The 1,153,433-nt window shown below is 47.4% G+C and overlaps 3 protein-coding genes and 1 long non-coding RNA gene across 7 annotated transcripts; 2 read left to right on the top strand and 2 right to left on the bottom strand.

The window, feature by feature from the left end:
* Window positions 1–47,666: 47,666 nt before the first annotated feature.
* On the bottom strand, window positions 47,667–948,572 carry ASIC2 (acid sensing ion channel subunit 2). Of its 4 annotated transcripts, none has more exons than XM_067540972.1 (10): window positions 948,009–948,572; window positions 193,510–193,660; window positions 128,785–128,912; window positions 87,503–87,653; window positions 83,488–83,544; window positions 76,927–77,080; window positions 75,360–75,451; window positions 57,674–57,753; window positions 52,063–52,131; window positions 47,667–48,607 (listed from the first exon to the last, which is right to left on the bottom strand). In XM_067540972.1, exons 1-10 carry the CDS (start codon window positions 948,570–948,572, stop codon window positions 48,506–48,508), a joined length of 1,548 nt encoding a protein of 515 aa, XP_067397073.1. In that variant the 3' UTR covers window positions 47,667–48,505. The 4 variants fall into 4 exon arrangements, with proteins under 4 accessions (XP_067397073.1, XP_067397072.1, XP_067397070.1 ...); XM_067540971.1 differs by lacking the exon at window positions 948,009–948,572 and adding an exon at window positions 324,851–325,989; XM_067540969.1 differs by lacking the exons at window positions 47,667–48,607; window positions 948,009–948,572 and adding exons at window positions 48,622–48,955; window positions 324,851–325,989.
* LOC137148231 (uncharacterized) lies at window positions 269,964–274,380 on the top strand. Its single transcript, XM_067540873.1, has 3 exons — window positions 269,964–270,118; window positions 271,161–271,215; window positions 272,460–274,380. The coding sequence occupies exons 2-3, from the start codon at window positions 271,176–271,178 to the stop codon at window positions 273,803–273,805; spliced, it is 1,386 nt and encodes a 461-aa protein (XP_067396974.1). The 5' UTR covers window positions 269,964–270,118; window positions 271,161–271,175; the 3' UTR covers window positions 273,806–274,380.
* Window positions 830,670–834,682, top strand: LOC137148324 (uncharacterized). The gene is made up of 3 exons (XR_010918502.1): window positions 830,670–830,807; window positions 832,213–832,295; window positions 834,148–834,682. It is a non-coding gene; the product is annotated as an uncharacterized lncRNA (long non-coding RNA).
* A 9,483-nt stretch (window positions 948,573–958,055) lies between the features above and the next one.
* Window positions 958,056–964,667, bottom strand: LOC137148232 (aquaporin FA-CHIP-like). The gene is made up of 4 exons (XM_067540874.1): window positions 964,155–964,667; window positions 961,158–961,319; window positions 958,884–958,964; window positions 958,056–958,244 (listed from the first exon to the last, which is right to left on the bottom strand). Exons 1-4 carry the CDS (start codon window positions 964,665–964,667, stop codon window positions 958,056–958,058), a joined length of 945 nt encoding a protein of 314 aa, XP_067396975.1.
* Between the last annotated feature and the right edge of the window lie 188,766 nt (window positions 964,668–1,153,433).

Below are 1,153,433 nucleotides of genomic sequence, written 5' to 3' on the forward strand. Positions count from 1 at the left end.
CTGCCAAATCTGCTTCTAAAAGACCAAGTTTTATTTGGATTTATAAGAGCTCAGAATATACATACACACACACGCACACACTCCCCCTCCGGGAAATAGTTGTATGGTTTTGTAAATCAAACTCTCTTCAAAACTCCAACTGAAAATGGGATTGTGCAAATTGTGGATCTGTCGCTACCATGTTTCCGTGTTCTGGGAGGATTCTGTCCCCTCTTCCTGCTGCATATAGGGGACCTGATACACTGCAACTAGCCAGGGAAGGATTCACTCAGCAAAGGCCCAGCATAAGGCCAGGCAGCCCTGTGCCATGATCCCCCGGCAGGCCCTGGGGTCAGGAATGGTGCTGAGAGCAGATTGAGGGCACATGGGGGCAGGCCCATAGTGCGTGGTGTTGGAGGGATACTGCGCTGCGTGGAAGCCTGGCCACGGGCTGCTGTCAGTTACAGCTGCTAGGGACTGCTCTAACTTGCGTTTCTGTCTCCCAAACCAGCCAGTCTCTGGAGGCTGGAAAGGTGACGTGACTGCCCCTGGACTGTGCGTTCCCTGCTATGCCTCCCGGGCAGCCAACACACAGCGGATCCCACGGAGCCAAATTCAGTCCGCAGTGACGTCACTTTACGTCGAAGAAAGAACCAACGTCAAGTCTCTGTGGGAGCACACAGGCGGGGTGCATCCATCTCCTGTGTCACTCACTACGGCGACTCTGACAGCAAAACGGCAGCCGCCCCCTGGACGCCTTGTCTGGCCACACTGCAGTGGAGAGGTGTGACTGGCGCACGTGGACAGCCCTGAGCTAGCTTTGATGGAGCCAGAAGCTGCAGCAGCCACCCCAGTGTGTACCCAGGCTCCCAGGCGGGCAGGGCGAGTCGGGGAGCTGCCCATGCAGCCCCAGCTTCACTGCTCTCCTTCCCTGAGCTCGCTGGAGAGCACATGCTGTGATCACCCCGCTGACTGCAGTGCAGACTGACCCTTGGAAATCAAAAGGGGCAGGGCCCAGCAACATACGGAATCGCCGTTTCAGAACCGCACGCCCCACGGCCTTCTCCCCATTCCAGTTCTAGAGAGCTGTCCGCCGCCTGGCGAAAGCACTGCGGAAGTGCCATGAACACAGGCCGGCTCGGAGGTCCGGCGCTGACCTTTTCCAGGATTCGATTCGTTGGCCTCACCGGAGTCTTGCGATTCCCATGCTGCAACCCGATCGGTCTGGAACCGCCGCATTGAGGGGCCCAGGAAACTGAACTGCAAACGCCCAGGGAGTTCATCTGACTCCTCAGCGCTCCACGACTGACAGCTCCGCTCTGGAAAGTGCCTAGTCTTTATCTCATGCACGGTTGTTAAGAGGAACACGCTCGATTTTTTTTTCAGCCCCACGCACGAATTAGTCACAAAGGGTCTCACGCACAAAGCGATCCTTGTCAAGTGTAATAAAAGCCAGCTGCCAATTTCCCTGTCAAATGACAAGATGACATTGCACCCGGGCAGAGCAATTTGCCGCTAATTCTACCACTTCTCTCCCCCGGGGGATTTCCGTGTAGCCAGCAGCAATCCCATATCTCAGTCCAGGCTGAAGTCTAGTGGAACGACCCAGTTGCTGTATTCTTATGCCTTCTTCACCTCTTCTCTTCTCCTCCTGCATGCCCTCCCCATCGGTTTAGCATGTCTGGTCGCTTTAACTCTAATTTGTGTGCAAGATGCCAAGCCGCTTCAGTGTTAAGGACCCTTTAAAAGATAGCAAATGTGGCCACCTTTCTCTGATTCCCACTGCAGGGGGGCCTGCCGTGACCCTGTGAACCCTCTGCTGAGCCTGCCCTAGTCTCAGCTGTTAGCAGGGGATGGGTGGCCTGGGGGCAAAGGCTAGAACTCTGGGGATGCAGGTTCAATTCCCTGACCGGCTGCAAAGGTCCCATTTTTCCCTTTGGTAAGTCACTTTGTGCCTCAGTTCCCCACCTGTGAATTGGAGGGAATAGCACTTGCCCTGCCTCACAGGGGTGTTGTGAGATTAAATTCGTCAGAGCGTGAGCTGCTGAGGGTCTGCAGCGATGGGGCCCAGAGAAGAACCAGTCGAGGGCGTGTGGGTGGCTGAGGTGAGCTGCGTTCAAATCCGGCTCCTGGTGCCAGGTGTTCCAATGGAGACACGTCACCTGCGCCTGCCTTGCCAGGAGCCACTGAGCTCCTCTCCAGCACAGGGAGAAATACCCGGCAGGCTCATCATCAACCTTAAACCCCACCGACATGGCAGGAGCGAGAGGATTCCCAGCGGATGGACTTTCCCCTTCCTGACCCCCAGAAAAGCTGGCAGGGGGTTTTCTACAGAATGGCTCCCCCCCTTCTCAATGGGGCAATCTGTACCTGTTGTGGGGGGGTGAAACGAGGCTAGACAGATGCAGTCCAAGTGACTGGATGCTCGGAGGCCCAGGCTTATCCGGCTCCCGCCCAGCCTCAATGGGTCCCCCTTGTATGTATGCAGCAAGCTACGGCCGCTTTTATGCCCCGGTGATGGGTGCTTTACAAATGCCAGGAGTAAATAGAGTGACCATGACAGCCACAGGTCAACGGGACCCAGACAAGTTGTCTAGGCCCCAAATCGACACTCAGGGAAGGGAGCGTGCTGGGGGAGAGGACGGGAGGGACAGGTCTAGTGGTTAGAGCAGAGGACTGGGCGTTAGGACTCCTGGATTCTATTCATGGCTCTGCCACTAACTCATGGTGTGACTTGCTGGGAAGTCACATAATCTCACTTTGCTCCATTGATAAAGGGTGTAACGAGCCCATTGGCTCGTTAGGCCCGCCCCCTACTCCCCAGTGCAACATCCAGCCAGCAGACGGCTCCACATCCCAGATACCCCAAGGAGGGAAGAGGCATCTGAGCTCCCGGGGGCCCAGAGGATGCAGGGAGCAGGAGCTGCAGGCTGGAGGCAGCAGCCTGGGAGCTGAGAGCCGGGTGAGAGCTCTGTGGCCAGCAGCAGGTTGCACTAGCTGAATAAGGAGCCGGCTGTGTGTGGAGGGGTCTCCACAGGGCAGGGCTACCCATAAAACCTTGTCCTGGGCTGGGTTAGGAACTGCCGGGCTGAGCTTTGCTGTAACGGTGCCGGTCCCCGTGCCGGGGGTGTTTGCGCCACTTATTCCTCTAAGCCTCCTTCGTGCACCGTAACTCGCCCCACTGCAGGACGCCACCCAGGCTGCGGCAGCTCGGCTGAATTTCTGGAGCCAGCACAGCATCGGGCTTGTTCGAGCTGCGCCGTTTTCCGTGGGGATGCTCTGCTTCCAAAGTCCACCCGACATTTCAGGAGAGGGGGCAGCCCTCCATGGTCCACATCAGACTGGCGGGAGCCCTGCGTTCTCGTCAGAAGCTGGCGGAGACGTTGCAAACCCACATGCTGGGGGTGGATGTGGCAGGGCGCAGGCTGTTCCTGCCACTGCTTTGCTCTCCCCAGGGTGCCTGCCGCCGGCGCATGAAACGGAGCCCTGCAAATTGGAAAAAAATGAATTTGCAAATGCGAGCTTAACACTGCGGTTCTGAGCAAAGCGTGGATAAGCCCAACACCCTCTGAAATAGCTTTCATTTAAATTGGATTTGTGCAAGCAGCTCTCTGTTTAAAGAGCAAGGGGTAGAATTGACAACTGGCATAATTTAACAAGCAACGATATCAGATCTGAAATAGTTCTGGAGCAAAGGTCCAGCGGCTGATTTCTCCAAAACCCCACAAAGTTTGCAGGGGGAAGGGCCTGCTGCTGAATTGCACCATCTATTTCAGAAGGAATTCATGTGCAGGCGGCAGCCTCTTAATTCTGCAGCCCCAAGCCAGTGACATTTTCAGAGCTTTAGGGAGAGGACGCTGCCCAGCGGTGTGTTTCTGGTGGCGCTGATCCCATGTCATTCACTTTGACAGCGGGATTGGGTCATTTTGGAGGGAGCCGTTGGATGCTGCTTGACTGAGAGTATGTCTATGCTGCAATTAAAACCCTGCGTGGTGGGAGGATCCCGGAGCTGGAGCCTGAACATAGACACTGCAATTAAACACCCCCTTAGCGCAAGCCCCGGGAGCCAGAGTCAGCTGGCCCGGGCCAGCCGTGGGTGTCTAATTGCAGCGTAGGGAGACCATGAGTGTGTAATCTTTATTGCTCAATTCGTGCCCTCATCAGCTGGGTCAAAGCATCGAGTGTTTCCTCTTAGCGGCAATGAGACGAGCGTCCCAGACCTTCCCTGGAAGTGAGATGCTGTATCGGCAATGGACTGATGCCACACGCCGAAGAACAAGAAGTAGGGCCAGATCCCCAGTGGGTGGGAATTGGCACAGCCCCATTCAAGGACCCTGAGTGGATCAAGCTGCCTAAATCTTTAAATGTCTGTCCTGAAAGGCAGGTGGAAACGAGAGCTTTGCTATGCTGCGGAAACCCTTTGGTGATGGGGAAAGAGGCAGATTTCCTGTGAGCGCCAGGTTTCTGGACCGCAGCACACAGTATTACCCAGCACTCCAGCTTCGGAGGCCCGTGTGATGCCTCGGGGGAATCTGTCGGTGCAACTTACGAATTGTGGTTGCTGTTCTGAAGTGATGAGGGAGTTGTCGTTATTGGGAGATTGCTGCATCATGGAACACCTCTAGGTGTGGGTCCCCACCCTGGCTTCCAAGCCTGAAAGCCCGTCTCTGCCAGACCTGGGCCCACAGCTGATCGCTAAGGATATCAGCACCTAGCAGGTCGTGCTTGGAGAGAACAAACGAGTAACCGCAGCTCAGGGGAAAATGAGTTCTCCCCACCTTCTCTCTGCAGGGGGCTGGAGTTGGAAGAATGGAAAATTCCCAGGCAAGAGCATGGCCTACACTCCGGGCTGGGCTACAGGGAAAACTAACGTCAGCATGGCTACGTCGCGGAGAGGTGTGGATGATCCATTGTCTGAATGCTGCAGCTAGTAAAATGACATTCTCTGCAGAACTACGCAAGATCCAGGCGCCTCTGTGGTCCGGCTGCCTTCTGACTGCTAAGACCCGATCTTACCTTCTGTCCTCAGGCCTTCCAGGGCCTGTCGACACGGCAATCAAACACGTGCAACTGGCCCCCGGCGGCTGACTTCGGCTTGGTCTGCAGGGTTATAAAATTGCAGTGCAGACCTTCTGAGCACCCAGGTTCTGGGACCCTTCCTATCCCCGAACGTCAACAATTTGATAGCCCCACAACTCAAGTCAGCTGCCCCGGCCAGCCACAGGTGTTTGATTGCGGTGTAAACAGACCCCACCCCCTGCTGAAACATCCACCTTGGCTCTGTGTCTGATAAGTAGATCGCTATGAGTGGCTCTGCTGGGGTGGGGCTCAGAGGCCTCATTGAACAGACTCAGGATTCGGTGCCATTTGAACAGAAGCCTGCGACTCCGCTGTCCTGGCAGCTTGGCTGGCACTGCCGTTGTCTAAGCTCTGCCGGAGAGCCACGTGCGCAGGAACTTGCTGGACCTCTGCCTTGCCATAAGCTGGGAGCAGGGCGGATCACCCTCGAGGTTTCTGCAAGGGCGGGTATAATAGGTTTGATAGTTTGCGTGCTTTGGCAGACAGCTTCCAAAGGAACCCACGCATCAGCCACAGCTGGGCCCTGCATGGACCAATCCCAGGCTGCATGCCATGTACCAAGTTCTGTGTAGTTATGTTACGCTCCACCAGCCAGGCTCACCCTGCTGTGTTTAGTGCACCAGCGGGATCAAGGCTCGTGTAGGTTTATCTATGTGAGCTGGAAATTCACTCCTGGGTAGTGAGCCTGCAAAAGTCTTTGTCCCCGTGTCTGCTCCGTGCTCTATCTCTGCACGTGTCTGTTTCATCCACGGCGCACAGAGCTTGCCAACAGCCAGACTGTCAAAAGGGGCCAGGGATTGTGTGTGCTTCAATTTCAGGGCGCTCAGGGGGAGGCGCCTGGTGCCCCAAAATTGAGAAACCAAAACTAAGTGAAACAGCGAGAGTCCCCTGGCACCGTAAAGACTAACAAATGTATTTGGGCGTCAGCTTTCGTGGGCAGAAACCCACTTCGTTAGACGCATGATAAGAAGTGGCTGTTTTCCAAAACGTTGGCCCATGGACGGCGGGTGTGGGAACATGCTTCCCGTGAGGCCCCGCCCATGTCCCGCCTCTCCTCCTGAGCCCCTGCCCTCGCTCCGCCTCTTCTCGCCCACGCTCCACCTCTTCCCCTGAGGCCCCACCCACCACTTGCTCCTCTCCTCCCCCTCCCCCCCCCCCGTCGCTTGCCCTTAAGGCAGGAAAAAAGTGGGAGGGGCAAATAGGAATGAGAAACGGGGGGGGGGAAGGGTGGAGACAAATGAGTGATGGGGGCCTCGGGGCAGAGCGGGGGCAGGGCCTCCGGAGCGGGACAGAGCAGGGGGTGGGGCCACAGTCTGGGCACAGGTGGGCTCCCCACTTTTTGGTGCTTCTGGGCGTAGCCCCCCCACAAAAGACTCACGCACCACCCATGTGTTGGCTTTACTATTTTTCTCTTATTCAGGCAAAAGTCGCCCTGTCCACACTCACGTAAGCTACTCTCATGATCTATGGAGGTCTCCCTCATGATTTTTCAGTGCCTAGGGCGGGTGATACTTTTCCTGCAGGGTAGGCCCCCAAATCCTCCTCGGGCACCTGCATGGCACAAGAGCTGAGTCCAGGTTTCAGAGCAGCTGTTACTTTCAGTCTCCTGACCTGGGTGTGAATGCAACCACAGCCCTAGTGTTATTCAGACAGCAATGACCAGGGACATGCGATTGCTCGTAGCCCATCAGGCAGGCAGTGTGCTCTAGTGGATGCAGGACTGGAACTCTGGGGAGATAGTCCCAGCTCCGCTACTAATCTACTGGATGACCTTGGGCATGTCATTTCATCTCCCTGTGCCTCAGTTTCCCCATCTGCCAAATGGGGATAGTGCGCCTTTGTAAAGCACGTTGCGCTCTACAGATGAAAAGCGCTACCTAAGAGCGAGGGATTATTATTTGTCCAATGCTCAGAACGGTAAGCAGCCTAGGTAACGTTAAACTGTCTATGCTCGGACTACGATCCCAGGAGGCACAAGTGCGAGTTAAAATAATCTGAGCAAACACACGCATGCACTTTTACACTGCCGTAATTAATGCCAGCAAAGTCCTCGGGGGTGCAGCTGTCAAGGGAAGAACATTGAGATCATTCAGGAAGCAATTAGATGCTGTCCTGAGGGAAGCAGTGTATGAAAACAGATAAGCTTTGATGGGACAAATGGCCTTTTTTAATCCCCGATATCCATCTATTTCTTTAATGTGTGAGTAAACCCCATGGTTATGGGGCATAGCATGTGTCTGCGCCGCTCTCTGGAACATTAACATGCAATAAATGCTGTTTGTGGGAAGACGGTCATGCAGATCATTAGCAAATTGAGCCTGGAGGGCGCCGTGTTGGAGGAAACCGCTCCTGCATGGCACTGACAAATGGGCAACGTGCTGAGACCCGGGGGGGGGGTGGACACGGGTGATTGAGTCTGAGCTCCGATCTGCAGGTGTCTGCAGCCCTGCTCCCTGGCAGTGCCTTCAGTGTAACGTTGCACATGCCCCACTCAGGCGTGCACACGCACATCCCTTGCCGATGCACACTGACTGTGTCACACTCACATGCCGCCACGCCACACTCACATCCTGGCTCACACCCCTTTCCTGTCCCGCCTCCCCCCATGCATACGTATGTGCAGCAGGTGGTTCCGCAAGAGAGTCTGGAGAACCACCTGCCTGTCTGAGATGGCGGTTTTGTCTTTGGGGGGCTGGAGATTGATTCAAGAGCACACCCCATAAGTAGATCCTGGCACTGCGGCATGTTTGCAAACACCTGTGGAGGGGGAGAATGGCTGAGCTCACATGACCAGTCATCAAAACAGCAAAAGATCCCCTTCAGTGCAGAGGTGGTCCAGTGGTTAGGATGCCTGCTACTTCCGTAGGGCACCTGGACTCAATTCCCTGCTTGGCACCAGGCTTCCTGTGTGACCACTGGCAAGTCACTTAGCCACTCTGTGCCTCACTTTGCCTCTGTAAAATGGGGCTAATGGCGCTTCTCATGATAGCCCTGCGAGGCCGTGGAGAGATTCCTGAAGAATTGTGACATGCTCCGATAGCATGGTACTGGGGGTTAGGGAAGTACCATGGAGTCTAGGCCTTTGCTTTACTGGGAAGTGTGCTTCCAAACCTCTTCGGTGGCTTTGATAATTGCAGCCTGACGTTTAAACTGACAAAAGTTCAGATGACAAATGGTCTGTAGGAGATAAAGAGTCTACAGGGTCTGTAGGCTGCAATAGCATCTTCGTATATAGAACTGGTCAGAGTGTAGAGTCAGCGGAAGCTCAGATCCAGGGGCAGTTAATGTCCTTTAGGTGCTAGTCAGTGAGAATGTCTTTGTTAAGTGTGTTTGTGTGTGTGTGTGTGTGTGCAAGCGTGTGTGTGTCAGAACTGGGTGTGTAACTTTAGCTTCTGATTTCCCTGTTGTTTATAGCCCGAGATGTTTAAGGAACAGTGTGTTTTTCCTTGAAGTGCACTTAGCAACCTAGACTGTACGTTAATGAGGTTTTCCCCCTTAGACAAGAAAAAACAAAGGGCAGAGGGTGTCTCTGTCTCTCTGACAAGAGGCAGCAACTCAGAGGGAAATGGTGGCTGTTTCGGCGCGTGGGAAGAATTCGTAGCTTTTTAAAGGTATGGTAGAGAGAAAGCTTTCGAGTTGTCTTCTCGTTCTGCTCTGTTAAAGGCGTTCAGTTTGGGTCTGTCAGTTGGTAAGTGAATAAGTTTGGGAAGGTCATCTGGCAGCCCAGCCGAACAATGAGCTATGTGCCGCCGCACGACCAGAACACTCGGTGATCTCTAGATGATCACAATGGACCCTTCTGGCCCTAGACGCTCTGAAAACGAAAGGAATAATATCTTCATAGCTACGCACACCGCAGGAGGCTTTTGCCTCACGTTCGTTGGAGAGCTCGTTAATAGTTCATTTAACATGCACGCGTCTAGCAGTGCGTATCCGTTTTCAAGCCATGAAGATTTGAGCCACATAGATGAGGGCTGAGGTTAATACGTCCAGACACGTGAATGAGAAGTTCTGTGAAAACCCAACTTAATAAAAGTGACGTTAAAAACTGTCAAGAGGAAGCAGTTTGACGGTCATGAGGAAGAAATCCTTTGATGATACCACAGCCACAGCGATGATGGCAATAGAGAAGGATATTAAAAAGACGAGACCAGCTGAATTTAAGTTGATGAGATCTGATGTAACTCAACCGAGACTAGAAAAAGTCTTATCAAGGAAAAGTGTTTCAATAGATAAAACTGACATGGGGAGAATTCAGAAGCTGTTATGGGCAGGTCATGTTTTGTAAAGCACCGGGTATATCTGTATGTTCTATAAAATCATTATGAATCATTTTTACTATTAAGAAATAGCCGCTGGTTCAGGGAAGTTTAAAGAAAATGAAATAATAAGTACAGCTGATGAAAACTTTTCCCCATGGAATGTTTTGTGGTCGGGAAATGCCACTTATTGGAATGGAAACGTCTCCATCTCCCTGCAACCCCAGCTCTACCAGCTGCTGGCCAACAAAACCCTAACAGTAGGCCCTAACGTGGGTCAGCCTGCATCCAGACTTGCCCTGGGCAGTGTTTCCAGGCCGGGCTCTTAAGGACACACCCCAAAGCTGCCCTCCCCTGACAGAAACGTGGGAAAAGTCAGCCTCAGTCCAGCACTGCAATCTGCCCTTCTCCAGAGTGAATCCCCTTCTGATCGAGCAGGCAAATGAGAAAGTTGCATTTTCTTGCACCCGCGTGGGTGTATCTGGCCTCCAAATTTGCCCCATCCGGTAAGTGAAGTGTGGCGCTAACCCCACACTGTTGTGTTACACAGTCTAGAATATAATGATCCCCTTCACTTCTCTAGGAGTATCTCCAAACAAACACATTTTGGTGCTTCCCTGGAGGCCTATAACCTCAATGTCAGGCGCTCCAAGGAGCAGAACCGGGAGACAAGGCTGTTTCTGGGACATTCCCAGCCTGGTTTGGCAGAACAAAGAGATCTGGATAAGCCCCTGATAAGCATCTGAACTTCTGGGAGCTCATCCAGACTGAACTGTCAAACCTTTTCAGTTGCCCCTGACAAATTCTACTCTTCGCCAAGAGCGGGCGAGAACTCGGCATGAATCTCACATACTGGTACCAGGTTAGAACCGCCGGCGGAGTTGCCCAGGGAGGCATTTTGCAGCCGTCTTCTTTACTGTGTATTGGATCCTGCTGTTCTAACACAGAGAGGAGGGGACCGCATGTGAACTAAGTGCGTCCTGTGCCTACCGGAGATTGGAGCTGGAGGGAGTTTGGACACAGGGAGTTGGCTGTCTGACAACGCACTCTGGCTTTTGGCACAAGAGCGTGTGGCTGCCAGCGCCACAGGTAAAAAGGAGCAGGAGCTACTGACAGCTGTATTTTTAATTGTAAGAACAAACGCATCCTGGGGATTTGTGGCAGGGGCTGGTGCCAGGAGCCTGAGTGTCCCCCTGTCGCTGCTTTGGCCCAGGTCTTCTGCGTGCGTCGAGATTCGGTGGAGGGATTTGAAAGACAGGAAATGTGGGGAATTCGGTCCACCTTGGAGAGGAAGAGCGGGGGAGATGCACAGCTATTGAACCTAAAGGGCTGTTTTTGCACCAGGGAAATCAAAGTTCAGGCTAAGGCTTCAGGCAGAGTATTGCAGGGGACGATTCATAGCAGTGGTAGCCCCAGAGTGCTCTGTGCAAATCCAGGGTCCCTGTGCTGAATCTGAACCCTTCCCACACCGTCAGACATCGCTTAGGGCACAGACAAGGCTCCGCCAGCCCTGTCACGCTGTGTGCTGGAATGGCAGTGTTTCTAGAACTCCCCCCTTTTTTTTTGGCGGGGCGAGGTTGTTGGCCTATTGCACAAATTCCAACCCGGAGGACCAATTGCAACTTCTTATCATATGATCCCTACCCTTCGACCTGTCCGACTTGGGTGGCCCGATCTGGAGTGACAAACTCCCCTTAGCACAGCTCTGAGGATCTCTGGAACACACAACCTTTCCCACTGCATCAAGCTGCAGTCCCCAGGGAAGGCAGGGCGCCTCTTGCACGTTCCCTATTATATACACATGCTTGCGCTTCCATGGGTTTATAACTCAGCTGTCCTAGCAGCCAAAGTTCCTGGATCTTCTCTCATCTGCGTTGTAAATTGGTGTAGCTCCACAGACGTCAGTGGAGGATTCCCCACTGGCTTTGGGGTGGGAGGAAAATCTCTCTCATTTGGCTGTGTACATTGAGACTAGACTTCAGGAGTCAGGATGCTTAGCCCTTTGCCTCAATGAACACGGAGCTCCTGGCCAGTAATCATGTGGCAGCCCTGGAGACAGAGGGCTGGATTCTCTCTTGCCCTGGAGTCACTTTCCCTAGTGCAAAACGAGAGCGAAACGCTCCCTGCTGGGAATGGAAGTGTTTCACACCCACCTCGTACTAGTGTAAATGACGGCATAAGGCACGTGGCCTTCTGTGCCTTGTTTTCCCCTGTGTTGCACCGAAACGAATGTATGACCCCAGGCGTGAGTGGGTGGAGAATTCTGAGTTCGTGTTTCACAGCCACTTTGCATGGATGTGAACGACCATCCAAGGTGCAGGGCAGGAGAGAGCCAGGCCCCAAATCCTCAAGGTATCCACTCACTGGGGACAGTCCAGGCCCCCACAGGGCAAGCTTCCAGCCAACAGCTCCGCCAAGACGATACATCTAGGAGAGCTAATTCATGCCAGCTGTTGTGGTGGGTTCTGTGACGTAGTCACGTGTCTGCAGGCGCTAGACTGAAGCCCACCAACTCATTCAGTCCTGGGCATTGCAGAGCCGTCCGATGTACTTTCCTGTCTCCAGTGCCCCAGGTGTGATCAGTGCCCCGCGGCCCACGTGTGAGCTGAAGCTCTGGCTTAGACCCCAAAGCCCCATAATTCAGTTCCAAGCCCATGTGTCAGCCCGCCACTCCCCACTTCTCTTTTAATGATAAATGAGACCAGAGCGATGCCCAGACATTCACTTTTGGAGCGTGTTGACTTTGGGGCACATGCACAGATCTACCTATCCACAATGAGCCATCGCGTCTTCTCAGGACTGTACTCCAAACGAAGCTGCTTCCTGGAACTAGGGTGACCAGATGTCCCGATTTTATAGGGACAGTCCTGATATTCGGGGCTTTGTCTTACATAGGCACCTATTACCCCCAGTCCCCACCCCTTGTCCTGATTTTTCACACTTGCCATCTGGTCACCCTACCTGCAACAAAACCACTCCTGCGAAATGTCCAGAACCTGCACCTCCCAGACTTCTCAGCAAGCCAACCCCTCTACCGCAGGGAAGTCATAGCCTGTTGACTGACACCCACGGTCACCTTTGTATGCCACTGGCAGCCTATGGGGGTGCTCTTCTCTTAGGCGCTGCTATGCACCTTTTCATGACACTTGTTGGCCTGAAAGGAAGAAAGCAGCCGGGAGGAGTCAGCTGGAGTCTTTATTCAGGTTACCTTGCAAAATAAGGTGTGGCATGGAGGCACTATGCAGGCCCTATGGCTCTCCCTGGAATGCCCTTTATGCAGAGGAAATCCCCAGGTAGCTGGCTTTCCAGTTGCTTTGCAGCTGAAGTTTAGGGACCAGACTCTAGCTCAGTATATCTCCTCTCTTTAAAAAAAGAACGAGTGGCAAAAAACTCCTCCAAGAGCTGATTATCTCTACTGGCATGAACTGCAAGGAAATTGGCAGCGCTCAGCCATTTAACGACCCGACTTGTGAGCTCTTTGAATGGCCCAGTTTTCTTGGCTTCTCGGTATTTCTTTTCCTTCTTTTATGTTTCCGGCAGCTGCAAGGAGCTGAGGCAGCTTCTTTGGTAATCAGCTTGAACCCGGTGAATGTGGGAGCTGATCAGAATCCAGGGAGAATCTGAAGGCAGAGAATTGCATAACTGGGACAAAACTGCATGGTTAAGCATCAGTTACTACCCAGCGTCCCTGTGCTCTGATTCGCTGACTCTAGGCCTGCCCCTACACTGTCTTTGTCTTTGCATTGAATGGATTCGTCCTAAACAAAATGAGACTCTCACGCATGCATATAAATTGAAGAACTTGTTGTAACCCGCTGGTGAGTGTGTTGCAGGTAGAGGCGGGTGAATAATGGATTTTTTTTTCCCCATTCTCTGGTGATTCCAAAAATTTGAAGAAGGAAAAAAAAGTTTGGGATTGACCCTAAAACAGTTTTTTTTCAGACGTTTTAGCAAATTGAAAAGTCAAAAGTAAGGTTTTTTTTTTTCAACCTGAAACAAAACATTTTGTTTAAAAGTTGAGCTTAAATAAGGTTATTTCAAAACGAAAAGTCATTTTCACTCAAGAAAGTCATTGGATTTTCTTAAAAGGTTATTTTGACCAAAACAATGTCTCCAAATCAGCGCAAATAGGTGAAATGTTTTGGTTCTCCCGATGTTTCATGCTGGAAAAAATGTTTCAGTCAAAAACTTGTGTTCGGGTCTAGCTCCAAGTTGCACTCTGTGCCCAATCCACAGAGGATACGGCTCCGTTACAGCAGCTCCCTGGTGAGCGCTGACTATTTAGCTCCAGCTAGAGCAGCTCAGATATTTAGCTCTGGAGGTCCTTGGTTCCCTCCTGGTGTGTCAGGCAAAATGGTGGCCATCCCGTGCAACTTGTCACACTGAACCTAATCTGCTGCCTGGCAACCCCATGTTCCTCAGTAGTGATTGTGGCAGTTTTCCACAAGAGTGGGGCATGGTTTCTGTGACTGACAAGGACCTGTGGTGTGTGGATGCTTCACGGGTTGGCGACAAGGAGTCCAACACCATGTCCTTGCACAGACCATAGCTTCTCCTGAGCACTGTGCAGGCCAGAGAGCAATACCCAGACGGTAAAGATGGCCTAGTGGTTAGGGCACTCGCCGGAGACCAGGCTTCAAGTCCCTCCTCCACCACAGTCTCCCTCGGAGTGCTGGTTAACTACTCCAAAGACCGTGAGGCGCTCAGATATTACAGTCACAGGGACCGGATTAGAGACAGAGATAATGGTGAACGGGCTTTTAGCTGAAACCTACATGGCTCTGGCAGGAAGTGGCAGCATTGTCAGATTTAGTCTGGGAAACTGGGTTTTCAACTAACCCATTTTTTGTGTGTGTGGCAAGTGTCTGTGCTCTTCAGAGATTTTCTATTTTTCAGCCAAAACTCTTCCCTTTTGGGCTTTCCAGTTTTGCCATGAAAAGTCAAATTCTTCCATTGAATTATTAGATGAAAGAGAAATATTTTTCCTCTCCCCCCATTTTCCATCTGGCTTTAAACAAAAGGCTGTGACAGCTGCGAATGGTTGTCCTCTCACTGATTTCATGAGGTTTCTTTCCCGGCCTGCAGTCTAGCCAGCACTGCTATGCCCTTAATCTTCCTGATACCATGGAACTCCACATGGAATCTGTGGTGTATGGAAAACTGTGTTAAAATTACCAGCTCTCCCTTCAACTCCTAAGTGACTTCCTGGTCCTGCCTGCAGGCTAGGGGGCTTTGAGGCAAGCATGCAATCCGTCCTCAGCAGCCGGATTTTAAGAAATAACGTCGTGTTCCACTGCAACATTCCTGCAAGAGTATTTTGTGGTTTTATCTAACATCTCTTTGTGTGTGCTGTGAAACGTAACAGAATCAGAGTAAGTTCCATCCATTGTTACCTTGGAAATAGAGAAGCCTCTGACTTTAGAAACCATTTAGTGGAATGATTTATTATTCTAATGACACTATCCATTTGTCATGTTCTCTCTGTTTTCCGTGCTTGGGTGCAGATACTAGATTTGCGGGTTTTTTAATGCTTTTCTTGGCACGGGGGGATTTCACTTTGCAGCTTCATCCTCTAGACCCTCTGAATGTATCTTTTTGTTCCACCCACATGTCTTATGCCTGCAGCTAATTCACGTCGTCTATTTTTAGCAGCTCCCTCATATTCATTTCCTCTGGTTTCTGGGAACATTTTGTCCTTTGCACATTTTACCCCATGGATGTTTCAGCCTATACGTGGCAATATTTCATCACACCAGCCTTAGAAGAGTGTTATTTTTTATTATGAGATGTTTTCATTTTTGAATGAAAACCCTCCTCTTCACGATTTGTCGGTGTGGAACTTGTTCATCTGACCGTGCGTGATACATGTTGGAGATTTTCTAGCCCATGGTTCTCGCCTTTGTGGTACAGGAGAAAAGTTGGAAAGCAAAGGATCCAACACCAGAAGGCAAACTAAAAGAACCCCCCTTTTATTATTTTTTAAAATCTCATGATATTTAAGCTGATCTCATGATTTTTGATTGCTGGGAGTTGGCCACACTGGATGTAGATAGATGGTGGCGATGCCACTTTGCACTTAAACCACCTCTCTTAATATTCCAAACGGCTGCTGTTTCTACGCAGCGGATCCCAGCTCTGCACGTCGGGCGTGGAAAGGGCAGGCAAGTGTTGCACTAGAGATGTCCCGACCCTGTGCAATAAGGGTGGGCACGAAGGACAGGACTGAGGATCCACAGCTGCCTGTTGAGCTGCAATAGTCTGCAGGGGGGAGAGAGGACAGCTACAAAGCCTGAGTGGCAAATTTCCCCCCCCCACACACATCTTCCCAGCACCTACCTAGGCTTCTAGGCCATAGACACGGGACTGGAGTGGGGTTTTTTTTTGCTGTGTAGATATGCCCCTAAATGCCTTTGAGGATATTGGCTCTGCAATTGGGTTCCTAAGAAACCCTCACTGCTACTAGTTCTAGATCTCGGCTAAAACCTCAGCCTCTTGCAAATTATACATATCTCTGCTCTTCTGTTAAATTGCAAATGGGCGAGATAATGGAATCAAAAGTTTTCTTAGAGTAATCAGCTCTGGAAGAAACTGGGCAGGAAAAGTGAAAAACCCATCATGGAGTTAAGGCCAAAAGCTTACCCAGCAAAAACATTATATGGCCTGGACGCGGCTGGAACAGAGAAAGTCGACATGACTGAAAGTGAGAGATGCTGCAATGAAAACAGAGTCTGGAAACACGTGCCATGGAGTTGGCCTCTCGTGAACTCTCCTCTGAAGTGATAATAAGGCAGCTCTAAAATGCTGACCTCCATGGTGATCTGCAGATATTTATTGTAGGGGATTTCTGTGCCATAGCAAATATTAATACATGATAAGAAAAGCTTTTTTGCTGGAGAGGGAGTGTGATTGCCAAAAAATATTAATCCTCCTGAAATAAAAATGTGCAAAAAGATCTTTCCGCAGCAGAGCAGGGAATGCGCTCAGGTCTCACTGACCTTTCCCTTCCAGAAACAAAAGGCTGCAGCGTTGCCATCAAATCTCGCTCTGTTTTCTCGAGGTGGAAGGAGACTGCAGATAGCCAACGCTGTATCATATGGCTCCGTCGTAGCAATAATGTGACGGTAATGGGGCATCGTGGAGGTGGGATGCTTTTGTCTTTTATATTCTTTTCTCCTTAGTTTTTCCTTTCCTCACACGCTACTCTTGATGTGTGTAAGTGGCACGGAAGAGCTGTTTGCTGCGTCCTGCGTGAAGATCAGGAAAACACCACCCAGGTTTAAGCCACCTTTACCCTCCTGATATTCGGGAGCCTGCCTAAACCCCAAGTAAATTAATGCAACCACAGGGCTGCTCTACTTTATCCCTTGCTTCTTATGAGCCTCAGGAAGCAGAGAATAGCAATTGCACGGTACAGTCTGGGCACACCACACAGGCGCCCTTATCCATTCCTCCTACAGGGGCAGATCAAATGCAGGGGTCTTCACCCAGCTCTAAATTGGCTAGGAAGGCACCTGAGGAGACGCTATGCTTGCGGGGAACCTCCCCCCACTTTAAGACCCCTTGGCCCTGCCAGAGTGGTGCAAAAGGGACGGTGTGTAACTGGGGATCGGTGTGGATTCGTTACCATAACACCTGTTTCCATGACGCTGAGCATCAGCAATGAGCTTTCATCACAGCTACTTTAGAAACCGATGTACTTTTGACAGAGGTAGGATATCCAGCGCTGCGTCCACACCCCGATCGCTGCCTCCGATTCTCAGGTGGCCCCTTGTGCGGTTAACAAACCGCGCCAGCTCTTCACAGCCCCAGGGGTCGAAGCACTCCCTTCAGGGGGCCAGTGTCATTCTCTTGCTCGGGACCCCGCTTTCACTTGCACTCGCGGCTTGCAGTCCCCCAGGGACGCAGCATCCTGCACTTCTCTCCTGCGCCGGCCGGCTTGTCCCGCTGCTGACGATGCACGCGCTGCCTTTCTGTGTCGATCAGTGCGACAAACACCTGGAGGCAAAAGACGCCAGTGGGTTCAGCTCTGTGCCTCTGCCGAGGGAGCTGTGCACAGACACCGAGCTCTCACATGGACAGGGATTTGTGCACCATTACTTCCCTGGAAGAGCCGGCATTGGACAAAGACCTTCCCGGGCTTGTTTCCCTTCCAAACCGGAGAAATCGTCGTGAGGATCAGCAAAGAGAACCTGGTGTCCCTTTGCCAAGCAGTCGCCGAAATCAGGGCCTGGGATTTCTCAGCTGACGTGGAAATGAGTGACACCGAGTAGGGGTATTTTCTCCAGGGCGGTTTGTCTATTCACAGAACGTGCGTGCATCCCAGACCCTGAAACAGAGGTGGTCACAAATGGCATGTGGGCAATTCCCTTGCAGACATCTCAGGTCAGGCCCCTCTGCCCTGTCTCCTGATGCAGCTTTCTTCCCTCTCCCGCAAAATCCCATGCAGCTTTCCCTTTCTGTCCCAACCCCAGAGACCCTCGTCCAAAGCTGCTCCCCTGGCCTTCCCAGCAACACAAAGGGACCTCCGGGCTTTTGTGGCCAGACAGGAGAGAAGGAGCTAATTCAATCAGTCCCCGTCGTGAGGGTCCAGGTGCAGCTACTGCCTTACAGCTGGAGCTCTTTCTACAGGGAGCTGCACTCTGAGTGCTCATCCGTCGGGGTGTCAGACTTTCCGGGCAGCGTGGGCCGAATTCCCCTTCCAGCGAGAGCACAAGTGGCTGTCAAGAGGCAGATGTGGAAGTATTTTAGTTCAGCCTCCCTTTCTCTGTCTATTCCCCCCCCTCTCTCCTGCTCTGCCCAGCCCTTTCCCTGCACACCACCTTTGATGAGTTTTCCGTTTCTCGGCGCTCCCACCCCCATGTGGGCAACAGGGCCCTGATCCTCAAAGCTAGTTTGAAGAGCTGGGCCGTGGCTCCTTCCTCTGCCGACCCCATCACTCCCCTCCTTGGGTGCTGGGGCCGCCAGGGCTGGGGGTGGAAAAGCAGACCCTGGAGGCTGAACTGCAAGGGTGGGGAGAAGCAGCCGCTCTGGAACTTGTTGCGTTGCGGCTTGGTGGCTGGAAGGCAGAGAAAGAGCCTGGGAAGGGGCCTCCTGGCAAAATCCCATCTGTAGGTTCCCCAGCAGCAGTGGAAGAGGCTTAAGAAGGGCGAGGGCAGAGGGAGGAGAAGGGCCAGGTGCCTGTCACCATCAGGTGTGAGTTCTAACTTCAGCCCCTCCCACTCATGTCTTTGTCACATGGCAGGGCAGCCGGATCCCGGTGGGGCACTATGGGCCGGATCCCGGTGGGGCGGGAGGGAAGGAAAGGTGTTTAGCCCACACAGGCTGCCCCTGTTACACATCGGCAGGACCCTACCAAATTCTGGTCAGTTGCACAGCGAGAGCCCTTTAAAAATCATCCGCTTCACGGTTTCAGCTATTTCCATCTGACGTTTCACCGTGTTGTCCCCATGGGGGTCCCAACCCAAAAGAGGACTGTGGGGTGGGGGGGGGTCACAAGGCTATTGTGGGCGGGTCACAGCATTGCCACCCTTACTTCTGCACTGCTGCTGACGGAGGCACTGTCATCAGAGCTGGGGAGCCAGAGAGCTATGGGGCAGGAGTCATCACTTTGTGGTGGGGGGGGGGGAAGGGCCAGCCTTACGGGTGGGCGACCACCCAGGGCAGGGCAGGGGCAAGGGCTCCAGAACCTTTGTAGAAATGGGGGGCCACCAGCACCAGAACCGGGCAGTGGGGTGGGGGCATGCCCTCCACTTTTTAACACGGAAGTAGTTTGGGGGGCAGGGGTGGCACTGCCCTCCCAAACCCCCCCCCCCCAAAAAAAACCTGCAAGCCTCGGGCAGGCACGAATGGCACCAGTGACCCCGTCCCCTCGAACTACACCATGTTAAAAAGTGGGGGGCATGGCCCTGGCCCCCTGGATCCAGCGCTGTTGGCTGAGGGTGTACCAGCCGGGAGCTCCCACTGTGCACCAGGCTTCAGCTGCCAATCCCGCCTGGGCCTGGGCTGGGGAGTGATGGCACTGCCTCTTCTCCTGCAGGGGCTGCTCCTGAGACCGGGTCAGACCCGCCTCCGGCTGCAAGAAGCTCCATGGCTGCTCCCTGTACAGTGACTGCTCCCCCCGTGGCTGGGGAGCGATGAGGGCAGGAAGCGAGATGGGGGAGAGGAGCTTCCTGCAGCCGGGGGAGATTCCCAGAGGTGGGTCTGACCCAGCCCCAGGAGGGGTCCCTGCAGGAGAAGTCCAGTCCCGACCCAGGTCCACCAGGGCAGCAGCTGGAGCCCGGCATATGGTAGGAGCCCGGGCTGGGGCGCCCTAGCCTGCCTGTCCCTGGCAGATTTCACAGTCCGTGGAGCGTTTTGCGTGGCCGTCGATTTGGTAGGGCCCTAGACATCAGTGACCTAGTGGCAGGTTGTTAGCGCCGTTTGGCACAGCGATAAATGCATCCCTTCTAGCCAGGCTCAGGCCAGCTGCAGCCTGGGAGCGAGGGAGTCCCAGGGAAGATTGCAGCTGGCCTGTGGCAGTTGACTCCAAGGTGCAGTTTGCCGAGGGCCTGTAAAACGTAACTGATTCCCTGCACTTCGATAGCCGCTTTCAGCACCAGCATCTCAAACCCCTTCACAGACGTGGATGGAAAAAATTCTAGAGACAAGGTGGGAGAGGGAATATCTTTTATGGGACCAGCTTTCCCAGAGCTCTTCTTCAGGTCTGGGAAATGTCACGGCTAAATACAAGTGAACAGCTTGCTTAGCACAAGTAATTAACACATATTTCAAGGGACCATTCAAAGTGAAGTAGCTGATTAACACCCCTCCAATCAAAGGGAGGGGAGAACAGCCAGGGAGGCAGTTAGTGGGTTCCAGATTGCTGAACTAAGCCATAAATCCAGCGTCTCTGTTCAGACCCGGGTTTTTAGTGTCTAGCGAAATTAGCTTTTGGGGTCAGACGGAATCTTTTTAGAATTTAAATAACTGGTCTCTTTACTGGACTTAGTGGCTGACTGGAGCCAGAGACTGGAATGCAATAAAGGGGACTGTGTGTATTTGTGTACTGGCTTCTTGATAACCAATATGGGGATTCAGAAGTGCAGTTTATGGCTGGTTGGGAAGTCTGACTTCAGTGTCACCCACCAGCGCTGGGAGAATCTGCTCTCCTTTTGCAGCCTGCCCTGACCTTGGCATTTTCCGGTGGCTGCCCCAGGTATGGGGAGGGTCACACCATGGACCATGAAAGGTGTGTTGTGGAGGGGTAGCTGTGGAGATAGGGCTACAGGCTTTGCATCTGTTGTTCTGGCAGGATCTGGTGCTGCTTTGAGCTGGTCTGTCCTGGTCTGTGGGGAGCTTGCTTCTGATGAGCTCGGAGAATCTGGGGGGCTGTTGAAGGCGGGGGGAGGGAGGGGTGTCAGGAAAGATTTCATTCAAGATGGGGCCCCATTGAGTATGGGTTGTAATTGTTTGATGGTACCCTGGAGGGGTTCCAGTGTGGGGTGCTAGGTGACAGCTAGGGGTGTGCAGTTGGAGGGGGTTTTATTTCTGTCCTGAAGCAGGTTCTCTCAGGGTATTTGCATGACCCGTTCCATGATGTGATCTACTTCTCTGGTGGAGTGTCCTTGTCTGGTGAAGGTGGTTTTGAGCGTGTTCAGCTGTATATCCCGGACTCTCTCCTCAGAGCATATTCTGTGGTGTCTGAGTGCCTGGCTGTAGATAACAGATTTCTTGGTGTGTTGGGGGTGGTTACTGGATCTATGAAGGTTGGTGTGGTGATCCATGGGTTTCTTGTCTACATCGATTGGGATTCTGGGGCCCTCCCCTCAGCCTAAGGGGGGAGCTACCGGACCCAGGTCTGAAGTAATTCTGGGGGGCAGTGGATGATAAAACAGAGACAGGAATGAGGGTCACAGGATCAAAAGCAGGGAGCCAGAGGAGGACACCGAGCAGGGAGTCCCAGACAGCGTCCACTGCTCCTCGAAGGTGTCCAGGGAGCCAGCGGACATGGCCCAGAGGAACTCTGCCCAGATGCGTGACCTGAGAGAGGAACGTAAGTAGGCCCCGCAGTTGCAGAGCATCTCCCCATCCAGCATCCTCCTGGTATGAGGGATGGCCACCTGGGACGGTGCCAGGAGGAGGTTGACGAGGAGGTCTCACGACTTCATGGGGCGACGACGGATGGGGTGAGTGTAGATCAGGAGGTGTGGGGAAAAGTGCAGCCAGAACCGAAGAAGGTTCTGGAGGGAGTCGGAAAAGGGGCCGCAACCTGGTGCACTCAAGATAAATGTGCACCAGATTCTCTCTCACGCCACAGAAAGGGGAGGTCAGGAATGGGGAGTGAACCCGGCCAGGAACATGCCTGTGCTCATGGCCCCATGGAGGAGCTGTCAACAAACATCCCTGGCTGGCGGCAGGACCGGGGTGGACGACAGACTGGCTCACTGGGGCTCCTCACCCTCCACAGGTGGTAGGCGGTCCGGCCACGTGGGTGTTGGGGTGGGACATGAGGGTGAGGACATGAAAGGGGTTTCTCGTGTACGGTTGTCTGTAGGGTTCCATTGTTGAAGGTACAATGATCACCCCTTCCCCCCTTCAAGATCAATGATCCATGGGTTCCTGCACATGCCTATCAGAACAAGCGCCTCATCCAGTGCATTCAATCCCCCTCCCTGCTCACAGGGTCCCAGAACCTGGCTCCAGCCTGAACCTGACCATCCACACTGCAGTTTTATATCCCCGGCCAGCCTGAGCCCCGTGCACCTGAATCAGCGGACACGGGCCAGCCGTGGTGTTTTATCACCGTCTAGATGGACCTTTGGGGACTGCATTAATCCTCTGCTTCTGTCTCTGCAGTGATGAATCCAGAAGTGCAGTATTGCTGACTCTCTCGATTTTCTCTCCAGTCTTGTGAAATTCGGTATTTTCTTTAAAGCTCCAGCTGCTGAAATTGGTGTGTACTTATTTCTCATTGAGGGAATGTGGCATTTACCACTGCTTGGCCTGGAACACCAACGAGGTTAGCGTCTTTTTGTTTTTTTTTACCCCCTATGCCGCTGCAACAAGGGATTGCGGGAGAATCTCAGCTTGCGTTTAATTTCTAGCCTTCCTGGCTAAACACGACAGCTTGACAATGTGAAGCGACAGCAAGCGACAGCCTCAAAAATCGAAAGGCAAATAAAGATCCGGCACGATTTTTCAGCCAATCTCATGATTTCTGAACGCGTGCGGTTGGTGGAGCACTCTCGGAGGAACAGAAACAATTGATATTGTTACATGCCAGAGAAAAATCCTGGCTCAGAACTGACTATAAACAACCATGTGATCAGTCAAGACATTTCCACTGCCAGCTCCCCTGAGCAAGCGATGAGGAGCCGGGGGCGACAGGGGCCAGCCAGGCAGAACATCATTTCAGCACCTTCCTCGCTGATTTGGAGCTGAGACCAGTACAAGCCCCATGTGGTACACGCGCAGGCAGCATGTTGGTGGCGGTTCCCAGCCTCTGGAGCTGCCTGCTGCTTACACGCAGCTCAGATCATTGCTGTGCAGGTGGCAGCTAGCTCCGTGTCTGGTGCTGAAGGGGCCGAGCGTGATGGCTGTGGCGTTTGGGCATGTTTACGCCATCACGGTACGTTAGCTACTCTTCACCTCTAATAAGCCAATCAGGGCGCTTGTGCAACGCCTCGCTTCCTGATTGGCTCAGAAGAGAGACGTGAACAGTTCATTTTCCTGGACCGCTGACTCTGCCACCTCTTTATGCCGATGGAAGCCCGCAGAGGTGAGGTGGTTTAGGTGGGAGCAGCGGGGACTGCTTTACCCCTGCACCCCAACAGGAAGGGGTGGATGGGAGTCATTGCTTTGCTCCTTCAGCACTGGCCCATGTAGCCGTTTGAGTGCACAGGAGGCAGCTCTGTCCAAAGAGATGGTGCAGTATCAGCATCCCACCAGGCCCCAGGATGCCCTGGGAGGAATCACACCTCAGCCGGGGTGAGGAAAGGATGATCCTCAGGAACGCTGGCAAGAGGCAACTGTACTTCAATCCCTAGCCCCCATCACCTGGCCTGGGTCAGGGTTACAAAAACTAAAAGCCCTAGCACGTGAGAAAGGCTCATCTGACTCCGGTGGTCACCATTACATCCTCAAAGTACACGGTCTGGCCCAGCTGGGCTTCATCCGAGTCAGTGACGATCCAGCAGCCTCTGTTGCTGCCATTAGCCCTTCAGCGCCAGATTTTCAGAAGGCTCAGTGCCAGACTCGAGAAGGAGGTGGAGAAATTGCGGAAGGTGCAGAGAGGAGCCATGAGAACGATTAAAGAATTGGAAAACCTGCCTTACAGCCATAGACTGAAGGAGCTCGATCTATTTCGCGTAACGAAGAGAAGGTTAAGGGGTGACTTGATCCCAGTCTGGAAGTATCTACATGGGAACAAATATTTAATAATGGGTTCTGCAGTGTAGTTGAGAAAGGTCTGACACCACCCAATGGCTGGAACCTGGAAGTTAACCAGACAAATGCAGATTGCAAAGAAGGCATATCGTTTTAGCAAGGAGGGTAATTAACCAGTGGAACACCTCATTGTGGATCCTTCATCATGGCCAGTTTTCAAAGCCAGCCTGGATGTTTTTCTAGCAGTTCTGCTCTGGGAATTATTGTGGGGAAGTTCTCTGGCCTGGATTATACAGGCGGTCCGGCGACATGATTGCCTGCTCCTTTCTGGCCTCGGTGTCAGTGAATTCACGCATGCCTTTGTGCCTCGAGACGGCGTCTGCCGTCACAGTGATGGTGCATGCATTTGGCCAGTTGGATGCCCGTGGTACACACCGTGCGCGTGACTCTGCGTACAGCCAGGCCCACTGACAGGAATTTCCGAGCCTCAGGGCGGAGCAGTCCCGCCCCGTCCCTGGAACCCGTGGCCCTGCCCCAGGCCCTCCCCTGCTCGGACTGCTCGCCGCTGCGTCCCTTCCTCCCCCCCTCGCTCGGTCCCCTTCCTCTCTTCCACACCCCTCCTTCTGAGCGACAGCGAGCTGGGGTTGAGTGGGGAGGAGGGATGCGGCAAGGAAAGGGGTGTGTGGAAGAGAGCAGGGGGCCAAGCAGGGAGGCGGACTGGTGGGGAGAGGCGGAGGTAGGGCCTGGGGGGTGGACTGTGGGCGGGGGGGACGAGGAGCTAGCCTCCCCAAGAGGAAGCTTTCACCCCGCCGCCCATGGCCTGGGGCCCCTTTTAAAATCACCAAGGCCCCGGGCAGTTGCCCCCTTTCTCCCTCCCACCCCACAGCTATAGGAATGTAGGCCTATGAGAACACGCACGCCTTTGTCTTTTGCCCCGCCCTGCACACCTGACCTCCCGTTGAATTTTAACCTCTGCAGCTCGGCCTCCGTAAGCGTCGAACGCAACGGAGACGCTAGAGAAGCGAAACTGTTCCTGGCACAGCAGGACGAGGCAACTGACCCCGCGGTACCAGGCAATGACAATTCTCAGGCTCGTAAGCACAGCAGGGGCCTGTAATTCACCTGCCTTTTCCCCACCTCCATTTGATTGGGAAGTAGCAGGGGCCGGAGCTGCTGGGCCGCAGCGTCGCTGGTGACGTTCGGCTTGGACTGGCCTCCGCGGGGAGTAGTGACTGTAATGGGATGCAATTGCCAACGCAGTCAAGTCCTGATTTGATCAAGCAGCGCAATGTGAGCATTGACTCAGCGGCAATTTGCTGGAGCTCGGTGACCCTTTCTGCACAGGGCTGTGGATCTGTCTCCTCCTTTTAAACTAAGTGAATTTCCAAATCGGAGCTGCGGGGGAGCCTTGGCTTTCAAGCCTGGTTTGCTGAGAAATAGGGTGATTTTTCTGTATCCCTGCACCCCCCCACACCCCCCGCCGCTGTTTCAGCAAATGCGCATGGTCGTACCTTAGCCAATGGTTTCGCTTGTTTCCCAAGCTAAGCAGGGTTGGATGAGGTCAGCCTTCAGACAGGAGACCTTTAACAAAGCGATCTCTTTCCTGAGTCAGAACTGAGACAAGCCATGGGCATGGCGGGGGGGGAGGGTTGTTCTGATAGAGGAACTGCCCTTTGGATGAGATGTAAAGCCAGGGACCACTGGTTCCTTGCAGTCTCACCGTGTCTAGTAACTGCAGCTTGTGGTATTTGCTGGAGAATGGTGTTTGGCCCGGCACCCTTGGTCGCTGATTCTTTTAATCTGAGCATCCTCTTTGGGAGGGGTCCCGCGTTCCAGCCATTATTGCTGGGTATAGAAGCATTCACAGTGAAGCACAGCTGTCACTTTTGCTGCAGCAGAATATTTGCTATTGTGTCATACTTCATTTGCAATGCTTTGAGTTCGAAAGCGTTCCCATTTGAACAGCCTGTTTTTCCTCCGTGGGGGCAAAAAAACCTAGCTGGCTTCAAGACTGAGCTTGAGAAGTTTATGGAGGGGATGGTATGATGGGACAGCCTAATTTGGCAATTAACTGACCTTTGATTACTAGCAATATATATGCCCAATGGCCTGTGAAGGGATGTTAGATGGGGTGGATTCTGAGTTACTACAGAGAATTCTTTCTGGGTGTCTGGCTGGTGAGTCTTGCCCACATGCTCAGGGTTTAGCTGATCACCATATTTGGGGTCTCGAAGAAATTTTCCCCCAGGGCAGATTGGCAAAGGCCCAGGGGGGTTTTCACCTTCCTCTGTAGCATGGGGCATGGGTCACTTGCTGGTGGATTCTCTGTACCTTGAAGTCTTTAAACCACGATTTAAGGACTTCAATAATTCAGTCAGAGATTGGGGTCTATTATGAGAGTGGGTGGGTGAGGTTCTGTGGCCTGCGTTGTGCAGGAGGTCTGAATAGATGATCATATTGGTCCCTTCTGATCTTAAAGTCTATGAGTCTATGAGCTTTCAAATGCTCCTAAGACCTGCTCTACTCACCGTTTTTTAATCAGTTTAACTACGTCCATTAAGGATGTGATTTTTTTCCCCAAAATATTTATACCAGTACAACCCTCAGCATGGACCCAGTTGTATTAGCATAAAGAACATAAAAACAGCCATAATGGGTCATACTAATGGTCCACATAGCACAGTATCCTGTCTGCCGACAGTAGCTAATGCCAGGTGCTTTAAGGGAATGAATAGAACAGGTAATCATCAAGTGATCCATCCTGTCACACATTCCCAGCTTCTGGCAAATAGCAATCCCTGCCTATCCTGGCTAATAGCCATTGATGGACCTATCCTCCATGAACTTATCTAGTTCTTTTTTGAACCTTGTTATAATCTTGGCCTTCACAACATCCTCTGGCAGGGAGTTCCACAGGTTGACTGTGCGTTGTGTGAAGATATACTTCCTTAAGTTTGTTTTAAACCTGCTTCCTAATAATTTCATTTGGTGACCCCTAGTTCTTGTGTTATGAGAAGGAGTAAATAACACTTCCTTATTTACTTTCTCCATGCCAGTCATGATTTTATAGACCTCTATCATATCCTGGCTTAGTCATCTTTTTTCCAAGCTGAAAAGTCCCAGTGTTATTAATCTCTTCTCATATGGAAGCTTTTCCATATCCCTAATCACTTTTGTTGCCCTTTTCTATATCTTTTCCAATTCCAATATAACTTTTTTGACATGGGGTGACCAGATCTGCACGCAGTATTCATGATGTGGACATACCATGGATTTATAAAGAGGCAATATGATATTTTCTGTCTTATTATCTATCCCTTTCCTAATGATTCCTAACATTCTGTTAGCTTTTTTGACTGCCGCTGCACATTGAGTGGCTGTTTTTAGCGAACGATCCACAAGGACTCCAAGATCTCTTTCTTGAGTGGAAACAGCTAATTTAGACCCCATCATTTTATATGTATAGTTGGGATTATGTTTACCGATCTGCATTATTTTGCACTTATCAACAATTGAATTTCATCTGCCCTTTTGTTTCCCAGTCACCCACTTTTGTGAGATCCCTTCGTGACTCTTCGCCGTCTGTTTGGGACTTAACTACCTTGAGTTCTAGTTAGTCCTCCCAGAAAGAGAGAGAAAGGCCTGAGAAAGGCTGAGCCTTGGCACAGAAGGGAATGGGTGAAAGACAGGGAATGGATTAGGGATACAACCAGTGGAATGACACCTGCTTACAGCACAGGTCAGCGTGTCAATAAACTCCAAGGGCAAACGAGGATGCTTCTGACTGTCAGGCGCTGTTCCTCCCAGTGCGGCTGTGTTCGGAGTTCACTGAATGGCTGAGCCCAGCCCTGAAGGAAGCCCGCAATCTCGTGTGAACGTCACCTGCTTCTGCTCGTTGGGGGTCCCAGAGCCAACAAGAAAACTTTGCCAAACGTGCCTGTTTACCAACACCTGGGCAGTTCCTAGGAAAGGCAGCGGAGCGTCAACACAATGTACGTTGCTCCTAATCCATTGACACGCTAGCTCCCGGACAGGAAAACAACGTGTACCCCGTGGTAATTATTTGTTCTTTGCCAGTCTCAGAATCATGCTGCGTTCGGAGTGAGAAGCAATTGAAACATAGTGGGGATCTCCAACTATCCCTTGGAGCCTGAAAGTCAAAGCCATCAAACACAGAAACAGCTGAGAATGGATGAGTGACTCCATTACACAGACCTGCCCGGCATTTTGTCATGAATGACAATTACCCCCAAGTAGATATAAAACATGGATTTTTAAAAGTGTGGATAAATCAACCATTGGCATGACTCCCTAGGGATGTGGTGGACTCTGTCCCTGGGAGTCTTTAAATCAAGACTGGATGTGTCGCTGTAAAGCTACGCTCTGCCTGAAGCAGGAGTTATGGGTGTGATACAAGGCGAGGTTCTCTAGAGGTCCAATTAAATATGGCAATGGGCCTTTCTGGCCTGGCTTTAACGTCTCTGCCTCTATAACAGTGAAGGGGGATTTGATTTGCCTCTTACTATGAAGACTGGCAACTGCCTAGGGTTGGCTTGAAAAGCATCGGGCCAACCCGCCGTGATTAGAGCTGGGTGAATAACTGATTTTTCAGTCTGCCGGCAGCGCCAGAAAAAACAAAAAATGGACCTGGGGCGAACTCCATAAAAAAAATGTGAAATATTTTGGCAAACTGAAAACGATCTATTTTGGGTCAAACGAAACGTGGCATTTGACCCAAAATATTTTGTTTGAAGCATTTCCAAAGGGCTAAAAACAGCCAAAGAGGGTGATTGTATCATGTGTAGCCTAGTGGTTAGGGGCTTACCCAGAATGTAACAGACCAAAGTTCAATTTCCACCCCTGCACCTGAAATGTACTTTTTCAACAGAGAGCGCAATTAACCAGTGGAACAATTTACCCCCAGTCGTGGAGGGCTCCCCATCACTGACCATTTTTAAATTGAGGTTGAGTGTTTTCCTAGAAGGAAATTGCTCTAGGAATTATTCTGGGGAAGTTCTCTGGCCCGTATTACAGGAGAGGTCAGGTTACATGGTCACAATCATGGAATCATAGGGCTTGGCGGGATCTTGAGACGTCATCTAGTCCAGTCCCCTGCACCCATGGCAGGACTAAGTCATATCTAGACCATCCCTGACAGGACTGTGTCTAACCTGCTCTTCAAAATCTCCAATGATGGAGATTCCACAACCTCCCTAGGCAATTTATTCCAGTGATGAACCACCCTGACAGTTAGGAAGGTTTTCCTAACGTCCAACCTAAACCTCCCTGGCTGCAGTTCAAGCCCGTTGCTTTTTGTCCTGTCCTCAGAGGTTAAGAAGAACAATTTTTCTCCTTCTTCCTTGTACCAACCTTTTATGTACTTGAAAGCTGTTACCATGTCCCCTCTCAGTCTTCTCTTCTCCAGACTACACAAACCCAGTTCTTTCAGTCTTGCCTCATAGGTCATGTTTTCTAGACCTTTAATCATGTTTGTTGCTCTTCTCTGGACTTTCTCCAATTTGTCCACATCTTTCCTGAAATGTGGAGCCCAGAACTGGACACAACACTCCAGTTGAGGCCTAATCAGCGTGGAGGAGAGTGGAAGGATCACTTCTTGTGTCTTAGCTTACAACACCCCTGCTAATACATCCCAGAATCATATTTGCTTGTTTTGCAACAGCATTACAGTGTTGACTCATATTTAGCGTGTGATCCCCTATGACCCCCAGATCCCTTTCCACGGTACTCCTTCCTCGGCAGTCATTTCTGATTTTGTACGTGTGCAACTGATTTTTCCTTCCTAAGTGGTGTACTTTGCTTTTGTCTGTATTGAATTTCTTCCAGTTTACCTCAGACCAATTCTCCAGTTTGTGCAGATCATTCTGAATTATAATCCTGTCCTCCAAAGCACTTGCAACCCCTCTCAGCTCGGTATCGTCCACAAACTTAGAAAGGGCACTCTCTCTGCGATTATCTAAATATTGAACAGAACCGGACCCAGAACTAATCGCTGCCGGACCCCACTTGAGATGCCCTTCCAGCATGACTGTGAACCACTGATAACTACTCTCTGGGAAGGCTTTTCCAACCAGTTTTGCACCCACCTTACAGTAGCTCCATGTAGGTTGGTATTTCCCTAGTTTGTTTAAGAGAAGGTCATGTGGGACAGTATCAAAAGCCTTACTAAAGTCAAGATATACCACATCTACCGCCTCCCCCCAGACACCAGGCTTGCTACCCTGTCAAAGAAAGCTATCAGGTTGGCTTGACTCGATTTGTTCTTGACACATCCATGCTGTTACTTCTTCCGGCCTTGGCCTCTATGGAGCGGAGAAGGGATTTGAACTTGGGCTATTCGGAAGCACGTCTCTCAAGCGGCTCTATTTTTTAGAAAACAAACTAGCCATGGGAAGGCCCCGAACTTGGATCTGCCACAGCCTAGAGGTGCACCCAAACCCCTAGACTGTAGAATCACTCTTGCTGTTGCTGTCCAGCTAAACGACTATTCACTCGTGATGGCACTGGCTAGCGATTGGCCCGGACAGCGAGAGCGGCAACCTTTCTCTGTGGAAAACAACCCCCCATTTGCTGACCACGTCCACTCTTTATATTGCTCCTCCAAACCTGTGGGTTCTTCTGGGGCTGGCTGTGGGGAGGGAAAGTGCGTTTCTGAAAGGAGGAGAAAGTGCAGAAGAGAAGAGCTGGCTGGCCACAGAGAGAAAGCCACTCACGCTGAGCCAGGAGGATTTCCCTAGCATGAGTATCACCCAGGCCCAGCATCTAGGAAGGGTGAGGAGGGCTGAAAGACGCCTAGCTCTCTGATTCATTCTCCTGGTCCCGAAAAACCTGGGCGATTTGCCTGCCCCTGAAAGCGGGAGGTTGGGACTCCACCAGCTCCCACTCTGTAACAGCTGCAGCAGCTCACGCCCTCCTGAATGGAGCATCACAGTCGCTACTGTGCCTATAGCCACCCGCCTGGGACTCGGAGGGAGATGCCAGGTTGCAGGAGGGAAGCGTTTGGCGGTGGCACCCAGAAGTCAGTCTGTGTGCACGTGGCTGGAACGCCAGCCGCCGTTACGGCATCTCTGTAATTAGTTCACTTAATAAGCATCCAATTTAGTTTTACAAGCATGGCGTCCCCACCTGTTATTGAGCAGCTGGTGGTATGTGAAACTGTACCCTGTCCACGTGGACATTTGGCTAGGGGACCTTCTCCTCTCCTGGATGTTGGGCTTTGCTCACTGGCCGGTGTTAGGCTCCTGCAGGTTTCTGGTACCAGAGGCCAAACTAACAATCCCCTGACCCCAAATACGCTGTGGACTCAGTAGTCTACGCTCGCTCCCTCCCTGCCCCAACCCGCCCTGCTGGCTGGGAACAACCCTGCCATGAGCAGAGCTTAGTTTGCACAATAGCTGGCGATCTCAATTAGAAATCTCACTGGCTAACCAGCCTTTCCCCGGCATCAGGCGGCCGCGTTTTGTGGCTGCCCAAGCTGCCGGAGCCTTGCTGAAGTCTCACTCAGCTGTGGTTACGGCAGGGCAAGCAGCCAGCAGAGGAGATGAGTGTCTGCTCCTTGCACGTAGCATATATTAACAGGAGAAGGTTGCAGCCCTTTCCTCCGTGCCTGCCCTAGGCACACACCGGAATCTTGTTCTCGGCTCTCAGGAAACCTGAGCCAATTGGCACAGCTGGGACCCGCGCCTGCATGGCTGCTGTCGAGCTGACTTCTCAGAGGAGCCTGTTGCCAAAGTTGTTAGCAAGCGACAGTGCTATACGAGTCCTTGCATCCTTCCAACCACTGCCTCCCCTGCTGCCAACGGCGGGCAGCCTTCCCCACCCTGACCTCACTCGCTGAGCCCGGAGAGTGCAGGCAATTAACAGCCAGAGTGCCGTTGGCTCAGATCCTGCGCTGAGGACTTGTCCGAGAGGTTAACACAGCGCTCCAACCTGCCGGCATTACCCTCCCCAGCCCCAGCGGCGGAGGAGGATCCCGCCAATCTAGGCCTTGTAGCCAAAGTATTGCTCAAAGAGGAGTCAGCGTAAGCAGCTAAGCACCGAGAAAGAAGCAGGCGGCCAAAGGCAACAGCTTCTGAGACAAGTTGCCGAGCCCAGCGTGGTGGTTTTGAAAGCACCAAGCCGTGGCTGAGACCACCAGGAAGGAGGCGCTGATGCTGTTGCTTTAAAAGTCCCAGTTGGACACTTAGCGCTTGTCTTCATTCCAGGTTAGATCGGTTTCGCTTATGTCGCTCTGGGGTGTGACTAAGTCACTCCCCCTGAGCAATGTAAGTTACACCATCCTAAGTGCTGGTGCGGACAGCGCTGTATCAGCAGGAGAGCGTCTCCCACCAACAGAGCTGCCGCCTCTTGGGGAGATGGTTTCATGATGCCAGCAGGAGAGCTCTCTCCCATCGGCAGAGCAGCTTCGTCAGATGTGCTACAGCGGCTGTAGCGATTCTAGCGTAGACTAGTTACGGTGTCTCAAGAGCGGCAGCTTATCCCAGTCACTGGAGCAGAACATTCGCTGGGGATGGAGCAGGGGCAATGGGTGAGATTTGAGTCACATATCAATACTTGGAAAGCTGGGGTGTTAAGTATATTAAAAAACAACCGCTACATCAGTGACAGGGAAGGCTGCAGCAGGACACGCCCCCTCCACCCCAAACCTGAAAACAGGGGAATAGAAAGTTCAGGGGAAATACTTGCACATTCTTTTCCACCTTCCTACTGCCCACAGTCCTGCTCGCGAACTCACTCCAGAGTCCCAGAGCCCTCTCCGCCTCCCACTGCTGCCCCCAAAGCAAAACGCATTCTCCCGCTGCGTCAACCTTGCCCTCGAACGCAAAACCCTCTCAGTGAATCGCAGCAGAACGAAGGCAGAGCAATGTCCCGAATGTGGGGCAGGCAGCTGCACTGAGCCCTACCGATGTAACAGAGCTCAAACCAGAAGAAATGACAGGTGCTTTTGTACCCCTTCGTGTCACTTTCCCGGGGCGGGGGCCGTGCTTGCTAACCAGAGAATCATAGGGCTGGAAGGGACTGCAAGAGTCATCTGGTCCAACACCCTGCACTGAAGTGAGACCAAGTAAACCTAGACCATTCCTAACAGATGTTTGTCTAACCTGCTCTTAGCCTCCCATGATGGGTTACCTAGGGAGGTGGTGGAATCTCCAGCCTTAGAGGTTTCTAAGGCTGGCTTGACAAAGCCCTGGCTGGGGTGGTTCAGTTGGGGTTGCTCTTGCTTTGAGCAGGGGTTTGGACTAGATACTTCCTGAGGTCCCTTCCAACCCTCATCGCCTATGATGCTATGATGCGGATTGTTCACTCAAACCCCTGCTTTGAGCACTGAACTCAGATGCAGCTGAAAAAAATAACAACTCCTGACACCCGGTGCTGTCCACACGTGTTACAAGCACATTGCCGGGTCTCCAGCCGCTGGGCAGAATTAGTCGCTTTGAGCCATCTAGTGAGTCTCCTGCCCTCTGGTAGTTCAGAACCTATGTTAATAGCTCCAGGAGCTCCATGGATGGAACAGGTACAGAGTACGTGAGGGACGACCATGCTAAAGGATGGGGATGTGCCATCTGCCCTCTGTCCTTGGAGCATGATGCTATGTGCTGCAGCAAGTTTTGTGGGCCTCTCACCTGGATGTGCTGCCTCGACGGAGCATCTCTCTGAAACACAGCTGCGTTGCAGCTCCCCGGGGTGATCTGCGCTTGCTTCCAAACCCAGAAGATGTTCCCAGAGAGAGCTCCTGCAGGACAAGAGGCAGCCGGCATGAAGAACTCTTTCAGGAGTCATTACCTCTCCAATAGAGGAAGGACATTGTTAATCCCCAGCCTACAGTAAAACTGCTGCTGTTCAGACCTCAGAGCACATCAGATGCATGAGGGTTGCTGGTTTCTAGCTGGTTTGCTGTGAGATAAAACACAGCGGTAATAGCCGTTCCTAGCCCTGTGACAGCAGAGTCTGCAGCTGTTGCTAAGCCCATTCATTGAAGGATTTACAGCGAATGAGCAGTTTGCACAGAACCATTCAGGGATCAGGTGAACCCTCTCAAGCTGGACTCACCGTGACAGTTCGCATTTGCACGAGGTTTGTGAATAGAGCCGGACTAAATTTTTCATCTGAAACCTTTTTTTCAGGAAAAAACACATGCAGGTTTGGTGACACTGAAACACGTTATGAATTTCACTCACTTGATCAGTCAAACAAACAAGAAAACAAGCAAACATTCTGAAAAATAAATCAGAATAATCATTTTTATTGGTGGACAATTTCAGCTTTTTGAAAACAAAAATCCAATTTTTCCTCCCCGTATTTCAGCAATCAAGCCCCACAAAATATTGGCTGAAAATTGAAAAATGTTGTCTGAAAATATCTGCCTTCAGGCTTTCGGTTTTCTAGTGAAAAGAAGACAATTTTTGAGAAAAGCAGACGCTTCCTGTGAGTGCTTTCCTTTACCCATAATTCTGCCAAAACAAATCTTGATGTAAAATTTGCAACCAGTCCTAGTTCCATGGATTTCAGTGGAATTATCCCAAGGACACCCGTGGTCATTGTGAGCCCAACACGGCATATTTAAACAGTGGTGAAAAGCGAAACAAAGAAATTGCAATTCACAGGGAGCATGAAGTCCAGTTTTGCTTTCCGTTCTACTGGTTTTAGAGCGTTTCCCAATTCCCTCAGTGAAAAGAAGGCAGCCAAAGTACATGACTAATGGACTGGATCCACTGGCAATTTCATGTGAGTAAGGAACACGGGGTTCGGGACACCAAGAGAGGCCTCATGAGAAGTAATGATTCCTGAAGTGTCGTACTTGCTCTGTTTCTTCCCCAAAACACATGGCCTTTATTGCGATTTCTACACACTGTGGCAATGAACAGTGTGACGGTACAAACAGTTTGACTGCGAGAGGCAATTACCCTGTCGGATGTTCACTTGCATCCTTTACGACTTCGGCACTCAGCGCAGAGCGAGGCGTTTCATGGAGAGACGCGTCGAGGCAGAAAGAACAGGAACGGCAGCGGACGAACGTGCCAAGGAAGGCAGAACCAGGTCAATGCCTCGGAACATTTGGAACACTGGAAAAAATCTATTTCAGACGGAGACCGCACCAATAAGCAGCAGCAGGCTGGGAACTCCTGCCCTTTGAAATGTCAACTGGAAATCAGATCGGAGATGTGTTCGGAGAGAAATATCCTTCGAGCCAGACACCTGCGCACATACAACTGATGGCTCCTGTTTGTCCTCAGTTTCCTGCATGTTCTTGTGGCTGCGTTTTGTAAAATGCTAATGGCCTCCTTTGCCTTGGTGGCTCTCCATATGTCGTACAACAGCGCAAAGAAATCAGACAAGTGTCCTGCCAAATGGTGACCGTTTATTTAGTGCTGAGGGAGTCCCTCTGGCACCAGCGTCTCCTGCTGATTTTCGAGGCTGGGCGTGCCCCTGTGGAGAAGCTCACGCCTGGAATGGTGGGTGCCGGAAGTAAGTTCACATCAAACACTGCAAGGCTTCAGATTTCCAAAGTGGCGACCAATCAGGGGGGTGGTTGACTCCTCTGAATCCACCGTGACACACCCTGGGTGTGATCTTTCAGAAATGACGAGCACCCACTGACGTCCAGTGGAGTGATGGGCGCCTAACAGCTGTGACAATCAGGCTCAGGTGTGAACACCCAGAAGCCAAGGCCTCCAAAATCAGCAGCCAGTTCAACCCCAAGTCACTTAGGAAGCACTGGATTTGACACCAAAAACTCTTCTGTCGAGGTAGAAGGGCAGCTTATCTGATGAGTCCCGCCCACACTGGGCTCTGACGGCTGCTTGGCTCCACCTGGGGGACCATCAAAAAGAGTCAGAGAGAGATTTCAGCAGGTAACCTGGCGCCGGGTGTGGACAAACTCTCTTCCCTTGCTCCAGGGTTAGACTAGCCAGAGGTGGGGGCTGGGGAACAAGCTGGCTCGGACGGTTGGCAGTGGAAGATGCTCATTGGTTCCATATCCAGGCCAGGCTGATGATGAACAAACATTAACAGCTGATGGCTCTTTGGAACTCCATGGGATGTGAATTGGTGGCTTTGGCCCATGTCCTAGCAGATAATGAAAATTCAAGGTCATCAAAAGTCCCTGGTTGTCTTTGCACTTCAGTAGCAATGAATGGTCTTGGGGAAGGAGCGAGTCTCCCGCTACTCTGTCCTGGGGCAGGGCAGAAAAGTTTGTCCCCTTGCAGGATCCATCCTGTGGCCAGGTGGTCCCACAGTTGTGAATTTCACGCCCAGTGGTTTCCCTGGGTGCTTTGCAGAGGGCAACATTTCCATTGCCTGCTGAGCTGCAGCACCATTGAGTGGAGAGCCCCAGAATCCATCTCACCCTGATCAGTGTGAAACTGCTGCCGTGCCCAGAATGCACATTTCTACTTGACTCACGAGCGTGTGTTTGCAGCATCAGAGGGGACTGCAGACCCAGAAGGATTAAGGGACAGTGACTTTGCATTGTCAGACAACTCCAATCCAAAGCCCAGATATGGATTTTGGAGCATGTTAGATCTTAAACCAGCGGCTCAGCTTGAGAGGTGAACGTCAGGTGCGATCATGTGTAACTGCCCTTTCCCCTTAGCTTGCAAGTTGCACCAGCTCAGACGTCTTGAGAATCCCAGACTCCCACTGACGTCAGCGAGATTTGGACTGGGCCCCGTGCAGCCCAATTTTCCAAGAGCTCAGCATCCAGCGGCCCCAGCTGTGACACAACGGATCAGGATGGGCAGCAGGGTTCACTTCCCCAATGGGCTGGGCTTGCCTGGAAATCTGCTCCGGACTGTGGATGTTGAGCCCCTCTGGAAATGGAAGTTTTACCCTAAGCCCAGAAAAGCAGCCATGGGACTTGACAGCCAATGTCCCATTTTCAAAAGGGACTTAGGAGCTCAGGGGCACCTTCTCAGAGGTATGTAGGTGCCTAACTCCCATGGGTGCGAGGGGCCTAAATACCTTTGAAAATCTTGGCCTTAGTGGCCTGTGGTTCATTGAAAGTCGACGTTACGTAGACTTTACATTACTTAGGCACTTTTGGAAATGTTCCCATTAAACTCATGTCGACTCCTTTAGAGGCATCGCCACACTTTGAGGTGGAACGTGCAGCACCTCTGACATCTCCCTGCTGAATTTGCCCCACATTTGCTTACATTTTCCAGAGTGATTTCACTCCTAATGAGGTATTAGCAATGTTGACCTATGAATTGTACAGTCACCTGGGGATTTTCAGCCGGTATAATTAAGGCTTTGGCACAGGCTTCTAAGGAGCTCTTTAGCTTCAGAACTCCTTACAGAGATTTGATGAACTGGGGGCCGTGATTTGTTCACATGAAACATACAAATCCCACAGAGATTGCGGGAGTTTTCTTCTCTTTTAACCCTTCCTGGAAACTGCAAACGTACTTGCATGTCTTCCTAAGTAGTTACTTGCCTGACAGCCTGAAAAGTGTCAGGTTTCTCCGATTTAAAGCCTTCTTCATGGTCATAGGGTGGCTTAGCCCTTCGCCTTTGGCCCTTCCACATGTCTAAGGGTTTGATGTGTTCTGTGTAGATCTTTTGTTGGGATTTATTGATGTCCACGGAGAAAAAGATTTAGGAGAGAGCAAGCCCAGAGCATGGACTGTCTGCCCAGGAAGGGCTTATTTGCAATCGCCTTTAAATGTTCCTGTTCTTGCACGCTTGCATTTTTTTGCATTTCTACAGTGCTTTTAACCCCAGATCTCTGAGCCAAGAACCTTTGACTCATCTTCCAAAGATCTCAAAGGGCCTGATAAAGGACGGTCAGTGTCATTGTCCTCATTTCCCAGGTGGGGAAGCTGAGACATGGAGCCCAGAAGAGATGTTCAAGGTCACACAGCTAGTGGGTAGCCGCGCTAACAGTCTTATGACCCAGCCACCAGACACCCTCCCTAGCCAGAAGCACACAAGTTTGCTGAGCAGCGTGGTGCAGTTTCCCTATTTTCATTGCCCACAGGCTCGCTTGAAGGCAATTCTGCAGCATAACACATTGTATCCAGCAGCTCAAACCAGAGGGGAATTCTTGGAGGCGCGGGCTATGTAGCAGCAGGCAAAGGACACAACACAGTAAACATGCTGGTGGAAAAGACTACAGTGGAAATTTCCCACTTAGCTAGCAATCGAGGTGAGCATCAGTCAGACAGGCTGGGCTTGTGAAGGGTCCACTCAGCCTTTGTCCATCATTCAGCTCTGGGGCTGCCTCTTCATCAGCAGTGAAATTTTTACAGCAGAGCTCTCCACCTGCTCCTATGGCTTGGTGCAGCTTGGATCCAGCACACCTGGAGATGCCAGGAGGGCTGCATGTGGAAGAAAATGCGTCTCCGCTTTGTGGGCTACTGAAATTAGTCAACTTGGGAACCCCGGAATGTGAAGGTAACGAGGGAGCTCCCAGCTGCCAAGGGCCCGCAAAGCTGGCGGGGGGAAGTTTCCAAACCACCAATTAACCACATGGCTTCTGGTATGACACAGATCTCTGCAAGGGCAGTGGCTTGAACTGGAAGTGATGACGGGAGAGCTCCAGCCTGCAGTGAAGAATCATAAGGAAGGAGACCTGGCTCACGGCACCAGGCTGAATTGTGTGTTGCCTTTGATAGCCAGAGGACGGGTGCTGGCGTGCGGGTTTGCTGAGCCACTGCAAATCTTTGCTTTGCTGCAGAGTGCTGGAGCACGCAGCCCTTTTGTCTCCTGGTTCAGAGTGGATTCTGAGGACCAGAACTGGGCTATGGTTTGATGTGCTGCCCACTTGTGCTGGTAGCACGAAATGCTGGAGCGACAGAAGTCTGTCTATGCAGGACAGGAGCACTGGTCAAGCAAACCATGACTTCAACTACAAGCAAAAACAGATCGAGGCTATGTCTCTGCTCGGAAGGTAGCAAAGGCAAGCGAGTGCGGCTTGGGGGGGGAATCTCACATCTCATGAGGCTGCTCTGAGTCAGAACATGGGTGAGCTTATTTACTACCAAGTAAGCTCCCTTCCTGGACCGTAGCGTGACGGAGCATGGTGCTGGTGCACTCCAACGATGTTCCTTCTCCTCTGCCAGCAGTGCGGGCAGGCAGCAGAAAGCTGGTTTGGTTCCAAGTTCCCACCGAACCGATCCCGTCCCAGGTAACATGGTGGGAGGCAGAGCAGAGCTTCCAGTAAGGAACAACTGGAAAGGCTTGTTCAGGCACAGCATGGACCCTGGGGAAGTGGGGGCACAAGCTGCAGGGCGGGAGGCTGCTCCTGACTTTGCAGAGAATGTGTCTGATTTTAATTTTCCAACTGAGGCGCGGGGCAACCCATTGTCTCTGGTGCCTGGGGATAGGGGGAGTTTGGGTGTCCTAGCACCCCGCACCTCACAGGGTGAGCTCTTCCGGTGGAGACGGGGAGCCCCCAGCACACCCACTTGGTCATATGTTGTGACGGGGGTCAGGGATTTTTGGGGCGCAGCCGTGAGGCCCAGACTCCTGCCCAGCTTCCCCCCTAGTCCTGGGCCGGCTGGACAGCTTGGGGGATGCGGCTCTGCTCCCAGCTGACAGTAGCATGCGCAGATGCCCCCAGCTGGTTGGCTCAGCCTCTATAAGGAAATATATGTCCCCTTCCTAAGTGGGCATGGAAGGGCATCAGGAACTGAACCAGGAATGGAAATTCCATCCAGGATGACCTGCTCCTCTGGGCCGCAGGACTGGACACATAGAGCCTGGCTACCTGGCGAGTTACCGCACGCAGTCACGCCCTGTGTAGGCATTGCTATAGGGCAGGGAACGGCCTGGGGTGCAGCGTGGGGCTTTGACGCAAGAGCCTGTCAGGGCTTTCCCTGTGCTGCAGGAACATCTACTACAGGGCAAGCTGTGGAGCTGTAGATTCACACCCTGGCTTGCTGTGCAGTCACGTCCGGTGTAGACAGGCCTTTCCACTGCTTGAGGCCACACGAAGCTCGTCCGCTCGGCAGGGAGCACCATGGACAGCGCACACGCCAGAGGATAGCCAAGACACCCTTAGCTAGTGGCAGCCTTGCTCTGAATGCAGGGGCCAGTGATGATCCTCTGACCTGGGATGGGTTTGATTCGTTGCATGGCGATTGAGTGCGTCGACTGGCCGGGATTTCCAGTGAGTCATGGACAAAACCTGGGAGGGTTGAAAGGTTCTAGACCCAGACCTGGGCCCGGCAGGATTCCTTCCGGCGCTTGGTCCGGAGCCCTGCTGCGCGCACCGACGGCACTCATGCAGAGAAACGCTTGTCTGAGCATAATTAGTGAAAACACAAATGTTCCAAACCAAGTGGGACCGGAGCTGGCATCTGAAATGAAGGTGGCCTCCCCCACCCTCTCTTCTCTCCATGCACACCTTCCCCCGGAGACCAGGGGGTCACAACGGGGTGAGCCACAGGGTCCTACCGTGCCCCTAGCATGCCGAGCAGGTCTGATGGTTAAGACCTCGAGGCTTCCATGGTGCTGGGTCGATCATAGGTCTGGTGGTTGCTCTGAATATCCATATAAATGCCCCACCTTCCTTGTCCATAACTAATAATATCGGAGTGTGTCATAGGTTACTATATGAGCGATCTCAACTTAGAATCATAGAATCATAGAAGTTGAAGGTTGGCAGGGACCTCGGGAGGTATCTAGTCCCAACCCCTCCTCAAAGCAGGACCAACCCCAGCTAAATCATCCCAGCCAGGCTTTGTCAAGCCTCAGCTTAAAAACCTCTAAGGATGGAGGTTCCACCACCTCCCTAGATAACCCATCCCAGTGCTTCACCACCCTCCAGCAAACTTAGCCGCATGTACGTCAATTCATTGCCAAAGCGAGTTTGTGGCTGTACTTTGGCAGATGTTCCTATCCTAAAATAGCCAAAGCTGATATCAGTTCACATTCCCGCGGTTACCCGGTAGCATTTTTTACAAAATCCCTGAAACCCCATATTCCCAGTTCCCCAATAACTCAAGGTCACTCACTTCTGCCACGGCGCGTCGCCTTATGCTAACTACTTAAGCTAAGGGCAGCGGCTTGAACGAGGTGGGCGGGTCCCGGAGCGTGAGTCGGAACGGTTACGCTGCAGCCTGTTAGCCCGAGTCAGCTGGCCCGGGCCAGCCGCAGGGGCCTAACTGCAGTGTGGACGGGCTCTCGGTGGGTAGAGGGAGGCGCAGCGTCTGGTGGGCGCCAGCGTCCCCTGAGTGGTCAGTTCAATGGATTCAGGGCCCAACGCCAGCGAGGCACCGGGGCCAGTCGTACATGACCCATTTTGGGGCCCATGAGACCCTCCCCCACCCTGAAAACTGGGCCCAGCCCCCTCCCCCTGCACAGACCAGGGGCTGGAGACCCGGCTGGAGAATATCCTCCTGTGCCCCCCGCCCCCTCCCATGGCTGGGAGCAGCATCGCCCACTCTTGGGGTGCGTGACTGGGAAGCCTAGCCGTGTTCCAGGTGCACAGCACAGGCGGATGGGTGGGGGGAACACAGCAAAAACCGGGGGGGGGGGGGCTCTACCCTTCCCCTCCCAGGAGGGCAGTGTGCCCCCAGGCCAATCAGCTTTAACCGCCCTGCTGGCTCGGTTCTGAATTGCCTGGGGGAGTGGGGCTCCCCCATGGTAGGATCCCAGGGGTCCAGCTGGAGGGGTGGCAGAGCTGACTTGCAGACACCACCAGAGTGCTGTGGATAGAGGGGCAGCGCCACAAGCCAGCAGCTCCCTCCCCGCCCCAGCCCCTCAGCTTGCCAGCGCACAGGGAGTAGCCACAGACCCGCACACCAGGCCTGGTGGGCTCACCCTGCATGGCCCTGCGGAGCTGCCTCCCCCAGTTAAGGCTGGACCGTGCCCATCCTGTGCCCAGGCTGGGGTTGCTCTTTCAGCCCCGTCTCGCCCTGTAGGCCGCAGAGTGCTGCACTCTGCAGAAATTTCACCTTTGTTTTAAGCCCCAACCCAGGGGAGGGCTGGCCTCTTTTCTGAGGAGAGACGGCTCCATCACCCTGCCCCAGGACTGGAGAGGGAGGGGACAGCTGTTGCACCGACTGCTCCTCTCTCCGGATGGGGCAGGAGGGAAACCTGGCAGGGGGCCAAGGCCCGGAAAGGAGCAGCATCAGTGGGGATTTCTCGGAGGCGTTCAAGGTAAGGAAGGGGGGGGTCACAGTAAACGCAATCAGTTCCCGCCCAGTGTCTGGTAATGGGAAAGCAACGAGTCAGCCCCCCCTTTGCGCCAGAGGTGCATTTAAACTGCTGTGGGCATGTTGGTATAACAGCCTCTGCAGACACATGTTCTGGGGTAAGAGTGGCTCTTTTTGGTATAGCGTTAAACTAAACAGAACGATCCCCACCCCCCACCAACCAGTCTTGTTCCAGAGTAAGTTATATGCGTATACCGGTACTGGTGTAATTATAATTCTATATACTGGGGCCAGTATAATTAAGTGAGGAAGCACTCGGGAAAGCATGTGAACAGCTGTGGAACTCACTGCTGCCAGGGGACTGGACTCAGATCCTTGCATCTGAAAGGGTGTGACCTAGTTCAATACCCAGTAACAGCTGGTACGGCGGACAGTGGTGCCCGTTGGCACCTGTGCTTCAGCGTATCACTGCACGGGTCAGGCAGGAATTTCTGTTCCTGCCACGGCCTTATTGCACACAGGGCCACGTTCACCTAGACTCAGCAATGGCCACTGTCAGAGGCAAAGCATCTAGCTTGCTAGGCCCATGGCTTGATCTGCTGGGGCAGCTCCGACGATGCGCATGCAGACAGAGTGGGGTTTATTTGTTATGTTAAATAGGCCGTAAAATTACCTATAAATTAGGTGCATCTGTCGAGGGCCAAATATGAGATTGTAATGACATGAGAATACCTTGCTCTTTTCATCAGGAGACCTCTAAGGATGCCAGCATCATTAGCACCATTTTACAGACAGGGAAACTGAGGCACAGGGTGATGAAATAATTTTCCTTATGCCAGAGCTGGGAATAGAACCCAGGAGCCCTGCAGTCTAGTGAAGTGCTCCGACTACTAGGCGGCACTGCCTTCTATAAAGCAAGAGCCCGTCTGCTTTAGCTCTTAGAGAGCCATAGATTCTAAGACCACAAGAGACCACTGTGCTTATCTGATCTGATCGCCTGCACAGCACAACCCACAAGACTTCTCGAAATTAATTCCTGTTTGAACCACAGCAGATCTTTTAGAAAAACAGCCAATCTTGATTTTTAGAATTGCCAGCAATGGAGAATCCACCAGGACCTTAGGTAAGTTGTTCCACTGGCTCATGACCCTCACTTAAAAATGTACGCCTTAGTTCCAATCTGAATTTGTCTAGCTTCAACTTCCAGCCATTAGATCACGCAACGGCTTTCTCTGCTAGCTTAAAGAGCCCAATATCAGATAGTTGTTCTTTGATATCTGTAATCATTCTCAGGGCTTCTCTGAACTCTCGCCAAGTTATTAACCTCTTTCTTGACATTTGGACACTAGAATGGCCACAGTATTCCAGCAGCGGTCTCGCCAGTGCCAAGTGAAGAGGTAAAATAACCTTGCTTACGCATCTCAGGATTGTATTGGCCGCCTTTGACCATAGTGTCACAGTGAGAGCTCCTGCTAATTTTAAAATGTCTTAACTTTTGTAACTGCTGTTTAACATTCTCCGCAGCTACTAGTGGAATGGAAGAGTGTCAACTCCCTAGGATATAACTACATCGTTTGTTTTTTCCCTAAATACAGAACAGAAATATTCATTGGACACGTCTGCCTTTACCGCGTTACTGTTGACAATTATACCATTTCCATTTAGAAATGCACTGTAGCCGGGAGGGGTGGTCCCCCTCTGAGAAGGACCCAGACCCACCCTAGCTGGTACAGCCCCAAAGGAAAACCCCTGACTGGAAGCAGGTGGGCGGGTCCAGGCCTTTAAAAGCCCCAGGGACAACCACCTGACCGGAAGCAGGGGGGTGGAGCCAGGCCTTTAAAACCCAGGTCTGCGAGCCCACTCAAAAGAGGACAGCTGAGGGAGAAGGATGCTTCTCCTGGCTAAGGTCAGGCCAGAGAGCTATGCTGCCCGGGAGCAGCTGATCTTAGCCCCAGTCTAGGAGATGGCGGAGGGCTCACCTGAGTCACACACGGCCTGGGAGCTGGAGGAGGGCCCGCTGGGGTTCCCCACAGCCTGGGAGCCGGAGGAGGGCCCACCTGAGACACCCATGGCCTGGGAGCTGGAGAAGGGCCGGCCTGAGCAGTACAGAGCCTGGGACCCGGAGAACTTACCGGCCCTGCCTGTGGCCTGCGGGCCGGAGGACCTGGAAGAGCTGCCCTCCGTGGAGGAACCCATGGAGCTGCCCGAGCTGCCACCCGTGGATGAGGAGGGTCTCGTAGGACTACCACGCCCCAGCGACCTGAAGGAGGCAGGTACTGGGGGTTTCGGGGAGGAAGAAGCCCAGGGGCAGCCACAAGTTCGTGGCTGAGTCTGGGGCAACCCGGGCGGTGTATTGCAGCAGGAGCCCCGCCGACCCCGTGGCAAACACCTTTTGCCACTGCGAGGGCCCTGGGCTGGGACGCAGTGGAGACGGGTGGGCCTGCGTACCCCTTCCTCCTTCCCTAACAGCCTGAGAGAGCCTCACCCTCCATACCGCTCCAGAGAGCGGCCCGCTTACCTGGCCGGCCCCGCCCGAGGGCCCAGCGAAAGATTGCTTGCCCGGAAAAGGGGCTCAAGACTGCTCCCGGCGGGAGGTAGCCGGGAGGGGTGGTCCCCCTCTGAGACGGACCCAGAGGGAGAAGCCCGGACGCTGCCCCCTGCTTCCAGGGGCTCGGCCACATGCACCAATACTTTAAAAAAACTCCTTCTTACTGTCCTGAACTCTGCTGGCCAGAGCTTTGTCCTTGTGTCCTTTTGCTCCCCATATCAATTTTCTACATTGCCCAGCTTCTGGTTTATATTCCTTACTAGCAACGTCCCCTTTCCTCCATTTATTATATATTAGGGTTATTTTGGGTTTTGTTTTAAAATTTGTATAGCTGCCTGCACTTCTCCTATAAACCTGTCAGTGTTTTTAACCAGTGTGGACGTCTTTCTCAGGTGTGGCTTTTTGGACAGCTAGTAAACTGTCCTTAAACAAATTGTCATTCATATTTTGCTGTTTAAATGTTTCTCCTTGCTAATTTGGCATATCTCTCTCTCTATATTAGTGGTTTGGACTTTATTCTGTTTGCACATCACAAATGCTATCAAGTTATGATGACCTGCATCTCAGCACCATTAATGGTTCATTTGGGGCTAAATTCCTCTTTATCTCGCAAGGCTAGGTCTGCTGTAGAATTCCTTGGTGCTGGACGTAGCACTCTTTGAGTGAGGAAATTGTCATCTGTCATATTAAGAACTTCCAATGGGCCGACAGCAAGAGACCTCCAGCATGTGTCACTCAGACTGAAGTCTCCTATGATCACACAGCCTTTTTTCTTACATTATAGATAGGTGCTTATGGAGCCGGCCAAACTATTCCTTAGTGTGATTTGGCCGTCTGTAGCACACACCAAGTTGTACTCCCTCTTGTGCATTACCTGTTAGGACATTGATCGGTTAGCATTCAAGATCATTTTCTTCTGATTCGAAAGCAGGGAGTGTCATAGTTTATATACTGCCACGGCCCCTCCCCTTTAGCCCACTCCATCCTTCCCCAAACACTCTCCCTATATTGCTAATTATCTTTGGTGCTTATCTGTCCCCCATCACTGTAGAATCTGAGCATCGCACAATCTTTAATGTATTGATCCTTACAGCACTGCTCTGTGGTCGGGCAGGGCTGTTGGCCCCATTTTACAGCAGGGGAACTGAGGCACAGAGAGGCCAAGGTCACCCTGAGTGTCTGTAGTAGAGCTGGGATATGAATCCTTGTCTCTTGCATCCTAGTTAGTACCCTAATCCGTGTACGATCCTTCCGCTGCTTTGTGATCCCGTATATTAAGGATCGCACACAAGTCATTGAAATAACGGTGCTCTGGAGGGGCTGGGAAGCATAGTTTGATGATCCAGTTGTTAGAGCATTCACTTGGCATTTGGAAGATTTGGGTGCAACGCCCTTCTCTGCCACAGACAGCCTAGATGACCTGGGGCAAGTCACTTGACTCTAGCCTCTCTGAGGTGCTCAGCTGCAATGGCCAGGGGCCCTGGAAGTACCTAAAATAGCTAGGTAACATCCCTGCTCCGTGCGGGAGTGTTTTGAAAAGTGTTTGTAAAAGGCCACTGTTCCTGAACTCGGTCAATACGTGTCCCAGCCCTGCCCGTGTTCCTCTGGCCGCTGCTAACAAATAGACAGATCCCTCCCTCACTCACGCTCTGTCCCCACGCCCGCTTAGCCGGGCTAATAAAAACAGCCGAACGCAGATCTCTGAAACGCACTATTTTTTTGTTTCTCTTTATTGGTGTCAAGCTGTAGCACACGGTATCATTTCGACAAGGTACATGGTTCCCTTCGAACACATGGTCACTAACAAACAAGCCTGCCGGGCGGCTGCGTCACTGACGAACAAAACAAGAGACGGCCGAACAGAGGTGGGCGTATGGATCACAGAGACAGGGGCTGTGACACAGAAGACACAGGCCTTTCCAGAGAGAACAGTGTTGGGTGCTGGGCTTTCCAGAAATCACCTTTTCATCTGGTGGGGGGGAGTTAGCAAAATCTTCAACTGCATCCCTACGATCCACACTCTGTGGAAATGCAGCGAGGTGGGAATTTACGGAGCTCCCGGATCTAAGTGCAACGGGGGGGGGGAGGTTTGTAATTTTGCGCCTTGTAGGAAATGGTCAAACTCTTTGGAGTCAATTCGAAAGTCTTAAATGCCCACTGCCCCCAATACCACTGTCTGAGGGGGCGGTCCTGACTGAGAACCAGGGTACCCTGTAGTGCTAGATCCCCAACTGGTGTAAACGGGCAGAATCCCGCAGAAGCCAACTGGGCTGTCCTGGGCCACATTAGCTGAGGAACTGGCCCATCCTACTGATGCTTGCTTCCGTCTGTATCGTGCGCCCTGCTCACAACATCTGGCTGCAAAGATGGGACCCTTCTGGGGCTTTGAGGGGGAGCCGGAGGGCCAGTCAACCAGGGACCGGTGTGCTACGTGCTGCCAGCGTATCAAACCCATTGCACAGCGAGGAGCTACCGTGGCTGTCTGGAGGCTTGAGCCATGTTCGGGGAAGCTACAAACGAGGGGGACACAGGAGGGTCGGCCCACACGGGCCACACTAGGAGTCAGCTTCCGGCTCCTCTGCAACCAGAATCATAGCCAGGGAAAGGCTTCCTGGAGGCGGCCCCCAGGAGACTCCTCAGAGCAGCTGACTAGCCGGGGGCGGGCGGGAGGATTGACATCGACGTGGCATTGACAGATTCTCTGCTAGGGCAGGGCTGGAGACGGGGCTTGTTGGAAGGGAAGCCACAGGGTTTGTGTGTGAACGTGTGCGTGGCTTTCGGGGTCAGGTGCGGGAAGGGAATAAAACCAGCGCCCCCAGGAGAGCTCTGGTGCCAATCTGCTGGCTGGGGCTGATGTTGCTACTGAGGGGGCGCAGGTCGGCGGCTGTCTATTGTGATGGGCACCCCCGCTCCCCGGGGTAGGGGAGCCGCTGCTGCATCAGAACGAAGGAGGCACTCTGCCCCCAGCTGTGCAGCAGAACGGGCCACCCTGGAGATGACCCAGGAAGGGGACGGTGGGGGTTGCTGGCTAATCCCCAAAGTCTCCACGAGCTGAAGCAGCCGCAGCCTCTGTCCCACTGTCTGATGGAGCAGGAAGAGGCTGGATTGGCAGCTGTTCACAGCCGAGGGATGGGCAGTGGGTGACGCGGGGCGGGATAACCCTAGCTGTGCCCTTTCTCTACCCAAATGCTGGGGTTGGATGCCTGAGACCCAGTCCCCAAAACAGACAATTGAGTGGGGCTCCCCGTTGCTCTGCCCGCCCTGAGGCCGGGGCAGTGGTGAAAGGGTCAGGAGGCAAGGCAGAAATGACACAGCCTGGCCATTTCCACAAGACCAGTTTTAATATCCGTCCTGAGGACGAGGAAAAAAAACACAGAATAAATTAATGAAAAAGGAGCCCAACACCCCCCCCTCCTGCCCGCATCCCCCAACCCAGACTTGACAAGCTGCGTTACAGACCGAGTAGCACGACACAGTAGCCGGGGACACATTCATCTGAGAGTCATCCGGGTCAGGGAGTCCCTGGGCCGCTCCCCGTCAGGTGACGGGAGCTCCCGCCAGGGCCGGCTGCAGGACGGCTTAGGCTTTGGGCGCCCTGGCCTGGTGAGCGGACACGAAGGACAAGGAGGTAAAGAGAGCCCAGGTGTGGCATGTTTGTTTGTTTCTTTATTCTAATGCAGCCTACGATGTTCGATAACGGTGATTTCAGGGACAGACGGGCCCGCAAATTCCTTCTTGGTAGTGAAAATCAGAGCCTGTACAGAGGCGCAGAGCTTAGAAAGACAGCTAGGAATATATTGCCATAAAAAGTATCGGCATGCAAGTGCTTTGTACAGTCGGCAGTCTATGAAATGGTGGTGTGTGTTGGTTTCTTTGTTGGTTTGTACAGTTCAAAAACAAGTGTGTCTTCAGAGCCTGAAGACGACCCACCCCCCCCCGACAGGAAAGGACGACGCAAGTCAAGTCCAAAGGCGCCTCTCGCTGGGTTTTGGCAGAGATGCATAATATATATACAGTTCTATATATATATATTATTTTTTTAATGCATAGCGATTTTCTTCCTTTTTTCCCCCGTTGCAAACCTGAGCTTGATCCCTGCTTTCCTGTGCAGTCTCCTTTCGCTAGCTCTTGGCCCCCGCGGAGCGTTCGGAGAGGTGTCAGCATGCTATTTCCTCCAGCGTTCCCAGGGTCGTCTGCAGGGGCACGTTCACAGTGTGGCTGATGGTTTCAGAATGATTTGGCATGGGGTCGCAAGAGCTCTGCGGGAGGAGAGCAACAGGGTTACTGCACCGGGCGCAGGCCTTCAGCCCTCACGCTGCCAGGCGTTGCTATCGAAGTCGGGGGGTGGGAGAGGAAGAAGGGGAGCTCAGTGGGAGCTCAGCACCTCACAGGATGAGACCCTCAGAGCCTTAAGTGTGCTGTAACTATACCCGTCTCTCCCCTCCCACGGTCATCTCGGTGCTTGGCTCCACCACGTCCGCACGGCAGCTCGACAAAGTCTCTTGCTGTTGGTCACCCCTGTGCTCCCCACTCAGCAGCACGGCAGCTGCATTTTGCCGGGGCGTACCTGGCACGTTCCCCTGCGGGGGAACACAGGCACCCCCGCCCTGTTGGGCAGTAGCGTCATGTTAGCGTGGCAGAGTAACGACACGCTGCTACCGTTTGACAACTCCCTGCTTGACATCCCAGCTACCAGGGTGCAGCAAGGAGCTGTGCTTATCCTGAAAGCACTTGCGTGAGGAGTGGCTGGGGGGCCGCCATCTACGCTGCTGATGGCCAATTCGGCACAGCCAAGCCGCCAGCTCTCCGAAACAGCTCACGCCCCCCAACGGATTCAGGTCAGCCTGGATAAAGCCTGCGGGCCAGCCTGCAACAGAGTGGGGCTTTCCAAACCTGCACGAGAGTGTCAGATCATCCAGGCTGGAATGACGCGGCACTGTAAACCCGGGCTTGGGGGCTCGGCGTTTCCAGACCCAGCCATGAGCGTCCACACTGCATTGTAAACCTGGGGTTATGGAGGGGATGGTCTGATGGGACAGCCTAGTTTGGCAATTATCTGATCTCTGACTACGAGCTGTGAATATGCCCAATGGTCTGTGAAGGGATGTTAGATGGGTGGGTTCTGAGTTACCACAGAGAATTTTTTCTCGGTGTCTGGCTGGTGAGTCTAGCCCACATACTCAGGGTTTAACTGATCGCCATATTTGGGGTCGGTAAGGCATTTTCCCCCAGGCCAGGTTAGCAGAGACCACGGGGGCTTTTTCGCCTTCCTCTGGACCGTGGGGCATGGGTCACTTGCTGGTGGATTCTCTGTATTTTAAAGTCTTTAAACCATGATTTGAGGAGTTCAATAACTCAGTCATAAGTTAGGGGCCCATCACAGGAGTGGATGGGTGAGGTTCTGTGGCCTGCGTTGTGCAGGAGGTCAGAGTAGATGATCATATTGTTTCCTTCTGATCTTAAAGTATAGGAGTCCTATAAGTTAGACAAAAATATAGAATACTTTTGTTTGGACATCTCTCCATCAGACCCATCCCTTCTCCTCACTCAGCATCAGAGACACTGGCGCATCCCTGCACACGCGTAGCTTCTGCTCAGGGCTACAGGGAACTGGCGTTTGGGGTTTTCCCTTCACAGCAGAGCTGGTGGAAATTTTAGGGCCAAAATATTTTCCCACTGAAAAACATAGGGTTTCATCCAAACCAAAACGTTTCATGGCAGACTGTCATTTGGGACAAAACGCTGTCAGCTTTGCTGATGGGAAGCTTCAAGACAAGGAGAAGATCTTCAGTCCATTTCCTTTCCAACTGAAATTTTTTGTTTTGTGAACAACTGAAATGTTTTCCAAACATCCAATTTGGAGTTATTCTCCCGCCTGCCATTTTGCCACTAAACGTGAGTGAATGAATGAGGGCCAGGATGGGTGATTTTTATTTATTTATATTTTTAATGATTTATTTAATTTTATTATTATCATTTTGGCAAAACTGGAAACTTTTTGGGTGGAAAGTTTCAATTTCGCAGAAACTGCATTTTCCCTTAAAGAAAAAAATTAGGTGGAAAATTCCAGACCAGCTCCAATTATTTGACTGTAGAGTGGCGGAGCGGGACCCAAATTGTGCGGAGAAGATTAGCCCATGAATTTCCCTCGGCTCTTCCTTTGGTTCTGCTGCTGGGAAGGACGGGGCTGGCAATTAGTTTGAACATCTCCCTGGTACTAGAGAGAGAGCAAGGAAGTGAGTTCTTGAGCTTGCATGTGCCTGTGTGGGCCATGTTCACAGCTACCCTGGATTCTCCACTGATTGGAATTAGTTCCAGCCTGGGGAGGGGCTGAGAAACAGAGAACCCTAGGGAGAAATCTGAAAGGGTCAGAGTCCAACTGGGCCTGTGTGGTCCTACTCCTCCTCCACTTCCCCATCCAGGCCCTGCCCTGAGACTCCCCAGAAGCAGAAGACCACATAGCAAACTCATAACAACAAGAGGGCTGGAAAGCACTTTGTTGTTCTAACCCTCCATAGGGACACTCACACTCTGGATTGGAGGCTTGGCAGAGCTGTTAATTCAGACATGAACCTCTATTTAATCAGGGACTTATGCCCACATATTTAAATACCTAACTCCCCTTGAAATCAATGGGCGTTAAGAGCCGAAATATTTTTGAGGATCTGGGTCATAGCCATCTAAAAGGCTTACACAGCAGGCAAAGACAGGGAGGCGCTGCTAGGAGTGGGCTGGAAATCTGTCTCCGAAATAGAACTCCAATTTTGTTTTGCACAAGATGCCTTTTTTCTGTCATTATTGCAAAATGGCATTTCTCTCTCCCCTCCTCCCCCCAAAATTGAAACTTTTTTGCACACAATTGTCGACAGGATTGAAAGTCTCTGTTTTGGGCAATATTTCCCGTGATCATTTTTATTGATATTTGTCTTGACAATTTATCACCATGTTTATAGAAATCATTTACAAAATCCTCATAGAAAAATAATGGACTGAGAACTCCGCTTTCAGCCAGACGACGCGTTTTTGGGAAAACGCAAACATTTCAGTGACGTTTTTGCTACAACATGCCAATAACGTTTTGAGACAAAAGGGCAGTCAAGTGTACCATGGAACATTTCATGGAAAAAAAAATAAATAGAAAATTGGGTCAATTTCAAACCTGTGACACAGAAACAAGTTCGAAATGTTGTACAAAATTGCGTTCTAGTGTTCTGAAGAGTTCCGCTTGTAAAGCTCTGTCTAGTCTCCCCTTGGACTAAGTGAATGTTTTATAAAGGATTGTGCAGTTTTTCTTTACTCTCATCTACATTATCCAGACACGATCTGCCTACCTTATCTGCAATTTCTACACAGCCACGCTTGACGATTCTTGAGATTTTATCGTGCATCTTGCAGTATTTGGTGTTTTGCATAAAGCCCCTGGGAATCTCAGCTTTCATCTTTTCTTTTTTTAAATGAAGTTCTAGTCCTCAGGGTTTCAGAGGGAAGCTGGAAAATGGGACCCCCCCCCAGCTCAGAAAGCAAATAAAAAGACCCCCCTTCCCAATTAAAAAATAACCTCATGATTGTTAAAGCCGTCTCCTGATTTGTGGGGCCTGATCCTTGGTGCAATGCTCCCTATCTATGGGATTTTCCCTAGTAGCAAGGTCCATTAAGGGGCTGGCAGCTGGGCTGTGTGGAGACCCCGGGTGATGGGACTGACGGAGATCCTTACCATGTTTTCATCATGGCTCCCCTCCTCCTCCTCTTTGCCAAGCAGGTCTAACAATCTTTCCTTGATCAGCTGAAAGAGAGGGAGACTTGGTTACCTTAGGCAGGGAAAGCCACTCGCAGGCTCCCCTCCCCGAGCAGTAGCAGCACCCCATCAGCCAGGACTGGGTGACTGTCCAGATGAATCTTCACCCCAGCGTCTCTCCTGGCCCCCTTCTTCTGGGATGCGGGACTCACTCCGCAAGGCTGGCCTGTGCAATCAACACAAACATTTCCCAGGCTCCTTTGGGATCTTCCCCCACTCCCTGGTGGCATCTTGCCATCTCCAGATCTAGCTCCATTACACTGCAGCAACTGGGACCACGGGCTGGTGTCAGACCCTCCCGGGAGGACTGGCCCCAGGTGTCGCCACAAGCCCTGTTTCTATGTATGGGAGCCGCAATGGGACGTCCCTCCCCCCGATGCTCTGCCCCAACCCATCTGCTGGAACAGGCTTGTGGCCCATTGCGTGCCCCGTACTGCACTGCTGGTCGTGCAGAGGCCGATGTGACACATGGGCCCTGCCTCTAGCGCTCTGATGAGTCGGGTGGCTCCCAGGGGAAGGGGTGCCAGGTGCTGGCTGCACATCTGGCTCCCGCAGCTTTTGCATGATTCTAAGAGGCTGCAGATGTTGCGCTGAGTAGCAGGATTTCATCCAGAGATGCCTAATGGCTGGAGCTGTTCCCTCCCATGGCGCTCACATGGAAGGGCATTCAGCATCATTTCCAAAAGGCCCAGATCCTATAGCAGCGTTGTGAATCCATGGCTGGGGAGGGGACAGGCTAAAGGGAAGGGCCCCAGGGGAGTCACATTTTCCTTCCTCAGGCCCCCCAGTGATGCCAGCAGAGAATGAATGCAGCCCCCTTTGGGCTCAGGACACCTTCTTTACCAGAGGCTGGGGAAAGCTCTGCGTGATGGCCTGCAATTTAGCTGGGGCATCAGGGAACTGGGAAGATCCAGAAGAAGGCCAGGAGGCAATGCAGAGAAAAAGGTTCACCCAGGAGATCTGCAGTATTTGGGGGGAGCAGGGGAAAATGTCTCTTCCCTTGACAGTACAATTTGGGGAAAAGGAGAAAGTTTTCTGATGGGAAGTAGCTATTTTGTCGGAACGGCCATTTCAGTGAAAAATGTTGGTTGCTTGTGGAATTTTTCACTTTTCTGAAAAAATCTCAGGTGGTCGGGTGAAAATTTTTCAGTAACACCCCCCATTTTTGCCCATCGCTCTGAAATGTTTCAGCTACTGACAACCACAAAAGGTTGGGCTTTTGAGGCAAACCTGAAACATGTTGTAGAAACATTCTGACACTATGTTATCATCAACACTTTTCCCTGAAAAAACACCCCCAAACATTTCCCAAGCAGCTGTAGCAATAAGAGCTATTTCTAGGGACGCCATGAAAGCCTCGAGGGTGCCGGTAGATGGGCAAAGATACTTTGGCAGGAACATGGGAACTACCACACTGGATCAGACCAGCGGTCTGTCTAATGCTGTCGCTGACTGCCAATACCAGGTGCTTCAAAGGAAGGTGCAAGAACCTCCTTCAGTGGATTATTATGGAATAACCTATCTGGATAAGACTGGCCATTTTGGGCCAGACCAATGGTCCATCTAGCCCAGCATCCTGCCATCCGACAGTGGCTGGTGCAAGAAGCTGTACAGGGAATGAACAGAACAAGGCAATTTATCGCGAGATCCATCCTGTCATCCACTCCAGCTTCCATCAGTCAGAGGTTTAGGGATACCCAGAGCATGGGGTTGCATCCCTGCCCCTCCTGGCTAATAACCACTGATGGACCTAGCCTCCATGAATTATCTAGTTCTTTTTTGAACCCAATTATACTTTTGGTCTACCCTGGCAACAGGTTGACTGCTTTGTGTGAAGAAGTAGGTCCTTTTGTTTGTTTTAAACCTGTTGCCTATTAATTTAATTGGTAATCCCTGGTTCTTGTGTTATGTGAAGGTTCCTAACCCCAGAATATAGGGACTTGTCTACAAGGGAAAATTGACCAGTAATAGCTAGTCCAGAACTGCTACTTGGACACGCTCACTTTTATTTTGGAATAGAGTGTTCATACAGGGGAGGTATTCCAGAGTAGCTAAATTATATCAGAATAGTTATTCCCGAATGGTTATTCTGGAAGAGCTCTGCAGGTCAATTTCCCCTGTGTAAACAAGGCCCTGTGTCAGTGAAGGTTTCTCATCTCCAGCAGGTGTTCTTCCATGTGCCACTCTTGGGATGTGCCGTGTGAATGTGCAGAGGCCTTGCAGAAGAAAATGAAGCTGAAGCAGTGTCATTTCCCTTCCTAACGCCAAGAAATCAATGTTTGCCAAAGGAAAAAAGTCATCAAGAGAAAAATATTCTCCAGCTTCTCAGAGCACATTTCAAACAAGGGAGAGAAACATAAAATGGCCAAAAAAAAAACCCACCCTAGAATTTGATTGGAGAGAATTCTTACTATCTTCCTATTAAAGAATCCAAAGGAGAGGCTGAGTTGTTGGATTTTAATCAAATTCTGTGTGCACACAGATTGAGATATAAACTAGGAAGCAGAGTGGGTTTGAACTCCAAAGCCCAGGTTAGTTTTATGCTTGTATTTTTCATTATATTTTATTGCAGAATAATACCACTGAATATTAATGGCTGCTCAGAAGGAAGTATATACGTGGGACTGCCTGCCTTACATTGGAAATGCCTCACTATATCTTTAACACTTCACGCTTGTCTACACTTGAAATGCTACCGCGGCACAGCACTGCAGCGTTTCCGTGTGGACACCACATATGCTGATGGGCGGGGTTCTCCCATTGATGTACAGAAGCCACTTCCTTGAGTGCTGGTAGCTAGGTCAACAGAAGAATTCTTCCATCAAGGTAGCGCTGGCTACACCGGGGGCTTACGTCAGCTTAACTACATTCCTCAGAAGTGTGGATTTTCCATACCCCTCAGCAACGTAGCTGGGTCAACCTAATTTTTTAGAGTAGACCGGCCCTTAAAGTGGGATTGTTTAAAAGTACCTAAGCAAGTCAGGGGCCAAAGGCTCAATGAAAATCAATAAGCCTGATGTGCAAAACCCAAGGAAGGTAGTCTGACCTAATGGATACAGCACTGAACTAGCATTCAGGAGACCTTGGTTCTATTCCTAACTCATCCCCTGGGTGACCTTGTGCACTTCCCTTTGTGCCTCAGTTTCCCCACCTATAAAAAAAGTACAAAAGATCCACTGCTCAAAAGCACTAGTTCTAAGTGCTGGGTCTTATTATTTAGATACTTTTGAAAATGCCAGTTGACTGTCTCAAATGGCATGTGCCTAAAATACCCAGGATGTTTTAAAAACGCATGGTCCAAAGACACTGTCTAACTAAAATATCTGCATATGCTCAAAACTATTTGACTAAAATGGTCAAAACAATTTTACTCAAGTAGTCTCTGCAGTTAATTCAAATATCGAAACAGCTTTTTGTTTAATAAATAACACAACACGTGTCCTGGTGTTTAACTGGCATAACGTGGCGTGCACACACGGAAGAGCGGCATTGCTTGCGATCGCAAACCGGAATTTCCCTTTTTTACACCTCTCTTACGTATACATCTCAGCGGATCATAGTGCTGCGTTCAGCAACAAAGAGGGCAGCCCTCTTGGAGCTAAGTTAACACCCTTAAATTATTATCGAGGGCAAAACACAGCTTTAGAGCCTCAGGGATAAATTATTATTTGTGGTTTCCCCAGTTAGGATCATGGCTCCTTTATGCTCAGCACTGTACATATACAGAGTAAAGACAGTTCCTGGCTTGAACTGCTTACAGGCCAAAAGTCCAACTCTGCCACCCTTACTCCTGCAGAACAGGACCACTAATGCGGCTTAAATTGGCCTCATCACGATACCACAGCAAACGCCAGAGACTGCAATCCCTGGTGCCACCGCTGTGTGACTTTTCAGTAGCCTTATCTACGCTGGGAACACCCCTGCTGAAATCAACGGCCATTTTAGCTGCAGCTGCCACTGCAAATTGATTCAGCCTAGCGATGAGTGGTGCGATACAGCCCGGCGGGTTGTTTCAGGGTGAGGCGTGACTCAGTCTGAGGACCCAGCTGATGTGACAAGCGAGCTGAGTAGAGAAAGATGGGTGGCTACATGGCCAAACGGGGAGATGGCTAAATGGTCCAGGGACAGAGGGGAAGAGTTGCTTTATGGTTAAGGCTGTGGGGTAGGATTCCAGGCACCTGGGACTAATTCCCTTCTCTGCCACAGATCTCTTGTGTGACCTTGGGCACGTCACTTAGCCTCTCTGTGTCTCAGTTCCCAGCATCCAATATAGGGTAGGGCACAACTCAGAAAGTGACACCAAATGCCTTTAAAACTCACACCGCTTCCCAACGCTGGGGGACAGACTGAGACTTATTGTGTGCAGGCTCAAGGGGCCTTCCAAGGCAAGGGCTAGGCTCAGGTCCATGCATTTCGACAACCTCCTGACATCCTGCACCCCACTGCTCGCTGAGGCTGTGCCCGGTCTCCTGGCATGTCAGCCTGGCTCTGAATCTGCAATGCAAGCACTTGGACCCTGAGTCTGACACTGAGACCTGAGAGCAGCATCTGATGTCTTGATGTTGCACCTCCCTTGGAAGCAGCTGGTACCAACCGCTGCTGAAGACAGAAAACTGGTTCTGATCTGCTCTATCAATTCCTAGGTTCCTAGCTTGCTTCAGCGCTGATCTTTCCACGGCAGGACCAAGGACACGTCCTCTCCGGTGGAGGCATAGAGAGGGCTGTCCTGGATAAACCTAGTATGAATCTATGCTGGCTCTGCCCAGCCCAACCAGGCTATAGACTTTAAGGTCAGAAGGGACCAATATGATCATCTCGTCTGACCTCCTGCACAACACAGAACCTCACCCACCCACTCCTGTAACAGACCCCTAATCAATGACTGAGTTATTAGTCCTCAAATCATGGTTTAAAGACTTCAAGGTACAGAGAATCCACCAGCAAGTGACCCATGCCGCAGAGGAAGGCGAAAAACCCGCAGGGTCTCTGCCAATCTGCCCTGGGGGAAAATTCCTTCCTGACCCCAAATATGGCGATCAGTTAAACCCTGAGCATGTGGGCAAGACTCACCAGCCGGACACCTGGAAAGAATTCTCTGAACCCACCCCATCAAACATCCCATCACAGGCCACTGGGCATATGCTGGGTTCAGAGCAGCGTAATGACCTAATGTCCTGCCTCTCAGCAAGATGGCAGCCCTGGATTACTTCAAGGCGCTTTCAGAAATTGTGACGATTTGATGCAGATGACTGTGAGAAAAGCACAGAGGCAAGCAATGAAGGGAGGGGGTTGGCAGGGCTGCTTGGGGAGTGTCACCCCCCGAGACAAAGCATCTTAACAGGAGCAAATCTCACGCAAGCTACACACACCTGGGCAGCAACACAGCAGGGGCTCTTGCTAGGGTCCCCTACACACAAGCCTGGCAGGGTGTCCATCTGCAGGGTAAAGTTCCCAGCCCGGGACGCACGCACTCACCCAGCACTCGCACTCCTTAGTGGCGGAATGAGGACCGCAGAAGGGGAGATCTTACCTCGTAAATATAATCAAAGAGCTCTAGTATTGTGAGGATACTAGCACCAATAAACAATCCCATCTGACCGCCAATGTCACCTAGGGGAGAAAAACAGCTCGTTTTATTCACATGCTGGCAAAGAAACGTGCTCGGGGAATGCAGGTTGGGAAACGTCAGTGATGTCTTTCTCTGGGATTTTTCTGAGCACCTAACGGAGCCTTTCTCCCATGGCTAAGCAGGAAATCACAGGAGACACGCAGCCAGAATTTCCACCTCACCGTCCGTCAAGGTTTCCCCTTGGGCTGACGCGACGGTGACATGATAATGCAGGCGCCGTGCTCAGTGTGTGTGTGACTTCTTGCCCCAGCAGGTGCTGTCACACGAGAACGTTACATTTACTAGAAAACCTCCAGCTCACACCAGGGATCCAGTCTGACGCATGATCAGGTTCCGTGTGTCCTGCAGGAGAGCCCGACCGTTTCAAACACCCGCTTGCTCACTGCCGGGGATGAGGGAAGGGAAGAAAAGAGGGAACAAAGCCTCCGTGAGGAAGTGTTTTCCGGTGACTTGTCAGCTGGGCTGCAGTGTTCGTTTCACAGTGCAGGCGGGGATCACTGTGCCAGCCCTTGCCCTCTGGAACTGCTGGGGCAGAACATGGGGAAACATGACAACACTCGCTCTTGACCGGAGGGGAAGGCTAAAGGCAAAATGCACCTAAATGAAGGAGACCCGGGTCTTAGCAGCGGAACTTATCCTTCCAAACGCTAACGGGGGCGTGGTGCAGGCTGACAGGCCTGCAGGGGGAAGTTATATCCTTACAGAACGCGAGCAAGCGACATTCACGCTGCCCCCTACCCCTGCCCTGGGAACCACCTTCTAGGGGTGGAGTGCAATCTTCGTGGCTCACTTTCTTTCTAAACCTGTTACAGGAGTGTTCTATGCCAGGATACAGGTAAAGAAAGATGGTGCCGGTCTGGGGGGCTGGAACAATTTTTATAGTGGGGGTGCTGAGACCCATTGAACCAAACTGAAAACCCTGTGTAGGATGGAAACCAATTCAAGCCAGGGGCTGCAGCAGCGCCCCCGCACCTCTGTTCCTGCATCTATGGTGCCAGTAGATGGCGCTCAAGAAGCTGTAACACAGGGCCTGGGTTTTGTAGACCCCTATGTGCATCGTAAATCATTTTCTCTAGCCGCGCTTCACCACCTCCTTCTTTCCAGGTTTTTTGCACAATGGCCAACAAAGGGAACAATTGCACTGGGGGTACCTAAACCCTGAGACCTCACCCGACAACACTCACTCATGTAATATAAACCACTGCAACAGGCTGACTTTGCCCCTAGAGAAAAAGGCCTTTGTAACCGATCACCTCCCCCGGCCTCACCCGTGTAACAGTTCAGAAGCCGTGGCTGAAGCCCTGAAGCTGCGTGAATCCTGTCAAGAATAAAGCCCGGCTGCTCCAGAAATCCCCAGCGCATGCCTCTCTGTCCTCATGCCCATCTCAGCTGCCTGGCCTGACGTGGACCCAGGAGCACAGCTCAGCGATGATGGTCCGCATGAATATCTCATCAACGAACGCATCAGTCTGTTAATAGCCCGTGTTAGCATCCAGCCTGATTCACTTTCACGGCTGCTGGGTCAGTAGGTTCTAGTCATTTACTTTAAAACCGTGGAGAGAGAGAGAATAATGGCAGAGGCAAAGGCTTAAGGATCTGCAACCCTCCCAAAGACCATGAAGCCTAGGAGCTGAGTCTGGTGCAAGCATTGCCATAGAGGGACAGATTTGTGTCTGGGGAGTTTATGGGAGGGCCACGTTCTGGGTTTGTCCAGTCACCTAAGGGTGAGTTGCGGGAAAAGAGCAGAACAGTCACGTGGTGCTTTTACTAAAGCAAAGAATCCAGCTCACCTCTGCCCTTGCCGTATCATTTTTGTTTGAGTTCTTTTTCCTTTGCAAATGTAGGAGGTTTCCCTACTGGGCTCCGACTGCTTCCCCCCAGACCATCAGCAAATGTTCCTTTGCCATGTACGTGAACCAGGCTGGGCATTTATGACAATGCATTGTACAGTCTGATCAGAACCAGCCCAGAATAACTGCATGGGACTGACTATTGCATTCGCTATTGTCTGGATGCTACAACGGGCAGAGATGCAAAAGAGACGGGTTTTAAATATGGCCAAAGACTTGCAAGGACAACTCAGGCAAGACTCCGAGTTCAGTTTCCAGGTCTCTAAAACCAGGGGAGTGAGATTTCTATTACTCACATCCTAGAGAGTTGAGAGGGCTAACCACATGATGTTACACGTCTGCTGCGTGCGCTCTGAGCTCTCACCATCAGGCCAGGAGGCCTCTAGGGAGGAGGCAGCCTTTCCTTATGTGGCAATGTGCCAAAAATTCGCAAGGGCACCTTCTCATGCAAAAGAACTTTGATCAGGTTCAGTCCTCCGGAATTTGGGAAAAATTGAAAGTATGGTTGGGTGCAAAGTCACTTGAACCAAATCGTCAGAAATTTTCACACTAATTTCCGTGAAAAAGATTGTCACCAATTTCATCCAACCCTGTCTTCCAACTGAGGAGAGTTGGTCTAGTGGTTAGGGCAGTAGCCTGGGACATGGGAAACTTCTATTCATTTCCCTACTCTGCTACAGGTTACCTGTGTAACTAGGGCAAGTCACTTAGCCTCTCTGTGCCTCAATTCCCCACCTGTGTAATGGGGGTAACAGCACTGCCCAGCCTCACAGGGGTGTTGGGAGGTAAATAGAGTAAAGATTGTGTGGTGCTCAGATTCCACAGTGAAGGGGTAGAGAAGTGCGATAGACCAGTGTTACTCAACAACTGGTCCCTGAGATCTCCCTGACACAGTTTAGGAAGGCAGCAAGCCAGTCCGTGATAGAAAAAAGGTTGGAAAACTGCCTTAGACAATCAAATCAATGCCTGTGTCTGTATAGTGCCAAAAATAATAACAACCATATTCACTGCAAAAGTTTGGTAAGCAAAATTGAGGGCCCGCGAGCCATCAGCACCTGGAACTGCAACTAGCTAAAGCATGGAAGCAGCCAACAAAAGCAGATGTGATCAGCCCATGCAATTCTGTCCCCATATGAAATCTCCCTTGCTTTGTTTTCTATTCCAGCAGCCGGGAAGGGAAGGAGAGGGGTGCAGATCTAGCATTTTGCAGTTGGAACCGGGGTGGGTGAGAATAGTATCCACTTATTAACATTATGCAGATGAGCCTCATGCAGATTTATCTTCATCTTTACAGTGAATTGCTTGGGAGCTACTGCTATTGTCTGCCTGGCTTTCAAAGCAGCATTTTCTGGCACAGGGATGTCTTGGCTTTTTCTGCATGAACATCAAAGCCAGCCCAAACAGAACCTAGTCGAAGCAGTGAACTGAGTCATTTTCCATGTAAATAACACCGGGAAAACAATGTTCCTCTGCAACTGTAGTCACAGGCAGAGAGACCAATATGCTTAGCAACATGCAGCTCTTGTGAAAGAACACTGGGTCAGAGTGAGCCACTCTGTCCGTGCCAGGCTTTTTTCCCTTGCCCGTAGCTCCTCCACCGCAGGTACTCAGGAGAGACTCATCTGCTAAGTATGAGGCGACGTGGTTAGCTGATTGTTCAAGTTCCCCGTTATTGTATTTGCTGGAATACACAGGAAGCAAAGTGATACAGCGGGAGGCAATTTTACTGCATGTTCCCAATCTGTCATTCAGCTGCAGGATAAAGCATTCATGAATAGAAAACATCGTATTAGGATATAATAGAAGCAGCATCTATAATATTGCATTGCAGAGCCTAATGGCACGCTCCGACAGCATTGCTGCTGCATGACAATACAGGGCACTGAAAATGCTACCTCCCTGCCCCCACTGGTTCCTCCAGTCCTCTTGCCCCACGGCCTTCTCCACCGCCCCCTCTGGAGCGTGGTTCACCCGTCCTGGAGTCCTAGGGTATGTCTTGACTGACAGCGGCAAATTCGCCGCCCTCAGATCGATCTATCCGGATTGATTGAGTGGCCGTGAAGACCTGTTCAATCGATCCGGAAGTCAATTCAGTTAAATCACCTCCTCAAAAGGGATAGCGCTGAAGCTGACTCCCAGACTGTCCTTTATTGCCCATGCGCTCCTGACTTCGGTTTGCATTGTCACCGTCCTACTTCTGCTCCACTTCATGAGGCCTGGAGATGTTGTGGGAAAGACCCCAGTCCTGACCTTGTCTAGTACCTGGAGTTCGTCCAGATGCACGGTTCCGATGTGTATTTCACTTGAGGTGCGCCATACATCTGAGACCGTAAGATTTTCACTAGCAGTGTCTGTTAGTCCTCACTTGTGCCTTCTCCTCCTCGCACTCTGATGCAACGGCATAAGGGGCAGTGCGGAGCGACTGCCTCTCCAGTTCCTTCTCTACTGCGAACAGATAAGGCTCTGCAGCAGAAGGGAAGGAGGGTGCAAAGTGGAGCATCTATGGAGACCACACATCGCAAAGAACTCCAGCTACTGTAAAAGGTAAGTAACCTTGCTTTCTTCTTCAAGTGAAATCCCTGGCTGGGATGATTTAGTCGGGGTCGATCCTGCTTTGAGCAGGAGATGGGACTAGGTGACCTCCTGAGGTCCCTTCCAACTCTCATCTTCTATGATTCTATGATGGCCCCTACGTGTATTTGATTTGAGGTGGCTCGCAAGCAGTATTCATTGAGGAGGAGGGTGCAAGGACTTTGGCTGCCTCACAAAGTGAAGGACGGCTCTGCTGAAGAATGCGTCTGCTTTAGAAGCTCGTACCAGGGCATAATGTCTTGCAAAGGTGTGAACGGAGCCCCACATTGCTGCTCTGCAAATCAGAAGAGGGACATCCTGAAGAGAGACTACTGGTGTAGTTCTGGCTGAGTGGGCCTCCCATTTTGCGGAGGGGGAGGGGTCGCCGTTAACGCGCAGCCATGGAGGATGCAGCCCGAAATCCATGTGGAAAGTCTATACGCAGAGCTAGCTTCCCCACCCATGTGTTTGGCAAAGGAGACAAACTGTTTAGGATGTCCTGAAGGATTTTGTCCTCTGTAAGTAGAAGGCAGCTAGATGGACCTCCAGAGGGCGAAGCTTCCTGTCCTCTCTGGTGGCCCATGGCTTTGGACAGAAGACAGGTGAGTGGATGACCTGAGATAAACTTAGGTTGTAACCTCACGGAAACTTTATTCTTCTGGATAGGGAGGGCCAGTCATATGGGCACCAAGTTTGCCTACTCTTCTAGCGGAGGTGATTGCAACCAGAAAGGCAACCTTCACCAATGGGTGCGTGAATGAATCTGAGATTAAAGGTCTGAATGAGGCATTCATCAAAGCTGATAGAAAAATACTGAGATCCCATATCGGGGTAGGTTTCAGAACCAGAGGAAAAGTTCCGACCAGTCTCTTCAGAAGCCTTGCTGTAGAAGGACGAGCGAAGATTGAATGGCTGTTCATTGGAGGATGAAACATGCTAATAGCTGCCAAGTGCAATTTCAAGGAGCTGATAAATAGTCCTGGTGTAGTCCATAATAGTAGGGATCTCGGAGGCTAGCCGAAGATGCTGGCACCAAGTAAAAAATCTTTCCATTTTGCTGGGTAGCATTTTCTCTTGGAGTCTTTTCTGCTGCTGCTAAGGGTGGATTTGTACCGCCTCCGAGCGTTCGTCATCCATCTGAAGACCAAATTGTGAGATTGAAGGATGCTGGGTTGGGGTGCTGGATCTTGCCTTTGTCGCAAGGCAGTGAGCTTGGGAACAGCGGAACGTGCGAGAACAGCTGGAGAACGCTTGGGAACCAGAAACTGCCTTGGCCACCGAGGAGCAACTAGGATCACCAATGCTCTATCTCGTCTGATCTTCCTCAGGAAACAAGGAAAGAGAGTGATGGGCAGAAACGTGTCCATCGGTGATTCCGAGCACTGTGCTAGAAATGCAGCTCTGCAATTGTGCCCTTGAGCCTCTCTGGAGCCGCACGTTGGGCTTTTCTCGTTCTCTTGAGATGCAAAGGGATCCTGCCAAGGGAAGCCATACGGCTGAAAGAGGCTCTGTATCACCGAGTCATGTAGTTACCACTTGTGCTCCTTGGAAGAATGCCTGCTGAGGCTGTCTGCCAGAATAGTCCGCGCCCCTGGAAGAGATGCCATGGCGAGGGTGATCTGGTGGTGTGTTCCGGACATTGACCGGCTCTGTGCAGAAATGGGTGCACCTCGCCCCTCCGTGTGTGTTGATGTAATACACTGTTCTCAGACTGCCCTGCATGGCCTGAACATGCAAGGATCGAGTGAATGGTAGCAATCATTCGCCAGCTTCACGTACTGCAAGCAGCTCCAGAAAGTTTATGTGCAACTGGGATTCTTATTGGGTCCAGCTACCCTCTGCTATGTGTTCATCCACAGGGGGTCCCTCCCTCTCCTCCCCGTAGGAAGGTGTCTGTCCTCAATCTTCCTGTGGGTGATGGAGGGATGAAGGGATGCCCCACGCTCCCCGCCTTCCTGTTTTCCTGCCAAGGGAGTGAAGTCAGAGCTCTGTAGGCACGTCTACACAGCCAGCAGCAGTGAGCCTCTGAACCTGGGGAGACAGACTCAGGCTCATGCAATAGCTGTGCAGACAGTGCTTTCCAGTTGCGGCCTGGGCTGCGAAGTCCATCCCGCACCTTCGGCTCCAGAGCCTGAGCTCCGGCCTGAGCCATAGACTCTACGCAGCTACATTTAGTGCTGCGGTGTGAGCGCCGCGAGCCTGGATCTGTGGGGCCTGTGGGGGAGTCAGACTGATTTGTCCAGACTGTGCTTGTAGCTTGTCCATAGCCACACCTGGAGACGTCACAGCTGGAGTTTCGCAAAGAGACGGACACGAGCCCAGGTGGCTTAGGAGGATGAGACAGCTTCATACTGTCGTCTGAGGTCCTTCCTAGTCTGGGATCTGCCCTTAGACAGAGCCTCTGCCCTTTGGCTCTGATTGACTCTAGGGTTGCTCTAACAAAGCCCATAATCTGCGCCGGAGCCAAGCACACAGCTACCATCTGAGCAGGCACAGGGCTGCTCGCTGTACTTCTCGGTGTAACCTCCCTGCGAGGAGCCAGGTGTCACAGGAAGGGAGTGCGGACATCTCTGATGACACAGGGGAGCTGCCACTACCGACCACACCTGCGTGAATGCCCTCAGAGCCATCGAGAGACTGAAGAGGGCCCTCTGCATTGGTAAGGTCTAGGCCCACGGTAAACTCCTGGGGATTTCCTGCGTGCAGGGTGAATGTCTACGTGGACATAAGCGTCCGTTACATCAAGAGCTGTGAACCAGTTGTCTTTGTTTAACAAGGGGATTACGGAGGCCAGCGTGATTATTCCGAACGTCAGGTGGCGGATGAAGACATTCTGCTGTCTGAGATCCCGTACGGGCTGCCCACCTCCTTCCTTCTAGGGGGTGAGGAAATATCTTGAGTAACATCCTTCTCCCCCGTGGCTCCAGATGGCACAGGGAGCCTACTTCCTGTCTGAGCAGCCTCTCATGGGAACACAAGTGGCTGGAGTCCCCTAGCTCCAATTGCAAGAATAACGATCCACTCAGCTGATAGCACTTCCCAGAATCTCTCGGTGATGAGCCTGCGTTGTCGGAATCTGTTGTCTCCTGATGGCCCATGGTGAACTTCTCTGTGCACTGTAAGACCTAGCACTTTGGCCAAGCTTTGGTTGGCCTCTTGGTTAATGTCCGAGAAGGAATAAATGCTTGTTGTTTTTCTATTCCCGTACGGCCATACTGTTGCTTGTTTATAACAGCATTGGAAACCTTATTGAGGGCGCAGAAGAGAAGAATGAGGGGGGATTTGATAGCAGCCTCTAACTACCTGAAGGGGGTTCCAGGGAGGATGGAGCTAGGCTGTTCTCAGTGGTGGCAGATGACAGAACAAGGAGCAATGGTCTCAAGTTGCAGTGCAGAAGGTCTAGATTGGATATTAGGAAAAAGTTTTTCCCTAGGAGTGTGGTGAAGCACTGGAATGGGTTACCTAGGGAGGTAGTGGAATCTCCATCTATAGAGGTTTTTAAGCTGCGGCTTGACAAAGCCCTGGCTGGGATGATTTAGCTGAGGTTAGTCCTGCTTTGAGCAGGGGGTGGGACTAGATGACCTCCTGAGGTCCCTTCCAACTCTAATATTCTATGATTCTATGATCATGTGTGGTGGCAACAGGGAGCGGGATATGGGACCAGGTCCATAGGGAGCTCACACGCAATGGGTGTTCGATGACCCATATGAGCCAAGGGAGTGATTTCAATTCAGTGCTTTATGAGCAAGTATTATCATCACCAAGCATCCTACTGCGACCGGCCTCTGGTGACACTGAGCAGGGACGGCAAGAGCTGAAGGGCCAACAGAAGCTGAACTGGAGGCACAAATACACTTGGCATTTAGGAACCTTGCCCCATCTTGTACATTAAACCCCTCACGCAGAGCCAGTGATGCTGAGGAAGCCAAAGAGAAGCCACCTCCTGACATTCATCACATGGAGACCAGAAAGGAGACCAGCACTCTGATGGGAGAAGAAGGTCCCAGGCTGGATGCTTCCTCCCCAGGAAAAAGCTCCTGGTTGTGAGGTCAGGAGGAAATGCCATCTGCAGTGCCCTCCGCTGACCTGACTGACTCATGCAGCCGGCACAGCCCAGATCAGTAGCCATTTCTCCTATTAATGAGGCCTGTGTATGGAATTCACAACGCAATACATAATAGTACAACACACGGGCCACCAACAGAGGCAGCCATCGGTCACATGGAGACAGCGGCTTTCCTCCCAGGGATCCCAAACCGAGAGGAGGAGAGTGCGAGCGTGCTGAGATTCCTTACGAAAAGTCGCTCGCACACGCTCAGGGCTGGCATGCCTGCATTCCTGCCGTGGGGAAATGTGGAGAGGAGGAAGCCGGCCCAACCTCAGCGTCACACTGGGGGCCCTTCCCTCCCCCAAATCTCTTGCCAGACCATTGGATGGTATTTAGCAGCCATGAGCTGATAGAACCACTCTCCACATTTGTGCTCTTGCTCCCACATTCTGGCCAGGCCAGGACTGAAGCTCTGCTGGCATCAGAGCAATGCCAGGCCGGACTTCTGGCCCTGAGAACCCCCTTTGCTCTCCTGTGACTGGTGAACACTTCCTTCTGCTTCCTCTGGGGCGGGTTGAGTTCCTTCTTCCAAGTTTTTCTCTGGCCATCTGCTAGGCCCTGCAGTGCAGTAACTGCCCTTCTGGCTGAGCAGAGATTGACCTGAGGTCTAGCCAGAGGTCATGACAGAGTGACAGGAGACATCCTGCCTGGACGAAGGTCCCTCGTGGCAGAGTCTCCACGCAGTGCCTTCCCTTCCCAGCGTGCCAGACGCTAGCAGACGGTTAGCAGATGAGCTCTCGCATAGCGCCGGCGGCATTTACTCCATCACACTCACATTCATAATTTATATTTGTCCAGAAGCTTTCAGTCCAAGAGGATCCCAATGCAAGCTGCCTCAGCCAGATGTGTTCTGCTTCACGGGAACAGAGCCACCTCTCGGGTGGAGCGCGTCAAACAACTACGGCACGGCACCAGGCCGAAGCTCCAGTCTTGTGAAAAATGCCTTGAGAGCTTTAGCAACCACACTCAGAAGACAGGACCGAGGGGTTTGAAATTCACAAGCTTCTCCCCCTTCCCCCCCGACACATAACATATGAAGGAACTGGGTCAACAAGCATTTGAACCGCTAGCTCCACGACGCTTACGTGCTACATCCGAACCGTACAACACTATGCTGATCATCTAGCATGGCTCCAGTCCTGCTCCGCTGCGAGCGCAGGATTTCTGGGCCCTCCTCCATCCCAGCATGTTTCTCTTGGAATCGTCTACGGGCCCCGGTGTTCTTTCATTTGCAGAATTATCGTGGGAGGGAACCATCTGCCGGGAACGGAGCTTTCCATGGCTTGGATGCAAAGGTAATTCATTAGGCGAGACATTGGATGTGTGACAAATTGTGCATTCTGTTCAGGAAATTGAGGTCAAATCTGCCAGCTTAGCTTCAGCATTTGTTCCTGGCAAAGAACTTTAACTGGGGCGATGGAGACCATCCCGGGCACAGCTGCCTGCCTTTGGTTGCCACCTTTTCCAGCTCGCTTTTTAATCTGTGACACGCTGACCTTTCAGATCCTCCCGAAGCTGCACCTGAGATACACGCTAGTCATCTGCCTCTCCAGAAGCATGGGCGCTGGATTCATAAATACACACTGCAGTTGATGGGATGAGAATCGTTGTACGGAGGGCAATCTACATGTGCTTAGAGAGGAGGACTTTTCAAACAGAGGAGACATAAGGAGAACCACTCATCTCTGGCTGGGCGTGCATCATTTGACTTCGCCACAGTTGCTAATTACCAGAGCATTTTGTATCGAAGCAGATTCTGCCCCCAGCCCAGCCTCTCTCTGCTTCGGCCCTGATCTGGGGACGCACAATACTAAGAGTGTGCAGCAAACAGGCAGCATGCGCTGGGTGCTGGCTTCGTTGCAACATCAGCAAAGAGAAACACGGGAGTAGGAGAGAGAACTGGGTTGGAAGGGAACAGTGAGACTCCGTGGCCTGAGGCGATGGCAGCTGGGACACGGGGGGGATTGCAATCCCCTAGAAAAAGCGTGAAAATGCAGAAGAGAGATTCCAGTTTATAAAAGGAGCCTTGGAGGAGTTTGAGGCCAATGAGCAAATCCACAAAATTCACCAACTGTGCAACCAATTCCAGCCTCTCCTAACAGCCATGTCACCACACCCCCTGCGCTGTGATCCTGCCAGCTTTTGCCATACAAGCAGCAGGGAGCTTGTTCAGTGCATCCCGGGCTTTGGGGGCCGCAGTCATTGGAGCCGTGAGCTCCGGTGTGGTCTGCTGGTGGCGACGTGAAACTGAGCTCTGCAGAATCGGTGCTCATTAAAGATCCCATTGTGTGCTTCGTAAGAGAGGATCTGGCTGTGAGTTGGGCACTCGCCTTTTGTGCTAAATGGCTTTGCATGGCTGCTGTGTGCTGCTGAAAACAGCTGCTGCCCACTCCAGAAATAGGTGGAAATGAGTGGTAAATACAGTAATCCCTCTGTGTCTCCAGGCCCAGCTCACAGGTGCATTAGTCAATGTCTGTGAAGCGTTTCCTCTGGGTTGCTGCTACAGAAGGATGGATTGCATGGGGGCAACGGCTTCAGATCTAGAAGAGACCCCCGATGTCAATGGAGTTAGGGCCAGACATTGGCTACCACAGCATAAATCCAGAGTAACTCCCCTGACTTCAGCAGCGTGGGGGGCAAATTGAGCTCAGTGGTGCTGGTGTCAATCTGGAGTAGCCCCACTTCCGACAATGGAGTCACGCTATTTTTTTCCTGGGTGCGACGGAGAAACACCTCTGGCCCTCTCTCTTCCTCTCTGATCAATGACCTCGACCCACCAGTTCCAGGGAAGTTTTATGCCCTGTTTGGGATTTCTGACTGAACTCAAGCACATGCAATGACATGATCCGGATCTTTGTAGCTCAGTGAGCAGCAAACACCATTAGAAGCACACCTCGGCTCTTCGCAGTGGCTCAACCATTGCAAGGCGGTGACACAATCGATCAGGGTTTCACCTAATTCTGCCAGGGGCGGACTCCCTCAGCAAGGTGCGAGGCGGCCTGAGAGCTCCGAAGAAAGGACAGATCTAATGGCGTGGGCTCCAGGAAAACCTTTGCAAGTGATTAAGGTGGGCACAGCAATGTCTCTACAAGAGGCAGGGTGTTCCAATTGTTAGCGCAGCAGCCTTGGATGTGGATGACTAACGGTCAGTTTCCAGATCTACTACAGACATCCTGGGTGACTTCAGGCCGAAATCCTCAATAATTTAACAGTAATACCTAGCTCTTACCTTCGTTAGATCTCCAAGCACTTTGATGAGCCAGTCGGGATCACCCTCCCCGTTTTTACCAATGGGGAAACTGAGGCACAACATGACTTGCCTGAGGTCACCCAGCAGGCTAGCGGCAGAGTTGGAATTTGATGCTAGGTCTACTGAGTCCCCGTCCCCTGCTTTAGCCACTAGCCCACATTGCCCCCAGGTGCTCCCTGATGGAGGTCACAGAACTAGAGATCCATAGGCGGGGAGAATGCGGCCGTTGTGTTAGTGAGGCCATTCGGTGAGGAATTGAAGGACGAGCACGATCTGCCGCGTGCAGGGTGAGATCACGCAGGGTGAGATCACGACCTCCACGGTGACTGCAAAAGAAGAATGGGCTGGGAAGGACGGGTGTGTGGGACGTGTTTCCCTGGGTCTGATTCGGACTCAGACAGAAGGGCAGGGAGCCGACCCCGGGTAGCCCTGAAGCTTTGTCGTTGATCTGTGTGTGTGTGTCATTTTTGTGACTTCGGGGTGGGAAGGTGCCAAGTCCCCAGCGACCGCGTGGCAGCTGAAACCTGCCTGTCCAGTGGGATGTAGCCTGGGGCTGGGGGGCTTGAAATGGCGAGCGAGAGAGAGAGATTTGACGAACGCCAACAAGGCCGTGCTTTCATCGGAGCATGAGGAGAGCAGCCCAGCTGCAGGGAGCCCCACGGCGGAGAGGCACAAAGGCCGGCGGCTCGGGGCTCGGGCTGGCAAGGGGGTGGCTTGGATTGACGGCAAAAATGTTGGGGCAGCCTGTGGGAGCACAGGGGGTCAACTCCGTGCCCGGCCAGTCCAAGCGGGGCCCAGGCACTGCGGCTAAGACTGTACCTTCCCCACGGTGCGCGGGAGGAGAAGAGGGGGGCAACATCCCTGTGACTCAGCCCCCCCCATCCCCATTTGTAAATGAGCGGGCAATGCCCAACGAGACGCGGGGCCCTGGTCTGGGCCGGCCGCCACCATCACATTGCCACAGCGGGTTGGCTGGCTGAAAGGTCTGGTGACCCTAGGAGGGGATGGGGGGGGTGGGTTGCATGTGACCCCACAAGTGGGGCGGGGGCAAGAGCTATGGCTGACCCCTGGGTGGGGTGGGGGCTGTGCATGACCCTCAGTGGGGCAGGGGCATGAGTTCTGAGTGACCCTTGAGTGGGGTGGGGGGGGCTGTGAGTGACCCTTGGGTGGAGGGGGTGGGGGGGGCTGTGAGTGTCCCTCTGTGGGGAGGAGGCACAGCCAGGAGACAGCCTCTCAGTCAGGTTGTGATCTGCCGGGTGCCGACATCTGAGACTCCCTGGCCAGGCGCCTCAGTGGCCGTCACACAGGCCTGACTGGCTCCGGGGGTCGGAGGGGGCCAGCTCTCTGTCCCTGCTACCTTGTCACCGGCCGCCTCATGCCCGCCCAGCCCCTAATGGACCCCGCCTGGGGCACCACGACCACCTGCGTGTCGGGCGAGCGGCCAGCTGGGCTTCCCAGCCCGCGAGCTCCGTGACTGTGGCCCGTCTCTGCAGCCTGCCTCGGCCCCGTCCCATCCCGTCCGCCCCCTGCTGCCAGAGCCGCTCTGCGGGAGACGGAGCTGTCACTGCACAACCTAACGCCGATGACTTCAATTAGGGTTGATGGCGCTCATTAACCGCAAGCCTTCAAAAGCCTGTCGCTGGGCTCGAGACATGACAGACCTCTTGCTTTCATTTTCCAGGCTCCCCCCCACCTCTCCTGGCTTGCAATAAACATAATAAAATGCTTTGCTGTCGGCGCTGCCTGCCGTTCGTAGGGAGACACCCCCACGAGGGGCTGCTGCAGACGGGGCCTTTCGCAGGGTTTAGGGAGCCCTTCCCGGCACCCCAGCAACATCAAGCTTTCTCTGTTTCAGGCTTCCTGCATGTCTGGGGCGCTGGGGTGGGTTCCTGCAGCTGGCAGGGCCCGGGGACTTCCCTTTCCAGCCTTATGAATCCAGGCTGGTTTAGTTGACAGGTGCCAGCCAGGACCATGGGTCGTTTCCCCCACTTTGAGCCTCCAGACCCAGACTGATCCCGTACAGGTCTGTTTCAGCAACTCAGCTCCTGGGCCGGGGAGAGGACCTGCTGTCCTGCGGTGGAGACGCGTTCTAGATGACCCCACCCCTCGCCCAGGCCAGGAGCCGGACCAGTGACCTGCGTTCAAGGCACCATTATCACTGCAGTGAAACGGGCCCTTATTCCCGACGGCTTCGCAAGCCAGGTCTCGGGGATGGGGTGAGACGCACCCGCCTCCCCTTTGCACCTGGTGGGAAGGCCAGGAGAGTCTGGGGGCTTCTGTGCAAGTGACCCGCCGATCACTGGTCATACGCTGCCCTATCTCCCACCCTGGTGACCCAGACTGCTCCGGTGACTGACAGCCAGCTCCCAGAGTCACAGTGCCCCACACATACAGGACACGAGCTCCCTTGGAGGGGGCGATGTAATGAAACCGCCAACGGATGAGGGAATGGGAGGGACTGCCAGGCAAGGCGTCGATGAGCAGTGGCCTAGGGCAGCAGGGTCTCGCTCTTGGGAGAGGAGGCGGCAGGGTGAAGCTGGTGACATGTGATCTTAGAGCATCTCTGGGGGGAGGATTAAGAGAGGCGGGATTCTGGCCGGATGTGATGTCGTGTTTGACAAGGCGTGCGATGTTCTGGGGTTGGCGGGGGAAAGATTTCCTCACCCACCTTGTCTCTCTGACATCCTGGGACCAACACGGCTACAACAACTCTGCATTTCTTAAGCCTGGCAGACATGTTGAATGCCCGGGACAGAGGAAGGGCAGATCCCTGCTCTCTGGGGCGGGAGGAGGTCCCAGCAGACCCTGCCTGAAGCTCTATGAGGAGTTACAGCCGGAGCTCGCACTCCGTTACTGCAGCTGGGCTGTTTTGGGCGGGGCTGGTTCCTCCTAGTTAATACACGAGCATCTGGGCTGCAAAGACTAGCAGGACATACGGCGATGGCAAATATCTGGCAGGAGCCTGCTCCTCTCGCCTGTCTGGCTGGAACGACGCAAAGAGCAGACCTCCGGCGGCGCCACTTGTTTTGGTCTTTGCAGAGAACCCTGCCCCACCTGCCGCCCTCGCTCTCAAAGACACGGGATTAAACTAGAAGGGCAGGTCAATTCAAAGCGCATTAAAGCAAAGGACTCAGAGCTCCAGCACAATGTAGACAGATATTCTGCTGGCTTCCCACACCCAGCTCTGCCATTGCAACTCGGACCTGACCTGTAGCAACCCTGCATCCCGCTCCAAATCCTCCCCCAGCTCTGCTACTGCACCGGGATGCTGACTCACTGTCCACCCCACTTGGGGACCCCACATTCTCCGCAGCGCACCCCAGTCCTGTCTCCTAGCAGTCCTGTTATTCCAGTCCTGGGCCTCTCTTGAACAGAGATGCCAATAGCCCCAACGTGTGCGGCACAGAATCTCGGCTCGGAGCAGCGATCCTCCGGGTGGTACCCAGCTGACCTGTCCTATACAGCATGCTTAGAAATCTCCTGCTGGATGGATTCCTTTCTTTCAGACATGGATCCCCATGCCAGAGGCTTCAGAGAAGCCAGAGAGGGGCTAACAGGTTAAAAGAACCATAGCTCCTGATTCTGTCCTGGGATCTTATCTGTCATTTAAGGAGCTGGGAGCTTTAATAACCAGAATTAAAAGGATTCATCTAGGGATGGGGATTAAATCAGTTCCCAACAGCCCAGTTTCAAAGGTGAATTCAAGTGTGTAAGCTCCCCTGTCTCTCCGGCGGCCCAGTCTCCGGTTTCGATTTGTTTCCTTCCTCTGGGAGATTTAACCTCCGAATGTCTCCCTTCATTGAAAGAGACAAATGTAGCTGCCCAGCAGTGTTGGTGCCATGTCAGGCCTGGGGAACCTAATGCTACGTGCAGTTCTGCCCAGGGCACCGGGAGAGGCAGGAAGTGGCGAGCTGGACGCCAGCTATCTGGTGAATCAGTGCCACGACACTTGGGAAAACAGAGACAACAATGCGGCACGCGCCCCTCCTATCTATGAGCCTGTTACTGCAATAGCTGAGCACGTCGCACTCCTAACCCCTCTGTGCGGCAGGGCATGGCTGCAGTTCTCACTGTACAGATGGGAACTGCAGCACCGCAAGACTAAGGGACTTGCCCAAGGTCATGCAGGATGTCAGTAGGAGAGCAAAGAGTGGAATCCAGTCTCCCAAGTCCCAGGCCAGTGCTCTGTCCACTACCCATATATGCACAGTACCAGAGGGCGAAGGAGGCCAGGGCCACGGCTTTGGTGGCTGAAAAGGTATAATGAATTCAGCCCAGGTGACGGAAGCCCAGTATTTCCGGACAGAACGGGCACCACATGGGAAGGAGCAGGACAAGCTGCCCCCAACACCGTACTTCCCCCGACCCAGATGAAGGGAATCAATGTCCATGGCCAATTCAGTCCTGGCCTCTCTGGCCGAGCGGACAATTAATGCAGATTGGGACGAGGGTGTCGCTAAGAACTGCACTGGGACCCGCCCAGTCACGCACAGGCCACCCAACCGTAGCAACCTCCAGTCCCGCGTGAGCAGGGCCACGGGGCAGGCAGCATGCTGGAAGCAAACAGCGCTACCTCGCCTTGCTAACGCCCTGTGCCACCCTACACGCCGGCCCTGGATAAGGCAGCAAAGCTGGGGTCAGTGCCCCACTCCTCAGGGGCTGGGCTCATACTGACCTCTGCTGGCCAAGGCATGAACTAGCTTTGGTTCCACTCTCCCGTGGGCTTTGCTCCCAGAGCCAGACATTCACCCACTGGGTGTTGGCAGAAAAGCAAGAAACGGGTTTCAGGCAATGAGATGGCGCGTCCACCCCACACGAGCCCTGACCAGGTTAACGTGGGCCAGGAGGGACCGACTAACCTTAGCTGCTCCACCGGAAGGGGAGCCAGGGCTCAACAGAGGCGAATGGCAGAGGAAGCGCAGCTGGGGGAGAAGCTGGGCTGGGATGACAAAGCCAGGAAGTGAGAGCAGAAAGGGGCTGCAGGGAAGGGGCTGCAGTCACTCCCTAGAGGGACAGTGAGCTGTTCAGGGACAAGGAGGAGATCCAGGGGGAGAGTAAGCCCTGGGGTCCTGCCCTGGTTTGGAGAGTCTGTCAGGAGGCCAAGTAGCTAAGGGGAGCAGAGGAAGCTCAGCTGGCAAGCCCACAGGTAGGCAAGGAGACAGAGATGAGGGTAGGAAGGAGCCCAGGAAAACAGCAACTGGTCTGAGGCTAGGCAGAGCTGGGTTGCTAGTCACAGACTTCCTGGGCTGGAACCCGGAGTAACAGGCGGGCCTGGGTTCCCCTCCCAGCCGTGGGGAAAGTGGCACAGGGCCAGAAGCTCAACAGGAGACTGCCCAAGACGGCATCCGGACAGCTTGTCTGGTGGGACTTTGTTAGCCCAGAAGGGCGGGTGGAGGGGATACAAATTGACCTGGTCGGGGGGCTGAGTCCCAGAGAGGAAAGGCCCCGAGTCACAGAGAGACAGAAGGACCGCAGTGCGAGCAACTGACGGACAGGGGCGCCCCAGAGGGCAAGAGTTAATTCCCAGCCCCAGCCCCAGCCGGGTGCACTTGCAGTGAATGGACCCCCTCACAGACCACGATGGACGAGCAGGTGCAGTTACCTTGAAAGGACTCCCAGGCCACTGATTTAAACAATCAAATTGGATGCCCTCAACGCACACACACCTCCATCTGCCCTGCACACACACACACACACTTCCATCTGCCCTGCACGCACACACACACACACACACACACACACACACACCTCCACCCACCTTTCCCCATACACTAAATCAGAAATCCGCACGATAAGATCTTCGCTTACCAAGTAAGGCTGCCACTTCATATGCTTTCTTCTGCTCAATTGTCTCGTAGTTGAGTGCTTCAAAAAATATATCCAGGACGAGAATATTCTCTCTGCAGGAACAGGACAGAGCCATCAGAACACCAGCCCCTCCGGCTGCATTTGCTTTGTAACAGGAAATGACGTGGGACAAGTTTGCCTTCCCCGTGGTCCCTGCTGCTCTCTCTGTGGAGGCCTCAGCATCTCCACCTAACACAAGCCGAGAGTCAGAGATTTTAAAGGTGGAAAGGACTTATTGTGATCCTCCCGGCGGATGTTCCGCTTAACGCAGAGCAGAGACCCTCACCCAGAGATTCCTGCATCAAGCCCAGATCTTGTGGTTGGCCAAGTGCGTATTTTTAAGGAGGAGACACCTGGTCTTGATTCCATCTTTGCCCTGCGAGGAGGGCCAGGTTAGAACGGCAGGTGACACAAGGACGTTTAACACGTGAAATCACTACCGATGCCGCCATACTAATCACTGGCACAGCATGAGAAAGGGGGAGTCCAATTCCTTCTTCGATTCATAAAACTGCTAATTCCACCCATCCACCCGCTAGATCTCACATGGGCTGCGCCCACGCCACAGAAACGACGTCTTTGCTGCAGTAACAGGTGTGTTTTCGCACTGGGATAGCAACCTTGATTTAAAAGCTAATGGGGCCAAGGCAGTACTGCTCAGCACTGTCAAACCCCAGGTGTGGGGCGGAGGGTTGCCCTTGAGTGGCCACATCGAGCTAACGGTGATCTGTGCCATGTCTCCACTAGGAATTTACACCGTCGCTCCCTGTAAAACACATTTACTTTTGCAGTGAAGACACAGGCAAAATGTGGCACTAGCAGAGGAGGGCTGAGGTCTTGAAACCATCTAGCCAATGTAACCCCGTTTTCCAGCTGCAATTCACTCAGTTAAATAAATGAGGCAGGGGAGACCTAGCTATCTATGGTGTTTATCTGGTCCCCACTACCACTGTATCTGAGCACCTCACAATCTTTACTGTATTTATCCTCATGACCGCCCTGTGAGGGAGGGCAGGGCTGTTAACCCCATTGTACAGATAGGGAACTGAGGCACAGAGAGGCTAAATGATCTGGCCAAGGTCACGGATGAAGCCCCTGGCAGAGCAGGGATTTGAACCCGGAACCTAGGCAAGTGTCTAACCATTGGGTAAAGAAACTTTTCTGAGGCTGAGAAAACGAGGTTCCTCAGATCTTCCTTCAGCAGCAACTCTGCATGTTCCAGGGCTCTCTCCAAAGATTATGGACCTTCAGCTGCCGGGTAATGACGTCTGCAGGAATGTGAACAGCATCCTGGGGGCATGACAATCCCAGCAGAGCGCAGGGACAGCCCTGGCTCTGAAGAGTTTACAAACTACGTCGACGAGGCTAAAGCCGGGAGGCGACTTGCCCAATGACGGCACAGCTGGGAATAGGACTGAGATCTCCTAGCCCCTGGTGACTGCCATCCCGGCCGCTTGGGCCACCCACTCGTGCCACGGTGACAAACGCGGGAAGCGGCAGCACCGACCGGGCCAGGCCCCTCACTTACGAGATGTATTTTTCAGACTTGTTAAACTTCTTCTCCAGGTACTTGGCCGAAGTCTTGCTGGGGATTTTCACCATGGAGAGCTCTTTGTTGTACCTGGTCAGGTTACATGGCATCCTGCAGAAGCAGTAATTGCTGTCCTTTTCAGCAAGCAAATCTGCAAACAGGAGAGGGAACCGGGTCTCAGGGAGCGTCCCAGGCAGGTGCTTACAGGGGGAAGTGGGCAGCGCGGTTCAAACAAGCCCTTTCTTCTTGATGATTCGAAGCAAACGGGAGATGGAAGGGGCAGGCAGCTCTGTCTGGCAAAGGGCAGAACAGTCCAGCCCTTTGGTAAGAAGAGGCAGAGTTTCCAGCCACCCAATCCATCCCTCCTCTGCTGCGGCCATTCCTATCAGCCTGGGAGATTGAGACAGCCCTGCCCATGGACCGGTCCAGAGTCCAGGTATGCTGGAGAGGGCCACAGAGGAAGGCGGTGCACAGTAATGACTGCATATGCAATGTTATCCAGCCACTAGCACGGCTCTTTCATCTCCAGCCACCTTTGGTCGCCACTGCCGGGAAGTCCTGGAGGCTGCGCTGGGATAAAGTCCTACTGAAGGGATTGAAGATGGTGGATAAAATTTTCGAAAGCATCTAAGTGGCTTAGGAGCCTAAGCCCCATTTTCAAAAGGGACCTAGGTCTGGTCTGCACTTAAAATGTAGGTTGACGCAGCAACATCGCTCAGGAGATGTGAGCAATCCACACCCGAGCGCCAAAGCTGCCAGTGTAGCCACAGCTAGGTCCAGGGAAGAATGTTCTGTCACCCTGGCTACCATCGCCTGGGGAGACGGTGTTCCTACAGCGACGGAGAAACCCCTTCCATTGCTGCAGGCCGCGTCTACGCTACCAGCTAGGGCACCATGGCTGTGCTGTTATGGTCCCCGTAGTGTAGACCCAGCTGTGGGGCAGATTGTTAGAGGTAGTTAGGTGCCTAAGGATGCAGGTAGGTGCCTAGTGGGATTTGCGAAAGCGCCTAGGTGCCTAACTCTCTTAGGCTCCTAAGTCACTTAAATGCTTTAGAAAATTTTACTCTTTATTTCTATCCTTTGCTTTTAGCTATGGTTGCCTCAGAGGTATGTTGTGTGACAATGAAAAGAGATGAAACAGTATGGAAATGAGCAGCTACGGGGATTTCTAGCAGTATGCCTTCCATGAGCCTTAAAGGTTGGACACACAGTTAAAGACAATAGTGACACGCCAATATAAGACATTTCACAAACAACCTTCACTCTAACCCAGCCCACGTCCCTATGGGCTGCCCCAACATACACCTCACTAACATGTGGGTATCTTCATCTGCAGAATATCCAATCAGCGAGGCATCTGCGGGAATGCTTTACAGGCCCCGGTGCCGTGCGGCGGTTACGGTTCTTTGTGAACACATCCGCTGGCCTCTTACATGTTGTGTCTGAGGACCTGCCGTTTCAAAACCGTTTATCCAAAACTTCTGAAACGCTACAAGAAAATTCTCCTCTGAGCCTAACTTGATCGCAAAAGATTATTATTATTTTTTTTAGGGGTGTATGGGGTGAGCTCTGTGTTTGCTTGCCGTTGGTCCTAGCGATTCACTCAACTCTCACTAGTGGCTCTAAGTAGCTGTGAGTGCTCTGCAATAGCCCCTAGCGAAATGCAACATAGGGTGGCCAAGTGCACCAGGACTCCTATGGTGAATTTGGCAAAACAACTTTCAAAGTATAACACTGGTGGAAGCCGTGATGGAGCAAGCGAGTGGATGGCTTAGAGTTTTGTTGCGGATGGATTATGATACACTGGTCAACCACAACGCCAAGGAGTCATGGTCAAACACGTGGAGACTATTGGACCACAGAAACTGAATGAAGAATGGAAAGAGAAAGAAAAGTATGCCAGCTCGGTTGTAACCCGGACAAACAAGGGCTGCGTTCACTGATCAGACACTGAGGAAGGGGCAAAAAGTATGAGATCAGAACAGACACAAACATAACAGCATGCAGAACAGGGAATTACGTGATGAACTCAAAGGACAAGACATGTATTGGAACGTTACATGAGGCTGGAGGACTTATGGTAATGATGCATGAGTTGAAAAGATATGAGTGGGAAATCATTGGTCTATGTGAACCAAGATGGGGATGCAAAGAAGGATTCTTCTGTGATGAACATAGGATATTGACACTGGGAAGAGAAAATGGTAGCCACCAGGATGGAGCTGCATCAGTGCTAAAGCCTAACCTGCATCAGGCTCCTATGGCATCTAACGCACTATCTGCTCCTATGTTGAAGGTGAGATTCAGAATCAGATCTCATGCTATCACAATAGTACAAATACATGTGCCAACCTCAGCAGCACCCAGGGAAGAAATTGACAAATTTTATAATGATCTACAGAAAACACTGCAAGACGTTTCAAGAAAAGACATGTTCTGGTGATGGGCGATTTTAATGTGAAAGTACGCTCGGACTGGAATTCCCGCGCTTTAGCAGCAGACAGATTTGGCCTAGGTGAAGAAAATGGAAGAGGAGAAGGGCTACTAAATTCCTGTCTAAGCAACAATTTGCCAATAATGAACATGCTGTTTCCACAAAGAAAGCCGCAGAGGAAGTGGACATGGCTATCACCTGCTGGGCAAAAGGAAAACGATAGACTTTGTGCTTGTGAATCGCAGATGGAAATCAAGTGTGTTGTTGTGCAGATCATTTGTGGCTGTTACCAGATCAGATCATAAGTTAGTGCTGGCCTCAATGGAGTTTTGGCTGAGAACCACCTGAAAAGTGCCAAGAGCTAAGATTTCTGATACGGGAAAATTGAAAGAGCCAGATATCAGGAAAGAATATGCAGGAAAAAAAAATCACATCTCTGGTGAATGAAGAAATGAACATTGAAGAGACATGGAACAGTGTAAAATATGGGATTATGAGACTGGCTGAAGAAGTTACAAGGCCAAAGAGGATAACGGATGAAGTGCTGCAGTTGAGTGACAAGCACAGGAAGCTGAAGGAGAATAAAGAGGATGTAAGTCGAAGAGCTGAGCACAACAGACTCACCATAAAGATAAAAGAGAAGGTGAAGACAGACAGAAACAACCAGCTAACCAAGCAATGTAAAGAAGGTGAGGAATAGGCAAAGAGAACCGCGACACAGAGCTTGGATCACAAGATAAGAGAACTGAGTGGAACATATGAATTGAAGATGATGGTGGTGAAAGACACGTGTGGACAAATAATTGAGGCTGAACAAGCAAAGAATAAATGACGGAAATAATACTTTGAAGAGCTGTACAATGTGCAGATCATAGTAGATGAAACAGCCCTGAAGAAGTTTCCCAGCACAAATGAGGGAGAGCAGATGCCGTGATTCTTAGAAGAAGAAGTTAAGATCTTGATAGAAAGCTTGAAAAAGCAAAAGGCGCCGAGAAGTGACAACGACAAGAGACATAACTGCAGAGCTGCTGCAAGCAGGCGGGGAACATATGGCGAAGACAGTGCACAAGCTATTCAGCCAGGTTTACAAACAAGAGTAAGTACCAAGCGAACAGGGGAAAGTAATGATAATATTGATCTATAAAAAGGAGATAAAAGTGAGTGCAAGAACTGCAGAGGAATCGACTTATTGAGTGTGCCGGGGACAGCGCTCATCGCTACATTGCAAAAGAGGAATGTGGAAGTGGTGTTTTCAGAGGAACTAGCTGAGAAATACAGTAGAGCAGTTATCTGGGATAAGACAGATATCAGAGAATTACACAGAACACAACCAAACCTGTCCCAACAACTTTATAGACTTCAAATAGGGTTTTGATTGCATTTGACAGAAAGGCTTGTGGCAAGTTATAAGACAGTATGGAACCCCTGAAAAATTGGGGAGGCTAATGGAAAATGTCTACAGCAAGTCAATGAGAGTGGAGAGAGCAGACAAAAAGCAGATGGAAAGGTTGGTTCAGGACAACCACAGAAGTGAGACAAGGCTGCACGCTATCGCCAGGTTTGTTCAACCTGGCACTGGAAGCAGTAATGGCTGAGGCACTGAGACATGAAATGGGAGGAGTCATGTGATGTGGGAGGACAATGCATGACCTTGGATTTGCAGATGATGCTGACCACACAGCATTGACCAAGGAGGATTTACAGACAAAGCAGGCCAGGAAAGCAGAAAATCGCAATTGAAGATCAGCTTGGAGAAGGCCAAAATGATGACAACTGGAGGACAAGAGAAAAAGGTAAAGATCAAACTCGAAGACAAAGAATCAGTGGGAAAAGGTGTGCGCCTTGGAGGACTCGTATTGAAGAATGGGTATTGTGAAGATGAGGTAAAAAGAAGAACTGGACGGCCATTTTTGCACTTGGAAAATTTTGCAAGATCTGGAAGGCTGAAGACATTTCAATAAAACAAAAATCAGCATATATGAGAACACTGTCACGCTGACAGAGCTAGACGGGTCAGAACGCTGTAGTATGAGGAAAGCAATGAATGAAAAATTTTGACTGCAGAAATGAAGTGGCTGAGGGGAATACTGATAATTTCAGGACTCTAGAAAATAAAAAATGAAGAGAAAAGAAAACAGCGAGGGCAAGAAATAACGCTGTTACAGAAGATTCAAGAAAGACAACTGCAGTGGTTTGAACACATGTCAGGAATGGACCTGGAAAGGATACCATATATGGTGATACAACCAGAGTGCAAAGAAACAGAGAAACACTGAGGATGCACTGGACTGACATGGTGAAGGATGACATAAAACAAAAAACGGTTTAAAGATGAATGAAGCCGTGAAGCTGGTACGAGACAGACACTTCATTTGGCCCCGTTGTCACTGCTGAGCTGACCGACAGGAATAAAAAAAAAAAAGATGATTGTTTATTATTTGATCTGTGGTAGCACCCAGGAGCCTCAGTCATGGACCATTGTGCTAGGCACTGTACAAACACAGAACAAAAATGTGGTCTCTATCTCAGACGCTGTAGGAATAGCTCATGCTTATTAAATGTTACAGGAGAATGTGAGTGTGTCTCAATGAGGCTTATCCACTGAACACTGGTTATAACCTGAGCTATGGAGTCACAAAAAGCTTCTCTAAACTACCAACTACCTGAATCCCTCAGGGTCAGGCTGTATCTGAGGCCCAGGGTTCAAATGTCCTAGTTCCCATGGTGGGATTTCTGCTCCCTCTGGGTTGGGACTGATCAAAAATATCCTGCTTGGTTTTTGGTTTAATTTATGCCTACACCTGTTAATAAATCAGATAAAGTCTGTACGGAACACATTAGAGTCTATGTATAAAATTATGTAAATTATAAAAGCTACGTATCAAATTAATAATACCCCCTCCTCTAAAAGAACACATCTCACCAGAGATCAGTAAACTTTCCAGTCCTTCCACGGCATTAAATTTTTACCCAACTATTTCCATCAGGAGACATGTGTCAGAGCTTGGGGAAGACATGGCAGCTACCGCTGGGTGAAGATGCTGTGAAATCCCCTGCAGCCCTGTACTCCATGGCCCTTTTAATAAGTCCTGGCATAATATTTACACAATGCTGAACGTCATGGAGGAGCTGGGCGGAAATTCTCGTTTAGTAACATGTTGAGAAAAAAAGCAGCCACTTCAATTACTGTCTGCATTAGAGTGGGAAGTGGCTGCACGCTGGGATCTGGGCTGACACAGTATTTATTAATAATTATTATTTATTATTTGTAGCGGAGTGGTGTCAAGGATTTCCAGTCATGGATCAGGACTCCACTGTGCTAGGTTCTGTACATTTTTATTGCTATTAGCTGTATTACGGTAGTGCCAGGACTCCACTGTGCTCGGTGCTGTACAAACACAGAACAAAAAGATGGTCCTGGCCCCAAAGAGATTTGAGGTGCCTGTCCTTTTTCTGTCAGAAGGGAGCCCCTAATGTGGCTGAGAGCTCCCACATGCACGTGAAAACGACAGCGGGAACGCAGCCCTTTGCAGCACATCCAGGAACACTACGCTGTATCTTTAAACCCTCTATCCCCTCAAACGAAGGCAGAGGGTCCAGCTCCAGGAGGAGGATGTGTGTGTGGGGGGGGATGCGGGTGACACAGGGGTAAGTCAGGGTCAGTGGGTAAAAGCTGAGAGGGGCAGGATGGTGTCAGGCACTGAGAAGGGAAAACCCTGGACCTTTGTACACCTTCCCGTGGGGTGTTTTCTCTAGTCAGCCTGCCTGCCCCTCAGCCCAACTCCCCATCATGTCCCAGATGACACCTCCGAACTGTGCCCGAGACACAGGAATAGGCATAAGAAGGCGCGTGTGGGCCTTTATTCAGGTGTCTTCAGCTCTAAGTGTGCAGCTCAGGGTTCAGCGTGAAGCTAAACACGATCCTCTGGGACCAGAGGAGCCTGCAGACGCCGACACGTCAGCTACTGTCAGAAACCGGCCCTGTGCTGCCTTCGCCGGATTAACCCTGGCCCAATGGGAACAGGCAGCTTGGGGAGTCTGGCACGGCCACTGCCCTGCACGAGAGCCAGGCCCGCCATCACAAATGGCCCTAATGAGCCGGAGAACCCCAGCCGTGTACTAACCGAGCGCAGGCTCCGCACATTCCTTGTACTGCTCCGGAGTACAGAAAGGGGCGTCCCCTGCACAGAAAAGAAACACAAGACAAGAAGGAAACACGTGGAGTCAGAAATCAGAGCACGGTGGCAGGCCAGCATCTACAGCAAGAAAACAGCTGAATCCATGCATCGGGCAGCCTCTTGTCTGTACACACAGTGCCAATAACCCAGGAACAGGGGTGCGGGGGGAGGGTAAAGAGTTGCACAGCCGCTGTGCAGCGTAGGGTAAGAGGCAGGGTGTAAGCATCACCTGGGATTGGCTGGAGCTGGCTGGTTCACATGTAACATGGGATAGGGATTTCCAAAGCTAGCCCAGATTGTCGGCTCCCACAGGTGAGGCATGGCTAGCCCAGGTCAGTATTTGGATGGGAGATCTCTAAGTACCAGCCAGGTGCTGCAAAATTGATGATTAAATCGGTGGCACCTTTACAGAATTGAAATAAGGCTGTGGTGTGGTGCTAGGGCTCTGTAAGTAGGTGACATTCCCTAAACTGCTTCTAACACAGTACACACACACACCGGGAACTTATTGTCAACTTAAAAATCAACAAAACAAACCATAAACCTCAGCCTAAGCTTCCCTCTGGACTTGGCTGTTCTCCTGAAGAGGGCTTTTTCCCTAATGGACCTCTCTGTCTCTGTCCGTCGTTACTTCTTCCTCTGAGAGACACTCAACTTCTCTATACTTCTGGATTGGATTTAATAGGGCCCATCTGGTCTGGCTGCCACGGTGAATCAGCAGAAATAGCTCTGCTTCTCTGTGCAGGGGTCCTAGGACGTGACACCCTGTTAGAGATGCACTGTGCAGCACTGATTTAAGCAATAGATTATATACCACAGTTAGTAGTTCTGCAATTTCATATTAGAGTTCATTCAGAACTCTTGGGTGAATGCCATCTGGTCCTGGTGACTTATTACTGTTTAATTTATCAGTTTGTTCCAAAACCACCTCCACTGACACCTCAATCTGGGACAGTTCCTCAGATCTGTCATCTGAAAAGAATGGCTGAGGTGTGGGAATCTCCTTCACACCTTCTGCAGTGATGACAGATGCAAAGAATTCATTTGGCTTCCCCTCAATAGCCTTGTCTTCCTTGAGTGCTCCTTTAGCACCTCGATTGTCCAGTGGCCCTCCTGATTTTTTGGCAGGCTTTATGTTTCTGAGATACTCACTTTTTTGTGTGTGTGTCTTTTGCTAGTTGCTCTGCAAATTCTTTTTTGGCCTGCATAATTATACATTTACACTTGCCGCGCCAGAGTTTATGCTCCTTTCTATTGTCCTTAGTAGGGTTTGACTTTCAATTTTTAAAAGATTGATTTTGGTCTCTAACTACTTCTTTCACTCCGTTGTTTAGCCATGGTGGCATTTATTTAATTTTTTTTTTTTGGTCCTCTTACTGTTTTATTTATTTAAGCGATACATATAGTCTGAGCCTCTATTATGGTGTTTTCAAAAAGTTTCCATGCAGCTCGCAGGCATTCACTCCTATGACTGTCTCTTTTAATTCCCATGTAACTAGCCTCATCATTTCCGTGTGGTTCCCCTTTTTGAAGTTAAATGCTACTGTGGTGGGTTTCTTTGGTGTTTTCCCCTCTTACAAGGATGTTAAACTGAATTACATTATGGAAACTATTACCAAGCCATTCAGTTGTATTCAGCTCCTGGGCCAGATCCTATGTGCCACTTAGAACTAAATGAAACAAATTGCCTCTTCCCTTGTGGGTTCCAAGACTAGCTACTCCAAGAAGCAGTCATTAATGGGACCTGGAAATGTTATCTCTGCTCCCCATCCCGAGGTGACATGTGCCCAGTCAATGTGGGGATAGTTGAGATCCCCCATTACTATTGGGTTTTCTCTTTTGTAGCCTCTCTAATCTCCCTGAGCATTTCACAATCACCATTCTGGCCAGGTGCTCAGTAGCATATTCATACTGCTGTACTCTTATTCTTCAAGCATGGAATTTCTATCCATCGAGATTCCATGCCACAGTTTGATTCATTTAAGGTTTTTACTGTACATCACTCAATGCTTTCTTTCACATATAGGGTCACTCCCCCACCAGCATGACCTGCGCTGTCATCCCTCTATATTTGGTACCCTGCTATTACCGTGTCCCATTGATTATCATTGTTCCACCAAGTTTCTGTGATGCCTGTTATATCAATATTCTCATTCGATTCAAGTTCACCCACCTTAGCATTTACTTCTTGCATTTGTATACAAGCCCATATAAAATGTGTCAATATTTAGTTGACCGCCTTCATGTGACGTAACTGACTGGGACTCTTTCATCTGACTATTTCTCTTCAGTTCCTATGTGTACTTTATCAACTTCTATCCTCTCCTCTTTACTAGGATACAGAGCATCCCCCTTCATAAATCCTCCTCTAAGGAACGTCTCTCTCCGAACCGTGCGCTCCTCTGCACCCAGTGGCTTTCCCCCAGCCCTTAGTTTAAAACAATGTGGTGACGACCTTTCTAATTTTCATGCCAACAATGTGGTTCTGTTTTGGTTCGGATGGATCCTGTCCTGCCTGTAGAGGCTCCTCCTTTCCCAAAAGATTCCCCAGTACCTAATAAACCAACTCTCTATTTCTAATAATCAGACAACCCCAGTCACTATTAGCTCGTGACGGCAGTGTTTCCAGCTAATATTTCCGGCTAGTGTTTCCCTCGTGTGTACTGCTGAATGTTTACTGCAAAAACGCTCCAGGCTTCGGGGATCCGGGGTTCAGAGAGACAGTAACAGCCTACATCATGCACATGAACGGAGCGTATGCCCTCTAGCGGCTTCCAGCTGAGGCACCTGCTTCAGACACTTAAGGTGAAATCTTGGCCCCACTGAAATCCATGGGAGTTTGGCTGTGGCTTCAATGGGTCAGGATTCCACTGTAGTGACAGGTGGGAAGCTATGGTTCCCGGGGCAGGAATCTACGAGTTTTCCTTGCTAATCAGAGCCAGTCCGCACCTCGGGGTGATGTCCTACGGGCCAGATTTTGAGCTCAGTGCAGAACTGTAGAGGGGGTGGGGGGTGGGGTAACGCAGCTTTTGTGTTCCCCTGACCCTGAGGCTGGGCCAGGAGACACTCCTGCTCCAAGGGGACATTCTGCCAGTTTGGGATCATGGGAGCACTCTGCCCATGCCCTCTTTTCCCCGGCCGCATGCTCCGAGCTGGGAAAAATGCCACCACTGCAGCCTCTGTATCACACCCAGGAACTGCCCCTATGCAGGGTAAACCTAGGGGCTCAGAAGTGCTGTGTCTCTGGCTGCTCTGTGCCACTTTGAGCAATGCACATGAGCTGAGCAGAGCAGGTGTCAGGGGCTAAGAGGCTAGGGATATAGATCGTGTCTCTCTGTCGCAGAGAGTGGCCGGAAGCAATATAAGAATAATGCCTAGCTCTCAAAGCACTTTACACACGAGGTCAGTATTATTATTTATCCCCTTCTACACCTGGGGAAACTGAGGCACAGGGAGGGGCAATGACTTGCCCAGGATCACCCAGGAAGTCAGCAGCAGCGCTAGGGGGAGAACTGAACTCTCCGGAGTACCAGGCCAGCGCACAAGCCACTAGGCCAGGCTGGTTCCCTTCAGAAAGCAGAGAGCAAGTGCTTTTAAAGATGAACCTTTGACATATACGCAGTCCCTTCCATCCTGCAACACTCCACAGGCTAAGAGCTGGATCCTGCAGCCCTTGGCTCACCAGGGTACTAACGAGGCTGCAGACATCACCACTGAAACGCTGACACCACCCAGCGCCCTGCGGGGTGGGCGGGGGGAGTAGGGGTGTGTGTGTGCCAGAGCAAACCCTTCTGCTTTCCAAAAGTACTATGGGATCTCTCAAGCCCACCCGCAGCACCAGGGCTTCCAGGTCACACCTGAGATGATGTGACTGCTGTTCTTCTGCCAGAACAAAAGCCTACGGCCTCATCCCAAAGACATGTGGGCAGGTATGTTCCACGCACCCCCAATGCAGACTGACCTGGCATGTGAACCATTTTGCAGTTGCAGTTTTCCACAATGTACCGGGTCTCACAGTCAATCCTGCAAGCTGTGATACTGTAAACGGGGAAAAAGTCCAACCCCATATCCGACGAGCGACATTCACCCCACGGGGGGGGCAGGTAGGTAAGCTGCAAGAGACAGAGCTATCTGTTAGCAGGTCACAGGAAGCAGCCACAGTGTAGAAGGAGGTTAGGGGAAGATGAGTGAAGGGGGAGCTCTGCTCTTTAACAAATCCTGGCTACTAACGAGGCTCTGTGTGTGCGTGTCTCTCTCTCATTGTGTCGGTCCCTTAGAGATGGAAGTGCCCCGCTGAGTGAAGGATGAGAGCAGAATTGTAATAGCACAATGGCTGTGTTACGTGGGGACAGAACAGGAGGCGTACGCAGCAGCTAAACAGCGTTAGGAGCATGAACGGTCACTGATGGAGTTTTCTAACTGCTTAAGGGTTGTGGGACTCTCTGGCTACTGATTCCTGGGACTCGACTCTGCTCTGCCAGGGAAGCCTTCTAAGGATAGCGATGTGTCACAAGACAGATCTCCCTTGCCTTGATGGGGGAAGAAAACTCCACGAGAAAGAAACTGTCAGGTTCCCAGGAAGGCCACCCAACCAGCCTGGGAACGATTGCCCCACACAGAGTTTGCTTTGGCTACGTCCTGTAGCAGCAGGCGATCGGAGCTGCATGGGGCTCAGTGGCCCAGGTGCAGGTAAAAGACAGTGGCCCTGCGTTTTCCAAAGGGGACCAGAGATTTGTAGTGCCTCGCATTTAGGGTGCCCAATTTGAGACACTTTAGGACAGCCGGGTGTTCAGAAATGGCGAGGACCCCCGGCACTCCCTGGGACACCCACAGTCACTAGTCCTCTTTGGCAGTGCAGTGGTGGGATGAGCTAGGTAAATTCAAACAGCTCCAGACAGGGGGTCCTGAACCCCATGTGCGAAGCACTGGGTGCTTTGCTTTTGGGAGGCAGTGTGGCCTAGTGGATAGCGTGTTGGCATAGGACTCAATAGGCCTGGATTCTTTCCCTGACCTTGCCACTGGCTGGTTGGGTGACCTTAGACAAGTCACTCTTCCCCATCCCCCCTCCTTGTACTTCAGTTTTTCCATCTGTAACATGGGAATAATAACACTCAGCTCCTCTGAGATCAACGAATGAACCATAAAATCATAGAAGATTTGAGTTGGAAGGGACCTCAGGAGGTATCTAGTCCCACCCCCTGCTCAAAGCAGGACCAACCTCAACTAAATCATCCCAGCCAGGGCTTTATCAGGCCGGGCCTTGAAAACCTCTAAAGATGGAGATTCCACCTCCTCCCTAGGTAACCCATTCCAGTGCTTCACCACCCGCCTAGGGAAAAAGCTTTCCCTAATATTCAACCTAGACCTCCCTCACTGCAACTTGAGACCATTGCTCCGAGTTCTGCCATCACTGAGAACAGCCTAGCTCCATCCTCCCTGGAACCCCCCTTCAGGTAGTTAAAGGCTGCTATCAAATCCCCCCTCACTCTTCTCTTCTTCAGACTAAACAAGCCTAGTTCCTCAGCCTCTCCTCATCAGTCAGCTCCCTAATCATTGTCACTGCCCTCCGCTGGACTTTGTCCAATTTGTCCACATCCTTCCTGTAGTGGGGGGTCCAAAACTGGCCATTCTCCCTGAGCAGGGTATGGTTATTATTACTGCCAAAGAGCACACGTCTGCATTTCCGAAAGTGTCCTTTGATTCTCAGTGTCTCTGCTTTTGGGTAAGAGGCGTTGGGCCCGATTCACAGAGGCACTGAGCTCCCACAGGCATCACTGATGCTACATGGCGCCGTGGGCGCTCAGTTGTCTTCTGAGAACCCACGCGGCATGCCAAATCAGGTGACCAAGAATTCAGGTTCATTGGACGCTTTTGAAAATCCGGGCCAATCTATTTGGGAACCCCAGAGTGGATTTGCAGCTCGGACCTGCCTACACAACACAGCCTCCTTCTGAGACGCGCACCCTTCCCCTGGGCGTGAAAGCAAGGGGTTTGTCTGTGTCTTCAGGAGAATCCTTTTTTGGGGTGACTGTCTCTCTGCCGCTAAAGGGCCAGGCCTCTAACTGGGGCTGTAACAGACTCACGTACTCGGTGGATCAGGCACAGAGAGAGGCCCTGTGGGGCACACTCGCCAGTGGGCTACAGCTCGTTTATCCTGCTGAATTTAATGGAGTGACACCTTCCAGCCAGGCCTTCCCATCTAGCATGACCACCATTTTCAAAGTGAAAAACGGACAGCTGTCCCGGGGGCGTGTGGGGGTGGGGAATAGGTTAGCAGCAGGGGATAGTTTAGATGGACAGTCCAGCAACACCCTTTTCCTTCTTCTGTGGATCTGATTGAAAGGCCTAGTGCCGGGTGTCTCCATCCTGGTCTCCCCAAGTGCACTCCCTGTCGGGTCTCAGACTTGGTGCCTCCGCCTGTCTCGGGGTGGAACCCCACATTTCTCCCACTCTCAGACTGGGCCCTGGCTGTATCTACTGTGATCATCCAGCGGGTCCAACTTATGTCCTGACCCTGCAATTCTGTCCCCTCTGGGACAATTAAAGTGGTACCCAGTGTCTAGACAGCCAGCTTAAAGCAAGGTATCACTTCCCAGAACAAAAGCATTTCAGAGAAAACCAGATTGTAAAACAATAAAGCAGACTACAGGCAATTCTAGCAAACCAGCTGTCCAACCATCTTCCACATGGGGGTCCTGGTAGGTCTAAACTTCCTATAAATCCCCCAGACTTCTAGGGTCTGGCTGGCAGAGTCCATTCCCAAATCACAAACCATTTCTCTCTCAGCCCCAGAGAGAGAATCCTTTAACAGCTCTTCTTTGGGTCACTCCCTTCAGAGGAATCAGGTCAGTTTTTGAATGTTTTGGGCCCTTTGACCCATTAGTTCCCAGCACTGGCAGATCAAGGCTTGTAACTTGATGGAGACATGAAATAGGATCTTGGAAGCTAATAGTTTCTCATAATTGGCCCCTCACGAGTTTGTTCAGAGGCTGCTTATCTGGATCCATTGTACTGCTTCCCTGCTTTGAAGGGAAACATGAGGTGATCAGAGTCAGTTCACAGACAGCCAGCCTAGACTAAGGTGAGTTGTGCCTCTCTTTTTGTGTGTTAGCCTGATTCGTCTCGCTCGGTTTTGGGTTCTTTTGTCTGAGTCTGATTTCTGAGAAATAAAGTCATGTTGCGTTGCGACCTTCCAGCAAGAGTATGCTATATTTTTGTCTAACTTATAGACTTAAAGAGGTCTCTATCCATGTCCAGATCAGATCCCAGTGGTGTGTAGCACACCCAAGCACTATCCCAGGGGAAACTCTAGTAGTTTTTTTCCCCAGTGTGATTTTTACCCAGACAGACTCTGTCTTACCAATTCCATCACTTCTAATTTCTTTACAGTCCACCTCATCATTGATATACAATGCTACTCCACCACCTTTGCCTTTATATCTTTCGTTCCTAAACAGCACATACCTTCAACACCTGTACTCCAGGCATGACTACTATTCCACCAGGTTTCTGTTATCCCTGTACTATCTGGTTTCACTTCCTGCACCTGTCGCTCTAGTTCGTCCATTTTGTTACCCAGGCTCCTCGCATTGATATGCAAACACCTTAATTTTTGCTGTTTGGCTTCGCTCACGTTCCTTACCCGATTTGGCCCAGTCATTCTACTGTCAATATCGCCTCTTAGCCTGGTATCTACATCACCCTTCCTCTTAATGTCCATTCTGCTCCCCACTACTGTGTCCTTCCTTACTTCATTTTCCTTCCCCTCAATGCCAAAATCAGGCATGGAGATTACCTGGACATCTCCTAACCATCTCCCCCAACTCCCTGGTTTAAAGCTCTCTTAATCAGTTGTGCCAGCCTCCATCCTAGAAGTGAATTTCCCTCCCTGCTCAGGTGAAGTCCATCCCAAGAGAACACTCCTCTGTCCACGAATGCCTCCCAATGTCCATACATCCCAAAGCCCTCCTTATGGCACCACTGCCTGAGCCATCTGTTGGTCATCAGAATCTTGTTACACCTCTGTTGTCTTCCTCGAGGGACAGGCAGAATCCCACTGAAGATCACCTGAGCCTCGATTTCCTAAAGAATCTTCCCCAGCTTGGCATAGTCTCCTTTGATAAGTTCCAGTGAGAATCTAGCTATATCATTTGGACCCATATGAAGGACAATCAGTGGATTCTTTCCCGCTTCTGTTAGGATCCTCTTCAGCCTTAGGTCCACATCCCGTATCTTAGCACCCAGCAGACAGCACACCCTTCTCTTCTCTGGATCAGCTCTGGGTACAGGCCTGTCTGTTCTTCTCAGCAGGGAGTCCCCAGTCATGGAGAACTGCTTTTCCTGATAACAGAGTGATTCTCCGGCCAATCCCTTGTTCTTTCTAGCTGCAAGTCATCTCGTCTACTATTCTCCATTGCAATCCTCTGCAACCATTCCTTCTCTGATGGTGTGTTGTGAAACATAGCAGGTCTCCTGTGCATGAGATTAGAGTTGTGAGTAACCACAGAGCCACTAATCTTGCGGAATCACCTGGCTTTGTTAACTCACTAAACTTATTGCCTCTTGGGAGAGTGGTCTGTAACATTTAGACGCAATTCCTAGATGCGATAAATTCCTGTCTCACAAAATCCATCCCGTAGTCATAAAGAGTCAAGTAAGTTTTAACATGAATCTTTACTCCTTGTCATTATGACACCATCTCCGGACAATAGTTGATTTTCCTTGTACAGTATATGTGAGATGGAAGGCAGCATCCTGATGAATCTCATGTTTTCGGGGTTTTGTGTCGTGGGAAATTACAGTGAGTACGTCAACGGAAAAATAATGTACTACAGTAAGCTGACAGAGTCTCTCAGGTGGTTATAAATTCTATGGTTCTGTGTAGATCGGAAAACACAGAGGCAGGGCCCTGCTTGGGATAGGATAGTGCCCATGGTATAGAATATGCCCAGAGGTCAGGACTTTGCATACCTTGAAAGAAGGAGCATATTTTGGAGTGCTTGAACCCCATCAAACTCATTTCCCAAGCACTTTCTGAAATGCAGCTGCTTTAGATTTTGATGAAAGCGTTCCCATTTCTGCCCCTTTGGCTGATATCTGTGCTAGGGTTCAGAGGGTGATTAAAATGGGACTGTGTCGCCTAGTCAGCTTTGGTGGGGTGGAGTTGACCTACGTCTTGCACTGGTTTTTCCTCTAGCTGTTTGTAGCCGCAGAAGTGGGTTTTCACAGCGGCCACAGCTTTGAGGTTTCATATGTCTTTTTAGGGGCCTGCACTCTTTCCCACTCACCTCCGACCCAAGGTTTCCCTGACACGGGTTAAGCAATACTGTTTAATGCCCTAAGCCAGCCCAGCACTGAACATCCTCAATTCCAGTGAGATCTGAGGCCGCTCCGGACTTTGAAGGAGGCCCTCAACATGTCCCAGGAGAAGGTCCTGAATACTGTATAGGCAACCCCAGGGGTTTGGCTCATTCCCCAGATCCATTAGGAACCTCACATTTGATTCAAGACTAGATTATTTGCCCCAGATCTGCATGATGTTAATTTCATGGCACAGTTGGAGCGTCCAAAGCCTGGGGAATTTCAGGGGCTACTAGGACAGTGTTGACTGTTATTCTTTACTTTGGTATCATGGGCAAGTATCCCGAATGAGACACTTGCTCCAGACGTCCTGGCCCAATTCTGATCTCAGTTCCAGGGGTTCATCTATTTGTTATTTATTTATAGGCCCATCATTGTAACAACGGAGCACCTGTGAGCTCAGCAGTATTACCCCCATCTTGTAGGTGGGGAAACTGAGGCCCAGAGAGGCAGAATAACTTGTCCAAGATCATGCTGCAAGTCAGTGGCAGGCCCGCAAAGAACACTCAGCTCTCCTGACTCCCAGACCATCTTTTATTGGGTTATTTCTCCCTGGCCCTGAGATAGTCTTTGCTCTGTGCAGAGAGAACAGCGCACAAGGGGAATGCCAGAGGCTGTGAGAGGGAGGAGCAATGTTCAGCGGGATGCTTGGATGTTTTACTCAGTTGCACTTAGTAGCATGAGGCCAGTCTGGCAATGAAACGCCCACAGGCTGCAATCCCTGGGACTTTGTCCAGGACCCTGAGCAACTGGAATAGATGTGCAAAATTTAGCAGCTGTGTGGGTAATTCTGGCCACAGCTTGTAGGAAATGGAGCCACGACATGATGAGCAAAGAGGGGGTGACGTGTAAAGGACTCACAGCAGAGAATAGCAGGAATGAAACTGTCTTCATGAAAAGCCCTGTGGGCCCAGGAAACAAGCATCTAATGCCAGAGGAATGGAGCTGCCGGAATGAGTTTGACCAACTGCAAAGGGAGACAGCACATTTTTTTCCACAGCAGCTGGGAAAGTGACGGACACAGGCCATCCAGGCCTTAGCCAGCTCTGCAATGCACCCCTCCCGTGGACTGCCATTTGCAAGCCTGCACAAACATGGCTTTTCCTCTGCACCTCACTTGGGACTGGCAGACCCCCCCTGCTGCTCCAGGCCTGGGGATCCCTAGGGAACTGGCCAATCACATCCCTAACTAGGTGAGGTGATTCTGGGATAGGAGGAGGTGGCAGCACCCACCCCTGGGACAGGAGGTGATTCTGGGATAGACACCAGCAAACCTGTTTTAGTAAGGTAGGATTTGAACCCATGACTCTGGTAATGAAGGCACAACAGACTAAGCCTACATGCTCCTGAGGCTCCTCCTTAAACAGCCTCTCAATTCACAGGTAGATAACAAAGCATTCCACCAAAAAAAGGACATCCCTCTCTTGTAGGTCAGGTGGAATTTTAGGCTAAAGGCATGTGCTTTCCGCTGTCTGCTAACCCATCTCCTCTGCCAGAGCCTCTCTGGAGAAAGCCCAGCACACTTCTGAAAGCTCGAACAACAGAAATAATTAATAGCAAGGCCTCCACTTGCACGGAAGTGAAGCTAACCATATATTCCCTTTGCAGAGTGTAGCTCTTTTTTTGCACTTGCAACCTATAGATATGGAAGAAAACATAAAGCCATTGCACATAAAGTCTGCGGATGACATAGAAATTGGTGGAGTGGTAAACAATGATAATTTCACAGAGTGATCTCCATGGTTTGGTATGGTGGGCTCACATGAAAACCTGTTTTAATGCAAGCAATGCAAGGACAAACACCTAGGAACAAAGAATGTAGATTACACTTACAGGATGGGCGGTGGGGGTAGCTGTATTTTGAAAAGCCAGGAGACCTGGTCTACACTTAATACCTATACTGGCATAACTATGTCAGCCAGAGGTGTGAAAATAACTCTCCACCTGTGCCGACAAGACCTCCAGTGTAGATGCGGCTATGCTGAAAGAAGATGGCAAAGCTAATGTCATTCAGGAAGGTGGCATTCCTACCAGCACAAGGGGGCTGTGCCGGCATAAGCTCTGTTGTCTGGTGCTGAAAGGGATTAAGATTCCTGATGGAAACCAATTGAAAGTGAGCTGGTGCAATGCTGTGGCTTAGAAGGCTGACTTGATCTTTGCGTGTATAAACAAAGTAATGTAGATGAGGAGCAGGGAGCTGGTATTACCTCTGCGTAGGGCTTTAGTGAGGCCATTACTGGATCCTGCACCCTGTCCTGGTGTCTACATTTTAAAAGGGATGTTAACAAACTTGAAAAGGTTGCGAGAAGAGCTACAAGAATGATCTGAGGTCTGGAAAACCTGCCTTCCAGTGAGAGATTAACGAAGCTTGATCTATTTCGTTTATCTCAGAGAAGGTTGAGAGGTGATTTGGTCACGGTATATAAGTACCTCCATGGGGAAAAGATCTCTAATGGCAGATGGCTCTTTAATTTAGCAAACAAAGGCAGAAGAAGAGACAATGGCTGGAATCAGAAGCTAGACAAATTCAGGAAATAAGTGGGGCTAATCAACGACTGGAACAACTTATCAAGTTAAAATCTTGTCTCTTAATTCCACCTTTCTGACGTCTCTCCCCAGGTTCCCGACTGGGACTCCGCAGCATTGAAAAGAAAGCCCAGCCCCAGGTAATCTATCCTGGGTTTTATGCGGAGCTCAGGGCATGCTGGGATAGCGCTTTGGTAGTTTAACTCATACTGTGTGGCCAGGACAGCTATTCAGTGCAGCTGTGATAATAAAGTTCTGAATTATGGGTCTCATTGGGAGGCTCGGTGACTTGATTTAAGGAGCCCCGAACGCAGAGCCGCAAGGCTTAGCGCTCACGGGTTCCTTGACAGCCGCAAAGTGAATTTCAACCATCTTCATTACTACCTTTCATTAGGGATATTAAATGGATTCAGCGAAAGTCTCTCTCAATCTCCAGGGCAAGTTTGAGCAAAGCCAAAGGACTGCAGTTCCCAAGCCCGGCTCGTCAGATCAACGCCTTCTTGGTGCTATGTGACAGCTGAATAGGAGCCCTGGGATTTGGCCCATTAAGAAGCCGGCTCAGGCTTTGCCCAGTCCTGATGTTCTTGCTCAGTTCCTATAAAACTCTCAATATAGTCGCTGAAAATCATGCAAGAACTGAGCGTAAGCCAAGGATCACAGCCCAGGCTGTATCAGAGGACTTCTATTGCAATGATCTAACACCATCTCGTAGCAGAGAGAGCAAACGGAGAATTGTTGGTACCGCTATGTTGACAATTCCCATCTAATTGCTTATTTTAATTTCCAGACTGCTCAGTCTCATGCCGTTCACAGCAAGAATTAACAAGGGAACTGCACAGCTCTGAACGGTGGTGAAACTGAAAACACGGCAATGTCATGTCATGTTCTCATGTTCTCATGTTCCTGTCATGTTCTCACCCGTTCCTGACTCCCCTTCTCCATCCATCTCTGCAGCAGATACAGCCCTCGCCCCTGTTCGAGCAGATACAACATCCTCACCTGTTCGAGCCCATTGTTAGACCTGCACCAATAACACCTTCCGGTGCAAGAACACCAGAAGTCTGCTGTAATCCACCTAGAGAGAGAAGGCCTCCTCGACGGCTGGATCTTTAACTACGCCAAACCCAAGTTACAGGGCAGAATAATCTCCGGGGTTTAGCTGCGAAATGAGGCAGTCTGCCCTCATTCCCTCGTTTAGTGATTGCTCTGTTAAATGGGCGTTGCCTAGGTTGCCGTAGCCACAGAGCTTATCTTGTTGCCATAGCAATAGAGTTAGACTATTAGGGGATAGCTCAGCCAGTCTTGGCTGGTTTTAGTGTTAGTTCAATAAAGACTTTCATGGGTTTGCATCTCTCTGTGTTTCGTGCTGATTTCTCTCTGAATACAAGTACTTTCCAAGGATTTAACATAACAAGGGGTTGTCAGGGTAAACCCACTGGTGAGGTGCTCAGATACTATGGGAATGAGCTTCACAGAAAAGTCCATAAATAAATACATTTACCTGTGATTTAACTATGGGGCATTCTTTGCACAGAAACCCACAGGAAACAGGCTTATTACTGCAGATTGCTTGCCTCATTTATGGGTAATGGATTGTTTCCCAGGCATCTGTTTCTTTAACAGGTTGATGGAGGTTTTACAGGGTTAGCCAGCATGGCTTGTTGGCTGCGGGAGATGTGTTAGGGATTGCAAACTAGCTTAATGCCATCATCTACGGTCAAGACATCTTCATCCCTTTCAAAGCACGTCAGCACCTCTCTGGGCCCCGACTATATTCTAAGGAGACTGTGATGGCTGTCTCTCACCACCACGATAAACAAGATTGTCCCCCAGCCCTGACGCAAAGACAGAAAATGAGCCGGAGTTCTGTAGCTCCTGTGTGCAATTGACAAGCATCTCTTGCATTAAGAATAATAAAAACGATCCCCAACATCTACAGGCGAGTAACAGTGCTGGGTCTAAAGAAGAAGTTTTTGACAGTTACCAATGGGCCATCTTTAAACGCAAGTATCAATAATTTCTTTGTGAGGATGATAAAGTGGTGTTCCATGAACATCTTTTCTCATTTGCTTTCCACTTGCAATATAATAAGAGTACCAGATGCCAGCATTTAGTCATCTGTGATGGAGAAAGGGACCCATATGTTGCACATTGCATGAAAAAGAAGAATAAATAATCATAGTCTCAGATGGAATCAGCTGTTTCCCAAGCACATTACACACAAATCTTTTAAACCCTTTAAATTGTATTCCAAATGTAGGTGATGGGATCATTATCAGACAGTTAGTTTAAATACCTCTCTCTCTTTCAGCCAACTTTGGATTCGAGCCATGTTGCTTGTGCATTGGCACCGTGTCTGTGGAAAAGGCACGTGCTGAATGCTCAGTGAAGCCCTCTCAAAGATGATGTGACCGACAGAGACACAGCTTGTTTCATGGTGAGGCACGAGGCCTGCTCCGGCCTCACCGAATTCATTCAGACACACCAGACCGTTTTACTCTGCGCAGCCGGGGCTGCCTCCTACCTTCAGGCAGGCTCCTTGAAAGGATCCAGCCAGTGACAGGAGGAGGGGGGAGAGGAGCAAGCCGTGGGGGTGGAGCCTTGGGGGAAGAGGCAGAGCAGGGGCGGGGCCTTGGGGGTAGGAGGCAGAGAAGGGGTGGAGCTTCAAGGGAAGCAGTGGAGCAGGGACAGGGTCTGGGGGAAGAGGCAGAACAGGGGTGGGGCTTTGGGGGAAGAATGGATCAGGGGCGGGGCTTGGGGGAGACGTGGAGGAGGGGCGGGGCTTGGGGGAAGAGGTGGAGCAGGGGCGGGGTTTGGGGGAAGAGGTGAGGCAGGGGGTGGGGCTTTGGGGTCCGGTTACCAGCCATTAGAAAGGTGGCAACCCTAAGTGGCATCAAGGGCTCTTCAGGGCCCCGGAACCAGGCCAGGAAGCAGAGAACTTCAGAGTAGCCCAAGAGGGACTGGAGAACTGTTATTTAGACCAGTGGTTTGCATCCTATTTACCATTGTGGGCCGCAGATGCCGCTGTGTGTGTGTCATGTCAGTTGCATCCACACGATATATATACTACCCGTATGGCCTGAGGATGTCACAGGGGCCTCAGCCGTGTGCTGATTGGGCCGCAGGTTGAGAACCATTAAGATATTTACGGGGATCGAATTTTTAAGTGACCTAGCCAGAGGGCCAGGCCACAGAGATGGGCCATCACAGGGCCAAGGAAGTGGTCACTAGTAGGCATCAGAGGTGCAGGACGCACCACAGCAGTAAGCGTGATGGCATGGAGGAGGAGACAAAAGGGTCTGATGAGGGAGAAAGTGACACGGACCAAGTCCTCTCTTAATTCAAGAGGCAGTGGAGTTATCCCGCTGTTTGGGAGAAGGACCATTGGGATGGAAAAGAAACAGCAATACGAGACAGGGGTTCTGGAGAGATGGAGCATTAGCACTCTGCCCCTCACAGCAGGGGGACTCTGGGCCCCTGACCAGGCGTAGGTCCTGTGGCATGTTTCTGGGACGCGACTGTTACTATTTATTAGTTGCTTGTTACACGCAGGGCTTAGTACAAGACCCAAGAATGGAGACCGCCCCCGCCCTGGAGAATGTATAGTCCCCAATCCTGCCGTTGGATCAGCTCTCGCAGGGACGAGATTGCACAGCCTCCTAGGGACCAGATTGCAGAACAGGAGATGAAGTTTAGTTCGTACTGTATACAGAAAACACGGATAACATTTGCTCTGCTTTCTGTTCTTGAATCTACTGCACTCACTGTCCTGCCAAGACACTGATCTAGCCTGGAGGAGAGGAAGAGAGAGGTCATGATTTCATCTTAACAGCCTTCCTGGATTCTTCCAGCGCACCCTAAACCTGACCGCTTTCTACCCTCCACAGCGCAATGGCCGATGGACGTTCACCATCTTCACACTGTGACGCTCCTTAACTTTCCACCGGTTCCCTGGCACAGCGCATTTTGTAACTTGTGTCGCAAACGTGGATCAGTTGCGTGGGAAGGTGCGGGCCTGAGCTCTGGAGCGGTTCCATGACGGGGTGAAGTGGAAGCAGCTGGCTGTTTGAAAAGGCGGGGCAGCGCTGGTGCGAATCAGCCTGATCTTGCCTGATAAACAGAGCCAGGCCTTTTCAGTCGCTGAATTGGCACCTCCAAGGCACTGTGGGGAAAATGTATCTTCTGTGTCCCAGACTGATTGCTCTCTTGCCCCATACAGGATTAGATTCTGCAGGATCATGGGCATCTTCGACTCCTGTTGTCTTCAGCCCCGAGCTGACTATGGGCAGATAAAACAGATTTGCTATAACTGAGGCTGGGTCTACACTTAAACCTTCCACTAACATAACTACGTCAGTCAGAAGTGTGGAAAAACCACCCCTCCAGTGACGCAGCCCCGCTGAAAACCTCCCAGTGTAGACGCAGCTATGCCCACAGCTGAGTACTCCTGTCGACTCAGCTAACCTTGTTTGCAGAGGTGGTGTTCCTACACCAGCAGAAAATCTCCTTCTGTTAGCATATTCTGGATCTAAGCTAGGGGCTATGCCGGCACAGGCTCTGTAGTGTAGACACATCCGTTGTAGGTTGCTTTGCTGCTTTTGCATGCAACCTCCCCAGTTCTGTTCCTTACCGGAGCTCCCATATGCAGCATCTTAGTGCTGAGAGAGTCCAGACACTAGGTATTTTATTTACTGTCGTTCTCGGGGGGAAAGAGATGATGACCGGTAGGCAGTTCAGTACCTGTCCAATTACACGTTGATGTTCCAGGTGATAGAATCAGGGTGAAGGTGCCTCGTGGATGGCTGATGTTCCTGCTATTTACAGTGAGAACAATAGCAGCCTTTGCTGCGTTGCCAGTGGCCACAGCTGTCTTCCATCCCAGGCAAATTAACACAGCTCAATACAGAAACAAGGATGGAGCTCTCCGTGGCTCGGAGCATCATGGCAGGCGGCAAGATTTTAATTTCACATGCCGGCAGCTGGGCATTCACACAGGAATGTTTCTATTTCAAAGCGGTTTCCTAATGACAACTTTCACTGCTTGGCGATCGTGTACCAATCAATACACAGAGCTGCTTGCATGGTCCATCTCTGCACCATCGCTTTCTCACGAGTGTGTCTCCCCTAGCAGAGTGTTAGATAGAGGGATCAGAGGATGTAAGAGCCCAGATTACATGGCATGTGAACTGCTCTGGGGCTCAGGGGGAGAGAGGCATCCAGACAGTCACAGGGGGGCAGCAGCGCACGTGGCCAGGGGCACCGACAGGTGGCGAGGGAAATTTTACTGCAAAAACTTAGGTGCTGAGCGAATGTAGGTGCCTAAATGGTTGTGTGTATGTGGGGACAGAGGGAGGGTTGTGCGTCGCAGTGGTGTCACACCACTCCTGGCACTACCTTACCTCCCAGAGGGTTGCACGGATACTGGGGGGGCTCTGACACTATGGTCATGGAGGCAGAGGAAGGGAAAGGAACTGCGAGGTACTGAGCAATCTTACACACTCGCAGACAAACAGAGCCACAGTGAAGGCTGCTGACGTTCCCATCCCCCGCTGGCCTGGACCAGGGGAGAGCTGTTGATGGTGTCATTTGTCAAACGAACAAAACTTCATTACTGACCACCTGTCACCCTGCCGGCACACTGCAGCTGCCTCCCTCACTGACCCAGAGATGCTCTGGATGTGATCAATGACGCCCTCCAGCAGTGTACGGTGTCTGAGGTGTGAAGTGCAACGGGCTGGCTCGCGGGTCTGTTTTGGCACATGAGATCTGACACTTGGGGGAAAAATAAGTTTTCTTGCGGAAGCCAGGGGCGCGGGAGATCAGTGAGGAGGCAGCCTCCTCACAGAACTCCTTCCGTCCGGCTGCAGGGGGGGGCGAAGAGGTGGGGCTGCTGGTGGAGCAGCCAGGACCCACCATGCTCGAGGAGGAGCAGGACTCTAAAAATCAATGCCTTCCAGCCTGTTAAGTGCAGGCCGCCCACCGTGACTTAGCTGCCAGGCCATGCGTTTCAGTGTGCAGCGACAGTCACTCATCCACACGAGTGCTTTGTCTGCGAGTGTGTGACACACCGTGAGTCATTTGTAGACGTAAAATAGTGAATGTAAAAATAAGCACAGCAGCATCAAAATGTTTACTTTAAATAGGGATTGATTTGCAGTCCTTAATGGTGTGTACGTCGACACACTTGTGTATGAGTTGATAGACGGGTGGCCCTTCAGGGTTGTAAAAATGATAATTGTGGCCCTCGAGCCAAAAAGGTTGGGAACCCCTGGTCTAGCTCGTTCCTAGAATGGCCAGTGTGTGCCATCAGACAGAGAAGGGGTGAAGGATCTGGATCCTGGGGTGGTATTCCTGGCTTTGCTATTGATGGGTGATGATGGAGTAGGAACAAGTTTTTTTACCTCCCTAAGCAGCTGGCTGTCTGTCTGCTTATCTGTCAGCAGTTTCCCTAGCTACCCAGAGTCTGATACCCCATCATCACGATAACTGAATGCCCAGTGATACTTAATCACCTTTGTAAAGTGACCTAATTGTAGGTATAAAAACATTACAGAAGTTCGAAGCGAGACAAGGTGGGCGAGGGAATATCACCAACTTCTGTTGGTGAACGAGACAAGATTCTGAGCTACACAGAGCAATTCTTAAGTCACCCACCTTGTCTCTCTCATAGCCTGAGACCAACACAGCTGCAACAACACTGCAAACAGAAGTTCCAAGTCCTTTTAAAAATTATTTTGCTCATCTTCTAAACACAAAGACAGCAAAGGGTCATTATTCACTGTCTTGCATTCGGCACCACAGGTGATGTCAGCAAATGCTCTAGGATCTCACCTGAAACTCCAGTAAATTCAAGGTTATTTACATTTGCCCACTCTCCCCAAGTGCATTTGGAAAGTGCCTTTCCCAGGCCCTGTTAACCTTTTCCTGGCCAGAAGGGTTGCAGGCTGCAATTTTTGAGGTTACAAAAGGAAAGACTGGCCTGATGTGAGGCCCCTCTAGCCATATTTTAGCATCTACATACCCATTGTAGGCAAGTATTGCTTTGTATGTCTAAACCAGGAATTTTGATACCCAATTTTGAAAATGCAGCCCATTAAAACTAACAATTCGTATATGCTGAATCGAACAAGCCATGATGGAAACAATTCTGTCTTGTTAACTTGTAAACACAAACTAGTGTAACAGACCAATCCTGCAGATTCAAGCCATGTAAACAAAGTAAGCAAGAGGGAAACTAATTGGATTTGATTCCCCCCCAAAGCCTTTTTAGCACTGAATGGAACGGTGCAGCTGCCTCATCCTCTAGAGTAAATTATTTTTAAACTCCTGGCTGATGCTAATTTGAGCAGAGCATGACAAACAAGTGGGTTGAGGGTTGGACTGATCACAGCTGCCATTTCCATCCTCAGTGACTAACAACAGAGGAGCTGGTGGGATGGACACACAGCCCTTCCCTGGGACTGCTTGGAGAATTTTGAAATTCAGGAGGATTTTGAAACTTGGAATTAGCAGGGGTGGGAGTTGGAAAAATGCGGAGGGCTAGTCCAAAAAAATCTGGAAATAGGCAGAAGACAAAACAAACAACACAACCTCACAGCTTTGCCACTGTGCTCTGCACTAGCTGACTCTGTAACTATAATCAGATCAATCTCTCTGTACCAGAGCTCGGTGGCTGTTTTAAAAGCAGGTGTCACTAGCCCAGGGGCTGGGAAAGTCAGGTAAGAACATCTGTACTGCCATACTGGGTCAGACCAATGGTCCCTCTAGCCCAGTCCCTGTCTCCTAGGTTGTATTCCCTCTGAAGCATCACAGAGCCAGCTGCCTCAGAGAAAAGGAACAGAACAAGGCAATTAGTGACTGATCGTCCAGTCCCAGCTTCTGGCAGTCAGAGGTTTAGAGACACTCAGAGCATCGGGTTGCCTCCCTGACCATCCTGGCTAATATCCATTGATGGACCCATGCTCGCTCTATGAACGTATCTAATTCTGTTTTGAAACTGTTATACTTTTGACCTCCACAACATCCCCTGGCAATGAGTTCCACAGGTTGACAGTGTGTTGTGTAAAGAAAAACTTCCTTAAGTTTGTTTTAAATCTGCTGCCTATTAATTTCATTGGGTGACCTTTGGTTCTTGTGTTACGTGAAGGGACAAATAACACTTCCTTATTCACTTTCTCCGCACTACCCATGATTTTATAGACCTCCCCCTGTAGTCGTTTCTTTTCCAAGATAAACAGTCCCAGTCTTTTAAATTTCTCCTTATATGGAAGCTATTCCACACCCTTAAAAATGTTTGTTGCCCTTTTCGGTACCTTTTCCAATTGTAATATATCCCTTTTGAGATGGGCTGACCAGAATTCAAGCAGTATTCAAGGTGTGGGTGTACCATGGATTTATATAGTGGCATTATGAAATGTTCTGTCTTGTTACCACTCCCTTTCCTAATGAAAACTGGAGGGGAACTGGAGGCTTCCTCCCTTGCAGAGGTGGGGTCTCTGCCCACCAGGAGACACTGGTAGGACTAGAGGAAAGTTAATAATAATAGGTGATGCTGAGTTCTTTATATTCAAACCATTTAGTGCTCACTGACTGAAGAATCCCTGCAGCACCCCTGGGAGGGAGAAAGACCCTCAATTTATCCAGGTGAGGGGGAAGTAAAGCAGGGAGGCAAAGCTCCTTGCCCAAAGCTTCAGAAGTAGTTGGTCTCTGCAGACAGCTCCGTACTCTGGTTCTCCTGGCTCCCAGCCCTGTGCTCGGACCTCTAGACTTTACCCCTGCCCTTCCACGGGTCCAGAATGCAAATGCCAATCCAAGGGGGCAGAGCCAGGGCGCACAAGGTACCAGGCCAAGGAAGTGAGTGCGAGGGGTGGCATCTGAATCCATCAGTCAGCCCCCTCGCAGTACGTTCCACAGGCGGAACAGCAAGGTCTCGTTGTTTGCTTCGTTGCAGTGGCAGCTTTCCAAAGACAGAACGTTCCCTGGCACACAGACATTGCGGGGCTCATAGAAACAAGACTTTAATATCTAATTGAGGGTGACAAACTCGCTTCCTTGCACATTCACAACCATTAATATTTAATTAATTAATGAAATGCTTCTTAAAACCCCTGGATCTCCGCTATTAAGGATTAAGGACAATCTGTTTTGAACTAGCAGGCTCAGAGAGAAAAGGGAGCCAATTGAAACGTCTCTTTAAATGCATGATGGATTTGCCTCCTTGAAATACAGTTAAACACAGAAGAAATGCTTAAATAAAGGCAGAGCTGAGAGCCGACCCAGCCCCAGCATGGAAATCCAGGGTGGTGGGACAGAAGTCACAGGCGCAGGAATTCAAAATGCGATAGCAGACTGGGCTCATGCCACATCTGTTCTTTTACTTTCTTAGAACCTAACCCCCATGGTGGGTTTTTTAAAAAGTTTTTGTTTCTTGGTTAAGTGCTTGCCTTCCCACTCCACTTGTGGCTCAAGGAGTCCAGGTCTCTGCTGCAATGCACACATCTGTCTCTGCCCACACAGATTTGTTTAGGAGTTTATTTTTAAAAGGTGCTTTTCACTGATGCTGAGCAAAGGGGAAGACACAGAGAGCTCAGGAAAACCAGAGCCGGGAAAATGTGGGGCATGTATAGCCTGCACTTCTCAACCCTGACCCGCAGCAGCTCCAGCTCTGGGGACTTATGCAGCCCCGCCAACACCGCTGTTTTAGCTCTGTGGTCATGCAAAGCTGTGTCCTGCACCACCCCTTCCATCCCCCAGGTTTGCACTTTAATTCCAACCTCCAGTGCTGACTGCTAGCCTGTCCCTTCTCCCCACCATCCAAGCCCCTCACTTCTGACCTGCAGCACACCCTGCTTTCCCTGTCTCGGGCAGGATAATAGGAAACTGTCGGCAGCCCTCTTCTTGGCTTCATTCTGGTGTTACATGGCCCCTTCCTTGCTTCATATTGTCACCTAACAGTCCTTAGCAAACCTGATCTGTGAAACAGCCAGAGATTTTTGGTTGTATGCCCGTTGCAAGGATGTGTCTCCTCTGCATGGCAGGCTGGGTCTGGCAAGGGTGTTAGACCCTGATGTGTCCTTGGAGGCCGTGCAACCCTCGTTTTGTGATTTGCTGACCTGACGCTGATGCTGCCCACACACACGGTGGACTAGAGCTGGGCCAAACTTTCAACTGAATTATTTTTTGATGAAACCCCCTCCCCAGATTTGATGGCACCAAAACCTTTTGAAAATGTGGGTTGATTTGGGCTAATTATTATGGCTGGAAAAAAACCCTAACAAAAATTAAAACCAAATCTAAACGTTTTGTTTCCACCCTTTTTGAAATAAAACCTTTCCCACTTTTTGATCTAAAATGACTTCGTTTTAAAAGTTCCTGGGGTCTGATTTTAAAAATGAAAATCAAAATGCGCAAAACTGAAACAATTTCTTTTCGATTTGCCAAAAATGTCCAAAACTATCAGTTTTGGGTTGACCGGAATCAATTGGTGATTCTGTAGATGTTTCACAACTGCTGGCGAACCAAAAAAAATCTATTATTTGCTCCGCTGCGTTCATGCCCTACGTGGCAGGGCTCTAAGGCGGCTGCTTCTCTGAGTGGGTCGCGTCACGTGGAGGCCGCAGATAGGGCCTGTGTATCGCAGTGTATTGAGCCGACATCACTCATGGGTTGTTTCATTTTACACCCTATGCTGCTTTCACGATCTTCATGGGGGAGCACGCCTAGATTTAGGGGAGGAATTAAAACCTGCAATCAGAAGATAATGGGGGGGGGGGGGGAGGTAGCTGGAAAGCACATCTTCTTAGGGCTTCTCCACTTGTTTCCAGGGTTTTTTGCTGGGCATGGAGGAGTTCTTGAACATCCACTCTTCTGAATCACCCACAGGACCCTCAACGTGGGGGCACAAGCACCTGACTCGTGCGGATTCGAGGCAGCATCTTTACTCGAAGAGATTTTGCTATTTGTAGCCTTTGTTCACCATAATGACAGTTTACCCTGGGTGAACTCGTCTTCTTCAGAGACAGTAGGGAGCGCCTGTGGTGCTCACTGCACTCCGGCAGCATGGTCAAGTGGGTTCAGCAGGGCACCAGGAGTCAGGACGGTCCTGCTCCCAGACGCAGGGTCTTGGGCAAGTCACTTCTCCGCTCTGTGCCTCAGTTTACACACCTGTAAAATGGGGCTAATATTCCTTTACCTCACAGGGGTTGTGAGGCTTAAAGAACATCTGTGAGGTGCAGGGGTTGGTAAGCAAAGGGAGGGGTGTGTGTGTGTGTCTGTGAGAGAGAGAGAGAGAAATCCTACTGAACAGAAATGATGTGACCAACCTTCTGATTGTGATCATCTGAGGGGAATCTAAATGCCTCTTGGCTTAAACAGCTGTCTGTGCACTGCAAACTCTAAGCTGGATGTATTTGCATTTGCTGCAAATGAAGTAATAGCCAGGAATCGATGTTCTTTAATGAGACATCAAAGAGCTCCATCGCCACAGAACTTCAATTCCAGACAGCTTTAGCACTTGTAAAATACTTAAAAGCTCCGCGCCCGCACAGCTTGCCTGCCTTGTCACCATCTCCTAGTTAATGATGCTGGAATTTCTCTATTTACTGTCTCTCTTCGCAGGCAGTGCTGTGTTCAGTGCAATACATCTGTTCCTCCCCATTTGCTCCCTTCCTGGAAACACCAAAAGTGTCTTCTTTGCTAAAGAGAATTAACCCCGTCCCTCCCGTCGCTTCCAGTGGGATCCGGGTGACACGCAAAGGCCGGGTGGTGCAGGAGGTCAGGCTAGATGATCTAATGGCCCTGTCTGCCCTTAGACTCTCTGAGATGAGAACAACAGTTCGCATAACGCGTGACTGACAAGCCTCCGGCAGAACGATGTGTTTGTTTTGTACCTTGACGAACCAGCTGATTGTCTCGATGAACGCGAGAGAGGCAGCGGCTGCAGGGCAGGGCCATTGCGCTGCCGTGCGTCCGACCCCTTTATTACTGAGCCATGAAACCAGGTGGAGACTCGGCCTCGCTGGAGACCGCAGGCCGAGAGGCAGGGAGAGTGAATCAGGCAATAATCCCAAACTGAAGAGAATGTGAACTCACCGCACAGCCAGCTGCTAGCCCAGGGTGAAACCTGCGTTACGGGAGCAGAGCGCGTAGCGGGGAGAAGAGAGAAATCCCCACCTTCACCAAACACGAGAGCATCACTTGGCCACTCTCCCTTGCCTTTGACGTGCTCAGAAGAGGTCACTGAGATACAAACAGGAGCGCCGATGATTCCTTGACAATCGGCAGCACATGGAGGGAACAGGCTTGGAAGTACTGAAGGGAGAAACAGCGGGGCAGCGGGCTGAGAGGAGTTTCTTTTAGCCGGCAGGGCCATGTATTTCCCAGCCCGTTCCTTCTGCAACCTAAGCCTTTATTTGCTTTTTCAGATTGCTGCTGCACCCTGAGCAGAGGTCTTCACTGAGCTGGCCATGACCACATGCTTGGCTGTTTCTTGAGTGGTTACAGTTAATTCAGAACCTAGCAACACATATGAAGAGTTCAAGGGATGTGCAAGATTTGTGTTACTGACGGAAGCAGAGGGAAAAAAAAAAAATCAAAGCGCCAGTAACTTTCTGGGGTGAGACAGAATATTGCAGCAGAGCGGGAGGTGTCCTCTTTCCTAACAGGACTGAAGAGTCGCTGTTTGACAAATGCTTGGGAAGATATGAAGAGCTATTTCATCGCCATTTTCAAATGGGGCAGCCCACATCTAGCCAGCCATGTTTACAGGTTAAGCACTGTTGGCATCAGACCAGGAGTGCTATTTTCCTGGTTGTCTCCAAGTATTTAGAATTCTTGTTACAGCCGTTCTTGGTATCTGATGTTCTCTGTCCCATGCAAACATTACAAGGGGATGAGTCTCTGAGGCACACTAGAGCCTTATTAAGCAGTATTGCTCTATCTTCCAACCTGTTGCTTAATTGAAACCTCTTAAATTTTTATTGCCGACTTGGCAGAAATTGCCAGTTTAGTGTGCTTTTCATCTTCTCTAACGTGCTGCGTTTGTGGCATAACAAGGAGCAATCGAGTTGAGTAAGTAACATTATCTGATCCCATCAATTCACGTGGAGTGGCTGAAGTAATGCCAGAGGCGTTTCCGCGCTTGGGGATGATGGCGGCTATAAAATTCAGACCAAAAATCTCTCTCTATATATCTATACACACACACCAAGTAGATGATTCCAAGAGCACGCTAAGTGTAGCCTTTGCCTCCGTGTTTCTAGAGGGCGAGACAATGGAGAAAAAAGGCTTTTTATTGTGATTAATGGAACCCTTTACAGTGGGGGACGGTATCATTTGAAATCCTCAATGCCTGGCTTCTGCCGGAGAGCCAGCTAACGACGCAGGATTCAGGGAGGTGCGTGCTCCCGTCCCGCGGAGCCTCAGCTCGCCTGATGCCCGTTAAAACGTGGGCACATGTGCCTGCACCTGGCCCTGGCGCCGTTACTGCCCGTGGCTGGGGACACATGCCCCCTAACTCAGAGCTCCCATCAGAGGGGGGAAGGAAGTGCATTGTCACCACCAGGGCAGGACGTGTCCCCAGCGCAGGGTTGCATGTCCCAGCCTCAGAGAGCCCAGGCAGATCACTGGAGGGGCGGGGGTGGGAAAGTGCCTTTCCCAGCAGGCACTGGACGTGCGTAAGAGGTGTTGTCCACTAATGTGTGTGAGTGGGGGGGGGGAACCCCTCGTGGCCAGAGCTGCAGAGCCCAGCCCCTGCGGTTACCTGACAGCAGGGTGCTCGGAATTGGGGGGGAGTCCCCCAGTCTTAGCGCACCCGATACACAGTAAGGACTACATGCCCTTCTTGTCAGTTGTTGGCTGCGTGTGTGTTCTCCCAGTGCGTACGCTGTCCCAGCGCTGCGCAGATAACCAGGACACCAAACCACAACTGGCTTATCCAGTCAGCCCAGGGATCTGTTTCAGTACCGTAGGCACCAGGCCAGGTTTATTGCCAATGATGCACGGTAAAAAGCGTGCTACAAGTACGCGTAATACACGACGAGGGACCAGCTCAGTAAACGGCAGGACTTTCCATTCCTCACTCGGCCAGACAAAGACACTCCCTTTGAGACCCTCTTCTACACACTGGTACCAACGAGCTGTGTATTGCCTTTCTGACGTGTGTAGTTGTCACCCTCTGATGTGGTAAGATTCCACCCTTTACCCTGTACCGGACGGTTCGGTCAAAGCATCTCTAACCCTCGGATTGTTATTTTGGGGGGCCAATGAGCCCTCGCTATTTTGGGGGTATTGGGATGTGCTGGTACCTTCCTGGAATGGGCTTGCGTGAGTGTCTTTGAAACACCAGATCTGTTCTTGCCAGTGACTGTGAGCCTGCCGGCATCCACAGCCTGACTTCTGCTAACTTTGCTCTACGACAGCAGGGTTTGACCATTACTTTAGCTCAGGCCTCAGATCTGGCCTGTTATCTTAGGCCTCATGCCCTCACTTTCTACTCCAACCCTCAGACCCACCGCCGCCCCGGGCCCATCACTGGAGGAAGCCAGGGGACGGTGTATCCACAGCCTCAGAGCTGCCGCCTGTCGTGGGGTTCCTAAGCCCCCACAAGTGGGAAGCAATCCCTACTGTAAAGGGGGCGGTGTGTATTGGCAGTCCCAGTTGCCCCAGTGCCCACCACTGATCTCTAGTCTGATAAAGATCAGGGATGGTCCCTGGGCCTCTGACCCATGGCAATTCCCGGCCAGCCCCTGTATAGCCCCCCAGAAGAAAAAAAAAACATCCCTGCGACAGGCATGATACAGGGGAGTGCTTCATTCCCCAGCCGGGCTCGGAGCAAATGCAGCTGCGTAATGCAATGTAGTGTGCTGGAGAAGTCAACCCAAGGCAAAGGTCGGGCAGCTGTCCCCACAGCAGCCTGCCCTCCAGCCCCCCACCCCCACCCCAACGGCTGCTTCTGCAAATAGCTTCTCTGGAGCACCAAAGGCTCATCGGGAAAGGAACAGACACTCTGCATTAGACTCAGTAATTGCCATAGCAACCTCTCTTTTCCGCGACACAGAGCCCCCTCTGCCTGCAGCATTGTGTCCGAGCGAAGCCCGGCTCAGCGCTGCTGTCGGGAAGGGTGCAATAAACACGGACGCTCCCCCGCTTTTCATGAGGCACCATTAGCTTGCACCCGTCCCGCTCAACGCCCACCCTGCGCTGCCTCGCCTGGCTCAGTCTGCAACGGGCCTCGCGTGGCTGAGCCTGCATTCGGTGGCCACACGGGAAGCGTTTGACGGAGCGGCTGAGGGCTTCGCAAAACGTCGCCCTGTTGTTTCTGCCCCAAAGCCATATTTGCAGATAGAGACTGGGATAGAGTCGAGCTGTAGAGAAGGCAGCTGGGAACAGCCCCCAGATCTCTGCAGAGAGCCATCCTGTGCTGGGATACCCCAGGCATTGCTTGGATTCCGGCACATGCCATCTCAACACTTGGAGAGCTCCTACCCAAAGGGCGCAGGCACTGGGGCAGCTATTCCTTTCTAGTAGGACGTGGCGGAGAGGGCCAGGAAATTGGCAGTCTTCAACTCTAATGCTGTAGCCCAGGTCCATCCACCTAACGGGGCTCTGGAGACAGCAGGTGTGTGACAACAACTTGGGAAGCGGTCCGCCTCTTCGGCTGCCCCGGTCAACGTCCATTCTGCACGTTCACCTCAGTGCCTCATTGCTGTGGGGTCGGGGCCCTGGCCACCGGTTGGTACACAGTGGGCGGGATACAGACATCCGTTAGGCATGGAGGTGTGTGTGTTGGGGAAAAGGGGTGCAACCATAGGGAGAGGTACCAAGGAGGTTCCAGGCTGTATGGGCGGGTGGGGAAGAAATGGATTTGGTTCCCTGGCTCTCAGTGGAGTGGTAGCTGGGCAGAGGGTATATTTCTCTGGTGATAAGAGGCACCATGAATGGTGGGGTGAACAGCCTGTGGCTAATGTGGGTTTTCGAGCTGTGTGCAGAGTGTAGGGTGTGAGATCGCTACTGGAAATACAGAGGAGGCCCCGTGTTTGTAGCAGGCAGGGATGGGCAGTTACACACCATCCCTCAGAATTTTGTCCTTGCAAACTTTTTTTTTTTTAACTAACTATGACCATTTAATAAAGGTTTTTAATGAGTGGGTCTGTTTGTCCCATCTGCATTCTCTCCCCCGGGCTCTCCCTGTGGTTTTAGCTTATTCTACCAGTGTCAATCTCCTTAGTGTTGGATTTTGCAGGCCCATGATCACTGCTGTCAGCGCTCTCTGAATCCCCTCTAGTTCTGCAATATCCTTTTTGAGATGGGGTTTGAGATAGGGTTTTCTAGCACATCCCAGACGCCTTTGCAGAAACACCTCCCCATTCTTTCAGCTCAGCTCTCCAGGATGCCTCGTCCATTTAAAGGTCAGGTGAAAGGGAGGGAATCTCTTCAGACTAGAGATTTCAGGCAGAAAGACGCTCACTTAGGCCAGTTCTATACTACAAACGGTTTGCCGGTATAGTTATACTAAACCCAACTGAAATGAGACCAAATATCACAGCTCACAGGAGACTAGACTATTCCGTGCCACAGGCAGAGAATAGCAGGGACCAAGGTGCACCAGAGAATTGATTAATGAGATCTACCCAGATAATCCTGGCGAGTGACCCTCACCCACATGCTGCAGAGGAAGATGAAACCCCCCTCTAAAGTCCTGCCAATCTGCCCTGGGGGAAAATTCCTTCCCGACCCACAGTTAGACCCTGATCACATGAACAAGAACCAGCCGGCCTGCCTGAGTACAGCTTATACTGGTTCAGTGAGTGAAATTTGCAACATCAGCAAAAGCACTTGCATGCTGGTGCCTACACTAGGGCTTTTAGCGGCATAGAAATAGTGCAAAGAAATCACACCCCTAATGGACATTACTAAACTGGGAAACTTTTCTAAAGCACGTCCGGCCTTAGGCCAGATCTACACCACAGAATTACTTTGGCATAACTATGTCACTGAGGGGTGTGACTAAACCACGCTCCTGAGTGAGGTAGTGATACCAACCTAAGCACCGCCGTAGACAGCGCTATGTCGGCGGGAGAGCGTCTCCCACCCATATAGCCACCCCCTCTCACGCAGGTGGATTAACTGCGCTGATGGGAGAAGCTCTCCCGCTGGGATAGGAGCATCTTCCCTTAAGCACCACAGCTGCGCCGATGCAGCGTTTTTAGTGTCGACCCGGGAAAGCTTTCCGTGCAACACTGGCGAGAGCCTTGACAGTGGCGTTGCTCCCACAGCTCCACCGTCCCTGTTTAAATCCCCTGCTAATGAGCCGCGGCATCCCTTAATGTGTGAGGAAAGCGGAGAAGCAAAGGCAATCCGAGAAGCAGCCAGACAATAAAACTGCTCGTGATGAAGGCTCCTGGCTGCGCGTTTAAACAATTCCAGGAGCGCCTCGTTCTAAAAAGGGTAGCAATAAACTAGAGACGGCAAAGGAGAATGGCAGCGTCAGAGGACTCACAGATGAAAGAATCAGTGGCTTAGTTTTCAGCGGTACCTGCAGCTCCTATTGATTTAAAACGGGCGCTGCAGGGGCTCAGCACATCTGGAAGTCAGGCGGTGGCTAATTTTGATCACTTACAGGAATGGAAGCAGGGAGAATGGCTTTGAACAAGACGACAGGGGCAGCAGGAGAAAGAAAGGGATGCCTTATTTCAGGCTAATCAAAGACGTTTCAGGAGAAGCACTAGCCTCACGCTGAAGAATGGCAAGATTGGAGGAGATGTAAGAGGAAAACATCTGAAGGGTCGGAGCACGTCGCTAATGGAGCCATCAGCAAGAGAGGGGGCTGAGTCACGTTCTGTGGGCACTCCAAGAGGAACTGAACCTGTTCCCAGAAGGGGGGGAGGGTGCTGCACGCTAACACCCAGGCTCCTTAACGAGCACTGCGGCTATTTTTAAAGTGGCGTTTAACAAGCTCGTTTGCCACCCTGCCCATCTAGAGTTTATTAAAGGGGACGTCTACACTGCAAAAAAACAAACAAACCAAAAACCCTATAGCAGTGAGTCTCAGGGCTGGGGCAGCAAGTCACAGGGCTAAAACCAGCAGTGCAGACATTTGGGTTTAGGCTCAGGCTGGAGCCCGGGCTCTGGGACCCTCCCCCAGCCAGCGTGCGAACCTTGACGCTGCTATTTTTAACCCCATAGAGCGAGCGTGGGTCAGTTGAGCCAGCTCTGAGACTCGCTGCCACGGAGTGGTTTTTTTTCTCAGCCTAGACCTATCATCAGATGTGGTGCATTTGGAGAGCTAGAAGCAAGACGGCCCAGTTCTCCCTCCACCCTGCCCGGAAAAGCTGAACCAGAAAGCAACAGGCACCACTGGAACCTCTCATTTGCCGTTTTACAGTCATCATCCAACCATCGCCATGCGGAGTGTATGCTGTATGAAACCTCAGGAGAACAGAGATGCTTCCAGCACAGGCCTGGGAGCCAGAGGACTTATTCCAGTCTCAACAGTGTGCGTCAAGCATTGAGACGCCAGCTCTTTACCTGGCATCCGTAATGGGACAGACACCGGGTGTGTGTGTGTGAGGAGGTCTGAATAACCATGCTGGCTAAATGCAGAACATGGTGTGCACCACTGGAGGGCTCACACACAACTTAAAGGGATACCGCCCAATTCCCATGTGTCACGCTCAGTTCTCACCCTGTGTGAAATAGGAGCAATAGCACATGCTCCCCAAGCCCCCCAGAGGGTCAGTTGCAAGGATCCGTTAATAACTATTCAGTGCTTTGCAGACATGAGAGCTGAGCATCAGTATTAAAAGAGAGTCACCACACAGTACTGCTGCTTATTGGTAAAAGAAAGGACTTATTCAGGGGGCATGTCCTTGTCTGATCAGGCTTTTAGGATTTGCTTTTAACTGAGACAAGGGAGAAGGGCTGCTGGGAGGCAGCGGGAATCTGCTACTGGGCCTGCAAAATGAAAAGACGTTTATCTTGCTCTTCTGATTGATTGATTGATTGATTGATATAAGGATTGATTGGGGATAAGTGCAGATTTCCATTTCCTTATAAGGATAAATACAAAAACGACTGATATTCTACATATATCAAAGAAATTTAGGAAACAATCACTCCATCCTGTATTCTCTCAGTTACAATCGTGCTCAGAGGTGCTAACAGAGATCAAAGCCCCCTGCTACTAACTACATACAAAGACAGCCGCTGCCCCGAAGAACTTGCTGTCTGAATCGATAAGCCAGAGCAAAAAATATCGTGAGCCCATTTTACAGGTTCAGAGAGAAGTGACTTATGCCAGGTCACACAGGGAGACAGTAGCAGAGTGCTGTATTGAACCCAGATCCTCGGCCTACAGCTCAGTCATAAGCCCAAGCCTTCCTCTCCACCTAAAGCACTGTTTTTAAAGATACACAAACACTCACTATAATGACTGTGCGGGGTAACTCCAGGCAGCAGCTACTCCGATCCATGATATTACCTCTAATTTTTGGTGCTAAGTGTGCAAAAGAGCTTGGAATGCATCCTACACGTCCTTCCCGCGCTGAGGGAAGCTAGATGACCTTCCCTTTGTCTGCCAACTTCGATTCCTCTTCAGATGGACGATCATTTCATTTATTCTGAATAGTGGCATAAAACTCACATTTTACACTGGATCCTTGCAGGGATTGGGCCCTCCGGGACATTTGCATGGGGCTTTTAGGAGTATTCCTCTGGTTCCCCAGAAGAGAAGCCTGTCTCAGCTGCCCCACTTCCCTCATTCCAGGGGAATTTACAGAGCTTTTAAGAGGAGGTATGGTCTGGCTGACTCCGCGATGAGCAGAGGGGTGGGTTGTAAATTGGAACGGCAGGTATGCTAAAACCTGACTTTCTCCTGCCAGCAGGGGACTGAGGTATCATTCCAAGATGGACAGTCTTTCCAGAGTCCCTCTCTATATACCGTTGCTCCCAGGAGTCATATAATGGCTCCAGTCTGCCTGTGCCTTTTGCACAGCTGCTGAGCTAGGAGGGCCTCTGGTCTCTGTAGCTGGCCAGCTTTAAATTCTGTAGCCTTCATAGAAACACTCACTGCGGGGGAAAGGACTTCTGCCTCCTGGCGAAGTATCATCAGCTCAGATCCCAGAGAGGGGCTTCGCCAGCAGCCCAGGTGGAAGCCCCACTCCGCACAGCCCATCCTCTCCACACGGAGCGTCCACATGGAGCGTCCAATGTCTCATCTCCAGCTGTAGCCATCTCTGATGCTTCAGAGGAAGGAGATTAAAACAAAAAACAAAAAACAACCCTCCCACAATACACTGGGTAAGGGGAGAAATATCCCTTCCTGACCCCTGCAGACTGGCCAAGACCCTGAAGCATGAGCTTTCAGGAACATAAGACAGAGACTGGAAGTGAGCCTCAGGACTCGTAGCAGAAGGATAAAATGAAGATACCATCCTGTTTAATTCCAGTAGTGGTTATGAACGGATCAGCAGAACCATTGTCTGCATTGAGCAGATGAGGAAGGCAGGGCCCTGTGCCGCCAGTCAGAAAGTCCATGTATCTGAGGGAGAAGGGAAGGAGTGCAAGCAGCCAAAGCATTCATTCTGTGGTTTAACTCGGCTGTAGACACAATGGGTCTGGCAAGATGCCATCCTAGAGAGCTGGGGACCTTCCTCTACGACATGCTGATTTGCTTGAGATATTGCAGGCTGTTCTCCAGCTTCTAGTGAGAAGCAGAAGCTACTTGCCTGGGGGCACCCAGGCAAAAACACTGGCCACAAGATGATCATTCTCATGATTTGCTGCTGAGTTACTCGCTTCAAGTCAGTAAAACGCAGCCCGACGACTGTGAGGATGTGTTACAGTCATCTGCGTCCAGCCCACAGGGGCCTACCGCTGTGTCTTGTCCAGTGTGAAATATGCCAAGTCCCTAGGCAGAGGATGCTGCAACCCAAGACATCTCACCATCTAGACATTTTCTCTGTTATTCAGCCTTATTTTTGTCTGAGTTATAAGCAGCACTGGCCATTTATCAGCTCATCATTGGGTAAGCTTTCAGCCAAACACGCTAAGATTGAATCAGATTCCTTTAAATAAAGCCTGTGGACAGCTCAAGCGACTAATCCTCTGAATTACAGCTGCCAGGAAATGCTAGCTGTACACACAACAGTGCCCCCTTCTCGCTCCTTAGACAGAAACACAGCTTCTCTTCAGCTCCATGCTGCACGTAGCAATCAGTTCCCCTGCGCTGGGTGCAGCTTCCTGCAGTTGCTGTGTGTGGTACAGGATAAAGACTCTCTGATGGATGCAAAAGAAGAGATGACCCCCACTAGCTATGGGGAATCTCCTAGGGTTGGTCTCTGGTTCCACTTCTTATCATTTCCTTGATAACACAGCGGAAAAACATCTCCTCGGCTCAGCAGATGTGGTTAATCTACGATCTGGGGTTTGTTTTCTTAAGTACGACTGGAGGGATGCTCATTTTCTCTGCAAGGCACAATAATCTTTCGTGGGGAGCAGCTGCCACTTTCCACAACGCTCTAGATTTGACCATCCTTCCTAAACATTTTGGTGCATTTTCTCGATCATCGTGGGATTCTTCCGGCTACAGAACTACGTTATTGCCAAGCACAACATCAGCATTCAGGCTGTAACTAGTCAGGAGAACAGAACACAGAGGAATAGCACTGAACGGGAGAGTATGAAAGGCCAGTTTCCTGATGATTTGAAATGCCATCCAGGCTCAAAACAAGGGTCCATCTAGTACCTTCAGCACCGGTCCATACTTGATGATTCAAAAGACAGCCACGCCCCTCCCAGCACATGCATGCACCACAATGCACTTGACTGGCTGTGCCGTGCTGCGCACGGAATGGACGAAACATCCAAAGGACGGCAGCTCGAAATACATATGCTTCTCATTGTCCACTCCCAGGGGCAAGTGGATTTCCTGCCAACTCTCCCTCTGTGCGCCAGTTCTCTTTCTAACTGGGTGCCACCCCTCTGACTTTAAGATGCCCACCTGGTTGTCCTATGATAAGCTGCCCTCCCATGGTCCCAACCAGAGAGACAATGATCTAGCAATCCCTTCTGCCATGGGGTCAAGTAATTACAGGTGACTGCTGGCCAAACCTTCAAGGGAAAGCTCTGGGGAGGGGTAGTGTGACCATCTGCAATGAGGAGTCAAACAAACTCTTCCCAGCACTGTATCTGGGTCCACTGAACTCTGCTTAAATGTAACAAATCAATGGACACCGAGACATGTCATGGCTATTTCTGCATTGCACACCATGCCATTCAGAAACCCCAGCAAAAGCACAGGCCCTCTGAGCTAAAGGGAAATCGTCATCCATTGTTAGCAGTACAGGGCCCATGACACACAATTCTAAATCAGTCACATTAGGCAATTCAGTCCAGGCTCAACTTCCTTCTTTCATTCTCTATGGGGATCATTTCCTCAAGGGTTTTGTGTAGTCCTGTTTTTTCGTGTTGTTTTGTTTTTTAAATGTAACAGCACACTCTGGAAGTGGGAACTGAAGCAAAGAAGAAAGGTTTGCAGCCGTGGTCTATAGGGCCCAGCCCTTTGTGTAAGCATGAATGAGAACGTTATTTGTTTTTCTTGCAGGCATTAGGACACAGACACGTTTCCAAACATCGCTGAAGCAGCCAAGTTAAAGGGAGACAAATATTTCCAATTTCCACTTGCTACTGTAACATGGGTTTAATTTGAGAAGGAGGTGTTGCCAAAGTGCTTCAGCGTCAGGTGGCTGCATTGTATAATACAACACTCAACTCTGTGTTTCATTTCCTGTTTGAGAACTAAAAAATGAGCGTGCTGTAAAGTGCCATGTGTAAGGTTGCGAAGGTATTTATTAATCACCATTCTCGCGATCCATTTCTCGCACTTAATCTATTAGTGGATTTTATGGCGCTAATGTGATCTCACTAAGGGGACCGGTGGCTTTGTTGGAGTCGTTTTTCACAGCTGGCAATGGCTCTCTAAACATAAAATCCTCCTTTCGGCTGCTGACAAAACAGCAAAAGGCTTTCTTTACAAGCAAGCAAACAAGCAATCGTAGAGGAGTGAATTTTCAGGGCGGCACCAGATCAATGGTGTGCTTGATAGCAAATAAAGGAGATGTAGTGGCTGGAACAGTCAACTGGGAATCAGGAGAGCCTGGCTCTGGCACTGGCTTATTTTGTTACTTGGGGTAAGTCACTTTCCCCTCTCTGTGCCTCAGTTTTCTCATTCTATAAAATGGACATAATGATGCTACACCTCACCACCAGGCAATGCTGAGAGCTGTAATGGAAGCCTCCAAAACAGGTGCAGTCTGTCCCCTAATGCTGATTTTTGGGCGTCACATGTTAAGAAAGATTCAGACAAATCACAGCGAGTCCAGAGGAGAGCAACAAAAAGGATCAGAGGTTTAGAAAAGGAGAGGTTGAAATAATTGGGCCTGTTTCATCTAGAGAAGAGACAACTGAGGGAGGACCTGACAGCAGTCCTCAAATATGTTAAGAGCTGTTAGAAACAGGCTGGTGATCAACTGTCCTTCATGTCCACCGAGGGTAGAACAAAAAGGGCTTAATCTGCAGCAAGGGAGATTTAGGGTTAGCTATTAGGAAAAGCTTCTGAACTAAAGGATAGATACGCGCCGGCACAGGTTAGCGAGGGAGCTTGTGGAATCCCGTCACTGGAGGTTTTTTAGGGACAGGTTGGACAAACACCTGTCAGGGATGGTCTATATTTACTAGGTCCTGCTTCAGCGTAGGGGGCTGGACTTGCGGACTTCTCGAGGTCCCTTCCAGCCCAACATTTCTATGCTGCTTACCAGCATCTCAGGAGTGCGTGCGGGGCTCAGACGCCTTCCCGTTTTGTAAGTGATTTGTGATACGCAGCTCATTCGAGATAAACGACTGCAGGGCCATCTCGAAGAGCAGAGTGCTGCAACTTTTAACAACGAGAGGTCTGTGCCTTGCTATGACCCCGCTGCCCCTGACTCCGAGCAGGCCTTTCAGAGACTCTGCGAAAGTTGACTGAAACATTAGTTAATCTGCTTTTCGGCTTAATGAGTCAGATGCACAAATAGAAACCCCGGGTTGGAGAGACCATTGATCCACGGCACAATAATCACTGCCAAAGATTCTGCAGCTCATCAGCGAGGCTGCCATTCCTCCAGCCAGTTCTTTATCACGCACACTTTGCTAGAGAACGTACACATTAGCTGCCACCGCTGCCATGGGGGAAGGGAGAGGCAGTGGGAAGAGGCGTGGGGGCAGGAGGGGAGTATTCATTTACTGGCGTGTGCAGAGGCTTGTGTTAAAGTGACGCTGTCGGGAATTGAAAACCGCCCTCATCTGTATTAACACCAGCTCTTTGGATTAGGTAAACTGGAATAATTTTTTTTTTTTTTAAATCTCATTTACCCGATTTCGCTATTTAGGCCAGGCTATCGTAGCTCTAAACCCCATTACCATAGTATCTGAGCACCGCACAGTCTTGAACAAGTCTGCCCTCCCAACACCCCTGTGAGGTAGAGCAGGGCTGTTACCAGGCTATCACCCTAACCACTGGACCATCCTTCCTCTCTCGTTCTGCTGGGTTGCTCTGTGCACTGCAAGGGCCTCAATGAAAACATCTGGTCAGTTTCCCAGTTGTGCGGTGGGTCTCTATCGGGGATGCACCAGCAGAGTGTTGCAGGGTACAGGTCATAGTGAGCACCTGGTCATTGTGATTTGGAAAGCCCTTTTGGAAAACGTCGCTGAGATGAGTCGATTTCTGGATTTGGAAATGGACAGGGATGCTGTAGTATCTGATGTGTAAAGTCTGCAGCAAAAAGTGAGTGACAAAGAAATTGCTGGAGCAATAAAACCCTATGGCCTGGTTTGCACTAGGAAATTAGGTTGGTGTAACTACCTCGTTCAGGGGTGTGAAAAACCCTCGTCCCTGAGTGATGCAGTTAATTAACCTAACCCCTCAGTGTAGACAGTGACACCCCCTCCCGTTGGCGTAGGCAGCGCCGTCACTGAAGCGCGACTGGTGCGCCGCTACAGCATTTTAAGTGTAGACGAGACCTAATTAATTAGAAGCAGACTGTTTCGTAGTGACTTTTGCACCTTGAATCAACTGTCTCTCATATCCACTGTTCCCACTGTACAGACTTGCTGTGGCGATCTAACTCCCAGTGTGAACGGCCACTCTATTCCCAGGCATGGAGAAGTAGGTTCGCTCCGTGCTGTATGCAAGGGGAACATCCTCCCTCCCACCAAGCTCCAGGCTCAGGGTTTATTTTAAGCTATATGTATCATGGAGAGATGAAAGGAGGTGGATGTCACAGGGGGGGAGGAAAGCAAGTTTGTCCCACTCCTGCTGTCAGTGCACAGCAGGGAAAAGCACTGAGGATCCCCCTAACACAGCGCAATCCCAGGAGCACTGGGCATTCGGGTGTGTGGACAATATATGCCCTGGCAGCATTGCCGGCTTGCAACAGCTTCTCCCTATAGGGCTGGATGGGTCTAAGGAGTCTGAGCCATAGACATGCTGCCCGCCACAACAGGGACTGGAGAAAGTTTGGCAGGCAAAGCGCGTGTTGACTGGAGAGCAGCTGTTCGATATCTGAACAGCTGCTGCCTAGGCCCCCAAAGAGTGTTTTACCTACCCATTACTAAGGTGTTAAACTAAAAATGAGTGCTCAGTATCCTAAGAATGAAAGCAGCTCATTTTCTGTAGCCTGCTGGACAAGATACAGATACACAAGATCCAGACTGGCAGAAACCTGTTACTTCATAAGTCAGAAGAATCCACTGCCAATCCTTGGAACTCGTCTCCCTGAAAACTGGAACTAAAATAACTAAACAGGTTGCAGCTCACACCTCTAATTACTTCACTGCCAGTCTGTGTGCTGGCTTAAGTTAGCTCCTTATATTTCAGAGTAAGAATGTCCACGCAGACTTCTACTGAAATAATTACCGGTGTGTATCACAACTGCTGAGCAGTGCCCACGTCATCCTTGGCTTACAGAGAAGTTTGATGGTAAGTTTCCACTAGTAAGTGGTACATCTGCTGATGAGTTTCCTTGAGTTAATCTGAGCTGAAGTGGAACTGCTGTGGCTCTAATGCCACTGATGACCAAAGAAACCCAACCTCTGCTGGAACTCACTCTGTGTTTTTGAGTCTCATTTCATGCGAGGGAGAATTCAGGGGCAGAAAGAACCTGAGAAGGGCAATGAGGAAGCAGGGCAGAGAACAGAAGCGCCAGGAAAGAGCTTTATGCCACTGGCTGACTTTCAAATGTCTAACAAGTATTCAGATCTAACAGCACTGTCACATCCCATTCGTCAGGGCAGTGATAACGTTTCACTGCCGGGATGCTAGAGAAGTAATGTGTTATGAGCTGCAGGCCTCCCGCCATTGGTGATAACAAATAATCAGAATGTTCTTGTGCTGCCTGCAAGGAGACAAGCTGCTTTCCTCTAATCTCCCTTTGTCACCCTGAGCCCCCATGGGCAGGGTCCATCCCTTCTTGAAGGGCTGGAGAGTGACCAGCAGATGTTAGGATGATCATAAGTGAGCAATTGTGATAGCTGCCTTCTTGGCCAGCGCACCGGGGACCTGCAGAGCTAGCTAGCTTGAAAGCCAGGCTGCCCTAGCTGCTGGTTGTGGAGCAGCTATGGGGGGGAAGCTGTAACACAGCCCCACCAGTCAGTTACACAATAACACCAAACAACAATACTCTGCAGGGACTGCCACAGGGTCACCTGCCTTTTTGAGGGCTGGGGGCTGGCCAGCCCCCATTTATTTATCAGGCCCAGCTGGGAACACCCATCAGGTGTTTCTTATAAAGGGCTAAGAGAGCACAGCCCCTGCAGGGGGCCCTGGAGCAGAGGGGACTGAAGGAAAGGGTGTGTGTCTTCCTAGCAGTTTGGCGTCAGAAGCCAGGGAACTGTAGTCCAGGGTGGGTGGAGCAACTATTTTGGGTTTCATGTTTTGACTAAGTTTTTTGTTTGAAGGCTAAAGCTGTGCCCAGAAAGAGACTTGGGGCATGGTGGTAAGTTCTTCCTAGGCAGGTCAAGAAAGCCAACCTGCATGAGGGGAAACTGAGGCAGGAGCTGGCTTTGAGCTAGATGGGGTAAGGAAGACATGAAATCCTCTCCGTGGGCTGTGGCTAATATGATAGAAACAATACAGTAAATGACCCACTCTTGTGAAATTCAAACAGACAAAACAATTGAGGCGAGGGGGCACTATGAGATAATCCATATAGACAACAGTGGTAGTAACAAAATGCCCTTGGAATGCAACATCTTTCAGGTGATTCTGACACCTGGGGAGATCTGGTCTGACACCGGGGAGGCAGTGAGCTGAGAGGATTTACGGCCAGGCCAGCGTGTTCAATCACCTGGTCTGACCTGCTGCCTAGCACAGGCCAGGGAATCTTAATCCTGCATCTTGTCCAATAACCCGTGGTGAGCTAGAGCATCCATCTGAGACCGAGACATCCAGCTGTGATTTACAGAATTCATGTGGAGACTCTGTCACACCCGGAGGTATGCTGGGATGCAAAAATTGTACCTTGTTCCCATTTTGAAGTTGTTTAGCTTCGGCTTCCAGAGACTGGCTCTTTTGTTTGGTCTTTATCTGCTGGACTGGAGAGCTGTCTACCATCAGCAATCATCTCCCCAGGTAGGGACTTACGGACTGCGACCAGCTCCCCTGGTACTCTCAACAAGTTAGAAAGGTCTAGTTCCTTGGGCACGTCTACACCACCCTGCGAACCCAGTCTGTGGGGGTTGTGGACTTGGCTGTTTCCATCCAAGTGAGCGTCCACAGTGCCTTGTAAGCGTGGTTAGCAGTTGCCAGACCCGGGTTTCAGAACCATGCTAACGTGTCCATACTGCGCTATGCAGACCTTCTGACTCCGGTCCGCGGCTGGACTTGGTGCGCACTGCGAAGTGACAGGATGTGGACCCAAGTCACAGCGGGGCTCAGGCTCTGGCCCACTCCCTACCAGCATCCTGGGAGCTGGGTCCTAGTGCTGCTGACCCGAGTAAGACTGATTTGTGTGTGGATGGAAGCGGGGGCCTGGGCTGAAACCTAAGTCTGCTCTGGGCTTAACCTGCAGTGTAGACATACCTTAAGTCTCTCACTCTGAGGCAGGTTTTCCAGACCTTGAATCACATTCACAGCCATTCTCTAAACCAGGGGTTCCCCATCTTTTTGGCTTGAGGGCCACAAATATGTTTACAACCCTGAAGGGCCACCAGTCTATCAACCCATGAAAAACGTACTGACGTACACACCAGTAAGGACTACAAACCACGCTCTATTTAAGTAAACATTTTGATGCTGCTGTGCTCATTTTTACGTTCACTCTTTTATGCCTACAAATGACTCGCCGTGTGTCACACACTCGCAGACCAAGCACTCGTGACTGTCGCTACACACTGAAAGACACGGCCTGGCAGCTAAGTCACGGTGGGCGGCCTGCTAAGTGCGGGCCAAACCATAAGGCACTACAGCCAGACGGAAGGAGTTCAGCGAGGAGGCTGCCTTCCTGCTGATCTCCCGTCCCCCTGGCTGCAGCAGGCAAATTGCATGCGTCCTGTAGCCCTGCGCGCTCCACCTGGGTCTCTAGACAGCAGCTCCCTTCTGCAGCCAGGGAGACGGGAGATCAGTGCTTCCCATCCTGTGGCTCCAGCAGGGACCCCAGCACCTACGGACCCAGGCGGAGCACTTTGCTGTGCTCCCTGCAACAGCCAGGGGAGGGCAGCGCTGATCTCCCATCCCCTTGGCTGTAGCACGGAGCCTGCACCGGCCTTGTAGCCCCGTGGCAATGTGCACCGCCTGGGTCCTTAGGCAGCGGCTCTCTTCTGCAGCCAGCGGGAGGGAAGTGGCAGGCCACTTTGAAAGCCCCCGTGGGCCACAGGTTGGGTACCACTGCTCTAAACCCTCTCCAGCTTCTCTACCTCCTTTTGAAGTATGGACTCCGGAACTGGGCACAGTGTAACAGTCACACCGATCCCATATACAGAGGTAATATCTCCCTATTCCTACTCAATAGTCTCCTGCTTTATATACCCAAGGATCACCTGTTCTAGCCACAGCAATCACCTGATTGCCAGGCAACCCAGACCCCGGTTGGTGGATGACAGATACCAGAACCAGGCTGACAAGGATTTAAAAGGGTTTTTTTAAAAAAAGGCAGGTCTAGTCTCAAGAAAGGAAGACGGGGGAGGACCTGATAGAGTGTTAAGGACTGTTATGAAGAGGACAGTGATCAATTGTTCTCCATGTCCACCAAGGATAGGACAAGAAGTAATGGGTTTAATCTGCATCAGGGGAGATTTAGGTCAGAAATTTTTGTCCTAAACTCTGACTCTAAGGGCAGTGGATCTGTGGAACAGGCTTCCAAGGGAGGTGGTGGAATCACTGTCACGGGGGTGTTTAAGAACAGGCTGGACAAACCCCTGTCAAGGACGGTCTAGGTTTACTTGGTCCTGCCTCAGCACAGAGGGGCTGGACTTGATGACCTCTTGAGGTCCCTTGCAGCCTGGCATTTCTCTGACTCTGTGTGTGACCTGTCTGTGCCTAGGGTAGGCAGCTGAAAATGCCAAGTTCAGGGCAGGCTGGAAAAGGGGAGCAGATTCTCCCAGCTCTGGTGGGTGACACTGAAGTCAGACTTCCCAACCAGCCACAAACAGTGCTTCTCATTCCCTACACTGGTTATCAGGAAGCTAAAACAAAATACACACAGCCCCCTTTACTGCATTTTGCTCTCAGGCTCCCAATCAGCCACTAGCTCCAGTAAAGAGATCAGTTATTTAAAACTCTATGCTCTTTACTAAAAAAGTTCTCCTGACCCCAAAGGGTCAGCCACAGCACCAGATCAATATAAGTTTGGATCTTACCCAAAATACTACATTGCCTGCCAATCCTTTAGTAACTAAAAGGAAAGGTTTATTGTAAAAGGAAAGAAACAAAGTATGAGAGAAATGTTAAATGATTAAAGCAATTAGATACATACAAGTGATTTGAAAGTCCATAATAACAGGTTTCCAGTAAAACTGTGGAGTTTGCAGGCTTGTATAATCCCTCTGGTGTACATCCAGCACCTGGATGGATCTCAGTCCTTTGATTCACAGCTTCAGTTGAAGATGAGTTGATTCAGAGGTAGGTGAAGGCTGAAGATTAAAGACTGACTACAGAGAAAACAATATGGATGTGGTGCAGCTGCCTTTTATGTCCGTTGGCCTTTGCCATGCTGCTTGTGGAAATGTACAGGAATAAGATGGAGTCCAGGGTCCCATGAGTAAGTCCTGGTGACTCATCAGGTGTAGCCCCTGGGTTCTTTCCCTGGGCTTACTGTATCTTTGAGTTCCCTTAATGGGCCATCAAACAGCTTATTGCTGCAGCCATCCTGTCTGGGGAGTCGACCAGACACATCAAACATGTCCATAACTTCCAGTACAAATATGAGACATGCACAGAAACAATATCCAGAGGGGTAGCTGTGTTAGTCTGTTTTCAGCAGAACAGCGAGAGTTCTGCGGCACCTTAAAGACTAACAAATGTAGGTGGGCAGAAACCCACTTCGTCAGATGCAATAATAAACAACATCATCCTCCTTAGCAAATGATAACCTTTCTAACGGTGCCTGCATGGCCTAGCTCAGGTGAATTATTGATGTTAAACAACATCATGAATGGGTCCCCTGACTCAGCCAATGTCACACTATGCAATAAGACAAAGGCCTGAGCTATTCCAGGCACTCACAGCCCAGAATCCTCCGTTCAAACCCTTCCTTCAGCACCGCAGCGCCACACACTGAGGTGCCCAAGAACGGGAGTGTCAGAAGGCAGCAAGCTGAGCGGGGAGCTGCCTACGCTAGCCAACAGGAAGCATCGAGAAGCGGGGTGCGGCCTAAGCCCCGCCCCTCAAAAGGGTGTAGGCCCCTAACTGTGGGCCGGAAGGAGGCCTCTCCCTCTGCTTGGGCTTCACAGCCGTGAATCCTGTCCTGGAGTTGGGTGCCCATGCCAGGTTTCTCATGCCAAACCGAGGAGGGGCCCATTTACAACGTTTATCCTAGTAGTTACAGCGTCCCCCAGGGTGTGGGAGACCCAGGCTCCCCTGGTGCAGCCCCCTCAGCTTGATGTGAAGAAGGGAGGTGAACTTGCCCCACTACCCCCTGGGCTAGAGGGAGCCTGGGGCAGGCTGTCTCAACCTCTCCCGTCAAAGCCGTTCTGCAGAAATAACGAAAGAATTACTGGAGCGGTGGGACGGGACCCTGCATCTCCCACCTCCTGGCAGGTTACAGAGTTGTTCTCCCTCTCTCTTCCCTCCATTTTTCTATCTGAAATGACGTCTTTCATATTTTAGATCAACTTTAATTTAAAAACAAACAAACAAAAAACACCCTTGAAAACAAAATGTTTCCTTCCGAGTGGAACTAAATGCTCCTGTTCTGATGGTTTGGGTTTTGCACAGCCCTCCCTGGGAGTAATGAGCTCCCAGCAGCCTCCGGTTCATCGACTCCAGAAATAATCTCAGTGCTAGCAACTCTCCCCCCGCCCCCAATCCTGCCAGATTAGAATTTCACAAACCCTTGTTTCAAATGACAGGGAATGAACAATAGTCTCTTCGACTGTCACACATCCAGACCTGAAGGCGGGGGTACTGCCAGGGATTCGTTATGCCAGTGAGTCACATGGAGGATCACAGACCGACTTAACGGCAGCAAAACAACTTGTCTAGCACAGTCCTGCTTCTGGCCTAGGCTGCACAAATCAGCTGTTAGCCTGATTCACCCACATTGCCAGCACCGTGTACAGACAGCTGGCAGGGGATGTGTACAAAGACCATGGATGCACCCAGGGAACTTCCTCTGGGCAATTACTTCCCACTTGTCTCCCCTTCTGCTCTGGAACGCAACAGGATTTTAGACAGTTTAATTTCACCCTCTGGGCTGGGCTGGCCACTCTGAATGGGAGCAGAACTCTCCAGCCGGCTGTCACGTTCTCATCCTAAATCCCAAAGGTATGCTTGCCATGTGCAGATCCCACGCCCTGTCTTCAGTCTTGCATTATCCACTCAGACAGCACAAAACACCAGCTACTTAGGGCAGACAACGTTACAGGACAAATGAGAATTTCTGTGCACAGATTTTTTAGCCATTGGTTGTTACCGTAAGTACTAGTAATGAGCTCCAGTGGGTCTGGGTCTTATCTATACTAAGGCCTCGTTGCACTACAGGCTTTAAAGTGAGTATACAGTACATTTATATTCACTTTAACGCCCCTTTACACTGCTAGGTCTGTGTACAACAGCCTTCCTGTAAATAACAACCAGGCCCTATGTCTCTTATGGACTTCATTAATAAGATCAATCCAGGGACAGTCACAGATGGACAAAGCAGTTTGGATAAAATAAGTTCGTTATCTCTTGGGATTGGGAAAAGCTTTGGCTAATACTATTCTTCATTTTCAAACATGTCCTGGTTCTGATCCGGATGGGGGGCAGAAATACCAAAATTCTGAAAGGAAGTCTGTTTATATGCCATTTTCAGCCCCTACATCCCATTGAAATTTTATGTTTTACAGTGAACATCCAAATCAACAAAGCAGCCAAAATGTATGCACATGGCTCCCCGTGTAATTCTGCAACCAACTCTTTCGGTGCTGAGATTTCCTATTTGTAGCCTGCGATACCATAGCGTTTGTACGTGACAGATACGGTTTAAACATCTGACTCAACGGTTCTCAAGCTATGGGCTGTGAGCAAGCACTCTGTCCACAAGGCTGGTTTTGTCACAAAAATAAAGCAGCAGCCTTCATCAGCGATGGCAGCAGCTACTCAGAGCCAAGACTTGATGCTTTCAGGATTTGCAGAGATTTTTCTGATCAGCAAGTTTCTTTCTTCTCCCTGCCCCCAAATAAAAACAACCCGCCCCCCCCCCCCCCCCACCAAATCCCTCCCCACCTGTGCTTGCTCTGTGTATTTCTTGGTTGTCAGGTGTGTCTTAGGTGAAAATTCAACAGTAATCAGATTTGCTGCTGAAATGAAAAACTGGAGCAAACCCACAGGGAGAATTGAAATTTCCCTGGAGAGTTTGAAGCAAGGGGGGGGGGGGGGGGGCAGTACCAGGAAGAGAGAATGAGGGGCTCAGAAATAAGAGCGGGAGAAGTATGGGAGTAGCATAACAAAGAGTAGCATAGCAGCCTCATTAGGGTAGGTTCGACAACTCCAAGAAGTACAGGGAGGCTGTGAAAACAGGACTGTGGGGTTGCTACAGGAAAGGGTCTCTCCAGCTCTCTCCTTAGCAGTGACCCAACACAGGAAAACAGTTGCCAATGCCCACTCCACAAGTCAAACTACAGACTCACCCTTTGCTCTTGTGTGGCGACAAAGGTCTGAAATCCAGGGGCCACTCCGAACCCAAGCTCTTGGACGAAGGGTGGCTCAGACTGGCTGTGGATCTGAACTTTGACTCCAGCTTCAAATGTAGTTTCCTCTAAAAAGAGAAGCAGGAATGCTAAGTAACCAGAAGAATAACAGGTTAGCGAACTGGCAGCCCTGGCTGAGGGTCGCGTGCAGAGTTAAAAGCGTGCTCGTGCGTCGGACCGTGTTTGGAATCATTACTGCAATTATTCCTTCTCTCCCCAAAGGGATGGAGAATTCATCATGCTGGCAAATGCGCTGCTCGGAGAGGAGGGGGGAAATCGCCATGTGCTACTTGTCAGCTCAGTAGCTTTTCATTGCTGGGATCTTTGGTGGACCCCATGGGAGAGAATCAGGACCAGCCTTTGGGGTGAGCTGAGCAGATTTTGGATTTGTCATTTGGGGGGTGGATCCCAGCTCACATCTGCAGATGCTGTGGATGGCCACTGCAACATCAATAGCCTCTCCAGACTCTCTGAGTGCAGAGCTGCCTGTTCTACGGGCTTCTTCCCCCTTGGGTAGCAGCCTCTAAAACTCCAAGGTGTGCAAGAAGGTTTCTATGGATGAGGAGAGGCCCTGTGCAAATAAGCTGGCCTGTCTCCTGGAAAGGCCCGGCCGCTGTCCAGACAATCTCTGTCTCTTTCTGAGGTTTGAGGTACCCAAGAGGCCACAGCTATTTCCTACCAGGCAGAAATCTGGTTTGAAATATATTTCCCTCATTACATAAGGTTACTCCCCCAGCCCATGCCATAAGGTATGTCTACACTAATGGTGGCGTGTAGAGCCCAGCCCAGCTATCACAGGTATAAGTAGTATAAATAGCCATGTAGACGGCAAGGCACTGCTTTGAAGGGTAGTGTAGAATAAAGACACACCTGAACCCTAGGGTATGTACCCTACGTGGCTCTCTACATGCCCAAACAATGCCTCACATGTCTACACTGCTATTTTTAGCAGCGTAGTGTCCCACAACCTCCCACTGCTGAATGGCTCTGGTGGTGGGGAAAGACTTTGGCAGCACCACACTGCCAGAGCTTTTCCCCACTGCCTCCCTCCTGCCAGAGCTTTTCACCTGCCATGTGTAGCTACATGTATCCTGGGTGTCCCCACAAGCGTAGACAAGGCCTTAGGTTGCAAAGTCAAGCACTTAAAATTTAGGAAATGCTAGGTTTGTGGCTGCCTGTATAGCTTTGATTCTTCCATCCTGTGTGTCCGTCATGTGAACTGAAGAAGGCGGGGGGGCTGTGGAAAATATACTGTGTGATCATGTCATTAAAGACCAGGGGTAAGATTTTCAAAGGTCTCAGTGATGTAAGAGTGAAAGTTCCATTTTTAAAGATTAGGGACTGTTTACACATGAAAATTAATCCAGAATAAAGTAGGGTGTGAATTTAAAGCAGATTAACTATTCCTGACTAATTCAATGTGTGGAGGCTCTTATTCCAGAATTACAGTGCCTTATTCTGAATTAGCTTAATCCATTTCCAAACTGGATTAAACTAACTTGGATTAACACTTATATTCTAGAATAACTCCCTGTGTAGACAGACCGTAAGGCACTTAGGAGTTAAATTCCATTGATTTACACTAACTGGGCATTGGGGAAACGGGGGGCAACTAGTCCAGCATGCTCGGAAACCTGCGTACGCAATTTCCCTACAATGAACATAAATGTTTAAGAATACTGGCTGGCTCTCCTGATTATACAGATTGTTGGGCTTCCCCAAGGCACAATCAGCTCAGCGGAGCTGCAGGCAAGCAACGAACAGAGCTCAGGTGCGCTGCAGAATTACAGCTGACCATCAAGCTAAGCAAGAATTTCAGCTTGCAGGGGTTCAGAAAACCAAGGTTTCAGGATTTTGCACGTCCAGCGTTGGACTTCAACATCTAATGGTCATGGGCGATTTCAAGCTTGGGACGTCAGCATGGTACTTTCCACTAGATTCACAATAAACCCATGTACTTGGCTGATAGTTTCAACGTCATGGCGATGTGAGCGTTCTGAACAGAGCCATCCAGGGATTGGTGCCACCCCCAGGACTACCATGAGATGTTCAGAAGCTCCCCCATCCCTGCCTTCACAGCTCACTCTGGAAAGATGTGTTAAGTGGAACATTAACGTTGATATGTAAACCCACATGAGGCAGGAATTCACAAATTATCACCTTACTCCCCTTCTCCCTCCCTTTAGACTTTCTCCTCTTTTGCACTCTACTTTAGTCAGTTCGGTGGATAGTGACGTGACGTGATAGGACGTGAGAAGGTGCAATTTGTAAAGTAGTAATGGCTGAGAGCGACGTTGAGGGGTAGGGGCAGAATTAGGGGACGGTTCTTTAGATACGAGTGCCATGTGGCATGGAGATGCAATTGTGGGCACATCATGTTATGCAAGAGGGACTCAGGGGTCCTCTATTCACCACTGGTGGTACTGCATCCAGAGCACCACTTTCAGTTCTAGGCACGGACAAACTGGTGGCAGCTCAGTAAAGAGCAACCGATGTAATGAGGAGCTAGAGAAATTGATTTGGAAGGAAAGGCTAAAATTGCCAACAAGATGCACCCGCATAAGAACAGTCGGTGCATAAGGCACCAAACGTAAGAGTCTCAGAGTCATCTACACATCTGAAAGAAGGTTGGAGCAAGCCCCACCTTTCATGCTCTGGGTGGTAGATCCAAGGACAATGAAGGCATAGCCCAACGAATACTGCTGACCAAAAATCTCTCTCTTGAGTGCACTGAGCATGCACTTACCAACAATGGATATATATATATATATATATATATATATATATATATATATATATATTCAAAACTAAGGAACACAAAGCAATTGTCCATGTAGGATGTTGCTTTCTCCCTCACTCCACCTACTTTGGCTACCATCCCTTAGAGTTTTTCCTTCATTTTATTAATAGCTATTATTTTTTAATTATACTTTGTTTAAACCGAAGTATCTTTACTGGTGCAAATCTGGAATAGCTCCATGTAAACGTAACACCAATGTAAATGAGAGCAGAAGCTTGACCCTCTCTCTTCCCAATCACCTTCCCTCCTCTCCTGGGGACATTTTTGTCTCTCGTCTCTGTTGGAAGGACATTGCAAAGAAGCTTGTTTCACATTTGGGTCCTGCACGCCATGAAGCGAGGCTCTTGATTTCTCATACTGGAGGTCCTCCATAAGTTCTGACTCCCTGGCAATTACAATGACTAGGGTAGTATTACATCATGGCTTTGTTTTTTTTAAATAGGCTTCACAGCATGCAAGACCTTTAAGTATCAAAAGGGGAAAGCTACTGTCTAAAATTTATCCCTGTGGGTCACCAATAAATCCTGATCATGAACTGACTCTGTAGGTTTGGGAAGTCAGGAGTTTTGTTAAACCGCCTACAGAATTCCCGCCTTTTCAGTGCTCAAATGCACTCATTCTCCTTTGACTTTCCTTACAATTCTTGCAGTGCCTAAAAGCACTGTCCGCTGGAGGTCCTGGGTCATGGTGTTGCTAAACTGCTTATTCATGCCCCGTGGGATCTCACAAGGTGCTTCAGTCATCACTGGGATTTTCTTTGTTCTAGTTTTCCAGAATCATTTCACTTCCTGGCAGAATTCTTCAGACATCACCACCTTCTTGTTTCTCTTTCTGTCTGTTGGAATGGCAATATCAGTTAAAATGATCTTGTTTGCCTTTTTTTCTACTGCAACTATGTCCGGCCTGTTTGCCTGAACTACTGGGTCTATGACAATTGCCAGATCTTATAAAATCTTAGCGTCTTCATTCTCTAGAGCGCTCATCATTCGGTGGGTGTGATACCGCCTGGCTTGTTTAAATCCGTACTTGCCACAGAGGCTCCAATTCAGACACTAGCCAACCTCATTGTGTCGGTTCATATATTCTCTCCCAGTCAGGCTCCTGCAGGTACTCAACACATGCTCCACTCCTTCATCCTTTTTGGCACACGTTCTGCAGTCCGGGGAGCAGTTCCGTTGGTCAGTTATGTTTCAAATATAATTAAGCCTTGAGGACTGACTGCTCTTTTGCACTCACAGTGAGGCATCCTTCTACACGACACAAGTTTGTTAAACTTGGATCACTAATAGGTTCAGTCGCTCTCCACCACTGCCTGTGCTCTGATTTCTATGTAAATCTTTTGAGTCTTTCTTTGGTTTCTCCTTTCTTTTATGCTTTGTTGGCCTGAGATGCACATTCAGCCATCACTTGTTACTGCGACCAGACGATCTTTTACTCTGGCTGACTCCTCATCTATTTCAATGTTATATTCTTCATTCTCAATTGCTTCTTCCACCAATAGCAGACCTTTTCCTCCATCACCTCATCAGATGTACGTCCTGTCCATGACTTGATGGATATCAAGTGGGGAATATCAAGTGAGGTACCACAGGAACCAGTTCTGTGTCTGGTTATGTTCAATATCTTCATCAATAATTTAGACAATTGCATACAGAGTACACTTATAAAATTTGTGGACGATACCAAGTTGTGAGGAATTGCTAGCACTTTGCAAGATAGGATTAAAATTCAAAATGATCTGGACAAACTTTAGAAATGGACTGAAGTAAATAGGATGACATACACTAAGGACAAATGCAAAGTACTCCACTTAAGAAGGAACAATCAGTTGCACACATACAAAATCGGAAATGACTACCTAGAAAGGTATACGGTAGAAAGGGATCTGTGAGGGTCATGGTGGATCACAAGCTAAATATGAGTCAACAGTGTAACGCTGTTGCAAAAAAACAAACATCATTCTGGGATGTATTAGCAGGAGTGTTGTGAGCAAGACACGAGAAGTAATTCTTCTGCTTTACTCCATGCTGATTAGGCCTCAACTGGAGTATTATGTCCAGTTCTGGGTGCCACATTTCAAGAAATATGGGGCCAAATTGGAGAAAGTCCAGAGAAGCGCAACAAAAATGATTAAAGGTCTAGAAAACATGACCTATGAGGAAAGAGTGAAAAAATTGGGTTTGTTTAGTCTGCAGAAGAGAAGACTGAGTGGGGACCTGATAACAGTTTTCAAGTACATAAAAGATTGTTACAAAGAAGAGGGAGAAAAAATGTTTTTTAACCTCTGAGTATAAGACAAGAAGCAATGGGCTTAAATTGCAACAAGGGTGGTTCAGGTTGGACGTTAGGAAAAGACTTGCTAACTGGCAGGGTGGTTAGGCACTAGAATAAATTGCCTAGAGAGATTGTGGAACTCCATCACTGGAGATTTTTAAGATCAGGTTAGACAAACATGTCAAGGAATGGTTTAGATAATACTTAGTCCTGCCATGAATGCAGGGGACTGGACTAGATGACCTCTCGAGGTCCCTTCCAGCCCCATGATTCTGATATTCATCACTCTGTGACTCACTAGGAGTCCTTGTTCGGATATCAGTTTTTTTCTTCTCCTCTTGATGCCACTTGATCACGCCAGCAATGTATGCTATTGCAAGCTTTGCCCACATATTAAAGGCTTGGATCAAATTCTTCGAGTCGAGTTTTGTCCTTAGAGTAGTTCTTATTCATCTGTGATGTTCTTTCCTCACTTCTATGATTTCCTTCTGCTCTAACTCTGACCGTTCCCTGATTCCAAGGTATTTGTAGAAGTCATGCTAAGAGATATCTTGGATAGTACCTTCATCAACTTGTATACCCTCGGATTGTAGCCGTTTGCCCCGCTTTACAAACTCTGCCGCACATTTAGCCAACCCAATCTGCAGCTTTATATCTCCACCAAACTTTCTACACGTCATCAGTCTCTGCCTCTCCTTCTGTGACCATCCACACAGTTTCAGATCATCCATGTATTACAAATGGTTAACTGGTTGTTGCTCTTTGCTGATAATGATAACAACAATTTATCCCATAGCAACAATTTATCCATGTTGGCGGTGGCATCACTGCCACAAACAGCTTTGGTGATAAGAAATCCCCTGAAAAGATTCCTCTTTTAATCTGGACCACATCAATGATGGTTTCTTCAAGGTAGTCGAGTGTTCTAGTTAATCACAGACTGCTGCAGAAAGGAAATGATCTTTGGAGAATCTTGCCCATTTTCAATGTCTTGATGATCGATGAATGTGAGATGCTGTCATATGCCTTTTGGTGGTCTACATACAACAGCTCTAATTTTTTATTTGCTATTATTGTTTATTATTTATTGCAGTAGCATCTAGGATCCCCATTCATGGACCAGCACTCCATTGCGCTAGGCGCAGTACAAACACAGAACAAAAAGACCGTCTCTGCACCAAAGAGCTTGCAATCTTATCTAAGTATAACACAGGAGACCGTGATAGGCAAGGAACTCAATCTATTTAGCTTAACATAGAGAACGTCAAGGGGTGATGATCACAGTCCCTAAAGTACCTTTATATTTGACAATGGGCTCTTCAATCTATCAGAGAAAGGGCTAACAGGATCCAAGGGCTGGAAGTTGAAGTTAGACAAATTCAGACTGGAAATATAAACTTACCTAGGGTTGGGTTGGATTCTCCATTACTGGAAATTTTTAAATCAAGATGGGACATTTTTCTAAAAGATCTGTGTAGTTCAAACAGGAATTAATTCAGGGAAACTCTCTGGCCTGTGGTATATGCATAATCACAGTGAACCCTTCTGCCTTAAAAATCTATGATAGCAGGTGAATACAGACAGATAGATGGAGGGTGGAACACAAGGAAACAGTGAGATGATGCTCATCTGCATGATGGGCAGCGGTCCCCGTGCACCAGTTGCCTATAATCTAGTTTTATCACAAAGGATTTTCAGCCTCCAGTTCCCGAGAGCTTAATTCTGAGCATTGTAAACCTGAGTGTCTCCCATAGGCTCAATTCTCTCTGCCGGTGGCAATGGCAAATTTTCCTTCCCATTCTGGAAACAAAGCCACAAACAAACACACTTCATGAGACTCTGGGGAACAGTCAATGTTAGTTTAAAAACCCTTTGAGCATGTGGCTGCTTGTCATTTTGGCAGCTTGAAACTTTATGCTTGATGGAGGGATGCACCTAGGGAGACCAGATGGCAAGTATGAAAAATCGGGACAGGGGGTGGAGGGTAATAGGAGCCTATATAAGACAAAGCCCTGAATATCCAGGCTTTCCCTATAAAATGAAGACATCTGGTCACCCTAGATGTATGTAGGGCTACATCTGGAGTTCCGGCATTGGGGGCATGTCTATACTGATTCCGCTGCGTCGGGCTCCACGGATCGACACAGCGGGATCGACTGAGTGTCCAGGGGAGACCTGCTCAGTCAATCCTGGAATTACTCTCCTTTCAACGCAGTAACTCCACCCCCAGAAAAGAGTAACGCTGTGTCGACCGGACGGCATTTCCCGTCGGCCCAGCGCAGTGAAGACGCTGCAGTAAGGGAGTGTAAGTAAGTCGACGGGAGATACGCATTCTACAGTATGTAGCTTGCGGATCTCCAGTTGACCCAGCACAGCAGTGTAGACCAGGCCTGTATCTCAGCAACCTTTATAGGAACAGCAGCCGGAGTGGCCTACTAATATTTAACCTTTTAAAACTCAGCCTTTTCTATGTCAACGTACAAAAACAATTCAAAGACAAACAAGAGTTATTAAAACCACTACCTTGCTGGGCCCTATATAATTCTGAGCAATCCTTGGGGTGGATGGTTATTTCTGAGGGTACTCAGCGGTGCTGGGTTCTGACTGGGGTAGAAGGACTTGCAACTAGTCCGAAGGAGACACGTTGCTTTATGAAGCATGGGTATGGAATACTCGTTGTACTGACTGATGCCTTTGGGGTTAGGATTATCTGTCCACCCTCAGAGTCTCATTTTGTACGCATTTTGTAAGGCAATTATACACTTTTGCTCAGGTTAACAAAAGTACATCCAGCTACATGATATAATTATTGCATGTAGTTATTATGTGCCACCAGTGCGCAAGTATATATATATATATAAAGCAGATCAGCCAACCAGAGCATGAAAGCAGCAGCAGAAAAAAAACCAAAAACATTTAAAAGCAATCAGATCTTGCTCAGAATTGGTCTCGTCTGAGTGGCTAGATGGGCACAATGGCAGAAACAGAGGAGGGAATTGCTGGTTACGTTTCCTTTCCCTCCCAACGTTCTGGGGCTGCCTGTGAGATAGAGAAACACTCTTTAGAGCTGACAATAGCAAGCAGAGGGCTGGGGGGGTTGGACTCCACCACTCTTAATGATTCCTCTGGAGCTGGTGTGAGGCTGACCATGATGAAAGCAGCTGTGTTTAAACTCTTTCTCAAAAAGATCTGATTAAAGGGCCCCTCTAATCACATCCTTCCTGTTCTAGGGACAGTTATTGAACAGGTAGTTATGGGGTATCTCGATTGCTACACCAAAAGCCTTTCAGATCACCGACTCCGACCTGCCGTACAGTGGTTTCATTCCTCTTTCTCAGGGTGTATCTACACTGCAACCAGGAGATGTGAGTGCAGAACATGTAGACATGCCTGAGCCAACTTTAATCTAGTTAAATCAAAACTAGCTTGAGTACCCACAGTGGGGAAGCGACGGCAGCATGGGCAGCAGCTGCTTGATATGTACCCAGGACAGGGTTAGCCTGGCTGCCATCTGATCTAGCTAGGTCAAAGCTAGCTTGGATAAATCTACAGGTGCTCTAATCAAAGCTCAGACTGCAGCATCACGGCACCCGCAGAGAGCCCCAAGGGTGGCAGTTAAGCCAGAGCTCTCCTGCCATCAATGGGGATTCTCCAGCTGAAGGACTTCACCCCTGGGTTTTCTCCCTCAAACAGTTCTCTAGAGCCTGCACCGAAAACATTTTAACACCACCTCCCTCCTGCAACTTCACAGTGACCAGGGAGCCGCCACCAATTCAGTGCCACACGCAGCCTCATGTGGGCTGAAACCAGACCACAAACCAGCGCTCAGCCACCCATTGGTCAACTCGAGATCTGCGGTCAGGAAGCCCTGCGCCACTCACCATCTTATTTCTGAATGGCCTACCCTGGTGGGCATCTCCAAGACCTGGCTAGCTGCCGCTGGAGACCAATCCACATTGAAAGAGATGGGTTCAAAAACCAGGCCTTGTCGTCAACAATCCTTATCAAAGTAGAGCCGAGTTCAAAAAAGAATCAGATACATTCACGGAGGATGGGTCCATCTATAGCTATTAGCCAAAATGCTCAGGGATGCAACCCCGTGCTTGGGGCAACCCTAAACCTCTGACTTCCAGAATCCGGGAGTGGAAGATCAGGGTGGATCACTCCAGAATTGCTCTGTTCTGTACTTTCTTCCTGAAGCTCTGGGACTGGCCACAGTTAGAGACAGGATCCTGGGTAGATTGACCATTGGTCTGACTCAGTATAGTAGCTCTTATATTCTTAACCTACATTTTCTCTGGTTTAATGCCATCCCATTATTTCTAATTACAGTCCCTTACACTCCCCTAAACACTACTTATCCCGGCCTGATTATCCTCCCCTTCCAACATTTGTAAGTAGCTACCATGCATGTCCCTTGGTAATTACCTTGCAAGCATCAGAAGATGGCATTTATTTAGTACACTTTATTGGAAAATGGGAACTGTTTTCTTGAAATTTTTTTGGTCCAAAATCATTCTATTTCTAAACCTTCCTCATACATCAACACCTCAAGCTTCTTAATCAGTTTGGTTCTTCTTCTTTGAGTTATCCACGATTATTTTTGACATGCACATATGATATATTGTGTTATGCATCTAGAAACAAACTATATCAAGCAAGCAGTAGACAGATAATTTACAAGTAACTATAATAGGCTTGTCAATTGTAGGACTTGTAACTTTAAATAGAAAGTCCTCACCTCTAATATGTATTAATTCTAGAGCTGCCTGTGAAATGTATTTTCCACACTGTGAAAAGTTTTTTGTCAAAAGAACAAACATTTTTTTTATGTTTTGGTTTTCAATTACCCAAAACAGGGAAATATTTATTGCTTGTCTTTAACTATAAAATGAAAAATGTAATTAAAAAATGAACATTTCCCCTGGCATTTCAGTTCCTACAAATTAGCCATTTTCCATCGAAAACTTTTGATGGGACATTCTTGGACCAGTCTTAAATATTTATGATACCTGTGAAATGTTTACTAGTACCAGTTTGGAGATCAGTATGTGTGAGAACAGCTAAACTACATGCTGCATATGAAAGAGAAAAAAGAAAGGTACCTAGAATTCAGCGTACTAAGAATCTGACGATTCATACTAAAACACCATGGACCCAGGGGAAACTCTGTGAGGAAACCTCTTGTAACTACACAAGATGTTTTTTCTGGAGGTCACACTCAGAACCTGAGTGTAGTTTGGTTTCTTAAATGCCATTGCTTTCCTATTTTGGTTCTCTGGAGATTTCAACAAACAAGAACAAGATCTTGGAGCAAAACTTCTGAAGAGAAGGAGAGAAAGAAACATAAGAACAGGATCAAGAAAAAAAATGAAGGGGTACTGAAGAAAAAGTGAAATGCCATGCAAATAAACGAGACACCATGGACACAGAAGAAAACCAGACTTCAGTATCCTGCAACCAAGTATTTCTGTCAGCCATTTGTCTGAAAGGATCGATACCCAGAGATAGTTCAGGGATAACCAGGAGTGTCGGTTGTCTTGATACATATTCACATGAGAGGTGCAATTCTCAAGAGTGAAATGACCCACGGGTTCAATGGGGGGAGTTGTCCATCTGAATTCAGTTTAAGGGATTGTCTGCACAGGGAGTTATTCTGAATAGCTATTTCTGATTAATTCCATATGTGGACGCTCTTATTCCGGAATAGAATGCCTTGTTCTGAATCAGTTTATTCCAGTGGATTCAGCAAATTCAGAATAAGGCACTCTCATTCCAGAATAAAAGTGCCCACACATGGAGATAATCAGGGCCAGCTATTCTCCTTTAAATTCACAATTTACCTTAATCTGAATTAATTTCTCAGTGTAGATAAATCCTAAATCAAACACATACTCCTTCTCAGTAGCTGAAACTTTGGAAGGAAAGATGACAGGAGAACAGAGCTTCTCCAACAGACAACGCCGCAAGCTCTCATGGTTTTATTGTCATATTTGGTAGGTTTCTTAAAGGCTCAGATCCTGGGGATATGTGATTAGGTGAGACTCTCAACCTTCATTTTTTTTCAAAAGTAAGTTTCTAGCTATCCTGGTTGTGAAGGAAATCTCAAAAATGTGACCTGAGGCCCAGGCACCAGAAAACAAAACAAACAAATGTAGATGTTTTTTAATCTCATGATTTTTAAGATAATTTCATGATTTTTAGGACCCGACTCATGATTTAAGTGCTAATCCCATTCTTCACAGTGTAGCATTTAAAAAAAAAAAATCATTTGCACCAGAATGTCATTTTGGGATGGAGAGAAGAACCTTTGGTATTTGTTTTTTGAAATGCATTACTGGGCAATATTGTGGACCGCAGTGTCCCCAAAGAAATCGTGACCTGCTCTTCTAGCTAAAGGATTAGAGTAGTGTTCATGAAATTGCTGGATTAATTTGATGTGTGCTTCTTGCTGGTTTCAGAATATTAAAAATCATCAGGCATTTCTGGTGCTTCTATTTCTGATGACAAGCAATGCTTTCTGCTTGATATTGTCACTAGAAAATCTTGACAAAGTTCCAGCTGATCATATATTTAGGTACAGTTTACAAAGTCCATCCCCATGTATACATGGGGAGCTGCATTTAGAGTGAAAAGCAGCATCATTTGTACTTGGGTACTCCTCTTCCCCCTCTTGATTACAATATAATCTACCCACAGACTTTCCCTTGGAAATTAACGTCTGACCTTCATTTCGCATTAATTTAAAGCTAGAGAGGTGTGGGGGGACAGAAGTGGGTCATGGGCCATTTGTAGCTAGAACAGTCGGAGAGCAGCTCTGCCATCTCCATCTTATGGGGCAGAAAAGGACATTCATGTTCCCACATGGAGAAAAAAAAAAAAGCAAACCCACCTTCCCAATCTGGGCAAAAGCATCCAATGCTACCATCCTTGGTTCGTTATCATAGGGGTCAGAGATCAGGAACACAAAACCTGTGTTAAAGGAATTGTAGGAGGCATTGCGCTCACGAGGAAAAAAGCAAAGAACTGTGTTCCAAATGTAGCTCTTCGGCAAATCTTTTCCCCACTCCGTGCCTCCGTTTCCCCACCTGCAAAGTGGGGGTAACACTAGTGACCTAACTCACAATCTCCAAACAACTGTCAAGGATGGTCTAGATAACACTTAGTCCTGCCATGAGTGCAGGGGACCGGACTAGACGATCTCTTGATGTCCTTTCCAGTCCTACGATTTAAATGTTTGTAAAAATCAAATAATCCCCTTACACATCTTTGCAAAAGCCCCTCTTCGGCAGTGCTTTCTTGCTCTGGTCCCCTGTGGCACCACAGCTGTGTCCTCCTGACCTCCCAGCAGAGTTCCAGAGTTCCAATGGCTAAACATCAGCTTCTAGGTATGATTCCCAGCTTGGGTGGACAGACACACGTTAGCTCTGCATCGGCTAATGTGCTAAATGTAGCAGCATGGCCAAGGCAGCCTGGGCAGCGGCATGAGCTAGCTGGTCAAGTAAAATGCTGCCCGATCCCCTGAATGCATGCCGCTGTTTTTAGGCCCCAACTCGGGAAGAGCTGGTGTGTGTGCTGTTACCGGAGCTGGGACTCACAGAGGCGTACCGGAAGAGATGCCCTGGCATCGCATCCTCTTCTGTGTCAGACAGACACTTTGGACCCAACGTAAAAAAACAAAACAAACTGAACTGCATTCACGTCAATACATATCTCATGGTTTTAAAGTGGAAATTCCCAGAACGAACGGCATGCAACTGTCTGCAATCCCTGCATCCACGCCCAAAGTCCACCTCCGAGGAACACGAGAGAATTATACATTCCAGATGTTTGCAATCGGCACCAGCAAAGTAAGACTTTGTCTACACAGGAAAGTTACACTGGTACAGCCAAAGGGGTCAACCTAACTGGACGGTGCAGACCCTTCTTACTGTAGGATGAAAGTGGCTTGTTGCATTTTAAGTTGATCGGGAATGGGTTTAAGTGAAACGGACGCAAGTTAAACAGAAATAAGAGCATTGTTGTTTTTAAAAACAATTTAAGGTCTGGTCTACACTTAAAACTTGTACCAGTACTTAGATGTTCAGCTCTTTGGGGCAGAGACTGTCGGTATGTTCTGTGTCTGTACAGTGCCTGGCGCAATGGGGTCTACTGACTCAGGCTTTCCCGAGGGTTACTGCAATACACACAAAAAACAATAATAAAGATGAGATAGGCATTAGTTAGATACAGATACATTAGATACAGACCACACCGAAAATGCAAGCACTGCCCTCCCAGAGGCTAGGGAAACAGCAGGCTCACAAGGTTCGACCTACAAATAATTCCCCTTAGCTGGGCCTAGAAACTGTCCCGTTCAACACCTGCTTGGTGACATGCAACTCACCAGCTCCCTCTAGTGAGGGGTGACAGTAGGGCCACCTCTGCACCTTGCTATCTCTCCCATGAACATCGCTGCCGCCTGTGGGATGTGCCAGAGTGTTGCATTCTGGGATATTTTCACCCCAACAGCAAGGGTTGGGAGAGAGGGGAAATAACTTTTCAATGGAAGGTCTTGTTTGTATCAGTGCTCGTTGCCTCCTGCAGGTGGGCTAGAGTGCAGTCAGGGCACGAACACACACACACACACACACACACATACACACGTCTGCTGAACTCTGTTTTGCATTTTAATTAGCCATTCACCTTCCACGATGGTAAAACAGATTCTCCTTGGTTCTCCCTAGGGCAGCCGAAGTTTCTTTACGTTCTGACTATGCACCCAGGGTACATTCCCCAAACGCTGACCAGTAAAGAGCAGAAAGCGCAGCAAAATGAATAGTGGGTCCATGGAATCCTTGCTTCAGCTGGTACATCTATACCAGGCACTGGACTATTGGCAGACTTTGTTTAGAAGGTAAGGGAGACTTTTTAAGTACAGAGCACGAGCATCACGCAGCAAAGGAAACTTCAGCACTGCAGCACGTCCTTTGTGTGCAAGTGTGACAGAGTGCTGGGAACCAACCACCGAGCCAGCGCTCTGGTCCCTTCAATACCAATTAATTCCCCCCAGGGTGGACTTGACGGGGCCTAATTACTGGATTAGTACAGCCTGAGGGACGACTAATGAGCAAATTGGCCCACTAAGACAGGAGATAGAAGAAGGCACAGGAATGAAGTGCAGGGGAGAGAAAGGCAGGCTAGCAGAGCCAGAGCCAGGAAAGATCTTTGGATAGAGAGCTTTGCTCGGCAGAGAACTGAGCAGAAAGGGAAACAGCAAATAATGATGGTGTACGGATCAGTAAGGTGGTGTGAAGAGCAAGTGGAAATATCTGCACTGGGGTCTTTAACAACTGAAGGTCTCCGAGTCCGTGTAGACAGAGCAGAAGACAGGAGAGGGACGTTGCCCTCTTACAAGACGGTTAAAGATCTCGAGCTGGAAAATGAAACACACAGACGGGAAAGCAAGTCCACCAGCAGTACTGGTATAAAAAGCGAGAAAAATATCAATATTAGTCACAGAGGTAAATCAATCCGTTCTCTTTATCTGCTGGAATATAGCCTGAAACAGTATTTATTTATTTATTGGGGAGTGGGGAGCGGGTAGAGGGTGGTGAAGAGAACTTTTTGAAAAGCTCATCTTGTGCTATTTGAAGTGAACAAGGAATCTTGTATACCAAGCCTGACGGAAGCTTTTGAGGACTGGATTCAAGTGTTAAGAAAGAAGCAAGAGGTTTTGTTTCCTAGAGAATTGTCACCCGAAAATGGCATTTCTTGTTTGATATTTCTCCGCGTTCTGGCAGAAAAGAGAGAATGGATTTCTACTTAGCGCTTGTGTGATGCAAAAAACACAAACAAACAAACAAAAACCCACAAAGGGAAAAAAAGATTCTGTCTGCCCGGGGACAAAAACACAGAGAGAAATTGAGAGACCACGTGAGTCTGTGTATTTCAGTGATGAGCATGGGATCAAAAATATACTCTATCCCCAAAGCACAACGACTGGAGTCTACATTTCCCTAAAACTATGTCCTAGCGCGCTGTGTGGTGGCAATGCCCTGATCGCACCGGGTGCTGGCTGTGGAAGCAGAGGTCTCTCCTGAGACAGAAATGTAACAGGCTTTGCCTGCTTTTAGACCCCGTCTGGCATGGGTAGGTTGTACCGTACGCCCAACCTCACTTTCATCATGGCGATGGCTGGCCATGCTCTGCTAACGAGATCAAAGAGTGGGGGTAACACAACTTTAGCTGCTGTAAACTCAGCCGCCTCGGGAAAGCTTCTCCGCCTCACGCCGTGAGTGTCTGCGGGTGTAGACGCTGGACCGGGCAGTAGTTACAAATGATCGGTTTTCGCTGTTTGTAACAGAGAATGAGCGGAAGCCGGGCCCGGGTGGAAGAGCAGAGACTAGGATGATGCAGTGTAGGTGAGTAAGAGGGGGATCGATAGAGGTACACAAAATAATGAATGGCATACAGAGGATGAGTCAGATCTACCTCCTCTCACGGTGTACAATGGGGCACACCCAACAGAATGAAAGACACCAAGGGCTACAGCCAAAGGGATTTAGATACCTAACTGCCACTTTAGGTGCCTATGTCCAAAATTTAGATCCTCAGAACCCTGTGGGCACCTGAACTCCCTAGGTACCTAAGGCTATGTCTACACTATGGGGGCTATAGCTGCACAACTGCAGCGCCATCGTGTAGATGCTTCCTACAGCAACCGAAGGGGTTTTTCCATCGATGTCGGTAATCCTCCTCCCCAGTGGCGATAGCAAGGCTGATGGATGAATCCCTCCACTGATCCAGTTGTGTCTACCCCAGGGCTTGCTGTATGTAACTGCAGCTCTTCCGGCTGTGAATTTTTCACAGCCCCGAGCGGCGTAGCTATGTCAACCTCACTTTGAAGTGTGGTCCTCTGGCACTTTGGGGGCTCACCCCGCTCAGCGAGCATTGTGTGACTGCCCGTCCGGTAACCCTGGGGGCTTGGGTGCTGCGCAGCTGTGGTTCACAGCCCTGACACCCATGGCCTGCACGCAGCACAGGGGCCGTACCCTGGTTTGCACCAGCCTGGTTCCTCTTTGCAGGGTGACCCCCAACAGCCCTTCCAGGCCCGATTCTCCCCCAAAACGTTTCCCCTGCAGTGTCCAGTCCCTCTCACTGGTGCCCCACAGACATTACCAAGTTCACTGACTCCAAAGAGACAGCGCACATGCCAGCATGCGTGGCTGCAGACTTTACCCTGCGGGGTGAAGCACGGCGCTGAGGTGGGCGTGGACGAAACCCAGAGCAAGTTTATTAACAGCCACCAGAGATTTAAGCGACGATAAGTGAGACTAGCGGAGACAGAGCTGGTTACAACGCACACCAAACCAGACCAGGCACGCTTCCTAGTGATTAAAACGTAACTTCAGCAAGTTACAAACTTCATCTAAGCAGCTTTCACCTATAATCAATTCCAGCTACTCTTGACTCCCAGGTAAAGAGGATCCACTTTTCATGAACTCGACAGGGGTCACTTCCCCTTTTGCCCCCTAACAGAATGGCATTTGCCTCTGCTTATATCTCCCCAAAATTCACTCACCCTTTTTCAAGAGGCAGGAAGGCTTCCTGGGCGGGGGGGAAGAGGGGACAGTTTCCATCCTCCTTGCTCACCTGATGGCTTTTTTTATCTTAAATGTAAATGTGCTTGTCGTGATCTTTTATATGACTCTCCTTATGTTACACTGGAGGCACAGTCAAGCCAGTGAAATGACATCCCTTTGTCTAGTACCAGCTGGGTGTAGGCACTGCCTTCACAGCATATTGGAGGAATGTATTTCCAGCGCACAACTATAACTCTTCATACACCACCAGCACAGACATCATACAATAACATGGATGACCAGCATGTTATCTGTTTGCATATGACGCCTCCCACGACACCTTTTAGATACAGATGGTGACAGCTGTGAGCTGGGGCAATGGGTGTGTCAGGCCTGATGGGAATTGTGGTATGGTGTCACCTCTGCCAGCGGACACCGAAGGGCTCCCTGGGTCACAAGATCAGGCCCTAAGTTTCTGCCATTAAAATCCCCTAAAAATCTGTCCAAGTTGTTCTGCTTTGCATGAAACTTAAACAGTCGCTGGCTCTTTAGCCGGGTGCTTGAGGCACCGGGGAGAGTCTGGCTCCAGTCCCTGCTGCATGTCAAGCGGAGTGGGGATTTGAACATGGATCGCCTGCATGAGTGGACTGTAAGCACAAGGGCTTTTTTTGACTAGAAAGGGCTGACTAACTCCAGGACAGCATTCATGGCTGTGACCCCCAGCAGATAGGCTCCTTAACTCAGGGCTGGAGGGAGGTGCCTAAGTCCCTGAGAGTGGGGTGGCCGAGACGATTCCAGAGCAAGCCCCGCACTGTGGTTTCCTCTGCTTCCATCCATTACAAGCTCTCTGTGAAGTGCAGCTGTGATCCATTACTCACCAAGTAAAAGAGGGTGTTATAAAAAAAAACCCTGCATTGAGCGTGTCAGCTATTTTTAGTTTAACATCTTGTGCTTGCCTACTAAATCGGAGGGGCCATATGTCTCGAGATATATTATTCAAAAGTATGTTATGTAACACACAGGACATGGCAATGCCCCAGGTCTTGGCCTGACTGAGACCAGCCCCGTTCCACTGGGAAGTCCATTGTGGTGGCTGCCAAAAGGACAGCAATGGATGCTGTGATTTTTCACTATCTGACACCTACCAAGCCAACACTTTGATCCTTGGCAGGTGAAACTGTGGCAACATCATTCTTCTTACTGGAGATTTTGGGTTGGTGCAGGGGAGGATCTCAGGTCCTTTTATAACACCCTGCTTATGAACAATCACTAACTATTGGGGTTTGGCAGAAGCTTTCCCAGTGGCCCAGGATAGGATTCCTTGTGCCTTCCTTGGAAATGGCTGGGAGACAGAAGAGCAGAGTAGGTGGCCCCAGATCTGATCAGGCATGGTGATTCCTCCACCCTTCTGAACAGCCCTCAGCAGCCAGGCAGCGACCTGGGGTGAGACCAGAATGATGCTGCCGGAAATACAGGCACGGAGGGATCAATATTCCTCTCCATCGCCTACACCACCCTCCATTTCCAGAGCCCTGGGTGCTGGCGCCTGAACTTCCCATCTGCCGGCTCTCAGTTCAGCAAGCTGCTTTCCTCATAAAAAGAGCCTTTTAAAAACACAGCAGCGGTTTCTCTGAAGTCAGCCGCCTCCCCTCTCCCATCCCGGAGCCTTGCCACTTCTCACTGAATATCCTGAAATATTAAACAGTAAAAATATTGGTTGCTAATTTCAGTTCGTGCTGGAGCCAGATGGAAGCAGATTTACGAGTTCTGATGCCATGTTCTCATTCTGCCCCTGTCACTTGCCAGCAGATGGATGGGCTGCCAGCCCGTGGGAACCTCACAAAGACCAATTTCCATTAAAAAATGATCTTTGCCTTTAGCCGTCGGTTTGTCCATGGCAGGAAGTGATGGGATCCCTCAGGCAAGTGTTCAGAGCCCATGGGGGGAGCTCTCCAGGAGCCTGACTAATTTTATTAGGGTTTATAAAGCACCCTAGAGCCCTCCAGTGGGAGACCCTATCTCAGTGCAATTTATTGCCACAGAGAAACCTCATTAATGCACAGCTATGCCACGGATTCTAAACCAGAAACCCAAACAGGTGCCCCAGAGTTTCTCTATCGATGGTACTTATCTAGGTCCCATTATCAGAGCCTCTGAGTGCCGCACGGTCTTGGATCTGCTTAGCCCCACACCTGCAAGGTCGGGCAATGCTGCAGTGATCATTTTAGGGCTCAAAGAGGCTAAGTGACTTGCCCAAGGACACGTGGAGGTAGAGCAGGACTTAAACCCGGATCTCCTGAGTTTTAGGTTAGCGCCCTAACCGGAGGCCCATCTTTGCTCTCTAGTGCTGTTAAAATCATGAGCTGTTATATGCTACTTGGCTGTCACTATGAGTGAGCCAGTCCTTTACAGAGCTACCAAACAAGTCCATTTCCCCCAGATAGTGGACGTTTTTAACCCCTTTCCATCTCCAAATGAGCGGATCACTCACAGTCCCAGGGTCACAACTGCCCTTCCTTTCCCATATTGCTACAAGCGGGTACTGGCTAGACAAGAGGGAGAACCCTGTATGGGAATGGTGGGAGTCTGCTGGATTATACAATCTAATGGCACAAGGTGCATCAGTGTGCTGTTCAAAACTATCTTTTTGCATCCCAAACTGGGAGGACTGACCTCTCTCGAGGTGGCAAAACCTTGCTCTCAGGCGTATCAACCAAGTGCCCTTCTCATCCCGATGTTACTGGAGGAGAGGGCGAGAGAAAGAAGGGGCAAGGAAAAACAGAAGAGTGAGAGAGTTTCAAAGGGGTATAATTGCCGAGGAGGCCAAGGGGCCATGCAGACATTCAAGGAGAGGGAAACAGTGGAACGCGGGATCCCTGGTGGGTGGAGAAAGGAAGGCTGGTCCAATGGTTAGAGCATCCATTTAGGAATTAAGAGACCTGGACTTAAGTCCCTACTTCACCAATGACTACTGGTGTGACCCTGGGCAAGTTATGTAGGGTATTCACAAAGGTATTTTGGTGCCTACCCCCCATTGAAATCATTGTATCTAAGTCCCTTTGTGACTTGCACCCTGGGTCTCTCTGCGCCTCATTGGTGAAATGGGGGTGATAGCACTGTCTGACCTCAGAGATGTGTTGTTATCATAAGCATGTTAAAGGCTGTGCAGCGCTCAGATACTATGGTAATGGGGGCCGTAGAAGTCCCATAGCTAGATCCTGTCAGAGCACAATTTTGCCAGATATTCCTAGATATAATGGTGCAATGATAATTAGCACCTAGAGGCCCCAGACAGGATCAGAACCTCAGTATGCTAGACCTTTCACATGCACACAATAAAAGACCTGTCACAGTCACACAGATCTAGAGCCATGGGAAGCATCCCAGGCAGCAGCCAATCCACGAGGGCTGGGAGAATGACCTCCGGGCTGGAAAGGCAAGATTTCCCTTCTGCAGACAGAGCTCTCCCTCCTGCCAAACGCCAAGTCAGGTTTGCAGGCACTGGGATGATTCCTAGACTCTTAAAACAACATATTCCACTTTGGCCCCAGATACAGCAAATGTTACTGTAACCTCCCACAGAAAGCCCGAGGAGTCCACTGCAGCTTCCTGGCTCGGTGACCAATTGCATTTGCGTCTTCTTTCTCTTCCCCGCCCCCCCCCAAGGGGGAAGGGAATTTCCCTTCAATTCCAAACCTGCCCTAATTCTCCAACTGAAAGCAATGCAATCCCACTAAATACCACACCAGGTGCAGCAACTCTTCAAGACAGGTGCCAATCCAGGAGAAAAATATTCACAAAAGTTCCACGCCCCTCCTTGGAGTCCATACGGCCTCTGAATCCATTGACATCTATGTTTAGGTTTATTTAATTTGTGCTGACTATAAACGTGTCTCTCTGAGCAGGGTTATTTTCAAGCGCTCCGGTGAACCCAGCACCGAAGGAAGCATTTATTTTGACGGCAAGGGTTGTACATTCCAGACGTATTTTATTATTTCATCACACACTCGTCCATCGCCCAGAGTGAATCCCCGCTCTCCCTTCACATTTTAACTGCAGAGCCAAATGTGTCCCAGCTCTTTAAGGGTCGCAAGTTTAAAAGTGGATGGTGGGAAGGGGAAAGGGAAAGGAAGGGGGGGAAGGGGAAGGTCTGATTTTGTTCACTTCTCGCCTTCATCTTCTTCCTTTAGGGAGCCTTTTAGATGTTAACATTCTAGTGAATTCGCAGAGTGCTGTTGGTGATGTGTGGCAGATTGTTATCTTTCTCTGGGAGTTGGAAGCATGTCACCTCATCCTCCGTTCTCTTTTCCATCCCTCTCACCACCTCCAAATCTATCTCACAATGGTCCTCCTGGGTATTCTCAGCTTCTTAACACGCGTTTGCCACTTCACTCACTCTGACGTGAAAGCCATTTACTATCCTACTCTGTCACCCTGCCATTCTGATCCCCGCTGATGAATCTGAGCTCCTGCCCATCTCCTTCCACCATGCTGCTTCCTTCCAGTGTGTGCTTCTCCTTTACGTATTGTATGTAGGGGCCGACCTTTTTTTGACTCCAGCTCGTCCATGTTCCTTGAACTCTCCTGCATGCAGCCGCTCCTCTGTACACAGTCTTGTTTTAAGGCTTTTCTTTCTCTCTGCCATGGCAGGCATTCTAAGCCATTCTGGAGCACCGATATGGAGGACACGATCTATAAAAATATTTGCATTGTGTTGTAGCGTACTGCCCCCGGTAAGGTCAACATGACGCAGACTGATTTTATATGGCAGCAGGCAGCCTGACAGTCTACTCTGATAAAAATAACTTGTGAAAATCACATCTAGCAGGCCAGATCTGCTGGGGGAGGCTGGCAGCTTACAATGCTGCAATGAGCTGCACTGGGGGAAAAAACAAATCAACAACGTCCTTCCAATTTTAACGGGCCAATAATGCACTGAGATCAGAGTCAGTTTTACAAACGTACCTGTAAAAATCCTTACCACGGAGAGGGTTCAAGAGGGTGACACTTAGGGACGAGCCAGCACACAGCCTGGCCCAGGGCTTACAACTGCCACCAGGATTTGCAGGACTAGAAGAATTTCTACAACGACAGAACCCAGCAAGTGTCAGAGACCGACCATCTGATCCGCCATCTGAACGCCCATTCTGTTGTGTGAACAAACGTGAAGCTGAGAATCAAAATACTGCCAGCCGCAAGGACATTTCGTTCCATCTTAGCGAGGCGCAAAAGCCGGACTCTCTATTCTTAGCCTTATTCCCCCTGCAAGATGGGCTTGCCTTTCAGGTAACTCACACTACACTGGCTCTGAGATTTAATAAAACCACCTTGTCAGACTGTGATCGTTTCTGACCAGCTCTGTAAAGCCCAGAGGAGAGCATCGCTAGCAAACAGTGCGTATGGTACACGATGTTCCCTGAGCACAAACGGAATGCGATCCAGCTCGCCAAGCAGAGTGGCAATACTCTACGTGCCACTGACTGGAATCACGTTGTTTCTATCCCAGCTGTTTGCCTATCTAGGAGCATCCAGAGATTAAATGCCATGTATGAAAGGTCTGGGATAAATTGCTGAATGCAATGCCCACTGTGTGATCCGAATCTGTGGCAGTAGAGAGTCATGTGTCACTTACTTTTGTTTATTGAATGAATGCAATTGAATGGCAGATTTCAGGAATGGATCCAAGGTTGTTATAAATGGGCAGCGTTGCATCTGATTGCATAGAAGAGGCTTGGATAATTGACCCTCTGTGGTTAACGCAGACATGAGTTGTTAATTGTTCTGGGTTTTACATTCCTTTCCACATCACTGGTAACCTAACATGCCAAACAGAAAAAGCATCAGGGGGGCAGTAAGAAGGCAAGCCTGCGGCGAGGGTCAGCAGGGTATAATTAACTTCATCAAGTGAGTCTGACCGATCAAAAGATGAATCTTGTCAGCCTGGAAATGGGCAGAGTCATGACGTAAATTTGGAATTCTCTGCAGAGCCAAATTCAAGCCAGGTTTTTTTAACCATTTGGATTAATAGATCGAGTCAGCGCCAGCGGATATCAATCCGCTCCAGTAATAGTGTTAGCCCATGCCGTGGGTATTAAGAATATTTGCAACTCCTTTCACCACCCCAGTGATCTTGCCGTTATGCTCCAAGCATTTCCATAGCAGGGAAAGCGTGGTCTATGTAGAGTCATGCAGACGCTCTAGGAAACAGGAATTCCCTTTGGACTTTGCACTCTAACCATAGCAGCCCACGCCTTAGGGACCTGGGCTCTTAGACCCATGGAAAAGGGGTTGCGAGCTCTCTGTAGCTGTCAGTGAACAGATGTCCATGTGGCCCAGGAGACAGCATGGTCTAACGGACGGAGCTCAAGAGATCTGCGTTCTAGTCCAGGCTCTGCGGCTGGATGACCTTGTGCCCGTCTGTGTGCATCAGTTTTGCCATCTGTAAAATAGGGATAATGATTCTGGCCTCCTCTGTGAAGCATTTTGAGGATTAGGTGGTCATCATCATCATCATGAAATCCAGCCTCTTAATGTGGCCTACCTGGCCCCCTTCCAGCACGATCCCATTTCCCTTGACACACACTCACATTTGTGTCCTCTTTCCATTTTCACAGTTCTCCGCTGGTAGCGTCAACTGGGTGAGCAACTTGAAGACTCTTCATCCTTTTAATCGTTTTAGCCTGGTTTCTGCCTCCCTGTTGGGAACTTTACCATCTCCAGCCTCTGACTAATCATAGTGACCCAAGTGGCTGGTCAAAGTTCAAGGCCCCGCGGGTTGTCCCATTGGCAGTAAAAATTGGCAATGGAAACTGGTATTTTCCTTGATGTGATCTTGTTTATTTACAAGGAAGGTACAAAGTCCTGCTTCTCCAAACATAGGAGGAACCAAAACCAAAAGGCGGTCGTTACTTAGCTTACAGCCGGAAGGCAGCAGCCAGACCTAAGATCCAGAACACGGCTGATCTCAACCCACAACTACAACTTCCTGGATCATGTGGAACACACAGAAAAGCATTCATCTTGTAGCTCCCTTTGGCAGCAAACTTCTCCGCGTGCGGGGACGAAACAGGAGAGACACCCAATTGTCTTTAAACCACAGATCCCCAGCCTTCCCTAATGGAGCCCTGCAGCAGTTTGCACCTCCATGTTAGAGATGTTTCAGTATGAGCCAGGCAGTTACTTTCCAGGCTCTGTTAAAGCCTCCCCGCTCCCTAACTCTCCCTCTTCCTCTAAGGGCTTGAGGATCAGCATGATGTGGTTTGCGTGTGCCATGTGTGCTCTTTCCAGAAGGAAGGGAGGCCTGTTCCTGCTCGCATGAAGTCAGTATGGATTTAGCTATTGAGGCCAGCAGGAGCAGGACTGGGCCTGGATAAAATAGCGTCCCTTGAAAGATAATGATACAATGGATTGATTTCAATTTGCTGGAAACGGCTCTGAACTTTTAGTCTGCATGCCATAAGCAGGCCCCCATCGGGCTATTTTGACGGCACCAAGCATGGAAATCATTCTCGATTAAAGCTCTGCACGCTAAGGAAAGAATTAGTGTCAAGCAGAAGAGTTATTTCTTGCCCAGGGCTCCTTACCTTGAAGCCTCCCTCCTTTACCCTGAACATGCACAACATGGACTAGCTGTGATCATCTACACTACTAGCTGCGAAGAGCATCACATCTTCAAAGTCCAAAGGGACCATGTTTACACAGTATTATGAGTTAGGCAATTAGTGTCTCAGGTAATGTTACCCAAACAGTCTCCTGCAATACAGTCGAAGGAGAGGCAGCATGGTCTAGTGGTTAGGGCCAGGGGTTCCATTACTGGCTCTGTACATGATGGGTGTGATGGAGTCGCACAGGCACCGGGCTCTGGAACCATTCGGGGCGAAGCCAGTCAGGACTCTAGTGCTAGGGGTCTGCCCTCCGGGTCTCCGCACACCACCACCTGAATCTGGCCTCTGAGGGTTCAGCCCCCCCGATCTCCTGAGCTCCCGCATCAGTCCCCCTGGATGGGACCCTGGCAAGCTCCTACACGCTCCCAAAGGGCCATGCCCCCCGCCTAGCAGTCAGAAGCGATCCACAGCCAGCGTGGAAGTCAGAAGGCTTTATTAGTTCTCAGGATCACACAGTAGCCCACGTTCTCAGGCCCAGCTCCCCCGAGCCCCTTTATGGGGGACTGCTCTTCTAGGCAGCCACCTCCAGAACCATTCCCTTGCCCCTCCTCAGTCCTTTGGCTCCTTCCCGGGCAAGGTGTCTACTCCCTTCTTGTCTCTGCCTGCTGCAACCTGTTACAGCTGGTTGACCCAGGAGGGCAAAGTGGTCTGGCTATTCTCTGCATACCTGTGGCTGGGGAAAGTCTATCTGCCCGCTAGTGGCCTCTGCGATTAGCACAGACTCGGGTCCCCTCACCGAAATACATGAGTAACATATGGGGGAAACTGAGGCGCGCACGCAGCTTTCAGAGAAAACCCCAAGAATATCTCCACTTCGTCACATTGGGTAAGCCCCTTCGCCTATCTGTGCCTCAGTTTCTCTGCGGGACAGCAATATATACTTCCCAGGAGGGGGTGAAGTGAAACTGACAATCAAGTGAAAGACTCTTGGACGAGAGGTGCTATGAAATGCAGAATTTATTTGTTTATTTATTTACTTGGGGGGGGTCCGTTTTTCTCCCCTTTTCCATCCCGCCCCAAAAGACCCTCCCTCAACACAACACAGCCTATGGCCGAGGAGGGGGATTGGAAGGGAAGGATCCTATTTCTGGAGTCCATCAATACTAGGCAAAGTATCGAACAGAGTGTAGACTGAGGGGCAGATACGGTTTGCTACAGTGGAACATTACATGTCCCTGTCCCCTTTTTTCCAGGGCAAAATGTGCTCTCCCACCAGGGCTCCGAGCACCTGCCAGGGCCAAAGACCGGGCTCAGACCTGGAGTCCCACGCCTCAAATGACAATCAACCTACTCCATAGTGCAGCCACTATGCCCATAGCAGCCCTTTATTCTGGGAGCCCCAGGCCCAGGGCTTATCTCAGAGGGAATCAGACACACAAGACGGTAGCTTAAGCAAATAAATACAATAATAATAATAAATTGAAGACCGGTGGCTGTGTTTACATCAGAGAAGAAAATAGCATCTTTGGGTCTTGGCTATAAATAGGTTCCCTCCACAGCTTGGCCAAAAAAAAAAAAAAGCAACCACCAAAAAAAAAGAAATCCCCAAAACACATGACTTTTTATGAAGAAAAAAATAAAATGAAATAGAAACATGCAGTGGTTATTAATTCTACAACAGGACGCCCTCCTTTGGCCAAGAGTTTGCAATAAAAACGAGCCTTCTGCATGAGCAGTCAGTGGGAAGGTGCAACCTCTACATTTCACAGCTTTTGCTTTTCAGGTTCATTGCACTGGGGCCCAGACCCTCCAAAAGGCAGCAGTAGAGAACAAACCACTAGGGTCAGGCCGGCACTGGTCCCCTTAGGAAGGAAGGAAGGAAGGCATAGTCTCTACCCAACTATTGTCCAGGATTGCGCATTATACAAGATGCAAAACTGGGCAAATCAGAGTTTCTGCTGCTATGGTAACGTTGATACAGCCTTCGTGTCTCACAGCTACAACAATTGTCTCTTTTATCAGATGATCTCAGTAGGAAACATTTATTTCCCTGGACATGTACTGCTGTCCTCCAGTGCTTAGGGTAGCATTTAGGGTACCAGCTGCTGGCATCCTGGCCTCTACTGCATGGGTTTCCATGTTGCCTCCCTCCTTGTGCTAGGCAAAGGATGTGGGAGGAGAACTGAGCTCAGAGCCATGAACAGGTGATCTACAGTAAAATACTCTTCTCCCTGAGGCCACAGAGGTCTCCACCTCTACAGGACCTCACGTGGAGGGAGACGAGCTGGGACCACATGCAATGGACATGTACAAAGACACATGACAGCAGCAGGGAGCGATGCGCTCAGAGATCTACCAGGTATTTAGACTAACATTTTCATAAGCACCTAAATGACTAAGTCCGACTGACTTCCAAAAAGGCTCCTAAGTGCTTAATGCCCAGCTTCTCTAAGGTATTTAGGCTCCTAACCCACTGATTTCAGTGGGAGTTAGGTGCCTAAATCCCTTTGGAGAGTCTGTGCCCCTCTTTCAGTGAACTTGTGAAGGAAAGGCCATGAAATGATTTCAACGGGAGTTAGGCACCTTTGAGGATCCGGGCCAAAGACTCTTTTGAAAATGGGACTTGAGGACTATTTTTTGGTTTGCTTGAAAATGTCACCCTTTGTTTCTTTTAGCATGAATCCTGAATCTGCACCAGGGCCAAGTGATCTAACTTGGGCACCAAAAATGAGACACCTACATAAAAGTGGGCTGATTTTCAGAAGTGCTGAACCTTCAACTTACGTTGAAATCACTGGGAAACTGTAGGTTCTCGGCACTTCTTATCCAACAACCCACTTTTATTTAGGTGTTAAATCTGGGAATTTAGGCACCCAAGCTCGCACATTTGGGGAAATGATATTTGGGCCTTCTCTAGCACCTTCCCTTTCGGGACCTCAACCTGCTTCACAAACGTAAATGAATTAAGCTGCACAGCTACCTAGGAAACAAGAGAGTATTATTAACCCACTTACACACAAGGGGGATATAGGAGTACACAGAGGAGTTGATTTGCCCAAGGTCCCATGGGAAATCTGTGGCAAAGCCAGGAAAAGAATTCAGATCCGATTGCCAGTCCTTTGATTAAACTGCTAGACTGGGTTCCCCCGCTGGGTCTCTGGTCCTATGCTGTACTGTACTGGTAACACAGCAGCACTGTCTGCTTTACCCATTTGTACCATGAAGTCATTCCCACCTATTCCTGGGCAAATCTAAATGCAAGCATATGACTTAACATTGCCCTTCCTCTGACAACCGCTGTCCTACCACTGCATCCCAATGGACATGGAAATGGAACTGACAGTGAGTCAGCTGATAGGAAAGCAACGGTTGGGCAATTCCACAGCACGGGTATTGCAAAGGAGAGGAAGGAATTTCTTGAGCACCTGCCCCAGTTCCCATTTAACTCGTGGCTAAACTCTCACTGATTTCACAGGTGGAGGATGGAGCCCTGAGCTGAGCAAACTGCAATTCCGAGCAGCCTTGCTTTTATGAGTTTGCATTTTCTATTATTTTAATAGTCATTTATGTTTCAACATAATGCTCAATTATTGTTTCCACTAATGGAATATTTATGGAAGCCCATGTAACCTCCGTATAAATAACCAAACAAGGCCATTAGTGTTGTTACGAATATAAATATCTGTATCGAACGGCTTGGTGATGAGACAGCAAAGATAAATTGTTGCTGGCTTCTGGGAGAAAGTACAGCAATTTGTTGTGTAACATGAAACTGTGTCAATTTCTCCCTCAGGAATTTGATCAGGGGACGGCTCTGATGAGCAATCCTTATGGAATGGTCTGGTCTTGATCTCATTGAAATGAATGGGATTTTTCCCATTGTCTTTGCTGGCAAAGGGATTGACCCATGACCAGACGACTCCTGGGCTCACAGGAACCCACTGCTCCCTCCCCGCGTGGCTGCAAAAGACCTAAGATGTTTGGCTGATGTCCACCTTCAAGCGGGACATCACCTGCAGCTGCCTTATTCAGCAAAAAAAAGGCAAGTCATCAGGAGCAAATCAAACCAACAGTCCCACATGAGCCTGGAGGCACTGACTGGCAGTGCTAGTCAGTTCCTGGCACCAGACAGGTCTCTCTCACTTCCTGAGTGAGAGCTGAAGGTCTGCTGTGAAAATTGGAGAACCGCTGTCTCAGCCAACTCCCAACTCAGCTGGCCTTTCCCCGTTTTTGCCGCTCCTTCCAAGCATGACACCTACTGCAGGTGTAGGCGGATGGGGCTGACTGATTTTGCAGCAGTTTGTTAATCCTTTCCTGGCCTGTATGGGGTTTGTACATCACCTCACAGCTCCTAATAGTCTGTAAAGTGTGGTTCTGCCCTAAATGGGACAGGAATCAGAATCAAGGGAAAATTGGAATTTCCATCTCACAGCAAATTCCAATATTTCGATAATTGTTTTCCATCCGATCAGGACAAAAAACATTGAAATATAATTTTTTTTTTCTCCTGGAATGAAAATTTCTGAAAAATTCCAGTTCAGAAATGGTGAAAACCCTCCATGGATTTGCTCCTGTTGAACACAAACCCTGCCTCTTTACTCCTCACCTCAATCCCACTACCTACATAGCACCAACCACTTTTCTGTCCCTCCCTGTGGTCCAGCATCTGTGCACAAAAGCCTTCTCCACTGCAGCTCCTGACACCTGGAACAGTCTCCCTGCAGCTTGGCATGTGCTTACTATTCTTGGCTGTTCTTGTTAGGAGGGATCAGACATCCTCTGGAACCAACATACCTTCTGTGTGCCCTGAAACTGTGTCCGTGGTAAGCTGTTAGATATCCTGAGCCAGCCAGTCTTGGCTGGAGAGCCGCGCTAGTAGAGGCAGAGCTGTGGAAAAGCAGAATCCAGCTCTTCTTTAGCCCGATGACCCAGATAATTGCAAACAAATCTTCCTGTGCACTTGCCTGCACTCCGACATTTCTCCTCCTCTTAAGTCAGTCAAATGTGCTTCACTCGGCACAAAAGTTTGCGACACGGTCTGTCTGGGAGAGGCTACAGACATACAGCAGGGCTGGCTCAGCAGGGGAATGGATTCGCAAATTAGACATGTATTAAAATCTTCAGAGATTTGGGCTCCCTCTGCCCCCAACAATTGATTTCAATCTTGGCTAATTTCTCAGGGATTGCTCAGGACGCAGGGAGTATTGTGCTGCTGTCTCTGAGGGACCTCACAGCGCCAGATGTGATGCACAGCTGTTCCTAAAAGGACCACCTTCCCAAAGCCTGCATCCAGGGAAACACACCATTCAGATGGCTAGCTGTTACATTCATGCTCTACGGTAGCCCCATTGTTACAGAGCTGGTCCGGGGCCAAATACGGCTCATAAAAATAGAGCCAGAGCCTTCACTTGACCAAATGATGAGAAATTAAATGCACTGTCTTCATTTCTGGAAGAACTCAGTCTGGCTTGCAGCCTCACCAATAGATGCCCTGCCATTTGTTTGTTCTCGGATGAACTGCCAACTCTCACACTGGCCTTTCACTAGCATTGGGGGAGATACAGACCTTCCCTTTCCAGCAGGTGTATTTTGAGTCAGACAAGCGTTCAGGATGGTGAAAAAAACCAACCTGCTCAGCTCGTTACAAAACATCCTTCTATCTGCCTGGGAGAATCAGAGAAATGAAAGATAGAAAAGATCTATCAGGCTGCCTAGCCCATCTCCCTGCCAATGCAGAACTGGTCACCACAGGACATTTCCCAGTGCTTTATCTAGCCTAGATTTCAGTGTACCTGGTGACGGGGTCTAGCCGTTTTCAGTAAGTAGCTAATCCAGAGCCTAAACTTCCCCATGCTTAATTTCATCCCCTTCTACCTAATTACATCACCTAGCGCTTTCCTTAATAATTCCTCTCCATCTCCGCCATTCACACCTTTCAAGATATTTGTGTACTGTTATCATGTTCCTATAATCTGTCACTTACCCAAGCTATGCAGATGGTATTTAGCTCTTTTAATCCTTCCGCATAAGCCTCCCTTAAAACAAACAAACAAAAAACCCTACATCCTCTTCTCTAAATGCTGTCCAGTTTGTCAGTGCATTTCTGGGAATGAAGTGTTCAGAATAGGAAGACACTATTTCAAGGACACCAGTGATTTAGATCCATTACCAACCCCATTCCAGGCCCTGATGTCTTTGCATACCACAATGCAGCCCCAAACGGAACTGGCTATTTTTACTGCTATACTGCATACTCATGTCTAATTTATTGTCCACTCACACCCCTAAGCTCCTTTCAGCATTGCAGCTGCCCAGCTCTCTGCCCCCCTGGAATACATAGGAGTGGTTTGGATTATTTCCTCATCTCCCCAAATTTACTAGGTTGCATTTTCAAAGATGAATCCTCATCTTTCTAATCTCTCTAGGTTCCCATTTGTATGCATCTCCCATGTTCTCTGGCGCCCGCACCTCCCTCCAGTTTAGCTATGGCAGCAAATTTCTCTGTTGTGCCTCTCACCTCATCTCTCCTCCCCACCAGCCATCAGATCATTGATATAGAAGCTAAATGAAATGGTTCTAACTGCAATCCCTGCGCTGTTCTTCCTCCTCACAACCCCTAGTTTGAGACAGCGTCATTAATCATCAGTGGTTGTTTACTGTCCTTAAACTGGTTTTCATTCTGTCTGACAGAATTATATCCAAGACAGTGGGAGTTAATTTTAGGAGTCAGATTTGTGACACACCGTCTAAAGCTCTTTCCTGGCTCACTTCCAAATAATGACTTCCACTGTGGTGCCTTCATCCACTGATTTTGAAGAAATCCACATTTTGCGGGAAAGCAATCACGTTTCTCTTGGGAGATTTATGATGCCCCTCCCCAGTGCTGTTTGCTGCCCAAGGTTGAGGATTGAGCAAGAGGCGGTAACTCATGCCCATCAAATGCCACACTCCTAAATTAACTTGTCTAAGCGTCAGCGCCACCAACTCCAAAGCATTCAAAAACTGTCTTCGAGTCAGGCTGCCTAAAGTCATGGGATTGGCTTAAAAATCATGATTTTTTTTAAAAGAGGAAACATTGGGTTCTTTTTGTTTGCCTTCCAGTATCAAAGCTTTGGGTCATGTCTTGACATTTTTCTCTACAGCCACCAGGGCAAGTAATTTACTTCAGTTGTTTTGTTTTTTTTAAATGAAATCTAAAATTCTCACAAAATCACATGGCTTCCCCAGCTAGGACCTGACAATAAATACTAAATATCATTAGAGTCGGCAATACTGAAGCTTCCTCTCCTATGCTTTCATAATAAACCCTGCTCTTATCTAGCATGTTTCATTGGTATATCTCAAATTGCTTTACAAAGAAGGTCAATATCATTATAGCTATTTTACAGTTGGGGAAACTGAGTCATACTAGGAAAATGACTTGCTTTAGGTCACCCAGTAGTGTAATGGCAGAGATGGGACTAGAGCACTGATTCCTGAGTCCCAGACCAATGTTTTAATAAGGGAGGCTGCGCTAGAGATCCCAAGGGTCCACTTCCACATGCCTTTCCCTCCTCCTTTGACACGTGCTGTGTTAAAGCTGATTCTAATCCAGAACACACATCCCATGGCACAAAGCCCAGGGAGCACATGGGAGGGTGTGGAGAGTATCCTCTTTCCTTCTGAGCAGAAGAGCAATGGGAGTCATGGAAGGGAGGGGAGAAGAATTCTTCCCTTCCCAAAACTCCCTCGCAGAGCCCAGGGGAAGTTGGGAAGCTTTATCTCAGGGCTACCGAAGAGGCCAGCGGAGAAATGCATGGGGGACAATTGAAAATGACTATGCCTGGGCGTGTTAAACCCACTTGGTGAAAAGGCCAATAATAAAGAGACGCTGCAGAACGTGAAACTGTAAAGGTTGGTCCCTCTCGGGTCCAGCTGGGCTTGAGAGTCCATGCTGCTTTTTTTAAACAGGCTAGCCTGAGCCTGGCTCCCTTGGCTGGAATGTTTACTGCCAGCTGCAATGCAGACATGCCCTTAGACTCAGATTCTCAGAGGAATTACCTAAATCCCACTGAGGATCTACACCTCTGTGTCTCACTGGCTCAGCTGGAACACAGGAATAAAAGCACCCTTCTGAGGGGTGCTGTGATGATAAATACAAGATTGCAAGGCTATTGGGCTTCAGTATAGAAGTAAATCCACTTTCCTGAGAGGTGGTAGCCAGGGTGATGGAAGAATTAATGAGGACTCAGCTCAGCTTGACTACGTTGCTCAGGGGTGTGGATTTTTCATGTCCCTGAACAACATAGCTGGGTCAACCTAATTTTCTAGTGTAGACCAGCCCTTTGACAAGGCATCACCAAAGTTCGACCCTCTAAGACTGTTAAATATGGAAACGCCTTTTCTCTCCACCAGCCAGACTGAGCATTCCTGCAGCACGGGAGCCTTTATTTGACATACTGCATCCCATGTACACCTTTATGGTGTGACTGTGTATCATTCATGTTCACCCTTATAGTGTAATTGTGCATTGTTTAATGCAAAGCATGTCATGGAAGGAGTTTGTGTAATGCTCATGACATACGGAACATTATGGTTATAGTGATATATTCATTGCAACGTTATATGTATGGTTACGATGATCTGCTATGTAATATTCCCAAATATATGCCAAATGGCTTGAGGCAGATCTAGGCAAACACTAAAGGCAGAGAGGTAGTTCATGGCTCACTAGGGTGTGCAGAAAACAGCCCAGCTCTTCCAGGAGCAATGGATTAGCCCAAGCATCGATGAGCGAATAGTCACTGATTCAAATGGAGGGGGCCATACAGGACATTATTAGTCACCAGACCTTGAAGAGGGGAGTGAAGGGACATGTTGAAAAGTGGAGACACTTTGCTCTCTCTCTTTCTCTCTGTCTTCCACTTCCATCTACAAAACAACATCAAGCAACTGAAGGACTGTCCACAAGGGGAGGGCCTGCCTGAAAGAAGTCAGTCAGCCTGTGCTGAGCATTATCTGACTTTGTAAGGTTGCGTAAAGTGTTAAGATTAGTTTAGAATGCAATTTGCTTTTATTTCATCCTGATCAAATCTGATTTATATTCCTCTGATTTATAATCACTTAAAATCTTTCTGTACTTAAATGTATTTGTTTGCTTTATCTAAAGCAGTGCATGTGGTTTAAGGTGTGTCAGAGACTCCATTCGAGTGACAAAGCTGGTGCATATCAATTTCTTTGACAAATTGATGAACCAATGAGCTTGCTTTGCTCAGTGGGCAGCATTGAACATTGCAAGAAGGAAGTTTCTAGGGTTGCATCTGGGACTGGGGGTGTTTGCTGAGGTCATTCTATTGCATAATCCCATGAGTGGCTGGCCAGAAGCATTCACTCACTGAGTTGAGAGTTTCTTGCTTGCAGGAGGCTGTGCGTGAGCTGACCCAGGAGTGGGGGTTCACAAAGCAGAGCAAGTGCAAGACAGGCTCCGGGAGTGAGGGATTGGGGTGACACACTGATATGCCAGCCCAGATTGCAGAGGGGAATGTCACACCTTATAGGAGCAGCTTGTTTCTGACACGTGTGTTATTGTGCTCTTACCCCAGCAAGGGGAGCTCTGGGTCCTGCTGGAATTCAGGGGCTCTGCTAAATATTTATAAAGGAAAGCATCTCTAACAGCATGTGCGGTGCGATGCACTTGTCTGTGCCCTTTGGGAATGCAGTGGTGACTTGCTGCACCCTGGCAGATAAACCGCGACACTCTTTCTTGATTAGTCATACTTTAGAACTTGAGCAGAAGTGAAATCTGATGTGTGCGAACACAATTAGCAGGCAGGAGTTCAAATTTGGAAAATGATATGACCTGCGGGCCTTTTAAATGTGCCTCTTTTCTGTGCGGTTTGTTTGACTCTGGTACGCTGCCAGAGTTTCAAGGAGTTAATTTAAATGATAATCACATTACACAAGGGGAAAAAAAAGAAGCATAATCACTGCAAGCTCTGCTTGCCAACCGCCAAGCAAAGTCTCCCCACAAAGAGACGAAGACAGTTAGAAAGGATTACGGTCCACTGAAACTCAGCTTACTGGCGAGTTACTGATCCTGCAAGGATCTCTCTGTTCTATCTCCCAGGAAAGGCTGAACCCTTTGTTATTTTCCAAGCAACGGGACAACATTCAAACAGTCCCACACGCATTCCCCTGGACAGAAGTACAGCATTTCCAAGTCTCCTCAACTAAAGCTGGCTTGCAGAAGAGGAAAGCAAACTAAATTTTCTTCCTTTTTTTGCTCTGTTAGATGCATAATAATGTTTTTCCATTTGGCTGTTGCTTTGGGAATTCAGGCCTAGGTTACTTTTCCTGGACGACGCTGTGGATGACTGGAGAACTGGCAGGATTGTGACATCACAGATACTCTGCAAGTGACACCCGATGAATTGGGAGGAGAAGGGATTTTTATTTGGATTTTATTACAACTCTTTGTCTTTCAGTTTGGTTTTGAGGTGTGTAACTCAAATGCCTGACATACAGTTGGGAAAGAATAGGGTCTTAAAGATTCAACATGTCCCCACACTCACTCCTCCAGCTAGACTGAAACAGTTCAAAATCCAAAATGGCGGCCTTCCCAGGACTCCTGCTCAACCAGGTGCAACTTCCTGACATTTCTCAGCTCAAGAAAACAAAAACAAAACACTGGTGGGGCTGGGAGACATTCAGATTTTTAAAAATACACCATAAAGAAAGTTACAAAAAGAGACCAACAAGTCCATTCGTTCTGAATTGCAGCTCACTGTTCACAATACCCAGCACGCCTCACGTGCATCAGAGGAAATGACCCAGAACTTGGGAGTTAGGACATATACTTTCTGTTAATCTGTCATAGAACCGTAGCACAGCGGGAGCTCGTGGAGACATCATTGCATCCTTACAGAGTCGCATTCTGGGGAGCTGGGGTAAGGCATGGAGCTCCCACACCAAGGTCCTGCCCTCTGAGGAAGCTACCCCAATGCGGGGGGCAGGACAGATTTGGCAGTGGTCTCTGGGGGTTGAAGAAGGGAGGGCAAATCCCACCCTTCCCACGGAGACAGTGTACAGGGGTGAGGTCTGCACGAGGAGGTCCTTCTGGAGATTTCATCTCTCAATGGTTTTTCTGCAGGCAGCTGGCCTGGGTGGTGATGAAGAGTATTTGCTATGGACCAGCCTCCTGGTTAAACCGTTTCAGTCACTCAAGCAGGAAGCAGAAACAGTTTAGCTGTTCAGGTTTGGTGAGTGAAATGTTATGCAAATAACTTAATGAGCTCACTTGCTTGCATATTGGAAAACAATTTAGAATCATAGACTTGGAAGGGACCTCAGGAGGTATCTAGTCCAACCCCCTGCTCAAAGCAGGACTAACCTCAGCTATATCATCCCAGCCAGGGCTTTGTCAAGACGCAGCTTAAAAACCTCTAAAGATGGAGATTCCACCACCTCTCTCTATTTGCATATAGGGTGACCAGACAGCAAGTGTCAAAAATCAGGACACTTTTTTTTTCAGGGGTGGAGGGTAATTGTTACCTATATACGACAAAGCCCCTAATATCGGGACGTCTGGTCACCCTATTTGCATACAATCTTGGATGTCTGCTTATGGTCAACACAGCCTGCCCTAAGCAGGGGCAGGGTTTGGGCACACAGCTGCACAAAACAGCTATCGATGGGTGCTGGGGTAGGTAGGTGGGGCTGAAGAGTGTTTGAGGGGTGGTGGAGGGAGGGATGGGGAAAACTGGGTGGGAGGGTGCTGGGATGCCTTGGATATCCGGGTAGCTGCAGTGCTGGGTGTCTGTTGGTTGCCTAGGGTGGCTGGCATGCATAGGGGTGTTTTCTGGGTCATCTGGGGTGCACAGGAGCGTTTGTTGTCCTGTGACAGAGGAAACCAGGTGCAGCCAGCTGGGGCTGAGGGAGCTTCTCACTTTGTGCTGCAACAGCTGCCACTTCCTGGGGGACTCCTGCCTGGCTGTGATCCAGAGGGAACAGCAAAAAGAAAGGCCGAAAGGCTGCCTGCTTAGCAGGTGCCAACATCCTCCCGTGGTCAGAAAGGACAGCAGCTGGAGCCTGTGCTGAAGGAACGCGGGGCATGGATGCCACGTGCATGAGCATTGTGCATATTGCATGACACCTGAGAAACTTGAGAGAATATTTTGGAGACTAACCCCACCCCCCTCCATTAACACGTGCCAACAGCTACTGTCAAAAGTGCTCAGGACGAGCAGTAGTGAGGATCTCTCCTGAGACAAGCAGCACAGTCAGTCCTGAAGATGTAAACTCCCCAGAAAATCAGACCCCAGAAAATCATGAAATCAGCTGAATATCATGACATTTTTTCCGAAAAAAACAGTGTCTTTTTATTTGCTTTCTGGTTCTGAGGCTTTGGATCATATTTGGGTCATGTTTTCAAGCTTTTCTACACAAATGTGAGGGCTAGATACTTATCTTTTTTTTAAATGAAAGCTGAGAGTCTCATTTAATCACATGACTCCAGGAGCTGGGGCTTAAAAAAAACCCACCAAATATCACAAGACTTGCAATAGAATCACTGGGCAACTGGCTGCACTGGGGCGAGTTACATGCCTGGCTGAATCCCGCTGCATTGGGTTTATATAAGCACAGCAGCTGCAACTCGACAGCACAGAGTTTAATGTTTCAGCAGACGCCAGAGTCGAGATACGCACATACAACTGCAATGGATACAGTGCAGACGGCAAAGGGCATTGGAGGCACAATGGATGCAGACTTTGTGGCGGCTGAAGGTGTGGAGGGAATACAAACTCGGGGAGGGGGGGGAATTCCATATTTCATTGTAAGAAGCTCTTGTTGCTTTCTGTCACTGATCTAATGGAAAGCACACAAGTGTCACAAGGTGCGGTCTGTACAGCGGACATACAGACTGGAGTAATGGCTATCCTGTGAAGGACAGACAGTTCTGACTCCTCCATGCCCTCCTTTTTACCTCCACAAAGGCTGAATAATTAACTGGATTTTTCTCCAGTCTCCTGTTCTGCTGAGCTGTGACTGCTCTTCAGTTATCCAAGGAGTGCACTTTAGACGAACTTTGCCATCTGTGATTCCTGAGGGCATTTTGGTTTATGAGAATGAAATATAAAGAAACAAAACTCTAAAACTGGATGGACGGTTACTTTGTCTGGGAAACCAGCAAGGACAGGTCTAGGATTGATCTAGATTTATCTCAGCACACCGTGACAGCTGACTCCTCCAGTCCATGTAACTCTGTCCTGAGGAAAATGACTTACATTGAAAGGTGGTGGCATGAAACCTTCTGCTAGCAGGGGTTCGCAAACTACGGGTCGTGACCCCTTAGGGGGTTACGAGGTTATGGGGGGGTCGCAAGCTGTCAGCCCCCACACATGCCGGTAAGGTTGGCATGGCCTGGGGAGGTCATCACAGGGTGAAATATTTTCAAAGGGGGTCCCAGCAAAAACCGTTTGAGAACCCTGCACTAGAGGTCTCACGGCAGGGCATGTGTAAGGGGTCTATTAGCCTCTCACTGAAATGGAGCGGGTCTTTTTGGTTGGTGGCATCTCTTGAGGAAGCAGCACCCTGAAACAGACACAGCCCCCAGGGCCAGAGAGAGAGGCCAACTCAGGTCAGCCTGATTGACAGGGCGGGCAGGCCAATGAGGGAGCCAGGAGGCCAGAGTTTGGGGGGTCCTGTCCTCCCTGTGAGCTGCAGCTGCCTGCCTGTGCCTGCCTGGGCAGAGCGGGACCGAGCTACGGACAAAGCAGCCGGCAGCTGGGAGATGAGAGAAGGCCAGGCCAGGAGGTGAGCTGAGCACGGCCACAGCAGCAGAACCAGAGGAGCAGCCAGAGAGCCGAGCGGAGCAGAGCCGAGCAGAGCCGGGGCTAGGACTGGGGCGGGAGCCATCTGGAGCTGGGTGCGGAGGCCAGAGAAGAAGCTCAGGGATCCGAGCTGAGCTGACCCACAGCAGCAGAACCAGAGGGGCCCGAGCAGCATCCCAGAGAGCAGAGCCGAGCAGAGCCGAGCGGCACTTATGCAGAGTGGGGCTGGAGTCTGGGACAAGTCTACCTAGTGGTTTCCGGCCAGCCAATGTGCCGACTAATGCCGTCAAAGGAAGAGTACCAGCGAGTCTTCTAAACTCAAGCGCAAAGGCTGTGGAGCTGCACCCTCTGACCAGAACCGCAGAGGTACACCGGCCTGGAGAACTGGTTCCTCAAGTGGAGGTAACTTTTGAAGAAGATGGAAATGAGCTGCCGGTGACAAGGAGGGAGAAGGAAGAACAAGTTACCTTTCCTCAAGAAAGGTGTGGTGGGAGACAGCCAGTCCCAGCCCATGCGGAGCCCCAGGGGCTGATTCCTGCACAGGTCGCTAACTGGAGGTCATTGCCAGAGAAGCATCCAGGAGTCTTCTCTTCTGAAGATGAGGTGACCAATTTCGATGACTGGGTCAAAGGCGTCCATGGCAGGCTAAAGACAACCTGTGAAGTTGCTCTCAGTACAACTAAAGACACAACCCAAAGTAAGAAAAGGACAAGTGGGAGTCAAATCCCCAGATTATGGTCGCTAGCAACAACCCTGAACTGCCAGTTTACACTATCCAGACTAATCGAGGGGTCCTGAGAGAGTAGCACATAGGAAACAGCTGAAACGTTGGACTTTTAGTCTGATCAGGGCCCATAGGAGGCATAGAGCAGCATGCCCCAAGGAGACTGAAACTAATGGGGCAAGCCCAAACCCCAACAAAAATGGCCAGATCCCCCAAACTGACCCGGTGTTACCTGGGAATAGAGGAATAGGAAATATGGGTCAGGAAGGGCAGGGGGGCGAAAGCTAAGCCCAGCTTCCCAGCACTGGAGTTGTAAAGCTGTACCAGGACAAATCGTGGAAAGTGGCTGGCGTGAAGCAAAGCAGAAAGGTCTGGCTCTGCCAAAGCTCACGTAGGGATAATGGGTGCTGCACTGTCCAAAAACAGGACCAGACTTAATCCTGCCTCTGTGCAGGGGGATGGACTAGACAACCTCTTGAGGTCCCCTCCAGCCCTATATCTCTCTGAGTCTAAGACTTTCATAAGAGCCGTGCTTGTCAGATGCTGAGCTCTTCTGAAAACCGAGCCCCTTTTGTGAGTGCCAGGAAGCTGAAAATCGTGGTCTGAGAGCTTCTGAATATGTGGCCCCTTACAAAAAAAAAAAAAAAATCACCCAGTGCCTCAGTTTCCCCACTGTTGTACAGGAATGTCACTTAGCTGGGCTTTGAAGTCAGTGAATGAAACATGCTATAAAAACGTCAACTGCTGTCGTCAGGGTGCACTAACCACTCCTCTCAGGACTTGTCTGGAGACTGGTATGAAAGTAGGGATGACAGACATACAGACTGAGTACCTGTTACACAGATTATTCGTCCCCCCACGCCCCGCAACAACTCACAATACAGCAGTAAGAACATAAGAACGGCCATACTGGGACAGGCCAACGATTCATCTAGTGCAGTAGCCTGTCTTCCGAAAGTTCCAGATGCTTCAGAGGGAATGAACAGGGCCATTTATCAAGTGATCCATCCTGTCATCCAGTCCCAGCTTCCGGCAGTCAGAGGTTTAGGGACACCCAGTGCATGGGGTTGACCTCAAGCCGGGTAATTGGTAAGTAATTGGTATTCGTATGGCAATAGCACCTGGGAGCCTCAGGCGTGGACCAGGGTCCCACTGTGCCAGGCACTGTACATTTTTATTGCTGTTAGGTGTGTTATAGTGGCGCCTAGGATCCCCGGTCATGGACCAGGACCCCATGGCCGGAGGTGCTGTAGAAACACAGAACAAAAAGAGAGCCCCTGCCCCAAAGAGCGTAATACAACGAAATCGTAATAATTAGTGCTTGCATCTCACTTTTCATCTTCAACACGCTTTGCTATCACAAACACTTCCACACCCCTGTGAGACAATTTCGTATATCTTGATATGTGTCTTTTACAGAGGGGAAACTGAGACCCAGAGGTCATGTGAACAGCTCAAGACTACAGAGAGGAACAGGAAGGTCTATGCTCCCATCCCAGCCTGGGATTTCCTTTATAAAACAGTACTACCAAAATGGTCCAAAAGAAAGGATCCTAGGATTTCCCCAGCTCTGATAGCAGTGTCGGACAGCTAGCATAGACCTGGGGAGTGAATTCAGCCAAGATCGTTTCCTCTGGGCATGGAACTCAGCACAACCTGTTAGACTTGGGGGGAGGAAGGTTAAATAGCTTTTTCAACCGCTGTCCTTGTCAATTCCAACAAAAGGGCAAAGCCTAGAGCCCCATGGGAGCTGTTCACCTCAAGCCGGAATACGTCAGTTTCATGCCAACCTTAATGACAGAGTCCAGACACGAAAACCAGCCTAACCTTTGAGCTGTCTCTCTTCACCAAGGCACTATTGACGAGTCTGCTCAGTCACAGGTAATTATTTTTGACTAGGTGGTCTCATTTTCCTGATGCCGGGCTTCAGGCTGCTCACGGAAGAGGGAAATAATGCTGACCTTTTCTCCCTGGGAAACGTGGCTAATTGAATGAATTCTTGCACTCATTAGGAAAAGGTCCAACACGCAATGAAACAGAGAACATTTCTACACTTCCCTTTGGGTGACGCCTTCCAAGCCTCCTAAAGGTCAAGGAGAATCCTGAGGAGTTTAGCTCAGGCCTTGTCTGGATGAGGCAGTCTTCCAGCACAAAAATTCTGTGCTTCTCCCTCCAGCACGTACCACTCGCTGGGGTTATTTATTCTCAAATTCGCCGGCGCTTTAAAAATGTTAGTTATCTAGTAGGACTTTTATGCTCCAAGCATTATGAATCAAATCTTTTTCATTTTTTTAATTGCTTTGACTAAATGTTACGACCTGGTAATTCAACCCCTTTAATATTCTTTTTAAAAAAATAGAGTGTACTCCCTTTGTAAGCCTGATTGTGGCTCTTCAGAAATTGTTTTATGGTAGAATTTAATACCATAACCAGGAAGGACTTATATTTAGTCAGGAGAGTGCTATGTCAGAGATTTATGCACAAACGGCCCTGTTAAGTTTAGCGAAGAAAAATGGGAAATAGCGAGTGAGTTTTGACTTTCAGAGGAAGGTTCTGTGTCACACAAATTACTGGCTACACTAAGATACTGGAAACGTTTTATATCAATACTTCCCTGTCTCTGGGCTGGCAGCTCTCCACAGATATTGTGTCAAATGTTTACGATGTGATGGTGCAACATGCGTATTATAGCCAGTCAATCTCCCAGCGTCGTAAGCAACTGATGGATGATGGCTCTCACTTAGTGGCTGAAGAATGCAAGGTTTATGACTTGAGAGTCCATTCACAGAAGTCTTTTATTATTTCAGTTTCGATTTTGTGCCTATTCTGAGCTCCGGGCATTTACAGAACTTAAAATCCATACGATCCATAAAACATGGTAACAAATAGGAGAGGAAACAATAAGCCCCAGAGACTGTGATCATATTCATCTGTGGATAAACCCAAAAGAACCCCCTCCCCTAAAGCTCAAAGAGAAAGACAAGATGCGCAGCAGACAATCAAGGTGAAAACACCTCTGGTCTGTTTCAGGGGGCAGCCCAGTTCCAAAGTCAAGGGGCCATTCATAGAGAATACCTTACTAGCAGCTGCCTTATTTCTAAGTTCTACCTCAGGTACCTTGAGCTTACCGTAACTATGGGCCTGTCTACACTGTAATAAAAAACCCACAGCACCGAGGCTCAGAGCTGAGGTCAGCTGACCCAGGCTCGGGCTGTGGGGCTAATAATTGCAGTGGAAACATTTGGGCTCAGGCTACTACAGCCTGGGCTCTGAAACCCTCTCCCCTTGCGGGGTCTCAGTGCCCAGCCCAAGCCTGAACATCTGCACTGCACCTCTCTAACCCCGCAGCCCGAGCCCTGTGACCTGTGACCTGCAGGTCTTTTGCCACAGCATGGATACACCCTATAGGCCACTGAGAACGCAGCCCCTGTGCTGAGCGCGTTAGGTATGCCCCTTTTTTTTTTATGCTCCGATACCATCAGGGAGCCCCCATCATGGACCAGGACTCCATTGTGCTAGGTGCTGTACAAATACAGAACAAAATGATGGTCCCTGCCTCAAAGAACACTACCACGCTAGTGGTATTTTCATCACACTGTCTATTAAGAGTACATTTATCAACACATTTAAAAGGGCTAATAAGTGATTCCTAGTTTTACAACTAGGGAGTATATGGTATAGATGGCACTCAACCATGGTTTAAGCCACTTTTTGGACAATTGATTTAACCCTTTATTCAGGCACTGGTTGATCTATAAGCTCCTTATAAACTATTTCTAAGGCCTGATCTACACTGGCAATGGAGGTTGAAGTAACACCACTTACGTCGACCCCCCTAAAGTATGCGTCTCCACAGGCATGTAAGTTCTGTTGATTTAAAGTGCGGTAAAAGCTGACCTAATAAAAGCACCTCTGCAAGTGGCGTAGCACTGAATTCGAATTCCATGGGTAAAATGTGCGTCAGTGTATGCAGAGCGCAACGTAAATTGATGCCGTTGGCCTCCAGGAGGTATCTCATAATGCCCCGTTGTCACCACTCTGGACAGTCACGCTCTGCTGTAACGTGGCCACGTAAACAGGAAATAGCTCCTCCCTCAAGCCCAGGAAATTTTGAATGTCCATTTCCAGTTAGACAGTGTAGAGAGAGCTTTGTAGTTGAACTGCTCATGGTGACTGCAGAGCCCAAACGCGCGCCAGCTTGAAGTTGACCAGAGGTCTTGGATCTCATCAGTCTATGGGGTGAAGAGTCTGTTCTGGTTCAGCTCCGAGCCAGCAAAAGAAATTTTGATATATACGAGAAGATATCTCACGGCATGTTGGAGAACAGGCAAAACAGGGACACGCAGCAGTGCCGCATTAAGATCAAAGAGCTGAGGCAGGCTATCAGAAAATTAGGGAAGCTAACAGCCGTTCTGGCTCCTCGCCCAAAACATGCTGCTTTTACGAGGAGCTGCATGCACTTCTCGGTGGTGACCCCACCACTGTGCCACCGCGCAGCATTGATACCGCCGAAGAATCCCAATCCAGGACGAATGAGGAGGACTCTGTGGATGAGGGGGATGGGGATGAGGAGAGCAAGGTGCAGGAGAGCGGGGCATCCATTCTCCCTGAAAGGCAAGACCTGTTCTTTACCCCAGAGCAGTCCAGCCACACACAAGACAGCGGGACTGATCGACATGCAGGGGAAGGTACATCTGGTGAGTGTGTGTGGCAAATTTTTTTTTATTGACGTTATGTCCCCAATCCAGCTTCTTAAAATGAGTTTGTGTTTTTGAGGGGAGGGTCTTACTGGGCGATGGCAAACTTCAGTGGAGGGTTAACTCCCGGAACAGACTATTTATGTGCAGAGGTATGCTCTGAGAATCCTCTGTGGATATCTCCAGGAAACTCCCATGTAGGTAACGTGGGGTCAGCTCCACGCAAAGTTCAAAGGAAGTGGCCTTTCGCATACGAAAGTTCTCAGACACTGCTCATCATCTCACACCTTCATAACGGTGCGACCCCACCAATCTGTGCTTGTTTACTGGGACCAGAACCGGCGCTCCACAGACTGAAGATGATGCATGACAGCCTGCAGCAAACGTGAATTGTTCCGCTATATGGCTTGTAGCAGGGCGGCCTCAGTAACATCACTTTTTTTCTGTGCTGCAGTCCCTCTCTCGCCTTTGAAAATACTGCAGGATAAGCCGTGAGGTATTTGTGATGGTCACAATGATAGTGCAGAGCTGAGCGGGCTCCATGTCACTCTGGCAACTTTAAAACTAATTAAGTTGTTGGCCCCACAACTCCTACTGGGAGGCTGTTCCAGAACTTCACCCCTCTGATGGTTAGAAACTTTTTAATTTGCAACCTCCATTTGTTGCTGGCCAGTTTATATACATTTGCTCTTGTGCCACCATTGTCATTTAGCTAGCTCTTCACCCTCCCTGGTATCTATCCCCCTAATGTATTGATAGAGAGCAATCAGATTCTTTCTCAGCCTTCTCTTTGTGAGACTAAACGAGCCAAGGGCTTTCAGTCTCTTCTGATAAGACAGGCCCTCTATTCCTCTAATTATCCCAGTAGCTCTTCTCCACACCTGTTTGAGTTTAAATTAATCTTTCTTGAATGGGGGTGACCATAATTGTGCACAAATGTCTTGTACAATGGCATGAATTCTTCTCTGACTCTACAGGAAATGCCTCGTTTAATACATCTTAGGACTGCAATGGCCACAGCCGCATCGCATTGATGGCTCATAGTCATCTGTGAGTGACACACACCTAGGTTTCTCTTCCTTGTATGTTGCATCCAACCGATGAGCCGCCTGCTTGTAGCAAAAATTTTTGTCATTAGACCTTAAGTGCACAACCTTGTAGTTATACTATTGAATTTCACCCCATTTCTGTCACTCCAGTCTTCAAGGTCATCCAGATTGTCCAGTATAATATTCTGATCCTCTGTACTGACGATGCCTCCTAATTTTATATCATTGGCACATTTCATTAGCACAATCCTACTTTTTGTACCAAGGTCATCGATAAAAATATTGAATAGGAGTGGTCCCAAGACTGATCCTTGAGGAACTTCACTAGTAACGTCTCTCCAGTCCAATAATTCACCTTTCAGAACAATCCTTTGCCATCTCCCCTTTAACCAACTCCTTATCTACCTTATAATGCTTCCACTGATCCCCATCTTCTCAAATTTAACAAATAATTTCCCAGGTGCTACCATGTCAAATGCTTCACTGAAGTTCAAGTATATTAGATCTACCGCACTTCCCTTACCTAAGATTTAGTTATTTTCTTAAAGAAGGAAATCAGGTTATTCTGGCATGATCTACCTGTGGTAAATCCATGTTGCATTACATCACCTTTATCATTTACCACTATGCATTTAATTATTTTTTCCCCTCACAATTAGCTCTAAAACCTTGCCTACTATTGAGGTCAGTCTAACAGGTCTCTAATTGCTCAGTTTACCTTTTTACCATTTCATAAATTTAGGTTTAGGATTAGCTATTCTCCAGTCATATGGTACTACCCCCAAATAGATAGATTTGTTAAAAATCTTTGCTAGTGGACTAGCAATCTCATATGCCAGTTCTTTCAGTATTCTGCTATGGAAATTATCTGGTCCCCCTGATTTGAGTGCATTAAGCTCTTTAAGTTTTTCTTCCACCTCAGATGTGGTAATTTCCATTTCCAGACATTCATTCCATCAACTGTACTGCCTTTCATGCATATGTTCCATATTATCATCCTTATTGAAAACTGAGTCAAAGTATTCATTTAATTTTTGGGCCATATTTAGATTATCATTAATCTCCCACCCATCCACACTACACAGCAGCCCAGCATCATCTCTTTTGATGTATATAGCTAAAAAACTTCTGATTTATTTTAATTTCCTTGACAAGAGCTAATACTGCTTGACGTCTGGCAATTCTCACTTTATTCCTACACTTTCTAACCTGTGTGATGTAGCTTTATTTGCTGATCAACCACTTTTTCCCTGCTCACTCCTAATAACCTTTTTGAGGTGGTTATTCATCCAGCTGAGACAGGAGCTTTTCCCTAGAAGTTTTTCTCCTTTCATGGGATGCAAAATTTTTATACTCTCTGTATAATTGATTTGAAGAAATTCCAAGCCTCTTTCACAATTAAATCCTTGAGCTCTTCAGTCCAGCTGACTTTTTAAACTAATTCCCTTAATTGCCCCAAATTTGCCCTTTTGATACCAAAAACCATAGTTGACAACATGGTTTTGATTATGCTTCCATTTAATTTAAACCAAAGCTATTCACGATCACTTAACCCAAGGCTATTTCCCATGACAAGATCTTTTATGATGCTCTCACTACTTATTAAAATCAAGTCTACAATTGCATCTGTCACATCAAAGAACTGGGCCCTACTAGTATTAATAGCATTTATTCTTCAATCTATATCCAAGAAGTTAAGTCTCCTATTATGACACAATTCCCAAAAGGAATTATCTCTCTAATAATATGAAATAGATCACCATCCCATATCTGAGTTTTACCTTGGAGATCTATATCTGACCCTAACGTTACCCCAACATAGCCTCTTTTACTTTCCTTCCCCAAAGCAATTTTGGCCCAAACAGATTCTGTGAAAAATCTACACCCCTGAGCAGCATAGTTAAGCTGACCTAAATCACTAAGTAGACAGCGCTAAGTCAACAGAAGAATTCTTCCATCAACCTAGCTTCCACCTCTTGGGGAAATGGATCTTCTACAGTAACAGAACAATCACTCCTTTCACTGCTGTTAGTGTCTCACTGAAGTGCTACAGCGGCACTGATGCAGCGTTTTAAGCGCAGACACAGCCTGAGAATAAGTTTATTAAAAAAGACCATGCAGTTACGTGACACTAAGCAGGCAGAAAAGAGACAGGACCAGTTACAAACAATACAAAAATAACCTGCTTTCTAATGACTAAGATTTAACTTTAGCAAGATACCTAAACAGCTTTCTCACTTACATCAACATATCAGCGTCTCCAGCCCCTTCGGCAGGATGATCCACCATTCAGTAAATCAGAGGGAGTTGACCCCTTTGTCCTCAAAGCGATGGATAATTAAGATTCTCTCCCAGTAAACCTTTGAAATGTATTCCTTTGAAGTGTGTATCCCAAACAGAGTTCTTCTCCCCTGTTGGTGTGCAGACACCATGCTATCTTCCTCATCCTCCCGTCAATTTGCTTTCTTGATTGCCTTAATCATTTTGTTTACTTTAGATACAAATGTACTGTCATCATCCTTTTGTGTCTTTATTCAAGCTGTCCTTTGTCTAGGGCAAGATTGTTTACATCCTTCCTCCAAAATGTATTTTAAGAACATATTCCCAGCACACATAGGGTGTGTCTTCACTGCTGGCATTGTGGCGATCGATTCAGTGGGTAGTGGAGACCCACTCAGTTGATCCCAGATGGGCTCTCCAGCCGACACTGGTAATCCACTTCCCTGAAAGGAGTAAGCCTGTGTTGACGGGAGGGCGTCTCCCATCAGTGCAGTGCCATGGTACAGCAACATAAGTACTTTGACGGGAGATACGCAAGCTACTCCAAACATCCACCTGTTGACAGTCAGCGGCAGCATAAATCAGGCCTCTTCCTACACAATCTATTTGTACATCACACAATAATATTCATGACCAGCGTGTCACCAGTTTTTACACGACACATGACAAGACACTGGCTAAATATTCTGACAACGGTGTGTTGGATGGCCTTCTTGCCACTTGGCAAAAAGGAGCTCTTTGGAACACAACAATCACTTGGTATTTCTTTAGCATTTACTGCTTCTTTGACGTACAACACTATCCCACCACCTTTACATTTATTCCTTCTCTCCTAAACAGCACATGCCCTTCAATATCTCCCTTCCCCTCAAGAGCGTTATTCCATCATGATTCCATAATCCCTATGGTATCTGGTGTGATCTCCTGCACCTCCAACTCCTCCATTTTATTGCCCAGACCCCTTGCAGATATGTACAAGCATTTCAGTTTTTTACTCAGACCTCCCCCAGTTTTCCAGCTTGTGCTGTTCCATTATCCCTGACTTTACCTCCACTTTGCTGATTTTCCTGCCCCGTGTGTACTGAAGCCAGTCATGGAAATTTCATGAGTCTCTCCCAAACTTCCCCCCTCATTGGTTAGTTTAAAGCCCTTCCCATCAATCACGCCAGCCTTGATCCCAGAAGATTAATGCCTCAAGTACTCAGTCGAGAAGAGTCTTCTTTTGGAAATGGCAAATCTCACAACGGTAGATCGTCCCAAAACCTTCCTCATAACACCAACCCTTGAGCCGCCTGTTAATCTTCATTATCTTGTCATTTCTTCAACCTCCTTCTCCAGGGACTGGAAGTATTCCACTGAAAATCAACTGAGCTTTCATTTCTTTAAGCATCTTATCCAGCTGAGTGTGGTCATCCTTGATCCATTCCAGTGGGAATCTAACAGTGTCATTCATCCCGACATGTAGAACAATCAGTGGATGTTTCCCAGACCTCTTCAGCCTCAGGTCCACATCTTGTATCCTTGTTCCCGGCAGACAGCACACACTTCTGTTCTCCAGACCTGATAACAGGCCTGTTGATTCTTCTGAGTATGGAGTCCCTGATAACATAGATCTGTCTCTTCCTGGTCTCGGTATGAATCTGTTTTATGTTCTGTCTTGCAGCCCCAGGTACATCATCCTCAGTTTTTCTTAGGCTCCAATCCCTGGCTATCTCCATCATCTCTGCCTTTCATCTACAGGGACTGAATCATAGACTCATAGAAATGTAGGACTGGAAGGAACTTGGAGAGATCACCAAATCCAGTCCCCTGTGCTGAGGCAGGACCATGTAAACCTAGACTATCCAGGACAGATTTTTGTCCAAACGATTCTTAAAAATCTCTAATGATTGCAATTTCACAACCCCCTTTGTTAGCCTATTCCAGAACTTAATTACCCTTATCGTATCAATAAAGACCATTACTCACATTCAATTTGTGATCTACTGTAACCCCAGATCCTTTTTAGCAATACCACTACCTAGGCAGTTATTTCTTATTTTCTAGTTGTATATTTGATTTTTCCTTCCTAAAGTGGAGTACTTTGCACTTGTTTCATTGAATTTCATCTTGTTTATTTCGGACCAATTCTCTAATTTGTCTGGGTTGTTTTGAATTCTAATCCTGTTCTACCAAGTGCCTACAACCCCTTCCAGCTTGGTGTCACCTATACATCTTACAAGCATACTCTCCATTCCTCCTCCTGGGGGAATTCTGTGCCATTTCGCAAGCGCAGAAATAACAGACCATATTTGAGCCAGGGGCTGAAATAATTGAGCCAGGGGCTGAATGACTGTGGGAGTGCAGGAAGACAGGGGGAAAAAGAATACTGGGACACATGGGGACAGGGGCAGCTATGCCTGGCTGAATGGGAAGAGGGGGTGGAGGAACACACGGGGACAGGGATAGATATGCCTGACTGAATGGGAGAGGCTATGGGTCACCTAGGGGAAGGCTCCCCAGTTCCCCAACAATCCCAAACCCACCCTATTCCATATTTCTCCCACCCACACCCAACCACCCCCAGGTTCACTCTCAGACTCCTTCCCAGCAATTACTTCCCTCTCCCTCAGCTCCTGCATTACCCCTGACACCCCCAAGCCTTTGCACTGCTTCTGAGGGGTGCAGGAAATATGTTTCTGTATGTAGTTTAAATGAAATATTACTCAGAATTCTGTATTAATACGCCTAGTAAGGAATCTATTTGCCAAAAAACAAAGAAGCCCTGAATCTTTTTTTGTTGTCTGTATTTTTACAAACATACTTGCTGATGGGTATTCTGAAATAAATTACCAAAATTATTGAAACTGGTGTGATTATATTGTGTTATTTTGACAAATAAAATATGCAGGATTTTAAAATGTGCACAGAATTTTTAATGTTTTGGTGCAGAATTCCCCCAGGAGTACATTCTGTTTCAAAGTCATTAATGAAACTATTGAACGGTATCAGCATCAGGACTGACCCCTGGGTCTCCAGTAGATCCACTCTGCCAGTTTGACAACAAACCAGTGATAACTGCTCTTTGAGTACGGTCTGTCAAGCAGTTGTGCACCCGTCTAGATCACATTTCTCTAATTTCCTTATGAGAATGTCATGTGGGACTCTGTGAAAAGCTTTACTAAAATCAAGATATATCATGCCTACTTATTCTATCTATCCACTAGACAAATAATGCTGTCTAAGAAGGAAATGATGTTGATTTGGCACGATTTGTTCTTGACAAATCCATGCTTGTTATTTCTTATATCTCCACTATCCTCTAGGTACTTACAAACTGACTGTTTAGTCATTTATTCCAGTGTCTTTCCAGATATCAAAGTTAGGCTGACTGGTCTATAACTCCCTGGGTCCTTTGTTCCCCGTTTTAAAAATAGGTACTATCTTTGCCCTTCTCCAGTCCTCTCGGACCTCACCCATCTTCCATCAGGTCTTGAAGATAACTGCTAATGGTTCTGAGATAACTTCAGCTCGGTCCTTAACCTTCCTTAGTATTCTAGGATGAATTTCATCAGGCCCTGCCAACTTGAATCTATCTAATTTATCTAAATAATCTTTAATCTGTTCTTTCCTATTTTGGCTTATGTTCCTTCCCCCTTGTTGTTAATATTACTGGTATTGAGTATCTGGTCACCATTAACGTTTTCAGTGAAGACTGAAGCAAAAGAGGCATTAAACAGCTTAGCCTTTTTAATGTCATCCGTTATTAGCTCTCATCCCTCACTAATTAGTGAACCTACACTTTTCTTTGTCTTTCTCTTTCCTAATGTATCTAAAGAATCTCTTCTTATTGCCTTTTATGGCGTTTGCTAAGTGTAATTCATTTTGTACCTTAGCTTTTCCGATTTTGTCCCTACACACTTGTGCTACTCTTTCGTACTGCTCCTTAGAAATCCTTCAAAAAGTGAAACATGGACAAATTGCTTTTAGATTTTCAGGTCATTAAAGAGCTTCTCATGGAGCCATATGGGCCTCTTACTGTTTTTCCTATCTTTCCTTCCCCTCAGAACAGTTTGCAGTTGTGTGTTTTATATTGTCTCCTGGAGAAACTGCCAACTCTCCTGAATTACTTTCTTTCTTAGATTTTGTTCAGGTGACATCAATCCCCACCAATTTTCCTTCTTCAACACCAGTTCTGCCTCCTTGACTCTTTCTGTGATTTCTCAGCTCTGTCATCTGCCCTCTCATGTCTGCCCTCGAGCATCCCAGCTTGTACATGGAAAATGTTTTATAGCAACTGGAAAATGAATTTGTTGGGGCCCCTGCAATTGGAAGATAAATGAAACCAAAAAGAAATGCAATTGTTGCTTTGCAGGTATTACCAAAATCCCTTGGGATTCCTGCCCCAAGTATATAACAGTCCCCAGTGCTTTTGCTAGTGTGATTATTTATTCTCTCTCATTGGAGCTGTCTGAGTTAGCAGTGAAAGAAAAAATAACTTATTGATGCGGAGAGCAATTACATGAATTTGGAGAAATTTAGACCAGTTTCTTGATACATTTGGATAAAAATGCCATTCCACCTGATCTCACCACCTTTTTTGGCCTATTTGTGTATGTCTTTTTTATGACTAGCATTGGTACCCCCACAACATGTTATGTCTGTGTAATATTGTCTGATTTTGTATTGCCTGGTCTTGCATCTTTGACAAGTTGCAATGGTGCTTAACTACATAATTGTACTGGCAATCCTGTGACATGTGTGGTATTTAGTAACATATGCAAGCTGTATGTCATTTGCATTTTTGTATTTTTTTTTCTTATGCAAATTAATAAATTAATGACAAAACATATTCTTTCTCTGTGAAAAAATAATGTGAAAGACTGACAAACAATGGGAAGAAATAACACCTCCTGAAGTTGAGGAGTGTTTCTTGCTTGGTCTACACTGAAAGGTGAGGTACAGCGCTCAGGAGGGTAGCTCCTGTAATGCAGACATGGCCTTAATCTACCCATGCTAAAGCATGACAGCCAACAGAGAATGGATTAAAAAAACCCAGCCTATTTTGCTTTTTAGATTTCAGTCCATTGTCCAAATTCCCCCTAAAGTCCAGGTCAGCTCTAACCCCCATGCCCTGGGAAAATTCTGCCATTTGCTGCTAGCCGTTCACTCCCACAAGCAAAACGTTGATGTGGAACTCTGCCCCATGTGCTCAGTTCTGAGATGTGGGATGGACTTGGGGAGATCAAAACTAGTGGACCTCCTTCATTGTCACTGGCCATATTGATCACTAATTTTGTGATGCTGTAATGTGGGTAGGGAGGAGAAGGTCTCTCTCTCTTTCTCTGTCTATCCCCATACACATTCATCCATCCATCTATTCCCCGTACCCATCTATCTCAGGAGTTATACTGCTGCACATCACTGTATTATCTGAGCTGTTGCATGTGTAATCAATAGCAATAACTAAATCCCTAGTGTACTTCACAGAGTTTCTGGCTTTATTAATTCTCTCTTTCTGGCAAACAGGGCACAGTCATGACAGTCTGAAGTTCTGAACCACAATAGGACTCCTATTGCTGATCCCTTTTTTAGACATGCTGCTACAGATCACTGGTTCTTCGCCTAATTCAGCTCCCCCGGCAGTTCATATTTACAAATGCAGACGGTCACTGCATCGCTTGTAAGTTTTCCATTCATAGTGGAACTCTGCTGTGTATGAATCACACAGGAGCACAAGCCAGAGATGTTCTCTTGCCCCCCCCCCCCAAACTCCACAGTGAACAGAATAACTCCAGGGAAGCCATTCAGATGAACGCAGGTGTAAATGGACAGCCATGCTTTCATGACGGCCCAGTGAAACTATGCCTTCTACATGCTGCCCTGAATTCAGTAATCAAAGATGCCTGCAATTATTAAGAGCACCCACTAATTACATTAACATGCCACAGTAAATTCCAAGTGACTATTTTGTGCATCAGCACAGGCTGTGGGCGGTAAGGAGCTTACGGTCCCACAGCAAGTATGTGTTGAGCACAGAGACTGCATGAATAGAAAAGCCAAGACCCCATATCTTAGGCTACTTAGGAACAAGAAGGCAAGTCAGCCTTAACTCTGCGCTAAATCCTAAATGTTTGCATTATTGCGATGGAATATTTAGCTACAGTATGTTCCACTACAGCACTGCCAGCATCTCATACACCTCTCTGCAGCATGCTGTTTTAATTCTACCTTACCTTGGGCAAAATCCTTGGGGCAGGAAAATAAAAGGGATCATGGAAATTATCTGATTTTAGACCAGCATCAGTAAACTTTGCAAAAGGAATTTCAAGGCCGGCAGCAGCCCCCAGACGCACATGCTGCTCCAGAATTATCCTCGTTATCACCTCCAACTAGTCATGGCACTCAGAGTAAAACCTTTGGCCCTTCAGGTGCTGCGGATATCATGGAAGCAACGGCAAGGTGACGGATTGCTGCTAGCTCCAACAGGTTGCCCGACACACGCTGGTTGCATGTAATGTAGATGAATTCCTCATCTGCAGCAAGCATCTGACAGGCAGAATAGCGCCACTACGCCAATTACCTGGTGCTGGAGATGAGCAAGGGAGCGGATATTCCCTCTATGCACTCTTAGGTGGGTAAATGACCCATAAACTACAGAGACAAGGTGAGGTAATATCTTTTACTGGATCAACTTCTGTTGGCAAGAGAGACAAGTTTTCAAGCTACACAGAGGTCTTCTTCAGGTCTGGGAAAGGTAGTCAGAGTGTCACAGCTAAATAAAAGGTGGAGCAGATTGTATTAGTAGTTAACACATATTTCAAGGGACCATTCATACTGAAGTGATCCGTTAATAGCTCTCCAGTCACAGTGAGGAAGCAGGGAGCACCTGGGAGAATGGGGTTGTTAGTGGGTTACAGATTGTTGTAATGAGTCATAAAATCAGTGTCTGTTCAGTGCATGGTTTTTAGTGTCTAGCAAAACTGGGAATTTAAGCTCCCTGGATTGTCTTTTGCAAGCATTATGCAGGTTTCCTTTGAGGCTGAGGACTAATGGGTCAGATACAGAGTGCCCACGTTGGGAAAAGTGTTCACCCACAGGCGATATGGTGTTTGTGTCTCTTATGGTCCCTTGAAATTTGTGTTGACTATGCTAAACAAATCTGTTCAAACCTTGTTTTGGCTGTGACACTGGGTTAGTCTCCCACACCTGAAGAAGAGCTCTGTGTAACCTCAAAAGCTTGTCTCTCTCACCAACAGAAGATAAAAGATATTACCTCACCCACCTTTTCTCTCTCATATCCTGGGACTAACACGGCTACAACAACACACCGTAAACCACACAGCAGGCAACAGATCACTAAACAGCTCTCCATTATTTACAGGAGAGAGGGAGGAGTGGAAAGGGAAGAAAAGGAGGTTGAGTCTAAGATTGATCCTCAACATGATTTAGGCACCTAACTCCCATGGGCTGGGGCCTCGGCTCTGAAACCCGGTGAGGTGGGTGGGTCTCAGATCCCAGGCTCCCGCCAAGTGAGAAAGTCTATGGTGCTATTTGTAGTGCAAGCCCTTCAAGCCCAAGTCAGGTGACCCCGGCTCTGACACTTGCTGCTGTGTTTTTTTTAAAGAAATGTTTGCAGTGTAGCAAAGTAACTTGCCAAAGGACACACAGGAAATCTGTGGCAGAGCCAGGGAGTCTGCCAACTCCCAGGCCAGCTCCCAAAGCACTGGAGCATCCTTCTCCTCTGCTCAGCTGCCAGCTGTGAAAGCCTCTCCACCCGTGGCCTGAGTCAAGCTTCTGACGTTCCATTTCACCACATCAGCCACATGCTGCTCACGTAGAGGCTGGGTCCTGGGGGGGACAGTATCGTACAGGAATCCAGGTTCTTGGTGGGGGGAGGGGGCTGTCTAAGTTCAATTCTGACATTTGGTTTCAAGGAGCGGAATCAGGGTCTAATTAGGTCCATCTCTACAAATGCAGACCTGAACTGCAAGAGATCCAAGTGTAAACCAAACCATTTTAGAGGAGTTTGTTCCCCCCCCCCCCCCACTTTGGCCAGGTCTACACTATAACCTTACATCGGTATAACTCCTCGAAAAATCCACATCCCCTGAGCCACGCAGTTATCCCGATCTAACTCCTAGCGTACACAGCGCTAGGTCCTCCCGTCGACACCTCTTACGGAGGTGGATTAATGATGCCAACAGAAGCAGCGCAGCTGCACCACTGCAGTGTAGACCTGCCCTTAGTGATGACACACAGACGGAGGCAGCCCTGCCTGGAGAGCCACTGAATTGCAATGCGTATTTCAGACCCCCTCTGTCACAGCTGTCAGGTTATATACATTACCAGCTGCATTTCCACACTAATCTCAGTAGGAGTTGCAGACAGAGGCCATAATTATTGGCCTGGCTCCTCGTCCCACACTAACCCCTTAGAGGAGGCCTGCTAAGGATAAAGGGCTCTCTTCAGTCATGTCATCGTAAGGAGCCTTTATGTAAAATCAATGTAATATTGCACAAACATGTGTTAACCAATTTTTGATTGTGTTGCTCCACAATTACATGGGCTTTTGATCTTATTTGTGTGTGACCTAAATCAGACGGTTTGCTTGCAGCGTGCATTTTCTATTGTGTTAAATAACAGCCGTCTGTAATGCGCCTTGATATTTTCCTAAGTGGATTGTAGCCTCGTCTTTTATGGATTTCATGCTGCTTTTAGTCTTTAAATGGAATTCTTCAGTGTATGTCTCATCTTTTTGTGAAACGTGTTACATAATTAATTGCTTTGCAATGGTTCGCTTTATCAGACATTTCCAGAAAACAAACAGGCGCGTGTCTTTGACTGCATTTCCTATTTACAACACTGTGGTTGAAATGATTTCCTATTTGCATTGCTGGTGTAGGTCAATAACCAACAGCTATAGGCCAGTGCAGTAAAATTAACCAGGAATTGATTCCTTTTCAAATCAAATTCTCACTGCCATCATTTAGAGTATCTTTTCATATATTTGATCGGATTTCTGTCAGGTCCACTACAAAGCAACATAAAATGATCACGCACAGATTTTTTTTGCAATCATTTGTTTGGGGGGACTCGTTCATGTATGTGCAATCAGTTGTGGCGTCCTGCTAGATTACTCAGTTTTCCCTTATGTTCTTGGGAAGCAATTCCCCCCAAGCTTTAGTTCCTTAATCTCATATTTTAACTTCAAGCAGTGGTGCCAATGCTCATGATTTTCTCAGAATATTTAGAGCTTTTTCTTAAAGCCCCAGCTCTTGGAGTCATATGAATACTTCAGAATTACAGCTTTCATTTTTTAAAAAAAAGTGTCTAGCCCTCCTGATTATACATAAATGCTGGAAAACCCCTAAAGGTTCAAACTGCAAGAGCCAAATAAAAAGAATTTCAGGGGTATTGCTGCATGGCCTTTTGGTCTCCTTCTTGGCGGGTTAGCACCAGCAGGCAGATGTCCTTGGAATGATGAAACAGGCACAAGCTCAGTAACTGCAGAACTTGTAATTAATACGCTAAGAATGTTCACTCCAAGAAGCCCTTTCACTCCCTCTGATCTCCCTGTCAGGGTTAATTCCTGAGTCCGAGTCATCTTCACCGGCACCAGCCATGCCCTTTTGGTGCTGTGTGTGGATGTGCCACACCCAGAGATCCAGCCAGTATTGTGACCTGGTGACACTGCTCCCCCTTTTGAAACGGACGCATCCTTGCTTCTAATCAACAGGACAACCTATGTAAACACAATCTTCATGCCAAACTCGGCTCCCAATACCAATCTTTGGAAGAAAAGGCTATTGTATAGGCAGGCATGCTCTGCGGTGGAACCTAGCAACTTCCTGGCAGCCCAATCAGTGCAGATTGGGCATCCATTACCAGCCAGTAGAGCTTGGGTCATCCCTGACTGTGAACTTCTCTATTCCAAAATGTCTTCAGCCTGGTCATATGTTAGTACTTGCAACATCTGCAGCACAAACACAAGGCAATGATGGGCTTCCCTGGTCTACTGTTGGAACCCTGCGTATTTGGCCAGATACCAAACAGGCCCACTTTATTTTGCTGTAACAGGATTTCTGTCTTGCTCAGATTTCATCATCACAGAATCATAGAAGATGAGGATTGGAAGGGACCCTTGGAGGTCGTCTAATCCAACCCCCATGCACAAAGCAGGACCAGCCCCAACTAAATCATCCCAGCCAGGGCTTTGTCAAGCCTCAACTTAAAAACCTCTAAAGATGGAGATTCCACCACCTCCCTAGGTAACCCATTCCAATGCTTCACCACCCTCCTAGGGAAAAGGTTTGTTCTAATATCCAACCACCTGACACACTACATCATCCCTCTCAGGAATCACGGAGGCGAGTGGCAGCACGAAGGAGCATCCATCTTGAGTCTCACTGGAATGAGAGATATGGCACCTGTGTGTCCATAAACCTTTTTGTCAAAGTCTGCCTGGGAGTGTCTGGGCCCATTTTGATATGTGAGCAGAGCTTAGCTTCTCAGTGTTCTTGTTTATTATCTCCTCCTCTCCAGAACAATGATAAAACCCCTCTAATTCGGTGCACTGCTTTAGATTCGGAGGTTGTGTTGCTAAATTAGCTACCCAGGCCAGTCTAGCCACCTCTTTTGTAGCTCATCATGCTTTCCCAGTGATCCACCAGATGGCTCCATTTCACTATCTGGTCTGTCATTACTGCCTCTACCTATGACCCGGCCTGGAATTACCCCTCCCGTCTTTGAGCGGATAATAGCATCCTCTAGCACAGTTACCTTATTTGCCCCAGTGGCATCATTCCCACAAATTATAGCAAGGCCTTTTCCACTCCTAATGCACGTTTTATCTCTCACTCCAGATCTCATCAGAAAATCAGTCCCAACCAAAGCCCCTTGATGAGAGTCCTATGCCACGATAAAATCCCATACCAATTTAAGATTGTTCGTTTCTATAGCGGTTTGCCAATTACACATGATATTCAGTCTTTGGCCATGTGCCACCCTGGCCCAGCCAGAGTAGGGAGTTAATTTCTGTGCCCTCTCCCTGGAAGCTTCTTTTCATCACCTTTCAGTTAACGTCGAAACTCATGCCCCAGAATCAGTTAGGATCTCACATGAAACCTCTGCAACTTTCCCGGGCAGATAGAGGCTTTGGTGGCCTAGAATTTGCCGATAGATAGCTTGTGGCTCTGTTCCCTGCACCAGTCTGTCCATTGTCAGGCGTAGTCAGAGCACAATCCTGTTGAACATGACCAGACTTGCCCGATTTCCAGCAGGCCTGGTCTTCTATGCCAGGGGTCTCCAAACTACAGCCCGTGGGCTGCATCCAGCCTGCCAACACATTTTGACCGGCCTGCTCCCTCCTCCCGGCCCCTACCCCCGGCCCCTCTCTCACATGGGCCAAGCAGCGCTGCGTGGTGGCTGCTGCCCCCTTCCAACCCTGCCCCTTCCCTTTACCCCCTCCAACGTGACGTGGGCCCAGCCGCTCCAGCGCACCATAAAAGGAAGACAGAAGGATGTGGCTCTCGCAGCTGAAAGTTTGGAGACCCCTGCTCTATGGCTTTCAGTAATTCGCTCCAGTGCCCCTTCGAACACTGATCGGGGTGTTGCCTTGTTTCTGTTGACTGGAAAACTGCCTGCCTCCACCTCAGTTTCTTTTGTTGCTGTGGAATTCAGATATGAAGGCGTCTGCCATTCCAGCTAATGCTATCTGACTTCCTTGGTCAGTAACTGCACTGCTTCCTGCAGACTTCTAATAGTATTATTGAGCCCTTTCCTCTCTCGGCTGTGTCCCTGAGCACCATGGCCCTGGATCCAGAGGTGTCGCTCCCTCATGTCTCCACAGCTCCTGGATCCGCTCCAGTTCGCTCGCTAACGTGATGGCTTCATCGAGGATCTGCAGTGCTGCGCACCGCAGCTGTATGCAGACATCCCCCTGGCCTGCATTAGCAAGGAAGTGGTCTCACCCTAGGCCGCCCTGTCCTGCTGTCTCATCCTGGGGAGGCTAGTGTTGCTAGCCACCAGGGCTGATTTCCTGAATCTCTGAGTATTTCTCTGGTCTGCGAGTGCTGGCTGTGAGCCCAGGCTTCATGGGAGAGAGGTTCAAGCCGCAGCTCCAATGCCTCTTTCAGGGCTCTGCAATCCTTCTGTTCCTAGCCTCTCAACAGCAGCACCAAAAAATCCACCTTCTCTTCCTCAGGCCACTGATTCACCCTTGCAGCCCATTCGAAGGGTCTTATCCAGGAGCTCCAATCAACGGGTCAGACATAAACCCCGGGCATTTTGCTCTGCATCTTCTCATTCTAGAGGCTCTGGGCAGCACGTCACCCTCTTCGTTGCTGTCATCAGCCATGTTCCTTCCTTCCCCTGTTACTTGCTGATCTCACCTGCTGCCGCCAGCGTGTGGTGTGACCTTACGCTCGCCTTCCTGGTGGGTTAGCACAATCAGGCTGAGTCCTGGAATGGTAACAGCCGAACCTGTATTTCGTACTGTATGAGGGTGCAGAGGCAGCTCCCCTCCTGCTCCAAGCTCTTTCATTTGCCCTTTGCAAGATAGAAGCAGCCCTGTCTCCTCTGACCTTCCTGAGTCTGGGTCCTTCTCGTCTGGGAGCAGCCCGTCAGCGGATGTGCCACAGAGACCCAGCCAGCAAAGTCATTTGGTGACAGTATTCTTTTTAAAAAAGTTCCCAATTTTTAAGCCAATCTGTGATCTCTGGGGGAGCCTGACTCGTGATTTCTGAATGGGAGGGACTGTCAATACTGCTTCATTTCATGGCAATTTTGGCATGTTCCATATACCTGTTCCTGTCATTGAAAAATCCAGACTGAAGCAAAACTGTGTACGCTTTCTATTACAGAATCAGAAGTTCACTGTGCATGAATTTAGCCGCGTGACCACATAATGATCTTACATTTACAGACAAGGCTGAAACCAAAGGTATGTTTTTCTGACAAAGGTGACTCATTAGCCGAGATATTTCAGCTTCCCAAGATATTAATGGATGTTCAGCAAACGTCTTTTGAGACTATCAATATACTACATTCTGTTTGCCAGGTCAATAACAATTAAATCCTCTTTTGTTTTAAAAAGCACGGGAAGCTGTGACATGGCGGTTGGAGCCCTCAGAGCAGCGCTATCTCGGAGCAGGGACCAATGTTTTCCTTCTGAGCCTTGACTGCTGGGTTTGCAAAGAGCAGCTTTAAAATGCAGAAATGCAGAGGCACTGAGCCAGCAGCAGGTTCCATCTTTCAAGCGCCAGCTCTTTTCATGAGGCAAGAGGAGCGGAACATGCAACTACAGGTTTGCTAATTCCTGGCTGAGAGCAAAACACACCTGAGGCTAAACCGACGGGTAAAACAGCGCTTGAGCTTTAGGGTGGTAAAAAACACAGGGCCAAATTCTGTCCCCTAATTCTGAGCTCCAGAGCCAGACTTTTTGTGGACCAAGGAAGCGCATCACAGGTATCTCTGGCCCACAGACGTCCTAACCGCAGACAAGTCCTTTTTTATTGGACAACCATCATCAGTCAATACCTGGGGCTGAACGAGGGATCTTGAGAGCTAAGAGCATGTTGCACCACGTGAGCGAAAGAGTCAGCCTATGTAGAGAAGGGTGTAACAGACTGCCACGGTAGAGGGGGGGGAGGGGGCTGTAACACACTGCTAGGTAAGTTACACACACACACACACAGAGCCTCATAGAGCCAGGAGGAGTCACGTGTGTGCATCTGAGGGTTGTAAACGGCATTCACTTGAGGAATTACTTTGGCTGAGTCGTTTGCGGCGGATTGTCTGAAGAGCACAGATGGGCCCATCTGTCCCAGCCTCTGGAACGAGATGGAGAAAACACCAGAATGTGCTGTGGAGGGAAAGCCATGCGTGTCATGTCCTGGAAAGCAGGCACGGCTCGGTCATGCCGCCTCCTGAAATTTGCTCTCTGGGTTTGGAGAGCGTGTGGCTGTTTCTGTTGGAAAGGGGCTGGATGTTTTATGGAATGAGACCGAACCTTCCCACTGCATCTCACTGGAGTGGAGGACCAGAAAAAACAGCCAAGCCTTTCTCTGTAGGATTAGCAAGAGGCTGATTAAAGCACCTCCCTGCTTAGCTGCGGGTTCGTCTATACCTACAGCACCGGTGCAGCTGTGCTGCTGTGACGCTCAGTGAAGATGTGACCTATGCTGACAGGAGAGCTTCTCCCCTCGGGGTAGGTACTCTGCCTCTCTGAGAGGTGGTAGCTAAGTCGGCGGGAGAAGCCTTCCCATTGACACGGCGCTGTTTACCCAGGGGTTATGTCAGCATAACTACGTCACGCAGGGGTGTGGAAAATCCACACCCTGAGCAACATAGGTAAGTTTGTAGTGCAGACCAGGGCTAAGGCTCCGGCATCCCCTGTCTAACAGAATGTGCCAGAAGCCGGGGCAGAGAGAAAGACACCCAATGGTTCTGCGTGTACTGAAGGTCAGTGGCAAAGCTTCTCTTAAGAAAAGGAAGGTCTTTGCTTGGTCCCAATACGCAGAAGTGGAGCAGATTTAATTCCAAATACATTTTAATGCAAATATCTGAAAATCATCAACTTCTTCAATTACCTGCCAAGACCTAAGTTCAGTGTTTCCATAGTAACAGCAACTGTTAATCATCGTGATTCGTATTTATATCTTGGTAGTGTCCAGAGGGCCCAATTAGGCCTGATTGTATCAGGTGCTGAAAGTGTGATCCCTAGCTGATGATCAGACATCTGTATTTTAAGTGGTTCAAAAAGGGGAAAAAGTAATGAAGTTAATTTCAACTTCTAAACACATGCTCGTACTTTTATTTGCACTGACTGCAGTATCCTACGTTCCACTGAATTCTGTGGGGCTATTGGAGAACGGTGCCTTATCTCCAGTCGGAATTTACATCGAGATAGCTTTCTTGACATAAACACACACTTTTTGTGCACTGAACGCATATCCCAAAACGCTACTCAATCAGTGGTACGGATCAGAATCCAGAGCAATGTACAAACTGTTAGAAAGTCAGGGAAAGCTAGGAGCAAAAAGGCTAGTGCAAACGCAACGTGTTTAAGTCACAAGCAGCTCTTGGTGAAGTCACAGGGGATACATCGACACTATGGTAAAAAACCCACAGCGCTGAATTTCAGAGCCCAGGTCAGCAGGCTCGGGCTGTAGGGTTACAAAAGTGCTGAATGTCAACACTGCAATTTTATAGCCCCACAGCCCACGCCTGTGTCTGCTGAACCAGGTCAGCTGTGGCCATGTGGTGTAGACATATCCAAGTTCGCTTAGCAACTAGCTGAGGGATTCTAGAAACTGAAAGAAGCGTGTTGCCAACTATGAGAGCTCAAACGTCATGAGTCAGGCCTCAAAAATCATGACTTTTCAAAAACTAATACATTTGGGGTTCATTGTATTTACTTTCTGGTTTCTGAGCCTTTAGCTCACACTTGGGTCATGTCTTCAAGGTTTTCTCTGCAAAAGGCTAGAAGCGTACCTTTTGTAAAATGAAATTTGGGATTCTCATCTAATCCCAGGACTCCAGGAGCTGGGGTTTAAGAAATACACCAAACACTGCAAGACTCGTAATAAAATCCCAAGAACTGGCAGCACTGGCAAGTATTTGTATACGGAATCACCCGACTTGTGTTTTCGTTGGGTAATGTTAATGGGATCAGGCTGCTGACCCTTTCTGGACATTGCATGTATGTGTGTGTTGGGGGGGCACTTGGCAACTTGTTCCAACTCAGCTTCTGGACTGAACAGCTGGCAGGAAGGAAAGAGAATAAGCATCACCTTTTGGCTACCACCTCCACCCCTGCTGGGACCCTGGGCTCTACCATCACGTCATTGGGCTCCATTGTCCCCACCCCAAATCAAGTCTGGGGCAGAGAGAGGGCATCAGCTGACGTCGCAACCTCCACTAGGGTTAGCTGCATCTTGAACACCACCTGAGATGGAAACATGACATTCCTTCTATCAATCCTTGTCTCTCATCTTTCCTGTCCTTTTTTCTGCTTTCTGTCTAATAAGAGCCCGGCTCAGCCAGCCAAGGAAAATCCACCTTTTCTAACACCACTGTAATGACAAAAAGGAAAGCGCTAAAGAATGCTTTTAGCTCAAAGGGCCAAGGCCTCAGAGTGGCTAATAAAGCTGTGTGCTGTGCCCATATTTCCCAGCAGACAGATTGTGACAAAGCGTTAGAGACAGAAGTTGCACTTTTCCTTTGCATTCTCCTTTGTGTGGAAAATTGTGTGCATCTGTTTTGCATTGTCTTTAAAAGAAATAGGGTGGAACTTTAATGCCAACAACCCAAAGTGATCATCTAAAATGATTCTGTCTTGTTCTCCCACCAACAGTTCACACTGTCTTTTAATACCATGTAAAGTCTCAGAAGCACGTCTTGTCTCTTAAAAGATTCTATAGAACTAAAGTGAACAAGTGAAACTCTTCACATCAAAAGCTTCCCTAACTTAAGTTTCAAATGCTGTAACCGATTCTCTTTGTTCTGTGTGTTTAACGAAAAGCTAGCAGGTGGTTCTTACAACGGGAACTGCTGGTGCTACCTTGATGCAAAACCTTGAATCACATTCAGCACCCTACTAATTAATACAAAACTGCTCTGCCATCTGAGAAGCACAGGCAAATGCTCTGCTTTCGGTCTAACAAACAACTGCTGGGGAAAGAGAACCATGATGTTATAACCTTGGAAGGAGTTGGAAAAGAAACCAGTTTTTCAAATGTTTTGGTTTAAAACTCAACGGTAGATTCATTCCAAACTCTGCACCAACTGTAGACTAAGACTCTAATTATTGAGGCCCTACCTCTTTATAATATACAGAGTAACACATGCTGAACTATATCCATTGCACCCGTGAAGGGAGAAGCATCCAGGAAGAAGAGAAGCTCGAGTCAGAAGGTTTACTATTCAGAACGGGCTTTTAAATCGGCTGGGGACTGGATTCTGCCAAAATTCTGTTCTGTTCTATATAGGTATTTACACCACACTCATCATCTTAATATCCAAGTACCTTGCAGGAGTGGATTAAGCCACGTGACTACACATCTGTCACCTGTTGTGTTCTCTCATCCTCTCCCGTTTTATGTGTGTGAGTGTATGTGTTTAATTTACATGTTGCTATGGGTTTCTGTTAGAGACAGCATGTCAAACAAATATGCCTTGCACTTCTAGTGGGGGAATGTGATAAGGTTTAGGATGGTCCTTAGTTTTTGAAGGAGTTCATTCCAGAGTCCCAGACCACCAAACTAAGGCTGGAGAGAGTGCAGCCCTGGATTTGTGTAGTACACCCACTGAAAAGCACCGTGAGGCTTAGCCCAAGTCAATCAAGGTGGTAAATGTGTCAGTGAAATGATAGCCAGAATTTTGAAAAGAATGTGAGTATGGGAATCACTGGAGGATTCTGGGTGTCCATCATGAAGGTGACAGGACTTCACAGGGGTCTCTTCCCTTTGTTGGGATGTTTAATTTAGAACCTGAAATTCCACTGTAACACCCCCGAACCCAAGGCAAGGTCAAACACGTGGGCAGGCTTTGAAAGATAGCGGTGGCTACCGGGTGATGGAGCAGCTTGGAGACAACTAAGCACTTGGGGAATGCTTCCAGGCTAGCAACCTGGTCTGCATCAAGAACCACTTCATTCGCTGGTGTCCCTGAGTTTGAGGGGGTCGAGCTAACATTGGAGCTTGACCTGCTTTTGCAAAAGAGTGAAGCTCCTTGCAGAGCTCAAGAAGTTTTACATTTAAGCCCAGCTTGGGAGAAGAGGATTCCAGTGATGGAGGGGATCCCACAGAACAAAACTACTACAGCGTGTTTGCAACCAAGGCACGTCCTTGGAGAGAGAGAAAAGGAGTTAACACTGGGTCTTACCTGTTTCTCCCCATATTGGTAAATATTCATCTTGCTGTATGTCCAACATGATCTCCAATCCATTGCCCGTCCCACCTTTGACTGTGGTAAGCAGGGGCCGCCCTTCTTCTCCTGAGTTAAACATGTAACATTTCCCATGTTTTGTAAACACCTTCAAGAGAGAGAGAAAAGAGAGTTCCATGTAACACACTTCTTTCCAATCTGACCGCGACTGCAGAGTCATGAAAAATGTAATTGCAGCGAAGCTCCAGAGGAAACGTCTGAAGCCAGATCTAATCTGGTTTAATAATTTAGTATATTAAGTATGTTCCTCTTTAGAGGGGGAAAAAAAGAGCGTTTTAAAGGAGTTACGTTTTTTGGAAATAGTTCCTTTGACTCACACCTTGCTAGACCTCTAAGAAATAGATATACTTGCAGTGTTTGAGTTCATATTGAACTGTAACACAAGTCCCCTGTTCCATCCAAGATGTCACAGGAGCACAGCCAGACGCTGCTGTGTTTTCACTCCCGCACAGTTAGAGGTGGGATTCTCTTCTTCCTAATCTCAAAAGAATACAAATGTCTGTGTTTGAACCCAGTTTACTCCAAGAGGATTTGTGTGACTCTAGCTGCTAGACTCCCCCTTATTCTGCTGCCTGTGAAATATGTGCTTTCATTTAACATACTCCTTGTTGTTTCTTTCCATCTCCTCTCATGACTCAGAAATAAAAGACCTTTAAAGGCAGAGAAGCTACTGCTGGAGAGTGGAGAATTTGGCAGGCTAAAAAAGCAAAGGGAAGAGCTCTTCATACAACAGTCAGAGATCTACGCAGGACAGTCAGTTCTTGACCGAGGCACCTTTCTACTGAGCTCTTACTCAACAAGGATTCATTCAAGCTGTGTAAAACATCACAAAGCTGGGAATTGTTCATACACAGTGCTCCTTTTCCAACACAATCCGAATTGCAGCTCTGCTGTCTCAACTCACTCTATATCGACACAAAGATGCAATACGCTTTTTAATCCTATTATCCTAGCATTTAAGGCCATATCAATAGCACAGGGCACCTTCCTCCATTAAAAGGAAGTTTTCAAGATTTCCCCAATCACTTCTGCTCTTTGTTTAATCAGTGCTTTAGTCTATGCCAGACCTCTCACCCCTACCCCATTTAGATCTTGGAATGAAGGCAAGCTTGAACACAATTATTCGCAAGCCATTGCTTGTAATGTCAACAGTGAAATAACACAAAGACCGTCTCAAATATTTTCACTAGTAAACGTGGTAAGTACACTCCACTGGGAATCATCTTATTTGATGTCTGCAACATTCAAAAATCATGAGTCAAAACCCCCAAAACCATGAGATTGGCTTAAAAATCACAAGATTTAAAAAGAAATACATGCTGGGTTCTGTTTATTTGCCTTCTGGAGCTAAAACATTGAGAGGTCACATCTTCAAGCTCTTTTTTGCAGCCATTAGGGCTAAAAACTTACTTTTAAATAAAAGATTCTTACACAATCACAGGATTCCAGCAGCTGGGGCTCGAAAAAACCCCACCAAATATCACAAGACTCACAATAAAATCATGAGACTTGGCAACACTGTGTTTGTGAGTACTCGTATTCACTAAAACATTTGTAAACCCCCAAAGTGTCATATATTCTTAGCATCAATGAGTATTCATCTGAATATCTGTACTAGAAAATGCAACATTTGCTATTCACTATTCAAAACTTTCCAATTTCAAAAGCTCCAGTCCTCCAATCAGAGAGCAGTTTACTTTGACTATTTGTTATTAATGAAGAGTAAACAGATCACATGGACAAACGATAAGCTCTGATTCCATTCAATGATCCACAAACACTCACAGAGAATATTAGCTGAGATCAAATTATTGCACAAATGATTCACAAACCTAAACAACAGGCAGATTCATCTACTAATTTATGTACAGCAAATAATGCAGTTATGATACATCATTGCAGAAGTAAGTGAAATGAGAAAGTTGGGAAGGGACAAAAGAGCATGTTCAAAGAGAACGATCCAATCTGAGCAAAGAGAGCACAGAGCAAATAAAGCATGTCCTTTTAAAAAGTTATTTTCCCCAAAGTGAAAATCCCTCTTTAATATGTAACCAGTCTATTAAACCATTCAGACCTAGAAGGTTAATCTGAGCCAGTTAGTGACTCAGTTTAGGTTTATCCAGAGATGCTCCACATACAGAGGTGGAATTTTCTGATTAGCATGGCTTAAGATATAGCAAGAAAAAAACTTATGTTAGTGCAAATCACAGGAAAGGAGGCAAGTTTATATCAGAAGTGACGGCATATTCTATTCACTGAACAAGGACTGAGACCCTGTCTACATTACAGACACTGTAGTGACTCTTCTTTCTTCTTGCCACTTCCCAATTCAGGGTCAGCAACTTTTATAGCTTTCTTCCAAAACTGTTGTGCAAATTGGTCTCTATAAGGCAGAGGTCCCCAAAGTATGGAGCGCCACCAAGCCCCACTCTATCCCTCAGCACTTGGCTTCCGGCCTGGCCATGGGTCCACTCCTGGCTGCAGCCCCAGCCCCACCCCAGCTGCCGTTCTGCTTCCAACCCCAGACCTGCCCCCAGCAGAGGCCCCTGGCTCCTGGCCTGACTGTGGCCCAGCTGCAGTTCCATTTCTGCCCTGTTCCTGGCCCCAGACCTGCCCCTGGCCACAGCTCCAGCCCCAGACTCACCATGACCGTAGACCCAATCCCAGCCACAGCTCCAGCCCAGACTGTGGCCCTGCTCCCGCGGCCCCAGCTCCCGGGTGGGGGGTGCAGATAGGGGTAAGGGGAGGGGCATGAGGTAAAAAGTTTCAGGGCCACTGCTTTAAGGGCTTCTGATATCCAGTCCATGTACTGAGTCTTTGGCCTCCCCCTTGGTCATCTTCCATCCATCTTCATTGCAAGGGTGATCCTACCAATATAACTCTCAGGGCAACCCGCACTGGGCCCCTCACAATTTAATTGTGTTTGCTACCACTGGGCGTCCAACCCTTTGACCATCTCAACATCTTCATTTCCGTGGTGGAGAGCATACTGATTTCTTCTCGGAGGCTGGCCTACTTTTTGTTCCATACATTAAAATGGGTCAAATTACAGTTTTATACACGACTTTTTAACTTTATTGGCAATTTTTTATCACAGAGAACCAGGGTCAGCTCCCACCATTTGCACCAACAGCTTTGGTACAATGCTGGGCATCACTCAGAAGTGCATTACTCTCAGCAACCACGGAGCCTAGATATTTAAATTCTTTCACTCCTCTAAGCCCTCTGACTGTGATATCCTTTATGGTGGCTTCTCTTCTCTCAGTTATCATAGCCTCAGTCTTACCAGCATTCTCGCTGGGTCCCACCTCCTCAAAGCTGTGTTGCCACTGTTCAAAGTTGGTTTTCCGGGTCTTACAATCTTCTAAGTCATCAGCAAACATGATATTTCAATGCAGGTCCCTTCATATATTCTCTTTTATCACATTCAAGACAACCGCAAACAAAAAAGGGCTCCATTTTGACCCTTGGGGCAGGCCAATGTTTACTGGCTTCTCTGCTGTAGCCCCATTTGGTTTTGACTATGGCAGTGACTCCATCCCATGTATCCTGGATAAGACAAACACAGCCTCCTGTCGCAAACTCCACCAAATTAATTCTCTTGGTACATGATCGTACACCTTCTCCAAGTCCACAAAGACCTTCTCCAGTTGCCAGTTCTTTTCTCTGAACTTCTGCACGAGGATTTGTAGAGGCCGTCAAGGCATAAATCCATATAAACCCTTCCAAATTTCAACGGTTCCATGCAGACACTTTTCACTAATCTTCTCCCATACTTTCATAGCATGGAAAATCGGCTTAACTGGGTGATAATCAGAGCACAGTGCTAAAAATGGATACCACAAAGCTTTTACACCATTCCTCCAGCATTTTTTTTCTTTCTTAAGAATATCATTGAACAGACTTGTAAATACTTGATGATGCCCAAGCTATACCATAGGATATAGACTACAGTGAAAGGAGGCGTTTTTCTGTCATTGTAGGAACTCCACCCTCCCCTGCGCCAAATGTCAGTAGCTAGGCTCATAGAGGCATTCTGTCTACACTGGGGGTTAGGGCAGCATAGTTATGGTGCTCAAGGGTGTGGATTTTTCAGAGCCTATGTTGACCTATGTTTTAAGTGTAGACCTGGCATTTGCTGCTGATGCAGGCAGTGCAACCTTGAACCAAAATGACCACCAAAATGAGGCTAGGCAATTTTCTAGGGCTTTTTATATGGGATGGAGGTTCTCATAGCTCCTTGTGGCTTTAAAAATTTGAGGGTAAAACTTCCAGCTAGCACATGTGTTTACCACAACTGGATCTACACACTCGGCTGAAGAGCAGCACCAGCTCTTCCGAGCTGCATTGCTGGGAATCCTCATCCCAAGAGAATTAACTGCACCGTGAAAAGGAAGAATTCAACCCCCCTTTCTCCATCCCCTGCAATAAAGGGGTTTGGGCACAGAAGTGACGGTCCATAAATGGCTATCAGCAATGGTGAACGGTTCTTTGTGTGGGACGTGGGCAGCTGTCCCTGAAAGATGATCCCCACCCAGCGTTCCAGGGGATGGTAAAATAACCCTCACCGCTACCCACAATCCAGGCCCTGCCAATACGTCTTTGGAAGGAGGATGGAATTGCTTCTCAACTGCAAATTCAGTCAATGGTTCAACCCTAATCATATGCACAAGAATAAACATAGTTCATCGGGTAGCCAGATGCAGGCCTTGTCCCTGTTCTTGTGGTAGCCTAGCAGTGTGTCTCCTGGGGTAGAGAAGTCCACGTCGGTAACACTCTGCAGAGGACACCCCTCCCATCCCTGCCACCATAGATTTAACCTAAGCATCTCTATTTGAATCTCGAACCGCATCCATGTGTTTCCTGCTGATCTCTAGCTGAACTAGATCCATAAGCAAGTCACTGATCCCTGTTAAAAGTCCTTAGTGCACTGCAAGCAGAACCCCACACACCCTTCTCTTCTCCAACCTGCGCTGAGTTGACTTCAGCAGCTTCAGACAGCCGAATGCAGCGCAGACGCAGAAATCCTGGCCTGATAGGACCTGGAGTCTCTTGCCCTCATAGAGAATGGAATGTTAATGCTTCTGGCTGGAGTAGCAAAAGCTGGCAGAAAACTTAAATCTTGAGGCAGGGAAACCAGCTAGTTCCAAACGTGGAAGATCAGGTCGCCTCGCAAAGCACCAGGTTTCAAAAGAAACAGGGAGCAAGATTCTTTCCACCTCAAAGGAGCAAGGACGGGTGTGCTCCACGCTTTGTATTTACTTACCATAGCCCATCCTGTGCAAAGCGAGAGCACCAGCAGGGAAAGTCTCCAGAACCTGGGGCGAGTTTAAAATCAAAGTGAATAGAGGAAAGACAGCTCCACAGCCCACCTCCTGCTTCAGGAGAGTTTTGCTACTAGAAGTCATTAGGGCTATGCAGGGTGAGAAAAAGACAACAGAGGTTGTAACGCCTCCACCTGAAAGGCCTCCAGCCATCTTCCCCCAGATTTAGCTCTGTTCCAAGGAAACAAGGAATAACAAAAATCAGACTGAAAATAGAAACTTGAGCAACAGCCACTCTGGTAGTGAAATAAATCCAGCCAGACAGTACAAGTCCACTCCTCCGCTATTCCAACCACAGAATTCAACCCCACCCCATATCTCCCTATGCACCAACCCGATAATACAACCCCACCCCTATCTCTCTATGCACCAACCCGATAATACAACCCCACCCCTATCTCCCTACACACCAGAGAATTCAACTCCACCCCTTATCGACCTATGCACCAACCAGAGGATATGACCCCGCCGCATCTCCTTATGCACCAGCAAGAGAAGATGGCCCCATCCCTACCTCCTTATGCACCAACCAGAGAATTCAACCCTGCCCCTTATTGACCTATGCACCAACCAGAGGATATGACCCTGCCCCATCTCCTAATGCACCCACCAGAGAATACAACCTCACCTCCCTCACTCCCCACCAACCTACCTTCCCAGTCAGCTAATATATCCTTAGCCCAGTGGTTCCTAACCCGTGGCCCGTGGCCCAAAAGTGGCCAGCGGGGTCTTTCAAAGTGGCCCATTGCTCCCCTCCCACTGGCTGCAGAAGGGAGCAGCCATCTAAGGACCCAGGCGGAGCGCGTTGCCGCGGGGCTACAAGACCGGTGCAGGCTCCTTGCTGTAGCCAGGATGGGAGATCAGCGCTGCCCTGCCCCTGGCCGTAGCAGGGGAATGGTAAAGTGCTCCGCCTGAGTCCCTAGGCGCTGGGGTCCCTGCTGGAGCCCGAGGGAGGGGAGCACTGATCTCCTTGCTGAACTCTTTCTGTCTGTCTGGGAGGGGGGCGGGGGGGGGGGGGGGCTAGCGGAGACTGGTGGCCCTTCAGGGTTGCAAAAAATGGTATCTGTGGCCCTCGAGCCAAAAAGGTTGGGAACCACTGCCTCAGCCCCCCCACCTCCCCCTCTGAGCATACGTCCCAGCTCCCTCCGCCCTCGACAAGCCCTACAGAGAACACAACCCCCCTGCCCACAAAAACACACACGTCTAAACCAAGTTCAACTCTAATGTGCCCACAGCAGTGACCACGGAGGCCGGCTGTGCCGCGTGTGTGAGCTCTGTCAGCCAGCCCCTCCGTTAACGCACCAGCTAGATCCCAGCCACGGATGGTCTTTGTGACGGGCCGGACCAGCTCTTCGGGGTTGCCCGGAGGAGCGGTCTATGCTGACGGCGCCATGTCCTACCCCGAGGAAGAAATTCCAGTATCCTCCTTCCACTACAATGCTTCGCGCAGGCCTGGAGAAGGGAGGGGAGGTCTGTTTAGCCCCTGGGCTGGACAGCCGGCGGCCCATGCCTGAGTACGGCGTGGGGTGGGAAGAGGCAGGCCAGCCGACAGCAATTCAGGGCCCCGGGGCAGGACAGTCAATGGGACCCCTGGAAAGGGAGGGCTGAGGTTTACGACCACGGCCGGCTGGTGAAGCTTCCCTTCGGGGAGGCTGGCTCCCCGTCCCACCTCTGCCACCCGTAGCCCTGCCCACATGCCATCCCCACTCTGCCCCAGGCCCCGCCCCCACCCCCACTTTGGCCCAGGCCTCGCCCCCACCTCCACTCTGCCCCAGGGAGAGCGACGACCAGCTCTAGTGGGGGAGTGGGGGAGGGGGCGGGGCCTGGGGCAGAGAAGGGGTGGAGTGTGGAAAAGGGGGCGTGGGGAGCTAGCATCCCCAAGGGGAAGCTTTACCCACCACCCATGGATCTATCCCATCCTCCCGGGTCCTATTAAATCACTGGGTCCTGGGCAATTGACCCCTTCCCCCCTCCCACTCCTGTTGGCAGGCCTGCAGCCAGGTAGGTGTAAAATAAAGACTCGGGCCAGTCTGAGACTGTGGAGAAACTCCCACGGGAGCTAAGGACCATTCCAAACTTCCCCACCCTTCTCTCTGAGCACACAGGGTGCTTCTTCCAACTGCTTTCACCAAAAGAAACACAGAGCAGCATAGGCACAGAGTAAAACTACCAAAACAAACAGAGGATGGGGGAGAAATTGGACCACACGTGTAAGAAATTGTCTTCTTCTATGCTTTCTATGTTAAGTCAGTCATGTCGCTTACTGGAGGACTGGAAGGCATTCAGATAGTACAGGGGTGAGGACAGCATAGGAAACTGAACAGAACAGACCAGAACATGGGGCCTGAGTTTGTATCCACAGCCTTACCCAAAGGGTCATCCTTTCCCTACAAACTGCCCAACAAGCTAATTTATAATAGCAGTTAAAGAATCATTGCCCAATCCAGGCACACTAAAATCTATATATTCTGGCATAAATCCACATGGAACAGAGCTACACGCTTCCTGCATTTTCTGTTGTTGTTATGAATGATGATTTGGAGGATATTTTTCAGCGGAACCTCTCCTTCTCATACTGGTTCCTCACACTGTGACGTTGTGCTGAGCAACTGTGAGAAGAAATGATACCCAAAAAGGAGATAATTTAATCTGGGTTTGTTTGGAGGTTTTTTTGTTTTATTTTGGGTGGGTTGTTTGTTTTTTAGCAGAAAAGGGGGTATGTTTTCACTAACATCTTCCTAAGTGTGGAAGTGGTACTTTTAACTCTAAACAAACATCAACAATCACAAAGAGACTTAAGCACAGACCAGGAAAACTACAAATACCTATCTTGAAAGTCATCTGTAACCCACATTTTTCAGTGATGGATCACTAGTTACTTCTTACTGCCCACCTGAAAGTCCATGTTTAAGTTCAAAGAAAAACATGCTCTAAATTTGTGAAATGGTATTTAAGTGACACAGTGACCTTTCCTACTTAGTGCAGAGGAGAAGAAAATGTGTGTGTTCGGTGAAATTAAAATGCAGGTTATCCATGTCTCAAAGATGCTGCATTTATAACTCAAAACACAATTCTTTCTAGTGCCTAGAGAGAGACAGGTATAGATCCTGCTGAATGTCAAACCAAACCAATATTCCAAACCAGACTCATATTTAAGAGGTGATTAAATCTGATCAAAATAAGAGAATAAAAAGCACTTTACTGTTTATAACCAAAGTCTACATGGCACACACAGAGAGGCTGGCAGCTGACAATCAATTATGTTTTTAGTAGAGAACAAAATTATAGTAAAAGCTAAAGGCTGTAAATTACTTTTTAAAACCCAGACAAAAAATGTGGAATGGAGCCTACCTAGACGACAAAACATTATCTGCTGGGTTAAAATAACAACCATTTAAAAGGGGACCATCTTCCCCAGGAGGGAGGAATGCAAAGGTCTGCAGACACCTATTATATGTAGCTGCTTTCTAAAGGATATTTTGGGGACACTGGAGACAGAAAAGTGTGGGAACCTTCCAGAGCTATAGAGGCGGGGATGCTAGCAGAATGATGTATGGGGAACTGAGATTAGTTAGTTTCCTCCAGATTGCACACCTGATTAGACCTTCATATGATAATGGACTCTAGCACTGTGGAGATGAGCTAGATGAAAGGCCTGAAAGACCTGCTGGGTGGATGATGAAAAGAAGAAAGATCTCTGCCAGGCAGGGGCGATGCTATCTTGGGCAGGCATGACGAAGGAAGTCAGGCAATAGATTGATTTCATGAGATGTAAGGTTTTCTTTCCTCTCTAGCTAAGCTAAAGATGCCTGCCTTACTGACCGGTACAAGATGTTCTGATGAGGTATCTTGTGCAAAGCTGTTTGTTTTTGTTTTAATCTGATTTTTTTTTTCTCACTTTCTTTAATAAATCTTCTTTTTTTAACTCTATTATTTGATTCATGGATTGTTGGTTGGGTGATTTCACGCAGACAGCTCCAAAACTGTCGGCCTCTAATGAAAGGTAGTGAAGGGTAAGGAGTCGGACTGGTCAAAAATTTCCTGTCAACACTGTTTTTTGAAGGAAAACTGGTTTTCAGCAAAACTTTTTTTTGTTGTTGTTGCTAAAAATGTCCGCTTCCACAGATTATTATTGTATATAAAAACCAAGCATCCCAAAACGGAAACATTTCCATTTGGATATCTCACCATGGTGTCCCATGGGAGCTGTAGTTCAGTTCCTCATGTCTGTATTCTCCTCTATGGGCTAGGCTCCCCAGATGGACTATACATCCCATGATGCACAATTGCCAGGAACTCCCATGATGCAGCTACCTCCTCCCACCATGAGTGGAGACCATGATGTATCATGGGAGATGTAATCTGGCGAGGGAGTCTGGCCTATGAAGGAGATTGGAACATGAGGCACTGGAACTATAAGTCCTATGAGGCACCTTGGCAAAATTTCCAAATCAAAATATTTTGGCTTTCAATTTTTTGCCAAAAAGTTAATCTTTTTAGGGGCAAATTTTGATGAAAATCATTGTTTTTGTTCGTTTTTGTGGTAATTTTCCATGACAAAAGAAATCTCAGCTCTCAGTTCTAAGAAGGAATTCCTGGATCCTCAACCCCCATTCGATGTCTTGGTCAAAGGAGCACGGACAGAGGCATGTCTGCCATTAAGGCATGTTCTCTGCCATTAACAGTGACAGACGCAATGGAAGAAGCTGAAGGAGGCAAAGGAGGAGAGCAGAACTGATGGAGGTGTGAGTGACGATCCGGATGACATCACAGATAAGGAAGAAGAGAACTTCAGCAAGAAACAGGGCTGTGTTTCCGCACTGTTGGTAACTGCAGAAATCACAGGTCAGCATGTTCTCATGGCTCTGAGACCTCTCCATAGGTATTCCCAAAGCAAATCGTAGCTTAGAGCCCTTTTGTTATTTCAGTCAAAGTGCTAGGAATGCCACAGTCCACTTAGCACGATACAAACACATCACGAGACTATGGATCCATTTGTTCACACAGTCTAGCTGGTGATGACGGTGCATTAGTTAAAACAAAACAGCAGCTATGAACAGTAAATCCCAGTTGATACCTACAATAAACAGGCTTAAATGGCAGAGACAGGTCTATTTCCTAAGAGATGAGCATTTCTTGTGACAGGTTGGTGTGCAATCTCCCTAGTTGAATAGAGAATGATTAGGGTGACAAAATAGCAAGTGTGAAAAATCGGGATGGGGAGGAGGGTAATAGGCGCTTATATGAGAAAAAGTCCTGAATATCAGGACCGTCTCTATAAAATTGGGACATCTGGTCACCCTGATCATGATACAGTCATCAAGCTGGCATATAGGACCACAGCATCCCTGATTTTAGATGCACAAGGGAGAAACTAAACAAAAACCTTAGCCTCACTTAAGTGGAGTTCTGACCCTGGAAAGGAAGAAAGGTCAGAGACTCAGTAAAATCCACTAAGGACTTTACTGTTGATTTTACATGGAAGGGGCTCAGATGCTATAGCATCATAAAACCCTAAGTGACATTGTGATAAAACATTGTGATAAAAGACCTGCAGCATGGCCACAGCTGGCTTGGGTCAGCCGGCTCGGGCTGTGGGGCTGAAAAATGGCAGTGTAGACATGCAGCCTGGGCTTGGAGCCCAGGCTTTCAGACCACGTAAGAGGGGAGGGTCTCAGAGCCCAGGTTCCAGCCCAAGTCCAGACATCGCTGCTGCTATTTTTAGCCCCCCCAACCCGAGCCCTGCGAGCTCGAGTCAGCTGATCTAGGCGCTGAGACTTGGTGCCACAGGTTTTGTAGACAGACCCCAAGACAGATCGCCTGATGTAGGAGACTGGCGCAGATTTGGCCCACACGCATGGAAAGGGAGCAGCAGAGCCAAACAAACATCTTCCTCTCCCTTCCCCCATGCTTGTGGGTGCCTCTGTAGGCGCACAGTGTATGTTTTGGGGGGGTCACACTTCTAGAAGAGGCGGGATGGTTCCAAGGACCAGCTGCGTTTGTGAGCCATTAACCTATGAGAAACTACAAGTGACTCCAACTCATTCAGCAACACCTCCCGCCTTGCACGGCAGCGTAGGGGGTGCATGTGATGGGGACAGGACCCAGATAGGAGAGATCAGCGAACAGCAGCAACACGGCTTCTTAGCAAGCCAGGCTACAAAGCAGGATCTCAGAGCAGCACAGAGGGCCTGGAAGGCAAATCCTGCAGATCTCAGATCTGTGCCACTCACCCTTCCTCCTCTGTGGCCGCTTTCGCAGAGAGGTGGTAGGATTCACCTGGATTTTTCCCTTCCACACAATTATTCATGGGAAGCGATGACAGCACGTTCTGGGTCACTTACTGTAAAAGGCCACAGACATGCCAGTTAAACACTGGTCTAAATATTCAAAAGTGACTAGTGATTTGGGGAGTCCAACTTGAGAGACAGTAACGCAACATTACATACCCAGCCTTGTTCAGGACAAAAAGAACTACATGAGTGCCAGGCATTGCAGTTGGTAAATCTTAATATAAACTGGCTAGGAAGAATGCCTATAATTGAAATACCTTGAAATCTTTTTTTCCAACAAATGTGGCTATATATTTCCCTTTGATCTTTGTTAGCTTTGTATTATCTTAAACCTGGAACCCAGGAATCTCTGCCAAGCAAATTATTACCCATCTTTCGGAATGTCAGGTTTAATCTGGAGATGGCAGAAGCGATGAGTTTTGGAACCGTAAAGTTGTCAGAGATGCATTTACAGGCTAGGGTTTTACTTTTGGTCTTCACAGCTGAGCTATCCCATTGGGGCATGTCAAGCATCTCTGGATGGCAAGACTGAGAGATGTTTCCTCATAATCTATTAAATGCTTGCACACACTCCTTTTCGCACAGTTGCCATATGACTATTTGGGAAGCGTAGAGGTGTCATTGCAGGTTTTATACGAGTATGCTGCGCTTAAATAAGAACTCATCGAGGTCTCAGATAATGCCTGAGGGTAAGGCAGAATTACGTTGCCATTAATATTGTTCTTCCCTTGTGCATGGTCCCAACTGCACATTAATCAAACACTCCAGACAAGCAGCTACATAATTTAAAGTGCTGCTAATATGACCCTTTCACTTCATTCTGGTTTCCTTGTAGCTGGTTAAGACTGGATATTATGGTGTGTTGAAAAATGTGTTAAAATTATATGCTATTACTTAAAATTCTCAGAGGGTTTCTGGTCCTACTTGCAGGATAGGAGGATCTGAAGGGAAGCATGTGATTTGGATCTAACAGCACTCAGTCTACAAAAAGCCGGGCTAGAAGAAGATGGCGTTGAGTTGTGCCTTCTGCCTAAGACAGCAGTCTGCTTTGTCTCTCTCTGTTTTTGGTTCTTGTGTGTTAAGGTTCTTGATTTTAAGTAGTGTTACGTTACAACCTCCCACAGGGTATTTCATGTTTGTATTTAACTTTTGTGTTTTTATGGTCATGAACATAACAGATACGGTCTTTTAAAATTACAATAAACATGGAGTTACAGGTTCCTCTGTATGTGAGAATTCAGACCTACATGTTCTCTCCTTCAAGACCATTACAGCTTTAGCAGCACAAGCAGAGACATTTTCAAAGCTAATACATTTAATTGAATAAGCGGTATTACCATTTCCTTCATATTCGGGCAATCAGCCACTCACTGTAATAGCATATTGGTGCAAGCATTTATTTGACTGGTGACTACTTATGGAGGGTCCTTATAGCTGACATAAATCACCTATACAGCTATCACTGCAATTTAGCATTAGTTGAGTGGGTATTTAAAAAGAAATACAGAGTTAATATTCTGGTAGCAATTGGATAAACTATACTGATGAGGCTCAAAATATTTGAGATGTGTGCTAGCACATAAATTGAGCAAACTCTATACGATTCCCCTCCAGCACTAATTACCTAGAAGGCGTAACAAAAAGATAGCAGTACAACATGGCTATAGAAGCTGATAGGAGTACTGCTTTGTTGCATTAGACGCTTAGAGTCATGGCTAACTCTGTGCTTTGTTTCTCCAAGTGCAGATATAACTAATGACCCAAGTGGACACTAGCGGTAAGTCTGGATGATTTTTAAGATGGTCTGGGGAGCTGAGTTATTTTAACCTGCAAAAGAAAATGCGAGCGAGAGCAGAAAGGTATCGCTCACCCAGCTCTCTCATTTCATTGGGGGTGGTGGGGTTTTTTAAATGATTATTCTTAATGTATTTGTGACAGGGTTCAGGGGGCAACCCAGATCCATGAGGGACTGTGAGACTGTCTGCCTTGTAACCTTACAATGCCTTGCTGTCCTGGAATGCTCACAACCAGCCTCCCCACGTGCAGAACCATGTGCTCTGTAATGTCCAGCCCTCTCCTGGACAGTTCATAGGAATAAGGGTGTTTGGTCCTTGAAGGACACAAAAGTACATCAGAGCTTATTAACTTCCCTAGAGTAAAAAGGCACCTTCTATTTAAACACAGCACTGAGCTGGTTTATAGTAAAAATAAAACACATTTATTAATAATAGGGCATAGGTGAGGGGAGCTAAGTAAAAAGAATGACGTTAGAAAGGGCTGGAAGCAAAACAAAAGTGCATCTAAAAGTCTAAAGCTTAATCTAACAAGGTACGGTCTTTGCCTAAGTAGGTTTCTCACCTATATTCAGTTCAATGCCCCCCTTGGTTGAAGGACCTATCTTTCCCAACTTGCAAGAGCTCTGGCCTCATGTGTCTGTCTAGGGATGGATGCCAAACAAGGCTTCTCTTCTCACTTGTATTTTCCAAAGTTCAATGACCTTGTTTCAAGAGGTGGGATGAGCTCATGCTGTCTTCCCCTTCCTGTGGGCTTCTGATCCCCCTGTATGATTTTTATGTAAACGGGGCTTCAATCATTTCTGATTCCACCAGGCTAAATTTACATAAGGGACAGGTAGATAGCTGTGACATTCCCTCCTGTCTGGGCAGACTGTACAGCCTAATATCAATGAGTATCCGTAATTCCTTATATACTGTTAATACATACACTTCACAGTGATACTGATCAAATTTTGGATTCTCAGAATGTTGCTCATTGATTTGATGGTAAGACGTGTGGATGTGTCTGTCAGTGAGTTTTCTGATACTCTGCTACAAGTGTGTGTGTGGGGGGGGTCTTTCTTTACACAATTACTTCAACTTGTAGAAATTAAAGCCTCAGCACAATCCAAGTAAACCGTGCAAAATTCGGCAGCTGTACACCATCCTGGTGTTTCTTCACATTCTGTAACCAGATGGTTAATGTTTGAAGTGGGACTGAAGTCATGGCATGCTGGAGAAAGGTCTTGTCAGACTGCAGACTAAGCAGGGTCAGATCTGATCAAATGCTTGGAGAAAAGACTCCTTCAAAGAAAGTGCAGACGGAGCAGGAAGTGTAGTAGCAATGCTGACTCAGTGGGTAGCACTTTCTCCTTTTAAGCTCGGACTCTATGGCCTGGTCTACTCTACAGTTAGGCCAATGTAAGGTAGCTTATGTTGACCTAACTCTGTAAGTGTCTACACTAAAATGTAGCTCCTAACGATGTAACTCACCCAATACAATCGGCTTACTAATTCCATCTCCGTGAGAGGCACAGCACTTAAGCTGATGTAGTGAGGTAGACACTGCATTGCTTACACTGACTGTTGCTGCATTTCAGAAAGCATCCCACAATGCCCCACACTGGCAGTTAAATCGGTGCAGTCGCTCCTGATGAGGACGCACAGCGCCGACACAAGGTGCATAATGTGGATGTGCAAAAGCAACTTAATTACCGCAGTGGCTGCACGTCGACGTAACTTAGGTCAACTTAATTTTGTAGTGTAGACTTGCCCAAAATCCAAACTTGGGCTTAGCAGGCACTGTTGATGCAAGCAGTACCAGCTTTCAGATGAGATACAAAACCAAGTTCCTGAGACTCTGTGGTTATGCAAGATCCAAAAACCCTTTGAAAATGTGTTAGAATATAGCCAGCAGGCTGATATTAGCTCAGGTAATAATTACCATCTGTCTTCCTAAATTCTTCTTGTGATTTCATTCAATACATTATTCTTTCAAGTACTGATCTGGCCCCCAGCACTGCGTATCTGGACAGCCCACGACACTTTAGGTATTTATCCTCACATCACTCTTGCAAGGCAAGACTTGTGCCTCAGTTCCCCATCGGTGCAATGGGGATGGTAGCACAAACGGCCAAGTGATTTGTCCAAGGTCACTCGGAAGTACTGTGGTAGAGCAGGGAACTGAGCCCAGGTCTTCCAAATCATAGGTTAGTGCCCAGGCCACTAAATTTCCTGTTAAGTAGCGCTATTGCTATGTTTCCTGCCCAGAAGTGGCTGCATGTCTAGGAATGAGGAGACCTCTGTTAGACACAGACTGTAGAGCAGTTTACAATCTGTTGGGATGGAAGCTGATATTACAATGTCTCTGGTGAGAGCTGGAGGGCGCATGCATTGAAAATCTGTGGATCAATAACTGCGTATTTAGGTTCCCTGTACTGCCGGATACTGAAATGCTCATTCACACTACAGCAGGACATTTTGATCCTGCCACGTGCAAGAATGGGCATGGCGTTCTTACTGCCTCGGGGATCTTTAGATACTAAAATATCTACAGATGTGGCAACAGCAGCTCTCGGGATCCTTCAACACTAAAAAAAACCTAGCCCAGAATAGGAGTGTAATGAGATCAGACACCAGTGAAAAGGGAGGACAAAACTTACCGACTTAAAATGTCAACACTCACAACGAGCCCTTCGTAATCAAACAGGATCTCACTGGCTTTTCAACTGCATGGCCCTGTAATCTTTTTCCATGGGACACTGACCACTCCTATCCATAGTTTAGCAACAATGCAGCTGCACCCATGCTCCGATCAGGGTCTCAGGGGTTTTGCCACTGAGCTGACAATGACACGCATCCCTGAGCCTGGACGGCATCAGCGTTGACACCACTGATAGTGCAGCCGCACCGTGCCTGGGGTATGGGCACTCCTTATATTGGTGCAGTGTCGTGTGACCTTGTGGCTCCCTTCTTGGTGGATTAGCACAAGCAGGCATTGTCCCCGAAGTGATGACACAGGCATGAGCTCAGTAACTGCGGAGCGTGTAGTTATTACTGTAAGAGGGGACAGAGGCAGCTTCTCTTTTGCTGCTTTTGCTTTCCTGCAGCAAGAAGGGTTTCTCTTAGGGTTTCTCCCTGAGTGAGGGGTCCTTTCCCTCTGGGAGCAGCCACTCCCTTAAGGGACTGGCAGGGGATATCTGAAATTATAATTAACAATAAACATTTTTTAAGGATATCACACAGCATATTTTGAGGCTTAAGCCGATCTCTGACTATTAGAGATCAGGAGAAGACCTAATGGGCTGAGACAAGGGGGTGAGGTAATCTCTTTTATTGGACCAACTTCTGTTGGTGAAAGAGACATACTTTCAAGCTACACAGAGCACTTCCTCGGGTCTGCGAACTCTGTAAGCTCAAAAACTTGTATCTTTCACCAAAAGAAGTTGGTCCAATAAAAGAGATCACACCTCACCCACCTTGTCTCTGTAATATCCTGGGACCAACATGGCTCAAACAAGCCTCATGTGGGAGACAGATTATTTTACATCTGCTACTATGGGATTATACACCTTCCTCTGAAGCACCTGGCACTGGCCACTGTCAGATACTGGATGGACCTTGGGTTGGAGTCTGTCTGACATCTGAATCAGAGTTCCTCTGAGAGATAGGAACAAAGCAATTGCCATTTAGAAAGATGCAGGGAGTACATTAATGAGGAGATTGATAAAGGTGGACAACAAATGGCCTTTTTCCAGGCATCTGACCACTTCTGGAAGTACTAAGCTTTAAAGAGATCCAAAGGGCAACCAGAACTCTCAGGAATAACAAAGCCCCAGGTCTTGATACTGTTCCTGATTATTCTTTTTTAAAGGAGGGGCTAAGTTAAGTTATAAACTTTACAAACTAATTTTGTTTGTTTGGAGGTATGACAAAAATGCCAAAGGACTGGAAAGAGGCAGCCATATGACCAGTTTTTAGAAAAAGCATGTCAAAATGGAATGTAAGTACTACCATGATGTCTTTCACCTCATTATGGCAGATAAAATCCTATCTTTGATAGTCTTAAGATTCGTTCCTTACACAGAAGAGATAGCAGGAGTTTATCAGTGCGGATTGTTTAGTTTGGAGAAGACTGAAGGGGAACATGATAACAGTCTTCAGTATGGAAGTATGGAGCTAGGCTGTTCTCAGTGGTGGTAGATGACAGAACAAGAAGCAATGGTCTCACATTGCAGTGGGGAAGGTCTAGGTTGGATATTAGGAAAAACTTTTTCCCTAGGCAGGTGGTGAAGCACTGGAATGGGTTACCTAGGGAGGTGGTGGAATCTCCATCCTTAGAGGTTTTTAAGCTGCGGCATGACAAAGCCCTGGCTGGGATGATTTAGCTGAGGTTGGTCCTGCTTTGAGTAGGGGGTGGGACTAGATACCTCCTGAGGTCCCTTCCAACTCTAATCTTCTATGATTCTATGTAAAAGATTGTTACAAAGAAGAAGGTGATGCATTGCTCTTCCTCTCCACTGTGGACTGCACGAGAAGCAATGGGCTTAAATTGCTTCAAGGGAGATTTAGCTTAGACATTAGGAAAAACCTTCTAACTACAAGGGTAGTTAAGCACTGAACAAATTACCTAGGAAGGTTGTAGAAACTCTATCATTAGAGGTTTCTAAGAAGAGGTTAGACAAACACCTGTCAGGGATGGTCTAAATAATACTTACTCCTGCCTAAATGCAGGGGACTGGGCTAGATGACCTGTTGAGGTCTATTTCAGTCCTACATTTCTATGATTCTGGAAAAATAGGTCCACCTGAGGCCAAGAGGCCTGCAATTGTCCATGGTCTCCCTGAGCCAGGAGGCCAGGTGAGAGATTGCTTATGGTTCTACCCTGTCTGAGGGCTAGAGCTCCCTAGACTGCCCATCGCTCTGCCTTGCCTAAAGGACCTGGCCCCATTAAGCCTTCCTTTACAGATATGTAGTAGTGAGAGGCTGTGGCCTCCCTTGGAGGCAGATGCGGAGGGACAGCCACAGCCCCTACAGACGATGACCTACTTATCATAGGAATGATAGGAGAAGATATGGCACAAAGGATGACTGGAGACTTGAAGAAGTGGGAAGAAAAATGGGACTTAAGATCAATGAAGATAAAACCAAATATATGGCTGTGAGCTGATGAGATATCTTAGACAAAGTCACCTAGCCATCAGTAACCATATACATCAACCAGCCAGCCAGTTTAAATACCAAGGAGCATTTAATTATCAACAACAATTCGGTGAGAGAGGAAATTAATGACTGGTTATAGACCAGGAATGTTTCTTTTCACTGCAGAGAATGTATGGCTCCAAAGACCAAACTTCAGATATATGGGACCATTTTTAGATCTACTGTTTTATACGGATCTGAGACTTGGCACTTACTAAGGAGGAAGAAAAGGCAGCTACATACCTTCAAAAAGAAAGTGCTGAGACAAGTTTTTGGGCCGGTAAGGGAGAGCAATGTGTGGAGAAGATCTAATAGTGAACTGCAGGAGCCTACAGAGAACCAAATAGAGTCAGTAGAGTGAAAACCCAGTGTCTCTGGAGGACAGCACGGGTGGTTAGGATGACAGAATATAGACCAGCTAAGTGTCTCTTGGAAGGACGTCCTAATGGTGTCCGAATTCGTGTCTGACCAAGACGACGACGGAGGGCAATGTTGAGAAAGGCTAATGAGCTCTTCACATGAATTACCATCAATGGGAAAAATATGCCCTTAACAGAAAGAGGTGGGAGCAAATTACAGGAGCAGTCAAGGACTCCCATGTCTCACAGAGCCAGGAAGGAATAGATATAGTATTTCTACTGACCAGAAATGAAGCAAGCGGTAAAACAATTTGGGCTCCTCATTGTTCAGACAAGCTCTGCTGCACGAAGGAACCACTGCAGAATTTTTTCACTCTCAGATTGGTCTTTCATTCGCACAGATTTTGCACCTGGGGGTAATGTATGTTTCTCAGCAGCCATTCATTACCCTGTCCATGGGTTTCCCAACATATGATTACTGCACAAACACATTCTGTAGTTCGTAATCACCTGGATTTCATCAACAGCTGCAATTCCTTTCACAGATATTAGGGTCTGGAAGGAATTTAGCACCAATGCCATGTCTTCACCAACAGTGCTATGGTATCTGTAATAATGACCTATTTCTTTGGTCCATTTCACCTAATTGCTGGTCAATTTTTACACCTGTGCTTCAGTTTCAGGTTGGACAGTTTAAGAATCAAGTATTGATGTGGTACTTTGTCAAAGCCTTTCCCATACTCTGAATAGAAAACCTGGTGTGTATTATCCTGGCCAGCAGGCTCCCTGATATCCTCTCAGAAAAAAGAAATTAGGCTAGCCAGGCACGATGTGATTGGCCATTTACGATTCTAGTTTAACATATGCTTTTCAGAATTTCAGACCCAATTAAAATTACGCCGTCTAACCAGATCACCCATTTACCCTTTGTAACAATCGAGAAACACCAGCCTCCCTTAAAGCCTTTGTTATTACCCTCCAACCAGCAAAACTGAATGTATACAGGACATCGGCAGTCTCATCAAACAGGCTTTCAGATACTAACGAACAGAACAGATCAGATCCCAAGACCTTCTTTGTAAACATTCCAGGGTATACATTCATACCTTCCAACGTCCCCTAATAAAAAATGCAAAATTTCGTGAATTTACATAAATCTGCATACGTTTGAACAAATCCAGGCATAAGATATTATAACCACCTGCCTTAGAATTGTGTCTTTTGAGCACGACTGTGGATAATCTCCATTGTGGGGCACAGAAGATGACTTTAAAACATTTTAGAGCCAAGGTCATTTCTTCAAACCCACAAATAACTCCTAATTTTATATAAAATCCCCTGTAAAATCCCCAGTACCATCTTCACAGTGGCACTGAGCTCAGCACCTGAGAAATCAACAGACTGGGTGTCCTTTCCATGGAAAGAGCCTCAAGCCAGCAGTCTGCTAGGAAAAGAAGTTGACTTGGCAGCTCTGCAGACCATCCTGGGTTGATAGTTTTCAATAGTAGAGAAGGGAGGGTGTTGTCTGAAGTTTTGCAAGTCCGATGCCAAGGATTAGTCACCGTCAAAAATCATTAATGCAGAGCAGATTGCCCAGTAGTTATCTTGTGCCCTTCCAAGCTCTCAAGTGTAGCAACACTCATACCTCTGAAAACCAGACTTTCCTCAGAGCGGCGGATCTGGGCTCACACCTCAGATCCTGGCTGACACAGGGGAAGCAAAGAAAAGGGAATAAGACTGCTTCCTCCCTCCCCTGAGGGACAGGGCCCTGAAGATGCTGGCATATATAGGGTTCAGTGAGAGGGGTTCAGACCCCCAGAAGGGCAGGCCCCCTCCAGATCCCAGCACACAAAGCGGGAATAGAGAGAGGAACTCAGACTTCCCCATGAGGGGGCAGGGCACCCCAGATCCCAGCTCAAATGTGGGGTGAGTAGGGAGAGGAGCTCAGACCCCTTCTGAGAGGCAGGGATTCCTTAGATGCTGATTCACTCAGGAAGTCAGGGCGAGCGGTTCAGACCTGCTCAGAAGCACGTGGTCCCCCAAGATCCTGGCAGACATAGAGGGGGTACGCAGAGACAGTGGCTTAGACCCCCCAGAGGGGCCTGGTCCCCTTGATACTGGGTGTTGAGAATGATAGAGTTATTTGTATTATTTTTAATGAACATCATGTGCACCTTACTTTAACTGCTTGACATCATCCTGCCTGACTGCAAGAAGTTAAATCCAAGGGCACTGTGGTGGAGGAAACAAACAGAATCAAATCAATGAGAAAAATAAGGTACCACCAGAGAGAATACTAAAGGTCCTTGAGGAAACAATGGGGAATCTATTACTGGGGAATTCCCTAGCAAAGTTTATTCTTTCCAGGCCCGAACCTATGATCAAAGGGGATATTTAATCCTTCAAGATCCTGGCCTAGGTAGGAAGTGGGAGGGGTTGAGTGGGCAGCAGCAGCTGAAAAGGAGCCTCTGACAGAGACACACAGAGGATGTTGCAGGAGCTGTCTGTCAATCCCAGTCCAGGAGTAGGAAGGTCTAGGTTGGAATTTATCCAGCACTGGCAAGGAAACAATCAAGCACAGTAAGAACCAGGCATCTAGGCCGTCTGTTGTTTTGTCCCTTTTCTCTGCTTGTTACGTACCTGTGATGAATGAATAATGCGCTCCACTAGAACGTCAAGATCTTGCACCTCTGCCCTTGCGGACTTGATTTGAACGTGCTCATTGCACCCAGACAACTTTAATCTCTTCCTCAAGGCTTTAAAGGATCTTAAGTTATTAAAACAAAAGTAATTAAAAAAAAATCTCATTTGCTTTTCACTATCGATGGGTCCAAAAGACATGTCCAGGTTTGAACTCTGCAGTCTGATCAGACTTTGCCACTCGAAACTCTGACCTTTCTGAATGCAAGAATTGAAGTCATGGACAAAAATCCCAGATGCATGGGTTATATACAATAGAAAAACTCCATTCACTACAGCTGCACAATGGAACTGTAGTTCTTATTAGTTGCCAGTTATCTATTAAGTGCTTATAGATAACATTACAATGAGTGACCGGCATTTTGCATCAGCATGATCTATGCATTATACCACAGCAATATACAGTATTAAAAACATTATAGACATTAGAGATGGAAAAGTGTGTCCTAAAATAACTGGTCAGCTAGCTGATCCCACAGCCACTACAGAATTGCTCCTCATAAGAACTCTAGAACTAGTCCATCTATCTATTACAGTGTACAATATCACCAGGTAAAACAAACACGATACACAGCTGAACTGATTACTTAGATAGTGTATGATGAGGACAGCTAATGTCCATTCCCTGGAAATAGATTCATCTTGATTAAAGAAATAACAGGGTCTGTGGCAGACCGTCATAGTACTCTGGGGCTAGATTTCCCCAGATGCAGACAGCGAGGAAAACAACTGTCCGTGAAACTTAAAGTTACTGAAAAGTTACTATTAAAAATGTCCCTTTCTTACTCAGTCAGCTGTGGAAGTAGAGTCAGATCTTTTGGCTACCTTATTTTCCTCCTTTTTGCTTTGCAGAGCCAGCACAGCTGTGGGATAGTGAATAGGACCCTTTTCCAGACTATGCATTAGCAATAGAGGGGTTAACCATGTTCCAGCTGCAATATTTTTATCGCTGGTGATGTGAGAAACTTAACTTTCAAATTCCAGGATGAATTTGTAGTGCCGGCAGACAAAAACTCCATCTCTATGCTTGTAAACCACACAGATTTGATTTAGAAATCATTGAGTGGCAATAAACACGGAACACGATGGTGCCATTTTTACAGCTACTTTTCAGAGCAGATCTGCATGTTAAGAGAATGTGGGATTTTTAATAGTCTGGCCCCCAAAATGTCTTAGCTTTCCTGTTTTATATTTCCACTGTAAGTAGCGGCCATCTGTCACTTCACCATGTCCATGTGGGGTGGACAAATTCCTGTCTCGTAGTGGGTTAATACAAATTGCTCTTTTTTACTTTCTACTTGAGGGCAGAATCAGAGTTGGACTGTGGAAAATGTAGAGTAATGCAGTCAAGCACATAACAATAAATGGGCATCACTAGTCACTGCAATTCTGAATCAACATATATAAGCTTTAGATGCAGGGCAGCGTTTCAAAGACAGCCTTGGAGAAATTGTATTAATAAGACAGAAATGTTTTAAAGGGGCAATCTGAAAAATGTAGCTGAGAACAGATATTGCTCAACATTCCCACAAACAAACATTACACAAGAACTAGAAACATAGCATAAGAACCCATGGATGTTATATACCAAAAAGAAACCATGCCCCTATAAGCATTCTGTATGTATCATTAGATGAAGGGATTAACCCCATTTAGTCCTTTCATTTAAATTACTGCTTAAACCCCCAATTCAGCAAGGCACTTTTATTATCACTATTTATTGTTGTAGCTTCTAGGAATCTCCATCATGGATCAAGGCCCTATTGTGCTAGGGGCTGTACAAACACAGAATTAAAAAAGGTGCTTGAAGTAACATGCGTTTAAGTTCCTTGCTAAATTGAACTCAAAATGGCGTGATCAGACCTACAGCAAATTAGAGCGCACAGCCAAAACCTGAGCCCTTACCACAAGCCAGTGTGGGCATCTGATGGAAGAAGAAACCCAGAAAGGGGAACTATAGTAAAATAAATCCTCTACGAACCTGGAGATGCAAACAGCAGGAAATCAAACTGCAAAAAAACTCATCTAGCATTTCGGCTTTAATTAGGAACATCCAGACGTCAGGTTGGCTGCATCCCATTCTTAACATAACAAAGATGGGGACAGGAAAGGGGGATTTATTTATAAGAAGACAAGACACACTGCAACTGTCAGCACTGACTAGAGTATTTGTATATTTCAGAGTGAATTCTTCACTTGCCTGCTAATCAGTTTCAGTTCAATAATTATTCATAAACACCACGCAGGAATTAATAAATGCACTACCTGTCACCCGGGTTAGAATTCAGCTGCCAGAACTACTGCAGCTTTTCCATTTAGCTTGACCTGCCACCGAGAGATAAACAGCATCCTTGAACTAACCAGGGTCAGCCGTGACATAATTCAGACGCCACCTATCACCTGCACACACACAGCATTGTAAAGTGGCCTCTGACTAGAATTAAAAGGGATCAATACGATGAGAGTGAATGGAAAAGAGAGATAGAAAGCAGGCGCAGATAAATTAATGAGTTCAGAAGCAGACACACTTCCTAACAGTTTATAATCTGCATACTTGGCTGCACTGCCTGTCTGTGTCTCTAGAATACTAAGGGGAGAGAAAAATGTGATGGTACTGTTGGAGATGCATGTACTATGATGTACCTCTACCATCAACAAATGCTTCTCAGCTCTTTATTATCACCATTGCAGGCTGTGACTCAGCCATGATTCATACTATTTGATAATGACCTAGCACTGGAAAACACACACGTGCAGTGCACACTCAGGATGTGAGACTCACAAAAGGGTTAACCAGCTCTCATTAGTGGCTGTGTAGCAAGGGCCCTTGCCCTCAAGAGATGTTCAAGCAATGAGAGTTTATTCTGGTCATGCTGCGCTTCTGTCTTGTGCTTGGTGGAGTGAGCTGTGTAGCGAACAAGCCAAAACATTCCTTCCTCTTCAGCTTCTTTATGTAGCTGTTTTTCATCTTCTTAATAAAGTAATTTGTTATATAGAAGCCTGGCAGAATTCAATTTTTATTTTTTTTCATAATTCCAAACGATAACACTGATGTTTATTTTAAGTATTTATTTTTATTTATTTAAATGTTCACAGTTGCTCAAAATGATGGGTTTGAAACATTTTTAAAATTCTTTTTATCGATTTCAATTTTCACTGTTGCAGGAAATTATGGCGGGGAGTCAGATAAAAGGGGAGGGGGCATAATTATTTAATGACAATAGACATTGAGATTTAAAAAGTTAAAACTTTGTACCCATTAAAACGCACATTTCAACATCACACGTCAAAATATACAAAGTAAATATCCATAAATCAAACTCTGCTAAGTTCTCAAACAGCATTTTCCTTACTGTGCCTGTCTGTAAATTTCATTGATTATCAACGGAAATATTTTGCTGTTGGTGTAAAACACGAAGGATTCTTTCTCCAAGAATCAGGCAGCACAGACAATACTGAAGAGGTTTATTCACGATACCAGGAAGTCTGATAAATCAGCTTCAAATTCATATTGTTACAGGAGACGTTTATATACAGTTTTTATCACTTAATCTATTTACATTTCTTCTGTCTATTCACTTATGAATACAGACATTGTTCCACCCAAAAAGAACAGGAGTAATAATGACAGATACAGAACATACGTGCAGAGACACTCTAATTACATCAAAGGATCTCTGACTACACTTGGGGGGGGGAATGGGTGGAGATCCTTACAGACAGGAGGGTACATGACAGGGGGTGTAAGGAATGTGCTGTTCTCATTGTGAGGCTCAATCACTGAGTGGACATCTGGCCTTCCGAGTTATCAGGTATTTACTCTAGCCATGATCCTGGAGGATCAGGTACTCTCGTTAGCCATTTACATGAGTTTCAACTTACAACTTGTTAGCTGAAAACAAGTTCAAGCCTTACATTGGTTCGTGCGTGTACAGTGAAATTGCTGTTCATTGGCATTTACTGATAAAAATCGAATCCTTTCAAGCTTCGTTATATTTCTAATTCCTTTCGAGATTCTTAGGGGGAGATTTCCAGAGGCTCATGGGTCGTTAGACACTGAATGGCCTTTGTGCCTCGGAAATCTCTCTCTTAAATACGATTACTCCAAACACAAAGATACGAGTGCAGATTACACAGATCATAACATTTGCAGTAAAATCTATCAGCATAATACATAAGAAGACCAAGAAATTGACCAGCACCTGAAGGCCATTATACAAATAAAGAAGAGAAGTTGGAAGCACAGGCTTTATCATACTACAATGGACTACTGATCCATTAAATTCTGCCGTATCCTGTCAGCCGATATTTGATGTTTCATTCAACAAAACCACAAAGAACCTAGCCAACTGTGGAGAGAATCCCTCTTCCTGACTTCAGCAGTCATCAGTTCATGTTTTAAGCACAAGCTCTTATGCGAGTACCACAGCCAGACTGGAATTGGTTCAGAAGTGATATTTTTATCTCTTGTGGTGTTTATCCCTTACGAAACCTTTACAAGAGAATCTTGTCTAACCTAATACTTAAAGATTAAATGTAATAATACTTCTAAACCTGGAGGAACGGCGTTCCTTGAGGGTCCTGGGTACATTTAGGACAGAGAGAAAGAGAACAGAGTGTCTGAAATTGAGAAATGTGAGCTTCAAATTAATAGCTGGCTGTAAGCGTGTTATTTGTCCAAACAACTTCAATTTACAATCATCTCACCAACACAAGCTTGAAATGCAACCAGTCTCTCTGGTAGCAGAGCAAGATAGAGGAGAGATTTCCATTCAGGCTAGGATGCTATGCAATAGGACCCAAGGGTGTCCTCCCTTAGAATCAAATTTGGGCATTTATGGCCCAGTCTCCTGAAGTGTCCATTTAAGATCACTCGCTACTAAAAAGGTTATCAGCTTCTTTACATTTGTACAGCACGTTTCACACTCAGGGCTGATTCAGAGCCCTTTATAGGAAGCACGTTTCTCCAAACGAAGGTCTGGTCTGCACTACAGACCTATATCAATAGAACTACGTCACTCAAGGGTGTGAAAAATCCACACCTCTGAGTTATACCGACTTAACCCACCCCACCCCCGGGGTAGACAGCGCTAGTCGGTGGGAGATGGATTAACTGTGCTGACCGGAGCTTTCTCTCCCGGCGGCGTACAGCGTCTTCAACAAAGCGCTACCGTGGTGCAGCTGAGCCGATACAGCGTTTTAAGCATAGACATGCCCTACGAAAAGTAGCTTGAATGGCTTAACTAAAATGAGTGTGAGACTGTGGAACTGGGCTGTTCTGAGGGGCAGCCGGCAGTTAAGTGCAAGCGCGCAGAGCTGCAGCTTTAGGAGGTAGACACACAAAGAACCGCAGGTGTGATCACCCCGCGTCCCATGAGATGGCCTCTTCCCCCAGGGCCTGGCTGAGCGAGGCGTGTTCCAGTGCAGCTGTGTCCATCTGCCAGGAGCCTAAGAACATCTCAGTGAGGGAGTAGCTAAGGTTCCTGAGTTGAATGTAAAGGGCCAGAGGCCTGAGGGTGGAGTGTTTGAACGTGGGCAACTGACAGGTGAATCCCAGAATAAATGAATGTTGGGACCCACCCCAATGTTTCCCAGAATCCTGATGGACCTGGCCTCAGGGCCTGTCCCTGGAGGTGCTTGACGTTCTGGTCGCACCAGCTGCTGGGACTCCAGGCACTCGCCTCTCTTGGTTTCAAGTCAGCCTCATTCACACAAGGCAATGAGAGAGCAGCTGAGCACTCCCAAAATAGCACCTGCACGCTCCAAACCAAGACAGCGATGAGGATTCACCATGTACAAGGAGCCATCCTTCTCCCCAGGACCACTGAGATTCCCTCCTGCCACTCACACCCCACTCGCCGATCCGCCTAGCTGTTTATTCACCCTGAAACTTTATGCTCGTCTCCCATCTCTCCTGCAGCCCTGAACGCTGCTCCTGTATTTGACTGTACAGCCCTGAAGAGCTGTGCCTTTTGCTAGCGCAGCATCCCCATATCTGCTCCCCAGTGGACGTACAGCATCCCCCTAGCAATGTGTCACATTAGGTATTTGGGACATCTCCTGTTGCGGTATCTCCCACTCCGGTTTCTCTATAACGCTCTGTTAGGGAGAATGTTTATAAATGTTTTAAGGTACCTTCCTTTGTATGTATGTAAACAGTTGGTAACCAGGCCAGAAACTCCATTTTGGGTTCTAGGATCCATAGTGGTGAAAACAGGATGCGGATGCTGGCAAGGTGCCAAGAGCTGAAATCTGCCTAGTGACAGCAGGAAAAAAGGCGGGAAAACCTGATGGATTAGTGCTGAGTGCACCAATTGGTGCTGTGTGCACAGGCCGGAGTGCCGTGTGAACAACCTAGCTGAGCGGGAGAAATCCTGGCTGTGGATTGGCTAGGGGCGGAGCTGACAAGGTTATATTAGGCAGAGAGTGCCAACGCACGCTGCAGTCCATCGGAGAGGCAGCGTGGAGGGTGTGAGGGTGTCAGCGTATCTGAGCGAGCGTCAGGACCAGGAAGAGAAGCGGATGGCTCAACCAACCCTTTGGAATCGTGACCAACACTCCCTAGGGAAGGAGCGAAGAACGACTTGTAAATATTATTGCGGACTGTGGGAAACCAAGGGTTGTGTTCGTGGTAGGGGACCTGGGGTTCGTCCCCATTGTTTATTCTCAATACCAGTGTTTTGTGGCTATATGTGATTGTTCCCCCTTAATAAACCATAGTTGGGTTTCACTATTTATCAGTGCTCTGTTTCCAATCAATCCCCCGGTGATAGATCTGGCAATCAGGGTCCATAAATCTTTTTCCCCCTTAACAGGCCGGTGCTGCAGCAACCAAGCGAAATCACATCCTGCCTTTGGTGAAGGTTGCTCTGCTCCCTTCCCAGGGATTTCTAAGTCCTCTCTGAGGTTGTAGGAAGACATCTGAGTCAGCTAGTGTTGTTTGTTAAGTTCTTTGGGTGGGGACTTATCACAGAGGAGGCTCTAAAAAAGTTCGACTTGGATGCACTCTAATCTCACCCAGAAGCTCGTTTCATAAACTAATGTTTGCAGCCGCGAGCGCTTTAACTCCAGCTCTCCCAGGTTTCAGTCTGGGGTTTGAATCCCTCTGGGACAGCAGCTAGTAGGTCCTGGGGACAAGGTCCCGGGAGGATCTCTACCAGAGCTGGGTCCTGATCCGTTGATGGATTTGAAGTTCAGCACCTATCCCTTGAACTAGCACTGGAGGAGAGTGCTAGCGTTTCCCAGCAGTGGCGCAAGGGATGAAAAATGCCAACACCTCCTCTCCTGAGCCCTGGCGCGGACATGAGAGTGTGCTGGCTTTTTAACGCCTCGTGTTTTGATAGGTTGTCTGTGCCGCTCCCAAATCCAAGTTATGGCGACTTGAGGTAAGAGCAGCGGTGTGGTTATCCATGGCAGCAGCATGATGTTGAAGAGAGCCACACGAGGTTTCATCAACAGCAAAATTCAGGCACCTCCTCACAGACAGGGCAGGCAGGAGCTTTGAGCAGTAGCTGCCTCATGATGGGTCAGAGCTGGGATGAGAATCTCCAGGCCAGCCAGGGCTGGGAGCATGGCTGCTGAATTCCCCCTTCCAGTGGTGTTGTGGGACTCCATCCAGCCTTACCCAGCCAAAGCGCCATAGCATTTCACAATCGCTAAAGTATCCACCCACGGCAGAGCAATCATCCCCCTTTTACAGAGGAGGAAGTGAAGCACCGGGCCATCCACACGGGCCCTGGGGGTGGGATTTCCAGTTTGGGTAGATGTACACGCACTAGCTTGGATTGAACTAGCATGCTAAAAATAGCAGGGTAGCTGCCGGATACGCTAGTCATCCAACTACCATCCCACCAGGGCCCAAGCATAATTTTTTCGGGTCCAGTACAAACTTGTAACACAGGCCCCCTCCCACACACATACCCATGGGGGTTTGCATCCGGGGCCAGCCCTCCAGGGCTTCCAGGCCCCTGTAAAGTGCACCCTTCCCCCTCTCCCCCATGTGGAAGCCCTGCATCCCGCCGGAGACCTTTGGTACTTATTCTGGTGGCTAGCCCATCCATTGCTCCTATGTATCAGTGCCCTAGATCCCTCTGAGCTGGCGTGCATACTCCTACTCAAGGGGGAAACTATACACCCCTCTGCAGTGCAGACATACCTACAGTGACTTGCCCAAGAACTTACAGAAGGTCTGTGGCAGGCCAGGGAATTGGACCCAATCAGGCCCAGCCATGGGGGGGAGAAAGGGGCAATTTCCCAGGGGCCTGGAAATTTAAAAAGGCCCGGGGCCTCTTCGGCCCGCAGCCCCGCCCACACTCCACCCCAGGCTCCGTCCAGCCCCACTGCTCACCAAGTCACTCCTCCCCCCCCCCACTTGGCCTCCCCACCGTTGCTCACGTCCCTCTACTCCATCCCCCGCTCGACCTCCGCTCCTGCCCCCTGCGGTTGCTCACCGCCTGGGGGAAGAGGAAGTGTGGAAGAGAGAAGGGAGACTGAGCGCAGGGGGGAGGGACATGGTGGCGAGCGGGCCAAGTGGGGCACGGGGGCCTAGAGTGGAGCTGGGGTGGAGTGGGAGTGGATTGTGGGCGAGGCCACGGGCAGAAGAGGCAGGATGAGAAGGTTCTTCCCTGGGGCCCAGAATTGCTGTCAGTGGGCCTGGACCCCGTTTGCTCAGTCCCAGGCTCACCCCTTAGCCTCTGCCACCCTCCTGCCTCTCTAGCCCTTGCAGCAGGTTTTGGAAGCAGCAGGGTTGGGCTGGGCTCTGTACAGCTGCCCCAACGTCTCTTTCTAGCATGGCAATTTTACAGATTCTCCCTTACTCTGCTGCAGGAGTGAGGAGCACGCAGCATCCTCTTTATGAGCACATTGCAGCTGCTAGCTCCCATGATCCCGTCATCAGTGGCCAAACGGCCTCTTCCCCTCGCTCCCCAATGCAGGGTGATAAATTCAGAACCGTGGCTGTTTCTTTTTCTAACTGGTTCTTGCTCCGCCTGCATCACCTGATGGGGCATCCCGCTGGGAAAGGCCATCACCAGCGCCTCATCCCCTTCGCTGAAACATGGAGTTCCTCCCTGGGTGTTCATTTTCTCCAGCTAGTACGTGCACTTGCTTCAGTGAATGCCATGAGTCGCATGAAGGCTTTCATTACAGCTAGATTAACATATATATTGCGCTTTGTTACCTCTGCTTACGGAGCCCATCCATCCTCACCACTTAAAGAGACACTGCAAGAGGATAACAATCATATTAAAAAAAAACAACAGCTCCTTTAGAGGTAGTATAACCGTCACCAGGGATTATTCCTGGGCTACTGCACTGGAAAGCCAACAGATACTGTTAGAGAGAAATACAGACCAGTCAAAGAGAATCAACGGGAAATTCCACGAGGGAAATTATTTTTTTTTTTTAAACAAATGCCTCTTTAAATGGGCATTGAAAAGGTTAATCTGTAAAGAGGCCGGGTGTAACTCCATTGGCTGTAAATTCTTTGGGGCAGGGACTGTGTGTTCTGAGTTTGTACAGCACCTAACACAACAGGGTCCTGGTCCATGACGGCAGCTCCAACGTGCTACCGCTACACAAAAAATAATACTTACAGCACGCCATTAGCAATCAGATACTCACAGAGGAGAGCTCTAAAGACCCCAAGCTATGCCCAAACACAGCATCCTACATGCCCTTCTGCAGGCAAACACAGCATCCCTTAGCTACAGCACTGGTGTTTTCACAGTGATTTGCACCCTTTGCTAAAGGTGAACCAAACTGGAATTAAAACACTACCCGCTGTGAAAGGGGAATCCAAACTCTATGAGTCTGATCTGAAAGAGAAGGTGCATCTTGTCACCTACGAAACAAATCAGGGTCCTTTGACAAGACGCTGCTTGAATCCATCCAGCTTCACAGAAGCTGTCATAACCTAACAAGCTGGAGCCAGCTTCCGAGCAGAGCTGAGGAGGCTTCCAGTTATCCGCTGAATAAAATGTCAAAGGCCAGAATTACAAACATTTGCTTAAGGATTTTTTTTCCCCAGTGTACTTTGCTTCTGCCTCATCTTCAGACTCACTGTCAATGATGATTAATAGCAAGGACCTTCTCGCGAAAGATGTTTAACATTTAAGAGTGTGAGATTTTTGTGTGTTTTGTTTTAAAGCATTTCATTTATAAGACAGGCCAGTGAACTCACACCTGAACTCAGACCTGAACTCAGGCAAAGATTTCAGAGAAAACTAAAGCAATGTGAAAAAGTTACATGTTTGTTTATAAGAACGTTGCTTCTGTCAAAAGCCTTTGACGCAAAGGTCGCAAAGCACGTTGCAAGCAGCAGACAACTTCACTTAAAAATGCTCCAGGATCAGAAAGCCCAGGATGAAGCATTCTCGTTTGGAACAAACTTCCAATGGTGATCAGGAGAATCCAGAGTCTCAGCATCTTCAGAAAATGCTGCAAAATCTTCCTCTTTGTAAAAGCCTTTTCCCCATAAGAATGACTTTCACCCCCTGCTATCAAGACCCTGCCCGCACCAAACCCCCAAATCTGTAACAACTCTGTCCTCTCCCCCGAAAAACATCAAGCAGAGATTTACCCCGAAATGGCAGAGTGCCAGAGACAGCACGAAATCCAGCAGCAGTTTTCCTCCTGCTATCAATTTTACACGAAAGGTGCTCAGATATTACTTGGCTAGCAGTACAGAAATCCTCACATAGACAGACAGAAAGGTAGCTATGGGGATAGACAGATAGATAATTACTTAAAATTTCAGTGAAATCTTGATTTTAAGCAAATACACATTCCCCTGCAATAGCTGGAATCCAACTATTGCAGTATGGAGAACCTGAAACTGACTATAAACAGAAGTGAAATTGGCTTATTTGACTTTAATGGTTTCAGCTGAAGGGCATACAGAAAATAAACAACATGATCCCTAGGAAGTACATTGATTTTTAATATTCTTTGGGTTGTTATGATCTTAAGGAGTTATGGGTGACAGAGGCAAGGAAATGTGTTTGTTTAATAAAGGCAGTGTGCTTTTAAAATGGAAAATAGCCTTTTAATCAACCTGCCAAGTTTCTGTAACCACCAGGACAACTGAAGTGCCCAGCCTATTCCAGGATCAACACTAAACTGGGGGTTTATTCAAGTGGTACCACTGGAATCACACCAGCCAACGGAAAGGATGATCTGCACCAGAAAGCCTCGTTGCTGCAGATGCTTTAAGCATCACAAATACCAAACCAGAAAAAAAGTTGCACAGAGAGAAAGGAATGGAGCTGTGGGGGCAGGAGTGTATGAAATGATCCAGAATGCAATTCCCAGAAATGATTGACACTGGGTTTTGGGCCCCCTCTATGGCCCAGCTCACACTACACACTACTCCAAAGCCAAGTGAGGGGTAAAATTCAATCTTAGGAACAAGCAGAGCTTCTTGCCCCAATTCCTCTAAGACATCATCAGACACTTTTGTGGAGAATGGTCCATTCTGGAGGTTTGTCTTCATCCGTGAAGAGGCTTCCCAGGGAATGAATTTGCAGAGCTTTCTATTTCCCTTTTTTGCCAATGCTCTAATGCTCTGTTTCTCTGCACACATCGTCTGCTGTCTCTGTGTGCAGTCCTGTATCTAATTCCTGTTCGCCACTGCACAATTCAGTGCCATCCATGGGATATCTAAGATCAGACCACAGCCATACAGCTGTGTTTCAGGATCAAAACATCCTCAGGTTTTATTGTTGAGAGACTTCAGCATCTACCACTAAGAAGCAAACACACCCACACCTGGTGCGCTGCCTTTAACAGAAAATACGGCATGAGAGTTTAATATCTGCTATAACCGATATTGATTTATGAAACAATGAATGGCATTGATCATAAAACTATCCAGCCCTTTTTCAAATATAAATAAACCTCTTGTGGCAATAAATTCTAAAGGCTGACCTCGAACTGTGTGAAATGTTATTTTTACTTGTTCAAAATTTACAAGACATTAATTTATCAAGTGACTCCCTGTCCCTGAATTAGGGAACACGGAATGCCGCTGGAATGGACCACTTTTCACTACAGCCTCCATGTAACTGAAATACCGTCTTCACATCCTCAGCCCCTAGTGCCTTTTCCAGGCCAAATAATCCTAGTTTTTGTGATCACCCATCAGCTGGAAACTTCATCACACTGAAAGTGGGCAAAACATCTGGCACAGAATATAGAGATCATGCACAATTTAAGATTCTTTTTCCATCTTATGTTGCAAGCTTTATGTCACATGCTATGAGACGTGACGACAGCGCTTCGATCCATTCAAGTAGAAAAGGGATCACGTTTGAGCAATGGTGGTTTTTGCATCAAACATAAGCAACAGTGGGCACAATTACCCACGTTTTCAATATGAAAACAGCTGAAAGGATAAAGTGAATGAACTTTAGGGGAAGGGGTGCAGGAGTGGTGCAAAACATTGAAACACCGCGCTGGAAATAAAGTGTGATTTTTTTTTTTTGCACCACTACACGTGACACAATGAGCCATGGTCATTACCTGGCTTTGGCCACACGGTTCCTGTTATAGAATAACTTTAAGGTGAAGCAACCAAAGCTGATCACAACGCCAGCCCATACAGCAGGCTCCAGCGGAGACATGAGCATCTCGTGTTAAAACTGCCAGGTATCCTAGAAGTCTGGGGTTTGTGTTGCAAAGATATCTGAACACAATAAGACAACGTGAGAAGCGTATGAGCACTTTTTAATTTTTGGAATGTCGTAGCCTAACTCCAGTAAAAGTGCTCACGGTATTGGATGGTGCCTTTCTATAGATACAGTTATATGAGCGTTTTATTGCTCCTTTCTGGATCCATGCAAGCGTACTTATACATGCCAGCAGATGGCTGAGTTGACTTCGTATTTTCTCCCAGCTGGGAAGCTGGGCTAACAAGGGAGCAGGCCCCCAGCACACACTGTGGACAAAAGCTTCACAAGGAGAAAACACATACGATTTCATTTCAAAACCTGAATGCTCAGATTGTGCAGGAAATTATAGCAAGACCCTGATATTGCAGAAGCCATGACTCTTTGATAACTTGCCCCTGGTCCCATTTTATGGTTCGCGCCACAGATTTTGGCCTGGATCCCCAAAGGGACCGAGGCATTGCAACGCTGAGTTGCAACATCTAGTTTGAAGGCACCAAGAAAAATCACAGGAACAACGGTGGGATCCACAAAGTCTGAGTTAGACATCCAGGCTCCTTGTACAACACAGGGGGAGAAATTGGATCCACAAAAGCCAGCCCATTAGGCATGGAGGAACATAAGCTGGCCAAAGAGAGATGCTGATGAGACAGGTGTGTCCTAAGCCACAGCTGGTTCACAGATTTCTCCACCCAAGTCCAGGCAGCAGGGAGGCACCTATCTCTGCTTGTGACCTATGAACTGGGAACTCCTCTCCCAGAATCAGACAGCTTCGACACCCACGTCATTGCTGGCAAGGATGAGTTTGGCTCCTGCCTAACTCCACATGCTGCCTCCACCCCTTATAACCTTTAGCCCCGGGGTTAGGGCACTTCCTAGGATGCAGGAAGCCCCCCCAGTTCAGTCCTGCCCCTCCCTGAGTAGGTGAAGGGATCTGAAGAGGGGACTCCAATCTCTAAGGTGAGTGCTCTAATCACTGGACCGTGGGATGCCCCAGTGGGAGCCTGTCTCCATCTCTCTTGCTGAAGCCGTTCTGTTTTAATTAAAGATTAATTAGGCCTGAGAAAAGCTGAGACTCACTCTATAGACCAGTGGTTAAGACACTAGAGAGGCAGGGAACCAGGAGCACCGGCACCTCAGTAGAAGTGTGTGTGTGGGGGGGGGGGAGGGGGAAACGTGGCACAAGGTCCCGCCTCTCTCTGTGGTTCCGCCCCCTGCTCCTCCTCTTATCCCCAAGGCCCCGCCCCCTGGCCAGGCTGGAAGCCGGAGCCGGGCCATGGTAAGAAGCGCCCAGGGAGCCTGGGCAGCTGTGGAGAGCCCCAGACCCTCCACCTTATCAGCTCCCCTGCCACGAAGCACAGCCCCCTGCAGATGCTGCTTTGCGCCTGCCTGAGGTTTGGGGTGGCAACGCTGTCCCCCTGCCCCCCAAACTATGCCCATGTTAAAAAGTGGATGGGCATGGCTCCCTGGACTCCCCCAGTTCTGGCATCCCTGCAGGAAACCCTTCTCCTCATCAGGCAGAGGAGGAGAATTGAACCTGGTTCTCCCACATCCCAGGGGAGTCCCCGAAGTGCTGGGCTAAAGGCAGGACACCAGCGCCCTTAGAACACTTCTCTTTCCTCGCTTGAGGATCACACAGGGGCTGAGCTGTGAGCGAGATGTCTGGACACCTAGAGGGAGGGAGCAGCACATATGCCCAGAGGCAGAAATTTAGGTGCCCAGGGAACCTGATAGCAAAAACTCAGATGCCATCTAACCTTGCAGGTGCCTAAACTCACTTGGCAGCTGAGTGGGGGATTCGTGGGTCAGAAGGGTGCCTAAAACTGGGCCTTAGGCATGTAAATCTGGGATTTAGGCATCTAAATCGCTTTGTGGATCTGGGTCCTTGAGAATTTCTGGACGTGTGGGACAGTAGAGCCGACGGCTTTGCGACAGGGGCTGCTGCTCTTCAGGGTAATCACACCCTGCTCCCACCTCACATCGTTACAGGCTGATGAGGGAGGTGGAACCTTAGATCCCTGCCCTTGAGTTCTCTCCAGTAATTAGAAATGTAAATGAAGCATCAGTTAATCATGAACCAAATTCAGCTCTGACTCAAAAATCTGAAAACCACCTGTTCTGAAATCTAAAGACTTTATTTTTTCAATTAATTTGACACTAATTACAGCCGAGCTTAGATCCTTAGAACTTCGTTTGCATGGAGAGTGGCTCATTGAATAAAGATTTTATTTGATCTCCATTTTAAACCATTAACTCCAATGTGTTTGATATTCAGGAGAGTGCATTCAGCTTGCAAAACTTAATTGCATGCAGGTCTGTTTGCACAGAAGAACAAAACAAGTAAAGGAGTCTCACAAACGCCTTTGCCAGGCTACTGAGCCATCGTGCCTGAGATTACCTGAGTCCGGATCCCACACTGTGCTGTATATCAAGGGTAACTGCACTAGCCAGTTTTATTTTGGTAACAGGGATTAAGACAATGGCTTCATAAACAATACACTCTTACCTTCCTCTGCTTGTTGCTTTTTTTTTTTAGCCTTGCTGCCATCCCCCAACATTAACCCTGATATTTACCCAGAAAACCAATTTTTTGCCCTGATTTTCACCTTCTTTTTTAAAATTTTGAAACAAACACTGATAAATTCCCGGGAAGTAAAATAAAAACCAGAAACAAAGGGGCTTTTCACACAATGCAACTGACAGTGATCTGCAGACACACAGGGCAATATTCTGCAGATCTGTCGGACAGGTACCGCTGGGCAGCTGACAGTGATTTGCACAGGAAGACTTGCCTACTGCACATTGAGCAGCAGGTAATGTCAAATCACCGCCAGAAAGGGCGGCGGGCAGGAGGTTGGAGAGGCAGATGATATTCACCTGCAGCAGGAATACTTCTTTGCAGCAAACAGACTGGAGGCTCATGCTGTGAATTAAAGTCCCCAAGGACATTTCGTAACCCTGGGTCAACAGTGCAGTTGACTAAACTCAGTTTAACAACAAACCATTTATTAAGATCCAATAATTCTCAGACTAAACCCAAGTTAACGGGGAAAACACGGATTTTGTCTTTTACACACCACAATCAGAGAACACCTGGGCTAGGCTGGAAGGCTGGCATAATTCCAGATCTTTGCACTCTTCATCTTAGAATCCTGCTTTGTTCCTTTTCTTTGTCTGGGCTTACAACCAGCAATGTGATCTTAGACCTCTCCTGCTTCTGTGGCTTGTTCTTCGCTTACAGCTGTAACCCACACTGACCTTGCAACTGGGCAATGGCTGATATCACACACAAAGTAACCTAGGGATTGCCAGAGTGGATCAGAGCCAAGGTCCATCTGCCCATCCTCTCTCCAACAATGACCAGAGCCAGATGCTTCAGAGGAAGCTATAAGGACCCTGCAGTGGGAAGATGTGGGATAATCAGCAGCTCCCACATTAAGTCTCATCCTGATCCCTAATAATTAGAGATCCACGTAAGCCTTAGAATCATAGAATCATAGAATATTAGAGTTGGAAGGGACCTCAGGAGGTCATCTAGTCCAACCCCCTGCTCAAAGCAGGACTAACCTCAGCTATATCATCCCAACCAGGGCTTTGTCAAGCCTCAGCTTAAAAACCTGTAAGGATGGAGATTCCACCACCTCCCTAGGTAACCCATTCCAATGCTTCACCACCCTCCTAGTAAAAAACTTTTTCCTAATGTCCAACCTAGACCTCCCCCTGCAACTTGAGACCGTTGCTCCTTGTTCTGTCATCTGCCACCACCGAGAACAGCCTAGCCCCATCCTCCCTAGAACCCCCTTTCAGGTAGTTAAAAGCCGCTATCAAATCCCCCTCACTCTTCTCTTTTGCAGACTAAACAAGCCCAGTTCCCTCAGCCTCGCCTCATAAGTCCTGTGCTCCAGCCCCCTAATCATTTTGGTTGCCCTCCGCTGCACTCTCTCCAAATTGTCCACATCTTTTTTGTAGTGGGGGGCCCAAAACTGGACACAGTATTCTAAATGCGGCCTCACCAATGCCGAATAGAGGGGAATAATCACTTCCCGTGACCTGCTGGCAATGCCCCTCCTAATGCAGCCCAATATTCCATTAGCCTTCTTGACAACCAGGGCACACTGCTGACTCATATCCAGCTTTTTATCCACCGTTACCCCCAGGTCCTTTTCTGCAGAGCTGCTGCCCAGCTCGTCGGTCCCCAGTCTATAGCTGTGCATGGGATTCTTCCTTCCTAAGTGGAGGACTCTGCACTTGTCCTTGTTGAACCTCATTAGATTTCTTTTGGCCCAATCCTCCAGTTTGTTTAGGTCACTCTGTATCCTATCCCTACCTTGCAGGGTATTTACCACTCCCCCCAGCTTAGTGTCGTCCGCAAACTTGCTGAGGGTGCAATCTACCCCATCCTCCAGATCATTAATAAAGATGTTGAACAAAACCGGCCCCAGGACCGACCCCTGGGGAACTCCGCTTGTGACCGGTTGCCAGCTAGACATGGAGCCATTGATCACTACTCGTTGAGCCCTATGCTCTAGCCAGTTCACTATCCATTTTATAGTCCATTCATCCAACCCATACTTCTTTAACTTGCTGATAAGAATACTGTGAGAAACCGTATCAAAAGCTTTGCTAAAGTCAAGGTATATCACATCCACCGCCTTCCCCACATCCACAGAGCCAGTCACCTCATCATAGAAAGCAATCAGGTTGGTCAGGCATGACTTTCCCTTGGTGAATCCGTGTTGACTGTTCCTGATCACCTACCTTGAAGCACAAGGTTTTATATCCCGTCCAAAACTCTTCTGTTTGCATTAATTATGACAATTCCAGATAGTCCTCTTATCCATAGACATGCCCAATCCTTCTCTGAATCTTGCTAAATACTTGGCCTCACGGACACCCTGTGGCAATCAGTTTCACAGTCTAATTACAGGCTGAGTGTAATTTTTTTTCCAGTTTTCAATTTTTAAAAACATTTGATCAGGTTTTAATTTTGCTACCTTTCATTTTCATTGACTCTCCCCTCGTACTTGAGTTCTGGAACAGAGATTCCACGCTGTGCATCCCTAACACTAAAAGGGGGAAGAAACACAGGAAAAAAATGGAGCACTGCAGAGCTGGGATTTCTCTACATTTTCATGTTTCCCTTGTGGGTCCTTAAAAACATTGCCCAGATTCTGGGAAACTATATCTTCTCTGTCTAGGGTTTTAAATGTAAATGTTACCCAGTCAAGTCAGCCATTCAGAGCTACTCTTGTATATCCTATTAGCCTGAACTAATCTACCCTGAGATTACACATTTCTGATCACAGCAGAGTCCACAGCTGACCAACACAGAGGTGAAAACTAAAAGAAGGGTGCTTTGATGCAAGAAGTTGTGGGTAACTTATGGGGACATTAAGAGGCAAGAAGTGTTTCCCTCCTGGGAGACAGTGGGATATTTAAGAACACGCAGCTGTTTTTAATTTCTCTCTCTCTCCACTGTTTGGCCACATTCTCTTGGATGTGGCTTTTCTCCATTTTCTGAGAGCTTGAAGTATTAGAGGTGCGGCTCCCTTTGGGGATGCAGGGAGAGTTGTTAGGATACATTGGCCCATCTTGCCCTGCCCCTGCTTCCTCTACCAGGATTCCCTTCCCCTATTTCTAAACTAATATGCAAAAGAAGGGGGCTCAAAACATTTGTGACTCTGCCAGAGGGTAGGCTCTCTTGTAAGAGCTGAGATTGTCAGCTCTTTGGGGCAGGGACTGTCTTTTGGTTCTGTGTTTGTACGGCCTTTAGCGCAGCGGGGTCCTCTGCATAGCATGGAAGGTCGTGCCTCTTGGGTGAATGGACATTAGGGGTTGTTAAGATCTGGAATAAATTGCCTAGGGAGGTTGTGGAATCTCCATTTTTGGAGATTTTTCAGAGCAGGTTAGACAAACACCCGTCAGGGATGGTCTAGATAATGCTTAAGTCCTGCTTGGAGTGCAGCAGATTGGACTAGATGTTATCTCGAGGTCCCTTCCAATCCTACACTTCTAATTGTAAGCCCAAATTTACAGTGCATGCTCAAACCTGGGCTTGGAAACACTGAGTTCACAAGCTCAGATCTCACAGACCGGGACTTAGCATGCAGGGTAGCCCCAAGTGTCTTAGGAGCCCAAGTCTTCACCTGAGAGGTGGGAAACCATCGTGCAAAACACTTCTCTTCATCAGGCAGAGGGGGAATTGAACAAGGATCTCCCACAGGCCAGCTCATTACCCTAACCACGAGCTTTCGCCGTCCCCTAGGCATTTTGTGGGGAGCGAGGCAGCTGCCTAACTCACTCTTGCAAGAAACGGCTGAGGTGGCTGCCTCCAGGAGACGGGTTCCCGGCTGCGGGTTACAAGAACAAAAAGGCACCTCCCAGCAGTCCCAGTTTAGGCTCCCGACCCATGAGGGGCTGAGGCTTTGACCACTCCTCTCTTGTCGGTGTCTCCTTTGGCTGGCGGAGGCCAATGGGAGACATCGACAATGGGAGACATTGGCCCGCCTTGGGTGCTGGCTTTTGTTGACCCTATTCTTAAGCAGCTAACCGTCCCCATGCCTTGTACAGGGAGCCTGGGCACGTCACCCAGGCTTTGTTGTTTCAGTGATTTCCTAGATGCCTAAAAGATAGGATCTGCAAGTCCCTTTGTAGATCCAGGCCTAACTGACTTCCCAAGGTCATGCGAGAAGCCTGTGGTGGAACAGGCAATCAAACACAGGGTCTCCCAAGCCCTAACTGCTATTATGGGGATCATGCTTCCCTACTGCACAAAGGAGCTGTGAGTTGAAGCCTACTGAGCCGGATTCTCAGCTGGCATAAATCAGCAGAGATACACACGGGTCAATGAAGCTCCATTAGTTAACACCATCTGAGGATCTGGCCCATTAATATTGATGAGGTGCTCGTGTACTAGGGTGATGATTGCCATAGAAAAGAAAATGATCGCCATAAATAAACGGATTGCTGCATTTGCAGTGGGATTTCATGCTAGGGGGGGTTTTCACCACCCCGCCTTTCCCAATGGCTAACTCAGTATTTTGGCCTTCTCCCAAGGAATGTCTCTATTCGCGCCGAAGAATTATTGATTCCACAGCTCTGCAGCCCCGGCACCCAACAGAGTTTTTACAAGCTGCCATTCTCAGAGGCCAGTAATTATTAGTCAGTGAAGAGCAAAGCAGAGGTAGGTTAATACACTAATAGCTATTTGGAGTAATGGAAGCTTCTAGTAAAGGAATGCAATAACCTGAACTATGCTCTATCATTTTGTTAGACACTGGCATTTGTATTTCCCTATGCTCTCTGACTACTTGCTTGCCCCACAGGGCTGTGTTATTCCTAACATATTTTATTATCAGCAAATCAGCAGCTGGTCGCCTGAAAGCTTATTGTTCTTAGCACAATAACAGACCTGAAATGGAAGCAAATTACATGTTTTGGAGGCAAAAAGCTGACTGCCGACAATGAAACCTGAATTGGAAAATGAGCGGAACTAAACAAATGCCTCTGATCCTTTCAGCCCTACGCAAGCCTAGACCAGCCAAGGCCAAAACCACAAAAGGCTAAAATTGGAAGTAAAGCGGAAAATTGAAATGTAGTTTTCTCTCCTGAAGTCTAAACTACATCGTTCTACATTAGCATCATATCCAGCAGAGGCACGTCCCTCTCACAGGCTTTACCAGCATAGGGGACGAGATCTCTTGTGCCTTCTAGGCTAGAGTCTGTGCTAGAAAGTGGTAGGGCCAAGAGGCATTCTGGCCGCCGAGTGCAAGGAGAGAATCAGCCAGAGTGGGAGCTGTTGTGCCTCCTCCCAGGAAGGCCCCGCTCCAGAGATCAGCGTTGGACATGGCTTATGGATACGCACATCCTGAATGAGGCCCAGAATCAAAGCAATGTAGAACTGGAAGGGGCTTTCAGTCCATCCCTTTGTGCTGGGGCAGGATTAAATACACCTAGACCTGACAGGTGTTTGTCTAACCTGCTCTTAACAACCTCCAGTGACGGGGATTCCACACTCTCCCGAGGGGAAGCCTTCTTTAAGGATGCTCAGATTCCAGAGATCTCATCTTTTGCTTGGCTTTTGAAATCTCCTTAAGACTTCAAGCACGCCAGTTGGGTGTAAAGTACTCTACCCTGCTTCCTGCAAAGTGGGATAATAAATTCCAGTCTGGATTATATCATACATGACAAATACCATCCTGCTCTAAAGAAGGGAGATATATTTAAGGAACAACACAGGAACAGTGCGAAGACTGAGCTTTTTTTGCTTCCTCTCACTTGAGTGCCCAGCATCCAAAACTCAGTGCTACAAGGCAGCCATTTTGTTTTTGGGTGGTCAGGTTTACGTCACTCCTAAAACAAACAATGTTACAGGTCTGGATACTCCCTCTGAACAGTTCACAGTCCTGCTGACCAGCCTGGCCCCAGAGAAAGCCAGCCTAGGAGAGGCTTTGCTGGTTCAGCTTCACACCTTAAAGCAGGTTTTCGCTCGTGATAAATGCTGTTTCCCCTGAAGAGCTGAGCCATGACCTTGGGTAAGAAGCTGGCTGTCAAAATGCCAAGTCGTGGCTGAAGCTGCTAACTCTTTCAGTGTGGAGTAGTTCACAACAGCACTTCTGGAAACTGAACATAAACACTTGAATTCACTCTTTACGGTGGAGAACACAAGGTCCTACCCAGTTCCTTTTGTGTTCTGTTGCATAAAACACGATCGTTCCTCGTCACAATCTGTATTAGATAACCAAGTCATAGATTAGATAACCAGCCACAATTCTGCTCTGGGTTACATGTGTCTCAATTCAGAGCAACACCACTGCCTCCAATGGAACGTCCTGCCTTTAACCTAGCTGCAGGAGAACTATAAACTGAGGTGGTCATTTGCAAAAGCAGATAATAATAATCATTCTTATACTGTAAGCTCTCTGGGGCAGGAGACATCTTTTTGTCCTATGTTTGTACAGTGCCTTTCACCATGGGATCCTGGTCTATGGCTGGGGCTCCTATGTGCTATGATAGTATTGATAATAAATAATAATTCTGCTCTCTGAAATGCACATTGCCCCAGCACATGTGAGATCCTATTGGAATGCTATTCTTCCATGGAGCTGGGATTAGAGAAAAGCCCTTAATGTTTAAATATTAGCATGGCCATAACTTTTTAAAAGCTATTTTTTCCCTTTTATAGTTGAAATAATCTTTTACAACTTGGTGCCTCGGCTATTTGAGAAACTGGTCAGAATTTATTAAAGTTGTATTTTAAATACTGGTGCGACTCTGCTATCTGGGAAACTCACTGAGAGTGGTGATAAAGCAAATTGTTTCCAGTGTCAATGTTGCCTATAATTTCATAGCATCATAGATGATTAGGGTTGGAAGGGACCTCAGGAGGTCATCTAGTCCAACCCCCTGCTCAAAGCAGGACCAACCCCACCTAAATCATCCCAGCCAGGGCTTTGTCAAGCCACAGCTTAAAAACCTCTAAAGATGGAGATTCCACCACCTCCCTAGGGAACCCATTCCAGTGCTTCACCACCCTCCTAGGGAAAAACTTTTTCCTAATATCTAACCTAGACTTCCCCCACTGAAACTTGAGACCATTGCTCCTTGTTCTGTCATCTACCACCACTGAGAACAGCCTAGCTCCATCCTCCCTGGAACCCCCCTTCAGGTAATTAAAGGCTGCTATCAAATCCCCCCTCATTCTTCTCTTCTGCAGAGTAAACAAGCCTAGTTCGCTAATTTTTAATGTGCTGTAGAAAAGTGTCCACTCACATTTGACCACATATACAAAAAAAAATTTTAAAAAATCACATTTTCTTAATACATTTCTATCGGGGCTTCACTCAAATTATTCTGTAATTACCACCTCATTGAGAAAAGTGGGATTGAGTGTGGAATGGAGCCCAGCAACTTAACCAGTGTAATATTCTTTGACTTCTCCAAGGCATTAGATACCATGGATCACAGATTATGAATGACTAACATGGGCATTCAGGGACTGAACAAAACGTACTTGATTACATACTTGTCAAGGAGATGAGAATTTGTAATGCTCCGAGGGCCTCAATCTCAAAAATTGCCTATCATGTTCTGTACGCATCCCATGGCCGTGTTCTGAGATCACTTCCTGCGTCTTTGCAAACTGTCTGTGAGCTATGCGAAGATGAAACAGGCTGGGACAGATATTCAAAAGCACTCTGAACTCAGCAGCTCCCACAGAGGACAACACAGAATCCCTCTGCATGCCTCATTAAGAACAATAGATGCTGGGTGCTGAACACTTTGGAATATCTGTTCTTCTCTGTGCAGGCCCACATCTTAACACACTGGGAACACCCCTGCAATTTGGTGTTTATAAGCTCCAGACTATGAGCCATTATTTTGTTGCTAAACACAGGGGAAATTATGTATATGCTCATCGGGCCAGAATAGCAGCTACTGAGGAAGGCTTTAAAAACACCCATATAGCAAACGACCCTTTGTTACCAATGAGTAGCTTTAACAATTAGGTGCTGTGGCCCAACTTTGTGTTGATTATTGATTTTCTTCTCAGTAAGACGGTATAGAAAATTGATACTGAACTAGGACGCTTTTTGAACTGAAGTTTTTGCTTTAGATTTTTACACCTTGAATGCCTACTGCCAAACAGCTGTTACTGCTAATTATTTACGGCACTAATATTCATGCTGTACTTTCAGACACATCTCCCCGGCCTAGATGTTTTCACTGTGTCACTGTTTTATGTAGCCATTACAGGACCCATCATTTCAACACATTTATAGAGCTCAGATGAATTCCATTAGCTGATCAGTCTAACACCCACCTGGTCTATTTAATCTTCAGGTCAACAGTTTCAGGAAGCAGGATTTATGTTTATGGACCTCTATGTCTAACAAGTCCTTTATCATAAAGGGAGAAATTCATCAGAGAGCAGAATCTTGGAGAAAGCCTACAAACCATTTAAACCTTTATTATGAAGAGTGTAAGCAGTGCTTGGTGATTGAAATTCACCCAGGGCAGAGGGCTCATATAAAACAGTATGTGCATACTGTATTAGGTATTTATTTTAATAAGAGACAGTATTTTTCAGAAGGAGGGAAGAGGTCATTGTTTTTATCTTCAGAAACAAAGACTAAGTGCAAAGAAATGCAATAGCAGATTGGGATGAACACATCTGTGGGGGCTCTTCAAAGAGGCATTCAGGTGTCCTAACTCCCATTGAAAGCTGATGGAAGTTAGGCACTTCAGTGCCACTAATACCTTTGAAAATCTTATCTTCGTTCTTTGAACTAAGATTTCCAGGCTTTATGTAAAAATAGAAAACTTTGTTGAGAAGAATGGCTCGAAACTGAAACAGGTTTGTAACTTGGCTGAATTGCAGCACCTCCAGTTGTCTCTTTGATGCATGTTCCATCATACGGCTTTGCTCAAGGACTTATGCAAATATTTAAACAACAATATTTATCTACACCATGGGGACAGGGGGCAGGAGGGAGAGATGGTTCCAAGGAGGCTTCTCACTAGCAGGGGCAACATGCCGATCTTTTGTTGTAATGATGGTCCCAGTCGGTGCCCAAGACCTTTCATTTGCAAGCTTGTTTTCAGCCAGCCCTAGAAATTTGAGCCACCTGCCTTCTGATTTCTTGACTCCACTTCTGACTAATGCAGAAACCCTAGACACCAGCTCTCTAGACATAAATACAATCAAGTTAATTCAAAAAACAAAAACCTACTTTAGCTTCCTACCACCAGCCCCATCCCATGGGTTTTTTTTTTTTCCGTTTTACAATGAGAAGTTACCAATAGTCCAGCAGCTACTATTAGAGGAGAACTGCATCACATAACTGGGCACATAAAACGGAGTCAGTGGATGAGGAGGTGTCTAGCCAGTAAGATGAGTCCCCTTTTCTCTTCAAAACATACCCACCTCCATCAACATAAGAATGGCCACGCTGGGTCAGACCAATGGTCCATCTAGTCCAGTATCCTGTCTTCCGACAGTGGCCAGCACTGGATGCATCAGAGGGAATGAACAGAACAGGGCAATTATCTAGTGATCCTTTCCCTGTTATCCAGTCCTAGTTTCTGGCAGCCAGAGACTTAGGGACACCCAGAGCATGGGGTTGTGTCCCTGACCATCTTGGCTAATAGCCACTGATGGACCTTTCCTCTATGAACTTACCTAATTCTTATTTGAACCCAGTTTTATTTTTGGCCTTCACAACTTCCTCTAGCAACGGGTTCCACAGGCTGACAGTAGATATACCCCTCATTTATAGCTGCCCCATTCCCTCCCATATGCCCCCAGACTTTGTCCCATCTCCCTAACACGATGCACCCTCTGCCTCTCAGCTTTTCACACTCCCCTATATAACTTCCTCCCGGCTACTACGTCCCACCCCTAATTCTGACTGTTTGCATCAGGGTCACAAAGACTTCATAAACTCTGCCCTTGGGGCCACGTTATTCACAGAAACCACGTTTAATAGTAAACAAGACTGACAAGCAAAATCCGCTAAAGATAATCATTGACGACCAGCTAGTTAAAGACCATGGAGAGCTTCTAGGCCAAGCTGTTTGCCATGACAGGGAGCCAAAGCAATTTGGAAAATGTTCAGGAACTGAGAGCCTCTTGTTCGACCTGAAGCAGTTTTCAGCCCAACCGAAACCCACAATAATTAACAGGCATGCATAACAAAACCTCAAGGACAATGGCTAGTGTAAATGCCTGATAACTCGAAGACCAGATGCCCACTTAGTAATTCTGCCTTTCCATGAAAACAGCACATTCCTTACACCCCCACTCCCCTTGTGGTGTACCCTCTTATCTGTAAAGATTCCACCCAATTCTCCCCCCACAAAGGATAGTCAGAAATTCTGTTCTGTCTCTGTCTTTATCACCCCTGTTCTTACTGAGAAGAACAAGGTCTGTATTTGTAAGTAAATAGATTTTAAAAAATGTAAATGAATTGTTTAAGTGAGAAAAAAACCGTATATAAGTGATCTTTGTAAGACCATGAAGTTGAAGCTAATTTATCAGACTTCCCGGTATCGTGAATAAACTTCTTGAGTCCCATCTGTGATGCTTGATTCTTGGAAAAAAAATCCTTCATGCTTTACAGTGCTCCTTTTCTGCGATGCCTATGGAAAACTTGACAACAGTCAGGCAGCAGGCGTGCTCAGACCACCGCCTGTCAAGCTGACCAGTATTTTCTCATCGTTTCCCTGTGCTCCCATGTTTGTCCATCTGTATACACCGGATGGCTCTTGTATTATGCTCAGATTGTAATATTTTGGGCATCTGTTCTGTGTTTGTACAGCTCCTAGCACAATGAGGTCCTGACCATGACAAGGGCTCCTACGTGCTACTGTGATGTGAATGATAACTTACTTGAGCCCTTTGTGTCTTCCAGATGCCTCCCCTGAGCTGTCTCAGTCATTCCCAATAAAATATAGCCAGGCATAAGGACAAGCCTCTGAAATTGCAGGTGGATTGTTTTTGTCTGTGAGGAATTTGGGAGGGTTGGGAGCGTAGATTTATAATAGGAGATGAACTTCAAATGTGCAAGGCTTCTGGCAGATTTCTAAAGGCCTGAATCATCATAAATAACAATCACATTAACTAGGGAGACAGCGGAGGTCTCTGCAGCATGCTGACTAGAAAGCACATTTATTGCTTGCCTCAGAGACTTCTGTTTATCTGTGTAGGCATGGTAGGTGGGGAATGCTGTTGGCAGAGGTACCGGCAGAGCTGTCTGCGTGTTACAAACCAGTAACCCCCTTTCCGAGTGGATACAGTCGGATGCTTCAGGACAGGCTTCCTGCCAGTTCAGCCAATGGATTGCAGCTCAGGGCGATGCAGCTTGCCACATCTGCCTATTCCATTCCCAGGGTGCCTTTTCAAATGCTTTTTCTGTACAGCCACAGCAAGAATCTCCCCATCACCCCGGCCTGGCTTGGTGCAACGATTCCTAAGACTCCCCTCTCTCCACCCTCTTCCTGGAGCCTCGTGGCCCAAAAGCCTCCTCTCTTAGAACACCGGGGATTTCCTGCCCCAGCTCTCGGGCTGAACGCCTTGTCTTGGGCCTGGTCTCCACTGATAAGGTAGGTCAATGGAATGTGGCTTCCATCGACCACATAATGTATGGGTCTCCCCTGGCAGGTCAGTTCCGCCAACCTAAGTTGTGGGCAAATTTGACTTAATAAAGCCACCTCCGCAAGAGGCGTAGTGCTGAAGTCGAATTGTATGGGTCCAACGAACGGCAGTGTAGGCAGAGCGCAACATAAATCAGTGTCATTGGCCTCCAAGGAGGTATCCCATAATGCTCTGCTATGACTGCTCTGGGCATTCGCACTCTACTGCACCATGGCCATGTGAACAGGAAACAGCCCCTCCCCTCAAGCCCCAGGAAATTTTGAATTCCCATTTTGTGTTTGCTCAGCATGGAGAGAGCTTGCCAGCAGAACTGATCATGGCGACTGCATGCCCCAAATGCGTTCCAGCCTGAGGTCTTGGAGCTCATCAGTCTGTGGGGTGAAGAGTCTGTTCTGGCTCAGCTCCAAGCCTCCAAAAGAAATTTGGATATCTACGAGAAGTTATCATGCAGCATATGCTCCTTTGATTTGGATATCTACGAGAAGATATCACGCGGCATATGCCCCTTTGATCTAGCTCACTTGAACAACAGTCATGAAACTGCAGCTCCACAGGCTAGCTGCTGGAGCACGCACCCAAGATCCCACCTACGCTACTGTGGCTACTCCGCTGGATCAAAACTCGCTCGCCTATGCCAACACACGCGGCAATCATGCCTCTGACGGCGGTGCAGGCATAGACAGAGCCACTCTGTGCTTCAGGTCCCCTTCTGTACAACGGGAATAACAGCTCTGTCCTGCCTCACAGGGGAGCTGGGAGGATAAACAAGTCAGATACTGAGCAAATGGGGGACGGAAGTACCTATGTTAGATAAAAGGGACCTTGAAATGCCATAGCAGCGTAATGGCACCTTGATGTAAGCCGAGACTCAGGCTGGAGCAGTTATAATGGAAACCACTATACAGCTTCAGCACAGAGATAAGGGGGAGATCACAAGAAGAGAGAATTATTCCATATAAGTGAGGCGTGCATCCAGCTCTTTTTTCCCCTTTCTGTAATGCAAACTAACCAATTCCTGCCTGCTAGGGTTTAAATATGTTTACTGCCAGGTTCCTAATCCCAACTCTCCACTCAATTTATGCCAAAAATAAATCAGCTGTAAGTATGGACCAAATGAGTCACCACAAGTCAATCACGTTTCCGCTGATGAGAGACTGATTCGCCCCCTGCCACAGCTACCAGTACGATCTTTATTTAGCTCTCTTCATTTTACCATACAGGAAGCAAGGTGCATGAATGAGGCCTTCTTAACTACATTCTCCAACAGCAGCCACTCAAAGACACAATAGTCAGAGAAGGGGGAAAAAGTTAGTTAACAATAACAGCTCCTTCTCTCTTCCCCTAGGATAGGGATACTAAAAGCCAGGATTGGTTTCATGGGGCACAGGGGGTTTTGAGGGGCGCACGGGGAGGAATCACAGAATCATAGACTCATAGGACTTGAAGGACCTCAAGAGGTCATCTAGTCCAGTCCCCTGCACTCATGGCAGAACTAAGCATTATCTATACGATCCCTGATATATGTTTGTCTAACCTGCTCTTAAAAATCTCCAGTGATGGAGATTCCACAACTTCCCAAGGCAATTTCTCTGGACTTTCTCCAATTGGTCCACATCTTTCCTGAAACGTGGCACCCAGAACTGGACACAACACTCCAGTTGAGGCCTACTCAGCATAGAGTAGAACAGAAGAATTACTTCTCACGTCTTCCTTGTAACACCCCTGCTAATACATCTTAGAATGATTTTGCTTTTTTGCAACAGTGTGACACTGTTGACTCATATTGAGCTTGAGATCCACTATGACTCCCAGATCCCTTTCTGCAGTACACCTTCCTCGGCAGCCATTTCACATTTTGTATGTGTGCAACGGATTGTTCCTTCCTGAGTAGAGTGCTTTGCATTTGTCCTTATTCAATTTCATCCTATTGACTTCAGACCATTTCCCCAGTTTGTCCAGATCATTTTGAATTTTAATCCTATCCATAGAATCATAGAAGATTGGGGTTGGAAGGGACCTCAGGAGCTCAAATCAGGACTAAATGACCCCAGCCAGGGCTTTGTCAAGCTGGTCATTAAAAACCCTTAAGGATGGAGATTCCACCACCTCCCTAGGTGACCCATTCCAGTGCTTCACCACCCTCCGAGTGAAAAACTTCTTCCTAATGTCCAATCTAGACCTTCCCTACAACTTGAGACCATTGCTCCTTTTCTGTCATCTGCCACCACTGAGAACAGCCTAGCTCCATCTTCTTTGGAATCCCCTCTTCAGGTAGTTAAAGGCTACTATTAAATCCCCCCTCACTCCTCTCTTCTGCAGACTAAATAAGCCCATTTCCCTCAGCCTCTCTTCGTAAGTCATGTCCCTAGCCCCCTAATCATTTTCACGCTGGACTCTCTCCAAGTTGTCCACATCCTTTCTGTAGAGTGGGACCCAAAACTGGACACAATTCTCCAGATGTGGCCTCACCAATGCCGAATAGAAGGGAATAATCACTTCCCTCCATCTGCTGTCAATGCTCCTACCCATGCAGCCCAATATGCCATTAGCCTTCTTGGCAGTCAGGGCACACTGCTGACTCATATCCAGCTTCTTGTCCACTGTAACCCACAGGTCCAAAGTGCTTCAAAGCACTGGCAACTCCTCGCAGCTTGGTATTGTCCACAAACTTTATATGTGTACTCTATATGCCTTTATCTAAACCACTGATGAAGATATTGAACCAAACCAGACCCAGCACTAATCCCTACAGGACCCCACTTGATATGTCCTTCCAGTTTGACTGTGAATCACTGATAATTAGTCTCTGGGAATGGTTTTCCAACCACTTTATAGTAGCTCCATCGAGGTTATATTTCCCTAGTTTGTTTATGAGAAGGTCATGTGAGACAGTATCAAAAGTCTTACTAAAGTCAAGATATACCACAGCTACTGCTTCCCCCCATATCCACAAGGCCTGCTACCCTGTCAAAGAAAGCTATCAGGTTGGTTTGACATGATTTGTTCTTGACAAATCCATGCTGACCGTTACTTATTACTTATCATCTTCTAGGTGTTTGCAAATTGATTGCTTCATTATTTTCTCCATTATCTTTCCGGGTACTGAAGTTAAATTGACTGGCCTATAATTGCCCAGGTTCTCCGTAATCCCCTTTTTATAGATTGGACCTGTATTTGCCCTTTTCCTGTCCTCTGGAATCTCTCCCATCTTCCATGAGTTTTTTTAAGATAATCCTTAACGGCTCAGATATCTCCTCAATCAGCTCCTTGAGTATTCTGGGATGTAAATTACATGAAAGGTGGGGTGGGGGCAAGTTTGAAGAGGAGCAGTGATAATCTCTGTTGTTTGTAAATTCTCGGGAACTCCCGTCTCTTTGCAATTCTTTAAAAGGAAATAATAATTAGATTGGAAGCTCTTTGGGGTAGGGGCCATCTCTTCCTTCTGTGTTTGTACAGCACCTGGCACAATGCAGTCTTGGGTCCATGACTGGGGTGCCTATGTACTGCTGTAATAAACCTAATAAATAACTTCATGAAGCTTGTAAATTCAAATTTAGACTTGTAAAAGAGTAATTAGAGAGAGTCAGGTGATGCCCAACTAAATTCATACAAACTGCTTTAATCTTGCCTTTATATTAATGCTTCCAGACCCTATCCCCAGCAGCACCCCTGCTTCATTGCTTCATTCTGAATTCTGAGCAACGGTCTAAGAAGATGAGCTGACATTTGTGAATAGGCTGGTTGTACGCAATGGCAGCATTTAAGATCAAGAACATCACTCTTGACATGACTAGAGCAAATTGTCTGGTCTTAAAGAGGACAGGAGAAAAGTGGCTGGAAAAAGTCGGATTTTTATGTCTCCACCAAAACTTACCAACGTTTGGAACAACTCCCCGAGAGCGTGCAGGAGTTCAGGTTGACTAGTGTTTGCTTTACCGTGAAGCTAGGCACAGACACTATGTGCTTGTCTAGATGGGGGCTCTCAGGAAACAATGTGAATTAACGAGAGATGTGATTTTAAACCCCTGTGTGGACACCCTTATTCAGAATTAAAGCGGCCCGAATTTGGTTTAGTTTAGCTAACTTCCAAAACAAAACCCATATCCCGGGGGTTTTATCCCATCAACGACGCGCAGATATTCACAGCCATAACTACACCATTAATAATCTCTTTGCCTGGGAATTCCTTTATGTCCCAGCACAGAACACTCAGTGAATTAGATCCCAGCCTGGATTTCCAGTTGGTTAAAAGAGAATGGAGCATTAATTAATAATAAAGCACGAGTTTGGGCCATGATGGAAAAGGGTACAACATAAAAAATAAACAATGTTTTTTTATCCTGAGGTTACAAAAAAAGAAAAAAATCTGATACAAAAAGTGTGTGCACACACAAACACACATTGCTTTCTACAGCCTCCTCCCCACAGCACATCAGATATGTCGACTCTGCAACATTTTTACATTTAATTAGGGATTGAAAAATATACCTGAGCAAAATGGCAGGGTGGTGAGTAAAATACATTTTCTCTGCATGAGACGTGAAGCCAGAAAGCCAGTGCACATAAAAATCACGGCAGCGAGATATGCAAACGTGGGGGCAGCAAGCAGACAGTCACCTATGCTGAATGTGGATGGGGGCTGCTCTGCTTTCAACATCTCAGAACATTTATGGGAAAATTATACGCTTGATTAGTTTTTAAAAGCAAACAAAGTGCTGAAAGAACAAACCAGATATCAAACCTATGGAACAAAACCCCTGACTTTGCCACAGAATACACATAGCTGCAGCAGTCTGAGCTTCTACACACTCCTGTCCCAGTCCCCCACTAGGGACTCCCTTCCCTGAGTGGAGACAGCAACTCGAGGAAACTCAGTCTTTGCCACGTTTGGCAGAAAAACCTGCTCTTGGTTCAAGCGTGGGGGAATTTGGTTTCCTTGTACGTGGGGAAAAACAGCTTGGGGATTTGAGGATAAAAGCATATTGTTACTATTTATTTGTATTAGCATCTAGAAGACCTAGCCATGGACCAGGACCCCATTGTGTCAGGGGCTATACAAATACAGAATGAAAAATGGTAAACCTCGGTCACCACTTCTCCAGTGCTGCTTCCTCTAGGGCCCTTTGAAAGGACAGCTCCAGGAGGAGGAGTGTGGGAGCCGCCCATTCCTCTCGCCAACAACTCTTGGCTCTAATTTTAATCCCTCTCAAGTCCTACCTAGGAACGTACCTGGCCCCCATTACTGTAATACCTGAAAGCCTCACAATCTGTAACGTATTTATCCTCAGACACCCCTGTGGGGCAGAGCAGAGCTATTAGCCCAGATTTTTAAAGCTATTTAGTGGTGCCAGATTTTGTTTCCTAAGTGCCTAAATTCCTTTTGAAAATGAGACTTCGGCTGCAACGGCTATAGACATAGACAATTTGCAAATAGAGTTCTCCGGGACCCCAAACCTGGGACACAGGAGTCAAAATTGGGCAGCGAGTTGGCTAAACAGCTAGAGGCAAGAAGTCATCTCAAACAGTCATGAGTCATGGCCGCAGGCGTCAGAAATGAAGCGGTTAGCTTTTCACTTTGCTTATTAATGACTAAGAGCGCCACTGCAGCTATAAATCTGTTGAGTGGAAATATTATTAAATACCTCCATACAGACCATCTTCAGGATGATGGAAAGCCGCAAGATGAGCATGCTGGTGGACGTTAAAAAGACTAAGTGTAAAACGATGCATCGGGGATTTTAAAATGCTCCCGCAAGCCAACATGTAAGTAAAGAACTGGATAAAGAATGAGAAGGTAATTAAATAAAAGGCACCTTACGGTTCAGATTAGCAACAAGTTGATACTGCGAATGCTCTGTCACTTTGACCCAGATCGACAAAGGTGTTTAGGTTCCTAACTTCCAGAATTTGGGAGCCTAAATACCTTTGTTGATCTAGGCCATTGCCAACAGCCTCCAAAGAAACCAGAAAATGCATAAATGAACTGAAGAAAGAGGTGGAAGGTGATGTTTTGTAACAAACTCACAGCAGATAATGTTCTAGGATGCAGTAAAGGGATTCTTGCTTCTACTGCACTGGTCTCCTACCCTTTGGCCATGGAATTTTCAGCACTGAGACCCAGCCCCGTTTTCTTTTTTGCACTGTTTTGTCCTGTTTTGTTCTTTCCGTTAAAGCCACAAATTCTTTCAGGTAGTGATTTTCCAGCTCCTTCATTCTCTGGCCGGTCCTGGGGGAGGGTTGGGCTCATGAAACACTTCCCCATCTCCCGAGCCCAACCCCAGTGCTTGGGGCACCAGAAGATTCACCAAGAGGGGCTGTGTGAACCACAGCTTCAGAACCACCACTCTCAATACGACCCAGAGGTAGCAGTGAATTTCCAGTGAATTCCCTTGAAGGTATTTATAGACTCTGATCACGACCAATGAGGTCTCTCCTTTCCAGACTCTAAATTTAGCTCTCTGAAGTCTTTTCTCAAAATTGTATTTTTTACCCACGGTCCTTCTTTGCATTTTCTCTAGCTTCCCCCTCCTAAATTGGGGCAAGGGAGAGCAGAAGTGCAGTCTGCCCGGGTTCAGGGGCACTTTGATCCCCCTTTAATCCCTCACATATTTCCCCCCTCTACACATCTGTGACAAAGTGGAGCTATTCTTGGGTTTTCTCTAAGCGCTGGGTGCGTGCCTCAGTTTCCCCTATGTGTTACTCGTGTATTTCGGTGATGGGACCAGGGTGTGTGATCACTGAGGAGACCACTAGAGGGCGGATGCGCCTTCCCCAGCCACACGCACACAGACAATAGCTAGGGCTCCTCTGCCTTGGGTCAACCAGCTGCGGCAGGTTGTAACAGGAGAAGTGGCCACGCTGCCTGGGAAAAGGACAAAGGACTGGGGAGGGGTCAGGGAGCGTGTCTGGATGCAGCTGGCTAGAAGGATCAGTCCCCTGGGGAGGGGGGGAGAGGATCGGACGGGGCAGAGCACAAAAATGGGGGCTCTGGAGCTCCCCAGCTGGTCGCTGCTGTAACTTTTGATTCATCTGCTAACAAAGTCTTTCCACGCTGTCATCCTGAGAACTAATCGACCCTTCTGGCTGCCACGCTGGCTGTGAATCGCTCCTGAGTGAAAGGCGGGGGGCATGGCCCCTTTGGGGGCGTGTAAGAGCTCCCCAGGCATCCCATCCAGGGGGACTCATTGAGGAGAGCTCACTGTGGAGCAGGGGTGCTGAATGCTCCGAGGTCAGATTCAGGAGACCCGGGGGCTTTTGGCTTGGACACTCTTACACACGCACAGTAAAACCCTGCTGGAAGATCACAAGGCTGTGTTACATTAATTTAATATGGAACTTAAACTACAGACTTTGCAGGAGGCAATAGAATAACTTCTATTGGTTGACTTCTCCTTTAGGGTCCATGGGAGCAACAGTTACTTCAGCCAAGTATTCATTTTAAACCTGGCTGGTCCCGCATGCAAGATTGGTTTTGCAAGACTGCTGTTCTCCCGTTCCTACCTTTGCTATTGCCCTGGGGAGCAGTGGAAAAAGTAGAAAGACATATAGCAGTGATCTTTCCCATCTTTGTTAGAGGTCATTCACCACCTCACATCCCAGGTCCTGACGCAGTGAGGTTGCAAGGTATTTGGTTTACTGTTTCCAGATGCAGGAAGGTTGAACTGACTTCCAATGACTGAGCTATTTCTGGGTAGAAAAGCCACTCAGACTTCTGCTGCATAAGTCTCAGTGTTCCCCTCTTCCTTAGTGGGCAGTGTATATACAGATAGGAAAGTTTGTTCAGCTCAAGACAGAAGAATTTCTCTCTGGAGTAGTGCTGATCACATTCTTCCTAATTATGATGAAAACCCTATCAGGCACATCAATTGTCACAACCAAAACAGGTATGTTATCCATGGGAAGAACAGTGCTCCAAGACCGCAATGAATCACTGTGTTTCTATTAGTGGATGCTATGATCAGACCCTAGTATCCATTCCCAGAACAATATCAGGAAGATCCCTTTAAAAAACAAATCACTCTACATTCACCAGTTGTGGGAGAAGGGAATACACAACTGGAGCGAGATCTCTGGCAACTGATAAGATCGGGTGAGATGTGTAGGGGATACCAAGAATGAATGGATAGATATCAGAAGAACTCTGCAGGATTGAACAATGTCTATGTTTGAGATAAGAATTCCCAACAGGCTCCAATAAGAGTTGGGTTTTTGTTTCCGTGACACCACTTGTTATCCATTATGGCCAACTCCATCTTCTCTTAACATTCTTCTGAGGTGAGACCTTATAGACTTTAAGGTCAGAAGGGACCAATATGGTCATCTAGTCTGACCTCCTGCATAACGCAGCACACAGAACCTCACCCACCCACTCCTGTGATAGACCCCTGACCTATAACTGAGTTATTAAAATCTTCAAATCATGGTTTAAAGACTTTAAGGTACAGAGAATCCACCAACCAATGAGCCGTGCCCCATGCTACAGAGGAAGGTGAAAAATCCCCAGAGCCTTTGCCAATTTGCCCTGGTAGAAAATTCCCTCCCGACCCCAAATATGGTACCCTTTGTATCTGATAGTATTCATCTTCAGCCCAGGCCTATGCTGGCCTTCCCTGGCACCTTGTGTCTGTCCTGAATCCAACATGCTCTAGGGTATGGCAGTATGGCAGCATCCATCCGTGTGTTTGCTTCAGCTTTCTCTCTGCACAGAACCCTAATGAGAGAAATTGTCCATGAAGAGATAAGTGAATTTCCTTCATTCCTAAAGCCAATATTATTGTAATCATGATCCTAGACAGCAGCCCTGTAAGCATGTGAGATCAAATGGTCACAGCTACAGTTGGGAAAAGAAAAAGGCTGCTGTCCCTCTGCAAAACATGGGAATTGTCTGAACATGGCAAAAACGGGAATGGTTTGCAGACAAGCCTACTTTAGGAATTCATTCAGCTGTTTCACACAGGGTCTGGCTCTGCTTGTCTCGGATCCTCTGAGGCTAGAAATACAACAGGAAGTGGATTGCAACGCTAAGATTTGAAGCAGAGGGTGGATACATTATTTCATGTCATGACCTTGGGTTGCTAAGACTGGGAATGGAACAAAGGTGCTCCTGAACTTCTCCCAGAGCGCCATAATGCGCCTTTTCCGAGCAGTGTCCAGTGACCTCCCTTGATCAAAACTGGAGGTAGCCCCTTTTGCTCCCAAAATGAAAAAACCTGGCACAAATCAGGGGTCTAATGCTAGATAAGGCTGGTAGGGAGATCTGCACATGATGCTGGCGCAATGCATGGCTACCGGGCCTGTACGTGTTCTAGCTACCACTTGAAAAGCAGTCTTCTCTCTGTTGTCGTGTGTTGGGCTTCATGTCCTGCTTCAACTTGCCAAAGGCCTTACTCTAGGGCCTGGCAGGAGCCAGGATTGTACGTGGACTTTTCTGATGACTCCAAATAGCCTCCGTTTCTATAACGTTTCCCACCGTGGCACTAAGTTAGCTGAGGTGTCTGAGCATGTGATCCCCCCAGCCCCAAGCCCCATATACCTGTAAGAAATAAATTTGAATCCCACTTCCCCCTTTGCTGGGAAAAAGCCCTTTGCCCATGTGATTTTTTTGGGGGAGTGGGGAGGAAGCAGGGGAAGTTGAGAGAGCCCAAACCTGCAATACTAACCCCCCATGTAGGCACTGCTGGCGAAAGCCAGCAGGACATTGAGGGTGCCAGACGCCTGTTCAGATTTGTTTTGCTTGTTGGTTTACTTATTTCGTTGGCCTGACACTTCCTGACAGTTTCCATGCCAGTTAGGAGGGGGCTGAGGTGATGCTTGTCTGGACATGGCTGCCGATGAAGGGCCGATATCGCGGGGAGCCCGTTCTTTCAGGGAAAAATGGCAGTTGGAAACTCGTGGCCTCTGATCACTGGGGAAAATAGCCACATTGATCTACAGTAGCGATACCGGGTCAAATCTGACTGCTGAGGAACCAGAAGCCACGGTAAAAAGAACTAAGAGTTTGACAACATGGCGATAAAAGACCTGGGACATGTGTTGACGTTTGGGCCTAGGCTGTAGGCCGGGCCCTGAGGCTCTGCGAGTGGGGAGGATCCCAGAGCCCAGGTGCCAGCTCAAGACCACATGTCTGCCCTGCAATTTTTAGCCCCCGTCTGAGCCCGCAAACCTGCATCAGCTGACCCCGGACCCTGGGATTCGACACTGAGGGTTTTATTAATGGCATGTGGTTGCAGCCTTTAGGGAAGGCCAAGAGGCCTCCAGTGCTACCTGCTGGTTCTTCTGCATCTGGGCTGCATCACTCCATTGCCGCCGGCCAGTGCTCAAGGAGGAGGCAGAGGTGAGGCACGGCAACCTGCAGCCAAAGCTGGGAGCAACACGTGGACATGAGGGCCTGGTGTCCCGCCCCAGCAGCTGCGAATGACAGTCCATGGCAACCCGCAGCAGCAGCTGAGGATACCAACCCGAAACTTGCCCAGTCTTTTAGTGGTCACGGGAAAACCAGAATAAACTCCAGTTTCTGCTCCCGGAGCAATACAAGCTAAAGAAGAGGAGGATGGAACCTGTTCTTTCTTGTGCATTATCAACAGTTTTCTTTAGTAGGATGAAGGCAGAGGGGTGGCACAGGCCTAATTTGGCCTGCATGCTTTTTATTCCTGGTGATTATAGAATCATAGTGCTGGAAGGGACCTCGAGGGGTCATCTAGTCCAGTCCCCTGCACTCATGGCAGGACTAAGTCATATCTAGACCATCCCTTACAGGGGTTTGTCTAACCTGCTCTTAAAAATCCCCAATGCTGGAGATGCCACAACCTCCCTAGGCAATTTATTCCAGTGATTAACCACCCTAAAACAGTTAGGAAGTTTTTCCTACTGTCCCACCCAAACCTCTCTTGCTGCAATTTAAGCCCATTGTTTCTTGTCCTGTCCTCAGAGGTTAAGAACAACATTTTTTCTCCCTCCTCCTTGTAATTATGCATAAGATGGAAAAAGCCCAGCTGGACTCTCAGAGCTCAGGCTGAGTTTGCAGGACTGGCAGGTAGAAAACATCTTTTTATTCATAACCAGATCACTTTCGACTCCAAAATGATCGACAACACAAACACAAAGCCTTAATGCACTCATTTTTCACATTCACTTTTAAGAGCTGTTGAAACACAGAAAGTAACTGCAGTAATCTTACTGCATGCTAACTGCTGGCAAACCTTAGACTTTTTAAATGATGACCCCTACACGGCTCCTATCTTAAAATTTGGATTTAGTTTCCTGAATATTTGAATAGATGCGTGACCATCATTAGCTTTTTATGATCGAAGGAGCCAGGCAGCGCAACCATGACTGTATTACTGGAAAGAATACATTTAAAACAGGAGATGTTTAACATCTAACATTCCAGCAAGAGCTACGTGTGTTGGTAACCGCACACTTTAAAATGCAGTGAGCTACTAATAAAATGGATGCTGCGATTTAAATGACAAGATCCCTATTCTGTCTAGACAACAATACTGAGCACAAGTTAATGCTCTTGTTTAATCATCGGAAGCCTTACAATTGGTCTGATGTTTGCCATTGTAAGAACTCCTGCTAATAAATGCTCAGTGTTGGTGCTCGAGTTGAAATTCAAGCCACACAGAGTGCTCTGTCTGTCCAAACAAGTCTATAAACCTAAGCAATTCAAATGTTTTGTCGTAGCCATGTCATGCCTCTGCTCTGACTGAGTAGTCTGACTGGGGAGGTTAGTTATTTACTGAATGCAGAAGTCGCCGCGTATATGGGTTTTCCCTGTAGACAAGGTACAATGTGACGGTTCAGCTGAGTAATGAGCTCAATCAAACTAACTGAGCCTATCTCAATAATAATCTCGAAGAGCTGATCAGTTACACACCGCATTGCTGACACCTGCTCCAGAGCTCTGAGGACCATCTTCCTACACCGTGCCTGCCTCGAATCAGTGCTTAACTGTCCAGGGCATTAAAATTCACACACCTCCAAAAACCAACACGTCTTGCCTCTCAGTGCAAAACACCTCGTTACTAATGGAAGAGCTCAATCTGAAAGTCAAAGCACAAGAACAACATGAACTCTCCTAATGCACGATGGTATGTTATTTTAATGCTCATTAAGGAGTCCCAGCCTCTGTCTGCAGCGCAAGGCCACTGAACAGATTCAATTGCACATTGTGAGTTTCAGTTTGTTAAAGCACTTTCCTTCATGAGAAACTCTCGCCACCCCACAATACAGTGGCAAGAAGATATCATTTCCCCCTGATCCAAACGGTTAACTCTAATCTAGTCAAGGTGCCACAACTGAATCATTTAGTCTGGTTGATTTAAAGTGCATTTCTACTCTACTGAAAATGACATCTTGGGACTCCGGCTTTATTGCCTCTCAAGGAGACCAGATCAAATGTGATCATTTAGAAGTCAAAAAGATGTTTCCAACATCGCTGCCGATGCTGTAAACTCTCTGGGCTCTGAGAGTCAAGCTGGCCACTTTCCTTTTTCCACATCACCAGTGATAAAAGTTTTGTGGGGCAAAATCAGGCCTTTTGTGACCTCTGGATAGCCACGCAGCATGCAATGAATTTGCACAGGTATGAGTTGGCAAACAATTCTGTTGATGCTCCTCAAGAAAGAACAACCCCACTACCCACAGTTTCAGCTTTGTTTTCTTTGCAGGACTAACGGGAATAAAAAGCAGTGAAAAAATGGTTTGTGCAACGAGAATCAGCTACTGGGGAAGCAAGTACAATCACTTTTCAAAGCAGACCAAACTTTAAAAACTGGTACTGAACAGACGGGTTAGGCTACCTGGGCAGCTGGCAGCCCTAAGTTCCAAAAACATGAACACAGAGAACACATTAACATTTAATGGTGCAGACTCTGAAGCGCCGAGCAGTGGAAACGTCACACTGGGATGAAAACGGACAGGAGGCAGCATTGATGAGACTATCAACCCAAGTTCTTTCTGGAGACAAAGCTGCCTCTGTCACCGAAAGATGTTAAGTTGAGAGCATCAGCAGGAATCTGCTGCTACTGCAACAGAAAGCAAGTTCCAGTTGCCACTTCCTTTCCTTCCCAGCCCTCCGAGAAGCAAAGCGCTTAGCCTCATTGTCAGTCATAGCAGGGCTTTCGAAAGGAAGGGAAGAAATTGCTCTGGCAGTGAATGAAGTTTATGTGGAATCTGTGCTCTGGAAGACGTAAGAGGAGGCCAAGAAAGCCAGGTCACTGCAAATGCTGGCAATGGGGCTTTGCGTTGGTTGCCAAGGCAAACAGGGATAATTGACTTTTCGTTACAGTCATGCAAAAGACTAGCAAAGGCCGCCTGTAACAGACCATACTGGCCAGCGAAACGAGTCACTCGTTGCTTGCACTCAGACTGCAAATTTCTGGGGTCAACTCCTTAAAGCAAGGGTTACCTATTGTACCCGCTATCAGGAGTCCTAACGACTCCCCTTTGTCTGCACAGAGGACGACAACTCAAAAGAAGCACCAGTGGAAGCCATACCGCATGTTTCATGGCTGTGAGGCACTGTCAGTCGGCCATAGCTAGCAACTCATTTACATTTGCAGCCGGCTCGCCTGCCAGGATTAAGATGATTCCAATCCAATGGGCACTGAAGACATTTACAATGAAATTATTCATGGCTACAGGGAACCGATACATGCCAGGCCTTGCCATTTGGATGTGGAAGGAATTATTACAGATGCTCTAATAACAGTGCCCGCAATTCCTCAAATGCCAGTGGGATACAACTAAAAACAGTACAGAGCGACAAGGTACCTTGGCAAGTTACACAGCAGCACAGCGGATCCAGCTAGGTGAAAACTCTAAAGCCATAAATAAAGACTTGATGAGGAGTCTATTAAGAAACAGATGTTACTGGAAACATACTATCAAGTTGTTGGCTGGCCAACAACTGCTAACTGTGCCTTATATGTTGCTATAGCTGCTGAATCTAACGATGGCGAAGATACACAAAATAAAACCACACAGACTCTTCTAATTACGATACGAGAGTGTAACTTGCAAACAAGGCATCTCGGTTTTATATTCTAGATACACTGGATTGTGTGCTGGAGCAGCAAAACAAGCCACAATATTCATAGATACTGCTTCTTCTTTCAGAGAAGCGGTGTTGGGAAGATTGCAACATCACTACAGCCTGCAAGAAACAGCCATTAGCTAACTTTCTAGACAGTAGTCACTGGCACGTAGGTGCATTTGCTCTACAGATCTTGGACTATCTCACCTCACTAGTTCTCTTGCAATATAGTTTACTTGCTGCAAAAAAGCTGCTACAGAGAGTTGTGGCGAGGAGCTCTGCAGACATTAATTTAAAGAGAGAATGTTTCAGTTGCTATGAGAGAAAGGACTGAAGTGAGCAGAAGTCAAGAAATAAACCACTCAGTCGCAGCTGGAACCTGGGGTGCACAATACGTGTGCTTACAGAGTTCTCAGGGATTTGGAATAAGGAAAAAGGAAGAGGGTTGAGGCTTGATTTTGCTGTTTGGCCCTGATAATTACATAGCAGCACAGTACCCGGCCACCGAAATAAAGTTTTAAACCAAGGTGACGATATTTCAAATAGAAGCGAGTGCCACTCTCAGACTCCCATGCTTCCACTTACTGGATTTAAGCTTCTCCTCAAATCTTCTTCAAGCCTGCAGAGGACTTTCTCTTTAAGTGATCAGGTTGAATAATAAAATGGACCAGGCACATATAAAATTAAAGGTACGACAGTGTGACCTTTGCATCAAAACTCCTCCCTGGGGATAGCTCAGGCTTAACTTTCAGAATGAAATCTCTAGGTACGAAGGAAGGACAGAAAAGTCCCTGCAAATAAGGGATGGATTCCTCATCCTGACCCCCTTCCATTTTTCCCAGAGGAACCCAAGGTACAGACACTTCTCCAAGGGTTAGAATCATGATGTTTCTGTACAAAAATCCTAAACAAGAAAATGCTGAATTCTCATTGGACTTAAGAATTCGTTCCTCCGGTGTGTCTCCTAATGAACCTATCCATTCTCTGCACCATCGTCTCATTCATGCCACTCTGCAAGTACTTCTCCTGTTTCAATATACTTAGCTGCCTTGTAAATTTTGCATATCACTTAAAATATATATATATATCCTGCTTGTGACATTTATAAGCTACAACTTCCGTAATGTGAGGCTGCACTAAAAATAACTCCAGACCTATACTCTTCTTTTTCTCTGGCGTTAAACTAGAAATCCCTGAACAGCAAAAAGATAAATAACACATTTCTGACAGTTTTGTGGGCAAACACAAATCATTCAATGAAACATCATTGCTATTTCTATTCTCCCATTCTGGGTAGCTGTTTTACTTCCTGCAGATTTTGAGAGCAATTGCAAAACTTACTAGGGTTCCCCCCACTGATCAGACTTTTATTGAAATCAACTGAAAATCCATACTTAATGAAGAGGACAGGGAACTTACCAGAGAAATACATTAGCAATCAGGCTAGTGAAACAAAAACTTCATGTTGTTTATGCTGTATGTCATTTTGTTAATTAACCAAAATGCTCTATCTTATCAGTACTTTCTGCTTCTTCTGTTACCATGGAATCAGACTGCAGCTTCCCTAATGGCTTAGATTACAAGGAAATTGCCTTAAAACAGGCATTTGTAATATCAGAAGGACTTTGCCTTCCAGCCACACGTGCACACAGAAATCTCATCATAGACCAGCATATACAGAGTGACTGCGCTTGGCCAGCCAGACTCTTTCATATTGAATTGGGCCCTCCAGACCCAGACATCTTGAATTGGGCCATTAATGAATGTTATGACGAATCTCAAAACAGAAACATTGCTGGTGACACCCTTCAAAGCCACAAATATCTCCAACGGCTGGTCTCTGCAAACACACTCAGAATTATCTGATTAGTCTGAGCCTCTTGAGTCTGCAGAGGAAGGAGGAGTAACCCCGTGAAACAAAAACTTTCCAGCAACTCCTCGTCTACATAGACCTGCGCCTCCCTACTCCACTAGGTTTGAATCCAGCCCACATACAATGATGACATATCTACCTCCCCCCCACCATTAATTTGCTCTCTTTCTTATCACCTGTGTGAACTATCAGCCCATTAACCTGATTGGAAGGGATGGCCAGGAGAGCCAGTATGGACAGCATTAGAGCCCTGCAAATCCACGGATATCCACGGACCATTTCTTGCGGATTGCAGTCAAATGGTCACAGCTGTTAGGCTGCTGGCATGGCTCAGCAGATGATCAGCAGTTAGGCGGGAGGGCGGGGCTGATAAAACTTTAGAGAGGGGCAGCTGGGACAGCGCATCAGCTGTTAGGTGGACGGGCGGGACTGATCATCTGTTAGGCGGCCCAGCAAGGTTTAACAGCTGATCAGCTCTTTGGGGTGGGGGGGGGTGTTCATCAGCTGTTTGGGTAACAGGGACTCAACAGCTCATGAAAGGGTGCTGGCTCCAAAGCAGCTGATGTGCAGATGAGGGTAAATCTAGGAGAGAGAGGGCGGATCACAGGTTTGGGTGAAAGTTTATTCCTGCAGATGTGGATCCACAGATTTGTATCTGCGCAGGGCTCTAGACAGCACATGCCCTAGCTGCGTGCATTTCACTTGCATGGTGCATACTTGGCATAGTGCAGTCAGCTCGCGTAGATCAACTGGAGACAGCCCAGGCTAACCAGAGAAATGCACTGAATTTAATTTGAACTTGTGGATACTTTCTGAGCACGGCCAGTTTGTTTTTTGTTTTTTTTAAACACTGAGGGAGGCAGGAAGCGTGCTGCTAGTGGGAGGAAAATTGCCAAGTGCAGGAAGAAGATAAAGAAGGATCATTAGATTTCTTCCTGTTGCTTTTCTCTACCCCCTAGAATGTCCATGACATTAATACCCCTGTCCTTCTCTACCTCAATTCTCTACCAGGCAGCAATTAAATAAAAACAGTTTCCACGGCACTGAACAACTATGTTGGGTGCTCCCAATGTGCAGAAATCTGATGCGACTAGCAGTTGATTTGAATTCAAGGAGGAAAGAACCAGCTGATGATCTTCAGGCATCCCTTAGCTGACAAGTCTCCTGCACCCTGGTTGCAAAGACCGAGACATTTTCAGAAATTCCCTGCTTCCAAGGCTGCTGTTTTGCAATGAAGTTCAGTCATTTCCAGTCTAATCTAGGACATAGTTCAAGGCCCATGTGCACTGTGATGTTGACCCTCACGCCTCTTGCAATATGCAATGATCTTTTGGAATAAAAATCTCTAATTTGGAGATGTATGCTTGGAAAAGCTCTGTGTTTAGTGTTCAGATAATTCCTCCCTTCCTCCTCAAGAGATAATAACGGGGCATCCCGCCATGCGGGGTCTCACCAAGACCCTCCAGAAGGTGGGTAAAGCAGTGCTTTGGGAGTGGACTGGCTCAGTAACACACGAGTGCTGAGAAGAAGCTGAACTTTTATCGGCGCTGGCTGAAAATTTTCCGACAGGATCCGTTGATTTCAACAAAACTTCATTAGGAAGGAGGGGGAGGGGGGAATCGAAACGCAGCATTTTGATAAACATCGAAAGGTTCAGCGTTGACGTTTTCAGAACAGAGTGTTTTAGTCTTTCCTTTAGAAATGTATTTTAATTCCTAGTATTTAAACAAAAATGCAAAAGCCAACATCAAAATGCATGAATTGACCCCACACCGACATTGCTCTACAATTCTGTTTTGCAGGAAGTTCATGAATTCAACATTTTGTTCCATGAAATGGAAATTCCGTCTCCTGCTCAGCTCTAAGTTTAATTCCCTGCCCCGGTCACATGACTTGGGCCAGGGATCCCAAAGGTTAATACCCCCTGATGTGCCAAGGGTCAGTATCCACCGACTCAATTGGCCACATGCCTGCGCATACAGGTAGTGACCCGGCATGGTGGGAAGGAGAGGGGGACTCCCCTGTGAGCACAGCTTGCAGAGAGAGGGTGGAACTGCAGGTTTGGCTCCTCACCCCATCACCCACACCTCCAATCATTTCTATTGGGCCCATCGCTGTGGTTTCTGGTCGCCAAAAGGGCAGGATTATTTATTAGGCTCAGTCTGCCGGCTCCTGTTCCCACCAGAGTCTCCAGCCTTCAACAAGGGTTAGCCAGGCAGCAGTTTCTCACCTAGGGAGTGGTCCTGCCATTTTGGAACCAGCCCTGACATGAATTAACTCAACTTGTCAATGGAGCTCGAGAAGATCAGACACCAAGGTGATGGGTGGCAGTATCAAACCCTAAAATGAAAGCTGGAGGATGCTGCTATAAATAAGCAAATCAGACATGACTGATTTGGAGGTGAACACGAGACGAAGCCCGGTCTGCTCTTTGAGCTGCAAACATCTCAGCTCTCTGCTTTCCTAACAAAATCTGTGTTCACTTGCGGGACACAAAGGTCAGGTTGGAGAAGCCGGGGGGGTCAGGAAGAAAAGTGAGTTCCTGCCTTTGTCCCGCAGGTGGTGCTGAACTTCTCAGTGCCACGATCTTTGGGCCAAAAACAAGGGAGCAAGTGGGAACAATCAATTCAGTATTGCGGGCACCAAACAACTACTTCCCGGTTGACTTGTTTTACGGACTCCCTCTGCACTTGAGAAATCCATATGGCTGGAATAGTCATTTAAAGAGTCATTGCCTTTCAGTTGCACGCTGTTATTAAAGGAGAACGGTGTGAACCCATGAACTGAACTAGCACTTCCCTTCTTACTTGTTCTGGAACATGGCCATTTCTGCAGCACCTCTACCCTTTTCAGCAACAGACCCTCTGGCTGGTAACACAAACAAAAGCCACTGGCTTGAAGGGGGTTCATGGAACACGATAGCACCTTCATCACCGCCCAAGCCTGCAGCGTGCACATTTTTAAAAGGAGCACATGCACACTCTTTTACATGCTTCTGGTGCGTTAATTGATTGCCGGGCTTCCGCTCGCTATTGATTTTATACTTTGAGATGCATAGCTACACCTAGCGCTTCCCCTCCCTCCCGCATCGGTCTTGTAAACAAGACCATAAAACATTGTGTCCAACTCATGGGTTTTAACAGCAGAATTCTTTAGCCCCCAAGGGTTGCTAGCTACTTAGTCTGGTTTAGCTCAAAGCTTCAGTAACCTCAGGTGGTTGCTGTGCATTCTAGATCTTTATACTGGATTTCCAAACAATTCCCCCCCCCCCCCCCCAAAAAAAAAAATTGCTGAGAATTTAATGAAATAAAATAGAAAGACACCATTTTAGTGTGGCACACCAAAACTCAATGGGACAGCCTCTCAGCTGCTCCTCGCCAGCATGCGGTTGAACAGTCTCCTGCTCTTAGGTTGCATTAACACACGGTCACATGTAGAGCCACATCCCCCGCTGGTGTGCGCACTGTGGACTTCACTGGAGCGTTGGAACATTTACATCAGACAAGGATCTGGCCTGACAGCCGCTGACAAGTGAACAAGTTGAAACAGTGGGGAAAAGAATGGTGCTGTACCACCAACCACAAACATCTTTAAAAAAAAAAGCATAAGTTAGGCCCCAAAAACTTACAAAATTGGCTTAAAAATCGTGGGATTTAAAAATCCCGATAACATTTCAGAGGGGCAGCCATGTGAGTCTGTTTTTAGCAAAACAGCGAGAGTTCTGTGGCACCTTAAAAACTAACAAATTTATTTGGGCATAAGCTTTCGTGGGCAGAAACCCATTTCCTTGGATGCAACATTTCAGGTTCTCGCTCTTTACTTTCTGAGCCCTCAGGGTGAATTCAGGTGAACGTTCCAAGCATTTTCCTTCAGCTGAGTGGGCCCAGAAGCTTTTTTCAAAATGAAAGGTGAGATTTTCATATGGTCACTTGTCTACAGGTGCTGGGCTCAAAGTAAAAGACCACCTGTCGTGAAAGCTGGCAACAAAGATTATTTCTCCAGGTTCTAAACGACAGAAGAGGATCAGCCCTGCTAAACTGAGGGTTTTCAGCAAGACGTTTGATGCCTTCATCACTCCTCAATGTCAAGAGGAATCCAAAGCCCTCTGTGTTCTGCAGGTGGGTGCAGAACATCTTGCAGGGTCAGGATCAGTGGCAAGTAATAAAATGTCACCAGTAATAATAATCCTTAGCTTTTATCTAGTGTTTTTCATCAGTAGATCTCAAAGCACTTCAAAAAGGTGTAAGTATTGTTAGTAAAGCAAATATAGGTGTCAACCTTGAAGAAGACAAAAGCAAAATGCTTCCGTGCAATGTGGCTTGCTTGCAAATAACCACTCTATTGAATGCAAATGATCAGTCTTGTTTAAGATAATTGTCCTGTTCAGATGCCACAACTTCATCCCACCTTCCGCCTAGATGCAAAGTACTGACACAAAATAGTAAGAAAAGTTACACGAGTCTGAGCAATGGGATTTGACACATCTCACTCCAAGGTCAATGCTAAAAAAGCATGGCTAGATGAGTATTTTAATGTCTAAAGCCTGACTTAAGCATGTGCTTAACGCTTTCCTGAATCAGGACCAGACTTCCAAGAAATCAGCCCATATTCCTCTTCCCTGAAATGAGAAATCATGTCCAATTTAATTCCAAGTCATCTCCCAGCCCGGAAATGTAACACTTCCATGAAATTTTCATGAAATGAGCCTATCACACTGAAACATGTCAAATTTTCCATTTCGATGCAAAAAAATGGATGTTAATCAAATCAAAATTTGAAATGGGAAGTTTCAAAAATGGAGCCCCTCCAAAAATGGTCCCATTTTCCATTAAAAAACAAAACAAAACTCGTCTTCGTCAGTACACACATGCATTCTGGGAAACAAATTACTTTTTTCCATATTGGAAAGGAAATACAAAACCCTTCAATTTCGTGGGTTTTGAATCTCTATTGTGTTTCACACTCCCCTGGTTGGGAACACTGTAGCAGGAGGCTAGTTTATTTGAGAGCTGTTTCCAGTCGAATTTAAACGCTGACAGGCTTATGTTTTGAATTTAATCGCCTAAAATTTCGGCCCAGATTTGACCTGACACAGGAAGAGAAAACACATTGCTTCTGACTGCCATGCAGAGAGACTGTTGCAGTTCAGGACCTTGACCCACTCACCATCTGCATCTAGTATTGTGCGAACAGAAGGCTTCCCCAGCACATCGCCCTTGGCAGTAACATTGTCTGGTTTGGAGAAGCAGCCAGGAGCTGAACTCCAGAGAGGTGAATACACAGCAAACTACAGAGCCTTGTGTTGGCAGGCAACCACCCTGGGAATGGGAGTTTCATCATTTTACTCCCGCCTATGTAGAAGTGAATGATGGCAGCTCTCCTGCCGTGCTCAAAGCAGCTGAGACTAGGTTTAAGCCATCAGTTCTCAGCCCGAGCCAACAGTCCGTAAATAACACTTGCCAGTTATGATCAAGGGCAGGCGACAGAGAGGGAGGGCTAAGCTATCTGGGATATTGCACATCTTTCTTCTCAATGCTCTTCTTCAAAGCAACAGAAGGAAGTATTTTAATCACATGAATCATGACTCCCATTTACCAGGCCCACGGAAACATGTTACTCTATTGCAATACTCTCATAAAAATATAAGCATGACCATAACAGGTCAGACCAATGGGCCATCTAGTCCAGTACTCTGTCTTCTGACGGTGGTCAGGGCCAGGTGCTTCCGAGGGAATGAAAAGAACAGGGCAATTTCCAAGAGATTCATCCCGTCATCCAGTTGCAACTTCTAGCAGTCGGAGGTTATGGGACACCCATAGCATGGGGTTCGGTCTTTGACCATCTAGGCTAATAGCTACTGATGGACCTATCCTCCATGAATGTATCTCATTCTTTTTTGAGCCCAATTACACTTTTGGCCTTTGCAATGTCCCCCACAACAAGTTCCACAGATTGACTAGGCATTGTGTGAAGAACTTCCTTACGTTTCTTTTAGACCTCCTGCCTATTAATTTCATCTGGTGACCCTGGTTCTTGTGTTATGTTAAGAGGTAAATAACACTTCCCTATGCACTTTCTCCACACCAGTCATGATTTTATAGAGCTCCATCATATCCCCCCTTAGTGGTCTCTTTTCTAAACTGAACAGTCTTAGTCTTTTTAATCCCTCCTCATGTGAAAGCTGTTCCAGCCCCATAACTATTTTTGTTGCCCTTCTCTGTACTTTTTCCAGTTCTAATATATCTTTGTTTGAGACGGGGCAACCAGAACTGCATGTGGTGAACAAGGTCTGGGTGCACCATGGATTTTCTGTCTTATTATCTCATAGAATCACAGAATCATAGAGTTGGAAGGGACCTCAGGAGGTATCTAGTCCAAGCCCCTGCTCAAAGCAGGACTAACCTCAGCTAAATCATCCAATCCAATCCAATCATCTGTCCCTTTCCTAATGATTCCTACCATTCTGTTAGCTTTTTTGACAGCTCCTACACATCGACCTGCACATTCAGCTCCTTTAAGAAAAGCAGTTGGGAGTTTTCAGACCTGTCTATGCCTCCTGTTCACACAAGAATGCAGGTGTGAGGCAAGGCTCCCTCTACGGCCTGTAGCAAACTTGTCTCCCAGTTCAGAGCCAGGATTGCCCTGAGGATGCATGTAATGCCCAAGGAAACATATGCTATGTAAATCCATCAGGGGCCCGCAGCCACAACCAGGTGCTATTTCTTTCCCCTGATAAAGTAGGTGGAGTTTTACTGGACAACTAGCATTGTGCAGCTACTCTGGAGATAGTGCCAGGGCCCATCCGTCTCTGAGTATCAGTTCATAGGTTCACTGCTTCCTTTTTCAGGTCACTGTAGAAACTTCATAGGCTCAGGCCCCTTCTGCTGCATGCTCTCCGACCAGCCGCAGAGCTTGGCCTCCTCCAAACCTGCCAGAGTGCCGCATGGAGAGGAACGAAAGCTCTTCCGCCAATGGTACAAGAGAATGGGAGGCAGCCGCACACAGGGCCCCAGCACAGAGGCTCTCTGGGAAGGCAGGGAAGAGAAGGCAGGACTATCAGTCCCAAAGGCCTGACTTATCAACGCTGGAGCGTCTGCCAGCGAGGGGAGTGGCTGCCATGGATTAGCTGCTGGACTGTGCTTTATCTACCCCATCGTCTGGCTGCGGCTGGGTACAGCTGCACTGTTCCAGCAGGGGCTGGGGGAGCTACTGTGAACTCCCTGTCACAGTGCAGAGCAACTGCACCTGTGATCCGATCCCCCTGCAGCCTCCAGCAGAGACGCCCCGTACCTGCCAACAGTTCGGGGGGGGGGGGGGGGGGAGGAGCAGGTGTTACTGAGCATGCAGGGATGGGGGAAAGTAATCCCCCCTGCCCATGCGTCCCCTCTGCAGCAAGGGTACCCACTCTAGGCTCCCGGCTCCTTTTGGGTGGAGACGTGTGTCTCTCTCCCTCCTGACCAGGGTATTTCCAGGCTGACCAGTTCCTTCCCAGGATATTCCCAGCAAAAGACCGGCTGCCTAAGCAGTCTTCTCTTGCCTTCAGAGACAGTTAGCAGAGTTGTGGCCATAGTTAAGCTACCATACCACCCTTTCTAAGCAAGCACATTTTGTTCTTAAGGTAAAACCAATCCAGAGAAAACATACTGAAAGCAATAAAAGAATTTACATGTGTTTTAATAAGCTTACCAGAGATCACCCCCAACTCCACCATGGGCTCCTTCAAACCGCATCCAGGGAGTTTCCCTTGGTTTCGAGTTAATCACCCCCTTTGCTCAGAACAAGAATCCCCCATGAATCTGTGAATGAGTCCTTCATCCAGTTTCTAGAGGCCATGAGCAGGTAATCAGCCAGACAAAGGGCCCCCTTCCCAGAGCAAAGCTTCAAGCGGTTGAGTCCTTGCCTACTCAGATGGGTTACATTGGTACACCCCATCCTCCTACAGATTTCTAGTGAAACCCACATCCTTTGAAAAGTGTGTTTCGTTTCAAAAAGTCCTTTGAAGTTCCTGACGTTAGTTTGCATTAGTCATGTCTCCTAGCTAAGTTTTGCGTTATTGTGCAACTGTACGTAAACAATTGCATTTTTAACACAATGGACCGCAAAGGTATTAAACTTAATTCCACAAGGCTCCTCCGGGAGATTGCCCTACACTTCCCACTCTACAGCCGTACAGCTCTGTTTGCTGTGCGTTCCTTGTGCTCAGCTGAGAGCAAGAATTTAACCTGTGTTTATCGCTGCATAAGTGTGTGAGTGGGAGAGGCTCCTGTTGTCTTGAGGTTTGTGCACCAGCACCAGAGTCTAGCCCTCTGGATTTAAGCACGCTTTCCTCAGCATGTGCTTAAAAATATGAAATGCCTCAACTGACCGTACTGCAGCTGTTTGAATTTCTCACTCCTGAAGGGAGCAAACCTATTCTTCCCTGAAGCCAAAGATGGGTGAAGCTACCACTGAAACAGCCAGGAATTCTTATTTGACATGACCACGGAAAGCTCCGTTACAGGGAAGAGGTAGCTGCGTGATAGGTGGTTTATACTTTGGCCTTTAGGGTTTTTACCCTTCTGTCTTCAGAGAAAGCGGCTGGCTCCTCAGAAGCAGATTTTGGCATTGTACACCACATGCAAATCACTTGAGAAAATCCCCACCAAACCAATTCCACCCATCGTAGTTATGGCTGTGATGAGCAACTCAAAGCAAGACAAGTGGTTGCGCTTATTACTATGAAGAGTGAAATGTTCAACTGTAAGGAAGTCACATGCAGAAACTACAGAAACAATTCTGACATCAACCCAATTTCTGTACACACGCCATTAAAAAGAAATAGTCTCACTGATTATCTCCCAAAATAGCCTTAACTCTGCCCCAGTAGCAAATCACAACTATAATAGTAATAAAAGGGGCCTACCATCAAACATCAACCCCGCACACCTGTTACCGGAAGTTCTGCCCCATCCACCCATCACAGGAAGTCCCGCCCAGCCGGTCACCTGACATCTGGTCCTGCCTTGGGTTATGACTTCCTGGTCAAGATGGGCACCTGACCGAAGCGGGTGGTGCGACCCTTCTGAGAAGGCCTCCTGCCTGCTCCCCACCAATGGGAGAGGGTTTCGCCCCGAAAGTGGGATTGGACCCCAGATGGCCACCTGACCGGAAGGGATGGTGCAATCCCTCCACCAATCGGCATGTGTTTCACGCCGAGAGCAGGATTGGCCCAGATACAACACAGGAGGAGCAGGGCGCACCCTCCACCAATCGGAGTGGGCTTAGGCTGTCCCAGAAAGGAAAGGTGCACCAGTTGGGGATGGGATGGAATCTCTGGGGCTCGACAGTTGGTTATGTGGTGGCACCGCCCCTGGAAGTCTTGGGGCCTTTAAAGCATCTCGTTTTCAAGACCACGTGGTTCACAGCTCGTGGAAAAACGCTGAGAGGAGAACATGGATGCCTTCACCACTTCTGTGAGGCCTTTGGAATTTGTTTTGGCTCCTAAGGTCTTGGCCCCCAGGCATAGAAAGCACTACATCAGCGACAGTTCTGAGGACAGCCCTTTGGCTCAGCCTTTGTTCGACACGCCGGAACCCGGAACCCGAGCGCCTGATGAGCCTGACGACCTTACGTTGTCCGTCCCCATGGAGTCGCCAGCGGGACAGGCCGAAGGAAGAAGCGAGTCACAGGCAAAGGAACGAGCATGGTTGGGGTGTGTGATGGGGTTAGTAACCAATCCGGGTCGTGTAGATCTAAAAACAAATCAAAAGCCAAAGCCGTAGAAACTTACAGCTATTTCTTTTCTGAAAATCTCTCGGCAGGTGACCCCAAACAACGTTGCATCAGACAGCGTAGATGAATCAGGCCCGTCTTCTTTCTGCTCAAGGCCGATACAAATCGATGAAGAAGATGACCCCGAGGATGACGCTTATATAGATTTTAAGAGGAGTCTTGGCATGGAACGAACTGAGCTGGTGCCTCATCGTGAGCGTAAAAAAGTCATGCGGGCTATTGTACGTGTTGCTGTTTATGCTACCCTTAATCATGGTCTTAGGGAAAAGCTTTTTGAAGATTGTGAGGGTTCTGTCATAGACGCTCCAGGCCAACAGGACCATGACTGCGTGACTTGCACTTCAGAGGATATAAACTGCGAGCTTCAGGACCTGTGTGCTGAACTATGTTTTGAAAGCTTGTTGAACTCTGTTATTGCCATAAGTTATGTTCTGCAGTGTCTCTGCTTAACTCAGAACATTTAGCACGAGGGGTGACTCTGGTAAAGGCTGTGCAATTTGGTCAAGACCCAGGCGGTGTTTTAAAGAAAATGACCAACCCGGAGGATGCCTGTTTAGAGTGTTATGTGGACCGTCTGGTCCGCACAAAATGTTACAGAGCCTTACTTAGGAAGCAGACTATTTGTAAGAATTCCAAAAGGATTAAGTTAGAGAATGGCAAGGGGCCCCTACACGCGGTATCAGGCTTGTTAGCTGTAAATAAAAGTATTGAAAAGGGGCTTTGTGACTATCTGTGTTTCTGTAAGATGGCCTGTAAGATGGCTGCATGTCTTTTAAATTTAAAAAAAAAAATGTTTTTGTGAGAACCTAGCTATTGTGTATGTGTGTTTTTACAGCAAAAAAGCTGAAATGTGTGTAGTAGAAACCTGTGGGAAAAACCAAACCAAAAAAAAAACCAACCCCTGTAAAAACCAGGAATGTTTGAGACATGGGTCTGACTCACCAAACCCCCCACCCACTGAATTTCAACCTTTGTTTTCACCACGGACCAGAGTTATCAGGTTGCGGGGCCTCACTTACAGTAAGGGAGGTGACTGAATGCTACTGGATAGTTTAAATATTACCTTGGGAGTTTGTAGAACGCGATTGGACAGTTTAAAATAAAACCTCAGGAACTGGTGGGTCATTTTTCTCCTAGCAACGCAAAGTCGTGACAGGTTTAAAACAGTATATTAACAACAACCGAAATAAAAATCACACATCTTTCATATTTTTAAGAAGCATTTCTTGTAATAACAACCCATGTTATTTGTAGCGGGTGTGCGCTCTGGTTGTGGCCCAACCGTTTTATTTTAAGAATGTTTTAAGGTTTCAGCATATTTGTATTGAAAAAACTGTTGTAAGAACAATTAAACGTTTAAAAGCTCCGGGTGTTTACTATGATTGTGCTACACCTGTTTTTTTATTTTAAAACTGTTAAGCATTAAAAAAAAAAAAGCCCCCCCCCCCCCCCCCAAGCCGTTGATTGATATCTGCAAGTTCTGCAGTCAGAGAGGGGGTTAAGAAGTAACATTAAGGACTGTTATGTATGGCCATTGTTGTTTGATACTGTAAGAAGACCCTACAGTTTCATTTAAACAGGAAAAGGTTTTTTTAATTTAAAAATTAAAACGTACTCCCCGTTGTACAGATCTTAAAAAGAAAACCAGTTGTGCATGTTACAAAAGGGAACATTTGGGGATGGGGGATAGTGATCAAATCACCTCGCTAAGTGGGCTTTGAAAGACTCAGAAGGGTATAAAAAAAACCAAACCCTCTGCATTTTTTTTTTTTGGAGACTGTCCTTTCTCCCCACAGACACGATTTGCTGCCTCAGGGCTAGGTCTGTTGCTTATTCTGAACTGTATCTATTGTAGGAGAGTGAAGAGTTAAAAGCTGGACAAGTAGCCAGGCCTGAATTACAGGAAACAGACTTAAAGGAAGGGCCAACTTTGTTTTTGTGAATCTTAGTCAGAGTTTGTTAATGCCTTCCTTCCTGCTGTAAGGGTCTATGGGTCCCTCACGGAAACTGAGCGGGTCTGTTTGGTTGGCAGCATCTCTGGAGGAAGCAGGACCCTGGAACCGACACAGCCCCCAGGGCCAGTGGGGAGAGGCCAACCCAAGTCAGCCTGATTGACAGGATGGGCAGGCTAATGAGGGAGCCAGGAGGGTGGGGGGAGCCCAGCCCTCCCTGTGAGCTGGAGTTGCCTGCTGGGGCGTGCAGGGGCAGAGCTGACCAGAGCTAAGGACAAAGGAGCCAGCAGCTGGAAGGCTGGAATAGGAGCACAGAAAGCTGAGATGAGCTGACCCGATCCGACCCACAGCAGCAGAGCCAGGGGGGCATCCCAGAGAGCCAAGCACAGCTGTACGGAGCCGAGCCGAGCGAGCTGGGGCAGGAGCCGTCTGGAGCTGGGTGCGGTGAGCGGCTGGGGAGAGCGAAGGGGACTCTGGGAGTGTGTGGCTACTGGCAGAGCAGGGGTCTGACTCTGCATCCCTGCAGCATAGCCAGGGCCTGGGCAATGGACCTGCAACGTGTGACACAGACTGTGAACCCCAGAGATGCTGTTTGTGGTACCCCGGGACAGGGGGCAGTGTTAGGTTAAAGGAAAACACCCTTCTCCTCTTTTCTTATTTGATTTGATTGCGGTTTGTGTAATAAATTGTATTGTTTGCACTGTGTGCAGAGATCGGTGGGGCAGGGAAGCGCCCAGTGCAGAGTCAGTGCCCCGGAGTGGGGACACCCTAGCCCCTGCCCTAAGGGACCATGGCAAGATTGGGGGTTGAGTCCCAGGAATCCTGGTCCCAGCCTTGTCGGGGTTACAGGCACCCCACCACACAGGAGAGTGGGAGGGGAGCCCTCGAGGTCAGGTGGGCCTCTGGGAGCAGGGACTCACATCCTTTCGCTAGCCAACTCCACCGGGGTAGTGTACAAGCAAGGAAAGTTCCCCACAATAGCGGGCCCATTCCCCCGCTTACACTGGCAACCTGTGACGGGGATACGTTTATTGGCATCCCCTGTGCGAGGTCATTGGGTGGGAAGGAAGCATTATCTATCTTCTTTATTTTACAGAACGTTAGTGGAAAATTTATAGGTTTTAGGGTGAAGTGCCTGACCTTTGTATGGTAATCCTGTAAACCACAAACAGGGGCGGGGATAATTGTATGCATCGTGTAGTTGTTAATATTCATTGTATAGGTGCCCATGTAACCAAATAAGGGTCTATGGGGAGCTGCTGGAAATGTATACATTTACATACTGTTATGGATAGAAGAATTGTAAAGTAACCCCACCCTCCTTGCTCACTTCCAGCGAGGAGGTGGAAAGAGCAGGCAATAAAGGGTGCCTTTTTCCCAGTCCGCCACAGGGACAAACTGTTTGATTATTTCTAACATATATAATGTTACTTTTTTGTTCACGCTATCCTTACTAAGGATGATAGGTGTCTTTATTGCAGTGTGATCTATTGATTATGGAAACCACCCGTTCAAGGAGCCTGTCACCAGAGCAAGGTAAAACCCCTATTTTTAACTATATAGTTGGGGTTTCATTTTTAAAACCTGGGTATTAAAGAGGTTGCAGGGTAAAGGGTTTGATGCATTGGTGGTATTATACTAACTCAAATTATGCTTGTTCTTTTATTTAAAAGGTGCAGATAACACAAGTGCCACCTTGTTTCTATCCTGTGGTGGAAGTTCCATATTTGCAATTGGGTTTTGAATTTGTGTTTTATATTAAAAGTTTGAGTTCCTGTTGGGGCTAGAGATAAGGATGTATTTAAATTTGTGCAAAAGGAGGTGTTAAACAGTGGGAGGAGTTTTTTTAAAAAGTATTTTGGGGGTGTTTAAAACTGCCTGGAAGATTTTACTCTGAGCACATGGAAATATGTTTTAAAAAGTTGGTGAGGCCAGGGTTTATTTTATGTGTTTAAATTGACTGTGGAGATTTTTTTTTTTTTTCATTTTATGCAAAAGGTGGTGGGTTTTTAATGCTTGAATTGTATGTGAGACAGGCTTTGAGCTAAGTTGAACAGTGTGTTTCTTGAAAAGTATTTTGATGGCTTGTTTTTTTTAAAGTTTCAGTTGCTGTTGGGGGTAGAGATAAGGATATATTTAAATTTTGTGCAAAAGGACATGTTAAATAGTGGGCTTTTTAAAAAAAAAAAAAAAAAAAGTATTTTGGGGTGTTTAAAACTGCCTGGAAGATTTGAGTCTGAGCACAGGGTGGTGCTAGAGATAAGTGTGGAGGTTTTTTTAAAAGTATTTTTTTTTAAAGTTTGAACACCTGGTGATATGTTTTAAAAGTTGGTGGGTCTAGGGGTAGAGATAGTTATGGTTGGGGGGATTTTATTGCACATTTTGGTTTTGAGGCCTAGTGGCAAACTAGGATACACTAGGGGTAAAATCCATGTTTGCTTGACAGACTGAAATAGATATTTTTAAATAGTATGGAAAGATTAAGCCCAATGAGTATTTTATTTTAAAAGCTGATAAAACCATATTATAATAATGTTGTGTTTGCTTTACAGTACAGTCAAAACATGAAAGAACTTTAAACCTGGGGGTAAACAAGCTCAAAAGAAAAAGGAAAGAGGAAAATTTACCACTGTCAGCAACTGACAGAGAAATGAAGTCCAATAAATATATTTGTTTATGTGCTTTTTATTTTAAACAAATATGTAGCCGGTGTGGTAAAGTTACATTTTCTAAAAATGTTATATTTGATGCTAAATTGGAACATTTGTTTTCCTAATCAGGCCCAGCCTGCTTTCCTGATGCTGTTGTAGATGGAGTTCCAAGGACCCCTCCAAAGAGCCAGAAATCTTCTCCAAGGCCGTTAACGACGACGCCAGCTCAAAACAGCAGAGGAGCCCTGAAGAAGCAACAGGAAAGTCCCAAGCTCAGATATGTCAAGCCCAAGGACTCTGGTAAAAAGCACCATCACATCTCCAGTTTCTCAGTGGTTGACACCACACTAAGCCCTGAGATAGCTGTGAGTGAAAACACACGCATTCACAAACCCGGAGCATTTGCTCTAGAGGTTGTGAATCAAAAACCAGGGACTAAAAGCTCCTATGATGCTGGGGTATTTGAGAATTATTACAAACCAGGTCCCCACCTCAATATGTCTGATGCAGTTCTTCGTTATTCTAAAGAGATGTGGGAAAAATATGACGCTACGTTCAGAGCGCAAATGAGTGAATATCACGCTTTCTTCAGAGAACAAATGGGTGAATATCACACTTCGTTCAGACAGCTGATAGGCACTGTATTCTCCAGAAACCATGTAGAAAATGCAAAAACGCTTAATAAATACGCTGAAAACTATTTCAGTTTTCCAGAGGGTGGCTCTGAAGCCGCACAGCTAGTCATGAAAAGGGGCACCCGACCGTTAAAGTGTAATAAAAAACGGGGACGCCATTTGAGGGATAGACGCACGGCTGCCAAAAAGTTATGGGCCAGGGTCATTGTAAAAATTTTAAAAAAGGCTAAAAAGGTGACGAGGAGAAAAAAACAAAAAGAGATGCCCCCTAGTGGAGATTCTCAAGCTGGCGTGTTTGAGAATGAGGAGGTGGAAACCGACTTGCGGGGTGGTGGTGACTCTGATTCAGAAAGCTCTTTAGGCGAGTCCCCGTCTGCTCCCTGTGACCCCTTGGAGTCTGACATAGAAGACGGTCCCATAGAGGAACCCCCAAATGACCCCAGCCTCGATGTATATGTGGCGCAGGTGAGAAGATGGCAAAGTGCGTTACCTAGCTTTAGGATTTCGCTGTATTATGAGGAATTTCGTTTTGTCAATCTTGAGCGAATCAGTTCAGCTGAGCAGGTCATTGAAGCCGTGCACAGGGGGATACAGACGGCTCTCGATGATGCTAACGTCAGGCTAGACCCGTACGATTACGTTCAGTTACGTTTAGAGGGTCGTAATTTAAATAATCCTTTGTTTTCGGTCAGAAGAAATAAGGACGACCTGTCTGCTGAGGATTTCTTAAATCAGGCCTCTAAACTGTTCAAGAGTAACAGAGAAGTGCACGTCGATGGGACGTTACGCTTTGTTGTGAAGGCTGTAAAAACATTGGTGGGGGAGTCTGTAGGGTTTTAAATTCTATCCTCAACAGTCAAATCGTCCATAAAAAGAGTAGGGTATAAAAAGAGGTGACTTGTCGGGTGGCCCTTTTTAACAGTCGGGCCGGTCGGCCAAAAACAAGTCTAGATGCGTCAAAAGAACCCTGGTACTTTTAAAATGACTTAGCAAATCATCCCCACAGCAAAGGAAGGCTGTACTGTGTTTGGCTTCTGACGATTTAGTGGCAGCCGTCTCAGAAATAGCATTGAATATGTTAAAAAAAAAAAAAAATACTTTTGACACAGAATGAAGTGTGCATGTTGAAAAAGGGACGCGCGTTTATAAAAACTCTCTGTAATAAGAGGGTGTCGTTAAAAAGAAAAAAAACATCTGGTGAAGTAGTCTGGAAGGTTTATCGGACCTCAGTTACATTTTGCTATTCCTCTGCTAACTGGACTTTTGACTAATCAATAACAGAGCACACAGGGGTCTTTTGGAACACCTGAAGACTGTGGCCGGGGTTAATCATAAACCTTTTTTGCCTCCTAAAAAATGGAAACTGGCTAAAAGATCTGAATGGCTCAGTGTGTAATGTTTTTTCATGCTCTTAAATGGTAATGTTTTGCTTTAAATAAAAATGTATGTACTTTTTTTTTTTTTTTTTAAACACAATTTAATATCTACGTGTGCTTTTTAAAAAAAAAAAAAAAAAAAAAAAACAGGCATCAATTGCTTTTTTTTAAAAAAAACCCTTGCCAGGAGCACTTTATTGAGAAACATAGCTATAAAAGTCATTACAAGATACACACGTCTGGGCATGTTGAACCATGTTTTGAGCGAGTCTGGGCATGCCCAAGAATTTACCTTTTATATTTCTTATAAAATTCACCACCATCCGGTCGTTTTGCATTAAGTCCTTAGAATACAATTTTAAAATCTGGTCAAAAGGTAAACCCTTATTACGGTGGTGTAAAAAAAGCATGCAGTGATAGCCACAGGCGACGGAACGGGGGTCTTGTAATTGTCTAGTGTGAAACGTGATGTCAGTGGCATTTGTGTTTAAAAATTTCATAATGCTTCTAGGAAACAACACGCTGTTCAAGGGGTGTCCGTATGAGTCAAAAAACTCTCCACGATCCTGCTCCGCCAAGTACAAGGCGAGCCAGCATTCACCTGTTTGGCTGTGCAGATGCGTGTTGACCACCAAACCCAGGGGTCTCTGAGACAGCCTGCCGCCGGGGAGCCAATCGCTAGGGAACACATCTAAGAAACCCTCTTTCGTGTCAGGGTCCGCCGATAAGAGCTGCAAGAGCTGCACGGTGTCCATGTTCACATGTAGTCAAACAGAACGTTTCTCCTCTGATTTATCTCTATGACGTTGTCAAAAACCCCATACACAATCATATTGACCGTGACCGTCAAAGCCTTCGCAAAACATATTTCCGCTCTCAGGTTCCCGATTTTAATCAGGGAATAGTAGTCGGGAGACAGGTCAAAGGCAAACAATGTGTAACCCTGTGCAAATTCCACACGGTCGATAAGCAACGCGTGGTCTTTCATGTGTTTAGCGGTCGTCTGTACCAGATTCATGTACTCCCTCACGGTATAGCTACTGCCATAGGGCAGGGAATAATCTATACAGTAGAAAGTACCTTTATACAGATATAATTGAATCCACACTAGATTTTATACTGCTCTAACTATTTCAGCAGAAAAATCACATCCCTAACTGATGTAGTTAAACTGGTATGAAAAGTGTGTGTAGACAAAGTCTTAGCCAGTCCTTTACCTACTCATCACATCACTTTCTCTCACACAAAAGCACCAACATTTATTCATGCAAAGATGGGGCAAACCAGGCAAAAATCTATGAAAACACAATATATATATATATATTTTACAATTCACGTGACTATCATACAACTAGCTGTTTCTCCAGTGCAAAACAACTCCATGCATTCATAACTAGACAAATATCATGAGATACTAAGCCAACGTATGAACATATCCTAATTCTAACTCTTATGACAGAGCATAAAGCTGTCCTTTACAATCCAACAACTGTCTAATTTTTCTGGTGGGGGTGCGTTTAATGGCCTGTATGCATGAATTGGGTATTATGGCTGGTGACAGAACCGTTTACCAAATCCTTAGCTTTTGATTTCCATCTGTTGAATGTTTGGGAGTTTTATTTTTGTTTAGGGATGTGTTTAATGGTACCTCCTCTGCTGAATTGCATTTAGAAGCCTTAATTCCAACTTAAATATTATGAATGCTAACAAAGTATATTAGCATAGTTATTGTGTGACATGCATTACTCAGCCCAGCCCTCTTACCTTATTTATATACGGTAATTGTTTCTAAATACTATATTAAAAATATTAGGTTTCTAAGTTAAACAAACCCTGGCTGATATGGTACAGGGCAAGTGGACAGAGGAACACAGATTAAGTGACTCACTGAACTAAGGCCATTCACAACCTACTCATTTCTGTTCTGCGCTCCACCACTCAAGATTAGGTGATGCACTAATAAATGGAAATTAGTAAGTTATAGAACGCGTCGCCCACATACGCTTTGAAGAAAGATGTAGTACAAAATGAATGGAGTTTTTATACTTCCTATGAGTCTTCCAAAGTTCCTTACAGAAAAAAGGAACTGTTTTTCTTAATATTGTTCAGTGTGATTAAGTAGAAAATGACAATTCTTAATAAAGCCCTACACAGCTCAAAGCAGCACTGTAATTTTCTCTCTCTTTCTGCATTTAAACCCCCTCCTCCTCCCCTCCAAAAAACCCCCCACCAAATGAGTATTTGAAGAACTAGAAAGGCAGGACTCTGCCTTATCATAAGTCACTAACACCACCTCGGGCAGAACGCTTTCCCAGAATATTAAGCAATTACTGACATTTTTTAAAGAATATGATTAACATGCAAATGAATGAAATCAAATCAGCATATCAGTTGCTAACCTGCTTTCCCCGGAATAGGAAATTAAACTATAAACCTGAGTGTACCACAACACACCAGTGGGTAATAACATACAGTACCGTTACTCACCAGGGGAATATTTGCAGAGTCATGTACTACTCAGCATGAGTATTAGAATCTAGCCCAGAAAAGGAGACTGCTTTTATTGGTTTGAGATTGGGCTAAGTCTCACATGGCAAAAACCGAAATAAGCCAATGGCAATCGTCCTAAAAGGAGTGCCCATATAATCTCTGGACCATACCAACTCATTATGAGAGGCAGCAGCAGTGCCCAGGGGGAATCAGCAGACCTCGGTTCTCGGGTGAGTCACTTTGTCTAGGCCTCTCATGGTCCTGTCATTTTTTGTCTGCTTTATCCATTTGGACTGTGAGCTGTTTGAGATAGAGGCTGTTTATTACTTTGTACAGCACCTAGCACAGTGAGATCCTGATCTCAGCTGAGGTCTCCATATGCTACTGTAGCAGAAATAAATTAATAATGGACACACTATAAGCCAGATGTTTATCCAGATGCCAGATACATTACAGAAAACCATGGTTCAGAGTAGGAGATTGTTGTTGGTGGTGTATTTTGATTTTGTGCTAACCCCTCTGCCTGTAAAGCCAGTTTACCAGGAATCCTTCTGTACAGGACTCAGAGGGAACTGAAGAACCATCTGTCAATCACTAAGAGAACTTTTAGACATTTACAAAGTCATGGGAGGTTTCAGAGCCAGAAACATTGCTAGAATCTGCCTTTACCCTACCTCTGCTGAAATCTTTTTCTGTGTCTTAAATCACTTTGCATCTCAGTTATTTTTTCAGAGATGTACACACACTACTCCAGTCAGGAAATGGTGCATTTATATGGATTGGTACGTAATTATGGATGTGGCCATGTTTAAGCACAATTAATTATGTCCAGGGGCTCTGTAAGGGCACGATTCTAGGCAATCGCAGGGCAAGATTCTCATCTGGATTATTCCTAAAGCACGTGGACCTGGTCGTGCTGTAGGACCCAATCGTGATTCCAATTAAATTGGACTTCAGTGAGAGTCAGATCAGGCCTTTAAAAAACCATTGGGAATGATGATCTCTTTTATTCTGTTTTATTCTGATACCAGCCTCATCACTGTAGTATCTGAGCATCTTTCAGTTGTGCATTAAGCAACATGACTAACATCTGGTGTCATCTGTCGTTTGTCCTCGCTCTCATCCTCTCCCAGGGCAGAACTGGGCATGCAGCATAGTGGTTTGTTCTGGTAGGGTCTTGTTGCTGGGGATTTTGTTTTGTTCACATTGCTCTGTGTTTGCATGAGCAAAGAGAGGTGGAAGAAGGTGGTGAGGTTTGTGATGGTGCTTAGTTCTTTGCAGCGTTTCAGACCAGCCCCTGAAAGCGCTTTGCCCCTATATTATTGACCACAATCCTCATCCTGAAGCTATAGGCAACCTTTTAGACACCCTGGGCCCAGGCCACTGCGTACCTTGAAGATAAGGACTGAGACCTTGAACTTGACTCACCAGCTTATGGAAAGTGCCAAGTATTGTCTCTTCAGCATCCAGTCTGTTTGCCCATGTCAAGGGCTGTGGACTGTGTATAGCCATTAAGGACAGTAGAGTTTGTTCATCAAAGAAGAGCTCAGCGTAGCTCGAAAGCCTGTCCCCAGAAGTTGGTCCAATAAAATCTGTGACCTCACCTTCTTGTCTCTCTAACGTCCTGGGACCGACACACCTCCAACGATACTGCAAATAACGTTTAACAGTAAGGCAGTCGAGTTGTTGCAAACTGCCTGTAATGAATGGATGGGTAGGGCTGTCTTAGAGTTTTCTTTTTCCTCAGGGCATCAATACAGAGGCAGAGTTAAGATTATTTGGGTACCTTAGCTGGGCCTTTCCAAACTTGCCTATGAAAACCAAACCTGAACTCCGAGTTTCCTGCGTCTCTACTAGAGCAGGGTGAAAAAGTTTGGCCATTCGGGTTCTTCACGGGAAAATGCCGTTTTGGTTGCCCTGAAACTATTCCCAGCTCTGAGTTGATCGTTTCTGCTGGGGAAGAGTTTTTCGGGGTCAGCAAACAGTCTGTCTGTTCTAATCTTTGCCCAGGGGAGGAGGGTGACCCAGGTCTGAATCACTATTCTGGAGCACAGATTTGAATTCAGCTCTCCCCACACCCAGCTTGACCCTCCCTACCAAGATATACAGTTATTCTGTCTCTGGGCCAATGATTCTGTAAGTATCATCCCAAGTGAAACCGCTCCAGCAGGAGAGCTGAGAGCGACCTGCCCCAGAACAGCCTCTAACTTGGTGGTGTGAGTATTCCCTTGGGAGGGGTAGAGCTGGGCTGAAGTCTCTGCTCCACAGTGGGAATTCAAACCCGGGTCTCTCACATCCCAAGCCAGTGCCCTAACCACAGGACTAAAGGGAACAGGCTGCTGTACTGACTTTCTTAGCCTAAATGGACTTTTCCACTTTGCTGCTAAAACCCAAACATTTCCAGAACTGAACACAATATTTTCCCCGATGTTTCAGTTTGCTGGCCAAACAGCGTGAGATCATGCGTAATAATCTACATGCTACAGATTGAAGTATGACCTTGCAAATCTTGCTCCTTCTTTGCCTTAGTTTCCCATCGGTTTCCTCAAGACCTACTCTCTACACTTCAGGATGCCTAAAATACTATGGCCAGACCACCCCCTCTTTTCAGGATGAAGGACCCTATCGATCCATCCTCCGTCACCTTCACTGTCTTCCTCGCCATTTCTGAATTTAGTTCAAAACTGCTCTTCCAGCTCTCCGGGATTTGTTCTGTACCTACGTCTCTGACCATGGGCCCACTGACAGCTTTGCAGCCATTAGCTTCTTGTCCATCTCTTTGCCTTGTCTCCGAGTTTGAGGCAAAAAAGTGATAGTTGCGGGGAGGCTGTTCTGTTCCGAGATAAGCCCTTCCCCCTGGAATACTCTCTCCTTTCCATCTGAGCCAGACTTACTGCTTCTCTTCAAATCTTGCCTTATGGCTGCTTTCCCCTGTTTACCTTGCAAAGGGCTTTCGCTAGGGAACATGATGCGATTCTCTGTGCAAAAATTAATTGTGCTGTGTTGTGAAACGACGAAGTCTGCCAAGAATGTGACAGCAGGAAGTGGGGGATTGTTTGGGGTTTTGGTTTAAAAAACAAAAAAAACTTTCTACACATTGCGCTGAGTTATTGGGAGCGTTCGATGTGGCGCACATGTCAGCCGCCAGCAGACAGGTCATTTTCCCGCGGAAGAGACAGATCTGGAAGAACAACATCTGAAGAACAAAAACAAATGAAGAAATAAAAAAGGTACACGTTCTCCTGGATGATGCGACACCCACCTGGGTTCTCTCTAGTGAGTCCGCTGCTGCCTGGGGTCTCCAGGAAGGATAAAATCTAGGCCCGTGGATTTCATTTCTGGCTGAGCAGGCCGTCTGATGAGGTTCTTTAGCTGGCATTTCTCGGTGCTGCTGGGAGCACAGCTTTACAGTTGTGCCCGTATAATTAACGCGCTGCAGGATCCGTGCTGCTCTGTCACTTTACTGTACTTATTGGCACCTGCATGTTGGCTGAGCTGTAACCCACTGGATCATCGGTGCGGCTCAGAAGCAGAGCCCTTTGTCTGAGCCAGTAGCTGTACTGCTAGGACCTGCAGCAGTGGGTCTGTGCTGTGTTTTGACACGCCAGCAGAATTGGGCTTTTAATTGCCTTGCCACACAGCATTAACAACTTGGCTGCATCGCAGAAGAGTCCTGGGTATTCCCCTCTAGTCCGTAACCTTGCAACGGGCAGCACTGCTCCCAGTTGCATATGCCCCACAGTGCTTTGCCTAGACCCATTTTAAGTGATCCAAGCATCCAGCCTTCCATCATTTCATTAACTTCCCAAGGGACTAATCCATATGTTAAAGAATTTATGGTTAGAACCACCTTCTCCATACTTCACCTGCATTTTCCTTTGCTTAATTTCTTCCCCATTTCCCCCTAGTGGTCGCTTTGCAACAATTTCTCTCCCCCCAGATCACGCCACATGGATTTTGTCCTCTTTTTCTTCTCATTGCCTTAATGGAAAGCTGCAATCTCACAGCTCACAAAACTGCATGATTGTTCCATGCTCCAATATCATCTTTGCATTCCTATAGCAATAGGAAAAGATGGAAATGATATTCTACAGGAGCAGGAAATTACAGGAATTAATTTACCTCTCATGTTTTAACATCGTGCACATTTTGTTCAGCATTGCAGGTTCACAATCTCCTAGGGCATCCACTCATCAGATTTAATTTAAACTTGCTAAACTGTTTACCCTTCCCCCCAATAAATTCTTATAAATTCGGTTCTGACCTTCCGAACCAAGACATAGCAGCAGTCACATGAGATGAATCAATCAGACTCATTCAGAAGAACAAATCATTGGAGAAACTGTGCTCTTTATTGCTTGGATTCTTGTTATTATAACGACCATCTCTAAAAAAAATCAGCAGTTACCTAACAGTAGAATTTACAACACAACAGTCACTTCTTATCCTAAGTAATATCCTCTCAGGTAACACTGCCAGTAAATATTGGCTTCTTAATAATATCCACAATAAATCAAGAAAGAAGCAGCATTCAGCACAAGTTGGAGATACTAATTATACTCAGCATTTTCCATCCTCAAAGCACATTCCCGAAGTACGACACATCCATGCAGTGGTGATGTATGACTGATAGCTACAAGCTTGTTGGAAAGTGGGGTTTTTCTCATGGAAAATGTAGGGGGGGAAATAATTTTTGTCAACATTTTCTTAGAAAAATGTAAACTTTTTCCAGAAAAAAGCCAATGTTTTTTCCCCCCTTGGAAATTTCAGTTTTCCACAAAAAAAATTGAACTTAGCGGAACCCCCAATTTTCTATTAAAAATAAAAGTTTCAACCAGACCTACTCACCCCATTTTATAGGAGGGGAAACCAAGAGAGAAAGGGGAACAAAACTTGCAAAGTCACAGCAAGCTACTACCGGAGCTAGCGTTAGCAGTTGGGAGCTCCTGGATCCCAGCCCTGTGCTAAGCCACACCCTTCCCAGTGCTTTGTCTACACGGAGACTTAGCATGCAGTAAACCAGGGCATGAACCTACCATCAGCTGGCCACGTGGATGCAGTCATCATGCACCTAAATGTCTGTAGCGCACTTTGAGGTACAGAAGGGCTGCAGAACGTTTAGTGAGTGGTAACCACATGGGCCCCGCGACCCTGCAGCTAGCACGCTGTAGATTCACACTCCGGTTTGCCGCACACTACGTCTCCATGTAGACAAGCCTTGACATATGCTACCGTAGCAAGGCTTACTCCTCCATCTCTGCTACTGGCTCATGTCCTCATTTCTTGGAGTCCCTAAGAACTGCACATACTGTCGAGTCATTCAAGGGGGATTCTGGCTTAGTGAGAAGTCAGCACAGATCAAACTCATCTTCCCCATACTTCAGCCCTCACTGTGATCAACAGCTCCTTCCCAAACCCGGGCATCTCCGAGAGACTCCACCTCCTCACACCAGATAGCGCCGATATTTATCACCACAGTGCCGCGGAGCGCCAGTCATGAACCAACACCCCATTCGCAAGGCACTGTGCAGACACTGAACAAATGGACAGTCCCTGCCCCGCGGAGCTGAGCATCTAAGACCTTCCCATCCGGCCACTGGGGTGACTCCCTTGCCTGGTCCTCTCTGAAGGTAGAAGCACCAACGGTCCCTCCTGCTGCTGCTTTGAGTCTCTCTGCTGCGTGAAATCAGGCTGCCCCTATATCCTCCATAGGCCTGATTCCTAGGATTCCCTGCACTGAAAGGTAAACTAGCCGCAGCTGAGGCTGATCCTAGGACCCTCCTAAAGGGCTTGGCACCATTGCATTTTAGTATTTAAAAAGCACAAATCGCTGCTGAAATCACAGTGTCTTTTAACAACCTGCCATGAATCATAGGATCTGGCCCTCACCCCAGTTCACGTCCCATTAACAGGGGTTAAACTCAGGCCTCCCGAGAGAAAAGGCCTCATATGGGTTTTATGTTGCAGCCAGCCTCTTATTGATTCGTTTGTCACGTTGATGGAAACGACTGACTTTCCCCTACACAGCGAAGTTATTCATTGCAGCCCTGTGAGCGCTCGAGGGCCCTTGAGTAGAACCTGGGCTGTAACACCTCCCCGGGCGCGTAGACTGCATTAAACTCAGCGCCAGCCGCACCCCTCACAAAGCAACAGTCGCCGCCATCACAGCAGCTGGCTGTTGGAGAGAGCTTTTTATCCATGCGTCCCACGGGCGTCCCAGAGGTCGATATTACGACCACACCACCAGCGTGGACTTTTGATGAGATTCATGCACTTACCAACCCCCCCTTATCTCCCACTTCCCTGACACACACACAGGCAAGATCCTGAGTTCCCTCAGCCTCTCCTCATAAGTCTTGTGCTCCAGCCCCCTAATCATTATTGTTACCCTCCGCTGGACTCTCTCCAATTTGTCCACATCCTTCCTGTAGTGGGGGGCCCAAAACTGGACACAATACTCTAAATGTGGCCTCACCAGTGCTGAATAGAGGGGAATAATCACTGCCCTCCATCTGCTGGCAATGCTCCTACTAATGCAGCCCAATATGCTATTAGCCTTCTTGGCAACCAGGGCACACTGCTGGCTCATATCCAGCTTCTTGTCCACTGTAACCCCCAGGTCTTTTTCTGCAGAACTGCTGCCTCGCCCGTCGGTCCCCAGTCTGTAGCTGTGTATGGGATTCTTCCGTCCGAAGTGCAGGACTCTGCACTTGTCCTTGTTAAACCTCATCAGGTTTCTTTTGGCCCAATCCTCCAATTTATCTAGGTCACTCTGTATCCTAGCCCTATCTACCACTCCCCCTAGCTTAGTGTCATCTGCAAACTTGCTGAGGGTGCTATCTACCCCATCCTCCAGATCATTAATGAAGATGTTGAACAAAACCAACCCCACTGCTCCCCCCAACGCTCACTGCCTCCCTACACACGCACAAGGGGCCCACACACAGGTAGCCCCTCCCCCCCACCTCCACGTGTTCCCCTCCCCACAATGAAGAATGGGAGCGGGCAGCTCTCCTCCTCCCACAGCAAGCTGCCTGCACGGCCCCCGTGTTGGGAAGGGAGAAAAAAGTTTTTCAATAGGTGGAACACACCTTAGGGAGCAGGCTGGGGTTGGAGAGGGGGTTTGTAACTGCCTCTCTACGGCAGCAGAAGAGGTAGGAAAGGGACAACCGCAGGAGGAAGGAGAAACCCACCCTCAATCATCCCCTTTCCCACAGGGGCAAGTCATAATTAGACTGTGGAACTCATTGCCACAGGAAGGAGTTGATATCAAGAACTCAAAAAGGGACTGAGCATTCATGTGCACAACAAGAATATCCAGAGTTATTGTAATTAATGATAAAAACCTTGGAAGGGCCATTAAACCTCATGCTTCAGGGCTTATGCCAGTCTCCAATTATTAGAGATGAGACCTTCCAGAGAGGCAGATTATCCCACATCTGCTACGGCTGGCTTCTTCCACCTTCGTCTGAAGCAGCTGGTGCTGGCCACTGGACACTTGGGGCTGGCTGGACCTTGGAAATGATCCAGCCTGGCAGTTCCCATGTTCCCTGCTGCGGCTACAGCTCCACAACAAAAATTAACCATGCGTCAGGGCCGTGCAATATTCTAAAGCATCCACAGTGGGTCTTAATTTGTTGGATTCTCCCCATTTAAGCCATCACCAGGCCTGCAGTAAGGGGGAGGGAGGGGCAGGAATCAAGAGGCCACAGGGCACAGACTTGCATGCGAAAGGCTGAGGGGAAGTTGACTTTTGCACCCAGCAACTAGACCTCTAACCCTCTTGAAAATAAGAGTGCATTGGGAACTCTGACAGGTCTCTAGCACTGTAGCAGCAATCATAGAGTGAGATCAGAAGAGGCTGTCCCAGCATTCGTCCAGACCTACTGTATATCACAGGACATTAACCACCATCCAGCCATCCCCACCCCACGCCCAAAGGGGAAGCAGGAATGCAGAGGGAAAACCCTTTCCATGAGGAAATGGCGCTCTTCTCTTCCCTTGCATCAAACACAGCCTCGCACCACCCCCTCCCTGATGATTTTATTTTCTGTTAAATTTCCCTGTTGAATAAAGGGAGCAGGAGCTGGCAGCACAAACGGCCGCCCATGCAGGCCTGGCACTCCATTTAATATAAAGCAGAGGGTCAGAGCTGTATTCCTATGTTTCTGTATTGCACCCGCTGCCATGCTTTGTAAGGAGCAAATAAATTACAGAGGGCCAAAAAATATGTGGGAAAAGATTATGCACCAGCCCTTGTTAACCTGAGTAGAGATTCCCCAAACACTTCAACCAAAAACCATGGGTTTAGATAAAACAAGAAAACAAGTTTATTAACTAGAGAAAGATAGATTTTTAGTAATTATAAGTAAGGATAATATGTCATGGAGATCGCAGACATCATGGATTGAGTGACTTCTAGAGACCTCCATGACATTTTCCGCCTCACCTCCAGGTGGTGAGCCGGATCGGTCGGCCAGTTGGGAGGCCTCTATGCTCTCAGCAGTCATGGATGCCCCCCCACGCAGCTCCCAGCTGCAGGCGTTGTGGGGGATCCTGGAGCCCCCAGCCACCATGGGCAGGGAGGATGTCCTGGAGCCCCAAGTTGCCATGGGCAACAGGCTCCCACAGATTCCAGATGCCGTGGGGAGACCCCAGAGCCGGCACAGGCAGAGGGGGAACTGCAGAGCTCCAGTTTTCCCTGTGGCGGCTCTGAGCTCCGTGGTCCTCCTACTGCCCATGGAGACTGCTGATGGGGGCCCTGGACCTCTCAGCCACAGTGGGGGAACCCTGCAGCTATCAGCAGTGGGCACCACTACCCTGCTATGGTGGGCATATATCTAAGCTGCCATAGGGTGGACGCGCAGTCACCATGAGCAGTGGGGAAACTCCAGAGCCCCGAGCTGCCACACATGACAACTGTCTCCCCCGCTCGCAGCCAGGATAGAGCTCTCATTCCCCCACCCCCTCTTTGGGCTTCAGTATTGTCCAGTCAGCCCCTCTCCTATTATGTTTAGTAAAAGACACAGATCGGTCACGGGCTTCCTTGAACTTTTGTGTATTGCCTGTGACCAGTCTGTGACTTTTACTAAAAATAAACAGGACAAAATCTTAACCTTAATTAGAAGTGATAAGGCATAAAGGTCAGAATAACTTACAAAAGAAATAAAAGATAAACACGCAACGTAATTCCTAAACTTTACCAAACTGAGTAAGATGTGAAACAAACAGCTTTCTTGCCCCCAACAGATGGTCCAGGCAGTTCACAGTTCTTCGTTCACAGGCTGGATTTCCTTTCGGCTTGGGACAACTCCCTTTAATTCAGTGTCCTTCAGATATTCATTAATGTTATGAGCAGAGAGATGTAAGGTGAAGAGGAGAGATAGCGTGTGTGTTGTGGGTTCTCTTTTCTACCTTTTCCCCTTCTTTGAGGATCACCTCCAGCTGGGATTCAGGCAACAGAGAACCTGTTTTCCCCAGACCTTCACTTGTTTTTCACTGAGAATATGTAAAGTTCTTGCTCACACCTTTCTTCCTGCCAGAACATGGCTGCTTAGCTAGGTGATTGGCCCTGATCTTCATTTGATTATGCTGACACCTCTGTGTGCCTTTGTCTCTGAAAAACTAGTTTGAACCTGATTTTCTAACTTTGTAACATATTACAGTAACATCACTGTTATACGGTAGAATCTCAAAACTTTACATACAAAGTTGCCACGTTTTACCAAGACAATAATGTTCAATAGATTATGAGTTTTCTAATGATACCTCATAAGGCATACTGTGTACAAAATATATCATAACCACATAAAAGTGGGGAATATGGGGTACAGAGTGTCACACTCAAGCCCAGCCAAAGCTTCAGTGAAAAAAGCAAAGGCACGGAGAAAGCAGATCCTATGTTGCCATCAGCAAGGACAGAGCAAGGTTTTAGCTAAGAAACTTAAACCAGCATTTCAGTTCAGAGTATCATATAACATACCTCCCCTCTCTTTCTTAGCACAGTCTGTGAGTGCCAGAACTCATGGAGTCATAAATAACTGCACAGGTTAGCTATTAGCAAATGCATCAAAGTCTGTCTTCCAATTCTATTACCACAGTAACTTTTACTAGCTGCAGCACATCTGGAGTATCTCACAAATACATAGAAAAGTAGGTCATGTCTGAGTAGCATAAACTGAGTTCTAAACCAAGAGCGCATTTTCAGACAAACCTCAGACCATTATAGTACCTACCTCGCACCTGAATTTTGCAGAAGACGGAGCTACCTCCAGTATTAATAAAAAGTTGCTTTAAAAGTAGCAATTCCTCTTTTCCTCCTATAAAGTTATCCAATTTTTAAAGCAAAAGGTAAAAGGAAAAAAAAGCTGTATGTATTATGCATGGAGACCATACATTTTTTATGAGACTTCTTGTAGCTACAATGTCTCCAGACCATTTTAAGGTAATGAGGTACTATGGAGCATGTCATCTGTCGATTCTCTATTGCTCACTCACAGTCTACTCTAAGGCTTGGCAGAGTTAACACCTTTCTGCCAGTTGCACATCATTTGGGATTCCTAATCACAACAATGATTTTTATTCAGTCACATGCCACTTGCTTGCAAAAACAACAGGCCAGAGCCTTAGCTGGTGAAAACCGGGTAAGTGGTACTGATTTTAATGGCACAACAGTGATTTACTCCACCGAAGGATCTGGCCCAATAAGTTGAATTTCACAAACCTGGGGCAGACACATTCTGCGGAGTGTCTGTAGTTAAAGGGGTGCTGACCAAGGTTCTGGGTGCTCAGGGCGAGCAACTTTAGCACCTGCTGCTTCTGTATTTCAAACAAACAACTCCAAAGTTACCATCATTACCAGCTGCCCACGGTTCATTTGAGCAATCTTGCAACAGCAACAACGCAGTGCCCATAACCCCACAGCACCCCTGGACAACCTGACAAGACCACAACACATGCAATCCTGCCATGTTCCTCGACAACCTGCCAGCAACACAGGGTGCACAGCCCCACAGTGCTTTTGTGCAATCCTCCTCTACAACCCTACAACAACGACACAGAGCACAACCCTGCTGTGCTTCTTGTCAACTTTTCAAACAAACAACAAATCAACAGGACCCTCAACACCCCGACAACAAAGAATGCCAGGGGCAGACTGTGGACTAAAGCAGATGTTAGCCAGAAAGCAAATTTTAGTTTCATGCTTTTAAAGAGTGAATCTATATTGTATTTTATTGAAGAAGCACCACCAGAAGCAGCAGCAGCAATTCCTATTCACATGAACATTTTGTTGCTGATACAGTCCTTCAGCTAGTTTTAATGTTTAATCCATAATTTACTGGTTCTGAGAGTCACACAGAAGAAAGGAAGGAAACAACAAGCATTCAAAATCTCTACTGTCTTTGTAAGCAAAGATAAGATGGAAGCATGGCATATATATATATATTATATATATATATGTGGGCATCTGCAAAACTTTAATGGAAACCTCGGCTCTCTCTGAACTCTGCCACTCCGCAGGATGATTGAAGTTCTCTGCCGGGATTCCTCCAACACATGTGGGAGAAAAACAGGAAATGTACTGCCAAGTCCACTGTGCAGGAGTTCCTACTAGTAGATCAGAAGGCGAGCTGCTTAGTAAAAATGATCAGCCTTGTTACTCTGTGCTTGTGAAATGCAGGCTGCTGCAGACTGCACAACATGAAGGCAGGGAGTGGAGCACTGGGTTGTGGTGGATGGGCAGTCTGCTGCCACATGAAAGATTTGGAGTTTGGACTCTTCCATCCTTAGCAGGAAAAGGGTTCACATGTAGTAGGCAGGATAGGAGAGAGAATGATGCTATGATGAGAACCACTTACTTGTGGAAAATGCTGCGGGGCTAGCAAATTTCAAACCTGCCTGGCACTAATAGAAGAATAAAATGTACCAAGACCCGATGCACCACTGGCCACATAAAAATGGAGCAGATATTTCCCCACTTACCATTAGAGCTGCTTCCTTTGTTATTTTATACTATCCTGAGCAGCCAGAGGGGTCTAGTGGATTAGGCATCGGATGGTGTCTGGACTCAGAGGTTCCAGGCCTGGCTCCACTTTTTGGCCAACAAACTTTTTGAGAGGGCTTGAGAAAAATCACTTAACCCAATCCATACCTCCCTCATTTGCATAATGGCGTTGATAAATTCTCATGTGATTCATGGACATGCCTGGATATTGCAGTGTGAGTGACACTGTAGGGTTACAAAACAGTTCCCATTGTAAAGAAAGAAAAATCCAACCCTATTTTTCAGATGTTTTTACCTTGGCAAGACATTCAGGGAGGCTGAAATTTTTCCCAAAGGTGAATATGTTTGGCATGTTTGAGTAAAAATGGTTTAGGAAGTTTTTCCTAATGTCCAACCTAAACTGCCCTTGTAGTAATTTAAGCCCATTGCTTCTTGTCTTATCCTCAGAAGTTAAAGAGAACAATTTTTCTCTCTCCTCCTTATAACACCATTTTATATACTTGAAAACTGTTCTCATGTTCCCCCTCAGTCTTTTCTTCTCCAGACTAAACAAACCCAATTTTTTCAATCTTCCCTCCTAGGTCATGTTTTCTAGACTTTTAATCATATTGGTTGCTTTTCTCTGGACTTTCTTCAATTTGTTCACATCTTCCCTGAAATGCGGCATCCAGAACTGGACACAGTGCTCCAGCTGAGACCTAATCAGGGCAGAGTAGAGCAGAAGAATTACTTCTCATATCTTGCTTACAACACTCCTGCTAATACATCCCAGAATGAGGTTTGCTTTTTTGCAACAATGTTACACTGTTAACTCATATTTAGCTTGTGATCCATTATGGCACCCAGATCCCTTTCCACAGCACTCCTTCCTAGGCAGTCCTTTCCCATTTTGTATGTGTGCAACTGATTGTTCCTTCCTAAGCAGAGTACCTTGCATTTGTCCTTGTTGAATTTCATCCTGTTTATTTCAGACCATTTCTCCAGTTTGTCCAGATCACACTGAATTTTAATCCTATCTTACAAAGCATTCGCAACCCCTCCCAGCTTGGCATTATCCGCAAACTTTATAAGTGTGCTCTCTATGCCATTATCTAAATCAAAGATAAAGATATTGAACAGAACCTGACTCAGAACTGATCCCTGAGGGACTCCACTCGATATGCCCTTCCAGCTTGACTGTAAACCACTGATAACTACACTCTGTGAACAGTTTTCCAACCAGTTATGCACCCATCTTATAGTAGCTCCATCTAGGTTGTATTTCCCTAGTTTGTTTATGAGAAGGTCATGTGAGAAAGTATCAAAAGCCTTACTAAAGTCAAGATATACCACATCTACTGCTTCCCCCCATCCACCAGGCTTTTTACCCTGTCAAAGAAGGCGATCAGATTGGTCTGAAATGATTTGTTCTTGACAAATCCATGCTGACTTTTACTTATCACCTTATTATCTTCTAAGTGTTTGCAAACTGATTGCTTCATTATTTGTTCCATTATCTGGTTGGGTACTGACATTAAGGACAGGTTTGTAATTCCCCTTATTTCACTTTTTATAGATTGACACTATATATTTGTCCTTTTCCAGTCCTCTGGAATCTCTCCCGTCTTCCATGAGTTTTTGAAGATAATAATGAATGGCTCAGGTAACTTCTCCATCACCTCCTTGAGTATTCTAGGATGTATTTCATCAGGGCCTGGTGACCTGAAGACATCTAACTTGTCTAGGTAATTTTAACTTGTTCTCTCCTTATTTTCTCTGATCCTACCCCACTTTCACTGGCATTTACTATATTAGATGCCCAGTCACTACTAAGGTTTTTGGAGAAAACTGAAACCAAAGTCATTTAACGCTTCTGCCATTTCCCCTTTTCTGTTGTTATTCACACCCCTCCCCCCTTTTACAATAGATCTTTCTCCTGCTCTCATTAAGGGTGAATCAGCTGATCCCCAGAATGGCATCAAATCAGCCCAGCCAACCTTCCAAATATTTTTGGAACCCCCAGTCTTATTACTGGGTTTTTCCACTTGTTGCCTTGCCCTAACACCAAAATGCCCCATTAGCCTGGAGGAACACGGCCAAGATTAGGAGCTAGGAAGGTCCCAGGTCTCTTCCCACTTCTTCTACTGACTGGAATGCTCTGCAACTGAAAACCCTGATATAGGAGAAAATTATTCTTTCTAGGCACACTGCACCAGCAGGAGCCTGTGTGCGCAACAGAGAGGTGTCTGTTTTGGGACCTTGATGATCAAGATTCATATTACCAGGTCATCAGGATACACATAGCATCCTCCAGCCATCAGAGGCCTACTGAGCCCCATTACTGGCTTTTTTCCCCTGGGGTGGGGGTGGGGGGAAGATAGTTGTTAACGAGTCTGCAATACACTTCATTGTTGGAACCTGTTCCACGAAAGAGCACAGCACACAGTTCTCGTTGTCCTGCATGTTACCCTTTTAACATCCGTGCTTGCAAAGAAAACAATGCCCATAAAATCCTCCCTCGGTGAGGCAATAAACTCTATAGACCATGTTCAGCACATTCAGTCTCTCTGCAGTCAATGGGTCGCACCAGGATTAATCTATGCCCATGACTCAGAACAGGAGTCTGCAGACTTATACTGGGTGAGTTAGAACAATATTGCGCTGGCAGAAAGCCAAGCCCTGAATCAACGGCATTGAGGTAGCAGGAGAGGAGCACTGCTTGCAAAAATAAGCCCCGTCATGGCCCTAGAAAACATTCGTGTCTTTGGGTGTCGGTGCTGCCCTGATATCCCAGCACATCCTGCTCTCCAGACAGGCTAGTGCTGTGCTATCCATGCGTTCCCCTGGCCAGAGAGAACACAGCCAGGTAACAGAGAGAAATGGGATATTTTTATTGGGGTATTGTGTTTTCTGGGGGTGTGCAGATTCCCAGTAGACACAGTTTTAAGCGCGAATGTCAGTTCCTCAGTCCACCCATTGTGAAAATCATGGGACTAAGAGAGCCTTTAAAAAGTGGCCTAAAAATCCACACGGACACACTGAAAATGGCACAACTAGAAACACACGCTGAGTCAGAGGTTTTCAAACTGTGAGGCATGCCACCTGGTAAGGGTGCAATGAGGCCGGCGGGGGGGGGGGGGGGGGGAGGAGAGGAGTTGCTGGGACCTGACAGTGCCACGCTGAAGGGCCAGGGTCAGGAGGGGGCTCTGTCCAGCAAGAGAAGCAGACTGGCTCTGCAGGCCATCTTGGCTGCCGTGACCAGGCTCCTTGCCCGTCTCGCTCCCCCACGGAAGCAGCCACCAGCCAGCAGTTACCCTCCTCTGCTGGGGAGGCTGGCGGGAACTCCGTGAGCAGGGAGCTGCATGCCATGAGTCCTGGTCCCCCTGCCGGACACAGCCCGCTGCTGACCCTGGCCCTTCCACGGAGCCCCCCCTGCTTTTCTGCAAGTGGATGGAGCCGTACTGAAGGGCCGGTGGTCAGGAGGATGCTGCGTTCGGCAGAGGGTAAGTACTCATGGAGTGCAGCTCCCCTCCTGACCCCGGTCCTGCAGCGCCACCCCATCACTTCTTCTGGGCAAGCGGGGAGCGAGACAGGCCAGGAGCTGGGTCCTGGCAGCCGTGACTGGCCGAGAGCTGCCTCAACTGCCACATGGTGAGGAGCCCTCCTCAACCCCCATGGGTACCGGCCACCCCCCATCCCTGTCCCCCATGAGTACCGAGCACCTCCTCCCTGCAATAATCTATTTCCTAGAAAGAGGGGGAGTACATGGGACATGAATCGCCAGGAAGGGCTCAGCACAAAACATTTGGGAACCCCCTGCACTACGTCAAGTCCACGTTTAAGAGAGCTGATACTGACTGCATTACCCTTCCACACCAGGGACGCGTGCTCCCGGTTTGACCAATTGCTAACAAGCTCATTTCCAGAAGGCGGCAGCTGGGGTATGGTGCTGGAATCCATCACCTGTCTTCAAAGGGAACCACTAAACTGACTGAACAGGGATACAAGACACCTCCATCGAGGGCAAAGGGCTTTTCATTAGGGTATGAATGTTCCCTCTCCAAAGTTCATCAGAACTTTGTCATATTTTGAAAGCATTTCCGACAGCCGTACTGCGGCGAAGGGGTAAGATGTCGAGTGTATGCCCAGCTATGTGCAATAAACACACAGTCTCATAGACTTGAAAGCCAGAAGGGACCGTCATGATCATCAGTCTGATCTCTTGCGCATGGTAGGCCACCCACGCCTGTAATAGACCCCTAACCTCTGGCTCAGTTATGGAAATCTTGATTTAAAGACTTCATATTACAAAGAAGCCATCATTTACTCAAACTCAAGCCAACCAGTGACCCATACCACACACAACAGAGGGAGACAAAAAAAAACCCAGGGTCTCTGCCAGTCTGACCAGTCCTTTGGCTGAGGAGAGAAGGGGATGAAAACAAAAAAAAGGGAGAAAGAGCAGTGTGTGTTGACAAGATGATCCCACTGCGAAACCAAGGGATTGTTTTAGAAACCTAGGAGCACATGGTTCAGTGTGCATTTTGCCTGAAGACTAGGGTCCAGATCCTCAAAAAGTACTTAGGAATCCAACTCCCATTAATGTCAATGGGAGTTAGGCACCTCCATATCTCAGGGGCTCTGGGCCTAGATCCAGTTCCACATTGAGGGGTAGGGCTTTCCCGGAAGCTGGACAAAATTAAATGCAGTGAATGAGATATTTGAGAAATTTGGCCCTGTTTGTTTTTGAAAATGATCCCCAATCACACTCGGATATTTACAGGTATGTTCATTATTCTAAGCAACTTGACCAAGAGTTTACAGGAGCATATTTCTGCCCAGGAAGTGACCCCAAGTGAAATTCAGCTCTCTGACTGTCTGATTATCAAGCCCCCACAAGAGCTTCTAAGCTGGCTGTATGAACGCTTCTGGAGGGGACAGTTGTATCTTTTGTCCTTTATGCAACAATAGCACAGCGAAACCAGAAGGACACAGTGGGGGTCCAGGTAACCATGTTTATTAACTATCCACAACCTGCGACGCTTTAGTCTCTCTCTGTCTCTCTCTCTCTCAACACACACACACACACACACACACACACACACACACACACACAGCTGCTCTGGCTGGTTTTCTAAAATACAGACCCAGTGGGCACCACCGGAAGCCTCATTAACTATTTAAAGGGATATTACCCTATTCCTAGACACTATAATACTCTTGCTAGCATATATTCACACAAGCCTTCATAGCACTTTTTTCCCCCCTCCCACAAATAAAAAGGATCCTTCCCCTCCCCACGCAGCAGGAGACCTCAGAGCGCAGAGGACTTTGTTGGACGTTGTGTTCAGGGGCTAGTGGAAAGATGCCTTATGCTCCCCTCGCTCTGGAAATACCCACTACTGAGGCTGGTGACAAACTCCCTGGATTTGGTCCAGAGAGCTACTCAGTCGGGTGATGGTAGTGGTCGGCCGGAGAGGCGAGGGGTCTCTCTGGTGCAGTCCTGGTGTTTGCTGCAAGGGATACTCCTGATTCGGCCATAAAATGGGGGGAAATCCAATCGGCCAGTCAGCATCTCATGCTGTTCCAGCCGAAGTTGATGGCAATAGTCCCAATGGTTTCTCTGGCAGACGGAGCAGGCCCGATGCTGGGATGTACTGAGCACCAACACACTCCCTCCCCCACGCGAGTCTACAGGAGCAGAGGACTCTCAGGGTTTCTTAGAGCTGGTCTACATTGGGAATCTACCTCGGCATACCTACGTCTCTCAGGGGTGTGAAAGATCCCCGCCCCTGAGAGACGTAGCTATGCCGACCTCGCCCCCTGGCGTACATGGTGCTAGGTCGACAGAAGAATTCTTCCCTCCACCTAGCTTCTGCCTCTAGGGGATGGTTTAGTCCCCTGACGAGAGAATCCCTCCAGTCGCTGCAGTGAGGGAGTGTCTACACAGAAAAGCTAAAGAGTTTGTCTACACTTAAAATGCTGTAGGATCAGGCCCTTGCCGCTCTGAACACTGACATTCTGTGACAAAGGGCAGATTCCCGTGATGCAGGTTTTGTGGGGGTTTTGCTAATGCAGGAAAACAGCGAATGTGAAAAGAAAAAAAAAAAAAAAAAAAAAAAAAGGTGAAATATCTGGCCAGGATCACCTCCAAAGAAATTGATTCATTTCCCAGACTACAAAAACCTCACCCAAAAGCAATCAAGGCCTTTCCCCTGAAGCACTCCAAAATTTACTTGGAGAAAGCGAATGCTGCAGAACAGGACAGAAGCTGACTCAGATCACAGCCTCTCTTCAGTACAAAGCTCAAGATTAAGCCAGCAAATAACAAATCACTTTTTAGCTTTAGAGATGTTAATTGCTCCAGGTCAGGATTAAAGTTCTTGACAGAACAGGCAGAGTTCACGGGCAGCTGCCTATGCACCACAGCTGCCTAATCTGCTCCGTAATATAAATGTGATCTGAAGTCAGAGCTGCTACATCATTAAAATTCATGAGCAACTAAATATTCACGCTCTTTATCATGAGCATTTTGCTCTCTAGAGTTCTCTATTCACAGAGTCATAGATTCCAAGGCCAGAAGGGACCATTGTAATCATCTAGTCCAGTGGTTCTCAACCTTTCCAAACTGTTGTATCCATTTCAGGCGTCTGATTTGCCTTGTGTACCCCAAGTTTCACCTCAATTAAAAACGACTCGCTCACAAAAATCAGACATAAAAATACAGAAGTGTCACAGCACCCTGTTCCTGAAAAATGGCTGACTTTCTCATTTTTACCATATAATTATAAAAGAAATCAATTGGAATATAAATATTGTCCTTACATTTCAGTGTGTAGTATCTAGAGCAGTATAAACAAGTCGTCGTCTGTATGAAATTTTAGTTTGTATTGACTTTGCTAGTGCTTTTTATGTAGCTTGTTGTAAAAGTAGGCAAATAACTAGATGAGGTGAAGTACCCATTGGAAGACCTCTGTGTACCCCAGGGGTACATGTACCCCTGGCTGAGAACCACTAATCTAGTCTGACCTCCTGTACAACCCAGGTCATAGGACTTCCCCAACATAGTTCCTTGAGCAGATCTTTTAGAAAAACATCCAATCCTGATTTTAAAATGGCCAGTGATGGAGAATCCCACGACCCTTGGTAAATTGTCCCAAGGGTCAGTTATCCTCACTGTCAAAAATGGATGCCTTATTTCCAGTCTGAATTTGTCTCGCTTCAGCTTCCATCCATTGGATCATCTTAGACCTTCCTCTGCTGGACTGAAGAGGCCATTATCAAATCCTTTTCTCCCCATATAGGTACTTACAGACTGCAATCAAGTCACCCCATAACTTTCTCTTTGTTTGAGCCCCATGAATCTATCACTAGAAGGTAGGTTTTCTAATACTTTAATCATTCTCATGGCTCTTCGCTGAACCTTCTCCAATTTATCACATCCTTCTTAACTGTGGATACCAGAACAGGACACAATATTCCAGCAGCCGTCACCCCAGTGCCAAGCAGAAGTAAAATAACCTCTCTAGTCCTGCTCAGGCGTTCCCTGTTAATGCATCCAAGAATCACATTACTGCCTTTTTGCCACAGTATTGCACAGGGAGCTCATGTTCAGTTGATTATCCACCCCACCTCCAAATCTTCTGTCAGAGCCATCGCTTCCTAGGATAGAGACCCCCATCCTGTAAGCATGGCCTATGTTCTTTGTTTCTAGATAGATATAGATAGAGATATTTAGCCATATTAAAATGCATATTGTTTGTTTGCACCCAGTTTAACAAGTGAGCCAGATTGTTCTGTATCAGTGTCCTATCATCTTCATTTTATCACTCCTCCAATGTGTGCATCATCTGCAAACTTTATCAGTGATGATTTTATGTTTTCTTCCAAGTCATAGATAAAGAAGTTAAATAGCCTAGGGCCAAGAACTGATCCCTGTGGACCGCCACTAGAAACACATCCATTCAACTATAATTCCATGTTTACAATTACATGTTAAGACCTGTCATTTAGCCAATTTTTAATCCATTTAATGTGTGCTATGTTAATTTGATATCGCTCTAGTTTTTTAATCAAAATGTTGTGTGTCTTCCAGAAGTCTAATTATATTACATCAACATTATCATCTTTATCAACCAAACTTGTAATCGCATAAAGAAAGATATCAAGTTAGTTCGACAGGATATGTTTTTCCATAAACCCATGCTGACTGTCATGTTCCTTTAATTCTTTATTAATCGAGTCCTGAATCAGCCACTCCATTTTCTTGCCCGGGATTGATGTCAGATTGACAGGTCTGTAATTACCTGGCTCATCCAGTTTACCTTTTTTAAATATTGGCACAACATTAACTTTCTTCCAGTCTTCTGCAACTTCCCCAATGTTACAAAAGTTATTGAAAAGCATCATTAAGGTTCCAGTGATCAACTCAGCCAGCTCTTTTAAAACTCTTGGACTCAAGTTATCTGGACTTGCCAATTTAAAATTAGTATTATTTAAAATTATTTCCTTAAGTCCCCTATTTTTTGTAGAATTAATTTAACTAGGATTTTCCAGCTCAGAACTGATACCAATTTGGCATGTGGCTTGAATAGGACTCCTGGATTTTATTCCCAACTCAGTTACTAATACACTGTGACACATAAGACAAGTCACTTATGGTATGTCTACACTGCAAAGAAAAACCTGCAGCGCCAAGTCTCAGAGCCCAGGTCAACGGACTCAAGGTCAGGGGGCTCACGCTACGGGGCTAAAAATGGCAGTGCTGATGTTCTGGATCAGGCTAGAGCCCACGCTCTGAAACTCAGGATCTCAGAGCCTGGGTTCCAGACCGAGCCAGAACGTCTACACTGCTATTTTTAGTCCCACAGCTTGAGCTCTGAAACTTGGCACCAGGGGTCTTTTATTGCAGTGTAGAAATACCTTTAGGCTTGGTGTGACTCAGTGCCTTACTAGACTTCAAAATGAGGATAATGACATATCCCTACTTATACAGGGCGGCGTTTAGTCACTACTTCGTGTCCATAAATCACTATGAAACAAAGAAATCCTAATATTAAAAAATCCCAACCCCTTCAAAAGTAGCTCTTCCAAACTTCACAAAATCAACAAATTTAAACAAAGTTGAGGAGATAGATACAAATTATTAAATGAGTTCTGTGCATAAGATAATCAACTTACTACAGGCTGTCTTCACTCCACTCCGATATGGCAGGGATTCCTCTTGCCAGATGGAGGGTGTCTGTTCTCTCAGTTTACACACATTAGCATCAAATGGACAGACCTGGCATTTATATACCATCAGGAGAACAGACCAAAACACAGTAGGTGTTGGACTAATTCAAACAGCCGCTGACACCTCATGGACAACTTTTGAAAACAACGGGCTGTCTGATATGAAATATTTTCTCTGTACTTTCCCTTCTCTTGTTTATTTGCCAGAGGCATGTACTGGAAAACTGGCTCTCTGTGGCTTCTTAGACTCGTCTACACCTGTTGCTTATTTCCCACAGGCAGTCATAGAATCCTAGAAGATGAGGGTTGGAAGAGACCTCAGGAAGTCATCTAGTCCAACCCCCTGCTCAAAGCAGGACCAACTCCAACTAAATCATCCCAGCCAGGCCTTTGTCAAGCTGGGCCTTAAAAACCTCTAAGGATGGAGATTCCATCACCTCCCTAGGTAAACCATTCCAGTGCTTCACCACCCGCCTAGTGACAAATCAGAATCCTCTGCTTGTGGCAATACCAATTACCCCACCCCAGCCAACTGGGAGGTCAAAAGGAGACCATTAGGCCTTCAGATGGGAAAGTTAAGCAGCTGGAACAGTTAACAGCCAATCTCTCAAGGCATTTACACCACCCTCATCACTGTGATATCTGAGGCTCAAAGTTCTAGGTTAAGACGGTGTCCTAAATAATTGTAATCTATTCTAGCACAATGTAGAAGCTCATGTTTTAGCACTAAAGGTCCTGGGTTGAAACTCTGCTTTCATTCACACCTGGGTTTCAGTATATAATAAAGCAATGGACAGGAAATTTAGGACAGAGTAGCAGAACGGAACAGGCTCCAAAAAGAATATCTGAACATAAGATCTGAAGTACACTAGCTTTTCCTTCACAATATCTGTGATTGGCTTCTTCAGAGGCTCTCTTACCCACGATTACTGATTTTTTTTTAAAGCAGTTCTTGTAATGAGAAGATGCTGCAGCACACTTCCCAAGGTCATTTTTCTAAAAGATCTGCTCTAGGAATTATTGTGGGGAAGTTTTATGGCCTGGGTCAAACTAGATGGCCACAGTGATCCCTTCCAGCCTTGGAAGCTTAGTATCTAGGAATCAATGCTCTGGGAACACTCTTGGCTTGGCAAAGTCTGCCTGCTCACGACTGGCAGGTGGGCCAGGCATGCTGTCACTAACAGTGTGTTTAAATGAGTGTGTAGCAATTCCAGTGTCTTTTGTTTCACCTTCTCAACATTTTCTCCTTTTCTTTTTAAAGACAAGACATTTGTGCTTTGGATTGGTAGGCCACAAAAGCTTCTGAGCACTGATAACATACACAGACAGAACAACTCTCTTTACCGTTGTTTCCTCTTACAAGTCATACAGGGCTGGTCTACACATGTAGCATTGCAGCTGTAGCGCTTCATGAGCTTCTCCTGCTGGTGCATAATCCACCTCCCCGAGAGATGGTAGCTATGTTAATGGGAGAAGCCCATCCATTGATGTAGCGCTGTCTACACCCAGATTTCGGTCGGTATAGTTGCGTCACTCAGGGGTGTGGACTTTCCCCTTAGCAACGTAGTTCTACTGACTTAAGTCTGTCATGCAGACCATGCTACAGTCTTGCCGGGTGCTCACATCAAGCAAAGTTGCTTCCATGCTTTGTTTTTTAAAACCGTTCCCCTTTTATGTTACTCTGGGAGATTCTCAGCCAAGGACTGAGACTTAGATCAGCTCTGGGGGCAAGCATTTTCTCTCCCACCTGCACTGAGGATCTCTCATACATAGCAGCTGCAGCTAAGAGATCTGCAATGCAGTTCAGAGAGGAGAATTTTGCCCTTAATTTTGCCCTTCTTCCTACCAAGTTGAAGCATTAATGAATCAATCATTTCCATTAAACCTACATAACTGTCTGTCCCTACACCTGATCTGAGAGGATTTCTAGATATAAATATTCATCTCATAATAATGACACTTTCAGAAACACTTATTCCAGACGATGGACACTTCTATTAAAGAGCTGTATAGATACCAAACCTCAATTTAATCAAATGTTCCTTGCAAACCGCCTGTTACCTAAGCAGCAGCTATGCCATAAGAGGATCTTATACTTTATAAAGCAGAGCTGATGAGAGCTGGAGTGGGAAGGGCAAGAAAAAGAGAGAGAGCTATTTTACATGTACCAGAAACCACATTCTGGAAAAAACCACCACCTAGATCATATTATTTGCAGACCTCAAAGCATCATCCTCTTACAAATGGGGAAACTGAGGCATAGCACAAAGAAGGGACTTGCCCAGGGTCACCCAGGAGGCCCCAGTGGCAGGGTCAAGAACAGAACTTAGGTCTCCCGAGTCTCAATCCAGCACTTTAGCCACTAAACCACACTGCCTCCTGTGTCTTTGACAGAGAGAGAGAGAACACAAAAATGTGGGTGTGAATATCTATTATGCAACCAGTAAGATGATGATTTATTTAAAAAGTTATTCCCTGCTCAGAGTATCCTCTTTCCAGGGAGGAGAAAAGAGCAGAAGAGACGTGAATTCCACTGGGGACCTTTCTCTGGACATTTAATTTACCTGCAAAGCTCTTGGGACCTGATTCAACAAGGTGTTTAAAGCAGATGCTTCCCTTAAAGCGTGTGCTCTAGTCCCAATGGTTTCAATGAGTCTCATCATTGCTGTGAAGACTTAAGAATTAGGCTTTGCAAGCGCACAGTGGAGGTGAAACAGCCGCACTGCATACCAATGGGAAGCAGGCAGCTTTGGGCTGAAGACTCTGGAACAAACCCTTTCTCTGAGGCCGGGTCCACACTACAGACTTCTATCGACCAAAGTCAGCTTTTTGCGCCAAAACAGCGGTGGTGCACACACTGCAGTCACACACGCACACCCCCAGATGACCCAACTCCCCTGATTTTGCGACAAAATAAAACCACCTCGACGAGAGGCGTAGAGTTGTTTGCGCCAAACTTTTAGCGACAAAGCGTCAGTGTAGACACCGCACTTGGTTCTATCGTGGTAAATGGCCAGAGTGGTCAGGATGGGCATTGTGGGACACTTCCTGGAGGCTATCAGTTTGAACTCCGCAGCCCTCTGCTCCTCGCCCTTTAAAGTCCCAGGAATTTTTGAAATTCCACTTCCTGCTTGGTCAGCCTGGAGAACTCACATCGCATCTTCCCAGCTGGCCATGGCGGCTCCTTGCACCGAATGCTCTCCCAGTTGGAGCACACCAGAGCTGCTGGACCTGATCAGCATTTGGGGAGAGTTGGCTGGGCAGTCCCAGCTCCACTCCAGCTGAAGGAACTTCCGATATGTTCGGTCAAATTTCTCACCTGATGGTGGAGAAAGGCTATGAGAGGGACATGGGGCAGTGCCGTGCAAAAATCAAGGAGCCGCGGCAGGGGTACCAAAAGGCTAAGAAGTCAAACGGTCACTCTGGTGCAGAGCCAAAGAGCTGCCGCTTCTATAAGGAGCTGGAAGCCATCCTCAGCAGCAACCCCAGCTCCACCGCCAAGAGACCCGTGGATACCTCCGCCGGCCCGGAGGCAGCAGACGCTGGACTCTACCCCAACGAAGAAGTCGTGGATGAGGAGGTTGAGTGTGAGGACCATGCGGAGCAGGGGACTGGGTCATTAGGTGACATGGGGTGCCAGGATCTCTTCTGCCAGAGGGTTTGAGCCAGTCCTAGCCCTCCAGCTCTGACGTGTAGGATGCAGAAGAGAGGAACTCAGGTAAGCGATTTTTTGGAGCTGCTGCTGCTGCTGGGTTACAGGAGATACAGCTGTCCTTTGCTATCCTTTGCTTTGTGGCATTATACAGCCGGCTGAAGGGATAGAAATACACAAGAGCAGCTGTGTGTGCAGCTTCCTATTCCCCTGTGCAGCTAGGCAGTGCGGCAGAAAAGCGTGTTGATGCACACTGAGATTTCACAGGAATTCTCCAGAGAGATCTCTAGGAAACTTTCCTGGAGGTACTCGCCAATCCTGGGCCGGAGATTCCTCGGCAGAGCTGCTCTGTTTCTTTCCCTGCTGTAGGAAACCTTCCCGCACCAATCGGCGATCGCTTGTGCAGGGACCAAAGCGGCACCCGGGCGAGCAGCATAGGGACCCGGTGAGAAGCTGCTCGCATGGAGGAGATGCACCCTAGCATCTCTGCTTTCTCTCAGGAGTGAGGTATCGGCTTCAATGGCCCCTGCCTGGGGATAATGGTGGCACACATTGAAATTTTGGACTGTGTAAGGGGAGGGCGGAGAGCAGCAGCTCCTGACACTCGCCTCACAGCACTGCCCAGGTGGGGGAAGTGACCTGGCGTTGCTTCTCGCTCCCCCTTCAGCCCCCTGGTGGGGCACGGAGGAACATGGGGCAGGGGGGTTGAGCAGTATCTCGTCCCCTCACCTCATGTTCCTCCACCAGGAGGAAGCAGGGAGGCTCACAGCCCTGTGCCTGGCGGGGGCTCGCAGCTCACGGCCCCCACATAACCACATCTCATAAACCCATAACCTCAGGGGGTCGCGACCGCCAGTTTGACGCTCAACGTGTTCGGTGATAATAATGGCCAACCGGTATATCATTCCAGAGGGCCTGAGTGACGGAGAAGCCCAAGTCTCATTTTTAAAAGTGACTTTGGTGCTTCAGTCTCATCGAAAGCCCTGGGAATTCTCCAAGGGGGTGTCTACCTTGCAGCCGGAGGGGTAATTTCCATCAGGGGTAGACATACATGTACTAGCTTTGATCAAACTAGTGCACTAAACATAGATGCGTAGCTATGGCGGAACAGGAAGCAGAACGGGTAGCCACCATGAGGACAATCCCATCCAAGACCTTTGGTACATACTCGGGTGGCTAATCCGCACCACCCCCCGGACCCCCGCGGCTATTTTTAGTGCGCTTGCTCAATCATAGCTAGCGCATGTATGTCCACCCACTCTCTGCCACAGAGTAGACATACCCTGAGTGAGTTTGCAACCTAAGTCCCACTGATTTTCAATGAGCCTTAGGCGGTTCCATCTGAAAACTTTACCCAATATCCTATAAGTGCTTCACAGGGAGAAATAATTCATTCAGACTTTTAAGGAATGCAAGAATTGCTGGACTGAATCAGATCCGAGATCCATCGAGCCCAGGATCCTGTCTGACAGGCCAGCACCCGTTGCTTCAGAAGAAGGTATAAGAACCCCTGCTGTGAGTAGCCATGGGAAAAGCTATCCCCAGGGAAAGTTTCTTCTTAAACCAACTGTTGGAGTTTCGGCCTCGACGCAGGAAGGTTTATCTTTTTTAATATTGGCTGTTATTACTCTGGATTCTTCCAGTGTTCACATACACATCCAATCCTTATTCTTGTTTCTGAATTATTTATTTTGAGGCTTGACGGGTGAAAGAAATAGGGTAATTGCCACCTAGAAGCCGGTAGCTTATGTAGTTGGTGTAGCAGCCATGGCTGATACAGTATCAGGAGCGTTCTGGTCACCTGCAGCAGGTGATGTCATTGCGCAGCAAGCATGAACACATGAAAATAAGCAAACAAGGGAGACACAGAAGATGGAGGTTCCCACAGAAAGGAACTGCAATCAGACAGATGACTCAACTAGGCTAAGAAGTACACAGAGAACAGCATCACATGCTATTTTTAAACACTTGGTTACCAACAAAAAACCTACAGGCACCAACCATAAGCTTCAAAAAATGTTCTCTCACATTTTGCATATTTCTGCCCTTCTTCTTGCTTATTTTTATTTGTTTGACCTTCTCCAAATGTCTCCATATGTTAGTAGCAACGTAGGCTTTGCCACAACAGATCAGAATATTGGTTCATCAAACGTGGTATCCCACCTCCAGCAGTGGCCCACACCAGATGCTTCAGAGCACAACAAAAATCAACAGAACACATCTAAGCAAATCATGCTAGAATTTACAAAGAATAAAATGTTTCTTCCTGACCCCTGAGTGGATCAGCTCAGACCCTGAAGCATGTAATTTGATTTCCCTTATCATCTCACCACATACAGCTACAAGTGTTATTAGTGATTATAAAACTACCCAGAGCCCTTGTGAATCCAGCTATTGTATTTGACTAGGACATCCTGTTACCGTGAGTTCCACAGTTTAACAATGCATTGCATAAAGCTGTGCTTCTTTTTAATTGTCCTTAATCTTCCTGCCATTAAATATGAAGTGTCCCCTCATTGCTGCACTGTATAAAAACAATGCGCTGATCAGTGCCCGCTACACCCTTCATAATGTTTGCACACCTCAGATCAACCTCCCCTGACATTTTCCCTTTCCAGGCTGAGTAGCCTTGATTTTGCCATCTCTTCCGGTAACTCTGACAATGCTTTGCCTGAATGTTGTGCTTTCCTCTTCTAGATCTCGATGTGTTTTACAGAGGTGGTGCTGGTTTCCCCATTTTTACAGATGAAGAAACTCACACCAAAAAAAAATAAAGTGGCTTAACCTATGTCAGGAAGTGAGTGAATGAAAAAGCCAGGAATAGAAGCTATGATTCTTGACCACCGAGACCTGCAAATCATCCCCATAGGGAGAGACAATAGGCGTGGGCCACTGATAGATGAATACCATTCTAGAATTACCCACCAAAAACTACATTAAAGGAACATTAAGGTTCACAAAGTTGAGCCCTCAAAAGTGTTAGGAAATGCTGGAACTGAGGTTACCTGTGCAATCTCAGTTTGGCTCCTTCTGTGTATGCACGACAATGATGTCTTTAGTGACAGGCTCTTTTAAAATGCACCCAAGCAGAGCATTTTCTCCTCTAATGCCTGGTTGCAAAGCCTGCTGACATCAATGGGCCTTTCCAACTACATCGATTAAGCTTTGGATCAGATCCTAACTGCTGTTGTGAAGTGGACAGTCTTCTTCCTTGGACTCCATCCCAAGCTTTTACATCTTCTGGAGGCCCTTAGGGAGAGGACACTGGTGCAGTGCAATAGCTGAATGAATGGGCAGATGCCACGAGACAAAACCCACCATCCTTTAAAATGGACTGTCACCCTCTAACCTTGAAAGAGCAGCAAGGACCAAAACGAGCAGGGAGACAAACTCACCTATTATCCCTACATGGGATAGCCAGGCACTATGCACAACAGGTCTGTGGGAGGGGATGGGGCAGGACGAGCACACACTGCTCATTGTCCACGCTTCATGTGCTCTGTGGACGTCAGTCCAGCACCTTTCAGCGTATCGCCGACTCTCATGATTTTAGTGCGAGTCATACGGTACTTAGTGTTTTTATTTAAACTCCAGCCTCGTGTGAATACAGGAGAATCTCAGCCTTTATTTATTCTTGAAAGTAAGTTTCTAGCCCTTATGGTTTCAAAGAAAAGCTTACAGATGTGAGCCCTACAAAGTTTTAAAAAAATATCTATCCCCAAACAGCTGAAGTGTATTATTTTTAAATTGCATTCTTTTTTTTTTTTTTTTTTTGCCAAATCTCATGATTTTTTAAAGCTTGGGGTTGGCAATCCTGCTAAAGTCACTTTCTAAAAACATTAAGTCACATTGTTATGCAGGACACCCTCCGTTTCTGTGATGACATATGGTATTGCAACAGCTGTGGTACCTGGCATTTGCTTCTGTAGCTATGCAGTACATTGTATTGTTACAATTCATGCCAGCAGCCTGCACAATATAAAGCTATAAAAACCTATAATTTATAATGCTGTATCGAGTTCCCCTGTGTGTATTATCATCATCTTTCCCATAAGGTGGCAGGTCTCAAATCCAGGAGTCCCTCTCTCTATTACTTCCTAATCTACTGGGGGATTGGTGGGGGGAAAGTAGTGCAGGAAGACCTGTAATTTCATAGATGTCACTGTGCTGCTAGTGTTAATACTTATTATCAAATTAGGATGGTTTAATTTAGTGGGAGGGGCAGAACGCATCGGATCAAATTCTACTGCAAGGCGGCTAATTTAGAACTGGAGAAAGGGAATACTTACAGAAAGATGAACAATGGAACTCACGTCCGCAAGGTATTATTGAGCTCTAGGGCTTAGCAGCTTTTGAAAAATGGCAGACATTTATTTGAATAAAAATATCCAGTTCCACAAGTTGGGGATAAAAAAGTAACAGCTATGAACCCATATAAGCCAGAGAATGCCTGGCGTTAGGAAGAAACTTGTCCTATGGGCATGGTTACTCTCCATCGTGGGGAAAAAAAGTGACTTTTTTGCACCTCCCTATTCAGCGAGGTACTTCTATCCCACCCCTCCCCACTCAGCTTCACTATAGTGGTTGGGTGCCTTGGAAAAAGTAATTAATTTGTGGGCATTGTGAGGCAGGAAATCATAGCATCGTAGGACTGGAAGGGACCTTGTGAGGTCATCTGGTCCAGTCCCCTGCACTTATGGAAGGACCAAGCATTATCCAGACCATCCCTGGCAGGGGTTTGTCTAACCTGCTCTTAAAAATTTCCAATGATGGAGATGCCACAACCTTCCTAGGCAATTTATTCCAGTGATTAACCACCCTGACAGTTCGGAAGTTTTTCCTAATGTCCAAACTAAACCACCCTTGCTGCAATTTAAGCCCATTGCTTCTTCTCCTGTCCTCAGAGGTTAAGGAGAACAAATACTTAGTCCTGCCATGAGTGCAGAAGAATGGACTACAAAGTGTTTCTCAAACTTTTTGATCATAGGGACCAGCTTCCTATACTAGGTCAGGGGGATCTCAGGCTTCCTATACTGTGTCAGGGAGATCTCAGGGACCGGTGACGGTCCATGGACTGGTGTTGAGAAACACAGGACTAGATGACCTCGAGAGCTCCCTTCCGGTTCTATGATTCCATGACTCAACCAGACACTAAGAGCTTGATGCCAGAATCATTGGTTGACATTCTGTGGTCAGATTAGCTGATGTCTCCTCTGGCCTTAAAAGTGTGAATCCAGGGTACCAGGCTCCAGTTCAAATCCAAAGGTCCAGTGGGGATTGGCAGGGGAGCAGTCACTCAACTGGGGCATGGGAGTGCCAACTGGATGCCAATGGGGGTGGGGCGTAGAGGTAGGCATGGGTCTGAAGGAAACATAACAACTCTGGAGAGGAGAAGCAGGAACAGGCATGGAGGGAAAGCTGAGAGGAAGCTGGGTCCTGTATGTGAGAAGAGGCATGGAGCATGAGGTGAAGGGAGGGAGCAAACGAGAACAGCCAAATCAGAGAGAAAGAGAGGGAGGAACAAACCCAGAAAGCGGCCTGAGTTGTGGATTGTTGTCCCGCTGCCCTGCGGTGAAGGCGGTATGAGGGGGGTCTTTGATTTAATTATGAGACATCCAATTTCCCACCTCCTGAGTTAACCAGTCCTGGGGAGGAGAAAACAGGTTCAGGGGGCAGCCAGAGGCTTATGTAACATGGCACAGGGTTCAGCGGGGCAAAGCCACAGCCTGGCAGATCTCCTACCGCCAAGCCAACACCACTGCAAAGGGAGACACCATTAGCTCGTCAGACAGCTCGATGCCAGCAACGACCCCTAGGGTTTCAAACACTCTGGGGGGTGGATTAGAGGATGGGGGGGACGGACGCAGAAGCAGGACGGTCACTCAATGCGACAGCCCTGCAGGAAGATGCAAAACAACGTGGAGGGACGAGGACAGCAAGTGGGGGTGGGAGGGGTAGCTTTAGGGAGGGAGAGCGTGAATGAGCAGGGATCTTTGGGGCAGGAGAACGGGGCACGCAGAGGGGTGGATACGGGAAGCCAGGCCTATGGAGGGTGTGGGGAGCAAGGCAGGCAGGCCGTCTGCACGAGCCATCGGCACAGGAAGGGTTCCCCCCAGCATGGGTGATGCTGGCCCCATCACTGAAGCAACAATAGCCCTTTGGGGAGTGTTTGAACCAAGGGGACTGGAACAAGTTTTATAGCGCGGGTGCGGAGAGCCCTTGACCCAAACTGTAAACCCAGGATAAAATGGAAACCACTGCAAGACGGGGGATGCAGCACCACCCCTAGTTCCAGCACCTATGCCCTGAACCCTGCCCAATTAAAAGATATCCAGGTAAATTCCCTAGTCCCACCAACTCAATGCTCACTCCCTATCGCCCTAAACAACTTACACCGAGAGATGCTCCAAAAGGGTACATATTTCCAGCAAAAATATTCCCCAAAATGTCTTTTAAAAAAAAAAGAATTCCAGAGACATTTTCCAGGTTTTTTTAACGGGGGCCGGGAGGGAGTGGATGGCCTTTTTTCACCAAAATCTTTCAACCAACTACTTACTCGGCTGCACAGAAATGAATGTCTATGCTGCTAATAAATCACACAATGCCAATTCCAGGAGCAGCAGCGTCCCAAGGTGCAGTAAGTTATGCAAGCGTCGTAGGAGGTTCAGATGGGAGAAGCACATTCATGGAGGCAGATATTATTAGACACAGAATGACTGATGGGTTTGATGTCACCGAATATGTCGATTTGGGGGCAGTACTGGAGTTTGAGACTGTACGCGTGTGCAAAGTTTGAGTTTGTCATCTCGTTTAGTAAATGTGATAAGTATTATTTCAGAGGGAAATAATTCTGGTCATGGTGACATGTTATATTGAAAATGTATTCGCTTGTGAGAAAGTGTTTCTGTAGTTTAACATGAGGTTCTTATACTGCTTAGTGGGTATATTGCTGCATACATAGAACAGCCCTTGTAAATTGATGGGAGTGGGAGGGGGGGCAGGAGAACAGAAATGCTCAGTCATTATCTGAAACTGGAGTACTTGCAGGTTACCTTAACTTTTACACATCCAGCTTATAATTTTTTAAGTTTTTGTGGGTATAGAATTGTTGTTAAAAAAAACCCCAAACTTGTGTATTTTAGCAGGACACCAATGAAATGTGCTTTTCAACTTCCACTTAAAAACAAAAAATACATTGAGCGTCTTTCTTTGGCATTTCCAGCGTTTTTTAAATGGTTTGCTGCTAGCATAGAAAGAGACACCTGGTTTAAAGAGGTCCACCTGTTTGGGCACTAGCATGGGATTCTGGAGAAACAGTTCATCACTGGCTGACACTGGGCAGGTCATTTACCAGCTCTGTGCCTCAGTTTCCCATCTGTATAATGGAGATAACAGCACGGGACTACCTCACAGAGGGGTTGTGGGGATAAATGTATTAAAGATTGCGCTCAGATAATACGGTGATGGGGGCCAGATAAGTACCTAAGATAGACAGAAAATATTGTATTTTTAAAGATTTTAAACCCAGATATGACCATTAGATCATCTAGTCTGACCTCCTATATAACACAGGCCAAAGAATTTCATCCAGTTACCCCCGTATTGAGCCCAGTAACTTGTGCTGAGCTAAAGTATAGATTTCAGGAAGGCATCTGGTCTCGATTTGAAGATATCAGGAGCTGAGGGCCTTTCTGGAAGAGATGCTTTAGCTATAGTGATAGAGATTGGCTAATTCAAATACAATGGTTAGTGCTACAGAACCTCCAGGTTAATCAACATACCTTTTGAAGCAAGCACCAGGCCCAGTTACAGTTAAGACTAAGTGGAGATTTGCATAAATTAATTATTTCAGGCTTGATCATTATTGTTGCTCCTCTGAACCTTGATCGAATAGCTCTCTCACTTCCTGCTAATGAAATGAGTGAAGCACTGATGGTACAGTTACACCCTGAGATACAGAGAAAGCGAATTTTACCTCCCTTCTCTGGTGCTGGCATGCACCACGGGCTTTTTAGCTGCCCAAGTGTATTGCACACTTACGCCTAATTTGCTTTCTGCTAATTCTAGATACCATCTCTAGTAGTATTACACCTGGTTGGATTCCACCTTCCACTGTGTATCTGCATAGCCAATTATTTTGCTCTATTAGAAAAAGCTGGTCAAAATAATAATAATAAAACAATTAAAGCTTCTCCTTTCCCTTGGGAGTTTGTGAATTGCTTCATTTTTTTTCCCCAAAAAATATTATGAAAAGTGTTGTTCATTGAACAAATTATCTAGCGGTGATGGTGGGGAAAAATACTCACTTAATTCTTCCTCCCCCTGGAGAAAGGGTGCTGGTGGAAGAAGCGAGAGAAAGTGGGCTTACACACACATGGCAACAGGATGAAATTGTTGAGTGAAAAGTCACCCAAAGCGAATTTCATGGAAGTTTTTGGTTGGGTGGAAAAGGGTGGTTTTGGATGGAAGATTTATGAGCAGAAGCAATATTGAAGCAAAACCACGAGGCTTTAGGCCCATTGGATTTGATTCCCACTGGGTTTGGATCAGGCCTCAAGTTTCCTCTACAGTCTTGAGGAAATATTGACTAACGAGTGCTTAGTGCCTGCCCCACTGAAATCAATGGGACTTTTGACATTAACAGCCAGGGTAAAGGAGCAATTCTTTAGCTGTGGTCCTTTTCCAGGGCGATGCTGCTGCCGTGGCATAGCTCTGTTCTACAGCCCCAGCGGGGAATACAAAACCTGCCTTCAGCCTCGCTTGACAAGGGTAGGGAACGTCTCGTGTCCCTTGCAGGCAACATGAGGTGGGTCCTGCTGGGCTCTGGTGGGTGGAAGGGAACTTGTGAGCAGTGCAGTGACAGTAATGGATGTAGCAGGGGAGGAGAGAGAACAGGATGTCCTGGAAAACTCCATTTCCACAGTTGCAATGCCATATTCCGTCCCCTTCCCCAGACATCTCACTGCCCAAAGCTCCAGTGCGTCAGATGCCGTCCCACTAGGAGGTGTCCCTGCCGGTTTGACTGGCTGAACTCTGCACTGCCCGTTGCCCTGTTTCCAGTTTGCCCTGAAGACAGAGGGAGATACTAACCAAACTTTAGCCTTTTTCCCCCCTTGTAAAAACCATGCACATGTTCTATTTAAAAATGGTTCATAGCCAGAGAAATGTCATGCGGGGAGCAGCTCACCGTGGCTTGCCCTCCTGCCCACTGCTCAGAGACAGATTGGGGTCCTTCCATGAGAGCGAATTGGGAACTGCTGATGCCTTAAGTCTAATAACGCTACAGGATGAGCTGACTTATTTTTGTCAGTAACATATGTTGGGAGCGCATGAAGCTTTGCACATTCACAATGAGAGACTTTTAATCATTATATTAATTTATTACAAAACCAGCTAATTAATTCCCTCTTGCTTTTTTCCTTTCCAGCTGTTGAAATGCGTCTTAAAAGACAAAAAAATCTGCTCTCCTCATAATTATGCAAACCCTCCCCCCCCCCACTGGAAACAGTTAATCCTGCTTATTATTCACGGCTAATTATAAAATGATTTAATACACACTATAAAAACCAGTATGTGAGAGCGTTTGTGTGGTTGTGAGATTAGCAGTTGCTTTAGTTTTTAATTTGTGCTCGCACTTCATTATTATTGGAAATTTTCAAAACCCGAGTGCGTTGAGGGATTTTTTGTTTATTTGCGTTTGTTTTATTCAAGAAGCAAATTACAAAACTGCAACTGGAGAAAAAAAACAAATTACAAATACCTGCTCCCTCTGCATGGAATTAGAACTCCTGGAGTGGCATATTTAAAAAAACCCAAAGTTTTTCCCTTTGAACTGAGACTGATAAACAAATGAACTGACTACATTATTACTGAATTTTACAGCAGTCGGGCTCTCGCTGTCTTCCGAAAGCAAAGAGAAGCCAAAGGTGAAAACTGTGCAGCAAAGTATTAATAAATATCTTCGAGACATGTTTATTCATTCTGAGTTAAGAATCAAAAATAGGAAAGAGCTGGGAACAGGAAGATTGATGAGCTGAGAGCTAAACATAGAGACAAAAGCGGACAACAAGGGGACACAAAGCAAATTGGCTGGACCTTAAATAATGCAGCCCCAAATAAAAGGGCATGGAAGCATATTGCATTGCTTTGCCCCCTCCTGTCTGTGTCTTATAAGCAATTCAGGCTCCTAAAAGGTCTGTAAAGCTCCATGCAGGCTTTTGAGCATTATATTTTTTTCTCCAGACTGTCTCAGGGCACATGTCCTTACACACAAGGCAATCTAACCCCCTCCACCTTTTTTATAAACCAAAAATGTACACTCACCACCATCCAGCCTGGAGCAGGAGCCCGAGTAAAGACGCGGGCCACCAGGGCACTCAGTGCCTCATCTTTGTGTTTGACTTTCGGAGGGCAAGTCGCACCGCTGGAACTTTGCAGGTGCTTAGTTACCTTTGCTCAAGCAGGGCCAGCGCCCTGGAGGTGGAGCAGAAAGCGCTTCCAGGGTTGAGGTCCATTCATGAGAACAGCGCATCTCCTGCGCCGGCACGAGTGCACGTACAGAGGACGTGTCGTCTACACAGGCAGGCACTGGGCGGCAAGCCGGCGTGTGAGCCTACTAAGTCGCTGCAGGACCTTGCCTTCCTGCCCTAAAAGTGCTGTAGCGCATTTTGCTAGTTTAGGTCAAATTGCGCTAGGAAACTTTTAGTGTGAGACAGCAGGGTCCATGCGGTGAGTCAGTGCACGGCCCACAAGCACACTGTGGATTTACACCCCAACTTTTAGTGTGAGACAGCAGGGTCCGTGCGGTGAGTCAGTGCATGGCCCGTTAGCACGCTGTAGATTTACACCCCAACTTTTAGTGTGAGACAGCAGGGTCCGTGCGGTGAGTCAGTGCATGGCCCACGAGCACGCTGTGGATTTACACCCCAACTTGCTAGGAAGTAACTCTCCCCACAGACAAGCCCTGAGACGCTCAGTGTGATGCTGGCAGCTTTGATTTCAGTGGCTATCGTGGAAAAGCAACAGTTTCTCAAGTAGATGGGAGCCAACCCACAGGCCCAGATTTTGCTATCGTTCGCCAGCTGACGTCGCGCCATCGCCGGCAACATGCCTACAGAGGAAAATTACTGCTGAACTTCAAAAGATGTGTTAAGCATGTGGGGGTGGAGGGTGGGAAATCCAGTCACTTGGTTTATCCCAATCCAGTGGAAGGCCCGGATTTACCATTGTGCTGGTGGTTCGCTCATATACAAACAATCCTATAATTATAATGATTATTCTTTGCACTTTATATATATATTGTTGTTATTTGGAGGATTGCGCAGCAATTTACAAATATTAATTAAGCCTCCGCACATGCCTGGGTGGTAGGTAAGTGTTGTTATGTCCCTAATTATACCCATTATGCTGCAGGCCTGCAAATAATTATTTGGAAGCTATTATATGACTGAAAACAAACCTGTGTTGATTACACATTTTGCAAGTGACTAGGAATTATTAATTTGTCCTGACTGATGGCTCCAGTGAGAATATAAAAAGTTAGTTCTGCCTGGAATAATTACCAACACAGGCAGCCCTGTCAGAGCATGAATCCGATTTCCCTTGAGCCCGCAAACTTTTAACATAGTCATTTCACACACTAGAGGGTCGCTTTTCAAAGCCGTCTTTTGACCTCATACCACTGATGCCCTCTGCATTTCTGCTCCTGCTGGGATTCTTCAAACCCAAACTAGCCACCCCAACCATTTCTCTGTAACCAGAGTTGTGACCTCAAACTAAAGTCAGCAGGTTCAAGACAAAGCTATGCTCTGCCCGGAGACCAGGTGCTGCAAGAAATGACGTTTGCTTCAGGTGGTGGTGCTCACCCCTCTGGTCTGGTATTCAACAAACGCTTCAACACTTACACTCTGCTTCAGGAGGCGACAACCTTGGGACAGGACACCAGAGATCCTGGCCATTTCTTCTTTCTGTGGAACCTCTGGCACTTTTTGTAGGACCTGTGGCGTTAACCCCAGTGCCTTGGCCAAATTAGTTCAGGGGATTTTATTCTCCCTCTTTAGGTTTCAACCGCATACAGGATTCTTTTTCACTTCCTCTCCTAAATTGCTACACGTGCCGCTGTGTGCTGTTAACCTTTGAACTCGTGTCTATGACCCTGTGCAAAGGGCCAGAAACTGAACTCAGCTCCAGTCTCAATCCTCTACTGCCACAGCCTCACCTCCCTTCCCGTTCAGTTCCAGGAGCTCTCCTCCACATCCCCCAAGCAGGCAATGAGCCTCACGTTTCCCCATTCCCCTCCCCTCTCCCAGCTCGTTCCATTTTCCACCACCCCACGGAAGGATGCACAGAATGGGACCAGATGCTGGGAGAAGCTCATGGAAAGCCTAGGGAAAATGGGGATCCCAGTCCGAGAGAGACAGGGCAGAAATGGTTCCCTTCCAGGAACAGATTTTCCCTTCTTCCTGGCATGATGTTCCCTGCAGGTCTTTCCAAGGATACTGGCCAGGCCAGATGGAATTGGGAACTTCCCAGTGTCCAAGGATTAAACCACTCCTGCATTTCTGCCGGGCAGCAGCTGCATTCAGTGTCGGGTAAAGTGGTTCCCAGGTATAGTTTTCAAAGTGCCCCGGGGCAAACAGAATAATTTTCATGCAACCTGAACCAGCGCTGGCTCTCTTTAGTAACCCTGAACAGCGCGATATGCCAAAGAAGCAACGTGCAGCTGAATTCAAGGGTCACAGAGCTCATCCAGAGCAGATTACGCCGCGTACCCACGGCACTACTCAGAGCTAAAGGGAACGTCCTTTAAATAAGGTCTTGGTCACACCAGACTGGCCCTGACTGCTCCATGGCACGGAGTGCTTTACAATACGCTCCTACACCCGAAAGCCTCAGCCAAGCATTCAGGGCCTCACTGGAAGCTGCTAGCCATGGGCGGTGCTCAGGGAATGGTGCTGCGCCTCACCTTCCCCTCCCCTGCTCACCCCACTAGCTTTTCTCTTTGCTCAAGATCCCTCTTTTCTCCCCATCCCTTTCCAGTTGGCGGCACTGAAGTGGGGTTCTCTTTCCCAGCCCCCAAACCCACCCCTCTCCACGAGGCATTTGGTGCAGGTCAATCCGTCTCATGGTAATTCGCACTTGGGTGTTTTCCTCTAAAGAGGATTCATTTTGGTGACTATAGGCAGATGCTTTATAACCCTCATGACTGTCTAGAGCCAAGATACACCATGGGCGAATTCAGCCAGTGCATGCCCTGCATTGGGCCACAAGAGGCCTACGCTCCCCAAGGAGCTGTGCCGGGGATTTGGGTTGCCTCCGACTGGAGTAGCCCACAAACAGCTCTTGGGAAATTCCCCAGTGCCGTACCAGGCCCCAGCGCACACTAGACAGCCGAAGGCTCCGAGACCCGCAGCCCAGAATTTCAGCCAGCCTTTTACTAAGAATTCTGGGTCCTGAATTCACTCTCCAATCCCCTCACTTTCTGTTCAAAGTCTGAAGGAAAGGCAGCCACGCTGTTCAGTGTGCTGGCTGACAGAAAGACAGTCAGTCTTCATAAACCATCTCTACAATGTGTTCCTGCAATGTTAAACAAGCTGGAGGCTAAGGGTGAGAGATTGTATCTTTCAGAGATGAAAGATATAATTAATCTTATAATTACCGGGGCAGAGAAATCCACTTGGAAGTTCTTAAGTTTCAGTCTTTCAGTTAGTTTGACAAATTTAGCTGCGGCTCCGGCAAACTCAGTTTATTGCTACATCAGCATTAACTTCTGTGAATGTCCTCAACGAGACGCAGTCGGGGAGGAGGGACAATTTCACAGCAGATTCTTAAAAGATGGTGTAATTCGTAAAAAAGAAAAAAAAAACCACCACAAGCTTCGCCATCTCTAATTTCTGTTAGGTCACCCTGCTTCTTCCCCTGGGCAGGACAGGATTGTTCCCTACACTGTATTCTGGAGTGCTGTCTCCCAGCTGTTAGGAAAAATTCTATTAGACCTCGTTGGGAATTTTCCCTCAACATTTAGCTTATTTGTTCATCTTCATCCAGTTCTATCACCCTACACTTTTACAGCCAGTTATCACATCCACTTTTGGTGCAGGCAAGTTATGCAGATGTAATTCTTTTAATCTTTCTCCATAAATAAAACCTTACAGCCAACTAAGTCTGTTTGTTGTTGTTGTTCTCCGAATTCCCCTCAATTTGACAAAACCTTTCTACCACTGAGGTACGCAGAATTAAATATAGTATTGCAGGTGCAGTTTCATCAGGGGCATGTATCACTGCCCTAGACCAGGGCAGGATCTCTCTTTATATTGCATGAAAAGTAATGTAAGTATCCAAAACAGATCCAAATGAATGCTGATCAAAAAAATGGACAGAACAGTTTTCCATCAGAAAATGGTGATTCAATTAAACTGAAAGGCTTTGACATTTATAGTATAATTTATATATAACAGAAAAGTCAAACAAAGTCAAAACAAAATATTTTCAGAATATTTCATTTCATGAAAAAGTCTGAGATTGAATTTTCATCCTGATTTAGGACAAAAATCAAATTTCAAAACCAACCAAGTCCTGCTCATTTTACTCAACCTCTGGACTTTTGTCTCCTGCACCTCTACAACTCCCAATCACTGCAGCCTTACTCCCATCACCCACTGCCCTCTCCCTTTAGTATCCCATTTCCCTCGTTTTGTGCCCCTGTTCAATCCCCTCCCAACAAACCCCATGCAAAAATTAAACAGACCAAACCCAACAATAAACATGGCTCTGAGATGGATGCTTTGGAAGTGTGGAATATTCAGAGACTATTGTATCAGTGTTATATATTTCTTCAAGGGCTTGCTAGTGATTGCACTCAATGGGTGAATTACAAAATGTTTCCTGCAAGAACAAAAGTCAAGGGAGTGGGTGGAGTACTTAAGACAAATCCCCATCACTGAGAGCAAAGCAGGTAACAAGTCCTTTTGAAGTTTCACCCCCTGGGGAAATAGTATAGGCTGGTTTGACCTGGTTCAAGACATCAAGGACTTGAGACTGGATAAAGTAACTGCCCTGACATTAGATGGTGTTCAGAGACAAGCCCCATGTGAGGGCCCTGAAGTACTTTAATGCTATCAGGGATGTGGAAGACAGGTGACATAGGGAACACCAGAACTGCATCGAAGCTGTTTATTGTTTTTTCAGATCGGTTTTCTCTGTGATGCTTTTGTTCTGAACAAACAGGACTTTGCTTTGTGAAGACTGGCTGGTCACTGGTTCACTCTGTCATCGCCCCCAAGAAAACAGGACTAACATCAGACCTGCTGAGATAATCACAGTGAGCTGCAGGAGTCTGCAGCTTAAGGGCCAGGTTCCGGTCTGGAGGGAGAGAATCTTAGGTTCCCGCACAGAGAAAGAGGATGGCTAGAGGTCTGAGACCTGAGTAGGGTGTCCTCAAGGAGATGAGCGAGGGGTAAAAGGTACAGTTAACTCTTGAACTGTGACAGCACTAACTTGTTGACCATAGCTCTGCTTATATGTTCTATCCCTTTCCCCTTAGTCCTTTATTTGTCTTGTCTAATTAGATTTTTAGTCCTTTAAGGCATGAACTCTTTCATGCCTTATTTGTACAGCACCAAGCACCGGGACACACCGATTTCTAGTGCAATCCCTAGGTACTACTGTTATAAAAAAAAATCATAATCATAATCAATACCGTTGCAGCCAGGTAAGTAGAACGTAGCCTTGGCAGTGTTGTTCTAACAACAGGTTAGAGCCTAAATCCAACTGGCTCCATTTTGTAGTTTTTAAATGGCGGCTGTACAAAATAGTAACATATTTAAAGCTACCGCCCCACTCCACAGTAATTAAATTGCAATGCACTTCTCTTCCAAAGCTAACGGTGAAAGCCAGCCAAATTCTGAGTTATGTTTAAAACCCAAGTGCTAAAAAAAAAAAAAAAAAAAAAAAAAAAAAAATTGAAGAAAAAAATTGGAATCCGGTTATAAAAAAACGGAGGGATGTTGATTAGCAATTGGATAAAATAGTATGTTTGTAGTGTAGCAAGTAAGAAAAAAAACACTATCAAAACACTATGCAGTTTGCTATGGCAGTGCTAAATATTCCCAGTTACAAACAAGGTTCTTACAGATACTTTAATTCTACGCCAATCCAGGCTGCAAGCATACTGTATAGGTCTGCAGTCAGAACTTAACAGGATATGAATCCAATGTTGGTGTCTCTGCCATTTAGTTTGATGCATGCCAGCCAGATACCTGGCAAAGGTAGCTTATTCAGAAAAAAAACAAACCAACTTTATAGGCATACAGGAACAAGGAGGGTTTTCACAGCACATCGAGCAAATGAACCATGTGTACATCATGCATTATCTTGCAGCAAATTAGCACAGAAGTCTCTATCCCGTTATTATTCCATTATGTCCCTATTCAGGGAGTAGATGAAGATGGTTCTAAAATAAATAGTGAACACGGAGATCTATTGACTCTAGAGCGATTGAAGCAGCCCTATAAATCACAGTTCTCGACATGGTTCGTTTCACAAAAGTGTAATAAGGAAACAGAATGAAACCGCCCATCTCTCAATGCAATTTGTATACCTCTTCCCTATAATGTGCATCTTGCTAGTTATGATTTTCTAGTCAAGTGTCAGAAGTAAGATGATTACCTTTATTTGGGGGCGAGGGGAATCTTAAATCAGGATGATGTAATTAGCTCTCCTAGGTTTCAACACCTGGGATATATTAATAACTTCCTCATAAAAATCAATATAGACGGGAGAGGACAATGACGATAAATATTCTTCAAACAAAGAGGGAGCTTTATGGAAGAAATCAAGCACAGTTTCCAAGTGATACAGAACATGGAATTGACAGAACATAGACAATGGTCCATATAGTCCAGTATCTAGGTATAGATAAATCCATTTGCTTCACAGTAAGGTGAATACCACCTACAATTAAGATTTGCAGAATTCGATTTTTATATTATATACTTTTGACAGAGAACATCAATGCTCATTTTTGACATTTTTTAAAATTTATTTTGATCTATTTCAATTTTCACAGTTGCATGACATTCATAGAACAGAAATGTCAAGCTGGACAGAACCTCAAGAGGTCTTCAAGTCCAGCACTGAGGCAGGATCAAGTAAACCTAGACCATCGCTAGAAGGGGTTTGCCCAACCTTTTCTTAAAACCCTCCAATAATGGGGATTTCACATCCTCCCTGGGAAGCCTATTCTAGAGCTTAATCACCCTTAGAGTTAGAAGATTCTTCCTAATGTCTAACCTAAACTTCCTGTTAATTCACTCCAAAATGATAAAGTCTTTTGCCCACTGCATCACATTGCTGACCCATTCAGTTTGTGATCCACTATAAACCCAGATCCTTTTCAGCAGTACTCACCCAGCCAATTATTCCCCATTTTGTCGCAGACCATTTGATTTTAGATTCCTAAGCATAGTTCTTTGCACTTGTCTTTAATTAATTTCATTTTGTTGATCTCAGACCAATTCTCCAATTTGTTGAGGTCGCTCTGAATTCTAATCCTGTCCTCCAGCAGTGCTTGCAACCCCACCCATCTTGGTGTCATCTGCAATTTTTATAAGCATACTCTCCACTCCAGGTCATTAATAAGACTATTTAATAGCACTAGACCCAGAATTGACCCCTGCGGGATCCCACTATATCCACACTCCCAGTCTGACAGCAAACCAGAGGTAACTACTCTTTGAGTATAGTCTTTCCACCAGTTATGCACCCACCTTCTAGTAATTTCATCTGCATCACATATCCCTACTTTACTTACAAGAACGTCATTTGGGACTGTGCCCAAAGCCTTAAAAAAAAAAAAAAAATCAAGATTTATCACTTCTACTTCTCCCCCCCATCCACTAAGCCAGGAACCCTGTCAAAGAAGGAAATTAAGTGGGTTTGGCATGATTTGTCCTTGACAAAGCCGTGCTGGCTATTCCTTATAACCCTATTATCCCATAGGTGCTTACAGATTGATCGTTTAATCATTTATTCCAGTACAGAGTCATAGGCGTAGAATTTAGGGCCAGAAGGGACAACCAGATCATCTAGTCTCACCGCCTGTATATCACAGGCCACCAGCACCACCCAGCAACCGCACACTAAACACAACAAGAGAAATTAGAACAAAGTATTACAGCCCACAGGAGACTGGACATTTACATGCCACAGGCAGAGACAGGAGGGACTGAGGTGTACCAGTACCTGAGCTGTATCAGTGCATTGGCAGGGAAATGATTATGTAAGATATACCCAGATAATCCTGGCAAGTGACCTGCACCCACATGCTGCAGAGGAAGGTAAAAAAAAGATCCAAAGTCTGCCAGTCTGACCTTGGTGGAAATTCCTTCCTGCCCCCTTTCCAGGTATCAAAGTTAGGCTGACTTGTCTATAATTCCCCTGTTACAGGTTTACTCTCTTACAGATTTTATGCTTTTTTTTAAACCCCTCCCTCTATATTTATCAATTTAAATATTCATAGGTGCAGGCAATTATGGAGGGGTCAGATTTATTTAACGACGGTGGATGTGGAGACTCCAAAAGTTAAAGCTTTATAACTGTTAAACACAAACTGTCAACATCACGTCAAAATAAACATCCTGAATTCAAACATCAAGCTCTCACGCAATAATTTTGCTTGCTTTGCCTATCTGCAAATTTCTATCATTGATAGAAATATTTTTTCAGGGGTTTGCATGTGTGCCATGAAATTGACATTCACCAAAAAAAAAATCTAACCCTTTCAAGCTTATCTATAATGCCCCAGTCCAGCTTTGCCATAGTGTTATATGGGAAAAACTTCCTGCATGACTCCAGCTGGTGATCAATTTACGTCCTGAAGGTCCCCAACTCAGGACACCATTTAAGTGTGTGCTTAAGTGCCATCCTGAATAACCACCTAAAAGCATGAGACTGAACAGCTTCTAGGACCAGATACTGACAATGAATATACTCCATGGAAGTCAGCTCCTTATAGCCTCGAGCAGAACCCACGTGTAGAATTTATTATTTTTTATTCTTGATAGCATAACTGGGGATGCCAAGGCAGATTTTGCCTTTTATTAATACCCATTCAAACACATTGATAGCAACTATATGCAAGGGTACAAAAGAGGAGAAAAAAATTGTTATTCACATAAATATGCAATCCTGTTTTAACGAACCACACTATTTCCCTGTGCATCCTGCAGCAGTGAGTTCCACAAATTAGCTGTGCAATGCAGAAAAATAATCCTTTCAAAATAGATGTTTTTTAATTTGTTGCACTTAATTTCAAATGACTCCTCACTCTTCTATTTTGGGACATAGTAAACAGGACCAGTCACATTTTTTCTTTAGGTATCCAAGTAGATATTTGACTGCAAAATACCGTGCTTACTGGTATGCATCCAATATCAACTACTTTACCTATTTTATTTTACATATCTGTGCATAGCTCAAGAAGCAACCCTCTTGTTTCCTTATTGGTGCCATTGCTTTCTCTTACTGCAGAAAAAGCAGCAGCTTCGCACCATGCACAGACTCAGCCAAAAGTACTTTAATTCTGAACACAGGGACAAGTTCTACCTGGCCCCCATCAGCTCTCACTGGAGCCAATGAAAGCTGCTTGTGTGGTGTCTGAGGATAGAATCTGGAGCGCACAAAACTTCCCAAACCATAAAGTTGTGAATTCTCTCCCTGTATGTTAGTGATCACTCACATTCAAACATCAACAGGTCAGCTCAGTGCTCCTGCCTGATAGACCTGCCTAGCAGCAAGGTTGCGTACATCACAGCACCGATGCACAACTCATTCCTCAGCTCCTGCTCTCAAGAGGTGGATTTTGAATTCTCTGTCTTGCCAACAGAAGCAGGAAGGACTGGAGAAAGCCATGTTCATTAGTCTTCTTCAGCTGTAAGAAACAGCTGGTGCAGTCTTTATTAGCCGGGTGGTTGGTACAGCATCAAAGAGAAGTCTACATTTGATTCCTACACTGCTCTCCCTGGAATCCTTCCACGAAGTCAAGCAGAAATAGCGCTTGAGGGAAACCTACAAATCACCTCTTCCTTACTCTCTAAAACTTTAATAAGAGTTCATTAAGACCTACAATCAGGTCTACTGCACCACTAAATCGAGAAAAATATGTAGGCTATAAAAGGGAGGGTGGCTCTTTTCAAAATGCAGGCTGAATTCCCATTTGCTTCCTGCTCTCTGCTCCTTGCTTATTATTATTAATGAGTTTCCCTCTGCTGCCCTATAGGTTTTTGAGTATCGATGTCTTGAATGACGCTCTACAAAGACCAGACGTCTCCCCTTGTTAGCAAAGCACCTTCAGTAATAAAACAAAACTCTGCCACCCCATAGATACAGTAGCACATGCTAGCTCAACCTTACTGGGCAGAGTAAAATATCCCACAGGGATCTCTATTCTCTCTCGCATCTTTACAATTTAGCAGCCAGTCAGCCTCACGTGACAAGTTTGAGAACATGGTTTCTTTTGATTTTAGGTGTGCATCTCAGACTAGACTCACAGACCAGGGAATTGAGTTAATCTCCTGTGTGCAGCAGCAGCTAGAAGTAACAACTAGATCTCCCTTCAGACTCTCAGCACTCACAACAAACTGCACCCTTCCCTCCTGGACATCCCTATAGAGACTGGAAAAGCAGCATATTCCAGCACAAATATTAACCTGTTGTCAATAGAGTATGAAAGAGGCATTAAAAAAAAAGCCAAATGATAACTGAATAAGCCCTCCTAAATGGCAGCTATCTTTCTCCCAAAGAGTAGAATCTAATTCTACAAAAAATCCTTGAGAAATCAAAGGGATTACTTGCAGGGTAATGTTCTGCTCACTGTGAACAAGAAAGGCAGAATCAGACTCTAGCTTATAAGGCTCGTCTTCACTGCTGGGTTCACTTGAGTGTTGCCCCTAACTTGACTCCTGTCCACACACAAAACCCCTGAACTCACCTGCTGTGGTGCTTTTAACTGGAGTTGCCTGGCCCATAAAAGGGATAAGCTACAGCTGGAGTTAACACAACTTGTCAGCTGCTCACCCAATCTCTCTGTGCACCAGGAGTGCTATTTGCTAGCCTGACCCAACAGGAGTTAGCCATGCAGTGAAGACATAGCCATAGAAGAAGTGCAGAACAGCAGAAATCTAGATTCCTGACCCCTCTACACAGGAACTAAGTTCAGCCACCTCCCCACCCAAGGGAGTTATTGTCTCACAACCATGTATCAGCTACCTGGATATCACCGATCAGGAGAATACAATGCAATGGAGCTCTCAATGTGCAAGAAGGATGGGTGGAGACAGAGCTTACCTGGGGAGATGTTACTTCCATGCTGGGGTTGGAGAACTATGGAGACTCAGGATGTGCTGGAAGTCCTGGTCTCTGGGAGGAGTAAAGTCACAGGGGGGTTACCAGCCCAGGAAGACTGGGGAGGCAGATTTTAAAGCAGAAGCCATCAAGAGAGGCAGACTGCTCTGTTGTGAGGCACTGCTCTTTTATTTGCTACCCGCTGGGGCTATCCTCCATGATACTCCATAGCCAAGTCCTGGAAGGCAGGGGAAATAAGAACGGAGGAGACAGGCGTGCTTTGCTGGAAGTGCCCACAGCACATCTGATAGGCAGCCCTGCGGGAATAGAGCATTGGGGATTCCCTATAGCCAGGATGGTTACAGAAACTATTGCGGAAGGGTCCCAGGTGAGGGACTATAAACCTGATTTCCTCAAAATTGTTAACAGGATAATTAAGGATTGTGGTGATTGTTGCCAGGTTTAGAAAAATGATTAGGAAGGACAGGCCTGGGGCAGAATGAACTGCAGCCTAAAAGAGGGAGCCAGGAACCACTTCATTCTATGACCTTGTGTGTGCGTTTTTACTTGTCCAACATGCTATCTTCAAACAGCTTGTTCACATTTCCCTTTTACCTGCACTTACAAGTACCGGGCTCTCTCCTCTGACCCATCCAGGGCTGGATTGGGAACCGAGCCAGATGCCTGGGACTGCATGCCAGCCGCACCTGTGTGTGCGCATTTCAAACTACCACACAACCCTTCTCACAGTATCATTCTGCTCTGAGCTTTCTAACCCAGCATTGTCATTTCACTGTGCTGCTGCCTCTTTGTCAAAATAAACACACACACTTATCTATTCCCCCTCCCCCACTATCCAGAGCTTGTTCATTTTCTATTCCAGGCCTAGATCACTTGCCAAACTCAAAGCAAAAACCCAGAGAGAGCTGAATATTGATGTTCTTCAGTTCAGATCACCAATACAGGACGGCTTTATAAAACAAACTGGTGGCAGCCAGCATGTCCCCATTTAACAGCTGCAAAACTTCTTTGGGAGATGGCCACCTCCCAGTTGGAACTGGGGGATTCTGGCCCCAACCTCCCTCCCCCCCCAAAAAAAAAGTAAAACCACCATCTCAAATACTTGAACTTTCAAAGTAATCTATCAGGGTCTGGATGTTTTACTGGCATGTCCCAGGTCATGCAAGCCAGCACTCTGAATTTTCCCCAGAAAAGAGGGTGGAGGTGGGACCAATTGTATGTATCTCTCTGCTGGGAGCAGGGGAGGGAGAAGTGAAATCCTGGTCCTACTGAAGTCCAGGAGAGTTTGTGGCCAGGATTTCACCCAAGGATTTTCCCTTTGCTTGAGGCTGGGGGGGGAGGAACAAGCTCACAGCCCTGGTGCTCGGGAACTTGGGGAAAGGGGAAGTCAAATGCTAACTTGTGCTGGCAATGGGGAATAACGTGGGAACGTGAAGCCATATCGTGCCATCAGCTACTCTGCAGAACCCGCCACTTGGAGTTCGGCTGGCGGGAAGCTGGTGGCACATGGAGCCGTGGGGGGGTAATATTTAGGAGAAGCAGAGGGGAAGAAAATGACTCGATCCTCACCGCCCCTGGGCACCTGCGGGTGCTCGGGGGCTGGTCCCACAGGTGACAACAGCTCTGGAGGCGAGGGGAGTTCACTCGGAGAGGGGGCGTGTGTGCTGGAGGAAGTCAGCAAGGTCCTAATTTTGTGGGGGGGGCAGAGATCAAACCCTGGGGGGGAAGGAAAGGAGAGAGGAGAGAAAGCGCAAGCTCCGGCGGGGCCCCCCGGGGGGGTGCGCACTCACCGCCGAGAAGTTCTGGGGCCCGCACAGCTCGCCGCGGTACTTGCAGGAGAGCAGCATGTCCTCCAGCTGGTGGCCCAGGCGGTCCACGAAGTCGGCGCTGATGCCTTCGAAGTGGCGGGGCGGCAGGAAGAGGCGGAAGTCGGCCAGCTTGGCGAACCACCGCAGGCGGGCCGGGTCGCCGCCGAGCAGCTCGGCGAGCAGCGGGCGGGCGGTGCGGTTGGGCAGCAGCAAGCCCAGCCAGTGGCCGGCGTAGTAGAGGTCGGCCTTGGAGAGGCGGGGGAAGCGCAGAGGGTTGTTGTTGCAGAGGGTGACGGCCGGGAAGGGCAGCTGGCGGCTCCACTCCGTGCGCACCTGGGTGTGCGAGGGGAAGGCCAGCCAGTGCAGCAGGCGGCTGGAGGACCAGGAGAGCAGCAAGCCCAGCGAGGTGCAGAAGGCCAGCACCCAGAGCGCCCGCCGCTGCAGCGCCGCCCGCCGGGAGCACATCTGCCGCAGCCCGTGCAGCCGGGGCCGGGGCGGCGGCGGCGGCGCCCGGCGGCCCCGCGCCATGGGCGCAGCCCTCCGCCGGCGGGCGGCCACCCCGCAGCATTCAGTCAGGCCGCGGCCAGCAGCGGCCCCGTGCGGCTGGGGCAGCAGCCGCCGCCGCCATGGGCAGCCGCCGGCAGGCGGGAGCTCTCAGCCGGGCAGGCGCTCCGGCAGCGCGACATGCCCGGCGCCGCCTCCCTCCTCCCCACCCCCGGGCGCCCTCCCGCCCCGCGGCGCCCGCTGCCGCCTCCTCCTCCTCCTCCTCCCGGCGCTCGCCCGGGCGTCTCCTGGCCCCGCGTCTCCGTGCGGGCCGGCCGGGGGCAGGCGCTCTGCGCCGGGCGCCGTCTGTCTTCCCCGGGTTCCCACCCCGCTCACCCCGGGGCGGATCCGCGCCCTGCAGCCGGGGAGGCTCCGGCTCTCGAAGGGGCGCGGGCCGGCTGCCCTCGCCTGTCCCGGGCTCTCCGGGCTGGGGCTGGCTCCCCGGGGCGGGCGGGCAGGCGGTGCTCGCTGCCGGGGCTGAGCCGGGCTCTGCCCGTCTCCAGGCGCAGCCGCCGGGAGGAAAAAACAAAACCGCGCCGAGAGGCTCCGGGATCGCCGCCGCCTCCCGCCCGGCTCCGGCTCCGCTTCCTTCTCCCAGCAACGCCGCTCCGAGGAGGAGGAGGCGACGCCGCAGCTACGGTGGCAGGCGGGGGGCGAGCCCGTCAGCGGTTCCAATCCTCGGCCCCGGGGCCGGGCGGCCGGGCTCCCTCCTCCTCCGGGCGACGGCAGGTGGAAGCGGCAAGTTCCCCCTCGCCTGGCCCGCGCCGGAGCGCAGCAGATCCAGGTGGCCCCGGAACTTCTGCCGCTCCCCGCGAGGTGGGGAGAGGAGCGAGCCTGGGACCCGCCCTGGAAAGGCTGCGGGGGCTCCTGGTCCTGGAGCGCGCAGCCCGCCGCTGAGCAGCAGGGGCGCGACGCGCCCGGCTCCGGCGAGGGGGTGATGCTGGCGGGGTGGGGGCTGCGCGCCGCCCGGATGCGTATGGACCCTCCCCACCCTCTAGTCCTCAGAGACCGTGAAACCGCCTGGCGCCGCAGCCCGGGGACCAGCAGCCTGGAGTGATGGGGAGGTTGAGGGGGGCTTCCAGGGGGCAGGGATGTGTTTGGGGTTTTTTTTTTTTTACCTTCCGGATTCCTGGGTTGCTGTGGGGGGAAGAGGAGAGCGGCGCAGCGATCGCACACAGGGGTTCGTTTGGGAGGGGTGGATGGGAGGGGTGCAGGGGGCACAAGGGTTAGTTTGCAAGGGGCTCTTCACGAGCACCCTAAGGAGGGAGGGGGTCGCTGACCTCAATCATCCTCAACCCCCAGCCCCAAATATCATCTCCATTTCCCGGCCTGATTCCTGGAAAGCAGAAGGCAGCGACGGATAACGCAGCCCTCCTCAGTTAGCTCAGGCCCCTGCCCAGTGTCATTTAGGATGACAACCCCTCCCAAGCCTGAATTTTCTTTCTGGTTTGGAAGTTTCCTTTGCACCCCAGAACGAAACGGGCCACCCCCACCCTCCATCTGCACTTGGCTGCTTTGTTGATCACATGAGTGACAGAACTGTCTACTTTAAGTCAGACATTTCTCTTCTCCAACAGCCAAGGGGGAAAGTATCATGATATTCACAGGGGAAAACATCTCCTCCTGAAATAAAGGCAGGGCTTTCGAGTGTGAAATACATTTTGGGGGTTTTAAAAAAGTCTTTTGTATATTTCTCAGTTTAAAGTGTGAAATTAAAGGCTGACATCTATCACAAACAATCCCAGCACTGCAAAGTTTAAAAATGGAGTGACACCAACTTACTTTGTATTAATTTATATCATGAGAGCACCTAAATGCCCCACTCTTAACTCACACACAGAAGGAAGAGCTCCTTCCCTAAAGCTCTTGAGGATGCCCCACATTAATAGCGATTAGGTGCGTGGTGTATGTATAAAATATAAGTGTTGGGAAGTTATGTTAACTGAAAGTATTATGCTCGTCCCAGAATTCTGTTCACCCATGTCAAGTATCCCACAACAGTTAGAATCAGAGAAGATGAGGGTTGAAAGGGACCTCAGGAGGTCATCTAGTCCAACCCCCTGTTCAAAACAGGACCAACCCCAACTAAATCATCCCAGCCAGGCTTTGTCAAGCTGGGTCTTGAAAACCTCTAAGGATGGAGATTCCATCACGTCCATAGGTGACCCATTCCAGCGCTTCACCACCCTCCTCGTGACAAAATTTGTCCTAATATCCAACCAGTTTGCAAAGCTGAAGTCAGCGTTGGCATTACAAAATAGGAAGCCTGTCAAAGCCAAGATACACAAATGGCGCGTCCTAGCACAGGTTGGGATGTGCCTCTCCACACAACTCGTTTCGAATGTGGGATCCCAAACAGAGATAAAGAAAGGCACAAAACAGCAAGTTAAGAAACCGGCGGGTCGGACCGTAGGTGATGTATAAAGTGCTTTTTAATGTGTAAACAGCCATAACATAAATAGAGGTAGTTTTAGGGTCTTGTCTTCAAAGCAAACCTTTGTGAAAGAGACACGTTGTTAGATAATTGCTTCCTGGAAGGAAGACATGTATGTCTCCATTCTGTATTGTGCTGTTTTGTCTTTAGACAAGACATTTGACTGAGTTTGGTTATTCGGTTTCTTGAATATTCTTAATAGCGACCCACAAGTGTAGGCAGTCAGTTGGCTATACATATTATAAAACTACACGCTGTTGATTAATAATATTTCTAGAATACCTATGATGGGTACATGGGGAGGGTTTCATCTGCTCCTCTGAAATGCAGCCACCATTGGCACGTGAATTTGTCTGGACTCCCTTCAATTTTATTTATGATATAATTATGATGACCGACGGGGTGGATCTCTTGATGTTCACCTGTTCTATTCATTCCCTCTGAAGCACCCGGTATTGGCCACTGTAAGAAGACAGGATGCTGGGCTAGATGGACCATTGGTCTGACCCAGTATGGCCGTTCTTATGTAATTAGGAACAAATAATAGAAATGCAGAATATCAAACTATTGATTGCACTGTCTGCCTTGGATTCCTTGTGATATTTTTGGTCTAAATGCATTGTTCTTATGAGTTTTATTTTATTCTGCATATTTTTACCCAATAGATGGAGCCATTACAACCTTGTATCTAGATAACTTTTGAAAGAGTGTCTTTTAGATGCAACAGACCATCTATCGTGTGCAGTCTCTGGAGGTATTCGCACCACCGATGACTCCCTGTTAGGGACGATGAAAGCTGTGGCTTGGTTCCGGCAAACGTTTACACACATATTCCACTTTACTCCCATGAGCAGCCTCCACTGACTTCAATGTGATCATCCACGTAAGTACACCTAAGCATGTGCATTTGTGTTTGCAGGACTGGATTTGGAAGGGGCACACACCATATACCCTTTCACTGGCCAACAAACAGGTACCATAATGACATCAAACCAGTTGTCACCCATGGACATAGAGAGCTTGAGCCACAGCCCACTGAAGTGATCGGGATGCCTTTGCAGATTTTTCTAGTCAATGGGGAACACTTCCATTCACTTCAGGAGGCTTTGGAAGAGGTTCTAACTTTCAATGGACTTTAAGAGCCTCAATACCTCTGAGGATCTGAGCCAAAAGGTCTGCTTTTGGCAATGAAGGGTGGATCACCAATATTCTGTACTCCCTAATAACATGATACCTCACGAAGGGCCTGATCTGCTTATTTACCACATTACCAGCACCCCCATTTATGTAGGCCCATTTCTTTGGGTACCCTTTGAAATGAATGAGATGCTGCCCCAAAACATCCCATTTTTCAGCGTGCTGCACCTTGCAGCTCCAGTTGTGACCCTTACGGCCAGATGTTTAGAACACCTCTGCAACGCCGTCTGCTGAGCTCTTTTCAAAATCAGGCCACAAGGGGTCTATGTCAGTAGCTTACATTTTTAACGACAGCATCTCAGTCACCTTAATACATTTTTTCAGCTAGAAAAGTCAATTATCATATTTTAGCAGTGCATCTGTTAAGTTTTGACCCAATTGTAACTGTTAGCTGGACCCTGCTCTCAGTGAGAGTTTTACCAGTGGCTTGATCGGTACATAACTAATACACAGACAGCTTTGTCCTGAGCAGTTAGGGTTGAAACACCCGGCAAACCTGACACAAATCCAGGAAAGCAAAGACATGAAAAGTTATCTTACTGTCCTCTTCCACCTCTAAGGACACCTTACCGATATCACACCTATTATACTCCCCAGGCCCTGCCGCATTATTGTTATTTATTTCTATGGTGTTAGTGTCAAGAAGTCCCACTCATGGACCAGGACCCCACTGTGCTAGGTGCTGTACAAACACAATAAAAAGATGTCCATCCCCCCTCTGACCCTTCTCCATATACCCCTTTACCAGGTTATTCCCCCACAACACCAGTAGTTGTGGATGTTTGGTGTAGTGGTTAGTTGTTTGGGGAGGAAGTAGCTTGGTAAAGGTTTGTGTTATAGAAGGTTGTCATGTAGTGCTAAAAATCTTTTTAAAACACCATCCCAGATCTGGTTTCCAGGCTCAGATTCTGGATTCTAATAGACACTGAGGACCCTTTAAACTGCTCAGGCCATGTAAATGAGAACCAAGCTCATTCTTTAGAGGGCCCTTATTAAATGACACCACACCAGATCTATTCAAGATCCAGCTGTCTGCCAGGTTTAGTGTACTGTAGACAGATAACCGAGGGTTTTTTTAAAGAGATATCAGTCACCAGCGAAAAGTAGAATGGCCCAGGGAAAATTTCAACCAGAGCCCAAATTCAAAGATTTCCTATTAAAACCTTCTGATGAGAAACCAAACAAAAACTACATAGAACATGCAAAAGGTATCAAAACTAAACCAGTGTGAAATTTCCACCGATTAATCACCTACTTTTAGAGAAAAACAAGGACCTATGTCTACTTTCAAGCCTGTCTTAGAATGCAGCCCTAACTACAGAGTTACTTAACAAGGGCCCTATAAAGAATGGACCTGGTTCTCAGTTACATGGCCTGAGCAGTTTAAAGTGGCCTCAGTGTCAATTAGAATCCAGAGCCTGGTCCTGAAAACATTAGTCCTTCAGCCACCATTAGGATAGAGGGCACTGTTGTGCTAGGACCTGTATAAACACAGACTCCGTGGCCAGAGGAGTTCATAGTCTAAGGCCCCAATCTTGCAAACCTGAATGTGACTAGAGTGTGTCATTGATTGCAAGACTGGGGCCTCAGTGGAGTCATGGTCAACAGGTCCATCCTTTGTACTTTTCCTTTGCTTCTCAGAAATGCAGTGCAGCTCCAGTGAGTGAGGTGGCCGGGCTGGCCCCGGTTCTGTAGAAGGAGAGAGGTGCTGCTAATATTGTAATTGTACCCACAACGTGGGTTGGCTTTGCAAAAGCTGTTATTGCTGCAGTTCTGTAGCAGTCAAGAGGGGATAGTCGCTGCAAGAGGCATACTGAGAGTGGGGGGGTCGGAGGGGGCTATGCACCCCTTGGGGGGTGGCAGCTGGGACCTCGGAGGAGGAGCCGCCCCCCGCTGACATCCCTGGCAGCTGCATGACCCCAGTTCAGGCCTGCTGGTGGCTGAGAGCTCCTGCTGAGGGGGGAGCAAGCATCTCCCCAGCCCCTCCGCCCCTATACTGGGCATAATGAGGGAGCCGTGGGGACCCCGGCCTTGCAGGGTCCAGGCAGCCCCCCCTCCACCTCCAGGCAGCCTGGGGGCATCTGCCCCTGTCACTCCCACTCCTCACCGCACCCACATTTGGGGGGGGGGGAGGACTGAAGGAGAGCAGGAAACGGGCCCACAGATCCCCCTCCCCCACGGGGCGCTGCCGCCGATGGCTAGATGGACCATCGGTCTGGTCCAGTACAGCCATTCTTATGTTCCTTGAAAGGCATAATGTCTTGAAAAGGGAGTGCAGGAAGAGGCACGCTTTGTTTTGTTTGCTCAACAAGTATAATGGTGCTTCTTCCAGCAGAGCCAAATGGGAGGGGAGTGGTGGCAGGTCCTGTCCCTTCCCAGAAATATTCCCCTACCCGGCTGGAAATCTTGGAATGCAAAGCAAGGACTTCACCTCTCTGGTAGAGCACAGCGCTCTGCAGTTGGTGGGGGCGCATCAGATATTGGACGCTGGAAGAAGTAGGAATTGCAGGGTTAGTGGACGGATAAGCTGAGGCAGTGTAGCGCCTCTTAGCTTCCATCAAAACAAATCAAGCCCTTCGGTAGATCTTGGGAATGTGCGCTTGCTTTGTGTTTTTTAAAGACGAACATTTCCCAAATAATTCCTGTCTTGGCTGGGAACAGCCATGAGAAATTAAAGCTCAAACCACTGTGTTCTGAGAAAGCTGTAAAGCATCTGAAAATAGGGTTTTCGACTGAAGTTGCCACTTCAGAGTTAATTCTGGTGTTGCAGCCTCGAGTCCTATAATATATAGCAAAATTGTTTTTTCCTGGAAGGCAGTTTGACACGTGTAGATCTGAGAGGTCTGCAGAGGGCTAGCTCCCTTTGAACATTGACTTTATTGTCAAATATTTTTGTTGTCTTTGGATTTTGTTTTCTTGAAGGCAAACTATTGAACTGCCAGCTGTGATATTCTCCTAGTTTATTTGGCATTCTTAAAGTAAGATCCTCCCAGCTATAATAACTATGCATTATCTGTGCTATAGAGATTTAGGTGATGGTTTTTGCTATGTGTGTTTTGAATACTTGATGCAACATAAAATACAGAAAGCAGAAATAATGTACATAACTAATCTGCAGTTGCCAATGCATTAATCCACCTGTGTGGCGTCAGCAACCCCTATGTAATTAAAGTAGTAAACCAGTTTTCATTTTATAGGACATTTCAGACATCACAAATTTATGGAAGCTTTTGGTCTGAAATTTTCCATAGCCAGTGTCTGCCCACATGTGATTTTTTTTTTAATTGAGTAAAAATGTTACAGCTGTTTTTGAAATATACGGGACCTCAATGGGACTACCCAGAGGATCGAAAGCTAAGCACATGAGCATGTCTTTGCAGGACTGGGGCCATAAGGTATGATCATGTAATTACACATTGTATCTAATGCATATATATACACACACACTAATGAAACCTACATCTTATCTAACACTTTTCATCCATGGATCTCAAGCACTTAACGAAGAAGGTCAGTGGCATTATCCTCATTTTACAGATGGGGAAACTGAGGCATAGAGGTGACATGACTTGCCCAATGTCTTGCAGCAAACTAGTGGCAGAGTCAGGGACTGAACCCAGATTTGCCTGCGGTCAAATGCAGATCCTGATCCAATAGACTACACTGTCTCCCACAGTTAATATGATACATTCAACCTAAAATTGGCATTTTCTGATGAACGATGCAGCTTTTATGTTACATGAACAAGTTATTTTCAAGGAAACATGAAAAAACTAAAATAATTGTTTAAAAGGAAAGGCTTTTCATTTCTTTTAAAATTGTCATGACACATTGTCAGTTTTGACTCCCTCCCCCTCCCCACATTTCTCCCATTGTTTCCAGGGAAAATGAAATTATTTTTTGTGTTTCACAGAAATATTTTTGAATGTTTTTTGTGGGATTTTCTTTTTTAAAAAAAAATCATTTTTCAACAAAATAATACTTCTGTTGACCTAGCTGTGTCTACCGTGGGGGTCAGGTCAACCTAATTACATTGCTCAGAGTGCGAAAGGCGTAGCTACCTCAATCTGATTTTTAAGTGTAGACCTGGCCTTTGTTCCTCTGTGCCTCAGGTCCCCTTCTGTACAATGGTGGTCATAGCACTGCCCTACCTCAGAGGGTGGTTGTGGGGCTAATCATAGACACACAGAAGATTCGCGATAGACGGGAGCTCAGGAGGTCTCTAGTCCAACCCCCTGCTCAAAGCAGGACCAACCCCAGCTAAATGCATTAAAGATTATGAGGTGCTCAGATATGACAATAACAATGGCCATAACGGTAGCTAAGAGAGCGATGTTACGGCTGGAGGATACTGCATGGGTCATCTAGTCAAACCCCTCATTTTCAAGACATGCCCTCCGTCAGCCATATGTTCACCCATTGCCCAGCTGTATAGCTACATCCTTCGCATCACCGCTATGGCAAAGTCTTAAAGAGATGCCAAGGTGAACAGCACAGCTTCAAATCCTTGGGAAAAAAAAAAAAAAGAAAAGAAAACGACGCAGCTTCTTTTTCCTTTGAGATTATCATTTTTCTTAATTCTTTTTTAGGTTTAAGTGTGCAGCAAGAAAAAGCAAATGGATATAATTGAAAAGGGGAAAAAGGATGATCTTCCCAGTCTACGGTGTCTAACCCTGTCTACATTTTCTAGCGTGGGCGTGAGTGACAGATTGCACAGAATAATCTTTTACAGAGAGAACAAACTCCATGGCCCAAAGATCTAAGCGCCGGTTGAAGTCAAGGGGAGTATGGCTATCCTGCGATTGGGAGTCTGCCTTCCAGTGTGGGCAGAGAGACGTGCACTAACTCCACTCAAGACAGCATGCTAAGAACGGCTGTGTGGATGTTGCACCATGGGCAGAAGCTCGGGCTGGTTGCCCGAGAGCAAGTCCGCCCAGCCCTCTAGTGCTGAGCTCAGATGAGTAGCCCAAGTCACCGCCGTCCATGCCACAGCAACCACTCTTTCTGGTGTGCTGACTGGAGCGGAGCTAGCGTGAGTCTGTCTAGTCGTGCTGAGAGGCACGTTCCCCATTGCAATGTAGACATTCCTTGGAAGTCTATGCAGCCTAAAGCTGCCAACGGGTCCAGTGCAGTGGACACGCTGAAGTGGCAATTGGTCCGTACGTCTGGAAGGGCTCACAGAGTTCACCAAACTGTTTCTAAGGAGCTGGTTAAGAGGTTGCTTCAAAGGCAAGGAATGGCATGATGTGCAACAGAGTTGGATAAGGATAGAGGAGACAACGGGCATTTGGGAGGTGCCTAAGGAGGGGGATGGGGTGCAGCGGGAATTGAAAGCTCAGATGTAGCTGGGAGCAGAGTTATAGGCCGTGCTTCTCTTATTTACATTGCCCTTAATGGAGTTACGCTTGATTTGTACCAGTGCCAGAAGAGATCCATTGAGAGCATGCTAGGAGGAGCAGAAGAAGCTTGGCCTTTAAGAAGAAGACAGGTGGAAGCCAGTGCAGAGATTCAGGAAGTGAGGCAGCATTGGAGATAGCCAGGGGAGGCAGGAGAATTGATCGTAGAACGTCTGAAGGGGGAAGACAAAAAGGTTTAGTATTGTTTCCTTTTCAGAGAGAGCTCCTGCGGTTGCGGAGCTTCAGAGTAGCCTTTCCTCAGAGTCTTTTCTTTGCATTGTCAAATTAAAAAACCCCAAGTATTGACATTCATTTACTGCCTGAAATTTTCCTGGGTAAGATCTTGCCATTTCAGTTCAGTTCACATCTTTATTTCAGATAGGCTGCATTGCGTGAATTCATTCTCCTTTTCAAATAACAGCAGCAATGCCTCTACTTCACATCAGCTTTTAATCAAGCGCCAAAGTTTTTTCCTGCTTTGTGTACACTGCTATAGGAGACCTTCTGGCTTAATTAAAAAGTGTCTCTGAAAAAAACACAAGGTTCTCTTTACTGTTAAAATCTGCACAATCCAGCAGCTCTCTTCAGCACCATGCAGCAGTCAGAACTACACTCCAGGAGCCCAGTTCTCCACTACATTACTCAACAGACCTTCCCCAATGGGAAACTGGTGTAACTGTGATGGTAAACAAGGCCCAGAAAGGCCAGCCTCAAAAAAGACAAAAGACCCAGTTTTGATCCTACCCTAGTGAGAATCAAAAGTAACTCAGGGAATTGCATGGGTGCAAACCTGCAATAAGAATCAGGTCCAAAATTAAGACAAGAATTTAGGCCAAATCCTGCCAGCCCCCTTTGCCCAAACCGTCCCACCTTAATAGCAAATTCCACTGCTGGGCTCTGCAGAACATCCCTGGGCAAATCCCTTTCCACCTGGGTATGGTTCACTGTATGTGATGGGGTATCCACCCCACATTCGCCTGACGGGGTTGATGGAGGCCAGATGGACCAGTTAACCTATTAAACTGCAGGCTGAGAGGAAAGCCCTAATTAGGGGAAGCTCACCTGTGTAGGAACGGGTGCAGCTTCTCTAAATCCAGGGAGCAGTCTGCAGTCACTTCATGGGTGAAGGGAGGTGTATTGGGATCTATAGAGGGTAGTCTACAGTTCCGCCCTGGGAGGCGGGAGTTTGGGTTGGCAAACCCAGAGCACGGCAGGGGAGCCAGAAAGGTGGGAAAAGCAGCAAGGACTAGGATAGTGCAGAATTTGGCTTCTGATTACAGGGCCCCTGAGCTGGAACATGGAATAGAGGGTGGGCCCGGGTTCCCTTACCAGATGCTGAGGAAGTGGCACTGCCTGAGCCCATTTGTCAGGAGAGACTTCAGTACCCCGGCAGGGGGAAACACAGATAGTGATCTGGCTGGAGGGCCAAGTCATGAAGAGGAGACTGCACGGCCCAGAGCAAGAGAGGGGCTGCAGAGTAAGAAAGAGGACAGCGGGAGGGATAGGTGTCAGATCTGGCAGAGAGCTATTCCCCAGAGTGGTCAGGTGGAGGCGCCACCTGTGGTGAGTGGACCCCCATGACGGGGTGAAATAGAGCGAGTACAGAAAATAGCTGCTTGGTGTTTAGATCCAGGAGGGGACTTAGGGTGCCCAGATAGCAAGTGTGAAAAATCAGGACAAGGGGTGAGGAGTAATAGGCGCCTATATAAGACAAAGTTCCAAATATTGGGGCTGTCCCTGTAAAATCGGGGCATCTGGTCAGCCTAAGGGGACTGTACATTACAACTCTCCCAGCGAACGCATCCTCAGAATCAAGTTAAGGGAGCAATTTATCCAATTGATATGTGTGCTGGCTTTGTTAGACTTTCTAAAGCTCTGATGGAAGCGGGTAGGAAAACAGCCCTTTCCCCTTTAATCTGTTGATGTTGCTCAGATGCAGTGAGGTCAAACTAGGATATTACAACCCTTTCCTTACAGCATCTAAAAGCAGAGGAAATAATTAGTATCTGAGACCTGATCCTTTAAATGCATAAATAAGTGGGTGATTTTATGGACATGTGAATAGTTGCACAGAACTCAGTTGGGTACCATGCTCACGTACGAAATAACTCATGTGCTTAAGTCCTATTGGCTCTAAATGACTGTCCACAGCTGCTGACTCCAGCTGGACTACTCAGATACATTGCAACGTACCAGAACAATGTGGAGTTTTCATTCTGCTTCACCATAAACAGACTTTCACTAGATCTGAATTCATGGAAGGCAGAGAGACATCTTGTTGCCCTCTAGTGGTTGATATATAAGGAGGATAAAGGGCCTACTACTACTGACAGGTAAGAGGGCGCTCCTTTCCTTCATGTGATAGAGGGCTGTGTTTCAGTAGCAAAAAGACTAGAAAAATGGGTTTTTGACTAAATGATTTTTTTTTTTTTTTTTTTTTTTTTGCAAAGAGTGTCTGCTTTCTGCGGGGAACAAAGTTTTTAATGAAAAAACAAATGTCCAAAAGCTGCAATATCTTGATTTGGATATCCTGCCACAATGCCTCACGGGAGTTGTCTGGTTTCCTCAGGTCCCCGTTCTTCTCTATGGGCCTGGCTCCCCAGCTGGACTTTGATACACCTCATGATGATCTCTCATGATGCACCATAGCCAGAGATTCCCATCATGCAATCACCTCCCTTCTCCATGAGAGGAGACCCTGGTGCATCATGGGAGAGGCAGTCAGACCAAGAAGCCAGGTCTATAGAATAGAACTGAGGCAAGAAGATCCTGAACCGAAGCTCCCATGGTGCACAATGGCATTTCCTAACTGAAGTATTATGGGTTTGGGCTGAGATATTTCAGGAGTTTTTTTGTTTTCTTTCTGAAAAGTCAAAATTTTCCATGGTGGGAAAAAAGCCTATTTTCTGACCAGTTGTAATCACATCATCAATTCTCTCACCGCACAACTTCACCGGGGCCTTGACTTACCCAAGCACTCTTACTTAACCAAAAACCCAATTTTCCATTGAAAAACAGCTTCAAGGGAAATTGTTTGACCAGCCCTATTCATTATTGAGCTGAACCAACTCCCCTTATGCTCAGTGGAAAGATTCCCATCGATATCACTGAGAGTTGGTTTGGGATGCTCCAGGCTTTGTCTACACTAGCATTTTTCTTAACGGTTCCCATTGTTGCCGCTGCATCCGCTGTAGATCCTAGAGTAGACTGGGCATTGGATCATGTCAGCATTTTTACCACCATGTTGTCCAAACCTCTTTTGAGCAGGGCCAGAAGTTACAGTGGTGAAGGGCTGGTGGCCAGTCTACACTAGCATTCCCATCACTGCAAGTACTGGTGACGCTGCACTACTAGTAGCAACAGTAGGAAATTAAAAAAAAACTCATGCAAGCCCAGCCTATTTTCCATCATGTACAGTAACCACCTGAACACGCCAGGTACCTCCAGCTAGGACACACCTCCTGGGCCAGCTGGTGTGCCAGATTGTGACATGGGGGGAGAAAGGAGGAAAAAGAAACAAAAAACACCATGCGGCTGACTCTAATGAACCTGTCCTCCAAGAGGCTGCTGGGATCAGGAGTGGTCTGGGGCTTATATAAGCCAGACTCCTCTCATCCCGGAGAGAGAGAATAGGCAACACATAAGAAGACCAGGACGTGGAACGAATGCCAAGGTGAAAATACAGATCCGGAAAGGAGTAGGAGGAAAGTCAAACGCTTTAGGGATAAAAGGCAGTGAGTCTCGGGAGAGCAGGACACTGGCTGGGCCCTGCCTGCCCTGGACATTTTGGACTTGCCTGAGAGGTAAGAGAACTTACAGGGAAATGAGACTAAAGATGCAGATGATGATAAAGATGCAGATGATGATAAAGGGAATTCCGACACACCCCTTTTGTGGTACTCCTACATTCTCTCTGGTGGCCTTTCTTCCCCGCATCCTTGCTGTGGAGGTCAGGACAGCCTTACCCACCTGGCAATGGCTTAGTGATATTTTGGAGGATGGCATTTGGGAATTAGCTAGAAGACCAAGGCACCTTCGCAGCCGCCTGCTGAACTCCTCAAGGCTGGTGACGACCCACTGGCTCCCATAGGTACCTCCTGGTGGGAGACAGTTGTTGATGTGGTCAGTGTGTCAGGCACTCCTGGTCAGCTGCTGATCATAGAGGATTCAGGCTCATTTTCCCTTGGCACGCTAACGGGTGACAGCAGGTGCGGGGGAGGACTGACAGCGAGAAGGTTGGCTACAACAGAAGTGCCGTACACAAGTTTTGGATGCTTTTTTGCAGTTATATAATTTTAAAATGACATTGATTTGGAAAACTCGCGAACGCGCAGGGCCAGATGCTGATCTTGCCTGCAGTGATGCGGCTTCCCGGCTGACTTCCGTGGTGCTGCTGCAGATTTACAGAGGGGTAACAGACGTGGATTTGGCCCTCAGTCTTTAAGATGATCTCATCGCTTTGGGGATTTGAGAAGGAAAAGAAAACATTGAAAACGAGCTGAGCTTTCTCCTGCCGCATGGTTGCATTGTTACTATGCCTTCCGCCGTACAGCAGCCAGCCGGTCAGCCCTTCGTGCGCTGAGAGGCAAATATCTCCTCTGGCCATGCGATGGCACCTGGATTGGTAACGCCATCCACTGATCATCTGAACCTTGCTGGTCCCCACAAAGACCAGCGCTCAGCTTATCTGCCCAGTAATACTGATTAGCTTCTGATTACCCCCTGTGCAAACAAATAGCCCCTGTGGACTGCCCTGGTTGGACAGGCAGCGACAAGCGGGGGCTGTGGACAGAGAGGAGAGGAAAGAGGAAGATGATGATGATAAGGACACATGATGGGACAGTCTGGTCTAGGAGCTAGAGTGCTGGACGCAGCGGAGGCTGGGTTCTATTCCCAGGGAAGTGGCAAGTCAACAGCCCCCTCAACCCCCAAGCCAGGGTCTGCCAGGGTCTGGAGCATGGCGCGGCTGAGCTGTGACTCTGTGCTTCTCAGCCTGGGAGGAGGTTTACTCAAGCTTCAGCATTTGGCTTATTCGTAGGCGAAGGGCAGGTCAGTGGTTCTGCAGGTTGAGTTCATTGCCTGCGTCTGGGGCTCTTTGCATCCCTCCATGCCCCCCACATAAGGTGCCTGTGTGCCGCCCCTCATCCCCCACCCCATTTCTCTCCCTAACAGGTGGCCTGTGAACCTCCCCATGCTCCCTTCCCCTCATGTCCCCATCCCCCTCTTTCTCACCATGCTAGGGCTCCAAGAGCCCCCAGTGCCCCCCTCTGCCACATGCCAGTGTCTCTTCGTATCGCCCATGTCCACTCACGTCGTATCGTTGTCCTCTCTTCTCCCCCCTGCCAGGGGCTTTATGTGCCTCCTTTCCTCTCTCCCTCCCATTTTTATTTCCTTTCACTCTGTCTAGGAGATGAGTCATTCAGGTTGGTGACATTTTAAACTCTGTTGGGAAGATGGTCAGAGCTGAGATGGGGCTTGTTATGCTGGGAGGCTGCGATCTGCGAAGGATTACGGAAATGATTGAAGCTGCTGTCTCTGCTAAGCAGATGCCAGCAGCTCCGTGTGTCCTTCGTTTCCCGGTTTTCTGATTCCCTCCGTCCCCCAGTCAATAGGGTCCTGTCCACTGATTCCTGAAACTTCGGACTGGGATCGCAGCTGGCGTTCGAATGTTATCTCATGACAGACAGAGAAATGTCAGCAAACTCAGTGTAAGGCCTTGAAAACTGGGCCAGTGATTTCCCAGGGCTGTCTTTCTGGGGTAAAGGTACCTGGAAGAGACAAAGTAGGAATGGAAAACTTCCATCATCCTAGAATGATTGTTTGTAAGAATGAGCCTCCTGCGTACTCTGTGGGACTGTGAAATTGTGTGCTTTAAGGTTACCCTCTCTTGCCACCCCTTCTCTGTCTTACTGCCGCTCGTGTTCTCTGATTTGTAAAGCTTCTCTGTCTTACTGCCGCTCGTGTTCTCTGATTTGTAAAACTGGTAAAAAAATATATATTTTTTTTTTTTTCAAGGGACATTTTAAATATTTGTTGTTTTGTTTTATCAACATTTCTCACAGAAATTGTTGAAAATCCAAAAGTTAAAAACAATTTTTTAAATGGTTGTCAGTACAAATTTTATGTTTGCAGTAATTATTTTTAGGTTTCGAAAGCTATTTTGGGTTTAAAAAAATAAAAAATCGTTTTGGATAAAAATGCTTGGAAGACTTTTGCCAAAGATTTTTACTGAAAAAGAATGGGATTCCATTTTTCATTGGTAAAAAACCAGAAGGATTTGTTTTTAAAATGTCCACTCAGATTGTCACTTTCAGAGGTTTTTTTAGGTCAAAATTACTTTTCCACAAAAAACAAAAACAAAAAAATCCGCTCTAGATTCCTGGGTTGTGAAGAGATTCTCTCAATTTAGGGGGTTAAATCATCAACTGGTATAAATCAGTGCAGTTCACTGATTTGTTTGCTGTCTATGCTTAATGGATAGGATGCTTCTCCTAGAGGGTATGTCAGCATTTCTCTTTGGTGATTATTTTTATGTCTCCATTGATTTTTAAAACAAAACAAAACAAAAACTGCATATAAAAGCTGTGCACAGAATAAAAAAAAAGAGATAATGAACACGTAACTAACAAACACTTTTAAAAACAAAATTCTTCACTCATCCAGCCAGTTGTTTTCTCCTTTATGTCAGAAAAATTCCTCCCACATTGTATGAAATGTTTTAATGTTGTCATTATTTTAGTAAAGCACATGCTCCTGGGAAGCAATCTCTGTCATGCCAATATACCCCACTTTTGAATCTGGGACACAAGAACTTTCCTATCCTTTCTCAGGATCAGTCTTGCTGCGCAGTGAAGAACAATGCAATCCGCTTGATCCAAAGACATAATTCTCTTACGTCCTGACCAAAAAACGACAAAGCAGATCTGAATGACTCCACTGGTAATGTAAGACTCCATGCTATTTCTATGAGAAGAGTCAGGCATTTCAGACACAGGTAAACTTGATTTTTTATGAACATCTCAGTGATCCACAACTTTTGTAGAATTGCGGTGGGGGTGTTGAATAAAATTACTTGCCTTTAGGTTGGAGAAAGAAAAGGCCTTTTGGATCAGGGGCAGGTTAGTAACACTGGTGTTTGCCTAGATGGGCAGGTCTTTAGTGTAGTACCCATCTTTTTGTTCTGTGTTTGTACAGCACCCAGCACAGTGGGGGCCTGGTCCATGACTAATCCACTCCACTACAAAATAATTAACAACAACAAAGACATAACCAAAAAATAGGCCTAATTTTCTGGGTGCTCTCACAGGCTTCAACAGAGATTCTGTGTACACTATAGCAATAGAATGTGGCTCAATATGGGTCTGCTTCCCACAATGCAACACATCATTGCCTTGTAGATCATCGTTGAACCAGCATGCCGGGGGTCAGTAAGATCTTTGCACTAAACAACCCGCAACATAAGTCATTGGTGGAGATCGAACCTAGGCACTTAGCAGCAAGAGCACAGGTCTCTATTACAGCAAAGAAAGCAGGTAGTTCCAGGGCATCAAGGGGTCTGGGCCATAAACTCGATATGGACCAGCCAATAGAGGGGGACATGACACACATAGACATAATTTTACATACTCTCAATGTCATTTTTGGATTCTCTAACGTACCTAGTATAGACCGATATGTATGGAGCCTGATTTTTTTCAGGGATGCTCAACACCTGTGGCTTCTATGGTCTTGAAGTAGCATCATGAGTGCTCAGCACTGTTGAAAATTAAGGCCCATGATTGTCGTCTCTTGTCCGAGCCTGCACTGAACTTGCTGCCCTCCCTGGTTGCTGGAGGAAGCCAGCAGCTCTGAGCACCAGGCCACGTGTTCCGGGCTCTGCAGGAGGCTGAGATGCCTCGTGAGGAATGCAGAGCCCAAGGTGTGCTGACGATTTTGCTGTGAAAATTCCCGTGATGCAATCTGAGAAGAGATCACGATTATTATTCCTTCTATGTACCTGGTGTAGCTGCACGGAGGCCCTGTGATTCCCAAGGTTCCCCCAAGATCCAGAGGGTAAGGGGTAGGGAATTGGCAAATCACAGCCCTCCATGGTGGACTTTAAGGCCTCTCTTCTTGGTGGGTTAATCTGGTTTAAGGGAGAAAGGGGCCAAGAAGGAGACGCAGGCTCCTCTCTTCCCATTTGTCTTCTTGAAAAGACCTTTGCCAAAACTCATAGCTTTGAACTAAAGGGTGCAGCATTGGTCCAACCTGTAAAGGGGCCACCAGGCGCTCGTTAGCCCCTATGCTGTGTATCCCCCCCACTTCACAGAAGAGTATTGGGAGTATACAACAAATGGAACATGAACTAAGTTAATGAAACTCCATAAATTAGCACTGCTTTCCCCCACGGCGGCTCCACTCCCACACGGTGGGAAAGGTCTCCTGCGTGCTAGTAGCTTCAGCAGAGCATGGCGTGGCGCGTGCAGCTCCGTTCCGATTTCGGGTGAGTGATGCCAATGATGACTGAGCCTCTGCGCTACCGAGAAGGAGGTACACACACGTGCATGCATGCATATGGGCATGGGCATGTGTGTGAGGGCGTACACAGGTGTGCGTGTGCATATTTGTTTGTGTCCCACATGCATGTCCATGCAGTTTAAAGTTATTTTGCTGTCTCTTTCCACTACGCAGTGCTGAAAATATGACTTGACACTGTTGGCAATATCACAAGTATAACCCTTCCTTACAAGTGCTGCACTGATTAGTCTAGTCAATAGACCTGCAGCTGGTGGGGGAGGTAAGTGGCTACAGCCTGCCATTGGAGCCATCCTGCCAGGATGCTGGAGGCAGAGGGACTCCAGAGCCAGCATCAAGGTATAAAGCATCCATGTGGATGGCCCTTTGCTTCTTCAGGGTTCCCCCAAAGATCTAGCAGATCTGAAAGTTTGGGCCCCCTACTTCTTCCCATTCTTATAAAGCCACACGTCTGACAGCCAGGTCCCAGCTTTATCTGTGCCAGTGCTGTAGCTGTTACTGAGAAGAACACAGTGAAATCTCTAATGCACGGCCAGCTCACTTCCTTAGAAGTGGATCACGCTGGGCTTCTCTGGTAACACTCAGGGGTGGAAGGGAGGGCAAAGAAATTGAACGTTAGGACCCCTCGCCTCTCTCCTGGGAGGTACCATTCTTATCCCACGCCCAGATGAAGGAAAGTTCTCGGGATTGTACAGGGCTATAAATGCGATGCAATGTTCATAGTGTTTGCAGGAGAAGGTTTGGGCTTCACCCCAGGAGCACACACTGGCACTGAATTGGATCTTAACCAAAGATTTCCATTGCTTTTGGAATCTTTGTAACGTTCTTGTTTGCACAAAGGCTTTCTGTGTATTTGGTTAGAGCCCCTTGGTGTTTGTGGAGGGCGCCGCATACGTTCATAAATAGTAATTACCTCCCTGGGAATTTCCTACTTTAAACATTTTTATATAAATAGATGTAAATCTCCTCAAATGTGAGCGTTTATGTAACTGCATTATACTGGCGAGCGTACTGAATCCACTGATGAAAGCACAGCTGAGATGCACGCATGACCTTGGCTGGATTTGTGCTTCCTAATCCAGAATAGGAAATAGAAAGAGGTACATTCCTGGAAAGTAAAACAGGGAAATCACCCAGGACTGGATTTTTTTTTTCTTGATCTACATTGGATAACTTCTCACACTGCTTTGACTTTTCAACCTACAAAACCCTTCATAAATCTGGCTCCAGGGTCAGCCAATCTTGTAATTTAGGAAGGCATTACAGGCAATAGAATTTCTCGTGGTATTTGCCTTGCTCACCGCCTTAGATCCAAAGCTGGGGAATCGGGCCCTCCTGGTCAAGCTGCCACTGCAGGTTGAGAGATGCCCTAACGTGGCAGCTGCTGGGCTAGATTGTCCCTGTGAGCAAATCACAGCACACTACTGCACCATCCGCAGGGGAGGAAGAGGGAACGGACTGGAACAGAGAGAGGCCCAGTTCCTTCCCTGCTTCTACAGCAGCTATCGGATACTGGCTGTGACCAAGACAGGTTGGTGCCCCTGGGCAGTGCTTAGGGAGTCAGGGAGCGAAGGCAGCATCCTGCCCATGGGGGGAGGGAAGAACCTGGCATGCAGCCTTGCTTTTCCCTCTATGCCTGCTGTGGAGGGTGCAGGGTGGCTGCACACCTCTGTGCCCTCCTGTGGTTGCATAGACCATGCCCCAACGGGACCTACAATGTTGCATTCATGTTTTTTGGCATTTAATTTCCTGGGTAGTATGAAGCAGGTCAGGGGCTTGCCTGGTTCGGGAGCTCCTTTCACCCAATGCGTTCCTTCCTCTGAACCCAGTTCCTAAGACCAGCTGGCTACCTCAGCAGAGCTCATGAGATCCTTCCTGCAGTGTTGACCAGATTGAGGAGCTGCCAAGCTGCTACAGTCTGCGGTGACCCCTGTGCTAGACCGTACTGTGTGTGCATAGGTTCACCACCTCTTCAAGGGCTTTTCAGTGTTCTTTGCTCCAACAGCCGAGCTTGTAAATCCCTGTAGCAGTGAACTTAATGATCCCAGTTTCACCCCCCTTCCCCTTCTGCTGTGGCCGAGAGCAAAATTTGACCCCAGAACCCACAGAGCAAGAAGCGTGGGCCATTGCTTCTTGAGCTGTAGGCTCGACTCTTAGCTTGGCCAACTGTAGATTCAGAGCCTCAGAAGTGGGCCAGCCAAAGAGAGGGGTATATAGCCACGCCTCCTCGCGTGAGTCACACGGGTGCACTGAATCCATCACTACAGCCAGCCAGCATCCATGGGGATTCTTTTCATCCATTTCACTGATCTGAGGGCTCCCTGCCAAAGGTGTTGAACGTTTCCTAAGACACCGAGTGTCACCAGGGTGCCCCACAGGACTAGGCCTCGAATTGGGGATTTGCAACTTCAGCGCATTTTAGCTATAATAATAATCATCATTCCGCTGTTTATAGAACATGATCTCTGCCTTCTGAATCCCCAATCCCATTTAGTTCCACATTCCTGTCCCACCTAGCGTCACTCCCCTGATCCTTCCTGGAGCCATCTCTCTGCTTCTGCCCCTACCCCCGCCTCCCTGTTCTCCAGCTAGGTGCTGCATCCCTGCTCCCAACTATGGCTCCCTCTCTTGCTCTCCCCCCAGCACCACTTCCCTGAGCCATTTCCCAGCTCCTTCTTGGCCTTTACTTCAAGGCGAGTCCCAGCAGCCTGCCACAGCTCTGTCCAGGGTGCCGACAGTCCTTCCTCTTCAAGCTTCTGATAGTGACTCCTTGCTCTGCTCTGCAGCTTCCTTTTATACCGGCCTGCTGGGCCCTGACTGGCTGCCACACAGCCCCTTCCCATTGGCTACCTTTCACACAGCCTCGCCAAGGGCTCTCTTAACCCTTTCCAGGCCAGCATGGGGCCGGCATCCCACCACAGGAGGAGCTCAGAGTGTGAGCTGGATGGAGGAGATAGCTGCGGGGAAGACTGTAGAAAAGTGCTGTGTCCTGCCATGTTTGGAAACTGAGGATTAAAGGTTCGTGTGGTGCAAAAGAAATGGACAGAGTGTGCTTGTGAGGCGGAAAGCATGAAAATAGACTTGCCAAGGCTGCTCACACGGTAGGTGAAGAAGCGCCCTGTGACACTTGGCTTGCCAGAACGGCATGTTCACAGCATACACACAGGGAAATTAGATTAAAAACATAAATACTCTTGCTGGCAGGATGCAGCACGATACTACGTTGTATCTTGGAATTCAGAACTATCACGCACAAGAAGCTAAGAAGAGAGCAAAACCAGGTTTCTCCGCCTGGCAGTGAGTTGCAACTCACCCCCACCTTGCCTTAGGATGGTTCTTTTCATACTGGCTGGTTGCATGGCTTTCCTACAGAACCACAGGTGGATCTCTGAGTGCAAAAGGTATATGCTCGGATAGAATGGAAAGAGGTTCTTTCAAAAATGGGATGCAGCCCAGGAACAGAAATGTGCCATGGGGAATATGGGAAGGACAGGCCTGTATGCAGGTGCTCCCATGAGAGACTTGGGTTGTGTAGACACCCATTAAGTTTATGGTTGCACAAATGAGAAGCCCCTAATCCCAGCCTCTGCCAAGCCATTATCTGGAGCGCACGTCAAGTCTTGCAGGCCAAGTATGCATCGTGCTTGTCACCATTAAAATGTGCACGATGACAATGACAAAAGGAGCTCAGTGGGAGATGGAATCTAGGGTCTTGAAGGCAGAGTGGTAAAGACTTGTTTAATTTAGTGCACTGTGCTTGAATGAACTCTTTTCTTGACTTTTATTAAAATGAGGATTTATTCTCCGGTTGGTTCTCCATGAGCCGTATAATAAATACCAGCCAGTGGGAGTGTAATTAGCAAGAAATTATTTACAGAGATGAGAAACTGATTCCAAAAACAAGCAAAGAGTGTGTCTCTTCTCCTCTTAAAGTGGACTGGCAGCTGGTCTGCTGCACACAACTGTTCAGCAGGGTGGCATCTTGGCAGGCCAACACAAGAATAATGATGCTTTCAAAGGAAGACATTGGAATAACTCATGGAAGCAGCAAACATGCAAACTGTCAGCATGATTCACTGAGTAATTATAGAATAATACAGTGTAAACTATTAGGAGATAATAACAATAAGTCAAGATTGACTCATCTCCCCTAAAACTCAGGGCTGACATACTCACCAGTTATTTATCTTTCAAAACCTGGTGCACTAATGTCAGAGCAGCCAAGGAACTTTGCTCTGGCAGATCCCTCATGCGTTCACAGCAGACTAAGTTGCTGATGTGTTTCCGTTTCTTACAGCAACAAAGCTGCAAAGGTAGAAACCCATAAATATTGTTGGGCTCACGTCCTTGCCAGAGCTAGGTAATCTGCTGGAAGTTTGCCTAACATGATTCAGAAAAGGAGTAGACATTTATATGAATGAGAATGGCCTATACAGTAACATTAGCTGGGATAAAAGATAACTAAAGCTATTAATCTGCATGCTTCTGGGCACAGCGAGATCACCAGTCAGGGCTCAGGAAGGAATTTCTCCCATTTTGTAGAATTGTGTAGATACCTGTGCTTTTTCCTGCCTTCTTTAGAAACATCCTTTCTAGGCTACTGGGACTCATGGTTAGGGCTGGGCAGGAAACGCTTCCTTTGTGTCATGAGAAATTTCAATATTGCAAAAAGTTTTCCGGTCCCAAATCAAGACAAAAAGTGAATCTTGTCACAAACTGACAAACAAACAAAAAAGTTTGTGTCCATCAAAACATTTTGTTCTGATATTTTTGAAACTTTTGTTTTCAATTTTGACTGTTTTTCTTTAACGTTTTTAGTCTAAATTACATTTTGAAACAAAAAAAACAAAAAAAAATCATCTGAAATCAAAATCTCCCAGAGTTTCCTTTGGAGAATGTCAAATTGGGATGGTTCAATCATTTCTCAGCTTTCAACATTTTTTTCTTCAGTTGGGCAATCAGTCAAAACCAACCTTTCCCTATGAATAGGTTTGGTTTCAATAAACTGGCAACTTTCAGCAGGGGGAAAAAATTTTCTGAAAAATTCCTGGTGAGCTCTACTCTGGATTACTTGAGCCATTGGTCTGGCCTACTGGAACAAATTCCATGTTCCTATGGTTCTCATAGCTCCATAAATGCTTTCGCAATGGCCAGTTGCTATTTTTCTGCCTTTAAAATGTTGCTGCCATGTTAAGTGTCTGTGGAGCAACCACCTCTTTCTTCAGGAGTCGTACAGGATTAAACTCTGCTCTGGTGCCTCTGCACGTGACTTGCACGGAGGGGCTCCAATCCGAGGAGAGAAGGTCCAGTTTACCATTGCCCAGCACATTCAGAGTTTCCATAGCCAGAAAGGACAACTGTGATCATCTAGTCTGACCTCCTGCCTAACATGGACCATAAAATCTCCCTGAAACAATTCCTGTTTGAACTAGAGCAGATCTTTTTAAAAAAAATCCCATCTTGGTTTAAACATTGCCAGTGGTGGAAAATACATCACAATCTTTGGTTAATTATCCTCTCCATTAAATTACCATTAATTCCATTAATTCCCCTCTCCATTAAAAATGTACGCCTTAGTTCTAATCTGAATTTGTCTAGTTCAACTTCCAGCCTCTGGATCTTGTTATGCCTTTGTCTGCTAGACAAAAGAACTTATTAGCAGATCTTTACTCCCCATATAGATACTTAGACAGTGATCAAGGTACTGCTTAGCCATGTCTAAGGTAAATTAAAGAGATTGAGCTCCTTGAGTCTATCACTATAAGAAATGTTATCCACTTCTTGACTCATTCTCGTGGCTCTTCTCTGAACCCTCCCCAACCTATCAACATTCTTCTTGAATTGTGGACACCAGAACTGGACACATGATTTCAGCAGTGGTTTGCACCAGTGCTAAATACAGAGGTAAAATAACCTCGACTCCAACTCAGGATTCCCGTTTATGCATCTAAGGATCGCATTGGCCCTTTTGGCCACAGCATCGCATTGGGAGCTCGTATTCAGATGATTATCACCACCTCGCCCAAATCTTTTTCAAAGTCCCTGCTTCCCAGGATAGAGTCCCCCAGCCTGTAAGTCTGGCCTCCATTCTTTGTTCCTAGATGTATACATTTTCATTTTGCCTGTTGTTTGAATCATAGAATCATAGAGTTGGAAGGGACCTCAGGAGGTATCTAGTCCAACCCCCTGCTCAAAGCAGGACTAACCTCAGCTAAATAATCCCAGTGAGGGTTTTGTCAAGCCACAGCTTAAAAACCTCTAAAGATGGAGATTCCACCACCTCCCTAGGTCTGCTTGTGCTCAGCCTACCGACTGATCCAGATTGCTCTGTATCAGTGACCTGTGCTCTTCATTTTTGCACACTGTATCAGTGATGACTTTGTTTTCTCCCACGTAATTGATAAAAAAGTTAAATAGCGTAGGGCCAAGAACCGATCCCTGCAGGACCCCACTAAAACCACACCAGTTCAATGGCAATTCCCTGTTTACAGTTACATAGTGAGACTTATCAGTTTGCCAGGTTTGGATCCATTTAATGTGTGCCATGTTCATTTTATATTGTTCTAGTTTTTTAATTTAATTAGTGTTGTTTAACCCAGTGCAGAGCTGGCGTAAATTACTACTGCATCAGAAGGCAAATTACTCATTCAGACTGCCCACTTCTTTGCACTGTTTTAAATGACAACACAAGGTGTAGGGTGAATCTGTTTCGGAATCTGCCCCAGAGCGCTTAATTATATTAGCAAGGAACGTATATAATTTACTGTTTGGGATATCCAGGTTAATGCTGACTTCATCAGCTCACAGTGAGATGCTCATCTGAGTCTGATTCAGAAGCAATTGTAGGCACTCAAAAGGAGACATAGAGAGAGCTCCCTTTAAGTATGTGTCTCAAAAATGATGAGTTTTTGACCGAGTTTTGCTTCATTCTTACTCGCTCTTTGGGAAAGTCTCCTCTGCAACGGGGAGGTGTGATTACAGCATATATAGGCAAACCTGATCTAGCCAGATCAAAGCTAGCTTGAGTAACAATAGGAGTGAAACATGGGTAGTGGCCTGGGCAAGCCCCAGCCAGACGGGAGTCCGGAACCCTGGGTATATACTCAAGTGGATGCAGTGTAGACATATCCTTTGACTTCAGTGTGAGCTTTGCCTGAGTCAGAAGCGAGTAAAACTCAGCAAGAACTTCAGCGGTTGTCTCATCATTTGTCCAGGTTTGAATTACTTTGCTGGGATAAGGGGTTATGCCTCTGTGAGCAATTGCACCAGCTCAACCTGAAGCAGACCTCAGTCCAACCCTGCCACCTCCCGGTTAGCTGTGCACATTCTTCACCTTTGATGGAACCTGTGAGGCGCTCAACTTCACTTTCATGGTCACATAACCAACCCAAGTTCCACTGCAGCGCACAGCTGAATAGAAAGCAGGCAGCAACCATAGCATACAAGGCAGTTTACTGTCAGGGTGGAGGTGAAGGTTGGAACACCAGCTGCAAAAGCCTGCGACTGAGAACCATGGGCTGTGTTCTACATTTAATGTCTGCAATAGACTATCTTAGAATGGGAAAATCTACCCGTCTGTCCCATTCATTGTTCACGTCTGCAATCCATGTTTCTAGCAATATTCCCCCATGTGAGTTTGCAGCCTGCATTCACTTTCGTGGCATGAGCAATGATTTTTCTCCTCTGGATTTCAATACTCATAACATTTCCATTTTCAGGGCATTTGATTATGTATTAGACATTTCAGATGCATTCATAATATTAACCTTTCCAGGGAAGCTACTCCTAAAACAGCTCCTGTCGGCCTGTTTAATATGCAACGCTTGCTGTTGTCTGTACTTCAGGTGGGCTGAGTTAATGAAGCAGAGATCCAAAATGCAAGGAAAAACCCACCTTTCTTAACAAATGACCTGCCATGTAACATCAGACGCTGCCTCATTTGTCAAAGCCGCCAAGTCCTGCTCAGCTGCTCATAAAGTTGTAATTTGCACATTTGAATCCAATTTGATGCTTTGTCATCCTTTGACATCCCCAGGGGGGAGATGACAGGTGACTCACTGCCACATGCCAAGAACAGCCACTCTGTCTCATGCCCTGTGTGATCTGCTGTGTCCTTCAGTCATTTGTTGTTTGGTTAGGACCAGGTTCCTTTAAAGGAAAAGGGGCAGACGGGAATGTTTTAGCTTCACTTACGGCTGTAGAACCTTGAATCATGATTGGTTTTGGTCAGATTTTGCAAGCTGAAGAAAAAAAAAGCCCAGATTTAGTCTTCAGAGTATTACAGTGAAGGGGGGTTGGTAATTCAATAAGATCTAGCTTTTATTTGGGACTTTGCATCAGTAGATCTCAAAGTGCTTTGCAAAGGAGACAAGTGCTATGATCCTACTTTTCCAGACCAGGAGACTGAGGCAGAAAGCACGTCACTCAGCAGCAGAGCTGGTCCTACAGCCTAGGTCCCCTGAAACCCACACCAGTCCAGTAAACCACACTCTCTCTTCCTGCTGCAGTCTGATCTGCTACTGACCCTAATTCTCCAGCATGTGTACTGTGATTATTATTGTTATTTATATTGCAGTAGCATCTGGACGCCCTAATCAGGGATCGCGGCTCTCACTGAGCTAGCCAGTGTACACACAGCTGACAAAACGACCGTCTCTGCTCCAAAGAGGTAACGACCTACGTATAAGAGAAGAGATGTTGAAAATTGGAGAGGATGCAGAAAAGAGCCGCGCAAATGACTGGAGATCAGGAGAATATGTCTTAACAGGGAGACTTAAAGAGCTCAATCTGTTTAGCTTATCAAAAAGAAGATTGAGAAGTGACTTGGTGACAGCGTCTGAGTACCTTCCTGGGGAGATAAAAACTGGGTACTTAAAGGCACTTGAATCTAGAGGGAAATAGCATAACAAGAGCCAATTTTTGGAAGCTGAAGCCTGACAAATTCCAACTGGAAATAAAGCACACATTTTTAACAGTGAGAGGGCGATCAACCGTAGGCACAGACTGCCAACGGAAGTGGTGGTTTCCCCATCTCTCGATGTCATCAGAGCTCGACTGGATACCTTTCTGGATGATAAACTTTAGCCACGGCACAAGTTGTGTTTTAGTCAAACACAAGTTACTGGGCTCAATACAGGGGTAAACGGGTGAAATTCTCTGGCCTGGGATATACACGAGGACAGACCAGCTGATCGGATGGTCCCTTCTTTCCTTCAACTCTGTGACTTTATGACATGTGGACACAGACAGACCAATGGGGGTGGCAGGGCACGAAGTAGCCACGAGACAATAGTGGTCCACAGCTGGAACCAAAGTCAATGGGAGCTGGGCTTTCGGCATATAAAATGCTTTCTAATTCTACCTACTCTGAAAAGTCAGGTCCTACGTGTCTCAAATTGGGCACCCAAAACTGGTGGACACTTTTGACCTTACTCTCTGTGTCCCAATTCCTTTTTAAAAAGGGGATAATACCAGCACCTTATCTCACAGGAGTGATGTGAAATAAATTCATTAATATTTGTGAAGCACTTTGATACTATAGTGTTGCGAACCATAGAAAAACCCATGAGGAAACTAATCATTCAGTATTCAGAGCAGGGTTTGGATAATGAGCAGTAAATAAGGCCTGCGGCTGCATGCTGAACAACAAGGAGAAAACAAAATAGTGAATAGCTGCTCATTAAGTGAGTACCATCCATTCCTTGCACTGAATTAGACAAGGGTCTGGTGGAAAAAAATATGTGATCATGCAATTGAAGACTGTGTCATACTGCATGTGCATAAGGGGGCCAAATTAAGGGTGCACAGGCAACCTTAATTCTGGTATTTCTTAATTTTTGAGTGCTTGAGTTTGCAACCTTAATAGCGTTCTTTTAATATAGTTTTAAGTATAGTGTTTTCATGTTTACATTTAACAGTGTAAATAGACATCAAAATCTGACACATGGGCCATGAAACTGAGCTAATGTTACTATGAAAACCTTTAGGATGCTAACATCCTGCTGTTGTAGATGGATGTAGCGTATGGAAATGTGGATCTATAAATACACAGGTTTTAGTTTGCCAAGTTTTCTGGGTTTGGATCACAATGCATGCATGCTATCGTTATTCTTAGTTGTTCCTTTCCTTTTTATATAATTGCTAGCTAATTATCTTTAAAGAGTCTTAACTCAGTTGTTCCCATTAATCTTAAATTAATTATAAGATCCGTCCATATTAATTTAACACTGGGGATTTTGTTTTTAATCACATGTTCTTAAGCCTGATTGCTAATGCATTGGAAACAGTCACGTTTAAAGAATAGGTCTGCTCTGAAAAGTGACTTGGTTTAAAAAAAAAAAAAAGAGGCTGTGTGGGGGCTCCCTGTTCATTTGTGTTTCATTGAGTCCAGATTAGACGGGTTCAATTTACTAGTGAAAAGATACTTTTTCTATCTGCTCCCTCAGTCAGTCTGAAAACCAAGCTAGTTTCTTTCCTTTTCACCTTTCGTTCTTGGTGGTAAAGATTCTGCAAAATGTGTGTTTCAGCAGGAGTCTGCAAAGGACTCGAAGGAATTAGGTGGCCAAATTTGAAGGGGGTTGGGCCCCAGCCTCCCCATAAATTTCTTTGAAAAGCTGACATAGACTCTGACCCTCTCCCCCATAGCTGGGCTGATGCTGGCACTGCAGGACTAACAGGAGGAAAGAGCAGTTGTACAGGGAAGATGATGTGGACAAGTGGAGAGAGCACTGAATTGGGACCAAGGATTGATTCCATTCCAGGCACTGCCGCTGGGGTAGACCTTGGGCAACAGGAGTGTCGTTGCTGTGAGGCAAGGGGCGCACTTGTCCCCCTGCTGACGCTTCATAGGTCTGTGCTCCACTATGTCTTCCGCTGACACCCCCCTCACCTTGCAGGATATAATATAATCCCATATAATTTTCTATATACTGACACAATTTTGTCCCCTCTCAATGTTTTCTGCAATGATGCCCCTGTTGGGCAAGTCCCTGCCACTGCAGAGACCTCCGGCACTGGTGCATCTTGATCCCTCCTAATCTCTGCCGTTGGCAAATAATAGTCTAGTCTCCCGAGGGCTGTGATACTTTGGTCTAATTTCGGTGGTTGGGTTTTGGTGGCCTGTGACATACGGAAGGTCAGATTAGATGATCTGGCAGTCCCTTCTGGCTTTACGATGGTGCACACAAAGGTCACTCTTACGCAGTCATTTTCTGGAGTAAGACTGCGCTCCGAGAGCCATGTGGTCTGATTCACGGGCCAAAAAAAATAAGGGAAAATTCCCATTGACTTCAATGGGCTTTCGGTCAAGCCCTTACTCCATAAAAGCTGTGGAAACTGGGATTGGGAGACTGGTTTTGGGAGGTCAAGTGTGGCTGCACCGGAACTTGGGGTTACTCCATTTGGCCTCAGGAAAGGCAGTTTCTAAAACATGGAATAACTTTCTGCAGATGGAGCTGGAAATTGGTGAAGAGCCACGGGGTTGACAATGGCAGATCAAAGGGACTTTCTGTTGATCTTCTTTTGCTGCTTGTTAAGATGATTTTTGTTTCTTTCCTTATTGCATAGCACATAGAAGGCCCACCCACTGTGTTGGGAGCTGTATGCATGCACAGTAAGGGACAGTCCCGGCCCTGAAGAGTTTACAAGATAGACGCCTGTGGTTCTTGTAATTATCATTATTAACTCATAGACGTTAAGGTCAGAAGGGACCAATATGATCATCTAGTCTGGCCTCCTGCATAACGCAGGACACAGAACCTCACTCACCTACTCCTGTAATAGACCCCTAACCTCTGACTGAGTTATTGACGTCCTCAGATCATGGTTTAAATACTTCCAAGGAATGGCAAAGCTGCCTTATGAGAGGAGACTCAAAGAGCTTGGCTTGTTTAGGCTAACTAAAAGAAGGCTGAGGGGAGATATGATTGCTCTCCATAAATACATCAGAGGGATAAATACCAGGGAGAGAGAGGAATTATTTAAATTCAGCGCCAATGTGGACACAAGAACAAATGGATATAAACTGGCCATCAGGAAGTTTAGACTTGAAATTAGACCAAGGTTTCTAGCCATCAGAGGAATGAAGTTCTGGAACAGCCTTCCAAGAGGAGCAGTGGGGGCAAAATACCTAGCTGGCTTCAAAATTGAGCTTGAGAAGTTTATGGAAGGGATGGTATGAGGGGACAGCCTAATTTTGGCAATTAACTGATCTTTGACTACTAGTGGTAAATATGCCCAATGGCCTGTGAAGGGATGTTAGATGGGGAGGGTTCTGAATTACTAGAGAATTCTTTCTGCGTGTCTGGCTGGTGAGTCTTGCCCACATGCTCAGGGTTTAGCTGATCGCCATATTTGGGGTCGGGAAGGAATTTTCCCCCAGTGCCAATTAGCAGAGGTCTTGAGGGTTTTCGCCTTCCTCTGTAGCATGAGGCACGGGTCACTTGGCGGTGGATTCTCTGTACCTTGAAGTCTTTAGGCCACTCTGGACCCCACTATTGGAGGTGCTGTACCACCACCAAACAAAGACAGTCCCTGCCCCTAGCAGCTTCCAATCTACATATAAAATCAGAGACAACAGGCGGAAAAAGACGCACAGAGAGGGAGGAGCAACAGGAACCGGGCAGACATTGTTGATCAGAATGATAAACAACAGCCTCAGCACTTCACTGCGTAAGCATGATCGAGTGACTTGTAGGCAAGGTGGTGATGAGACATAACATGGAAAGACACGGGTAGAGCGCTCGTAGGAGTCATTTGCCAGTCCCAGGGGAGTGCCACCTAGGATTGTTTGTTTTTTTTAACTAACTCATCTCTGGGTGTGTTATTGTTGGTTCTACTCTTGCTCCTGTTCAATGGACCATACGGCAGGGCCAGGGGAGAAGAGAAGAGGATGGGGAAAGAGAGGAGCCTGGGGAGTAGATGGAGCAAAATGGAAGTGTGGAGAAGGGGTGGGACGGAGCTGGTTCCAGCCTTGCTGTGTGTTTTAAAGTATACACTTTTCCTTCTTTCAATCTCTTCCAGCTCCAGCATGATGTTTTATGATGAAATGCCCAGGGTCTAGCTGATCACCTATTTGGGGTCAGGAGGGAATTTCCCCCAGGATAGATTGGCAGAGACCCTGGGGGGTTTTGCCTTCCTTTGCAGAACAGGGGACGGTCACTTGTTGGTTTGAACTAGAGTAAATGCTGGATGCCGTGTGACTTGAAGTCTTTAAATCATGAGCTGAGGACGTCAGTAACTCAGCCTAAGGTAAGGGGCTTATCAAAGGAGTGTTGGGGGGAAGGGGGCTGAGGATGTGTGGCCCGTGAGGCGCAGGAGGTCAGACTACATGATCATGATGGTCCCTTCTGGCTGTAAAGTCTGAGTCTATGAAAACTCCTGAGTAACATATTCAGAGAGTAATTGTATTTCTTCTTGAGTTTTTGTGATGGATATACAAGTCCCCGGGACAGCAAAATGTGTCGTGTCTGTTACATTTGCTGCTGTTCGTTGAAGTGCCCTTCATGTCCGTATTACTACAGGCACCTTAGGGGTCTGGCTGCTGCTGATAATTTATCAGGCTGGACAGCTGGTGCCCCGGGGCAGGACATGTGCCCTCTTTCTGGACAATGTGCAGCGGGACCCACGTGAATTAAACAGAAAGCTCAGCTTCCCAAAACAATCATGTTCGGCTCCGGGGGGAAGAATGCAACTCTGTGTGGGCAGATTGCTATGCACCAGGAGTTCTTGACCTTTTCTTTAGCCGCTCTCCCCCTCCCTCTCCTGGACTTCTGTCCAGCTGGGATCTAACTAGGACTCCCCTCCCATTTAGCAATATTGGGAAAGGTGGCAACATGGGTGGCTGCTGCTGGCTCCTAGGTTGGGAACCCTGGATAAGCCCCAGTTTATCCATTTTCTTTGCAAAAGGCAGCCAGTTGCGGATGTCACTTGGCGAGGGACAAGCATGGGGAGCCTCAAAAGAGGAACTGCAGGTGGGGGTATAATAAATCAGTGTCCCGATGCTGGGCGTACCACGTAAAGAGAAGCAGGCCTGCAACAGAGCCCTGCAAATCACACACAAGCCTCAGCCCTGAGCTGCCCAGAATGAATCTCTTCTTCCTGTTGCTCCTTCTCACACCGCAGCTCTGCTTACTGCCTCTGCTTGGAGGTTCCCCAGTCCGCATCTAAATCCTGACACCTCCCCGCCCTAGACCAAATAGCTGCAGTAACAAAGAGGGAGAGAAAAGCCGTTCCATAATTCCCTTTGTTGAGCGGAGTCCTCTTGGAATCGACCCACCACAGTTCTGACCCCTTTGACTCTCCCCCATGCTCACCCCTAAGAGCCCCATATTGTAGGGTGCAGCGGTGCACCACCTGGGGCTCACAAATCACTCAGAGACCCTCCAGTTCAGCAATCATTGGTGCAGTTTATTTACAGCGTGGAGTCCCCCCATCTTTGTACGGTACACGGCTTAGACTAGCTGCCTCAGGGACACCTCAGCTTCTGCAGCCAGGCAGGCAGAGCCTCTGCTCACCTTCCACTTTCTGGCTACCCCTGGCTAATTAGGCTGACAGCTGCTTCCCATTCACCAATCCGGTACAGGTGTCTTTAGCCAGCTCCAATTTAACTTGCTTAGTTGGGGCTGGCGTGACAAAGGGCTGGCTAAGCGCCTGTCCAGCCCTCTGTCACATAGGGTCTCCTCCCTCTGAATATAGCTCTGTGTGGAGACCATCTAGGCAGCTCTGACCACAGTCCAGTGGAAGGATTGAGTGGGTGAGCTTCTCACACATGGGCCTGGTTCTGCTTCCACCACCCTGTCAACCCCCAGGGTCTCAACGATTGCTCCATGGCACTGGGATGCTGTGGTGACAGGGGCCACATAGGTACCCAGGCCTTGGTCTAAGAGAGGAGTCCACTGACTTCAGTGAATATTAGAAGAGGCTCCTAGATAAATGTTTATTTCTTTTCTATTGCAAGTACCTGTATTTTAGCCATCTGCCCATCTTTGCTCCCCTCAGAGACCTCAGATGGCTGCAGTGGAAGCTGATACCTGCTAAAGAAAAGATGCAATCCAAGAGTGTAGGTTCCCATGCTGACACCTGCTACAGAATAGCAATTCAGCTATTGCATTTCTTAATTGGAACAAACAGTTTAAATTAGATGTACACCCTGCTGAGATTGGAATTGGCTGTAACCTCTGAGGAGTATGCTCCAGGGGGCGGCTCGATGCAGATGTCCGCTCAATGCACAGGGGTTGTCAAAAGAGCAAACAGGCTGCTGGGCCGGCACGATGAAGGAAGAGAGAGTAATGTGGAAACGGTTGTGAGGCTGCTGCAGAAAGCAGATGGCCCGCCCTCCTCCTGAGAGCTCAGTTCAGCTTTGTGCACCTCCTTCCCATAAAGCTGCGACACAATCGGAAAGGCAGTCAAAAATGATCTGGGGGCTGGTGGATGCGGGAACTTCCTCGGGAGTCAAGGAGAGACTGGAAAGCTTCAGAGCAGCTTAATTTGGAAAGGAGGAAATTAAGAAGAGAGATGCGATAGGCCTGGAGTTTTAAGTGTGAGATAGAGATGGTCAGTTGAGTGCTTCCATCTACCTCATCCCAGGGCAAGGAGGCACTTGAAATTTCAATGGTAACACATTCAAAAGGGGCAAACTGAGATAAATATTTATGCTACATTTTGAGTGGTCCGGGGCCCCCTTTGACGAGGCCCCACAGCCCTGCGGATTCCCACTCCTGACCTGCCTGAGCCACACAGTGGGAGATTAAACCACGGCAGGAGTCTGAGTCCCAGCTGGGATTCTACCTGCACGGTGGCAAACCGGTACGGATCGGCTCTGAGCCTGAAAAGGGAGCTGGGTTGCTGGTGGGGGAGGGAGAGACGGCTCAGGGGACTGGCGAGATGCCATGTTTGGTATTTTACAGACTCCTGAGCTGCTACAAGGGAATGACGCTGGAGACTCTGCTGATTTGTGGGGGGCAAATAAGAACCTGGTAAAGAAACGTCCAGCCCTGGAGAGACTGGGAGCTTTGCGGCTTAACTGGCCTCCTCGAGAACTTTCCGAGCAGGTGATCAGCAGCTGGCCCTGCCATTAGCATTCTCATTCTTAGGCTGCCACTGATCCCGGACCTATTAAATCATTGGCTGGTGCCAGCCAATCAGATGAATGAATGGCTCCCCACAGGCGTTCCCTACTTGTAGGGAGATGAGATATAAGAACCTGACCAGATTAAAACAGAAGCAGGACCTGTTGGGAGGAGAACATTCACTCGAGTGCTGAGAGTGGATCCCTAACCCCAGCTTCATGTATGTTTCATGCCAGCTCCTCCTATGTCCCTCACCTGTAGGCACGGACTTCAAGAAGCCATCAAAGACGGGTGGTGGATGAGTTTAAGGCTGATTGTTCTAGCCTCTGCTGGAGGGTTAATAAACACTCTGAAAGCATCTCATAAAGTCAGCTGCCAAGGTGTGGGGAATGCAAATCAACTTACCTATTCGTGTAGCAGCATAAATATCAGCTGAAGAATATTAATGTCACTTACTGCTTGCTAAAATGTCCCTCAGGAGACACTCAATTAGCTTCTTGCCTCCAGTCCCTTCTTGATATAGCCCTTGCTAAAAGATGTTTCCATGCTGCTGTGAGTTTTGGAGCCTTATATGTAAAAAAAGGTAATCCAACTAGCTAAACATCCCTGATGTGGTAAAGGAAAGAAAGCAGGGAAGTGGAATGAAAAATAGACTGAGACAGACAGGGTGTCTGAAAAGTTCAGGGTTCCTGCTTGATAAGTGCATCCCGCTCTGGCGTTCCCGGCATGCCTCCATCCTTGTGTTTCTTACCAAAGAATTTCCTTTGGGCTGAAACTTCATTTCTGTTCTAATCCATTTGGGAAACGACATGTCACCGGTGAGTCACCCTCGCATCGATGGGAACTTCTTGCTCTGTCAGTGGCTCTGCAAGAAGAGGCCCTCACCCCGTAACTGGTGACAAACTCCAAGTGCACAACAGGAAGGAGCAAGCATGGTCCGGCTGCCGCCTCTCCTGGCTTGTGGGTGGTGGCGCCTCCCTCAGAGTGTGGCAGCCAGAAGAATGGTGGAGGAACCAATTCCAATGCATATACATGGAGCCAGACCTTTGCCCCAAACGTGAACCCAATGCCATGGTGACGAGGGTTGGAAAAATCTGCTTAACTTTTTAAAGCAAATCTCCCCTCATGTCTGGGGTAGGGCTAATTGGGTTGCTTCATAGCTATACACAGAGCTGCCCTTTGGACCAGGATCAGGATGATTTTCTCCTCTCAGTTTGCCCTGTGCTGCCCTTCACTCCCCAGCATGGCCACCATCTTCTTCCAGGCTGCCCTTCACTCCCCAGCATGGCTGACATCTTGTTTTAGGCTGCCCCTCACTCCCCAGCATGGTCGCCATCTTGTTCCATGCTGCCTCTCTCTCCCCAGCATGTCCACCATCTTGTTCTAGGCTGCCCCTCGCTCCCCAGCATGGCCGCCATCTTCTTCCAGGCTGCCCCTTGCTCCCCAGCATGGCCGCCATCTTCTTCCAGGCTGCCTCTCACTCCCCAGCATGGCTGCCATCTTGCCCTGTGCAGCTCTGCTTGAAGTGTAGCCCTACTGCACTGATATTGGCTGATCACAAAGGGTGTAAGGAGGCAGCAGAGGAGCTCTGTATGGCACCACTAGCCAGCCAGGGGGAGTAGTGACCCCCAGTCATTTCAGATCCAGGACCCAGGCCATGGCAGAAACAGCCCAACCACTCTGGGAAGGGGGGGGGGGGAGTAAGCCTAGTCAGCAGAGCAACTGAGATGCCAGCCCAGCTAGGAGGGAGCCAGAGAGGGGAACCTACCCTGCACAGCTGGTGAGGAATCCTAGCCAGGGGGGCAGAGCACTGGGTTAGTCTCACTAGGAGAGTGAGCATCTGGGGGCAGCTTAAACACTAGGGCCAGAAGAAAGGTAGGTGAAAAGTGCTATAGCCAGGTACTTGAGCCTGAAAATTCTGTTCCATGCAGATGAAGTCCTACTGTGGCAGAGTGACAGATGCGGCCTATCTTGGAGAATAAGCCCTGGTGTGTGAATACAGCTGCTTATCCCTTGACTGACTCACTTGCCCGCTGACTGAGGAGAGGAGAGCAAGCTCCTGGCAGTTGCTGTGGGGATGGAGCAGGTCACCAGGTGGACCTGCACTCTGCGTATCTTTGATAAAAGGCAGACAGCTGCAGCAGGTGCTCACAAAGCAGAGGAGGGTCAGAAACATTTCCTGAGTGCCCATGACACTAACCAAATACAGGGAATCTTCATCAATGATCTGGAGGATGGGGTGAATTGCACTCTCAGCAAGTTTGCAGATAACACTAAACTGGGGGGAGTAGTAGATACACTGCAGGGCAGGGATAAGATACAGAGAAACCTAGACAAATTGGAAGACTGGGCCAAAAGAAATCTGATGAGGTTCAACAAGAACAAGTGCAGAGTCCTGCACTTAGGATGGAAGAGTCACATACACTACTACAGACTGCGGACCAACTGGCTAGGCAACAGTTTTGCAGAAAAGGACCTGGGGGTTACAGTGGATAAGAAGCTAGATATGAGGCAACAGTGTGCCCTTATTGTCAAAAAAGCTAATGGCATATTGGGCTGCATTAGTAGGAGCATTGCCAGCAGATGGAAGGAAGTGATTATTCCCGTCTATTCAGCATTGGTGAGGCCTCATTTGGTGTATTGTACCCAGTTTTGGGCCCCCCACTCCAGGAAGGATGTGGACAAATTGGAAAGAGTCCAACGGAGGGTTAAAAAAAATGATTAGGGGGCTGGAGCACAAGACTTATGAGGAGAGGCTGAGGGAACTAGACTTGTTTAGTCTGCAGAAGAGAAGAATGAAGGGGGATTTGGTATCAGCCTTTAACTACCTGAAGAGGGGTTCCAGGGAGGATGGAGCTAGGCTGTTCTCAGTGGTTGCAGATGACAGAAGAAGGAGCAATGGTCTCAAGTTGCAGTGGGGGAGGTCTAGGTTGGATATTAAGAAAAAGTTTTTCCCTAGGAGGGTGGTGAAGCAGTGGAATGGGTTACCTAGGGAGGTGGTGGAACCTCCCTCTTTAGAGGTTTTTAAGGCCTGGCTTGACAAAGTCCTGGCTGGGATGATTTAATTGGGGTTGGTCCTGCTTTGAGCAGGGGGTGGACTAGATATCTCCTGAGGTCCCTTCCAACTCTCATCTTCTGTGATTCTAGAATTCAGTGTGGTTATGATGCGCTTTACTGAGTTGTGAGCCCATAGACCAGGGCTCCAACCCATAAACCAGCGGGGATTAGCAGATTTTATCCCTCGTCCATAATGATGCTTAGCACATTAGGGGCCCAATTCTCTGCTGGAAGAAACAGAGTGGATCCATTGAGGTCAATGGAGCTTCACCCATTCACACCAGCAGCAGTTTAAGGATCAATTACATTTATCAGTGTGATAAGAGCCGGCACAAAATCCCCTCTCCCTTTTCTTGCCTCCCCTGTGCTTCATGAGTACTTCCCCCCAGAAAGGCAGTGTGCTCCAGTGAGGAAGGCAGAAGAACAAGACTCAAGAGACCTGAGATCTATTCCTGAGCAGACACTGAGGCCTGGTCTATATTTACCGGCAAATTCGGCGGCGGTTGATGGGAGTTTGAGTAACTTATGTTGATTTCCTAAGTTCTCTTCTGCATGATGTCTCCACTACGCTGCGCCGACGGGAAATGCTACGCTTTTTTTGGAGATGGTTTTATTGAATCGACTTCTGGATCGATTGAGCAGGTCTTCCCTTCCACTCAGTTGATCCACATCAATCGATCTGATGGTGGCAAATTTGCTGCTATCAGTGAAGATGTACCCTGAGCTTCTGGGTGACCTTGCACAAGTTACTTCACCACCCACCCTTTGTCTTGTTTATCATTAGGCTGTCATTGCTTCACAGCAGGGACTATCTCTCCATTTGTGTTTGTACAGCGCCTCGCACAAGATTGTGCTTGTAATACAAGGAATAATGAATTATTAACTACTCTGCTTATACCTAATTAGGGAGCAGACTTGACAACAATCTGCCCTCCTAGACTGAGGCCAGCCCTGAAACACCCACCCATGGCTCATGTGGGTGACAGAAGCTCACCATAGACCTAGTGTAAAAATAGCCTTCAGTATTACATGCATAATTCAAGTCATAAACTGAGGCAGCACTGGTGGATTTATCTCCTTGTAAATATGGTATTTAAATGCCTAATACATATTCAGCAAACATCTGAAAAGGAGGAGGTTGGGGGAAGGTCAGCATTCATCTATTAGTTGTTCAGAAAAACAGAACACAGTTGATTTGTTCAATACACTTCAGATCTGAGGAATGTTATTTTAACGGCACTTTCATTTACCTGTAATATTTATGATAATCTACTTTGGAAATGAAAGGCTGACTGGGGGCACTGGAAATATTTCTCCATGAGCAGACTTCCCCAGGCAGAGTTTATCTGTGAAAAGTTCCAGTGTGCATGGCAGGGAGCAGATTAATGAGGTTGAATCACGTGGCATGCCGCTCATGTCTGGGACAAGAGAAAACAGCTAACTGCCTCATCAACCAGGCTAACGATAAAGCCTGGCTTTAAATGCTACGATTCAGACAGGCGGGGGAAGTGCATGGATATTTGTAACTGCATGGTAATTATTAAAGATGTTTATGTGGATTTGATCCTGGCCAGGCTATAGTGACAGAAGGGAGTCTGTTAATAATCTCTTTCCTGAGGGTGAAATTCACCCACTTTACACAGAGCCCAAGTTATTGGGATGCATGCAGGGAAACCTACAGGGCTTTGTGGATGGGATCTAGCCCCTCTAACCTGTAGGGTTGTGTCCCTTTGGGGTGGGGTTTGGGGCTACTGGATCTGGGTAAATGCTTCCCTTAGCACATCTGCAAAAGGCTTCTACTGGTGCAGATGGCCTTGCACTGGATCAATTGCATCTGGAAGGCGAATGTGGGGATTCAGCAGGGAATTTACTAACTATCCCTCTATAAGAAAACAACCAGCCAGGAACACAATCCTCTTTTCTCCAGCCCCAGGCAACAATTGACTGATTCTAGCTTGGCTGCTCCTTTTTATATGGCCCTCCTGGCCCCTCATTGGCCACTCCTGCAGCCCCTCTGGTTGGCTGCTTTCCCTGAAGCCACTCTAGGCCACTTGGAGGACTTCTCTTCTGCTTTTCTCTGGGACAGGGCATGGGTGGACCCTGAGGCCTCCAGCAGGGGACCTCTGAGCCTAGTCCACCCCATCACCCCATCACAAACAGGGCTGTGTTGCTTTGCATTCCAGCACCCCAGTTTGTTCTTCTGATAACACTTAGCTCTCTAAATCAGGGTTTCCCCCTGGCTTTATTATGAGATATCATAAATTTGCATAAGGCCTGGCTCTACTCCCATTTAAAACAGGGTAAATGAGGGCCAGCTCTGTCGAAGTCAATAGACCTATGCCTATATAAATGCAGTGGAAGCAACAGGCTCTGTGTGCCCCTGATTACGTCTTCACCAGTGTAACACCTCTTGTTATCTGTGGATGCAGCGTCTGTTATCTTATCTAAGTGTCTGCATCTGATGAACTTCCCACCAAGAGCGAGACACGTGGATGGGCATGATTGGAGGTGCTGGCGTGAATATTAGATGCATTATTAGCAGCTAGCACCACGGTCCCAGTGTCAGTCCCAGCACTGCTCGCCTTTGAAAATGTCCGCCATCATTCCAGTCACATGACCTCCCCTTGCCCTGTCACTCAGCCATGCTCCCTGCATGATATGAAAAGCCCGAGGGTAAATCCGACAGCTCCTTCCCTCCTCCGTTCCTCCCTGCAGCAGCAGAGTAGATGACACACCTGTCACAAACACCATAAAGTGCATAGGGAGTGCTTAGATGTTGATGTATGTGCAAGTGGGAATAGAAGAGCAGCTAAGAAAACCCAGTGTAGAGAGAAAATTGCTGAGAAGTGTTGATGAGATGAGCCAGCAGCAGGTTAGCGGGACATCAGAGACACTTAACAGATCTTGCAATCCGAATTATCCAAAGATGTCTTCGTTCCCAGAGGCCTTTTTTCCCCTCTTCCCTCATGGAAGGAGAAATTGGTATTCTATCACTTCAGCTGCACAGTTTTACACCCCAACGAGGTGCTGAAAGACTCAGGGGGGAAAATAATTGCTAGTTCTTCTCAACTTGCCTGAGTCCTGTGTGTGTGTGTGTGTGCAGACAGACACTGGCTAATCTGAGGCGCACCAAAGAACAACATGTAAGAAGAAAAACTCAGCTGGAATCTCTGGAGAACAATCTCTGCTTCACACTCAAAGTCTCTGTCCTCCAAAAGGGATCATAGCTAGCAAAGAAAAAGAAGCTTGCACAGATACGTTACTGAAGTTGCTGAAGGACTGGGGGCTAGAAGGGAAAGTGAGACAGTAACAGACACAGCATCGCATTCTTTATTGATGATCCACAAAGATTAGAAAACTTGTAAAGGATCAAAAACAGAACCGTAGAGAAATGAATTAAATATAAAGATGGGATCTTGGCTGTGATGTTGAGCATACACACACAAAAAAGAGGAAGTAATGGAGAACAAAAGATTAGGAACCAGCGTCTTTGAAAGATGCATTTTCCTCTTGAAACCAGGCAATGGATGGAGTTTAAAGATCCTGACGTTTCACTCTTTAAATAAAATTGATCTGTGTGTGTGCATGTCTAGAGAATGCCCAGCAAAGCGTGAAACATCTCATTGGCATGCCTTTGGGATGGTTAATTACATACGGGTTGTAAAGCCATCAGTGTGATATCTAGACCATCCAAATGCATGCCAGGGAAACCATTATCCTACCCGCACACCAGAACTGGGAGAACAGCGGAACACATTTTCTGCAAACACTCATTCTGATTTGCAAATGCATCTGTTTGGGTTGGGTGAGGGTCCCTTTTTGTGTTCATTTTCACTGGCTGCTCTGACAAAGGAGCTTGGCTCGTTACAAGCGGATGTTAGTCCATGCTGAATTCATTCTACAGAGTCACTCATGGGAAACTTCACCCCTGTGCAGAATGCCAGCATGAGCTGCAGCCCCGCTTAGTATATTGGCTAGTGGAAATTCCAAGGTGGGACCCTGAGCACTTTCGTGGAATGTCCTGAGATGTCAGGTCTTCAAGCCCCAAGATGTAAGTGGTGCCCAGGCCTTTGACTGGGTCTCTGTACATCTCTGTACATCTCCCCAAGATGTAAGTGGTGCACAGGCCTTTGAATGGGTCTCTGTACAGAGGTGGCTTTCTGCATGAGAATGAATTGCACAACTACCCGGTGTGAACTGTGAATTGTACGCTTCAATATGCAATTCAAGATTGGTGCTACTGGATGGTTATTTACATTACCAGCTGCACAGCCCTTGGAGGAGGAGACAAAACAGAGCTAATATGACAGCTGTACTAGGGATGGAAATTCTACTGTTCAAAGGGATTTTGACATATTTGGTTTTGCTCTGGAGTCAGGAGTTCAATTCCTGACTCTGCCACAGACTCACTATGTGACGTTGGGCAAGGCTTTTGACTACGTGTTATAAAGCGGCCTGACATTGGACACCCCGTTTAAGACAACTCTGACTATCAGGCCCAGGGTACCTTAGCTGGGTGCCTGAAAACGGAGGCTTGGTACTTGAGAATGGAAAACTTTAAAAAAATGTAGGCCTTCTTCTCTCTTTATGTCTAGTTTTCCTCATCTATAAAGTGGGAACAGTAATGTTCCAAGTGGGGTTAAAGGAAAAATTCATGATTGAGGGGCTTCAGATACTCTGGTGCTGTGGGCTATAGAATAGCTGGCAAAGGTGGCTCTCCTGATAAACGATGATTAATCACTTGTGCCGAGAGGCCCTGATTGAGCCGGGGACCCTGTTGTGCTAGGTGCTGTATCTATGTATTGACCAGAAAGGTTTGCCAAAAAGCTGTGAAGGAGGCTTCCGCCCCGGGTGAGAAGCACGCTGCCCTTTGCATCACTTCCCTACCCATTGTATCCCTCCATCCGATGTTCTGTTTCTCCACAAAGCAGGCCGGGGTGGGTGTCCTGTACGTGAAAGCCATGCTGCAGGTTTGGAAACATGGAAATCCTTGAAACCAGTGACATGTATAGACTTGAGAGCTACAGTGCCATCAGGATCCCCCCGGTATTAGACGCGCAGAGCCAGTTTCATCCCATGAAGCCAAAGGAGTTACGCCAGCGATAGATTTGGATCACAGAGACTAATGAGGCAACTGAAGAACCCCCTGAGTCTGCAGGCTGGCAAAGCACTTGCCTTTGAATTTCCTAGCAGAGACCTTTGCATGCAGCTGTAGACATAATCCTCCATCTCAGACGTCTTAATCTTGAAGGAGAGGGAAGTGGCAGTCACAGTGATCGTTACATAAACATTTCCCAAAGAATTGCTAAGCGTTATCTGGCAGTAATCCTGTCAACTGCAAGATATCAGCTCAACATGAAAGCAAAGGTGTACCAGATACACATCTTCACTGTGGCGGTGTTCATTCCCACACAGATGGGCCCTAGAGTAAGACAAGTGAACATTACTAAGAGGGGGTTTGCTTAAGGCCCAGCTTTGGATTATTTATTCAGCCAGACACACGGACTTTCCTTCTTACATTTGCAAGCCCTTCATGACTTATTCATCTGCAGATGCTGTCCTGTAACATTTATGGAATACGTATAAATTGGATATTTTTCAGCTTTAGAAATGTGTACGCTGGGCTGTACAAAGTCAGATTTATAAATCACAACCAGGCTCCTTACCCTAGGTGCTGTGTGCCCTGACATTGTTCAATTTCTGGAGTAAAATGTCACTGAGAGAGGCACATAAAGACTGCCCAAGGAGAACGTGCTCAGTTGTGAGTAAAGCCACTCTGCTCTGGCCTACGCCGTGACAATTTTACAAAGATACAGCAGTTGCATGTTATTTTTACTGAGTGAGATGGCTGAGTTTCTCCGTAGTAGCTTCTGAAAACGGCTGAGCAGCCCACACGCGTGCCTTCTAGGATCCATAGGCATTGCCCCAGCCACACACTTTTTCTTCTCGTCAAGATTTTCGTTTGAAAACAAATGAGACCAGGCCAAAGAGCAAACAAAGCCACAAGGCCTCTGGCACCAGGCCATTGCTCTGAGTCTCACAGGAAACTCAGGCCTGCTGCTAGCATAGGGCCGGTCTAAACTGCACCAACAACCCACTGTGGACTGTTGGCTTTAGTGCCAGCACCCCTCCCTCTGGGTTGGACATACTCATCTGCCAGTGAGTGGCATCTGAGGACCAGCCGACCTCCTGGGTTTTGTTCTTTTGACTTTGTTGTGAGTAGGGTTGCTTCCTCTGAGGCACAAAGCACCAGGACATCTGAGATGATCCCATAACGCTGGGCAACTGGCAATGTGTACTGAGTACCCTTATAGATTTCCCAGGACTGCTACCTCAAAAGAGGAATGATCCTGGGAAAACCTGAACAGTTGGCAACCCTACTTGTGAGCAGGAAGGAAGGAGGGTCTGGGGCTATTGGAGCTAGGTATTAGCTATTGAGAGAAGCCATCCCCTCATCTCGTGCCACAGATTCCCTCATGCCCTGTCCAGTTTGCCTGCTGCATCTCACTTCTCCTTTCACATGCTGGCAGGGAGCAGGTGAGGTACCGAAGCAACAGAAAGTAGGAATGGGGTTTTCCGGCAAAGAGTCTATCGCATCTCTGAGCAGCAGGCAAGTGGGGAGTGTGGGACTCCTGCATGGGAGAAGGACCCCTCTTCCCCTGTTCACATAGCGTCCTGTGAAGGAGAAACACCAAGAGTGTGAGGGACACGCTAGAGTCCTGGAGGTTACCTTTGTTTTCATTCAGCACCCTCCATTTTTCCAATGCTTTGCAAAACTAGGTGACCCTTTTCAAAGTCAAGTGACAACTGCACTGCAGGCTGGAAGGCATCCAGCACAGAGGTTCACATTTATAAATGCCTTAACTGGGAATACCACAACAGTAGAATAATCCTAACTGGGGTCTTTGGGGATAATAATCATCGTCCTACAACTAGTTGCATGTCTTGATTGCACATCATGTGAACTGACAAGCATCACTCGCAGTTCCCTAACCATACCAATAGGTGACACTAGCCATATCCACTGCTGCCTTAGCAAGAGAATCCCTTGCAGTTTGAATTTCCATTGATAGGTGACACAAGCAATCTCTGTACTGGTTACAGTGGAAGAGGATGAATGTGCAACCTTGCCATTGCAGGGCAGGTGTGGGGAGGTGTTCCAAAAATTAAAGCAAACAAGGACACTTGCAAAGCAAAATGTTCCCTCTGCAGAGCTCAGACCCTGTCCAGCGGCACCTGGGAAGGAGCCTGAGTGAAGGCAATCATGTAGTAATGAGACACATAATATCCAATTAGAACAAGAAAAAGTCATTTGTGAAGCAATCGCAAACCAACATATCTTGTCAACCCGAAGAGTTACAAAAGGATGAGTCAGACCTCCCAAAATAGTCAGATGAATTTAAAAACCATGCCATTCTGTAAAAAATCATAAATGTTGGATTCATTTTGTCTTCTGCCTTCTGAGTCTTCAGGTCGGGCTCGGTTTGTGTTTTCAAGCTTTCCTTCCCAGCCATAAGAGCTAGAGTTTTACTCTTCTTTAAAAGAAGAAGAAGAAGAAAGCCGACTGAGATTTGCACCTAATCACATGTCTCCAGGAGTTGGGGCTTTAAAGAAAATACCAAATATCGCGGGTGTCGCAATACAGTTGCAAGTTGTCTACTCTGATATCCTATAGCTCTGGAGGTCCTAGTACCTTCATCTAACTATCTGTCCATTTATCTGTCTAATCTGTTCTTTCAGTTGTAAACTTGGGGTCAGTGACTGTTCTCCAGGTTGTGTTTGCATCACAATGCATTGCCCAGCCTGACCAGAGCAATCATCTCTCTGCCTGCTTTGCAAATAGTTTTCATGTTGTGAACACTGCCTAAAAACCAAGGAACCCACAGTTCCTGCGTTGACCTTTAGATCGTATTCCTATTTCCTTGAGAACGCTGAACTGGAAGGTCAGACTCGGCGTCACTGCTGAGGTTTCTGACATTCTGTAGGAGATGTAAAGGTGTTTTCAGCCCGGGAATCTTGCTGTGGCTTTAAGGCATCGCTGACTGACAGAATCCCTCTGTCAAATATTATTCAGAGTGGGAAAATTTATGAGACTTAACTTAGAGGCCTTGCAAAGAGTGGCCCAGTACAGATAAGTGTGGTGAAGCCTTGTTTGTGCCCTAAGCAATGTCTGATGGCGCAGAAAGGTTTCAGAAATAATATGATATGAAATAATGCCTCTCAAGCCCAGAGGCAGCTACCGTGAAGCAGGTAATGAAAGTGTGGGAGACAGATTGTTCCAGGGAGGATCTGGAACCTTAGCTAAAAGCTTGTTGAACTGCAGCACGGGGTTCCTGTCATGCCTTCAGGCATAGCGGGACAGCTTCTCCATGGCATCCTACCTCCTTTGCACCACAGAAGCAGGGTTGCGAACAGAAACCCTCAGCTGCAGCGGAGCTGGCTGAGCTGTCCACAACACTCCCCTTTCTCACCCCATGTGGCTCCAGTGTAGGGAGGAAAAGGTGGCTTTTGTGACCTGCAGTCTGCTATGCTCAGCTGTCCCAGTCAGCTCCAAAGTGCAGAGCAGGTCTGTCTTGATAGCCACCCTCCCTTTCCCCCCACCCATGCTGAAAAGAAGTAGGCAGAGTAGAGCATCTGGACCAGTGTATCATTTGGGCGCAGTTAAACTGCATGGTGCCCAGCTCGCATTGTTTAGAAATCAATGGGAGTTAAGCACCTAAACACTGCTGAGGATCTGGGGCCCATGTAGCTAAAGTTTTCTCCATCCTTAAAGTATGCTAGGCTCCAGGCTGCAGCTTTTATATCTTCATGGAGTCCCCTGTTTTCAAGCTCTGTTTGTAAGTGATTAAAAGGGGGGAAATCGCAGCTACGCAGTGTGTGCTTGAGAGCTGAGAGTCAGAAATCTCTATGGGGTCTGGTGATGCAAAATGAAACCATATCTGCTGAGAAAACAACGGTCTGCTGGGAATCCGGCCTTGAGATTTATCTCTGTTTAAGGGGTCTTCCCACACCTGCTCCGTTCCTATTGTTCACCACTATAGGGATCCCTAAACAATTCTTAAGTGGTGTCACAATCAGTAGCTAACTCACAGATGAGCTGACTGAGGACTAGAACTTGGTACCATAGGCCTCACCACTGGGCCAATGTAGGATTTTCACCACCACTAGCTGAAGAACACTTATGCTGAAAAACTAGCTGAAAGAAGCAGGTTTTTAAACTTGCTGGAGCTAGCTGATAGACCAAGACAGGATCAGACATGTTAAACTAGGGCACCATACGCGTCAAAGACCTTTTCCTTTTCCACTTTGCAAATGGCAATGAACAGATGCCTCTGTGATGTTGGCAGACCAGGTGCCAGCTCATGCTGAAGCCACAAGTCAATTCACCTACGTATTAATATAGCTCAAAGAAACTGTTAAATTTATAAGTGTGTTTTTGGTGTTTAAACTTCATGACAACTAGTGGGTTGTTACATGCATTGTTTTCACTTATCTGTATCCTGCTATAATGTAATAGCAAACGTTTACATTGTAAATACCCCTGTAACAAAATACCCCACCAGACAAGAAGCCGTGTGGAATGCAAATGAAGAACGTTCATAGAAAAGTGATCATTTCAAACCAAGTGGTCATTGTGTGTGATGATCAGAGGTCAAAGACTCAAAAATCATTCCTCACTCACCATCCTCAGAGGAAGAACCCGTGTGGGTAGTCGGCTTGTTTTCTGTGAGAAGAAGCTATAAGAACGGATTTAAGAAAAGATCCTTCATCTCTGGACTGTTTGGATTCTAACAGAGTGGACTAGCTGAACGAGAAGATGGAGACCCCCAGAATTATTCTGGGTAGCCCTGAGAAACTTTGGGGAAACGGGCAGTTTATTACATCACTGCCACCGTTTGGAATTAAAAATTGTATCTCCCCTGTACATGTATTTTACCTTCTTTAACCTCTCAATAGCTCTCATTTCTTTTCTTAGCTAATAAACCTTTGTGCTAGTTTACTATAGAATTGGCTGCCAGCCTACTCTCTGGTGTAAGATCTAGAGTACCAATTGATCTGGGATAAGTGACTGGTCTCTTGGGGCTGGAAGCAACCTGATGTGATGTGATTTTTGGTGTAAGTGACCTTTTATCACAAAGTCCAGTTTGTCTGGGGCTCTGTAAACTCCATGATAAGCCTGGTACAGTGATCCAGGAGTTCACATTTGTCACTGGCTTGGTGAAATCTAATTATAGAACACAGCACCATCTTGGGGCATCTGCCCTATTTTCTGACAGTCTGCCCTGAGGTAGGCACTCACATCTGTGAGCCACTCCAGACAGCGTGACTGTATCACCCCCCTGTGAGATTGCTAAGTATTAACACAGCCATTTTAGTAGTAGGCAAAGCTGGTGAAATTCACCTTGGGTAGAAGGTGGCACATGGGATATTTGTGGGCTACAAGGGGAGGGCAGGGATGCCTAGCTCTCCTGATGAATATCTGCAAGGGGGTCGATTTTAGGCCAGCTAATGAACTGAAGATAATTGGTCTTGTGCTAAAAGCATGGAGTGGGACTCAGAAGCTCTGTGTTCAGACCCCAGCTCTGCAACTGAATTCCAGAGTAGAAACGGTTGGGAATTTTTTGACAAATCAGCTTTTTGTCAAAAAATGCCAAATCACAAATCCAAAACAGTTTGTGAAATGCGACCAGGTTCAATGAATGTCCTGGCTCAAACAATGTTGAGAAGGGGGAATTTAAAATTGTCACAATGTATCATTTTGAAATTTTCACAATGAAAAATTCTGGTTTTTCAGTTCAAAAAAAATCTTTGTTGTTTGTTTTGAAGTTTAAGCTAATGAGGTGGGGAAAAGGTTAAAGAGAAAAAGGTCAACATTGAAAAAAAATGTTTCAGAATTATCAAAACAAAATATTTTGATGACTCTGAAACAGAAGAAGGTTAGCGGTTTGGGTTCACAAATATTTTTGAGATTTGACTTTGTGTTCTGATTTGAGATAGGAAAATATTTCAAACTCTCAAATATTCATGGGGTAGGAAAACAGTCTCCCACCCAGCTCTGTTCCTCAGTGGCCGTGGACAAATCACTTGATTTCTTAGCCTCTACTCTTTAAAATAGGGAAAACAGTTATTCCTTTCCCTCATTCTTTAGCTATTTAAAATACAGACCTTTTTTTGGAGTGGGTGCACAGAACCTAGCACCATGGTTCCTCTAGGTACTACTGTGAAGTAATAATAATGGACTTGGCCAAGATTATGCAAAGAATCGTTAGTGAACTCAATAACTGAACCTAAGACTCCTGACTAACTACCTTTTTCTTGGTACTAATACTATATTCATCTCTATGGTAGTTGAGTGCCATTATTTTCAGCCTGTCTCTAACCATGAGACACAAATCTTTCCCACAGAGACAAACAATAGAGATGAGAAGAAACAAAAAAACAAAACAAAAAAATCAAGAGGTAAGAAAGTAGTTGCCAGTTTCCGACTTTACAGTGAACTAAAATAATAATTTTTCTGTCTTGTTTGCATCACACCAAATTAAGCCTATGTAAACCCAAAACAAGAAGATCCTAACCAAGTGTTTCAGGTACTGCTACCCAAACAGTAAAGTCATCACCCAACTAAATCCTGTTTGAACTCTGTGCAGCAGGAACCCAACTAATTGCAGCTTTGATTAACGCGTTTGGTACTAAAGTCCTAATTGCATAATGAGAACCTTATAGTTCACTTTAACTACTGAACTGTTTCCAAATTAACCCAGCACCGCACATCCACTTGCTGCAACCTGTAGTTTGGTTAATTTCCATGCTATAATTACCCGTGTTTCACTTTATATGTGGCTCTGTGGGGTCCGTTACAGAGTGTTTGTTTCTGCTCCAGCAAATCGTGGTCTGAGACGTGTGTATGATGTTTGAATTGTGAGCGGTGAAGAGATTGTAAGTGTTGTTTTGAACTACCTTCAAGCTAGAGTACACAGCTATAATCACTTTTTAATTGTTCTCTGCCAGCTGTCTGTGTGGTATGAGACCGTCCTGCGCTCTTGCTTATTTAAAGACAATCGGAACCCATGCTCCAGATCTGGAAGGCTACAAAGTTCCATCTCTCTTCTTCTGTGTACCCTCTGATTCACTGACTGCCATCCCTCCTGTCAGCAGTACAGGTGTCTGGTTCAACCTGTTGATTATCTTCACCCAAGAAACAAAGGTTGATTTGGGAAGGCCTGTTGGGAAAGGGGTGGGCTTCTTGAATTACAGAACAACCTCATTGTCACGCTGGCTGGATGGGGGGTGCGGGGAGAGGACATTTATTATATTATTTAACGTCAGTGTGTCAAAATCATAGTAATTCATGCGAGATATGCCATGTCAAGTACTGTTAGAAAGGCTATAATGTGCTAAGTAGGATGATGATGTTTATGTTCATGTGTTACACGTGTAATGGAAGTTATGGAGATGGTTGATATATCTATATTTCAAATTGTGCTGTGTCTGGGCAACTCCCCAGACAGGATGGCTGCAGAGCAATAGCCTGCTTAATGGCCCATTAAGAAATTCACAGATACAAGGGGCCCAGGGGGAGAAGCCAGGGATATACCTGATGAGGCATCAGGACTTACTCATGTGACTCTGGACTCCATTTTGGTTCCTGTAAAATTCCACAAGCAGCATGGAAAAAAGCCAGAGAACATAAAAGGGAGAGGCCCGGGATCCATTTTGTCTTCAATCCTGTTCAGCCTTCAGCAACCTACCTACCTGTGGATCAACTTATCTATAACTGAAGCTGTGAAACAAAGGACTGAGACCCATCCAGGTACTGGATGTATACCAGAGGGACTATACAAGCCTGCAAACTCCACAATTCTCCTAGAAACCTGATATACATGGACTTTCAAATCATCTGTATGTATCTGATTGCTTTAATCCTTTAATGTTTCTCTTATTGTTTGTTCCTTTCTTTTCATAATAAACCTTTAGTTTTAGTTACTAAAGGATTGGCTGACAGCATGGTATTTTGGGTAAGATCCACACTTTTATTGATCTGGTGCTGTGGCTGACTCTTTGGGGTCAGGAGAAACCTTTTTAGTAAAGAGCATAGAGTTCTAGTAACTGGTCTCTTTACTGGACCTAGTGGCTGATTGGGAGCCAGAGACTGAAATGCAATAAAGGGGGCTGTGTGTATTTGTACACTGGCTTCTTGATAACCAGTGTGGGGGAATCAGACGCACAGTTTGTGGCTGGTTGGGAAGTCTGACTTCAGTGTCACCCACCAGTGTTGGGAGAATCTGCTCTCCTTTTGCAGCCTGCCCTGACCTTGGCATTTTCAGGTGGCTGCCCTAGGCACAGAAGGGTCACAGTGGCGTAGTCATGGCAGGATCCACAGAACCAGAACATTTGGATTTTGGATCAGAACCTCATGCTTAAAATTTGATACTGAGAGTGTTAAAGGTTAAAGTTAGCCAGAATGAGTGATTCACAATCAGATAAAGCAATCCAACTGCAAGCCTTGAGAGAGAAACGGCGTCTTTGGTATGAGAGAGAAATGGCTGAGAGAGAAAGAGACGAGGAGGAGAGAGCCCAGGAACTCATAAAGAGGAACATGGCACATTGTCTCCACTGGTCTGCTTTGGAGGCTCCCACAGCCATTCTTGCTCTGTTGTTGAAGCCTGTTACCATCAAGGCTTCTGCTCTGCAGTCTGTCTAACTCTTTGCATATTCTGCATTGATAAGTCCTAGTTGAGTCCTCAACTCCGCTATCACCTACCACCAATTATGAGCAGAACCTCACTGGTAAAACCTCTATGCCACATCAACATGTATTCGCTTCAGAACTCTATGTCTATATGGCAGTGAGTTGTTCATTTTTACATAGCTCAGTTCCTATGAAACTATTCCCATGGAAAAGCACTGGGAATTTTACAGCGTTCATCCTTTGGAAATGATGCAGCACCTACCGCCATCCTGAAAACGAGGGCTGCCTGTTGGTGCTTCTGCAACATAATAGTAATGGATTTAATTGCAACTAATTCTACGGTTGAGTGGTGACACTTTTCAAGCAATAACATCTCAGAATAGCACAAGTCATTCTGGCCAAGAAAGGAAATTGCTTTCCATGTATGTGTTCCATGTACAGACTAAAGACTCTAGTTTCTATGCAGCACAAAGAGAAGTGAATTAGTTTGCCGCACTGAACCAGAGTTTTCGCCTTTCTGAGGTGTGGCATTGCAGGAATCGGTTGCTTCTCTTTAAGCAAAGAACATTGCCTGGATACTGTGCATACAGACACACACTCATAATCACACACCCAAATTATTTATACATTCACAAACATAATAAAAGGCCCAGTCACTGTATTTGTAGAGATAAAAAAACCCAACCCCGCCACAATGTAAATAATAATCCAAATTGACAACGAAAATTTTGTCATTATTAATAATACTGGCTTTTATATTACTTTGTCAATTTGAGAAAAAGACTGTAAATAACCTTAAAATCATTATGTAACACACATTTCTGCCATGTGACAAAAGAACCATCTATTCCCTTCTGCAGCCTACACAGGGCTCTCTGAGAGGTCCGCATGCTTTCAGTCCTGCCTTGGTCCAGGGAGCAGCTTTCATCTTCCTTCACTCAACATCATGGAAGAGAACAAGTCGGGAAATGGATAGCAAGTGAAAGAACTACATCCCACCCTGTATGCCTTTAGAAGGTATGTCTACAATGGAGCTGGAAGCTAGCGCACTGAAAGCGGAAGTGTATCTGTGGTGGTGCAAAGACCGAGACATCCTGAATACGTACTTAGGGTCTCGGATGAGATTGTGTTCAGGGCACATGTGCTAGTTTTAGCACATTAGCTTGATCACAGCCAGCATGCGTATGTCTATCCAAGAGTAGCTGGTAGACAGTCAGGCCTAGCGGTTGAAACAAGAGTTCAGCCTACTTGTTAGAGCTGAGTCTAGGGTGGATAGAGTCCAGGAATGAGCCGAGGGTCAGTACTAGAGGGACAAAAAGCTGAATGCCGGAGTCAGGGCGCAAACTAGAGTCCTGAGCCAGAAGCAGAGCTGGGGATAAAAGTCAGAAGCCAGGGGGCCGCAGGAGCTGGGGGAAGAGCAGAAGCAGGGTGGTACGAAGGCAAGCACAGTTGCAGGCATGCTTCGCACTGATCTGCTGGGGCGGGGGAAGACTTAAAAGCAGGACAGTTCCAGGGCCGTGCCCCTGGGATCATTGGTGGCTTAGCAGCAAAGTTAATGAGCGAGTAGGCCAGCAGCTGGTCCTAGCTGGTCTGCCCCCAGACACGGAGCTGGAATTTACACTTCCAGCTCACAGTGTAGACATAGACATGTGCTATGCCCCTTTGCACTAAGCTGAGCTGGCCTTTAAATGGGTTCCAAGTAGAACTAACCAGCAATTCCTCGAAAGCCAGGGCATCCAGTCAGATGAGTGCACATCTGGGGATTAGGGAAAGGGTGTGACACACTGCACCCCATGTGCACCCTTATGGTGTGATTGTGAATCATTCATGTTCACCCTTACAGTGTGATTGTGTATTGTTTAATGCAAAGTGTGTCAGGTAAGGTGTTTCTGGAATGCTCATGACATGCGGAACATTATGGTTATAGGGATATGTTTGCTGCAATGTCTTGTGTATGGTTATGAAGCTCTGCTATGTAATATTCCCAAATATGTGTCTCACGTGGCTTGAGGCAGATCTAGGCAAACACTAAAAGCAGAGAAGTAGTTCACTCCTCACTAAGGCATGCATAAAGCAACACAGCTCTTCCAGGAACAATGGACTAGTGTAAGCATCGATAATGGGATGCTCATGTGACCCAGGACATGGAAGGATCCATGCACAGACACTCTTTGTCACCTGACCCTGAAGGGGGTGGTGTGAAGGAACATGTTAAAAAAGGGGACATTTTGCTCGCTCACTCTCTTCCACTTCCATCTACAGAACAACATCAAGAAACCGAAGGACTATCCACAGGGGAGGGCCTGGTTGAAGGAGTTCAGCCAGCCTGTGGTGAGCATTATCTGACTTTGTGAGGTTACTGAAGGTGTTCAAATCTGATTTATATTCCTCTGACTTATAATCACTTAAAATCTTTCTGTACTTAGTAAATTTGTTTGTTTGTTTTATCCAAAGCAGTGCATGTGGTTTCGTGTGTGTTAGAGAGTTCATTCAGAGTGACAGAGCTGGTGCATATCAATTTATTTGATAAACTGAGCTTGCATAGTTCAGTGGGCTGCACTGAACATTTCAAGATGGAAGTTCCTAGGGTTGCATCTGGGACTGAGGGTGTTTCTTGGGGTCATTCTATGGCATAATCCCATGAGAGCTGGCCAGAAGCACTCACTCACTGAGCTTTGGGCCGCTAGCTTGCAGGAGGCTGTGCGTGGGTTGACCCAGGAGTGAGGGTTCACACAGCGGAGCAAGTGCAAGAGGGGTCCCAGGAGTGAGGGATTGGGGTGACACAGCTATACACCAGTGCAGATTGCAGAGGGGTAGAGAGATTTCTGAGATCTTTGATCCTTGTCTGTGTGCTATTGTCAGTCTCATACACATCGTCCTCTTCAACCTCTCAATGTTTTCATGCTTTCCTGTCATACGACAGTTTCAGTCTCTCTTCCTTCAGCATTCAGGAGAGGAAAAAAGTTACATACATGGGAAACAGCACTGAATCTCTTTCCCTGATCCATATATGTATTGGTCCTGATCATTCAGATCAGATATCAAACCAAGTTCCTGGTGACTGGATTGCCAATGCACTTTTTGCAACTATCAGGGTGTTTGTTCTGGTCAAATTCTGGAAACAATAAATAGTCATAATATTTATAGCAGCAATTAGAGACCTACGTGAGATTGGGGTGTCATTCTGCTAGGTTCTGTACAAGCACATAATGAGAGACAATCCCTGCCTGGAAGGGATTATAATCTAAGCATAATCTTGCAAAGATTTAAACACATTCATAACTTTATGCACTCTTCAATTGTCTGCCTTGAACAAGATTATTCTTGTGTGTAAAATTACACACATACTTAAGTCTTCGCAGGATCAGGGCCAAAGTAAATTTGCATTCACTGCCTTCTTTCTCAACATCCTTTGTTTGTTCTAGCTGCCTGTTACGTATTTTCTTAAACTAAGACTATAAACTATTTCTGGCAAGACAATGTTTTGCTGTCTATCTCTATAGCACCTAGTAAAATGGGACCCCAACAAGGAACTATTATAATAATATTTCTGCTTTATTTTCCACTGGATATGAGGTTCCCTTCACTTTCTGTTTTGAACTGTGGTGAGGCATGGCTCCAGAGCTGGTTATATTTCAGTGCCAGAGAATGTGATTCCTACTATAGATGTGTGGGTTCCTATAATTAAGGTTTCCTAACATTTTCCTTTATGGGCCTCTCTTTCAGTTGCCTATAACTTTGCCAAATTGTTCAGGATGAAATTTTCCATGCCTGCTCCCTGCCTCAAGCTGATTTAGTTTAGTTTAGTTTCAGCAAGAGCAACTCAACCATTTTCAAGAATGAAGTTGGGGGAAAATAGAAAATTTGCTAACATCCAAATATTTTTGTTTCTTTGAAGAACCCTACAGCCTCTGGGGCTTGGAGCAGGAAGTTGACGTTTGGCAGGGAGATAGTTCAGGAATATGAAAGATGCCTTTTTCAGTCCTCATGAAAATCTGCTCATATTTGGCTAAGGTATAACCCTCTGAATAACAATTTCATGTGCTCAGTGGAGTTCGTTAAAGACTTTCTGCTAAAATATCTGAACATTCAGTCTGCACTGAGCATGCCCCAGAATACTGAGCACCTTTGGTAAAATTGCAACTCACAGGAGCCTCGTGGTTCCTGGCTCAGCACACCTTCACCTAGACCAATTTAATTTACCAATGTTAATTCTGTGCACTTCACAGCCCTTGTTATCAAGCAAGATCTCATCTCCCTGTATTAGGATGCCAGCAAGTATCATTTCCCTCATTTTATCCATGAAGTAACAGAGATTGCTCGAGGGCTTTTAGGACCTTTTAGCTGGCATTCAAAACAAAGTATACTGCTGTCTCTGCTTCCAGGTCAATACACTAACTCTGTAGCCTGTCCAGCAATATCTCCATTCAGCACCTCTTTGGTGCTGCTATTTATTCAGTGCTATCATTCCTGTAGTATTTGCCATTATCAGAGTGGCCACAATGAGCTAGGTGCTACCCACAGAAGCTCCAAAGTTTCAGTAGCATGCAAAGATCTAAGGTAATTATATGGCCCCAATTACTATAGTATCTGAGCACCTCACAATCCTTAATATATGTATCCTCACAACCCCCTTGTGAGATAGGGCACTGCTATGATCCCCATTGCACAGATGGGGAACTGAGGCACAATGGCTAAGTGACTTGCCTAAGGTCATACAGTAAGTCTGTGGCAGAGAAGGGAATTGAGCTCAGGTCTCAAGTCCTAAGGTAATGGTTTAACCACTAGTCTATCCTTCCTCCCTAAGCCTAATTGAACCTTATATGAATTCACATGAATGCATTTTACCCTGTGTTTATAAAGCACCATTTACATGTAAGAAACTATGAAGGTTATTGTTAATAATCATTAATAAATATTTCTGCCCTTTGCTTCCAGTCAGAACCAGGAAGGGCAGAGACATAAAGTATAAGAAGTAATAAGGGAAAAGCTGAATGGCTATGAAGTTTTGAATTTCAGGAACGTTTCACTTTGGGGCTCAGTTCGAACTTTTCGGTGCAGCTTTGGATCAGTTCTGATTTTATCTGAACCAGGTGTCGTGTGCCTAAGCTCAAGTTCGAGAGTAAAGATGAACATTGCCAATATGAGGTGTTCAAAAATCAGGCCCCCAAAATTCATGAGCTTAGCTTTAAAATGGTGTGCTTTTTTTTTTTTTTTTTTAAATAAGTGATTCTTTTTTGTTTGCTCTCAAGGTTTTCCCCGAGACCCCATCTACTTAGTTTACCAAGAACTCAGTCTGACTCAAGTCTCATTACTCAGGTTCCTTTATAAGGCATACAGCAAAGCTATGCCGAGTTGATCAGACTCAAGCAGTAGGGGAGTCGGTCTAGGGTGTAGCACACATCCATAGTTACACACCAAATCTCTTCCTTCATATACATTTACACATCACATTACATTTACTATACATTGCATTACACAGTTTTGGACTGGCTTAGTTATTTTGCAGGAACCAATCTTTGCGCAGCATGCTTTGTTCACACATTTTCCACTCTCAACTTACTTCTTACCTGATTTTACATTCTTGATTTATTTTGTTCATTTTTGTTTGTTTGTAGTAAATGTCTCCCTGGGTGTTCTCCATCTTTTCTTGGCTAGTTCAGATATTTTGTCTCTTGGCTTATTGACCCATTTACTTAACTAACAGAGCACAAATATTTCATTTTTACCCTGCTAATTAATTTATCTCCCTAATTCTGCTGTCCAAGAAATTAGGCCTCCCTCATGTTTAATTACTTATGTCAGGACAGGACTACATTCCTACGTAGGTTGCATTCGGGCTCATGTTTTTCAGCTTTTCTTTGCAACCACAATTGCTAGAAACTTACTTTTTTTTAAAAAAGAAAAAACTAAGATTCTCATGTCATTGGGCTTTAAGAAAATCACCCACGTATCACAAGAGCCATGATTAAATAGCAGGAGTTGGCTATGCTGCAGACAAACACACACAAAACAAACAGCGCCATCAGCTGAAACGCACAGCTGACTAACTGCTCAAACTCTAGGAATTGGTGGTGTTCTCTTACAGCCGTTGTCTTGGATTGTTTTCAGAATTCGGTTTGGTTTTGTGGCGTCTCTGAGCATCTGCCATGGGCATGGGCAGCACTGAAGAGACCTTTTCAGAGAAGGAATGCTTCTGGATCTCAGGGAACTAGATGGAGGCATCAGCGAACGTCACATCAAGCAATGAATAGCCTGAGAAACTCACTCACAGCCACTGCTGCTCTGAAACTGCAGGTGCGGTGCAACAGAATGGACAGGGAGGGCGCTGTGCCTGGTAATACAGCTTAAATAATCCCTTCAGTCATCCCATTCTTCTGCTGCTTTGTTTGCCCACTCGTGTCCCTGATACGGCAGTAATCACTCATGCTAGATTCAGTCACTTACCAACAAACTCTGAACTGAGATGATGGGCTTGCTAACACGCAGCCTGGGAAATCAGCCCCTCTCTGACCCTTTGGCGATAGCACATTATGCAGTGGCTGTTATAATCAAGTAAAGATAGACATGGCTTGGAGTGACACTTGTTGTCATGCGGCTACAGCCCAGATTAGCATCTACCAGGAGGATGGGCGGGAGAAGAGAGGAAATATTTGTATCTTCTCTAGTCATCACTTTATTTCGATTTGCACAGAATAAAAACTAGGGGGTGAAGTTTCCAGAATATGATTATATTTAAATTATTGTAGCACTAGAGCCTGATATAGATTGAGGAGATATGACAATAGAAGAAGTCAGAAAAGCCTAACTTAAAAATGGGGAGGCAGCAGGCAAGGATAACGTTATTGGAGAGATGTTTAAAGCAAGTGAAGAAACAACCCTCCAGACTTTCCTTGGGTTTTAGACTAGAACATGGAGTTAAGAACCAAACCCTGTGGAAAAGAGGCCTCAGACTAAAATTGCCAAAGAAATGTGACTTCACCTACTGCAATAACTGGAGAGGAATCCTGGAAAGCATCAAGAAATGAATATATCTCCAACTCAGAAAGGAATGAACAAGTTTTAGGTCATTGAGATGATGTGCAAATCATATGTTGTTCTCAAACATGCTATAGAACAAAGTGTGGAGTAGCAAGCACCTCTTGTGGTAAAGTTTAGTTTTTCAGAAGGTGTTTGACAATGGACACGGAGATAGATAGTCTTTGGAAAATTATGCCATACTATGGAAGACCAGCAAAAATAATTAGAATCATCAGGGATCTATATGATAATGCTGAATGCGCAGGCAGAGATGGTGACATCAATGAATGGTTTGCAGTGAGTATTATGTCCTTATTGTTTGTACTGGTCATTGACTATGTCATAAGGAAAGTAACAGTAGAAGGCAACCAAGGAATTTTATGGACAAATTAGATTGCCTTGTTTTTGACAATGGCATTGTTTTGCTTAGTTCAACACATCATTTAACGGAAGATGAGATGCAACTTTTTGCTGACAGAGCAAAACCAGTTGGTTTATTCATCAACAAGAGGAAGACAATATATATGGCTGTCAATGTCCTACGAAGTAAATCACTTTGCCTATCAAGGGAGTGAGGTCTGCAATGATGATGACACCATGCTAGATGTCAGGCAACTAACATCAAAAGCAGCAAAAAACTTGCATGCACTTGGAAAGATTTGGAAAAGTAGCATGATTGGCACTGACACAACATACACATCTTTAACACAGGCTTCATATCTGTCCTTGTTTATGGAGCAGAATCCTGGAAATCTATGACAGAAATTGATAAAATCAACACATTCCAAAGTAAATGCCTGTGAAAGTTCTTCAGAATTCCTTTCAGAAAGAGGTTCTCACAATCTCAGAAATTCTGAGAGCAAACCAACCTACAGCATCAAACAGGGTCACACAACTATGGACATATTTAGGACATAATTTAAGCATGCCACCCACACAATATCCATGTCAACTGATAATATGGGCACCCCTGGAAAGAGAAAAAGAGGATAACCTGGAGAAACATTACACAACACAATAGAGAAAGAAACCAAATACATCAACATGGCACTCTAGAAACCCAAACGCAAGACTGAAATAAATGGTGGAAACTGGTGTCCATCCTATACACCTGATAGTGTGGGGGGATAAAGAGAGAAAAAAGCACCTATGATTCCCAGTTATGGACCAGGACTCCATTGACCAATAGATCTGGGTGAAATTTTTAACACAAAGCTTCTTTCTTGGCAAAAAAGGTAGATTTGGCAACACAAACATTTTTCAAATGTGTGTTGATTGTGCTGAATTGTTTTGGTTAAAACAAGACAAAACCAAACCAAACCCAGGAATCCTAAGAAGAATTCTGAAAAAATTAAAACATTTCAGCTGGAAATTTTTGAAAGGAAACATTTCAATTTTTTGGGTTCAGAATAATATTTCATTACAAAATTTCCTTTTTTTTTTTTTTTTTAAATAAAAAACAAAAAATGCACAAAGTTAAAATTAAACATTTCATCGTGGGCTAAATGAAAAGTTTAGTTCAACCTAAAATTAATTTTCTTCACCTTTTCGATTCACCCAAAAATAAATAAATAAAGAAAAAAAAATGCAGAAATGTTTTATTTTCGGTTTTACCTGAAATGATTTTCTCCCCCCATTTTTTTTTTTTGGAATTTCCAGCAAACTGAAAAATCGGTTTTTCACCTAGCTCCATCAACCAAGGATGCCTATTCTTGGGGTAGCCGTTTCTACAAGGGTGAATCCGGGGCGAATCTTGTGCAAGGGACCTCTTGCCCACATCCTTGCCAGTGGTTTAGAATATAATCCTCAAATTATAAATCCACCAAAATGACTGCACAATGACTGCCCATCCCTTTAAAAGCCCCCATCCCACTGCACACCTCTTATCACCACTCCCGCTTTTTTCCAGGTTTAGATAGAGTCAGATGGGCTTTACCCAGATCTATTGACCATTAGGACTTGTATTTCAAACTAGGCTGGGGTGGAGGAGAGATTCTGGTAGGCAGGTGCTATGGCTCAGGGTTTGATATCATTCCTATGATATCCTTCTCTCTTCATTCACTGGGTTTCTGAAACATTCCCTTTTTGGAGGTGCTGGTGGCCAGTTTACACAAGAGCTCCTAGCACTGTTGAAGCTGAACTGGGTGTAGAAAGGGCTTCTGAGGAACTGTTCAAATGCTAAGTGGTTCAATCTGTTAATTTCTCAGTCCAGCTTTGTTAGCACTTTTTTTCAAACTGAGTTTTTATTTATTTCATGCAATTTATTTTTTTTTAAATGTGAAGCTACTGAAAGTACGAGAATTTGTGTGGATAATTTATCCTTGTTCATTAGTAATAGGAGAGTCGTTCATGTACTTCATAAGTGCATGAGTGCAAATGTGTTGTTTTCCGTCAACCGACATAAAATGTGATGATGCATGTTTCTAGATGTTAAGGGACATATTTTAGGAAGGGCAAAAGCTGGTTTGCCGGCTCACTTTGGCACATGTCTGAGTTGTATTTTCATGCACACCAAGTCTGATGCATATGCACAACCCCTTATTTGCACAAGCAGATACCTACAGTCACACTGAAAGGGTTGCATACATTCTGGAGTTTGCACACATGCAACTTGGGCAGACAAAGAAGTGTGCATGTAGTTTAGCGCACACAATTTGGACAACTTGACTTTAAGCAGTTCCACTCATGGCCACTGGCGTGGAGCATAACATGGCAGGGGTCTTTGTCTCCACTATTGCTTTTGCCCTGCAATGGCCTATCTGGCTACATCTTTTGTGGACAACCCTTCAGCCAGGTCACCTGTTTCCAGTTCTGTCCCTTACAGGGTAACAGAAGGACATCTAAAGAATCCCCACCAACATCCAAACAGAAGATCCTTCTGCCCATCTCCCATGGACTGTAGAGTTCCTTCTTTGCTCCTTTGCCTAAGAGCTGCTTTCTGTGGACACTCTTCTTCCTAGCTGGTTTCCCCACTGCCTCCTCTCCACAGAGACTCCAGCAGTTTCTCCCAGAGATCTCTGTTTCTTTCAGGCCCTATCTCAGGGCTTCCCACAGACCCCTAACCTGCTCACTGTGGTTTTCTTCAGCCTGCCTTCACAGGCCCTTCCCAGAGAGAACTCCCCTTGCTCCTCAGTCCTAAGTCTTTCTCTTCACTGAGTTCCCCACTCTCTCTTGTCCTTCCTGATCCTTTCACGAGTGGGATTGCTAATTGTAACTGAATCCAGATCAGGACCAGCTCGGGGTTAACTGCTACCTCACAGGCAAGGCCAAGCCAAACTCCCCTTAAAGGGCTAGCCAGCTTGTGACACTATCCCTGTACACTATTGTCTCTTTTTGACCTGAGTGGCTAGTGGAATTGCAGGACTCTGGGGATGCTCCTGATGGAAGGAGAAATTGATGGAGTGACTGGGTGAGGTATTCTCTTTGAGAGTATCTTGTTGATTTCAAGGAACGCACAAACTGCTGCTTCCCGAATGCAGGAGGAACCAAGAGCAGATTCTTAGCTTATAGCCCCCAAGGCATTTTAGCCAACAGACTCAAAAACTCTCTCCCTAGCGTTTCCCAGCTTAATGGCTTGGCTTTCTTGCTTTTTACCTCTGCCTCTCTCCACTCCTCTGGTTTCAGTTTCTCTCTTTCTCTGTCTCTCACACACTCATGCACCCACTGATCCCACCTCCCCACCATCACCAGTCACTATATCCAGCTGGTGCTTGTTTCCAGGCTGACTCTATGGGTATGTTTACACTGCAGTTAAACACCCACAACTGACTCCGGCTACAGGATTGTTTAATTGTTTGGGCTGGGCAGGAGCCTGTGTTCTGGGACTCCAGCCCCAACCCAGATGTCTGCACCACAATTAAAACAGCCCCACAGCCCGAACCCCCAGTTGCATAATTGCTTTGCAGAACCCTATCAGGCCTTAAAGGTCTCTTATAACTTTCCGGAATGAAGGGTGTGGTCCCACATCAGTGTGAATGAGGTTTTAACCCAGCTCTAACGCTATTTAAGGTCATTAAACAGCACAAGTGAGGCACAGCGGAAAAAGCAAAATTAATGCTGCCATTGGAAAAGCTGATTTTGCAATTAAATTGGAAATAAATTGCCAGCAGATAATACTGATCTCTGATCCTGTATGTCTTAATACATTTGCGGTATGTGCTTTAAATCCATTTTACTGTTTCCTTTGCAGATAAATAGAAACTCTGATTTCCACAGCGTCCATCAGATGGGCATAGAGCAAGTCTATCTGCTTTATGTTACCCATGTGCATCAGAAATTGTAGGAATAATTGGGGTAGATGTAGTAAAATTAAAACAAGCAGCTTCACAGTTGTTTTCTACAGTAATCTGTTTAGCAGGAAATCTGAAGACAGATTTCCATGGCGATAAGAAAGAACCTTCCTACCTGCTGCCAAAATGTGGGGTTATCACTTTGCAACAACCATGAAGTCTTAGTAATTCATTTGGGCCTGAATAGAGTAACTATTAAACACTAATCATTTTAGTCCTTCTGATATGATCCCTGCCTCCCCCAACGTCCCTTGCAGAAACCCCAAGATCAGAGTAGAAAGGCCATGGATAATCTCCTAATCTAGATCCCAATTAGAACATCAATGGAATCAGAAAGCAAAATGGCAAATCAAATGCAACCTGATTGCCAGCAGCTGGAGCAAGATAGCAGTTACACAGCACTTAGTGGGATGTGGCTGATCTGCAAAGAACAGGCCTCAGGCTGTGTCATTTAAGGCTGCTGTGTCCCCCTTGTGTGTGTTCTTGCTTCATCATCATCCTGAGGTCTTGTTTGTATTAGAAACATCACACTAGTGGTAACAAAATGGATGTTAAATTGAGCAAGTTAAAGGTAAGTGACACAGTGGGGATTGAACCAGGGACCTTGAGAGCTAAAAGCATGAGCCACTACTACAGCTTGAATTACAAAGCAAGGCCTCTTTAAGAAGCTAGTACCTGTTCTGTTCACAGTATATACACAGAGCCAGTAGATCACAACAAACACTGATGCTGGAAGGTTGCAACAGAACACCACTTAATTTTTAAAATCCAGAAGGCTAACACACAATAACTTGAAAACAGAGTGAGGGGCACAATTCACCCTCCCCACCTTTAACCTGGCTTTTCTCCAGACTGACTCTCCCCACACTCTTTGCCTTCTAGCCTTCAAGCAGGACCAGGAATCCCCCTCTTCCTTTAAAGTGATCTTGCAATTCCAACACAGTCCTCCATACGTCACAGTATCCTCTATGGTTCAGGTGCAGAGGGCAACCTGTGACACACACACACACACCAATGGGTTATGTACATCCTCTGATCAAAGGAAGCTCAGCTCATGCATCTGAAACCCCCCCCCAGTGGTTCAAATCCTAGATGACCCCACGCTTGTGTGATGGCTGCCATCTTTGCTGATACACAGGAGCCTGAACCAAGGAGAAGGTCCCTAGTGTGTGTATCTCAGCCCATGTCTGTCTACGTGCCGCAAATGCAGGCTGAAGAAGCTGAAAGCATCAAACCTAATATTCAGCATTAGGGGCTTGAGCTTTGGAGAAAGTGCACATGTAGAAACAGCTAGATTTACTAGTGTGGCCTCCTTGTGTTTCTGACTCCATACATCTGCCGACCTTCCTCCACATGTTGCTTCCTTTACAAATGAATGCCCCAGTGCAGGGACGATAGAAAGTCCTCCCTCAGTGGTAAAATGATTTGTGCTGTTACAGACACGTAGGGTGAAGAAATCTCAGAGGAATTTGCTAGCACATCCTGCAGGTTTCTCTCAGCCTTGGCGTCTCCTAGAGAGCTCAGAAGTCTAACGGCACCTCCTGGAGCAGCGTAATGATAACTCCGTCTTGGATTCTCTGAGACACCTCAAGAGAGCACTTGAAAATGCTCTGCAATTTTCTCGAGGAAAGAGTGGCTGAATTTTTTGTAATTTCCACCATTTATTTCTGAAATTCTTTCCCCGGTCCACCTGCTCGCCTGGTCTTCCACGTAGCAATGACACGCAAGTCAGAGTTAACATTCAAAACGTCTTGTGCAATTATTATCCAGAGTGGCTTTTCACTGTAAGAGGGGAATAACCATGAGTTGGATCCTTAAATGGGAAAAATGATCTCTTTATACTGAATTGCTCATTTACATTTACCATAGCTTAATGGAGATCACGAGGACGGGGTTTAAAAATAGGTGTCTTGTTGGAGGTGTCTTCTCACAAACCCCTTCTATGGTCAGTCTTTCTTTCTGTCCGTCTGTCTACAAATCACCATAGGATAAAAGTTTCAGAAACACCTCTGTTGCAGTGGCATAGCTACGGATGGGTCATGGCCTACCCACTTTGAAAGCAGGCCCACCCAATCAGATTGTACACAGTTCATTCTGTGTTATTCTTCCAATTTTCAACATATTTTTTTACTGAGGTGCCCAGAATTGCACACAATATTCTAACTGGAACCCCATCAGAGTGATTTGAGATACTATCACCTCCCTTAAAAAAAAAAATCACAGCTGTCTTCGAGATTAAATCTTATCATTCCGGTTGCCCTTGTTTGATATTATGTGAATGTGAAAGACAAGAAATCTGCTTGATTTAGAGACACAGTTTGAATCAACGTTTTAGTTTTAAAATAAGGAAGGTTATCGGTCAAATGCCACAATCTTGACAGCTTGGGAGGCAGCAACACTGATCCGATAACCTTTTTTAGATTTGTCTCCATTCCAAAAATAGATAGCTAAAACTGTCTCTGGGTCCACTGCCATTTCAAAAAATTATCAGATAGATTTCCACCTAAAGAAAAGAGTCTGCAATCACTAAATCACTGAGCATTTCAGGGCTGGAAACATGTTGTGTTTCAGAGTTGTTAGCCATCAGAACCTTTGGAAATATTGCAAACGCCCTGAGGGGAAGCCAGTCTGTTGTGCACACGCTATTCAAATGTATTTTTATAACAACAGATTGTGGTTTTATTTATTTAGCTTTTTTTCTCCCTACATATGCTTTACTATTTTTGGTTAGCTGATGAAATATTACTATATTATGCCTCTAGACTTTTGTTACAGTATATTTATTACCTACAGTAAATGTATGTACTTCACGAACACTAAGGAATTGGAGTTAATCTAGTTAGTGGTGGTAGATGAATTAGTCACATTGCTCGGAATACTGGAGCAATGTTAATCACATTTTATTTTAGATTTCAGGAAGGAGTGTTAAACACTTTTTTAGAGCAGATATTAATAAGCAGAGAGGGTCTTGCATGTAGACAAGATTTGAATGAAATGGGATGTCTCACACAGTAATGTGCGTCCGTACCTCAGAGTGATATAGTCGTACATGGAAGGGTTTTTAATCTTGGGGAATTAATTTAGGATCAACACCTGGGAGGAAATGGGTTAGTGGGAGTATCTTGTGCGAGTAGATTAGGGGAAGTATCTTGGTGAGGGAGAGTTTTAGAGAAAATACCTGAGGGGGAGTGAGGTAGGAAGGTCAATTTAGAGGAGTTATTTGGGCCGGGAAGTTTCACCTGGGGGGAGTAGTTAAGGGGTATAGGAAGTGATCTTTTTAAAACAAGTTTTTCTTCAGTGAGAGGTGAGGTGGTCTAGTGGCCAGGGCACTAGTCTCAGATGTAAGAAACCCAGCTTCAAGCCCCTCCTCTGCCACAGACTTCCTTTGTGACCTTGGGCACATCATTAAAACTCTCTGTACAGTGGAGATAATGGCACTGCCCTGCCTTACTGTGGTGTTGTGAGGATACATCCATTAAAGATTTTGAGGTGCTCAAATACTGTGGTGATGGGGGCCAGATAAGTACCGGAAAATGTATTTAGTTAGCTCCTATTTTCATTCCCTGCATTATTGTCTTCTCTATTTAGAGAGAAACTGCTGCTAATGCCAGGGGCGACTCTCTGGCAGTTTCCAGTCAGTGCCACACAGGGAGCAGGTAGTAGGACTCTCTGCTGAAGTTCTCCGGAGAACGCCTTCCTGTGGATGAAGCTGTACACAGTAGCTTCAGTGGCTAAGGGCTAGAGAGAGCAGCATCCCTTCTCTATTTGGTCTTTATTGCACTTTTTTTTTCCCAGCTTCTAGAGAATATAATAAAAGCTGGTGTTTCACACGGTGGCTGAATAAATTGCTGCCACTGTGAAAGAAAATTTAACTTGCTTGGGAAATAAAGCCCCTCAGCCTCTACCTCTGGTCTTGCATCCAGAATCTCAGTACCTTTTCCATCCCTTAGCAGCATTTTACTGCCTATGGGCCTGATTCTCCTCTCACTTGCAGTGCGTGACTGAGGGGCAATTCCACTCCAGTGGGTGGCGTGACAACAGTGTCAAATTGGTAATAAAAGAAAAATTAGGCCCCATGGACTCCAAAAACCAGCTACTACTGAAAGAAGAAAAAGGGATGTTTTATAGTCTGGTGTTGCACAAGGAACTGAGAAAATCAGGGCTAGAAACCAATAAAGGGTGTTCCATGATTTCAGATGTTAGCAACCATAATAAATTCCAGATAATGTCGCTAAGTCAAATGGTGGATGGATCTGTCTGTAAAACAAAATAAAAAAAAGTTTCTTTATCTAGTTATCTGTGTGATGAATAATGTTGGCCTGAACATCGCTAAAAGGATGAAGAGCTGATTTAAAGCAGACAACAAAACTCACGAAGCGAATCCATCCATCCAGGTTCCATGACAATATTCATTCCAATCTGATAACCAAGCAATTCTCCCTGACTGATCAATGCCAGCTTCTGCTGGTAACTTATCTAATTGCTGCTTTCAAACCCAGCAGATTATTTTTAATGAGAATACAACGTTTCCTCTCTCTCTCCAGCTTATTTGCACAAGGGCAGAAGAAAAATTTCATGTTTGAGTCACCTTAAACTAAAGAGATTGGTGTTGCCTTAAAAAATGCCGAAGGAGCCTGTTGAAAAGCTCCTTCAGAGTGTTTCATGGACTTAAAAACAATGTCCTACAAATTAGTCTTAAAGATTTCTTACGGTTGCTGTCGTCGCATTTCACTTAGAGGAATTATTAAAACCAATTACTCTTTTTAATAAGGAATTTTAAATTTGGGGTCTGGCACCCCCTCCCATTTTACACTAGCTGCCTTGACTTCATTTGAGCCACTCCTGATTTATGCCAGTGCGCATGAGTAGAATCAGCCCTTTATGTGCAGATGATCATTAAAAATGGTTGGTTTATTTTAGTCATAGGCAGCTGGCCGAATCAGGAGCGATTCCGTTGAAGTTTCTTTCGTAACCCTCATTTCTGTGAATGGGTTTAATTTCTAGATCTCTAGAATGCTAGAATTTCCCTGCCTGGGTAAGGTTTTACACATCAAGGGACACCTGCCGACTTGCTTTTGCCCAATGCCCACTGGAAGAAGGAGCTATATTATAAGGATGTTTTCTTTGTACTGCAGGGGCCTCTAAAGGCCGTAATCAGACTCAAGGCCTCATTGTATCAGGTGCTGAATGGACACACAGTCAAACGTGAGACCTGCCCCAATGAGTTTACAAACTGACTCCTCCTTCCTCAGGCCCTGTCCTTCCATCCTGGAAACACACATTGCTGGGCTCCAGAAGAGACCTGTAACTCTGCAGGCTCAGAAATTAGTTTACACTATGGGAGAAGGGTGGGTGGCAGCTAAGCAATACATTCTCTAGCTCCAGCTAATGGATAACTCCTCCGCACTATTGGATGGTGCCACGGCTTCTCCCACACCTTGAGTCCTGACTTGGGAACTCTAAGCTGGGAGCAGAGTGCAGATACTTTCTCTCGGAGTGTGCTCTAATATTTCTTTGGCAGTTGACATCATTGTCTGGCCTGATCCCATTTCCATGTAAAAAAACCAGAATACACTAAAAAAAAAAAAACACCTCCGTCTTCACAATAGTATTATTCTCATAATAATTAAAAATCAGTCTCCTAATAACACCTGGCTCCTATATGTAGTGCTCATAAGGCTGTAGAAAGGTCAGCATCATTATCCCTATTTTATGCATGGGGAAACTGAGGCAGAGAGCAGGGACATGACTTGTCCAATGTCACCCAGCAGGCTGGTGGCACAGTGGGGAATTGAATGCAGGTCTCCTGAGTCCCAGTCTACTGCACCATCCACTGGGCCATAGTCTTGCTGTCTGAAAGACTCATACACAGGCCTGTACCAGTGGGGAGGGAGGTACTTAGTACTGATGGGCGATGGCAGTCGTGGTATACATTAAAGAGATGCAGTACTGTTTTTCTTTAGAGCAACAGCTACTTTTTACATTAAAAGCAAAGCAGGGCTCTGTAGGAGAAAATAAGAGACTGAGACATGAGGCCTAGCCTAACAGGCCAGGTATGAGACCTGAGCTAAAGGTAATGGTCAAGCTGGTATAAAGCAAAATGAGCAGAAGTCAGGCTGTGAATGCTGGCAGGCTCACAGTAACTGGCGAGGACAGAGCTGGTGTAACAAACACACATTCCAAAGACGTGCTAGGCACAAGTACGTTCCAGAAAGGTACCAGGACATCCTAATACCCCAGAGATAACGAGGGCTCCCTGACCTCTCCAAATGACACTAGAATGGATAGAAATGTCTTGTTAATATGATGACTAGAGATGTTTTGACCGAATCACCCAGTACAAGGTAATGGGTGGTACCTTGCCGTGTCAGGAGGTGGCAACTGCACACGTCAGAGGGGCAATATACAACTTGTTTGTATCAATGTATAAAAAAGGGTCTCAGAGGAAGCATCTTTGTCTGGCCAAGTGAGGAACGGAAAGTCCCGCCATTTACTGAGCTGGTCCATTGTCAGGGGCACACAATATTAAGTGTACTTGTAGCATGCATAAGGCATTTTCTGTTGTGCTAGTTTGACAATAAACCTTGCCGGGTGCTATCGCTGCAGAAAGGATCTTGGTCTTACTGAATAATTCGATTGTGGAGTGGTGTCTTGGTTACTTGCCCAGAGCTGGGATAGCACACACACTGGGAGAACACACACACAACCAACAACTCACAACAGGCTCTAATTAATAAAATCAAGGTGCAGCTGATCTTCTTGATCATCTCCTCTCCCCCTAAGAGTGGAGTTTGGCAGTGAGAGGATATTAGCATCCAACACAAGCTGTCTCAGAAAGTTTCACTGCTGTATGGAGAGTGCAGGATCCATTTATTTTTCACATACAACATGAAGGCCATGTCTACATGGTGATGTTGCATAGATATAGTATGTTTGTTCTAAATGCAACAATTTAACTATGTCAAACATAGTATATCCACAACTCCAACCATGCCGTTTTGTTATACTGGCTCTAAGTTACTTTCCTTGCTAATTATTGCATCTGCACTGCTCCGCACTCGTTCAAATTAATTGCTCACCATTCTGGAAAGGTAGCTCATGCTGCTAGGTTCCATCACTTAGTTCTATGCTCTGTGATCTTTTTCACAGTGCATCGTGGGATGCCTACTCGAAACTACAGGAATTCTGAGACAGGCTGTGAGTGTGTGTGAAATTAACAAACTCCCATGATTCTTCTCCTGGGAGTGAACCATGATCCGGTCACACCCTGGGATGCATCCTCAACACACAGTGTTAGCAAAGGTTTAGAAAGGCAGAGAGGATTAATTTTGTGACTCATCAAAATTTAAACTGAGATGCAGGGAAAGGAACTGAATGGATAACATTTCAGTGAATGAGATTAAAACAGAGGAGTCAATTACAAACTCCCTCAAAGGTAAAAGAGCACATTCTTAATTCTTATTTAATGGCAGAATGCCTTATACATATATCTCAATTACTACTAAACCTGAAATCTTATCTAATATGTGCTTAAAAAGAAGCTGGAAGTTCTCCCCTTACATACATGGAAATAAACAACAGCTTATTAAATCTTACTACTAATAAATCTTTTAAGAACAGTGTCCCATTTACTGGAGAAACTCTGCAAATAACAAGTCACACTTTTGCAAAAATAAATCCATCTTGACTTGCCTGGAAATGGACAAATGCATTTGAAATCGAAGTAATGCTTTCCCCAAAGCGTAAACTGTCTTAAACGTAGCAACCAACCAACCAACCTCCACACCCTTCCCACCCGAAGTTTAATCAGAACAAGCTTTCCCATTTTTCGAGTCAAATGCCCTTGGAGACGTTACATTTCCTGACAAATGCAGCACAAGACTCCTCAGCAGTAACTTCAGCAAGGCTTGATTTAAGCTTCACTTGAGCAGATGTCTTGTGAAAGATGCTTCACAACAGTATCCGAAAGCTAAATGCTGGTTTTCTAAGGGCATGTCGACACTGCAGCTGTGTCTCTGGCACAGTTACAGCTCTGCAGCTGTAGCATGGTAGTGCTGTCGTGTAGATGCTCCCTACATGAGCGGCAAGGGTTTTTCCATTGATGTAGTCAATCCATCTCTCCGAGAGGTGGCAGCTAGATAGATGGAAGAATTCATCTGTTCACCTAGCCGTATCTACACTGTGGCTTAGGTTGATCTAACTAGTTGCTCAGGATGTGAAAATTTTCACAAACCTGAGCAGTGTACCTAGGTCCATCTAATTTTTAAGTGCAAACCACACCAAATGTATAGGGCAGAGAAGTCTTTGTGAGGTCATGGAATCATAAATGTTAGAGATGGGAAATACCTATGAGACCAGCCTGCGCCTCACCATATATTCGCTAGCGCTTTGTCCCGTCTGGTTTTAAATGTTCCTAACCCTGGGGGTTCCTGTTATTTTCCTTGGGAGACCATTTGTCATCCTAATAGTTCTTATGGTTGTGGAGAAAAACTGGCCAGCTGGCTTCTGTCATGTGGGGAGGCCCCATATCAGTCACATTCCTCTCTGGGAGTTTTGCAGACTGATTTTCAAAAGTGCTAAGTGCCCCAAATCTACAGTCAAAATCAATGGGCTGTGTGTGCTCGGTGGCTCTGAAAAATCAGGATCTTGCTGCCTCGTATTTTATGACAGTACTGCTCCTACTGAAAGGAGAATCCCAGAAGGAGAATCCCAAAAGGAAATATTGACTGGCTTGTGCCAGGAGCCTTTTCACACTCCTTGCACACCTCTACGCAGAAACCAGCTCCAAATGGATTGTACAAACTGATTTGAGCTTTTTTTAGATTTCATTGGACTATCAACAACCTCAAAGAAAGGAAGGTGCAATGGAAACATGATTCTTCCCAGACTCCATAATGGCAGACAAAGCTAGATATTAGAACTCGTCAAAATTTTTCTGACGGAAAGTTTTTCCATTGGAAAAATGCCGTTAAGTTGAAGTTGAAATGTTTCACGAAAACACGTTGACTGTGATGAAATTTTGTTAGTGTTTTGATGATGTTGCAACATTCCAACATTATCAGAATGGCATGTTTCAACTTTTCATTGCGAAACGAATTTTCGGTGCAAAATTGTATTTTAGTTGATAAACGATGATACAAAATAAAATAAACAAAGTTTTAAAAAGTCAAAATCAAAATGAAATGCTTTGACTGTATTGAAACAGAACGTATTAATCAATGCAAAATGCCATTTTTCCCATTAGTGCCAAAGTGCCACTTTTTTCCTAAAGTGCCATTACACAAAAAAAAGAATTGAATTTTTTTGGTTTTGTTCCAATTCTGAATTCCTTTTATTTTTCTAAATTTTGAAAATTTTCTGAGAATGGAATTTCTGGTGTTTGACCTGCTCTAGTTAATATGTACAGACAGTGAGGGAGGGGAGCACACTGACTTCTCTTTAGGAACATGGCAACAAGAGCATTCTGCCTCCATGGTTGGGAATGCTGTGTAGCCCCAAACTGGGTACAACTGAGTCCTCTGAAGAAGTAACCTGCATTTTAAAGGCTCTCAGAATTTTATGACTTTCTTGGATATGTACTGTCTATATCAGCTCTATATCGGAGCTGTCTCAGAGCTAATCTATGTCAGATTGATGGCCTCACTGCATTTCCTGCATCCGTCATATGACATCATATTACACACAAAAAACCTACCTTAACTGAATGTTAAGGTTGCAAAGTCAAGCACTCAAAAGTTAGGAAATGCCAGCATTAAGATTGCTCATGCAACCTTATTTTAGCCCCCTTGTGTTATGATACAGTCTTTTATTACACTATCACATATTATGCGCTCCACAGGATTACTGCCTTATTCAGTGCACAGGACAGACCTGCCTTTGGGATCAGTCAGAGTTGCGTAGGGAATGAGGTTGTTTGAGGCCTTGAAGGGAAAAGGATTCCTCCCCCATGTCTCCTCACACCCACCCTTTTGTCCCCTGTTATTCAGACTGAGTACAGGGCATAGAACTTGCCTCTAGAAACCATGCCTTATGTTCTTTCTTTCTTTCCAGAGCGATGCAGATTTGCTGCAGAAAGCCAGTTACACGGCTGGTTTGTGCCCTGTCTCATTTTTAGAATGTGTCACGGGGCCCTGACTTCGAAATGATCCCATCACAGATTGCCAGTTAAAGGGTAACCAAAGTAGAAAAAACATTCTGATGAGCAGAGATCAATATACAGGGTATAGTCATTCAAGGTGCTTCTAACCTTGACAGAGTCACTGGAGTGAGCCCTTGCACATTTCACATGCTGCCACTCTCGCAGATTTAATCTTGTGCTTGTCACATGGAAAGCCAGTTTGTACTTCTGCAGCAGTGCCACGGTGTGTGATAGCACATGCTAGGGGATACAGAATTCCCTGACTGATGCAAGAAAAAGGAAAGACAACTATTTTCTTAATATTAGAACTGAGCAAGATACAGAATTTCTATCAGTGGGATATTCTGACATTTCAACACTTGGTTTTGTTCCAAATTAGGATGAAAAGTTGAAATTTTGGGGTAATGGAAATTTAAAAAAAATATCATTTGGAAATGTCAAAATGGTTGGTTTTGAAATTTTCAATCAAAATGCAACATCCTGACATTTGCAAATTGAAATGTTTCATTTTGGTTTATTAAACTGACCAAAACTCATCACTTCATGTCGGTTCAGTTCAATATTAACTGCATTTGCCCACTGTGGTGCATTGCCTCATGGAAGTTGTAGTTCCAGAACCTTATACTTCCATTCTCCACTATGGCCGAAGCTTCCTGGCTGCACTAGATCTCCTATGATGTGTCACACAGCGCTTGGCCTGAGGGAAATCTGCATTGCATTATGGGAGATGTAGTCCTTTAGGGAGCTTGGCTTGTAGTAGACAATTGGGGCACAAATTATAACTCCCATAAGGCAATGTGCTGACAGGGGAATGTAGTTTAATGCTTTATTGAACTGATTTTAAACAAAACATTTTGCATGAGTTCAACAAAACAAAATATTTCAATTTGGGTTGATCCAACCTGAAATGAAATGTTTCATTTTGATTTTCCTGAAGGAAAATTAACAGTGTTTGGCAAAAATCAAGATTTTCCTCACTGAATATTTCGATTGTGTAGAAACTGTATATTTTGTTGGAAAATTCTCAATCAGCTCTAATTAATACATTTACCGCATATCTCTTTCTGCTAGTCGGACTGCAGTCTGCTCTTCCTCTTCCTCCCCATTGCTTGTGATTTTCGTCTTTGGAAATAGGCAGTGGAGAGGCAAAGAGCCTTGAGATCATGCTACAAAGACTTGAGTGCTCTCGGTTCAATTCCCTCCTCTGTCCCAGGCTTCCTGGGTGAGCTTCTCTGTGCCTTCATTCCCTTTTCTGTACCAATGAATATAATAATACTTCCTTGGAGTGTTCAGTCTGTAAGCTCTTTGGGGCAGGGAGTGGCCTCCTGCTATGTCTATGTACAATGGGGCACTGGTTGTGACTGCTCAGTCAAGGTGACATAGCAACATAAAATTGTGATTTTGAAAACAGTTAGGATAGCTGGATTGATGAAAGAATCTTGTTGACCTAGCTGCATCTACACTGAGGATTAGGTGATCCTAACTACGTTGTACAGAGTGTGAATTTTTTCACAACCATAAGCAATGTAGCTAGGTTGACCCAACTTTTCAGGATAAACCAGGCTGAATTCCTCTGAAGCTCCATGAAAAATATGAGCCGAAATGAATAACAAAGATGGGAAATTAAGAGTCCCACTGAAAGTACACGTGGATTACATTGTTTCTATTTGTCTGTGTTACTTATTTGGTCTGCAGTATTGTAGTATCCGGACAATTTTTAATGTGTTTAGCCTCAGAATACCCCTATCAAGCAAGGCAGTGCTGTTATCCCCATTTTACAGATGGGAGTTGAGACACAGAAAGGCCAAGACTTGCCAAAGTTCACAGAGGAAGCCTGCAGAAAAGCAGGGACCTGAACCCCAGTCTGCCAAGTTAGTGCCTTAACACCAGCATCATTCTCCTTCTGCTTCACAGAGTAGCTAAGCTAGATGTCTGCAGCCCAGCCTGCCCACTTGCAACAGGAGAGTCAGTTGTCTTTCTGCCATTACAGGAATGTCCTCCTACCCTTCTGTGATGTTCCCCTCTGCAATCTGGACTGGTGTATAGCTGTGTCACCCCAATCCCTCACTCCTGGAACCCGTCTTGCACTTGCTTTGCTGTATGAACCCCCACTCCTGGGTCAGCCCATGCACAACCTACTGCAAGCAAGCTGCTCTCAACTCAGTGAGTGAGTGCTTCTGGCTAGCCACTCCTGGGATTGTGCAATAGAATGACCCCAACATACCCCCAGTCCCAGATGGAGCCCTGGTAATTTCCACCTTACAATGTTCAGTGCTGCTCACTGAACACTGCAAGCTCATACTCAGTTCATCAATTTATAAAAGAAATTGATATGCACCAGCTCAGTCACTTTGAATGGTGTTTCTACACACCTTAAACCACATGCACTGCTTTAGATAAAACAAACAAACAAATGTATTGAGTACAGAAAGATTTTAAGTGATTACACGTCAGAGGAAAGCAGGTCAGATTTGATCAAAAAGAAATAAAAAGCAAATTGCATTCTAAACTAAGCTTAACACTTTCAGCAACCATACAGTCTTAGATGATTCTCACCATGGGCTGGCTGGTCAGCCTCCAACCAGACTCTCCCCCTGTGATTAATGCTTCAGTTGCTTGATGTTGTTTGTAGATAGGAGTGGAAGAGAGAGAGATTGCAAAATACCTCTCCTTTTTAACATGTTCCTTCACCCCCCTCTCCAGGGTCAGGTGACAAACAGTGTCCGTGTATGGCCCCCTCCATCCCCTGAGTCACATGAGCATCCCCTTATGGATGCTTAGGCTAGTCCACTGTTCCTGGAAGAGCTAGTTTGTTTGATTCATGCCTCAGTGAGGCATGAACTACCTCTATGCTCTTGGAGGGTTTTGCCTGAATCTGCTTCAAGCCATGACACACATATTTGGGAAAATTACATAGCAAAGTCACATAACCATACACATGATGTTGCAACAAACATATCACTGTAACAATAATGTTCAGCATGTCAGGAGCACTCCAGAAATATCTTACATGACATACTTTGCATTAAACAATACACAATTACACTATAAGGGTGAACATGAATGATATGCAATCACACTAAAAGCGTGTACATAGGGTTGCAGTGTGTCACACTTTCTTAGTGTGTAAGCGCTTCTGATCTGGGGTTGTGTCTTTTGTGTGTTGGGCCAGTCTTGGGCCCTGGAGGTGGCTCCTGCAGTATGCCATATAAACATATCATCACAACAATGATACTGCCTTTTCCTATGGAAGCATGTTTGCATTCTCTCTCTGAACTTCTGCTGTCCATTTGGAAGTAGACCACTTCATCCCAACCCACAGGGAATGGGGCTAAACACAGAGGAAAGCTGTGTGCCAGTTCTGCTCTGGTTTTCCAAATGTACAGGATATTTGAGACGTAAGTTAGCCACACTGAACAGCCTTTCAAGTGCCATGACTACATGGGGCTGCCAAGATCACTTTTTTTTTTTGGAGTAGACATTGTCACGCTGTCTGGAGTGGCTCACAACCGTCAGTGCCTGCCTCAGGACAGACTGTCCAGAAACAGGGCAGAGACACGGTGAGTTCTATGCTTAGATTTCACCAACGCAGTAATAAGTGGTAACTCCTAGAGCACAACAGTCAAAAACATTGAGTCACATACAGTCCCCTTGGGCCAATCTATCGTGTCACCCAGGCAAGCTAGACTTAGTGATAGATGGTCACTCTACACCAAAGATCACAAAATATTCAGGTTGCTCCCAGTCCCAAGAGGCCAGTCACTTACCCCAGGTTAATTTGTATCTCACATCTCACACAAAGGACAATGCTTGTAGTCAATCCTATAATATTTATTAACTAGGAAAAGAAATGAGAGCCATTACAAGGTTAAAGCAGGCAGACATATTTCCACACATGAGTTACGATCTATGATTTCAAAAGGTGACAGAGTTGCAGTAATTTGTCAGCTCTGAATGTCTTTTAGGACTAACCCAGGTTGACTCTGTGGATCTCTGCTTCTGTTTTGTGGCTCTGGGCCTGTGAGAGTCCAAAGAGCAAAAGAGAAACATTTTCTTGTCAACTATTTTTATTTGCTTTGTCCAGAATTCAAGCTGATGGGAGGGTCAAGAAGCCCTGTAACGGGTTATCTAGGGAGGTGGTGGAATCTCCATCTTTAGAGGTTTTTAAGGTCTGGCTTGTTTCAGTTACCCATTTGTGAAATGAAGCTAGTAGCACTACAGCTGGTTGAGGATTTTTTGACAAAACCATTTTTTTTGTGGGAAAATGCTGATTCCTCAAAACCAAAGGCTGTTGTGCAAACATGCCAGTCTGATGAAAGTTTTGGGCAGATTTCTCAGGTTGGAATTCCTCAGACGGAATCTCAAATGCAATGTCTAATCAAAACCCAGAGGAAGAAATTAAAAAAGGAGAGAGAAAGTGGCCAACCCACTCCAGAGCAGCCAGATGGTTAGAAAGCTCACCTGCCATGTGGGTGCCCCACCTTCAAGTCTCTGCCACATATCAGGGATTGAATGTGAGTCTCCCATTTCTCAGTTGAATGCTCTGACTGCCAGCCTTTGTGGGGGCTCACGCTGGTTGTGGTTTTGTCTGGGAGCAGGGATTAGAGAGGAGGCATTGAAAAAAATGTGAAGGGTTTAATTTTCACCTTGATGTAGAATGGGGGAAAGTTCCGAAATCTCAAACATTTTCAAGGGATAGAAAAACTGGTTCCTGCCCATCTCAAAAGAGCTCTTTCCTATCTCATAGCAGGGTTGTGAGGATACATAGCTTAAAGATTGTGAGGTATTTGTACCCTCTGGTAAAGGGGGCTGTGTGAGTTCCTAAGACAGATAGATTTTACATATACCTAAGCAAGTTGACACCATTTTGTGACTGCTTCAGATCTTAGAATCTATCAGTAATAGAACCCAGGGGTTCTGATCTCTAGTCTAGACTTGAATACTAGACTATATTCTGTCTACATGTGCCTATTCCCTGCCCCCTTTATGTGTATAATATGTTATAAGGAAACTGCTTTTACCTTCTCTACAATTAGGCTGGCATTGGCTTAGGTATCTTGCCCTTTGGTGTAAACTCTCTGCTGAAGATACAGCTTCCCCTTGTCATATTCTTGCCTGAAGACATCAGTCAATGCTGAAGAAGACTGACAATGCTAGGTTAGTGCTTGTTTGCTCCTGGGTCTTTGGTGACAGGCTTTGCTATCCTTATTGATGCTGTAGCAGCTGTATTGTGTGTGGGTGATGCTAGCCATGTTAGTGCAGTGAAATGCTTCCCAGTCCTGCTGAGTCCTCTGATTTCTAAGAGCATCAGTTCGCCTCATCTCTCTGCTATCTTTCCTTCTTCCATCCCCAGATAACAGTGACAGGTTCCCTCTCTATGAGCAAGCAAGCTGTAGTAGCTTGTACTTTTAGCTTTAAAGGTCCCTGGTTCAATACCTGCTCTGTTGGCCATGTTGGTGGCTGTCACCCTGAACTCTTCCGGAAACAGCTTCTTAGTGCCCATTGTGACAGTGGGTTTTTTGATGTATTGAAAACCGTGTAAAAATTACAAGGTGTCACTTTAGATCCTGTAAGGGTTTCCCTGGTCCTGCTTGTAGGCAAAGGGGCCTTCTTGGGAAGTGAGCGACCTGGGCCTCCAGCCGTCTGCAGAGAGCCACCTTAGAGCAGGATGGGGTGAGTTGCGTCTCTGTTTTTAGGGAGCAGCCTGTTTTCTTTCTCTGTGTTTTTTAGTTCTTGTGGGTTATTGTTCTGGATTCTAAAAAATAAAGTAGTGTTTTGTTGCAGCCTCCCGGCAAGAACATTTTACATTCATCTCTAACTTCTCTTTGTGTATACCATGAACATAACAGTTCTGGTGTTGGGGGCTGGTGTCCAGTAGGATCCAGACTCAAACACCCACACTCCCAATTTACCTCACTACGGCCACCTAAGAGCTCCCAAAAGGCTAAGAATATTTAGTTCTATTTGCAGCCTGTGCTTCTCTTGTGTACTTTCATCCTGAATCAGATTTTGGCTCAAGATCAACCCAAAATAGCAACTATGGCTTCAAGCTGCTTTGAGCTTCGGAGGAGGATGGACCTGAATGGGAATGTCATAGCTCACAACCCTCCTGGGACGATGATGGGGGAAGAGTGCAGTCGAGGCCAATTGATGACGGGGCAGGAGTTGAGTCATTTCTCACAGGGCCTTAGACAGACCCCGTCCCTGGTGAGAGCTGGAATGGAGTTTAGCTTCTGTCATGCCAGAATTATCCCCGTGGAGGGACTTTCCACCTGTCAGATCCCAAGTGCCAACTTCATTAGCTGTGACATTTGCAGGTAATTTGCAGGCTGAAAATTTGTACCTGCCAGGAATGTGCTCTCTGGCTGCATCCCACAAGGGACAGGCAGCGAGTGACCATGGCAGCAGCGCTAGCGAGAGCATCTGGCTCTCATAGCACTCTGTCTATAAGCTGAGGTAACTCTCCTGAAGTCAGTGGCCTAAAACCAGTGTAAGGGAAACCAGAGTTTAGAGGCATCCTGCTCTGCAGATCTGGTCTCAGGGCCATCGACCAGGGGTGGCTGCTTTTGCTTCTTTCTTGGATTATTGCAGATTTCCAGCAAGGGGAAGGAGAGGGAGACAGGGAGAAAGGAGACAGGCGAAGAGTGCTAAAGAATTACACAGAGAGGGAGAAAGGAGTCGGGCAGAAAGTCTTATTGTGCCGTCCCTCACATGAGGGTTCAAATCGAGTGCAACTCTGTTGGCTTAATAGAAGTGACTGGTTTTTCGCTGATGTTGGTGACAGGAGGAACCAGCCTCCTTCACTCCTCAGTCAATAGATGCATGATAGTCCTGGGTGATTTTGCTGGAAAGTTATGATGTTAGAGGGAATTGCTGGAATGCTGCTACAAAGTGCCCTAAATCCCAAGCCCCAGAGAAATTACTGGTACATAAAACTGCATTACTCTAAGTGCTCCTCCGTGGGGGGTTGTACTGAGTGTTTGTAATCTTTGTTTACTAAGCAATTCTGCTGCGGATGTTTTTTCCCATTAGTTTCTTCAGCTCATGCTCTCTCTGCCACGGCTGTTCTGAGAGCCAGGCCAGGGGAAGCAACAGCGCAGCCCAGAAAGCAGAGAGACAAAGAGCAGAATACAAGTAAACTGGTGCTTGTGTGTACATGTGCGTGTGTGTGTGAAGATGGTGTTAGGCTGACTGTGTGCCCGCACACACACATATAGAGTGACTCACATCTGAGTGTATTTGTTCAAGAGACGTAACGAAGACAAGACCAATTTCTACAGCAAAATCCAGTGTTGCAGGTTTCTCCTTGACCTCATTAAGACTAATGATTTATACCTCATAATTGACACAAGTGGGCAAGAATCCCTGGATCTCATTAATAATTTTAAGCATGCCAGAAGTAGATTTTAAAATCCTAAGCAAAAATTAAATGACCATAAAATGTGCCTTCACTTCCCAAGAGACAGTTCTGTTTCAGCTTGACAGCTTAATTAAAAGCCATGTAAATTGGACACAACATTTTTAATAAACAGTCTCTGGCAAGAGTGCGCAGGGAGAGAGAAGGCGCTTGTAATGTGGCGGAAGTAAGTGAAGTGGTGCAAGGTCCCCGTTCTTCGAAGTGACCTCTCCGATAGCTGGAGTCAGCACATCCCTGGTTTTAATGAACAGCTGCGGTGAGCAGAGAGACCGAGCGACATGGGACATTTTGTGGCTACTGGGTTGGCGTGAGTTGAGGTTGCAGAGGGAAGCAGAATGCGTGGCACAGGGGAGGTTGTTTTACGGCTCGTGGGCCTGGCTGTGTGCGTGACCTCTGCCTGGGGCACCCGCCTTGAATTGCGGACCGGCACGCAGGGCTCTACCTGGGTCTGCTCACAGTTGTGGAGCCCGTGTCAGAAGGCCATGGGAGGCTTTGGAGCCTGGAGGTTGCTATGGAAACCCCAGTTCAGGGGACTGATGTGAGGAATAGTATCGCTATCATTCATTAGCATATGATTTGGCTTGAAGAGAGGGGCCAGAGGGGAAGAAAAGGCTGGAGAGGGGGTCGGGTGGGGTGACACTTCACAAATATCCCCCCCTTTCCATTCCCTCCACCTGCTACATGCTGCACAAACCGTGCGGCCTACCCCAATTCCCGGGCCTTTGAGGTGAAGGCTCAGTGCCTCTCCTCTGCCTCTCCTGAGCCACGGTAGTGCAGCTTCATTGGAGCCATGCTGCCGTCAGACCACGGCTGCACCTAGACCCCCCTTAAAGGAGGTGGCCACAGGTTCACCCACTCCCCACCAGAGTCACTTCAGCTAAACCCACAGAGTCACGCTGGGATTGAACCCCCATGAGAGGTATGGCACCATAAGACTCACTGGGCCTTCGCCTGACACCTCTCTCCCTTTCTGTCTAATTCCATATCTCCCCCATCTCTGTCTCCCTCTGTCTGCCTCCTTCCCCTTTCAGGGGACTGTAACACTCCCCACTCAGGGTCCAGGCGACAGTGCCACGCAGGCGGATGCGCTGAGCTCATACTCCAGTTCTACCACAGACTCCCTGTGGGACCTTGGGCAAGGCAATTAGGCTCAAATCTTCAAAAGGAGCAAGGTGCCCAAAATAGCTTGGAGGGTCTGGGCTCAGTTTCTCTGTCCTCCTTCTGTACAATGGGGATAACAGCACTGCCCTGCTTCACAGGGGGTTGTAAGGTCCTCACGGACTGTGAGGCGCTCAGATACTACAGTAATAAGTACATAAACTAGACAGGGAATGACAGGTGGTCAGTACCATACACGGTTGGGTGTAACCTTCACCACAGATGTGAAAAGTTCGGTGTGTCGGCTATTACCATCTCCTCAATCAGCCAGTCCTTTTCTATTTGATCTGAAAAAATCTCCCTAGATCTACTCCCCACGTATTTAAACCTAGAGTTCACAGCCTGGTCCGCCTGCCTCCCCCTCACATCACAGAAGCATCTTTGCATTTGATCTTTGCCGCTAGCACACTGAATTATTTTTTTTTCTGCTTTTCCTAGTTTGCAGGTTTGAGGGAAGGTCAAGAGGTTCACAGCCTGAGAGAGAAAGAGAAACTGGGGCTGCCTGTGGCTCCTTGTTCTCCTCAACACTGATTAACTGGCGGCTGCCTCCACTGACCTCTGAGACCTGGTTCAGTCTTTTGCTTGATTCCAAGGAATGAATTTAAGCTACAGAGAAAGAAGGATTGGCAGTGCACGGCCAAGAAGGGATGTGCCTCCATCTCAGGGCTGAGAGGTAAGGAGAACCCCACTAAGATATTCACAGAGAGATCACTTCAGTCTGCTGTGGAATAGCTGCCTTTGATGCCCCTCTCCTCCTTCAATGCATTGCTCAGATGTCTAGCCCTCAAAGAGAAAAACATTATATTCTTTTCATATCTTTGCAGTCCATTCTATAAAAGGCACCTCTCTCTCATGCACACGTGTGCAGCATAAAACCAAGGCCCTGACTGCTTGCACTCCTTAAAGAACCCATTACTCTTCTTGCAAGAGTTAGGGAGTGTTAACCTCCTCAATTGCCTGACCAAATTTTGCTGCTAGTGAACTTCATGAAACTTTTTCAATTTGCAACAATTTTTGCCGTAAATCACAAGAAAACTCATAACGAATCATACTATTCCATACCAGGTGCTTTTATTCACAAAGATATATGCAAATTAGGGTTGTCAGCCAGCTGTAGTAAAATATATAACGGTTATTTAAAGTATAATATAACTAGCCACTATTAAGATATTTAAAATATCTATGCATGCCCTAGTACATTGCAAAATAGATGACAAGGTAATATATTTTCATTTAAGCTCTTACCAAAACAAACAGTTGAATCAATTTCATTCAATTTAATTTAATTTAATTGTCCAGTTTAGTATATTAACCTAATCTGTGCAGAGTTGAGGTGGAATTTAGTGTCCTATAATGTCTGTTTTTCTAACTCTGCCCCTTAATTTTCCCAAAACTAACCCAATCTGCCGGAAATTTCACAAGCTTGAACTCACAATAGTGTACATTATTTATGGGATGTTTGAGGTAATTAGATGAAGAGTCTGGAAGATAGAAAGGTGCAAAGATGAGGGACACTTGCTTGAATTATTTTAATTTTTTGGTTTAGGAACTTCAGATGTGTTTTAGTTTGGTGGACATAGCATTGGTTGGTTCTTTTGGTGACAGGCTTTTTGGTGAATTTATTTAGTTATTAACAGGAATTTCCATTTATACTATTGGCGCTAAAGAGATTATAAACTCCTCATCCCTTCATAGCTTGCACATCTACTCAATGCTTCTTATGAACTGTCAGGAAATAATTAAACGTTTTCCTTTAAAAAAAAGGAAATTCTCAGGGGAAAACTCAGTAAAGCTGGAATTAATTATATATCTAGCAATTACTTTAAGGGCAGGAAGAAAAAAAACCCTTGAGACTTTTGTCGTTATCTCCAAGCCCAAACATTGGCAAGACTGAATAAATTCAAAGTTAAGCTTCAGCTTCAAAACAGAAAGCAAACTTCAGAAAAGCTGAGACATGGCCAATAAAATCACGCAGCCATTAACTGTGTATCACTGTCCACAAAATAACTGAACAGCAGGGGGAAATCTCATCTCAATGGCTTATCCAAATGGAGAAGTGAGCTCTTTGGACTGCTTTACTCATCTTGATTGGTTGAATGTGCTTAACTGTAATCTTTAAACCCATCTGCACCTCTCACTTCAACAAACCCCTCCTCCCTTCTTTAAGAGAGCATGCAGGCACTGGACAAGGCAGATTGACACACATCTTCGCCAAAATATTGTCAAAGGCAATTCAGCAAAGGCATATGGACTTTCACATGTTAATGTGTTGTCACATTGTAATACTCCGTAGCAACACACAGCTGCACCTGTGACCCTTTTAAAATCTAGGCCCAGATTTAGGAAGTTGTGTGCCAAAACTCAGGGTGGCTGATGTATGATAGGAGAAGAGGGCCTGATTTTCAGAGCTGCTAAGCACCCACACCACCAGCTGAAGTGTATATGAGCTGTGAATAATCAATGCTTTTGAAAATCAAGCCCATCTTGTATTGGACAAATCCAAACCTGTGCACTGTAGGAGAACTCATCTCTATAGGCACAGCATCCAGGTACCCTGAACAAGACAAAGCACAGTATCACATCCTGGCCATGTTCTTGAATCCCAGGTTCAGAACCATCCTGGCTGATTTCTCACCCGGGGAGAAAAAATAATAATTAATGGACTATTACAGTTGTTACTGTTTTTAGGTTTATGAGGTTAATTAACATTTATCTGTGTATCTGAGGGTATTATACTTTCACCCATCATCTTAGTACCTGAGTGCCTTCCCTGTAAAATCAATAGCAATAGTGAAGTCTCTGGTGTACTTAATGGAGTGCCTGGCCCTTCTCTCTTTTCTGGATCATTACTCTACATGGAGTAAGAGTTCTCTCTCTCTCTCTCTCTCTCTCTCTCTCAGTTGGTAAGGGTTTGGGAATAAAAAGGGTGTCAGTGTTTTGAGCGTCACTTTTGGTTTTCTCAAAGAGGAAGGTTTTGCAACAATTTCTAGAGACACTCAGATTCTGGATTCCCCAGATCTCCTCTGGAAGTTGGTCCCATAGCTAGATCCCCTCAGCCAAGGATGCCTTGTCCCCTGCTCTCATACATTTCATCTTGGATTTTGTGATATGCATCATCCCAGAGGAGCGCTGCTGTCTCTATGTCTCTATAGGTCAAAATTCAATCTTTAAGGTAGCTGGGGCTTGATCCAGTAATTGCTTTGAAAATTGGGACCAGCATCAAGATGTCTCTAGTAATTAGAGACAAGCACATGCCACACATCATTTGTGTGGTGCCACCAATATGGGGAGGGGAGACATGTCAATAGCAACACTGAATTTGACAGTAGCTGTGCCCAGGATGGAAAGAGGAGTTTGGTGGAAAATGGGATTATTATTTTCACAGACATTTCTGCTAGAAAAAAGTCCTTTCAAACTCTTTTGATTTTCCATTGGAATTTTCTAAGTCAATCTACATTTTGCTCAGAAAAAATGCAGAAAAAAATTAAACAAGAACCAAAATTTCCCCGTGACAAATGTTATTTTTGGTGAAGCTGTGTTTTCCAACAGGAAAGCTTTCTCTCAGACAATTTGCAAACAACTCTAATGAAAAGTATTTGTGGGACAGCTTGGACGACTTTATAGTCATGTGTGATATTGTCCTAGATATCGAAAGAGACGAATCACGCAATACATGTAGGTGCTAATCTGGTGCTATATAACAAGCCTATATCCAAGACAATGCTCCCAGCCTTGCTAGAGGTTCCACTGCAACCTTCTCTTTATCTCCATTCCTCTGCTACCCTCTCCTCCTCCTCTCATAAATGTACACTAACTGGAAATATGGTGTAACTTGCTGTATGACACCACTATAAAATCTACTAAGAGCAAGTATAAAATTCAAAGAAAACCCATATTTCTCTATAACAAGCTACGCTTTTGCAAAACTCACACTATTCAACTTGTAAAATCACTCCCTCATAATTGTGTGGGTCTATTAGAGCTGGGTGATAGGCACACCCTTTTATCTTAGGTCTCTGAACCAGGGTATTGCAGAGAAAATAGAACCTGCATCCGAAACAACATTGGTTTTGCAAAATCAAAAACCTGGCCTCTTCTACCCATTCCTATTTCATACATTATTTATACTACAGTATGCAGGATCCACAGAAGGTAGTGCATTAGTTCCCAACCAGGGGTACGGTATCCCTGGAGGTACACAGAGGTCTTCCAGGGGGCACATCAACTAATTTAAATATTTGCCTAGTTTTACAACAGGCTACTGAAAAAGCACTAGGGAAGACACCACAAACTAAAATTTCATACAGACAATGACTTGTTTATACTGCTCTATATACTATAAACCAAAATGTAAGTACAATATTTATATTGCAATTGATTTATTTTATAATTATATGGTAAAAATCAGAAAGTCAGCCATTTTTCAGTAACAGTGCACTGTGATACACTTTTGTATTTTTATGTTTGATTTTGTAAGCAAATCCTTCTAAGTGAGGTGAAACGCAAGTGGGGGCACGCAAGACAAATCAGACTCCTGAAAGGGGTGCAGTAGTCTGGAAAGGTTGAAGGCCACTGATGTAGTGGACAGATCCTTAACTGGTGTAAATTGGCAGAGCTCCATAGATGTCAATTTTGATATCCTGATTTATACCACCTGAAAATATGGTCCAGTATGTTTAATGTAAAATATTTATTTTAAAAATCTTACATTTCTCTCTCTCTCTCTCTTTTGAAATGCTACCTTCCAAACCCACAACCCAAAAGCCACAAATCTGTGCATAAACTCCCAGGTCCAGTGAGCAACAACAGTAACTTTACCCACCACTGAATTGCAGCTGCCTCTGAGATAGAACACTGCAGCTGTTAAACAGCTCACAAAAACACTATACAACAGATTCGGACATGAAGGAAAATAGAATATCCTCAAACAGGAACTGCAGGCTCGACTTTAGGCAGACATTATTTAATTAACTACTAAGGCTGGGTGAGAACAGTCAAAAATATTCTGCAAATAAACCAATTTGCCTGGATTGTGTTATCACTCACCCTTCCACAATGCTGTGTTGGGACTCACTTTCCACTGATATTCTAGCAAATTAGGAATGTTCACAAAAATAGTTTATTTTAACTGAATATCAGTGAAAATTTGTGGAAGCAAATTCTAAATCTGAAAATGTGAATATTAACACTTAAAACCTGATTCCAAGGATTTCACGCCTCTAATCATGGCACAAGAATACAGCATGTGGGCCTATGTGTCCAATCATAACTAATAATTCATCCTAACTTTTAATATCAAAGATCCCCCAGTGATCTTCTCATGCTTGAGTTATAGGGCACTGGTTATTTGCAGAAGTTACTTGCAGAACAATTTCAAATGAGAACTACATTTGACAAAATTGTATCTGTTCACAGATAATTCAGTAAGAGAAAAAGAGGTGAAATCTGCCAAATAAACCAATTGCTAGGAATTATTACGGACTGATTGGATTAGTCATTTAATCCTATCAATTACCCCAACAATTATTCATCTAAAAATGCACGCAGGAACTAAATTGTTATTCTCCAATTTAATAACTTGTATTTTCCAATCAGGAACACAATCAATATCGTGTAGTGGCCCATATGGCTAGCAGTCACAAACCACTGTGCTAGACAGTCAATATTTGAAGTGAACAGTTCAAGAACAGCTCAAAGGCTGAAAATTATTTGGAGAATAATAATAAAATAATAATAACAACTAATGTGGGATTGGATCTCCTTTCTGCCAGATGTTATGTGCATATACTTATGCCTATATTGTAAAACAATAAGGCAACATAATGATCATGTAGTCTGGCCTATATAGCAGAGGCCATAATATTTCACCAAATTATTCCTGTACTGAGCCCAGCAGGAGTGGTTTGCAAATGATTCTTTAACCAAAACTATGGCTGTAGGCAAGTGGACTCACCGCTTAAGCACCTCCTTGTGTCTGGGTGTGGCATAGCAGGCTCTATTCCCAAACTGCCCCCTCCTGATAGTTGCTCCAGTCCCGTGGTGGTCCACCTCTTCTCATGACTCAGCCTTCTGGCCAGGCTATATTTAGTCCCACACCTTCTGGCAGTAAACAAAGAGTCTAATAAACAAACTCAAATGTGACTCTTCACCCTGGACTCACTCCTTCACTCCTTCCTAGGCGCTGCAGGGTTGTCCTCCCACTCTTGTGCAGATCTACACCACTCAGGGCTTCTCCTTGGAGGCCAGGCTCCAACTTCAACAGCTCTTCTCCCCCTTGTGTCAGGGTGTTTCCATACCACCTTTCCCCATGGCTAGTTGGGAAACCCAGGCTCTCCCTCTCCTCTGGCTCCAGTCCAGGGACCCTATGCAGAAAGCTAAGGTAAACTTGGCTTTCCCTGAGGCCTTCCTGGGTTTATTGTGCATCTGCCTCTCGCTAGGCCCCTCCTTCACTCTCTAGCAACTAGAGAGACACTGCAGGGTTCTTCCCCTCGCTCCCCTTACCCCCTCCTCCTCTGGGCTTCCTCCCTTTATGTTCACAACCCAGCTCTTCCCCCAGCTGGGTTTCATCTTCCATTAGACCTGGCCTCGGGGCAGCCAGGGCCCTTGACTGAGCGCTCTAGCTCCAGTTAATTCTTTTAATGCCAGTACAGCAGAGGATGAGACACCCAACAGGCACCGCAGCTGCTCAGGCTGATGCAGGTTAATGTCGACCCGCTCCTAAACAAAATATTTAGTTTACATTTCCTCAATGGAAAACATTGCAGAAAAATCAAAATTGTCCCACCCACAAGTTTTGGTTTTTGCAGAAACCTTGTTTTCCATTGATAAAACATTTTGACAGAACAATTCCCAACCAGCTCTAGTGCTACCAATGGCACTGGGGCTTAGAAAAACTCTAGGGCCTATGTATCAACTAAAGAGTCTGTCGGGCTTAATGCTCGTAGGGTATTATTACAATTAAGTTGTTAAAATTGCAGTAAAATCTGTAGGTACACTACACCTGCACATCGGTATAACTACGTCACTCAGGGGTGTGAAAAATCCACACTCCCTGAGCAATGTGGTTATACTGATCAAACCCCATTGTAGACAGAACTATGTCATCAGGAGGGCTTCTCCTGTTGACATATCTACCGCCTTGGACGGAGATTGATTAACTACACCAATGGGAGAAGCTCTCCCATTAGCACAGTGTCTTCACTGATGGGGCTACCACTGGACAGCTTCACTTCTGCATATGGACCGTGGCAGCATTTGAAGTGTTGACCTGCGCATATTGTTTGGACTCTCCTAAATACTGGTGAATGGATGACTGTGATACGCATGTGCTAATTTCTGTATTTCCCATGTTGATTCATACCTGTACATGTGTGTGTGTGACTCTGGCAAAGCAGGTGCCAGCTCTTGCCAAGGATTTAGGCCTCAGCTGAGCACGGACAAATTCATTGATGGAAACCTGTCTGTTTCCCCTGTGTGTTAGTATGGTGAAGTTGTATATTTAGATTTTATGGAATGCTTGTAAATTGCTGCATGCATTAATCTCACTTGTAATATCTTTATCACATGCTATAAGGTAATGTTTAAGTTTTTGCTTTATAGCTGGAAAAAATGTTTGCCCTGAATCTGTCAACCTGTCAGAAAGGTTTATCTCCTGCTCATTAAGAAGGCTATCAAAACTAAATAGGCCATTGTGGGACATCACAATACAAAGACTTTGTTAATTGCCCCTTCACACCCCTGAAGAGGATGTGTGCAAAAATGTTTACCTCATCAACTTGAATTCTGGAAGAAGGAAATACAGATAGTGGACAAAAAATATTTCATCTCTCTTTTGCTGTTTGGACTCTCATAGGCTTGGAGCTACAAAACAGAAACAGATATCCCCAGAGTCAACCTGCATTAGCCCTAAAAGACAGTGACTGAAAGTGCTGACAGATTGCTACAACTCTGTCACCTTTTGGAACCACAAACTGTAACTCATTTGTGTATAGACGTTTGCTTGCTTTAATCTGTAAACAACACTTTCATATTTTTTTCCTAGTTAACAAGTCCTTCGTTAGTTTACTATAGGATTGGCTACAAGTGTTCTCTTTGGTGTGAGACGTGAGGTACAAATTGACCTGGGGTAAGTGACTGGTCTCTTGAGACTGGAAGCAAATTGAATCTTTTGTGACTTTGGTGTAGAATGACCATCTATCATAAGATAGACTGGCATGCCCAAGGTGACTATCTGGGACTCCATGGTTAGACTGTTACAGGAGTTCACATTTGTTACTGGGTTGGTGAAATCTAATTATAGAACATACCTGCAATTTGAGGTGTCTGCCCTACTTTTTGACAGTCTACCCTGTGGTCAGCACTCACGGACGTGAACCAGTCCAGACAGTGTGTTTCATAACTCTCACATTGCTGGGGCAGAACCCACGATAACAAGAGCCATTAATCATTGGTCGGTCTCACCCATAGAAATGGCTACATCCCTTAGGGGAGAAAGCAGTCAAGTAAAACCTATTAAAAAGCAATGGGTCCAGAAGAAACACTTCAATTCTCAATACAGCAGGTAGAAACCAGTTTACACGACAACGAAGAAGGGGAAACCCAGCGAAGGATGAGTCACACAGAATAATTTCATTAAAGAATTACTGAATGGAACCCCCTCTACCCCCCGCCACCTTTGCATCTGACGTTGGATGGGTCACATGGCAGGGTTTTCGGATAAAAGCTGCCTAGTAGAAGGAAACAAGATTATTTTTACCAGATCCAATCCTACGAGGCAAGTACTTTGCCTGCCAGGTAAAGGCCTGCCAGCTGCCACATCTGGGATAAACCTCAGAAGCTGAAGCTGTAAGATTTTTAATCTGAGGCTTGACAAAGCCCTGGCTGGGATGATATAACTGAGGTTAGTCCTGCTTTGAGCAGGGGGTTGGACTAGATGACCTCCTGAGGTCCCTTCCAACTCTATGATTCTATGATTCTGTGAACAGAAGTTTTATAAGATAATAACCAAAGTGTGTCTTTGTGTGTCTGGGTCTCTGGTGTTCTTAGCAGTGTGCAAATCTCTCCTGCTTCATTGTCATCTACTTAATAAAGCCAACGTAAATTTATTACGGGGTTGGCTTGAGTGTTGCCTTGTTAGGTAAAGAAGGGTGATCCAAGGAGGAACTGAGCTGTGCTGTGTGTCTGATCCTTTGGGAACAGAGGAGCTTATATTTTCTGTGACATTATGGTGAAAGGGCTTAATATCACAGGGGTCCTCTTACTTGGAGTCTGGGACTGGGCTAGCCTAGGGGACTGTTTAAACACTATATTTAGGCTGGCAAAAACCTAGGAAGTTAATAAGCCGTGTGGTTAGCTGGTGTGTCTAAGGAGTTTGAGCCACCCCTAGCGCTGGGGTTAACTTCACTGTTACTGAACAGTCTGCCATGAAGTGGAACCCATGGTCTTGAGATACCAAGAAATGCAACAGTAACTAGCCCCTTCTAGTAGTCTGTTGTAGACAGGGCAGCATAGACTTGACTTGTCCTAAGATGGTCGAGTTGAAGCCTACCAAGGAGCCCTATATCAGCGATGGTTCTATCAGGAATGGCCTGAAAGTGTCTCCTTGTTGGGTCTAATTTACTTGTTTAACAGCTGCTCACTTGACCCATCTGCTGAGTTTCCTGTGCCTGACTCTCCTCACCTTTCACCTCACGACACCAGTTACGCCAGTTCGAAGCAGGTATTGAATGTTGCCATTGTGACTCAATATAATTTTTCACCCACTTTCACAGTCACTCGGCCCAGGGATGACACAAGCTGGCACCTGAAGACCTAGGAAACTAAGAGCATGATTCACTGCCGTGTTACCCACTTATATGCCAGTGTAAAACCATTGACCTCAGTGGAGTCACACCAGCATGGGAGTGGAGCAATACATTGGTGAAATGGGCCCTACATTTATTGGAATTGGAGGATAAACTGGACACATATTTTCTTCCACACCTTCTTTCTTTCATTGATCTCTCTTCTCTTCTTCTCCTTCCCCTCCTTCGGTCTTCAGATGGTCCTACTCTCAATTCTCTTCAGTTTCTTTAAATCTGTCTTCCTTTCTGCCCTCCATTATGATGATTATTATGATGATTATTAATTTACTGTATTAGCAACTAGGAGCTAGGACCCCATTGTGCTAGGTGCTGTAGAAACACAGAACAAAAGAAGAGTCCTTGCCAGGACCTCAGCTCTGGGGTTTAAGCCCCAAAGCATCTGATTGCTGCATCAAATTCTCCCATCTCTCCTAAGTTCCTTGTCTCCATTCAGGTAGTGAAACTGGCCTTCTATGCTTTCCTGGGCTATAAATTCACTACTATTAGCCTGACAGCGTGTGGCCATGAAGAAAAGCAAAGTCATTCTGGGCGGTTGATAATGAACTTCAGACCATTGCCCAGGGACTTTGTATCGCTGCCAATGGTCTCATCCAGAGTCTGCAACCAATTGCAGCTTCTGCCAAAATTGTACTAGTTGTAGAAAGCTAGAATTAGAGTTAGCTGAAAAAACTCTATTGGGTGGCAAAATTGATGGAACAGTTGTGTTTACACTGGTGCTGGTTATAAATTAACAAAACAAAATACAGAAAGGAAACGGTTTTCATTTTCATCAAAATTTTCTGCAGAAAATTTCAAACTTTTTGTCAAAATCCCAAAACCTCAAACATTTTCAGTTTTGGAAACCAACAGCCAAAAATCTTTGGCCTTAGATTGTCAAAAAATAAAAAAAAATGTTCAACTCCCCCAAAATCAGCTGTGAACAACCAACAATGTTTAGTTTCCAGCCAAAAATATTCAGTTTTCAGATTTTCGAATTTTTTATGAAAAATTGAAAATTTTCCAGGAAAGCAGATGCTTTCCCTGAAATATTTTTGTTTTGTCAAAACCCGAATTTTCCATTGAAAAAAAAAGTTTTGATCGAAAATTTTCAACCATGTTTACTATAAACAACAAATGTTTTTCTGTCTGACATTATTCACTGTGTTCCTGAAAGGAGTAAAAATGTATCAGTGGAAATATTTAGTTCTGAGCAATATCAGGGAAATTTGCAAATTTGTCAGACAGGCAACATTTCACCATTTTTCACTGCAAAGAGCATTGGAGAAATTTCAACCAGTCTCAAATATGCATAAAAATACCACGCCTGATTCTCCACAAAGGGATTGTTAATCAGTCTACTACGCTTGAAAATTAATTCAGATTAAGGTAGAGTGCGAATTTAAAGTGCAATATCTATTCCTGTTTACCTCCATGTATAGTTACACTCATTCCAGAATAAGAGTATATAATTACACTCACAAGTGTAATTAGTACCACAAATCATTCAACCTATTTTAAGAGCACCCAGCCATGGGGTTAGCCAGGAAGAGTTTTCTGGAATAGCTGTTCCTGTATAATTCCAAGTGCAGATAAGCCCCAATAATACTAGTTTAACACTAGGTACTCCAGTTCAAACTAGTATAACTGAGTGATGAATCAGGACCCTAAGGTTTGCATGCATGGGCAGAAGATTAATAGTGTGTCATGTATTTGGGCAGCACGGTTCTTATCCCAGATTTCCTGGTTAAATTTGAATTTCTATATGCATCCTGCCTACCTGAAATCCCTGTGCAACTGGATAAAAGGCCTGGTTCTGATCTTAATTCCACTAGCTCTAAACTGGTCTGTCTCCAGTGACTTCATTGGTGTTGCTCCTTTCTGGTGTAAATCAAGGGTAACTCCACTGAAGTCAATAAAATCACACTTTAGTTAAAACTATCATGAGAGGAGCATCTGGTTCTTTGCCTTCGAATATAGAATCATGGAAATGTAGGATGGGAAAGGACCTCAAATACTGCATAGTTTTGTTCTGAGCTTTTGGATTCCACTTCAGAGGTGTCTGCATTTCAGTGCTGAGAGAAGTGATTGCCCAATCAGTGCTAAATTCTGCCTTTGGAGGTGCATGAGGGGCTCCCATTGACTTAAAGGGACCTGTGTGTGCATATCCTAGGGCAGATGATGAGCTTTGGGTTGAATGATGCTGCAGGATCCTATGCAGCTAAAGCCACTACTAGGGAAACAGAAGCAATTATTATTATCACACCAATAAGGCTCTGATTGCAGGCAGATTAACGGATACAGTGAGTATGACCTTCATTTACTGAAGTGCTCAGCAAATCCAGAGCCACTGCTAGCCTGGTACATCAGCACCCCTGTCTATGGTACGAGAAGTCAGATGTCAACTCTGATAACAGTCTTGGCAATTTTTTTTTTTGGATGTTTCCCAAATGAAATATCCCTCATGCCGTTGGAGCTTAATGAAATCTTAATGAACCCTTTGGAAACTCTGCAAAGTGACCGGAGCCAGCTGCCTGGGCCCCTGGTTAGTAAAGCTAGAAATCCCTCCCAAGGATTAGACCGGGCTGGATTCGGGAAAGCACCAGCTGTGGAAGCTACAGACGGCTGAACAGAAACTCTCCCCGTGGCCCTGTGGTGCAGCTATGTAGCTCTGCGTTGGGCACCAGATTGTGCCATTGAAGCCCTGTTCCAGGTAGAAGATGGTATGAGGAGATGTGGGTCCTGAACATGGGCCCTCAGGCCAATGCTGCTTCCACAGCATCACCCGGCAGCTCCCCCAGTGAGTGGAGAACTGGGAGCCTTGAGGCCTTGTGCACCATTAAAGGCACCGCCCACTTGAACCTGATTGGAGGAACTCCAGAGTCCCTGACTGAGCCGGGTACGCTATTTAAGCCAGAAAGAGACACCGGAAGTTGTCTGTTCAACTGAATGAATTTATGTCTGGTTGCTACATTGAACCCTGCCCTCTTACCTGATGCCTGAGCCCTGCCTTCCTGACTTGTCCCTGGTTCTTGCTTTCCTGACCTGCTCCTGATCCTGGTCTCTGACTCTAACTCTGGCTCTCACCCTTGGCTCCTTCTCCGATCACTAGTCTGACTGCCCAAGCCCTGGTCATCACAGGGGGTATGGATCTGCCGGTTAGAAGCTCCTGGAGGAAGAGTTTTCAGCCATTTGTCCACCAGGACATATGATCTGGTAGACTAAGCATGCAGTGAGGAGTTCTGAGTTCTAGTCCCATCTCCACGATGGCCTGGCCTTGCATTGTTTAGTCCAAAATAATGGAACGGCCCCCGTTTTGCAGAGAGATACAGTGACTTGCCCACAGTTCATACAGCAAACCAGCATTAGAAGTAGCCTTAGATTGGACGTCCTCTGACACCCAGAGCGATGCCTCATGCACTAGACCACAGTGCCCTCCAGTGTAAGCCTGGGGAACGACATAGCTCTGTCCTGAACTTCAGCACCATCTGCTATTCCAGCGCTGGGCTCCCCACATTCTCCTGTGCCCAGGCTCTATAACTTGGAAGCAGAAGACCCCCCCCTGCTATTCCAGCGCTGGGATTCTCCTGAACCACAAATTGCCAGTCAAACTCGTATTTGTATTGATGCCATTGAGCTGTAAAAATGAATGTCCTCAAAGATCCTGACTGCTATTGCGTGTCTAGGTTTGAACCCAGCTCTCCAACAGCTGAAAGGCTGGTGTCTGAAAGCAAACTGCCAGAATAAGATCTTAATTAGCTCATAACTGCTAATGGCCAACGGGAAATGGATGAGATTAACTGTCATTGGGTTGGTTTTAAAGCCTTATTTTACTAGATAAAGCACATTAAAGATGAATTCATGTTCCATCCTGCTTGATGGTTTGTTTGCACAGTATGACAGAGAAGTGAGTGGCAATCATAAAGCATGCAGTGGCCCTCATTTAGTTTTGTAGTTAACTGTAGCAGTAAGTGAATCAAACTGTGTCTACAAGTAAAGACCAATCGACTGTTATTTTCAGTCACTAATGGGTCACTGCTATGAAGTCAGGCCCTGGGGGATACAGGAAATCTTTGGCTGAGGAGGGCTAATAGGACAGCCTTCAAACTGCTGTGCTTGGTTTGCCAACAGGGGGTGCTGCAAGGGGGATAAAAGAATTTGCCCTCAGGGCTCAGTGTGCTGCCAGTCCCTCTAAGAGGACCGAACTCTCTCAGGCAGACCCATGTCTTCTGACGGCGGTGCTGAGCACCATCTCTAGGACCAATGTTTTACCGAGAACCTTTCTGCCAGGCCTGTAGCATGACCCTTTTCAGCTGGTTTTCCCCTCCCTCTCAGTTGCACCAAACATTCTTCCAGCCTCATTCACTCTCAAAGCTATCTCAGCGTCAACTTCTCCCAACCCACCGGAGCAAACACTGCTCAAGGCTGGCTTCTGTCCACATTCACGTAAGGACACTGGAGACCACTTGTGGCTCCTGGAATGAAAGCTCAGATCCCCAGAGATTCTTAGGCACCTAACTCCCATGGATGTGCTTGGCTGTTAGATACCTAAATACTGTGGAGGACCTGGGCCTAAAGTGCCTTTGATAAAGTCAGGTCAAAAAGTGTTACCATTCTCACTGAAAAAAGGTGGTTTTCTGTTGCTAGAAACTGACTTTCCTTTTTTGTTGATTTTTCAACAAAAAGTCAAATATTTCCACAGCAACCCGGCTCCCCATTTTCAGGCCACCTCTGACTTGGCTTATAGCCATTTAGCACTGACCTCATCTTTACAGTTGCAAGAGAAATGGCTATTAGCCTGCTTTAAACCAATGTAAGCATGTCCACACACATAGCTACACCGATTGAACTAAATCAGTTTAACGGCACACCTGTTGTTGAATCTATGCCACTGTATGTGTGGATGAACCCAGAGAGAGCAGCTATGCCCTTTGCTTATAGCAAAGTGCCTGGAAACAAACTGACTCTCTGGGCTCCAGTTCTTGGCACTGTAGCCACTAACAGCTGGAATAAACAGCTTGGCCTATTGAAACAAGTGCCAACATTGTTTAAAGAGGTTTTGAATCTTTACTTTTTAGAAGCCTTGCTAGTGTCAGCTGAGCTGAAATTATGATGGTCATTATAGCACTTTTCTATTTTAGACTAAGTGCCACTCTCATTTACATGGCAGTAAATCTGGAGTGACTCCATCAGAGTCACTCCGGTTCCCACCGGTGGAACTGAGAGCAGAATTTGACCCTGAAGGCCAGATCCTGGGGAGTAGCTGTCCCAACCTCAGGGCAGATTGTGAAGAAGCAGGGCACAAATCCCAAATTGGTTGTGAGTTCTATACTTAGATTTCACCTATCAGTGCAAACTCCTCAAGCACTATGACAGCCTTAAACTGGATTCAAACAATTCCTTTGGGTACTCTGATCTATCTTACCACCCAGGTAAGCTTGCCTTTGTGATAGATGGTTCCTTACATCAAAAATCACAAAAATATTCAGCTTACTCTCAGTCCCAAAGGACCAGTCATTTACTCCAATCAATTGCACTTTAGATCCTACACCAAATTCAGCATTTGTGGCCATTCCTATAACAAATTAACTAAAGATTTATTGGCTATGAAAACTAAATAGGAGAGTTATTTAGAAGGTTAAAGCAGGTAAATACACACACACAAATTAATTAGGTTCTAAAAGCTTCTATAATAGACAGGCTCCATGTGTCCTTTAGGGCTAACCCAGGCCAAGCCTGGGGATCTTTTGCTTATGCTTAGTAATCCTTGCCCCTCAGAGTCTAAGCAGCATAAAGATGCAGTTTCTTCTGGTTTGGGATTTTTATTCTCTTCACCCTGAGTTCAAGCTGATGGGACAAGTCTCTTTGCATGTCTCTTCTTCATGGGCGTGGGGGGATTTTTGTCCTCTGATGTCCCACAATGGCTCATTTGGTTTCAGTGGGCCCTCTCTTGGGCAGGACCTAACACCTTCTGTGGTAAACTAGTATTCAGACTTGGCCATGTTTCTCTCCTGACTGGAGGTGATGGGCGGGTTCCTGTTTCAGAGCAAACACTTTGGCAATCGTAGAGCAAACACTTCAATATTACCTTATAACTTGGGATACAGATATTATAAATGGGATTAACGCATACAGCAACATACAAGCATTTCACAGAGTCTAAACACAAAACATCTTTTTATAAATCGAATACCTATAACAATACAAACACACAGGTGAGCCAGACTGGATTCCAGCTATGCATTTGTCAGTGTCCAGTTGAGGCCTAGATGCCATGGCTTGAGCTGGCACCTGATCCGGTAGCGTCACAGGAGGGTCATTATATAGCCCCAGATTTGTACCTACAACTACAGCATGATTCCTCTCTCTCTGTCTCTGTGTCTAGGACATCATGCGTAACTAGGAAGTCTTCTAAGATGTCCGAAAAAGACTTTTCATTAGTGCAGTTTGAAAATTGTCAGACCAAAAGCTTTCCTGTTGGAAAACACAGCTTCCCCCAAAATGAAATTTGTCATGGGCAAATTTTGATTCTTGATTAATTTTGTCATTATGAGTTCCTGCATTTTGATCTGAGAAAAATGTTGATTCAAAATGATCATTTTCTTTACATTTAGAAAATCTCCATGTAAAATCAAAAGAGTTTGAAAGGACTTTTTTTGGCAGAAATATCATTGGAAATAATTATCTGGTTTTCTATCTAGCTCCTTTTCCCATCCTGGGCACAGCTACAGTCAAGTTCAGTGTTGCTATTGACATCTGTCCCCTCCCCATATTGGTGGCACCACACAAATGATGTGTGGCATATGCCTGTCTCTAATTCCTAGAGACATCTTGGTCTTGGTCCCAGTTTTCAAAGCAATTACTGGATCAAGCCCCAGCTACCTCAAAGACTGAATTTTGACATATGAATCATAGCAACAGCTGTGATCCTCTGGGATGATGCACATCACAAAGTCCAGGATGGAATGTGTGAGAGCAGAGGACAAAGCATCCTTGACTGAGGGAATTTAGCTATGGGACCAACTTCCAGAGGAGATCTGGGGAATCCAGAGTCTGATTATTACTTTTTCTCCCTCCTCAGCAAGAAAGAAGCCAGGGTGGTTTTGAACCAGGGATCCAAGAACATGGCCAGGATGTGACACTCTGTTCTGCCTAGTTCAGCGGTGCGGGGGTGTGACCCACTGCACCCCATGAACACCTTTATGGTGTGATTGTGTATCCTTCATTTTCACCCTTATAGTGTAATTGTGTATTGTTTAATGCGAAGTATGTCATGGACAGTGCTTTTGGAATGCTCATGACATACTGAGCATTATTCTTATAGTAATAGGTTTTTGCAATGTCATATGCATGGTTATGAAGTTCTGCTATGTAATATTTCCAAATATGTGTCTCACATGGCTTGAGGTAGATCTAGGCAAACACTAAAAGCAGAGAGGTAGTTCACGCCTCACTAAGGCATGCATGAAATAACCCAGTTCTTCCTGGAACAATGGATTAGCCTAAGCATCTGATAAGGGGATGCTCATTGACTCAGGATGTTGAGACCACCATGCAGGAATACTATTGGTCACCTGACCCTGAAGGGAGGGTGAGGTCCCAGAAGGGGGCACAGGGACATGTTGAAAAGGCGGGGACATTTGGGTTGCTAGCTCTCTCTCTCTCTCTGTCTTCCACTTCCAGCTACAAAGCAACATCAAGCAACTGAAGGATTGTCCACGGGGGGAGGCCCTGGCTGAAGGACTCAGCCAGCCGGTGGTGAGTATTATCTAAGACTGTAAAGTTACTGAAAGGATTAAGCTTAGTTTAGAATGTGATTTGCTTTTATTTCATTCTGATCAAATCTGATTATATTCCTCTGGTTTATAATCACTTAAAATCTTTCTTTACTGAATACATTTATTTGTTTGTTTTATCTAGAAGAGCGCATGTGGTTTAGTGTGTGTTAGAGACGTCATTTAGAGTGACAGAGCTGGGGCATATCTATTTCTTTGATAAATTGATGAACACATGATCTTGCAGAGTCCAGTGGGCAGCACTGTATATTGTAAAACAGCAGTTCCTTGGGTTGCATCTGGGACTGGGGGTGTTGCTGGGGTCACTTTATTACATAATCCCATGAGTGGTTGGCTAGAAGCACTCACCCACTAAATTAAGGACTACGTGCTTGCAGATAGCTGTGCATGGGCTGACCCAATAGTGGGGATTCACACAGCAGAGCAAGTGCAAAACGGGCCCCAGGAGTGAGGGATTGGGGTGACACAGCAATATACCAGTCCAGATTGCAGAGGGGAACATCTCAGGGCAACTCTGCAGGATGTGAGGGTTGCGTCTATAGAGATGAGATCTCCTACAGTGCACAGGTTTGGATTTGTCCAGTACAAGACGGGCTTGATTTTCAAAAGCATTGATGACCCACAGCTCATATACACTTCCGATGGTGGTGTGGGTGCTCAGCAGCTCTGATAATCAGGCCCTCTTTTCCTATGATACATCAGCACACAACTTCTTAACACTGGGCCTAGCTTTTAAAAAGGGTCATAAGTGCAGCTGTGTGTCCCTGTAGAGTTCTACAATGTGACAACACATTGACATGTGAAAGCCCATATACCTCTGGCAACTTGTCTTTGACAATATATTGGTAAAGACGTGTATCAATCTGCCTTGTCCAGTGCCTGCATATGCTTTTAGAGAAGGGAGGAGGGGTTTGTTGAAGTGACATGAAGAGAGGTGCAGATGGGTTTAAAGATGACAGTTAAGCACATTCAACCAATAAAGAAGAGTAAAGTAGTCCTAAGAGGTCACTTCTCCATTTGGATAAGCCATTGAGAAGAGATTTCCCCTGCTGTTCAATTATTTTGTGGACAGTGATACCGTTAATGTCTGTGTGATTTTATTGGCCATGTCTCAGCTTTTCTGAAGTTTGCTTTTTGTTTTGAAGCTGAAGCTTAACTTTGAACTCCATGTCTTACCAATGACAATGATCTCTTAAGAATTTTCATCCCACAAGCCTCTCCAGCCCCACCCTTAAAGAAATTGCTAGATATATAATTAATTCCAGCTTTACTGAGTTTTCCCCCTGTGAATCTTTTTCTTTCTTTCTTTCTTTTTCTTTCTTAAAGAAATCTAATAATAATTATTTCCTGACTGTTCACAAGGAACATTGTGCAGAACATGCAAGTGATGGAAGGATGTGGGGTTACAGTGGGTGGGCTTGGGTCCCCGTACCTTGGCCCTCCCTGCTCCTTTGTAGTGACCAAACTCTGGAAAAGGACTTGGAGCACAAGCAGGTGATTGATGCCACAGTTGGGCTCCCCTCTGGGATGACTAGACCAGCAGAAAACATAAGACCTTGAACTGACCACTAGGCCAGTTGGTCACCAGACTTTCCTGCTAGAGGAGGAAATAGATAAGCACTGAAAGTGCAACAGTTTGTTTCTGTGCTTTCTTCCTTTAGAGACTGGCTGCTGATGCAGGGTGGATGTGTTGACCCAGCTTTCCCCTTCACAATAAACTGTTTAATTTCTCTGTATTGTCAGCAGCAGTCTGTGTCTTCCCATCAATTACAGACAAACAAAAAATCTGAAGCAGTGATAAAAACTCTTCTTTACTATTACTCTGATATCAGATCTGTGTTTTAATAGCTCAGAGTCTATTGTTCAGAGCCAGGGGGACATTTAAGAAATATTCCTCATTGACATGGAATTTACAAGAAGAACAAACTGCCAATAACTGCTTAGGAAATGCCAACTCTAAAGTGTTTTTGTGTTTGTGTGTGTGTATGAGAGACAGAGAAAGAGTTGTTTTTTCAGCACAACTGGGAAAAAGTCATTTATCTGAGTGTTTATTTAGAAATGCTCTGAGTCCCAATTCGGAGGCAGCTGTGTCATATCTCTGGGATCTGAAAGAAATATTTAATTTTTCCCATCTCGCTGCAAGGAGAAATGGGGGAGAAATTGGAGGATGACCTCAGAGGACCAGATATATTGCCGACCAATTCTGAACGGCTAAATGAAGTGTGTGTGATGTGAAAGGAATCTGTCATTTGTGAGAGCAATAAATTTTTTAGATGAAATCTTTAAAAAAATCCGAACCCTCCCTGCAGTTTAATCCTACTAATAATGGGAAAACAAACAAACTAGTGAAAGAGAAGGAGAGATAGCTAGGCGTTCAGAGCCAATTGCCCACCCCATGCTGCTATCATAACAAGTTATCCTCACCTGGCCTTGCAGCCAAATGTTATAATTTGGAGATATAATATAGCAAATGCAAAATAATTATTAGTTGATATCACTTGCCTCCATTTCCAGCCCCACCAACATCCTCTGGGGAACGGTTTTCTCTCTCTTTGATGAAAACAAAATTAAAGTAATCGAAGCAAAAAATGTACAAATGCATCAGAGCTGATGAAGAAAGGGAAGTAATGGGTTAAAACTTGCAAAAGAGTCTTTGTAAGAGCAATTAAGGAACTGTACTGATTCAGCCATCTCTGTGCTTGCCAGAGACTCAGAACATCAGATTTAAAAAAGAGATTTAAAAAAAGATTTAAAAAAGAGAAGAAAGAAAGGATGTGGATGTGGATGTGGATGTGGGGAAGGCGGTGGATGTGATATACCTTGACTTTAGCAAAGCTTTTGATACGGTTTCTCACAGTATTCTTATCAGCAAGTTAAAGAAGTATGGGTTGGATGAATGGACTATAAAATGGATAGTGAACTGGCTAGAGCATAGGGCTCAACGAGTAGTGATCAATGGCTCCATGTCTAGCTGGCAACCGGTCACAAGCGGAGTTCCCCAGGGGTCGGTCCTGGGGCCGGTTTTGTTCAACATCTTTATTAATGATCTGGAGGATGGGGTAGATTGCACCCTCAGCAAGTTTGCGGACGACACTAAGCTGGGGGGAGTGGTAGATACCCTGCAAGGTAGGGATAGGATACAGAGTGACCTAAACAAACTGGAGGATTGGGCCAAAAGAAATCTAATGAGGTTCAACAAAGAAAAGTGCAGAGTCCTCCACTTAGGAAGAAAGAATCCCATGCACAGCTATAGACTGGGGACCGACGAGCTGGGCAGCAGCTCTGCAGAAAAGGACCTGGGGGTAACAGTGGATAAAAAGCTGGATATGAGTCAGCAGTGTGCCCTGGTTGTCAAGAAGGCCAATGGCATATTGGGCTGCATTAGGAGGGGCATTGCTAGCAGGTCACGGGAAGTGATTATTCCCCTCTATTCGGCATTGGTGAGGCCGCATTTAGAATATTGTGTCCAGTTTTGGGCCCCCCAATACAAAAAGGATGTGGACAAGTTGGAGAGAGTCCAGCGGAGGGCAACAAAAATGATTAGGGGGCTGGAGCACAGGACTTATGAGGAGGGGCTGAGGGAACTGGGCTTGTTTAGTCTGCAAAAGAGAAGAGTGAGGGGGGATTTGATAGCGGCCTTTAACTACCTGAAAGGGGGTTCTAGGGAGGATGGGGCTAGGCTGTTCTCGGTGGTGGCAGATGACAGAACAAGGAGCAACGGTCTCAAGTTGCAGGGAGGGAGGTCTAGGTTGGACATTAGGAAAAAGTTTTTTACTAGGAGGGTGGTGAAGCACTGGAATGGGTTACCTAGGGAGGTGGTGGAATCTCCATCCTTAGAGGTTTTTAAGCTGCGGCTTGACAAAGCCCTGGTTGGGATGATATAGCAGAGGTTAGTCCTGCTTTGAGCAGGGGGTTGGACTAGATGACCTCCTGAGGTCCCTTCCAACTCTAATATTCTATGATTCTATGATTCTAAAGAAAGAAAGAAAGAAAGAAAATTGAGAAACACCCACATTCTTCTTTCATGACAGACAAAATACATCCATAGCTTTCTTTTAAATTGCAGATATAATCACTGGACCAAACTCTGTCCCCTCTAACACTCGTGTAAATCTACAGGTCACATTGAGTTACAAATTGGTATAAATTGGCATATCTCCAGTGACTTCAACGGGATTACTCCAGTTTTACACCAATGTCATGAAGCACAGAATTTTTCTTATTTGGTGCCAAATTCCATTCCATGCCAGGCTAAGACAAAAGCAACTGGTATAAGGGAGAGACGATCAGATTAATATATTCAAAGACTGGATTTTCTGGTCTGCTAAATTCACTTTGCACCCCTGCCCTGGCATGAGCAAGAGGAGAAAACATATCGGGGGTGGGCTGGGGCCTCGCAGGGCCAAGATGACCTTTGTGGTCTGGATGATGGGATGGAATGCACCCTCTGCAAATTCGCAGATGACACGAAGCTGCGGGGGGGGAGTGGTAGATATGCTGGAATGCAGGGATAGGATAGAGAGTGACCTAGACAAATTGGAGGATTGGACCAAAAGAAATCTGATGAGGTTCAACAAGGACAAATGCAGAGTCCTGCACTTGGGATGGAAGCATCCCATGCACTGCTACAGAATGGGGACCGATTGGCTAAGTAGCAGTTCTGCCCTTGTTGCCAAGAAGGCTAACGGCATATTGGGCTGCATTCGTAGAAGCATTGCCAGCAGATCGAGGAAAGTGATTATTCCCCTCAATTCTGAACTGGTGAGGCCACATCTGGAGTACTGTGTCCAGTTTTGGGCCTCCTACTACAGGAAGGATGTGGACAAATTGGAGAGAGTCCAGTGAAGGGCAATGAAAATGATTAGAGGGATGGAACACATGACTTATGAAGAGAGACTGAGGGAACTGGGCTTATTGAGTCTGCAGTAGAGAAGAGTGAGGGGGGATTTGATAGCGGCCTTCTATTATCTGAAGAGGGGTTCCAGGGAGGATGGAGCTAGGCTGTTCTCAGTGGTGGCAGATGACAGAACAAGGAGCAATGGTCTCAAGTTGCAGTGCGGGAGATCTAGGTTGGATATTAGGAAAAACTTTTTCGCTAGGAGTGTGGTGAAGCACTGGAATGGGTTATCTAAGGAGGTGGTGGAATCTCCATTGTTAGAGGTTTTTAAGATGTGGCTTGAGCAGGAGGTTGGACTAGATGACCACCCTCAGGAGGTCCCTTCCAACCTTAATCATCTATGATTCTATGACCTCTGTTCCACCTGATTCCCCACTGTCATGGGATCCATTATGAAGCTTCCACCACTCCTGGAAGTTAGTCGATCACCTGCTGCTCTGCCTTCTGCTTAGGGTGGATGAATGGGGTTGAGGGAGCTGTAACTGGCTACCTGCAGTTATCATGTCCACTAAGCCAAAGCATGGATGTAGTGGAGAAACAGGACAATATATATGAAGAGGGCAAAAGAGAACTTCGTGATCATCAAGTCTGACCTGCCAGGCTGGAGAACTTCACCCAGGGATTCCTGTATCAAACCTATAAATCCTGCTCGAGCAAATGCATATCTTTTAGCAAGACATCCAGTCTTGATTTAAAGAGTTCAATGGATGGAGAAAATGGCAAATCCCTTGCTAAGTTGTTCGGAAGGTTAATTACCCTCACTGATTAAAAATGAGCACAGTATTTCCTATCTGAATTAGTCCAGCTTCACTTTCCAGCTACTGGAATTTGTTCTGCCTTCATCTGCTAGATTAAAGAAATCTCCTCATGTAGGTACTTAAACATCGTGATCAAGTGACCTCTCGACTTTCTCTTGGGTAAACTTAATAGACTGAGCTGCTTTAGTTTCTCTCAGCAAGGCAGGCTTTTCAAACGTCACATCATTCTTGAAGGTCTTTTCTGAAACCTTTCCAAATTTTCAACGTCCTTTTTGAAGGGTGGTCGCCAGAGCTGAAGACAATATCCTGTAATGGTCTAACTAATGCCATATACAGAAGTAATAACACCTCTCTATTGCTACTCACTATGACCTGCTTATATTGTCCAACATAGAAATTAACCCTTTAGTTTCAGCATCATACTGGGAGCTAATGTGCAGATGGTTTATCCGCCATGAATATCACGTCTATTCTTTGAGCTGGGGTGTGATTCCCAGGCTGAGCAGACATATTCACTTTAATTCACATCAAGCTAATGTGCTAAAAGTATAGAGTAGCAGCAGTAGGGCAAGCAGTGGGAGCTGAGCATGCATGCCCCTCCAAGACACTAGGTACACACTTGGGGCAGCTAGCCCTTCCTTCTGCTTGCACGGCCGTAGCTACATTCTGTTTTTAGCTAGCTACGTTGATGAGAGCTAGCACGAGTGTGTCGCCTGAAGCTGGGAATCACATGCCCAGCTCAAAGTGTAGACCTTGTGATATAGCAAGGGCAGAGGGCAGTAGGAAAGTGGTCCTATTTGAGCTCCAGGACAAGGGTGGGAGCAAGCCCACCCACAGCTGAAAGCTCCTCCCCCAGCCTGAGGGGAGCAGCCACTGAGCCTGGACTCAATTAATTATGGGGGACAACAGATGAAAAAACTGGGATGGATGTGAAGGTCAAAGGGCCAAATGGAGGGAACCTGATGGGAACATCGAGCAGAGAAGACCGGACAGCTCCCACCGGTCCCGGAAGGTATCTAGGGAGTCAGCAGACATTGCCCAGAAGAACTCTGCCCAGATGCGTGAACGAATGGAGGAATGGGAGTAGGCCCCACAGAGCAGAGATGGTACAGTCACACAGCCTGGAGATGAATAAGGCCCCTCCTGAGCACTCCCCTAGCAGCAGAGGCTGTGGTGGTGGTGTTCCTCCTCCTCCTCCTCCTCCTCACAGGCAGCAACGCCAAGCTGCAGCAGCAGGCTCCCAGGCAGCAGTAGCAGCAGCAGCAGCGGCGGCAGCAAGCAGCTGGCCAGGAAAGGCCCCTCCACAGGTGGTGATAGCACCGGTGACGGGGCCACTCACTCCCTCACTCACTCCCTCCTGGACGGCCGGGAAGACAGGAAGCAAGGAGGCCAGCAGGGCCACCCAAGCAGCAGCAGCAGCAGCAGCAGGAGCTCCTCCACTCCAGCAGCAACTCCCGCGGCAGCAGTTGGAGAGTGGCCAAGGGAGGGAGGGAAGCCCCAGAATTCTCAGGGCTCTGTTCCCTACAGACTAGCCAGAGTTATCAGAGGGCAATTAGGAGCATCGAGGCCAATTAAGGCCCAGCCAGGTGCCTGATAAAAACTCTCTGCTCCAGACAGACAGGGCATGAACTGGAGGTGGAGGAGTGCAGTGTTGTGTGGAGAAGCAGAGAGGAGTTCTGAGAAAGGTACCTGGCCCGTGTGAGGAAGCCCAGCCCAGGTGGCAAGGAAGCAGGGCACGCGGAGTCAAAAGGACAGAGGGGGGTATTAGCCCAGGGGAAAATATTGCAGCCATGAATATGGTACCAGCAGCACATAGCTGCTACTCATAGGGCCTCTGGGCTGGGACCCGGAGGAGTGGGCGGACCTGGGTCCCTATCCTCCTCCCCTTCCCATGGGGCCATGCCGGAGGGACCCCTCCCCCCAGGGAGACGGGATAACTGGTGACTCCCTGATCCGCTACAAGAGGCAAAAAGCACGAGATCCACTAGGGTGAAGCTAGCCGTTTGCCACACACATGCTGTCGGCCGGGGGGAGAGACGAGGGGAATTCCTATCGCACAGTGGACGGAAACCAGGGTGGTTCTGGCCCACCCCATGCCCAAGATGGATGACATGGTCAAAGCCTTAGTACAAGCCACAGCTGCCCAACAGGAGGCTACCAGGGTCCAGGTGGCCGCCCAGCAGGAAGTTGGAACTGAACGGCTTTTCAGCAACAGCCAGTGCAACTAAATACTACCAGTGCCTGATTTATGTACACAAGAGTCTTTATTCAGGGGATTCCCAAAAGCGGTGAGCCTGTGGAATTATAGTGGCATTCAATAATATGAGGGGATGTAGACAGAAAGGAGACATATACAATCTTTAGAACCCATAACTCTCATCTAATAGGCACTGATCTTGAATGCCACATGCTGCCCGCTGCCGGAAAGCAGCTAATGAGCCAAGATATGAGAATTTTCCTTCTTGGCCCCAACGCTGTCTGTGACTTCAAATGGCTACAGCTTCAGTCTATGCCCAGCAGCCTCATAATTAAATCATGTCCAACTGTCAGGAAAGCTCTTTCACACATTCTTTTGTCGGTACAAAAGGACCCATTGAAGTTAAGGGGAGTTTTGCCATTGCTCTCCATGGAACCAGGGTTGTGGCTGTCTGGAAATAGGGGAAGAAGAGTGATGAAAATGCTGTGAATACAAGGGATGGGAATTTATCTGCTGCCCAAAGGTTCTAGGAACATAATAATTTCCAGGCTGTAGACACTGGCCAGTATTAGATCGTTCAAAGGAAGGTACAAGAAACCCCCCACTAGCAGATGTGGTGTAATCGCCCCCCCCCCAGTAGGGCTCATCCTGACCTCTAAGGATATATGGATATGGCGCTGAAACTGTGCTATTGTAGCATAGATGTTTCCTAGGTTGATGGAAGGGGTTATTCTGTTGTTGTAGGTTATCCACCTCTCAAGTGGGGGGGTGCGGGGGAGGGTTAGGTCAAAAGATCTGAATTGCACAAAGTGTGAAATTTTTCACAGCCCAGAGTGATGTAGCTAGGTCAATTTACATTTTAGATGTGGACCCAGATTGGTTTAAGCCCTGAAGAAAGAAGTTTAATGGCCCCTCTGAGATTTTTGTTATAATCAATTATAACTTTGGAGGGTCTGTTTCTATTCTGGACAGTCATTGGTTGTGATGTGTGTTAAGGACCAGTGTAGATTCTGTTCACAGACCAGATGTATGATAAAATAAATAATAAAGTAATAATAATAATAAAAAATGTATTTGTTGAATTGCAGTAATCCTTAGAAGTCCCAGTCAGGAAAGTGGGATAGTTTTGCTAGGGGTGAGTGGTGCAAACTGTCTTCATTCAAAAAACCAGCTATTTCCATGAGTACTGTTGGATTTCATAGAGTTTCATAAGAATGAAACCGCTGCTCTCTTATCCATCGCTGCAGCAACAGCAGACATGTCACACAACATGCAATGTGATGTCACAGGGCTTATATCATCATTGATGCCTGCGCAAAGCAGGAATAAAACACTCCCAGATCAGAATGGTTGGTAGCATTCCATGCCCAGTTTGCATGGGGCTTGAGGCCAAGGGCAAATGAAACTCAAGCCATGGTCTCCAGCCGGTTTTCAAGTTACAAATCCTGAACCAGATCTCAGCTCGTGTTAATCAGCACGGTCAGATGCAGTCAGTGGAGCGATGTTGATTTACACCACCTGAGGATTTAACCCATGTCAGATGTTCCTTTTATCCATCTTAGAGCAGCTCTGTCAACTTCAATGCAGTCACTCCTGGGTAGATACAGGCTTCATATTTCCAACAAACACTTCTCCTCAACTATTTTAAGGGGGAAGCTTTTCAAAGACACAGATGTCAGTTAGGCCCTTAACTCCCACTGACCATCACTGGGAAATGGGTATCTCTGAAAATCTCAACCAATAACTCAGTTTATTAAAACTGTGAGGGTTTTAAAAAGTAAACTCCCACCTCATTGCTCACGTCTTGCTTCCCTCTTTTGCATTTCTCTCAGCTTGGACATTGAAAAGACTAGTCAGTTGAACTGGTCGGAAAATTGCCTTTTTTTTTTTTTTTTCTCAATAGAAAAATTTGGCTTTTTTTGCAAAAAAATCCAATTTTTTCCCTTTCAGAAAACTGAAATATTTTGATTCAGAAATTCTACTGTGGTGTCCATAGGGGATGTAGTTTGTGTGGTTCATGCTGCCATTCTCCTCTCTAAGCTGGGCTCCCAGGTTGAACTACATTTCCCATGATTCACCATGGTCTCCCCTCATAATGAAGGAGGTAGGTTGCATTATGAGAGTCCCTGGCCATGGTGCATCATGGGTAATGTAGTCTGCATATGGAGCCTAGTCCATAGAGGCGAACAGAGACATGAGGAAACCGAACTAAAACTTCCATGCGTCACAATGGCGGGATATCAAAATTGATATATTTAGGTTTTCAGACCAAATATTTTGGTTTCTCAACATTCGGTTTTCAAGAAAAATCTACGTTTTCTGTAAAAGCAAGCACTTTTACTGAAAAATTTCATTTAGTTGGAAAACCCAATTTTCCATCGAAAGACAGATCCAATGGAAAATTTTCAACTACCCCTACTCAGCCAGTGGTTTCTAATCCATTTCTAGTCCATTTCACTCTCCCTTTGTCCAGATACCACCTCTGGACTGCACACAGCTGCAGAGGGTGGCTTAACTGATTCTGAAAACAACTCCCATGGAAACATTTCTTTGCTGCTTCAGGTTTGACAAAAGCTACAAAGCTAAAATTGAGGGCTAAATTTGAGCTGATGATGTTGCTTTAACCCTTGTCTGTTCTGTCTAGCACCATGGGAGGCCCTGGGTAGATTTCAGTGGCTGTGTGTGTGCACACTAAATTACCTTCCGTTGGTCTGCGGCTCTCTTCTTTGCAACATCTGATAGTATAAAGGCTAAAACTATTGTGCTGCAGTTCCAGGTAATACTGCCTCAGTCATCACTGACAGGGAAAATTTCTCATGTAATTTATGCAACCGTTCGCTTAATGGCTGTGTTTGTGATGTGAAAGCATATGGGTGATTATTCTTAATAGGCGCTGCATTATTTTTAATCGGAAGGAATCGTTGCTAATTGTGCAGATTCCATCTCAAGATCTGAGCTCTTTTCTGCTTGCCTGATTATTTGGGTCGCTGTAAGGGATGTAGCGCCAGTCATGATTGAGCGGCAATTTGGTTTTGTTTACTTGGCCAATTAGGACCAAGTAAATGAAGCATCGGGTGGGAAATAGCAAGTTCTTGTCATGTTGCCACAGCAGCAATTACACCCCTCTTAAAAGAAGGTTAAAGATCTCATTGTGATGCTTTTTAAAGTATAAAAATTAAGCAGAGGTTCTGACTAAACTGGGTTTTGGAGCTCACTAACCTTCTGCTTTTCTGGGCAGCATTTAAGGAAATGCACAATGGAAGCAGTTCAGATTTGTTTCCTTGTGGGGCTGAACCTTGCTGGTGTTTGAGGAATTGTGGGAACCAGGGAAGCTGCAACTAGCATAGGACAGCTTCTAGTTGAAGCAAATCTAGTGTAATCTCTGCCGCCTTGGACTTGCTCTGCAGAGCTACTGTCTACTGACTTTCTGGACCTCAGCAAGTGCTTCCACTTAGGGCTGAGTGAATGACTGATGTTTCAGTTGGTGGCAGCTGAGTCAAAAAATCCCCCCAAATTCTGGTTTGATTCGAACTGAAATATTTTTTTCCCAGCAGTTTTGAAATGAAAACTTGGAAAAACTTCATTTCAAGTTGGCGCGAAACATTTCAAATCAACTGAAAACAAAATCATTTTCAAGTTTTCATTTTGAATCGGCCAGTTGAGGAGTTTTTCATCCTTTTGTGTGTGTGGGGGGGGGAGGGGGGGGAGGGGTTGTTCGTTTTGTTTTTAATTGGCAAAATGCCATTTTGAATTGAAAAGTCAAAATGAAACATTTCAACTCTTTGGAAAAACATTTTTTTCAACTGAAAACCTGTCTCATGAAACTGACCTGAATTAATAACTAGGATTCAGGACCCGAAAAACACTTTTTTTGATGGAAAAAATATTTCTTGAAAAAGTTTCACCCAACTCTGCTCTCTCTCTGTGTGAGGGATTCCACTACAATGGACTAGTGCCCTAGCAGACACAGACCCCCCATCACCCCACCTATGGATGTTAAAAGATGGCAGGCTGATCAAGTGGGTACGATACAGGTGTGAGGGCTTGTTTACACTTGTAATGCTACAGCTGCACTGCCTATGCCAACAGGGAGTGAGGGGGTTCCTCTGTTGATATAGATAATCCATCTCCCCAAGAGGCAGTAGCTAGGTGAATGGAAGAATTCGTCCATTGACCTCACGCTGTCCACACTGGAGGTTAGGTCGGCTTAATTATGTTGCTGAGAAGTGTGGATTTTTCACACCCCGGAGAAATATAGTTGAGTCGATTTAACTTTTAGTGTAGATGCAGCCTTAGGGTGCGGAGGTTCCATTCCCTATGCTATCCCTGTGGGTATGTCTACATAACAGAGGTTATGCCAGCATAGCCCCATAGCGTAGATGAAGCATACACTAACCCAAAGAGTTTTTCTATCGGCCTAAGAACCCCAAATCCCTGAACAAAATTAGCTGTGCTGAGGAAAAGCACCCTTCCGTCAACATAGCTGCGTCTACACTGGGGATTTTAGCAATAACCTAGGAATGAGCTCATATTGCTTCTGCACGACAGACCTCACCCTGTGCAGAAACCCTAGGTCCAGGAGCGGAGCAGGGTGAACGAGCAGGAAGAAGGGGTGGGGGGATTGCATCACAGCTTTAACCCTTGACCACTGCAGAAGAGGATACTCATTTTCAGCACTCCCCCACTCCACTTCTGCCACCATTTTGCAGCTGCTTAGCTCTGGCCATGTGGAAGTTCAGCCTCTTGATTCCAATTCCCTAAAGTTTCAGGAATGAGGGCCTGCAGCAGAGCCAGCCTCGGGGTAACCTATCAAGCACAGCTAGCCTGTAGTAGGCTGCCTGATTGGTGGGAAGAAACACCAGACCAGCTCTTAAGCCCATCAGCTGCAAAACATTCAGCTATGACTGCGATACCTCCTGCCCCTGCTTGTTCCCAGCCTTGCTCCTGCCTTGTTCCAGCCCAGCTCCTGCCTTGCCTCATGTTAGCATGTGTTAGTTAACATATTAAAACATGCCTTATCTCCAGGGAAGACAAACCCCATGATCATCTACAGGCTTCATTTATTTAGCTCCTCTTTTGGTCAGGTCAAAAAGTTTCCAGAGCATGGTAAATTAACCAAAAAACGCAGGTAAAATTTGGGTTTAATGCATCAAATGCTTTTGGCCAAAAAAATAGCCCTGAAAAAGCATTTTCAGAAATGTTGACTCATTTTGTTTCAACGTTTTTGCAATGAATAGTTTTCAGAGAACCACCGCCCCATATCTGACCTCTTAGACTACATCCTCAAAAGAAACCTGTAAAACACCTTCAAAGGACAAGTGTGGGAATGTAAATTCCTAACTCTAGTGCATAGTTTCTCAACCTGTGGTACGCATAACCCTGGGGGTACGTGAGACACAGGCAGGGGGTACCCGGGGAAAAATAGAATGAAGGGGAGGTGGGTGACAGCTGCTGACTTCTGGGGAAAATATTAGTCCTGATGCTCAGCCTGACCTTTCTTGGCTGAGTTCCATCCCTTTTCTCTAGCCATTAGTCCCACCCTAAACAAGTCTTCACCCTCATGGTATTTGCACCCCTCAGATAGATGGGTTTTGTCCTACCATGCCCAATTATTTCTTGCTTAGCCAAGCTACCCATCCTCCATTCTTTTAATCTTTCCACCCCAGTCTGTCCCACCAGCTATTTAATTATTTTTGTTGCTCTTCTTCCATCTCCCTCCAATCTTCCTGGTAATGAGGTGCTCAGAGCTCCTTGCGAATATCTGTCGTCTCTCCAAATCTGTCTGTGGAAGGGCTAGTGTCGTCCTCCTTCAGGATGTGGGTGTTTGTTAACAGCTTTCTGTTATAGTGGCTCCTATATCACACTTCCTGTAGGATCCAAGGGGGGGAGTCCATATGAAACAAACAAACAGGCTACTATTTTGGATAAAGCAAAGGAGATGCAGAAAAACCACAGCTCTCTTGCTGTAAAACTTCTCCCTTCTTAGATCGTCCCCAGTGATAAGGTCTCTCCAAGCTGAAGCAGCTATTTCAAAAGTGACACCAGATCCTAAATGCTGGTCTTGTGCACTCACCTCGGTTAGTTTCTGATTAAGGATGTCGGTGCATTAGATTTTTGATACTTCCCAGCTAACTGAAGGAGACAAGCTGCGTGAGAGAATGGCTTTTACTGGACGAATTTCTGCTGGTGGAAGAGACAAGCTCTTGAGCTCCACAGAGCCCTTCCTCGGGTCAGGTCAGCTTGTCTCTTTCCCCAACAAAATCTATAACCTCACCCACCTTGTCGCTCCAATATCCTGGGACAAACACGGCTACCACAACCCTTCAGACATCTAGCCTAGGGGTGTTTTGGGGATAGACGTCGTGGAGAGAGAATTCCCTGTGGCGGTGTCTACATAACCACCATCAACACAGGCAGGAAAGGGTTAAGAAGCCCTCCCTGCCTGCAGACTACCAAACTAGCCCTGCACACTCAGCTGTGAGAAATGCCAGTTGTGGAGAGTCATGTCCACAGCTGTGGTGACTAATTAGGGCATGCACCACTATAAAAAGGGAGGAACAGGAAGACAAGAGGCAGCTAACTAGCAACAGCTTCCTGCCAGCCAGCCAGCCAGCCAGCCGAGTTGGCACCAGATTTCCTCAGAGAGACTAGTGACCTCTTGGAGGGGCAGGGGTGGTAAAGTGAGATGAAAGGGTTCTTCACAGTTGACACTCCCCTTCTGGCTGCGCGTTCCTTCTGCTGAGTGCAGCCGGTTGCTTCTGTTGCACTTGCACTGCAGTAAGCTCTGCACACGAACAGGCTTCCAGCTAAGGGCATCAGCAAGGCCCTTGCAAATCCAACGTCAACCCCGCGGAGCCCATTTGAACAGTTTTTAGGGATTTACATTTGATTAATGTTTCTCCTAATTTCTCCAGTCATTATGTGCAATAAGAATTGCAAAGAAGTTGCAGCAGGAAACTCAGACAAACAAGCAAATAACCAGTGCTGGGATCTTTTAAATGCTTGGCTGCAGAATTGCAAAGGACAGCACGTTCTGTGAGAAAGAAGGGGTGCAGGGGAGAGAGCTAGGAAGGGGACTGACCACCCAGCAGGGCTTCCTTGAGCCCCCAGTCTTGGATAGTGCTAGAAGAGGCACTGGAGTGAGGCAAGCACAAGGAACTGAACTCAGAAAGTGAAGGATGACTACAAAAATGTTCCCTACGTAACTCAACCGCCTCTCTCCTAATGTTCGGGGTGCTAATAAAAGGGTTCAGGAGTCAGGGGAAACTAAGTGCAATGATATTATTATTTATTTGTATTGCCTCACAGCCCTAGTCATGGACCAGCCCCCACTGTGCTAGGTGCTGTATATTTTGTATTGCTATTAGGTGTATTATGGTAGCACCTCGGAGCCCCGGTCATGGACCAGGGTTCCATTATGCTGGGCACGTACAAACACAGAACATCAACTTCTTACCAAAAGAGTTTAGGGCTTCAGGGCTATTGAGTTTATTGACTTCACTCCTGATTTACCTTTGGGTGAGATCAGGAGCAGTGGAAGCACTTGCATCTTTACTGGAAGTTGTTACATTTCCCTCCCCTTCCCAGCCCCATGGTTCTTCCCCAGCACTCTAAGATAGCTTCACAAAAGAGAACTTTATTAGCTGTTACATCTGTCTAGGCTTCCAGGCTGGCATGTTGACACATTGTGGGCTTGATTCTCTTCTCCCTTTTGTTTTACATGGATGTAACTCACCCCATTAATTCAAGGTGGGTATCTCCTGTTTTATACTGATGGAAGAAAAGATGCGAATCAGGTGCATTCTTTTTCCCTTGAGGATTGACTTGTGCCTTGACAAGAGCTTTATTGCCTCCCACTTGTAATCATTTCCTGTCATTATCTTGTTAAATGTCAAGCTTGTTTTTCAGCCAGGCTGCCATGCAATTTCTCCCAGCTCTGTTGTACCTCAGCTGAGTCATGTGTTGCCGGAAAAGAGCCCTCTTCATAGCCGAAGCCCTGGGGAAACGGTGTGCCATGTGCATCTTATCAACAACCCCGCAGATATTTAGCTCATTAAACTGTAGTAGATCCAAATGAGATAGAACACTCTCCATTAGTGCAAAAGAGGTTTTCTGTCTGAATTGTATTTTCCTAGTGAAATACTGGGGACTTGCATAACAAGGAGGTCATTGATAGTTCAGTTGACAGAGCTAAAGTAATTGACAGAGTGTTTGGCAGACCTAAAGGTAATGAGGCCCACGATACATAAAAAGGAGAATGACACAGACAGCAATATCCCAAGTCACAGGGAATCAGCAGCATTTAATCCCACGTAGACACACAAGAACAATATTCAGAGCTATCTATTTTAGGTGCTTAGCTGGCCCTCACTGCCATAGCAGCTGAGAAATTTTAATGGATTTCTCCTCACACACCCTTGTAAGGCAGGGAGTGTGGTTATTGCCCTTTAACAGATGGGGAACTCGTGCACAAAGAAGCCAAGTAATTTATCAAGAAGCGTGTAACAGATTGTGGACTTCAACTCACATTTCCTAAGTTCCAGGCCACTAGACCATCTTTTGTCCCTTCTGAAGGTGCCTACTCCACTCTAGGTAGCCTACCTGATACTTCTAGGCCTGATCTAAACTTAAAACTTACCTTGGTTAGGGGTGTGAAAAAACCAGCCCCCCTCGCACCATACAAAACAACACACCAACAAGGAAGCATAGCTAACCTTGTTTGGGGAGGTGGTGTTTCCACACTGGCGGAAAAATTCCTTGGGTCAGTGTATGCTGCATCTCCAGCAGAGGACTTTTCTGGCACAGGCTATTAGGTAGACATAACCCTAACTATTTATTAGGTGGAAGCCACTGTTTGAAAATCTGGCCATTGAAAATCATCCCTGCAAACCAAAGTTTATACCATTCGCAAGCGGAAGCCTGCAAAGCGAGCAACGGTAACAGAAATTGGATTGAGGCATCATACCGTAAAATTTAATCAACCATTTTGAGACACAGTCTACTCATAAAAGAAACAACGCTGAAGGATATAAGAAAACATGAGCCCCTTGGGATGGTTTAGTGTCCAAAGACATAAAGAGTTCAGTGACATGAAGGCTAGTGCATTTCAATGGGTTTTGTGTCCTCCCCATGAAACACAATCCAAGCACTCATTTTTAAAAGATGTAAATGCATTTGTTGGACTGAACAGAAGCTGTGGTGCTGATCTGGGATCTTAAATATCCTTTTAAGTTTCAGACATCAGCAATTCCCCCTCTCTCTTAGCCAGCACAAATACCTCCAGTGAATTCTACAATGTAGCAGGTAACGTTTCTTCCTAAGTCAATGAGCTAGTGGCTTGCTTAAAGTGAGGAGTGATAACCTGGTGGGTATATCAAGGTATTAGGACTCAGAAGACATGGGTTAAATTCTTGTCTTTGCTACAAAGGGCTTGTACACACTGCCACTTATGTCAGTATAACTTATATCACTCAGGGGCATGAACAAGCCACCTCCCTGAGTGACATAAGTTACACTGACCTAAGCGCTGGTGTGGACAGCGCTACGTTGGCGGGAGACCTTCTCACACCGACATAGCCACCGCCTCTCATGGAGGTGGCTTTATTATGGTGACAGGAGAGCTCCAGGGGAAAGCCATTTAATCTCTCTGTGGATCAGTTTCCCCTTCTTAAAATGAGTTAGGCTTTATTTGCAGCTCTGTTGCCAGCCTGCGGGGTGACCTTGGGCTAGTCACTTTACTGCTCTGTGCCTCAGTTTCCCACCTGCAAAATGGGGATAATGGTACTAACTTCCTTTGTAAAGCACTTTGAGAGCACCTGCTCAAAACTGCTAGGCATTATCATTATTAGACACCTTTGAAAATTTCAGCCTCAGGTTGCAGGTTCTTCAGAGCAGGGGCTGTCTCTTACTGTGCGTCTGTACAGCTCCTAGCACAGTTAGTCCATTTGATTGCTGAAGCTTCTTTGGGTAGCCAGATAGTTACACCTTGCTGGCTGTTAGTAACTCAATCACAAATGACCTGTCTGAAGTTAACTACAGTCTCAGCCAGAATAAACCCTGCCTCCCATTCACACTGGGATGGCCTTTTAGGGGCGGATTGTACCTACTCTGCCAAGTCCTTTCAGTCCCATTCAGTAGCAGTTGCCAGAGAGTTAGTGTCCTGGGACCCTGGAGAACTCGAGCTAGGGGCCAAGGTTCTTGGTGGGTGGAAAGTGGGATTTTTGTGGGGGGCAAGAGGGAGGTTGCATCTTCCGGCTATGAGGGAGGGAGTATGTCGTGACGCTCTTGAGTAACTGGTGCACCCTGCCCGCTTGTGAGCCAGGCTGGCTTCTGAAGGCCAGCAGCCGTTCAACACCGGTTGAAAGGACTGGTCAGCCCAACACAGAGCCTTTGGGGTAGAGAGACAGAGAGGAAAACTGATTCCGCCCCTCCCCCCCATGACATTAGGGTGTGGAAAAAACCAGCAGCTAGAAAGTGCCACTCTCGTCTAAACACCATGTGGCGCCAAAGGAACCAGTTCCAATACAGAGCCACCAACCCGGCTCGTAGAAAGGCGCTAGCACGGTTTTGAAAAGCATGGGAAGTAGTATTGCCTAGTGCATACAGCACGAGACCAGGACTCCGGAGACCTGCTTTCTATTCCTGGCTCTCTGCCACGAGGTGACCTCGGGCAAGTCACGGCCCCGCTCTGTGCCTCAGTTTCCCCATCTGTAAATAGGGATAACGATTCTGATCTCCTTTGTAAAATGCTTTGAAGTGCTTGGATTTAAAGTGCTATGTAACAGCGAGCTTTTATTACAAAAAACATCCTCTTTCTTACAGCCGGCTTAGGGGGAGGAAATTACTCAGGGGTGGTGAATCCAATGAGAAGTCATTGCTGGTCCAGGCACCTATTGATCCTTGAATCTGTTACTTGCTAGTTGGGTTTGGGTCTTAGCTCTTCTATATGCCCATGTGATTTAAGGTGGTTCTGCATTTAGCAACATTCTGCATGACTCTCTTCAGAGGCTGCTCTCTGGGGAGTATTCAGCCCTGCGGGCCAGGCCAGCACAGGTCTGTGCACCAATAAAATCTCACTTTAACCTTCAAACGACAGCTTAAGTGGCTCTTGAGTGATGCATGGACCTTGTGCTGGAGCTCTGCACTGGGGGAGAATGCCACCCTTTCTTTCTAACTTGTAGGCAGTATTGTATTGTTGCGTGAACACGTGACCCCTTTACAACCCATGCCCATGCAGTCTGGCTGACTGTGCCACAATCAGAACCAGCTGCAGTTGTAGCAAACAGAGGGGAGCCTTTTAGAACCAGAGGTCATGGGTGCCATCCCCACTGCGGATGATTCACCCGGAGTTAGCCCTTCATAGGTATTTCTAGGTGTTCATAACAGCTAGTCCTTACTGGAGCATGTGCCAGGAGCTGAGTGACTATGGCGTCTCCATGGGGCAGAAGTAGTATTTCCAGAGGAACGGCAAAGTCCTCTCGAGAGTACAATGCCTTAGTCCTGTGTCTGAACCCTTGTCCTGGGAAGTGGGATCCCTGGGGAGGATATGGGGTGGAGAGGACACCAGTCCGATCCCTTGTCACCACGCCAGTCGGGCTAGGATTCATCCCTAAATAATTAAGTGGCTTGAAAAAGTTCCAAAGTCAGAACAATGAATCAAAACTGTCCTTAATGGCCCCCTTTTTCGCGTAGACACGTACAGTGCATGGCAACGCACTCAGAGCCAGTACACATCACTTCTGAATTCATTGCTGAGCAAAGCCTTCAGACAGTGACAGAAACAGCTGTCAAGTTTCTTGGCCGTGTCATTGGAATCTCCATAAATAAGTAACAGGCCCTGACTCACTTCTGACAAGTCATGAAGTCCTGGCGTTGCAGATTTTTGCTGGGGAAGAACTTTCCCTTTGCATTTGGATTCTGAGTTGAAGTTAAATTTGTGTATCAAACTGCAGACAACCCAGATTAAAATACTACCTGGAGTCTGAATCACCTTGACAGCTGCAAGGAAAGGGCTCTGCTCTTAAAGGGACACTGACGCTTTTTGAACAACAGAGGGGTGAAATCCTGGCTCACCTGAAATCAAAGGCAAAACTCCCTACGCTAGTCATGGGGAGGCCAGGAGTTCTGCTGGTGTGTCAGATCCAAGGTGCTTTTATTGTTCTTGCCTTGCTTTTTCTCCTTATTAGCAAATTTTACATGGGAAACAGAAACCCCAGGCCCTTCCACCACACCCAGTTGGGATGGCCTAGGCCGAAGATTGAGATTCGGATAGGGAGTAATTGCCAGGGAGTTTTAAAAACATCCTGTTTCCAGACAAACATACCGAGTTATGAGGGAAAAAAGGAAATACGGCAAACGCCAGCCAGACACTGAGACCCACCCCCCACACAGGATTTCAAAGCCCAGGCTACACTGCAATATTTAGCCCCACAGCCTGAGCCAGTTGACCCAGGCCAGCTGCAGCCGTGCCGTTGGGTCTTTTCTTGCAGTGTAGACGTACCCTGTGGCATGTTGCTTACAAATATGGGGTCTAATCACGCAGAGGCTTAGGTTTTGATTCAGGAAAGCACTTATCTAGATGCTTACAGTTCTTTCCCAAAGAGGATGCTTTTTCTGAATCAAGGCTGACAACACGTGTACCCCCCTTTGGTGTTCACCAGCTCCTGGATCTCCGGACTGAGCCTCGACGGGGGCCTACCCTATGGAGTACAACCATTATGGCTACCAGAGCCATTTCCCAGCATGCCTAGAGCCAGGGGTGGGACAGAATAGACTAGAAACCCCTGCTGAGGCCAACAGGGAGGCTTCCGCATGGGATGATCTGGACAAGATGTGTGCTGGGCCAGTGATGAGCAGGGGCTGCTCAGCCCCTCAGATAACAAGACGAGGTTTAGTTTCAGTTTTGAGCGTGGGAGCTGCGTGAGAAGCAGAACAGCTCAGGGAGTCTCTGATTCACTGCCCCGCCCCACGAAGGGAGCCGTTGAACTGCTGTGGGACCTAAAGCACGGGTCAGGCAGTGCCAGCCCTGCAGAGACCAGCATCCAGCGGGGCAGAGATCTGACCCAGTGACCTCCATTGAACTCCAGAGCAGGGAGCCATGAGAGGGATCTGCCCCAGCCAGGGACTAGGCCACTGTTCCTTTTTGTTCAAGCCATTCACAGCACCACAGACTGTCCTCCAGGCTCATCCTCACTCTGCTGCCTGCCTGGCAAAGGGCCAGAGGGGGAGCTGGGGCTGGGGTGAGCTATAAGTGTCAGGAGCTAGGAATGTGTCGATGTTAACCCTAACCCTTTCCTTCCCCAGAGCTATTTTCCTGCTCCCAGTAAAGTCCCCCTGTGTTATCGTGTTATTTTGGGGTGTGTCATTACATTTCTTTGCCGGGGTTTATGTTGATGGACTTTATTGTTTCTTGTGCACTGGAGTTTATACTCCTTCCAGCAGGGGTAGCATTATTCATTTCCCCAAGGGACAGTGCCCCGTGTCTCTCCGGCACAGTGAGGAATCACCAGGCATCCCAAAAGGGAACCCAGCACCCAGTCCATGCAAAGAGAGGAAAGAAGCCAGGGCAAGTAGCAAGCACTGGGAGGAGAGATAAGCCACACCTCATGGGTGGGGCAACACACAAACTACTGAATGGCATAAAATGTGCTTAAATGGTTGCAGGACTAGGTCTATGATTATATAGCCCTGGTCTACACTTACCTGGCAATTCGGCAGCAATCAACAGGAGTTATGGTTAGTTTGCAATAGCAAGGCCAGATTCAATAGTGATGTTAGGAGGCAAATGTATCTTGTAAACGCAGTGGTGATATCTCTTAGTGGGACCATATTCACGGATGTTCTTATAAGAACCGGTACCTTTTACTGACAGGTCCTTTGATGTGGGGGCGGAGGGGGGTACTGAATCTCCAGAATACTTCAAACTTGCACCACACCACTAGCCGTACCCCAGACCCTGATGACACGCATGGTGATTCAAGATGCGACACAAATTCACGTGTGGGTTCTAGAGCACTTAGAACAAAGTTACTTTTTAAAGACTAAGCTGCTCTGCAGTATAAGGAGGGTGACGCTACAGATCCTCCATAAGAGATTGGGGCAGTCACATAAAAAGGCTAAAGCGATGGCGTGGGCACCCAGACACAGAGTTCTATTTATGTGCTGGCTGTGTGACCTTGGACACGACACTCAATCTCTTGGTGCCTCTGTCCCTCCCTCCTCCCCGCACTTTGTCTATTAAGATTGTAAGCTCTTCAGGCAGCGACTATCTCTCATTATATGTTTGTGCGACACCATGCACAATGGGGCTCTGATCTGAATAGTGGCCTCTAGCTGCTGCTGCTGTATGAATAATAATAATGCCGTTCAGCGTATCGCCTACGGAGCAGGCATTGCTTGCAGGAGTCCTTGCTGGGGAAAGTGTGACGTGACGGGCTCGGTGCTTATTAGAGCGTGAAGCTTTTTTAAAATATAAAACACATGCTTAAAAATGCTCTTGTCACATCAGGGTGGAATGAAGACAGGGAAGTGTTCCGTCCTGCCAAGGCCTGCCATCTGCCTTCCGGCTGAGCAGGCCACCCCGCCTCTCTACATTTTCTCTAGCTAACTACCACACACCTCCCCACACCCCATGTATAAGATCTGCAAAGAGCCACTTCCAGCTGGCGGGCTCAGCTTGGTTAGGGTAGCATCACTCGTGGCTCCCCCGGGTACCGTTACTGACCATGGCCATTCTGGTTTGAGGTCTCCTAGCGGCTCCAGCCATTGGACCAAGGCATTGGCTATTGGCACTACCATGGCTGGGCAGATATAGCATCTGCCCGTGTGACTTAGAAGAGAGAATGTTTTTGCTTTGGTGACTCTTGCAGCTGGAGGGCCAGCCTGCATCAGCTGCGTCAGCATCTCCATCCGACCTCTAGCTCACTGCTGTCTGGTGCCCTCATATGAATCAGACGGGTCTGACACTGCCACGTCCTTCACAGGATCAGCTTGAGGGAGCACACGCCATTAGCTATTCCCTATATTTTTGTTGATTTATTTTTCTGCAAGCAGCAGAGATGCCGATGGAGAGGATCGGTCAAAGTCTAAACATGTATATGAGGATCGAAGTTGGTCTTCAGAACCTGGTGCATCCTCAGCACGATTATGCCCCTGACTGTGTTAAATGCAGCCATCGTCCTTCTTGCCTGAATGTGTGGCAAAAGCCATCCCCGCCTTCCTCCGCTATTGTTTATGGAAAAAGACTGCCTTGCCTGTCGGGATTATATACATGCCCATGGTTTAATCTTTGGAGCGTGACCAGAGCGGAGCTGAAAATGCAGCTTCTCCTCTGTGGGTTTCTACAAAAATGACTAAGTAACAAGCATTTTGGTGCAAATGGAATAATATTGGATCCAAGTACTATAGCAAAGAGATCCAGGGCAGACCTTTCAGGTCACCTTGTCCAGTGCAGCATTGCTCACTGCAGTATAGTTGCTCGTGTGTTTGCTTAAGATGTCTCCAGCCATGAACATCCACTACTTACTTTCTAGGAGGTGAATCCTACAGGGTAGGCAATGTGCGTGTGTGTGTGTGAATATGAATGTGTGTGTGTGTGTGAGAGAGAGAGATGCTGGGACTGGACGATAGGGGATGGATCACTTGATAATTGCCCTGTTCTGTTCATGCCCTTTGAAGCATCTGGCATTGGCCACCATCAGAAGACAGGATACGGGTCTAGAGAGACCAGTGTCTGACCCAGTATGGCCATGCTTATGTTCTTAGGAGATCCTGAACTGACAGGATGGGAGTCTGGGGCACTGGAGCCAATTCCACAAAATTAAAAGCCAATAAAAAGCCTCAGCAAATCAAACGTATCTCCTGATTCCAGCTTCAAAGTCAGGAACCCCTGGTGTGAGTAAGAGGGGTTCTAAAAACATTTTCTTCTCTGACAGAAAGTGAGACACATGAATGTAAGTGCCTTCGAGGATCTGGGCTGCTGTATCTAATCTGCATCATCCTCTTACTCCTCGTGGTTGGTTATTGTCTCCCGCATTAGTCACCACCTAGTCAACCTCTAATTCTTCAGTGCTTTTCCTAACAAGACAGGTTCTGCAGCCTCTGACTCATTTTCGATGCTCTACTCTTTACTCCTTCCAGTCTGTCAGCTTCCTGTTGTCCCCGTAACCCAGGCAAAGGTGTGGATATGCATTCTGAATGCTAGGAGCTTTTGCTACCGGTGGATTATGTCTGAAAGGGGCTGTTGGTCCTTTCCAAATGTAAATTTCATCCAGCCAAGGTCTGGTTCCATTGAATGGGAAACCTCCTGTTGGTCTCATTAGGATCTGAATGTGGCCCATAGTAATGAATGCCTTCCTGTGGAGAACAAGAGGCAAGGCAATGGGGGAACTAGCTACTGCTGAGGATGGCTGAGGCATGCTGCCAGTCTGCCTGGAGATTCTTCCCAGAACACAGTGATCCTCACCTCACACTGACCTCCCTTGTGTGAGGAACACTGGGGCTGGCATGCCTGCGGCTATCTTGGCCCCAGGGGGTCACAACAAGGCATTGTGATCCCCCCCCCACACACACACACTTCTCCTGAGTTCTCCTGGAGCGAGAGCTCAGGCCTGGAAACGAGCTCCGTGTCTCTCCGGGACACAACAGCAAGCACAAATCTCGGTGCCACTAGAACTCCCATTGGTCTCGCTTTAGGACCCCCCCGGTCGCTGCCATTTGAGCAAAGAGAGAGCTCCCCCTAGTGGTGCTGATCGCCGGTCTTTGTGGACCAGCCCCTCGGGGACGACATCATGCATTCGTTCACACATGGTGATGCGTGTTCTGAGCCCGACGAGGTAATTACCGGCGACTCCTGAGTCCAACCAATCCACAAGCCTTGGTCGAACCAGGTGACCCCTGAAGCACCTAATAAAAGCAGCCACCGCAGGCTGTTACATAGCTACTCCCAGCTGTCGGGTGGTTCTGACAGACTGCTCCTGCTCCAGCCACGGCTGGTCATCTGGCTGGCCTAAAACACGCACGCAACACCAGCATGCCACCGGGGCATGTGGGCCTGAACTTGGGAGTGACGTGTCTGACAGGGGGCTACCCTGCAAGAGAGTGTGCCCAGTGTTGGGGTCTTTTTATTTGACTTCCATTTCTGGGATTTGGTTTTGTTTTTTCAGCCTTGAGTGTTCACATTTCTTGGCTTTTGTGCACAACCAGGAGAGCTGAGAAAGAATGCTGAGAATCTCACTGAACTCCGTGAAAACCACCTGTGAGACTCAAGAGTGTTGGCAGTTTTGATAGGGTTCCTGTACCAAGACTGACATACAGGAGGAATTTTAACGCTCTGGGACTGTAAGAGGGACAGGGGTTTTTACAACCTGACCTTGAGCCAAAGACATAACGTTGGAGAAGAAACTTCTTGCAGGTAATTTATTGCATGGCAACCGCCCCCTAGTAATGGAGTGATGAATATGCATCTGCGCAGGATTGTTGAGCATCTGGAAGTAGCAAATACCTGCTGGCAGGAAAGCAAAGATGATCCCATCAGAGCACAAGTTGGCAATTCACAGCCTCATGGCTGTCCTTCCAACAGGGCTGTTGATTGCCTTTATTACAGAGCGGGGGGTGGGGGAGAGATTCAGTGCATTGTTGCATGTGCAAAAATGTGCACATGCCAATGGCTCTTTGCCCCAGGACTATGCATGCAACCACAGCACTCCTGCATGCTGATGGAGCACCACATTGCTTGCATGGTTTGTTCGGGGCAAGTTAGCAGGCCATGCTGCAAAACACCTTTTCAAATACATCCATTTCAGAGTTGGAGTCCTGTGCCCAGGAGGCTGTTTTTTCTAAAGTTAAAGAGAGAAGCTATATTTCAGACACAGAATACAAAGCAGTGAAAGGTAAGTGGCCTCCAGTGGCTGAGATCCTAATTGATCTCCATGGAGAGCTCTGAACTAAAGCGAACGCCAGTTGTTTGTTACTTCTGAGGCTGATGCTGTCTACGGAGCTGACCTCAGCCTGCCCTTTCCACATAAGGAGTAAAGTGTTAAATACTTTGAGGGGCTGATCTAGCAAGCCAGAAGCTGCAGCAAAACAGAACTTGGTGAAAAAGAGTCCAGACGCTGCATAAAGAAATATCCTGGATCTCTGGGAAGGCTGCACTGTTTCCACATCCTACAGGCCTAGTGGGTAGAGATGCAACAATACGGTCCCACTGCATGACTGCATAATCCAGGCTAGGACTTCAGGACATGCAGTGAGTTAGAGATCCAGGCAGGAACACTGAGGTTGCAGCCAGAGGGTAGGTAAAATCACCTTAGCATTTGTTACAATGTTCAGCCTGATACATACCCTGCCATTACATATCAGAGGGGCCAAGGTCTTTGGGATCAACTTCAGAGGATGCCTTTCCGGTTGGCAGGTGCTGTGGGAGAAGTGAGATGCCACCCTTCCGGCCGAGAGGAGGAATTTTAGGGGGAGAAGTGGTGAATCTCAAGATGTGATCGTTTTAAAAAATGAAAGGGAATGGTGCTTTGTGTGCGCACAAGGAGATGCTACTCAGATAAAAAAAAACAGTGATTACTGGGCATCTGCTGGAACTTTATCTCTGTCCTCACTCCAGACACTCCTTTGGTCTGCGCTGAAGGGGGGCTCCACACACATGGCTCACAAAGGTCTGAGCAGGTGATGTTCACCCCTGTGCAGAGGGCCGGGGCAAAGTCAATGCACTGATTGCAGAAACCCTGCTAAAGTCCTACTTTGAGGGCTTAAGAGGCACTGACACGGTGCCCATCCTTCTACACAGGAGTCAGTAGCACTCTGGTGCTACTCCTTGTGTACTCCTAGAACTTCTCCTTGTGGTCTCATCATAGGCCCATGAGTTTACATACTCCCGGTTCTGCTGCTGACTCCTGCTGTAGCTTTTGACAAGCTGTTCACCCTGTCTGCCTCAGTTTCCTATCTTGGGATACTGTTGGCTGTCACCTGTTTCCTTTATGTTAAAAGACCCCTAAAAATGATGTAAAGATCCCACTTGCATTTTCTGAATTCACCATTGTCCTGGGACAAAATACTCACAGTCAGAGGGACTTGTTAGTTCATCCCGGGTGGTACAGTGAGTGGCAGGGAATAGCACGTTGGGGACCATGCGTCATGGTGGCCTTAAAAAGACTCCTCTTGAGGTTCTAAGATGAGCCCCACTGCCATTCCACTGGCTGGGAGGAATGGAGAGGGATTCAATCCCATGCCATGATTACTTTGTGCCAGCATAGCTAGCGCAAAAAAAGCCCGATATAAATTCCTCTGGATATTACGGTAATGAGGACATATACATACATAAGTCTAGATTATCTACTCAACGGTCACAATGGTACCTTCTGGCCTTAACATCTAAGACACTTTCCCTACACCAGCACCTTGGATGAATTTGCAAACTTAGTAAATAATTCTGCTTCAGCTCCTTCTCCCTTGTCTGGGCTGGCTTGGCAGATCTGATTATAACTGAGTGGAATGTTTCAGAGGAATAATCTATTTGATGAAACGTGCAGTTCTGGGCAACCTCAAATTGCTCATGGATTTGACGTGGCTTGTTGCGGCCAGTCACAAAAGAGCCAGAAGAGACGGTAGTGGGGATACTAGGGTCAGAACCATTAATCCAGTAGCTAGGACATTCATCTGGGAGTTTGAGATCTGGGATCTAATTCCCACTCTGAAAGAGACCTGAAATGGACTTCTCAATTCACCAAAAAGTCCAAAAAATTTCAGATACAGTTTGACTCAAACTGATTTTTCCCCCCCCGATTTTTGAGCGCTTCCATCAAACTGAAAATATCTTTTATTGGATCAAATTCTGTTAGTGAAAGACACAAGCTTTCGAGTCACTGTAAGACATTACCTCGCTCCCCTTGTCTCTCTAATATCTTGGGACTGACAGGGCTACAACTACACTGTATATAAATATATCCAACTGGAAAAATCAGTTATTTGCCCAGCTCTAATTCTAACATAGCTAGGGGAAAATGGGGGCAGGTCCATGCAGTGAGCCCGTACCAGGTCTATTGAGTCAGTTTTCATCGCAAAGCAACACTGTTAAACACCACTACTGTACCATCAACGTGGATGTACCAAAAACAGGGCTCTCAACAAATTATTCTCAGGATCCCCCGCCAGCAGCTACAGCGCAACTGTATGTTGTTTGAGCTGCTTCTGATCAAAACCTCCCCCGGCCTCTTTCTTCTATCTTTCTTTTAAAAGTTTAACAATATGCAGACATTACAACTTTGATGCAAAGAAACAGCAAGGACTGTGGATTTGATTAATCTTTACACTTGCAACATAGAGGTAGGATGTACCATTCCATCTCCTTGGAAAACCCCTGTTCATGAAGTCTCTGAAAACTATAGACATATTTTTATTTCTTTCAATTCTTCTTAATAAAAAAAGGCAGTGGAATCTGCTAAAATCTCTGCTTTTTCATGCTATCAAAATCCTCACCCGATCACTTCAAAATATTAGCAGCACAAGCTGCAGCTCTCTGTACACTGAGAAAGACCAAGCCTTAAATGCTGGGCTCCTGACTGCATTTCATTATCTTTAACACATATATGCATGTCATGTAAAATCAGCTTTCTGAGAAACTAGAGCAGCATATAAAATATCCTGATTCCACTTTCTCATTCCACGATTCTTCAGCACAGAAATCTCACTGCATGCCACAGTTGCAGATGATAAATGTACTGAGTCACCCAAAGACAAGCTGTCCTAAGCCAGTCCACTCTGATTCAGCCCCATCTGATTAGAACCAGCTAAAGCCAAGCCAGAGAGGATAGCTTAGCCATCCAAAATTGCATTTTACTGTGTGTATGTGTTTTTCAGATAAGAGCTTGAACAACGGGATTCTGTCTACTTTGCAGGAATATTAAACCTCCACTGACAAATTTTGAAAGACTAAATAGGGTTTTCTCTACTGTCCTTGTCCAACATTTTCCCTGCCCTCACCCTGTTAGTGTTCTGCAGTTTGATATCTCCACCCCAGAGGTGGCTGCATTTCTGTATTGTATGATCTTTGGGCTGAAAGCACTGTGGAAATGCAAAAGAGAGATGAACCTCAGCCAAGAACCCGGGGTCTGCACCCACTCCAACGCTGAGCAGTTACAGACCAGGATCTGAATTTTGTAGCCCAGGTTCAGTTTTATTGGGGGCTCATGGTAGAACCCCAAATCCCAACAGCTGCAAATTTGGGGGAGAGGTCAAACCTGGATCTGATCCCCCATGTCTGAAGTGGGGGGCTTGGGCTGGCATCTCATTGTTTGTCTAATGGCTCATCTGTCTTCTACTCCCCATGCTGACTCCCCATAATGGAGCTTGCACGCTGCACCGCCTCGACTGTGAACACAGCGTCATGCTGGGGAGGTACATCGCCCCGTTGGCCAGAGCATGGCTGGCTGTGTGGTCAAATGGGACTCTTGCTTCATGCCCCTGTGCAGAATCCAGCCAGCATGGGAGTCCTTACATCAAGCAGAGCACAAGAACAGCTGCTGGCAAGCACCCCGATGAAGGCTAGTCATCTCAGAAGGAAGAGTCGGGGCTGTGTCCCGATCTTTATCCACACCAACCAGCACAGGCGGGCGTGCGCCCCAGGGAGTGATGCAGTGAGCATGCTCTCCCTGTACACCTGGGCACTCCAGGCAGCATCGTGCCCAGTGACGATGGGGCAGCCCATCGCTAATAGTTTGGGCAGTGATCTCCAGCTGTGTGAATGGAAGAGTGGGAGGACATCCCCGGCAGCAGCATCTGCTACCACCCCAGCCTCATAACGAGGAAAATGCTCCTGGATGCACCGACCAACTCATTACGTACTGCAAATTGCTTTGCCGCTCGGTGCGACACAGGACTCAGAAGCTATTTGTTCTACATGAGCTACAGCAAGGGCTGCTGTAGCTCTCTCAGAGAGCCAGGAGACTGAGGGTCCTCAGCCAGCCGTTCAGTGCTCCTGCTTCTTATCTGGAACCAAGACATTTCATCTCTGCTGTTAATCTGTGGCTCCCCTCCGGATTCACAAAGCACAGCAGGGCCTGTGGGTCTCTTTGCAATCTCCATCCATGACGGGGTGAGCCACAGGGGGAGAAAAAAAGTCATATGAGTGGAAACGCCCCACTGCAGCACCTGTACAGTGTGCGTGTGAGTGTGTGCGGCAAATAATTGATTTTTCGGTTTGCTGGCCCCTCTGAAAAAGTGAAAAAATAACCAAACATGCCCTCCGGCCCCATGCCAGTTGGGATCAGACTGAGTTTGAATGTTGGGAAATGTTTCAGCGAATTGAAAAAATCTGTTTTGGGTTGAATGAAACTTTTTTCCCACCCAGAATAGTTTGTTTCTGGGCATTTTAAAAGGGCTAAAAGCTAGAGTCACAAAACGGCTGGATCCTCCCTGTTAAGCTTCAGCCCAGAGGTTAGGGCTCTCATCTGGAATGCAGGATACCTGGAACCAGTTCCCCCATCTGCCTGATATAGTGAAGGAAGTTGAACTTGGATCTTCTACCTCCTAGGCTGGTGCCCTCACTTCCAGGTTGTGGAGTCAATCTTACCAGCTCTTTTTGGTCCATGGACTATTTAATTATTTCTATATAGCAAAAGAGTACTCTGGCTTCCCTTAACTACTCTGAACACAAACCCTATCCCAGAAAGGGGTCCAGCCAGAAAATACCCATCTGGAACCAGATCCAGATTTTGAACTTCCCACAGTGCAAGGGTGTTCAGTTCCAGAACCTCGCAGAGATAAGGACCAGTGGTGACGTTCAGAGAGATCTGGAATAGGATCTGGATTCCCCTTGTCCTTAGCTCCACAGCTAATCAGATCTGGTGTTTGGGTTTGTGTTTCCCCACCCTTCTGCATTATGATGTTGGCCAAAAGAACTTGGGTACCATGTCGCATTATTCGGTCATGAACCCTGGAAAAAGCTATCAGGCCAGAATGCGGAGCTGTCAGAATTTGAATTCCCAGCTCTGATGAGAATGACAAGGAGTGGAATGACAACTGGCCATGTCTCTCTCTCTACAATGAGCCCACAGGACCCGTCTTAGAGCAAGGCTAAGGGGTCCCAACAGATTTCACAGCTCAAAGCTCTGATATTTTGATGTGTTTCTTTGTTAGCAGCCATTTTTCATCTGTGCAGAACTTGTACAAGGACACGTCAAAGTGAAACAGTCACCAAAGATTTGAAAAACAGAGAAGAATGAACTCAGAGCATTGATCAAAGTCCTCCAGAAGAAAGGCTTAACCCCAAAGGAAATCCATGAGCACGTGGTGACATCGCTGGGGGATGGTGACCCTTCATAGACCACAGTAAAACACTGGGCTGCTGAATTTAAGTGAGGGAGAATCAGCAATGAGGATGAACCAAAGTCAGGACACCCTGGAGAGGCCCCCACACCAGAAAAAGCTGATGCAGTCCACAAGATGCAGTCCATCACAGAAGATCAACAGTCAGGCACATAGATGAGACAGGCGGCTGTTCTGTGCTGATCAGAAGAGAGCATGACTTGATATTTCCAGGGAACTTTTTGAACTTTTTACTTCTCTGGGATAATGCCTCACACTGCACACCCCAGCTTGCAGTGACCTAGGGTGACCAATGTCCCGATTTTATAGGGACAGTCCTGCTATCTGGGACTTTGTCTTATATAGGCACCCCTCCCCCATCCCGATTCTTCACACTTGCTATCTGGTCACCCTGCAGTGACCACAGCCACCAAATGTGGCTTTCAGCTCCTTCCCCATGAAGTCTATTCACCAGATTTGGCTCCCTCAAACTTCTAGCCTTCCAGACGTCGAAGGAAAATCTTCACGGGAAGAGCTGCCGTGACGATAACAAGGCGATCGTAGCGTTTGAGGGGTTTGTGGGCACGCCACACAAGGACTTCTATAAAACGGGCACAGCCAAGCCGCAGCTGTGCTGAACCAAGTCCCTTCATGTCAAGGGGGAACCATATTGAAACACCGGGGCGTGCACAAGGGGGGGCAAGAATAGGCATGGTGGGCCCCCCAATAATTGTCGGAGGCACAGAACTGCCACGGGGACAGAGCGAGCTTCTGCTAGAGCCGGGATGGGTGAGTGTGAGAAGAGTGAGCTCCACCGCGGGGAGAAAAGTGAGCTGCACAAGGGAGGGGGGTGAGTAAAGTGACATCCTCCTGGGGCAAGGGGCGTAAGACGGGGTCAAATTTAAACTCCTGCACATGCCCCTGTTGAAACATAAACATAAATAAAAGGAATTTGTTAGTCTTTAAGGTGCTACAGGACTCTCGTTTCTGATAAATAAACTATTGAACGCAAATTATGTTTTTTTCTGTTAGGCTAGGAACTTTCTGAACGGTCCTTGTGTCCCTCCCAGACAGGTTACTGAACCTGCTGCTGGTTCACCATTCAGCCTGCTTATCCACTGTGGTTTTTGGTACCGCCAGCTCTGCATACCCCATCCTCATGTCCCAAGAGATTGTTTCTTTACAGGCTGATGGGCATTTAGCGCTGGCCGAAGAAGTGCGATGTTGAGAGCCCCAGGGGATGGATGTCACCTGCTTTCCCACAGAACAGGGACAGGAGCGACCTGCTTCTCCCCCACGCCTCCCCAACCAATCTGCCTCAGCAGTGACCACCTCTGGGGAAGAGAGAGGGATTTTTCTCTCACCAGTCTACTCAATCCATGGCCTCCACTCCAATGGGGCCCCAGAGGGGTGGGTTTGACCTTGTGTGTGTTTTCTCATGGACTGGACTGAGAATTACAAACTAATTTCACAGGAGAGACATCAAATGGGGACAACTCTCATTATCTACCAGCAGGGGCTGGAGCCAGCCTGTGGCCTAGAAGTGAAATGTCCTAGCCCGTTACCAACACCCAAACTGCCAGGACTCTGAGCTCAAGGTTTTTTGCTTCAACAGTGAAATCTCTGATAAACACCTCGGAGGGAACCTATCCCTGCACCGGCTTGAAGGTAGATGAAGGCAGAAATGAAACATGCACAAGAGATCAACCTTTTCATTGCCCAACCTGCTGTATCCCAGGCACGTTCAGTCCCATTCTTCTCCATCTTTATTAGGAGATAATTTTGTTAAACAGAACGGGTTTTATCAGTGCTGGGAGTGGACAGGTACCTCCCATCTCACGATAGACTTCTTTTAGAATACTCCATTCTTATTTATTATTGGTAGTATTTGCTTTACAGGACGTGCTCCATACGAGCGCCCTCAAAGTGCTGTACGACACATAGTAAGACACAGGCCTTTCCCTGAGGGGCTTAGATGAAAATAGACAACAGGGACACATGAAGGATTATTATCCCCATTTTACAGACAGCGAACCAAGGCCCAGAGACAAGACAGGACTTAACCAAGGTCACACAGGGAAACTGTAGCAGAGCCAGGAATTGAACTCAGCTGTCAGTCTAGCACCTTAACTATAGGACATCCTGCCTTTCTCAAATGGGTTATTTATTATTGGTTAGTTTACGCTGGAGCAGGCTGGGTAATATTCAATACTCAGCTAATATTTCCCCCCATTATTATCCCAACAAACAGACCTGTGCAGCTGTTTATGGGTATGCATAAATATTCTGCAATAAAATATTTGCAACGGATGATTTTCATTCTATGCCCCATCCTTCCTCTGTTCACATATGTTCCTTTCACAATTTGAGATTTTAAGCTGTTTGGAAGAAAAAAAAGAAAGCTTTTTCCAATTTTCCTCTAAATATAAAAGAAGAAGAAAATTTTAGCTGCATTTATTTATATTGATCTGGGAGGTATTTACTTCAAGCACTGAACAAATGTCTCTGCAAACATCAATATTGGTATTAGACTCATAAATGTCACCTATATTTCATATGTGAGCAGCTCTTACCTTTGGGAACATTTATCCCTTCATTCATTGCGTCTTTTATTACTATTATTATTATTTCCTTTACAAAATTTGCCCTGTGGAAAAGAAGTTGCAGGCTACCAAATATCCCCATCTTCTTAGCCTGCCGCCAGTGTTGACAGTGAATATGGATTGAGCCAGAGAGGAAGGAAAAATTGGCTGAACCCGTAGCTGTTGCAGGAAATTGAAATATGATTTCAAATTTTCAGTGTCATTATGGTTAGCGTCTAACATCTATTCCATGGAAGAAAAACAGCAATTACGTTATAGCAATGTTACTGAGCTCTTCCGTGACTTTGGAGCAAAATCTATGAATTTTTGCTCAGAGACCTCAAAAGCACAGTGCAAAGAAAAGTCAGACCCATTATCCTTATTTTGCAGATGCGGAAACTGAGGCACAACGGTCAACATTTAGAAATGTGGGTTTCAGAAGTTAGGCAACTAAATCCATAATTAAGAACTTAATCTAATGGCCTGATTTTCAGAGATGCTGACCATTCACAGCTCCCATCTTCAAACTCCATCCTTCTCTGGAATTCTCCATATCTCCATCTCCACCCTGGTAACCTCTATCCTCCCCCTTCCTGAATTACTGCTCTGGATCGTGCTTCTCTCCCTTTCCTTGTCTCTAAGGCTGTGTCTCTGCTAGGAAGTCTTTACTGGGTGGGTTCTAGAAAAGAGAGACAACATTTTCTAGCGCAGATAAGGGATAACATTTGGAAAAGTGCCAAGGTTTAGGGTGCCTAAATCCCATTCTCAAAAGGGTCTTAGACACTTAGGAACTTCAGGTCTTATTTACAGGGGAAACTGGCATAGTTAGAGCAGACTAGTTCTACTCGGCTGGGACTGTCAGCTTCCCCAGTAGGCAAACCCTGACTCCCACTGACTTTCACGGAGACTTAGGCTCAGTTTGAAATTTTAAAATAGGACTTAAGCCCTTTTGAAAATTTTTCCTTAGGCCCAAGGGCACATTCTGTTCTCATTCAAATCAACCTATCTATGTCACTCCTGGGTGTGAAACATTCAGACCCCCCCAAGAGACATGGTTATACCAGCCTAGAGCCCCGGTATAGACACTGCTAAGTCAACAGTGACCTAGCTACTGCTTCCTGAAGGGGTGGATTAAGTACGGTGATGGAAACCACCCTCTCTTGTTGCTTTAGGAAGAATCCTGCACTACAGCCGCACAGCTAAGTTTCTAACATCTGCTATTCGGACCAGATTCTGCTCACAGTCACACAGGGGTAAATCTGGAGTGGGTCCTTTGAAGTCACTGGTGCCGTGCCAGATTTCCACTGGTGGAATGGAGTTCAGAATCTGACCCAGGGAATTCAGTCCAATTTTAATTAGGGCTTAATTAAAAATGTCTCCTAGTGGGTGTCGGGGATAGCAAGTGCTTTCCAGGGCTCTTCAAAGCTGATGTCTGGATAGATGCCACCGGGCTCTGAAGGAAACCACAGACACAATCCTCTCTGGCCAAAATAAGGCACAGATTTTTGCACCGTGGGAGCTGGGGATTTAAAGCAAGGCAGGAGGGAGATATCATGACTGCGTTATTAACAGCCCGAAACACACATGATATTTGTTCTGTTCTGTACAGGTTCATAGACTACTGTCAGCCCCATAGAATCTGAATCCCTCACGTGATGGGACAGAAAACACAGACCCATAAGGAAGGCAGCAAGGTCCACAGGAAGTGCTTAGGTACCACAGGGCTATATAAAAATTCCACAGAGAGGTAAATATGGCACTCGGCTTGGAATCCGGACTTCTGGGTTCCATCCCTGGCTCTGCCATTGACTCACTGCATGTTTTTGGGCCAATCATGTCGCCTCCCCATTCCTCAGTCTCCTCATCTGTAAAATTGGCATAACAGTACTGACTCAGTGCTCTAAAGCACTTTCAGATCTGAACATGAAATGTGCTGCCTGGATCATCAATAACTATTAGTGGGTTAATGGGCAATTATTTCATTTGAACAACTTCCCAAGGGTCATGGTGGATTCTCCATCCACAAAAGCACATGTTTTTCTAAAAAAATCTGCTCTGTGAATTATTTTGAAGATGTTCTCCGTCCTGTGTTGCACAGGAGGTCAGACTAGTTTATCACAATGGTCCCTTCTGGTTTGGAATCTATTAATCTTTTGTATTTTTTTCACTATTACTGTAGAACTGGTTGACATTTTCCATTTGAAACTATTTCAATGGGTGTTTTTCTGAAACTGAAAATCTTCATTACAACCTTTTCTCCCATCCCCCTCCCTTAAAAAATGTATCCATTTTTCATCAAACTCCAAAATTCTAAAAAAGTCTAATGTCAGTTTTTGTTTTTTCTTCCTTTTTGTCACTGAATGCAATAGAAGGATGTCCAGATGTTTTTTAATTTACATTTACTTATTTTTTCCCACTGCTCTTTCACTTTTCTGGTGGCCACTCAAAAAAACCCCTTCCTCTGTTTCAAAAAGCTACAGAGGAGGTGAAAGGAAAAAAGAAAGGAAGAAAAATGAACAAGTGTGGGAGGCTGGGATCCCAAACCCTGATCGTTATTGACTCAAATGTAAACAACAGGGATGGGAGAAACACAGAAATAAAAAACAACAACAACAACAAAAAAACAACCTTCCATTCTTTGTGCAACTCCCACAACTTTGAAATCACCAGAGTTTTCATGAAATTGCTCTTTCTATTTTTCAACTGGTTCTGTTCTATGTTGTCTCTGTGCTGAGTATTCCAAAGGCTTTGCAACCCCTGATTCCCTAGCCCAGCTTGTCTCTGAAGTTGGTCAGTATTATAAACACATAATAGATGAGACAGATGAAAGCACAGAGAGGTTACATGAGTTATTCAGAGCCACAGATTAAGCTGGAGTAAAGCTGGGAAGAAAACCCAGGATTAAAGCTAGGGGAAACATTGCAACCAAAATTTATTTTCAGCAAAAAATGCAGATTCAGTGACACCAAAACATTTTACTAATTTTTGTGTCAATTTCGATGAATTACTCTGATCAGGAGGAAAAAAAATGAAAAAGTTGAAATGTTTCATTTTGACATTTTCAAAAGAAAGCATTTGATTTTAAATGACTTTTCATTTTGAAACGTCCTTGAATTTTATTTAAAGAATGTAAAAGGCTTTAAACAATGCTCAAAATCAAAACAAACCATTTCGCTTCGGGTCAAATTAGGACACATTTTGTTTGACCTCCAACCAATTTGTTTTAGACTCTTTGGTTTGATTTGATTTTGAACATTTTCAGTTTTGTTTCAAAGTAGAACAAATTGCTTTCTTCCATTTTTCAGAACTGCTAGTGAACAGAAAATCTATTATTCACCCAACACTACCCAGGATTCAAAACCCATTGTTGTAAGAACCAGAAAACTCCTTCCTAGCACCAGAAATTGAACCCAAGAGTCCTGCCTTTCATAGCCCACATTTAAAGTTCTTCACCGTTCCTCTCTTACATTACATCCATATAAAGCAGCTAGAGAAAATGCTATATTCTGGGTCCAGGTGGCCTGCATGGCCTGTGATTCACTATGCCAATTTGCCTAAGCAGCCTTGGATTATTAAAGAGAAGATAAAACAGAGGCTTCTGGCAGCCAGCAGACAGAAACTATACGTCAGAAGCTATTTGTCAGAATGAAGTTGAATGGTATATGTTTGACCGCAAAGTTTTCTTTGGGCTGTGAAAGGGGACAAATAAAGAGAGGAAATCTCTGGTTCACTTCCCAAACAGCCTGGAGAAGAGCCTGCAGAAGAAATGTCTTTAATTTTTCTTCTCTCTCTTTTTTTTAATTTCCAGTCAGTATTTTTCACTGGGTTTCTGAAGGATTGGAATCTGCTGTGGAGCTCCATGAAAGGGAAGAGAAGGGGCCATTTCTAGAAGCGATGTGTCTGAGGAGAACTGGCACGCTGGCATTCACACGCTAGTTTTTAGAGGCCAAGTCAGTCAAGGAGGAATGGCTTAAAGAGCCAGGTCAAAACCCTTTGCATAGTGAAAGCTGTGCAGGAAAGGTGTCCGAGACAGCTTTATCTGGTGCAAAGAGAAGCCAAACAGCAGCAAATGAAATCCTGAACAATATTTGCCAGGGATGGGCCTGGAGCATGACGTTACCTAAACCAACAGAATTATGTTGATTCCTCTTGGCTTTGGCCCAAACACAGCAATAAGATGGCTATAAGTGTACCATTGGAGTGTAGAATACAAAGCTCTGAATAACAGAGGTCGGAGTTATCTAAAAGGCTCTGGACAAGACTCTCCATCACATTATGACCTGTTCATAATGCTCTGGTGGCATCAAGAGGCTGAAAAGGCTGGCAGATCTGGCCACCATGGAATAATCAAGGGGCACAATGGCTCTATGCCATCTTCTCACAGCTCCTGGCATAGAAGACATAGTTGGGGGAAAGATGACAGCTGGAGCATTATTTCACTCCGGCGTGCGTCAGCTGCCAAAATGGCCCCGTGAGTCCTTAGGAAGTGAAAGATAAGTGAGAGAGGCCCAGAGATTGCTCTAATTTTTGCCAGGGGTTGAGTCTACATCACTAAGAAAAGGACTCAGTGATCATGATGGGTAATCAACTGAATATGAGTGGCCAATGTGATGCAATGGCTAAAAAGGCCAATGTGGTCCTTGGATATATAAACAGGGGAGCAGTAAGGTGGTTTTACCAATATATGGGACTGATGAATACAGCTGTATGACTTTTTTGGTTCACGGACAATTCCCCTATAAAATAAATAACCCACAACAAAATATTTTGCTTTGATTTTGAGACTTTTACAATATTTTGGATTGGTTTTGAAAATACAATTAAAGGAGATTTTGAAAGAAAACGTCATTTTGAACCCAAAATTTGAAACATTTTGTTTAGACACTGTTGAAATGCACCATTTTGACTATTTTTGCAATTTTTTCGGGGTTGGGTTTTTTTTGAGTGAAACAATTCAGCAAACCCAAACTGAATTTGCAAAACATTTCCACGTCACTGCAGCTGAGTTTTATGACGAAAAAAGTTGCAGCTGTAATTTTGCCCAGCTCCGTTGGTGACCCCATGGCTGGAGCAGGGTGCCCAGTTTGGGTGTCTACACTTCAGAAGGACGGTTGCAAAGTGTGAGCCGGTTCAGAGGGAGAGCTTGAGGGGCAGTTACTCCTCCGAGCAGACTCATTGACTTCAATAGGCTACTCACACGAGTAAATGCTCAGCAGCGTGAGATGAGCATCTCCACTCCTCTCAGACGCAGTTGGCTCATGACTGTCTTCTACTAAACAGAAAGTGGCATTTCATATGCTACGAAGAAGTGACATCTCTTTCCCTAATCCCCGACTGTGCCTATGTCACCAGATCAGCTAGGCTTGTTTTCTTCCAGGCCTCGAAGCAGTGGATCATCCCATGATGCATTGCCCTAATTGCTGCTCTGGGTGCATATTCCCTATGTCTTTTATCCCCCGAGAAGTTGATACGAGACAGCTACTAACGTTCTCCGCAGAATGCACACACTGAGGGGTAGGAAAACTGGCCAGAGGAGGAGGACAACATGGATAGGATCGTTTCTCTTTACCAAGGCAACCAAACCCCGATAATTCTACACACACTCAATATTACTTCTCAACTTGGCTTGCAAAAGATGCAGCTTATCACATAAGGCGCAAGAATGTTGGCAAGGTCAAATCTCAGCGTGAGAGACAATATACCAGTCTATCAGCCCTGCGGCCCACTGGAGCGCCGGGGGGATTGGAAGTCAAAATTTGTAGGTTCTTTTTCCGTTTCAGCTGTCAATTCACTGGGTGATGCTAAGCCAGCCATTTTCTCTCTCTGCCCCTCAGTTTATCCTCCTGTGAACAAATGCACGCCAAACTCAACGAGGGGCTGCGGGCCATGTCTGATGTCTGCAAAATGCTTTGAAACTCTCCGATGAAAGGAGTTCTGCATGTACAAAGTAGAACTTTGTTGGGTTCCCTTTCTAACTGGCACTGAATATGCAAATCAGATGGGCTGAGCTCCAGACATACAGCACGCTCGAATGCCATGCATCTCTGGAGATTGTTCCTTTTGTCTATGGAAAGCAGATGTCCAAGCATTCTTGTGCAATGCCTTGGGTACTGCTGGGGTGGTGGTGGTGCTTTATAAATACAATTATCAACATAGCAAATAATGTTAAGCTTACAAGAGGCAATGTTGTCTAATGGATATAGTAAAGGATTGAGACTCATGAGATCTGTGGTCTATTTCCAGCTCTGCCACTAGCCTGCTGGACAAGTCACATCCTCCCTCTGTGCCTCAGTTTCTCAATCTTCAAAATGGGGATAATTATACTGACCTCCTTGGTAAAGTGCTTTGAGATCTACTGTATGGACACTTCAGGACGCTTGGCTCATTTGAAACCACACCCGTTATGACAAAGCGAGGGATAAAGACTTTTCCCAAGACATGGCACAACCTACATGCTCTTGGACCTTTCAATTACTTCCTGTCCTGAAAGAAAGGAAAAAATCAGAATTGCAAGAAACTCACCCTGCAGGTCGGGAGACGTATCGAAGAGCCAGGTCCGTAATTCTTAAGCGTTTAGGACAAGATTGTCTCTGACCATTTGCGCAGTAATAGAGCAAGAGTGTTACCATCTCTCAAGGTTTTACCATGTCTCTTGCAGTATATGGGGGTTTTCTTTAAGTCCCCACACCTGGAGTCATGTGTTTGGGTGAGAATCTCAGCTTTCATTTAAAATTCCAGCCTTCATGGCTCCAGAAAAAAATCACTTGAAAGCATGACCTCTAATGGGTCAACCCCCAGAAGACAAAGAAAAAGAACCCAATTGTTATTACTTTTTAAAAATCTCAGTATTTTTAAGTTAATCTCATGGTATTTTGGAGCCTGACTCATGATTTTCGAGCACTTGTGCTTTGCAATACTCTGCAACTGCCTCTTGCCTGGATGCCCACTTACACCTTACCCCAAACAGGGGCAGGGGCATGGCACGTGGCTAGGGCCCCAGGGGTCTCCACGTAGGTATGTTCAGACTGGGGGCTCGAGATGACTTTAATCTGGCCCTGCTGGGGCATGGTCATATGATTTTGGGTTGGCCTGACACATGATTTTTGAATGCAGGGGGTTGGCAATGCTGAGAGAAGATTGTTTTACAATAATAATAATAATTAATTAATTTGGCTACTCTGTTTGAGATGCTTTCCCCTCCATTCCAGTACGTTTGAATAGCTTTTCCCTTCCAAATCACTGACGAGTAACAATGGTTAAACTCCAGACTAAAAATGGTCAGGACAATTGAAAAGGGCTGCCTCTGGGGAGGTGGCTCGATTCGTCTGGCCCCGGATCTCCAACACGAGTAAAAGCAAAGCTACAATTCCAAGAGGTTCCTACAGCAAAGTCCATCGGCAAAGCACACAAACCCAACTGCTGTGGATATCTAGGTTTTCTTAGTGCAGGGGGATGGACTGAATGAAATCAGGGGTCCCTTCCAGCCAGACATTTCTATGATTCTATCTAGATTCCGAGTCGGTTAGATAACCCCCGTTTCTTTCCCTTGTCTGCTCACTTGCTCAGGCACAGACGCAGATTCAGAGATTCCATGGCCAGCAGGGACCACAGTGATCATCTAGTCTAGCCTCCTGTGTAACACAGGCTGTGGGACTCCCCCAGAAGAAGCCGCGGAGCAGTTCTTTTACAAAAGCATCCAATGCCGATTTACAACTTTTCAGTGATGGAGACTCCACCACAACTCTTGGTAAATTCTTCCAAGGGTTAATTACTCTCACTGTTAAAATGTATGCCTTATTTCCAGGCTGACTTTGTCTAGCTTCAACTTCCAGCGCTTGGATCGTGTTAGACCTTCCTCTGCTAGACTGAAAAGTCTATTATTAAATATTTGCTCCTTATGTAGATACACATGTACTGTGATCAAGTCACTCTTTTATCTTCTCTTCTGTTAAAATCAGTCCTACTTTCATTGTAACCCCAAACCACAATCCGCTCAAAATGTCGACTTCATCTTTCAGAGGAAGAAGGGACAAACTGGGATCCCTTTGTCTTGGGACGGCAGCATGTTTTCCCCCCTGAACGGATCCAGGAAATATCCAGCACTTAGTTTATACAATAAAAAAGAGTCTGGGCTCTCCAAGCCATTCATAATCCAAACACAGATCAAACGATTTGCCTGTTAACTGGAGCTTGTAGAGTGGGAAGCCTGGTTGGCAGCCCAATCCTGGGGCTACTGATGAGAGAGGATTCTGCCTCCAAAGGGCTGAAACAATTTTTCTTTGTAATTTACATAGCAATAGAAGCCTGCAGCAAGTCTGTGTATAAACTGTGTATAAAGGGCAGGCCTATTTCCTGTCAGCTCCCTTCACACCAGGCTGCCCCATGCGCCTCAGGTGCTTTCAGTTTCCCTAATCAGACCATGTATCTAGGCTATGGAAGCACTGGCAGGTTGCTCTTCTCAGGTCATTAGCACAGACATATCACAGCAAGAGTCTGGTTAATGTCCTGCCCTGAAGACCTGGAACTGTTGCACTCTTCCTTTGCTAGGTTGTGTTCTGCAAGTTTTTTCCAGGTTGGGTATGTTTCCAGCAGTTACTGCTAATGCCTGGGCATGAAAGATGTTCAGACTGTGGTGTAAATTCAGTGTAACTTCATTGGAGTTACTGCATATTTACACAGAGAATAGCGAGGGCAGAACCAGGCCCAATGATCCTGGAAAAAAGCCTCTTACAGTGAACCCTTCATTAGAAACTGATGATTAGATAGAGACTGGGTGATGGGGTGGGGGAGGCTGCAGGGGAGAATGATTTCTCCTATATAGATCTTAGCCAACAAAATCAAGGCTGAGTGGTGCCTGTTATCCAAAGCCCACGGTGAGAATCATCGCTAGGAGGAGCACCAGGCTACAGCAAGGTGACATTTCTTGGTAGAAACTTTTCTTCGGTGAAAAATGCGGGGTTGGCAACGCCAAAACATTGGTGTAAATTCGGGTCGCTTTCGCTGAATTGTTTTGGTCCAAAACGAACCGACCGACAAACCAAGCCCTTCAGAAAATTCTGAAAAAAGTTTGTAAAAAGTTATTGTGACATTTTCCAAATGAAACGTTTCCATTTTTCAGTTCAGAAGGACTTTTCGTTTCAAAATTTCCTTTGATTTGATTTGATTTTTTTTTAAATAAAAAATGTTTACAAATAGTCAAAATCAGGACAACACCTTTTCTTTCTTTTAAAAAAAATGAAACAATTAGTTTGATGCAAAACAATGTTTTTTTTTAACTTTTCAATTGGCTGAAAAATTCCTAAAATTTTGTTTTCTTTATAACCCCAAATTATTTTTTTTCTGATTTTTTAAATTGCCAGCAAACTGAAAAATTGACTACTGATCAGCTCTCTCCATTCGCTTTGGCCTGAATCTGCCACTAGGCCTCAACATTGACAAGGACATGTCCTGGCAGCTGCAGGAACTAGAGCTGAAGTTGAGGACCAGGTAGAGTTCCATTTCCTGCGTGTGTCAGGGCTTGTCCATTGCAAGGAAGGCAATGACCTCTGCCTTTAGGGTCCATGTGGCTGGCAGCATGGAAGAATTCTAAAGAATTGAACAGGGTGTTATTTTTATGTCAGAAGGATCTATAGAAATTATTTCTAAACCTGTAGAATTGAATAAGAAAGATAGGATCTGCATCTGGGATAACTATTTTTGTAACCCATCTATCGATGGTTGAAACTCTGGCCTGTGTTATGTGATGTAGATGGTTTCTTCTGATTTTGAATTCTAGCACTTCTTCCCCATCTGGAAACCCTGCACTAGATCACACACTTTCTTCCTCAGCTAATGGGCCTGTTCTATATATCACATATACACGTCTACTCTACACAGAGACAAGGTGGTGAGGTAATACCGTTTATTGGACCAACTTCTGTTGGTGAAGAGAGAAGCTTTTCAACCTATTCAGAGTTCTTCTTCCAGGTCTGGGAAAGGTAACTTTCACCAACAGAAGTTGGTCCAGTAAAAGATACGACCTCACCCACCTTGTCTCTCTAATATCCCGGGACCAACATGACTACAACAATACTGCAAACATACTATATTTATCTCTCTGTATAGCAACCAACAGCAATTGCTTGGGTCACGGATTTAAAGAGAAAAAAAGTGGGGAGGGGGATAAACTGGCTCATGAGCAAAATGAGATAGAATAGAAAGGCCATGGGGATCTCATCTTGCAGGCACTGGGGACAAGAAAGGAAGCAGAGTAGGGTACTTTCCCCTAAAACTTATCACAAACCCTGGGGGGCCAGTGACTGTGTCCAAATCGGTTAAGAATTGTCTGTGATTCCTGGGATGCTGTGGGGAAGGACTCGGGTTGAATATGCAGGGGCGTTAAAACTGCAATGGCATGATCTAAAATCTGAGCTGTGGTTGCGTGCTTTTGCTGAGCGTGGTTGTGTCTTACTGGAGAGCTCTGCATGCGCTTGAATCCCCACCCTTCCTGCCACTCAGGAATGAGATCCTGGGGGCGAGAAGTATTGACAGTTTCCTTAGGAACACTTGATACATGTGACACTGTTGGGGGCCCTCCGGGCTTGCTCCTGGAGATGGGCAGATAATTGCACTGAATTCTAATTCACTTTGACTGTGTTATTCGCTTTGTGCAAACATTTGTTGCAGCAACGCTGCACTTACTCAAATGATCAAAGGGGAAATTGTGTTGAAACAAGAGGAGGAGGATGTGCGTGTGTGAGTTCACAGCCACTTCCAGAGGGTATCTAAGATTGACAGACAGGCAGCTAATCAAGGGGAAAGTACCAGGCTCTGTGCAATGTGTATGGGAGTGTGACTAGAGAAAACCAAATGCAATGGTTGCTGCAAACAACCAGTGAATCCTGTTTCTAGTGGTTTAAATCTTCCTTTCTTCCTCAGTCAGGAAAAAAAAGAACTGGTCATGCATCTCAGGTGTTGTATCCCCAGAGTGGCTACTTTGCAAACTCTCAAGAGCGTGAAATACTATTACACAAGACATTTGCCAACTAAACACCATCAACAAACCAATTCACCTGCATCGTGATTTGATTGCTGATAATGTGCAAGCAGAGGGGGAAAAAAAAAGCTGAATCTGTTGATTAAATTGTTGGTTGTGAATAGTTCACGCAGCTCTGCTTCCTGGCCACAATATGCTCTCTGCATGCGCCATTCACGCAGGGCAAAGAACTTGTATGTCAAGCTTAAGATTGGGAGAGTCCCTGTATTTGGAAGTGAGGTGCAAAATCTTCGGGTGCTAAGCCCATCCAGAAATCAAAGCCCTTCCATACTCTTTAGGGAAAGGCCCTGTTGCATCTATTAGAAAATGATAACTGCCCTCCATATATAGAATTCTCTAGGGTGGTTCCAAGAAAACATATGGAATTTTTATTATTCTCTATTCAGTTCCAGAGACTTTTCGAGTGACTCTTCTGGAGCCTCATTGCTTTCGTTTCTAACTCCGCTGGTCTTTCGCACAAGAGAAAAAGCTCAGGTTTCTCCTCTTCCAAACCTACACCTCTGCCACACAGTCATATTGGGTCCCCCAACCTTAGCTGTGCAACTGCGAGCTGAAGGCAAGTCACTCTACTCAGCTAAGAGCTGGGTCTCCTGGCTCTTCCATAGTCGCCCTTCTGTGGTTCTCTGCCCCAGCCCAGGTTGGACAGCTTCCCGGGCACAAAGCCAGGAGCATTTATTCGGTTTAGTGTTTGACGAGCCATTGCATCGTTGCTTTTTGCTGTAATCTCTGTAATTAATGTGCCCACCTGCCACAACAATAGCAGCAATAGAAATGAGCGAAATAAAATAACGGTCAATAATTCATGCCCCTCTGCCCTCTACCTCCTGCCCTCAGCCCCTGCCCCTCTCTTTCAATGCTGCCATGTGCACCACTTGGTCAGGGAGGAGGGATTCAGAGCAGAAGCCACAGGCATTGCCCCATTGTGGAGGAGCTGCTCGGACACGACGGAGCCGCTGAGTCCAAAGGAAGGAGGTCAGAAGGCAGAATCGCTTTGCCTCGGTTTTGCATTTTCAGCGGGATTTGTCACACAAACCAACGGCATGAATCCCGTGTCTCACACTCCCGCAGACAGCCCCCGCCCCAGCAGCAGAGAGGAGAGCACAGGGCTGAGGAACAAGGGCTGAAATCACACGCGCAGCATTCAGAAGTGGACATAACTCTTGAATGAGATTGCTCAGTGCAGCCCTGGCGCTCTCAATGTCCACTGGCCCTACAGAAATCCCCCCGCTCCGGGGTTTGGTCGTACAGGGACTCAGTGTTAGTCAATTAGGGTTGTAGGATGGGTTCAAATTGTATGGCAGACAACAGCACTGTACAGGGAGGGTGGGAATATACCCATAAGCAATACTATGTGATACTATACAGGGCTATCTCCTGACAGCAGTACTATATAGGAACAAGCACCATTATACAGAACTTTACCATGCTATAGTGTCTGTGGTACTGTGCAAACTATGCAGTGCCAGACGTTACTCTACTGATGGTTAGCCTGGACCTACAATACACTATACAATACACAGGCTGGAGTGCTGGGGTTCATATCACAGCTCTCCCCACTATGGGACCTTGTGTGCTTCTCCTTCGCAGGTTATTTGCCCTGAAGGCACATTCCTTCCCCCATGCTGCTGGCAGTTCTGGTGCTCATTCACATCCCTCCCACCAGGAGAGAGAAAGAGAAAGATTATCCTCAGCTGGGATTTCAAACCTTGTATATTCTCCCCACTGCCAGTTGTAGGGACTCCCCAGCCCCAGGGGACGTGGGGGAATCATTCCCTGCCCCCACCATCCTCCTGTTGACAGTACTTCCCAGCACACCACCATCTTCATTTTCCTTCTAGAGATTAATTGCTGACAAACCTCTAGGGCGGGAGGCTGGGTGGAAGGAACTCACATACCCAGTGCTCTGTCAATAGAGCTGGGGGAGCTGATCAGTCCTGAAGTCACTGGGCAGAGAGTCTCATGAGGAACCCCTGCGGAGATTTCAGGGAGAGTCCAGACTTGGCTGGGTGGAGAGCAGTCAGCTCTGAATCTCTGAGCCCAGATCCAAATACCTTAGGGACCGGTTCAGCGTTCCAGGCTCAGGGGTGCTACATTACACCGTAACTTGGCCTCATCACCTGCAATAGTCTCCATCTTGCACAGTCTCTCCTGTCCTGCACCATCTCCCCACATCTGCAAACCCCATTTGTCACTCCTTAGAAGTCTTAGGGCCAGGGCTTTACGGGGGTGGTAGAGAATTCTTAGAGCTCCACTCCCTTCCACTTTCCCTGGCACCTGTGATGGGGACAAGCTGCACTTCCCCAACATTGGCATACTCAAGAGTGACAGGTCAAGCCTCCAGCCTTCTGATCCTACAGCGTCTTCTGGACTTGGTAGAAAGGCTGTCCCTTCTTCCTCTCACCGCCTTCCACCCCCATATAACAGCACCAACCACTCGCTGCTGCAGCCTACGCTGCAGCCTGACGAAATGACAAATCTCACAGAAGTGAACATCAGTACCTCCTTGGGCATGTAATCCCAGGAAAGTCCCCCATCCCAAGGCTACTAAGGTCCGAGTGAGTGTGGGGAACAAGGCGGCCGAGGGCTGTGTATGCCGAGGGTCCAAAGGGACGGGAGGGGAAGGGTGAGGCTAAGTATCAGAGCTGGGCAGAAACCAGAATTTCTGGTCCGCAGGAAATTCCGACATTTGGAGATTTGTTTTTTGTTCCAAATTGGAACGAAAAGACGAATTTCTTGCAGAACAAAAATTCAAAAGAATTTTTGGATTCAGGGCCATTAAATTGTTTAAGGTAAAAACATTTTGTTTTAATAATGTCTAAATAGTATGACAATATCACATATTAAATATAGTATGTTAGACTATTCTATTTAAATACAATATATTACAATTAATATTTTAGTTTAATATAAAAATCTAAACTGAAGGAATTGAAACGATGAAATCAAAACTTTTCAGTTTAGACAAAACTTCATTTTTAAGAGGAAAACTGTTCCACTGAATTTTTATTTTTGGATCAACTCTACTAAATATCAAGAGGAGCATCTCTTACAAAGACTCCTGGCCCACAGTGGTTTTTGGATCTCAACTGCATTTAAGAACACGCCCCATACATGGCAGCTCCAGGGTTGGGAGGAGATTATGTTTGACAGAGAGGAAACTGCCTGCCGAGTTAGTGCTGCTATTTCAGTTCTGCTGTTTCCCGTGGTATAAAAAAAGATTCTAGTTTAGTAAGATGAAAAAGGAGGTTAGGAAGCAAAGTTGTGTCAGGAGTTACTTAGGAAGGCGTCAAGGAAAGCAGTTGTCAGCAGGCAATTTAAACTCCACAGGCTTGCTCTATGCTCACAGCCGGTGGTTTCTTTGGGATTTGATGTGTCACAGGTTCAGCATATTCAAAGAGATTTTATGATCCACTCACTCTAGACACTAGGCTATAGGACCCAGAATATGTCACCTGTTCAGCCCCTGTGGTGATAGAAAGCAGGACGACTGCAGTGTAAACAGGACTTAGGTGCTAATGCAGAGACACCCTATTGATCAGGGTTAGATGCCTTTCTCAAAATATACTACTGTTGCAGGTTAGACGACTTGAGAGCAAAATTATCCAAACATGAAAATGTTTAGGTTTTCAGAGATCAGAAAATCTTTGGACAAAAGCTGCAGACAACAAACAAACAAATAAAAAAATCAGCTTTCAGACCCCCCAAAAATCAAATTTTCAAGGAAAGTGGACATTTTCCCTGAGAATTTTTGTTTAGCTGAAGGCCCAATCTTCTGCCAAAACAGGGTGAGATGGAAATTTTCCAACCAGCCCTACACCAGACATCCTGGCCCTCCACATTGTTTTCAGTTCTGCTTAATTGGAGGCCAACTTTCTGAGTGGTTATTTGCAAGGCTTAAATTCAGCCAAAACTGGCAGGCGCTCTGCTCTGGTAAATATTTCCAAGCCCCAGCGTGCCCCATGGAGCTGAAGCCTTGAGCCCTGGCACCTCATGTGGGTCAGAAGCCCCAAACTCTGGTGTGTCCCCCCCCACGGTACAGAAGCCTCTAGCACCACCACGCCACTGCAGGGCAGAACCCCTGATCTGCCCCGTCATCAGCCTAGCAGCTGATGCCTGGAGCCGTGAGTCGCCTCCCACCCAGGCCCTGGAGTTTTTATAACATATTGCGGGGAGGAATGGCAGGGGGGAGGGGAAATAATCTATGCGAATTTAAACCCTGGCTCTTTGCCTCAATCAACCGCACCCCTTCCCGAACATCGAAATGAATCTTTGTGATGGGGTGTCCTGACCCCAGGCTGAGCCAGGAGGGGTGAATGCAACCCTGCGGTCTCCACCTGCCGGACCCAGCTATGCCGGCAGGCGGCGGGTGTCAAGCCTGGACAGAGGAGTGAAAAGGGCTGATACCAGCCCCGGTGGGGGCTGAGAAGGGAGGAGAGCAGATCTCTGCTTCTCAGGGAGGGCAGCTGGGCTGGAGCTGAGGAGCTGAGTTGGGCTGCTGGCAGATGGGCGGCCCATGGCCATTGGGAAGGAAAGCGGGACAAAGGGAGTTTGTCCAGGATTCTCTGTGCCGGTGGAGGGGCCTTCAGGGAGCAGGAAGCCTCCTGCTGAGTCTGGGGTAGCCCTGACAGGCAAACAGAGAAAACTCTTCTGCGGCAGGGCCAGTTGGGCAGTGGAAAGGGCTCGGAAGCTCTGCAGAGAGCCTGGGGAAGAGAATTCGAGATCGAGGAGTCGAAACACCGTGAGCCTGGGAAGAGGCTGCAGCAATGGGCCCAGGACAGGGCAAGGCAGGAAATGGTCCAGGGAAGCAGCAAGGGGTCACTGTAGTCAGTCCTTGGCTGCTTATTAAAGGGTCCCTGGACCGGACCCCAGTGCAGAGGGAGGGCCTGGGTTCCTCTACCACCTACCGCCTCCCCCCGAAGAAGGTGGAGAGGAAACCCCCTGACCAAAGGATAAGGACTATTGAAACTTCTGAATACCAGGAGATAGGGGATAGTGAATCTGGACTCAGACTGAAGGCCCAACCTAAGGGAGACAGACTATTGTTTGTCAGACTATTCATAGGTGACCTGGCTGGCGAGCCAAGTCGCATGAAGAAATAGAGCACTGCAGGGCCGGAGCAGCCGTCAGCAGAGGCATTAAAGAGGGGAGCCTGCGAGGCCATGCCCAGCCAGAACGGGCATGCCCGCTCGTCAGTCCCACACCGCCAGTCTGATCTCACCAGACGGCGTGAAAAGTTCCTATTATCATATCATTTCTCACATCTGCTTATTGCTTTGCAGTCCCACCAGTTTTGAATGAAAGCATGTGGTGCTGCAGTTTACTCAGTGAAATGATGGGAAGGTGAGAGAGAGGAACTTTTTGTTTGTTTGTTTGTTTGTTTCTGATAGGAGCAGCTCAGCGCCCGTGCAATTCAGTCACAGCGAAGAAGTTCTGCATTTTTGTTTCATGGTAGGAGGTGAAATTCCAGTTATCGCTGTTTGACATAAAAGTGCAATGTGGCATGTGGGAATCTGTGGAGTCCTGGACCTTTGTTTATTGAAATAATCTTGCTTATTTCCAGCTCTGTTGGGGGATTTTTTAATGAGTAGCAAAGCTGCGATGGAGCACAATTCAGATAAGCCCGCAAAAGCTTATCCAAATCTTCTCCAGACCAGCTGCATTTCTTTGGCTGGGACTTTTGTAGAAGGAGGTGTTCTTTTTTTGGTTTTCAAGTACTTTTCGTGACCCATCTTAGCCAGCATCTGAAAGTGCAGAGACATGAAAAATAATAATTCACAAAATGATTCACGGATTTAAAAAGGGATTTTGGAGTCACTGTGAATAGTTTTCTGAAAACTTCAGCTCAATATGCAGCAGCAGGCAAAAAGGTTACCAATAATTATGAGGAAAGGGATAAAAAATAACGCAGAAAAGATCATAATTACACTATACAGGGCCCCCACATGGGGGGGGGGAAGGTAAACTTTACCGGGGCCCGGAGGCCTGGGGGGCCAGCCCGGGCTGTAACCCCCATTACAATGAGGAAAACATTTTTCATGGCTCATAAGATTGTATGTATGGGATGAGGGATTGTGCTGTGTGTGGGAGGGGGCCTGCGCTACAAGTTTGTACTAGGCCCAAAAAAATTATGCTTGGGCCCTGACACTATATAAATCTACAGCATGTCTACATCTTGAATGCTGTGTCCATTTCTGTTTGCCCCATTTCAAAAAAGGACATAGTAGAACTGGAAAAGATTCAGAGAAGGGCAACAAAGATTATCAAGGGTAAGAAACAGTTTTTATATAAGGAGACGTTAGAAAGATTAGACTTGTTCATCTTAGAAAAGAGATGACAAAAGGGTAAAATGATGGAGGTTTATAAAATGAATGATGTGGGAAAAGTGAATGGAGAAGTGTTATTCACCTTTCCCCAGAATAGAAAAACCAGGGGTCTCCTGATGACATTAATGGGCAGCAGGTTTAATGCAAACAAGAGGAAATACTTTTTCAAACAATGCGCAGTTAACCTACAGAACTGGTTGCCAGGGCATGTTGCGACAGCCGGATTTGCCAGGTCTTGGCGTGGCTGATAATTCCATATGCCATGCTTGCGTTCCCCTCCTAGTGAGCTCACGAGGAAGAGTCAGCACCATGGACAGAAGCCGCACGCCCTGTCTTTGCTGCTCTTTTCCCTACCCTTTTGCGGGCATTTGACGTCAAGGAAGCAGGGTGGGATTTTAATAAGAGCTCCAACAACAGTAGCGCCAGCCCATCTCAGGGAACTTGTCCTCCTTCCCCCAGAACAACAGTTCCTACCATCTTTCACAGCGTCTTGGGCTGTGTTTACACTGCAGCGGCATAGCTACGGTGCTGCAGCTGTGCTGCTATAGCGTAGATCCTTCCTATGTTGACAGAAAGGGTTTTTCGGCTGATGTAGTTAATCAAGTGGCAGTAGCTAGGTTGATCAAAGAATCCTTCTTACATCTACAGTGGAGATTAGGTCAACCTAACTACATTACATGAGGAGTGCAATTTGTCACTCCCTTCAGCAATGTAGTTAGGTCGATCTAAGTTTTAGGTGTAGACCAGGTCTCGGAGGCTGTCAAACAGGGAGGTTCCTTATGACAAACTCTCTAAGAGTTAAAGGGAAGAGGAACAAGGGATATTATTAAAATTAAAGTCTTACTTTGTACTTTCCAACTTAAATGCTTTTGCTCTTTTGTCTGTGTTTTCAATAAAAGGTTATAAAAAATTTAACGGTGATGGTTGCCAGGGGACGAAACAAGCTGAGGTCTCTGTACTCAAACCCCCAGACTATGCTTAACTGTTTAGTGTTGTAAAAGCTTCCCCTCATGTGCTTTGTGGCTTCCGTGGCCCCTATGAGAATTGCAGCAGCCAAGAAATAGCCAGAGCACAGAAATTCCCCAGCCCCTGGCATGTCCTCTGGGAAAGATGTGCAGCTTACTGGGCTGGCTCGGACCTGCAAGAGAGGCATTTTGCTCCAGGGTTTTTCCCAGTGAGAGGGGCTTAGGGTTACCTGCTGTGTAGGGCACTGAATGATTCAGGCACTAAATGGGAGCACAACCAAGCTCAAGTGACCAATGGCTTTGCCGCTGTGCTGCCTGCGATTGGAGTGGATGACAGTCTTGCATGAAAATGACTGCTGTGATGTACCCAGCTATGAAACCATGATGGCTTTGCTTTTGGTGTTCTGCACCTTTCAGTTTCTATGATCTCTGTCTGTGTGTGGAGACATCTGCCATGCAGGTCTCAAAGCAGCTGCATACTGTTACGGGGAGACATACCCACTCAATGTTCTCTCTCTAATTTAGGTAATTTTAGAGCAAAAGCACATTGTTGATCTTTGTTTATGGCAATACGGAACAGCTGCTGCACTTACCTGTACACTGATTGCTCTGCCAGCGTCTGGCTCACAGCTTTTCAAAGTGCCTTTCAGTTCCCTGATTGCAGAAAACTATCCTGCTACAGAAAAGCAAATTCCATTCCACACGCTGTATTTTCCCCCCTCTTTCTTTCTTCCCATTTTTATTTATTAAGTAATTTCTCTTGGCAGCTTGGGTCAGACAACCCTAGGGATTGAACTGGGCCCCAGCAATCGGGTGATAGCAAGTGTGAAAAATTGGGACAGGAGGTGGGGGATAAAAGGCACACATATAAGAAAAAGCTCTGGATATAATATTGGGACACCTATATAATCGGGACATCTGGTCACCCTACCCAGGAGCCCTAAGACAGTTCTGCTCATTCCCTGTGCTTTGGGCCCTGCTGAAAATACAGTGGCATCATAGGCGAATTAGACCCTTCCTTTTCTCATTATTATTATTTATTTATTAGGTGTATAACAGTATCGCCTAGATGTCTTAGCCATGGCTTCATTGTGTTAGGTGCTGTACAGACACTGAAAAAAAAATTCAACCCTTTCCCCATTTTCCCAATTAACAGAGCGAGCTGGGATGTTTCTGTCTGAATCATTTGCCAATAGAAAATCCCCTGCTTTTCACAAAACCAACATTTTCCAAAGGGAAATTCAATTTTGCCCCAAATTTCAATTTTCTCTCATGAAAAATAAAATGAGTCTCCCTGGCAAGAAGCCCCTTGTTCATTTCACTTTTGTCCTGCAGGGAGAAAGAGAAAGGGACCAGGGTGCTCCATGCAGGGAGGCAGGAAGCTGCAGCTGCTCCGGGGGGAGGTGGGGAAGGCAAGTGGCCTGAAGTAGCGAAGACACACTCCAAGACAAAGATGGTAACTGTTGTTTTGGAGGAATAGAGAACAAGTTAATGGAGATGGGCAGGAGCTGCTGTTGTTGCTATTGAAGTCCCACCCTGCTTCCTCCAAGACAAACACACACAAAAGTCTGGGAAAAAGAACAGCAAAGACTAGCGGCCTCACTGCTAGAAGAACACAAGCACGGCACATGGTCCTGCCAGCCACCCTGAGACCTAGCAAATTGGTAGCAGCATCAGGCATTGCTGTTAGCTGTCTCTCTGCTTACAGGCTTGCAGCAGTGTTTCAGAAGAGACAGTCTTGGCCGGCTAGCCCAGACTCTTACTAAACAAGTGGCAAAAATGGACAGAGACGGGCGAGAGGAGAAATCAGGTGGGGAAGGAAAATGACACACGGGAGGGGGTGACAACAGGGACAAAAATCTCCCATTCCAGGTGCTGTTGAGTACTCAGCTGGAACTGCTGGGGATAGTGCTGCCCTCTCTCTGACTCACACACGTCTATCAGGATCAGGGCAACAAAGACCCAGCAGTGTTGTGATGAATGCCAGGGTCCCAGGACATAGGGGGGGTTGTTGGTTCCTACAGCCTCTTTTTTAAGGACCCCCTAAAAGAGGTGATGGGTGGAATAGTCCTTCCCTTCATTACTGTATTCCACCAATTAGACCTAATTTCTGACACACCAATTTTGAATAATTAATTTCCTAATCCATTTTTCTTTCTTTCACCCTTCACAATCTGAACGCAGTCAGTGGTTGGCGTCAGCAGACCATTAGGTTTGGACCAATCCCGTCTGTCTTTCACTTTTGCTGGCTGCTATAAACCATTTTGTGAAACGGGCCGAGTGTACGTTTTCTGAATGTAGAGGACAACAGCTTTAGAACCCCAGGATCTGGAGGGAATTTTTAGAGCGAGGGGACCAAACCATAACAAAAATATATTTATTGGTTAATTTCAAACTGAAATTTAATGGGTTTTTGGGTTTGTTTTTTTCACTGAAATGAAGAACTGGAAAAAGTTGTTTGAGTTGAACTAAAAGGTTCAAAAGGCCATTTTGAAACCAAGTGTCAATTTGAAATGATGCTGTCTAAAGGAAATGTTGATCTGAATTGAGATTTCATTTTGAAAATGCGGTTTCAAATTGAAATGTTGAAATCGTTCATTTAGAAAATGTCAAAACAGAACATTTTGACATGTCTGAAAAAAAAATCAGGTTTTTTGGGGTCAAAACTATATGTTAAATTTAACCTTAATTCATGAATAGTTTTGGTGTCCCTGAAAAAGCATTTTTAGAGCATTTACTATTTGCAGAAAAAAAAATTCACCAAGTGCTATTGAGATCCACTCTCTGCAGCTCACCTGCTACCTCTCTGTACACCATCATAATCCAAATCTGACTTACCCTGGCTGCAGTGGGTTGATTTCTGTGGAAGCACTAACAGATCAGCCAGGAAAGTTTCTATAGCTTACTCCTGTTTCCTACCAGCTCACAACTCATTCCAGCTCTCTCTTTTTCCCCATCACTGTGGCATCCGTTGGCCTCTTACTTCCCAATTCATTTCCAGTGCTCGTAACTCTCGGTTCACCCTTCACTCCCATGCATTCCAGACAGACTCTGGATGAAAAGCAATACGGATCTTTGGAGCTGGAAAGTCTGTCGTATCTGAGATTGAATCAGGCAAAGTAACTTATAGTCAAGTATTTCTCTTCTTCCTGCTGATATTCTGGTGTTGGCCCCACACCTTCCTCCTATGACAAAGCAACTTTTCTTTTGTCTCCTTTCATCTCCTCTCAACACTCAAATAGCTAGGTCCAAACCTGTTCAATGCCCAAGGATGTTCTGACACGCTTCCTGAGGGAGCTAATTTGGCAACTCTGGCTTATTAAAGTCCTCTCTTTATCCACCAAACAGGCATTGACAGGGCAAGCTTCCTCCCAAATCGCCTGTGCCAGGACGGCACGTCTCCTGTGTGAACTTCATTCCTCATTCATTGCGTTAGCTCTCTAATGAGACGGCCAGCAGCAGGAAGGGGCCATTTTATGTGATGTGGGAGTCAGAGTGAGATCACCAACTCCTTTCTCGTGGAAGCCAAACAGTCACCAATGAATTTCAGTCTTTATTGACTCGCTCTAGATTTGAATGAGAGATAGAGGCGAAAAGGCTCTATAGGCAAATCCCCATCTGCTGTGCCTACTGCTAGCCCCCTGAGTCTCCACCCCAACTTTTACAAACACGAATCCAGTAATTGTCTCAGTAAGCAGTCCAGCAGTGCCATCGAAATCCATCAGGTACTGGCCCCTTGGGCTATAGTATTGGGACTTGAGCAAAATTTTACCTCTACTCTCAGTAAAAGTAGTTGCTGGGGTTAATTGATTTTATTTTTTAACGCATGGGACCCTAATGCATTTGGTTGGCTTTTTAAAAATAATTATTTCTCTTCCCCTATTGTCACCTCAGCGGCATTGTGGGAACATATGAAGCTTTCATCTTCCTTTCATCTGCTTTCCTCCTGCTGCATCCTCATTTTCTCTCTGTTCAGCTCCAAGCCTCTAAATTAGCTGCACGGCCTATTGACAAGTTGTGCTAATATCAATAAAATGGCAGTGCATCAAAGTCTTTCTCCCATTTGGACTTAACTCCTAAAACCACTCTGCACCGAAAATGTTTTCCAATTTGTAAAGGCTATGCTTTGCTTGTAAAACAACGTACAATGGCACTATCCATCCATCCATCCTTTCTTCTCTTTGATTTGCTCCACTGGAGAAAATAAAGCTGATTAAATTATTCATTGCAAATACATTAATAAACCCATGTAGCTCTTTTTGTCTGTGTCACCACTAGTTCAGGGTTTGATTTTTATAAGTTTGTTCACAACTCAGTTGTTCAGTGGTGTACATCCACAAGGGGTTGGAATGGATACTAGCTCCAAAACTCTCCCCTGCTGGTGCTTACTTTAAATTGATCCCCTAAATTGTGTCCCTCAGGACGCCTCCTAGCCCATTCTGCCTAAGCTGCTTCTCCCCCACTGCTCATTCTAAAATGCGCCCCTCACTGTGCTGAGCTTCACCCACTTCCCACAGGGCGTTTACCCGAACGCCCCCACGCGCTCCCTAAACTCTTCCATGCACAAGAGCTCACCCTAAACTGTGTCCCCCCATCCCAGAGCTCATCCAAACCTCTCCCTGTTGAGCATTCATCCTAAACTTCTTTCGTTTAGTGCTCGTCCAAAATCACTCCCACTACCCACCGTTCACCCTGCACCACTCTCCTCAGCGCTCTCCCTGACCGGCTCCCCTGGCAGTGTTCACCCCAAACCGCTCTTCCTTGGGCGCTCGCCCTAAGCACTCCCCAGCGGGGCCAAATGACAGCAGAATGGGGTACTAAGAACATGGAGAACCATGGAGTCTTGCCCTTCTTCGGTGGTGTAGTCAGTGGCACAGGTGAGCTGCCAAGTACCTAGGGTCTCGGATGGGGTTATATTGGGGTGGATAACCTGTGCTGCTGCTCACGCAGCTATTTTTAATGCACTCTCTCAATCAAAGCAAGGCGTGTGTATGAACCTGAGCTGGAAATTCCTCCTCCAGCTGCAGCGTAGCGTACCCACTGAATGCACAGGCTATGTATAATGGCTATTCGCAGAGCTACTGCTCGCAGTGGAGCGGTGGTCTGGGGCCCATCCAGTGAGTATTGAATGGTGGTAATGGATCGCGATGCAAACTTGGGATGATTGGCCATGGCTGCAGACCTTCTGAATGCAGAAGGGCCTGTTCTTGGAGTTGTGTGCTGCTGGGCTCACCCCAGCCCTACAGCACGGCGACACCTGAACGAGAGCTGCTCTGACAGTGGAAGAATGTCAGGGGCGATGGCCACCCAGAGGCTTGTGACCCCTCCCTCCGCTCCCAATCAGTGGGAGATCAGTTCAATTGCGGGTGACCATCATCCATGTCAGCCAGGCAATGAAGTGTGTCTGGTTGTACAAGCAATATTCAGTGAAACAATAGACTGATTCAAGGAGCTGCCTTCCCTCATTGGAGTGGGGCAATAACGTGGATTTGTGCCCTTATTTTGTGCCTGGGATGCTCCCCAGGGATACCCAGGCACATCGCCATTACCTGCCCTTCGTGGGAAACAGTCTTCTCTGTACCTGCTGTGGATCAGCTCCTGGAAACCAACAGTTTCTGGCAGCACAAACCTTGTCTTCCAGGACGCTGCAAGCCTCACGCTCTCTGGACAAATGGTGATAGGCACACAGCAACCGCCGAGCCCTGGGAGCATTCCCTGCAGTGTCTAGCCCCTTATCCTCTGAACACTCACGGAGTGCCCAGGCCGCGGTTCCCAAAAGAGCAGAACACACCAACTTGTAACATTCAACTTAGGCCGATCACTTTGCTTAACACCTCTATGAGCTATAGCGAAAACACAAGTAAGTTTATTAGCAAAGGACAGAGGTTCAAGTGATGATGAGTAGGACAACTGGAAACAGATGGTTACATATAAAACAAAATCATAGCACACTTTCTAGAGACTAAACGTAACTCATGGGTTAACCGCCGGTCTAAAGAAGTTTTATCCCACCCAAGGGTCTCTTCAACGCTTGCAGCCAGGCCTGGTTGAGATTCTTTTTTCATGAAGCTAAGCTGCTATCCTTTTGCATCATCAGTGAAGGGTGTCTGGGTGTCTTCTGTGCCCCCCAAATGTAGTCAAGCAAACCTTTGAAGGATATCCATCAGATAGGATCACCTGCTCCCTTCTAGTTTTCTCTCTGATTGCTTCTGAAGTCCCCACAATCTTTCGTTTGCCTTCAGTTCAGACCGGTGGCAGGAGACTCATTGTGAACGAGACAATACTCAATTTCCATATGAACAGGTAGATGGACAGACATTTCTTGTCTGGCAGGAAGCCTGTTTCTCACCTTTGCTGGTGACCAGTTCCTTGATACAGACTTTAAGACCATATTTTCAGGATCTATACACCTAGCTCATATAGAACCTGTGCATATATTTCACAATGATACTGATGACCAGGGTGACACCGGCTTTCATTTGACATTTTTGGTGAACTAGAATGGACATACCTCGCTCAAGAGACCCTGTAACTCTGCTGCATCCTCTTGCCAACCGGCATTGAGAGGGTCTTGGGTCACAGTCACTCTGCACCTAGTCTCTGAGGACATAAAATGAAAGGGGGTACTTCTCAATGGTGATGCTTGCATTTGGTGATGTTTTGCTGGTACAGATGTTGGCTGGGTCAGAAAAGTCCACAACCTCAAGATATTTAGAAATCTGGGGCTTTTTGATAAGATGAAAGCAGGGACTTTTTCCTCAGACCATCACATTCCCGCCATGTTCCCATTTTACAGATGGGTGAAGCAGGGGTAAGTGATTTGCCCAAGGTCACCTGGCAAGTCAGTAGCTGAACCAAGAGGTGAACCCAAGAGGATTGTCACCTAATCCTCTGCTTTCTTTCCAGCATAGCTTTCCCATCTTCATAAGGCAGGTCCTAGAAGGCACAATTTATTTCTTCTCTCTCACCTAGGGGCTGCCAGCGTCCGAGCAGATGAACACAGCTCACTGTTTTGCTAAGGAGCTGACGTGTTTTTATGAGACCACCACTTTTTCGTCCGCAGCAGCAAGGATTACATTAGGGATTGTGCAATGCTATGGTAAAAAGGGCAATATAAGTACTTTAATCCAGACTCTGTAATTTCTAATTATCTGCAGGAGAACAGCCGGGGCTGGACATAGTTCTGTGCCAAGAAGTTATGGTTTGTTTCCACTGCATTTGCTCTTGTAGGCAACATCTGTGAAACAAATGAACATTGTGGTGTCTGATCACATTCCCTCTTTCCTGTTCTGCTCTGGAGACAGCCCTGGTTAGATAACGTCTCTCTGAGATGGATGCGCTCAGCGAGTGCCTTCCAAGCACGCCCAGTCATTCCCTCACAGAGCCTGAGGATGCCTTCACCTATTCATCATACCGACACTCGCTATCCGGCCAGCCTTCATGCCGAGCGAATGCAATAACACCCGGAGCTGGCAGGCGGGATGAAGTCGCCTGTGAAGAGGCGTGCGGGGAATCATAGAATCACAGAAATGTCGGGCTGGAAAGCACCTCGAGAAGTCAACAAGTCCAGGCCCTTGCGCTGTGACAGACCCAAGTAAACCTAGACCATCCCTGACAGGGGTTTGTCCAACTTGTTTTTAAAAACCTCCAGTGAGAGGGACTCCATGACCTCCCTCGGGTACCTATTTTTGAGCTCAACTACCTTTATAGTTAGAAAGGGTTTCCTAATATCTAACCTAAATCTCCCTTGCTGCAGATTAAACCCATTGCGTCTTGTCTTGCCTTCAGTGGACATGGAGAAAAATTGACCCTCCATCCTCTTTATAACAGCCCTTAACATATTTGTAGACTGTTATCAGGTCCCCCCCCCAGCAGTCGTCTTTCCTCAAGACTAAACATGCCCATTTTTTTAGTCTTTCCTCATCGGTCAGGTTTTCTAAACCTTTTATCATTTTTGCATATGTCTACACTGTTATGTAAGCTCAGGATTAGTGGACCCGGACCCTTGTTAGGAAACCCTGAACTTGAGCATCTACATTGCATTTTATCCCTATGTTAAGACTTTCCTAACCCATGCTCGAATTTAGGGCTCTGGTGTCCACACTACAATGCACAGCCATGAAGCAAAGTAGCCATATCCCAGAGTCCCTAGCACCCCTTCCCCGAAACGTGGCTGTTCTATCTCTAGGACCATGGTGCACTGCGGGGAACCTTTACTGCCCACCCTGCATGTTAGAGGAAACAGCTCGCTTTGCAAAAGGCTAGATCAGTTCATTCTCCATTGCAAAGCCAGGAGGCTGTCTGATCGTGTGCCTGCAGCTCGGTGATCAGAAGAGAATGGGTTAATGCTGACCTGAGCTGCTGCTGTTTGCAAAAGGGGGAGGATGGCTTCCATTTTCAATAGAGCGGATTGCATGCTGTCGGGATAGAGTGGGCTAAGGAAGTTGTCCCATGGAATTGTGGGATACTTCCGGCTGACTCCTGGAACCCGAGTCCAGCGGGGGTGCATCTCCACTGCAAAGCAATAGGGCTCGGATTCTGGGTGCCCACTTAAAGTGACCTCGGACCCTCCAGCCCTGCAGGGTCCTGGGACCCTGGATCCCAACCCAGGGTTAGTAGAGTTGCTGTGTAGACCCAAGGCGGGTTAGGCCTGGACTCAAGCCCGGGCTTACATTGCAGTGTAGACATACCCTTCGTTGCTCTCCTCTGGATTCTTTCCAATTTGTCCTAAATTGCGGTGAAGTGAGACACGTTTTGTTCTTACCTCAGATGTGTGGTGGGGAATGAAAGGCTGGCAGGGGCTGGCCGGCGTAAGGTGAAATAGTAATGGGAGATGAGCTTTACAGTCCAGGCTGGCAGTGACCAAAGATGATGCCATCAGAAGGGTGATCTGTGAGGAATGCGGTGGTGGACCTCAGCCCATGGAGTCCATGGCTCAAAGCTTCCCGCCAAGATTGGCACTAATGGCTCTCCTCACTGGCGGCTTCAGCTGGAAGTCCAAGAACTAAATGGGCCAAAGAAGCTGAGCTCCCCTTTCATCCCTGGACAGAGCCTTTCCAGCACCGCAGCTCAAACCGCCCGCCAGGGATTGGCTGCAGCGCCTCTCGTTCATCCAGCATCCCCGCAGGAAATCTCTGAGACGCCTGTCCTCTTCGAGGGGGATAAAATGGCTCATCCACTTTGCAACTGGGGATTTTCTGACCAGCACAAATTCACAGTAGATTGGAAAAAAATCACCATTATTGCCAATAAACACTGCCTTCGCTGGGGGTGAAAAAGCAACATTTCATCCAGGCTTTGGCTGCCTGGCCTCTTAAGAACCTCATGTGAATAATCCTGGGGCAGGGATAGGTACTTTCAGTTGCCTTGGATCATTCAAGGGGCATTTTGGTTACTTAAAAGTACTGTACCTAGCAAAATTCCTTGGAGGATTAACGTCCGTAGGGAAAACCTATAGGGGACAGAGGAACTACCTTAATAAGAGGCTCCAGAGCATATTGTAAAGCACGAACCAGGCAGAGGCTCCCTTCTAATTATCTGGGGTTTGCCATTAGATTTACAGCAACCCTATAAATCTGCCAAGAGATGGGGACAGGATGGATAGGGGACTTGGCTGCTCACCCGGCTGGCTGGATGATTCTTTCCTAACTGCACATGCTACAGCTTCAGAATTTTAAAACAAAGGGCCAAATTGTGCTCTCACGTACAGCACTCAGGCTGAAGGGGAGTGGTGTCTAGTGGTTAGAGCAGAGGTGCTTGGCATCAGGACTCCTGGGTTCTCTTCCTGTCATATTGTTTTCTGGGTTTTCGGTTTTGTGGTGGAAATGTTTCCTGTGGAAATTTCCATTTTGACTGAAAAAGCCATGTTTCCTTGAGAGAACGTTTGGAATTTAAAATTCCAGCCAGTTCTATTCCTCGGGTGATTGGAGGGAGCTCACGGGGGTTGCAGTCTGGCATTTTTAAGGGGGCTGGAAACCTCTATCTTTTGGGTTTGGACCCAGTTAAAGGGACCCCAGATGCTTCCACTTTTGCAGGGCCTAACCTCTGTCCCCGGATGGTTGACTTCAATGCCCCAGGGGGCAATTCTCCTACTCAAAGCCTCTGCCCCAGTCCCCCCATCACATACAGCAGATGGCTTCATCTAGATGGAACGATCCAGCTCGACAGAAAGTGGAAAATCCATAAAGTCTAAGAAAAAAGGGAGGGTTTTTGCAATGCTGAATAAACAACCCAAATGCAAAGAATTGTCAGCATCCGCTGTGTGTAAATAACAGAGCAGGGTCAGAGGAGGAGTGAGTTGGGGGCTTTTTATCTAGGAGAAGGGAGTTCTGTTTGTATGGCGTAGTGGACGCTTGATGACTCCACGTTTTACGGATGGGGAAACTGAGGCATAGAACAGTTAGAGATTCACCAAAGGTCTCTCAATGAGTCAGTGGTTGACATAGGCATAAAATCCAGGTCTCTTGACTGCCCGTTACCAGGGGCATTTATTAATTAACTTTTGCCATGCTGGGTTTTGTGATGTCCCCTGGCAAATGGAGTCAGACCTGCTTCACATCCCAGACACCATTCAATGGCCCGTCAAGAGGAACGGCTCCAGGTCACTATCCACGTAGGCTGGGCATCAGCCAGTGACCTACGGGGGAAGACTCGAGCCCCATCCTGAGTCATCCAGCCCCACCCTTCCCTGAACCATCTGGTCTGAAGGGAAAGATCAAACTTGCTGCCAGGCTGCGGCCACATGCACCAAGTTTCCATGTGGATGGGATGTTTGCAGCCAAGTAAAATGCTCCTGAAAATGAGGCTTTCCGCTGGCGGGGCTGCCAGTCCTCCGCCTTTCTCCAGCGGTCGCCTCTAGCGCTCTGGAAGCTGAGCCATCGGATTCAGCTGAAAAGAGAATAGCCTTCCCTCTTCAAACTCCTGTCACAGACCAGCCGCAGGGATGCCGGTGACGTGACTTCCGGGCTCCCAGCCCGGCAAAAGCTTAAGTAACGTTATTAACAAAGGCGCCACAGCCCAGCACAGCTGGCCCCTGTGGAATGGATGTGGTCACTGGGACAAAGGCGCAGATCAACTGAGGCATGAAGGAAGCGACAAGCAATGCAGGGGGAAACCTGCCCATACCGGTTCGCTGGCCTGGCGAAGCCTTCACAGCCCGTCTCCCTTCCTCTTTTATAAGGCAACAATGCACCACAGGATCTACAATAATCACAGGAACTTGGGAATGGCCAAACTATACTAGATCTAAGGTCCCTCTAGCCCAGTATCTTGTCTCTGACAGTGGACTGCTTTCACAGGCAGGTGTAAGCACCCTGCAGTAGCTGATGTGGAATAATCTGCCTCCTCCCACCCCATGAAGATCTCATCCTGATCCCTACATGTTAGAGACAGTCTCATGCACTGAAGTATTGGCTTTTAGATCCCTTTCCAATGATTATTAGCATAGATTATTGTAACTCTGGATATTTTTGGTGTCTGTATAAACATCCAATCCTGCTTTGAATCATGTTAAATTATTGGGCTCATTAAGATCATGTGGCAGTGATAATTACACAGTCTAATTACACACAGAGTGTAAAAATATGACCTTTCATCAGTTTTTAATCTGCCCCCTTTCAGTTTCAATGGCTGTTACCTTGTCCTTGTATTGTGAGACAGGAAGAACAAAAGCTCCCGATTTCCCTTCTCTAAACCATTCATGCAGGGAGGTCTCCCTTGCAATGACTCCTTCTGCCATTGTCTTTGTCAGAAGCAGCTGTTACTGGCCTTACAGCATGAGCCTAGGTGGAGCCTGGCAGGGTGGAGAGAATTAAATCAAGGGACTTTAAAAAATTGATTTAAATCTCTTGATTTATAAACCATCATTGATTTAAATCAGATAGAGGCTTAGTAAATTTGAACAGTTGTTCTATTGCAACTTTAGATTGTAATGTATAATGGACTAAATTATAAATGTTATTCATGCTGAGGTGTTTTTTTTCTTTTTAAATGCCCCTTGTAGGAAGGTATTTTATTTGAATTTTACAAAACCACTATAGAAAAAAAAATCAGAAATTAAGACTGGAAATAACACATACATTTTTAACAGCAAGAGTAATTAATCATTGGAACAATTTACCAAGGTTTGTGGTGGATTCTCCATCACTGGTGATTTTTTAAATCAAGATTAGTTGTTTTTCTAAAAGATCTACTCTAGGAATTATTTCAGGGCATTTCTCTGGCCTGTGTTACACAGGGGTCAGACTAAATGATCACAATGGTCCCATCTAGCCTTGGGCTCTATGACTCTATTTAAAAAAGATGCCATTCATGTAAACACTTAAGCACGCAGGTAATTTCATTCCCATGGGTTGCCCCATTGACTATACACCATGAACCCTGATGAAGAAGTACACCCTGATGAAGAACTAAGAATGCTTAGTTAAAGCATTTCAGATGTCTTGACCCGTAAGAGGCCAATATATCAGAGGGCATGTTGGTTGCAAATATAGCAGAGGCTACTTGTTTATCCATTTTGTGTCTTATGTTGTTTTGCTCTCATAGTAAGGATGTGAATGAGGGCCTGGATCTGTCTTTCGCAGCCTAGGTGAAAATTGTAAATGAAATTTCTTAGCAGACAAAACCACTATGCAAAATCTGAAATTCTATTAACAGTTGGAAAGCTAATTAAAGACACAAGCACCAAATATCCACTTGAGCAATTTAAGGCTATAAAATAGAAGTTAAGTAAAGCAGTAAGTAAGTCAGCAACATGTAAACAAAACTCTGATTCTAACATTTTTTTTAAATTGGTTTAAATACCCCAAAACACCCCAAACAAACCAAGTTTCAAATTTAATAATGATTTTTAAGGTTGTTTCACTATTAAATTATCCACCCTGATCGCTGGCCTACCCTGTATGGCAGCGCCTCTGCTGTTGCGTTTAAGAACCAACCATTCAGGGAGCATAAACAGTAGCATATTGACTTAAGTGAACAATAACAGTGAATTATGAATACGGAATACTGAAAGTTATGGGGCAGAGTTTGTGAGCTAATCCACAGTCTGAACTATATCCCCACAAACCACTTGTCAAGTGACAGTGAGACTAGAAAGGATCTGTAAAAAACAAACGTATTTGCAGTGATCAAAGAAAGAGGCTGAAATGGTTCAATAGACGGTGTGCTGCAAAGCATTGCCCCAGCTCTTTCAAAGACAGGAAGACAAATTACAGAAATAGTTTTCTTTTTAGTTCTCTGCTTCAGGGCTAAATCCCTCCTTAATCAGGAGAAACAAACTAGGTGCTCACAGCAGACTGGCTCCTGCCCTGTATAGGTACATAATTACAGGAACATCTGAGCAACTCACATTTTTGAATGCATTTATCCTAACAACCTCCCGGTGAGCTAAGACAGTGCTATTACCTCCATTTAAATACTCATGCCCAGCTCTTGTATGACGCATTTCAACAACAGATCTGAAAGCACTTTACAAAGAGGGGTGCGTATCAATATCCCTATTCGACAGACAGAGAACTGACCACACAGAGCTTGAGGCCTCGGGCCTGAGTGCACAGAAGGATTAGGTGCCTACCTCTTTTTGTACATTCAGGCCCAGATAATCAGGTATGTAGGCCTAAATACGTTTGAGGATCTGGGCCTAAATGACTTACCCAAGGTCACACAGTCAGTGGCTGAGCCAGGAATGAATCCAGGTCTCTGAAATCCCAGTGTTGGGCTGTACCCACTAGGCCAGCCTGTCTACCTTTCATTTTCAGTCGCACCAATTTCACATTTTAAGAACCCAAAGCACACCTGTCCCCAATTACTCCAGGTGACTAGCAGCTGTTTGCCTTGCTGATTGCTTCCCAGATTGCACAGGGTGGTTAGGTGAATACTGAGAGGTTGCACGGTTTAGCATTCAGCTAGAGAGATGCAGCAGGTAAAAACCAGTGGACAATATATGTTTGCAGGCAGGTTTTTCTCTTCCCCTAGCAGAGGATTCACATGGGGATGCTACATGCCCAGGCTCTGTCCTCACTTCTGAATTCTCCTTGAAAATCTATGTTTTGATTGGCAGCTGCAAGAGTATGAGGACCTCTGCTGGTGCACAGGGACGGAAAAAAGCCATCTCACTTGGTTCTGCATAACCCTGGGCATTGGTCAGCAAAAAGCCATGACAAGCAACCTGTCTTGGCCACCTGGTTATCCCAGGGACGCTGCTTGATCAGCATCATTCAGCTACTTCATCCTGGTCAGTCCTGGGAACTTTCTCTTGTCAAACACATTATTGTCTGTGGGACAAACATTCCTAAGGATTTGCCCCCAAATGAGAATTTTCCCATGACCCCAACCTATATATATATTTTGGGGGGGAAAGAAAAATGTTGTCTTTTTTATGGCAAAATAATTTCATTAACCAAGACCGTCATCTGACTGTGCAAAGCAGTGGAATGGGATATATTTTCCACATCATTGCCAGATCTGCTGGGGCGGGAGGGGGGGGGGAGGCTGTTGGCTGATTAGAGGCTTCTAAAGGGAGTCAGGAAGCTTTGGGAACATGCTCCCATTATTTGCCCTCTCCTTGTTAAGGGGTTCAGAAAGGAAGTGAGGCCAAAAGTGTCTTTTCCAGCGGTGCTTACCCTGACCGTTCTGAGCGTCTCCCTCCCGCCCGCGCCCGGCCGTGGTGATGTAGACATTTGCAGCCTTCGGACTGGATCTCTGCAGTCCAGACTGTGTGGGAGCTGCGGGAGGTGATATCTGTGTCTTAGCACGAGGGTGACCAGATGTCCCTATTTTATAGGGACAGTCCTGATATTTGGAGCTTTTTCTTATATAGGCACCTATTACCCCCACCCTCATCCCAATTTTTCACACTTGCCATCTGGTCACCTACCTAGCACAATGGAGTCCTGGTCCATGACTAGGGTTCCTAGGTGCGAAAGCAATAATATAAAGAGCAAGGAATTAATCACTAAGCGATGGTGCGTTTGGAGAAAAGGAGTCTGAGGCACCAACACTCTGGAAGCTGCACTGGCTGCCCATTTGCTCCACGACGCAGTCCAGGGTATTCATTAAAGCTGAGCGAACATGCAACATACATTTCTGAGACTGTTCTTTTCCAGCGTTAGCTGAACTTGCTTTGGCTGAGTCCCGTCTCATCAACTCTCCAGCGAGCGGATTCTGCTCTTGTAGCAAATGCCTTTTACATTCACCCTGACAAGCATTCACAATGGAAACGCTTCCTCCCCGAGTCAGGGATCAGACACAATCCCGAGGGGTGTGTTGGAGCTCCTCCAGCTCAGCAGCAAACACAGCTCTGGTTTCGAATGCTGTCACCGGGCTTCAAATGTGATTGAACAGTGAATGGATCAGGGGAAATTGGAATCCATTCACGGATGATCCAAGAGACTTTCCATCTGTCGGAGAAATTACTGGCTGTGAATTATTCGCTCATCCCCATGGCTGATATTGATCTACAAAGCCTTATATGGCTTGGTTGGAGCCTGCCTAGAGGGATGGGCTAAGTATGATTGCACCTAGCTGTTTCTTGGGCAGGAAGAACCTTTCCTCACCTCTATTATCTATGTGTCATGACTGGGACATGGGTGATCTGACCTGCTAGTCAAAGCAGAAGTCTGGAGCCAGGCAGGGCCAGATACCAGTGGATCAGAGTCTAAGATATGCCAGAGGGCTGACCAGGAGTCACGCAGCATCAGACAGCAGAAGCAGGTGTTGCAGGGGAAGCAGTCCTAACCAAGGAAACCCAGTTGCATGGACAACTTCCTGTTCCTGTGCTGGGTGTAAACAGAAGCAAACAGAAGTAAACAGGAGCCCCAGAGTTCTGCCCATCAGATCCCAGAACTGGAGTCTTCTGGTGGAGTTAAGCTTCTAGTTCTGGTGACTGTCTACACAGCAAAGAAAAACCCGCAGCTGGCCCATGCCAGCCAACTCAGGCTTGCGCTGCGGGGCTGTTTCATTGCTACGTAGACAGCCAGGCTCACGCTGAACTCTAGGATGCTGTGGGGTGGGAGGATCTCATTAGAGAAAGTTTTGAAACAAATTGATAAATTAAACAGTAAAAAGTCACCAGAACCAGATTGTATTTACCCAAGTGTTCTGAAGGAACTCAAATGTGAAATTGCAGAACTAATAACTGTGGTATGTAATGTATCATTTAAATCAGCTTTTGTACCAGATGACTGGAGGGTAGCTAATATGATGCCAATTTTTAAAAATGGCTTCAGAGGTATCCCAGCAATGACAGTCCAGTCAGCCTAACTTCAGTGTCAGGCACATTGGTTGAAACTATCGTAAAGAACAGAATGATCAGACTCATAGATGACCATGATTTGTTGGGAGAAGCGTCAACATTGTTTTTGTAAAGGGAAATCATGCCTCACCAATCTATTAGAATTCTTTTAAGGGGGTCAACAAGCATGTGAACAAGGGTGATCCAGTGGATACAGTGTAATTAGATTTTCAGAAAGCCTTTGACAAGGTCCCTCACCAAAGGTTCTTAAGCAAAGTAAGTATTCATGGGATAAGAGGGAAGGTCTTCTCCTGAATCAGTAACTGATTAAAAGATGGAAAACAAAGGGTAGGAATAAATGGTTAGTTTTCAGAATGAAGAGAAGTAAATAGTGGTGTCCTCAGGGTCTGTATTGGGACCAGTATGTTCAACATATTTATAAATGATTGGGAAAAAGGAACAAACAGTTAGGTGGCAAAATTTGCAGAGGATACAAAACTCTCAAGATAGTTAAGTCCCAAGCAGACTGCAAAGAGTTACAAAGAGATCTCACAAAACTGTGTGACTGGACAACTAAATGGCAGAGGAAATTCTATGTTGACCAATGCAAAGTGTCTTAAATTTTGAGTGCTTATTCCAAATATTTAGCTAGAATGTCTGCAAGATTTCCTGGGGCTAGGGCCAGGCTGTGAGAAATGCCACAAGACTGAGCTCCTCTACTCATGGAGGTTTGGTATTTTCACAGTTGGTCCCAGGTGAAATGTGGGGAGGTAGGAAGTGGCGGGGGGAAGCGTACCTGAGAATTAAAACACCCAGACAAGAGCACATGCCTCTATCTTCAAAAGTGCCTAACTCCCACTGAAATCTAGGATAATTAGGCTCCTAAATAGCCTTTACAGTTCTGGGTCTAAGTGAGCTTCTGCCAAGCTGAGAAAAGGTTTCGGTTCACTTGGAGTTTGAGGTGAAAGGTTGGCTCAACTATGAGTTTACCTGGGACTGGTTCTCCCATTACACCTCTTGCCTCTGGCAGCACGGTCACACTTTTTTATATTCAGTCTCCATTTACAATTTGATTATAAAGGGTTAATAACTGATTCCCATGTGTTTTAATGGATAATTAATTGTAATAGACTGCAACGGATCAACAGGTTGCTCAAATCCTTCCTGAAAGCTCTCCTTTCTCGTAACACCTACAGAAACTTGCCAAGGGTTAGATTGCTCGTGGGCCTAGACCCCTGCTGATCGTGGTGACCAATATTGTCTCATTGTTTCCTTGTACTCCTCCATCACTTTGTATCCATCCGCTCATCTCTTTTCTTAGATACTAAGCCCTTTGTCTTTTTGTTCTGCGTTTGTACAATGGCCAGCACCGGGGGTCCTGCCCCAGTGCTGGAGCGTCTAGGCACTACGGTAATTCAGATAAATAAGAATGGCTTATAACAATTTTGTGGATGTGCATGTAATCATCTGTAACACATACCACTGACATCCACATCTACTCATCACTTGCCAGCATTTCATAAACTCTATGGAAATAAAGCCTGAAATGAAAGCGCATCTGACAGCCTGGTTTCCGTTTTTACCAGCCACGGGGAACATGGCACTGTCAAAACAAAACAAGAAACTTAAACAAAAACCTAGTTATCACTCAAGCAAAGCTTTTATACCTTCAGAAGAGATGCCAGCCAGATAGTCTATGATGTCCATAGGAAGCTGCTATGTTGTTATCAATATTACATGGCAGGCCTCCAAGTACCACGTTGATGGGTAGCAGTATAAAACCCTAAGATAGGCAGATAAAGAGTGGTTCTGGCGCTAGGACCTGTTTGGAGATCAGTGCTGTTCTGACTCACCCATGCAACCAGACCAGCAAACTCAATATGTGTGAAAGCAGAGACCCTGTTTATTCCCAGCTTTGTGAGTCTTTTCCAGCTGCGCAAAGTGAGTGTAAAATGGTGTGCATGAAGGGGACACAAGCTGTAGGGTAACGGACAGTTGGCCCTGATCTCTCTTTGGTGTAGAAGTCGGATTACTGCAGGAAAAGCTCTGGAACAACTGGCTGAGAAGGTAACTGGAGGTGGAGATCTCTCTTGCGCTGCTTGGAAGCACAGCTGTGTCTTAGGGTTTTGTCTGGAGTTATGCAGTTGAATACAAACCAGCTTCAGCCACAGATGGAGCTGGGGACCGCTCCTGCCAAAGGTCGAAGCAGCTCTCTGCCATGTGTGAAGGTCCTCACATCCCCCTGACTTTAATGGTCATTGACTTGGAGTCTGGCAAGATCCAGCATTTGAAGAAGGCCCCACTGGTTTCCAGGCAGGAATAAACTGGCTGTAACCATTGCCACAGCCCTGCTGCAATAACCTGCCACCAATTATACTACTGTGTTAGTATCCGTACGTATCTGGCTGGTGCTGCAGGGGTAAAATATCCAATCACGTTGCTATTGCTTCCCATGTGTGTAGGACGTAGCAGGTCTAGATAACATTCTGTACCATCAAAACAGACTTCTTGCAATCCAGAACTGTGGCAGCCCCTGGGCAAATTGTCCTGTCAACAGGACAGGTCATATTTTATCACTTGTGAATGATGCGTCTATCTGAATCTTTCACTGTTGGTTTATCAATTAACGATACAAAGCAGCAGTGCTTTATTTCTCTAGATCCCAAGGTGAGGTACGTGCGAATAATTTATACAAATTACCTTATATTTCCCAGCCACCCCATGTTTGTCTCAAGCCCTTTGTGCCTCCATCAGGGTGACAAGCCAGGCATTGTACTTTGTGGTTTACCAGATGAAAGGCATGTCAGCCCTAACCTAGCGCACTTTAAGGATTGTACCGAATTAATTTACCCCAGGCAGGCTCTGTGCTGTGCAAAGTCTGTCTGGAATGCAAAGTAGCCCTGAGTTTCAGTGGTGTATTAAGGGGTCTGGGAGAAAAGAGACCGATCAATAGCATTTCCTTTTAAATCAGATTGCAAAAACACTACAAGACTGATCATTAGCTGGCGCGGTCGGGGGTAGAATACCAGCAGGCCACGTTGCGAGGGTTGCTGGTCCACAGCACAGTTCTGCAAAGCGAGAAATAGCAAATCAAGGCTTTTGAATGGGGAGAGATGCTGAGATCAGCGCTTTTATCTTGGTGTCTTTTTTTGAACGCAAGCCGATCGTTTTCCAGTCAGAGGCGTTTTGCAAACAGCCGTACGAGTTATAAATAGTGCTAAACTCTAAGCCAGTTTCCTTTTGGGACTGAAAAGGGGAGATACAAACTCATCAGGTATCTGGGGTTTATATCCTAGGAATAATTTGCAGTTATCATGCACTTTTGGATGCTTCACCTGAGATTACTGATAATAGTCCTCTAAGCAGATTTCAAATAGCTCCCCCGCTGCCCCCCCCCCCAAAAATTGTTTCCTTTCCTCCCAGCATGCGGAAATCCCCCTCCCCCCATGTCACATTGGTCTGAAGTACATGAAAAGCACTTGTCAGTCCTGTATAAATGACATCTTTAAGGGCCTATATCATGCAAACGTTCCAGACTAGAAGCAAGTGCTTTATACCAGTAGGGACCAGATGTGCATCGCCATGGTCCAATGGTATGAGGAATCTCTGCCTTGCACCTGCAGAAAGTGAGATGTCGGACTTCAACATCGCATTGTAATGTGACAGCTACTTGAGATCACTTTTTAATCCTAACATTTATTACTTTCTAATTTGTCTCTCCTTTCCAGATCTGTACAGTTGGACTCAACTCTTGGAAGCGTAGGGTGCTTAGCTTCACAGGAAGAGGAAAAGAGTCCAGAACATTTTATAAACTCTCTAAAACATGGCTGTAAAATATGAAGCATAAACAAAAAACATAACCGGGGGAAAGGTGGGAAGGGCTTGCTGTCACTCACTGGGAAATGACCTGCACAATTATTTGTGACTTCACTACTCATGTCACAAGTACTGAAGCGATCCGAAATGCAGGCTACTAAAATCTTTGCATCCCATCATCTTGCATGTGTGTTTCTGTGTTTGCATGTGCGTATGCCCCAGCACATATACACTAGAGCCTGGGGAGTACGTCTAAACATTTTGGCTCAGATTTTCAATGGTATTTGGGTGCCTAACTCCCATTGATTTCACATGTGCTTAGGGAGGGTTTCTCACATTTTCCTGTGCAGCACATAGTGTCGGTCACTTCAGAGCCAGGATACTGGGCTGAGTGGACCTTGGGTCTGATCCAGTCTGCAATGTCTATGTTTTTATGTAAAATCCCCGGGCCCTTTAGAAAATGTTGTCCTTATTCCTTGTAAATCCATCCATCAGTGAATGTCTTTGTTTAGGAAAATGTTGCTTCGTGCCTCAGGTCATGTGCGATTGCTCAGAGCCACAATTAGTTATTGAAATATTTAGCCTGACTTTAGCATCTGCCTGGCCTTTCCTTGCATTATGACAGAAATTCATCTCTGCATTGCCCTCAGGCAAACGGGTCACTAATGAGTCAATAGAGATGCTTCTGATCTTAATTAAGGGACAGTTTAGATTGCTCCTTTTGTTTTTTCCTGCATGAAAGCAGAGGAGGACCACTTGATACAATAGCATCATTTTTGTTGCTGCTTTGGCTAGACTGTCACAGAATCATAGACATGTTGGGTTGGAAGGGCCCTCGAAAAGTCATCAAGTCCATTCCTCTCTGCTGAGGCAGGGCCAATAAACTTAGACCATCCCCGGCAAGCATTTGTCCAACCTGTTCTTAAAAACCTCCAGTGGTGCGGATTCTGCAGCGTCCCTTAGTAACCTGTTCCAGTATTGAACTGGCCTTCTAGTTAGAAAGTTTTTCCTAATATTTAACCAAGATCTCCCTTGTTACAGATTAAGGCCATTACTTCTTGTCCCGCTTACAATGGACGTGGAGTAATGGGTTTAATCAGCGAGGGAAGTCGTTCCATTTTACAACCTTTGCCTCACACAGGCTGGAGTGCACGTATCAAGCTGTGCTGTTCATTACAGCCACAAGCTGAAAAGATTCATATGCACCATAATGATATTGTTCTGTGAACTCCAGCATTCACTAAAGAGGGGAGCTACATCAAGCACGGAGGCAGTGTGGCCTAGTGGATAGGGTGCTCACCTGGGATTCTGGAGATCTAAGCTCTGTTCTAGGCTTTACCACTTTTGTGACCTTTGGCCAATCATTTCCCAACTCTGTACCTCAGTTTCCCCATCTGTAAAATGGGCATGATGAGGATCACGTGAACGTCACAAAACCTGGCCACTATAATCAGGCTGGTTGGTCAATCCCATTGGAAGAAAGTCAATTAATGAGTTATTTTAAATGTGCTGGGGAGAGTTAAAATGAACAGGACCATCCAATATGGCTACTAATGGTATCAAGGGCACAGTTTAGCTAGGTACTGAAACAAATGATGTAGCTATAGACTGAATGGCTGCCCAGACAGAGCTCAACACAACTCCCAAGGGAAACTCTGCTCAAAATCAACATAATTAATGGACAGGAAATAGTATGATGCTTATTAAAAGCTGATATAAAAGGTTCTGTACCTGAAACAGAGAAGGCCAGAGAAATTGAGGCCAGGATTCCAATAAGGACTCTAAAGAAGTATTACTTCAAACAATTCATTCTCTTCTGCTGTGAAAAAGTCAGTGTTATAATTGTGCAACTAAATTTCCTTGCAGGGAATTAAAAAACTCTTAGAAACTCTTATCTTCTGTTCTTTATTTTTTAACTGTAGAACAAAATAAAAATCTGCTACTGTTCGAGCTATTCTTTGTTTTATAGTTTCCTATCATAGTCAAAAGCAGCTATGCAGTTGCTCATTCTCTAGATACATCGCTTGCTTCCATGCCTAGTTAAACTCTGTCCTTCATAATGTTAGTAGCTCTATTAGACTGTCCATTCATTTTAACTCTCCGCAGTCCAGATTAGAAACCGATTAATTGGCTTTCTTCCAATGCAATCTGCCAAATATTCTAATTAGCAATGAAATTGCTATCTCATGAGTTCTCACTCTCACTCAGTCGCTCTAGGTAATGTTAGATAAGGTTATGCAGATCAGAATAAAAAAAAATAGCAACAGAACAAAAATATTTAATGATTACATGATAGAAATAGGCAGCTGGGAAATGTCAGAGGGTTCAGAATTTTGAAAGGACAGCTTAAATGTGGCGAGACCAATATCCCACATCTGCCCACTGCCTTATACCTACCTGTGAAACATTCGGTACTGGATACCAGCACAGATGGAATAGTGGACGAGATGGACCTCAGGTCTGAGCCAATCTGGCAATCCCCAGGATCCTAACTGAGGTAAAGAATTGAAAACAGTCCTCAGAGATGTGAGATGTGAACACCCAGGAGGGTGAGGAATTATTTTGCAGGGGCAAGAGGCTATGAGGAGGAGTAATGCGGTAAAATTAAGAAAAGGAAAAACTGATCTGTTGTAATGGAACCCCCTTTTAAGGCAGCTGAGGTAAACCCATTTGCTTTCTTTCTTAGGTATGGCTACGGCCTCTGTTCCAGTAATATCTGAGCTCATGCTCATGCTCATATCGTTCATGCTTTTACCCTCACAACACCCCTGTAAGGCAGAGCCATGATCCCCTTTTCACACATGGAGAAGGGAATCACAGGCATTTTGGCTCCTAGCTTCCATTGAAATCGTATTCAATTTCCATTGACAACAATGGGCGTTAGGGACCAGTCCAAGATCTCATAGGAAAGGAAGCTAGTGGCAAAGTTGGGAATTGAACTCAGGTTTCGGGGTGGGAGGTCTAACAACTAGACTTTCCTTTCTCTGTTCTAGTCATGTAAAATAGGAGTGGACCAAGCAGTAAGGTACACACACTAGCAAGCAATCCTACACTGGCAACCAAGGGTTGGATAATATAACATGTCTTTTCTTTCTCCAACTCCTCTGAGACTAGGAGATAGATGCCAGGAATTCGAGCATTCAGGATGCAGTGGCATCTCTGTAGCAGCTTGGCTGAACCTCCTGGGGCCCTGTGCAGAGTGTCTGTTAAGGGTAGATGCCATGTGGCCTAACTTAAGAGAGGTAGGGGCCCCATGATCCTTCAAAATGTATGAGGGGCCTTGAGAAACCACACTGGACCAGTAAGAGGTGAGAGGAGTTCAACGTTCCTGCAATATGGGTTCTTGAAAGAGCAGCAAGTCCAGTGTAGGGACCATGGCTCATAGTTAGGGTTAGGCCTGAGTACCGTTGGTTGAACAAATGTGTAAGTTAGCATTACTAAGAAATGCTGGAAGCCCTTTCTGCTTATTAGAGTAAAGTCACTGACTCAGACGCTGCCCCCAGATTTCTAGAAATCTTTCTGTGTCTTTGCCAGACTGCCAGAAAGATGCAGCTATAGTAGTAAAGCTGGGAGAGGAAATAGACTAGATAAAAAAAGTTTGATGTAATTTTTGTGAATAGTGAAGCCTACTGGGAGAAGAACAGCTAGAGAAGAAAGTTACTAGGAAATCATTTTGAGAGCTGTATTTCCAGAGTGACCTAGACAAATGGGAGGATTGGGTCAATAGAAATCTGATGAGGTTCAACAAAGACAAGTGCGGAGTCCTGTACTTAGGATGGAAGAATCCCATGCACAGCTACAGACTGGGGACTGACTGGCAAAGCAATCTGGCAATTCTGCAGAAAAGGACCAGGGGGATACAGTGGATGAGAAGCTGGACATGAGTCAACAGTGTGCCCTTATTGCCAAGAAGGCCAACGACAAATTGAGTTGAATTAGTAGGAGCATTGCCAGCAGATTGAGGAAAGTGATTATTCTCCTCTATTTGGCTATGGTGAGGCCACATTTGGAGGTTTTGGGCTTCCCGCTACAGGAAGGATGTGGATAAATTGGAGAGAGTCCAGCAAAGGGCAACAAAAATTATTGGGGGCCGGAGCACATGATTTATGAGGAGAGGTTGAGGGAACTGGCCTTATTTAGTTTGCAGAAGAGAAGAATGAGGGGGGATTTGGTAGCAGCCTTCAACTACCCGAAAGGGGGTTCCAGGAGGATGGAGCTAGGCTGTTCTCAGTGGTGGCAGATGACAGAACAAGAAGCAATGGTCTCAGTGCAGTGGGTTGCAGTGGGAGAGGTCTAGGTTGGATATTAGAAAGAACTTTTTCATTAGGATGGTGGTGAAGCACTGGAATGGGTTACCTAGGGAGGTGGTGGAATCTCCATCCTTAAAGGTTTATAAGGCCCAGCTTGACATTGCCCTGGCTGGGATGATTTAGTTGGGGTCGGTACTTGAACAGGGGGTTGGATTAGATGACTAAGGTGCCTGCCAACCCTAATTTTCTATGATTCTATGATTCCTTGAAACGAAGCTAAGTGACAGTTTCTACCTTTAACAGGCTCTGAGATAAAGGGCTTAAATTGAAGAGAATGACTTCTTCTTAACGTTTCTATAAAACCTTAAGAGAATCATATTCCTTAACTTGTTTATTATAATTTGATTTAATTACTAACTGCAGTACTTGGTGAGCTGGATATATTGAACCATTCATTATATTTCAGTTGTAATCTCAATTTGACCATTGCATTATACCATTGCAAATTAGGTTAGGAAAGCTATAAATTAATTTAGCTAGCTATTTTCATTTAATCTTATATTTGTTCTATAACAACTTGCTTAATCTTTTAACACATTTATAAAATATGCATTGAATTAGTTTATTTCTCAAAACTTCAGGCAAAGTAACCTATGTGGGAGAAAAAAGTGAAATAATTGAAAATCATTCCTGCACCCATTCTGTATTTAATTACTTAAAGTAACACCCTATTATTTCTATGCAGGATAAAGTGATAACACCTTAAATGTTGACTAATATGCAGGGTTGCACAACTCCTTCCCTTAGTTGTAGGTGTTTGCATTTAACATTTAGAAGGAGTGATATATCTCAGATCTCATCTTAATTACACAAAACCTCATTCTTCCCTATAGACATACAAAACACTGCACACCTAGATCTTGTGCTTGAATCATCCCTGCATATTTGCTGACCTTGCTAAGAGGGTAATTAAAGTTTTTTTGTATTATATTGTGTGTTTCTTTAGCAGTTGGAGACAGAAGAAATTTCCTTGTGACCATGCAGAGTCTGTCACTGTAAAGGCAAACATATTGTGTAGGTATTAAGGTCTGGGTAAGAAGTGTCCCAGAACTTGACTTTTCCTTGCTAATTAGGCTTAGCATTGAAATGCAGATTTTGGGTTAAAGTTGGGTGGGGAAATAGACTAGATAAACAAAGTTTGATGTAAGAGTCGCACTTGCCTAGCCTTAATCCTTTTCAAAGTCTTTAATGAGGCTTGGATTTCACTCTTTGGTTTCTCCAAAGTGACACATTTTTAAACACACTCATTCTCATCTCCATGACACTGGGCTCCACACCAGTGTGACTCTGTAGGCACTAGTAGGGTCACTTCCGATTTGCACCATCAGGATTAAGCCATGTTGTTTAAATGGAAACTAAGCCCGGGAATATTTTGCCTAATAGTTTCATGTCAAAGAACAATCCAGATGGCCTCCAAGAGGCATTCTGTGGCCCTGGGAGATGGGAATTTTTGCCTGTGTTCATAGCTTTTTAATTGCTGGTTTGGAAGAGGTCACTAGTATGTTGTGAGACTTTCAGTGACTACCTTAATTAAGAAGGAATTGATGTACAATCTATGCATTTGCTGTCTGATTACTACAGAAATAAATTAATCATGGAAACACACTGAGCAATCAATTCTCTGTCATTGTGAGACCACCACATTTTAATTAAGTCTGAATAGCTTTTAGGATTGTGAATTGTGAATTGACAGAGGGACAGAAAAGTCCACGGAGTGTTTTAATAGATGCTTGCAATTCTCTAGGTATTGGACAAAAACTTGGAGAAAGAGATCCTTTTGAAAAACCCATTTCTTCAAGGCTAGAGGTTGCTTAGTTTTATTTCCATTATGGATTTTGCTTCCAAGAGTTAATTGGTCCCAAATCCTTCCAGATCCAAATACAAGCAAGAATGTTTATTCAGCACATTGGGCCTGATTCTTATTATTAACGAATGAACCTACTGTGATGGTGAAACTAATGTCTGGGTCCAGATTCCAAATATGGTGATCAATTAGACCCTGTGTATGTGGGCAAGACCCTCCAGCCAGACACCTAGGAAAGAATTCTATGTAGTAACTCGGAGTCTTCACCACTGGGTGCCCCATCTCCAGCCACTGGGGATATTTGCTGTTAGCAGTCGCAGATTGGCTACATGCCATTGTAAGCAATCTCCTCATACCATCCCCTCCATAAACTTGTTTGGCTATACCCTGTCAACAGCAGTTCTCCACCTAAAAAAAATATTCCATTAGTAAGATATAGCCCCCAGTTATGCAAAGATTTATGTACATGCTTAAATTTTACACACGAGTAGATATGTTGACTTCAATGGGTAAAATTAGGCATGAATTTTGCAAGATCAGGGTCAAAGACAGCAAACCAGTTTTACTGGCAATATGCACGGCTTCTAAGAAAAACAGTGCATCACAACTAACAATAAGCATTTCTCCAAGATCTAACTGATCAAACTGTTCATACACTGAGGCTTTGACTACACTACAGAGCTTACAGCGGCACAGTTGCACTGCTGTAAAGTCTCCGGTGTAGCCATTCTATGCCGAAGGGACAGAGCTCTCCCGCCAGCATAATTAAACCACCCCAAGTGAAAGGCCGTAGCTATGTCAGCAGTAGAGCATCTCCCACTGACACAACGCTGTCCACACCGGCGCTTTTGCCAGTGAAACTTATATTGGTCCGGAGGGTGTTTTTTCACACCCCTGACTGTCAAAAGTTTTACCGACCAAAGTGCTAGTGTAGACAAAGTCTTTGTTAAACAGAATTTGTGACTATCTATGTGAACTACTGCCATCTGCTGATTCTTAATAACATTACATTCCTGCACAAGTCCTGGGATTGTGTTTGGCTGTGTGCAGTGTGCAAAGTGTAGGGAAGATCCTTGAACTTTCTAATTCTCACACTCTAGTGTAATCCTTGGATGGGAAATGCTACATAATGCAAATTATTAACTATTACCAGGGAACTGGGTGAGATTTTGTTGAGTTAATAGTGAGATTTGGTTGATATAATGATCATGTAATTACATCTCGGCAGGAAACAATTTTCCTATCCCATGAGAAGTTTCAATATTTTGAACATTTTTCCCATCCCAAATCAGGGTGAAAAATTGAAATCTCAATTTTTTTCACAAACCGATAAATACAAATGTTTTTGATTGAGTCAATTTATATTTTTTTTAAATTTTGATCTTTTAAATTTTTTTTTTTACCTTTTAACCATGAGTTAACTCAAATTTAGAAACCAAAAGTCATTTTGAACTGAGAAATGAAAGCTTTTTGTTTTAATAATGTCAAAATGGGATGTTTGGACAATTTCAACTTTTTTCCATAATTTTTTTTCTTCAGTTGTGAGATTTGCCAAAAGCAACCGGAGAACAGTTCAGTTTTGGTGAATGGGCATTTTCTGATGGGGGACAAAAATATTTAATTGTAAAATTCCTGACCTGGTCTACTTGTAATGGTCCAAGGAAAGAGCAAGGCTAGAAGACAGAGTGGGAGATTAGGAGTCAGGAGATCTGCTTTCTATTTCCAGTCCTGTCACTCACCTGCTTTGTGTCTTTAGGGAAGGTATTTAAGCCAGGTCTACATTAAAAACGTAGGTTGACACAGTTGCATCACTCAGGGTTGTGAAATATCCATACCCCTGAGCGACGTAGTTAAGCCAACCGGTGTATACAATGTTAGGTCAAAGGGAGAATTCTTCCATCAACCTATCTATCTACCACCGTTGGGGACAGTGGATTAACTATAGGGATGGAAGAACCCCTCCTGTCACGGCAGTGAGTGGGCACACGGAAGCACTACATCGGTGTTGCTGTACGAGTTTAAGTGTAGACATAGCCTGAGTTTTTGGTGCTTCAGTATTTCATGTGTAAAGTGGGAATACAAATGCCTGCCTCTCATGGAGGCTGTGAGCTCCAATTTAATTTTGGAAAGAGCTTTGAGATTCCCTGATGAAAAATGCAGAGTAAGAGTGACTTTTTATTATTTGACCACTTGAAATATTTGATCACTTAATCTTAAATGAAATCTCAAAAAGTTTCATACATAAAGAATCAACACTGTTTACAATAACTCCTGCAGTCTGATAGCAACCCATGTGTGCAAAATAGATGAATGATTATGGGCCATGTTCTTAGCTGGTGTAAATCAGCATAGCTTCAGTGAAGTAAAAGGAGCTATGTCCCTTTAGACTGTCCTATAGCTCATAGATCATAACCTATAACACACTCACTAGTGGGTTACACTTGCAGAGGTATATGAAGCTATGGTGGCTTTGTTTCTGTGTGTGCTGGTCCTTTAAATTGCTAAAAGAGATGCCTGTGTGCAGAGACGTGGTCATATTGTTCCCAGAGTTGCTGCAGCCTGTTATGAAAGAGTCACACCCACCATGCTCTCTTCTGGACACTTTTGTTCTTGTTTTCCTTCATGTAAAATAAAAGTAATTTTAATTCTTGAGACATCAACAGCTGTTACAGGGTGATCTGGATCTCAAGTGTTTGCAAGGACGTGAGAGAGGAATTGATTTAAAATATTATGTACTAAAATGCAAATACAGGATCAGGTTTTCAATCCTGCACATGCAAAAGTATAAGTGTCTGACTGGTGCATGTGCCAACTCCAATGCACTCAGATAGATATGTACTGACTAAAATCCGAAGCATGCCAATATTGGAGTTTGTGTCTGTACAGGAGTGTATGCTAGTGATGGCACACGCAGTTTTGAAACTTTACCTTCTACCTCTGCATGCAAAGCAACCCCGCAGGTCTCATGGCAGAAGAATGATCTGGGTCAAGATGATGTGGTATATTGAACTATCTTTCACATAGTGATTCATTTTCAAGTGAGCTATTAGAGATAGATCTGGTGAGAAAATACCAATTATTTTTCCATGGGAAATTAAAAAAAAAATTCCCCAAATTGCCTGCAAAAAGTATTTACTATTTCAGAGAAAAAGAGAAACCCAAAACTGTAAAAACAAAACTGTTTTTGAACATTTATTTTGTAAAAAAAAAGTAAATTTTCAATAAAATTTTTAAGTTAAGGTTTTTTTTTGGGTTGGTTTTCAGTAAAAGTTGTTCTTTTTTGAAAATCGCTGCACTGTTGCTCCATGAGACTACAATGGAGAATATCACTGCCTATAAGTTATCTTTCATTCTAGATCACAGTGTCACCAAGTAAGTAGAAAGAGAAATGTACAGCCACATACAAAAGTCAGCATGCCTTTGAATTGATTGATGCGGCTATATTTTACAATTGAATATGTGATTTAGACTTCGAGAATGCAATTGAAATAGTACAGTATTAGAAATTGAAATGCTGGGAAAGAAGAGATGAATTATGGATTGTAAAGTAGCACCAATTTCAGGAACATACAAAATCACAATGGACTCTTGTCAGGCAAACTGTGATTGCCTCATTTCAGCACAGGGCATTGGAAAGAATGTATTGGATCATTCAGTACAAATATACTGTAAAGAATTCTCTAACGCCTTTCCTATCTTGGGCTAGCTTTCCCAGTTATATCAAAATAGCTAGAGTATATAACTAGAGCTGGTTAACATTTTTCCAAAGGAACAGTTTTTCATAGGAAAATGCTGATTCAACAAAATCATAATAATTCATGGGAATGTACTGATTTTGTCCAAATTCTCTATGGGAAATTATCAAAACCATATCCAGGCTGGGACCCAGGCATGCCCTCTACTCTGGGTCCCAGCCCAGGGACCCTAAGAAAAGCAGCCATGTGCTGCCATGTCCCTTTAGCAAAACTGCCTTCAATTCCCTGGGCCACTTCCCTGTGGTCCCAGCCTTTGTGAAAGCTTCACCCTTAGCTCAGGGCTCATCTGAGTTCAGGCTGAACAGCCAGCCAGGAGTTCTTTCTCACTCCCCTGGTCCCTGCCAGCACTGAGCTGTCCATGGTGCTGTGGCTTCCTTTGGCCAGCCTAGAGCACCTTCTGCACTCCGCTGGCTCCAGCAAGGATCTGACTGACTCTGGCTCTGCAGCTGCTTTTTATACGACTCTTCTGGGCCCTGATTGGCTGCGTCCCTTGCAGTCACTCTAGGCTGCTTGGAGAATTTAATTCCTCTGCTCGTTTCCTGGGATAGGTGTGGCAGGACCCTGAGGGGGCATCTTGGTCTAGCCCATCCCATCACATGCTGCTTAACTCTGCTCTGGATAAATGTAAAAATCCCCATCCTACTGACATTAAGAGGAGGCAGCGCAAGAGTCCATAATTTCCACTGAAATCAAGGAAACAAACTTGGACACCAAACTATGTAGAAAAAGCTTTTTTAAATAACTTTGCTTGCTTACTTAGTTACTTTAATTAATTAAGTTTTTGAGTTTTCAAGGGGATGTAACTTTAAGGGATATTTCTGGTAGATAGGAGCAACTTCTTTTTTGAACTGGCGGGAGAAGGAGCTGGACCGAAGCCAGCATTTCAAAGTGGCCTAATTTTTGAACAACCTGTTACTCACAGACATTCTGATGAATTTTCTTCAAACTTCACAGAATCGGTCTGAGTCAATCTGGCAGTTTTGGGGCCCAACATATTTTCCTAGCCAAAGTTGAAAGTGGTGCAAGGTAAAACATAAGACTTGATTGTGGAAGTTGCCTGCAAACTTAATTATGATACTTGGTTGCTACAGACCCTCCATAATAAACAGAATATGTTCAGTGGGGCTGTGTGGATATGTAACTATCAGCTACAAAACTGGGGCCTCTAGGCACTATAAATAATATTATTATATATGAGGACTTTGCCATCTACCATCAGATACAGGGAGCCATTTTGTCACTCTCATAGACTTTACTTTTGTTCTTTCTTGTTTTGTTATTTTAAAGTAAAGGCAATTCAAACTGAAAATGTCTTTTTGCTCTTGGTGTGTGGAAAAACACAGAATTAGCAAAAAATAACCAGCTTTGGACAGATGTTTGTTTTCAAAATGAGAAAGGAAACACAGTGATAGCTTGAAATATCTGTGTTGCAAATGGACATCATCTGATGAGATACATTTAATTGCATGCTGAAACAGTGAAGGAGCTGCTGTTTTCGCTTGAAATACGTTCATATGGCAAAACTGTCTCATGGGTTAAAGTTGAAACCTACCATGGCAGCAATAGAGACCTTAGCACCAAAGTTCAGTCCTAACATATCATGGTTGCAGTAGGGTTGTTGTGTGGAGAGACGTGATTTGCTAAGAAAAGCTCCTAAAGGAAAAGCTGCAAAGGAAACATTTCCTCATTAAAAAATATTGCACAGGTAACATACAAAATTAATCAGAAATAATGAAAATATCCACATGTAGAGACTTCCCCCACTGCTGAACGGGCCCTGGAAATCACACGGAAACATCCTTTGATAGCTGACAGCAGACGACAAGCACTTTCATTAGTTAGGCTGGCCTGACATGAAAATTGATGCTTTTGGTGCAAAAATAAGGATGATAAATTGAGTGCTCCTATTGATAGTGGGGAATGGAGAGATTTGGGACCACAGGATGTAACCTGAGAAAGCTTCATAGCCCTTTGCCGACTTAATGAAGCTATTTGAAAATAAACTTGATTGTGTCTTTGGGGAGATGGTGTCCAAAATAATTAAAAGGCCACAAAAAGCCCCTTCCAGTATAGTGAAGCCAGGCTGGCAGACAGCCAAGTTCCCTTCCAATATTTCATAAGTAATGAAAGCCAAGAGCCCATTGTTTCATTGCGCTACCAAGGAACTATGAATCTTCTCAGGAGAAGACTGGTGGTGGAGTTAAGCGGCAAAACTCAGCCCTGGGATTGTCAACACCCAGAGCAATTTGAACCTGAGGTTCTGGCAGTGCCTTCTTAGCAATGGAGTGAGCCGGCTGGGAATTTTCCTTCAAAATGTTTTTTTCGTTTGTTTGTTTTTTGGTGACAGAAAATGTGTTTTTTGCAAAATCGAGGCAGAACAACAGGGAACATTTCCCAGTGGTGAGGTCTCTTGGACAGAGGAGCAGTTCCGCAAGGGCACTGGTGGAAAATGTATTGTTTGGGACATTTAACCTGAACTGGGATTTTATTTTATTTAAGAATTTGCCAGTAGCTTCCACACTCAGAGACAAGAACAGGGAAGAGGACAACACAGCAGCCGGACAAACCGGCCCATTGGCCACGAAATCAGGTAGAGAAATCAAGATTTAGAGTGAGCACATATTTGCCTGAGTATTTTGTCATTTGCAATGTCTTTTTTACGTAGAGGGGAGGGATTTGTAAAGGTATCAGGAGAGGCTGCGATCCTGGCAGAGGTGTCAGATGAGGGCACGTCAAACTGCTTCCAAGCATTGGCTGCACTTTAATACAGAGTCTGCCACGATATCCTTGCCCTCCAGTCGGGGGGCATGTGACTTCCCTGTGTGACAGCCACAGCACTTGCTTACATACAAAAGCCCTGCTAGGAAAGGACATTTCAGTGCAGGGTTACGACTAGAGAAAGGGAGATGCCAGTCCCATGCATTCAGCCACGTGTTTGTCAATAGAGCTGGGCGAGAAACAGATTTTTCAGTTTGCTAAACAGAAAAAATTAAAAGAAAAATCGGGATGGGGGGTATTGATCTGAAACAAAACATTTTTTTTATTCTTTTGCCAATCTGAAAATGTTTTAAAAAGTCATGTTGGGTGGAACAAAATGAAATATTTTGTTTAGGGGTTTTTTTTGAGGCGGGGAAGAGTGGGGTTAATATTTTAAAGTTGGGTTTTAAAATAAAATTGAAGGAAGTTCCAAAATGAAAAGTCTTTCCAAAATGAAAAAAGTCAAAATGTTTCAACATTTCCAAAAAAAAAAAAATCATGTTGTCAGCCTAAACAATTCACCACAATCGACCCATATTGACAAATTGTTTTGGTCAACCCAAATCTGCATTTCTCAGCCAAAAAAAAAAAAAGATTTAACACACACAAAAATTCTCTTGGTTTTGTTTGTAAACACCAACATTTGGGAACCTCTGCGCTAGACAGATCTCCAGAAGAAACAGACGCAGAGAAAGTCACAGGCAGACTAAGACATCCAACATACTTGGGTCGCATATTCTCTTCCTGTCCAAAAATGCTACTTCGTTCAGGTTAAGTGGTTCTGTGTGCCCTACTGCAGACGTTATTGTGTTGCTGACCCTTCATAACTTGGCATTTGGTTGTGCCACAATACATCATAACTCTTCTTGCTCGGTGTTCTGAAGTCTCTTTGGCAGGGTTTGCTGACAGACACCGCGTTGCACGATTCATAAGAAAGATGAAAGGTTATTCCTGATGGGGCCAGGAGTCGGGAAACCACCCAGTCAAGGGGATATATGCTGACGAGGGAGGAACGCTTAGGACCAAATGCTAGGTTGAAAGTTGTGTTTGATGAAATGTCCTGCCGTAAGGACTCACGCCCACCACATGTCTGCATGTCACAAGGTAACTGGCTTCTTTAAGGAGAATTGGGTCAGCTCCACCTGCGCCTTCCAGTCTGAGGGGGCAGGACTCATGGGATCAGGTGTTAGCCTGATGAACACATGGACCTCGTAAAAAGGGCTGAGAGAACTTAGGTAGGGGAAGAACTACAGGAAGCAGGTTAGGCTCCTGTGGAAGGCCTTGAGGTAGGGTTTGTAGGGAGCAGACCCAGAGAAGTCTCTGGGAAGAGCAGTGAGAGTCTCCTTGGAGGTGTGGCAGTGGAAACCTGCTAGGAAAAGGCTCTCCAAGCAGAAAACCCGGGGAGGCCATGCTCAGCTCAAAGAACAGAGAGGAATTCTGCAGCAAGCAGGGAGGTTCAGAGAGGGAAAGACTTCGAGGTAGCCCAGAAGGTAGGCTGAGGAATGACCCCAGAAGGGCAAAAGAACCTTGTGGTCCTTGGACATTTGTTTGGCGTTTTAGTTGGACTTTTGTTACCCCAGAAAGGGACTGAACCTGAAAGGTGACCTGGACAGAGGGAAGCAGCTAGCCACGGCAGAACCAGAACACAAAACAATTGGAGGTGCTAGAATAGAAGAAACCCTGCAATGCCACATCCTGGCTGGAGGGGGCGCTCTGGCAATGAGTTCCCTCCAATATACTGGGGCACCAATTCTATTCTGTACTACTGTACATAGGTTCTTACTCCGCTGTGGTGCTGTAATATCTCAGTGCCTTCTCGTTGTCTATCAAGTGATGCAACTAAGATCTGTCTGTAAACAAACTGATATGGGGCCCTGCAGAGCCCAGCTTTGGTGAATCTCAAATAATCCAAATCCTACCAGATGGGGAGACTGCTAAAGAGCAGGTGAGCCAAGGGAAGTTTCGAGGGTAGCAGATGTGGGCTGTGCAACTGGCCAAATGTTACTTTGGCCCATAACCGATCTGTTATATATATATATTTATTTCCCCCCCCCCCGAGACTTTGACTTCTCATCCCGATTCATGACAGGAGAAAAATTTTGCACTCTTCAAAGTGTTTGCAGGATGGGAAAACTGTTTCCCAGCTCTGCTCACAAATCCCCATTCTTCCTGGGTAGAAGCCTGCACAGTGAATGTCTGCACTAAGGGAGGGTGTGAAAATAGCCACAACAGTCGTAATAAGCCAGGGCTGGCCTCTGGCTATATGCCAGGGAACGGCTCTTTGGGAGGCTGCACACAGAAGTGTGATTGATACTGTGACTGCAAACGGTGTAACCCAGACATGAAGCTTGTGAAATGACTTATCGAGTCCTTGACCATAAATCTCAATGATGTATTTTATCCAGACCCAGACTTGCTTTCAAAAGTGGCAATATCACTGATGGAGTCAACATCAACAATTCTTTTGACTGAGAGGCAAGCACTAAGTAATTAACACTAGTTTTCTAGATCCTGGGCAACCCAAGCCTCCATTTCTCTGCTGGAAGTAACCTTGCAAAACAACAACACTGAGCAATTAGATGGTATTTTTCCATCCATAGATCTCAAAGTAGCAGCACAGATGGAGATGTAACTTAAACTAGTGGAAATGGTGGATTCCCTGTCATTTTAAGTCTTTAAACGATGATTCGAGGACGTCATTAATTCAGCCAGAGGTTAGGGGTCTAGTACAGAGTGGGTGGGTGAAGTTCTGTGACCTGTGATGTACAGGAAGTCAAACTAGATGCTCATGGTGGTCCCTTCTGACCTTAAAGTCTATGAGTCTATGCAAATCTATCATTACAAAGCAGGGGAAGGTGATGAGACATAGTTAAGTTTATAAATTTTCCATGGACTATGTTAACAAATTGACTTGAGACACTATTTTGCAGAAGGACGATCTATGGCAGATTAATTAGAATACTATTTGTTTAAAAGCACATTAATTAACTCCTACAGAACATGCTCAGCTCTCTTTTTAATAGCCAATGGAATGCAAAGTCTTCCTCATCATTTTTATCTGTTATAAAGCAAATTATTGTACCTGCTTTCCTTGGATTTAACCAAGTGTTTAGACAAGAGGTAAATGGAATCTCATGGAATTAATTCATGAGAAACAAATTTCGACTGGAATGAAATTATCCAGGTCTCGTATTAGACTCAGCCAGGACAATTCTAGGTTAGGGAAATGGAAAAGAAAAGAGATGGAGCAAAAGGAACTGAATAGTGCAGGTGGTGAGTAATGTGATATTGCAGCTTTTACATCCAGGATGCTGGTATAAATGCAGTCCAGCGCAACAGCTTGGGTTGGTGTTTAGAAGGGAGTGAGCAGATTTGTCTTCTAGTGCCTGACCCTCCACAGAGGATAAAAACTTTGCCACTAGTGTCTATGGGAGATCGCCATTAGCTTAGATACTAGAGGCCCGTGATTTTGGAGCTTCCATACCAATGTACGAAAGTGAAATGCTACTTGAAGTGTGAGAGTAACCATTTAGCTGATGCATCTCAGTGTGCATATGTGAGACAGAATGCACCCCTGTATTCACACCCTACACACCATTGTAATTATCTCTGTGGAAAATATACCTTGTGAGCTATCATGTGAAAACTAGTAACTCACCGATCAACAATATCATGATGAAATGTGTATAGCAACATTATATGCAAAAGTTATGATTTCACCCTGAGTAATGTTGGTGGCACATGTTCAAAAATGCATAGCTCCGATAAGGCAGGGCTGGTCAAGCAGGTCTTAAACAAAGCAGTGTGTATTTACCTCAATTTACATATAAGTTGTAAACAGGGTCCTCAGACGGGGAGAGAGGGGGAAGGAAGAAGACAAGGAAAATCTGCATTTCAGCATATAGAGATAAGAAACAGCATGCATCCTCTTTCCTCACCAGACGCCATGTCCCCTTTACTGTTTAAATGAACTTTGACTTGGGTAACCCTCAGGAAAATGAATTTCAAAAGGAGACAACTATAAAAGTGAGGGGCAAAAACACCCCAAGTTATCTCTCCCTATCCATCTCTCTCTCCTTCACCCAAGAAGATAAGAGAAACAGCTTTTAGACTTTGGGAGCAGATAGTGACGTAAAACTTGATCAGCAATGTTACTGGGAATCTCTGGTAAGAAGTTCACCTTGAACCAAATCTAGTTTGTTAAGTTTAGAAAGTGTTTTATGTTTATTTTTCTTGTGACCATTTCTGACTTTAATTAGGCCTTATACTGGTACTCCTTTTAAGACCTATCTCCTTGCAGTTAAATAAACTTGTTTTACTCTTTAATTAAAAATAACCTAGTGTTGAGAATCATTTGGTTAATTCCATTTAAGGTAGAAGACTGTTGTACATTGATCTCCTTAGACGCACAACGGACCTAATCTATCTGGACTGTCCAGGAGAGGTCTGGACAGTACAGAACACTCATTTGGGGTGGGGGGGAAATTCAGGACTGTGAGTGCATTGTGGGTTACCCTCCAACCAGTAACCAAAGGCTGCTGGGAAGCCAGACTGTGGCTGGTGTTTTCTGACAGGCTGCTGGAGTCAGAAGTGTTGGACTCAGAGCTGTGGCTATACGCACTCAGGGTGTGACCCACACGCCGGCAGACTGTGAATGGCCAGGTGGTAGCTACAGCAGCAAAACATTTTAAAATGCCCCAAGTTGCAGGGTAGGGGTGATACAGTCCCTCACTGGTCTGAATTGCACCCTGGAATGTCATAATATAGTGTTTGTTTTACCTTGGGCAGTACAAACTCTTGGGATAGAGTGAATACTAGGTAGAAATAGTCTCTCAATTGCTTAAGGAGGGAGTATGAATTAGTGGTTACCGCAAGTGGTGGTGTAGCCATGTTGACCTGAGGATATTAGAGAGATAAGGTGTGTGAAGTAATATCTTTTATTGGACCAACTTCGGTTGGTGCGAGAGACAAGCTCTGTGTAGCTTGAATGCTTGTCTCTCTTAGTAATAGAAGTTGGTCCAATAAAAGATATTACTTCACCCACCTTGCCTCTCTGGTTATAGCAAGGCATTCTGAGGCAGGACTCCTGGGTTCTAGTTCAAACTTTCTGATACAGGGTGTCTCATACAGCTGCTCTGTACCTCAGTTTTAAAACAGGTATGGTAACATTTACATTTGTGAAACGCTATGAGATCCTTGGATGAGAGGAGATATACTATCTAAGCACCATGCCAGGAATGGGGACACTTGTTCAATTCAAACTGGATAAATATGAGAGTGTTAGCATTTATATTGGACTAGAACCGGTTGGAAAATGGATTTTTTTCCCACTGAATATTTTGATGAAAAAATATTTTTCTTTTTCACTGGACTCTGCAGCAGAAAACTGAGACCTGTAACTGAAATCCTGAACATTTTCAAAGTTTCGTAACTGAAAACCAAACTTTTTCAGCTGCAATGAGGAACTAGCTAGGGAAGCAGCAAAATTAGGAAGCAGCAAAATTAGGAAGTAGAAAATTGATTCCCAATATAAGTATGCAATTTTTGTGATGTTCTCTGGTGGTTTCTATCCAGAGACAGTAGCCTTCAGGCCTCTCCCTGCAAGTAAGATTAGAAAAGGGAACTTGTTTTTTTGCTTTATGAAAAACTCCAATAGGTTTTAGAGGGAGGAAATTTCCTGCTGTTGGTAAAAGACTCAGTAACAAAATTTCAAGTTGTTCAAGCTGCCATCTGTAAAAAGTCTAGGCCCTCTCCAGTCTGGTAAATGATGCATTTGCTAATATATGCATGTGTTGTATACATGCCCACAGCTCTGCTGTAGCGTTTCTTGGCATATTCACTCAGGCTTGGCTCTCCTTTAGCAGCATCTCATGTCACATTCTGTGCTTCTGTCGAGATTTTTCATGGGGCTCTTGTAGAATTTCAGGAGCGCAATCCGTGAATGGCATGGCAGATTTTAGCAGCATTTCATAGTAATAATAATCATTAGGGCCAGCTGAACAGCTCACGCAAGGAATGATGGATTCAGTGAATTTGGCCCTTTCTCATGACAGTTCACCATTTTTTAAAAGAGTTTGTCCAGTGTTATTCAAAGATGTAAAGAAACAGCAGCTCAACGGCAGCTCACAAAACTGGTCAGTGTGAGCATTCAGTGCTCATGATTCAATAGCCAATATATGTCTCATTAGTCATCTAAGTCATGTGTTCTCTAGGTGGCCTTCACCAACATTTAAATACCACGCTAATGTGTAAGGACCAAAGGTAGGAAGATTGGAGGCTGGCATCTTTATATGGGCAGAGTTAAATTTGCTTAGGTAAATTTGCTTATCTGGGCATTTCCCTGCTTTCAAATATTTGGCTCGCTTATACATTTAACCTGAACTCTGAATTTCCTGGGTTTCTATTTTTTTTTTTTTTGGTCACCTACCACATTCTTGTAAGCGGATGTCACACTGCAGGCAATTGCAGCATGTGTCCTATCTGTGCTGGCTTTCATCAAGCTAGTGTGCACACCGATAACAGTAAAGGTCCAGCAGCTACCTTCATCAAACCGAACCTGGGCGTGTCTACGCCTGCTGCAGTCATACCTCTGATTGGCGTGTAGACGTACGCTAAATTGTTTCAAGCTTTACTCTCAACCTCAATGCCAGCTAAACAATTCTGGTTTCGGTCTGGGAGTACAGGGAGATTTATAATCTAATTCCATTTCCATTTGAAATTAATTTCATTTTGTGATTAGATCAATCCTGGCACCCCGGTGTGTAGTTTGCATCCTGCAAACCTTAATACAAACCAAACTTTGCTAGTGCAAATGTTCTCAAAGAGCAAATTAAAACAGGCTGTAACTTGGCTGGAGCAAAATGTTATACAGAAGCCACCAAAATGTTTGCAAATAATTGTTCTCACTGTATAGTGAACTGTAACAAAGATAGCGCATTCCTATGGCAATTTTGATCTTCAAAGTGCTTTAGAAACATTAGCTAATTATTCTCACAGCAGCTGTCCAAATTCAGTGTTATTTATCCACTTTCCAAACTGGGAACTGAGGCAAAGTAGGCTGTGGGAAGTGGTGGGTTGGAATTTACGCGTTCCTGGCTCTCAATACTGTGCAAAAAGCCACGGTTCTCCATGCAACCCTTTTAAAACAAATTCTTAATTAATATCGTTTTATGATGATCAGAATTCACTTCACGGTGGTTGGACTACAAAGGGCTCTGTGCTGCTTTACAAGATGTATAGCTTCCCCCCCACCCCGCAAGCCCTACACCTGGTGTATAAAAACATCTGAACAGGGCAGGCTGTATGTTTTAGAGGATCACACACTGAACTGGGAACCCACGCGCTAACGTTGGATCTGCCATTACTTTACTTGTCTGTGCTGCTCCTTTCCCTTCCACCCTTTGCCTGTCTGGCCTAGTTAGATTGTAAACTCTTGGGAGGCAGGGACTGTCTCTCACTGAGTTTGTACAGCACCTAGCACTGTGGGGGCCTTAATCTTGTTTGGGTGCTCCTGTAATAAAAGTGATAGTAGCCCTCAAACCAGGCATAACCCTCCTGACCTCCCACACCAACACCCATCTCTGCAGCCATAATAAATGCGTCCCTGACATCATAGCCCCAGCAGGAAATGGGGCCAGCTTCCTGGCTGGCTTCTAAGGGGCCTTGCAGCCCATTAGAAACTCAGTCTGGCTAGCAGAGTTTGGCTAAGGGTGCTGCACGGAGCCTCTTCTGATACGTGCCAATAGCTGGGACAAGTCTTTCATCTGGTGGCCAGGGGCATAATTAAATAGGACAGACCCCAGTAGCCCTCTATCCCCCACACAGGTGGGCTCCCTGTGCTTGCATCCTGCACGTAGCTGCAGCTGAGACCCTCGTGGTCCACAGGCACCGTTTCTAGTGAATGAATCCCCTTCCTGTGTCGCCACCTTTCAAATCTCACCCTATTTGGTGTGTTTCCTTAAGCCCCAGCTCCTGGGGTCCTGTGATTAGGGGAGAATCTCAGCTTTGATTTAAAATACAAAGTAAGTTTCTAGCACGTGTGATTGCAGAGAAAAGCTTGCGAACATGACCTGAGTGTAACCTAAAGGCATAGAAACCAGAGGGCAAATAAAAAGAATCTGTCGTTTACTTATTTATTTTTAAAAAGCTCATGATTGTTTAGGCCAATCTCATGGTTTTGTGGGGCCGGACTCATGATTTTTAAACACTCAGGGCTGGTGATACTGCCCATCTGCCTGAGCCACAGATGCCACATTGATCTCCGCTCAGACTCCCTTTCACCACCTTTTATAAGAAGCATCACTCATTTGGAGTTCTCAGTGTCTGAACTGGAAGCAGGGGGCTGAGGGTGGGAAGGCTAAAGGGGGTGTTCTTAGGTTGTTCGGCTAGCAGGTTGGGAGTCGGGATTCCTGACTTGCTGTGTGGTCTTGGGAAAGTCACAATGGCAATAAAGGCTGTTAACAAACCCCACAACGGGTGATTTTAATGGAGCTGAAGTAACAGTGGGGAAAGAAGAAGAAAAAAATAAGCTCATGGATCTCCATTCTGATTGCATGCAATTTACACGTGACGTCAAAGGGGTGCTTAATATAAATATTTGGGAGCCTCTGCAGGGTGCTAGTCCCAGAACACCCTGGGTCAGTTAAATGCTGGAATGAAACCCTCCTTGCTGGAGCTTGGCATGCACCGATCAAGGGCAATCACTCAGCCCTGGGGTCATGTATTCTGGCTTGTGGTTCTGGCAGTTTCTGGATCTCCCCTCTCCTGTGTGCAGACAGCTCTGCCAAACCTGGCAAGACCATCAAGGAGAATGAAAAAGGAGAAAGAGCCAAGGCTCCCACGATTGCTTCATCTCGCTGCGTCTGAGTATAGCTGAGGTCATTTTTCCCCCACTGGAAGGGCTCAGAGAGGGAGGGCGGGTCAGGCTGACAAAGCCTCCCTTAAATTGCTTTCTGTTCGGGAAGCCAGTGTGACTGGAGCATTGGACTGGGACTCAGAAGATGTGGATTCTCTTTCTGGCCCCGCTGCTGGGTGACTTTGGGTATATCACGTCGCCTGACTGTGCCTCAGTTTCCCCACTGGTGACCTCCTTTGTGAAGGGCTTTGAAATCTACTGATGGGCAGCACTATACAAGAGCTCCATATTGTCATTAAAAACCCCTTGCATCGGACAAAAACTTGTAACATGGACAGTGGCAGACGGATGGCATGGAATAAAGTCTGCAAAGGAATGTCCTGGTTGTATGAGGAGAGAGCAACCTCATGGTTGCTGATCTAGAGGGGCAAAATGAACCCCGTGGTGGCTGGGGAGACCCTGACCTCTTCACATGTGGTGTAAATACACAGCCTGGCTTGCATCCCACTCAGCGAAGATGGCATTGGACCCAAGCACTCATTGCAGGAGGTCATTTTTAATAATAATAACACCACCACCACCTACCCAGCTGCTACCCTTCATAGGTCTCTGAGGGCTTTGCAAAGGAGGTCACTACTGGTGTCTTCACTAGCAATAAAGGTGTGTAGTTAACTCATGTCCCAGGAAAGACAAGTTGGTTGGTCGCGTCCACATGGGTTGAAAACTCTGGAGAAGTTAGCTAACAATTAACTCTGCACCCTAGTGGAGGTCCCAGGGGCAGAGTTAGGGCTAGAAGACAGCTTTTTGCAGTCCAAGGCCAGGGATGCAGCCTCTAGTCCATGCTGGCACTTATCTTACAGGGCAGTCACGCTAGGGAAAGATGCCAGGTTGGGAGAGTCATCTCTGGGCTGGGCCCGCAGGCTTGTGTTTCTCTTCCCGGGCTGCTGGAGCCAGCGTGGACCCTGGAGTGGGCCAGGTCAGCCCTGAGGAGGATCAGTGAGATGTAAGAACATGCTGGCCATCTTCCCTAGGGCCTCCTCCTCCTCCAGGTAGGGGATAAGAAGGGGCTGCAGGGGCCCGGAGGCCCCCTGCTCCAGGTGCAGCCCCCATGGGAAGCCTAGGCCATGGCTCCTTTGCACCAGCCTAGCTAGTGATAAGTTTATGAATGGGATTAAATGATGGAGGTTTTTGTGATAGCAGCGGACTGGACTCGATGACCCAGCAAATCCCTTCCATGCCTTCCTGCCTCAGTTTCCCCATATAAAATAGGGACAGTGACACTTCCCTGGGATGGGCTGCAAGGATAAATTCCTTGATGTCTGTGAAGTGTTCCGATATCTGGGATCTACCTCCATCAGTGGCCACATTTTCCTCAGTGGGGACTCCTTTCACCATCAGGCGTGAGCAAGGGGACTGGACCCTCTACCCTCTCCCGTTGCTGGCCTGGCAGGGTTTGGCATGGTATCACTCCGAAGGTGCCTTTTCTCCCGGTGAAACTCTGCAGGGGTGGCACATTGGTACATGGGTGGAGGCTAGTTCTTTAGCAGAAGCCTGGCTTTGTGGTGCTGCGTCTGAGATACTTCCCCGGCTCCAGTTATGCCCCCGTCAGCTGGCACTTCCTGAGATCTTCAGCTCTTTCCCCAGCTTTTTGGCTCAACACTCAGCGCTGTGGGCTCATCTCCAGCTGAAACAGGTGTGTGGCTAAGGGAGACTCCCGGCACACGAGAGCCTGTTCTCCCCAGGGAAACAGAGGAAGAGAAGAATATCACAGTTAAGCTCCCCTGGGCCGAAGGATGAGCAGAATTTTGTCTACGTCCAAGGGCTGCCTCACCTCTCTATGTAAGTGCTTCTACTGCTTCTGTCACGGTAGCATCTGGACGGCTGACATCCCGGCGTGCTGGTGTTTCAGGGACTCATCTTGTGCCAGGGTTCTCACGGCCTTGTTCTGTCACAGGGAGTGCTGAAAAAGACCTGTCTGCCCACAGATCATCCCTCTCTACTCCTTCATTGCCCCGATTTTGATTCCAAGAGTCATAGACTTTAAAGCCAGCAGGGACAATTGTGATCATCTAGTCTGACCTCCTGTACAACACAGGCCTAGTGTAACTGGGCAAAACTCCACTGTGTTTGGATGTGTGTGTGTCCCTGTGCTTGTGAGTATGTCCTGGCCATGTGTGTGAATGCTCCTGTGAATGTGCTGGGCCGGCGGATGTGCATGGGTGTGTGGAATGGAAAATGCACAGCTGTGTTCGCTGCATTAGTGAATCCCGCACTGGGGAAGTGGCAGATGACAATGTTTTTTTTTAAATAACGAAGAGCAAACGTCAGCGATGGCCCTTACCTCCCTTCTCAGGTTTGAAGCAGACTTTTCATGACCACCTCCCCCATTGCAACACAAAGATAAACACTGAAGCCATTCCCCCACCTCCACTTTCTCATCTCCAATCTCGCCTTCCTGCAGCAGGTGGGTGGATGCCGGCTGGCCTACTTCTCCTGTGTTTAAAATGCAGGATTCCTGCCTACGGCCTCACAGTGGGAGCGAGGGTCTGTCGCAACACACCTCTCGCTGAGAGAGGAATCCACCATGCGGTCAGAGGACCAGTCGCTAGCACATGTCAGCAACTGGAGTCTCTCATCCAGATGAAAGGGAGATTGCAATAAAATGAGAAGATTAGTCCAAATTCCTAAAGTTCATAGCAAAGGAAGTAAAAGCTCCAGAGGTGGCATGTCCCACGGTAGAGATTGGGATGCTGCCTGACCAGATGCCAGCTTCTGGGAAGGCCCCTGGGCCCCACTGAGCATTGATAAATGCATAGCTGTGTGTTAGTATTGTTGAAACAGATATTAGAGTTATAAGAAGGTGTTTAGTGCTTAGACTTTATGAAATGCTTGTAGGATGCATCATGTATTAATCCAGCTGCATCTCATCCTATAAGGTGATATGTAAGTGTTTGCACTGTAACTAGGAAAGGCTTTGCTAAGACTGGAACTCACCCCAGTCAGGAGAAAAGCTTACTTAGTGTGAAATACTATCTCCTCCCCCACCAAGAGAAGCCCTACAGACACCAGGCAAACCATTGTGGAACATCAGGCGACAAAAGACTTGGTGGATTTTTTCCCCCACCCCCATGCAGAGGGTACATGTGCAAACCCTGATTGCTTGATTGCTGGGGAAAGGGAATAAAAATCCCTGTCAAAGAGGAATGACCACCATTTAGAATTCAGAGAGGGCAATATTTCTAGACAGAAGCAAGGGATCCCCGAGCTGCTTAGCTGGGGTTAGCCCTAAAGGACATAAAGCTTGCATTTACAGAGTTACTGTCACCTTTTGGAAGCTAAGACTGTAACTCGTGTGTGCATTTACCTGCTTTAACCTTGCAAATAACTCCCTTATTTCTTTTTCCTAGTCTGTGACGGGGTGCGCTGCCCATGCTAACCCAGCGAGAGCTGCATGAGGCCAGGTGGGCCCAATCAGCTAATAAGGCTGCAAACAGGGTAGCTTTGGGCTGGAGGCAGCTGATTAGGAACAGGCTCAGCTGTGCAGGAAGAGGTGGGGCCTGTATAAAGCCAGGTAGTGGGGACACACTGGGGGCTGCTGCTGTAGTAGGGAAGTTACTCTATGGGAAGAGGGAGGTGTGGATGCTGGTGGAAAGACAGCAGGGATGTAGGCTACAGTCATTTCCTGAGAGGAGGCTGGCAAATGCAGGCTCATCATTTCAGATTTTGGTAGTGGGGAGCAACTTTAACTGTGATTCCAGGGGCTACTCAGGCACCTGAAAACTCTAGATTTTTTGCAGATAATAACTTAGAAATTAGCTGACAGGAGCGCTGTCTCTAACACCTACATAAAGAAAGAAAACTAAATAAATATTAGACCCACTCAGTGCCAAGATTTGTCAAGTCATTTAAAGGACACTGATTAGGTTTAAAATTGTAATGTGTATTCTTATTCTTGAATACAACAATTGAAACAACTCTAGAAAAATCTAGATTACTGACAATCATGTAGGCTCTTTACTTTTTGCAGTTCACCAAGCTTGGACCAGATCACTTAACTTCTGGAAATAAGGGCAAGGTGCTGTGAGTTTATGCTGCACCTGCCAGTGGCTCTAGGGATTTTACTGTACTACAAATAGACCAAAAACTGGCTTGAGACAGGAGTGAATGGATACTTTCAAGTCTTTCATAGCATTGCTAACCCTCAGATTATGTAAAAACAATAGATTTGGTGGGGTTTTTAGGGTGTCCTGGGGTCACATTTTGAAGCTTTATCCCCAACCACAAGGGCTAAAACTTCATTTTTTTCCCAAGAATGAAGGCTGAAATCCTCACATATCCACTGGGACTTTAAAGAAAGCTATTTTGAAAGTTATTAACCCTGCTTTCACTTCTGTTTAAGGGCTAGTTACTTTCCAGAAGGCTCTAAAACACAACACAACACTACAGTGATAAAGTTGCAGCTCTCACAGGAGACTATTTAAAACGAAACACCAAGAAAACTCCACATTTTAAATTTGGGGGGGAAAAAATTGATTCTTCTGAGGTATAGCAGGACCACTGCAAGCAGGAAAGGAAAATAAACACAGGCACAGGAGCTCTGGGCAGCTCTTCCTCTTGGGGGGGGGGGGGGGGAAAGGTTAGAGGCTCAAACCTTCTAGTCCTTAATCAGGTAAAACTTCTATTGCTGTCAGTGCCACCACTCATATATATTAACTATACACTTGATATTTAAATATCTGAGCTAACTAATGCTACACATTTTATATGCATAGGCTCAGGGACTACATTTTCTGGCATTTTCTGAACAGTGCTGAGCATACAGATGGTGCCCAGGGAATAATACAATTCGAGACAATCATTGACTTGATGGACTTTGGGGGATGCGTTTTCTGTTTTGTTCTGGAATTGGCCTGAGCACAGTTGAAACCCAAAGAATTTGAGGCATAAAAACCTCTGATTCTCATACGACACTTGCTCATTCCTTCCTTTTTTCAGACTCAAAGCAAAAGATGAAACAAAATGGTTTTCAGTTAAAGTGTAAAATTGCACAGCCACCATTGCTCTCCAGCCCAGCCTGAGGCAGAACCCGTCATGCTTAAGTGATCTCCTCTCATCTGACTTAGTCTCTTTTTCTTCATTCTTCCTGACCTTTGTTCTGCTTTGTGTTGTCAGACATGACATGCTTCCCCATCGCCTGGGACCATTTGCTGGAGGCTCAGAGAACTGGCCTTGGTTTTTGCTCCCATCTATCAGACTCCTCTTTATCTGTAGCATGCAGCAGAGAGAGTGGCTGGTATAGTGGGTAGGGAGCTAGCCTTGTGAGACCTGGGTTCTATTTCCCCCATGGACTTCCTGTCTGACCTCAGGCCGTGTCTTAGGGACCGAGTTTCAAAGATTTTTAGGCAGCTAGGCATCTAGGGGGTATACAGAGCACCTCACCATCTAAGCGCTTTCAAAAATCTCACTAGGTGCCCAAATACCTTTGAAAATCTGGCCCTGGGTTTCTCTGTGCCTCAGTGCTTCATCTGTAAAATGGGGATAACACCACTGCTTTACCTCACAGAAGGGCTGTGAGGAGAAATAGGCTGGACATTGTGAGGCGCTTGGATATTATGGTGATGGGGCCGCATGCTATCCCTTCCCTTGATTTTGGCCCCTTCTTTTCACCTGTCCCCTTCCCATCTCTCTTTTCTGAATGTGACCGTGGCTGTATTTCTCTTGAGTCCCCTGCATTCTGTCTTCGATCCTTCCCACCCCTGCAGAGGGTTTCCTGTTTTACAGGCTCATCTAATGACTTCCAGAGCATTCATTTAATCACCAGCCCTTTTTTATCTTAATCATCTCTGCCTCCCTTTTATAAACAAAACATTGACTCCCTGCCCCAGGGGCCTAGGCTGGGAGCAGCCCCCTCTCCTCCCCAGAACTCACATTCCACACTTAGTTACAGTTAAGAGCTCTGCCTGGTATGTGGTGAAATTCAGGGTGCCCCCGCTAAATGGCAGCCCTGGAGATATGTAGGAAGAAGCCCAGGGAAACAGCAGGGTCTTATTCAGGCGATAAGGCAGTATGCCGCATTTATTATGAATACAAAAAAGAAAAACATTTTAAAAAGCAATTGCCTAAAACAGACTCTTACACTCACCGAGTTCTGCAGGAGGGATATAATTACCAGTCCCTTGTTGCCTGAGCTGAATCACTGGCCAGGTGATTCAGACATGAGGGTGCAGCCAGGCTCTGTCGGTCGTGACATGATGCTCCTTGGGGTTTACAAGGACCATGGCTGCTTGTTACATGGTCCCTGGGCTGGAACCCAGTGTGGAGGGTTGGCCTGGGGTTCCCCTACCAGCCACTGGGGAGTGACAATGGCTTTGGAGGTGTCAGCCAGACAGCAGGTCTGGAAAGACTGAATAACCCCAGAAGGGGAGGACTTTCATGGCCAAGCCACACAGAGGAAGCGGCAGACCCGGGAGTGACCAGGGCAGCAGAGTGAGAGAGATCCGGGGGAAGACTCCACCGAAGGGAGAGCGCAAGGTGACAGCTAAGAGGCGCTGCTCATGGCGAAACCTTTAGTTAGTTTAGTTTAATACAGGATTGGCTACAAGCGTTGTCTTCGGTGAGGGATCTGGGGTGCAGTTGACCTGGGTTTGGTGTTTGGCCCTTTGGAAGTGGGAATATTCTGAAGATCATTGTGATGGATGGTGTAAGGAGACTGGCAGGCCCAGGAGAGCTGAGCTCTGTATCACCCTGGGAATAAGGCTCGGTGCAGAGGTGGTTTACGGACATGCTCACATAGCTCCCTGCATATTCCTTGGATCCTATACCCAAGTGGCGTAGCAGCTGTGAAGGGCCTGCCAAGCTACTCAGTGCCCTCTTCTAGCCCTGTGCAATTGTACTTCAAAGCTTATTGACTGGGGACTTGTGGGTGTGTCTAAACATCACCCTTCAGTCTCAGCCACCAGCCCTGCTGGGTGCCACGGCAGAGAAGCGAAGGGGCAAAGGGACCATTGGCTGCTTGCATTTTCAGAACCTGCATGGGGCTGAGAGAGCACCTGCTGATGAAGTGCAGCTACTTCCCCTCCAGCACAGCGGGACAGAGTCTCTGCAGCAGGCTGTCATTCAGGGACCAGCAAAAGAGCGTGGTGCAGGCTACCCTCTGCCTGAAGCATGGGTGGATAGCAAGGGTAGCATCAGGCACCATCTGATTCCTAGCCTGCTGCTGGGATGGTGAAGCTACGCTCTGCCACTTACGCAGGCTAGATTTTGCAAGGTTATAAAACCCAGCGCTCCAGCATGTCTGTCCCCTTTGAAAGGCAAGCTGGCCGTGCTTCTCAGAATTGCAGAGCGTGAAGAGAAGAGGGTCTCCCGTGGCGGGGTGCATGTGGGAGGGGCTGTGCAGGAGAGCAAGGGTTGGGAATGGGTCCAAAACGTAAATTAAGGCTCTATTTATAGGTGTTTCATTAAAATTTAATAACTGATTAATGGATGAAGCTGCAGTCGGAGAAATTTGGGATAAAAATGTGTCAAAAATGCATTAGTGTCAGGAGATGGAACCGTAGCGAGTGAGGGGGAAAACGTGGTCTAACATGCGCCGTAGATGTTTTTTTCATACATAGCAGGCCTCTGTGTAGAACCAATCTGCAAGGCATAACAAAGCTAGGTGAGTGGGACGGGCCATGCTGTGACGGTCCCTTTAGTGAGGAATTGATAAATGGGAACAATTTAAAAGGTGTTAGTCCAAGTTATTACCGCCCAAAGTGATGGATGATTAATGGGTTGTAAATATGAGACGCTCTACAGTGATGAGGGACCAGACGGCATTGCTTTTTGCTAAGCTTCCTTTCCTATGATGCCTTCAATTCACAAAAAGCAACCAGACACGTTCATTCTTTTGAGTTGGGCCGATTGGGAATTTTTTCAACAATGTTTTTTGTCAGAAAAAATGCTGGTTTGTCCAAACCAAAACTATTCATGGGGAAGGGTCACTTTTGACAACTCTCCTGACTCGAAAAAAAAGTGTTGAAATTGTGACACTCTGTCCCCCCCCCCTCTGCACTCCCATATTCACCACTTTCATCTGGTTATGATATAATTTGTACAAAGCATGCCTTGTGAGGTATCCTTTGAAAACACATGAGCTACTGAAAATCAGCGTCCTGCTAATGTGTCTATCATCCTTGCATATGCAATTGAGATTCTGCTATATGTGTGCTAAAATATGTTGAGTCTGGGAAATGCTCATGGACTAGCTCCTACGAGATAACACAGGACTGTAAAGAGAGGTCTTGCATGTCCTCCCCCAAACAGCAGGTACACAGAAGGGGCGAACAAAATAATTTTTTAATTCACCTGAAAGATGCTTTGAATCTCACATATGCCACAGACTGATTGTCTATACCCCTGTGATGGTGGTGGTGGGAATTCCTCAAAGAGAGGAGGAGGATATAAAATAGGAGACCCTGACCTACACAAATTCTTTCCCCCATTTCAACACATGAAAGCAAGATCATTTGGAAGACAAAGAGAAGCATTCTTGAACCATGGTGGGCAGGGTATGAGTCCAGGCTAGAAGGAGCAGCCTTTGAAATGTATTGCAGTTTGTGATGAGATGATTGCTTTTCCTTTTGGAATGATTAGCCTTGGTTAAATTTAGGAATTAGACTGATTTTATCATCTTATTTCTTTCATAATCAATTCTGCCTGTGTCACTTTTAATCCCTTAAAATCTGTCTGTAGTTCATAAACTTTTAAAAATATTTTATGTAAACCAGTGAGCTTTGACTGAAGTGTTTGTAAAGCTGAGTAGAGATTCCCCGAAGGCTGGTGCATGGCCATTATCCGTGGATAGAATGGTGGACTAATTAATGAGCTTACACTTTTCAAGACCCCCTTGATCAGTGTAAGCCACATTTCTGGGGTGCAAGGCAGGGGGCATTTATAGGTGTCTCTGTGTATTCAGTTCATGAGTGGCTGGGAGAGCATGACTGTAACTCTGCTGGGTGTGTCATTACACGATAATGGCTGTGTGTGAGCAAAGCCTGCGGGGGCCTGTTTTCCACTAGCAAAGCAGTGTAAGAGCTACTTAGGGCCAGAAAATGAAGCGGACATGGCAGTTCTACAATCTAGCTTATACCCTGGGGGATGTCACAGTGTAAATACCCTGTTTGGAAATCTTCAGAATGATAATTGTTTGGTGGGGGGGGCATCTATTCAAAATGACTTTGTTTTGAAATGTAACTAAACTTATACTAAAAAGGGGAAAGCCAACACTGAAACAAAACATTTTGAAGTTATTGAAATGAAATGTTTTGGTTGACCTGAACTGATTTTTTTGTTTGTTTTTGTTTACAGATTTGTAAAAATCTTGAGGATTTCTGCTTTTTGTCCCAAGTTGGGATACGAAAATTTTTCGAAATCTCAAAAATTCTCCCGGGATAGGAACACCATTTCTTACCCAGTCCTAATTCTGAGTGAGTCTTGTTTTAGATTAAGGGAAACCTTAAATCAAGAGAGAACAGAAGTTAAGTTTGTATGGGAAAGCACAGTGGGCTTGACATCTTTGAAATACTGCGCTGAGCACTTTGCCTCTCAAAACACCTGTCACTCTCTCTGGGGTGAGAAGAGCTCTTAGATTGAAAAGATGGGGAAGAGGAAGGAAAGACATAATAGCTACATAGCTAGCTAAACCATACTTCTAAGTCCATGGATCTGCACAGCCTCTGCTGGAAGATGAGCTTCTAGGTGAATCACGGCAATGCCGGAGCGTGTGCATGTGTAACTCGCAATGCTCAGTGTGTGACATGTGTCTCTCCCACCGTGCTCTGTCCACAGAAAATGTCTCTTACAGCTCCCCATCCCCTTGCTGTGGGGTGCTCAGATGCAAGGCACCCATTGAGCGCTGTGTGGAAAAAGTGTGAGCTCCTGAGTGTAGGCGTGTGACTGCTCTGCATGCCTGGTTCTGCACATGTGGGTTTAGTCAGTCACCTGTTTGGATCATCCTTATTTGTCTGGATTTGTTTGTCTTTAAACTGAATGTAAGGTGTCCCCATGAAGTGCATTTGGAGGAATAAATTACCCACTCCCCCATGCTAGATGTGTGCAAGGATGGAGGAGAAAGCATCTTCCTGCTTAGTGATGGGGAAGCTGGGAAAGCAAAGTGAAGCGCGGCTGGAATCGCCTGGTTCCTAGGACTTATTTACCCATTTCTTCACAGTCAGAGCTGTTCTCAGCTGGGTTTAGGTTTCTTCCAATGAGCCACATCCTGTATTCAGCACTTTGACTTCCTTTCCTTGCACGGTCTGATTGTGTCTGTAGTGATCTTCACTCACAACCCTACGAGAGAAACCTGTCTGTGTTCACCATCACCCGAGTCATAAGAGCCGCGTCCTCCGCTCCATTCATTGCCTTTAGCAGAGCTGGGTTGATTCACACCAGCTAAAGATCTAACCCAGCAGTCATTTCCTTGGGCCCATTTCCTTCCTTTGGGTCGATTTCTTGTCCACAGTTTATTCTTGTCATTGTTTCAGTCCTAAAAGTCTTTGTGCTTATTCATTTTGGGTGAAATCCTCGCTGGGGAGGGGGGCTTGCCACTGAGTTCAGCTGGCACTGGGATTTCACTCCATGTTTCCAAAAAGTGAAATACAGGATAGAATCATGGACTCTCAAATCATCTCATCATGGGGGGGGGGGGGAAGAAACCCCATGTCTTTGCGTGAGTTAGGGCAGCAAACCCTTTCTAATGCTGGCGTGCGGTCTAGGAGCTGGACCATTTTACTATTATCATGCTTCTAGCTGTCTTTTTACAATCAAAGCAGCTGTTTGACCTCTTCAAAGAGCATTGCCTAGGAGATGTTACACAGCGGCGCTGAGCAGGTATTGCCTTTCTAAAGAGCATTGCCTAGGAGATGCAGCCTTTGCAAAAGAATTAGCCCAAGAGCAGGATCCTAGGGGATGGTTTCTTCCTGGGTTGGCAGAGCCCAAGGTGGGCCAATTTAACTTCAGCTCTTGCAAAAAGATCCAATCTTTTCTGCCCACAATTGTCTGTGTCCCCTGCTCCATAGACTTTTAATGCATTGATCCTGACATTCCTTACTTGAGTTGCTGTTCCCATTTGACAGGTAGGAAACTAAAGCACCCATATAAGCAATATGAATACCTCGCTGAGCTCTTAAGAAATGCTTTCCATTCAAAGATCTCAAAGCGCTTTACAAAGGAGCTCCATAATAGAGCAGGTCAGGAATTTTTTTTAAAGTGCTTTTAGATGGAAAATGCTGATTTTTGTCAAAATTGAAACCATTTGCAGAAAAAGGTCAGTTTTGATGAATTTCCTGTTTTGAAAAATTTGGGGGTGGATGTTTTGAAATTGTTAAAACATGTTTTCACCTTTTTAGAATCAAAATATTCTTTTTTTGTTCAAAACAATTTCTGTTTTCAAAATGTAAGCTAATTTATAGCAAAAAAGTAACCTTCCAAAAAAAAAAAAGGCTCAAATTGAAGTGAAACGGTGTGAAATTATTGAAATAAATTGTCACTTGACCCAATCCAAAACATAAAATGGATTTTTGATTCATCAAAATCTTGACCATTTTCACCTTTCATCCGCATTTGGGACAGAACATTTCTTTGAATTGTTGAAAATTCTTGAAGGACGTGAGAATTCCCAGCCCTTTCCCACCCGGCATCATGACTGCTGTTTCACAGATGAGGTGGGCACATGAAGGGAAATCAACTTGCCCATGGTCACCCACCAAACCAGTGGCAGAGTCAAGCATTGATACCTGGTCTCACAAATCCCCATCCAGTACCCTATCCAACAGACCACACTGCTTCCAGGTGTACCTGTAAGTGGCTTGCCGAAGGTCACTCAAAGTCTAGAGAAGAGCCATGATTTGAATCAAGGGCTTCTCTACATGGGGACATCCAGGGAAGTTCATCCAAATTAACTGGAATTGTGAATTTGAAATGGATTAGTTAAACCGCATAAAATCCCTGTGGATGCTGTTGTTGAGAATTAAACTGGCCTTAGTTCGGTTTAGCTTAATTCAATTTGGAAGTGAATTAAACTAAACCAAATTAAGGTCACTTTAATTCTGAATGAATGTGTTCACATGGGTTTAATGTGGTTTAAATCTGTTTTAAATTCACATAACTAGTTAATTTGGATTAATTTTCTTGGATGTCCCCGTGTAGGCCAGCCCCAAGATCTCCCGAGTCATGGTCCGGTCCATGAGCTACCACATGTTTTCTATGCAGGAATTCAGCTGTATGAATCAGTCATAGCGTTTAAGACTGAAAGGACCCATCAGATCTAGTCCGACCTCCTGTTTATCACAGGCCGCCAATGCTACTTAGCATCCACACACTAACCCCCACAACTGAAATTAGACTGAACTATCCCAGCCCACAGGAGATTTGATTCCTTATGTGCCACAGGCAGAGAATAGGTGAGACCGAGCTGCACCAGTTCCCCCAAAATGGTGCTTGCAGCTTCCCAGCACCCCAATCCGTGCTGAGTACCCCCCACTAGTTAATAGAGCTGGTCAACAATTGTAATTCAAAATGTTTTTTACCAAGAAAAATGTCCTTTTTTTGCTCAAAATGGTAATTTGATGGGAAAAGTCCATTTCCAACTAATTTTCTGGGCAGGAGGGGGAGTTAATTAAAAAATCCCCCAAATTCTTCAGTTTTCAGCAACTGGTGATGATAAATTTCATCTGCCCCCCTCCCACCCCCATTTTAACTCATTGGCTGAATTTTTTTAGTTTTAGTCACTGAGAACCAACAGTATTTTTTCTAAAACTTGTTTTTTTTATATTCTTGGTTTTTTGGCAACCCACCTGTCAAAGGGTGGGGTGCTATCCAGACCACGGAGGGGTTGTATCATCACCTGCGCTATAACCCAGGAGACCTTAAATGCTCTGCAGCTGTCTCACACAGCCTGGACACCAACAGCCAGCACCCGAGCATGCACTGAGTGGCTGTGTGATAAAACTCTGAACCAGCAACTCTGATTCCAGCAGCCGGCTTGTTATGCTCCAGACACATTCTGGTATCCACCACCTTGGGTTTCAACGTAAAGTTCAATCAAACTGGGAGGAAGGTGATGTGGAGTCTGGGGGGCAAAGGGAGTTTCATGCTGTTTCTTCCCCTGCTGATGTTCGCTAAATTACATCTGATTCCCATAGTCTCATCCCCCTGCTGAATAGTTATTTCCTCCCCTTGTGGTCTGATGGTTTTGTTGATCTTTTTATGTAAATTGCATTTCCAATGTGTCTGTGTACCTTCGAGGTGGCAGAGCCACATTCCTTTGTCTGGGGTGTGGGTAACTTCAGCCCTGCCTGGCAGATACATGTTAAGGACATAATTCCCAATATTTCTGCAATTTTGCATTTGGCCTCAGTACACCATGCAGTAATATTAATGATCAGTGAAGTATTTGTTTTCTGTTCATATCTCACATGGCACCTTTTAGATACAGGTTAAGACAGTGAGTTGGGATAAGCTTGTCTAGTCAGGCCACTGAAACTCACAACCAGGTACCAAAGAGCCTCTTGCAGTGGGATGCTGTTAGGGTCACACTCCCTCCCCCCTCCCTCTGCGTTGCACAAAAGTTGCTAAGAAGGCTAAAAATGAACATTTTTAGTTTAAAAAAAAATTGTGTGTATGGGGGGGTGAGGGTGGGTAGGTAAGACCCTAGGTTCATACTCCAGGCAGCTAGCCCATCACCATGGTTACACTTCTTTTTAGTATGCCAGCTTGATCAGAACTAGCATGGGCATGTCAACATGAGCTGGAAATTGCACCTCCAGCTCCTGTATAGATGGACCCTAAGTGACGGCCCACAGTCGCTCGGGAGTCTCTAGCAAAGCAGGGACTTGAATCCAGATCTCCTGTTTTAAGGCTAGTGCCGTCACCACTGGACCCTCCTTCCTCTCTCCCGCTAATTCCTTATCCCACCCTCGTGATGTGTGAGCCCCTGCAAAACTCCTATCCTCCTTCCTCTCGATGTACAATGCACCATACAAACTTCCTGTCCTGGAGATGGCTTTAATGACCTAGGATCATGTAAGGATGCCCTTTGCTGGGGCGTGCATGGTGAAACACTGCCAACAAGCCCCAGCTGGGACCATGCAACTTGTTTAGCAGCATCACCTCTTCCTAGCAGCCGTCTTTGTTCCCCATTTTTCCTCTTTTTCTATCGGGCTGTTTCCACTTCAGTTCTGTCTCTGAAGGCCATTATTCCCTGCCAGGAATGGTGAGAACTCAAGCTGGGCCTCCCTGAGTGCTTGTTCCCCTGCCAAAGGCAAGGAGTCATCCAGTGAGTAGGAGGCGATTGAAATATTAATGTCAGGAAAACAAATGGAGATTCATTAAAAAGCGTCGCTGCCACCGCAGGAGAGAGCAGGACACAAACCTCTGCAGTAATGAGCTGTTAACACACAGGAGTAAAAGCTTCATTAGGCCTTGTTCTAATCATTTATTTATAGGCTCCTTGTACTTCAAAGACCTTACAAAACTATCCAGGCAGTTATGACAGCGACACTGCGAGCGGAGTGATTCTTGGGCAGAGAGGGACTTTGTCAGTCAGAGCACACAGTCCACTTCCTGGATGGCATTCCTCACAATAGTGTCTAAAGGGCGCACAGTTCCTGCAAAAGCCCTTAACACAGAGGTGAATTTCAGCCAGTCTAGTCTAGAGACGGGGGGTAAAGACACCTTTTCCCACGGCCTCCCTTTGACACTCTGCTCCCTTATAGTTTCCGTGTGCCATTCCACCAGTGGCCAACCGCAGCCTTAGAAAATGCAAGGGTTTCAGTATACAAGCCAGAGATGAAAATAACGATTTGCCAGCACCGTCTACCTCACCCAAATCCGGACAGAGCAATTCATGGGATGAGAAAAAAGCCACATACTCGGCCCCAAAGGGCTCCGACTTCCCTCTGCCGATTTTCAGGGCCCCCTGTGAACAGCAGAGGTGTCAGAGTTTCGCAAAATAGCTTGCAAGAAAATCTGGTAATGAAAAGTGTTCGGCAACCCAAATATGCCTTGGTGTTCTACAATAACTTTGCCTATGCAGGTGTAGGAAAGACTCTCTTGCTTCCCAGCATGGTTGTGGGGGGAAAAAAATCAGTGACTAGTAGGTGTGGATACTTTGGAAGGCAGCTATGCTCACCTCCCTGCCGCCTGAGTGACGCTAGCAATCTGTGAAGTTATTGCTTTGTTTTATCTGTATTAATCTCTTATTGCTTGGAAGCTGAGTAGTAAATAACCCAGGGGAGTTCAATTCTGCCTTGCCTGAGACAGAAGAGGCTACTTGGCTGGCTTAATATGGTATTGTTTGCTTCCTTTTGGGAAGTTCCAGTTATTTACCAGGCTGAATGTGAACCCAGTAGGGGAGGGAGGAGAAGCCAGAAGCTTTCTGGGTAATGTGTGCTCTCCAGCGATGTTGTGAAGCAGCCTGTTTATGCCTCCAGAGGATTCACATGTGGGACATAGAAATTCACTTCTTTATAATGATGAGTTAAGTGACTAAGATGCTGGATTAGTCCTGGAGGCTGATGGCTTCTTCTTTAGACAGCAGCAACGCAAATACCCTTTGCCAAAGGCTCTCGCTCAAAGACAGGAAGATCCTGACTAGAGCGGGTCGGGAAACTTATTTTTTTTTCCTGAGAAAAAATTTGATGGAAATACATTTATTTTTAGTTTTCATCTAAATTTGTCTTCAGAATTATGGGGGGGGAGGGAAGAGGGAGGGCATGTTGGAAAACCAAAATGTGGGGCGCTTTGGCAAACTGAAAATGTTCAGTTCCAAACCAAACGGAAAAATGTTGGGTTTTGGTTGCTGGAAACCAAAACATTTTACTTTCTGCTGGGAGAGGGGTCAGGTTTTCATCAAAAGCTGAACATTTTTGACAAAAATGGGCAATTTTCATGAGATTTTTCTATTGTGGCAAAAAAGCATTTTCCAGGGTGGAAAAAATCCCTCTCTCCCCACATTTTGATTTTAAAAAAATATGCCCAGCTCTAATCCAGGGCATTTTATAGATGACACACAGACAGAAATGATGTAATCAATGGCATGTTGTCACTTCTGGGGGGAAGACTGAAGCTGCAAGGTGGACTTCCATTTACCAAAGGTGTCATAGGACCCTAATGGCCATCTCAAATCTCAGCTCGTAAGGCAATGGGCAAAATATCCTCCATGCACTTTACTGTTGCAACTTCAGCGGGATAAAGCTCTGAGTTGGTTTTGCTTGGGATTCAAAACTGTGAATCTAAGTGACCCAGACCTCCACTTAAGTCACACCCAAACTTGCATGCACCAGAGAGCGCTGCATGTCCACGCCATGGCATGGCATTATGCAAGGGTTTGCACAGAGTGAAGAGCTGCAAAATCCCCTATGCTCAGACACCCGGGCAGTTCGCCTGTATGGTCCAATCTGCAGCAGCTTGTGATGTTGATCTAGCAGGGCCAGAGTGATGTAAAAGCAGACGGGATTTTTCCCGACCCAAGTTGCCTTCCCACATTCTGGTGCAGAACACAGGATGGATCCTGATCACAGCTTCTCGTGCTATAAGTCACTGTGAGTCTTGAGCAACTGCCATGGGTCGGGTATAGGAATGTTTGTGCCTAAAACACAGCATGTCCATCACAGACTTCATTGGGGGGGCAGGACCTGCAGAGTCGGATAATGTTGAGAAAAAGGCTCCCCTCCCCTCCGGGCTCAGTCATGCTAAGGCTGTACAGGCCTGCAGAAAGGCCGACCGATTTTGGCCGCGGTTAGCAACAAGTCTGATGATCAATACTACACTATCAAGCGGTCCCTGGTCCTTTTACTGGTCTATCAAAATCACTCCATACAAGTTGAGGAACCTAGAGTGAAGCAGCTGGGGGAGGCTGCCTAAAGCGTTCCTGCAGTTTATGAGGGAGACTGTATCTGAGCGAGTCAGAATCTGAGCACCTGAACAGCTGATGCTACCTGACACCACAGGGTGTGAAGGGGGAGTTGGCAATAAAACACATCAGCCCGCAGCATTGTTCCTTAATTGTATCACACAGATTTGTTTGCCATAAACTAGAACATGGGGTGTATTTACAGCTTTGTTTCCCTTTCAGTTGTTTTCTCTTGCCAATCTAGGGCCCTGACCCTCGTTCAAATGGACAGCCCTCATTCGTCGCAGCTGACCCACTGATTTCAGCAGGGAAAGTCATGGGAGGAAGAGTTTGTGGGCTCATGCACGTAAGTGCAGCAGGATTTTGCAAAGCAAACGCTGGCAAATCAGTCGCAGCAATAAAATCAGGACAGATGTGTACATGCGCGTGAGAGCTCCTGTATGCGTGTCGCAGGGTGCAGAGAGCCTCGGGGAAGGTTGGGGGCTCAGCTGCACCTGTGACATACCTTGCTCAGACGGAGGCAATAAGTGAAAACATGATGAGGGATGAGGTGACTCGGAGCTGAAGCTGCTGGGAGATATAAGACCAGACCTAATGGGTGGAAACTCCAGAGAGAGAGAGAGAGAGACCCGAGTTGGTGCTTTGTAAAGAAACTGGGAGAGAAGGCTGGTAATATGGGAAGAATCACTGGGAAGGAGAAGAAGGGCAGACTGAGGATATGGGGGGCAGGCAGCCCAACCCTTGTAGGGCTTCCAGGGCTGGGAACCCCTAGAAGGGGGAGGTTCCCGTCTACTCCTACCTAGGGGAGTGAAGCAGTGACCCCTGATATTAAGGGGAGACGTGAGAAGCTGATGAGAACTCAGGAGGGATAAAGCAAAGCCTGGGCACAGGGCACAAGAGTGCTGGTGAACAGAAGTGTCCCTTGTGCCCAGCCAGACTGGGGTGGAAGACTTGTTCTGGGTGGGCTGGGGGACCCCAGAAGGGGTTGGACTTAGCCAGAGTGGTCCACGTTTCTTCAGCAACACAACTGTGCTGTGAGGTGGAGAACCAACTGGAGTGAGAGGAAAGTGAGGCACCAGCAGGCCTCAAGCCAGACTGGGCTGGTGCTGTTACAGTGCATGTGTGTACCTGTGTTTCATATGCACAGGAGGGGGGGTTTCAAGAGCCCCTGCTCCCACGGTAATTTTAGGACTGGGGCAAAATTCTCCCTCCCAGTTCACCCTAACCATTGCCCTGGATGGCGCTGAGACCCCTTGGCAGGGTTGCGTGGAGGAATCGGAGGCTGCTAATGCTACGCTTGCTCTGTGGGAAGACAGGACTCCAGAGCTGCCAGTCCAGCTCCTCTCCATCACTAGAATACCTGAAGGAAATGATGCTGCTTTAAAAATTGCCCAGAAATATACAACCCCTGCCTGGGAGCCTCTAGCCAGCTACCCTGCCTGCGCAGGAGAACACAGTGAAGGAAGGACTTTCTCTATAAATTCATATGTCCGCAGACTAATCCGTTCAGTGCTCAAGAATCAAAAGAGATCCAAGACAGTGCAACATTCAGGCTTTATTCCTTCCTCTCTTTGAGCATGTGCCGATAGCAGAGTTCTCTAAATTCATAGATGTTGCCCTGCACGGAAGCATTCTATAAAGCTGCCTATGGGGATACTCTCTGCCCCAACGTCTCCCTTCTTGCTGCATCTTTGCTTCGTGTGGTTAGCTGAGCGTCGAACTGAAATTTGTTTTCGGTTTTGCCAGCAAACTGAAAAATCGTTTATTCATCCAGCTTTAGCCCCAGTCCTGCCAACACTTATTCACATGTGTAACTTTACTCACACGTGGGTTGGGATAGAGGGGGCTGTAGCCCAGAGAGACAGTCGATGGCTGGGTGGACCATGGGGTTCCACCCAGAGTAAAGTGCAAGAAGCTAGGTCTGTTACCTAAAGCATGCAGTCAAAAGGGGCTAAGAGAAATCACAGGCACAATTTAGTCTGTAACCATGACAACTGGTCAGAAACTTTCCAAGACACATTTTTTTTGGTCAGAAAATGTCAAAAGCAAAACATTTGGTGAATTTTGACCAATTTTCATTTTGAAAGAAGAATTGGGGCAAAAAAAATAATTTTGTTAAGGTCAAAATGTTTGGTTTCCAATCATTTTGGAATGGAACACCTTGATTTTCCATTTTGAAACGACTTTTTCTTTTCAATTTTTTAAATTTTATGATACAGAATATGAAAAAAAGGTCAAAATCAGAACAAAATGTTTTGATTTTATCAGATTGGGGAAAAAAATCAGAAATTAGTTTTTCAGAAAATTTCAAAAGGTTTTTTTTTTTTCTTTTTTTTTTTTTTTTTTGTGGTGGGGGTGTTCAGTTTTGGAACAGAATATTATTTTTTTTAAATCGTGCTGCTCATGAAATGGAAAGTCCAGTTCCCACCCAGCAGTAGCTGCTAGAAAATAGGAATAAATCACAAACCCGTCCTACTCAAGTGACTTCTTGCCAATCCTCCCTTTAATGAAAATAAGGTGGAGTTCCCTAATGAATTCAAAGTTTCCAAGTACTTGTAATTAGGACGGGTTGGCAGTTTTCCAGTGAAGCAGAGGTTAGTCAGAAAATGCTGATGCCTGAAACACAACATATTAAAGAAACGTGTTAGGTTTGGGGAACTTTCACAGAGCTCTGCAGGAACCCTGCCTGGTTTCCTACAAGATTGCCTGACTGCTTGTTGGGGTGTCCACATGTGGATGGCCAGGGCAGGTGACCCTGAGCCAGCCCTACCTGGATACAATAGGCACAAATATCACAAAGAATGGTCTTTGACCGGAAAGATTCATAGATTTCAAGGCCAGAAGGCACCATTATGATCACCTGATCTAATCTCCTTTGGCACACAGGCCATAGAACTTCCCCACAATAATTCCTGTTTCAGCTAAAGCACATCTCCTAGAAATTATTGTGTTCTCACTCTCCTATTCCTCTATTCTCCTCGGCCACCTTCCCAGCCGTGTTTCTCTTCTACTTACAGCTTCCGTGCTTCCCCTCACTCCTCAAAATCCTCTTTCTTGCGTGTCAAGTAACTACCCCTTTATTTGTTCAAATACCCTCTGTTTTCCATGATGTCTTTCATCTGTGGTCCTTGAGGAACTTAACTATAGATCGCGCTTTAATTCAAATCAAATCATTCTTTGAAACCATGGTTTTGAGGTTGGACTTTCTTTTGGGCTCCCAATGCTATTGTCCATTTTGTTTTGTCTGGCTGACTTAGCCTGGCCTCCTCTTTCGGTTGCACAGCTCTGAATGCCGTCAGGACTCATAGAAGGCTAATGTTATTGAGTGTTTACATGGCACCTTTCATCCTGAAGGATTCTAATGTTCTATACAAACTGTGTACAGTACAAGTAGCGGCATTAACAGACCTCCACCTCTGGGGTGGAAGGTGACAACCAATATGAATGTGAAAGGTAGGCAAAGTGCACCAGTCCCCTCCTCTATGAAAAGTGCAATATGCACACACAAGACAGAATCTTGTTTTTTTGATGTCTGCTAAAAAACCCACCCAATAAGCTGTCTGGAATGGGCAAGATGCTTAATTCAAAAGGATGAACAGCTGAGCTGGCTCTGTCAGAATACAAATATATAGTTCAGAGGTCTGGGTATTTCATAACTATTAAATACTATGATACTTAGTTTACTACACCATCCCCTATGTTCCCAGAGGTCCTGAATAACACTATTCCCAGACTCATCACAGACTTGTTCTTTATTCGCTTTGTAATTCCAGCAGTGTGCACTCCACCTATTAACTGGAGCATCCTCTCCATAGAATTTCATGTGTTTGCTCACCGTGTATTGAGAGAACACGCCCCCACCACCTCTATCCCTTCTCCCGAGCTCCACTCATTGATATTCTGCCAACATTTTAACATGGAGCGTCCTCAAAAAAATTTCCATCTCAGTCAGTGATGCACGTACCATTCCTCAGGTGAAGTATTCTCTCCCCTCACAAATCTATATTCAAAAATATCCCTTGCTCTTTACGTCCTCCCTCCACCCCATTACCTGGTGACCTTCCATGCTTCCCAGAGAGGTGGTTCTTTGGGATACATCTCAAATTTAACTTTAAAAAAAAAAAAAAAAAAAAAAAAAAAAAAAAGACAAGAATGTGCATAAACACAATTTTGGCCTTTTTTATCTCATACTACAGCAAAGTTGGCATTATATTATACCTGTATAATGTCAAATGGAAACTAACCCTCATGGCAGGGCGACATCAGTATTATTTATCTGGCAATAACTGATTGTTGTCCAAGCTCTGTGCCGCTCTGGCTGAGACTTGATCCACTCTGAGGTTTATTGTCTGTCGTGGTCCCACTGGAGGCTGTCAAGATGCCTTTGTTAGCCAGAACTAACAGCAGTGATACAGCTTTTATGGTTGTTTCATGACACTTCAACCTGTGGTTAGTGTCAAGATTGCACAGCTATGGTAATTTCCAATGGCCCAGTGGTTAGGGTTCCAGTTTGTTTTCATGTGATCGTCTAGTCTGACCTCCTCCATAACACAGGCCAAACCCAGGCTAGGCATGGGAGGAGATGTGATTTTTCCCAGGCTCGTAAAGTGCATCTGTAGCTGAACTGCAAAGCAGAGCACAGGTTTCCTGACTCCTAGTCCAGTGCCCTCTCCACAAGCCCACACTGCCTCTGCCTCTTGGGAGAACTGAGTTCAATTTTGTTCTCTGCCACAAGCTTTTGGTGTGACTGGGCTAGTCACTTAAGGCCAGGTTTTTAAAGGGGTTCAGGTGTGACAATCGATAGGATTAATGCTCCTAAGTGCCTAAATCCCTTTTTGAAAATGAGATTTAGGCTCCTAATTCAGTTAGGCGTGGCAACGTGGAGAGCAACGCCTAAATACCTTTTAAAATCTGGGTCTCAGTTGCCCATCTGTAACGCGGAGATCATAGCGCTCCCCTGCCTCACAGGGGTGTTGTGAGGATAAACACACTGAGGATAAAAAAGCCTGCAAGGTGCACAAATACTGTGTTGATGGGGTCCAGATAAATGCCTAAGACAGACTGATGCATTCATCTGCAATGCCAAGGAAAGGCATGTGTTCCAAAACGGTGACTCTCTCCCGCATGCACACCCCCCGCCCCATTGGCACAGAGAAGGAGCTATGTCGGTAATTAGTAAATGAGTCCTGCCCAATCTTTTTGAGCTGCAGATTAGAATCTTGTGTTTGGGGCAAGAAGGAGAAAAATTGCTCGGTGTCTCAAAGCGGCGTCCATGCAGCAGCATGAGAGACATTTTTGGGTGGGCATGGAAGATCTGCATCTGAATTTCTGGATGCTTATCAGTTCTGAGCCTTTGCAACTGCTGAGGTTTAAGGATAATCAGTATTTACATTTCCCCATGGAAGAAGCCTCAGTAGAGAGCAGAATGATTGATTGACTGGGCCAGTGGTTCTCACCCTTATTTGATGGCACCCCCCTTCTTTGTGCGTGTAGTAATTTATAGATTTAAAAAGAAAATCGGCATGCAACTCACTAAATATTAAAAACAGTAAGGCATTGATTCAAACAGAGCCAACGATCCATTGCAATAAAAACACAACTGCGATTGTGGTCGATACTTGCCATTAAATGTGCATGCCACATCGTAGCAAATGGATTAATGCACAGATGGCAACGACTTTGTATAATGCTATGCAGAAAACCATCCAAATGCACAATGCCGTCTGAGGACCTGACATGTCTGGAGGAATCACCTTTGCTAATTATTCATTGCTGTGGGTAAAATGTGCACAGTAAGTTTTTTTTTTTTCCCCCTGAAGTTTCTCATGCTCCGTGCCCCCAGAATAGATTCCATCCTCCTCCCCCTTGGAGCCCTGCCCCCCCTGTTGGAGAACCTCTGGACTAGACAATGGAGGGATGGATTTGTCATTGCAGGGCTGATGACCCCTATGGAGAGGAGTTTTTTCTTTAATACCCACACTTCAGCAACATGAATTAAAAGCACAGGACAGAAACACAGATCACCATTTAGGAAACCAAGCCAGCATATTTATTTTAAAAGCCTAAAAGATTCCTAGTTTTGATTTTTCTCTCAACAAAATGGTACAGAAAGGTTTTAGGTACGCGGCGCACACCGCTGTGCTGCAGTGTTCAGATGCAGCACTTGTTTTGCCTGGAGAGAAATTCAATAGATAAGAAGAGAGGCTTTCAATCAATACCTAAGCCAGTGAAGAAATGGCATGCTGCACAGTCTGAGCTCAGAAAGAACACGGCCCAGAGCAGCGGGAAGCTGAGAATCCAGCCCGCCAGAAAAAAGCAAATTATATATTTACATTAATTATTTATTTATTTGTATTGTCATAGCGCCTCGGAGCCCCTGTCAGGGAACAAGACCCCAGTGTGCTAGCTGCTGTGCAAACACAGAACAAAACAGGAAACCACCAGTGGTTATGGTCAGATCATCAGGGAGCACGAGGAAACAATGAGATTGTTGGTTTAGAACTTCCTGGCAACGGAGAATTGAGTTAATGGATGTTTGCAGGGAGCACCTTCCAAGCATGAGGGTCAGCCTGGGAGAAGACACAAAGGAGCCTGTCTGAAAACGTGACATGCGGGCAATGCAAGCTGGCACTGTGGGCCGATCAGAGGTGGGAGTCAAGATCTCGGTTGCAAGTGAGAGAGAAGTCAGGCGGGGATAGGCTGAGAAGGGCCTTGACAGCGAAGATGAGCAGCTTTGTGTTGGATGTGATAGACAAGGGGAGCCAGGGCAAGGATGCGAAGAGAGAGCTAGGGGAATGATCTTTGGGGTAACGTGCTGAACAGATACGAGTGGTGCAAGATTGCGTTTGTCAAGGCCAGAGAAGAGGGCGTTGCAGTCATCCAGAGGTAAGGTGACAAGAGCCTGTCTGGATGGATAGGGAAGTCCATATCTCATAAGTCACGCAGAAAGGACCTGCAAGAATGAGACAACCTGGCAGTGAGGATGTGGAGAGAGGTTGGAGTCGAAGCTGATGCCCGGGTTACTGGTCTGAGTGACCGGCAGGATGGTGGTGTTGTCCACGGTGATCGAGAAAGGCGGTAGCAGGGAGGGTTTGAGGGGAAAGGGTGATTAACAGCTCTGTTTTAACCATGCTGAGCTTGAGCAGATGGCTAGTCACCTCCATCCCTCCCGGTGCTCACCTTTATTACTTGAGACAGGCTGGCCTGGGGTAGATACCTTGGGTCAAACAGATAGAAGGAAGTTCTGGTGGACTTGGATGTCTTGGGGGATGTGAACAGAATGCATTGCATGTAGGGAAGGAATGGTCCATCTTCTTGCTAGGTATCCATGGAGCCTTTCGCCTCTGGGTGACAGGGGAGCCGGCCCCACCGTCAATGGTGGATTGCTGTCCAGTGGCTACTGTGAAATGCTGCAGTGGCCTCAGCAAAACTCGGAAGACTGAGGCCTATGTCATCCAACCAACTGACTCTCATACTGGCAGTTTGAGCCCAGCCCAAAGACTGAACGGGATACATGGGCTGAAGGCCAGATTGTCAAAGGTGTTCAGGGGCCTAAAGATGCAGAGAGGTGCCACGTGGGATTTTCAGAAGCTCCTAAGTCCAAGGCCTCAATATCTTTGAAAACCAGGCCCTGAATTCTCCTCTCAATGCCGTGGCTGGTCCCCCAGTTTAGGAGGAAGGCTCCCAGGAAGGTCAGGATGGGGTATTGCCTGCATTATTACTGACCAAATTGCCCCTGCACTGCGGGGGAAGCTTTCACTCTCAGGGGTTGACAATCAGGTACCTTTATCAGTGCTTTAAAGAGTGCATCCAGGAAATTCTGCTCCAGCAGAGCTGAGACTGCATGCTCTTCTCTCTCCTCATTAATATTGCTGAGAGTTGGACATGGTGGGAGAACATATAATGGAACGGGGAACATTTCCAGACTGCCGCAGCACAAACCCAGAGCGGCAGGAATTGGATACCTCGGGAGTTAGAGACAGATCCCATTGACTTTGTCCACAGGTCCTGTACTTCCCGGTTGTCTGTGATAAGCGTCGCATTGTTGATCACACGAGACCATTCTCGGTTACAACAGAGTCTGCTGAGTCAATTGCTTCATTCTCAGCATGGTGCAGATTGTACCTGGCCTTGCGTTTAAGCACCAAGCTACTGAATGTGTCTGCAATGACAAAGCAGCCAGACCCGCAGGCCCGTCAGTGTAAAGCTGTCGGTCTCCATTCTTAGCCTCAAGACAAGACAAGCAGAGGTCTCCGCCCGGAATCACCATGCTGCAGAAAAATAGCTGTGGCACCAAAACAGACCTAGGGGGAAAGTCTTCCAGAAGGAGAGGGAATAAACCCTGGCAGGCCATGTTTAGCAGATGAAAGCTAAATAGATTCGGAGGATGGTCTCTAGAATCCTAAAGGGATGATGGATGTAAACGAGGAGCAGGAGCAGACATAAGAAACCGGAGAGGGATAGTAGCACAAGCGGTGACCAAGAATAAAGGTCAACAAGAATCTCTCCATCTATCTAGGTACTCACGTGGCTCTCCCCACCACAGCATCTGAGCGTCTGTGGCGGGGTACATCCACCCCGTCTCCCTTTGGGGCGGGTTGGCGAGTGTGGCAGCCCCATGGTCAGAGCTTGTCTGACTGTCTTGTACTCAGGGCAGTATGGCCCAGTGGCCACAGTCAATATGACTGCCCTGGGGATCACAGCTGTGCAGCCCCACAGCCAAAGTCAATGGAACGGCCACCCTGGGACCTTCCCTATTCCACCAGATCCCATCCCAGGACCCTTTGTCAGCAGGAAATCCTCCCACAATATGCTGACTCTTCCCAGGAGTCACAGGTGTTTTCTCCTTCCCTGAGCTGCTTCCTATCCTGTCTCCCAGACGTGGTGGTCCACAGGTTCTCAGGTCTTCCAGGGAAGAACATAAATGCAGTGCATTGTGGTAAATGTGATCCAGAAAGGACCACAGTTTGCAAGGAAACTGGGGGCAAATGATACTTGGAACTACAGCTCCCAAGTGCCACTGCATCTGCTCAGGCATGACATGAATGGCTGTGTAACCCTCACCCACCATGAATCATGTTGACATGTCACTTTCAATCAGCCCTCGTGGTGTATGATTTTTTTGGGGGTGCCTGGCTTGAGACACCATAAAGAAGCCTGATTTTCAGAAGGCAGGTACTCAGCATGCTCTGAAAATCAGTCTACCTAAGGCATTTCAAGTGGTACCCCCCAAAACGGAGCCTTCCCAAATGACAAGTCACTTGAGAATCTGGGCCAGAAATACCGCTCTAATCCCCAAGGGTTGTGAAATGTAATGCGCTATCTATATGGTACTTCTGTGGCCCTCATTACTGTAGTTTCTGAGCACCTCTCAATCCAGAATGCATTTCGTGACAGACGTGGGGCTGCAGTGTAATCTAGGAATACTGAGATGTAGTAATTTTATGACCAGTGGATGTGATCTAGTCAGTGGGGGAAGTTACTTATGTTGGGTTCTGAGACTTTCCTGTATGAATGTCCGGCAGAGTTCTGAGCCAGTGGGTTCTGATCCCCTCCTGCCCGAAAGCTCCCGCTCTTGTTGACTAAGTGGGAGCAAAATGCTACCAAATTAGAATAGTGGGTGTAAAATACCCACTTTGCACTGGTCTAAATGATGACACAAGGTGCAAGGAAACTGAGAATCAGTCCCAGTCTTGTTCTGTAGACGCAAGAGCCTCATTGTCAGGAACCTCAGAAACGCTCGTTCTTTCCAGTAAGAAAACTCCTAGGCACTGGCCAAATGGACCGTTCATTGTCATTGTGAAATTGTCGCTATGAAAGCCAATGACTCTCATATTTCCTGAGTCTCAGGCCGGTGCTCTACCCATTGGGCCATGCTGCCTGTTGCTGGGAGTTGCCTCTAAAACAGGCTGGATTTTCTCTGAGTGCCCAGTGCAGGTACTAGAACCTCCCCGGTTGAAATTTGGCCAGAACCTCCAGGTTCACAGCCCCTGTCTTTGCAAAAAGAGACCTTCAGATTTTAACGACCACCAAGAATCATGGCTTTGGGTTTATATCTCAGGCATACGCTGGTGGGCGGATTCCAGGTGGGGCCCATTTATGCTGCTCCAGAGAATTCTCATAGCTCCGGGCAGCACTATGCCACCTTCCTACACCGCCCTGGCATAGAGAGATGGCTGAGGATGGGGAGGGTGTGCAGAGCGGTCCATAGGCTGCTGTAACTTAAAGCAAAATGCCCAGACGCATCAGTACCTGAGGCAACTCGGAACTGGGGAGGTAAGAACATGGTTTGAAGGTACCTGCTCCAACTGGGGTGCAATTCCCTCTTGTGCTGTGTGAAACTGGCCCAATGCTGCCAAAACTACGTGCTCCATGTTGCTGGGGACTCGGGGAGAGGCTGATTCAGGGCTGACCGCTACAAATGCTTCTGTATAGATTTGATTAAATAGATACATTCTAGCCCAGCCTGAGGTTGGGGGCATCTCCCCTCCAAACAATAACCTAGCCCAATCCTGCTGAGGTTAAAGAGCTGATCATGAACAGGGCGGGCGGGAAAACCAAGAATTGCCTTTCATGGGAAAAAATGAGGTTTTGTAATTTGTTCTGGGCTCATTTCGTTCCACAATGGAGCCACAAGCCAAAGCAGGGGGATCAGGGAGGTCCGTCCTGTAGCGAAGAGGTTAGAACTTGGAGGAAGGAGCACGGGTTGAGGAAGGAAGACTTTGGTGGAGCCCTGGGCAGTCAGTCTGTGTGCACGTGACTGTAATGTCAGCTGCAGTAGCAGCAGATAGTTCTATTAATAAGGAGCCAGTGTAGTTTTAGAAACATGGCGTCTTCTCCTGTTGTTTCCCAGCAAACAAGGTTTGAAACACATCCAGTGGATAGGGCATGGGAATGGGACTGGTTTCATCCCTGCCACTGGCTCACTTTGCCAGGTCAAGTCACTCCTCCGTGTTTCGGTTTCCACGCTTGTATAATGGGGGATAATGATTCTGACCCTCCTTTGTGAGAAGCCCTGAGATCTACAGAGCGCTCCACTCCTGCCAATCCATTAGTTTTGCTTTGGCTCAGCACTGTTCAGGATTCAGCCCTAACTGCTAATTATTATCTTTATTAAAAAAAAAGAAAAAAAAAAAGGAAAATGAACAAATATTAAAAACCAGCTGAAGTTTTGCAGAGAGCATTGGACAATGTTACACTAGAGGATATTCTGCTGCTCCCTGTAGTTTTCTTCCTCTCTGTTATTATCAGCCACATCTGCATGAAAACAGGATCTTTGTTGTTCATATCCCAGGCGTGCCATTGCATTTAGTGGCTGGGAAGATTGTAACAACTGCAGGTGATGAATAAGAGACTGGAGCAGATGGTCATAGTAATTAAAAACATGGGAATAGCTTCCCCTACCAAACAGGGGGGACAGGACAGTACTGCTTCTAATCTAAACAGAGCTTTTGGAGATGTTTCCAGGGGAGAGCAGGTGCTTTTCAAGCACAATGTTTCAGTGCGAGGCTGTTAGTGGATGTGAAACTTGAATGTTTCCTGTGCCTTTAAATCACTCTGCTGTCTCCTGGCCTGTGCTGAGTTGATTTCATTTTCAGAATTACAAGAGTGTTCCATGCCTGTGTATCTGGGACTAGTTCATGCAGTAAGGCACTCAGGATTGGGCAGCATTGTTCCTGAGCTTTATTAGGACCAATACAACTTCTTGGTAGGTATGACAAAGGGCTTCCACTCTGCAACATTTTGCATCTGCTTTTACCGCAGGGGAGATCCGTTCACTGTGCACAGGTGAGGAGGTGAGGTTGACTGTCTGTCAATGCTTAATTTTTCAGTCTGACCCCCTGGTCACTCTCCTCTTGAAGAACCATCTCTGGACTTTTAAAAATCACCATGAACTTGCTCCTGGGCAACTCAAAAACAATGCCCCTCTCTCTGCTACTTCCTTCCCATCTCTTTGCACATCCTTTTCTCTTCCGGTGCCAGCGCCCTCTCCTCTGCAGCTGCTGCCGACTGGTACCCTCTTTCTATAGTTGCCCACTATGTTTGTTTGCTGATCTGTGTGGTGGGGGGCTAGCACCTAAGGTCACGGAACCTGAGATTTTCATGGTAAATTATGTCGTTAGACTGTAACCTCTTAAGGGCATCATGCAGTGCCTCTTTCTTCAAGTGTACACAGTGCCTTGAATCCTGAATGCTGCAACGTCAGCATCAGTGATGCCTTTGTAAGTTGGCAATGAGCACCCTGGAGATGCCTTGCTAGATACAAATTACACAGATCGGGTCTTCATCTCATTTCAGATCTGATCTAAACCTGCCTCCTCTACCTTTAGTTGTGTCCTGTAATGTCTCTTTCCCTTTGCCTTCGTTTTTTAATTCTCTCACATCTTTAGCCCCAGTGTATTGTGGATGGAGTTTGTATGGGACGATACACCTCATCAACTTGTGTTGCTTGTTAATGGTACTTCTTAACTTGGAAGCGTGTATGTAAATTATCCACCGTACAGGGTCTGATTCTGATTTCCCTTACAGAAATGTAACCCCCTTGTTCCTCATTAAAGCTGGCCTGAGTGAAAGGAGAATCAGATTCATAAACTTTTATCCCAAGACATGACCTCTTGCATACTGTGTATTCTGGTTTCATTTACAGCACCAAGACTTGGATTTAGGACATATTACGAGCTGATTGCCTCCCAGTTGAAAATCAAATGTCCAAGTCACTCAAACGACATGTGCTGTTTTCATAATAGCCATTTAATTCAATGGGCAGAAGTCAAAAGAACTTTCCCAGGGAAAGGTAATACATGTAAATTGAAAAACGTAACGGGAGTTTGGGACCCAATTATCTGCAGCAGGTCTGCCAGATGTGATTACACTCCCAGCTCCTTTATGACAGGATAATAGGGGTCGCTATCGACCATCAGAATCAAGTCCTCAATTGTTTTTACATTAAGGCTAAAACAACCTGAAGTGATGGCATCGGCTCCCTCCCCAAAGCGAAGAGCACTTTGTCCATCTTCACTTCTACAGGGGAAAGGCCCTCGAACCCGGTGGGCTTAGCTCTCCAGCCGAGGAAGGATCGGCCCCATGCCCGAGTCTGTTTCATGCCTCAGGGCGCAGTTTGTGGCTTCAACGGAAACATAGGCAAAATAACACAATTAAACAGTTCCTCTGCCCCCCCGCGTGGGCTACAGGTCCCAGGGCACGTTGGCCCTGCCATCATGGATTGCAGTTCTTGCTCACCAGATCACCTGCCTGGGAGTCTGGGAGTCACCAAGTAGCGAAGTTCTTTTCCCCAGACCAAGAACTCCTGCAGGAGCCGACCCGTTCCCTGTGGTTCGCTCACCCAGCCAAGCTCTTGCTGTGCTTCAGAACAACCGGAGCCCCAACCAGGAGGCACTTTGGCATTGCAACGCTGAGACCGGCCGTGCCTTAAGAAGGGGATCCACAGAAGCCGGTGTGCTAGCTGGGGAGCTGCCTACGCTAGCCAGTGGGAGATGCTGAGGAGAGGGGTGTGTGGCCTACATCCCACTCCTCACAGGGAGTTAGGTGCTTAATCTTGCAGATCCTCAAAGATGTTTAGGTGCCTAACTCCCATGGGGGTTTGCCTTGGAGGGGCTAGACTTTATTTTCTTTTGTGGAGCCGTGCCCAGAGGCTTTCCAGCTATCACCTGACTATAGCTCCACGGCCTCCACCGGGGGGGGACAGCTGACTAACCACAGCTGGGACAGGCCCACCTCCCCTGAACCTGTTCCACTCTGGAGAAAAGTCAATATTCCTTGGGCCAGAGGCAGAGTGAGAACGGCTCTGGAGCCTGGTGGGGAGGGATGTGGGAGACCCCAGGCCCTGCTTTAGAGCAGGCGTTTGAGCCCAAGATTCCCACATCCCAGGAGAGCGCTCTAAACTCGAGGTCACTGGCTAGAACAGGGGTGGGCTCTCTCTCTTTGATTCCTTGTGAGAAACAACTCACCTGGCTCAGGCATGTAGCTCCAGGAGCGTGTTGACGGCTGGGAATCCCAAGCAGAGGTAGGTGCCTTCTTCCAGTGCAGAGCTGAGGAGTAGGGTGTGGGACCTGGCCATTTCCAACTGGCTAACATAGGCAGCTCCCTGCTCAGCACGCTAGTTTCTAAGAGTCCATTCTTAGGCGCCTAACTCTCCCCAGTCCAGGCATTGCATAGGGAACATGAGGTCTGTGGAGTCCTCTAGGTGGCAGGGTGCCTAAAAGCTAGGCATCGCACCATTGAGCATTGGAATGCCAACGTCCCTTTGTGGATTTAGTCCAGTGTGCACACACAGGGAACTATTCCAGAATAGCTGATTCCACAGTAACTGCGCCAATCAATTTCCCCGTGTAGACGTGACCTAAGGTCTGTCACATCTGGTTTGTTTGTTCTCCCATCCTCTCTTTTCTCCATCCTCCTAAAGACAGCTAGCCAGCCACGAAGGCGAAAGGGCCTGACCAGCCGCCCATTTGAAGTGGCTGAGAATCTTTCCATTGACCTCCATCAGTTTTGACTCAGGTTCTAGCTCCAGAGATGTGATCAGTTCATGTGTGGTGGAGAAGGGGGGATTGGGAAGTAGATTTTTGTCCTTGCCTTTAATGCCATGCATTTGGCCGCTTTCACGGTCTTTTTTTTTTTTTTTTTTTTGTCATTCTTCTAAGAAAACGCTAACTATCCCCATGGTGCAAATAACAGGCACTAAGCCAAATCCCCGTTGTGCAGTAGGAAACATTTAGAGACAAACAATTCACATCGCCTTGGTTGCTATGAGCCTTTTTATCTCACAGCTGCGATGGCGTTCACCGGTAAGCGCCAGCATTCAGGCTGGAGTGGAGAAGGCAGAGAGAGGTGTCCTGGAGCGAGAAGCCATGGTGGCCTCCAGCAGCTGAAATAGACACAGGTCTTGGGACATCAAGAAGACAATAAAAGTGACTTTGAATTTCCTCCACCAAGAGAATCAACCCCTGTGAAATGAATTAATTTCTGTAATGCTCACCATGGAGATGCTGTTGGGTCTCTGTTGCTGGCAGGAATAGAAGCACCTGCTCTGGTGGGAGGATCAAAATATAGAAGAAAACTTGGGCTAGACTCAGGCTTTGTGCACAGAGAGGATAATGTGGGAAGGACACAGAAACAAAGGGTATGCCTACGCTGCAATCACCAGGTGTGACTGCTGCTCATGGAGACACATCTGCTTGCTTACGACAGCAGAGAAGCTGTGGGAGTACGGGCTGTGCTAACCCACCTGGGACTCTGGGCAATGACTTGTGTGCTCTCCTGCACTGACGTCATGCTGCTAGGGTTTCCCTGGTACTTGAGCTAGCTCAGATATGCCTACACGCTCTCGAGTCACTCCAGAGAACATCCATGGATCCAAGAGATGCTTTCCTTTGTTTTAACTGGGCCCCCAAAAGCATTAAATGCATTCATGGAGGATAGGTCCATCCGTGGCTATTAGCCAAGATGGTCGGGGATGCAACCGCATGTTCTGGGTCTCCCTAACCTCTGACCGCCCGATGCTGGGACTGGACGATAGGGGATGGATCACTCAATAATTGCCCTGTTCTGTTCATGGCCTCTGAAGCACCTGGCATTGGCCAGCCACTGTCTGAAGACGGGATACTGGGCTAGATGGACCATTGCTCTGACCCAGTAAGGCCATTCTTATGAGACAGAGGGGCTAGAATTAAAGTAGGAAGCTAGCTTCACATAAAAACGAAAAGGGTGGGGGTCTTCAAAGAGGCCTAAGGGTACCCAGAATTGGGTATCTCATTCCCCTAGGCTCCTTTTAAAGCTTTAGCCAAAAAGGGTTAGTTGAGTAAGATTAATGCATTTCAGACAGCCTGTGGGGGAGGGATCACAATTGGTAAAGAAGCTCGTTAAATCCCCCAACACCACCAGAGTTGTTTGGTACAGAGCTATCATTTGTGGGCTTGTGACAATCTCTAGGAAAAGAGTCAAGTTTGCCCGAGATGCACCTAGTGTGAACAGTGCCCCTTGTTTCCAATGTGGTGTGGTAGCATCCTTGCTGAGGTCTTTCTGACATGGGTTTTTAATCCCTGCGCAATGCATTGCACTCAGCAGGAACACGGCACCCTCAGCACGTGCCCCAGTCAAAGCTCCCTGCTGGCACCAGCCTGCCTGCAATTCCCTCTTGCCTGCTTTTAAACCATGTGCTAATTAAAAGGCAGAAACAGACCCAGGAACATTGCTAATAGTGCCTCCATGGGCCAATTTCCCCACGGTTTGTTGCCTTTCCACAGTCTGCTGAGGGTAATCAAATGATCCGGTACTTGCGAATGACCCAGCCGATCTCTCCCACAGATGTTGCAGCTTCATGTCAGGAGGGGTAAAAGATTATGTATTTTCGGCTCAGGTTAAATGACGATGCCCATTTCTCTCTGCCCCTCCCTTCCTACAGCAGATGGCAGTGACCCATATCCATGGCAAAGATACGGGGGTGGAGGAGAGTAACAGATTTGGAACTATGAATTTTGCAGATTTGTCCGGTTACCTCTTTGGCCTGAAACACATCCGCTATTTCTGTAAATACAGGTGTGTGCGTGCAACATCTGGGAGGTCCTGGAAACCGAAAAGTGTTACCAAAAACAAACCCACACAAAATTCTTTTTTTTTTCTAGTGGAAAAAACTGGAACTTGAACTTTTCTGTGATTTTTGTTTGTTTGTTTTGAAAACTTTCATGGGAAATAATTTCTCTGTTCTACCCAGCTCTAGTTATGGGGCATTCAGAAGCCTGCACAAAATCTTAGCAAACATTTTTTTTCTCTAGCCCAATATCTAGATTGGAGAAACTGAGACACAGAGCGATGAAGTGACTTGCTCAAGGCGGTGCAGAGAGGCGACACCGGAATACAAATTGTGTGATTCCTCTCCTATTCCTGATCCTGTAACATCTTTACAGAAACTAAGCAATTGTTTGCATGGCAAAGTAATGCTGGGAAAGCATTTAAAGTATTTTTACTGCTTCCACTACAATTTAATAGAACTCACTTGTTCTCCTTGTCCACTGAAGAAAGGAGAAGAGGTAATGTGCTTAATCAGCAGCTAGAGAGATTTAGGTTAGAGAGTAGGAAAACTTTCTAACTTTAAGGGTAGTTAAGCTCTAGAACAGGCTTCCAAGAGAGGTTGTGAAATCCCCATCACTGGAGGTTTTTAAGAACAGGTTGGACAAACCCCTGTCATGGATGATCTAGGTTTGTTTGGTCCTGCCTCAGCTCAAGGAACGAGCTGACCTCTCGAGGTCCCTTCCAGCCCTACATTTCTATGATTCTATGGACAAGAGAAAGAGGCAGCCCCAGGTGAGAGCCTGCTCTCTGCATTTCTCTGGCAAGAGCTCCACAGGTCCATTTCAGAGTCTCTGCTTTTGAGCGCTGAATGCGAAAAAATGTGGTGGAGTATTTTTATCATCTGTTAGATCTCCGTTTCTGGGGTATGTGAGCAGCTCACCACCTTTCACTTATTTCTCTTCCTCACACCCAGTGCAAAGTTGGGCAGTGTTCTTATCCCCATTTTAAAGAGGGGAACCAAGGCCCAGAGCAGCTAAGTGACTTGCCCCAGGTCCTGTCATGAGTCTGCAGCAGATCAGGGAATGGCAGCCAGGGCTCCTAAATCTCAGACTAGCGCTGTAGCAGGAGTGGAGAGAATTCTCTTATGAGCCTTCCTCTGAAACACCTGGAGTGTAACTGACTCTGCTGCTTGCAGAGCTGTGTTAACCCTGAGTGCATGGGGCTTCGTCAGCCACATGAGTTGCAGAATTGAATTTTCTTAATTGAGTTGTCTTTTTTTCTGTCTGTCGAGGTTAGGAAAGGGTTACCAAATGCATTAGCGGTTGCTCTAGTAGCTGCTTGTTGCTAGTTTGAATGGAGCAGTTGGGACTGACACTGTGATAGGAAATATGTAAGTAGTTGAGGAGGGAACTGAGTGAAGTGGAGGAAAAAGGATCAGCCTGAGGAAAGATGGTCTGGATGGTGAATCCATTTCAGTCCACCGAGCCGCCTGATCATCTTAGGGTAAGACTTGCATTGATTGTTACAGCTAGCTAGCTTACCATCAGGGAAATGACTCTGTCATTGCCTGCTGTTAAATAAAGGTTTGAAAGAAGACCCTAGATTCTGTCTAGTTTTCCCCACACCACCACCAAAGCTTAAGCGCCTGGGAGAATCTTGGGTGTTGTAGTAACAAGTGCACTAACCACTGGACCATCCTTCCTCTTTGGCGCCTTCTTTATCATCTAAAACAAACCTGGCGCACTCCAGTCCGATGGGGCTCTCCTCCACCCACTGCCTGCAACCCCCAGCCACTTCTTGTCAACGTGGGGGTTGGCTGTACTGAGGCCGTTCCTAGCCGTGTGGCTGCAGGATGTGGTAGCCGAGAGACACCTCTGCCTTTCAGCACGCGGCGACAGGCCTCGCTTCTGGCATCACTGTTTCGGGAGGTAATTTTCCACCCTCCCCCCCATTCCCGGCGTTATTTCTGAAGCCTTCACAGGAGACACTGAACTTCTGGCTTCTAAATGGTACTTAACCCTATCCCAGGTCACCACATGTTTTCCTGGCCTGAAGAAGCTTTTAGTTCTTATGATGTCAAGCCACTGTCATTGAGTAACAAGTCTTCCCATCCCTCCATGCTAAATGAATAGCTCTCTTCTATTCTCTGGCATGGTTCAACCTGGTGAATATTTATGGACTAATCTCTTCATTATGGATCCTTGGGGTTTTTTTTAATCAGTCTCATTAGACTCAGAGGCAATTTAATAAAGGAGCCTGGCATTAGAGCATCTTCTTTTACATCATGAGACCTTTAACGACCACAGAGCAGACGGGTCCCTCTGTTAACATCTCTCGAGAAGGGCAACATTTCCAATTGTTTCTCCTCCAGCTCATGCGCTCCAAATGTTAAGTTCCTCTTTGTGTTCCATTCATGGGAAGGCATTGCTGCAGGGACCTATTTGATCTAACCATCAGGTCTCGCTGCCGAGGTTATAATTACACTGGAAGTCAAAGCCCAGCGAGTTTTGCAGCCTGACAGATGAAATATTTTAGGAGAGGGAAACTGAAGGATTTGCAGGAGTGTTGCCACAGCATCGCATTCAATACGCCTTGCCCTCTTTTCCCTCGGGCGGCTGGCTGCGGGGATTCTCTTTCGTCTTTTGTTGTTCTCATTTTGTGTGTGTGAATAGAAGGAATGAGTTCAGTGACTGTATTTCCCAGATTGCAACAATAATGTGGCCATTTATCACAGGCACCTGCCTCATTGCATACTGCATCAGCATCAGTGATGTGTTCTTCATTCATATAGATTGTTACATCCAGGAAGTCAGTGTTTCAAGACCCCTCTGGGCTCTGAAAGAATATCTGGGACTAGCAAGAGGTTAGCAACAGATAAGCCAGTTTGGGGACGGTAGAAAGCAGGCTGACACGTGGGGGAAAGATATTGCCCAGCATGCTGAATAGATAACAATTTCCCCTCTCTAGCAAATTGCTCAGGAATCAGTTTGTAGATCAACTGTATACAGTCCCTGGCGCTTGCCCAGTCCCGTTATCACTGCCAGGCTGGTGCCGGGGGCTAACTGGAAGTACACACCTGATCTAAGATAAGCAATAGGCTCTGGAAAAATTGGGACATCCTTGTAATAAGACAGTGAATCTAGTTTAATGTGGGAAACCGACAGTTGCCCTGAAAATTAGTAGCTAAAATTTCACCCTCCATCCTGACACCTGGTGTTTCACGGGAAGATCCCATGGCAATCTCTCGTGGGCTGGCTGTGAGCTTCATATCGCAAAGGACTGAGATTAGAGGGTTCCCACAATGCATCCCAGGGAACCGCTAAGTTAAAAGGATCACTGGTATGGAAAAGTCCAACATAAACGAATGAGGAATAAGGCTGAAATTCCCAAAGGTGCCTAAAGGATTTAGATGATGAAACCAATAATAGGGTGTTATAGACGCTGTATAGGGCACCACAACATTTCTCTTACAACTCTGTGGAATTTAATAGTGAACAGCCTTGGTGGAGCTGTTTTGGAGAGATCCTATAGAAAACTCCTGCAGGGATAGACACTGGAGGTCTATTTGGCTCTGACGAGGCCTGAGCTGGAGTACTGTACCCTGTTCTGGGTGCCGCACTCTAAGAAGGATGTGGACAAACTGGAGAAAGTGTAGAGGAAAGCAACAAAAATGACAAACGGTTCAGAAAACCCGACCTATGGGGGAAAGCTTAAAAAAATGGTGCCTGTTTTTTCTTGAGAAAAGAGGTGGGGGAGGGACCTGATAACAGGGTAAGGGCTGTTACAAAGAGGATGGTGATCAGTTGTTCTCCATGCCCACTGAAGTCAGTACAAGTAATAATGGGCTTGATCTGCAGCATGGGAGGTTTAGGTTAGAGGTTAGGAAAAACTTGTGAACTATAATGAGAGTTAAGCGCTGCCCAGGTTACCAAGGGAGGTTCTGGAATCCTTGTCCTTGGAGGTTTTTAAGAACAAGTTGGACAAACCCCTGCCAGGGATGGTCTAGGTTTTCTTGGTCCCTGCCTCAGTGCAGAGGGCTGGACTTGGTGACATCTCAAGGCCGAGTCCAGCCCGACATTTTTATGATTCTACATTCTTAAAGATAAGTGCATAACTCGGTGTTTCACTGGACTGGGCTCAGGCTGAAGTGCCTGGCATTATAAGAAGTGAGAGCCATACATTCAAGTGAGAGGAACTTTTTCAGCTCCATGACTTATTTCCTTGTCAGAGTTTACACAAGGATAACATCAGCAGAAGCCAATCAGAAACCTCTCTTTGGTTCCAGTGCCCGAACAGCAATCCTTTATTATTGACCCATGATTGCAGATGTGCAAACGTTTGGTTTGATACATCTATTGCTCTTCATCATGCGGTGGAACTGCTGCCACACTTCTGTAAATCAGCCACCTGCAAACCAGAGGAGAAGCCCCTCCTAATAATAATAATAATAAATAAAAATACATTTACAATTTATTATTAATAATTCTAAGAATAATAAGTTGGCAACTTATTTCTAACATGGCTCCAGGAAGAAGAGCAATCTAACGTTGAAAGAGGAAATTAGATAAATCATATAATCTTACTTCAAAGGCTCCTTTCATTGGGCTGATAAGGATGTGAATGGCAGCTTGAACCAGGCACATTTCAAATGTTCCCGAATGTGTTACATGTTGTTGCCTAATAATTCTGTGTGTGTGCGCATGTGCGTGCGTGTGCACACACACGTGCACATGACAGACACTAGCTAGCAGAGCAGGTGATGGAGAGTTCAAAGATGCACTTAGAGCTCTTTAGAAGAGATGCCATTGCTATCTAATTCTTCATTCTCTTTCCCTTCCTCCGTTTTCTTTCAATATCTAAGCATCTTACTCACTTAAAGGAAGATCGGCCGCTGCCCCTTGTTCCCTATTTGAGATCAGAATCCTCTCTTCGATCCCGATCCTGCAATCTGTTCTATGTAGGGGTCCAAAGTAACGTCACAGCGGTAGCTGTGCATATGATTGCAATGTCACAGCCAGAGGGAAAGGCTAATTCAGTGGAAAAGGTATAAGACAGGGAGTCAGGACTCCTGGGCTCTTTTCCTAGTCTACCACTGACCTGCTGTACGGCCTTGAGTTAACCTCCCTGTACCACAGTTTCCCCATCTATAAAATGGGATAATGCTACCTGTCCCTCTCAGATACATGGCTGAAACTTGCTATGTAAGAATGACTAATAATTGCTTCTATATATGCTGTTTCTCAAAGCTTTCCAGGAAGCATCAACAAGTCTTCAAAGTCCACTGCCTAACAAACACTTGAGAGAAAGAATATCTCTGTTGAAACTTTCATTTAACTTTTCATTTAAGGTATGTGAGCAATGCACATCTGCAACACTTTTCCTAAGGCTTCCAGCAAAAGCAAAGAGCCCGTTTCTAATAAAGCTGGTAGAAGATTTTCTGCCAAAACTGAAAATGGGTTTTCAGTGTTCAGAAAATTTTTGCAAAAAGTGTCTGATTCCCATGGAAAATTTTAGCTTTTTGTTAAAAACAAACAAGCAAACTCTGGTTTGGCCAAAAACGTTTGGATTCTTTGATGAAAAATCGACATGTTCTATGGAAAAAATACCCTCTCCTTTTTCTCTCCAGCCCTAGTTTCTAAAATTAAAAGGACAAGCAGGAAAAAATCTTTAAAAACACACAAACCAAAAGCCCCATTGTTCTTGTCCACCAGTAAGTAGCAAGCCTCTAGTTTTTTACAAGCCTTTTGCGCATGACCTTTCAGCATAGATTAGGGTTGCTGTGGCCAGAAAGTGCAGCGTTTGCTACCTAGAGAATAAAGAAGTGTAGTATTAACATCAGTTTGGGGGCCAGTCTTGCTGATGTGAACTATCCTAGCGGCATGGACAATCTGCCATCCTGTGGACGTGTGACGGAAGTGAGCTGTGCCTAGAATGCAAGATGTCTTTTGAGAGGAGAGAAAGGTGAGAAGTACCACGATGGTCTCACAACCAGAAAAGTTGAACAGACCCCAAACTTGACAAAAGTTGGGTAGCTATTGGGCTGAGAACACTGCCCCTCATTGTTCCCTTGCGCGCCCCAGTCTGTCTGTCTGCGTATACCTGTTGCGTCCTGCCTTACAGTCAGACTGGAATCTCTTTGGGGCAGGGACCATCATTTTGTTTTGTGTTCTACGGCACTTAACACAAGGCTGGCCTGGTTCACGACTGGGCATTCTAATACACCTAATAAATAATTTGATAGCAGACCTGGGCACAGCCGAACTACATGAAAAGGTTGAAATAGCCTGATGTCACTGTTTTAAAATTCATTTTAGGCCAGCAAAGCTGCAAGACATTTTCAATGACATGGATCAATAAAAGGGACAGATTCCAAGGGGAGCTGAAGAACTAGAGCCCTGAGGAAGGAGCATCGTGTGTGCTGGAGGGACCATCAGGGCACTGGATTGTGAATGACACTGTCTGATGTTTCTTAGTGGGTGAGAGGCCAAAAGAACCTCAAGGAAATGTGATGGAGAATAGGGCAGTCCAATTCACATCATCTATGAGCCATTCTCTCTGATTTTGGTCCTCGGGGCCTGCAAACCAGGAAAAGTTTGATACATAAAGCAAAACAACTGAATAATTTATAGTTCAATAGTAGTAATAATAAATAAGCAGCAGAAAGACAGCTGAGGCTGTTTGACTCATTATTGTTTACACTGAGATAGTGCTCCAGAGCCCCAGACAAGGACCTGGACCCCATTGAGTTAGGCACTGCACAGACAAGAACATGGTCCCTGCCCCAAGAAGCTTACAATCTCAGTATAAGACAAGACACAACAGATAGATAGGAGGAATGCCAGGAAAAAATGAGACAGAACTGGGCAGCCAGACAGGCTGTGGTCTTCACATACTAGCAGCCTGTTTTCTAGTTTTTTGTAGGCATCTGTGCAAAGGAGAGTTTTAAGAAAGGACTTGACAAGACAATCTGTCTAGCTCGGCTGGGATAGATAAGGAGTTGGTTCAGAGGCTGTGTAAGTGAGGAAAGGAGACTCTGAAAGTTCAGTCCTAGCCCAATCCCCACGTTCCTAACCCTTATCCTAGAGAGGTCGTTAATTGTAACTCAATCAATGGAGGCTTGGGTGGCCGCCAAAAATGTAATAGGTTTTAAAGGTAGGGCAGCTCCTATTTTAAGCAATGCGATGCAAATTATTGGAAAGGCAGCAGCGGCTACCCACCAGGCTTGGGAGTCTGACAGCTGATTTCACCTTTAGAGGGAATTTCGACGCGAAGGAAGTGGTTGCTAAGCCGGCGAGCTCCAGAGTTAAGATGTCTCAAGAGAGCCTTGTTTAAAAGGTCAGCAACGAAGAGAAGCTGCCAGCGGGAGAGGAGAGCAGGAACGTATGTAAAGGGCACGGAAATCAAGGCAGAGAAGTAAGCAACCTTTTCAGGCCAGGGGAAACAATAGAAAGGGAAGGGAAGAGAAGAGCGGCCGGCTGCCACCAGGCACCTTAAAGATCTGCAAGGCGTACAGAGGAAAAATCCAAAGGAACACCTCTTCTGCCGCAGCGAGCGGCTGGCGTGCAGGAGATGTTAGTGAGGCTAGGAAGCGGAGGCGAGGGCGACGGGGCAATGGCGTGCATGAGAATGAGGTCTAAGGGGTAAAATGGGAGGCCCAGAGAAACGTAGGCCCAAGCCGACTGCAGTGGCTAATCGCTGCACCAATACTGGCTCTCTTTTGGCCCCTTTTTGGAGGCTTAGCCACCCTCCAGGCTTAACCCAGCACTGCCTCCAGCACAGCAGGTTCCCTGGGCAGTGCAGGGTTAATGATTGCCCTGGTCGGCCCCTTGCATAGCCTCTGGCATAGGGCACCCAAGGGAATGGCAAGGAAGTATTGGGGATGTGGCAGGCGTGCTCCACACTATAGTTATTTTTGGCAGCTGAGCGGCCCAGAGAGGCTCCGTACGTGGAAGCAGCCCTCCGTGCCTGCCATGAGTCGTGCCAGAATCTGAGAGGCACAAAGGAGGCTTAAAGCCACTTTTGCCAGCTCCCTAACTCCGCCTCCCAGGCGGGGCCTTAATTCCCGCAGTTAAATGAGATGCCGAAGACCATACACGTCGGTGACAGAGTGAGGCTTAGAACCCAGGAGTCCTGACCCTAAGTCCCCTGCTCTCAGGGCTGGAGAATGGCTACGCCCTTGCACCCGTGATGTACGGTAAATCTTGGCTTTGGCAAAATATGTGCTGTGGTTTCATAATGGGTTTTCTTTGAGAAGTGGTTTGACAAAGAACAACTGAGCTGTGTATCGTGGAAGAACCAGAGCTGAGAGAGAGAGAACCAAAGGGCAAGAATGATGGAATCTGAGACAGATCACTGCTCAGGCCAGCCCAACAGCACTAAGCTTTAGCTAACGAGCTGTTCACAAGAAACAAAGGCAAACAATGGCCTCAAGCTAAAACTAAACTGAATTATGCCCAGCAAGATTTGTCTTATCTTTACCCCCAGACAATGCAAGATTGTAAATAGATCACAATCAACTTAAAGCAGAAGTATTGGAATTAGACCCGGTCGTTTCTTTGTCTCCTACTGGTTTAGCCCTTGGGCTTTGTCCGTGCATTGGCCACTCTCTTCTTGAATCTGTTCATTATTTGGAATTACTCACTGAATCATTTGTCTGAATGAACTGCGACTGCTGGATCACCTGCACGTTGAGTGCTGTCATTGTGTGTGTCTGGTCATCAGTGTCATACGGTATTGTGAGACTATGGTGTTGTCATTGGTCTCCAGAACCACAGGATACTATGCCTGGGAATCAGCTTTATAAAAGGGGGCATGCCTGGACAAGCCATTGGGACTGTGAAATTTGCAGGAGCCGGAGGGTGCATTTTCAGGAAAGAATGGCTAGGTGATTTTAGTAAATGTTTAATTGTTTTCCTGTTTGTTTTTTTTTTGTTTTGCACAGGGCTATTTGGTTTGTATGCTTTGTAGAGGGTCTAAGGAAGAAAATAATTAGGGATTGATAAAAGCAAGACTTTCCCATCCAGTTCAAGATCCGAAGTTGAGCCAAACCTTTTGTTGAAATTCTGAAATGTTTGGATATGTGGTTTTCCATCTGGGTCTCTGGTAGGAGTGGGTTTGGAAGTGCAGAAATACTTGGAGAAAACTCTTTGGCTGCATCTTCACTAGGAGAAGTGATGTGTTCTTAACTCGTGTTAACTAAGATGGAGTAAAATCCTAGTGAAGACAAGTCAGCATGTTGTGTTCACTCGAGTTTAACTGGTCAAGTTAAAGACTCTGGGGGAATCCAGGGTTCACTTTGACCTCTCAACTCATGTGAACGGTACCAGCTGCCTTGTCTTCACTCCGATTATACCTTGTGTTGAGTTAACTCAAGTTAAGAACACCTTTTTTTTTCCCCCTAGTGAAGAAATGGTCTTCCAGATAGGTTCCCAACCCACAGACTCATGCAGTCCTTAGAAGCATATGAAATGCAAACAATCTTTGAGACTTTGGAGAGTAACTCATCACTATTGCAAGCATTCTTTTGTAGGGTCCTACTCAACATAAGGGAAGCATAGGGCCGTAACAGCACCACTGTATTTTGGTTTGACCTCTTGGCAACAGGGATACCTTCTAGAACCGCTAGATCTCAGCTCAGGTATATGATTCACACCTTGGTTACAATTACTCCGGTGCCGGAGACCTATAGTACGCCATTGATGAGCCTGCCATGTGAAGACAGAGTGTTTCCACTGGTGCCTTCCCACTGAAAAAGGGAGATAGATGTGATCATTCATTGAGAAGGGATCGTGTCTCTCTTTCTAACAGAAAAAATAAACCAGACGTTATGGACCCGATGCCGGAAGTGCTGGCTGAGATTTTCTGGCCTGTGTTATGCAGGATAAATCCACCTCTCCCGGTAACCAGCCCCAGCCTCACACATTCTATCCCTCCCACTCAGTCGCCGATCTGGGAATCACTGGCGCAGCGGGAAATCCGCTATCTCAGCCACCCAGCTGTTCATCTAACAGTGGAAGATCGGCGCAAAACTCTCCTGTAGAGATGCAGCTTAGGAAAAGGGGAGCAGAACAAGCCAGGCATTTTACTCGAGATCTCACGTGGTAGGAGGCTGTAGGGCTGCTGGCCTGTTTCCCCCATCTGGAAGGGATGAAAGCCATGTGCAAGTCTCTTTCTGCTCCTGCCCTCAGGGCACGGTTGATTAATCCAAACTCAAAACAAAGCTATTGTGCTCACCAAAATTGGCTGGGCCAGAGGCCTTCTGCATCAATTTCTATTCCCCAGAGGCCTTTCCCTTTGCATCAATTTCTTTTCCCCAGAGGCCTTTCTCTTTGCCACACACTCTGCTCCAGGGTAGTCACAGGACCCAAGCTCCTTCCAGCAGCTCCTCCCTCACTCAACCATTTCCAGGCTTTTCAAATCACTTCCCCGCTGGCTGGTCCCAGGATTGATCCTTAAAGGGACACACGACCCTGTTACAGCGACTGTGAGTAGGTCGAGGGTAGGATGGAGTTGATTTGCACATTTAGTTAAGCCAGATAGCATGACACTGATAGACTGTGCTATAAATGTTAGCGAGGCCAGGTGGGAGAGGGAATATCTTTTATTGGACCAACTTCTGTTGGTGAAAGAGACAAGTTTTCGAGCCGCACAGAGCTGCTCTGCAGGTCTGGGAAAGGTACGCCCAGCATCACAGCTGAATGCAAGATGGAACAGATTGCTTAGTGTGAGTAGTTATCACATATTCTAAGGGACCAGTCAATCTGTTCCACCTCTCATTTAGCTGTGATGAACGGAGCACCTTTCCCAGAACCTGAAGAAGAGTTCTGTGTGGTTCGAAAGCATGTCTCCAATAAAAAATATTACCCCATCCACCTTCTCTCAGATGTCTATAGTCCACAGATGTCAACACCCCCCCCCTCACAGCACAGCCAGCATTAACAAAACCAGCATAATCCTGTCAGTAGAGCTGGTTGGGAAATTTCTAGGTTTTTTTCAAGGGTGGGGGGGCAGAAAAGAGGGTTAATAATTTTTTTTTTTGGGGGGGAAGCCCACTTGCTGCTGTTAAATCTTCTTTTAAAACAAAAAAAACCCCAAAAGGGATAAACTCTCCATGAAAATGTTCGGGGGAAAAAAACCTGTCCCTTTTTTTCAACCAGCTCCGCTTATTAGCAGTTGTGGTGGGAGACCAAGGAGGGGCCGGGCCTGACGCTTGAACGCCTTCTTCCTCTCCCAGCCGCTCATATGGTGGCACCCTGGCCGAAGGAGGAGAGAACACCTCTCAGTCTCTGCCTACTTTGTATTTTGTGAGCCTGCAGATTCTTAACGGCAGTTCCTATTAGCAAGAGCCAAAGATAGAAGGCTTCATTTTTTTCCCCCCTAAGCTGAAAATGCCCATTTGCTGAAGGCTTTTATTGAGCCAGTTTGCTCCTGGAAGTGTTTTGGGCCGCAGTCAAACCCTACGGACAAAGTGTGCTGGAAGAAAGCACAGGCACGGCTGATGATATGCAACTTAAGAAATAACATCACCGGCAAGCTGCTAAATTGGGAGCAATATAGAGAAATTTCTTTCCCAACATAATATGCGTAAATCTGAAGTTGCGCTGCTGGGGAGGAAGCTGATTTGTGCGTCTGGAAGGGAGCACAGTGATTATTCCCCGATGTCTTTCAGGGGCACCTGAGAGGCAGACACACAGCTACACCAAAGGAATGAAATTGTCTCTTTATTTTAACACATCACAGCAAAATTAGCAGGCTTTGAATTTTCACTGCTGCCAATAGATTGGTTTCTTTTCTCAAATCTCCCCAAAGATAATCTGGATAATACAGTTCTTTTGAAGGGTACAAAGTCATCTTTCCTACTCACCGGAGGGAGGGGGATATGTTTTTTAAATGGAAAATTATCCAGTTGAATGGAATCAAAATAAAAAGAGCTTTCAGAAATCATCAGAGTCACATTATTGTCAACTCCGTTAAAGAGACACATTCCAACGACGATTTTGGAATAACTGTCTTCCCCCCCCTTCTTGTTCCAAAGCCTGTTTTCCTACTGGCAATAACTTGTGTGTTATGATGGTTCTTTGCTAAGCTCTTCATCAGATAAATGCTTAGCCCTGTGACATGCCGCCGAGTTGTAGCTGACTCATTTCTGTGCAGACTGCACATTTAACTTTCTGTAGCATCTTCCGGGCCGACCTCCTTATGGCGAAGCTCTTGCAACACCTTGGTTAAGGCTGCTCTCTGTTTTGCACTTAAATCAGGAGTTTCAGCACTTTACACCACCGACAATACATCACACAACCTTAACTCTGCCCCTTTGCTTCCAGCATCCTTTTGTCCTGGTTTTCCAGAACAGAAAACCATGGGGAAGGCTGGGCTGTTTGGGGTGGGGGTGGAGTTTGGGGAACAGGAGCAGAGGAAATGTGGCTGTCTTGTGTGGTGATGAGGTGTGTCTCTCTGAAGGAAGGAGCAGAGGCCATTTGCTACTAGGTGCCTTAATTTTATGTTTCCTTGCAGTAGTGGTCTAGTGTTAGGCGTGCGATGTACACCATCTTTACTCACACACAACAGTGTTCTGTGCATTAACTGACTCAGTGCACATCTGCACCACAGCTGGGAGGTGGGATCCCCGGCTCCTGTAGACTTACATGCACTGGCTCTGCTCAAACTAGCTGCTACCAATAGCAGCATGGCCATGGCGGCACAGGCGGTAGCGTGGACTTGTCATCCCAGCACATACCTAGGACCTTGGATGGGACTGTACCTGGCCAGTTAGCCCGTGCTGCCGCAGCCTGCTCGCTGTCCCGTCTGTCTCCCCAACCTGGGAATTAGACCCTCCAGCTGCTATGCAGCTGTCTGCCCTGGGTGTCTGATTTCCCACCGTGCTGAGCGTGCATAGCACCGACTGACTTCACTTGGAATCCCAGGTGTCCAGGTCTTCCAGACACCGGATGCTCCAAGCGCTACTGACCTACCTGGCCATGAGTGACCTGGGGGAAGGGGCCTGCACGGTGCCCAGAACAAGAAGGCCCTGGGCACGTCTGCAATACGGCTGCTATGGACACTACGCGGTACAGCATGGGGCAGAGAGAGGGGCACAGGCCAGGGGGAGCGAGAACGGCTATCGGATGTAGTTTGCAAGGAGATGGAGAGTCAACGAGGCAGGACGTATTCCAGAATCATCAGCCGCACGGGAGAAGGCGTTGCTCGGACTCTCTCTAGAGCGGCAGCACGGGGAAATCGGCTGGGACCCAAGAGACCTGGGTGGGGTTGGATTCCCAGCTCTGCCACTGCCCTGTTGGGAGATCATAGGCCAGTCACTGCCCCCTCTCTGTGCCTCTGTTTCCCTTCCCAGTCAGCTCTTCTGGGCAGGGACTGTTGCTCACTGAGTCTGTACAGCACCCAGCACCATGGGGCCCTGATCTCAATGTGGGCGTGTGGGGGGCTACCAAAAATGGCAAGACTGAAGGAGGCTTGTGCTGGATGAAGGAAGATGACGGGCCAGATTCTGCTGCCATCTCTTTGCTCTGCACTGCGGTCACGAAGAAGCTCCACAGAAAGCAACCTCCGTGTAGATTAGAAAGATCCTGTATTGATGGAGTGGTTTGACCCTTCCCCACCTCCGTGCTGTGGATATCAGGGGCACGGCTAAGGCTCCCCAGCTGCTGTATTAGCTCCATAGGGCCATGGGTTGCTGGCAGTCTAACATCTACTGCAGGACTGACCTGGTGCTGGTGCATTGGTTATGTAGGAATGGGGCAGTGACACCTGTGGCGAAAAGCACAACCCTGGGCTGCTCTGTCAGCCCTTTGACATTAGCTGGAGACGGGGGCCGATCTCTGCGACGTCGGCTGGGCAGAGTCCATGAAGGATTGGAAAATAGAGGCCAGCGTTAACAAAACCAGCATAATCATGTGAGTAGAGCTGGATGGGAAATGTCTACTTTTCTTCAAGGGGGGTGGGGGGAGGCAGAAAAGAGGGTTAATTATTCCTTTAAAAAAAAAAAAAAAAAAAAAAAAAAAGAAAGTCCACTTGCTGTTGTTAAATCTACCATTTGGTTTTTGTAACCAAAAAGAGAGAAACTCTCCATGAAAACGTTCGGAAAAAATTTTATTCTGGCTTCTGAGCTGAGGGGAAAGGTGCTGTCTAATTATAACCTGAGCTGAAAGCCTCTCTTCTGCATCAGATATGTTCTAGCCACAGCAGACGTGAGCACTTGAATGGGAAAATAGCTGAGATAATTTCTACTCATTGACTATTACATTCTCTTGATTAAATATGGATAAATCCTGTTCTGCCCCTGGTCTCTGGGCTAAAGGAGAAGGCAAAGGATGACCTTTCAAAGCTGAGCAGAGATTACAGTAATTGGGGAGTAATGTGCAAAGGCGAAGATGAGTCAAGACTCTGACTTTAGCAGTAGGATTAGTTAATGGGCTCAGGAGAGTTCTCATTATTTCCAGCTGGCACCAGATTTTAACTGCTTCTGCCCAATGTGTTACACTCGTATATGCTGTGCTGCGAACTGCTCTTTTGTGCAGAAGACCAAAGTCACCTGCAAACAAGAAGGGATGGAGTTGGAGGAGGCAGCCAGGTGACTGTAGTTCTGTGATTGTCTTTGTTTTCTGTGTAGTGTTCCTTTAAATCTCTAAGAAACCCTGGCACAATATTTTTCAAGAAGGGAAAGCAGTGACACTGAAAGACTTGGGAGTCATGGTGGAAACCAACTGAACATGAACAGCCCAGGGCCATGTTGTAGCTAGGAGGGTGAACATGATCGTTGGGTGTATAAGCAAGGGAACATTGATTCGGACTAGGAAGGTGCTAATGCTTCTGTATATAGCGTTAATGAAACTGTGACTGTGGTACTGTCCAGTTCTGGTGTCCATAAGTCAAAGAAGATGTTGAAAAGCTGGTTCAGAGAAGAGCTACAAGAATGATTTGAAGTCTAGAAAACCTGCCTTCTAGTGAGAAGCTAAGATGCACCATCTATTTAGCTCATCCAAGAGAAGGTTGGGAGGTCACTTGATTGTGATTGCCAACAAGCACCTACATATGGAAGAGATTTCTGATAGACAGGTTCTCTTCAATCTAGCCAAAAAGCATAATGAGAGCCAATGGCTGGAAAGTGAAATTAGACGAACTCAGGCTGGAAACACAGTGCAGATTTTTTTCACACTGAGCCAAAACAAAATAATACTTTTAAAAAAATCCACATTAATATAATGCGTGGTTAGAAATCCTGATAAGCAACCTAAGAACTGAACTTCCCAACAACGTTCGGTTAGTCTTGGTGTCTGCGCAGTCACTTGGACCTGCGATCTGGGGCTCCCTGGAATATCAGCACTGCTGCTATCCAGAGGTAGCAAGTCCACTTCTGCAGGTTGTTTCGTGTCCTGGGGCTCTGTTGTCTCAACCTGCCCTGGTTGCCTGTCTGAAGCCCTTTAGGGCAGGCTCAGTGTCCCTGATTTTGCTCCCTGATGGCATTTGAAGGAACGCTTAGCCCTTAAAGGCAGAGCTACATTCACTAGTCTTCATTCAGGCTTAATGGAAAGAGCAATTGAGCCTCTTCTACAGAGTGGTCAATTCAGCTCACAAGCAGTTTCTATTAGTCTCTCAAGAAAGATGCAAGGACAAAAGGGAAATGGGAGCGTGTGTGTGTGTGTGATAGTGATCAAATCTGTATATACATTATCTGTAAATCTGCATATATATTGCTCTCAGCAAACTGGCAGAGTGACCTTTGGTGTGGCAAACTTTTGCCTTGTTGGGTTACAATAGTCTATCAGCCAAGAACTCCTGGGTTCTATCTCCAACAGGTTTCTCGGTTCATTGGATGACCTTAAACAAATCACTTGAATTTCCTATGTTTTTGTGAATCCAGCTGGAAAACTCGGCTTAAAACAACCCAGCAGGCACCTCACTGAAAGCCAGATGCTGTGTTTAATTTTGAGCTTTCCTTGGGGAAATAAAGTGCCAATGAAAATTGCAAACCATCATAAATCCATAATAAGTGTTTTAAAAACACACAGAAGTAAGGAGCTAAAGAAACTTGAAAGCAAAGCAGGCTGAATTTTTTGTTGTGGAAAAACAATAACTATTTGCTTTTAGTTAGCTCTGTTTTCCTGTGCATGACCTTTGATTCTGGCAGCTGTGGTCTTTATCTCTGTGTATTCGCCCTAAGGTTTGGAGAAGCAAGGTGGTGAGCTGCTGGGTCACAGTGCAGTCTTGCCAACTCTTGTGATTTTTATCATGATACTTTGTGGGTTTTTTTCAAGCCCCAGCTCTTGGAGACAGGGGATTACTTAAGAACCTCAGCTTTCATTAAATAATAATGAACAAACTAAGTTTCTAGCCTTCGTAGGTGTGAGGAAATCTTGCCAAAGTGACCGGAGTGCAGAATAAAGTCTCAGACAACAGGATGCAGATAAAACAAAACCCCAAGTTGAAAGGGGTTGCAAGTGCTTTAAAGGATAGAATTAAAATCCAAAATGGTCTGGACAAACTGGACAAAAGGTCTGAAGTAAATAGGATTTACTCCGCTTAGAAGGAACAATCAGTTGCACGTGTACACAATGGGAAATGATTCCCTAGGAAAGAAAATACAGCCGAAAGGGATCGTGTGGGGGGGGGGGGAGGTTATAGTGAATCACAAGCTAAATATGAGTCAACAGTGTAACACTTGCAAAAAAAAAAGAGAAAAAAAAAGAAGCAAACATCATTCTGAGATGTATTAGCAGGAGTAAGTAATTCTTTCGCTCTATATTCCACGCTGATTAGGCCTCAGCTGGAGTATTGTGTCCAGTTCTCGGAGCCACATTTCAGGAAAGATGTGCACAAATTGGAGAAAGTCCAGAGAAGAGCAACAAAAATGATTAAAGGTCTAGAAAAGGTGACCTAGGAGGGAAGATTGAAAAAATTGGGTTAGTTTAGTCTGGAGAAGAGAAGACTGAGGGGGGACATGATAACCGTTTTCAAGCACGTAATAGTTTGTTACAAGGAGGATGGAGAAAATTTGTTCTCCTTAACCTCTGAGACAGGACAGGAAACAATGGGCTTAAACTGCAGCTAAGACAGCTTAGGTTGGACATTAGGAAAAACTTTCAAACTGACAGAGTAGTTAAGCACTGGAATAAACTGCCTAGGGAGGTGGGGGAATCTCTGTCATTGTAGATTTTGGTCTAATCTGCTCTTAAACACCTGTCAGGAATGGTCGAGATAATATCTAGTCCTGCCATGAGTGCAGGGGACTGGACTAGAAAACCTCTCGAGGTCCCTTCCAGTCCTACACTTCTAGGGGTCTATGATTTGTTACTATAAAGAAAAAAATCAAAAGAAAAATAAAAGAAAAACAAACAAACAAACAAAAAACAACCCATGGGTTTTAAGCCAATCTTCTGGTAAGTTTGGGGCCTGGGCCATGATATTTGAATGCTTAGAGCTGGTGATACTGCATTTGCCTTGACAACTTGACGTTTGTTGTTCAGGGTCTGAGCCTGGTTACCTGTGTCACATGCTCTTGATTCAACTGAGGCTGCGTCTACTGTGTTGACCTGCCCATGCTAGCTTTGGTCTAGCTGGCCCGGGTACCTATAGTCGCAGCATCTTGGGCTTTGGCATAGGCTATAGTCGTCTGAGTAATGCCCACCCAGGACCCTCAGTCTTGTGCAGCCTTGCCTGAAATCATGCTTCTGCAGCTTCACGTGTCTGAGTCCTGAGATAGCTGCATTAAAGCCATCTTGGGGGTGTCTCCACATTCTGCAGTTGCCCCCTGTGACTGCGGGGTAGGCGTGCCCTGCGTGAACTGTGTGTGAATGGTGGTGGTGGTTCAGGATTGTAAAAATATTTTCTTTCAGCGTCGTCATTTCGGTTCAATTCACTTTGACTGGTTTACGATATTAAAATATGAAGTACAAGATATGCATACAAATGTCTGATTTTAGAATTTATATTTTAATATCCTATAAGAGCTGAAGTGAAATACATTGAAAAGATGGAGTCAAAACAAAACATTTGTACCTTATTGAAACTGTAGTTTCATTTCAATAATGTCAAATTGTTTAAAGTTGAAGTGATTCATTTTGAGCTTTTCCCATCAAAATTTTTTGTCAAAATTGACACATTTCTAAGAGAGAATTCAATTTTTACAAAAAAATGTCCAACAGGAAACTGTTTGGTCAATAGTTCTTCAACCAGCTGCATTTGAGATGCAACAATCTCTCATCAATAGCAATATCTCATTGAATCTCCCTTTCCGAGGAAGTTTGTGGAATCTGTGGCATTGGAGGGTTTTAAAAACATGTTTGACAAACCCTTGGCAGGGATGGTCTAGGTTTACTTGGTTCTGCCTCAACCCTGGAGGGTAGATGAGGTGACCGCTGGGGGTCCCTTCCAGTCTTAGGATTTCTATGTTTCTATCAGTATGCAGACAACCACAGGGAAGATCCCTTACCCCGAAATAGTGCTGAGAGTGCAATTTATCTGCACTGAACAAGTATCTCAAGCAAAACAGTGTGTTGACTAATAAATCAGAAGGAAAATCTCTTACTTTACTCGGCATGCACGTCATTGCATTTCTGCCAATTCAGGGATAAAAAACAGCTAAAGATATAGTTTTGTTGGATTCAGTTCTAAAGAAGTTCCCACTCCCACTCCATGTTTTAAGAGGAGGGATTTTTTTCTCCCCCACCAGCAATAGCCCTCTAATTTAGAATAAGTTTGGCAGCTTGTCATTCCTTGGCTCTACCTCTTGTAACACGGGGATTCAAACTCGCTACTTTTGTGTGAGGCGCAACAAAGAGATCTGTCACATTTCTCAACTCACACATTCTTTCTGGGAAGAAAAATAGTAATTTCAGTGCAGTGTGTTGGACTGAGAGAAAAAAGAATAAAGTCCCTCCCAACTGGAGGGGAATCAGGAGGTGCAGTTGGGTGGGGGAGTGTTGAAGGATATATCACAATGGTGCTTTTGAGAATTCACTTCCTAAGTGAACTGTCAATCAAAGGTATAACTTCCTGTTGAATATAAAGACATGAGAAGGACCACCTGACGCTTAACCGGGGAGCTCTGTGGAGGCCAATGTAATAACAAGTATCACAGATGTTTCTTTGTAATGAGTAGTTACAGGAGCACTGAAGGATCAGAAGTCAAACCCTGCAAAATATCGTAAGACTGATTTAAAAATATTGAGAATTTATTTATTTATTTGTTGTCTTCAGAATTTTGAGTCTTTTTGGGGTGTGTGGAGTCTGAAAATTGAGTGGGATATTCTAGCCCTTTGAAGTCAACAGCAAAACTCCCGTTGACTTGAAGGTGCCAGAATTCCAAATTTATATAATTTGTAAATGAAAGCTGAGCTTTTCAGGTTCAGTCTTCATTTAAAGACTCTAAAGGAAGGAGAAATCACCACGTTCCTGGGCAACCAGTCATTAATTATGAACATAGGGTGGAATCCTGGTCCCACTGAGGTCAACGGCAAAATTCCCATGGACTTCAATGGGGCCGAGATTTAACATGATACCAGGAGCTGGGGCTTTAAGAAAACTGCCAAATATAATGAAAGTCAGGATAAAATTGTGAGACTCGTCAATTGGGTGATCCCTATGCACAAGGAGGAACTGAAACTCCGCTCAGAACAGCGAGAGAGGAGAGGAAACAAAGAAGAGAGATTTCCTGAAAAGAAGGCATTGCAAAGTTAAAAATCGACATAAACATTCTTAACTGGAGTAGACAGACCATTCTTTACAGAGGGAGCATGTTCACTCCACTCATGGGAATACTTGGATTCTAATGGTCCAGCTCCCTTGTGGAATAAGTGGTCTGATAGATCTGAATTATGTTTGGCTGCAATAGACGTCGATGAGGGAAACAAGTTTTACTGCGTTTGGACAGAGCTGCAGAGTAGCGGGTGGCATTTATGAAAACATGCCATTCAGGGAAACAGACACCTAAAACCAGTGACAATTCTTTCATCTTGAAATGAACGTGAGAGAAGAAAGATTTAAAATTAGAGGCACTGAGCAAAACGGAGGAGAGGAAATCCCAATTGGCACGAGTCTAAGGGCTAGGTCTACAATACAGAACTTATATCGGTGTAACTGTGTCACTCCACACCCTTGAGGGACAGTTATACCAACCTAACCCCTGGTGTAGACAGCTCTGTGTCGACGGGTGAGCTTCCCCCAGTGACACAGCTACCACCTCTAAGGAAGCAGGAAGGAACTCAAGGTAGAGGCAATGCTTCAGTGAGAATTGAAATTAACTTTTCAAGGCTAGAGACGCCTACGTTTGTGTGTAGACAAATGGGTGAGACCTTATAATGTAAACAGAGCTGACTCTGCTGCTGGAGCTCACCCCTTTGTGCATTTCTTTGAGACCTGCACCATTGGAATTCTACTTCAACCCTTAAGTGGGGATTTGAGTGGTGCAAAACACCAGCACTGCCTCTCTGCACGGGGGCTTTACCAGCCTAGCAACAGTTTTGAGCACATCTGGCAAAAAGGAGAAACGTTATCAGAGCAGTGATGAAATTAGGTTACGAGAACTAGCCAGGGGACTAGGACTGCTGAAATTCAAACCAAAGGAGGGAAGGGAGAATAATCCACAAGTGCTACAAAATTTAAGCTAATTATAAAACAATTCACCAAAGAGCAATTCACACCAAAAGAGCAGTTAGAGAGATGGAGAATGATACAGATCCCCTTCCACAGACATGTGCAGCCACCGAGATACCGTCAGGTAGGAATAATTGCTTTCCTCAAGGGGTCAACGCAAGGGGCCCATTAAAGGACAATGCAGAGAAGAGTCCAGCAGGAGGCAAAAAGCAATGAAGAGAATTTCCATGCTGAAGGGGAAATGAAAGGGAAAGCCGGGAACAAAGGACTGGCCAACTTGCTACAATGCAAGGTGAAGCTGATGAATAAGACATCTGTAACAAAACAGAATCTGTTCTCATTATATGCCAGGCATAGGTGACCAATAATCCAAGGATCAAATTAAATTGAGCACAAAATTACTTTGATTTCATAATGGATTCAGAAGTGTTGGGAAATATAAAAGATGAAGCTTCGTTTCAAGAAAATAGCTAATAGCCCGTAGAGATCAGGCCTCATTCAGGCAAAAAGACCATTTATTTAAAAGGTTTGTTTCAAACAATGCTTCAAGTCCTGGAGATCTTACCTCATTGTTATTCCTTCGGGTCAGTGCATTTGGCTTTCGGATTTCAAGAAAAAACACTTTGTAAATGTGCACCTAGCATGGCATGTCATCAGCTGCTACGGGACTGTGTGTTAAGAAGATGGGACAACATGTCAATTCAGCTTTTGGCTGAAAATAATTTTCCAGTAGTTTTTTGGCTGCAAATTTTTAATTTGGGGCTGAATGTTTTTCGGTTGCGTGACAGAGAGCTCCCTGGTCACTGACGTTTCTGCAGCACAGAAAAGGCTGCAGGCTCAGCGAGGAGCAAAATGTTCTGTGGGGGAATTACGAATAGCTGGGTGTTAATTGCTGGGCTAATGATACAATGGCCAGTTACTGGGAGGGTATAATGGGGAAGCTCAAAGGGTGAGCTGTGCAGAGGAAAGAAGCTGGGAAGAAGTCATCTCTTGCGGTATACTTGTGTCATGTTCCGTTTGCTGGAGAACTGAGGAATGGTCTAGACCAGGTACTTACATCGGTACAGCTAACAGCCTTCCAAGGGGAGCAGTGGGGGCACAAAAACCTAACTGGCTTCAAGACTGAGCTTGGCAAATTTATGGAGGGGTTGGTATGATAGGATTGCCTACAATGGCACGTAGCCAATCTGTGACGACTAGCAGCAAATATCTCCAGTGGCTGTGATGGGACACTGGATGGGCAGGGCTCTGAGTTACTACAGAGAATTCTTTCCCAGGTATCTGGCTGGTGGGTTTTGCCCACATGCTCAGGGTCCAAGCATGGATACAGGAAGAGAGCAGTCCTCATGATAAATGACCAGAACGGCTGGGAAGCTGCACATAGACCAGTACCTATGGCAGCATCAAAACATGGCAGAGATTCCTCCTTGGGAGATGGCAATGTGAAACAGAACTGGGAACCAATACATGGATTATTCCCTAACTCCCACTGCAGAAATTTCTACCCTCTTCTTCGGCAGCATCTGGTTCTCACCCCTTCCAGAGGCTGTACTGGATTGATAAAGTAGTGCACAATGGAAAACAATCTAACTATACATACAAAACGAGGGGGTCTAAATTAACTGTTACCACTCAAGAAAGTGATCGTGGAGTCATTGTGAATAATTCTTTGAAAACAGCCGCTCAATGTGCAGCAGCCATCAAAAAAGCTCAGAGAATATTAGGAACCATTAGGAAAGGGATAGATAATAAGACAGAAAATGTCACAAAGCCACTATATAAATCCATGGTACGCCCACACCTTGAATACTGCGTGTCGTTCTGGTCACTCCATCTCAAAAAAGATATAGTAGAATTGGAAAAGGTACAGAAAAGGGTCAACAAAAATGATTAGGGAGATGGAACAGCTTCCATATGAGGAGAGATTAAAAAGACTGGAACTGTCCATCTTAGAAAAGAGATGATATGATAGAGGTCTACTAAATCATGAGTGGTGTGGAGAAAGTGAATAAGGAAGTGTTATTTACCCTTTCCCATAACACATGGACCAGGGGTCACCTAATTAAATTAATAAGCAGCAGGTTATCACAGACAAAAGAAAGTGCTTCTTCACACAACACACAGTTAATCTGTGAAACTCATTGCCAGGGGATGTTGTGAAGGCTAAAAGTATAACTGGGTTTAAAAAAGTATTAGATAAATTCATGGAAGATAGGTCCATCGATGGCTATTAACCATGGTGATCAGGGATATGCAACCCCATGCTCTGGGTGTCCCTAAACCTCTGACTGCCAGATACTGGGACTGGATGCCAGGGGATGGATCACTCGATAAATTGCCCTCTTCTTTTCATTCCCTCTGAAGTGCCTGGCATTGGCCACTGTCGGAAGATGGGATACCAAGCAAGATGGGCCGTTGGTCTGATTCAGTCTGGCCATTCGTATGTTCTCAGGCTATCAGAGAACTGTTATGTTGGACTAAGGAGATGCATCAAAATTCTTGGCAGTACACGTATTTGGGGATAACATTATTATGCGCCTTGTAATAATGATGGGCGTGATTCTCTGCTGTGCTTGTCTTCCATATGGGGGGGAAGGGAGGCTTCCAGGCACCCCGTTATGGATCCTTGATTCTATATCCTAGCCCAGGTTACAGCAGCCTAGTGGCTGCTCTATCTTCAGCAGGCTATGGTCCCACATATGTCAGCTGAGGATAGGCAGAGTCCATTATGCAGAAGCCACAGACTGTCTCTGCCCCCCTCATGCCTTCCCTGCGTCTGACATACCTCCCGTGCCAGGGGCCATAGGGAAAGAGGCTGTGCACCGGGGTGGGGGAGACAGATAAATCTAGGCAGGTCTCTGCAACAGGAGGCTTGCAGGGAGGTGGTTTCTGCACCCTTGGTACTGCCTGAGCCTCTCCCAGAGGTGGCATATGGGACTAGCCTGTGTGGCGCAAAGAACGGGGCAGAGAATCTGTCAGATTGGGAGCGAAGCCAAGAACCCGGCAGAGCTCTGGGAGAAACCGTCTTGGCCTGCATGCAGCCCTTGACCCTTAATAAGGGGAAATGGGAGCCTGCCAAAAGCCACCTTGCCATTTGAGGGCGTGTGTTTCCCATCGAGGGAGTCTCTCCAGATCCTGTGGGGCACAACCAGCAGCAGAATGGGGTTGGAAGGACACAAGCTGGGGAGCACCATCCCGCAAACGCCATGAAAGTCCCTTCCATGGGAGCACCCTGGGTGTCCCTGTGCAGAGACGTCCGTGGGGCAGGATGTGGCACAGGGTTGAGAGGGATATGAGCCGAATCCCAGGATGGGACTATAGCTCATGAGAGCCAGGCTCTGGCTTTGGAGGAGTGGGCGCTACGGGGAGGCAGGCCTTAGCATTTTCCCCAGAAGGGCTGGCAGTCTGCACTCCTCATTTTAAACAAGTGTCTCCTAGACTCACACAAATAACCAAATCTATGGATAAAAGGTCTTGCTCCCCTGCTCTGCCCTGCCAAGCAGAACCCAGGGTTCCTCAGCTCCCCCATCCCTCTCCCTACGCCACACTCCCATGCGATCTCAGCTCCCCCATCCCTCCTGCTCCCTGCGCCCCATTCCCATGGGCTCTCAGCTCCCCCATCCCTCCCACTCCCTGCCTCGGCCCTGTGTACTCCCGGTCAGTTCATGTTTTAATGTGGGTCAAAGGAGAGCATTGTAGCCCCGTGATATAAAGGGGCGGGGACGGATGCTGCTCCAGGGTTATTCCCTGGGTTTCCTTCCCCCTGTTCTCAGCCTCACCCAGCACGCTGGCGAACTCTCCCCTTTCTGGCTCTGGAACTGGCAGATTTTGGGGACCTTTGACTCGCGACAAATCCTGCCCGACACAGAGGTCGCTGGGAGCGGAGTGGGCTCTGTTCTGTTCTGAAACCTGCTCTCCGCCGTGTTACTCTTCGGGGCCGATACCCAGGGGGCAAATAGTAATTCCGACAAGCTCTTTGTTCTGAGGACACTGGCACCGCAGAGGAGACTGTACTATATGGCGAGCCAGCCTCTCTTGTCTCGTCAGCACAAGCCGCTGTAAAGGGCACCCGCTCTTTGACAACCAGTCGTAATTACTGTGATGGAGTCTATTTTCGGACGCTGTAATAACGAAATGCATTTTTTATTAACTCAATTAATATGCTTCTGATCAGGACCACGTCCCACTGGGCTGCCAGCCAGGTGAGTTTTCTACACGCTGCATCCCTATTATTGCACAGGAGTAACAGAGCAGACAGTTCTGCCACCACCGAGTGTAGGATTGTCCCTGGTAGTATGTTCTCCAGGGCTTCCAGTCCAGCTGAAAATGGCTAGAGAGGTGCAATTTCCTGCACTTTCCCTGGGAAACAGTTCCACAGCCTGATCTTATTTTTTGCCGCGCTTTCCTTGGTTCCTGACAGATATTTCCTGTTGTCCCTCCTCCACCAGCCTGAGATATGTGGTGTATACATCCTTCAGATACTTGGGTCTTATGAAAAAGTTCTCTAGAAAGCAGTGGAGGATAATCAGATTTCTATTGGTTTGGAAAACCAATGCACGTAATTGTATGGCAGGGATATCAATCTCAATCAAATGATATGGGTTGGTTTAAAATCCCTGTGGAAAGCAGAGTCCTTTACTTAAGTCAATAGCTTATTTAGAGTGAGTCCTATACAATTCTTCCATCGACCTAGCCCTGTCTACAAAGGGACTTAGTTTGGCTTAACTACGCCGCTCAGGGAGTGTGGATTTTTCACACCCCGACTGAGGTAGTGAAGCCCACCTAATTTTCTCGTGTAGACCCGCCTTTGGCCGTGCCATCTTCTGAAGCCTGCGGACAGCCTGGAAACCCAGCCTGAGAGGTGCAAACTGCCCCATAATCAGTTCAGTGAAAGCCTCCCTTATTCAATTTAAATCAAACTGCCGCAGAATTTCCAGCCTGATACACTGGGATCTCCGTGGAGTTCACAGGGTTTGAAGGACAATTCCCACCGACTGTGAGCCTTGCGTCAGGCCCACAGTGCAGACAATCAGTGACGTTCAGTGTACTCAACAGCCCCGTCCCCCAGTGTGACCCTTACCACTAAAGGTTCAAAAGAGCTCAGCTCCCACCATGCACCCAACCTGCTCGCTTTCTTGAACATCTGGTCCTGCGTGTCTATTTCCTCCATCCGCTGTACTCCCAATCTGCTGAGGCAGTTGTGTCCCCAGATCCTTTCCAGACCCTTGCAAAGGCTGAAGTCATTAACAATTAGAACCCGGCACTGGAATCTCAGGGGATGGCTACCCTGCAATCAGAGGTGGCAGCCCAGGATGCTGGGTATGTACTTGAGTAGCTAGTCCGTGCTGCCGGGGCCCCACTGCTACTGTTGTTCAAGCTAGCTAGACCAAAGCTAGCGTGGGTATATCTATAGGTGCTAAAGTCACCCTTCTGGTTGCTGTGTAGAAAATAATTTACATTTTTACCATCGCCATTGCTTTGATGTGTGGCTCCTCACTGGCATTTTTAATGAAGGGTGACTCATTTAACCTACAGCTCACGCGTCCCCTCCCGCAAGGAGTTTCTGTTGGTTATAAATGATTGTAAGGTGCCAAGGGAACAGTCTGTTAAAGATCAGTCTCTGTTTATTACCTGTAAATGTCACCACTTGGGTTGAGCCTTATGCGTTAAAATCTGCAGCGAGCAGTTTGTAGCAGAGATGCATTGCGCTGGTGCTAGCCAAAGGGAGGTTCTGTTTGGAGACAGCTGGCAGAGTGGCCAGATAGCTCCCAGTTCAAGTCTAACATTTCATGGTGGAGGAGGCTGTCTGCGGAGGATGGTGGTCCAGGGGGGAAGACGCTAAGCCAAGGACTTGGGAGACCTGTATTCAGTTCCCTGCTTCACAACGGACTTCCCAGGTGACCTTGGGCAAGTCCCTTGGGGTACATCTACATTGCAAAGAAACACCCACAGCAACCGAGTCTCAGGGTATGTCTGCACTGTGGATCATGTGATGTGAACCCTTACCCCAGCCTAACCTCTCCTGCGTTTACACTGCAGTCGCGTAGCTGCAGGGCCCAAGCATAATTTTTTCGGGCCCAGTACGAACTTGTAACACAGGCCGTCTTCTGCACACAGACCACAATCCCTCCTCCCAGACATACAATCTCATGAGCCATGAATACAGTTTGAATTCTGAAATGACTGTTATATATGCTACACTTCTGAAAAATGCCCTCCACCCCTCCCGCACTTTGCTATTTTTGTTTAACATAACACCCAGCCTGAGAGTCCTACAAGTTTTCTGACTATTTTGTAACTTTTTGGTCATCATAAAGGTATGATATCCTGTCGCTGCCCCAAATGTTGCAGGAGGCTGCTCTAATTGACTCCAGCTTCTGATTGACTCCAGCAAATCTCACGAGATCTGGACAATAGATACAGGGAAATAAGTTTCTGTAAATAACCTCAGGCATGATCTACAATTTAGTCTCAATTTTTTCCCTCATGGTAATGGGGGTTGCAGCCTCGCCCCCGGTAAAGTGTACCCTCCCCCCGCCATGTGGGGGCCCTGGCACTAACCCAGGGTCCCAGGAGCCTGCAGGGATGGAGGGTCCAAGCTGGAGTGCAGCCAGTGCTCAGGGACCGAGTTCTATTCCTTTGTAGATGCAGCTCTGCTTGACTTGTGTCCCAGGAGTGAGGCTCGGGTTCGATAATAAGAATCAGTTACTTTAAACTCTTCCTGACAGATGAAAAATATAATTATTTTCTTCACTACGTTTATTCAGTGTATTCAATTTGGGTTTGTCTTTTTCGTTAAAAATGTAAAAAGATACTGTTTTAATGGGTTTGATGATGGGGCAATGGGCCAGGGGTGGGGGAGTTTCTGCCGGACTGCGTAGAAGCTGATACTAAAGTGCAGTCAGACCACTTCCTTCTGTGTGTGAATATGGAGACTTTGGGTTTGCCATATCAGGTTGTATCATTGATCCCTCACATTTAGGATACCGTCTCCATCAATGATTGAGAGGCTTACCTGGGACACAAACCCCAACCTCTGCTAATTAATACTTAGTGCCATTCACTCTCAGATCTCAAAGCATTTTACAAGATGGGTGAAAGAAAGAGAAACTGAGGCACAGAGTGGGGAAATGTCTTGGCCAAGGTGGCACAGCATGTCTGGGACAGAACGAGGAACAGAAGCCCGGTCTTCTGACTCTCTTTGTCACTGGTAGTTGTTGCCTCCCTGCAAATGCATTTGGTTAATTGCACAATACCATGCATGGGGGTGGACGAAAACCTCCTTCCTGACACCTGAACCATTCAGTTTATACCAAGAAGCATGACAATTGATTGCTCTTAGCTTAGCCTGCAAGGCGATCAATCATAAAATCCAGCGATAGCATTTAACTCTGTCACTTCCAGTGAATCCTGCTCAGTGACATGGACTTTCCTTCTTTCTTTTTATATTTTCCATGTTGAATTTTATCATTTGGTCTATTCATGCCATGGTGACTTCATTCCCTGCCTTCAATCTCACCTCAGTCTAAAACAGTTCCCATTTGGCTGTGTCTGCTACTCTGGGATGAATGTTACCCAGAAATTATTTAGGCACTTTGAATGTTTTAAGTGAACATTTGGGAGTGAGGAAAGAGAATCTAAACAATTACACAATTATTGTAATTCGCTGCCTGCTAAAAATGTGCGGGACGGGATATTCTTAGCCATCCTGAGCTTGAAAAAAAAGTTTCCGAAACTACTTAGTTTGTGTAACATTTTATTTTGATATGGAACATTTTTAAAGAAGAAAAACCTGTTCTTTGCTGGAGTTACGTTCATCTCATCCTCACCCTGCCACAAAGCCATGAGCCCCTGCTGTCTTGGACATTTGGAATCTGTGACTCCCTTGGGTCCTGACCTCTCAGACTCGGACAAACAGAAAAGATCTATTAGTTCACCTGGGTCCTCTCCACCGGTACCATTAATTCAAGATTGTTTCCTACAGAACATTCACAAGGTCTCTGTTTACTCCTGCTTTACCATTCCTCCATTACTCTGGCAGATTCCTTGGGAAAATATCACGTGTCCCATCAAACTTATTGTTAGGACGTTTTCCCGGAGTACATATCCTACATTTTCCACTTGAGCAGTTTCATCTGGTGACATGCTGACATTATTCCCCACAAAAATACCCCTTCTTAGCCTGGGATAAGTTCCCTCTCTCAGGAGTAATGCTCTCAGACTACTATTTCCAGGATGTAGAAGCAGGATGCAGTGTTACAATGGAGCACCTGAGAATCAAGTTCTTCTCTGCCTCGGCCCTATAACCCAGGCTCTATTGTCAGCCAGCAGATACTTAGATAGATTCCAATAAACCAAGAAATAATCTTTGCTTTGAAAGAGCCTCAAATCCTGAATCAATCTTTTTTTTTATTTGGTTCAAAAAAGTTCAGTTGACACCTGGTTTCAAATCATTGTCTTGTTCTGCAGCCGTCATGTGGCAATGGGAAAGAATCCTAGAGAAATCACTTTCTGCTAATGCTGAACAAGGGGCTTTATTAGAATAAGAGAAACAGCCTCACTCTTTCTGCCAAGCTTCCTACCATAGATTTAAAGAAACAGTACACACCTCCTCTTCTGCCTGCTTGGTGTGAGCAAGGAGCAGAGGTAAAGTACCCAATCACGGCGAGAAAAGCTGTTTTCCTAGTGTTTTGGAGTAGGTCAAGACCAGAGAGTGCTAACAGAGTTCAGCCCAGATCTTTGAGGGTATTTAGGTGCCTAACTCCCATTGATTTAAACAGGAGTTAAGCACTTAAATAACTTTGAAAGTCGGAGTCTTAGTGTCCCTAATAAGAAACATAGAAGAGTTCTAGGCACCAGATTAGGCACCAGATTTTGATTCAGGTTTTTGCAGGGAGTAGTTCCAGCTGTAGTATATGCTCCCTGACAGCCACCGGGAGAGGAGCCCACATTAGAACCATGTTGGAGCTATCCCCATTTCAGCTGGGTAAGGGTATTTTGAGGCAGCAGAAATATATTACAGAGCCTTGCACCTCTAGGTCACTGGTTCCAATCTGGCCAGGTGTTGAGTGATAATTGCTACCATCTTATTGCAACTTGTTGGCCTCTGTGAAATGAACTGATGGGTTTCAGCCCAGTTCTTAGGGGGCAGAGGTTCACCTCACACTAAACCCCTCCACCATGGACGCCCTCAGTGCAGACACCACACATAGAAAGCTGTCCCAGAGTCCGACCCACATCAGGGGTAACGTACATTGGTGTGGTTTGTCACTGTCTATGCAATTCTGTGGCTAGATGTGGATCAGCATTTTCCAATCGCTCCCACGTAGCAGGATCTGAGATATTACCTCTTCCTCCGACCCTCACGGCAGGCGATGTCTGTTTTATCTGCTAGCCGTCAGCCACTGTTGATTTCCTTTAAACGAGATGTTTTGTAGTGAGGACGCCATCCTCTAGAGTTGTAGTCAGACTGGCAGCTTTCATCAGCACAAAGGCCAGTAACCATTTGAAAGGATGCATGTGTCTGTGTGTGTGTGCGTGCAGGAGAGCTGGGGACATATGCGGTATTTGCCTGCAACATTTGCACTTCCTTAAATTAGCAGACTCACTCTTCCACATGCAGGCTGCGCTTGGGACTGCAATTCCAGTGTCCAGGATTGTATATTGCACATTCCAGCCAGGAGCTCCAAAGCAATGGCATCAACATGTCTCCACTGAACAGCCAGGCAGCCACAACATGGCCCTCAGAATCTCCCCAAGTGCCTTTACTAATGAGAACAGGGCTCCATCTGTATTCCCTGCTGTGGTTTAGGCTGGCTTCGTCTTTGGGTACTATGGTACTGGGACAGATTGGGTCCCGTTCCTGGCCAGAACCAGAAAGGATAGCGGGGTGTGGAAAAACAAAATACAGTGGGATTTTTAGGCCAGAATGATAGGACTTTTTATTTAATTCAAAATCAAATACGTTAAGAGACGAAGGATGAGCTAGTGGTTAAAGCTAGTGGTTAAAGTGGGCTGAGCTTCAGGGAATCTAGGCTCAGACCCCTGCTCTGCCACTTACTCTGCTTATGACCTTGGGCAGGTCACTAAATCTCTCTGGACTTCAATTCCCCATCGCTAACCTGAAGTGTATAACTATTGATTTTTCCCACCCTTAGTCTAGTTATATGGTGAGCTCTTTGGAATGGAGACTATCTCCTTCTAGGGGCATGTACAGCACCTAGCTCAAGAAGGCGCTGGACTTGATTGGGGATTCCTGGTGCTGTGGTAAACATGTAACTAAATAGTAATGACCTGCCCCTAAATCCAGCCCACTGTGTGCTCTGAGATGCCTTTGTTGGTTCTTCCCCTCCAGCTAACCTGTCTCCTTATTTATTGGACAGACAAGGTGGATGAGATAATATATTTTGGACCAATTTCTGCTGACGAAAGAGACATGTTTTTGAGCAATACAGAACTCTACTTCAGATCTGGGAAAGGTACTCAGAGAGTCACAGCTAAGTGCAAGGTGGAACAGATTGTTTAGCACACGTAGTTAACACATATTCTAAGGGACCATTCAAGGTGAAGTGGCCTGTTAACATCTCTGAAGTCATAGGATAAAAAGCGGGGGGCAGTAGGCGACAGATGGTTGTAATAAGCCATAAATCTAATGTCTTTGCTAGACAATAAAAATCTTGGTCTATATAAAGTTATGAATTCAAGCTTCCAGATTTGTATTTTGAAGGTGTTGTGCAGGTTTCCTCTGAGGACAAGGACTGAGAAGTTTGGTATAGAACACAAGAAACGGCCATACTGGGTCAGACCAACGGTCCATCTAGCCCAGCATCCCGTCTTCCGACAATGGTCAATGCCAGGTGTTTCAGATGTAAGCATCAAGTGATCCATCCCCGGTTGCCCTTTCCCAGCTTCTGGCAAAAAGAGGCTAGGATCACCTATGGAGTGATTGTTTTGGGAGATGTGTTCACCCCTGGGTGAAAGGGTGTTTTTGTCATTTTATTTTTCTGCGTGAGGTTAGTTGAGAGCATAGTGATCATCTGGTTTCACCCACATCATTGCTGTTGGGGTATTTCGTGTACCAGATGAGGTATACCACATGCTGTGACAGGCATGTATAGGACCCAGGGATCATGAAACGTGTGTTGTGGGGGTATTGGTCATTCTACCAGTGGAGATAAGTCTGCAAATTTTGCACCTGTGGTTCAGGCAGGGTCTGGTGGCGCTTTGAGTTGGTGGGTCCTGGTCTGTGGGGAGATGATCTTGGCCAGGCTAGGTGGTGGTTTGAAGGCCAGACGTGGGGGATCAGGAAATATTTCTTTCAGCATGGAGTATGGGTTGTAATTGTTTAATGATCCCTGTATGGGTTGCAGTGAGGGGTGTCAACTAGGGGTGTGCGGTACTTTTACTTTTGTGCGTCTAATTCCATTTATTTATTTTGTTTGAGGAACAGCTGCTAAGTGAACTGCTAAAAAAAACAATTAAAAATGGCAGTGCGGGACAACAAACAGGTTTTCAATGATTTGTTTCTTTGCACCCCTTATCCCACTGGTGTCACTTTTTAATGGAGAATGTAAAAAATAACCTCCCAGCCTCAAATCCTTAACAAGTCAGCTGGAGAAGCAGATCTTCCCATAGGCAACAGGTGCTTCTGCCGCAGCTGGGTACCTTGGTCTAGTCAGACTGTAACATGGGGCATTGGAAAGTGCCCATCTGGACACCTTTGGACATAGGAAGGTAGCCTGTAGGAGTTATCATTGCCCCTTACGCCTTTCCTTTTACACTAGCCAGAGCATTGGTGGGAGGATTTATATCCTCCTTAGCTACTGAGTGCTATCTTGTTTCTTTCAATTGTCCAAACCCATGCAGTATCACTCTTGTGAGCTGCAGTGTTGCAGACCATTCATGTAAGATGCCCATCGTATAGTTCTGGTAGCCCAATGGACAGCAATACGTGTTTGTCGATACCTGCATGGAACTTGGAAGAAGGAGCACAGCTCGCAGGAAGGAAGAGTTTGGAGGGGGCAGCAGGAAGTCAGTCTGTGTGCATGTGGCTGGAATATCTGCAGCAGTTACAGCATGTCTGTAAATAGTCCTCTTCTGAAAGGGCCAGTTTAGTTTTACAAGCATGGAGTCCTCGTGTTATCACCCACAAGCGGTACAGGAAACAGTAGCCATTGAAAGGAAAAATTTCCAAGCACTCAAGTGCGTGTTGCGAAGTGATTGGAGTCTGGACACCACGGGTGTCAGGCTTTCTTCTAGCATTTCAGGATTTCTGCCAAGGCTGTGGGCATTTGCCTTTCAAGTTAAATGTTACCTTGACTTTTCCAAGCCTCAGCGAAGGTTGGGGTTCCATTTTGGGTGCAAGTTTGGGACACACTGCAGGCAGCTGCAGAACACAACAGAGCTGCCCAAAACCCAAAACAGAGGACATGCCACTTCAGGCACCTGAATGATCTGTGGGTATCTCACAAGTGCTGAGATCCGAAACAATCCGATAGCTTCTTAAATATCACACATGGCTCTAGACCTGGCTCTCAGAGGTATAGGAAAGTTGGAGGGTCCAAAGTATAGTCCCTGGGTATCTTGCGTAGCCTATGAAGCCCAGGGCGGCCAAACAAACTGAGTCTGAAAGAGGGAGACGCTCCAACAAGTGAAACTGAAACATTAAAGTTAAATCAGTAGCAGCCCAAACCTGCCCCACCGAGGGCATCGCTGGCAGCCAAAGGAAGCAGTGCATGCTGGGACTTATGTTCCAAATGGGCAGCACCTCTATTTTTGAGACCCTCTGCTCCATTGTGGAAGTCTTGGGGTCTCAGCAGGTTGCCAGAGAGGCTGTTAGCTGAGTGATGCTTGTGCCTCTACTGACCTTCCCTTCTGAAGGATCTCCCTCTTTTAGCCCCACAGCTGTTTGCAAACGGAGAATTTGGGATGCCCCTGTCTGAGCAGATTCCAAGTCCGTGGGTTTGAGCTCAGATCTCCAAACTCTGTCTCTCTCTCTGAGCTTCTTTTGATTTGTTCTCGCAAAGAAGTCTACAGCCCGGCCCACTCCAATGATTGCTGGTGAGCTGGGCAGAGAGGGTCCAGGTCAGGGCTGGCACGGTTTTGCGATTCCATTAATGGCTCCATTTCAAGGGACATGAAGTAATTTAGGGGCTAGCACAGAAAAGCACCAGTCCTGCTTCTGCCTCTCTGGTTTATCTGATCATGATTTTATAAGACATTTCAGACATCCGAAGCACTTTGAAAATGAGTCATGAAATCCCATGTCCCATTTCATTTACTTCCAAGCAGGGTGGACCACTTCTCTGCTGAAAGAAATCCATTGACTTCAGAACAGTTATGCTAGCGGTCAATTTGGCCAGGTAATTAACTGAAAAAGAAACAAACAAAACCCATTGTTGATGTGGAAATTTTTCTCTCTAATTTGATTGGACATTTTAAATTAAATCTGAAGGACCATGGCCCTGTGTGTGCATCATATGAGCAGCACAAAAGGACACCTGGATGGAGATGTGTATATCCTGTGCGTGATGGTGTGGTATAGAGGATTTACCGATATGATGTTGGGGTGGCAAAGCCATGAGCTACTTATGCAGGTTATGAAGAATTTGTGCAATGTTCCTCCAAATGACAATGCTCCAAACCCTAGGATTGGCCATTTGGATATTGACAGAACACGGAGCAATGGTCTCAAGTTGCAGTGGGGGAGGTCTAGGTTGGATATTAGGAAAGACTTTGTCACTAGGAGGGTGCTGAAGCACTGGAATGGGTTACCTAGGGAGGAGGTGGAATCTCCATCCTTAGAGGTTTTTAAGTCCCGGCTTGACAAAGCCCTGGCTGGGATGATTTAGTTGGGGTTGGTCCTGCTTTGAGCAGGAGGTTGGACTAGATACCTCCTGGGGTCCCTTCCAACCCTCATCTTCTAGGATTCTATTTGTTTAGACCCGTTGCACATGCACATCTGGGCATTCTCACTTGCATACACTGTGTTTTCAGGTGCAGTATCTCTGTACAGGACATGTTAGGTGTGTCTACACAGCATGCTACCTAGTGTGGATAGACAGACGTGCCATTTCTGCTCAAGTGAGTGTGCTAAAAAGAGCAGTGTGGCACGGCATCACAGGCAGGGGCTCAGGCTAGCTGGGTCAATAAAGTCTCGTCTGACCCTTTGGATACATGCCCAGGTGGCTAGCCTCATCCACCGCTGTGGTGACATGGCCACATGGTTGGTTGGAACGTGCTCGCTGGAGCAGACGCACCCTCCCAGCTCCTCTGTAGACATACTCCTCAACTGGAGTTTCCAAGACTATGAAATTACGTGAGCATGGTCAACAATGATCTGTTCTAAGAGATTGTCTATCTCAGGGGAGCAGTAAAGATATAGGAACTCACTGGTTCAGCCTAACTCAATAGTTATTGAATATCACGGGCAACTACTCTGACGGTCTTTTAGTTGCCTAGGTGAAAAGTGGTGAGGTCAGTCCAATTGTTAGCAAAAGACGCTACAGGTAGAGTGGCCACTGATACAACCCCAGAATACCGGACATTTCGATACTTCTGGGAGCTGTGTGAGCCCATCCACACTAGTGTGTTCTTCACAATGACGTCCTCCGTGCTATCCCATTGTGCTAGGTGCTGTACATATGTATAGTGAGAGACAGTCACTGCCCCAAAGAGCTTGGAATCTAAACAGAAAAAGACAAACACTCTGCAGCTTTTTTGAGAAGAAATAGAGGGCTTCACCCTACAGAGCTGTTAAGTCACCTTTCATCAGCGTCATTCACTGGGACAAGAAGAGCAGTGAATTCCAGGCGGTGTGTGGAGAAGGACTGCTAGCATGCTGGGGGTGGAAGGTGGCAGTGCACAATTGCGTCATAAAAATGTTTTGAATTTCATATGTGCGGTTATGTAGGAGGCAGAGAGCTGATTCTGGGGTGCCCCAGACTCTGCGGGTCCCTTGGAGAAGCTTGTGGAGTACCCCGGAGCTGGGGGAGATGCAAGGAGCCATTGGGAGACAGGGCAGCTGCCTGCTCCATTTCTTTGGGAAAAACAGAAAAGAAACATTTTTTGATATTTCTGAAATGGAAAACTTTTTGGTGTGTTGGAATTTCCAGTAGTACAGAAATTCCAAGATTCAACCAGCTCTAATTACCAGTCCCCTGAGCTGTTCTGCCTCCGTCATAGGTTTGGTTTTCTGTAAAGGTGAACACGTACATGGCTTCTTCCCTTCTCTAAGCGAGCAGAACTAAAATCAGCTCCGCAACTCCATCTCAGTGGTTTAATGTGTCCTTTCCTCTGCTATCCAGCTTCTGTCACCACTGCATTAATTTCACTAATCCTGGATTTGCCAACAAATTGAGGAATTAACGTCAAGTTTGTGTCTCCCTTTGCTGAGTTCCTCATTAAGTGGGATATTTTAATTTAAAAAATGCAGCCTTACAGCTGACCACCACACAGCAAAGCAGTGAAAAATGCTGAATTACAGGCAGTTGTAGTTCGGTGAATCAGGAGCCCATTGTGTTTTGCAGCACTGGATCGCTGATCAGTGGCATTGATTTCTCTTTACCAAAACAGCTCTAGCTAAAAGCAAGTGCCAGCTAGAGTACAGAGCCATCGTGTTGGTATCAATCAACATTTTCATTGTTGCGGGAGATTTGGAGGTGTCAGACAGTGACGGAGGGAGTCAGACAATAATTATGGCATGACTGTAGTCATTTTGGTTTAAAAAGTTAAAGCTTTATAACTGTTCAGACACAAGTTGTCGACATCACATGTCAAAATATATAAATATCCTTCAATCAAACTTTCATAAGTTCTCAGGCAGCATTTTTCTTACTTTGTCTGTCTGTAAATTTCAACTGTTATCAGTGGAAATGCTTTCACATCAGTTTATGGGTGTATGGTGAAATTGACGTTTACTCACATTTACCGGAAAACATCTAATCTTTTCAACCCTACCTGCCATGATTTACGTCTGTCTGGGCAGGGATGGCACAGAGATTGGTTAGATGAGTCATTTTTACTGTGGAGCTCCCGAGTTTGTATGTGCAATACATTTTGTTCAGGCATTTTCAAAGAAATAAATCCAACCCTCATTACTTTCTCTGGGAAAGGTACCACAGCCACTCACAATGTGCCAGCAAAGACCTGCCCTGATCTGTGTTTCATGTAGATACTTCCGCGTGAAGATATAACATTGAAAAACCATGCCTTAAGAAAAACCTCCCCAACCAGGAAGTCCCTCTGTTTAATAATCTCCCCATGCAACATATCCTGCTCCTCTCTGGCAACTGTGGAGGATCAGGAATGCTATAATCATGCCACATGTTCCTTTCTTTATAATACAAAGACGAACATTTTAATGGTAAATTAATGTTTGTGTATATACAATTAAAAATGAACTTCAGATTCTTCAATGCTGCTATGTCCTCTTATCAATTCTATTTCAATACTCCTGAGCAGGATTCTGAAGATCAAGTCTCTGAGGGGGTCTGATCAACCTACCAGACATTCCCAAACTTTTCTTATTGAACACCCACTTTCAGGTCTACCAGCTGCCCCTGGACCCTTACCGTTCTCATCACTGATGCTTCGTGTGATCTTCTTTAACTCTACCTGTTTTTCGCCATCCAGCCATATTGCACTGTTACGTACAGATATAGTTATAGTGTGATATATACAACGGGGAAAAAAAAACCCTTGACTATATTCTGAGCTCAGTTAGACTGGATGGTTGCTGGACAACTGAACCCATGCTGTACGGTGATTGGAGGTGAAGGCTCCGTACGTCAGTGTCTCTGTATATCTGTGTTCTCATTGGTACATCGAGAAGTAAATTAACTACCGTATTTTATATAACAAATTCCCGCAGATGTAAAGCTTTGTCAGAGCAATCTATTATGAAAATGCAACAAATAAAATCCACCATTACACAATTTCTCCCGTATACCCCCAGAGATGTTTCATGTACCCCCAGGAGCATGGGTACCACAGTTTGGGAACCCCTATTACAGACTGTGCTCTCATTTCTGCTGACTTTGCATGTGGAGTTCACGTCCTGACCAAGCACCCAGAACTGTATCACCACCCCACCGATATGGGCACTGAAGACAAAGCCTGACCCCAATGGCTCCCAGACTCCAGGATGTTTAAAGCAGCTCCCACAGTCAGAGACAAGCCATGTTTCTATCTTGTCTGGAAGTCGCTGGCTGAGGCAGAATCCTTTACGTTAAAAAACTCAAAAACCCAACTTCCAACACCCTGACGCACACGGTACGTCTACACTACACAATTAAGTTGACCTAAGTTATGTCAACGTACAGCCACCACGGTAATTACATCGTTTTTGCACGTCCACATTCCGCACCTGGTGTCGGCGGTGCACGTCCTGACCAGGAGCGCTTGTACCGATTTAACTGCCAGAGTGGGGCATTGTGGGACGGCTTCTGAAAAGCAGCAACAGTCGATGTGAGCAATGCGGTGTCTGCACTGACACTGCGTTGACCTAACGACATCGCCCTAAGCGCTGTGCCCCTCGCAGAGGTGGAGTGAAGTCGGTGCAGTGGGTGAATTACGCTGGTGGGAACTACATTTTAATGTAGACAACTAAAGAGTTAAGTCAAAGCAAGCTGCCTTATGTCAACCTAATTTTGGAGCCCAGGGCACAGAGGCCACTCTAGCTATAGGAGAACAAGGCAGCTGTCCAGGATGGCAGATTTCTGGGCAGCTTCTAGGGCAAGAGGGGAAGCTGGGCCAGATCTGCTGCCCGAGGCCCAGAAGAGAGGGAGCAGCACACTGGTTTGCCTAACGTGGCAGCGTGTCTTCAGCAGCCTCTGACTACACGTGCTACATAACGAACCGCCGTCTCCAGAGGACGCTGAGGTAAAGGATGCTGGAACACAATGGTGTTGGCAGTGAATGTTAATCTATTCTTCTTTCAACACACCGGTGTCTATGAATTTCAAATGAATTATATTAAATATTGATTTCCTATGGCTCCAATTAGCACCTGAAGACGGATGTGTCCCGAGGCAATACTCAAATGAGTCCGCTGCTTTTTCTAGTTCTGATTCCCCGCTTTCCCATGCCCTCCTCACCCTACAGACGCTGTCACGCAGCCAAGGAGAGAACACCGTCCAGTGATTTGCGCATGGGATGGGGAGGTAGAAGTCTTGGTTTCTATGTCTGGCTTTGCGCCTGACTCACTATGACCTTGGGCGAGTCACTTTCGCTGTGCCTCGGTTTGACCCCGGGTAAAATGGGAATAATATTAATAATAAATGACTTGGCGTCAGGTTGTTTCATAGAGTTTACAGCCAGAAGGGCCCATTATATCATTTAGTCGGGTCTCCTGCAGAGCGCAGGCCATTACATTTCACCCATATAACCCTGCACTGAGCCCAGAGCCCTTAGTTAGACAAAGACAAGCTGGGTGAGGTAATATCTTTTATTGCACCAGCTGCTGTTGGTGGAAAGGACAAGCTTCACAGAGCTCTTCCTCCGGTTTGGGGAAGGTAACCAGGGTGTCTCAGCTAAATACAGCTTGGGACAGATTGTCAAACACATGTTGTAGGAGACCAGTTAGAATGAAGTAGGCGAGTGAGGGTTAGCAGGCATTAGGGTGTGTTACAAATTGTTGAAATGAGCCATTGTGACAGGTGCTGGCTGAGAACTGACGGTGAAGCCAGCCCTCTGCCACTGGAGCCCTAGATTCTGGAGTTCTTCTGGCCAGGACTGCACTGGGTCTCTGCAGAGGTCCTGAGTCTCCCCCTGGAGGAAGGGGGACAGGGCCAATGCTGCGTCCACAGTCAGGTCCAAACCTTCCGCCTCCAGGCCCTGCAGAGCCTCCTCTATAGTGCAGGTAGTCCGGCGTGGAGCGCGCTGGCGCACACCTTCCTCTGAGGGCTCCAATATGACCGGCAGCTCTTTTTTCTTTACCCGAGGGGTCTTCCGTGAGACCTCTCTGAGCTGCTGGTCTTCTACCAGGACCTCCTCCGGACCTGGAGGCTGGTCTCCATAACCAGGTCCGTGGTGGCCGCTGCGGGGGCGCGTCTCCTCACGGGACTCCTGCTACACAATCCCCAGCTTAGTGTGCAGGTGGCGGAGTCCTACTCGGCGCACCAGAGGCTGGTCCTGGCAGGTGTCACAAAGATCGGAGACCTCCTGGACTACAACTGGGGGGACTGGATGGATCCCCAAGTGCTGGGGCGACGCATGGTATTTTGGACAGCGTCTTTCATACAGACTGTATCCCAAAATGTTTTCCAGAATTGACCAATAAGAGATTAATTAATTAGAGCAGTGGGAGAGAAATGAAGAGGTGTTATGACAGGGTAAGGGGGAGGGGGAATTTGAAATGAGTTGGAGAATTGATGAGGGTGTTCCAGATGGCAGGTGCTTCAGAGAAGAAGTCTTTCACACCACCACCAAGTCCTGCATCTTGACAGAGGGTTAGACTGCATGACCCTTTTAACCCTATGGTTCCATGATTCTAACAACAGGAAGCTCACGTAGGTAGATGAAGAAGAATCCTAGCAGAACACTCTGGGGGAGGATAGATGGAGCAAGTACCTGCACATTAGGACTGGCCAATAATTTTCCACTGACACATATTTCTGATGAAAAATTGAGGTTTCAACAAAATGAATGTTTTTCACGGAGAAGATCTGCTTCCCTTGAAAACACCCTGAAAATGTTTTCTTTTCAGTTCCTGCAAATTGAATTTTGTGTTGGTTTAGTTTTGCAATGAGAAGTTGAAATTTTTCCCTGAAACTTTTGAAGGAAACAAAACAAAACAAAATTGTCTTCACTGAAATGTGCCATGGAAGCGCCACCCTCTGTTTTTTGATGAGCCCTAATGAAGGGGCCTGAAACAATCAGCCATTCGATAGGACTCTGAGGTTAGGGTTTGGGCTTCTCTTCATGCTGGAGAAGACGAGCAGCAGGGTGTCTACACTACAGAGTTAGGTCAATGGAAGGCAGCTTATGTCGACCTAATTATGGAAGCGTCTGCACTTAAATTTCATTCCCGCTGATATAATTGCCCTGCTATGCTGACTTAATAACTCCACCCCCCAAAGCAGGATAGAGTCAAGGTCGATGTAGCAAGGTTGACGCAGTCTCAGTATAGACACTGAGTTCTTTATGTGGACTGTTACTGGCTTCCAGGAGCTGTCCCACAGTGCCTCACGCTGACAGTATAATCAATACAAGCGCTACTGGTGAGGACATGCACCACCAGTGCAAGGAGCAAAAAGTAGACATGCACAAGCCAAGGAATTAGAGGTGCCTGTATGCTAATATAAGTTAGGTCGACTTAATTTTGTAGTGTAGACACGGCCTAGGATCGTCCATGCACTGAAGTCTGGAGGGTAGGGGTTTAGGCCTCATTTACATGGAGGAAATTGACCAGTATAGTTATTCCAGTATGATTGTATCTATTGCAGAATAACTCCCCCATGCGGATGCTCTATTCCAGAATAAAAGTGGTTTTATTCCAGAATCATTATTCTGCTTTGGGAGTATAGCTTATTCTGCAATTGCTAAACCAATTGATTGTCCCATGTAGACAAGGTCAAAGGAGAGTACTGGAATGAAAGTGTCTGTGCTATCAGGGCTGATGGAATCTGTAGCATAGATGGTTCCAAAATGCATCCTTGTGGCTCCAGCTCTCAATTGGTTTGCTTTTTGAACTCTGCTTTTTATTGGTAACATGATTACAGGAGCCTACCTGTTTGTTAACTCCAGCCCTTTAAAGATAATGGGGAAAAAAAAGTCAGGATGGGACCTTGTGGCTTATTTATTGACTAATGCCAGCTTTTTTTTCCTGTGATCATTACCTGCACAGTTCTCTCCTGTGTGCCATCTGAAATTGCACTCTCACTGCAAATTGGAACAAATTCAGTTCGCTTTTCCTGTTCATCTAGGCTTTCAAAGCAGAGAAAAAATTGTCTGAAAAAAAATGATAGGCCATATATTCATGCACAAATAGAAAATAACCCTCCTGTGTACTGACCTTTGCTGGGAGTCATGCGAGCTCTGTGTACACGGTGACACTATGGGGGCCGTTGTGTCTCTAATTCGGTTCATGCAATGGTCGCTGTAGACAGCTCTCCCATTTAAACAAGTGCTTCCTGAGATGAATGCCTACAGAGAACCGCTTCTGAGTGCAAGCCAGCAGGCGTGCTATTACAGCTGGAAAGCAAGTGCTTTGCATCTTCTCGTTCCCTTTGTGAAAGCTAAATGGAAAATTATGTTTTAGGGAGAATTTCTCTTGCTGAAATGTTATCACCACCTTCAAAAAGGGGGGGGGGGGGAAGTTGCACAAAGCAATAGTTCTCAGGCTTGGAATAAGGGTTGTTTTTTTTTAATTCTGACTCAGTGCAGCACAAGTTCTGGGTCTTTCACACTGTCAAAGAAGTTGAACTAGATTTATCATCTGGAGACAAGGGCCGGATTGCTTCTTCCCCACGGCACATTCTCCAGGGTCTTCTTCAGTCCAGTTTGCAACAGTACAACCAATAGGGTTTTCCTCACTTCTGTGTATGGTTCTTATCCTGCCCCCTTGCCATAATACCCGAGCAGCTCACAATATTTAAATAAATTTGTTTTCACGACACCCCCATGAGGTAGGACAGTGCTATTATCCCCAATTTACAATCAGGGAACTGAGGCCCCAAGGGGTTAGGGAACTTATCCAAGGTCATGTGGGAAGTGCATAAGTCTCTCAAGTCCTAGTTTAGTGCTCTTACCCCTGCACCATCCTTCCTCTCTGCTTTCCCCTGTCAAACTATTTCCCAACCAAATAGATCTCAGCAGTAGGGGAACTTTTTGGATATTAGGCAAAATTCTGCTCTCATTTTTGTTCTGGTGTAATTCTGAAATGACTCCCCTGACTTCCGTGGAGTGACTTGGGATTCACACGGATGTAATTGGGAAGACAATTCCGTTCCTCATCTAAATAATCCTTTGTTCCATTTCAATCCATTTCTCCTAATAACACCTAGTATATTATCAGTGATGTCCGTTTCTGACAGCAAGTTGGTGATGTGTTGAAAAGAGCTGTGTAAATAACTATGGTAGATAGAACCAGCTCTTTTTGTACAATGGTTTTGCACTAGTGAACTGTTGTTTTCTGTAGGACAGCTCCTGACCGACACTGGTGTGTGAGAGAGAGAAGGATCAGGCCCATTTCTGTTATTGTTGTGTCATCAGATTTGCAGTTGTAGTCAAAAGCCTCAACCATTGTGCTAAGGGCAGGTCTACACAGCAGAATTACTCCTGTATAACTATGTGTCTCGGGTGTGAAAAATCCATACCCCTGAGCAACGCAGTTATACTGACCTAAGTGCTGGTGTAGACAGGGCTACGTCAGCAGGAAAGCACCCCCTGTCGACATAGCTACCGCCTCTCACACAGGTGGATTAGCTACGCTGATGGGAAAGCTCTCTCCCGTTGGTGTAGAGCAGCTCCGTTAAATCACGACAGTGGCACAGCTGCATTGGTGCCACTTGCAATGCCTATCCAATGGAATTCACAGCTCTGAATTAGGCATCCGGGCTCCCTGTAAACTGAGCAAGGCACCCAAGAATGGGATTCTCACAAGCAGGGAGCCACCTAAGCTAAGCTAGCCAGGAGGAAATGCCAAGGAAAGGGTCTTCCTCCACTCAGGATTCACAGCTGTTTCCCCCCCACACCTTTACTGGCATTTGGTACCTAAGCCAGGTCAGTCCTTTCTCACGAAAAACCAGGGACATCTGATATAGCCAATAGCTCAATGATTGGGGCACTCCCCTGGGATGCGGGAGTCCTAGATTCAATCTCTTTCCTCTACCTGATTTGTCACTCTGGTTAATGTCCCAGCCAATCCACCCGCCAGTTAACCCAGCTTTGTTCTGAATTGTGTAAAATACCATCCATCCCCCATGATGCAATGTGGTCTCCCCTCTGGCTGAGCCATGTGGTGCATCATGGGAACCATGTGACTGCAGGTGCATCATGGGAGACGTAGCTCAACAAGGGACCAAAGGGGAGAATAGAGCCATCGAGGACCCAAATTACTATTCACCTGAAGCAGTGTGGAACCATAGGAAGATGCAGCTAATGTTGAACTGACTCAGAATGGGCCATTTTGCCATTTCCAAAATCAAAGGTTTTCTGAACATTTTGCTCTGTGAAAAATTTCAGTATTTCAACTTTTCATCCTGATTTGGGATGAAAACACACATAGAAATTCTTTCCCTGGGAAATTCTGATATTTCAGATTTTCTCTCCACTCGACTTAATTTTACGTCAGGGTGGAAATCTCCCAGGAAAAGGCCTCCTTTTCAGATTCCCGGAGCTCCCTGCTGGCAGCTCGGAGAGTGCCTTTCTTGGAGTATTTTGATGTTTCTGCTTCCAGTCCCAATCTGCTCGGGAAGGGGGAGGCGCAAGCCATAATGATGTGAATTCTTTCGGAAGCTCAGCAGTTGAGGGAGGGGAGGAATTGAGCCCGCTATTCTCACTAGCTGATTTTCTTCAGCAGAAATTGCAGAATATATAAATGTACCAACAGCCATGACACTGGGCACTTAATGAGGTGTGCATGTCACCCACACACCTGTTCAGTCTGGGACTCTGGCCCGCTCTAGCGGTGACTGGGCTACATGTACACATGAGCCTGCTACAGCCATGACCAACAGAGCAAGCCCTGAAAAGCGCTCTGGGTAAACTCGCACGCTCCTCTCTCTCACCAACAGAAGCTGGTCCAATCAAAGATCTTGCCTCCCCCACCTTGTCTCTGTACTAGAAAGAGAGGCATTTTAGCTAGGGGCAGTAGAGGCTTATGGGTATAGAACCAGAGATCCCTGGACAGCCCAGCCAGGGATGGAGTGACATACACAACCCTGGACTACGCTTCTTCTGGAGGGGCTCCAAGAGATTCCTCAGAGCCCTGGGGGAGGGATCTTTAATGAACTGTACAATTATAGGAAAAGAAAAGTTGACACCTCTCCTAAAACCCCACCACATCTGCTTTGCTTTGATCTTTAACACAGAACTGGATGTTGTTGTTGTTTGAGCTCATCTGCAGTGACACCGTGCTGGTTATCAGCTTTGTGATCGCCTTGCACTCGCTGGGGATGTGGAGCAGATTCTGTGTGAACCGGGAGTTGACGCAATGAGCCCAAACAGCGTTACTCTGGGGTGACAGAGCAGGACTCGGCCCGGAGCTGCATTTGTCCCTGGGAAGTCTCTCTGTTGCCCCGGGTTTAGATCTCTTGAGAGGCAAAGACTGTATTTGCGCAACAGAGCTTCATGGAAAGTCACACTCAGCAGTGAGCAGCTCCTTCCACAACCCGGTAAAGGAACAGAGAGTGGGCGTGCACGCCAGACACAATAGGAAGGAACAGTACCTGAATAGCGATCGTAAGGGAGGTGTGTTCCTGTGCAGGTGAGGTGGTGGGACCATTCTACTCCATTTCCGCCTGGGGGAGCCCATCATATCCAATCTGCTGCCCCAGATCAGGTAGGGATTGGACCGGTCCCTCTGCACCAAAAGACAGGCGTATCTGGTGCGTGTGCTAAAGAACCAGCACGCTCAGCTTGCAGGCACTGGCAGGTGTAGTAAGCACTGTATGTGATCTGGCCACTAGAGTGAAACAAAGAGTCGCACGGTGTTAACCTTTGATGCAAGCGCAAAAGGCAGTTCTTCGCTGCAGGTGCCAAGCAATCAAGCAGCAGCAAAAAGTGGCGGGGTTATTTCTTTTTCTTCCCATGAATGTTGATGGAAGTTGGGCCAGAACCAAAACGCCGGAGCCGAACCCAGCACCCATGTCCCCATCTTGCATCTGAGTTTGCAGCTAATATGCTGAAGCCAAACTCCCCACCCTGAGGTACAGATCTGGGCTTAAAAATATCCAGGCCAGTGCGTTGGGACTGGGTGTTTTCATTTAGTCGGGCCTGCTTCTCCTCTCCCTTGCGCTGGTTTTACACGTTGTTATCTGCACTGCCGCCAGAGACGTTCCCCCTGATTCCCGCTTGCGTAAGTGAGCGCAGAACCAAACCAAAGAGCAGCTCAGAGTCTACACAAATCAGAGGAGACCCTCCCACCCTGGAATTGACAACTATGCCAGTGGCTCAGACTGGGGTTTTGCCTCCATCTATCTGGGAGCTGCACACAGGTCTGATCCTCTCTTCCAGCAAGAAGCGAGAGACAGACCACTCCTCTGAATTGCTCAGTCAGCGTCATGGACTGAATGCAGGCTCACTGGCATATATAAATATCAGGGCCTGAAATTCATGGCAAAAAAACAAAGCTGCCAGAAATCAGGCACATTGCTTTGCCAGGTTGATGTCATCAGATTTATAGCGCTGCTGTCCTTGTGAACGCAACACAGGCCGCTTCTCTCCTATGGGCTTGTTATATATCCATGCAAAAAAGCACTTGGCTACCGCAATTGTACAACTGAAGGTTTAAACGCACAAATGTCGTGCGATTCAGAGTCATTCCCCTCTCTTCCCTGCTATCAGACATCATAATACTCAGCTCTTATAGAGGGCTTTTCATCTATAGATCTCAAGACACTTCACAAAGCAGACCAGTGTCATTGTCCTCATGGTTTAGACATACCAACGCTCCAGAGCAAGGTTTTGATTAACTCTGTGCTGGTTTCATTAGCCCTACGTTGACTTGGGTTTTCACAGACCTGCAACTGGAGGGCAGAGGGGCGTAGGAGAATGAGACGAAGAATCTGCTTTGCTTCTCCTTTATGTGGGTGTAAATAGGGAACGGGATGGCGTCCCCCTGAGGTAAATAGGAGGAGAATCAGGCCCCAGTCAATCAATCAATTAAAAACAACAAAGGAGCCTTTGGAGAATTTTAATTTTAAAAACCTGGAGTTTTTTAAAGTGAATTTTGTATGTTCCTGGCAGGTTGCCAGCATCAAATTAGATTTATACACTTAGTACAATTGCAAGTTAATAGACAGCCTTTTTCTTCAGTCGAACCGATACAACCCCTTTAATGTTTAATCAAGAAGCGAAATTAGGGATTGAATACCTTTTGCTTTTAAAGTTATTTTGCTTTTAAATAACGCAGAAAAGTTTAAAAAACCTCCAGCTGAGCAGAACCCTTTGCTGGAAGAAACTGTCGGAGAGTCGTGTGTGCATGGTGTTCCCTAGAGCTGTACCAATGCAAACAGGAACTGATTTAAGGGCATTGGGCGGATTGAGTCAATGGGTGCGTAGATCGGACTGAAAGTGAGAGAAATAAAGCACTTCCCCATCAGGCAAAAAGACATCCCAGAGTTTGTTAAAATGAGAGTCCTGAATTCTTCATTTGGCCTCAAGAGGCAAAAATAACAGACAATAGGTGATAACCCTCTGTCCTCATCTGCAGCATTTCCCCCCCAGTCTGGCTCTGGGATCCCCACACACGTTTTTGTTGATGCCCCCTCCATCCCAACCTGCAGCTCCTCCGGCTGTCGATGGATGCTGGGAGCAATGGACTTCACACGAACACCTCGCTGAGGTGAAGGAGGGCCGCTTCCCCGCCTCACTCAGGGTAACTGTCTCAGGCTCTCCGCAGACTCAGGCAGCCGTCAATCGTATTTTCAATCTTTTCTTCCCAACCAGGAAGGCTCAAAAGCTATCTTTGCCTTGAAAATGGAAGCCGAGGGGCTGAGGCAACTGCGTGACTCCAGGAGCTGGGGTGAGCACCTGGGCCTTACTCCAGACATCAGTGTGGACACAGCCACTGAGCAACAGACTGAGATCCCCCCACAATCCATTGAACAGCAATCAGATGGTGACAAGCTTCAGTCAGTTCCAAGCCAGGCTGCATTTGAACCAGCCTCCAAAGCAAAAGGCTTCCTGGTCTGCTATTACCGTCCTGAGATGTCCAGAGCTGCTGATTAGCAGCTGAGATGGCTGGCATAGGATTCTGTCCTTTGCTCGGGGGCTTTTCCTTCTCAATTGCAATGTGTGTAAATGAGCCCACCATGGTCAACCATGAGTTAATGCATTAAACGTATTCTCAAGAGGCCACATCACTCCATAACTCCCTCAGGGTTCAGTGGCAAGTGAGTTCTGGCAGGCACCCACCACAGATAAGAATAAAAGTGTTCTACCCAGTGATCTGTATTTTAGCTGGGGAATGCCTTTGAGAGACAGATGCTTTCTCCCTCCACAATGTGCAAAAGCAGCCGCAAATCCTGCCTCAGCATTCCTGAAACGCCCCTCTCACACCCATGCTAAATTACACTGACCTTTCATTTTCTGAGAAGGCTGAGAATGGGCCGTTAGTGCTGCAGATTTGGACACAGCTCATGACCATGCAAGCTAGACACAAACACAACAGGTGACCCAGGTGCTGCTGTGTTATTGTGGAGGTGCTGGTTGCAATGCCATCAGTCAGATGTTTTCAGTGCAGGAAACATCAAAAGTGCACTGAGCACTGTCTGAATTTCTCCCGGTGGATTTGATGGAAATGGGGTTGATCAGAGAGAATAATAGGAGGTCTAAGTCACCCCTTTTCTGAAGTTTCTTATTGGATTGTCTAACCCTTTTTTCAGGCCCCTTGGTAAGAAAATTAGAGCCTGTAAAAGCTACATTTTGCTCCACATCTAGCTCCTTATATGCTTATTGATACGATATCAGTTACACACGGGCGATGGGGCGATCGTCCGTGTCGTGATTTTTCACTTTTTCTCTGTAACGGAAAAGAAATACACCAAGGCAAACCTGCTGTGTTTAGCAGTGATGATGCAATCCAGTGAAGCCATTGATTAGCGACTCTGTCGTGCACTGGACAAAGACGGCATTCAAAGGCTGTGGGTTTTCAGTCATTTTTGAGGTGAGTGAAAGAGACCCTAGTCCGGTGTTACTGAGAATGCTCCCAGACTTTCATTCCCTGCCACAGCCCATGCAGGGGCATTTAGGACCAACACCAAAAGCCATGCTGCTGGGGGGAGCTACTCGGAAAATGGATATTTTCTATCATCATCTCGAATGAAAATGCAAAAAACAACAACTTTCATTTAAATTTTAGAAAATTTCAGACATTGTAAATTTTTGGCCCAAAACCTCAAAAACAGAAGTATTTGGGCCAACCATCAAGATATTTAGGTCGCAACTAGGAGTTGTAATGCCTCATACGGAGGCATAAACGGCTTTTTATTATTATTATTTGGAGGGAGCTAGAGTGAAAAAGTAACACAAATATTGAACGTTGCTTTCATGAGTAGTTTTGCACCATAACTCAATTTGTACACTTTTAATAAAGGAAGAGTTCAGGAGCTTCTCTCCCAAATTCAGTGTGTCCTTTATTTATTATTGCAATCCCTAATTGTGTGGGTCCATGGTGGTGGTGGGAATAACCCCCCCCCCCCCTCCCAACCTCCACTTGTCCGTGCCCATGGCATGGGCATTAGAGTTGGTTTCTCCATGTCCCCATTCTCCTCTATATGCTGGAGTCCCCACCTGGCCTACATCTTCCATAATACGCTGTGGTCAGGGACTCCCATCATGTAACCATCTCCCTTCTCCATGAGAAGAGAACTTGAGATGAGCGAAAGCTGTGCATTATGGGAGATATAGTCTAGCCAGGGATCCCAGCCCTAGAAGAAAATGGGGACACAAGAAGCAAACTACAACTCCCATGAGGCACTGCACCTGCCATTTTCAGCTGGAAATATTTCAGTTTGGGGCTGAATTGTTTTCATTGAGAAATCAATTTTTTTCTCAGGAAACAGACACTTTTCATAAATTCCATCTAGTCAAAAGTCCAATTTTCTGTCGAGAAACAGATTCAATAGAAAACGTTGGTTAGTCCTGTAGTTGCGACCCCATAACTGTTCACTTTTTAATTCAGTCCATTAGTGTCGGAGGCTACGTCGATACTAAAAAACAAACCGTGTAGCAGCAAGTCTCAGGGCCAGGCTCCACAAACTTGAGCGCCTGGGGCTTGCGCTATGGGGCTAAAAATAGCAGTGTGGACCTTTTGGACTTGGGAGGGAGCGTGGGCTCCGAGACCCTCCTGCTCACTGAGTTTCAGAGCCCAGGCTCCAGCCTGAGCAGGAACGTCTACACCGCTATTTTCAGCCTTGTAGCACGAGCCCAAGTCTGCAGACCTGGACTCTGAGACTGGCTAACCTGGGTCTTTTTTGCAGTGTAGATGCACCCTCAGAGGGCCTGTATGACTGACAGGGTCCACGGATGTAGCCCTAGAGAAACAGGCAGGTTCTAAACAAGGCCTTCCTTCTCCCAAGGCTGTAAGGTGTATAAATGATCCTGCTTTACTGCCAAGTTCATTAGTACAGCATTAGTCTAAATGGCTTTGGCTGGTTTCACACCCTCCGTCCCCTTTGGTTCGGACAAGAGCAGCTGGCAGAGAGGCCCTAGATCTGTCTGTTTGTGCATAGAGCAGACAGGAGGGTTTCAGGATGGTATCTGAGCCAGGTGGTCACAAAGGAGTAACAATGGTCTCTCTGCTCCCAAGTCAAGGCAGCACAGAGATGAGCGCTCACAAAGTACACACAAACACACGGCCAACACAAGACATCCACAGCGCTGTGCATACAATGCACACACTTGTGTTCACACACAGTTAGAACAAGCTTCGGAGACTGGAAACAGATTCTAATCCAAACTGACCAGGGCTGTTGAGTTGAAGTGATCAGGTCTGGCTGGTGAAAGGGCTATGGTTTTATGCTTGCTTGTTTAGCCCCAAGAAACCCATCACATTGCCTGCAGATTGGACTCTGGACTATTGCTTTCTGTCTGCGAACACGTCTGGGAACTGAGAGAGACAAGGCAGGGGTTCCCGAATAGTTACAACCTGTCCAGGTATTCCCAGGATCTTTTTTTTTTTGTTGATGTAACTGCCCAAAGAAATTTGTAAAGGTGCTCAGTACTCATGCCCAGCTGTCCAGTTTTATGGGCTCTGGAGCATAACTGATCTTTTGTACCTCCAAGGTGGCAACCCTCCTCCTGTAAATAATGAGGATTTAATGTGAAGGTGGTAGCAGGATTTGTGTGAGGAGGTGAGTGAGGAGGAAATCTTTGCAGCTACTGAATGAGAAGCTAGCACTAAACATTCCCTGGTAGAGCACGTTTCTTTCTGCTCCCAGCTGTCTAAATGTTTGTACAATGTGAAGTATCAATCTGATAGAAGGCATTCGATTAACAGTTTCTCTCCTTCAGAAGGGGAGGTGAGTTCTCTCTCATGCAAACAACTAGCAAGAAAAGCTGCAAAGATATCTCTTCAAATACAACTGTCTTTGGTGATTTGGGGTGTTTTAACAGGCTATGCATATTTTGTGATGGTGAATGATGCCAAGTTGACAATACCAGAATGCAGAATCCAGGGAACAGACCAGTGGCAAGGAAAACCCCAAATGGATGATTATTTCAGCTAAGTGGCAGAGCCAAGATAAGAACACAAGTTTCCCAGCCTACTTCCCTATCCACCGGATTATATGATCTCCAAAGGTAGCAAGCTGAGACTGTGAAGAATGCAGGAGCTCCCCAAAGCTGCAGTTTTCAGGGATCTGGACTGACTCCAGGACAACTCTGGAGATGTGTGAATCTAAACAGGTTAAAAATGGGGTTTGGGAATGTGGTGCAAATTAGAGCTGAGCAAAATTTGTTGTGGAAATAGGTTTTCAGCCCATCAGAACAACTGAAACTATTCTCAAGTTCAAGTTGAATTTAGCAAATAGCTTTGCCTAGAAAAAAAAAAAAAGAAGAAAAACTTTGTAATGTTGAAATGTTCCAGTTGGGCAGTTCTGAAACAAAACATTTCAACTTTTTATTTTGGAATTTGTCTATTTTTTAATAAATCATTTAAAACCATTTAAAAAAGGAACAATCTCCCCTCCCCCCATTTCATTACCAGTCGATCTACAAACCACAACAATCCTGCTTTGAACCTCAGCTGCGCTAATGCACAAGAAACTTAACCTACCCTTAGCTATGCAGCAGACAGGTCATCACCGAGGATCGAAAACCTGGAGCCTCTGCTGCCGGAGTAAATAGATTCTCCTCTGTTGGCTTGCAGCCAGTAGCTGACTCAATAACTTCTCCATGGGGCTGCCCTCCTAAGTGTGGGATACCCCGGTGGAAGGCCAGTGCAATTATGCTGGAGTCAGTGGAGTTGCTCCAGGCTTACAGTGGAGTAATGGAGAAGTGGGCCCATAGTCTAGCATGCGGATAGTAATAATACCTAGCTCTTAGACAGCACTTTTTTTTGATAGATCTCAAAGCACTCCACCGTTTTTAATAAAGGACTCAAATGGCTGGCGACGCTCATGTCGGGGTCTACTTACACCACCAGCCCCAGCTGCAAACCTAGTTCCAGCTGCTGACTTCCTGCGGGATTCACTTGACAATGAGATGCGCCAATAACCCTGGGCTTTGGTTGACAAGGGTGAGAAGTGAACGAGCCCCCTCAGGTTTGCATGGACCCTGCATCCACACACCCAACCATTGACAGTCCCCATCTCCAGGATCCCCCCTCCTCTTGATGCAGATATGGTGGGTGTGGTGAGAGGTACCTTGCGATCCTCTGTAAGAAAGGACGGGAGGGGAGCCAGCTGCAGGGGAAGGTTTGCCACCTTCCCCTTCCCAGCTCTGCCAACAGCCTTAACTCGTGCACTCCTGAATTTGGCCAGCAAGGGCTGAGGCTTGTGGAGTTCAGTTGTTCTTGAACCCAGCCCTGTTCCAAGTCCTTAGGTAGTCAGAGTCCAACATGGAGGCAGCTCTGTTTGCAGATTTGGCATGGATACATTTCCAGCCAGTCAAGCGCTAATCCTGCAAAATCAGACAATTAAAGCTAGAGATGGTCTTAAACCACAGAACCCAGATCTGAATGCTTCTCAGCTTGTAGGTTGTCAGGAACCCAAACTCAGTGGTTGTCTACACTCAGCTATGCACACGGTTTAGGGCAAACCAGGGCAAACTCTTGTGTGGACATGATTATTATGGTTTAGTTTCAGCCTGTTTCTAGAGACTTAAGATACATTGTAATAAGCCTGCTTTTCAACCCGAATAAAAGCATCCACACAGCCTTTTGCACTGGTTTAATTCAACAGGTTCAAATCACAGCTCTAGTGAAACCTCTGGAAGCTTTCCTGTTCCAACCGGACATCTGCTACTTCACTGAAAGGAGAATCTCCATTGTCTATTAGCGTGCGCGCGCGCACACACACACACACACACACACACACACACACACACACACACACACACACACACAGATTTTCTTTATTAAAGCAAGGGATTTTCTCAAGAGCCTCAAAAATTCGATCATGCCCCTTACTATGAATAGTCAAGTGATTCAGCAGAAAAATCAGTGCAAATAGCAAAAAAAACCCAAAAAAATTTCTTTAAAAAAATGTTCTGGCAGATCCAAGCCTCCAGACTTGATGTAACAATGTTAAAGTATCACAATACACATTCCAAATATTTCACCAATTCTGACGCTGATGGGGTATGCACACAAATGTACGCACACCCCAGTTCAGAGAGTTTAAGGACAAAAAAAAAACAACTAGGCACTGACCTCTACCAAGTGTCTTCAGACAAAGATGATTAACCCTGACACGGTTACAAAAAATCCAATCCCCGTTCTCACTGGCGGAGAGGTGGGAATAGGGCAGGCAGCCAATCAGATAAACCGAGGCAGGAGGGATTCCTCCAGGCAAGGCTGAAATTCACAAGAAGGCTGGAGCTTCATGCATCATTGTCAAAATCCTGTGACTCCTAAAGAAACTTGCCTCTCTTGGCAAGCAAAATAAGCCATGCCAGCAGAAGTACTTTTACACTGGTTTGACTGCGTCTAATACTAGAACTTGTGCCATTTTGCCATGAGAGAAATGTTGTAAATAAAACTCACCCCCCTGACCAACAGTGCTACACTAGCAGAATTTTCTAGCCTAGACCTTTCTCTACTCTCTGGTTCCATATGCTGTTTTTCATACCCATCTTTTGCCATCTTATCATGGTGGAATTCTCTTCATCTCCTTCCACGAGACAGACTTTTCCTCAGTGCTGGACAAACTTGAAAAGATTCAAAGCTTTAGTCTGAACACGCCTCTGAGTCTCTTCCTTACAGACAGAGAACTGGATTCCAGTTGTAAAATTCAGATGCAGGCTGGCATTTCAGAGTTTGGGGATTCATGATTCATACATGTTTAAAGTCAGAAGAGACCATTATGAAAATTCGATCTTTCATCCCAAACAACACAGCCTGGAGAATTTCACCTAGAGATTCTTGTACAACCCCCTGGACTTGCAGTTGAACTACAGTATATCTTTTAGAAAGACAGACACTCTTGCTTTGATACCAAGCTGTGGTGAATTGCTCACATTTCTTCCAATAGTTAATTATCATCATTGTTAAAATTTGCACTTTATTTCCAGTTTACATTTTTCTAGCTTCAGCCCTAACCCACTAGATCTCATTTATGACCTTTCCATTTCAATAGTTCTGCAGGAAGAGGATGATTTGTTTTGTTCTATGGAAGCTCAATGTTATTCAGTGGAGTTCATCTTATACGAGAGGTGAAAATTCTGTTTCCCAGAATTGCATGGCACTATGGATGTGATGATGATTGTGTATGATTCATGGCAACGAGGATGGGATAAGAACCTGAACGGAACAGAATATGTTATTTGAATATGTATCTATTTTGGCTCATAGCCAACATCAAAAAGTGCCAAAACACATGAAATAAAAAGGTCCCATATCTTTTCTGAACCACATTTGTTTGAGTTCAAGTTTTTTCTTCTTTCCTCAGAACTGGTTTTCACACCCAACCTTTGGAAATCAAAAGGAACAACAAAAGGGAAGGGTTATCTTGCGGCTGAAGCAGAGAACTCCAGGGGAGTGCAATGCATACAGCTATGTACCTGTTATGATTTCACCTTCTGTGCATTGCAACGTTAGATTTTTCCATGCCTGTAGGGACAGATTCCATTTTATGAAGCAGAAGCGACATAGCACATTACAGAGAAATCGCAGAAATCATGTCCTCATGGGGCTGCCTTTTTGGCCAACTGAAGGAATTGAAGCAGGGTCTACTGGAGATGTATGCATAAGTTTCTACAGCTTGGGCTAAAGAGCCAGGCTCTGTAGCCCTGACTGTATCCAATTCACAATCTCTGCCCCCGTAATCTACAATGAAGGCAATTCAGAATGAAATTGATGGTCCTCCTTTAACTTTGAGCTTGGCTTGTTTAACCTAACGAAAAGAAGGCTGAGGGGAGATTTGATTGCTAAATACATCAGAGAGATAAATACCTGGGAGAGAGAGGAGTTATTTAAGTTCAACACCAATGTGGACACAAGAACTAATGGATATAAACTGGCCGTCAGGAAGTTTAGACTTGAAATTAGATGTAGGTTTCTAACCATCAGAGGAATGAATTTCTGGAACAGCCTTCCAAGGGGAGCAGTGGGGACAACAAACTTAGCTGGCTTCAAAATTGACCTTGATACGTTTATAGAGGGGATTGTCTGATGGGACAGTCTAGTTTGGCAATTGACTGATCTTTAACTATTAGCAGTAAATATGTCCAATGGCCTGTGATGGGAAGTTTGATGTGGTGGGTTCTGAATTACAATAAAGAATTCTTTCTTGGGTATCTGGCTGGTGAATCCTGCCCACATGCTCAGGGTTTAGCTGATCACCATATTTGGGGTCGGGAAGGAATTTTCCCCCAAGGCAGATTGTCAGAGGGCCTGAGGGTTTTTCACCTTCCTCTATAGCATGGGTCACTTGCTGGTGGATTCTCTGTACCTTGAAGTCTTTAAATCATTATTTGAGGACTTCAGTAACTCACTCTTAGGTTAGGGTCTATTACAGGAGTGTGTGGGTGAAGTTCTGTGGCCTGTGTTGTGCAGGTCAGACTAGATGATCATAATGGTCCCTTCTGACCTTATAGTCTATGAGAACTTTGTGATACCCAGGTTTCATTCCCTGCTCTGCCACAGACTTCCTGTATGACCTTGGGCAAGTTACTAGGCCCAGATCCTCCAAGACATTTAGGCTGCTAACTTCTTTTGAAATTCTTCTAAATACCTTGGAGGATGTGGGCCTTACCCTCTCTGCACCTTAGTTGCCCATCTGTGCAATGGGGATAATAATATGTCCCAACCTCCCAGAATGGCTGTGAAGCTGAATTAATTAATATCTGCAAAATGCATTGGGATGGGAGGAGGGAATGTGCTGTGTAGGAATGCAGCGTAGTTGGATGGTCTGATGCAGACGCAGAGAGATCTCTTTTTTTGCTCTGCATTAGCTCTTTCAATTTGTGGTTTGGTGCAGTCACTGTGATTAGCTAAATACCCATTCTAATTCTGAATTCTGATCCCTCTCATAAAAAGGCTTTTAAAAAAAAGTAATTCTAAGTGAAATAATTACTTTGGGGATTAAAAAAGTTATGTGACAATGCAGCACAAGTAAGAAACACAGCTTCGCTTTTAAATATGCCTGTAATAACTGCTTAGCGCTACGATGTGCTGCGGCGTTCTTGCACACTGCCTCTGCCTGCAAAAAGGGCTGTGAACCAGCCCCCACAGACCAGAGACAGGGAAGTGTCGGGATGTGGGAGGGATCATGTAAAAATATGGGCCCAATGGGGCTGTAGCAAGATGTATAGCTGCTGTAGAGTGACAGCAGTCGTTGCTCTGTCCCACAAGCTGGAGTAGCGCTGATAACGGTCACAGTGCAGACCCCCCAACCTGCCCATGGTGGTTCACTTGGTGCCCTGTGCAATGTGCATTTCTGCAGAGAGGGGTAAGTGGATTTCATCCAAGATGTTTATGACAACATCAACTCAGGCAGGGAAAAAACCATGATTTCCAGCACAGGATGCAGAGGGTCAGTGAAGGAGGAAGCCTTTTCTGAGTTTTGTTTTCTTTCTTTCCTTTGTTTTCTGAGCAACGTTTGCTTTGCTCAGAGATGGTATTACTGCTCTGGGATCACAAACAATTTCTAGGAAAATGTTATTTGTCAAGGCACCGAGGGCCTCCTTTCAGGCCCTTTGCATCACGGGGGCCGTTCCACTGAAGCATTTGGACAATGGCACTAAAATACAGCTGACTGAAAGTGCAACTTTGATGTCACGGCCATATTTTCACTTCAAAAATACAAGCTCAGTGTAGCACAAAAGGGTATAATTACCATTTCAGAAAAATATGTTAATTGGATGCAGTGTATTATGGCTGTGACAGTGCCCGCCTCGTGTGAAATGGGTGTAAAATATATATATTACAGGGAAATGTAGGGATGCTGTTTCTTTTTCTCTCTTCCTCCCTAGCAGAAGAATAGCTGCTAGGCTAAAGCAAGAAGAGGAAAAACTTGCTGTTAAAGGAAGAGGGGGTGAAATTGCAAAGGGTCAGATTCAGGGATTTAAAGAAATATCTTCTTTAATCCAGGAGGAAAATGTAGTATTTTATAAACCAGTCACCTCGTAGGCAAAAACTAATTCATTAGTTCATCACATCGATTCCTTTTGGAGGAAGATTGGAAAATAATCAGAAATATGTTAATGTGCCATTTGTTTATTTCCCTCTAATTCCATCTGGGGAAAATAAGATCCGCCCCTCAGATATGTTTCGAACATATTTGTCAGAGGTGTTTAGATCTTGAAGAAGAAATTTTCCTGCTTCTTGAAAAGACATCCATTATTCCTACCTGTGAACCTTCATAGGAGGTGAATCAAGATAATTTTTTTTTCCAAGGGGAGCTAAGATTGTCTCTGCTCCATCCCCTCCAAATATCTTAAAGTGAATTCTCATTGTTGTTTTTTCTTTCAAGATCTTCTCTTCATCATAATTGAATTCTAAAATTACCCAGACAAAGGGATGGAGGTTTGATTTTGTGGGTTTAAAGAACTGATGTTTCTAGATGGTGCCCATGTTGCTCCTGTATCTTGCTTCTATCTTGAAGAGAAAAAATATATGGGGTGAAATTCTCACCTGTGCAGAGGGCTATGCACTAATTTGGTCCTACTTAAAATCCTTCTATGGGCCACATGCACAGGGATGAATTCCATGCTAGGATGAATTTAAGACTCTGATCCTATAAGCCTTGCAAATTCAAGTAGTCCTTACTCACACAATAAATCCCATTGAATTCCAAGGGAACTACAGGTGCTCAGCACATCTGAAAACCATGTCTCTTTCTGCTCAGCTGCCCAAGTGTGGATTTAATTGCCTATTAACTTTAGGCACCCAAGTTTTCCAGTTTGAGTCTATGTTCTTGTCATGATGCCTTCAGTGATATGGGCAAAGCCCAGTCCTCTAGATTCCAGTTGACTACATTAAGTTCATTAAGTTAGAAAGTTGCATATGTGTATTTTATGGCCCAGATTGCACTTCACTTGTCAGTAGAATAGAACAGCTGGTCAGCTGGAGACTTCTTTGGCTCTGGAGAGCTGAGACATTAAATAGAAAGGTACTTGAGAGTTCTTCCCCTACTCCTGTGTTGGTTTGGTGAGTACAGTACAACCCTCACTGGTCATACTGTCCTGAGTCAAATTAAGAAAGTGGGGTTGTCTTGCATTGAGGCAGTGTGGCCTAGTGGTTAGAACTCTCGCGTGGCACTCAGGGTGCCTGCATTCTATTCATGGCTGTACCACTGACCTGCTGGGTGTGACCCTAAGCAAGTGGGCAGGGGACGACAGAAGGACAAAGATTACCTGAGTCGTGCGACAGCCTCTCTCATCTTTGAAGGGACTGACATCGCAGCATACAATCTGAGAAGAGAATTGTTCCACGGAAGCACATGGAATCTTTCCCAGGGAAGACGATGCCTCCGTCAGGCAGATCTCAGCATTGCAGAGTCCTCAGCTCAGTGATCCTAGTTAAATTCCTTGGCACCACCCTGTGCAATCCCTCCCCTTCCTTAGCACCTGAAAGCCCACTGAAGACGATCAGAGACTTTCCATTGGCTTCACTGGGCTCTAGATCAGGTTCTTAGAGCTCCAAGCTTAGTGGCTCCTCAATACCAGGTAAAGATGCTGTAGAAAATCCAGTGCTTCCTGATAAAGGTGTGTTTCTGTATGGTAAGGACTTACTCAGTTGAAGAACTGAGATTTGTGTGGAACTGAGCAGGGAAAGACCTGTGACCTCTTATTTCTTGTGGCAGTGAGTTCCACAGACCTAGGTCCACATCCTGTGGAAGCCATTCTCTGTAGTGCCCATACTACCAAATAAAAAAGTAAGGTATAGGCCTGACTGGGAATTTCTTATCTAAACTTTTTTCTGCTGATTTGAACTGAGCTGCCATACTTCGTACTTTGGTCTGTGTGGCTCATAATGCCATAGGCAGAACTTCACAGCCACCCAGTGATTATGAAGCCCACATCCCAGCTCTATCGGAGTGACACGCCAAGAATCCAATGACAGGAAGCCAAAGTCTTCCAGAGACTGGAGCCTGTGAGAATGAGATTAATTTTCTGCTGCGTATTTGATGTCAGTGTTTTGACTTGGTTGGTAAAATTCCCTAGTCTGATGAATCAAAATACATCTGAATGTGCTGGGAAGTCCCGCTGTGAGACTCCAAGTGAAGTGTCATTCGAAAGGGAGGAATGGAGTAATTTGTGCTTTATTTTTTTTCCCCTGAGAACTGTGGGGGGTGGATGAGAAAGGAGATCCCTCCCAGGGCTGAGGCCTTCTCCCCCAGAGATGAAAGACACCGAGGCTGACAGAATTAAAGAAGAGAGGAAAGCGGAGGTGAAAATTCACGAGGTTCATTTTATGTCTCTAAGCGAACAAAAGGTGCATTTTTCTGCTCTTCCCAAACGCTTAAAACACACTGTCCCCTTTTCTCCCAGCCTGGCTGTTTCCTCGATTTCACAAGGAAGCTGAACTCTTATTAAGAGGCCACTTGCTTTGAATGTCCACCTCCAGGTGGGGGTAGCACACTGGACTGGGAATCAGGAGACCTGGGCTCAATTCTTCAGCTCTCCTGGTTGGCCTTGTGTGAATTTGTACCTTTGTTTCCTCATCAGACGCTGCTGACCTGCCTTGCTGCATAAAGCGTGTTGGGACTTATCCCTGGATGGCGTCACACGAAGCTGCGGGGAGAGTTGGCGAGAAATAGTGTAGTCAAGAGCAAACACAGGGCAACGGGAATATGGAGGTTCCTTTAGGAGTTTATCCCCTTCTCGTCTGGGGAATGGGGAGGTTAATTTAGGTCACTTTACCCACTTCTATTTTTACCACCACATCGCTGCTACTGAGACAGCATGAAACTGGAGATTCAAAAGCAAACAACACTGGCTCCCATTCCCAGCCTGGCTGAAATCAGAGTCTCGGTGGAAAGCAGCTGACAAAATCAGATCCCATGCACGACTGAGGAAATGCTGCTGGGGGATGAGATGTGCTTCGGGAATTTACAATGTCACCCACTAGTGAGGGCTTCTGCCCTTGGACAGCTATGTCAGTCACAGACTGGGGCTCCTTTTGGACACCTGTGTGCTACTGGATGCCTGAATAGACCTGGTAGTAATGCCCCCCACCACCTATGATTGGCTAGAAGGCTGCACCCACTGCTGTCAAACATTGATCTGGCAACAGTGATCCATGCACCTGTGAGTTCCAGGCTTGATCCTTTTTGTTCTTAACATCTAGCAACTAAGCCATACACACTGAAAAAACTCCAGCAGCCTGTCCATGAACACCCAGGACAGCTACATTCCACAGGAACCATCAGAGTGATGATCAGTAAAAGGTTATCCATAAATACAGGAGGCAGAGCTTCCACAGGATGTGGACCTAGACTGTGGAACTCACTGCCACAAGAAATAAGAGGCCACAAGTCTTCCCCTGCTCAGAGTCCCAGACAAAACTCAGTTCTTCAACTGAGTGAGTTTTTGACATGCAGAAACACACATAAACATAAGTAGGCATAAGTGAGAGTAAACAAAGCAATGTTCCACTATCCCCTAATACTGCACTCAGAGAGGAGTCATCAATGGTTCAGTCAAACTGGATGGGGCATATCAAGTGAGGTCCCACAGGGATCTGTCCTGGGTCCACTTCTATTCAGTGTCTTCATAAATGTTTAGATAATGGCACAGATAGTACCCTTCTAAAATGTGTGGATGTTACAAAGCTGGGAGGGGTTGCAAGCACTTTGGAGGACATTATTAGAATTCAAAATGATCTTGACAAACTGGAGAAACAGTCTGAAATAAGTAGGATGAAATTCAGTAAGAGCCAATGCAAAGTGTGACACTTAGGAAGGAATAATCAATTGCACAAATACAAAGTACTCCTTCCTACTGCAGGAAAGGATCTGTGGGTTATAGTGGATCACAACTATGAGTCAACAATGTAATATAATTGCAAAAAAAGTGAACAGCATTCTGCATTGTATTAACAGGAGTGTTAATAGCAAGGCAAGAGAAGTAATTTTTCTATTCTGCTCAGCACTGATAAGGTTTCAGGTTGAGTCCAGTTCTGGGCACCACACTTCAGGAAAGATGTGGACAAATCGGAGGAAAAGTCCAGAGAAGTCCAACAAAAATGCTTAAAGGTCTAGAAAACATGACCTTTGAGAAAGATTGGAAAAATCTTTGGTTTGTTCAGTCTGAAGAAGAGAAGACTGAGGTGGGACATGATAACAGTCGTCAAGTATATAAAAGGTTCTTATAAAAAGGAGGAGGATAAGTTCTCCTTATCCACTGATGACAGGACAAAAAGTAATGGGCTTAAATTGCAGCAGGGGAGATTTAGATTACACATTAGGAAAGAGACTCCTAACTGCCAGGGTAGCTAAGCACAGGCACAGATTACCTACGGAGGTTGTGGAATCTCCATCATTAGACGTTTTTAAGAACAGATTAGACAAACTGTCAGGGATGGTCTAGATAATACTTAGTTCCTCCTCAACGCAGCGGACTGTACCAGATGACCTACAAAAGTCCTTTACAGTTCTATATTTCTGTGATTCCATGAATAAATTAATCATGCCGTTTTTCTCTACAGGCTGGGAAGGAGAAAAAAGACAAAGGGAGAAAGAAAGATTGTTATTTCTATTTTAAATAAGTGGGAGGTGCTCAGATACTACCGTGATGGAGACATATAAGCATGGAGAAGATTAGATAGTCAAAGTCAATGTGGAGAAGAGATACAATAGGTTACTTTTATGTCAGGAATGGTGAATGTGAGAAGGGGTAATGAGGCAACCTCTAGCCAATTTTACTTGGACATATTCCTGGAGGATTCATCACATGACATAATCTTTAATTAAACAGTCATCTTTAATTTCTGGAGACTCCAGAGCAATCCTGAAGGGTTGGCAATCCTAGCATCCAACTGTCATAACCTCCTCCCTCTTCCTTTTACTCATCTAAGACAGAGAGTCAGTGAACTTGGCAGGATCAGGTCCATGGAACAAATGAGGAGCAGTGCAAAAAGTGTGTCATATTTAGCCACAGACTCAATGTATGGTTCTGCTGGGTGTGTGATTCTCTCACAATCAATCCCTCCACCTTCCACCCTCACTGAGCCTTCTGAGATCAGTCCATTGCTGTTGTTTCTAAACACACATTTGAAGGGGTGGAGAAGCGTCAGGCTGAGCTGTTGATCTCTGCTCCCATTTTAAATTGTTTTTGTATTAAAAATCCTGCCTGGGTGATAGATGTCAGAAAAGGGAAAATGCCCCATTAATGAGGAACCTATAGAGACCTCTCAAAGTACCTGACATGATCATGCCCATAAATGCTCTGAATTAACTAGAGTTGAATTCGTGATGCACGTGGAAACTCAGCCACGAATAAATTAAAAGAATCCAGCCTAGAATTCATTAGTGTCCAGGTTAACAGGTTAGCTGCTCAGTGGTCCAGAAATGGTGAAGGAATGGACAGATCTGGTAGTCACAGCAAGAGCCACTGAGTAGTTTGTTTCTGTGTTTCATTGGCAAGACAATCAATGGGAAGTCTGATGACTCCTGAAGAAGGTGCTGAACTACATGGGAACCAGACAGAAGATCACTGCCTGAAGTTAAGTGTTTTTCCTCCAAATCACACCCTTTCTTGTAACTCTTCATTCTCCTCATCTGAGGGAGAATAGCCATAGAGTAGTTTTATTTACAGCCCCAGGGCCTGACTGCTAGAGCTGAACAAAATTTGGAATATCCACCCCACTGGATGGATTTCATAATTTTGTTGCCCAAAATCAGGATGGAAACTTAGAATTTTCCATTCTGTGGGGAAAAAATGAAATTCTATTTGGACAAATTTTGGTAGTGTTGGAATTTTCTATGGGAAAAATTCAATTTTTGTGGAAACTGCATTTGTCCCTGGAAAATCACTCTAATGGGAAATCCCAGGCGTCTCTACTGACAAATGGTAAATAGTTACTTGATAATGGGTAGGCCCTAGGTGTGCTGACAGCACAATCTATCATGCTGACAAATATTATCTGATCTGTCTGTATCTAGCTGTTGTCTCTTCTCTTATACTTAGATTGCAAGCTCGTTGGTGCAGAGATCCTCTTTTTGTTGTGTATTTGCACAGTGGCTAGCGCAACGGGATCTTGATCCATGCCTGGGGTTCCTCTGCACTAAAATAATAAATAACAACAATGATGGTGAATTCAGTCCTTTTTCTGGTGGAACTCTCCGCTGAATGCACTTGTTATTCACTTATGGTGAACTTCATCCATGTGTAGAAGTTGAGTGTTACCTTCAGACATTCGACTATGCGTGTTAGGGTATTTCAAAGTAAACATAACTATTTTTTGGTGTAAGAACGGGAGGCAATGTCAGGGTCTGTGTTATCCGGTGTCCTGTCCCTTTAAGGTTTAGAACTCGGCTGAAGAGGTCCAAGGAAGCCAGCTCCATGAAGCAGTGTATGGTCATATGAAGTTGGTGCTCCTGTAAGATGCCCCAACAGTGGGTCTTGTGCAAGGCAGGTGTGTGACGGCAGGATGCAGACAAATGTTTTAATAAAATGCTCCAGTTTAAAGCTCTCTCCTGATGTAGGCATGTCACAGCCTGGGCTGCACTCCCTTGAACCCATTTACTTCACTTAACTCACAGCCACAAGATTGTCCTCAAAGGCAAAAAATTAGCAAAATTCAAAAAGGGACTGGATGTTTATATGGATCACCACAACATCCAGAGCTACAACAGTGAACGGTAAAAAAGTGTTGAGGCATTATTAAACTTCGTACTTCAAGTTTTAAGCCAATCCCTGATGATTAGAGACCAGGGTGAGACGTAATGTGAGGGCAGATGAGCCCATATCTGCTACTGTGAAGTTCTCACGCCTGCCTCTGAAGCAGCCACCATCAGACACCGGATAATGGAGTAGATGGACCACAAGTCTAATCCAGTGAATGAACATAGGATGTGCATGGCTCTCTGCACAGGAGTGAATTTCACCCTGGCTGATTTGGTGGAATGAGTTTCAGGCAATGGGGCAGTTTGCAAACTTTCTGCTTTTAACTATTTGCAGTTCACCATTCTTATTATTATGACGTGGCCAGCCAGGTTGATAAATCACATGGGGCTTTGTTTACACGCGCTGATTGGAAGATTGAAGCACTTTAAAGAGGAGAATAATGAATAATAAATAAATGTTATGGTATGGATGAATCAGCGTTGGTACCAAAATGTCAAATTATTTGTGAAAATGTCAGGGTGTGTGAGCATTTTCACAACCATCTTGTGCTTACAGAAGCATTCACATGCATCATGGCTCCATGCATTGTGATGACGCAAACTCAGATATGTTATTGATCTGGACAAGCAGCTCTAATGACTGTTTACCTGTTCTATTCAAAGGACGCATACTGAGGTGTGCTATTCAGCTCAGTGTCTACAGGTGCTGCCATCATGCCTGTAATGTAAACTCCTAAGTAGATCTGGGTGGAACTTTTCAGACAAAACATTTTTTTTTTTTGGTGAAAAATGCATATTTTGCAACATCAAACTGTTTTGTGAATTCATGTTGGCTCTGCTGAATTATTCATGTAAAAAAAAATCAGAACAAGTCAAAATGTTTCATTTCAACATTTTCAAAATGAAACATTGATTTTTTTCCAGCTTCGAAATGTCCTTCCGTTTTATTTGCTAAGCACCTAATTCATTTTTAAAAATGGGTCTTAGGTCACTTAGGCACTTTCGAAAATTTTGTTTCATGTCTTCCTCTGTGTTCCCTTACCAAAAAAGTAATGGTGTTAAACATCATCGAGTCCCCTAATGATGCCGTAATGACTGGAGCTGTTCACGAAGAACACTGAAACAGATTGTTTAGAAACGTTTGTAGAGCATGGCGTTCCCAAAGATGAAAATCCAGCCTTGTGCAGGGGATCAGAACAAGTCTTAGATGCCGCTTAAATAATGCTGACACCCTTGAAATGGGTGTTAATTTTATTCTGTATGAACTCACTGAATAATCCCTTTCAGTGGCAGTGTATGAATGTTCACAGACAAGAGGATGTACACAGGTGTTTATGCAATGTGTGCATCGACATACACTCCAACATGGTCTTATCTTACCGCCACATGCATTCAATCAACTGTTCTCATGAGCACATAACCCCGCATTCATGCACATGGAGCATCCATCTCAGAATGAAGCAGCATTTTCCTTTTTTGATAGAATTTTCTTTTAATTCCAATCCATCAGTGAGCTTCTGAGTCAGCCATCCCACAAGCTGATGGCTCTGTGATAACATTCAAGCCATAAGGATAAGGGGATGTTAATGTCAGTGATGATGGATAAGCCCATCTCCTTTGCTCTGGCATCCAGGTTTATCTACCTGCTCTCCTGCTCTAAAGAGTTTTCTATCTAACATCCTCAAATGTTTTTGGTTTGCGTCCGCTCTTGATAATGTTGACAATGACGGACAATGTAATTTTCTCCTGCAGTCTTCAAATACAGCCTTCCCTGGGCTGGTCCCGACACCAGGCATCTGCCCCAATGTACGATTTGTCAGAGATTCACTGTGGGAACAGCAAATTGTTTCTCGTTGATTTCGGCATCTTTCTCAGCTGGGGATTTGAAATTGGATGATGGTATGGCTAGCAAATACATTAACTGGGAATCTGAAGGACATTTAACTGCTTGGTGTTTGGATCCTAAGATGCAGGTATGCACTCAGATACATCAGTGGTAAGCAGGAGATATATTAGGTTAGGTTAGATTAGAGAGAGTTGACGTGAAATTCATGATTTTTTAAAAAAATTATACATTATGGGTTCTTTTGATTTGCCTCTCTGTGCCTTTAGCATGCAACAACTTTAATGTAGCAGAGAAAGGTCTGACATGGTCCAATGGCTAGATAAACTAGACAAATTCAGACCGGAAATAAGGGATGCAATTTAATGGTGGGAGTAATTAACCACAATGGAACAATTTACCCAGTGTTGTGGTGGATTCTCCATCACTGACCATTTTAAAATCAAGATTGGAAGTTTTTCTAAAAGATCCACTGTAGGAATTGTTTTCAGAGTTCTTTGGCCTGTGCTATGCAGGAGATGAGACTAGAGGATCACAAGAGTCCCTTCTGACCTTGGAATCTATAAGGCGCTAACTTCATGTTTCCAAACTTTTCTCTGCAGCCATAAGGGCCAGAAACATTGGGAAGCTGTGAGCGTCTCCTTTAATCACATGACTCCAGATGCTGGGCTTTTATGAAAACCACTCAATATTGTGAGTCTCATAATAAAATCACAAGAGTTGACCCAAACCTTTTCCTGAACCAGAGTCAATCCCGACTTGAATGGAATCTTATCAAAGGGCTAGGATTTTTGGGGGTGCGGAAGGAGAAGGGAATTGATTCGCCTCTTTGCTTCCTACTTTTGTCTGGGAGCAGAAGCTGAAATGATGGGAGAAAGCAGACTTTGGCAGTATTTCTGAGCTAGAGCACAGCAAAGAAGGGATGGGCTATCCTGAGGAAACCTGCTTTCATGAAATTTCCTTCTCCAGATAGGATTTTTGGATGCTGATCCTAGGGCTGCATGAATAATGCAGGAAGGGTTTAGCAGATAGCTACATCTCATCATTTTCATTTCTGAAACTGTGTTCTGTAGAGAGATGTGGTTAGGACACTCTCCTAGAACTTGGAAACCGGAAACCCAGGGGGACAAAAACAGCAATTGTCTGTGCTTGGAGGGAGTGAATTAAGCCCCAAGTACAAGCTGGTTGTGGGTAGCGCATTGCCCTGTGAACCTGATTGAAAACCTCAGCACAATAGCTTGATTGATTTGTGTGTGCACGCGTGGAAGCAGGGTTAAGGCCCAGAGACTCACAGCATTAAAAGCAATGTCCAGCAAGAAGCTGTCTGACTGAGCATTTGAACAAAGCAATTTCTCTGGAGTTCTGAAAGTTGTGCTAGACCTGTGCAAACTTTGCTGCCCCTTCTGCTGCTATATCCATCCTTGTTCAAAACAACGATAGGAATGATGATTGAAATTCACCGCTGTGCAGAGAGCCAACAAAAGAACTATGCATCACTCCCACCTGAGCCGGCAAAATAAGGTTTGAATAAGGAAACGTTTTCAAACTTGGGGACCAAAAGCTTGTAATCAAAATACATCTTGGGGCAGATATGTCATGTTTAGGTGCCCAGATATGAATTTAGATGCCTGAATTTAGCCTCCCAGCTTTGAAAATTCCCAGAGGCTCTTTTCATTTTTTAAACCAGCTCCATGGGAGCGAACTTTTTCTGGACACTGGAGCATCTAAGGTGACCATACATCTCGATATTAACAGGACTGTGCCAATATTAGGAACTTTGTCTTACTTATGCAAATATACCTTCCCCCTCCCCGCCCTCCTGGAAAAAAAAAGTGTCCCAATTTTTCACCCTTGCTATCTGGTCACCCTAAGAGTACCTGATGTCTCTGGCACTGACGGACATCTCATCCATGAGATCACACCGATGGCTGAATGTTTAGGACGTGTCAAGAGCCATTAAATACTTTATTCACACTCTCACCATTTCTCTGAGGACCTGGTCTAATCCTCCCCTTTTTGGCCTTTCTGGACGCCACACTAAACAAAATGGCACCTGCTTTCTTTTCTAGGTTTTCAATTCATAATAAGCTGCCACGGATCAAAAAGAGAGCATCAAGGATGGACTGAAAAGCCAACAGATGGAGGGAAATTGCTGCAGCAGGTAGTTCAGTCTTGTGCTGAATCCCTGAAAAACCCTTTTCATTAGATTTTTTTTTTCCTATAAATTTCATACCGGTGAATAATGCTGATTTCAGCTCCCTATTTCCCCACAATAATAACAAATACCATGGTGCATTTCTTTGACACCTTCCACCCAAGGTTTTTTGCAGACATTTGCAACTAAGTAAATATAATTCTCTCCATTCTACAATGGAGAGGACAGAATTAGAGAGAAACAAAGGGCCAGAAGAGACTGAAGTGCTCTCTCGGGCAAATTCCTGAATTCAGACTCTGAAGAGCTCAGGATTTGGCCCTACACAACTGAAATAGCAGTTCCGCTATGATGTTTTCAACTGCCTTATGTCAGAGCACCAAATGACAACTGGAGCTTTGCCCAGCTTTTCCAAAAGAACAAAGTCAGAAACATAGACAAATATGAGTTTAGGGAAGAATCAACATGGTTTTTCCAAAAGGAAATCATGCCTTACCAATCTACTAGAATTCTTTGAGGGGGTCAAGAAGCACGTGAACAAGGGTGGTCTGGTGGATATAGTGTACTTAGATTTTCAGAACATCTTTGACTAGGTCCTTCTCCAAAGAGGGAAGGCCCTCTCCTGCATCAGTAACTGGTTAAAAGATAGGAAACAAAGGGTAGGAATAAATGGTCAGTTTTCACAGTGGAGAGAGGTAAATAGTGGTGTCCTCCAGGGGTCTGTAATGGTGTCATTAAGAAAGGGGTAGATAATGAGATAGAAAATATCATATTGCCTCTTTATAAATCCATGGTACACCTACATCTTGAATACTGTGTGCAGATCTGGTCACCCATCTCAAAAAAGATATATTGGAATTGGAAAAGTACAAAAAAGGGCAACTAAAATTATTAGAAGTATAGAAAAGCTTCCATATGAGAAGACATTAATAAGACTGGGCCTTTTCAGCTTGGAAAAGAAACAACTAAGGGGGGATATGATAGAGGTCTATAAAATCATGACTGGTATGGAGAAAGTGAATAAGGAAGTGTTATTTACTCCTTCTCACAACACAAAAACTAGTGTTGATTATGAAATTAATAGGCAGCACATTTAAAACAAAAGAAAGGAAGTATTTCTTCACACACAGCACAGTCAACCTGTGGAACTCCTTGCCAGAGGATATTGTGAATGCCAAGATTATAACGGGGTTCAAAAAGAGAGCTAGATAAATTCATGGAGGATAGCTCCATCAATGACTCTTTGGCAAACAGCAATCCCTGCGTATCCTGACTGAGGCTGGGAATGGGCGACAGGATGGATCACTGGATGGATGGATGGATCTGTTCATTTCCTCAAAGCACCTGGCATTGGCCCCATAGGAAGACAAGGTACTGGGATAGATGGACCTGACCTAGTATGGCTGTTCTTATGTTCAAAGTTAATGGAATTTAGGCACGGAAAGCCAGGAATTATGGCCTGCGCCTGAACTGGGACCAGATAATTGACCTACAGCTGAACACACTGATTGACCAGACCCTCTAATTGACTGGGACACATCACTGGGCCTGCTCTTAAGCTGAAAAGAAGCGCCTGACCAGCGGCCGCTCAATGCTTATGCCTGCAGATGCAACCATTCCTATGCCAGCCTGGCTCCAGTCTGCCCCAGTACTTCTCCCTTGCTTGGTTCCTGAATTCAACTCTGACCCTTGGCTCTGACACCTGGGTTCCTGACCCTCAGTACCGTTCCTGGCCTCGGATTCCAGCTCTGACCGCTTAGGCCTAACCACCCATTTCCTGGTGCAGCTTAGGAAATCCTACCCCTAACCTCCGAGCACTCTCATGGACCAGCCAAAGGTTACTAGGGTGACAAACCATCACCCTTAGCATTGGAGGGGAGTGTGTGGAAAGCACATTAGGAAGCCAGGATCCTATGGTGCATGGTTTGGATACTCCCTCTGGAAAGAAGGAAAGAGGAGAGAGAGAGACTGATGCCTCTACGAGGGCAGAGTTAAGGTCACTTGGCTACTAAAAAACTCCCCTCTCCAGACAATAAAGTTGCTTCCAGGCAGCATATAGCTTAAAAACCTGAATATCCAAGTCTTTTGGAGGCGCTGCAATGGAGTACGGTCAGAGAAAGTAGTCTAGGAAGCCAGTTCCCTGTTCCAAGTGTATGAATTAAGGCCAGAGCCATGATTGAAATGGACATTGGGTGAGAGGAAGATGGTCTTGGGGAAGAGGTAATGTCTGGGAAGAGGAGGGAATAGGAAGAACAAGACCATTGATCCTTTAAGGGCCCAGGACCCTAGTAGAGAGGGTGGGGCATGGTTTCCTTCTCTTCCCAGCTGGCCCGGGCAGGTGTTTGTGGTTATTAGACCCAGCTGGGAAGGCCTAAAGGGTGGTCAGATGACTGGGCATGAGGATCAAAAAGGAGACTCCAAGACCAGAGAGGGCTCCCTGAGAGGAAGAACTTTAGCCAGGGCACAGAAGGAGGGCTGTGAAAATCCTGCCATTAAGGGAAAAGTTGGTAGGCTGAGGGAAGCCACAATTGGTCCTGAGAAGAAGGGCAGGGGAGCCCAAATCTAAGGGGTGGTGGTGGAATAAGGGGTTCTTTTGGGAACAGAATGTTGTTTAATAAATTAGACTCCACGAGTGGGGAAATGTGGTTTAAAGACTCTAAGTGTAGTATATTATTCTCGACACTCAGAGAGAAATGGAAGCTAACCACATAGCTAATGTTGGAAGCAAAGCGCCTTTATACCTTAAAGCCTGTTTTCTCTCTCACACAGACACACACAGACATCCCTCTTTATCTGTTTAATCGAAGGAGCTACTGCTCTGTGATTAATGTAAATATTTACGTGGCGAGGACTGAAGAAATCTTTTTTCTAAATTGCAAAAAAGAGAAAGAAAAGAAAAGTTTGCATCTTTCAGAGTTGTTGAGGTTTGGGGTTGGTTGTTTTTTTTTTTTTGACACCTCATTGGTTTGCTACTGAAGTGTATAATCCCCACGTATGCCCATTTAACACGCTGTCATGCATGCAATGATTTCTTTTCACAGCCGTTCCCCTCTGTGCCATGCTTGTCCATCACGGAAGCTGCTTTGTAATTAATTTAAAGCCTGACTTTTTTTTTTTTTTTTAAATGCAAAAGCAGTTGAGATCTGTTCAGTTGAGACAAACACAGTCCAGTTTGTGAGCTTGAGGGGTGCAGGGATGGCTTGATAGTCCTCTTTTCCAGGGTCAGTCCCTTGTATAAGTTAGAGGAAAACAAAGGCTGCCAACAGATGCAGAGGGATTGCCCGGTCATAGGGAATCCTTGGCAAATGGATCTTTTCCCCAGCTCTGAGCTACACTTGGGTGAGCCTCTTGGAGCCAGTTATGCTTCCTTTAGAGGAACTTTGCACGGGCAAGGTGGCCCAGAGCAGGCCAAATGCAGGGGAGAATCGGAGACTTGACCTCCAGAAGTTTAGACCAGCTAAAAAGCCCTTTGAGAGAAGCAGCAGAGATTCCCCTTTCTTCTGGTGTGGGGAGGGGAAAATCGGCTACGCAGTGGAACAGGTGTGCACAAAAGCTCCCCCCATAAGATGCACAGTAGCCTTCCCCACACCATCCACATCCTCCCGCAGGGTGAAGCATCAAAAACCGAAGGCTAAGCATGCAAGAAGGTGTGAAAGCAGGGTGAACCACTCCATTGGAACTGCTGAAGGTCATGGCAATGGGGGTGCCATCCTGGGGACTTTCAACGGTGCACAGAAAGGGAACTGGTTGCCCCAAAACCAGAGAGCCTGGAGTTCTTGCACTGGAGAATGGGAAAGGCCGCTCAGCCATTTAAGGCAGGAGCCGGTCTGCCGTCATGGATAAGGCATTAGAAGTCTAGTGTCTGTAGTCCTGGTCCCAGCTCTGCCCCTTAATTGCTGTGAGATTTCAGGCAAGTCACTGAATCGCTCTGTGCCTCAGTTTCCTCCACACAGTATGGGAATATTACTCCGGACCCAGCGCTGTAAAGCACAGGGCTGCGCCCATGATAGTGTCAAACTGCAGAAGGTTCACAGTATTGCAGCTGGGCTCTCAATTCACTTCACTTCATTTTGACACGTCACTGGCTGACTGGCGACGCCCCACCCCTTATATTTCCACGAGGGCCTGGCTGACAACGTGCTAGGAGGTTCGAGGAAAATGTCGTTCTCAGAAAGTCTGGAAGGTTCCATGAGATCCTACAAAGATCCAGAACATTCTAGGAGGTTAGTGACCAATGAACCCACGTGCGGAATACCTGAAACACGTTACTTCAAACGTTCTATTTCCCCTTTTGTCGCTAACAACAAAAACTGCCCTCTCAGCCCAGCACCCGCCAAACCTGGCTGGGATGCCCGTCCCTAAATCCGGTCCTGAGAGGAGGCATGTCCTCCCTCATTTCACAAGCTTCCCCTAGGCCTTGGCCTGGTTCAGCTTTAGCCAGCTGCTCTTCTGGGTGCTGATTTCAGCATGGGGCATGTGTGTGTTGAACACAAGAGAGGTGGATGGAGCTGGCTGCTCTCTGTGTCCTGATGGCTAGAGCTGTTTGACGTTTTGGGACAGGGGTAGTTATACAAAACGTTGGAAAGAAAGAGCTTTACATTTCACTCCAAGCCTTCCACTTGTTTTTGTTTTGTTTTTTCAATGAAAAAAATGCATTTTAGATTTTCAGTTCCCACCCCAGCATTTTCTCTCACTTTTCACCTTGCACCTCTCATTCTCCCCTTCTCCGCCCCCACAAGTTTTTTAGAGGGGAAAAAAAGGGAGAAGTTTGGGGGTTTTTTTAAGAGGGGCAGAATCTACTTTCTCCGATGTTTTAAAACCTTTTCCACACTTTTCCAAAGTAAGTAAAAATAAGTGTTTTTTCCGTATGTTTCTTTTTATCTTCTCTCTTTCCCAGTTAAACAAAAAAACAAAAGAAAACAACCAACCCCCCCCACCCAAAAAAATATCCAGAGAAAAATCTTTAAAAAGCTGAAGGGAGGTGGCAATTTTCCCACCATTTCAAAACAAAAAAAAAAATTGGGGAAAAAAAATATTTTCCTCCTTAAATGTTTAAATGTTCTGGAATTTTTTTGTGAAATAAAAAAAAAAGTGAAAAATTCCATTTCTGAGGGGAGGAAAAAACATTTTTTTCAATCAAAACCATTTTTGGCAAAAACATTTCAAGCAGAGGGAGTGGCAGCCTTTCAGCCTGTGGTGTCTTGCCGACTCCCTCGAGGAATGGGAGTAGAGGATGGATAGAAAGGGGGAGAGAAAATAGAGACTTATGGGTCGCTGCAAAGTGAGGCCTTGGAGGGGAAGGAACACTTGTCCATCGTGACCCTCCGAGTCCTGCCCGAGGGAAAGAATTAAGCTTTTTCCAGGTGTTACCATTCATCCCTTCAGGAGATTCTGCTGGCCAGTGCACGTGGTCTATCACACACAGGGCCAGCAGGGTGAGTATGAAAGGATTTCCTCTATCTCTGAACACGTGCAACAAATGCTGTCGCTATAGCAGACACTGCCGTAAATGCTGAAGCCAGGGATCCAGGATCCTGACTGGACACTCTTTTATTTTTCACATGCTTCTTGAAAAGCTTGTTGTGCAGCTAGATGAGCAACAGCTGTCCTGTAACCAGGCTTAGCGTGTGTCTACACTGCAATGAAAACCCTGCAGCTGGCCCATGCCCCCCGACTCGGGCTCGGGCAAAGGGACTGTTTAATTGCAGTGTAGCTAAACTCTTAGAGATCTTAGAGCCAAAATGTAAGTGACAGAGTGAGCCATCCTGCTGTGAATGGTCCAGGCAGATTCACGGGGAATTAAAATAAGCTCCTTTTGGTATTACAATGAAGGGAAACTGACGTGATGAGCTTCTCTTGCCACCTGCTGTGAAGTAGGGATGGGTGGTATCACACTGGGAGTAGCATGTAGAGAAGCAAGGGAAACTTAACCAGCAGTGTGAGTTTAATTTACCCAGCAAAAGGCTGTATGTCTACGATGGCACTGCAGCTGGGGGTGAAATTCTCCTCTGCTCAGATGTCTCCCACTGGGACGTTGACAAGTTTAAGCTTGTAGTGGTGTGGGGGGGAATTCCTTCCCCTCCTGGCGGATCTCAGAGAGACCTAGTCTCCTTCCAGATCGAGCACCACTTGGATTGATTTCTACCTTGGTCCTTAAGGTGATGTGCCTGGTTATTCAGTTCATGTCCATCATTGTCCATCTTTTCACGCCCACGGAAGTTTTGGCAGTCCTGTGATTGTCGGCTGTGTAGCGGCATTCCTTGGGAAACACGCTTCGTAATTCGTTGGTCTCCCACCCTAACAATATGTCTATACAAAGAAAGCTGCTGAAACAATATTAGGTGAGCGCACATAATTCTGTTAGCCACACATCCGCATCAATTGTCTGATTATTTGATTTCCACTGGGCCTTTCCCATAAACCTTCTGGTTCTGATGTTCTTATAATTAATTAATAAATAAATAAAGTGGTGGGTTTTCTTACCAGTCCCTGCATACCATCTAGTGGGGATTCAGGGTAAAACACACAAACTTCCAAAGAAGTGGACGTTTCAGAAATCACACAGTGTCTAATATTCCTAACATTTCTCCATACCTACCAAAATGCATGGCTCTGAGAAATGACAGAGGGTCCCAGCTCATGGGAAATACAAAGTGACTGTAACTTTTGTCCAAAGCTGGAAGTGAATCTGAGACAAAACTTTCCTGAGATTTCAAAAAGTTTAAGGTAATATTTTGTTTTCAAATGTATTTTTAATTTCCTGTGTCTCTGCTCTTCCTGCACCAGCTCAGGACAGGAAGCAAAAATGCCCACATTTTGGGGAAAAGATTATTTCGGAAGTAAATAGGTGGAGCTGATACCGACAATCCTGTGAAAAAGGCATCTCCTGTGAGATTTCTAGCCAAAAAAGCCAACTTTGTTATTTGTATTCCCAACTGATATTGGGGTCCCATGGTGCTAGGTGCAGTATAGATTCCTAGATTAAAAGGCCAGAAAGAATTTTTGTGGTCATCTAGTCTAACTTCCTGTATAACACAGGCCATAGCACTTTCCTGAATTAATTCCTGTTTGAAATGGAACCGATCCTTTAGAAAAACATCCACTCTTGATTTTAAAATTGCCAGTAACTGCCACCACAACCGTAACTATAGGCCTATGCTGAGACACACTCCCTGGGCCCCTTATGATCTAAATGGAGAAGGTAGACAAAGAAGAACTAAATATCCCCATTTTATGGATGGATATGGGAAATGAAGCATGGAGACTGAGAGATTTGCTCTCGTCCCACAGCAATTAAACAGCAGAGCCAAGACTAGAAACCTGTTCTGTGGAGCACGGGTCTATGTTTTAAGCCCACCTTCCACCCCTCTGAGAAGTTTGAATGGTTTTGAGAATTAACCAAACTGCTTGAGGAATTCTGCCTGTCCCTCTCTGAAATGCTTAGCTCCTGGTAGCCTGCCTAAAGGAGAATGACTCTTTGTGATATATCATAGAGCCAGCGAATCAGCACATGGGTTCATTGTTTTGAGTACTGCTCCTTGGGGAGTGTTGCAGATCTGTGAATGAAGCAGAGATAATGGTGGAGCTGGTCCAACCTTTTGGACCAAACAGTTTTCTCCATGGACCATGGGTTCTTTTTCTGGGTTTTTTGTTTTGTTTTGTTTTTTAGGAAAAGGTTGATTTCAATGAAATGTTTAGTTTCTTTTCCTCTGGGAAAGTTTGAAAATAAACATTTCAGATCAAGATTCACAAGAAGTGAGCAAAAAACACTGGCATGTGTTAAGGACTCCATGTAATGAACTGCAAACTAGAAATCATATGCAGTGCACACAATGTTTAGTGGTCCTAGAACACCTTTATATAGAGCTAGTTGAAAAAAATTCTGTTGGAAAATATTGTTTCACTGAAATCAACATGTTTTGTGGGAATGTGTCAATTTTTATTCAATTTTGTACAGAAAAAATGTCAACCCAATTTGAAATCTAAATCGAGTTTTTTGGTTCAGCATTCTTATTTAGTGTCATTTTGAGTCTTGGTTAGTTTTGTCCTGACTTTCTCATTTTGACTATGCTATATTATATGTTAATTTTGGTATTTTTAGTATATTTACTATTTTATATTACACTGATATTATCAAAATGTAACATTTTGACATGACTGAAACCAAATATTTTGAGAAAATTGTTGAATTGTGTTTGAATGACAGTATTTCGCAATTCCATTTCACAAATATTTTGAGAGTTCAACTTTTTGTCCCAATGTGTCCCAAATTCTATTTGTCAGTCACCTCTACCTATGAGCAACACAGCATCTTCTTGTGGGCCATCTACTGGATTGTTGACTATATAAATGCAGATAGTGAGTTAATAGATGTCTCTTTTATAGAGCACTCTGATAACAGCATGAACTTGCCTAAAAAGAAATTCACTTAAACATTCAGATGCTTGTTTATGGAACTTTACTTATTGCATTATTTACTTATTACATTATCAACCCAGCTCTATACATAATCTTCCTTCCTCCAACTTTAGCTTTTATATTAAGGAGGGAAGGAGATGTTAGTCATCAAGAGTTTCCCAGCAACCTTATTCAAAGGTGCTGACAGGATAAGAAAGCCCAAAATTACCCATCATCTCCTTGTCCCTTGAACAAGTTACCTTTTGAGTTTTGGTGTGGGCTTTCTATGTTGTTATTATTTAAAAACTAAGTCAGAGTGGTCCCAGTTTCCTCTTTTTGTGTTCTTTAATCAGGAGAGAAATAATTCTGTCCCAGATTCAACCTTTGGTAACTGCCATCTGCTAATGACCCGCAATGTTAGTATAGTTCTCTCTGTACATGAGTCACGAGGGGTGCTGCTTTGTGTTTTTACTCTTAGATTTACATCCACTAAGAGCAACCATGCACTTTCAGGCTAAAGTGACATTTAGTTTAAATTAAGTAAAGCAGCAACAAGAAAGAACAAAAGATAAGGCTCAACAAGAGCGAGCACAGTGTGTGTGTCTCCCATCTTAGCATGCTGCAGCAGATCTGGTACTAGTATAGCTGCTAAAGTCTGCCGACGGAAGGTGTTCTTAGAAATTGAAAGGTGCAGCACATAGAGGTGAAAGGAGTCTGTTTCCTCACTACATACACAACCATTATTAATGTAAAGCAACGTCCACTAGAAAAGTTCATGGAAGAGTTCTCTGAAAACATCTGCTCAACGTGCAGCGGGAGTCAAAAAAGCTAACAGAATGTTAGGAACCGGCTAGAAAATAAGACAGAAAATATCACAATGGCCCTATATAAATCCACACCTTGAATCCTGTGAGCAGTCCTGGTCACCCCCTCTCAAAAAAAAAAAAAAGACATTACAATTGGAAAAGGTTCAGAGAAGGGCAACAAAACTGATTAGAGGCATGGGCGCCGGATGGTATAGGCGGGGGAAGGCTTAGCCTTCTCAAACAGCCAGGCTTGGCCCCGCCCCCTCTTGCTGCTTCCCGGGCGCTGCAGCAGGCAGCACTTTCCCACCCTCAGACTTCCCCAGATGCGATGGGGCTGGAGGCGGGCCAGCCAGCCATTGGTCCAGGCCACTCACTCGGACTGCCCAGCTGGTGCTCCAGGGGCAGCTGGGGCTGCCCAGCAGGGAATCGGGGGGCTGGAGCTCCCGGTCCCAATCTACTTTCTCTGTCACCTCGCTGGTGCTCTGGGGGGCGGGGGGGGGCCACGCGCAGCTCAACTGGTGCTCTGGGCTGGCTCAGGCCAGCTGGCTGGTGCTCTGAGGTGGACGGGGTGACGAGTGGCTCAGACCGCCCGGCTGGGGCTGCTGGCCAGGATTTGGGGCAGCTGGGACCATCTGTCACTGTGGCCGCCTTCTTGGGACTTAGGACAGCCCGGGCCCACTCTGCCCTGAGATGGGTGCAGGTGGATACATAGAGTATATTGCTGGATGGTTTGTGGTCAGGAATCAGTGAAGTGTATGCTAGCCATATGGTGATCTGTGCCTCTGATGACTGGGAAACTTGTCTGAAGGTAAACAGTGCCCAAAGAACAAATATTTTACAGCAGACCCCTTTCTAAACTGAGCGCGAGATTCTGAAAAGCAAGGGGAATTACATAGTAAAGAGAAGGATCCTAGCATTAGATACAGAATTGCCAGCTCTTGTGATTTTCTCTTAAGTCTCATGATATTTTTTGAAAAGCCCCAGCTCCTGGATTCTTGTGATTATGGGAACATCTCAGCTTTCATTTTTTTAAAAAGTAAGTTTTTAGTCCTTATGGTTACAGAGAAAAGCTGGAAAATGTGACCTCTGTGTGACAAAAAGTCTCAGACAATAAAAGATCCAAAAGTTTATTTGTTTTAAAATCTCATGATTTTTGAGGAAAGGCCCATGATTTTTGAATGCTCAGCAGTACTGAAGGTGTAGGGCCCATTCTCCCCCTTTACTTCCCCTGAGTAGTACTTTACTGCAGTGCCCTACTCCTGTGCACAGGACTGCTAGGATACGGTCCCAAGTGAGTTCAGTGCATTTGGAGCATAAAGTCCTCTCTTTATCCACAGAATGGGCGCCGTCCTGGGAACTGTGGGGTGAACATATCCGCCCCTGCCAATTTGTCTCAGCCATGACTTGAGGTGACCCCTTCTAGGGATGAGATAATGGTTTTGTTGTCCATGAGCCAGTCAATTGTCCTGTCCAGTGAGGCTGCCAAGAAGGAGACGTATTACAATGGTGACCTTTCTGATTCACACTCAGACTGGGGCTGTTAAATTGTTTCACACAAGCCTCCAAAGAGTTGGCAGTAATGACTTTTGATTGCTGACTTGTGTCGATTCAGACCAGCGATGCGGAATTGAAATGTTCTGTATCTCATCATAAATCCCATGGTTTGGCAAGATCTCTCTCTCTCTCTCTCTCTCTGCCACTACGGCCTCTTGGGACAGGACTATGCAATCCGAATAAAGCGCATGCAGGCTACAGAGTTTCAATTGCTAGGTAGCGAGAGGAGTTTAGACAAGAATCTTAGGGTAAGAACTTTTAGCCAAAAAATAAACGCCTATATATGAGCAGAAACACTCATCTGTTTCAGAGCTATTAATGGGGAAGGCAGACAGTGATTGAAAAAATGCCTGAATTGGAAAATAGTCATTGAAAGGAAAACATTATGTGAACATTTTCAAAAGACAAGATAATTTTCGGGGTCCCCCCCTTTTTTTTTTTTTTTTTGGTTTCTTTGACAAAACTCTGCAACCTTTTGTGGGATTTTTTTTTTTAAATTCACTGAAGAAAAAAAGCACACATTCAACCCCCGCCCTCCCCCCCACTTAAAACTGCAAGGCAAAGTGCTTATTTTTTCCACCACTCCCTTTCTTTCTTTATTTTTTGCAAAATATTTTGATTCAGTCAAAAAAGTGATTTCCATCAGGAAAAAAGTTTGTAATGGAAAAAATGTGACCAGGTCTGTGTCAAAATAAACTAGTTAAACCGCAAGCAGTCTATCCTACCTCAGCATACCTATCCTGCGGCTGATATTGGAAAGGGACTAGCAGAGGTTCTGTTAAAAACTCTCCTCTCTGTAGGGTCAGAAATGCTCTCAATGGGCCACCATTGCTCCCCTTACTCACAATTAGAGTTGGGCAGAATTTTCCTGTCAAAACGGGTTTTTGGGGGTTTTTTTGTGTGTGGACAGAAAACGTGTCAGTGTCAATTCTGCCAATTTTTTTTTTCCCATCAGGAAAATTGAATTCAAATATTTTTCATTTTGGGTTGATGAAACATTAATTTGCCACAGTGCCTCCTGGGAGATGTGCTTCAGGCACCTCATGCCCCCATTTCTCACCTATAGGATGGGCTCCCTGGCAGGCCTGCATCTCCCATGATGCTCTGTGATCTCTCATCTGGCTGAGATGCCACAGTGCATCATGGGAGTCCCATGATGGCAACGTCTGAACATTTCTGAACTGAAATTTTTTGGAACTTTGTCCCAATTCAGGATGAAAATGAATGTCAAATCCCGCTCCCTGGGACGGATATCCTGGATTTTGATCAGCTTGACTCACGGTCAATAATCTCTTGCTCCATTCGCAGTGGAAATCTGATTCTCACTCTGAGGCTGAGCCCCATGTAAGAGTCAATATGTAAACTGTACCCTCCCAGGATAGGTTTGGGTCCCAGAGATTCCTAATTCCCCCCAAGCCCGTCTGGCGCTAGGGAGGGGAGGGGATTACAACAGCTCTTGGGCCATTCTCCTCCGGGTACAGTCCGGAGTTATGACTGCTGTGCTCACACTGCCCGATGGGAAAGTGACGGTATCCGTGTCTGCAGCACAAGCAAGACCCTGTGTTTTCCACCATGTTTTCCACTTTGGCACCCTTGGGAGATGTCTTCCCCCCCCCATCCCCCACCCCACCCGTGACCTTTCACCTCGGTGGTTATGACATGGGAATTTAATTGGTGAGTTTGACATTCACTCACGGTAATGAGGAAGGCAAGGTAGTAAGGAGAACTGGCAATAAACTCCTCAGGATCCATGTCTGCAATTCCCAGTCCTGACCCCGGAGCTGCCTGGTCCCTGCGGGGCCACGTGAGCTTGACTTTCCCCCTCACGTTTACTGATCTTGCAAGACTCCCCAGTCTTCTTTCCCGTTCTCTGGGAAGACGCTTATGACACGCTTCAGCGCCGCCCTCACCCAAGCCATGTCTCCAAAGTAAGCCAGGCTTTGGTGTTTCAGGTGTTTTCTGGATTCAGGGATAAATGGGCTATGCTCCCTTATTAACACCAGGTGGCGAATCTGCAGGCCCTGCACAAGTTACCGTCGCTCAGCTGCAGCCGTGATAAACTCCATCAGCTGTGAGAGTGCCAATGCCTGAGATGATGGGGCGTCCAGGTTTCCCAGGTTTGTGGATCTTGGGTAGCAGATAGAATAATCCTGGTTGGGGCGCAGGGGGTGTGTCTGTGTAGATTGTTCCTGTGTTTCTTTAGGGAGCTTCTTAAGTAGATGTTGTAGTTTCTTTTGGTATTCCTCAGTGGGATCGGACGGTAGTGGTTTGTAGAATGTGGTGTTGGAGAGTTGTCTGGGAGCCTCCTGTTCGTAATCCGACCTATTCATGATGACTACGGCACCTCCTTTGTCTGCCTCTTTGATTATAGTGTCAGAGCTGTTATTGAGCCTGTGGATGGCGTTGCGTTCTGCATGGCTGAGGTTATGGTACAAGCGATGTTGCTTTTCTACAGTCTCAGCTTGTGCACGTCGGTGGAAACACTCTATGTAAAAGTCTAGTCTGTTGTTTCGACCATCAGGAGGAGTCCATGCAGAATTCTTCTTCTTGTAGTGTTAGTAGGAAGGTATCTGTGGGTTAGTGTGTTGTTCAGTGGTGTGGTGGAAATATTCCTTGAGTCGGAGACGGCGAAAGTAGGATTCCAGGTCACCACAGAATTGTAGCATGTGTGTGGGGGTTGTGGGGCAGAAAAAGACAACCCAGCTGAAGAGTCCGTCTTATCTCGGGGAAAGTGTATAGCTGGATAGATTTACAATATTGTTGGTTGCGTCAAGGGTGAAGTCAGGAGAAGATCAAGAAAGAACTCTCAATGCTGGATAATCTCATGAAAGGCCAAACTTCCACAGAAACTTCCACGTGGTTGATCTTTACAAAAACAAGACGGGCCATTTACAACACTCACTTTGCTTCTCTACAAAGGAAAAAGGATTCTTAACTATCTAAAGTCCTACATGCCACTAGAGGCCACAACTGTGATACTCTTGACTCATCCAACAATATTTTTCCTTATCATATCATAGTCCTCTAGGTGTTTGATAATTCTCTTTTAATTATTGTTTCAGCTAGTTAAACTGCTACTGCCAGAAAACTCACTGCTTTGTAATTCCCAGGGTCATCCCTAACATCTCCGTAAAATTCAGATGCCACATTCACTACCTTTCAACCCTCCGGTAGTTGATTTTAATGAGCGATTGATATTTTTGATAGCAGCTCAGCCACTTCAGTCTTAAAAGTCTTCAGACCTCTTGGTTTGTATATCAGCTGATACAACACCTAATGAAGTTAATGTCAAGCAGTCCATTGACTTCAATAGACATCAGATCATGTCCCTAGAGTCTTGTTACTCTTTCATTTAAGTAATTGGTTCCAGCATTTCCTGGTTTTGTTCATGACTGGAAGTGGAAACATCAGGAGACAGGCCATCCCTGAAATGATTTCAGCCCAGATAAAGCCAAGAAAGGCTGGGAGAAAGCTCAGGAGATTCCCTGATTCATTTCCAGATAAAGAGACCTTGAGTTCAAGCTTCAGAGACACATATCAAGATTCAGGTTCTGTCTCCACTCCAAAGTCAAACAAATCCTTTGTAATCAGTTTGCGGCAGTCTCATCTGACCCAGTTACAACTATGGCTAAGCTCTGAGTTTAGCACAGCCATGGGTTACTCAGCTTTGCCATACTGCCTGTATTTGTATCACTGCCTGTCAGGGATGACCTACAATACAGAGAGCTGGTCAGAAGTGGAGCTGACCTGCTTGGCTACACAGGCTGAGTCGGGGCTCCTGTCCGTGCAGTGAAAACTTGTTACAGGAAAGACAACCAGGTGCTGGTCTAGGCCACTGGCAGGGAGACAGGCTTTTAGCTGCCATGGTTACTACTAGAGCATTAACTAGAACTGGTCAGGAAATTGTTTTTTTCCCACTGCAAATTTCAAAATTTGAAAGAAAAATTGAAATCCAAAATATTTTGTCTGAAAAGTGAAATATTTAAATTTCAAAATGTCACAATGGTGCCTCATGGGGGTTGTAGTTCAATTACATCATGCTCCCAGTCTCACGTATGGACCGGGCTCTCTGGTCAGCCTACATCTTCCATGATGCATCAGGGTCTCCCCTCTTGTTGAGGGAGGCGGTGCACCAGGGCAGTTACATGGCTGCAGTGTATCATGGGTGATGAAGTCCAGCTGGGAAGCCCAGTCCATAGAGGAGAATAGGCTCATGAGACATGTGAACTACAATTCCCATAAGGTACTGCAGCGCCATTTCAGCATTGAAATATTTTGCTGTTCAGTTTTCCAAAGAAAAAGCAGTTTTTTTGCCATAAGAAGCAGACACTTCATTTAACCAAACCCCCGATTGACTGTCAGAAAACTTTTAATCCAAACTGTTTTTCATCAGTCCTTCCATTAATCATGTGGGAGGTGGAAATAAACCATTGTTAGAGTTGAAGAGCTCCCTAGATGGCTATAGATTCGGTTAAAAGTGACACAGCGGGCAGATCCAGATGACCCTCCACCATGACAATGTGTGATAAATTGGCCCAGGCCATTATCATATTGACACCTATTCCCACTGTAAGGAGCAATGAACATAGATACAAGAATGCAGTGAAGCAACATTCCCCGTCTCAGGCAGTGAAGATCTCTGCTAATAGCAAAAGCAGAGAGGGAATTTTACCTGGATGTCATCAGAGTCATGGGAGAGCCAAGTCTCTCCTGCAAGAGGAGCTATGGATACAAACAGAAATGAGATCACTGGCCTCTTGATGGCACTATTGTTTCACCACCGGATTTGCTGCATAGAGAAGGATTTAGATCTTGCACTTCTCACCCATTTTACTGGGCTGGGGGGGACAGAACTGAGGAGCATCTGAGGCAGTGAAGGTGCTGCTTAAGTTGGAGGAGGGTAGGGAGAATCTATCCTGCTACCAGCACCCAGCACACCTCCTGGATTCTGTTTGCACTCATGTAAATAATATCTTAGAAATAGAATCATAGAGTCGTAGAAGATGAGGGTTGGAAGGGACCCCTGGATGTCATCTAGTCCAACCCCCTGCTCAAAGCGGGATCAACCCTGACTAAATCATCCCAGCCAGGGCTTTGTCAAGCAGGACCTTAAAAACCTCTAAAGATGGAGATTCCACTTCCTCCCTAGGTAACCCATTCCAGTGCTTCACCACCCTCCTAGGGAAAAAGTTTTTCCTCATATCCGACCTCGACCTCCCCCACTGCAACTTGAGACCATTGCTCCTAGTTTTGTCATCAGCCACCACTGAGAACAGCCTAGCCCCATCCTCCCTGGAACCCCCTTTCAGGTAGTTAAAGGCTGCTATCAAATCCCCCCTCATTCTTCTCTTCTGCAGAATAAACAAGCCCAGTTCCCTCAGTCTCTCCTCATAAGTCTTGTGCTCCAGCCCACTCAGGTCAGCAGGGACTCAACACCTGGTGGGTCAGAGCTGAGTCCGGCTCAGACGGGGGTCCAAGTCATTTTGCAGTGTGGATGCCGCTCAAGCCATAGACCTGAATCAGAAGGACTGCATCGTGCAGTGTGGATATGTTAGCACGGTTGTGAGACCCAGGGCCAGCAATTATAAACTCAAGTTTACAATGCAGTGCAGAGGCTCAAGCCTGGGCTTGGAAACACCAGGTCCCACAGACTCAGGTTTACGATGCAGTGTAGACGTACCTCCTGAGGCGCTGAGCTTTGAGGTCCCATATCTTGGGGCTTCACAACATCTCCTGCCTGCTGGGGGCTGCCCCAGCCTGTGAGGCTGCAGCGGGCTGTATAAATAACCGCTTCGTATTTCAGCCCAAAGGCCAGGAGAACATGCCGCAGACGCCATCCTGCCCACGTCCCAGAAGGGAGGTGCCTGAGTACGGCTGGGCGGGAAATGACTTTCCCGTCCTGTGAGACGTTTTTCAGATTTTGACAAATGTTCCTGTCCCAAACTGGAGGGAAAAGAGCCAGAAATCTGTGCAATCCTTGCAAGGGGCCCAAGTACCACTGTGCTACTGAACAAATGCTCATAACAATTAATAACGTGGCTTCCGTTGGCCGAGCTCATTGCACTCCGCAGGGGCTCCTTGCCCCCCCTTCCATCTCCCTCTATTTCTGCGACTCCTCCCCATCTCCTTCCTGCTAGGGGTTCTCTGTGTTTCCCATTGCCCCTTCCTCCCATAAGAGGGTGCCCCCATTCTCCTGCCTCTGTGTGCACCCTCATTACTCCCTGCAGACAGAGAAAATGCCAGTGAGTTGCGTGGAAGGCCTGAGGCTAATAACAATGATTCATAAACTCCACAGCAGATTTAAACATGTGGAGCTGGAGGAAAGAAACTACAGTGCAGGCAGGCTCATTGCAAAGGTACGCAGGGCGAGCCAGCCCCCAAAGGCAGGGAGCGCTGTGCCTATGGCTGGGAACCTCTTCTCCAGCAGCAAATATTGTAAAGCTTCTTTCTTAATTCCCGACTTCCCCAAACCCTGCCAGTGCAGTGATGTGAGCTGGATCTGGTCCTAATCCAGTCACCAGGAACATAGAAAATACTTTTGAAACAGTCTAGCCACCGGGAGGAGAAAGTGACCATAAACTGATTAAACCTGATTTAACTGAGAAAGCAACCCCTTGTGGCCAAAACAATACATTCATGGTTTTTTTTTTCCCGAGAGAGAGGCTAACCTTGAAGGGGAAAAGAGGGAAGAAAAGCCAAAGCGAAATAGTCAGAGCTTAAGGCCTTGAAGGTATAATGCAGCATGGGGAAGTTGGATTGACAGTCGCATGCCAGTGATAAGCTACGTGGGAGATGCAGAGTGTATGTGACGGAGCGAGTGAAACAGAGAATTCTAAGTAACGTTCCCTTTAAATATTAACTCCATCAATGAGGGGCTATAGAATGAGAACCGCAAGAAGTAATAAGAGTGCGGAGAGGAACTTGGGACTGCAGTAGGAGATGTTAACATGGCAGAGCGTAGATTTGCCCGGTAGATCTCTGTCAGCTGGAACTCTGGTGGGTTTTCTTTTATTCCTGCCGTTCTTGCCACATCAGCTCCAGCGTGGCGTTTACAGTGCCGGGAGACGAGAACAGGCAGAAGAGAGGTGGAAGCTGTAAAGTGATGACTCCAGGCCAGTGAATTAATCTGCTTCGGAGGCTGACTTCACTCCAAAGAACTAGTAATGCACTCCGAAGCCTGGAGGGTGTCAGGGGGCAGAGTGCAGCTGAGGTGCATGCAGAGATAGGGCGGCACCTCTGCTACATTCTGTCACGCGCTGCCAGGGCGTGACACTAGCAAGGCGCTGTGGGGATTCAGTGAGCATCTGAATCCTGTTCTCCGCAGGCTGGATCTGAGCACACAGGATCCTCGGCCTCACAGTTTGTTAGTCTGCAATACACTTTGCTTGAAAGTATCAAGCTTGCTGTTGCTTTTTTGGAAGGGGAAAGGCACTTTCTTTCAACCCTCTTCAAAACAGCCAACCCAGCTTCATTCAAAGTATTTTTGGCTCATACATGAATTTAACCACCTCAATCCTCACCACTAGCCCCCCCCAGCTGTTGTTACTAATTATTATTTATACTACTGTGGTGCCGAGGAGCTGCCATCATGGACAGTGCTAGGTACTGTACAAACACAGAACAAAGATATGGCCCCTGCCCCAAAGAGCTTACAGCATGAGCTCCCTATGCAGCGTGGCCAATTCAGAGCTGCCAAGTTTTGTGTTGCTCCACCTCTGATATGTATGCAAATTATCCAGTGAACTTATTTGCATAGTTGAGACTAATTTGCATGTAGCTATAAATTCCATTTGAAGAAAAATACAGGGTGGATTGGGTGCTGGTGAAAGAAGCCCTCGGTTTATCTACGGGGCATCAGTAGAACAAGCTTCTCCTACACCCTCCCTGCCAGCAGGATTGAGCTTGTGCGGGTGGGGGAATTATCCTCTAAAGGCAACGGGGAGTCCAACTTCCACTGCCCTTCAAGTCCCTGGCCTCTCTGCTGAGTCCGCCCATTGGTGCAAAGCACGGTGGAGAGTTTGTGATGTGGGAGGTGGCACTGACATCTCCAACACATCTAAGGGACACAGAGTAGCCATTGAAGGGGACTGACTATAAATCCCTCCTGAGTTGGGCTGGATTGATACAGGCGACCTACCTCCAGAAGGCTCAGAAGCTCATTAGACACATAGACTTTAAGGGCAGAAGGGACCATCATGATCACCTAGTTTGGCGTCCTGCACATGGCAAACCACAGAATCCCCCCGGTAATAAACCCCTGCCCTCTGGATGAGTTACTGAAGTCAGCAACGCCCTGAAGCAACAAGTCCCCTAATAGGGGCTTGTCCCTATTACACCACTAAGAGTGAGGTTTGTTTTCTGGACAGAAGTTTATTAAAATGTTCTAGTCTGGAGTTCACACAGGCAAAGCCTGCCAGCTCGGGGGGGGCAGGCAAAATTTCTCACACCCTGCTCTCTGTGTCAAACACGCTCTCCCTTTGCCCCAACCTGTTCTGAAAGGGACAGCTCCCGTTATGTAAAAGCACACACTAAATATATACCAATGAAACAAGTATTAACACAACCTCTAAACACAAAATCAGAACCAAGGAAAAAAGCACGGAAAGAGAAGAGTAAAGGCCCCTAAAGTGCAACCTGACTGTGCTTTCCCTGCCCCTGAACAATATGCATGCTGCACATGGACTCTGGTGTCTCCAAAGCACTACAGGCAGGTCCAGCTCCATTAGTGCATACATCTCCCGTGATTAGTGCCTGCACATCAGATGCTGATCAGTTGTCAGCAGTTACGCACAGCAGGAGGGGGAAAAAATATCAATTAGGTGTAGGCTGCTGACTTTATTAAACTCATAGATCACAGCTGATTAACGGGGGGGAGGCATTTTCTTCCCTGTACTGTGAATCGTTGAAAGGAAAGATAAAGTCCTCTAACGTGCATAATTCTTTTAAAGAGGCAACCGTGGGCTTCTTTTATATTCAGCAGTGCGCCTTGCCTCTTGGCGATTGGGGGAAGTTGAGAATCAATCTATCGAGCTATCTAATAAAAATACCTCAGGGTCATTGTTTACCCTCCGCCAGAGTTTGTTTAATTATGGGAAAGTGAAGACAGTGAAGCACATCCACAGTGTGTGTGATTGACTGCTATTTCTGCCTGTGGTTACGTGCTTCTGATGTATTTAACTGCATGCCATTAACGTAGAAATCTACGTGGAACTTGGAGGGAGGAGCACAAGTTGCCGGAGGATAGAGTTTGGAGGAGACACCTGGAAGTCAGTCTGTGCGCTCATGGCTGGAATCCCAGCGGCCGTTGCAGCACCTCTGCAAACACCACTCTGAATAAACAGCCAGTTTAGTTTTACCAGCGTCGAGTCATTTCATGTTAGTACCCATCACATACGACATAAAGCCAGTAATGCTTGCTGTTTATTCATGCAATATTAGTTACCACAGCCTGATCTATGCTTGAGAGTTGCACTAGTATAACTATGCCAGTTGGGGGATATGTGCATTTTTACCACTATAGTTATACTGGTAAAACCCATCATGTTGACACAGTTATACTGGCATAAAGGTGCCGTATACCAGTATAGCTTTTCCCCTTTCCTTTATAAAAACAACTATACTTGTATGAAGCACCTTTATACTGATATAACTATAGTCACACTACCGGAGTTGTACCACTTTACACTAGACAGTTGTACTGCTTTAGCTATACCAGAAGAGTCAGTATTCTAAGCTTAGCTGTAAATTGTCTAAGGCTTCAACATGCCAGATTTTCTGTTCTTTACTTACATTTTTACATATCCTAAGTATTTGTGCTGAAACCACTGAATGCAATAAACCGTATTACACCAAATACACTGATGTAAAAGCAGCACAAGTAAGTGCAAAACCAGGCCTTTTAATGCATTGGTTTTTCATTACTTTGGTATTCTCGCCTTGTCCCTCCCAGAGCAAAGTTGGGAGAGCTGTATTAAGTATTCCATGGATGCTACTAAAGCTGAGTCTCTTTGAATAGAAAAAGCTTTTCCAAAACAATAATCATTCCTACCAGCTCTCGTGTGTGTGTAACTGAGAGAGCAGTTTGCTTTTAAACAGCTGCAGGGTAAAGCTGCAGAAAACAAAGCACCACAATACAGAGCTGACTCATGCAGCCTGCTGTGTTCTCATGCGATAATAAGGCTGCAATAATGCATGGTAGCTGGCGTTTGTAAAGGCCTGAGGCTCATGGAGCGCTGCCCTTTCCTGGATGGACTACGTCAGGTCACAGTTATGGTGCTCTTCCAGCAGGATAGGGGGGCGTGCAAAGTGAGTAGTCGGACGTTTGTCAACGGGGTCGACAAATCAGCGTGTTCCAGTGAAACCACCAGGGAGGGAGGTCAGAGCCTGTCCCCCACTCAGGCTTGGGTCCAAGCCCTGTCATTTTGCAGTATGGACGCAGATCAAGCCATAGACCTGTTTCAGAAGGGCTGCATAGTGAATGCATTAGCACAGTTGTGAGACCCGGATGCGGTAAGTATAAACCCACATTTATGACACAGTGCAGATGTTCAGACATGGACTTGGAAACACCAAGTCCACAAGCCTGGTTCCCAGTGCAGTGCAGACATACCTTAGACACTTATGAGCCTTGGTTCCATTGACTTTCAATTAGGTTCATGGGGGCCTAAGTCACTTTTGAGAAGGGGATTTAGGCTCCTAAATCATTCAGGCGCTTTTGGAAATGTTATCGTTAATCTCTCTGTGCCTTGGTTATTCTGTATTATCCAGGGGAAACTATCCTTCCTTCATCCCTCTTGCCTATTCAGACCGTTAGCTCCTGGGGGCAAGGACTGCCTCTTACTACATGTGTGAACTGCCCAGCACAGTGGGGTCTAGATGTTGGTTCAGAGCTCTATAGGTGCTACTCTGATCCAAATAATAATCATTAGATCTGGGCAGACAATGGTTTCTCCAACCTGAATTTAGTTTGCGGCAATTGTAACATTTCATTTCCATTTCAACCAGTTTTCCCTAAAACAGTAATTTTTTTTGCTATAATTTTAGCTCAAATTTCTAAATGAAAAACCATTTTAAACCAGTAAGCTGGAAGTTTTTGCTTTGAAAATGTCCCAGGATGTTTGATCATTTAAAATTTCCCCCCGCCCCCGGCAAAATTATTCAAATAGAAAAAATCATACAAACCTATCCTGTCCCACAAACACTTTTGCTTTCAACTAATCAGCATTTTTTGATGTCGAATGGTTTGTTGAAAAATTCCTGACTGGGAATTTAGTGTTTAGTAATAACAACGCTCAGAGCAGAGCTGTGGGGAGGGCTGAGGGCTTTAGGTTGCTTCTGTCCCTAATTCCCGCAGTAGCTACTTTTATGTGACTTCCATCCCGTTAACTGCTTTGCATAGTTCTTTCTCTAGATTTAAATACTGGAAGCTAGGGCATGTGGACATGTCAGACCAGACTCCCATCTTGCTTACCTGGTTTTACACCCATGTAATTTCATAGACGTAAATGGAGTTATTTCTCATGTACACCAGTGTAAGTGAGAGGAGAATCAGGACTGTAATGTCCTGGCTTGGCTGTAGGTGCATTCCAGAATTGGACCTTAGACATGATCTCAGATATATCCCTTCCTTCTCTGAGGAGGGCTAGCGGAAACATTCCCTTACAGCTCTCCATCCTGTTTATATGGCCCTTCTCAGTGTAGTATCTCAGCTCCTCCTATCAGTTAAAAGATTCATGGTGTCATAGATTCTAAGACCAGAAGGGACCATTCTGATCATCTAGTCTGATCTCCTGCATAATGCAGGCCATAGAGTTTCCCTGAATTCCTGTTTGCACTATAGCAGATCTTTTAGAATAACATGCCATTTTGATTTTAAAAAATTGCCAATGATGAAGAATCCACTACAGCCCATGGTCAACCGTTTCAATGATTAATTACTCTCACTGTTAAAAATGTATGCCTTATTTCCAATGCTCTCTGTCTTTCTCACTTGCTCTCTTCCTGGAAGGCACAGGGCTTTTGATGTTTTCTTTTCACCTGGTAGAAGCCTCTCTGTTTGGAGCGGTCAGTCCTAATGAAGTCTGTTGTGTGTGAAGGGCTGAGTTGCCCAGTGGTTACATCATGAGATGATGGCTTTAAGTCCTGGCTCTGACACTGAGTTGCTACGTGATCTGTGGCAAGTTACTTCTCCTTGGTTATGTCTACACTGCACTGTAAACCCAATCTGTGGGACCCAGTATTTCCAAGCCCTCACTTGAGCTTCCACACTGTAAACCTGAGCTTATAGTTGCTGGATCTGGTCTCACAGCACACTAATGCATGCATACTGCGCTACGCAGAGCTTCTCATTCAGGTCTGCTGCTCGAGCTGCGTCCACACTGAAAAATGAAAGGGTTTGGATCCAAATTGCAGTGGGACTCAGGCTCTGACCCATCCCCTTTGCAGAGTCCTAGGACGAGGGTCCTGAGTGCTCGCTGACCCAAGTCAAACTGATTAGTGTGTGGAGGGAAAGGGGGGCGTGGGCTCCAACCTGAGTCAGAGCCTGGGCTTAGTGTGCAGTGTAGACAGACCCTCTGTGCTTTGGTTCACAGCTGTAAAATGAGACTAGTGATACTGACCTGTCTCACCAAAGGTGCACTCAGAGGGAGGGCCGTGAGGATAATTCGGTGATATTTGTACGTCCCTTTGAACAGGCCAATTGCTGTTCTCCATGCTGTATGCCTCTGGTTAATGGGAAGACTGGGGTTGACCAATATCTTGCATTTGCTCTGAAATCTCAGTGCTTCCTGTTTCTGTTTTATCAGCCCTAGCTGTGATCTTGGAGTTGCAGCGATCTGTTTGTAAGTCAACAGCCATGTTGTGGATCAGGCAGCTGGGAGCCAGGACTCCTGGGTTTCATTCCTGACACTGACTCACTGTGTGACCTTGGGAAAGTCACTTCCCACCTCTGTACCTGGGCAGAGCCAGAATGTGGCTGGCCCGGTCGACCCAGCTACGTCGCTTAGGGGGGTGAAAAATCCACACCCCGGGGTGATGCAGTTCAGCAGACCGAGCCCCCAGCGCTTGGGGAGGTGGATTAACTACAGCGATGGGAGAACCCCTCCAGTCTCCGCAGTAGTGAGCGGCTATGCAGAAGCACTCCGCTGTTGCGGTTTAAGCTTAAGTTTTATCTCTGTCATTGGTGTACGATGGGGGGCACTCCGCCGGCTCTGGGCACTGAGATTCGTAAAGGGGCCCTGGCATGGGAGCACAGGGCATCCTCTGTAGGGGTGTGGCGTGGCTGCCACAATAGCGGGCAGGGCCTGAGAGCCTCCCAGAACCTCTGCATCCCCCTCCAGGGACACAGTGGAGCCCCAGATCTGCACAGCAAGGAGACTCCTGGGGGCGAGATTGTGTCCCGGGATTTCGAGTCGACCTGGAGGGCCTTGGTGCATGATGCAGAGTCTGACTGACAACGCTGAGCTGCAGCCGGGCCGTCGGATTGCCCACTCCGCCTGACTGGCCGAGGATGTCAGCTGGCCTGCGCTCACCCTCAACACGCAGGCCCATGGCTGTCATCTCGCCCACTCCACCCTTGCTCCAGTCCTGCTCCTGCCTTGTTCCCCGCCCTGCTCCCCTACTGGCTTCCTGGGGCTGGCTCTGACCCTTGGCTCTGGATACAGACTTGTGACTCCTGCTCTAACCGATAGGCATGACCGTCCACCTCCTGGTTTGTAGGCTTGCCACCTTTCTAATTGTGGGTAACTGAAGCCCCACCCTCTGCCCCACCTCTTCCCCCCAGGTCCCGCCCCTTCGCTTCCCCCCCTGCTCGCTAGATCATCTCCACCTCCCTTCCTCCCCCAGCTGGGCTTCTTCTCCGAGGCTGGGACAGGAGCTGCTGCAGCCTGACAAGGAACCTGCCTGCAGATAGGAGGGGGCCTCACCTGAGCAGGGGCTGGCACTGGTTAATGACCCAGCACCTCTCCCTGCCTCTCAGTAACCGGATTTATTATACCCTGCCTGCTCCTTAATCCCCCCACCCCCACACACCCTGACCTGTGACATACGCTGCCTCTGCAAATTGCTCTGGCTGAGCAGAGACAGGAAGGAGATTTAGCTCCACTCTCTCGGCCAACTCTGCTTAGATCAGTTCCCATCATCCCAGCCTGCTGGCGAGGGCTGTGTGCCAGCGATATCAGGAGCTTGTCGGCTCGGCAACGCCGGAGAGACTCTGCCAACGAAACCCCCAACGCCTCCTCCGGCCACAGAACCAGAATGAGACCAGGCAGCTCCAGGAGGTTTCTCCAGCTGGCAGCCAACCTCCAGCATCTAAAGACACCGTCCCTGCTTCCCGTTGCAGTGGAGAGAGGTGAGCCGAGTAACCCGGGCAGAAGGGGATGCCCTCCCATGGAGAGTCTCATAGAAGAGAAGGAGCTCAGCGCAGTGAGAAGGGGCAGTCTTGTGCAGATACAGCCGGGTGACGCTGTTACTCAGTCGCCAATGCACACAGGCCTGCCATCAGTTAAAATCCCCCCAGTTTGCCCCAGAATTCATTGCAGCTCGGCCTTGGATCTACATATGCAATTACTGCCTTCAACGCCAAGTCTTTGGCCATTCATATTTTCCGGAGAGGACACAGGCAAGCCCGGAGTGTCTCCCCTCCTCAGCTTGCCTTTATTCCCCCCAAAATGAAGCTTCAACTCTGTAATGCTCTCGCTAACCCCTAGATGGTGCAATTCAGCATCAAAAGCTGCAGGGAAAACGAAAACATTGACAAGCGGCCTCTGTGGTACTCTGGAAAGCTCCCGGTTTGCAGCCTTCGATCAGCTAGGGAACAGGAGAGAGGTGTGCAGAGAAAGCACTCCTCCCTGGCTTAAATGCAGTCTGACTCAGGGTGCCTGCCTGGGTCCTAATGGGAAAAGGTTTGGGGACAGATGCTCAACGGCTGTAAATTGTCGTATCTGTGGTGCTCTGGTAATTTACAATCTGAAATCTGTCCCCTGGTACGCGCCTTTAATCCCTGTGGAGCTATCCCCACTGCAGCTGATGATCCCAGAGCCTCAGCCATCCAGTTTGTGCCACTCTCGGCCCCTGCCTTCCAGCCCGGCCCACCCAGGTGCAATGGCCTTTTCCATCCCCAAGATGGGATGCGAGCTGCAGCAAGCAGCGCAAGATTGGGCAGGCCCATGGGCAGGAGACCTGATGAAGGAGCTGGCCCCACAGCAGCAGTGAGGAGCAGGGTCAGATGCCCCACTGCCCCGTGTGCCCACTGAGGTTGGCCCCATGGCCCTTCCCACTGCCAAGGCTGTGCCTGGTCCGTAATGTGTGTACGTCTGTGAGTGCCATTGTTTACAGCTGCGGATCTACCCCTGGAAGTCAGCAGCAGTAACTTGCATAGCTAGATGCAAGCCCCTGTAACCACGTTGCAAACTTTTGCCCCAAAACATTAATCTAACCGAACACTTTTTTCAGGGGATTGTAAAGGTTTGGTTAGTAAATGAATTCTAGGCCACTGATTCCAGGTCCCAACTTGAGACACCTAAGGCACTGTTATTCTGGTCTTTGGTTGGTTTGTTTATTGTCACGCCAGTGTTTGTTCTAATTGGCAGGAAGGTCTGGACCATAGACTGGTCCTGAAGCCGTGCCATGAAGACAAGCAAGCCTTGACTTTGACTTCCATGTCTGTGCTCCCTTAGACCCATCTCCATCCTCTGGAGCTTCATCTGAAACTCTGTTGGACGCACTGTCCCTGATGAGTGCTGAGCATCTTGGAGGATACTCAAGGACGAGGAGGGTTTGGTTCATATTGTAATCATAGAATCATAGAATATTAGAGTTGGAAGGGACCTCAGGAGGTATCTAGTCCATCCCCCTACTCAAAGCAGGACTAACCTCAGCTATATCATCCCAACCAGGGCTTTGTCAAGCCTCATCTTAAAAACCTCTAAGGATGGAGATTCCACCACCTCCCTAGGTAACCCATTCCAGTGCTTCACCACCCTCCTAGTAAAAAACTTTTTCCTAATGTCCAACCTAGACCTCCTGCCCTGCAACTTGAGACCGTTGCTCCTTGTTCTGTCATCTGCCACCACCGAGAACAGCCTAGCTCCATCCTCCTGGAACCCCCTTTCAGGTAGTTAAAGGCTGCTATCAAAAATAGCCCCTCAGACTCAGGCTTGTCTATGCGTTGCTGGGGAATAGCCAGGCTTATGTTTATATTGCCTTAAATTAAGACTTGAGTTACCCTCAGCCTCTTTCCTAGGGCAAAAATGTTGTTATGGATGCTATCCTGCAAGGGACCCACTCCATTCATTACAGCCCTGAGTCTTCTGAGAGCTTCAGTGGGCGGGCCAGGGATCGCCATCTGTCCTGGGCTGCTTTCAACATCCTTGCGATTGAACAGGTGTTTTGGCAACTCCCCCTTTTTGGCCAGTCACCATTGAGCCCCACGTCTGGTGTTCCTTGCCCTCTGGCCAGAATTTTAAGTCTTTCCCCTCTTGGGGCGGTAAAGAGACTAGTGAGCCAGGAGGCCGGTAAACCTTGCGAAGGATCTACAGTCTCTTGGGGTTCAACCCCCCTTTGCTCCCCCGGCCTTAATAACCCCTCTGTTGCAGCTGGTAGGGAATCCAGGTCTGCCCACCCCTCTGCGTTCCAACCCAAGGAATCACTATGTTTCCATTGGAAGAACAGAAAAAAAAGGTTTCAGGTCACTTCAGTGTTAAATTGCATCTCACTATGGTGCCGTGATGCCTCATGGGAGGTGTAGTTTGGATGCTTCCTGATCCCTTTCTCTGCTATAAGTCAAGCTTCTAGGCCAGACTATATATAGCATGATGCACTGCAGTCTCCTGTCTGATCAAGGGGGGTGGTGCATTGTGGGAGTCACACCACTGCAAAGCATCATGGGAGCTATAGTCCAGCCAGGGAGACTGGCCCACAGGGAGGAAAGTGGAGAATTGATTCAAGATGTTTAAACATTTTCCAAGCAAATATTTTACGAATCTTTTGTTTCACAAAATTTCAACTTTTCATCCCAATTCAGTGACAAACACAAATGTCAAAATATTGGCATGTCCCACGGAATTGGAAGACTGATCTTTTGTTCAGCTCCAGTCTTAAGAGCTGCACCAGTGTTATAACCCCATAAAGACGATACTGGCTGACCATTCAGATTGTGCCAGTGAGACTTTTGAATGATGGACATAAAAGTAAAAGAGAGAGAAAGAGAGCAATTCTTGCACTGAATGCAGGCAAGAAACAGAATCCACACAAAGTCAGTGTTATCAGAAACCCTCCGTGAGAAGCCGAGGTACCTATGTGAGAAACATTTCATCCTTTTTAGTGAGGTTCCATAATGCTCTGGTTCCGGGACCTCTCTCTTGTTTACTGCTCCAGTAGGCACCCTCCCCGATTCACAGTGAGAGCTAAGTGATGGATTCAGTCACACCAGCCGTTCATGTCTTTCCGCAGCCCAGCGGGAACATTAAACTCCATCCCCAACAGCAGCTTCCTTTGCATCCCCGGCAGGTTCTGCCTATGGCACAGCCTTCTGGGAATAAGTGCTGCTCCAATCACCACCTGGTAATTGCAGCCAATCAATCATCGAGCCTCATCCCAGGGTCTTTTAAATGACTAAATCACAATTAATGTCTTTAATAGAAGCTATAAATTCTCTCCTGAAGGCTCGCATGCTAATGTGTCACTGTCTTGTTTTCCTCGCCGCAGCAAAACAAGAGTGGCTGGTTCACACTATTATAGCGTTTGGCTAGTACTGCCCAGGCATTTCTGGGAAGCCTACGGTTGTGCTGGCTTCTAATAGGCCTTGAACTCCCCAGCTCCCAAAAGGAGATGGAGTAGCAGCTGATTTTTCATTATCTGTGATTCCCCCTTCCAGAGGGATTTAAGAGACTAGGCCAGGATAAACACTCAATTAAGTGGAAGCAACTTCACCTATGTCAACTGAACTGCACCCGCTTACACCAGAGCTGAATTTACCCTATGGGACCCCGTGATTGTGTTGGAATTGCAAACTCTCCTTTCAGAGTTGGGGAGGGGGTTCCTGGTTCCGCTTGCAGGCTAAGGAGTTCTGTGGAGGAAAGCGGACACCCAGAGACAGAATGAAAAAAGCTAGCTGAAGGTAAAGTGGGATGAGTTGTACCGCTCAGCCTTAGGGAGAAGCCTGTTTTTTCTCTCTCTGCGTTTTGGGGTTCTTGTGTATTATCATTCTGAATTCTAAGCCATAAAGTCGTGCCACCTGGCAACCTTCCAGCGTGACTCGTTCCGTTTTGTACCTAATTTCTTAGTGTATATACCATGAATATAATAGTCCAATCCTGCCTGATTCACCCCAATCCCGTGCAGTCTTCGGGCAATACTGTCTTTTCTTCTATTGTAAAGTGCTTGTGAAAAAGAGGGTTATGGCCAGGCGCCACATTTTGTGGGTGTACATTTTTGTGGTGTGAACAGCAGATGCACTCCTGGCTAACTGCACTGCCAGCCACCCAACTCGTGCTGTGTTCGCTCCAGGAGAGGTGCAAGAGTTGAGCTGTGTCTTAACACAGCCATAGGGACTGTGAAACATACCAAGCCGTCTCCTATGGCAAAGCGGCAATGCTTCCAATAATGGGCCGTGTGTAAATAATTGAATAATAACGAATACATAGTTAATTACAATAGCCATTTAAAATCACTTCTTCTCAGCTGTGTTGTGACATGTTGTGCCAACGTGCACGGAATATTTTTAAACACTTATTAAAAACCTGCTTCAAAGTGCTTGGCGAAGAGGAGCGCGTAACATTTTCACATCTCTCTGCAAACACGTTCTCTTTCCAGCCGTTTACATCATTCTCATCACTGCAGTACCAAGCACCTATAATTAGTAGCATCCGAGCTTAGAGTGATTCTTTATGTTGTTATTATAATTAGAGGCATTATTTCACCATACACAAAGAACAGGTACTTTCACTCCACGTGACCTTTATTTTAGATTCAGAAAACGATATGCAAGAAAGACTAAAAGTCTCTGTGACAGAGAGAGCAGTGTATGTTTGTCTCCTCTGACAATCTGCATTGAACTTAATATGAAACTGGCTGCCTGGCTCTGCAGAAAGTAGACGCCTTAGAGATTTAAAGGTACAGTACAGAAAACAAAGGCATAATAATACCACATGTAATGTACTAGGGCAGAAGGACGAAAGCAATTTAACAAATCATTTACTAGTCATCAGAAACGACTTGGGAGGCAGCATCATCTGGAGGATAAAGCACTGAACTGTGACTCAGGAGACTTGAGTTTTATTGCTAACTTTGCCACAGGCCTGTGGGGTGACCTTGGATACAAACCATGTCACCGCTTTCTGCCTCAGTTTCCCCTTCTGTAAAATGGAGATCATTCTACTGACCCACTTGCATAAAGTGCATTGAGATCTCCTGAAGAAAAGCTCTGTGTCAGCCTGCTACGATTGCTACACAATAATGCGAAACGGTGCCCTCATTTAAAACATTTCCAGTATTTGGCAGTAAAATAAAGTAAATATTCCAGAGGTGCAACAGCCTCATAAGAGCTAACTGGCTTCTGAACAGTGGGCCAGCGTCACTGATGTGCACAGGTTGCTCTCTGCGGCGAAGCAGCTGCATGGAGCGTTGTAAAACATCTGGCACGGATCAGTCAATAAAGCCCTTCCTTGGTACGTTTGCTAGAAGCAACCAGATTGATTTCCACGATCCACTATATACATATATATAATAGATTGGGAGCTTGAGAATTGAGTCTTTTTTTAAAAAGCACAGTAGCGTTACCAGCTGGTTCTTTAATTGTTTCTCCAGGGCTTGTTCCTGCTCACATTAAAATCAATGGCGAAACTCCTTTGATTTCAATGTTATTAATGTGTTAATTATTCTAATTATTTATTTGTATAACAGTAATTCCTGGGAACCCTAGGCATGGACCAGGACCCCAAGTGCTAGGTTCTGTACAAACACAGAACAGAAAGATGGGTCCTGCCCCAAGGAATGCAAGAAGAGCGAGATGTGCTTGGGCTAGTTTCGCAGGCATGCTGCACCCCATCTGCAGAGGAAACATCTGGGGGCCATGGGAGCAGCACTTCTGGACACACTGGACAGGCAGGCAGGGTTGCCGTGAGAGCTGGATTAATTAATCAAATATTCTTATGAATAAAACCAGCTGGTTTGCCTCACTGGGATGCACAACGCTTACCTGTCTACACTGGAGGTGTGTCTGCACTGCAGTAAAAACCCTGTGGCGCTGTCTCAGAGCCCAGATCAGCTGACTTGTGGGCTAAAAATAACAGTGTAGAGGTTCGGGCTGGAGCCCAGGCTTCGAGACCTTCCCCACCCTCAAGGTCACAATGCCCAGGCTGACCAGGCCCCCTCTTGCTTGGACCCTGGTTTACATCCTGCTCAGGGACAGGCGTGATGCTCTCCTCAGGGAGCCCAGCACCGTACTTGCCCCTCTAGCTCCAGCAAAGCTCACTCTTGCTGAGGCAAAGTTGTGTGTCCGCTCCTTGACACGCCGGTCTGTCCACCTCACCAGCCGTCTCCGAGACTCTGCGCATCTGAACCTTGCCTTGCAGGTAACATCTGTGAATACTACTTCCTGAATTCCCCAGAGATGTCTCGCTGCAGTGTTCGGTCCTTCTCCCTGGACGCGCACCGAAATTAACCAAGTCCTCTGTCTCCAAAGAGACAGCACCCACCAGTCTCCTAGCTCAACTGGGAATGCCGTGTGACTTCACTAATGAACGTATGCTTACTTTTGCTCTAACCCAGCTCCGTGCTGTTATAGTGAAGAACGCTGATTCAAGTGATACTATGCAGAGAAAAGATTTTTTTAAAAAAGAGGCAGGCCTGGTTACAAACCAATCAAAAATAACTCACTTTCTAGGGACTACAACTGAACTTTAGCAAGTTGCAATCCATGCCTAAGCGTTTACAGCAAGCGAACCCGCATCTACAGCGGCGGGCGGGTCAAACATTCACAGAATCAGAGGGTGCTGAGCCCTCTGTCCCCTAAGTGGGGGAGGTCTAGGTTGGATATTAGGAAAAGCTTTTTCCCTAGGAGGGTGGTGAAGCACTGGAATGGGTTACCTAGGGAGGTGGTGGAATCTCCATCTTTAAAGTTTTTAAGGCCTGGCTTGACAAAGCCCTGGCTGGGATGATTTAGTTGGGGTTGATTCTGCTTTGAGCAGGGGGTTGGACTAGATACCTCCTGAGGTCCTTTCCAAACCTCATCTTCTATGATTCTATGATGGATACCAAAGAAGGCCCCATGCTTCCCTTTTATAGCCCAGAAGGCCCTTGAAATATATTCATTGAAAAATGAACCCAGACAAAGTTCCTCAGCCCTGCCAACCCACATTCCTTTGTCTAGGACAAAGTTGTTTACCCGCTCTACACAGATGGCTTGGCCTTAGCATATTTCAGGAACATATTTCCAGCTCACCACCCACACCTACCTCCTGCAACAATATTCCTGCCCAGCACGTCACCAGTGACCTTAGACTCTGTTTGGCTAAACATTCTGACAGCTGTTTTGGGGGAGCCCTCCGGCAAAGAGAGGCTCTTAGGGTCCCAGCAGAGCTGTGGTTATTCCGCCTTGCTGTGCTGATGCAGTGCAGGTGATTCAGGAGCTGATGAAAGGTTAGGAGGAAGGTGGTGGGGGGAAGAAACACAAAAGGAAGCGAACAGAACAGGACCTTGTGTACTTTTGCAGTGCTGGCAGTTAGTGATGGTCTGAGGACGGGGTGTCAGGATACGATTTTGAGGACTCACAAGTGAAAAACAAAGTTCTTTGAAAAAGAGCAAGGCCTAGAGGCCTTCCTCTTGGGAAGCAAGTCCTTGAGTCTGGTTTGCTCCTTCTATCTTGGGGTCAGGGGAGAGAATATGAGACAAGCCGAGCGGTGGTGCAAGGTGGGATGGGAGAACAGAACTTTGTGCATTTCTTGAGAGGAGACTTCTTGAAAAAAAGGGGGAAAGTGGGCAGCGTAGTCCATCCTCCTTATCTTGTTCACCCACCTGGCCTCCAGTGTACAAATAAATTGCTCAGTCACTCACAGAAATAGCTGTCAGTTTGTCCCTGCTATGTGGAGAGAGGCGTTTAACTGCCATAAAGGAAAGAAGAAATAGAGTTCAATAGTGTACAGTTGTTATTTAGGGGGGGGGAATCATTTGGAGATCAAAGAGAATTACCCAAGAAGCTCTCTCCTCTAAGTTAGTCAAGCCTTTCTCAGCTAAACCCTGAGTGGAGGTGAGGCGAGCACTGCAGCAATCCTGCTTAAATGAGATGAGCTAAACTTCTCCAGGAAAACTACTTCTTCGTCCCCACAGGAGACTGAGAGGAGGGTTTTTCTCTGTAGCATGCCCTGCGGACATGCTGGACAGATGGACTTTGCGCCACGTGCTGCAGTGTACGGTGTTGGGATTCAAGCAGTCGAACCAGCAGGACCTGAATTTGTTTAGTCCGCCGTCTCAGCAGCAGGGCTGGTTGAACTTCGGGCTTTCTTTCATTAAGGCTGATTCCCCTATCTCGAGAGGAGCTTGGCATTGTTTAGTTGCTATGTCGGCTCGAGGTTTGCTAGGCGGGTTGCTGTGACCCTCCCTCCCGTTCAGAGAATCAGGTTGATGCTGAGCATGGGAGAGGTGAGCCTGGCCCAGCTTTCTGCCTTCCTCGCCGTCTGGGGAGGAGTTAGGCCTGTAAGCAGTGTGTGCCGGGCAGCATGCGCTAGACAGCGCTCTCCATACGATGTCGCTGCCCACAGCCCTTTGCACCAGCTCTGTGTGTCGGATATTACCCTGCATGTGTTTGGGGAGGGGGAGCTGGCCAGAAAGGGGACAGTGCTAGGAAAGAGCATGTGTCTGGGACATGGGCCTGTAAGTGAAGCATTTAATACAGCCACAGCTATACCTCCCGGGGATGGGGGCAATGAGTAGCAGCCACCAGCATAGAACCAAGGGCGGTCTGAGCCCATGCCACGTCATGCCGATGAGTACAGGGGCTATGGTGGAGGGCAGCAGAGGAGGCCATCTGCGTGGCTCTCTCCAGATCGACTGGGCTGGTGCTAGGATTCCAACACCCGCCCCCCAGAGCTGCACGCTCCCTGCTCCTCGTTCATCATTGCACGTCTCCCAGCAGGGCAACAAGGCCTGGTTTCTGCACCCTCCGCCTGGCACAGCCGTGTGCATATTCAAGGGGAAGTAATGACCATAACCCTTACACCACAATCCCTCCACCCTGCATCCACCGTCCCAGATGAACTTAGAAGCAAATGGCTGGATCATTGGTATTGGGCGTCCAATGGAAAGAGCGGCCAGCTGGTGCAATGGCTTGGCACGCAAATGGATTCGGTCAGGAACGCAACAGCACATAAACTGTCCATGTGGTAGGAGCAAATATGATGAATCCTGGCTTAATCTGCACGACATGCAACTCTGCGGAAGCCAGTGAGGCTACCTGGGATGTGAGTTAGGACTGAATCGCCCCAGCTTGGGTGAATAACACACGCAGGGCACATGCCGTATGTTCTCAGTCTGTGCAAGAGCAATGGATAATAAGCAGCAGGCTTGCGCTTTCATGCCACCATGATGGTATTGGAGCCTCTTGCAGACGCATAATTGATGGGAGTGGCTTTATAGTTCCAGATTTAAGAGTTGAAGCTCTTTATGATGATCATCTCTAAGATCATAGAATCCTAGAAGATGAGGGCTGGAAGGGACCCCAGGAAGTCTCTAGTCCTACCCCTGCTCAAAGCAGGATCAACCGCAACTAACCATCCCAGCCAGGGCTTTATGAAGCTGCACCTTAAAAATCTCTAAAGACAGAGATTCCCACACCTCCCTAGGTAACCCGTTCCGGTGCTTCACCACCCTCCTAGGGAAAAAGTTTTTCCGCATATCCAACCTCGACCTCCTGCACTGCAACTTGAGACCGTTGCTCCTTGTTCTGTCATCTACCTCCACTGAGAACAGCCTAGCTCCATTCCTGGAACCTCCCTTCAGGTAGTTAAAGGCTGCTATCAAATCCCCCCCCATTCTTCTCTTCTGCAGACTAACGATCCAGCTTTTCCTCTCTGCCCACAGTCAGTTCTCTCACATTGTGCATCTTGACCACTGCAGACACCTCGTTCCTTTCTGGCTTTGACAAACCTCCATCTTGCCCCACTTACAGCCGTTCAAAACCCTGTTGCAAAAATCCTTTTCTCAGCTTGTCACTTTGACCCCTCGCTTTGAGGCAGAGAAGGGGGAGCTGGTGAAGGTGCCCAAACACAGATGACTTGCCTTTGCTTTTAAGGCCCTTCACAACCTAGCCCGACCCCACCTCTCATCTCTGATACGCTTCTAAGCGGCCAGCTCTCGAGGCCAGCTTTCAGAGTCCACTTGTTCCATTTTCTAGCCGCTCCCACACAATGAAGAGCAGGTCTATGATGTGGGGCAGAAAGAACTACAGTAAAATAAATAATAATAATCCCTGCGAAGGGAGAAAAATGAGGGTTTTCTTTACGGTGAAGTATGAATAAGTTGATATTTTGTTTTGTTTGTTCCTATGTAAACAGCAGACTGGAACGAATCAAGTCCTGTTTACCCTGGGAGACTCTATGGATGACCGCAGATGCAGAATGTTTATGACCAGGGAAAAATTGAGGGAGAGAAATCTGCTTGATAGAGAGGCCAACATTTTTATTTACACTGTTTAAATCTGTGGTTTTTTACTAACAGCTATTTCCCTCGAAGACCTGGGGGAGAGAAGCACTCTTGTTGATTAGGGTCTATCTAACCCATGCACCTCTCTCTGGGGGAGTGCCTAACACACCTCTGTAATAAAAGTGATGGTCATAGATAAAAATCAGTAGTTGATTAAGGAGATTGATAAAAGAACTGGCCAACCGGGTGGGCAGAAATAGCTTCCCTGCCACTAAACCTTGGCCCATGATCTAAACCCTGCTGTTTCGGTAGAAATCCTGAACTGCCCACTTATCATTTTCCTCTTTGTTTTCTATTTTCACCTGTGGGTTCCAGCTGGGACCCGAGGGGCTCTTTCTTGAAAGATTTCCGGCCAAATTCTGCCAACTCGAGAACTCTGGATTGTTCAGATGTTTCGATCCTCACCCCTCTCCCCTCCAGCCCTGTGCTGCCCCCGTGAATCCACAGCATCACACAGCTGTGCATCTGGGGTAACAAGAGGGGACTCAAGACTCAGGGGTATGTGTCCTGACTCAACATCTGGACACCCACCCTTTGGACACCTCTGCCCACTGCATAATTGCAGCACTGTAGATAGGAACACGTGCACTCAGGCAGGCGTGCAGAAATGCCTCTGCCAATCACCCAGGGGTTTGTCCCTGACCCAGTCCCTGCTGCTTCCCACGCACAAAGCATTGTGACTTAAAATCTATATATCCAGCAGTACATCCTTACATCCAATTGCTGTGTGACAGGCAGAACCTAGGTGCATAACCTAACCATTGTGGTGCTTGGCTGAGACACAGACATTCAGCTGCCTTCCGAAGGCAATACATGCTCCCCCCAGGGTTGACGGAGTTAGCACAGCCAGAGCCTCATCATTTGTTACTGTCCAAACCTGCAGAGCTGTAGTCTGCCCTTGGTTTAGAGCTTTAAGGGCCAAATTCATTCCTGGTGCATTCAGTGGGCCACCCCCCACAAGGTCTCTCTGAGTCCTGATTTGCTTTTAATACTCTGCTGTTTAAACCAAGACTCAGAGTTGCCGTGGGAAAGGCTAGCTGCCTTGACTACGTGCTGGTGTCTCTGACGGGACTGTACTCAGGACGGCTAGTCCCTCCCACCGCTCGCACCACCGTAACTGCACTTCTACGTTTAATGCACTAACTAAATCAGAACTAGAGCAGGTACCTCTCGTTGAACTGGAATTTACGCCTCCAGCTCCACTGTAGACGTCCCCTGAGAGACTGTGCAAATCTTGGTGATTGAGAGAAAAGCACACACTTAGGGGAATGGCCTGCACCAGGAGACCTTCTGCACTTAGAGGCTGTGTGCATCTTGGAGGGCTACAAGCACCCACCTAGAGCTGGTCGGAAAATGGTGTTTTCATCCAGCAGGAAATTCTGACATTTCAAATTTTGTTTTTGTTTTGAATCGGAATTTCCCAAAACGTGTTGATTCAGAAACATCAAAATGTTGTTTTTCGATAACATTGAATCATTTCATCGAGATAAGGTACAGACATTCTGCTCTGATCATGTGAAGATATAATTTAAAATATTAAATATCATAATTACAGATTAAATGTATCCAGGCTTGGCAGGGTTAGATTTGTATTGGTAAATAGCCATAAACATCAATTTCACTGTACATACACAAACTGACGTGAACATATTTCCATTGACGAGGGTAAAAAATTGCAGATAGGCAAAGTAAGAAAAATATTGCTTGGGAACTTATTAGAGTTTGATTTAAGGATATTTACTTTGTATATGTTGACATCTGATGTTGACAATTTGTGGATTAACGGTTTATAAGGATTTAATGTTGAATGTCAGTGTGTACTGTTCTTAATAAATTACTGACTGCTAACCCATTGCTTCACAACACCCTTCCCTCAATTTCTGGTAATTGAAAATTTTGATGGATAAACATATTTTAAAAAGCTTAAAAACAAACATGGATATTATCCATCAGTTGTGGTTGTCCACATCTCAAAAAAAGATATATTAGAATTTGGAAAGGTGCAGAGAAGAGCAATAACAAGGATTATGGGTTGGGAACAGCTTCTACATGAAGTGAGATTAAAAAGCCTGGGACTGTCCAGCTTGGAAAAGAGACAACTAAGGGGGAATATGATAGAGATCTATAAAATCATGAACAGTGTGAAGGAAGTGTTATTTATCCCTTTATATAACACAAGATCCTGGGGTCACCCAATGAAATTAATAGGCAGCTGGTTTAAAATGAACAAAACAAAGTATTTCTTCACATAAAGACAGTCAACCTGTGGAACTCATTGCCAGGGGATGTTGTGAAGGCCAAAAGTATAACTGGGTTCAAAAAAGAATTAGATACGTTCATGGAGGATAGGTCCATCAATGGCTATAAGCCAAAATGGCTAAGCCTTTGACTGCCAGATGCTGGGACAGAATGACAGGGGATGGATCACTAGATAATTGTCCTGTTCTATTCATTCCCCCTGAAACAGCTGGCATTGGCCACTGTTGAAAGACAGGATACTGGGCTAGATGGACCAATGGTCCAACCCTGTATGGCCTTTCTTGTGTAAAAATATACGAAAATAAAAATCAAATTCTCCCAAGCCTAAATATATCAATTAATACTAAAATTAACATTGTAATATATCATTTTATTTTGACTTTCATTTGAAATAAAGGGTTTTTACCCCAGCAAAAAATGCTTTGAAATTATCTAAACGAAACAAGAAAGTTAAAATGATTCATTTCAATGCTTTTCCATTGAAAAATGTGCTGAAACTGACACGTTTCAGTGATTGTATGCAGTGTTGTTGTAGCTGTGTTGCTCCTAGGATTCTAGAAAGACAAGTTGGGTGAGGCAACTTCTTATTGGACCAACTTCTGTTGGTGAGAGACAAGCTTTTGAGCTTACCCAGAGCTCTCCTTCAGGTCTGGGAATGGTACTCAGAAAAATATAATCAGCTCTCTCTCTACATTCTTGGAAAATGTTTTAATTTTGATGCAACTACATTTACCAACAGAAAACTGTTCCATCGACCCTATAAAAAGCAGGCACCTCAGGAGGACTCGGTCCATGTCTGTCTGAGCTGGCCCTACGTCCCTCTGGGTTGGCACATATCTCCAAGGACCATTAGCACCTCGGGTTCCACCTGCCACACCAGCTCCTGTGGCCGTGAAAGCACATTGAAGACTGCAGTGTCTCAGGCAAATTCTGGACTTCACAATGTTTTTCAGATCCAAACCTCCGTAGATGCTTAAGGTTTATCCAAGCCTAGTTTTGCCCCTCCTGATCAGATTACAGATGGAAACAAAACTGGAGCAAAGTTCCAGAGGGGTAGCCGTGTTAGTCTGTATACAGCAAAAACAGCGAGAGTCCTGTAGCACTTTAAAGACTAACAAATTTAATTTCTGCAGGCATAAGCTTTTCTGGGCTTCAGCCCACTTCGTCAGTCAGAGAGCGCTTCAATCTCAGAAGCCTGTGGAGATCCATAGGTTGTAATTTATGCTTAATGATATCAGTGAGGGCTTCAGAAATACACTCTCTCCACACCTGCATACCCATATGCAGCACTTCTCATTCATGCAGCTGAAGGAGATGATTGATAAAGTGCAACTGGTCAGACTCCCACCTGTTCTTTGTTTCTAACATCGGACCATTCTCAGCCTCCAGACCAGCTAACAGAATGTGTATACACCCAGGCGAGCCATATGGGCTATGCAGAGAGAAAATACAAGGGAAGGGACGCACACCTGCAGTCAGAAGCTGTTTGGAAAGCCATGTGGGAATCACGGGGGCTGAGCCGTGGGCATCGATAGGGCCCGGAGCGAGACACCCCAAATTCTCCTGGGATAAGGGGTGAGTTGTGCACTGCACAGTACTCTGGGGTTATACACAAGCACGTGGCAAAGGTAAACCTCACAGGGTTATAGAGCGTCTAATGCTGTCAAGAATCCACCCGTCACCTGCTATTTTCTTTCCTCTCCTGGGGCCCAGTCCTGTAAGGGGCTAGGCACTTTCACCTCTCATTGACTTCAGCCACAGTCCCTCACAGAATCAGGCCCTTAGAGTTGAGGCAAAATGCATATCCATTACCAAGAGGTCAATTAACAAGCTACGAGGAAGTTCTTATAAAATTTCAGTCACCCAATCAGGGTGCAGAAAGAAGGTTGTGAGATCTCCAGTCAGTCACATGTTGCAAGATGCAAATAGCGAAGCATTTGGGAATTGACCCATTGGGTAGAGATTATTCGTAGCAAGTGGTTTCTGGAATGAATGTGTGACACTTACAGTCTCGTCGCAGAGAAAGGATCTCTCTTGGAAAGGGAGGTAGAGCTCACGCAGAATGTGGCCGCAAGAGGGTCGAGTCTTTGACATTTCATCCCTGAAATCAGAATTTTCAAAAGAATCCGGCGCCAGCCCTGGTCAGAAAAAAGATCGATGGAAGCATTTTCCATTGGAGAATGGAATCCCGTCAAAACCAAAATGCTGCGCAATATCTTGTCCAAATTTCATTTCAGAGGGGAAAAAAAAAATTCTAACGGCATTTTGACATTTTCTTGATGAAACATTTCAATTTTTGCATTATATGATAATGGAATGTAAGTCAAAATGGGGCTATTCTAGATAAAGCAAATGTTTCAATTTTGCCAAAAAGAAATGTTTCAATTTGACCCCAATTTCTTCCTGGACTTTTCTTTTGAAATGTTCAGGTTGTGTTCCTAATCAAAACGAAAACCAATTCCCAACTCTTGAAATCCTCCACGAGCCAGCATTTCTGTTCTCTGCACAGCTTTAGGGCTGAGCTCATGTGAAAATTGGGATTTCGTAGCAGGTCAGCAACCCAAAAGGCTTTATCTGGATCTAGCTTTTCATTCAGCCCCCAACCATTTATTTTATTTCTGCTTAAGTTCTTTCCCTCCCCTCTCATCTTATTTCCACCTCCATGGCCACCCCTGGCTGCTGCCTGCTTCTGCTCCTCTTCACACCTGCTTTCTGGCACTGAAGACCAATTCTTCTGCACCAGCGATTTTCCTTTCCCCGGAGTTGCACAAGGGAAACTGTAAAGATGCTGGTTTCCTCCTTAGAATTGTTTTAAGATGTCCGATTTTTTCAGCATGGCAGAACATCCCTGAGCTGGACTGAAGGCTCCAAGTGATCCTTAATACATGCTTTCCCTGGCATGCCTTGGAAGCCTATTCCAGTGCATAACTACATTGGAAGTTCGAAAATTTTTCCCCCTAATATTTAACTTAAATCTCCCTTGCTGCAGACTAAGCCCATTACTTCTTATCCCACCTGCAGTGGATATGGAGAACTATTGATCTCCATCCTATTTATAGCAGCCCTTAAGATATTTGAAGACTGTTATCCAGTGCTTAATTTGTAATGACAGAGGTGCTGGGGCTAAAACAATTTGTTTGCATTCCTAACTGATGCAGCAAGCCAGAGGTGCCGGGGTTATGAACTGCTAAGCCTCGTGGTGCCGGGGCTCAGTCCTGGCACAAATTAAGCACTGATGTTAACAGGTCCCCCCTCATTCTTCTTTTCTTGAGACTAAAACATGTCAATTTTTTTTAACTTTTCCTCACAGGTCGGGTTTTCTAAAACTTTTATCATTTTTGTTGCTCTCCTCTGGACTCTCTCCAGTTTGTCCACATCTTTCCTACAGTGTGACACTTAGGACTGGTCACAGGACTCCAGCTGAGGCCTCCCCAGTGGTGAGACAAGAAGGACAATTACGTCCCATGTCTTACATCTGATGCTTCTGTTAATACACCCCAGGATGATATTGGGCTTTTCCACAACAGCATCACATTATTCAGTTTGTGATCCACTACCACCCCAGATCGTTTTCAGCCTAGTCAGTTATTCCCCATTTTGTAGTTGTGCAAGAGTCTCTTGGTAAGTGAAAGAGCGTCTTGGCACTGGCAAAATGTGGTATCTTGGTAGTATTTGTCCATGGCCCTTCATCCAGGCTGCGGGATGGGGGATGAAAAGGCAGGTCAGTTGCAAACAAACTTCTTCATCCTAGTTCAGCATCCTGTGTAAGTTCATCTGAATTTTTGCTTTTACTTTCTCAGGGCTAGGACTGATTCCATCTTTGTTTATTGCCTGTCCCAAAAACTCAATTTGGAGTAGGCAGAAAACGCATTTTTCCTTGTTTAGCTCCAGTCCAGACTGATTGATTCGTCTTAGGACTTTATTGATGGTTTTATTGAGTTCTTCTGTCAAAGATTCATATATCAGATTATCATCCATGACAACTACAACTCTATTTGTGTCCATTAACAATTCTGCCGTCTTTCTTTGGAAAATTTCAGGTGCACCTGTAATCCCGAAAGGTAGTCTTTGCCAGCAAAATCTTCCAAAGAGTGTGATAAATGTATTCTTTTTAGCACTTTCCCTGGCTAATGGAATTTGCCAGAATCCTCCTGAGGCATCCATCTTGGAGAATACTGTTGCCCCTTTCACATCCAGTCATCCAGTGTTGGGCGGATATATTTTTTCTCTCACAACTGCTTCATCAATCTTTTAAGTTCCACACAAATTCATATTTTCCATTTTTCTTTATACCTGGCACCATTGGGCGCACCATTCTTTTTAACTCAGTTTCTATGTTATGAAGTAATGGGATAGGATTCCTGCAAGGTGTATGCACACTATATGGCTCAGCATTGTCTCTAAGGTTATTTGTATTGATTCTCCTTTCAGAAGTCCAATATTACCAAATATTCCATCCACTTCTTCCAACTTTCTCACTAGGCTTATCATGGTTTTCACACTGTGGCTGAGAAGGTTGTTGGTCTTTGATCCCAGGCACTCTGAACATGAAGCTTTTGTCGTTGAAAGTTGTTTCTGTGGTGAACTGGCCCATACAGTTCAGAATCCCTCCTGAGTTAATCAGACCTGTGCCAGGTGACTTCAGCTCTGGGTGGGGTTGAAGGTGATTGTAACTCCCTTCTGAGATGACTGTGATCTCAGCTCCCGAGTGTATTTTAAAGTCAAAAGTCTAGCTAGGAACAGTCAGTTTCATTCTACAGGCAGGCTCTATGTCATCGCATGTGGTAGATCCCAGAAACAATGGCTTGATTGTCTGTAATATGAGAAAACTCTGACTGCTGTGGTGCGGCAAATGGTTGCAAAATGGCCATATTTCATGCATTTATTATACTGTGCCCCTCTGGCTGGATATGTATCATATCTTGGGCTATGACTTGTGCATTCAGGCTGAAACTTGTCCCTTGTAACCTGGGAGTTCTCTTTCCTCAAGGATCTTATGGCAATGACTTTTCAAACTCATGCTGCCTATGCTAACAGCTTCTAAGATAGTTTCTTTTTTTTCAAGTTGCTCTTGATGTTGCTGTCGCACCAGCTCAGAACGCTTTGCCCCTGGTATAACTGTGGCTAGGGTTAAATCTCTCTTCAACTGTAGCTACTGTGCAAGGTTTTTATCTGTTAACCCAATAACTAGCCTGTCTCTGACATGTTTATGTTTTGCATTTCCAAAATCAGTTTTCAGCCAATGTTTGCAGAGCTCTTACAAAACATTCAACATTTCCCCCGTTTCTTGAATTCTCTGGTGAAAACATGCTCTTTCATAAACGACATTTCTCTGAAGTGTAAAGTATGCATCAGACATACCCAGAAAAACCCGTTCATAGTCAACTTTGTTAATGTCTTCAGTGAAATGAAAGGCTTTAAAGATGTGCTCTGCTTGCTTCCCCATAGCATAAATTAAAGACGATACCTGTATAACTCCAGTTTCTTTGTGAAGCTTGTTTGCAATTTGAAATCTTGCAACATACTGCTTTCAGTCTGTCCATTGTAAAGGTTTTTCAAAGCTGAAGTTCTCTGGGGCATTGAAGAGTAGCATGTAGATGTGATCCTGCAATCTTTGTTGCTTTGTTCCTTCCTTTCCTGCTTTGTCTGCAGCCTTTGTTGCTGATTTCCTTCAGTTACTGTTCTTAGTTTACTCCTGACACCATGTCATGTTCTTCTGTATGAGATATGGACTGGTCTCAGAGCTTGCTTATACACACCAGATGCTTTAATGCTCCGCCAGGCATGGCATTTTACACAGAGTGCCACCTAGTATAACATAGCTGAGTGCACAATTACAAATGTGCATATTGCCATGATGAAGGCTATGTGTCTTTGAATATGGGCAATCACAGATCTCGCTGCAGCTGATTGGCATGTTAGCTGCCCTTCATTCTGGCTAAATGGAAGAAGCAATTAAGTTTCCTTATGGTGTAAGATACTGGAAACAGTAGAAGCCACTGCTCAAAACACTTGCCGCATGGAAGGTCTGGGCAAGAAATAATTCAGGAAGAATAACAGAGGTTTCCCTGGGAGCTGATTGCAGATGCAGGGGCATTGACTGGATTGCAGCTGTGTGTCTGCGTGTGTCAGAAGCAGAAAAAAAGCCAGGAAAACCAGAAGAAAGCCAGACAAACAAGAGGAGCATAGCCCTGATAGGAATCCAAGAGGCAGAGTTTCTTTTGGGCAGAGTGCTGGCTGCAAAGGCAGGTTAGGAAACTGTGAGCCAGGAAGCTGTCTCCTGTTGTTTGTTCCTCCTGCATTCAGGGAAACAGGTGCAGCCCCATTTATTTACATAGAATGTACACACTGTCCTATGTCTATGTCATCAATTTCTCCTCCCAACCAAAACAGAAGGTCCCCCAATACTGGTTCACTGCTCAAGCCAAAAGGGGGAAAATATACGGCTGAATCTTGAAGACCATCTTTGAAGCATTGTGAATTCACAAACACTAAGGTGTCCAAATGCAGCTGAAATTGAGCTGAAGTCCTAATATCTGCAAAATATTGTGTTTCTCCACTGCTCAGCTGGCTCTCTGCGGGTAACAATGAGAGCTGGCTGAATAGCAGAATAACTGATTCATAGATAAAGCAATGAGCTGGTTTGCAATTGCACCCTTCTGATTTGTGGGTATTCAGACATGTGGGCCATGCGTGAATATGTTCATGGATCTGGAAAGCAAATCCAGACCAGAAGGGAAGTACATAATGGGGAGTGTAGAGGTTCTGTTTATTGAGAAGCACCTGAGATGCACACAACTACATTCCAGCTCTATGTAATTAGAGATGATAACTATGATTCTCTAGATATTTACACAGCCATTACATCAGTTATGCTATTTTCTTTAGTATACACAGTGCACTTAGATTTACTCTGCAAATTTCCTCCAAAATCCTAACTGGTTTGAAAGCTGCTTCAGATAAACTGATTTTAAAAACTGACTGGAGCCGTAACACAGCATGAAACATTCACACTGAACTGGATTCAGAATCTGCCGGAGGTGAGTTTGAAATTGGTTCAGTTTAAAATGTTCATGCCACCCGGAACTTGGTCTGTGCTGAGGTTCCAATGGGTCTTCAAATCAGCAGAACTGATGCAAGTTAGAATTTGGGGGGATACTTTTTTTCTGCCCTGTGGACTCTCCCTTACCAGTTCAATGACCACTAGATCTGGTAGAAAGGCTTTTTCAACATGTTTTTTGTTTGGTTGGGGTTTTTTTTGGGAGCAGGGGGTTGGGAGGGGGATTTGCAAAAAAAAAAAAAAAAAAAAAAAAAAGTCCAATTTTGTCAAAATTCTTTGGATTTTCATGGAAAAAACAGAGCTCATCCCCAACTATTCCCCCATTTTTTCTATAAAAAAACAGGAAAATAAATCAAGTAAGAGTTTTTATGAACAAAAACAACCAACCACCAGTCCATTTTCATCATTTTTCCCCCCTGTGGTGAGGGAGGGGGAGAATAATTTCCCAACCCGCTCTATAGACCAGCCAAGTCTCAAAGAAATATAGAGCAGTGAATGGGACAAAGCCTATTTTTAAGGGACAAAAATTCATAGAAGCATGGCTTTTAAGGCCAGAAGGGACCATCAGACCATATAGCCCGACCTCCTGCATAGCCCAGGTCAAAATATTTCATAATGGTTAAAGCATATCTTCCAACAAGGCAATGCATAATGCATTATTCATGGTGCTAAATCATTTACCACAGTGTATAATACTTTCCAGGATCAATACTGCAATATGGGACATAGTGGCTTCTCCATTGCCTTGCTACGGAATGTGACTTAGCAGGCAGAAAATACGGAACTCCACTTAAAGGATGGGTGGTCTCTTTCTGAAAGCTGATGTAAAATGTAATTGGTTTTGCACTCACAACTCCCCTGACTCTTCTACCTGATCCTATGTTGCACTGTTTTTCCCCCAGTTATTGCAAAATGTCCCCCACCAACCTCCTTCATGTTTCTTTTGACCCACACAGTGGATCACCTCAGGCTTCCTATCCACCCAGGACCACTCAACTGATGTTTGGCAGAATTATCAGGACCCCATCAGCTCCTCTCTTCTGGCTCACCTGGGGAATTCCCACCCTCCCTGCACCCAATCAGAGCTGCCCTCAATAAGCCATGAGCCAGACATTTCCCTGCACTGCGACTCCCCCTTGTTCCAACAGACTCTGCTAGGGCTTTCTGTGCCAAGTGTCTCTCTTGCATCCTGCGGGGATGTCTTCCCGAGTTATGTCATTCTGGGTCACGCTTCTAATGCAAACCACCAGGACACAGGCATGGCTCAGTGCTACAGAGCCTCCAAGATCCAGCATGTCTCAGAGCCAGGCGGAAGCATCTGCAAGGTGGGAAGAGAAAGGCATGGGTTGTAGGAGGGTCATAACGCTAGGACGTCAGCTAGGGATGGTCTCTGGTGAAGAGTCCTGCTGCCTCCCTCATACCTCCTTGCAGCCAGGGGTGCCTCTGTCACACCCTGCCTCAATTTCCCTTTCTCTCAGGGCTCGTTAAGCCTTCCACACAGCCTTCTCTCTGTTAAAACCTCCTGCTTTGAGCTTTCTTTTCAACTTTGATATTAATAAACCCAGCCTACGAAGTTCAGCTCAATCCCCTGCTTTTAGCAGGCCACTCCCACCCTACCTGGCTAGAGTCTTGTTCCCCTAGAGTCGCAGACTCAGTCCTGGCATGTCTCCCTTTTCCCAAGAGAGGATCCAAGTCTTCGCTTGGCTGGAGTCTTTTTTTGCTCCCGGAAATCTCGCACTCTTCTGAGGCCTTCAGGAACCCTCTACACTTACAGCAACGTGTGGAGGACAGACACTGCCCAGCCAGCTAGCACAGGTATACAGACAAGGGAGGCACTGCTTGGACATGTAAGGAGCTGGGTAGGGTATATATCCTACTTTTGACGAGCAGAGTATGGACACGCCAGAAATATACCCTGCGCAGCTCCCTACATGTCCAAGCAGCGCCTCCCATGTCTACACAGCTATTTTTTGCAGTGTAATGTCCCACAGCCTCCCTGCTGCTGAAGCCTTTCCCCGCTGCCTTCCTACCGTTGGAGACTTTCCCCACTGCCTCTCTGCTGCTGGAGCCTTTCCCCACTGCCAGAGCCTTTCACTGTCACATGTAGGTACATGGCACGTTGCGGACACTGCCTGCCTTCCACTGTGGTGTGTAGCTACGTGTATCCCACACACCACTGCAAGCATAGACAAGGCCTAACACTCTGCAGCCTGCGTCTCCTTCTGTCCCCTGTTCCTTGCTGGTTCTTTACAAGAGACCAGCTGCCCTCTATATATCAGGCCCCATCAAGCGGCTCTTAATCAGGCACATGTGGGTTGGACCAGCTCCCTGGTAAAGGGCCCCGTCCACCCTGTGAATTATTCCAACAGGACGATGATGAGGGGGCTGGAGCACAAGACTTATGAGGAGAGGCTGAGGGAAATAGGCTTGTTTAGTCTGCAGAAGAGAAGAATGAGGGGGGATTTGATAGCAGCCTTTAATTACCTGAAGGGGGGTTCCAGGGAGGATGGAGCTAGGCTGTTCTCAGTGGTGGCAGATGACAGAACAAGGAGCAATGGTCTCAAGTTGCAGTGAGGGAGGTCTAGGTTGGATATTAGGAAAAAGTTTTTCCCTAGGTGGGTGGTGAAGCACTGGAATGGGTTCCCTAGGGAGGTGGTGGAATCTCCATCCTTAGAAGTTTTTAAGCTGCGGCTTGACAAAGCCCTGGCTGGGATGATTTAGCTGAGGTTAGTCCTGCTCTGAGCAGGGGGTTGGACTAGATACTTCCTGAGGTCCCTTCCAACCCTAATAGTCTACGATTCTATGATTCTCAGCCAGCGGAGCTCTCTGCCGGGCTGACTCCAGCGCTAGCTTCCCGAAGACGCCTTTCACAGCTGTGACAAGCCCAGGTTGGTCCCAGGCTGAGCCTTCTCCTCCTCCATCCACATCATCTTGCTCTTGTTGCCATCATTCGCTATAGCTAAAAGAGAGCAGAGCTCTGATTTAAGACCCTCATGCCAACAAATCGACTACCCACTCTGCAGAGCACAAGCCTAGAAATGGGGCCAGACGTCCTGGAGAAACTTTCCTGAAGTCAATGGATCTATCCCAGATCTACCCAGGAAGTAAGATCAGAGGCTGGCCTGTCCCCAGTCCATGGCTCTGGGTTACGACTGAGCTGGTTGAGCGACGCGTTGCAAACATGGGATCCGGTGGATTTGGCTCCGTGTCCCCCGGTGTACAGGGGCCCAGACCATTACATGTGCTAGGGAGACAATTCAGCTTTCTCGTTGCCTGCACTGCAAACAATGTGCTGAGTTCTGCTCCTGGAACCAAAGCTGCCTCCTGGTGCTGGCTCGGGCAGGAGAATCATTCAGAAAGTGCTGGGTTGTTTTGGGAAAGTCTCTTGGCTGATTGGGTTGAGGTTTGGATTCCAGCCCCAAGTCACCAACTCTCTGTTCATGAGAGCCCACCTGGCAGTTGAAGACAAAACCTCTGGCCTCTAACCCCAGTCAGAACAATCAGCAATATGAAGAAAGGCACAGTTGGGTCCCAAATACCCCGGTTGACTAAATATACACCAGGCCTAGCCACGTACAAAGTACTGCTCGGACTGGTTTCTGGCCGTCTTCTCAAACCCCAGAACACAGTGAGCACCACTAGAGAGCTGACAAGCTATTTAAAGGGATACTACCCTATTCCTACATGCTGCACGCCTGCAAGGTTTTCTTGTACTAGGTTTCTCCATTTACGTAGCTCTCTGTATTTTCTATTTCTTTGTGGAAAATCCTCAGGAGTCTCTCTCTCTCTCTCTCAGCATTTGTTCCGTGTCCCTTACCATAGTGTCAGAGTCCCTGCTCTGTCACTAATCTGCTCCAGGCCAAACTGCTGTCACAGTTTGTTCCTGTCTCCAGGCTTGCTTGGCTCTTCTTTCTCTGTTGGCTCACACACTGCCTCAGTCAAGGATCCCTTCAGATAGCGCTGCCATGCGCCAGCGTACACTACCAGGGAGCATGGCAGTGACCTTCAACCGTGACCTGGTCTTAGGGAAGGGAACATTAAATTATAGAGCGTGTGCTAAGGCATGCTCAGATGCTTTAGAAAGTGATCATCAAAGTAATTAAAGCTGTAATGATGCAAGGATGGGGAAATAATTGTAACAGCATCTTAAACAGGCTTTGCAATTAATATGGGGCCTAACCACTTAGCAGACCTCCTAATCAGCTAATACCAGGCCTGCATAGGTATCCTAAAATTCTTGACCTAGGCTTATAAGATTTAGCACTATGCATCTTGTGGTAAACAAGTCAACCACAAAAGAGCAGTTTTTGGAATAATGGATTTCTAAGGGATTTTGGGTGAATATAACAAGCAAGCAACTCCGTACTGGCTTATCGAAACCGTTGTGAAATGTAGCAGACGGAATCCTTAGTTATGGTCCCCCCAGAATGACAAACGTGGGCAGGAGGCTGAAACCTAAATTAAATATAGCCCCAGATGCATGGGAGATGTAAGAAAAAATTGGGTCAGACCGACCCCTAATTGGAGCACCAGGGATGACTGAATGGCAGACGCCTGGGTGCGAACAAACGCTCCGGTGATGAGCTCCATGCACTTTTTCTTCTGTCTTTGGTGTTATCAGTTTCCATAGGGTTGTAAATATGCACAAGTTAAAGTATGTCAACTTTGGGAGATTGTTGTATCACATATCAGCCTAATACTCGAAGTATGCACAATCCAGGGGGTGTTTTCTTCCATGAATCTGTTTTGGGATAATTATGCCTATGCTCGGATTTATTTGGATTTTAAGTAAAATCCTTATGTCTCTATTTCTGTGATCCCCAATCTCACTTCCTAGAATAAATTTGATGTAGCCAACGAGTAACGAACCTGTTATTAGTGACATGTGGATTTTGCACTCCTAAATTAATCAGAGGCTACAGTGGGAAAGCAGCAAAGAAAAAGGAAGCAAACGGGCAATATCTCCTTGCAACATGCAGACTGCATCACGGCTTGTGTTTAATAGTCTGGGTCTCTCCTGCAAAGGGAAAAGCTCAGTCACAAATGCAAAGAGCTCAGACTGTGGTCTGGTTAACGGGATTTAATATTCCAGAAGCACAACTCAAAGGTTGAGTTCTGAATAGATATTGTTGGGCAAGTTGGGACATGGGGCCATAGTGGAGGGGTCACCTCCTCAGGGATGTCTCATTCCTCCTCCCCTTCATCATTCTGTCCTTCCAAAGCTGCATCTCCATCCAGCATTTTTTTCCAGTTGCATAATCGCTCTCTCTGATTTACAGGCTCAGCCAGAGGCATCACTTGAGAGGAACCTAAATCCTTTTCTCCCCACCCGACCTCGAATCCCATCACACCCCCAAAGCCATCTGCTGCTGCCAGCCACTGAGAGGGGCCTGAGTTCAGATCTGTGTCCAAACTCCTCCAAAGTTCCCAGCTAGGACTGGTCAAAAGTTTTCCGACGGGGAACTGGGGAACTTTGACTTGATGAAAAAAGAAATTGGACGAACACTGAACAAGTTTGGAGTTTCAGCCAATATTGTTCAGTCTGGAGGTTGTGGGGTGTTTTTCACACACAGAGTTGAAATTTTCCATAGGGAAGAGAAAAAATTCCGACCACTTGTTTGCGGGCTGCTCAGATCCTGCTTTTTTTACGCAGCCACTGGCAGCGTAAGCACTTCTCGGTGGGAGGGTGGGTTGCAGAATTGACCACTTGAAAACTGATGTTTGCAACACAGTCCACCCCCTGTGCATTGGGTCTGCCCCTTTCAAGCTCCTGCAAGCGTGCAGGGACTATGCTCAACCGCCGCGTTGTGATTGGCTTCCATAATGAGGCCCCAGGAGCCTACGCCCACTTTATGCACCATGCAGTGTCTGGCCACTATTAGGATTCAGGTGGATGTTTTCATTTTAATTTATTTAGATGCAAAATAATAAAGATGCCTATCCAAGGAAAACTCAGGCAAAGTTATGCATATCAACCCACTGAGAATACCAGCAAGCACATTATAATAATTAACTCAAGCTGCATTTCTCTTTTCTCAGTAACATTCATTCACTTTAATAGACATTGCGGGAGCATTTGAGTTGAGCAACATGAGCACCGAGGCTGTAGTGTGGCCCAGTCAGGCACTTATTTTCATAAAGGCAAGCTGCACAGTACAGCCCGGCAGCGCTTAGGGAACGTGAATTTATCAGGAAAAATCCCCACAAGCTCAGAGCCTTCATTTTATCCTAAGATCTTTTCCTCTTTAAATAGCTGCAAAGAACTGTCATGGAGGCAGGGTTATTTGTCCTGTCCCAGCCGTTTGTGCCCAAAGGTAACAAATGATGAGATCATTGGTACAATGAGCTACCTAATTTTTCCCCGCATCTAGATTTACCTATTTGATGGCTGTTAATTATCCAGACATTTAATTGTGCTGCGGTCAAAGGATAGCAGAGACCTTGAGGCCACAACCACTTCAGCTAATGGGATCACAGAATAACATACAGCTCAGCTCTTCCTATTCATTTCCTCCCCCTGGCTATTCCCCAAGGTCTCTGAGTGAATGTTGGCTCTTGTTTTGAGGGAAAGTTCGTTTCACCTGAAATCTTTTCCCACAGTCCCCTCTGACCTCTCTCTGTCCATCACAGGAGCAAACAATTTTGCTAATTCTTCTGCACTGCATCTGTTTATCTGTCTCATGTTAAGGAAGCAGGGGCACCAGAGTGCTAAGAAAGGCTGCAGGGCAAGCACCGTCCCTTATTATCTATGTGTACAGCACCTAACACCGTGGGGGCCCTGGTTAGTTTAGTGCCTTTGGACATCACTGCAAGCTGATGGACATTACCCTGATGATTTGGTGCTGGTAGAGATGAAACTATTGAGCATGAATGAGAATGCAGTGCAGGCTTCAAACTGTGATGAAGATCAGAAAAGTGGGCCAAATTATGCCCTTGGTCCTATGCGTGTACATCCAGAGCCACTCCATAGCAACCTAGGTAGCAGATTTACAGCGTTGTAACTAAGGAGAGTTTGGCCAAGAGATTGAAACTGCCCCTTTGGCTCATAAGAAGCAAATCTTTTGAGTAGTTATGTCTGTGTAAATCCAGAATAACCCTTCAGACTTCAGTGGATTTAATCTGGATTTACACCCGTGTAATTGGAATCAGACTCTGGTCCTGTGTGTTTCCTAATCATATTTGCTGACTTGACTAATACAAACCATTTTTACTCTTGCCAGCACAGCTGAAATGACACGGCTCCAGAGCCGGATTCTCCTCTGCCTCAGGCATCATCAGCACAGAGTGTCAGCAAATTTCTAATCTCAGAGTCTTTATCACTGGGATGGGGCAGGAGGAATAACACAGCTTGATTCATTAGCTAATGTTTGCAGAGTGCTTTGAAAGCTCTAAAGTGCTGTATAAAGACTATGAATTATTATTATTATTTTCCGATCCCAGGATGAATTTGCAGTGTTGATGGATAGAAATATTTTGCTGTGTAAATTGCACAAACCTGACCTGGAGAAAGAGAGGGAAGCAATTAGAGATGGGCCCAGATCCAAACACCCTGGGACTTCCGGAATGCTTGTAATTTAAAGCTGGGGCAGAATTTTGAAAATGTGTCTTTATAATAGGCAGAGCCATTGCTACCCACTCCACTCTACCACCTTGCCCAGACATCCCAGAATTGTGAGGAGTCTGAAATCCAGATCCAAAGCTTGCACCCTGTCTCTAGCCACAATGTGATTTGTCTAGAGTCACTGCTCAGAGTATAACTGCACTTTAGGAAGATTCCCTTGGGACAGTTCAGCAAAATTTTGACTTCTCATGATCAACCTATTAACCATTCAAGAACTCTCTGGCTATTGGATTAGTGGAACCCCCTGGGTGAAGGAAATGTCCCCAGAAAAGTGGATGAGTCAGAATCTTGTTGGCCAATGGTACCCACACTATTGGGCCCACACCCACTTAGAAAAGGTGCAGTTGTGGATGTGATAAGGCAGGTGCTTCCTTCACCTCGGAGTGGTGCTCCGGCTAGAAGCTGCAGCGGCCTGTACCAACCGTCTTGACCTTTGTCTTGCCATTGGAGTTCTATAGTCCCTGCTGAGAGAGAAAGTGGAGGGCCTATGGCAACCCCTTCCTTCTTTGCTTTGTCTAGGCGTACACGTCGAGGGTCTGTGCTTGATGATCTTGCGTCGTGGTGAGGAAAGACCCAGGCATTGGCAGCAGCTCAGATGTTCAAGCCGTCATATTTAGGGATGACCTGCTTGCCCCAATTCGGGAAAGACACTAGGAAAGGTGGGCTAAAAAATCCCTTCCAGCTTTTTCTTTTCTGGCTCTAAATTAATCATTGCTTGTTGAAGAGAACAGTTGTCATGCCACAGGGCACCAACATCCCACCTAAAGTTTACATCAATGAAGCTCTGGACAACATGAATCACTTCTGTTCTCTTGGCTCCACTTTAGCCAACTCACTTAGCCTTCATACAGAACTTGATGCGAGACAGACCTTTGGCAAACTTACCTCACGTGTCTGGAACAACAAGCGGCTAACCCTGAATACAACGGTGTCCGTTTATCCGGTCTGTGCCCTCAGTGCCCTCCTTTACAGCTGTGAAAGCTGGGTCATGTACTCCAAGCAGAAGCGAAGGTTGAACAGCTTCCACCTTCGCCGTCTCAGTGATCCATTGGTCCCAAGTGACTCCAAAGATTTTTCTAACAATGAGATTCTTGAGAGAACCAGCCTGAAGTCTGTGCAGACTATGCTAGACGCCCGCAGGCTTCGCTGGCTGGGAGACGAGGAGCGCATACCTCAAGATGGTCTGCTGAAGGCCGTGCTCTACGACCAACTCAAGAACTACCTGCGACGCAGAGGAAGGCCAAAGCTCCAATACAGCGACAAGCAGGATCTCAAGAACTTCAACCTTCCCCTGCCAAGGGGAGAGCCCTGCCCACAACCGCTCAGTCTGGAGAAGTCGGGTCCCGGCTGGTGCCGTCATCGTGGAAAGTCATCAGAGAGCCAGGCTGAGGCCCGCAGGCGAGACAGGAAGCAGAGTGTGCTCCAATCTCCATCTGGCTAGCGGAGCTGTCTGCCGCTCACGCCTTGGGCTCTTCTTCCACATGACTGCCATGCACCATTGACTGACTGACTTTGTCGTGTTTCCTTTCATCTGTCAAGACGTTTGATGGCCATCCAGCTCCCACCCCCGGCTGTGGGGCTGACTCGCTATTGTCTGTTGACGCCTTCACACATCAATGACTCTGGTACAAAGGGGCTATGAAGAAGGCAGAAGGCCCTCCCCAGTGGATGTCACTGGCAAAGGGTTCCTCTGCTCTCCACCCACATGAGGTCACAGCACAAAGCCTAAGTGCTGATTTGAGCTTCCAAATGGGAGGGGTGGTGATGGATTAAAGCATTTTGAAATTGGGCCAATACTTTGCGTCGACCCCTTACCACTTGATGCAGGGATGGGTCCAAATCACATAGATCAGCTCCAGATCTGAACGTCCCTGAAATTTGAGGGGATTTGCGATATGGGCTTTTTTTTTTTCTGCGCCAATTTCAAGGATGTGTTCTGGCAATGGGGTCCCCTCAGAGGTAGCCAGTAAGAGCTGTCATCTACTTGTAATCCTGGGGATATTTCACGTCCATCTTTTCTGACATGGTCTGCATCACAGCCGTGTCTGGATTTATATGAAATTAAAATGAGCAGAGCCTGGCACTCTTGCTACAATGCCTCCTTTTAAGACAATTTGATCAGACATTTGAGGTATGACGTCCTGTCTAGATGGACACAGCCTGATGGCTCATTTATATTCCTCTGCTTCAGAGAGAAAAGAAAGGAAAATGGGAGTGTTTGGACCAGATGGAATGGCCTGTGGGAGTTCTCTGCCAGAGTGATAGAGTCAGCATATATAACAAAGCTCCTGTCTCTTCAGAATAAGCTGCTTTGTCTTTGATTGAGTATTACGGAGCTCTGGGCTGATACCTGGTTGGCTGTGAACTTGCTGGAGGTCTAGAAAGTTTATATAAAGATAGGATGCAGCAGTCATCAAATAGCTGCTTCCTTCATTCACTTTTATCGGCTGGAAACCCTCTTTGGCATCTAAGCTGAAAAGGCCTTTGTGTGTCTTGGCAGGATCTCTTCCATTGTTGTCGAAAGATAATGGGAGCGTTTTAAAGCTTTCCTGAGGTGTAAAAGGGTCAATTCATATGCAGAGATTGTCTTGCCTTTTTTTTTTTTTTTTTTTAATAGCTACCCCACTGCTGATCCAGTGTGTCAGTTATGTGATTTTCTGTAAGACTCCACAATCTTGTCAATCTGTTTTTAAAGTGCCTTCTTCAAAGGAACTGGCTCCTCTGGAGAGCGTTTGCTGTACCCGTTTCACCTCTGAGTTGAGTTTCAAATGATGTTCACCAGGAAGGTATCCAAGGTTTTTGAAAACATCCTAAGTGCGTGTTTGTTCCTTGGTTAGAGGCATATAGCTGGAGTTGTCCATTACTCTGTGTATCATTACGTCATCTGACTGTCCGTTGAACTGCATAGAATTACATCGTCTATCCATTGCACTGCATGTCTTTATATCTTCTGTTTGCAGTCTTGCGGTAGCCATGTCAACCCCAGGATATTAGAGAAAGGTGGGAGAGGTAATATCTTGGCCCAGCTTCTAGTGGTGAAACTTGTCTCACTCAGCAAATGTAAGTTGGTCCAATAAAAGATATTATCTCGCCCACCTTGTCCCATTACTACTTCTGTTTATTGTATTGCATCTTATTAAATAATATTGCAAGAGCTTCACCTTTTCACTCAGTTCTGCTGAGAGCACAGGAGCTTGTGGTGTTCCAGTTCTTTCAAAGCCCGATACACACAACTTATCACATGAACATGTCAGCGTGCTTCATCCCAGGAACACAACTGTGCCATTACAGAATTTTAGCCTAGAGTTGTTTTTCCAGAATTTTGGGGGATCTATCCTGGAGAATTTTTTCAGTAAGCGTTAGGGGCTCTACCTGAAATGTAATGAGCTTTGTCAATTTGACTGGTGAACATCTGAGATGGGGGACTTGCTGACACTTGACGTTTTAGTTCTGCAAACTACTTTTTTCCTTTGCCCCCAAAACCAGTTAGTGATGGATAGACAAACTCATTTGAGGAGGTGTCATTTTCACTCCACAGTTTTACAGAATAATCTTTTTTTACAGAATTATCTGTAGAACTGGCTCCACAAATTTTTCTTCCCACAGAAAAAATATTCAACACAAGCAATAATAATAATTTTCCTCTAAATTTCCATAGAAAAGTTTGATTTTTCAGCAGAAATTCAAATTTCAAAAATTTTTTAGCCTAAAACCAAAATATTTCAACTTTCAGCCAAAATATTTTGGTTTTCAGGTGCTTGGTTTTTCAATGAAAAATCCAAATCTATCTCTCAAGATAGATAGATAGGCCCTCTGCCATAGGTGACTATGGAATCTTACGCCAATGTTTAAAGAAAGGCTAATTACTTCCAAACCATTTCACCTCTCTCTCTGCCACTGTTACTCAGTTGATGGCTTGAACGCAGTGAGGCAGAAAAACAGCAGAGAGAAAAGCAAAAGCTACATGAGATAGGCCAGGGTATTTCACATGTGCCAATATTGTGGAGGGACTGGGAGATGAATCTACCCCTGAGCTGAGCCTGAGAAATTAGTAAGTGTCTGCGCCCCAAAAGTGAATCTCCAGTTCCAATCAACAGATGCTTCATTAGGGTGGGAGGAGCATTGTGACTCAAGCATGATGAGAAAATGGCCTTGGATGAGCTTTTGGTTTTCAGAGCTGTGTTCCAAACCTTAGAGGGACAGAGGGCTGGAAAATAGAGCCCAGGCCTCCCATCTACTTCTTACGTTAAAATCAGAGTTGGCTGACATTTTTCATCGATGCTGTTTTTTGATGGAAAACTGGAGGGCGGCTGACAAAATGAAACACTTTCTTTTGAATGAAATTTTGAAATTCTCCATGGGAACAAAGCCAACGCTCCAAACCAGAAAAGTGTTTTGTGAAATGTGAAATATTTTGGCTGAAAACCAAACGGCAGATGAAATTCAATGTTGATAAATGCAAATTAAAGCACATTGGAAAACAGACCCATCATTCTGTATGTATAGTTGGGATGATAAGTTAGCTATTACCACTCCGGAAAGAGATCTTTGAGTCATTGTGGAGCGTTCTCTGAAAACATCCACTCATTGTGCAGTGGCAGGCAAAAAAGCTAACAGAATGTTGGGAATCATTAGGAAAAGGATAGAAAATAAAACAGAAAATATCATATTGCCTCTTTATAAATCCATGGTACGCCCACTTCTTGAATACGGCATGCAGATCTGGTTGCCAATCTCAAAAAAGATACAGAAAAAGGCAACTAAAATGATTAGGGGTAGGGAAAAGCTTCCATATGAGGAAAGATTAATAAGACTGGGACTTCTCATCTTGGAAAAGAGATGACTAAGCCAGGATATGATAGAGGTCTATAAAATCATGACTGGTGTGGCGAAAGTAAATAAGAAAATGTTATTTACTCCTCTCATAACACAAGAGCGAGGAGGTCAACTAAGAAACTGTTCATGGAAAGCATCAGCTTTCCTCCAAAAAAAAAAAATTAGATTTTTTCATTAAAAAAATATTTTAAAAAATCACTGAAACCAGAATGTCTTTTTCAGTCTTTGGATAAAAACATTTCAATTTCCAGCAGTTTGGGGCCAAAATTTTCTAACGTTGGGGGTTTTTTCGATGACAAGCATAATTCCCCCTCTTCCTTTATTTTCTGATGTGCTTTAAGGGCTATATTTGGTCTTGCCGCATACCCTATCAGGCACCTTCAGCCAAGGAGCTTCTGAAAGTGCCATAAAAACATCACGAGTCCATGCAAAGAAACCGTTACGAAGTGCTGCGCCCTGGTTATGGAATGATACAGCTAATTATGTGACTAGCAGGGAGCATCTGCATTTACATTAAACAGGACTAAAAATGTACTAAGATATCAACTCTAAAGCTGCAGGGCATAAATCGGTCACTAAGTGTCTGGGATCAGAAAGACACTTCCCTGGAGGGCAGATAATTGCATAAAGAAAAATAATGTTTAGAATATATAAATTAAAAGGTCGCAAATCCCCATTTCAGTCACGATGAGAATAAAAGAACAAGCCCCGTGTTTTACTGCAGGGAAATGTTAGCTGGAGTGGGAAACAGCCTGCGGGGAGTGCAGCAGCTGGACTTTCCTGGGAGCTGAGTCCTTAGCTCCGTGGTGAGCACCTTCTTGAGTTGGCTCAGCATTTGTCCCTGGGGGTCTGTCAATGGTCTGAGCGGCTGGGGCTGGCCTAGCTGACTTGTTGTGTGCGGTGTATCTGCTGTTCTCTTGAGCCTGGCTTTGTGTTCGCAGCACGTTCCTCAAAAGAGTGACGCCCCCCCGGCTGTGAAAATCTACACCCCCCGTCACACCACACCCTCTGTGCACCCTGCCACACTTAACACACAGCCACACGGACATCCGCTGCACGCACACACAGACACACACGCCCTCACTCCACACACTCATTGCTGCTCTCTGGGTCAGTTCTCTGTCACCTGGCCCTTCTTTTTGGAGGGAAAGGATGCTAAATAGGAGCCAAGGCTTGATTTGAAAATAAATAAATATATACAAGAAAAGAAAAAAAAACAAAACCCGGTGGTACTTTTATAAGCCTCCCCCACAGGTCAAGCTCTGCCCACTCGAGACGCCAAAATGAGATGCCACTCGCAGCAGATTGTGCAGATGTTCAAAATGGTTGGCGTCCCCTTAGTAGGGCCCAGATACAATATAGGCACAGGGGACACATACCCAGGGCCCTGGAGCCTAGAATCATGCTCCGGCCTGAGAATCTCAGCTTTCCTTCCAAATGAATTCTAGTTCTAGCCCTCAGAGTTGTTCAGGAGAGCTTGGACATGTGATCCGAGTGTGCCCGAAGCAGCAATGTCTCCCTGAATCTGCAGAGCGCCCAGGAAAATCACCCCGAGAGGGGAGGGACTCACATCTGCCTGAGTCTGCTGAGAACCTGAGGCAATAGCTCCGAGAGGCGGAGCTGACCCATTTGTTCGATACAGTGACGTCTGCCTGAGCCTGCAGGCAACTTCTAGTAGAGGGAGGAACAGCAGCCCTGGCTGATCTCATCCACTCCCAGGTTCACTGACTGAACTCTGCCTCATCCCTCCTTCTCTACTGACCTCCATCCAGGCTCCCATTTCTTCCTGTCTTTCCTGCCTTGCCTCCTTCTGCTGCAGATTAAGTATGGCTAAACCTGAACTTCTAATCTTTTCTCGTGAATGGGCTCTGCTCCTCAATTTCATGTCTACACAAAACCTAGTTTACAGGGTGAACTAGGTGAATCTACCCCCCACTAGCCTGCCATGGAGTACGTGCCCAGGTGGCCTTTTTTTAACATCTTCAATCTAGATAAATAAATAAAAATAAATGGATTTTCCCAGCCACGCTGGTCATAGAATCATAGAGTTGGAAGGGACCTCAGGAGGTCTCTAGTCCAACCCCCTGCTCAGAGCAGGACTAAGCTCAGCTAAATAATCTCAGTGAGGGTTTTGTCAAGCCGCAGCTTAAAAACCTCTAAAGATGGAGATTCCACCACCTCCCTAGGTAACCCATTCCAGTGCTTCACCACCCTCCTAGGGAAAAACTTTTTCCTAATGTCCAACCTAGACCTCCCCCCCTGCAACTTGAGACCGTTGCTCCTAGTTCTGTCATCTGCCACCACTGAGAACAGCCTAACTCCATCCTCCCTGGAACCCCCTTTCAGGTAGTTAAAGGCTGCTATCAAATCCCCCCTCATTCTTCTCTTCTGCAGACTAAACAAGCCTAGTTCCCTCAGCCTCTCCTCATAAGTCTTGTGCTCCAGCCCCCTAATCATTTTTGTTGTCCTCCACTGGACTCCCTCCAACTTCTCCACATCCTTGTTGTAGTGGGTGGCCCAAAACTGGACACATGGTCCAGTTCATAGGTTGCAAGCTGTGGCTGAGAAGCTGCATTGCCTCCAGTGAATATGCAAGGATAGCAATCAGCGAGTATTTAATTAAACCCTAATTACCACCCCATGAGCTGTAAATGAAATCCTTATCATGGGCCCTCCTTTTGATCAGTGATGCAGGTTTCCCGGCAGTTTTTGTTGTTTGCATTGCAGAGTCAAATGTATCGCAGACTCCCTCCGCCGGCACTGCCCAGATGGCAATGCTAACTTTTTTTCCCAGTCTTTTGCTTGGCAGTATTGGGTAATTGGCATTAGCAGGGGTTATACTTGGGATCTTTGTGGTCACAGTGCTGTGGATGTCAGCAGAGGCAGCGTTTGAAACATGCTCGGAGCCACGAACCTTTCATTTATCGAGCACTCTGAGGTTTGCTTTTTAATTGTCAGGTTGCTACTCTAACCGTTTCATCTGCAAGCAGACAAAGCCAAGAGGGGCTGAGTTTTGGATTAAACCCAATCTACTGATAAGGTTATTTCTGTCGTCCACCAAAACAGCAAATTTTCATTTTCCTGACATACTGGCTTGCCACTAGCTGAAAAAGAACCTCTGCTGAAACCAGCATAATGACTTTGCCCTGGTAATTTACATTCCCCCCCGCTTTCTTTTCCTGCAGTAAAAGTAATATTGAAAATCCTCTGAAATCACATGAGTCTGTAGTGAATCCAGCACATGTGTGTGTCTGTGTAAGCCATGGACCCGTGGTGTGGCGCACTGTCCCCTTCTAATAAGGGCTGAGTCTGATTCAGCCTTGGCTGAGAGGAGAAAGAGGAAACCACATGAAATCGTCTCAGGAGAATTATCCAATGCATGTGCTCAGCTCAGGGATAGATGCTGTTAACAACTTATCCCAGAGCACGGGCTTTCACAAGGTGTCACCCTGCCCTCACTCACACAAATGGTTTGCAACCGAGCACAGAGACGACAGAGCTGGGTCCCGGGATAAAGCTCCCTGTTGCTGCAGTACTGCCAGCTCTCATTATTATATCATGAATCTTGTGATAATTGGTGTTTTTCTTAAAGCACCAGCTTCTCGAGTCATGTGAGAATGTCAGCTTTTTTTTTAAAGTCAGTTTCTAGCCCTCCTGGTTGCTGAGAAAAGCTGTTACATGTGACCCCTAAAGCCTTAAATCAATCAAAAGCAAAAGGCAAATAAAAAGCATGCCTATTTATTTTAAATCTCATGATTTTTAAAAGCAATCTCTTGATTTCTGGAGGCTACTCATGATTTTTGAACATGTAAGTTTGGCAATTCTCCAGTGGACTGATAAGAAATATTTTCTGAGACAACAGCAGGACTGGAATTTGTTCTTCGTTCTATATTTTTTGTATTTATGGATTTCAGAAGTTGTTATAACATGAATAAATGCTCTGATTCAGCATGATACTTAAGCACATGCCTATCTTTAAGCACATGTGTAGAATGCACTGAGGCTATTGGCATGCTTAAAATTAAGCACATGCTTAAGTATCTTGCTAAACTGGGTCCTAATCATCATGATAAAATTAATAAACATTCATCTTAAATACTGCATAACATAAGCTGTGAAATTTTCACCAAAACAGAAGAGGCCTCGGGACAGTCAGGGACTCGTGTTTTCATGCTTTAATAAGAGGCTTGACTATTTGTTTTTCACATTGTAACAATCTGAACAATAACCTGCCTTTAGTATTACATCTAGTGGCATAATCAAATCAAAGTGACATAAAAAATAGCGGCAGACACTTACATTTGAAGTAGCACAGTACACAGTGACTCCCATTCAGAACCCTTTGTGCCTGTTTCTGAAACCATTTCTGCACAGCTCAGCTGCAAAATTAAAACCACCTTTTCCCCTCAATGTACTGATAGGGCTGAGAGGGGATGTAATTGCTCTCTATAAATACATCAGGGGGGGAAGTGGGGGACACCAGGAAGGGAGAAGAGCTAGTGACGCTAAAGGACCAGGCTGGCACAAGAACAAACGGAGATAAACTGGCTGTAAATAAATTTAAGCTGGACTTAGAAGAAGGTTTCTAACCAACAGAGGTTCCAGAACAACCTCCCAATAGGGGTAGGGGAGTCAAACAACTATCTCGAAGGTGGTGCTTGATAAGTTTATGAACAGGATGATATGACGGGGTTGCCTACGCTAGCAGGGATTGACTCAGTGACCCAGGATCTCTCATCCAGTCCCCTGCTGTGAAATCATAAAGTAAAAGAGTTTGAGGGTGCTATGTTTGAAGGAGGTGGAGAGTCCTGTGTCCCCTGCTGTTCCTCTAAAAAACGTCTGAGTAAAGGCTTATCTACGCTACAGAGCCTTAGCTGGTATGGCTATGCTAGCCAGGCCATCTACTAAAGCCACAGCGCAAACTGACAGAAGGGGTTCTTCTGCTGGCATAGCTACACCACTTCCCCGCAGGACATTAGCTATGCCAGCGGAAGCACTCCGCTTTCGGCATAGTCAGGTCTAGATTATCCAACGTGCACCTGCACAGGGACCCCCATCTCATAGTCAGAGAGTTTAAGGCCAGAAGGGACAATCAGATCATCTAGCCCAGTGGTTCTCAACCACAGGTACGCGTACAACTGGGGGTACACAAGAATCTTCCAGGGGGTACGGCAACTCATCTAGATATTTGCCTTGTTTTACAACAGGCTACATAAAAAGCCCTAGTGAAGTCAGTACACAATGACATTTGATACAGACAATGACTTATTTATACTGCTCTAGAGATTATGCACTGAAATGTAAGTACAATATTTGCATTCCAATCAATTTATCTTTCTCATTTTTACCATATAATTAAAAGTCAGTCATTTTTCAGTAAGAGTGCACTGTGTGACGTTTTTGTATTGTTATAGCTGATTGTGTAAGCCAGTCGTTTTCTTTAAGTGAGGTGAAATTTGGAGGTGCACAAGACAGAGCAGACACCTGAAAGGGGCACAGTTGTCTGGGAGGGTTGAGAACCACAGAGCAGTGAAGTGTAACTTGTGTGATCTGTATTATATTCCCAGCCTTGTCACTGGCTGGGTGACCTTGGGCAAGTCATTTTCATTCTCTGTGCATCGGTTTCTCCATCTGTGAAGTGAGGATAATGATATTGACCTCTTTGCTAACGTGCTTTGAGATCTACTGATGAAGAGTTAGACAGGAACTGGGTATTATTAGGAAACCCAATTGTCTTTTGGGTTTCAGGAAAACTCGAGGGCCAAATGCTTCAAACTTCGAAGCTCTAAAGTTATGTCTATATATTCCTAAGTGACCATTGTCAAATGCTGAGCCCCTACATCTCTCATTGTCTACTGTGAGAATTTACAGGGGCTCATCTCCTCTGAAAAATGAGTCTACTTTTTAGGTGCTTCAGTGTGGATGGAGATACCTTTAAAAAGGCCCCTGGGTTTGAATGTTTTTTGGTCTAGAATTTTCTGTATTTTTGTTTGGGTTTGTCTTGTCCATTTAATTTAAACCTGGATTTCAGTTTTTAAAAGCCAACAAAGCATTTGTTTTCTGACCAGACAGAAGCCCTTGCTATAAAAGTTATAAAGAATCTTCTGTGCAAATCATTATTCCTCCTACACCTAGTGTTCCCAGGAGATCAAAGCATACAGCAGCTTGGAACTTGACACATGCAAGAGCCTAACAGACGTCAAACCTCCAACATCTCCTGTTCTCAGCTATGCCGAAATGTGCACGGTCTAACTGATTGCCATGTTTTGGGTTGGGAAGGAATTTTCCCCCAGGTCAGATTGGCAGAGACACACGGGGGCTTTTGCCTTCCTCTGCAGCATGAGGTATGGGGTCACTTGAAAGTTTAAGCTAGTGTCAATGGGGCATTCGCTGTCACTTGACGTCTTTAAATCATGATTTGAGGACTTCAGTAATTCAGCCAGAGGTTAGGGGTCTATTTCAGGAGTGGGTGGGGGAGATTCTGGGGCCTGCGATGTGCAGGAGGTCAGACTAGATGATCATGATGGTCCTTTCTGGCTTTAAAGTCTAGGAGTCAAGACGCTCCCTTCTCAAGCTATTTGACTGAGTTCCACACTGCCCATTAAGGTGCCTTTTGAACTGTTGCACCTCAGAATTGCAGGACCTCTTGAGGTAATTGCTCCAGTATTGCTGGGGTAGCAGTGTGGTGAGATCACTGGTTCTAAAGTGCGGCCACAGAGAAATCAGCCAGTGCCTGTGCCTGAGGCCAGCCTCACCGTCTGAGCAGAAGCAAGAAAGAACTTGAGGACTGTGAGATCTTTGCACATCAGACTGTGCTGATCTGCCTTTTCCTCTAGCTCTGATCAGCCCAGGAACTGCCGTCTTCTTTAGCCTTTCTGCCAAAAATGGGGATCAGACTGTGAGTTGGAGGAGCGGGAAGGATGATATTGATTACAGCTGGTTGGGAAATTTTCATCAAAACAATGTTTCAATGTCCAATGCTGTTTCTGTTGAAATCAAAGCATCTTTGAAATGATTTAAATTAGTTTTTCGGCTCTTTCCTCCAAACCAAAGCGTAGCTGAAATTGATGGATTTCCCATCATGTAAAAATGTCCTGATTTGACATTTTCTGAACGGGACATTTGGGGTATTTTAAAAATGAAATTTGGTGTGGTTTTTTTAAGTTAAAAAAAGACACTTTAAATAAGTTAAAAGTAAAAAATCAGAACAAAATATTTCAATCAACCTAAAACAAAAGCTGTTTCAGAATTTTATTTAGCAGGAAATTTCCAAATTTTTTGCTTTCCTTCTATTTTGGAATGGAAAAAAAATTCAAAATCACGGAATTTCCCAGAGACAGCAATGAAATGTTTGCCCAGCTGCAAAATTGATACTTTCCACTTATGCAGTGACTTCCACCTCTGGAACACCTATGGTAAGCATTAGCTAGTTAATTCTAACACCACCTTGTAGAAGGATGTCGTCCGCACTTTATTCTGAACACACACGCTGGGATTGTGCATTTCTGATGCACCCATTGCTTGAGCTCTCTCCGGCTGTGCAGAGCTCTGCACACCTGAGCTCATAGCTGTGGGTGATGTATACATCTCAGCCTTTTATACTTGTGTGTCGGGGAAATGCTTGAGTGTTTTCCTGAGTTCCTTTTAGAAGAAACAAAAATCTGATGTATCGGTACACAAATAAATCCAGCTGCCCAACCTTTTAAATAATTTGAACTCCCAGAAGAGTCTTCTCTACGAAGAAGCAGGCAATTCATGACATTATAACCCAAAACCCTTTGCTGGAGAAGAGAGGCTCATACTTCAATTATTTATGTTGGCTTTAAATATTTAGCTAGGCACTTAAACTCTTAAGGAAACCATAGTTACCAATTCATCATTACAAGCAGCCTATCATTTATTTATGGAATCAATAGGAGAACAGAACAACAATAACGTTTCATTCTGCTGCATGTGCCATGGCATGGGGCACTTACTGTATCTTTCCATCTGTTCAGAAGGGGTAAGATGATTTTTAAGGTCAGGATAGTTGCTTGGGGGATGAGATCCCTGTCTTAAGTCATTTTGTATTGAGAAGGATGCGTTCAGGAGATGAGCAAGAACACAAATAAGAAGCAGCACAAAGAAGCCATGAAGTGTTCACTCCAAGGCGCACTGGGATTATACATTTAATTAGTTTATTTTGTACCCATTGAGCTCTGGAAGGTTCGAAGTTGACAGCTACGTGGGCTGGAATGCTCTATTGATCCTTAGACCAGGCAGCAATACTGTACCAGTTACACAGGGCCTTAAATGGGCTCTAGAATTCAACCTAGGACTTCTGGTTCTAAAAACACAGACTCTTTTAGCCCAGGCTGTAGCAAACTCATCAGCTCCTCTGTGTGGTCCAGCCACCACTAGCGGGGGACAGAGACTCACACTAAACTTCCCCAACAATAATAATATGTCTTTGCTCAAAAACAACCACCCATGGTGGTGCAATGGGGATGTCCCGTCTCACTGGGCCTTTGCTCTCTCTGTGATGAAGCTCTTAGAATAATAATACCTCGCTCTTTCAAAACACTTTGCCAAGGAGAGCGGCATCATTGTTCCCATTTTACAGAAGGGATACTTAAGGCACAGAGAAGCAACAAGACTATACTGACCCAGCAGCAGAGCTGAAACTAGAACACAAGACTTGCTGACTCCTAGACCAGTATGCCAGCCATTGGGCCAAAGCCTGGAAACCAGGATAATTAGGTTTCATGAAACTATTCTCTGAAAAATTGGGGAGGTTCTCAATGGAGCTCTTAAGGGGAAAACAGAGATTTTGTGGTAATAAAGGGTAAATATATTGATGACTTAGGCACTAATTGCAGTAATATTGATCAGAATGATCTTCTTCCATTTCAATGTGAATGAGGTTTGTAATTCCAAAAAGAATCCCCTGTAATTTAGCATTAATTAAGGTCTTAGGAAAGAGACTGTTTATTGAGGTTCAGCCTATTTTACACTATCTGCCTTTTAGTCCCCAGCAGATTTACAAGGCCATTCAAGGTCACTCATATGATAACTGTTTGCGCTCTGCTTAGTAATTGACACAGTCTGTCTCCAACTGCAGCAGACCCCCGGGTAAACCATTGTCTGTGTTCACAAGCTAAGAGGAGCTGGCTGCAAGATTCCAGCCTCAGCAGGGTTAGGTCTGGTTTGTGCCTGAATAATGGGAGACCTTCAAGGAACTGTAAGGTGCTGGCCCACCCATAGGTGCTCACTCTTGCAAGGAACTTTAGGCACATGCCTAGATATCAGCATTTGAAAAAGGTGTATGGAGTGGTCCTAATGAAAACTGTATGTCTTTTAACAGTCAGGGTAATTAACCAGTGGAAAAATATATGTAGGGACATTACTTGCAGTCTTTCAGCCAAGACTGGATATCTCTTTCTAAGGCCACGTCTACACTTACATGCTTACAGAGGCACAGCTGTACCGATACAACTGTGCTGCTTCAAGGACACTCCCATAGCCGCGTTATGCCGATGGGAGAGGACTCTCCCATTGACATCATAAAGCCAAGTCAACGAGTGGCGGTAGCTATGTTGGCAGGAGGGCGACTCCTGCTGACATAGCACGGTGCACAGGAGCGCTTATGACGGCAAAATGTATGTAGCTGTCCCCCCCTTGATGTCAGTCAGCTGTATTATCTTCATTTCATAGATGGGAAAGCAGAGATTACGTGACTTGACCAAGGCCACAGAGCAAGTCAGTGGCAGAGTTGGAATGGGCACTCTGGCGCCTTACCACCTACAGGACCCTGTTGTTATAAACACACTCACTCCCTTCCTATTCTCTGGGAATTTAGGAGAAAGCAGCAGGATATGTTGCATCTGTGGCTCAGGAGCAAGGAACTCAGCTGGGGTTTCAATTATGGAACTAGATTTTGGAGGGGGAGGGATTGGCTTAATAGGCTGAAGCGCCTTTCATATCATTAAATGCATAATACATCATTTTAGCAGGTTAAGGCTGAAGCACCAGAAATGTGGAGATTTTATGCACCAAAAGAAGGCTGGGTAGCCATCTGTCTGGCAAGGTTTAGACACAACAAATCCTGCATCTTGGCAAGGAGTTGAACTAGATGATTCCTGCGGTCCCTTCTAACCTTATGGTTCTATGAGTTACACCAGCTGCTGGCTCAGACTATCCTTCATTGCCACAATTTTTCCTCCACCAGCACATCATACATGCCAGCCATAAAGCACCTAGTGTCCTAAAGGCATTTCCTGTTGTGTTGTAATTTTGAAATATTTTACCTGGTAGCCAAGTAGCCACTCAGACTATGTCTACACTGACGGCAGCAAAGTCTCCGCCATCAGATCGACTTATCTGGATCGACTGAGCGGTCAGTGAAGACCTGCTCAGTCGATCCAGAAGTCGACATTATTTATCCACCCCCGCAAGTGGCGTAGCGCTGCGGCGCTGGGAACGCGGTTCCTGTCGGCGCAGTGCAGTGAAGACAGTGCGCAGAAGAGAAGCACCGCAGTCGATGGGAGTCACACAAGTCCTTTGCGTAACTCCGGTCGACTGCCGCCGAATCGCCGAGGTCAGTGTGGACCAAGCCTGAGACTTTTATTGCATTTACTCCCTTTTGCATGGGAAGCGAATGATTTCTAGGACAACACACAGGAAACCACCACCCTGCTGTAGTGCTGATGCCTGGTCTTGAAATGCAAATGTCGTGAGCTTGTGTAGCAGGGGCAGATGGGTTTGTGCATCAGACAAATTGCCGAGAAATCCCCACTGGAAGAATGACAGAACCTTGCAGAGTGAGTGGAAGTAATGAATCATGGCAAGTGACAAGTGTATCTGGTTGAATTGATGTACTATCAGTGTCAATCATTACTGTTCATTTCTTAATTAGATTACAGCGCCGGTCTGCCAAGGGTAGCATGACTGATATTTCTTTCAAAAGTCACCCTGCTGTAGTAGCTACATCACAAGGTTGAAGATGGAGGCGTGTGCTCCCTGCAATCCATGTTTCCAACTCACTGAACAGCAGGAATGCTCTGTGGTCTATGGATTTCACACCATGGTCTTCAGTATTGCTGAGTGATTAACAGATTTTTTTGGTGCGCTGGCAATTCTGGGAGGAAAATAATAGTTTGGTCAAACTCAGTGTTTTGTCTGAAACCCTGTGTTTTGCGTTTGTTCATTGTTAACAGTTTAGATAGTTTCACAAATTTCTTTTGTATTAAAATCTACCACTTGAAACTATAAAAACAAAAAGAAAATATCAAAATGTTTCATCTGGACATTTTTTAAATAAAACTGTCTTTCTTTTTTCTTTTTTTTTTGGTTGGTTGGTTGGTTTTAGTGGACTGAAATAATTCGATGAAACTGACGTGAATTCGCTAAATGCTTGGGGTCGCTGAATCTGCATGTTTTGCCTGGAAAAAAAGCAAGTTGAAGGTGAGAGCTGGGCAAAATATTTTGCCCAATCACCCTCATCCTGGCGAGCTGCACTCCAGCAATGGAGCGTGCACACTCATGCCTGGCCAGGTGATGCTCCCCATCCAGCAGAGAGCAGTGCTGAGCAACCCGGCACTAATACGCACCCATTGCGTGAATTCTGCCTAAAAACGAAAAATCCCACAATGAAGCTCACAGGCCCCCCCCTTTAACTGTGCTCACAGTCTTGCTGACCAATGGTGGTGAATTATCCATGAGCATCCCCTCACCCACACCCCCACTGGCTCCTCTCCACTCTGACCATAACCAGATACCCACTGCCATCCCATTGAATGGAGGTATTCGTAGAAGGGCTGTCTCCCTGCCTACCCACTCTGTAGAATACACAGCAAGGAGAACAGAATTGCACACAGGGCGAAGCTGCAATGAACTTGACCCATAGGCAGCATTCGGGGAGGCAGGGCTGTAATCACACCTGGGGAAACGGAGACAAGACGTTGGCCCAGCAGGGAAAAGGTAGACATGGGCAGTTCTATTCTGCTGCAAACACCCCGCCGAGAGCCAAGTCCCAAGGCATTATCTGCTCCATGATCCCGCTCTCGCTGCACCCAAAGGCCCGTGGAGAATGGGGCATGAAACTCCTTGCTGATCTCTGAGCACCTCCTCCTACATTGAGTCCTGAGTGAGTGTGGGGGGGGGGGTTGGGCCCCCCCCCCCCCCCGCAGCCAAAGCCAGGGGGCGAAGGATGTATGACCTCCTCCCTGACATACTGACCAGCCAGTCTGCCTGGTCCCTGGCTGTGCCTCATGATGCCCGGGCTCTGCACCATTATCTTGGCCCTTCTCTTTAAATTTAAGCCCTGCCCCCGCCCCCGCCATTGGCCGCAGAGCCTGGCTGATCCCACCCCTCCCGCACTCCCTTTGGCGCAAGCAAAAGCAGAACAACGGGAAACTGCTACCCAGCATCTTGTGGGTCAGCCGCACATGCTCAAGTCTCTCGTTGACTCGGAGCAGGAGAGGCCGACGTCCATGTGTGGCTGATGCACAGGATTCTGGGTAGTGTCATTTTTATGCAGGAGATCATAGAAGAAATAGGACTGAACCCATCACAGATAGGCAGGGATCCCTGTCTGTAGCCCCTTCACTCCCGGGTGTCTGTAATGAAGGCTGTCACTTTATCCCAGCTGCTCAGGCCATGTTTGTTACACATACGCTTATTGAGCTATAAGGCTGCCAGCAAGGTTAACCACCACTGGAGCAGAGTTGATTGGAAACCAGAAGTCCATTCCTGTGGGGAAACTCTGATATTTTGATTGTTTTCCTCCACATGTGTCAAAGCTTTTCACACAAAGAAAAGTTCAGGGAAAAAAACCCCTTCTCTTTGGAAATGTCAAAGCACTTTGGTGCACTCTGGAAGATGAAGCTCAGCTGTGGAACAAGCCCATAGCAGACAGTGGGGATGAGAGGGACGTGGAACAGTCTCTCTCCTTATTGGCTGACCTTCCACAGTACATCATAGATTCAAAGACTCCTGGGCTGGGAAGGGACTGTTGTGATCATCCGGTCTGACCCCCTGCATAACTTAGACCTGAGAACGCCCCCAAAATAATTCCCAGAGCAGATCTTTTCAAACTCACATCCCGTCTTCATTTAAAAATGTTCAGTGATGGAGAACCCACCACAACCATTGTTAAATGGTTATGCTCATCGTAAAAATTGTATGCCTTATTTCCAGTCTGAATGTGTTTAGATTAAAGAGCTCAGTATTAAATATTTATTCCCCTTGTAATCAAGTCACCCCTTCACATACTCTTTGTTAAAGAGCTCAGTCTGTTTAGTTTGACTCTAAAAGATTAGAAAACTTGCCTTATAGTAATAATCATTCTCATAGCTTTTCTCTGAACCCTTACCATTTTATCAGCATCTTTCTTGAATTGTGGGCGCCAGAACTGGACACAGTATTCCAGCAACAGTGGCACCAGGTACCAAACACAAAGGTAAAATAACCTCTCTACTCCTACTTGAGATTCCTGTTTATTCATCCCAGGATCGCATTAACTCTTTAGGCGACATCATCGCACGGGCAGCTTATGTTCGGCTGATTATCCACCATGACCCCCAAATCTTCTTCAGAGTCAAGCATGGCAGGCCTGTGACTACAAGCCATTACTGGAAATGTATTCTGGCCAGGAAACCTGGTCCATAGAGAAGAATAGGATGGGGGGACGGGACGAGGTACCCAAACTACAACTCCCATGAGGCACAGAGGAAGCTCAGGCAGACACAGAGATGAATGTCACACTCATAAGAGACATTCCATTTAGAAAAGTTCCGGAGGGGCAGCCGTGTTAGTCTGTATACAGAAATTTGCTTGCAGAAATGTATTAGTCTTTAAGGTGCTACAAGACTCTCATTGTTATTCCATTTAGACTTTCCCAACTGACTTTTTTTTTTCTTCAAAATCAACATTTTCCCCATGTAAACGTTCGATTCAGCATAAACCATTTTTTCTAGCCAAAAAATATTTTGAAAAACGACTCCTGACCAGCTCCTTAGAGCATAACATCTGATCTGCCTGTGAACCAGCGACCTAGCGGTGTAAGGCTGCATAGCCCACTCCCAGTTCCTAGCGCCATCCCTTTCCTGCTCTCTAACTCCTGTTTTGTTTACACTCCAAACCTGCTTTCCCTAATTTTTTTATTGGATTTTTCTAGTTTTGGAAGCTAGAGGTTTTCAGTGTACCTTCTTTTTCTTTTTTTGGCAGAGATAGTGTGGTTTCCTGGGCCCTGGAACATAAAATACATCTATAATCATGGTCTTATCTTGTGAATCCCCTTGCAGGATTGTATCGTTATATCGGTAAAAGGAAGGCAGTGAGCAATGAACAGTGACAGTGAGCAATGGACTACAGCAGCTGCTACAAAACCAGCATGGTCTTGAATACTTGTTCACATGTTTCCTTTCTTTCAGAGCAAGTGTTTGCTCATTTTGCTATAGCACGGTATTCTTGTAAGGAGATAATTACATCCGTCTCACTTAGAGAGACAAACAAACTGTCACGGTCTAATCTGGCACAGAGGAATATTAACTGGATACCAGATTCTGTTGATAAACAATGGGCGTGTAACTAGCTGGCTAATATGAGCTGTTGCAAATACATCAGTGAACATTAGTTGCTCAGAAAATAACAAAACAAAAAACCCCAACCTCAACACCTCTGCTTTCCCAGAGAGCAAGGAAAGCCAGGTCATTGCACGGCATCAGTGCACAACTGCTTTCCACTGCCATTCTAAGTGTGCAGGTACCTTGCCTTTAACACAAGTCTGCCCAGTGATGTGGTATGGGAGAGCCTGCACTACACCCGTTTAGCCTAATATACAGGCTGTTGCACTGTCTGGCTGCTGCCACAGTTCAGATCCGTCAGATAGATTAGACACATCACTCCCTCAAGCTGGCACTTGGCCTGCTACGAGAAAGCATGAAGTCTGCATGCTGGAGGGGATAGGATGCAGGAATAAGCTGTTTTTATTAATTTATGATAGTGACTTCCATTAACTGGCCTCTACCCAGACAATGAAGAAGGCACAGTCCTGCTCTGAAGTTCTCTCTATCCTGGCCCCCGTTAGCACAGTTTCTGAGGGCTAGTCTTCGCATGAAACATACAGCGACATCGATGTATCGGTACAGCTGTGCCGCTGTAAGAGCGCTGGTGTAGCCATGTTACGTCGACGGGAGAGAGTGCTCCCACCGACATCATAAAACCATCTAAACGAGCAGTGGTAGCTATGTCAGTCGGAGAGCATCTCCTGCCGACCTAGCATTGTCCACGCGAGAGCTTACGCAGGCAAAACTTATGTTGCTCAGGGGTGTGTTTTTTCACATGGACAAGGCCTGAGAGTTTTTCAGTCTTTCAGAGAGACAAGGGAGGTTGGGAACATCTTTTATGGGACCAGCTTCTGTTGATGGAAGGTTACACGGTCACTACAACACTGCTTTCCGTCTTTAACGCGTTTCCCTCACAGCACAGAGGATGTGGCAGGATTCTCTCATTCATTTGTACCTGTCAGTTGCTCCTCAAACCTCAGGTATGAAGCTTTCTCTGGCTGTGGCACAGAGGGGCTGCTTGTTTCTCTGCCATATTCTTGCAGCTAAATTTAATGTTGTGTTAGAGGGAAAGAAAAAAAAAGAAGGAATTCCTATGCAGTCCATGGAGCGGCACCTCCTTCTGTCCCAGCAGTGAATTTGTCACCTATGAACTGATTCTCCTCTAGCTCATGCCGGCAGAATTTGATTGACATCAGTGGAATTATTTACATAGGAGACATCAGGAGTAAGAGGAGAATCAGGTCCCTAGTGACAAGGATACAGGCTCAGTCTCAGCAACCAGCTCTTTGGTCCTTTCCAAACAAACCTTTTGCTGCTTCAACACATACATGCAGCCTGCTTCCCATAAACACTCAAACCTGCTGGGGAGCTCGGAGGGCCACAGTCCCCTTCTTTCGGGCATCTATGCAGGTATGAGCCTGTTCCAAAGCCAACGAAGTCGACAGGAGTGTCTCTCTCACTGCATCAGGCCATTAGAGCATGCCCGATTCCACGGGAAGCAGCCGACAGCTGGAGTGAGGGGCACAGGACAGGACTCATCACTACGGTGGGGAATCAGAGCCTAGAGTAGAAGCCACAGACTCGGTCCTGGTGTTGTAGATATACCGGGGACCAGAAGAAGAATCTCTGCTAGGCCACAGGAATTACGAGAGCTGAGTGAAAATTAGAATTAGAGACATTTTGACATTTGTTTTCACCCAGAATCAGGGCAAAGAGACAAAAGAGCCCAGCTTTTTTTATTTTGGAAACGTGGGAATGTTTCGATTTGAGTCAGCTCAGCATGACATCACGAGGGCAGGCAGCACTGGGAGCCATCTCCACGGCAACCAGCTGTTACGTCACAAACCGAGGCGGGCTCAGTGATTTCAGGGAAAACTCTTTCCATGGCCATCTCCATCATGATAAAACAAGTGAAGGGAGAGCAAGCCCAGGTTGTACAGAACATCAGAGGGGCTCTTCATCCGAGGGCCTGATTCTCTTCTTTACTTATCATTAAAATCAATAGAGTTCTATGGAAGGTATTACTCCTGATTTACACCTATTGGGATCAGAATCAAGCCTCAGCTGTTTCTCAGAGTATGTCTTTACTGCAATTGGAGGTGTGATTGCCAGTCAGGTAGCTAGATAGATTAAAGCCAGCAGAGGTATTCCAACCAGACTGCAACCTCACCTTCAATTGCAGCGGAGACATTCCCTCAGAGATCTCCACAGGGCATCATTAGCTCTTTATGCTTCCTTCCTTATAACTTTGGCCGGCAACTTTCCCTGCAGTGACGTACGGCAGCATCAACCCCTGCAAAATTAGCTCGCAACAATGTCACTGCCACTCTTCACCTCTTTGATCACGCCCCTGCAGCTTTCTAAACTCAACCATTAAATTATCCCTTCACATAAAGGAAGAAAAGAGAATTACAGTAGTCAGCGAGATCCCAAACAGAGGGGAAAGGTGTAATCTGTACAAGCCTTTGCAGTCAAAACTGCTACATCATTAATTCTCTCTTTAAGGTCAAATGCAAAGAGAAAAATCCTTCGCTTCCACCGCTTAGCTTGGAGGCCTGGTTAGCGCAGTGGTCTGAAGACTACAATGCTTGGGTTCTGCTCCTAGCTCTGCCACTAAATTAATGTGAGAAATCTGCTTGGTGGAACCTGGGCTTGGGTATCCCATCTAGCATCACCTAGAGACCACAGTCCCCTCCACGACCCAGGAATCCTGCGTCTCAACATTCTGCTGCCATTCAAGAAGCTGCTGTGCAACTCATGACCACACTGGCTGCCTATTCTGGTGGCTGGTCAGTATAGGGGCTAAGAGTTAGTCCTGGTCTGCACAAAAAGGCGCGATGTCATACTGATTTATTTAAACCAGTGCCACTTTCTGTGTGGACTCTCTATGATGCATTTAAATCTGGTTTAGGTCACTTGGGCTTGTGCCTGGAAATTTAAAAGCGTCCACGCACCAAAGTTGCATGGATTTAATTAAACTGGTATTTAAACTGATTTAAATTGGTGCAAATTCTGTGTCTTGCAACGCTCTCAAGGCATCTTCTTGCACAAGTGGAATGAGCGTGTGCTGTGATCTTTCAATCTGAATTTCTGAACCCTGCGGCAGCCTGGTTGGGTAAAAGCGTTACTTACTGGGGCTGGCTAGAAAACAGCTGTTCCATTTTGAGGTTTTGAAATTTGTTTCCATTCTGAATGGAGATTTGGAGATTTGTCTTGACATTGGGGGAACCAGGTGAACCTGGTGGTTAGGATCCTGGTCTGGCATGTGAGAAACCTGACATCTAACCCCTACTCTTCCTGAGTTGTAGCAATCTGAGGTGAAAAACTGCTCTGAATGAATCAGAGCTGGGGGATTATAACCTGGGTTTCCATATAGCCCAGACAGCTGCTCTGATTATGAAACTATAGCAAGTCTCTCTATGAGAAACCACTGCGCTTCTGGGAACATTTTGGTTTTGACAAAATGGCATTTTTCAATGGGGGAAAAAAATGGTTTTGTTGAAAAGCTTTCAACCAGCTCTAGTCTTTCCTGTTACATGACGGAATTTCTGTTTCTGCTGCTTTCTTGGTTTTTAACTCTAAAACCTCTTGTAAAGGGTATTTTCTCCCTGTGTGAACAGACAAACCAGCTCTTTTAAAAACAAGTATGATCTGTTAATTATGGCATAGCACACAACAAACACAGGTGTCCAGATGTTGGTCATTTGATAGAGATTTCAGTTGTTTGGGTGACACATCAGTCAGTTTGGAGACTGAGTAGTAGGATGGCAACCTGTGGCTTCAGCCCCATTGGAAATAATGGGAAACAGTGGCCATCTTTACAGATGTTATGACTAACATTATCCCATTGGGTAGCATTAGTCTCATACATTGTAAGTTATGGGAAATAGTGGCCATATGGGTAACTTGTGACTGTAATGGGAAAGACAGGAGAAAAAAACAATTGTTAATAACTTCACTTAATTGCAGCATCTTTTATTCAAAAGTACATTCATCACCATCTGTCAAAGACTTTTAACGGTACGAATAGCATGTGGGATAATGAATCAGCCATTTGTTAGCAAAAGGCAGCTGAAAAAGGGCAAAACTTTGGAGATTTTTTTTCTTAAAGGTCCCTTTTTTAATTCATTGTAACTCATGGACTAAGCAACAATTTGAGTTGAAAAGCCCTCCAAAATTCAGTCTTTATCCATTGATTGTGCTCTGAATTTTAGGAGCATACAGGGTATTCTTCAGACAAAAAGAAAGGGTTGCATCCTAACCCTAAAGTGCAAACCAGAACCCAGTCTTAGATTATAGAGGCATGAGAGTGTGTCTGTACTATGATTAGTATTTATTAATTGCATTGCTGTAGCAAAGAATACGAAGATAGTCCCTGCACAAAACAGCTTACAGTGTTAGCATATGGCCAAATCATGAAGTCCTGAGTCCATTCTTACTGACCCCATAAACACAGATTTTTCCACTGATTCAGTTGTGATCTCTGAGTAAGTCTTGAGTAAGAACCTCAAGATTGGCCCATAATTCGTACAATCAGCTAGTAAAGTCCTTCGAGAGCCTTCTGGATAGAAGGAACAATGTAATGGCAAGGCGATTATAATCATAACTATGATTCTGACTGCAAGAACTGGATAAAATCAGAACTAGCAGGAAAGAACATTTATAAATCAGCACACCAGACAACAGATTACAAAACTCACAGTTTGACATATCTACTGTGTACCCTATAAACTCTTCATTTTCCCCCCATCTGTTCAATTCTTGATACTAAATAGCAAGAAACGAGAACATTAGAAAGACTAGATGGCAGATATTTATTTTTAGACAAAAATAAAACACCGAGGATATGTTCTGTGACCTATTTCTGCTCATTTTAGGATCTAATTTCTGCTAACACCATGAATTTCTTTCTTAATTAAACACATACCATCACAAGGAACCTGGCAGCTTGAGATCAAACTTTAATAGCTGTAAAATACTTAGCATCTCTGCATGAGCAAAAATGTTTCCTTACTAACTTCAGATGAGTTCTGAAGTTGCATTGCTTGCATTTATGAATTCTATAGCAGTGTCCGTGAGTGAAGTTAACAAAAGAGATCATTAAATGCAAGTATAGAACAACCAAATGCTCGGCTCTTAACTGGTGTACATTGCCGTAGCTTCAGTGAAACCATGACTATTAGAAGTGGGCTAATAACAGATTTTTTTATTTTTTATTTTTTGGTTTGCTGGTAATTCAAAAAAATCAGTGGTGAAATAGTGGAAATTGATTTGCTGAAAACTTTAAAAGATCTATTTCTGGCCTGACCTGAAACAAAGAGTTGGGGGGAAAAAACCCACCCATTTCTGTTTCTGCAGCATTTCATTTTGACATAACGGAGATGTTTTGTTGACATGTTGACCATTTTAAAATGTCTTTGACTATTTTGATAAAATCATAGGTAATTTTGAAACAAAATGTTATTTTGAATGAAAAAATTGAAACATTGGGAGAATGTCAAAAATGAAGTCTTTGATTTTTTTTCTGACTTTTTGTTTGTTTGTTTGTTTGCTTGTTTCTTTGTTTGCTTGTTTGTTTAAGTCTCCCCCCAACAGAAACAATTTGACAAAACCAACAAGAATTCACAAAACGTTTCAATGTTGCCTACTCTGCATTTTTCACCGGGAAAAAAAAGTTTTGTGCAAAAAAATGTCCCCCAGTTCTAACAATTTAACCAAGGTCAGAATCTGCCCCTTAGAAGAGAGATAGGGATGTACTGAGACAGACGATAAAGGGAAGTTGTTCCACAGGCGGGAGCCGCAAAGGAGGGCTTTCACACTAGCTAAACAATGTGGAGACCAGGTGACAATGGAATGGCATCATGTCCCAAGGACGATCTCATCTCCCTGGTTAGCCTGTAAAGTCCTACCAGTACAGGGCTATATTCTGAGATCCTTTGTGTCAAAAATGCAATGCAGAAGGGCTAGAAAGGAGCCCGACATATAGGCTGTGTCTACACTTAAACCACTACAGTGGTATAACAGCAGCACTGTTGTTGTAGTGCTTCAGAGTCGCCGCTGATGGGAGTGACTGTAGTTACTCCACCTCCTCAAGCCGTGGTCGCTAGGTTGACAGAAGAATTGTTAACTACACAGGGGTTAGGTCGGCTTAACTACATCGCTGAGGGGTATGGACTTTTCACACTCCTGAGTGACGTAGCTGCTCAGCCTAACTTTTTATTGCACACCTAGCCTACATCTAACAACCGCATAGGGGAAGATGGGATTCCTGGATGCTGAAGACGTGGAAAAGGCTATAATAATAATAATAAACCACAGCACAAGCCGATAGCCAGCAGATGATGAATCAGCTCTATACTCAGCAGTGTCTGACCTTCTCACTCACCTACCAATCTGACAGTGAACGTCTGCAAATATTTTTAATGCCAGTTGTGCAACTTTTTTTTTTCGGAGTCTCCAAAATGTGCCAGCCCGATCACAAGAGACGGTCCCAGTTATTAAATTGAATACAAGGTCCCAGCTCACAAGAGTGCTACAGCCTGGTCTACACTGAAAAGTTAGGTGTGAAAAATTCAAACCCCATGAGGTCTCTAGTTAAGTTGACCTAACCCCCTGTGTAGACGTGGCGAGGTCAACAGAAGAATTCTTCCATCTAGAATTCACCTAGCTACCGCCACTCGGAGAGGTGGATTGTCTACAGTGATGGGAAAAAAACCCTCTTCCGTGGCTATAGGCAGCATCTACACTACGACACAACAGCGCATGTAGTGTAGACATGGCCTGGATTCTGTGCACCTTCCACTCCAATCCTAAGGCTAACCCAACTTGGAGTAAGCTCAGGACTTCTCTGAGTTGTGCTGGCTTGTGACAGCCCCTATGCCTGAGAATCCGACACAGCTCTGAGCTGTGCCGGCTGAACAGAAGACCCCCTGACTGGCTGGGCGAAGTGCATGGAGAGCTGAGTTCGGACCCTTATAACCTATAATTCACAGGATGCTACCCCCGAGGGTCAGAGGCAGACAGAAGGAGGAGCAGGCAAGACACGGGCGGTTCAGTGGTCGCCATCTTGGCTGACACACTGAGGACCCCCAGAACTAAAAGCACGTCGTACTACCGCTTGAGCGCAAGCGGCTCCAGGCTTCCTAGGTAAGGCTGTAACTTCAGGCACAGCTGGGTGCTCATCAGCGAGTTACACTTCCCCGGGGGCTCAGCAATGCGCGGCTATCCCAGTCTGCATTTGCCCTGGTTGGCCTGTGTGGCCCACGCATGGGCTGGAGGGAAGTTTCAGGAGGGAGCGAGGACGTTTTTCCCGACGCGTTTGTTTACTTGCTGCTGGTGATTTCACGAGCACCATTGCTAGGAAGAAACAAGCCACGTTGGCGCAGCTCTTCTGCGAGGATGTGCTGATCAATCATATCTAAAACTTCACGGTCACTTTGTTGCTACATCAGCTTCAATTAGCCCCCCATGGGGGAAGGTTTTCATTTGACTGCCCCCTTCTCCATCTTCCATCCCCCTTCTCCATCCTCCATTACCATCAATGGGGAAAAAAATGCCCTTGAAAGAAAGTGATGGGGGCACATTGTGAAAACAGCCAAGGACCTCCATGGTCTATAGCAGGGGGGGCCAAACTTACTGACTCCCCACTGGGAAGAATCCTCTAACCTCACCACCCTGCCACAGGGCAGAAGCTCCGAGCTCCCCACCCCAGTCTGGTAGGCAGAGAATGGGGGGCAGAGATAGGTTGCTCCGTGAGCCACATTTTAGCATTTAGCAAGTGGCCACTTCTGATCTATAGAGCCAGAGGAGTGTAGTACAAGCTTCTCAATTCTCATCAGCAGGGCAAATGGCACCAAAGCTTGGCCCCATCACCACTGAACTCGGTTGTGAAGATTTCCAAATGAGCACAGCACGTTGGGGAAACCTGGCTCCCAGGCACACTCAACTGGAATGCTCTTGAAAATGTGATTCATAACAGAGCATCCAGAAGGGACTGGGAAGTAAACATTACCTTTTTCATAGCTTTCACCAGGGCCATAGGTATGCTGGAGAGCTTTCCAGGAGTAGTAAGTATACCTAATTAGGTAATGTCTAGGAACTCAGAGACCTGTACTTTCAGGAAGTGCTTGATGAGAGAGAACAATGCTTAAGGAGGAAGGAACAAAGCCTGACTCTTACACTGTCTTGGTTCTCTCTCTTTAATGCTTGAACACTGACATGTGACACGCCGGTTCCCACTGTCAGCTCCATGCTAATACAGTGGAAATCTCTCAGTTCCACCTTTTTTTACATTGGCCTATACATAAGAACAAGGCGCCCATTCCGTGAAATTAATTGTGTGTGCATTTACCTTCAAGCTACTAATATGACCATTGCTATAAAAGCACTCACAGTCTTGTAATGTATTCATTCTCCCAGCATCCCTGTGAGGTAGGGAAGGGCTGTTATCTCCATTTTACAGAGGGGAAACTGAGACACAGAGAGTCTAAGAAAATTCCCCAAGATCACAGAGGGAGGCTGTAGCAGGCCGGGGAATCTCCTGATTCCCAGATTAGCACTCTGACAACTGGACCATTTCCCCCCTCTTCTAAGATCAGCTCTATATATTTAGCATTGACAGCAGTCACTGGAGTCTGTGGGTGCCGAACACTGCCATGTGAAATTTGGGTAACCCTGGCTCTTGTCATGTGACCAAGTCTGTAAAATAAAGAATGCTATGGGCAGTACTGTGTCAAAAAAAGGAGGCTGGGCTGATGAAATGTTATGACTAATAACATTATGTAGTTTTCACATTAACTATGATTCATAACATTCATGCTTCAGGGCATAAATTGATTGCCACAGGGATCAGGAAGGAAAGATTCCTGCAGCATTTACCATGCTGATCAGTGTTTTAGAGAGAGGCATGCAACAAGTTTATTCTGGAAAGTTTACCTTTCTTTGAAGCATCAGGTGTTGGCCACTGCTGGAAGTATGATAGTAGATTTGCTGGACCAACTCTCTGATCCAATATGGCCAATCCTGAGTTCCGACCTGAGATCAAAATGTGTGATCCTAACTGTGAGATGGCCTGTGTCATTCCAGGAACAGTTTGTGATATTCATAATGGGCTGGAGAGTCACAGAAATCCTAATTGTGATTTAATGACTTTCACTCTAATTAGCCTCCAGGAAAAAGTATCTTCAATTAAAAAATATAAATGTGTAGTTAATTATCAAATTCCACAGGATGTTAATGGTGTAACTAAGAGCTAGAACTCATAGAGCCCAAGGCTGGAAGCTGGGGTGCAGCTGATCCACACAGAAAGCAGCTGCTCACCTCTTTGGTCGCCCACTCCTGCTGCTGCTCCTGGGTGGGGCTGGGTCTCTTCTGCTGAGATAGAATCACTGCTTGCAAAGCCCCCCTTCCTCTCTGCCCATGGGTCAGAGGGAGGCAGAGGGGTGTAAGAGCCCCTTGGCAGCCTCAATACCCCTGGAGAATCACCCATATTCTAGGGTGAACCTCTCTGCTCTGGCTCTGTGGCCTTTACACCCAGATCCCATCACTCATGCAGCACAAAGGAGTCACGTGGCACTGGAGAACCTGTCCCAGGATGCCTGTGGTTTCTGGCCCAGCTGTCAGAGGAACAGGATCCTTTCATGGACCCTGCAGAAGTATAAGACAGGTGGGCTCCCCTGCATGAGATCCTGAAGACGCTGTGGGACTGAAGCAAAGACCGGCAGCCGCGTTTCCCTTCACGTCTCCTCTCTGCATGCTGGGACCCCACGTCCCTCGCCAGGGCATGGGCTTGTTAACCTGACCTCCCGCTCACCTTGCAATGACTCTCTGTCCACCCAAGTTTTTCCAAAGGAAGCGTGAGCTAGGGGGTGGCTTCAGGAGTTGGGCGTTAGCTTCATTCGCACGGCGCAAGCTTTGGATGGGAACCAGTTGGGATAGTTTAGTACGCTGAAGTCCATGGGGTTACACTGGAGTAAACAAGAGGAGAATCGAGCCCTCCAACCACCTCATGGCAGTGTGGTCTTTGTGAGGCGAATCCCAGCTTCTGCCCTTTGGCTGTTATTATTTTGTATTTGCTAGTCACCGGCAGTGTGCTGGGCAGTATGGAGCACACAGACCCTGGCCCCCAGGCACTTACCGGTCCCATTGCAAGGTGATCTATTCATCATTCAGTGTAACTTGAAAACGGCGGCAAAGAACAAAAGGAAAACTGGCACGTGACTGTCAGATTTGCCGTCACTCCAGACTGACTCCAAACATTTAAAGGGGCAAACCCATTTTGCTGGCCTGGATTCTTCTCTGGCCTGGAATTTTACACTCCTTTGGCATCGCTGGTGTGAGGCCTGGTCTACCGCTAAAAATTAGGGGCTCACGGCTGTGAAAAATGTCACGTCCCGTGCGACATAGTTCGATTGACCAAACCCCCACGGTAGATGTAACTAGGTCAGTGCAGGGTGTTGAAGAAAACACAGTCTTCACTTCTGTTTGGGTGGGGAAGGAAAATACCTTTATTAACAAGGTAATTACCTGGGGCAACAGCTTTAGCTGAACTGAGCCCCCGATCTGCGTCATGTGAGGGTTTTTATACAGACTTTTTACCAAGTCATTGTTATACAGCAAAATGCATTAAGCATGCGTAAAAAGAAGAAATAACGGTGAGTTTGCACAAACAGTGTCACGTATACAAGGAACTTTCCCTATTTGGTTACAAAGGAAGGCATGCACATAGCTTATTGTTAAAATGGAAAAATACAACTTCAGTCAAAAGAAAGAGACAGTCGGGCAGTTTACTTATCTTATTTAGCTTCAGAGAAAACTTCGCCCATGCTTTGCTGACCACGCTTATCGGTCAGCACATTCCTAACTGCCTCTTAGCTTTCAGCTGCATGCTCAAACTGTCTTTGAGACAAACTTCATGTTTCCACAAAGGATTCTTCTGTCAATCTAGCCACCACCGCTCAGACAGGTGGGTTAACTCCAGCGACAGAAAAACCCCTTCCATCCACGTAGGAAGGATCTACAGTATCACGCCACAGTGGCGCAGCCGTAGTGCCATAGCTGCTATGTGGCGGGTGCTGATGTAGTGGTGACACATCGTCAGTGAGAACAGAGCCGGGCCCCTTTTAGAAGCAGTTTTGTTGCACTGTGTTCTTCCTAAATGTGCCCCAATGGGGTGACGGGTGTTCACCAGTGTCAGAGAAGAAGCACGTGGAAAAGAAGCAATGTGTTAGAAGTGATTGGTTTCCATATAATTACTCTGGTGTCGCTCCAAACAGCACCCAGCCCAGTCAATCAGGAATGCATAACTTGTCCCGCAGTTCCAGTCTCTCCAAAGCACCAACTGAATTACACACTGTGGTCCAGAACGTGAACCGCTTGCTTGAACAGTCAAGAATTTATTCATGTGAGGAACCCCACTAACTTTGAGACTTATAAAGAAAAAAAAACCCATAACTCAAGGCCTATTTAATCATGTACTATTCCCCCTCAGCCTGCATGATTCACTGATATATGGTACCTTGCAGGATTATTTTGGTCTATTCTTTGCTGGGAGGGATTCTGGGTAAGGTCACGCAGGAAGCCTGTAGAAGAGCCAGGAACTGATTGTGCGGTCTCCCGCGTGGCAGGCTTGGACGTCAAGCCCCAGCCTACCTACCAAGGACACCTCAGCAAGCCGAAAAGTGTGAAACGAAAATACCGCAGGCGTAAGCTGCTTTTGAAAGTTAATCAAAGGCCAGAAGTAATTGAATCAGTGCTATTGACTCAAGCTCTTTTGGGCTCCATAAACAGTGGCTCCCGGTGCCAACTTCAAGGTGGAAGAAGGAGGAAGTCAGCTGTCTGCTAATGTGGGTTTGTTGTTTTTCACTTTTCTGTGTTGGCTCAGCAAATCCAGCACTTAGCTCCTTTTCTGGCCTCTCACACAAGGCAGCTTGGAAGTGGGGACGGGTGGGCCAAGTGCTGCTGAAAAGATAAAGGAGAGGAAAGGGAGTTGCAGAGGAACAGTGAATGAGGGAGAGCCGGGCACTATCCAAAGGCAACTGCCCCCTTAGCCAAGATTTCACAGCTGGGAGGAGAGAAGTGACACTTACATGACGGGCAAAGAATTCAGTATGATGCTACCATGATCTGCCCTTGGTTTATTCTTTTCTCCAGGGGCTGGGGCAGCAACCCAGGAGTCATGGAGGGGACGTTCTTTTGTAGGTATCCCATCACTCTTGGCCTGTTTTAGGGACATTAACATTTTCTTCCCAATCATCAACAGCTGACACTGCTGCTGGGTTACGCAGTCCAGGAACAAATCTCTCAGATCCTTCCTCTCTTGCAAACAATTAAGAGCAAAAGCCTAGTTTCCTAAAGCACCCATGCAGGACACAACGCATTCCAGGTGCATTGCAGGTTTCATATCTTCCTTCTTCTGAGACGTCAGGAGGCAGAGTGGCTTCCACATAGAGGAAAGAGCTGAAGTGACCAGCTAAATTGCTGGTTATGACTAGTTCGTCGTGTTCTGCAGCGACTAGAAACAGAGAACACTGCGCAAAATATTTGTTTGCATGAAAGGTCTGGGATTCACAGCCCTTTTCATCCACTAGGCACGACCATTTGTATGGGGAAATGTTGTGGTTTAATTGCTACCCATGGAGAGTGCCATTCCTCATAACCACTTGGGCCAACGTGTTTGTGCAAAAGGGGCGCACAGGCCCATTGAAATGAACAGAATCATAGATTCTGAGGCTAGAAGGCACCATTGTGATCATCTAGTCCAGTGACTCCCGAACTTTCTTCCCCAAGGACTCCTTTGGCAACTTACCAAGTGTCCCAGACCCCTTTCATTTCTGGTACGACCAGGAGGTCCCCTCCAGCATGGAAACGCCTCCGCCTGCCTGACCTCTCACACAGAGACCACGCCGTGGGAAAGATGCCATTTTGTCCTCCCCATGCAGCAAAAGTGCCAGAATGCCACTCCAGCCCCCCCATAATACCCCTCTCCCCCATAACCTCCAGCAGATCCCTAGAGATCTGGAGACCCAACATTGGGAACCACTGATCCAATCAGGCCTTCTGTATACACAAGCCACAGAACGTCCCCAAAATAATTCCTAGAGTAGATCTTTTAGAAAAACAACTGAATCTTGATTTTAAAATTGTCAGTGATGGAGAATCCACCACGAACCTTTGAAATTAAAAACAGGATGGTCTCTACCCAAGGCATTTCCAAGACGTTCATCAAAATTTCAACAATACCGAAAGAAAGAAGTGGGAAAATTGCATTTTTGCACTTCCACCCCCTCATTTTTCAACGAGTTTTTTATTTCCCTCTAGTGAATAGAAACAACACCAGTATACAGGTGACCTATCAGATACCACAAGCAGAGCTGGTATAGCTGTGTGAATAACTGATGTTTCACTTTTCTCACAATTCTGAAAAACAAAACAAAAAATCATTTGGAGTTGACCTGAAATGAATTTTTTCCAAAAGTTGAATTAAAAAGTTGAGAAAAAAATTCATTTTGATTTTGAGATATTTTAACTTTTTTAAAAAAAATTGAAGGGAATTTCAAAATGGAAATTAATTTCAAATAAAAAAATTAAAATGTTTCATTTAGAAAATATCAAAACTATAGGTTTAGATTGTTTCATTTTTTTTCACCCTGATATTTTCCCTGCCCTATACAAATTCCATAGACAGAAATACAATTGCAAGAGGTACCTGAAGAATTTGAAATAAGAAGGACATTCATAAAAGGTCTCATTGGGGAAAATTTGCAAACAGTACTATATTCATCACATCCATTATTCATTTCTAAGGCTGACTGCAAAATGTCATTTTTTTTCCTCTGTAGAAAATTTACATTTTGTGCAAAAAAAATAAAAATAAAAAACCAGAATGGGGGAAAAAAATGACAAAAAAACAGATGAAAACTGCCAAAAAACAGAAAATTGTATGTTTCTGGCCTCAGATTTTCAGTTTTCCAACAAAAAATGGAAGTTGTTGAGGAAAGAAGGCATTTTCTTTGAATCTTTTTATTTGGTTGAAAGCCTAAATTTTTTGTTTGTTTGTTTTGTTTTGGATGGGAAAAATTTTGACCCTCCTTCTTTACTAGAAATAGAGCTGTCAGCTCCAGAAGTGAACGAAAACACCCCGAAAAGCAGACACTTCCCCTTCCTCTCCCCACTGCATTCTTCTTCATCACTCATCTGCTAGTCTTCCATTTTGTAATGCCCACCTGGGAAGCCAGCATCAATGATGCAAAATGAAGCATGCTGTTGTCATGTTTCTGGTGTCTATTGCACCAGCCCTTGCTTCAAACTACAGTTTTAAGGCACAGACAACACAGCCGGCTGCACCACTAACCTTGGTGCAAATTCCTCCCTTTCTGTGTCCCGTGTCTGCAAGCTGCATGACTTGATCCAGACTTCTGCGACAGATTTGCAGGTAAGTTTCCAAATCCATTAACAGGCTTGGAAGAAGAGGCTGATGAACAGAGTGCTGGAGGCCATACCATCATCCACTTCATCCCAGATTCTAGCTGTTAGTTAGCCAAGAATAATTCACGAAGCAGAAGGTTTATGCATTTCTAAAATAGCCCGCTGTGCAACAGGAACCAAGCAAGCTCTAATCACCAGGCTGATAGCAACAGCAGCAGGTGATTACCATGGGCCTTTTCCATTTCTTGCTGCATCCGAGCAGATGGATAGCTTGCGGATTTGCTCTCTTTGGCTCACGGGAGCATGGAATGGTTGGAGCCAATCCAGTCTCCCTCTGTTGCAATGGAAAGATATTTTCTCCATCAGATCTGAAGGAGAGAACTCTGCACTGAGTATGGAACAGAGTTGCTAAACACACAGTGGGGAAAGAAGCAGATGTGGCAAAATTGTCGGTTTCAGGAGAGGCCCACTCTGACTAGGGGCAAAGGCCTAGTAATAGAGGGAAAAGGACAGTCCAAGTGTAAGCTACTGGTGAGTGCATGTCACAGGTCCTCCCGCTCTCTCTGAGCCACAGGGTATATCCGTCTGTTACGGCCCCAGCTCAGGGGATTTGGCTCTGAAACTCAATCTAATGCAACTCCTTTATTCAGCTCTGGAGATTTCCCATTTCAGTCCCTGCTATAGTGGCTGCTACTTAAGTATCTGAGACTATGGGACATAATGTGATATAATGTGATATAATGCTGGTTATATAATGCTGTTTTTATGTGGATAGAGAGAAATATATTATAACTGGGTCTGTCTACAGCTTGCTATCTTAACACCGTTAGTACGTGTTTTTTTCTGTCAACATAGCCAAGCAAAAACTCTGTTGCTATGCAACCATTCCTAATGGTGAGAGTGAATCACGCACTAACATGTGGTTCTTTTCCCTGTGTTAAGGGGGTCCTAAAATGTCAGTGGTTTGGAGAGTCTTGTTTTATTCCCAGCAATCATGACCATGCAGACAAAAATTACCTTTATTATAGATTAAAGAAATAAAACAACGTGAAAAAAGAGCAACGTCTCCAGGAAAGAGCACAGTGTGTGTTGCTTGTAACAAACTACAGCAAGCCTGAGAACAAAATGGCAGCTGTGGCATTCTTAGCAATTTAAAGAGAGAGAACAAAGACACCATTTCAAGCTACATACACAAAGTTACTATGTTCATACTGGGTGAACTAGAGGCTAAGTCAGACTCAAGGGCTACATAGACCTTGTGCTGAATTTCACCTAATACTGCTATTATTAACCTGTGTTATTGTAGCACCCCAACCATGATCAGATCCCAGTTGTGCTAGGTGCTGTACAAACACATAGAAAGGCACATTATGAAGTCCCTCAGGGAGCTGATGGGCAGGATCCCCTGGGAGGTTAATATGAGGGGGAAAGGAATCCAAGAGAGCTGGCTGTATTTTAAAGAAACCTTATTGAGAGTGCAGGAACAAACCATCCTGATGTGCAAAAAGAATAGCAAATATGGTAGGCGCCCAGCTTGGCTTAACAAAGAAGTCTTTGGTGAGTTTAAACACAAAAAAGAAGCTTACAAGAAGTGGAAGCTTAGTCAGATGACTAGGGAGGATTATAAAAATACTGCTCGAACATGCAGGAATGAAATCAGGAAGGCCAAAGCGCAATTGGAATTGCAACTAGCCAGGGACGTGAAGGGGAACAAGAAGGGTTTCTACGGGTATGTTACCAACAAGAGGAAGATTAGGGGAAGTGTGAGCCCCTTACAGAATGGGGGAGGCAACCTAGTGACAGAGGATGTGGAGAAAGCTGAGGTACTCAATGCCTTTTTTGCCTCTGTCTTCATAGACAAGATCAGCTCCCAGACTACTGCAGTGGGCGGCACAGAATGGGGAGGAGGTGAACATCCCTCAATGCTGAAGGAACAGGTCCAAGACTATTTAGAAAGATTGGACATACACAAGTCCACAGGGCCAGATGCAATGCACCCGAGGGTGCTGAGGGAGTTAGCCAAAGGCTCTGAAATCACATCAGCCATTATCTTTGAAAGCTCGTGGCAACTGGGAGAGGTCCCTGATGACTGGAAAAAGACAAATCTAGTGCCCATCTTCAAGAAAGGGAAGAAAGAGGATCCAGGGAACTACAGACTGGTCAGCCTCAGCTCAATCCCTGGAAAAATGATGGAGCAGGTCCTCAAGGAATCCATTTTAAGGCACTTGGAAGAGAGGAAGGTGATCAGGAGCAGTCAACATGGATTCACCAAGGGAAAGTCATGCCTGACCAACCTGGTTGCTTTCTATGAAGAGGTGACTGGCTCAGTGGATGTGGGGAAAGCGGTGGACGTGATATACCTTGACTTTAGAAAAGCTCTTGATACAGTCTCCCAGAGTATTCTTATCAGCAAGTTTAAGAAGTATGGGTTGGATGAATGGACTATATAATGGATAGGGAACTGACTAGATCATCGGGCTCAACAGGTAGTGATCAATGGCTCCATGTCTAGCTGGCAGCCGGTCACGAGCGGAGTGCCCCAGGGGTCGGTCCTGGGGCTGATTTTGTTCAACATCTTCATTAATGATCTGAAGGATGGGGTAGATTGCACCCTCAGCAAGTTTGCAGATGACACTAAGCTATGGGGAGTGGTAGATACACTGGAAGGTAGGAATAGGATACAGAGTGACCTAGATAAATTGGAGGATTGGGCCAAAAGAAATCTGCACTAGTTCTTGTTGAACGTCATCAGCGTCCTGCACTTAGGATGGAAGAATCCCATGCACAGCTACAGACTGGGGACTGACAAGCTAGCCAGCAGTTCTGCAGAAAAGGACCTGGGGGTTACAGTGGATGAGAAGCTGGATAGGAGTCAGCAGTGTGCCCTGGTTGCCAAGAAGGCTAATAGCATATTTGGCTGCATTAGTAGGAGCATTACCAGCAGATTGAGGGAAGTGATCATTCCCCTCTATTCGGCATTGGGGAGGCTGCATTTGGAGTATTGGGTCCAGTTTTGGGCCCCCCTCTATAGGAAGGATGTGGATCAACTGGAGAGAGTCCAGCGGAGGGCAACAAAAATGATTAGGGGGCTGGAGAACAAGATTTATGAGGAGAGGCTGAGGGAACTAGGCTTGTTTAGTCTGCAGAAGAGAAGAATGAGGGGGAATTTGATAGCAGCCTTTAACTACCTGAAAGGGGGTTCCAGGGAGGATGGAGCTAAGCTGTTCTCAGTGGTGGCAGATGACAGAAGAAGGAGCAACGGTCTCACATTGCAGTGGGGGAGATCTTGGTTGGACATTTTCACATGGAGGGTGGTGAATCAATGGAATGGGTTACCTAGGGAGGTGGTGGAATCTCCATCTTTAGAGGTTTTTAAGCTGCAGTTTGACAAAACCCTGGCTGGGATGATTTAGCTGAGGTTAGTCCTGCTTTGAGCAGGGGGATGGACTAGAGACCTCCTGAGGTCCCTTCCAACTCTAATCTTCTATAATTCCATGAAATCCTGGCCGCATTGAGGTCAATGTCAAATCTCCCATTTATTTCAGTGGGGCCATGATTTTACCAAGGGTCTCTGCACACAATTACAGTTAGATGGTGGGGCAATTATCTGGCTTAGCTCTGTTATTAAATAGGGATAATTATCCTCTGTGTCTTGCCATTCAAGCCCACAGCAAACAACTGTGGAAGAATATTCAGGTGCAGAAAAAGCCATTAAAGCCCCAGAAGTCAAAGATCCTGTTTTCTTGCAAATGTTTCTTGTAGTGAAGAGTAATACAGCAAGCCTGTGACCAGTCTAAAGAAGAGTTTCTAAAAGGGTTTGTGAAAGAGACACCACAGGCGAAATCCTGGTCCCATTAAAGTGAAAAGGAATTTTGCCACTGACTTTTATGGAGGCTGGGAGTTAGGACTCAAAAGTCTCATTTTCCAAAGTAATGTAGGCCCCTAGGGCTTGTCTATTCAGTGAGTTACTGTGCAGAAAACCAGGGTATGAATCTACAGCTCCCCAGCTCGTTGCTTAATAACGTCCTGTGTGGACACAATCACAGCCCAGTGGAAGCATAGTAAGCCAAACCACACTCCAGGACTTTCCCTGCATCTACATGGGATAACTCACCATGTAGACCAGCCCTGGGGGGGGTCTGAGAGTCAATGGGATTTAGGCTTCTTAGCCATTTTTGAAATTATTACCCTATGCTAACTACAACTTTTGTAGTTTGTACTGATGTTCGAGACTTTGTCGTCACTTTCCAGTGGATGATAAAATAGCTAATATGAAGATCCTTATGAAAGTAGCAATTATTGTTCCAAGGAGAGGAACACAATCTCCACTTAGAAGATTCTTTACTTAGAAGAACACAATCAGCCCATGTGTATTCATATGCTATGCAGCTGCATCCCAGTCCTCCAGTGAAGAATGAGTTCAGCTAGAACACAGATTGTTTAACAAGTAAAAGGTTTAACCTTCCTTTCAGGAAACCCAGTAAAGTGCCTCTATTTCCAGAATGTTTACTGCTCTCCTGACCATCAGAATTTTCTTAAGTGATAGGAATTAGAACTATAAAGGTTTCCTGGTTATCTTGGTTGCTCGTTGCCCATTGCATATCAAAGAAAACAACTGTAATCTCCTAGCATGTGATGAAAATGGAATAAAAATGTTCTGCCTTTCAATGAAAGCCAAAGAAAGCGTGTTCATGACTCCGCTGTCATCTATTGTTCTCAGACAGCCTGGGCTAATTCAGAATAACTCTGTGTCAGTCAGTCACTCCTACAGCCTAAAGACGTGAATTTCTCACTCCCAGCATATTACTGCACCAGGAGGATATTTACAAAAACTGAATGTTTCTAGGTGTGTACAATAAGTCACTATTTCTCATCTAAATGTCATGTTTCAAAATAGCTTCTCTTTTAGCAGCTCAGGCTACCTGAAGTTCATTAAGAAATGTCCAGCATGCACATCAAATATCAAATAATATCTACACATGCCAGCCTGTTTATGTGAAGCTGTTATTGCCAAAGGAACAATCTGACACGACAAAGAGACAGGGCAGCTGGCGAGTGGCGATGTGCGAACAGTTTGAATAAATCAGACTTGACCCTGACTTTCACTCAGAATTCAATCTCACCATATTTGAGGCTTGAAAAATGTTTGTTGAACCTTGTTATTTTTTTTTTCCCAAGTGCTGCTTTTCATCCTGAGCCCATCAAGATCCTTTTCACGATGCCTCTGAAACACTGGAGTACCGCTAGGGCAATGCAATCTCAGAGTTACAACTGACAATAAAGCTCATGCAAATTAATACTCATTGTGTTATGCTGATTTACATCTCTTTGTGTTGGTTTGCATGACAGGCTTTCATTGTTGCTAGTTAGTCTCCAATCTACTGGTGTCATTCAGGCACCTGTTTGCTTATCTTTGAATCTAACACCCTTTCCTGAAACCTTTCATTTATTGGGTCTGTTTTGCAAGCTTCAGTGTCCAAAAAAGTGATATCAACATCCAGTGTGCAAAGCCAATGAATATTTTCTGTTAGAGAATGAAGTCAACGGAAGCCAATTAATTATATAAGAATTTATTTCCTTGAAATGTCCTTAACCAATACCTTAGTTTCACCATCACTACAGTTTCACAGATCTTTTTAACCCACCTATACCAAGTGGGAGTGTTAGGGGAAAAAAACAGCAACAACAAAAAACCCTTTTCAGTGCCCTGCAACTCAAATTTTAGCTACCACTAGAAAGTGGGGAATTAACTTCCTATCTTCACAATCTCTGTTTAGACTGTGCTCAATGGGAGACCTAGCCATATTGCCAATGGGCCATCTGGTAAGTGGGGTTATCAGACTAATTTGTCTTCAGGTCATGTTCCAATATTACTGAATACATTGGCAGCCCCAAGAATATGAGAAAACCCCTCCCCACCTCCCACCTGAGTCCTTCCAGAATAAATCTGTTAAGCATTTTGTTTAAACAAAATCTCCCCTCTGAGAGCCCTTGCTCTGGGATTTCCTGTTGTGTCTTGTATACTCTCTTTTATTCTGTTAGCTGGTAACCAGTTCTGCTCAGATACTGCCTTCATTTCATTTCTTGTAGAGCTGAGCGTATTCTTGGCATTGAGCTAATAACAACAACAATAATAGACATATTTTATTGATTTTGACATTTTTGTAGCACATAGAAGAATAGTCTGTTTTGTGGCATTTCTGCTGCTGCTGGAAGCCAAGACGTTCATATCTATCATTTTTCATCCTAGAAATGAGCTGTCTGCACCAAAGAGATCTGAAAGAACACTCAAACTTTTTAGTCTTACTCCGAAATGTACATTGTCTGGGTTCTGCTGCAGAGAAGTGACTGCTACAGCTGGTGGGTGGAAATTTTTTCATCTTTTTTTTTTTTTTTTTTTTGTACCGAAAATGGTTATTTGACAAAATGGGATTTTTTTCATGAAAACACTCCTTTCTTCTTGAAAATGTTTTGACTTCCCACACACAAAAAAAATAATAATAATAAATAAATAAACCTGATTTTTTTTTTTCAGTTTTAATCTGAAAATTTTAGGGTTTTTTTCCCCTCAAACAATAAAATATAGGAATGAGTAAAAGAAAGTGGGAAAAATCTTGTTTGTCTTTAAAAATTGTAAGGGAAAAACAATTTGCAATTTGGTTTGCAAGTTCCAAACCAGCTCTAGTTATCAGTGAGTTTAAAACTTACGTTTTAGGGAGTGGAAACCAAGCTCCCACAAAACACTTACTTTCCCTACATACCCCTTTATCACAGTATCTGTGCACTTCACATTCTCTAATGTATTTTAGTCTCTAGCTATTTGAGGCCCTTATTACCACAGTAAACAAACACCTGACTATTTTGAATGCATCAGTCCTCACAACATCCCTGGGAGGCAGGACAGTTTTATTATCTCCTTTCTACAGAGAGGGATCTGGGGTAGGGCGAAATTCAGAGACTCACCCAAGGTCATACAGGAAGTCTGTAGGGCAGTGATGGTCAGCCTGAGACCTGAAAGCCACAAGTGGCTCTTTAATGGGTCTTCTGCAGCTCTTTAAATCACACAGTGTTGTAATATCATGTGCTGCAATTATTAAGTGATCTAAGTTATTAATAATAAAAGCATCCTGATTTATGTTATGAAGCAATTGTAGTTGATAAAATAATAATACTTAGTCAGTCATTTTGCTGTGAGAATAATACATATATATTTATATATATATAACTCAATGTTTCCCCCCATCACACTGTTTAAATATGAATATATAGTATGATAGTTAAGGTTAAGATTCTGTGACAGGTATTTTTAGTAAAAATCAGGGACATAAACAAAAATGCCCAGAAGCGGTGACCTGCCCTTGACTTCTACTAGTAATACCCTGGGGAGGGAGGAAAAACAAAACTGCCGGGGCTTGCATCTGCTCCAGCCGTGCTACTCCAGAGGGCTGGCTGCAGACCAACTGTTGAGTGCCCAGGGATGGCCACGGCCAGCTGTTCAGCAGTAGCCCCGGGACTGACAGCTGCTCCAGCTCTTCCCCAGAAGTCATGGAGGTCCCGGAAAGACGTGTAATTCACGACCTCGGTGACCAAATCGTATCCTTAACTACTGTAAATGAAACAATGCATTCACATTACTGAGGCTCTTTTGGGTAATGTTGATCACTAATTTGGCTCTGGAGCCACTTAGGTCTGAGTATCACTGCTGTAGAGGAAGAGGTAATTGCCTAGGCCATGAGAAAATTCAGTTCAAATACCTTACCAAGAGGCCATCCTTCCGCTACAGCATTTAGATATTAGTCATACTGCTCATTTCATCATCTTTGTTGTCGCCCAACAGAGTTTGTTCCATGGACATTCTTTGGTGCCGCTGACAATGAAAGATTCTTCCAGGGTGATGAGCTACAAACTATTCTGTAGCCTCTGGATAGAATATGTACTCCACAGGCAATTTTCTGCAGCGTTAGCTATTTGTCAAGCCAACCACCACGTGTAAAAATTAGATGGTCGGTTTCTTTACTGGGAAAGAACGTCTGCAAAGTGCCACATGCTTTTAGGGTCCCATGTGGATATTAATTAATAGTAACGATGATGGAAAATATAGTCGTGTCAGGAATATTTCCCAGCATGCATCACAAAAGTTAGCTTTGTAAGATGCTGCATGCCACCAACTCTATGCCAGTGTGAACTCAGAGCTTCCTAGCTGAAGAATGGCAAAAGCTGTTGATGAAAAAATCATCATCCAAAGTTTGACCAGCTCTAGGGCTTATCAACATCCAGGTTGTCTCACCCTTGCTTTAGCAGGTGATGGAGTGCTTTAGAAATAACATCGACCTACACACTTACCAGGTTCCCATCACTGTTGTGTCTCAGCACCTCCTAAGTATTTAATGATAAATCCTCACAACATCCCTGGGAAGCAGGGAAGACGTTTTACCCCCATTTTACAGATGGGATGTTGCAGCATGGAGACATTAAGTGACTTTCCCAGGATCACACGGAACAAGGAATTGGATCCAGTTCTTCCAACTCCCACAAAACCGTCCTTCATCTCTATCTTACACAGTGTAGTCTAGTGGCTAGGGCAGTGGTTTGGGAGTCAGGAGCTCTGGGTGCTATTTCTGGCTTTGCTACTTGACTTCAGGTACGTCACGTCGCCGCCCTGGGATTCAGTTTTTCCATCTGCAAAAATGGGGATAATGATATTCACCTCCATTATAAGTGCTTTGAGATCCATTGATAGAAAGTGCTGTATAATAGCTAGGTGTTATTATTATTAACACAACTGCAGCTCATTGGAACCCCCCTGTCCCTCTTGCTTTAAAGGAACTTTTCTACATGTTTATAATTTATTTCAATTTTTATATTAATGCTGCTTAACTCTCAGTCCCTCAGCAGTGTAAAACAGTCGGGCAAGAAGCAGAATCGTCTGTCCCTCACAGACAGCATGAGGGTACCTGGAGATAGATTTTCAGCGAGACAGGGTAATACTAGAGTTGGCTGAATAGTAAAAAATACCCCCAACAACCCGTCTCTCTCCAAACAAAATCACCGCCTACACGAATGAATCATTTTCACATCTAAAAGCACCGTGTTCCATTCACTAGGATTCATGTAGACACTTGATCAGTCATTTTTTCAGCTTTTGGGTGACTGCAGGGATCATGAAAATGTCTGTGAACCTGAGCATTTCACAAAGGACTGTATGTGTGAAAACAAGTACTAAAAAGCATTTATTATATTTTATTTTAATTTTTTTTGCTATTAGATATTAGTAGCTGGTCATCCTCCCTTTCCTTTCCAACCAGAATTCATTGATGCCTTGGATTTTCAGTCCTTCGGTGAGAAGACAGATAATAGACTAGACCAGTGGGTAAAAAGCAAACTCCACTGCCTGAGCATATTGAAGAACTACGAAGCAAACTGCTGGATCCTCAAACCATGACAAAAGAGTCCTTTGAGCCCATTGTGTTACATTTTCAGTGACAAAGTCACCACCAGCTCTTATAAATATTGTGCATTCTGCTTCTTTTTGTCAGTTGCAAGAGCAAATTTTCATCAGTCATCCTGTTCATTGGAGAAATCTACTTAAAAGGTCACCATTCCAGGTCACTTTGTCAGGGCAGTATTTATTAGATTAAAGGGAGATTTACTCTCTCTCTCCAGAAGAGAAAATGCATTTAAGTCAGAGGGATAGCAGAGGGGTTACTGTGCAAGAGGGTAATATAAAAGCAAGATAGTGATGTGTCTGCTGCAGCCATTGATTACTACTTGGCAGAGCTGTGTGAAGACACCAGTATTTGCTTTGTGTGCATTCATCCCGGGCTGCTCACTCAGCTCAGTATTTCTTGGATCATCTTTATTTCAGTTGGAGTATTACGCCTTTTGCAAAGTGTATAGCAGATAACTTCACAATCCCTTCCTGACACCTTATCATCTCCATTAAAGGTATGTTTTCACTGCCACAAAAGTCTGCTTTTAACTTGGAGTAGCTAATTCAAGTTAAAATAGTTGCAATTTGGCTTTTAATTCTGAATAGCAGTGGCATGGCATGTGACACTGGTTGCAAACAACACAACAAGTGTGTGTTGGGCGGGGGGAGTCAACTGCAGAGGCGCACAAACACAGTAGAAATCAAACAGTTCCACCTTTTTTACATGGTTGTATAAATTAGACATGTATATGTCATTAATTTAATGGAGCAGGTACCATGTTCTATCTCCTGTAATTATATGCCCCATCACTATAGTATCTGAGGCCACATATCTTTTAATGTATTTGCCAAACCTGAACTGTCTGGGCTGAAATTGTCTCCATCTATAAAATGGAGATAGTTGGGAAGGCAGTTATAAGCAACAGAAAACAGGGTCTTATAATGGGAAGCGTCAGGCAACCTTAAGAGGCGGTGCTACCGGCGTTGCTTATAGCACGTGATAATAGTTACACCAAAGAGGTCACTGCCTGATTATGAGACTTGTTTTATAGATGGGTAAACTGAGGCACAAAGGGATCAAGTGATTTGCCTGAGGTCAAACAGTGAATCTGTGGCAAAGTTGGAAAGTGGGCCCAGGAGTCCTGGCTCTTAATGCTCTGCAATATCAAACAAGCCACACACCCTCTGTGCAAATGCTAGAAGGATGTATCACCAAGTGAGGCAGAGAATTGTTTGGATCAGTTGTAACTAGCGGGACTGAGGTTAAGAAAATAAATACAGGCTGTGTATCAGGGAAATTTCCCAGCAGAGAAATCTGTTCCAGTCTAGAACTATCTTCCAAGGGAAGAGCCAGTAGCCTGCTACCTAGTCAAAAACCTAGGGGACACATTGAGGGGAATAATCCTGCACTGGTCTTCTGCAGAATGAACTAGATGGCCAGTGGGACCATAACCTCTAATTCTGCTCTTGCTGTTTTGTTCCCACCATCAGCTGTGGATACAAATGGTGGGATACAAAGGGCCAAGAACGGTCCCTGATCTGAGGACATCAGTGTAATTTGCAGCTGCAGAGAAGGTGGTGAAGCTAGATATCCAACTTCTTGAATTTGAGCCTGTATCACTGCAAGCTCAGCTGATTTGGGAGAACACAAAATGAGAAGTCAGGTTACAGCTTCCTTGAAAGTTCGGCCTTTTTCTATCTCTAATTTCTCTGATTCTTTAAATATTAGGCGCCAACATATTTCCTACGTTCTGCCTTGGATGCTAGATCTATAGATGTATGTTTTCCCATCACCACTGGAAAAGCAAACAACGTGGTAATGGAAAGGAGGAGTGCAGTTCGGAATGTTGGAGATTTTTATCACATATTCTTCAGCCCCATTCCAGTTCAATAAAAAACTAACAGCTCATCTTTCTGAGCCATGATTTCAGTCAGCTGCAGAAGATTTAGAAATAATTATTCAGCAAATGTGTAATCTCCTGTGATAAGAAACACTAACTGTCTGGAGCAAGATTTCTCTGTTTAAATTGAAATCGGGACTCAGGAAAGCAGAATTAAACCTGAGTTGGGAAACTGCAGAAATACTATATTATTTCAAGCTAAGCCGTCAATATCCTTGGATAACATGGTCTTTGATCTATGTGCTTATTGCTCTGGTTGGTTCTAGAACAACAACAACAAATGATTGTCTGTGCTCCTAAATCCATAAACCAGCTTTGTTTAAAGCTTAAAATCATGAAATGTGCATTTTGAGATGTACTATATGTTGCGTGTTGTAAACAGTTCTCAAGCACCATCGATTTGCCACAACAAAGTTGACTGGCTTCTATAGCTGTCTCATAAAGTATTTCCTGGAACCCCAGGGCTTCAATCCCATGGGAAGGCATCGTCGCTTGGGGCTTCAACCCAGCACGTTTGAAAATATTTACCAGAGCTTCGTTCCAGACAGTCCTGGCTCAATTTAAATCCTGACAGTCCCTCCTAGGAATTATATGATTTTCCTCTGCAATTCCCATTTTTCTCCCTAATCCAGGCGATTGAAACCAGTGGGATTCCACTTGAAGTTTGGGGTGCAGGTCATTTTTACTCAGTTGCCAGAGAACAGTTCCACTGCCACTCACTGAGTCAAGTCATGATGCTTCTTGAGGGCTTTCAGTGACTCAAGGAAAAGGGAGCAATCAGTTAGTAACAGACGGACATGGGCATTTTTTTCATCCTTTTGTTTAAGAGGCATTCCCCAAAGTCTGTGATAGACAAAAGCACAGTGATGTTATTGAGAATCTAGCTAACTAGCTAGCTATCTAACCAGACATCACTCTGCTGTCAAATTCACACAGCAAAACGATAAAAGAGAAAAACACCATATCACCCAAGGGTGAACACTTCACAAGGCGATCACTCCAATCTTCGTCCTCAAAGGAAACCTGCACAACACCTTCAAAGGACAAGGCTGGGAGATTAGATTCATAACTTGGCTAGACAGTAGAAAGCATGAGCGCAACAGAGACCCTGGTTTTATGGCTCATTACAACAATTTATAACCTACTAATCCTCCTTTATCCTATGACTGCACAGGTGTTAATTACCCACTTCATTTTAACAAGGCTCCTGCTACATGTGTTAACCCGTATGTTTAACAATCTGTCCCAATTTGTATTTCGCAGTGGCACTCCGATTGCCTTATCCAGAACTGCAGATGAACTCTGTCCCTCTGTGTAGCTTGAAGGCTTGTCTCTTCCACCAACAGAACTTGGTCCAGCAAAGATGTTACCTCACCCATCTTCTCTCTCCCTTTCTCTAATCTATCGATCTGTCTCCACCCATCTATCTGTTTCTCTTTCTTTGTAAGAAAGCACTCTAATGGGAAGAACAGGACTAGAGTTTGGGAGTGTTAGAAATACCTATAGTATGTAGATCAATAGAATTAGGCAGTTTCAGGAATACATTTCCTTGTACACTGGTCAAAAAATGAGGTATTTTTTCCATGGAAAATTTTGAGTTTTTGGTGAAAAACTGAAATTTGCAATATTTTGTTAGAAAACTGTAATATTTCATTTCTGAAATGCTGCCATGGCACCTTACGGGAGCTGTAGTTTAGTTGCTTCCTACTTCCATTCTCTTCTATAGGCCAAACTCTCTGGCTGGACTACATCTCCCATGATGCATCATGGTGTCCCCGTTGGTTAGGGAGGCAGTTGCATCATGGTGCTTGTAGAGCAGTGGTGCATACAGAGACACACTCACACTTACACACAGCTGCATACACACATGTACATGCACACACAGGTGCAGACACGCAAACACTTGTGTACACTTCTACATGGGCACTCACACACACATGCACATTTGCACTCACTCACTTACTTCCATGCCATGGTTCAAATTTTGCAAGCAAAAGCCCAGGGGTGAATTGAACTGACTCACAAAGAGCCATACCTCAAAATTTCTGCTTTTATTTAAAAGTTTCTGACCCTCATGATTGCAAGGAAAATTGTGAGCCAAATATAAGTGATGCTGTAATGTCTACCTGAATCTACAACTACCCTGAAACAATGAAAGAGGTGGGAGTTGTTTTTATTCCTCTCAATGGGGAGCTAACTCTGCAGTCCAACCTTGACAATGTTAATGTTAATGTTGTTACCTATTTTGGTCAAAGCAAATAAGAAAGAGGATGATCATTGGCCACGCCCATTGACAAACACCTATTGACTTCAACAGAGCCAGGATTTCACCGATGCTGAACGTCTGCATGATCAGCTGTGAGTAGCTTCTTGTTTTGGCATCTCAAGTGGGTGGAGTTTGATTTGTGGGATGAGCATACCACCTCTTCCCCACCAGTAACTGTGGGTGGAGCATACCACCACTCCTCCCAGCCCTGTGACTATTATATTTATTAGGTGTGTTATGGTAGCGCTTAAAAGTCCCAGGCGTGGACCAGGACACAGAACAAACACAGAACAAAAAGATGGTATCTACCCCAAAGTGCTTCAAATCTAACTGTAAGACAAGAGACAACAGGTAGATCAGCCAAAACAGATGGGGGAGCACAAGGAAACAAAGAGATAATATGATGTACAATTGTCCAATGTGACCCCAGTTTAAAACTGTGAGTCTGTTAATCTACACGGGATATTTATCAAGCAGAAAGTGTGAACACTTCCATCAAAGTGCCCTTGTGCAGCGGGAAGAAAAGAAACAGCACCTGTTCAGAAAATCCATTCTCTGCCTGCGGAGTCTCTGTTGCTGGTGGGACTGCATAAGAACGCAAGAGCCCAGCTTGACTCCCATTGCCCAGCGAGAGCTGATGGAGCTGGCAGCTAGAAGAAAGCACCGTTTTACTTGGAATCGCAGCAGATTTGATCTGAGAGTAACTTGGAGACAAAAAGCAAGCAGCCCCATGGGGCCTGTTTTTACAGTGGTGCTTTCAGAGTAGAACTGCACTAGAATAATAATACCTACTGCTCTCATAGAGGGTGTTTTACCCATAGTTCTCAAAGAACTGTGCAGATGGGGACACTGAGGCAGAGGGAGATGAGTTGTCTTATCCAAGGTGGGCACAGAACCCAAGCGACAGTCTAGCAAGCTACCCACCAGGCCACACTGTCTCTCTCACTATAAGTTTAATACATGTTTGTTTGCTCAGGGGTACCTTCTCTTTCTTTGGTTATGAGCATATGTTTTAACACGAATGCAAATGGAGTCAATTTCCCAGCCCTTCTCCCACACAGTCCACTGATACTTGGGGACATATCACTGGCTAAGAAGGGCAACATTTGGAGAGAATGTTTTGCTTACTACATCCATTGCTGCCTTAAATCACCTAAAAGCCATCCACTGCTGCAGCAAAAATAGCTTGAAAGTGCCTTACACCTAAACACGCTTTGCTGTGGTTGCACTAGAACATGGGGTTCAGAAGCAAAATGGGTCCTGATGTGCTCATTTGCATATCTCTCTTACCCAGAATCCCCTCTCACAGAAGAACTTTGCTGGCAAGCAACTCTGCTCTATTTTGTCTGCTTGGCAAAGGCATTTCCCCCCCCTCCTTCAGATTAAAAAATAAATAAAATAAAAACGAACTCAGCGTAGGATGAATATGTGCCTGAGTTAGCAGCAATTAAACTACAGATCAAACAAAACATAAATGTGGATGCTGCTTTGCCTATTAATATCTGCTTTGTCTTTGTTTCCTCTACTTCCATCCCCCTCCAAAGGCTTGTCTGACATTGTTCCCTGTAATTACTTTAATGAGAGAGAAAATGAGCTGAGGAGTGTCAGCTAAGATTTGATGAAGATGTTAGGTCTGGGATCATTAGCTTAGCAGTTAACACTGCATTCTCCTACCGTTAATATCGGAGCCAAATGCAAACAGCTATTTAAGCCCAAGTGTTGTTGTCTGGATCCAAGCTGGGGAAACAATTAGAGGGAGCCTTGAAATAAGTTTGAGTTTTTAGTCTCTAAACTGTTTGTATTAGTTCCACTTCTTTCTTTCTTTCTTTCTTTCTTTCAAGACCCATTGCAGAAGAATGTGCTTCTAAGGAAATGATGAGGAGAGAAAATTTTAATACACTAATCACTATGTTAAGGGCTTATCTACACGTAGAAATGTACTGAAACAGCTATTCCAGAATAATGATCCTGAAATAGTTATTTCACTATGAGCCTATGTATGGGCACTGACTAGTGCTTTTTTCCGAGTTAGCTCATTAAGCTAATAATTTAATAGCTATTTGGATAAATTTCCAAGTGTAGATAGGTCCTTCGATCAAAAAGACAATCCCTGCCATGAAGAGTTGATAATCTGTGTTTGCACAAGCGGGTCCTGGCCCATAACCGGGGTTCCAGGCTCTGCCGAAATGCAAATAAAAATAACTATAATAATAAAATAATAATAATAACTAAATCACATCCTAATTCCCTGGCTGGAAGCTGCAGTCAGCATAGTGACATATTGTAAGTGCCAGTTTCCATGCCCATGTGCCAATTTAATTTCAATGATCCTTTTGGAGACGGGGTGGGCAATGCTGCACACGGTATCCCCAAACAGGCCACCACGTCGATTTATGGAAAGACATGATCATGTTTTTCATATTATTCTTCATCCCCTTCCTTCTGCGTCCTTTGTCGGCAATCTCAGCAGACCGGGCCAGGGCTAAGTGAGGCCAAACTCTCCCGTCACAGCTAGACGCAGCCAGATATCCGGGTGAGGATACATTAGCCCACGATGCGTGGATGGGAATTTTGTCCTGCTGCTCCCAGGTCTCTCTCTTTTAACCAGTGGCGTGTCATGGGTCTCCGGCCCTCTCTCCCCCAGGCCTTACGGGCCCAGGGCGCAGAGCAGGAGAGGTCCCCAGCTCCCACCAGAGGGCACCGCCCCACAGCTACCCCAGGGAGGAGGGGGTCTGTACTTGCAAGGGACATGCCGCTTTCCTCCTCCTGCACCCTGGGGACTTTCTGGCACTCATGGTGGCAACTCCCCCGGCTCTGGCTGGGCTCCACCACCGCCCCCCCCCCCCCACTTACCCGCCGCGCAGCGCCTGCCTCTCTGGCTCCTGCTCTGCAGCCCAATCAGAAGAGATCGGGGGCCGGCTCCCCCTACCAGGCAGGGTGACCTTACCCCCCGGTCAAGGGGTAACAGGGGGGGGGGGAATTCTTCCTCCTCCTGGTCACTCACAGCTTCCCCCCACCTTCCTGCCCCTGGGCTCCGTCCAGCCACCCCCCCTGTGCCCCCCACCTCCTGCTCGTCTCTCGTTACCTGCTGCATTAACCCCCTCGTCTGAAGGGCCCCGGCCAGTGCCCGGGGGCCATGGCCTCCTCCCACCCCCTTCCCCCTCCTCTGTCCACCACTGCTTTAAACTGGAAGCCTTTTAATGGGCTTTCCTGTCTTCTATAGCAGAGGCAACCAGAGCCTAACAGAGCAGCGCTGTGTGTACGCGTACGTGTGTCTCTAGTTAATAAGTAGGGCTATTTGGAATCCAGCTGCTATCCGTGCGCTCTCCTTATATCTTAAAGTCTGGAAGGTGAGCGGTGAAAGCTCAGAGCGCTGGGAAGGCCTCTGTGCGCCCTGTGTTTCTTTAAACGAGACGCGACGGCAGTGGCCCTTTTGATCCGAGTGTTTCTTCTGACTAACCCAGGGGAAAGCGGCCAAGAGGCAGTTAAAATAACAGCCTCCTCAAAACAGGGAGGCAAACCTTTCAGCTCTTAATTTAGAAACAATTGTCAACTGAATTTCCACTCCCGCTCCCTACTCCGTGCAAATCTGCAGGCTTCAGGCCTTTCCGCCTTTCAAAAATCCATTCTGGGGGGTGGGAATAAGATGACTCAGGCTTTTAGCGTGGCTGGCCTATTTTCTGCATCTCTGAGGAACTGGCAGCGCGCTAGTTGAACTGTTTTATGTGATGCGCTCTTTACAGGCTACTAACTCCATTTCTGCTTTCCGCTTCGGCTCTGTGAGAGAATCCGCTCGTCTTCCACCAATTCACGGCGTGGCAGGAAAGTGCCTTTTATTGAAGGCAAACACGCTGCAGGGGACACGGGACCATCTGCAGACAGTCGCCAGCAATATCACAATCAGTGTTTTCTCCAGGCTGAGCCGACCCTTTAAGGGAGTTGAGCTCAGCTGAACCTGTGCCTTGTTTTCCCCTGAATAAGGACACGGTGCCCGGTGAAGCTCTTGACCCAGAAGGAGCAAGTGACTAAGGACGGGTGACTGCAGGGGATGCCTTCCTGTTCCTCTGAGGGAAGTCATGGGGGGGGGAGCACCTGAGAGAGAAGCAATTCTGCAGGTCTGCGGGAGCTCCCCGGACAGAGGGCGCTGAGGCAGGAGCAATATTAGCAAGAAGCCCTGATACAAAGTGATTGTGCAGCTTGGGTGTAACTGAGTGCAAGGGTGAATGCTTCTCCGCCCAGCAAACCAGGGGATGTTCTAGCTACAGTGGACCTGTGTTTGCTACTCCAGGAGCATAGAAGCAGGGGACCCACAGGCTGCAAAACGGTGAACGATGGTGTCCTTGCTTCTCCCCCGCTGTGTCATGAATCACACCCGGGTGAACTGCTGCCCGATTAGAATGCTAGGCTTGCTGACATGACGGGCGGCACTTTATAGGTGCACATGGCAACACAAGGCCATAAGATAGGAGAAATAGATCCCGGTGTATGTGAGAGGGGGGAGGAAGTGTAGTAAATGCATGATATAGTGGTGTGCTATAAGGAACTGGCGGTGGATGCATTACCCACATGCAGCGCAGCCAGAAGCAAGTTCTGCAGACCATCCCGAGTGAGTGGGAAAGCCACACTCATTCTGTCCCATCTTGTAGTGGCTGGGTCACATACAGAGGCTGATGATCCTGCTTTTATTCTGGGGCACAGGTTTGGGGCACAGAGGCTTGTGCTTTAAGATCCACACATCATGGGTTCAGTTCTGTAATAATGATCCGCCTAGGGGCATGGCATTACAAGTGCACATAGAAGCTCTCACCCTCTCCATAGAATCATAGAGTTGGAAGGTACCTCAGGAGGTATCTAGTCCAACCCCCTGCTCAAAGCAGGACTAACCCCAGCTAAATCGTCCCAGCCAGGGCTTTGTCAAGCCGCAGCTTAAAAACATCTAAAGATGGAGATTCCACCACCTTCCTAGGGAACCCATTCCAGTGCTTCACCACCCTCCCAGGGAAAAACTTTTTCCTAATATACAACCTAAACCTCCCCCACTGCAACTTGAGACCATTGTTCCTTGTTCTATCATCTACTACCATTGAGAACAACCTATCTCCATCTGCCCTCCATGCTACTGTAGATTCTGTACACGCCAGATATAACACTACAGAACAAGTGTTTCAGAAGTATATTGGAGTTCTGAAATAATGTCATGGGGGCTATTGTTCTTTCTGTTTTTATCCATCTATGAATCCCAGGGGCTGAGTTATCACCAGGCCAACTGTACCAGGTTCAGAAGAGGCCATACAAATCTCTTCAATTGACATAAAGTAGCTTTTCTAGGCATAAGTGTCATGATTTTACAGACTATTAGCTCAAGCCATTTGAGGGCTGGAAGCAAATGCAACGTAAGATCACTTTCTTGAGTGGTAACAGCTAATTTAGCCGCCATCATTTTATATGTATAGTTGGGATTACATTTTCCAATGCACATCACTTTGCATTTATCAACACTGAATTGCATCTGCCATTTTGTTGCCCAGGCACACAGTTTTGTGAGATCCCTTTGTAACTCTTCACAGTCTGCTTTGGACTTAACTATCTTGAGTAGTTTTGTATCTGCAAATTTTGCCACCTCACTGTTTACCCCTTTTTCCAGTTCATTTATGACTATGTTGAACAGTACTGGTCCCAGTACAGACCACCGGGGGACACCACTATTTACCTCTCTCCATTCTGAAAACCGACCATTTATTCCTACCCTTTGCTTCCCATCTTGTAAACAGTTACTGATCCAGGAGAGGACCTTCCCTCTTATCCCATGACCGCTTAGATTTTCAGAAAGCCTTTGACAAGGTCCCTCGCCAAAGACTCTTATGAAAAGTAAGTACATTATATCCACTGGATCACCCTTGTCCACATGCTTGTGGACCCCCTCAAAGAATTCTCACCATATTTGTAACTGCTCTGTGTGTTATGCATTATGTAAGATGACAATAGCTGGTCTTGCCCAGAGAAAATGTAATTAAAATATTGATACAAAAGATGATACATTGCTGAAATCGCATTGCTCGCTTCTGTACTCTGGAATCATTTAATGCTGAGAGGACACAGTTATCTGAGGGATGCTATTGACTGGGCAGGGCCAGGGGGAAGGAAGGAAGGATGGTATGAACCACCAGCCCCTTCGCCAAGCTTGTCTGCATGGGACAGACCATGAATGAGTATGTGCTTAAATTCTAGAAGTCTCATGCTCTGGGCTTTAGGTCCAGTTGAACACCTTTTGTGATCATCATTGCCATATATTTATGAGTCAGACCGTGGCTGGCTGCAGCAATAATGCACTGAATTCAGGACCTGAAATGGAGAGATTTGTCATCTCAGGAGCTTAATTACCAATTTGATTGAGGTAAACGCTGTATGTAGTGGATAGTGGGAAGTCATGCCTGGAATTATCTTCTTTGTTGTTGAAGATTAGAAGCACAGCATCTCTCTCCACAAAACTGAGTATTATCACAAAACACTGGCTCCTAATGAGAAATGTGATACTCCCCAGAAGGCTTGACACTAAACTTAAAAGAGCAGACAATTGGAGCTAGTGGAGGTTATGTCTTCATTCCTTTTCTTACTATGACTTTTGCCACCTGCTTTCACCCTTTTCCTCCCCTCTCTTTATACCTCTTTGAACATGTGTCTTTATTCTTAACATCCCAGAAATTCTGCATCAGAGTTTTCAGAGAGGCACCTGGGAATATAAGTTGATTAACTACACAAAAGAAGAGAGACAAAGTCTCTCATTGGACCAAGAAATCTTTTGATATGCAAAAGAAGACGTTTTCTTTCCTCTTTCTGCATGGCGCAGGCGGACAAAGGGTTAAAAGGATAGTGCAGCTCCTCGGGGGGAATTATTGGAATGCCGCATGAGCTCTACAAGGGATGAAAGACATCTTTTCAATATCACTTCTTTAGTGTGCTAGGCTTAATCTACACCCCACCCCATTGCATTTCCTAGTGAGATACGATCTAACCCTATGTGAGCAAATGGAGACTGGAGACACGTTACAATTAGAGCTGGCAAAGTTTTTTCCCCAGCAAATACCACATTTGCCACAAAATGCATTTGGAGGAGCACTGACACCATTCACAAACTTGGGTCAAATTCAGCAAATAGTTTTGGACCAAAAAAAAAAAAAAAAAGGATTCTTTTCCCCCCTCGAAAGCTGTGGAATGGTTTGTTTCCACCATTTTGCAGTGTTTCAGGTTTTTTGGTTTCAAAGTGATATTTTGTTTTGAAATTTAGCTACATTGATTTTAAAATAATAATAATAATAATAATAATTTAAAAAAAAACACAAAGGGTTTCTCTCTCAATTCTCTCTCTCAAGTTTTGGTTCTAAATTATCCACTTTTTTTTTTTTTACCGGATTTTTTTGTTCAGCCAGCAAAATGAAAAATCAAATCAGCGATTCGCTCAGCCGCAGTTACACTATCTTCCCCAAGAGCCAATATCTTCACAAGTGGCTGCTGGTTCTTCGGTGCCCATCTTTAAACTCTTTGGGCCTGTTTCTCAGCTGCTTGAGGATGAGGATCTAAAAATGGATCCATAGAATCATAGAAGTGTAGGACTGGAAGGGACCAGAATAGCCATCTAGTCCAGTCCCTGCACTCAAGGCAGGACTAAATAATATCTAGACCTTTCCTGACAGGTGTTTGCCGAGGGAGATTGGGGAATCTCCTTTGCTGGAAGCTTAGAAGAACAGGTTAGACAATTTCTTCCAGTTCTTAACTATCCAAACAGTTAGGAAGATTTTCCTAATGTCCAGACCAAATTTACCTTGCTGCAATTTAAGCCCATTGTTGCTTCTCCTATCCTCAGAATTTAAGGAGAACAAAATCATAGGATATTTCTTGGCCAAAATTTAACCCCAGAAGTTTAACATTGCCATATATACACAATACATGTACACAATTGGAGTATACACAGAAAGGAGAAGCTCAGAAACTCAACTACACTGAGGTTGGGGGAACCCAGCATTGGCCCGTTGATGGCAGATTTGCTTTCCAGACCCCTCTCCTAATAGCTTTCTCTTGCTTTGCTTCATAATGACTAATCTTTGGGTTTGAGATGCGTATTTCTCAGTTGCAAACTGGCTTCTTCCTGCTTTATTTATTTGTTTTTGCAAACCCAGACATGTCCAAAAAAAGTTGTCTGTCTTTACTAGAGTAACTAACTGTGTGCCACAGGCAATAGGCAGAATCCTTGGTGCCATCTGCTGTGTTTGCATGATTGTAATTTTCAGGAAGCCTTGTGTAACTTCCCAGTTAAAATAACCTTTCTTCACAGAACAAAGATCCTATTTAATATATGCGTGAGGCATCTCAAGGAAAGGAGAAATATGCAATGATTATTTTCCATTACTCACAGCTATCCATTATTCATGCCTTCCTTCACTAGCAAAATCTTTCCTTCCCAAATATTAAAGCAGTCCACATTGAACAGGAAGAACGGCAAACCTCCTGGGATGGCATATGACTTTGCACTAGCTTCATTAGCACAGGGCGTCAGTGTAATCAGTGTATTCATTATATAGCGACTTCAACCGCAGGAGCTTGTCTGAGAAAACAGAACATGTTGATTCACCTGGAGTGAAGCTTTAACACCTGGCACTGCCCTTTTTCCACATGCAAAAGGAAACGACGTCTTACGCCAAGTCAGTACAGCACCAGTGCCCCTGTGCAGTGGGTAAAGTGGTTCTCTGCTGCAGATAGCACAGTTGGTGGATCAGCAGGGGCTGCTTTTCTTTCTGAATCAGTACAGACCCGATGGCCAGGGATGGGGCTAGGGGAGCAGCGCTGCTGGAGGAGAAGTCCTCCATAGGAGACAGTAAAGCAAGGCCCTGACCTCTTGTGTTTATTTAAAGGGCACCTTTTTTTTGCAGGAGTTAGGGGTGTTCACTGGGTTTAAGGTGGCAAAGTGGGTTCAGCCTGGCTAAGCTGGATACCACCTTCTTCACCTTCTCTCCCAAACTGGCCTGTGTTGTTGCCTATGTTTCGTTGAGCCACCTCTGCCTTTCACTCTAGAGGTGTGTGAGTGAGGGGAGGGATTCCTGTGTCCACATGTAGCCCCACCCCTCCCTCTGGACCGCTTGGGGGTTGGAGAAAAGCAGTTCCCACCGACAGCAGCCCAGACTGCTCCCTGCAGCAGAAGGTGAGACACTATTTTGTCTCTCATAGCCGAATGGCTTGAGACTGACTCAGAGCCCCCCTCCCCATCTCCACGATGGAGAAACCAAGTTCTGAGCCACCATTGCGCCTGCAGAGACTGTCTGCCAGCTGAACCCGGTACAGCCTGTGGCACCAGCCAGCGGACCCTCTCCACCCGACAGCCCAGTCTCAGCTAGGAGCTGAGAGGGAACGGAGCACGCTCAGTGCAGACAGAATCTTTGGAGAATTTAGCTACCAAACTATAACAAGCGTCTCCTGGGCATGTGCAAGCTGAGATTTTTTGAGGCTCGTAACTTAGCCAAATTTGGGTGAACGTTGGGATGCCACAAGGCGGATCTCTGACTCCAAGTTGACACCCCAGCCTCCTTTCCCCTACGTAATGCCCTGCCCCAAAGCATGGAGGCATATTAGAATTTCTCAGTGAAACAGTGGTAAGAATATTTTTTAAAGAGGGCAAAACCACTGCTGCCTACAATGAAACGCAGGATGTACCAGTCTGAAATTTTGTTCACAGAGAGAACACATGAGAATAACTGAGACTAGAGACATCAGGCAAATATTATTTATCCATTTTATAAACAGTCTGAGCAGCAGGAAACATTTTTGAATAATTTATTAGGAAATCATTGGAAAATCTTCATTACATAAACTATTCACTTGTTATTTGAATGACTCGTCTCCTGAGTGCTTGTCTCTGAAGCCTTCCCATCATATGGCCTCCACTTCTTTGTATGTACAGAGAGATGAAGTGGCACAGATATGTAGGATGGTGTGCTACAATGCAAAGGTTTTATCAGCTAAGCCACTCAGGAATAATCCAGCTGCTAAATCCTTTTATACCACACCATCCCTGCAGGTGTACCATACGTGCCGCGTATTTTACAGAAAAGCTATTTCTGAAACTTTTTAGATAGTTAAACAAAAAAAATTCTACCTACTTATGTGAGCTTATGAGTCCAACTGTGAATCCAGTTACTGGTATGGGGAGAGAAATGAGAGGGCCCCTTGGATATATAAACAGGACAATAATGAGTAGGAGCAGGTGATTTTTACCTCTGTGTATGGCATTGGTGAGACCGAGACAATAGTATTATGTCCAGTTCTGGTGTCCAAATTTTACAAAGGTATTGGAAAAATCGAAGAGCATGCAGGAAACAGCCACAAATATGATTTGAGGGCTGGAATAACGCCTTACAGGGAGAGATTTAAGAAGCTCAATCTCTTTAGCTTCTCAGAAAGAAGTTTAAGGGGTGAATGGGTTACAGTGTGTAAACATCTTCCTGGGGAGAAAACACTAGATACTAAAGGGCTTTTTAACCTAGTGGAGAATGGCAGAACAAGAATCAATAGTTGGAAGTTACAGCCAGATAAATTCAGGTTAGAAATAAGGAGCACATTTTAACCAGGAGTGTGATTAAACATTGGAACAAGCTACCAAGGGGAGTGAGGGTGAATTCACCGTGTTGTGAAGTCTTCAAATCACGACTGGCTGCCCTTCTGGAAGATGTTTTAGTTAAACATGAGTTACAGAGCTCAAAACAGGGGTAGTTGGGTGAGATTTTCTGGACTGTGTTATACAGAAGGCCAGACCAAATGACCAAATGGTCCCTTCTGGCTTTAAAATCTATAAAAATATATAACAAATATATAAGAACACAAGAAAGGCCATAGTATCCTGGGCTAGATGGACTGTTGGTCTGACACACTGTCTTCAGACGATGGCCAATGACACATGCTTCAAGGGGAATGAGCAGAACAGGGCAATCATCAAGTGACCCATCCTCTGTCCCCTGACAGATGGCCATCCATCCCATGGCCAATGACAGATGCTTCAATGGGAATGAGCGGAACAGGGCAATCATCAAGTGATCCATCCCATTTTGGCATATAGATAAATTCATGGAGGACAGGTCCATCAATGGCTAATTATTTTTGGAATCCAGTTATACTTTTGGCCTTCACAACATTTCCTGGCAACGGGCTCCATAGGTTGACTGTGTGTTGTGTGACGAAGTACTTTATTTCATTTGTTTTAAACTTACTTCCTACTAATTTCATTGGGTAATCTCCGGTTCTTGTATTATGTGAAGCAGTAAATAACACGTCCCTATTCACTTCCTCCACATCATTCATTATTTTAAAGACCTTTATCATACCCCCCCCTTAGTCATCTCTTTTGCAAGCTAAGTAATCCCCAGTAATCCCCAGTTACATGTTAGCAACTGCTCAGTAATATCTAAAATAGCTTCTCTATAAATCATAAGATCAGGGATTTGAAGTCCCACATTGTGTGACCTATCATAGATAGAAACAACCTCTATATCCCATTGGAAAGGTCTTAACTCTCCAATGCTCCAAGCCCTGAAGATTCATGGGATATCAAACTTTGGGCATGTCCCGGACAGTGGTACAGAATAGCAGCATCCCTCCCGCCCAAAGTAGTGTCATTTTCCAGAGAAAATGTACATTTGTGGGGAATAAGGAGAGAAGGATATGATTTTCTGGAAGTTGGTGGTTTTTTTTTTTTTTTTAATTGCAAAGCAGTTGTTTGAAATCAGATGAGAGATTTTGCGTGGTTGAAGTATTCCCAGAGGATATAGTTTAGTGAGCAGAATGCAGATGAAATGGTTAAAGGCTCAGCTGATGATGCAACATTAGAGTTGAGATGGGAGTTGTAAATTCAGAAGAGTCGGGAAATTTGTGCTTCCCACAGCAAAGTGTAAATTGCTCACTCACCCCTCCCACTATGCTAAAATCGGCCTGGTTGCAAGGAGAGGACAAAGAGAGAACTAGGTGAGGTTTTAATAGCAACCTAGGAGGTTAAGACACATAGTTTCCCTTGATTTGAATGTAGAAATGAGTCTCAATTAGAGCTGATTTGAATGTCTATCCTGCCACAGAAAATTTCAATTCTTCGTGGAATAAACAAAAACCTGTAAACTGAAAATGTTTAGGTTTTTGGCAAGGGAAAATTAAAAGCTGAAAATTTTCAGCCCAAAAAGAGTTTTCACTTAAACATTTTTTGGTGTATGGCTGAAAATCTTCAGTGTTCCACCAAAAAAAAATTTTTTTTTTTCAAGCAGAGCAGACATTTTTTATGAACATTTGTTCAGTCAAAACCCCAGTTTTTCATTGCAGAAAATGCTTTAATAGAAAATTTCCATCTTATCCTACTCTGAACCCCTTAGCATGCTCTGAAAATGTCCACCCAGGTTGATCCAAATCTCACATTATTCTAATTAGTTGAAGCTTTCTTCTGAGCCAGAATCTACAATTTCTAATTTACATCTAAAAAGCCCATTACACGACACAAATGATCTTCGATCCATTGATTTTATCGGACAACATTTACTAGGGGAGGTAAAACCTGCAGAAGGTACAATAAGCTTCACTCCAATTTCAATCAAAATAATGTCATTACTAAATGCATAATTACATTTATAATTATTACGTTAAACTGGGCTTGTTTCTTGATTTACTCGACGGTAATGATTAGCTGTTTAATTTGAATCTCAGCTAATTAGTGGCATTTATGCTTAAAGTGATTTTCAAGTGGGACTAAATATTTGCAAAGAGGTAGATAATTTTCATGTAATTATTTTGTAAAATGCAATTGTGAGGGTGGCAGGCAAGGATGGGCTATGCAAAGGGGAGGGACGGGACTACCAGGGGGATGTATAAGGGGAGGGTGGAGGTGCACACAGATGGAATGTGACTGGGTTTAGAGGGTGGAGGGAGATATGTAGAAGACGATGAGTTGGGTTGGTGCCATGTGAACAGCAAACTGCATGGAAAAGTGAGACGTATGGTGTGTTGAATGGGAAGAGGGGAGGTATTTCTATTTGTAACATTGCATGGATGCTGAAATTAGAAACACAGCTTTAAAAACAGATGTGGCCAAACTGGAGAGTCCAGAAGAGAGAAAGAAAAATGATAAGAGGTCTAGAAAACACGACCTCTGAGGAAAGGCTCGGAATACTTGGTCATGTTTAGTCTGGAGAAAAGAAGATTGACATATTTGAAGACCGTTATTATGTTCCCCACTCAAAGACCTCAATAAAGGTGGTGGTGGTCAGTTCTTCTCCATGTCTATTGAGGGCAGGACAAAAAGAAATTGGTTTGGTTTGGTTTGCAGCAAGGGAGAGTAAAGCTTTGTAACCTTAAGGCTAGTTAACCACTGGTATAGATTACCCGGGAAGTTGGGGAATTCCCATCACTGCACGTTTTTAAGAACAGGTTAGACAAAGACCTGACAGGGATGGTCGAGGTACACTGGGACCTGCCTCAGCATGGGGGGATGACTAGATGGCCTTTTCAGGTCCCTTCCAGCCCTACATTTCTATGACACATCTGAACAAAACATCCCCATACTTTGGGCAGGAAGGGTTGAAATCTATATGTAGCTCTGGCTCAGAATTTTGCAGCTCTACTGTTGTCCGAACCAGTTCCACCTGGAGTCTGGAGTGCGGGATGGATCAGGGCCAGTTCTAGTCTGTGACAGAAGCAGCACAAAAAATCACCACTTAAAAACAAAATCAGATTAAAACCCTGTGTTTTCTATCCTGAGCAATCTGCCCTCGGTGTGCATGCATTTCAAAGCAGCTGGTCAAGGGCTTTGATTCATTAGTCCTAAAATCTAAGGTGCCGAGGCTACTGTGTGTTCAGAGTGATTGCAATGACCTGAAGTCGTGCCTGGTGCAGTGAGGCAGTTAGAATTCATCAGTATTTCAACGATGGTTCTATTAAAACTCCAACCACGGTGGTCACAGGATTACGTTAGAACCTCAGCTTTCATTAAATAGAAAAGTAAATTCCCAGCTCTACAGCTTGCAGGGAAAAGTCTTGAAAAACTGATGCCATAAAGCCCTCCCCCCCCCCCCCCGAAAAAAAAAAGAAAACAAAAACCCAGAAGGCAAATAAAAGAACCCAAATAAAGTATTTTTCGAAATCACCTGACACTGAAACCAATCCCATGGTTGTCAGCTGGTCTTACTGGCAAGCCTGATAAAATGGCTTTCTCTGTGCCTGGCCCCTGGGGTGTGAGTATCTGTATAATGGAACAACTTGTTGGAAGGGATACTCCACATTCCCATTTATAAGGATGCTGCCTGCCATCCAGATGAGAGGCCAGTCATTCTGGACAGCAGTTTCAGCAGGAGGTGTCATGAGCTGCAGACGCGCCGCTCTACTTCCCGGGGGCTTTACATTCATTTTGTCTCAGTTTGTTCTTTCCCTGCCTCTCGAACAGTCACGATGGCTGGAAGGCCCCGGTCGCGTCTGTGCGTGAGCCTCAGAGCCATCCCCTACTGGCTCTTGGGGCAGATCAGTACAGCAGAGTCGAAATAGAATGGAATGCAAATGGGTTTTCCCACTGCTGCCGTGCACAGCTCCCGCTGGCACTGGTAATGCTCAAAGGACTTGGCTCACATGCTGTGGTTGTTGTCTGAGAATTGAGCCCATTTACCCTGGAATTCACCAAAAAACAGGGAACTTCTACAAAGATGCTACTTTAAAGTCTTTATTGAATGCATTTTTTTAAAGGCATTAAAAACCAAATCCCAGCCACCCACCATGAAGCATGACGTGTTCTGCTGGTTGAGAAAGCATGCCATTATTATTTTTTTAAGGGTAGGAAAAATTAGGGGCGGAATTTGAAAAATTGTCGCCCAGCTCTAAACTATGAGCCACGGGGCTCAGTGACATTACTCGACTGGTGAAGAGGGGTTTCCAATCACAACCAGTGTGAGTCAAAGCACAGCCCCTGCTCCAGAGGTCAGATTCGGGGATCAGATCGATCAACATGGAGATACTCTTCCTAGCTCCGCCCACAAAATAAGCTCCGCCTGCGTGCATCGACACAATATGACATCACTCACATCAGAGTGTGCAGGCATTCAGAATGTGACCGTGCGGGCCTCTGAGCACTTGGCATTGGCTCCCCGTTGATCGGATGTGAACATGCCATGCGCTGGGCTGTGTTTCTTGGAGCTGCCTCCTGCCTGACTGGGGAAAGTAAAAGCGAGGGAACCTCCCAAATGCCACCCAGCTGAGGCACAAAAGTGAGACGCGGCTCAGTAGACTGTGCATACATGTGACCTCCCTCCGTCCCTTCCCCCGCCTCTCCTTTTTCATATGAAGAATGAAACAGCTTAATAATGTTGATGTTAAAATGATCAGCACCGGGCATCCACATTAAGCCCTCACTGGGCTGACTAGCGGAGATCACACTTGTCAGAGCTATTAGGCTAGGGTCTCTGCAGACTCAGGCAGACATCTCTGCATTGGTCACGCTCAGTTCACATTACTGGAGGTTCACTTAGTGTATGCCTGCACTACGTGGACTACAGAGGCATAGCAACGTCTCCATAACTATGCCGGCATAACCCTGTATTGTAAACACGCAGCCTACACCAATGGAAAGGGTTTCTGTCAGTGCACGGACAGCACCTCTCCAAATGACAGCAGCTAGGTTGAAGGAAGCATTCTTCCCGTGACATAGCTGCAGCTACACTTTGGATTAGGTTGGCTGCACTGGTCAGAGGGTGGCTCTTTCACACCCCTGACCAAGGTAGCTATGCCTGCCTACATTTTAAGTGTAGACTGGCCTTAGCAACCAGAACAGCTACAGACTGAATCTGAAACAAAACGAAAGCTGGAGGATAAGGCAGCAGCCTGAGAGAGGTACAAGCTGAATCCCACCCCTGCACTATCCGCAGAAGAGTTAGCCTGTGTGACCCACTCTCAAACAGGACTTCTGAGGCCTAGGTTGTGGGATGGTGGCTGGGGTGAAACCCAGGTCCCCTGCAGCTGAGGGCTCTGCACTCTTTATCCACCAGCTCTGGGTTTGGAAGGGGGAAAAAGTAGCTGCTGAGAGTCCATCATGCACCAACTCTTCACCTCCATCCTCTCTGGCTTCCAGGGGAGCTGTGTTCTCCACCAGGCCGCATCGTGCTGGGCTTGTTCGTTTGTTAGCGTTGGAGGGGAGCATTCCCATTCTGAGATACGGTGCACAGAAGGGCAATGAGCGAGAGGATCTCTGGGTGAATTAGTGTTTCGTTTTTCATGCCATGGCCTTGCTTCCAATCTCACAATCTGCAAGGGTGGTTCTTATTTCAGCCAGGATCCAATATCCCTCGAAACACTAAGAAAAGGGGCTGATAAATAGAGCTCTGCTGAATATTAACTCCTAAAACATTCCCAGGTCTGGCCCAGAGCAGAGCTACAGCACTTGTTTCTGCACTGGAATTTCTGTGGGAGTTCTTTTTGTCAGCAGACTTCTGCAACAGATGCTCAGGCACCTACTTTTACACCCATCACTGATGGCACTGTTTTCCTGGCTGCCCTGGACAAGCTGGCAGCATCTTCAATGAGGAGCACAGACCAAGGATGAGATTTTGTTGTTTAAAGATGGGAGATGAATTTTCCAGGGACTGGAAAATAAGAGACAACATCTAAAAATAAAGGGCTGAATTCTGATGTCCTTAGTCAGGCAAAAACCTAATAGGATGCTGGCAATTATAGTTGGAAATTGGAATACCTCGGACACCTATCCAGCCAGCGCAGAATTAGTCCCTATCTCCTTGCAGCATCAAGTTTACTGACCTGCAGACTCTATGTTACACTTACGAAAAGCGCTGTGCAAGAGCTCAGTAGATCTCAAAATACGTCACAAAGTTGGATCAGTATTATTATTTCTATTTTACAGACAGGGAAACTGAGGCACAGGGAGGGGCAGTGACTTGCCCAAGGTCACTCAGCTGGCCAGTGGCGGAGCCAGGAAAAGAGGCATCCCTACCCAATGCTATAATCCATGGGCCACCAAAAAAAGCATCAGTGTAATTGTGGCTGGTTTGTTGGTTGCACTTGCTCAAAGAAACAGAGGGGCATTGTTACCTTCTCTGAGATAGAAAGCCTGCCGCTGTCCAAGCTGTTCCGCTTCGCCTTCACTCTGCAGTTACAGAGAATAATTACAGACAGGAAGCTAACATCCCCCGCCCGCTGCTGGGCGACAGACTAAATAACCCAACAGGTCAGGGCTTTCTTGCGACTGCCCTGCTGCCAGAAAGGTGAAAGCCAAGTACGCCTGCCAAAGCGAATCTCCACCATGCAGCGTGTGAGATCCAAGAGGCCAGACAGAGCTCAGGAGGCATCCGAGGGGAGATCCCTGGAGAAGGGTGATTTGCAGTTAATCTGTTTGCTGCCACAGTGGGTGTCTTTGGGGACAAGTGCAGACAACATGAGCCTCAGCAGTGAACGCGCCGGAACGCGGCCCCAGAGACTTTTGATGCGACAGCAGCCGGGGCCCGGCAGCTATCCAACAGCAAATGCACAGGGGCCCCTGACCTGGTTGCCAGCCTGGATTTGATGCCGTGCTCTGGAAGCACAGACACAGCTGCACGGGCCTCAGCCCTGCCAGGTGCTGAGAGCCCTCTGACCCCGCTGACGCCACCCGGCGTTGCAAGCGCCCAGCCTGTGGCTCTTATCTAGCATGTGTAGTTCGGCTCCTGAGACTTACAGCAGAGCAAAGAAGATGAAATCAGGGGGGGAATCTTCTTCCTTTGCAGCTGTGGTTTGGGATGGTTCTGAGCCCCTCCCCACCTTGCCCCTTAAGGGCCAGATTGTGGCTGACTCCTGGAGAAATGGGCTAGGGCGGAGGGCACCAGGAACCTCCCTCCTCATCAGAGGGGGAATTCTGATCATGGCCTGTGCACCCATTACGGACCAGAAAGGAGGGCTCTCCAGCCATAGCCTAGCTCATTCTCTCCTTCCCACACTGTCTGCAGCGCGGATTTGCTGTGCTGAGATCACAGCTGTCCTGCACCTGAGAATTCAGCCACGGCCCTCATAGCCAAGAGGCAGCAGCACCGTGAGGCGATGAACTTCCTGACGCATGAGAAACAGCCTCGAGCGTCTTTTCTCCAAACTTTGAGGGTGGCCAGACGTAGCTGTCGACCTGAGCCACAAAACTGGGATCCAGATTCAAATTTCCTCATGAACCGAAAGGCAGGGAGGGGTGCAGCTGTGCCGGTTTGGGACAATCGGAGGCTTTATGTGATGCTATGGAGAGTTCAGAGCTCTTAGAAAAGATGTCATGAGAAACACAAGTGGACAGGTGGAATTTCTGGACAGTAAAAGGAGCCATTAGCATCAGCTGATTTTGATCCTCGCCACGCCACAGTGGTTATTAACTCTCTGCAACCTTGACTGGCGCCAGAGAACAACCATCAGTCTCTTCCCAGCATTTCCTGACACGACGTCTTTTCCACAAAGCCCGAGACAGATGCTAAATCTTTGCAAATGTGAAGCCACCCAAATGTTCAGGCAGGAATTAGGGTGGGAAGCTGCCACCCTTACAGATTTTCCTAGAAGGAAACGGTGATATTTGTCGAACGAGTCTTCTATGATATTCAAAATGTTCAGGAAATGAGGTTTTATTGCTTTTCCTTAGGCCAAAAAGCCAATTATGAGAAGATTAAAAAATATTTGTACTTGAATAATAAAGTCCAGGAACGTGAAAAGTCTCCAGTTGATTTGTAGTCATGTCTGGATCATAAAGTAAATGATAAAATGACAGATCTTTCACCCTGTTATGTAGTGGGGATGTTTAAGGGAACTCTGGGCTACACTGGAGAGACACCAGCCAATCTCATGTCCTTAAAGAAGAGAAGGCAGTGACCTCGCAAATAGCGAACTGAATGGGGAACCGTGAGGCCTGAGTTCTAGTTCTGGCTTGGCTGCTGGGTGATCTTGGACAGATCACATTGCCTCTCTGTGCCTCAGTTTCCCCATCTGTAAAATGAGGCTAAAGGTACTGACCTTCTTTGTAAAGTGCTTTGAGATCTACTTATGAGAAGTATTGTATAACTGCGAGGTATTATGTATTATAAAGGTCTACATTCACCAGTAACAGTTTTTATACAGCACCCACAGCTTTGCTGAGTAATCACGTAATCTTACAGCTGTGACCTCTCTCTCACCTCTCCGCCCTCGTGTGTTGTCCCTTCCTTGCATGAGGAGCGAATTAAGGTCCCAGTCCTGCAAGCTGTTCCATGCAGATGCTCCCCTGTGCTCCCCTATGCCCGCTCACAGCCCTGCTAAAGCCAAGTCCTGAGTTCGAGGGTTGAGTGAAGGTAAGATTTGATTCTCAGCCTGGCCAGAAGGGACAATTCTCAGTTATGATGCTGGTAAAAGGGATTCTTTCTGGAGGCTTCTGGACCCAGATAGACCGTGTGGTTCTCTCTGTCTCTCTAGCTCCAAGCCCATGCTGGCATAGCGTCCCCACACAGTGTCCCCTGAAATGCTATCCTGGATTCAGCTGCTGAGGAATGGATTTCTGGCTACATAACACTTTTATTGTTATTTCTTAATTGTATTATGGTAGCAATTCAGACCCCCAGGCATGGACCATTGAGCTAGATGCTGTACAAACACAGAACAAAAAGACAGTCCCTGCCCCAATGAGCTTACAATTTATGTAACACTGACTTTAAAACCCCAGGAAGAGTATGGGTGATTTTGCAATTTGCCAGGTTACACTCTCTGTGTTAAAGTCATACGCTAGAAGCTTCGGAAAGAAGGAAGCATCAGAGAAATTGACTGCATGTGCCGTAGGGAATGTGTGCTGGGTTGTATTAGCTGGAACAGGAATTGCCTGGCTCCCGTCACCGAAGAAGCACTAATGTCTTGGGAAAGCTAATATATTCACTGCAGTATTGGATTTCATTAAAAGATTTATGATCTAATTTAAAGTTATAGGGTTTTTTATTAATTATAACAAACAGCAAGTTCATTACACTCCAGCCTCCAAAGGAATAACATACTGTAGGCTGGAGATAAAATATTAGTTTAATTCCTCTGCAGGGCTGAAGTTAACCAGGTGTATGCCAAGAATTAAACACACTGCCGTCCCCCCATAGACTATTGACAGGAGATACTAGCACAGTGCAATACAAATATGCAGTGTCTCTGAGTAATAATAATACCTAGCAGTTTTCATCGGTAGACCTTAAAGCACTTTGCAAAGGAAGTCAGTATCATCTCCATCTGACAGAGGGGGAAACTGAGTCACGGGAAGGTGACGTAACTTGTCCACAGTCAGCCAGCAGGCCTATGATAAAGCAAGGAAGAGAGCTCAGTTTTCCAGAGTCCTAGTCCAATGCCTTAGCCACCAAGCCATGCTGAGTGATCGCTACGCTGCTCAGTAGATTGTAAATAAGAGGCAGGAGTCACTAACGCCTGGGTCAAATTCCCCTGGTAAAATGAAGGGAAGTTATACTTAGGCATGTTTTTCACCCATGGTGGTCTCTCCCCGTTTATTGTTGTTGGTTTGTTGCATGGATAAGATAGGTTTCAATTGAAAGGGAGCCGTACAAGCCAGCCCTGATATTTATTCTTCTGTTTGCAGCACTGTGTTAATTGTCACAGGTGTTGTCTAAAACACAGCCATCATTGCCCGGTTTTGAACCACCCTAAAACAATTACCCAGAGGAGGAATGAACCGGCACGTCTGAGCCAGCGTGCCGTCTATTTCCAATCCACCCTGCAGTAACATGCTGCTACAATACAGCCCCAGTGCCTCTGAGGGGCCTGCACTGAGGCAGTGCAGCCTAGCTCTTTGAGCAACCCTACAATAATAAACTGGTGGAGTCCACCCAGCTCTCCAGAACACTTCTACAATAACAAACCAGGATGCAGGTACTCAGTCCTTCACAATATGATTTTTTCCTCCCCTAAATGATTAAAAATGTGTTTTGCTGTGTCCCTTTTAAATAGAGCCCAGCAACACAGCTGGTGAGAAGCCCTGATCTGATTTGGAAGGAGGGAACATTATATGATGCTTTCATTGCAATCAGATTTCAATAGATCCCCTTTGTGCTAAGAGGATGCAAGAGCACAGAACAATCCTGCTGAGGACGGATGGACAGCAGATATCCAGCCACAGTCCCTGGCTCTCTCTAAAGCACTTGACAAACTCCCCCAGGAATTAAGACCCACCACATAGCTCAGCTCCTCGAATTCCACGTGTCTGGCTCACTTCTTCTACCTGCCTTCTCCAGTATAAACACAGATCACAATGCCCACAGGAGTTATTTAAAACAAAAACATTGCACATATCATTAACCCCCTGGGAAAAGGATGAGAAAGAGAACAGACCACAGGTGACATATGTTAGTCATGTTGCTTCATGTAGGACCGAAAGGCACTCAGAAAAATTTCCGCTGGAACACTTTTCTATCCGGACACGCAGTTTTGTCAAAATTGAAGGGAACATGTTGATTTCAACAACATTTTCAATAGGAAACAGTCAAAACAGCTCAGTTTGACTTTCTCATTCCATTTTGTTAATGTGGAAATGTGGGGTTTTGAGACGGCAAAAATGTTTTGTTTCACCTTTCTCTTCTTCTTTCATTTGGTTTTATTTGTATATTATTGCAATAGTCAATCCGATTTAATATGCTGTATTATAATATTCGACATGATCGAAACGAAGCATTGAGAAGTTTCCAAATTCAAATTTTTCAGAATTTCCATTCGGTGAGAAATTCTGAAGTTTCATCTTTTCAAAATGCTGCCATTTCCCATGAAAAGGACATTCCATGTTCTGACCAGCTCTCGTGATGAGGGCAAGATACTACAAAAGAGTTAAATACGCCTGGGACAGAGGGCTGGGTGGTAACTCCCAAACCAGCCCTCTGTCAGGCCAGCCCCAGTTAACTAAGGTGCGTTAGAGCTGGTTAGGAGGACCTGTACCTGATTAGGGAATGGGAGACAGCTGTCCGCCTAACTGGGATGAGAGGTTGCTTGTACCTGATTAGCGGATAGGAGGCAGCTGCCAGGCTGACTAAGGAGGGCTTATATGCCAGCCAAAGGGAGGCAGAGAAGAAGAAGGGAAGGGGGCTCAGCTCAGCAGCAGCAGTGCCAAGCCCCAAAGGTTCCCAGCCCAGCCCAGCCCAGCACTGAATGAAGGTGGTGGATGCACAAATGCACTGTAAATAAACTGCACCGATGATTGCTAAACCAGAGGGTCTTAGAGTCATTTGTGAGCTAGAGGGTGGCCGAAGCAGAGGGACCACAGTGGAGCATCCTTACAATGCCCTCTAAGACACTGTAACAGATTTTCTCTGGCAATCAGAGATGGGAGGGGACAAGGCCTATGGGTAGCTGATTAAAGGCTAGATTGTGAGTTGGCCTTCTTATTGGCACAGCAAGTTTCCCTCCGTGCCCCAGTGTAAACTACCTAGAGCCCCGATCTGGGTGCAGAGGAGTAAGTGAGCGAAAGAGGAATTGTTACTCAGACAGGTGGCTCTGAGGCACGAAGCCTCTCCAGGTTACTCCTCGGGTGGTAAACAAACTGCATCATCCCTTACTCAGGGCTATTAAAACAGCACAGTTCTGCGGGGCAGTCAGATGAGGATCTGGCACATTAGCTCTCTTGCTGCAGGAGCCTGGAATAGCCAGCACCAAGCTGTTTCATACGTTGCTCGGTGTCAGGACCACGAGCGGGAGGCAGGCAGTCGGAGCCTAAAGGTCAGAGCCAGGGTGGCGGCTGGGCCTGGCTGTTAGAGCAGAGACGGTATGCGATGCAGTGAAAAATCAGGATGCCAGCTGAGAGCAGAGTGGAGCCCCGGAGCCAGGGATCAGAAGCTGAGAGGCAGAGGCAGTGGGTGAGCTGGAGGTGTAGCTGGCAAGTAGAACCAGGGATGTCAAAGATGGAGAAGGGCAGGAACTGAAGCGGGCCCAGGAGCAGGCTGGGCAGAGAGAGGGCCAGGAGCAGGCACAGCACCAAGCACAGCTGCAGGCATGGAACAGGTTGAGCAGGCAGCAGACTCTGGCTGCTGTTGGGTCAAGCAGTAGCTTAGCTCTGCCCCTCCACCAGCCAGGCAGTGCAATTAATCAGGCCAGCACCAGCTGTGCCCAGTGTGTTGCGAGGTGAATGACCTGCTGGCTCCCTGCGGATGGAATCCCACCATGAACAGAGCTGCCTCAGTGTTGTCCAGCAAATCCCACACAGGCTCCCAGAGGCTGGGGAGCTGGGTTCTAATATTGCCTTTGCTACTGACTTACTCGGTGCCCTTGGGCAAGTTGCTTAACCTCCATTTCCCTGACGTGACGTGGTAACATCAGCTCCCCTCTGCAAGGTGTTAGTAGCTCAAAATAAGGCATCATCCATAATGTATTAACACAGTGGGACTCAGTGAAGAAGCATATGCACTTGCACATTCAAACAGAAGTAGTGGGCTGATGATGCTTTTTCCCAATGAATATTCATGGGCACAGGAAAAAGTGTGATTAACATGAAATGTTTAAGATTTATGAGCTGCTTCATCCCAGAGCTCCTCTTGTCTTAAACAATGACCTGCAATTTGTCATGGGCTTTTGTTGTTGACTTGTGCTGTTTGTTGATTATATCTGCAAATCATGATTTAACACATAATCTGATCAAGGGCACAGGCTCAGTCTGACAAGTGTGATGAACCCTGGTGAAAACCCAGGGACCTGTCTGAAGTGAACAGAAAATACAAGACATCAATCAAATGCTAAGAAAAAAGGCAAACATAACTCAGGTGTCTGAAATCCTGCTTATCAAATTTAATTCAGTTCCCGTAGGAAGCAGCAGTTCCTTGCGGTAACTAGTAAGAGAAGTGACAAGTCATCAGAAATAGAGGTGGCTAGAAAAGGGGAATTTTTCCCTCTAGAGTTTTTGCAGGGAAAACCCTTGTTTGGAGTTTTGTCATTGGGAATAAAATGGTTTTCCAGGAGGAAATCTGAAAATCTAAGGAAGTGCGGAAAACCTACTTTTGCACACATTCTGACTGCCTTCCAACTTTTTGCCGGTAAAGTTACTTTCAGCAGTTCATACTTTCAACACTTAACACTGCAAAGTGAAAGTGCTGCTTTTAAAAAGGAAAGGAACATTTTAAACCTATTTTTAACAAATTTGACCACCAACATTTTTAGGGAGAAACAGTAAAAAGGTTAGAGAAGTTGCACATTTTGCTATAATTTCAAAATGATTCTTTTTTTAAAATACCCCCCTCCTCCCCCGAAATGTTTTTCCTTGATTTTTTAAATTTTAAAATTAAAAGAAAAGGAAACAAAATTTTGTCAAAACAAAATTTCTTCCTGCACAATGTTATTGTTTATGAAACCCCACTTTTTGACAGAAAAGATTGTTGTTGACATTTTTTGATCATCTACAATCAGAATATTTAAGTTGTAGTCCGACTTTTGACCCTGACTCATTCCATAATATTGAGTAACTCATTTAAATTCTCTGTGTCTCAGTTCTTCCATCTGTACAATGGGTATAATAATACTTCCTTATTTTACACAGAGGTAAGAGACTTAATCAACTCAAGACTATAACGAGCTTTAAGATGCTGAGATGGTGCTGTATAAATGCTAAGATTAGTATTGAGTGAGATCCAGAGAGGTGCTGAAACCAACTTCCTTTGACTTTGTGTTGTATTGTGATCACTCATTATGTATGAAATTCACCCCTGTGCACAGGACCAACAGCTATTTAACAAAACCACTTAATTTTAAGGGCTTAAATGAGACTTAAGTGATGTGTAAACCTTGTGAATTTCACCCCACACACTCAACACCTCTCAGTATCTGGTTTATTCACTACAAAAAGGATGTGGACAAATTGGAGAGAGTACAGCGGAGGGCAACCAAAATGATTAGGGGGCTGGAGCACAAGACTTATGAGGAGAGGCTGAGGGAACTGGGCTTGTTTAGTCTGCAAAAGAGAAGAATGAGGGGGAGATTTGATAGCGGCCTTTAACTACCTGAAAGGGGGTTCCAGGGAGGATGGGGCTAGGCTGTTCTCGGTGGTGGCAGATGACAGAACAAGGAGCAACGGTCTCAAGTTGCAGAGCGGGAGGTCTAGGTTGGACATTAGGAAAAAGTTTTTCACTAGGAGGGTGGTGAAGCACTGGAATGGGTTACCTAGAGAGGTGGTGGAATCTCCATCTTTAGAGGTTTTTAAGCTGAGGCTTGACAAATCCCTGGCTGGGATGATATAGCTGAAGTTAGTCCTGCTTTGAGCAGGGGGTTGGACTAGATGACCTCCTGAGGTCCCTTCCAACTCTAATATTCTATGATTCTATGATTAAATGGATTTATTGCCACCACAGGCCAGTGTTTTGCAAAAGATCTTCTGCATATTTACATTACGCCCAACTCTGTGGTGTATTTGCTGGAAAGCAAAGAGACACTATTCTAAAGAGTGGATCCAAATCTATGTGAGTGCGTGGCAGTGTTGCCAACTCTCACGATTTTATCACATCTCACGATATTTGGCGATTAGCTCAGAGACCCAGCTCCTAGCGTCACATGATTAGATGAGACTCTTTGAGACTCTATGAGATTTTAAAAAGCTTCTAGATTTGGTGATTGCAGACAAAAGCTTGAAAACGTGATCCAAGTGCAACCTACATGCTCAGAAAGCAGAAGGCAAAAAAGAAGAGTTCAACATTTATTGTTCTTTAAAATCTCATTTTTTTAAAGCCAGTTTGATGATTTTGGGGGAGCTGACTCACAGATTTTGAATGCCTGATGTTGGCCATACTGGTGCTGTCCAATTGCTGTGGGTTTTTTGGCAGACATTTGCAATTTATACTGGGATAATGCCTGGACACTTGAAATGAGATGCTCTGTTTTAAAATGACAGAGTGTGGTGACACAGCTACTGCATGACCTAGAGATGTGATCAGCTTGCACACAGTTTCTGGAACTGGATCCTCATTTACATGTGTCTGCTCTAGCTTTATGAGAGAGAAAATATCTTTGACTGGACCAACTTCTGTTGGTGGGAGAGACAAGCTTTCGAGCCACACAGAGCTCTTCTTCAGGTCTGGGAAAGGTAGTCGGCATGTCACAGCTAAATACAAGGTGGAACAGATGGTTTAGCATAATTACTTAACACATATTCTGAGGGACCAATCCCTACAACACCACTGCAAGCAACAATGGGTTTATTAGCTCCAACACCCATTCTCCTTATAGTCAGAGGGTCAGACACGCTGCACTGGGATTAATAAAACATTTAAACTTTCACCTTTACAGACTCACTTTCCAATTTATTCCCATACCTTTATCTCCTGCACTTAGAGTTCCCAGTGCTCATAAGCTCCACAAGGTTGGTTTAGGTTGGGATGTGGGTGGGAGGCCTCCAAGAATCACCTAGGTGCATCAGAAAACGCTACGGATGGTTCAGGAGCAGACACGCTCCTTTCTGAATCAGAGCTGAGTCCGTGCTACGGCACCACTGATTTCCTGCCTGACCTTGGGCCAGTCAATTTTTCATACAATTTTCAGTGCAATTTTTCATTTTTGGGTTTTGGAAAAATCAATTTGCCACTAAAAACTAATTTTTCACTGATTTTTTTGATAACTGAAGAAGGATTTTTTCAGCTTTAGATTAAAAAAATGGAAACATTTCCCGGGACGCTAAAAAGATTTTTTGGTTTAAAAAATGTACCCCAAAAAAGTAATTGGTATGTGTGGACAAACTTTACAGCCTTCTCCCATCCCTCCCCCTCCCTCTTAAAACCCCTCTGCTGTTTCAGCTGGATGTGGTACTTCCATTTTCACTCCTACACACCTGTGTAGCGTTGATGCATCATGGTATTCGACAGCTGCCTTCTTTGCTCTCACTGACTGGTGATATCAATGCTTAAATCACTTACCTACTGCACAAGGGCATTGTATGGCCTAAATTAGTTAATATTTGTAGAGCAATTTGGGATTCTCGGAGAAAGGCGCTCATTGCTTAGTGCTTATTTATTAATGATTCATTCCGATCGTTATATTCATCCCTCTTATTTATTTTGATATGCTCTCTACTCCAACTAGTGCTTCAGCTATTTTATGTGCATCTCATATGCTTTTTCCCTGGGCTCTTCCATTCCAACGGCTGGAAGTAATTACCAGGCTCACTGAATTACTCAAGGTGCAATTATGGTCAGAACAAGTGAGTGGCCCTTGCTTACTCCATCTATTTTTTTTCCTCTGAGTTTTATCTGCTGTCTTCACAGACAAAAGCAAGTTTTTCCTCTTAGCACTAGCAGCCCTAGTGCAGCTCTGGGAAAACGAGCTGGTTTCTAGTCTGACTTGTACAACGCCAGTGAAATCTTTATTTCTGGGGATGATGTAAGCAACTGATGGTGCCTGGCTGGATTTTCAAATCCCAGGAAAAGCAGAAGACGCCAGCAAATTGAGAAATCGCCTTTTGGCTTGTACCTGAACATGTTCCCTCTGGAGTCGTTGAGATGGAACCATGGAGCATCCACAGTAGCATCTACCCTGACCCCCTTTCAAAGCCTAACTGCAGCCTAAACTCAGATTGCTCCTCTGTGCCCTGTGTTATAAAGAAGCTCATGGGAGAGTCAATCTCCTGGACTTAATGATATTCAGCTGCATTGATCACAACTAGAGCTGCACAAACTATTTGCTGGGAAAAAAAATATTTGCCAAAAAATCCAGTTTCAGGTCAACTGAATCTGTTTGCAAATTCAGGTTGAATGTAGTGAATCGTTTTGGCAAACCCCCTCCACATCACCCTACCAAACAAAAACAGGGAAACAATGCTGAAAAAGTTGAAACATTTTGAGTTTTCATTTTGAAGTGGCATTCGGTTTTGAAATTTAACCCGATTTAACACCTCCTCCCCAAAAAAAAGTTTAAAAAAAAACCCACCCAGAAATTAAACATTTCATTCAACTCCCGAAAGAAATTGGTTTGCCTATTAATTTTGGCAAGACAAATGAAAAAACTGTCATTTGGGGTTGACCCAAAACAATTTTCTTTTCCTGATTTTTCAGTTCGACCATCTTCCAGAGCTTAATTACTCTTAAAGTTAGAAAGTTTTTCCTAATAGCTAACCTAAATCTCCCTTGCTACAAACTAAGCCAATTCTTTCTTGTCCTTCACTCGGTGGACATGAAAGACACTTGATTACTGTCCTCTTTATAACAGTGCTTAATATATTTGAAAAGTGTTATCAGACCCCCTTCAAACTTCTTTTCTCAAGTCTTAACATGTCTAGTTTTTTAACCTTTCTTCATAGGTCAGATTTTCTGTTCTTTTTATCATTTTAGTTGTTCCCCTCTAGACTCTCCAATTTGTCCACATCTTTCCAGAAGTGTGGTGCTCAGAATTGGACACAGTACTTCGGCTGAGACCTCACCAGTGCTGAGTAGAACAGGACAATGACCTCCTATGTCTTAATTCAACACTTCTGTTAATACATCCCAGAATCAGATTCACCTTTTTCGCAACTGTGTCACATCATTGACTCATATTCAATTTGTGATCCACTATAACTCCCTGATCCTTCCAGCACTGCTACTACCTACTCAGTTATTCCCCATTTTGAAGTTGTGCATTTGATGTTTCCTTCTTAAGTGAAGTATTGTGCACTTATCTATACTGAATTTCATTTTGATGATTTCAGATCAATTCTCCAATTTGTCAAGGTCATTTTAGATTCTTATCCTGTCCTCCAAAGTGCTTGCATCCCCTCCCAGCTTGGTGTCATCCGCAGATATTATAAGCATACTTTCCATTATCCAAGTCATTCATGAAAATACATGGTGTGATTTCATTGCCTGCTTGGTTAGCTAGCAGAGAGCAGCCTTGCATATTGGTCTAGAGGGGCTTGTTTGCTCATGTTTACTTTCTTTTAAGTAACATCAAGCATGAAGTGATGTTACAGTCATTTGAGCTTCCCCATACCCCATCACTAACGCTATCTATCAGACACAGACAGCTATCTAAACTAGAGTGTGTCTAAAGCATGTATCCCTCTGATCTGGCTGCATCATTCCTGGCAACATCAGCTTCAAAATGAAATTGCTTTCAGCAGCTTGGTTAGTGAACTTAGTTCTTCGGGTTCCAGCATCTGTCAGCCTTCAGAGACAGAATTGTTGAGGGAGAGGTGAGCTCAATCTGGTTGCATCCAGCAATCCCCCTCATGGTCCCCAAATCAATTGCTCAGTCATTGGAACAAGCGTCAGGGCATGTGGCTTTTGTTCCTGGCTCTGCCACTGACATTGGGCAAGTCTTTTCCCCTCTCTGAGGCTCTGTTCTCTATCTGTAAAATGAGGGTTATCATGCCATCTCTGTGGCTGAAATGCTAATGGTTCACTAAAATCATCAGCCTTCGCCAACTCCTGCAGGACATAACCACACTCCAGAGATCTCTCAGCCCAGGATGGAGAATTGCACTCTTCCCAGAGCATCTTCAGTGAGTTTCATTTTGTTGATTTCAGACCAATTCACCAATTTTTCAAGGTTGTTTTGAGTTCCAACCCTGTCCTCCAAAGTGCTAGCAACCCCTCCCAGACCCTTGCCACCTTTAGGTCCTGAATACCTCTGAAAAGGTGGACTTCTGGCTCTTTTGAAAAGGTTGCTATCTGTACACAATGAGATGTGCTGGCTGGAGAATCTCAGTGAAAATGAAATGTCAATGGACAATAGAAACTGCACATTTGGAAAACAAGTTTGTGGTTTATTGCTCGCCTTTTTCCATCTAGCTCTAGCAAGGAGAGACTTGTCCAGCATGTTTTCGGGTGTAGGGAGAGGTCAGAGCTGAAGGCAGGGGCAAGTTAATAATACAGCTGGCTGAAATGTTTCATTCCAAGCCTTTTTGATGACAAAATGTCAAAACCTGGTTGATGAGCCAATCAGATGCTGTAGACACAGGTATGTGAAGTCTGGGATGATGCCGGAAGTCATACAGAGAAACATAAATAGGGAGAGATGGAAGAACCAAAGCCATCTGCCCTCTACACTGACATAAGAGGGTTATGCACAGCAGCACCTGAGAGACCTTTGAGTGGAAAGGGACCTGACAATCCAGAATCCTAGAGTAACACCAAGGGATCAGATGACCACTCTTTAGCTTATGAAATCTGCTCTCTTAGCACCCTGTCATTGTCTCTCTGGGTTGACTTCTGCTGGGAGAGAGAGGAGGAACTACTTTATTTTTGAGGAGCAGCAGCGTTGCCTGTCGTCATGCTTTGATCACAAGTCTCATGATATCGGATGTTTTCCTTAAATACCCAGCTCCAGGAGTCAAGGGATAAGGTGAGAATCTCACTTTTCACTTAAAAGTTTCTAGCCCTCCTCGCTGGGTTGCAGAGAAAAGTTTGAAAATGCGACCCGAGTGCAACCCCAAAGGCTCAGAAACCAGAAAGCAAATCCAAAGGACCCAGTGTTTATTATTTTTTATGAACTCTCATGATTTTTTTGCAGCCTGACTCACAAATTTTGGACATTTGTGTTTGGCCATCAGGGGAGCAGTCAGGTCTCTAAGCAAGAGGAGCTGGAAGTTGTCTTAATTTTCCTGAAATGGATAAATGGACTTGAGAGTCCTCCTGGCACATGGGTAATTAATATTGCAAGTGGCATCCCAGAAAGGCAGCTGCCATTCGGTTGCATTAGAAAGAAAATGACATGAGAGCCCAGGCATCATTTTCAGCCCACTACTCGGGTCAGATGGACTTGAAGGGAAATGACTGGCTCAGGGCAATCGCTGGGCATAAAGTCTGGCAAAGAAAAACATTCCGAAGAAGATGAGTTGTTCAGCTTGAGCTAATTATGTGGGGCGCACCAGGGAGAGACACCTGAATGTGTGGAAAGATTTTGCAAGCCAAGAGCTCGTGCCAGGCAGCTGCGATTTCCTATTACACGTGGATGTTTGTGCTAATGAGTGCTAGCCGCAATCAAAGAGGGGCTAGTGAAGGGTGTGTGTTGTTTTTCAGAAGGCTTTCTTTTATTGTGCTTGTCCACACCAAGGAGTGTCTTAAAATGCATTCTTATTTGGGGCCTGTTCCTGCTCCTAGACATGCACAAATGGAGGCTTCTGTGTGCATTTGGAACCATAGCCCTAAAGTAAGACCTGATGCAGCCCATGTATGTAGAGAATGGGCAGATCCTCAGCTTGTGTCAATTCACAGCGCTCCACCCACCAGCTGAGGATCTGCCCCAGTGTCTTTCTTCTGCTTATCCCTCCTGCCTTCTTATTCATTTAACTCAGAAAGTAGAAACTAGATCCCATGTCTAGAGATGGGCCAAAACCTGCCTGCAGCTTCCAAAGCCCATCATGGAGGGGAGGTTGTGTCACGATCGGGACTTGACCCCTAGTGGTTAAAGCAGACATCAGCATCAGGAGTCAAGCCCAGGGACAGAGCTGGAATCAGAGCGAGGAACTGAGACAAGGGTGAGAGCTGGAATCAGAGCCAGGAATCAAACCAAAGGTCGAAGCCAGAGTTGGAGCCCACAGCAGGGATCAGGAATAAGGCAGGAAGGCGGAAACCAGGAGCAAGCCAGGAGACCAGAGCTCAGGAATCAGGCGAGAAGAGACGGTCTGATGCTTTAGCAGTGTTAATGTGGGGTCTTGCATAAAGTCCTAGAAGCTGGACAGGAACTAATTTAAAGTGGGAGCGATTATGACTCCTGATTGAGTCACTTTCCAGCTGGGAAGGGGCTGTTGGAAAAAAAAAAAAATTTGCAGGGAATTTATTTTTTTTTGTGAAGTTTTCCCAAGACAATGGTTGTTTTATGACAAAAAATCAAAACTGAAAAATGTTGAGTTTATGAAAATCAATTTTTTAACCAAAAATGGGAAAATTTACTGAAAAAAGTTACATTTTTGGCTTTTGGTTGAAAAACTGAATAATGTCCTCAAAAACGTTCATTTTGGATGAAAACCCATTTTATTATTATTATTATTAATAATAATAATAGTAATAATAATAAATGATTCTATGAAAAAATTCCAACCAGCCCTAAACAGTCCCCTGGGATTCTCCTCGAAGCCTTGAATTCCACCTAGAATTCACTGGGCTAGTAACTCCAAATTTAACCCAATCCTGCTTTGGCCCCTCTGACTGCAATGACCCTCTCCAGCATGGCCTGACTTCAGCACCGCAGCTTTGCATGTGCCATGAGTGTAACTTCAGACTAACCTGACTGCCTGATGGGTGAATAACATTTGGCCAGAGCCCAATGTGCTCTATATTTTATGAAACTTTAATTAACATGCTCCAGAGATCTACCTAACTTGCTTTAATTCATATTTATCATTGTTTGACCTGCCTGCAGATGGGGTCTACAAGGACTTTGCTGAGTAGGTTAAAAGGCCATCTGGTGTTTCACCTTAGTTTCTGCATATGACACTGTATCTATCTTTTGCTGAAATGCTGTTTCATAACTTCGAAGATGTCTCATTGCGCCAAAATAGCTAGACAGTGAAACTGACTTAATTAAAGAATCCAAGGGAAGGTTAATAGAGTTAGATATGTGTAAACTGGCAAAGAAGGAGATGAGAAGTGTCTGTAGGCATTTGAAGGGTGTAAATTACATACATATAAGGGACAAAAATTTCCCCAAGACAGAAGAAGAATTGTACCAGGAGGTATAATTGGGAGTAATGACAAAGAAAAAGATAAGGTGGGATAACCACCAGGACATTTTTCCTACTAGTACAATCTATCAGATGTGGAATAGTTTGAGATGAAAGTTTCATTACATTTAATTCAAAACTGAATGTAAAAATGGAGAAAATACCTTCAAGAATCAATACAGCACTTGAAGGGATGGAGATGGAAAGACGAGATAGGTAGTTTCTCTCATCTCTAACATCTATTCTTTTATTAATTAGTTGAGACATCCTCCAGCTAGTTTCTGGACACCCTGTGTGTACACATCTTGCAGAAGGGAGGACTGGTAAATAACGAAGCTATTTATTATTAATGATTGTTTCTATACAGCCAATCAGGGAACAATTCCCATAGTGCTAGACGCTGTCCAGACAAGTAACCAGAAGACAGTCCCTGCCCCAGAAAGTTCACAAAACTAATTTAATGACAAGATGCCTCAGACAGATGAAATAGACAAACAGCATTGGGGCGGGGAGGGGGGAGGTCATAGTAAACTTTTCATGGTTTGCATAGTAGGCTTTGGTCTCTGGTCACCACATGAATGGGAATAAAGTGACTTGACTGTGAAAAGAAAAGAAACCTGAGTGACTCCTTTGAAACTAATCATATCTCAGTCAATTAAGGGAATAAGATGATTCTGGCTGACATACACAGGTGCAATGGGATCTAATTCTGCTCTCACTTGCACCAACGTAAATCAGAAGTAGAGTAGAAAAGAGTAGGGTGACACCAATATAGAACCAGTTTTCTGTGTTTGTACAGCACCTAACACAATGGGCCCTGGTCCATGATTGGGGCTCCTAGGTGCTACAGCAATACAAATAAATAATGAGAGAGCTCAGAATCAGGACTTAGTAAGGGTGTGGGAGAGTATTTCCCCTCATTGGCAGGGTGCCTGGTGGAGGAACAGACGTCAAAGATTTCTTACAGCTGCTATGCTTGATCCTCCTATGTTGGTGCCGGTTCAAATGACTTTGATCCGTCCATCCCTCTCTATCTTCCTTTATATAACTGATTAACTTCCCAGTTTGGGTGCCATCTGAGACCGAAAATACCATTGTCCACAGCACCTGATTGTCTTATCAAAGAGTTTTTTAAAATCTGAACTGCTATTAAACTTCAGGTCAGAGGAGATGTCTAGATGTGCTAAGGACATCTTTGGGAAGCCAAGCAAAAAATGTCACTGAGCATAAGGTGTTATGTTCTTTAGGTACAAGATATTACGTGGCAGATGAGGAAGTTAGTACAGTGAGACTTGCCTAGAAGCAGAACATTAACAAAGGTTGTGGTATGGCCAGGTAGACTGAGAAGAGGCAAGGGCAGTCAGCTGATTATCTAGCCACTCTGCAGATCAGAATTTTGTTCATCGGTGTACAGCCCCACTGGTATTGTTCAGAGCTGATGTAAAGAGCTGCACATCAGAGACCATGTTAAGAGGAAGCCATATACCATGCACAAGAAGTTGTATTAGTCCTACAAAGCCCAGGAACTAGAACTAGTCAAAACTCAGCATTTCTGTTCCATGGGAAATTCCAACATTTCCAAATTTCCTTCCATCCCAAATTAGAACAAATTAGATAATCTGCAAGGCACTGAACATGAAATGGCTGCCTGTCTCCATAGACACCAGCGTGTCGAGATTTAAAGACGCCGTGTGCAGAATGCATAGCAGTTCTTTAGCTAAATACACTAAGCCTGATCTATATTTCGGATCCCATTAGAAAAGCAACCCTACATCAAATGAAAGTTGAGGCTGCAAAGTGAAGCGTTCAGAAGTCAGGAAATGCCATTACTAGGATTGGACACACAATCTTAACTCATTCCCCTTGTGTGTATGCCAGGATTCCTGGTTTCATTCCTCTGCTGTTAGCAAACAGTTGCGAAACCCAGTGCCAAAGTGTGTTTCTCATCCTTCACCTCTCCCAGCTGGCTGGTCCACAGAGGATAAGTTTGCTGCTGTTACCTGCCACTCCACTAACTCAAGTGGGAGAGGTTGGAGTGGTGAGTAAACATTGTAGCATAATGGATACACAAACGGGAGATGAGGTAAGAACATTTCAACTGGAACAACTAAAGCTTGGGAATGTTAGAAGCAGCTGAAAATAAGGGCTTATAATGGAAAATATTAGGCGACCTTAATTATAGGTAATGCTGCCAGTTCTGCCTATAGCGCCTAAAGTTGGTCACTATATTTTGAATTTCAGTTTTTCCACCACATTTTTGCCACGTAAATTTAAAATTCACCAACCATTCCCAACCTCCCAACATTTTTTACTGGTTTTTTCTGCCCACTCTGCTAACAACACTTCAATTAAGTATAGTTTTAAAAGACTAATTTTCTTTTTCTTACTTAAGATGCTCGCTTACTTTTTGCATTTCATCCAGCTTGGGCTGGAAAACTAGTGAGTTGTTTTTCACTCTCTATTACCAGCAGTTTCACTATCATTTTCTCCTGCCCTGAACACAATCCTGTGCCTTTCCTGGACTGTAGAGGGAAGAATTACATATTTTTAAAGCATTTAAAACAATCATGACATTTTCTAATAAAAAATGCTTTGATTAGTAACATTTTACAAAACCCAGGATGAAAGGAGTATTTGTTGGTTTGTGCCATGAACTTCTCAAATATATATATATATATTTTTAAACAAACCTCCTATTTAGATGTAAATTGACTGGCAGAGTCCCTTTAAACATTCTCCATCTATTAATATGGCTTCTGTATGTTCTTTGTTGGTAATGCATGCAGTACACTTCTTGGACTTCTATTTTGCCTTTCATCTGAGAATCTCAAAGCACTTCACAAATGCTAATTAACAAAGTTTCATCACTGCTCTTCACTGAGGACAGATATGTTAGGATGAGATCTTAATAATGGAGCATGTTAATAGCCTTACGAGATCCAAAGCAGATAAACCTATCAGACAGTATGGGGTAACTGTTAACTCGGGCAGAATTTGTCACTCTCCTTTAGTTGAACGTTTAATTCTGTGCAAATCCTTCCCTCTTGTAATGAAGCATGAGGACAAATCCAGTCGCGGTCTTGGTTTTTGCACTTTTGGATGGACGGATGTTTTCTTCTCAATTTGAAACTTGTGGATTAAAATCAACGAAGCCTGAAGATGCAAAATCTGGGTTTGAGTAGGTACCTAAAAATTGGGGTGCTACTTTCGAGCCCAGCAATACCTTCAGGGGCCTGAAAAAAAACAGAGCTGGAAGTCTTACGAGAACAGGATCTCCGTGAACTTTGCAGAACTTTTACTTACAGAAGCACCCACCGCCTTTCCCAATGGTATTTTGTCCCACTCAGTTCTGTATCCTTTCCACCCTGTCCACACTTTTGTGGAATGCTAAAGGGGCTTAGATTTGACGGTTGAGGTTGCTAGGTTCTGATCTAATCCAGAACAGGCCGTGCCAAGGGAGAGCCTGGTCTTGTGCTTAAAGCACACAAATAAAATTTAGAAAAGTTGGGTTCCATTGTCTGGCTGGCCAGGGGCTTCCAGTTCAGTGATGGGCAAGTCATATAGTAGGGCCAGATGTTGATAGGTGATCAGTATCTGCCTCTCCCACTCACTTTAACTAGACATGCAGATTCATGTATTTTAAAAAGAGACGGCGCCGTTAGCTCATCTAATCTGACCTCCTGCATAACACAGGCCAGAGAATTTCACCCGGTTATTCCTGTACTGAGCCCAGTGACTTGTGTTTGACCACAGCGCATCTTCTAGGAAGGCCTCCAATCTCGATTTGAAGACATTGAGAGACGGAGAATCCACCACTTGCCTTGGTAGCTTGTTCCTCTCAGCAGCTCTGTGTCTCATCTCCCCATCTGAAAATCAGCCACAACAGTGCTTCACTGCCACGCAGGGATACTATGTCTGGGAGTTGCTCAGTTAAATGAGAGGGGCTGTATATAGAGAGATACATACGTGTAATTTGCCTGGTCACAGACTGACATACTGGATTTGTAGTGCTGGAAGTAGGTTTAATGTACTGAGTTATAATTGACATGTCACAAACATGCGTAGGCATGGAACAGACATGTAGACAGGATGTGGTTTTCCAATATGCCCTTTTATTGACTTTTTGCCTAACAATCAGATCATCCGACCCATTTGAACATATTAAGAGGTGCTTTAATCCAACACAAGTTATTGGGCTCAGTGCAGCAGTGATTTCAATCTAGCACAGGCTGCTTTTCTTACCCGTGACATGAATCTGTCTATCTAAGGTCGTGGGGCATGGATGGTAGTTTTGATGACCCCTTTAACGACCTATCTAGAATATCGATCTAAGTAGCTTACAATAGGCTTGCCAGGTAGGGCATTGTTATTATCCCCATTGTACAGGTGGGGAACTGAGCCTTAGAAAGACTAAGGGACTTGCCCAAGGTCACACAAGAAGTCTGTGACAGAGTGTGAAATTGAATCCAAGTCTCCTGCATTGTGGGCTAGCACCCTAACCGCTGAGCCACCCTTTCTCAGTAGGAGATGAGCTGGTCCCTGTTTCTAGTGGATCGGTGTCCATGCCATCAAACCCCAGCATTATCAAGGTGACTAATCACTCACTCTTTCAGCAATTTCAGCAGAGGGACCGGCCCTTCTGACCTCTGGAGATGGCATCCAGTCAGGGCTGAGCGGACCCAGGGGTGGGGTTACAATGGGGAGAGCAGAGCCTGCCATTGCCAGTCTGTGAATAATAGAAGGGCTTCAGTCACACAGGCATCTTTTGCCAGGAGGGGATTTCCCAGCAGCATCCAGCTGGCTCTTGCCTGCTACCTGGAGCAGGTCTGCCCTCTCCTGACCAGAGGTCAGCCATTCTGTTGGCATCTGAGGCCTTGCCCAGCCCCCACACGCACCTCAGCGTGGGTTTTGCATATGCAGCTATCGCTCGTGCTGTGTCCTCTGCAATCCGCTGGCGGTTTATGTGTTCTGCTCTGATTGGCTGAGCAGGGCCTTCCTCGTTTGGAGACAAATAGAGAGCGGCAGCAAGGAGTCCGTTGAAGGAGCGGGGTTGTCATCTCTGAGCAGCCTGGCTTGCTGACAATGCCATGGGCTCTGTGGTGCTCCTGTCGCTTTCAATCACCATCAGCCTTGCTCCACGGAGGAGGAAACCTTTCACGGCAGACGACCCTGGAAACTGCTCTGCGGCGTGAGACTGTTTCTCCAGTCGCCAAGTGCATTCAATCCCTTTTGGGAAGTGACACTGCAAAGTGCAGAATAACTTCCTCCTTGCCACCGCCTCCTTGGACAGGAACAACAGATGCTGCCATTGCACGGGAGGTTTCTGAATACACCTGCTTTGCCTTTTGGATCATAGTCTCACTGTTTTCTTCCTGCCCTTTAAGAATACAGGACCTCTCCCCCCCACTCCTCGCCACACACAGATACATACCCTCCACCCCTGCGAAGAAGCTCTGTTATTATTCATGCTAATGTCTCCATCCTATAGGCACTGCAAATGGACAGTTTTCTTCCCTATCCTTGCAGCTGGTATTTAAAGGGGCACTGCCACAGTGATGGGGCCAAAGTACTGATCTACAGTCCTCGGTCATGGTCCAGCTGGCAAGGGATCTCTGCAGCCCAGCTATTGTGTAATCAGTTTTGCTGAATATTCCAGCTCAGTGTCGGCCTTGTAATCATGGCTATCTCACATGATATTGCAGCTGGGACTTGAACCAGGAGCAGAGCGGGTCAAAATTTAGAGTTTCCGTCCTATAGGATATGCCAAGATTTCAAAATTAGATTTCATCCCGAACAGGGAGGAAAAAACAGATTTTTTTTTTTTTTTCCAGAATAAATTAGCCTGAACATATTTCATTTCAACCTTATCAAAATGTTTTGTTTTGACTTTATTGCTTTAACTTTTATGAGAATTTATATATAATAGAACAAAAAAGTCAAACCAATAAAGTGCAAGTAAAATATTTTCATCATTTTCTACGAAAATGTCAATGTACTCCTGTGAAATTTTCTGTTTAGTTGAATCAGCATTTCCCGACAGAAAACTGCTTCATCAGACAATCTCTGTGTGTCCCTGCAGCCCGGGGAGGGAGGAAGCTGCAGGGTGGTTGTCTGCCAGATGAGCTCCTCCTCCCCCAACTCTTACAGCTGCAGTCACCTTTGGCCTGAAGCTTGATAGATGCTGTAATCTAGAGACAATACACACAGTCTATAAAATGTGATGGGCAATCTGATGGGCCCAGAGAAGGCGGATTGCAGAATGTATGAATAACCCCTGCTGCATAGATACAGGTTTTATTGGGGGGGGACGGGTGATAGGATGTGGGACCCTGACAACCAAAATGACAGATGAAATTCAATGTTGATAAATGCAAAGTAATTCACGTTGGAAAACATAATCCCAACTATACATATAGAACAATGGGGTTTAAATGAGCTGTTACCACTTAAGAAAGAGATCTTGGAGTCATTGTGGATAGTTCTTTGAGAACACCAACTCAATGTGCAGCAGCCGTCAAAAAAGCTAACAGAATGTTGGGAATCATTAGGAAAGGGATAGATAATAAAACAGAAAATATTGCATTGTCTCTTTATAAATCCGCCCACATTTTGAATACCGCATTCAGATCTGGTCACCCTGTCTCAAAAAAAAAGCTATATTTGAATTGGAAAAGGTATAGAAAAGGACAACTAAAATGATTAGGAGTATGGAAAAACTTCCATATGAGGAGAGATTAATAAGACAGGAACTTTTCAGCTTGGAAAAGAGACTAAGAGGGATATGATAGAGGTCTATAAAATCATGACTGGTGTGGAGAAAGTAAATAAGGAAGCATTATTTACTCCTCCTCAACACAAAAACTAGGGGTCACCAAATGAAATTAATAGGCAGTAGGTTTAAAATGAACAAAAATAAGTATTTCTTCACACAGCCTGTGGAACTCCTTGCCAGAGGATGTTGTGAAGGCCAAGACTATAATGGGGTTCAAAAAAGAACTAGATGACTTCCTGGAGGATAAGTCCATCAATGGCTATTAGCCAGGATAGGCAGGGATTGCTGTTTGCCAGAAGCTGGGAATGGCCAACGGGATGGATCACTTGATGATTACCTGTTCTGTTCATTCCCCCTGAAGCACCTGACATTGGCCACTATTGGAAGACAGGATGCTGGGCTAGATGGACCATTGGTCTGACCCAGTCTGACCATTCTTATGTTCATATATCTATCTCTCTATCTGTCTATCCCCATACATAATCATCTCTCTCTCTGTCTTAGGTATATGGCCCCCATTACTCTAGTATCTGAGCACTTCACAATCGTTAATATAACACATTGTCCTTGTGTCTTTTCTTTAGCAACTCATTCTGAAAATCCTTTTTTTGTGAACCGAAACATACTCTGTTTTAGCAGTGTTCCTCTCTTTGCTTCTCTAATTAGCCTTTAATGTCTGTCTGCTTATTTTGCACAGATCTCCCAGTTCCCCTCTCTACCAGATTGTTTACATTTTTTAAACATATCCATATTGTCCATTCAGAGCTTTATATTCCTAATTAACCACACTGTGTCAATGGCTCTTATCCCTTCTTCTGCTGAGATATACCCATTTGGAATTTCAAAGGAGAGACTCTATCTATTTTCCCTATTACTCACCAGTCTCGTTCCCATAAAATAAAACAAATTTCAGGTATATCTCGTGCCTTTCCGACTCAAGGCATCTCTGAGTTACTCCAGATACTGGCACTACTCTGACTACATAAGCAAAGACAGAGAGACAAGGTGGGTGAAGTCATATCTTGTATTGGAGCAACTTCTGTTGGTGAAAGAGACAAGCTTCGACAGACCTCTTCCTCAGGCCGTTCTGCATTCGGACACGGCACAGGGGAATCGGGTTTAATGGAAGAGGGGATACTCTCTAGGACCTGAGATAAGTGTCTTTTCTTGCTGAAAGCGACCCTTTCTGAAAATCACATCCCACTTAAGTTGGACACCCCAATATCAAAGACCCCAAATCACTACTCGGTCTTGAAAAACGGAGCCAGAAAGGATAAAGTCTTGTCTGAAAGAGGGCATTTCTAACAGAGCAACCCTGTAGGTCAGTCAGAGCTTCAATCCCGCGTTGGGACTTGAACGTTGCAATGTCGAGGGGCGTGCTCTGTGACTGGTTGAATTCAATTTTAACATTAAGCTAAAAGCAAAGGGCTTTTTACTTTATTTATTGAACAGTTTCTCTTTATAGCTAGTCCCCCAGCCTGCCCCGACCTTGTGTCAACTCCCCGTCTCCCCCTGCACCCCCCCCACACAGTCCAAGCTCCCATTAGCACATGCTCATTCTATCAAGGTCCTCTCTGGACGCAGGAGCATACAGGGCACTCAGTCCTCCAGCCCTGGCATTGACAGGTTTCAAGAGAGCCGGGACTTTGGGGACTCTGAGTTGTGTCATTGGTGAGTCATATGATTGCATGACTTTTAAATGTGGAATATAGCTGCACCTTGTGGTGGCTGGATGAATCTCTGGGGGGACCCTCCAATATTTCTTAGGAAAACCTTTTTCACCAGGAGGGTGGTGAAGCACTGGAATGGGTTACCTAGGGAGGTGGTGGAATCTCCATCCTTAGAGGTTTTTAAGGCCCAACTTGACAAAGCCCTGGCTGGGATGATTTAGCTGAGGTTGGTCCTGCTTTAGCAGAGGGTTGGACTAGATGACTTCCTGGGGTCCTTTATAACCCTCATCATCTTCTATGATTTGAAGCAGTCCACTAAGCTAATGCTGTTTTCTTCCATCATGTTTTACACTCTGGGGCCTGTGGTGCCCGCAGACAGCTCTGCCTCTGCCCTTTCTGAATCTATAATGCCGGTCCTCATGATTTTATCATGAATCTCATAATACTTGGTGTTTTCCTTAGGGCCCTAGCTCCATTTCAGCTTCCAATTACAAAAAAACCCAAAAAAACCTGTGGGAGAAAAGCTTGAAAACATGAATCCTAAAGGGTCAGTTACCTAGAAAGCAAATTAAAAGACCCTCATATTTATTTAGTTATTTTTAAATGTCATGGGTTTGGAGAGGACTAATTAGTAGAGCAGTCAGGAAATGTTTCATTTCCTGCAAAAACATCAAAGGAAACAATAGTTTTTGTCAGATTTTTAGCAGACTTCTTTGGTTTTCTCAGGGGGGAAAATAATCAGTTTTGGAGGTTTTGATACTTTTTGGTTTGTTTTACAAAACTTGAGAACATTTTTTAAAAACCAGAAATTGTCTCTTGAAAATTTCCATTTTGTTGAAAAAAAATAATGCTGTTATAACCAGTTCTAAGGACTAGCTCTGCACCTGAAAAAGTCTTGACAGTCACTGATCTTCCGTGACCATCAACCTCTCTCTCTAATTGCTCTGCAATTTCTTAGTACTGCAGCTATTTGATACTGCTTATAAAAACACATCCCCTTGAAAAGTGGGATTTCCATTCCATGGGAAATTCTGACAGCTTGAATTTCTTTTTCTGTTCCAAATTAAAGTGAAAAAAGCAAACATTTCAAAATTTCCTCATGATGAAAATTTGACAAAAAATCAGTTTGGAGCTATTGAGATGGTTTTTTTTGAAAATGTTGAATTGTTTCATTTAAATAATCTTAAAACATGATCATATCAAATATTAAATATAACATAGCATACATATAATATTAAATCTAATAAATATTAATATTCTATATTAAACACTGTAATATAATACAAACATTGAAATGAATCAAGATGAGAAAGTTGAAATGAAATGTTTTTACCTTATCAAACTGAAATGTTTAGACATTATAGATAATTTTATCAAAATTAATATGTGTCTGTGTTTTGCAGTGTGGTAGCTGTGTTGATTCCAAGGTATGAGAGAGAGAGAAGGTGGGTGAGGTAATATCTATTACTTGAACATCTTCTGCTGGTGAAAGAAATAAACTTTTGAGCTTCATGGAACTCTTCTTTAGGCCTGTAGATAAATAAATGATATTACCTCACAAGCCTTGTCTCCCTCGTGTTTCTGTGAAACATTTAGATGTTGACAAAACTGCATTTTCTAACTGGAAACTGTTTGTTCAGCTCTAATATTTATCCTCATAGCCACCTGTGCGGCCAGGAAGTGTTATTCTCTCCAGTTTACAGGTAGGAAACTGAGGCACAGAGAGGAAGTCTGTAGCAGAGCAAGGTATTGAATCTAAGCCTGCCATGTGCCAGGCGAGCCCTTGACCATTTAAACTTCTCTCTAGCAAAGCATGTGCACATCTCTCCTGCAACCGTGAAGTATGCCTGATGCTCAGATACATTCCATTGTGAAGGCACTCCTGGAAGTCACTGACATGGGAATGATGGAAGATAGTACGTTGCTTGAGTTTGGCTTGAGTACTTGGTGATAATAATGTGTTCGACAGAAACCAAGGTCTCTTTACAGTGGTGGAAGTGGGTACCACTAGGGTCAGTCAAATGGAATTAACAAAAGAACCTTTAGTCTGATAACAGGAAAAGCAGCTCTACAGCGAGAGGTATTGGCTGTGTAATCATCTCATAAGGAATATGACAGAAGCCCCATCACTTGGCACATTCAAAACATCACTGGTAAATATAGTGTATCAGGGCTGATCCGGCACCATCCTCCATGGATAGATTAGATCGATGAGCTAATAGGCTTTTGTAATCTCTGAGATCGCACAGCAAATCTGTGGCAAAGCAAAGAACAGAATCCAGAACTCCTGTCTCCTAGCACTGTGCCCTATGTTCTATGACTCAACCCTGCGGGGCATTCAGGCCTCGATACAGCAAAGCACAAGTTTAACTTCAGCCAAGTAAATAGCCCCATCAAAGTCACAAGCAATGTTAAACAGGAAGCCGATTTTCTGTTTCATGAGAATTTCTATGATTTGGAATGAATATTTTTCATTCTCAAATGGACCCTCTCCGTTTCAAAATTTCCTGCAAACTGATATTTCCCCTAAATTTGTCTTGGGCCACGTCTCATTTCAATGTTGACCTTGTAAACGTTTTTAATGTTTTTAATAATGTGAAATTTTAAAAAATTGAAATAAAAAATCAAATTGGTCCACTCCAAAAATGGAACATTTCAACCTTATAAAACCACGTTTTTCCTTTCCATTTTTAACCCCCTGAAATGTAATTTTGTTGAAAGTGACGCAGTTCTACAAAACATTTCACGTTCGATGAATTGGCATTTTCCAAGAGAAGAACATTCCATTGGAAAGTTTCCAGTCGGCTCCTCACAAGTTTAACGTTAAAGCTTTACTGCATTGGAGCCTGGGGGATCAGCATCTTGCAGAGTCGAGATGTGGACTTTCTAAAGAGTACTGGACAACACCATCCAGTGGTAGAGTTATGAGCGGTTTGTTCAAATGTGTCTCACTGCAAGAAGGTGCCTTAACCATAATGAATAAGAAGCGGGTTCAGGGCCAGTTGCCTGAAGAGAGGCTGCTATACATTGCTTCTTCTGGCATGTCAAGTTAGAGAACGGGTCTAAAACTAACAAGATGGAACTCAATAAAAACAAATGCAAAGTACTTCACTTAGGAAGGAAAAAAATCAAATGAACAATTACAAACTGTGGAATAACTGGCTAGGTAGGAGTACTGCCAAAAGGGATTTGGGGGATTGTAGTGGATCACAGATTGAATCCAAGCCAATAATGTGATGCAGTTGCAAAAAAGATTAATACCGTCCTAGGGTGTATTAACAGTAGAGTTGCATGTAAGGCCTGGGAGGTAATATTCCCACTATACTCAGCATTGGTGAGGCTTCAGTTGGTGTACTATGTCCAATTCTGAGTGCCATGCTTTAGGAAAGATGCAGATAAATTGGAGTGTGTCCCGAGGAGAGCGACAAAATTGATAAGTTTAGAAACCCCCAGTGAGAAAAAGTTGAAAAAACTGGGCATGTTTAGTCTCGAAATAAGACTGCCGAGTGGTCTTTATATATGTTAAGGACCGTTATGAAGAGGACTCTGATCAGTTGTTCTCCATCTCCACTGAAGGCAGGACAAGTAATGGGCATAATCTGCAGCGAGGGAGATTTAGGTTACATAGTAAGAAAAACTTTAACTATAAGAGTAGTCAAGTTCTGGAATAGGATTCCAAGGGAGATTCTGAAATCATCATTATTAGGTGTTTTTAAGAACAGGTTGGACAAATACCTGTCAAAATTGTCTAAATTCACTTGGTTCTGCTTCAGAGCAGGGAGCTGGACCTGATGACTTCTGGCGGTCCCTTCCAGCCCTACGTTTCTATGATTCCAAGTTCTCCACGTATTTGCTTTGCCAATAATACACCTACTATATACATATTTGGAATAAATGGCTCTAATGTATTTCCTGTATCTGAGTGGTCCATTAGGTATTTCATAAAGGCAAGTGTATTCTGCACTCCACTAAGGGCAGATTCAATAAAGCACAGAGAAGAACTTTACTGTGGAGCATATGTTCATTCTCAGTGAAAAGCCTCTGCAATTACAAGGCAATTTAGTTTAAAAAGAGAGTCATTCCCTGCTTCATACACCTAATCCAAGCCCTGTTGGATATTTCTGTTCAGTTTCCATGGAGATTCTAGCTGGGTTTAATAAAATATATGAAATTATTCAGACCTTCCCCACCCCACAGGGAAGGGAGTGTGACCCACTGCAGAGGCATGGTGACAGATGTGAGCTGTAGGTTCTGTTGAGAGCGGAGCAAAATTTGGAATTTCCACCTTACAGGAAACTGATATTTGGGACAAAAGGTTGAAATTTATTTATTTGTTTATTTAATGAACTGAAAATTTCAAAATCATTCAACCTGGAGATATTGAAAAGTTTTGATTTTGGCATTTTCAGTCGCAATAGAACATTTTGCTATTCCCAAACTCAAAATATTTCATTTCAGTCTGTTAAACTGCCCTGAAATGCTTCCTTTTGAGACAGTTCAATGTGAAACTGTGTTTTCCTATTGTGGCACATTGCCTCATGGGAGTTGTAGTTCAGGAGCCTAATGGCCCCATTCTCCCCTATGGGCCAGGTTCCCTGGCTGGACTACATCTTCACAAATACACCCAGAATGAGGTGACTCCCATGAAGCACCTCAGTGAGAGGGAAATCTGCTTTGCATCATTGTAGATGTAGGATTCCAAGGAGTCTGACCCATAAAAGAGAATGGGGCCCTGCACTACAACCCCATAAGGCAATGTGCTTTGGGTCAATTAAAAAAAATGAAATATTCTAATTGAGGTGCAAACTGACCCAAAACGAAATATTTCATTTTGATTTTTCCAACAGAAAATTGAAAATTTTTGGCAAAATAAAAACTTTTCCATAGAAAATTTCAATTTTGCAGAAATTGCGTTTTCCCTCAGAAAATCATTCCCACAGAAAGTTCCTGAACAGCTCCACTCAAATCTTTTAACATGCCCATCCTGGTGAAACAGGGAAGTGCCACTGTTTCCATAGAAGGGACTTGAGGCACAGAGCGGCTAAGGCCTTGTCTACACTACAGAGGCACAGCTACAATGCTATAGCTGTGCTTCTGGAGTGCCATGCAGGAGACACAGAAGGGATTTTTCCATTGATATGGTTAATTCACCCTCTCAAGAGGTGGCATCTAGGGCAAAAGGTATCTATACCCAGGCTTAGGTTGGCTTAGCTACATCTCTCAGAAGGATGAATTTTTCACACTCCAGCGAAGCATTGCTAGATTGATCCAAGTTTAAGATGTAGACCAGGCCTAAGTAACTTGGCCAAGATCACTCAAGAAATCAGTAGCAGAGTAGGGAAGTGAATCTGCATCTCCCAAATCCCAGCCTAACGCCTAACCACCAGGTCATTCTTCCTCTCAAGAAGGAATTTGTTGTGTCCTGTAATAGGAAATTAGGTTGGTATAACTACATCATTCCACGGATGTGAGAAATCCACACCCCTGAGTGACACAGTTAAATGGACTTAACCTCAGTGGGAGAATTCCCCATCAATTTTGCTACTGCCTCTCAGGGCTGTGGAGTACCTGTGCTGACAGGAGAACCCCTCCCACCGGCATAGGTAGTGTCTTCACTGAAGCTTTACGTGGGTCAGGAGCAGCATTTTAAGACCTTTAACTAGAGCAATTATGGAGATTTGATCTGGAAGGAAGATATTAGAGCCTTCTAGGCTTTGAGATTAGACATTCCAGAGAGCTGGGTGGGCCATTTGCCTCTCCCATATACCCTCAGGGGAGGAAGTCCTATTTTCACTGGTGACTCTGGTTGGCATGCATTCTTCTTGGACACCAGAGAGCTGGGTGGGCCAGAGCTCCTGCTCCCTTATGTTTGGAGTTGAGGACCTTGTTAGGGGCTGGAAGGTGGGGCTTAAAGCACCCAGAAGGTGGGTATTTCCTGGGGTGTTGATTCCTCTTTTTCCTCTTTATCCACATAGGCACTGCCCGCAGGCTTCATCGCTTGGAGAACAGGGGTAATCTTTTCAAAGGCAGATCACTGACTTTGCAGCTGAAGTTTCATTTCCAGAAGTGACTTAAGCCCAGGTCCTCAGACATATTTAGGGGCCCAACACTCCCATTGACTTCTGGGGCAGTTGAGCACCTGCATAACTTTGTTGCACATCACTTTGGATGAGATCCTCAAAGTTTAGGTTTCTTTACCATCACTTTTGCAAATGAGACTTGGGTGCCTTCACGTTTGCAAACGTTGAGCCCAGGTCTCTCGTTTTCAATGGCGGTGGCGGCTGGTGCAGATCTGCTGACAGTTGCTGCATAAGCACTGCACCACATGGGTTTTGCTCACTTTACAGAATCACTCTGTTACTTTGGCTTAATGGGAAAGCTGCTTTTCTTTGGTTTGTGTCCTCTAACACACAGAGGGTTTATAAGCCTTTGTTGGCAGATTCTCCCTGTTTTGTATTGTTCTCCTGGTGTTTCTCGTGAAAATATAAGGTAAAGACTTGGCTTCATTGAAGTCAGTGGGGCAACTCCCATCGATTTCAATGGGGCCAGGATTTCACCCTTTATACCTTTTGTTTAGTTTTAATAACGAAATTGTGATTAAGTTGGACAAACAGGACATTTCCAGCTCTAACTGCTATGATTCTATCCATTGCAAACTCTGTATTCAAGAACAATTTCTAAAAGACCAGCTACATTTATAGATGCTAACCCTGCTTCCACTGAAGGCAATGGCAAAATTTCATTGTCTTAACCTTTAGCTGATCAGGATTTGACCCGTAAAGCGCAGACATAAACAATCAGCCTAATCAGAGCCCTGTCCCATCCCTAGTTCCAGTTCTGCCTTTCTCTCCCCTTCCTTGGCTTGTAGGAATGAGCTTCTGTCTTGAGGGGCTTTTAAATTTGACTTTTGTAGAAACCTCTTTTCCTACGCTCACATATATTTGCAACATAATTTGGGAAGACATTTATAGCAGTCCCTTTATGATCCACATATCCTTTAGAAAGATCACATTTATCTAGTGCAGAGATTCACTAGCTGACAAGATGAAGCAAAGGAGACAATGAATCTGAACTATTTTTATAAAGTAATTGTCTTGAAGGGAATTTGTGCCAGATTTACCACTAGCATAAGTGGGTGCCGCTCCGTTGAAACCAAGCCAGCTGGGGACTGGAACCCCATGTATATGATCCCTGAGCTACCAAAAATCCTAAGCAGAAATTTAGCTCTTTAAATATGCCATCAAGTCCCCAGGAACCACATTCTCCAGTCTAGCTCCCAAATGCAAATGTATTAATTTAGCCTTGTCTAATTCACATTGCTTGTCCCATTATGTCCTTGCTGTGATTAACATCTCAGATGACGCCCTCTTTCACAAAGGGACCTGAACTGCACACGTAATGTTCCTGACCATCGTGGTGATGTTTTCACCCTTTTAGTAGCCAGTCCCCTGAAATGGCTCTTTTCCTTCCAGAGACTCCAACAGAACAATTCCAGCCACAGCATTTTCATATCCCTCAACCAGGAGGAGCCAGCATCCCGCCTGAAGCCAATGGGATGTTCCCAAGAGCAGACTCTGTCCTAGTAATGTCTTCATTGACTAGAGCACCATTGAGTAATATGGCCAGGACAGGACAATGTCTATCAGAGATGATCTGGCTGGCTGTGACAAACAAGAGAGCCAGCTGGAAGAAGCTATGTTCCTCCCACATCACAGTTCCTAAGAATTAGCCCAAAAGCCCATGATGACCAAGCCACAGGGGTCAAGTGTCCAAACAGCTGATCTTTGAGTAAGTGCCAACTATAGAAATGACTCAAGGCTGGCTATTCTGTGCGAATGGCTCTTCTCCCTTGCACAAGTCCCTGCTATGCACTCAAGCCCCTGGGAACTAAGGTCCAGAGGGCCTGGTTTTCTGAGGTGCTGAGCTCCAACATCTCCAGCTGAAATCGATGGGAGCTCAGCACCTGTGAAAATCAGGCCCAAGGTGCCAGGAAATGCCAGCTTTAGCCCGTGGCCCACCACGTGCTGGGATAGGTCCTCTTGGCACATGTCCCTAAAGACCTTGCCTTGACTGGTTTGAAGGGCCTACCCTGTGCACCATTCTTTGCGCCTTCCCTTCATGGTGGGGAAGCGAGGACTGGAGTACACAGGTGTCCTCTCCCTCCAGCTAAGCCTGGCCCTCACAGCTTGAGGCTTAAGAATGGTTTTCCTTGACCAAAACCTGCAACTCTTGGTCCCTACACATTGAGGACAATAGAATCATAGAAGATTAGAGTTGGAAGGGACCTCAGGAGGTCGTCTAGTCCAACCCCCTGCTCAAAGCAGGACTAACCTCAGTTAAATCATCCCAGCCAGGGCTTTGTCAAGCCGCAGCTTAAAAACCTCTAAAGATGGAGATTCCACCACCTCCCTAGGTAACCCATTCCAGTGCTTCACCACCCTCCTAGGGAAAAACTTTTTCCTAATATCCAATCTAGACCTCCCCCCCCTGCAACTTGAGACCTTTGCTCCTTGTTCTGTCATCTACTACCGTTGAGAACAGCCTAGCTCCATCCTCCCTGGAACCCCCTTTCAGGTAGTTAAAGGCTGCTATCAAATCCCCTCTCATTCCTCTCTTCTGCAGACTAAACAAGCCTAGTTCCCTCAGCCTCTCCTCATAGGGGTGCTCTTGAGTCAGTCTAACTCAGTGATACTGGTGTGGGTTATGCAGAGTCTCCTACAGCGCCTGGTTCTGGTGCCTGGCCCTTTAGCTCAGTTTGAAAAGATCTATGCTTTTAGGTCCCTGGTTCTATCCCTAGTGCCAGCTGCCGTGTGGGCAAGATTAACTTGGCTCTGTCCCCGCTAGGTGGTGACAGGGAGAGCCAGGTGAGCAGTTCACAGCGAATCTTTTCTTCAACCCATTTCTCTTCTTTTTCCATTAGCAAACTGTCCATCAAACACTGTGCAACGTACTCAAATGTACTGGTTATTTGAATGATTTACCTGAATAGCTCTTGGTCTGCAGAGTATTCATGAGCAGGTTGTTGGAAATATTGCTATGCAAAATGTAACCGGCTGTGCTTGGTCACACCAATGACATAGCACAATTCCATTCCATGAGTGGAGCAGGATTCCCGGTGCAAATATTCACAGTTACAAATTCAAACTTCCATTGCCCCAAAGAGCAGATTTCATGCTAATCTTGCAGACTATTTCCCATGAACATCTCTGCCAGCCAAACTCCTCCACTAGAAGAGTTGTCGGAAGCAAACACAGAAGTTGCATTCTCATAGGCTAAGGGGATTTGTTTCAAAATTTGAATGTGCACTCTGGGGCAGGTTATTTTCGGCATCCAGCCAGCTCGTTAATGTTCTTCTTTGCTTGTGTGCATTAGCTAATAGCAGGTGAATTTCAAAAGGTTTGGATCATCAGTTGAGGTAGATAAAGACATGAGTGTGAGCTAATGAGGCAAGTAATTCATCACGTCCTCGGGGTTAGTATTAGTATTTATTATTCATAGTGTGGTATCACCTAGCAGCTCTAGGACTGGACCAGGCCCCCATTCTTCTAAGTGCTTTACAATCAAGGAACAAAAAGCCCTATGTTACTTACAGGAGACCAGAGGTGAAGGCAGACACACAGACAAACAGGGGAGAAGACAGACACAATTAGACAATCGGTTTTATTCCCTTCTCTGTTGTTCCCTTGCTGTGTGGTCTTGGGCATGTCACTTCCCCACTCTGTGTCTCAGTTTCCCCATCTGTGAAATGGGACTAATCATGCTTTATTGTCCTGAGGGGGTCTGTGGTGCTTCTTAATTAACCTTAGCTGAGTGCTTTGATATCCTTAGGAGACGCAAGCTGTTATGAAAATGTACGATTGTCAGTGGTGCTTTGGATCTGTTGGTAGCTGTCGTACAATTCCCATTCAGATAAATGAAGGTCTCAAAGCTTAGCTGTACACTTGTTAAAAAAGAGGAATAGTGATGCAAATGGATGGGTTTTTCTGGTTTGTCCTGATGGCCTGACCTCCTGTGGTGCACGCATCACACAAGTCAGAGACGTCTCTGTTTCACAGTAAGTACAACATGAGCTCAAACGGCAAATGAGTCCCTTTATCCATCAGGAGCAACAAAGAGCGTTCTTAAAAACCAAGCGATCATTTTTATGGGCTTTAAGTAGGAGCATTAAAAACCTCCTGTGCCTAATTACTGCTCTCCATTTCTTAATTATGGGGCACTGCCATAAAAAGCGTGGGAACTGTTTACCAAAGTCTATTCTCAGGGAGCAGTAACTGGAGTCAGTAATAAGTTATGGTGTCGAAGATAATTCTGAGGTTTTCGATCAATTTTTACTGGTGCTAAATCACTAAGTAATTAGAAACAAGTCAAGCACGCTGGGAAATCAGGTTTTAGCACAGATGTAAAAAAAAGAAAGAAAATACTTTATTCACTTATAAATTATTATTTGAGCAGTGTTACATGGACACCCAACTTGATTGAGGCTCACAACTTAAGTTCTGCAATAAAGAACAGGGAAGAGCATTACAAAAGCTAGTCTGAACAGAAAGAGTGGCATGTGTCTGTTTTTTCTGAGTTATACCCCAGCCATCATTGACTCTGTGGGCAGGGCCCAAGCATAATTTTTTTGGGCCCAGTTCAGACTTGTAACAAGGGCCCCCTCCCACACACACACCCATGGGTGTTGCAGCCCAGGGTTTCCGGGCCCCAGTAAAGTATAACCTCCCCCCCCATGTGGGGGCTCTATTTTTGGGTGTGTCAGAGTGAATGATACAGCTTCCCATGGATTGGATAAAGGCCTTGACTATGGAGGGGGTACATCATTCACTTTCCACACACACCCCAGTCAGTGTGTGGCAGTATGATAATGCAAGAGAGCAATTTGGGGCTGACCAACATCTCCCAGCACATGTCGTTGTGTATGTGAAAAGTCCCAGCCACCCACCCTGAGCAGGGCTGAGGGTGGAGCACCCGCCCAGAAAGAAATCAGCTTTTCCCTCTCTGATGTCTTCAACAAAGCCAGAAAGGAGAGCTGAGCTCTTACAGCTGCTCCGAGGGGGGTAGTTAACATTTACAGCCGCTCAGAGCCACTCACCGATGGCTAGGATATAATTCAGATCCTCCTGCTGCAGAAACACCGGCCCTACTGCTGGAGAGATGGCCTGTTAGCTATATATGGCCAATGACACACAGTGAATCTGTTCTGATTCTGTCCAGCAGAAGGCAGTGCTGATTCCTTCAATACACTTTAGGGGCAGGTCTGCAAGCGTGGGTGCCTAAAGTTTGGTATTTAGCCTCCCAACACAACTTAGGGAATGTCTGAAATGCTACAGCCAAGAGAGCCCTGGGGAAGGCAGGAATCAGGAGTCAGAACAGGCTGGCATACTGACGGGTACTGCAGAAGGGATGAGATAAGTGGAGCTAAACCAGGGATTTAAGTGCCTGACGGCAGGGACTCAAACTTCAAAATCTGGCCCCAAATCAATAGAGAAGAGTCTAGCCCCTGACCAGAGCCCACAGTCCAAACCTGGATCATAAAGCAGCAGGAGGATGCAAATGCAAATGACGAAAGACCAAAGGCTCCTAAGGGGATTTAACTACCATAATGGAAAGACCAGAGATGCACTTCCCATCCCCGACACCTCCTGCTGAACATTGTACGCTCTCAGCTGCCAGGCCAGAGCTGCTGGGATTGTTTCTCTCTAGCCTAGTGGGCTGGGCCTTTGCCTAGTCTGTGAGACTCCCACGTTCCAGGATCTGCGCTATCTGAATCAGAGTGGAGCTTGAAATCACTCTGACTTAAGCAGAGCAGGATCCTTTTCTCTTCCGTGATGTAAACTTGGCAAAGGTAGTCCAATTTCAGCACCAACACCAGACTGTTTAAAGTGGCTTGAGCCAATTTTTTCCCCCAACAAGAACAGTCACATCCTCAATCATCATCATCTAGTTGTAGCGCTTAGATATCCTGGCAAGCAAATGATTTTTCTTAATACAACTCCAGGGAAGGAACATGGGGGGGAACTGTTCACATAAAATCTTTCCTGAACCTTTTAGTGCTCGAATACCAGAAATGGTTTTCCTTTTTCTCTGTCTTTTAATAGAGGATGTTCCATGCCAGGGGAACATTTGTGGCGCCGCTAGCTAGCTGTGACTCCACTGTGCCCCATCCTCCCCTTGGAGCGGGCAGCAATGTGGGGCTTTACAGAGTACCCTTCAACAGCCAGAGTGTCTATGTCAGGACACTCCACCTGCTGTGCTATTTCCCTCCAGAGTCCCCGATTGGGATAGTGGTGGGGTCCCTCTTCTTGTCCTGTCTCTGCTGAATTCCTTAGCGCCCAACCTACCTAATGTCCTGGAATCTTCGGTTCCCTCTTTCCCAGCAGGCCGACTGCTACTGGAGAACAATGAGCTCCTATTAACCCAGAAACGTCCTTACTGGAAGGCAGGTGGGATAAGGCTGTAGCATTAGCCTGGAGTTGTGCGGGAGAAACATCTTTTGCCCTTTTGTGTTTGAATTATAAATAATGCCTCTCTCTAAGGTTCATCAGTCGTGCAGCGGACGGCACATTCAATCGTGACTCAGAAGACTATTCCTGGCTCTGCTGCTGGGTGATCTTAAGAAAGGCATGGTCTCTCCATGCCTCAGTTTCCCCACCCATAAAACGGGGACAGCGATACTGACCTGCTTTGTCAAGTGCTCTTGAGAACGATGGATGAATAGAAAAGCTAGATGTTAGCTCTGAAAGGGACAGTGCCGCCACACCAGCCGTCAACTTGTCTCTCATTTATAAATCATTTCTTGAGGTCGCAAGTTCATCTAACGTCACCTTTTATACAAAATGCCACAGAAAGGCTTGAAATAATAAAAATACGGAAAGAGGAGACTTACAAAGAGAGGGAAACTGCGGAGACGTTTCTTTTGAAATGTAATAAGAAAGTTACAGTTAGGCAGCAGGTTAGTTTTTGATTATCAGCTACTTCTCTGAAGAATTAGTTGTGATTAAGGGGTACATACTGTCAAGTGATGTGTGGGTGGGTTATGCACAAATTTCTGTTGCTGCCCAGGTATTTCAGGGCAACACTTAGGTTCTCATTGAATCTGAAATGGACCCAAAGACATTTCAGGAGATACACTTTCAGATTGCCTGATTATTGATTATCTCTTTGAAGTACAGTAATGTAATCATCATAATGCTAGGAGATTTGCCATCTGCCTGTCTTGCTAACAACCCGTCTATTTTCACCAAGAGCTGTCTTATCAAATGGAAACGCAGATGGTATATGCCCTTAGAAGGGTTATAAATACAGAGGGGTTCGGAGTTAAACGCCTGGGGGCAGGAGCTGGGTTTTGCCACTTGTCTGGGTGTGTTTGTGTCACCCGGACGCACTCAGCATGGTGCTCTGTCTGGCTTAGTGGCAGTGGGCCCCAGGTGGAGGGTCACGAGCCTGCTACAGCCTTAGCCGACAGAGCTGGGCTGTTTATCAGTCTCAGGAACTGGAGGTTTGTGCTTTAAGATTCAGGGGATCCACGTTCAGTGCCAGCTGTTAGCACCCCACAGCAATACGCGCAGACGCGGCTTTTGGATCAAGCCATTGTGCGGACACGCATAAGTCCTGATGTTTGGCTCCAGAACTGAAATGTCCCTCCCCTTGCCCCAAAATCAGTCTGAGCCAAGAGCATAGCTGAGTGTTATCAGAGTTTACCCCCATCTCACTTGGGGAATACGGAGTTTAGACTAGGTTAGTTTACCTGCTATTTTGAGCCCAGATCTAATTACAAATCATGGGCCCTCCTCCTTCAAGGAGCTACCCCACAAGGCGGCACCCCACTTTTGCCCCAGATCCCCATGGTGCTTCAACAGGCCTCTCTGTGCGTATCAATTGGAGCCCAACTGGCACACCTAGGACCCCTGAACGTGATGCTAGCAGCACATCCATTGAGCCATGCCACCTCTCTTACAGCTGGCCTTAGCGGAATTCAATGATTTTATCATTCCGATGGATAGGCTCAGAGCTTAAATTTAAGCATTTTTCTCAATGTTTCTCCATTTAAATTGTCAAAACTGCACAAAATTATAGGGTTTAAGCATTCTTTTTTTCCCTCTTTTAAAAATGTCACAGTTATGGGAAATCATTGTGGGGGATTCAGATGATAATTGTTTAATGAGAGCAGACGTTGAGATTCAAAACAGTCAACGTCACGTGTCAAAATATACAAAGTAAATAGCCTTAAATCAAACTCTGGTAGGTTCTCAGGCAGCGTTTTTCTTACTTCACCTATCTGTAAATTTCTATTATCGGGTTGGTTTTTTTGGTCAGTTTGTGTGTGTGCGGGGGTGAAATTGATATTCACTGACATTTACCGTAAGGGAATTATTTCACCCACCACTGAAATGGAGCCAGCCCTGGTGACTTTCTCAAGGTGCAACCCCTTCCATGAGAAAATACGTATGAACTTTGGCCATTTCTACTGAATTTTACAGCGGTGCGTAGACAAGCTCTTAGAAATAATTAGAGAGGCGCAAACCTCTGATGCTGGGGGAAGAGAAGTAATGATTACCACACTAATCAGAGCAGGCCATGGAGGGAAAGAACACGCCTGCTGAGTCAATTCTCTTTTGGAACCAAAGTGTTTGAAAATCTTGCCTCATGGGGAGTCTAGGGCAAAATTAATTCAGGTCAGTAGAGAAAAGGATGCTTCAATGATCGGTGAATGGAGTCTCCAAAACAAAGAAATGAAAATACCCTTTAAAATATTACAGTGTGCCTTAAACACTGTGGGTTGGTCATCTGGGGCTTTGCTGTAGCATACTGTATAATCCACTGGTCAGCATGTATTACGCCTCCCAATCTGTGCCCGATCCACAAAGGATTTGAACCTGAAACGGTCTCAGCAACAAGCCTAGCCCATTAGAGACTCATGCATCTACATTTCGATACCTTAAGGCTTCATTCTGCTGCCTGTTGCTGTAGTACCTTCCACGTAGAATCAATAGCAACCGCAAAATCCCTAGAGGACTTCATGGAGTCTCCGGTACTTCTCCCGTTTAATGATAACGCCTCTTTCTCACAGAGCATTTTACATCAGCGGAGCTCAAAGTGCTTCACAATCTTTTAAATGTATTTATCCCCACAATCCCCCTGTGAGATAAGGAAACATAATGATCATCCGATGACAGGGGGGACTCAGTCAGACAGGCCACGAGAACTGCCCGAGGTCACACAGAAAGGCTATGATGACAGAGCAGGGAAATGAAGCTGGACCTCCCATGACCTGAACCCACTCATTTTCAACCCCACGCCTAGTGCCCTAACCCCTAGACCATCCTTCCCCACTTTGCATCATAACAATGCCACAATACTGGTATCCCCTCCAGCCCCAACCCCTATGGGGAGGGGAAAAAATAACTCCCCACCCCTTCTCTGGTCAGAGTTTTGACACAAAGGCTTTCTCAAAGAGGAAGCTTTTGTAGTCTTCTCCCCTGGTTTTTCTCCTTCGCTCTCTTTCCTTCTGTGTGTGTCTCTCTCTCACGCACACTCTCATAGTCATACACTCCAGACAGATACACACCTGTGCACCCACACACACAGTCTTCCATACAGCTAGAGCCAGTTGCTCAGTAGCAATTAAATTGGGTGAAACTGAAAGGCAGACTGTCCTGGGGTCCATTTCTGAGGAGGTCTGCAGGGTGTATATTCCATGCACAAATAGATGGAGACAAGAGGGACCGGGAGAGAGGGGCAGATACTTGTTTTAGGGAATGGATTATCTGGGGGCACTGCCTTCTGCGCTAGTCACCCCGAGCCTCAGTTGTAAGCAAAGCGATCTGAGAAAGGACCAATTCAGGAGGCTGTTTTTCAGTTACACACCGCTCTCCGGCTGTGCTAGCTGTCTCCAGCGCTCAGCTGTTTTGAGCATAAGCCCTTGGAAAGATGAGTTCCCGTGTTTGCTCGGTGCTCAGAGCTAGCTGATTCTGGGGGGGAGAGAGATTAATCCAGCCTCTGGCCCATCACTCTAATGGGAGAGGGAAGCTCCGAGACACCGACCTGTGACCTTCTGCTGATATATGGGTGTGAGTGAGAGATGCCAGCGTGAGTTATTTTGTATTTGTTAAATATTGATCAAAAACCCAAGTGACAGCGGGCGACTTGCAGCTGCGGAGGAAAGGGCTCGGATGGGAATCGTCAGTAAACCAGGAAAACACAGACAGGCGAGGGGGCGTTGGCAGAAGCAGGCACCGCAAGTGCTGCATGCAGATGGGAAACGGTGCACACGGCAGTGATGCATTTGGGGTGAAATTCCAACATCACTCTTGTTTATGCCGAGTTCAGTGCCGAGGCCTCTGCACAGGGTGTGTTTTACTAGGGCACTGCATGGCCTCCGGTGACCCTCGCTCCGTTTATCCTGGCCTGGGAACTCAGTGGAAAGATCACGAGGGAGTTAGGCTCTATCCTCACAGTCAAGAACTAGGCTGGGGAATTTTGATTTCACGGGAAGCACTACCCATTGGTAACCAAAATGAGTTTTTTCTAAGGCAGAAACTCAGATCATTATTCTAGGGACTCCAGAGCACATCCAATCAGTTAATTCACTAACAGTGTCATGATCAGTCCGACACAGGACGAGAAGAGGTGGCCATACCCAGGAGGCAGACACCCCTCCAGCCTGGCTCATGTAACACAGACTTGCTCAGCTGTTGCTCTGTCCCCCTCTGATGATGGCTGGACCGCAGCTAGAGATTGTTGAGCTGCCTGTATCCCTGGCCCCTTGCACACAAGCCCACAAAGCTTGTATTTTGAGATCCAAACATCTGTTCAGTGTGACACTGGCAGACCAGGAGCCAGCTCATGCCGGAGCCCCAGGCCAATTCACTTGTGCATAAGTATAGATCAAAGTGATTCTGCAATGTATTTGATGTTTAAACTTCATGAAAACTAGTGGGATGCTACTTGCATTGTTTTCACTTATCTGCAACCCGTTCTAATGTAATAGCAAACATTTACATTGTGTGTACCCCTGTAACTAAATAACCCATCGAAACTTTGTGGAATGAAACCTTGTGGAGAGAAACCTTGTGGAATGAAAATGAAGAACTGTAACAGAAAAGTGCTACTTTCACAGCAAGTGGTCATTGTGTGTGATGACCGGAGGTCACAGACTCAAAATTCATTCCTCACTCTCGTCATCAGAGGAAAAGCTGAGGTGGCTAGTGACACTGGCAGCTTGTTTTCGGTGACAAAAAGCTATAGTATGGATTCAGGGAAAGATCCTTCATCTCTGGACTGTTTGGACTCTTACAAGGAAGAGCACTAGATGCAAAGCGGAGATCCCAGAGACTCTCTGGGTTCCTTGAAAATGGAGCCAGAAAAGATGCAGCTGAACCAGTGTCCTGTATCAGCTCTCACAAGCGTGGGAAAGTGAGCAGCCACTCCCCACCTCTCCCTGTGCTGCTCAGCATCCCAGTGGCTTTTTTTTACTCTGCCAGATGGCACTGCCAAAGGTACAGTTTTCAAAAACACCTAAGTCCCATGCAAACCCAAATAGTGGACATGGTTATAGCAGTATTGGCGCTTTATAACAGCGTGGCTATTCCCATACAGGAAGAGGAATAAGCTATCATGGTGCAGGGCACTTTAATACCAATCTAACTCTATCCACACTAGGCATTGTGCCTGTACAACTGTATTGGTAAACAAATCACACAGCATAGGTCTACCAGTACAAAATCTGACCTGGCTTCAGGGTCTTGAGTCCCACGGACTTTCAGTGAGGCTCCAAAGAAGCTAAGCCACTTTTGCAAATGAAACTCTAAATGACTTGCCCAAGGGCACACAGGAAGACTGTGGCAGAGCTGGGAATTAAATCCAGATTTTCCAGGGCTCAGTCTAGCATGCCAATTCCTAGAACATTCTTTCCCATCCTACAGATGCCCACTAAGCCCTGCATCTCAGGGTGCTATGCAGCTATCTCCCTGGATCACTTCCCATCATTCCTCTCTCTTCCCACAAGGTACAAAAAATAACTAGAACCCAAAGACGCAGTCTCTGCCTTCAGACAGTCACCGCTCCCTTCTTTGGAGGCTTGGTCAGGTCACTGCAGCCATGCCTCAGACAGTGAGATCACTTGCGTTGCTCATCGCCAGGAGCTCAGAGTTCAGGTCAGCTCACCCCTGTCTGCCTGATCATGAGATACTCTGCTCCCCTTTTAACCTTCTCCTCCACATTGCAGGGGTGGCCAGACAGAGCTGCCTGGGCCTAGCGCAGCCCCTCAATGTCTTCCTCTCCAGCGCAGGGCTTGTACACCCCATTTCACCCCCCGAAAGGCCTGGAGTGAAGTAGTCTGGCTACGTTATGAAATGGTGGGGTAAGGTGGGCAAACTTGCCCTTCACCAACCCACAATGCACCTGTTCATTTTCACCTGAAATGAACCTTTTGATGTCTATATATGGTAGCATGTTTGAAAAGGCTGGTAGGGATCAGAATTAGGGCATGCGCTTCTCACAGCACATCCCTCACCCCGTGCTGTGTTTCTCCTTGTAAATCTGAGATGCCTCTGATCAGCTGAGCATCCCGATGGAAGGCAGCACCACAGAAGAACATGGTGGCCTCAGAAGCCCTCCCAGAGGGTCCTGTCTTCATCACACTAACATCTTAGGTCTGGGCTCACCACTGCAATGAAATGGTACTAAACAAACTAAGAGCGACTTAACTCTGTGCTACAGCTTTACATGATGTATCTTTGTAGACATGAACTAAATATTTCAGGCTCCATTGCTTGAAAACTTTAAAAGACAGATCGGCATCTTATAACACAATCAGATATGTACGGCGTTGGCCAAGGGGCTGGACTACATGTCTGTGCCTGGGGTAGCCACCTGAAAATGCCAAGGTCAGGGCAGGCTGCAAAAGGGGAGTGGATTCTCCCAGCACTGGGGGGTGACGCTGAAGTCAAACTTCCCAACTAGTCACAAACAGTGCTTCTGATTCCCTACACTGGTTATCAAGAAGCTAAAACAAAATACACACAGCCCCCTTTACTGCATTTCAGTCTCAGGCTCCCAAGCAGCCACTAGGTCCAGTAAAGAAACCAGTTATTTAAAACTCTCTGCTCTTTATCAAAAGGTTTTCCCGACCCCAAAGGGCCAGCCACAGCACCAGATTAATATAAGTTTGGATCTTACCCAAAATACCACGCTGCCAGCCAATGCTTTAGTAACTAAAATGAAAGGTTTATTATAAAAGGAAAGAAACAAATAATAAGAGAAATATTAGATGATTAAACCCATCAGATACATACAAATGATTTAAAAGTCCATATATATCAGGTTTCCAGTAGATTTGTGGAGTTTGCAGGCTTATAATCCCTCTGATGTATATCCAGCACCTGGATGGATCTCAGGCCTTTGTTTCATAGCTTTAGTTGTAGATGAGTTGATCCAGAGTAGGTGAAGACTGACTGAAGACAAAATGGATGTGATGCAGCTGCCTTTTATGTCCCTTGGCTTTTGCCATGCTGCTTGTGGAAATTTACAGGAATAAGATGGAATCCAGGGTCACATGAGAAAGTCCTGGTGACTCATCAGGTGTAGCCCCAGCTTCTCTCCTGGGGCCCATTGTATCTGCGAGTTTCCTTAATGGGTCATTAAGCAGCTTATTGCTCCTGCCATCCTGTCTGGGGAGTCGCCCAGAAACACAGCACAAATTGAAATACAGATTCATCAAACATGTCCACAACTTCCAATGCAAACATGACACATTCACATAAACAATATCATCATCTTTAGCGAGTTATATAACCTTTCTGATGGTACCTGACATGGCCAATCTCAGATGAATTATTGTAATTTTGACATAATATCATGAATCGTCCCCCTAATCCAGCCAGTGTCACACTCACATCACAGCTCTTCCCTACAGAGGGGTACAATGGGGAGAAATAGCCACAAACATTTTCACCAAGACCATTTTGATCTGGGCACCTTCACACCGTTTTCTTTTACTTGCCAAGTTTTGTTAACCACTGAATGCTCCTGAGAAGCTTCTTTGGAGCCAGGAGCCAGGCCTTTAAATCCAGCCTCCAAATCCATTTCGTGGCAAACCAATATTCATTCTGAGCAGTAATAGTTTATGGCGAGTTAGGTACCCTTTGTGTTGCTGCTCAGTCAAGAGCCAGCTCTGGCCAAGGCCTAGGCGTCAGGTGAGAACTGAAAAACTCACAGCTGGATGCCAGGCCAGCTCACTTGTGTGTTTGTATAGTATAAAGTAGATACTTACAAGAATGTGTTTAGTGTTTAAACTCCATGAAAACTGGTGGGGCTGTTGCATGCATTGTTTTCACTGATCTGTACCCTGTTATATTAATAAACATTTGCATTGTTTATATCCCACTAACTAAGTAACCCATCAAACGAGCAAGAATCCTTATGTAATGCAAATGAGGAACTTAAACAGGAAAGTGTAGTTCCTATGCATGGAAGGCAAATGGTCATTGTGTGAGAGATCCAAGACTTTGTTAATTACACTCCACCTCCCACCCCCATGCAGAGAGGACTTGAATAGTTTGGTTTCTGTGAGAAGCTATAAATATGGCTATAAAGAAAAATTATTCCTTTCTCCCTGGACTCATTAGAGAGAGGAGACTGAAGCACAGAGAAAATAAGTGACTTGCCAAAGGTCACACAGGAAGCCTGTGGCAGAGTGGGGAACTGAATCCCAATCTTTTAAATGCTGGTTCAACACCTTAACTACAAGACCACTCTCCTCCACCAACAATGCCTCCAGTCGCCTTACTTCAGTGTCCAGGCTTAGAAAGTCTGATACCATTTGCCAGTACCTAGCAAGGGTTATAAATAGACTCAAGGTGTCAGTCTCTGGACAGATTTTCACTGCCTCAATTTATTTGTCAAAGGGACCGTGCTGGTTTTGAAGATCTCATAAATGTATAGCGTAATTGACTCTTCGAATAATGATTTCTCAGGCCCTGGGCTGAATCTCTGATCCCAGATTCCAACACATGAAAAATATATTAGGGGGAGGCTTTGCGTCAAGACCGCCGCTACATCCAGGACTGCTTCCGTTCGCTTTCTGTGTCTCTCCACTGTGCTTTGACTCATTCCGTGTGTGGAATACTAACCAGGAAACCCCACATCCCTCGTCTTCTGCTTTCAGCCCTTGCAGAAACAGCCAATGGCTAGGAAGAGATGCACGCGGCATTCTGGCGCCACAACAGGTCCTGAGGCTGCTTTTGCAGCTGGAAAATTTCAAAGTCATGTTTCATGCCATTAATTTGAAAAGGCAATCTCTGTATCACAAACTTAAAGAAGCAGAATATTGCTCTGGCTACTCTTCAGAGAGAAGCAAGGGGTAATTGCTGCCCTCATACATCAGTGTGGGACTCTTTAAATATGCAGGAGATTAGTTTATGCATTCTAGAGAGACTATTTTTCAGAATGCTGTTAAAAATTCCCTTAACATACTTTGCTCTATGACACAGGGGATTCTATTACCTTTGGAGTGAATCTAAAGGCTCTGGTTCTTGGAGAGGATGGCACAGAAGAGGTAGCCCATGAGCTCGGACTAAATTGCTTCAGCCCTGATCCTGCAATCAGCTCAGTGCAGGGGGAAGTTTGTGTTTGTACGGAGCCCTGTTGACTTCGGTGGGTCTCTGGCATAGGTGCAAGGGTCTGCCAGAAATAGGGCCCTAACCATAGGCATGGACAAGGCAGACGTTGCTCATACCCCATCATTCTCAGTGATGGGGAGGGAAAGAGGGCTTCACAGTATGGGCTTTCATAGAATCATAGAAGATGAGGGTTGGAAGGGACCCCAGGAGGTATCTAGTCCCACCCCCTGCTCAAAGCAGGACCAACCCCAACTAAATCATCCCAGCCAGGGCTTTGTTAGGCCAGAACTTAAAAACCTCTAAGGATGGAGATTCCACCTCCTCCCTAGGTAACCCATTCCAGTGCTTCACCACCCGCCTAGGAAAAAAGATTTTCCTAACATCCACCCTAGACCTCCCCCACTGCAACTTGAGACCATTGCTCCTTGTTCTGTCATCTGCCACCATTGAGAACAGCCTAGCCCCATTCTCCCTGGAATCCCCTTTCAGGTAGTTAAAGGCTGCTATCAAATCCCCGCCTCACTCTTCTCTTTTGCAGACTAAACAAGCCTAGTTTCCTCAGCCTCTCCTCATTAGTCATGTGCTCCAGCCCCAACTGGACACAATACTCCAAATGAGGCATCACCAGTGCCGAATAGAGGGGAATAATCACTTCCCTCCATCTGCTGGCAATGCTCCTACTAATGCAGCCCATATACCGGTAGCCTTCTTTGCACTAAGGGCCCAGTGGTTTTCAGTGCCAACAACGCTACATTTACGGGGATCCTCAAAAACGTCTTTCCAACATTCATCCATTAAATCTATCTAGGGTTGTGATTGCTCAGCACCTGTCAAGACCAGCCACCTAGAAAGCACACCCTGGGCTATATAGCTATTTATTAGGCCAGTCAACACTACAGACCTACGTTGGTATAACTTCATCACTCCATGGTGTGAAAAGGTCCACACCCCTGAGTGACATGGTTATATCCACCCTAACTCCCTGTGTAGGCAGCGCTATGTCATCGGGAGCGCTTCTCCCATCAACATGGCTACCACCTCTCGGGCAGATGGATTAACCATGCTGATGGAAGAGCTCTCTATGTGTATCTCTGCTGTGACAAACTGCAGTAATCCTGGCTGTTGGAGTCTGCACCCTGGCAGAGATCTTGGGAAAGTACAGGTGAAAACTGCCACCATAGTAATTTCAAACGACACCCGCTACCCATCCAAACTCAGTGAACAATGGAAGGTTTGCCCATTGTTATGGTTAACAAGGAAATGCATGTTGTTTACTGTGGAAGACGCGGTGCTATTTGTCTACATAGCAGATGCTGTGTAAGATGAATGTAGGCACATGGGAAACACAGTGTAGTTATGGCATAGTGTAGTAGTTACTTCTGTCATCTCCACTGGCTTTAGCATGAAGTCTATATTTTATAGGTTACAGGTTAATTATGTTTTATGTCCCTCGCGGCACTAAGTGTCATTACCAAGGAGATGCTGGGTTATTTAATTTCTAAGCAGTTAATTCCTAGATTAAAATAAAGGGTCATCTGTCATGCTGGCTGGATTGTGGGGGGGAGAAGGGGCATTTATTGTATTATTTAACATCAATAGGTCAAAATCATAGTAATTCATGCGAGATATGCCATGTCAGGTACTGTTAGAAAGGCTGTTATGTGCTAAGTAAGATGATGATGTTTATGTTCATGTGTTATATGTGTAATGGAAGTTATGGAGATGGTTGATATATCTGTATTTCAAATTGTGCTGTCTGGATCACACCCCAGACAGGATGGCTGCAGAACAAAAGACTGCTTAATGGCCTATTAAGAAATTCACAGGTACAAGGGACGCCGGGGAAGAAGCCAAGGATATACCTGGTGAGTCACCAGGACTTACTCATGTGACTCTGGAATCCATTTTGGTTCCTGTAAAATTCCACAAGCAGCATGGAAAAAGCCAGAGGACATAGAAGGGAGAGGCCCGGGATCCATTTTGTCTTCAATCCTGTTCAGCCTTCAGCCACCTACCTACCTCTGGATCAAATTATCTATAACTGAAGCTGTGAAACAAAGGACTGAGACCCATCCAGGTACTGGTATAACTCCATCGCTCAGGGGCATGGATTTTTCATAGCCCTGAGCGATGTAGTTATACCGAGGTAGGTCTGTAGTATAGATCTGGCCCTAGTCTCTCTGTGCTTTCTGTAGGACGGGTACAATAACTCTCCCATTTCCTGGGGGGGTTCTGAGGTTTAATTAATTAACTGTTCACAAGTCACCATTAAATCTTTGATGAAGATCAGGCAATAGCAATCTGAACACCATACAGGAATAGTTTAGCAGCTTGCAGACTTGGACCCTGGGTTGTTGTGGTATGAACACTGCAGGGAACTGGGCTGGGGTTAAATCTTCCTGCAATGCTTTGATATGAAGGGCAGTGGTTCCAACTTGGAATTCACATGCGCAAGGTTTCTTTGCCCTGGGAAATGACCTGGGAATTCCATGTGGTGGAATAGGACATGACAATTTCACACACACACGCGCGCAATGGACTATTGCATCATTCTTACACCTTTCTGTCTGGATGCATTAGGAATTAGCTCTTCTAGTTTCGAACAGTGGCATTAATTGTTGGATGTTTTTATTTTAATTGGCCGTGCTATTATTGATTTTACAAGCTACATGATGTTCTCCCACCTGTGGGTTAACAGAGCTGGAAGCTCCTGCTGGGAGCTGCTAATGGAAATATATCTCAATTAGCAAGAATTCCCACTGAAATCCTTGAAAATCCAATACTGCTGATTAGTTTGTTTAAAATCTTATTAAGAAGTGCTTGGCGATGTCCCCAGTCATATTAAGATGCAGATCCTTGCGCTGGGCTCACAGAAAGCTAATCTCCCCATCCTGTTTTTCCTTCCGAGCCTGCAGCAAGGTTAAGGACTTGCAGAACATGGGGATTAATTTGCCAGCACCCCCCAAATTATCCTCAGGGGAGAAAGACGCTGTTCCGGTTTTGCCCATTGTTGCTTGCAGTGCTGTTGGAGCTGTGTTGGTCCCACATATTAGCGAAACTGAGCGGGTGAGGTAATAGCTTTTGTTGGCCCATCTTCTGTTGGTGAAAGAGACACGCTTTATTTAATAGAGGTCACAATGAAAAGGGCGGGGGTATTTGCTGGATTTAATCACACGCACCCCCGTAGCGCCAGAGACCCAAACGCAGCAGCGAAGTGCTGGTGCACTGGGAATGTAGAGTGAAACTGATTAGAACCGAGACCTTCAACCTCCCCGCCCCCTATTTCATGTGCCACGTGCTGGGTAATTGCGTCAGTTGCCGGGTTGAGTGTGTGGGCGCGGGGTGGAGCTGATAGCCTGTGACATACAGGAGGTCAGACTAGACAACAGCTCCCTTTCTTCTGCCCTGGAACTCTGTGACTCCATGCTTGTAAAACTGAACCAGCGCTTCATCAAGAGAACTATTGGCAGAAATGCTGGGGCTGGCAGTCCAGCCACGTGCACACAGACTGACGTCCCGAGGCCCCCTCCAAACTCTTCCCTCCTGCAACCTGTGCTCCTCCCTCCAAGTTCCATGCAGGTTCCTACCTTTGTGGGCTCAGGTGTGGCAGTGAGACCCGCCTCTCTCTATGCTTTCACTAGAAGGGGGATTCACCCCCAAGGGAAGGCAGATGATGGTTCAGCTACTGGTCCGGGGACCGATGGGGAGCAGCTGTTGTTTATGGTTGAGCTTCTCTAAGAAACCCCTCCAGTGGCGGCTGCTTGGGAGAGGACCCCGAGCCCTTCTTTGGTGGGCTCTGACCGGCCGTGGTAGGCTCTGGAGCCCCAAAGCAAAGACTGCGTGGCTCTTGTACTGCCCCCACCTCCTTATAGCCTTCCGACCCCTTGACTCTGGAGACCTATTCCCGGCTTGGCCTGCTTGGTGATGTTCAGTAAGTCACTTCTCCTTTTGCAGATGGGGAAACTGAGGCAGATAATGCTGCTGACCTCCTTTGTAAAGCACTTTGAGACCTACTGGTGGAAAGCAGTAGGTAAAAGCCAAGTATTCTTGTTCTGTGATCAAACTGATCCAACCTCAGCATATTATTATTAATAATCATATTTATCATGCCAGTACTTAAGACTGTTGCTCCATTGTGCTAGGAGCTGTATCAACTCAGCATCGTAGACAATCCCCGTCCCCAAGAACTTACAATCTAATCGTTGGGACAGACCCAGGGCAGGGGAAAGGCTGCCCTACAACACACGAACAGAGCGATCAACCTGACGGCAGCAAACAGCATGTTAGCTCCACGGGGAGGGTTACGTTTGTGTTTTACCTTACAGGCAAAATCAGAACAGAAACGACAGCTGGCGAGAAGGGGATGTGAGTAGACTGGGGAGGAAGATACCATGGAAAAACAGATGGCTTTTTATTGTGACGAAATAGCATCCTGAAAGCATGAGGAAAAACCTCACTGGAGAGGGGCACCTCTGAGCAGGCTTGGCATCGATCCGCCGTCTTCTCCTCCCCAGACCTTCCGGATACCCCTCATTCCCTGCCCCTCATTCGCAGCTCGGGTCAGTCCTCGTCTTTGGCTCATGCCAATTTTGACATTTCTGTAGCGTCTGCTTGTCATGCCCAGCTCCCGCATCCCAATGAGACGGGCTGGAGTTTAATTACACACACAAGCAGCTGGACACTGGTGCCTTCGCTTGCGGCACATGCCGCCAGCGTCTCGATTTTTGTCAGCTCGCTGGATTTTTTTTTTCTTTTCTCCCTCACAATCATTTTTTGATCTGGCGGCCAGACGGACGTTAGGAACATTACGGCGGCAAATATTTCTGGTCTGCAGAACAGATTGCTGGTCTGCTCAGGGAGGTATTATTGGTACAAACCAATTAACCTGGAGAAGTGGCTCCCAGGGTTGACGGAGGCTGCTGATTCTTGCTCTCTACCCTGGCCAGCTGTGTATAGCATCTTGGGGCTCTTCAAGATCATCCTTTTAACATCTCTGGTGTTCTTTGGAGCCTCACGAATCTGGGGTTTGGGCCCAACACTTTATCGTGGTGAATGACTCTGATTCCTCACGGCAGCTAGGCATCTAACTTGCTTAGGCACTTCTGTAAACCCCACTAGGTGCCTATTTGCATCTTTAGGTGCCTAAACCCCTTTGGAAATCTGGCCCAGGGTGTGCCGTGCCTCAGAGGATTGGACCCTCACACCAAAATTGCCAAAAATGACCATAGATTTTGGGTGCCTTTGCATTTATTCACTCAACTTGGAGACAAAGTATGATCCAATGATTAGGACATTAGCCCAGAACTTGGGAGTGCACATAGGAAATCATTAGCCCAGAACATCTTCTGGCCCAAGTTCCAGCCCAGAATGCTAGTCCGGATCTTCAGGACAACTAGCCCAGCACTGGAGAGATCACCCAGGGAGTTACTAGCTTAGAATGTGAGCCCAGAACTTGAGGATATTAGTCACTTCCTGTCTCTGGGCCTCAGTTGCCCACCTGTACAGTAGGATCATAGCCCTGCCCTGTCTCACAGAAGTGGTGTGAGGATAAATAAATTAAAGATTGTGAGGTGCTCACATGCTACAGTGCTGGGGCCATATTAGTACCTTAAGATCATGAGATATCTCGTGTCCTCCAGGCTGGATCACCCCAGTACCAGCAGGGGTGCGCGCCTTTTGTGTTTGCTCCCCATGTGTTCTGAATAAAGGGCATTCCCATTAAGATGCTAGCGAACAAACCAGTCCTGTGATAATTCGCCAAGGGCCAGAATTGAATAGGCACGTAAGTGATGCAGCTGGACAGAGAAAAGGAATTCCATTGCACAGACGATTTGGATCTTTCGAAATCTGGTTTCATTCCCATTAGGAATGAGAAGCAAAAATAGAAAATTCGCTGTGAAGGGAATGGAGCCCCAGCTCTGCAGCCATGCACGAGGCAGGCTGCCCTGGAGACACAGACCCGGGGAGCCCCAGCTACTGCGGGGCTGGGCGGGTGAGCTGGCAGGAAACCAGGCAGGTCAACGTCTCCCTGGGGGCAGGGAATTCAGTGAAATGGATCAATCTCCATGAAATGTTTCAATTTTGCTGAATTCCAACCAGCTCTAGCTAGTAGAGATTGTCTTGAGCACCTAAGCAGGTTAGACCCCTAACTCCCTTTGGCAATCAGTGGGAGTTAGGAACTTAACTCAGGTACTTTTGTGCCTACCTTTAGATGCCTAAGCTGGTGTTGCCAACTGCACCTAGAGAAAACCCTGAAAAGTTGCTAGCTGTCGCTATTTAAGCCTCTGAAATGCATCAAAAATGTCACTAAACAAAATTTCCACAGAATTCAGTAGATAATTATATATACGTACACAGACTGGTAAATTTTTGTTATGAACGTAAAATTGAAATAATCCATTGAAGAATTTCTATGTACACCAATCCCTGAAAACGTTTTTAGACTGTAAGTCGTATTCTAATCGGTGTTTGTCATCAAGTTTTTAAGGGCATATTGGGCACGTCCTCAGAAGGAAGCGATTCCAGGGTTTGGGCCGAGAGGCTGTGAGTGAGAGGAAGGGTTTGACTTCCTGAAAAATAAATGTTGAGCAAGTAACTGGAGCTTAGCTTCAATTCCCTGGTGGTGAGGAGGGGCTGAAAAGCCAGATCTGGAAAAGAGGAGGACACATTGCCCCTCAGGGGAAAAGTTATGATCTTTTGCTTAGTAAAAAACTGTTACTGACCAGGGCAGGCTCCAGTCCCCAGATGAGGGTGACGCAGGAAAAAACATTTGTCAACAGATCTTTGAGCCTTTGGCCACTGAAACGTTCGCAGATCAAAACCCCACTCCGAGGAGTGGGAAGCCGGTTTGTCTAGTTGGGTGATTCCTTGGGACTCTGTTGCCCCTGCTCCCGTTACTAGCTTCTTCTGCACTCACTCTGCCCAGGCGAGAGGAACTCCCAGCTGCTGCAGCAATACCGGACGCTCCCTTCTGGGCAGCTGAGTTTGTTTTGTTATCATTGACCAGCTCTGTTGGTGTCTCTCAGTTGGTCGGCAGCTGGCAAAGGGTTACATGGGGCAGGGCTGGGGTCCTTACTACTTAACGTGGCATTTGGCTACCCCTCTAGCCCTCCTTTTGGGTCTCTACTCCCTGGGGGCATGGCCCAGATTCCCTTAGCCCCTTCCCGCTTTTTGCACTTTGCTTTCCGTAACTGCCACTGCTGCCTACAAGCAACTACCCCGGCACACCGTCATCATCAGGTGGGTGCCGCTCACGTCACGTCTGGTTAAGGTTGCAGAGACATGATGACATTGCATGCCTTGGTGTGCAACAGAAGGTAGTAAGAGGAGCGTGGAATGGATTTTTATTAACACTATTGAGCTGCTTGGGAATGATTTTGTGCCTATAGCAATCAGCAACGTCTTTCTCTGGATATCACTGTAACTGGCAGTGAAAGATGCTAGATTTGTTGCTGGTTGCTGAGACACTTATTTCCTCCGTAGGGAAACCAAAAAGTCGCTAAATCTAGCGACAAAATCGCAAAGTTGGTAACTCACCCTGCTCTCTCTAGCACTTGGAAGCCAGAGCTTCATACATGTGACCCTACAAAAAGTGGATACAATTCAAATCCTTTTCTTTTTTGTTTACACAAAGCATAATTAATCCTTGCTGGCAAGGTACATAACTGAGCAGGATTTTAGAGAGGACGAGACCTTCGTATGAAGAAGAATCACCTTTGTAGTTGTGCTGGGAGGGATTGAAACAGCTCCAGAGCATAAACTGACCTTCCAGTGGAATCTGGAAGCAGTTTCTCCACCATGGAATAACATTGCACCAGTCAAAGCCTCCGGTGCCGGCTTACGCTTTCCTCTGATGTAGCATCACAGGTGGTCACAAGCTGGATGACTGGTCTGTCCTGGCATTGCCTCTAATGCCATTTCTCAGGCGTGAATCTGCTGTGATAGGCTGATAACGGGGTAAAACTCATCCTATGTGAAAAGCAGCACAAGATTTCTGTGCCACTTACGTCCCACTGGTAAGTGTGTAACAGACACCCCATCTGATCCACTGAGGGCATGAGCTTGTTCCTGGTTCAGTTCAAGTCATAACAGCTTGTGCTTTTAGCTCCAGAGACCCCAGATTCAATCCCAGACAAGTCCCTGCTTAGGCAAGAAATGAGGATACTGATACTGACCTCATGGCGCTGACCCTTGGACTTTGGCCCAATCTCATACCCTCTTGGGGCCTCTGGTCTCTTATTTGTAAACTGACAATAATGATATTGCCTTTGTCAAGTTAGCTTGTAAGTAGCGCTGGCTGGAAAATCTTCAGTGAAACAGTTTTCCATTGAAAAAGGCCAGTTTAAAGAAACCACATTTTTTTCCATGAAATTGTATCGCGTTGAAGGAAATTTTGTTTTGACAAAATATTGGGGGAGGAGGGGAAACATTTTGAGATTTGCAGAATGAAAACTTTCAATTTTTTTTTTTTCAGTTTCAAAACGGCTTTTCATACGAAATGTTACTTTCTGTTAGCGAAACGCAATTTGCAGGACGGTCAAACTCCCAACGCAACATTTCAGACTTGAGAAACCAAAGAGTTCCAAGTGACCCCAAATGATTTTTTTTTTTTTTCTTTTTCGGAATGTAGTCTTGTGAAAAATGTCAAAAGGTTGGCTTTTGGTCTCGCTTCGGAATCAAAAAATGCTAAATCTTGACCTTTTTTTTTTGTGGGATGGAAAATCTGGTCTCTGACCAGCTCTCTTTGTGAGCTCCTTCGGGAAGGGACGACCTCTGGGCCTGTGTCTATGCAGCTGGGACTCCTCTGTGCACTGCTGTGATGAAACACCAACGAACCATCCTGGACGGTGTTGAGCCGTTTTTCCTCTTTGTGGCACATTGGCGGGGGGGGGGGGGGCTTCTGCAGCAATGGCTCAACCACAGTTTCGTCTGGACAGTGCCGCCGCATGCTGAGTGAGCAAAGGAGTCACAAAAAGCCTGTTGCTCTTCTCAATGGCTAGAGAAATACCAGGCAGAGCCCCTAAAACCTGGATCCCTCTCTCTTTTCATTAGCGGGAGCAGGACGTTTCCATGTCCTTTGGAGAGAGCACCCCACTGGCCCGCTCTGAGTGCTGGGCTGTGTTCCTTGCTCCTGCAGTTCCTGCCTCCTGGCCCTATTTCTACCTTGGACAAGAGATATAGGTGGCTAGAGACAGCCGATGAGCTGACTTTGGTGACCGGGTGTCACACAGCACCTCCTATGCCGTGAGACTCGATAGACGGCGGGGGGCTATGCACAGGCCTTGGAGCCTGGAATGCTAAATTCTAGTCCTGCTGTGTCACTGAGCTGCTGGACAGCTCACAGCTGCTCTGTGCCTCAGTTTCCCCTTCTGTAAAATGGGGTGACAATACTTGCCTCTCTGAGGACTAGGAGGATTCATTACATGTTGTCTTTACTAGGCTCTGAAGATGCCTTCTGATGAAGCATACAGGGCCAGACTTACAAAGATATTTAGGCATGTAAAGATGCAGAGAGGCGCCTCACAGGGCTTGCGAAAGTGCTCCTAACTCCCGTTCAATGCTTAGGTACATTGGAAAATCTCCCTCGGTGCCTATCTGCATTGTTAGGTGCCTAAACCCCTTTGCAAATCTGGCCCAAAGCTTCCAAAGTCCTTTATAAACTATTTCCTAAATCCTGAAACCTTAACTCAGGTCTCACACGACCTTTATTCAGGGAAACGGCTATTGACTTCAGTGGGATTTTTGCCTCACTAAGGACTTCTTAAATACTGGGTGAGGGTTGTAGGATTTGGCCCTCTATCTATATTCAGGGATCACCTCACTCGCTTCTGAAATGCGGCCCCCTCTGGGGTAGAACGTGCTTAACAGGGCACCTGAACAGGACAGGACAGGCAGTGAAAAAGGTTCATGTCCCACTGAAACGATCCACTGATGAGCACGGCTGGCCAGGCCTGCTGTGAACATTTCTGCAAGACCCATTTGGAATATGCCATCCTAGTTCATCTGTGCTAATGACTAAACTCTGCAGTCTCACAGCTTCCTGTTCATTAGAGCCAGCTACAATTACCACGGGGCTTTAACAGAATGAAGACATTAACGAACAGACACATCAACTGTAAATAGGAGATTTCTTTATTATTATTTAAATCAGGTGTAATCAGCTTCCGCCATCCCTTTGATCTAGTTTATCAGACTGCAGTTAATCCCATTAAACCAGACTTTACTCATCGGGAACCCAAAATGCAAGGGCAGAAAGCCTTCGAGTGACAGCTGGAATCAGACAGATTAGGCAAAGGGGGGAAAAAATGTTAAATGGAATAATGCAATTTTCCAGCCAGGCCTTACACAGAAATAATAAGTGGCTGTCTATTGCTTTGCCAGCGAGCAGACAGGAACTGAAAGGAAATTAAACTGTCTCCCAGTGTGATCTTAACTCACGCTTTTTGCACAATAGGCTGGAACAGTGGTTACTTATCTGCTGGTATTTTGTGGTGTTTAATCCCAGTGTTTGACTCATTCCCCTCTTGGTTCAATAACTGCCTAGACGTAGCACAGGCAACCCCCAGCTCTTGCCTCCCCACGGCTGCTGGGTTGGTTAGACTTTGCCGGCTTTTTGTAGAGCCCCCGAAACACCCTGTTGATCAAACCTCACTGGCCACGTTGCAGCTTCCGCCAATGGGAAATGCAAGCGTCCCAGGGGAGGTGGTGAGTCGAGCGTCTCCGGTAAACTCCTCTAGCCATGCTCAGCGGGGCATGCACAGCTAAGGGATCCCTTTACCATTCTGCTGTGCTTTGTGGGCAGGTACAGCGAGACCGGGGTTGTCTCTGCCTCCTGCTTGCAGCACGCAGCGCTAGCGAGTCACTGGAGGGAGCTCTTCTTGCTCATTGAGCACTGAGTCAATACATCAGCAGGTTGCTAGGGGGTGCTGCATTGCAGGGATCTGGGTGGGAAGCGCTCTCCCCTTTGAGTCAGTGTGAGCCCCCCTGCTCTAGTATGGTGCTTGGGGTGCTGCGGGGAGTGGTGTGGAGGGCTCAGTAGGAGGCGCTGTACCTTCAGAATCAGGGCTGAGCTCAGTGCCCCAGCGTGGCGCTAGGGGGCGCTACGGTGCAGGGGGCGGGGCGTTCTGCTGGGGTGCGGGGTGGGGATTCCATTTATATTCTCCCACCTGGCTGGGCTGCTCTGCTCTGTAAGGAGTATGAGTCTCTCCTGGGTGATTCTGGACACCAGGTGGGCTCCGCCAACCGTTTAAATCGACGCCAACGGGTGGCTCCGGCCCGCGTCATTCCTGAGCTAGACGGCGCTTACGGCATCATGGCGGGTGTGTCTTCATGCCCAGCTCCACGTGCTACAAGGGTGGAGGCTGGCGTGCAGCGGGCATCCTCGCTGCCTGCGTGACCCCGCGGGGATGCCCTGGGCAGTGTGAGGGTCTCCTCCATAAGCAGTGTTGTCTTTGACATTTCAAACGCTGCGGCCTGAATGATGCCGGTGGGTGTCAAGGGGAGGAAGCCTAACCGAGCTGATGTTTGCAGATAAGCTGTACGATCCCCCCGAGGTCTGAACCTGGCTGAGTCATAACTCCAAAGACAGAGGCTGTCAAGCCTCTAACAGCTTCATATTCGGAGACTGCATGGTTGGGCACTAGAACCAGCCACAGCAGGTTAGGCGGCTGTGATCAATAACATGGTTCATGGGGTAGGACCAATGTGAGCAGGGAGCCCCAGCCACACGATGCTGCATGACGGGGCAGATTGCTTTCTTCTTCACGCCGCAAACATGAGTTTAGGACTTGTCTACACTGGTGCTGTTCTGGAATAGCTACTCTTGATTTACTGCTCCTAATTAACTCCGTGTATAAATGCGCATACTTCGTTTCATTGTAGTTAATCAGGAATAGATCATCCATTTTAAATTCCCACCCACCTTATTCAGGATTAACTTTCATGTGTAGACAAGCCCTTAGACAAACTCCGATTGACCTCAGTCTGGGTTTTCAACATATTCATTAATGATCTGGAAAAGAAGTGAAGTGGCAAAGTTTGCAGACGATACAAAATTATTCAAGATAGCTATGTTCAAAGCTCACTGCAAAGAGTTACAAAGGGATCTCACAAAACTGAGTGATCAGGCAACAAAATGGCAGATGAAATTCAATGGTGATAAGTGCAAAGTAATGTATGTTGGGAAAAAATTATCCCAGATACACATATATAATGGTGGGTTCTAAATTAACTGTTACCTCCCAAGACAGAGATCTTGGAGTCATCATGGATAGTTCTCTGAAAACTTCCGCTCAATACTCAACAGTGCTCAAAAAGGCTAACTGTATGTTAGGAACTGTTAGGAAAGAGAGAAAATAAGACAGAAAATATCATCACACCACTATATAAATTCATGGTGCACCCACACCTGGAGTACTGTGTCCTGTTCTGGTTGCCCCATCTCAAAAAGGATATAACGGAACTGGAAAAGGTTCCGAGAAGGGCAGCAAAGATGATCAAGGCTATGGAACAGCTTCCATACCAGAAGAGACTAAAAAGATTAAGGCTGTTCATCTTAGAAAAGCGATGACTAAGGGGGGATGTGATAGAAATCTGTAAAATCATGAATGGTGTGGAAAAAGTGAATGGAGAAGTTTATTTAACCTTTCTCATAATGCAAAAAACAGGGGTCAACCAGTGAAATGAATAGACAACAGGTTTAATGTAAGTACTTTTTCACACAACGCACAGTCAACCTGTGGGACTCATTGCCATGGAATGTTGTGGTGGCCAAAAGTATAACTGGGTTCATGGAAGACAGGTCCATCTATGGCTATTATCCAAGAAGCCGGAAACGGAAGATGGGGTAGGTCACTTCATAATTTCCCTGATTTGTTCACTGTCCCGGAAGCTCTGGTATGGGCCACTGCCAGAAACATGATACTGGGTAAGGTGGACCATAATCTGACCCATTAAGGTAGCTCTTACATTTTTATGTTATGTTTAACCTGGATCATGACTGAGAAATACTCAAAATTTCCAGTGAGGGAAAATCCTCCACAGCCCTTGACAAATCATTCCAGTGGTTAATTACCCTCAGTGTTTGGAATCTCAGGCGGGTGGAGGTTGAGAGAATACCCTTTCCCCCCAGGTTATCCCTGCTACAGTATTTATTCAGTGGGGAAGGTAACACTTTGGGGGTCACTAACCGCATTTCACAGAAGGTCTCCCATCCACAAACTGGCAAAAATTAGGGATGATGCAGAGAAAAGCCACAAAAATTATTTGAGAGCTTGGGGAAAATGCCATACAGTGAGAGACTAAAGCCTCTTTAGTTTATCAAAAAGAAGATCATGTGGTCACTTGATTTCGGTGTATAAGTACCTCCTGGGTGCTAAAGGATTCTTTAAATTATCAGAGAAAGTCATAGTAAAAACCAATGGGCAGAAGCTAACGTTAGACAAATTGAAATTAGAAATTGGGCCCACATTTTTAACAGTTAAGAATTAATAATAGCTAATCACCAGTGGAACACATTACTAAAGGAAGTTGTGGATTGTCTCTCTCCTGATGTAATATACTTAGTCTTCTGTAAGGCATTTGTCTTGGTACTGCATGCCATTTTGATTAAGAAATGAGAACGATACAAAATAAATATGGCACACATTAAATGGATTAAAAACTGGCTAACTGAAAGATCTCAAAATGTAATTGTGAATGGGGAATCATTGTTCAGCAGGTGTGATTCTCATGGGGTCCTGCAGGGATCAGTTCTTGGTCCTCCACTATCTAATGAGCTGAAATAAAACATAAGATCATCACTGATAAAATTTGTGATAAAATCACTGATACAGAGTGATTTTGATTGTTTGGTAAACTGGACACAAGCAAACAGTATGTTTGAAGAAAGAATGTAGCCCATACTTACATGATGGAGGACTCTGTTCCGGGAAGCAGACTCTCAATAAGATGTGGGTCATGGTGCGTAACCAGCTGAACATGAGTTCCCAATGTGAGTCTGAGGTCAAATGTGATCCTTGGATGTATAAACAGGGTAATCTCGAGTAAGAGTAGAGAGGTTGTATTACCTCTGCCTTTGACACTGGTACAGTCATTAGTGGAATACAAGGATGAAATTCCCTGGCCCGAGTTAAGCAGGAAGTCAGACTAGATGACCTAATGGCCCCTTCTGAGGTTAAAATCTGCAAATCTAGAAAAAGTAAGTCACCCCCTGTCTGCTTAGCTTCTGAGAATTAGCAGGTTCATAACATCAGGTGTCCCTAACTAGTGTACCTCTCTACCTAGAGATGTTTGCATTTAAACTCATTGGTAACACTGCTCTGTAAAATCCCCACACATCCCCACTGTGCAAAGCCAAGCAAAATAATGAAGTTTGCTAATTGGACTGATGAATCTTGGAAAATGTCTCATTTCCATTTTTCCTTTGCTGAGATCAACTTTTAATGAAGGAGTTCCCATCTAAGACAGGAATGCCCGTTGCTATTCATTATTCATTGAGCTTTTGAATTTTTAACTAATGTGTCTGGTGATAATTTCAGAAATTTGGCATTATTTAACAGCTCTTCAGCTGAGCTGGTACCTATGGTCACCCACTAGAGTCTATTTTTATCAAATAGAGGGTCAATATATTTCATTGGGATGTTTTGCTGAATTCCACAGGTGAATAAAAAAGACATAGAAAATTATGTCTTTATTATGGGCAAAATTCCCTCCTGCGCGGAAACCGGGCCCAAGATCCATGAAGCATTAAAGTCTCCTTAACACCCTCCGAATGGGGTTTATAGGACTCATAGGCCTTACGCTAGTTTTCTGCACATTGATGAATTTCACCTTATTAGAGCTGAGTGCATGATTCATCACAGATCATTTATTTAACAAATGTTGCCTCTTTCCAATTCATAGAACACTCAGCCAGCAAACCAATTTCCTAAAAATGATGGAATTAGAATTTATTCAACTTTTTTTACCCAAATTTGTTTCACTCCACAGGCGGTTTCCGAATCAATATTCAAAATTTGAGTTGACTCAGCGTTGACAACTCCTATGATTTTGTCATGAGTCTCATGCAGTTTGGCCATTTTTCTTAAAGCTCCAGTTTATGTGAAGTTTTTCTTAAAGGATTTTTCTTAAAGCTTTCCAGATTATGTGAAAATCCCAGCTTTCATTTGAAACATCAAAACAGCAAGAAAACACAGGATATTTCTATACCTCATGGTTGCAGAGAAAAGTTTGACACTGTGACCTGAGTGCAACCCTAACGGCTCAGAAATCAGAAGGCTAATAAAAAGACTGGGGACCGACAGGCTAGGCAGCCATTCTGCAGAAAAGGACCTAGGGGTTACAGCGGACAAGAAGCTGGATATGAGCCAACAGTGTGCCCTTGTTGCCAAGACTAGTGGTATATTGAGCTGCATTGGTAGGAGCATTGCCAGCAGATGGAGGGCAGTGATTATTCCCCTCTATTTGGCATTGGTGAGGCCACATTTGGAGTATTATGTCCAGTTTTGGGCCCCCCACTACAAAAAGGATATGGACAAATTGGAGAGAGTCCAGCGAAGGGCAACAAAAATGATTAGGGGGCTGGAGCACAGGACTTATGAAGAGAGGCTGAGGGAACTAGGCTTGTTTAGTCTGCAGAAGAGAAGAATAGGAGAGATTTGATAGCAGCCTTTAACTACCTGAAAGGGGGTTCCAGGGAGGATGGAGCTAGGCTATTCTCAGTGGTGGCAAATGGCAGAACAAGGAATAATGGTCTCAAGTTGCAGTGGGGGAGGTCTAGGTTGGATATTAGGAAAAGCTTTTTCACTAGGAGGGTGGTGAAGCACTAGTGACATATAGTTACATCTACTAGTTGATAATATAGAAGTTGCCAAGAGTTACGTAGGACATAGGGTATTGTTTCTGTTCCCTGGTAATATGAGTGTAACTCTGATGGCACAGGATTGCAGAAGATATCTCATATAAAGATTTGTGGGAAGCAAATGCGAAAGCGGTGCAGGCACAGCTGAAGAGAATTTAATATGCAATCTGAGTAAATGCTTGCAGCGCTTTCGTTGCTGAGTTCACACAGATCTGTCCATTTTCATCTGAAAGATCTCCCATCCTCCTGCCTCCCTTTGATGAAGCCATTCCATTATCACTGTTGCATGTGGGTGAATGATAGAATCAAAGAGAAGGGGAAATGGAAATGAGCCCGTTGGGTTGGATTTTTGAAGTGTGCATGTCAAGCTTACATCCGGGGGGCTGAGATGGGCGAAGCAGTACATGAAAATATTTGCAATTGAGTCGTTCAGCTGCAGTGAAAATAAATCCAAATTTTTGCATACCTTTGCTCTGGATGCCATCAAATGGGTAACTGCACTTAAGGAAGGAAATTTGTGGCTGCACACTGCCTACTTGCTCTTTTTGGGCACTTAATTAAACCTTGTTAGCCAAACGTTATCAATTAAAAATATAATTAAACTGGCAAATACCTTTTTGGCACAGAACTAAGCATTTTGTACCATGATTTTAGGCATGGGTATTTTGAAAATGCAGCTTCATAGCAGAATTGTTAGACCTATTTAGTATGAAAACTTAACTGGTCATCTGTTTAAATGAGCAAGTGTGTTTTTGTGCAGCACCTAGCACCATAGGTAAAAGCAACCCTGGGACTAGACTCTGGGGTTTTTTTCATCTTCCTTTTGCAGCATGAGGCATGGGTCCCTTGCGGGTATAAACTAGTATAAATGGTGGATTCTCTGTGACTTGTCTTTAAATCATGATCTGAGGACTTCAGTAACTCAGTCAGAGGTTCTGGGTCTCTAACAGGAATGGGTGGGGGAGGTTCTGTGGCCTGCCATGCGCAGGAGGTCCAACTACATGATCATGAAGGTCCTTTCTGCCCTTAAAATCAATGAGTCTAAAACCTGGGACCATGGAAGTGCAGGGATACTGATACTGCCACATTGACACCAGGAACTCAGGCTGTTTCTGCTGGAGGTCACTGAGAAGTTAGACACTGCAGGAAGTACCACCTTCTGGGCCTGAGTGGCAGCCCCTCCCAGCTCTCTGATGGTCCATGCCGGTATATAAACCCGGAAGCCACTACAGGGATCTGTCTGAGTCATGATAACATAGTGCCTGCTTGTTCTTTGGACTTGTCTCACTGTGAACCATAGACTCTGGTTCCTGACCCTGGTTTATCTCAGACTCTGCTCCTCGCTTCCTGCCTGCAACTTGGCGCTCGACCTTGACTTCCTGGTATCCTGACCCATCTTGACCCTGATGTTGTCACATGTCTCCTGACAGAAACAGTGTGCGCTGGCTGTCCATAGACTGGCCCTGAGAATGGGGTGCTGGTCCATGACTGGGACTCCGAAGTCTTACTGCAGTACATATCAAGAATAATGCTTGTTATTAATTTACCCCAAAATTTTGCTTAGTGAATAATTTGCAAGGTGATTTAGATTCTCTTTCTACCTGTTCATTATTCTTTTAGCGTTTGCTGAATAGTTTTGACAAATAATTTTCAGCTGTTTTCTTACAATCTTCACTATTCATTATTTACGTTGTACAATTGACCACCTAAGTCTCATGCCATGATTTTTGCTCCCTCGTTGCATGACTGAAACCTCTTCATGTTTGTTTTAATGAAAACTCTTGAAGGAGAATAATGAATACTAATTAGTGACTAACGAAGAATGAATTTCCTGGCATGAATTTTTTGTGCTGCAGTTTGTCAGACTTCACAGATCGATGAATGTTTTCATACAATCATAGAATATTAGAGTTGGAAGGGACCTCAGGAGGTATCTAGTCCAACCCCCTGCTCAAAGCAGGACTAACCGCAGCTAAATCATCCCAGCCAGAGCTTTGTCAAGCCGCAGTTTAAAAACCTCTAAAGATGGAGATTCCAGCACCTCCGTAGGTAACCCATTCCAGTGCTTCACCACCCGCCTAGGGAAAACGTTTTTCCTAATGTCCAACCTAGACCTCCCCCACTGAAACTTCAGACCATTGCTCCTTGTTCTGTCATCTGCCACCACTGAGAACAACCTAGCTCCATCCTCCCTGGAACCCCCTTTCAGGTAGTTAAAGGCTGCTATCAAATCCCCCCTCATTCTTCTCTTCTGCAGACTAAACAAGCCTAGTTCCCTCAGCCTCTCCTCATAAGTCTTGTACTCCAGCCCCCTAATCATTTTTATTGCCCTCCCCTGGACTCCAACTTATCCACATCCTTTTTGTAGTGAGGGGCACAAAATTGGACACAATACTTCAAATGTGGCCTTACCAATGCCGAATAGAGGGGAAAAATCACTTCCCTCCATCTGCTTGCAGTGCTCCTACTAATGCAGCCCAATATGCTATTAGCCTTCCTGGCAATCAGGGCACACTGCTGACTTATATCCAGTTTCTTATCCACTGTAACTCCCAGGTCCTTTCCTGCAGAACTGCTGCCTAGCTCATCGGTCTCCAGACTGTAGCTGTGCATGGGGTTCCTCCGTCCTAAGTTTTGTTTAACCTGAAATGAATTTTGTTTGTTTTCTGTTTTCTGTTTCATTTTGTTTTGGGGTCATCTTTTTACCCTTTTTTACCCTTATTGATTCTGTTTTTTTAAAAAAAATCTAGCTATATTTTGAAATATTTTGAGATAAAAAGTTGAAAGTTTCAGCCAAAACTAATTACTGAATTTGAACAAAATTTGCAAATTGTTATGGTCGATCTGTATATTCATGTTTTCCGCAAATAAACTGTCTGAAATTCCTTCTTTCTGTTGTGAAAATACTTGAGATCAGACTTTTTAAAATATTCAACCAGTTTCACCCAAATGTCACCGAAACCATCTCACCCTGTCAATGCAGGGCCATGGTTTACATTATAGCCACCAGTGATTTGACCAGTCTAGTCTAAAATGACTCCAGTGGTGCATCCATTATCATTTCCCAGAGGAGCTATTCCACAATTTGACAGAGCTAAAAGGTCTCTTACATGATATTTAGCTTGATGTTTCCTTTGCTTATTCTCTCCCCTTGTTAATTATTCACTTTATTCCCTGCCTCCGAGTTCCAACATATTCTTAGATCTCCTGAAACGAGGTTGGTGTTGGTGTTGTATGACTGACTTTGCAGGGAGAAATGGATTTAGGTTCTCTGAATGCTTCCTGCAAGGTGCTAAGTAGATGGTTGAAAGGAATGCCAATTATTTTTTTACAGAAAACTTCCAAAAATATTGATTTAAAAAAAAAAAAAAAAAGAACTTCCTGTCAACATTTTTTGGTGTTTTTAGTGGAAAAAAAGAAACACTTCTATATTTTGATAACCACTTTCCATAAAAAAAATTAGGTTTTCAAAACTGAAACCAAACCATAACTATTTTTATGGCATAACAAGTATTTTCTGATCTTTTTTCTTCATTTCCTTGGTGGGAAAAACTGCACAACCTCTTCCCTCTCGCCCCCCTGCTGGAAAATTTACACTTAAATGAAAATGCTTGTTGAGAAAATATTTGAATGAAAATCTAATGAGCAGCTCCATCACTTAGCACTCACATTTCCCAATGTTTTCATGAGTTGAGAGTACAAAGCACCTTGCTCTCAGTTGTGTCACTCCACTGGCTTCAGTGTAACTGTTCCTGATTATAGTGGTGGAAATGACAAAGAAAGCCCTCAGGGTTTGGCTTTATTTTTATACCTCCCTCATCATTGTAGTATCTCTGTATTATGCATGTGACTAACATCTGTCACCTGTAGCTCATTCTATTTCCAGCGGGAGAATTGTATGCACAGTGAAGGGTTTTGTTGGGCTTTTTAAAAAATTTCCCCGCTACTGTGTTTGTATTGGAGAAGGCTGGTGGCCATGGTCCTTAGCTCTTGTGGAAGCTTGTTCCGCAGTCCGGACTGGCCACCGAGAAAGCTCCATCTCCCACAGATGAGCTTTACCCTAGGGTAGTCCAACACGTCTTTGGCCCTTGACTTGAATGGAACACATCTAGTACCTTAGGGAGGACACAGACTCCCATTCTGAAAGGTCAGTGACAGCTCTCCAAGCATCAGGAGTACCACTCAGTGGCACAGTTTAGTTTCCTGAGGACTAAAACATTTTTGTCTAACTAAAATAACCGGGCTTAATGTAGGAGGATCTGGGTTACATCTAATGGCCTGTGATAGACAAGAGGTCAAACGAGACATTCCAATGGTCCCTTCTGGCCCTAAATTCTATGAAAAGCCTACCGGAGTCTCTTTTACTGGCCCAGCATCTATTGATGGTAGAGACAAGCTTTGGAACTCCACAGAAGTCTTCAGGGCGTCTGTCTAAAGTGGTGTCCCACTGACATGTGAAGTATCTAGTAGTTGCTCTACCGCCCTAGCATCAAGAGATGTTAAATACAGAAACCAAAGAACTCGATAGAGAAGTCACAGGAAAACGATGCTTCTCTGGGCACCGCTTTCACCTCCCAGTGTTATTCACTGAAAGAACTTTCCTTTCCCTGCCTGGCCTAGATGGTGGAATTCGTTTGATTGTGTTAGCAAGAACTGCTGAGACCCAGAGAGGCTGTATTCAGCTGAGGTGAATGGCAGCTGTGAAAGAAGAGCTGCTTGCTAAAGTGCTGTGAACATAAGAGTGGTAGGCCTTGAGTCACTGGTGCCCGAGCCTTTCAGAGAAAGTATGACAGCCTTATTAGACCCTCAGACGCTCTCCCATGGGGTAGATCCACTATCGGAATGTAGCTTGATGCAAATGTCTTATAAGCCCTTTAGGAAGGGGAGCTATCTTTTGGTTCTTTGTTTGTACAGCACCAGGCACAATGGGGGCTTGAAAGGGAGCAGAGGGGCACAGCTCTGTTGGACGCAGGACTTACACGAAAGGCTGGCTTGGAAACTGTCTGCTGTTCCTTCGTGTTGTATTCAGGGAAACAGGACTTTGTGTATGTTCTTTATAAATATACAGGATTGCACCAAAGATGATATCTGACTCATTTCAATTTCTCCTCCATGAAGGCCCTGAATATTAGCTAATCACTCAGGCTAAAGGGGCAACAATATAATATATATAATATATATATAATATATAATATAATATAATATAAAAACTGTTTTTTTAAACCTTTTCCTTTAAAATAATACTAAGGAAATTACATACAAAAAATACACAACAATAATGCTCAGGTTGTAAAGTCAAGCACACAGAAGCTTGGAAATACCAGAATTAAGGTTGCCTGTGCAATCTTAATTCCGTCCCCTTGTGTGTATGCATCGTGATAGTCTTCAGTTCCATGACCACATGCTATTTCTTTCACAAGAGCTGTGTGAAATGCTAGAGCAAGACATGGCTGGCGCATGATCAGCACCAATAGAACATCCCCGCCGTTTGGCAGCAAGCTAGAAACAAGCTGTAATCGGCAAAGCATAGATGGGAAATGGTTCATCATAATTCATCCAAATCTAAAGAGATTTTTTTTTTATGGGACCAGCAAAACACCCTGATGCCAAGGTTACTCCCTGCCAAATTTCAAGCTCTGGCTGTAAACCATGGGGGCGCTAGAACTCTTCAAAAAACAAAGACTTGTATAATGGAAAGATCGTAAAACATGTTCTGGCTGCTTTTTGAAGAACTCTAGCATGTCCATGGTTTGCAGCAGGATCTTTACATTTGGCAGGAGGTTGTCCTGGGCTCAGAAAATTGCCTTTGGCTGGCCCCTGGCAAATCGCTGCAGATTTGGACAAGTTTGACCTGTTGAAAATTCAAAATATATGTATATATATTAGTAATTTGTTTCTAATCCTATTATTCCTAAATATAGTCCAGATACATATCAACAAATGCTTAATAAATTATTTTCTGATCTTGGCTACATAAGCAAAAGCTAAATCTACTTGTAATGTAAGTAAGTAAGTTGTTGTCATGAAAGATATATATGCAATTACTTTCCCATCCTCATGAAAGTTTAATGAATGCTTAACTACTATTTAACTACAGAGTAAAAGAAAGTTAATTAGATAGTTGGAAAATTTATTTTTGAAAGTACCTTTTTTCCCCTTTTAAGTGGGATAACTGTCTTTGAACAAACTTGCTGTTTTTCTCGGGGGAGGAGGGACTAAAGATTTTGTGCAAAGAAATTGAGAATGCAAACGGAGTATATTAATAAGAATTCAATTATATACCTATTGCATGTGTAATTTTCTACTAATTGCATTGCAACAAGATTTATCTCTTAGATCGGCATTAAATCTCAGCCAGAAAAACAGATCAAGAGGATATTTAATGAGGATCCGGTAAAAAGCTGCTACAAAGTAGATTAACTTGTGGTAGGGGCATTCTGAATGAGGTGCCTCTGAATATCACATTAAATGAAGCCCCTGGAGGTAGAATGCATGAGCACACAAGCAAGTGGGAACGTGCTTAGTGGGTGACATTCATCCCTATTCATACAGAGAGCCCAGAGAAGGATCACTCGAAGCCCATTTGTATGACCTCAAGCAAGACACTTTCCTAGAACAGAGATTAAGATAATAGCTTCACAATCTTATTTAGCACATTTATCCTCGCAGCACACCTCTAGGGAAGTGCCGTTATCCTCAGATGGGGAACTAAGGCCTGGCCTACACCTAAAAATTCGATCAATCTAGCTACATCTCTGAGGGCTGTGAAATTTGTGGCATGTGTGACACAGATCGATCAATCTAACACCCAGTGCTGATGCAGATAGGTTCCTGGAAGAATTTTTCCATCAATCTAGCTGCCACCTGGCAGAGAGGCGGGTTAACTACACAGATGAAAAAAAACCATCCATCGACACAGGACACAGCTACGCTACAGCTGTTGTGCCGTAGCTGTGCACACAGCCACAAGCGCTGGGAGGCTGAGTGATTTGCACAGGGGATCTCACACGAAGTCAGTCGAACCCGAGTCTCCCCCCATCCCCAGGTGAGCACCTAACCACTGGACCATCCCACCAACCTTGTGTCCATCTTGTCAAATTAATTTGTAACTTACAGGGCAGGGACCACCTCCTGCTGTGAGGCTGTAGAGACCCCAGCCTAGTGGGGCCCTGGTCTTGGTAGGTGCAATGCAAATCAATAAACAAACCCATCAAATAACCCCGATCATAATAACAAGTTATGGGCCAGCCTGTGCATTGTTTTCTGCCTGCACAACGCGTGCGGCTGTCCCGGGTGGAGCTGCTCTGATGCATGGTCCCCAGGCAATCCAGACGCTGGTTGGAGGCCGTGAGAAGTGTGGACGGAGCAGCACTTCCTGCTGCCAGGTTTATGGGCACCAGGGCAAGCCCTGAGCCATGTCCCTGGCAAGTCAGACCCCTTTGGTGTTCTGGGGTGTTTCTGGGCAGGCTAGCCAGCCCCAAAGCCTAATATGCAGTGCAAAAGCCCAGGACCTCCAAGGTATTTAGGTGCCGTTGATTTCAAGGGGAGTTAGGCACCTAACGGACTTGGAGGATCTGGGACTACAATCATAGGTTTACATGGTACCTGCCTCCAGCCTGGAGATTCTGGGGTGAAGGGAAGAGGCATTCTAGTCTGTCCTAAAAGCAGCGGGGCCATGAGTATATCACCCGGTGCCCACCATCCCTTTCCCCAGGGCAGGTGCCTGGCTTTTCCTTCTCAATCTCTTCTGACAACAGCTCCCTTTGGAGGGGCTGCTTCAGAGTTGATTTACTGAGGCTGACAGATCCTCCCCAAGCTGGAAGCAGGCTGCTGCAGCGCTCCTAGGCCTTTTGGAGATCCGGATCCAGGGAGAGACTTGGGATCCTAACGACGGTCCAGTCTGGCTTTGACCAGGGGCCTGCACTGGGGGGGAGAGAGGAGCAAGCAGGGGCATGCCCCCCCCACCAAACAATCCATGGGGGCGCAGCGCTCCTTCAACCCCAGGATTACAGCGGAGAAAGCAAACTCTTCCAGCCCTGGGGGCGGAGAGAGATCCCCTCCGGTTCCAGGGGTGGAGGGAGGCACAGAACGGGCCCCTCCAAAAGCAGTGACATTTTTGGACCGTCTCCTGCGGTGTGGCGGTGGACGCTGAGGCAGTTCTGTGCGGCGCGACCAAGCCCATTTTAATTCTTCCCCCACGGTAGGAATGTGCGTTTTCCCTCAAATGCTACCCGAGGCTCAACCCGAGGCGGGATGAAATGACACTGATTCTTCCCCGCCTCACTTCTTCCCCTTAGCTGGGGCAGGCCCACAAACACGTCTGTGCCCTCATGGGAACAGACAGGCCCCTGTGTGCACGCACTGTGTACATCTACGTGCACCCATCCACCGGCTTTGGTGTTCAATTACTGTTCTGGGCACAAGACGCTTGGCAGGGATCCTCATCGTTCAGTGCTCGAGTTAGAGCTGCCTCTGCACACCTGACTGACTCTTCTGCAGCCTCCCCCACAACTTGCTTCTCCAAACTAAGCCACTTAAATGTATAGTTCCCAGGAGCCTTGCCACCCACACGCACCACTGGGAAACACAGAGCCACTGGGCATACGTTCCTCGGATAAAACCCACTAGCATTCCCCTTGCGGCAGGAGGTGCATAAGGCTGCCCAGCAGGGACATTTGTGCTTCCCAGATCAGCGCCAGTCTCTGGAAAGTCAGCGGGTGCCGAGTTAAAATGGATGAGGTTAACTCCAATGGTCCCCAGCCCACAGACCTGTCCGATAGGAAATGACCCGTGCAGGGCAAAATAGGCCTGCAGCCTGGCAGGAGAGCCAATTACATTCCTGATGAAGACCATTGTCATGGATGAAACTGGTGATCAGAGATTAATTTAAAGCATCTGACAGAGCTGGCCAGGCTGCCCTCCCCCGGAGCCTTCCCCAGAGGCAGCATTGTAATTAACATCTCTTTAGAGACATGCTTTATGGTGGAATTATTTGCATTTTCCCTTGGCTGAAAACACTGCACTTTATGATCTCCCTTTATTCTTCTCTGTCTCCCCTCCCCAGCTGGTGAGTTGGCTAATGAAATTGCATGATCAATATGTCACGCACAGACTAATCAGAAGTCCGGCTAAGCAAGTCTAGTTAGTGCAATTCCCTCTCCACCTCCTTTTGCGGATTGGCAGGCAGGGCGGGCTGGCTAATTGCCTTCTTCTGGAGGAGTTAGCAGTGGGAGCTAAGCATCTGGCCCTCCATCACCATAGCAGTGGAACACTTCACAGTCTTTACGTCATTTATCCTCCCAACAGCCCTGTGCAGCAGGGCCGCGTTGTTATCCCCGTTGTACAGATGGGGAACTGAGGCACAGGGAGACCAATGCCCAGATCCTGTAAGGTACTGAGGTACCTAGCTCCCACTAAATAGCTCTGGGGATATGGCCTAAGTCACCTGCCCGGGGTCACACAGGAAGTCTGTGCTGGAGCCGAGACTTGAAACCAGGAGTCACGATTCCTGGGCTCTAAGCACTGGGCCATCCTCGGCATATTCCACATCAGCACACGTCAGAGGCTTTGGTGGCACCGTGGTCCAATAAGAGCACCAGCTAGAGGGTGAAACTCAGTTTCCAGCTGGCTGCAAGACTGACTATATTGACTACAGCATATGCCATGTTTAATTCAAACCAGCTTCCAGATGCACCCAGCCTCGCTGAAACGCACGCCCCTCTGGAGGTCAGACTAGCTAAGCAACCAGCACACAGCACTGGAGATGGAGCTGACCTGTGACAGGCGCAGCAGGATTTAACCTCCAGATCCAGGGGATTTTGATTCTCCTATGGGAGAGGTAAGGGCCTCGAAATCCAAATCAGGATTCCAACAGCACCAAGGTTTGGTGGTGTTTAGAACCGGGGTTTGGGTTTGAGCCCATCTCTGTGAGGAGGAGGGAATTCCACACAAGGGCACAGTTTTCAAACCAATTGCTCAAAAGCAAATTTGCTGCTGAATACCCTTTGACACCACCGGAGTGACTCTGAATTTACATTGGTGTAATTGGGAACAGAATCTGGCAGGTCAAGCCTATTCTGTCTCTTCTTTGCAGTCAAGTTCACAGTCATCATCCTCATTGTGCAAGGTGTCTGTTGTCTCGTCAGAGGGTTCATTATTATGTCCTTTCCTCTCAGTAGAAGATGCCCTCCAACTAAAGTCAGAGAGGCAAAATAATTCGGTGTAGCTTCTAACTCAGGCTAACTGCAGGGAAGACAGAAGCAAATTGGGAGTTCCTCAAGATAAATGTTTATCCACTGTGTCTTGCTCCAGTGACAATGTCTGCAAACAGGCACATGCAGCGAGCTGTCTAGCAATTCTTCTGCTATGACAGATGAGTCAGCCAAGCTGAGAGTACATTCCTTAACTGTGTCGGATGTGTGTACGTACCCCCTTCCAGAATGACGAGACGGGCATCGTAGTCCCTAGCCAGGAGCAGCAGCAAACACATCCAGCAGATGCCGACAGATCAACTGTCAAAGGGCTCATGAGTAACAAGAGGTCAGAATCTGGAGTCCTATTTAACCCTAAAAGATAAGAACATACTTACAGTGCATCTGCGTAGCTCACGGAGGGTACTCTAACTGCGTGGGAAGCAGAGACAGGAACACTGACAAACGCAAATCACTTTTTACTTCTGATTCTCAGTCTCCCAGTCACTTCACCTGGCATCTGACATCCTGTCTATCACGTTTCCTCTGCACCCCTTCCACTCCACCAGCTCCAGGTCAGAGACTGCCTCGTTGTTTTTTTATTATTTATTGAGGGCTGAAATGTGCTTGGTGCTGTCAGGGAACCACAATTATAGTCTCGACACGTAAGGTACCATGATAACTTGCATTCCAGAAGTAAGGAAGGATGGCTCACCAGTTGAGGATGGATGATGCATTAAGGATCTCTCCAGCTGGACACACATAAGTATGTTTTATCTGATGCTGCATCTGCCTCTCATCCTTTTTGCTTTCAGTGTATTTCAGCCACAGGGCTTGAGCCCTAGAGAAAGTCACTAATTGACAATGAGAGTCTGAATGCAGATAAATAGATAAATGCACCTCAACACCTGTTCACACCCACAGCAAAGACTTTATTACTGAACAAGCATTAAGACTAAGCTGGCAAAAAGCTTTTGAGAAGGTAATTTTGTGGGTCAAGCAGTGCTGATAGATCCGCTGGGATGGTGTCAAGTGTTGTAATGACCACAGGAAGTGGGGGTGGGAGGAACAACCTTCCCAGGGAAGAGAAATTATCCTTGGAGCAACTTTTTCAACTGGTCCTCAGGCATCACGGGAACCCGATCAGCTGCCAGTCAGGAGCAGTGATATTAGAAGAGGGGTAAAGAGGTGAATCCTTCATTTCAAGGGAAACAGAGACATTGTCAGGCTAGATCACACCCGTTCGTCCATCATGGACAATATATTGCCTATGGACTAGATGTTTGAGAGAAAGGTACAAGAATCCCCCTGGTAGACAATTAAGGAATTACTTTGGAACATTTCTTCCTAAATTCCATCAGTGCTAGTTTGGTTTAAATCCCCAAAGCAGAAGGATCTATATCCCTCCTAAAACAATTATCCCCACTAATATAACTCGAAAAGTTCTCATGATTCAGATAAATGCCCAGTCTTCCCCCCCCCCCCCCCATTCAGCATGAGTTCCACAGGTAAATTATGACATGTGTATCAAAAGTTATATCTTTTTATCTGCTTTAAATCTGCTGCTGTTTCATTTTCACTGAATCTCCCCTGATTCATGTCTTATGAGACAGGGGACATAGGAATGTACTTCTCTATACCATTCATTATGTTGTATACCTCTATCATGTCCCCCTCATTCATCTGCTCTCTCAAGTAAACCGTCTCTGTCTCTTCCATCTCTTTAAGTCTCAGATCATTTTAATGGCCTGTCCCCAAGCCCTATTTCCATGTTGAGATGGAGTGATGTGACCTGGAGCCAGAACGTCATGGCCGAAGGTGAAATTAGTTCCTTGCTGGAGACATAGGGCAAAAGCATTCAAGGGAGAGCAGGGATGTGGGGCGGTGTTTTGGACAAGGAATTAGGGCCTCCGTGAAGTCCACTAGGGATGTGTCTATATCTGCTTTGTCTTACATACATGACTGTACCCTTCCATCCCCAAAAAAGTGTCTCGATTTTTCACATTTGCTGTCTAGCCTAGGAAAGTGCCCAAAAACTATGGTGATGGGCAGCTGTTCATAACCCTAGGATAGATAAATAGACACTGGAGTGCAGCCAACAACATGTTAATTCTTGTCTAGCACGGAGGCCAAAAACACCACGAGACTGTAGCCTGCCCACAGACCAGGGTTCCTGGTCTCAGCTTGTTATGCCATGCATATTGTATGCAAGACCCAAGAGCCGATCCCAGGTTTGAATTGGAATAGAGACGGTTATTTACTCTGTCAGCCTTTCTTTGCTTTAATAAAAACATGGTAATATTATGGCTCTTGATGGTTTAGGGGGCTAGTAATGGTGATGTTCACAGCTAGCTAGCTAGCATATATAGGTATGTGGATACATTTACCAGCAACCACTGGTGTCTGAGGTCCAGATTTTTAAGAAACCAAAGTCCCACAGACTGTCAGTGGGACTTTGGTCCCAATTTTTAAAGGTATTTAGGCATTACTTCGCTCAGCATTGCAATGCCTAGCTGGGTTAGGAGCCTAAGAGTTTAAATCACCAATTCACATATAGCCCAGTCTGACAGTACCATCAGCGTTACAGCTATTCCGTGGGCAGTGTGAAATGAGTTCATGAGCTCAATCCACTTCCGAGCAGAGAGGTAGCCACTGTTACAAGAGTGATCAGGTTGGAAGAGTTTGTCACAGTTCATGGCAACTGCACTGTAGTCCCTACGTGTGGTCCAGCAAGGGCACCCACTCACAGCCTCTTGCATCCCAGATGCTGCTTTTCTTGGGTGGAGACACACATCTTTCTCCCTTCTAACTAGGGAAATTCCAGGCTGCACAGTCCCCTGACTATAATGTGATATCCCCAGCAAAAGACCAAGCAGGCTTCTTTTGCCTTCTCTTCAGCGACAGAGAGCAGTATAATTACCACACAGCTCTTTCTAAGCAAGCATGTTTTATTCTTAAGGTAAAAGCAATATAGAGAAAACATTAAAAGCAATAGTAGGACCTGCATACGTGCTAATAAGCTTACCAGAGAGCACCCCCAATTCCACCAGGCCCTGGAAGGGCAGCAGTCATTCAAACCTCACCCATGAGTTTCCCTGTGGTTTCAAGTTCATCACCCCCTTTGTTCAGAACAAGAACCCTCATTAAAAGTTTAGTCCATCCTTTATACAGTTGGTCTTGGATCTGGAGTTTCCAGGAGCAGGTAATCAGTATATAATGGGTTTCTGTCCCCAGAGCCGAGCTTCAGAATGTCTCCCAAGCACCTCCTAGGACACCCACCTCACACATATTTTCCCAAACAGTTCTGTGATGTTCCTAATGTTTCCCAGAGATGGCACTAATCATGTCTGGGGAGATGGAGAAAGGCTGGGATACAGAGCTGCCATTTCAGATTTTGGTATCAGGGGGCAACTCCTGGCCAGTGAGGGGAGGAGGAAGAAGAGTGGGGGATGAGTCGCTCCCGGCCAGTGGTACGAAACTGTGGGTGCGCCCCACACCACCGCCCTCCCTAAATGGGGCCCCTGCTGGGATGTGGCAGAAGTGGACAACTGGAGGCAACGTGGGTAGGGAAAGAAGCCAGTTGGGGTGGAAGAGAGGCCTGGAGAGGACTCAGTAGACTGGCCCCGAAGGATGGTGAAGGACGGTGGGTGGGGGCTCCGGGGACCGCTCAGAGGGTTGCCGGGGAGACCATGCCACACTCGGGCCCAGCACAAGCGGATGCTGCTGAACCTGATTGGGCGCTTACCAGCCGAGTTGCCTGGTAGGTCTGAGGGCCCATGAGACACGAGAAGAGTTTGAATTAGGGCCCTGACTATGCTGCCCTCTGATCCGGCTGCAGAGTGAGCACATGACACCCCGTCGCTCCCTGACTGGAGGGGGCAGGACATGGCAGACACACCTCAGCCAGGATCTTGTTCCGTTGCTACTCACTCCCCTGAACTTTCCTCTTTGCCCCCCAATGGAGGGTCTACCCCACTTTTGTGGCAAAACTGGGCATTTTTCCAGTTTGCTCTTCCAAACTGATCAGCTAGCAAGAGCAAATGGAACAAATGTCCAGTTCTGCAAACAAAAAAAGTCAGGACATCAGGGATAGGGCTTAAAAAGGGGACTGTCCTGACCAAAACAGGATGTATGGTCAACCTATGAACATGCACGTCGCATGCTTGAAGTTGAGCGTCTTCTTAAGTACTTTGTTGGTTCGGGGCCTAAAGCCTCATTCCTTTTTCTCACTTAACTATGGCTTAGAAAGGATCAGAAAAAACACCTTCACTTGCGTCTTGTCGATGCCTTTGTTTTATAACAAAGAAGTGGCAGAGGTGAACAATTAAGAGGAATTCTCTAATTCTTTTTCGACAGAATTACAAAAAAGGGAAAAAAGGATCCTTGAAAAAGCATTCTGCCTTGCCTAGTTTTGAATATGTTCCATTATGTTTAAAAAAGAAGAGTGTGTGTGTGTGTAACTGCTTGATTATAATTAGAATCATATCATGATAATTCTTTTTGTTTAATTCTCCTTAACACCAAAGACATTTGCAATCTTTTTCTTATCTCAGTCCCCATTGTGATAACCCCTTGCCTATATTTAAGTTGAGAGCTTTGTACTTCAGAAAATTTATTTAATTGATCCATTCCTGAATATTGGTTCTGAATATTATTTTTAAAATAAAGGTGCACATCACTTAATCTTTCCCTATTGAATTATACCCTCTGTTACTTTTCCTTTCTTTTCTTGACTCCCAAGATTAAAACTATTTTTTAAAATGATATTTCAGTCCACTCTTAAAATAGGTAAGTAAATTACAGAGTTGTTTGAAGATGACATTATTCCCCCTAGATAGAATCCCAGCACAAAATCTGGGGCTCTGGTGAATCCCATTTAAGACCTATTTTGAGGATATAGACCCTGAGCCAACACAGTAGTTAAGCAGATCGTATGTGCTTTGGTGAATAGGGATGGATGTAAGTTCGTACTTAAAGTTAAGCATGTGCTTAATTGCTTTGCTGAATCAGATCCTTAAACATTACAGATAAATGCCTTTTAGATCAAATAAGTTGGCTACACTTCATAATGCAGGCACATTAGTGACATTATGTAACTACAGTATGGGTCTAATGTTTGACCCCTGTAAGAACCACTAATTCATGTGTCTGGAAACTTAACTTTAGCCTCATATTTAATATAGACATTGTGTAGAATCTTGGTACATTAACTTAATGGTGATTCTCCTGTAATTATTCTGCACTTATCCCTTTAATACATTAATTTACTACAAAGTGCTGTGGTCAGAGGTTTAATTGTATGGCTGAATAACTGTCATTTGAAGTGAATCCATATTCCTATGTGTATGCCTTAATCAATCCATGTCCTTCCATCACCATTTGAACTCTATTACTACATTGGAAATGGAGCATCTTTGGCGGACTCGCACGACTTGCTTTTGGTATTTTGAGATAGATTTTTTTTCCCTATGTACTTGCTTGATTTCGTAAAGGTAAAGAAAGCATGCCTGCTAATCTTTCCCCAACCCGTGTAGCTCCCTCACAAAGGAATAAGGAAAAGGAGGTATCTTGGAATCTGAACAAAACTTCTAGTGAAGTTTTTGCTGTTTGCCAGAATCTGGGAATAGGTGATAGAATAGATCACTTGACAAATAGACCATTGGTCTGACCCAGTATGGACTTTCTTATTTTCAGGTGTTTAGCCTGTTCAAGGACCATAGGATTTGACACCTACATAGAACTGGTCAGAAAATGTCCAACAAAATGTTTTTCATCGGAAAATGCTGATTTATAGGTTGATTTTGATGAATCTTCCCAATTTGAAAAATTTGGAGACAGTGGGGGGTGGGGAAACCAAGTTTTGAAATTCTCAAAATGTCCTGTTCCAACATTTTTTAAATGGAAACTTTTGTTTTTCAGTTTGAAACAACATTTTTTTTTAAAGAAATTTTAGTTGTTATATTAAACAAAGGAATTTTTGAAAAAGGGTCAAAATCCAAATGAAAAATTTTGAAATGATTAAAACAAAATGTTTTGATTGCTCAATTTTATTTTTTTTGTTTTTTCTGATTGCTGGTGAAATCCCAAAAGTTGTTGAGATTTTGACTTTTTCTCCTGGTTTGGTAGGGAAAAAAATGTCGAAATCTTGAAAATGCTCACTGGATGGGAAAACTATTTCCTGCCCAGCTCTACATATAGGGTCTAAAACATGCAAGTTGCTGAGCACTCTCACAGATTCATAGATGCCAAGGGCAGAAGTGACTGTTGTGATCATTTACTCTGACCTCCTGTATAACCCAGGCCATAGAACTGCCCTAAAATAATTCCTAGAGCAGATCTTTTGGAAGAACATCCAATCTTGATTTTAAAAATGTCAGAGATGAAGAATCCACCATGACCCCAGGTAAATTGTTCCAATGGTTAATTATTCTCACCATCAAAAATGGATGCCTCATTTCCAACTTGAATTTGTCAGGCTTTAGCTTCCAGCCATTGGATTGTGTTATACCTTTCTCTTCTAGATTGAAGAGCCTATTATTAAATATTTGCTGCCCATGTAGGTACTTATAGACTGTAATCAAGTGACCCCCAGAACTCATTTCCTTTTGGCTTTAATGAGGGTACTCAGTACCTTGCAGGATCAGGCCCATCGTTGGTAAAAAGAGGAGAAAGTCCCAAAGTAGAGCTGGTCATTTAGAATTTTCAGTGAAAAATAAAACTCCAAAATATTTCAATTCAGAAATGCTGCTGCTGTGCTTCATGGAAGCTGTAGTTCAGATATCTCATGCTTTCATCTTTTCTACAGGTTGGTCTCCCTGGTCAGACTACATCTCCCATGATACACTACATTTGCTCCTGATGCTGGAAGGTGGTTGCATCATGGGAGTCCCTGGCCATGGTGCATCATGGCAGATGTAGTCTTGCTGGGAAACTTGTCCCATAGAGGAGAATGAACTAATGAGGAAACCAAACTACCACCTTCAGAACAAACCATGGCAGGATATGCAAACTGACATATTTTGGGTTTGCTGTTGTCCTGGGAATATGGCTTTAGTGGAAGCTAACACATCATGAAGAATCCAAAGACCGAAAGACATTTGTATAAGCATTCACTGAACAATTACATTCGTAAATTGCCAGTGTTTGTTCTCTCTGCCTGTTCCTACTCCATTGGAAGCCTTTAGCTTTCCCAGGATGCTTTTCTTAACATGATTTTTCTTTTTAAGTGAAAATTAATCACACCATAAAAGGAAAAAAATAATATTTCCATATCCATCAGATTCAATTGCTGAAAGCTCTGCATAGAAAACAGGGCTAATTATGATCCAGGTGAGCTGAAATGCTTGCATCCTTGTTTAATCAGAAGTAGCTATTCCGTCTGCCTGTTCTTTTTTTTCATAATGGGTAACGATGACAAGCAATAGTAGGTTGTTATATGCAAGGTTCTGCTCTGTTTTGTGAAGCAATAAGGTTGGCAAACTAGACACACTAACCAGTTGTAAACCAGGTAGTATTATAGTACATGTGGCAATGGTTGCATTTTTGTTCCACTCATTCGCCATCTTTGATTAAATTCCATTTCAGTCATTCAATCTCCTGCCAATAAAGCAACCAGATGCTGAGTATAGGTGAAATTTACCCAAGTGCAGAGGGCCAACCCAAGGGCTAGGCACGTAAGTGTTTAAATAGAGCATAAAAGTGGGACATAGGCCTTCTAAAAAGCTCCCCATGCAGTGGTGAATTTCACCCTATAAACCTAATGTCAGCTACTGCTTGGATGGACGCAGAAGTGCCAAATTACCGCAACCAAAGCTACTCCTACTATCATTGTAGGCAGGAAGCCCCTGAAATCTCTTGAGATTGTGTAGCACAGTGCTGAAGAATGTCCTCAAGACCCTGGAGAGGTTAGAAATCCAACCCCATCCACTCACATTTTGCATCGCTGGTCCATCCCTAGTCCTAAATCTTTGAAGAAACGCCTGAATAGATCTACTTGCTTACCCAAACTGTGTCAAACCTCTGAACCCTTTGGAGATCCTTCCCCATCCTTCATCGCTGGTCTAAACATTCCTAACGATTTTCTTTCAGCTTCATTCTTCTTTCAAATGCATCACATGACACAAAATGGAGTTCAGGGACTTTTGCTTGATCAAAGAAGGATGAGATTGAAAGTGATGCAGGTGCTAGTCAATCTTTTAAAATAAAGATATTTTTCAAAATTCTGAGAAGAAACAGATCACATGAAAGGATTGTAAGGTACCAATTTACACCTCACATATGAGCAGTAAGAGTCACATTAGCTGCTGAGTTCCTTGAATTCCTTCTCTCTCTTTACATTTCCTCTCTCTAAGTAATCTATTGAAATACTCTCTTCTGCGTATCAATACTTCAATATATGTAGTCAGATGTATTCAGTGAATTACAGAATATGAAGGCATTGCTGTTAGAGAGAGGCTTGTGGATGTATTTTGCAAATGATATAACAAAACCAAGCAGTAAATCAGTGGCTGATTTGCTCTGCCAGTTGGGAAGGTTCTGCTTTGAAAACTCATGAGCAATTGCCCCCTCTAGAATGATGAATGATGCTGCAAACTTCTCAGCTCTTTGTCAGTTTTCCCCTTCAACTATGGTTGTCTCCTCGGTCCCTAACACTGGTTAATAGGGTCCAGCAGAGCTTGCAATGTGGTGTAACCTAGAAGGGCAAACAGATATATCACATCAAAGATTCTAACAATATCTAGAAGAGATAGGACTGACCCAGCGACCTCCCCTTACCACTCAAAGGTTAGATCTCAATCTACCGCTGAATTTACTAAGAAGGCCAAATTGGAACTGCAGGGGACTCCCTGAGGTTTTCAGCTGGGGGAACTTTCAATGGCCCAGGTCTGTGAAGTCCTGACTCCTGTGGGAGTTCAAGGCTCTAACTCCATGCAGGAGGTGAGCAGTGCTTTGCAGGACTGAGCTCTAAATATCTAAGCCTCCCGAGTGACCGGGTAGGGTTTGAGATCAGTCCAGATGGTTGCTCCACCATGCATATAGCAGCTACAACACCTAGAGCTGGGGTGCTTTCAGCTTCTCTGTAGGCCCCATGGACCTCTGACCATGTCTCAAGGGCCATCAGGGCTTGTGGAGTAGTTCCCCCTTTGTGGGAAGATGTTTTCTCTCATGCAAATAAATCTCTGTCTTTCATGTCCATGCCAAGGCTGAAAGTGAGGTCGGTCTTCAGCAAGGCCTCACTTTGCTCTGACATACACCACTTTTATGTCACTCAGGCTTTATGTTGGTGTAAATTACGTCAGGGTCCGGCCAAGGAGCCATTTTTCTCCTTTTACCCACTTTCTTGTATTACAAGCGAATGATTTAGTATTAATCCATGTCTGGAACTCTGCTGTTAGTCCTTGTAAGGTACCCCGAGAAACTCTAAAGAAACAGGTGTGCTCCAAATGTCCAACCATCTCTCTGTTATTGCCCAGAACCACAGAAAGGAAGCCATTTTCAATGCACAATACCAACAAATTTTATCAGTCCTACGAAACCCAGGGATGCTGCTGCATATTCTTGAGCACCATGTATACAGACAGAAAGCACTCCCTCCCTCCTTCGGTCATATCAGTCAGGCTCTCTATAAATGATTTCTTATCCACTTGCTTCTCCAGGGTCCTGTTTTCTCTTGCTTGAGTTGTAATCCTCCTGGACACAAGTGGGGATAAGACACGTTCCCTTTCTTCACAAGTAATAAGGAAGAGAGGCTGATAATTGTGGAAGATTTGCAATCTTCAGCTCTAGCGCATCAGACTGGAAATAAAGCATACATTTTTAACAGTCAGGGTAATTAACCATTGCAACAACTTACAAAGGATGGTGGTGGATTCTCCATAACGGATCATTTTTAAATCAAGATTGGATGGTTTTTTTTCTAAAAGATCTGTTTTAGGAATTATTTTGGGGGAAGTTCTATGGACTGTGCTGTACAGGAGGTCAGACTATGAAAAGCATGGTGAGATATAGCCCCAGAAGCGGGCATCCTCTAATTACAAGAGCTATTTGGGTTTGTTTTTTTTTCCTCTGCAGAAAGTGTCAACCTTTTGTTGAAATACTAAAAAATTGTGGGGAAAAACATTCATATTTTAGCAGTTCTCGGCCCAATATTTTCAATTTTGGCTGAAAAAGTACTTTTTTTTTACTAAAACTCAAAACATTTTCAGTTCCCAGAGTTTTTGGTTTTCCAACATAAAGTTTTTGAGGAGAGAAGGAACTCTCTACAAGAAAATGTAGTCAAAAACCCAATTTTCCATGGGAAAAAAAAGTTTTAATGGAAAACGTTCCACCAGCCCAGTAATTATCTACAGAACTTGGACAAGGATCCCACAAGCTCTTCCCACACATTGGGTCAGATTTTCCTCTGTACTAAATCCAGAGTCACTCCATTCACTTGTAGAGCAGAATATGGCCAAGTCCCTATGGCCAACATATCTCCAGGCTGAGGTGGTGGCATGACAACATGTGAGAACAGTGAGAAAGAAAGGTCAGCCTCCTGGGTCAAAGTCCAAGCTGCATGGTATAGCAAAGACGCAGGAGTCAGCTGCAGTGTATATGGTGAGGATCCTGTATTGAGACTGCAGGACAGAGATAGCCTATGTGGTTCTCTATAGCAGCTCCTAGAATAACACAGTCTGTGGTGCCTGGTGATATCACATCTGGGGTGAAATTCTGGCTCTGCAGAAGTCAATGACAAAATTCCCGTTAGCTTCCATGGGGTCACCATTTCACCCATGGTCCCCCTGCATCCTGGCCTGCAGCATGCACTCGTGGAAGGGTCTGATGATTGCGTTATTGCGTTATAGCGTTATAGGTCTGCACTAAACGAGCTATTCCTGCTACAGATGCTGTGACTCAACCATGCCTCAGTAGAGCCCTGCAGACCTGAGGATATCTGCAGATACCCGCACCCATGTTTGCGGATCGCAGATCGGATGCGGATACAGATTTTGTATCCACACAGAGCTCTATGCCACGGTATCTGGAGATCAGTGTGTAAGTGCTGGGAAATAAAAGCTCAGCCAAGACCAACCCGCCGGCATTGGCACAGCCTGGTGATGGTGATGAATGCATCTGTGTGAGTTTCTAAGATCTCCAGTCATGGCTGTTCAGACCACGATAAATCAGCGTGGCTGGGATGGGGGGCAGCTGAGCCCTGCTGTAAAGATCTTCTTTCCTTTCCTCTCAACTTAACTGCTCCTCTGCCAGTCCCCACTGTGCGATGGGGCCCGCCAGAGCTCACGCGCCACGGAGTCTTAGGTCGAATCAGCACTTGGGTGGGAGAGCGTAGGTGGCTCTCTTCAGAGACTGACCTATCCAGCTGTGGACCTGCCCCAGTCCAGTGTTTCCCTGCCTTCTTTCCCCGGCTGTGGAGCCACTGATGGCTCGTAGAAGCCCCAATTTAACAAAGTACTTGAGCAGAAAATTTGCCCAGTGCTTAGCAGACCAGCTCATGCCTCAGGCAGCCTGAGTTCACCTCCCTGCTCCACCACAGGCTTCCTGTGTGACCTTCCTGTGTGCCCCAGCTGGGCCTAGAGTCCCCCATCTGTACAGGGGGGATAAGAGCCCTGCTGTACTGCATAGGAACGTGGTGGTGATTAATACATTAAAGTTTGTGAGGGACCATTGAGAGCACACATGCAACTTTAAGCACATAATCCCCTGAGAGCCAGTGGGGGACATGTCAAAGTCAAGCATGTATCTCGCTGAATGGGGGCCAGAGAGCTTACCCTGGTGACCAATATTGTTTCCTTGTACCCTTCAATCAGTCTGGCTGTGTCCCACTGTTCTCCCTTGTTTTATAGGTGTATTGTAAGCTCTTTGGGACAGGGACTGTCTTTTTGTTCTGTGTCTGTACAGCGCCGGGCGCAATGGGATCCCAGTCCATGACTGAGGGCCCTGGGCACTATGACAATAATAATAACAATTAATACAGGCGGCTGAAAATGATAGTTTGCAGCTCCCATAGGCCAAAGCTTCCCCTCAGCCAGAGAAGGCCACGCTGTCTAGCGTAGCTAAAAGATGATTCGCTGCTTTCGCCTTTCAATAAAGATCACATGTAGGTTTGTTTTTCAATCCCTGACCTTTTATCCTGGTGACATTTTCCCTTCGAGTCTTTTCTCCCTGCTGGTGTCCATGGCAATAAACCTTTGTCCCGACCAGTCAAAGATTATGGCAGGAACATCCACCCTGACATGGGCATTCTGTCACTTGGCTTCCCTAACAGACTGTTACCTGGGTGCTGTGCACTGGGAAGAATAAGGCCAAAGGCAACTCCAGTAAAGCAAAGGAAATCCAGCCCACGGCTTGCATTGTTCCTTCATTCGACAAGTGACATTTGGCGGTGATAGCTTTGTGACTACGTTTCAGAGCATTACAAAATGACCTGTAGTCTATTTTGCAAGAGCAATGAAGCCTTAGGGGTACCAACGCTCTCTAGTGTGTTTTCTGCTATTCACTATTTGCTGAGAAGTCTGGGTGGAGGGGAAGCTGTTGGAATTTTGTGTACACATTTTGGGGCTTACGGCTTCCTAAGATTCTGCTGTCTGTTGCATTGACACAGTGGCTTTGCAAACAATCACTAATAAGACCTTGCAGCCTACCTATCTACATCTTATTTATTTCAATTTAAATAATAACTGAAAAGATGCCTATCCAAGCCCCTAGCCACCCTTACACATCCATTAATAATACAATAAAAATCTCATCAGCATTAATGTGATCAATTCAACGGGAACCCTGTCAGTCAACCACCTACAGAAAACATCTATACATCTAGCTGTCTGGCTGAACCCTATCACCATAGCATTTTAGTACCTCATTAGGCAGGTTATATTAATCCAATTCCCAGATGGGTAAACAGAGGCACAGAGGTTAAAGGTCACACAGCAAGCCAGGAATGGAACCCAGAAGTCCTAACTCCCAGTCCCAACATCTTTTTCTCTGTTTCTTTGCCTCATTATTCAAACTATTTATTAAAGATAGTTGAAAATATTTTATTGAAACCATTTGTTGACAGACAATGCTGTTTTCATCAAAATGGCCGCGTTTAGAAACACGTTTGGATTTCGACAGTTTCACTTGGATAAAAACAAGTGGCACTTTTTGACTTCTTTGTTTCAACCTGACTTTTCAGAAGTATATTCATTTTTTTTCTAAATGGCAAAATATGTATTTTGGAGTTTGAAAAAGTCAAAATGGGAGTGAAATGTTTTGATTTCATGCAAACAAAATGGTCTGATCACCCCAAAATGAGTCCTTTTTTTTTTTTTCAGAATTTCATTTAGCAGGAAACGTCAACATTTTTGGTTTTCATTGGATTTAGGCATTTTTGAAATTGTGGCATTTCCAGTGAAAGGGAAAATCCGGTTCCCTCCCAGCTCTACTGCTTATTAATTTTTGAAAGATCAAACACAACATCACTCATTAAGAATAATATACGCTGTTACGAATAAATGTATAGGATAAACAAAAATCTGCTGTACACATGCACTCTGTGCTGGACAAAAGATATGACTTTGTTACAAATATTAAATCTAACATGATGGCACTCAGCACAATATGGAATAAGCTCTACACAGCCCGTAACACTAACTGCTAGCTGGCACCCTCATTACTAGACCACATCTCTTCTGTATCCCCTTCCTAATGGAGGCGGGAAATTGACTGAATAGTGCTCGGCTCCTGACCAAGATGCAGCAAGACAGGGACAAATGATGGTTCCTGTCAAGAATGGCAGGCACAGCTGTTTGAGCGCTTCAAAGGAACTGCCATGCAGGGATAGGGAGTTGTGGTTTCCCTCTTCTGATGCTCTCTTAGATTCTCCTCCTTTATGTTTTTGGAGTGAATTTAGGGCAGTGGTTCCCTACCTTTCTGAGTGAAAGCCCCCCTAGTTAACACTAGGTAAATCACGTGCCCCCCCCCACCCTCCTCGAGCCTGCCATAAACACTTCTGAGCCCTATAAAAACATAGAATGATAATACCACTAAATAACATTAATAATCATAATAAATGACTCTTTCCTGAGTAAGAAACGAAGCCTGCCCTGATGCAGCCGCCACCACACGCCCCGTGAGGCCCCATCTCTTCCTGTCCCTCATGGACTGAGGGTAATGGAGATGGTGGGTGATGGTGGGCTGGCTGGGGTTGCTCCAGGCCCTCACTGGTGCAGGGCAGTTCCGCTCCGGCTGGGCGCTCGGCTGGTTTGGCGCTGGGGGGGAGGAAGGGCTGCTCCTCTGCTCCGACTGGCACGGAGCTCGGTGCTGCTACACCCGGCCAGCGTGGATCTCAGGGGACTAAATGACCTCAATATTACTGAAGCCTCATGGACCCCCTGTAATCTTTGGTGCCCCGTCTTCCCCAGGGGGTCCTGCACCCCAGTTTGGGAACTGTAGATTTAGGGGATCAGCAGATGTCTGCTTGACAGCCCTGGAGGCTACACTTCTCTCTTGGTTATCCTCAGAACGGGTGTTTCTTGGGCAGTACCAGATCAAACTGTCGTGTCCTAAGCCACATGTCCCAGCCCCTGCCCAAGTGTGTTTATCTCAGACCTCCACTGACATCCAGTCTCCGTAGCCCTCTGCACCCTTCATTCTCTGTTCAACTTGCCAACAGGTGGCCTCGTTAGTGACAAGTGTGACAGGTGTTCCTGCTCCCTAGGGACTGATCTGAGATTGTCTGACACATCTGTAATCTGCTCCTACTGGCCCCGGGTGATATTCAAATCAGAGTGTCTCTCACCAGTTTCCTATGCCTTCCAGCCCTCCTGACCTTGAATGAACTGATATCCATCTGGGTGAAAATTGGAAATAGCCTGAATCGAGGGAATAGAAGAGGAAACAAGATCCTCTGCATCTTTGCTGTGGCTTTATAACACATGCCTCATTATTCAGGTTACACTACTTGATTTCCCAGGGCATGTACAGAACTTTATAGCCATGTAACTACTCTGTAATTCCATGGCAAATACAGTGAGAAGCAATAATCACTCTCTGACTTGCTAATTATATTTGTATGAGACACAACAACAATTTTTGTATTTATGTGTCATGCCTAACACAGATAAGCAAAGTCTGGTTGGCTTCCAACTTCCCATCAGTTGGTGAGCCGGAGACTTTGTGCCTTTGTTTTCGTTCAAAGAGCTAAATGAGACAACCATTATACTGAGCGCTGCCAATTTTAAAATGCCCCTGATGCTCCCTGCTGTGAAAACTGAGAGCAATGGCACGAGTGGAAGTATGAGAAACTGGTTGGATTGAAGCCTGATTCTGAGAAACATGGGGAAATCGGGAAAGGCTTGACAGTCGGGTAAATACAAGCAGATCTGGCTGGAAACCAGAATTTCTGTTCCATAGGAGAAGTCTGAAATTTCAACATTTGTTTTCATTCCAAATCATAAGAATGGCCATAGTGGGTCAGACCAATGGTCCATCCAGCCCAGTATCCTGTCTTCCGATAGTAGCCAATGGCAGATGCTTCAGAGGGAAAGAACAGAACAAGGTAATTATCAGGTGATCCATCCTCTGTCGTCAAGTCCCAGTATCCAGCAGTCAAAGGCTTATGGACAGCCAGAGTATCGGGTTATGTCCCTGACTGTCTTGGGTAATAGCCATTGATGGGCCTATACTCCATGAACTTATCTGTTTCTTTTTTGAATCAGAACAAAAAGGTGAAATTTCCTGCAGAATGGAAATTCCAAATCATTTTGATTCACAACCTCAAGTCATTTTGTTATGATAACGTCAAATCATTTCATTTCAATAATGTTGAAACGTTCTAGTATAACATCAAATGTTGACTATAATATATACTATTGCAATTAACAATTTAACAGAATATAAAATTCTAGCCGAATGAACTGAAACTTTAAAGTCAAAACAAAACGTTTTACCCTATCACAAATGAAACCTTTCAACGTTATAAAAATGAAATGATAAAGTCAAAATGATTGATTTGGCATTTTTTCCATCAAACATGGCATCACAATCAATGCAAAATCGTTTGATTTTGATAAAACTGCATTTTCCAATGGAAAACTGTGCCACTGAAAAAAATGTGACCAGCTCTACTAACAAGCACCACGTCAGTGACCGGCAGAGGTTGATCCCAGAACCTCCTTTGCCAAGAACAGGTGCTTCTCCTGCTTGATCTAAAGGATTACACTCGTAAATCAAGAGATATAACAGAGCCAGTTCAGCTCTAGGTTGGTAGGGCATGAGAAATACCCAAGAATATGGATGTTCATTCCAAGAGTTCCCCCTCTGCCCTCTCCTAGAGGTCAGAACTATCCTCCCTGTTCTCCTATCCTTTCTCTCTATCTCCTCCACGCCAGCAGGGTCAAATGGGTATCTCCCTTTCTTTGCTCTCCTCTCTCCAACTGCCCAGTTAAAATTTTTAACATGGTTGGTAATTCATCCCCATTCATACCAGGTCATACACATAGCTGCCTTTATCTGCATGGCCTTATGATGCTCTGGGAAGAAGGTGACTGGGGACTAGGGTTGAGGGGCACTTAGAGGGGGCAGATAATAGGCTTGGGTAAAACAGGAACTGCCTGCATCTTCACTGCTGTTGTTGGTTCACGTTGCCCTTCCCTTCCCAGAGGCTGAGATTAAAGTGGGTGCCCTGGATACTCCAGGGACTGCGGTTCTCATGGTGTTTCCATCCAGGAAATGCCATGCACGGAGCACCAGGTACCAGATTCCAACCCAAAGACATAAGGTCAGGCTGTCTCCTGAGTCGACCAGTTTTTCGGAGCAGGAAGGAGCTGTCAGAGATCCAGTTCCAGGTTCCTGATTCTCAAGCCATGGCGGCTTCATCCCCAGCGTAAGATTGTGAGGCCATGCGGCCATGCTAGTTCATGATGGTCTCTAAGGAACCACAGGCAGGTGAAGATCTGCAGAGCGGATATGCATTGTGTCTCACCCCTCCACCACCTACCTCTGTGGAACCTCTGAGGATCCAGATGGGGGTTTGGTAACATAGGAGACAGCTTCATGGCAGCCAGAATTCCTCCCCGGCACAGGAATTCTCTGTGGGAAACTGTGGCTAGATTCATCCTCCCTTATGCCTCTTGGGGAGGTGCAAAGGGGCTGAGCCTGGGGGAGAGAGTGTGGCCCCGTAGGAATTAATCTGAAAAAGCCTCCAAAATGTGCAGACGGCCTCCTTCCTTCTCCACCTCTCCCAAGCCGGTCCCCTCTTCCTTTCTCGGCTGTGAGTTACAGTCTTACCCAGTGACATCTTTGCGGTCACCAGATCCAGCCTTCACTGGGAGTTATGGGTGGACTCCCATTGACTTCAATGAGTATCGGAGCCCGCTCAAGTTGCACTTGTGTGCATTGAGCAGAGGCCCCTCTACCTTCTCCTTCCCTACTGCTTCTCACTGAAGACCTATTACCGCTTTGGAGGCTCCTCCTAGAATGAGAGATGTTCCATGGGGATCCTTCCCCTGGAAGGTCTGTGGCTGTAGATGACCAGCTGTGAGCAGCTCATTGAACTGACAGCTCGAGCTTCCATTGGCAACAGCCTTGGTGGAGAACAAGTGAGCAACACGATATTATTCCGATGAATTCAGGCCTTTAAGGACACCCATAGAGAAGTGACCACACCTCTCATAGTGTCACTTTGGGGGTGATCTCGGTGAGAATCTGGGGCCCAGATACCATGAGGAGGGTATATTAGACAAAGCAAGCAGGAGACAGAGAGGAAGGGCCAAAAACACCCTGGTGACACCAGAAATACTACGAAAGAACCACAAGCAACAAAAAACAACCCTGTCTCATCCCTGAATCCCCAACCATCGCCCAGAGACAAAGAAGGAGAGGTAATATCTTTTATTGGACTAACTTCTGATGGTGAGAGAGACAAGATTTCCAGCCACACAGAGCTCTTCTTCAGGTCTAGGAAACATACTCGGAGCCTTAGAGCTAACAGATTGTTCAGTATAAGCAGTTAGCACATATTCTAAGGGACCATTCAAGGTCAAGTGGCCTGGTAATACCTCCACAGTCAAAGGACAAAAAGAGGCGGTGGGGGTTAGTGGGTTACAGATTGTTGCAATAAGCCATAAATCCAGTGTCTTTATCCGGTCCATGATTTTTAGTGTCTACTAGAGTTATGAATTTAAGCTCCCAGGCTCGTCTTTGGAAAGTGTTGTGCAGGTTTTCTTTGAGGATAAGGACTGACAGGTCAGCTGTAGAGTGATTGTCTTGTGAAAAGCGTCCCCCCCCCCACAGGGGACAGGGTGTTTTTGTCTTTTATCATTTCCCCCGTGGGAGTTCATCTGAGAGCGTAGTGATCATCTGGTTTCACCCGTGTGGTTGTTCTTGGGGCATGTAGTGCACCGGATGAGGTACTCCACATGTTCCGACAGGCCTGGCTAGGACCCATGGATCTCGACAGGTATGATGGGGGCTGTTGATCATTGCAGCAGGGGAGATATGTCCACAGGTTTTGCATCTGTTGTTCTGACAGAGTCTGGGGCTGCTGTGAGTTGGTGTGTCCTGGTCTGTGGGGCGCTTGCTTCTGAAAGATATTACCTCACTCGTCTTCTCTTCCTAATATCCTGGGACCAACCTGGCTATAACTACACTACAAACCGGCCTCCTCCAGTCCATCAAGAAGTGCCCAGGATTCCCCATAACGTCTCGGCTCTGTCTTAGCAGTAACGTTAGGAATGGGGGAATAGCGGTAAATAAGCAACAACACCAACCCATTGCACTCCGCTAGTCTGACTAATTCAGTCCTTTGATGTTTATATTTTTGTTGGAATCCAGTTAATGAATGTTCACTTCACTGACGGCGTAATCAAATATTAACAGCTAAACAGTCTGGAAACTCCCCGCTAGGATTCTCTGGAGAGAAAGAAAATTGTGCCATAAACAAGAAGGGAATGTGCTAAACTGTACCAGAGCGTAGAGGGGTGGTTCTGCCCATTGACTCACAGGGAAATAGGGCTTCTGCTGCAGCGTGAGCTGGTGTCGGCATAAAAAAATCCCACAAAACGCAGCCCTAAGGGAAGTGTTTTGTTGCTCTGATTTGTGATGCAATCTGGAGTATTTGTGTTGTGGTGCTTGGCAGGTGTTTGAGACGCATCCATCACAGAGGGGAACTGCCTAATAGAGTCCAATAAATAAAAGAGAGAGCTGTTTCCTTTTTATCCTCCACTCCCTTCCCAAAACGGTTGGCAATGAGTCTGCTGTTCATGGAAGTGAAAGTCACAGAGTTAGATGATGCCACTAGGCGATGCAGACTTTTTACCCAGGCTCCACTCACTAGCAAACCTGGATTCCCCTCACAGCTCTGACCATGCACCCGGCAATACCCCCTGCTGTTCTGACGCCACTCTGCTGCAGTATCTATCGATCTAGTTATCCCGATAAACACTCATCTATCTATCTATCACCTTCCCAAATTAACTGCACCTCTGACCTCCACGCAGCCTCCTTCAGGGAACCCACTCAGTCATCAGGCCTCCAGCCATCAGCTAACTCGGGGGAGAATCTTGCAGTCTTCTCCCTCCAGGCCGGGGACCTGAGCTGCAACCTCCTTCACGGTGACCACCTCAGCAGATCTGACTTCAGTTCTTCACCTGCATCCTGGTCTCTTATGGCAATGACGGGGTTAATCAGTGACAGCCAGCCTTCATAAAGCAAAGTACTGTTTATTCAGAACAAAAGCATGACAGAGAAAGCAGATATTTAAAGTAACTCACTGCTTATTCGCATGCCTCACCTGCCAGGTGGTAACCAGTCTTCCACCTGGAGACCCTGGTAGGTCTAAAATACTTCAGAACCTCAGCAAAGCCTGTCTCTCTTGGTCTTAGTCTCATGATGGTTAGTCTGGGGACAGAAGGTGGGTATCCGTCTTCTTAGATCAGGGCTCTCACTTCGTACAGTTTTTAGTCCTTGGTCATCTTAGGCAGCTTAAACCAGGCCAAACTAGTCTGACCGGGGAAAGTCGGGGATGAAACTGCAGAACGACTTGTTACTGGCTTTGTTTCGGTATCGGGGGATATGCCTAAATTACTTCCCATTGGCTTGAGTTGCTGTCGGAAGCATCCTGTGCTGGTGCACACTCTCCTTTCGTGAGCGCCTCCTGTCGGCTAGATACGATCCTGCACTCTTTCCTTTCTTTGCTCCCATTGCCTCTTGTTGGCTGTGGCGGGTGGGTTTTCACTGGCTCAGCTCTCCAGCTAAGTACTCAGTTAATAGGGTGAATGGATGGACGAACCTCTTCTGAGGTAAAAGCTCCAACAGAGCCTGTCCCTGTGCCCTTGTTAATGTCCTTAGCCCTGTCTCTGGGCTCAGCTGTCAGCCCCTTCTGGGCTAGCTTTACGTCCTTGTCTGTCCTGGTATAGAGCCGTGCCCCCAAGACTTTCCTCTCTGGGAACTCTTTGCCTTTCTCGGTTCTTCTCGTCCCCAGCTCTCCAGCCAGGTCACACCTTCAAGTTCAGTCCCTTTCTGGGGTAACAAAGTTCAACAAATGGTTGGTCTTCTGCAATGTCCTCAGTCCCGTCCCTGAGTCCTTTAAATTCCAGCCCGGTGCTTGGGCTCCTAAATGAAATTTGTCCCCTTCTCGGGGCTTTGGCCACCCTGCCAGTGGCCAGTGGGGAACCCAGGCCCACTCACTGCTTTGGGTCCCGATTCACGGGCCCTACAAATAGCAGCCATGTGCTGCTTCCTTTAATAGTTGCTGCTGCAGCATTTCCTGGACCTTTTTCCACCTAGCCCCTTCCTCTCCACCCTGAGCTCGGGGATGAAGTTTTCAACTCCTCTCCTTCCTCACCAAATGCCAATGCCACCAGAACATGTCTTCTGGTCGTCCCTTGAGTTCCAGCAAGGAGCCTCTCTTCCCCCTTCTGGTACCAGCCAGGACCTGACTAGTTCAAGCCCTGTAGCTCCGTTTAACTGTGCCTGCTGCGCTCTGATTGGCTGTTTCCCTGTACCCTGTCTAAGCAGGAGCGGAGGACCTGCCTTCAGAGCTCCTTTCTTTGGGTGGGGTGAGTTAGGACACAAGGCATCCAGCGGGGGGCCTCAAATGCCTTGTAGACCCATTCACACCTCCCTTTTCTCAGTGCTTCTCAACCAGGAGTATGCATACCCCGGGGATATGTAGAGGTCTTCCAGAGGTTACATCGACTCATCTAGATTTTTGTCTAGTTCTACAACAGGCTACATGAAAAGCACGAGCGAAATCAGCACAAACTAAAACTTCATACTGACAGTGATATCCAGTCAATATATTTTATAATTATATGGTAAAAAGGAGAAAGTCAGCCATTTTTCAGTGACCCTTTTGTATTTTTATGTCTGATTTTGTAAGCAAGTCCTTCTTAAGTGAGGTGAAACTTGGGGGTACGCAAGACAAATCAGACTCCTAAAAGGGATACAGTAGTCTGGACACAATGAATAGTCAGGCCAGGAAGATTTAGGTACCATTTATAAAGTTAACACAATCATCTTTGAGTAGTCTATGTTTTCATAGCTCTCTCTCTCTCTTATCTATCGAACACACCTATTGTTGTAATAAGAATGTTCTCTCGAAGTATAAATGCCGGGGTCATTTCATTTTGATATTATTTTACCTTCCAAAGTTGAAATGTAATCTGTTGAAAGCAATATACTTCAACACAAAGTGGAAGGGAACAGTAATTGGCAAATCAAGCTAAGATGCAGCTGGTCTTGGTTGGAAACCCTGCGGTGAATTTAATAGCCCCGCCTGGTTATCGGCACTCCAGCTTAAATAAAGGGTGTTTGTTCTTGTAATATAAAAATCCAATTGTTTTTACAATGAGCTCTTCTAGTTTAGCCTATGCCTCCCTGCTGCCCCTGTGAATGAAATATCCTCAAAGCATCAGCCTCCCTGCTATTTCTCTGTGACCATGGAGTCAGAGCAGTTAACCTCTCTGGATGACGTCCACTCGATTTCTCCCCTTCTGGACACGGAGCATAGCTGTTATAATAGCCCAGAATGGTGACAAGACAAAATATCCCCATTTCCTTGGGGACACTTTACGTTCTCTCTGAATTGACAGCATTCCTATAAGAATCACATGGCTCTGGGCTGGTTAGTGGAGCCGGCGTGCACCAGAACACCATTCCAGCACTATCCACCGAGTGTCCCATTCCCTGCCCTTCAACCCTCTCCCCGGTGTGCCCCCCCGCTATGCTCCTTACTTCACAGCCCGCAGATTAGGGCTGCATCCAACCACGTGCATGTAGAGAGAGTGAGAGAAGAGTGTGGGAGCTTGGGGGCAGGGTTAGAACAGTGCAGGGGTTGGGTTAAAGGGTCGCACTGTCAGGGATCTCTGCTGTTCTGGGACTCTGGAGTTTAGACTGCAACACACAGGCTGATTTCCACTGAAGAACATTTTGTGCCCATACAGAAGAGCCTCCAATCTCTTCTCATTAGGACAAGGTCTGCACCCCCTTGTCTATTGCCTTCTCCATTCCTCCTGCCCTGAGGTCATCCAGGGGAAAAAATAAAAGCATGGGAGAACAGATGGTGCTTGTAGATTCACACTCCAGTGAGCTAACGTGGGAAGCAAGTGCCAGGAGAGTTCCAGAAATCTGGTGAGAGAGGTGAATGATGAGATCTTGTGATCAGGAGTGAGCAGAGAACAAGGTTTCTGGTTCATGAAAATGCTGAGGGATTTGGAATTTCTTTTTGTTTCACATCAGAATCAAACCGGGACCCTTTGGGGAAAAAAATTGCAAAAGAATGAAGGACCAATCCACCCCCAATAGCCAGTTGGCCAAATAGCCAGTAACCTGGTGGCTAGGGCACATAAATACAATAAGTTAGAGCAATGATGTATTTAAATATTTACAGCAAGAGACTCAGGCAGATCAGGGACTTGACCAGGTCCCCTACATCCTCGGGGTCTGCTAAGCACTGAGCAATTTTAGAGATAATTTTGCTCTCTGGGTGTGATCAGCAATCAGTAGTTTTGACAAATCAGCATTTTCTGATCAGAAAAGTTTTGTAGAAAAATTCCTGACCCGCAGATTCAGAAATTCATGCAATGTTCAGAGAAGCAGCCAGACTTTTAGTTGCTTATTATAACACCTTTGAAAGTACTCCAACCTATCTAGCTACCCCACACATAACCATCTATAATAGCCATCTGTGTGTGTCTCTCTCTGTTTCCCATAGATAAACCCCAACTTTATGATCCCCAAATCTCACTGTGATAGAAATCCATATAAAAAGCAAAGCTCATTTTAAAATAAAACCCCTGATATACGAAGGTTCCCGATGTCATGAGACCTTCAGAACATCAGGGTTTGATTTGAAATTGCGTGAATAAAGCAAAGGTATTTCTATTGATTTTGGCTGGGGTTGAACAATAAAAACTCCATAAAAGCAGGAAAGGAGAAAATAAAATAAGTTTGGCTCTGGGTTTATTGCCAGAGTTCATACATAAAAATTTAATAACCCACAGAGAACATGGATTCTTTCATATTGCTTAATAAGACAATGCTGAGGATCTGCCAGCTCCTTATAAACAAGTCTGCATGGATTGGTTCTCTTCTCATAATAACTTCAACAGCAGGCTTTTTCCCTTAGCGTTTCTCTTTTTCCCCATTGCACATAACTTGTTCTCATTGACCAGCCCCAACAGAGATGACCTGCTGCTTGGATATTACTTGAGAAGAATTCTATTGCACTTGCTGCATGTATAATCTACCGGGGAATGTGTGTATCAGGTGCTAGGCTGATCCAAAGAGTTTGAGTTATTACCGCCAGTTATAGAGGGTTTAAGCTGTAGCTGCTTGGGTCCTGCCACACCTGTCCCAGGAAAGGAGCAGTAGAGAAGTCCTACAAGCAGCCTAGAGTGGCTGCAGGGGAAGCAACCAAACAGAGAGATTGCAGGGTGCACCCAATCAGCATCCAGGAGGGCCATATAAAAAGGAGAGGCCGGGGGGCTCTCAATCACTTCTTTGTTGGAGCCAGAGATGTGCAGGTGGTGCTTCTGGCTGGGATGAACTGGTGCTCCATGGGCAGCTCAGGGTTGGCAGGGACTGGGAGAGGAAGACAGAGCTCCTGGCTGGCTGTTGGACCTGAATGTGGTGAAGCACTGTGGAAGGTGTGGCTGTGGGGAAGTGACCCAAACAACTTAAAGCAGTTTTGTTAGAGGGGCATGGTGGTGTGTGGCTGCTATTCTTAGGGGCCCTGGGCAGGGACCTGGAGTAGTGGGTGGGCCTGGGTCTTCCCCCACCATAGACCGCTGAGGGAGAGGCCTACAGTTAAACAATAGATGGGGCATCTGAACTGCGTAGGCGTCTAAAAGGGCCCAGAGAGGGCAAAACCAGTGCCTCCGAGGAAGCAGCCCTGGGGGTATGGCCCAATATCAGGGGGGGACTGTTTACAGACTGCAGATACACCCAGCCGGAAGGGTCACTCACAAGAGGAGGGGGCCATGCTGTCATAAATCCCCTTGTGTTAGGCAAAGAGGGTGGTTGACATGCATATAATTAAGCAATAAGATCTAGTAGGCTAGGGGTTCTCCAACTGGGGTGTGGGACCCCTCAAGGGATAATGAAGTTATTATTGGGGGTTGCAAGCTGTCAGTCCTGCACATGGCTGACAGCCAGAGCCCTTCAGAGATGGGTGGCCAGAGAATAGCAACTGCTGGCTGGGTGCTCTGAAGGTAATACCACCCACAGCAGCAGCACATAAGTAAGGGTGGCATGACACGGGGGCGGGATCGTCACAGCCTGAAATATTTTCAGAGGGGGTCCCAGCAAAAAAAAGTTTGAGAACCCCTGTAGTAGGCAGGTTGTATCTGGCTGGCTGGTGATAACATGTCTTGGGATTTCATAATCCAGGAGTCCAAATGTTACATGGCTTTAAAACCTGAGATGGGCAAATGCAATACGCAGGCCACTCCTCTATCCAAAAAGTAGTATGGAATTCTGCAGCACTGCTCCAGACGTGGGGAGAGATTGCATTTCCCCCAGCAAAAACGTAAAACTTGGCAGGGAGATAACTAATCCCTACATAGCCTGTCAGTAATCTGCTAAACAAAAAGCAAACAGTTGTGATGTGTCAAAGAGAGAAGATTTTTTTTTAAATGTAGCTCATGCAGACACACTGGATTTTGTGATGCAACCTGTTAATGGACTGACCGTAGCTCTGCGCAGCTGTGTGTAGCTTAGAAAAGGTCATGGCCAAGGCTGTGTCTCATTCTGCAATGGGTGAACGTGCAGCGGGGAAGACTCAGATAACTAAGGCGGTCTCACAGAGTGCTGTGCAAATAACCAATTTTTCGGTCTGCTGGCAGTTCTGAAATTTTTGGAATTTCTGGTGACTCAAAAATAGTTTAAAAAAAAATGCATTTCAGGGGATGGAATGGTTCATTTCATCTTCAGTCATTTTAACCTTGTTTATTTAATAAAAGCAAAGGAAATTTGGAAATGTTTCAGCTCAAAACATTAAAACTTTTTGTTTCATAAATATCAAAATGAAATCTTTTTTTTTTACTTTCTCAGAATCGTTTCTCCAACTGAAACAACTAGCCAAAATCAACATGAATGCACAGAATGTTTCTGTTGACCTGAATCTGAATTATTTGGTGAGAAAAGGTTGCAGCCAAAAATGTTCACCCAGCTCTGGTCTCATATTGCTCCACAGGGTAATTGGCTACTGCTGTGTCCCTGCAGGCAGCCCTAATTTTATTTCCTGATTTTAAAGTGCATCACTATGCAAAGTTAACATCTATTAATGTAAGGTTTTTGTATGGACTAGATGAATATTTTGATCTCACTTAGTGTAAATCCAGAATACTTCCATAGTCTGCAGTAGACTTACTTCCAATTCATACCAGTGCCTACCTAATAAATTCTATTTAATTAGAGCAAGAGTCAAAGATGGGAAATAATACATGGGCAGGAGAAAGAATATTTGCCAGGGACCCTCCTTTGTGCCTCTTTAGACCCCCACCCAGCCTGCTGTGAAATTAAGGATGCCTGCATAGCCTTAACTTTGCCCATTTATCATATGGATAGACACAAGACTCTGCTGGAGACCAGCCTCTTTCACCAACTTTACAGCAAGACACAGCCCTGCCCATGCACTTTCCTAACCTATGCACAGTGCTGATTAAGGCCAACTCCATTAATAGACTGCATTATGGGGCGGTGGGGAGATGCCTCATTTTACCACAGCCCTCATGAATCCTGTGGGAAGAGCGGATGAATCCACAAACCAAGCTGGCAGGACCTTAGAATGCTGCAGTGGGAGATGCCCTGCTTGTGCCAGGTGCCCAGAGTCATTCCACCTTGAGAATCCCTAGGAAGGGAAAGCAAAAGCCGCAGGTTTGGCTGCAATATCTTCCCTTTGCAGAGCATCACAACGTGGAGAGGAGGGTGGATAGCTTCCCACCCAGGGGGAAAGTGGAAAGAGCTGCCTTCCTCGGTCTTCTGCTACAGGGGAGTAAAAGACCTTGCACAACAAAGGGAATGGTGGCATCCTAAAGTTAGGCTGATCAGGACTTGGGATGCTTTTCCTGAATCTCACCTAATGTCTTACAATTGTGGGTCATTTCTGTTCCCTGTGCCTCGTTTCCCCACCTGCACATCAGGGTGTAGACAGCAACCTTCCTTTGCAAGGGGCTCTGAGAGGATTGGCTGAAAGATGCCATGTGATATGCCAGCTCAAAGTCCTGCTAATGAATCATGCCCGTTCTCATTAATATTCTCTCCTGTTAAAAGGCGGACAGATCCGTACACACGCACCCCACTGAGGTTCACCCAAGTTTAACCTTCCCTCTCATTAACATTCGGCTTCACTAGGGCTCACGAGAACATGCTTTGGTCTCGGTTTCCTTGGGTTCACAGCCTCCGAGTTCACTTTGAATGTGGGGTTAAAACAAGTCCAAAACCTCAAAGTTTTGCCATTTCACCTCTTTCTGCCTCAAAAATACAAGAAACCATTAATTTTGTATCAGATTTGACACGAAAACCCTTGGTTGAGGTTTGCTTTAAAGATACTGTAGTGATGAGGGTGTCATACATGTGATGAAAGAACAAACGAAAGAACCTCTGGACTTTCTGAAGTTCAGCCAACAGTACATAGCAGTAAATTAAGTGTACGTGGCGAGGAAGCAGGGTTGTCACACTGACTTACAGGCAATGCACTTTAGAGTTACCTGCCTTTTCTTCTGTAATCCTAGCTTTTTATGCCTTCGGGACGTGTGTGTGTGAAGCATCTATAACTAGAAAATTGTTCCTCGCTATTTAATGCACGCTCCCTGTCGCAGCAAACTTAACTCCAATGATTACAAGGAGCTTCCTGATGAAATTAGCATATGCAAATGATATCTGTACAGATCCTAATGTACAATTAGCTTTCTCAGCATTGCAACAGTTCCATGCATCTGCCACATGGCGAAAGCTGGCAAAAGCTTTTCCCCTTGTTATTTTTAGAAGACACCCTCTTCCACTTTCAAGCTGGCCTGGCGTGGTAGTGATCCAAATCTGTCATGAGCTGATGGCTATGTGGGGAGACATCTGTAATGAAGAGTTGGTCTTGTGCCATTGGACAAATATCCACATAATGAAACCAGCAGGTTGTTGGTTGTCTCTCTAGCTCAGAGTGTGAGCACCTGCCTTGTAAACAGAGGATTGTGAGTTCAAATTTCATTGGGGCCTGAAATGATGCTGTGATCTGTTGCATGCTAACAAAGGAGGGCACAGAGATCCTGCCTCCCCCTTTCCGGGGGGGCTCTCTCAGTAAGGGTTAAAGAACCTTGGTTTCTCATGAGAAAGGCAAAGCTTCCCATGCAAATGAATGGTGCTGTGAATTCTGTACCTCTCATCAGCAGCTAGTTCTCATCTAGCTGATTCGTGCCACTCACTTACCTGGAGGTGGGCTGATTTATGCCAGATGAGGTGTTGGGCCGCCTAGATTTTCTTGCTTTAAATGGAAAACTGTGCCCAGCCAGCTTGTTGGCTCTCTCCCACTACCACACACACACTTAACCCTTTCATTGCCTTTCCTCTTCTCCATCCCCGCTAAGTTTCCATCGCCCATTCACTCCACGGAGGGATGACTGGCCAAATAAACAATCAGTACCAGGAAAAGCTGGCTTCACTGCCTTCCATGGTTTGCCCTTTTGGGCAAGGAGCACAGTTGTTAAATGGGCTAGCATGGTCTGTGTTGAAATCAAAGCCTTCCCAAGCCGCTGGATGAATGGCATTTTGATAATGACTGTTTTGATGTCCTCCCCCCCACCCCCTGGGTATCCAAGAATAATATCTTGGGCATTGATGGATCATCTGGCTCATGTGGGCGTGTGGCGAGGGAAACGCAGAGTCCCACCAGCTAAATAACATTTTGATTAAAATGTAACATGCAATGCCGCCTTCTTACCTGTAAATCTTCTTGATTTGTAACTATATTAAACGGTAAAATGAACTATCGGGGAGCAAATAAAATATTGCTATTACAACAAGCTGTATTGACTTACTGAAGTGCAGTCTATGGAGCTGGGATGTCAGACACTAAAGTTGCTGGGTAATGCATCAGGGCGAGCTTCCAAGTAGCAGATTTCAAACCACTGATGTAGAGAAATCAATCAGACTGGAGGGGAAGCAGCTGGTGGCTGCTGTTCATGCTTTTTTAAAGAACCATTTCTTTCTTCTCTTTAACCTCCTCGCTACTCCACAGTTGGCTAGGGAACAGCTTGGAACTGGAAGGCGCATTGTTTCCATCTTTTTCCTGCTGAGAAGCACTAAACTCGTGTCGCCTGTGACAACTCTATGGCTGGGTCTCTTCTGGCTGAGTCAGCATGTTGCAAGAGGGTGCTGCATTGCTGGAGACCTCCAATTGTGAGATGAGTTATGAAACTGAGGGTCCTGGCCATCAACCCCAAGTGCCTAGACCGATCGCTAAGTTAGGTAATTAATTCTGATTCCTTGAATAGAGAGGAAGGAGTATCTAGCGGTTCAAACACGAGCCTGGCCCTTGAGAGATTTCTGTTCAATTGCCGGCTTTGCCACAAACTTCTTGTGTGAACTTAGTCAAGTCTCTTAGTATCTCTAGGCCTTACAGCCTCATCTGTAAAATGGGGATAATAACCCAGCCCTGCCTCACGGGGGGGTGGGGAGTGAGGGGAACGATTTCAATTTTCTTTTTTTTTTTTTACCATAAAGACAAAAATTTCTGGTGAAACTCTTGATGCTCATGAATTTTCCCTCGGCAAAAACTCCACATTTTCCAGCCAGCTCAACAAATGATGATTCCCCCCCCCCACCCCCGTGGTAATGGACTCACATTCTGGAAGAAAAAAAATCAGGTGAAACTTTCTTCCATGTCTCTGTCACCTGACCTGAGTCAGGGATACAGTAGGTTAAGTGACCGGCATCCACTTCCCCTGATTCCAGCATGCGGTGGGAGATCCTACCCCTTTAAGGGACATCTGACACTCACAGCCAAAGCAGCTGGATATAATCCAGGACCACCCTGCCCCATCTCCTCGCTGGGCTGTGTGTGAAGAGAAAAAGAAAGCAATGCAAGGGGATGAGAAGGCGCTATTTTGTTTTTCTGATTATAAGTTTGGTAGCTCTACCTCGAGGCTGTGAAGTAAGGGCCTTATGATCAGAGTTAAGCTGCCTCCTAGAGCAATAAGCAAGCTAGGAACTGCTGGCTTGGCTTGGTTGAGCGTGGGGGTCCTTAAAGAGGATTTGGCCTCCCTTTTCTCAGATCCAGAGCACAGCCTTCAAATACAGGCAGGAAAGTGCACAATTCATCCTCTGTCATTTACCAGTCATTTCTCTCCCTGTTTTAAAGGTTTCAGTCATCCAATCTGGGAGCAGATTTGAAAATATGCATTTGAGTAGGAAAAGGATGGGGGGGGGGGGAGTGGAAATAGGACACAAATGGGGGTGGAAATCAGATACGAAGCATTTCATCTCTTAGAGTGATTTTGCTGAGGCGGCTTTCCATCGTTGCGAAGGAGTAGCTGTTCAGTGGCCTTTGTGAAATGGGTTAAGGATTCCAGTCTAAATCCTCGTGGACGTGTCCACAACACAAAAATCACCGTTGTCACTGGGCCTTCTTTATTGGTAGTCCCGGGAAAAAGGACAACGAGTGATTCTTCCTGCAGAGCTGATCTCTGCTGGTCAATGTTGATGCGTACACAGCTGCTGCCTAAGCCGTCTTGTCCTATTACCAGAGTGCTCTTTGTCTGTGTACATGTGAATAGTCGATTAGTAGGTCAGGTGCCAGTAGATGGCACTCAAGGATATGGAGCATAGCTCCTTGGTTTTCTAGGGCTAATAAAACGTGTTGCTGGTGTGCGCTGAAAATGGCTCTCTCTGTGCAGTTCTTTACGTCCACTCTTAATAGAGCCGGAGCCAATGCCTATGGACTCCTGTGGGATCAAGGACAAACACAAACCTTGCAATCTCCAGGATTCTCAAGCTGGGATGGTTGGTGAGCCCAAAAATTCGCTCAACTTTTTAAAACATAATGTAAAAAAATAATTATGAATGAATAATCATAACAACAAATTGAGTCCCAGGCCTGTGGGATTCTGCCCTCACGTACAACTGTGGCTTTAATGAGCTTTAAAAGTGCCATGTAAGAGTGCCCAGTATCCTAAGCCAGCCAGTTTCCCGTCAGCAAGGTAGACTGGACCAGATGCTCTATGGAACTACAGCAGCCTAAATCTTGTGTTGGTAGGAAATCAGCCCCATTTTTCTTGAACGTGCAGTCTCCTGTGGGTTAATTCATATCTGTAATCACTGCGTGACGGAAACACCTTATCTTTCAAAGTATAAACCTGTGAAACACTAGGAGACATGGGGTTAGACCAGCTCGGTTATGATCTGTGTGTAACTGACGCGTCACGGCTACCCATGCCGACTGCAGCCTGCCATTCCTAGGTTATTTAAGGCACTAGCCTGTTTTGCCGGGGTCAGTCTGCCTGTTTCAGATTCATAGGAGCTGGAGATAGCTGTTACTATAGCAACTAACTCAGTTGCCTGTGCTTCAGTATTTTTCCCCAGTGGAACGCTCCGGGGTTTATCCTAAGGTAATTTAACAGTAAATTATTAGAAGGTTGTTTAGATCAAGCTGCAGATGCTACCCTGTGATTGGAGAGATCTGTTTGCCACTCCAGTGCATGAGGTAATATGCCAGAGGTTATAGACGGAATGGAAAAGGGGGTGGGTTTTGATCCTGCTGTTACTGAGGTTTATAGGATTCATCTATTGACTTCAGTGGGACCAGGATAGGTCCATGGATTGTATTAAAACACACCTGATGGGGAAGAGCTAGCATAGCGGTTTGGGACTCGGGAAGTCTCTGCCCTAGACTCCCTGTGTGCCTTTGGACAAGTGACTTCATCTCTCTGTGCCTCAGTTACCCCTCCGTAAAATGAGGTTTAATGGGTCACCCACAGCAGGAAGGGGCCAATAAGAATGGCCATATTGTGTCAGACCAATGGTCCATCTACCCCAGTATCCTGTCTGCCGACAGTGGCCAATGCCAGGTGCTTCAGAGGGAATGAACAGAACAGTCACTCATGGACTGATCCATCCCCTGTTGTCCGTTTCTGGTCAACAGAGTCTAGGGACACGCAGAGCATGGGGGTGCATCCCTGACCATCCTGGTTAATAGCCATTGATGGGCCTATCCTCCATGAACTTCTCTCATTCTTTTAACCCTGTTATAGTGCTGGCCTTCACATCATCCCCTGGCAAGGAGTTCCACAGGTTGATTGTGCGTTGTGTGTCAATGGGCTACAGCCATTCAGTGCAGGTGTGGTGTGCTACCTGTGGGGTGGGTGGAGGGGGAAGGCAGGCCAGGCTGGTGTCCAGCAGGTCTCCTGGAGGAAAGAGTTTACCTTACTTCATGCTTGTTTTGGACTTTGAGTGTTGCAAGAGGGGTAGAAGCATATGAGTGTGTCCACAGGGCAAAGAAAATCCCATAGCATCGTGTCTCAGAGTCCAGATCAATTAACTCAGACTCACAGGGCTAAAAATAACAGTGTTGAAGTTCGGGGTTGGAGGCTGGGCTCTGAAACCCAGAGGGGGAGAGGATCTCGGAGCCCAGGCTCCAGCCCAAGTGGGAATGTCTATGCTGCCATTCTTAGCCCTGCAGCCAGAGCCCAAGTCCATTAACCTGGACTTGGAGACTCTCCGCTGCAGGTTTTCCTTCGAAGCGGAGATGTTCCCGAAGTGACCTGGCTGGAGGGCTAAGTCTCTGCAACCCAGAAGGTGTTGGAGGCTGGGTGGAACCAGCAGGGAAACTGAGGCTGAGTGGCTGCCGCACCACACAATGTTGGAAAGGGTTGTTCTGATCGGGATGTGCTGCAACCTGGGAATTATGGTACATTATAACTGGGAGCGCGGGTCGTGTTGACGCCGCCGCAGCTGTGCGGAGTCTGCCGAGGATGCACAGCCAGGAGCAGTAAGAGGAGGAGAACACCCACGTCTGGGACACGGTGGAGTCGGCTGTATTTCAAACGGGGGAAGGAGGACTTGGGGAGAGGGGCTGCTGCCAGCTTGGGGGGACAGAAACCAAAATGTCCCTGTGTTTATCACTGCTTCTCAAACTTTTTATATTGGTGACCCCTTTCACGCAGTAAGCCTCTGAGTGCAAGTCCCTAGCCCCCATGGGCACCCCCACTGCCCCGGCCCCTGTGGGTTCCCCACTTCCCCTTTCGCCCCTATTCCCTGCACTCCTTCTCCTGCACCCACGCACAGCGTGGCTCCCCCCTCGAATGATGCTCCTCCACGCACCACTCGGGGATGTGGGGGGGGAGAAGGGGAGCAAGTAGCAACACCAGGGCTCCCTGCAACTGGGTCACTTTCTCCACCTGGGAGAGCAGAGAGCAGCAGCTCCTGACGCTCGCCTCACAGCCTAGCCTAGGTGGGGAAAGTGACCTGGATACAGGGAACCTTGGCGTTGCTCCTCGCTCACTCCCCAATCCCCTGGGGTGCGGAGGAACACGAGGGTGTGGTTCCTCTGCCAGGAGGAAGCAGGGAGGATCACAGCCCCGTGCCTTGCCTGGCCCAAGGCGCACAGCTCCGCAGATGGCGGTGCTCCGAGCTCATAGCCCCATGCCTGGCCAGGGTCGGGGCTCACCGCTCGCGACCCCCACATAACAGCGTTGCAACCCCCTGAGGGGTCCTGACCCCCCCCAGTTTGAGAACCAGTGGTTTGTACAGTCTCCCTGGGCTCGAGCGGGACTGAATTAGCTTGGCCCGGATAGCACGAGGCCACTATGTATTAATGGGCACCGGGCCCAGATCCTCGAAGGCACCTAACTCCAGAATTGGGGCCCGGGCCTTAAGGCTCACAGGTCACCTGCGGGAGGCATTTACCCACGGCCCACTGATACACCCCCAGGGGTGGCTTACAGCTGTCTTGGCACGGCCCTAGCCTTGGGCCACTGTAAACCCAGCGACAGCAAAACATCCCCTCGCAAGCCCCAGGAGGCAGTTTGCCCCCCACCCCGCAACAAGACATGGGAATTCAAGGCCTGCCTGTGGCCCTTTCCAGGCAGGCCACCATGCTAAATCTAGCCCAGCTCAGTGGTCAGCAGGATTTATTACCAGCTGCTGGTTGTTTGGTGGCGAGACAGAATTTGCTAAGCCCAGGCACTTCACAAAGTCTGACGTGCTCCGTCAACACCTGCGGCTGCAGCCACCTTCCCTCTCTGGTACCACTGTTGCTCCTTTTCTGCACCCACTCTGGGCAGTCCCCATGGCTGGGGCCCCAGTGCCCTCTACATTCTGCTTTCTTGGAGGGGAATCACAACCTCTACTTCTGACTGTAACATTGGAAGGTGGTTCCAGCAGGAATAAGTAGAATAGTAATACCTGCCTGTTAAATAGCACTTTTCAAGTGCTTTTCAAAGGAGGGCAGTGTCATTATCCCCATTTCACAGGTGCGGAAAACTGAGGCACAGGGAGGTGAAATGAATTGCCTGAGGTTACCCAGCAGGCCAATCTCAGAGCCGGGAACAGGATCCAGGTCTCCTGAGATCTAGTCCTCTAACCACTAGACCACATTGCCTAGGGAAACTGTCCTAGGCGAGCACCCTCCCAACTTGCTGCCTGTCCCCACTGACAGCCAGACACTCAGGCAGGCGGCTAACCCTGAAGCAGCGGCTTTTCTTTTGGCTGTCTTTGTTCTGCTGGAGCCTTTTCATTGATTTACACTGACCTAATTACCCAGTCCTGCAGCAGGGAGCAACAGAAGCGTGCAGTATACTGGCTCAGTAGGGGAGCTCCAGTTGCTGGGTTTATAGTTACAGGGTTTGTAGTCACAGGCTGTGCATTGGAGACGAAACTTGAGTTCTGCTTTTGCTAAGGGCCCACATATCCAAAACGTAGATTCTGCCCCAGGGGCAGAAACGACTTGCTTCCCCCCATCCCTGCAATGCTTTTCTGGTTGCTGGCAGGTCTCAGTGTCACCTCACCTTTCTTCCCTAAGCAGCAAAAGCCGAGTCGGTCGCCCTGGCTGATGATTCCCTTGCTTTCCCAGGAGGTGTAAGCAGAGTCACACAGGAGGCCCTAGAGAAGGACGCTTGAGAGAGGGAGAAAATGAGGGCATGCCCTGCCAGCCAGTCGCCACTTATTTACCTTCCCTAATGGGACCCATGCAGCTTGTTAACTCGGCGCCATACCTGTTGAGGCATTTTTATGGCTAGCGTTAACCACACGGGTTTGGAGCAGATCGCTGGCGGTAATGAGTGCAATACATTCTCACTCTGCTGCCCAAAATAAAACAGGTCTTTAATAACTGTCCATTTGGAAATGATGTTGCTCCGCTCTTTTACCCTGCTGACGAGCCAGCCAGTGCATGGGCAGACAGACACTAAATCTTGAATCCAATTACAGCGCTCTGCTCGCAAGAAACTATTTATAGAGGGCTTTGGAGTCTTCCTTGCTGGAATACCAAGGGCTGAATTTCTCGGCATAGAACCTCCTTGGCTTTTAAACCTCTACAGCGCCGTTAACCTTTGGATCAGACACCTGGCTCACTTGATTTCCGATCCAGTGTGGAACAAAAAAATCTTGGTTGCTGCCGGAGTTCTCTGAAAGCGATGCAGCGCCATCGGCTTTTCCCACCCACCTGAGCGGTGGTGACTTGACCCGCAGACCCTAAATAGCATCAGGATAAATGGAGAACGGAGGGCTCAGAATTTCTTTGAGCTGCAGTTCCTCACTGAAGTTTGACTATGCAAAATTGTTCATACTCAGCAGGTCCGCTCCCCGTGGATGCCAGAGTCAGAGCAGCTGGCTTGACCGACTCAAATGAGTTTTTATTGCTGTTTGCCCTTGCGAGCCCCACAGATCCAGCTCAGCCCTGAGACCTGGAAGTTAGTCTTTCCTGTGCAACAGAAAGGGAACTGACTATTAAGTTTTTGTCAATTACACGAGTGCAAATCCACTGAAGATGCTCAGATATCGTGAGTGGAGTGTTACATATATGTTTGGGGGCAGGGGGGCTGTTTTCTGGGGACAGACAGAAAGCGGGGTACGTATCGGAATAGAAGGAGGACAGGTGTCACTGAGGACATAACCTAAAGATGTCACTGATTGCTTTAATCAGGTTGCAAGAATCCTTGTCTCTGACGAAGATGTGCCTAAGGAGGAAAGAACTCATGGGACTCTCAAAGCCCAGGGTGAATTTTCACAGGCCACCTTTTTCCTTGCAAACACTGCACATTTGATCTGGTATCTTTGAGACAGCAAAGAGATGGCATTGTCGTTCCCATGTTTGCTGTCACCTTTGTAAGATGTGTCAGCAAGTACGTCTTGAATATATATTGTTTATACGTTAATATATTCCTCTCTCTGCCCCTTTCAATTAGCCGCTCTTCTCTGCTCCATGGCAACTAATCACACAGCCTCTGTATATTTCAGAACTTTAGCTTCCTTTCAAAACTACAGACAATGGGACACAATATGCACATCCACCATGGGAAACATCTTGTTTGGGGAGCATCAGTGAAGCTAAAGATTAAGTACCACACTCCCCTGGAAAGAAAAGCATCAGTGCTTGATAAGGCGTCTTCCAGCTATTGTTAGACCCTCCCGCCTGCCACCTCTCTTTGTCTAGCCAATGAGAACCCCTACCCAGGGGCCAGACAAGAAATACGGCCATTTTTTCCTGTGTAGAGTGCTCTGTTTTCTCCTACTTGTTAACAAAAAAGCAAAGATGTGTATGGAAACTAGAGGAGTTAAACCATCTAGAACTAACTTGCTCTGAGACCCAGAATACAGAGGGGGTGTGTGCGTGAAATCTCTTGATTCCCCAAAGTCCAAAATATCTTCACCCCAAATTAGAAATTGTATATTTGTCTGCTTGATGAATAGGGGACCTGCAGTAAAGAGAAACGGTAAATATGAATAGTGGTAAAAGCAGACCTGGAAAGACCCAAGCACTCAAATTACTAAACTAGCACTCCCTGCACTCAGTTAAAAGGGGCTATCCTAACTGGATTCCATCCCAACGTTGGCCATAACCCTTATCACTTCTGGTTTGTTAGATTTCAGCTTTAAAATGTAACTGGCACCTTGGCAAATCCATAAAACCAACCCCCGTTCATGCTTCTGTCTTTCAGTGCAGGATGATACCCCGGTGGCACCCATCCTTCAACACTCTGGCTTCCCTTTCCTTCGTCAGGTTTGATTTAATGCCTTCCCGTCACTCTGTACCCAGGCATATGATTATCCAATACCACTTCCTGTTTGCAGATGCCCCCACAACATCCCCTCCCGTCCGGCTTCATTCCAGCACCAGGAGCTGTCTGCTTATTGGCGCTCTCTTGCTAAAGACAAGAAAGTAACAGGACACCCGCTGATTCCCAGAACAGGTGGTAAAAAATATGGGAGCCGTCTGACCCCACGTGTCTGCTGGGAAAAAAAATAACCGGGGATGCGCCTGGATTCTAGTGTTACCCCAGAGATCAATTTGGTCCTTGGTGCTTATGCTTTTTTTTTTTTTCCAGACTTCAGGCAGACTGGAGGGTGGCAATGACAGATCTGGAGCGATGGCAATTCAGTGTCTGTGAGGGGAAAATACAACAAGAAGGGCAGATTCTGGGCTATTTACACTCGGAAACTGGCTGTGGAGGGTGGCTTACCCCTGAAGGGTTGGAAGGCTTTGGGCTAGCTGACCCTGATGACTAAAATGTCTCACCTGGGTTGGATCAGGTGACTTCCTATAAAGAGCAGCAGGCGACTGCGGTGAAGGGGATGGCCAGGAAGTAAGACAGGCACCTTCAGGGATGACTCTGAGACCAGGGAGTTTGGAAACTGCCGGGTGACGCTAATAGGGGAATAAAACCAGTGACAGAGCCCCAAGAGAGGTGGGGTGGTGTTCTCAAGCGGGCAGCATGTCTGCAAAGCGACTCTGGGGCGTGAGAGGGTGCTCAGTAATCGGCTCCTGGTTACACTGGCACAATGGGGTGGAGGGAGGCATTTGACTTACTGTATTACCTGCCTCTGATCCTATTGCAATAGAGACCTCATGGGTCTCCTACAGAACCTCTCAAATGCCTCCTCTCTGCTGAACTCCCCGTTCTCTGTGGCCTCCCTTCTCGGCAGTCAGGGAAACCCAGGGAAGGTGTTTAGTGACAAATGACCGCTCTCCTCAGAAGTTGGAACACAAAGAATAATAAAGGTGATGATAAAATAGGGTGTCTCTGTAAAGCTATGGGGAGGAGCGCTGCCCATACAACTCTAGAATTGATTATATAATTGGATCACGCTTATAAAAAGGGCCAGGGGCACATCTTGGTCACGCTAGTCTCAAGGGCAGGTGGTAGGCTATGGATTCTTTCATCCCTAGATCACAGGAACATGTTTAGCTTAGATCAATATTTATTATTTGTAATGACATAGTGCCTAGGATCCCCACTCATGGACCAGGACCCCATGGTGCTAGGTGCTGTACAAACATGGGACAAAAACCAGTCCCTGCCATGAAGAGCTTCCCCAAAGAGCTTACACTCTAAGTGTTAGACGAGAGAGAAACAGAGGGGTGGGGAGAAGTAGGAAACAATGAGATACCGGTGAGGATGACGGGCTGTGGTCACCAGCTCCCTAACCACTGTCATGTTGTTAACAGGCATCCGGGCAAAGGAGAGTTTTAATGGGGGATTTGAAGGAGGATAATGATGCTGACCAGGAGCTCTTCCCAAGTGCTGAGGGGCATCATGGGATTGAACAAGCAGGTGATAGAGGCTGGCATCATGGGCTGATCGGAGGCAGGAGTCCTCCAATGCGGGAAAGCGTCTTCCTAGCCTGCCTTGCCCGTCAGTTAGTGCTTGGCAGATCCCACGCAGCATGAGAGTTTCTATCCTGTATCTATTTACACCCTATCTCACGCAGTGGTGGATTTCATTATTCACGTGGAGATCTAATTCCTTTTGGACTCCTTGTTTCATTTGAACTGGCTCATTTCTGCCTCTGGGGAATATCCCCAAACCGCTGCCCAGCCAGATTAACCCATGGTCGTGTTCATTTATTTTAAAGAGGACGTGAAAGGCGAGAGGCTGGGCATTAAGAGGAATTCTCTGCCGCTCCCTGAGTCTGAAATCGACCCTGTGCAGAGGGCAGTGCAAAGCCGAGGCACCAGTTAAATCCTACTTCATCTCTTGAAAAAAACCCCACAGGGTGTAAATGGGATTAAGCTGTGTGCCACAACCACCCCATGGTGGGTGCATCCTTCCTTTACACAGCATCCATTCCTTCCCCCAGCCCCCGCCTTGGGCCATCAAATCAGCCCCACCGCAGAGACCATCACTGCCCCAGCACGGCACTTCCAATTAGGGAATGAAAAGCAGGAATAGGAGCTCTGCTCTCTCATCTCTGCGTGGCGAGACGGCTGCCTCCGTTTACGTTGCAGCTAGTCTTCTGTTTGAATTACAAGCCGGGATAGACGGCTCTGGTTCAGAGAGCTCAGCAGATGCTGTTCCCTTCAGTGCCTGTCTTCAGTCAGTTCACCATGCCACTCGTGCCAGGCTTCTCTCTCTTACCCGCGGCGGCTGTAAACCTCTCCACAGCTTCGGCCTTTCTCCAGAATGAGGGACCCTCACTGGAACAAGAAAACGGACGTTTCAGAACACGGGAGTGTGTTTATAGTGGCATTTGTACGTGCACCATCGCTGTGCAGCGCCCCGTTGGACACACAACGGGGGGCGCGCAATTGCAGGCACAGATTTTGACTATCGGGCATGCCGTGATCAACGCTTTGCACACAGTGGTGTAGCTAGCAGGCCTGAGCAGAAGAAATCTCTGCAGGAAGCAGAATAAACTGAAAAAAAAATCCCAGTACTAGGTAAACATCAATGAAGCCAGTGTGTTTATTTGTTTTATTAATTACTTTCATTGCTTCCAGATGATATTTATAGAGCCAAGTTTCTCGCTTTACTAGGGTGACCAGATAACGTGTGAAAAATCGGGATGGGGATAAGGGGTAATATGTGCCTATATAAGAAAAAGCTCAGACCATCAGGACTGTCCCTATAAAATTGGGACATTTGGTCAAGCTACCCTTTACCTACCTGGGCAGGGATATCCTAGCCAGTTCTTGCAACTATTCATTAAGGGTCTGAATCTTCCCTCATCATTTATTTATGATCATATGGTCAAAGGTATTTAGGAGCCTAAAGATTCCCAGAGGCTCCTAGTGGAGTTTGCAAAAGCGCCTAAGCAGGCAAAGCACCTGTCTGCAAATTGAGGCACCTAATACCTTTGAAAATCTGGCTCTCTGTCTCCAAGCCAAACCAGTGGGGTGCTCAGTGTGAATGAGGGAGTCACAATCAGACCTCAAAGCCTGTCCTGTTGGTGAAGATAATCATGTTTCACCAGCAAGCAGCCTTCCCATTCATGGGGCGTTTGACCAGACAGGAGAAATGAGTTGAACCAACTGTTTCTGCTTAGCACTTACATAGCATTTTTCTTCTATTACTCACTCACTAAGCCCTCTGTGAGGGTCAGGAAACTGAGCACGGGTCAGCAAAGGCTCTTGTCCTCAAAACTAACCTCTTGTTTTGGGTCCTCCAATAGGAGGGTGCTTGAAATTTAGAAACCCACCAGCCAGATTTCAAAAGGCAGCACAGATTTTGGGTGCCCAGCTTGAGGCTCTTTGGACCTGACTTCCCAGAGAAGCCCATAGTTCCTACAGATGCCAACTGGAGTTACATGTGGTCAGCACCTTTTCACACCAAGCAGTGTCCGTTTGAGTGTTTTCTTACATTTGATGTTCTAGCGCTGTCCCCAATGGATACGTCGACCCACTCAGTGAGGGGCTCTGTCCCCCTCTGGTGGTGGCTGGACCACATTTAGAGACTGATTCTGCTCTAGCCTTTGCAAAAAGAGATGCAGGTTTCGTTAGTTTATGCATCAAAGGGTGTGTGTGTGTGCAAGGGTGAAAGCAAGCACGGCCATGTGCCCACACATCTTGGGTTTAATCCCTGCTGCTAGCAACTTAGCCAAGGACTTGCTGTTATGTATGTTGGCTTTGAATTTGGGGAGGGTTGTTTTGAAGACTCATCACTTTCATTAAGACATTGCCAGCCTCCAATACTGGAAATCATGAGTCAGGCCCCCGAATAGTGTGAGATTTCTAAAATAACACATGTTTAGGTTGCCCACCAAAAGCTTCTGGCAGGCGCTGAACAAAAAGATCAGACGAAATGAATACATACCTTCAACCAGCCCTGTCTATTTAGCTGAAGGGCATCCCTAGATAGGGTTCTGAGATGCCCGGCATCTGAACTACATGCCAGGTCGTAACAGGCTGTACGAAAATCGAGGAACCAGTTAAAACACTGCCTTACAAGCCATTTATTGCTGTTACGTGGATTCCCATTTATCTCGCACTGCACGGCTCTGGAGGCTATTTCAGAGGTGAGCTGGGGAGCTTTTTAAATTAACAGTGGCTTAACACAGAAAGTCAATGGGAGACTATAGAGAAGTCCAGATCTGCAGGGGAAGGCTATTATATCCAACTACAGGGAGAGTTTTAGGGGGTGAGAATGTAATGATTCAAAACGAGAATTAAGCCGGGGTCTTTGGGCTAATGCTCCTTCCTTTGCCAGAAATGGTGTGGGATCTTTAATAACCTACTACTCAGGTCTTCAGTTGTTATGTGAAAGTGCATGCCTCCCATAGCCCAGGGCATATTAACACCTTGCTACCTATCTAATGTATTTACCTGCCACCTCTTCCCTGGCCATCATTTATGAGCACCTCAAGTCTTTAATGGATTTTAGTCTCATAGCAGGCAGGGCAGTACAATTATCCCCATTTCACAGATGGGGAACTGAGGCCCAGATAGGCTACGGCCCAGATTTTTAGAGCTATTTAGGTACCGCTGTGCTAAGAAGTGCAACAGCTTTAGGAGGCTAAGTCTTGTTTTCAAAAGGGATTTAGGTACTTGACTCCCCAACACTGGTCTCACTGGAGGTCTTGCACTGCCAAAGCCCCCTCCCCTGCAAACATTTTACGATTAAATGAAGAACATACAGTTCCGGTTCAAGCAAGTGCTCACTCTGTTTGCTACATAGAGGTGTGCGAAATAATCACATCAAAATGTGACGATGCAAAACTTCAATTCCCCCCCGTCCCCCTTATTTCTTTATAAAGGCAAAAAGTTCTCTTTTTTCACATGGGAGCGGGAAAGAACAGTCCTATTTTGGCAGAGGGGGGTTCTCAGAAATAGGACACTTTTGTCTAAAAATGGACCAATTTCACAGATGAAAAGGACGCGGTTCAAAGCAAAAAATGACTCATTTTGGAGCAAGGATGGCTTTGCACTGACCTGAAATGGGTGGTGTTTTCTGGGGGCTGATGTGGTAACATCTGCGGTGCCAATCTTTATTTTTGCCCAACAGGAAATCAAAGCCTCAGGGTGGTGGGAAATTGCCTGGCATGAGAAGGGAGATGTTCAAGCATGACATTGTGTATTTAAGCCCTTTCCCACCAGCTCTCTTTGTAAAGACTGTGCACCAGTGGCATGATGTGCAGCCGTGTCCCATGGGAGTCTTTTCACTGGGGTCTAGGTGTGGGTTAGAGCTACTCCTGTGAGCAGAGGTGGCAGGACTGGGCCTGGACGAAATTAGCATTTGGTCTATTTGACATGGACCGCTCAGTTGTGTTCTGGGAGGCTCAGCGCCGCACTGGGAGATTGCACACACGCCCCCTGGGGGAATCCTGGCACAATCCTTCCTAGACCTTCCAGGTACAGAGGGGAATATGGTCAAGATGCAGCGTGCCTCTCTCTGATCCCCATCAGCTCAGCTGCCTGGCATAGGAGGCCAGGACCACTGCTCCAGGCACTCGCCCTGTCTTTGGGATGTCTCTAATCCCCTGGGCACCGTCCTGTAGGCTAGGGCAGTCCCCGGACTGCTACTGTGCCCGGTTGCCCTTCAGGGGGTGGGATGCCTGCTCCTTGTTCCCTTTGCACACTCACACAGAGGCTGTCCCATAGACTTGTCACCCAGTGAAACCTGGTGCAGCGGTTTAGTGATGAGGGCATGTGCCTGGCTGTTCTGGGTTCAGGTCCCAGCGTGGCTCAGGCCTTTACCGCGTGTGATCTCAGGGTGCAGTGAGGAGGGCGGGGCTGCCCCGACAGTTACCGATGCGAGTTCGGAATGTGTAAGGGGACGTGTGCGGAACGGGAGCTCAGGCACAGGGCAGGGCTGGGCAGCCAGGGTTCCCAGGTGATCGGCAGGACAGAGCAGGTGGGGGGATTACCCACAAATTTCCCCAGGTCACAGAGGGCTGAAAGCCAACAGCGGCAGAGGGCGATCCCTGCTGGCTTTCTGGGTCAGAGAGCTGAAGCTGGAGGGCCGCTGAAGGCTGGGGAATGATAAAGGGTTGAGCCTGATGATGTCTCCTGGGTGAGGAGCTGGAGACCAAATGTATTATAGCCTATGCTGCAGTGGTAATAAATGAACCTCACGAAAAGGGCTAGCTATATATTCCGAAAGCTGTATTGAGTTTATTTGAGGAACCAAGTGGGAAACTGAGGTCAGGGGCTATGTACAGGGCCACCCTGAGGCAGCTGTGTGGGCGTCCACATGTCCACAGGAGCTCATTAAGAGAGAGAGAGCGAACAGAAGCAAAGGCAAATGCGACTAACTGATCTGTGCTCCCCAAGCGACAGGATTTGTTGTGTTGTTTCCGAGAAAGTGATGGCACTCACTTTGGCAGCAGCTGTGATGATGATCATGGCAATAACGTCGCTTACAGACTTACTCGTTCAAATCGACTAGTCCGCCATAGCAATTTCTTGTGCAATAAATTCCAAACAAATGCATATAAAGCAAGCTCCTAATTACTTATAGATTCTGCTCTCTCGCTGCATGGTAATTCCCTCCTGCAGAGCTGTGTGTAATTGTTATTGGCCTGAACGTTGGCAGAGGTATGAATTATTACAGCAATTCAGTGCTGCGTCTTTCAGCTTAGGGGAAGAGAAATGATCTGATTCCCCAGCAACCAGAAAGTCAGGTCAGCTGAGGCTCGGGCAATGGGATGTCTTGAGTCACCAAGGCTTTCATAGACTTCACAGGGCATCAGAGCTTCCCAACAAATGCAGAAACTTGGTATCCAAATGCAAAGAGGTATCGCCCAATGCAGTGGCACATGAGTGACCTATACCATTGTCGCCAGTGAAGCAGGAGGTGGATCGGAACGTATATAATTATTTTAATTGACATTTTGTTTCTACCTTTGCGCCCTAAAATAAAAATGTGTATTTCCCCAAATGTGCCACACAACACAGCAAAAACTGGGAGGAAAACAGGGCAAGGTTACCTTCCGTCTCTCTCCAAAGGGCCGCATAGGAATCTTTCCACGGGGCTTACTTGGTAGAAAGCTCAGCTGAAATGGATGTGTCTCAGATTCGAATCCAGAGCTGGCTGGAAAATGGTATAGGGTGGGTCTTTTTATTTCCATGGGAAATTACAGCTTAAACCAAAAAAAAAACCCTATTTTTTAATTGAAAAAAGCCAATTTTTGTTGAAATCAAACCATTTTGAAAAATGTCACAATTTCCTTGAGGGAGAAAACCGCACCCGTGAAGCATTTTGATAATGTCGAAAGTCCTATTTTGACACTTTTGGAAAGAAAAGCTTCTATTTTTCAATTTGAAATTAATCCTATTGGTTTTGAGATTAAAAACCATTTTTTTAAAAAAATCATCAAAATTGGAACAAAATGGTTTGATTTTTATCAAAATGAAACATTTTGGTCAATGCAACATGAATTCTTTGTGGAAATTCTGTTTTAGGAGTCATTTTTCTTTGTTGAGTTCATCGGTTTTTCTATTGGGAGCAATTTTTTTCGCCAGAAAAATCACAGAGTTTCCCATTAAATGGAAAATCTGGTTCCCAGCCATTTTTTACCTACAAGTTTTTTTGAATCCCTAAGATTTCACCACTTGAATCTTGGCCTGAGTCCTGTTTAAAAATCAGTCCTAGTCTCTCAGAAAGACTTTCAGACTGCACTGAATCTGATTGGAATTGCAGATTTGTACCAAGGGCTGAAACCTTGTGATCTGGTAATGAATCTTTCTCACACAGCAACAATACTAATCCCCTGACAGTCTTCGAAACCCTGTGTCTCAGCAGTGCTGTCCACCTTTTCAAATTCAGGTTTGACTCATCATTTGCTTTCCACGTTATGATGGAACCAAATGGATGGGTCCCTCTGTCTTCTATTTTCCAAAGAACTAGAAGAAATTTTGCATCCATGCCCAAAAATTGATCCACATAAACCAAAGAATCTTAGCATTACTACTCATCCAGTCTTTTCAGACGGTAGTGACTTCTCTCTGGTACTCTAATGAGCACTAGGAAATGTTCTTATTCCTTTAGGTAGACTTCGTTGTTTTAAAATCTGCTTTCTCTAGTGCTTTATTCCTACTGCTCAAAGAAACAATACTGTGGTTTCAGAAGGCTGCCTGGTCAGTGCCTACCCATAGCTACAGACTCCTGAGTTTGGACAAGATGAGTTCTTCCCTTCAGTCAGACCTGCTGACTAAGCTTGGTGGATATACAGGGTGCTGACAGACAGGGCCACATCTAAGAGTGGGAGATTTACAGAATCCCATCCCAGCAGAGGTAAAGGCACAAGGCCTGGCATCTGAAGTGATGTAGTCGGAGAGGTGATAGGGTTGCAGCCAGCCCTGTGACTGGTATGTTTCATGGCGCAAACACAGATACATTAGATTAAAAACATAAAATACTCTTGGTGGAAGGCTGGGTCATCACACGACTTTATTTCTTACAATTCAAAGCCTTAACACACAAGAACCCCAAACCAGAGAGAGAGAAAGCAGGCTGGTCCCTAAAATAGCACAACTCCCCTTCTCCCCCACCCCACACACACTCTCTAGCCAGGTAGTCTGCAGACTAACTGCTTCTTGGCTCAGAACACACGCTTCCCTAAGGAGCCCCCAGCCTGCAAGCAGTAGCAGGAAACCCCCCAGGAAAGTTAAAGTGGCGGATCCTACTTTTCAATACATCCCAGTAACTGAGGCACTTGTTAGCAGTTGAACTGGGGCTTTTGTCCCAGTGGTGTGGCCCGACAAACCAAAGCGGGCAGATCTTCAGCGGGGATAAGCTGTCATCGCTCCAGTGGAGCTAAACTCCAGTAGCCACCATCACAACTTAGGCCAGCTGAGGATTGGCCCCTGGGAGAGAAAGGCTCAACCCAGTTGAACCCTGTTCTGGTCTGAAACCAGGGCGACAACTTCACCAGTGCAACGCACTCCTCATGCTGGCACGGCAGGCCTACGCTAGAGGCTTCCAAGACTGTGTTCCAGTGCCATAACGTATTGCTGAACCGCGTGTAATATATCAGCTAGTGCAGTGTGTGTGTGTGTGTGTGTGTGTCACTGCCCTCTGCTGGATGGAATCAGACCTGAGTGTGTTGTCCTGTAGCAACTGGATATTACAAAGGGTTTAGAAGGCTTCCCATTGTTTAGTTAGGGAACACCCCCAACAACTCACACAATGAGCCTGTGCTCTTGGATCGTACATTCCCAACTTTCATCTCCTATATGATTCAGCTAACAACTGCAACATCTGCCTGTGTGTGTGGATTTGTTGCGAGTTTTAGTGGTCAAAGGCAGGCACTCAGAGATCCTGGCAAAGGGCACCCGTGTAAGAACCTGGATAGACAGTAGACACCGTAGCATTAATTCCCCTATTAAACCCCTCCACCCAAAGTACTCTACCAAACATTCCTTATACCGAGAGGGAAGGGCAAGCGTGAGGAAGAACGTTTTTATAAGTAGTGGAACATTTCCACCTTTGGAATTCATTACACCTCATTAGCTTTTCTGCACGCACTTGTGCATCCTCCCCACCAAACCTGTTTGCAAGATCTATCTATATCTCTACAGAGGACGGAGGAATATTTTATTTTAAGCAAAACTCCAAAATAGTCATTTTTATTCAAGAAACTAAAAAGTTAACCTTCATGTGCCTACACTGTCTTGAGGGAGTTCCAGCCATAAAATCTATACAATAGACAACTTCTGTGCTGATGGTTGGGAAGCTGTAAATCTCATGGTTACTAGTGCCATACGGCTCCTTGCTTACTGCAACCCACACTTGACGACCGTAAATCCTCGTCTACTTTTCTAAAAGAGCCCATTTGGGATGCTTCAGTGAGATTTGGATTGTTCGCTGGCTGTTTGGGTGCTTCTTAAAAAAGCTGTTACACTCCGTCTTGGAAAGGGAATGAGAAACCTCAGCGAAGCCTGCAAAAGAATCCTAACGGTAGCATGAACGTTATTCTTGCTGCCCGGAGGGATCGTGGCAGGGATCCAATGTTCCCGCCTCAGTGTTTTTCCTACCCTGGTCTAAAGAACCGAGGGTCAGATTTACCAAGGTGCAGGCACCTATACATGTAAATGTGCACCTACGGGGGTTTTGAGGACACCTAACTTCCAATGAAATCAATGCCTCCTTACTAAGACAGATAGGTAGATAGAGCAGCCTGTGTAATGCCCCACTTGTATTGGAAGCTATTGGGTCGAAAGAGCAATGGAAGCAGGGCAAGTTGATTGCTCTGAAGCAGCTTCACGGTGTTTAGAATATTTTTTTAAAGGGAAGCTTGAAAAGCTGATCGGGGGGTACAGGATGGGGTGTTTTGGAGAACTCCAAGGATTTTGGGGCCATTGAAGCAGGGGAAGCTCAAGCCCAGGACATCATTTTTGGGGGGATGGAGGGGAGCAGTGGAGAAGAGCAGGCAACAGCTTTCTCACCCCACACTCCAGAGGCTGCTACAAGCAGGCCAAGCAGGCAGTGGCAGAAATGACTAATGGTGTCTTGAGGGAGGCTGTCCAACACTGGGAGAGAAAAGCCAGTGGCAGCAACTGGGCACCAGAACAGAAATGACACAGTAAGCGGGGAGCCGGTGGTGAAGGTTCCCGAAGCCTGAGCTGCATCGTCGAAGGGCCTCTTGGAACAGAGGTGAAAGGCAGACCGTTCGGTCCAGGAAGGACAGAAAAGACAGAGATCGTGTGAACAGTAGGGAGAGCCCCCAAAGGGACAGTACCTAGAAAAGGAAGGAAAATGTATAAGGGAAAGTGGAAGGAAGAAAGTTAAACAAGAGGGAAAATAAAGAGTCTTTAAGAAATTATTAGAAAACGGTGAGAAAAGTCAAGCGAGACCTAAATGAGAAGGAAATAAGTTGTGATAAAAGCTAAACTGTCACTAAAGAGAACCAGACTTGAGACATAAGAAGGCGTTGAGCTGCAGCGAAAGTAAGAAACTAGTAAGTTTCTGTAAAACAAAACATCAAGACAGCATCTGAGGGCATCCAAGGTGAAGTGACAGAAACAGGGAAACTGTCAGAGAGCAAAGGAGCGGAGGGATAATTGTTCAGTCAAGAAGCCAACACATCACATCAGGGAATATATGTTATTATTTCAGCTGGAACTCAAAACAGTAAACAAAGATTTCACCGCAGGATTGCTCAAGAGATAATTAAAGACCCAAAAAGCTTTTCCTCCAATCTCTGGGTTTACTGAGGCTGAAAACTGAGCAACTGAAAGGGGACGTATAGCAGTTGGGTTTATGTTCTAGTGCATTGTATTTTCTAGTTGTAGTAGTTCCTGCTAAAACTAACTTTGATTTACTTGTGATTATTCCCCACTTAATTGATGGCTGTTTTACCTCCACTGACGGAGATAAAACATAATTCGGTCTCTAGATTGCCTCTGCCTCTCCTTATAGCTCTGATTCAGAACAACCTTCCATCAAACTCATTACTCAGGGGCTGACAATCAGAGCACAGGACTGGAACCAGCAATCCTTGGGTTAAAGTTATAGCGTATAAGGCCAGAAGGGGCCAATAGATTATCCAGTCTGACCTCATGTATCACAGGCCATCAACTCCACCCAGCACTGTTAGGATTAGCAGTGTGAAATGTAGGTTTGTATGAGTATTGAGGGCTGCGTATCTGCCTGAGATGGTATCTGGGGCCTGCTTTTGGGTCCGCTTGTTTGCCTAAAAGCTAAGGTCTTCAAGATACACATGGAAACAAAGAACAAAGAACAAATGTGAGTTCCTTTTGCCTCCCCACCACCAGCTGGGTTTTCTTTATTGCTGTGAGAAATGATAAGGGATGCAGTTAAAATGTTTCAAGGTATAGTGGGTGTTCGATATATGAATATAAAATGAAGGATAACTGACTCCTCTTCAAGTCTGACACCAGAACGAGATCAAGCCACCACCGGGGAAGAGCAAGGGGCGATAAAGGGAGGTTTGAGAAAGAAACACAAAAGGGCCATAAAAGTGACCATGGCCAAAAAATAACCTTACTCCCTACCCCTCCCCATGGGGTACAAAAGAGGTGGTACCAAAGCTCCCAGACTCGAGACCTTCCAAAATGGAATATGACCGTAAAGTGTAAGGGGTGGTATCAGACATGGGCACTACAGGTATCATTAACGCTAAGAAGAGGGAGCTTTATGGGTGTATAGAGCTATGGTTATGGGGAAGGAAATTCTACTGGGTGTGAAGCACTATGGTTTTATACTTGTTTGTTTAGCCCCAATAAACTCATTCCATTGCCTGCACTTTGGACTCTGGCCTGCTGCTTTCTGTCTGCAAACGTGTCTGGGAACTGAGAACGACCAGGCGGGAGAGCCCTAACAAGTACCCGCACATTAAACCCAACAAAGGTATTACAGCCCACAGGAGACTAGGATGGGCCACAGACAGAGAATAGGAAGGATCAAGGTGCAGTGGCAGGGAAATGGTTCCATCCCTAAGGCTGATTGCTTTGGGCCAAGTGATTAAATTTTCCCCATCTTTTAACACGTCCTAGCTCATGGGGACGTTATGATATCACTACTTAATATTTTCAGTGCATGTTGAAGAAGAGGTATGCTGGGATAAGAGATTAGATCTGATTCTCCTGCAGAATGCATCAGGAAGAAAAACAGAGAGAAAAGCTCCTTCTTCAAACACAAATGCCTGAAATAGTCAATGCAGTGGAGTGATGCACAAAGTCCGGGCAAGGAAATTGCTTCTCAAAATGTTTTTGTGATAGTTTACTACGCTGTGAAAATTCCCCTGTGAGTATAAGGCAATATGGCCGCCCCCCAGCATTCAAAACTCATGGGTCAGGCCCCCAAAATCATGACATTTTAAAAAATACAATCATTTTGGGGTTCTTTTTATTTACTTTCTGGTTTTTGAGCGTTAGAGGTGCACATGAGTCACATTCATTAGCTTTTCATTGCCAACAGGATGGCTAAAACCTTTTTTAATAGAATGTGACAATCTCACATATTAACATGACTCCAAAAGTGGGAACTTTAAGAAAAACACCAAGTATTCTCAGACTTGTAATGAAATTGCTAGATTTTGCAACACGATGTGCTTAGAGAGTTAGATAGGTGTGGGGGGTAGATAACTTAGATGTTCTTAAACTAAATTTTGTTATGGCCTGTGACAATGCAGATGGAGATTTTTTTCAAAGCCATGAGGAGCTGTACAAAATGTTCACTCCATAATCGTGTCCTTCTCTTCTGTAGCTATCATTTAAATCATAAGCAATTATTCCACAGGTGGCAAGTGCTGATAATTCTTCTTTTGATGATACTGCTGAAATGCAAGTTTTCATTCAGCAATTTATATTGTATAAATAATCTCTGATCAGCAGGACCGTCTAAAGACCTCCAGCAGCAGCCCTTCTTTAAAAGTGTCCGATAGGATGTCAGGAAAATGCCAGGAAAAGCTGACTTGCATTGCATAAAAAGCTACCACTGCTTAGGGTCAACTTCCCTGTGGGGAAGGATGGTCCAGTGGTTAGCGCTCCTCCCTGGGTCTTGGCAGACCTGTGTTCAATTCCCTATTGTGGTTGTGTCTCCCTGGGTAGTCTTTCCTTGTCTCAGTTTTCCATCTGTAAAATGGAGAAAATAGCACTGCTTTACCTCTCATCAAGACTTCAAGGAGTGTGAGGTGCTCAGATTCATAGATTATGAAGCCAGAAGGGACAATTACGATCACCTCATCTAACCCCCTGTGTTACACAGGCCATATAATGTCCCTGCATTAATTCCTGTTTGAGCTAGAGCAGATTTACAACAACAACAACAAAAAATCCTATCTTGATTTTAAAATTGCCAGCGATGGAGAATCCACCACAAGCCTTGTTAAAATGTTCCAGTGGTTAAATACTCTGAATTTAAAATGTATTGCCTTATTTCCACTCAGAATTTGTCTAGCTTCAACATCCAGCCATTAGATTGTGTTAGACCTTTGTCTGCTAGACTGAAGAGCCCTCTATTATCATATTTTTCTCCCCCATGTAGGTACTGATACACTGTGATCAAGTCACCCCTTACCCTTCTCTTTGCTAAACTGAATAGATACAGCGGCAATGGGTGGCCACAGCCGTACCTAAGCTACAGATAGCGGAGGTGGAGGGAATGACAGACGCGAAGACAAACGATTAACTGAATCTTGAAATCGCTATAACTCCCACTGAAGTCAAAGAGCATTTTGTCTGAGTAAACACTGAGTTAAGGCCTCAAGATTTGTTTTATACATATGTTTAAATGATTCCAGTTGTGTCCGCAGCAAAGTCAAAGGAAAGATTACGAGAGAAAGAACTAGACCCTGCCACCTTTATTTACGTGGAGTCAGACTTTACCACCTGGGTTCTCCAAGTGACAATGATGGGACCATGTCTGGAGTAAGCATCAGTGCTACTTTAAGATCAAACTTTATTTCAGATAAATATGCAGCCAAAAAAGAAAAGTCATTTCAGATATTTTTCTCTTATGCAGCAGGCAGCCCCACCACAGATCACTGAATGAGCCGAGTTGCTAACTTCGTATATTGATGATTGAGGATCATTCCTCAATTCCTGCTGCAACTCAGCAAGTGGGTAAGGAACACTTCTAACTCCTCATGGACCTGGGGGCCTGTAGTGTGAGATCTTCAAGCTGTGCTGTTTCAGTGGGTACATTTATTTTTTGGCAGGTGAGATTAATGGGTTTACAAGTGCCAGATCCTGGCATCAGTCACAATTATGCCTGGGAGAGAAAAATACCTGAAGGACACAGAAATTACAGCTGAGTCCCTTTCCTCACATCGATGCCTGGAGCTTGACTTGGCTGCGGGTAAAGTGACAGACACAGTAGTAATGAGCTTGAGAAAACCTACTTGTTAACTGAGTTCCTTTATTTGTTTGTTTTTTAAGCTGTCCAGGCTTCGGTGAGTTTACACAGCTTAGTTAAAGAGAATGGAGAGGCAGCCTCCAAGGAAAAAAGAGCAATTCTAGAGACTACTTTAAGAAAAAAATAAAAGTTCTCAAGTGAATTTAATCCTGGTGAAAGTTTCTAGAGACCAAAGTCCTCTCTTCATCCAGGATGAAATTCACCCCATGCACTTCTCCAGAACACTTGACTGTCACTTTATCCATTACTGAAATTACTTATTCTGGGGTGGAACATAGGATCTATTGAACAGCGCACATCAATTCTGCATAAAATATGTGGAAATAAATATAATAGAAATGGGGGAGGGGCAGACATATATGGGAGATGCATTCTTCTTTTTCTTCTTTTCCCTTCTGGTTCTTGAAATGTAAGGCCTCATTCGGATCACACATTCAAGTTTTCTCTGCAGCAATGAGAGTTAGAAACTTACCGTAGACAAAAAAAATTACAAAAATCTGAAATACTCTTTGATTCCCATGACTCCAGAAACTGGAGCTTTAAGAAAAAGCACCTACTGTTGTGAGACTTGTGATCCAATCATGATGAGTTGGCAATACTGAGATTAGCAAGGGATATCGTTTGATACTTGTCACTGGGTTTCATTTTCAATAACCGTGGTATATAATTCCTATGACATAAATAAATGCTTTACCTAATCTAAATCAGATGGGTGTCCAGAAAACAAATTAAAGCCTTATTCATTGACAAACAGAGCACCAAAACAGTGGCATCATTGGACAAAATTCTGTGTTGATAGCATATGTGGAGTTGTGTGTCACCCCTGTCCTACGAAGAAGTGAGCTTCCTTCTTATCCAAATGGCAAGCTTAATTTACACCAACTACAGATGTGTCCCAAACCACCTGAACGCGCTCCAGACAAACACTGTGATGTTGCTTTATGAACTGATGACTCTGGGTAAATTTTAATAAATCCTTAAGATTTCCTTTTATTTTATTTTTTGGCCTGGGTTTTTCTCCTAACAGCCTCAGACAACCACTGCAATGCACCAAGTGCGTCCCATTGGATGGAGCAAAAACCTGTCCAGAATAAAAATTAAACTAAAGGAAAATAAACTTTAAATTTAATCTTGGGATAAATTAGCGGGGAGCTGGAAATGCATGTTCCCAATCGCTCTTATTCAAGCTTGCTCAGTTCACAACCTCACACTCCTGGAAGAATAAAGAACCCAGGAGTTGGATCCTCAACTGGTATAAATTGGCTTAGCTCCAATGACTTCAAAAGAGCTGCCTCGATTTACGCCAGTGGGGATTTGACCTATCCCGAGCTGAAGCCCATTGAAATCAATGAAGAGACTTCGACTGACTTCACGGCCTTCGGATCAGGCCTATAAAAATGAAATAGTTTTTTATTCGATTCAGTTGTTTGGTGGGTCGTGAGATCTTTCCCCCGGTGTTCCAGGCCGAGCGAGGGAGGTACATGCCTCTTACTGCTGGGCTGTTTGAAGCAGAATCCTCCCTAATAATTCATCCTGTTGTTTCAGCAGGACAGCCCAATATGAAGCTTTACTGCTCAGACAGCAAATAATTCCTTTTCTCTATAAAAAGGAGGAACACAGGGTTTCCCGCAGCAAGAAGAGACCATATAAGGGTCATCCAGGGCAGTATTCTGGCAATGACAAACGTTGGATACACCCAAGAACAGCATAAATCCTCCTTAGAGCAACATAAATGTGTTCAGTGTTGTCCCATGGGAGGGGTATTTCTTTCTGAAGCCTGCGTGCTGATCATCCTGGTCATTTTGTCTTTGTGCTTGTCCACACAGCAAGCTAATACACTAAGCGGCCTCCCCAGGACTGTCAGTGTGCTGTAACATTACCCACGTAGGACATTGCTCTTTGGCAAGCGGGAGGGCTGTAGATTCACATCCTGGCTTGCCGTGCAGTAATGCGCCACATAGACCAGCCCTGAGCTGTGGCCTTCTTAAAAGGGACACCCCTAATAACCATTGGGGTGTAACCCAGACGTCCTGATGTATGCAACCCCCTGACTTCTCAGGGAAGTTGATCAGGCATTTGCTGGCAACGTGAAACTCAACACAGGGGCAAAAGATTTGACTTTCAGTAGGGAAGGGTGTCTCTCTAACGCGCCATGGATGAAAGCACAGAGCAGGTCAGGAAGGGGAATCCAGGAAGAGAGGGGGGGCACGGCCGTCACTCTCCAGTGCCCAGTGAGAAAGGTAGCTCTGGAATCCTCTCCAGCGTGGAGAAGGCTGGCTGGAGGCCAGGAGAGACATGGAGCAGGCTCTGCTGATGAACCCTGATAAAAGGGCAGGATCTGGATTTCCAGGGAGAGAGACCCTGTGAGGTGTTCAGTGGAGGAACAGCGAAGGATGAAAGGTCATGTCCAAGGATGGCAGAAGTTGGCTTGAAATTTATCCTTTTGGTTTGGGATTTATTGGGGATTTCAGGGGACAGCCCTGCAGGAAGGGTGAGCTTAGAGAGGTTGTGGGAAAGGCTTGGTAGGAAAAAGTCCAGGGAGGTGGCAGCCAGGAATCCAGTGGAGTGAACTTTGACTGCCTGTCCTACGGTCCCTGGATTGGAACCCAGTGTAGAGGACAGGCCTGGGGTCCCCTACCAGCCACTTACAAGGTGGCATGAAGCTCCTTAGAAGGGGACATGGATACAGGAAACCCTGAGAAAAGGATGGATGGACACAGGGCCGCAAATCAAGGGCAGCCGACTGGATGGAAGGATCAGACATTGGTTATTGCTGCACTTTCTGTTAACCTGGAAGGGATGGGAAAGCCTGTTATGCCACGCCGAGCCATGAGAAGTCAGGCTTCTACACTTGGTTTTGACGATTTTTCCCATTAAAAAAATGTTCACAGAAGTTTTGAAATTGTCAACACATTCCATGCCAATAGTTCTGAAATAAAAAATGCCAGTTGTCTGTCTCTAAAGGACTTTGCTTAGAAATGTAAGCTAATTAGAGGGAAAGAATATTTTAAATAAATATCCAAATTGAAACAAAAAGTTTCAAAATGATCCATACAAAATGGTTCAATTGACCTAAAGAATTTTTTGTTTAAATTTCTGTTCAGTTTGTGACATTTTTTGAGATTTCAACTTTTCATTCCTATTTGTGATGGGAACATTTTTTGATATCTACAAAACTTTCATGGGATGAGACAACAGTTTCTCACCCAACTCCAACTATTTGGGATGTTAGCCACACACACACACACACACACACACACACAAACACACACGCGCACACAGAGTGAAATCCCTACTCCATTGAAGTCAGTGGAAGTTTTGCCAAACTTTAAGTGTTTAAAAGAAAGTTCAGCCTGAGGCATGGAAAATTTCAGCAAGTTAAAGTTTGAAAAAATTTCAAAGTTCCAGCAAAACCATTTCATTTCTGGGGATGAGATCAGGAGGATATAGGTTGTTGAAAATATTTAAAAATTTGTTCCACTATTTCATCGAGAAGTTCTAGCATCCCCATGCTTGGGAGCAGGGATCTGAAATTTGGCTGGGGTGTCACTCTGGTCAAAGAGGTGCCTGTTGCTATCCTCGTGAGAATTCACCCACTTTTGGAGGTTACAAGCTTTGGAAAATTGTCATTTGCCCACGTTCAGTAGAAGTTTGTTAGAATTTGGCAGCTACATTCACCTGGCCCTCATGGGTATATACTCAGCATGGCTAGCCCCCACCACCGTTCTCTTCTGGCCATGCTAATGCAGCCACGCTATTTTTAGCCCTCTATCTGTATCAGTGCTTGTTACCCTTGCATCAGCGGAAATACTTGCACAAGCAAATAGGCCTATGACGCTTACAAGGTGTTCGGATACTGAAGTACCAAGCACCATATAAAAAATAGCTGAGTTCCCGGCTGGTCATTGATAACCAGCCCTGCCCAAAACAGCTCAAACTGTTGAGCAGATCAGAAAGAAGACTGAGAGGTGACTTGCTCCCAGGGAGAAAATACTAAGTCTACGTCTACATGGATGGTGGCACATTCGCCACCATCTGATCGATTTTTCTGGTTCGATTGAGCGGCAGTGAAGACATGCTCAATCGATCCAGAAGTCGATTTAATAAAACCACCTCCCCAGAATGCGTAGCACTGCCTTGACGGGTACGCATTTCCTGTCGGACAGCGTGCTAAACCGAAGTTATGAAGTCGACGGCAGTTACACAAGCTACTCTGCATAGTTTACATAACTCCTGTCAACTGCCGCCGAATTTCGCCGGCAGTGTAGACCAGGCCTGAGTATTGAATGGCTCTTTAATCTAGCAGAGAGAGATGTAATGAGAACCGATGCTAGAAACTGAAGCCAGACAAATTCAAACCGGAAATAATTTTTTAATAGTGAGGTTGATTAATCATTGAGCAAACTACCAGGGGAAGTGATGGCTTCTCCATCTTCTGATGGCTTCAAGACTGGATGCCTTTCTGGAAGAGGTTTTAGCCAAACACAAGTTACTGGGCTCCATACAGAGGTTACTGGGGGATTGTAAAGCCCTGGGGCATACAGGAGGTCAGACTAGATGATCAATGGCCTACAACTCAGGGAATCCATGAATTCACACTCAGGTCCTTTGAGGCTGTTGTGAACTTTTTGCCAGCACGACTCCATTTGAGTGAATTGTTTCCTTCTGGGCAGAGCCGGTGATAGCCCATTGGGGGCCTAATCAGGACTATTCCCCCCCTCCCTGCCTGCCAGTACTAAAACAGGCAAGTTCTTATAATAAAAAGCAAATAGGGGGTTCCCTTGAGTTGCTCGGGCCCTAAGCAATTGCTTAGTCTGTTATGCCTAGCACTGGCTTTGCTCCTGAGACCCTGGACAGCATGGAAGATGTCATTTTGTGGAGCAAAGTGGCATCCTCCATGCATCATGACCTTGCACACACGTGGTGTGGATCAAAATGGATCCTCTCCACACTAGGAATCTCTGCAACCCCAGTCACTGACAGCTCAACCCCATTTGGGGTTGCGACCCACAGTTTCCGTTTGAGTTTAAGACCCACTGATCTAGGGACTCCTTTATATCAACACTTAGACCTGGTCCACACTTACTGGCAAATTCGGTGGCAGTCAACGTGACTTAAGCAAGCTACTTAGAATAGCTACTTAGAGTAGCTTGCGTAACTTACGTCAACTTCCTAAATTCTCTTCTGCCTGCCTTCTCCACTATGCTGCCCCGACGGGAAATGCGTGCCCGTCGATGCAGGCTACCCTTTTTTCAGAGGTGGTTTTATTAGATCGACTTCCAGATTGATTGAGCGGGTCATCACTTCTGCGCAATTGAACCGGATAAATCGAATTCGCCGCTGTCAGTGTAGACAGCCTTAGTTTGTGGCAATCTATCCCATGCTAGCCTGCTGACCACTTAGTGTCTGTGTGACCTTGCTGACGTGTGCTCACCGTTCCATGGTCTGCTTTAATTTCCCCTGTTTCACAGCGGGGTAGATCAAACCACCCGTCAGAATTTTTAGTAGGAGGCGGCAGGGTCCAGGCAGACAGTTAATGTGCAGTAGGCTAGTGCGAGGTAGATTTACCTCCTGGCTTGCTGCAAACTAAGTGTTCATTTAAACAAGCCCTTGGAAATTGAGGGAGAAGGCTGGGAGAGATCAGTGTAATCGCCCCCCTCTGGTTTAATACACAGGAAGAGGGAAATTAGGTAAACAAGGATACAGAATGGAATAAATGAACACCCGCGGAAGACATAGAATCTCTTGCCTGCACAGAAATAAATATCTCTGTTCCTGGCCCACGCTTTGCATTTGGGAGTGTTTGAAATCTAGTGACAGTTTTTCTTGACTGAGCAGGTACCAGAAAATCATTCTGCAAAACCAAATGGTCTTGAAAGGGAAAATGAAAATTTAATCTGGAGAAGAAGACAAATGAGCTTGATTCATTTCTTCCCCTAGGTTTAACAAGAGTTCAAGAGTTTAAGAGGTTTATCCAGTGTTAGATCTATGCAATGCACATTAATGCAAATGAGCCTTTATTGTCATGCACATTAGAGCTTGTTGGGAATTTTTCAACTAACATTTTGTCATCGGAAAATGTTGATTCATTAAAACCGAAACTGTGGCTGCAGGTCAGTATCGACACATTTCCCATTTTGAATTTTGTTTTTAAAAGTTTCAAAATTGTTGAGACATCCAATGTTTTTTAAATGAAAGCATCCTGCTTCTCAGTTTGACACAGCTCTTTTTGTTCTGAAATTTAAGTTAATTTAAGGGGAAAACAGTTAAAAATGTTTCTAAAAAAATGAAAAAGGTCAAAATGGAAATGAAATGTTTTGAAATGATCAAGACAAATTCTTTTGAGTGATCCAAGTTGACATTTTTTGGAGGTTTTCAGGTGGCAGGAGTTTTCAAGGTTTCAAATTTTCATCCTGACTCAGATGGGGAAAAATGTTCAAGGTCTCAAAAGTGTCTGATGGGATGGGAGAAGCATTTTCTGCCCAGTTCTAGGCAACATGCCCCTGAGATGCAATGCAATCGTACATGCTTTAATTGCAGTGCAGATTAGTGCAGATTGGTGTTATTTAATGGGAGAAAGTCCTATTGTACTTTTCTAGCCCTGGATGAGAGAAAGCTCCCTCTAAAAGCAAGAGCAGTTTGGTCAAAGTAAGGTGTGCAAGAGATGCTTCATTTTAATTCAGTAACCTGATTATTACGGTCAAATACCATACAGTGCATTATCCAGCCATGCCCTGCTATTGCCTTAGTGCTGCTAAAGAACGACAGCTAAAGTTGATTAGACTTTCAACAGATTTAAAGCAACAAATGTGACCATTGCTCCTTGTCCTGTCATCACTGAGAACAGCCTAGCTCCATCCTCCCTGGAACCCCCCTTCAGGTATTTGAAGGCTGCTATCAAATCCCCCCTCACTCTTCTCTTCTGCAGATTAAACATGCCCAGATCCCTCAGCTTCTCTTCATAAGTTATGTGCTCCATTCCACAAATTTCGTTGTCCTGGATTAGACCAGCCCCACAGCCCCAAATAGGGGACAGATCAAATAACTTCCATTTTACTGCAATGCCAGCACTGGTGTTAATCTACCCTGAGACCCAATCACAGTTGGAGATCCCACTAGAGGAATAAGAGCTGGGAGGCTGGGCCGGTTCCAGCGGGGAGCAAACTCCTCCTCTCTGAGACTGAGTTCAGGAGACGCAACGGAGAGAAGCCAAGGGCTGATTTGCACCTGGGGACTGAAGAATCCTCGCAGCCTTGTGGGGTGCTCCTTCTGGGGAAGCGTGGGCGAGCTGCTTGCAAATCCATAGTGCAGGCTGCATCGGGGGGCAGACGGGTCTAGCCCAGGTGTTACTCTGACACCCCCTGCTCCTGGTTTTCCATCTGGCACATGTCACTGTTGGGGGTTCGGCTACTGGCTGAGGTCAGTTTGCATGTCCTGTGCTTGCAGCATCCCCTATTCCTGCTTCTGAGCGTTCCCCGGGACGGGACGTACGGTGAGCAGTCTTCTCCAAACCGCTCCGAGCCTCCCATCCAGCCACCAGGCCTCTTGGTTATTGCGTTCCTGTGTCAGACCATAGCCCTGCAGCCTGGCGTCTGATCTCACTTAGTTCTTCGGCCGTGCCCCAGTCCATGAAAGCTGTGGGTCTGCCTGCACCCGCAGCACTGCCACGTAATCCCTTCTGCCCGCTCTGGTTCCCATATCACAGGCTGCAACCTCTGGCTCCTTGACAAAGCTTCCAGAGTCTTTGTGTGTCCGATTTGCCTTCACCTGAGAGGAACAATAGCCCAGCTGCAACCACCTGCACCCTGGGGAGACTGAGCTTCTCCTGGGCTGGTTTGATAACAGCTTGAAAAACCATCACCTCCACCCCTCCTTCCAGACAGGGAAACATATTAGCTTTTCGTAATGTGCAAACCACTTCTAAGAAACTCAGCTCTGTTGAGCACCTTGCACCCAATCTGTGCCCCTTCCCAGACGTGTCACAGAGCCAGCCAGCGCTGCTCCATAATTTCGGGGCACAAAACAGCAAATTGGAGCAAGGTGGAAGGGAGGGATGTGGCGAATAGGGCAATCTCTTGCACACTGTCCTGGATGAGCCTTGCTGAGATAAGATGAACCTTATTGAATTAAGTTTAGTATCTTTGGAGTCCATTGTATTAAATGAATGGTTGATGTGGCCTTGTGGGCCAAGGGTTGTGTGACGCTGGCTAGATTAGGGGGACCAATCATGATATTATTTAACGTTAGTATTTGATAATTACAATCGTTAATATGAGATATGCCATGGCAGGTACCGTTAGAAAGGCTATAATTTGTTAAGTAAGACGATGATGTTTATGTTCATGTGTTATATGTGTATTGGGAGTTATGGAGATGTTTGTATCTGTATTTCAACTTGTGCTGTGTTTCTGGGCGACACCCCAGACAGGATGGCTGCAGCACTAGCCTGCTCAATGGCTCATTAAGGAAACTCACAGGTACAGAGAGCACAGGGGGAGAAGCCAGGGATATACCTGATGAGTCACCAGGACTTACTCATGTGACCCTGGACTCCATCTTATTCCTGTAAATTTTCACAAGCAGCATGACAAAGGCCAAGGGATAAAAGGCAGCTGCACCACATCCATTTTCTCTTCAGTCAGTCTTCACCTACCTCTGGATCAACTCATCTGCAATTGAAGCTGTGAATCGAAGGACTGAGACCCATCCAGGTACTGGATGTACACCAGAGGGACTATACAAACCTGCAAACTCCACAATTCTACTAGAAACCTGATATAGATGGACTTTCAAATCAATTGTCTGTATCTGATTGCTTTAATTATTTAACATTTCTCTTACAGTTTCTTTCCTTTTAATAATAAACCTTTAGTTATGGTTACTAAAGGGTTGGCTGGCAGCGTGGTATTTTGGGTAAGATCCAAACTTACAATGATTTGGTGCTGTGGCTGACCCTTTGGGGTCAGGAGAACCTTTTTGGTAAAGAGCAGAGAGTTTTAAATAACTGATCTCTTTACTGGACCTAGTGGCTGATTGGGAGCCAGAGACTGAAATGCAGTACAGGGGGCTGTGTGTATTTTGTTTTTAGCTTCTTGATAACCAGTGTGGGGAATGAGAAACATTGTTTGTGGCTGGTTGGTAAGTCTGACTTCAGCATCACCCACCAGTGTTGGGAGAATCTGCTCTCCTTTTGCAGCCTGCCCTGACCTTGGCATTTTCAGGTGGCTGCCCTAGGCACGGATGGGTCACAGGTTGTATGTATTTCCATGGGAAGAGTAAATACAGCTCCTCCAGGGACAAAGAACAGGGGCGCGGATTAGTGAAAGTCTCACAGGTTATTATATCTCTGGAAAGATGTTAGTACACCGCTGGAGAGGTCAGCATATCCTCGTTTCAATTGGATTCTCCAGGGACCGGCAGACAAAGAAAGGATTTTTAATAGCCTGACCCTGCCAGAGCCCATGTCTGAGCCGGGGGTGATCTCTGGTCAGCTTATTAGCACCTGTGTAGGGTCTTTCTCGGTTTTTAATATGTTTTCACGGTGTCACTTTTACCTTAAGAATAAAATGTGCTTGCTTAGAAGGAGCTGGGTGGCAGAAGGACAGTGGGAGGTATTACACTGGGTACCATGAAGAGAAGGCAAATCAGGCCTGCCTAGGCAGTCGGTCTTTTGCTGGGGGTTTCACAGTGCTGTGCAGCTTGGAAATACCCCAGGAAGGCGGGAGGGAGACACATGTCTCCAAGAGGGGCAATGGCTGGGGAGGCAGAGGTCTAGCATGGCATCTGTGAAATCCTAGATGGCCCCATGAGTCTCAGCTACCTGAGAGCAAGGGAAGCGTATCCAGGACCGGCCAGTGGGCATACACACCACTGCCCCAGCCGGATGGAATCAGAACTGTTTCCAGCTGACAGTCTGGGGAAATCCACCTTTAGCTCAAGGGCCCCGGCCGGAGCTTTTTCAGCAAAGGGATGTGAGCTCTACCCCAGCTGTCATCGGGCTGTTTCCAAAACCAGATGAGTATGGGGAATGAGCGAGGCGGCTCTGCAACATGTCTGCCTGCATGCTAACGAGACTGCTTGGAGGACAGACCTTAGGCTGAGTCAAAGTTCCTGGTGCTGTCTCCTAATCACAATGGGTAAGAAGGAGCAGCTGCAGAGTGGGATGTAGGGTGTCGGCAGTGCTGTGTGTGTGGAAGTAAAGCTCTGGGCTGGAATAGCTGAGGGGTGGGGGGAGGAGGCGGGTTGGAATTGAAGGGCATTGGGTAGCCCTTTGTGCACTAGGAAGCCCAGGACTCCTATAGCAGGATTAAAGCATAGACATTGGACCCAGCTCCTCAAGCCTTTTGATTCTATCCGAATCTGGGTTTTCATTGGACACAAAAAGGTCTCCAGATTGGGGGAAAAGCCCTGGTAAATATGAGCCCCTCCCTGATTGAGTGACATCTGCCTGAGTCTGCAGAGAGCCTGAGACAATTGCTCTGAGAAGGGCACTGCACCAGGCCTCTCACTTGGGTGTTAACTCCTCAGCCACGAGCTGTGGGGGACCTGCCACCCCTGCCCCATCAGGGGACACCGTGTGGATGGAGGGACTGCACTTTCTGCCACACACAGAGACGCCCCAGCTTCTGGGTTAAGTACTGGGAGCTCCCTGGTGCCAGCCCTGCCTGTCTGTGGGCTGAGAGGAGGGACTTCTGCCACTGTCCCTGGCTGGGGAGAAGAGGTCTCATTCCCTAACCTGCCCGGGTGGGGAGCTCCCTGCCTTTCCAAATGGCCAGGGTACACGGTGAGAGTAAGGCCCCCAGGGAACTCATCTGGCGCTGGGTGTCGCCCCCAGGTCTCCACCGGCCTGTCAACTTCTTGGTTCTTCTGCACCTCACTCCTCTTGTGAATGAGCAGTATTACCCCAGCCTGCCTCCCAGCAGCCCACGAGCCAAACAGACAGACAGACGGACTCCCTGCTCTAGTCGTCGGGGCCAATGAATAGCAGGCAGGAGGCCAGGCTTCCCTCAGACCCGTATGAAAAGCCTGGAGTGACAGCAGCGGATGCCTGGTGTCTGGCTAGCGCTACGGTGACGGGCCAGGCTAGCGACTGCTTTAACTCCCCAGATTGCCAGGGAGCCACTCCAGCTACGGCCATGGCCCAGCCTGAGCTTGTGGAAAGTCTACCCTAGGATAGAGCAGTAACTCTGTCGGGTGACGAGGTCTGCTCCCCTCACGGGCCCTGCAAGGGCTGAATTGGGCCAGGTGGGCCCAATCAGCTAATTAGGCTGCAAACAAGGGGGAGCGTTAGGCTGGAGTCAGCTAATTAGGGAGAAGCTCACCTGTGAGGGACGGGCGGGGCATCTACAAAAGACAGGAAACTGGGAGCAGAAGGGGCTGCAGGGAAGGGGTGTGCAGTGCAATCACCCCCTGGGGAAAGGGAGCTGTGTTTAGGGCTGCAGAACTGAGTTACTCCCTGGGAGGAGGGAGTAAAGAGACCGGCAAGCCCAGAGGAGTGGGGAAGGCTGGGCGATGTGGAATTGGTACAGGGATAAGGCAGCGCGGTGCAGGGAACCGGTCCGGAGGCTGGGTTCAGGTTCCCTTGCCAGCCTCTGAGAGGGCGGCCCTGTGAAGCAGTGAAAGAGAAGACTGCCTGAGGGGTAACACGGCTCCTTTTAAAAAGATCTCCTTCCTCCAGGAACCGTCAGTTGCCTCCTTGCCTGTCTCTCTCTAGGACGGGTTCTTCGCTTATTTCCCCGTCACGAGCTGTTCTTAACCCAGGCTTTGTGGGGCACCAGATTGGGGAGGCCGTTAGATCTGCTCAGTCACCGGCTGGGGGACAGGACGCAGGGCCAGGAGCCAGCTGAGGAACAAGCCCAGCAAACAACAGGGAATAAGAACAGAACTGGCTTCTCCATCATGGGCTGATCCTTCAGGTCTCATTCAGCTCCAGGGGCCTGATCCTGAGAGGTGCTGAGCCGCCCAGCTCCTACCTGGGTCCAAAAGGCAGCTCCATGTTCTCTTCTCATTCAGTCCAGCCTCCCAAAGCCAGAGGGACTTTTGCCCTAGGAAGAACTGAATGGAAAGAGAGCAAAGAGTTTGGCTCTGTAATAATGGCAAACCAGCCCTTCTCTGCTGATAGCACTTGAGTAAAGGTCGCAGTACCAATGTGGGGCTGACCCTTCTCTCGCATATACCTGTGGGAGTTATCCCAGTAATAAGTGAGAGGAGAATCGAACAACCCATGGAATTACACTCCCAGCACAGTTAATCCAACCAAACAGGCTCAGACCTAGTGGAATTCAGTATGAGCGGGAGGAAAACAAACCCACCAGCTTTTCGACTCTCATTGTTGCTGACAGTACAGGCTGTTTCCGAGTGTTTGCCATAACAACCGTTACCAGGCAGTCGTGCGTCCGGAGCACAAGGCCCGAGCCCTTTAAAGCAGTCTAAACCGTTTCACAGACAAAACCGCTTGTCAGGAGCTACACAATCTCTGCTGCTTGAACCAGCGATGGTTTTGATGTGTCACATCCATTCTTCTGCGATTAGATATTTTCTCCACTTGCAAAGCATCGTTCCAGCAGCTTGCTGGAGATGGGGGGGGGGGGGATGTAGGAGAGGCTGGGAGCAGAGGTGCAAGATGTGGAATCAGTTGTTTGCTGACACTCGATGCAAATTCAGGAGACATCTGCTGATTACTAGTCCGCATGAAAGCAGAATAATCGCTACATATTCTCCTTGCCTCTCACGCAATCGTCTTTCCCTCTGGCATCCAAACAGCGGGGCTGACTCTATTTGGAGGTTGCAGAATTTTGCGGCGTTGGGTGCCGTGTGTTTTGCTATTCCACCACATCGTGTGCATTGTGCCACGTGGGTCCCCGGGGGCTGGGAATGGGGCTGGAAGGGGAAACCAGGAATCCACCGAGTCCATGTAGAAATGTGTGGGGCTCTGCACGCCTGAACGTCAGCCCTTGCCAGAGAAAGCACGCGGGAGCTGGGGGTTGGAAATGCGCTGCAAGGAGGTCTCTGCTTGGAACACTGACACCATAACAGCGAGCTCCTCGCAGGGAGCAGATGACCAAACAAATGCACAGGGGGAATGGAGCGTTTGCTGGAATTAGCAAGATGCTAGAATAGGGTTAAGAGTCTATACAAGACTATCTGGAGTAGGACCAGGGCATGTTAAAGGATGAAACAAGAGCTTTGGAAGGGATCTAGTCCCTCTAGCCATGAGGCACCAGCCAACCTCTAACTCTTGGGGGTAAGGAGGAAACTCCTCCAGGGTGGAGTCTGCACCTTCCAGTGGAACAAAGTCCCCTGGCCAGCCACTGTCAGAGACAGGACAAGACACCTCCCTGCTCTGCTTTAGTCCGGCAATTCCCTATGTTCCTAATTGTATTCATCACAAGGGAGGGCCAAAGCCCGACCCACTTGGCCAAAAACAAGCCCTCCCTATATAGATCTGTGTGAAATAAGCTCTTGGGGCAGGGACTGTCTCCTTGTCTTTTTTGTACAGCGCCTAGCGCAATCGGGTCCTGTGGGCCATGACTGGGGCTCCTAGATGTTACCACAATACAAATTACATTGTCCTCCAAAATGCCTTCTTAAAACTCTCCTTTACCCCAAGGCCTGCAAGAAACTTGACAAAGGTTGGGCAGCTGCCGACCTGAGACCGCTGCCCATCATGCCAGCCAGCGCAGTCCGACTGTCACCTTGTAAGGAGGTACTAGTTTCACACAGCTGTGTGGATATATACAATCTATAGCAGTTGCCATGGGAGAAACTGCATTGATCTTACACTTTGGCCACATCTCTTGTGCTCTCCCCCTTTGTCCAATACCCAGAAATGATTCTAACTTTGAAAACTCTGAACTGTTTTTCAAGAACTGTCACTTTGTCTACCACCAGTACAAAACACACACATGCACACGCACACACACAAGCACACATGTTCAGAAGCACACGCACAGGTATATATTCACATGCACACTTTCCCCTTATCTGAGAATGGCAGTATTGACTCCTTGAGCAGAGCTGGGTTTAATATCCGGTATGTCTCACAAACCAGAATTGCTAGAAAAACGTGCTTATTTGAACCATTAAAAAGGAACAAGGTATCCCTAACATTTGGGATACACAGCACTTGTTTCCAGGCCAGGCATAATGTTCCATTGTGACATCATTGTGGATAATAAAGCTATTTTATATTGTTTATTAGGGGTCTCTACTATGCATTAGCAGAACATTTTCTCTCCAAGGCTGGTACAGTGATGGGCATGGTAACTAAGGGAGCTTAGCTTTAAAGGCAGAGAGATATGAAAAATGGAACCAATAAAAATAATTTACAACTGCCTACGGCAGTTCTAAAATAGCTTGTTTCCCTCTAAAATATGGGACATAAACAGAATAAAGAATGGTTTAGCATGCTATAAAGGTTTTATTGGCAATTAGCAGTGGGGTCCTGCATAACTCATGATCACACGATCTAGCTATCGATCAAAAATCATGATTAAAATAATGTGTTTTTTTTCAAATATATATAAATCTTAGTTTCTTTTCATTTGTCTTCCAGGTTTTGAGCCTTTACAGTCACACTGGCAAGCTTTCCTCCACAACTCTGAGGGCTAGAAGCTACTTTAAAAAAAAAAAAAAAAAGAAAGTTGAGTTGAGATTCTCACATACTCCCAGGATTCCAGGACCTGGGGCTTTAAGGGAAACACCAAATATCACAAAATGCAGGATAAAATCATAAGAATTGGCTACACTGACTCAAAGGTCATCTCTGGTACACATTTCTGGGCAATTTCCTTTTGAAGATAGTCGGGAAAACGGTAATTCATCGCCAGGTTTAAAGTTTGTCCATGTGATTTTCCCCAAACCTTTCTCCAGGACCCTAGAGCAATCCCCAGGTTAACCTTAGGGACTGTGAAAAAGGGACCTCCATTTCTGTGGGCAGCTCTGACCAATCTGATGGGGCAGTAAAGCTTAAAGCTAACTTCTAACTGGCCGCCTGCCGCTGAGCTCGCTGCTCCGTTGAGATGGGTGTATATAAAATAAGGACAAACAGCTACAGCAAACATTGCAAACCACAATGGAAGATGTCAAATTTTGCTGTCTGAAATGGAAAGTCCACCACATGAAGAGGCAGGAAGCCAGATTTAGCAGCAACAGTGACTTGCTGAGCAAATGCAAGAAACAAAACATCATCCCCAGAGGACTCGCCTTCTATAACCCTCTGACCACGACATGCAACTCCAGTTATGCTGAACTGCTCTCTCAATGGACTTCAGGTAAACTGAGGACCCATCTCTGGCATCACATATACTCCAGAAGACCAGGCTTAAAGAGCTGTGTGTAGCTCCAAACCTTGTTTCTCTCACCAACAGCAGCTGGGCCAATAGAAGATATCACCTCACCCACCTTGTCTCTCTTTTAAATCAGGAAGCAGCCTCGTTCAATGGCCTTGATGACTCCTGTATCCTAGTCCTGTCCTTGGTGCTAATTCTCTGGGGCCTTTTGCAGAACCAAAACAGAACCCACAGTCCCTTTCTTAAAGATCTTGCAGTTTAAGTCTTCCTGTTTTAGGTACTCACCTGACCCCCACTGCCATAGCATCTCTAAGCAACTGTTAATATCTTTACCCTTTCAACACCTCTGCCAGTGATATTATCCCCATTTTACAGATGAGGACTGAAATACACAGTAACTTGCCCAAGTTTACACAGGGGGAGGTCTGTGGCAGGGCAGGGGCTTGAATTTATGTCTCCTGACTCCCTGTCTACCATCCTAGCTACCAAACTATTTTATGGCACAACATATGGGCACATGAAAATCAGAGGAGGAGGAATGGTGAAAGGAGGATGAGATCCAAGAAGACATGGGTCTTTGGAGCGAGTGCAGTTTAATGATTGCTAAGGGCTGATGGTTTGTTCTGCAGTTTTTAAATCAAATTATCATTTCTTGCTATTCATTCCCTTCCGTTTAAAAGTTTCAGTCCTCCAATCAAGGAGCAGAAATAATATCATGTGACTTAGGTGACCAATTGCACACAATAAATAATGAACAAGCGGCTAGGCAAAGAGAACAGATGGCTAAGTTGAATGAAAATGGATTTGTCCAAAGTATATTTACGGATATACCAAGGGATAATCGGGATCGTACATAAACAATTCACTTACCAAATATAAAAGGGAGGAGGAACAAAAGATTGAGGGCTTATCTACAGGCCTGGTCTACACTGACAGGCAAATTCCGTGGCAGTCTGTGGGAGTTACGGAGAGTAGCTTGCGTAACTTACGTCGACTTCCTAAATTCTCTACGGTGTGCCATACGCATCAATGCAGCGCTACGCTTTTGGGGGAGGTGGTTTTCTTAAATCGACTTCCGAATCGACTGAGCGGGTCTTCACTTCTGCTCAATCGATCTGAAGGTGGCGAATTTGCCGCCGTCAGTGAAGACATTCCCACAGGGGAAAGTGTTACCAGATGTCCCAGTCTTACAGGCACAGTTCCGATACTTGGAGCTTTGTCTTATATAGGCGCCTATTACCCTCCACTTCCTGCCTTGATTTTTCACACTTGCTATCTGGTCACCCAATTATAATGGTTTAGTTAAACGCAGATAGTTCTACCAGTGTAGCTCCCCACTTCTTTTCTGGAGTAAGAATGGCTTTTTCTGGTTTAGCTAAAAGACTTTCCAAAGTCACACAAGATAAACCGAAAGGAAGCCCTCTTTATGCTGGAATAAGAGTGTTCACATGCAGGATTCTACCGGGAGCACTATATTGGTTTAAATTTCCACCTTACTTTATACCAATATAAATTACCATATAGACAAGTCCTGAGTCACACCAGCTCCAATCACTGCTAAATTGCCCAAGTCAAAGTGTACAGTACTCATGTGGTAATGCTGCACACCATGCCAGTACCTAGCTTTTACCTTGCACTTTACATTAGTAGATCTCAAAGCACGTCAGGATCATTATCCCCATTTTGCAGATGGGGAAACTGAGGCACATGGCAGTGACGTGGCTTGCCCAAGGTCACCCAGCAGGGCAGAGGCAGTTCCAGAAATAGAACTCAGGTCTCCTTTTTGAGTCCAACTCCAGTGCTCTACCCACTCGGACACTGTACCCTAGGGCCCAGACCACTTTCAAACATCCAAGATACCAGTTAGCCAGCATGTTTTGGTCCTGACTCTTTCCCGCTTTCAGGTGTGACTTCCACTATATTACTGGTTATGTCATAAAACCCATACTGTTAAATCTGCAGGAGGAGCTGAGTTAATGTTGAGTTAATGTTGCTGTCAGCACCCAGCCAGAGGCTTTCAAGTATTAAATATGTGTTGCCCAGCCCATTATAAATTGCAATGCCACGAATCATTAATACCACTTTCGCCAAGGCACTTCTAACATATCTCATGATGAATGATTAGGTGAAGCAGTTCCTATTAAGCATGCATTATTAATACATGCCCTCAAACGTTGTAGTGAGGGGGCCGAGTGTTCGTGATTTTCTCTCTCCTGTCCTTTTAGGGATAGGATTTTTTTTTTTGCTTTTACAAAATCTCTCCATTTCACAGACATCCCTGTGCACCGAAGTAAAGCAGTCACACACCTTTCGCTTCTGTCGTCACGATCTGATGTCCAGGATTCGTAGCCGACTTCAGGATACAAGAAGTTTTATTTGTCCTACCAGAGCCCAGGGACAATGCTGCCTGTTCCTAAGTGCCATCTGTTCGCTAACTCAGTGGTTTTCAATCTTTTTTTCATTTGCGGACCCCTAAAAAAATTGGAATGGAGGGGCGGACCCCTTTGGAAATCTTAGACATAGGCTGTGGACCCCCCCCGGGGGCCTACAGACCACAGGTTGAAATCCACTGTTGTGCGGTAACGACAGCCTTGTCGACCCACCATCCTAGCAGGGTCCTGGGACCCAACTCAGACTGATGTGTGTGTGGACGGGATGGAGATTAAGCTGCTGAGTGGGCAGTTTAGATATACCCTGACAGGCCAGCAAAGTGGCTGGCTCACTCCTCACTCTCCCTGGTACCGGAACGGCTTGCCAGGTGCTGATGCTGGCAGGCGGGTCTTGCTCCTGTGACACACTGCTCTCTCTCACGCTTGTTCCCACCTTCCCCTGGGGCAGGGCGGACACGGGCTGCAGGTGCTGGCAATGTTCCTGTGGGCACGGGGACAAAGGAGGTCAGCGCTGGGCCACATTCCGGGGGGGCTGGGAATTGGGCCCAGGCTTTGGACACGAATTGTCCTCCGCGGGACCTCTGGCTTGGGCTAAAAGGGCCATGTACTACACAAGCAATAATCGTACGCTGAGCACAGCAGCTCCCTGGCCTTGGAGTTGGTGGGTGTCTGGAGCAGGGCAAGATGACCTGACTGAGAGGTATCATGGTAACGGGGTTGTAATACGGGCAGGCCATGTTCCCCCTCCTATTCCTCCCCTCACCACCCGGACAAAGAATGTGGTAAGGAGAGCTTCATCTCTTTTTTCCCAGACAGCATGCCCGGTAGTGGAAGCTCGAGATCTCTCCCCTGGTTCTTCCCTGGCAGATGGTTTGTTAAGGAAATGTATGGTCATTCCTGCTGTCAAGATAGCCAAAATTGTTGCAAAAATGCATATGCCACACAGGTTAAGTGGTAAATAACACACAGGGGCGGGTATAATATAGCCATTAATATTCATTTTATAACAATTGATATCACCAAATAGGGGTTTTATGGGGCATTGTAGAAGCGTGTGTGTTTGCATATTATTTTAGATAAAAAGCTGTAAAGTCGTTAACTCAGGGCTCACTGTGTTGGATGTGAGGCAAAGGGGAACGAGCAGTTTAGAGGCTGTAACTGAATAAACGCTCCTTATCACTCCACCCAGCTCAATCTCTCTCTTCAATCGACCCTGCAACCGTAGCACACTTTGCCGAGTAGTGGGGAAAAGTTTGGGGGCTGGCAGTGGTGTTAAGGGAACTGACCCCTCCGTATATTTCTTCTAAGAGCCCATTCACTTTACTCCACATCATTTCCAAAGGTGCCTAACTGCATCACGAGCCCATTTTCTCTTGCCAATCGGCAGCTGTGTGGCATAGTGGCTAGAGCACAGGTCTGGGACTCAGGAGACCTGAGGTCTGTTCCCAGCTCTGTCAGTGGACTGCTGGGTGACCCCAGGCAAATCACTTTGCCTCTGTGTCTCCATCTGTGAAGGAGCTTTGAAATCAACGAATGGAAAATGCTCTGTAAGAGCCAGGCGTTGTTGTCACACCCCTAACTGACATAGCTATGCCGGTAAAATGCTTCAGCGTAGGCTTGTCCAAACCCTGTAACTGGGAGTGATAGGATGGAGTTAAGCACGGGGGAAATTCAGGCTGAACGTTAGCAAAGGCCCCCTGCCTAGTGCTAGGTGAATAACCCCAACCACGGACTGAATTTCCTTTGCGGTGTCTGTGACCTGAGCCTCTCTGGTCTTTGCTTTCCATAAACTCGGCTTCTGTGGCAGGGCTGCTTCTGCAAACCAGACCTCTGAAGGGAGAATTTTTATGGAAAACTGACTTTGAGCGATCGCTTCGGCCAGATTGTCAGCTGGAGTAAACTGACGCAGCTTCTTGGGAGTCAACACAGCTTTATCCATCGACATCAGCTCAGGGTCTGACTCCATGCGGACGACGAAACGTGCCAGCCGTCCCGGTTGTCACCATTTCCCACAGCTGGCCCCCTAGCTTGCGGGAGATGGCAGGAATTGCCAGCCCACCAGTGGAAGGCTGAAGAGACAGCAACGGCCAGAAAGGCAGCCTAGGTTCATTGGGAACTCTGGCAAGCTGCACGGAGAGATTTCCATGCCACTGCGGTTCTGCTCCTCACCCCTCAACCCCCCTTTCATCTCTCCTTGTTTGTTCAAGGCGACTGGCATGGATAGGTTGTCTTTGAGTTAAGGCCTGGCGGCGTTGGAGCCAACGCCAGGCGAGATCAGTTGCTCGTACTTCTGCCAAGGCAAGAGGGCTTGGCAAGGATCTCGCCTGGACGCCAACCAGAATCCTCTCTCTGAGCAGGTCAGCAAGGGAAAGCTGCGCGCTCACTGAAGCAGCCCTTACGGCATTTTGCATTCCAGACTTTCTCCCGTGTGTGGGAATTGTGCCATCACCTCGGAACCGGCTGGGAAAGTCCTAGCACTCTGCTGAGGACCGGTAACCACGAAGCCTCTCTCCTGGAGCACGGGGGAACACCCGGGTGTCTGCCATGGGCTGTGCTCTGCAGGTGGGAGTGGTCTGCACAAAGGGATTTACGTGCATTTTGATTGTGCTGAGAGCAAGAGAGAGACCTGCGCCAAACCCACCCAGATCCAAGCACCCCTGAGTTCTGTGTCCCCTGTCTCCCCTCTTTCTCTCCCTTCCTTCCCCCACTCTCTGTGTCACCCTCCCTTCCCTGTCCCACATTTTCCTGCTCTCCAGGGAGAGAACCGGAAGAATAGCTGTCGTCCATCTGGCCCTGGGTGTCTGCGCGGCCCATGCTGGCCTCCTCATTCGCATCATTCAGTCAGCAGCAGCACTCACCGGGCAATGGGACACTGCATCACTAAAGGCTTCATCTTTCTGACACCATGAATAAATAGGTCACCTCCAGGAGTCGGACAACTCCTCTGGGGGATGCTTCCCACGGTGTTGCTGAGCCTTGCCATGTGTGGTGCTTCCCGTAAAGCCCCAGCTTCTGGAGTGATGGGATTATTTCAGTAGCTATAATCGTTATTATAATAAGTGAGAATCTCAGGGGTCATCTGAAATAAATATTCAGTCTCTAACCCTCGTGGAGGCGCAAAAATCTTAAAAACATGACCCTGAAGGCTCAGAAACTCGAAGGCAAATGAATAGAGCCCACTGCTAATTAGTTCACAACATCTCATGATTTTTAAGACAATCTCATGATTTTGGGGAGCACATGGCTCATGGTAATGCTTGGGGTTGGTAATACCATGTTCTCTTGCCCCCATCAGTTGCCAGGACAGAATGTTTTACGGGAAGGTGTCTGTAGTTCCTTCCTCTCAAGCCTTATGTTCACAGCTAAAAAATGGTGGGTCTTACCTCAGGGTAACTAATGAGTGAGCTAAAAATACAGGGAAGACAAGATGTTTTTGTTTTACCATGAGGTAAACTAGGCTGGGTCAGTGGAACACCCTCACTAGGGCTGATCTTGCCTAGTTTACCTCACGATAGAACTAAAGTGCCTGATTTCACTGTGCGTTGACCTCAGGGCAGCTCATCTGTGGCAGTTCCCCTGACCTCCGTCCATGTCCGCCTTGAGGGCTCAATGACTTTTCACTTCCTCCTTCCTCTAGGGTTGCCATGTGTCAAGGTTTTCCCAGGATCGTCCCTTTCGGAGGTCGTTGTCCCGGGTGTTCGGTACACCCTGCCAGCTGTCCAGGTTTCTGGGCTCAGAATGGGTTCGGATATCCTGTTTTTTTTGAGAAAACCCTCCCTCCCTCTATCTGCATAGCTGTGCCTGCTCTCTTTATGCCAATGACACACAAATCTACCCCTGTTGGCAAGCTGGAGCCCTGCATACAGTCCATCTTCTTGCCAACCTCTCTGTGTGGATGTCCAGCCATCACCCCAGACTCAATACTGGTAAAACTAGGCTCTTCATCTTCTCCCTGTACCTCCAATAAGCCTCTCCTCCACGCCGTTTTCTGTCACTGCAGTAAACACCTCCATCCTCCCCAGCACTCAGGCACTGGCTGTTGTCTTTGACTCGGTTCCTCTCTTTAGACCCAGGGTGTCCAACGTGTGTCCCAGTGTCACTCACGGCTTGGTGCGGGGGACCCAAACGCCAGTCTCGGCTCCGGCAGGGAGTTGTCTGGGGGCAGCCATTTCCCCACTCCCCTGGGAAAGGGGGTTAGAGATTCCCTGCGTCTCACTGGCCTCCACCATGCGCCTCGCTGCCTTGCTGCAGGAATGAGCCTGTGACGTGAAAGCCTGCACGAATTATCTCTTTTTGTCACCACGTCGGTCCCACAGCATGGCCCCAGGCCCCCGCGCCATACCCTCCGATCCCCTCGAGCATCGCCTGGTACCACCCCCCAGCCTTTTTTCTCTGAGGCTGCCTCTGCAGACTGGAGTGGGGCAGGTGAAGCGCAGGGATCCCTAGGAGACGATGGTCTCACCCCCTCTCACGGAGCTGGCCCTGAAGTACCAGCTCCCCACCCACACCCCCTGTCTGCTTCAAGGCGGCGTTCCAGGCTCGCATCGCTTCCATCCTACCTTCCTCCTGTGGATTACTTAAGAGCGGGAGGTATTAAATTGGGGATCATGAATGATTCAGGACTACAGGTTTTCCTGCAGTTGCAGAGGTAAAACAAACAGATCTAATAGCATTGGAGGCTCCTGGAGCAGGGGAGGGATTTTATAGTGAATAAAAGAGTTTGAATGTTTTCCTGAAGAACGTTTCTCACCACAGCTGGGTGAGACTAAATAGTCCTCCAGCTCCTGCAGTTCCTAAATGGAAGTTATTAGCATATACAAACACTCGTTAGCATATGTACACACAAATTAGCATATATAAACACTCCAGTCTCTTTGGAGGCTTTGACTCTGTGATCATGTGGATGTAATTATCTTAAGGTAAATAAATCTCTGGCTGGGTAGATTTCTGCCTCTGCTACTCTGTAATGGTATTGCACATAACTGTGTTATAAAAGCCTGTAAATATGAGAGGCTGATGCTGAGCTGCTCGCTGCTTTTTCAACCATGCCAAGTGCCTTTAGTGTCTTCAATGGGAGTTTTACAAGAGCAAAAATGGAATAAGAACTGGATTGAGCTGGTAGAACCTTTGGTCATACACAGCGGTGGGAAAATACTGGGGGGAGGAGGGGAAGGAAGGGGTATAAAAATTAATAATAAAATAATTATCATCAATATTAATAGTTAACAATTGAATCATAGAAGATTAGGGTTGGAAGGGACCTCAGGAGGTATCTAGTCCAACCCCCTGCTCAAAGCAGGACCAACCTTGACTAAATCATCCCGGCCAGGGGTTTGTCAAACCACACCTTAAAAATCTCTAAGGATGGAGATTCCACCACCTCCCTAGGTAATCCATTCCAGTGCTTCACCACCCTCCTAGGAAAAAAGCTTTTCCTAAAATCCAGCTTAGTTTTTCCTAACAGCCAACAATAATATGGGTTAAATTCTACTTTTAAGCATAATAATAGTACCAAGGATACAGATTAGATAGATAGACACATCTGGTCTTCTACTTAAGAAGCTGGACTGAGGCTCCTTAGAGATGTATTGCATTCCTGGCTCTGCCACAGACTCTCTGAGTGTCTTTGGCCAAGTCACTTAAACTCTCTGTGCCTCAGTTGAGATCTGTAACACAGGGATAGTACCACTTCCCCAGTCTCAGCCTTTGGCTTGTCTTCTTTAGCTAGATTGCAAGTTCTTGGGGACAGCGTTTGTCTCTTATTATGTACAGGACACAATCGGGTTCAGATCTCTGTTGGGTCCTCAAAAGACTATAATACAAAGAATAAAAGGGAAGCCATAACTGGGCCTTATCTGCATTTCTAATACTAGCTGATTAATTTTATTTTACATTTTCACAGAAGTGCTTAACACTTGACTGAAAGTAATTGTGAACTTTAATGTAGATTACAAAGCATTTCCCCTCCACACACACACACACATTTAAGAAACAAAAAGGAAAGACCAGAAATAAACTTGGCTCTCATTTCCCCTGCCTTCTAACCGCTCCTAAATAACAATTGCCCTTTGACATAACTGTGGGCATTTAGGTTTCACAGCCAGGCAATAGCCTTGTGGATCATACATTTTCATCTGCTGTTTACAGCTTTAGATCCAGGCCTGTGCAATTCCCAAAACAACAGGACATCAGCAAGTCAAGTCAAATCCATTCACATTTCAGCTAGATTCAGGATCCAGGCAGCACCAACTGGTTCTAATAAACTCAGAATCACTCTCCAGCTTAACCCTTCGCCCAGAATCCAAACTGAACGGTTACGTTTTGTGGCACAGATACTTTTAGGGAATGTGGATTTTACCTTTCTCCTTTCAAAACAAATGTCCCTTTAATTCTGGGCTTTCAGCTGAGGTCAGAAGTGGCCAGAGGAAAGACCGCATGCAGGGCTATTACTCTGATGATGTCTCTGACTCAGAGGTTCATAGGGTCCAGTTTGGATAAACATCCCAAAGTTGGGATAATAAAAATACTTTGCACTTCTCTAAAACCATCCATCCGAAGGTCCGACCCCTTTTTATTAACATGGGAATGGAGCCCAAAGAATGCTTCTGTGAGGATAGGATCTCCCAAGCTCTTTCTACACTGCAATGTAAGTCCAGGTTAGTAGAACACACGTGAGCAGGTCCAGGTTTGTTACCCTAGGGCTTCAGCATCTACACTCATTTATTAGGAATTGTTGAACCCTGGGTCCCAACCCGGGGCTCCAGTGTCTACACTGCATCCTGTGTGCCAAGTCCAACCACCCATACCCCAGCCTTCCTAACGCCCTCCCAAAACGTGGCTGCTCTAGCCCTGTGTTAGTCGTGCAGTGTGGGAAAACTTGGCTGTCCACCAAACTTGACCGCCCAGAGGACAAAAAAAAGTCAGGCATTGGGATTGTGGGATACTCTTGGCAGACTCCCAAGTTCACTGGGGCTGCGTCCACACTGAAAAGCAATTGCACTTGAACCACGGGTCCCAGCTTGACTCAAGCTCTGACCCTCTGTGGGGTCCTGGGACCCTGCATCCGAGTCCTGGGTTAGCGTGCTTTGTGTGTAGATGGAAGGGCAGGTTAAAGGGGGGTCTGAGCTAGCTTGGATCTGGGTAGCTCAGATACCAATCGGTCCATACTGTGGCAGCTTCCCTGTTATGGTTAGCCAGGTCTACAAGTGCTGCGATCACCCCCTCCCCCTCACTGCAGTGTAGACAGACACTAGGAAACAAGCCAGCATTTTGTTTGGTTCAGTGCAGACGGGGAGAAGAGATGCATCCTGCACCCTGACTCTGCCTTTCCGGGTTATCCAGCAGCTGGGTCTTGGCAGTGAAGAGGGCACAAGGTGCACAGGGTAGCGCTGAGCATCTGTAACCATAACTCCACGCTACTGGCCCGAGAATTGTATCCGAATGGATTCACCGGTGTCTACTCTCAGCCTTCTTATTATTTATATGCATTGGGGTAGCGCGGAGGAGCCCCCGTTACAGACCAGGGCCCCATTGTGCTAGGTGATGTACAAACACAGACCAGAAAGAAGGCCACGGGCCCCAGGAGCTTGCGATCTAAGAATGGCGCACATCAGCAAGCGCCAGAAATCTCATTCGAGTAGCTGGTTTCTAGTTTGAGACCAAAGAGAGGCAGCAAAGCTCAGAAATAAACCCACATCTGAACCTCCAAGCCACGTTGATAGCCCCTGCTTGTTGTCAACCCAGGAGTCCAGTTCTCCCAGCTGGAGAGGGCTCCGTCCTACCCTGAAAGGGCATGTGCCATGCTCATTAGCCATCGGAGCCCCTTGTGCGCCTGCTTTGGTGGTTCTGTCTGAGTGAGTCACATCTCCCCTAACTCCCCTGAGGAACGGAAGGGCCCTGCTGCCTCCTCCTGATTTAATGACGAATCAGCCTTGAGATAGTCAGTGAGACTAGAAGCTCGTCCGGCACCGATCCCTCTGGATGGTTTAACCAAGCACAGACTGGTCAGCTCTTCAACCAGGAGCCTGATCCTGCTGGCTTTACTCCTACAGAGCGCCCAGGGGAGCGTAGCATGATTGAGGAGTGCAGAATTGAGCCCATGGATATTGCATGATACAGCAATGGCATTAGTGCGGGGCCAGGAACACAGCAGTTGGGACTCCATGCAGACAATGCACCCAGCATCCGGGGCAGGAGGAGCAGCCAGGAATGCAGCATAAAGCTAAAGAGCCAGACAGCCATCTCTTTGCAGCACAGTTTCCTGCCTCGTGCGGAGAGATGTGACCTTGGGCCGGGAATTCCCACGGCACCGAGGCATTGCAACAGACCCATGGGCTCTCGCTCTGCGGGAGGCCCAGCTCTGACCGTGACCTGTTGCGTCTTTCCCTGCGAGGCTGCCCGGCCTGGACCTGTTGATACTGGCGCTTAGTGATCAGGGTGGATACCAGTGAGACACGGTACGCCCGATGTGCAGATCAATAAGGTTTAATGTGCAAGGTTTTCTATAAACATTCTAGTTAAATACAAAGCCTAAAATTAACGACGCTATATCACACTCACTAAACCTGGAGAGCTAAGTGGTCACTCGGAAAGCTGTAATCAGGAACGGCTTTCTTCAGGGGCTCCCGCCAGGGAGTCAATGAATCCTCTGGTCCGATCGGCAGCACCTGCGGAGTCAGCCCCTTTGTCTATGTGGTGACTTTTTATACACAACTTTCACCTAATTACCTATCTGTTAATTATTACATATTCTATTACCTACATCGGGTTCTCACCCTTGACTACGTTCCATTCTCGCCATGATAATTGAGGTCATCAAAACAACATCTGGTGATAGGAGGGGTGGCAAAAATATATGCCCTTTGGCAGTGGAAAAATGTACCCCCAGACGTTCAAGGATAACTTGTCATTCCCATCACCATTATCTATGTGCAGCTGCAAGCAGACACGTTGTGTATTTCATCTTATTATGTGCCGTGGCATGCAGAAACGGAGACCTCTGCAAGGTTACTCAGTAGTCCTATTTGTCTCTGCCAGCCAGAAGATGTCAGGCTGTGGAGGCCAGAATAGTCAAGCAAGCAATTTAAGTTCTGCTAGGCCTCAAAACCATGGTCAGGCAACTCAGATTGCACTGGGACTCCCACAGGATCCAGCAGATAAAGAAGCCATTAATATCTGATGGCCTTCTTGGGAGCTTCTATGCGCTGTGCGTTGGCGGTCTTTGGGGACATCAAGACTGGAGTTCTCTTTCTAAAAGATCCGCCTTAGCTCAGCTAAAAGTTCAGACCTCTGCCTCCAGATTGGGCCGGCACGCTGCATGCCAGGGGTGCAGGGATGTCATTCTCTGACTCGGTTGAAAGAACAGCGTCAAAGGCTCATTTCCTTCTGACGCCCGTAGACCGGCTCTATGGACAGGTCTCTCAGCCCCCCTTGGAACGGATCCTGATGCCCAGCCACGCTCCGCCACAGCCGTGTCCATAGCGGGAGGCCCAGCTGAGCCTGTAGACTCAGGAGTTAATTCCCAGCCAGGGCTCAGACCTAGTTAGGGCAGGGTCTGCAAGCCAGGAGCTAATTAAATGCCGAGGAACCTCCTGTAGATGCTCAACACCGTAAAGGCAGGGGCTGCTCCCAGAGGAGAGAAACTGGGGAGGGAGACATGGGGAAGGGGATCTGATCCAGTCCCGCATGGGTTGCACCTGCTGCTTGGAAGGGCTGTTGCAGAGGGGGATGCCTGCCAAACTGGTGTCAATCTGGAGTGCCTCAGAAGGCTGAACCCAAAGCGTCCCCATCCTGGAGAGGGTGAAGCTTGTGTTCAAATCCCCCTGTCTGGCTCTGTGACCTATTCGAGCATCCATGATCCCAAACCAACGGGTCTGCCATGAGATTTGGGGTGTGAGAATCCGCCAAACCCGAGCGCTGGCAATTTACCCCCCTACTCCCCCGGGTGTAAACGACGACACAAAACACAGGGCTGGGGAGGGGTGAATCAGGCCCTTTTATGTGAGGGTTTATTGTGTTCTTTAAACCTCAAACTAGAGAGAGAAAGAAAGAAACATCTCGACACAACAGCTGGAAGAGCTCTGCGCCCACGGTCTGCTGCACGGACCTCTCTGAAGCAGACAGTTCCCTCCCACATGAAAACACCTGCATGCAAGGCGAACCCAGGGAGCGTGGACGAAACAGCCTGTGAAATTCACAAGCCTTCAGGGACGTGCCTGCGCGTTTACCAGCTCAGCAATCTCCACTGTTGAAAACTTTCCTGCTACTCCAGGCCCCGCAGAGATGCAGCTTCCCAGTTGCTGGCAGGGCTCCAGCCCTTGTTAAGATGTCCCAAGCATATCTCTCTGTCTCAGCTACTTCGCTGGCCTGCAGTTAGCACGGTTTCTTTATTGTGTTTACCCTCAAGATAAGGCAGCACTATAATCCCCATGGGAAACTGAAGCGAAGGGCTTGTTTACACTTACAGCGCTGCACCGGTGTAGCTGTGCTGAGGTCGGGCTTAGTGAAGACGCTACCTATGCCGACAGGAGAGCTTCTGCCATTGACATAGGTACTCCACCTCCCCGAGAGGCAGAGAGGCTCCCCTGTCGACATAGCATTGCCTACGCCAGGGGCTAGGTCGATATTACGACGTTGCTCAGGAGTGTGGATTTTTCACACCCGGGAGCGAGGTCATTATACCGACATACGTTTGTAGCCTAGACCAGGGCATAGACAACCCAATGGGAGTCAGGTGGCTAAACGCCTCCAAGGATCTGGACCTAAAGGACTTGCCCACTGGGAGGCCAGGACAGAGCAGGGAGCTGAATCCAGGTCGCCATAGTCCTGCACTAGCATCCTAACCACTGGGCAGTCCTGCCTCTCTGGAATAGATCTACAAGTAAGTGAAGAGGGGAAACTCATCCAGCCAGCTCACCTGCACATAACCAATGTCACCAGGGCTGGGCTGTCAGCGCTTACTGACACAGAAGTGGGCATGGAGGGGTTAAGGCCAAAGGGCTGTATTTTCGCTCCAGGCTAGGTCAGTGGAATCTGTGGGAGCTCATCATGTGTAACAGCAAGACCAAGGCCACTGATTTCAGGGCCACAGGACGGACTTGGAAGCTTTGCCCTACGGGATTTGCCTGGGGTCTTACAGCAAAACTGCGGCAGAGTTGGGAACAGAATCCAGGCGTTTGGATACCCAGTCCCTAGCTCTAACTGGCGGAGACACTGCTTTGGTTTGGGTAGGAGAAGGGGGTGATGCAGGGCTAGAGCAGAGAAAGGGTATCCAGGGCAAGCCTGCCAGTGAGAACGCAGACAGGTGGATGTCCCAGTGTGACACCATAGTAATAGTAGATTCCTATTCAACAAGGATTTGTCTATGGAACAGAAGCAGCCGCTTCCCATGCACAGTTACTGCTTGTGCTTATTCATGTTCTAGCTTTTGTGGTTGAGATCATGCCTTAAGTGCGTCTGTGTCTTCCGCCATCCCGGCTAGATTGAAATTCTATAGCAAACGCTGCCCAGCTAGACGCTGCCGCTTAGGGACCCATACGAGCCAGCCTATGATGTGGGGAGAAAGCGAATCCATCCTCACAAGGTGCGGGTTTGCAGTCATTTACCAGGAACCCGTTTTCTGTGCCAGTTAATTTCACCCCCCCCTCCCCCCCCCCCCCCAGTTGTCGGCTCAATTTCTGAGGCTGCTGCTTGGAAATCTTTTGCATTTTGATCCAGCGGCGCCAGCAGCACCACAAGGTATTTTGTAGAGTGTATTTTAGCATGTCACACTTCAAGCAGACACAGCAGCCAGACGCAGTCCAAGGGGGAAGAGAGAGGAGCTAGCTGGCAAACTGCTATGAAACGATCGGAAGCTGGACACAGCCCAGCGTTAGAAACTCAGATCCGCGAGCTAGGATTTGCCCTCAGAGGGTATATCGTACCTTGCACTGCAAAACCGTCTCTGTTCTCACAAACAGGTGAGATGCCCAGAAGCCCAAAGTGATGAACACGGTAGAAATCAATAGTTCGATCAACCCATCTGGGGGGGGAGTGGCTCAGGGTGAAAACACCCACACCACGGCTGGTGTCTCGACGTCAGACTGACACCCAGTCACCCCCCAGTCATGCCCCGCCCTCCTCCCAGGGATCAGAGCGCAGAAAGAAAACCTGGGAAGCTCACGCTGTCAGCTTGGAGGGTTGGGACAATGCCTTGATGAGAGGCTGATCCTTGGCTTAACTCCCCTCCTTGCCCCACCCAGTCTGTCGCCAGAACCCCATAGCCTGTGGTTTTGGGGCAGAGGTTTATGGAGAAGCCAGGTACTTGGATAGTGCCTTCCCTCCCATTCCATTCTCCTGAGTCCGTTTCAAGCAGGTTTAGTTCCCAGCCTCTCTCATGAGCGAATAGGAGAGCATGGGCCAATGTCAGTATACCACACAGGCCCATCTGCATTTTCCCATTCAGCCCGTGCTGGTCCTGTGATTAGCAATCTCAGTAAAGAAGCCAAGGGACCAATGTACCTGAACTCTGAATAAGACTATCTCTCCCAGAGGTGCCAGGCACACCTGCGGCACCGAATAAATAACATCGCCCCTTCTTCCGGCATCAGTGTCCGGCTCTGATGCCAGCATCATCCTTCTGCCAAGCAGTGACAGATGTCTGATCTTCCAGGTTGGCTTTCCTTTGAAGGAAAAAATAGCAACGTGGAGTCTGGGTATATTTTAAGTGTAACTTGTTTTATTTACACATAGACATCAGTCCTAGAACAGAGATGGTCACAAACATCATGCAGAGCAATATCCTCTTTCTGAAATCTCAGCCCAACACCAACGCCCAGATCTCAGAGAGCAAGACTGCCTGAAGATTTGACTCTAATTAGAGACCAAGGCAGAAATCAAACTGTCCTGCTGTTCACACCACTCCCTCTCCCCAGAACCTTGCGTAATCAAAACTAACAACACGGCATGTCTTCCCAAGACTAAACATTTGCTCACACACTAAGAAAAAGGAACTGAGAAGACTATATCTAACAGCACCACCTGGTGATGCCCACCTTAACAATAACGATGTTCAGGTCCATTGGCAAGTCTGCAGTGGAGGCTTGCACTGAAGCTGTCCATGTTCTGTGGGAACTTGGGTGTGTTTCAAGGGACAATCCTGTCTTGGCAGAGGTTTGGACAGAGTGACCTAATTCTGAACATGCTGTCCATGTCTGAAGCTCTGTGGAGTCATGCCTTCAGCCCCAGGACTGCCACCCTAGATAACATCAGATTCACTTTCTTAATGAAAATAAAATTAAACTTCCAAGTAGAAGAGCCATCCATATATAAAGGTTCATAAACCAGCCTGCACACGTGGAAACCCACCTGTCCACCACACCATCCCTACCAGGGGAGATGTCCCCCCATCTAACACAACAACCTCAGATCAGAAGGAGAATGGGTAGGAAAAGCCAAGGTAGAGGTGGAGAGGACATGTGATAAGGTTCGTTCTAAGCCCATATCTCATGGAAATCATTGAGCTTAATCTGCACTGGGAAGGTGGGTCTCTGGAAGAAGCAATTGCTAAGGAGCCTGTTGATTATTCTGATACCGCTGCTGAGAAAACGGGTTTTCCAGGGGGCTGCCCTGGGCGATGACAAGCCCCCCAGACCTTCCTCACCAGCATTACTGAATGACTTTCGGCGCAGCTAAGGAACTACCCCAACCCGCTTTAAGGGCCAGTTTCTCTGCTTCCCTCCACGTGTGTTATCTCAGCGCCACCCTCCTGGCGTCAGTGGAGTCGCTCTTGGGTTACGAAGAGGAAGGACGGTCCAGTGGGTGGGGGCCTAGCCTAGAACTTGGGAGAACTGGGTTCCGGTGACCTTGGGCAAGTCATTTAGCTCAGGTTCAAAAGCCCGTCCCCATCTCTGGGCTTCGGAGCTCGAGCCGCAACCCCAAAGCACTGTCTGCGCAGTGATTTTTGGAGTCCTAGCGCGAGCCACGCAGCCCGAGTCTTTGAAGCCGAGCGGGGAGGCTCACTTCCACGGGTCTTGTCGGTGTACCCTCTGTGCGTCTGCCTCTCCCCTGGGGATAATAGCACTGCCTTGCCTGACAGGAGAGCCGTGGGGACACACACATTAAAGACTGTGGGCTGCTCAGAGGTGCCAGATACGGACATACGAGGGCTAGATTACACTGGGGTGCCGGAGCGTGAAATCAGACCCCGATTGCTCCCTTCTTTCCTCTAACACACCCACTGAGATCGTTTTCTTTCTTACGCATTTCAAAGGATACTTTCTCCCAATATCTTCCCACCCGGCTGCGACCCTAATTACACGGCGAGCGCTGTGCAGAGCTGGCCGAGATCTGAGCCCCCGAGGCCCAAACACGAAGCTTCAGAAGCACGATCCTCTCCTGACTCATTCAGGCCCTACATCGATCGGGGTGACGCTGTTGAGTTCAGTGAGGTCACTCCAGAGTCACGCTGGGGTAAGGGAGAGGAGATTCAGGCTGGGAGATTTTTCAGCTGTGTTTATTTAAGGCCGTGTCATCCCTTACTGCTTTATTGCTTTATAGCTGGAGGACTCACGCTGAGACAGGCAGTTTGAACACACAGAGACATATCATGCCAAGCCTCTGACTTGTCCGTGAGATTAGTTCTTACCTCCCAAATCTTTTCAGGTTAGAAAAACTGTTGATGTCAGTGTCTAATAAGCCGTTCCTGAGACAAGTTATCCGCTCGCTTAAGAAAAACAAAATGAAAAAGTCTACAAGCTCCAGAAGTTTCATTCCGTCAGTGCTGTGTAGTCTAACATCCAGCACAGGAGCGGTCTGCCTAGCTAAGCGATTTGTATTGCCTGCATTGTTATAGTACCTTGTTACCCGCACTTCACAGCCTGTATCCAATTTGTCCTTTATTAGGTTATCCACACGGCAACTGTGTGAAGGAGGGAAGTGCTGTTACCTCCATTTCACAGACGGGGAACCGAGGCACAGAGAGGCTCAGGGCATATCTACACTGCACCCACGTATGAGCCTCCTCAGTCTGGGTCCACAGACACGCGTAGCGCTCTAAATACAGCGGTGCAGATGTGGCAGGCAGGAACCGGGGGTGGGCTTGAGAAACCCGAGGCACAACATCAAAACACCCGCTTCTTTTTGGAGCACTCGGGCAAGGCTGCGGATCCGGGCTGGGAGGCGGGTTCCCAGGTGCAGTGTAGCTATACCCCAAGTGACTTGGCCCAGGTCACACAGGGAGTCAGCAGGAGAGCAGGGAACTGAACGCAGATCTGCACCAACCATAGAGGTTCTGCCTTCCATTTCTAGCACTGGCCCAACCAGAGGAAATTGCCGTTGCTGTTTGTCACCGAAGCTTTAAACTAAGGGAACAGTGGTCCTTCACGTGGCACTGCCACCCCCCGGGGCAGCATGGGGAAAAAACCACGCCCCGTTACACTCTGCCTGCCTTGCGCTAGTCCAAATGGCTCCGCACAGCTGCTTTGCATCCCCAGAGGGCCATGAATCAGACAGGAGGGAGCCTGCTCTCTCTAAAGACAGCCCCATCCAAGTGTCGTCATCGCACTGCTGACCCCTTGGGCCCCACTGCCTGCGATGCTCTCATGAGAACTGCAGGTGAGATGGAAAAGCCAGCTGCCTCGGCGGGTTTGGGAACTATCCTGTGGTGTTTAACGCAGGAGCAGGGATCTTCGCCCTGGTGTTCTGGCCCAGACATGGCTGCAGGGAGGCAGTATTGCCTAGTGGACTGAACTGGGCTGTACTTTTGGCCCTGCCGCTGGCCGTCTGGCTGACCTTGGGCAAGTCACTGTCCCGCTCTGTGCCTCAGTTTCCCCATCTGCCGAAAAAGGGAGATAAAGATACTGACCTCCTTTTGTAAAGCGATTTGAAATCTACTGATGAAAAGTGCAGCTAAGAGCTAGACATTTATTTCTTTATTTATCTGAGTGGCAGGTGGAGTGATCCAGGTGCGAAGTTTGTTTGTAAATTGTTTGGGGCTGCTGCCAGCAGACAGATGCTCTGTAAATGTCACCTCTGTGGGGCCAGGCTCTCAGCTGGGGTAGCTCACCAAAGCTTTGTTGAGGCCTGCGGGGGAATCCAGCCGGAATTAGTTATATCGCTGAAAATGACCTACCAATGATAGGGTTCTGAGCTCTCTCCATTCTCACCTGCGCCACCGCCACATGCAATGACCCCTGCACCATTCCTCGCACCACAGCCGGGCAAGATGGCAAAGACGTGAACTGCCCTGCTGGGGCAAGACTTCCCCAAAGGAGGGGGTGGGCAGGGTCAGGGCAAAGCCAATGGTCCTGCACCTTCTCCATGCTCATCAGCGGAGCTGAGCCAGTGTGGGGGGAGCACATGGGCTGCCCAGTTACAGCTGTGCAGTACCCTAGAGTCCCGGGAGGAGTATTGGCTGCATCAATCAGCCTGCTCTCAGGAGGTGGTTCCTTTGAGCGCCCTGGAGACAGGTTAGCACTCAAATCCCACCCCATCTGTGCGAAGCGTGGTGATACCTTGCAGCACGTCCGCAGGGACTGTCTCTGCTGCTGAGCCGATCCCAGAGGTTCTAGCTGAGCGGCCTACGCATCGTCCAATGGGTGTTTGGCTTTCTGGGTGAAAATCCGAGCACCGTTCCCGCCTGGCGGGTGCCCGCTCACCCGCTGGGCTCCTCTCCCAGAGTTTCAATGGGCAGAGTCGCAGAGCAGGACGAGCCCGGCTGCGGTGGTGCAAGGGACGGCGCTGGAGCCGTTGGGTGTGACTGGCGAAATGGAAGAGATGAGTGAAACTAGAAGGCAGGTTTTCTAATCCTTTAATCATTCTTGTGGCTCTTCTCTGAATCCTCGTCAATGTATTGACATCCTTCTTGAATTGTGGGCACCAGAACTGGACGCAGTATTCCAGCAGCGATCGCACCAGTGCCAAATACAGAGGTCAAATAACCTGTCTACACCTGCTTGAGATTCCCCAGTTTATGTATCCAAAGATAGCATTAGCCTTTTTAGTCAGAGGGGTGGTGATAGATAATCAGCTGAACATGAGCTCCCAGTGTGACGCTAATTCTTTTTCAGAATGACTCCTTCAGAGAATAGTATTACAAAATATTTCAGTTCGGTATTTGGTGGAAAAAACAGATGATGTCATCATATCATATGATAATGCTCTTTCTCTTCCATTATTATGTCAGGAGGATGTTAAATAGCAACTACTAAAGTTAGACATTTTTTAATCAGCAGGTGAGGATAATTTGCATCCAAGAGGTTTTTTTTTAAAAAAAAAAGTTGGCTGAGGCGCTTGCTGGAATGTTAATGCTGATTTTCAATATGTTTTGGAACACCGGGGAAGTTCCAGAAGACTGAAAGAAAGCTAATGTTGGGCCGATATTTTAAAAGGATAAACAGGATGCCCAGGGTAATTATAGGCCTGTCAGTCTGATATTGATCCCAGGCGAGATAACGAAAGGCTGATACAGACTCTGTTAATAAAGAATTAACGGAGTAATATGGCCTACATGTTTTGTTCCTAGATGTGTACATTTACATTTAGCCATATTAAAATGCATATTGTTTGCTTGCACCCATTTGAGGAAGCAATCCAGATTGCACTGTCTCAGTGACTGTCCTCTTCATTATTTACCACTCCTCCAATTTTTGTGTCATTGTCAAACAATCAGTGACAATTTGATGTTTTCTTCCAGGTCATTTATAAAAATATTAAATAGCACAGGGCCAAGAACCAATCCAGGCAGGACCCCACTAGAAACACACCCATTCGATGAGGACTCCTCATTGTCAATTATATTTTGAGACCTATCCGTCAGCCAGCTTTTCATCCATTTAATGTATGCCACGTCAATTTTATATCTTTCTAGTTTTTTAACCAAAGTATCATGCAGTACCAAGTCAAATGCCTTACGGGTGTCTACGTATATTACATCAATACTATTACCTTTCTCAATCAAACCTACAATCTCATCAGAAAAAAAAAATCAAGTTAGTTCTACGGGATCTATTTTTCATAAATCCATGGTGATCGGCAGTAATTATATTATCCTCCGTTAATTCTTTATTAACAGAGTCTGTATCAGCCTCTTCGTTATCTCGCCTGGGATCAATATCAGACTGAGGGCCTGTAATTACCCTGGGCATCCTGTTTATCCTTTTAAAATATCGGCCCAACATTAGCCTTCTTTCAGTCTTCTGGAACTTCCCGGTGTTCCAAAACATATTGAAAATCAGCATTAACATTCCAGCAAGCGCCTCAGCCAACTTTTTTTTTTAAAAAAAACCTCTTGGATGCAAATTATCCTCACCTGCTGATTAAAAAATGTCTAACTTTAGTAGCTGCTATTTAGCATCCTCCTGACATAATAATGGAAGAGAAAGAGCATTATCATATGATATGATGACATCATCTGTTTTTTCCACCAAATACCGAACTGAAATATTTTGTAATACTTCTGCACTTTCTGCATTATTATTGATAATTTTACCATTTCCATCTAGTTGGACACCAATACCATTGCTAGCATTCTTTTTTGTTGCTAATATACTTTAAAAACGCCTTCTCGTTGTCCTTAACTCTATTGGCTATAGATTTCTCCTTGTGCCCCTTTGCATCCCTTATCAATTTTCTACATTTCCTAGCTTCTGATTTATATTCTTTACTATCAATTTCCCCTCTCTTCCATTTCTTTTATATATATATTTGGTTTTATAGCTGTCTTCACTTCCCCTCTAAACCAAGTCAGTTTTTTAATCAATAAGGTCTTCTTCCTCGATAGTGTCTTTTGCAGCATCCAGTAAAGTGTTCTTAAACAATTCCAAATGATCATTCACATTTTTCTAATTAAATGTTTCGTCCCAGCTAATTTGGATCATAATTGTTTTTAGCTTTGTGAAATTGGCCCTTTTAAAGCAGCAGGTATATATAATACTGGCTTAGATTTTATTCTTTTTTGCACATTATAAATGTGATCAAGTCATGATCACTTGTACCTAAGTTACCATTATTTGTTTTGGTTCTGTGATCAAGTTCGTCTTTATCTGCCAAGACAAGGCCTAATATAGAATTCCTCCGTGTTGGATGCGACATTTTTTGAGTTAGCAAATTGTCATCTGTAATATTTAGAAATTCCAAAGATGTTTTAGTCCTGGTTGCATGAGACCTCCAGCATATGTCTGTCAGATTGAAGTCTCCCAGGATCATGGAGCTTTTTTCCCTACACATCATAAATATGTACATAAGGAGTCGGTCATCCTGTTCACTAGTGTGGTTTGATGGTCTGTAGCAGACACCGACTAACACCCCATCTTGTGCTTTATCTGTTAGGACCATAAGCATTCAAGTTCATTTTCTTTTGAGTTATCAGTGATTCAGAAACAGATAATGTCATTTTTGACATAAAAAGCCCCTCCCTCCTCCCCTTTTGCCCATTTGATCCTTCCTAAATAGGTTATAACCATTGATTTTAGCATTCCAGTCATGGGAGTTATCCCGCCAGGTTTCAGCTATATCAACTGGATTGAATTTATACTCATAAATGAGCAATTCCATTCCTCTGGTTTGTTACGCAGGCTCCTAGCACTAGAGGATCCCGGCTGGGATCCCAGGATCCCGGGGATTAATCCAGACTCATCTCTGATTATAGCAGGGCATAGAAATGAGCCTTTGGAATAGGGCCTGGAACCACAAATTCAAATTGTTTCCACAGGACCCCCGCCGCTTGTATTACACGACAGGTGCTCAAATGATCCGCCTCTCTGAGCTGGGGAGGGGCAGCCCTGCTCTCTGTTACCTCAGTGTAAACGCCCGGGCTTTTATAGAACCCCTCTGAATTGACACTGGTGTAACAGAGAGCAGAATCAACCCTTCAGGGAAGAAAATCCTATGCAGGCACCTGAATCTGACATTGTAGCAAGCTGGCAAGGCAGCTTTTGATCTGTTGCTGAAGGGCTAACCAGGAGGGGAGGGCCCACTGGCATTCCTTGATCTGAAGGGTCTACCTGGCTGAGATTTCATGGGGCTGGGCCCAAACTGCTCAAACTAAAAGAAGAAGGTGAAAGTGGGGAGAGGAAAGCAGCAGAACTCCGGCCGGCACAGCTGGATCGGGAGGGCGATCTGGGATGATATAGCTGAGGTTAGTCCTGCTTTGAGCAGGGGGTTGGACTAGATGACCTCCTGAGGTCCCTTCCAACTCTAATATTCTATGATTCTACTGGTAGAAGGAGACGTTGTGTAGCTTTCAGGGGGGAGATGGATGTAAAAGGTACATTTTGGTGTTGGATTTCAACGGGAACGTTCTTGTCCTTCTGAATCCAAGAGTGGGTCGGTCCCCAGGCCTCTGCGCTGCAGAAAAAGCTGACGAAGGTGCCAAATGGTGCCAACTCTGCCACGGGCCCTCAGGCCTGAGTCTGATCTCACTCAGCCTGGTTGGCTTCCAGTGGCATCTGTGGAGTCACTCCAGATTTACACTGGCGTGAGTATAGAAATGGGCTGGATTTTCAAAGGGATTTATGCACCTCATATGTGTTTGTGGGCACATGGGTGTGTGCATAGGATCACAGCGTCCGTGTGCACACCAGTGTGTACCTATGTGGTACGTGCGTGGGATTACGACAAGGGTGTGCATGCACTCGCACATGCATTGAAGTGTGCATGAGATCACAGGATCTGTGTACATGTTTGCAGAGGAGCATTGCACGTGCGTACATGTGAGCATGTGCGCAGGATCACTCTGTGCGTGTGTGATACAATCACTTGGTGTGCGCGCACGTGTTCCCATGGGATCCCTGTGTGTGTGTGTGTGTCAGCATGTACACACGCAAGGGGGTGTGTAGAGGGGATCACTGCGTCAGTATGTGCGTGTTTGCATTTCACCCACAACTACCCTCCCTGCCTCTCTCTAGAACCCAAATTGCTTGTGACCTGGGGTGCCCGGCGACATCTCCCCGCCCTGCTGGCCCATCCTGGTATTTACAGCAGGCGCGAGCCCGGAGCTGAGGTTATGGGCAGGCTCCAGCCCCACATCATTTCACACCACGGTGCCTTTGCCAAGTGCGCCGCCCACACTCTCCAGCCTTTGTATCCCCCCTGGTTAACCCTTCCTCTCCCAGCAGAGCCCACTGCAACCCTGCCAGCCCCTTCCCTGGGGTCTTGCCGCAAGAGACCCTGGCATTTGCCATTTCCCATCGCCCTGCCTTTTCATTCCTATGTCAGAGCAGACACCTCCTCAACCATTTGGAGGAAGCAGGCATGACAGCTCCCCCCTGTCCTTCAAAGTGGCTGGCTAAAGCCAGGCTCAGGGGAACATGTGTGCTAAGTGTGTGTGTGTGCAGGGAAAGATCTGCCTCTGCCCTGTCACCCTTGTCTCTCATTTCTCCGTGACTGGTGGAGGTGGGGGGTGGAGTGCAGGGAAGGGCCCCATTGAAATTCACGGCCGGCGAACCTGATCCGAATGTGATATTCTCGTCCGCTCCCTGCACCGGCCAGGCAGCGCACTGCCGCTTTGCCAGGAGGTGCAGGGATGAGTCAAGGCCCAGCCAGCAACCTCTGGGGCTCCTATTACCTAAGGGTTGGGGGGGAGGAACAGCCAGGGATCGCATCCAAGCCCACCCCAGCTGATTAGCTGCATCTCTGTGTTTACTTACAGCAGCTGCCGGGGCTTCTTCCTGCCCTCCCGGGCCCTTGTGTGTCGTTCTTTTGTGTGTCTGTGTCTTCCCCTCCACAAGCCTCACTTCGCTAGTGAGACGCCACCTGTGCCCCTCCCACTTCGCGCAGCACGGCAATCGCCGGGCCTGGGTCTCGGCTGTGATGGGCTGGGTCGCTGTGGCCTGGTTTTGCATGGCTGGATAGAAATGCAGGGAGAGGAAGAAAGGCCCGGGTCTGTCTCAGAGACAGCGGGAAAGCGCCCCCCGCGCGGCTGGACGTCCCTGAATGGGATGGGACGCCAATGCCATTCAGAGACTGAAACGGCTCCTCCGGGGGAAGGAGGAGGTGGGGCAGGCAGCTAAAATGGCGCTGATCCCCGGGGGGGGCTCAGGGATCGTGACGGGTGCTCTGCGTCTCCAGGCCGCCACGTGGGATCCCGGCCGTGGCTGAAAGTGGTGACCACCTGTTCCGAGTCCCCTGTGCCACTGTCTCCACCCAGACCCGTACGGACTGGGCTCAGTTTCCACAACTCTAGCTGTCAGCTGGCTCTCAGGGGCCCAGACTCTCCTCTCCAGGCCTGCGGGGGAGTTTCTCCACGTCTACATCTCAGTCGGGGAGGTCAGCCTCAGGCCCGACTCCGGGCTGCAGAGGGAGAAGGCTTTTGGAAAATCGAGGCCATCTCCGCACCAGGAGCTGTTTGCCAGTACAGATACATTGGTGTATTACACGGGGAAAGTGCTCCCGGTGCAGACAATTTATACCGCTCTGGCTTTATTCCAGTGCCCAGAGCAAAATAAGCAATGCCACCATAGCTGCACCTACACGAGGGGCTTTTGCCGGCACACAGGACTGTGCTGGCAGAAGTCTGCAGCATAGCCAGGACCAGGGAGAGCCCAAAGAGGTCCGTGGCAGGATGAGCAGAGAGAGAGGGGGCCCGAGTCTGAGCTAACCGTGGTTTCTCATCCCAGTGACTCCACTGCTTCCAATGGCGCGACACCTGATTGGCATGAATGCTCTGAGTCCAGGCCATGCAGGGGTCATAGAGGCTGAATTCCCTTCCCAGCCCCAGAGCTTTAAACCCACATGCTCAGATTCTGATCTCAGCTCCCCCCGCTGTAAATCTGGAGTCACTCGTTGACTTAACTCACCGCTTCCCAAACGTTTGGAAGCGGAGCTCCCTTTTCTCAAAAGTGAATCTCCCCCCCGCCCCTCACAACTCAGCCATGTGCGATTAAAGGCCTCCCCCCCGCAATCTTAACGTAGACATCTCCTCTAACCCCCTGGCCCAGCTAGTCCTTTGCATCCCACCAGGCAAGCACGCTCCACGTGTTAGGAAATGCTGACATAAACGGAGCAATTCCAGATTGAAACCGGTGTGAGACAGGCACATGAGACAGTCTTTGCAACGTGCTTTGCCACGCAAGTTGCTATAGAAACCTAAGGTACAATTATTAACAATTATTATTCTCCCAGGAACAGATTTACAAAAGTCTGTGTGACTTAGTAGATAGAGCACTGGAACGGGAGTTTAAAGACCAGGGCTCCATTCCCAGCTCTGCCCCTAGGTGACCTGGGGCAAGCCACTGCCTTGCTCTGTGCCTCAGTTTCCCCATTGGTAAAATGGGGATAAGGATAACTGACCTCCTTTGTTAAATGCTTTGAGATCTACGGACAACAAGTAAGAGCTAGTTATTACTGAGGCTCCTGAAAGGATTTGCAAAACTACCTAAGCAGGTGAGCTGCCTGGCTCCCATTGAATCACACCTATTAGCAACTTGAGGCACCGAAATCCCTCTGTAAATCTCACCCTAAGGTAGCAGCCCAGTGAGGGGGTCCAGCACTGCAAGAGAATTGCAAAGGGGCCGTGCAGTTTGTGGGCAGGGTTCTCAACATGCACGGAAGATCTCCAGCCCCCACGTGTATTCTGAACTCTTACCTCGCCACTGTCTCAGTCCCGCTGTCTCACTGCACAGGTGAGGCTTTGCTGTTAGACAACACGTGTTCCTGAGAGCTACTGGAACAGAGTCGCACACTGTGCCAATTACAGCAGCATTGTCCACCCCCAGGAGATGATCCTCTCTCAAGAGGTTTCCTCCAGGGGCTCGATGATTTTATTTGTTCTGAAGTGTTTTTAAATTAAAGCCGAACAGCTCCATAGAATCACTAGCTGTTTCCTGAGAACAACGCGGAATTGCAGCCCCATACCTCCCCGTTACTCAGCTATTGGGTAACCGATACACAGCCATCAAGGACTGCAAGATTGCAGCACACCATAGCCATTTGAAGCTTCAGAGTTGTTTCATGTAGCGTGTGTTGGATAATAACAGGAGAAGGCTCCATCCTTGTAAAATTCAAGTGGCCCTTTACTAAGTATACTCTTTACAGAGGTGCTGCAGCTGGCAATCCAGCCATGTGCACACAGACTGACTTCCTGGTGCTGTCTCCAAACTATTGCCTCCACAACCTGTGTTCCTCCCTCCACCTTCATGCAGGTTGCTACCAAGGTGGCAATGGAGCAGAACTCAGACCCTCCAAAAGCATCGGCCCCACCCACTTGGGTAAACAGGGAATCTCTCTCCGGTGTAGCGGGTCTAGGAAACACACTTAAAGCAGTTTTGTTTTCATTGTTTTTTTCAGGTCAACAGGCAGGGGATTGGGTTCTTCCCCTCCTGCCACACACACCCCCCTTACTGGAATGGACTGGCCGTGAGGCCCCCCCCCCCCCCCACACACACCCCCTCCCAGAGCAGTGGGTTTTGGAGTTACTACCTCATTGTGATGGATGGGGCAGTTCCCATTTCTTGAAATGATTGTCTCAGGCTCTCTGCAGACCCAGGAGGATGTGACTGCCTCTATTATAATCAGTGCAATTGTCTCAGGCTCTCTGAAGACTCAGGCAGGAGCTGCTGCATCACTCACACTCAGGCCATATTTCCAAGCATGTCTTCCCAACCGGCAGCAATTTCTTTTTTTCCGAAAGTGAACACTCAATGGCCAGCCACCATGCACACACAAACTCTCACCCTGGCCGCACCAGATCCAGAGGGTCCTGGGTAACAAAGCATTTGACCATGACAGCCTGCATCCCCTCGTTAACCTACATCACTGAGGCAGCCGCTGTCCTTTATGCCGAGGATACAGGACAAAGATAATGAGAAGCGCTTGTGACAATCAGGGTCCAGACACTCCACGGGGCGAGGAAAGGGGTCTGAACCCCACAGAATAAATGACTGAATCAAGTGAGGTCTTTTATGAAAGCATATCATGGTCTGAACTTGATGGTCCTTATGGCTATCAATGTGAACGTGTGTATGTGAACGTGTATCAATGTGAACGTGTGTATGTGAACGTGTACATGGTCATTATAACTGTGGTGGAATTCCAGCTTCACCTCACACAACAGGGGCTGAAGCAACCAGGCAAAAAGGGGCACCTCCCAGGTTATATGACACCAACTTCCAGCAGCCATCCATTGATGGGCCCCTGAAGTGAATGGAAAGGCATCGAAACAGAAATGAACACCCCAGTCTTGGAAAACTGAGAAAGGAGGGAGTTGCCCCCCATGCTGAATCATACCAGAAGAAAGAGAGAGAGAAGCCTTTAAAATTAGGCTTGGGTTTGAGGTTTTTTACCCAGACACTGAGGGCCAGCATCTAAGGGAAGGGCTGTCCATGAAACACTGGCTCCCCGCTAGGACAGAGGGCACGCTGGGAACCTGTTCAGAGGCAACAGGTGACTTGTATTAGAAGAGGGAATTCAGCCCACAGAGACGTGCACAGCCTGAGCTTGTCCATTTTCTGTGTCACTTGTATGGCTTTGCTTTTCCTGTCTAGTATTTTCACCCCAACCTGGTCCCCAGTGTGCAAAGTGTGTGGCGTGCGTGCGCCGAAGTGAACTGATAACTGGGGGCAGCTTTCACCCCTTCGGGGCTGATGAACCAGAGGGGGACAATCCAAGTGTCTGGTAGTTAAGAACTTGGGGAGACAGATTTGAGGAGACTTGGGACCAGAAGGGCTAGTGGAGTCACCCTACAAGGAGTAACTAGGGGGTGAAAGCCAGGGTGATCTTTATGCTTGTGGGCTGGCTGCTGGCGTCATGACCCAGGACAGCCCAGCATTAAAGGCACCCAAGTTACACGGCAGGGGTGACAGAAACCCTGACTGGTCTGCGTCATCCCTAGAATGTCACTGCATTCTCCCCCATGAAGCGAGGAGCTGGCGGGGCGAGAGCCTCAGCTTACGTCCGCCGGTGCAGTATCTCGTGAGCAAGAACTCGATTCTGCACGACCCAGGACCTGCCTTATTTACACAGCCCCTTGCATCGCATCTGGGAATTGCCGGCAGCCCGGCGCTTGGCCCAGAGCACAGGTGCAAGGTACTGGGGGGAGAGAAACTCCTCTGAAGGAAAAGGCCAGCTGTCTTCATGGCCAGCCGAGGTTCTCAGGCCACCAGGATAGATATTGGAGTGTAGCCTCTGAAGATCTGGGGTGAAATCCTGCCTCGACTATCAAGAACAGGAATATTCCCACGGACTTCACTGGGGCCAGGATTTCGCCTCTGGATTTGTATCTTGTTTTCCCTTCATCTAAAGGTGAATGGATTTCGTGCTCATGCATGTGAAGGCTGGCCAGCACTTCCTAGAGACACTACAGTGTGGGTCGGAGAGGTACAATTATCCCATAACCAGCTCTGCAGTTTGCCGCATCCCCTGCTATTCCAGCGGCCCCCTGCTCTGGAGCGTCTGTTCTGACCTATAACAACTCCCACTGTCCAGTTCAAGGACCTTCTCCACCCCCCTGGCAGTTTTGCTGAGACATTTCTGTCCTAACTCACAGCAGCCCCTGATATTCCAACCCTGGCCCGTCCCCCCAGACCTAAAAAAAAGTCCCTACGGCTGCACCTTCATCCTTGCCTGCCATAGCCTCCCCGACTCAGAGCTCTGAGCCCTGCTAAAGCATGGCGTGCTTTTTTAAGCATCATTCAACAAACCCTGAAGAAAAGGGGATCCAATCCCGACTCCGAAGCGGCAGCTCCCCACCCCCAGAGAGCTGCCTTCCTTCACACCACTGCCTCGGCCACAGCGCTTTGGTTTCCAATCACAGAGCAGTCGCAGAATTCATTGTTTCGGGATGGTACGGGGTAAACACAGGGGATCTGCTTTGCCAGGCGTCGTGTTCCCGCCAGCCCAGAGTGACCTTCACCTTTCAGGAGGGAGGGGCTAGTGAGGGCCGCGGCTGACGGGAGGCAATGGTCATGCGTGCCTTGATGCATCTGGGCGATATTTACCTGCCTGAATATCCTGAGGAGCCTCTCTATAAGAAAGGCTGTATTTTCAAGTTCATTTGTTCGGCCATATTTCATATGCAGCCTGACCGAGGGTCCCATTTCATCAGAGCAAATGGCGCACTTCAGCCGTTTCATCCCCTTTATTATTTGTTGTCACCACGCTCGATAGCTGTGCTTGAATCTGTGACGTGTGCAAGCAATGATGAGAAAGCGTCTATCGAAGCTAGCTGAGTGGACCAGCAACCACAAAGACGCCCGAACTCCTGTATCAGTCTGCCCCTGCGAAAAGGCAACATTCCTAGCCTCCGGCGATACTCGGAGCATTTCACAGGAAAGTTGGACGAGACGCTCAGCCCAGTTCCCAGATCAAAGGTTCAGAGAAGTTTGATGGACATTATGAGCCAAATTCTACGCTGGGGGGAGAGAATGGGGAGTAAAACAGGAGCTAGCGGATAGCGCATCGGCGGACACGTATTCAGGCCCTGTCTCCACGAATGGCTTGCTGTGCGACCATTAGGTACAGCACTTAGCCAGTCTATTCCTCAGTTTCTTCAGCACCCACACCAGGGAAATGACACTTTTCCCAAGTGCTCGAAGGTAGCGACGTTTTTTACTAAATTGAATTGCACCAAAATATGCTGTTTTGGCCAAGCCAAAACATTTCCCAGAAATGTATCAATTGTGACAAAGTTTAATCAAGAGGCTTTCAAGCCTGGGGATTTGGGGTGCTGGCCTGGGATTCAGAAGGCCATATGTAAGTCCCTGCTCTGCTGGATTCAGAGTGCTAAGAGGTGAAAAATTGCTCTCTATCAGGCAGAGCAGGGCCTGGAATCTGGGTCTTGCACTCCCCCCGGCTGAACACATACGCACACCTTCTGGAAGTGAAATGCTCAGGGTATGGCTACACTTAAAACGCAGCAGCAATGCCGCTGTAGCACTTCAGTGTAAACACAACCTACGCCAACAACGATTCTCCCCTCAGTTTGGTAACCCATCTCCCCAACAGGCAGTGGCCAGGCCAATGGAAACATTCTTCCATCCACCTACCGCTGTCTAAACCAGGATTTAAGATGGTGTAACTACATCTCTTGGGGGGAGAGGGGCATGGCTTTTTCATGCCCCTCAAAAACATAGTTATGCCAATGTAAGTTCCTAGTGTAGACCAGGCCTCAGGTTTGATCCAAAAATGGCCATTTTGACACAGTTCTGTTTTTGAGAAAACGGTTGCAGGGTTTGGGTTTTGGTCCAATGCGGAATGAAAATAAAATGGGAAACTTTGAAAGCTGCCACAAAACAAAACCGTCATCCTCCAGTCACCTCTCCTCTGAGGCCTGCAGACCAGACCAGCTGATAAAGGGTGCAATCCAGCTGTCACTGCAATTAACAGAGGTCTTCCCACTGACTTCGCTGGGAGGTTGGATCTGGTCTTAAGTGCCAAGTATTATTATTATTATTATTATTATTATTATGTTAAGTCAGTGGAGAATTTGCTTCTGAATTTTAAGATACTGATTCTGAACCGGGAAACCTTTGGAAGCCCACGCATGTTCACAAGCTGGTTGGGAGGGAGGAAATGCTGACTCCCCAATTAGCATCTGTCTGCCGGGGAGGAGCAAAAGTCAAATCACGAAGCCAGAATGGCTGTATTCTGACACAGCCACATGTAATTAGCAGTTTGGAGTGAGCCTAATCCATTCCCACTCCGATTGAATAGCACCGTGCATTCCCAATGCACCATTGTGCATCCCAGCACAAGGGGTAAGGCAGGGCAGCTTCACGACTGCTAGGTGGGCTGGCAAAGAACTTGGATTTTTAAAGGGAGTTAGGGGCCAAAAGACCTTTAAAAATCTGGCATCTGGATTCCACACCCAGGTGAACTGGTCAGCCTGCTTTCCTGCAGACCCTTTTAGTGCAAAAGATCCATTTACTGCTCCAGAGCCCCGTGTCATGTTTCTCTTGCTATTGGGAGGAAGCTAACCCCAAATCAGACTGAAAGGCCTCTCTTTGCATCCCCCGGCAGCTAGCTTCCACTATGTAATGTTAACACAGCTCTTTGCTGAAGTAGCAATGTCACGTCCCTTCCCTGGAGGCTCACCGGAGCTATTCTCACCCTGCTTTGCCATTGTTACCGGGATCCCAGGACGGCCGCGTGCACCTGCTGGTTCTCCAAGGTGCTGACGCTCATTCCCATCCGCTCGGGTGACCTTCTGTCCACCTCAAGGGCCCCCCGCCATTGCATGCAAGTCAGGCAGGCACCAAACAAATCTAGTTTAGCAGGGCAGCCTGTGGAACACAAACCGAATCCGTTTCCTAGGTCCTCGCTCACTAGCAGGCCTGCTTAATTGTCACCCACGCCAGAGAACTGAACAAGCGTGATGCTTTTCAGTGACAGAGCAGCGGCTGCCTGTGTCTGACATGCCCTGGTGTTAGCGGCTCGGGATCGGAAGGCTGTAGACATCAGCTGTGAGTGGGTGCTTGAAAGCATGAATTTCCTGCTGGGCTGCTTCCCAGCTCTAGTCTAGCTACTAAACGGGTCGGTCTGACTGCGAGATATTTCTCTTACGGTTATTTATAGGCAGGGATGGCTGCCAGAGGCTGGGAATGGGTGATGGGATGGATCACTTGATGATCCCCTGTTCTGTTCATTCCCTCTGAAGCACCTGGCATTGGCCACTGTCGGAAGACAGGATGCTGGGCTAGATGGACCATTGGTCTGACCCAGGATGGCCGTTCTTATGTTCTAAAGTGATGAGTAAGATAAAGGAGAAGGTATGGAAGCACAGTGTCTTGCACCAAGATCGTCTGCACAGCGGCTCACTCAGGACCTGTGTTTCCAAAGGGTTGGGAGCTGGACTAGCTACCGCTTAGGACTTTGTTGCCAGGAGGTTCCCATGGCAGGTGATCCTTGGGTTACATAGGTAACCTTGGCCCCGCTCCTCTTCTGAGGTTGGTCTGAGTTGCTACGGGAGAGGCTGAATCGTAAACCCCACTCTGTCTATCTCAGGTACTTATAGAGCCCCCATCGCTGCTGTATTTATGAGCACCTCACAGTCTTTAATGTATTTATCTCATAGCTCCCCCCAAGGTAGGAAAGTGCTTGATATCTCCATTTTATAGAGGGGCAACTGAGGCCCAGAAAAACTAAATGATTTACCCAAGGAGTCTGTAGCTGTGATCCCAGCTGCCCTAACCACAAGACCTGCCTTCCCCCCTGCTTCTGTGTTCTTCTCTGCACCACATTTCCTGGAGAACCCATCAGCTGCATGGGGTACTGAACGTCCACTAAGCAGATGGAGAAGGGTCTCACAAGTGTGAAGGCCTTGTGTGCCCAGTACAGCTGCATCTTGCTCTCCCTGTAGGGCCACCATTTGGCTGTAAGCGGAGGATGCCAGCACTGACATCAGTGTGCATTACAGCCGGCAGCTCCGCCACCATAAAAGCCAGTCGCAGACTGTGCTTGGAGAATAGCTGTGACCGTCTGGGCTGCAAGGCATTTCCCGTGGCACCCAGCTTTCGGGACCTAAGCCACTCTGAACTTCTGCCTCCCCAACGTTGCCATTTGGAGCACGTCTCTGAGGGATGAAAACGTCTCCTTTTAAAGTGGCATGGGCCTGGGAGGTAGGGCCGTGGTCAGAGGGGACGGCATCTCCTATGATCAGCGGAATGAAACTCATGGTCAAGCCAAAGGGCCTCCTGTGAACCCATGAACCTCAGGTTGTTTGGCGGCTTGGAGCCGTCTGAGGAACTGTGTAAACAAACCAAGTCCATTTACTAGGTGGGTGTTGCTGGGAGAGCTGACTTGCTAGACAGCAGCCACAAATCAGCCCTTTTTAAAAACCCCTCCTATTTTATGCATTTATTTTCTCTTTCATTATTTGCAGGGAGGGGGGTTCAAAGGACGGTATATTCTACAGAGATGATGGATAAGGTGGTACAGGACGAAGGATACAGAATAATGAATGGAACGAGGGAGGCAGACTGGCCCCATCTATTCACGCTCTCACAAGAACAAGGGATATTCAATGACAGTAAAAGGAAGCAGCATTTAAATCTGAGAACAGGAAACATTTTGGCATTCCGAGCACAGTTAGCCGGCGGAACTCATTGCCACAAGGGATCACCGAGGCCAAGAGGCTGGCAGGATTCAACACAGGATTGGACATTTCTTAGGGATAACAAGAAGACCAAGCAGAGTGACGATAGTGGGGATTTAAAGAAAAAGCAAGAGTTTTAAAAAGGGCTATAAACCTTCCTGCTACAGAGCGTGAGCCAACTTTTAATGGTGAGGGTCAGGAGGAAACCTTCCCCAGGGGCAGATTATCCCATAGCTAACTTTTGCAGTGTTCCTGGGACCTTTGAAACAGTTGGTTGGACCTTGGGTCTGACCCAGACTGATGACAGAAAGGAGATATTCTCACACAGGGGTTTGGTGATCACTACCTGCAGAAAGGATAAATCTGTGCAGTGAAGTCAAAAGAGTCTTCTGGTGGCAAAGGCTTCATCCTCAAGCCCACTTCTTCCAAGGCATGTCCTCTTGTGGCACCGATGGGCAGCATGGTCTGGGGGTATGCTGCCTCCGCCCCCGAGTCTCCTCTCCTAATCTCAGTCACTCTGACGAAGTGGGCCATGCATGGATCACCGCAGTCAATCACAGGCAAGTTGCTGCTGAATGGCAGAGGAGAGGACAGCACATAGCCCCGCAGGAGTGGGCTTTATCATCTCGGATGGCCTGCTAGGAGCTTCCTCCACTGGTATCTCCTCATATACAGCCTTGACAAAAAGCAGCATCCAGGAGCTCCATGCCTGCAATCCAGGAAGGCGTTCGCTTTACCCCAGGATTTCTCCTCCCTGACTCCTGTCCGTTGCTACAAACTCTTTCCAGAAGGTCACAGGACAGATGCCCCAAAGCCCCAGCTGGGCAACCTAGTCAGGGATACCTAGTTATGCTGAGCACATTCTCTTCCACATCCCACAGTCACTGATGTATCCTTCAGTCGCTCTGGCTTTTCTGATACACTGGGACAATGAGGGACAACTGTGGCTCTCTGTGAAGACAAGAAGGACACCTAAATGGAGTCCAAAATTGGAACACAGCTTGCATGAGCAACCAAAGACACATGTGCTCGGCTTCTATTCTGGTGGTGCTGCAGTGCATACAGGTTACTGTAGAAGGCATTGATGAGAAGAAGTCAGCTAGTAAACCCCAGTCACTGTGGGGAAGAATTCAAGCAGCCCAGCAGCCAGGAGAGAGAATGCTATGCTGGGATTCTGTTCCCCCTTCCCGAAGAGCAGACACTATCTGCAGAAGACCGGGATCCACATCCCACAGTGCCAACCTGCTCTACTCTGAGTCAGGGGACGCGATCATGCATCCTTTGCACTGCTGAACAGCGGCCGTAGGTGGCTGGACAGAAATTAGAAGCAATTCTAATGAAGAACCCCAGCTCCTGTGCAAGGGGCGCCTACGGGCTGCATGCACGGGACGATCCACCAAACACTGTCCTGGCTGCAGCGAGACCACAGAATCAGGAGCCAGGGGAAAACTAGCCATTCTCCCCCAGGGCAATCATCACTTTGCAGGAGAACAATTTTTCCTACGCACGCTGCAGCCGACACACACTTCCAGAGACACCCGCCGCTCCTCCCCCTCCTTGCCGTTTACACACACAATCACCCAGGCACCACTACTACGACAACCATCAAGACCAAGGTCTGAGGGAGGCGTTTTAAACAGACGGGTCAGTGTCTGCAATATGGGCGGCTGCAGAACAAGACTGAGGAAGAACGTTTGTGCCTCTGCCGCCCATCGACTTGGAGAGAGGTCCCAAGTAGAAGTTTATCTTTTTCCTTCACTCCCAGCATCCAGTAATTCCAGAAGATCTTGCACTTGGTTTTGGACCACTTAGGCTTTGACCCAGAGAGCCTGGGGGGTTCTGAGGGCAGGAGAGACCCAAAGGATAGGCCTGAGATCCTAAATCGGGATCTATATCTGCCTTTGGAGCACATGGACAGAGAAGCAGTTCCAGATGAGCTCTCTGGCCCCATCCTGGCACGTCAGCTCATCCTGGATGTTAAACCATCATGGCCAACAGAGCCGAGAGAAGCTCCCTGTTCTGAGCCCTTTCCTCACACAGTGCCAGACTCTGTTGAGCTGTGTCCTCTCCGTCCTACTTCTAGCCAATGCCCTCTTCTCAGGGAGGAGCCGGGAGCCTGGATCCATCCTCTCCAGGTTTACTGATGACCAAGGAAGACCAAGTTTCTGATAGAGCCTGCTCACAGCACGCGAGCTCGCTGTCATCCTCCTAGGGGAGGGGGCGGTCCAAGCTCTGAGTTGTGACAGGGATCTCCTTCTTGCTGCGTGGCCGCAGCATCTAGCTGCAGCTGTGGAGAAAGGAAACACATGACACTGACACAATCCTTGCGCTTCCCATTTCAACCTCCCGTCACGCCCGGCTCTGGGGTCTCCACGCTGAAAGGGCAGCTATTTTCCTTTCCCTTCGGCACCAGAGTTCTGCGGATGCTTCCCTTCCATCTCGGCTACCCTGACCGCCCCCTTTCCCTCCGCTCCAACCACATTCAAAAGGCTCAGGACGCCCGTGTTACTGCTGCTACCGCTCGGGCAGCAGGCTAGGCAAAGGTGCGTGCCCGACCCTCTATGGAGAGAACCTCACACACAGCAAAACTTATCTCTTCCTAAGGGTATACGTTACCAGACGCACTCTGCCTTCTGCCTCCTCTGTGGGCGTTGGGAACCTCACTTATGGACCTCAATCTGCGGCATGGCTCAGCCTTCAGAAGGCAGTGAAGAGATGGGCTGCCGGCTAGGGCTGGCATTGGCGACAGGGGGAAATGTGGCTGCGCCTGCCGGGAGCAAAAGCTGCTCGGGATGGACCTGTTAAAAAAGAGTAAGTCTGGCTGTAAATAGGCATTTCACCAGGCACCGCACCGCTGCTTACAAACGCAATCGAGATCCTCCTTGTCAACTCACATGCAGAGGGAAGAGCGTTCTCCTAATAGAAACCCAAGTGGATCAATCTTATTCCCAACCAATTATTTGCCCACGTCAGGAAAACAAAGGTTGACCCGAATGAGGTATAAAAAGCATTTAAAATAATCCAAGTCAGTGCTGATTACTTGGGGGAAGGGTGGGGTGGGTATTCTCGATCAATGCCTTCTCTCTCCCTTGCTACACCAGTGCAGCCTCCATACCTCCTCTGCTGCTGATGGCTCCGTCCTCCAGCTGTTGCAGGGATAGCAGCCATGCTGAGAGAGACAGGCTGTCAGGCCCCTCCAAAGCGTCCCACCACCTGTGTTTGAGCTCCTCGAGGCTTCAAGGCGGGGTGGCGATCTCCACCCACAGTTTGGTGCCTGCTTGCCAGACTGAGTCAGGCTAACGTAGGCATGAAGCTCACCAGCTAGCGGGCTGCAATTTCAGAGGACACGAAGCTGGCCCTCCTGCACTTCTTGCCAAGTTGCTGCCACCAGCCCGCGTGGTTGTTGTACGTTAGAGACCACAAAGAAAGAGAAAGGATCCAGGCTGTGCCCAGAACCCCGTAGGCATCCTTGACTGCTGGGAATCGAGTAGTCCAGATGTTGGAAATCAACTGGAGCAAATCAGAGGGGTGTTGAGGGAGCAAAAGGTGGAATCTTGTCTGGGAAGAAGCCTCATGGCGCATCCATAGCAGGCCCGGGAGCTGTGAGGTTGGCACCAGTGTCTGTGCCAACACCACCCACCCCCGGGAGCATGAAGATCACAAGAATGTGAGAATGAATACGTTTGGGCAGCGTTGCCAGGTACTTACCTAAAGTGAACCTCTGGGCATCTGCCCATGGCTAATACGGAGTGGCTGTGACCCTGGGGGTCGGGGGGATGATTTCAGTTCCGTAGTGGATGTTCAGGCCATCCGTGCCTCCGCTTGGTAACGTGGCAACGGTGTAAATTCAAGATGCTCCGTCGGTCGACCTGATGCTGCTCTCGCACCCACCTCAGCCGGGTACAAGAGGACCTTGGCTGGCAGGGCTCCTGGTTTACACGGCTGAAACTGAGATCCGAAATAACGCTAGCGATCGGCCAATAGCCGGAGTTAAGTGTAGTACAGAAGCAGCCCTCCACTCCCCAGAGCGCAGATGTAATGTGCTCTGTGCTTCACAGAAGCAGCATGCTGCTCCTAGCATCCTCATGACCTGCTTATCGTGACCCCAGGCCTGGAGCCAGCTCCATCCCTTCTGTTACTCCCGTGAGGCTAACACCGCAATACTTTGGTTCACTGTTTTAACAAAACTTTTTCCTTTTTTGGTTCGAAATAACTTTTCAATTTGAAATGTAATTTGTGTTATACTAAAAAAAAAACAAAGACTTTAGAAAAAAAAATCATAACTGACACAAAAACCTTTTGAAATGATCAAAATGAAATCTTTTGATTGACCTGAGCTGAATTGTTTCTCTCTTTTTTTGGTCAGTTTGAGATTTTTTACGTTTCATCCCGATTTGGGATGGATTTTTTTGGAAATCTCAAAAATTCTCCTGGGGACAAAAAACTGTTTCCCACCGAGCCCTACTTCTAAATCCTCAATGCTGCTTCTGAGCCTGCCATAGGCCCGTGACTCAGGCCACACTTAAGCACGTGCTTAACTTTCAACGTCTGCCTATGCTGCAATTGAGAGGTGTGACTCCCGCATGGGTAGACAGACCCAAGCTAGCTTTCATTTCGCCAGCTCACTTAAAATAACGTAGCCAAAGTGCACGGATGGCAGCCTGGGCTAGCTGTTTGAGTACAGCTGTTTGCCCAGGAAGATCAGATTTGTCGATGCGTGCTACAATCACAGCTCTGACTGCAGTGTAGACAGACTCAATGAAAGTTGTGCACATGCTCCAGTGTTGTCCTGGCTAGGGATACGTTCCTAGGTAAGCATCTAAGCTGGCTTACTTGTGCCTGTAGCTATCTTACCCTGCCAGTTCAACAGCAAGAAACTGCAGGTACAGCAACTCCCCGCCTGAACCCTCTCTAAGGCAGGCAGGTTACCGGCAGCCAGTCTGGAGAGAGCGAGAATTGGACGGCCCATCCTGCATGTTGTTTGGATGATTGTGTTGATGCTTCTAAGGAATTAGTGTCTCTGTCAGCATGGAACCGCACGCCTGGCGTGCTGATGGATTCAGCGTGGAAAGCTCTTTAGTTATTGATGACTTGCTTGAAAAAAACCCTTCAGCAGCAAATCATCCTCTGTGAAAGAAGAGATTTTACCCAATGGGAGATCTTAGCTTGCGCTGCTCAGATTAATAAGGAACACGAATGCGATTTCTGAGTCCATCTCCGTGAAAGCTCATAGTGGTGATATTAAAGCCGCCATAACTGTTATGCTGCTGCCTTTGCCTTTATCCTGTGTTCAGGACACAGTCTACAGACTACAGGTAGTGTAGACAGGCAAATGTCTCCAGCTTAATGTCTGGCCAGCACAGCAAGCTTACGTCTCGCACTCCAGCCAGGCACACTCCTGTTGGGAACTCAGAGGGTGTATAAAGTAGGGGGAAGAATCAATTAAATTGATTCCAGAACAAAGCACCCCACAATGATGCTTTTCTCCTGTGCCATGACATAAAGGCTAGTGGAATGTACATGCCGGTTATCGTTATAGATTGTTATTTACGATTTGCATTATGGTAGTGCCTTGGAGCGACAGTCATGGAGCAGGACCCCGTGGTGCTAGGTGCAGTACAGGCACAGAACAAAGAGACAGTCCCCACCCCAAAGAGCTTCCCATCTCAGTATATTTATTTATGTTGCAGTCTGTGTCACTTGCTATCTCATTGGCACTGGTCTTCTTAGATGATAGAGCCATAAACCCAGAGCTGGGCAAACGGTTCGGGAGTAAGACCTGAGTCTACTTTTGTGCATGACGAGTTCATGTATCCAGATCTGCCCTTGTGCAATGAGGCACTCTGCAGGTTGGGTGCATGTTGGGGGCAGGTCCCAGCAGTGGGAAATGAGCACTTGAAAACTTGGCCCTGAGCTCTTCTGACTCCATTTTATTACTTGAAGTGACTATGGGTAGACCTGCTCAGTTCAGAGGTTAGGAGGGAGCGAAGGGTTGGAGCTCAACAGGTCCCGTCCTCCTAGTTCCTTCCCTGAAGCTGCAGCGGCCTAAACACTTTCCCAGCTTCTGCTCCTGAGCTTCATCCCTCAGTTTAGGATTCAGGACCTGCCAAGCCCCCTTCACATGTAACACCCCGCCCACCCCTCACGTGAGAGGGCAGGCTCACCTCCCACTCGAAGAAACCCACTTACATGCACCAAACCGAACGACGCTCAGGGGGCAATGTAATTTCTAGCTCATAGACCCTCTGTGATGGGGTGAAAGGGTGAAGGTGGCTCAGAAGGGGACACTTAGCCATACAGGCTGCACCTGAGGGAAAGCCAGGAACTGAAGAAAGCGAGCTGATGATGAAGCCTAGCTGAGCAGAGCCAGGCTGAGCTTATGTCAAGCCAGGAAGTTCGCAGCAGAAGGAGGCTGCAGAGAGAGAGTCTGCAGTCCTCCTCTGGGAGCAGAGATGGGAAGGAGGAAACCCAAGAGTGAGAATAAGCCCTGGGATCCTTACCCAGAAGAGGTGTGGGGGGAAAAAAAGCTTGTGGAAGGCAGAATATGAAGAAGTCTAGGGAAAGAGTAGCCAGGGTTTAGACTGTGTAGATCTTGGCTTCTGATTACAGGGTCCTTGAGTTGGAACGCGGAGAAGTGGGCAGACGCAGGTTCCCCTACCAGTCATTGGGCAAGTAGCACAGACTGAGAATTACAGGAGACTGCCTGAGACTGCAATAGACATTGGTACGGTGAGAATTTGATATCCCAGAAGGGGAAAGCTGTATCATGACCTAGCAGGAGGTCTGAGTCACAAAGAGAGAGTACCCCAAACCCAAAGGCGTGTAAGAGACCACAGGGTGAATGAGAAACAGGAGAGGGTGCTACAGAGGTTGAGAGTTCATCCTTAGACCCCTCACAGAGTAATGTTCTGTTACACCTTATCTATCCTACAAGCAAAATGGTGTCAGCAGAACCAGCTACAATTTGGTTGGCCCTTGATGTGTTTAAAACTCTGTCCCATCCTTTGTGCCCTGCCTATATGGAAAACACAACTATGTTGGAAGAAGCCCATGACATGTGCTGTTGTGTTCTCACAGCAGTTGTTTGCACAACACAACTGTCAGTTGTGTCTGTCAATCCATACAGTCTAACCACCTTCCTATCAGTGCAATGTTGATAAATGCAAAGTAATACACATTGGAAAATATAATCCCAACTATATATATGAAATGATGGAGTCTAGATTAGCTGTTACCAGATCTTGGAGTCATCTTGGACAGCTCTCTGAAGACATTTGCTCAATGTGCAGCAACAGTCAGAACAGCTAACAGAATGTTAGGAATGATTAGGAAAGGGATAGATAATAAGACAGAAAATATCATAATGCAACTATATAAACCCATGGTGCACCCACACTTTGAATACTGAGTGCAGTTCTGGTCACCCCATCTCAAAAAAAGATCTCTGAGAATTGGAAAGAGTACAGAGAAGGTCAACAAAAATGATTAGGTGTATGGAAAAGCTTCCATATGAGCACAGTTTAAAAAGACTGGGACTGTTTATCTTGGAAAAGACACTACCTAAAGGGGGATTTGATAAACATCTATCAAATCATGAATGGGGCAGAGAGAATGAATAAGGAAGTGTTATTTACCCCTTCACATAACATATGAACTAGGGGCCATCCAATGAAATGAATAGGCAGCACGTTTAAAACAAACAAAAGGAAGTACTTCTTCACACACAATGTACAGTCAACCTGTGGAACTCATTGTCAGGGGATGTTGTGAAGGCCAAAAGTATAAATGGGTGCAAAAAGGAATGAGATAAGTTCCTGGTAGATAGGTCCGTCAATGGCCATTAACCAAGATGGTCAGGGATGCAAACCCCAAGCTCCAGGTGTCCTTAAGTCTCTGACTGCCAGAAGCTGGGACTGGATGACAGCGGATGAGTCACTCAGTAATCACCTTGTTCTGTTCATTCCCTCTGAAGTATCTGGCATTGACCACAGTTGGAAGACAGGATACTGGACTAGATGGACCATTGGTCTGACCCAGTATGGCTGTTCTTATGTTTTTATGTTCTAATACAAGCTGGGACAATGTTTTAGCAGCACCAAGGGATACCCGTACTGTAACCAGCTCTCTTGGAAGGGTTGTATCTGTAGTGCATCTACAGCTTAACACAAGTTATCAGCCATAAGTGTGGGCAGGAATTAGCCTGAAGATGTACCCATTTTAAGAACAGTGAACTGGAAAAGTTCTTGCATTTCACTTACCCAGACACAAAGACACACACACACAAAATCTTCACAGTGTGAAATTGACACCATCAGTCTTTGGATAGCAAAGAAATGCCTGAAGTCCCTTTATATTTCTCTGGAGAAGAGAGAGAATGGCCAGGACTGAGCAAGGGTGAACCTGAAAATGAGTATGCAGTGCAGGGGAAAAATTGCGGTGGGAGTCAGTGCGAGAGACTTATATTAATCATCCCACATTAGGTCGATGAATCGGAAAATCATGGCCTGTCTGCCAAAGTATATAGTGCCCAAAGCAAGTATCAGCTGCCTCGCTGCCTAACGCTGAGCTGCTCAGGCAGGAAAATACACTGCTTCACATAAAGCAGACCATACAGAGAATTACAATCGCTTCTTTGTCATGCTGAGATGAAGGGGGAGAAACAGAAATAAACGTTGCCAGCACTCTGAGTGGTGGCTGAGGTGCTATTTTGTCGCCTCGGCGCGGAACATAAAGCTCGCTCCTGCAATTGGGAATGAGGACAATTTGCAGGGCAGGTATCTTGAGGAAGGTGCTGTGGGAAACGGGTCTCCATGAAGCGTGCCCCTCTCCTCAGCCAAACCTGCGAAAGGCTAAAAGTATGGCCCACTTGGGGGGTGAGAGCGATGCATTTCCACAGGAAAAACCTCCTTATTGCTGCACTGGCAAATCAACATCAGCCCTTTCCCTGGAACCACTAAAGCTGCAAGCCACATCCCTGGCAATGTAAACACTCCCAGAAGGAACGGCCTCGGCCTAAAAGGATGCCAGACTCTGAATTTCAGTGACACAACTTCAAGCGCACTCTGGTACCTTGCGATGAGAATCCATCAAAAATTCATACAGAGAGCCTGCCAAGTGCTGAGTTTCACCATCATCTAGTTTCCTCTGTCATGATCGCCTGGATAGATAGGCAATGACTTCCCCGATACCCAGAACAGGTCCAGGCGATACTCATTTTCCTGTGAAAACAAGGCATGGCAGTATAGGGAAATCTTCTCAGTAAGAAGGGGTGACATTAGATAATAGCTAGATAATTCTTGGTCCTGTCTCGCTCCCCGGGATGGGACAAGATGCCCTATCAAGGTCCCTTCCAGCCCTACCTTTCTGTGATTGCTGATGTCGGTTCTGGTTCCATCTAGAGCAGCCCGCTGCACTGTTTTAACTAGCCAGGGGCCCAGACTGACCCCCCAGACTCAGAAACCCCAGCTCGCTGGGAGGACTATCAGGATCCGAACCCACCTTTGCAAACAGCCCTTTTCTTGAAAATGGGCTCCGCCAACCCCCAGCTCTCACTATTTCTACGCAGCCAGGACAGGCCCGATCCCAATGCTAACTCGAGGCTTAGAACCAGCCTCCAAATCTCCAGCCAACTCGTTCTTGCTGTTTGGAAACTGTTCAAACTATTCCCCGGGCCCTGCACCTTTACCCCCCACACTCCTGGGCAGACGTGCAAGGGGGTGGAGATTCACTAGTGCGCAGTGCGGACGCTAGACCTACCACCCAGCCTTACTAGCCTCCCCTAGCAACAGCGCTGCCTCTCTCCGCAATCCTCATCTGGTCTCCATTGCCAGTCTCTGAACACCTCACAGGTTTCAATGTATTTCCTCTCATCGTCCCTCTGGGAGGCAGGGCAGGGCTATTATCCCCTCCACAGATGGGCAACTGAAAGATACAGAGGTTAAGTGACTTGCCCAAGGTCACACATGGAGCCTGTGCCAAAGCAGGGACCTGAACCCAGGTCTCAGGCTAGCTACTAACCACTGGACCGTGCTGCATTGCTCTCTCCCTGCTGGGCCCTGTGCAAGGGACTTTCAAGGCAGGGATTGTCTGAGTTAAGCTTTTCCTTGCTCGAAAGCAGAGTGGGACTCATGGCGAGGGAGGGCGCGTCCAAGCATGGGAACAGCACCCAGCCTCCTGCCGTTCCAATAAACTCGACACTTAATGGAAAACCGGCGGCGTGGGGAAGGGTTTACAAAATGGATTTGCTTTTAATGGGCAGCTTCATCCTACTGGTCCTCGAGGAGCTGAAAAAGCAACATGGTCTCTGCCGCCCTGCTATACAGAGTCTGGCTCCGCGGCGCTGCTCGGAGTAAATAAATAATGGGGCTATTTCAGAGCGTTCTGTCCCTCCCTCCGTACTCTCAGGGGGAAGGGCTGGGAAAAGCTGCCAAGATCCAACATTTTCCAGAGTGAAAAACCATCCCACCTTCTTGTTGAAGGAGAGAGAGAAAAGCCTCCAGGTGACATGGCGTGAGTGAGAGCTTTCCACCCTGTGGTGCACCAAGGACCTTCCTTTCCACAACTGATGCACCATGGACCTGCAGTTTGCATCCCAGCTGCACCAAGGAAAGGAACCTTTTTATTAGAGTCGCCGGCATTTCTGAGCCTGTTCCTGGCATGGCCTGGACAAAAAGCCCCTTGTGGCTTCTTGACATCTGCCCGCTAGAAATCACTGTAGAATGGAGAGGCATCTGGTGGGCGCTTGACACTTTGAACTCCTAATCTGGTTGCAAATTTTCCTAAACTCCACTTGGGGTTGTATCTTGCTCAATAAACAGACACATCACCAGTGACGCTGGAAATACAGGGGGACGGCGGAACAGATTGTTGAGGAACGTCCATCTGGCTTTAGCGTGCAGCTGGCAAAGGCAGATCCTGACTGCTCAGAGGCTGGCAGCCATGTCTGAGTGTGACACTGCTCTCAAACGCTGTCGCAGCCTCTCTGGGCTGCATGGAGGCACGAGTGAGCTTTGTGTCACATGTCCGCGTCACACAAGCCATCAGCACTTTCCTTATTAAGGACCAAATTTCAAGAAGAGCTCAGCACAGCAGGGGAAAATCTGGCTCTGAGCACTTGGGAAAGCTCAACAAAGGTTGAAGAGGCCATGGAGACTGAGCACCATTCCCTGCTCTAGTGGGTGTCCCTAGACCCGAGCTAAGACACCGCAGGGGCTGCACTGGGAGCTGGTCGAAACATTTCCAGTGGGACAGTTTTCCATCAGAAAACGCAGCTTCGTCTAAACTGAAACATTTTGCAGGAACATGTCAACTTCCACACCATTTTTTGATGGGAAAAAGTCAATGCGAATCATTTCAATCTTCTCATTTCATTCTGAGGATGTCAAAATGTTTCATTTCTAGAAGGGGAAAATGTTTCATTTCTACTCTCTCCTTTTAATTCATTTCATTTTTGGCTTTTTGATCACGGTAACATTTCTATATTATATTATATTTCTATGGTATATACAATATATATATTATTTAATATTTTAAGCTAAAAGTCAAAGTGAAAAGACTTGAAACTGTAAAGTTAAAATGACATTTTTTGTACCTTATGGAAATGATCCGACATCAGCAAAATGAAATGATTCCATGGGCTTGAATCAACATGTTTGGGAATTTTCGTTTCATGGGAAATTTCAAAATGTTGGCTTTTCACACTGATCCAGAATGAATTTTGTTTCAGAGGTGGAATTTCCCCTGGAATGGAAATTCTGGTTTTTGACCAGCTCTTGCTCTACACCAGTGGTTCTCCACCTTTCCAGATTGTTGTGTTGCCTTCAAGTGGCTGATTTGTCTTGTGTACCCCAAGTTTCATCTCACTTAAAAACTACTTGCTTACAAAATCAGACATAAAAATACAGAAGCGTCACAGTACGCTACTAGTGAAAAATTGCTTACTTTCTCATGTTTACCATATAATTATAAAATAAATCATGACCCTCAGGTTGAGAAACACAGATATGGTACACAGAGCAAATAAACAAGTCATTGTATGAAATTTTCGTTTGTACTGACTTTGCTAGTGCTTTTCATGTAGCCTGTTGTAAAACTAGGCAAATGTCTTGATGAGTTGACGTATCCCTGGGATGACCTCTGCGTACCCCTGCTCGAGAACCACCAGTTTACCCTGTACTTGTTCTATGGACAGAAAACTGTCAGCCTGGCCATCTCACTTTCTAAAGGGGGGCAGCGTTGACCAGGTTTCTACTAAACCTGACACAAAAATGCTGAAAAGAAGCAGCAGTTCTAAGGCAAAATGCCAGGCAACGCTTTGCAAGCCTAATACCCCCACCACGACCTCCCCACATCCTCAACTACCTACCCTCCCCCTAGACAGCTGTGGGGTCAGGCCAGTGGTGGAAGGGTCGTTGGCTCTGATTCCTTTGGGTGGATGCTAAAAGCTTTTCTCTAGAAGAAAGACTAGCTTGGAGAGTAATAAATAATGCACAGATCAGTCGCATGGAGTTTGCTTCAGATCCGTGCTCCGTGGAGAACAAAACGAGGCAGTAAACATTATTTTCCGTTCTCTTTCTAGAGTTTATTGAATGTCAGGCAGTCCTAGGAGAAGGGGGGAAAAAAAAATAATTTGGAGCCACTCCGCTGACTTCCCCCTCGCTGCGTCTCCTACTCAGCCGCCTACTCCAGCAAGATGCATCAGACAGACTTGTCTTATTGCCCGGGCCTCCCCGGAGGTTGCAGCTGCTGCCGGGTTTGGAAGTCAGTTTGGTTGAATGTGTTAAGCTGAACGTGGAGTGCAGAACACACGGCAACCGTGGCAAACTGCAGCACCGCAGCCTGCGTGTGCGAGGACGCTGCTTCCGTCCCGTTAACGTGGCAGCGGCTGGAAACCAGTGGCAGGGAACCTTGGAAGGGCTCTCCGTGAAGGTGAGTGGAAATGCTGCCCTGAAGAACGGGTTCGGAAATGGCCTGAGACCTTCAGCTGCTAACGGACCGCCGGACACCCCACACTGCTAACAGGGCAGCTGAGACCCTGAGCCCACTGACAGGGCATTCAAGACCCCAGATCTGCTAGTGACTCAGGCCCGGCCCTGGTTTTAAGAAGCGCCCATGTTTGAAGGAGGAGAAGATTTAGTTTCCTTTCCCTCTTAGACTCTGGCTGTGAGCAAAGGACGTCACTCTCCTCCCCGCCCCCATCAAACCCCGTCATCCTCCCGCCCGTCACCTGAGATGCAGCCCGCTCCCAAGTCTGGTCGCCTCTCCCAGAGTGAGGTTTCCCGAGGGGACCTTTTCTGTCTGCCTAGGCCGCTGGGTCTCCTCTCCAGGCCTCAACCCTGGAGCCTCCACATCATTGGCCTCGTGGCAATCACTGTCTTCCTGACTCAGCCCTGGGACCGGTCACCCTCCCCACAACCGTGCAACCCTCCCGGCCTCCCTCCCCGTCAAACACAAGCACCTTGGCTTTGCCTTTAAGTCCTTTCACCAGTCCTGCTCTCTCCATTGGATCTGTCAGCCGGTGCCCCCGCCTTTGCTCTGCCAGTGAGGGCAGGCTTCAACCTGCGCCCCCGTCCACCTCTCCCTCCAACCCGCCTGTGCTATCCATCCCCGCCACCATGGGAACAGCTGCCCATCAAATTCCACGAAGCCCCCACCTTCTCCGCCATTCAGTTCCTTCTTCAAGCCCACCCCTGCCTTGATGCCCACACACCAGCTCCCTCTTCTCCCGGTTTTCTGCTCAGCTCTCTTGGTTTATTGTTGCCTTGTTCCTTTCACCTTCCTCTGTCATTTTCCTCCACCTGTTACATCTGCCCTGAGCTCCCTGAGGCAGGGAATGTCTTCTTTGTTACGTATTCTGTACAGCACCGTGCACCACGAGCACCATAGCACCACCTTGTCCTACATCAAGTGCGACAGAAATAATCATAATAATAATAATAGGGGTGTGCCCTCAGAGACGGTAAGGGAACCATCAATAGCACCTGCTGTGGAAGCTTGCCTTTCATTCAGGAGAGAAAGGCCTATGATTTTGGGGCTAAAGGCCTGTGGTTTGAGGCCCATGTGTGATATTTATCTGCTGCTCGTGGCTCTAGTCTGCCGCTCATGGATTCATTGTCTCATCCCTGCTGTAAATCAGGAGCGACGCAGGTGAAATCCATGGTGACGAAGCGGCCTAAAGATGTTGCGAGCAAGAGAACGGGCCGCTCATCTCTGTCCCGAGCAGACTGGAGGAGCTTTGCTTGGGGTTTTACAAAGCTTGGGCTGATTTCCATCTGGGTTCCATTTCATCCAACCCCCCAGCTTTTTAGAGTGGGGGGTACCAGATACAAGAAAAGAAGGACAGTCCAATGGTTAGAGCGCTAGCTTAGAACTTAGAAAGTCTGCAACAGAGCAGAGACTAGAAACTATGTACCCTTGGAAAAATCACATAACCCATCTGTACAATGGGGTGAGTAGCCCCCATTATCATAAGGAAAGGAACAGATAATAAGACAGAAAATATTGTATTGGCTTTTTATAAATCCATGGTACGCCCACATCTTGAATACTGCGTGCAGATCTGGTCACCCCATCTCAAAAAAGTTATATTGGAATTGGAAAAGGTACAGAAAAGGGCAACTAACATGGTGAGGGGCATGGAAAAGCTTCCATATGAGGAGAGATTAATAAGACTGGGACTTTACTGCTTGGAAAAGAGATGACTAAGGGGGGATATGATAGAGGTCTGTAAAATCATGCATGTGGAGAAAGTAAATAAGGACGAGTTATTTACTGCTTCTCAGAACACGAGAACTAGGGTCACTCAATGAAATTAATAGGCAGCAGGTTTAAAACGAACAAAAGGAAGTATTTCTTCACGCAACACAGTCAACCATGCCAGAGGATGTTGTGAAGGCCAAGTCTATAAGGGGGTTCAAAAACTGAACTAGATGAGTTCCTGGAGGATAGATCCATCACCGGCTATTAGCCAGAATAGGCAGGGATTGCTGTCTGCCAGAGGCTGGGAATGGCTGACGGGATGCATCACTTGATGATTAGCTGTTCCATTAATTCCCTCTGAAGCACCTGGCATTGGCCATTGTCGGCAGACAGGATGCTGGGCTAGACAGACCATTGGTCTGACCCACTATGGCCATTCTAATGTTCTCAGCCCTGCCCTATCTCCCAGGGGGTTGTGAAGGCCACTACATTAAAGCTTGTGGCGTGCTCAGAGACAACGGGGACTCGGGTGCAGATAAGCATCTAGCAGCACCTGTCTCCTAGTCCAAGATTTCCTCTTCCCAACGAGACCCGGCGCCACCTGAGATTCACCACCTCTCACTGTCGCCGTCTGCTCCTTGGCTTTCCCGGCACGTCCCCGACTGTGTGTGCTGCAGTCCCAGCTGTCATAAAAAGCAGCATCCCTATTAGTCATCCTGCCGTTTGCACAGCCACCAAATGGGAGAAGTAATTAACTCGAAAGTGTTTATCTACAGTAATTATGAATTTGCATTGCTCTCTCTGTCAACAAGGTAGATTGGATTCCATCCACTCCCACTTCACATCAGCCCTGGCTTTTGGGGTTTTTTTTTCCCCTCTTAGGTATCAGGTTCATTAGAAGTGCCACACGCGTCCTCAGGTCTCTGTGTGTCTTCGGGTCTGTCTACACTGCAGTTACACACCCGTGGCTGGCCCATGCCCACTGACTCGGCTTTCGGCACTTGGGCTACAACCCAGGCTCTAGGACCAGTGAGGTGGGAGGGTCCCAGAGCTCAGGCCGAGTCAGCTGGCCTGGGCCAGCTGCGGGCATCTGATTTCAGCATAGACATGCCCATAGTCTGTAGCAAGCCCAGGCTGAGGATGCTCCTTTCCTCGGGCGGGCGGGTGGCCCCGGTGTTTCCTTTGGGCCCCGGTGCTGATGGCGACACACAGGCCGAGTGCTCCCAGGGACACAGGATGCTTGCCACAGACGGGAAGCAGCCTCGTCGTGCTGCAATGGGCTGTTATGGGCCGAGTGCCTGGGCCTCAATCCAAATGGAGCAGGTGAATGTGCTTTGTAGTGAAGGGAGCCGCCCGAGTGCAGGGCCTGTAAAATGTAGCCCTCGTCCCACAGAGATTCTGGCCAGTCCTGGCACCGGTGGGTTGTGGGAGAACGGGCACAAGGACCTGGCCACCCCTTTGTGCTCCTTTGCAAAGACTGGCCCAGATAGCACTGGGGGAGCAGAGTCCCTCCTTCAATACACAGCCCTCCCGGGTGCAGGGGGTACTAGACGGATAGAGGGAAGGCAGGACCAAGGCAGCAGTGGAGAGTGGAATATTCTGCACCATGTCCAAGCCAAATGCAGTCGGCAGGCTAGAAGCACCCCAAAGTTGGTGTGGCCTGGTGGCCTGGGAAGGGACTTAAGAGAGCTGGATTCGATTCCTAGCTCTGCCACTGGTTTGCGGGATGAACTTGGGCAAGTTACTTCACCTTTTACAGATGGGGAAACTTTTTATCTAGAGCCGGTGGGGGGAGCCGGTGGGGAAAAAAAACTAAATATTTCCTGGGAGAAATTTGAAAGGAAAGCACCTTTGTGCAAAATATTTCGGTGGCTAAACATTGCAGGAACTTAGGGGTCAATTCCACACACACCCGTGGGTTCCCGTTTGCCTTCAAACCCCGTGTCCTTTTGGTGTGTTTCCTTTCCCTTTTTAACTGATGCAAAATGGCATTTTAAGTGTGAATGAAACAAGTCTCGTTTGGGAATGTCCCACGGGAAAACCTGACAGTTTGCATCAGAAGGGACAGTTATTCCCAGGACCGGCTCTTCACGCCAGCGCTGTCCCTGCTTCCACGCGAGCATCACGCCCACGCTGGCTGCCTTTCTTAGCCCAGAGGCTCCAAAGCGGATGGCAGGGGTTGGTGCAAGGGAGATGATGGAAGGTGTCAGTGTTTCCACATCCCCTTACGTCGGGGCGTAATGTCCAAGCTGCTCCCCTGCCTCAGTTTACAAGCTGTGGCAGCCGGTCTGCAGCAGGGCACCCTGTGCCACAAGAACAGCATAGCCTTTGAACAGTTAAATACTAACCAGCGCGGAATCTGGCTCTCACACTCGTCCATCAAATGTAAAAGCCGGGTGCGTGTCTGCAGCGCTTTCAGCCCAGCACCCGACCAGACCCTGAGTTAACCCTGGCGAGCGCCTCCTCTGTCCAGGTCTCACCCCTCTACTCCCAGTCGAAGCCAGCAAGCCTTCTTAACTTGCACACTGGTTCCCTCTTGGTTCACGTGACCTCCTGGCCCTTCTCGGCTTCTGGGGGATTAAATCTCCCTGGCCGGGTTTTCCTTAAGTAGGGGCCATCATGTCTGGCAGGAGGCTGAGATGGCCTGATAGACCCTGTCACCGAAGAGTTACACCAGCTCCGAATTACACGCCTTAGCCACTGACCTTCACGCTGGCATTGGCCAGGGCAATTTGCTTTTGGAGCTGTCTCAGGTTTGAGGTATGAGCTGCGCTGAGCACCAGCTTTATTGTGAATCGTTTGAATTGTCAAGGTCAGGGCTGGAATTCAGCTGGCAAAGGCTTGTCGGGGCCCTTTCACTGAAGGCTGAGCTCCTAGCGGGAGCAGGTTATTCGGCGCTTATAATAAAAATAACATGGCACGTTTCATCCAGACACCTGAGAAATAGAAATGAACCAAGCCCAGTAAGAGCAGTGTCATCGTCAGATGGGGGAAACTGAGACACAGAGAAGGGGAAGAGTCACTTAACAAAGCTCTCTGTCTGTGCAAACACCGTCTGTAACATAGGGCCAAGTGGTGTAAATTACAGCAGATCGTTTCCCTCCTCTGTCTGTCTTAGGCACCATCACTGCAGTATTTGAATGCCTCACAATCTTTGATGTATTGATCCTACCAACATCCCTGGGAGGCAGGGCAGGGCTATTATCCCCATTTCACAGGTAGGGAACTGAGGCAGAGAGAAGCTAAGTGACGTGCCCAAGGTCACCCAGGCAGCCTGTGGCAGAACAGGAACTTGACGTGGCACCTCCTTCCTGCACTGGCTAATTATCTGTCTTGTAAAAAGCAAAACAAAAAACCCCCAAAAGCCCACAACCCTATTTCCTTGTATCAGCATTATCCGGGCTGCCTTCAGTTCCGATACCACTCAATGGCCCTTGTGCAACAGGATGGACAGGGTGAGCCATGTACCTTCTCAACTGGAATGTTATTTTTATCCTGTCCACGTGATTCTAATGGAAACAACACCATTTTTAGAGTTCTCAGCAGCCAAATTACTTTTCTTCCCCGCCCCCCCTTCTCGTGTGCAAAGGGACACCATTTGGTTTCACAAAAAGGCGAAACAATCCAGGCAGGAGTGTTTTTTGTGAGTCCAAGATCATGATTTCCTGAATTCGCATCAGAGGAAGGAGGGTCTAGCGGTTAGAGCACTCGCCGGGGAGTTGGGCACTCAGGACTCAGCTCCCTGCTCTGGCCCAGACTTAGAGCCAATTTTAATAAGTATTGAGGTGCCTAACTCTCATCGACTTCAGTGGGAGTTAGGTGCCTTCACACCTTTACAAATCTGTCCTTCAGTCTCTTTGGGCCTCAATTCCCCATCGGCACAGTGGAGAAAATAGCCCTGCTGCTGTGAGGCCAGATCCATTAAAAGTTGTGAAGTGCTCTCATGCTATGGTAACGGGGACTGCGTACGTCCCACAGATGGAGTCACTGGTCAAACTCCCGTGGACTTCAGTGGGGCCAGGATTTCAGGCTGGGACTTTCCACTCTACGAGCGAGGAAAGTTGATCCCCACGGCTGTGTCCCCGCAAAGCCCTGCCAAGACCCCCCTGCCTGCAGTCGCCTTGTCTCTAGCAGTGTGGGCGGAACACATCACAGAACATATTCTTGGCTCGCTGCCTACCTCGCCACCTCATCTTAGCCTGTGCCGTAGGGAGCCCGGTGTACCATGATCACGCCCCCGTCAATGCTCCGGTGGACAAGCGGCCTTTCCGGAGCAGCAAGCGTGAATTATATCCGACTGTGGCAAGGGGCCGGTGAGTCAACAACACAGGCGCCCGGTCAAAACAAATGATCTGAGACACCCAGGTCAGAGACAGGACATCTATCACATCCCATCCCGGAGTCACGGCTGGGTTGTTTCTTATGGCGGCTTCTCCGTGCATTCCTCCTGCCGGGCTGACGATGGGACAGTGCTTCCGCCGCCGTCCTTGGGAGGCACGTCCAGAAACCAACCGAGGCGAGCCCAGCAGCCCACTGGGCTGTGTGTTTGCCAACGATGCTCTGTATTGGGTTTGAACCTGTTCCACTCTCAGCGCTTCGCCTCCTTCCCGCCGCGTAGCCCCAGGTCACAGCATCGGCCCCAGTGGAAGTGGGAGTGAGGGCGGGGGAAGGACAGGATCGATGCTGTTTGTTTGAACGGGTCTCGTGAAGGCCCTCACTACAAAGCAGTATTTCGGAGGGACAGGAGGGTGATTCTGTGGGGCTGGTTAGAGAAGGAGGGAGGCAGGATTTCGCTCGCCTTTGAAAGATTTGGTTTTGGGTGAAAAGGCTTCCGGGGAGGCGATTTTAGCGCGAGGCAGTGCCCGGTGCAGAGGGAGATAAGCTAACAGGGGTTTTAAACCAGGCAGCACCTAACTCAATTAGCAGGGCCCCTCTTCTAAAGCCAAACCACACTGCCCCTGCTCTGGAGAGCTGCGACGTCCCACAGGCAATTTAGCTGAGCTGCTTCTCCAGCCGCCATTCCTGTGGTGTCTGAGCACCTCGCAGGCTTCAGTGCCTGGGGGGCAGGGCTGGGCTGGTATCTCTATTGTACAGATGTGGAACTGAGACGCAGTGAGGCCAAGTGACTTGCCCAGGGTCGCCCAGGGAGGCTGTGGCAGCGCTAGAAATGGAATCCAGGCCCCGCCAAGGCCTAGGCGAGAGCCGTGCCCACTGGGCCAACCTTCCTCTCCTCAACAGGCTGCGAGCTGGAGGCCTCCCTTGCTCTCCTGGTACCGTGTGTACCAGTTATCCTGGGGCACCCAGGAGGTAGAGCCACAGGCCCACCCCATTCTTTTCTGGCCAGTCGGTCCCTGTGCCAGGCTGGGTGCTGGTGCTGAGATGGATCGCCTCATTCTGCACAGCCAGCTTTTCCATCCAAGCTCGTTCACTGTCCCACGGCAGAAGCTGCAATGGCTTCACCCTATTGAATCGGGGCATCCTTCCCTCCCCTGGTTGTGATGGCCTACTAACGAATGCCGCAGAAGGGCGGTGTCCTGTCAGAGACGCAGCTCGGCACGTGTGCCCCACCCGTGCATTTGCACTTCCACACACACTCATGGCCACCTGCACCTATGCCCGCACACATTTCTGTGCTACCCACAGCACCATAACATTGCTTATCCAGCCCCTGAATACGCCCAGCTCATCATCACGCAGCCCAGTAACTCAGGGGACTTCTTTCCTTTCACTACCACCAGTGATCAGGACAGAAGAGGACATATGACTGAATAAGGCCCTAAGTGTCTTGTGTGAACAGCTCCACTTTGACCTGAAGATATAACTTCCAGCCGGAGGAGACATACCCACACTAGGTCTGAGCACCCTAAACAAAGAGTATAGCCATAGGGAGTAAGTATGAGAGACTCTCGGACGATCTTCAACAGAGCAGTTTTTCCATTAAAAAAAATGCAGTTTTGTCAAAACTGAAATGTTTTGCGAGACGGGCTAGGAAAAGCCCCAATGGGAAAAGATTGGAACGTCTCGTTTTGTTTGTTTCAGTTTGAGCCATTTTGTGTAGACTTTTATAGTGTATTAAGATACTAAAATAGTGGATAACATTTGTATCCTATGTATCTATTATGAACATGCTTTGAAATAGAACATCTCACGCACATCGTATTAAACATAACATACTATTTGATGTGAAAGTCTAACTGAAACAACTGGAAAGCCCTGTATTGCACGGAGGGTCCCAAACTGATTTTTTTTGGAATTTCCATTCTGCAGGAAATTTTGAAATTTCAGCTTTTCCTTTCAAACCGGGAAGAAACTTTTGGTTTGGGGAAATCTTGGCATTTCTCACTAAATGGAAATTCCCAGTCAGCTGTAGCATCAGCCGGCCTCCGGGCTGTAGGAAGCGTACCACAGCAGGACACTCCGGATCACCAGGTTTCATCTAGTTCAGGGTTGTTTACTTTTAGAAATGCCCAAGTTTGAGCCTGCCGTGAAGCCGCTGGGTCTGGGTGACTCACGCAGGAAAGAACAGCCCCTGGTGCTTGTTCTTCAAGGGGGGTGCCTTTTATGTACAACCCCCATGACTGTACATAGACCTTGGAACGGACGTCCTTTGGCAGGCAGGGAGTTATTTTTACCTGAACTGCATCAGCACCGGTCTGCAAAGTGCAGTGAGCATGCCGCATGTGCCCCAGCCCAGCCGGTGGATGCAGCCAGCAGGGGAGAGGGCAGGGCAAGGCTGAGTAGGAGACAGACTGATTGAAATGCTTTTCCCGTGAGGCCTCCACTGATCAGGTTTGGAAGCAGGGTGGATTCCCCCCAACCGCACCTCCCTGCCCTGTGGGGGAGAATCTGGCCTGTTCTGCCAGCTGTGAAGGGCCAATTCTCCAATCGACGCCCAACAATAGCAATGAAAAGCTCCTGCCCCGAAACAAATCGAGTCTCTTATATGGTTGGGTCCTGCAACCCTTATGAGATGAGAAGTCCTTTTTGGTGCGATTACTCATGTGACTGAGGACTGCTCCTCCAGGAAGAGGTGGGATCAAACCCATGGCAAAGCCACGCCACAGCCCATATTGCCAGGTGCACTTCGCAAAGTCCTGCGGAATGATGTGACTCGCAGTCCACCTCTGTATAAACAGCATTTCTCTGCACCCCCGTTCGCTACAAGCGGGTGTAGATGGAAGAGGCAAAGTCAGCTGCCGGAAATTTTGCTGGCATGGAAGCATATAATAATATGGAGCTCTTATCTAGCACTTTCCATCAGAAGATCGCAAAGTGCTTTTCAAAGGAGGTCGATAGCCCCATTTTACAGATGGGGAAACTGAGGCACACAGAAGGGATGTGGCCTGCCTGAGGTCACATGCCAGGCCAGAGCTGGGAATGGAACGCTGGTCTCCTGAAGGCCCCATCCAGCACTCAAGCTACTAGGCCACGCTGCCTCTTCAGACACGACTACGCTGCAATAACACGCCCACCGCTGGTCTGTGTCAGTTGACCGAAGCTGCAGGGCTATACAATTGCAGTGTAGATATTTGGGCTCAGGTGGGAGCCCAGGCTCTGAGACCCTCCCCTTTGTGGTGTCCATGAGCCCAAGTCAGGTGTCCCGAGCCAGCCACGGGTGTTTCACCGCTGTGTAGACGTACCGTTAGTCTATATGTGGTACATGTAGCTATGAACTGTTAGGATTTTGGTTTCCACGTCCTGCCCCTTTGTAAGTTTCCTGGAGGCACCTGCCGTTCTGAGCTGGGTCCAGAAAGAGCCTCATCCCAAGCTTGCATTCTCTCACACATTCACCCACAAACCGTTGCTCTCATTGAGAGTTCCCTTTCTTTCCTTCTCATTTTACTTCACCTTCCACTAAACTGCCAGCCATGGAGACGGGCAGTGTACGGCTGCTCATTGTACGGAAAAGCGTAGCAGCATGAACTCAGTCATCGGAGTGAATGGGAGTCGGCGGGAGCTTTGCCGGAGTGAGCAAGGACCAAGACACAAACGGAGATCAGAGATGGAAAAGGCCAGCAGGGTCACCTCCTCCACCTTCTCATCTCCTCGAGGACAGACTGTTCCTCACAGCACATGTTCTGCTGCTTTGTCCTGTTTTGGTCCAAGTAAGGAACTTCCACCACTCTCCTTGTCAGACTGTTCAGCGGAAAAGAGGAAGGATCATACAGCGTTACACCCGCGGTCCATCTAGATCAGTCCTATGTCTGACAGCAACTAACACCTGCTGCTTCAGAGGAGGGTGAAGAAATTCTGCAGGATGCAATGATGGGATATCCAGCCCCTAATGGAAAGTTCTCATCTGACCCCCCACTTATTTAGAGGTTGAGCTGGCTGGCAAACTGAACTTCAGTTCTGTGGGAAATTCCAAAATTTCGAGGGAAAAAAAATCATTCCAAAGCAGAATGAAATTTTGAAATTTCCCAAAGAACAAAAATTCCAAACAGTTCTGACTCAGAACTCTAGCAATGCTCTGCTTTTTCTGCTGTCGAATCATTTTGTTTTAGAAGGTAAAAACATTTTGTAGATTCATTTTGGTTTGACTTTCATACTATACTAGAACACTGAATATCGTTTATATTATATATATATTGAAATTACTATTTTAATGCCATAAAAAAGTCGAACTGAAATGAATCAAAAGGAGACAGTCAAAACAAAATGTTTTTATCTTAAGGAGAAAAACATTTTGATATTATTGAAATGAATCCAGATAATCAAAACAATTAATTTTGACTTTTTCTCCCTTGAAAATGTCATCGAATCCAAGAAGTTCTCATGCAACCATTTTCATTTTGATAAAACTGCACTTTCCAATGGGAAACTGTTCCAGCAGAAATTTTTCAACCCGCTCTAATTAGAAGCTAGCTTGTGCTTGGAAACCAGAGTGTTTGTATCTACAGAGCAACCCAAGGAGATGTTTACCCTGCAAAAAAACAGACTTGCAGCAGTGAGTCTCAGAGCCCGGGTCAGCTGGCTTGGGCTCACGGGGCTAAAAATAGCAGTGTAGATGTTTGCACTTGTGCTGAAACCTGGGTTCTGAAAACCAGCAAGGGGGGGGTCTCAAAGCCTGGGCTCCACCCCCAGCCCAGACAGCTACACTGCTATTTTTAGCCCCATAGGGCAAGTCCAGCAGGTTTATTTTTGCAGTGTAGCTATACCCTAAAGATCACAATGTCAGGACATTTCCCTTGAAAGGCCATTGACTTTTACCTACATTTCATTAGCACTTTGCAAATATATTTGCATTGCAGGATGCTGAAGTCCCCTGCCATCTTTTCTATGCAGTGACTTCTCCCACTGAGTAGTGCAAAATGCAATGTGTCCTGTAGAGTCAGTGGGTGTGAAATAACAGTCTGCCTCCATTCCACAGCATGGTGCAGCAGGTGTGTGAGCTGCGGGAGCACGGGGCTGGGACTGGCACTCACATTCTTTAATATTTCTGATTTCAATTTCTATTCCCGGGATTGGTAGCCCCTGGAGACAGATGCCCTCTGTTTAATGTCCAGAACTGATACAGCATGGGCAGCTGCAGTGCAAACTTCCCTTCCCATCTCAATGGGCCTCTGTGACAAGTTTGGCTGTCAAATATGCATTAAATATATTGTTAATAAGTATACCTCCTCCTAGCCTGCAAATCAGTTTATTCCCCTTTCAGTGACAGCAAAGGTCACAGCCAGCCACCCCTGGGCCTGTTCCCAACTCTAGTTCCTCCTGAAGCGAAAGACAACAGGAGAACAGCAATCCACTTCCCAGCCTGAAAGACACATTGTCTAAGGCATCTTCTTAGCTAAGTCAAACGTGGATTTGGCATTCCACAGGAATAGAACATGGGATGTTGCAACTTATTCGTCAAACTCTTGTGGGACCCTGAAGCAAGTTAATAGGGTCCCCACAAAAGATCAAGTTTTCCTATGCACTCCTGTGAGTTAATGAAGTCCCCGAAATAGGTGGGGAACCTGTAAACTTAAACTGGCTAAAATAACTTGCTGTCTGCACCCAAAAGCTCAAGGTTGACTTGATCAAACATCCTGATCCCCCAAATAAAACCAATCCACGTGTTTTCAGCCCAAATTAAAAGCTGTACATTCGTCTGCTTTCTGAATCCGATATACCCCGAGCAATGTGGTTATTATACAGAGGTAAGTCTGTAGTGTAGACCAGACCTATATGGGGAGTATCTCTCTCATCCCTTCAATACTGCTAAATTTAGAAGAACTATAAAGGATTTTGTTTGTTTTCTTTTTTAAATGATTGTTGCACTCTTGAATGGATAAGAACTGCATGGCATAAAGAAAAAGAATATATATGAGTGTATGTATCGTTTGTGTTAACTCAGACTGCGAATTAGAATCTCCCCTTACAATTTCTTGCAAATAATTCCAGAAACATAATCATTGAAATGAATAAAACATAAAAAGCCCCTGACAAGAAAAGGTTGGAAGAAATTGGATGGACACTGGAGCTATCTATGGGAGATCAAGGGAAGTAGCGGGAAATGGGGGAGCAAAAAAATCAGAGACTAGCTCCTTTCAAACCAAACACTAGAAATAGCCAGGACAGAGTGCTTACGACAAAGTGCAACTTTAGTGCCTGGAGAATGACAGGCAGCATGTTTATACCCTCAGGGGCTCCGATATCAGGCGTGGGCTGTATGTGCCAGAAGCAGAAAGCCAGGAAAAGGTGTGTGAACATGACGCTGAGAGTCAGCAGAGAGACAGGGCTCCCTGGGCACGGAGCTCATTGGAGGAGCAGACATGGAGATTCCTGAGCCAGGAGAGACTGCCTGCTCTTCTCTGTTTCTGCTGTGCTCAGGGAAACAGGGTTTTGTGTATATATATATATTGTAAATAAACAAGATCACATCAGGAATAGACCTGGCTGGATCAGTGATTTCTTGTCCTAATGGACTAATGATTGGGCCAAAAGGAGCAAGATTAACAGCATGGCACTTAAATTGTACCTTTTAACTCAGCCTCCCAAATCACTTTGCAAAGGTGGAACATTTATATACCTGATCTACTGCAATGTAACTGCAGACAAGCACAATCATAGTATGTCCATACGCCTAGTGACTGAATCTTCCTTGCCACGTGACCGGAAATGGTTTGCCTTTTGAGATCACCTCTGGCTGACAAACTATGTCCTAACCCCTGCTTAAAGATATAAGCACAAAAAGTTTTGTAGCACTGCAGAATAATCAGATCTAATCTGTTGTTCCAACATACAACCAAAGGCAGTCACAATAGCCACTGTAGAGACGCAGCAATGGTGTAGACACCCCTCCGCACCTAACAGCATTGCAAAGCTGGAGGAAGGGGGCCACACACCCTATTTTGGGTTGTGTTTAACCTGCAGGCTGCTGTTGGGAATGTCTGCTCTGATTCATAGCGGTAAATATGCACCAGCTTGCAGAAGCGCTATGGGTGTTTCCAGACATGGGAATAGCTGTTCATTTTTAGGTACGTTGTGTACCTGACTTGCAAATGGAGCGAGCAAAGTGATTCAGACGCTTTTAGAGCCATAGCAAAACTCTCTCTCTTTTTTTTTTTAATTTCTTCCCAACACGACCTCTGGTTTTCTCCTGTCTCTGCAAAATCCATGCAATTCCCGTAATGTGGTTCTGACAAATTCAGTGTTCTTTTTTTCCTCCAAAACAAAATCCGTGCCAGCAGCCCATCGGTTGTGAGCAACCCTGTGATAATAAATGAGCGTTGCTAGTTGCAATACAGCAACTATTTGTATGACAGCAATGCCTAACGGCCCAATTGTGCTAGGTGCGGTACAAACACTGAGTGTGAGTCTTTGCCCTCCAAGGAACTTACAATCTATCTAGACAAGCCAGGAAAACAGTGATAAATGGATGATACACAAGCAAAATACTTAAAGGGACAAAATTTGGGAGGTGTTTATTTTTCACTAGGTCCCCTAAATTTCCCCCCTATCTCCCTGTCCTTCTTTACGGGTGCCCCAGCACCATTTCTGATCCAGATATTACTGCCTAGAGCCTGCCCCTCTCCCATCAGAAAAATTGTCCCTTTCCTAGACAAAAAGCAGGGACCTGCCGGGGGGAGTGTGGGCTAATGGAGAGTGCCCTGGACTTACAAGACCTGGGTTCTAGTCCTGGCTCTGCCCCAGAGCTGCTGGATGATCTTCCCCACGTCAGTCACTTCCCATCTGTAAAATAGGGAGAATGATCCTGCCCTCCTCCCTTAAGTGCTTTGAGATCTCCAGATGAAATGTGTTAGATAGGAGTGCCCCGTTATTATTCTATCCCCTGCTTCAACAACATACAAGGGCCAGCAGGTTTCGCAATGGACCGGGAAAGAATTCCCCAGCGTAGGGCTGCCACGAATAATCCGCTATGCTACTGATCTTGCAAGCCTGAAAGTGCTGGGGGAAACAGGGGGCTGGCAAGGAGCCCGTAGTGCTTGGCCTTGTGCAGGTTCTAGGCTGCACCGCAGCGTAAATTGGAGTAAGTGTCCACACCAGCTTACACCAGAAGGTGCTTTGGACCCTACAGCAGTCCAGAGCTCAAAGGGTGATGCAAATTTCCTTTGCGCCTCCTGATGGAGCAGCATGGCATTGGCCCCGTGTGCAAACTATCCCGCTCAAGCAATTCTGGGATACAGAGGGAGAGGGGTTTGTGGTTTAAGGCACTGTGCTGGGTATCAGGGCATCTGGTTTTAGTTCGTGGCTGTGCTTTCCCCATTAAATCGTGGGGAGAGCACAGCCTTCACGAGCAGCATGTGTACAGCCCTGCACTCCTGAGCAACCCTACAATAATAAACCCAGCCGCACCTGCCAGGGTTCATGAACACCACCACAACAATAAAATGCAACTAGCCCCGCGCCCCAAGCAACTTTGCAAAAACAAAACCAGCATGTGCGCGCTCAGTGGAGAGGAACCAGTTCAGCAAGAAGACAGGCGCAGGTTCTTTTGCCACTGTGACAAATCTGGAGCTTCACGCACACACATCCTGAATCTGCCCAACTAAGTCCACATGGGGCTGGGAAGAGAAGCTGTGTCCCCTCTGCTCCAGTGGCACTGGCAATATTATTGTAAATGCACGTGAGAAAATTAACCAGTAGCAAAAATTAGGAAAAACAAAATTGATCATTGAAAAAATAAACCAAGTCAACGAGGTTCCTTTTATAGCTTTTAATGCCAGTAGGCACCACTGTGGTCATCTAGTCTGGCCTCCTTTGTAAAAGTGGCCAGAAAACCCGTACCAGACTTAAAATTTGTGCTTAAACTACAGCATATCGTTTAGAAAGACATCCAGTTGACTTAAAGACTCTAAGTGATGGAGAATCTACCGTCTACCCAGGGAAATTGTTCCAATGATTAATTTAGGGCTGGCGGGATTTTCCATTCTGCAGGAAATGTCAACATTTTGAAATTGGTTTCTGGTCCGAATTGGAACGAAAAGCCCATATTTTTTAAATTTCTTGCAGTACAGATGTTCTAAAACAAATTCTTTTCATTTTTTTTTTCCTTGTTGGAAATGTCATTGAAATCGCTGGGATTTCACACCAAAAAAATTCAGTTTTCCAAAAACAACATTTTCCGACAGAAAATGAAAATTTTCCAGCCAGCGCTAGGTTAATCTCTCTGGCTGTTCAAAATGTGCAACTTCCTTCCCGTTTCAATGTGTCTAGCTTCAACCTCCAGCCACCTTGAAGACCCTGTTGCCTTGTGTCAGTCTGGGTTTATTCTCCCCACCAATGTTCCCTGTGTCCTGTCATCCCCCGTGACAGCTCGGGCTATGTTCCACTGATTGACGTCCAAGGAGCTGACAGCCGCCACTCAGCTTGACAGGTCACGTCAATGAAAAGACCAGATAAGATGCAGGCTTCCCACAACAGGCCCATTCAGCAGAGGGGTGATTTTTAGAAACCCCAAAACTGATTCTCACTAGCATTATGACCCTGTGTGCTTTTCTGACTGCATGGGATTGGGGGCAGCCTGTCCCCAGGAATATCCCTAGGTAAGAGGGCTCTGCCAGCATGGTTCTACATTCACCCTGCTCCCTGACTTAGGGTGTGTGTTGGGGGAAAGGGAACCAGAGGCAAGGACGGGGCATGGCTGGGGTGTCTTCTCTGCTCTCCATGGCCTGGAAGCTGCTTTTACTGATACCAGGAAAGGAGGCAAAATACAGGGTCCACCTTGGTCTCCCTCTCCAACTCCATTCCCGAGGTCAGGATCAGGGCCTCCCATCAGCCAGAGCTCCCTGCCCGGCAGCGGGGATTTCACACTAGCTGGGGCATAAATAAAGGAGACTGAGAAGGGGTTTCACTGAAAACACAATCGTTTAGAGCTGAGGAAAGGTGCTGGGTGGAAAACACGGAGAACAAGGTCGTCCATCTCCCCAGAGAGCAGGCGGCACATGGGGGCAAAGGCCTGGCCTGCCCGTGATCCTTAGGGCATCTCTACACACGGGAGTTATTCTGGGTATGAATTTAAAGCACTGGGGTGATCTGGGAATCAGAGCGTCCACATGGGGAGTTAATCTGCAGTAGCTAGTCCAGTCCATTTCCCCACCTAGATACACCCCTACTCTTGACGTGGGAGGGACCAACTGTGGAGAAAGAGGGAGAGGCTGGTTTTAGTTACGGGGCTGGACTGGGACTTGGGAGACGTGGATTCAGCTCCCTGCCCTGCCACAGACTCTGTGTGTGATCTTGGACAAGTTATCTTTGTCCCTCTGGGCCTCGGCTCTCATCTCTGACTAGGGTAAATAATCCTTCCTCTGTCCGTCTGGTCTATTTAGATTGTAAACTCATGGGGGCAGGGACTGTCTCTCGCTCTGCAAACGTCCACATTGCATTATAAACCCAAGTCTCTACAACCCGGGCTTGTGGATTTGCAGTTTCCAAACCTGCGCTTGAGCACCCACACTGCATTGTAAATCTGGGCTTCCAGTTGCTGGGCCCGGGTCTCACAGCCGTGCTAACGCGTCCGTACCGCACTAAGCAGACCTTCTGACTCAGGTCTGCGGCTTAAGCCGCGACCACACTGCAAAATGACTTAAGAAGCTGGCTGAAGAGATGTCTGAGCCATTAGCAATTATCTTTGAGAGAGAATTCGTGATAAGGCCTCTGCTGGAGTATCTTTTCCAGGTCTGGGCACCACACATTGGGAAAGATGTGGACAAATTGCAGAAAGTCCAGAGGAGAGCAACAAAACTTATTAAAGGCCTAGAAAACAGGACCTAAGAGGGAAGATCGAACAAACTGGGTTTATTTAGTCTGGAGGAGGGAAGATGGAGGTGGGTGGACATAACAGTCGATAAAAGGCTATTATAAAGAGGAGGGTGATACACTGTTCTCCTTATCCACTGAGGCCAAGACAAGAAGTAATGGGCTGATATTGCAGCAAGGAAGATTTAGGTCAGATATTAGGAAAATCTTCCTGGCAGGGTAGTTAAGCACTGGAACAAATTAGCTAGGGAGGTTGTAGAATCCCGTCACTGGAGGTTTTGAAGAACAGGTTAGACAAACCCCTTTTAGGAATGATCTAATAATAGTTAGTCCTGCCTCAGTGCAGGGGACTGGACTAGAGGATCTACCGAGGTCCCTTCCAGTCCTGCATCTCTATGATGGGATTTGGAGCCGAGTCACAGCAAGACTTAAGCTCTGACCCGCCCCCCTCAGAGGGTCTCAGGACCTGGGTGCCTGCTGACCCAGGTCAGATTGATTTGTGTGTGAATGGAAGGTGGGGCCTGCACTCAAACCTGAGTCAGATCCTGGGCTTAGTCTGCAGAGTAGCTGGACCCTCTGGGTCTGTACAGCACCTGGCATAATGGAGCCCTGATCTCATTTGGAGGCATCTGGGAGTCACTACAGGGGAATGGTTCTTGACCTCCCTGCTACAATTGCAATTAAGAGGGCTCATTGCTTGATCCTGCACCCATTACATTCCCTGCTCAGGCAAAGTCCTGCTAGCTTCAATGGGAGCCAACAGGAGTAGGTCTAAGCAGTTGGCCCAGTATTTGATTTCTCCCCACTGTTCTTTCTAGCTGCCGGCTGCACCATTCCATCCTTGCGTTGCAGTCAGAGTGTTTGTGTTCCTGTAATTACACACACCGTCCAGGGAATACTTCCCAGGTTATCGAGAGTAGCAAACCACACTCATGTTAATTCAATTGCAATCCATCGTCGTTGCCTTGACAGGAGCGAATTCATTTGTTATTCATGTGAATGTCACATGTATTCCAGGAGATGCTCCATCATAATTTAGCATTAGTTAATGGCCACTTAAAATGTTCCTGGAGTACCCATAAAAGGCACATTGGTTATGGGATGCGCCGTCGGGGCGGAGAGAGAAAAATATATCAGGCAACACACTACATTAACAGAACGGAGGCGCAGAATACTTAAGTCTGGCAGAGGGCATATCTCCCCTACTCAGGAGACAGAATCTGACCCGTAGCACAGATGGGCAGCTCACTATGGAGGCTGGAAAATTTTCTGTTGAAACTGTTTTCCCATGGGAAATAGGGTTTCTGATACAACAACTTTTTTTGCACAAAGCGTCCATTTTCCATGGAAAAACGTTGATTTTTCATCAAAAAAATGGGACCCCTGATAACTGAAACAGTTTAAAGTCACCCATGATGCACTGCAGCTGCCGCCTTCCCGCATCAAGAGGGGAGACTATGGTGCATCATGGGAGTTGTAGTTCCACCATGGAACTCAAACTATACATGTGACTGGGAGCATTAGGAACCTAAACTACAACTCCTAGGAAACAATAGGAAAGCCTGTCCCGCCCCTGCAGCTAATCAAATAAAGCATGCAATACCCCAGAATGTGTGTTTTCCATGGCCAAATGGACTCCACCCTCCAAAGTTCCAACTTACTTTCTACACCTAGAACCCCCTGTTTGCCAGTGGGTTCTAGGTTTGGCCAGACCAGAGCTCTATCTCTGAGCACTTCCATTGCCTAGTGAACGTGGGCTTTTGCTCCGCAGACTTGTGTGCAACAAAGACGGTGCAAACTGGCTATCGGCAGCGCGTTCTTGCCTGGAAGGCGTTTTCAAAAGTGAAGGCAAAGGGCAATTTCACAGCCTCCGTCACGTCACCCTTTCCAAACATGGAGGAGAGTTGCACTTGGACTCTGCTCAGATGCCCACAGAGGTTTTGCTAATAAATCAGCCACCAGAAATTCCTGTTGCCTGGCAGGATGTCTCCACGTGGGCTTGCAATAGATCAGGAGGCAAATGCACGGGGAGAGATTGCACCGACTTCTCTCATCTTAGGGGAAAACACGCTGCGGTTTCCCCTGGGTTCCTAGCCTTTTCCTGACACCACGCCTTGAGTCTCTTGCAGGTCTTGGGTTGGTGCCTAGGCTGCTAGGAGAATGGGAGGCATAGCAGCATGTGCAGTTTCACAGTACACCGTGTGGGGCCACATTCGCACCCAGGCCCCGTCCCATTTCCCCAGCGCAGGAGAAAGGCCCCAGGGAGCTGTGCCATCAGGCTGGGTGAGCAATAAGAAGCCCTCACTGAGTCATTCCTGTCCCTGCCCTCTAGTGTCTAGGGTCCCACCTGAGCTCTTTAATGCGATTGTCCTCACAACTCCCGTGCGAGGCAGGGCAGTGCAAGCGTCCCCGTGTAACAGACAGGGCGCCGAGGCAGGGCGGGCTGGGTTGCTAAAGGTATTTAGGCACCTACGGATGCAAATAGGTGTCTCTGTGGGATTTTCAAAAGCTTCTGTAACTCACACTAGGTGTCCCTCCGCGTCTTTAGGCCCCTAAACACCTTGCTGGGAGAGATGAAGTGAGGTGCTGAAGCTCGCAGAGGAAGTTTGTAGCTAGGGAGGGATTTGAACACAGGTCTCACAGGGCCAAGACTAGCGCCAAAACCACCCATCCTCTCTAGCGCTTGCTGTTGCGGCCAAAATTGTCCTTACCAGTCATTACAACCAGCTCCTCCGGTCTTTGCTACTGCTCCAGCAACTCGCGCCTTGATTCCCATTTCCTCATCCGTTTTAAACCAGCCGTAGCCCCTCAGCTGACCCTCCTCGGTCAGACCATTCTTTACCCTGCTCTGACCCAGCTCAGACCCCATTGGAGGGCCCGGAATGACCCAGGAGCCAGGGAGTTTCGTTCTGTGGCGATCCGAATGTCTTTGACGAAGGAAAGCACTCGAAATACACTACATCATTCCCCTCCCTCTAACCAGACAGTCTGGGTTTTGCAAATGTATGCCAGTGCCTCTGGCAAGGAAAGACTGAATCTCCCAGCCCCAGCTGGCTCCCTTTACGCAGGCAGAGCTGCCTTGCCTCCTCCGAGCTCCCTTTTCAACATGTTCAGCCTCATCTGTCTTGGCTGTCAGAACACACGTCTCTCTCTGACACGCAGATGGCCCCCGCTCCCACAACATCTCAGGCCGCATTCCTCTGACCAAGGTGGGGCGCGTACACCGGATGTGTAGCCGTGAGCAGTGGGAGGGACTAGCCGACCTGAGTACATCGCTAGGGTCTTGGACGGGATCAGACGTAAGACAGCTAGCCCCTTCTATTTATAGCCCTGCAGCCCAGGTCAATTGACCCAGGCTCTGAGACTCAATACCGCAAGCTTTTCTTTGCAGTGTAGACGTACCCTGCTTTGTCTCAGCATCACTAGGTACTTATCTATCCCCCATCGCCATAATAGCTAAACACCAAACAAGTATTTTAAACCATAAGACACTTTCTCTCTTTATTTATTCCCAGACCGTATGAGAAATAACTTGACTAGGGCTTTGGTGTTGATGTGTGCTGACTCTCTACGGGTGTGTGAGCGGGTGGATGAATTGTGTCTATGTCAGCAGGTGGATGGGGTTGGGTGTGAGCTTGTGCAGAGTTGCGTTGTGCATCTGTGTGAATGGGAGGATGCGTGTATGATGGGGCGGATGTGGTCTGGGGTGGGATGCGTGCTGTGCATAGGTCTGAGTGGATGGGCATGTTGTGAGAGTGGGAGGATGGGTTTGTGCGTGTGAGGTTGTGATGAGTATATCGAGGAAAAGCTATGTCAAAGAACGGAGATTTCGGGGTAGCTCAGAGTGCGCTGAGCCCCGGGGCTTTTACTCTTGTGGCAGTGAGTTCCACAGTCTTGGTCCAGCTCCTCTGGAAGTTCTGTCTCCTGCCCCCACCAGCTGCCCTCTCTGGATCAGCAGTCCCACTGTGCTGGTGGAGCACAGCTGCAGTAGGGGGCCATGGTCATGGAGGGAGAGACGTCTTGGTAGCCAGAGCCAGTCCCATGAAGAGTTTGAATATCAGGACAGAGAGCTTGAATGAGGCTTTGTATTCCCTGGGGAGGCAGGGCAGAGAGCAGAGCCCAGGGCTGATGTGTTCACAGAGATCTGTGCGACTGAGCCGACAGGAGGGGATATTTCCCTCTCTCCTCTCAGACCTCCTTCCCAGCCCCCTCTCTCCACACAGGGCACCCGTGTCCCTGAGTCTCTCTGTCCCCCTGTGCGTCCAGCACTTTCCACTTAGGACACAGCAAACCAGTGCTCAAGGAGCAGCCCGAGTGGCCCAGTTCAGACAGAGAACCAAATCGCCCTGACATTCTGGGGAGTCCCGGTGCCGACCCATCTCTGCACATCATCCTGGAGGCATCTCAGCGCTATCCCCGTGGTGCTGCACCAGTAAACTCCGCAATTACAAATGCAGAAAAGGTCGGCTGGCAAGGCCCCTTCACCGAGTTCGAAGCGTGTGTGTCTCCCCGCTCCCTCCTACCATTTCCAAAGGCCTCTCTCTTCCCCTCTCCCCGTTGCCATGCCCCTTATCGTCCCATCAGGTAGCTGCACTCAAAGAGACACCATTGTACTGGACACGGCCCAGTTCCAAGCAACACCAAGTCCCACAGCAAGGGAGCAGCAGGGCAACACTCCCAGCGGCACACAAACCCTTTGTGCTTATCATGCATGCAGGCAAGGAGAATGCAATACTTGCATATAGACAGACACCTGCATTTAAATACATGCCAGTCAGGCTCCAGCTAGTCTACGTTTCTGCACAAAATCCCCATACAGAGTCCATGTGCTGTATTAGGGAACCCGGACTAGAACTCTGGTACTACAGCTCTAGAAGCACGGACCTGTCCCACTTGAGCTAAAGAAGAACTCCACCAACTAGCACTAATAGTAGTTCCTTTATCCTCTCTGTGGGACCATCCACTGGCAAGCAGCATCACACACCAACCCAGCATGTTATAATGTGTCAGGTTGCGGAAGATCTGTTTGAGATCCAGTCTTGTCAGTGCAAGAAGCATGTAGGGTCCCCCCACAATAATGAGGATTGCTAGCGCACATCTCAAACAGATTATTGGGCAAATATCACCAATTTTTTATTAATAATTTATCCAGACTTTTTTTATTAGATATTTGACCAGCTCAAATAACCAACATCCAAAATTAATTCTCCAAAGATGGAAGAAGAATTAGCATAAAAAAGCTAAGAATAGACTAATTAATTAGAATAGAAAAAAAATGCTATTTTGGCAGCTTAGCATCACAGTTATGGACGTTTTAGAGAGTGTCAGCGGTATATTTGGAGAAGATTAGCGATTAGATAGATAGATAGGTAGATAGATAGATAGATCGATCTCATAATGGAAATATTTACGTAAGGCAGTACCTGTTGTGATTGATGAACATCTGTACTGAAAAGAAATACTCATACGACAATCAAAACAAACACCCACACTAAGTCGTCATGTTGCCACTGACATAAATGGGCCCATCCAATGTTGCCTAGAGTTCTCAAGCAGCAAATGCCGTTAGACAGAAAGTCCTTTCTTCGTGCATTTAAATCCACGTTTGGTTATAATTTCCTGAAAAGGCCAGTTCTCTCTCTGCGGCAGGGGCTAGGACACAGGACATCACTGATAACACCCTGCCCCCGTCTGCTCTCATCTCCTCTGTATTTGCACCTGAGCTGATGTTACCTGCTGCCGACACTCCCCTTGTGCTCCGAGGAGATGGGCGAGCTGGTCTGATGGCTGCTGGGATGCATTCGACTCCGCTCACTTTTTGGGGGACACGCTCACTCCACTTGCTCTTATGGCACAAACAGGGTGGAGAGAGTCCTCCTATTTTCCAGCCCTGCTCTCTCTCCGGCACTGCCCCCTCCCAGTCTGCCACCGGCTCAGTCTGTCCACTCTCCCAGGGCTGGAATGATTATTACTGCTGAGCCCTTCCTTCCTCACCTCCCCAGCTCGTAAGCATCCGCCCAGGAAACCATCCAGGAGCTTGGTCCTACCACTGGAGAAGCACAGCTACAGAGCACCGAGCAGGATGGTGGGGGCTAGGGGGCCCGATCCTGCACTGCTGAGAGCACTGGCTAGAGCGCGATAGCTACCCTGCCTGGCATGAGAACAGAGCGCATAGGGGGTCCCAGCAACGTAAGGGTCACCCAGGATAGCGTGTTTCAAACATATCCATGCTGCCCAATGCACTTGGTACGCCCCACAGACACCCCACTTGGTACGCCCCACCATGCGGCGAACACTCCCAGGCACACGGTGCTCGGACGGCGCCAGGGTTCCCGCCAACGCAGCCAAGGGCCAGGAGTTTGTTGCAGCTTGTGCCTTCCGGGGTTTCTTTTCTTCCCTATGCAGTTCTGTCCCTGCCCGCCTTTGGAGAACAGCAGCACTGATGCTGGAGGCTGACACCAGACTCTTCTCCTCCACGGTGCAATAAGGGAATATCCACCAGGCCAGCCGACCCAGTGGGAAGCGTTGTTGCAACCTCGACGCCACCCTGAAAGCAGCAGCCTGCCGAGGCTCCACGTTTCGCACGGAGGGGCGAGACCGCACGCTCGCAGCCGCCAGACTTAGCATGACACCAAGGCAGGAATACCACGAGGCTGCAACGTGGCATCACCATGGGATCATGTCACACCTGCCCCCAGAAAAACGCCCATAGGAGGCAGCCCCAGCTCAGGCTTAAACTGGGGCCTTGCGGGAGCAGGGGTTTTGAATGTGCAAAAAGGAAGAGGACGTTCCTGGGCTTCTTCCTAATGTGGTTCCCTGCTGCTGCTTCTCTGCCCCAAATACTCTGCGTGTGCGAAGGGAGATTGGTACGCCCCACACTCACCCCTTCCCTGCTGCTAAAAATATTCACCTATTGCCTAATATTCAGTGCTTCACCTGCCACTGGGATTCCCATTTTTCACTGTGCTATCTGCTACTCGGTGCTTTGTGCTCCAGTTCCAGAATCAGCCCAGAGAAGGATGCTCAGTCCTTGGGAAACCACTTGAATGCAGGTTTGCAGAAAAGCCTCAGAATTCACTACCCTGCCCATAATATGATTAACCGTTGGCTGGGAGGCACTGGCGAGGAAAGAAGCACAGAGCATACAGAAACCACAGCTGGAATCCTGGTAAATAAATAACAGAGCGAGAGCGTGCATGGGGAGTGAGGGGGGAGAACAGCAGAATGGAGCAAAGCCACATACTCCAGGCACTGTGGCTATGTCTTCCCCTTGTCTGCCTTCCTCCATAGCCCAAAGAAGAAACGTTAGATTGTCATGCTGTATTAGGTCCATGTGTGGAAGCAGGCATTGTGCAGCTCATACCCACAGACACACACAAAGCAGTGATGCTGTTATGGTCAGCGACCCCAAAGCCAGTAGGTAAATCATTCAGAAGCAAAACAAGAGAGAGAGACAGTTTCCAGGGTGGTATCTGATTAGGAAACAGTCCTGAGCTTTACATTGAGGTACCCTAGAGGTGAAATCACATGACAGGGCCTAGTCCATTATGACAACCTAGAAATCAGTGCTAACTTAACCACACCATGTATCCACAGGACAAAAGGAAAACAGCGGTACAGGAGATTGGGGACGTGCCGTGGTGTTTTATAAACCAGCCTTTAAAACCACGGCACCCCTTTTTCCAACTGGTGCCACTTCAATATTGGTGCCAGGAAACCAAGTGGCATACATGTAAAAGGAGCAGTAGTTTGCAACCAGTATCTTGCAAACAAATTGCGTCCCAGACGAGGAACATCTTCAGTGCCCGCCTCCCATCTGTTAAACTTTTTAATGCCTTATTTTTTATTGCATTTGTAAGCCATTTCACAACTCTGATTTGCACTATTTGCATGCATGATTTAGCCCTGTCATATAAGAGGATAAATCTGCATGCTAGGACTTGTCAATCTGTATTTATTTAGGTCTTATATAAGCAAATAACAAAATTGTTTCCTCTAAGCTTATAGAAACTTTTTAATTTTAAGAATAACTGGAATGTACGAACAGCAAGAAATTGAACCGTGCACAAACTTTGGGTGGGTCAGTATTAAACTGTTACAGTAAGTGACAGTCTTAGTATGTTAACCTTTGTCCTTTAGTTCAACAGGTCCCCACTTTTCTCACCTTTGCCCTCACAAGCACAGCATCAGAGGGATCCAAAGGCTGGCCAATGGTATTTTCAACTGATAAAATAGCAAGCAATGGCGGTCTCTCATTGGCCATCATAGATCTAAGATATGTTTTAATGAGCTTGAGCGTCAAAAAACTGCACTCACCACTCACAAGTGTGATGTGCAAAAACAGCACCCCGAGTCCGGCGCCCCTGAAACCCAGCACCCTAAGTGGTCTCCTGTCCTTAAATCTGGCCTGCTTGCAACAGGTCACAAAATTAATCCTGGCTGTCAAATGCTCTGATTATGATTCACCAGTCTTCAGCTTCTAGTTTGGGGTGGGAGATTCATAAGGCAAAGGGGCCATGGAGCATATTTGCTTTTGAGCAGAGTTTCCCACCGTACATCATACACCAGAGATAACCTTATTTTAAAAGAACTGGAGTATTCTCCAGCGAGGGTCCAAAAGACTGCACCTTACAGCAGAGATCCAGCAGGGGCCATTTCGGTAGAACACTGTAGTATTTTTTTAGAAGGATAACACTTTGCAATGCGAAGGCTGTGGCTGGTCCTAGCTGGGGCTAACGTGGTTCAGCAGACTACGTGGTCTGTGGCAGCCTGAGGATGGTCAGGGTCTTTTTGGAAATCTCTTTTCATAGACACTATACCACAGAAACATAGCGCATCATTCCATAGTGACACCCTGGTATTTTAGCTTACGGTAAAACCACCAAAAGGCCCAGATCCTCAACGGTATTTATGTGCTTAAATTTGATTGATTTCAACGGCGAGTTAGGAACCTAAATACCTTTGTGGATCAAATGACTTAGGAGCCTACATCCCCCATTCAGGCGCCTAACGGCCTGGGTTCTGAAATTGAGAATTAGGCTCCTAAGTCACTGAGGCACTTGAAAATGTTACCCCTCTGTGTTTGGGACAGGCACTCTTGGCCAATAGACCTTTGCTGCATTGCATGCGACTGGTGACTCTGCATTGGGTTTGGGGTGGCCTGTTCTATAGGGAAGAGCTGTTTGCACGGTTGGGATCTGGATCGCGAGTGCTCCCAGGGGCAGAGAACTTCGTTCTGGGATCCCTTTGGGCTCAGGCCAATCTCAGACTTGCAGGAAACTTTTATTTCTTGAACTCTTGGATGTGCTTCTCCTTCCCGCTGCTCCCCACATGGGCCATCCCCGTTCTGACACACCCGCACCCGTCTATTCCTGGGTAAGAGTGCAAGCTTCAGTGCCTTTCCTCTCTGACTGCGTTTCTTTACACCTTCCTACTGTCTGAACAATCCAACCTGTGTTTCCTGGCCTACGGGGGCTGATTCCTGCTTGTAACCAGGTAGCTGGTTCTGTAGGCGGTGTGGATTTGTGAGTTGGAAACTGCCAATAATTGCTATATAAAATACAATGTTCACACGCGGACATTCTCCACCTAACAGCAATGTGTCAGTAGCACAAGTCAGCTTGAGTCGTAAGATACAAAAGTAGCAGAGACAAAAGTTCCAAAGGTTGCATTTTAAGATGCCTATGAAATCAAATGACAGCAGCTAGTCCATTACGACAACCTGGCAATCAGTGCTAATGCAGCCACGCCACGTATCCACAGGACAATCGGTAGCAAAAGGAACAAACAGTGTACAACCTGCAGGAAAACAAATGGCTGAAAGCGACCAGAATCATGCAGTCTTTGATTCACTTAACTCCCCAAAAACCTGCTTTATCCATCAAGGAGAGAAGCCGACCGGGAGAACCCCGGTGTCAGTCACAGCTCGGCACAGACCCCAGCAAGAAATTCTTAGTACTCACACTGACACATCCTCTGAGATGGCAATCAAACGAGACACTTAAAAAACACAGGCGCTGTGCTGAAACCCTCTTTCCCCTCCCCCATCCATGCCAGCATCCCCCAGGGAAGCAGGGCCCCTCTGCTATCAAAACGGTCCCAGCTTTCCGTTCGGCAGGAATTCATTCTTTCTTTCAAGCGACGTGTGTTTTTTCGAGCGGCTGCTTTCCATCAGTGACACACCCCAGGCAAGTGTCACTCATTGTCAGGGGTGTAATCAGAAACTCTTAAGCCATTTGCTTCTCTGACTCTCGCCCATTTCGCACCTCAGCCCGCAAAGGGAACGGAGCCAGCGCTGGGACCATACCTGAGTCTGGGAGGGTTTAATTTTACCTCTCGCTCCAACGCGGCAGCAGGAAAGGACCCAGCTGGTACCCACATTGCATGGCAAGCTAGCAACCGCGTCAAGGATATACTAGCCAGGATCGCACACCGACAAAGCAGAACCTGCCTCCACTTCCGAGTTCACAAGCCGCGGATCTATCGCAGACACAACGCCCGGGCAGATGCTGCCGTCCCAAGGATCGCACTCAGACTGCTCTCCACCTCAGCCTACCTGCCTTTTGCACTAGCAGCTGTCCAGCCCGAGACGTTGGCCGGCTGCCGCTGCTCCATCACGCTGTCTGCTAGCGTGTCGGCAGGGGCCCGTCCAAACCACAGCTCCGACAGCGAGCGGCCTTTGGAACCTGTTGGCTGGCTAGGGCGGATCAATAGGAATGATTAGGGGGTGGAGGGCTGCCCCGCTACCCAAACGCAGGCAGGGACAGCTCAGCGTCGCCTCGCACTGTTGCTGGGAACCGGGACGAAAGGGCTCCTGCAAACAAACTTCAACTCAACAGGCTGCCTACTCCTTTCCAGTGCCACACAAGAGAAGCGTGAGCCCAGCAGGGATCATTCTCTCTTGACTCAGCCTAACTCCCTTGGCCTGATCGCTTCACCTTAAGCACCTGCTGGGTCCTCCACCGCCACGCACACAGCCGCGCACACCCAGAGAAGAGAAAGGAAGCAGCAGCTGTGTTAGACTCACAGTTTTGAAGTCCTTCTGGGTGCACTCCTGGCCTTTGAACTTGCAGTACAGCAACATATCCTTCAGGTCATGCCCCACGCGCCCCAAGAACTCCTGCATGTTGAAAATTTTCGGTCTGTATTGCTTGAAGTTGGCCTTCTCCTGCAGAGCGGTCAAGACAGCTGGGTCAGCCAGGTGGGGATCTGGAATCTGCAGGTTGACATCCAGCAAAGCCAGGAGTTCCCCGGCGTGGTACAGGTCGTTGGTGGTGAGTCTAGAGAAGCGGAACACGTTGAGGTTACAGAAGGTGACGGCGGGGAACACCAGGCTGTTGGCCACCACCTCGTCCACCTTCGTGACGTGCTGGTAGGAGAAATAGAAAGCCACCCGATCCGAGCTCTCCACCAAGAGGAGACCCAGCGAGGTCACAAAGGCCAAGGTCCACAGCAAACGCCTTAGAGTCACCGGCCCGTAGACAAAGATGTGGCGGATCCCATGGAGGGAGGACGTGTTGGCAAAGATCTGGATGCTGGCGGGCTGGAGGCTTCTCATGCTGCCCTCGCTGGTGCTGTCCTTAAGATCCATTGGGATAGTTTGTTAAAATCCTGGCACTAGCTTTCAGGTCAGTCTCTTGCTGGACAGACAGAATTGGAGCCCCCCACCACCACCCTCCAATGTGCTCAACCTCTTATTGATGGGGAGAAGGAGAGGATCAGGCCAGCTGCTGGGAGCTTATCCTAGGAGCTGAGCAGAAGCCCGGCAGGGGTCAATATTGATATAAAATCCATTCAAACTCTAGCTCTTGATTTCCTCGGTGTGATAAGGAGGGCTGGTTTTATTTAGGGAGACACCAAGGTGATGTGGAAGAGAGGTGGGTGGGAAGGGAAAGCTTAGCCAATGGAAATGAAGTCCTCCCCCTTCACACAGGCGCGCACACACGCTGAACAGCAATGAGATTACGGGAGAGAGAGGGAGAGAGAGCAGAAAACAAGGCTAGGCAGCTTGCAGCCGGCTAGCTCGTGTGCACGTTGCCCACTTTGCCGAGCGGATGTACTGGAGCAGCGGTGCCTTCCGACGGCGTGATTTTCTGCTCGGATGGTGCTAGCTGCTGGATTCTAGCATCCCCCCACCTCCCGGTGTTTGGGGCATGGCTTCAGATGCTGCCAGTCTCAGTCCAAGGGCTCCTCGGGAGACAGCTGGGCTGCTGATTGAGAGGGGAGAGAAGAAAAAAGAAGCAGAGGACAGGAGATGCACAAACCCAGAGCAGGAGGCAGCACGCCAGCTGCCTTCTCTGCCTTCAAACAGCAGCTCAGAGGCAAGACCTCAGCAAGGACAGGAATTGGAGGGGCGCTGCTGTGGAATAGGAGAAGCCGGGGGTGCAGATGGGAGGGCCCGTTTCTTCCCCTCTCTCTTTCCCTGCGAGCCTGCCCCCTTGGCATTGCAGCCGATTGACAGGCATGAGTAATTCGTGGATCCGCTGCCTCTGTGGCTTGTCTCCTTGAGGGAGGAGGCTTCAGCCAGCACAGGGAGAGGGGACTGCTTCCTGGGAACCTCAGGTTGTGGCTGGGATGATGATGACGATGATGATGATAATGAGTCATTCATCAATCAAGCCTCTTGCAGGGTGCCAAGAGGAAGTCAAAGAGCTTCCTCTGTAGCCCCAGACTGTGGTTTGCTAAGGGCTCATCCAGCGCCACATGGGATTTCCTCTGGTTTTGCTCGCCTTTGAATGCAAACGTGAAAGGCAGATGTAATGTATTTGCATTTAAAAGGGTTTCCCAAAGGCGGCCACAGAGGGGAGGTGGGGGTCAAGGCCCCATCCTACGGAGAGTAGGCTGCACTATCCTGGAGGAATGACTCTCAACACCGCTTCGAGCTGCAGCTCACCGTGCCGTTCTGGAGCATTTTTGTTCTGGATTGGCCCCTTAGATCTCAGTGGGGTCCTGGGCTGTGACTGAGCTCCCCTCCGCACTGCAGTAATTATCATAGGAATTCACAATAGTTGCATGAGTTTAGGCCCTGCACAAAGAAGCAGGAACCACCTCCATTTGTTCTGTGTTTGTACCGCACCTAGCACCATGGGGCCCTAGTCTGTGACTGAGACTGGCTGCAATCGCAGTACAAATAATAAACCATAATAGAGGGGAGTTTCTCACCCGGAATAAATCCTGGCTGCAGCAGAGACTTGAAAGAGAAAACTAAATTCACTGGATTTGCTCCATGCCTAAAACATGTGTGTGAATTTCAGAGGGGTGAAATCCTGGGCCAGTTAATCCTGAAATTCCCATTGGCTTCAGTGGGGCCAGGATATCACACTGGGCTGTTAGAAAGCCCCCCAAAATGGGAAGTTATGGCAAAGACACCTGATTTAGCACCCACCTCTCTGCAACTAAACCAGGTCAGCCCTGTCCTCCTTTCAGCCCAAGGAGCCGAGTGATGGGCCACCCCCTGCCGTCCCCATGGCAACTACCTCCATAACCTCACCATGGAGCTGCCAGCCAGACCCCGATGACGTTCCGTGCTGAACCGAGAGAGCCGGGGGGACAAATTCAACACGAGAGTCCTGAAGTGGGGACTTAAACAAGAATCCCTGGCTCAGGCCTTAACCACGGGGCTACCCCTCTTCCCAATTCCATCCCGCTGAAGTGTCCAGGATGACGATGGTCACTGTTACCCACTGACTGCACCAAGCACCCCCCTAGCGCCCCAGGACAGCAAGAGTCCAAACTAATCTGACTTCTCGGACACAGGCCCTTAGTCCATCCCGGTAACTTTGAAAATAGCCCGCTGCCCCCCTTGCACCTCTGCTTATTGGTGGGGGCTAAAAGCTGAGGGCGTGCTGTATTTCTTCCCACATGTGCTAGGGTGCCCAACTCCCCGCCGTCTGCCCTGGTGCCAGAGCACATAGTCCGCCCGCTCTGAAGGAAGCTCTCTTTACCAACGGCCCGAAGCTTCCTACGGCAGGCCCCTAGTCAGTGTGTATTATAGGCTGCAGGGGTGAAACTCCGTGTGCACAGGACCAGCCACCCGAGACTTACGCGCTGCCCAGGCCCTGTGCTCTCCCTCTGTGCCAGGGGGAATTTCATCCTAAATGAAGCGTTTCTACAAGGTTCTCTGCCTCGGCATCCCCCATCACAATGCTCCCCACCCGCTCTGGGCTCAGGGCACCAACCCGCTTCCTTGTCACAATGACCCGGGCCGTTGTAAGCGCTCCAGAAGGATACACTCGGCCCATCGCCGGCTCTGTGGAGGGGGCAACCGGCCACTGCTTTAGACTCTGTCTGCTGCGGCTTAGTCCTGCTCTCCTCCCCCAGCAGCTCTGCTGTGGCTGTCCCAGCTGATGGACAGAGGGGAAGCGGAGATGAGGACGGAGCTGCTGATCAAACCCACGCTGTTGATTTGCAAGTGGGATTTGAAAAGCATGTGGCAGAGTCACCTTCTTTGTTTGTAAACCTTTCCATGGGCATGGCCAGACCGTCTCCTGGATCCCACCCCCTTTCCCTCCCCACCCATCGACGACTAGTTGTGCTCCTGGGCTCAGTACACTCTTACCGGGAAATTCGGCGGCAGTCGTAGCTTGCGTAACTCCCGTCGGCTTCCTAACTTCCCTGTATCGCCCCGTCCCCATGGCGCTGCGCCGATGGGAAACGCGTTCCCGTGGACGCAGCATGACGCCTTCGGAGGAGGTTGTTTAATTGAGTCGCCTTCTGGATCGACTGAGCGGGTCTTCGCTGCCGCTCAGTCGATCCAGAGAGATCGATCTGGTGCCGCCCTTGGTGTGTACCTACCCCCGGGTACCTTCACAAGGTTTCGCTTTGGAGACAGGAAGTCTGGGGAAGAGGCACTGCAGAAGCCCATGTCTTTTCATATAGAAGCAGCAGGGAACTAATGAAGAGTATCTCTTTCAAGCAACAAGCACCACGGTAACTTCCTCCCTGCCTCAGTCTCCCCAGAGTTAGTCCAAGTGCTTTCTCCTCCACAGCTGCTGCTGTTTGGGACCACTTCTCTTCCCCACTGACTCTCCATATACTTTCCAATCCCATTTGCAAACCTCTCTCTTTCCCCCCTGCCTGTGAAGTTGGCCTGATGAGCTAATTCTTTCATTTCTTCGCCGTGAGCTGCCTTTACAATCCTGTGTTCTGTAATTCATGCCATTCGCCATTTACATTCCTGTGTTCTGTAATTCATGCCATTCGCCATCTGCTGCCTTTTATTATTTAACTATGCAAAGCGCTTGGGGTACAGTTTGCATGAGAAATAGACCCATGCTGGATTCTGCTAGGGTATATTCGCTGCTCCATTCTCTGCTGCTCATGCAGGCAGTTAGCTAGGGAGGAGAGCAGTTTGTGGGGATGCACTAACCAGCCACAGGACTTGAGAGAGAACTGCCTAGGGTGTGCGTATGTGTGTGCATACATGTGCACGCTTGTGCACCAGAATTCTCTCCTGGGTGGAATCAGAACTGCTGAACCGCAAACCCTAACAGGCAGCGGAGATTTATCTGTAGCTCATCTGGCAGGGGCAGGTGCTGAGTTCTACATCTGCTATTGCCATGATGACACGGTGGATGTGGTGTGCAACATTTTGACCACAGCTGTGCCAGCAGGAAGGCCGGGATAGTGGCCAGGGTACTAGCATGGGACTTGGCCAACTCAGCTTCAACTCTTTGCTTCCCCAAACAATTCCTCTGTGACCTTGGTCAAGTCCCTTAACCCCATTACACAGCTGAAGAAGCTAACAGCAGTGCTTCACAGGCTGCTATAGGGTTAAATACATTAAAGATTCTGACCTACTCAGCTACTATAGCAATGGGGGCTGGCTAAGCACCAGCGATAGATCTCAGTAGCCACGAATTTGTTACAACACCTTCCCATGATACAACTTTTGTGCATCTGAGGGGACAGCAGGACAGTAAAGGACAAAGACACCTGTCTCAGCCGTTTGCCCTGCATGTGAACCAAGCTAGGCAGGTCCCTTGGACTCTTTGAGCCTCACTCAACCCTTTTCAATAAGCTGGGGAGAAGGGCAGACACCTTGTAAGTGCGTTGTCTGAGATGGGCTTTCCTGGGAAAACAGAACGAGCATGTCGCAGAAAGTCTTTTTGTCTGCCTCCCACGCAAAGGAGAGGCTGGGGAGCAACAGGGCTGGGAGCTGAGCAAGGGACTATTAAAGAACAGATTTGTAGGCAGAGATTGTTTTCCGGCTGGTGTTTCTGCATTGAAAAGGCTTCTCCCGCCCTCTAGCGTCTCAAACCCACACCTGCTGTGCTGCTGACTTGGAAGGAAAGCTACTTGGGGTGTTTAAGTTATAAAGGCACGAAGGAGGACAAAGCAATGGTTTGATTTTTTTTCCCCCTTCGGACTTTTCCTGTGCTCCTGTGCATCTAAACAAGTGTGAAAGTTCTGTGCCATTCATGTGGTCCGTCCCTTAGAAACACATTAAGAACGAATGACATGAGTCTGGCTAGAAACCGGGGACATAGCTATTCATATCTTTGTAAATGTTAAGGCCAGGAAGGGCCTCTGGACTGCTATACAAGGATTCTCAAACTGGGGGTCGGGACCCCTCAAGGGATCACGAGGTTATTTTGGGAGGGGAGGGTGTCACGAGCTGTCAGCCAGAGCCCTTCAGAGCTGGGTGGCCGGAGAGCAGCGGCTGCTTTCTGGGTGCTCTGAAGGCAGCATCACCCCCCCAGCAGCAGTGCAGAAGTAAGGGTGGCCTGGCATGGGGGGGATTCATCACTTTTTTTGGGGGGGAAGGGTCATCACAGCCTGAAATATTTTCAAAAGGGGTCCGGGGAAAAAAAGTTTGAGAACCCCTGATCTACACTGCAGAACCTGCTGCAGAACCCAGGCCAGAGAACCTCACCTAGGGATTCCTGCATCAAATCCACAACTTGTGGTTGAACCAAAGCGGGTCATTTAGAAAGACATCTGTCCTGGATTTAAAGACTCCCGGTGACGGAGACTCCACCACGCACTTTGGTCAATGATTTCAGTGGTTAATTACCCTCGCTGTTAAAAATGTGCACTTCACTTCTAGGGAGTGTTTGTCAAGCTTCAGTTTCCAGGCACAGATCTTGCTCTGCCGTAGTAGCCCCCTCCTTTCAGATGTCTTCTCCTCGGGTAGGTGCGTGCAGACTGTAATGAAGTCACCGCTGAACTCTCTCTTTGAAATGCTAAATTGACTGTCCTACCTGAGTCTCTCACTGTAAGGCAGGTTTTCAAGATCACGCTCTTCTCTGAATTGTCTCTAACTTCCTTTTCAAAGGGTGGACAGCAGAGCTGGACACTAGTTCAGGAATGGCCTCACCAATGCTGTGTTCATAGATAATGCCACCTCCATAAGTCCTCTTCAGTATTCCTTCATTGTAAGCCCCTTTTGCCACAGCTTCCCACTGGCAGATAATTCAGGTGGTTATCTACAACAACCCTCTTGTAAGGCCTCTCCAGAGTCACTGCTTTCCAAGATACCGTCCCTCATCCTGTATATGTGCCTACATCCATTGTCCCCAGATGCGTGACCTTGCTGTTGGTTGCATGAACTCACAAGGCGTCTAGTGGCACCCAATTTACCAAGCGATCCAGACCGCTCTGTGTCAGAGACCTGCCCTTGGCATTATTGACCGAGGCACCGTGACGGGGCACTCAACGTTCATCAGTGCCTCCTATCTAACGACAGAGAGTGCATCGCCATGACTCATTTGTTTCTTGGACTCTCTGTTGAGACTTCAGCAAAGGAGTGCAATGGACATCTGTGATTTCTCTAATGTTATGGTTATTGATCATTTGTATTACCGTCACACCTAGGCGCCCTCAGCACGCGCCAGGATCCCATGGGCACGGGTGCTGTACAAACACAGAACAAAGAGACGGTGAAGTCTTGTCCACTGAGCTCACCGGCCCATTTGCAGAGTCCACCAAACAGCCATCAGAGAGATGGAAAAGGTCTGGGTCATGGGCAGATTGGAGTAAATGATCGAGCTGTAAAAAGCTCTGCATCCCACTACCAAGCCGCTGGGCTGTCAGTTTCTCTATCATCATTCCTTTGGCTATCTGCGTATTAAACAAGTGTTACAGCTGCTGATGAGAGCTGGGCAAATAAGTGATTTTTTCAGGTCAGGGCTAGTTCCAAAAAATCCCATGTAGGTCAAACTGATTCTGAAATTTGTCTTAATTTTCAATGTCCATTTTGGGGCTGGTCTAGAGCAGGGATTTGAATCTAGGTGTGACGCTGGCAGGCCAGGCGCCAGCTCATGCCAGAGCCCCGGGGCACAGATCAAAGTGATTGTTCAATGTATGACAGGGTATTTGGTGTTTAAACTTCAGGAAAACTAATGGGATGCTACTTGCATTGTTTTCATTTATCTGTATCCCGTTCAAATGTAATAGTAACATTTACATTGCGTGTACCCCTGTAACTAAATAACTAACTAACACATCAAACGAGAAAGAAGCCCTGTGGAATGCAAATGAAGAACTTGAACAGAAAAGTGCTTCTTTCAAAGCAAGCGGTCACTGTGTGTGATGACCGGAGGTCACAGACTCAAAATGCCTTCCTCATTCTCCGTCATCAAAGGCAAAGCCCCCATGGGCTGCTTGTTTTCTGTGAGAAGACGCTATAAGTATGGATTCCAGGAAAGATCCTGCATCTCTGGACTGTTTAAACTCTTACTGGGAAGGGTACCAGATACAAAGTAGAGATCCCCAGAGACAATCTGGGAACCTGAAAGGACTTTTGGGAAACTGGCAGTTTATGATATCACTGCCACCATTTGGAATTACGAACTGTGACTCACCTGTGCATATATTTTACCTGCTTTCACCTCTCAGTAACTCTCTTTTCCTTTTCTTGGCTAATAAACCTTTTGTTAGTTTACTATAGAATTGGCTGCTGGTGTAAGATCTAGGGTACCAATTGATCTGGGGTAAGTGACTGGTCTATTGGGACTGGAGCAACCTGTTGTGATGCGATTCGGGGTGTACGGGACCTTGTATCACAAAGTCCAGTTTGTCTGGGTGGCAAGATAGACCAGGGAGGATAAAGGGGCTGTCGGTGACCCCGTGATAAGCCTGGTACAGTGATCCAGGAGTTCACATTTGTCACTGGCTTGGTGAAATCTAATGATAGAACACAGCACCAGTGTGGGGTGTCTGCCCTGTTTTTTGACAGTCTGTCCTGAGGTCGGCCCATGGGCGGCACACATAAGAGTCTTGGGGAAGCTAAGCCTCTCCAGAATAAAAGAGGCTGGCCATGAAGGGGGCAAATGCCAGATGGGGGTCACCACCGCCTTTGTGCCCTTGGAGCAGAAGAACCGGAAGCTACCTTGAAGTGGGGAGACCCACCAGTACCTGGACCGTGGCCCTGCCCCCTGCTCCACTCCTCACCCCTGATGCCCACCTCTGCTCTGGTCCTCCCCGCCATGGCCACACCCGTGCTTCGCCCCCACTCTGCCTCCACTCAGCCTCTTCCTCTGAGGCCCCGCCCTTGCCCTGCCTCTGTCTTTTGTGAAGGAGTCACTGCACAAGGGGCTGGGTAGGGAAAGGTCGGGACCTGGGGGGTCATTTTTAGGTCATTGAAGGCTCCAGGTAGACTGAGGGTTAAAGTCCACGTGCAGCATTGTTTAAAAGATTCTTTTCCTTGAATTAACTTTAAAATCGGCCCTTCCAAAGCCCCGCTCTCCCCGCAGAGGGTGTGTAAAAGCACCTCTGTCCATCCAGGGTCATCTCAGAACCCATCATTGTAGTGTCAGATCTCCTCCCGGACAAGAAGACTGCTTTCACACTCACTGCTTCCCTGCCTGGAGGAGAAATCGCCTGCTTAGCTCCTGGTGGGAGGAGTAACGGGGTTGCTTGTTTTTGTTTGTTTGTGTGTGTGCGTGTGTGTGGGCGCTGTGCGTATGTGTGAGCAGGAGGGTGTGCTTGTGTGTGTATACAAAGCCAGCGGCAGCAGGCAGCACTCACTGTACTCACTGCACCATGAGACCTCCCTTAAAAACCAGCGCTTTGTGTGATAAACCCCTAAAGTTAGGGACCGTCTCTCCCTGTCTCCGCAACACCCAGTGCAGCAGGGCCCTGGCCCATGTCTGGGGCCTGAGGGAGCACCTGCAATACAAATACATTACTCAGCTTAATTGCCATATGGATTTGAATTCTTTCCATTCCAGCAATTGAAGGGGTCAATACCACAGGTGCTTCCAGATAGCTTGATAGTGCCCTTTAAATAGTAGCACTTCCATTCATTAACGTTAATTCCCCGGGTGTGTTTCTCTTTACATCACGGAGACAAGGTGAGGGAGAGAATATCTTTTATTGAACCGACTTCTGTTGGCAGAAGAGACAAGCTTTTGAGTGTTACGGAGCTCTTCTTTGGGTCTGGGGAAGGCGAAATACAAGGATGGAACAGATATGGAGTTAACACATGTTGCAAGAGACCATTCAAGGTGAAGTGGGCAGCTGACATCTCTTCAGTCACAGGACAAAGGAGGGTTATTGGGTTACAGACTGTTATAATGAGCCATCAATCCAGCGTCTTGCTTAAGTCTGGGCTGGCAGATGGCACATGTATGATATACTGCGTTCAGTGGCATTGCCAGAGAGGGTGAAAAAACCATCACACAGACAGGCACACAAAACCGCGGTGATTTCACTCCATCCTTTTTCATTAAATTGATTATTCAGTATGAAAAATGCCCTGGGTATTTCGGGGTGAAAGTGGAAATGGACACAATGGACCAAGCTGGGATTCCCTGGAGGAGCAATACCAGCATCTTCACTGTCAAAGCAAACTAGCAGACATATCCCCAGTTCTGATACTGCAAGGAAGTCACGGGGACAACTTGCTGGGAGACACACTGGGAAGGGCATGAAAATTAAACCATCTCCACCCCGGGTTTCTAAGGAAATAAAAGAAATATGGCCCCGATTATCTAAGCCTAGTAAATATCCCAGCTCAGAGTCCAGGAGCAGCGCCAGATAGCATCCAGGATGCTCACTGTGGTCCATCAGTCCCCAGGCGTGAGACAGTGGTGTTCCACAGACGTTCTTGGTACATCCCTGCCCTCGCTGCTCAGGGCGTCTCACTCAAGCCCGTCTCTTGGGCAGTGCTCTCAACAGCGGGTTGCAAGTTGTGCTCTTCCTTCAGTCCTTGCTGCAGCATTGTCAGCCACTGGCGGAAGCCGCCAACCGTTGGGGCAAGCACCAACTGATTGAGAATGGATGCGGCTAGACCGCCGCTAATTGGGCCCACCCAGAAGACCTGCAAAGAGAACAAAAGCACGGGTGTTCACGACAGTGGGTGGTTCTGGGCCTGCCTGTCTAGAGCAAACCTCTTTCTCTGGGAGCAAACTGGTTTAGGATTTTCTCAAATGCATTGATAGTTCAGAATCATTCCCAATATAATCTCAGTGGGTAACCCAGGGTCTACAGCAGGGCTGTGTGAATAACAGGTCTTTTGGTTCGCTGGCAATTCTGAAAAATTAAAAAAAAAAAAAACCCGAATCCCTTGTTCGAGGTCAAACAGGAAATGAACCTTTCCCAAAAGTTTTGTCAAATGAAAAAGTAAAAATAAAAATAAAAAAATTCATTTTGGGTCAAAATTAAATGTGGTGTTTGACCCGGAGTCCAACATTTTGGTTCAACTTCAAGCATTTTGAAACCTTGTTGATTGTTTCATTTCAATTAAATTTTGAAACAAAACGTCTTTTCAAACTGAAAAATTGAAACGTTTCATTTCGAAAAAGGCAAAATGAAACATCTTTTTACTTGTAACCTGGGCACGCTTGGTCTGAATAAACAATGAACACAGAGGCAATAACGGAGAGGCCCTGTGTACAGTCGCTTGCTGGGAAAGAGCGGCCCTTGAAGTACAGCACCGTCTTGGAAATTGCTCACTTACCCAGTGGTTAGCAAATTCAAAAGTAATCAAAGCAGGGCCCAGAGATCGGGCGGGATTCATGCTGCAGCCAGTGTAACCCATCTGGAGAGAAAGAGCAACAGAGACACAAGATAAACAAGGAGGCTGCAGAAGCTGTCGGAAGGGTGGAAGCGCCAGGGTCCCAAGTAGCAGGATAATTTCTGTAGATGCATCAGCCAGAGGCCTTTGGGTCTGTCTACACTGTAATCGAACACCCGCAGCAGGCCTGTGTCTGCTGACTTGGGCTCACGCTGTGGTCTAAGCTCTGCAACCCCTGTAAGGGGGAAGGGTCAGCGAGCCCGGGCCCCAGCCTGGGCCCAAACATCTACACGGCAGTTTGACAGCCCCGCAGCCCAAGCCCCGCGAGTCAGGGGTCAGAGACAGGGGTTTAATTGCAATGCGGACATGCCCTTAATGACCTGAGTGGAGAGGTTACCTAGGAGCCAGTTTGTTGCGAAGACCCACCCATATTTGGCAATGTGAGTGCTCTCTCTATTGTTCTGACTATTTATTTGTATTATGGCAGCACCTCGGAACCCCAGTCATGGACCAAGGCCCCACTGCGCTAGGTGCTGTACAAACACAGAACAAAAAGACAAGCTGTAGACCACAGATGCTTTTCATTTGGGTCTGGTGCCCCCAGCGTAAACTGTTTTGGAAAGATCGGGAGTGGGGTGAGGGAATAGCTTTTAAATAAGCAACTATTTGATTTAGTTGGTTAAGACCCCAACAGACACATCTCCGGCTTATCCACTCTCCAGGAAGGCTCTGATAACTCTGTGGAATAGACGTGGGACTTCCAAGGAGCCGAGCCAGTTAAATGAAGACTGGACAATGCCAAGTAAGGGCTCTGAGGTATCTACACACAAATTTGCCCCAGTTCAATTACGCCAGTTGATTTAAATTGGAGTAAGCCCTTGTGTGGACACACTTTCTGTTTAAGAGGGGAAAAGGTTTAAGTGAACTGAGCTACGCCAAAGTGACGTAAGCTAGATTGAGATAAACCTGGTTTAAACCAAACTCTGAACATCCACACAGGGGTTTGCTCTGGTTTGAGTAAATTAACACCCTCAGTTAAATGGGTGTGTCTCTACGTGAGGCCAGGCCAAAGAGAAACCCTGGCACAGAAGTTCATTGGCACTCCCAGTTCAGCGGCGTGGTACTTGTTTTATTTATTTGGAATTGAATTGTTGGCTTTTCCAGTATTATTAAGCTCTTTGGGGCAGGGGGTCGTCTTTTTCTTCCACGCTTGTACAGGACGTAGTGCAATGAGGTCCCGAACCATGACTGGGCTCCTAAGCACAACGATGAGACAAACAATAAATAATATTATTTGTCTCACAGGAGTGGCCTCCCCCCTCCCACCTACAAGATCAGGGCCCCGCTGCGTGACACTGCCCAGGTGTGTTCTTAACTCGTCTTCACTAGCACATGATAACTCCCACAAGGTAAAATCCAAGTGGAGACAAGGCAATGTGTTGATTTCACATGAGTTAGCGGGAGCCCATGGTTTCCTAACTGCAGTAGCCTTGGTCCCCTAAATCACACAACCTGCTCCAAGCCAGGTTATACAGTTTAATGCTGAGGACTCTGCCTAGTCCAATAACCCAGCAGAACCTCTCTGCCGTGTAACAATGGATAAAATGCCTCTTGGGGTCTTGGACCATCCACTAACAAAGCCAATATTGGCTTGTTGATTTTGATCGACACTTTTCTACCTCAAACTTGAACACAGAACCCAAGCAACATTGCTACAGTGGGCCAGACTCATTCCTGGTGTCAATCCACTGAAGTCAGCATAGTTATATGCCACAGATAAATTTAGACGTTCAGCTTAAACTGTCTACCTGCCGTACTTCTATGGACCCGTCCCCTGATGGTGTTTGAGCCCCTCTTCAATGTAGCTATCCTCACAACCCCATGTGAGTTAGAGCAGTGCCCTTGTCCCTATTGTAGAGATGGGAAACTGAGGCACAGGGAGACTAATTGATTTGCCAGGGTCACACAGGATAGTCTGTGGCAGAGCAGGGGCCTGGTCTCCCAGCCCCAAACAAATGCCCTAACCATTAGACCATCCTTCCCTAGAAGACTGCGTGGCTGGATGTAGCGGTGCATGAGATGCTTAGGGCACGGTCCATTTCCTGCAGTCCTTACTCAGGCAAAACTCCCCGGGACTCCCAAAAGAGTTCTGCCCAAGGGAAGCCTGCCAGACCAGACTTCGTGAAAGGAAGTCGTTGCTGAGACCAAAGTACTCACGGCAACCAGGTGACCCAGCATGACAGAGATGCCGATGACCATGGGCCCGCCCTTGGAAGGGTCTCCGTTGCTCCTGGATATGGCGAGGATGCAGAGGACCAGCTGGAAGGAGACGATCGCCTCTATGCCGAGGGCTTGCGGCAGTGTGACCCCCGGAGCCAGCTGTGCTTTCAGAACCAGAGACACAACAACAGCGTTACAAGGTGGAGAGGTCTGGCTGGGCCAGGCCCTGGCCTCTGCTGGGCTATAGGGAATGGCAGGCACTAAGTGCAGATAATGAGACGGGAGCATTCTCAGCCCAGGCTCAGGGGTGTTCACAGCACAGGAGGACAGGGCAGGCCGACCACAGCACAGGCTACCAGCAGCTGCCCAGAGGAATTTCATTGGCAGTTCCCCCAAGGCCAGAGCCCTCTATGCCCTGGCAGCCATGGTGGATTGTGGCTTAGTCACTCTTTTCTTCCACCATCAGGGCTGGTCCTGGATCAAATTGCCACCCCAGGCGAGAAGCATCTTCCCCTCCTCCCATTTGTTCAACTTTTGAATACCTTATTCTTCTTGCATTGGTAGCCCATTTCACGGCTTTGACGCACGATTTGCCTGCCTGATTTCCCCCTGTCATATAAAACGATAAACTGGCACGCTCGGCTCTGTAAATCTGTGTTTATTCAGGCCCTATATAATCAAATTAAAATTAAAACGTTTCTATAAACATAGAGGAAACAATTTTTGTAAGGATAACTGAAATGTACTAACACCAAGAAATTGAACTGCGCACCAACACTGCGGGGGACCGGGATTAAACAGTGTTACAGAGGTGACAGCCTTCGCAAATTCACTCTAGTCCTTTAGTTCAAAAGGCCACTTTTCTCGCCGTTGCCCTAGCGAATTGAAGCCCAGAGTCGGAGAGATCCAAAGGCTGGCCCGTGGCATTTTCAAGAGATAAAATAGCAAGCGATGGCAGTCCCCTGTCAGTCCTCGTCGGTCGAAGAGGTGTTTTAATGAGCCTGAACTTCAAAAAGCTGCGCTCACCACTCGCGACAGTGACCGGCAGCGTCCGCAGAATCCTCAAAGCCAGCCGCACGCTAGGAAAAGTGTCCTTCAGCTCTGCGTTCGGAATGAACTGGAGAGCTTGGAGTGGAGCAAGCTTCCCCGTGCGGCAAAATGTGACGGACGTTAGTGGTCTTCGTCATTGACGTCCAAACCTTGCCCATGTACCGGGGGTCAGACTGGATGATCACAGTGATTCCCACGGCAGCCTTGGAGTCTGTGAATAGCCCAGTGCGCCTGCCTCGTCCTTAGCCTGTGCCCTGTGTGGTGCCCAGTCTATCTTGCAGCTATTGGGTCCTTTCTCTTTGGATTTATGTGTCCCTCAGCGTTAGCCCAAGCTCCACACTGAGCCGGGGCTGATGGATGGCCGGATGCAACCTGTCAACGCTCAGGCCGGGTCTACACCACGAATTTACGTTGGTAGAACAACGTCGCTCAGGGGTGTGACACCCCCTCCTCCCCTAGCAGTGATACTGACCTAACCCCCAGTGTAACAGCGCTTCCCCCATCGACCTAGCTACTGCCTCCCAGCCAGGGGGATTAACTACGCCAACGGAAGAAGCTAAATGTTGTACTGGTGCAGCTGCACTGTTTTAAGCATAGACCTGCCTTCAGATTAAAAATCCTCCTTTACAAAAATAAGACCAGATACAGTGCCTGGATCCTTCGGGCACTTTCCCCCCACCCCTTTTCCACACACAGCTGCATGGGAGTGCTCTGAACCGGGGGATGGGGAGGGAAACGCATCCGTTGAGAGTGACAGGGCGTGTCACGAGAATTGTGGCGGGAACTGGCAACAACACCCCCCAAAACACAGGCAGCACCAGAGCAGGACGCCCTCCCCCAACCCCCCCAACCCCCTTTCCTGTCCCAGCCAGGAACAGATGATTCTTTAGACAAAGGCGCACACATCTTTTTTTTTATCCCAACCATCTGGCAAAACTGGCGTGAATTTGCAACAAGCACTGGTGTGGCTGATTCTGCATTTTTCACCAAAAAAAGTTTTGGCCGGCTGAAAAATTTTGTCCACTTCTATCTTAGCCCTGGTCTACACTACAAAATTACTTCAGTATAACTATGTTGCTCAAGGGTGTGACTCCAGGTGGGTCAGCTAAGCTGACGGGAGAAGCTCTCTCCTCTTGTCTTAGAGCATCTGCATTAAAAGCGCTACAGCGGCACAGCTGCGCACCAATGCAGCATTTTACGTGTCGACCTGCCCTTAGCCCCAGTTTTTGTTCTGCACTCTTTGGGGATTTTCTGTCTGCAATGATAGACATCCCTCGTGGGTGGAGTTCAGTGCAGACTGTCACATCAGACACACACACTGTGCTCTCGCCCTGGAGCTTTTCAGGTCGGATTGGTTTTCTTAATTTAAAATTCATTTCATCTGGAACTGGAAATAACTGGCTTGTTCTTTGTGTCTGGAAACAAACAACACACTAGCGCTGGGCAAATGATTGATTTTAATGGTTTGGTCACCAGGCCGGAAAATCTGGGGGGGGGGGGGGGAAATTGGTTCGCTTTGAACCAAAACTGGATTTTTTTCAGATTCTCTCACTGAAACAAAAAACAAACAAAAACAACAATAAAAATACTTTTCAGACTGAAAAACACCTCAGACAAGATGGAAAAAAAGGGAACAAAACTATTTTTTCCCAGTTTTTGTATTCCTCTTTGGGGGACTTTTCAGCCTTTGGTTTTGTTTTTGTGGGCTGGTTAATAAATCTAGCTACATTTCAAAGTGAAACCCTGTGTGGAAATGAAAACCCCAACTACGTCATTTCAAAAGGCTCAGAACAAACCGGTTCAGACACAAAGTTCAGATTCTGCTCCCACCAAGTCCAGGGCAGCCTTTGAGCCAGGCCTGTCTTTAATGCACGTGGCGCATCTCCTGCTTGGGACCCCTCCTTCAAGACTGAGCTCCCCAGGTTCCTTTACCGCTTCACTCACCTTGTTGAGGCCCATCTCCCCCCGGGCGTGTTCTGGAGTCAGCCCGTAGAGGAGAGCGGAGGCGGTGGTGGCCCCGAGCAGCTGTGCCATGATGTAAAACATGGCCCAGGTTGGCCTCACTTTCCCAGCCACCAGCATGGAGATGGTCACCGCCGGGTTCAGGTGCCCGCCGCTCAGGGGCAATGCACAGTAGGACATGAGTGCCACTGAGCTCCCGAAGGCCAGTGACACATGGATCGGATGAGGGGAGGCCCAGCTGCAAGAAGCCGGCATCTCCAAGTCCCCCAGGCTGGTAGTGGCTGCGTACTCGGCACCGCTTGGCTCAGAACCAGCCCCGGAGGAGTGGTTCTGGGCCGTGGTGCCCAAATTCCCTGAGTCAAATGCAGGCTGAATCCATGGAGTGATGGAAGCCAAGCCGGTGAAGAGACAGATCCCGGTGCCCATAAACTCAGCCAGCAAAGCTTTGAGGAGACACACGTCCCACGGTCTGCAGGCCGCCCGGGGCAGCTCCATCCGAAACAGAGCGAAGGGTCCTAGGGCACAGGTGACACACCAGGGCTCAGTTCCGTCCCCTTTGCATTTATACCAGCGCCCCCTCCCTCTGCCCTGCTGGAGCAGGTGCTCCGCGGACGTCAGCAAGAGGCAGGGCCTGGCTTGCAAAGGTGTTGACTCAAGCAGGCTTTCGAGCAGCGGGATCCAAACCGGTGCAGTGCCAAGACCAGCCCTTCGGGGCCGTCACCAGCGCGTTGGCGGATGTGTCCCTGCTCCTGCACTGGGAACATCACGCACCCCTCCTGCAGACGGCAGTGTCCTGCTGGGCAATCAGGAGGGGTCTGCATCTGGTGCCGGATTCCCTTCGGCAGGCTCTCCCACGGAGAGGGGATGATCCGGCCTCCAACGCTTGTGTGGGGAAGAGGCTCCCTTCTCCCACGCCGCACAGGGCAGCATCCATCCAGTGGCAATGATCAGATTCACCTGCCCGGGGCGCAGAGCTGGCCTACGCCAGCACTCCCGGGCACAGCACTTGTGTGAGCACTCCTGCTCACATCTGCCGGCTCGACCGCTCAGTCCGTCCTCAGCGAGGGATAAACTCTGCTCTCGTTTACCTTTCTGCCAAGCCGGAGTCCAAGGAGCTCCTCTCCGTCTGCTCCGGCCCTGTGTGACGCCACTGTGCTGGCGCCCCGGTAACGGAGCAACCGAGGTGAGACTGAGCGGCGAACTCTTTGCTCTGGTTCGCCGGCCCTGCTGCGCGGAGCAAATGCCGTGACCCAACCGGGAGGGCTCCCGCTGCAGTGAGAAAATCCATGCGACTTTTCTCACCCAAACTTGAACTCTGATCATTTTACGGCTTCCCCATCACCGCGCTCCCAGTGTTATAAGGGTCACCCCTGGGATTAACCCCCCCCCCTTTTGTCTCCATCCCACGCCGGTCTCATGGGACCTCACTCTCATCACTGTGCACTATGGATGTAACAAAGGATGGCTCATGAAGCGGAGGGAATATGCCACGGGCTGCAGATGCCTTGAGGCCCCATACCCCAACTCAAGGGTTGGTAGGGGCTGGTGCTTTGGGAGTCACAGGAGGCGAGTTCTATATCTGCTTAACTTCTGAGCAGCCGGGCTGCCCGTTGGTGGTGACTGACGCATCCCAGGCTTCTTAAAAACAGCCGGCATGTTGAGCACTTTTTTCATTAAAGGGAGGAGGGAAATCAATTTGTCAACAGGACCTTATGCATCCCGCTGAACTGCCTCCTAACTCAGCTGTGGAACCGTAGGGAAGGCAGACTGGACTCTCAAAGGTCATCCTAGAACAAAGAGGGCACAGAGAATGGATCAGATTGGAAATGGAAAAAAAAGAAACATAAGCCATGGAAAATATAAAGTCTTTAATCAAAGTTATTAACCACAGGGCTGAGTTGTTGAAATGAACCTGACAAAAGTGCTGACAGCTTCTCATATACCTCTGTATATTTTATCTAAAATCCAAACCGTAAAAATACAACAGAGAGCAGTTCACAGGCCTTGCTGCGTGGGGAGAGGGTTAATTAGTTTGTGCTCTGTTCGCAGGACTGGCCAGGCGCGCAGAGACATTTTTAAACCAGGCATTGCCATTTGAGGTTCATGCACAATGAAATCCACAGGATCCGAAACGGATTCTGTCCTTCTGAATTCCCAGGGCCGCTAACCAGTCCCATGTAAAATGGCACTCACCATGGTGCACTGACATAGGATTTGAAGTTTCTTTTATTGCAATAAATATCGGTGACTTTCAATAGGAGAGGAAAAAAAATGCTGTGACGTCAGCCTCCAGGGGAGCTCTGCTGAGATAACTTAAGCAGGGCAAACTGCAAAGGGTGGGACACGCAAAGCCCCAAATACTGGTGTTTTTTCTTCCATAAGATAGACCGAGCCAGCAACAAACAGCTTCTGATCACCTCTCTGGTCATTCAGAAGACAAAACACAGTTTCCTTAAAAACTATCCAGCCCTTTGGCTAGCACCCAGACAGCCAAGTTAAATATGCTGGGGATTCCTGAAAATCTTTATCCATCATATGTAAAAATGTTCTACCAATCCCAAAGATTCAGACACATTGCCAAACAGGTCAACGAGTAGTTCAGATCTTACCCAAATACATGCTTAAAGCCAATGCTTATTAACTAAACTAATATTTACTTTTTAAAAAATATTAATGGTTAACAGATCACTATACATACACAGATGAACAGAAAGTTATAAATCAGTTTCAAAGAAGAGATGAAAACTGAGTTGCAAACTTCTTAAATTGCAAAGTTTCTGAAATTACCCAAACAGCTTGGAGGTCATCAGTCCTTGCTCAGAGTTTCCCCGTTAGAAATCCAGTTCAGAGAAATGAAGACTAAAAGTCCATGTGCAGAGTTTGTTCAAATTCTCCCATGAGAATTAGCAGGGCGATTTCAGGCTGGTGCCGGAATCCCAGTCTTGTGATCCAAACTGGACAGATTTGAGATTAAAAGGATCAGGCCTGAAGCTTCCTTTATAGCTGAAGCAAGGTGAGTGCTTGCAGGTAACTCCCTCAGGTGGGCTTTGATGAAAGCGAGCCAGAAAGTTTAATCTTTAGTCAATGGGTCCCTTCCTCAGACAATACAGTCAGCAATAGCCCTTTAAACTATCAAGATTGTCCACAGATATTTCCTTCAGTGGAGAACTAGGTACACATCCGTGCTGCATTAGCACAGTTAAAAGTTTATTTAAACCTCGAAGAGTAATACAGGCAAATGAGGTTATTACACCAAAGGTCCATCTAGACGTTCATATTCCCTTTTGACCTCTTAATCAACAGAACAACAGTAATACACAGGAAAGCAGTTTATCTATATCGTTAACCTCCAACAAGATATATTTAAACAACAGCGAATAACCACCAATGATACACTCTAGTCTGCTGTAGCCTGCTTGTAAGGAATGACCCTCACTCCCATTTGTATTTTCCTTTAATATGTCTTTAAAGGTCAGATTTGGGCCATGCAACTTGCAAATGTCACAAATGCCCAATAATCAGACATTCAAATAACGGTTTTATGTGTAAGAGTCAAGCCATTCAGCAGGACAGAAAGAGGTCTAGGGACCATTTTTTCCAAACGTAGCAAAACTGTTTCAGGGCCACCTGGGGAATTGTCTGTGCCCTTTCCAGTCACGGCAATTTCTCTCCCTCTCCCACTGCCAAGACGTATGTCCAGCCATTGGCATTGGGGCTTCCTTATCTCCCTGGTTTTGCATAGGCCTGTTTCATTTTTCACCGTGAGATCTGTAAACAGGACTGAGCTAATAGTGTGACATCTGGTCTTCTCAATCCCGGGCAGTGGAAATAGCGAAAAGCCCAGATCTTGTGTTATTTCAGCACCATGAAAGGATCCCCCAGGCAAGATCTGGCCCATAAACAAACCATAAATAAGCATCAATCCGAAGCCATTTAGATTCCAGAGTCCATGTGTGAATCCATCTCATTGCTGATTAGGGACTTAAACGCTCCCCCAAACCCTTTGTTTTTCAGGGCTGTGTTGATTAATTAAACTTTGCAATTGTTTGTGTGAATTTGAATTCTGGTCCTATCAGTCATCAGTACTTACCTCCATCACCAAGGTATCTGAGCACCTCACAATCTTTAATGTATTTATCCTCACAGCACCCCTGTGAGGCAGGGCCGTGCTATTAACCCCATTCTACCACGGGGAAACTGAGGCACAGAGCCGGGCTAAAACTTTCAAAAGCGTGGCACCTAAGTCTCATTTTCAAAACTGATTTGGAGGGGTAGGAGCCTAGGTGCCAATGGGAGTTAGGTGCTTCCTCAGTGCCTACGTCTCTTTTGAAAATTGTATTCTAAGTGACTTGCTCTTGGTCACACAGGAAGTCTGCTGCATAGAGGGGGTCTCCTCGGTGTCAAGCCAACTCTCTAACCCCTGTACCACCTTACTCTCCACCCTACTGAAATCAAAAGGAACTCGGTGCTTGACGCTCCCGGGCACAGCATGGGGCCCTTAATGCCGGCAAAGGTCTCTGCTTTGCTACACAGCAGGCACGGTGCAAACAGCCTCCGTCTAAGCTTCCGTTACGCCATGTGCCCCAACTCTGACCAGGAGGGAGCTCCCTTCGGGGTGACCAGGGACTGCACTTACTCCAGCTCATTCATTTTAAGGCCAGCAGGAAGCACTTGATCGTCGAGTCTGATTTCTGCAAAGGGGGCCCCCAGATTTGAATTAGGGCCCCCCAAATATTTTACAGACCCTATTGAAGTCCCTAAGGCCTGCGCTGGGGGGGGGGCAACTAATGCTACTTGCTGTGGAAGTTCTTTTATCCACGTGCACACTCAGAAACTGCCCCCGAGCAGTCGTGTTATTGCTGCCATCTCCCCCTGCTGTCTCTGGAGGAGCAGTTGCCCAAACGTTGTAGGTCCTAACGAAACAGCAGAGCTTTTGCTTGGTTTAATTTCTCCGTGACAGGGAGCGCAGGGCAGAATTCAAGACAAGCAAACATGGTTTCGAGAGCACACAGGCTATTTCTCACCAAATGACAAGCAATTTAGGGGCTCAGTTCTTTCCAGACGGCCAGCTAAATGGAGATCAACAGCAGCTGAGAAAGGAGTGGTGGGGGGTGGATTGAATAATAGACGGCATCTAATTAAACTGGGTAGAAGCCAATGCATTTTGGTTGGAGCCACTGAAAGACGATGCGTTTCTCATTAAAGCAGCTCTATCTGGGAACAGTCTCAGCTTATTTGCACCAGTTTGACTCCTGATTAATTCAGTTTGACCCCCACTAACTGAGCTGGCTTGAAGGAGCAGGATGGGGAGGGGAGATGCAAACGCTTTGAAGGCTTCAAATGTTTCTGCCTGATTGCTCTCCGCAGTTTGTTCCCCATCCCTCGGGACCAGCAAAGCACTCTGCTCCCAACCCCTATAGATTGTCCTAGCTCCATACAGACCTTGTGAGCATGATCAGAGACCTCACACCCTACAACAGAGCCCCACGGCTATGGACTGATCCTCGTATGCACTCCCCAGGGGAATCACAGCTCCTGCAGGATGCATCTCTCCAATTCTATCCTGCTGGATGCTGCCCTCACCCAAAGGGTTTGGGGACTGGCCGTGAGTTCCGTACTGATTAGAGCTGTTCAGGAATTTTCTGACGAGACCTTTTTCATTGGAAAATGCCAGTTTGTCAGAACCAAAACTGTTCGCAAGGAAGGGTTGGTTTGGGCCAATTTCCCCATTTGAATGTTTTGGTTAAAAGTTTCAAGGTTGTCCAAGCATCCCGCTTTGACATTTTCTGAACGAGGAGTCTCATTTTTTCTATTTTAAATGATTTTTTGTTTTGAATTTTCTGGTGTCATCATCATAAAAAAAAAGTTCATATTTTTTCCATGTCAACATTGAAATAAAACATTCCAACTCCTCCCCCCCCCCCCCCCAACTTTTTTTTCTGGATTATCGGAGCATGAAAATTTTTCAGGATTTTTTGCTTTTCATCAATGTCAGGACAGGAAAAGTTCTTTGGAATCAGGAAAACTTTTGCAGGACAGGAAAAATGTTTCCCACCCAGCTCTAATATTGATCAGCATTAATCAACACTGGAATTCCCCCCCAGACACAGGCAGACAGTGTCACAGTGAACAGTCATCTCCTTCCTATATACTGGCCCTCGCCACTGCTAAGTTTCTACAGGATGCGGGGGAAGAGGGTTGTGTTCTGTGAGCCTGACAGCAAGCCCTTCCCTTCCACACATCCCTACCCAGATTTAGCACACTGCATCCTTTCCACCAGAGTCCCTAATTTGGGGGCATCTTTTTTTGCCAGCCTCTGAGCAGAAAGACACGGAGCAGAAAGGTCAGCAGTTTTCTGGCAAGTCAGGTTGCATTAGAAACCACGAACGGCTGAGATGAGACTCATGACATCTGCAGTGTGCACCAGATTAGCTCCTCAAACCCAGTTCCTGAGACCCAACAGGTAGTTGAGCTACAGGGATGCTTCCAAACCTCAGTGCTGTACGTAGCTAGCATTCGGCGGTGCCTGTTGTTGACTTCTATGTGCAGTATCTTGAGTTGCCTAACCACTCTCCCTGTGTGCAAAACTCAGCAGCCATTGAGCTGCTGCAGCACGCTATAGGGGAAACGCACACACGGTGCTGTCTCCTGGGGCCTTTACTTTTAGTCTTTCTTATTTCACTGGTTTGTCTTTAAATAATGTTACCCCTTTTAGGCCAGGCTCTTAAACACATATTTGAGGTCACAAATTTTTGCATTGACTCTCTGTGATGTGCAGCGTGCGGTAACCCTCAGTTCACATGCCGTTGTTCCTGCTTCCTGAATGGGAGAACCACATTAGAAATAACAAAGAATGAGGCTATGCCTGCACTACGGAGCCTATGCTGGGTGTGAGTCTGTCCAGGGTGTGAAACAACACACACCGGAGCGATGTGCGAGTCCCCGTGCTCACAGAGAGCCATGGAACAGATGAGCTTCCGGAACCGACCGGGATCCCGCTCTGCACCCTATCCACAGAGCACGTCCGTCTGTTCTAGTCCCACTTCAGCTGCAGACATCAGCCAAGGTGACAGGCTTCACGCTTCCTCTTCGCAGCTGGAGAGACATCAGGCGTGCCAGGGAAACCCTCCTTGTGCATTGCCCATCTCCACCTTCCCGGAGGGAAAAGCCAAGAATACAAGAACAGCGTCGCTTTGGACACATCTGTACTCACATCGGAGTGCTGTGAATCCTGGTCACGTGCTGCCTGAGGCTCGTTGCGCGTACACTAAGGAGCTGGGTGATTTGCCCTTTGGCATTTGTCCAGGTTTCATCCGTCCATCCACGGAACCCCAGCAAGAACCAACCACAGCTCAGGAAACCGCCCCACACCCTCCCTAGTGAAGGGGCAGCGTGAATCTCCAGCCCAGCAACCGGAGAGGGGTCCGGCGAGAGGGGTCCGATGGCCGTATCTGTGGGGCTCGGGGCCAGACATTGAGAAAGAGATTGAGAAGAGCAAAATGCACTGGAAAATGTACTAGGGACCGACCGTTCCACTGGCTCCAAGGGTGACTTACTGTGCACCACCGTGGAAAAGAATAAATAAACTGGTGCAGTCGCCAAGCGTTTCACTAGATGGTGCTGTACGCTAAGAAAAGGCCACAGCCTTGCTTTGTGCGGGACTGGACGGAGTCACTCAGGCCCTGTGAGCGGTGGCAGTGGGGGACAGAGCCTGGCATCTCTAGGTCACTGGGCCAGAGACAGGTCCGAGATGCTGGGCTACTATCTGAGCAGTGGAGATGAACGGCAGCCCCTGTCCGGTTATCAGTGGGTGTGAATCCACATCACCAGGCACTAGGAGAGCCGGCCCAGGCAGGCTCAGCAGAGAGATGGAGACAGAGTAGCCCCTGGATGTGGGCCGCGCAGCACTGGGTGAAGGCGCGTTGCCGAAGCAGCCTGAGAAAGCCCAGGCCCTCCCCGACCTGAGGCAGAGGGGCAGCCCCTGCAGGGATGTGGACCCAGCGCTGTTCCAAACACAGGGGCACCAAGCCCAGTCTGGGTACCTGCCGTTCAGAGCCGGGTCCGGGCATTAACAGAGCAGAGCCTGGGAACTGGGGCAGGGGGACTCCCGCGGGCCGTCCCCCAGGCACAGATGGTGCCAACCCTGCAGCTTCCCTCCGTGCCCACTCAAAGCGGTGGCAGCTTGGCCTGGATCAGAACCACGGCGAGCTGGGTTCCCTCTCCAAGTAGTAAACACCCTGCACACCACTCGCTTCTTCCCTCGGAGTGGGGGGCAGCTCCCAGGGTCTCGCCCTGAACTCCAGCCCCACGGGAGCTTTTCCCGGGGCTCTTTCATGTCGCTCCCTAGAGCCGGCGTGGGGTTTTCTTGTGCGCCGCAGGGAGACAAGCCCTGACTGCCAGCGCCTCCCCAGGAAGCCATCCACACCCTCCCTGTGCTTTTCTCCTCCGCAATGCTGGGGCCCAGTTTCCCAGGGCAGAAAGGAAGTTACATTGGCAGCTTGTCTGCTCTCTCTTGTGGCCTCTCCCAGTATTTTCCCTCTGTGTTTTGCACAGATTACATCCTCCTCCCCTCCCTCTCAAGAAACTATGGGCTTCAATTGCAGCAAGGGTGATTTTGGCTGGACATTAGGAAAAGCTTCCCGTCGAGGGCAGTTAAACACTGGAACAAATTGCCTCGGGAGTTTGTGGAATCTCCATCACTGGTGGTTAGATGACACCTGTCAGCAATGGTCTAGTTATTCCGTTGTCCTGCCTTGAGTGCAGGGGCCTGGACGAGGTCCTACACTTCTGTGATTCTGTCATTCCCTCCTTCCACTCAGCGTCCCTGGCTGGGGGCTGCATTTCGCAGATGTCCGGCTCCCTGCAGAACCGCGTTGCTGAGTTCTCTTGAGACCCTCACTGGCTCCTCACAGAATTCAGTTCAACCCCGTCATGGCCCCACACCCAGATATTAAGAGCTTATATACGGTCGCTCCCCACCGGACCAGGGGCTAATGCGCTGTGCTTAGCTCTGCCGGCAGAAACCGCAGGGGCTCGGCCCCATGGAGGAGAACCCGGGGCTGCTTTTAAAGCCTGCCTGCCCTCAGGTAGAGAGGGGGTGACCCACCACTTCTCTCCCCCACAGCCTGCGGTGTTGACCTTCCCCTCCAGGCAGCACTCCAGGCAGCAGCATGTCCCCGAGGAGCAGGGCTGAGCATAGGAAGGGTCCCCGTATGGGGGGGAAAGGTACACTTTACCGGGGCCCGGAGGCCCTGGGGGGCCCAGCCCAGGCTGCAACCTCCATTACCATGAGGAAAAAATGTTTACAGCTCATGAGATTGTATGTCTGGGCTGAGGGATTGTGGTGTGTGTGTATTTGTATTGTGTGTGTATTGTGGTGTGTGTGTGTGGGAGGGGGCCCGTGTTACAAATTTGTACTGGGCCCGAAAAAAATTATGCTTGGGCCCTGAGCATGTGGCCTGAGTTCATGCCGCTGCCTCTCGGGTGAAAACAACCAGGCCCTTCCTCTAGCATCCCACCTCCCCTGATGATCCGCACCAGTGTCCAGGACATGAGTCGCTCGGCCCCAGCCCCCGCGCTGAGACGCAGCATCTCCGAATACAGCCTTTGTCTGGAGAACGGACTGACAGACGAACTCCAGCCCGCTGGAGCAGGCGCAATACCCGACATTTACCGGTCATGGGCCATCTAGGGTGATCAGATGTCCCAATTATATAGGGACAGTCCCGATATACGGGGCCTTTTCTTATATAGGCACCTATTATCCTCCACCCCCATCCCGATTTTTCACACTTGCTCTCTGGTCACCCTGCCATCCCCTGCGAACATATGGTAAGTGACAGAGAATACCAGCGATCCTATGGGCTGGTAAGTGTGGTGTGTATACTGGTGCTATTAGAGGGTTCATGCATGGCCAGTCATTTTGTTCTGTGTTTGAACAGCACCTAGCGCAATGGGGAGCTGCTCCTTGACTGAGAACCCATGGCGTTACCGTAGTACACCTAATAAATAACGTACAGCACCCAGCACACTGGGGCCCTGGTCCATGACTGGGGTCCCTAGGCATTACCATAATACACCTAGTAACTGATGAGGTTAGCGCTGCATTGGCTGACTTGAGAGACCACAGCCTTTAAAGAGGCGCTGCGTTCCCCCTGCGCGCTCACAGGAACTCACTACTGGGCACCAGCAAACCTCAGCGCCGCCTCCTGGTCTAAAAGAGCCACAGGAGCGCCATACTCAGGTGGGTTTGGGAGGAAAGTGACCTACTCTGTCAGGTCACTGACTGCACTGGAGCTGGCGGTAGAGCTGCCATCCCGGGCGCCGCAGCCAGACACAGATTGATCTGAGATTAAGTCTTCAATCTCCCATGCATCTCACCTGGGAGACGGGGGGATCCGTTTCCTTCCAATCAAAGAAGCCAGCAGGGAACAGAGATCAGCTCTTATTATCAGCCCAGAGAAGGCTCTGTTTCAGTCCCCTTAATGTCAGGGTCCGCATGTGTCAGGGTTCAGTGGACCAGGGGTGGTTTTTGCACAAGCCCTGTGAGCTCCTCCCATCTCAGCCAACAAACAGGATTCGTAGGAAGCAATTTCGAACAATTTAAATCTCACTTTTCTGCATCAAGGGCCTGATTCTCCCCTGCCTTTCCCCTTGTGTCGTCAGTTACACTCGTAAGAGCTCAGGATCCTACCTACAAAAAGGTAAGTGGGGGATGTTCTTGAGCATCTGGCTTCAGGAAGAGTTTGGTCTTGGGATCAGTGATTTTCTGGTGCCCTGTGGCGAGAAAAGCAGGGTAAAGTTTATCCAGAGGAAATCCTACAAGGAGCATCAGGGACTGACTCAAGGGGAGATTTTCAAAGGCTCAGCTTGCAGGTGCCTATATTTACCCCTTTGAAAATCCACCCTGTCATCTGAATTCTTTTGCGTTATACAAACAATGAAGCCAGCTGTTTTCCTTTCAGCTGTCTGCATTAACCAGGGAGCATTATTTTCCTCCAGAACGAAGCTACCGTCAGCTAAACCCAAGTGAGATTGTCAGGATTAGAGATTTGCTGTACATGGAATGAATGTTCCAGGGATCTGTAAAATCTGTCTCGTTCGTGCAAATTTATAGAAACAGGCTGCCGGTTTATAAACTTTTCCTCCCACTTCCCCTCTTGGGGGAGCAGCGATATAGGAGACCCAGGAGATGAATTTTAAAGCTAACCCACAGGCTGAGAATGATTGGAACACACAGGTATGGCCACACGCAGAACTTCAGAGGGAGGCCTTTAGACAGACATATCCAGCCACAACAATTTCATCTCACCAGTGACCGCAAGCACGCGGCTGCATCGCTCCGACGCACACCGCGGTTGTGTCGCCGCTGCCGTTTCTGCAGCTATCTGCTGTCCACAGAAAATTTCGTAAAGGCCTGGTTAGACAAACAGCAGATTGAAAGCCAGCGTTCTCCCTGTTCATTAAGGCTCCGTGGGCCGTACTTACAAAGATAGTTACATTATGCGCCTGATGATACAGCTAAGGACCCAGTGGGCTTTGCAAAAATGCCTAAACTGGTTGAAAATCAATGGAAGTTAGGTGCCTAACTCACTTAGGTTCCCTCAAGGGGGAAGCTACCTATCAGAGGTAGGTGTGATGAGCCCTCTGTCCCTATATAACAGGGGTGGCCAAACTTACTGACCCCCCCGCCCGAGATCTTCCTCCCCACTGGTCAGAATCCTCTAGCCCCACCATCCTGCCCCAGGGCAGAAGCTCTGAGCTTCCAACTCCAGTCTGGTAGGTGGAGAACGGGGGGGCCTAGGAGGCTCCGCGGGCTGCACTTTAACTGAAAAAGAGCCACATGCAGCTCACGAGCCACGGTTTGGCCACCCCTGCTATCTAAGGCAGTTAACCCAGTTCCCATAGGGAGCACAGCCGCTGATCCAAGGAGAGCTGCGAGACAGGAAAGCAGTAGACAGTTAAATGAAATGAGCCAAGGTCCGAGTGAGTGAGAACGTCCAGCCTAACAAACTATCCAGACAGCTCTTCGTCTGTTTCTGTTTTCTCCAACTCCCTCACCGGCCACCCCTCAGCCTGTCTGTCCTGAGTTTTTCCACAGCATCTATGCTCTAAAAATGGTTAAAAGACAGAAAAAACCAAGAAGAGGAGCAAATGGTCCATCGTCATCCTGGCAAAAAGATCACCAGCAGGTGCCTCAAGGGTCTGGGCTAGCCCCAATGTTGCCTCCTGTTATAAAAATGCCACTTACGGCCTCAGCGTTGAGGGTGGGTGGAGTTTTGCACGGAAGGCAGGGATTCCACCACTGTCCGAAGGACGCAGTGTCTCCCCCCCCCAAATTACAGCGCCCGCTCTCAGACCTGAAGAGGAGCTCTGCGTATGCTCAAAAGCCGGGCTCGCTCACCAGCAGAAACTGGCCCAGGAAAAGATATCACCTCCCCCACCGTGTCTCTTGGCATGCCGAAGTTGTTCCTGGAGCATTTACAAGTGAATTTGTTAGTCAGTTTCTGAGTTAGTGAAATAAATGGTCCTTTAAGATATTGAGCTTCCTGTGTCAGACCTTTTCCTGCCCCTGTAGAAGTTACGTGGTTAAATGTGTCCTGAGTAGGGATTAGAGCTGGTGGAAAATGTTTCCTCTTTTGCCCCTTTTGAAGAGTCCCCTTGCTAGGCATTGCAGCCAGTGTGACTCGCACAAGGGGTCCCAACGTCTATCTCTAGATACCCCTCGGGGTGCGGTGATAAGGCAGCAGGCCAGAGCAGAGCGACTTTGCAATAATAACCAGAAAAACGGGCTGCTCGTCCCCAAAATAAAGTTTCACTGACAATAGTCACTTCAAAACTAAACTTCGTCCTTTTTAATGGCGACATTTCAAACATGAGCAAAGCCAGCCAAGCCGGCTGAGTCACCATATCATCCAGAAAATTACAACTTCAAACCCTTCTGGGCCGATGCAGCTGCTGCAGGCACTTGTGCATTTCAGGTTTTGTGGACTCTGCCACTGTATTTGCAATGCACTGCGATCTTGGTGTACCTTGCACGCTGAAGTTCCAGCTTTCGGAATCTCTCACGGCACGTGCATCACAGCACCTGAGACGCCTGTTACCTTGAAATGTCCCGCATGTGCCTTTTTTCAGAGATTCAAAGTTTAAAGGCAGGAGAGACCATCAGATAGACTAGATCACCTAGTCTGACCTCCTGCATAGCCCAGGCCAGAGAATTTCATCCCGTTACTCCTGTACTGAGCCCAAAAACTTATGTTTGACTAACACGTATTCCAGAAAGGCCTCCAGTCTCGATCTGAAGATGTCAAGAGGAAGAAAATCCATCACTTCCCTTGGGAATTTGTTCCAGTGGTTAACCTCCTCCCTGACTAATTTCTAATTTGAATTTGTCTCGCTCCAGCTTCCAGCCACTGGCTCTTCTTATTCCTTTCTTTGCTAGATTAAAAAGCCAGTGTATTTTCACCCTGTGACGGTATCTGTGTATTTTCACCCTGTGATGGTATCTGTGTGTTTTCACCCTGTGAAGCTATCTGTGATAGCTGGCGCAAGGAGATTTTAGGTGTCTCAGGTTAGAACATTTACAGTGAATCAATGTGTAGACACACATGCAATTAAAACAAACAGAAACACCTAATTAAAAGCTCTTGTGTCAAGAGGAAGTCCGGGGTTTGGAACCTACCTCGTCCTGCTGGCGCTTTTGTTATGCATGAATTTGCCACCATCAGGCATTTTTATTATCACAAAGGCTAATGATGTTAAAAGCTCTGGAGATTTGAGGGTCAGATCGTATAAGCATCCAGCAGCTCAGATGTTTCTCTGAAGCTTATTACACCGGCTAAGCAGTTTTAGGCTGGGTTGCTAACTGGATGAGAGCTCGCTTGGCTGGCAATGCTTAGTGGTGAGGCAGTAGGACACACCTTTCCCGCTGCCTGAGTTAAAAATAACTGTCCCAGAGTGGAGTTCAGGTGGTGCCAATGTAAAGCGGGATGTCAAATTGAAGCACCAACTATTTGTAGTTCTTCAAGCCCTGGCGGCACTTTTCGTACATCGGGGTGTTAAATGCTGACCAAATTCACACTCCAGTGATAATATTTTGCTGCCCTAAAACTTCCACAGAGGTTACAAATGGATATGGGATTCTTTTTCACTTCCTCCCCTAACCTATGCTGCTGTGTGCTGTTAAACAGCTGCTAGGCTCCACCCCGATGTGGCTGCATTGCTGTGGTGGAAGCGATCCCATCATCTGCCTTCCACTGGGTGTTATCAGGCTTCATTAACTCACATTGCAAGAGCCTTGGATGAAAGGAGCTAGCTCACTGCCTGAGTTCTATTACTATGCCGGGCCAGAAAAGACCATAAGAGCTTTTTTTCATGGGATATTTCCCCAACTCATGGGGAACCACATGGAAAGGGGCCAGAGGCTTCCCCTGGGCTTTACAGAGGACTCTCCATAGGGTCTGGTGGTCCATTCAAGGAGACAGGGCAGGCCATGGCAGGGTATCCAAGCTAGGGTTGGGGCCAAGTATCATCCTCAGAGAGCTGCCTCGTGCTGCAGAAACAAGAGGGTTGCTAGGATTCCAGAACCAGCCTGCAGGCCCAAGGCCTCTCATGGATCCTGGGCTAAATCTGAACCCAGTATAAATATCAGCTTCTGTACAGCAGAGTAGGTTCCAGCCGTGCATCATAGTTCCTATCCTGACAACCACTAAAGGAGATTCTCCACAACCTCAAGCGGGAGGCTCTAAGCCTTGCTTCTGATCCCTGTTGTTGCTGTGAAGTTCTGAACAGAGCTGGCTGGAAATTTTGCAATGAGTTGTTTTTTCATCAAAAAAATGCAAATTCATCCTAACCAAAACTGCTGGAGAAACAGGGTCAGTTCGACGAATTTCCCAACTCAAAAAAAAATTTTAAATATCCAAAGATGTTTCAAAATTATCAAAACATTTTGTTTAGATCGAGATAGGTTCCAAATCCCGGGCTTCCTCTTGACACAAGAGCTTTTAATTAGGTGTTTCTGTTTGTTTTAATTGCATGTGTGTCTGCATATTGATACACTGTAAATGTTCTAACCTGAGACACCTAAAATCTCCTTGCGTTTTAAAAAAAAGAAGGCAAAGAAATGATCTCAACAAAAGATTTAGCTTGCCCTGAAATGACCAAAACAAAAATCAGGTTTCCAGTGTGTGACTATTTTCGAGGTTTCGACTGCTCGTCCTGATCGGAGGCAGGGAAAAATCTTGAACTCTTGAAAACATTCCCGAGATGGGAAAACTCTTTCCAACCCAGCCGTCAATCTGAGTGGCTGGTGCACAGCGTAGTGACGGCTGCAGGGTTGTAAGGGGCTACAGACTGGTGCCAGCGTGCTGTGGGAGATCTGGGGTTGTGCGCAGCTGGCTGACGGCTCCTCCGAGTCTTGTAGGTCACTGGAGAAGGACGGACTCTCTGTTGGCACCCCTCCTCTCAGCTGGACATGACGCGGCAGGCTCTCCTCACCTAGCATCCCCCGCCAGCAGCTGCCCGGCTCTGCGATGGTCTCTCTTTTCATGACTCAGCCCTTTGTCTGGATAACCTTTAGTCCCACCCTTCTGGTCACCTGGTAGGGGACCCCAGGCCTGCCCTCCACGCTGGGTTCCGGTCCAGGGACCCTAGGACAGGCAGTCAAGGGTCACTCCACCAGACTCCTCACTACCACCTCCCTGGACTTCTTCCTACCCAGCTTTTCCCTGGGTTTTCTCCTCCTGCTGCTGCTCCCTTCCTGTTCCCTCCAGTCTCTTCACGCCCTACCACCAGGAGAGTGACTGCGGCCGTTTGGCACCACAATTCCCCTGTAGATAGCACGGCCCAGCCCCTCCCCTGCTGGGTTTCATAATTAATTAGGCCAGGCCCACCTTCCCGCTGCAATCAGGGGGGTTATAATTAGCCACTCAGGCCCACACGAGCCTTTCCATCACCTTTGGGGGTAGGCACCCATCATAGTCGCTTCCCTTACAATTTCAAGAAAGCCTCCTCTACTCTCAGCATCACAGAGTACCTGTGATCTCCAGCCGGTGCAGACAAGGGCAAGGAAGCCTGCAGTTTGGGGTTCCCTTTGCTAGAAGTGTATTACTGCTCAAAGATCAACACAGTCTGTGGATTGAGCTGGGGCTTCAGTGGGAACTCAGGCTCTAAAGCCCAGGAAGGGGGGTGAGATGTTACCCCCACGCCAGAACATCTACACCACTGTTTTCAGCACCAGAGTGCCAGCCGGCAAGCCCAAGTCTGCAGACCTGGGCTCTGAAACTCACGGCCGTGGGTTGTAGACACAACGTGTACACAACCCTAGTGATGGTGGTGTGAATCAGGGGCCAGTGGAGTCACAGCCAAAGTGCAGGAGAGAAGAAGAGGGCCCTGGAATGTCTGCTTATGCAAGACGCTCTGTTCCGCTGAGATGGTTTTGCAAACAGATGCTTTTCTTTTGTAGCCAGCTTCACTCTTATGCAAACTCCCTGCCTGCACACAGCTCCTTCTCCGATAAAGGGCGTTCCGTAAACGGTTCTGATGGTGCTTGGGGAATACAGAACGAAGTAGGCACTTTTCTATCTACTCCTTGTGATGCCTGGAACAGGTTCAGCTGGAAATACCCGGCGAGCTGCATGATAGAAATACAATCCAATAACCATTCACAGACCCCTTGGCAACAGCCTGAATCACAGCCCCAGGCCTGGTCTCCCAGGAACATAAGGGGAAGTTTGGATCAGAAGCTAAACTTTGCTGCAGAGTGAAAACACCTATATTAAGCTAAGCTGTGCTTCTTGCTGTGGATTTGCTAGTGTCTGGTAAATTGGCCAGGGTAAATGCAGCCAGCAGGGACCACTCTGAAATGGCTGGTGTTTACACAGCCTAGCCCCACTCAGATTGGGAGCGACACCAGTTCCTGATCAGGAAGAAAGTGCGTGGCTGGGAAAACAAGGTGGTGGAAGTGCAAATGAAATACCTGGCAGGGGTGTAGTTGACTGGGAATTAAAAGGGATCAGTGAGGCGTGGGAGTGAGGGGGAGAGAGAATCTGGAAGGTAGGGACGTGGTTGTGCTGCCAAATGTACTCCCAGGGCAACGCTTACATTACCCAGCAGCAGCCGCCTGCGCGGTAGCATCTGTATGTAGAGGAGGGCTCCACGGCTCTCTATCACCTTCCCATTTTTGTCCCTGCCAAGCCCTGCATAGGCCTCTTGGCTGGCATCTTATCTGCCTACGTGGATGCACGTTACTGGTCATACACTCGGCTCAAGCTGCGGGAGAACGGCACCAGACAACACACTCTCTCCTGGCTGTTTGTCTAGTGTGTAGCTGGCCTGCTTTGCCCAGGGTCCTCGCAGAGTTTCCCAAATCCATGACACTTCGCCGCAGCCTCTCAAGTGGCAGAGGTGGTCCTGGGTGACCCTTTGGAAACCATCCGGTGAGACCTCTACTGCTGCTTTCATCGTTAATAGAGCCCAAGCCAATCTTGCCTCATTGTGTGACAAGGAATCGACCCACCCTCTAGCTGCTTGGAAGCTTTCCTGTGTTTCCCACGCACGGAGCCAGATCCACCGAGGCCAAAGACACGAAAGAAGCCAAACCGCCCTGCCCAGACTCACACAGCACTCGTGGGGCTCGGAAAGGATGAAGCAGTTTTGCAGCGTTCCACTGGCGAGCGGTGAGGACACGCCGAGTTTGGTAGCTGCTATGAGCTGGCTCAGGGGCATGTGGCATGGTGACAGTGCTCAGGCATGCAGAGCTCTGGGTACCTTCCAGAGAATGACACGCTTTCCTCTGTGATTATGAAAATCCAATCAGCACTTTTTTCTCAACTCACTGTCCTCTGCTGACATAAATACCCCCTGCAGTCTCCCTTCAATGCAGAGCTCTCCTTCACTTCCTGTCCCAAAGTATTCTGTTGCTCTGCCTTGTTAAACAGCTGCCGTGCTTCACCCCAGAGGTGGCTGCATTTGAGGGGTGGGTAAAGGGTCTATATCATGTACAGACATTTGTTATGTTGGTAATGTAGGAGAGCAAAGAGTTAAAAGCTGGACAAGTGGTCAGGCCTAAGCTACAGGGAACGGGATCAAGGCACAGACAAACCTTGTTTCTGTTAATTGGTGTGAATTCTAGTTAGCGTCTGTTCTCTCTCTTCTTCTCCTCCCTTCCTGGCCATCTGCGCAGGGGATGAGTCCATCGCCACTCCTGTGCAAGGCCTTGGTGGGAAGAAAGCATTATCTTCCTTCCCCTCTGGCATGCCTTTACTTAAAGAATGTTAGGGTGAAATGTATAAGTTTTAAGGTGATGTGCCTGCCGTCTGTATGGTAATCCTGTAAACAACAAACGGGGTGGGTATAATTATATTCATTATGTAGTTGTTAATATTCATTTTATAGGTGTCAATGTAACCAAATAAGGGTCTATGGGAGTTGCAGGAAATGTATACATTTACATACTGGTATGGATAAAAGAATTGTAAAGTAACCCCTCGTCCCTCACTCGTGGCGTCGAGGTGGAAGGAGCAGGCAATAAAGGGTTCCGTCTCCCCAGTCCACCCCCGGGACAACCTGTTTAATTATTTCTAACAGGTGCCGTACGTTGGGATTCTCAGGATGGAGAGAGCTATATCCACGGAAGAGATCAGAGCCTTGCACTTTTCATCCAAGGTTCTCAGAGGGCTTTACAAGCCTTCGCGAATTCACGCTTCTGACCCCACGAGGGCGGTGGTTAAGTCTGAAGAACCCCCTTTAAATGACTGGGAAACTGAGGCACAGAAAGGCTGCACTTTGTGCTGCATGTGACTGTCCAGCCAGCCAGACGCTCGGCCCATGGAGTCCCACTGCAGACACTTCCTGGTGCATGCACTGGACGTGGCCAGAGTGCGGACTTGACACAGGGCCGTGCGCAGCTCGGTAACAGCCCCTGCCTTTCAGAAGGGGATGGCAGCAGGAAAGGGCTGGAGAGATCCCGAGAACTGGTCCCAGGAGGCAATAAAGCAGCCCCTGGTCAGCACCTCGGCCCTTTCTGCACAAGCTAAAGGCAACTAGAACAGGGTTGGCTGTCAGAGCAGCGGCAGGAACTGAATCAATTTCCAGAGGCTTATCAGCCCTTGCACTTGATAAGACTTTGCCGGCGCATGGCTGGGTCTCTGGCCTCAGATAAGCTACAGAGAGCTCACTTCTCCACATGGCTGCTGGGCCCTTCCCTAATCCCTCTGTCCTGGCCCGGAGCCAGGAGCTGTCAGGAGAGCGATGCAGAGATGGTGCGGCTCTGGGTGTTATCGCTCCTTCAGCAGCAGGCCAGGAATGCCAAGGGTGTAATTGTCTCTGCCTTTCTCCTCTCCACACTGCGAAGCATGCATGGCGCTGCGCCTGGGTAGAGTTCCCCTCCAAGGGGAATTAAAGAGCAAACCAACAGGCTCCTGCCTCCCTCGGGTGGAGAGCCCCTGGCTTTTAACCCTTCTCAGTGACTGCGATGCTGCAGAGTCATTTAAGGTGGGTTCGCACCAGACCCTGTGCCAAGGACCATCCCTTTCACCTCCTCATGTCACAGTTTCCAGTTTCCCTGAAGCCCTGAGGAACCTCTGCAGATCACGGGCTCCAGCAATAACTTCTCCAGTTTGGCCAGAGTATCCTCTAAGGGCAGTGCTTTGTTCCACATCTTCTGGGGGTTAGAACAGCATAGCGGGACATGGCTTCTAGTCCTGACTTTACCGCAGACCAGCTGGGTGGACTTGGGTAAGTCATTTTGCCGCTGTGCCTCAGTTTCCCTCCTTCTGTCGCATAAGATACTTTATTGGAAAGTTTTTCTATGCCTGCTATCATCTGTCAAATACAAAGAGATTCACCCTGCCTGTGAAGAAAATTTAGCATTGCAGCGGATAAAAAAAAAAACTTGGGGAAGAGGATCCATGTAAAATTTCAACTTTTCATCAAAAGTAATAATAATAATAATAATCTTTTTTCACCCAACATGTTTCCATTTTCGGGTGTTCAGTTTTTTGGTGACATCATCTTCAAAAACCAGACACTTTCTTTTGTAAAATAAATGTGTTTATTTGAAAAACCCAGTTTTCCACTGAATACATTTTTAAGTGGAAATTTCAACAAGCCCTAGGAAGTATCATTGTCTCTGTAAATGTTTGCCATAAATCCAGTGCTAGGAGAATAAACTACATCTGTTGACCCTCTGCTGAAGACATTGGAGCAGCACAGGTGTCACAGGGGAACCCACTGGACCGGCAGAAGTTTATTGCTAGGAATGACATATAAGAAAGAAGAAATCAGCTTGACTCCCAGATCCCTGGTTGAGTTTCAGGGGGGGAAGTTAATGAAAAGATAGTAAACGGAGCACATCTGATGTGGGGTCACTGAGAGACAATGAACATCTAATGTAATTTCAGAGTAAATCCATGGTGGAGCAAGAAATAAAGGAACTGCTGTGTTAATTTCAGCGACACTCAGAACACACAAGGTAAACATCTTTGTTCAACATCTTCATTAATGATCTGGAGGATGGGGTGGATTGCACACTCAGCAAGTTTACAGATGACACTATGCTGGGGGGAGTGGTAGATACGCTGCAGGGCAGGGATAGGATAGAGAGCGACCTAGACAAATTGGAGGATTGGGTCAAGAAAAAATCTGATGAGATTCAACAAGGACAAGTGCAGAGTCCTCCACTTAGGATGGAAGAATCCCATGCACAGCTACAGACTGGGGAGTGACTGGTGAGGCAGCAGTTCTGCAGAAAAGGACCTGGGGGTTACAGTGGACAAGAAGCTGGATATGAGTCAGCAGTGTGTCCTGGTTGCCAAGAAGGCTAACAGCATATTGGGCTGCATTAGTAGGAGCATTGCCAGCAGACTGAGGTAAGTGATTATTCCCCTTTATTCGGCACTGGTGAGGCCACATTTGGAGAATTGTGTCCAATTCCCCCTCCCTACTCCCCTTACAGGAAGGATGTGGACAAATTGGAGGGAGTCCAGCTGAGGGCAATGAAAATGATTAAGGGGCTGGAGCACAAGACTTAAGAGGAGAGGGTGAGGGAACTGGGCTTGTTTAGTCAGCGGAAGAGAAGAGTGAGGGGGGATTTGATAGCGACTTTTAACTACCTGAAGGTGGGTTCCAGGGAGGATGGAGCTAGGCTGTTCTCAGTGGTGGCAGATGACAGAACTAGGAGCAATGGTCTCAAGTTGCAGTGGGGGAGGTCTAGGTTGGATATTAGGAAAAGCTTTTTCACCAGGAGGTTGGTGAAGCACTGGAATGGGTTCCCTAGGGAGGTGGTGGAATCTCCATCTTTAGAGGTTTTTAAGGCCTGGCTTGACAAAGCTCTGGCTGGGATGGTTTAGTCGGGGTTGGTCCTGCTTTGAGCAGGGGATGAGACTAGATGACTTCCTGGGGTCCTTACCAACCCTCATCTTCTATGATTCAATGAAAACCAAGGGCAGCACTCCTACTGAGCCCCCTGCTCCGCTCACTGCAGCACCCCGTAGCACCATGCTGTGACATTGTTTCAGTACTCATTGTGATGGACCAGCACCATCCACAAAGCCTCCAACACAAGGCAACCTGGGTCAAAGAAAAAGGGACAACACACCCTTGAAGGTCTATGTATAAATAAAAGCCACAGCAGAGGAAATGGCGTTTCAGATCTGAGAAAGTCAGGATTTGATCTGGATGGAATTACAGCCCTTGGGAAGGGTATGCAGACTCCGAGTGGAGGAATTTATCCTGATGAAAATTAAATGCAGGGGCTGAGGAGTTTCAGGAAAGCCAACTCAGGGGGGCTCAGATTTCATTTGAGGTCTAACTCCTCTATGCACAGCGATGTTACACCCGGGTTGAATTTGGCCAAATGCGTTCACCGTTTTGTGGAAAGCACTAATGGGACAAGGCAGATAGACACAAGGGGATGTGTCTGACAAGAGCTCTCACGAGCGCTGATGGTTATGAACAGGTCTGAGATTCTGAACATTTCACTAGGAACAATACAATTACTGGGATAGCTGATGCCTCCCCAGCCGGCTTCCATTCTGCTCTGACAAAGTCAAACCAATCACAATCACTGCATCAAAGGAGAAACTTTGCTGATTAGAACTACAAAAATCAAACACAAAGAAGCAGGAAATTGGACTTGATGCCATTGGATAGTGCATTCATTTGCTGGCCCTTTTGAAAGTGGGTGTATGAGGCATCCCAGATGATTAGCACTGATCGGAAAATCCAATTTCCATCCTGCGGGAAATTCTGATATTTCAAAATTCATAGTCAAAATGTCTCATGAGAAGGAAATTGCAAAAAAAAAAAAAAAAAAAAATGTTTATCTGGAAACCTCAAATAATTTCACTTCAATACTGGTGAATCATTTCATTTTGATTTAGTCAGAATGTTTTGATAAGGTAAAAACATTTCATTTCAGGAAGGTTGAACCAGGATATATATATAAATAAGAGTTGAAACAAAGCAATAACATTGAAACAAACTGTTTTCACCTTAATGAGATGCATCAACATTACTGAAACAAAATGAGGAAGTTGAATGAACCATTCTGACTTTTTCACATTGAAAAAGTTGCTGAATTTGACACATTCCTCAAAACCTTTTAATTTTGACCAAACTACATTTTCTGACTGAAAACTCTTGTCAACTTTTTTCCAACCAGCTCTTGATACGGTGCTGAATTTGAAATCTATATAATCAGTCACGATGATTCTCTTTCATTGCGTTGTGTGATGGGGCAACTGCCTCGCACTGGCAGAGAAGGGGTTAACAGAGCTCTGGGGAGGCTGCGTGGGACGTAGCCAATAGGAGAGGGGCTGCGAGCAACAGCCAATCAGAGCTCAGCAGGCCCATATAAGAAGAGCTTCAGGGCAGAGCAGGCCAGACATGGCCTGGAGTTTGGGAGGGAAGGCTGTGTCTCCTGTAGGCTGAGAGGCTTGTAGGACCTGAGGCAAAGCTACTGTTGGCAAGGACTGGGGGAGCCAGAGGAGCTCCTGACAGGCTGCTGAGAGTGGGTAATGGCTGGCCCTAAGGACAGGTCAATAAAGTGCTAGGGCTGGGGGGACGTGGCCTAGGGAGACAGCTGCAGGAAGAGGAACTTGGGTGATCCGCAGGGTCCCTGGGCCAGAGCCCCTGTAGCAGGTTCACAGAGGGTCCTTCTCTTGCTCAGGTCCTCAGTGTCCACAAACCACTCAGAGACCTCAGCTTTGTGCTCTCACCAGTGTGATTTATTTACAGGTTGCTTAGCCATTGCCTTCTATTTACAAACAGTCTCAGCCACCAACTGAGGGGTGCTCATCCTCCTCCCTACTCTGTGGCTTCTAGCTTCCCCCCCTACACTGCCTTCCCGTGAGCCTTTTATAGTCCTGGCTAAGGAGCCCGACAGCTGCTCCCTATTGCCCACTGAGTGCAGGCTCACCCAGGTGGCTCCAATTCTGCCTTTCTTAATGGGGCTCAGGCAACAGAGGGCGGGCTCAGCTTTCTTGTCTAGCACCCTCTCAGTTACCTTCTACAAGGTTTAAGGCGACTGCACTCTATGAGGCTGTCCTTTCACTCCCCTATTCCTTGACTCAGCAAAGCACTGACGTCGAGCTGGTAGAAAAATTTGCAAAAATGGAAGAGATTCCCCCTCAAAAACTGTGGGTTCATCAAAATCGAAGCAGTTCATGGGAAGTCTCAGTTTTGAGGACATCTTCAAAGGGCCACAGTGGAAACATTTTGTACCAGCTTTATAGTTTTGATTCATTTTGTTTAGATTTTTATAGTATACTAAAATGTACATGTATTTAATAATGTAAAGATATCCTAAAAAACTGAAAATGAAATGAAACGTTTTGACGCTAATGCAGTAAGAGGTGTAGCTGGTCCTGAATCCAATTTTGAAGAATTGTCATTCCAGGGGAAATCTTGAAACTTCAGCTTTTCCTACCAATTTGGAACATTTTTTTTGAAATGTCAGTGTTTCCCGCAGAACAGAAATGCTGGTTCCCAACCAAATCTGCACTTAAGCACATGTTTCAAATAAAGCACGTGCTTCAATCCCAGTGAATTTCAATGGGATACAGGCACCTGCCTCTCATAGGCCCCATTCAAAATCTCACCCATGAGGTCTTGGGGACTGTCCTTTTTATTTGATGTTTGTACAGCACCTTGCACCATGGGATTTGCTCTGGGTGCTAACTCAATGCAAACAATAAATCATCATCAGGTCTGCCCCAGATCCGAGGTGGAAGGCTGTTGGCGAGGGTCTGCGGGCCACGCGCCACACATGTGGCAAAGCTCACTCTGCAGTTTCCAGGGACTTCCCTGGGATGAAAGCAAGCAAAATTGACTCCAGCTTCCTAGCTGTTTTTAGCACTAGCTTTATATTTTATTCAGCAGGCTAAGTGTTTTGCCAGCGGCGTGTGTCATGCTGCAGCGTGCATCTGGGAGCTCTGTACCTCATCAGCTCTAAAACCCACCATTACCCCAGGGCACTGCTCTTCTGATCCTGTCATTTGTTTGAGTTTAATCGCAACAAGGCTCTTGTGTGTTTAATTAATCCAAAGCTCATGTTGGAACTCATGGGAGGAACTGCACATGGGCTGTTGTTCTTGGGGAGAGGGGCTACCTGGGGACAGGACAGATGGGTAGCAGGGTTGTGTCAGGGGGAGGACACCCATCCAGCATGGGCTCTTCCACATGCTTTCTTCAAGGCTGTGGGGACTCATCAGGGACAATGGAAGACGGGGGAAGATGGGTTTGTTTGCAATGGGAGATGGGGGATTTCTGCAATGGGAGATGGGGTTTTCCAGCCAAACAAAAATGTCCCCGGGAAATGTCTGCTCTCCTCGAAAATATTTGATTTGGCATCGAAAATCTGCTGCGACTCAGCCTGCAGCCAGTGGGTGCTGCACTCTGGGAGAGCAAGAGGGGGAGCCAGGAAGGAATAAAGAAGCCAGAACCCGGCTCTCCTCTGCTACTGAGATTTCCTCTGCCAGGCGAGGGGTCACAGAGGAGTCTGAACCAGGACAGACCCCCTGCGCTGTCCCTCACAGCCCCACAAATCCCCATTTCCAGGGAGGGCTGCTCTCCAGCGCTCTGCCTAATGCAGTGCCAGACTTCCCAAGCGGTGGGGCTGCCAGCTTTTCCCTTGAGAGACATGGTGCCTAGATGCCACGGTGATGGGCGCGTCATCCTCAGCCAAGACAGAGGAGAGAGACTAGAGAGCTGATCCACCCTGCATTCGGTTTAATGCCATCACCCCCAGCAGTTCCTCTCCTTGACTCAAGTTCCCTTCTCCAGCCCGCGGGCCCATTCCTTCTGGAGCGTCCGCTCCGTGCCGTCGAGGCTGGCCTGGGGCCAAGGGCAGATGCACCCAAAGACTGCAGGCCACATCCACCCCGGCATAAACAAGTGCAACGCCACCTGCTTCCACCTGACCTGAGACGGTCCCCGGAGGCTCATGCCAGGTGGCTCTAGACCCAAGCGGTCAGTGAATCGGGCCTGCGCCCCCACCCCCGTATCACAACACCTTGCAGCAGCTTGTCACCGGGATGTTACTTTCCAGCATCGCAGGACTCACCCCAAAGGCCCAAGAGATTCCACGTGACTCTGCTCCCTGGGACTCTGCTCTTTGCAATTACAGATTCCCGCAGCCCAGCGCATTTCCGGGCTCTCCCCCAGGGAGCCTCCGTGGGTTAATGAGATGAGTCAGCACGGCCGATCACCTCCCCAGGCGAGTGCTAGGAGCCTGCCCTGTCCATTGATTCTGTGTCAGTGCTGGTCTCCGGGGAGGAGACGCAGGCGGTGTTAAAATCCGGGCTGGGTAGCAGAGGCTGCTAAGTAAACCACTAGCAGTCTTTCAGATAGTAAAATGGGGGCTGGAGCTGCTGCAAGCAGGAGGGGACCAAGCATGATGGGGTTTGAAATCAGTGGGTGCTAAATGGGCCCAGATTCCAGTGGGTTCTGGACCACCAACTCCTTCCGCACCAGGCCCATCAACGGGACAGGCACCAACCACAAACTCCGCCAGTGCCAGGCCCATGAACTGGGACACAGACCAACCACCAGCTCTCCCAGCGTATGCCCGGGAGCCCAGTAATGATGGACATGTGGTCACAGAACAAGAGTCCAAGTCAGGGCCCTTGGGATCCATTCCCAGCTCTGCCACTGGCTCTGTGGGTGGGTTTGTGCAGGTCCCTCCAGCTCTCTGTGCCTCAGTTTCTCAGGCCAGTTCTGCTGTAGGTCACATTAGTCTCACTCCAGCTCAAGACAGGCTCTCTGGGCCTTTGGGTATTATTGTGGTATTAGGAATGGTGAAATGCTTTTAAAGTCAGTATCAGATCCCCTGCCACTCACTCACATGTCTTTCCGGTACAGATGATCCCAGGTGGCAGCGCTGGGATCCAGGACAGGCTTGGGATTCAGCGTATGAGGCGGAATCTAGGTAAATGTCAAAATGACAAAAATCCTGCGAGGTCACTGCTCTGGGGAGATTTGGGTTGCACTCAAACCAGAAGCAGGATATGTTCCCTTCCTGGCTGAGATCTAGCTTGGAACTAGAAACCGGAAAGATAGTTTCAGGTCAGGGGAGTCTGATCTGAAACACCCCCAGAGGCGAAGGGTATTTCAGCAGAGATGCCATTCCACTCCTCACCCATTTCTACATTTTTCTTACACACAAGATGCTTGCTTCACATGTGCAACTTTGTGGATTTCTTTCCCTATTAAGAACCCCGTCCACCTTGACCATCGCATCTATAGACTCAAACTCCTATTGCATAAATCAGCACTGGTAAGTTAATCAGAAATGAAAGACCCATTAATTGAACTCAAACGACTAAGCAGAAGATAAATAGAGGCAACTCTATCTTAAGCTTCTGTAAATACGGTTTGTTAATGAGTTGCTTTGAAATAAACACACAATGGAAACTGCATCTTCCTCTTTCCCATGGGACTAATCAGAACAAGGCGTGGGAGTTATTAGAACACTAGAGCATAAGATAAAAACCCAACAACGTAGCTTAAAGGTTTGACAGCTAATGGCAGGATTCCAGGAGAATCTCGCTCCTTGCTGAGGGCCGCATAAGGCTTCTCAGTTTGGCAACTGATGGTTCCTTTAGCATGTGTTAGGGCCGGCTGGATTCAGAACTCGCTTACCCAATATAAATCTGGATTAACCCCATTAAGGGGAGTAAAGATTCCTGAGCATTTACACGGCTGCAGCCGCTGCTGAAATTCTTAGTGGCGGTCAGCCACGGGCGGGGATCGGTGCTAGCTTTCTTGAAGACCAACAGCACTTTTGGGCTTTGCGTGAGCTGGGAATTTCCCTGTTCTTCATGCCTGTCCATTCCCAAACCCACATGGCCATAACCACAAGGGCACTTTAAAGGAAAGGAGTTAAAGGAAATTTTTTCAACCCAACGAGGGGGGTTTGAATTTGGGATAAGGTTCAAATTTGCTCCTGTTTTATCAGAAAAAAGCCCACCCATCCCTCGTAATTATTTGTTCAGCCCAAAGCATCTCAGTCTATGTAAGGTCCTGATTACCATAGTACATAGAATCTGAGCGTCTCAGAATTAAGGCCAATCTTCAGCTTGTTGGCAATTTCGAAAAGCCACAAGGAAAGGTTTTTCCTCTTGATTTTGATCATTCGTAAACAGTCTTGAATTTTTTAAGACTAAATTTAAAGGCAACATTGAAACACAAAGTGGTTTGAAACCAAACAATCAAAACATTTCATTTCGAAAATGTTTAAGCAAAATGTTTTGATTTTTTTCCTTTTTTTGTTTTAACAAAACAAACAATTCAGAGAAATTGGCACAAATTTATGAAACGTTTTAGTGTCATCAAATCCGCATTTTTGAGGGGGTGGGGAAAATTGGTAAAACATTTTACCCAGATCTACTCACAGTCCTTTATGGATTTAAATTCATAGCCTTCTGCAAGGTTGGGCAGGGCTGGTATCCCACCTGCATATATAAGGACTACCCTTTCCATGTTATGGGTTAGTGCCCTAGCCCCTGGACTATCCTTCCTCTCTGCAGAAACATCCCAGCCCAAGCCATATAAAGCAGCCTGTGTGCACTTCTCTACATGGCAAGGGCAATCTAACATATGCAACGTAACACAACCTGACGTGACAGAACATAAGTCATAGAAGAAGAATCAGAGAAGATGAGGGTTGGAAGGGATCTCAGGAGGTATCTAGTCCAACCCCTGCTCAAATCAGGACTAACCTCAACTAAATCATCCCAGCCTAGGGCTTTGTCAAGCCACAGCTTAAAAACCTCTAAAGATGGAGATTCCACCACCTCCCTAGGTAACCCATTCCAGTGCTTCACCATCCTCCTGGTGAAAAAGTTTTTCCTAATATCCAGCCTAGACGCCCCCCTCTGCCACTGCAATTTGAGACCATTGCTCCTTGTTCTGTCATCTGCCACCACTGAGAACAGCCTAGCTCCATCCTCCCTGGAACCCCCTTTCAGCTAGTTGAAGGCTGCTATCAAATCCTCCCTCACTCTTCTCTTCTGCAGACTAAACAAGCCTAGTTCCCTCAGCCTCTCCTCATAAGTCATGTTCTCCCACCCTCCTAATCATTTTTTTTGCCCTCCGCTGGACTCTCTCCAATTTGTCCATGTCCTTTCTGGACACACTACTCCAGATGTGGCCTCAGCAGTGCCGAATAGAGGGGAATAATCACTTCCCTCCATCTGCTGGCAATGCTCCTATTAATGCAGCCCAATATGCTGTTAGCCTTCTTGGCAACCAGGGCACACTGCTGACTGATATCCAGCTTCTTGTCCACTGTAACCCCCAGGTCCTTTTCTGCAGAACTGCTGCCTTGTTCGTCGGTTCCCAGTCTGTAGCAGTGCATGGGTTTCTTCCATCTTAAGTGCAGGACTCTGCACTTGTCCTTGTTGAATCTCATCAGATTTTTTTTTTGGCCCAATCCTCCAAGTTGTCTAGGTTGCTCTGTATCCTATCCCTGCCCTCCAGGTATCTACCACTCCCCGCAGCTTAGTGTCATCTGCAGACTTGCTGAAGGTGCAGGCACACTTGCTGAGGTTGCAATCAGATATACTTTTGTATCGGAATGAGCCACAGCGGTTCCCCTAATGGAAGTGCTGTATGCATGTGGCAATTTTTATCCCTTTGTGTATATGCTAATGGTTGTGTGAAAGAGAGGGGCTTTAGGTCAAATCAGAGCAAATCAGCAAGTAAACAGCATTATAATGTACAAAGTCCAGGAAAGTCAATTAAATGAAGCCACAATCCTCAAAGGTAAAGAGCCCAGATTGAGTAAAAGTCTGCATTTTCCAAAACGCTGGTCAGATAGCACTACTCCAGAGAGTGAAGGGCAGAGGGGAGTATATACCAGACCTAGCCACACCTCCGGTCCATTATGGATCAGAGAGCTCCTCCGTTCCATTATAGATTACATTATCCTGGGTGCTTTGGGACTCTGATTATCAGAAAAAGACTTCAGCTTAATTGGACTCTAAACTATTAATCTTCTAATTTTCTGATGGCTCCAAGTTTAATAAATATAAGGTTAAAAAGAAGCAGCAATATCTTCTTGTTGCTCTGAATAGTGCAGTCTGGTTTCAATAAGGCACTCAAGAACAGCAAGAATCAATTGCCTAGAAGTTGTTGCCTTTTTAATTGGAGATGTATTGGAAACCTTGGAGCTGTTTTGGGGAAGTTATATGACATACTCTCTCCATGCCTCAGTTTCCCCATCAATAAAAGAGGGATATAGGTGCTTCCTGCAGCATGGGCCGGCTGTGAGTGTAAATTAATTAATGGTTGTGGACATTCAGATCCTACTTTTAGCTCAGGCACTAGAGGCTCATCCATTAAGATCCAGACTCAGTTTCAAACCCCACTCCTGACAACCCAGTCTAGGGGTGCCAGCATGACAGGTGGTGGCCCATATGGGAGCTTAACTGGGAAGCCTCTGAAGCTTGGGACACAATTCCCCAGCTAGGGGAATTGTTTAAGTCACCCCTGCTTGGTGTGGTACTCTGTCCCCCTCTAGACCCAGGCACAGCGTCTCAGCTCTCTCACACCGATGTGAATGCAAAGTAACTACCTGGATTTTGGTAGAACGGCTTTGAATTTACTCTGGCATACACTGGATCCAAATTTAGCTCCTGCATCTCTGGCTTTCAACAACTCCAGCGCTTTTAACAATCCTAGCAAGCGCTTGAAATCCGGCCAAGTAAGAACTGGTTTTTGTTGCATAGCCTGATGGCTCTGAAAACCCTGGGCTATATATTGGCAGGGTGTTTTGCAGGGAGTTCTTTGCTAAGTGTGTAGGGCTAGACAGCTGCCTTGCATTGCAAGAGCAACATAAAGCGACTGGAGGGAACCGGCGACGCTGACAGGGTTGATCTATAGAAAGCGCACAGCGAAGGGAGACTGAGCCAGTCTTATGTGTGCAGCTGTCATGGCTGCCTGATGAAAAGTGTCATTTGATTGCATGTGGCTGATGGATGGGATCTCTGGGGAAATGAATTGTATGTCAGTGCTGAGAAAAGTATTAAAATCCGCCCCTTAGAGGGAAGAGAACTTGATATGCAAGGACTACGGCAATAAAGGTGTCAGAGGGTGACAGCATTACAGATCGTGTACGTAAAAAAGAATGAAAGAAATATTCCAAGGCCCTGTAAGTGCATGTATCTAAGGTTACAGAACTAGTCTACTGCGCGATAGTCTGTTAAAGAATAAAAGCAAACATACAGTGTATTACCTGAGAAACGGAATGCGATGACGTCATTAAAGAACGGACCAGAACGTATAAGCGCAAGGGAACAAAGTTAAGATTACATGGCTGGCTTTGGCATTTCCTGGCTTCGGAACATTTAACTGTAACATCCTCTTGTGGCCTCCATTGAATGGAAATATTTATTAATTATTATTGCTGTGGCAAAGGCCCGAATGAGGGATCAAAGGTCTATCATGATAGGTGCTGTTCACAGTACCAAAACCATTAAGGGGGCCTTGCTGGAACCAGTACTGCAGCCTTACTGGGACCAGTTCCAGAACCAGTAAGGGGTCCTTACTGGGACCAGTACTGCGGCCTTACTGGGACCAGTACCAAAACCATTAAGGGGCCTTACTGGGACCAGTACTGCGGCCTTACTGGGACCAGTACCAAAACCAGTAAGGGGGCCTTACTGGGACCAGTACTGCGGCCTTACTGGGACCAGACCCTGACCAGTAAGGGGGCCTTGCTGGGACCAGTACTGCAGCCTTACTGGGACCAGTACCAGAACCAGTAAGGGGGCCTTACTGGGACCAGTACTGCGGCCTTACTGGGACCAGTACCAAAACCAGTAAGGTGGCCTTACTGGGACCAGCCTTACTGGGAACAGAACCAAAACCAGTAAGGAAGCCTTACTGGGACGAGTACTGGCCTTACTGGGACCAGTACCAAAACCAGTATGGGGGCCTTACTGGGACCAGTACTGCGGCCCTACTGGGACCAATACCAGAACCAGTAAGGGGGCCTTACTGGGACCAGTACCAAAACCAGTAAGGGGGCCTTACTGGTACCAGTACTGCGGCCCTACTGGGACCAGTACCAAAACCAGTAAGGGGGTCTTACTGGGACCAGTACTGCAGCCTTACTGGGACCAGTACTGCATCCTTACTGGGACAAGTACCAGAACCAGTAAGGGGGCCTTACTGGGACCAGAACTGAGGACTGACTGGGACCAGTACCAGAACCAGTAAGGGGGCCTTACTGGGACCAGTACTGAGGCCTTACTGGGACCAGTACCAAAACCAGTAAGGGGGCCTTACTAGGACCAGTACTGCGGCCCTACTGGGACCAGTACCAGAACCAGTAAGGGGGCCTTACTGGGACCTGGGACCAGTACCAAAACCAGTAAGATGGCCTTACTGGGACCAGTACTGCGGCCTTACTGGGACCAGTACCAAACCAGTAAGGGGGCCTTACTGGGACCAGTACTGCGGCCTTACTGGGACCAGTACCAAAACCAGTAAGGGGGCCTTACTGGGACCAGTACTGCGGCCTTACTGGGACCAGTACCAAAACCAGTAAGGTGGCCTTACTGGGACCAGTACTGCGGCCTTACTGGGAACAGTACCAAAACCGTTAAGGGGGCCTTACTGGGACGAGTACTGCAGCCTTACTGGGACCAGTACCAGAATCAGTAAGGGGGCCTTACTGGGACCAGTACTGAGCCCTTACTGGGACCAGTTCCAGAACCAGTAAGGGGGCCTTACTGGGACCAGTACTGCGGCCTTACTGGGACCAGTACCAAAACCAGTAAGGTGGCCTTACTGGGACCAGTACTGCGGCCTTACTGGGACCAGTACCAAAACCAGTAAGGGGGCCTTACTGGGACCAGTACTGCGGCCTTACTGGGACCAGTACCAAAACCAGTAAGGGGGCCTTACTGGGACCAGTACTGCAGCCTTACTGGGACCAGTTCCAGAACCAGTAAGGGGTCCTTACTGGGACCAGTACTGAGGCCTTACTGGGACCAGTAACAAAACCAGTAAGGTGGCCTTACTGGGACCAGTACTGCAGCCTTACTGGGACCAGTTCCAGAACCAGTAAGGGGGCCTTACTGGGACCAGTACTGCGGCCTTACTGGGACCAGTACCAAAACCAGTAAGGGGCCTTCCTGGGACCAGTACTGCGGCCTTACTGGGACCAGTACCAAAACCAGTAAGGGGGCCTTACTGGGACCAGTACTGCGGCCTTACTGGGACCAGTACCAAAACCAGTAAGGTGGCCTTACTGGGACCAGTACTGCAGCCTTACTGGGACCAGTTCCAGAACCAGTAAGGGGCCTTACTGGGACCAGTACTGCGACCTTACTGGGACCAGTACCATAACCAGTAAGGGGGCCTTACTGGGACCAGTACTGCGGCCCTACTGGGACCAGTACCAAAACCAGTAAGGGGGCCTTACTGGGAGTACAGTACTAAAACCAGTAAGGGGGCCTTACTGGGACCAGTACTGGGGCCTTACTGGGACCAGTACCAGAACCAGTAAGGTGGCCTTACTGGGACCAGCACCAAAACCAGTAAGGGGGCCTTACTGGGACCAGTACTGCGGCCTTACTGGGACCAGTACCAAAACCAGTAAGGTGGCCTTACTGGGACCAGTACTGCAGCCTTACTAGGACCAGTTCCAGAACCAGTACGGGGGCCTTACTGGGACCAGTACTGCGGCCTTACTGGGACCAGTACCAAAACCAGTAAGGGGGCCTTACTGGGACCAGTACTGCGGCCTTACTGGGATCAGTACCAAAACCAGTAAGGGTCCTTACGGGGACCAGTACCAGAACCAGTAAGAGGTCCTTACTGGGACCAGTACTGCGGCCTTACTGGGACCAGTACCAAAACCAGTAAGGTGGCCTTACTGGGACCAGTACTGCGGCCTTACTGGGACCAGTACCAAAACCAGTAAGGGGTCCTTACTGGGACCAGTACGGACCAGTACTGCGGCCTTACTGGGACCAGTACCAAAACCAGTAAGGGGGCCTTACTGGGACCAGTACTGCAGCCTAACTGGGACCAGTACCAGAACCAGTAAGGGGGCCTTACTGGGACCAGTACTGAGGCCTTACTGGGACGAGTACCAAAACCAGTAAGGGGGCCTTACTGGGACCAGTACTGAGCCCTTACTGGGACCAGTTCCAGAACCAGTAAGGGGGCCTTACTGGGACCAGTACTGCGGCCTTACTGGGACTAGTAACAAAACCAGTAAGGGGGCCTTACTGGGACCAGTACCAAAACCAGTAAGGGGGCCTTACTGGGACCAGTACTGCGGCCTTACTGGGACCAGTACCAAAACCAGTAAGGGGTCCTTACTGGGACCAGTACGGCGGCCTTACTGGGACCAGTACCAAAACCAGTAAGGGGGCCTTACTGGGACCAGTACTGCAGCCTAACTGGGACCAGTACCAGAACCAGTAAGGGGGCCTTACTGGGACCAGTACCAGTAAGGGGGCCTTACTGGGACAGTAACAAAACCAGTAGGGGGCCTTACTGGGGGCCTTACTGGGACCAGTACCAAAACCAGTAAGGGGGCCTTACTGGGACCAGTACTGCGGCCTTACTGGGACCAGTACCATAACCAGTAAGGGGTCCTTACTGGGACCAGTACTGCGGCCTTACTGGGACCAGTACCAAAACCAGTAAGGGGGCCTTACTGGGACCAGTACTGCAACCTAACTGGGACCAGTACCAGAACCAGTAAGGGGGCCTTACTGGGACCAGTACTGAGGCCTTACTGGGACCAGTACCAAAACCAGTAAGGGGGCTTTACTGGGACCAGTACTGAGCCCTTACTGGGACCAGTTCCAGAACCAGTAAGGGGGCCTTACTGGGACCAGTACTGCGGCCTTACTGGGACTAGTAACAAAACCAGTAAGGGGGCCTTACTGGGACCAGTACTGCGTCCTTACTGGGACCAGTTCCAGAACCAGTAAGGGGTCCTTACTGGGACCAGTACTGCGTCCTTACTGGGACCAGTACCAAAACCAGTAAGGGGGCCTTACTGGGACCAGTACCAAAACCAGTAAGGGGGCCTTACTGGGACCAGTACTGCGGCCTTACTGGGACCAGTACCAAAACCAGTAAGGGGGCCTTACTGGGACCAGTACTGCGGCCTTACTGGGATGAGTACCAAAACCAGTAAGGTGGCCTTACTGGCACCAGTACTGCGGCCTTACTGGTACCAGTACCAAAACCAGTAAGGGGTCCTAACTGGGACCAGTACTGCGGCCTTACTGGGATGAGTACCAAAACCAGTAAGGGGGCCTTACTGGGACCAGTACCAAAACCAGTAAGGGGGCCTTACTGGGACCAGTACTGCGGCCTTACTGGGACCAGTACCAAAACCAGTAAGGGGGCCTTACTGGGACCAGTACTGCGCCCTTACTGGGACCAGTTCTAGAACCAGTACGGGGGCCTTACTGGGACCAGTACTGCGGCCTTACTGGGACCAGTACCAAAACCAGTAAGGGTCCTTACGGGGACCAGTACCGCGGCCTTACTGGGACCAGTACCAAAACCAGTAAGGTGGCCTTACTGGGACCAGTACTGCGGCCTTACTGGGATCAGTACCAAAACCAGTAAGGGTCCTTACTGGGACCAGTACCAGAACCAGTAAGAGGTCCTTACTGGGACCAGTACTGCGGCCTTACTGGGACCAGTACCAAAACCAGTAAGGTGGCCTTACTGGGACCAGTACTGCGGCCTTACTGGGACCAGTACCAAAACCAGTAAGGGGTCCTTACTGGGACCAGTACTGCGGCCTTACTGGGACCAGTACCAAAACCAGTAAGGGGGCCTTACTGGGACCAGTACTGGGGCCTTACTGGGACCAGTACCACTGGGACCAGTACCAAAAAGTAAGGGGACCTTACTGGGACCAGTACCGAAGCCTTACTGGGACCAGTACCAAAACCAGTAAGGGGGCCTTACTGGGACCAGTACTGAGGCCTTACTGGGACCAGTACCAAAACCAGTAAGGGGGCCTTACTGGGACCAGTACCAAACCTTACTGGGACTAGTACAAAACCAGTAAGGGGGCCTTACTGGGACCAGTACCAAAACCAGTAAGGGGGCCTTACTGGGACCAGTACTGCGGCCTTACTGGGACCAGTACCAAAACCAGTAAGGGGGCCTTACTGGGACCAGTACTGCGGCCTTACTGGGACCAGTACCAAAACCAGTAAGGGGGCCTTACTGGGACCAGTACTGCAGCCTTACTGGGACCAGTACTGGGACCAGTTCCAGAACCAGTAAGGGGTCCTTACTGGGACCAGTACTGCGGCCTTACTGGGACCAGTACCAAAACCAGTAAGGTGGCATTACTGGGACCAGTACTGCGGCCTTACTGGGACCAGTACCAAAACCAGTAAGGGGGCCTTACTGGGACCAGTACTGCGGCCTTACTGGGACCAGTACCAAAACCAGTAAGGGGCCTTACTGGGACCAGTACTGCGGCCTTACTGGGACCAGTACCAAAACCAGTAAGGGGGCCTTACTGGGACCAGTACTGCAGCCTTACTGGGACCAGTTCCAGAACCAATAAGGGGTCCTTACTGGGACCAGTACTGCGGCCTTACTGGGACCAGTACCAAAACCAGTAAGGTGGCCTTACTGGGACCAGTACTGCGGCCTTACTGGGACGAGTACCAAAACCAGTAAGGGGGCCTTACTGGGACCAGTACCAAAACCAGTAAGGGGGCCTTACTGGGACCAGTACTGCGGCCTTACTGGGACCAGTAGCAAAACCAGTAAGGGGGCCTTACTGGGACCAGTATTTCAGCCTTACTGGGACCAGTTCCAGAACCAGTAAGAGGTCCTTACTGGGACCAGTACTGCGGCCTTAATGGGACCAGTACCAAAACCAGTAAGGTGGCCTTACTGGGACCAGTACTGCGGCCTTACTGGGACCAGTACCAAAACCAGTAAGGGGGCCTTACTGGGACCAGTACTGCGGCTCTACTGGGACAAGTACCAAAACCAGTAAGGGGGCTTAACTGGGACCAGTACTGCGCCCTTACTGGGACCAGTTCCAGAACCAGTACGGGGGCCTTACTGGGACCAGTACTGCAGCCTTACTGGGACCAGTTCCAGAACCAGTAAGGGGTCCTTACTGGGACCAGTACTGCGGCCTTACTGGGACCAGTACCAAAACCAGTAAGGGGTCCTTACTGGGACCAGTACTGCACCCTTACTGGGACCAGTTCCAGAACCAGTAAGGGGGCGTTACTGGGACCAGTACTGCTGCCTTACCGGGGGACCAGTACCAAAACCAGTAAGGTGGCCTTACTGGGACCACTACTGCAGCCTTACTGGGACCAGTTCCAGAACCAGTAAGGGGTCCTTACTGGGACCAGTACTGCGACCTTACTGGGACCAGTACCAAAACCATTAAGGGGGCCTTACTGGGACCAGTACTGCGGCCTTACTGGGACCAGTACCAAAACCAGTAAGGGGGCCTTACTGGGCCTTACTGGGACCAGTCCAGAACCAGTAAGGGGGCCTTACTGGGACCAGTAGCCTTACTGGGACCAGTACCAAAACCAGTAAGGGGCCTTACTGGGACCAGTACTGCGGCCTTACTGGGACCAGTTCCAGAACCAGTAAGGGGCCTTACTGGGACCAGTACTGCGGCCTTACTGGGACCAGTACCAAAACCAGTAAGGGGGCCTTACTGGGACCAGTACTGCGGGCTTACTGGGACCAGTACCTCAACCAGTAAGTGGGCCTTACTGGGACCAGTACTGCGGCCTTACTGGGACCAGTACCAAAACCAGTAAGGGGGCCATACTGGGACCAGTACTGCGGCCTTACTGGGACCAGTACCAAAACCAGTAAGGGGGCCTTACTGGGACCAGTACTGAGCCTTACCTTACTGGGACCAGTACCAGAACCAGTAAGGGGGCCTTACTGGGACCAGTACTGCGGCCTTACTGGGACCAGTACCAAAACCAGTAAGGGGCCTTACTGGGACCAGTACTGCGGCCTTACTGGGACCAGTACCAAAACCAGTAAGGGGGCCTTACTGGGACCAGTACTGCGGCCTTACTGGGACCAGTACCAAAACCAGTAAGGGGGCCTTACTGGGACCAGTACTGCGGCCTTACTGGGACCAGTACCAAAACCAGTAAGGGGCCTTACTGGGACCAGTACTGCGGCCTTACTGGGACCAGTACCAAAACCAGTAAGGGGCCTTACTGGGACCAGTACTGCGGCCTTACTGGGACCAGTACCAAAACCAGTAAGGGGCCTTACTGGGACCAGTACTGCGGCCTTACTGGGACCAGTACCAAAACCAGTAAGGGGGCCTTACTGGGACCAGTACTGCGGCCTTACTGGGACCAGTACCAAAACCAGTAAGGGGCCTTACTGGGACCAGTACTGCGGCCTTACTGGGACCAGTTCAGAACCAGTAAGGGGGCCTTACTGGGACCAGTACTGCGGCCTTACTGGGACCAGTTCCAGAACCAGTAAGGGGGCCTTACAGGGACCAGTACTGCGGCCTAACTGGGACCATTTCCAGAACCAGTAAGGGGGCCTTACTGGGACCAGTATTGCAGCCTTACTGGGACCAGTTTCAGAACCAGTATGGGGCCTTACTGGGACCAGTACTGCGGCCTTACTGGGACCAGTACCAAAGCCAGTAAGGGGGCCTTACTGGGACCAGTACTGCGGCCTTACTGGGACCAGTTCCAGAACCAGTAAGGGGGCCTTACTGGGACCAGTGCGGCCTTACTGGACGAGTACCAAAACCTGCGGCCTTACTGGGACAAGTACCAAAACCAGTAAGGGGGCCTTACTGGGACCAGTACTGCGGCCTTACTGGGACCAGTTCCAGAACCAGTAGGGTGGCCTTACTGGGACCAGTACTGCAGCCTTACTGGGACCAGTACCAAAACCAGTAAGGGGGCCTTACTGGGACCAGTACTGCGGCCTTAATGGGACCAGTACCAAAACCAGTAAGGGGGCCTTACTGGGACCAGTACTGCGGCCTTACTGGGACCAGTACCAAAACCAGTAAGGGGGCCATACTGGGACCAGTACTGCGGCCTTACTGGGACCAGTACCAAAACCAGTAAGGGGGCCTTACTGGGACCAGTACAGTACCAAAACCAGTAAGGGGGCCTTACTGGGACCAGTACCAAAACCAGTGGGAGGGGCCTTACTGGGACCAGTACTGCGGCCTTACTGGGACCAGTACCAAAACCAGTAAGGGGGCCTTACTGGGACCAGTACTGCGGCCTTACTGGGACCAGTACCAAAACCAGTAAGGGGGCCTTACTGGGACCAGTACTGGGGCCTTACTGGGACCAGTACCAAAACCAGTAAGGGGGCCTTACTGGGACCAGTACTGCGGCCTTACTGGGACCAGTACCAAAACCAGTAAGGGGGCCTTACTTGGACCAGTACTGCGGCCTTACTGGGACCAGTACCAAAACCAGTAAGGGGGCCTTACTGGGACCAGTACTGCAGCCTTACTGGGACCAGTACCAAAACCAGTAAGGGGGCCTTACTGGGACCAGTACGGCGGCCTTACTGGGACCAGTACCAAAACCAGTAAGGGGCCTTACTGGGACCAGTACTGCGGCCTTACTGGGACCAGTACCAAAACCAGTAAGGGGGCCTTACTAGCCTTACTGGGACAAGTAACAAAACCATTAAGGGGGCCTTACTGGGACCAGTACTGCGGCCTTACTGGGACCAGTACCAAAACCAGTAAGGGGGCCTTACTGGGACCAGTACTGCGGCCTTACTGGGACCAGTACCAAAACCAGTAAGGTGGCCTTACTGGGACCAGTACTGCGGCCTTACTGGGACCAGTACCAAAACCAGTAAGGGGGCCTTACTGGGACCAGTACTGCAGCCTTACTGGGACCAGTTCCAGAACCAGTAAGGGGGCCTTACTGGGACCAGTACTGCGGCCTTACTGGGACCAGTACCAAAACCAGTAAGGGGGCCTTACTGGGACCTGTACTGCGGCCTTACTGGGACCAGTACCAGAACCAGTAAGGGGTCCATTCTGGGACCAGTACTGCGGCCTTACTGGGACCAGTACCAAAACCAGTAAGGGGGCCTTACTGGGACCAGTACTGTGGCCTTACTGGGACCAGTACCAAAACCAGTAAGGGGCCTTACTGGGACCAGTACTGCGGCCTTACTGGGACCAGTACCAAAACCAGTAAGGGGGCCTTACTGGGACCAGTACTGCGGCCTTACTGGGACCAGTACCAGAACCAGTAAGGGGGCCTTACTGGGACCAGTACTGCGGCCTTACTGGGACCAGTTCCAGACCCAATAAGGGGGCCTTACTGGGACCAGTAATGCGGCCTTACTGGGACCAGTTCCAGAACCAGTAGGGTGGCCTTACTGGGACCAGTACTGCAGCCTTACTGGGACCAGTACCAAAACCAGTAAGGGGGCCTTACTGGGATCAGTACTGTGGCCTTAATGGGACCAGTACCAAAACCAGTAAGGGGGCCTTTCTGGGACCAGTACTGCGGCCTTACTGGGACCAGTACCAAAACCAGTAAGGGGGCCATTCTGGGACCAGTACTGCAGCCTTACTGGGACCAGTACCGAAACCAGTAAGGGGTCCATTCTGGGACCAGTACTGCGGCATTACTGGGACCAGTACCAAAACCAGTAAGGGGGCCTTACTGGGACCAGTACTGCGGCCTTACTGGGACCAGTACCAAAACCAGTAAGGGGGCCATACTGGGACCAGTACTGCGGCCTTACTGGGACCAGTACCAGAACCAGTAAGGGGGCCTTACTGGGACCAGTACTGCGGCCTTACTGGGACCAGTACCAAAACCAGTAAGGGGGCCTTACTGGGACCAGTACTGCGGCCCTACTGGGACCAGTACCAAAACCAGTAAGGGGGCCTTACTGGGACCAGTACTGCGGCCTTACTGGGATAGGTACCAAAACCAGTAAGGGGGCCTTACTGGGACCAGTACTGCGTCCTTACTGGGACCAGTACCAAAACCAGTAACGGGCCTTACTGGGACCAGTACTGAGGCCTTACTGGGACCAGTACCAGAACCAGTAAGGGGGCCTTACTGGGACCAGTACTGAGGCCTTACTGGGACCAGTACCAAAACCAGTAAGGGGGCCTTACTGGGACCAGTACTGAGCCTTACTGGGACCAGTACCAAAACCAGTAAGGGGGCCTTACTGGGACCAGTACTACGGCCTTACTGGGACCAGTTCCAAAACCAGTAAGGGGGCCTTACTGGGACCAGTACTGCGTCCTTACTGGGACCAGTTCCAGAACCAGTAAGGGGGCATTACTGGGACCAGTACTGCGTCCTTACTGGGACCAGTACCAAAACCAGTAAGGGCGTTACTGGGACCAGGGAAGCCTTACTGGGACCCAGTGGGACCAAAACCAGTAAGGGGCCTTACTGGGACCAGTACTGCGGCCTTATTGGGACCAGTACCAAAACAAGTAAGGGGGCCTTACTGGGACCAGTACTGAGGCCTTACTGGGACCAGTACCAAAACCAGTAAGGGGCCTTACTGGGACCAGTACTGCGGCCTTACTGGGACCAGTACCAAAACCAGTAAGGGGGCCTTACTGGGACCAGTACTGCGGCCTTACTGGGACCAGTACCAGAACCAGTAAGGGGGCCTTACTGGGACCAGGACCAGTGGGACCCCAAAACCAGTAAGGGGCCTTACTGGGACCAGTACTGCGTCCTTACTGGGACCAGTACCAAAACCAGTAAGGGGGCCTTACTGGGACCAGTACTGAGGCCTTACTGGGACCAGTACCAAAACCAGTAAGGGGCCTTACTGGGACCCTTACTGGGACCAGTACCAAAACCAGTGCCTTACTGGGACCCTCTTACTGGGACCAGTACCAAAACCAGTAAGGGGGCCTTACTGGGACCAGTACCTTACTGGGACCAGTACCAAAACCAGTAAGGGCCTTACTGGGACCAGTACATCGGCCTTACTGGGACAAGTACCAAAACCAGTAAGGGGTCCTTACTGGGACCAGTACTGCGGCCCTACTGGGACAAGTACCAAAACCAGTAAGGGGGCTTACTGGGACCAGTACTGCGCCCTTACTGGGTTCCAGAACCAGTTGGGACCAGTACTGCGGCCTTACTGGGACCAGTTCCAGAACCAGGGGTCCTTACTGGGACCAGTACTGCGGCCTTACTGGGACCAGTACCAAAACCAGTAAGGGGGCCTTACTGGGACTAGTACTGTGGCCTTACTGGGACCAGTACCAAAACCAGTAAGGGGGCCTTACTGGGACCAGTACTGCGGCCTTACTGGGACCAGTACCAGAACCAGTAAGGGGGCCTTACTGGGACCAGACCCTGACCAGTACCAAAAAGTAAGGGGGCCTTACTGGGACCAGTACTGCGGCCTTACTGGGACCAGTACCAAAACCAGTAAGGGGGCCTTTCTGGGACCAGAACTGAGGCCTCACTGGGACCAGTACCAGAACCAGTAAGGGGGCCTTACTGGGACCAGACCCTGACCAGTGCCTTACTGGGACCAGTAGGCCTTACTGGGACCAGTACCAGAACCAGTAAGGGGGCCTTACTGGGACCAGACCCTGACCAGTAAGGGGGCCTTACTGGGACCAGTACTGCGGCCTTACTGGGACCAGTACCAAAACCAGTAAGGGGCCTTACTGGGACCAGTACTGAGGCCTTACTGGGACCAGTACCAAAACCAGTAAGGGGGTCCTTACTGGGACCAGTACTGCGGCCTTACTGGGACCAGTACCGAACCAGTACCTTACTGGGACCAGTACTGCGGCCTTACTGGGACCAGTACCAGAACCAGTAAGGGGCCTTACTGGGACCAGTACTGAGGCCTTACTGGGACCAGTACCAAAACCAGTAAGCGAGCCTTACTGGGACCAGTACTGCGGCCATACTGGGACCAGTACCAGAACCAGTAAGGGGCCTTACTGGGACCAGTACTGCGGCCTTACTGGGACCAGTACCAAAACCAGTAAGGGGGCCTTACTGGGACCAGACCCTGACCAGTGGGGCCTTACTGGGACCAGTACCACTGGGACCAGTACCAAAACCAGTAAGTGGGGCTTACTGGGACCAGTACTGCAGCCTTACTGGGACCAGTTCCAGAACCACTGGGACCAGTACTGAGGCCTTACTGGGCCTTACTGGGACCAGTACCAGAACCAGTAAGGGGGCCTTACTGGGACCAGAGGCCTTACTGGGACCAGTACCAGGGGGCCTTACTGGGACCAGTACTGCGGCCTTACTGGGACCAGTACCAAAACCAGTAAGGGGCTTACTGGGACCAGTACTGCGGCCTTACTGGGACCAGTTCCAGAACCAGTAAGGGGTCCTTACTGGGACCAGTACTGCGGCCTTACTGGGACCAGTACCAAAACCAGTAAGGGGGCCTTACTGGGACTAGTACTGCGGCCTTACTGGGACCAGTACCAAAACCAGTAAGCGGGCCTTACTGGGACCAGTACTGCGGCCTTACTGGGACCAGTACCAGAACCAGTAAGGGGGCCTTACTGGGACCAGTACTAGACCAGACCTTACTGGGACCAGTACCAAAACCAGTAGGGGGCCTTACTGGGACCAGTACTGCGCCCTAACTGGGACCAGTACCAGAACCAGTAAGGGGCCTTACTGGGACCAGTACTGCGGCCTTACTGGGACCAGTACCAAAACCAGTAAGGGGGCCTTACTGGGACCAGTACTGAGGCCTTACTGACCAGGAACCAGTACCAAAACCAGTAAGGGGGCCTTACTGGGACCAGACCAGACCAGTTCCAGAACCAGTAAGGGGTCCTTACTGGGACCAGTACTACCAGCCTTACTGGGACCAGTACCAAAACCAGTAAGGGGTCCTTACTGGGACTAGTACTGAGGCCTTACTGGGACCAGTACCAAAACCAGTAAGCGGGCCTTACTGGGACCAGTACTGAGGCCTTACTGGGACCAGTTCCAGAACCAGTAAGGGGGCCTTACTGACCAGACCTGACCAGTACTGGGACCAGTACTGCAGCCTAACTGGGACCAGTACCAAAACCAGTAAGCGGGCCTTACTGGGACCAGTACTGAGGCCTTACTGGGACCAGTTCCAGAACCAGTAAGGGGTCCTTACTGGGACCAGTACTGCGGCCTTACTGGGACCAGTACCAAAACCAGTAACCCTGACCAGTAAGGGGTCCTTACTGGGACTAGTAGTGCGGCCTTACTGGGACCAGTACCAAAACCAGTAAGCGGGCCTTACTGGGACCAGTACTGCGGCCTTACTGGGACCAGTACCACAACCAGTAAGTGGGGCTTACTGGGACCAGTACTGCGCCCTTACTGGGACCAGTTCCAGAACCAGTAAGCGGGCCTTACTGGGACCAGTACTGCGGCCTTACTGGGACCAGTACCAGAACCAGTAAGGGGGCCTTACTGGGACCAGACCCTGACCAGTAGGGGCCTTACTGGGACCAGTACTGCGGCCTTACTGGAACCAGTACCAAAACCAGTAAGGGGGCCTTATAGGGACCAGTACTGCAGCCTTACTGGGACCAATTCCAGAACCAGTAAGAGGTCCTTACTGGGACCACTACGGCCTTACTGGGACCAGCCCCTTGCTGGGACCAGTACCCAAAACCAATGAGGGCCTTACTGGGACCAGTACTGCAGCCCTAACTGGGACAGTTCCAGAACCAGAAAGGGGTCCTTACTGGGACCAGTACTGCGGCCTTACTGGGACCAGTACCAAAACCAGTAAGGGGTCCTTACTGGGACCAGTACTCTGGCCTTACTGGGACCAGTACCAAAACCAGTAAAGGGGCCTTACTGGGACCAGTACTGCGGCCTTACTGGGACCAGTACCAAAACCAGTAAGGGGGCCTTACTGGGACCATTACTGCGGCCTAACTGGGACCAGTACCAGAACCAGTAAGGGGGCCTTACTGGGACCAGTACTGAGGCCTTACTGGGACCAGTACCAAAACCAGTAAGGGGGCCTTACTGGGACCAGTACTGCGGCCTTACTGGGACCAGTACCCAAACCAGTAAGGGGGCCATACTGGGACCAGTACTGCGGCCTTACTGGGACCAGTTCCAGAACCAGTAAGGGGGCCTTACAGGGACCAGAAAAGAAGCCTTACTGGGACCAGTACCGGAACCAGTAAGGGGCCTTACTGGGAACAGTACTGCGGACTTACTGGGACCAGTTCCAGAACCAGTAAGGGGGCCTTACTGGGACCAGTACTGCGGCCTTACTGGGACCAGTACCAGAACCAGTAAGGGGGCCTTACTGGGACCAGTACTGCGGCCTTACTGGGACCAGTACCAAAACCAGTAAGGGGGCCTTACTGGGACCAGTACTGCGGCCTTACTGGGACCAGTTCCAGAACCAGTAAGGGGGCCTTACTGGGACCAGTACTGGGGCCTTACTGGGACCAGTACCAAAACCAGTAAGGGGGCCTTACTGGGACCCGTACTGCGGCCTTACTGGGATAGTTCCAGAACCAGTAAGGGGGCCTTACTGGGACCAGTAATGCGGCCTTACTGTGACCAGTACCAGAACCAGTAAGGGGCCTTACTGGGACCAGTACTGCGGCCTTACTGGGACCATTTCCAAAACCAGTAACAGGGCCTTACTGGGACCAGTAATGCGGCCTTACTGGGACCAGTTCCAGAACCAGTAGGGTGGCCTTACTGGGACCAGTACTGCAGCCTTACTGGGACCAGTACCAAAACCAGTAAGGGGTCCATTCTGGGACCAGTACTGCGGCCTTACTGGGACCAGTTCCAGAACCAGTAAGGGGGCCTTACTGGGACCAGTAGTTCCTGCGGTGGGACCAAACCAGTAAGGGGGCCTTACTGGGACCAGTACTGCGGCCTTACTGGGACCAGTACCAAAACCAGTAAGGGGGCCTTACTGGGACCAGTACTGCGGCCTTACTGGGACCAGTACCAAACCAGTAAGGGGGCCTTACTGGGACCAGTACTGCGGCCTTACTGGGACCAGTACCAAAACCAGTAAGGGGGCCTTACTGGGACCCTGCGGCCTTACTGGGACCAGTACCAGAACCAGTAAGGGGGCCTTTCTGGGACCAGTACTGCGGCCTTACTGGGACCAGTACCAAAACCAGTAAGGGGGCCTTACTGGGACCAGTACTGCGGCCTTACTGGGACCAGTACCAGAACCAGTAAGGGGGCCTTACTGGGACCAGTACTGCGGCCTTACTGGGACCAGTACCAGAACCAGTAAGGGGGCCTTACTGGGACCAGTAATGCGGCCTTACTGGGACCAGTTCCAGAACCAGTAAGGGGATCTTACTGGGACCAGTACTTCGGGCTTACTGGGACCAGTTCCAAAACCAGTAAGGGGGCCTTACTGGGACCAGTACTGCGGCCTTACTGGGACCAGTACCACAACCAGTAAGGGGGCCTTACTGGGACCAGTACTGCGGCCTTACTGGGACCAGTACCAAAACCAGTAAGGGGGCCTTACTGGGACCAGTACTGCGGCCTTACTGGGACCAGTACCCAGAACCAGTAAGGGGGCCTTACTGGGACCAGTACTGGGACCAGTACCAGAACCAGTAAGGGGGCCTTACAGGGACCAGTACTGCGGCCTTACTGGGGCCAGTACCAAAACCAGTAAGGGGCCTTACTGGAACCAGTACTGCGGCCTTACTGGGACCAGTTCCAGAACCAGTAAGGGGGCCTTACTGGGAGCAGTACTGGTGCCTTAATGTGACCAGTACCAAAACCAGTAAGGGGCCTTACTGGGACCAGTACTGCGGCCTTACTGGGACCAGTACCAGAACCAGTAAGGGGGCCTTACTGGGACCAGTACTGCGGCCTTACTGGGACCAGTTCCAGAACCAGTAAGGGGGCCTTACTGGGACCAGTACTGCGGCCTTACTGGGACCAGTACCAGAACCAGTAAGGGGGCCTTACTGGGACCAGTACTGCGGCCTTACTGGGACCAGTACCAAAACCAGTAAGGGGGCCTTACTGGGACCAGTACTGCGGCCTTACTGGGACCAGTTCCAGAACCAGTAAGGGGGCCTTACTGGGACCAGTACTGCGGCCTTACTGGGACCACTTCCAAAACCAGTAAGGGGGCCTTACTGGGACCAGTACAGCGGCCTTACTGGGACCAGTTCCAGAACCAGTAAGGGGGCCTTACTGGGACCAGTAGTGCGGCCTTACTGGGACCAGTACCACAACCAGTAAGGGGGTCTTACTGGGACCAGTAGCCTTACTGGGACCAAACCAGAACCAGTAAGGGGGCCATTCTGGGAGCAGTACTGCGGCCTTACTGGGACCAGTACCAAAACCAGTAAGGGGGCCTTACTGGGACCAGTACTGCTGCCTTACTGTGACCAGTACCAGAACCAGTAAGGGGCCTTACTGGGACCAGTACTGCGGCCTTACTGGGACCAGTTCCAGAACCAGTAAGGGGGCCTTACTGGGACCAGTACTGCGGCCTTACTGGGACCAGTACCAAAACCAGAAAGTGGGCCTTACTGGGACCAGTACTGCGGCTTTACTGTGACCAGTACCAAAACCAGTAAGGGGGCCATACAGGGACCAGTACTGCGGCCTAACTGGGACCAGTACCAAAACCAGTAAGGGGGCCTTATTGGGACCAGTACTGCGGCCTTACTGGGACCACTTACAGAACCAGTAAGGGGGCGTTACTGGGACCAGTACTGCGGCCTTACTGGGACCAGTTCCAAAACCAGTAAGGGGGCCTTACTGGGACCAGTACTGCGGCCTTACTGGGACCAGTTCCAGAACCAGTAAGGGGGCCTTACTGGGACCAGTACTGCGGCCTTACTGGGACCAGTTCCAGAACCAGTAAGGGGGCCTTACTGGGACCAGTACTGCGGCCTTACTGGGACCAGTTCCAGAACCAGTAAGGGGGCCTTACTGGGACCAGTACTGCGGCCTTACTGGGACCAGTTCCAAAACCAGTAAGGGGGCCTTACTGGGACCAGTACTGCGGCCTTACTGGGACCAGTTCCAAAACCAGTAAGGTGGCCTTACTGGGACCACTACTTCGGCCTTACTGGGACCAGTACCAAAACCAGTAAGGGGGGCCTTACAGGGACCAGTACTGCGGCCTTACTGGGACCAGTTGCAGAACCAGTAAGGGGGCCTTACTGGGACCAGTACTGCGGCCTTACTGGGACCAGTACCAGAACCAGTAAGGGGGCCTTACTGGGACCAGTACTGCGGCCTTACTGGGACCAGTTCCAGAACCAGTAAGGGGGCCTTACTGGGACCAGTACTGCGGCCTTACTGGGACCAGTACCAAAACCAGTAAGGGGTCCATTCTGGGACCAGTACTGCGGCCTTACTGGGACCAGTACCAAAACCAGTAAGGGGGCCTTACTGGGACCAGTACTGGGGCCTTACTGGGACCAGTACCAAAACCAGTAAGGGGGCCTTACTGGGACCAGTACTGCGGCCTTACTGGGACCAGTTCCAGAACCAGTAAGGGGGCCTTACTGGGACCAGTACTGCGGCCTTACTGGGACCAGTACCAGAACCAGTAAGGGGGCCTTACTGGGACCAGTACTGCGGCCTTACTGGGACCAGTACCAAAACCAGTAAGAGGGCCTTACTGGGACCAGTACTGCGGCCTTACTGGGACCAGTTCCAGAACCAGTAAGGGGGCCTTACTGGGACCAGTACTGCGGCCTTACTGGGAGCAGTTCCAGAACCAGTAAGGGGGCCTTACTGGGACCAGTACTGCGGCCTTACTGGGACCAGTTCCAGAACCAGTAAGGGGGCCTTACTGGGACCAGTACTGCGGCCTTACTGGGACCAGTTCCAGAACCAGTAAGGGGGCCTTACTGGGACCAGTACTGCGGCCTTACTGGGACCAGTACCAAAACCAGTAAGGGGGCCTTACTCGGACCAGTACTTCGGCCCTACTGGGACCAGTACGAAAACCAGTAAGGGGGCCTTACTGGGACCAGTACAGCAGCCGAACTGGGACCAGTACCAGGACCAGTATGGTGGCCTTACTGGGTCCAGTACTGCGGCCTTACTGGGACCAGTACCAAAACCAGTAAGGGGGCCTTACTGGGACCAGTACTGCGGCCTTACTGGGACCAGTTCCAGAACCAGTAAGGGGGCCTTACTGGGACCAGTACTGCGGCCTTACTGGGACCAGTTCCAAACCAGTAAGGGGGCCTTACTGGGACCAGTACTGCGGCCTTACTGGGACCAGTTCCAGAACCAGTAAGGGGGCCTTACTGGGACCAGTACTGCGGCCTTACTGGGACCAGTTCCAGAACCAGTAAGGGGGCCTTACTGGGACCAGTACTGCGGCCTTACTGGGACCAGTTCCAGAACCAGTAAGGGGGCCTTACTGGGACCAGTACTGCGGCCTTACTGGGACCAGTACCAGAACCAGTAAGGGGGCCTTACTGGGACCAGTAATGCGGCCTTACTGGGACCAGTACCAAAACCAGTAAGGGGGCCTTACTGGGTCCAGTCCTGCGGCCTTACTGGGACCAGTTCCAGAGCCAGTAAGGGGGCCTTACTGGGACCAGTACTGCGGCCTTACTGGACCAGTTCCAGAACCAGTAAGGGGGCCTTACTGGGACCAGTACTGCGGCCTTACTGGGACCAGTACCAAAACCAGAAAGGGGGCCTTACTGGGACCAGTACTGCGGCTTTACTGTGACCAGTTACCAGTTCCAAGGGGGCCTTACTGGGACCAGTACTGCGGCCTTACTCGGACCAGTTCCAGAACCAGTAAGGGGGCCTTACTGGGACCAGTACTGCGGCCTTACTGGGACCAGTTACAGAACCAGTAATGGGGCCTTACTGGGATTAGTAATGCGGCCTTACTGGGACCAGTTCCAGAACCAGTAAGGGGGCCTTACTGGGACCAGTACTGCGGCCTTACTGGGACCAGTTCCAGAACCAGTAAGGGGGCCTTACTGGGACCAGTACTGCGGCCTTACTGGGACCAGTTCCAGACCCAGTAAGGGGGCCTTACTGGGACCAGTACTGCGGCCTTACTGGGACCAGTACCAAAACCAGTAAGGGGGCCTTACTGGGACCAGTACTGCGGCCTTACTGGGACCAGTACCAAAACCAGTAAGGGGCCTTACTGGGACCAGTACTGCGGCCTTACTGGGACCAGTACCAAAACCAGTAAGGGGGCCTTACTGGGACCAGTACTGCGGCCTTACTGGGACCAGTACCAGAACCAGTAAGGGGGCCTTACTGGGACCAGTACTGCGGCCTTACTGGGACCATTTCCAGAACCAGTAAGGGGGCCTTACTGGGACCAGTACTGCGGCCTTACTGGGACCAGTACCAGAACCAGTAAGGGGGCCTTACTGGGACCAGTACTGCGGCCTTACTGGGACCAGTTCCAGAACCAGTAAGGGGGCCTTACTGGGACCAGTACTGCGGCCTTACTGGGACCAGTACCAAAACCAGTAAGGGGGCCTTACTGGGACCAGTACTGCGGCCTTACTGGGACCAGTTCCAGAACCAGTAAGGGGGCCTTACTGGGACCAGTACTGCGGCCTTACTGGGACCAGTACCAGTTCCAAACCAGTAAGGGGGCCTTACTGGGACCAGTACTGCGGCCTTACTGGGACCAACCAGAACCAGTAAGGGGGCCTTACTGGGACCAGTACTGCTGCCTTACTGGGACCAGTACCAAAACCAGTAAGGGGGCCTTACTGGGACCAGTACTGCGGCCTTACTGGGACCATTACCAAAATCTGTAAGGGGGCCTTACTGGGACCAGTAATGCGGCCTTACTGGGACCAGTACCAGAACCAGTAAGGGGGCCTTACTGGGACCAGTACTGCGGCCTTACTGGGACCAGTTCCAGAACCAGTAAGGGGGCCTTACTGGGACCAGTACTGCGGCCTTACTGGGACCAGTTCCAGAACAAGTAAGGGGGCCTTACTGGGACCAGTACTGGGCCTTACTGGGACCAGTACCAGAACCAGTAAGGGGGCCTTACTGGGACCAGTACTGCGGCCTTACTGGGACCAGTACCAAAACCAGTAAGGGGGCCTTACTGGGACCAGTACTGCAGCCTTACTGGGACCAGTCCAGAACCAGTAAGGGACCTTACTGGGACCAGTACTGCGGCCTTACTGGGGTTACCAAAACCAGTAACTGGGCCTTACTGGGACCAGTGCGGCCTTACTGGGACCAGTCCAAACCAGTAAGGGGGCCTTACTGGGACCAGTACTGCGGCCTTACTGGGACCAGTACCAAAACCAGTAAGGGGGCCTTACTGGGACCAGTACTGCGCCCTTACTGGGACCAGCACCAAAACCAGTAAGGGGGCCTTACTGGGACCAGTACTGCGGCCTTACTGGGACCAGCTCCAGAACCAGTAAGGAGGACTTACTGGGATCAGTACTGCGGCCTTACTGGGACCAGTACCAAAACCAGTATGGGGGCCTTACTGGGACCAGCGCTGCGGCCTTACTGGGACCAGTACCAAAACCAGTAAGGGGCCTTACTGGGACCAGTACTGCGGCCTTACTGGGACCAGTACCAAAACCAGTAAGGGGGCCTTACTGGGACCAGTACTGCGGCCTTACTGGGACCAGTACCAAAACCAGTAAGGGGGCCTTACTGGGACCAGTACTGCGGCCTTACTGGGACCAGTTCCAGAACCAGTAAGGGGGCCTTACTGGGACCAGTACTGCGGCCTTACTGGGACCAGTACCAAAACCAGTAAGGGGGCCTTACTGGGACCAGTACTGCGGCCTTACTGGGACCAGTTCCAGAACCAGTAAGGGGGCCTTACTGGGACCAGTAATGCGGCCTTACTGGGACCAGTACCAGAACCAGTAAGGGGGCCTTACTGGGACCAGTAATGCGGCCTTACTGGGACCAGTTCCAGAACCAGTAAGGGGGCCTTACTGGGACCAGTACTGCGGCCTTACTGGGACCAGTACCAGAACCAGTAAGGGGGCCTTACTGGGAGCAGTACTGCGGCCTTACTGGGACCAGTACCAGAACCAGTAAGGGGGCCTTACTGGGACCAGTACTGCGGCCTTACTGGGACCAGTACCAAAACCAGTAAGGGGGCCTTACTGGGACCAGTACTGCGGCCTTACTGGGATCACTACAAGAACCAGTAAGGGGGCCTTACTGGGCCCAGTACTGCTGCCTTACTGGGACCAGTTCCAGTACCAGTAAGGGGGCCTTACTGGGACCAGTAATGCGGCCTTACTGGGACCAGTACCAAAACCAGTAAGGGGGCCTTAGTGGGACCAGTACTGCGGCCTTACTGTGACCAGTACCAAAACCAGTAAGTGGGCCTTACTGGGATCAGTACTGCTGCCTTACTGGGACCAGTACCAAAACCAGTAAGGGGGCCTTACTGGGACCAGTACTGCGGCCTTACTGGGACCAGTACCAAAACCAGTAAGGGGGCCTTACTGGGACCAGTACTGCGGCCTTACTGGGACCAGTACCAGAACCAGTAAGGGGGCCTTACTGGGACCAGTAGCCTTACTGGGACCAGTTCCAAACCAGTAAGGGGGCCTTACTGGGACCAGTACTGCGGCCTTACTGGGACCAGTACCAAAACCAGTAAGGGGGCCTTACTGGGACCAGTACTGCGGCCTTACTGGGACCAGTACCAGAACCAGTAAGGGGGCCTTACTGGGACCAGTACTGCGGCCTTACTGGGACCAGTTCCAGAACCAGTAAGGGGGCCTTACTGGGACCAGTACTGCGGCCTTACTGGGACCAGTACCAAAACCAGTAAGGGTGTCTTACAGGGACCAGTACTGCGGCCTTACTGGGAACAATTCCAGAGCCAGTAAGGGGGCTTTACTTCGACTAGTACTGCGGCCTTACTGGGACCAGTTCCAGAACCAGTAAGGGGGCCTTACTGGGACCAGTACTGCCGCCTTACTGGGACCAGTACCAAAACCAGTAAGGGGTCCATTCTGGGACCAGTACTGCGGCCTTACTGGGAGCAGTTCCAGAACCAGTAAGGTGGCCTTACTGGGACCAGTACTGGGGCCTTACTGGGACCATTTCCAGAACCAGTAGGGGGCCTTACTGGGACCAGTACTGCGGCCTTACTGGGACCAGTACCAAAACCAGTAAGGGGGCCTTACTGGGACCAGTACTGCGGCCTTACTGGGACCAGTACCAAACCAGTAAGGGGGCCTTACTGGGACCAGTACTGCGGCCTTACTGGGACCAGTACCAAAACCAGTAAGGGGGCCTTACTGGGACCAGTACTGCGGCCTTACTGGGACCAGTACCAAAACCAGTAAGGGGGCCTTACTGGGACCAGTACTGCGGCCTTACTGGGACCAGTACCAGAACCAGTAAGGGGGCCTTACTGGGACCAGTACTGCGGTCCTTACTGGGACCAGTACCAGAACCAGTAAGGGGGCCTTACTGGGACCAGTACTGCGGCCTTACTGGGACCAGTACCAAAACCAGTAAGGGGGCCTTACTGGGACCAGTACGGCGGCCTTACTGGGACCAGTACCAAAACCAGTAAGGGGGCCTTACTGGGACCAGTACTGCGGCCTTACTGGGACCAGTACCAAAACCAGTAAGGGGGCCTTACTGGGACCAGTACTGCGGCCTTACTGGGACCAGTACCAGAACCAGTAAGGGGGCCTTACTGGGACCAGTACTGCGGCCTTACTGGGACCAGTACCAAAACCAGTAAGGGGCCTTACTGGGACCAGTACTGAGCCTTACTGGGACCAGTTCCAGAACCAGTAAGGGGGCCTTACTGGGACCAGTACTGCGGCCTTACTGGGACCAGTAACAAACCAGTAAGGGGGCCTTACTGGGACCAGTACTGCAGGCCTTACTGGGACCAGTTCAAAACCAGTAAGGGGGCCTTACTGGGACCAGTACTGCGGCCTTACTGGGACCAGTACCAAAACCAGTAAGGGGCCTTACTGGGACCAGTACTGCGGCCTTACTGGGACCAGTACCAAAACCAGTAGGGGGCCTTACTGGGACCAGTACTGCGGCCTTACTGGGACCAGTACCAGAACCAGTAAGGGGGCCTTACTGGGACCAGTACTGCGGCCTTACTGGGACCAGTACCAAAACCAGTAAGGGGGCCTTACTGGGACCAGTACTGCGGCCTTACTGGGACCAGTTCCAGAACCAGTAAGGGGGCCTTACTGGGACCAGTACTGCGGCCTTACTGGGACCAGTTCCAAAACCAGTAAGGGGGCCTTACTGGGACCAGTACTGCGGCCTTACTGGGACCAGTTCCAGAACCAGTAAGGGGCCTTACTGGGACCAGTACTGCGGCCTTACTGGGACCAGTACCAAAACCAGTAAGGGGGCCTTACTGGGACCAGTACTGCGGCCTTACTGGGACCAGTTACCAAACCAGTAAGGGGGCCTTACTGGGACCAGTACTGCGGCCTTACTGGGACCAGTACCAGAACCAGTAAGGGGGCCTTACTGGGACCAGTACTGCGGCCTTACTGGGACCAGTACCAAAACCAGTAAGGGGGCCTTACTGGGACCAGTACTGCGGCCTTACTGGGACCAGTACCAAAACCAGTAAGGGGCCTTACTGGGACCAGTACTGCGGCCTTACTGGGACCAGTACCAAAACCAGTAAGGGGGCCTTACTGGGACCAGTACTGCGGCCTTACTGGGACCAGTACCCAGAACCAGTAAGGGGGCCTTACTGGGACCAGTACTGCGGCCTTACTGGGACCAGTACCAGAACCAGTAAGGGGGCCTTACTGGGACCAGTACTGCGGCCTTACTGGGACCAGTACCAGAACCAGTAAGGGGGCCTTACTGGGACCAGTACTGCGGCCTTACTGGGACCAGTACCAAAACCAGTAAGGGGGCCTTACTGGGACCAGTACTGCGGCCTTACTGGGACCAGTACCAAAACCAGTAAGGGGGCCTTACTGGGACCAGTACTGCGGCCTTACTGGGACCAACCAAAACCAGTAAGGGGGCTTTACTGGGACCAGTACTGCGGCCTTACTGGGACCAGTACCAAAACCAGTAAGGGGGCCTTACTGGGACCAGTACTGCGGCCTTACTGGGACCAGTTCCAAAACCAATAACGGGGCCTTACTGGGACCAGTACTGAAGCCTTTCTGGGACCAGTACCAAAACCAGTAAGGGGCCTTACTGGGACCAGTACTGCGGCCTTACTGGGACCAGTACCAAAACCAGTAAGGGGGCCTTACTGGGACCAGTACCGGCCTTACTGGGACCAGTTCCAGAACCAGTAAGGGGGCCTTACTGGGACCAGTACTGCGGCCTTACTGGGACCAGTACCAAAACCAGTAAGGGGGTCCTTACTGGGACCAGTACTGCGGCCTTACTGGGACCAGTTCCAGAACCAGTAGGGTGGCCTTACTGGGACCAGTACTGCGGCCTTATTGGGACCAGTACCAAAACCAGTAAGGGGCCTTACTGGGACCAGTACTGCGGCCTTACTGGGACCAGTACCAAAACCAGTAAGGGGCCTTACTGGGACCAGTAGCCTTACTGGGACCAGTTCCAAAACCAGTAAGGGGGCCTTACTGGGACCAGTACTGCGGCATTACTGGGACCAGTACCAAAACCAGTAAGGGGCCTAATTGGGACCAGTACTGCGGCCTTACTGGGACCAGTTCCAAAACCAATAAGGGGCCTTATTGGGACCAGTACTGCGGCCTTACTGGGACCAGTACCAAAACCAGTAAGGGGGCCTTACTGGGACCAGTACTGCGGCCTTACTGGGACCAGTACCAGAACATGTAAGGAGGCCTTACTGGGACCAGTACTGCGGCCTTACTGGGACCAGTACCAAAACCAGTAAGGGGGCCTTACTGGGACCAGTACTGCGGCCTTACTGGGACCAGTTCCAGAACCAGTAAGGGGGCCTTACTGGGACCAGTACTGCGGCCTTACTGGGACCAGTACCAAAACCAGTACGGGGCCTTACTGGGACCAGTACTGCGGCCTTACTGGGACCAGTTCCAGAACCAGTAAGGGGGCCTTACTGGGACCAGTACTGCGGCCTTACTGGGACCAGTACCAAAACCAGTAAGGGGGCCTTACTGGGACCAGTACTGCGGCCTTACTGGGACCAGTTCCAGAACCAGTAAGGGGGCCTTACTGGGACCAGTACTGCGGCCTTACTGGGACCAGTACCAAAACCAGTAAGGGGGCCTTACTGGGACCAGTACTGCGGCCTTACTGGGACCAGTACCAGAACCAGTAAGGGGGCCTTACTGGGACCAGTACTGCGGCCTTACTGGGACCAGTACCAAAACCAGTAAGGGGGCCTTACTGGGACCAGTACTGCGGCCTTACTGGGACCAGTTCCAGAACCAGTAAGGGGGCCTTACTGGGACCAGTACTGCGGCCTTACTGGGACCAGTTCCAGAACCAGTAAGGGGGCCTTACTGGGACCAGTAATGCGGCCTTACTGGGACCAGTTCCAGAACCAGTAGGGTGGCCTTACTGGGACCAGTACTGCAGCCTTACTGGGACCAGTACCAAAACCAGTAAGGGTGCCTTTCTGGGACCAGTACTGCGGCCTTACTGGGACCAGTACCAAAACCAGTAAGGGGGCCTTACTGGGACCAGTACTGCGGCCTTACTGGGACCAGTACCAAAACCAGTAAGGGGTCCTTACTGGGACCAGTACTGCGGCCTTACTGGGACCAGTTCCAGAACCAGTAAGGGGGCCTTACTGGGACCAGTACTGCGGCCTTACTGGGACCAGTACCAAAACCAGTAAGGGGGCCTTACTGGGACCAGTACTGCGGCCTTACTGGGACCAGTACCAAAACCAGTAAGGGGGCCTTACTGGGACCAGTACTGCGGCCTTACTGGGACCAGTACCAAAACCAGTAAGGGGGCCTTACTGGGACCAGTACTGCGGCCTTACTGGGACCAGTTCCAGAACCAGTAAGGGGGCCTTACTGGGACCAGTACTGCGGCCTTACTGGGACCAGTACCAAAACCAGTAAGGGGGCCTTACTGGGACCAGTACTGCGGCCTTACTGGGACCAGTACCAAAACCAGTAAGGGGGCCTTTCTGGGACCAGTACTGCGGCCTTACTGGGACCAGTTCCAGAACCAGTAAGGGGGCCTTACAGGGACCAGTACTGCGGCCTTACTGGGAACAATTCCAGAACCAGAAAGGGGGCCATACTGGGACCAGTACTGCGGCCTTACTGGGACCAGTACCAAAACCAGTAAGGGGTCCTTACTGGGACCAGTACTGCGGCCTTACTGGGACCAGTACCAAAACCAGTAAGGGGGCCTTACTGGGACCAGTACCAAAACCAGTAAGGGGGCCTTACTGGGACCAATACTGCGGCCTTACTGGGACCAGTACCAAAACCAGTAAGGGGGCTTTACTGGGACCAGTACTGCGGCCTTACTGGGACCAGTTCCAGAACCAGTACGGGGGCCTTACTGGGACCAGTACTGCGGCCTTACTGGGACCAGTACCAAAACCAGTAAGGGGGCCTTACTGGGACCAGTACTGCGGCCTTACTGGGACCAGTTCCAGAACCAGTAAGGGGGCCTTACTGGGACCAGTACTGCGCACTTACTGGGACCAGTACCAAAACCAGTAAGGGGCCTTACTGGGACCAGTACTGCGGCCTTACTGGGACCAGTACCAGAACCAGTAAGGGGGCCTTACTGGGACCAGGGACCCCTGAACCAGTAAGGGGGCCTTACTGGGACCAGTACTGTGGCCTTACTGGGACAAGTACCAAAATCAGTAAGGGGGCCTTAATGGGACCAGTACTGCAGCCTTACTGGGACCAGTTCCAAAACCGGTAAGGGGTCCTTACTGGGACCAGTACTGCGGCCTTACTGGGAACAGTACCAAAACCATTAAGGGGGCCTTACTGGGACCAGTACTGCGGCCTAACTGGGACGAATACCAAAACCAGTATGGTGGCCTTACTGGCACCAGTACTGCGGCCTTACTGAGACCAGTACCAAAACCAGTAAGGGGGTCTTACTGGGACCAGTACTGCAACCTTACTGGGACCAGTACCAAAACCCGTAAGGGGCCTTACTGGGACCAGTACTGCGGCCTTACTGGGACCAGTACCAAAACCAGTAAGGGGGCCTTACTGGGACCAGTACTGCGGCCTTACTGGGACCAGTTCCAGAACCAGTAAGGGGGCCTTACTGGGACCAGTACTGCGGCCTTACTGGGACCAGTTCCAGAACCAGTAAGGGGGCCTTACTGGGACCAGTACTGCGGCCTTACTGGGACCAGTACCAGAACCAGTCAGGGGGACTTACTGGGACCAGTACTGCGGCCTTACTGGGACCTGAACCAAAACCAGTAAGGGGGCCTTACTGGGACCAGTACTGCGGCCTTACTGGGACCAGTTCCAGAACCAGTAAGGGGGCCTTACTGGGACCAGTACTGCGGCCTTACTGGGACCAGTACCAAAACCAGTAAGGGGGCCTTACTGGGACCAGTACTGCGGCCTTACTGGGACCAGTTCCAAAACCAATAAGGGGGCCTTACTGGGACTAGTACTGCGGCCTTACTGGGACCAGTACCAAAACCAGTAAGGGGGCCTTACTGGGACCAGTACTGCGGCCTTACTGGGACCAGTTCCAGAACCAGTAAGGGGTCCTTACTGGGACCAGTACTGCGGCCTTACTGGGACCAGTACCAAAACCAGTATGGGGCCTTACTGGGACCAGTACTGCGGCCTTACTGGGACCAGTTCCAAAGCCAGTAAGGGGGCCTTACTGGGACCAGTACTGCGGCCTTACTGGACCAGTTCCAGAACCAGTAAGGGGGCCTTACTGGGACCAGTACTGCGGCCTTACTGGGACCAGTTCCAGAACCAGTAAGGGGGCCTTACTGGGACCAGTACTGCGGCCTTACTGGGACCATTACCAAAACCAGTAAGGGGCCTTACTGGGACCAGTACTGCGGCCTTACTGGGACCAGTACCAGAACCAGTAAGGGGGCCTTACTGGGACCAGTACCGGCCTTACTGGGACCAGTAACCAGTGGGGCCTTACTGGGACCAGTACTGCGGCCTTACTGGGACCAGTACCAAAACCAGTAAGGGGGCCTTACTGGGACCAGTACTGCGGCCTTACTGGGACCAGTACCAAAACCAGTAAGGGGGCCTTACTGGGACCAGTACTGCGGCCTTACTGGGACCAGTACCAGAACCAGTAAGGGGGCCTTACTGGGACCAGTACTGCGGCCTTACTGGGACCAGTACCAGAACCAGTAAGGGGGCCTTACTGGGACCAGTACTGCGGCCTTACTGGGACCAGTACCAGAACCAGTAAGGGACTTACTGGGACCAGTACTGAAGCCTTACTGGGACCCGAACCAAAACTAGTAAGGTGGTCACTGGGACCAGCACCAAAACCAGTACTGGGGGCGTTATTGAAACTCAGTACTGGGGCCCATTGGGAACAGTACCAAAACCAGTAAGGGGCCTTACTGGGGACCAGTGCCTGGCGGCCTTACTGGGAAGGGTACCAAAACCAGTAAGGGGGCCTTACTGGGACCAGTACTGCGGCCTTACTGGGACCAGTACAAACCAGTAAGGTGGCCTTACTGGGATTGCGGCCTTAACAGTACCAAAACCAGTAAGGGGGCGTTACTGGGACCAGTATCATGGCCCTACTGGGACCAGTACCAAACCAGTAACGTGGCCTTACTGGGACCAGTACCAAAACCAGTAAGGGGCCTTACTGGGACCAGTACCGAAGCCTTACTGGGACCAGTACCAAAACCAGTAAGGGGGCTTTACTGGGACCAGTACTGCGCCCTTACTGGGACCAGTTCTAAACCAGTAAGTGGGCCTTACTGGGACCAGTACTGCGGCCTTACTGGGACCAGGTACCAAACCAGTAAGTGGCCCTTACTGGGACTCAGTATTGCGGCCTCACTGGGATCAGGTACCAAACCAGTAAGGGTCCTTACTGGGACCAGTACCAGAACCAGTAAGAGGTCCCTACTGAGACCAGTACTGCGGCCTCACTGGGGCTCAGTATCAAAACTAGTAAGGGTCCCTTACTGGGATCAGTACGGCGGCCTTACTGGGACCATACCAAGCACCAGTAAGGGGGCCTTACTGGGACCAAGTACTGCAGCCTAACTGGGACTAGTACCAGAACCAGTAAGGGGGCCTTACTGGGACTATACTGAGGCCTTACTGGGACCAGTACCAAAACCAGTAAGGGGGCCTTACTGGGACCAGTACTGAGCCCTTACGGGGACCAAGTTCCAGAACCAGTAAGGGGGCCTTACTGGGACCAGTACTGCGGCCTTACTGGGACCAGTTCCTAAACCAGTAAGGGGGCCTTACTGGGACCAGTACTGCGGCCTTACTGGGACCAGTTCCAGAACCAGTAAGGGGGCCTTACTGGGACCAGTACTGCAGCCTTACTGGGACCATTACCAAAACCAGTAATCGGGCCTTACTGGGACCAGTACTGCGGCCTTACTGGGACCAGTTCCAGAACCAGTAAGGGGCCTTACTGGGACCAGTACTGCGGCCTTACTGGGACCAGTACCAAAACCAGTAAGGGGGCTTTACTGGGACCAGTACTGCGGCCTTATTGGGACCAGTTCATGTACCAGTAAGGGGGCCTTACTGGGACCAGTACTGCAGCCTTACTGGGACCAGTACCAAAACCAGTAAGGGGTCCATTCTGGGACCAGTACTGCGGCCTTACTGGGACCAGTACCAAAACCAGTAAGGGGGCCTTACTGGGACCAGTACTGCGGCCTTACTGGGACCAGTACCAAAACCAGTAAGGGGGCCTTACTGGGACCAGTCCTGCGGCCTTACTGGGACCAGTACCAAAACCAGTAAGGGGGCCTTACTGGGACCAGTACTGCGGCCTTACTGGGACCAGTTCCAGAACCAGTAAGGGGTCCATTCTGGGACCAGTACTGCGGCCTTACTGGGACCAGTACCAAAACCAGTAAGGGGGCCTTACTGGGACCAGTACTGCGGCCTTACTGGGACCAGTACCAAAACCAGTAAGGGGGCCTTACTGGGACCAGTAATGCGGCCTTACTCGGACCAGTTCCAGAACCAGTAAGGGGGCTTTACTGGGACCAGTACTGCGGCCTTACTAGGACCAGTACCAAAACCAGTGAGGGGGCCTTACTGGGATCAGTAATGCGGCATTACTGGGACCTGTTCCAGAACCAGTAAGGGGGCCTTACTGGGACCGGTACTGCGGCCTTAATGGGACCAGTTCCAGAACAAGTAAGGGGGCCTTACTGGGACCAGTACTGCGTCCTTACTGGGACCAGTTCCAGAACCAGTAAGGGTCCTTACTGGGACCCAGTACTGCGTCCTACTGGGACAACAAAACCAGTAAGGGGCCTTACTGTGACCAGTACTGCGGCCTTACTGGGACCAGTACCAAACCAGGAAGGTGGCCTTACTGGGACCAGTACTGGTGGCCCATTTCGGGACCAGTACCAAAACCAGTAAGGCGGCCTTACTGGGACCAGTACTGCGGCCTTACTGGGATGAGTACCAAAACCAGTAAGGTGGCCTTATTTGGACCAGTACTGCGGCCAGGTCCTAACTGGGACCAGTAGTACCATGTATCAAAACAAGGGGGCCTTACTGGGATCAGTACTAAACCAGTAAGGGTCCTTACTTGGACCAGTACCAAACCAGTAAGGGAGGTCCTTACTGGGACCAGTACTACGGCCTTACTGGGACTATAATAAACCAGTAAGGTGCCCTTATTTGGGACCAGTACTGCGGCCTTACTGGGACCAGTACCAAAACCATGAAAAGGGGTCCTTACTGGGACCAGTACTATGTGCCCCTACTGGGACCAGTACCAAAACCAGTAAGGGGCCTTACTGGGACCAGTACTGCAGCTTCAACTGGGATCAGTACCAGAACCAGTAAGGGGGCCTTACTGGGACCAGTACTGAGGCCTTACTGGGACGAGAACCAAAAACCAGTAAGGAGGCCTTACTGGGACCAGTTCTGAGCCCTTACTGGGACCAGTTCCAGAACCAGTAAGGGGGCCTTACTGGGACCAGTACTGCGGCCTTACTGGGACTAGTAACAAAACAAGTAAGGGGGCCTTACTGGGACCAGTACCAAAACCAGCAAGGGGGCCTTACTGGGACCAGGACTGCGGCCCTACTGGGACCAGTACCAAAACAAGTAAGGGGTCCTTACTGGGACCAGTACGGCGGCCTTACTGGGACCAGTACCAAAAACAGTAAGGGGGCCTTACTGGGACCAGTACAGCAGCCTAACTGGTACCAGTACCATAACCAGTAAGGGGGCCTTACTGGGACCAGTACTGCAGCCTTACTGGGACCAGTACCAAAACCAGTAAGGGGGCCTTACTGGTACCAGTACTGAGCCCTTACTGGGACAGAACCAAACTGGGACCAGTACTGCGGCCTTACTGGGGAGTGGGGGCCTTACTGGGACCATTACTGCGTCCTTACTGGGACCAGTTCCAGAACCAGTAAGGGGGCCTTACTGGGACCAGTACTGCGTCCTTACTGGGACCAGTACCAAAACCAGCATTGACCAGTGTACTGCGGCTTTACTGGGACCAGTACCAAAACCAGTAAGCGGGCCTTAATGGGACCAGTACTGAGGCCTTACTGGGACCAGTACCAGAACCAGTTGGGGGCCTTACTGGGACCAGTACTGAGGCCTTACTGGGACCAGTACCAAAACCAGTAATGGGGCCTTACTGGGACCAGTACTGCGGCCTTACTGGGACCAGTACCCAAAACCAGTAAGGGGGCCTTACTGGGACCAGTACTGCGGCCTTACTGGGATCAGTACCAAAACCAGTAAGGGGTCCTTACTGGGACCAGTACCACTGGGACCAGACCCAATGGCAAAGTGGACCACTGCAGCTTACTGGGAACAGTACCAGAACCAGTAAGTATTACTGCACCAGGCCTTACTGGGACCAGTACCAGAACAAGTAAGGGGGCCTTATTGGGACCAGTACTGCGGCCTTACTGGGACTAGTAACAAAACCAGTAAGGGGGCCTTACTGGGACCAGTACTGCGGCCTTACTGGGTACTCAAAACCAGTAAATTCTGGGACGAGTACCAAACCAGTAAGGGGGTCCTTCTGGGACCAGTACTGCGGCCTTGATGGGACCAGTACCAAGAGCAGTAAGGGGGCCTTACTGGGACCAGTACTGCAGCCTAACTAGGACCAGTACCAGAACCAGTAAGGGGGCTTACTGGCACCAGTACTGAGCCTTACTGGGTTCTAGTACCAAACCAGTAAGGGGTCCTAACTGGGACCAGTACTGAGCCCTTACTGGGACCAGTTCCCAGCACCAAACCAGTAAGGGGGCCTTACTGGGACCAGTACTGCGGCCTTACTGGGACTAGTACCAAAACCAGTAAGGGGGGCCTTACTGGGACCAGTACTGCGTCCTTACTGGGACCAGTTCCAGAACCAGTAAGGGGTCCTTACTGGGACCAGTACTGCCTCCTACTGGGATCAGTACCAAAACCAGTAAGGGGGCCTTACTGGGACCAGTACTCAGCGTCCTTACTGGGACCAGTACCAGAACCAGTAAGAGGGTCCTTACTGGGACCAGTACTGCGGCCTTACTGGGACCAGTACCAAAACCGGTAATGGGGCCTTACTTGGGACCAGTACTGCGGCCTTTCTGGGACCAGTACCAAAACCAGTAAGGGGGCCTTACTGGGACCAGTACGGCGGCCTCACTGGGACCAGTACCAAAAAACCAGTAAGGCGGCCTTACTGGGAACAGTACTGCAGCCTAACTGGGACCAGTACCAAAACCAGTAAGGTGGCCTTACTGGGACAAGTCCTGAGGCCTTACTGGGACGAGTACCAAAACCAGTAAGGGGGCCTTACTGGGACCAGTACTGTGCCCTTACTGGGACCAGTTCCAGAACCAGTAAGGGGGCCCAGTACCAAACCAGTAAGGGGGCCTTACTGGGACCAGTACTGCGGCCTTACTGGGACCAGTTCCAGAACCAGTAAGGTGGCCTTACTGGGACCAGTACTGCGGCCTTACTGGGACGAGTACCAGAACCAGTGAGGGGGCCTTAATGGGACCAGTACCAAAACCAGTAAGGGGGCCTTACTGGGACCAGGACTGCGGCCCTACTGGGACAAGTACCAAAACAAGTAAGGGGCTTTACTGGGACCAGTACTGCGCCCTTACTGGGACCAGTTCCAGAACCAGTAAGGGGGCCTTACTGGGACCAGTACTGCAGCCTTACTGGGACCAGTTCCAGAACCAGTAAGGGTCCTTACTGGGACCAGTACTGCAGCCTTACTGGGACCAGTACCAAAACCAGTAAGGGGTCCTTACTGATACCAGTACTGCGGCCTTACTGGGACGAGTACCAAAACCAGTAAGGGGGCCTTACTGGGACCAGTACCAAAACCAGTAAGGGGGCCTTACTGGGACCAGTACTGCGGCCCTACTGGGACCAGTACCAAAACCAGTAAGGGGACTTTACTGGGACCAGTAATGCGCCCTAACTGGGACCAGTTCCAGAACCAGTACGGGGGCCTTACTGGGACCAGTACTGCGGCCTTAATGGGATCAGTACCAAAACCAGTAAGGGGCCCTTACTGGGACCAGTACTGCAGCCTTACTGGGACCAGTACCAAAACCAGTAAGGGGGCCTTACTGGGACCAGTACTGCGGCCTTACTGGGACCAGTACCAAAACCAGTAAGGGGGCCTTACTGGGACCAGTGGTGGTCTTACTGGGACCAGTACTGCGGCCTTACTGGGATGAGTACCAAAACCAGTAAGGTGGCCTTTCTGGCACCAGTACTGCGGCCTTACTGGGATCAGTACCAAAACCAGTAAGGGGGCCTTACTGGGACCAGTGCTGCGGCCTTACTGGGACCAGTACCAAAACCAGTAAGGGGGCCTTACTGGGACCAGTACTGCGGACTTACTGGGACCAAACCCTGACCAGTAAGGGTGCCTTGCTGGGACCAGTACTGCAGCCTTACTGGGAACAGTACCAGAACCAGTGAGGGGGCCTTAATGGGACCAGTACCAAAACCAGTAAGGGGGTCTTACTGGGACCAGGACTGCGGCCCTACTGGGACAAGTACCAAAACAAGTAAGGGGGCTTTACTGGGACCAGTACTGCGCCCTTACTGGGACCAGTTCCAGAACCAGTAAGGGGGCCTTACTGGGACCAGTACTGCAGCCTTACTGGGACCAGTTCCAGAACCAGTAAGGGGTCCTTACTGGGACCAGTACTGCAGCCTTACTGGGACCAGTACCAAAACCAGTAAGGGGTCCTTACTGGTACCAGTACTGCGGCCTTACTGGGACGAGTACCAAAACCAGTAAGGGGGCCTTACTGGGACCAGTACCAAAACCAGTAAGGGGGCCTTACTGGGACCAGTACTGCGGCCTTACTGGGACTAGTAACAAAACCAGTAAGGGGGCCTTACTGGGACCAGTACTGCGTCCTTACTGGGACCAGTTCCAGAACCAATAAGGGGTCCTTACTGGGACCAGTACTGCGTCCTTGCTGGGACCAGTACCAAAACCAGTAAGGGGGCCTTACTGGGACTAGTACTGCGGCCTTACTGGGACCAGTACCAAAACCAGTAAGGGGGCCTTACTGGGACCAGTACTGCGGCCCTACTGGGACCAGTACCAAAACCAGTAAGGGGGCTTTACTGGGACCAGTACTGCGCCCTTACTGGGACCAGTTCCAGAACCAGTACGGGGGCCTTACTGGGACCAGTACTGCAGCCTTACTGGGATCAGTACCAAAACCAGTAAGGGGCCTTTACTGGGACCAGTACTGCGGCCTTACTGGGACCAGTACCAAAACCAGTAAGGGGGCCTTACTGGGACCAGTACTGCGGCCTTACAGGGATCAGTACCAAAACCAGTAAGGGTCCTTACTGGGACCAGTACCAGAACCAGTAAGTGGTGCTTACTGGGACCAGTACTGCGGCCTTACTGGGACCAGTACCAAAACCAGTAAGGTGGCCTTATTGGGACCAGTACTGCGGCCTTACTGGGACTAGTAACAAAACCAGTAAGGGGGCCTTACTGGGACCAGTACTGCGTCCTTACTGGGACCAATTCCAGAACCAGTAAGGGGTCCTTACTGGGACCAGTACTGCGTCCTTGCTGGGACCAGTACCAAAAACAGTAAGGGGGCCTTACTGGGACCAGTACTGCAGCCTAACTGGGACCAGTACCAGAACCAGTAAGGGGGCCTTACTGGGACCAGTACTGCGTCCTTACTGGGACCAGTACCAAAACCAGTAAGGGGGCCTTACTGGGACCAGTACTGAGCCCTTACTGGGACCAGTTCCAGAACCAGTAAGGGGGCCTTACTGGGACCAGTACTGCGGCCTTACTGGGACTAGTAACAAAACCAGTAAGGGGGCCTTACTGGGACCAGTACTGCGTCCTTACTGGGACCAGTTCCAGAACCAGTAAGGGGTCCTTACTGGGACCAGTACTGCCTCCTTACTGGGACCAGTACCAAAACCAGTAAGGGGGCCTTACTGGGACCAGTACTGCGTCCTTACTGGGACCAGTACCAAAACCAGTAAGGGGGCCTTACTGGGACCAGTACTGCGTCCTTACTGGGACCAGTTCCAGAACCAGTAAGGGGTCCTTACTGGGACCAGTACTGCCTCCTTACTGGGACCAGTACCAAAACCAGTAAGGGGGTCTTACTGGGACCAGTACTGCGTCCTTACTGGGACCAGTTCCAGAACCAGTAAGGGGTCCTTACTGGGACCAGTACTGCGTCCTTACTGGGACCAGTACCAAAACCAGTAAGGGGGCCTTACTGGGACTAGTACTGCGGCCTTACTGGGACCAGTACCAAAACCAATAAGGGGGCCTTAATGGGACCAGTACTGCGTCCTTACTGGGACCAGTACCAAAACCAGTAAGGCGGCCTTACTGGGACCAGTACTGCGGACTTACTGGGATGAGTACCAAAACCAGTAAGGTGGCCTTACTGAGACCAGTACTGCGGCCTTACTGGTACCAGTACCAAAACCAGTACAGGGGCCTTACTGGGACCAGTACTGCGGACTTACTGGGACCAGACCCTGACCAGTAAGGGGGCCTTGCTGGGACCAGTACTGCAGCCTTACTGGGAACAGTACCAGAACCAGTAAGGGGGCCTTACTGGGACCAGTACTGCAGCCTTACTGGGACCAGTACCAGAACCAGTAAGGGGGACTTACTGGGACCAGTACTGCGGCCTTACTGGGACCTGAACCAAAACCAGTAAGGGGGCCTTACTGGGACCAGTACTGCGGCCTTACTGGGACCAGTACCAAAACCAGTAAGGGGGCCTTACTGGGACCAGTACTGCGGCCTTACTGGGACGAGTACCAGAACCAGTGAGGGGGCCTTAATGGGACGAGTACCAAAACCAGTAAGGGGGCCTTACTGGGACCAGGACTGCGGCCCTACTGGGACTAGTACCAAAACAAGTAAGGGGGCTTTACTGGGACCAGTACTGCGCCCTTACTGGGACCAGTTCCAGAACCAGTAAGGGGGCCTTACTGGGACGAGTACTGCAGCCTTACTGGGACCAGTTCCAGAACAGTAAGGGGTCCTTACTGGGACCAGTACTGCAGCCTTACTGGGACCAGTACCAAAACCAGTAAGGGGTCCTTACTGATACCAGTACTGCGGCCTTACTGGGGAGTACCAAAACCAGTAAGGGGGCCTTACTGGGACCAGTACCAAAACCAGTAAGAGGGCCTTACTGGGACCAGTACTGCGGCCCTACTGGGACCAGTACCAAAACCAGTAAGGGGACTTTACTGGGACCAGTAATGCGCCCTAACTGGGACCAGTTCCAGAACCAGTACGGGGGCCTTACTGGGACCAGTACTGCGGCCTTAATGGGATCAGTACCAAAACCAGTAAGGGGCCCTTACTGGGACCAGTACTGCGGCCTTACTGGGCCCAGTACCAAAACCAGTCAGGGGGCCTTACTGGGACCAGTACTGCGGCCTAACTGGGACCAGTACCAAAACCAGTCAGGGGGCCTTACTGGGACCAGTACTGAGCCCTTACTGGGACCAGTTCCAGAAACCAGTAAGGGGGCCTTACTGGGACCAGTACTGCGGCCTTACTGGGACTAGTAACAAAACCAGTAAGGGGGCCTTACTGGGACCAGTACTGCGTCCTTACTGGGACCAGTTCCAGAACCAGTAAGGGGTCCTTACTGGGACCAGTACTGCGTCCTTACTGGGACCAGTACCAAAACCAGTAAGGGGGCCTTACTGGGACCAGTACTGCGTCCTTACTGGGACCAGTTCCAGAACCAGTAAGGGGTCCTAACTGGGACCAGTACTGCGTCCTTACTGGGACCAGTACCAAAACCAGTAAGGGGGCCTTACTGGGACTAGTACTGCGGCCTTACTGGGACCAGTACCAAAACCAGTAAGGTGGTCTTACTGGGACCAGTACTGCGGCCTTACTGGGACCAGTACCAAAACCAGTAAGGCGGCCTTACTGGGACCAGTACTGCGGCCTTACTGGGATGAGTACCAAAACCAGTAAGGTGGCCTTACTGGGACCAGTACTGCGGCCTTACTGGGACCAGTACCAAAACCAGTAAGGGGGCCTTACTGGGACCAGTACTGCGGACTTACTGGGACCAGACCCTGACCAGTAAGGGGGCCTTGCTGGGACCAGTACTGCAGCCTTACTGGGAACAGTACCAGAACCAGTAAGGGGGCCTTAATGGGACCAGTACCAAAACCAGTAAGGGGGACCTTACTGGGACCAGGACTGCGGCCCTACTGGGACAAGTACCAAAACAAGTAAGGGGGCTTTACTGGGACCAGTACTGCGCCCTTACTGGGACCAGTTCTAGAACCAGTAAGGGGGCCTTACTGGGACCAGTACTGCAGCCTTACTGGGACCAGTTCCAGAACCAGTAAGGGGTCCTTACTGGGACCAGTACTGCAGCCTTACTGGGACCAGTACCAAAACCAGTAAGGGGTCCTTACTGGTACCAGTACTGCGGCCTTACTGGGACGAGTACCAAAACCAGTAAGGGGGCCTTACTGGGACCAGTACCAAAACAAGGCGGCCTTACTGGGACCAGTACTGCGGCCTTACTGGGACTAGTAACAAAACCAGTAAGGGGGCCTTACTGGGACCAGTACTGCGCCCTAACTGGGACCAGTTCCAGAACCAGTACGGGGGCCTTACTGGGACCAGTACTGCGGCCTTAATGGGATCAGTACCAAAACCAGTAAGGGGCCCTTACTGGGACCAGTACTGCAGCCTTACTGGGACCAGTACCAAAACCAGTAAGGGGGCCTTACTGGGACCAGTACTGCGGCCTTACTGGGACCAGTACCAAAACCAGTAAGGGGGCCTTACTGGGACCAGTACTGCGTCCTTACTGGGACCAGTTCCAGAACCAGTAAGGGGTCCTAACTGGGACCAGTACTGCGTCCTTACTGGGACCAGTACCAAAACCAGTAAGGGGGCCTTACTGGGACTAGTACTGCGGCCTTACTGGGACCAGTACCAAAACCAGTAAGGTGGTCTTACTGGGACCAGTACTGCGGCCTTACTGGGACCAGTACCAAAACCAGTAAGGCGGCCTTACTGGGACCAGTACTGCGGCCTTACTGGGATCAGTACCAGAACCAGTAAGGGGGCCTTACTGGGACCAGTACTGAAGCCTTACTGGGACCAGTACCAAAACCAGTAAGGGGGCCTTACTGGCACCAGTACTGCGGCCTTACTGGGACTAGTACGAAAACCAGTAATGGGGCCTTACTGGGACCAGTACTGCGCCCTTACTGGGACCAGTTCCAGAACCAGTAAGGGGTCCTTACTGGGACCAGTACTGCGGCCTTACTGGGACCAGTACCAAAACCAGTAAGGGGGCCTTACTGGGACCAGTACCAGAACCAGTAAGGGGCCTTACTGGGACCAGTACTGAGGCCTTACTGGGACCAGTACCAAAACCTGTAAGGGGGCCTTACTGGGACCAGTACTGCGGCCTTACTGGGACTAGTACCAAAACCAGTAAGGGGGCCTTACTGGGACCAGTACTGCGCCTTTACTGGGACCAGTTCCAGAACCAGTAAGGGGTCCTCACTGGGACCAGTACTGCAGCCTTAATGGGACGAGTACCACAACCAGTAAGTAGGGCTTACTGGGACCAGTACTTCGCCCTTACTGGGACCAGTTCCAGAACCAGTAAGGGGTCCTTACTGGGACCAGTTCTGCGGCCTTACTGGGACCAGTACCAAAACCAGTAAGGGGGTCTTACTGGGACTAATACTGCGGCCTTACTGGGACCAGTACCAAAACCAGTAAGGTGGCCTTACTGGGACCAGTACTTCGGCCGTACTGGGACCAGTACCAAAACCAGTAAGGGGGCCTTACTGGGACCAGTTCTGCGGCCTTACTGGGACCAAACCCTGACCAGTAAGGGGGCCTTACTGGGACCAGTACTGCGGCCTTACTGGGAACAGTACCAAAACCAGTAAGGGGGCCTTACTGGGACCAGTACTGGCCTTACTGGGACCAGTCACAAAACCAGTAAGGGGGCCCTACTGGGACCAGTACTGCGGCCTTACTGGGACCAGTACCAAAACCAGTAAGGGGGCCTTACTGGGACCAGTACTGCAGCCTTACTGGGACCAGTACCAGAACCAGTAAGGGATACTTACTGGGACCAGTACTGAAGCCTTACTGGGACCAGTACCAGAACCAGTAAGGGGTCCTTACTGGGACCAGTACTGCAGCCTTACTGGGACCAGTACCAAAACCAGTAAGGGGTCCTTACTGGGACCAGTACTGCGGCCTTACTGGGACCAGTACCAAAACCAGTAAGGGGGCCTTACTGGGGTACCAAAACCAGTAGCCTTACTGGGACCAGTACTGCGGCCTTACTGGGACCAGTCCAAAACCAGTAAGGGGGCCTTACTGGGACCAGTACTGCGTCCTTACTGGGACCAGTTCCAGAACCAGTAAGGGGTCCTTACTGGGACCAGTACTGCGGCCTTACTGGGACCAGTACCAAAACCAGTAAGGGGGCCTTACTGGGACCAGTACTGCGGCCTTACTGGGACCAGTACCAAAACCAGTAAGGGGGCCCTACTGGGACCAGTACTGCGGCCTTACTGGGACCAGTACCAAAACCAGTAAGGGGGCCTTACTGGGACCAGTACTGCGGCCTTACTGGGACCAGTTCCAAAACCAGTAAGGGGGCCTTACTGGGACCAGTCCTGCGGCCTTACTGGGACCAGTACCAAAACCAGTAAGGGGCCTTTACTGGGACCAGTACTGCGCCCTTACTGGGACCAGTACCAAAACCAGTAGGGGGGACTTACTGGGACCAGTACTGCGGCCTTACTGGGACCAGTACCAGAACCAGTAAGAGGTCCTTACTGGGACCAGTACTGCGGCCTTACTGGGACCAGTACCAAAACCAGTAAGGTGGCCTTACTGGGACCAGTACTGCGGCCTTACTGGGACCAGTACCAAAACCAGTAAGGGGGCCTTACTGGGACCAGTACTGCGGCCTTACTGGGACCAATTCCAAAACCAGTAAGGGGGCCTTACTGGGACGAGTACTGCGGCCTAACTGGGACCAGTACCATTACCAGTAAGGGGGCTTTACTAGGACCAGTACTGCGGCCTTACTGGGACCAGTACCAGAACCAGTAAGGGGGCCATTCTGGTACCAGTACTGCGGCCTTACTGGGACCAGTACCAAAACCAGTAAGGGGGCCTTACTGGGACCAGTACCGGAGCCTTACTGGGACCAGTACCAGAACCAGTAAGGGATACTTACTGGGACCAGTACTGCGGCCTTACTGGGACCATTTCCAAAACCAATAAGGGGGCCTTACTGGGACCAGTACTGAAGCCTTACTGGGACCAGTTCCAGAACCAGTAAGGGGGCCTTACTGGGACCAGTACTGCGGCCTTACTGGGACCAGTACCAAAACCAGTAAGGGGGCCTTACTGGGACCAGTACTGCGGCCTTACTGGGACCAGTTCCAGAACCAGTAAGGGGGCCTTACTGGGACCCGTACTGCGGCCTTACTGGGACCAGTTTCAGAACCAGTATGGGGCCTTACTGGGACCAGTACTGCGGCCTTACTGGGACCAGTACCAAAGCCAGTAAGGGGGCCTTACTGGGACCAGTACTGCGTCTTTACTGTGACCAGGACCAAAACCAGTAAGGGGGCCATACAGGGACCAGTACTGCGGCCTAACTGGGACCATTTCCAGAACCAGTAAGGGGGCCTTACTGGGACCAGTACTGCAGCCTTACTGGGACCAGTACCATAACCAGTAAGGGGGCCTTACTGGGACCAGTACTGCGGCCTTACTGGGACCAGTACCAAAACCAGTAAGGGGCCATTACTGGGACCAGTACTGCGGCCTTACTGGGACCAGTACCAAAACCAGTAAGGTGGCCTTACTGGGACCAGTACTGCGGCCTTACTGGGACCAGTACCAAAACCAGTAAGGGGGCCTTACTGGGACCAGTACTGCGGCCTTACTGGGACCAGTACCAAAACCAGTAAGGGGGCCTTACTGGGACCAGTACTGCGGCCTTACTGGGACCAGTACCAGAACCAGTAATGGGGCCTTACTGGGACCAGTACTGCAGCCTTACTGGGACCAGTACCAGAACCAGTAAGGGGGCCTTACTGGGACCAGTACTGCGGCCTTACTGGGACCAGTACCAAAACCAGTAAGGAGGCCTTACTGGGACCAGTACTGCGGCCTTACTGGGACAAGTACCAAAACCAGTAAGGGGGCCTTACTGGGACCAGTACTGCGGCCCTTACTGGGACCAGTACCAAAACCAGTAAGGGGGCCTTACTGGGACCAGTACTGCGGCCTTACTGGGACCAGTACCAAAACCAGTAAGGGGGCCATTCTGGGACCAGTACTGCGGCCTTACTGGGACCAGTTCCAGAACCAGTAAGGGGGCCTTACTGGGACCAGTACTGCTGCCTTACTGTGACCAGTACCAGAACCAGTAAGGGGCCTTACTGGGACCAGTACTGCGGCCTTACTGGGACCAGTACCAAAACCAGTAAGGGGGCCTTACTGGGACCAGTACTGCAGCCTTACTGGGACCAGTTCCAGAACCAGTAAGGGGGCCTTACTGGGACCAGTACTGCGGCCTTACTGGGACCAGTACCAAAACCAGTAAGGGGGCCTTACTGGGACCAGTACTGCGGCCTTACTGGGACCAGTACCACAACCAGTAAGGGGGCCTTACTGGGACCAGTACTGAGGCCTTAGTGGGACCAGTACCAAAACCATTAAGGGGGCCTTACTGGGACCAGTACTGCGGCCTTACTGGGACCAGTACCAAAACCAGTAAGGGGGCCTTACTGGGACCAGTAATGCGGCCTTACTGGGACAAGTACCAGAACCAGTAAGGGGTCGTAACTGGGACCAGTACTGAGGCCTTACTGGGACCAGTACCAAAACCAGTAAGGGGGCCTTACTGGGACCAGTACTGAGCCTTACTGGGACCAGTTCCAGAACCAGTAAGGGGGCCTTACTGGGACCAGTACTGCGGCTTTACTGGGACTAGTAACAAAACCAGTAAGGGGGCCTTACTGGGACCAGTACTGCGTCCTTACTGGGACCAGTTCCAGAAACAGTAAGGTGTCCTTACTGGGACCAGTACTGCGTCCTTACTGGGACCAGTACCAAAACCAGTAAGGGGGCCTTACTGGGACTAGTACTGCGTCCTTACTGGGACCAGTACCAAAACCAGTAAGCGGGCCTTACTGGGACCAGTACTGAGGCCTTACTGGGACCAGTACCAGAACCAGTAAGGGGGCCTTACTGGGACCAGTACTGAGGCCTTACTGGGACCAGTCCCAAAACCAGTAAGGGGCCTTAATGGGACCAGTACTGCGGCCTTACTGGGACTAGTACCAAAACCAGTAAGGGGGCCTTACTGGGACCAGTACTGCGCCCTTACTGGGACCAGTTCCAGAACCAGTAAGGGGTCCTTACTGGGACCAGTACTGCGGCCTTACTGGGACCAGTACCAAAACCAGTAAGGGGGCCTTACTGGGACCAGTACCAGAACCAGTAAGGGGGACTTACTGGGACCAGTACTGAGGCCTTACTGGGACCAGTACCAAAACCAGTAAGGGGGCCTTACTGGGACCAGTACTGCGCCCTTACTGGGACCAGTTCCAGAACCAGTAAGGGGTCCTTACTGGGACCAGTACTGCTGCCTTACTGGGACCAGTACCAAAACCAGTAAGGGGGGCTTACTGGGACCAGTACTGCGCCCTTACTGGGACCAGTTCCAGAACCAGTAAGGGGCCTTACTGGGACCAGTACTGCGGCCTTACTGGGACCAGTACCAAAACCAGTAAGGGGGCCTTACTGGGACCAGTACTGCGGCCTTACTGGGACCAGTACCAAAACCAGTAAGGGGGCCTTACTGGGACCAGTACTGCGGCCTTACTGGGACCAGTACCAAAACCAGTAAGGGGGCTTACTGGGACCAGTACTGGGACCACTGGGACCAGTACCAGAACCAGTAAGGGGGCCTTACTGGGACCAGTACTGCGGCCTTACTGGGACCAGTACCAAAACCAGTAAGGGGGCCTTACTGGGACCAGTACTGCGGCCTTACTGGGACCAGTACCAGAACCAGTACTGGGACCAGTACCAAAACCAGTAAGGGGGCCATTCTGGGACCAGTACTGCGGCCTTACTGGGACAAGTACCAAAACCAGTAAGGGGGCCTTACTGGGACCAGTACTGCGGCCTTACTGGGACAAGTACCAAAACCAGTAAGGGGTCCTTACTGGGACCAGTACTGCGGCCTTACTGGGACCATTTCCAGAACCAGTAAGGGGGCCTTACTGGGACCTGTACTGCGGCCTTACTGGGACCAGTACCAGAACCAGTAAGGGGTCCATTCTGGGACCAGTACTGCGGCCTTACTGGGACCAGTACCAAAACCAGTAAGGTGGCCTTACTGGGACCAGTACTGCGGCCTTACTGGGCCCAGAACCAGACCAGTAAGGGGGCCTTACTGGGACCAGTACTGCGGCCCTTACTGGGACAAGTACCAAAACCAGTAAGGGGGCTTTACTGGGACCAGTACTGAGGCCTTACTGGGACCAGTTCCAGAACCAGTAAGGGGTCCTTACTGGGACCAGTACTGCGGCCTTACTGGGACCAGTACCACAACCAGTAAGGGGTCCTTACTGGGACCAGTACTGCGGCCTTACTGGGACCAGTTCCAGAACCAGTAAGGGGTCCTTACTGGGACCAGTACTGCGGCCTTACTGGGACCAGTACCAAAACCAGTAAGGTGGCCTTACTGGGACCAGTACTGCGGCCTTACTGGGACCAGTTCCAGAACCAGTAAGGGGGCCTTACTGGGACCAGTACTGCGGCCTTACTGGGACCAGTACCAAAACCAGTAAGGGGGCCTTACTGGGACCAGTACTGCAGCCTTACTGGGACCAGTACCAAAACCAGTATGGGGGCCTTACTGGGACCAGTACTGCGGCCCTACTGGGACGAGTACCAGAACCAGTAAGGGGTCCTTACTGGGACCAGTACCGCGGCCTTACTGGGACCAGACCCTGACCAGTAAGGGGGCCTTACTGGGACCAGTACTGCTGCCTTACTGGGACCAGTACCAGAACCAGTAAGGGGGCCTTACTGGGACCAGTACTGCGGCCTTACTGGGACCAGTACCAAAACCAGTAAGGGGGCCATTCTGGGACCAGTACTGCGGCCTTACTGGGACCAGTTCCAGAACCAGTAACGGGGCCTTACTGGGACCAGTACTGCGGCCTTACTGGGACCAGTACCAGAACCAGTAAGGGGGCCTTACTGGGACCAGTGCTGCGGCCTTACTGGGACCAGACCCTGACCAGTAAGTGTGCCTTACTGGGACCAGTACTGCGGCCTTACTGGGACCAGTTCCAGATCCAGTAAGGGGGTCTTACTGGGATCAGTACTGCGCACTTACTGGGACCAATACCAAAACTAGTAAGGGTGCCTTACTGGGACCAGTGCTGCGGCCTTACTGGGACCAGACCCTGACCAGTAAGTGTGCCTTACTGGGACCAGTACTGCGGCCTTACTGGGACCAGTACCAGAACCAGTAAGGGGGCCTTACTGGGACCAGTACTGCTGCGTTACTGGGACCAGACCCTGACCAGTAAGGGGGCCTTACTGGGACCAGTATTGCGGCCTTACTGGGACCAGTATCAGAACATGTAATGGGGCCTTACTGGGACCAGTACTGCAGCCTTACTGGGACCAGTACCAAAACCAGTAAGGGGGCCTTACTGGGACCAGTACTGCAGCCTTACTGGGACCAGACTGTGATACGACCCATGCCCAGGGTAGCCAACTGATAATGCCAAGGTCAGGGCAGGCTGCAAAAGGAGAGCAGATTCTCCTCACGCTGGTGGTTGACACTGAAGCCCGGCTTCCCAACCAGCCACGAACTGCTTCTGATTACCCCTCACTGGATATCAAGAAGCCAGTCCACGAATGCCCACAGCCCCCTTCACTGCATTTCAGCTCCAGGCTTCCAAATCAGCACCAGGTCCAGCAAAGAGACCAGTTACTCAAACTCTCTGCTCTTTGCTAGAAAGGTTCCCTCTGACCCCAAAGGGTCAGCCACAGCACCAGTTCAATATAAGTTTGGATCTTACCTAAAATACCACGCTGGCAGCCAATCCTTTAGTGTCTAAACTAAAGGTTTATTGTAAAAAGAAAGAAATAAACCATGAGAGAAATGTTAAAGGGTTAAAGTAAATCACAGATATACAAATGATTAAAAGTCCATTTACATCAGGTTTCTGGAAGAAATGTGGATTTGCAGGCTTGTGTAGTTCTCTCTGGTTCACAGCCAGTACCTGGATGGGTCTGAGTCCTTCGGTTCAGTTGCAAGATGAATTGTTCCAGAGATAGGTGTATGTCTGCGGACTGGACAGGAACAAAGACAAAGATGGATCCTGTGGTTTGATCTTATAAACCCCCTCCCCTGGTCATGTGGCCTGTGGGCAGTCACCAGACTCAAAATGGAGTCCAGAGTCACATGGGCCAATCCTGGTGACTCCTCCGGTGTGCCTGGGGTCCAGAGTCACATGGGACAGTCCTGATGCCTTACTGGGACCAGTACCAAAACCAGTAAGGGGGCCTTACTGGGACCAATTCTGCGGCCTTACTGGGACCAGACCCTGACCAGTAAGGGGGCCTTACTGGGACCAGTACTGCGGCCTTACTGGGACCAGTATCAGAACATGTAAGGGGGCCTTACTGGGACCAGTACTGTGGCCTTACTGGGACCAGTACCAAAGCCAGTAAGGGGGCCTTACTGGGACCAGTACTGCGGCCTTACTGGGACCAGACCCTGTCCAGTAAGGGGTCCTTACTGGGACCAGTACTGCAGCCTTACTGGGACCAGTACCAGAACATGTAAGGGGGCCTTACTGGGACCAGTACTGCAGCCTTACTGGGACCAGTACTGCGGCATTACTGGGACCATTTCCAGAACCAGTAAGGGGGCCTTACTGGGACCAGTACTGCAGCCTTACTGGGACCAGTACCAGAACATGTAAGGGGGCCTTACTGGGACCAGTACTGCAGCCTTACTGGGACCAGTACCAGAACCAGTAAGGGGGCCTTACTGGGACAAGTACGGCGGCCTTACTTGGACCAGTACCAAAGCCAGTAAGGTGGCCTTACTGGGACCAGTACTGCGGCCTTACTGGGACCAGACCCTGACCAGTAACGGGGCCTAACTGGGACCAGTACTGCGGCCTTACTGGGACCATGTGTAATAAAAAAGAATCTTTTTACTCTTCCATTGTCTGTCTTCTCTCCTGCCCGTATGCACATGTTTTTTCTCTCTGCCTGTCCCTTGCCACACACTCTTCATTATAATAAGTAGCAGGCTCAGCCCACGAACTGCCTAGCTATGGTCAAGTTCCTGCAAACCCTTTACATTTGTTTACCACCTCCCATTGTGTAGCTGAGTTGGTTTCATCCGTAACTTCTAAGGCCATAAGGGGCGATTGTGATCATCCTCTCTGATCTCCTGCACAACCCAGGCCAGAAAATTGCACCCAGTGGTTCCTTTAATCCAGCCCAGTAACTTCCCTGGGAGAGTGAATGTTCCCATCTCCGTTGTTCAAAGGCTCCCCCGAGATTCCATGTCCTGGAATCTCCAAAGTGGGGCTGAGTTGAGGCAGGAGGGGTTGGCACTCTAACGCATCTTTGGTGGCTACTGCTCTACTTTATCCGCTGTGACATCCGAGGAGGTTTCCTGAATGACTTTGCTTAATCGTCCACCGGGAGATCACAGAGCTTTTCCCAGGCCAGAATCAAGACCAAGATGAAGACTGACACAGCAAGGCTGTCTAGCCATAGGAACGTCATAGGGCTGTAACCATGGATCCAGCAAGTGACTGAAACAAAGCAAAGGCTGGGGAAACTGACACATCAGGTTCCATAGACCTGGGGATGCAGCCGGTTGTAGAACTCTGCATCACCTGGAAGAAAATTCCAGTCTATGCTGGATGGGCCCTAGGAGGGGCCAGTTGCTGATCCGTGTACTGGGGCACAGGTGTCCAGGATCTCCTCCTACAACCTGATTCAAACAGGAATTATTTTGGGAGCCGTCTCTGGCCTATGCCACGCAAGAGGTCAGACGAGATGATCAGAGTGGTTCCTTCTGGTCTTAGACTCTATGAACCTATATGGCTCCCAGCCCATCTCAGACAGAGAGACTATTATCTCTATTTCACACAGAGGAGAAACGACAAGGGGCAGGTCGCACAGTGAGTCGGTGGGACAGAGAAAAATCCCAAGACATGAAGGAGATGTGGCTTGGTCCCCCTGTCCCTTTGCTGGTCCCCTTTTTCTTGCCCCCACTCCCAGAACATCCTCCAAACTGGCTTCTCCAGCACAGCGCAGTTCTCCATCAGTCCTACCCAGAATGCTGGTGCTAGCCCAGCCAGTCCTCCCCCAGCTCGTAGTGAAAGGAGCTTTTCTTTAGCTCAGGTGCTTGGGGGTTTTTGTTCAGCAGCTGCTGAGTTCTAGCCCCGGCTCCTGTGTGCGTGTGTGATTTCGTCATTGCACATGTCTCCGGCAGAAGATTTTGTGACTCTTGAAGAATGGCCCCTTGGGCTCCCTTCTTTTCTCGTCAGACACGGCGCCGAAGGCAAATGGCAAATGGCACCGGATTCAGCCAGGGGCCTTCGCTGCAATGCAGCCCCTGGGGGCGCCTGCCCAAGACAGGCCAGGAGAAAGCAGACCAACTCTGAAGCCAGACACGCCACTGCTTATTCAGTCCTCCCTGTGCCTGGACCCACCAGAGCAGAGGATTTACCGAACTGGGGGGAAGGAGTCAGTGGTTGTGCACTGACACACCCTGGCAGCCCGTTAGACCCCAGTGTGGAGAACAGAACCCACGCAGTGTCCACAGCTTGCAGCTGGCGATAGCACCCACAGACCTGATCACGTCCCCTGCCATTCATGCATCGCGCTCCTTTGGCTCCTTCTGAGAGGCGAGAGCCCCGCCCGGGGAGGGTGGCACGGTGGCTAGCTGCCTTTAAAGTGAATTGGCAGCCGGAAACAAGGAGGAGGCAGCACCAAGCGACCAGCCCGATCTCCATGGACTGCAGTTTGGATACCTATGGCCTGGCGGGATGCACAGGAGGACGGGGAGCTCTCCATCCCTGAGTCACGGTGTTGAGCCGCACGTCCACGTTTTCTCTCTGTGCTCGTTCAAATGCAACTGACGTGAAGCCAGAGGTGAATCTGGCCTGCTCCAGAGAAGCCTGGTCTCCAGGCTTTCCCTAGCTTTCTAGTCAGCAGAGAAAGAGTTAAAGCATCTCCACACCCAGGGGAAGCGGGGCACTGGCCTTGGAGATGTGACAAAGCTTTCCAGTGCCGTGCAAAGAAGCTGACATCCAGGGACGCTCCCTCCTGACAATTCAATTCACACGAAGTGCCAGGCACATGACCCTGCTGCCTCCACCAGAGATAATTAGCGTCCATTTAGTGTCGAGTCTGCTGCTTTCCTGCCCTCACCCAGTGCCACCACCCAGGGCAGCGAGGGGCTAACTCTGCAATTTCCATAGGTAGAGATTTGCTTGGCGGCTGACTGGGAGAACAGAGTCGAGGCAGCGGTGTTGAAACCACAGGGCATTAGAGCCGCAGTTAAGGAAACAAATCTGACAGCATAACCCTGAGACACCTTTCGTGTTTTAATTAAACCTATATATAGAAATCTGCAGGCAGGCAAGCTGCAATAAAGTTTTTCACTTGATGAGTATTTTTCCATCCAATTTCCCCCACCACTCTAATGTGGGGAGGGAGGGGAGGAAAAATCCCTTGCACTTATTTTGCTAGAGAGAGAGAAATGCCAAGGAGATAGAGATCAGCAGCATTGAAATTCTCCAGGACCTGTCTGAAAGGCACAAGCCCTGCTGACACTTTCTGATAAGACAGAGCTGCGCCCTTTCGCCTCGATAAAGCCAGGCTCGCACAAGCTACACACAATGAGCTGAGGCATCCATTTAAGCAGCCTGTCTTTACTTTTAGTTTGAACGGGGAGGTAATGCCGGGTTTCAACAATGCTCTCTGGGTCTGGAGAAATCACAAAGGGTGTCCAGAGGAATTATGTTGGTGGAGGGGTGGTGGAGGGGGTGGTAAGAGGGAACAGTGTGATCTTTACTGCTTTTCAACACTGGAAGGGCTGCAGGGGACAGCTAATCATCGTCGTCATCATCATGGCAAATCCCAAGAGGACACAGCCTCTTTGGCGACTGAGTGCCACATGGCCTGATCTCTAGCTATGCCCTTAAGGTAGCAATGAAAATACACAGCTCTTATCTAGTGCCTTCCATCAGTCACTCGCCAACCGTTTCCCAATAGTCAGTGCCATTATCCCCATTTTACAGATGGGGAAACTGAGGCCCAGAGCAGGGACATGACTCGCCCCAGGTCACCCAGCAGATGAGAGAGGAAGGCAAAAGGCGTCCGTCTCTTACTGTCAGCGGAGAGGCTGGAGCCCGAGGGTATGCAAGATCTACGACGCTTTATAGCGGGATAGCTCATTTCTCTGTGCTGCACTGGAGTGCGGTACGCCGGCATGAGCACTGGGATAACTGCATCTGCATGGGGAGAACTGCCACTACAACTGTGCTGCAACTGTTCAAATGACAACACTTTTAAAATTCAGACCAGCCCTTGATCTTTGCTGTTGCTGTTTTCCTCAATCTAAAATAAAAGCTCCAGCATCAGCAAACCCACTAGGCTCAAAAATCACTCCCCAGGCCTCAAAAAATCATGAGGCTGGCTCAGAGTCAAGAGGGGTTTTTTTTTAAATAAATACATTTTGGGTTGGATTTCTTTGCATTTTTTTTCTTTTATTGAGCCTTTATGTTGCCTTGGGTTAATGTTTTCAAACCTCTGTCAGCAATTGTGGGCACTAGAAACTTAATTTTCCTTTTTAAACGAAAGCTGAGATTCTCCTGCAAAATCTGCTGATTCCGGGAGCCGGGGCTTTAAGAAAAGCAGCGAATATTACAAGACTCATAAGAGTTGGCAACACGGAAGCTATTGCAGTGTGAAAGTCCACGGCTCACCTTCTGCATGTGGGAAGAGAGCTTACAGGGACCCTCGTTGCTGGAGGGCAAAAGGAACAACAGGGCAGGTAGAACTGGCGGAAACATTTTCAATACAATGAAATTTCGTTGAAGCCAAAACATCTCACGGGGTTGGGTCAGTTTCAACACAGTTTTGCTCAGAAAGGTTGAGCTAGAGAGACCCTGACACTCTGCAGCTTGGTGATCAGGGCACTGGTCTAGGGGAGGAGAGACCCTGCTTTACATCCCAGCTCTGCCTGATTCAGAGTGATCTGGAATGAAAAATTCTGCTCAGACTCAGACAGAGCAGGGTCGTGAACCAAAGTTTCCTAACGCTGTGTCCCAAATCACCAGGCTAGCGACACATGCCTTGGTCAGGAATCGAAAAGCTCGCGTTTGGAGCTGACAAGAGACATTTCAGCACAATTCCATGGTCATGAAAATGGTTGAAAGGCTTGTCCTCTTTCCAGTGAGGAATGAAAATAGTTTTTCAGGCCTTGAAAGCTCCTGCGAAAAGGGATTGTCGTCCTCCGGTCAGTTCCAGCGCCCAGAACAAGTTCATAGGGACTCTGCAGTGTGTGTACAGTGTTTGTACAGCACCTTGCGAAAGGCACTGGCTCACCGTTTGCTCTTAGTGATCCTCACCCCTTCATTCAAGCCCTCTTGCCCCATAGCCACAGGAAGACAGCTAACCAGGACATGAGTAGTGCAAACAAGATGCATTCACTTTATTGATGTGTTGATCAAAATCTATTCCACAGAGTTTTGTTCAACTATGCAGGCCATGGGCTGTGACTGGGCATCCACAGCCATGACTCTGTCTATCAGCTTTGTTCCTCCCCAGTGGTCTGTTTCCCTTTTATCAGGTCATGTGTGAAATCAGGCCCCAGTCCTGGAAGGCATTGCTCATACGTGTGAAATTAAGCACGTGTATGAGGGATACAGGATCAGGGACTATCCGGTAAGCCCTTTGGACCATCCAAAGTCCCAAGTATGAGGCACCAAGCTCTTTTTAAAATGTCATATAATAATAACAATAGCAGTTTGCCAGTGATCCATGAGCTGCAATGTATTCATAACTATATTTAAATTATTTCAGGCAACGAACAAATACACACAAAAATCACTCTCTGTTTACAACCTGCAAAGTACAGAAGTACAGGGTAGATCCACCTGATAAATTACCTGCAACAAATAATTCAAGCAGTGTGCGTTCCTATCTAATACTCCACACGCATATTCCCACAAACTCCATTATTGCATGCCGCTCGCTAGCTTATCTGTTAATGTTTATTCATTTATTTATTTTCTCTACTGGGGAAAACAATTAATTTTTAATCAGCTGGTTATTAGCTTTCGGCACAGACTCCTCGCACTGAAAACGCCGTCTGAGGCCGTATCCATGAGAAATGATTAAGTGCACAATAATGAGAAAATTAGACAGACAGTGACTTAGTCAGGCTTAAAGCAAATGATCCCTTACTCCAGCACTGAAGCAGGTCGTGAAAATAAAATAAATGAATTAATTAAAAGGCAGCTGAGAGAGATTTCTCTCGTGAGAAGGCTGTTTTCAAGGCCCTTTTCTCTGGCTGTCAAAGTGACAGCTTCAAGAATCAATAGGTGCGAGGAGAAAACAACATGTCAAGGTATTTTTGAAAATGGGTGAGACTCACAGGGAAATTCCTCTAGACAAAGACAATGTATCGGTTGCGGTTATTTTATTTGTGCTGTTCCACTTCAAGCCACCAGAGGTTCTTGACTGCATCTGGATATGCAAGAATTGCTACGGAGACCCTCGAAGACATGCTGTAGTTCAAACAGGAATTATTTCAGTACGTCCTATTGCCTGGCGTTAGCAGGAGGTCATACTAGATGATGGTAGCAATCCCTTCTGGATTTGAAATCTATGAATTTTTTCCCAGGTTTAGATTCAAACCCAAAGCCACGGAGAAGCTCAAAAAGGGCTCAAACTATTCTGCTTTCATTTTATGGCACCTGTAGAAAATATTAGGAAGGAACCCAGGGAAAACGTGACATATTTCCGGTTTCATTTCAAGCCCCAAACTCAGATCAGACTTGGCAGAAAGTCTGCTGAGGTTCTCAGCCTAGGATTCAAGTTTTATGAGAGCCCAGAGCCCAAGTTTCAAAGCAGTCTGAGAAGTTTTGAGTGTACCTGGGAAGATAGTGTCAAATGCATCTGGGCCCAAGTTCCAACCCAGCGCAAGGCTTGGTTTCTATGCAAGCCCAGGGTTAGATTCTGTGCAGTCATGGGTCTGTCTTCTTGCAGCCAGACAAACCTTCCACACAGTTTTGCGATGGGAAACCGAGTGAAATTCAGCAGGTGAACCAGGTTTCACTTTAATTTGAGCCCAGAGATTCAAGGGGAGGCTGGAAGGGTTGCAAACCCACATGAACTGACATTAAAAGGGAGGCTCCCGGGAGGCTGAGGTTGCGTCTCAGTCCTTCTGCTTTTAGCCCAGGCTGGTGGCAAGATGCTCTGGGAAGCTCATGTGTGCGTGTGCATGTGCATGATCTCTCCAGCTTGACACTGCAGGCCCAGGAAGAGTCTGCGAGTTAACTGGTGTTGATGGGCGGTGCTGTTGGAAGAATGGGATTCCCCATGCACTCCCGTGCATCTCACATTCACCCTGCTGACAGAAGGGCAATATGGTGAGCTGGTGGGGTTCTGGCAGGCCACTTGATCCCCTGAAGATACCCACAACAGGATTAGCAAGAAGCCAATTCATCTTGCCCAGGCCTGAAGCTGCAAGATAGAGGGAGCAGATGCCTCTGAAATATCTGAAGCAGAGCACCCCAGGCAGAAACAACGGCAAGGCGGGTAGACGACAACGTGGACTCTAGAGGTTGGCTGCCGGAGATCCTGGGGGCTGTCTGGAGAAGAAGGGGGTCCAGTCTGGCAGGGATTAGCCCTTGTAGGACTAGCTTGGTCCCTCGGGGGTGGAGGTTCCTCTTCCCAGTGCGTATCTTTACTGGAGAGCGCCGGTGGAATGATGGGTCACAGGAGGGGAACTCAGAGGATGGAAGCCGCTGGTCGCCTTTTTCCCTCCACACATTCCCGAGGAATTGGCAGGCCTCCACTCCACAGCTGCCTGGGTCCTGGCCCAGTTCAGGCAGGCTGGATCACTGGACGGCCATCCTAGTGCTACTCTGCTGGGGCAGCTGCTCTGACAATCATCCATTAATGGATGAGGAGGGCAATACAGTGTCCCCATCAGCACGGGCTGGAATCATGCAGCCGTTACGGGCCTGATGAACACAGCCAATATTTCAGCTATTTTGTGGATTCGTGGATTCTCACCCCATCCTGGCTATTGTCGCCCATCTCTGATAAACTCCCTTTTTCCTCCCCTTTAACATCTCCTTCTCTCAAGTCTTTGTTTTGCTTGGCTGCTGTGTTTGCTTCGCACTAATGCCGGGTGGCCGGGGGGAGGCAGGGTGTTGAAAAGAAAAACACACTCCTCTCTCTTTTTGTGACCGGGGTGAAGCCTCTGGGGCATGGCGTGGGGCCTGGAATGGTCACAGCTGAGTGGGTTTTTCTAGCAAATTAAGCAGCATCATCGAAAAAAGGGACTCTCTACCCCCGCTGACAAGGCCTTTGTGTTTGCTGCGGCTTATTCGTGTGATCAGCAGGGGAGATAAAGGCCCCTTCCCTCCATTCCCGTGGCTCCCTGTGTGAATCCGTACACTGAAGACCGCAAGGCGCTCACATACTGTGCTGAGACAAAACTTGGGTTAGGTGAAGGTTTTCCTTTTGATGCTTTGGGTTTCAAGACTGGGGTTAGTGGCAGGAGGGGTGTCTGGATTGGAGTTTAGGGGTCAGAGGTGGTGTTGGAGTGGTGAATGTTTTTAGTATGAAGTAAAGAGGATGTTTTTTCAAAGAGGATGGTTTTGCACTGTTTCCTAAAGATGCCCAGACTTTGGAATCACCTGATCTGCCCTGGAAGTTGGGTCCAGTCTGGGTCCCCGGGGCTGAGACTGCTTTGTCCCCAGCTCTCATGCATTTCGTGATGGCCTTTGTGATCTGCATTATCCCCGAGGAGTGCATCCAATTAAGCGACCTCGAAGCAGACAACCGAATATTAACACACCCAAGATGTGTAAAATCTCGTGAGTGTCCACACATTTGAACTCCCATTTCCCTGTGTGGAGAAGGATCTGAATGCTCACATGCTTTTCGAAAGCACACAGTATTGGCTCTACTCTGCCCCCAGTACAGTCAAGGGGAGTTTTACCTTGGATTTCAAAGGCAGCAAATTCAGGCCAATGCCAATAGCTTTTAAAATTCCACCCTCCGGTAATTACTGTTTGCAAAGTGCTATGAGCTCTTCCGATGAAAGACAGCACTGGAGACCCAAGCAACAGCATTATTATCTCGCAGGAAGTACATTAGCCCTTTCCTTTGGACACAATCATAATAAAGTAGCACCTCATTCATCCGCGCGTTGCTAATTTGCACAGCACAAGTCAAACATGTCAGTTTCCTCCTTACTTCTCACAGAAGCGATTTCACAGCAGCGTTCTGCAGGGAGCCCTTTGTAGGTTTATGAAGCCTTGAATGGAAGGTGCTATCTGAGCGTGGTGCATTGCACTGCTACGGCTTCACTTGTTTTTACACTGTTGCCGCAGCACACAAATTACGCAGGGTGACGGTAAACAATTAAAACTCAGCGGCACTCGTCAAAGCAAATGAGCCAAGTGACATTCTGGCAAGGTGGAGGCCTTGCTATTTTCCCTGCTTTTCATCACTTCACAATGTTCAGTCCTTCGTAGATTCATTAAGGCCAGAAGGGATCAAAAGTTCTGATCCTCTAGTCTGACCTCCTGCCTCACACAGGCCAGAGCACCTCACCCAGGAATTTCTGCCTCAAGCCCATATTGGACATATCTGCTCCAGCCTCATTCAAAGATTCAGATGCCAGAGCGATGGGCGCATAAGAGGGACACACAGACAGATAGAATGTTGGTTAACGATTTCCCAGAATGGGAAATGTGGGTTTGATTCACCCTCCTAGAACTGTTTACAATGTAACCTCCAGCCACTAAGGCCTCGACTATACGGGATGCTTATTTGGTCATTTTCATCCAAGAACTCAAGAAGCTGATCACAAGTTCTGGAGTTTCAGAAGAGCTGATCTCCTATGCATTGGGCGCTGCTGGAGTAAATAGAGGCAGCTTCCTCACAGCACAGATGTGGAGCTATGTGTAAGTTAAGAGCTACGGGTGTATTTCCCAACTCGAGTAGCCGTACTTGTGCTAAATCTCATCAAGGTAGCGCACAAAAAATAGTAGTGTAGCCATGGTAGCACAGATGGGGTGAGTGACAGCACGGACTAACTGCCCCAAGTAGGTTTCCACAGGGTTCAGGTGTAGACACAGCCTGGGTTACAGTTTAGGACAGAAAGTAGTTTTACAGCATTTCCCCCTCCCCCCCCCATCCTTTTTTTCACCTATTTCTGAATATGAAGGATAAGGAGGCAAGATGTCATTCTGAGAGCTGAGCGAAATTTTGTTGCCAAATCAATGCTGAAAAAAATGACCAAATCGAAACGAAAAACCGAAAAATTTCATTTTGACTAGAACCAAAACTATTTCAGTTGATTCAACACTAATATTTTTATATTCAACTAGAAAACTTTTGGGAAAAAAATTGGTTTTGGTTTGAATCGAAACAGATTTTTTTTATTTATTTTTATTTTTTGGTGTCCTTGGATTTTCCAGTTTAGCCTCCAAACCGAAAAACTCCATTATTCGCTCATCTGTAATGGCCTGGACCGTGTTTTCATGCACCTTCCAACAACACAGTGCCCCTAGAACAATGTACCAGGGAACACCCTGATCAGGAAGGAAAATAACCACTAATCCCATTCCATCAGGGTGTTCTTGATCTTCCATCCAAGTGCAAAGCAGATCAGACTCTGCCTAGCTTTGGAGAGATCATTAACTCACTGGCACCCCTCTGGTACTGACCTGCAGGCGCTATTACTATTACATCTCGGTTGAACCTTCACTGTCACTGCATCTAAGTCTTTTCTCAGTAGAACTTGCTGGGAGACTTGGAGCATGAAAACTCTCACAGAAGGCCACGTTCTATTGTGTGTCACTCTAATTTGTGTAGGTGGCTGTGCTTCAAAATCCAGACCAAGGCGTGCGGTGAGCTGTGCTGATTGTTTGGTGGAGAAAAATACAGGCTGGGGAATGAACATCCATCCCACGCAGACCTTGCCTGATCAGCACTGCGCTGGTCTTTAGAGTTGATTTGCATAGAAAAGCATTTGGCTGCTTTCCAGTCTCCAGGTTCCCAACACGTTTACATAGCTGAGCTCCTATGCCTCGGATGCTACTACAGTAAATTGAGGCAGCGTTTTCACAGCACGGACCTGGGTTTATGTCTAAGCTCAGAGCTCCCGGTGTATTTCAGCTGCCATAGACTGGAGTCCTCTTAGAGCAGGAAAGGCGTGGGAAGCAGTCGTGCAAACTTCCCCTATACTGCTTCTGCCAATGGGCCACAATCTTGACCCCGCCCTTCTCAGTGCAACAACAGAGCTCAGGATCTATGGGCAACCTTGATAACAAGGAGACCAGATTGGGATGTTGTTTGTGGTGTGGACTGAGACTTGTGAAGTACGTTGAGCCTGGAACGGTGGCACAGCATGGTAACAACTGATGGAATGTTGTGGCTGACGCTAGTTTGACATTTCTTTTCTTCATCCTTTTGCTCCCGGCTCAATATTCTCTTGTCATTTTACACCCGCCTAACCTTCTAGCCGCCCAATTTATGCCTTAACTACGGTGCTCCAAATTCTGCTCTCAGTCCCAACTGTATAACCCCACTAAAGCCAGTGGGATTACACAGGTGTAACTGACTTGGAGATTTTAGCTCCGTGTCTCCTGCTGGCTCATCCTGTGCTTTGCATACATATGTTTTGTACGGTTTTGTGTTCCCACTTGTCTCTGTTAGTGCAGGTCTGCCCTGGCTCATGCGAAATGAGCTTGCAAATAAAAAAATAAAAGAATCCCAACGTTTATTTGACCTGCAGGAGGGAACTGCAAAGTGAGAACCCGGCAAACTGTCCGCAAATGCAAATATCTTCATCACGCTTGCAGGAAAATCTTCAACCTGTTGTTTGATAGCAATCCAAGGGATTACGTCCTGAGAGATGCCCCACCCAGCACAAGCGCCACTCACCCGCCTCAGTGGATGGGAAACTTGGTGGGGATGGGCTGTGATTGGTATAGCCCCATTTAAACGGGGGAGTGGGGAGAAGAGAACACACGCGGAGGGGACACAGGGCTGCCCCTCCCCTTTAGATTCTCTAGCCACCCATTGGCTAGCTTGGAGAGGAAGGGAGCTGATTGGTCCTTCGCCCTCCCCTTCCATTGATGTAAACCCTAGTCTGGGCCACATGGAGCCTCTTTTTGCTCCATTCCCAGCCCCCACGCTGGTAGCATCAAAGCTGTGTTTTGTGGATGCTGTGGGTCTAACCAATCACCTGTTTTGGGGTCAGAAAGGAATTTCTTCTTCTCCTAAGGGCCAAATTGGCAGAGACGTTTTCCCCTTCCTCGTAGCACCCTGGAGGTGCAGCTCAGTGGAATAGGATTTAATAATAATTATTTAATTTTAAATAATTGAATGATTTAATAATGAACGACAGCACTCAGTATTGATGTTCGTCACAACTTGCAACCGGTTTCCAGTGCAGTTAAAAGGATAAGCGGAACGGCACCCAGAAGAAAAGACCTGGGATTTTACTGGTGAGCCTTCTGACCACGGGATAAGGGAAGGCTCTGTGGCCTTCACGGGCCAAGGTTCCACCTTTTAGTCACCGCTGTCCCGTCACGGGGAGGTGGATGAGCGAGCTGAGACCGAGGGGCAGGCTGAGGGGACTCTGCCCTGAGTTATGGGTTAGATGGTAGGAGCCCTGGAACCCCCACACAGGAATCACTTAAAATGCCTGGTAGGTGAGAGCTTAAAAACCACCCTGTGCTTGTCTTTGTTCGCCATCACGTCGGCATCAACTACCAACTATATTAATCAGAGCTGCAAGGAGCTGAGCTACCACATGATGGCTCCTAGAGCCAAGTCTCCGATCACACGGAATAAGAGGAAGGAGAGAGGTCACAGCATGGCTTAGACAGACCCCCCGGAGGTGACATGCAAACCGGGTATTTATGTTCTGCAAGAAGCAGAGGCAGGTGACTGTCTCGAGCTAATATGGGACCATAGGAGGCTCAGGGATGCTTATTCTTACGCTGATCTGTGTTGTATACCCACAAAGTGCGGAGTGCTTTGCAGACGTGTGATGGAACAGTCTCTGCCCTACGGAGCTCACAGCTGGGAGACAGAAGAGACAGACAGGTAGAGAGAGATGAAGGAAGGGGAGTCACAAAGGGGTTTTTTTACACAGGGTCGACAAGGTTTGTTACAGGCAGGTCAGCAGGAGTGGGAGTTTTAAGAAGTGGAGCGAGAGAGAGGCTTTATTTCATAGCTGCAGAGCATTTAAGGCCAGAAGGGATCACCTGGTCTGACCTCCTGCATACCACAGGCCATTACATTTCACCCAAGTATCTCCATGACTTCAGTTAAACCCAGGAGACTGAACAGTTACATGCAATAGGAGAGAACAGGAGAGACCAAGAAGCCACCGATGCTCATTGCCCATGCAATGGAAGGGAACTGATGAGGTGAGACATGCCCAGAGGATGGGTTGAGGGAGGCGGGGGCATCCGTGCGGGGCAGGTGCGCAGAGTACAGAATGGAGGGAGATGTTAATCTCTTACGTTCGCTGTGTATTCTGCGTAGCTCTGTGGGTAACGTTGTCTCTCACTAGTGTACCAAATATCCTCCGGGACAGGTAGGGCAATTTCCGACAGTGTCTTTGGGAGCTCTTACTGCATTGTGGGCCCAGGACTGTCTGTAATTCCATGTGGGAGGGTGACCACGGTTCCTCCAGGAGCAAAGACCAGTGGTGGGTTGTGGCAGAGAGCAGGGAGGTAACTGGTGAGCCTGCACTCTGATCTCTCTGGCACTAACCGCTCCCCTAGAGAGTCTGATCAGGGAATGGAATTAGCTGACCAGGATAGCAGACTGGGGAGCCAAGGGATTAATTAGCCATCAGCCGAGGACTGATAAAAAGGGCACAAGAAAGAAGGAGAAGGAGGGAGGGGAGGGCTACCTGAGCCCACAGTCAGACTGATCACCAGGAAGGGAGACCTACCTCCGTTTCCCCTTCCCCATTAAAGGAATAATCTCTTGGTGTTTGATATAACGTCTACCCCAGGCATAATTTATTCCTGTCCACCAGTGCAGCAGTCCCCTGAAAACCTTTGTAGTAAAAGCATTCTCCACAAACCCACAACACACATACAACACTTCTCCAGTTCTTGTCTTCAGGTACAACACCTCCAGCTCTCCCCGCGGACAATCAGCCGCAGCCCCGTGTTCCTAGTTCTTTTCACCCCATCCAGGTTCCCTCACTTGGACCCCAGCTGCAAGGTCAGGCTCCCTGCAAGAGAGCGTCCCGTAGTTTCCTCTCCCTTGCTGCTTCCTGTCTCTGACTCTCCTGGTCTCCGTTAGCTCTCATCTGCCGGTGTCCTTCCTCTAGGACCCAGGTGACCTCCTTTAAGTGCAGTTGGAGTCAGCTGACTGGTCACCAATGTACTTGCCTCTTCCCTCTTAAAGGGACAGTGTCAGCCTCTGACAGTATCATTATCCCCATTTTTACAGATGGGGAAACTGAGGCACGGAGAGGGATGTTGACTTTCCCAGGGCCCCCCCCCGCATGCCAGAGGCAGAACCAGGAATAGAATCCAGGTCTCCTAAGTCCCAAGCCAGTGCGCTATCCACTGGATAACACTGCCTTCCAACAGCTTTAGCTCTTCTTCTACCTTCCTGCCACCCTTAACCTATAAAAGAGAAACTCTTTAAATCTCTCCCCACCCCATCTCCCTCATACCACGCACATTCCCAACACTGGTGACAAATCACCCCCATTACCTTCACACTGGTCCATGAAATAGCATCCAATTCCTCATCCTCTTCAGCCAGAAACACTAACCGATTATCTCTTCCCTGTCATACCCAGATGAGACTAGACCCTCCTCATTCCAGCTATGTCAAGAGACCACAGTGCTTCTTACTGTCCTTAGACTGGGTTTTTTTAATGGAAAACTGGGGTTTTGATGGAACACATTTTTTTCACCTGTGCAAAAACTACTTTTGGTCAAAAAACTAACCCACCAAAACCAAAATGCTTGTGTAAAAAACTGAAGTACAGCAATTCAGATATCCAGCCATGAATGCCTCATCGGAGTTGTAGTTCAATTGCTTCACGTTACCCATTGTCTTATATGAGCCTGGCTCCCCAGCCAGACTACATCTCCCATGATGCATCATGGACCCCTCCTTGATGCAACTGCCTCCCCTTACCATGAGGGGACAGTGGTGCATCATGGGAGATGTAGTCCAACTGGGAGCCCAGCCTAGAGAAGACAATGGGAGCGTGAGGCACTCAAACTACAATTCCCATGAGACTGCAGCAGCATTTCCAAATATAAGTATTTTGGGTTTTAGTCAAAATATTGCTCTTTTTGCCTGAAATAGTTTAATTTTTGAATTTCCACCAAAAATCAAAATTTTCTGTGGAAAATTTAGATGAAAACAATTTCCTCAAAACTTTTAATGGGGAAACGACATTTTTGGCCAGCTGTGCTGCTGTCCCACAGTGAGGGTGAAATCTCCCAGAGAAAGACTCCATGTCCACCAAACGTTGGCCTGTTCTCAGACCTCACAGCGCCCTGTACCTCAGCCCAGGCTCGGGTGCTATTGACGTACCACGGAGGAGAGGCGGACGCTGGAGAATGGATCATTACTTTTATCATGTGTACTCAGTGATTTCAGAACTGTCTGATGTTGTAGTTGTCATGATAGTAGCATCTCCCTGTTTGGTGGCTGGTGGGCGGTTGTACGGGGGCGACGCTAAAGTTGTTTGTGGAACATGCAATGTGATATTATACATGTGTGCAGTTAGCTCCTATTTAGCTGCCTTCTTAACTGCTCACTTCTTTACATCTAAATACAGTATCACCTACCCCAAGTGTTAGAAAGTCATGAGTCAGACCCGCCCAAAAACCATGAGACTGACTTAAAAATCGTGAGATTTAAAACTTAACCATCCAGTTCGGGGGCTTTTTTATTCACCTTCTGCTTTTTGGGCCTTTTGGGATAATGATTTCCAACTTTTCTCGCAGCCATGAAGGCAAGGAACGTCCTTCTTTTTTTAATGAAAACTGAGACTCTCACATCGGCACGGGACGCCAGGAGCTGGGCTATAAGAAATGCACCAAATACCATGAGAGATGGCGACACCGACTGTCGTGGCTTGTCACTGCAGCACAGTTTGGCAGAGATCCATAGGAGGAACCTTAATATAAAGAAAGCAGACGTTGTTTTATTTTTGCCTGTTAATCCTCCGGATTTTAAAAGGAGGTGCAGTGCATTCCGCGGCTCCTAGCCCCCTATTTTTCCAGCAGTGTGAATCTTGGAAGTCTGGGTCCTTGCACACACACATACACACCATGCCCTGCAGTGCCCACACCCCACAATGCTCTGCAGGGCAGTGGTACCCAACTCCTTCCCTGCTATCCCCTGGCATCACTGCAGAGCTCATGAATTCACCAGACTCTTCTGTGGTGGGCTTGGCAGGCTCCGCAGCACATGCTGCCCTGCAGAAAGACAATCCTGTGGGCTGCTCAGGGGACCCAAGTTCAATCCTCTGCTCTGCTACAGACTCTCTGTGTGACCTTGGATGTGTCATGTAGCGCCTCAGTGTCCCCTTTGTAAAATGGGGGTAAAAGCCCTGCCTCACCCCACAGGGGTGCTGTGAGGATCCACACATTAAAGACTGTGAGACACGCAGAGACAATTTATCGCTGGGCACCAGGGTTGAGCAGTATTTAAGGGCATGCGTGTTTTTAAGTTACACCAGCAAACCCCTTTTCATTTAAAGCTCAAATAGAGTTGGCCAGAAAACGAGGGGAAGCGATGGAGGGAGGGCCTGAGGAAGGGAACGAGGAGAGAGAGAGGAAGAGAATGGGGCCTGATCCTGAGTGATGCTGAGCGGCCAGCAGGCCCGCACCTGACGTCCTTACTCAGACGAAGCTCCCACTGACTTCCATGGGAAAGGCTGCTGCTCCGCTTCTGGTCTGTGTTGGGTTATGTCTCCGATGCGCTGTACAGCATGCTGGATCCTGAGGCGCAGGGTTACTTGGGGTACCTTTACACAGCCAGGTGTCACATTGCAGGGCTAAACATAGCAGTGTAGACATTCCTGCTCTGTCTGGAGCCCGGACTCCAAGACCTTCTCCCCGTGCTGGATTCCAGAGCCGAGCCCCAACATCCACACTGCTATTTTTAGCACTGCAGCGTGCGCCTCACAAGACCCAGCCTTGTTTTTGCTGCGTAGACGTCCCCTCCGCCTCCTGGAGCATGCCGGGTTTTATTTCCATCGGTGCAGGACAATCCTGCAGACCGCTGGGCTGAAAAGAGAAAGAGAATGGCAAAGCAAATGTAGACAGAGGGTGCATGCTGTTCTCCAACCAAAGCTTCTGACCGCAGCCTGACAGCTGATGCGTTGCACACGGGGCTCTCGCCAAGCCCTTGCGGTCCATAAAAGGATTATAAAGTAAATTGTATCCCCAATAGAAATGACAGGAAGAGTAAACAGTTAGTGCTTTGCAAAAGACGATCCCCCTGCGAGCCCAGGGAACCATGTTCTTACAGCTGGGCAAACAGCCGCAATACACAAAGCTGTGACAGCAGAAGGCATTGGGTTGCACAGGTGTACAGGCGGAGTAGCGCAGGGGGAGTCAGGCCCACTGAGTGTCGTCCATGACAATTCATAGACTCGTGTGACTTAAGAGTATTCAAACAAGTGTCAGCGGGTCACGGAGAGGTTTGGAGGTTTCATCAGTTTTCGCCCGAATGGTCATTTGGCTGGAAATCTGAACCAGAAAATGGGGTTATCCCCTGTTATTTGTCGTTCTCCTATTTTAAGAGCATCATTGGAGCACAGACAATCACGTGTGACTATTAGAGACCAGGACGAGACCTAGTATGGGAGCAGATTATCCCACACCTGCTAATGTGGGGTTATTACACCTGGCCGCTGTCAGAGACAGGACACTGGGCTAGATGGCGCTCAGGTCTAATCCAGTCTGGTAATTCCTCTGGCTTGCTGACCCTCTAGTAACCACATTCTATTAACGCGCATTATCAGTGCTCGGATGCTACGGGGACAGGTGCTATGGGGAACAAACCCAGGCCAGGAACATCAGAATTGATTCATGAGTTCCATTTAAATAGGGGGAAGGGAGGGGCTGATTGACAGGTGTCAACCTGGGAATCAAAACACATGGGTTCTATCCCCAGCTCTACCACTGGGCAAGCCTGGGACAGTGACTTTTTATCTGTACAATTGGTGTTATGAGGCTGACCTTCCTCTGTAAAGTGCTTTGAGATCCGTCCGAGCAGTGCTACACAAGTGCAGTGGTGTTATTAGCTTCTAACAAATAGCTCAGCCCACTGTACTGGTCACCCCCCATAGGCACGGAAGTGGGGAAAGTGACACACCTCCTGCTTGCACAGGGATAGAACCCAGGAGTCCTGGCTCCCAGTCTCCCTGCTCATGCTGCTTCTCTCCATAATCTCTCTCCAGGACCCCGGGATTTCCAAGAATCCATAAAGCATGTTTTATGCCTGTGACATTAGCCCTTAAACGTGACAATGCTGGGCACTGCAGAAAACCCTGGGAGGGAGGGAAGGCTGGGAAGGGGCTGGACAGGTAGACTGACCCACAGACAGTCATTTTGGGGAACACCGAGAGCTCAGAGATCTTACTTTTTGGGTGGCAGTGGGGGTTTCGGTTAAGTAAAATGAGTCATGTTATCCAGGCAGCAGGACATGTTTCCAGGTAAGTTCTGTATTTCTATGCCGCTTCTTTTCTCCATCAGATTCCCATATATACTGAAGGTCGAGTTAATACATGGGAGCTGTCAGATTTCTGGCCTTTTTTTTAACATCCCTGAAAAGAAATGAGCGAATACTTTCAGGTTGATTTAATTGTGTGTGTTTCTTTTTCCCATCTCTTGTATTTTTCCTGGAGCCTCAGTTTCTCACATCCTGTCCTATGAATGACCACTTGGGGCTTTAACGTGCTTTGTGTAATTGGATTTTTTTCAGGACAGAAGTCAGAAGTTGTTGGCTTTGGTTTTGCTTACTTAAAGCCACTTTAATACAGAGCCGCGTTTCTCACAAAGAGGGATTTCTGTGTTTCCAGAACACGAATTTTGTTATCGTCAGTGTATTTCCTTGGTGACATTTTATTCCTCAGCACATCACAGAAGTAATGCAGATTGGCAGTGTCTGGAATAGCTGGAGTGAGGTGCTTTGACAGAGCTCTGCGGGGAGCCCAGGACTGCAGGGGGTGCTGCAGGCCACGGGAATGTAGAAAGTGCCATATTGGACCAGAGCACTGACGCAGCTGGTACTGGCCTGGAGCAGAGGCAGAAGCCATGCAGCAGAAAGCTGTGGCATGCCCTCCCGCCCTCTTCAGCCCAGTAGTCGGAGGCTTGCTCGCGCCCTGAAGCAGAGGGATTTACAGCCCATCCAAAAAGTGACCGCACGAGGGAAAGGGTGGGAGAGGGGCTGGAGCCAGCCGCCGGTCAGCAGAGGAGAGGGAATGTCTAGATGTCAGAGGGTGACCACCCGGCCCGAAATGTACATTTCAAGTCCCGGTCCCAGGCTGAATGACTCCAGGATAGCATTTGTCCCGGATTCCCTGTGGCACCGTTTTACGCCTGCCCGAGGCTCAGGAGCGGCGCCAGCCTCGCTCCCAGTGGGTGTGGGGGAGGGGTTGAGGTGGGCCTTAGCCCCTCCTTCCCGCAAGGCTCCACCTCCGTCTCATCGTCTTCCCCCTGAGGTCCCGCCCCCTGGCCAGGCTGGAAGCCAGAGTCAGGTCAAGGTATGAGCCACCCAGGGAGACCAGGCCACTGTGGAAGCCCCGGACCTTCCATCTGCCCTGGGTGGTGTGTCCCGGGGATTGGGGGCATGGATTGAGGGCTGCTTTCGGGTATCTTAGCCCCCCACTCAGGGCAAGTGGAAGGTCCAGGGCTCCCCATAGCCGCCCGGGCTCACTGGGCAGCTCTTACCACAGCCCGGCTCCAGCCTAACCGGGGGGTGGGGCCTTAGGGGGAGAAGAGGAGCAGGGGGCGGGGCCATGGAGGGGGGGCGGGGCCTTCTGCACATGTCCCGTTTTTGCATTTTGAAAAAAAATGGTCACCCTCAGACGACTTCCGTGTCTGAAGGTGCCGATCTGCTCCTGCTGGCATGGCTCTGGCCAGCTCTGCACTTGGAGAGTCTCTCTCCCCTGGAGTCAGGGCTGGGGGTGAGGAGGGAGTAGGACTTCATGGGCTCTGGTGTCCCGCCTGCCCAAGAGGGGTCTGCCCTGCACTGTTCTGGGTCCAAGGGTGCTGGTGGGGAGAGGTTATCCCGGCAGGGTCTCTTCTCCCCCTCACCCCCCTCATCCCAGGTACTAATTATTTGCTTTACTGATATTTAGTGAAGGACGTTGTCAAAGGCCTTTTGCTGTCTACACACACCAGGTCAGCTGCTTCTCCTTTCCCCGTGTTTGCACTGTCCCCTTCAGAGAACTCGAATAACTCAGCAAGGCATGATTCCCTTGCTAGCCCCTATCAGATCATGTTCCTCGGAGTACTTTGTAATCCCACTGATGTTTGTCATCCCCCCCCAGAGTTCACTAATGTCTGGCATGTCAGGTTCCACGCCCGTTGGCTGGCACTCTAGTTCACCCGTGCTTGCTCTTAAACCCCTCACTGTTCTCTCGGGGTGCCTCTCTTTTTTATTTTTAAGCACCTGGCTTATTTTTATTTCACTCCTGAGATTGGGTGCGTCTGTCCAGCAAAAAAACAGACCTGCAGCAATTGAGTCTCAGAGCCCAGGTTAGCTGCCTCGGGCTCACGGCGAGGGGTTAAAAATAGCAGTGTAGATGTTCCAGCTCAGGCTGGAGCCTGGGCTCTGAAACCCGGCAGGGGAGAGCGTTTTGGAACAGAGTCAATTGACCCAGGCTCTGCAACTCGCTGCCATGGGCACATGTTTGCTGTGTAGACACACTGGAAGGCACCTTGTTGATTAAACGGAAAATATAGCAGTGATCTTGAGCGGTCCTTTTCTTGGTTTGGTTCCCATCTGTCACTGGATATACAGATAGCTTTGTGTTACTGATGTCACTAAGAATAATACGCCGCTCTTTTACAGTGCTTTACAACTTTAGATCTCAAAGCACTTTACAAAGGAGATCAGTAGAATTCTCCCCATGTTACAGAGGGGGAAACTAAGGCACAGAACTTTTCCCATGATCACCCAGCAGCAGGGCCAGGAATTGAACCCAAGTTGCTTGACTGCAGGCCAGCACCCTCTCCACTGTGTTTTCCTACATTGTTAAGAAAATGAAATAAACAGGACAACTGTGGACATCTTGGAATTTAAAAACACACACACAGAGCTAAGAAATTTACGCAACACACAAACACAGGATTCCCTTATTCAGCTCCCCTCTAACCAAGGCACCAAGTAATTTCAGGAGTCACACTCAGAAATCACTCCACATAAACAGGTCTATCCCGTTAGGAAAGCGCCAAGTGGCTGAGAATAAATCCAGGCTGGCTGAATGAACGGCGAATGAGTCACTCTGAGTGGGAGAGCACTGTACTGACTAAATGTCAGGGAGAAGATGAGTCACTTTAGGTGACTGTGCAGGAACCAGCTGGGCATTCGCAGGTTCCTAGGTGCGCACGGAATGGGGAGCCCCAGCTGATGCTGGCTCGTTATGAGTCAGGCTCAGGCATGCCCAGCCTCAGCCACTTCCCTCATTTAATTAAAGGCAAAACATGCCAGAGTGGAGCAGCTGGAAACTGATGCCCTCCCCTCACAGCCTGTGTCCCCCGCCACCCTACCCCTGGGCCGCCATGGAACCGCGGAGAAACTGCACGTCAGGCATCCGTTCCCCGCCCCCCGCCAGCAAATCTCTTCTTTGGTCCAGAGGAAAGAGATTCCCCCAGGCCTTCCTAGGTCACTTTTACGAACCGGCAAACGATTCCCGCAGCCTCAACCCACAGGACCCAGCCATGCAGGGCAGCCACGCTAGGCAGCCTGGCATTCTGGGAAAAGATACTGCCGTGCCGATTCGGTCACGTTGACCCATAGCCAACACCTCCCTGAGCCTCTCTTTGGCTGGCAGACGGGAAAATGGCCACGCGATGGGAGTCCGTCGTGGGAAATTCATCTGAGCTGTGTCAGGAATAAGAGAAAAGCTTCCCAATTAGCCAACCTCCCCGGCCCCAGGATGCAGCTTTGCTTAAATGAGATTTCGCCTCTTGATTAAAATGCCTTCATTCATCTAATAAACATCCTGGAACGGGTTTTCTTGCAGACTGAATTATTTAAGAGTGCATGCTCCCAGGGATTCAGCCCGATTGTTTTTAGTGTTGCATGGTGGTGAGTTTGACGTGGTGAAACACCTTTCAGCCACCTAGGAACCCGGTTTACATAGTAAACCCAAACTGGTCTTTGCTTTGTGCTCACACGACCTTCACGCTATGGCCGAGGGCAAAGCCGTGGACGGCTCAGGAGATTGGTAAGGGGATCCTGCCCACGGCTCCCTCTGCCCTCCAGGCCTCTGTTCTGGATTTCAGTCCAGTGGGAAGTGACTGTGGACAGCAGTAGATGGGGGAGGATTTCCAGGCATGTCTGGCTTTGGCTGTTCAGTGTTAGATCCTCAGAGTCCAGTCATGCTGGCCCATGCACTTCATGCAACGTGTCCAGCCAGGGTCACGTGCTCCACGTGTTACACGATGCAAAGATAAAGACAATCCCATCTCTGAGGCCCTTCCAGGCCAACAGACGGACTCAGCGCAGACCCAGCAGCATGGCGATTGGACAGCGCCCTTCCATGTCCTCTGGCCTGGGGTGGAACGGGACTGAGCTGGGGACGGCGAAGACTATCCCACCTGGCTTTCCTGCTCTCCGCAGGGCTGTCCTCCTACTTGCTGTCCTTTGATCTGAGAATTAGGTGCTCTGAAGGCAGTCACCTGAGCCCTGGCCTCAAACCCCATCACCTGGGAGGCACGGTCACAGCCGTCATCCCACTCTATGACAAGGACTTTGGATTTTGGGTAGAACAGAGTGGCAGGCAAGTGGACAAGTAGGTGTAGGGGTGACCAGAGAGGAGGAGGCTACAGTGACCACGGTGGGAGACGGAGCAAGTTAGGGCTTGGGATGGAGAAGATTGGGCAACGCAATCGGGATGCAGCCTGGATGTGATAGATGGGGAGTGGGAGGAGCTTGTGGGGAGCCCAGGGGATGGTCCTGATGAGACTCCTCCTCCCCACTGCAAAAGAGGAGGAGCTAAATCTGCACTAGCTGTTCCTGGCGGTGAGGATCCCAACCAGGCCTAGCGAAATGCTGGTGAAAGGGCTGGCTCAGGCTTTCTCAACCTTTTCAAGTTGGCGACCCCTTACTCAAAGTCAGTCACCTCTGTGACCCCCTTGCGCGCACTCTGAAAGGAGCCACGGACAGAGCAGCAATGCTGACGTTAAGACTGCATCGCTGATTTGTTTGCCCTGGTTGTGCGCGTGTGTTTCGAAGGGCTGAAAACAAATGGAGGGGGAAGGTGTGTGGAGAGCAGGGGAACAAGACTTTCTTTGCTTTAGTGTGCAGCCAAATTTTCAAGGCCTCACGTCAAATGAAGGCACAATGCAGGGAAACCACCTCACGGGGCATGTCACATGAGCTCCTGGCGCCTGGCCCCTTCACTTCTCCCAGATCACCCTCACTCTGGATTTGCTAATCACGGTAAGCCAAGGACGCATTCATTTCAATTATGATCTCTCTGATAAGGCCCTGAGATTCATCCCTCCCCGCCCCCAACACATGCGCACACACTGTACGGTTTTGAAAGGCAAAGACTCAATATATTTCTGCAGCGTTAAGAAAAGCTCTGAGTTGGCATTATCTTTCCACTGAGTCTGCGAGGCATAATGAGAAGGCGGGAGCCTTTTTAACCGAGGGATGCTCAAGGCGTTAGGAGCTGACAGAATCCCTGAGGAAGGTGGCACGGGTTCTGATGGTAATGACACCATGGCGAAGTCAGAAAGAGAAATCGTTGCTTTACTTTAGCGGTGGCCAGCTTAAACAGCTACAGAAATCTGCATCGCCTTCAGCGTGTGGTCGTTATTCAGGGGCCAGGTCATTTAGGGGACATTTGTCCGCCCTGTAAATCGCATCACATGCTTCTGCGTGGCTCACGGGCAGCTGGCACAGTCGGGGGAGGAAGGCAGAAACGAGGGGCATCAGCAGGACCACGTGGGCACCCGGGCGTGGAAGAGCAGGGGGCTGTGGCTGGCCAGGCCTGAGAAGCATTGGAGGAGCTGGGGAGCCCCAGGCTGGACTAGTGGGGAGGGGGCTGCAGATCAAGACTCAGGGGCAGCAGCAGAGTTTGGTGTGTGATGCGGGAGCCCAGGGCAGGGAAAACAGGGAGACGGCAGAGCAATAAAATGGATGTGGCGGATCCAAGAGAGGAGAAGGAAAAGGAAGAAGAGGCAGCAGGAAAGGTGGGGGGATGGCAGGATAAGGGTGGATTGCTTTGCTTGTTGAGTTTGGTGCTGCCCCCGGGAACATCAGCTGTGCTCACAAACTGCTTTGCTGAGCCCTCTAGATCTTCCAGCCCAGACAATCAGATTCCTTCCAAGGGGCTGGGATGGGGGCTGTCTGCTCAGGGGACCTGCGCTGTGGCTTAGCTGAAACGGGAGGAGGAGGGAGCGAAGTGCGGAGTGAGGGTTGCACCAGCTGGTGTGCACTCAGTCCCTGTATTGCAGGCCTCCTGGGGCTGGCATTGGATGCAAGAGTCTTTCCATTGGTATCCAGCCAAAGGAGCCTTGGAAACTCAGGGGACATCTACAGCTGCTGCTGAGTCCCCCACATTTCTAGTCAGAGACATCAGTGATGGTAAAGCCAGCCTGTCTCTGTCCTTTCCTTGTGCCCTGGGGGGAGAGGGGATTGCAACATTCTTTGCTAGTGGATGCACTAGTCCAAGGAAGAGCTATATACCGGATGGTCAGATTACCGTGGCATGAAGGCGATAGGTCAGATCTGCACATTTACTGCAAACCTAAGAGGCTTTTCCCACTGAAACAGAGCACCATCTCCAGGGTCTTTGGCATATACATTTATTAGGTACACATCGCTGGAGTGTCTGGTCATCCTTCATGTGACTGAGATGAAGGCGCTCCAGTATTTCCCCATCTATGGCATGCACAGGAGCACATGTACTCTCTCCAGCTGCATGAGGCATACATACACACAGGCACATGCACACACATTCACTGAAGCAGCATAAGACTCCCACATTAAAAGACATTTGCTTCTAACGCTGAGACATCAAGAAATAACGTAGGTGAGGCCATATATTTTATTGGACCAGCTTCTGCAGGTGAAAGTGACGCTCTTTTGAGCTACACAGAGCTTGTCTCTTTCCCCAGCAGAAGTTGGTCCAATAAAGATATTACCTCATCCACCTGGTCTCTCTAATGTCTTGGGAACACCACGACTACAACAATGCTGGAATCATCCAGGAATATCAGCCTTAATATCTTGACATTTTTATCGATAGGAAAGCTATTCCACTGCATAGAGCCTCAATGAGACACCTCAAAAGAGTTGGAATATTGACAAAAAAAAACCCCACCCAAACTCCTGCTGCTAAAACAACTAAAGGAAAGTACTTCAAATCACCAATCTTTACATAAAGCCAAAGAAAAATGTCCTAGAACAATGAAAGCCAGCAAAACCAGCTTCTTAAAGCCATGGGGTCAGTGGAGAGACAGACTATGCTTGGTCATCCAGACCTGAGCTTCAAAGACAGCCGCAAAGTGGAACTGCTCCGTAACAGAAATGCTGAAAAATATCCTCTCCTAGGACAAATAAATTGACAGCTTCAGTGTCTTCCCTGGAAAGGAGAGTTGAACTCCTGCTACTATATTACAGGTGTTATTCAAATAACAAATATCACAGGATCTCGTTCGGGGGATAAGGCAACAAGCCAGGTTTATTGTGAATACAAAAAATTGGTAAATAGTATCAATAATGTAAATACCAGGGAAACAGGATCAACATTCTAACAATATCAATATTGTGCTTTACCTAGTGATTACAAATACAGAGATACTTGTTAATACAGTATACTTCATTGACGCATGTTTCAATTGGTCCTTTCATTCACACAGACAGCCATACACAGACAGGGACACAGACAGACAAACATACATAGGGGTTTCACAGATGTTATAGTTACCAGCCTCTTGGTGCTCATGGTGGTCACTCGTCAGGTGACTGTAGCATAAGGGTGAGGAACAAGGTTCTGCCGATGCGCATCGGTACTCCTGGCTGGTGTGGTGATGTAGACCCGAATCTCCAGCCTTCATCTTTCTGTCCCATTTTATAGGAAAAAGATCCCATGTAAGTCTATGGGTTTTGCTCTGTCATGCTGCATCTGCATTTGGTGTGATCCTTAATCACCCACATTGTTGCAAGCCTGATCAGATTTTGTTCTTTGAAGTGGACTGGCTCCAAAGTTATCAGGGTGGATTCCTCTTCGGCCAGTTCAGTGGTAAAAGTTATTATCTTCGCTCCTCTCTTCCTCCCTCAAACGGTTGAGGTGAGGCTGGTGTTTTCTTCACCGTTTCGACATCCCTTACTCAGACCAATTGTTCAATCACTCTCCCTGTCTACACCCACCTCAATTGCTCAGCCATTCACACTCCAATCACTCAGTGCAAACTCCTAGCTGAAGAACATACGTGTCTTTTAAAGCAAACATTATATCGTTTTTGACTTAAGCACATACAGAATAGGATTTTTACAAATATTCTGAAAGTGGGTAAAATCAACAGATAAAATTGTCAGTGGAGCGGTTTTACAAAGAATCTTAAAACAGATAGAATTATTCAAAGTAGAGACAGACTTGAATTATTACTAAATAATACGATTTGGAACCATGTCAAACTGGAATGTCGGACTTACAGAGAATAGCCTAGACAAAAATCTGGGATCTCTTGTTCCAATGAGATGCAGTAAATGAATATTTTAAAAAGACTGAAGTGAACATTTCAAAGGGTAGAAAAATAAGAGTTAGTTCAGGTTCGAGCTTTTGATTAAAGGTGCAGCGTATCAGGCTGAGGTGCCTCTCGGTAGGAAGGGAAGGGAGGTTTGTGGCTCTGTTCTTTCGTGTATTTCATAAAAGCAGGATTGGGCCAACACATGCCTCAGCCAAGAGACCTGGCGATTCTGAACAAGAACCGCTATTCATCACAAGAGAGGCAGGAACTCGTTTTGGAATGCTGAACAAGAACTTGTCCTCCGTACAATTTTGTCTTAAAAGTAACATCAATCAAGCAGAACTGTCGGTGAAGCAAATCTAGGCACAGTTCAGGAGAGTGCTGGAGGGTCCTAAAGGCAGGTCCCATCATGTGAAAACTTCCTAGTTGAGTTAATACTGAAATTCACCTTTGAGAACGTTCCACCGGCCAGGTCTTCGTCTGATGTAAACTGACCCTTCCTCATTGACTTCCGTGGAGTTAAGTTGATTTGCTACAGCTGAGGGGATGGCCCTCTGTGACTTCTAAAGCAGCAAGCTTCTAGATAGGCAAGTAGGCATCTAAATGTTTCTAGATAGTAGACGACTAGACGCTGTGCTTGGTGGAACGCTTGCTGGTGGTTTGGCGAGCTGGCTGGAGAGCTGGTTGGGAATTCTTCCATGGAACATTTTTTTTTTTTGGCCTGAAAATGAAAATTTGTCAAAAATGAAGCTGTTCGTGAAACAGCATTGGGTCTGATGAAACACCTGACCAAAAAATTAGAAAAAAAATGTTCTCAGATTGTCCATCTGGGAAGTATTTGGGGGAGGGAGGGTTGAGTCTAAATGACTCTTCAGTTACAAATTTAGTAAATGTAGACTAAAAATGGTTAAAAACGGAGGGAAAATTTTGAAATTGGCGGTAAACATTTTGAAATTATTGAAACAAAATGTTGTAATTGATCCAATCTGAAATTTGTTTTCAGATTTTTCAGTCCATGACAAATGTCAAGATTTCAACATTTCATCCCAGCTCGTGATGGGAAGATTTTTTAAATATCAAAAATCATCATGGGACAGAAAACCATTTCCTGGCCAGCTCTGCCTGGCTGCTGATGCAGTGCAGCTTCTCTATTTTAGCCTCTCTCCCGTTGCTAAAATACATAAAGGGAGATGAAACTACCTGAAATATTTCCCTGGCATCACTGTTCCAGCTAAGCACTTTCTTTATGTGCTTGTGAATAGAAGAGGAGTTGGCCCACGTATCTATGGGGGAAGGCGGCCCATGTGGTTGTGAAGGGGAAGGGAGTTGTGGCTAAGGTACCCCACCCGGGAATTCTTATCCATAACTGGGATTCGTAGAATCACAAGGTTTCAAGGATAGAAGGGACCCTTATGATCATCTAGTCTGCCCTCCTGTATAGCCATAGACCCATGCCCAGAGATTCCTGCATCTAGAACGACTTGTGGTTGAGCTTGTGAGATATCTTTTAGAAAGGCATCTAGTCATGTTTTAAGGATGCCAAGTGATGGAGATTGCACCACCTCCCCACAGCAGCTGTTCCAATGGTCAAAACACCCTCACATAAAAAAGTCACATGTTGTTTCCATTTTGAAAATCTCTAGTTTCACTGTCCAGCCATTGGATCTGGCATTGCTGTATTAGCTAGATTAAAGAGCCCTCTAGTATCTCATATCTTCTCCCTGTGCAGGCACTCATAGATTGTGATCAAGTCGCCTCTGAACTGAAGCTGGTTGGGAATTTTCGGACAAAATGTTTTTTCATCAGAAAATGTTGACTCATCGAAACTGGAAGTGTTCTCAAGGACGGGTTGAGTTCAACACGCCTCCCCATTGGAAAAATGTCTTTAAAAGTTTTGAAATTGTCAAACTGTCCTGTTTCAACATTTTAGAACTGGAAAGTTCTGTTTCCCAGTCCAAAATGGCTTTTTATTTCAAACATTTTAATTTATATAAAATATATATATTTTTATAGAAAAGGTCAGAAATGAAACATTTCAAAATAATCAAAATGAAACGTTTTGTTTGAGCTGATCAAAAATAAATTTCAGATGATCATGTCATTAAAAGTGTTGAGATTTCAACTTTTTTGGCCCATTTCAGGATGGGAAAAATTTATGAAATCTCAAAAACTCTCACGGGACAGGAAAACCATTGTCTGCCCAACTGTACTCTTAACCATCTCTTCAACATGCTAAATAGATGGAAGATTAAAGGAGCTCAGTTACTCATCAGATGATTTTTCAGCCCCTGGGATTGCTTTTGTAGCTGTTTTTGGAAAGTTCTCCAACTTTGGATAGCAGCCACACCTCAAGTGGAATTAGATTAGGAGCCTTTTCTGATTATATTTATTGTTCAGATGGAGGTAACACCTAGATGATACAACCAGAGAGCAAATCCACCCACACCTATAGTGAAAAGGTGATCTCTGCCCCAATGACTATAAACCCTCTGAATATGAAGAGAGGCAACGAGACAACAGGTAGATACGACAAACAGAGGAGAACGGGGTAGCACACAGCAATGTGCTAGCTCGTGACTGTGTCCTCTGCACGGCAAGATTACGAAGGATGGCAAATGTTCACCTTTTTGCCCTGACAGGCAGTCACGCGAAAGAGAAGGAAGGAATTTCTTGTGGTGATACAGGATTTATAACGGAGAGGTCAAAAGAGGGGGCTTGTTTCCCCCTTCCTAACTGCTGGTCCACAGTAAACATAAACAAATCACACAGAGTGTAAAATCCACCAGTCCGCAGTCTTTTAAAAGACAACGTTGATCCTCTTGCTGGATCAATGATGAACTAGGTGCTATGTCCTTTTTTCTCTCTCCGAAAACTGCTAAGCTGTCGTGCTCAGACCTTTATTCTCAAGTGTTATCCTGACTTGTTACGTGTTTAGCACCACCAGTGCCGTAGGCACTTACAGACAGTAAGAAGATAAACTCCCAGCATTGCAAAGCTTGGACGCGCAGCAGAAAAGCAGAACACACCGGGAGCGCTGAGGACAGGAGGCGAAGCAAGGCGGAGCCAGGCCGAGCTGTGAAGTTCAGCGTGAGATTTGCTAGTTTGGGGCAAATGGCTTTTTTCTCTTTAAAGGACGTTTGCTCTCCTCGGTTTTGTTATCGCTCTGGGGGAAGGGTGTATTAAGGAGATCACTGGAGGAGCAGAGGGTGTACTCATGGCCCACGGGGGAGGTGGGCGCAGGACTAGGGTTCTGCAATGTGAAAAGGTGCAGAGAGAAGAGAAGGACCCAGCTTGGGTGCAGAGAGGGAGCCAAGGGAAGGCCGCAAATAGAGACGGGAGCAAAGGGGGGGGGGTAATTTATGCAGGGTTTTCTAGGTGAGGACAGACAGGTAGCTCCACAGTGCTTCCAAGAAGCTGCCTGGCCCAAGGAGATTCAGTCTGAGGCAGGCCTGAGGGGGCTTTTTGTGGCAGGGAGTTGTGCATTCTCCAGGGGCTAACTGCCGAGTAATTGCTGGAAACCAGCAGCCTCTGTTGACTTAGACAGCAGATTTGGGGGCCCTACGAGTCTGAGAAGAGGAAGAGGCTGCAATAGCTGATGCAAGACAGGGGCAGAGCCGCGGGCAAGGCTTGCCATGGGAAGAGCGGAGGGGAAGGGACGCAGCGTGGAGCTGCTGAGGAGGAAAAGTCAGCAAGATTTAGTGAGTGCATCAATCGGGAAGGGGAGGCAGACAGGGGAGCCCCAGGGGGACAGCCAGCTGGCTGCGGGGAGCTGCGAGGCAGACACTAGGCAGGCTGCAAGGAGCTGCCGAGGGCGAGAGAGAAGGGATGGCTGGAGAGGACCTTCAAGGAGGCCAGACTTCACCTTCTTTTCTCAGGTAAACAAAAACAAAGGGTAGGTCGAATGCAGCGTTTCCTTTAGTTTTCAGGTGTTTGGGGTTTGTTTGTTTTTACCCTTTTAAAAAAAATTACAGTTAGTTCCATTTTAAAAGGAAACACACAGAGTCCAGGAACACACAGGGGGCTTTGAAACTGGCAGTCTACAGTGGAGAAGCAAACTCCAGGGCCAACACTTTGGCTATATAATCCCCCTTTGCTTGCACACCCACCCACCTGCCTGCGGGCAGGCTCCCTGTATCTATGGAGTGGATTTCTTTGTCTTCCTTCCAGCCGGGTGGGGATTTGGCTGCAGAAATCCCTGCCACCGGCACATGCGTTTATATCGTTTGTTTTATTTATTTTGCAGCTGCTCACCTCAGCGCCACCGAAGTGGTTTAGCTTTGGAAAAAGCCAGTTAACAGAGGGAATATAAAGCCAGCAATTAACGGCCCCGCCCCTGCATGCAGCAATTAGACACTTGCAGATCAAAGATCGCCTCTGAGCAGTAAATTATGGCTGGCAGCTTCGCAGGGTTGAATGGCTTAATGTGACTTCCACAGAGCGTATAGGGCGCCGTTATTTGGATTTTAATTTCTTTTCAATCAGGTTTTGATCCGAGCACGCCGTTTAAAATGTAAACCAATTGGACAGGGTTAATAGGTTTACTATTAAAGCTAGAGAGGTGAAGAACTTCTAGAACGGAGCAGCTCCTCCAACCCAGCGCAGGGCTGAGTGCTGTGAAGACGCAGCAGTCTGATGGCAGTCATAGCTGGTGTCTTGCGTGGTGCTAGCAGAGTTCAAGAAGGAGCGGTGAAGCCCCTGTGCATCTGTGTGTGATTTCAGCACCTGGGTGCTAGGACTGGGTTTTCAGGAGGCCAGTGAGGTAGTGGATTTTCTCATAGATCCTAACTGGGACAGCTGTAAAAATAAACCCATCGGAATACTACGCTTCACCCTCTCATAGGGTCACTCGAAGTGGGGGGTCTGAACACGAGGGGAAAGCTTTTGCTTTGTGCTAGGGAGTCGAAGGAAGAGATGGGCTTCTGGCTAAGATACTCAGTTCAGGAGCAGGTGTTCTTGGTTCAACTCTCCATTCTACCATGAACTCCCCTCCACTTTCGTAAAACAGTGTTTCCCTATCTCGGGTGGGCGGGGCTGGTCCTAAGGATCAATTTATTGAAGTTTGTCAGGCCCCCATAGAAGTTTCATGGCCTCCACAGAATTGCTGAGAAGGCATTTGTGACCCATCTGCTCAGAACGCTTTCCTCTTCAAGGACATTGAATGTGTTAGGAACGTAAACACGGGAGGCTGGATCAGGAAGGATGCTAGAGCATCTGTGAACTTGTCTGTCAAGTCATTGGAAAGTGGCTCGTTCCACTGCCAGTTGCATCATGGTTAAAGACCTCGAGATGTTTATCTTTGCTCGCACTTCGGTGTGTGAGTAAATGCTAGAGGGGTGGTGGAGAGCTAGACCACACAGCTGGGCAGACAATCCTCTCTCCTCCATTTAAAACTTTGCACACCCACACTCCAGCACAAGGTTTTCCACATGAAGGCCTCTCATTCTGGACAGGCACGGGTCTTGCAAGAGGCCCCTCTGCACTCAGGCACTCCTATCCTTGGCTGGGTGTATCTCTTCCTTTCCCCTCTGCTAAGCCTGAGCTGCGTGCATCCTTCAGCACTTCCATCCACTGAAGGAATGTTGCTTGTGATGTTCCCCAAACAGGCCTCTCTAGATTGCGTCTCCCACCGACACAGCGCTGTCCACACAAGCGCTGATGCCATCAAACCGTATGTCGCTCAAGGGGAGGTGTTAAGTAAGCCCAGCCGGACGAGACTTTGAAACGCTGCAATTGAAATCCTTCTAGACCTTCACCGGGCAGCAACCACCCGCACCCAGCACAGCTCTTTAAAACGCCGCCCACCACAACCCTGCTGGAAGGGGCCTCGGTTAAGGCTTTCTCAAGGTCCTTTGCCAGGGGCCCAAAATCCTGAATTCCAGACAACTAAAATGGGAGATTCCCAGAATCAGACCTGAGTGAAAATTGAGGAAAGGCTTTAGGCCTGTGTACGGGGGTCACATCTGTCTGTCTATCTGACCGACCTACCCCTCTCCCTCACCTCTTTCTCAGTCTTTCTTCCCACACCATCTCTCCTGCAGTTTTTCCCCCTTCCTCTCATCCACTTGTCTTTTCAACCAGTCTCTTTCCTTCACTTTCTCCATCTCATTCAATCTCCCCCCAAACATCTTTGCCCCACATGTGTGCTCCCAGCACTCAGGGCTCAGACATGAAATAAAAATGATTTTGTCTAGAGAGGAGATAGTGCCAGAGACTCATCTAGCCAGCGCTAGCTTAATCCTACATTGCAGGAAGGCCAGGAACCCACGTCAAATTGGAATGGCTTCTTAAGCTGAAATATTAACCTTGAAAGTCTTCACATGGGCTGAAGTGTCTGAATTAGTGGGAACGGGTGTTTTAAAAAGACAACAGAGATTAAATATCCAAAAAGCCTGGAAGTTAGACTGAACCAGCTCCAGTTGATTGAGAATATTGGGTCAAATTCAAGGCTTTGACTCAAATCTTGGAAGATTTTTCTGTAAGGGACCAGCCCACATCATCTAAGACAATGGTTCTCAACCAGGGGTACATGTACCCCTGGGGGTACGCATCAGTGCATCTAGATATTTGCTTCATTTTGCAACAGGCACAAAAAAAGCACTAGCGAAGTCAGTACAAACGAAAATTTCATACAGCCGATGACTTGTTTATACTGCTCTAGAGACAATGCACTGAAATGCTAGTACAATATTTATATTCCAATTGATTTATTTCCTAATTATGTAAGCAAGGTCTGAGTGGCATTCTCCCAGCTCAGCAGCTGAAAGGGGGCTTTGTATTGCATGAGTACAATGAAGTACTCAGCATATTGCATAAGGACGTGAGGTGTTTTTGCTGTATACAGACTAACACGGCTACCCCCCTGGAGCTTTTCACACTAGGTGCTGAGCATGACGGGAGATGGTCAATGTGTCTGGCATTGTGTTACAAGTCACTTTTGTGTTAACTGCAGGGGTAATGAAATGTTGTCCTTCGATTGGATGAACAAATGGCATCAGATCTGTGTTTAGCCTGTTCTGAAAAAAAAAAAAATTCACTCTCACCCAAGCCGAGCTCAGAAAGGGTGGCGGACGGATGTTTCAGCATTGCCAGGGGAGAGGGAAGGGTGAGAAGTCTCCTGTTGAGATGGCACCAGGCTTGGCAAAGGGCTACCCTCAGGCATGGATTGGTGATCTTCTCCCGCTGTTAAAAGGTAGAATTAATGGTTTGTCTCAGAGTCTTTTGTTTGTTAAAAGCAGGGACATTGCATCTGTGTCAGCAGAAGGTTTTCCCATGAGCTGAAATTCACTAAGAGCTGAATCACGCGAGAGATTGACTGACAACCACCAGAGAGGTGCCCACAGTGGGCAGCACCTGCAGAGGGTGGGATTGGTCAGCACTAGTGGCTGGCAGGAACAACAGCGGTCAGTGCCAGCAGATGGTGGGATCAGTCGGTGCCAGCAGATAGCGGGAGCCAGGAGCGGTTGGCGGGAGCCAGGAGTGGGGACTCAGTGAGGCCTGGAGGTGGCAGGAGGTCTGGTCAAGACTGCGTCCGGCAGGAGCTTTGCAGAGGGGAACTGGTTGAGCCCCGACCGAGAGGTGGACATTGCAACTGTGATGGTCAGTACAGGGCAAAGCAAGAAGGGAGAGGCGAAGGACACGCTCCGTACTCTGGGATGGGTTTGGCTCATTGAGTTCATGAATTCTGTCTGCACTAAAAGCAAACAAAGGAGAGTCCTGTAGCACTTTAAAGACTAACACATTTCTGCAGGCGTAAGCTTTCGTGGGTTGCAACCCGCTTTGTTTCCCAAACCAGTGCTGTGTTACTTCCCTTCTGTTATTAAAAAGGTTTCTTTCTACACTCAGACTCTGTGCGTGGGAGAGGGGAAGTACTGCCCTTTGGGGCGCTCAGGGGTTAGTGTGAGATTTCCCAGGTGACTGGGTGGGGGCTCGAGCCAGTTTGGTGTGGTATCACTGACAGGGACCCCTACATATAGAACCCGGCCCTTGCTGCTGCCGACTCTGTCTGGCAGAAGGGTTACAATGATGTGGTAACAAGGAGAAAGCCAGCCATTTTTCCGTAGCGGCGTGCGACGACACTTCTGTATTTTTCCGTCTGATTTTGTGAGCAAGTCGTTTCGAAGTGAGGTGAAACTTGGGGTACACAAGAGAAATCAGACACCTGAAAGGGGCACAGTCGTCTGGAAAGGTTGAGAGCCACAGAGCTAGGAGATGCCGTCTGCTGGTCTGACGGCCCATGGCAATAGTAGAGCCTCCTAGGCGCTGTTTTAGCACCTGCCTCGTGACTATGGGGGTCACGTCTGAGTGAGATCAGAATGGCCCCAAATCTCGCCGCCTTCAAACGGTAAAGCTCACTTCTACCGGACAGGTTCCCCCTAAAACAGAGGAATTCTGCCCGGTGCTGGGAGGAAGGAGAGGGAAGCCGCGATAAGACCACTTGCTACAAGGCGCTCAGGCACCACGGTGACAAGGGTGGTGTACGAAACAGTCGGAGACCTCGGATTCCCTGTGTCGCCCCTCCTCCTCGCCCCTCCCCATCGCTCACTAACAGAAAGCCTTGGCTTGCTTCGCGGAGTGCTTCCCTGCAGCGGGGTGACAAAGAGCCAGCGGCACTGTGCTTTGAAGCCTGCTGGCCCCTCGCTCCACCTGTCGCTGGTCTTGCTTGGAAGAGAAAGCAACGCTCCTGCCGTAAGAAAATTGAGATTAGCCGGTCGGAGTGCATCCTGGCCCAGCAGCTGCCATCAATCCTGACCCGTGTGCTTCCTTCTCCCTTCCTGTTTGGAAATCCCTCATCTCTTTGAAGACAAGAGGGCGCACTGCGCGAGTGACACCCTCCTCCCAGCCCTTGCGACCTGTTACCTTGATCTGTGCAATCAATTTAGCTTTCAGAGCCGATGCCTGGGAGTGGGAAGGGGCTGGTGTTTGCAGCACATGGAAGATCCTCTCCAGCTCAGGTTTGCAGCACCTCGGCCCATTGATGGAGAAGCTTCTGCTCTTCTGCCTTAGCCGGTAGATTTCAGTGTCTTCTCCACACCGCCATCCTCTGCCAGTTTTCACTGCTCCATGCTCACATAGCTCTTCTCACTCTGCTGCGTACCACAGCCACGGTGGGGAAAGGACCCAGTCCTTCAAGCGCAGGAACCCCCTGCACGAGCGGAAGGAGGATTTCCATCTGCTGCCGGCAGGGCGGCATCGATGGCAGCATTTCTCACCAACCAGTCCATGGACCAGCGCCAGTCCCTGAGGTCTCCCGGCCTCAGTTTAGGAAGGCAGCCAGGCAGCTGGTATCGAAAAAGGTTGAGAAACACTGGTCTGGGGCACACATGTAATCCAGACCTACTGTCCTGTTCTGGGGGTGGCTGGGGCACATAAGAACAGGCTGACACCGGTGGGTCTTTTAGATTCAGAGGTCCAAGGTTCGCTCACCATGGTGCGCCCAGATAAGAGGTTCTTATTCCATCCCATAAAGGGCCATGGTAAAACACAGCCTCTAGCCAGGTATTTACAATGCCAGGACTTGCAGCCATGGGCAGGGCCACCAGGAGTCTGGGTTTGGCTTCCCCCGTCTTTGTGCTCTGAGCCAACGATTGCTTTAGCCCTCGTTGGGCTGAGCTTCTTCCAAGCTCCTGGGCGCCCTGTGCTGGGTGGGCTGATGCCAGAGCGGGTCGTGCCGAGGAAAAGGAGCCTGAACTGTGGCGTCAAGTCAATGGAAGCATCGCGCTGACGTAAACGCCCCATTGCCCTCCCCAAACTCCAGCTGGGCTTGTGTCTCCTTGGCCAGGACTCAGAGCCTGGAGTAGCTCTCCCGCCCGGTATGGACTGAATTCCCACAGGCCTAGACTCAGTGTCAAACCCGGCTGGGGTTCTCCAAAGCAGGGTGTCTTCCAGGACGGAGAAGGGAGAGGGGGGCCTGCCCACAGTTAGAAGGGGACAGCCTGTCCCCCAGGCGGGGAATCCTGGCGAGCTTCATTTCCGAGTCTCTCTGACACGGGTTTCACAGAATCGCCGGCTCCCGCTCGTGGGCAGGTGCCCCAGCCGCCATCTCGGCCCACAGGCTGGGGATTGAACTAGGCCCCTCCAGAGCTCACGGGCTGTAGCTCGTGGCTGGCTATGGCAGGGGCAGCCCCTTGTGAGCCAGCACGACGGGCGGACCTGCAACACACGCTCGCCAGAGGTGGGGGTGTGGATGGGAAAGAGAGAGAGATTTTACACTGCTGCTCCCAGAAAGCTGAGCCCCTGCGTCAGGGCAATCTCGCAATCCTCCCCCGGCCCGGCCTTTTTGCCCACCCCAGTCCCTTTTTCCTGTAGTCTTGCTAGGTTGAAATCGCAAGGGGCTGATCATTAGATTCCATTTTTTAATGAGACGGAAAGGTCACCACGTAGCCCCAGTGCCCCTTGAAACCAACCCCGAAGCATCACAGCTTGTCCTCTGTGACAGCCGCTCGCTGCTCCCTTGTCACACCTCGTCTCCGCCGGGCCGGTCCCAGGCTCCTGTCACTCACCATTCAGCGTGACATGGCTGATCCTTTAGGTTCATCGATTGCCTCAGGCAAATCCTTCAGCAGCAATTCCCCGGCGGTCAGGTGAGTGAGCAGAGGGCTCCGTGCTCTTAGACCGTCCAGGCGGGCTGGTTTTCTGGGGCCGGTGAACCCCAATCCCGCTGATTGTCCTGGATCAGGACAGAGGATCAGGAAAGACCCAGACCGACTGCACTTTTTGCACATCCCGTTTAGGCTCTAGGGAAATGAGGACTGATGCAGCGGGCTGATCACACAGCTCTGACTGGAGTCAACGGGTGCAGACACGTCTTTAGCCAAGTGTGATGATGATGGTATTAGTCCATAGGGCGTTTAAGCAAAATTAGTCCTTTCTCACCGTTTTCCGAGTGCTTTAGTGTGTTGATACTAGAACTGGCTGAAGCATTCATTGCAAATAACATCTGTCAGGAATTTGGCCTCTTTTTATCATTTAGGAACCTCCCCTGATTCTCTGTACATGTCTTTCTTATTCCTAAATATTCACCAAATAGGCTGAATGAATAACGTTCCCCCAGTGGTCTGTTCGTTTTATGTATTCTCTGCTTGTTATTTCTGGTAGGTAGTAGGGTTACCGCTGTCACATAGCACCATTTCTGCTCCTTGATCAGCGATCAGAAACTTAGGTAAACAGACAGATAACTCAGCTTGAAGGATTACATTTTTACTGGTAAATGTGGATAAATGTCAGTTTCACTGTACCCACATACCGGATTAGAAATGTACCAACGGGAAAAGTAAGAAATATGATGCTTGAGAGATCACTAGCTTGATTTAAGGATATTTACTTTGTATATGTTGACATGCAATGTTGACAATTTGTGTTTTAAGAGATATAAAGCTTTATCTTTTTGAATCTCAACATCTACTGTCATTAAATAAATATGTACTTATTCATTATTATTAATTATGTAATTAAATAATTATCATCTGACTCCCCCCATAATTTAAAAAGTTAAAAGCCCATCGTTTTGTGCAACTGCGAACATTTAAATCAATAAAAAGCTAAAAAAGATGCTTAAAAATAAACATCCGTATTAGCCACAGAAATGACCAAAAACATGAAAATCGAATTCGGCCACGCCTCAGGATAACCAAGAACATGCTACCTGGTATGAACGCTCAGCTATGCAGCTTTCAGGATTTACACATATTTTCACGCAGCCTTTCAAACATTCATGAGAAATAAATAATCTGACTCCACAAACCAAAGCAAAACAAAAGCCATTCCTTTTTGGTGCACAAATCACATTTTGTAATTTTTGCTTTACTGTTAACCGGTTCTTAGCTACCAATGGGACAGGGCGAAAGGGTATACAGACCCCACCCGGACCAAGAAAAAATGAATAATGAGGGCCTGTGGACCCGTCCTGCTACACCTATGCACAGTGTCAAACCTGGAGGAAGAAGAGGAAAAGAGGAAATGCTCGGCTCTGTGGCGGCTGACTGGGGGAGGGAGCAGACCCCTTGAGCTGCCCTTTGAAGGAAAACCTGGTTGGGGTCTGAGCCTCGCTAGACAAGCCCAAGGATCAGAGCCACCTCGGAGCAGTTGGCCTGGTGCACAACCTTTTTGTTTCTTTTGCTGCTCCTCACTAGTTCGGCTCCCCTTTCGGGAGGGCCCTGCAGAGAAGCCAGCCAAAGAAGAGACTGGGAGAACGGCAAAGCTGGAGGAGACTGTAGGAAGCAGCCCAGGGATACAGCAGAGGGTCTGATCAAACAGACTCCCCGATCCGTTCAGGGCTCCTGGTCTGGAACCAAGAGCAGAGGCAAGGCTGGGTAACAGCTGTTGGATCCAGGTCCTCCTCCCAGTCACACCGGCGCAGCTCCAATGCAGACACTGGTGTTGCTGAGACCAGGATTGGCCTTGTGCCCCTGGAATTCTTCTCCTCCAGAGATCAGTAAAATCTAATTGCTCTACAACCACCTCTGACGGGCAGCAGCAAGCTCGGAGACACGGCAGCTGAGTTCCCCCGGTAGCCGTTGAATTTACTACTGGGAGGTTTGGGCAATTGCTGACACTTGGACAGCCAGAAACTCCAGCACTCAGTCCCTGTTCCTCCCTCTGTGATCTCTCCCAGGCATTGCTGAGAGCTTTCTCCCGCCCTCCCTCTCTCCTTTGCACAGCATCTAAGTGGAAGGCCTCATGCGTTATAGCACAGAGCTTGTCACAGCATATTAGCAGAGCATCTCTGGATAATTCCTCTCCATCAGCGAAACTGCTTCTCATTTCAGGGGAAGGTTTTAGGAAATTCATGCATGTGTTATACCAGGCTCAGCAAATAGCTTTATGGGGCTTTAATGCAGCAGAGCCAGATACTTTTCATGCAATTCTTGCTCGCCACCCAGTGACTATTTTTGACTCTCCTTTTGCTTGGCCTCAGCTGTTTGCAAATCTGCGTGGTGGCATATCACGCTGCTAGCAATATGCTTCATTTCTGTGCCGTTAGGGTGCCGAGAGTCAATAGGACGGTTCCTGTGAACAAGCACTAACCATTGAGCGAGGGCTGCCGGGCTGGGCCCAAATGGTAGCAGGGACACGGATTTTATCCGGCTAATTGGGAGTTCAGATAATTGAGAGGGCAGGAGCTTTTCAGCATCTCCCGCATCCAGGAACTCATCTTCCTCCTCATAGTCCTGGCCAGGGATCTCTGCTCTATTATCCCAGCCCCGCATTATCCAAATCCATTCCTTGGCCCTCCAACATGCTGCAGAGAGCACGCCTCTCTGTATCTCATGTTGGGGGACAAGGCAGGGATTTGGATAGTGCGAAGGATTGGCTAATGGGGTTTCAGATAAACAGGAGCATGCTATACACAGAATTCCTGATACATGCTCTGCATGGTGGCTGAAATAAAATTGCTAAGGGAACCCGAACCTTTGCATGTCCTGTCAAGTTTGCCGGGTTGAATGCACTGCATGCAGCCATTTGCATTTGGCTCCTTCTGCCATGCAAGAAGCTCCACTGACCGCAGCAGGGCGGCTGGCCCGTAAATGGGAGTGGAATCTGCCCACGAGTTTGTCACAGACCCTCAGGCACTTTGCAAAAAGCCTATTTGGACCAAAAGCGCTAGGTGGAGCTGTGCAGAAAACAGAAATTTCCGCTCAGCAGGAAATTCTGAGATTTCGAAACGTCTTTTCGATCTGAATTAGAACAAAAAGCCAAAATTCTGAAATTAGCCATGAAATGAAAATTTGGAAAATGTCCCATTTGGGGCCATTGGAACGTTTCACTTTGATAATGACAAGAACAAGAAGGGTTTCTACAGGTATGTTACCAACAAGAGGAAGATTAGGGGAAGTGTGGGCCCCTTACAGAATGGGGGAGGCAACCTAGTGACAGAGGATGTGGAGAAAGCTGAGGTACTCAATGCCTTTTTTGCCTCTGTCTTCAAAGACAAAGTCAGCTCCCAGACTACTGCACAGGGCGGCACAGAATGGGAAGGAAGTGAACATCCCACAGTGCTGAAGGAACAGGTCCAAGACTATTTAGAAAGATTGGACATACACAAGTCCATGGGGCCGGATGCAATGCACCCGAGGGTGCTGAGGGAGTTGGCTGATGTGATTTCAGAGCCATTGGCTATTATCTTTGAAAGCTCGTGGCTATTGGGGGAGGTCCCTGATGACTGGAAAAAAGCAAATATAGTGCCCATCTTCAAGAAAGGGAGGAAAGAGGATCCAGGGAACTACAGACTGGTCAGCCACACCTCAATCCCTGGAAAAATGATGGAGCAGGTCCCCGAGGAATCTATTTTAAGGCACTTGGAAAAGAGGAAGGTGATCAGGAACAGTCAACATGGATTCACCAAGGGAAAGTCATGCCTGACCAGCCTGATTGCTTTCTATGAAAAGGTGACTGGCTCTGTGGATGTGGGGAAAGCGGTGGACGTGATATACCTTGACTTTAATAAAGCTTTTGATATGGTCTCTCACAGTATTCTTATCAGCAAGTTAAAGATGTATGGGTTGGATGAATGGACTATAAAATGGACAGAGAACTGGCTAGAGCATAGGGCTCAACGGGTAGTGATCAATGGCTCCATGTCTAGCTGGCCACCAGTCACAAGCGGAGTGCCCCAGGGGTCGGTCCTGGGGCCGGTTTTGTTCAACATCTTCATTAATGATCTGGATGATGGAGTAGATTGCACCCTCAGCAAGTTTGCAGATGACACTAAGCTAGGGGGAGTGGTAGATACCCTGGAGGGTAGGGATAGGATACAGAAGGACCTAAACAAACTGGAGGATTGGGCCAAAAGAAATCTGATGAGGTTCAACAAGGACAAGTGCAGAATCCTGCACTTAGGACGGAAGAATCCCATGCACAGCTACAGACTGGGGACCGATGAGCTAGGCAGCAGCTCTGCAGAAAAGGACCTGGGGGTGACAGTGGATAAGAAGCTGGATATGAGTCAGCAGTGTGCCCTGGTTGCCAAGAAGGCTAATGGCATATTGGGCTGCATTAGTAGGAGCATTGCCAGCAGATCACAGGAAGTGATTATTCCCCTCTATTTGGCATTGGTGAGGCCGCATTTAGAGTATTGTGTCCAGTTTTGGGTCCCCCACTACAGGAAGGATGTGGACAAGTTGGAGAGAGTCCAGCGGAGGGCAACAAACTGATTAGGGGGCTGGAGCACAAGACTTATGAGGAGAGGCTGAGGGAACTAGGCTTGTTTAGTCTGCAGAAGAGAAGTGAGGGGGGATTTGGTAGCAGCCTTTAACTACCTGAAAGGAGGTTCCAGGGAGGATGGAGCTAGGTGTTCTCGGTGGTGGCAGATGACAGAACAAGGAGCAACGGTCTCAAATTGCAGTGGGGGAGATCTTGGTTGGACATTAGGAAAACGTTTTTCACTAGGAGGGTGGTGAAGCACTGGAATGGGTTACCTAGGGAGGTGGTGGAATCTCCATCTATAGAGGTTTTTAAGCTGTGACTTGACAAAACCCTGGCTGGGATGATTTAGCTGAGGTTAGTCCTGCTTTGAGCAGGGGATTGGACTAGATACCTCCCGAGGTCCCTTCCAACTCTATGATTCTATGATTCTATGATTTGATTTCCACCCTCATCTGATTTGACAAAAGCAAGCAAAGGATTCAGACAATGACTGGAAGAGGAGCAACAGCTGCTTCTGCTCTTATAAACCGTAATCCAGTGATTAGGGCACTCTTGGGAAGCGTGGCGTGTTAGCCTGTTTTTAAAGTTCTGCCTAAATGAATTAATTACCTAGCATGCAAAAACAATCTCAACCAAACAAACATTCTCCAAGAGCAGTTTACAAATGGAGGACGTGGGCTTCTCATCATTTGTAAATTGTGAGGCAAATTACAGATTCCAGGGGACAGTATAAAATCTCATTGCAGTGGGAGTCTAAAATCAAATGGTAAGACAAATCATCCGACTGCACAAAGGGCAGAGATAAAGTCCGTAGCTGTTGACACCGGTATCTGAAGGAACATGCCCCTTGTAGGCATCCCCCTCTTCTTTTCCTGTCTTTTTTAAAATCTAAAACATCCATCTTCTGCTAAACATGCTGTTTTAATCACCTCAAATAGCATTTTGAAAAATAGGCTAGCCTGTACTTTTAAAAGTTGAATATGAAAAATATATAGCATGGGGATAAGAGAGCCGCCTGGATTTTAAGGGGACCCCGAGGACTGACTGAAATCTTTTTTTCTATCCATTTTTTATTAGTTGCCATGCACTAGCATAGGACAGCATGTGTCATGCAGATTCTGTCCCCAACCTCAGGATGCATTATTTCTCCCTATGGGTTTGCCAGTCTTTCGAATCACTTTTTCTCTAGCTATCAGAAAGAGTCAATAAATAACATTAACAAAACTAGTGGGAGGGTTGCTGCTGATATTTTGTAGCAAAGCAATAATTACTTTCTGTGTGGTTGTTGTATTTTTTATCACATTAAAAGGGCCCCAAAGAATCCATTTTTCTGTTCTTTACATTTTACTTTTATACAAGCCGTAACCCGAGATGCTTTACAACATTAAATAAAACAAGACTGGAGAAGATAGACCTGAGAAATTGTTGAAAACAGAGCTGTTATGGTGAATCAATTCAAGCCTGAATGCCAAGGGATTTAGGGGGAATGGATTAAGAGGCACAGTTGAAGTAGACAAGGGTATGATTTAAGGGGAGATTTGAAGAAACAGGGAGCTGGGTGATTCGAGGATATTTCTGTACTGGCTCAGGCGCCTCGCTACCCATGTACCTACCATAGACACACAAGCACACAGGCTCCTTGTCAGAGATACATGCCGTATGTCTTTTGGTTTTCATCAGCTATAACCCACCAAGAAATAAAAACTATAACAATAATATAACACTAAGTGTGCAAATGTCTTTGCCCTCCCTCCTTCCGTCATCGGCATCCTACTGGGTCCCAAACAGAAATTTTTCCATCCCCAGGGAGGGAGACAAATTAACTTTTGAATCATGGTCCCTATCCTGTTGGCTAAGAAAATATTGCACAATTCCATAAAAGATGATACGCCATTCGAAAAGGCCTTTTTGTGTGTGTATAAACATTTTTCGATCCCTCTGTCATGAAGACATTGTACTATTATTTAATGACTTTATTAAAAGGCATAAAAAGAATGTTTTCCCCTTGAAATAAGAAAAGGATAGGAAATTCAGATTTATTCATATATGTTGTTGTTTCCAGGAAGGATAAATTAAGATTTTTTAAATATAATTTTTTCCCCCAAAAATAGTCAGTGATACCAAACATGTACGTGTCCAAAAATGATACCTGGCGGGCCTGAAAAGGAGATGAAGGTAGGAGGGACTTCCAAAACTATACAGTCTGCTGATTGGACAAAAAGGGGGCAGGACAAAAGGAGGGGCATGAAGTCTAATACAGGGGTCTCACTGGCATAATACCATGGCAGGTGGCGTGGATGTCTGCAAAAATATATATAGTGAAGAACGTTATAGTGCTATTACCATTAATATAAAATATTATATCTACATATATAATATTGCAATTTAGATTTTAATATAATATTCTAATTTAAAATATATCATTCATAACGATCATTGAAACACTGTTTTCATTTTAATGCTGAAACATTTTGATCTCCTGTTATCCAAATGAAATGGGAAAGCCTAACTGATTTGTTTTGACATGTTCCCGTCAAAAGATTCGTTGAAATTGACACATTCCCATGAAATGTTTCGATTTCGACAAAACCACAGTGTTTGATGGAAAATGGTTCCGTCAGCCAGCCGCAAAGTGAAGCAAATGCAGGCTTCTCATTACCAGTGGCTGTAAAACTGCAAGCCAAGAAGCACACACAGATAAACCTCCCTAAGTCCTGCCAGCGCTTGCAGTGATTAAATGGAAGATCTATGGACTGTGTAATGTTCACAGAGCAACCGTTAAACTGACTGAGGGCTGATCCAGATCTTTTGGCTAGAATAATGAGGTTAATCACGCAAACTCGTTTCATGACTATTAGATTTGCTACACTGGTTCCCCACAAGCCTCCGTCGGCACAGCGTTAGCATGGGTGGAAAGGTTTCTCGGACCCATCCAAAGCCCCAGGCGTAGTATTAATCTGGGTTTTACAGCTCATTTGCATGGAATTTGGCATTAAATTTGCATCTTGGGGCGAGTGCAGTGGATTCCTGCCAGCCATGTCTGAGTTAGGCTAGGAGAAACAGGTCGGTGCCCTGGACTCACACAGCAATGCTCTACGACCTCACTCCCATGTGATATTCTTCATATGTAGATTTCAAGGTTTTTTCAAAGTAGGTCAGCATGACTATCTCCATTTTACAGATGGGGAAACAGAGGCAAAGAGAAGGAAGTGACTTGCCCACAGTAAACCACCAGCAGAGTGTGGAATTTAATCACAGTCTCTTGAGCCCCCGGCCAGTGCTCTATCCATTAGGTCACACTGCCTTCTCCCGGACCAAGTGCAGCATTAACGGGGATCCAGCATTATCCAAGTGTTCCAGCCACTGGGGCCAGGAGGATGAAGATCACTCAGAAACCCCCATAGTTTATCACAGCAGAAGTCAGTAGGTCTCACTCTGCCACACTCACGTGAATGTGAATCAGGCGTGATTCCACCGGAGTCAATAGGGTCACAGTAAAAACGAGGTAAAAGAGGGCAGAATCAGTGCATTTAAAGAATAGGTAAATTGAGAGACAGGCAGAATAAGTGACTTGCCCAACATCTCACAGCTTTAAGAAGGAAAAGGAGGAAGGGTGGGCTTGTGGACCTGGACGCAGCAGGTCCAATCCAATTCCTCCATCGGGGATCCTGGTTTTCCAGAGAGTCTGAGACTTGGTTTTCAACCGGCACAAGAGAGGCTGGGTTTGGCACAAGACAAGAAGCCTGATCTGCAGCTTAGGTGGGAAACCTTAAGAAAGGTGGTTGGACGATTTTATCCTGAAATCAGGACGCGTTTGGCCCAAGGTCTGCTTTGAACTCTACAGGTTGCCTTGAACAATGATACTCCTGGACTCAAACCAGAATAGGGGTTCCCAGGAGGAAGCCCTGGCAAAGAGAAATGGATGAGTTTTCCATGGCTCTGAAAATGAGTAGAAATGTGTGTGATCCAGCCCTTCAGATCCAAACATCCCTGATATTTAGCAGATTGCAAATCTGGACCCGCATTCTGGAGCCATCCCTGATGTTAGACCTTTATTATCATGCACCATGAGTAGGAGAAGGGAGTTAAATGTGTCTAGGCCCTCGGTGGCACCTCTGCACTGTTCTGCCTTGTGCTTCCTCCCTCATGCAGGATCTGCTCTCTTCACCAGCCCAGACAGAGGGGCAAGGATGGACAAACCTCTCACCATCTCCAGCAGGTGCCAGAGGCTTGTGACATCACAGCAATCACCAGAGGAAAAAGTTGTGAGGTCACGAGTACGGGAGAGGATCAAATAACATAAGAAATAGGAATTCCATTTGGGTACAAATATCTGGAATCTCACAGGGAAGGTCCAGTGATCGTCTGTTCTTGGTGCACAGCCCTCCTTTGCTTCCTCCCCTGAGCATGAGAATTCACTTAGGCTTCCTGGAAATATACCAAACTGACGTCTACCCCATGTCAAAGCATTTACAGACTTCCTTGAATCTTCACAACACTCCTGTTGCTTGGGTATTAGCCCCACTTTACAGAAGGGTAAACTGAGGCACAGTGAGGGTCTATGACTAGCCCATCGACACATAGCAAGTCTGTGGCAGCGAACTGAGAAGGCTAATGGCATGATGGGCTGCACTAGTAGGAGCATTGCCGGCAGATCGAGGGAAATGATTATTCCCCTCTATTCAGCATTGGTGAAACCTCATTTGGAGTTCTGTGTCCAGTTTTGGGCCCCCCACTACAGAAAGGATGTGGACAAATTGGAAAGAATCCAGCAGAGGGTAAAAAAAATTATGAGGGGGCTGGAGCACAAGACTTATGAGGAGAGGCTGAGGGAACTAGGCTCATTTAATCTGCAGAAGAGAAGAACAAGGGGGGATTTGGTAGCAGCCTTTAACTACCTGAAAGGGGGTTCCAGGGAGGATGGAGCTAAGCTGTTCTCGGTGGTGGCAGATGACAGAACAAGGAGCAACGGTCTCAAGTTGCAGGGCGGGAGGTCTAGGTTAGATAATAGGAAAAACTTTTTCACCAGGAGGATGGTGAAGCACTGGAATGGGTTACCTAGAGAGGTGGTGGAATCTCCATCTATAGAGGTTTTTAAGCTGTGGCTTGACAAAGCCCTGGCTGGGATGATTTAGCTGAGGTTAGTCCTGCTTTGAGCAGGGGGTTGGACTAGATACCTCCCGAGGTCCCTTCCAACTCTATGATTCTATGATTCTATGAACCGAGGAATCCCAGTCCACTGGTCTAACCACTAGACCTTGCCCCTTTCCCTAGCATATGAACAAAACGTAACTGGTGAATGGAGACACATTTATTGATGGTTCCTGGCCATAGGGCGATGATCTATTTCCCTCGCGCACTGTTTGGAATGATAATTTGGTGTTTTGTTAATCTACCACCCCAGTAATTGCCTTGCTGATTCTAGCCCATTCCATTTCATACTGCAGCCGTTACGTTATTTCTATATTAATGAATGGTTTTTAGAAAGCTGTGTACCCACCAGTAATCAAGCAACCATAGATACAAAGTTTGGCTGCCTCTGTGCTGTTTGCAAAATAATCTTGCCTGAGGTGCTCCTACTGCCCATTGCATTGTGATTACTGAAATAATAATCTCTGTCTCATGGCGCTTTTCTTCAGCTGCACTCCCAAGTGCTTCACAATATTTAGTGTCTTTATCCTCACAACCCTCCAGGCAGGGCACTGCTGTTTGCCTCAGTTTGCCCATCTGTACAATGGGGATAAGAGATGCTCTGGCCCATACCCCCAAACTATCCTGGCACTGATTTCAGTGGGAGTGAAGCACCTAAATACCTTTCAGGATTGAGGCATAAGTGCCTTGCCCAAGGTCACACAGAAAGTCTGTGACAGAGCAGGAACGGAATCACAGTTGAAGAAACTAACTTCACGGGCCCGTGTTTAGATTTTTATCTGGACTTCACAGGAAATAAACGCCAGACCTCTGCAAAGCTGGGCTCGAACTCTTCCATTTCCGGTTTCAATTCAAATGCAAAAGTTACTAACACCGTGATCGCTCACTCTCTAAGAGTCACTTTATATTTGTTCTTTCTTCCTTTGCACTTTTCCTTAATTTGAAATGAAAGGCCCCTAGCTTCAGGAACATGTTTCACTCTTTGCGTAGGGGGAAATTTCACAGCCCTGGTTTCATGCTCATTTTATTATTTACTGCCCCTAGTTCTAATCTTTTCACGTCCCTCTGCATTATTTTTCTCTTTTTGTGGTCTGGGCAGTGATCCATAAACTGAGTGCCCTTCAGATACTGCAGATAAAATACATAAGTGCCTGCTATAAACTCCAGGCCTCAAGCCAATTGCAGCCTGGGGTAAGAGGGTACAACTCCCCTGAAAGTCCCCAGACCAGATTCAGCAGGGATTAAAGGAGGTACTAAGCTACACAGCAGGGAAGAGTTGATCAGGAAACTGGTGTAAGTGGCATAATTTGTCCCAATCTGGCTTTCACGGGATGGGCAAAATAAGCGTACTTTTTTACACTGAAAGAACCGAAGAGGAAGGCGTAGCGCAAAGTAGTCATTTGGTGTCAGCATCACTGTAACTCATACCCAGGGTCTGTCTGATTCTTTCTGCATAACGTCGCTAACATATGGCCTTTCTTATCCATCCACGCAGCTCAAACTCTCCTCCAGGCTCTCAGTTACTGCCACGTTCTCTTCCCCGGCTTTGCTGAATGCCTCCTTGCCCGGCTTGTCTCCGTTCAAATAGCTGCAGCAAAGATCATTCTCCTGGGCTCTGGCCTTGACCACGTCACCCCTCGCTTTGCACCCCTCCACTGGATCGCTCTCCTTTAGTGCGTCAAACATACGCTTCTTGTCTTCACTTTCAGCGGCCTTTTCGGCTTATCCCCACGCTGCCTATGATCTCTCGAGGCGTTGACATCCGCCTCTGATCGGCCTGCAGGAGGCCTGGGGCAAGAGATGGACGTAGGGCCCAGGGAGCAAATGAACCGTCCATCGGCATAGCCTGCCATGGGTCAGGGGACCTGGAATGCCTCCGCCCGGCCTATTGCTGCCTTCCTGTCTCCTCCCAGGTCAGGTTCAAGCCCTGGCTAACTTCCCCTGCCTGTGTGTTGGTTTCTGCAGCCCCTTGTGAGTCATTCACGCACTTAGCTTTGATTCAATTCAAAGGCTCCCATCTGCTGGGCACCACTCACTCGGTGCTGTTCACATCCACTAGCTCAGTCTCCCACCTCCATGGCACCAAGCAACCTAGCGCAGTTCCTCCGACTTCCAGCAGCCAGCCACCGCTGCTCCCCCTCGCCTCCAATTCCCTTCACTCGGCTCCCAGTCCCATTTTCATTCTCTCGCAAAACATGGCACGGGCCGTCTTTTTGTTCTGAGTTCGTCTAGCACCTAACACAAGGAGACCTCCTAGTAGTGGCTAGAGCACTGGACTAGGGCCACAGGAGACCTGGATTCTGTTCCAGGCTCTGCCACTCCCTTTTTGGTTGACCATGGTCAAGTCACTTCCCTGCTCTGTGCCTCAGTTTCCCCCGCCGTAAAATGGGTATAATGATACTGACCTCCTTGGTAAAGCATTTTGAGATCTACTGCTGATAAGAGTGAGTCAGTGTTATTCTGACAGCGATTCCTAGGTGCTACAAATAAGTGATAGTAATAATAATATTAAATATGAGAACATTGCAATCAAGTTGGGAGTCAGTGGAAATCACTTAAATTTCCCTTTTCCTTTTTCCTTCACACCCATTCCCCACCCCCATTCGCTCCTGATTCCTGGCCCTGGATTCTGAGGTCCCTCCCTACCTAACACCACTCATCTCCAGACTTTCTTCTCCCCTGCTTTGCACTCTGTTTTCCTTGGGCTCCTATAGTGCTGCCCATCACACTGGTATCTGAGCCACTTCAGAAAGTAATCACCTCTGTCATGCTGGGCCCCACATTTATTTCCCCCTTTCCTTCCCCCTTCTTCCCTAGGCCCCCCCATATCTCCTTCCCCCAGCCTCTCAATTTCTCCTTCCCCAGGACTCCCCGGACCCCCTTCCCTCTGTAACACCTGCACCCCTCTTCTTTTCCCCCTCACCATATGAGACTGCTGATACTAATACTGGCACTGTGTATGTGTGCATGTTCATGTATGTGTGCACAGGTGTATGAATGGATGTGCATGCAGGTGTGTTCAGTGTGTAGCTGTGTGTATGTGTGTGAATGTCTATGGGTGCATATACCCATACATGCGTGTGTATGGATGTCTCCGTCTCCGTGTGTGCATATGCCCATGCATGCACATGTTTGTGTGCAGGGGAGTGTCTGCGTGTTCACATGTGCGTGTACGGGTGCAGGTTGGGGTGTGCATGTGCCTATCAGCGAGTCGCAACACAGCCTTTCCTTTGACAAAACAAGCACCGCACTGATCCTCCCCACTGAGACACATCTGTGAGTCTAATTTCTGCCAGGATCAAGTGTGAGGGCGCTGCTCCTGCCTCCTTCCTTTTCGCCTGTCAGTTCCAGTGTGAACTCCCCAGCAGGTCAGCGGCTTGCGGCTTAGCGATGCAGTTAAGGAGCAGGAGTTGTATGCTCCCAATGCAATGCCAGAACCCTGCATAGGTCGGAGGAGGGAGATGCCTCTCAGTGACAAAGGTTCAACTTGCTGTCCCCTGGGGGAGCCCAGGAAGTTTTCTCAGACCCACGGGCTGTACTGGGTACCGTTCAAATTGTGTGGAAAGAAAGAGATTGTGTCAGCGCCGTGTGTGTGGTTTGGGGGACAGCACAGTCTAGTGGTTAGGGCCGTGGTCTGGGAGTCAGGAGATCTTGGCAAATCACTGCACTGCTCTGTGCCCCCTTTGTCTATTTAAAGTACAAGCTTTTCCGGCTAGGGGCCAGCACCTAGCCCAGTGAACTCCCAGCCTTGGCTGGGGCTGTGTGGGGCTCCTGGAACAAAAATCCTTTTGCCTATGACACTGTGCACGGCGCTGTGAAATGTCTCCGGGCCTGGCTCTGCACAGAGACGAGGCAAAGGTTTCAGCGCAGACCGCCTGAGAGAGGGAGCACGTGTGCCGCACGCTTTCATGGACAGTTTTTCTCACCATCTTGCCCCCATCTCCATAGACCCCGAGCACCTTGTGAACTTTACTGTATTGACCCTCACAAGACCCCCGCAAGAAGTGCTACTATCCGAGGCCCAGGGGAGCTAAGTGTCTTGTTCCAGCTTCCCGAGGAAGTTTGTGGCAGAGCCAGGACTTCACGCCAGATCTCCCATGTCCTAGGTGACTGCCCTAACCACTGAACCATCCTTCCTCTATTTGCTTTATTTTTGTTCTTTCTTGTTTGTTATTTGCAATTAAAATGAAGGCCATTGAGGCTATTCTTAGCAGGCGCATAGAGAAACATGACAAAACTGGCCTGTATTACCTTCTAAGATTTGAATGTGTTTAGCATATGTGCAAATCGGGTGCAAAAATTCACCTTAGATTATGCCTTAACACTGCTCCTCTGGGCTTCACTCTGCTGTCGTGCCTGGAGTCACCTTGCTTGGGACCTGCCCCCTGGAGTAGTAAAATCTCCACGTTGTCACCTGAAATGTCCATGTCATCGAACCGCAGTCACGACCACTTCCTTTCCTGGTAATCCTTCCACCACAGGCAGAGCAGAACCCCTGTTTTATGAACACATGGGAGATTGAGGAGCTGGTAAAACCCAAAAGTTCATAAAATTGAATATCTCGAAATTACAGGAGGCACGGCACCTAAGTTCATTTATTAATCGTTCCCTGACAGTGCCCGTAAAGGAAGTGTCACAGATCCATACAGCGTGCCTGATTTGTCTTTGTGTGAGAGGACATCCTGGGCCCGTGACTGAAGGCTAACAGCTCGCATTCAGCAGCAGAAAGATTGCTTTAGCAGCAGAAAAATGGGTCGGGTAACCGGTTGTTTATCGGACTGGTGTTCATAAAACCGGGTTCTACTGTACATCCTGCCTGCGGATACAAAGCATAAGGGTCTAACGTGCTGATTTCCACGTCCCGGCCCCACTCTCTCGCTATTGGGATGCACAAGTCTCACAGGAAGCACAATATTCATGCAACCAAAATGGTGCACAACTTATACTTTGCAACCTGCCTGTGATCCTGTTGGTTCTTACAAAGCAAATCCAAATGAGAGACCCCCCCATCCCGAGGAGCAGCCTGCAGGAAGTGGTGCTGGTGATATTCTAGCCAATGAATTGACACGGGGGGCTGGAGGGCCTGCCTTTCACATTGTGATATGAAATAAAGATCCTAACCAATTATGGCTCCTTTTGCAGCAGTAGGATGACAGGTCCTGCTGTCCTGCCTCCTCAGTCTCCCCTAGGCTCCTTCCGATCCAGTTACTGCTACCGCAATGTCCAATGCTGTCTGGCTGTAGAATCTCATGTTCCCATGTCTGTGTGAGCCAAGCTGCAACCAGAGCTGGTATTTTCCCAGATCATTTTCGTTCTATCACCGCCAGGCTGCAATCCATGAGGTAGAGGGGAAATGTCACCTCAGAAAAAATAAAAGCAAGCCACACATAAGCACCAGCATTTCTGAAAGCTACGCCCAGAACAGCACAAGCAGAGCAGATGAGGAAGGAAATAGGACATGGTGCCCTGGGAAGTGGTTTTCTGGGACTTTGCCATGTGTGGCAGACGTGTTTGGGAGAGCAGAAAGGAAAAGCTGGATGAATAGATATGGGTAAAATCCTGACCCTGCTGAAGTCCAAGGCAGTTTTTCCACTGATTTTAGTGGAGCCAAAATTTGACCCAATGTGCATAAAGGAAACGGTTTATAAAGAAATGGAATAAAACGAAAAGCTCCTTCAAATTTAGAGCTGGTCAAAAATGGTTTATTTTGCATGAAAATTTAACTTTTCATTAAAAAAAAAAAAAATGTTTTTTTGGCAGCCCAAAAGCTGCCAAAACCTGAATTTTTGGTTAAAATCCTACCAAAAACAATCTTTTAGCTGAAATTGTTCAGTTTTGGTTTTTCCAACAAAAAATCAAAAATCCACTAATGGCAAGTTGCATTGTCTTAAACTGTCTTTCAGTCTGAATCCAAACCAGGTTAGGAAATATGCAATGTGTTTCCACATCTTTAAGCCGCTTTAAAGTTTCCTTCCTGTCCATTCCATTTTAGATCTGCCACAGTTCTTTTTAGATTTTCTCCTAAAGTATAGTCTTCTGTTTGGTTCTTTGACTAACGAAGCCATTGTTCCGAGGGGAATGCTAGCAGCATGGAGTTCTGCACAAATGGAAAACATGGAAAATTAACGGGGACTTTCAGAGTCATTACTTGGTCCTAAATTGTAATAGTTTAAAGGAGAGAGAGGGTTGCCCAGAGATTAGGGCATTAGCCTTTGATTTGGGAAATGCAGGCTCTAGTCCAGTCACAGGGCTGCTTTGTTTCTCAGTTTGCCATCTGTTAAAATGGGAACAATATACCGCCCTGTGTGAGGATTGTGGCAATAGAGATTGGATAAATAACTTAGACAAAAGTTCTTCCTTTCCTCAGTCTGCTGTGTACTGCCCTGGCACCTTGTTTCTGTCTAAATGAGTGCACTCAGAACTGAAGCAATTTAGTACCAGTTGGTGTCTGCTACAGACAATCAAATCACAGTAGAAAAAAGGTTGACTGGCTCCTCAAGCACTTATCTGTAAGGGGGAAGAAGAACTGTATGATCAAGAGGACTTCAGCCTGAGCGACATGTGCTGGAAGTTTTATGCTGCCAGTACTAAAAAGAGCTGTAGAATTTCTGAACATTATAGATGACAGTTTCTTCACGTCAAAAAGTGTGGAATTCTAGAGCAGACCTTGTCTTAACAGCTAAAGAGGAATTGATCCGAGAAATAAAAGTCACTGGTAAGTCAGGTACAAGTGATCTGGACTTTATCACATTAGTTACGTGCAAACAGGATAAAGTTCAAATCAATAATTTATATCCTTAGGGCTTTAAAAAGGCCAATTTCACAAAGCCGAAAACAATTATGAGCCGAATCAGTTGGAAGGAGGAATTTAAACAGAAAGATGTGAGTACAGGGGAATTGTTGAAGAACATTTTATTAGATGGCCAAAAAGTCAGAATCGGATGACCTGCATCACGTGGTGAGCTGAGTGCAAGCAAGCAATAAGAAATACAGCCAAATGTGAAGCCATACATCTTGGAACAAAGAAGGTCCTACTTACAGGATGAAGGACTCTTCGGGGGAAGCAGTGACTCTGAAAGGAACTTGGGGTTCCTGATGAATATCAATAGAACATGAACTCCCCACGGAGCATGAGAATAATGGTCGTGATCCTCTTTGGAAAGCACTTTGAGCTCGACTGATGAAAAGCGCTAGGTAATCGGGCAGGTTTTTCCCCTCTACAGGAAATTCTGGGGGAGGGGGGAAGGAATTTCCCCCTAAAATGTTTTTAATTCTTTTTACAAACCCCCCCAAACCTAATTAATGAATTTAATTCTTTTTTTAAACTTTGTTTTTGAAGATCGTTTTCTGTAAAAGGCCGTTTCCATAGACTGCACATGGGTACCAAATACCAACTTTTCACTCATTTGCTTTTTGGTTTTGGTTTTTCAGTGAACATTTTTGAAGAACCGTTTTCATTAAAAAAAAAAAAAGCCGGGATCAATTCTCAACCAGCTGCACATGGCACCCGAGCAGGGCTGCCAATGCACGTTCTATCAGTGCCGTGCTCATGACTGTGTGCGTATGTGCACTTATGTGGGAGTATGTTCACGCAGCCCGGACGAAACAAAGCATTGGCAAACTCCCAACACTGCTTGCATGCCTTTGCTCTGGTTATAATACACCAATTAGCTCAGATCATCCAAGGCACTCGATTGAATGAAAGGGGATCCTTCCCCTTGAAAGGGCATGTTCCAACTTCAGGCCCTACTAAAAATAAAAAGAAAGCCAGCTCTACGCACATGCCATCCCGCAGTAATGTGGCCCCTTTCCCTTGTTCCTGCAGCGCTATGCAAAGGGAGCACCCAAGGGGTGCTCGCGAGGGTGATGCAGCACACAGCTGTTTTGAAAGCATGTCCTCTAATAAAAAACGAGGCATCTCAGTCCTGCAGACATAGTGCCCCACAGATGCAGTTTTTCCCAAGCAGGGCGGGGGGAAACTGATCCCAGCTGGAGTGGTATTTTTTAGATTCTTCCCTGGGACTACAATAGCAAGTGACAATTCTTTTCTCCATGTGCTCTCTTGGGGTGAGGCTGTAACTAGACACTGAATTCCACCTGACCATAAAGCCTGGAGATTTCTGGCAGGCAGAGAATGCTTCCACTCCAGCCCTCTGTTCCAGGCATGCCAGTGGGATATAGCTTCATAAGGTGACCTTGGAGGGGAATGTGAGAGGTAGGCAGGCTTCCTGTTTAAAGCGAGAAAAGAAGGCACATGGGATCTCCGGGGAGCCGTCAGATGAGTACTGCAGCCCCGGTGCAGGACTCCAGCCTCTACCATTGCCCAGATGCAGGCAGGGGATGGGAGGCCAGTTTCCCAGTGCAATGTGACAGGTTAATTCTCCAAAACATGTCATCATCTGCCCTCCTGCAGCCAGCTCCCACTGAGAGAAAGCGTGGCGGAGGCGCTAGAGGAAAGCTGGATGAAGTTTTCATGGCAAGGGCAATTTTGAAAAGTCATTTCAGATGGAATGAAAATATTTTGGTGACTAGAAGCATTGAAAAAAGTTTGGTTTGGGTCGAGCGGAATGATTTGGTTGGAGAAAAATCAAGACGCTCCGGTTTGCCATTTTTAAAAGGTTTTGAACGGTTTTTAAAAAATAAAATGAAAGTAAATTTTGACATGAAAAGTCACTTTTTAATCAAAAACGGACCCTTTTTATTTATTTATTTTTTGTAAATGCCACCATTAAATGTTTCCATTTTTTCAGAATTTGGCAAAATTGACCTGAATTGGCAAAAGATTTCAGTGTTGCCAAATCTGCATTTTTTGACCCCCCCCAAAAAAGCATTGGATGAAAAATTTTACCCAACCGTACTTGAGTGTGCAAATACCCTGGGCTTAATTCTGCTCTCACTTGGGTCCTGATCCAGAGCCCACTGATGCATTTCTACTGGTTTCAGTGAGCTTTGGATCCGGCTTTTATAGCAGCATTACTTGACTGGAGCTACCACCCCTGTTGAAGCAGGATAAGTGAAAGCAGCACGGGGCCCACTGGCATGTGGCACTTTTATCTGGAGGTGAAAAGGGCTTTATAAACCTGACAGCCATGCAGGCTCTGCAAATTAATTAATTATTAATTGGCACCGGCAGCATTGCTATTTCAATTGCACTTTATCCAAATCAATGACATGATGTTAATTGCATTTTGAGTAGCCCGTTAATTAAGCCTAATTTATTCCTGTGATATTTATCATCAGTCTCCTTTTATGGATGGGGAAACTGACGCATGTCGCAATGAAGTGACTTGCCCAGGGACACACTGTAAGTTAGTGGCAGAGAACACAAGAGGCTTGGCTCCCGGCAGCCGTCTCTAACTCCTCTCCCTTCCACCCCTTGCTGTGAAACCCTTCCCTGAGTAATTGACGACTGCACTTAAGGTAATACAGGCCATGCAGGACATGTCAGTAAAACTTCCATTGACGATGCAGTCGAGTTCCCTACAGACTTACGGCTCCCTGAGCCCACGGAGAAACCTGCAGGAGGATGCAGTGGGAGACCTACAGAATCAGACCAAAACACTGTCCTCTCCAGCCGTTCCCCCAGAGCAGCTTTCCAAACAGTGCACTCATCTGCAAGATTGATGAACGTTGTATTCCGGGAAGAAACGCCACACCAAAGCAGGGCTCTGCAGTATCAGAGCAAGGACAGTGGAAGGAACTGTGGAAGCTTGCACTAAATCACTGTAATTAAGTGAGCATCGGAGCGCCCCGCACTCACACCCTTGCAGGGTGGAGTCCGTGCTGCAGAGAATTTCGCAGTCACCTGCAGATTGATCAGTGTATTGCTGTGAATTGAATGAGCCTTAGAAGGAAAAGCAAAGGCCGGATTCACCTGCTTTGCAATTCCAGAGAGGTTCAAAGCGGTCACTGGCGTGACTTCAGCATGCCGGTCTCTTGCAGTGTTGAGTGTACGGTGCTGAGAATCAGGCAGCGATCCTCAGTGCTTTCAAGTGGACGGGGACTGGGGTTGTTCTGACCAGCCCAGGACAAATTGCAGCCAGGCCTGGTCCTGCTACTGAGCTTAGACTGGTCTATGGCCGAGGGGCAGAACCAGCCTGATTCAGGTGCTGGCTGAAGAACAATCCTTCTCGGCTGTAGTAAACCCATCAACCTCTATATATGACCCAGCGACCACTAGAGGGGGACAGACCCCTACACTGAGTGGGTGTAGGTTATCTTAAACAAATGTGGGGTCAGGCGGTGGGAGATCCAGTGCTGTACTGGGTAGTGAGGTTTCCCCCAGATGGGGTCTGCACAGCACAGCTGGGGCGGCTACCAAGAGTTAGCAGCAGAGAGGAAATGAGGAACAAAAGCAGAGCACGTGAGCAATTCTTTTCAGCAAAAGGAAGAACACTGCTCTAAAAGCCACTGAAAATGTGGCCGTGTTTCCCTGGCATCGCGGTTCTCCAGAAGTAGTTGCTGCAGCAATGTTCTGGGAGTTCGTAGAGGAGGGCAAGTCCCCCCAGGACAGATGCCTATTAAGACAGGGTCCCCACCATGAAGACATTGAGAATCTGTGCGGGAGGAGGGCTTGTCTGCATGGGGAAGTTAGCGTGCAGTAAGCGAGGGTGTGAATTCAAAGCATGCTACCTCCTCCGCATCAACTCCCGGTGTGGACGTGCTCACTACCTGCTGTGAGTGGCCTCAGGTGGCCTAGCTTAGTGCACTTCCAAAGTGCATTGAGTCAATGCGCGCAGAGGCATGCTTAGGGCACCATAAGAACGTCCGCATGGGAAGTTGGTGCAGAGAAGCTAGCACGCACCAGCAACTGCAGGCTTTTCCCCTGTGTAGACAGATCCTGAGCCAGTCATCAGCTAGCGCCCAGTATCGCAATACCCTGTGCTTGTCTGTCCTCCGACGAGCCGGACAATCGTCCGATTGAGGTTTTTGTAAGAATTAAGGAGTCAGCTCTGGTGTCCTGGCCAAATTCCAGCTGAGTAATCACATTCTGCCTCCCAAAAAGTCCCCTGCAGTTGCACACTGGCGAGATTCACTGTCGGCCTTAACCAACTCCCAACTCAGACAGATTCCTAATGAAGTCCCGGGGAGGCTGCCCTAGCAAGGACGGAGTACAATCTGTGGAAGAGCCCGTCACTGGGGATTATGGCATGATCCACGTGTCACCCATTTCTACGCTTCTGACACTGAACTACCAATCCCCAGCCAAGATGGCCTTACCTACAAGAGGACAGGTGAGGTCCAAAGACGACTAGCAGTGAAGGTGGGTGGAGGGGCTCCTCCAGGAAGTGGAGCAAACCCCATCACTGGGGCCAGACGTACATTTTTTTTCTCAAAACCATTTTTGTCATTGGAAAGTTGGGGGTGGGGAGGGAGGTCTATTAAATATTTTTCATTAAAAAAACGGCAGGTTCCTCTGGAAACGTTTTTGGCTTTTCATCAAACAAAACAAGCTCCTCAAAGGCAAAATATTTCAGCTGAAAGCTAAAAATGTTTCAATCTGGAAATGTTGCGGCAGCACTTTCTGGGAGTTGCAGTTCAGTTGCCTCATCTCCGCGTTCTCCTCTCTAGGTGGGGCTCCCCAGCCAGAGTACAAGACCCCTGGCACACCATGGCCAGGGACTCCTATGATGCACGGCCTCCCCTCGCCAAGTGGTGCATCATGGGATATGTAGTCTTACTAGGGAGCCCAGCCCGTAGGAGGAAAAGGGAGCATGAGCCATCCAAACCGCAACTCCCACGAGGCATTGCAGCAGTATTTCCAACCTGAAATATTCCAGTTTTCAGCTAAAATATTTCAGTGCTTGAATTTCTGCTGAAAAAAATGAAATTTTCTATGGAAAAAATAAATAGTTTTCAACCAGCTCTACCATGGCACTTGTGTAATTTTCCCACTGGAGAATATAATCATAGAATCATAGAAGATTAGGGTTGAAAGAGACCCCAGGAGATCATCTAGTCCAACCCCAACAAAAGGTTTGAAGGGGGCATCTGAATTTGAACCAGAAACTGCTTGATCTGCAGTTAAATGCTGTACTACAGAGCTATACCCCAGTGTTATAGTATGCTAAGGAAGAATGGACAAGAGAGAGCCTGCAAAGTATTTACCAGGATTCTCTGCGTGCCTAGACTGTTCCTTTGTCCAGTAAAGCTTTAACCATTTCCATCATTCTCCCCCACTGCAACACTGAAAGCCACTTCAAAGGAAAACAGAGGAGCCCAAGAGCAGTCCATCAGTAAAGCTGTGGTCCTGCAAACTTTCCCCTGCAGAACCCCAGTGGAAACCATGGATGCTCCATGATCTGTTGTCAGCTGGAGATATTCTGATTGGCTCAGGCACCTGCCAGGATCTTTGACCTATGAACTCTCCCAGAGCAGAGACTTTTGTAGGAATTGCATGCCACTCAGACTGAAAGTCATCATCTAGCGAGATGCTATGGTTGCAAGACAATAACAGCTGGTGGTAACCTCTGCACACCTGTCCCTTTGGATCCCGCAGATCTCCTATGTGTTCCAGTTTTGGTTGGCATCCTGGCAAATGCCAGCCTCCAAATTAAGCCAGGAGAGAGGAAGCAAAATCAGCAAAGAGAATGCACCAGGGGACTGGAAGGGAGAGTTGCTGACATATTTGTCTCTATTATATTGCAACATGGCGCTTGCCAAATCAGGGACTGGCTACATGCAATGGCAAAGCTAAGTGTGGCAAGGTGGGCTTGTTTTGCCCCGTGGGTCTGCGCTCCTTACGGCTATGCCGGTGGTGTGGCTGGGTGGGAGCACGGGGGGGGGCCCGGTCCCACCCTCTACCCCAGGCCCCGACCCAGGGACCCTGCGAGGAGTAGCCTTAAACAGCTTAGTCCAAGGGCTACTACCTTCCCTGGGTCGCTCTTCTGTAGCCCCCCTGGCTTGTGGCTTTCCTTCAGGCTCTCCTCCGGTCTCCACACCATGCTGCTGCTGCTGCTGCTGCTGCTGCTGCTGCTGCTGCAGCTGCTGCTGCTGCTCTACATCTTGTAGCTGCTCTATTCAACTCCCTCTCAGCTGCCCCCATCTGCCTGACTGGGAGGCTTTTAACTGCTGGGGCAAGTTCCTTGATTGTCCCCAGCTGGCCTGTTTGGCCTAATTGGCCTAATTGGCCTTGATTGGCCCCAGCTGGCCTGATTGGCCTAATTGCCCTGGAGTGGCCACAGCTGGATCACCCAGGGAACAAAGATTTGCTAAGCCTGGGGCTGATATATATGCCTTCCAGCACCCTCCTGTAGCCGTCAGGGCTGGCCCCGTCACACAAGCCAGTTGGTCCATTAGTGCATCCCCGCCTGCCTCACCATCTCCTGCAGTGCCCATCACCTGCGTATTTTACAAACAAAAGATGCATTGTGAGGTCAGCTAGTTGTGATACAGCCTCTTCCCGGCCAACCAATGCAGCAGACTCCGTTCCATCTATCCCATGGTTTGATCTGTGATCAGAGCAGCCAGGATCATTAACCTGGGTTCGTCCAGATTCATTGACCATATGTTGTTGGGATTCCGTGTCCGCATGATGTGTCCAGGCTGCTGAATTTATAGCAAAAATAGAGCTCAAAATAGAGCAGGTGTCAGTTGGAGGAAGAGAAGGGAGGAGGAAGGAAGGGCCTGCCCAAGTTCATTGTAGTTCCTCAGTGGGGAGCGATGTCTTCCACCCTCTCCTGCCATTCCCTTACTGCCAAGCCAAGACAGCTCAGCTGTATTCCCAGAGGACAGGTCTCCTCGCTACTAAAGCCATCTCAGCTGGTAGTAACTGGCCCCTTTCCTGAGGTCTCAGCAGAGAGGCCAATGAATTGTGCAGTGATCATAGTAACAGACATGAGACCCATCTGGTCCAGAATCCTGTGGCCAGCAGCAGATGGTGCAGAAGAAGAAGGGGTGAGAACCCCGCAGTGGATGTGTGGGGGATAATGTGTCTCACACATGAGGTCTCATAGTCCTAGATCATTTTAACCCCTGAAGCACAAGGTGTAATATCCCTTCCAGGATTGTTGTTAGCATTAGTTATAATAACTCTGGATGTTCTTGTTACCTGTTGAGATGTCCGGGCCCTTTTCTAAACCTTCTCTCCCTCCACAGTTGGCGCTTTTGGTTCAAAGCTGGTGGCGTGGGGTCATGGGGGCTTCTGCGTTACCCCTGTTCTGCGCTGAGTTAGCATCATTCATGCCAAAAGAATTACACTGCAAGGGAGACAAACCCTCATGCTTCAGGTCTGCGGCTGATCTCTAACTATTAGGGATCAGGACGAGCTCTTGGTGGGGGGTAAATTATCCCACAGCAATGACTGCAGGGTTTTTGCACAGTCGACTGCAGCATCTGGGCACTGGGCTAGATGGACCTTGAATCAGACACAGCCTTTCAATGTCCATGTCCCTTTAACACCTGTGTCAAGGGCTATCAAGCTGACGGCTTTGACCAGCACTGGACCAGGAACCAGATGAACTGGGCGCTCTGTCCCCAGCTCTATCACTGAGTTACTGGGTGAGTTTGGACAAGTCACTCCCCCTCTGTGTGCCTCAGTTTCCCCATCTGTAACACTGAGCTAACAACATTAACCTCCCTTTGCAGAGGTTTTTTTTAGCAAAGCAACATTCCTCGTGTGTATCAAACGCAATCCCATGTGTATCAAACTCCCAGCACACCATCCACCTCCGGGTATCACAGTCATCGAGGACTGGATGGCCACAGCCCTTATTCACCCCTGTGTAAGAGACAGTGTAACATTCCCATGTGTTGGAATTACTCTGAATAAAGCATCTCGCACGACACCAGTTCAACCCTAAATTCCTTTACTAAATCTAAAGACCAAATGGTGTTTGTACACTTGCTCCAAACATGTCTAAAAGCCTGCGCCCTCAGCCATCACTACCTCCATCCAACACCACCCCTCTAGAAGGATTTGACCAGACTACTCACGAACAGGACTAGATCCAGCCAGGCTCCAACACACCAGCTGGACAGGGCAGGGATTCTGCGTGAACACTTTAGGAGCTCACCTGTTTATACTCTTTACCAAACAAGTGATGTCAGATTGACTGTTACTAGCTTAGCTACACACCGGGCTTTGCCTGGTTCCGGATCACTATGAGTTCAACACGCACAGTCTTTGTTTATTGTTCAAACTAGTCCAAACATTCCCTGATAACTGGGCCCTTTTTTCTCCCCAGAGGTTTTTCCTCCTATCTTCCCAGTTCCCTTTTGGATCTAGTTTTTCCAGTTAAGCACCTTTCTAAGCCCAGTATTTCCAACCAAGCCAGCCCTCTTTCACAGCCTTCCCACGACTCCTAAAACCCATTTCTTTTACTTAAACCACAAAACCCGCGTTTTCCAGCATCCTACACCAGCCTCCTCCGGCCACGGAGGGGTTAACTGAGAGACTAGCTGGCATCTCAGCCGAGGGCAGTCGCTGGGTTTGTAGCAGCTGAGGGATAAAAAAGGTTGCAGGTCAGCACCCAGAGGTGGTTGCTACTGGGAGGGGAGCCCCTCAGCAATGGACTGGCAAGACGCTGCGGGGGAATCAGGGCGTGAGGCTGGGAAAAGCCTGCCAGAACGGCCAGGTCGGAAGAAGCAAGGGGGAGTGAGGAACACACAGGGACCTTGGGCTGGAGAAGCAGCGGGTGGGCCTGGGCTCCCCGCCACCCCCAGCACGGGGATAGTCAGGACTTTGGCGCAAAGGGGCCACAGAGGGTCAACTCTTTGCTAGGGTCGTAGGACTGGTGGCCTGCCATCGTCCGTATCGCCCTCCGCGGGGAGAGACTACAAACAACCTGGCTGGAGTCGTAACAGGAAAGCCCCAGACACAGAAGGAAGCGGTTACTGGCTGGGGGATTGAGTCAGTGTTGCTGCAGCCCTCGCCTGGGCACGGATGGGCACGAGCTGGGGAAGGCAGCCCCGGATAAGACAAGCAGCTGGGCCCTGCTCGGATAACTCTGGCTTCATCAGGAGAAGCAGGAGCTGCTTGTCCGACACTCCCTGTGGCAAACAAGGGGAGGGTGGAGGGTGGGCTGCATTTAGAATATTGTGTCCAGTTTTGGGCCCCCCACTACAAAAAGGATGTGGACAAGTTGGAAAGAGTGCAGCGGAGGGCAACAAAAATGATGAGGGGGCTGGAGCACAGGACTTTTGATGAGAGGCTGAGGGAACTGGGCTTGTTTAGTCTGCAAAGAGAAGAGTGAGGGGGGATTTGATAGCAGCCTTTAACTACCTGAAAGGGGGTTCCAGAGAGGATGGGGCTAGGCTGTTCTCGGTGGTGACAGATGACAGAACAAGGAGCAACGGTCTCAAGTTGCAGGGCGGGAGGTCTAGGTTGGACATTAGGAAAAAGTTTTTCACTAGGAGGGTGGTGAAGCACTGGAATGGGTTACCTAGGGAGGTGGTGGAATCTCCATCCTTAGAGGTTTTTAAGCTGAGGCTTGACAAAGCCCTGGCTGGGATGATATAGCTGAGGTTAGTCCTGCTTTGAGCAGGGGGTTGGACTAGATACCTCCTGAGGTCCCTTCCAACTCTATGATTCTATGATTCTATGATTCTAGGTAGGGTCGCTGCCCTGCAGCACTGCGGGAAGGAGCTACCCCAGAGCAAGTGGGCAGCAGGGGCCCGGGGCAGACTGGGCAGATCAGAGGATGGGGCGGGGAGCCAGCCCCAGAGGGCTGAATTTCTGACAGTCCGACTCTGCAAGGTCCCCTCACAATGGCAGCGGGGATACCAATGCACGGAGCTGCCGCTCGGTGTGGGAAAGGGCAGCCCAAGGTCACAGCTTGTCCCCGCAGAGTCAGGGCTGGGGTGCAGCTGTCACATCTCCCAGCCCCACTTCCAAGTTTGTTGGAGCAAAACTGCCCTTCTCCAGTTCTCTCCAGCACCTCTGTGAGGTCCCCGGGTCTGTCGCCAGCTGGGGGTTGGAGCCGCAGAGCAGAGAGGCTCCGTCTCCAGCCGCAATCACGAATCGAAACGTAATGGGGTGAAGCTTTTTATTTTATTTCCACTCCACCCCCTCCCCCGCTTTGATTTCAGCATTTCTGGACTTTTTCCCAGCAGCGCATCAATTGGCTTCCCGAGGAAGCAACCCTAAATAATCCTGGCGTTGCTGCACTGCTGTCCTTGGCAGGGAAGAAAACACACAGAACTGAACCTGCCTCAGGAGAGGTGCTGAATTCCTCTTCTGAGCCATTATCCGCAGAGCCAGGCCCTCTGGGATCCGAGCGGGGAGCAGCCTCGGCCTGTGGAGGAATTGTACAGCATAAACCCTAAGGGCATGGCGGTGCTCCAGCAAGCCATGGGGCAGACCAGGCCCTGGGGGCATTGAATGGGGCCTTCTTAGCCTAGGAATATTGTCTCTGCTGCAACCGGGAGATGAAAGTTCAGACCTACGCACATGATGAGGACTGAGGCAGATACCGTGGGCTCCAGACCCCCGTGGACCAGCAGGGTTTGAACTGAGCTCTGCAGGGCTCCCTCACTTGGCTCGGAGAACAGGGAATAGGACCCGGGAGGGAGAGAAGGTGTCTGGCCCAAAAGCCCATTGAAGTCCGTGGAAAGACTCCCGTGGGTTATCGTGGGATCTGAGCCCACGTGGAGGGGACTGGCTGGGAGAATCCATCCCAGCAGGAGAGGCTGGGCACGGAAGCTGAACTGTTGGGGAATTGCGGGGGGCTCTTTACTCTCTCCTTTAACCTGGGCTCGTCCAGCATCACTTTCCCCTCCAATCAGCCCTGTCTCCCCTTCCTCACGCCTCTCCCTCGCTTGGGCCACTCGCCACCCCCACAAGGGGAGAAGATCCCTCCTACCATCTAGCCTGGGGAAACTTCACCCCTTCTCCTCCCCAGGACATGGCACCAGAGCCCCCATACCCGTGCTGCTGGATCCAGGCCAGATCCTCCTTGCCATGGCCAGACACCCCACCCGGGGGGAGGGCCGGGCGCTGGCAGGTGTCACAGAAAGCTGGAGAAGAAGGAAGCAAAGCTGTGGACATGGCGGGGCAGGATACGCACCTCGCAGCCCCAAGAAACCTGCCCTCCCACCTGGCACAGTAACCTCCCCGGGACTGAGCCTGTGCCATATGTCCAGGAACGAGCTAGAGCCCTAAGGACACATCACCCCACACGCCCCTGCCAGGCAGGACTGTTTCCAGGTCAGTTCCTGCCTGGGGGGCTAAGCGAGGAGCGGCTGAGTTGCAGGATTTGCCTGGTTTACATTTACTACGGTTCTGGGCTGCGTGGCCATTCACACCAGCATAAGCAGGAGGAGAGCCCAGAGGAGAGACAGAGAGGGGTAAAAAAGGAGAAAGGAGAAGATGGGAGAACACACAGGATAGGAGGTGACAGGAGTCATCTTCTGTTGACTAAGGTAGAGACAGGAGCTCAGCCAGGTCTTGGAGCTGGGCACCGGGATTTCCTGGAAGGCCTGACTGAATTTCCTGCTGGTTAGTCACCCTGTTGCATAACGCGCCGGCTCAGCATCCACCGGGAATCGTCCCTGGCAGCCGTTCGGGGAATATCTCTCTGTGCTGCGTTTACCTTCCAGTCCTTCCAATTCCCCCAGCTGTCAGTCTGAATAACTGCAGGGCGGGGCTCTGAGCACCGGCACCCCGGCCAGGACTGCAACACCTGCCATCCAGCAGTCCCGACGGGGTGCACGTCTCAAGCTGCTGAAATGCAGCTGCCTCTAGGGCAGGGCCGTCACCCGTTCCAACGCCCCGCTAATATCGACCCGACGCCCATTCCCCAGGGGAGCAGGCTGCAGAACGCCAGCAGCCCCGCGTAAAGAATCGAAGAGTTTGAGATGCAGCAACTTTTCACAGCGCAACACGCCGACCAGCGGCATAATGCAGTGAGTTCCTCCTCGAAGACATTTGTAATGGAGGCGTCACTGGGGAAGTAAAAGAGGGAGGCTCCCAGGCCTGATCCTTCTCTCACATTGATGCAAATCAGGAGCACCTGTACTGAAGTCAGTAACGCCAATATAATGACAGGAGAACCAGGCCCATGGCTCCAGATGAAGCTGCAGAGAGACTGTATTTATTCCTCAATCTGGAATTACAGCACTACAGGGATGGCACCCTGAATCTTGCAAAAGAGGGCCACAGAACACCTGGGCCTTTGGTGTCCATCTCATCTGAGAGCTGCTACCTTTCACAGCGCCCTCTTGACACACAGAGGGACCACGGCACTTCCTCGGTCACCAACATCCCTTTCTGTGCAAGTCTCGCAGCCGAACACTGCCCAGACTCAGTGCTGCTTAGCTTACGTTTACCAGACCTTCGCCCAGCATGGTAGAATGGCAGGGTGGAAGGTAAAGGCTGAGTCTGGAAGTCTCAGGTCTTCTCTCGGCTCTGACACAAGCCTTCTGTGGGGCCTTGGGCAAGTCACTTGACCTCTCCATGCTGCAGGTTCCTTCTCTGTGAAATGGGGCTAGCCTGGGAACAGGGCCTGTGCCACAGCAGGGGTGGACTGTGGACAGGGGCCACAGGTGGAAGAGGTGGGACGGGGAAGCTTTCACCCCGCTCCCTGGGCTGGGTGCCCTTAAAATCACCAGGCCCCTGGGCAATTGCCCCCTTGGCCCCCCCTGTCGGCAGGTCTGTGCCTAGTGTAGCCCACCTGAAAATGCCATGGTCAGGGCAGGCTGCAAAAAGAAGAGTAGATTCTCCCAAAACTGGCGGCTAACACTGACGTTTCCCCCAAGCAGACACAAACAGTGCTCCTGATTCCCTCCACCGGCTAGAAAGAAAGACACAGCCCCCTTTATTGCATTTCAGTCTCTGGCTTCCAATCAGAAACTGGGTCCAGTAACGAGATCAGTTATTTAAAACCCTATTCCCTTTCCCAAATGTTCTTCTGATCTCCAAAGGGTCAGCCACAGCACCAGATCAATGCTAGTTTGGATCTTACCCAAAACACCCCGCTGTCAACCTATCCTTTAGTATCTAAAGCTAACAGTTTATTATAAAAGAAAAGAAGGAGAGAGATGCTGAGTGATCAAAGCAAGCTGACACACACACTTTCAAAGTCCCTATAGATCAGATTTTTAGCAGGACTGGTGATTTTGCAGGCTTGTACCGTTCCTCTGGAGTACATCCAGTACCTGGATGGGTCTGTCAGTCCTTTGTTTCACAGCTTCAGTTGTAGAGAAATTGATCCAGAGGGAAGAAGCAGGAATGAAGACAAAATGGAGCTGGTGAAGCTGCTTTTTATATCCTTTGCCACGTGGTTTGTCCCAAACATAAGCTCATAGGACACGGGCAAGGAAAAGCACTTGGAGTCCCCCTGTCCCCAGACATGTCCCTACATGTCCTAATAACTCATAGGCATAGCCCCTGGCTTCTCTCCCTGGGCTATAGCTGATTGCCCTTGATGGGCCGTCAAGCGGGCTGGTCAGTGCTGATGCTAATCTGTCTGGGGCTGTCACCCCGTAGCACAGCACAAGGTCTAGACACAGATATATCACACCTATTCAGAGCTTACAACGCAAAGACAATATAAACACATCGCTAAGGTTATCGTAGTTAGCAAATCATAACTTTTCCAGTGATACCTTACAGGGCAGGCCTTGCAAAATTCATTGCAATTTTGTCATGTTGGTATTACTAATACTATAAACGGTCACTCATACTTCAGACAGCCGCACAGAGGGGCTTTGATTGCTCCTTCTGTTGAACCTGAAAGAGAGTGTGTGGCTCCCAATGGCTTTAATGTTGGCTTTGGGACCAAGACCCCCTGACGCCAAGTCATTAGCACTGTACAGCATAACACTTGCAAATACCAGGACAAAGACATTTTTGCACAATGTCACTATTGTGCTTCTTGAACTTTCCCCAATTTCTATTGGTTTTATTTTCAAAGTGTGTCTTTTCCTTTTCCCCTGCTGACCAGATTTGAAAATCCCAGCTGCGTTCTTTGTTCTCGAAAATACTTTCCTTAATTATTGGGAATAATCCCTCGGCAAAGTAATAACGACTGAAACGGAAGGCCAGCTGAGATCTGCATTTTACCCCATGTGCGTCCAGTCATTTGCGTATCTGCGCTGTGTGACTCAGTGGAAAGGGTTGGGTTTTTTTTTATAGAGTTGTCCATTACGCTGGGGAACTTCTTGTTTGTTTCTGCTTCTTTTGGCTTCTGTGATTTCTTCTAGGTTGCAGCTGATTGCTTTTGGGAGAGATGGAGATTAAATTTTCATCAGACGCAAGCAAAATGAATAACAAGAAGTGTAAAGACACCCACAGACTCGCAGCCCTCGACTGTCTAGTCAACCCCTGAATTTAGGGTTTTGGTGTCTGCACCCATTTTCTGAGGCTCCCTCTCTTTTCGTCCTGTTCCACACAGGGCAAGCCTGTTGCACCACAATGCTTTGCACCGGCCATCAGCAAGTTGTCATGTGTCACACTGCCACTGAGACCCAGCCCGCGTCCTATGCAATGCGATGCTATCACACCACTGTGAGGAGTGTCATGCTGAAATCATTTTAGGGACCTTTCGATACTCTTGGATGTTGGGCACGGGTGGCAGGCAAGCCAAAGTCTGGCTTCCAGCCCTGCCACGGCTTCAGTTTCCCATCTTCATCGATTCCGGCACCGGAAGGGACCACGGTGATCACGTAATCGAAGCTCCTGGAGAATACAGAAAACTTCCCCCAAACTACTAGCTTTGAACTAGAGCAGATCTTTAAAGGAAAAAAAACCATCCAGGTCAGAGGACTTCACTCTGTGGCTGTTCCCTGGGTATCTCTGCCCTACGGAGAGTCTGGTTTATGAATGTAAAATGAGATTCCAACCCTCCCCGCCCTCCTTCCTTGGCTCATTCAGTCTTTCGCCAAGAAGTAGGGCTAGCGGCTGAGCCCAGGACCAACTATCTCCACCCCCCTAGCGAGCAACAGAGGGCTCGCGGCTGCATCTCAGCTGGTTTGCAGCAGAATCACCTGTCCGGCCAGACCTCCTGGCTGGCTGAAGGAACCAGCAGGCATGCACTGATGCCCAGCGGCAGCATTAGGCTTGTGACCGCAAAACGCTTCCATCTCCAGCGAGGCATGCTCCTGCTCCCACCTTGTTCCCAGCCTTGCTCGGTTCCCAACTCCTGGTTCCTGACTCTGGCTCCAACCACTAGCCCTGACTGCCAGCCCCTGCTCCCTGACACCTTTCGGTTTATAATGGTCCTTCAGACCTTTATCAGGGCCGCCCCTTCCTCCTACCCCTTCTGCCAAGCTCACAGTCCTTTGCAAGCCTCTGTCTGCAGGCCTTCTCTTGGCTGCCCTCATGTCCCCCAGCACGCCTGGTGCTGAGTCACATCACAGAATCATAGAAGATGAGGATTGGAAGGGAACTCAGGAGGTATCTAGTCCAACCCCCTGCTCAAAGCAGCTAAATCATCCCAGCCGGGGCTTTGTCATGCCAGGCCTTAAAAACATCTAAGGATGGAGATTCCACCACCTCCCTAGGGAACCCATTCCAGTGCTTCACCACCCGCCTAGGGAAAAACTTTTTCCTAATATCCAACCTAGATCTCCCCCACTGCAACTTGAGACCGTTGCTCCTTGTTCTGTCGTCTGCCACCACTGAGAACAGCCTAGCTCCACCCTGCCTGGAACCCCCTTTCAGGTAGTTAAAGGCTGCTATCAAATCCTCCCTTACTCTTCTCTTCTGCAGACTAAACAAGCCTAGTTCCCTCAGCCTCTCCTCATAAATCTTGTGCTCCAGCCCCCTCATCATTTTTGTTGCCCTCCGCTGGACTCTCTCCAATTTGTCCACATCCTTCCTGTAGTGGGGGACCCAAAACTGGACACAATACTCCAGATGTGGCCTCACCAGTGCCGAATAGAGGAGAATAATCACTGCCCTCCATCTGCTGGCAATGCTCCTACCAATGCAGCCCAATAACCGCCGTGAGCACGTCAGACCCATGCTCCAGGCCCTCCGCTGGCTCCCTGTCACTTCTGATGCCAGTTTCAGGGCTGGATCCTAATTTTCAAAGCAATTGATGGCCCAAGCCCCTGCTGCATCAAAGCCCAGATTTTGATCCATGAACCTCTGCAAGAGCGGTGCTCCTCTGGGATGACGCACATCACAGAGGCCAGGGCGAAGCAGGTGAGAGAGAGAGAAAAAACATGCTCACCCAAGCAGATCCAGCCATAGAACCAACCAAGGGAGATCAGATGAATCCAGAGGAGACACCAGAGAACCTTCCTCTTCAGAAAACCTCCCCACCATCAGAATGATACAACATTGACACCTCTTTCTGTCTATAAACCCCAAACCAGACACCCCCTCCTGCCCCTAGACCCCCTCCCAATCAAAACATGAAGAAATTAATAAAGTCTACAACCAAACCCCTTCCCCCCGCTTAAGCAGAGTTTTACCCCGAAAAAGGGAGATCGGCCAGAGACTCCATGCAATCGACTAGGGATTTCACTATTGCTATCGATTTTATGTAGAAAGACAGTCAGATACTAGACGGATCGGCAGGCAAGCAAGCCAAGAGCCCTTTGCTAGCCTGGCCGCTCAGAGTGGAGCATTTAATTCTTACAAAACGCATGAGAGCGAAGGGAGGAGAGCCAGCCAGCGGAGAGGGATGGTGAGCCTGCCAGCCAGGATCAGCTGTTACTGTAGCTTACACGGAACATGCTGCCTGTGACATGCCCAGGTTTCAAATGCACCTGCGCCCCTGCTCACTTCCTCCAGCCCTTTCCTATGACTTTGCTCCGGGAAGCCCGGTCCGTCACACGTAGGCCAGTTTATCAAGGGTGTTTTATAATCTCCCCCCAACCGGTGCTGAGAGCGGCTCCCCAGGGGCACAGGTGCAGCCCACACCCTGTCCATGGCAACCGTGCTGTGTAAACACGAGCTGGCACGGAGATTTAAATGCCACATTCTTTCCATCCTCCGGGCTGAAGAGATAATGGAGAGGGCCAGGAGGAGCCCGGCAGAGAGATTCTAACCTCGGCCAGGCGGGTGACACCTCCCGGGCGTATCAAGCCGAAATCCAGCCCGCTTTGTCTGGAGCACAGAATCCAGCCCAGACGCAGCACGGGGGAAACACAGACACAGCCTGGGCTGTTTCTGTCTGGGAGGGAGCATTTTCCCCCATGCACGCATGGGGCTAGTGTATGGGGACTGAGCGTTGGGGTTCTTGAGCTCTGCTCCCCGCTCTGGCAGGCAGTGTGGTCTAGTGAGCAGAGGACTGGAAGCGAGCACTCCTGACTCCTTATTCCACCGCCCTGCAGAAATCCCACCCGGAGCTTGCGTACACCCTAGGTGGCGACAGGCAGGTCCCTGGGTTCTCTTCCTTCCTACATGGTTTGTCTCATCCTCCTGGCTGGCAGAGCCACTCCAGCGCCTGTTAGACATATGGGGGGTGTGGGTGTGGAGGGGGGGCGATGTATAACTGAGTCACACGGTGATAATGAATGGGATGGGGCAGATCTGCCATCAGCACAGTTGTGGTAAGTCACACTGCATGGGGCAGAAAGCAACGCTCCTTTGGGGGTTTTAGTCAATGTGTGAAAATAGCCCGTGGAGTTGCGTGACAAATCCCTGTCTGCGGAGGAGCGTTCGTCGGTAAAGCTCACGCAGGGAGAGGGGACCAGAGCCTTTCTCCTTTCCTTACAAAGCCAGCTCCCTGTCCCTTGAGCGAGAGGGGACAGCCTTGGCTAACAGCAGAAGCCCATCCTTTATTTCCTTTGGCGGCCCAGCCATGACGGCTGTCGTGGTTCAGGCACCAGGCGGAGGTGCAGGAGACCTGGTTTAATCCCCAGTTCTCCCTGTGTGACCTCGAACGAGTCTGTTCTCTTGACACTAACGTGCCAGAGATGAAGCTGCCGGTGCTCTGAGACCATTGCCCATCATGCTGACCAATACCGGCTCCTTGTTTCTTTTTGCTCTCCGGCCTGTCTGGGTCCACCTGGGGTCTCTTGGGAGGGGGAGCTTGTCTGAAAGGGAGGGGGGGGTGAGACGCACTCACTGTGGTCTGTGTGCAGTGAAATGATCCACAAGCACTAACACAAACCCTTCGAGCGCCGGCGTTCCACAGTTTACACGTACAATATAGTAACCTTCGACAGTGTAATGTGGTCGCTGCGTGTTGAGTCAGTGCAGACAAATGTTCGCGTGCACGCATCGCTCGTTTGCCCTGTCGTGCCTGTCCCTCCTCCTGCTATCCCACGCTGCTTTGCCTCTTGCTGTGACCCACTTTGCTGTTCACCTGTGGGTCCTCCACTGCTCCAGGGTGAGGCTGACTGGATGTCACGTTCCTCTTTAGATGCAATGTGGATTGAGAGCTCTTTGGGGCAGGGCCCCTCTTTTTGTTCTCGGTTTGTACAGGGCCTAGCACAATGGCACCCTGATCCACGACTGAGGCGCCTAGACCCTGCCGCAGTGTCGATGATAATAATTCATTTGTGCCTCAGTTTCCCCCTCTGTAGAATGGGAATAGCACTTAATGATCTTGCAGGGGAGGTCGTGAGGAGAGATGATTCATGTTTGTGAGGTGCTCAAAGGCTGCAGCTGTACACACAAGACTAGGCCAGTGCACTTGGGTTAGTCAGCTCCCCGCTGTGTGCCTCAACCCTCCCATCTGTACAATGGAGCAAACACCACTTCTCTATCTCCAGTGGCCCAGATGAGGCTCAGTTAATTAATGTATCTAAACCTGGGTGCAAGAGAGGGAAATGCCTGTGGATTATTTAGAAATAAACTTGCAGTGTATGGAGCCTGGTGCAATGCCAAGATATGTAAATAGAGGCAGAATTAATTGTAGCCATCAGTTATAGTCTCCTTTCCAGAGCCTGCAGGGATTATATGGCAGGGAAATTGATTTAAAACTTTTGGACTGTTTGAAATGGATCCTCTAAGGAAACAAAACCCTTGTCCTTTTTCTGTCCCCAGCTGGTTTCCAGGTCCACTGGCCTGTAGGGCAAAAGTCTTCCAATTCATCCAGGCCTGGGTGTTATGTTCACAGCATACGCACTGAGAGCAAGACATAATCACTCCTCCTGAAAGGCTGCAGCGTAACATTACTTCATTGCTTGGGATCCAGAAAGCCAACATACAGCAGCAACCAAACACAGAGAGAAACAAAGCAAGCTGCGAACTCACCCCACTTCGCTCCAGACTGGCTCCCTGCTAAGAACCCAGACTGCACGCTTCCCTCCCGTCACTGGCCAGAGCCCCCTCTCCAGCAATCAGGCCCAGGAAACCATAGAATGTAAAGGGGTAACTTTTAATATTAACCTAGTTTTCAATACACCACATTCGGCGACAATTCAGGGACCCGAAGCTGCAGGAAACTGACATTTTGGAGCAGCTGTTCCAGTCAAAGGGCTTCTTAACGCTGAGAACACAATGGTGATTCTGACCAGCCTTCCGACCCCTTTCTCCCCCATGCACAAGGAACATCCTTAGCCTTTCATGCTTAGATGACCTGGGTCATACCTGAAGGAAGAAGACAGGAAGGTTTCCCCGTGAGACAGCAAAGTGCCCCTTGCAGAGTGCAGGGAAAGCGATACAACTTAACCCTCCAGGGCAGGTCATCTGCAGGGGGGATCAAACCTGGCACCTCTGTATCTTAATCTAGCACCTACTACTACCTGAACAGAAAGACCTAAAGCCATTTGTAAATGCTCTAGCAGGCTCCTCAGTCTCTGGCTGGCCCAACCCCCTTCTAGAACCACAGGAAGTGAGATACGTAGGGGCGGGGGTCCCAGGGCTAACCGGGGACTTGCCGTGTCACATCATCCTGTCAAATAGGTCAGCCCAGTCAATTTCAGCCCAATTGTCTCCTGCTGCCTTCTCTCAAGTGGGGTCTGGCCAAAGGTGTCAGGAGACGGTCTGAATGGGATGCCCAGAGCTTTGTCTCAAATGGCCTGCCTCGCTGGGGTGTGACGGTGAATGCATTAAATGCATTGAAGACTGTCAGAGGAGGTGGTGATGAGGGCTCCAGCAGTACCTGAGATGGCCAGCCCCTGTACAGAAGTGTGCTCAAAATCCTACTGCAGCAGACTATGACAATGTGCACTGGTGTAACAGACTCAGGGGTACGGCTGCACAAACTCAGAAGCTAGTCGCCTGCCCCTGTTTTAAGCTTATTGAAGCCAAAAAGCCCTTCTGACCTCACTGCTTTAAATCTGAACTTTAAAAATGCGAGTGAAATCAACTGATCTTCACCCTCGCGCCCTGGATCACATCCAGATGAATCCAATCCGCTATGTTCTCTTGCTCTCTTTTAAATCTATTAGACTAGTTGAACTCTGGTGAGCAGCCTGTGTTCCTGGGATGCCAGCTCTGAGAACACCTTGTTCAATGAACTTCAGACCTGGTAGAAAAACTCAGCCTTTGCCTCAGACCTAATTTATCAGTTTCAAAGCTCAAAATCTCTTCGTCTGTGGATTTTAGAGACAGGACCAATAGCAGGCGCATGGCAGAGATTCGCTGGTATCCATTTCTGTGAACGCCCCAAAAGAACTTACCACACGCTTTTCATCCACACAGCACAGACTTTCTAAAGGGAATTAAAAAGTTCCAATTTACAGCTGGGGAAACTGAGGCACAGAATTGACGTCTGACCTTGACGTGCAGTTTTCTATGCCTGCCCAAATGCACTGTGGGGCTCCGTGTTTATTGATTCTTCGTGAGCCCACTGCAGAAGTGCTGAGGTGCCGACTAAAATTCTCATTTTCTTGCCATCCTGGCAACAAATTCAACTTGGGCTTCTGGGATCCAAACCGGGCTCGTCCCATCTCATACGTCATCACTAGGAATAAAGGATCTGCAGGGCCACGCTGCAGTCCCACTATTGTCAGAGGTCGTGCCCGGGTGTCATTGATTGGATTTCAGTACAGCCTTTGACAGCAGACTCCATCTCCCTTAGCCGAGCTGCGCTGCAGTACGGAGCAAAGATCAGTAGTCGTTTTAGTCACTGGAGTCAGCAGGTCCGACTCTGATGTACCCGGGGGGCAGCTCGGCTGAGGGAGACAAAAAGCTCCGGCTTTTGGGTTCCATAACGATCGCTCCAAATAACAGGCCTTGACAAGACGCTGCCGGGGACCCAGAAACATCACGAGCACTTACAGAAGAAGAAAAGAGTTTAAAGGCTTAAAAGTCTAGTTCAAACTTTCCCCCAGGTTTTGTGTGATCTTCGAGCAAAGCTTTTTCTCTTCTTTCTACCCTGCCCTAATACCGGCGCCTGCTTTCGTTGCTCTGCCATGTAAAGGAATCTGAGATTAACTGTGACGAATGTACTGATTCCCTTTTCTCTGGGGCTGTTTTATTTTTCCGCTGCCGCATCTGACAAGTTGCATTTTGCCATAAATCCCTTCAATTAGGTCTTTAAAACAGCTCTGCAGTCATGTCCTTGATGGATGGGGCTGGAATTAGCTTTAAGTTCCTAGGAGCCAATGCCTGGACTAAAAATAGAGCGCGCTCGCTTCCCATCCCTTGCCTCTCCCTCTCTTCTCCTGGCATCTGATCGGCACACTGTCATTGAGGTCCTCCTTCCCCAGGACCCACGGACAGATTGGGATGCTAGGAGTTAACCCCCACATCTAGGTAAGATGCACTTTGCTGCAGGCAGACAGTATGCAGTGCTGGAAAATTCTCCGTCCAGGAAGGAAGGCTATAGTGCAATGTTTCTCAACCTTTTTGATACCAGGTATCAGCCTGCTGCCTTCCTATACCATAGCAGGGGCTGGCACTGATCCACGTTCTGGGCACTGAGAAACACTGCATAATGCGCTGGCTCGTGTGGAAGATGCCAACCCTCCAGGATTATCCTGGAGTCTCCAGGAATTAAAGATTCACCTTTCATTAAAGGTTATGTCATGTGATGAAACCTCCAGGAACACATCCAACCAAAGCTGGCAACCCTCTGAGGGGCTGACACGCCCCTCCCGTGCGGGGGGAAGGGGGCTGAGAAAGGCTAATGGGGCTGGCTAGCGAAGGGTGTTAAAGTAACTCTGCTTTAGCTCAGAGCTAGAGGCTTGTGTCTGGAGCACTGTGGTGTCCAGTCTCCGCTTCTGCCCCAGCCTGGCGGTGTGTTGATCCAGCGCTCGTGCCTCTCTGTAGGACAGGGATCTCTTACAGGGGGAGAAGGGGCAGCAGAAAGGGCAAAAGCACTTCATGGTTCTGCTAGATGGTTTTAAAGTTGGGCGGTCATAGCTGAGGTCACCATGTGCCCCCTGCACCGGACCTCCCCACTGTAATGACACCAGTTCGCGCTCAGCTGTTCCCAGGCCAGCATCATGAACAGAAGCAGCGGATGGGGAAGAACAGGCCACACCTGGGAAATGGACCAGGGGTTACCAGCTAGGCTGGTGCCAAAACGTAAATGCAGCTCAGGCAAATGGAACGAGTAATCCCAGCGTCAGGCCCGGCACTGGAGAGGCCACCTTGCTGCTTTTGGAGACACAGCTGGGCCGGGCTTCCTTTGGCACGCTGCTTAATTTGCTAGGCCTGATAATGGCACCCTTAGAGGCCGGGGCCACGGGACGGGGCTGGAGTGGCAGGGACGGGGTAGCTGGGGGATGCTAGAGGGGAAAGGGAAGGCTTAATCATTTCATCAGTGTAAAACGTTGGCTGCGGGTGCTGTGTAGCCCTCTAAAGTCGGGGGCAAATAAAAGAGAAGCGCCTACCGCTAATCTAGTCGAGGTGTTGCTTTGGCTGTGGTAGGGGTGGGTTCTGTCCTTGTTCCCAGTTTATGGGTGAGTCATCTAAATGACCCCTAAGTGAAACCAGACTGCAAAATTAAACCTGCTGGGGACTATGTTCATGAGAATTAATGTAGGTCATGTAAGAAGAGGTGCAGTGAAACAAATCACGGCTCAGACTTGCCGCCCTTACTCACGTAAAACTCCCCTGGAGAGCCGGCTGAAATGCTGAATTTCAATCCCAGAGGACATTTCAATATTTGCTTTCATCCAAAATTGGGACAAAAAGGGGAAATCTCTGAATTTTTTGCAAAATGAAATATTCAAAGAATATTTTGGTTTGACCTCATCAGAAGTTACATATTATATTATATTATTAAAACAATAAAGTCCAAACAAAATGTGTCAATAATTTCCTGTAAAAATGCCCCCCCCCAAAAAATTTGATCCATTCCTGTGAAATTCTGTTCCTTCTGAACATTTTTGACCAGCTCTGCTCACATTATAACCCAATTTCCTGGCCCCAAAGGCAGCTGATACCAAATACTTTAGAAGACAAAAACAAAACGTAATGGGCCTTGCTGTGTGTAACTAGCTGAGGCATTTCTTCCTGACCTCAGCTGGGAGTTAATCATGCCACGAACCATGAGGATTGCTAGCCCCTGTAATTTTTATCCTAGCTAGTTTAATCCCAGCGCAGCGGCTCTTCTTATTCTTAGGAGTCTAACATTTTAAAAAAAAATTATATTAAACTGCTTGCTCCAGTAAAATCCTGCAACAATGACTTCCAAAGCGTAATGTATATGTTTATATAGGCTTGATAAGGAAGCTGTTAAAACAGAATTGTTCTGTAAAGACTGCTGTCTTATTTCACTCCCTGTTGGTGCTCTGGGATGTTATGAGACTTAAGTGACAAAAAATAAATGTCTTGAATTTTCAAGGTTTATTGATTTTCAGTTATTTTCTTAGCTAAATGCACCTAATAATATTTGAGGAATTTAGTTTTTATTGTCTGTTTTAATGAAAGCACCTAGAATTGAAATAAATTGAATTGAAATAAATAATCTGTTCTAGTCCTACAATCCTATCCAGACCAACAATCCCAAAACAGCCTACAAATATATACAGGAGTCACTTCGCTTGTCACTGAAATGCAGCCACCACTGGAGTGGAACACAGCAGGTGCTTTATCAGCGCACAGCAAAACAACCCCAGAGTTAGTTCAGGAAGCAAAGAGGAATTCTGACTCCAACTGAATATGCAGGCAGAATTGAGGTGGGTGGAATGTAATTACCCAGGCTGGAATTTGACCAGGACTATCAGGTATTAAATTTCTCTTCTTCTTGGGTAAGGTGTCTTGGGATCACTCATGTTTGATACCTTGTTGGTTTTGTGTCACATCCATCACTGAAACTCGTAGCATCTAAGTGCCTTATTGTTATGTTATGACAATGCTAGCCCTGATTCTCATGTACCTTGGGGGAAATCATCCACTAAAGTCAATCCATGTGGTGTGAAAGGAGAATCGGGCCCTCTGTAGATCCGCTGCAGCGGCTATATGCCGGGGCTTCTCATGCCCCATCAGCTGTCCCTGTTTTACTAATCCCACCTTGGAAAGTTAGGGAGCTGGGGAAAGCGGCACGCTGCCTGAGGACTGGGTGCGTGGAGGTGTGGAGTAGCCTAATACCCACCCAGGGTTGAGCCACAGCCCTGCAGCACCTTCTGGACATATACTATGTGCTGACCTTCTGGTGATGTGCAGTGCTAGAGCGGTAGGCAGAGTCATAGCCACGGCCCCTACCCCACTCAGATGTGCTCCCCCTCTCCCCCGGGGGCGGCTCAGTGTGCCATCTCTTCCATGCGGGCACGGTTGGGGGAAGGGTCCCCTGAGCTGCTCTCCCCCTAAAAAAAGACCTCTGCTCAGGATGCAAGAAATTTGACCCTTGGAAAGCAGAGATGCAAGAAGTGCAATAGCTTCCCCAGCATGATTAGCCATCAGGGAAGTAGCTCACGCTTCCTGAGTCCAGGAGCAACTGCGGTGTAGCAGGTAGCCCAGGACGAGAGGAAGGACGGACGGCTGGTTAGGGCACCGGTCTGGTACCTGGGAGACCTGAGTTCCGTGTCTTGCTCTACCACAACCTGTGCCATGCTGGACAAGTCACTTCATCTCTCCATGCCCTGCTTCTCCATCTGCACAATGGGGATAACAGAACTGGTCTGACTCACCAGGGGACCATGAGACACGCTGTATTAAAGATTGTGCGGTGCCCAGATGTTAGAGAGGTGCCCAGAAGGCCTGAGTTTCCTTATTGCAACTCGGAGGGTCTAATCCTGACTCTGCCGCTTGTGGAGCTAATAATCCTGATGTGTCCTGGGGCAGAGCAGCTGTCGGGCTGAAGTCAGCAAAGGGTTTAGGGAGCCTTAGATAACCGGCAAGGGCCAAGTGTTGCTGGTTGGGTCCTATGCCGGTCTCACCAGGCATGTTTGGGATATGATGTATTAGAGCCCCAGCCCTGGGATTTCTGAGCGGGAAAATTGCTATGGAAATGTGACCGTGGGTGGGGCTGTCAGATCGGAAAACGTGTCGGCAGGACAGCTTCCCCCCACACTCAGCAGGCTTGAAAAGGATCACAGGCTGTAGGCAAGCGCCATGAACAAATCAAACGGCTCTATAGTGAGTAGGGCCTCAGAAGGATGAGTTGTTACTATTTCAGAATTGCCCAGGCATGGAGGCCTTTGAGAAAGATAGAACAGAGGGCTAAGAGAATAAAAACCCAGGGTCTAAAGGCCTGATTTCTTCAATCCTCTGAGAAAACTCACTCTTGCTGCAGCCTGGCGCAAAAATGTACTGCTGGCCGCGCTAAAGAGACTTCCCCTCCCTCCCCCCAGTGAATAAGTGGAAGAATTTAGAATCATATTAAATTACTAGCAAACACTGATATTATATGACGTGGCAGATGCAGTAGCAAAATTGGGAACCTGACGGAAAATAATATTATCATTAAAATGTGCAGAAAAGGGACGTCAATTATAAATGATAGAGCTTTGGGCAAAATATGGTAAACTTTAATGACAGGTTTTACCTCGGGGGCCATCTGGTTAGGCAGGAAAGGGGATGCGTTCATGGGGCTCACTTTTGGTTTACGTGCCAAAGTGAAGTAAGGCTAATGTTTGCGATTAAGCACGCTTACACTGTCAAGTTAGTGAAATACACCTGTGCTGAGAGCGGCCATAAATAAAAGGAACTGAAACTAACTAATGTGTTTATAGGAACACTCGGCCGCAGACTGGAATAATCAGAAATGTAACTGGTTGGTTAATAATGCACAGCCACAGCTCAGCCATAGCTACCAAGGTCCCACCATTGTTGTTTAAACAGGGAGAAGAAAAATGGAAGATTTATACAGCTGTTCCAGCTTGCTGGAGAACCCTAGTTCTTGAAGTGACTTTGCACTGCATAATGGATTGCCAAAACAAGTTCAAAGAGCGTCGAAGAACGTGGAGAGAGTTTGTGTAAATTATATGACCTTTACACTGGCCATTTCAGCAGTTAGCAGAGGGCTGACGGACACAGCAACGTGAGCAAACAAAGCTGCAAACTTGGCCAAGACACACACCATAAAGAAGCCTGCAGAAAGTGACTTGCGGCGGTAAATCGCTGACCAGAGCAAAGCTGCCGGAGTTCCAGGAACGTTCCAAGATGGATGTGCCAACAATTCTGGCCCACCTTGCCACCTGACCCATTCACCATTCACCTGGCCCACCATTCACCTGGCCCACCTGAATGAGGTGGTGTGACAAACAGGACATTTTATCCTTTTTGCTGGGTAGTCCAACATGGTTCTTCTTCTGGAGGTGCTGGCATGGACTAATCAGATGGTGACCCAGACATCTTCTGAAGATTCAAAATGTCCAACCAAAATGAGAGTTGTTCTTCTTTCACAATCCAACCTGGGAACGAGCCATCAGCTTTTGAGATCTTGCGACTGGGATTGGAATTTTCCAGCCTATCTCTTTCAGCACATCGCTTCCCAAAAGCCAAAGATACCTGCTAGAGAGAAAACTGAGGTCCTGGGCCAGCCCTGGCTTCAATAAGAAGCAAATGCCTTGTCTTTGGACTGTACCCACACAGCACCAAGTGGAGTAGTATAAAGAGAGGGAGGGCAGTGTTGCCTAGTACACAGATTAGGACTCAAAAGCACTGGGTTCTGTTCCTTGCTTTGGCCTCCTGGGTGATGTTGGGTGAGTCGCATCACCTCGCTGCCTCTCATTCTCCCTGCCTGTAAAACGGGGCTGCTGCGGCTAATAATGCTGCCCTCCTTTGTAAAGCACTTGGCAACGCACTCATGAAAAGCAGGAGATGAAAACTAGGTGGTATCATCATTACTCACTTCCTGACAAATAAGGGATGCCAATCGGCACAGCCACCGCTCCCTTAGCCCTGGCTCAGGAGAAGGGATATCTGTAGGCACATGCAAGGGAGACTGGCCCCCATGGGCAGAGTGATGGAACTGGGGTGACCCTTCAGACAGGGAGTTTGCCATCCGCTCCTTTTTGCTCCTGGCATGATCCTTTGCCTTGACATCTTGCCTTGTCACCTTGCTGACTGGCTGGTTGTTTTTTTCCCAAGCGGGTAGACTCCCAACTCCTTTCCCTGGGGCCGGCACTTGTCAACCACCTTTCTACAAGGCAGCTGTCTTTCTACAAACCTGCACACAGAGTTCGAGAGCCATTGCCCCCACCGAGGCCTGCCGGAGCAATACTGGAAGCTGCAGCGTGCGGGATCATTCCTGCGGAAGGCTGGGGTGCACGTCACACCAGGCAGGATAATCCCATTTAAAGAGATTTTACCCACAGTGTAACAGCCCCAAGCACTGCAGTAACACCACTGTACACTACAGAGTCTAGGTCAGGACCATTATCACTGGGCATATTACATCAGTCCATCTAGCCCGTGTAGAATGACCCCCAGCACTGCAGCAGTGTTATTGTGTTGCAAGGGGCAGTGCTCTGAACCACTGCTTTGTGCATGGTGCCCCCGTGCCAGGGGGCAGCGCTGGGTGTTTTCTTTAACCTTTCTCCTCTTTTCTTATTTTTTTTATTCGATTTTTGATCGCTGTTTGTTTAATAAATTGTATTGCTTTGAACTATATGCAATGATCAGTGGGTCTTGGAAGAGACCAGTGCAGAGTTAGTACCCTGGAGTGGGGACACCTAGCCCCTGTCCTAGGTAACCACAACAAGTTTGGGGGTTGAGCCTCCCAGGAATCCAGGGCCCAGCCTTGTCGGGGTTACAGGGACTCCGCCACACAGGAGAATGGGAGGGGAGCCCTCGCGGTCAGGCAGGCCTTTGGGTAAAGGGAGTGGGAACAAGGATTCAGATCCTTTTGCTAGCCAACTCCACCAGGGTAGTGTATGAGCCAGGCTAATTCCCCACAATAGTGGGCCCATTCCCCCGCTTACACTCAGTTGCTGTTATGCTATTGCCGAGACAGCGAAAAAAATGGCGATGCAAATTCTTCGCCAGACTACTTCAGAAACCCACATTTAGAGCACAGTTGGCAGAATAAGTTTGCAGAAAGCCTGGACCGCTTCGCCCCTTGCAACGCTTCTTATGTTCAGTCATTTGTCAGATTTGCCCTGAATTTGGGGCCCCCTGTCTTTCGGGGCCCCGGGCCACCGCACGGTTTGTTTCATGGAAAATCCGCCACTGGCTTCACCTTATTTTATAAAAGCAACCCTCTCCTCTGCCAGCTTGCACTGGAAATGACTCTGTCCCGGCATACTAGGCGGTAAGGCGTCTACCAGATGGATTCCTCCTGTCCTGGAAACAACTTGAAACTGGTACGGCCGATGATCCCAGGAACGCCAAGAAGCACAAAAAGAAGCGGCTGCTATTTTGCCCCGACTCCATCCCCCAGCACAAGCGACAGTGGCCGTGACCCCGGGGGGTGTCTCTTGGTGGCAGGGTGCCACAGTGGGACGGTTCTTCCCCAGATGCATTGGAGGGGCAGACAGAGGTTAGCCATTAGAGCGGGGGAGGGTTAGGGTCACAGGACTCCTGGATTCGATCCCTGGCTCTGCCCCCGACACGCTGTGCGCCCCTTGGGCAAAGTGCTTGCCCTGTCCGGGCCTCGGTTTCTCCGGCTGCGAGATGGCGACAAATGCCACCCATTTCAATTCTGATTGAAAGTTCATTGGAGTCTGAGTTCACTGGACTTTTGTCTCGGGCTCTGACCCCTGGGGGGGGAGATGGGACCTGCCTGAGCCTGCAAAGAGACCCCTGAATTCAATCTGGGGGGGCCAGGGTTCGTTCCCCGGTCACAGAGTGAGTCAGAAGGGCAGAGGGGGGTGCTGGGGGCAGGCACAGGGGGGGATACTAGCCCTAGGGGCCGGGGGCTCCTGCAAGGGGCTGCTGGGGCTTTCCTACATGCCCTGCCGAGCTCCATCTCCCCCGAAGCAGGAGGCTTCTCCCCGGGCCGAGACGCAGCGGAGGCGGGGGACAGGCGCCAGGGCGTAGCAGTTACGCACCAGAAACACCAGAGGCCGGGGGTGGGGGGGGCCCAGCGTGGATCCCCGTCCGGCGGGATCGTGGCCGGGGACAGCTCCCAGGCCCTGGGTCTGCAGGAGGGAGCCCTGCCCCCGGCACGGAGAGGCTGGGACCCTGCAGCCCATGCACCGGCTCAGCTTCTGCAGAACCAGGCTGCCGCTGCTGCTGCAACCGGGGGGGGGGGGGGGGGAGCAGGGACCGGAGACTCGACACCCCCCGGCCGGGAGTGGGGGGTGGCGGGCTGCGGTGGGCAGCGAGCGGGTCCTCCCCCGGGCAGGGGGTGTTGCAAAGAGGCGGGGAGGGAGGGCGAGGCGAGCGGGGGCTGGTCTGGAGGAAGGAGCGGGAAGGGGGAGGGCTGTGGAGGAGGAGAGAAGCGGGGGGGGGGGGGTGGCGAGGAGGGAGATGTAACCCGTCCCCGTCGGAAGAGCTGGAAGGGGGCGAGCCGGGAGCCGGAGCCGAGCGAGGTTCTAAGAGGCGCGGCGGGCAGCGGCAGGGGGACGGCAGAGACCCGCTCCCCGGGACGCCCCGTGCGAGGGATCCTGGCTGCCTCCCAACCAGAGCGCCTGAAAAAAGCCCCCGGGGCTTGCTCCGAGCCCCCCACCCCAGTGCGGCAGCAGAAGGGCTCCCTTATCCCCCCCAGCGCCCCCCCAAAGCATGCCTGGGAGAGTCGGGCCAGGTGGAAACTAAAAACCCCAGGATGATGGTGCGGAGATGCCCCAATCTTCTCCTGCAGGTAAGAGGCGCTCCCGTTCTCCTGGCTTCGTCCAGGATCAGCCCGGATCCCCCCGCCCCGGATACGGACCCCTTGGGGTGTTTTAGCCGGTGACTGTATTTTAATCTGGAGTGCAGGGACAAGTGCGTAGGGCTGAGCTGGGAATCTCTCTGCTCAGTGACACTGGAGTTTGGGGAGAGTTCATTGTGCTTCTCTAGATCCACAGATTAAGAGAGAAGTCTGTGCACATCACAGATGAACTTCCAGCCAGGAAACAGAGCGAAAGTGCAGAACTACATGGAGGTCATTTCTAAATAGCTTCCCCTTCTTGCAGATGAGAAAAACCAAGCTCACTGGGCAGCCAAAAGGAAATGGGCATAAAGGACATGCCCTAGTATTGTAGAGAGTGACCCAGCAATGAGGGAGTCTCAGCCCATCTTTCCTCCAAGCCAATCCTTTAGCATGATGCTCAGCACCTCTCTTGCTTCATTTCCTAGTAAAACCCCTCTGCTCACAGTTTTCCTTAAACTGCAAGAGAGGAAAGTCAGCCTGTGCTGACTGCAATGATGGAGGCATGGGCAAATATATGTCAGACCCTTGCTACCGGCCCAGCTGCATTTCTAAATAAATATTATTTTCAAAGGAATAGACTTTAAAAAGAAAAAGAAAAATTGACCTGAATAAAGCAGTAGTCGCCTTTCATTTTTCCGATCTTCAGAAAATGCAAAATTACAGCTGGTTGGGAAATGGCATTTATTTTTTCTCCCGTGAAAATGTTCAGGGTTTCACTGAGAAATCAAACACTTCCAAACCGAACATCCTTCCATTGCCAAATAAGGGGGAAAGAATTGTTTTTCGATGAGCATCTGAACATTTTTGACAAAGCCAGACGTGTGGTTGAAGAATGCCAGCTTTTTCTTCACTAAAATGTATTGACAAAAATATTTTGAGCAGCTCTATGCAAAATGCTGCGCTGACGGCACAGTAAAAACTGCATAGTTAAAATGACAGTCAGCAAATGCAGAGATTCAAGTTTTATCACCCCTTTTAGCACAGTTGTGTTTTGCATCCTGTATGTCTGTGCGTTAGGTTATACATTGTACAACAGTACGCAATATTTAGATTTTCATTTTAAGCAGAAAAACTAGAAGTAGAAAGTGCCAATATGTGCCACCAATTTGTAATAATGGTTCATAAGCACCAAGTTAACATTGCTGTTGGAAGTTTCTGTCTTGAATGACCTGGGTGTCTGTTGTTTTAACTGTGCAACCCTCATATTGTGTTAACGGAGTGTTTTGTAGTTAAATTCTGTGGTGGTTGGTTTCTTTACAACAATAATGGGAAATGTTGCCTGTTTCGAGTTCGCATTTAAATGGTCCCCTATATTTTCCCTGTCTTTGATCGCAGAAATAGCTGATGCTTTCCCCCATCCCGCTGTCCGAGCACAACTCACCCTTGGTGAGAGACCCGTTCTGGAGAATTCCATCCCGAACGATTGGAAAGAAATTCCAAGTCGTTCAAAAAGTGGGGTAGAGGGATTCGAATGGAAGTAACCGAGCAGCCTTTGCTACAGTCAGTTCTGGAGTTCCCGGTGTAAAATGTGTGTGTCAAATGATAAATAATAAACCAGCCTCACCATAATAAAATGACATGTCAAAGCACCTCTTAGAGTCATAGCAATGTAGGGCTAGCAGGGACCCGGAGAAGTCATCAGTCCAGCCCCTGCGCTGAGGCAGGACCAGGTAAACCTAGCCCATCCCTAGACCATCAGGCACTTTGCTTCCTTCCTCAGACCTGAGAAAGAGCTCTGCGCAGCTTGGAAGCTTGTCCCTTCCCTCAACAGAAGATGGCCCAATCAAGGATGTTACCTTATCCACCGTGTCTGTCTCATATCCCAGAACCAACACGGCTGCAACACCAGTGCAGACGAGACCCTCCTTGACAGGGGTTTGTCCAGCCTGTTCTTAAAAACCTCCCACAATGAGGATTTCCCAACCTCCCTTGGAAGCCTGTCCCACAGCGTAACTATCCGTATAGACAGCAAGCTTTTCCTAATATCTGACCCAAAGCTCCCTCAATGGGGTCTTGGTTTAGACGGTTATCGGAACTAACATACTGTGTGCTCACCTACGATGGATCACGCCAAGCCACACAGCTCCCATCCCACACAAATACTTTCCCATCAGCGTCTCCTATCAATTCCTACCAAGGGTGGCTTCTCTGGGGAAGGGCTGGTGGCTTGCTGTCTTCCTCCATCTATGTAAAGTAGATGGTCTGTTCCCCAGAGTCTTCAGGAGCAAACCAGGCACGGCCTCTGAGATGCACAAGGCCTGGACAGTTTTTGCAAGGCTTGGGAGAAATAAGAGTCCCTCCTACATGGCATCGGAGTGGAACAGAGCCACTTGCCCTGCTGCTCCGAGTGGCTCAAAAGTCATCCAGGGCCCATGAGCCAGCATGGCCTCTGCTAACTCCACTGACCACCCAAGTGAGTGGTCAGGGGAACTGGGAACCAGTGTCAAATGATTTGCATGCCCAGTCACAGGCCTGCAACCCCGCCTGAAAGAAATCAACCTAAAAAGAAATAGAGTCAATTAAACTTTTTTTTAAAAAACAAAAAAACAAAATTAAAACCCTCCCCCAAGCCGTTTTTATCCCTAAAAGAGAGAAGTGCCAGAAACTCCATGAAATCCACTAGGGACTTCGCTACTGCTGTCAGTTTTGCTCGGATACTATGGTGACGGATAGCAGTAAAAAATCCAAAGAGAAATAGCTGAGAGAGAGGTGAAAATTTGCTGCAAAAAGTTCACCCTTATCCTACAAGTGATTAAAAAAACCACAAAATGTTCATGTGACATTTTGTCAGGAAACGTTGACATTTCATACAATTACTGTGATTTCCAAATTGTTTTACCAGCCACAAAATTGACATGTTTTGATGGGAAGGTGGGGAGGGGGAGAACCTTTCGCTGCAAATCTTTTGCCTGGCTCTAATAATAGTAATAATGAAATACAAAACTCAGACACCACTTCTCAAACCACCTGCTGATGAAAAGCCCGAGGGAAGTAAGTGTGTGTGCATGTGTGTGTGTTTGTGAAATAACCTCCTGGATCATTTCATGTCTCCAGTGAAGGAGATACTGGTGCAATTGATTCTGAGAGTCGGTGCTCCATTGCGATCAGATGGATGTATAGAAATCCAATCAGACAAGCCAAAATCAGAAACCCGGCGTGGAGTTTAGGGGACTGCATACGTTTACGCAGATCCATTTGAAGGTTTGCGTCCTAAAAGCGTCTCTTGAGCTGCAAGTCTTGAGTGACTAGATTGGAGGGTTATGCATCACCAGCGTCTTTTCACAGAGTCTAGGGAAAGACTTAATCTAGCAGACAAAGGAATAATGAGATCCAGCGTCTGGAAGCTGGCACCAGACAAATTCAGACTAGAAGCAAGGCACAAATTCCTAACAGTGAGGGCAATTAACCCTTGAATCACCTTACCTGGGACACGGCGGATTCTCCATTCCTCGAAGTCTTTACAGCAAGGCTGGATGTCCTTCTAAAACATACACTGTAGTTCACCTGTAAGTTACGGGCTGCGTGCAGGAATCATTTGGAGCGGTTCTCTGGCCTCTGTTATGCAGGAGGTCAGACTGGAGGATCACAGTTGTCCCTTCTGGCCTTAAAACCTATAAATTCATGAACTCCCAATCCCTATGGGGTCAGCCTCAGACCCTTTGTACAGAGCACATTAGCTCTGAGCACATACCTCATTTTGAGTCTCTCTCTTTGAAATTATGCAAAAGATGGGGGCACAACTAAAAAGAGCTTCAATGAACCTCGAATGAATGCCCCTTGGAAGCTTTTCTCTGTGCCGTTAAGGGTTGCACTGGATTTGGGTCTGGCTCCTTTCACTTAGAATAAGAATTCTGCCTTCACTTATGTACTTAAGGGTCTTACTGATATTTGGAACAGGAAAAAGAAATAGCCAGTGACTGAAAAAATCTGAAATTAAGCTGCATAGAAGCCAGGCAGAGAAGCTGCTGCGAGAACCAGAGCAGTTTTCAGATAATCTGCAGGTTCATCAGAGAGGAGACTGGGTGATGACAAAGTTCACTCAGAAGGACCATTTTTCTTATGCTGCAATATTAGACCTGATCTACACTTACCGGGAAACTCGGCAGCAGTCGACGGGAGATATGCAAGCTACATAGCGCAGCTTGCGTGTCTTCCGTCGACTTCCTAAATTCCGTTTACCGCGCCATCTCCGCTACGCTGCGCCGACGGGAAATGCCTCCCCATCGACGCAGCGTTACTCTTTTTCTGGGGATGGTTTTATTGTGGCGCCTTCCAGATCGATTAAGCGAGTCTTCACTTCCGCTCAATCGATCCCGAAGAACCGATCTGACAGCAGCGAATTTCCTGCCATCAGTGAAGACATAACCTTAGACTTCTCTCTAGGCAGTAATGATCTGGGGAACTCACCTGAACAGTAGCCGAAGCACATAAAGTTGAAGTGCTGTTCATTTTTGGCTTGTGTCTTCTTCCGAGTCACTCTTCCTAATATCGGGCTCTGAATTGTGTCCTGTCCCCCTCTCACGAGCCCACATACAGAACAGCTCCCTTGGTACAGTGCCTGTCTTTCTTTTTCACCTACATTTCTTCCCCAGTCTGCTTGTATTCATAGCGAATGCTTTGGATGAAATCCTGGCTTCACTGAAGTCAATGGTAAAAATCCTCTGGTAGAAAGGACCAAGGAGATTATCTTGTCTGAGCTCCCGTATAACTCAAGCCAGAGAACTTCATTCAGGGATCCTGCACGACTTCTCCCTTTACGTTGCAGTGCTAAATTAAGGGTGTGTAAGTATCACGATCCATTTTTAATGGATGGGTAAACGGAGACGCCCCCCACCACTGAGTGAGACGGTAGCAGAACCCAGGTCCTGTCGCAAGCCAGTATCATATCCACTGGACCACAGCGGTCCCAGGTGCAAAACCTCAGTTAACTAATTATATTTGCAAATCCTGTGCCTGTTAGGGGACTAAAATGGCAGGGATAAGCTGAAAAGTTCATCTTAAAGAAAGATGTTACAAACAGAGCTAAATGGAATTCCCGTCCTGTGGGAGCCCTGTATCTCTACGTTTGTTTTTGTCCTGAAATGGGATGAAAAATCAAAATATTGACATTATTTTGCAGAGCAAAAAGACCCGAACAATTCCAGATCTGCAATGGCTAAGCGTATAATTTTGACAGGGTCACGCGGACCATAACATTTCACCTCAAAACATTGGTGTTTTGGACATTATCCAAGAAGCAATGTTTTGAAATGTCAATTTGAAATGAAATGTTAGAATTTTCCCATGGGACAAATTAGTTGAAATTGATGTTTGCCCACGAAAAATATGGATTTTGCCATGTTATGCTAGGAGGATGCATTGGTCAAAAAACGTTGACTGGCATTAGTCAAGAAAGACAGTCATAGCACAGGAAACTTACAAAATACTGTCTCTGCATCTGTATTATTATAATTAGCTGTATTAATTTTTATTGGTATTATCGGAGCGTTTAACAGTCCTAGCCAGGCCCCCACTGTGCTAGGTGCTGTACAAACCCAGAACAAAAAGACAGTCGGTGCCCCAAAGAGTTTACAATCTGAAAAGACAAGACAGACATTGTTCACTCTGCTTGTATGTTTGATCTCTTCCCCCATCCTGTGTCCAACGCTGTGTGATCTGTAACAGGGCAGCCTGTCCCTTTAAGCACCAGGAGGCCTGGGACCAGTCAGCCCTGTTCAGTTAGCCCTGCCCTGATACACATGTGCTGGGTGATGCTTCTCAGTGGAAAGTCCAGCAGCTGAAGGCTGGCTGGGGAGGAGAATAAGGCTGGCTGGGAAAACTGCTCTGATGTGAGGCAAGAAGCTGGGACCAAGCTTGGGACTGGCTGGGGGGCTGTGGGCAGCCGGAGGAAACTGGCAGAGGGTGCACCGGACCCAGATGGTTGGGAAGTTTGGAGGCCAGGAGTCGGACTTCAGACTGTGAGACAGGCTGCTGCTGGGAGACCTCCCCGAAAGGAAGAGGGCTGAAGGCTGGGCCCTGTGGGGCTGAAAACGCTTCTGTTTCCATGTCCTTGTGGACTTTACAGTGAAGGACTCGGCTCTCCGGCCAAGCCAGCCGAAAGTGTTCAAACCCTGGAGAACAAAATCACCTCTACGGTGGGAGTGGGGTGAAGATCCACGAGGGGAAATGGAGGCAGAAGGTGATGCAGTGCTGGATCTCGCCATGAGGGGGTGCTCTGGGACAGTTCTTAAAACCCCACCACTTCTGCAGGAAGTTCTGGTATTTTTACAGGAACTCACTGTAATTCAGTGGAATAGGCAGGTTGGGATATTAAGGATCCAGGAGCTTTTTGTGACACTGGGCTGTTTAGACATCACCTCAGCGCTTCCCTGTTTAATTTGCTGCTTGTCTCGGAGGTGCCTTCTCCCTGGTGCCAGGGTTTCCCAGATTTCTTCCCTCTGACCTTCAGACATCACAGATCGACAGATGAGAATCATTTAATGACAGCATACACTGAGATTCAAAAAGCTAACGCTTTAGAAGGATTAAAACCCAAATTGTCAACATCACATGTCAAAATATACACAGTAAATAGCCTAAAATCAAATGCTAATGAGTTCTCAAGCTGCATTTTTCTTCCTTTGTCTGTGTGTACATTTTGATGATTATCAATGGAAGTATAAGTGTGTGTGTGTGTGTGTTTGGTGAACCTGCCATTTGCCGACATTTACTGATACAAATATAATTGATTCTGCTCTTGTATTATTCCTGTATTCCCTAGTTTGACACATGGGCACACTGAGACAGGCCTAAAGCAAGATCCTGAATTCTGCTGCCAGCGGCGAAAATTCTCCAAATTGTGTGCCCACCTCAGATCCATTTTCTGCAGAAAGGTTTTTAATCTAATTAAATATGAAAGCCAATAGGCCAGTGCACTGTATCGGAACTAGGTAATATCCTTTGAATTGGTTTGCGATTTCTCTTGTGCTGCTGGAGATGCCATCTGTCCCAAGTAAAAGCGAGGTCCTGGTGGGTTATGCTCATTGGAGAGCCCCTGGCACTTTTAATAAGAGACAGGGTATTAGCCCTACTGGTTTGCCAAAAATGTCATTCAGGCGCTTCCCTAAAATATCCCTTTATACTTTCAATTGGAGTTGCGCCTCTTCTTCTTCACTTCCAGTCCTAATCTGTTCTGTAGTGCTGTTAAATAGCACCATGTTCCACCCCAGAGGTGGCTGCATTCCAGTTTGCCTCAAGGAGAAAGAAATTAATGTAAATCCGGACACTGAGGTGATTTCCCGGTGGACCAGGACTTTGGCTGCCTTCTGGGAAGGCTGTTTTATCCCAGAGCTCTGCCTATTTGTCTTAAGCAGGATCCTCTGAGGCCGAATAGATGTTCATTATAGGTCACCCAGTTTTGAAACCATGGCAAATCCAGCTGGTGGTTTGGCCCAGCCTATATATTACATTCCTCCCATTTGTGACCCTCCAGCCAGCCATCGAGACAGGCTGGGACTGTCCCTTTGAAAAATGAAGTGGGTTGTTTCCCACCTCCCACATCCAAAGTGCCATCACTTATTTTTAGACAGGAGACAATGAGCTTTTCTGATTAAATCTGGGCAGCAGCAGCAGCCATCAGATAGCATCCAGGTGGAGTCAGCCTACACAGTCGATATTAAAATCAAGCCTGTTCTCAGAGCGAATGTGCAGGTTATTACATTAGGCCCTGTGGGGACAGGGAGGTAGCAGTATAGACTTTGTGAGCATCCAGCGGCAGTCGCTTTCATGGGCGTCACACACTCAAGTCCCCCCAAACCCGCTGGCTCGGAAATGCGTCCTTCAGGCAAACGGAGAAAAAGAAGAAGGAAATACATTGCGAGGGCAGCTCCGTGCAAGCCGGGAAATCTCCCAGCCAGCGGGGAAAATGCCTGACCCCCCTTTCACTTTATTCAGAGGGGCTTTCCCTTTTTGCTGGCCTGGTCTGCCACGCAGGAGCTCAGTTGGATGCAGCAAGAGGCAGGAGGTCTTGGGGGGGGAGGGAATGAAGGTGGTGGCCAAGCTGGGATCACTGGGAGAGGACGGCAAGTGTTCTGCGCAGCGCTGGGAGGAGGAGGTTGCAGGCACTGGGACCGCAGGGAACTTTGCCCTTGCGCCAAAAGCTCAACGAGTCAAAAAGCAACTGGGGCAGGAGACAGGGTCTGTGATGGGCAGAGACCCGCAGCACCCACTGGGCAAAATAACTCCCCGTGCAGGAGGTGTGGTGTTTCCCCCCCTCCAGAATGAGTGACCAGGGTCAGGCCAAGTGCTCCCCGCAGCCCCTAGCCCACTGTAGCAGGAGGGATTCAGAGATTCCCAGGCCAGACGGGACCACTGTGGTCATCTAGCCTGAGCTCCTGTATGGCACAGGCCAGAGAACACCCCAAAATAATTCCTCGAGCAGATCTGTTAGAGAAACAGCCCATCTGGATTTAAAACTTGACAGTGATGGAGAATCCACCACGGCCCTTGGTAACTTGTCCCAGTGGTTAATTACTCTCGCTGTTAAAAAATGATGCCTTATTTCCACCTGAATTATACTAGCTTTACCTTCCAGCATTAGATGGTGTTCGACCTTTCTCTGCTGGACTGCAGAGCTCATTATTAAATACTTGTTCCCCATGTAGATACTTGTGGACTACGACCAAGTCATCCCACCCTTAGCCGTCTCTTTGTTAGTCTGAGCAGGTTGAGTTCTTTGAGTCTAGCATGACAAGGCAGGTTTTCTAATTCTCTAATCTTTCTTGTGGCTCTTCTCTGAACCCCCTCCAGTTTAGCAACCTTGAATTGTGAGCCCCTGAACTGAACACCATATTTCAGCATCAGTCACGCCCATGCCAAATATACAAGATTCCCCCGTTTATGCATCCCAGGATCACATTAGCTCTTCCAGCCACAGTGTCACACTGGGAAATCATGTTGAGCTGATTAGCCGCCGTGACCCCCAAATCACGTTCAGAGTCCCTGCTTCCCAGGATAGAGTCCCCACATCCTGAAAGCATGGCTCCGTTCTTTGTTCCTAGAGATACATACGTGTTTATTTGCTCCCATGTTAACAAGCGCTGCAGATTGCTTTGACTTCGTGTCCTGTCTGCTTCATTGTTTACCACGCCCCCCGATTTTCATATCAGCTGCAAACTTTATCAGTGATTATTTTATGCTTTCTTCCAGGTCACTGCTAAAAATGTTAAATAACCAATAGGGCCAACAACCAGTCCCTGTGGGACCCCCACTAGAAACAGAACTGCCCGATGATGATTCCCCATTTACAGTTGCATTTTGAGCCCTATCAGTTAGCCAGTTTTTAATGCATGTAATGAGTGCCATGCTGTTTTTATATGGTTCTAGTTTTTTAATCAAAATGTCAAACTCCTTAAGAAGTCTAAGTATATTAAGCCAACGCTATTACCTCTATCAACCAAACCTGTAATCTCATTTAAAAAGATATCAAGTTAGTTTGACAGGCTCTATTTTCCATAAACCCAACGCTAATTTGCATTAATTGCATCACCCTCCTTTAATTCTTTATTAATCGAGTCCTGGATCAGCCACTCTGTTATCTTGCCCGGGATCGATGCCAGGCGGCCAGGCCTATATTTACCGAGGACAGACGTGATGAAAAGGGGAGTCAGCCGGAGCATCAGGGTTGTGACAAAAGCCCAGAGCCTTTCCCAGTCATGGCCTGCAGACCAGCCCTCGCAAACACCGCAGCACTTTTCATCCTGCAGGGACCCTGAGAACTTATAGCGATACACGTACTGGAATGGGGGGAACTGGTTTTTAAGCTGCGGCTTGACAAAGCCCTGGTTGGGATGATATAGTCCTGGAGCATGGACTAGATGGGGGATTCTATGATTCTATGATTCTATGCCTCATCCACCGCTGCAGTGCAACGTCTAGCAGGATTGCAAACCTGAGCCAGAATTTAGTGCAAGAAGCAAATATACAGTGACTAGCTGCTTATCGTACCCAGGGTTTCACGGGAGGTGGTCAAAGCACGTTATGGGCACTGATTGACTACCCTTCATAACCAGGGAGAAAAGGAATTATCGTCCTGCTTCTACAGGTGGGTAGACTGAAGCACAGACAAATTCAATCCTGGTTAGTGCAGCTGCACCTGGGATGAATTTGGCCCAGTGAGAGCAAGTGACTCAGTGACCATGCTAGAAGTAAAACCCAGGAGTCCTAGTTTCCAGCCCCTTTTCTAGGCATGAACCTTCCCGCCCCGAGCTACGAACAGAATCTAGGCGTCCTGACTCCACTCCCCTGCTCTAAGCACTAAACCCTTCCACGCCCTCGTTCTCGCATTAGGTAACACAGCCACTGTAAGCAAACTCCCACTGCAGGCTCCCAACAGGACAGGACAGCTAACAGACGTGCCCTCTGTCATCCCCCTTCACCACTAGGGACCGATGGCTGAGCCAGTGCTGATTTGCAGTTATTGGAGCCTGCTGTTAAACGCCCTGCCGCACGCCGTGAAGGAGGGCTTGCGAAATGAGCTTCCTGGGCCATTCCTGACAAGCAACGCAATTATTTCTTTTCATCAGAAGGAGGCGGTTTTACTCCAGGGACCCGGAGCTAAAAGCTCATCACACCAGCCCGCAAGACAATACATCAGGATGTGACACTTGCACCTGAAGAAATCAGAGGAGCTGCTTCTCTCCAGCAGCGGCTGCAATGGAAGCACAGAGCTTGCCCGGAGTTGTGCTTTAAGACTTGCATGGTGACTAAAGCCAGAATTTTCCCAGGTGTCCAGAAATAGGACTAGGGAGGAAAGATGGGCCAGTGTTTAGGGGGCAAAGAGGATCCATGAGCCTTTCAATAATCTGGCCTTACTTGTCACCTCATTCGCTGGTCAAGCTGAGGGCTGGTTGAACATTTCCCATCAGCGTTTGTTCTGGACAGAAAATCAGGCTTTCAAAGAAGGGAACATTTTCGCAGGAAGCGGGCACTGTGCTCCAATATTCTTTTCGTCAGAAAGCCAAAATGGCAACAACAAAAATCGGCCAGAAATCAAACCATTTTTGGTGCACGAGGTTTTGAATTGTGGGGGGGAGGAGAGTCAAAAAAATTCCATAAAACCCTTTGCTGGGATTTTTTTTTAAACAGAATTCATTTTTGTCAAAGTTTTCCAAGAAAAAAAAAATCCCTTGTTGCAACCAGTTCCATGGCAGCTTTCATTCCCGGAGCCAGATGTGCGGCTTCTAGTTCAAAACCCTAATTGACATCAAATTGACCAAGGGTTTGTTTCAGCGGCGATTAGTCACAGTAGAGTTTTTGCTCGGTTCTCCTGGTGCGTCAGCAGCCGCGATGCTGTCCAGGAGGCCTGGCTCACAACCTCCTTCCTTCCAGGTGTATCAGGAAAGGATATATGCAGCTCCAATCTCCAAGCAGCCCAGCCCAGACTTCCAGCTCTTACCACTCCCCAGCTGCACACTGGACTCCGGCTCTGGCTCCCTGAGAACTTTCTCCTGGGCTCCACACTCTGCTGGAGTCTGAGATGCCAAGAGGTGGACCAGGAGGGCACCTTCCCGTTCTTCCCAGAGTTTGGTGCTGGTCTGTTGACACCCAGGCACAGCCGAAGCCTCCCCCTGCAATGAAGGGACCATGAAACCCCGAACTGGAGTTTTTCCATCCCCAGACCATGGTGGCAGAGCAGCCTGTTTCACGCTCCCTGACCCTGCCTAGCTGTGTCTACCCTGCTTTGCTCAATACGAGGGCTGGTTGAAAATTTTCCATCCTCATTTGTCTCAGGTGCCACCCTGACTGATGGGCTCTGGGCAGCTGGGCATTAGCCAGATAGTGCTAGACCCCCAGCCATTCTTGAGGCCAGCTGTAGCTTTTTTAAAGGGACAGCTCAGTGCACAAAGTCCTGCTTCCCTGAACACAGTGGGAACAAAGAGCAGGCAGTTTCCTGGCTTAGAAATCCCCGTGTCTGCTCCTCCAGAGAGCCTGTGCCTGAGAATCTCTGGGTCTCTGCTCCCGCTCAGGGCTGTTTCTTTTGCTCTCCGCTTTCTCACACGTACAGTTTGACAAACAACCCCCCAACCCCTGCTTTTGCAACCAGCCCCCAGGCAACTCCTCAGACCACACAGCTTCGACTTGCTCAGGCTTTGCCATGAAGCGCGTTGCCTTGGGCAGTAGCCTCCTGCTGTTTCCAGCTCTCACATAAAGGGCCACTTAGTTCCTCCTTCCATTTAGGGCTTCTCTACACCATGAAACTGATCAGAGAAGCTATTGTGGAATAACTGCCAGTGTAAACACTCTGGCCTGGAATAAAAGTGATTTTTATTCCAGAATAATCCCTGCATTTTGGAAGTGCACTCATAATAAACAGAATAAAAGTGACTTTTCCCCCCGGAACAGAGTGTCCACGTGCGGAGCTGATCCAGAATAGCGCGTTCTGCAATGCAATTCTGTTTGATTTCCCTGATCAGACAAGCCCTTGACCTGAAAAGAGGGTGCTTAGCACTTCCATCAGCTTTAACCAGGTCTGAGACTGGCTATAGCTCAAAGACCTGCTTGATGGAATCCGTCAACACCTTCGAGCACCACGTGGTAGAAGTCTGTGATTTTATTCGTGATGGTATTTACTATTTGGATTCCACCAGGTGACAGAGTTTGAATGTGAACAGAGGTTTGCATGCCTTCCCAGCTCTCTCAGCTCCATGGTGCATGGAGATGTTACGGCTGATAGTTGTTGTAAATAGCATAGCCTGGGCAAGCCAGTGTTAATTGCCATGCAATGCCCAGGACTGCGGTGTCTTCACTGAGGATAAATCGGAAGTGAGTGTGCTGGAGCGGGTGTTGTGCATTGCTGTGGTAGAGTCATGATGGCAGTGGGCGGCCCCTTGCAGGCTGGTATTGAGCTGGGGTGGAATGATCCCCTTCATTGACGGTTTCCTTGCGTATCAAGGTACGTCTACACTGCAGCTGGGGATGCGATTGCAGCTCATGTAAACAGACCTGAGCTGGGTTTGATCTCGCTCACTTGCACGCCAATAGCCGTGACGCTGCAGCGGCACAGACTAGCCTGGCTCGCCCGGGATCCTGAGTGTTTCCTTAGGCTGCTAGACTGAAGTGAAGTCCGTGCTGCCCCAGCGTCTCTACTGTTGACACCTGGGCTGGCGGGATGGCAATATGTGCTGCTATCACACCTCCGATTGCAGGGTGGACATGCCCCGGGGGTCTGCATTGGGAGCAAATACACCTGAACAACCGTCTCGTTTATTCTGGTGCCTAGCGGGGAGCTGAGCTCGTTTAGAAAGTTGTGAGCAAAGCTATTTGGGCGGGGGGTGAGGAGGGAGAGGAGAATACATATGATAAATTAAAAAAACCTGGGGCCCGGTTTTCATTTACACTCACACCACTTTGTACGGTTCTGGGTGCGGAAAGGGCTCTTAAAGTGAGTGTGAATGTAATGTATGTTCACTGAAGGCTCCTCAGGCAAATCTGGTGCCCTGCTCTGTGCCTCAGTTTCCCCATCTGTACAATGGGGCTAATAGTACTGACCTCCTTTGTAAAGTGCTTTGAGCGCTACCGATGCCAAGTGCTGTGTAAGTGCCAGCTATCCATTAGTTATCAGTGCAGATGAGAGTCAGCCCCTTAGAGGAGCAAAGGGGTCTAATGCACGTTCTCACGCAGAATAATACTACTCTTAGATTGCTCCAGGCCCTGGGTTTCCAAGAATCGGACCTGCTCTAACAGGAGCTGCTGCATGAGCTTCCCACCCCTCACTGTGATGGTGAATGTGGAAATGGCTCCGTGCTGAAGCAGATGGGTTAGAAATTAGATGTACTGGACCAAATTCGTCCTTGGGGCAATTCCTCTGGCTTCAGGGGCATTGCATCGGGGATGGATTTGGCCTCAGTGTAGGAGCTCTGAGCAGCCCCGCAGTCTGGGATCAGGTCCCTTTGCGTTCACCCAGAGAGCGTTGACACAAGGGAAGGTCCCTGCGGCACCATGAGGAGGCCGGGACAAGGTGACCAAAGCAAACCCGAGTTATGCAAGATCAGAGTCGCCCACTGAGCCTGCCACATACAGCCCTAAAAGTGTTTGCTTCCGCCTCTTCTGCACGCAGGTTTTCATCCTCTGGATTGACCCCATCTCGGCTTCCATTCAGGACCAATACTGCGAGAACTTACCCCCGACCAGTAACATCACCGGTAAGCGCATGACCCCCCCTCCTCTGCACCCACCCACCTCCCTCTGCCGCCGCGCTTCGTTGCTGTTGTTGCTGGACGGACATTAGCTGCCTGGTTCTGCACTGGGTGAGTCGGGCTGAAAGGCACCGGAGTTCAGCTGGGCGTAAATCTCCCGCACCGCAAACTTCAGGGAGTTTGTCTCGCTGGGCGTTAAAGGCTGATTCCCAGCTCTGGTGCAGGCGGATGGAAGGCGGGTGAGGTCTGAGCCAAAGGAAACCTCCCCCAGTCCCGGCGGGGCGGGGGGAGAATTTTTAGCTTCTTTAGGCTACTCTGGTCCTTTTCCGCAGGGGACCAGAGGCCAGCTGAGAACTGGTGGAGTGCAGACATGTTCCCTCTCACGCCTTCCTAGGCTAAGGTTGGGTTGGGGTGGTAGGTAGCGCAGGTGCAGTTCTCGGCTTTGTGCATGCGGCGCACTGCCTCCCATGGGGGACCTCTTCGAGCCCCATTGTGTCACTGGTGTTTTGGGCCAGTCTGTCATACCCGAGCATCAGCTTTATTCTCAGTAGAAAACACTAGAGGCAGAAAGAGGAGGGGACGAACTGGCGAGAGAAGCTGTCTCAGAGCAGGCGACCCAGGGTGCGTCCGCACTGTTCATTAAGCCCTGGCTGTGACTTCAGTTTGAGCCCGAGCCCAGCTTCCCGAAGTTCCGTCCACACGCCCGTCCGACTTGGGTCAGGAGGCGCCGAGGACCTGGCTCTTTGGATTCTGCCGGGGGATGGGTCAGAGCCCAAGTAAGTCCTGCCGTGACTTGGGTCCAGCCCGAGTCAGACGGTCTGTGGAGTGCGGCGCGGCCGCGTTCGCTGGAGCATCCAACTGTCAACCCAGATTTATCTGGCAGCGTGGACGCTCAAGCGTGGGCTTGGGCCCAGGCAGACCTGGGCTTAGCGCGCAATGTAGACGTAGGCACGGAAACCCGGAGAGTCCACGCCTGAGCAGACGCAGCGAGGAAGAGCCGGTGGGCGTTGCTTGGGAGGAAGTGGAGTTGGAAGGGAGAGCAGTGACTGAGCAGGATGCTGTCGGTGAGGGACTTGGAAGAAAACTGTTGGGGAGAACGCAGTGAAGCTGGGGAGCCCCGAGGAGCGGAAGGCTGAAGCCCCTATGAAAGGGGAGGCTCCAGCTGGGTCAGTGGAAGCCAAGCCGGAAGCAAGAGGGTTCTTGGGGAACGGTGGATCCCCCTGAGCTACAGGCCTGGGGGAGTCGAACGCTCCAGGAGACAGAGCTAGGTTTGTGGGATGACTGGCCACACTCAGGCAGGGAGGCCTGGAGAATGGGGCCCTGAATCAGGGCCAAAAGGAACTGGGAACAAAGTGGTGGGTGATTGGAGGTGATGTGGGGAATGGGAACAGCCCCTGGGATCTTTCTTTATTGTGGGAATTGGAGAATGGTTTTTATTACAAGGCTTTGGGGGGATTACTGCACTGACGTATGTGAATAAATTATGTGAGCTTTGTGATGGACACAGCGAGATTATGTTCCTTTCTGGGGGCAATCAAAAAGGGAAACTGAGGCAGGCACGCTTATTGTGCTATGGCTTGATGCTGGATGGTGTCTCAAGTGGAAGGGGCGCCCTACCACAATTTGGAAATGTACGGGTTTTTTTTTAAATGAAAGCAGAGAGTCTCACTTAATCCCATGACTCCAAGAGCTGGGACTTTCTGAAAAAACACTAAATGACATGGGAGTTGTGATACCATCGTGAGAGTGCGCAACACTGAGATCAGGCCAGCTCTTCAGCTGGCGTAAATGAGCGACACTGATTTACACCAGTTGATGGTCTCCTGTCTCTCTGTTCCACTTCAATCACTGGGAAATACTCACTGCTCGGCCTCCTTCGTCCTTCAGGGGGAACACACAACCTTTGGACAGGTGAGAGTGCCAGCTAACCGGGCCTGCTCTGTAGCTAAACGATTCTCTTCTCTCTAGCCTGCAATCCATTTTGAAAGTAGAGCTGCGTGAATCACAATTTTTTGATTCGCTGGCCGTTAAAAAAAACCCCAATTATTGGGGGTCGATCTGCAAATGAAACGTTTCACAAGTTTTGGCAAACTAAAAAGTTAAAAGGCCGGTTGAATGAACTGTTTCCTTTTGATGCTGACCATTTTAAAACACGTTTGATTTTCTAAAAATACAGTTAAAGGAAATTTCTTAACAGACTGAAAACTCCAAGACATTTCATTTGGGAAAAGATGAAACAAGCTGTTTTGCCTTCTACTGGTTTCGGTTTTTTGGGAGGGGTTTTCGACAGGAACAATCTGGTGATAGTGACACAACTTCATAGACGATTTCGGTCTTGTCAAAGCTGCATTGTTTGGGGCGGGAAAAGTTTGGTCTCAAATACTTTGCCCTGCTCTGTTTGACTGTCCCCGGATAGAAATCACATAGGCTGGGTTGGCACTTAACACGCTGCAGCTGCTTCCGTGTAGGCTCTCTCTGCAGCGACCTTTGGGATTCTCCCGTCGCTGTAGGTAACCCACCCCTGAGAGGCCAGAACACGGTTCTTCCGTTGACCTAGCGCTGGGTACGCAGCAGGTTAGGTCGGCTTAAATACATCTCTCGGCGGGGGGGGGTGAATTTTCCACACTCCTGATTGCCGTGGCTATGCCGATGCAGCGTTTCATTGTAGACCAGTCCTTAGTAACAGAGCAAGAAGGCTGGTCTCTATTTCTGGAGCTCAGTGAGAGACCTTCACAATCACTGCCAGGCAGCAGAGGGCAGTCACAGACACAGGCACAGCCATGGCCCCCCGCCCTCACCCCCCACCACCCGAGTGCAGGACAAAACACACACAAGCTAAGCAAGGGCCATGAGGAATAAATACTGTGTCTATTTGACAAGCAGTTCTGGGTGCTGCATTTCATGCTTTGTACTCCCATATATTAATGAAATAGGAGTAGTCCAGGCACGGGCTTTATCGCTAGATCTTCTCCTTCATTATTTCCCTTTCGCATTAGGTTTGTGGAGGAATTAAAACCCTGTCAGTAATTTGTTGGCTGCACCGAATTCGCAGTTAGCACCAGGAACTGGGTGGACCCTGAGCCGCTCGCTTGGAACAAGGTGGCAAGTTTGCAGCCGCTTCAAGAGCAGGAAAGTTGTTGCCGTTTGATGGCACTTCTACCTCCCGAGTGAAACGAGCCTGGCAGGTCTCAAGTCAGCCTGACCATCCCAACTGGGCACTAATCGACCTGGTTGGGAATCTACACAGCGAGGCCAGAGGTGAAACAGGTCCTGGAGAATGCAACCCCTTCTCAGTGGGTGGTCCCTGGCACAGTCTCCATGCTGCGCTCTGCAGGCCTGTCAGGCCTCTCTGGCCATGCTGGGTTCCCATCCAAAGGTGTTTTTTATTTTGTTTTCTCCACCAGCAATTAAAACTTGCTGATCTTTCCTCCTCAGAGCAACAGCATCCCAGAGGCATGTAGCAAGCAGGGCTGGGGGAGGATGCAAAGAAAGACAAGAGCGCTGCTGGTCTCTTGCAAGAAGATACTGGAAAGGTTTATTTTCCGATTTGCATTAAGGAAACTGTGGCCTCTGAGCAATTGCCTGGTCGGACCCAGCCCCCTGCTAATCAGCGGCCCGTCAGGGTGACTGATGGACTCGGAGGAGCCGTGCTAATGGATGATCCCTGCCACGCGGCTCCGGTTAGCACGCCTTTCAGAACGACTTTTTAAAATTAAACATTGGCACCGGTGCAGGGTGACTCACTGCCTGGCTGGCGGCTGCTGGAGAGCGGTGAGCTGCCAGCCGGCAAAACAAACCCTCTGCTCACCTCACCGAGGTTGTGTAATCACACAGCAGGGGCCGAGGGAAGCCGCAGTAGAGCCAGGCTCGGGACAGAGCTGGCCGCAGAGTGACCCATCCAGCCTGCTCCCGGGCCTCGCAGCTCACAGCGCAGCTGTCAGGAAAGGGCTGCTTGAATGTCACCAGGCAGACTGCTGTGTGAGCCCCTAGCACACCAACGAATCAGCCCAGCAGCCGGTGTCTTTCTTCATGAGTCCGAGTTCAGGCCATGCACGTCCGGAGCGGGCTGGAAGCACAGTGCTGCAGAAGCTTCCCTGGAGGAAGGTTATCCCAGAGCAGCCTGCTTCAGAGTTTCTTGGATCCTCTTTAGAAACAGCTGATGAGAGTGTCCCGCTGTCTGGAGTGGCTCAGATCCAGACTGTCAAAGAGCAGGGCAGATACCCCAAACCGGTGGTGTGGTCTATAATTAGATTTCACCAACCCTGTACCAACTGTGAACTCCAGAAGCACTGTAACAGTCTTACCATGGAGTCCCAGACAATTCCCTTGAGCAGTCCTGACTATTTTGCCCCCAGGCAAGCTGGACTTGGTGATAAATGGTCACTTATGCCAAATATCACAAAATATTCTGGTTGTTCCCAGTCACAAGAGACCAGTCACTTACCCTGGGTCAATCTGTGCTTTGGCTCTCACACCAAAGACAACACTTGTAGCCAGTCCTCTAATAAACTAACTAAAGGTGTAGTAACTAGGAAAAAGAAACAAGAGTTATTCACAGGTTAAAGCAAGCAACATATCTTACAAATGAGTTACAGTCTATGGTTCCAAAAGCTGACAGAGTTGTCGTAATCTGTCATCTTGGAATGTCTTTTAGGGCTAATCCAGGTTGACCCTGGGGGAATCTCTGCTTTTGTTTACTAGCTCCAGCCTTGTAAGAATTCAAACAGCAAAGAGATGAAAAATGTTCGTGTCAGCTCTCTTTGTTTCACGCTTCCAGAACCCAAACTGATGGGACGAGCCCTTCTGCACATACCCTGCATAGCGGCAATTAGCAAAGTCTTTCTCTCGTGACGTGTCACAATGGCCCGTTTAGTTTTGATAGTTCTCCTTGGTGGACGAGGGACCCACTCCTCCTGCCTTAGTTCACAAATTCAGAGCAGGCATTGGCACAGTCATAAAGCAAAACTTACATATTCCCTTACAGCAGGGATACAGCCATTACAAGGAAGATTAATGCAGGCAGAAATTTACATGCGTTTTATAGAGTCAGACTTCTGAGAATGTGCTTAGTGTTTAAACACCTATCTTGAACAATACTAATATATTGGTTAGTCTGGTTTCCAGCTATGAATTTGTCAGTGCTCAGCTGACAGCTACAGCCTTGGGAAGAGCTGGCACATGGTCTACAAGGGGTGCTGCCGGAGCTGGGATACTGGTTAAAAGGACCATGGTTCTGACCTGGTCGGGCAAGTCCTGTGTTCCTAATGAAGACAGAGATAGTCCGTGCCTTAGTGAGCTCTCAGTTCAGTATTATGACAAAGTAAACAGACAGAAGAGGATGGAGAAATGGGACACGGCCTGAGTCAGGTGAGGACTCTTGGTAGTCACAGGTAGAATAGGGCAAAAATTTTCACATGCAGCTTTTTCCGGAAAAAAAAAAAAAAAAAAAAAAAAAAAAAAAAAAAATTAAGGTTTGGTGCCATGAAAATGTTTCTAAATACATGTCGATTTCACCAAATTTTCCATTTAGGAAAATAAAACTTCTAAAAACGTTCCCCCCCCCCCCCAAAAAAATCTATTTCTGATGGTTTCGAAACAAAACATTTCGCTTTCTCTGTTTGAAACAACTTTCCATTTCAAAAGCTCCTTTATTTTATTTTTATTATTATTCAAAAATGTTTTAAAAATTGCTCCAAATTGAAAGGACACAATGGGCTCGATCCAAAATGGATTTTTTTTCCCCAAATTTTCAATGGACTGAAAATTTCAAAACGTTTTTTTCAGTGCAACCCAAAATGAATTTTTCCCCGGACTTTTTTAAATTGCCTGGGACCCCCCAAAAGCTGTTTTTCACCCAGCTCCAGTCACAGGGACACGGAAGGCAGAGGATAGTGAGTTGTTGGCATCACAGTAGAAAGTTCTACATTATTATTCTGTATTGTGTGGGGGCTAGCCGCCCCAGTCATGGACCAGGACCCTACGGCAATAGGCATCCTACAAACCCAGAACAAAAGACTGTCCCTGCCCCAGAAAACTCCCAACCTAAGTCTGCTGGGTGGAGCTTTCTTGTGAGCCAGGTTTCCCTCCACACACTCCAGCAAAACAACGCAATGAAATGATGAAGCCCAGGGAGAAAACAAGGTGTGTAATGGAAATACCAAGATGGCCTTGGCTGGGACACAGGGCAAGCAGGAGTCACGGTCATAATTCATTTGTTTTCCTCGCTGAAGGGTTTCATTACCTTGCTAGTTCAGGTGTCATTTGTCCTTGGGAGTGTTAGGCGGTGATAAATGGCATTTGTTTTCCTCTTATTCATCTTCCCTGATCCACAGTGCGCCAGGCTTTGTGGGTTCTTGATCTATTACATTCCCAGTAGTCTCCTGATAAGGGGCTATTTGTCTGCCTTCTGCTACATAGCTGCTTGGATTGATGGACGCCCAAAAAGACAGACACATGGAAAGACTGATAGGCAGAGGCACAGACAGACGGCTGGCTGGCTGTTACATGGAGAGGGGAAGACAGTAACCCTTTCAGTTCTGTGAACCACTGCGAGTGCACAGAATTCAGTGAAATTCGGGACATCCCTGACCCATTCAGCAAGTCAGCCGGTGCATTAATCTACCTTAATACGCTGGCGGCATTCAGCACTAGCGCCTGTCCAGTATGGTCGACAGCGCAGCAGGATGCTTGGATGCACCTGGAACACTTGACATGCTCTTGCTTCACTTCCCCATCAGTGCCCAGCTGAGCAGCCAGTCTCTCAAGGGCGGAGCGAGAAACCCATTCTTTTTGCTCTCTAAAGTCAGAGGCTTCCAGGCAGCAGGAAGCCCAATTGGCTGACTCTGTCATCTCACCAGAGATCAGCTGCTCAAATCAGGTCAGAACTGAAGCTGGGGATATGTGGGGAAACATAGTTGATGAGAAAAGCATGATTCTAATGTCCAGGAGCATGGGAGCTACCAGGAAATGTTGCCACCGTGAAGACGCAGGACACTTCTCCTCCAGGGTTTGGACTTTGGTCATGTGCTGGGATGGTCCTTAGTAAAGCCCTGATCGTTTGGAGGAAGGCAGCCCATCTGGTGCCCTGAGCACAGGTCTCGGAGACAGGAGCACCTGAATTCTAGACTTGGCTGTGCCTCTGGCTGGCTGTGACCTCCCTGCTTTGCACCCCGGGTGCAAGCTGGGGATAATACTTATCTACCTCTCTAAAGGGAGGTGGAAAGAAAGCTCCATCCTCACTGTCCTTCAAGATCCTTGGATGATGAGAGATGCTAGGGGAGGGTTGTTAATTATTAATCTGAGCACAGAGATAGCCAGTTCGGCTCCATCTCTTTGATTCATCCTGATATTTTCTCAGGTTAATCCATTATTGCCCATCACAAGGTTTCTTGCCCCTTTTTTTAGCTTCTATTGTTAGAGACACAATGCTGGTCTAATCCAGTCTGGCAATTCCTAGGCCCCAATAAGAACTGGGGGTTTTTTTACAGTGGAATTACAGTTATATGTCAGCGTAAACCACCGCTTGGTCGGGAAAGGTGCGAAGTTAGACGAGAAATTGTTTTACGCTTTTCCACAAACAGTGGATTTCCCTCTCTGCCTTCCCAGGGCTGTGGGAATTGCTCCACACAGCGCTCCTGTGTGGAGGTGTATCCCAGTCGCTCTTCTCATGTCACCGATGTCGCTGATAATCTGCCCCCACACGCTTTGGTGGATGAGGAGCAGAGAGTTTGTAAAAACAAATGTAATGAACTGGCTGGGCCGTATGAGCATCACCGCTCCCTGCTGAGTGTAAGTGGGACTGTTCAACTGTGTGGCACAGGCCCTGTACTACTGACAGCTAACGGAGATTCTTCTTCAGCTCCAGGGACTGGACTTGTGGAGCCAGAGGATTTGAGTTCTCTCTCTGCTGCCTCCCTGAAGATCTGAGCGGCCGGAGCGGGCGTGCAGCATAATGATAGCGAAGTCCTAGATGTGTTACAGGGTCATACAAATAACAGGCCCTTCTGTTGCCTTCTTCATGCAAGGCTCTTTCGAGCCCCCCTGGCTTTTTATAAATCCAATGTACAGTGCCTTCAGGGGCAGCTACTGTGATGTGTGCATCACAAACACCGGGGGAGCTGCTCTGGCCTCTATTCCACAGGTGCAATTCCTGCGGGAGTCAAGAGGAGTTACGCTTGTCTGAGGGCATGTCTCCATGCCTCTGCAGCCCAGACTCCGGGGGTGTGAACTGCGATGCAGTCTCACATGTTGCACCCAAACTGCCCCCTCTAGAGCCTGCTGAAAGGAACTAAAAGGTGCCTGGCATGCTGTAAAGTAGCCCTGTTTAAACAGGACTAGGTTAGCATGAACTCAGTACCTTTTAGTTCGTGCCAGCGAGGGCCACCCAGGGCAATGAGAGCTCGACAGTTCACAACTCGGTAGGCAGCACTGCGGTGCAGTGTAGACAAGCCTTAAAACACAGCAGAATCCGGTCCCCTGTAGGGCATTCCTCACTCCCTCGAGTTGAGGAGTTATGCTGCTATAACTGGGGACAGAATCCAGGCTCTGGGTAGATTAGATCAGGATAACTAGATTAATCCACTCTCATCTCTAACTAGGGAAGTAGATTTCAGCTGCAGCCCTTTTCCCTCCACATGCCTTTGAACTTCAGCAGAGCTCCTGGAGGTGGGGTTTTTACAAAACTGCAGGGGAATTTCTGAAACCTTTGATCAGGGTAATTTTAAACTGGGAGTTTTATAATGATGCTAATGAGAGCCACAGTGGGGCTGTAAACTGTAATTAGCTAATGTCTGAACAACACTTGGGAAATGGCATGTGCTAATAACATGGGGATTATGAGTCTCCAGAGATGCAGGTTGCCTAGCACGGTGTCTGCTGAACACAGAGGAAGGACTTTCTGGCAGTGAGCAGCAAAATAGCTTTCCTCATCCAAAAATCTTTTGGAGATGGTTTTCCTCTCTCTCAGCTTCCTATCCAACCCCCATTATTATAGTACTGGAGCCCCTTCCAATCATTAGTGCCTTTGTTTTCCCTACCCCACAGTGAGGCAGGGCAGTGCCATTCTCCTGGGGTTCGAGTCTGTCTACAGTTGGGCTGGGGGTGTGATTCCCAGCGTGAGGACACATACCCACGCTAGCTCTGATCAAGCAATCATGCTAAAAATAGAACATAGCCAAGCATAAGCCTGTCCAGGGCGCTACGTACATACCTGGAGTGCTAGCTGCACCATATATATATACACCTAGCATCTCAGGTGGATATCTACCTGGCTACATTATTTTTAGCACACTAGATTGACAAGCCCTAGCATGCGTATGTCTCCTCAACAGTCCCTCCTTGGGGATCACACATCCAGCTCAACGTGCAGACGTACCATTAGAGGTGAGACACGCAGAAGCTAAGTGACTTGCCCAAGACCAGACAAGAAGTCTGTGGCGGAGCAGGGCCTTGACCCGCCTCCCTCCCCCATCTTTCCAAGTCGTAGGCTCGTGGCATAACCACTGGATCATCCCGCCTCTCAAAGCACCGTTTCAGCAAAGCAACAGCAAGGAGGAATGTCCCTTTTTTAAACATAGTAATGCCAACCCTATGCGTTCAAAGCTGAGGCCACCAGAATCACAAGATCATCTTAAAAGCATGAGACTTGTACAAATAACAAAGATGGAGTTTGTTTTATTTGCCTTCTGGGTTGTGAATCTTTGGGGGTCAGATTTTCAAGTAGGAATAGGAACTTTATTTTTATTTTTTTAAGGAGAGCTGAGAGTTCCAATGAATCCTGTGATTCTAAGAGCTGGGGCTTTAATGAAAACCCCCAAATAGCGTGAGACGCACAATAAAATTGCAAGAGACGGCAACTCTAGGGAGGACAGCCGGCTGAGTATATCTGGGGGGATCTATCCGTGTTAAATCCCTGGAGCAGTTTTGTAAATGTGGCAATCCTCCTAGGAAGGGTGTGGGACATTTGTTCCTCCCCAGACACTGTTACCAATTTATGAGCACGTTGCAATGGTCTAGCTTTGAGTGTGTGCAAGAGACGCTGTAATCCACTGATGACCTTTTAGACAGAATATCCTACTCCTGCAATGTAACGGACAGCTCCTTAATACACAGTGCAGCCAATTGGAAGGCTCAGGTTAGTTACATTTAGAACGTGTTGGAAAATGCTAAATATTTTTCATAGGATTTTTTCTGTTCGGGGTTTTTTGTTTTGTTTTTTAAATTTCTGACAGTTTTTTTGGTCAGAGTTGGGTTTGGGTTTGGTTTTACGAGAAACCAAAACCTGACATTTTTCAGCTCCGAGACAGCATTTTGGGCCCACAATATCAGTTTGCCACACCCAAAAGCTGAACAGCCTGAGCCAAAATATGGAACGCATGAGCGGTTTTACTGCAAACGTTCATTTTTCGCTTTGCCAGAGGAAAAACTGAAAAAAATCCAGCTCAAGTGAAATCTCGCCGCAAAAAAAAATGTTCCTTTCAGTCAAAAAAGTTGCTTTTCATTAAAAAAACAGTTTCAGTGGAGAAAAGTGTCGCACCGTTCCATGCCCTGGGGCTCAGTCCTGGCCCTGGCTTTAGGCTGCCTCCAGCTCCAGCAGTGATAAAGGTTCAGGAGCTGAGGACTTCTCCGGTGCCCTGGGCTTGATTCACCATTGACATCAGTACAATTGAAGTGCAAAGGGGTAAAACGCTGTCCTCCTGATCTGGCCATGTTGTTCACTTAGGGCTTGTCTACACATACAGAGTTGCACCGGTGCAGCTGCACTTCTGTAGCGCTTAGTGAAGACACAATCTGCGCTGATGGGAGAGCTTCTCCCGTTGACATAAGGCCTCCGTTTCCCTGAGAGGCAGTAGCTGTGTCCCACCCTGCCTCGCTCACGGAAGGGGATTTTCCACACCCCTGGGTGATGTAGTTATACTGAACAACGGATGTCTGTAGTGTAGACCAGGGCTCAGTGCGCACAGGGGTCAGTGACAGCCCAAGGTGGAAGGGTGTCGGATCGGGCGTCTTGCATCATCGGTTATGAACGTGCAAAGCAAGTCCCAAGTGGGTATAAAATGCTACCGCATCTAACGCGACGTTAGGGGCAGGGCCGTGAAGGATTATATCCTGGCTCACTAGAGGGTGGGGCCGCACCCTGAACGGGGCCTTTGCTCTTTGAACCTCTGTTTGGACGATGAAAACCATTTGTTCGTTTGCTGACAGCTAGCGCACAGCAAGGGTCTGTCTACACTGCAGTCAGAGACCCGCGACAGGGCAGCCTTGGATGGGTGCCCGGGGTCTGGAACCCAGCAACGGCGGAGGGTCTCGGAGCCTAGACTCCAGCCCGAGCAGGAACATCTACACTGCTATTTTTAGCCCTTAGAGAGACTTACTTTGTTGCTGGACCAGCAGCCCATGAGACTCTATACCTGACTCTATTATACCCAAGCTCCTTAAAAATGCCCAGGCTCTTGTGCTCCCAGCAGCTCCCTTTGCACACGGCTTGTCAAGCACCAAACGCAGATTCAAGAGAGGCTCTCAGGAAGGGTCTGCAGGCTCTGGTGACAGCATCGGGCAAAGACCTGAGCTAGAAAGTGCTCCCAGGCTCCAGCAAGTGTCTCCTCAGGCAGTGCCAGGAATCGGTGCACGCCGGCAGCGGCAGCTCCTGTGTTTTAGAGCCACCTGGATCGCCTGCAGGGCTCAGCTACCAGGCTGTCGAAGAAGGAACCACGACCGCTTCAGGTAGGTTTACCGGCCTTCGTAATGCATGTGCATCAGTGGATAAAGGCGCTGGCTGGACAGGAGGCGTGGGGTGACAAACAGAGCGCCCCCTGGTTTAAAAAAGTGACTGGCAACGCGCTAGGAACTCAGGGTGGCAGGCCACATCGACCCTGAGGGACTTAACCCATCCTAAGCTCTCTAGCAATGCACCTGCCGTGCCAGTCCCCCTGTGAGTCCAGGTCCTCCTTTCGAGGGGATGAAAACACTCATGAAACGCCGTCACTGGTGCTCAAGGCAAACGTGCAAACAAGCGATGTCTGGTTACGCACTTAGAACAGAGAGAAGAGCCCAAACTCCAGAGGATTAAGCTCTGAGCCCTCACCAAGCCCTAGTCCTTCCCATCATGCACTGAGACGCTGAGATTTTTTAGTGTCTGTGGCATGTCAAGCCCCCAGAGTGTCTTGCTGGGGGATGCGTTCCCAACAGCGAAGCTGCGAGGTGCTCCAGTTCTGTCTCGTGTATGCGATAAGCGTAACAAAGCCAGGCATTAAAGTGTCAGCTCAGCTTCGGGTTATCACGCAACCCCACCTCACTCTTGCTGGGCCTGGGTCGAAGAGAATTAAGGAGCAATCTGGTGTCGGAGCTGTGGCTACCCAGGAGAGACGGGCCAAAACCAGAGCCCCAGACCCAGACAATCCGAAGCTTCAGGAAAGTCCTGAGGTTCAGGCTCATTTTAATATTCGTTCTACAAGGACACTGGGGTGGGAAGCAATATTCCCTCCAGAGAGGCACACAAGGCAAAGGCCACCAGAAGCTTTGCTGGTGTTGTGGTAGATGGAACACATCCCTGGGTGTTAGGACCAGCGGGGCCTGCATCAGTGGCAGTGCCATCTTTCCGACGAGGTGTGAAACCTCCATTAAAGATCCCACAAGAATTGGGGTGTTACGGTTGGTGTCCCAGCCAAATTCCAGTGCAGGCGATTCCCTAACGCCCCCTCCGGTTTTGGTTACCTTTGAGATTCTTCTTCACTCCAGGCCTGATCCTCCACTCACTTATCCTGGAGCTGATCGGGAGTTGCTCCTTTACCGTGAACGCAGTTACACAGGGCAAAACTAAATACATATGAGACGTGACCTCAGTCCGTAGCATTGCCGTGTGCTGTTTAACAGCCGCCACATTTCACTGCAGTGGGGTTGTGAGCGCTGCAGATCCTCTCCTCCAATGGAAGTGGGTACAATCGGTGACTCCTCGAGTTCCACTACCTACCCCGCAGGGGTGCTGTAATTAGAGCTGATTCATTAATTGGAAGTGCTAGTTAATGTGTGTAAAGTCATGTGGAAGAAATATTATGTGATCGCATAATTAAAGGCATGCGCACAAGGGGCTGAATTGAGGTAGCAGAGGCACTTTATTTACAGGCAATATAACCTGTTATGTTGTTATGTTATTTGTGAGGTGTCTCCCAATTTCCACTGCAGTAGCTGCTGATTCTGCATTCACAGCGAGTCTGTCACAATATTGCAAACTGCACTGTGCGAAGGTGTTCATTTTCATGCCTTCTTCATGGTGCGTCTCAAAGCTCCATATCTTTCGGTCAGACAGCCGCCCCACCCTCCTCATTTGATTTCCCCCTTTATAACACACTCATTCCATGAATCTTTTTCACTAGAAAAAGTCAGAAGATGGGTGGGTGGGCTCCCCCATGCAAAATTAGACTTTTTCTCAGAAAACCTGAAAACCAACAAAAAATGTGTCTGAAAACCAAACATCTGCATGCTATCCCCATCCGTTTTCTGACAAAAACCCAATGTTTTTTGGTCAAATACTTGGGGGGAAAAAATCAGTTTGAGTCAATACATTTCACTTTCCAAGTGTCTTGTTGTCAGTGAAAAATCAAACGTTTTCAAGGAAAGCAGACACTTCCTGCTAGAATTTTCATTTCACGGAAAACCCCCTTTTCCACAGAAAATGATTTGACGGCAAAAATTTGCCCAGCCCTACGTTTCAGTGATGCTCTCTGTGGGATATTTAACTGGTCAGGGAAAATACGCTGGGGCCGGAAACACGTTAATGAACATACTGTAAATAACGTGGTCTTAAAGACGACTTTGCACCGGGTCTAGGCAGAGGAAGCCACATCTAATAACATGTTAAATGAGCATGGCCAGTTCTAGGAGGTAGCGTAGGGCTGACCATGCCTAGTTAACTTGTCTTCTTTTGTATTGAAACATGTCTTATTTTCCCATGATGTGTGAGATTTGCCCTACTGGGTGTATAAACTGACATCCTCTGCGTTATCTGTACCTGAACTGCTTTGTGTATCTTAGATTGTAAGCGCCACAGGGCTACGACCATCTCTCCCCCTGTGTCAGTTCAGGCACTGGGAGTGCTTTGAGATCTCAATAAATGATCATAGAAGAATCCCAGTTTTCTGGCTTTACCATTTGTAGAAGACACACGGATCCTCTGCAGAGATCTCTGCTGACCAGACACTCAGGCTGAGATTTACAAAGGACTGCATGTCCATGGGAAGGGGGTGCCTAACTCCCCTAGGATCATTTGAAAATTCAAGTCTCATGTGCCAAGCTTCTACTTTAATTAACGCGCTCTGAGCCCAGTGGAAAATCACATTGCTCCAATGAGAGCTCATGGGGTTGTGAGATTAGTAGTTATTCTTGTCCGTCATTCAGCCCCGTGCAGAACGCCAGCAGAAAGCTTATGCTCCTTGATCTTAAGTTAGATTTTCTTGTGCTGGCTCTGCGCAGAGGTGAA

This window comes from Emydura macquarii, unplaced genomic scaffold (assembly GCF_026122565.2).
Source record: "Emydura macquarii macquarii isolate MOO-44397 ecotype Brisbane River unplaced genomic scaffold, CSIRO-AGI_Emac_v2 contig_629, whole genome shotgun sequence".
NCBI classification, from domain to species: domain Eukaryota; kingdom Metazoa; phylum Chordata; order Testudines; family Chelidae; genus Emydura; species Emydura macquarii.

Bases quoted from the DNA above. Each gene is read 5' to 3' on its own strand.
- ASIC2 (XM_067540969.1), bottom strand. From the start codon at position 325,396: ATGGCGCGGGGCCGCCGGGCGCCGCCGCCGCCGCCCCGGCCCCGGCTG. The intron at 128,913-193,509 runs GTAAGACCCAGT...TTCTCTTTTTAG, and splicing joins ACCAATATGGGGAGAAACAG to AGGAAACTACATTTGAAGCT. The intron at 83,545-87,502 runs GTCAGTCTGCAT...TTTTCTGTGCAG, and splicing joins CAAAATGGTTCACATGCCAG to GGGACGCCCCTTTCTGTACT.
- LOC137148232 (XM_067540874.1), bottom strand. From the start codon at position 964,667: ATGGAGCTGCCCCGGGCGGCCTGCAGACCGTGGGACGTGTGTCTCCTC. The intron at 961,320-964,154 runs GTGAGTGAAGCG...CTGAAAGCACAG, and splicing joins GGGAGATGGGCCTCAACAAG to CTGGCTCCGGGGGTCACACT. The intron at 958,965-961,157 runs GTGAGTACTTTG...CTTTCTCTCCAG, and splicing joins TGCTGGGTCACCTGGTTGCC to ATGGGTTACACTGGCTGCAG.
- LOC137148231 (XM_067540873.1), top strand. From the start codon at position 271,176: ATGGAAACCACCCGTTCAAGGAGCCTGTCACCAGAGCAAG. The intron at 271,216-272,459 runs GTAAAACCCCTA...TTTCCTAATCAG, and splicing joins GAGCCTGTCACCAGAGCAAG to GCCCAGCCTGCTTTCCTGAT.